Genomic DNA, 1,153,433 nt, shown 5'->3' on the forward strand with positions numbered 1-1,153,433 from the left:
CATTTACAATGTCCTGAAGTATGAACTGTTCTCTGCTCATTGATATACCCTAGCTCTATCAATCATTTGGTCTGAGATATAAAACACATACATTATTAAATTCTCAATCAACAAAGAAACTGAAATGTAGTTTCACAGGACAGAGCAGATCAGGTTATAGTTGTGGAAAGGACGGAAAATCAGTTACTGTCAGTTGCACAAAACATACAAACTTTAATCTCCTAAAACTCTTAATCACATGCCCATAAAAGCATTCAAAAATAATGCAACTGAAGGGCCATAAACAAGTCATTAAAATTGCCTTAAGTAATTCACACAGCTGAAGGCCTTAGTTACAAAATTATACATAGAATCTTGCCTGAAGGCAACAGACTGGAGTTAGACGAACTGAGGGCTTAAGGTCTTGATAACAATGATTTGCATTGCCAAGAACCCCTTTTCCTACAAAGAAGTTTAATTTAAGCAAGAATCTTCAAAGCTTTAATTTAAGATGGCTGAGAGCCTTATCTTAACAGTAAAACAAACTAAATTAATAGACAGCTAAAGGCCTCACACAATACTTGAGACTAAAAAAAAAATCACAGTCTAAAACAATAGAACAGTGGTGCTCAGAAGTGCTCCAAGGGTCGGCCTGACGAGGTAACTCTAACATAAGTTTAGGTGAGATAGGCAGCCAAGCATAATACTAAATAATCGGATGGCAACCAGACCCAGGGACAGCTGAAGGGCCGACCAATAACGTAATCAATTCCCTTCCTTCCGACCAACAGCACGTCAGTGGAAAAATCAGCGAGGAAGAAGATACAAGCAGCACTGTGTCTTGAAAATCGTCATCCAGATACAGGCAAGACACAACATGAACATCACTGAAGGCTGTCGAACTACACGCCATACTGGACAGCATCAATACGACGAGGAAAAACACACTGACGAAACACTACGCTAACGACCAGGGTAAGTAACTGGAACGTTAAAGGCCACAAGGCAGACACCGCTGGTGCACTTCACTAATAAGTATCAACCAATTCAATAGTTAAAGACCATACAGGGAGACGGCTGCAAAATTTCGCCGACTCCAACACACCACACGTTGCTGCTTGCGGGAACGGCCCAGAAAGCAACAACCGGCAATAATGAAGAGATGTCACAGCAGTTGAGGTTTCATAACAGGTTAACTGATCACTCAACTTCAGTGTCCAGGTTCGGTGGGCGACGAACTTTGTAGCTATCGCAGCTAGCGCCTCACAAATCCTAGAGCGAGCGCACACTGCCTGTGGCCCCGGCCTGACCATGCGCCACAGAGAATTCCTCACTGCTCTGTCCCATCCGACCGACTCCAGCAGGCAGACAGCATTAAAATAACTGCTCAGTCAAACCACACAAGCCACACACGGTTCCGTGGAAACGCTTCCACAAACAACTCGAACAATACTAAAACCAGTCACTGTGGTAGAACAAGTACGAATGACAAGTCGACACACACACAGAGAACTCGAAGCGGTCGGTGACCAAATACACGTCGTCCGATTAGATGACCGACCGAACGACCAATCACGGTCGTCCTCACTCAAGTCATGTGTGTCGGAAACGGTCGGGCGAGTCTTGGCTGTCCGGACCTCACTGCGGCTCCATCCCGACTCATCTCGATGTCCGTTCGGAACTCGGAGACATGGCGACCAGGCACACTGGCTCGGACCCAACTGCGCAAAGGGAACACTTGATAACTGGGCACCAGACATCTCTGCACGAGGAAGTAACCGACCCAAGTCCGGGAAGATGACCAACTGACAAGGCCGGAAACGGTCAAAAGACCAAATACACGTCTCCCGATGCGACGACTAACAGAACGACCGAACGACCAACCAATGGTCGGTCCTGCTCCAGTCACCTTCCGACGGACAGTGCATGTGCGACGGCAGCGATTGGCGAGTACTGCCTGTTCGCACCTCACTGGCGCTCCGTCCCGACTGAACTCCCACAGAGGAGGGTACCAGGAGGGTACCAGGTTGAGATTCCTTGGGAGAGTCCTTAGAAAATGTAGTCCATCAACAAAGAAGGTGGCTTACAAAACACTCGTTCGACCTATACTTGAGTATTGCTCATCACTGTGGGATCCGTACCAGATCGGGTTGACGGAGGAGATAGAGAAGATCCAAAGAAGAGCGACGCGTTTCGTCACAGGGTTATTTGGTAACCGTGATAGCGTTACGGAGATGTTTAGCAAACTCAAGTGGCAGACTCTGCAAGAGAGGCGCTCTGCATCGCGGTGTAGCTTGCTCGCCAGGTTTCGAGAGGGTGCGTTTCTGGAGGAGGTATCTAATATATTGCTTCCCCCTACTCACACCTCCAGAGGAGATCACGAATGTAAAATTAGAGAGATTCGAGCGCACACGGAGGCTTTCAGACAGTCGTTCTTCCCACGAACCATACGCGACTGGAACCGGAAAGGGAGGTAATGACTGTGGCACGTAAAGTGCCCTCCGCCACACACCGTTGGGTGGCTCTTTTTTTTGTGGTTTTAGGGCGCACAACTTCAATGGTCATTAGCGCCAGACGACGTTAAGAATGCACCGCGAGGCACAAGTTTAAAACAACAACTAAAAGGGAAAACACGATAAAAGACAGACTGACAAGCATAGGATTAAAAAAAAGCATCATCAAATGTCCTTAGTGAGGTTTGTCAAATTGATAAAACGAAGAACACGAGCAGCTGCAAGTGGGTCATCCGCTAAAACGGCATCTAAAGTACATGGCAGGTTAAGATCGAGACGCAGTGCGTTAAAATCCGGACACGACATTAAAATGTGGCGGACCGTCAGCAATTGCCCACATGGGCAGAACGGCGCCGGCGCAGCCGTCAGCAGATGGCGATGGCTGAACCGGCAGTGTCCAATTCTTAACCGGGCCAAAACTACCTCCTCCCGCCGAGAAGGGCGTGAGGAAGACGTCCAAGCCACGGGAAGAGGTTTCAAGGCCCGAAGCTTGTTGGCTGTAAGGGCAGCCCAATCGGCATGCCACAGCGATAAAATGCGCAGACAAATAACCCTGCTAAAATCTGACGAAGGGACACAACAAGAAGCTGTCCGAGGCTGGAGGACCGCAGCCTTTGCCGCGGCATCTGCAGCTTCGTTCCCAGGGATACCGACATGGCCACGGACCCACATAAAGCTAACCGGAGAACCGACGTCCACCAGCTGCCGAAGAGAGCGTTGGATCCGGTGCACGAAAGGGTGAACCGGATACGGATCACTGAGGCTCTGGATGGCGCTCAGGGAATCGGAGCAGATGGCATAAGCAGAATGTCGGTGGCGGCAGCTTGGTAGAGGGCAAAGAGCTCAGCTGTGAAGACCGAACAATGGCCATGGAGCCGGTATTTGAAACTTTGTGCCCCGACAATAAAAGAACACCCGACCCCGTCATTGGTCTTAGAGACATCTGTATAAATGAAAGTCATATTGATCAACTTCGAACGAAGGTCCACAAAACGGGAGTGGTAGACCGAACCGGGGGTTACCTCGTTTGGGAGCGAGCTGAGGTCAAGGTGAACGCGGACCTGAGCCTGGAGCCAAGGTGGCGTGTGGCTCTCGCCCACTCGAAAGGTTGCAGGGAGTGAAAAATTAAGGTGTTGAAGGAGGCGACGAAAGCGAACTCCAGGGGGTAGCAGGGCAGAGACATACAACCCGTATTGACGGTCGAGAGAGTCGTCAAAAAAGGAACGATAAGACGGATGGTCGGGCATTGACAGTAGCCGACAGGCATACCGACAAAGCAGTATATCGCGCCGGTAGGTGAGTGGCAATTCGCCAGCGTCAGCATGAAGACTCTCTACGGGACTTGTATAAAATGCTCCGATCGCAAGTCGTAAACCCCGATGTTGTATGGAGTTGAGGCGGCGTAAGATGGATGGCCGTGCAGAGGAGTATACGAAGCACCCATAATCCAGCTTGGAGCGGACGATCGACCGATATAGACGAAGTAGGACGGTTCGATCCGCTCCCCACGGCATACCACTGAGAACACGGAGGACATTTAAAGAACGGGTACAACGGGCGGCCAAATATGACACATGTGGAGACCAGCTAAGTTTCCTGTCAAATGTAAGGCCTAAAAATTTGGTTGTCTCCACGATTGGGAGAGCAACGGGACCGAGTCGTAAGGACGGTGGGAGAAACTCTTTGTAGCGCCAGAAGTTAATACAGACCGTCTTCTCGGCAGAAAAACGGAAGCCATTGGCGACACTCCGGGAGTAAAGACGGTCAAGAGAACGCTGAAGACAGCGCTCCAGGACACGTGTACACTGCGCGCTGCAATAGATGGTAAAATCGTCCACGAAAAGGGAGCCTGATACATCAGCTGGGAGGCAATCCATTATTGGATTGATCGCTATGGCGAAGAGAGCGACGCTCAAAACTGAGCCCTGTGGCACCCCATTCTCCTGGCGAAAGGTGTCTGACAGGACAGAACCCACACGTACCCTGAACTGTCGATCCATTAAAAAGGAACGAATAAAAAGAGGGAGGCGACCGCGAAGGCCCCATGTATGCATGGTGCGGAGAATGCCCGCCCTCCAACAGGTGTCGTAAGCCTTTTCCAAATCAAAGAACACAGCCGCGGTCGGGCGCTTCCGCAAGAAGTTATTCATAATGAAGGTCTACAAGGTAACCAGATGGTCAACAGCAGAGCGGCGCCTACGAAATCCACATTGTACATTGGTAAGTAGGCGTCGAGACTCTAGCAGCCAAACCAATCGAGAGTTAACCATTCGCTCCATCACTTTACAGACACAGCTGGTAAGCGAGATAGGTCGATAACTGGAAGGCAAGTGCTTGTCCTTCCCCGGCTTAGGAATCGGGACAACAATAGACTCGCGCCAGCATGCGGGAACATGTCCCTCAATCCAGATGCGATTGTATGTACGAAGAAGAAAACCTTTACCCGCAGGAGAAAGGTTCTTCAGCATCTGAATATGAATAGAATCAGGCCCTGGAGCGGAGGACCGTGATCGGCCAAGTGCGTTTTCGAGTTCCCGCATGGTGAATGGGGCATTATAACTTTCACGATTCGAGGAGCGGAAGTTAGGTGGCCTAGCTTCCTCTGCCTGTTTGCGGGGGAGGAAGGCAGGGTGGTAATGAGCGGAGCTCGAAACCTCTGCGAAAAAGCGGCCGAAGGCATTGGAGACATCCTCAGGGGCCACAAGGACGTCATTCGCGACCGTCAAGCCAGAAACTGGTGAGTGGAACTTAGTGCCAGATAGCCGGTGCAGGCTACCCCAGACAACAGAAGAAGGAGTAAAACTGTTGAAGGTGCTTGTGAAAGCAGCCCAGCTGGCTTTCTTGCTTTCTTTAATAATACGACGACACTGAGCACGTAATCGTTTATAATTGATACAATTCGCCACTGTAGGGTGGCGTTTAAAGGTGCGTAAAGCACGTCGACGAGCACGTAAAGCGTCTCTACATGCTGCGGACCACCAGGGGACCGGTACGCGACGTGGAGAAGAAGTAGGGTGAGGGATGGAATATTCAGCAGCAGCGAGAATGACTTCCGTGAGGTGTGCGACCTGACGATCGCAGCTTGGGAAGGTTTGACCCTGAAAGGTCGCCCTGGAAGAGAAGAGCCCCCAGTCTGCCTTGGAGATGGTCCAACTAGAGGAGCACGGAGAGGGGGTATGCTGCAGGAGATGGATAACACACGGGAAGTGGTCGCTCGAATATGTATCAGAAAGTGCATACCACTCAAACCGGCGAGCAAGTTGGGGAGTACATATAGAGAGGTCTAAATGGGAATAGGTGTGAGATGTGTCCGAAAGAAAAGTAGGGGCGCCAGTATTGAGGCAGACAAGATTGAGCTGGTTGAAAAGCTCTGCTAAAAAGGAGCCCCTCGGGCAGGATGCTGGAGAGCCCCAAAGGGGATGGTGGGCATTGAAGTCTCCAGTTAACAAAAATGGTGCAGGTAGCTGAGCAATAAGTTGCATCATGTCTGCCCTGGTAACGGCAGATGACGATGGAGTGTAAACGGTACAAATGGAAAATGTAAAAGTGGGGAGAGTAATGCGGATGGCAACTGCCTGCAGGCCGGTGTGCAACGTGATGGGATCGTAGTAAATATCATCCCGGACCAGCAACATAACCCCTCCATGAGCTGGGATACCTACCACAGGGGGTAGGTCAAAACGCACAGAGGTGTAGTGTGCCAAGGCAATTTGATCGCATGGGCGTAGCTTCGTTTCCTGGAGGGCTACGACGAGCGGACGGTGCAAGCGGAGCAGCAACTTCAAGTCCTCTCGATTGGAGCGAATGCTGCGAATATTCCAGTGAATAAGTGCCATCGTAAGAAAAGGAAGATGAAAGAAGGGGTCACCTCGAAGGCCGCTGAGGGCCTGGCTTCGAGCGAGCACTGCCGCCGCTATCAGTAGGCGGACAGTCATCGTCCATTGGGTCTATAGGTTCATCGGCCATCTTGGGAGGATGGCCGGGAGGGGGAGCTTCCTCCGCCGGTGAACGGCCAGATGTTCGGCTACCAGCGGTGCGGCCAGGCGAAACGGATGATGGCCTGGGGCGGCAACCGCTGGGTGGCGCAGGAGAAGAAATGCGCCGTGGCGGAGAAGGAGAACTGTGCCTCCTATGAGCCTTCTTGGAAGGACGTTTGGTGGAAGTACCGGTCGAAGGCTGGGAGGTCGAGGTACGGAGGAAGTCTTGAAGGCCCGTGCATCTGACTTCGGGGTCTTCGTCTTAGCAGAAGCTGATGAAGGGGCTGGTGTCTGTGGGGTGATGGGAGGAAGAGGAGACGTCGACCGCGCGATCTTAGCACTGGCCGAACGGACGACCGTGGTGCTGAAGGTCAGATCGCATGTCTGGGTTGCTACCTCCCTGGTAGTCCGAGGAGAGGCGAGGACAGTACTGTATTTCCTCGCTGGGAGCAGCGCGGGCTTCCTACTAGCCAATAGCTTGCGAGCAGCCGAGGTGGACACTTTCTCTTTGACCCGAATTTCTTGGATACAGCGTTCTTCCTTATAGACAGGACAGTCGCGGGAGGATGCGGCATGGTCACCCTGACAGTTCACACAACGAGGAGACGGAGGTGGACAGTCACCCTCATGGGCATCCCTGCCACAAGTGACACATTTAGCCGCATTGGAACAAGACTGTCGAGTGTGATTGAAACGCTGACACTGGTAGCAGCGCGTAGGTGTCGGGACATAGAGGCGAACAGAAATAACCTCGTAGCCCGCCTTGATGCGCGATGGCAGCTTAACACTATCGAAGGTCAAGAAAAGTGTCCGGGTCGGTACAAGGTCATTGTTGACCTTTTTCATGATACTATGGACAGCCGTCACGCCCTGCTCAGCGAGGAAAGATTGAATCTCCTCTTCAGTCAATCCGTCGAGGGAGCTAGTATAGACTATACCACGAGACGAATTCAAAGTTCGGTGGGCCTCCATCCGGACAGGGAACGTGTACAGGAGTGTGGCTCGAAGCACTTTTTGTGCCTGAAAGGCACTCTCAGTTTCTAGTAATAAGGTACCGTTACGCAACCTGGTACAAGATTTGACAGATCCGGCTATGGCATCTACGCCCTTCTGGATAACGAAAGGGTTGACAGAGGAAAAATCCTTTCCGTCCTCAGATCGAGAAACGACGAGGAACTGTGGGGCAGGCGGTAGTACTTTTGTCACTGGTGGCTGGTCACGTTTCCGTTTTTGGGCAGAAGTCGAGAGAGATGGAGTGGAATCCATTGCGGAGGAATCCCCCATGATTGCCAGCGTCTCCGATGGCGCGCTCCTTCCTTGTGGGGACCCTCTCAGAGGGCACTCCCGCCTTAGGTGAATGTTTACACCTCAGGTCACACCTCCCGAGAAACAGACGGAGGGACCAATCGGCATGGTCAGAAGGGATCAGCTCAGGCAATCACCCCTCCCCGGGCCTGGCCTTTACCAGGGGGTACGCGCGTGCCTTACATGTCTACCTAGGGCGGGGAATTACGCGTTACCCCGTCACCGGCTACGCGTGCGAACGCGTGGGTCGGCCTTCAGGCACGCACAGGGAGGAAGGAAGAAGAGGAAAAAGAAGAGAGAGAGGGAGAAAGAGGACAGACAGTCTCAAACGCCGAGGCGGAGACCAGAGGAGGCAAGGAGACAGGCAATGAGAAGGCAAGGAGAAGAAGGCAATGAGAAGGCAAGGAGAAGTAGGCAATGAGAAGGCAAGGAGAAGTAGGCAATGAGAAGGCAAGGAGAAGAAGGCAATGAGAAGGCAAGGAGTAGAAGGCAATGAGAAGGAAAGGAGAAGTCAAGGGAAAGAGTAAGGAAGACAGTGAGGTGGAGAAGAGCAAAGAAAGGAACCAACAAAAGGAAGGAAGAAACGAGAAGTGAAAAACCAAAAAGACCACAATTATAGGTCGTGGAACCGTCCGTCTCCGGACGCAGGCGCTAACTACCCCCGTGAGGGGGATGGACTCCTTTTAGTCGCCTCTTACGACAGGCAGGAATACCTCGGGCCTATTCTAATCCCCGGACCCACAGGGGGGGTTGGGTGGCTTGTGGAGTATAAATGTAGATGTAGATGTAGACACGGAAATACTATCGGTCACTCCAGAGATAGTACGACAGTGCACTTATCGATAAGCGCCGCTGCTGTTACTCACGGGCAAGCAAACAAGCAACTAGTGACGCCATTAAATGAAATAAAAAACGAGGCAGCAGTACCGTAAAGACAAGATGACAACCAATAACCGCCATGAACACGAGCCGCTCGCGGCTCAGAAATCACATGTGTAATCTGTTTCTCTTTTTATCTACGTTATGTAAATTTGTGTATTTTCTACTACATGAAAACAAATAAATGCACGTTATCAGAACATTAATAGATGTGCTGATTTGTCGGGTCAGATTGAGATTTTCGTTAGCATAGATGAGAGTACTGTTATTTGAATTCATTGCCAGGAACTAGGTACAGCAGCTCACGGAAGCATAATTTAGAGTATAATCTGTGTGGCATAGGCATGTGTAGCGTTTAAATTCGTTTTGGCCAGAATTACAGTGCATGCTTACAATAAGGAAGGCTCCGAGCACTATGGGACTTAACATCTGAGGTCATCAGTCCCCTAGAACTTAGAACTACGTAAACCTAACTAACTAAGGACATCACACACATCTATGCCGGAGGCAGGATTCGAACCTGCGACCGTAGCAGTCGCACGGTTCCGGACTGGAGCGCCTAGAACCGCTTCGCCACCGCGGCCGGCACAATAAGAAAGGCGCGTTTGCTACAGAGTAGCGCATGTAATTGTGTTTTGTTAACCATGGATCGACGTCAGATTATTAGCGGTGACCAGGCACATATTACATGGGATTCTCGTGTAAATGCAGTTGCAGACCGGGCAGAAATGTCGAACGTAGAACCTGCCCAGTACGACGACATGTCTCAGTCAGGTGACGAAAGTGAACGAGAGACCGCAGCAGAACGGAATGTAGGCGCTGCTGGTATGAGACGACCATCAGTGAAACTGGAAGACCAGGACCACGAACGAAACGTCACAGAATGAAGGAGTACCGTTGATCTAGTCCGACAGGTGTTAGCGGTGCATCGCAGTTTGAGGCTCTCATGAAATTTATGCAAGAGGCAGAAAGGAAGAGACAAGAGATGGAGAAAAAGAGACGTGAGGAAGAGGAGGAAAGACACAAATTGGTCATAAGAACGGTCACAGACTGTATAGATGAAGTAAAGAAAGACATTGTAAGAATCCAAGAACAGCTGGAGAATGTCAAGGAAACGACAGTAGAAACACGTGAGGTCGCGGACCAGATGAAGCGCGATGCCAAAACAGCGCGATTGGTAGCGCAAGTAGCACGAAAGGACGCGTCAGCGGCCAAAGAACTGAGGTGTGTAAGACAAAAAAGGCACTTGGAACTCTCCAAAAGCAAGGGAAAAAAAATAGTTCAAGAAACACAGGAAGAAATAAGCGAGGCCGCGAAGCAAATCGCTGAAATAGAAATCAAATAGGCCGATATCTCTGTAGTTTAAGATCAGCGGGCCCGAGTCGCAGCGCAACAAAACGAGTTGGCTAAGAACGTTGGGCAGGCACTTGAGCGGGTCTCGCAGTTGCAAACACAAACACGTTAGGTAGACCGCCATCGAGAGGATCACGGAAGTGAAGAAAACGTTTTTCCACTCTCCGTTCCCCCCCCCCCCCCCCCCCCCCCCCCCCCGTGCACATGGGCGAATTCAGCAGGAATATGCTCCTGCTGCAGCGGAACGCGTAATAGAAAGTGCCCCGTCGGTAACACGTAGTATGTCAGGGGCCGAGCCGGAAAACAATTATACACATCCACAGAAGTCAGAAACGTTATTACGTGAATCTGACAACACGAGGGGATACCATAAGAGTGTCCGCCCCAGTAGCTGAGTGGTCAGCGTGACGGATTGCCGTCCTCCGGGCCCGGGTTCGATTCCCGGCTGGGTCGGAGATTTTCTCCGCTCAGGGACTGGGTGTTGTGTTGTGTTCATCATCATTTCATCCCCATCCGGCGTGCAGGTCGCCCAATGTGGCGCCGAATGTAATAAGACCTGCGCCAAGGCGGCCGGACCTGCCCCGCGAGGGGCCTCCCGGCCACTGACGCCAAACGCTCATCATCATCATCACCATAAGAGTGCAGGAGGATCGTTTGGGCCAGGATAAGTGGAACCACTCGCTGCAGGTGAGAGGGAAAATTAGTATGGCGGATACGTCGACCCTTTCGACCACAAACTTTCTTGACCATCCAGAATATTCAAGTCTACAAGGAGACAAACGACGCATTGCATCCAAAGACCTGGATGGCACAGTACGATCACGTGCTCCCAGAATATTGGCCACTGAAGTACAAGCTCTAATTTATCTGTGGTTTCACGGAAGGGTCGATTAGAGAACGTGCGCGCGGTTGCGAAGAGTTGTCGTTCCTACCAATAATTTAAGGACGCATTCCTTAGCACAATGAAATCTGGTTTCGCAGGACAGAGCGGATCAGGTTATAGTTGTGGAAAGGGGCCAAAATCAGTGACTGTCAGTTGCACGAAATATACAACCTTTATTCTCCAAAAAACACTTAACCACACATGCCCTTTAAAGGACTCAAAACAATACGGCTGAAAGTCGGAACACAAGTTATTACAATTGCTTTAAGGAATACACGCTGCTTAAGGCCTTACTTAAAAAAGAAAATCTTACGTAAATACTCGGCTGAAGGCCACACACTGGACACAGAAGAACGGAGGCTTAAGGCTTGGATAACAAAAATTTCCAATACAGAAGAAAATTTAAAGAGGTTTTAATCAAGTGAATTTTCAAATTTTAATTTAAGAGGGCTGAATGTCTTAAAAATATTTGACATAAAAGCTGGGCTGATGGCCACATACTGAACATAGAGCAACTCACATCTTAAGGCCTGGATAACAAAGATTTGCAATAGAGCAAAATTCCCTTTTTTTCTTTAAAAAAATTTAGTTCAGCAAGAATCTTCGAAGTTTTAACTTAAGACGGCTGAAGGCCTTATTTAAAAAAAAAACTAAATTAACAGGCGGCTGAAGGCCTCACACCGTACTGGAGACAAAAATCACAATCTATAAACACCAGAACAATGGTGCTCAGAAGAGTTGCAAGGGTCGGCGTGAGGAGGTAACTCTAACGTAAGGTTAAGTGAGATAGGCAGCCCAGAATAAAATTACTTAATCAGATGGCAGTCCGACCCAGGGACGGCTGAAGGACCGACCAACAACCTAATCAATTCCGCTGCTCGAGAACGGAAAATACCAGCAGAGGACGAAGATAACAGCGTCTTCAGAATTGGCGTTTAAAAACAGCCAAGGCACAATAACCAGTCAAAAATATGAACAACATCAAAGGCTGTCAAACTACAGGCGGTACGGACAGCATCAACATTGCGAGGGAAAATACACTGCGGAATACTACGCTAATGACTTCGCCGCAGTTGCAATGTCCCAACTGACCGACTGCCTACTCCAGTACGCGGACAGCATGAACATAATTGCTGAGTCGAAATTACATGAGCTAGACACAGGTCTACGAAAATACTTCCACAAGAACTCGAATAATCGTAAAAGCAATCACTGTGGAACTACCAGGACGAATGGCAAGTCGACACACACAGAGGACCCGAAGCGGTCGGCGACCAAATATACGTCGTCCGATGAGACGACCGACCCGAACGACCAACCAAGGCTGTCCCGACACAAGTCATGTGGGTCAGTAACAGTCAGGCGAGTCCTGGCTGTCCGGACCTCACTGGCGCTGCGTCCCTACTCAACCCCCGACACACGACGAGCCGGAAATACTAGTGGTCGCTTCAAAGATAATACGGCAGTACTCTTATCGATGCGCACTGCTGCTGCTACTCACGGGAAGGCAAGCCAGAAACTTAGTGACGCCAGTAAATCGAATAAGAAACGAGGCGACAGTACCGTAAAGAGAAGCTGTCAAGCAAGAAACGGCATGAACACGAGCTGCGCACGGCTCACACATATTGATCACAAGACACACAGGAGAGGATAAAACAGGAGATCATGTTGGGAAAGGACTTAGGACTGCAGAATCCTGACGCTTCTATCAAATTTTTCGAATCCCTGGTCAAGAAGAACAAATTCTCGGATCAACCGTACAGTACCATGGAAATTATAAGGTACTGCTACATTAAATTACCTTTACGTTACCAGCAACTGCTCATCGGTAGATGCAGCGATTCAATCGAAGCTTTACAGAGTGCGCTGTGTGAACTCGAGTACGTAAATGAAATTCAAAAGTTGTGGGAAGGAAGTAGAAATACGGACCGTAACTGACCAGATTCGCCAGAGGGGAATGACGATGGACGAAATGGGGGAAAGCATCGATCGAATAGGAACCAAAATTCAAACTTCAATCAGAATAACCAAAAATCATGGGAAAATAGAAGAAGACGAGGAAATTTTAATCATAACAAAAACTACCGACGAAACGGAAAGTGCAGAGAGCAACAGAACTCGAATCAGGCCAAACAGGATTCTAGGGACCAACAGCAAAGCAATAGCAGGACACACAACGGTCAAGGTCAATGGAGTGACCAGCGTAGCGATTGTGTGGAATTGACGCCACCTAACCCATCGCAGGGGTCACGCAGAGAAAATTCTAACAGGAACTGACACACAGCCGCTACGGACTCAGCTCAAAACAATGACGCAGATACCATCGGAACGAGTGATGTTAACCTGTTAGAGCACTAAAGATAAAAGACAACTGCAACGGGAAGAGAAGGTGCAGTACGTAAATAGCCTCCATGGATGAATTGTTTAACGAAATTTAATGTTGATATTGTGTTGCTTAGCATAATTTTCCATTTGTTCTATTTAGGTGTTATTTTATTTGTCATTTCCATTAGGTTTCAACCTGAGTCCTTGTTGAAAGTGGCCAAACGAGTTGCGTATTTGTGTCATCTTCACACAAACATTTAGTGGCAGGTGGCAGATTGAATTAAAATTCCGTTGTAAGTTATATGTCATCACCAATTGGCACTTATTGTGGCATACGAAACCAGGTACGTTGCAATGAGTACTTCAAACAACTGAGTAATGTTATTAGTTCTTTGGACCTCACAATTGTTGTCCTATTTCCGCAACTGAGCAGCATAATCTGTCATAGGATTCTCGTACAAGAGCCTTCACATGTATCACCATGGTCAATGAAATTGTTTATGTTTACTTTCCGTGGTTTCTTGTACCCTGACCAAGTGACGGATGTACGTTGCTTTATGTTTTTTGTGGCGTGAAGACGATAAATCGTGCCATAGAGCATGTGCGTCTCGACTTTCGGATGTGTTTCGTATGGTGTTAGCAGACCACTCTTTGGGCGCATGTCGACGCTAAGACTCGGTGTGATATGAGCCATCGCCTGTCTTGCGAAGTAGCCTGTCTTGTGGCGGAATTTTTCCACCGCCATGTTAGTTCCTTCGGCGAAATATTTTGTATGGGGAATTAGCATGGACAAGTGCAAGTCATGGTAGAGTGGCGAACTCCAGACTCGGAAACAAGAAGCAGAAACGAAATGATGGACAATGGATGAGACTTATATTAGAAAAAAAATGTATATAACGCTGCATACTTGTATTTCATTTCAGCTGCAGAGGAGACAGGAGGAATCGATGTACTATGTAAAATTACATGTACACAATCATAAATGCCACTACAATGGTTTCAGGCAAATCACCAGCACCTGAGAGAGTAGACGCACTTCCTGAAAACTTCTGCGTCAGCAGATACCACCGGATATCGAAAAATAAAAGAGAATTGAAAAGAAATAAAATGCATGAACTTTCGATTCAATAATATTAGCAAGGGCATAGGGAAGTTAATATTGGGAGAAGTTTGCACGTTTGGTGGATGTATAGAGGTAGCTGCCAGCGTAAAGTTAGGGGGCATGCCAGGAGGAGAACTAACCAAAAGCTAACAAAAACATGTGCACACATAAACAAAGACACCCCACACCACAGGATTTAGGTCCATACAACATTAACAGGACCCTGTAGTCATTAAATTTAGTTTTGGATTTACGTCCTTAGTAATAAAATAAATAAATAAACAAATATATTAGGTAAAGAAAAATTTTGTACTCATCAGTATTTATTTGCAGTTAATTGATTATGTCGATGTAATGGCATTTGTCAGAGAATATGGCACTTGACCAAACTTGAGGATTGTGGAGACTCTGGAACCAACATGGGAGACAGGGCGTTATGGCCCACGCCAGCTAGCGAGGGGCAAAGGCAGAGGGCAGCCATAATGACTCAGCTGTGGCAGGCCACGTGAGTGGGGCAGGACCGCCCACTGCGACCAGCTGCTGCCAGATGATGCGCCTACATCATGCAGCCCTGTCGCCTACCAGTGCAGGCAGCATGTCCCAAGCCAGCAAAGACAGCAGGACGCCACCTCGCGACAGCAACAACCACCTAGTGGCTGACGACTCGCCAGGCTGCTAATCGAGGGACAAGCGCCTGTGTGGCACCATAGTTGACGTGCGTGCAGAACCTAACTGACTCAGCGGGGTGCCAAGATTGTCGTGTCCCATTGACAAAAGGCATTCCGATGCAGAGGTGAACGGGAAGAGCAGGGCTGCCCCACGCCCCACTAAAGCTGAATGGATTTCTACACCATAGGGCAGGTGACACATCAGAAGCAATGCTGTCATGCCAGCTGACAATGGCTGACTGCTGCCTGATGAGGATGATGCCTCAGGTCCAGCTGCCGTCGAGAACCTGCCAAAGATACCAGTTGCTGCCCATTCCGCAGATGATGCCTTGAGACAAGAGGGAACATCAGAGACATCTGCCACCACTTCTGCCATGTCATGTGGTGAGTAAGAGGCCATTCCACTCTGGCACAAATTGCTGTTCTTCAGTCCAATCAGTCACAGTTCATGCAAGTGCCATGTATTCAATTCATGTGGCATTTTCATTGGTAATATTTGTCTCCGCACTGACGCTTGTGGAGGGGGAGATAGGATACCTTTCTATAATATCATTATGTACTATCTTTTTGTGTTTTTGTTTGTATCAATTGAACTGTCATCAAATTGAATGACTACGCTAGGCAACACGATCTGACGATCACAGAAGGTGCCATCAATCTGAGATCATCGCATGGGAGCCATAAAGAATGTTAATGCTGTGGGGGCTATATAAAATGACCGAGAATGAAGTAAGATATACTAACACCATTTATTTTATCCAATTAGACATAAATAATGCTCAACAAGTTATTGATTGAGTACCATAAACAACTAACTGGTGGTTTAAAACTACAATGGACAAGGATAATGGGTTGCTGAAGTGAGTCAAGTACTCTGGCCCTAAAAATGTGGATAACTTAATCTGAATTGATCTGACGCTGAGCAGACTTTGATCAAATCTACTGTAGGTCACTACTTAGGTGCAGCTGAGAGCAAGTGGCGAGTGAGATCTATACGTTCTGACAATACTGGAGCTGCAGTATGCTACCCTGTTGGCTTTGTGTGGTGATGCAACTTGCAGCTGGCGAGATGTGTGTGGTGGAGCTGACACGTGAGGAGGCACCTGTGAATCGATCATGGCCTCGAAAGAAATGAAAAAATCTCATGGTCTAGCGATCAGGTAGAAGGATCACAATTTGCTCTCTACTAGAGCCCTGAAATCAGTGTAGATATCAGTGTGTGACACACCCATTCACTGGTCGTACCAAGGACCAATTTGGCTTACTTATATGACAGAGGGCACAATGTACAAAAAGTCAAGACAGGTAAACCAAAAACGAATTAGCGTGCCCTTGGGAAACGATTAGTCAGAAACATTTTAAGTTGCACTGTGGGTTCAGTAAGAACTTCACCACAGGCTCCCCATTCCAAATTAATTGCAAGTTAATTCACTCTTAGGACAGGTCCCAAGTACCAACCACACATGCCAGAGCTTCGACCAGAAGTTGTCTTACCAGATCAATGTCCAGCATATGAGAGCTTTGCACCTCTTCTGTTTCTCGCAAAGTGCACGAACGACACCACCTTCACGCAGTCTTGAGCCAATCACAGGGCTCTAGTGGCGCTAAATCTCCCCTCCCACATGACAGCACGATTTCATGTGGAATCAGGGAAGATTTACTAAACCTGCGTCTGTGGAAAAAAGGAAACCACTAATTACAGGTTTATTTTAAGTTTCTGTGGGGTGTGGGGTGTGGAGGAGGGGGCAGATGATGTTCTCCAAAGTTGTTTCACTTTCCACCACAAGTGAACAGATACAATCTTTAAGACCTTTGTGTAAATTGCCTGTTCCTTGGAGCTTGTTAGTCCTATGAGGTGTAGTAAAGATTCTATCTCTAAACGTTTCCCAGACGCCAGAGTTTCTTATACAACTGAGGCAGCCGATGGAAGTGGTTCACAGGCCTATTATCTGTATTGGTGAACAAAAAACTTGAGAATTTTTATTACACGTGGCTCTGCACACAATGACCGGCTTATGACTTCACTGTGCAGACACGTTCTTTCAGACCGTTGCCCCTGCCCAGGCCTCTGCTGGTGCTGTATCAGGTAGCTTGGCATTGTTCTGCTGCAGATGTGTCTCGACAAGGGGCTGCCGTGTCTGCCTTGTATGGCTGTGGGCCTATCCGGCAAGATTTACTGAGGGATGGGCTCGCCGCCATTTGCTTCTAACTCCCAACATGCCGTTTATATGATCTATGAACCATAAAAATACCTCATGCTTTTAGCGCCCTACCAGGCTCCATCAACGTGTTCTCAGGCCGTTAACTTTATAGAGTCTTGCTCAAGATGCATCAGGTTGTAATAAAATCTTTAATAATTTTCCATGTGCAGAGAACAGGTGAGAGTGTAACTTGACCTCTCTCACTAGTAACCCAACGTAACAGCTTTTCATGGTACTTGTGAGTCTAGAAGTCTTTTGTGGAAGCTCTGAGGTCAGCCCTGTGTAATAGTTCGTGGAAAACTATTATCATGAGATATAATTTGGAAGTATTTTGTTAACAGTGCATCAATAGAAACAGTGAATTCTGTGATTCATGATCAATGGAGACAACTTTTAAAATTAACTGGAACACAAGCTAAACTCACGTGTGCATAGTATAAACCCACGCCACACGGAATTTACGACGTTGTAGCCTTAAGTAGATTACGTTCTTATTAAAGAAAGGGATATCGGAGAAGAAGAGTCAGCGTTTCTTACACTTGCAATTTATACTGGAACAACTGAACGCTCAAATAAGAAAAAACAATGCACCATGTCCATATTCTGATTCTCGAGAAAATCTGATTATATATTTTCGTTAGTTTAAGGCAGATAATATAAACAGCAAATACGAAAACATAGTATTATTACACTTATTAGCATTTAGTTAGCACTAGAAAGTTACAGGTACGATGGAATATGGCTTCCAATTGTTACTTTTGTAGAAAATATTTTTGATATTTTTTGTTGGGATTTTAGGACAAAACAGCCATGTACTTATGAATTTTCACCGCGACAATTTGAACTACGAGGATTTCTTGTTAAGCCTCCGATCTGTCGTGAAATGGAAACCACAGTGGAAATAAAATGTATTTTATTTGCAACAGTTATCTTCACCTTCAAGCTATTGCTTTACGTAGTCGACGCTCTGACTTAGACATTTGTCATAGCGTGGTAGCAACTTTCCTACAGTCTAGTCACTGAAGGCAGCCACCTCTGATTTCTTCCAGTGCAATGCTGGTCTGCAGCTCGTTGTCTGTGTCAAAATGCTGTCTTCATTTCTTGCTATTCACGAGAGCAAAGAGGTGAAAATCAAAGGGAGCCAGGTCCGGGCTGTATGGTGGGTGATCAAACACTCCCCATTTTAAACACTGCAGAGTGTCTTCGTTGTACCCGCATTATGCGATCAAAATCGTTATGAAGAAGTAAACGCAAGCGTTGCGCTATGTGGGCTGCATGAAACAAGGTGATACCCCACTGCAGGGCTTCGCACTTGTCGGGAAACACTATTTTCTAAGCATTTTCACGTGCTCACTGTGCGCACGGAACTGAAAAGTGTAACATGACGCGACAGACGGCCATATTAGAAAACTGTGCAACACATCTGCGCTAAGCTTCACCGGGTTTTCACTGCGTTTTTTTTAATTTCGTGACCGATCGAAGTTTGCCAAAAAAATAAATAAGAACCTTGGTATATACCTAATATGGACTACATACACAAACGTTTATGAAGCCAAAGCGTTCTCTTGATTACCGGCACTGGGCTGCCGATTCACTCACGTTTATCTTCAGAAAATTTTATCTTGTTCATTAAAGTCGTACCTTGACGTTAGGCATACGCAAAAAGTATGGCGTGTATTATAACCGACACAGTCTGATAAACGCTCAGACAATATTATAAATATTAATCACTCTTTTCCACGTGTCTACTATCAAAACAGCTAATATAAGGTATTCATATTGTGGCTTTTGTACCTCTTACATTAAAAATACAACCTTGAGAGTGGCGATGTTTTTATTTAACGTTGTTAAGGTTCTTTGTCCTAACATTGATTTTTAAATAATTTTGCAGCTGATTTGATGGCGAGCAACGATTTAAGCTAGACAATGCTAATACGGTGATGACCTTGATTGTCCGTTGTAACGGCAACCTCAGTTACATATCACAGATTAATAATAGAAGCTGTATATCTTCTTAATCTACTACACGAATTCCAGTGCCTAATAAAGAATCATTGGATTGCAAATCCCATAGAAGCGTTGAAATACAGATGCACATTCATGCATCATCCTGTTAGCAACGAACAGTGATCACTGATTACGCCGATTTCTTTCTTAGCTCACATGACTTAGATAGTTCCACTTTCTCTTTCTGCTAGTAATCAAATAATTAACTTTACATCTTTTGTTTGAACTGAAAGAGGAATTATAACGGTGAAACCACGATATTTTTAGATATTTTCAATTGGCGGTTTTTTATATTTCATGTCAAACCCTTTCATGCAAACAAAAGAGTACGGAATAAATATCGAAGAACAATCAAATGGAAGGGAGAATTAATAGTAGAAATTTATTTACAAAAGGTAAAAAGGGGAACTGTTATCCGGAACGTACCTCACGTTATTATTCAAGGTAAGGACAACAAACTTTTTCTTCGCTTGCCTTTCATGTGCGTACAACCTTTGACATTAGAATCTTCATCTATTACAAATGAAATTTTTGAACTTCAGATGATATTAACTTTCTAGCATCCAGTGAGTTTAGCCACAAGATGGCCGTTCCAGTAGCATTATAAAAAAAAGTGTAATGGACAAGTTGCATCACATTGTTATAAGCATGACTTTAGATTACTGAGAAAGATTATTTTCCGTGTTAAGCACTATTACCGAATATACCCCCTTTATGCTCATAATTGATTAAAAATTCCTTTAAACATTTCTTGTTTACATTTCGTGTTATTGTAAAAATAGGAAGGATGAGAAAAATGACTAAGGAAGGAAATCGTAACATGGTGCCTTAACACAGAACAAACTAAATTCGCTAATACAGAAAATGAAAATTCATGCACTTCCGAACCTGATCTAGAACAGCACTGTGAAAGCGACACAAGAACTGTAATTTATGATTACTTATGTGCTGTTCATGTTCATACGGACAGTCTTTCATTCAATATAGATTTTCGGCACAATGTTTCTTCATGTGGTGTAAATGTTCCAATGAACTATACTGCACGCGAATCGAAAGTGCAAATAATTAATCAGGCATTTGATCTAATTACATAACTGTTACGTACTTTCAAAGAAATTGAAGAAAACCATTTCGACGTAATGGTAGAATCAGTACTCACAACAGAGAAAACAATGCAATACTTAACCAAAGTGACACTTATTTCAACAATTTATCACTACAGTATGATACTCCGTAGACAAAATTTTGCACCTAAAGTCTGCTTATCGTGATCTTACGTGAGTTATACATTCTTTGCCTAAGGAACAAAGGTAATTAAGAGATACTACCGATCAATTAGAAAATAGAGGTGATACTTATGTGGAAGAGCAGGTGGCTAAATTACAAAAACAATCTGATGATCAGCGCAACCACATTGGTGATGGCTTTTCACAATGACTTTCACACGAGGACTTAGAAATTAAAAGAAAACTAGGTTCAGAATTAGAACATGTCGTAAATGCATCGGTCACAACCACAATATCCTACCGGGATACTCCGATGACTCAGAATTAGCACAGGTAAAATTTACTTTAAGCAGTGGAGTGATCAAGTAACAGTTCAAAGAAGTTTACTTAAGCATAGACAACTTCAGGAATTTTCGCCAGATGAACGTACCCCACATCCATCTGTAATCACAAAGGCACTAAAAGGTATGCTACCCCAATCCTGGAGTGAACAGCCAAAGATTCGATTCACATCAGGCTGTATTTAGGATGACGGCACACTTTTGGCAACTCAGACAACAGAATATTGTCAAAAATATGAACAATTTGAAGGAACCAATGTGAAATTTTCTTTCTGCAGTGGAGTATGCGATTATATGGTGCTCTTGGCAGATTAAAACTGTGTGCTAGATTCAGACTCCAACTCAGGAAACTTGTCTTTCGTGGGCAGGTGCTAAACTGCCTGAGTCATCAAACACAACTCACGACCTCTTGTCACAGATTTGCTTATTCCAGTACCTCATCTCCTACCTTCCAAACTTCACATAAGTTCTCCTGTGAATCTTCCATGACTAGCACTCCTGCAAGAAAGCGTATAGCGGTGACATGGCTTAGCCATAGACTGGGGATGTTTCCTGAATGAAATAGTCACCCTGCAGAGGAGTATGCACTGCTCAAACATAGTTTTAATCGATCAGGAGGTCCCATACCAACCCACACTGCGCTGCAGAGTGGAAAATTCACACCAGAAACTTCCCACAAGCTGTGGCTAACTCATGTCTATGCAATAATCTTTCGTCGAGTAGTGCTAGACCTGCAAGTTTCGCAGGAGAACTTCTGTGAAGTTCAGAAGCTAAGAGATGAGGTTCTGGCGGAGGTAAAACTGTGAGGACGACTTGTGAGTCGTGTTTAGATAGCTCAGTCAGCACAGTACTCAACCATGAAAGGCAAAAGTCCGGAGTTCGAATCTCAGCTCAGAACATAATTTTAATCTGCCAGGAAGTTTCAAAATGAAAAAGCATTTTTATCTAAGTACTGGTCAGAATGCCACTAGGGAAGGCTGACGAAACAGATTCACACTTCTCAATCATTTCATGATAAACAGGGTAGCCTCCGAAGACACTTACTCAAAACTCGCCGTTGGGACGATCCGACTTCTGACAAAAATACCTTGACAATTCAAATGGTAAAACTTCCTGTACACAATCTAGAGAAATTGCTACATGAATCACAAGATAAGATGGAACACTTTATTACCATACGTGGCTTCATAGACCTGTAAGGTTCGGTCACAACAACAGCGCGCCACCGTCAAATTAGACCCACGATCAGAATCCCAATTCAGGCCAGCCAAATGGATATCGTGCTGCCTAACTGACGTCATCTACTACCTCACTTTGGTATGATGTGCAATGAATCTGAATAATTATATATGAAGGTAGTATCTGTTCCCGAAAGAACAGATAGCATTTATGACCGTGCAGCTTGTCTAGAATGAAATGATAATTAAATCGACAGCCTAGCTGCAAACAGGCGTTGATATACAACATTGGGGACATGATGAAAATGTGTGCCCCGACTGGGATCTCCTGCTTACATGGCAGACGCTCTATCCATCTGAGGCAGCATGGGTACAGAGGATAATGTGCCTGCAGGGACTTATCCCTTGCACGCTCACCCTGAGACCCACATGTCCACACCACTACATTCATAGTGCGCCTAATACATGTTTGCCCATCACACTCATTACTCGTGGCAGATTAATCTATCAAGTCCCGTGTGAGTTGGGGCATGCGGCATAACGTGAGCGATCGCACAAGAAGGTCAATGGCTGGGTAGCCATATTTTAACTATGTATGAAGGTAGTATCTGTTCCCGAAAGAACAGATACCACTGATATCGGTGTAGCTTCCCCACAGTGATATGATAATTAAATCGACACCCTAGCTGCAACCAGGCGTTGATATACAACATTGGGGACGTCTTGAAAATGTGTGCCCCGATCGGGACTCGAACCCGGGATACTCACCCACAGAATAATCAAACACACCGTGGTCCACCTGATGCTAGCTGGAAGAACTAAGGCCAATGGGTAAATTTTATTAAATTGGCCAGTGAGACAGTGCTAACTACCACCACTGAAGTTTAGCCAAACTAATTCTAGCCTCATTAAGCTCCCCAATGATCATCGTTTCAGAGGGTTGCCAAACATGTAGCGGAACATCTTTCAGTGCATCAGGCAGATAGTTTAAGAGGAATGCATGACACCTTCGTGCAGTCAAACATGTAGGAGCCCAAACACCTGTCGTCCAATATTCTGGCCGAGACGTTGATACCAAAGTGAACTTGATATCGACAGTCGCGGGTGACGTGCAGGTTAACATCACACCAATGGTAGGCATTGTGGGTAATGAAGACAGCCTCACGAGTGAATGCTGCGTCACCCGACCACATTACGGTGTTTGCTTTTTCTTCTTTGTTGGAACCATTCACAGAATTGCATCCACTGCTGGCGATCTGCAGGAGGCACGTGTTGTGTGAAAGCATAATGATAGGGGTGCAGCCCATGCTCGTGCAGCACGTTAACAGCTGTGCGTTGCTAAACATGCAGCTGCCCAGCTACTCTACATGTACTTCGATGAGGTTCTTGGTGTATGACCTCCAGAATAGCTTCCACAGTAGCTGGAGTACGGCAAGTCCGTGGACGGCCTCTGTCAAGCACTGTCCGAAGGAGAGAACCTGACTTCCGAAGGCGCAGTTCCAGAACACGAGACACATTTTTATCTGGATGGCGTCTACGAGGATATCTAGCGTCCAACTGACGATTTTGGCAACACCAGCCCGGTTATCAGATACACCAAGTACCAGAAGAATATCCACATATTCATTGTTTTTGTCGCCATACGTATGACACACTGGTTTAGAGGGTTACAATGAGAAAATTCGATACATACACGCAGTCACTCCGCTCGCAACTAGGCCCTGTCAGGTGGACAGAGCATACAGTATAAACACGCCGTCAGTCCTGCGCGCTGTACCACCTAACGTGCATTACCTCTCTGACAGATATTGTTCTGCATGATTCATCCTGCACTGCTAATAGTGAAATGCCCGGTTTCGAATTACACTGTATCCCTAACGGAAATAGACGCCCTCACGGCAATAGACGTGATGTTCCCGACCGCGGTGGCCGAGCTGTTCTAGGCGCAACAGTCCGGAACCGCGCGACTGCTAAGGTCTCAGGTTCCAATCCTGCCTCTGGCATGGATGTGTGCGATGTCCTTAGGTTAGTTAGGTTTAAGTAGTTCTAAGTTCTAGGTGACTGATGACCTCAGATGTTAAGTCCCATAGTGCTCAGAGCCATTTGAACCATTTTGACGTGGTGTTTCCACAATCCCATTGATAGAATAATAATAATAATAATAGCGCATTGACATACGTACTAAACAGCGTGCAGTTACCAGACTCAGTGTTGAAAGACGTGATTAATTGAACCATGGTGACAACACATGCAAATAGTAGCCGAGTTTGGGCATTATTCGCAAAGCACGTTGCTAGTGCTACTGATAACGTAAGGTCTTAACGAAATGTAATGGACCTGAACAAGGTTAGAATGTATTAATGTATGGGACTACTGGAGAAGGGTACAAAGAAAACATCTAGTAGATGGAGTGGGCGAATAAATTCACGTCCACATGGTGGAAAGGGCTTCTTTCAAAGGTGACCAGTCTTACAATTCTACGATTGTAGTATGTAAGTACAAATGTTTTCTAGAGGACCCGCTGTTGACGTTTAAGTTGCCAGATGCCGTATCACTTGGACTACATTTACCAGATAAGAAAAATATGCCTCAGTCCAGGATCGAACCATCTACATCCTGCATGCTAACTTAAAACTGTATCTAATGCACCCACCGTACAGCAGTAGTAATATGTACTGACAGAGGTAGATACCACACTTGTGGTTATAGTGTTGCCAATTGCCACTCTTTAACGTTCTTTTTCTGCCGGATGTATTCTCCGGACGAAATTTTGTGAGAGACATTTTTTTTATCGGTGTCATGTGAGGAGTCGTCCTGCGGAGCCCGAGTGCGCGAATTTCGATTTACTCTGTGTATCTGTAAAGGATAAGAGTAAACAGAAATGTAAAAGTAATATTCTTTGTCTAATGAGGTACAAAGAGTTTTGCGTTCTATTGAGAATGACGAGATCCGTAAGGACGAACTTGGAATATGTCTATGCAATATAAGCTCAAGCTATTATGAAATCTCTCTACGCTCCTATTAGCAATGAAACGTTTGTGACTCAAGTTAGGGCACTTGCAGACAGGGTAACGTTTGCGTGAAATCTTGCGTCTACCGTGTGTTACGTAGTGCAGTCAGCCAATTTCACCGACGCAGGCGCTTCAAAGAACGGTGAAAACTTCACTTCGTTGTGTCCAGATCTGTGAACAAATTATTGTTTGTGGTTCGATGTGCAGAAGAGGGATGTTATTATGCCGAACAATGAGTCATTGAACAGACACAGGCATGCGAACACAGCAGCCACAATGCAGCTTCGCAGACTGACTGTAGTTAACAATGCCCGAGAGGTGACCCAATGAGAATTCCAGTGACACGAGACAAAGTCGACTACCGACGCTGTGTCATGCTTGCAGTGCCGTTAAAAATATGCAGTTGCCATGGCCGTGGTAACTATAAAATATGTTTACAGTTAAGGACAGTTGATGAGGCTGAATGGACAGTGGTGAAGAGTGAGACTGATGAAACGCTCGTTGCCGTTCAGAACAATTAATGGACTAGTAACATCTCCTACAGAGTCAAACAAAACGAAATCAAAACAGAAAAAATATGAACTATAAAACGATGTCCCATGATAATAAGGCACGGATCTCCTAACTCTACGTATCTACTCTTAATATCCACTTTTAACTTGTTAAAAAGATCCTTTTTTGTCTTCGTAATAAGAACATTTATCAGCACAGTTATTATTAGCTATCCATCGACGTTTCTGATTCTAATGTACGACTGCTCCGTGAAACCTGACTCATTCTGAACACTTGAGGACTGCACGAGTCCAGCCATGTAGCTCACTCAACTTGGTACCATCCGACAACAACTAACCTCATACGTCACCTGTCCATGGACCTACTCAGTGTTCTTTGAAGAAGGCGTTGAAACTGTGGTAACAACACTGCGCCATTTTTTTGTAACAGAGCAATGCTAACAATATCTAATCTCTCACTGAAAACAAATTGTATGCATGTATCTCACATAAGAACGCTGAGCTCAGAGTAAACAAATACGAAAATAACGAGACTTATAAACTCTTAAAAGAAATTTTCTTATCTTAGATGCATCTTTCTTTTACTTACGTCAACGAGATGACTCTGTTCACTATGTTTGTATGCTTGTAAGTAATGTATTAAGTACTGACTGATTCCAATCCAGAAATGGAGAAATATCGTTATTTTTAAGTCCTAATGAAATGTGAAAATGTCAATCATGAAAAGCACTGGACGAAACTAATTGAGTGTCTGTAAAAGCGGCGACTTATTGAACCGCACTCTCACGTAGCGTAACGAACAGTGCCAATACGTTAAAGCGAGCTGTATGATATAATGTATACAAGAAACCGACATAGCCTTATGAGCGATCAGATAATATTATAAACACTTGTAAGGTATGTTAACTCTGGTTAATCGTTGGATTGTTTTAAAGACAATTGAATGAGGAATCAGATTCAGCTTCCTGTATCGCTCTTCTTTTCGCGCACCTGCTTTCACAATGGCTAATGTACGGTGTTCACAATCTAGTTTTAGTACTTCTTAGATTATATTATTAATCTTGAGAGAGATGATGTTCTTTATTTAATAGTGTTATGTTCCTTGTCCTAACAATGACTTCTAAGTACTTTCACAGTTTTTGTGATAGTGTGCAACGATTTAAACTGGACGATGCTAATAGGATGATGCCATGAATCGGCCGTCATTATAGCAACCTCAAATGCATATCGCATGGTCGACAACAGATATGCATTCACTCGTACATTTATTATTAATTTTGTTGCCTTTTAGAAGAATTAATGCACTGCAGAGCCCACATAGGCATTGAAATACCGATCCACAATCATGCATCAGCTTTTTAACAATGGATCAACGATCATTGATTACACCGATTTCATCGTTAGCTCACGTCATTAATCCAATACTGGTTTTTCTTCTTGATAGTAATTAAATAATTAACCTTTGATTTTTATGTGAAGTGAAAGAGAAATTATAGGCTCACTGGGTTATCCTTAAGGTGGCCTTCTGCGTGTAAAGCCCATGAATATATTTTAGTTTCCTCTTCGTCCCGGTTAATAGTTTGAAATTTATCGAATATTTGGCAAGTGTCTTTTTATGGTGTATGAAAAGTCAGATTAAAATATTAATTGAAGCATTGTCTGTAGGCCCATTCCGTAATAGTTTTCCAGAAAAAAAACTCTAGAGATCTTGTAACATGTAGCTATAAGCTGAAAGTAAGCTCCTGTCTCGTATTCTGCAACAGATGTATATTAACTAAAAACTTCGAATTTGCTGATATATAACGCACTGCTGTGATTCTGGTAGCTCTTATCGTGTTCGGAATCATTTCGGATAATAGTCCGTATTGTTCAACACTCGATGAATCTGACCCGTTATATTACCCGACATAGAGGTCTCACTTCTTAAAAGTAGACAAATTTGTTAACAGACGACGGACAAATGTACACATACTAGGCATATCTCGTTTTTCCCTGACGGATTTCTATCTCCTCTACCAGAAGTGAGGTGCATCTCTAAAATCGAAAAAAATGGGGCCTTGTCACTTTTTTCCGAAGTGTCTAATTGCTCCCCACAAGACACATTACGATATTCCTAAAAAAAACAAGTAAATTGGTAAAAGACCAGACTTTAACTTCGGTCGAGACAAATGCCTTTACTATTATACAGGAGCTTGGGTGCAAGAGGGATGAGTAAAGAAATCGACCGTGTCCTTCGCAAAGGAACCATCAAAACGTGCATGGAAATGATGTAGAGAAAGCCAAGAAATCTTGAATCTGTGTTAGAGAACGTCGGCTGAACGCAGATCCTCGAGTACGATTTCAGTACCTATCTTTCTTCTACAGTTACTAGTTTTGATTTAACGCCACACTTTCCTCTCTGTCTCCTCTGTCCCACCTTCCACTCTGTCCCACCTTCTTCTTTGACCACACACTGAACCTCAATGTCGGACCGAAACGGAAGTATCAAAAATTTATGCGAAATCTTCATTTATTGAGTTTTTTCAAAACATTTTCAACAAATTAATATACTATTTACCCATTAGCTGCGTTTCTGTCGAAACACTGAAATTAATGAAGAAAAGTGCGTCCAACGTAAAGGGTGAACTAAAATTAAGTCTTTTTTTAAGTAAGGCTTCGAAAGGGAAAAACATTATCTACAGTTTTTGCCGAGATGCTTAAGCATCTGTGGGTGTGTTAAATTAGGTATCTGATAAAATCACATTTGTCGTACATGCACGGTGGGAGAGCAAGGCGACTGTCGGTAAACTCTGTATAAGCCCGCTCTTTTATCTTTTTGTTTTTTCGTTAAACAAAAGCGTAATTATTCTTACTCGTCTTGGAAATTATGCTGTCTAAATATTATCAGAAAATCCCTGTATTGCGCAGATACTCACCCCTCATCCAAACTAATACCACTTTTCTATAGGACGATTGTAGATTTTCTTTTCGAAGATACCTAATCGTTAAGTGAGTCACATTACGTTGGGATTCTTCAGAATAAGCCTATCTTTTGCCCCCAATACAAACTTAGTCGTTTCACATTAAACCGCTTTGGATGCATTTTTTAAGGTTTAACTAGTTCCACTGTTTTATTTTAGTGGTACAATCCAACAGTGGTTGCCGTTACGACTTATCTATACTTAGCAGCAAAACCGAAAATCGTCATCATGAAGCTGTAAGCTTATTTGTCCGTCGCTGACATTGAAGACCGCAAACCTTCTTTCCTTCCCGTCTGGGCAAGCTGTGCAGTCACTGGAATACATATAAAGCTTACTGGGGCAGGGTAAATGCTAGCTACAATGAAGTCGATAATTCGATTGTAATACCGGCATTTTAATTTGATATCCCCTACAACTGACAAAATTTACAAAAAAAATATGAATTTCTTTGTCCATCCACACACTCCTGAGAATGGCACATTAACAATTTGCAATTACGCGCCCCTATTATCGGCAGCTACGTCGATAAATACTCGGCACCTCGCAAGGATAACTACCAGATCAAGAATGTTAGGTAAGTAGTTGGAAGTGCTTAAGCGTTGGTGAAAATCTCGCTTCTGAGCACACAAAGAGCTCTAATCGCAGAACTCTGCACGGAACACGCGTTGGTCAGTGCTGCGATACAGACCGTATATCTCCCTTCGGAGACGATGGCCAAGACGCCGTCTTCAAGTCCGTACCGCTCGATGGCTGAAAGCAAAGTCCGCTCTCTCCACAATTCTCCCGTCTCCCACGCGTACGAAAGCGCGGCGGAAGAATACTCAGTTTCGGCCAATGTCGAACGCTCTATGATCGCCGAAATAGCTCCAACGGCCTTTCTGAGATCTACCCAATGATCGAGTAGGTCATAACGCCCCTATGCAAACGAATTTCCCGTCTTCGCCACGTGTTGCCCAGCACAGGTGTCTCCGAATGCCGGGCTATCCTCAAACGGGCCGTATCGTCCCGCGTTTCCGGTTACCGCTACCTGCCGTCCACGGCCGCCGGCGAGCTGCGGCCATCTGCAGACTTTATATTCCACAATTCTCAACTTCCGATACTTTTCACCAACGCTTTAAGTTAGTGACTTAATCATGCAGACATGCAGGGAATACAGCTCCAGAGTGCCTCATATTTACCATAATTCAATAGTCATGAGCTGATGCCCTTGGCAGTCCCTTTATTATCAATACCAATGTTGTTAAGCTAACGAGTAAGTGCCCATGACCTGGCACCTTACTCAGCCCTCACCTTAGTAATAAAATTTTTGTTAGTATCAGTATGAGCAGTGGTTATGGTGATCGAACGGAGAAATTTTTTTCAGGTGACTAGAGACTAGTTATTACCCATGTGCCATCCTCCTTATTCACACTCATACAGTCTTTGTGAAACATGAATTACTTGGAAATCTCTGAAAAGCAGGAATGAATGCCATTAGTTTTACCGACACTGCTTGAAGGGAGCTTGTTCTCGTGCTGTCTTACAAATTCACTAATGCTTAGCCTGTATGGAACTACAGCAATACAGTCTCAGCGTGACAATACTTCGATCTGTACGCTAGCAACGTGTCTCACCTACCCTTGGGATACGCTGATGTACCCTCTGAGAGAATCCCTAATTACCACAATCAACAGATACAGTCCGCAAAACATTACAAAATCATATTAATTATTAAATCGGTGTTAGAAAGTTGCCACACTTTTTATTTATGATTTTACATATAAAAATACGGTTCTGGGCCCAATATTGAAGTTGCAAATACAAAATAAAATAAAATAAATAATGTGAAAGTGTTATGAACGTAATATTTTAAGCAAAGTGACAGTTCCACTCAAACTGGAAATGAATTCTCTGTCTCGACAAACTATTTTGTCTGATATTAATATCAAAAAGAAACTAAACAATTGTGACGTTATTCTTCATTAGTATAGTTATTTAGTTTCGAAAAGCTTTATCAATGGTCACTGTCCCTACACAGTTGGCTTAAACAAGACAACTTACGGCTATTGTGGTCACTGCATTTGCTCTACTTCCTGTTAATTTGCAAGGAATAGTATGGCAACAATGTTTAAGGGCGTGCCTTAACCTAGTTGTACAAAAATCACGAACATTTATCATCAACACAAAGCATTAAATATAAACACACGAATATATAATACACAAAACAAACTCAAACATATTAATTTGCACCAGAACTGTATAACAGAACAAGTATTCATGTAAAAAAAGAGTCTAAATGAACAGGCTCATCGTTACTTCAACCACCAAGATTCAACAGTGAATGATTAAGCAAATTTAAGATCAATTAAAATTCAACGCAAGCCCTTTATAATTGTTCTGAACTATGTTTACAATTTTTTTGTCAACGCAAAGAAAAAAAAAAAAACAGATTGTCTCCTTTGAGAGAGCTCTTCAGGGGGCTGACACTAACAGTTCTTGGGGTTTTGCACAGGAGAAGCAATGACACTAGTTCATTTGTGGAAAGTGAGTGGCAATGATTTGTTTATGAGACGCTGCAGTTTGCTGATGTGGTAGTCGTTCGATCTAGCAGAGAGCTTCTACCTTAACAGGCGTTGGCGAGGTTCTGGAGCGTCATCCGTGTCATCTACGCCCCCTGTAATGCACGTAAGTGGCATGCACCTCCGCCGTACACGTTCAGCGGCGTGTCGCGCTCGTCGGCGCAGCGTAGTGTATTTGTCGGTCGTGGCGTCTGTGGCATTTTTCGGCTAACTTGTGCGTTCTGGCTTAGGTGGGACACACGGTAGGTAAGGTACGGCTATCGTTTCTCTGTTTTGCGCTCGCGTACATCTTGCATCCTCGTCTTACGGTAACGGTTAATTACTAGTCGTCTTCTTGACTGACTCAGTAGCGGCACCTCGCCTTCTTTATTCCCTATCTCTAACTCTTCTGGAAGCCTCCGCTCCTGCAGAGACCTCCTCTTCGTAAGTCCCGTCTTCACGGTACCGCTGTAATTACGGAGTCAGCCTGATCCGATAATAGTTGGGGACGAGAGGTGGATCTAGGCAACTGTTCCCACCAAGCGTAACCGTGTAACTTTCCCTGCAGTTGGCCCCACCTCGGGTGATCCGCGTGTGTCCTAACCAGATTATAAGTTGTTGACCGCTTGTTAGCCGATATCGGACACCGCTGCCACAGCCGAACGATAGGAACCTGTCGGCCTCATCTCCATAGAGCGCCCAGCGCTCACATATACCTTTATGGTGAGTGTCGTTCGGCAGAACCGGTCTCCGTGCCACACAGTTGCAGACTGCGGTCTGACACTGCCCTTGCTCTGTTTGCCGTTCAGCTTTCCATTGGGTCAAAAGCCATATGTGCTCACAGTTGTCTCTCCACTAGTGCTTTTCTGCATACCGTGAGCCCTTTGGTAGTCACACCTCATCTGCAATCGGTACATACAACATAGATTATTTTACCTTGTCTTAGCCTAAATGGCACCCTTTTGACTTCACAATATGGGTGAACTGAGTCTACAGGAATGGCCTAAAGCTATACTTAAATGATTCTTCTAACTTATCAGACGTCATAATTAATCAATTTACAGATGTAATTGAATAAATAAGCATGTTTTTACAAAATTGTAAATAAAAACCTTTTTTTTTTATCAGGTGTCTCATGTCTTTAGTATGTTGTCAGTATGTTGTTTGTATGTTGTTCAGCACCTGAACAGTTAAAAATATGTTTCATATATACATAATATAAAAAAAACATGCAAAGTTATTATTATTATTATGCAGGAAGAGGACTCAAGATATGTAGGATCTTCGTGCACGTGAAGATATGCCGCCAAGGTGAACAAAAAAGTCAAACACAAACACCAGCTCTCGCTTGTGCCTGATTCCTTGATTAGTATTTTAGTTATTCTGATTTCTTGCCGGTCGTGATTGTTACCCATTTTTCCATGCTCTTACTTCAAAAACCTTTTCTTTTGTGATTTAGTTCTCCTTCCAAATTTCCTCTTCAACTGGAAGCCAATGTGGTTTCACATAAATTTGTTTGTGTAATTGTGCCTGGTAAAACCTGATGAACATAAAGAGCGATTAACCGTACAGTATTTACCTTATTTAGACTACTTTTCTCTGCTGACATACGTTTATTTTCGAAAGCCCCAAATGTTCGGAACTTTCTTCCTATACAACACCATGTCATTTCATGGGTCCCTTGCGATTTTTGATAAGACTATTCTACCTTGCTTAGCATCCTGTACCCTTCTTTAGGGTTGATCTTGCATAGCCTTATCGCATCAACCACAAATAAAACACCACTCTCGCAACTGCGCAGAGCCCTCTCAACACATACTTCCTTCGTTCACGTCACCCTGACGATGAACTTCTTCACATAACTTTGCAGGTCACCCTGACTCTGCTGGTAGGTACCAAAGGCATAAAAAAAACCTCGCTATAGCTTCATGAAAAATCTGTTCGGTAACCCCTTGAACCGACGCTCGTTGCGTTTTTATCGTCTGTTTCAATGAGCTCGCTCGTCACGATGTCCGCCCACTGTTTGCCCAACATTCTGCACGTTTACTGACGACTATAATGTCACTTGAACCACGAATTACTGACTTCTTATGGACAGAACTGTAGGCCATGTTTTCTCAAAAGTACCCCTTAGTTACTAAACAACAACATACACACAAGAACATACCATAACAAAAAATGGCTCTGAGCACTATGGGACTTAACATCTGTGGTCATCAGTCCCCTAGAACTTAGAACTACTTAAACCTAACAAACCTAAAGACATCACATACATCCATGCCCGAGGCAGGATTCGAACCTGCGACCGTAGCGGTCACGCGGTTCCAGACTGAAGCGCCTAGAACCGCACGGTCACACTGGCCGGCATACCATAACAATTATATTTCCAACATCTAACTGACATTAACATTATTTTCAAAAACAGAACAACATGGCCTCATCCTGTCATCATTGATAGCCTCCTCAAAGTATTTAAGAAAGACGTCCCATGTTTCATGTCGTCTCGAACAGTACATGCGGCACATCACTCCCAAATCCTTCATCGTTCGTACGGCGGGGTTACAACTTGGTTTGTACCTAGAGATGTAAATAGGCTTAATATTGTATTCCCGAAGGGTTGCCTGCCACTGTTATGACATGTACTGAGGACCGTTGTCAGTCATAATCCAGTCGACGCGCCCAACTTGCTTTAAAAAATCACGCCGCAAAGCTTGACTGACACTCAGATCCGTAGCCCTTTTAAAAGGTGTCAGCGTTACATACTTCGACGTCAGCTCAATTACTACCAGTATGTAGGAGTAGCCTCTCCCTGTCCTGTTTAGGGGGCCCATTAAGTCCGACGCTGCAGTCTCTCGTAGCTTTGTAGGGACAATTGGATACATTGGTGCCTGCATGGTGACCGTGCTAGTTTTCCCTTTCTGGCAAACCTTACAGTAACGCAGCACCGCGCGTATTCTCCTCTCCATGTTACGGAAGTGGCATACGTTCCGCAACTACAAGAAACACTTCCGAGAGCCGAAGTGGGCACAGCTAAAATGAGTGTACCAGATGACCTTGTTGATCAGCTCTTCCGGCACACCTACTTCTCATAGGGGGCTGTCGACGTTCCTCCGATAGAAAAGCACACTTTTGCGCATCAAGTAGTGGTACCTAATCTCTACTTGTGTCTTATCTCGGTATTTTTGTTTGATTGTCATCAGATGCGGATCCTTATCCTGTTCTTTCTGAATATCTTTCATCGAAACAGTAGTAGTTCTCAAACGCCACCTTCTTCATGTAGTAGAGAGAAAACTGTTCGTCATCTCTCTCCCGTATCTGTGTGTCATTTCCACCAACTGGCGATCGTGACCATGTCAGCGATGACGTTTGATGACCCTGGTACATGAATGGTTGTAAAGTTAAATTCTTGTAACAACAAAATCCACCCGGTCAGTCGACCATGCGTGAGCTCTTCCGTGAGTGTGCAGCAGCCAATTAGGCTATTGCTTCCAATTTCTCAGGATTGGGGGTGATCCATTGTGCCGAAATAACGTGTCCCCCACACACGATTTGTCGATGTTTGCCGTGACGCCATGCTCACGCAGTTTGTCCAGCAACACCCCTAACACCTCGTTGTGCCGCCCCCACGAACTTTCCTCTATCAAAATGCCACCTACATAGCACGTGACGCGATTCTTCAACGTGTGATTCAGTATCGTTCCCAGACCGCGAATTAATGCAGCTGAAGATACATTTAGCCCGAAAGGTAATCGTCGGAACTGCTAACATCGGCCAAATGCTAGAAAGGTTGTATATTTGCGACACTCTGGCGCCAACTCTATTTGCCAGAAACTACTTCGCAAGGCGATCGAAGAAAAGATCGATACGATGATGATGATGATGTTTGGTTTGTGGGGCGCTCAACTGCGTGGTTATCAGCGCCCGTACAATTACCCAGTCTTTGCTCAGTCCAATTTCGCCACTCTCCTGGATGATGATGAAATGATGAGGACAACACAAACACCCAGTCATCTCGAGGCAGGTGAAAATCCCTGACCCCGCCGGGAATCGAACCCGGGACCCCGTGCTCGGGAAGCGAGAACGCTACCGCGAGACCACGAGCGGCGGACGAAAAAAAAAGATCGATACGCCGTCAAACTTCTGCAACAGCTCTTCTAGTGTCTCTGGTCTATCCGTTTCTGGAATAATTATGGTGTTACTTTGACGGGAGTCTAGGAACAGGCTGATTTTTCCATTCTTCTTCTCCACTACCCGCAAGGGGCTGTTGTAGGTGGACGTAGCCCCTTCTATTATTCCGTCTCTTAGCAAGTTCGAGAGCCACCTGTTTTCGATATACCAGCGGAATGGGATAGGTAGGTACACGGAAGGGAACATGCGTCCTTACTCTAAACCTATATTGAAACCCTTTTATGGCTCCCGGTTTCGGAAGGAATACCTCCGCATTTATTCTGAGCACTAATTCTGATCTCTCTAAAGCGGCTACGTATTCTAGTACCGCCACTTTTCCTTGTATTGCTTCATGGACTTCTTTCAGTGTTTCGTCTGTATCCCGACAGCTCGTTTGTAACTGGTCCGGTGCAGAGTGCGGTCGCACACCATGACTCTGATCTCCAGTAATTCTTAGATTCAGACAACCCACTGGTAGCTCATTTGTCGTCATTTGTTCTGCGAACCTAATGCACGTTTCGCCCTTTTCTTCTAACGTCAGTGTGCCTAGACCCAGCCGGCCTGTGTAGCCGAGCGGTTCTAGGCGCTTCTGTCTGCTACGGTCGCAGGTTCAATTCCTGCCTCGGGCATGGGCGTGTGTGATGTCCTTAGGTTAGTTAGGTTTAAGTACTTCTAAGTTCTAGGGGACTGATGACCTCAGAAGTTAAGTCCCATAGAGCTCAGAGCCATTTTTTTGCCTAGACACATATTGATCATCGCCTTGTGTTGGGTCATAAAATCAATCCCAATGATCATTTGAGCCCGAGGTGTGGAACGATGAAAAAATTTCCGTGTAGTACATACCCCTGACAACTAAACTCCAGTCTTATCTGATGCTTAATTTCAGTGGGTTTCTCTCTGACAGCACCTCGGATTTTAATCTTCTGGACCTTTAGTGTCGGAGGTTTCAACATGTTGCATCCATCAAATAGGGTTTCCGAGATCGCTGAAATTTCGCTCCCGCTATCTAATATAGCCTCAGCTGATATGTCACCTAGTTTAATCTTAACCACCGGGTGCAGATCTCGCGTAACACCTTCCCCTTTTAAGAGCGATTCCCTAATATCCTCATACACGAGCATGTAGCTGTGGCGGTTTCTGATGCGTGGTGCGGGTTTTTGTGCCACCATTCCCGCAACGTTGGCTAGTCATGGCTGTTTGTGCACCTCTTCTATCTGTGTACGTCCAGGATTTGCTCCCCTAATATCTATTGTCTGCGGATTTTCTCGTCTTTTGTGTGATGCAAAGTTCGGTTGTAGGTGTCCTTGCGACCACGGCTGGTTGTTGCCCCACTTTTAATTCCTCCATTTATTACCTATATTCGTGTTTGCTTCCTGTTGACCGCTAAGCGTTTGCCAGCTGTTACTACAATGCCATTGGTTCACAGGTTTTTGATCTGCTTGTGCGTTGAAATTTTGTGACAGGACTTTCTTTTCTCTATCTCTCTTACGGTTACGCGCCAGCTCCTCGTTCAGCACGAATTAGACTTCTTTCAGCATATTTCTGAAGCCCTCCACATCGTCTCCGCATCTACCTATCCGATTTTGTTGGTAACGTGTCGGCAGATTCATGTAGCAAATACGGATAATCTCGTTATTCGTATACGGGTTGCCTAGGAATTCATTTTTCTTGACCATCTGGTCAAGGAATTTCACTGCGCTTTTGAAGCCTGTAGTTTCCATGTCTTTAGCCATCATCATTTCGTCTTTTATTCTGATCTGAGTTCTTTGTGACTAGTATCGATTGAGAAATATTGACCGAAATTCTTCGAACGATTCGCACGTTTCTGCCACAATACACTTCTAAATGTGCACATACATAGTCGATCTCCGCGCTGGCCAATGCGGTGGCAATGTTTCTGTGAATTGGGAGATAAAAGTCCGTGGGTGTATAACATTATTGTCCTCTCGATAGTGTTGGAATCTTCGTAGGCTTAAGTACTTTTCATGGTCGAACTGCTCCTCGTATCTTGGAGTACGTTCATTTCCATTACCTTGCTGCATACTGTAGTGTGTCGGCGGTGTACTTTTTCCTCCGTTCGTACTGATTTGTCTTTCAGAACTACCGGAATATCCGTTCTGCGAGTTGCACCGTTGCAGAGGTAAACAGTTCTCATTGCTGCTTCGTACCGACCACGAGAGCCACCGTATCTTTCCCTATCACGTCCTGTCTGGCTGCTTGAATCGGACTTGGTTCGTAAGCGGGAGGTGGAGGGCCTGATTTCTTCTGTTCCGTGCTACTTGCACTGCCACCGGTCAGATACTCTGTGTCCCCAGTCATCGGTGTTACATTTCCTGCACTCTCTTGTGATTGCACCGCGTCCCCATTTATCTGCGTTCGAAGATTTTCGCGTTCTTGCTGCACGATCTGAGCGACCCTTTCGTCGATGGACTTTTCCATCTGCGCCACTCTCTCTTCAACTACTTCCTCGACATTAATCTGTAATGACTTTCCCGCAACTTTCGCCAGTTTGTCCAGGCGACGTTTCAGTTTATTCAGTTCCTTTGTACCGACGGAGTTCGCCGTCTTAGTTTCCTCGCAAGCCGCTTGGGCAACCCGTATCGCACCGCATGCGTCTCGTCTCGCCAGAACTGCGTCCTTTTTAACTTCGCCTAACTCTTTCTTAAATTCTTACGCTAAGGAAAGCATTTTTGTTTCCAAACATGTACGCATCCTATATAATTCCTCATCGGTCTTTCTGCTTTGTGCGAACTGCGCGAGCAACCACTCATCTATCGCCACAGTTCCTCCAGGACTTCGCGGTCTCTGCGAGTGCCTAGCTTTCCATATCCGGTGATCGTTATGGTTAGATTCGTGTCCGGTTGGTCTTCTTATGCCGCTAGCCCGACTTGCCCCAAACACCGTAGGGACACTGTAGCAAAGTCTGGTTGTTATCGGACTATAATTGTCCTGCCGGTTCAAATTAATTTTACTACCACGGTACTCGAATTCAACTTCATATTCGGAGTTGTCTCCTTCACCACTAGTATAACCATAACCTGTGCTACCCAAGTTACCTGTGTTGGCTCGATCTGCCTGCATTTGATCATGCTCAAACGGAACCTCGTGAACTTCTGCGTCTACCAACATCATATTTTCCTGATTATGGCCTTCCACATTTCTCTCACGAGCCTACGTTCGCTCTTCCGCCTTGGCCTGGCTACGCGTCTTCGTGTACTAACGATTATTACAGCTAAAATAACAATTAACTGCACAAAAATGCGGCACATAAAACACAAATCAAATCACAACAGAATTCAACTAAAACTTACAACAAAAGACAAGAAGAAGAAAAAAATTAGACTATTTAGCGAAAACTACACTTATGCACGATTTCTGTGTCACTGTCCCACCAATATTTCAACATAGTCGTAGGTCACTCTTTCGCATCGATACATATACATGAACATACAAATTACATGAGATATCAAATATCCTGAAAAACAAAATAAATAAATAAAATCACAACGATTCAGCAACAACACAAGAAATCATTTATCTTATATGGCACAATTGCTGCGTCAAACCTTCTACCTCATTCAGTAGAGAGAGAGTCAACACCACAACCAATAGCTGAAATTAGGGTCGCCTTTAACAAAAATTTGGAAAATCTGGCTACGTCACAAAAAATGCCTATTTATGAACAATCCAGGCAGGGTCACCATGTATAAGCTTATTTGCCCGTCGCTGACATAGAAGACCGCAAACCTTGTTTCCTTCCAGCCTGGGCAATCTGTGCACTGACTAGAGTACAAGTACATGTAAAGCTTACTGGGGCAGGGTAAGTGCTAGCTACAATGAAGTCGATAATTCGATTGTAATACTGACATTTTAATTTGATATCCCCCACAACTGACAAAATTTACAAAAAAATGTGAATATCTTTGTCCAGCCACACACTCCTGAGAATGGCACATTAACAATTTGCAATTACGCGCCCCTATTATCGGCAGCTACGTCGATAAATACTCGGCACCTCGCAAGGATAACTACCAGATCAAGAATGTTAGGTAAGAAGTTGGAAGTGGGTAAGCGTTGGTGAAAATCTCGCTTCTGAGCACACAAAGACCATCGCAGAACTCTGCACGGAACACGCGTTGGTCAGTGCTCCGATACAGAGCGTATAACTCCCTTCGGAGACGATGGCCAAGACGCCGTCTTCAAGTCCGTACCGCTCGATGGCTGAAGGCGAAGTCCCGTCTCTCCACAATTCTCCCGTCTCCCACGCGTACGAAAACGCGGCGGAAGAATACTCAGTTTCAACCAATGTCGAACGCTCTATGATCGCCGAAATCGCTCCAACGGCATTTCTGACATCTACCCAATGGTCGAGTAGGTCATAACGCCCCTAGGCAAACGAAATTCCCGTCTTCGCCACATGTTATCCAGCACAGGTGGCTCCGCATGCCGGGCTATCCTCAAACGGGCCGTATTTTCCCGCGTTTCCGGTGACCGCTACCTGCCGCCCACGGCGGCCCGGCGAGCTGCGGCCATCTGCAGACTTTATATTCCACAATTCTCAACTTCCGACACTTTTCACCAACGCTTTAAGTTAGTGACTTACTCATGCAGACATGCAGGAAATACTGCTCCAGAGTGCCTCATATTTATCATAATTCAATAGAGTCATGATCTGATGCCCTTGCCAGTCCCTTTATTATTAAAACCAATGTTGGTAAGCTAACATGTAAGTGCCAATGTCCTGGCACCTTACGAAGCTTCTGTTGCTAACTGCCATGTTTGTGTCGTGGACACTAAATCGTCTTTCAGCTCACACGAACTTTTCAATTTGGAGTTCCTCTTGTTGGGAAGTATTTCGACAGTAAGCAAAAATTCCATTCCCAGTTAACAGAATGGAGTTGTTTGGAAAGTCTGCCGTCCGTTAACGAATATGGCACCAACCTGGTTGCTATTGCTTAGTGTCGTTTGGACGCCAGAGACGAATAGAATGAGAAGAGTCCCACCTGAACTATTCTTGCGGAGTTTACCTTGACTCCTACCGAGAACATCTGTCGAGTCAAAAAATGTCATAGAATGAGTTCTTCTCACACTGGCTGTCGTCAGCTGGATGCATAAAGTTGATAGGCGCATCTGTCCAGCTTGTTCTCTTGAAATAAAAAAAAATTGAATTTTTTCGTGGTTTTCTGTGTAATAACTGACACTGGCTCAGAATCTTGACTCATTCAGTCACACTGATTACCTCTATATCTGTACGTATATGGTAGGGTAGTGGCTAGCGTCGCTGCCTCTACTTCTACATCACATAGGTGCGCAAGCCGCCAAAGCGGCGTCAGATACATACGGCATTCAAAAAGAAATGAGTCCAAGGCCGAAGCGATTGTAACGTCACAGCCTGCGCAGGAAGGTGTGGTCTCTGTAAGATCGCTGAGGTCCCAGGCTAGCCACTAGAGCCTCTGGCAGTCCATCGAGGACAATGGGATATGCAGAAAGACATAAAGTACTTGAATAATGATAATTAGAACCAACATTGCTGTATTGTAATTCAAACGTCTTTTATTCAAAACATGCTACCAATGTCGAGGCGGAAAGGTGTCATCTTCAGGAGGCCGCACATAGAGACATACGTAGCTCGTCATAGTGAGAGTACTGACAAAACAAAAATCGCTGTTTGTGACTAAAACGGGGATAAACAGCAGCAGTGGGATTGCATTATTTGATGAACGTATGTTCATTAGGTTCTTGTTGCATATTTTTACTCCAGCCGTTTGGTTTTATTTTATTAGGTTGTTTCGCTTTGCTGTTGGTAAATGCCGTATTTGTAGATGTTCCGGTTAGGAATGTATATGATTTCGGTTGCTCTTTGCTGGTGTAATTTGAAACTTCCTAGCAGATTAAAACTGTCTGCTAGGCCGAGACTCGAACTCGGGACCTTCGCCATTCGCGGGCATGTGCTCTACCAACTGAGCTACCCAAGCACGATTCACGCCCCGTCCTCACAGCTTTACTTCTGCCAGTACCTCGTCTCCTACCTTCCAAACTTTACAGAAGCTCTCCTGTTTGGAAGATAGGAGACGAGGTACTGGCGGAAGTAAAGCTGTGAGGACGGGGCGTGAGTCGTGCTTGGGTAACTCAGTTGGTAGAGCACTTGCTCGCGAAACGCAAAGTTCGCGAGTTAGAGTCTCGTTCCAGCACACAGTTTTAATCTGCCAGGAAGTTTCATATCAGCGCACACTCCGATGCAGAGTGAAAATCTCATTCTCGTGTAATTTGTTGGACAGGTGGGCTCCCCTGGGGTACGCTACGTCGTTGGAGTATTTATACGAGGGTTGAAACTTAAACAGTGACAACTATTTATTCACAAACGATGCAAAAGAGTTAAATGTTTGCACCAGTTGCTGTGCTTCAAAGCAGTCACCAGCGTTGTGTAGAACCCGTTGCCAGCGATGTGGAAGGTGTAGTACACCGTTAGCAGAGCCTGTTCTCTTGATGATGTGAATGGAGCGGAAGTGGTTCCTTCATTTTCGGAATCACATAAGTCTCAAGGACTTAAGCCCGGGGAGTATGGTGGATGGTACAGCATTTCCTAGTGCCATCGACCGAACAGAGCAGCCAAAGCTTGCGCTGTATGCGACAGCGCATCGTCGTGCAAAATGATGGGTGGGTTGTGCAGAAAGTGTCGCCGCTTCTTTCGCAAAGCTAGTCGCAGGTGATGCTCCAAAAACGAACACTAATACTGTGCATTGACGGTCTGCCGTAGAGGAACGTAAAGCGTTAGGATAACGCCTTCACAGTCGAACACGAGAATCACCATACCTTTCACCATACTGGGGCTCTGAGGCACTTTCGACTTTTGCGACGACCCATAATGACGTAATTCGTTGAATTGGCGTTTGAGTTTTGGCTTCATAGCATTCGCTTCAGAACTGTTTCAGAGACTAAACAGGCAGTAGACCGCTCCATTCGCACCATCAACAGAACTGGCTCTGCTAACGGTATACTACGCCTTCCACATAGCTGATAACGGGTTCTACACAACGCTGGTGACTACTTTGAAGGACAGTAACAGATGCAAACCCCTATCGGTTGTGAATAAATAGTTGCCACTATTTAAGTTCCAACCCTCATATATATAAAAGTTAGTTGCTTAACTTTTTTTGGGGTGGGGGGCTTCCGATTGTATACTTTTGATTGTATAATTTCATTATGTGATTTTAGTTAAAGTCTGTGATTTTTGTTGTTAGTACTCTCATTATACATACTTCAGTATCATGCCATGTATGTTTCCTTATACACGAGCCTGAAGATGACGCATTCTCGCGTCGAAACTGGTAGCATGTTTTAAATAGACGACGTTTGAATCACAAAACAGCTGTTGATTTCAGTTTTCATTATTCAAGTTAGCTAATAGAGGGACAGCTGCGCACACCCACGTGACGACAGAGCGAGTACGTACACGCGTCGACCATTCATTACACTCAGTAGTTTATTTATTCATTATTTATTTATTCATTTGCTTCCATTTACAGATGACATGCGACCCTCGAATCCTGCCTCGGGCATGGATGTGTGTGATGTCCTTAGGTTAGTTAGGTTCAAGTAGTTCTCAGTTCTAGGGGACTGATGACCTCAGTAGTTAAGTCCCATAGTGCTCAGAGCCATTTGAACCATTTTTGAACTAATACAGATCGTACTTTCATAATACGAAATTGTTCATGTACAGAGTGTGAAACTTACTTAATATTTTTAATTCGTATTAATAACAAGAAATAACACGTCTTTAAATACTTATAAACTTAAAATTAATTAAGAAAAATCCTAAAATTAGCGATTTATGAATGGAAGATAGGAATTTAGGAAGACAGGGAAGAGGTTATGACACATTATAACTGTAAAAGCTATTATATATTCGGAAAACTTTTTTAAAATAATCAATATTCTTGCATTTGAGATGGATAGATAGAAAATAATAACCATTTACGAAATTAAATTAAATTTTCGAAAATCGAATTATAAACCATAACCATAATTTTAGGAAGAATAAAAACAAAAGATATGAAAGATGGTAGTGGAAGAATATCCCCTCACCAAGTGTGTATGACGGTGGGTGTCTTGGAATTGTCCATCAAGCCACCGACAGCCAATTACAGCTCTTCGTCTAAATCTAACGTCTACTGTAGATTTTCTAATAACCAAGCCTTAACCTCTACTTTTTTAGGCTGTTGTGTCATTTATTTAGTGTATTTCTTAATTTTAATTTACGGTCGTGACAGAGTGTCATCACCTGATTCCATGTAGGTATCAGTAGTGTTTTTCACCCTGTGTATTTCTTCCTGTCTTAGCATAATATAGGCTCGTAGTTAGGCTCGGACATACTGTCTTTAGGTCGCTTTGGATAAATCGTCAGTGAGTGTGTTTAGCATGATCCATTGGTCTTTGAGCATTACATGTATGGTGTCTTGTATGTTGTTGACGTTTAAGTGTATTGTGAGACTGATGTCGGTACGTAGTCCGCAGAAAAAGACGATATGTTCTGGAGAACCTTCTTCCTCACATATGCATGTTGGTGTGTGGCTCAGACTCACGCGGTTTAAATGCGTGGGATAAGGGCTGTGTCCTGTTAATAAGTGGGCCGCATTTCGGCTGCGATCGATATGTCTGAGTTTTGGTCTCTCCCTTACATCGGGAAAGAACTGATTGAGCCTGCGGCCCGTATCACTTGTTTCCCACTCACCTTGCCAGGTATCCATTGTCCAACTTTTTTATTGGGGTTTCGCGTCAATTAGTACTCCAGTGGTCTTTTGAACATGGTTGTGCTCCGTACCCTAAGACAGTACATAGCCGCTCCATATTGTCTCGTAATGTTTATTGGGAAGAAATGGTTCAAATGGCTCTGAGCACTATGGGACTTAACTTCTGAGGTCATCAGTCCCCTAGAACTTAGAACGACTTTAACCTAACTAACCTAAGGACATCACACGCATTATTGGGCATTATTGGGAAGATTCCGAGCAACACGCGGAGAGATTCCACTGAGGTGGTGCCGAAAGCTCCCGATAATCTAAGTAAGCTGCTTCTTTGTCCTCGTCTGACGAGGGTCCAGTTTATTGATATGGTCAACCTGTGAGCGCATGTGCTGGCGGCGAAGTTTAGTACCGACTCGATGAGAGTATAGTGGTATATCCGTGTAACTGGCAAGGGGAATTTAAATTGTTCTAAATTTAGTCTTGCCAGTTTGTTATATATTTTGCGATGTTTATGACAATGCGCATGTGTTCATGGAAATTTTGCTTTCCGTCTATGTGTATCCCATGACATGTGGTGACTGCTGGTTTAACGTGTGTGTACCCTATTTCAACACTAGTGTTTCTCTGGAGAGACCCTGTCAGTAAACTGTGTGTTGTTTTGTAGTCAGCTGAGTTTTTTGTTGTGACACCATTGTGTTATTGTTTTGAGTATTCCATTATCTGTTACTTCTAGCTGGGGCCTATTGTTAGCAGACACTACGACCATGAGGTTGTCAGCGTATGCGACAACTCCATCTGTCGTTATTGTTCCCTCAAGCAATTGCACCAGGGGTTCAATAGCGACGTCCCAGAAGATGGGACCACAGGTCGAGCCTTGAGGTCAGCCTTTTGTAATTCGTTTGATTACTTTTCGGCCGTCCATCTGCCATTCGACCACTCTGTTCTTACAGTAGTCCGGCAGACTGTTGTAGAGTACAGGGCTATTACAAATGATTGAAGCGATTTCATAAATTCACTGTAGCTCCATTCATTGATATATGGTCATGACACACTACAGATACGTAGAAAAACTCATAAAGTTTTGTTCGGCTGAAGCCGCATTTCAGGTTTCTGCCGCAAGAGCGCTCGAGAGCGCAGTGAGACAAAATGACGACAGGAGCCGAGAAAGAGTATGTCGTGCTTGAAATGCACTCACATCAGTTAGTCATAACAGTGCAACGACACTTCAGGACGAATTTCAACAAAGATCCACCAACTGCTAACTCCATTCGGCGATGGTATGCACAGTTTAAAGCTTCTAGATGCCTCTGTAAGGGGAAATCAACGGGTCGGCCTGCAGTGAGCGAAGAAACGGTTGAAGGCGTGCGGGCAAGTTTCACGCGTAGCCCGCGGAAATCGACGAATAAAGCAAACAGGGAGCTAAACGTACCACAGCCGACGGTTTGGAAAATCTTACGGAAAAGGCTAAAGCAGAAGCCTTACCGTTTACAGTTGCTACAAGCCCTGACACCCGATGACAAAGCCAAACGCTTTGAATTTTCGGCGCGGTTGCAACAGCTCATGGAAGAGGATGCGTTCAGGGCGAAACTTGTTTTCAGTGATGAAGCAACGTTTCTTCTTAATGGTGAAGTAAACAGACACAATGTGCGAATCTGGGCGGTAGAGAATCTTCACGCATTCGTGCAGCAAATTCGCAATTCACCAAAATTTAACGTGTTTTGTGCAATCTCACGGTTTAAAGTTTACGGCCCCTTTTTCTTCTGCGAAAAAAAGTTACAGGACACGTGTATCTGGACATGCTGGAAAATTGGCTCATGCCACAACTGGAGACCGACAGCGCCGACGCATTCGGGAGGACGACGGTTCAATCCCGCGTCCGGCCATCCTGATTTAGGTTTTCCGTGATTTCCCTAAATCACTCCAGGCAAATGCCGAGATGGTTCCTCTGAAAGGGCACGGGCGACTTCCTTCCCCATCCTTCCCTAATCCGATGAGACCGATGACCATGCTATCTGGTCTCCTCCCCCAAACAACCAACCAACCAACCAACAGCGCCGACTTGATCTTTCAACAGGATGGTGCTCCACCGCACTTCCATCATGATATTCGGCATTTCTTAAACAGGAGATTGGCAAACCGATGGATCGGTCGTGGTGGAGATCATGATCAGCAATTCATGTCATGGTCTCCACGCTCTCCCGACTTAACCCCATGCGGTTTCTTTCTGAGGGGTTATGTGAAAGATTCAGTGTTTAAACCTCCTCTACCAAGAAACGTGCCAGAACTGCGAGCTCGCATCAACGATGCTTTCGAATTCATTGATGGGGACATGCTGCGCCGAGTGTGGGAGGAACTTGATTATCGGCTTGATGTCTGCCGAATCACTAAAGGGGCACATATCGAACATTTGTGAATGCCTAAAAAAACTTTTTGAGTTTTTGTGTGTGTGCAAAGCATTCTGAAAATATCTCAAATAATAAAGTTATTGTAGAGCTGTGAAATCACTTCAATCACTTGTAATCACTTGTAATAACCCTGTATTTCGGCACCTCCAGTTATCTGAGCATCCTGAAAATTGCTGGCCACTAGAGATTATCAAAGGTATCCACAATTTCGATCATAATTGCCATTAGCCCTGGTATTGTTGGCAAACTTTAATGCTTGGTTGATGGCATCATCAACCGATTTTCCGTCTCTGAAGCAGAATTAGGCCATGGAGAGCTCTCTGAGCCTGTAAACGTCCGCATATGAGCTTCCCCTCGACCTTGACACGTGTATCTATAAGACCTATAGACCTATGTAACTTGGGATCTAATGGCTCCCTCTCAGCTGCCTTTTTTTATTACGACTGCCTTGGAAACCTTCAAACTGTAGGCATGCGACCCAGCCGTGGAGCGTCGTTTAGCGGAATTGTAAGGAATGGGGTGATCCGTTGTATTATCTGTTTTAATACTCCATCTGGTCCAGGTGCTTTCTTGTTTTTGATCTCTGAGACCGCTATCACCACCTCTTCCTGCGCAAAAGGACTGTTGACTGCGGAAGTGTTGTATGGTGCGTTGAGTTCCTCTCGCAGTGTTGCTTGTTTGTGTGTCAGTGTTGACGATGTCATCAGGTAGGAGCTTGTGCTGCAGGAATTGTGCTGTTTGTCTCCATCCGTTTGCATCCAACCGTCATCCCACAACTAGTGGACACTTTACTTTTTCTGTAGTTATTTTGCATGGATTCCACCAATATGTTTGTCTGTATTTGCGATGCCACATGTCTGTCCTAGTGTTGTTTATGTGTTTTGAACAATTGTTTTTGTATTGGTCTTTTACGAGCCTGTATGCTTCCAGTCTTCTTTGTCTATCTCTGTCTGCTATTGACCGTTGACATAGTTGTCTCGCATTTCAGGTTTCTTGTTTTAGTCTTGTCAGTTTGTTTCTCCGTGGTATTTGTGTGCGTTTTGTGTTCTGCGCTTTTGGTATGGATGTATTTTGTACTTTTGTGATGAGATCGGTAATCATGTGTCCTTGAAGTCAATGCTTCCGTCGATGGTTTCAAGGTTTCCGTCTTGTACTATTGCCGAGCAAGGAGGCGCTGTGGCTAACACACTGGCCTCGCATTCGGGAGGACGACGGTTCAATCCCACGTCTGGCCACCCTGATTTAGGTTTTCCGTTATTTCCCTCAGTCGCTCCAGGCAAATGCCAGGATGGTTCCGTTGAAAGGGCATGGCCAACTTCCTTCCCCGCCCTTCCTTATTCCGATGAGATCGATGACCTGGCTGTCTGGTCTCCTCTCCCAAACAACCCAACCCCTCTTGTACAATTCCCCTTATTCTCTCCCAGTCAGCTTTATGGAATAGTAACCGTCGGGTGTGTAATGTGTTGATTGCTTTGTTTCCTCCAATTAGTCTGAAAGTGATCGCGTTATGGTCACTGACAGTAATGTGGTCTTGTACTTTCCAGTCCGTTATTTTCGAGTGTGATGTCGGTATTACTTTTCGACCCGTCAAGTCTACTGTATGACGTCGTCTACTGTGCGTCCTCTGTCATCTGTTGTTGGAATTCCACAGGGCGGAACTTGTGTTTATGTCGGAGCATATGAGAACCTTCTTACCGTGTGCGTATTCGGCTATTAACTCTATGTAATTTGCATAGGGCGCTATGGAATGACTGTACTGGGCATACTGTGAAGCAATTATGCATCTATCTCCTTGGTATGAAAGTCAATTGTTACCAAGTGTTCATTACATAATTCGGTTATTTTGACAATATTTATATGTTTATTTAATATGCAAACTGCTGCCTTGGTGTTCTGACTACCGGTTATGGTTATCACATTTGGCGGAAAGCATGTCAGTTTGCCTTGACTGGTGTATGGCTCTTGTAGATATAGTATGTCTGTGTTTAGATCTTCTACTATTTTGGGCAGTTCAGCACTAACTTGCTTGCTCCTCATTGCATTCAGCTGAAGAATGTTCATTAGAGATGCTGTGGGTGTTTAACAAGCATGTAGCATTTTCTTCCAGTCTGAGCACAGTCGAAGTACGCCCGTCTGTGTGCCCTGATATGGTAGGCATAAATCTTATCCATATCAAATGATTTTTCAATTGGTATACACACTTGCATGATTAAGTATAACAACTAGTCGGGATCGGTTGACAAGCTTTCCATCTTAAGGGTGATACTGTCTGTTTGCTCTGTTGTTGGGAAACAGATAGTAACCCTTTAGATGCAGCTGCCTAACCACCATTCTTTCAGCTGTCTGTAAAATTTACCTTCTCTCTAGTCTGCTTAGCTTAATGCTAAGTTCTAGTCACTATAATTAAGATATTGCTGGCTCCGATATTCGCTGCTTTTGTGGTATTAAAAGCCGTCGGGATGGTGCCATGTGAGAGCATCTCTGGGACGGAGATGATTGTTTTTAAAATGGCCCCGTTGGTAGGTGCGTTGACCTCATGTCGGCACCCTGGAACGTAGGTATGGCGTAGCGTGGAGTGCTGAGGTCAGTGTTTTGCGACGTATGCTGTGTATCTTGGTGCTGCACTACCTTCACTACGTCACACGCATTAATCACCTCTTTTGTCACACGCAAAATTCTAAAAACACTTTGTGTCGTCTGTAGAAGACACTATTTGTGTGGTGTTAGGTGTTACGATACCAGCTGGGAGCAGGTTTCTTCTGATTTGGTTTGTTGTTGCAAGACTGAGAACTGAATGTAGTGCTGAAGCAGCTGCATACTTCCAAAGAAGAGCAAAGGGATGTAGTGTGGAAGGATTGCGGTGAACGGAAATTCATTGAAAATTGCTCAAGTGTCCGGTGCAGTTGTGATGCTCAATCCGCAAAAGCAGCCACCATGACTCTCCGCTCTTCAATAATGAGGGCATACTGCTGCTGGGGAGTGGTGCTGGTAATGCGTTGTGGCATCCCAGATTGTGCATCATCGGTCAGAGACATCTGACGATGCAGTGGACGTACAATGCGCTCCATTCTTCGAGGGATTTCCGTTCCTTTCGCTGTAAGGTAACGCGCTACTCTTGCTTCTTCTTTTTCGAATCCTCGATTTCTTTGTTTCCATGGAAACTGAGTGCACTGGTTGGTCGACGCGTGCACGTGCTCCCTATGTCGTCTGGTGGATGAGCACCCAAGCCCCTCTAGCGGCGAGATTGGGGACTCAGCGGTCTTAAAGTGACCACGCCTTGCACCGTAGGCAATGGCATCCCTTCAGTGGTTTTCATTTTACAGCCTCCAGCTCGTTGCATTTCCAATTCCCGTAACATAGTGTGATAAGCTTGTGCTGAGAAATAGCTGTTCAGAAAAAAATTCGATATTTTGCGCCATTTCCGATTTATTTAGAACTGAAGTATGCCAGTATGGTGGTTGAGGTCACAAATTTTAGCAGCCCGGCAGATACAATCAGCTTCAGTTGATATCATAGTGTAGTTGATATTGCACGAGACTATTCAGTCTTCGGCTTGTGTACGACCCTTGCTAAGGCCCCATGTCCAGTTTTTGTTTCGATCTCTTGTTCGTTTTTAGGAAACCCAACGAAGAATACGTTTGGTAATGTCGCCTGTGGCAGGCTACGTCGATTTGACCACACAAAGACTTGACTGGCTAACTTCAATGCTAGTTAAACGGGAAACAGTGCAACATATCGAATCTTTTCATCGACAATCATTTCTGAGCATAACGTACCCTGCAACACACTTACGATATTTTCAGGCTGTATATGGATACACCGTGGAAGGACTTGCACCAGGCGCTCGAACGACATCATCTACATCTACATCCATACTCCGCAAGCCACCTGACGGTGTGTGGCGGAGGGTACCTTGAGTACCTCTGTCGGTTCTCCCTTCTATTCCAGCCTCGTATTGTTCGTGGAAAGAAGGATTGTCGGTATGCCTCTGTGTGGGCTCTAATCTCTCTGATTTTATCCTCATGGTCTCTTCGCGAGATATACGTAGGAGGGAGCAATATACTGCTTGACTCTTCGGTGAAGGTTGTAAGTAGGCTGTTTATGTTTTCCTATTGGCAACGTTACGTAGCGCTCTGTATGAAAATCACTGGCTGTGCTGTGTGCAGTCTGTGGCTAGTTTGCATTGTTGTCTGCCATTGTAGTGTTGGGCAGCGGCAGCTGGATGTGAACAGCGCGTAGCGTTGGGCAGTTGGAGGTGAGCCGCCAGCAGTGGTGGATGTGGGGAGAGAAATGGCGGAGTTTTGTAATTTGTAAAAATGGATGTCATGAGCTGCTGTATATATTATGACTTTTGATGACTATTAAGGTAAATACATTGTTTGTTCTCTATTAAAATCTTTCATTTGCTAACTATGCCTATCAGTAGTTAGTGCCTTCAGTGGTTTGAATCTTTTATTTAGCTGGCAGTAGTGGCGCTCGCCGTATTGCAGTAGTTCGAGTAACGAAGATTTTTGTGAGGTAAGTGATTTGTGAAAGGTATAGGTTAATGTTAGTCAGGGCCATTCTTTTGTAGGGATTTTTGAAAGTCAGATTGCGTTGCGCTAAAAAATATCGTGTGTCAGTTTAAGCACAGTCGTGTATAATTGTTCTAAGGGGACGTTTCAAGGTATGTTCTCAAAACTTTGACAAAAGCCCGTACCGAGCTACTGAGCGTCTCTCCTGCAGAGTCTTCCACTGGAGTTCATCTATCATCTCCGTAACGCTTTCGCGATTCCTAAATGATCCTGTAACGAAGCGCGCTGCTCTCCGTTGTATCTTCTCTATATCTTCTATCAACCCTATCTGGTACGGATCCCAAACTGCTGAGCCGTATTCAAGCAGTGGGCGAACAAGCGTACTGTAACCTACTTCCTTTGTTTTCGGATTGCATTTCCTTAGGATTCTTCCAGTGAATCTCAGCCTGGCATCTGCCCTACCGGCGATCAACATTATATGATCATTTCATTTTAAATCACTCCTAATGCGTACTCCCAGATAATTTATGGTATTAACTGCTTCCAGTTGCTGACCTGCTATTTTGTATTTAAATGATAAAGGATCTATCTTTCTGTGTATTCGCAGCACATTACACTTGTCTACATTGAGATTCAATTGCCATTCCCTACACCATGCGTCAATTCGCTGCAGATCCTCCTGCACTTCAGTACAATTTTCCATTGTTACAACCTCTCGATACACCACAGCATCATCTGCAAAAAGCCTCAGTGAACTTCCGATGTCATCCACCAGGTCATTTATGTATATTGTGAATAGCAACGGTCCTATGACACTCCCCTGCGGCACACCTGAAATCACTCTTACTTCGGAAGACTTCTCTCTATTGAGAATGACATGCTGCGTCCTGTTATCCAGGAACTCCTCAATCCAATGACACAATTGGTCTGATAGTCCATATGCTCTTACTTTGTTCATTAAACGACTGTGGGGAACTGTATCGAACGCCTTGCGGAAGTCAAGAAACACGGCATCCACCTGTGAACCCGTGTCTATGGCCCTCTGAGTCTCGTGGACGAATAGCGCGAGCTGGGTTTCACATGACCGTCTTTTTCGAAACCCATGCTGATTCCTACAGAGTAGATTTCTAGCCTCCAGAAAAGTCATTATACTCGAACACAATACGTGTTCCAAAATTCTACAACTGATCGACGTTAGAGATATAGGTCTATAATTCTGCACATCTGTTCGACGTCCCTTCTTGAAAACGGGGATGACCTGTGCCCTTTTCCAATCCTTTGGAACGCTAATCTCTTCTAGAGACCTACGGTGCACCGCTGCAAGAAGGGGGGCAAGTTCCTTCGCGTACTCTGTGTAAATTTGAACTGGTATCCCATCAGGTCCAGAGGCCTTTCCTCTTTTGAGCGATTTTAATTGTTTCTCTATCCCTCTGTCGTCTATTTCGATATCTACCATTTTGTCATCTGTGCGACAATCTAGAGAAGGAACTACAGTGCAATCTTCCTCTGTGAAACAACTTTGGAAACAGACATTTAGTATATCGGCCTTTAGTCTGTCATCCTCTGTTTCAGTACCATTTTGGTCTCAGAGTGTCTGGACATTTTGTTTTGATCCACCTACCGCTTTGACATAAGACCAAAATTTCTTAGGATTTTCTGCCAAGTCAGTACATAGAACTTTACTTTCGAATTCATTGAACGCCTCTCGCATAGCCCTCCTCACACTACATTTCGCTTCGCGTAATTTTTGTTTGTCTGCAAGGCTTTGGCTATGTTTATGTTTGCTGTGAAGTTCCCTTTGCTTCCGCAGCAGTTTTCTAACTCGGTTGTTGCACCACGGTGGCTCTTTTCCATCTCTTACGATCCTGCTTGGCACATACTCATCTAACGCATTATGTACGACGGTTTTGAACTTTGTCCACTGATCCTCAACACAATCTGTACTTGAGAAAAAATTTTGTGTTGAGCCAACAGGTACTCTGAAATCTGCTTTTTGTCACTTTTTCTAAACAGAAAAATCTTCCTACCCTTTTTAATATTCCTATTTACGGCTGAAATCATCGATGCCGTAATCGCTTTATGATCGCTGATTCCCTGTTCTGCCTTAACTTTTTCAAATAGTTCGGGTCTGTTTTTTCGCCAGAAGGTCTAATATGTTATCGCCACGAGTCGGTTCTCTGTTTAACTGCTCAAGGTAGTTTTCAGATAAAACACTTAAAAAAATTCACTGGATTCTTTGTCCCTGCCACCCGTTATGAACGTCTGAGTCTCCCAGTCTATATCCGGCAAATTAAAATCTCCACCCAGAACTATAACATGGTGGGGAACTCTACTCGGAATATTTTCCAAATTATCCTTCAGGTGCTCAGCCACAACAGCTGCTGAGCCAGGGGGCCTATAGAGACATCCAATTACCATGTCTGAGCCTGCTTTAACCGTGACCTTCACCCAAATCATTTCACATTTCGGATCTCCGTCAATTACCTTCTATACTATTGCACTTCTTATCGCTATAAACACGCCTCCCCCTTCACTGTCCAGCCTGTCTCTGCGGTATACATTCCAATCTGAGTTTAGAATTTCATTACTGTTTAAGTCTGGTTTCAGCCAACTTTCTGTCCCTAGTACTATATGGGCATTGTGACCGTTTAATAATGAGAACAGTTCTGGGACCTTTCTGTAGACGCTCCTGCAGTTTACTATTATCACATTAATAATGTTATTCCCTGTAGCATTTTGCCTACTCCTACCTTGCCGCGTCTCAGGAGGCGTCTTGTCGGGCCTAGGGAGGGGAATCTCTAACCTAAAACACCCCCATGTGCACCCCACACGTACTCCGCTACCCTTGTAGCCGCTTCCGGCGTGTAGTGCACGCCTGACCTATTCAGGGGGACCCTACATTTCTCCACCCGATAGCGGAGGTCGAGAAATTTGCACCTCCGCAGAATCGTCTGAGCCTCTGGTTTAAGCCTTCCACTCGGCTCCAAACCAGAGGACCGCGATCGGTTCTGGGAACGATACTACAAATAGTTAGCTCTGATTTCACCCCGCGAGCGAGGCTTTCCGCCTTCACCAATTCCGCCAACCGCCTGTACGAACTGAACCCAGACGGCAGGAGTCATTGGTGCCGACATGAGCAACAATTTGCAGTCGGGTGCACCCAGTGCTCTCTATCGCCGCCGGTAGGGCCTCCTCCACATCTCGGATGAGAACCCCCGGCAAGCAGACAGAGTGAACACTGGCCTTTTCCCCCGACCTTCCCGCTATTTCCCTAAGGGGCTCCATCACCCGCCTAACGTTGGAGCTCCCAATAACTAATAAACCCCTCCCCCCGTGTGCCTGCTCGGACCTTGCTGAAGGAGCAGCCATATGTCCACTCACAGGCAGAGCGGGCGATGCCACACGGCCAGCTTCCACATTGACCCTCCGATCATCAGACGTTATCTCCTATGCAATTATGCCACCCGATAACTTTATTTTCAGTATTTTATCTTACATCAATACAGTGTGATGCGTTATGGAGGAAAACGTACAGCGAATCATCTTATGAATACAGTTGTGGCTCTATGGACTATTGTAGCATTTTTGTGTCTTACACATTACAGTTCACACAAAAAATTCAGTGTTTTAGTACGTATCGTATGAAGTTTGTCACAGGAGGTTACACCAAGACTCCGAGGTGAAACTGCTAGTACAGTAAGTATATATTTATCTGCAGACAAATGCAGAATATAATGTTGAACGATGACGAACATTTCTAAATACTGCCTATGACATATACTTTGTGTTCACTTAATTTAATTTATTCGTACAGAATTAAGCAGTGAAAAAAACTGTCTTTCCAAAATTCTTTGAATGCGATTCACATATTTATCCTTCACAAACATTTAAAACCTTTATTTATGCTATATACTGTTCACTTTAGAGGTGATATTTCTTCCTTTCCACTGTTCACGTATATGAATTTCCCTGAATTTATTGGATCCGTCGAAGGTTTATTTACTCGTAATTTGATGAAGCTTAACATAACGATATTCCATTTGATTGATAAGCGAAATTTATAAAAGTCCGTAAGACAGACTTAGCTCATTTTTACTGCTATACCGAGAATTTCGCACAATATTCTCTTTTTTCCTCTGAAGCTCACGTAGCACCAATTATGGGCCTGTGAAGGATGGTTATTTCGAGGTCGCCTAGCAAACTTTGTTCCTCTGAGAATGTGGACTTATGACTTGCCTCTGCTAGATGTAGCAGCCTTTCTTAAGAGGATTGTTAATGTATGTCAGTCAAGTTCAGTTGTGAATGATATCATGACAGTTACATGGCATAACACGCATAACTAGTCTACATTTCACAGTGGGCAATTGTCGAGTGAAATAAGCTGCTGAGGATATTAATTACTATTATATTTTATGTACGGCCAAAGGTTACCAGTTCATAGTGGTATCCTTCTGGATAAATATTTTCAAATAACAGTCAGCATTAAATCAAGTATTAGAAACAGGATGGAGTTCCCTAATAACAGTGTACATACACGAGCTCTTGATCGCTACACAGACATTGCAAACACTGGAAAGTGGAGTCCTTGCATTAATGAAAGAGCTTGCCAAACGTAGATCAAATTCAAGATTCGTGAGTAAGAACTTAATTTTTTTCTGATATACATTGTAGAGGTGTTTAGAGAAGATCTTGGAAAAGTGAGAGCAAATCGACAAAGAACTTCTCACTGAAATAAAAGACTTATAAATCATTCACAGGATTACGTTGATTATATCATAGATATGCCATTTGAACATGTAAAGACTGAATTAGCCGAAGATGGAATATGAAATCTTTCAGACTATAACGAACCATTCTGCACTGAAGTAACTGTCTTTTAAACTGCCGACGAAATGGTTCAAGATGAACATCTAAAGATCACATTTGCTATCACAATCTAAATTTGATATGAATTAATGACTTCGTTTCTGAGAAGGATGCTTTAATTTCCACAAGGATGTAGGGTGCAGTAGGTACTGGGAGATGAAGAAGCTTGCACAGGATAGGGTAGCATGGAGAGCTGCATCAAACCAGTCTCGGGACTGAAGACCACAACAACAGGCAAAGCTTGCGCAATTATAGAACTAGCGTACGTACACCATGTGACCTGTAGATTCTTAAGGGGGTATAGAACGATCTACAGCATTGTCGTTTCTACAATAATTTCAAATAAAAACCATTTATATTAAAGGAAATCAAAACCAAGTACCAGACAAATTGTCCAATTTCCAGTTGCGAAAAGTTGAAAAGGGTGGCTTCAAACCGTTCTATATTAAAGATGAAGATGGTAGGAGAATAAAATAAAAAGGGAGGACATAAATACTAACGTAATAATCATTGTTAATATGTAGAATGGAAATCGGTCAAACTACACTGTAGCTGAAAGCACTGAGTTGTGTCCGTGCTACAAAATGGAGTGTTAATCAAGTGGAAAGATGAAGAATCAGTACATACGATTCTTCACACATCAAAAAAGTTTTGCATCACCTCTGTTGCGAGAGCTCCGGAACCTGTACAGAAAACTGGAATAGAGATCAACATAAACTACGTTGCCGTCCTTTTTATGAAAACCACACGTTGCATGTCATACCACCATACAGCGAGACCTTCAGGTGTGGTGATCCATAGTGCTGTACACGCCAGTACCTCTAATATCCAGTAGCACCTCTTCTTGCATTGATGCATGCTTGTATTCGTCGCGGCGTACTATACACAAGTTCATCAAGGAAACTGTCGGTCCGGATTGTCCCATTCCAGAAAGCGGCGATTCGGCGTAGATCCCTCAGAGTGGTTGGTGGGTCACGTCGTCTATAAACAGCCCTTTTCAGTCTGTCCCAGGCATGTTCGAGAGAACATGCTGGCCACTCTACTCGGGCGATGTGTTATCCTGAAGGAGGTCATTCACAAGATGTGCACGATGGGAATGCGAATTGTCGTCCATGAAGACGAATGCCTTGCCTATATGCTGCTGATATGGTTGCACTGTCGATCGGAGGATGGCATTCACGTATCGTACAGTCTTTACGGCTCCTTCCGTGACCACCAGCGCCTTACGTCGGCCCTACATAATGCTAGCCCAAAACAGCAGGGAGCCTTCACCTTGCTGCACACGCTGGACAGTGTGTCTAAGGCGTTCAGCCTCACCGTGTTGCCTCCAAACACGTCGCAGACGATTGTCTGGTTGGCAGCATATGCGACACTCATTGGTGATGAGAACGTAATGCCAATCCTGAGTCGTCCATTCCGCATGTTGTTGGGCCCATCTGTACCGCGCTGCATGGTGTCGTGCTTGCAAAGATGGACCTCGCCATTGACGTCGTGAGTGAAGTTGCGCATCATGCAGCCTATTGCGCACAGTTTGAGTCGTAACACGACATCCTGTGGCTGCACGAGAAGCATTATTCAACATGGTGGCGTTGATGTCAGAGTTCCTCCAAGCCATAATCCACAGGGTAGCGGTCAACCATTGCAGTAGTAGCCCTTGGGCGGTCTGAGTGAGTCACGTCATGGACAGTTCCTGTCTCTCTGTATCTCCTCCATGTCCGAACCACATCGTTTTGGTTCACTCCGAGACGCTTGGACACTTCCCTTGTTGAGAGCCCTTCCTGGCACAAAGTAACGATACGGAGGCGATCGAACAGCAGTATTGACTGTCTAGGCATGGTTGAAGTACAGACATCACGATCCGTGTTCTTCCTTCGTGGTGGAATGACTGGATCTGAACGGCTGTCGGACCCCCTTCGTCTAATACGCGCTGCTCCTGCATGTTTGTTTACATCTTTGGCCGGGTTTAGTGACGTCTCTGAACAGTCAAAGGGACTGTGTCTGTGATACAGTATCTACAGTCAACGTATATCTTCAGGAGTTCTGGGAACTGGGGTGATGCAAAACTCTTTTGATGTGTGTATTTTCTAAGAACTGTCACATGCATTTTCTTTACTGATGTGGCATTTATTTGGATTTATTTTATAATGAAAAGCGCAAAATTTGGATGCATTACACAATATTTGTCACTGAAATTCTGTATGATCTTTTGGATGTCTTCATTAGAGTCTTGTGCGAGACTAAACCACAGGGCCGCAGTGCTAATACAGCCTCGTAAGTGTCACTTCTGCAGAAAGGCTGGGACTTTTCATATTTTCAGTAAGTTAATATATATAGTGTTTTTGCAATGGTATTGGATAAAAATATGCAGTGACTAGTAACACATGCGTTCACTACGTCATCCTTTCCCGATCCATCCAGCCCACTGCGTGCTGTCTTTCTGTTTACACCAGGCAGCAGCGGTGCTCATTCGCTGCTGAGTTAATAGTCGTTCCTGTTATTTTGGTTTCACTGTTAACACAATGTCAATATCAGACGAGACGAATTTAGGGTCGACACGTCGAATAAACTTACGATATTACACTGTGAAAAATATTGTTTGAGTTGATCAGTTTTTATTTTGGCTGACTCTAATTACACATTACAAAAATAAAATTGCAAGTATATTTTGAAACACAGTGAAAATTTGGATGCTGGTAGGTAATGTTTACTCTTCAGCAGGCTCATCGATCTTAGTGCAATAGATATATATCTCATACTGGACGTTCCATTTGGGACATTTTATGTATTTGGCAACAATTATCTGTTAGAGAACACATTTTCGCTTGATAAACCATCCGTTTCATTGTTCGTGTTTGTTAGAGTTTCTTGTTAATCTTGCAATTGAGGCTTGATTTAATTTTATTTCAATTTTTTGACGTCTAGGATCTTAGATTAAGCATTTTTTCGAAATTATTTCATATTTAGGAATGGTCTTTAATATACATATTATTTCGTATTGAGGGCAACCACTGTGAAATGTTCGCATTTTAATAAGGAAGCAATAAACACCGCCCTGACTCAATAAAGATTTTTTTTGTTGAAATCAAAATAGTATGTACAAATTTCCCTACATAACCAACTGAATATTTTGTAAATATGTAAATCTCAAGAAAAATATTGTAAAGATTTCGAAAAATATCCAATTTAACGGATATTGCTTAAGAGAAAAGATTATCCCTAATTATATCAGAAACCTATTTCACAGCCTTTAAGTAGCACAGACAAAATATGATGAGTGTAATATTCTCCTGAATTAGAAATGAAATTCGCTCTCTCTGAAGTATGAGGGATAAGGTAAATAGGGAACTACACTTTACTCATCTGCATTTATCTGAAGTTATCTGATCAGTAGTTCCAGTTTGTCTTGTAATATATCAATACATATCTCGAAAATTTCAGATACTGGTTGTCTAACAGCCAGGATAGAAAATTTCCAAAACGACAGGAGTTTCAGCACAGTACGTCTAATATTGCAGTACCAAAATGCGAGTTTCCATTCTTCCCAAAGACCAGTAAATTGACAAACATTATTTTTGGTAAATGGAATCAAAAATGTTGTTGGATAAGGTACTGTCCTATAATACTCAGAAGTAGGCATCGCAACAGCAGTTCGACGAACTGATTTCTCATACTGTTTCTGACCTAGATGGGAATTTGCTTACTACAGCTCATCGCAACGGGAATTTGATTACTACAGCTCAACGCAACGAAGTTGCCTCGAGGGTAAATAGAGTAATAGAAAAATACTCGACAAAAGGAAAAACAATGTAGTTGAATAAGGGAATGTCCTATACCACTCAGGAGGAATTATTACATCAGCAATACGACGAATTCATTTCTCATATCGTTTTCTAGACTGGGATTTATTTACTGCTGCCCAGGACAGCATATTCCCACGGGGCTAGGGTAATAGAAACATACTGGACCGGTACCGATGTTCCTACTCACTCGCATTCTTGCTGACATACACAGAACAACACCTTACGGAAAAATCTTGAGGACAATAAAGCCCTTATGATACACTCAGACAAATTAAAGTATGCCATATACATGCACTAGGACGAAGACGGTGATAAAGTTAATCAGTTTATAAGGTAAATAACACAGAGGAAAGTATATAAGTCACAACTGCAAAGCAGGTTAGTAGCGTTAAGAAAACAATGAAGTACAAAAAAATAATACCAATACACTTAGAAAAAGAACAATTATCCTTATTAATCCTACAGCGTACAGGCTAAGTGCCATAGAACTACACAAGGACAATTTTCCTATCCGTCCTATAATTAATGTCATATCTGGGATTTGATATCATTTGGAGTCACTACTGTCAAATTATTTAAATGAGAATTTCAAAACGCGGTGATTTTTAATATTTTTAATACAAATTACGTAATTAAAAATCTTTGGTGTTTCCATTCCTGAAGGCACTTCGCTGGTATACTTTGACATGAATAACATCTACTCCACCGTCCCGACTGACCAGTCGCACTAAATAATAAGCAGGAATCGAATTGAGCATAGTGGAGGACCATGGAAGGGAGTGAACGAAATACGCCAGTTCCTCAAAGTAATTTGTAACTTCTATCATTTGAAGTTCCGAGATACCACATATATACAGAAACAAGGTCTCGCATTTGGTGCTCTATTATCCTAATGCCTTGCAATGTATTCGTTGCTACTTTCGAGCATAATATGATTGGAAATCTTAAATTACTTTCTAAAAATATGGATGATTTGGGCAAGGTACTTTGATGACATTATTCTATTATATAGTGACTCTTTTCCAGATTTTGATAATTATACAAATTCAACACAATATTCAGTTTACTATGAAATTAATCGAAAATGGAATCCTCCCATCTTTATATTTATGTGCAAATATTAAAGGTAAGTTGGTTGAATATATTTACAGAAAGCCAATGACTTCTGATGTGGTTATACATAGCATATACAAACACCCGACTACACATAAGGGCTGCACCTGGAGCACTTCTGTTCACTCTGAATAGTGTCGTACTCTCTACAGAGGCATTCAAACGTGAATGTCAGACAATGCAGTTCATAGCAGCCTCGAACGGTTACAACGCTTTTGCACGTATCATGAACAAGGGTGTAGTAGGAAGACTAAATAAGAATTGCAGTATGGCACAATTTTCATACCAACCAAAGACCGTCACTGCTTTCAATACAACAGACAATACAGCTTCCACTAGGAAGAAATACCATAGAATTCCTTTCTTTGGAGATGTTTCTGATAAAATAGAGAAATGTCTCGTATCCAAAAATTAGCCCTGGGTTATTATATTCCTAAAAACAATGACCAAAAGTTTATACGTAAGGAAAGAATGATTCGTGATAGGTTGAAGTTAACGGGTGTCTACTGGATCCCTCGTCAGCAATGTGACGCCAAATACATAGGCCAAACCGGCAGAAGTTTCTCAACTCGGTGTAAAAAGCGCATCAGTTGCCCGAATTCAGGTTGCATTTTACCCCACACAGCACATCAGATCACGGACATACACGAAAATATGCAATTCATACATTTGGAGAATAAGGCTAACAATCTCAATATTTTAGAGAAGATAGCGGTGTACCTATACTTTCAAAAATGTAGCGAGCTCATCTTAACCACCCAGACAGAACTGAGACATAGGAATGTCTTAGAAAATTTTGTCTACCTGAACTATCTTGCCCGCTGTTGTTATTTTTCGACAAAGTATTCTGCTGCTTGCAGAAACTGTTACTGTTTATAAATTCTCCACTGGTTCTCTAACTGCGTGGAATAATATCCATTGATCGTTTAGAACAGAAAGCGCCCTAAAACCGTCATTTGTTTGTTTCGCGGCCGTTAGCCACTAGTCACTTGAATCAGCAGTTGTCTTGTGACAGCGAGAGCGAGAGCACCAGCAGCAGCGAGTACTGTTTCTATAAAGCGTTTTTGTACTTATTTGCTGCGCTTAGCTTTTAAATAGTTTTTCTGGGAAAACCTAGCGTAGTTTTCGCGTCTCGTATTTCAGTGAGTGTTTCTTGATTATCAGAGTAGCTCATCAGAAGATTATCTTGGGAATTTGTCACCGTATAGGGTAGGGTAAACATAGTCATGTGTAGGGACTGTGGTTGTTGTGAGCGGACGCAAGGAGAATTGGCCACTCTTCGGGGGCAGGTGGAGGCTTTGTCTGTTAGGCTCATCGAGCTCGAGGCACAGGCGTCGGCTCGTAGTGGCGTTGGGGCAACTGTGGTGAGACCTATGCCTACTTCGGTGGCCTTGGAATCACATGGAACCCCTGATGTCGCTGCGTCTTCCGGCAGTGAGCATCTTACCGGTCAGCCATCACTCCAGGGTGAATGGCGGACAGTGGTGGGCTCTCGCGTGCCTGGCCGAAAGGCGAAGGTGGGATCTGGCCGCGTGGCAGCTGCCTTACCCCTTTCCAACAGGTACGGGGTGCTTCCTAGTGGTGATGACATCGTTTCCGAGCCACCACAGGATGCCTCGCCTGTTGGGCCAGTGGCCGATTCTCCGGCAACGTCCCGACAGTCACAGAGGGCGGGCCTATTAGTTATAGGGAGCTCCAACGTTAGGCGGGTTATGGAGCCCCTCAGGAAAATAGCGGGTAGGTCGGGGAAGAATGCCAGTGTGCACTCGGTGTGCTTGCCGGGGGGTCTCGTCCGTAATGTGGAGGAGGCCCTTCCGGCAGCTATTGAACGCACTGGGTGTGACCGGCTGCAGATAGTAGCACATGTCGGAACGAATGACGCCTGCCGCTTGGGTTCTGAGGCCATCCTTGGTTCCTTCCGGCGGCTGGCTGATTTGGTGAAGACAACCAGCATCGCACGCGGAGTGCAAGCTGAGCTTAATATCTGCAGCATAGTGCCCAGAGTCGATCGCGGTCCTCTGGTTTGGAGCCGTGTGGAGGGTCTAAACCAGAGGCTCAGACGACTCTGCGACTATAATGGTTGCAAATTCATCGACCTCCGTTATTGGGTGGAGAACTGTAGGGCCCCCCTAGACAGGTCAGGCGTGCACTACACACCGGAAGCAGCTACTAGGGTAGCAGAGTACGTGTGGCGTGCACACGGGGGTTTTTTAGGTTAGAGGGACCCCCCCTTGGGCGAAACGATAAAATACCTGACGGCTTACCAGAGAGGACATTATCATCGTTGATAAAGAACGTCCGTCCTCAGAGACCAAAAACAGGAAAAGTTAACGTAATATTGGTAAACTGCAGGAGTATCCAGGGCAAGGTTCCTGAATTAGTATCTCTTATTGAAGGAAATAGTGCGCATATAGTATTAGGAACGGAAAGTTGGTTAAAACCGGAAGTGAACAGTAACGAAATCCTAGACACAGAATGGAATATATACCGCAAGGATAGGATAAACGCCAATGGTGGAGGAGTATTTATAGCAGTAAAGAATTCAATAATATCCAGTGAAGTTATTAGCGAATGCGAATGTGAAATAATCTGGGTTAAGCTAAGTATCAAAGGTGGGTCAGATATGATAGTCGGATGCTTCTATAGACCACCTGCATCAGCAACCGTAGTAGTTGAGCGCCTCAGAGAGAACCTGCAGAACGTCGTGAAGAAGTTTCGTGATCATACTATTGTAATAGGGGGAGACTTCAATCTACCAGGTATAGAATGGGATAGTCACACAATCAGAACTGGAGCCAGGGACAGAGACTCTTGTGACATTATCCTGACTGCCTTGTCCGAGAATTACTTCGAGCAGATAGTTAGAGAACCAACTCGTGAAGCTAACGTTTTAGACCTCATAGCAACAAATAGACCGGAACTTTTCGACTCCGTGAATGTAGAAGAGGGTATCAGTGATCATAAGTCAGTGGTTGCATCAATGACTACAAGTGTAATAAGAAATGCCAAGAAAGGAAGGAAAATATATTTGCTTAACAAGAGTGATAGGGCACAAATCGCAGAATATCTGAGTGACCACCATCAAACGTTCATTTCTGAGGAAGAGGATGTGGAACAAAAATGGAAAAAATTCAGAAACATCGTCCAGTACGCCTTAGATAAGATCGTACCGATTAAGGTCCAAAGCGAGGGGAAAGATCCACCGTGGTATAACAATCATGTACGAAAGGTACTACGGAAACAAAGAAAGCTTCATCATAGGTTTAAGAGTAGTCGAATCATAGCTGATCAGGAAAAGCTGAACGAAGCGAAAAAGAGCGTAAAGAGAGCAATGAGAGAAGCATTCAACGAATTCGAACATAAAACATTGGCAAACAATCTAAACAAGAACCCTAAAAAGTTTTGGTCATATGTAAAATCGGTAAGCGGATCTAAATCCCCTATTCAGTCACTCGTTGACCACGATGGCACCGAAACAGAGGACGACCGAAGAAAGGCAGAAATACTGAATTCAGTGTTCCGAAACTGTTTCACTGCGGAAAATCGTAACACGGTCCCTGACTTCAGCCGTCGCACGGACGCCAAAATGGAAAATATTGAAATAAACGATATCGGAATTGAAAAACAACTGCTATCACTTAGTAGCGGAAAAGCATCCGGACCAGACGAGATACCCTTAAGATTCTACAGTGATTATGCTAAAGAACTTGCCCCCCTTCTATCAGCAGTTTATCGTAGATCGCTGGAAGAACGTAAAGTACCTAGCGACTGGAAGAAAGCGCAGGTCGTTCCCATTTTCAAGAAGGGTCATAAATCAGATGCGAATAATTATAGGCCTATTTCGCTTACGTCAATCTGTTGTAGAATAATGGAACATGTTTTGTGTTCTCGTATTATGACGTTCTTAGATAATACAAATCTCCTTCATCATAACCAACATGGATTCCGCAAACAGAGATCATGTGAAACTCAGCTCGCCCTATTTGCCCAAGAAATTCACAGTGCCGTAGACACTGGCGAGCAGATTGATGCCGTATTCCTGGACTTCAGGAAGGCATTTGATACGGTTCCGCACTTACGTTTAATGAAAAAAATACGAGCTTACGGAATATCGGACCAGGTTTGTGATTGGATTCAGGATTTCCTAGAAGAAAGAACACAACATGTCATTCTTAACGGTTCAAAATCTGCAGATGTAGAGGTAATTTCGGGAGTACCGCAAGGAAGCGTGATAGGACCTTTATTGTTTACAATATACATAAATGACTTAGTTGACAACATCGGTAGCTCCGTGAGGCTATTTGCAGATGACACGGTTGTCTACAAGAAAGTAGCAACATCAGAAGACTCGTACGTACTCCAGGAAGACCTGCAGAGGATTAATGCATGGTGCGACAGCTGGCAGCTTTCCCTAAACGTAGATAAATGTAATATAATGCGCATACATAGGGGCAGAAATCCATTCCAGTACGATTATGCCATAGGTGGTAAATCATTGGAAGCGGTAACGACCGTAAAATACTTAGGAGTTACTATCCGGAGCGATCTGAAGTGGAATGATCACATAAAACAAATAGTGGGAAAAGCAGGCGCCAGGTTGAGATTCATAGGAAGAATTCTAAGAAAATGTGACTCATCGACGAAAGAAGTAGCTTACAAAACGCTTGTTCGTCCGATTCTTGAGTATTGCTCATCAGTATGGGACCCTTACCAGGTTGGATTAATAGAAGAGATAGACATGATCCAGCGAAAAGCAGCGCGATTCGTCATGGGGACATTTAGTCAGCGCGAGAGCGTTACGGAGATGCTGAACAAGCTCCAGTGGCGGACACTTCAAGAAAGGCGTTACGCAATACGGAGAGGTTTATTATCGAAATTACGAGAGATCACATTCCGGGAAGAGATGGGCAACATATTACTACCGCCCACATATATCTCGCGTAATGATCACAACGAAAAGATCCGAGAAATTAGAGCAAATACGGAGACTTACAAGCAGTCGTTCTTCCCACGCACAATTCGTGAATGGAACAGGGAAGGGGGGATCAGATAGTGGTACAATAAGTACCCTCCGCCACACACCGTAAGGTGGCTCGCGGAGTATAGATGTAGATGTAGATGTAGAAATATTATTTGTCTACATCGTAAGGGATTTGCTGTATTCGTTATCTATCTACTCATTGTCCATGCTTTATCTATGGCTGATTTAAACTGTAATTAATTTTTATGTACAGCACCTCTGTCTTATTCACGCTTCACCGATCGGCGCACTAGCCCCCCCCCCCCCTCGTCTAACACCATCACTCTAGCTTTTCGGAAACCATGGCCAGTGCAGTTTTCTTCATGGCAGCTTGTATAGGGCTCTAGCTAGTCCCGTGTTCCTTACAATCGTGATCTCATTGCCTCCAGCTGATAATATGGTACGTTTTTAATGGTGCTTAAATAAATTTCCGAACGATCTGTGGGGATTAATTTTTCTCTCCACACTCATTAAAGTTTGTTTTAGGGACACACTATTTTTATACATTTGACATACGTAGGTTTTAATTTATCCATGATGTGATGGATGGGACAATGCTTCAGGACAACGTAAAATTCATGTAAGTACCTAATGGTCAAATTAGTCTCCTTCATACAACAAGGTTAATAAGCCAGCGCGAAAAATTGTAAAATACTTCCTCTCTAAACCCTGTTTAGAATACTTGAGGATGAGCAAAACTGGTATGAAACTGGTTAAAAAAAGGAGCTTTAATAAAAAAAACTCTCTGCAGCCAGAGCGGTGTTTATTGCCTTCTTGTAAAAATGTGGACATTTAATGTAGATGTTTCTGTATTATTCAGTACAGAAAAAAATATTTTTAAATGGAATTTTACGTGGAAATTCGATAGAGCGGCCGCAAATTAGTCCAGTGCAGTATTTATTGTATTGATATGAATCGGCAGGGACAGTAAAACATGAAGAATATCCAGTGGTCCAACAGCAGCCCCCTGGCCACCATTGGCAAATACCGACATGCAACAGCTGGTTGTTCTTCTTGTTTTACTGTTACTGCTAATATATATCGATAAGAAAATATCGCACTAGTCTAATTTGGAACCGCTCTATCGAATGGGCTAGTAAAATTCAGCTTTAAAAATAATTTTTGGGTTGAATGTTAAAGAATATAAATTGCAATGTCCATTAACCCTGCGGCAGGCCCGTGGCGGCATACAATGCCGCCAATTTTGTTTTCGTTCAATAAATACGTCAGCGCGCCGAGCACACAACAGTGGTGCTAGATATCCTTCGATTGTTTAGTCACGCGCCAAACTGCATTATTGCGCCGTCATTATACCAACCATAACAGCTGTGACTCACCTGTGAAGTGGAAGACTGCACTGAAACAGCACTGCGTACCGCACGCGCCCGTAATGTAAGTACATGTAGCCGTACCACTGTCGAATGTTTTGATGATTAGAAGCTTTGTTTTACACTCTGTGGGTGAATGATGATTTAGTTATTAACATTGCTATGGCATTACAATTATTTTATTGTCTGGCAGGTCCGCACAAAGGAAAGGACTAACGTCAGAAGAAATTGTGCGTCTTCTTCTGCAATCATAAGACGAAGAAGATTACGCAGATTTCTCTGAAAGCGACGAGGAAGCAGAAATAATTGAAACCGCAGGTCATTCCAGCAAATCTGAGCAGTCATGAGTTTACGGGAATGAAGTGAAAGGAATGCCACATCATGACTGCCATTTTTATATTGGTAAGGACCAAGAAATTTTGTGGATAAATAATCCGTTAGCATTACCACGGAAACCAAAACGTAAGAATATAATCAAAGTCCTACCCGGCCCGAAATGCAATGGTAGAGAAGCTAAAACTGAAATTGAATGTTTTCTCAAATTGTTTGATCCTGAGATAATTGATTATGTCGTTGCAAACAGAAACAAGTACATAAATAACAAGAGATCATCTGTGAATTACGCAACGGCTAGAGATTGCAAAACTACTTTTGCTTCTGAGATAACAGCTCTTTTAGGAGCACTGTTTCTCATTTCTGTATAAAAAGGAGGACGCACAAATGTATTAGAACTGTCGGCATCAAATGGCACAGTAATGATTATTCTAAGGGCAGCATTTAGCTACCAGCGCTTTCTGTTCTTGCTCTGGTGACTCAGGTTTGACGATACTTCTACACGAAAAGGACGACTAGCAACGGATAAACTTGCTGCCATCCGCAATCTTCACCCAGCATTTCTCAACAACTGCAGAAATTACAGTCCAAGGGAGTTCACAACCATAAACGAAATGCTTGTCCCATTTCGCGGACGTTGTGGTTTTGTTCAGTACATGCCCAATAAGCCCGCTAAGTATGGATTTAAGTTGTGTGCATTGTGCGATAGCAAGACATTTTATACTTTTAATTTTGAAGTACACTGCGGCAAACAGAATCCTGGACCATTTGTTGCATCTAACAAGCCAATGAATATTGTGAGGAGTTAGGTTGAGCCAATCAAGAGAACTCACAGGAATGTAACTGCGGACAACTACTACAGTATCCAGAATGAGATTTTCACTCTGCAGCGGAGTGTGCGCTGATATGAAACTTCCTGGCAGATTAAAACTGTGTGCCCGACCGAGACTCGAACTCGGGACCTTTGCCTTTCGCAGGCAAGTGCTCTACCATCTGAGCTACCGAAGCACGACTCACGCCCGGTATTCATAGCTTTACTTCTGCCAGTTCCTCGTCTCCTACCTTCCAAACTTTACAGAAGCTCTCCTGCAAACCTGGCGAAAGGCAAAGGTCCCGAGTTCGAGTCTCGGTCGGGCACACAGTTTTAATCTGCCAGGAAGTTTCAACTACTACAGTAGTTATCCAGTAGCCCAGCATCTTTTAGAAAATGGGCTAACGTTCATTGGAACATTGAAAAAGAACAAGAAGGAAACTCCTCCGGAATTTTTGACCAACAGATCGCGAGAAATTGGAAATTTTCTTTTCAGATTCCAAGGGGACTTCTCTCTGGTTTCGTGCCAAACAAAAAGGAATAAGGCTGTGCTTTTCCTGTCATCAATGCATGAAACTGCTGAAATCGAAACCGCTACAGGCAAGTCTGTTGTAAATTTGGACTACAATGCAACAAAAGGTGGAGTCGATACTGTGGATTATATGTGTACATCATACTCTACACAAAGGACCACAAGAAGATGGCCCTTAGCATTGTTTTTTCGTTATCTGGATATTGCTGGGATAAATTCCCAGGTCCTATCTTTTGCAAACAATCCAGAGAAAAGATTTGGAAGAAAAACCTACCTAACAAACCTGGCCTGGCCTCTGATGGACTGCCATTTGAAAGAAAGGGCTCAGCTCTCTACTTTACCACGAGATATTCAAGGATTTCTGTCACCTCATCAATCAATTCCTGCAAATCACGATGAGACTGTAAGAAGGTGTGGGAGGTGCCATATTTGTGGTGGTAAAAAAATAATAAAACTACTGTCAGTTGCCATAGCTGCAAAAGATTCGTTTGGAAGCAACATTGCCACAATGTTGACACATGTAATGATTGCAGAGCTTCTCTGGAGGAAGAAAGTGTGTGATTCTTGATATGTATTTACTGACTGCTTTACTCTTTATTATTACTACAAAGATTTTATACATATTACACGTTTTTGTAAAACTTGCCTTAACAATGGTAAGCAATCGAATCATATCTGTGGTTATAATTTACTTAGAATTTGTTATTAAAGTAGCACTTAGGAAATATCGTTGAAACGTATGTCAGGTATTGTGTAACAATTTTAATTTTCCCATGCATCTTGGATATATGCATACAGATCACATTAAAATTTACTGTAGAGAATGATGTTATAAACAATAAATAATTAATTCCACCAAAAAATTTAAAAAAACTGCTTTTTTATGTATTTCAATGTAGGCAGCACTGAGTGCCGCACACGCCCGCTGACGCAACAATCTTAAGCTCTCCTGCCGCAGGGTTAAATGTGTCCTGTCATGGAAAACATTTCGGGCAGGGAATTAGTCCATATGAAGCTTTTTCCTTTAAATATTATCTCCTGTCACATCCCTAAATAATGACCACTCCTCCTGGGAGACCCTGTATAGGCAGAGTAGTTTGGTTCCATGGTGTTGACATAATATTATTTTTTAAATTGTGTATGGGTCATTTCTGAGGGATTGGTGCGATACCACAGACTATTCAGTATAGCATGGTCTGCATTATCTTCAATTTTAGATTAACTTTGTATCGACAACCGTCTTCAGAGTTCCAGTATTTACCCGGCTCCTGCTGCATGCAGTTCTGTAGACATCTTCCGTAACCAGTTGGTCGCTTTTTCTTTCACAAAAATGAGTGACTGTTGCCAGTTCTGTTGTTTTATATGTGGTTCGTAATCCACATTTATCCAAAAGTTTGACAATGCATTCCGTCACTGCATTTCTTTTGAGAGTATTGATACAATAACGATTTGCAGAACGACCTCCATAGCATTGATGAATGGTGCAGGCTCTGGAAGATGACCTTGAATGTAAATAAATGTAACATATTGCTCATACATAGGAAAAGAAATCAAATACTCGACAGCTACAATACTTATGGGAGCTCCCACCCTGGAAACAGTATCTGCCGCAAAATATCTAGGAGTGACTATCCAGAACGACCTTAAGTGGAATGACCACATAAAACGAATAGTGGGAAGAGGAAATGCCAGGCTCAGATTCATCGAAGACTTTTACGGAAATGTAGCTCATCCATGAGGAATTCGTAGGAAGACACTTAAGGAAATGATGAAAGTGGCTTATAAGGCGCTTATTCACCGATTCTTGAGTGTTGTTCATCTGTATGTGATCTCTACCAGTTAGGACTAATAGAAGATGTAGAGAAGACCCAACGAAGAGCGATGTGTTTCGTCACTTGATCGATTGGCCGGAACGAGAACTTTACGGAGATGCAGGCGTTACAAGAGAGGCGTTGTGCATTGCAGAGAGAGTTTCCTCTTGAAATTTCGAGAAAAAAATTTCTGGGCAGAATCACGCAACATATTACTTACACTACATACATCTCTCGTAATGATCGCGAGGAGAAAATTCGAGAAATTGGAGCAAATACAGAGGCTTACTGACAATCATTTTTCCCACGCACTGTTCGCAAATGGAACAGAGTTGGAGGGCTCATTTATTGGTACAAAAGTATCCTGTGCCACAGGCCGTTAGGTAGCTTCTTAAATATGATATAGATGTAGATGTATATGTAAATAACACTTCGTGGTTTACTTTCAGATTGATGATTCTTTTTACTAGCATTAGCCAAAGGCTGGTGGTAGTTGTTTCCTTTTTGCACAATGTTATTAATGATGACCACGATTTACAAAGACTGTATTCATCGTGTGACTATGTAATAGATGGAAGCGCCTCTACTGTGTTTGGGTTTGTGCTGCAGTTTACAGGTCTACGATATCAAATTTCTACACAGAGTAGTTTGCAGTGGTGGGTCCCATGATGTCAAAAACTGGTGGAATAATAAGGTACAAAGTAGATGCTTGGTATTTATGGTTATTCCTATAGATGCGGAAAGGCTATCCGATTCTTTAGACAACATGTCCACAACGTGTATGCGCTTTGCGGAGGAGGAGCGTAGCAGCATTCATTGGGTTAAATCTAAGAGCTGCGTGGATAGGTACTACTGTTACTATTGAACATTAGTAATGTTGATGAAGATGAAGAGGAGATGCATTTGTTGTGAAAGGATGCGGATGTCACTGGAAATTATACAGAAACAGTTGGGAACTGCACTGAGCTTGGTCGGCAGGCTGTAGGCTGCCGCACTGGGGTGCAGTGGCGTTGATGCATCTATGGTAAAAGCAGTGGCACGTTTGTTGACTCTTGAGTCTCAGTGCCTTCCGATCGCATTACATTTTCCTTACACTTTCAAACAAGTCTGACGTCTTGCTGGCAGGAGATCTCTCATCTTTTGAGACTGGATTGATGTCTCTGACATTACAAGACAAGTGCAGAACGTGGGGCTTCTGCACCAGTAGGTGGGTGATGTACCCCTTTCAGGAAATAGAAGGAAATTTGGGAAGAACAACCACATATTTTTGACGTAAGTCTTGTTCGGGGCATGGAGAAGGCTTTCCCACCGGCTGCTGAGTGTACTTGCTGCATCGGTCATCAAACTGTGATTAATATTATCACTTATGATGCCTGACACCTGCTTTCAGAAGCCATCAACAGTTTCTACAGAAAGCTAACTACTTGAAGACAACTAGCCTCGCACGTGAGGTGGAAACTGAGCTGGAGTTTTTCAGTTATGTTTACCGAATCTATCGATATCCTTTTGGATCCTAGGGGAAGACTTAGAGGCGCATACGATTCTGTGGTGAAACTGGATACGGATTTCTCGACCTCTGCAGCTGAGTCTGTAGGACTCTCCTTAATAGGTGAAATTTGAATTATATACATGTACCAAAAAACTTGCATCTCGCACATATGGGCTCTTTAGCTTGCAGAAACACCTACACATACAGTATAATTAACGCTCTGATTTCCGAGACGGAAGAATATCAGCCCGATTAATTACGAAGAATAACATTCGTAATAACATACAGAAAAAATTAATGTATTATTAATTAACTGCAGGATCGTCCACGGAAGTGTACGAGAACGAGTTATTATAAGTGATAGTATTGGCCACATAGTACTAGGAATAAAAACTGGGTGACATGAGAAGTTAACAGCAATGTAATTTCGTAAGTTCAAATTTTGATGTACACTGAAGTGCCAAAGAAACTGGTTTAGACATGCGTATTCAAATACAGAGATATGTAAACAAGCAGAAGTTTTGGAAATTTGTGATAAGGTTCTCTGGGACCAAACTGCTGAGGTCAACGGTTCCTAGGCTTACAAACTAATTAAACTATCTTAATCTAAGTTACGCGAAGGACACCATACACACCCATGCCCCAGGGAGGACTCGAACCTCCGACGGGGGGAGCCGCGTGAACTGTGATAGGCGCCTCATACGGCACAGTTACACCGTGCGGCCTAAACAGGCAGAATACGACTATGCGGTCGGCAACGCCTATATAAGACAACAAGTGTCTGACGCTTTTGTTAGATCGGTTACTGCTGTTACAATGGCAGGTTAGCAAGATCTAAGTGAATTTGGACGTAGTGTTACAGTCGGCGCGTGAGCGATGGGACACAGTATCTCTGAGGTAGCGATGAAGTGGGTATTTTCCCATACGACCGCTTCACGAGTGTATCGTGAGTATGAGGAATCCGGTAAAACATCAAATGTCCGACATCGTTGCGGCATGAAAAACATCCTGCAGGAACGAGACCAACGACGACTGAAGAGAATCACTGAGCGTGACAGAAGTCAATCAAGTCCGCAAACTGCTGCATATTCAATGCTGGGCCATCAACATGTGCCATTGTGCACACCATTCAACGAAACATTATCGATGTGGGCTTTTGGAACCTAAGGCCCGCTCTTGTCCCCTTAATGATTGCACGACACAAGGCTTTAGGTCTCGCCTGGATCTCGCCTGGACCTGTCAACATCGAAATTGGACTGTTCATGACTGGAAACGTGTTGCCTGGTCGGACGAGCATCGTTTCAAATTGTATCAAGCAGATAGAAGTGTACGGGAATGGAGAAAACATCATGAAGTTATGGACCCTGCATGTCAACAGGGACTATTCAAATTGGTGGAGGCTGTGTAATGGTGTGGAGTGTGTGCAGTTGGAGTGATACTGGACCCTCTGATACGTCTAGATACGACTGTGACAGGCCACACGTACGTAAGCATCCTGTCTGTTCACCTTCATCCATTCATGTCCATTGTTCATTCCATCGGACTTGGCTAATTCCAGCAGGACAATGCGACACCCCACACATCCAAAATTGCTGCAGAGAGGCTCCAGGAACACTCTTCTGAGTTTAAACACTTCCTCTGGCCACTACACTTCCCAGCCATGAATATTATTGAGCATATCTTGGATGCCTTGCAACGTGCTGTTCAGAGGAAATCTCCAGCCCCTCGTACTCTTACGGATTTATGTACAGCCCTGCAGGATTGATGGTGCCTGTTCCCTCCAGCACTGTTTTAGGCGTTAGTCGAGTCTATGCCACGTCGTATTGTGGCACTTCTGTGTGCACACCGGAGCACTAAACGATGTTAGGTAGGTGTACCAGTTTCTTCGGCTCTTGAATGTAGCTGTAAAGAATACAGTTATATCCAGTAAGAGTATATTTCAGCTGAGAAATAATTTGGGTGAAAATAAGTGTTAGAAGTGGGTCAGTTATTGTAACTGGATACCTTAGTGTCCTCTTCCGCTGTCTCAAGGGCGGATGTGGCTCTGAATTTACAGACATTACCTGGTTGTGCCTTAGTATTAAGGGACTGACCCACTCGCTGTTTCCATACGAAATCGAAAGCGGAATGTAACCTCTTTGCTCGCAGCCAAGCAGTCACCTCTTTCGCGTCCCTCCAGGGGACAGGCGCTCTCTTTGTTGCGCCAACTTAGCGGCAGTCCGGATGAGCTTGCAGACGTTCGTTGACCATCGATAAGCGGAGGATGGCCATCTAGCGACAATTGCTGGCAGTTATATGGAACATAGTCGCAACGAGAATTTAATTTTGAGCGAGAATGTGTGTTGCTAATATGTATATTACATGCCAGATAGAAACGTTGCTATTCTCCAGTGGAAAACGGCCCTGGTAGTGCGTCTTCTGTTTGGTACCTACAGAAATCACGGGCCAACTGGAATCTGCGATCTGGATGGACTTGTTTGCCTAACACATTAATAAGTATACTGAAAGAGCTGCTGTTCCAAGCAGTCCGCGGTACTATAGTGTTCTTTATACCATCTGTTACGGGCTTTAGTTAACCCCGGTGTAATTTAATTGGAGTTTACCGCTAACTTACATTAGTAATTTATATCTACTATTTCCGTCTATGCGCTTTGAACCCTATTGTTATGTACGGTACTCACCGTAAATGCGTGATCAATTTTCCTGTCGTAATTGAAACTATGTGGGAGTTCTTTTTCAAATTTTATTTATACCCTCTTTTGTAGATCTAGCCTTAGTAATCTCAGTTTAAAATCAGGTTACGTACATTGCTAAAGGTTTCTTTTACCCATATTACAGGTACTCCTGTCATCCGGCTGTGAGACCGGTATATGACCTAAAAGTATTATTGTGCTGACTTGGGGGCTCACCGTTAATTTTGCTTCTTGTTGTTGTTCTTCAACTTTTATTTATAGATCTTTCATCGTTCCGCAAAGTGTTTTCTTATAGTGGCTCATTGCCTTTTCCGATCTGATAATTAAATGTTTATTCGTATTGGATTTATCAGTATGGAATACTTGTAGGTTGAAAAGTTTTCCTCTTTGTTTTAGTTCACACTGTGCTACATGTAATCTATGCTGAAACAGAATCACCGGAGTGGGGTGAAATTCAACGGCTTGATATCTCAGACTAAATAATTCATTTCCTAATTTTAAAACTAAGTTATTCATTTTACTGAATTCATTTGCGTTCGTCAGAGATTACATGTTAAGGATATACGTAATAACTGCTAGGAGTACACTCTTTAAAAATAAAATTGTCTTTTCTGGTTAAAATAACATGTTTCTTTATCGATCAAGTGTCGCTGAACAGCAGCACTGTAGACATATGTCAGTGACGGCAGGGGCTTCGAACGTTCTTTATGATTGAGCAACATGACTTTTCTGCTGACTGGAAAAATACGATTTAGGACTCAATATGGATTCCGGAAAAACCGACTATGTGAAACCCAGCCTGCTCCTACATCCATAATCAGCTAAACGCTGTGAAGTGCACCAGTTTTTATGGCTGTTCCCGTTCCAAAAACTTATGTAGCTTGGATAGAATGTTTAAAACCCTTTGTTAGCGCTGTAGTTAGTTTTATTAGTGTCCTTGCGATCGCAACGTGATAGGTTTGTAGGGCGCTGTAGTAAATTCTTAGATTCATCACACTGGTTAGGTTTCCACAGGAGAGTTTGCGTCTACTTTCAAGTGTATATCAGCTCTGTTCTTCCAGAATTTCTGTGACACTCTCTCTTGGGAAAATAAAACCTTTGACAGTTCGCGCTGCCTTCCCTCGTACGCGTTCAGTATCCCCTGTTGGTCTTGTTTCTACAGTCCCACACACCAGAGCAGTAATCTAAGACGGATAACAAGAGTGTTTCGCAACATTCTCTTCTGTAGGCTGGTTGCATTTCACTAATATTCTTCCAAGTTATTTTTTCTTTATTTACGACCGACCCTATGTGACCGCTTCATTTTACACACCTAGAAATTGTTACACCGAAGTATTTTTATGAGTTGACTGCCTCCAGCTGTGACTTATTGATGGAGTAATCATTGGATGTTTTGGTTTTTTATCCACCACTTTGACGTCTTATCAATATCTGACTCAAAATTTGTGGATTTCTTCTCACAAAGTACTCCATTAGATAACTGCACCTTCGGCGGAAAGTCTGCATTTACTATCAATATTGTCTGAAAGGTCATAAATATGCAATGCGACAGTGACTGGATTGAAAAATTCCCAGCAAATATAATACAGTATCCAGAATTAGATTTTCGCTCTGCAGCGGAGTGTGCGCTGATATGAAACTTTCTGGCAGATTAAAACTGTGCGCCGGATGGTTTTAATCTGCCAGGAAGTTTCATATCAGCGCACACTCCGCTGCAGAGTGAAAATCTCATTCCGGAAACATCCCCCAGGCTGTGGCTAAGCCATGTCTCCGCAATATCCTTTCTTCCAGGAGTGCTAGTTCTGCAACGTTCCCAGGAGAGCTTATGTGAAGTTTGTAAGGTACTGGCAGAATACAAGGTGTGAGGAGGGGCAGTGAGTCGCGTTTGGGTAGATCATATGGTAAAGCACATGTCCGCAAAAGGCAAAGGTCCCGAGTTCGAGTCTCGTTCCGGCACACAGTTTTAATCTGCCAAAAATATACAACACCGTATGTTCATCTTAATGGAGATATATTTTAAAAGGTGCAATTAGCTTTCCTTGTTTACCAAGCGAAAACCATATAGCCACCACTGTTCGCATTATTTATAAATGTTCGTGAGTGATACTGTTTAATAACAAGAAATCGCCACGCTAGAGAATTTCCATGAAGTGCTGGAAGAACTACCGAGGATCAAAGGTTGATGAAGGGATTAGTAGTTAAGTCTCCACGTTTACAGATGTAATATATTACGTAAAACTACGACTAAAGACCACAATTGTTTACTTACTCGATTGCCTATCGGTCTCTTGAGATAGTCACAGACAGTAAATATTTGAAAATATTTTTCTTTCTGAAGTGCCTCGATCAACGGCTCAGGGTCGGCGTGGATAGTAACCGATGTGGCATGGTTAATTTAAGGAGTGGTCGAATTCCCTTCCTGTCTCCACCCCGTTACCCCCGGGACAGAATTGTGTTCCCCAAATGTCTGCATATAGGTTTATTCACGTTGTAGAAAAGAGAGAAAGTTCTGTAAATGTTTACAAATCGTTTAACTATGCCGGACTTGGGTAATGACGTAGTGGGATGTTGGAAACCTCCTAAGAACCTCAACCAGACTGAACGGCACACTGATTCTCGTCATTAATCCTCCTGGTGGACTTTGTCTGGGGCCGGAGCGCCTCCCTGGCCTGGAAGCGAAGCTATAACACGAACGACTATATGGACGGGTCGAAAGTCTGGAAGTATTCATAGGGAGTGGCTTAAAAAGGAACTTGGACGGCAGACTGGCAGGATAAGGAGACTGATGAAAAACAAAAGATCCAAAGGAAATCAGCACGTTTCGTCAATTTCGTTTAGTACAATAGCGTCACTGGAGTGCCCATCCTACTTCAACGGCAGGCGCTACAGGACAGGCTGGTGGCGGCGTGGTTTCAGGTTGAAATTCCGAGCTCCTTCGTTGTTAGAAAAATTAAACACTGTATTAATACCTCCTACCCATACCTCACGAAAAGACAATCATAACAGTAGATAGATCCCGTGCATCGTTCGCGACTCGGACAAGAAAGGGGTAGGTAACGGCGATACACAATGTATGCTCCGCCACAAACTGCAAGGGAGTTTGCCGAGTATGTATACAGATGTGGATGAAAACAGGGGCAGGCTAGAGCATTTAATGAAGTGGCCTAACAACATATATTGCTTAACACAACACATAGTTACCGAATTGTGGGAGATAGACCGCAAAACTAGAATCGTTTTGGAAACTTCATGTTTTTCAAATGCTGGTATTTAGAGTGGAAAAGGAGGGCATTACACTGAGTAACGCACGTTACCAATAAATAGACTGACAAGACAAAGAACCAACGTAAAGGTGGGCCCTAAGCGAATTTTGGAGAACGCCAAGAGACTAAGTGACTCGACACACTATATTTCGGTTGTTAGAGTCAGTAATGCCTGTCAGGAAGAGTCATTGCTGCAAGCTGCCTGAGCTGCTGGCCACCGTAACCAGTTATACACACTTCACTTCCACTCACAGATTTTTTTGTCTTTACTGACGCCAGACAACGGCTAAGGACACGAAATGACCGAATGACGCCTTGTAACACATGCACTAAAGCAGTCCAGTGCAGCAAAACTCAATTTGCTGATTTCTGTTTCTAGTAAGGAACATTTAGTAGAGAGACGCTGAGCTTTACAGTAATATAATGGGTGTTATATTTTCTGTAATCTTCAAGAAATATTGGAAAATGGTAATTGTTTCAGGATAGTTTATTAAGTGCCTTTGTAGGATACCTTCGGGACAATGCTCCATTAATTGCCTCACTGCTGACAGGGCAACACGAAACTGACTCCTCGACAATGGGAAGATATGTGATGCAGTACAAACCAAATACATCAGCGCATTGTCTACAAAAGATACAGAATTAATCTGTCCTGTTATGGTCATTATTTGGTGCTTCTGAGTCAAAAATACATGTATTTACTAAACCTCAGGCCACTGTGATACATGGTTACATGGGTACTGCAATCACGATAGCAGTGATTCAGCACTATCCCTGATATCCCAAGGCCAATATAACTGTACCCATGCTCCAGACTGATGATTTTTATCGTTACACTGTTCACCAGAATTCGTCTCAAGGAACGTTGTCTTCGTTGACCAAACATAATGAACGGCATATGTTAAACTTGGTCTATCACAGGCTGACAAAAGCGTAGATACTTCACGGCAGGAATTACTGTGAGGATTGGGTTCTGGCTCTAATCGCCTTTCCTGAAAAACTGTTACATATAGGAGTATGGTGAAATCGCAGTAAACAGTACTTGCTTCTGCTCCTCTGCCTCCCCCCTCTACCCACCAAACACGTATAGATATCTTTGGTGGTCTGTCGACGCAATCCGCAAACATCTCCTGATGCCAATTTCACCACAAAGGTTAAGAATAACTGTCTCCCCTCTACCCATGCAGATACGATCTGATAACACTCTAGGATGTAAAGTATATACCAAACCCACTGACACGAACATAAATCTGGCAAACACGATCTAACATTATCCAGAGCAAATATTTTCGTGAATTTTGATGATAATCACTTTCAACGATCATAAAAAGTGTTTACATGACAAAATGAAACAACATAGAAAAATGATATGACCAGAACATTTAGATATGAAATGTGTACTGTTGAATGCAATAAAATTGTTTTGAGTTCAGAGGATGATAAACAAGTTATATTACGAGAGGGAATTAATACATTGTTATATGGACATTAAAAAATGCAATCAAAATAATGTTAAAGGTGATGCAAATGATTTCTTAAAACAGTTAAATAGTTGCACAGAAGATGAAAATGATTTCTTGAAGGAACTGAACAACTGTCAGAAGATTAAAATAAAAAAATTAATTACTTTTATTTTTTCATGATATGGTAATTTTTGATGCAGTTCCAAATAATATTTACAAACAAATTTTCCACAATAACATTTAACTTTTTTATAATCTCATTCTTTATGTTTTTGTTAATTTAAAGCTGGTTTCTCATCTTTTCAATGATCACAATTATGAATATATTTTGAAGAATTTTTTACAAATAGAATGCAAGATATGAACAAGTTCTTTTTGTTTCTTCCTTAAACAGTCCTCACAGACCGATTTAGAAGGTAAATTGTGTATTGTTAGTTTAAAGGAATTTAAAATGAATAGACTAAAAAAGATTCTTAGAATAAAAGAAAACCTATTTCCAAGAATTTTTTCATAACTAAATTCCCTGTAAAGTTCATAAAATTTTTGTATACATCTAAAAACAAATCTTACCAAATACATTTGTTTCAATTCAAATTTAAAATCTTCAAATGTTTTTGACATTAAATCGTTTTTGTTAACCTTTATTTGAATATCAAAATAAACTCCATCTTCTTCAATAAAACAATAAACATTATGAAAATTATATTCATCACCAAACATGTTTAAAGTATCAATAACTATATCCATTTTACATAAAACATTTTATGTAAGGACTACATTCGTTTTATTTACCCAAGTATTGTGGGAATGGTTAAAACCCAATCATTCAACATAAACATTATTTCATTTTTTATTTAAAACTTTCTCAACAAGATACAATATGAAATTTCGTTTTGAATAGTTCTTGTTCATAAAAATTCCTTTTATTTGTTCACCATATAAATCATTCAATTTGTATGTTGCTGGATTCAAATATATAACACTTTCAATTTTGCAAAGTTCTGTTGACAAATTTGCTGTATATCCTTTATCGAAAATTGCTTTCAATTTAGTTATTCTTATTTTACCACCAATTTTATATTTAGGTTCAGTAGCCAGCTAATTTGCTATGGAAACAATTTTCAATAACATATTTTCAGTTTCTTATTTACATCTTTGGTTGCCATTTTTTATTTTTGAATGTTTGCAGTTAATATATTCATCAGTTAATTTAGAAACTAATTCAATCCTTTTTATAATTTCCTTGGAGAGCAAATTTCTTCCACGTTTTTTCTTTAAGGGCTCTATTAAATCATTCAAGAACAGATGCTTTTAATTCACTAAAAGTTTAATAGTGATTAATGTTAAATTCTTTCACTAATTTTTGAAACTCTTTGTTATGAAACACTTTGCCATTATCAAATAGTTCGGTTTTCTTGACTCAAATAATTTTTTAATAGAATCAATTATATTCTTACCCATTTTCTCTGCTAGTGGAATAGCCCAACCAAATTTGGAAGCCGTGAATAAAAGTCAATAAATACCTGTGTCCTCTGTTTATCTTCGAAATTCCTTTCAAGTTGGCAGAGTCCCTTTCGACTAAATCAGCTTGCCATAAGTCATCAATACTAAAAAAGCAACCTTTACTCTTTTAAAATTTTTTCTATTAACTTTATGTAATTCATTAATAATTTCCTCATGAATATTTATACCATCGCTGACTGCTGAAGCAGTCTTAGATCTATGTTTGCCTACAATTTTTTTAACAAACTTACTCTTTTTAGTTTTACATATTGTTTAAAGAACTACAATCCTCTGTCACTCATTTTCAGTAGTGAATCTGTGAGGATTAAGAGTCTCAGTATATTTTTCCACATCAAATGGTAGATTTGATTATGATTGTCCATTTATATTGAATAAAAATTTAATAAGATTTAAATTAATTCGCCAAATATAATTAACTATGGACCTACAGGAACAGTTTTAACAGAATCTTTTAATCTTCCAGTTAGAAAATTTGATCTGCACACTGTATTGCTGTTATTTAGAAGTTATTTTATAAACATTGTCAGCAACACTCACCTCAATATCATAATCATCAAAAGTTAAACTTTTATTTATATTTCGTCAAGCAAGAAGAACTTTTTAAGAATAAAATCATATTCGTTGAAATTATACATTTTTGTCCCCCTCCACTCAACAATGTAAATTCAATTATTTGTTTATCATATAGTTCATCTTTAAGATTACTTAAGTGTTCTAAGTGTGGAGTTAAAACAATTTTTGGAAAACATCCTGAAAAAGCTTTTTCTATTTCCTTTTTTGTAAAGTAGTGACTTAGATTAGCTTGACTGGAATAATTATTCAACTGTGTTAGAAGACTTGTATATTAAGCTTTTGTAACAACATTTGATAGCTCATTCTATACATAAATACATCCCTTGCATCAATTGGGTCATTTACATTTGCAATTCTACTACCTTTAAACCCAATATAACCTCTACTTTCTTTAAAAATTGCATTAAATTCTTTCAGAAATTGATTAAATACATTATTTATTTATCGATCTATTAATGATAAAAATCTTTGAGTTTTGAATGAAAATCGTCATATTTTGAAATTAATTTATTTCTAATTTTTGAATTAAAATTAAATCGTTATTGATCTTATTTCCAAAAATGTCCATTTATCAAAATCAAAAAATTATTAAATGTAAAATGATCGAAGATTAATTTTAAAACAAACAAACATGCATGACTACATATTAATTCATCAATGTTTTGTATTCGCTTGCTATCAATGTACAAATCATTTTTTCCCAAATAGTTAATAAGTTGGTTAGGAATATTTCCACCAAATGAATCAAACAAAATTTTTTAATCTTTATGTTTATAATAACAAATCCAATGGTTGCCAGAATGACCAGAAGTATTTAAATTTATTATTCCACACTCTACATTTTTCCTTCCACCTTGCGATTCATCAATCATGAAAACACCTTGAAAATGATTAATTTTTGTTTACCTAGTTTTACTATATCAAAATTAGATAAAGAAGTATTAATTTTCGATTATTTCTTTGAAATCTTTTTTACTCCCTTTCCTTTCTTTTCCATTTCCAAAGTATGTCTTTTTTGTTCTTCCAATTCTTTATCGCCATTTTTCTTGTTTATGACTGTTTTAGCAATTGCTGCAGTTCTGTCAGCCAATTATTCGATTGTTGCTTGCAAGATAAGGTAAAGCTGCCAATAATAAAGGGGAATAACCCCATTCATGTTTTGTTAATCCACTACCTTCTTTCTATTTTGTTGGATATTCAGTAATGTTTTTCACAACAGGAATACTTAAAGAAACAAGCAAATTTCCACCAACTTCTTTCTCTATTTTCGTTTTTGGACATGTGTGAAAAATAGCTCAATCACATTTAATTTATTATTATTCAACATTAACTTGATTGATTTTGGTTTGATTCTGCTGTATCGAAGCTAAATATAATCAGTTAAAAAGATGTTCATTTATATAGATTAAAATTTAATAAAGAATTATAAACCCCATTTATTTTTGTCAACTTCTAAGTCCATTTGTAAATACCTCTTTCCATATATTATTCCTTGAACTGAAGTTGTAGCAGTTTTTCCCCTAAAGAAGCATCACTTGCATACATTCCTTCTTTTACAGCTAATTCAAGACCTTTATCTGCTTCATGTCTGTTCTAAATCTTTGTGGTTAGGATAGGCAATGTCATGTTGCATGAAAACTTCATCTAATTTATTTATTCTGGGATCACAACACACTAGTTGTTCTTCTAACTTAGTGAAAGGTTCACAGTAATAGTAGTGTCATAGATGCATCTCTGGCATTGGTAAATAATTTAAAGCCCAATTGACTCATCCTTTTCCATGTTCTTCACTCTTCCAAGATATGTGATGTAGATTTTTGAAAAATCTAATTACATGTATGGAATTCCTTTTGGACTATCGTTTATGAAATCTTTAAAGCTATTTGTTAACTTTTTCATTACTGCAAGTTTCTCATTGTGATAATTTTTATTTCCAGCTATTCTTCACCATGAACTACTGTTAATCTATCAGTTAAATCTCTAACATAATTCATCCTAACATATTCATCTTCCTGAATATTTTTTCACTAAATCTTCACCATTCATTTCTTCTGTACTTGAATATGAATCTAATGCCAAATTTTTGGTAAGATAAATTTCAAGAATTTCTTTTATCAAATAATTGTATTTATCATGTTTAGTCGATTTTATTTTATTTGTTTTATTTTCCTTATTCTCAGAATATAATGCTCCTGATTGAATCAATATATCTGTATAACTTGATAAATCAGAACTTGTGAATAATGTGATCATATCATCCACAGAAATTTGTGTTTCGTTAAAGGAGTCAGTAATCCAGCAGTTCCTTCATATATTATATCACAAATTGTTATTTTCTCTCCTTCAAATTTTAAGGACAATTTACCAACAAATTTAAAGCTGCTAACAGGCCTCAAACGAAAACTCCACCATCACTATTTTTAACATATTCTAGCATTCTTTCACCTATATTTATTTTTCTAACACCACTGTTTTTGACATCTTTGTCATTTAGTTGATTATCTCTCTTTTTAGCCTCTTCTTCATATTTGTTGAATAATTGTGATGCTTCTGATTCCCTCAATGTATAATTTCTTTTATCATCATCATATTGTTTAATTGATGGAATGTCGTTAAATTCCTTAATATAATGTTGATTAAAAGGAACTATTTGTTTTTTAACTTGTCTGTTTTCTTCCATTTCGTTTAAAACTGCATCATGTATACCTTCATTTCCTTCTTTAACTTTTTCAATTGTATCGATAACTGGTTGATCTTCTCTTTAAATTTTTCATATTCTATTCTTGGCTGTTCTTTCGATTTCTTAAACTCCTTTCGTTAATTCCTCTTTTACCTTCTATTTTGTTTTGCTTTTTAACAATTTCTGGATTGCATTTTGTGAACATTGATTAAGAATAAAATAATCGTTGTGCTCATAGTTTGTTTATTGTTCAGCATTTGTGCTCAACATTCGATCTTTATGTTCAACATTTGTGTTCAACATTCATGTTCAACATTTATGTGTAAAATTCATGTTCAATGATTATGTCCAACGTTCATGTTAACATTCAATGTTTATGTTCAATGTTTGTAATCAATTTTCAATAAATTCTTAATATTTTCTCTCTCAATATATATATTCATTAATTTTTCTTGACATATCAATTGTAACAACCGAATTTATCCTTATTTCAACATTTATTACATATTCTATAAAATCATCAAACTTTAAATCTCCACCAACAAACTCATTGTAAAAATGAATCAGATTGCTGCTGATCTGATGATGGTCATTACAGACTGAAACTGATAATCTGTTAACAAAACGTTTGTGACCATAGCTGTAAATTAAAGAAAACTAACCATCTTTTCATTAATTTTATCTTCAATTTTTCATATCTTTTTTATAAATTCTTGATATTTTGGTTGATCTAAACTTACAACTTTAAATACACCTGTGTGTAACAACCATGAAAATACTTTTTATAGCAAAGACAGCCCATTGGTTGCAATGGATTTTATAGTCGAATTGACCATGGTTTCGACTCCTAAAATAAGGGAGTCTTCATCACAATTTATGTTGCCTAAATAAGGGGTCATTAATAAGAAAAATGCAAGACAGTAATAATTAATATCCATATATAAAGATGTACTTACATATGTAAGAAGTTGAGCATTACAGCTATTGTCATACAATATTAACACCAAAAAGACCATGTCACATAATAAAACATACTACATAAAAGTTTTACTGTCATTTCTAGTTAAAAATTAAAGATTGCCACTAAGGGCTGCTTGTGTATACTGAAACGGGAGGCATCAGACTGGGTGGCATGTGCACTGGCTATATTACAATGTGGACATGAGGTGTCACGCCATATAGTGATGAAATTTGGTAACATCTGCTTTATGTGATAGAAAGGTTACAGCAATTTGTATAGCAGATGTGTCTACAACTTTTAAACATTTTATAGTATGAAGACATATTACAATTTAAATGCAGTAAGAAAAATTTTTCAGTTATTTGTTTCAGTAAAATACAGTAAGGGATTAAACTGCAATGAGAGTATGGGGAGGAATACAACATTTCAGGAAAACACAAGGAAAAATTGACATAGATGGAAAACATCTTTTAAGGATCCTTCAGTAAAGGTTTGAAGCCATTGAAAAAATTTTTGTTACATAATTGTAAGTTGTTCATTAAGAATAAGGTTATCATTGAGAGAGAAGTGTTTGAATATTTCTATTTCCTCAAGAACATCATGTCTATGACCTTTTTTCTCTGTGTGCAGAATATTAATTTCCTTAGGTTTGTGGCCTGTGATCAGCAAATGATCAGCAAAATATTAATTATGAATGTTAGTGCCTTTTTTCCCAATAGATGCTCTTTATATCTGACTGAAAAGGCTCTCCCTGTTTGTCCTATATAATATGAAGGACATTTGTCGCCAATGATTATATAGGGTCTGGAATGTAACAAAGGGGAATGTACTGATTTTAAATTGTGAAGGTGATTGGTTTTCAGTTTATTATTAGCGGATAATGTACACTGTAGTTATATCTGTTTCTAAGGAGGCGATGGATGCTGTAAGAGATAGACCCTAAAAACGGAATGGAAGAAGATTTCTTTTCTTGCTCTTTGGTATTGGAGGAACTATAAAATCCATTGCAACCAGTGGGCTGTCTTTACTATAAAAATATTTTCACAGTTGCTGCACACAGCTATGTTTAATGTAGTAAGATTTTTGCCTGCCCATGCATCAAAAGCTGTTTCTATATTTAAGGATATAAAAAAGAAAATTCAGAACACAGGTATAGCTATAGAATTTAACAAACGTTTTGAAGAAATGGGGCTTGTCCCCAATTATGTAAAATCTTATCTGAATTAGAATAATTGTAAAACAGAGCATAAAGTGTTTAAGCCATTAGTGCAAAAAATCATTTTCGACAAAATTCCACTGTCCCATCAAATTCATCCTTCCACCTCTGCAACACATCAGTAGTGCACCATTGTGTCAATAATGTCATCAGTGATTGTATTTTAAATGTAACTCAAAATCGAAAATTTTTGTAGAAAACAATTTTTCATTAAGATATTTAAAAAAAAAAACATTGCCAATGCCCCTTTGCTTCTTATGTATTATAAAACTTGTTTTAAATATGTATAACCTTTGGATGAAGAATTGTTTCTGTCTGCAGCCAGCCAACTCATTTGCAAGATATTGAAATAACCACAAAATCAAAAAAATGTCTCACTGGAGCACTGCTCCTGACCACAATACAATTGCTCACCTCCATCTCAATGAATGTCACGAGGTCTAGCATTAAATCCTTATCGTGATTTTCAAAATTACCATCTACAGAGCAGTGGAAAACATCCAAAACTTTTCTTTCGAGCCTTGACATCTGACTGGTTTGATGCTGCCCACCATGAATTCCTCTCCTGCGCCACCCTCTTCATTTCAGAATAGCACTTACAACCTATGTCCTCAATTATTTGCTGGATGTATTCCAATCTCTGTATTCCTCTACAGTATTTGCCCTCTACAGCTCCCTTTAGTACCTTGGAAGTGATTCCCTGAGGTCTTACCAAATGTCCTATCATCCTGTTCTTTCCCCCTTGTCAGTGTTTTCCACATATTTTTTCCCCTCAGACTCTGCACAGAACCTCCTCATTCATTACCTTATCAGTCCACTTAATTTTCAGCATTCACCTGCAGCATTTTATCTCAAATGCTTTGAGTCTCTTCTGTTTCAGTTTTTCACAGTCCATGTCTCACTACCATACAATGCTGTGCTCCAAACCCACATTCTAAGAAATGTCTTCCGCAAATTAAGGCCTAAGTTGGATACTAGTAGACTTCTCTTGGACAGGAATGCCCTTTTTGTCCATGCTAGTCTGCTTTTAATGTCTTTCTCGCTCCATAGGTTGTTTTGCTGTCTGTGTATCAGACTTTCTTAACATCATCTACTTCATGACCATCAAACCTCATGTTAAGTTTCTCTTTGTTCTCAATTTATTCTTCTGCTGATTAGTTTCGTCTAATTTTGATTTACTCTCAATTAATATTCCATACTCATCAGAATGTTAATTCCATTCAGCATATCATGTAATTCTTCTTCACTTTCAGTCAGGATAACATTGTGATCAGCAAATAGTTTCATTGATATCCTTTCACCTTGAGTTTTAAATCCACTCCTGAAACTTTCTTTTATTTTCATCATTACTTCTTTGATGTACAGATTGAGCAGTATGGGGGAAAGACTACATCCCTGTCTTACACCCTTTTTAATCCTATCGCTTAGTTCGGGGTCATCCATTATTATTATTCCCTCTTGGCTCTTGTGAATAACGTATATAACCTGTATCTTTTTACAGCTTACCCCCATTTTTCTCAGAATTTCGAACATTTTGCATCATTTTACATTTTCGAAAAATCCTATAGACATGTCTTGATCTTTCTTTATTCTTGTTTCCATTACCAACTGCAGCGACGAAATTGTCTTTCGTAAAGCCAAATTGATCGTCATATAACACACGCTCATTTTTATTTTCCATTCTTCTATATACTAGTCTTGTCAGAAACTTGGATGCACGAGCTGTTAAATTGATTGAGCTATAATTCTCTCACTTGTCAGCTCTTGCTGTCTTTGGAATTGTGTGGATGATATTTTCAGAAGGTCAAATGTTATGTCGCCGGACTCGTATGTTCTACACACTAACGTGAATAGTCGTTTTGTTGCCACTTCACTTCCTACAATGATTTTAAAAGTTCTGACCGACTGTTACGTATCCCTTCTGACTAATTTGATCTTAAGTCCTCCAAAGCTCTCTTAGATTCTGATTCTAGTTCTGGATAGCCTATCTCTTCTATATCTACTCTTGTTTCTTCTCTATATATCAGACAAATCTTCTCCCTGATATAGGCCTTCAATGGACTCTTTGCACCTATCTGCTCACTCCCCTGCATTTAACAGAGGCATATTCGTTGAATTTTTAATGTTATCACCCTTGCTTTTAATGCCTCCGAAGGTTGTTTTGACATTCCTGTCTGCTGTCAGTCCTTCAGACAATCATTTCTTTTTGTAATTCTTCAAACTTTTCATGCAGCCATTTAGCCTTTGTGTGTGGAATCGTACACGCACATTAACCCAGCCCAGGGTGCTTAGAGCCCCCTTCTCTAAGCGCACTTGGGTTATTCTCAGCAGGCGCGTCCATGTCGCGGGGGTGAGTCCAGCTATTGAGCTGGTGGCAAAATTATGCTGGGGACCCAGTATTGTGGGGTATAACGCGTTACCCATGCCCGGGGTTACGGGTGAAGACCACATCGGCAAGGAACGCAAAGAAGATGGACTTCGGTACGGCGGACTTGACATAAGTGGAAGCTCATTCCCAGAGGACTCCAAGGGAGGGATAGACAGAGACCCTGAGCCCAGAAAGGCAATCGTCTAGTGGAAGAAAACCATGAATAAAAATTACCTGGTCCTCCAAGTTCGGGGTTTAGGCATTGGTCCTGCACTCCACCCTAGCAAAAGAAATCAAATGCAATACCTCCTAAAAACAGGCATGAAAAAGGACACTGAGAATTGCAACATGGAATATACAGGTTATTTCTACAAAGAAACGTGGTCTTTAAAGAAATAAAGCACCTTGATGTCGACATAGTGGGCCTAACAGAAACCAAAGTGAAAGGGCATGGTACAGAAGAGACAAATTATTACATATACATTTATAGTGGCATACCAAAGGAACAATGAGCCCAAAGTCGAGTTGCCATTGCCATAGAGAAACAACTCAAGAAAAACCTAACCACTGGGGAATATGTCAGTGATAGAATTCTCCAAGTATAGATGAAAATAAAGGGCCATCCTGTGGTGATTATTGTGGTCTATTCACCAAACAACGACGCTGATGTAGCGAAGAAAGACTTATTCTACACTCAACTGACAAGATCTCTTGAAAATATAGGGAATCGCAAAGAAGTCAATTTCCTAGGAGACCTAAATGCAAGAACAGGATGGAAAGCTAATGACAACATAGTGGGACAATATGGTGAAGAAACCATAAATGATAATGGTGAAAGATTGATAGAATTCTGCATGCAAAATGACTTAAGAATTATGAATGGATGGTTCAAGCATAAGGACACCCACAAATACACATGGACGAAACCAAGCGTTAACCTCAAGTCCGTTATAGACTAGACATGAGGTCTATGAGAGGTGCAGAGTGCGGATCAGACCATTTTCTGCTAATGTCTAAGATATTATTCATTTTATCAAAGACACAGAAATTCAAGTGGAAGCCGAATCAGAGAAAGCCAATAATATTCAATATAATTTATAAAGCCCTGACCATAGTTCTACCCGCTTCTTGTACCAGCAAAGGCTAGCAGAAAAACCTGCTGCCATTGAAGAAACCTCTGCAGATAAGATGTATGAGATGGTTAAAGAAGCCATCCATAACGCAGCTTATGAAGCATTGGGAAGAAAAGAAAGCCAAAAGAATAATAGAATATGTGAAGAGTGGTGGAACTACTCGTACAAGAGAAGGTACAAAGTAACAAGAAAGTTTATAATAAATAGTTGAACTCAAGATCAGACAATGATTGGCTGGTATACAGAGATCGGAGAAAAGATGCACAGAAAACAATAATTAAGGCAAAAAACGAAGCCTGTCAGAAAACCGGTGAAGAGATAGAAAAAAAGCAATGGGAATACACGAGCAAATAAAGCCTGGAAGGTATTTAAAACAATGAGAACACAGAATAATGACAAAGCAAATATAAACCTCATTAGCATGCAGGAATGGGTACAACACTACCAAGGACTACTAACTGAGAACAGAGCTGCATTCACTGAGAACCCACCAGGCATTGAAATCAGTAATGATAATATACCACCAATAATCCGAAAGGAAGTCCAAAATGCAATTAATGCCATAAAAAACAGAAAGTCACAAGGTCCAGGATTAATTTACTTAGAATTGGTTAAAGCAGCACCGTCAAAACTCTTTGAGATACTGGCAGTGATTTTTGACAAATGCCTTAGAGGTGACGAAGCCCCAAAGGAGTGGAAAAAGGCAACAATTACATCAATATTTAAGAAGGGCAACAGGAGGAATTGTGCAAACTATCGTGGTATTAGTGTGATGCCATTCATGGCGAGAGTCTATGGCCGTATCCTAAAAAAGAGGATAGAAGAAGAAATAACTGAATCTGAAGAACGAAATGGATTCAGATCTGGTCGCACCTGTACTGATGGAGTATTTACCCACAAAAACCTAGCGGAGAAAAGGACAGCAAGGGGCCTTACATCCCACCTTGTCTTTGTAGACCTCCAGAAAGCTTATGACACAGTTTCACAGAACAAGCTATGGACAAGTCTAATTGATAATGGTGTGTCACCGAGCTATGTGAAAGCTGTCAGACTCCTCTACCAAGGTTGTACGGCAATGTTTAAAGTGAAAAATCAACTATCTCAAAAGTTTGAGGTGACAAAGTGACTACGCCAGGGATGCACACTTGCCCCTACACTCTTTGATATCTACCTAGAGGAGGTGCTAAAATGATGGAAAAGGAAATGAGGAGGAATGGGTGTCCCTGTAGACGACGAGATCTTGTTCACTCTATTTTTTGCTGACGACTAAGTGTTAGTAGCTGGAGATGAGGAAGATGCAAATTATATGCTCTGCAAATTAAAAGAAAAATATGAAAAATGGGGTCTGGCCATAAACGTATCTAAAACAGAATATCTGAAAGTGGGAGAAAATACTGTTAACGACTTACAGCTCAGTTCTGATACTGTTAAAGGGGGTCTTAATTTTGAGTACTCGGGAGTGACACTGTCGTCCAATGGTAGAAGTATGGATGATGTAAACAATAAAATAGGCCAGGGCAAGCGAGCCATGGAACAACTAAAAGGTATTCTCTGGGACAAAACCATAACGCACAGAACAAAACATACCAACTTCCACACAATTATTGAAAGTATCACAACATATGGTGCAGAGTTGTGGCAACTAACTCAGAGGCAGAACGATCGCCTGCTGGCTGTCGAGATGGATTTCCGCAGACGGAGTTGTGGATACTCCAGCCTTAAATATTAGAAATGATAGGATCAGAGAGGTTATGAATGTCAAAAGCACAATCCTGGACTACATAGAAAGGAAGCGCCTACTCTGGTATGGTCTCTTACAGCGTATGCGAGACACAAGATTGCCAAAACGGGTATGGGAATGGGCTCCACATCAAAGAAGAAAGCGCGGTAGACCTGCGAGATGCAGGAAAGACGACGTCAACGAAGCAATGGCGGAGAGAGGTCTTAATGAAGGAGACTGGAATGATCCTGAACGATGGAGATTGGGATGCGAGAGGCGGCGGCAGCCGTAGAAACCTCGCTCCTATATATATTTCGTCTTAGCTTCCCTGCATTTACTATTTATTTCATTCTTCCGCGACTTGTATTTCTGTACACATGAATTTCCTGGAACATTTTTGTATTTCCTTCTTTCATCGATCAACTGAAGTATTTCTTTTGTTACCCATGGTTTCTTCGAATTTACCTCCTTTCTACCTTCCTTGTATTTTCCTTTCCAACTTCTGTGACTGCACTTTTTAGAGATCTCCATTCCTCTTCTGTTATACTGCCTACTAAGCTAGTTCTTATTGTTGTATCTATAGCCTTATATAACGTCAAACGTGTCTCGTCATACTTAAGTTCTTCTGTATCCAACGCCTTTGCGAATTGATTCTTCCTCACTAATCTCTTGAACTTCAGCCTACTCTTCATCACTACTACGAGGTGCATTCAAGTTCTAAGGCCTCCGATTTTTTTTCTCCGGACTGGAAAGAGATAGAAACATGCACATTGTTTTGAAATGAGGCCACGTTCATTGTCAATACGTCCCAGAGATGGCAGCACCATACAGAAGATGGAATTTTACCGCCAGCGGCGAGAATGAGAACTGCTTTAAATACTTAAAATGGCGACGTTTTCCTTACTTGAACAGCGTGCAATCATTCGTTTTCTGAATTTGCGTGATGTGAAACCAATTGAAATTCATCGACAGTTGAAGGAGACATGTGGTGATGGAGTTATGGATGTGTCGAAAGTGCGTTCGTGGGTGCGACAGTTTAATGAAGGCAGAACATTGTGTGACAACAAACCGAAACAACATCGGGCTCGCACAAGCCGGTCTGACGACATGATCGAGAAAGTGGAGAAAATTGTTTTGGGGGATCGCCGAATGACTGTTGAACAGATAGCCTCCAGAGTTGGCATTTCTGTGGGTTCTGTGCGCATAATCCTACATGACGACCTGCCACGAATGCTGACGGACGACCACATGGCTGCCCGTGTTGCATGTTGCCAAGCAATGTTGACGCGCAACGACGCATGAATGGGACTTTCTTTTCCTCTTTTGTGACAATGGATGAGACGTGGATGCCATTTTTCAATCCAGAAACAAAGTACCAGTCAGCTCAATGGAAGCACACAGATTCACCGCGACCAATAAAATTTCGGGTAACCGCCAGTGCTGAAAAAATGATGGTGTCCATGTTCTGGGACAGCGAGGGCGTAATCCTTACCCATTGCGTTCCAAAGGGCACTACGGTAACAGATGCATCCTACGAAAATGTTTTGAAGAACAAATTCCTTCCTGCACTGCAACGAAAACGTCCAGGAAGGGCTGTGCGTGTACTGTTTCACCAAGACAACGCATCCGCACGTCGAGCTAACGTTACGGAACAGTTTCTTCGTGATAACAATTTTGAAGTGATTCCTCATGCTCCCTATTCACCTGACCTAGCTCCTAGTGACTTTTGGCTTTTTCCAACAATGAATGTCTCCGTGGCCGCACATTCACCAGCCGTGCTGCTATTGCCTCAGCGATTTTCCAGTGGTCAAAACAGACTCCTAAAGAAGCCTTCGCCGCTGCCATGGAATCATGGCGTCAGCGTTGTGAAAAATGTGTACGTCTGCAGGGCGATTACGTCGAGAAGTAACGCCAGTTTCATCGATTTCGGGTGAGTAGTTAATTAGAAAAAAATTCGGAGGCCTTAGAACTTGAATGCACCTCGTACATTGTGATCTGAGTCTATATCTGCTTTTGGTTAAGTCTTACAATCCATTATCTAATTTTGGAATCTCTGTCTAACCATGAAGTAATCTAAATGAAATCTTCTCGTATCATCCGGTCTTTTCCAAGCATACCTCCTCCTCTTGCGATTCTATTACTAGCTGACATTTATTGCAGAAGTCAGTGTATCTCATCTTTCATTCCTTGTACCAAGCCCATATTCTCCGGCAACCCTTCTGCTACTCCAAACCCTACAACTGCATTCCAGTCCAATATGACTATTACATTTTCATCTCCCTTTTAGTACTGTATCATCCATTCAATACCTTCATATACTTTCTAAAACTCTTCATCTCCAGCTTGCGACGTCGGCTTGCATACCTGAACTACCGTTGCCTGTGCTGGTTTGCTGTCGGTTCTGACAAGAAGAATACTATTATTGAACTCTTCCCTGTAACACGCTCTTTACCTTAACTTTCTATTCATAACGAATCCTACTCCCATTACAAGATTTTCTGCTGTTGTTGATATTACCCTATACTCATCTGACCAGAAATCTTTGTCTTCTTTCCATTTCACCTCACTGACCACTAGTATATCTATGTTAAGGCTTTCAATTTCCCTTTCAGATTTTCCAACTTCCGTAGCGCTTTCAACTTTCTGACATTCCACGCCTCGACTCATAGAACGTTACCCTTTCTTTGATTATTGAATCTTTTTCTCATTATCACCTTCCCCTTGTCAGTGCCCACCTGGAGATTCGAATGGGGAAAAGCTATTCCGGATTATATTCCCAGTGCAGAGATCATCTTGAAACTTTTTCGATTACAGCCACATGTCCTGTGGATACACCTTATGTGTGTTCAATACAGTGGTTTAAATTGCCTTCTGCATAATCCAACTCTTCCTAAAACATGATAAATGCCCCTCACAGCTCTCATCCCACCGACTTATCAATCAGCACCTATCGATGTACACCACCCAACGTGGCTTTCGTCTCAATTATTACAATGACAAGCACCTTCTGTATCGTACCCACCTTATTCCTCATTAACTAAATGAACAAAAATTTGCCATTTTGGTCCCCCTTGGTGTCTAAAAACGTTTGACCGGTTGTATCATCCTGGGCTACTACAAACCAGTGCACTACCAGTTAAGCGTGTCCACTTGCAGGCACCTTATATCACCGCCGTCCTACAATCACAGTCAACCACATCTGCTTTCGAATCTTTTACCTCAGTGTAAGTCTGCCTCAATTCCGTACTTCCCTCCCCCCTCCTCCCCTCTTTACATTACAAAAACGCCAGCCTAGCGGCCCGCCCACCGTACCCTCCAATACTCCCACGCCTCCCTTCAACGCCACTTGACTCTTCATCTTGGTGTTGTATTACGGTGAAACTTCAAATAAGTCCATAGGACAGCCAAATCATCATCTTCGGTGGTGCAATTCGGCGTTCCCGTCGTCCACGTTTCCATCTTCCCATTTACAACCAACCCATCCGTCTGACTAACAGCGTAAAGTATTTAAAATTAAACCCTTGACAGAAAACTGATACCGAATGCACACCACTCAGCCAGAAATATACTGAAACTGGTAAAAGTACCAACATGCGTGTGAATCTAACACACACGTCGCGTTCGTCACCATCTCCATTCAGGGCTGCCGACGGGACATGCCTGCCTCGCCAGCTGGAGGCAAACCGCCGCGCCGCACCAGGGTGTCCTCATCTTCCACTCCGAGCTGATACACCGTCCTGGGGAGCCTTGAGCCTGTTGTTAAGATTCAGTGGATCACTATCCGGATTGTATGGCCACCAGCCGTCACAGAAGACACGACAACTACTTGCGTTCTGTGTACTAAATGCAATAATCTGTAATACTATTTCATTGCGCCAACGACGCCACGTAGGTCCTCGGTCTGCGTCCTGTCTGAGCAGTAGGGGTTTCCAGCCTGGAAGTGCGCGACCTCTACATATCGTACCCTGAGGTATAAATCTCTCATATGCCACTTCCAAACGTACTGCAGCATTGCCTGGATGTCCACCTCCCCTCTTTTCTTCAAATCCGTTGAAATGCACTTTTGCTGAGCGTTCGTTAGAAAACAGTCACGGGATCAAAATTGAGGAAACATCCATCATGCCGATTTCTGGGGCTGTGTAATTAAGGGATCAATCGAAATAAAAATCACGGATAACATTTTTAATAGAGTCAGCGGCCTGCAGCTTAGTACGCCATTGGAACCAGCGATTGAGAGGTTTAAGAGCTCGCATCGAAAGCCAAGTCCACGTATGCCTATATGTGGTGAGGCTGTGAACACCAGTGACGCCACAGCCGGCAGATCGTGTATATAAGTACGTACAGGTAGCATACCGGCAGTCATGGCGCTTGAGAATGGCAAATGAGTGCTTGGACGAAAGCTCATGTGACTTTAACCTGTCCGATGCGACTCGAAGCCAGAAAACATTTTATTCGATGTTGCGTAGTTATATAAAGAAAGAAAAGTCAGTGGAACACGCATTCGATTTTTCCCCTTTTTTTTATACCCATCTGTCAAAATCCGAGCTGCCCATCTACCGCTTTTCTATGGCCCAAATTACCACTAAAAATTCTACAAAAGAAGTCAGTGTTTTAGGAAAGCCCAAGCTTAGTTCATCAGCAACCGAAGTTCAGTTCCTCCCACAATCTTTGATTCCTGTTCGTCAGGCACAACTAAAAGTCGAATGATAGTTCTTCATCATAAATACTCGTTCGTCTGCCATTAAGTATGAGGTACACTTTTTAACTGGAGCTTCATTCGTCACATTCTATCAATTCTGCAAATTCTGATGGGGGACTTTTTATTTTATTCGAAAACCATATTACACTATGAACGTCATACATAGCATGATTGTTAATTTTAAATTCCTACAACTAAACAGTAAAATTCATAGTGGAGCCTATGATCAGCAACCTCTATGATGTTGACGTGGACACGACGGGGTGTGAGATGTCAACCGATATATCAACGAAAAGAAGTCTATCGTCATACGTCTTCAGATATTTTCCCAGCAGCGCTTTCATGACTTAATAACTGCCTTCCTCAGCAGTTCGCTGTTTCGTTTTTCGGAGAGGTCATAGAAAGAGTGGTGTAGAACAATAATTAGTGTCTGCTAAAGGTTACAGTTTGTATAGTTCACGCAGTATTTGCAGCACACTCACGGCTTTTGAAGGTTCATTTCACAGTGGACAAACTGACGTACGCCTCTCCCGGACGACGAACCGAGCTAAAAGAAAACCACATTAATCTCTACTGTTCCTTTAATGTTCGTATGACATCTCACAAATCTTGAGAATTAGCCGTGAATCGAAATCAAAATATTGGTAACTAGGATAACGCCGAAAATCTATAGATGTTGCAGTAACGAATGCGTTCCGATGTTCTTTAATCAGTGTTCCACGAACTTGTAAATGATTATGTTTATGGTTTGCAAAAATGTAGTCTTCATGTAAAGAAAAATGTTGTACTGGTACTGAAGAAAAAGGTGAGAAACTATTTCCTTTTTGTAGGACATTTCTTTGATACCAGTTTCATACATGATCGAGGAATATCTATACCTGTGTCACCGACAGTGTAATGGTTTCAGTGATTCAGTTTACTCTTAAGTGAAGCAGTTAGTAACTGCTCTCGTCTGAGTATATCTAGATAGGCATTTAATCGGTGGACATCTCAAACGTTCTGTCAAATTTCACATCTGGAGAATGAAAAAATTCTCTGTTTTATTTAGTACGTAACTTAGCTGTTCCCAAAACATTGAGATGATGTTACGATATCACAGAACTATGCTGCTCCCCTCATCACTTCAAATATTATCACATAAAGTAGAAACTTAATAAAACGAAACTTCCTGCAGGTTAAAACTGTGTGCCGGACCGAGACTCGAACTCGGTACCTTTGTCTTTCGTGGGCATGTGCTCTAACAGCTGAGCTATCCAAGCACGACTCACGCCCCGTCCTCACAGCTTTAATTCCACCAGTACCTCGTCCCCTACCTTCCAAACTTCACAGAAGCTCTCCTGCGAACCTTGCATTCTAGAAACTTAATACTTTATTTAGAACGTTCAGAGGGCCATACGAAGGGACAGTGTGATCCTAAGTGCCAATGAGTAGTTTTTGCTTCAAATACCGTTAACACTGAGGCACTACATTTTATTTGAGATAATAGAGATACTGAAAATTTATAGCAATGTTTTAAGTAGTAGAACTGTAGTCAGTAAATTCTATATGAGACAGTAAAAGTTAAATAGTTTCGGTATTTACATCTATTTCTCTCACAACTTCGTTGTTGGGATCAGATGTTCAAAACGTTACATGTGTTGTTGAAGAAGAAATGGCAACTCCGTCAACACTTCTTTCAGATGCAGTACTGCATGGCATACATCAGGCCTGTCTGTTTTTGAAGACACAGACAGTTTTCTATTCTCATTTTTGAGAGTAAGAATTTTTAATAGCTGTTTGAGATGGATGGTTATGAGACGCTCAGATGATGCAGTATTTGGAGAACCTTACACGTTTGCATTGACATAAACGCTTCAGCAACATCTTCAAAATAAAGGAAGTCAGTTGTATGCACTGGAATTATATGGGGTTGGTACTTAGCTTTAACTGACTCAGCCGTCTTGTGTAAGCCAAGCTGAACAAAGGCCTTGCTTATCTTTCTACTAGAATGCACCAACTACTAATTAACGTTTGAAACATTTATTCTTTGGTTCGCCAATTGGAACAAGTCCAGGAACATGCAGCAGAGCACCGAGAACACAATGGCACGGAAAACACGTTTTGCCAAAAAATGGTACGTAGGACGTTTGATATTTCCACTTTTTCTTGGAAAATGAAACTTCATTTTTCTATTTAATGGCGACACCTCGATGGGCTCAGTTATTCAGAAAAACCAAATTCATTCTCAATAAGTTAATAAGAAGCTAATAACCGCTGTATATCACTGAGACATGGTATCCAGAAGTAACGTTTAGTCAGCTGTTCACATGACAAAATAATCTAATGCTATATACAAAGTGTCGTTTGACAGCGGGTGGTCTCTTCGATAACAGCAGTAAGAACTGTCTTCCCAAAACCATACTCATAGTACATGCAGCGACTGAAGTCCAGTAACAGTGCAGTAGAACTGGATCGGTGACCGGTCTGGCGATGGCAGAGTGGGAGGAAGCTACTAAACATGCAGCTGCTGAGGTCTGACAGCTGTCACAGACACGCAGTTTGTAATCGTGCTGCAAATTTATTCGCTACAAATGTCGCCGAATATTAATAACTGACATAATGCAACAGCAGTTCTTTGTTGACGTTTACACAAGGAAAAAATTATTGTAATTGTATATGTGTCTGTTTAATTAACGATTTATTGAATACTCTTATGATAACAACCACTAACATTTGACATTGCACCACGCGGAGGAAATAACGAAAAGTCTCTTCCCATGAAATGATAGCCATTTGATTGGGTGTGATTTTACAAGCAGTCGTTGTTATTGTAGCTGAATCGATGACTTGCTCGTCGAATTGGTAATGAGCAGTAGATATATGCAGTTATTTTTTGTCAGGAGATAAAGTTTCTAATACACACGTGTCTGTCGGAATTTTCAAGTGGAGGTGGTAGCAGCGTGAATGAACCTGAAATGTTCACTTTACTGCATGGGACGCTGGTAGCATTACGGTAGCACACTTTAACACTTTTTTGTGATTTCCTTGAAACATTTTGCCAGGAGCTTGATGTTTAGGAGAGGTGTAAACAAGTGAGGCACTTTTACTACTAGTATTGTAATTATAAAAACAGTAATAACTATTATTTATTATAGTAATTATTATGTATTAGTATATTCGTTTTTATGTGGCACTGACAGTAGCAGAGACAAGCCACGAGTTACCGCTGTGTTAAACACGTTCCCCGAGAACTCGAAGAACAGGTCTGCAGATACTGAATATGAATGCCTTCCACAATAGTCAGCTGAAGGAAATATGCAGTCTTACGTCCTTTGGCCTCTTCGTAGTCTGCTCTGGAATCATGCTATCCGCTATTACCACTGGGACAATGTGTATAATTAGTTTCCACAAGCTTTCACTTTGTCTACTTGATGTCTGCACTTAACCATATTCTCGTTCCACCCGGTTTGCAGATTGTGTCTTTCTTGAGCACAATGATGTCCGTGAAGAAAGTGACTTGCTTAGCTTCGCTAATTATTGTGATATCTGGTCGAGTACACTGCATTATTTAGACATTTCAATTAAAATTCGAATGTGTCATTTTCTGTACTTGTATCATTGATAGAATCATACACTATGCGATCAAAAGTACCCGGACAACCCCAAAAATTTACGTTTTTCACATTAGGTGCATTGTGCTGCCACCTACTGCCAGGTACTCCATATCAGCGAACTCAGTAATCATTAGATATCGTGAGAGAGCAGAATTGGGCGCTCTGCGGAACTAATGGACTTCGAACGTTGTCAGATGATTTGGTGTCACTTGTGTCATACGTTTGTTCGTGAGATTTCCACACTCCTAAACATTCTTTGGTCCACTGTTTCCGGTGTGATAGTGAAGTGGAAACGTGAAAAGGCACATACAGCACAAAGCGTACAGACCGGCCTCGTCTGCTGACTTACAGACACCGCCGACAGTCGAAGAGGGTCGTAATGTATAATATGCCGACATCTCTCCAACCATGACACAGGAATTCGAAACTGCATCAGGATCCACTGGAAGTACTAAGACAGTTAGGCAGAAGGTGAGAATATCTGCATTTCATTGTCGATCGGCTGTTCAAAAGCCACACATCACGCCGGTAAATGACAAAGGACGCCTCGCTTTGTGCAAGAAGCGTAAACATTGGACGATTGAACAGTGCTGATGATGATGATGAGCGTTTGGCGTCATTGGCCGGGAGGCCCCTCGCGGGGCAGGTCCGGCCGCCTTGGCGCAGGTCTTATTACATTCGGCGCCACATTGGGCGACCTGCACGCCGGATGGGGATGAAATGATGATGAACACAACACAACACCCAGTCCCTGAGCGGAGAAAATCTCCGACCCAGCCGGGAATCGAACCCGGGCCCGGAGGACGGCAACCCGTCACGCTGACCACTCAGCTACTGGGGCGGACTGAACAGTGCTAAAACGTTGTGTGAAGTGACGAATAACGGTACACAATGTGGCGATCCGATGGCAGGGTGTGGGCATTTCGAATGCCCGGTGAACGTCATCTGGAAGGACGTGTAGTACCAACAGTAAAATTCGGAAGCGGTGGTGTTATGGTGTTTTTCATGGAGAGGTTTTGCACCCCTTGTTTTGAGTGGCACTATCACAGCACAGGCCTACATTGACGTTTTAAGCACCTTCTTGCTTCCCATTGCTGAACAGCAATTCGAGGATAACGATTGCATCTTTCAAGAGATCGAGCAGCTTAATGCACGGCCTGTGGCGGAGTGGTTACATGGCAATAATTTCCCTGTAATGGACTGGCCTGCACAGAGTCCTGCCTGAATCTTACGGAACAGCGTTGTGATGTCTTAGAACGCCGACATCATGCCAGGCCTTACCGACCGACATCGATACCTCTCCTAAGTGCAGCACTCCGTGAAAAATGGGTTGCCATTCCCCAAGGAACTTCTAGTACCTGATTGAACGTATGCCTGCGAGAGTGGAAGCTGTCATCATGACTAAGGGTGTGCCAACACCATATTGAATTCCAGAATTACCGATGGAAAGCGCCACGAACTTGTAAGCCATTTTCAGCAGGGTGTCCGGATACTTTTAATCACATAGTGTATCTGTAGTCTCTGATTAACAAATACGACTTCCCCAACGTGTGCTATGGTTTGTTTGTGCTCCTTACATTACCTGCAGAACCCAGCAGTTCTTTGCTCATTCTTGGCGTACTTCCGGCAGCTCATCGTCGTAGTGCTCTGATAATGTATTGCTGTCAACATCTGCTCCGATTATGCAGGAATCAACTTGTTTTCCTCTGACGAAAATCCATGTGTTTTAACAATTCAAATAAATGGTAATATTTTGGACCGATTAATTTGCTTCATAACGTACAGTGTCGTGTCGTGTTGAAAACACATAGGAGGTACACCGATTCACAAGAACCTCGGAATTATCCTCGTTATATTCTCACGAATGAGGTAAATTTCCCGTTCACGTTAAGACTGATATGTTGAGTGCAGCTGACTTCATTCGTCGTGTTTCCCAGTGCTGTAGAGTATTCAGACGTAAATTATGCAAGAAACTGGGCCGAACTGTATGCTTATCGTGGCCCCTAGAAATATTTTACAGATGGTGATACGTCAAGCACACCTGTCCGACAGACTGAATGAATAAACTTACCACCGTCGTACACAAAAGAGTGACTTTATCATAAGGCGGGTTACTAAACAACCAAATCTCAAAAACAGTACCATGCTTTATCGCTACAGCATGTGCAACACGAATTATTGCTAACGCCGTTTTTGTAACAATTTGTTTTACATTGTCATTTTTTTGTCTATTTTATTTAACTGATAATCTAAGAACCTTCCAACGGCATGTTTCTCCAGGCAATACCACATAGAGCATGAGAATTTAGTGCCTTTTGAAAATAGTTTCGTGCATTAGATTTAACTTTTTACAATATGATGAACTTCTTACGTATCTATTATTATTATATGTAGGACGCAATGGAAGAATTAGTGTGTTCTTAGTTTCTTGTGTGGAGAGACCGATATCAGAGATAGCAATGTTACTGTGAGCTGTTCCATACTGAATACTTCGGGTCGTGGCATCCAATTTCTGTTGCATGGAAGGCGAACGTCATTTTAAAACTGCATGTGAGGCGCCTTGCCACTGTTCGTGGGTCCCCCCTTCGGTGGTTCGAGTCCCCACTCCGGCTTGTGGGTGTGTGTGTGTGTGTGTGTGTGTGTGTGTTTGTTATCCTTAGCGTAAGTTAGATTAAGTATTGTGTAAGCCTAGGGGCTGATGGCCTCAGCAGTTTGGTTCCATAGGAGCTTAGCACAAATTGATTGATTGAATTGATCGTGATATTTATCTTCGCGTGAAGGTAACTACAGTAAGTGGTACACCTGAAAAAGAGTATAATAAAGGAGGCATTAGGAAGAAGTACCTGCATCGCGTGTAAAACCTGCGAGTCGAGCACTTGTTTGAAGAGTGTGGCGAGAACGTTATAAAACGAACATGTTAAGCCTTTTAGATACTGTGTTAAGGAAACAGAATCTACAGGATGATTGTCAGATAACTAATAGCGTTGAATAAAGAAAGGCTTATGTACCTGTCGCTTAATAAATTGACGGGATTAACTACTGAAGAGCATCTGGAATAGCTAGTATTCTTAGTTCTTTGCATTATGGGGCCTTTTCAACGGAGCTTGCTGTCGGCTCCCTTTAGCTGAGTGGTCAGCGCGACATAATGTCAATCCTAAGAGCCCGGGTTCGATTCCCGGCTGGGACTAGGTTTGTGTTATCCTAATCATCATCATTTCATCCCCATCGACGCGCAAGTCGCCGAAGTGGCGTCAGTTCGAAACACTTGCACCCGGCGAACGGTCTACCCGACGGGAGGCCCTAGCTACACGACATTCATTCTTTCAACGGACTTTGCTTACATAATATGTGTGCTACCGGAATTGCAGTACGGGCATCACAGCTTTACGTACCAAAAGCAATAAATTAGGCGAGGGATGTGTTGTGATGTAGTCGATTGCTTACTAGGACGATCTTATCCTAGGTGCAGCTCCGCCAACTGTGAGAAAATAAATGAGTCTTCGTTTCATTGGGATTATAGAAAGGCAAAAATATCCGATAAATCTACGGCAATTCACAACATAAAGTTTTCAAAAGCCAAACAAGCAGCGAAGTCAACTTTTATTTCTTTCCTGGGGAAACTTAATCGAGTGAATGTGCTCGGGCCTCTGAAACACTCTTCAAAAGGCAGATACAAGTTTTATCAAATTATGTCAGATCATTTAAATATTTCAGATAATGAAATAATAACCCACTGTTAGCCCCAGTGTAGCTCAATCACACTGTTGTTGATTTATACTGAATCAGTTACTTGCATAATATGACGTACATGTATTCCCATATATACATTTACGTCTTAGACGGCGACAGAATGCGGTGTCGGGGGGGGGGGGGGGAAGGAGGAGGAGGAAGCGAGATGGAGGGTGAGAGTGTTTACACACGGCCGTAATTACCTACAATTTCTCGTAATGAAAGAAGTGAGACAAAGATTCAGAACGGGCTGCCGGCTAGCCCCACATCCACAATCGCTGTGTACCCCGTCACAAACGGTGCAGTATGGCACAAAGAAGATGCCTACCAGATTCTCTGCGGTGGAGGGCCAGAGAAAGAAAAGAAGCAGGACAGTCGCAAACTGATGAGGCCTGATGTCTTAATGTGAATCGGTCTGTTGTTTCTCGGATGGGGCGACAGTTTATAGAGACCGAAACTGTATGCAGAAAACCTGGTCAGGGCCAACCAGGTGTAAGAGAGGACCGCTATTTGGTTGTAAGGGCACGACAGTACCGCCTTAGTACTGCAAGGCAACTGGCATGTGAGCTCTGAGTATTTACTGCACGAGTAGTATCGAGGTAAACGGTGGGCAGAAGGCTTCGGCAGAGTGACCTTTTTTGTCAGAGACGTACCCCTGACCCGCCGTCTTAGAAGGGAACGTCTAGAGTGGAGTCATCAACAAGCCACCTGAACGATCGAACAGTGGCCCAATGTTGTTTTCGCAGATGAATCCCCAATCAGGCTACTCTGGAGAGTGATTCTCGGTGGATTCGCATCTGGAGGGAACATGGAACACGGTTGTGGCACCCAAACCTTGTGGAAAGAGACCGAGATCGAAGAGAATCCCTGAAAGGGTTATGTTTACCACTCGAAATCCTCTTCGTGGAATTGTACGGGTGAATCGGCAGGGTGTCACTGCTGTCAGGTATCGTGACGACATCTTGGAACCTCATTTTCGGTTGTTGCGAGGTTCTGTGAACCCAGTCATATTGCTGGACAATAATGCTCGACCTCATAGATCACAAGTAGTTTATGTTTTCTTGGAAACGGAAGATACTGCACTCATGGCGTGGCCTGCTCGATCTCCCGATTTGAATCCCATAGAGCATGTCTGGGATGCACCAGGGAGACGGCTTGCATCACGTCAGCATCCACCAATCACTATCGAAGTCCGCGAGCAGCTCTGCAGGAAGAGTGGGCGTCACTGCCTCAACACGAGACTGATTGCATCATTCACAGCATGCCTCGTTGTTGTCAGGCCTGCATTGCTGCCAGACTTGGTCACATCCCATATTGAGCACATTAACCAGTTGTCGGAATGTTTGTGCAAATTCGTTAAGTTGGAGAAAACGAAGAACAATTTTGTCTACCGCTATGCATCTTGCAGTTGTTTGTGTTCTGTATTCTTTACATTGTTTCTACATTACTATCAATTGTTTATGTTGTTTTGTGGCAAAATGAACGCAACGTTGCAAAATTTCGTTTTGTTGCTTTAATTTTGAACTCCAGTGTATAACCTTAGATCACGAAATTCTGCTCACGAGGTATTACACCAGCTGTTGGTTCCCTGATATCACATGGCACGTTTTCCCGCCGTCATTCAGATGCGCTAGTAGAGATCAATCAGTAACTGAAATAGTTATGCTAGTTGGTAGCTGCCCACGTGTACCCTGTTTTGAATATTTATTGGAACAACGTTCTTTGGGAATTGAACTTTGCCTAAAAAAAACTTTCAATGGATAATGCTGTAGCGTAACAGTGATATATGAACATCATCTATGTATCAATATAGCGGAGATGCTGAGTCGCGGATAGACACAACAAAAAGACTCTCACATATTGTTACATTCCTTTCTGGATTTTTCAAGTATCATATAGATACAAATTTAAGCAGCTGTGTTTACTAATGAGAACTTTACTCTCACATATTGTTACATTCCATCCTGGATTTTTCATGTATCATATAGACACAAATTTAAGCAGGTGTGTTTACTAACGACAGCTTTATGATACATTTAAGCCATCGGTCTTTCAGTTGGTTTTCTTCTTCTGTCGTCAGTTATCTCCCGTTTGGTGCTAATCTTTTCATCTCTGAGTGACTAAGACAGCCAACATCCACTATTACCTTTTTCACTTTCGTACAACTCTACTCTTCCTTCCGGTGCTAAGTTAACTATTCCTGGACGCCGTAGCAAATGCCCTTCTAAACTTCCACTTCTTCTGATAAGTGTGTTTCATGAACTTCTTTCCTGTCCCATTATTTTTTTTATTTCTTTATTTGATACTCATCAATCCAGTTTATTCTTAACATTGTTCAATAGCAACAAATTTCAAACTGTTTTACTTTCGTCCGTTTACAGGCACCTGGTAAGCCTTTGGTACCTATACAACTTGTGCTGCATCAGTCAGTAGCTGAAATGTTAACTGCACTGAGTATCAACGTTGCTCTCACTTTAGTTTCTCATACTTAAGTACCGGTTTAAGAACACAGAAACGGTCACGTTTGTTGAATGCTTAAACTAGCCAACAGAGATAGTACAAAGGAGGAAGGAGCAGCGTAGAAGCTGATACATTATGTGAATATTGTCGCTGAACAGATCTTCCCCACACTCTCGTTATTGCAAAACATTTTGGCGTTCTTTATGTGATACTCTACATGAACCTCCATCCGAAGTTTATCATAGTGAGAGCTCATAACATCGTAGTTAGTAAAAAGGCACTTCCTGTTTACGACCAATCGTACTAGCCTATTTGTACTATGGAAAGCGTGATGGTTACGGGAAAGAACGCAAAAGCAGCGTTTCACCAGTTAGTGGTGAAGTTCGTAGCTGGGACAGGCACCAGCTGTTTGCTGTGCTCGCCCCACTGGGATTAGAAGGCCTGGGACCGCGATTAGCAAACACATGACACAGACGACTCCTATAGTCGACCACTGCGTGTCTCTTGCTACTGTATGTTCAAGTGGGGGCTTCTGTAGCCTTCCTGACCCTTCGTTACGTTAAAAATCACTTCTTTTTGTGTTTTGCGAAGATTTTATGGGGATAATTAGTTTTGCTATGTCCAGGGAGCGCTGCTGCTCATCATTTGCGTGCTGAATTAATGAATCGCCGGTCCAGTTGCTAAAAAGCAATTTCTTTTTCTCCACGACTAGCTTTTACACTGAAGCGTCAAACTGGTATAGGCATGCTTGTTTAAATACAGAGATATTTAAACAGGCAGAATACGTCGCTACGGACGGCGAGGCCTAAATAAGACAACAAGTATCTGACGCAATTGTTAGATCGGTTAGTGCCGCTAAAATGGCAGGTTATCAAGATTTAAATGAGTTTGAACGTGGTGTTATAGTCGGTGCACAAGCGATGGGACACAGCAACGCCAAGGTTGCGATGAAGTGGAGATTTTCCCGTACGACCGTTCCATGAGTGTACTGTGAATACCAAGAATCCGGTAAAACATCAAATCTACGACATCACTGCACCCAGTAGAAGATACTGCAAGAACGGGACCAGTGATGACTGAAGCGAATCTTTCGATATTAAACGGGCGTACCAGTTTCTTTGGCTCTTCAGTGTAGACGTACTGTGAGCTCTCCTATTAAGAAAAGTATTGTGAATGGTCACAGCCCCAAGTTTCGGTAGCCGCAACAGTCTGATCAGTTAGTGCAAGTTAATTTAGAAGTATTCACTGGGAAAGAGTCCTTAAAAATAACATTATAATACTGTAATATATAATATACACGGTGTTACAAAAAGGTACGGCCAAACTTTCAAGAAACATTCCTCACACACAAATAAAGATAAGATTTTACGTGGACAAGTGTCCGGAAACGCTTACTTTCCATGTTAGAGCCCATTTTAGTTTCGTCCACCTACGCTCAATGGAGCAAGTTATCATGATTTCATACGGGATACTCTATCTGTGCTGCTAGAACATGTGCCTTTACAAGTACGACACAACATGTGGTTCATGCACGATGGAGCTCCTGCACATTTCAGTCGAAGTGTTCGTACGCTTCTCAACAACAGATTCGGTGACCGATGGATTGGTAGAGGCGGACCAATTCCATGGCCTCCACGCTCTCCTGACCTCAACCCTCTTGACTTTCATTTATGGGGGCATTTGAAAGCTCTTGTCTACGCAACCCCCGTACCAAACTTAGAGACTTTTCGTGCTCGTATTGTGGACGGCTGTGATACAATACGCCATTCTCCAGGGCTGCGTCAGCGCATCAGGAATTCCATGCGACGGAGGGTGGATGCATGTATCCTCGCTAACGGAGGACATTTTGAACATTTCCTGTAACAAAGTGTTTGAAGTCACGCTGGTACGTTCTGTTGCTCTGTGTTTCCGTTCCATGATTAATGTGATTTGAAGAGAAGTTATAAAATGAGCTCTAACATGGAAAGTAAGCGTTTCCGGACACATGTCCACATAACATATTTTCTTTCTTTGTGTGTGAGGAATGTTTCCTGAAAGTTTGGCCGTACCTTTTTGTAACACCCTGTATATACTGTACTGTACTGTAATATATATATTTGAACTGATGCAACGCTATTAAGCGAAGGCAAATGAAACTGAGAAAATTTGGAGAGAACTTAACAGATTTATCAGAAGACACAGAGGCCCAAGTGGGCTCTTATCAACCTAATTTTTCACGGGAATGATACCTCTGACTGTGAGCAACGTGCGAGAACTAGAGGGCGTGCGCGGAGGAGATATGGTTAGCGGCTGTCTGGTCTACCAGAGAGCAGGTGTGGAACTACGGCTCAGCCAGACGCCAGTAAGTGAGGAACTATTCGGAGTGAAGACGCTCAGGGCTGGGGGCCAGATGTCGTGTCGACGTTGCGAGGCAGTTGGCCGTCTGTCATCGTAGATGAAATCACCCACATAGTTATTGGGGTGTACCGTGTGATGCTGATCTGCGCAACGTCTAGCTCTGGATTTCATGCACCTTTAATGGGAGTGTGGATGGACGATGCACATGCCTACTGTCAAAACTGCATAGCCTTTGTGAGTCTTTTTGTTGTCTGTGATGTGGCATTGTAGTGGTATGTGTAAGGTGACATGTAAGCCAAGTCTAGATTCAAACAGCGAACCCTGCAGTGGTAATTTCATACGTTCTGTTATTAAAAACATCACAGTTCATCTGGTCATTTGATTCACTCGTTCTTGCCTTCTGGTCGAAACCATTAGCTTATATGAATGCGACGCAAGGCATACTAGTAATCTTTTGTGTTTGATGTTCTATGAGTAACTTTGAATGCCAGTCCTGGCCAAATAATTCAGTTAACCTCCTTACAGTTTTCACTCAGTTTTCATGGTTCTTAATTGGAACAAGTAACCATGTTATGATGCACTATTGGCAGAGAAAAGCGCTTCAAACTTGGTTGTAAAGCTGATGATCTAAGTCACCTTGCGGAGTCATTATAGTACCTTGAGCTGGGGTTTGAATGCCCTTTACATTATGCTAATTTCGTTCACTAATGGCACTTGGCGAGCAAGAACTGTCATAGTAAGCAAATAAAATTAGGCCCAGTAGTTGGCTATACCCGTTCTGGTAAAAGAAATGCCTTGGGAAATAAAAGAAAATAGGAAAAAACGCCATTGAATTATCTCAAGAGGGTAGTTGCTCCGAAGTTTACGTATTAAAGTATACATGTCTTGTAATTATGCTCATGAATCAGAAGGCCTCCTGGAAGCATATTTGAATTTTGCAGCACTGAATATTACAAATGTCAAATTGTTGGTGACCTTTTAGCTCCAGTGTCCAAAGTTCTTAAAAAATACTACATTACCTTCTTACTGTGCCATCATTTAGGATTTTGGGGTGTTTAATTTGAGTCTAGAAACGGTAAAAAGCAAAGTGTGAAATGTAATTTTGAATCTAGCAGTTGTGACTGCCTTTTTATCCGAGTAAGTTCTTGCTGCCGAAGGTGGCTTCCTAAGGCACATTTTATCAAAATGTCCGTTAACAGCACTACCCAGATGTAAATAAGTCTGTTATTGGTGAATCGTAAATTATTCTTTGCCTGAAGTTGATTATCTGAAGATTCTTGTCCATCAGTTCACTGACGTAAAAGTTGATATTTCAAATAAATGTTGACTGAGTTTCGTCGCGTCATTGTGAATGGTGTTTTAAATGTAATTTGTTCACAGGTGTAGCCTATGTATATATTGATGAAGTGTATATGTATTGATGAACTGTAAGGGTCATATTTAAACCTCAACTACATCCTGACACCAGAAGGTACTTATTAGTAAATATGTATAAAAGTAATTTCAGTTTTCATTTAATATGTTTTAGAATTTGAATACACACAAATGAGAAAGGTATTTTCTGCGTTGCAACCACATGAGTTACCTGTGTAACTTTGTTGATTAGGAAACATGCTAATTTACTGGTACACTAATTGAGCATAAAATTCATGTTACCAGACTGCTATCACCTCTTAATTAATTAAAGATCACTAAAAGTTTTTCAGGAATTCGAACAAGTTCTAAGCTGCACATTATAAACATGAACACGAATTACTATGGGCCAGCAACCTTGTAGGTGACGACTCGTCAGATAGTACTATTGATGATCAACTGTGTACATTAAGCATCTTCATAACAAATAGTATATGTTGTTAATACTGTGATTAATTAACTAGAAATATGCTTCGTAAATACACCTATGGGTGTTATGGATAATGCTGATCTGGCATTATGCTGCCCAAGTCATGAACTGACAGCAAGTGGACAACTGGCAGATAAAATTTGATTCCCAGTATCAAAGAAGTTGTGCTATATACTGCTTTATCCATCCTCATGAATCTAATTCTCATAAAATTAACACTATTTTCAGAAGAGAGTGTACTCCACCTCTCATTAAGGGAATTATTTTCATTTACTATCCTGTTTTATCATGAGATAGTTACTAGTGTTAATTACTTTCATACTCCTTGAGTCATTAGATCGTAATATGCTTCCTTATAAATTTCTTTCCAGATCAACTCCTGTAAACTATTCTTAAAAACATTTGTTCTGGAGCTATTAATTATTCTAACTTATTTTCACTGAGAAGTATCCATGCTCTACAGTACTATGTTATTTATCCTAACTTTCCATCAAGATCAGAAAGAGCACTTCTTACTGAGTGAACAGTTATTTTCTTACTTAGAGCTTCACCAAAAGAAACACTGTCAGTTAGATTCCTACTGTTCCTATCCACTAGTGTAGGAAAGTAATTGCTGGGATCAAGTTTTAGGATCCAAGTAAGGTTTCCAAATAATTGTTCCTGCCAGAATCCCTCAGAAAACCTACACTGAAGTCACCACAGACTAATAAATAAATAGCAAACTGGTGCTTTAAATTTATTATAATGGTTTTTTACCAAGAACCGACGAAAAATTCTGTTAACATTACCACAGACTATTAACTGTTTGGTGTTGTCTAACAGATAGCACAGTAAGGAATCCAGAGTCCTCAAAAATAAACCTAATTGGGATCTACATGCAGTTACAATTAAAAGAACACTATTTTTCAGTATTAGCTCAGAAGCACACCCTCCTATGTGCAGATCACTGTAAAATCTACTTGTTTCTATGTTTTTGAACTTATACTCTGTCATAACATATGTAGCAACTCCTTTCCCCATATTACTTCTGTATGAGTAAATTGCTATATTGTAATCATTCATATGAAACTTATCTGTCCATGTGGTTATGTTGTGCGCAGACAGGCAAAGAATGTCTTTCTTTCCAGAGCTCTCTAAATTTTCCAAAGAAACAAGAATTTCTTCTAATTACTCAGTCCTCTAATATGTTTGTGAAATAAGCTTACCCTACTTTTCTATGCATTCTTAAGCATTTTGTAGGAATGTTCTGTTATTTTCACTTCTTTAAAAACAGGGTGCCTGAATCTTGATTATAACCTAAGAAACGTACCACAGGGATCTCATTAGATGTGATGGTGGTATATTATGTGCAAGAAGCACAGCCAGCTTATCTTTCTCTCCCCTATTCAGGTGTATTCCAAGATTTAATTTCAGTCAGTACTGTAATTCTTCACCACATTCACAGTTGACAACAATGTCATTAGGAAAACTTACCACTGAAATTCATATATTGGAAGGGAAAGACTGCATCCATGCTTTATGCCATTTTTAATCTAAGCAGATCTGTGTTGACCTTCGATTTTTCCATCTTCACTTTTGGATCTTGAAGACCTTGTATATGGATTACCATTAAAACTGTAGGACCCTGAAGAAAAAATGTAACAAATAAACTGACATGAAGGGCACTACATACAATCCTGGAAATTGAAATAAGAACACCGTGAATTCATTGTCCCAGGAAGGGGAAACTTTATTGACACATTCCTGGGGTCAGATACATCACATGATCACACTGACAGAACCACAGGCACATAGACACAGGCAATAGAGCATGCACAATGTCGGCACTAGTACAGTGTATATCCACCTTTCGCAGCAATGCAGGCTGCTATTCTCCCATGGAGACGATCGTAGAGATGCTGGATGTAGTCCTGTGGAACGGCTTGCCATGCCATTTCCACCTGGCGCCTCAGTTGGACCAGCGTTCGTGCTGGACGTGCAGAACGCGTGAGACGACGCTTCATCCAGTCCCAAACATGCTCAATGGGGGACAGATCCGGAGATCTTGCTGGCCAGGGTAGTTACACCTTCTAGAGCACGTTGGGTGGCACGGGATACATGCGGACGTGCATTGTCCTGTTGGAACAGCAAGTTCCCTTGCCGGTCTAGGAATGGTAGAACGATGGGTTCGATGACGGTTTGGATGTACCGTGCACTATTCAGTGTCCACTCGACGATCACCAGTGGTGTACGGCCAGTGTAGGAGATCGCTCCCCACACCATGATGCCGGGTATTGGCTCTGTGTGCCTCGGTCGTATGCAGTCCTGATTGTGGCGCTCACCTGCACGGCGCCAAACACGCATACGACCATCATTGGCACCAAGGCAGAAGCGACTCTCATCGCTGAAGACGACACGTCTCCATTCGTCCCTCCATTCACGCCTGTCGCGACACCACTGGAGGCGGGCTGCACGATGTTGGGGCGTGAGCGGAAGACGGCCTAACGGTGTGCGAGACCGTAGCCCAGCTTCATGGAGACGGTTGCGAATGGTCCTCGCCGATACCCCAGGAGCAACAGTGTCCCTAATTTGCTGGGAAGTGGCGGTGCGGTCCCCTACGCCACTGCGTAGGATCCTACGGTCTTGGCGTGCATCCGTGAGTCGCTGCGGTCCGGTCCCAGGTCGACGGGCACGTGCACCTTCCGCTGACCACTGGCGACAACATCGATGTACTGTGGAGACCTCACGCCCCACGTGTTGAGCAATTCGGCGGTACGTCCACCCGGCCTCCCGCATGTCCACTATACGCCCTCGCTCAAAGTCCGTCAACTGCACATACGGTTCACGTCCACGCTGTCGCAGCATGCTACCAGTGTTAAAGACTGCGATGGAGCTCCGTATGCCACGGCAAACTGGCTGACACTGACGGCGGCGGTGCACAAATGCTGCGCTACTAGCGCCATTCGACGGCCAACACCGCGGTTCCTGGTGTGTCCGCTGTGCCGTGCGTGTGATCATTGCTTGTACAGCCCTCTCGCAGTGTCCGGAGCAAGTATGGTGGGTCTGACACACCGGTGTCAATGTGTTCTTTTTTCCATTTCCAGGAGTGTATTTCCATATGCAAATGGCTAAAATTTCAAAGCAATCGTACAACATAGGTAGGAGCAAAGCTGTCTACTAGTACATTCTTATATATGGGAGGATTGTGCAGAGGGTTTATAATTCAGAAATTGGAAACAAATTACTTGTGAGAATGTCGTGTTGTACCTCATGTGAAATTCTGTACGTAGCAGCGATAAAACATAGAGACTGAAAGTTTATCGACTAGTTGTACACAAACAAGAATATAGTTACAAGAGTCGAAGGACATTAAAGGGAAACAGGAGTGAGATATGGATGTAGCCTACTCCTGGTATTCTTCAGTCTGTACCTTGAACAAGCACTGAAAGCAAATATGAATTATTTTGGAAAGGAATTAAAGTTCGTGTGGGAGTAATAACACTCTAAGCTTTGTCAATGTTGGACATGTATCATATACGGCAAAGGATTTGGAAGATCATTTGAATGGAATGGATAATTTGTTGAAATGAGGTTGTAAGATAAACTTCACCTAAAGAAAGACGAGAATGATGAAACGGAATCAAATCACGTGGTGCTGAGGGAATTAGACTATGAAGTGAGACATTAAACATAGTTGACTTGTGCTAATGCTTGACCAGCAAAACAAATAGTGATGACCCAAGTAGGGAGAGCATATAAGATGCATATTCACTTACTTATTATGATCTTCCAGGCTGTTATGCCGTCGTGGGATCATTTTCTTCTTGTTGGTGTTAGTAGAGAGTCGTGGTGTACATCGGATCTTCGAAAAACGTATAACCAGTCTTGAAGATGTCCTCCACAGACGGGGCCGAAAATTTGTCTATAGCAGGTAATCCACGCGACACGGTGTGGTAGTCGGGATGTTTAATGATTGAGACATTTCCGGACGTGTAAGTTTACATCTTACAAAATGCAGCCTGGCGAAAGAAAATTCTGAGAAGGAGAATACTGTCAACATGGTGTCATCACCTACTACATTCCAGTACGTCGATACGAGTACCAATCGGCAATCATCGGTATTACAGAAATCAGGGACGCATTACCTAAAGCATTAACTAAAGAGGATTACGTGACACGTTGAGCGTCTATACTATGACATACTGGATCATGGAGGTATAAAATGACAGAGCCTGCCCATTTAGCAAAGGGCCTTGAGATGGAGGCTCCTCTAGAGTGAGCTACTACCATGAGCTCCGGAGAAGCTGGTGCAACCAGCAACGTCATTATGTACCATTCAGCGGCGGCATTTGCCATAGGTTCCGCCTTTAGCACCTATGGGCCCCAGGGTTGTACGATCCTAGCCACTTCCCGCGCAGAGATTGCCAACAGTGGCAGCCTCCAGATTCCGAGGTTCACTCCCTGAATGACGCCGCCTTCGCCACTAGTCGCTGACAGGTGGACTGTGACCAGCTAACGCCGTAGTCTGAAGTACGGTTCAGTGGCCAGTTGCCATAGAGCCTCCTTGACATAAAATCGATTCACTCCAAACATCTCTGCGTCATCTACATTTGCGACAGGAGTCCTATCAGCGTACAGAGACCAAGGATCATGAATTCGACGTTTTTTCTTTGGATCATCACTTCACTCCGTTCAATATTAATAAATGTATTTGGTTGCAATATGGGAACTACTGAATTTAAATCAGCTCCTCACCAGGAAACACTCTCGCTCAGAGTAGGAGGTCGGAACAGTCAGTGTTATAAGCCTTCACCTGCTCCAGATGGGGGCTATGCTACATAAGATGCCGACTCACAGATTTAAGTGGTCTTTCTCTTAGAGTGTAGGTGGCAACCTCGTAAGTGGTGCAGTGGTGCACTGCTGCTTGATGATGCCAGATGCTCTTGCATCACACTGCCTGAGAAAATGGCGTATACAGGGCAGTGAAGGCAGCGGCTCGTTGTCTGCTCAGCGCCACACGAACAGGAATCATCTTTGTAGTATTGTGTATCAGTATCACCCCATGGGCGTCTTCAAGTTGGCAGCGGTATGGCAGATTACCATTTGACGCCTATAGCGGTCGCGCGGACCTAGCATACCCAATAGTGTGTGCCCATTGATCCATGGGTCCAGTGACTCTGGACTACGAGCGCCCTTTGCCATCACGATATAGGACGGCTGGTGGCAGCGACTGAACCCACTTGCACTTCGAGCGTCATCGCTGAGACACCATTGTTTGCCCTTAGTACAGCTATCCTCATCCTAATTTACGTTGTGATAGGTGGACTCTGTTTATTGCTGCATTATTTGTGATGCGTCTTCGTACACTTGGAGAAGTACAAGTAATGTAAATGTTCTGTTTGCTGTGTTGGCTTGTTTACTACTCATTTCTTCTCCTGTTCAGCTTTCCTACTACGACAGTTGCTGCACCACTTTGTAGCCCACTTTTCCTTACCACTACACAACAATCTTGGTTATTGCAGAGACCACATTTTAACATGGCAGTCTTACATGGGCCAGTTCGCAAACGAAGACGATTACGTTATCTCCATGTTAGTCATGGCAGTGTATTTCGAATGGGTAGCTCCTCTATGGTGGCACCAACTCACATTTAGCTCTGTCCTGCTAGCAATGAAGCCTCTCTTCTCCCTTTGACTTCTCTAAGGGAGGGATACTCTAGCTAACGCTTTCCCAGGTGCCAAAATGTTCAGAACGAATTCATGCTGATGGTGTGAGTGTCTGTCAGTATTGACTTGCATCTTTCGGAATTCCCTGTTACTATACATCCAGAACTGGGCTCTTTTTGACTGGATTTGGTGTTAAGCATCGTGTCACCTGCGGGCAAGTTGGGTGAAGAGCAATGTCAGCCTCTATCGAATGGCAGCATTGGTGAAACACAGTGGACGCACATTCTTCTGCCGGGTATCACAAAGCTAGAACCAACATCCGAAGCACACTTGTGCTTGCTCCCAAATTTGTTTTCTTCAGGTTCTGTTTCGTGTTGCAATCTTTATTCTGACGATCTCGTACTGCTCCTTGAATGTCTGACTTCTATCAAGATTAGTTCAGATGTATTTAGCAGTATTGCTGCGATTGATCAGAGTTCCCAGACACGAGGCTTAACTTGTGGTTAACATGTTTGTTGCGTAGGTGGGGAACAGCTGACTGCTCTTTCGCTAAGATTTGGTTTCAGGCTGCTGGTTTCGTAATACTCCCCTAGGTTGTCAAGAGCACAGGAATGTTATCTATCGACGCCTTCAAATGTCTTGTGCTGAATCGAGAGGGCTACGTCGTAGGCATAAATCAAGAAGGTGTAAAGGTTGTTACCTGCTTGGCCGTTGGTGTACAGATTGAATAGTGTGGGATAAACAACGAGTCTTGGGGAAGACGTTTTCTTGCTTTCGTACACCAACCCCTGGTTGTTTGAAATATAACACAGAATCGTCTGTTGCTGAGCAGTTATGCGTGAAACTGTGATCTTTTGCAGCACTGTATACCTTTGGGAGAAGTCTTTTGCTGATTACCGTGTTGTAGGCAACATTCAGATCAACAAAGGCAACACCACTGGACGAAATCTTTCTGGACGCTGCCCTTTATATTTGCGTGAGATTGAAATTCTGTCCTGTGCAAAGACCATCCAGGTAAGAAGCTGACATGTCCTGTAATGAGACTATCTCTCATGAGTGGGATGAGCTCGACCAAAAGAATATGTTTATTGATGATCTAGGGGTAGCTTCCGTTCCGGGTTCAAACATACCCACTGCTTACAATTTCACTAAAAATCATTAACTATGGCGGCCGAAGACTTCCGGCATAAGAAGTCACTCTCGTTCAGCCAACGGTCCTGTCTAAGAAGACAGAGGAGTGGACAGAGATTTACGGCACGCTGTTGCCCTTGGGTCTGGAATCTTTCCCAAAAAGGCATGAGGTAGCAAGTCAAAACAACCCACTGCATTAAAGAAACTACTATACATGTGACCTGAAATTGAAAAAGTGTCTTGATGATCTCTCCATTGGCAAAATATTCCGCGTTAGTCTCCCATTCGGATCTACGGGAGAGGATTGATATGGAGGAAGTGACATTCATAAATACATTGGATAACCCACGGCGGGATAGCATTCCTCGAGTGGGGGCATGTAATATCAGAAGTTTAAACGTACAAGGGAAACTAGGAAATCTGAAAGGGGAAATGCAAAGTCTCACTGTAGATATAGTGGGGGTAAGTGAAGTGAGATGGAAAGATAAGGATTTCTAATCAGACGAATACAGGGTAATATCAGCAGCAGCAGAATATGGTATGACGCGGGTAGGATTCCGCATAAATAGGAAGGCAGGGCAGAGATTGAGCTAATGGAAATAGCAGACCGACGGAGTTAACGGTAATTCAAGTATTCATGCCAATGTGGCATGCAATAAACGAAATAGAGAAGATATTTGATGATTTTCAACAAGTAACCATGTAAAGGGATATGAAAAGCTAATAGCCATGGGTTGCAGGTGAAGAATGAAGGAAAGGGTTAAGTGTGATTATGGGAAAATCCACTTGGCAGTAGGAATGACAAAAAGGAACACTAATTTAATATGTCAACAGAGAATACTCTGTTCACAAATAACAAGAAGAGCAGTTACACTTGGAAAAGACCGGTAAACAAGGGATAGTTCCCCGTGGAATATGTCGTGGTCAGAGAGAGCTTCAGAAATCAAGTACTGGATTGCAAGGTGTACCCAGGAGCAGATACAAAATCAGATCACAATTTAGTAAGGATGAATAATAGACTGAAGTTTAAGAAAATAGTCCGAAAGAATTGATATGGAAGGAAGTTACATACTGATGTACTGAGGAATACCGAGAAGCGTTTGAATTTCGCTGAGGACTTAGATACTGCGATGAGAACACAGAAGAAGGCAGCATACTTATGGAGTCCATATTTTCTAGAAAGGGGAACCACAGATGCTGTACCGACCAGGGAGGTAACCGCAAAGAAACCGTGTGTAACAGATGAAATACTTCAGTTGATCGACTAAAGAGGGAAACACAAAAATGTTCAGCCAAGGACAAGAATAAAGTAATATTAATTCCTTGAAAAAAAATCGAAAATGCTGGGCGATTAAGATGAAATAGCTCCAGGAAAGACGTAAAGAAATCAAAGAAGAAATTAACGTCTGGAAGGCAAATTCAGCAAACAGAAAAGTCAAAACGGTCTTCGGTGAAATTAAAAGCAAGGGCGGTATCATTAAACAAGTAATGGAAATTTCTCTGTTAAAGTGCAGTGGGCAGAGCAGATAAGCGGAATGAGTACATTGAAGGTCTTTGCAAGGGGGAAGACTTGCCTGATAACGTGTTAGATGAAGAAACTGGAGTCGATAAGATGATATAGGGGATCTACTATTAGACTCAGCATTTAAAAGAGCTCTGGAAATTTGAGATCAAATAAGGCAGAAGGAATAGATAACATTACATCGGAGATCCTAAAATCATTGAGGGAAGTCGCAGCTAAACGACTATTCAGTTTGTTTTTTAACATTTAAGAGACTAGCGATGTGCCATCAGACTCTTGGAAAACTGCCACCCACACAATTCCGAAAATAGTAACGGCAGCAAACAACTCATACAGCGCAGCTGCTGACAGGCATAATATGCATAAGAATAGAAAAGAAAGTCCAGAATAAGTTAGTTGACGTTCAGCTAGGTTTAGGAGAGATAAAGGCATCGTAGAGGCAGTTCACACGTTGCGCTTGGTAAAGGAAGCAAGGCTGAAGAAAAGTCTAGACGCGCTTATAGCATTCGTGGACCTATAAAAAGCTTTCGATAATGTAAAATGGAGCAAGACGTCCGAAATTCGGAGAAAAATACGAGTAAGCTATAGGGAGAGATGGATAATTTACAGTATGTAAAAGATCCAAGAGGGATTCATGGAAGAGTTTAATTTGCCGAGATATAGTATTGTGTGGAAGTGAAACGTGGACGTTCAGTTAGTGCAATAAATAGGTAAAATATTTTTAAATGTGATGCTGTTGAACCTGATAAGAACAAACCTATTACTCAACTTTTACATTACCTCAATATCTGCCGTACCTTCCAATTTATGAGGAATCCTACCAGCGTTATACCATATTTTGCTGCTGCTGATATTACCCTGTATTCGTCTGATTAGAAATCCTTATTTTTCTATTTCACTTCTCTTACCCACATTATATCTAGAGTGAGACTTTGCATTTCAGATTTCCTAGTTTCCCTTGCACGTTGAAACTTCTGATATTAAATTCCACGACTCGAGGAATTTTATCCCGTCGTGGGTTATCCAATGTTTTTACGAATGTCACCTCCACCATGGCAGTCCACTCCCGTAGATCTGAATAGGAGACTAACTCGGAATATTTTGCCAATTGTGTCATCAAGACACTTTTTCAGTTTCAGGCCACTGGTACAGTAGTTTCTTTAATGCAGGGGGTTGTACTGACTTCAGCTACCTCATGCCTTTTGGGGAAAGTTTCCATACCCAAGGGCAATAGAGTGCCGTGAACTCTATCCACTCCTCCGTCTTCTTAGACAAGGCCGTTGGCAGAACGAGAGTGACTCCTTATGCCGGAAATCTTCGGCCGCCATGGTTGATGATTTTTAGTCATACAGTAAGTAGCGGGTAGGTTCGAAGGCGGAACTCACAACGTTTTGATTAGTAGCCAAAGAAACTACCCATAGATCATCGATGAACGGTTTCTTTCCATCCAGCGCATCCCACTTATGAGATGTAGTCTCATTAGAGGACATATCAGCTTCTGACCTGGATGGTCTTTGCACAGGACAGTATTTGAATCTCAGGCAGATATAAAGGACAGCGTCCAGAAATATTTCATCAGTGGTGTTGCATTGTTGACCTGAGTGTGGTCTAAAACATGGTAGCCAGCAGAGATACAAGACGACCTATGAAAACATGACTAAAAGAGACGACTGACAGTTACAATAACCTGAAGTTATCATCGCTGAGGCATCTTCGGGATCCTTTTGATACATGAAAATCTGTTTTGTCATGCTTTCAGGAGATGGCACAACTCTTCGAGTTAGTTTGATCCCTGCATCCTTCTTGGCCTCTTGAAAGTGAAGTTTTTTGAGTGCGGTAAAGATAGCATGTATATTTTGTATTCATAAATAGATCCTAGTATTGAAAGAAAAATAAAGATTCGGAATATAAATATTTAATTTCCCTCAATAAATACTTGACTTACCTCATGTTGGGACAGCAGCAGTCTAATAATATCCATCTGTTTTTATTACAGCTGAATTCACCTTACAAAAAATATACCGTAAATTGAAGATCAAAATAACAAGACGGTTGCTCACGGATGTGTGTTGCTTCCAATGATGAGAAAGACAGGTCATCAATGTTTGCCGTTAAAAACATGGAATCTTTTATCTTGAGATCTGGGAATCGTTTATTTCACACATGCATCATGACGCAGCCTGCTTTTTGACAGCTTTTATTTTGACAAAATCTGTTTATTCTGGACCATTCCTTTTACAGACCTGGGTATAAGTAGTGAGCACAAAATTTCCAGAAACAAACATGCGGAGTCTTACAGACAACGTAAATACAATTCTGTATGGGTACATCATCTGATCTGAAGCATATGTCGAATATACATAAATATGTACACAAACACTGATTATCGATATAAACAATATGGACACTAAAACACGTGGGCAAGTATCAACAGGACATCTTGTTATTTGATTTGTTCTACGATATACAGGGTACGTCCACAAATTTTATTTCTATATGATGTCATTTAGAACAACTAAATACCAACTTTTCAAAACGGCAGCTTCATATAGTTTGTTATATGTTCGTATTTAGTACAAAGAACACAGTCTATCAACTTTATTAGTTACTCCTGAGGAAGACACAGCAAGAGAGTTCAGCATCATGGTGGTCTGTCGAATTTTTTCAAAATCAAGGACGTTGAAGGTTGTATTGTGCAGCGCACGTGAGTAGTTCTAAACGTGTCTCCTACAACATAAGTTTTGTGTTTCATGCATATCGAATAGGGTCTGCTTAAGAATTACCTGGATACCGGTTTTGGACAGTATTTCGTCGTGTCACAATTTGAAATGTTTGAGGAACTCCACTGAATATTGTTTTTTCAGAGCATCCAGGAAGGCAATTCAGAATTTTGCGTTGATGGCAAACTTGAAGTGCGTTTTAACTTGACCACCAAGATACTTCTCCGAAATGTTCACATACTGTGCCTGTTCCCACTACTTAACTTCAACGTAGTATGAAAGTTCGATGTCACCGCAGTTTTCTGTACACCAGTACCTACAAGGGCTCAATCATTGTCATTTGGCACTGACACACGAGCTCATCAACTCGCTAACTGCTAACACTTGTCACGATTGAGGCGGCTCATTCGCTACGAATGTCGCCGTTTGCTGGCGCACTGGGCGGAGCTGCGAGGCAGCTCCAGTAGGAACAGTGACCACTATCCGTTCTTTGCAGGTCATTTTCTCACTTTGCTCCTTGAAAACGGCTACGTAACATGTTCCGAAGGACACATCAGAGAGACGTCTTGTGCGTTGCAGTGGGTACAACAAAACACGGTTCAGTTCGGTCGCCGAATTCACACGAGCATCTCGTTAACGGTTCGATTTCCGAAATTGAAACGTCCTCTACGAGACTGACATAATTTCCGGAGGACAGAATACTGCAAAGAATGTTTCATATTTGAAATGTGGTGTGAAGCTAATGAAGAAGCCGTAAAAAGGAGGTCAGGTAAAGTTAGAAAAGTATGAAGTCAATATCGAAACAATGCAGAGAAAACTAAATCAAAGAATATGTAAAGAGGCCTTCTGTAAGTGGGCTATGAGACGTGTCACTCAAACTAATGGGACAATTATTTTTATTTTTATTTTCTTTGTAGGTTTACATTGTCATATCTAGTGGGAAGACTGTTTGTGATGCGAAAAATACTTTCGGAATTATCAGCTTGCGCTGGGAACGGAGAATGTACATACAGACTTTTTCGCACTCTGTGGTGCCTTCAGGGAAGATTTAGTCAAGTGGAGCGCTACCTCCGCTTTCGACTTGTGTCTGGATTCAATCTGCTGATACGGGTAGAGTCTGGAAAGAGCTGCGAATCTTGGCGAGTTGCCTCCGGTCGGTTTCGAGGTGTCCAACCGACCCACACGGATAGGCAATAGACAACTGCTCCATAGCTTCCTTCTCACTTAAATCCTGGTGAGTTTTAAACGTCTGGCTGTGTGGCCTTGTGAGCGTCGTTGGTGTCTACGTCTTAGCTCAGGTAGCCGTGGTGGCGATGTCAGCTGCTAGCCGCATCAGTAGCAGTTGCAGCAGCAGCAGCGGCTGCAGGCGGAGACCGCGGTCTGCTATCTCGACAGCGACAGCAGCGCCAGAAGCGCCCCCGTGGCCAGCAGCAGCAACCAACCGGGTCGGCCCCACGCCGACACGCCGGCTCCTGCAGGCATCACAAAAGAGCAAAACGTTAAATGTGGGTGGCTGCCCACACCTCGCACAGGTAACACGCAAGACTCGGCAAATTGTTGCGAAGTGAATAAATTGTTGGTGAAAGAGTAGCTACCAAGAGAGGACATAGAAAAGATCTATAACGAACGGCACATTTCGTTCCGGGTTCGTTTATTAACAGCAATACCGTTACGAAAACGATGAAAAAACTCCATTTGCACATGATACAAGAGAGAAGTTGTGTATCACTCAGAGAATTACTGTTTCAGTTGCGAGTTTGTATCTCCCCCGCCTCCCCATGAACCATGGACCTTGCCGTTAGTGGGGAGGCTTTCGTGCCTCAGCGATGCAGATAGCCGTACCGTTGGTGTACCCACCACGGAGGGGTATCTGTTGAGAGGCCAGACAAACGTGTGGTTCCTGAAGAGGGGCAGCAGCCTTTTCAGTAGTTGCAGGGGCAACTGTCTGGATGATTCACTGATCTGTCCTTGTACCATTAATCAAAACGGCCTTGCTGTGCTGGTACTGCGAACGGCTGAAAGTCAAGGGAAACTACAGCCGTAATTTTTCCCGAGAGCATGCAGCTTTTCTGTATGGTTAGATGATAATGGCGTCCTCTTGAGTAAAATATTCCGGGGGTAAAGTAGTACCCCCATTCGGATCTCCGGGCGGGGACTACTCAGGAGAACGTCGTTATCAGGAGAAAGAAAACTGTCGTTCTACGGATCCGAGCGTAGAATGTCAGATACCTTAATCCGGCAGGTAGGTTAGAAAATTTAAAAAGGGAAATGGATAGGTTAAAGTTAGATACAGTTCGAATTAGTGAAGTTCGGTGGTAGGAGGAACAAGACTTCTGGTCAGGTGAATACAGGGTTATAAATACCAAATCAAATAGGGGTAATGAAGGAGTAGGTTTAATAATGAATAAATAAATAGGAGTGCGGGTAAGCTACGACAAACAGCCGGCCGGCCGCTATAGCCGAATGGTTCTAGGCGCTTTAGTCCGGAACCGCGCGACTGCTACGGTGGCAGGTACGAATCCAGCCTCGGGCATCGATGTGTGTTATGTCCTTAGTTAGGTTTAAGTAGTTCTCAGTTCTAGGGGACTGATGACCTCAGATGTTAAGTCCGATAGTGCTCAGAGCCATTTTACAAACAACATAGTGAACGCATTATTGTGGCCAAGATAGACACGAAGCCCACGCCTACCACAGTAGTACAAGTTTACATGACGACTAGCTCCGCAGATGACGAAGAGATTGATGAAACGTATGATGAGATAAAAGAAATTACTCAGTTAGTCGAGTGAGACGAAAATTTAATTATCATGGGTGACTGGAATTCGATAGTAGGAAAAGGAAGAGAACTTAGTAGGTGAATATGTAATGGGTGTAAGAAATGAAAGAGGAAGCCGCCTGGTAGAATTTTGCACAGAGCATAGCTTAATCATAGCTAAAACTTGGTTGAAGAATCATGAATGAAGGTTGTGTGCATGGAAAAGGCCTGGAGATACTGGAAGGCTTCCTATAGATTATATAATGGTAACACAGAGATTTACGAACCGGGTTTTACATTGTAAGACATTTCCAAGGGCAGATGTGGACTCTGCCCACAATCTATTGGTTATGAACTGTAGATTAAAACTGAAGAAACTGCAAAATGGTCGGAATTTCAGGAGATGGGACTTGGATAAACTGACTAAACCAGAGCTACAATTGTTCAACGAAAAAAATTTAACTGAAGTCTGGTGCTATTTTTTTTTCTAAAATAACTACACAAAATGAATGTTGATATATCGTTTCAACTGACATCTTACCTTTGATCATTTTTCGTCACTTTGAACAAATACATGTAGAATGGCAAATACCGCAGAAAAGTCTCTCACATTTTCTTGAATTGTACAAAGAGCCGGTAAGGGAGTCAGGAGAAAGATGAAGTAGTGTACTAACGATTATATGAAGGAACAAGTAAAGACTATGCCACGAGGAAAGCGAAGGTGTTAGCGAATTATTGCAATCGTTATGAGGGACAGTCAGCACTGTTTGTGAAATCCTTTCAGAAGTTTTATAGAATACCTAAAGTTTAGTTTATAATACTGCATTATTATGTTTTCCATGCGAATTTTCGTTAGTTATGTTTGTAACATTATCTTTAGTTGTAACACTGGGATGAAATATAATAGCTCCCACTTTTTTCAATTAGTGTCCGTTAAACTTATATTATTACCGTTTTCAACTACATGGCGAACTTTTCTAGTAAGGTTTTTCCCCGTGTGTTGGAATATTCAAGTGTGAGCCACCGGTAGTAAACGATAACTGATAGGAAAATCCTCTGTGAGCCACCAGTAGTATGCACTGCCTGGTGGGAGACTGCAGCGTGAGCCACCGGTGCTACACGCCACCATGTGGGAGAATCCAGCATGAGCCACTTGTGGTACACGTCGCCTGAAGGGAGATTCCAGTGTGAGCCACCAGTTTTACAAGCTGCCTGAGGGAGCTCCAGCATGAGCCACCAGTGTTAAACGCTGCCTAGTGGGTGACTCCAGCTAGAGCAACCATGGTACACGAAACACAGTGGGGATCTCCACCATGAGCCATCGGTGGTACAGCGTGAGTCTCTCTGGTCATATGTGAGAGGTTACCAAAGATGCTCAACAATCTCCTCTGCCAAATGTTACAAGAGAGGCATTGCGAGGGCTTTCCGCGGGCTTACTTACCAAGAGTTGTATAGTGTATTTTTTCCTCCACCTACCGAGGTGTTCTTAAATTTATCCTTAACTGCTCTAATTGTATTAGCTTTTTCCAGTCAGTTCTGACGCATCTTGCTCTTGTAATTTGACTTCATTGGTCAATTCTTTTTTAATTCTTAAATTAAAAATTTAATTTTTAGTCTTCCTCCATAGTTGACCAGTCTGTATGTCTGGTCGTCATGTCTCGAACTGGGTTCAATTCCCAGTACAGCAAAGTATGTTTCCTTTTAGCTTTGTGCTGTTCATTAAGGAACTAATTGAACGGGGAGGGGGGCGGTAGCGGTTACTAGGCCTGGAAGCAAACAATGGCTATGAGACAGAGGTCTTCGTCCAATAGTCCTTCGTGTCTCATCGACATGCCGTCATTGGGTAGAGGATGACAGTGTGGTAATCAGCATTGCACATTGCTCAGGGCTTAATCGATGGGTTGCTTTTTTTCGTTTCTTACGACTTAGTACTTAAAAATTCTAGTTTATTTATTTTCAAGACACTTTACAAAGCATCGTAGGCTTTATGGTACGCTCCTTTTTCATTATTTACTACGTCTAATTCCCATCAAAATACCACAGTTCAGTGACATGGCTGTGCAAGTGACACTCATCGAGAGCTGCTGTCCTTGCCGCAGACCTGAGCGTTGGCACTTGCATCAGAGATAGCTGGTTCGAATCACATGTTGTAAAAATATAAAATATTCATCGGCAGAATATTGTCGTTAAGGGGAGGTTGTCCGTGGAATACAGTTTCTGAACATCCGATTTGGCGCCAGTTACCTTGATTAAATTCCGATCTTGTCCACAGTGTCTGCTGGAGTGAGTACATTGACACTGTTGATAGTGATCAACCATTATATGGGTGCACTAAGCTTGGAGGCCTTTTTGGTACTATTCGATAAGAGTAACATATGAGGGGGTACTGGTTTCGCCCTTTCCCTTCTTTTTTGTTTTCAGTAATACAGAGGTGACACTAACACTCGACATGCACTAATCGCTCAGCAGGCACACTTACAACACAACGTAACACTGACACAATACAAAGGATAGGTGCCAAAGTGTGCAAAGATATATGAGGCTGACCCTACTCTTAGGGGACTTTCTGCTGTTTGTGTAGTATGAATTCGGGTGATTATCAGAGGCCCAAGTGTAAAAAAGTGTCCAATGTTATATTATTTAAAAAGCAAATAACGGATGTGCCCACAGTTTGCAGTATATAAATTAAAAACGAATGAAAAGGGGCGTGATTTTGTCACATCTCTCACTTTGATAAGGCCTATATTGAAGTATTTTAATGATATTTTGCGTCAAAGTAATCATTATGTATAAGAGAAGACAATGAAAATCGGTGAGAAAGAAACAGTGGAAAATGTCTACATTGTGCTTGAAATATTGAATCAGCAGCAGTGATGGAGGATCCCTGGACTGTCCATTCTATCATTGAGTGAAACAGTGTTTCATTTTGCTTTACGGGTACACACGGCGATGGAGAGGAAATGCATGATGGAAATGTTTACCCGAACAAAGAGAGGAAGTCTTTCCTCTGTAAATGCTCCGCATAATGGAACCCGCACTGCCGTTAAGATGAAAGGACACTTCCAGAACAGGCGAGCGGAAAAACAGAACACGAAGGGAAAATGAAGGAAAACAAAAAGCGCCAAGGCCCAGCCTGTGGTGGGCGTGCAGAGGCGGGAAGGGTTGATGGTGGGGGAGGGGGTGGAGTGGCGGGGGGGGAGGGGGGAGGATGATGTTGGCACCTAGCTTGAAATTACAGGGGCGGCGGCTGTGGTGCCAAGCCACGCGTTAAAGCGGCCGCGCACGCCTTAAAACCAAAGTTTGTCCAAGTGTACAGCTGCTTCACGTACCAGAAGAGAAGCTACAGAATGAGAGCGCCATTAGACATTACGCTTGTAGGATGCAAATGGAATGCTGCGCTAACGGAGTAATACACTTGTGTCATCGGAGAATCAATAGTTTAGAAACAAACAAAAGACTATTCACTTTACTGTGAGATAAGGGACGCAATGGGCTCCCATCGAAACCCAGAATTCAGTACTCTTCACTTCTTCAGGTGAAAGGTCAAATGCTGCATTACAGGACACTATCTCACTGTCCTGCAACCAACGCACTCTCATTCTGGCTGACAGAGGGTCGCATAGTCTATTAAATACCTGGTTATGAAACTCCTTTTCCGCATCATTTCCTAAATTTGTTTAAACAAGTTTCGGAAACCTAGAAATCAGTAATGTGTATCTCTCGCATATCGTGGGTGATGGTGCATTGACTCTCACGAGTAGCTCTAAATCTTTCGAACTGTCGAACTGTTTTTCTTTTACACTTCTACGAGTTTCATTCTGACGCATATTTCGTACTTCGTGTAAATTTTTCTTCAACTTATGCAATTCTTTGTTAGATTTTACGAAACGAAAGCCGCTTTGCACACTGCTTATGTATAAGCGTTCCCTCCCACCTTCGTTTAACTAAAAAAGTTACAGGCTAGGTGTTCAGTCTTTCCGCGTGGTATACGAGATTGGAATAATAGAGAATTGTGAAGGTGGTTCGATAAACTCTCTGCCAGGCACTTAAATGTTATTTGCAGAGTATCCATGTAGATGTAGACTTTTATTTCTCAAAGGAAGCTATTACTGTAAATGTTTTCTTTGGGCTTGGAAGGCACTCTATTTTTGTTCTGAACGTTAATGAATACTAAAATCTTCATTCGAACCTCAGGTCACGGAATCGTACGAGTAATTTCTTGTTTAGTGTGTTGTTTGCATAATTTCTAACGATGTAGCGATATCATTAGAATGAATATCCACGAAATTAGCAAACAAATAACACTTATGTATCTGACCTCGAATCCATACGAAGTTCTTCATATATCAGCTTTTCAAGGTTGTAAACATTAATTGGGTTCCATACTACTCTGAAAATATGGGACCTGCTCAAACCCGGCGCTATTAGCTAGCATATGTGAAGAAATCTTAAAGATAATTAATACAGTTTTGTCTCGTTTATTAAGCCTTAGCGACACCGCAAAAGCAACTGCCAATTGTTATGGATATTAAATGAGTTGAAAATTCGAGCAAATAATAACTGTGAACCGTTGTGTCAGAGAGAGTATCAGTGGAAACTGAAATGCCTTTTACAAATTACGACCGTGTTGTGCAGTGTCATCTGTTCACCCATGTGCCATCAACAAAGGATACGCACCCTCCGTTTTGCGCACGCACTGTCTGCTGCAGCTACGGCAGGGTTACATATTTCAACAGCCAACCAGCGAGCTGGGAATCTGGCATATTTCAAGATAATATCAAAAAATACTTACAGTATGTCTTGCCAGCTAAAATTATGACATTGTGTATCTTTCGGTGTAGTCTTCCTGTATAAAAGATTTCAGGACAGGTTTCGACATATCGGACTGGATATTTCACTTGCGAGTGTATCTCTTCCAGTCCTCCCATCAAGAGAAAAGGCAGTACTTAAAACAAAGCTGGATCCGCCACATGGCAGTCACACACGCAGACTGATCAGCTATTTAGGCAGATTTATCTCACCGCTATAGTCATAACTGATGACAGAGATTGTAAAGTTCACTTTGTAACACATCAGAAAATTGAGATTCCGATCTGTCTGAAATGAAATCTCACAAACAATTGTTGTGACCATTTTGCATTATGACGAAGATGTAAAGACTTTTAACGAGAAACAAAGTACTAGGGAGAAACTGTCGTAAAACTGGCTCCAACTTTTATGGCCAAGGGAACGTGCGTGACTGCCAGAAATGTGTCGTGATAACGTCACTTAAATAACACGGTGGCGCCCTCTACGATCGTAGACTACGTTTGCGCGCTCTATCCAGCTTCGCTGGCAACTCTGTCACTTCATCTGGCGGTAAGCTACAAGTCTTTCCCTGCGCTCTTCCTTTACCAAGTCCACGCTTCCATGGATTACTAAGTGCATAACCGGTGCCTCTGTCGAAATTTTCGTCTCATAGTTTGATTTCCACTGCTTTTCTAATTACAGAGTCCCAATAGTAATAATACGATCAGCGAGCGAGAAGATTCGTTTGTTGAAACATGATATTGCATTTATTCAACGGGCTGTGCTCAGCCACTGCTGATTTTTAAAAATTTCTCTGTCTAAGTTGATGCTGTTGTTCAACTTAGCTATTGGCAATAGGCCGTATAGATTGTTTTACGTAGGTGCTGCCACGCTCTCGAGGAGTACTTCTTTCTTTAGCACTCTATCTGTCTTATTAGTTGATGCACTGCAGAATGGGAGCCGTGCCTTGTGTTGGTTCTCCTGGCTTTGCTTCTTGTTTTATCGACAGCATTGACCACATATCACTGATTGAAAACCCGTTCCTTCTTTACACAGTCGATTCGAGGTACAGGTGTTCCTTGTTTGAAACAGTTCTGCGTTTGTGTATGAAGGTATTCGGCATCATTTTTAAATCGAAATAATCAGTAACCACTTCTTCTTTTCAGCGATCACAGGCCCTGTAGACCATGCGCTGCATCAGCGGTCTGCTTCCATCGCCTTCTGTCTCTCGCAGTCTCTCTCCACCCTGCGGAAATTCCTAATGCTGCGATGTCCTTCTCTATGCCATCTTTCCACCTTGTACGATATCGGCCCAATGGTCTCGTTGCCTGGAGAGTTCCGTCAAATTCTTTCTTGGTGACTCTGTTGCTTTCAATTCTAGCCACAAGTCCAGCCCATTGCAGTTTCCTTCTTTTAAATTTGTGGATGATAGTGGGTTGCTTCATTAACTGGTAAATTTCATTGTTCTTTCGAATTCTCCATACGCCATGCTCCATCACGAGTCCCCAGATTTTTCTCATTACTTTTCTTTCGAAAACACTCAGTTTTTCTCTTTCGTTCTTTGTAAGCGTCCAGATTTCTGAACCGTACAGTACTATGGGGCAGATGATAGTGTTGTATATCTTCATCTTTGTGGTGACTGACAAAGCTTTACTTTTGATTGGGTTGCTTAGTAAATGCAGACATCTTCACTCCGAGGCTATTCTTTCGTTAATATCCATTGTTATGATATTTTTGCTGTTGAAACGTGATCCAAGGTATTTAAACTCAAGAACTTTTCCGAATTTCGAATGTTGATCAATTTCAAAGTAAGGATTTGAGTTTATGACTCGACTTATTTCCATATACTCAGTTTTCTCTTGGTTAATAAAAAGCCCCATTTTGCTGGCACTGTACCTCATGTCTTTCAGTTCTTCTTCATTTTCACTCAGCAACACTATATCATCTCAATAAGCCAGGATTTTTACTTCACTGTTTTCGAATCGGAGAACATTGTATAGATGTAAATTACTCTCCCGAATCACTTTCTCTAATGCAAGGTTGAAGAGGACACATGAAAGAGCGTCTCCTTGTCGTAAGTCTGTTTTAATTGGAAAGGTGGGGGATATGGATCCTCTGAACTTCACTACTGCCTGGGTGCCATCCATGCACAGTTGTATCATCCTAATGATTTTACTGGGTATACGAAATTCTCTTAATGTGTTGTAGAGGCTGCTTCTGTGGATGCTGTCATAGGCTTGCTGGAAGTCAATGAAGAGACAGTGGATGTTTTTGTCAAATTCCCAGTTTTTCTCAAAGATCTGTCGTGCAGTAAACAAATTACCAGTTTTGGAACGGTTTGTTCTAAATCCAGCCTAGTAACCTTGAATAATTTTTTCTGCTTAAGGTTTAAGTTTTTCCAGAATGATCATTGACAGGATTTTATATCTTCAGCAAACTGATTCCTCTGTAATTTCCACACTCCATTCTGTTACCTTTCTTGTACAAGGGACAAATTATTGCAGTTTTCCAATCTTCAGGCAGTGTTTCAGTTTTCCATATCATTGTGATAAGCTTATAAATTTCTTTGTGTAACTTGCTTCCGCCCTCTTTTAACATCTCTGCTGATATCTGGTCCTCGCCTGCTGCCTTGTTGTTTTTCAGCTTTTGAGTGGTGTGGATTACTTTCTGTTCTGTGATTCTACATTCTTCATTATTAATGCTGTCACTCTCAGACATTGCGTAATTGAAGAATATGTGCAGATCAGTGCAATTTAAATTTACGAGAGATACTCCCTCCATCTTTCTAGGATATCTTCCAGCTGTGTTTATGAATAGGTTTTCACTTCGATAACATCTCTTACTTTTCTTTGCACACTGAAACAACTTCTTTGATTTTCCATTCCTGCACTTATATAGATTCTAAGACTCCCGTTAGATATTTCCTTTTCTCTGTTCGTAGAACTCTTGCTGTTTCTCTTCTAACCGCCTTGAAGGTCTCTCCCCTTCCCTCACTCTCCTTATAATCCAGTCACAACATCCTGGCTTCTTTCTTCTTTTCCATTGCTCTCTCACACTTTTCGTTGAACCATTTCTGTTTCTTCGTTTTCTTTTTCCTGCCCAGTGTTTTTTCTGTTTCATCTCTTGCTACGGTCTTTATTATTTCCCAACCTTCTCAACAATATTTCCCTCCTCATATTCTTGCAATGCTGTAAATCGGTTATTTATTCCAATCGCATAGGTTTCTTTAACAGACAGTTCCTTCAGTCGTTAGATGTCTAAATTAGGTTTTGGTGTGTCTTTTGGTTGTTGATTCCAAATCATCTTGATTTTCATCTTCCTTACGACTAGGAAATGATTGAGCCAATTTCAGCTCCTCTGCGCGTTCTGATATCTCTTATGAATGGAGTGCAACAGTTGCATAAATGAAATTCTGTTTCTTAACCGGTTTCGTACACTTAGTACCCTTCTTCAGAATGGTACGCGTATGTCATGTACAGTCACTATGAACCACATGACGCCTCAATTTTGCTGTATGCATCTTATTATTGACACTCGCAAATAATGCGATAAGTATAACCTTCTGAAGAAGGTAAGTGCCTGGAACCGGTTACAAAATTAAATTACTTTTTTTCATCTGGCTGCTGATTATTCCGATTTGTACAACTACAGTTGCTGAGGACAGTCTTTTCTGAGCTGGATAGCGAAAGCTACGCCAATTGAGATACAGTTCTGTATGGGTCTATCTAGAAATTTTTTGCAGAATGGAGGAAGACTTGCAAAAGAACCGATTCTTTGTGCAGGGACTGTCAGTGGGCTTTGAGCCCTGACGGCTTTCGTCCTATCGATACTCCTCTAGATATCGTACTCCTTCGGCGCTCGTGATGCGATCGCGAGGTACAGCGCACGAGAGAGACTCGGCCGAGCGAACGTACGGAGTGATGGGCATTAACAGAGACTGGTTGGTGGCAGACACGAGAGTTGAAAACGTCCATTCGGGTCGGCGTCGGCTGTATTGGGCGCGTTTTGGGATGGACAGTTTAGCAAAGAAGTTTGGAGGCCTTAGTAGATGGGGCTCTTGATTCGTGACCTCTTGGACACGGACTTCAACTGACGTGATAAGGTGACGTCATGGTATTTACATTTCCTGACCTCAGTGTTGCAAGTGTGATGAAAATAAGACACGTAAGACAGATTACTGGTTGACTCTCAATCACAAAACTGTGCACAATTTATCTTGCAGCGAAAGTTGTGCCATTCTGACTGTAGTAATTCGTGTTGGCATCTGATGGCGTCAACATTCTGGTATACCATTTAAACCTTGGGGCTTACTGTATATTATTTCTTAATCTCAGTGTTTTTTCTGTTTTAGAAGGCACTGTGTATCATTGAATAGACCGATGCACCAATGTGTGGTCATTTCGCAAGATCTTTCTGCGGAGTCTTGAATTTTTGGGTCCATCAAGGATGTGTAATTATTGTTAGGCTAGTTTACCATTTTATGCCTTTTCTTAAGGTAATCTTACTTTAGTGTGATCAGAAAATTGTTCAGATGGCTCTAAGCAGTATGGGACTTAACATCTGAGGTCATCAGTCCCCTAGACTTTGAAATACTTAAACCTAACTAACCTAAGGACGTAACACACATCCATGCCCGAGGCAGGATTCGAACCTGCGACCGTAGCAGCAGCGTGGTTCCGGACTGAAGCGCCTAGAACCACTCGGCCACAATGGTCGGCTGTGATTAGAATTCTTGTTTAAGAAACCCGGGATTTGAGTGTGATTTGGCTACTGCTTGGAGGTAGTGACAATTTGTTTAACGTGTTTTGGAACAAATATGATGTTCTTTTATCTAATATTGATCTAAGTGCACTGCCTTCGGTTTATTAGGATTAAGTTTAGCACGTTCGTTATCGTATTGGGACGTACGATTTTTTGGTCGTAATTTCTTACAATTTGTTGTATCTCTGGGCCCGGGTTGTGGGTTTGACCTACGCCTTCGGCTTCTTGCGTGTCTTTATTTGATTTAGTAGACTCAAAAATTCCACTTGTGCTCCAGAAACTCCCAATAATTGTCGCCTGTTCTGAAATTAATACTGTTTGAGGGAGCATATGTGAAACAAAGTCGGTCTGAGACCTAGCACTTTTGGTCGGACCGACAACTGGTGGTCAAGCGGGACAACTGGTCGTCATTCACGCTGCCTGACGTGTACGGCGTTTGTGTCTGCATCTGACTGGCACTCTACAGAGTGTCCATATGTTGCCTTGGCCTGCCCGATTACCAACTGAGCAAATATGGGACGCCATCGGGCGACAATTCCAATCTCATACACAGCCAGCATTAACTGTCCCTGTATTAACTGGCCAAGTGCGACAGGCATTGAACTCACTTTCACAGACTACGATCCGGCACCTGCACAACATGATTCATGCACGTCCGCATGCTTGCATTCAACATGCTGATCGTTACGCCTGTTACTGATGCGCAAGCTTTACAGATTTGCAATGACTTATCTCGTACTTACATTAACCTGTGATCTTGCGACGTTAATCACTTAAATATATTACCTAGACAGATGTACTCCTGAAATGTTATTACGCTACAATTACTTGCTGATGTTCCGATAGTTTTTCTGTTAGTTTATATGCTACGTATCTGTTGTCAAAGTGTCTAGAGTTTATAATCAGAAAATATTTAGATGTCTTCTTTTCCTTCTTCCATCTTATGGATTTTGTGCTGCATATTGACCTTCCCACTGAATGGCCCAGTGCATGGAGAGTAGTTGCCCTCGAACAATGGACGCGTGCCCATCACTGATGCTGCGCGCTACCTGAGCTTGGCCAGAAGAAGGGCTGTCACGCTGTGCTCGAGCTCTGGCGTGACGCAAAGTTAATTGTCGTGCGCTCTTATTACGACACAGCAAAATTGTCGTGTCTCACACCACGCCGCGCTGATAAGAAGCTTTCGGCACCACAGACCGCAAGGAATGCGGAACGGAAGCGTGAAACTCCTCGTGCGCCTCTCCCCCCTCTGCTCATTCAGTGCAGTAGAGGGTCTAGAAGAAGGTATTAGCGACCATGATGTCGTTGTGGCTTCTATGTCAGTGGAAGCTGCAAAAAACCAAATAAACAGCATAGTGTTTTCTTGTTTAGGAAAGCAAATATCTTCATAGTCAGCTCCAAGCACTCACTGCGGGACACAAAGATTTTGAGCATCTTTGGTCGCAATTTAAAGGTATTGTACACTACGTGCTGGAGAAGTATGTGCCTAGCAAAAATATAGGGGAGGGAAAGGATCCACCTTGGTACACCAAACATATTAGGAAGTTGCTGAGAAAGCAGGGAATTTGGCACAGTCGTTTTAAACGTAGTCACTGCCCCGCTGACAAACAGAAATCGTGCGAAATGAATTCAGCTGTCTAAAGGTCAATGACAGATTCTTTTAACGAATTTGAAAGCAATATTTTATCTGCAGATTCTAAAAATAACCCCAAAAAATTTTAATTCAACACCTTCTCTTGCTGACAGTAAACGTAATGTAACGGTTGATGATAAACAGAAGGCCGAAATTCTAAACCTATGTTTCACAAACTCGTCTGCAGTAGGGGACTGCATCACCATTCCCCCTTTCAATTATCGAACAAACGCAAGGGTGGCTGACATAATGTTTAGTGTATCTAGGATTGTAAAACAGTTAAGATCCTTAGACGTCAGGAAGGCATCTGGCCCAGACGGTATCCCTGTAAGATTGCTACAAATATAGCACCATTCTTATTCATCACGTGTCAGAGATCATTCGAACAGCGGAAAGTTCCACTGGACTGGAAGAACGACCAGGTCATAGCAATCTATAAAAAGGGTAGAAAAACGGATGCACATAATTATCGGCCAATTTCACTGACATCGATTTGTTGTAGAATAATGGAAAATATCTTGTGTTCTGACATTATGATCTTTCTAGACTCTCAGAAGCTCATCTGCGGAAACCATCACGGTTTTAGGAAACAGCGGTCATGCGAGATACAGCTGGCCCTCTTTGTGCATGATATACAGGAGGCTCTAGATACTGGCTCCCAGGTTGATGCCATATTTCTCGACTTTCGAAAGAAGTTCGACTCAGTTTCGCACTGTCGCTTGCTCCAAAATGTGCGCGCTTACGGTCTATCCGATGACCTATGCGGTTGGATAGAAAGTTTTCTAACAGACAGAGAGCAGTATGTCGTCCTGTATGGGGTGACTTCAACAGAAACAAACGTAACTTCAGGTGTGCCCAAGGGCAGCGTAATAGGTCCGCTGCTTTTTACGATTTACGTAAACGATCTGGTTGATGGTACTGACAGTGATATTAGACTGTTTACTGATGATGCCGTAGTCTACAGGAAAGTAGTATCACACGAAAGTTGTGAACAAATCAATGAGGATTTGCAGAAAATAAATGGGTGGTGTAATGACTGGCAGTTATCTCTCAATATTAGTAATTGTAACCTACTGCGTAGAACAAGGCGAAAATCCCCTTTAATTTACGAGTACAAAATAAATGCCCAGTCTTTGGAAGCAGTAACGTCCGTGAAGTACCTGGGTGTGACTATTCGAAATGATCTCAAACGGAATGATCAGATTACACAAGTAACGGGCAAGGCGAACTCTAGATTGTGGTTCATTGGTAGAATCCTGAAGCGATGCAGTCCTTCAACAAAGGAAATTGATTACAGTACATTAGAGTCCAGTCTTAGAGTATTGTTCGTCTGTGTGGGACCCTTACCAGTTGGGTCTGATTCAAGAGACTGAGAAGGTCCAAGGAGAGCGGCAAGATTCATGAGTGGTACATTTAGCCACCACTAAAGCGTTACAAATTTCATAGAAAGTTTGAAGTGGGACACACTTGCAGATAGACGACGCGCTAAATAGAAGGGGCTACTCGCTAAATTCCGAAATCCGATCTTCGCCGAGGATGTAGAGCATGTATTATTACCACCAACTTTCAAATCGCGCAATGATCACATTTGACACACCGTCAGGTGGCTTGCGGAGTATGGATGTAGATGTAGATGTAGATGAAAGATAAGACAAATTAGAGCTCGTACTGAGGCGTTCAGACAGTCGTTTTTCCCTCGCGCAATCCGTGAGTGGAACAGTGGGTGGCGGGGGATGGGAGTGGGGGGGAATATGACTTCGGCGCGAATTGTACCCTCCGCCACACAGCGCTTGGTGGCTAGTGGAGTATATATGTAGATGTATGTGTTGCAGGGGACTGCTGCAGAGAAGAAGCTGACTTACGTAGCGTCTCGAGTGGGACGCCGTCGTCCAGATGCAGACATTGAGTGCGTCCGACCTCCACGTTCTCAGGAGCGCTCTAGCCACCCACTTTGTTGATTCACCTACCGTGAAGAAGGCGACTGTACCAAAACAGCGCGAGAAGACGACTAAGGCTCTCCTCAAGGGGCCGCCTTAGATCTGCGACGAGAAGATGGTCCAAGAGGGACTGTTAGTGTTACATTGCAAAGGTACACACCAGGACGAACAAGAATCGTCCGACGCTGTGTGCATGATCGCCGTGCAAACCGTTGGCGGCGACATCTCGGGCGTCCCCCCTTCCCCCCCCCCCCCCCCCCAAGGCATGGACCCAGAGCCTCAGTGCCTTAGGCGCCAATGCGAGGGTCATGTGGCCAAATAATGCCGCAACTCACCGCGGTGTCTTCGAGTGCGCCGCGAGCCTGTCACAGGTGACGAGACGAGGCGCGTTTTGTGCTCGCTGTGTCGGATCACATGTGACCACCTGGGGAGACTACTGATCCTTCGCGGCGACTGCAAGACGCAAACCAAGAAGAAGGGACGACGACGCCGTTAGCACCGCTGAACGACGACACAACCGGGAGTAGAGAAGACAGCTTCCAGTGTTCAAAGAGATTTCGGGATTGCAGCCGGTCGTCGTAAACTTCACTCCACGATATTTCGGCTGAACAACTGTCAGCCATCTTCAGGTGAGCCGAACGAGGAGTAACGAAGACGTTCTGTAGCTCCGTCATATAGTGCGCTGATGGTACTGTCACGCATGTGTTGAGGTCGCGGAGACAGAAGGACCACACCGCCAAGCGCAGCGCCCTCGCTGGTGGAACTGCAAGAGTCAGCTGCCGTCGGTCGCTGGCTCCCGCTATCGAAGTCTTCTGGCGTCTTCGTCTCGAGCAAATTTCGGAGATGACGAGATTCCACGCGTTATTCAGCCGAAATATCGTGGAATGAAGTTTACGTCGACCGGCTGCAATCCCGAAATCTCTTTGAACAGTTGAAAGTTGATACTCGGGGAAAATATTAAATTTTACGACAGCTCCCAGTGTCCACAGGCGTTCGGAACACCGCGCTAGTGAGAGTGGAGCGGGGTACTGGCCGGTGGTAGCACAACAGGCGCCGCAAGTGCAGGAGGCGCGCGCCATGTTGGCGGCCGCGGCAGGGAGGCGATTGTGGCCTTCAAAGTCACCATGGAAGCAAAGAGGGAAGCTCTTAAGGCTGCCTTGTCTGCGGAGACGATGGAGGAATGCAGCCATCTGCACCGTGCGGACACCACAGGAGAAGAGACGACACCTGCCGCTGCTCCACCCCCCCCCCCCCCCCCCCCCGGAGAAAACCAAGAAAACCATAGGCTCCGAGCGGTTCTGCTGCGATGAGTGGACTGCTATGGTGATAAATACACTCAAAGACACCGGCCACGCCATCCGCTGTACAGGGGAGACTCGGTCTTGGCCCTCACTAAGCCTGTGAGCGCATCCAACGGAAGAGCGGTTTTGCCACTGATCAACCGTACATCTCGTCCGTCTACGAAGCACGGATACACGAGACCGAAGGGTGATTTGGACCTTCCTGCGCGTCACTGACGCAAAGGGGAAGGGGGCGCTTTCACCTCACACAGCAGCACACCTTGCTGCCTCACCGGAAAGGACTGACCTCTTATGACGAACAGATCTCCTTGGCACGGTATTCTCTTGCACGATACACGCTATTTACTTAACCTACCCTTACATGACCTGTCGCAGGCACCAAGCTCTCCGCTACTGCTCTTGCTTCCAAACACAATTTTCACACAGGGTTTTTTCTCCCCTTGACTCTTGCCTTGGCTCTTTTTGTTTCCTCTACTCTTCAAATCAGTACCCTTCGTACAGTTTTAGACCCAGCCTTTCTCCAGATGAGCGTGTATTAATGGTTATCTCAACCAGAAGCACGCGAACATCGCAGTGCCCACGTTCTGCTAACACGTCACGTAGTGAACACTAACCCGTATGCAGAGATGCGAGTAGAACTTTTGTGTTGGCCGTCTTGCTTGTGTGGGCGCTTAGGGGTTTCACCCTTAAATAAAAAAAAAAATAAATAAATAAAAGTATTCTTTGTTAAGTTGTTTCAAAAATTTCGTCTGTATATTTGTTTAGATGCTTCCACTGATCAATGTTCTAGTACCTCTAATGTGATGTTTCTGTAATTTCTGCAGAACAGGCCTCTGTGTTGGGTTCCTAATTCCTCTTTGTGCGTGAGACGAGTCCGTGGCCCGGTAAGATCACCATGCCGTGGTAAGAGTCGTTGTATTTATAATGTTGGCAAATGTATAGATTCTTAGTTCCTTGTCGCTGATGTTCCTATTATCCTTGCCAGCGTTTAAGATAGTGAATGTAATAAATAGGCCGTTCTTGCTGTGCACCACCAGCCGGAGTGGCCGAGCGGTTCTAGGCGCTACAGTCTGAAACCGCGTGACCGCTACGGTCGCAGGTTCGAATCCTGTCTCGGACATGTCTGTGTGTGGTGTACTTAGGTTGGTTAGGTTTAATTAGTTCTAAGTTCTAGGGGACTGATGACCTCAGAAGTTAAGTCCCATAGTGCTCAGAGCCACTTTTTTGCTGTGCACCATTGGCAACTCGAATAGACAAGAGGGGAGAAGTAATAGTGGCACACAAATTATTCTGCGCCACACACTTTTAAGTGCCTTGCGATGATTATGCTCATATAAATGCAAAGGTAATTTTGTTCTATATCTGAACAAATAGCGTTAGAACAGTTATGCTATAGCAGCGCCTGATGCTGATAAAATAGGTCAGATTTTGTGGAGTGATGGCAGGTTCTGATCCTGCAAGAACGTCCTTGATCAGCAGTGGGTTCGTGTTACGAGGCGTCATTTCTGCGAGGGTTGCTCAATATTTCTCGAGAGTATTCACCGTCCCGGCACTAACAGTTGCCCCCTTGCGAGCCCCAGTTCTGAGCCATTCAGGTTGAGTGGATGTACGAGCCGTGCTGGCCAGAGCTCCCGGCTCTCCGTGTGAGTCCGCCACTCTGCCTTAGCTCAATGAAATGGGTGGTTGACGCAGATTGTAAGTGACCCAGCGAGTTGTACCCCGCCGGCGCAGGCCTCTCGGGAGCAGCTCGCTTTACGAGGCATTGCGAGGCCTGGGCGCTGTAGATTATTAACGAAACTTCACGTTATGGGCCATCGCGGCAACTTTGTGATTGGATTCATAAGCCTCTCCCGGAGAGGTACTCAGGAGCTCGCATCTCCACCTGCGGAGGCTCGGTGGAAGTCGCCCAAGTGCGCCGGCAGAGCTGCTGCTGCTGCCCCCTACCTGCCGCCAGCGCCGAGTGGGCTGCTCTTCTGCTCCGGTGCCCCGGGGGACGCCCGGAACACTCTTTATGGGCGAAGTGTAAAACATTACAGTTCAGTTTCCGTGCCGGCATAAAGCAACTCCAGTACTTATGATACTGTAGCTGAATACACTCTACATCTACACCTACATAAACTACTGGCCATTAAAATTGCTACACCACGAAGATGACTTGCTACAGACGCGAAATTTAACCGACAGGAAGAAGATGCTGTGATAAGCAAATGATTACCTTTTCAGAGCATTCAAACAAAGTTTGGCACCGGTGGCGACACCGTGCTGACATGAGGAAAGTTTGCAACCGATTTCTCATACAAAAACACCAGTTGACCGGCATTGCCTGCTGAAACTTTGTTGTGATGCCTCCGACTTTGATAAAGGTCGGATTGTAGTCTATCGCGATCCCGGTTTATCGTATCGCGACAATGCTGCTCGCGTTGGTCGAGACCCAATGACTATTAGCAGAATATCGATTCGGTGGGTTCAGGAGGCTAACACGGAACGCCGTCCTAGATCCCAACGGCCTCGTATCACTAGCAGTCGAGATGACAGGCATCTTATCCACATGGCTGTAACGGATCGTGCAGCAACGTCTCTATCCCTGAGTCAACAGATGGGGACGTTTACAACAACCATCTGCAGGAACAGTTCGACGACATTTGCAGTAGCATGGACTATCAGCTCGGAGACCGTGACTGCGGTTACCCTTGACGCTCCATCACAGACAGGAGCGCCTGCGATGGTGCACTAATGGCAAAACGTCATCTTTTCGAATGAATCCAGGTTCTGTTTACAGCATCATGATGGTCGCATCCATGTTTGGCGACATCGCGGTGAACGCACATTGGAAGCGTGTATTCGTCATCGCCATACTGGCGTATCACCAGGTGTGATGGTATGGGGTGCCATTGGTTACACGTTTCGGTCACCTGTTGTACGCATTGACGACACTTTGAACAGTGGACGTTACATTTCAGATTAGTTACGACCCGTGGCTCTACCCTTCACTCGATCCCTGCGAAGCCCTATATTGAAGCAGGATAATGCACGTCCGCATGTTGCAGGTCCTGTACTGGCCTTTCTGGATACGGAAAAAGTTCGACTGCTGCCCTGGCCAGCACATTCTCCAGATCTCTCACCAATTGAAAACGTCTGGTCAATGGTGGCCGAGCAACTGGCTCTTCACAATACGCCACTCACTACTCTTGATGAACTGTGGTATCGTGTTGAAGCTGCATGGGCAGCTGTACCTGTACACGCCATCCAAGCTCTGTTTGACCCAATGCCCAGGCGTATCAAGGCCGTTATTACGGCCAGAGGTGGTTGTTCTGGGTACTGATTTCTCAGGATCAATGCACCCAAATTACGTGAAAATGTAATTACAAGTCAGTTCTAGTATAATATATTTGTCCAATGAATACCTGTTTATCATCTGCATTTCTTCTTGTTCAAATGGTTCAAATGGCTCTGAGGACTATGGGACTGAACATCTATGGTCATCAGTCCCCTAGAACTTAAAACTACTTAAACCTAACTAACCTAAGGACAGCACACAACACCCAGCCATCACGAGGCAGAGAAAATCCCTGACCCCGCCGGGAATCGATCCCGGAAACCCGGGCGTGGGAAGCGAGAACTCTACCGCACGACCACGAGATGCGGGCTTTCTTCATGTTGTAACAATTTTAATGGCCCGTAGTGTACATTGCAAACCGCTGAGAAGCTCGTGGAAGTGGATAGTTAGAATGATGGCACATGTTAGGCTTTATTCCCGTTCAAGCTGATTATGGAATTCTGGACAATTAACTCTTAAAAGGCACAGAGCATGCTGTAATTTGAGTGTGTGTGTGTGCGCTTGTGTGTGTGTGTGTGTGTGTGTGTGTGTGTGTGTGTGTGTGTGAATTCTTAAGGAACCAAACTGCTGACGTCATCGGTCCCTGGACTTACACACTACTTACACTAACTCCGGCGGGAGGGGCGGTGCAATCCATGACATGGCGGCTCAAGCCGAGCGACCACTACGCGCGGTGCTGTAGTTAGTCATATCGACGGGAGCGATAAGTAGGTGAATGAAGAATATCTCCAGACACTTTGTTTAATCCAAGTTCTTCAATCTCATCTATTGGTAAGAATTCGCGGGATAATTTGCTTCTTTTCTTCAAGAATCTGGCATCTGATGTTTGTCAGAACTTTGGTGACGCTTGTAAGGTGTCTGCTTTAATCAGCCAGCTTCTGCAGGTCCCATTTATTTACACACTGTTTGCTGGCACGCACTTTTGATTTTGTATCGTTCACACGCTGATCGATTTTCGAATTTCTCTGCTGAATCTACTGTGCCTATGGTCTTTGTAGCTACGGTTCAGCCAATGAATAGCGAAGGCGTGGTGGCATTACTTAGGCAGGCTAATTTTCTAAGAGGAAATGTCAGTTGGAGTGCAACAGTCAATTGGAGTGCATTTGTTGTTGTGGTGAGCTGAAGCACAAACTGTATAAATTGGCTTTGTCTCAAGCCTAGCTCACAGGGAGGCTATAAGAGCTACAAGCAGAGATGCTCGCTTGCGTGATAAACTTTCCAAAACTGACACTGGCGTGTGGAGAAAGACATGTTCAATTACGAGAAGAGAGTTGCAGCTTAAAGAATGCGGTGAGCAATGTAGTGCCCACGTTTGTGGGAATACTCATATCACAAAAGCAGATGTCAGCAACTTCAAACACTGTATTCTTTAGATATGTGGACAATGAAGAGATCAATGGAGAAAAGAATAAAAGTTGAAGACTCCGCGTAAAGCTGGTCTCATCTGTGAATAGGATGGATGACACAAATCCCGGAATCGTGGATGCCTGGTACAAAAACCGGCGACAAAAGTTCTCTCGATGTGGAAAGTCTGTCGCTAGTAGACCCTGCACATGCTGTAAGTGATAAGGGTAGTAACAACTGTCATGGAGAATGTTCCACACGGTCGTCTGGTTTACTATGTACTGGCTGGCCAACCGCCTGGTATGACAAGGCTGTCGCCTTCAAAAGTGTTAATCACATTTTCTTCCAGGTCTGGTGTCTGAACATTTCGGGTACGTCCTTCATCATTTCCTGCTTCCTGATACGACCCTATCTAACATAAACGGCGAAACGCAGTTGAAACATTGAAAACTGTGGTTGATGTCGGCGGGGATAGGTCTCCCCTGATACAACCTTGCTGACCGCCGCCCGTTGCCATTTGCCTTACGGTAAGTGAACACCATGCTGGCAAGCTCTCAATTCGAATACGGAACCATTGTGTACAACGCTGTATCACACCCACTACAAGGTGAGTCAGCAAGAGATGTGAATCGGACATAACATTAGCAATGAATGTAGTAGGAGAGGCCGCTAGTGTATGACATATAAGGAACAGTACCCCCCTCTAGGAGGTAACTATGCACACTGTAACTGTGGCTGCATGGGGCAGGGCGTATTAGACCGCAGTCTCTGTAACAAGGTGTGATTGAATAAGTGTCCGCCTCGATAGTTGAGTGGTCAGTGCGACGGAATGCCATGCAAAGGGGCCTGGGTCGGAGATTTTCTTCGCTTAGGGAGTGGGTGTTGTGTGGTCTTCATCATCATCGTCTCATCCCCATCGACACGTAAGTCGCCGAAGTGGCGTCAACTCAAAAGACTTGCACCACGCGACCGGTCTACCCGACAGGAGGCCCTAGCTTGACAACATTTCATTTCATTGAATGAGTGGCCTCTAGCATGGAAATCATGAATTTCCGGACATAAGTTCATTACAACCATTTTGTTCCGTATCTCCTCATTGATCAATCCCCGGAGTACGTACACGTTGGAAAATTCACCCTGTATTTGTGCCAACTTTACAAACGTATTTACTGCGGAGAAAAATACCAGATACATGGAAGAAAACAAATGTGAGGACTTTGAAAAGGGCGAGGACAGGGATCATCTAGCTTCAAACCTCTAATGAGCGGTTTGTTGTTTCGATGTCTTAGGGATATTTCTGGGGAAATGTTGATCAAATTCAAAAATGGTTCTAATGGCTCTGAGCAATATCGGACTTAACATCTGAGGTCATCAGTCCCCTAGAACTTACAACTAGTTAAACCGAACTAACCTAAGGACATCACACACATCGATGCCCGAGGCAGGATTCGAACCTGCGACCGTAGCGGTCGCGCGGTTCCAGACTGAAGCGCCTAGAACCGCTCGACCACTCCGGCCGGCTATTGATCTCTTTTCTAATTTTCTGTGGAGGATCCGGAACTCTCGGAACTGAGGTGATGCAAAACTTTTTTGATGTATTATATTTTTCAGTGCTCAGTCAAATGTTAAGTAAAAGTTCCCACGAAACTACTTGTTTTGAGCTCTAACATGCGCCCGTGGCATGTTGCTGAGAGAAGATTCCACCCGTTGTACTTCCTAAACGGACAGCGCGAGCAGTTAGCATATTTCGGAAGTTCTAGAAAACAATTCCACGCAGAAAATAATATACAAAAGCGTCACAGGCATATTATATAGACTAAACAAACAAAGCAAATTTCATTGAAGAGTCACGATCCAGCGTTAATATGAGATTACGTCTGGCAACCTACCGCTTTACCCATTGCACCACATCTACAATGTAACGATCTGCTCGACAAACTTGTTACGGCACTATCGGCACTGTTGAGGCTAGTGTCGCGATGGATACGCTCTGTGAGTGACCGTCAGTGATGTTTCGGCAAATCAGTTAATGAATAAAGCGTCCAGGAAGTGAACTGAGGAAGATGTGTATTTAATTAATTTCTACCAGGAAAAGCCAGTGTTATGGAATGTACAGTTACTGGACTATAGGGACTGAGACACGGAGCAAAGTTTGTTGGCTGGAATGGCTACAGTTTTAACACTTCCACAGAAGAAATTTACCAGAAGAGCCGCAGTACAAGGAAATGGACAAAGTAGTTTTATAAAGTAAATTAGTTAACGTAGAGAAATTAATCGTTTTGAAAGTCGGAAAATTGCCATTTAACTACAAGCAATACTGCTGTATCTATAATTTTGTATGACGTGCTGTTTATTGATTATTTTATTGTATTAGGTTTTGAAGAACAGACATTCGGGAATTTACGAGTGGCTCCTTAGGTCAGTATTGGTAAAAAGGTTCAAATAAATGTATGTCAGGAAATGATTCATTTATCCAATATCCACCCTATTTGGGTTCAGAATGTCTGTGAGTACCAAGATGAAATTGGTATCAAGTTACTTCATCGGAATCGTTACTTTTCCAGATATTAAAGATAATAATCATAGCTGATGCTAGGAAACTTACAAAATATTTTATATTCCGGGCAACTGCAGCTATTGAAAAGAATGGTGTTAGAAGTAGTCCGCTTACAACTGGTAAGATGTTGTTTATGAAATTTCTGTCGCTAACACCAATGGATTTATGCATGATAGTATCTATATCCGCATTCATGGGTTCAATTATAAAGAGTTCTTCTTCCATCCCCATCGCTATCATTCACCTAATATTTCGATATTGTGGACTTTTTATCACAAGCTCTACAATGAGTTTCTTGAATGCTCCAAAATCACCCCGCCGCTTAATCTGCTCCCTTATCCAACACAGGGTCGTTTACGTTTTTTCTTTGCCACTAAAAGTATTAATAGTGCAGTTGTAGCCTGACACTTTGCGATTTAAACTCTCAGCCAGCACAGACACACTCACCCGACTGTATGTAAACGCTTCCAGTATTTTTACTCTCCCAAGATACTCAGACACTTATAGAAAGTACTCGCAACGAACTATCAACAACTATCAGATAAAATTCGACCCTAGTCTAAACAGTTTTACGAGTACGGTCTGTGAGTAACAGCAAAAAATTCTCAAGCGCATCCTAGTTCTTAAGGCAACGTTAGTGCGGCGCCTGCAACGCCCGGTTGCCTACATTCTTACCGCTCAGAGAGCTGACCATTCGCCATATCTCTGCTTACAGAATAGGCTACAAAATTCATTTCTCATACCTAACTGCTTCGTATGTATTTTATCTGCGACTATGTACAGTAGCTTACTGATAGTACTTTTGTTTACCGGCTCTATCGTTTTATTCACACTTAAACCTATTTTCTCAAATCCTTCAGGTCCTAGACCGAAAGCATAAAGAAAAACACGTCAAGAGAAAGTACAGTGAGAGAAGAAATTGATATTAGACTAGATGCTTTTTTTGGAAAGTAAGCCCATGGAATTTAAAATGCACGTCTGCGTGATGTGCAAAGCCACTCTTTTCCGCTGGAGCTGATGAGCATCTCTGCGACGCTCTCGTGCTGAGTAAACTAATCATTGACGAAGCGCGCCTCTCTTTAAGGTATTTTCGCTATTTCTTCCAGTAATCGTACTTGGTAAGTATCAGACACAAAAAATAATCAAGAAGCAGCTGAACGAGTGTTTTTTTAAATTTATTTCTTTCACTGAAATTCTTCCGCTGGGACTTAGGCTATCATCTGCTTTTCCCACAATAACTTTTATAACGCTAGTCCTCTTTACGTCTCTCCGCAAGGTAGCTATTAAGTATATTACGGTTGTTGTTTCTAGTGATTTATGGCCTTGAGGTGGGAAAATGTTTCTAAAAGACCGAAAAATCAGCAGTGATTAACGGCATGACGGTGCAAAGGGTAATGGAAATTATTGCATTAGCCACAGGAAATGTTTCGTGCAAGTGAATAATTGTAATAATTATCTCTTCTTTGGTAAGAATTCCCGTATTAGCTCCTCATTCGAATACGCAAAAGAAAACTGCTATAAGAGAGATGACCTTGAGAAAAGTATTGATAAGCCAGCGAAATGATAACATTGAACAGGTTGTATTGTAGAACGTAAGAAGTCTAAATGATGTAGGGAAGCTAAAAATATCTGAAAAGGGAAAAGAAAAAGTTCAATTTAGTTGCATTGAGTGAAATGAAATGTTACGAAGGTGAGAATTTCTGATCAGGTAAATAAGGGGGACATGAATAGCTATGCGTTCTACGTGAGTACGATTCGTTATGAATAGCAGTGTAGTGCTAGACGCCGGTTACTGTGAACGGTCAGGTGATAGGATTACCCTCATCTGAATCGACACCAAACAAACGCTGACAACAATACTAAGGTATATATGCCAACGTCACAACCAAAAGACGGAAAGAAAGAGCATACGAAGGCAGCGAACAGTGAGCAAACAGGGTTGAAAATATTATGATCATAGCGGCATTTCAAGGCAGTATGAAAGGAATAGAAGATACGAGTTACTGGGGAGTAATGGTATGGAAGAAGCAGTGAAAGATGAAACAGGCTATTTGAATTCTGGAATAACTTTCAAAAATGGTTCACATGGCTCTGAGCACTATGGGACTTAACATCTGAGGTCATCAGTCCCCTAGAACTTAGAACTACTTAAAACTAACTAACCTAAGGACATCACACACACCCATGCCCGAGGCAGGATTCGAACCTGCAACCGTAGCGGTCGCGCGGTTCCAGACTGTAGCGCCTAGAACCGGTCGGCCACCCCGACCGGCTGGAATAACTTTTTGCTGATCACAGGAGATACGTTACCTAACAATGAGAAAACAAGGGCGTGTACTAGGAAAACACAAAGAGACACTGGAATATACTACTGGACCATTTTATGGTGTGAACTTCTGAAATCAATTATCTGCTGTAAGCCATAACAAGGAGTAGATATAGAGTCCTGGAACAGTTGTTTGGCCGGCTAGGGTGGCCGAGCGGTTGTAGGCGCTACAGTATGGAACCGCGCGACCGCTACGTTCCCAGGTTCGAATCCTGCCTCAGGCCTTGATGTGTGTGATGTCCTTAGGTTAGTTAGGTTTACGTAGTTCTAAGTTACAGGGGACTGATGACCTTAGAAGTTAAGTGCCATAGCGCTCAGAGACATTTAAACCATTTGAACTTTAGTTTGTGAATAAAGAAGAAGCTGCACTTAAGAAAACCGTCAGGGGGAACAAACGTGTAAGGAAGTAGGTTAATGAAGTACTAAGAAATGATAACGTACGTTTGAATATCTCTGAAACTGTGACTATTACATTGATGAGTAATACAATAGACAGATCGGTTAAAGAATATTGTTCATCCCTAAGAAGCGATCATAGAAGTTGGAATAATGAATAAGAATACTAGGTAGGTAACTGCTAAGAACCATTGGGTGGCAGAAGAAGCACTAAAAATTATCGACAAGTCGAAAGGAAGTTCAAGAATAAAATTAGACGAATGATCAAGAACCGGAAACTTGCAGGAAAAATGTGACGAATCGAAAAAGAACTGGTTGCCAAAAGACAGACTAGCAAACAGAAGAGTCAAAATAACTTTCGTTAAAATTAAAAGCAAGGGCGTCAACATTAATCGTGAAAAAAAAAATTCCTCTGTTAAAAGCAGAGGAGGAAGTGTATGGATGGAAACAGCACACTGAAGACCTTATTTATCTCGTGGCGTGATAGAAGTGGGCGTAGATTTGGGAGACATAGTGGTTCCTGTATTAGAGTCTCAATGAAACAGGTATGGAATATTTTCGATCAACAAGGCAGAAGGTATAGGCAGCATTCCTTTGGAATTTCTTGTGGCGACGATAACAATTGTCGCGACCGACGTCTCACGATGGATTTGTTCACTTCCAAGTGTCCGTAGTTATTCTGAAGACACTTGTGAATATCTGCGATGCTCTGGTATTCCGCCAAAAGAAACTCAATAACAGCTCTCTGCTAGGAACGCACCTCCGCTACAGACGCCATTTTGTAGGCTGCGTATAGCGCCGTCACCCATCTGAACTTCATGAAACTACAGGGCCTGAAGCGGGAATATTGCACTATGTCCCTCAACAAATTCTGCAGTTTTCAACCGAAATTCGCCAAGAAAAAAGTGTTTCGATAACTACTGAACTCGCTCGTAACAATGAGAATGTGCTCTGCAAATTCGAAGGAGAAGGTAAAAAAAAAAAAAAAAATGGAAAACCGTGCTTATGAGAAAGAATGTTGTGACAGTATGTATGTTGACATACATGGTACTAGTGGGAGTCGGAGACTTTGAACAATATAAGGAGAGACAGAGATTGGAGCATGTGACAAAAAGGAAACAGTGGGATTGAACAGTAGTTGACGTCTTCAGTTTTACTATTAAAAGCGAGACCATACATCAATCGTCGGCCCTCTGCTTGTCTTGCTGTATCTATCTACAGCGTTCTTACACTGTGACGTTCCTGTAAGCTACATAATCGTCAAGGAACAGTCACTTGGAGCTTTCGATGTTACCACTGCATCATTTATATATACAGAGTATAATGGGTATAAGTACAGATATTTTTATATATGGTACTGCTTCCTCACATCACACATTAGTGTGTTGGTTGTTTTTTGTCTGTTAGTAACAGTACTCCTCAAATACATCAAAAGATGTCGTAACTGCGCCACTAAGTGGACTATGTCTGTTAGTATAAACTTGCCATTTTGCATCCACACGTCCACACGTCCACACTTCAATGTCTGAACTGCTGCCCAGGCAAAATAAGCTTTAATGGCTTGCTGTTGCCACATGAGGTACTAACCAACCTAAAAACATACTCCTAACTGCTATAATTATTAGTCTGCAAATGAAGTAAATGCTTGTGTAATGTGGTTAAGTACATTGTCCTCACTCACCAATTAAAATATTTACACTCATATCCATTACGTCTTGTATTCACAGGGTGTCTCAGAAGGAATGGTCACTATTCACGGCTATGATCGTTCCTACCATTTGAAGAAAAAAAAACAGTAAACACGGTCTCTAAAATGCATACCATAAGAGTTGAGCACTTTATCATCTTCAACAAAGTTAAACAGATCTCTTCTTCCGCAAGCTCTTTGCTTTCCGTATTTTGGGACGAGGTAGTACAGACCAACATGTGCTCACAGCGTTTAAGGTATGCACTTTGGAGCTTATGTTTACAGTTTTTTCTGATTTTGGTCCATGCTACCACCTTTTATACCATGGAAAGCAAGAAGCTTGCGGTAGAAGACATTTGTTTCACAGTATCGAAGATGAAAAAGTGCTCATAACTGTTAAGATATCTTAAGATTCCATGTTTACCAGCCTGTTTTGCTTCGAGTGATCGTTCCTGTCACATCCCAGAATATTGACCATTCTTCCTGGGGCCCCTTGATAGCACACAGTAACGGTCGAATTAACACTTCGTTGGAAACGGCCTCGAAGTTAAATCATGTGGATTTCGTACCATTAGGAACACCTTATTGAATAGCTGCTACGAAATTTCCGCTGGTTCACAAACTTGGACGTACAAAGTAAGTGGCACACTTGTAAAACCTGACATTTTCGAAAGAAGTTTTACATGTTGTGAAGAATGCATTCATAATACTGCACCATGCAATCGGATTATATAAGCAGTGTTATTTTCATAATACTGCTTAGTGACAGTCATTCGTATGAGTGAATGCCATCCAGTATCGAGTAGCCCGTTAAACTTGTTGATGAACGTTATGAAGAAGGGAAACGTCACGGTGCCAGAAAACGTAGTACGCTGGTGTGAGAAACGTAGAGCCACCTGTCAACAAACTATACCTTATCAAGCACATAAGCATGGAATGCCACATGGCCAGCCAAGTCAGTATTACATATTTAGAACAGGAGAACATAGGAGCTGCTGCATCCGACGACGGGTGTTTAGGTGATGATGCAAGGTGGTAGATTTGTTAGAAAAAGTAGGACTGACATTTAATCTAAGTCATAAAATCGTTAGGGACCTATGTTCGGTAGATATGGAGGCAAGGCCAGGAATGTGCGACTGTCGGTTTCACAGTGTTGTCTTTAAGAATTCGCGAACGTCCAGATTGCAGTGGGATGGAGCACGAAGCAGAAGGAATTGAGCACACTGTAGACAAGATCAGGGAAATAAGTTAGCTTTGCGGCATACATACTGTCGCAGATCCCAGGGTGAGAACTGTAAAGTAACGTTTATGTACAATTCTTTTATTGTAATGACCTACCATTACTGAATTGAAAAAAAATACTGCATATGACTTGTATCTGTTACAAGGAATATGTTTCTTTAAACTATTATTGCTGGGCTAATGGTAATGGCACCGCCTTGTTTCTTACTTTTCCTACGTAGATGTGTCTTGTTTCTCAAGACATTGTGTTGGATGTGGTTTCGATGTTCTACTGAAGATGCATAGGTCCTTGATTTGATGGTGCTGTAAACGTCATCTTCTTTAGTAGCGAGGGTCTATCTGACTGGCTTTGATAATTCTCATGGCACATTATGTGGTGTTGTGTTTCCATTTTCATTACGAATCATCTCTTGAAATCTAATTGACTTTGTCAATTGCCATGGCACAAATATGGTTTAGGTATGTCTTCGTTTTCACTACGAATCATTTCTTGAAACGCAGTTTCGCGAATGGTGATTTTCAAACGAAAATTTGGTGATGGATTACTGGTATTGTGTAACTTCGGTATTTACGACATTGTTCCAAGTGAACTTTTACAACAGTGGATTTGCTTCCGTACCTTATTGGATTCTTGCTCTTACACCCTTGCCACCCTTAGTGTGTTGACTGATGAGGCTTCCGGTGATCTTGCTGTCATTTCTGATATCAGCTGAATATCTTCAGAATTTTCTTTAGCTGCATTTAAATGCCAAGATGGTCGTGTAGGACACGCGGGATTTGTTGTGGATCGCCATTTCAGTATACCGCATCCAACAGTGCACATTACTGTTGATATATTTAATGTTATTTTCGTCAAATAATTGTGCAGTTTACTTAGGATAAGACATACACTCCTGGAAATGGAAAAAAGAACACATTGACACCGGTGTGTCAGACCCACCATACTTGCTCCGGACACTGCGTGAGGGCTGTAAAAGCAATGATCACACGCACGGCACAGCGGACACAACACGAACCGCGGTGTTGGCCGTCGAATGGCGCTAGCTGCGCAGCATTTGTGCACCGCCGCCGTCAGTGTCAGCCAGTTTGCCGTGGCATACGGAGCTCCATCGCAGTCTTTAACACTGGTAGCATGCCGCGACAGCGTGGACGTGAACCGTATGTGCAGTTGACGGACTTTGAGCGAGGGCGTATAGTGGGCATGCGGGAGGCCGGGTGGACGTACCACCGAATTGCTCAACACGTGGGGCGTGAGGTCTCCACAGTACATCGACGTTGTCGCCAGTGGTCGGCGGAAGGTGCACGTGCCCGTCGACCTGGGACCGGACCGCAGCGACGCACGGATGCACGCCAAGACCGTAGGATCCTACGCAGTGCCGTAGGGGACCGCACCGCCACTTCCGAGCAAATTAGGGACACTGTTGTTCCTGGGTTATCGGCGAGGACCATTCGCAACCGTCTCCATGAAGCTGGGCTACGGTCCCGCACACCGTTAGGCCGTCTTCCGCTCACGCCCCAACATCGTATAGCCCGCCTCCAGTGGTGTCGCGACAGGCGTGAATGGAGGGACGAATGGAGACGTGTCGTCTTCAGCGATGAGAGTCGCTTCTGCCTTGGTGCCAATGATGGTCGTATTCGTGTTTGGCGCCGTGCAGGTGAGCGCCACAATCAGGACTGCATACGACCGAGGCACACAGGGCCAACACCCGGCATCATGGTGTGGGGAGCGATCTCCTACACTGGCCGTACACCACTGGTGATCGTCGAGGGGACACTGAATAGTGCACGGTACATCCAAACCGTCATCGAACCCATCGTTCTACCATTCCTAGACCGGCAAGGGAACTTGCTGTTCCAACAGGACAATGCACGTCCGCATGTATCCCGTGCCACCCAACGTGCTCTAGAAGGTGTAAGTCAACTACCCTGGCCAGCAAGATCTCCGGATCTGTCCCCATTGAGCATGTTTGGGACTGGATGAAGCGTCGTCTCACGCGGTCTGCACGTGCAGCACGAACGCTGGTCCAACTGAGGCGCCAGGTGGAAATGGCATGGCAAGCCATTCCACAGGACTACATCCAGCATCTCTACGATCGTCTCCATGGGAGAATAGCAGCCTGCATTGCTGCGAAAGGTGGATATACACTGTACTAGTGCCGACATTGTGCATGCTCTGTTGCCTGTGTCTATGTGCCTGTGGTTCTGTCAGTGTGATCATGTGATGTATCTGACCCCAGGAATGTGTAAATAAAGTTTCCCCTTCCTGGGACAATGAATTCACGGTGTTCTTATTTCAATTTCCAGGAGTGTATTTCTGTTACGTATTCATTATGGTTTCACTACACCAAACGCTACGTATTTTATACATCTTAACACAAGAAAGCTAGACTTATGACATTACCTACAGATACGTCACATATGTGCTATCATTGTCAATATTGTTCACTGCCATTGCTGTCATCAGTGTTTTTACTGCCATTGTTTTTACTGTGATTATTTTCATTTCTGTTATTGTTATCATCACTGTTTTTATATGATCCTATATCTAGTACGTACACATGGCTTCCTTTGTCTCCTGGCCTCAAAATAAAGTACATTTTCCCTTTACAAAGGTAATACTGCTAGTTCTAGTCATGTATTGATACTGCAATCAGGTGTTCCTTTTCCACATGTAACAATTACAGTCTTTAAACTTTAAAGCTTAACATTGTGAAAGTAGCGTCACTAACGTCCACTGTAAAATGATTTAAATAACGGTACATGCTTATGCGGCAATTGAAATGTTAAGGAGGGGAGTAATTGTTTCACATTAAAAGTACATGCTTACTTCGTAATGGCTTCTGAAGTTAAAAAAGAGGTTTTATCTCTGTCTAAAGCGGCCGTCACGAAAATATTAACCTCAAAGTCATCTCACCTTCCTACAACGTTGCCAGTTAGTAATAATGTCATATGTTAGTAAAAATTCCGAAAAAATATTAGACATTTCTAACCTTAGTCTAGATTATGATGGAGTACTTTCCAAAAGAAAATTCTTGTCATCTGCTGGGAAAGAAAAATAAATACGTAGAAACTAACATTAGAGGAAATTTTGAAGAAAAACATTTTTTTAAACTGAACCTGTGGAAGAAAAAATAGAACCAGTGTCACATTTGGACTAAAAATAATATAAGAGCATTCCCAAAGTTTATAGAGGCATGTGCAGTTATTTTATCGTTAAAACATAAAAGTAATCTTAAGTAAAACATAAAATACTACGAGAAGTATGAAACTGTACCGCCTGTGTAACAAAACATGTCGCCGCTGATGAATTTGCGTTCTGTTTGACCTAGTAGAATCTTCCAGCGAGAAAGTTGCTTAGAAAATTATGAAATTAATTTTTGTATTATCGCAGACATCATTATTCCATAGTGTCCTGTATGAATGCATTTCATTTACGAGCGACTTCGTGCGCGACAGCCAGTTGGTCTTGTATACCATCGACAGAATTTTAGTTCTCGTGCCTTCCCTTAAGAAATTAGGACCGAGAATATTCCCTACCTCCCGAGAACTTTTTACTTGCAGCTCTCACTGACGAATCGTTGCTACACTCATCACCCACAACGCCGATGTACGCTATACGAATATACTGTAGGTACTTTCAGGCCAATATTTCCGGTGAAACACAGCAAGGTACATTTGAAACGCGTGGTTTCCTGTAACAGAAGTGTTATCGAAGTATACTACAATACTGTTGCCCTCAACACGCAGTAAGTGCATTTCACACAAAACTTCACGCCGGCCGTTGTGGCCGAGCGGTTGTAGGCGCTTCAGTCAGGAACCGCGCTGCTGCTACGGTCGCAGGCTTACCAGGGGCATGGATGTGTGTGATGTCCTTAGGTTAGTTAGGTTTAAGTAGTTCTAAGTCTAGGAGACTGATGACCTTAGGTGTTAAGTCCCATAGCGCTTAGGGCTATCTGAACCATTTTTGGCTTCTCGCGCCTGGGTTCCCGGGTTCGATTCCCGGCGGGGTCAGGGATTTTCTCTGCCTCGTGATGACTGGGTGTTGTGTGATGTCCTTAGGTTAGTTAGGTTTAAGTAGTTCTAAGGTCTAGGGGACTGATGACCATATATGTTAAGTCCCCTAGTGCTCAGGGCCATTTGAACCATTTTGAACCATTTTTGAACAAAACTTCGTTCTTACGGCTGCAGTGTCTCTGCATTTCATAACAAACTTTTGTCCATTACTATACTGTCTGAATCAAAAGTCAAGTGAGCGGGAAAGACAAAGAACACAGGTTTGTAAACCAGAATAACTTTTTTTCACCGAGATCACTCTGTATTTTTCTGGCCGTCGGATACTCTCCCCTGTCACAGTATCGAAATGCAGTTCTACGTACTAACTTTTTGTCAAGATCATCAGATTCTTTGATTTAGGTTTTCATTAAAGGTCCTTTCTTGGAGACTCAAAACACGGGTTCACGTCTAGAGATTCTGCCGCTGTTACTGCAGTATTAATACGGAAAGCAGTAAATTTGGAAATACCACATGACTTTGTTGTTGTTTTAGAATTTGCGCAAAATTTGTGTTACTCCAGGCTTCTTCACTGTTGAGTAGATCAGTGAAAAATCTTTCGTGCGTTCGATACGACAATTTTAGATTGTTTTGGAATGTCTTTCTGCTCTTTACGCACGCCGAACGGAGTACCACTGCATGTAGGTCCTTGCTGTGTCCCAGAATAATGCTACCTATTTTTTCTTATATCGATACCACAGTTGTAAAAAAATGAAACATTACTTGGACTGCTAAAGTCGATCCAACCAGGAGCAGGTTTTAGGTATGGTGCCAGTCCTTGAGACCCTTTGTGTGTGCCGTCAACCTGCTCGCTCTAGAAAGAAACGATCCCCTCACAAAAGGAACAAGGCCCGCAGCGCACGCGTCCAGTAGAGCGGTCAACAGAGTGCTGGGTCTTCTACGTCGCTCACAATTTTCGGTACAACCGGTCACCGGAAAAACGCCGCTGGTGCCCCTTTAGTCAGCCGACGCCAACTTTTTTGCCTTCCGCCCCCACCTTCCATTTCACTACGCGCTCTTCGCAGCGTACTTTTTTCCCCACGCTTCTTTTTTTTACGCTTGTCACAGGGCTGGCGCTCTTCCGGCGGGCAGTCGCTCGCAGAGTGGCGTGGGGTCGCGATAGGACACGCGAGGTCTGTACAATTTGTCAATAACGCCGGGCCCCTCGCAAAGTTTTGACGTATAGATGAATGTCCCTTCACGCTCGCGCCCCTTCTGTCATTCCCCTCGGCGGCTGCCGCTCTTCTCTCGGGCGTTTTTTTGGGTCGCCCTTGTGTCACTGCCAGGTCGGCTATCTGAAAGCATGGATGCAAAGTTGCACGAGCTGGTAACTAAACGCATTATCATCCACATGTTGTGATGCCGCAGTAAACTCACCACATTTCATTCATACTTTCCTTAGCGTATTTTTACAAGGAAATTACACACGCCCCTGCAACAGGATACGTACTATGAAGTCCACGTTTGCGAACAATGAATACGTTGGCAGTAAAACGACGTTAAAAGCGTGTTGTTCAGTAGAATCTCTTGTAGAGGAAATCTTCTGATTATTTCATCAAGTTTTGCATTTGTCCCGAATCTACGAAGGATCGAGGTGGCTATTACTAGATTTGGCATGGTTACTTTAAGATGTACGCGAATGCCCTTCTTGTCGCCATCCAGTTACCTTCCTGGACGAAATGCATGTACCCCACCGGCTAATGGTAATCCTGTGAAAGGGTGCAAAATTTTCTAAATGTTCTCGAACCGTGTAACTACGGCGCGACTTGGGTACCAACCCAGTATGCACCTACTTAAATTCGGAAAACCACCTAAATCATACATCCACGCCACGCTAGCTGGTACACCGACCCTCGTTGTTAAACCGCCGGGAGGATCAAATCTGTGACCGGCGCGTCTCCCCGTTCCTGAAATGGAGCCTTAAGACGCACGACAATCCGGGATGGGCAATCTTCTGACGAGGAAACGAATTTTTAAATTTCTTAATTGATGACACTAGAAGTCAAAGAAAGTAAACAGGGACCACGAGGAAATGAATTTTTAAATTGCTCCATTGATGACACTAGAAGTCAAAGGAAGTAAACAGGGACTGAGCTGAGTTCGTGATGAAATTGAATATGTGCTGGTGGTTTTAATTCGATTACTATACATTTTTTAAATCGTAAGACTTGTTTGAAGCTACCCACATAGATTTCCTTTCTTATAATATGTACATAAAACAAAGTAAACTTAATTTTTTTTACTTAAGTTCCGTCTTGATCACACCATTTATGTTTCAATGATATAGGTAACCGGTTTCGGTTATTTTTACATAACCATCATCAGACCCACGGCTCCCTTAGTATGGTAGGCGGAGCTCTCCTCAGCTGCTACGAAGTTAACTGATTCGTAGCAGCTGAGGAGAGCTCCGCCTACCATCCTAAGGGAGCCATGGGTCTGATGATGGTTATGTAAAAATAACCGAAACCGGTTATCGATATCATTGAAACATAAATGGTGTGATCAAGACTGAACTTTAGTCAAAATATAATATTCTATTGATCACTGTATTCCAAAAATGTTTACCAAAATTGTAAAACTTAAGTAATTCAGAATTTGTGACATACAGTCATGCAAGAGGTATGCACCAATTTTATGCAATTTAAAATGTTGAACGATGCTGATAAGGCTGCTGGATAGATATTTAATTGTCAATAAATACAAGGCAACTGCTTTATTGACCCCTTTCGAACACGCTCATCTTCAGAATACCTGGAAAGGCTACTAAGCGAAAAAATAGCCCAGTGATGGTAGCTATAAGGAAAAACAAGAGACAGTAAAGATTGCATGTAAAATATATACACTCCTGGAAATGGAAAAAAGAACACATTGACACCGGTGTGTCAGACCCACCATACTTGCTCCGGACACTGCGAGAGAGCCGTACAAGCAATGATCACACGCACGGCACAGCGGACACAACACGAACCGCGGTGTTGGCCGTCGAATGGCGCTAGCTGCGCAGCATTTGTGCACCGCCGCCGTCAGTGTCAGCCAGTTTGCCGTGGCATACGGAGCTTCATCGCAGTCTTTAACACTGGTAGCATGCCGCGACAGCGTGGACGTGAACCGTACGTGCAGTTGACGGACTTTGAGCGAGGGCGTATAGTGGGCATGCGGGAGGCCGGGTGGACGTACCGCCGAATTGCTCAACACGTGGGGCGTGGGGTCTCCACAGTACATCGACGTTGTCGCCAGTGGTCGGCGGAAGGTGCACGTGCCCGTCGACCTGGGACCGGACCGCAGCGACGCACGGATGCACGCCAAGACCGTAGGATCCTACGCAGTGCCGTAGGGGACCGCACCGCCACTTCCCAGCAAATTAGGGACACTGTTGCTGCTGGGGTATCGGCGAGGACCATTCGCAACCGTCTCCATGAAGCTGGGCTACGATCCCGAACACCGTTAGGCCGTCTTCCGCTCACGCCCCAACATCGTGCAGCCCGCCTCCAGTGGTGTCGCGACAGGCGTGAATGGAGGGACGAATGGAGACGTGTCGTCTTCAGCGATGAGAGTCGCTTCTGCCTTGGTGCCAATGATGGTCGTATGCGTGTTTGGCGCCGTGCAGGTGAGCGCCACAATCAGGACTGCATACGACCGAGGCACACAGGGCCAACACCCGGCATCATGGTGTGGGGAGCGATCTCCTACACTGGCCGTACACCACTGGTGATCGTCGAGGGGACACTGAATAGTGCACGGTACATCCAAACCGTCATCGAACCCATCGTTCTACCATTCCTAGACCGGCAAGGGAACTTGCTGTTCCAACAGGACAATGCACGTCCGCATGTATCCCGTGCCACCCAACGTGCTCTAGAAGGTGTAAGTCAACTACCCTGGCCAGCAAGATCTCCGGATCTGTCCCCCATTGAGCATGTTTGGGACTGGATGAAGCGTCGTCTCACGCGGTTGCACGTGCAGCACGAACGCTGGTCCAACTGAGGCGCCAGGTGGAAATGGCATGGCAAGCCGTTCCACAGGACTACATCCAGCATCTCTACGATCGTCTCCATGGAAGAATAGCAGCCTGCATTGCTGCGAAAGGTGGATATACACTGTACTAGTGCCGACATTGTGCATGCTCTGTTGCCTGTGTCTATGTGCCTGTGGTTCTGTCAGTGTGATCATGTGATGTATCTGACCCCAGGAATGTGTCAATAAAGTTTCCCCTTCCTGGGACAATGAATTCACGGTGTTCTTATTTCAATTTCCAGGAGTGTAGTACGTCAGGCTGTACGACGTCACTTGCATACGACGCATTGCAAAATGTAACTGAGTCACAAGGTATGACTTAACGTCTAAGATAACAACGTGGCAAAAGGATGATATCATATCGTAGTGTTGAACGCATGAGAAAAGTATACTTTAAAACACAGAAAAGAGGTAAATGACCTGTACGACATACGATAAACACAAATAAAATGTAAAAAAAAATTACCGAAAATGGCATTGTTAATACAAAGCTGCTAAAACAGTACAGTAGATATTACTAAATGTACGCATAGGGGAGAGAGAAAAAGGGAGGGGGAAGATACACCACTGTAATATAACAGATTCATCCTTCTTCACTGTTGTTTCGCATCTCTGTAATAAAATAGGTTCATCCGTCTTCCATGGTGTTTTGCATCTCTATAAGAAAAGGGATTTACTTTTCTTCACTGATGTTTCTTCATCCCCCTCACTTTCCCCTTCCCTTTTCACCTAACCCTATTTTCAGTTAGATATGCTGTATTGTTTCAGCAACATTATATGAGCCATGTCCTTTTTGGCATATTTTTTCTGCATTTTATTTGTGTTGTTGTGGTTAATCATAGGTACGAACATTGTTCTGCGTCTTTTCTGTATTTCAAACTATACTTTTCTCAAGCGTTCAACCTCTAGTACACCCATCGCCCATTGGACACTTTGTTATCTTAGACGTTATGTCATGCCTTGTGTACTGAGTTACGTTTTGTAATGAGTCATAATCACGTGAGACCATCTGCCAGTATAAAATTCTTCCTGACTTGCAATGTGTTTTTCATGTAGTCGTTATTGTATTTTCTTGTTTGTCTCATAGCTACTATCACTGTTCTACGCTTGATAATCTGTAGCCTTCTTCAGATATTCTGGCGATGAGTGTATTCGAAACACATCAACATTTAGCGGCTATTAAATATTTATCCAGCGCCGACATGAACACTGTCCAATATTTGAAACTAATATAATTGTGTATGTTGCAGAGGGATTTGCTGGATAGTTAAACGATACACGAGATACCCTTGAAAGGTGGATAATTTTGACTGTTTTGAATGTATCATAGCAAAAGAAGGAGAACGAAATAAAGACTCAGAAGATAGAACGCAAATGGACTTAAAAATGGTAGCTCATTATGTTCGTAAAATATACAGGGTGAGTCACCTAACGTTACCGCTGGATATATTTCGTAAACCACATCAAATACTGACGAACCGATTCCACAGACCGAACGTGAGGAGAGGGGCTAGTGTAATTGTTTAATACAAACCATACAAAAATGCACGGAAGTAAGTTTTTTAACACAAAGCTACGTTTTTTTAAAAATGGAACCACGTTAATTTTGTTAGCACATCTGAACACATAAACAAATACGTAATCAGTGCCGTTTGTTGCATTGTAAAATGTTAATTACATCCGGAGATATTGTAACCTAAAATTGACGCTTGAGTACCACTCTTCCGCTGTTAGATCGTGTGTATCGGAGGGCACTGGAACATACATCGCGTTTCTACAGAATGATATGCCAACGTTGCTCGCAAATGTCCCACTGGAAACGCGTCGACGTATGTGGTATCAGCATGATGGTGCACCTGCACATTCCGCAATTAACACTAGGCTGACCCTTGACAGAATGTTCGACGGGCGTTTCATAGGACGTGGAGGACGCATAAATTGGCCAGCCCGTTCTCCTGATCTTACACCTCTGGACTTCTTTCTGTGGGGTACGTTAAAGGAGAATGTGTACCGTGATGTGCCTACAACCGCAGAGATATGAAACAACGTATTGTGGCAGCCTGCGGCGACATTGCACCAGACGTACTGCGGCGTGTACGACATTCATTACGCCAGAGATTGCAATTGTGTGCAGCAAATGATGGCCACCACATTGAACATCTATTGGCCTGACTTGTCGGGACACGCTCTATTCCACTCCGTAATTGAAAACGGAAACCACGTGTGTATGTGTACCTCACCCCTCATGGTAATGTACATGTGCGTCAGTGAAAAAGACCAATGAAAAGGTGTTAGCATGTGGACGTAATGTGCTGTTCCAGTCTCTTCTGTACCCAAGTTCCACCACCGTTCCCTTTGGATCCCTACGTAATTCGAAGCTCTCCGATACACACGATCGAACAGCGGAGGAGTGGTACTCCAGCGTCAACTTGAGGTTACAATATCTCCGGATGTAATTAACATTTTACAATGCAACAAACGGCACTGATTACGTATTTGTTTATATGTTGAGATGTACTAACAAAACTAACGTGGTTCCATTTAAAAAAACGTAGGTTTGTGTTAAAAAACATACTTCCGTTCATTTTTGTATGGTTTGTATTAAACAATTACACTAGTCCCCCTCCTCACGTTCGGTCTGTGGAATCGGTCCGTCAGTATTTGATGTGGTTTACGAAATATATCCAGCGGTAACGTTAGGTGACTCACCCTGTATATCTAGGAACGCCAGCAAAAACTTAGGAAGCACCAATCGACTAAGGACACAGAGCAGTTTGGCACACATCACACAAGTAATCTTTAAAAATTGATTCTTTATTGTATTAAACAATTACACTAGTCCCCCTCCTCACGTTCGGTCTGTGGAATCGGTCCGTCAGTATTTGATGTGGTTTACGAAATATATCCAGCGGTAACGTTAGGTGACTCACCCTGTATATCTAGGAACGCCAGCAAAAACTTAGGAAGCACCAATCGACTAAGGACACAGAGCAGTTTGGCACACATCACACAAGTAATCTTTAAAAATTGATTCTTTATTGTATTAAACAATTACACTAGTCCCCCTCCTCACGTTCGGTCTGTGGAATCGGTCCGTCAGTATTTGATGTGGTTTACGAAATATATCCAGCGGTAACGTTAGGTGACTCACCCTGTATATCTAGGAACGCCAGCAAAAACTTAGGAAGCACCAATCGACTAAGGACACAGAGCAGTTTGGCACACATCACACAAGTAATCTTTAAAAATTGATTCTTTATTGATGGTGAGAGAAAAGAATGGCAGGTTGAGCCTACATGTCAGTATACAGGGTGAACCCAAGTTTCGCCGACAAGATTTCTAGGGTTACTCTGGGATATTATTTGAGTCTTTTCGTGTAACGTTCCCATGGTCTGGGATGGTTCTGCGTGAACTAATAATGTGATTATTGTTCAGTCGCTTCATTATCGTAGTTACCGTTGTTTCTCTGAGAAAACTTGGACAATAGTGAGAAAAGCGTGTAACACGCAATCACCAAAATGTAGAACATAAAACACAGAGTACTACAATAAAACATAAGAAAATGCAGTAATAATGCAAAGCGGCTCCCGCATCTGTGAGAACAGCTCAGGATAGTATCCAGTGCCACTGTTCCATTGCATTCAGTGGGTCCATAAATGATGTGCATGTCAGCCAACTCTTCATCGGTAAATCACGATTAACGTGCTGTATAACTAATAGTGTTGCAAAAGCAAATTTGAGATAAAAAAAAGAGCAGCACTGAAAGCAAGATAGACGGCGAGGGGTAAAACGAGTATGGTTGTTGTGAATAGCGCGTATCGTGAGGGAATGGGAGAACTTCCGTTTCCATACAAGACTATAAAAGGCAGGCAGCTGCGTGGTGTCAGTAAAGAAGCTATAACAGCAGAATGCGTTGGTGAGAAGAGCCCATTGACTTCAAACATGGACTGGGCACTGAATTAAGACCAAGCGGGTCTCATGTACTGACGGACAGGGACCATCGAGCATTGTTGTAGAAGTGATGTTAAGTTATAGGGGTGTTTTTTGAAGTTAGGTTGTGGTGCCTCTATTATGCTCAAGAAAACAATAGGAAATGGCCACCTTTTGCAGCATTATATACTGCGTGCAGTAGAGGAACAATTCGGAGACAATGACTGCATCAACATGACCACACACCCTGTCATATAGCAGCATCTGTGAGACACTAGTTTCCGGACAGTAGCGCTCATGACATGGACTGGCCTGCCCATAGTCCCGACATGAAGCGAATGCAACACTTTTGGGATGAGTTACACTTCATTGCAACCCCTCACAATTTCATTGCAACCCCTCACATCCAACGTCATTATCTTCTTTGGTTTCGGTTCTTGAGGAAGAATAGGCTTCCATTCCTCCACAGGCATTCAGACACGGTATTTAGTGTCCGCATCAAAGGTCAACCTATCATAAAAAATGGCTCTGAGCACTATGGGACTTAACTGCTGTGGTCATTAGTCCCCTAGAACTTAGAACTACTTAAACCTAACTAACCTAAGGACACCACACACATCCATACCCGCGGCAGGATTCGAACCTGCGACCGTAGCGGTATCGCGATTCCAGACTGTAGCGCCTAGAACCGCTCGGCCACTCCTGCCGGCAACAACCTATCATAAAGACAAAGGGTAGACACATATATTAATGTCCACCAATCAGTGTCCAGATACATTTGGTCAGATAGTGATATTAAACTCTAGAAGATTACTGGAAAATAATCAGGAACGGAGGACTCCTTAAAACCAGCCTTGGTGTTGATTATATAAACGACAATGACACGACCATATTTCATACATACCCAAATTTTACTGTGGTCCTCTTTTAGTTCAGGTATACTACAGCGCTGTAAATATAAACTTTCAAGAACTGCCGCTTTTATATATCAGCATCAGAGATAAGTCTGGTTCTTTCTTTCAAGAAAGCTTTAATATCTAGTCAATATGCTTATAATTTCATTTTTGCTAAGCCAGAATTTACTCATTTATTCTGGCGAGACTGGGTTGTAATGTCCTCTTCGACATTTAACTATTCTTATAAAGCGTGATCGAAAAATATGCAACCAAATGTGAATCCCTTGCAGCTGTATATGCACAGATATGTATGCAATGGGTTAGTGCAGGCTTCCAACGGAAACTTTTTAATCGCCCTTTATGTTTTACAAGACATTCATTACAACACACAGGCTTTCAGGAGATCATCTTCGCGTAAAATAGCATAAAACCAGAAAAAAGATGACCAGTTTGGAAGAAAACGACATTTCACTAAAGGAGGTGGTGACTGACTTATTGTAATGTTTAGTTTATATTTTAACACTTTCCTGACACGTTTCTGTGACACAGTCACAACCGGTTTCTGTGACACAGTCACAACCGGTTTCGGCCACAATGGCCATCTTCAGATGCTAAGAGCTACATTTTCTGCAGTTTGACAATACATCTACATCTGTTCACCAAATGCAGTGGTTAACATATCGAGATTATTGTGGCATAGAAAGTGACTGCGTCAAGAAATGAACAGAAATGAGGAGAAATATGTAAGAGCATGACTCTCTTAACAAATATGACAGCTTCGTTTGAACAAAAGGGCATTAGAATATTTCGAATAGTTTAACAAGTTTTTTGAGTTTGATGTTAACGTACTCTGATAAAAATAACCGTCACACAGAAGGAGATAAGTGTCTCCTGTTCGGTTGTGAAATCTGGACTTATATTCCTCTCCTCAAAGAGAAAGATTATTGAATATAATATCATGAGTTAACTAACACAGAAATTATGAGAACATAAACATACAATTTTGGGAAGCCAGGTATACCTTTCACAGGCCAGGACAAAAGGAAAGTGATGTACGTACAGCCCCTCATTAAAAATCCTCATAAAAACTAGTGATTACGCTGTGCAGGGTCACAGGTGAATGTGGTCAATGGTGGCGAATGTGGAAGGGGAAGAAAATCCCAACGATGTAAGAGATAAAGGAGCCTATGAGGCAAAAACCACCTGGTTAGGAAGCAGTGAGGAAGTAACCCTCGAGAAAAACATACGGGGCACAGCGTCCAAGTGTTCTGATGTGACTGACAAACCAGCCTCGGAGATTAAGTTCACAGTAGGCTTAATGTGTGAGAATCATAACGATCGTGGTGGTACTGAGAACGGTAATAGATAATAGAGATAGCAAAATATGACACAGTTTATATCTAAGAATAGCAGAATATACAGGTAAATTAGAGGTAGGTAGATTCTTTTTTTTCTCTCTCTTCAAACTGCTAATCTGTGTAGCAATGGACTTGCGAGAAAAGTTGGGAGGGATAAAGACAGAAAAATAGGATGGTCACAGAACACAAGCAATAGAGGAAGAACGACCTTAGTATAACGGACAGAGAAAAAAATTAGAAATAAGAAATAAGCGTTACTGGGAGAAGTGAGTATTTTCTGCACTACATGTAGAAAAAATGAATAATATGATGATTAGTGATCGCTATAGAAAACTTCTACTTATACCAGTATTGCTGGCCCCTGTTTTGATCAGAACCGACACTTCCTACACGGCGATCAGGAGCCTGAAGATGGCGTAGTAAAACACTCAAACTGGTAGCCTAATGAATGAAGTTCGTAAACTATATGGCTGAAAAGTGTTTAATTTGACATCCTGTATCGAACAGCTGAGTTCCCCAATCATCTCTAAAAAGATGGACATACAGAGACTTGAGTAATATTTATCTATGGACGAATTTTTCGTAAAACTGTGTCTCCCGAAATTTTATGTTAAGCAAGTGGCTCTTCTTCTTTCTACTGCTCTTACACGCTTCCTTCTTTTAATGAAAATTTTAAACCTCCTTTCCACTTGAAAGGCTGTGTCGTCTGAGAAACTTGATGATGCCCGAAACTTTATTTCACGTCCGTAATTGTTTTACCATTGTGTAGGTTAAAAGTTATTTTCCACTTTTTTTCTCCCATGTGGCGATCTGCTTTAGTCCAAGTCGTCTCAACAAGCGAATTAGCTATTCGGACTCAGATAGTTAAAGATGTCTTCTAGGTCTATACGTGCTGGGAAGGTATAGCGACTTTGTTGCATTTTTCTTCTATTAGTAAACGTGTGAGGCTCTCCACATGATTACTAAGAAGGCTTCGTCTAGCATCGAGAATTTGTAAGTAGATGTGAAGGTTGTAAGTGTAACGAAAGTCCTAGAGGCTACAAATGTAAAATCGTAAATGGGAAACATCACAAGTTGTGGCGAAGGTAAAACAAACGTTGGGTTATTGATACAACCTTTGGGTGCCCCAAGAATTCTACTAAGTAGACTACCAGCACTACGGTTGTTCGACCGCTTCTGTAATATTGCTGGCCACTGTGCTATGATTACCTGATGGCATTCAAGGAGGATATCAAAAATGTTGAAGGAAGGTAGTTAATTTTGTAATGTAGTGAATTAGGCGAGAGAGTGTCGCAGATGTCTTTCTTTTCTTTTCACTGAGTTTGGAGGGAGGAGTGAGTAGGGAGACGAGTTAGGGACACAATATTAAAATAAATGGTTTTTCACTGCGGCACGTTATTTTCACGAGATTTCAACCACCATCTTTGTCCTCCGAATGCAAACAGTTTTTGTTGCGGCAGCCGTACAAAGGATGATATCACAACTGTAACAACGTAAGAGAAATTAGAATTAACACGTAAAGATTTTGGAGTTCGTTTTTCTCGAGCCTCGTACGTGGGTGGAACGGTTGAGAAACTGAAACGATTCTTTGTGCCCCTTATAAAACACTTCACTGTGAGTTACAGAGTGTGTGAATTCCTAAGCGACCAAACTGCTTAGGTAAACGATCCCTAGACTTACACATTACTTAAACTAACTTGCCAGCCAGAGTGGCCGAGCAGTCCTAGGTGCTCCAGTCTGGAACCGCGCGACCGCTACGGTAGCAGGTTCGAATCCTGCCTCGGGCATGGATGTGTGTGGTGTCTTTGGGTTAGTTAGGTTTACGTAGTTCTAAGTTATAGCGGACTGATGACCACAGCAGTTAAGTCCCATAGTGCTCAGAGCCATTTGAACCATTAAACTAACTTAAACAGACTTATGCTAAGAACAACAATCAAACACCCATGCTCGATGGAGGACTCGAACCTCCGGCGGGAGGGGTCGCGCAGTCCGTGACATGATGCCTCAAACCGCGCGGCCACTCCGCGCGGCTGTGAGTTACAGAGTAATCGTGTATGATTGCGATGTAAATGAAGTGCCTCAGCAGAATGTAATCTCGATCGTGTAGCACTTACTGTTTCAGAGACATCGAGTAGATCTTAAAACGGATCAAAATGTGAACGACATATTACGTACACACAATTATTTGTAAGGTTTCCACCAAAACTGTTTACCTTTAAAATCTGCGTAGTTATCTTAGTAGAAAAGTATTTCTTTAAGTCGAGATCTAATACAGAGCGGTTACAAGAAAGAAAGTTTCCTGCATCGTGTAATTGCTAGCTGGTTGGAATATTTCGTGGTAGTTAACGTTTATCACGGGAGTGCTCTTTAACTTATTTTTCGTGAGCTATTATGTGAAACGTCAAAAGCAGCTGTGCCTGCCCATGTTATAACAAAATAACTCTAGCTGCGCTAGTTTATACTACAGACTTGGGTAGGGCAGATGAAACGTTAAATCCTCAAGGGGTGAACGTGGCTTTGCGACCTGGGCCTCTACCAGTCGCCGCTCGCTAGCTGTGGTCCAGCCAGGCTGGACGGCTGATGGGATGGCCGGCCAGCTGCAGCCCGGTGTCGAGGCGGGGACGAAGCGGGTGAGCCGGTGGTGGCGGGTTAACAGCCTCCCGTCCGGAAGGGACCAGCACTGCCCCAGCTTATGGCTCTGCGTCTGCCGCTTCTTTTTACGTAAGTATGTTTCCTTCTTCTCCTGGCATAAGTATAAGAGCAGCAAGCTGAAATAAACATCAGGCCGTTTGTTACTATAGCTCACTGGGAGAGATCAACTCGAGATACAGTCTTCCCTTTTACTGAAAAAATTGGATGTTACATCAGAGAAGGTGGCAGAAGTTTAGGCGTGCCACATACCTCTGCGACACCCCTATTCTACGTTGGTTACATACTCAGGCGTGGCCCTCACATTGGAATTCGAGGGTGGCCCACTTTTGGTGATTTAGAGCGTGCATGTACAGACTAACAAATGATTACAATGAGTTATTCGAAAGAAAGGGCATCATAAGCTGCGCAAGTCAGTAACGTGTTGGTCCACCTCTAGCCGTTATCCAAGCAGTTATTCGACGTAGCTTTAATTGATAGAGTTGGTGACTGTCCTCCTGAAGGGTATCGTGCCCAATTCTCTTCAATAAATAATGAAGATCCAGAGGCATTTGAAGGGCCTTGCCCATAATGCTTCATACTTTCTCAATTAAGGAGAGATGCAGTGACCTTGCTGACCAAGGTGGTGTTTGGTAAGCACGAAGACAGCCAATAGAAACTCTCGCTATGTGCGGGTGGAAATTATGTTGCTGTGAACAGCAACAAAACAGTTCATAGAATATCATCGACTTGCAGCTGTGCTGTAAGGGTACCACAGATGATAGCCAAATAGGTTCTATTATGAAATAAAGTGAACCCCAGACCGTCACCTCTGGTTGTGGTGTCTTATAGCTGGCTATAGTCAGGTAGGTATACCAATTCTCTCCGGGGCGTCTCCAGAGACTTTTCGTTGGCCATTGGGGTCCAATTCGAAGTGGATCAGGAAACGGCTGTACTCCAGTAACGGATACTGCAAGGCCTCATGTGCCCAGTACCACGGCAGATGTCGATGGTAGTCGGTGCAAGAGGTGCCGTGAGCTCATCCAGCTTTCTGTGATCCGCCTGTAAATGTTTACAGTCAATGTGGTCTCTGAAGCACGAGTTGCACGTTGGATCGATAATAGTGATGAATCTGGGCTCTGAGCTCTGTCTGATGACTCCTCGATCTTCACGCTTTGTCAGCTCTGTGGTCGAGTCTCTTTCTTCTTGACGCTGTTCACCCTTTCCTGTCAGTATCGTCGAATAATTGCATCGCTCCTATTCAAATGTCGAGTGATTTGCCGATTAGACCAGCCAGCTTTTTTAAGATCATCTACACGTCCTGTCAAAAATGGTGACACCTGAGAATATTTCTTGTGCGAAGCATTGTTACTGTCGGCTGGGAACAACGAATTAAATTCGCAAGGACTTTATGCCCTGGTGTCGATAAGTCTCCTGTTTACTATCCTTAGCTGCTGAGTGCGCTGCAGCATCGTGCATTTATCCATCGGCCGGCAAAATTTATAATATTGCTTTTTCTCGCGAATCTGTATTGATATCAGTTTTTGACCAATTTGCATAACTCCTTCGTGGTGCGTCATTTTTTTCATTTTTATGTATTTATTCCTTTTTTATTTGTATTTGTCATCGAAACGCTTGCTGAATCAAACCACGATACAGCACAGCGATGTAAGACAGGCTTCTTTGCCTGTTATTTTTTTTCTCCTCTCGTATATTGCTCCTTTCTTTTATGTATAATCATAATTTATACGTGTAGCCTAATTTCCCTTCATTAACTCGTAGAATATTTGCAGGTTAACGCCTGTGCTGCAGTTTACAACACGTCGTTTTCTGTGGATATAACAGACGACCTATTCCGCACGGCTTGTGTGATATTAGCAATGAGTACTGAGGTTTCCTGGGAAATTTCTGCAGGGAAACGAGCCCTTAGCACCCGCCGAGCTCATTGTCGGCTGCTGCGGAAGACTGCGAAAGAGTAACGGGTGCGCGCTAGGGAGAACGCCAGCTGTTCCTGAGTCCCGGAGTCTAAGCTGAAAAGGGGGAGGCGAGGGGGGGGGGGGGGGGTGGACGGGCTGTTTACGACGCGGGGGCGGATACAGGTGAGGCGGCCGGCGTGGCCAGGCCCCCGCAGTAACTCGGCCCGGCAGTAACTCACAGTTTACTGCGTCCGCCTCCGGCACGGCCACCCCCCGCGGCAAGAAAAGAAATTAAAATTAACGCCCGCGCCAGCCATCAATATTACTTACTCCCGAGCGGGACTCAAAGTGGCGGCGTTTCCTCGGTTCTGGCCGCAGAGGTGGCGCCGCCGGTACATGCAGTAAAGAGCCGCTGATGTGCGCGCGCCGGAGTTATTTTTAATTAGGGCTGGCCGCAAAGTGGTTTTTGTAGGGCCCGGCACCGCGGAGGCCTGATTGAAATAAATACGCGCCGCTTAAACCGCAGCACAGAGCAGCACGCGGCAGCAGCTGCCGTCGACGCGTGTCCATTTAGCCGGCGCCACGCTGACAGCCGCCTAATGCGCAGTTACACTGGATCGGCCGCGTCTCTTTTTTTGGTGAGCGATGCATTTACCCGCTCGCGCCGCTGCCGGTCTAAAACAAACACACGCGGGACGTTCATTTCCGATAAATGCTGAATGTGGCCAAAAAAAGTGTGTCTATTTGCATAATCCATAATGGTAAAATAGGCGTTTCCTTTTTTATTATACGGAAGGCCACTAAAAAGGGAGGCAAGCGCCATATACCGTGCGTGGCGCTGCGTCAGCACTCTTTTAGCCTGGAGATGCGAATGTCATCCGTGCAAACAACCCCCCACTCCCACTCGCCCCGTGTTTTTTTGCCGTTACTGTATTCGAACGATACTCGTGCGAGCCTGTCGCGCGGACTCTGAAAAGATGTATCGCGGAAGAGTGTAATTAGGTTTGAGAGCAAAAACGTGTTTTGAGTGCTACCAATGCTCTGATAAGCGGATTTTCATATTCCGATGCCATGTACTATTTGCGTTCATAGCTGTTGTGGTTTTTCTAAATCTAGTTTTCGTGTATCTTACTGCGCGTGGTCTTTTCTGTAGTTTGAACTGAAAACCTTGTACAGTGCAAGTAAACGAGCTGTAACGCAGAGTTGAAATGCTGAGATTACTATTTATCAAACAGTCATAAAATAGTACTAGCCTTCAATAGTAGTGTTGTCAGTAGGCACTTCTGTTTGATTGCCTATATCATGATACTCTCTCAGAAAACTCAAATTTTGTGGAACTGATGGTTGTACACACAGTTGCTTTGAATAATATTTAACAGGAACAATGCAAAAAGTTGTGCAGAATAACTCAGACAACGTCGGAAAGGTAGAAAATTATAGTGACTGGGGAACAAAATCACAAAGGTTTTCCCATAGGGTTCAATATTGGATACACTAAGTAAAATTAATGCTTTTTGCAGACGATACTAATGTTATAATAAATACCATTAGAGAAAATGCAGCAGAAGAGTTGGATAATGATATTTTTCAAATAATTATTGTTTCTCTGAAATTGGCTCCGTAAACTTTGGGGAAACACACTCCATTCAGTTCTGTACAAGAAATTGTCATACCAGCAGTTGACGTAGCTCACGAGTCAATAAATAGGGTAGAATGCTCCAGATTTTTCGGTGTACATATTAATAAAAACTTAACTGGAGGAAGCATACCCTGTGCTTCTCAAACAATTAAGTTCAACTACTTTTACTCTCCGTACAATTGCTAATCTTGTAAACAATCGTGTCAACCTCAAGAAGTATTTTGCATATTTCCACTGAATAATGTCGTACAGAATAATTTTCGGAGGTAACTAATCACTTACAAAGAAAGTAATCATTTACAAAGAAAGTACTGATTGCACAAAAGCGAGCAATAAGAATAATATGTGTCGTGTACACATGGACGTCACGTTTGTGCCTCTTCACGGAGTTAGGTATTTTCACTACGCCGTCACAATACATACACTCGCTAGTAAAATTCGTCGTAAGTAGGCAATCACAATTCGAAAAGAACGATAATGTAAATACCTGAAACATTAGGGGGAAAAGTTAACTTTATTAACCATTGTTGTACGCACCAACAAAAGTTTTTGATTCTTTTCCCAATAACATAAATGTCACACAGGTAGCGAAGAAAGTTTTAAATCTAATTTCAAATCATTTACCCTCGACAACTTCTATTTCATTAACGAATTTCTACTTAAAAACTGATAATTATGCTCCATGAGGAACTAAAAATAATAATGTGTTCATTAATGTTAACACCAATCATGTATACGTATCCGTAAATTGACTCGTTCCACATCATTTCGATGAAAGAATCGTTCAAATCAGCTATGGAACATGTAAATAACTGAGTAAATAAATAACTGAAAGAGAAGAATACGTTAACGTCCGACATTGTACTTAGTTATATCAAAAATCTATAGTAACAAATTAGATCTATAAGTGCAACCGTTTCACCGACCAAGGTTGCGATTTTAGCGTACACCGGTCTAAAGGAACAAGAAAAGGTGACCGTGTAGACTTTACTTCGATTGTTTACGTTAGAAATGTAGTAACACTAGTGTTCATGTGTTGTGAAACATCGATGCTGCAGAGGACGACCCCTTCGAAAGCTCCGAACACATAATTCCTTCTTAGTGTGTAGTAGTGTGTCAAAACTTTTCGGCTCATTAGGTTTCTATTGTCTTTTAAAGCAATACCTTTAAGGTATTAGCTTCAAAGCAGTTAGCTGTACTATACAACCGTGTTTATGATTCTGCTTAATGTCACCCATCTAGAGCAGAGGAGACCAGCATCTCATACATCGCAAACGCTGAGGTGACAAAAGTCATGGGATATCTCCTAGCCGGCCCGAGTGGCCGAGCGCTTCTAGACGCTGCAGTCTGGAAACGCGCGAGCGCTACGGTCGCAGGCTCGAATCCTGCTTCGGGCATGGACGTGTGTGATGGACTTAGGTTAGTTACGTTTAAGTAGTTCTAAGTTCTAGGGGACTGATGACCTCCGAAGTTAAGTCCCACAGTGCTCAGGGCCATTTGAACCATTTTTGATACCTCCTAATATTTTGTCGGACGGTCTTTTTCCCGGCCCAGTGCACCGACTCGACGTGGCATGGACTCAACAAGTCGTTGGAAGTCTGCTGCCGAAATATTGAACCACACTGCCTCCATGCTTGCGAATGTGTTGTCTGTGCAGGGTTCTCTGTACGAACTGACCTCTACATTATGTCCCATAATTTTTTGATGGGGTTCGTGTCGGGCAACCGGTGGCCTAATTCGACATTCGTTCTCCAAATAAATCACCAACAATTTGGGCCCGATGAGATGACATTCGTTGCTTGTTTGGGAACATAAATGGCTGAAAATGGTCTCCAAGTAGACGACCATAACCATTTCCAACCAATTATCGGTTCAGTAGGACCAGAGGGCCCATTTCGTTTGATGCAAACATAGCCCATACCATTATGGAGCTTTCACAGTGCCTTGTAGACAACCTGGTTCCATGGCTTCGTGGTATCTGCACCACACTCGAACCGTAACAACAGACCTAACCAACTTAATTTGGGGTCATATGTCTAGGACATTGTTTTCCTGTGATATAGGTACGAGCGATATGGTCACGGGCCCAGAAGAGAAGCTGCAGTCGCGCTGTTAGCAAAAATTACTCGCGTCAGTCGTCTGCTGCCACAGTCCATTACCGCCAAATTTATTCTCACTTCCTTAACGCACACGTTTGTCGTTACGTCCCACATTTATTTCTGCGGTTATTTCACACAGTGTTGCGTGTCTGTTGACACTGACAAGTCTACGTGAACGCCGCTACACTTTTGACACTGTAGATCTCGGGATACTGAATTCCCTAACGATCTCCGAAACAGAAAGGGCCAAGCGTCCAGCCCCAACTACCATTCCGCGTTCAAAGTCGGTTCATTCCAGTTGTGGAGCCATTATCACATCAGAAACGTTTTCATGTGAATCACCTGTGTGCAAGTGACTGCTCCGCCAACGCACCGCGCTTTTATGCCTTGTGTACGCGATACTACCCAACCTGTATATGACGATACAGCTACCACTTGAATTGTGTCACCTCAGTTTATTTCCTTTGTAATGAGTCGCATAACCGACGGCCAACCCACAGCAGAGGATGAAACAGGTTTCGCCTGCGCCCCTGATACTTGTACATGGTAAAAAAAGGGAGTGTCTTAACTGTATCATATATCATGGTATTTTAATCAGTCAGTCTGTACGGCAATATGTTACCTGTGATTTCAACAGAGTATTTTATTTTATATTGTCTGTGAGTCATAGAGAAAAACGAAATAGAGCGCAATCTCAAGATTTATTTTCTTACTATACGCGAGGAGCGAAAATAAACCGTTTTATAAAACTCAGAAATTTTAGAAATTTTATTAAAAAGGAATCGTGAAACGTGAAAAGCGACGTACTTTTCGAGCACGCTGTTGCCTGAGCCACATCAACACATTTCTTCCTTTCAAATGTAATTAGTTGTGTCACGTTATTATTTTATGAAATAATTATATATAGTGTGTATCTTAGGACTCCGTACTTCAGTCAGTGGGAACGGAATCAGTGAGCTTCTAGGCAATATATATATATATATATATATATGATGGGTCAGGTGGGCTTGCGGTAAAACGCGCATCCTATGTCCCAGGATGGAATGTCAGTCGGATCATGGGTTTTTCAGTCTTCGTTGTGACCTATCGTCCACGTCTCAACGATATGACTAGCCGCCAGAAAAAACACGTGGTTCTCATTCCACGTTAAACTGGAGATCGCCTTTCCACGGTCATATTACTCGAGCAGGTAATAGATACGCATGCCGCCGAAGTGATGTCCAATAGAAAATGTAATTGACCGTCTTGAACGCTATCATAACTTTATTTTAAAAATACACCGTTACGTGCTTCTGCCGCAGCCATCATCAGAATCTGTCAGATAAATAGAACAAGTGAGAAATAATATTTCTACAATAATACGTTGCACAGAAACAATAACATTAAAGAAAAACTATAAACACTGTATCTCGTGAGTTAAGCGTAGACTTGGACTACGACGATTCTTGTTCCGCGAGGCAGCCTACCTTAAATAGCACTCTGTAGCCTTTAGGTGGCATTAAGGGCGATAGGATTCTACAATGTTGAATTCCAATTAACGTCTACAAATTAAACATACTGCAATTTCATTAAAGTAAAAAGCAACTAACTGGAACTGTCACGTTAAAATTCATAACCTCTACAAAACCGAGCGTGCAGTCGTAACATAAAAAAGCGATCTATAAAAGTAATAAACAGGACTTGTAACGCTAAAAATTCTAATTTACGTCACGTGTTAAGCATACAGTCAATTAATGTGTAAATATTATAATGGACAAATGTGATGATAAAACATTTTACCGTGTGGCAATAACATTATACAAGGCAGAGCTTAATGTAATTTTACATATGGTGTACGTCGTGTAAAGCTTTATTGCAAATTCTTTTCACTTTCGTAGGTTAAGAATGTAAAACGTAGCGACTTTATATTAAAAATACATATCAAGTCATTTACGCAGAGATAACTGTATGCTTCGATATTATCGCCACTTCGCGACTGTTATGTTTACTTCTGGCGTTGACGCTGCCAACCTGGCCGATGCCACGACTGATGCATGTACACACATCAAAAATGTTTTGCATCAGCTCGGTTTCGAGAGTTCCGGAACCTGTACAGAAAATTGTAATAGAGTTCAACAGAAACATCACTTCTACCCTTTTTATTGAACATTAAAACCACACATTGCAAGTTGTACCATCATACAGCGAGACCTTCAGAGAGATGGTGGTCGAGATTGCTGTACACACCGGTATCTCTAATACCCAGCAGCATGATGCATTGATGCACGCCTGTATTCGACGTGCCATACTATCCACAAGTTCATCAACGAACTTTTGGTCCCGATTGTCCCACTCCTTAACGGAGATTCGGTGTAGGCTCCTCAGAGTGGTTGGCGGGTCACGTGGTCCATACACAGCGCTTCTCAGTCTAGCCCAGGCATGCCCGATAGGGTTCATGTCTGGAGAACATGCTGGCCACTCTAGAAGAACGATGTCGTTATACTGAAGGTAGTCATTCTCAAGATCTGCACGATGGGGGCGCGAATTGTCGTCCATGAAGACGAGTGCCTCTCCAGTATGCTGCCGATATAGTTGTACTGTCGGTCGGAGGACAACATTCACGTGTCGTACAGCCGTTACGGCACTTTCCATGACCACCAGCGGCGTACGTCGACCCCACACAATGCCACCCCAAAACATCAAGGAACCTCCACCATGCTGCACTCGCTGGACAGTGTGTCTAAGGCGTTCAGCCTGACCGGGTCGTCTCCGATGACTGTCTGGCTGAAGGCATATGCGACACTCATCGATGAGGAGAATGTGATGCCAATCCTGAGCTGTCCATTCGGCATGGTAATGGGCTCATCTGCACCACGCTGCATGGTGTCCTGGTTGTAAAGATGGACGTCGGGAGTGAAGTTGCGCATCATGCAGCCTATTCCGCACAGTTTTAGTCGTAACACGACGTCCTCTGGCTGCACGAAAAGCGTTATTCATCATTGTGGCATTGCTGTCAGGGTTCCTCCGAGCCATAATCCGTAGGTAGCGGTCATCCACTGCAGTATTAGCCCTTGGGCCGCCTGACAGTTCCTGTCTCTATGTATCTCCTCCATATCCGAACAACATCGCTTCGGTTCACTCCGAGACACCTGGACACTTCCCTTGTTGAGAGCGCTTCCTGGCAGAAAGCGACAATGCGGATGCCATCGAACAGCGGTATTGACCGTCTAGGCATGGTTATACTACAGACAACACGAGCCGTGTACCTCCTACCTGGTGGAATGACTTGAACTGATCGGCTGTCGGACCCCCTACGTCTAACAGGCACTGCCCATGCATGGTTGTTTACATCTTTCGGCAGTTTTAGTGACATCTCTCAACAGTCAATGGGACTGTCTCTATGATACAAATATCCTCAGTCAACGTCTATCTTCAGGAGTTCTGGGAACCGGGGTGATGCAAAACATTTGAAGTTTGTACGGAATCATCAAAGCGCCAGTTATCCTCCCACTTGTCCGGTTTTCTTATGTTATTATCTAATTATGTGAATAAATAGTGAATGGTTTTGTTAAAATTCGCGATGTGTGTAAGCACTCTCCTGTACCTCTTCCGATTCACAAGATATAACAATGCTACATGCAAGCGATGTCCGTACTGATTAAAAATATATCTGCTGTCATTAATTCTCACATTACCTTTGTGTAATAAGACTACTTGTTCGAATATTCATTATAAAATGAAGGATAGCTAACATATTTTGTTGTACTCAGTTATTTTTACCCGTAGAGGAAACAGAATTTCACAAGAAAGTGTATGTATAGCAAGTGGCTAGACAATCTGTTCGCAGGATCTCCCTGCTCTATTTTCTCAGCAGTGAGGGCGTTTGGTTGGAATCCTGCAGAGTCGCCTAGACCGAACCGCTGAACGGATCAAGACTTGGGCTACGTATTCTGTATAATCTAAATCGATTTCTTTTTTGCTGACCCCTCACGTGTATTTATAACGTCGTCAACCACGGTGAGATATTAAACTTTCAGTTTCAAATGAAATCAAAGCGTACTGAAATTTCATTTATGTAATTCTGGCCCAATTCTGCACAGTCGTCTTCTCGATTACGTAACCTACCACGCATGCACGTATCGGTGTTTTTCTTATGGTAGTTGTCATGTTGCACCACTCAGGACTTACAAACGGAGCTCTCAGCGTCTCCACATCAGATACTCTCCAGAATCACTTGTTATACTGCACCTGAATCCAGCGGAGAACAAGACTACGCAATTTGCTCCAATAAAGTTGTTAAGCACTCTGCTGCAATTTTCCATGGCGATGTGTGTTATCTATTGGCAAAGTTCCTGCCTGGATTGAAGGCATCCATGGATACACTTGGCTAAGTCCAAAGTGAATCAGTTCGGTCTTGACTAGGTCTTACGTTCTGGTTTACGTTGAAACGTCTGTGCGATCGGAAGGGGTGTTCCGTCGTCATAACAGGCGAATCAATCCGTAGACTGTTCGTTCGTTTGCTCAAACCTTAATTCAAAATAGACCACTCTGAACAATGAGTTCCAGAGGAAGTCGGTATAGGCTTATCACTCAGATCCTCAACCGAGAATGGCAGGTGCAGATGCCCTTTTGCGCCGGCCAACTGCAGACATCCGACAGGAGGGATTACTGGATCTTAGAGTACATGAGAGATGGATTTTTATGGTAGGCCCCTGTTAGACTAAGAATTTGGGACACTCTTTTGTCAATTTTTGTTGGGGAGGTGAGAGTCCTGAACCCATCTCCAGCGTGTTTCGAGATAACATCGGCAGTAGGCAGAACTGCGCATCTTTGGCCACTGGTATCTCACATGCTGCCTGGAGCAGACTACGTTACACACTACGAGTTCAACTTAACGTCCGGTGAGTTGGAAAGACTTATCGCATGGGAGATGATACTTGAGATTTATTGGAAGTATAATTCTACATAATATATTCTAGATTTACAAGCCGCGGCTCTTAGAATAAAATATTTGAGGATTCGACAGCTGTCTCCGCGATCGTGACCTGATATAAAAACCACTGATGCCGGGACCGCCGCGGTTTGCCTCTTACATAGTCGCGGTAACAGCTTATAGAACCTTCTGGAGAGGGCCGCAGTTACTCATGGACGGAGGGCGAGTGGAGCAGTTCACAACAGCTCCGGTCCGAAGCTGGAGCAGTGACGTCAGATGGTGCAAGGGAATGGCGTCATGTTTGAAACGATCGGTTCCGCCTCCCTAGAAGCGTCAAGCATATATAGATGCTTTCGCTCGATATCTAATCCAAAGCCTGCCTAAAAGCCGTAGGGAGTGAATACAAACCCCTGATCTCTGTTAAAACTGTTACGACTCTAATCTCGCCGCCTCCTTTTCAACGAGATCACCACACGACGACATGTGAACTATGACATTGGTCTTATCAGCCCGTATTCTATGTCCGTTTACCATGCAGTTTTCTCCCTTTGTTTAATAATTGTGTGTGCTGAGTACGACTCTCGACAACGGAGCGTATAGTTAGGCATAGACACTGTCACGTTCTCAAGGGACACCGTACACACCAGGAACTCGAAGACCTATATCGGGGCACAACAGTTCTCGTATCTTTGAGGTGGATCGGAACGCTGGTATTTGTCCATGTCCCTGGAGCACATGTCGTATCTTGTTGCTCATTTCTCCACAGCATGAAAGGAGTGTAGGCGGCTTGGTCTCTTCCGCCAGATCAAGTGACGGCTATCGTCGGTGGAACTCCATAGTATTATCAATGTCCCCCATACTGTAGCGACTTTCTCAGAACACATGTCTTAAGTGCCGTGATTCAGACTGGCAAAAATAATATTTGTTGCCTGTATTGTGTTCAGAACCGTTTTCTTGTGTACATGGTGGTGAAAGTTATTTGCGTTCAAGTACCGAAGAGTTTGCATTTGTTTTATGTACACTGAATGGCCAAGTCAATCACTCTCCAACTCTATACAATAATGTTTGGATGCGCTGTTCGTAAGTTCAGCGAACTGGTGCAGTGCACTTCTTCCACGTTTAGTTTGGTTAGGTCCTATCCAAGATGTATTATTAGAAGAAATACGAACAGATTCAAAGAAGAACTTCGGATTTGTTTAGACAGCGCTTTAAGAGATTTTTCGTTTTTCAGTAATAGCAGTTCATAGGCTGAATTTTTGATTACGAAATGGTATCTATATTGACGTGACGTCGACGACTTATTGTAAATTTCACAATACCCCCTTGATTGTACCCAAACAGCTACACGAAAACAGCTGTTTTTACTTTTTAGTACTAGGCACGGTCACGGGAATCACTGTATTCTCGATGCAAAGGAAGAAATCACGCCAATATTCGCGAGGAGAACACGGCAAGTGCCATAATCTGATTTTCCAGAAACTTGGTCCAGTGGAAAAGAAACCAAAATAAGCAAGTGTGTCGGCTTATCCGTAGATACTTGACCGTCTCTGAAAAACCGACTATCAAAATGCTCAGCATAATTAAGATAAAACTTACTGGTAGTTAAGAACTGTGTGCTGGACCGAGACTCGAATTCGGGACCTTTGCTTTTTGTGGACAAGTCCTCTACCAACTGAGCTATCCACCCACGACTCACAATCCCTCCTCACAGCTTTGCTTCCGCCAGTACCTCGTCTTCTACCTTTCAAACTTCACAAAAGCCATCCTGCGAACCTTGCGGGACCAACACTTCTGGAAGAAAGGATATTGCGAAGATATGGCTTAGCCACAGCCTGGGAGATGTTTCCAGAATGAGATTTTCACCCAGCTTTACGAGTGAGAGTCTCTGTCCGGCGCACAGTTTCAATCCGCCAGGAATTTCATATCAGCGCACACTCTGCTGCAGAGGGAAAATCTCGTTCTGGAAACACCACCAAGCTGTAGCTAAGCCATGTCTTCGCAGTATCCTTTCTCCTGGAGGTGCTAGTCTTCCAAAATTGGCAGGAGACCTTCTGTGAAGTTTGGAAGGGAGAAGACGGGGTACTGACAAAGCATAGTTGTGAGGACGGGTCTTTAGTCGTGCTTGGGTAGCTCAGTTAGTGTCACGCCATCACATGGATCAGTGGCATGGCCACCAACTACCTCTTCCGGGACAACATCATCTATCCGGCACGCCTCCAGTACATCACCACACCCTTCGCCGACATCGACCCCATCGGACCACTTTCGCGAACTATATAGAGAGTATTTTCGCCAATCCTCCTCGGAGCTGGAATCTCAACTAAACATGCTAGCCAAGACTCGACGATCCCACATTCTCCTTCTAATGGTCAATGATAGAATGAATGCTGTTCTGATGGCGCGCCAGAGTGGAGCCTGGCGCAGCAAGTATACCTAATTTCTTTCACTTCTTTTTTTCCTCATCGTATAAGTTTCTTTTTCCTTACACATGTCTATCCTATTCACGCATAGCTCTGTATCTGCAGCCTATTTGTTTTCTTTCTCATGTACTCCCCTAATAACAAAACAAGAGTTGGGTTGCCGCTGATGATGAGACCGTGTACTTCGTTTATAGACAAAAAAAGTCGAGAAAATATTCTTATGTGTATTTACGTTTTCAAGGAATATTCTTTTATTTTATGAAGAACGTAGTCTTTTATTTTCAAACAACAGAGGTTTATAAAAAAATGTCGGTAGAGCACTTTCCCGCGAAAGGAAAAGAAAAAGAAAAAAAAAGTTGGTAGAGCATTTACCAGTGAAAATCAAACGTCCTGAGTTAGAGTCTCGGTCCGGCACACAGTTTTGATCTGCCATGAAGTTTCATATCAGCGCACACTCCGCTGCAGAGTGAAATTTCTCGATCTGGATAGTTTAAATGCCCTTACGTCCGTGATAAGCTGGGCCCGCCTGGCGGCATAATTCCTAGCGCTGCGACCTTTCAATGTTGCGACCCGTGTTGGAAACCCGAGTACTGTTTTTATTCATCCGACAATGTCCGTAGAATGTCACTACAGTTACTGCGCGAATGTTTCTCATCAAGTTAGGGTTTAAAAGGGTGTTATATTAATTGTAACATTACAAGTAGTTTTCAAAATAAATGTTATATATTTATTGTATAATGTGTGTGTGTGGTATTTCCGGGGGTTACAATCCGTTTAAATTCTCATATTCTTATATCTAATTCTTGAATCAGTTCTTAATTCTTATAGTTTATTCTTATATTTATTCTTCAGGAAGGTTCGGTGCATTCGCTTGTATGATAACGATCGTAGAACTATTCGAATCATAGAATCTCGAACACCACGAGCATTGCATGCAGGCAGATTTGCCACAGCGACATTTCTTCGTATTAGTATCTCTCGGCGAAGAAACGTCATTAAAATTGATGAGGGTTTCGTACGTTGACAATAATTTCGCGGAAAACCACGCATAATGGATCACTTTTCGAAAGCCTTGCGCTTGCAATGTATGATGAGAGAAGATACACTGCTGGAATTTCACAGAAAACAGTTTCATAGACTTCTCCATTGATTTGTTTACACTCTCATTCATTTACCAGACACACAATTAGTAGGTGAATATAGACAACGTTATTTAAATGATCAATGGAAGATATTCGTGTAGTAATCTTCTACGGTCTTGGCTGGATAAATGAAAAATAAAATTAAAAACAAAAATATATATTCGGGTATTGAAAACAACGCGCAACACCAGCCACTAGGCCACCGCTTCGGTTTAACAATTTCCACTCTAAAAGACATATTAAGTACCTCGAAAACTTTGATCATCGTTTTCTCAGAAACGGTCGAATATCTACGGATAAGCCGAGACATGCCTTCGCATATTTTGGCCCTTCTTCCACTGTGCGAAGTTTCTGCCAAATCGGGTCATGGTACTTGCCATTTTGTCCTCGTCAGTTGAATTATTTGAAAAAAATATTAATATACAGAAGGAGTTTGGATCATCGATGACTACAGAGATGCCTGGATTAGTGCTGGGTCAAACTAAAAAAACTTAATACTAGTAGCTAAGCCGGCCGCGGTGGTCTAGCGGTTCTGGCGCTGCATTGCGGAACCGCGGGACTGCTACGGTCGCAGGTTCGAATCCTGCCTCGGGCATGGGTGTGTGTGATGTCCTTAGGTTAGTTAGGTTTAAGTAGTTCTAAGTTCTAGGGGACTTATGAACTAAGATGTTGAGTCACATAGTGCTCAGAGCCATTAGAACCATTTTTGAACTAGTAGCTAACATACATCTCATAAAATGTGAGATCATTTCGCTGTACTGACTTTTTTCACTTTGAACACTTGTCAACATCAGTGTCCAGCAGACCAGAAGGTAGCTGTACGTGGCATGCAAAGCTTCGCACGTAATTCCAGTCTGCAACAGGTTTCAATTAAGAAGATATTCTTCTTATTTTAAAAAATAGTTTTTCTGCGCTCATTCGCTATTGGGAATGACAGTCAGTGTTGCACCGGTGTGAAGCTGTGACGGGAAGGGGTTATGGAGAATGGTCGGGGGAGGGGGAGGGGGTGTGCCACGTCCGTGGCATTCGAAAAGCGCACATGCTTTCTGGGTGGACTCAAATCGCTGCTTATGGGTTTAGCTAACCCGGGGTTCCTGAGCTAGTAAGCTAGGGACTGGTGAGCGCCGCCAGTCCTCTGTTATTATACTAGCAAGCTCTGAATGTGCCGACCACCATTCCGCGCGACGGTGCAACGTTGTATGTCACAGGGAACTCGAAATTTGCTTAAGCGCTCGAAGCACGCGTATGGTACAAACCATCTCTCATTAATAACAGCTCCTCGACAAAAGAGAGTTTACATTGCCCACTGCGAGCGTTAGCTCAAGAAACAATGCCACTGACTAGGAGGACACTTAATGTGTCTCCGAGTGTGTTCTGGTTATTAAAAGCCAGGGGGAAACTATAAAAAATGCTGTTTTTCTGTGCATGAAAAACGTCACACTAAAATCTATCAAGCGCTTGAGAAGTGGCACATCACACCAAACCGAAATCTTAAAAAGAGAAAAAAACTGTTACCTACGTTCAAAATAATCTTAATTTTATCGAAGGTCTTGTTAACTTACAGTGGTGGTGTGGGTACAAATTTAGAGAAACAGAACTAAGAATAGTAATATGTTGGCGTGTCAGCTATTGAAAATCAACTGAAGCGACTTAAAGGCGAATTAAAGTTCTTCGCATGAAAGTAAGAACATAAAGCTCCCGACCTATTTCGCTGATTCAAGTAGCAACTTCTCCCACACGTTATCAAATGAAGCAGCCAAAAATAGCTGCTCAAGCACGTGCACTTCCAACGGGGGAGTCTGATGCTCAGCAAGCTAACCCTGCGAACAAACTGACCATACAAGCCGCAAATACATCCCCACACGTATGTAGTCGAACTGTCAAGAGTGTGTCTTCAGTCATTGAGTCACAACGAGAAATGTACGGCGAGGAAGTCGAGAGTGAAGGGAAACAGACTGCAATAGCCTTGTGAGATGAATGTACGGAAGTATAAGCGATATGGACATAGAAATTTTCTGTGAGGGAACCAACAAATGTCTCTATCTCTAAGGCGCTGCAGTCATGGACAGTGCGGCTGGTCCCGGCGGAGCTTCGAGTCCTCCCTCGGGCATGGGTGTGCGTGTTTGTCCTTAGGATAATTTAGGTTAAGTAGTGTGTAAGCTTAGGGACTGATGACCTTAGCAGTTAAGTCCCATAAGATTTCACTCACATTTGAACATTTTTTTTCTCTATCTCTTTTTTTCTCAGTATCGCCAGTCCGACTATGGATAGGGACAAGGAGGACAAAAAAGATCACCAATAAAAGGGCTCCCATTTTTTCAGTCCGATAGAAATGTGTTCAGATTACATATGGATGATGTCAGACTTTTAGCACATGGCAAAGTTTGTACTTCCGTACGTTGGAAACAAACTTAAAGAGTTATGTTGTTATAACCTCAGCAGGAGAGACGGCCGAACAGGGAGAGAGTAAAATCAGGATTAGCCATTTTCGTATATTATGCAAATTGCACCTGGAATGTATTTTTTTATTATTTAAAACTCGCTATTGTTAAATTTATGAAGGAAAATGGAGTTCAGAACCGAAAATTAGAACGGAAATGAAGCTGTAAGGACGGGTCGTGAGTCATGTTTGTATAGCTCTGATGGTAGAGCTCTTGCCGGCGAAAGGCAAAAAATCCTCCGAGTTCAAGTCTCGGTCCGGCACATAGTTTTAATCTGCCAGGAATTTTCACATCCAGAATGGATTGCACAACTCGCATTTTAAGTGAAGTTGACTGCACAATGCCCACAGTAACACACTGAGAGGTTAGCAACAATATATTTCTGATTTTATGGAAATGAATTGAAAAACTCAAATCCAGACAAAAAACAGAGTCCAGCTCCATATGCTCACTCGCGCTAAAGATAAACGCGAAATGTGTAGAATAAATTGTGGCCTTGAAGGAATTACACGGATAGTTTTCCAAAGTTTTGAAGAGTCTTCCGATCTTACACCTGTTTTCTTTATCTGTTTCAGAGACCACTTCAATTGAATACTCCCCTGTGCATATGCTCATGGAACCTATTGATCTGAAATGTAGCTCCCATTATAAAGAAAAAATCTTTTCCCTTAAACTGTCCAGGACATTTACATTGTTTCCGTCAGAGGTGTTCCACATCTCCATAAAGAAGAGGCAAAACTACAGCACTATTTCGATTAACATATGTGTGAAAGACCGTTCTTCGATTATGAAAGTAGATAAGTCCCGAATACGTAACAGCCTGAGTGCAAATAAGTATAAAATATCCGCATCTGTCCATTAGCTGTGAACTTGTACCAGAAACAAATTATATTACGTCTTCATGGTGCCAAAAATAAGTAAATAATAACGAAATATTGTTTCGTTTGTGATCTGTGTTGTTGAGAAATACGAAATATAGTCGTATACAGTGCGACCGCGTTGTCGTTTGCATATGGTACGTTCTCAGTTTCTCCTCCTGAACCTCAGACATCAAGGTATGGTGGTGTGCAAAGTTTGCAGCGAGGCTGAGCCTTAGGGTACGCAAGACGGGGCAGCGCACACAATCCGAATTCTTGGCTGCCCCTGCCTTAGTTTTTTAAACCCTTAGAATCTGTATTTTATTGATAACTGTGTTCTACTGAATTGTGACTTGCTATGTGCTGACATTAGCTAAACTACCCTCTCGCTTATTGTGCCCTTCAGTCAGCAGCGGCCAACCTAATAGGTGTGTATTATTTATTATGCTTAATTCACGTGTTAGTAAATTAATTTAGTGTGTTTGCTTTTGGGCGGGTGTGTATTGGGATAGTACACTATGTGATCAAAAGTATCCGGACACCTGACTGAAAATGACTCAAGTTCTTGGCGCCCTTCATCGGTAATACTGGAATACAGTATGGTGTTGGCCCGCCCTTAGCCTTGATGACAGCTTCCACTCCCGCAGGTTCAATCAGGTGATAGAAGGTTTCTTGGGGAATAGCAGCCCATTCTTCACGGAATGCTATACTGAGGAGAGGTACCGATTTAGGTAGTTCAGGGCTGGCACGAAGTCGGCGTTCCAAAGCATCAGAGAGGTGCTCTATAGGATTCAGGTCACGATTCTGTGCAGGCCAGTCCATTACAGGGATGTTATTCTTGTTTAACCACTCAGCCACAGGCCGTGCATTATGAACAGGTGCTCGATCGTGTTGAAAGATGCAGTCCCAATCCCCGAATTGCTCTTCAACAGTGGGGAGCAGGAAGGTGCTTAAAACATCAATGTAGGCCTGTGCTGTGATAATGCCACGCAAAACAACAAGGGGTACAAGCCCCCTCCATGAAAAACACGTCCACGCCTTAACACCACCACCTCCGATTTTTACTGCTGGCACTACACACGCTGGCAGATGACTTTCATTGGGCATTCGCCATATTCACACACTACCACATTGTGTACCGTGATTCGTCACTCCACACAACGTTTTTCCACTGTTCAATCGTCCAATGCTTACGCTGCTTACACCAAACAAGGTGTCGTTTGGCATTTACCGCCGTGATGTGTGGCTTATGAGCAGCCGCTCAATCACGAAATCCAAGTTTTCTCACCTCCCTCCTAATTGTCATAGTACTTGCAGTGGATCCTGATGCAGTTTAGAATTCTTATGTGATGGTCTGGATAGATGTCTGCCTATCACACATTAAGACCCTCCTCAACTGTCGGCGGTCTCGGTCAACCAGCAGACGAGGTCGGCCTGTACGTTTTTGTGCTGTACGTGTCCTTTCCCGTATCCACTTCACTATCACATCGGAAACAGTGGACCTAGGGATGTTTAGAAGTGTGGAAATCTCGCGTACAGGCGTATGACACAAGTGACACCCATCCACTTGACCACGTTAGAGGTCCGTGAGTTCCGCGGTGCGCTCCATTCTGCTCTCTCTCGATATCTGATGACTACTGAGGTCGCTAATATGGCGTACCTGCCAGTAGGTGGCAGCACAGTGCGCCTAATATGAAAAACGTATGTTTTGGGGTGTCCGGATACTTTTGATCACGTAGTGTATATTTTGATATTCTGTGTTCGGGCCTAAGTGTTTATTATTGTGGTTGCTCCTGCCATCATTTTACAGTTCCTCGGTTGTTTATGGCATATTGTTTTGTGCCCTCTTGTTGTAAAGCTGAAGACTGTCTGACGGCCAGAAGGTTTCTAATATGTTATAGTGCGGTATAAGAGCAGTCAAGGCCTTAATGTAAAAATTTTTGCAGTTGTCATCGGAACCATGACCCTACCCAAGCGTGCACCACTCTGTCCAAAGCAAATCGAAGACCATGAGCGTCTTTCTTGAGGGTCCTAGAAACATGGGAATCGCAAGTGGCTACATCTCATTTATGACTGCCGATTTGCTTCGGACAAAGAGGTGCACGGCTTGGTAGAATCACGGTTCCGAAGGCAACAGGCATTGACCTTCTTGTCTCACTATAGGATACATGTGTTAAGAGCTACGGCGATTACTTTCGAAATAATAAAGACTTTCAACCCTCCTGGAAGATTAAAACTGTGTGCCGGACCGAGATTCGAACACGGTATCTTTGCCTTTGCGGGCAAGTGTTCTACGAACTGAACTATCCAGAGTCAGTTGGTAGAGCTTTTGGTCACGAAAGGCAAAGGTGGTGAGTTCGAATCTCGATGCGGCACACAGTTTCAATCTGCCAGTAAGTTTAATAGCGTACTCTGTGCTGCAGGGTGAAAGTTTCACACTGGAATAAACAGTTTACTTACTTTTTCCAACTGGTCTTCTTTCCATTTGATTGTCCGTTATACATAGTAAGATAGAGTTTGTAAAATAACTGCTGACTTTCTTTCTTCTGTTCATGTTGTGCACGCTCTCGTGTTTGTTAAGTTTTATTCATAAATGTGTGGAAAAGTTATTAAGGATTTGCGTTAACGCAAACCTGAGAGACTTTCCACACGCACCGTTTCCAGCACCGTGCATTATCGGTGCGTGTTATCGGAGACCAGCAGTCGACGTACTCATTTATACTAGGATTTCTGGTTTTCAGTCCCGAATATGTGCTGCACCAAAGTGAAACATGTCCTAATCCCTCATTTTTACAGAAGTCGTTGCAACGAGAAAAAAAAAGGAAAAAGAACCAGCCTAACTGAACAATTTTTCCACTGGCAATGACCCATATCTGAAGGGGAAACCAGGGAAGATTTGAAAACTGCCGCTGCGAGGCGCTATCGACAGAAACATGGCGTTTAATACTCCTATCACAGAAACTCATTACTGTGATGACAGTGTTAGCACGGTTGATGGTGAGCACGGCACGGGGCTAGCTGCTGGAGGCGCCGTTCGCCCCCTGCTCTGACTGCTTGCTCCCTTTCTCAGACTCCAGCCTCCAGCAGCCGCTCCAGCGCGTTGTTTGCGCGCCTCCCAAGTTGTTCCCGGCTGGAACTTTTCCCACTTCGGCGCTCCCCGCGACCAGCCAGCGGTATAAGATATGTAGTCCCGTAGGCTCCGCCAACCTGGAAATTATTCTTTTCCGGGCGCACTTAATTCAGCCCTCGAAAGGAAGTTAAGTTCCCCGGGAGGCCGCGGCAACTGTGCGAGTGTTTTCTTTGTTGCCTTTGCTCCCAGCCCCGCTCTACGCTGCTCCTTCGCGCGGCCACGCAACCCGTCCTGCGAAAGAGGCTTCACTTACAGCCCTCCCCACGCAACACCTTTTAGAAAAGTAGGATTCACCTGCAGAGTTTGAAGCCTTCTGTGTGCCGCCTCGTAATCTCGCAGTTGAACAATCTGCAAGAGCTCAATTTATGAGAGACTGGAAACAAACTACAAGATGGAGCTAATACGATACAGGTTGCAAGCGTACCTACACTGACTACAGTTCTATTAATTTTATCAATGACATCACATTCGTTTCTAGATTAAAGCTACAAACGTATCCTCACAACAGTTTTCTTATTTTTTTTAAAGGACACGCATTCACTGGTCATTGTAGAGATTATTTACGTCACTACTGCAATTTCGGGAGAATCTTGAAGTCTGACATGTGAAACGCTGTACGTTGTGAAATGGTGTGATCCTTAAGCTTGTATACTTCATCGTGAGAACTTCGTACGGTCAATGACGAATGTAATTTAGAGAACTGATTTGTATGTACTATTGTAACAATCAACGGCGAATGTGTTGTTCTTCAAAAGTTTAGAAAAAAATGTGTGTGAAATCTTATGGGACTTAACTGCTAAGGTCATCAGTCCCTAAGCTTACACACTACTTAACCTAAATTCTCCCAAGGACGAACACACACACCCATGCTCGAGGGAGGACTCGAATCTCCGCTGGGACCAGCCGCACAGCAAAAGTTTAGAAAACTGCTGTGTAGGTACGCTTGTAACATGTAAATAATTTCCACAATCAAATGCGAAGGCTTTAAAATCCCCCCGAAACTGCAATAGTGAAATAAATAATTTGTATAATCAATGTGATGTCTTCTACATTCAACGGCGAATGCTACGTCCTTTACGTAATTTAGAAGACTGTTGTGTAGGTACGTCTGTAACCTAAAATCCTCCAGAAATTGCAATAGTGAAATGAGTAATTTCTGCAGTCAACGGAATCAAGGCGGGTATGATATCACTGTATTCACAACGTACGGAGCTTTACAATTGTCTGATGTTACTGTATTTCTATATTTCAATAATGAAATTTCGGAGGATTTTAATGTCTGACATGTGCTGTAGCAAAATCTTTTGCACTGCCACTTGAAAATGGCCCAAAAGCCGAAACTGCAGCCGGCCGGAGTGTCCGAGTTGTTCTAGGCGCTACAGTCTGGAAGCGCGCTACCGCTACGGTCGCAGGTTCGAATCCTACCTTGGGCATGGATGCGTGTGATGGCCTTAGGTTAGTTAGGTTTAATTAGTTCTAAGTTCTAGGGGACTGATGACCTCAGCAGTTAAGTCCCATAGTGCTCAGAGCCATTTGAATCGAAACTGCAAGAACGAAATAAATAATGTATACAGTGAAAGGCGAATATAATGTTCTCTAAAAAAATTTACATGATCATAACCCCGACCAGCAGAATTAATCAGTTTTCTAAATGTATGCGTGACTGCAACTTATAAATTAGTGAGATATGTTCCTATTAATACATCGTCCCCAAGACGCTGTATTTTATATCCGGTTTTATATAACAGGATACTAACTGAATACTGCGTATTACACTAAAAAATAGACTTAACCATCTTTCAGCATCAAACAATTAATTAAATTCGTGAGACCATTCCGCAGTCTGTTCTGTTAACGAAGGTCCGAGCATAAGGATTTTATCCTCAGGTACGTGAGTGGCTCGAAGATTTCTGAAGTAGTGGAAGGCAGAACATTGTAATCGACAGCTAGTGTTCATTGGAGTCAAGGTTATCGTCAGAAGTGTCACAGAGAAGTTTGGTAGGACCACCCTTACTCTCTATACACACAAGAATGACCTGATGGGCAGGATGATCAGCAATTCAGGACGATCAGCAATTTACGCCTGTTTGCTGAAGACGCTGTGGTGTACGAGAAGGTGTCGCGTCGCTCAGTGACTGCAGGAATATACAAGATAATTTAGACAGAATTTCTAGTGGTCGGCTTTGTTTTATTCGGAAAAATGGAAATGGCCGTTTGGCGTCATTGGCCGGGAGGCCCCTTGCGGGGCAGGTCCGGCCGCCTTGGTGCATCCCCGTTTTCAAGAAGGGACGTCGAACAGATGTGCAGAACTGTAGACCTATATCTCTAACGTCGATCAGTTGTAGAATTTTGGAACACGTATTGTGTTCGAGTATAATGACTTTTCTGGAGACTAGAAATCTACTCTGTAGGAATCAGCATGGGTTTCGAAAAAGACGGTCAAGTGAAACCCAGCTCGCGCTATTCGTCCACGAGATTCAGAGGGCCATAGACACGGGTTCACAGGTGGATGCCATGTTTCTTGACTTCCGCAAGGCGTTCGATACAGTTCCCCACAGTCGATTAATGAACAAAGTAAGAGCATATGGACTATCAGACCAATTGTGTGATTGGATTGAGGAGTTCCTAGATAACAGGACGCAGCATGTCATTCTCAATGGAGAGAAGTCTTCAGAAGTAAGAGTGATTTCAGGTGTGCCGCAGGGGAGTGTCATAGGACCGTTGCTATTCACAATATACGTAAATGACCCTGTGGATGACATCGGAAGTTCACTGATGCTGTGGTGTATCGAGAGGTTGTAACAATGGAAAATTGTACTGAAATGCAGGAGGATCCGCAGCGAATTGACGCATGGTGCAGGGAATGGCAATTGAATCTCAATGTAGACAAGTGTAATGTGCTGCGAATACACAGAAAGATAGATCCTTTATCATTTAGCTACAAAATAGCAGGTCAGCAACTGGAAGCAGTTAATACCGTAAATTATCTGGGAGTACGCATTAGGAGTGATTTAAAATGGAATGATCATATAATGTTGATCGTCGGTAAGGTAGATGCCAGACAGATTCATTGGAAGAATCCTAAGGAAATGCAATCCGAAAACAAAGGAAGTAGGTTACAGTACGCTTGTTCGCCCACTGCTTGAATACTGCTCAGCAGTGTGGGATCCGTACCAGATAGGGTTGATAGAAGAGATAGAGAAGATCCAACGGAGAGCAGCGCGCTTCGTTACAGGATCATTTAGTAATCGCGAAAGCGTTACGGAGATGATAGATAAACTCCAGTGGAAGACTCTGCAGGAGAGACGCTCAGTAGCTCGGTACGGGCTTTTGTCAAAGTTTCGAGAACATACCTTCTCCGAAGAGTCAAGCAGTATATTGCTCCCTCCTACGTATATTTCGCGAAGAGACCATGAGGATAAAATCAGAGAGATTAGAGCCCACACAGAGGCATACTGACAATCCTTCTTTCCACGAACAATACGAGACTGGAATAGAAGGGAGAACCGATAGAGGTACTCAAAGTACCCTCCGCCACACACCGTCAGGTGGCTTGCGGAGTATGGATATAGATGTAGATGTAGATGTCTTATCAAATTCGACGCCACATTAGGAGAGCTGAGCACCGGATGGGGATGAAATGATGATTAACACAACACAGCACCTAGTCCCTGAGCGGAGAAAATCCCCAACCCAGCAGGGAATCGAACCCAGGCCCGTAGGACGACAATCCGTCACGGTGGCCACTCAGCTACCGGGGTGGACATTTTATTTCGAGAGTTTTGCGAAAGTGTGGCTCATCTGTAAAGGAGACGGAGTACAGAACACTAGCGATACCCAGGTCGGATTAAAGGAAGTCAACGAGCCAACTGAAAGACACGCTGCTACATTTGTTATCAGTAGGTTCGATAAGCACGCGAGTATTACGGACAAGATTCGTGAACTCAAATGGGAATCCCTGGAGGAAGACGACCTTTTTTTCCGCAAGGCACTATCGAGGAGAACAGTCATTTGAGGCTGACTGCAGAACGATTCTACTGCCACCAACGTACATTTCACGTAAGGACCACGAAGATAAGATACATGAAATTAGGGCTCGTACATAGTCTTACAGACAGTGATTTTTCCCTCTGTTTGCAAGTGGAACCGGAAAGGAATGGTTACTGATGGTACCCAGCACCATGCGATGCACTGTGCGTTGCGGCACGTGCTTGTAGTTGTAGATGTATCCGATTCGGATGTAATCTGAAACCCTACACATGAATTCATCATTCCGCCCCACTTCAGAGCCATAAGCTCCATGCTGAATGAATCCCACGGTCAATTAAACCAGAAAAACTGGAACAGTATTTCTAGGATTTGCTAATACGTAACTGTTTACAGAAGAATTCATTCATGTAAGTGATACGAAAATCTGTTTATTAAGAGATGAAACTTTGCTGCTCTTCTGGCCTTCAGCCAAAAGGCTCCTATGATGCATCTCTCTGTGCTGCTCTATGCAAGTCTCTTCATCTGTACATATCTACTGTAAACCGCACATCATCTTAAACTGGTTAACGTTAAGTAAGACTTTCACCGTCCACGATTACCTCTACCATCAAACAGGCGCCTTAGGATGTATCCTACCAACCTATCTTCCCTTTTAGTAAAAGTAAACCATAAATAACTATTCTTCCTGATTAGATTCATTACTTTCATCAGTCACCCAATCCGCCTACCTATGAAGCTGTGTAACTTTGTCTCTACAGTAATGTAATGTATAATCTGATTTACTATGCCACAACATGGAAAAGTATTTATTTTTTTATAACAGATCAAACTGACTGTGGTACTGCTTCAGTGATGTTCATGGACATACATGATATTGGAACCACATTTGGATCTTTAGCGCACTTACGATAATGCTGAAAGGAAACCCATCAAGATGAGATCGGGAATTCAAAAATATCATAGCCTAGTCACAGACATTTGCATACTTAAGCAGACACACACGCTCACGCACGCACACACACACACACACACACACACAACCGTCAGTTCAAAAATTTAATTAAAACAGAAAACATGCAATAAAAGACGTGAAATAATACAGCAGGAATAGTTGCTGAGTGATCACTGGACTAGTAAAGGATGAGTCAATCTCTCTGCAACACATTAGAAACTCCATAGTAAGACTTTAGGAGGGATTCTGCCCATTTCACAACATTTTCAGCTGCTGATGAGTCTGCGAATATTGTACGCTGAACTCATTTAAGTCTATTACTCTCCTCTCGTCAGAATATAAAACGCACTCCGCTATAATATGATATATCCAGACATGTATGCAACAGGCATCACAAACGGGTGGGTCCTCCCACCGAAGCAAAACGGCTATGTCCTATACGGAGAAGAGTGCGTTCCACCTATGTGACTGCAGTGTAGAACGACACCGACGTACAGTCTGTTTCAGACTGCAAATTATTGTCCCTCAAATCCATTCACCCTCCCTCCCATTGATAGGTGACCTTCTGGTTCTACAGTGAGTTCACAGCCTGCAGAGGAATGGCACGTTGTCTCTGTCATTCCTTTCCATGTTTTTGAAGCAGGAAATGAGTATACTGCGTATACAGTAAAACTTCTTCTGGTCGGTACACTTGTTCAACAGGCTGCAGATCAGAGAAACCTGGTCTCGTCTCATCTGCTTCAGTGCCTTTAGAACTAAGTACAACTCAAAATGAGAGATTTTAAACATATCTGGTAGGTTGACCCTGAACAAGCTGTCAGGAAAAATCATTGATATTTGCAACGACCATTTCTAAAAGACGGCCTTTTTCTCGGATCGTATGTGATCTTGTTGTCCGCATGTGGCCATTAAAATTCCTTGTCGACCACATGGAGCATGTTCATGCAGATTCCGCATCTGCAGTTTAAATTTTGAAGAAAATGGCAGCAACAGTTGCATTTTCCTTTTTCTTTTCAAAACCACGACCGGCTTCGACCCGCAAGGACTTTACCCTGTGGTGTTCGTCAGGCGTCCTGAGAGAACACAGGACTCATAAAATACAGCACTGAGTAATGCTCTTGGGGAGTGAAGCAGTTCATTGTAATGTAAAAAGAAAAGTGCAAAGAGCTCTGTCATTTTACTTAAAATACTGAAAAGTAGCTCCATGAGTGTGCCAGCAATGGAACTGTATCCAGGATCTGGAATTCGTAATACATTTTGTACCCCTGTCGACCGTGGTTAATTGCCTCTTGATGTGAAGTAGTGGCTCGCCGCCATCGGTGCACAAACTAGGCATAGCGCTCTTTCTAAACGCCCCTGGAGCCTACCTAGTGACCTCATGGTGAACTTATACAGTACCTTAAGGTATTGTAGTCTATAATATCCACACATACTGTGTTCCGATCCATAATCAATTCAGGGCTGGTCAGAAGCTCTATCAAACTGAAGCTGACGGGTTCGGTCTGCTCCCCATCCAAGGTGTGCAACACATACACTCCTGGAAATTGAAATAAGAACACCGTGAATTCATTGTCCCAGGAAGGGGAAACTTTATTGACACATTCCTGGGGTCTGATACATCACATGATCACACTGACAGAACCACAGGCACATAGACACAGGCAACAGAGCATGCACAATGTCGGCACTAGTACAGTGTATATCCACCTTTCGCAGCAATGCAGGCTGCTATTCTCCCATGGAGACGATCGTAGAGATGCTGGATGTAGTCCTGTGGAACGGCTTGCCATGCCATTTCCACCTGGCGCCTCAGTTGGACCAGCGTTCGTGCTGGACGTGCAGACCGCGTGAGACGACGCTTCATCCAGTCCCAAACATGCTCAATGGGGACAGATCCGGAGATCTTACTGGCCAGGGTAGTTGACTTACACCTTCTAGAGCACGTTGGGTGGCACGGGATACATACGGACGTGCATTGTCCTGTTGGAACAGCAAGTTCCCTTGCCGGTCTAGGAATGGTAGAACGATGGGTTCGATGACGGTTTGGATGTACCGTGCACTATTCAGTGTCCCCTCGACGATCACCAGTGGTGTACGGCCAGTGTAGGAGATCGCTCCCCACACCATGATGCCGGGTGTTGGCCCTGTGTGACTCGGTCGTATGCAGTCCTGATTGTGGCACTCACCTGCACGGCGCCAAACACGCATACGACCATCATTGGCACCAAGGCAGAAGCGACTCTCATCGCTGAAGACGACACGCCTCCATTCGTCCCTCCATTCACGCCTGTCGCGACACCACTGGAGGCGGGCTGCACGATGTTGGGGCGTGAGCGGAAGACGGCCTAACGGTGTGCGGGACCGTAGCCCAGATTCATGAAGACGGTTGCGAATGGTCCTCGCCGATACCCCAGGAGCAACAGTGTCCCTAATTTGCTGGGAAGTGGCGGTGCGGTCCCCTATGGCACTGCGTAGGATCCTACGGTCTTGGCGTGCATCCGTGCGTCGCTGCGGTCCGGTCCCAGGTCGACGGGCACGTGCACCTTCCGCCGACCACTGGCGACAACATCGATGTACTGTGGAGACCTCACGCCCCACGTGTTGAGCAATTCGGCGGTACGTCCACCCGGCCTCCCGCATGCCCACTATACGCCCTCGCTCAAAGTCCGTCAACTGCACATACGGTTCATGTCCACGCTGTCGCGGCATGCTACCAGTGTTAAAGACTGCGATGGAGCTCCGTATGCCACGGCAAACTGGCTGACACTGACGGCGGCGGTGCACAAATGCTGCGCAGCTAGCGCCATTCGACGGCCAACACCGCGGTTCCTGGTGTGTCCGCTGTGCCGTGCGTGTGATCATTGCTTGTACAGCCCTCTCGCAGTGTCCGGAGCAAGTATGGTGGGTCTGACACACCGGTGTCAATGTGTTCTTTTTTCCATTTCCAGGAGTGTATGTTAAGGATTTTGAGACTTCGATTTCTGAAGTCAGCCACGTAAGCGCCTGACCAAAATGGAGACACAGATACATTCACCACTCTTTCAAACTTAAAAAAAACTGTGTCGTTCAATATAAGATATGGAAGATTAAAAGGACGACGAGAGCGGTTAAAAGCAGCACATACTGATTTTTCTGACGAAAGCCTAAAATCACCCTCTTAACGTCAACTGGTATGGACTGCAACTGCAACTGGTATGGACTTGCTACTAGAATGCAAGGTGAACACTATGAAAGGTCATCCACAAATAGAGAGTGTTTGACAGGACTCCCTACTGTGCACGTAATGTAGTTATTAAAAAGGCCATACTTGGAACGTTGCCGTGAAGGACACCGTTTTATTGTGAAAACCTGTATGATATAACTGCAACAATTGGATATCTTAAAGAACGTTTAAAAACAGGAAAATGCTCCCGGGAACTCTATAGGTGCATCTAATGGAGGATTTTATGCCTCTAAGCAGGAAACAATATCATCGTGACCTGATACTTTAAGGTAAAAATGCCTGGGAAGATACCAGCCTCAGCAATCGATTCTGCGTGAATATGAGACCTATAATTGCGATAGTAAGCAGTTATGAGCTTGTGAAAGTACATCTTCTAAACTTACGCGCGCAGTATTTGTTCGTTACACTCTCCGCACTGACGAGAGCGCAGTACTGTACGACGGAGTGACAACCAAAGCCTTATTCGCGGGACGTTGAAGGCGAGGGGAGAGGAGGCGGAGTTGGACACATCTGCCCAGCGATGAATAGTAAGCAATAAGACAATATTAGGCACATATGCTTTCAATATTACTTTAACAATATTCTCATATTGATATTCAGCATCTATACGTAACTTCTCAATATGAAAATGAATAAACCTAAGCGACTAAAGAACTTTTATGAAATGAAGTTAATGATTTTCGATTTACAATTTCATCACGTTGGCGTGCAGTACATCTCCTGAAAATCCACTTCATTCTAACAGATACAGCTTTAAAATCCAAGGAAAATAATGCCAAACAGCGATGTTAATCGTTAAATAACGCTACGCTACTTCTTCAGTGTCGTAAATACTCGTTTCGTTCATTTACACTGCATTTTCGAAACGCAACATTAAAATGTTCGAAGCGTAGAGATATGTGCTATCAACTACCGGTTAGAAGCCACGCACTTCGACACGATAAAAAAAAACAATCTTAATAACTTTGAAATAGTATTTCAGAGACTCCACTGTAAAGTACTTCACGCCCTGGCATTAAGGGTCTGCAGTGGAGTGGGGCATCTGACAACAGCTGGTGTGCACGAAACTTTAAAAGCTGTACGTACGCTTTAAAAGCTGTATGCTTATTATCAGACTCATGGCCCTAATTTTCACTCTGGATTCAATGCTGGAACTGAGTCTTGCAAGTGAGCTTTTTTCTCCTTAAAATAAGCATTCCAGTAGGTGACGTTTCCTTGTGAATAGTATCATAAGCTTTCTCAAGTTCAAAGGAACAGTAGTACATGATGGGTGGGTAAGAACGCCTGTTGTATTGCAGGGTCGGGCGGTGGAGCGATAGGCCAGGACGATATTCGTCAGTCTACCGATGGACAAGCGGTCTTTGTTGTTGTCCCTAACACATCTACGTAAATCTATTCGTGGCGTGGTGGCCGTTTTCGCACATGGCCTACACAACCCTGAGAACTGTCTCTACGGTCAAACACAGCTAGTTGGTTGTATAGTGTCGAGTTACCCTAGCTGAGCATCCATCGAGGACTCTTTCTTTCAGGCAGTGCTCTTTCCGATAGACAAATGTAACCAGTCTGAGAAATGGTCGCTGCAGTGCAGGTCCAGACCGGAACTGGTGCCCCAAGTTGACAGGAAGCCACCGCAAACCCACACGCCAGACTCCACCATGCTGCCTCTGCCGTTTTCCTCCACGAACTTCTGCTCCGACTCTTCACTTTAGTCGGTCGTTACCTGCAGTGCCATCTTGCTGGCCGTCCTCAAACTGGCACCTCTCCGCTGCGACTCACCTCTGATGATGTACCAACAAATCGGGCAACTTCATTGAAATCGTTTGTCGCAAACACAGGAATCTCATTAAGTCAGGTTCCCTCTGCCACGATATTATTAGAGCACGAGACTGGACTGGGGGAGGATGAGGAAGGTACGGTCCTGGAATTCTCCTTAAGCAAAATAGGAAACAGTTCCTACGTCGGTCAGTTGTAATAAACAGTTCTCCACCTGAAGATGATGGTGAGAACCATTGGAACGCGTAGTGACAAAGTAAACAAGAGACTAACGCAGAAACTGTTTTATTAGTATTCATCAACAGTCGCTGGCCTCATAATGTCGTCCCTTATGGACGAAACATTTAATTAGGAAAAGCACGGGAAACCCAACTCATGACGACTGAACGTAAGTATGACACACAGTACTCCAGAATATGGGTTATCTGTGTTACCACTAGGCTATCTCGCTCATGTATCTATCTCCCTTAGGTATCTTCTTTACGTTTCAGATTGACGTCATAAAAGGCCATCAGAAGAAATGAGACAAGTACGGAGTACGCAGAACTTCTGAAAGCCAGCGCTGACGATTAAGGCTTCATAGAAAAACGGGAACGAAGAAGTTCGCCTAAGAAGATCTCGACGGCGGAAACGTATACCGACACGGCTTTTCACACTCCCTAAAATACTGTTACCGTCACATCCTATATTCGGCTGCTTTTGTGATACGCCGTACTTGGAAACAGAGCGCTCCATCGGCTTCCCAGAACGCAGCAGCGGGAGCGGCTGCTACGTTTCAGAGCATACGACTTGTGAGGGCTGACTTTGCACGTCGTCAGCCCACAGAAGCGTAACGCTGTTGCTATTCGCAACCCACGTCATACGCATTTGGCGGCGAGTAGTAACGCCGCTGAACGACGGTAACCGCTCCGGGCTTTGGTGGGCAAACAACAAGGTTCCTCGCGAGGGCGCGCTGAATGGCTCATAACGAACCGCGGCTGGGATAAGCGGCGCGCAGTCGTTTGGCAGGAGCCGGCAGCCGGAGGGTTCCATAACGAGGGGCCTTGTTACGCCGCGGTGTCACGCATCCCGCCAGACGGCTCCGGGCTCGGCGGCAACCACGGGGCGGCTGTTGACCCCAGCGTCTTGCCTCGGTCGAACATTTTACAATCGGTGCAAGCACTGATCGAGGTTACTTTATCGTCATTGGTTAGTACAGACTAATGACTTGTGACTAACTGGAAAACTGAGAAGCATTTTTACCGTGACGTCTCTATTTGGTCTTAATATCAGCTGACAAGGCTGATCAAGAAAGGAGCGGCCGGTTTAGAAAGGGTATATGACAGGGATGTAATCTTTCGCCCCTACTGTTCAATCTACGCATCGAAAGAGCAATGATAGAATTAAAAGTACCACGCTGTTCCATTTTATTCAATGCCCTATTCTACTACGGCCCGCAATGTGATACGTTTTGTGCGGGCATTAGTGCACCACTCTGTCCACTTAGCTGGAACCAACGAACTTCCAACCCAGCAGCTCTTATGCTACGCAGCTTTGGCTGCAGGTTCTGTTGTCCATGCAGCATCATGCGGAGGTGAAGCCTCTTGGAGATCTTTAGTCCTCCTTTGTGTTAATGGCGACTGTACGAAGTGCATCCAGCAAGTCAGTTCCTATAGCGCCCATATGTGGCATGAGTAGTATAATAAGAATGTGCATATTTAGAAGTAGAGAAGAGGTGTGCGGGAACAGTGCAGTGCAGTTTCAGTCTTGTGACGACATTGGTTACCGACTAGTGCTAGGATAAAATGGTTGCTGTGATATTGTCGCACAACAGCGAAGTACGTGCAGTCATCTCCAGCAGAGATCCGTTACAAATTGTGCCACGTGTATGGACAGGACATTATAAGCGAAAATACAGATTGCCGACGGTGCAAGCAATGTTGCAGGAATAGCGCTTCACACTGTCAGAACCTAAGATGTCTCGCTCCCTGTTGCACCAAATAGTCTCCTGGCGGCTTGGTTTTCATGAAATGTCTACCTGATGGATGCCAAGGCAATTGATAGATGAAAGCAAACCCAAACGCATGGCCGCTGAATTAACATTCTTACACATAGAAACTTGACTAGTTTCTCTAATATGTTGTCACTGAGGATGAAACATGGATGTCAGATGCCTGACCTGGAACAGAACAACAACGAATGCTTTGATGGCATAGTGGCTCACCTGTAAAGACCAAATTCTCTGTCAAAAATATCATGTGCACTGTTCTGTAATCGACGTGGTGTCCACCGATTTTTCGCCTCTAGGAGAGACCGTGATAGCTGATCTTTATTGTCAGGCATTGAAACATCGGAGGTGGGACAGAATAAGAGACGTGGGATGATGACAAAAGGCATGACGCTTGTGCAGCCAAGGCCACAAGAAATCTGTTGAATTAGTTTGGATGGTAGATCCTTCAGACCTGATATAGCCCCAATTGAGTATCATCTCTTCCATCTCATGAAGCTTTTTGTGGCAGGAAAACGTTTCCACGACGACGCTGGGGTGCAGGCTGAAGTGAATTCGTGGCCCTGGACGTTGGCGGCAGACGCCTATGAGGTGGGGATGTAATTGATGGTAAATGCCTCAACAGTAGTGGTGGCTACGTTGAGAAAAATCCAGTGAATCTATGTAAATACTCCAATAAATACGTCATATAGTTACGTTCTTCTTTTCTTTATCGCTCATCGAAACTTAGCGTCTGGATAAACATCATGTTTTAAAAATACTATATATCAGATTGGAAAATGGGAAATTATAAAAGAGAGAAATTTTAGTTTAAGAAGAGCAATAAATGAAGATACGACACATTGAGTAATATGTCGCTTCACCTGTACTACCGAGGGAGACCGTCTCCGAATGTGTCCCCAAGCCTGACATCCCTCTGCAGTGGTTCCCAAGAACAATCGAAGCAGCAATGACAGAAACGAAAGAAACATTCGGGAGTGGGATTAAAACCCAGAGTGAATTGCCGTCAGTGATAAAGCACTCTGATGACATCGATATTTTCAGTGAAAGTGGGGAAGAATCGCTCGACCTCAAGTCTACTTGGCATAAACTATAGATTGAGAGTAAACTGGGAAAATACAAAAGTAATGAAGAGCAACAAAAGTGAGATTTGCGATAAATTTATCATAGTTCTGCTGTCTTGGAAACAAAATAGCACATGACAAACGAATCAAGGAGGACATGAGAAGTAAACTAGCACAGATAAAAAAGGAATTGCTGGCCAAAGGATGTCGGTCATAATTTTAGGCAGAATTTTCTTAAAATGTACATTTGGTACACAGAAGTGTATTTCGGACATCATTGTTTGGTAGTGGATCAGGGAATGTGGGAAAACTGCTAGAGAGAGGTATTAAAAATCTGGTGGACTAATGAGGAAAGTGCATGGTGAGAGTAGAATCGGCAACAAAATACGTATGTGAACAACGTTGACAGGAAGAGACAGAAACTTAGCACATCTGTCAAGGCATCACAGAATTAATCCCTTGGTACCCGAGGGAATGGCAGAGTCTAAATACTGTAGTGGAACCCGGTGAAGGGAATGTATTCAACAAATAACTGAGGAAGTTGGATGGATGCTAATATGAAATGGTTGACAAGGAGAATAATTCGTGACTGGCAGCACCAAAGCTGTCACAAGTTTTATGACCGAAAAAAAATCTTCTCCTGGTGACAAATCACATCTTCAAAAATCCTCCTGAACATAGGCAGCAGTACAAGTATGCCAGCTGCGTCAGGCGAGTCCACATGACTTTTCCGGCACTAGTCGCCATGGACAAGTGTTGAGTGTATCACGATGATACAAAAAGCGAGACACAGGAGCGTAGCTAGCAGTGGAAACGTGTGTGTTCGGCCTCATCGAAGAGGGTGAAGACCGGGCAAGGTCATACTGCCTTATAGGGTGCCATAGCCTTTTATGACAGATTATAATCATAGAGGCAAACTGTGACATGAGTATACTGTCACAAAAGCTAACGAATGAAATCTCCTGACGCGACTGCGGGAAGCTGTCAACAAGAAGCCACCTGTTTGGGTCCGCAACAAAGCCGCAGCTCATTCTGTATGACACAGTCAAACGTGCTACTTTTTTGGGTCATCAATGTTTTTAGCTTTAAAATGTATATTACATACCTCGACAAGTTACAACGAAGACATTGGTCTCTCCCTGTTGCATGAAACGCATACTATTTTTGTATTAGGGAATGTGGACAGTGTGGAATAAGGTCATTTGGGTCAGTTCGGCGAACCCAGATAGCCGAGATGGTTAAGGTGACCGCTCACAATAATCGGAAAATCCGGGTTGGAGTCGCTGCCTGGCGCAAACCTTCATGTGTCACTACTAAATAGTACAGCTGACCTCATAATGATTTCACAATTTGCGAATCAGTTTTATAATATCAAAGTTTGCTTCACGTGCCGTATTCTCCTGGTTTCTTCAGCTTTCCATGGGTGAAGAAACAATTGTTTGTCAGGGATTTGCCTGAAGGCGCTAGGTGGTTTTCGAAAGAAGGAAGGATGATTAGGGTTTAACGTCTCATCAGAAAGTGTTTTATTAGAGAGACAGCACCACCTCTGAAAGTTTCAAGGATGGGGAAGGAAATCACCTGTGCTGTTTCAAAGGAACCAACCGCCACTGAACCGTCGTCCTTCTAAGTGAGAGTCCAATGATTTTCGACGTGAAACAGTTCCTGAACGATCAAAATATTGCCATCTGTAACCGAGGTCTGTGCATACTCATTCAACGTTGACAAAATTGAGTCACAGTGAGGGGGGGAGGTGAATTTGAAGAGAACGACTAACATTATCGACAGTTTTCAATTAAAATTTAATGATTAACTTTTATCTACTGCAAATCAGGAAGAAAGAGATGACCTACAAAAGTGATTTGTGGAACTTTTAAAATGTTACTGCTGCAGTGTAAGCAAAATGCAACTGTCGGAATCGAAATCACAGAAGGATATTACTTCACTGCTGTTTGTGAAAAGTGCAATACCGAGAAGATTACCCCAACAGCGCCACACTTGGCGGAAGTGGCGAGGGGTGTGCAGGCAATACGTGATACGTTTTTTAGCGAGATAGGATACACGTAGGCCGAACAGAGCCCTCTCGTGTCGGTCCGACAGGGTCGGTGTTGCGCATAGTGCAGTCGGTGCAGAGAGGTCACACAAGGTGTAAATAATATAGTGAGTGCCTGAATGCCCCGTCGACGTCAAAGGGAGCCATATCGGCATGTGAACGAGTTCAAAGGGGGCAGAATGATCGGTCTCCGGTGAACGTGGTTGTATTTCCGTGACATTTCGGCTTGCACAGGGCATGCTGCTACGACAATGATGCGTGTGTGGAAGCATTGGATAGAGGAAGGTCGTACGCAGCGGCGAGCGGGAACTGCACCACGGAACATAACCACAGCACGGGATGACCGTCATCTTTTCCGCATGGGCATTACGGACCGTACAACGTCATCCACAGTGGTGGCTCGTCGCTGGAGCACTGCAAAACGTGTGAACTTGTCTGCATCGACGGTTCGTCGCTGTCTGCTGCAGGTTGGGCTGGTTGCACACATGTCTTTACGTCGGTTTACATCGTCCAGAAACTACAAGCTGGTCCGACTGCAATGGGCACGTGAACACCGTCACTGGGGTGCTGAGTGGCAATACGTAATCTTTTCGGATGAGTCCCGCTTCAGCGTGTCCTACAGTGATGGCCGCATTACGTGCCCGGCGGTACCGTGGCGAGCGCAACATGGAGGGCTGCATTGTGGAGCGGTATAGCGGTCCAACACCAGGAGCGATGGTTTGGGGTGCCATTGGTTACTACAGCCCGTCTCGCCTCGTACATACTGCGGACACTTCCAACAGCAACCGGTATCTAACGGAGGTTATGGAGCCTGAGGTACTACCCGTGCTTCTGGCATCTCCACAGGCCAAATTTCAACAGGACACATGTTGCGAGGAATGTACAGGCCTTCTTCGAAGAGCAACGGATACCATTGCTTCCCTGGCCTGCACGTTCGCCAGACTTGACGTCCATCGAACATGTCTGGCACCTCACGGTCTTCCAGTAACTGGAATTACGGATTTGTGGGCTCGGATACGAACTATGTGGAGGGAAATCCCTCAGGAACGTATTCAGAGCCTTACTGATTCAATGCTCTAATTAGAGCGCATGGTGGCCACACAACATACTGAATAGCACTGCTCAAAGGACATGTACAAATTTGAGAAAGTAATCATTTGTTACTTGTCATGTACCTAACCTGTGGTATTAAATAAATTGAATTCATGCGTTTCATTCTTGGTGTTGCCATATCCACAAATGGTAGTGTATGATTAACGAAAGAAAATCCTTGCATACTGATTCTGAGCCGGCCGGTGTGGCGGTTCTAGGCGCTTCAGTCTGGAACCGTGCAACCGCTACGGTCGCAGGTTCGAATCCTTCCTCGGGCATGGATGTGTGTGATGTCCTTAGGTTAGTTAGGTTTAAGTAGTTCTACGTTCCAGGGGACTGACGACCTCAGCAGTTAATTCTTATAGTGCTCAGAGCCATTTGAACCATTTGATACTGATTCTGTCTTATCGTTTACATAAAATATTGATTTCAATATAAATTGTACAGCAAACAGAACGAAGAAAAAGGAGAGGTGAAAGTAACAGGCAGGAAACTACATGGCCCAGCAACTACGTTCGAAATGAAGAAACACACACACACGGCAGGTGATAGCACTAGCACTGAAGGGTGTATAAAGCCTGTTGGGGAGGTTACGGAAAACAATGCTGTCTTTGCTGTAATGCGAAAAGAGAGCGATTAATGTGACGTCCAAAAGGGCAAGATCATTCACTTTCGAGGCACGGGTGGATGCATTTCCCAAAAGTCTAATGGCGTAATGGTTACATACACCATGCATGGCAAAACGGAGCTATCCAAAACCGGCGCCAAGTCAACTGTGGTTCTCTACGGGACTTAGATGACAGCGGTGAACGCTGGTTGCGGAAATGTGTACGGGTGAATAAACGTGCAATTACTGAGCAACTGGCCGCCCGGATGAACCAAGGGGCTGCCAACAGTGTCTTCTCAACGACAGGTCAGCACACTTCGCTGTACATGGCCCTCCACAGTTGGTGCCTGATTCACGCATCCGTGTGCTGATTGCTGTTCATCGGCGACATGGATTCGAATTTGCACACCAGTCTGGACGCCAATTGAGTGGCGACAGGTGGTCTTCTCGGATGAATCACGTTTTATGCTCCATCGGACAGATGGCCGCTGGCGTGTACTGCGTGAACCGACAGCGAGCAAGAGGGAGCGTTATTGTCTAATCTACATCTACACATACATCCATGCTCCGCAAGCCACCTGACGATGTGTGGCGGAGGGTACCTTGAGTACCTCTAACGGTTCTCCCTCCTAATCCAGTCTCATATTGTTCGTGGAAAGAAGGATTGTCGGTATGCCTCTGTGTGGTCTCTAATCTCTCTGATTTTATCCTCACGGTCTCTTCGCGAGATATACGTAGGAGGCAGCAATATACTGCTTGACTCCTCGGTGAAGGTATGTTCTCTAAACTTCAACAAAAGCCCGTACCGAGCTACTGAGCGTCTTTCCTGCAGAGTCTTCCACTGGGGTTTATCTATCATCTCCGTAAGGCTTTCGCGATTACTAAATGATCCTGTAACGAAGTGCTCTGCTCTCCGTTGGATCTTCTCTATCTCCTCCATCAACTCTATCTGGTACGGATCCCACATTGGTGAGCAGTATTCAAGTAGAGGGCGAACAAGTGTACTGTAACCTACTTCCTTTGTTTTCGGATCGCATTTCCTTAGGATTCTTCCAATGAATCTCAGTCTGGCATCTCCTTTACTGACGATCAACTTTATATGATCATTCCATTTTAAATCATTCCTAATGCGTACTCCCAGATAATTTATGGCATTAACTGCTTCCAGTTGTTTTCCTGCTATATTGTAGGTAAATGATAAGGGATCTTTCTTTCTATGTATTCGCAGCACATTACACTTGTCTACATCGAGATTCAATTGGCATTCCCTGCACCATGCGTCAATTCGCTGCAGATCCTCCTGCATTTCAGTACAATTTTCCATTGTTACAACCTCTCGATATACCACAGCATCATCCGCAAAAAGCCTCAGTGAACTTCCGATGTTATCCACAAGGTCATTTATGTATACAGTGAATAGCAATGGTCCTACGACACTCCCCTGCGGCACACCTGAAATCACTCTTACTTCGGAAGACTTCTCTCCATTGAGAATGACATGCTGCGTTCTGTTATCTAGGAACTCTTCAATCCAATCACACAATTGGTGTGATAGCCCATATGCTCTTATTTTGTTCATTAAACGACTGTGGGGAACTGTATCGAACGCCTTGCGGAAGTCAAGAGACACGGTATCTACCTGGGAACCCGTGTCTATGGACCTCTGAGTCTCGTGGACGAATATCGCGAGCTGGATTTCACACGACCATCTTTTTCGAAACCCCTGCTGATTCCTACAGAGTAGATTTCTAGTCTCCAGAAAAGTCATTATCCTCGAACATTATACGTGTTCCAAAATTCTACAACTGACCGACGTTAGAGATATAGGTCTATAGTTCTGCACATCTGTTCGACGTCCCTTCTTGAAAACGGGGATGACCTGTTCCCTTTTCCAATCCTTTGGAACGCTACGCTCTTGTAGAGATCTACGGTACAACGCTGCAAGAAGGGGGGCGAGTTCCTTTGCGTACTCTGTGTAAAATCGAACTGGTATTCCATCAGATCCAGTGGCCCTTCGTGACATCTCCTGGAGGATTTCGTAATTATGGTATGTACAATGTAACAACACAAGTATGCTTCCATCCTTGGGAACGATGTCCACCTCTAAAAGAAGTTTGTTTCTCCTCACCACGGAGGCATCTGCCAGCAGGACTATGTAACATATCACACAACTCGCAGTGTGCCGGCCGCTGTGGCCGAGCGTTTGTAGGCGCTTCGGTCCGGAACCGCGCTGCTGCTGCGGTCGGAGGTTCGAATCCTGCCTCGGGCACGGATGTGTGTGATGTCCTTAGGTTAGTTAGGTTTAAGTGGTTCTAAGTCTAGGGGACTAATGACCTCAGATGTTAAATCCCATAGTGCTTAGAGCCATTTGTACTATTTTTTTGAACCCGCAGTGTAAGAGGTTGTTCGAACATCACCATTATGGGTATACCGCACACTCGTGGCCACTAATCTCCCGGATTTATAGCCATTCGAGAATCTGTGGCACCACTTGCATCAGGCCGTTTGCACAATGGCTCCTCAACCGAGAAACCGAGGGCAGTTGGCCACGGTACTGGTCTGCCATGGTTCCACATCCCTGTCGGTATCATCCACAATCTCACTGAGACTGTTCCTGCACGTCTCGCGCTCCAGAAGGTGTTTTATTCAGGCTTTTGACAGGTGTTCACATCAGTATGTTTAAGGGATAGACAAAGTGAAAAAGAGGCAAATGAAAAATAACTACGTACACTCCTTAGTATTTCAAAACTGTTCACCTTAGCTGTTAATAGATTTATCCCACTGTGAGACGAGTAGGTCGATGTCATCATGGAAAAATGTTTGCAGTCGTCTCGTAAACTACTATAGTAGACGTGCACGTCTCGTCGAAAGCGAATCGACGGCCACGACCGTCTTCCTCTAGGGCTCCAAAAATATGGAAATCGTATGGGAAGAAATGAGTGCTGTTAGGAGGATGTGTAGCGGCTTTCCAGTGACGCTTTTCAGAACAACTGCTGTAGAACACGTGTTTGAACAGGAGGACTGAGTGCTGTACAATGCAGCCATTATGTAGTAAATATTTTTGCCTTTATTGAACGCGGTATGCATTAAAAATAGCTCCTTGCTGACATGATAGCACCAGCGATTACAATTATTACTCATATTGACTTCAAATAGCGCAAATTCTTTTCTCCGTCGAACCCCAACCAGTTTGCATTTTCCACTATCGCGGAAAATTTTTCAACTTACGGAAAAACTTCAAGTTTCGCAGGAGAACTTCTGCAAAGTTTGGAAGGTCGGAGACGAGTTACTAGCGGAAGTAATGCTGTGAGGACGGATCGTGAGTCTTGCTTCGGAGCAGTTACTGGATAAAGGCAAAGGTGCCGAGTTGAGTCTCGGTACAGCACACAGGTTAAGATACGAGGCAGTTTCAACATTCTACAGCTTTATTCTTCAGGTCCACATATTTATACCCTACACCGCCACCCTGAAGACGAACGCTTTGCTCTCAGAGATAGACTAGTTTTTTAGTACTGCAGAATGTTTGATGCTGGAGGCACACGTTACCTCTGCTTGCACCGACTCATAACTATCAAACTGAAGTCCTCGAAGGTGTTATTTAACTTTCTGAAACATATCAAAATCGGATGGAGCCAAGTCGGGAGTGTTTGGAAGACGTTCGATGAGCCGCGCGGGATTAGCCGAGCGGTCTGGGGCGCTACAGTCATGGACTGTGCGGCTGGTTCCGGCGGAGGTTCGAGTCCTCCCTCGGGCATGGGTGTGTGTGTTTGTACTTATGATAATTTAGGTTAAGTAGTGTGTAAGCTTAGGGACTGATGACCTTGCCAGTTAAGTCCCATAAGATTTCACACACATTTGAACATTATTTTGAACGTTCGATGACAATGAACCCAAGGTGTCAAATTGTTTCAGATGTCGGCGCGCTCATCTGTTGTCTGGGATCGTCATCGATACCTGAGGTACTTTTAAGTTACTCAAAAATGTTGCACTTACAAAAGAAGTGCGTTCCTCAGGCTTATCACCAACCGAAATTGAATCTGAAATTTAGAAACAGCAAATTTTTTACTGGAATGTGACTCCTGAAAAAGGATGCTAGTCTAGCAAGGTGTGCAAGGGATCGTGAAATTCACTGTTCTGCGTTGTTCAGGTACTGACGCGGCAAACAGTTTTAAGCTGGAAGGTAACTCCAATAATGAATTACCCGTCCTTGCTTACACTTATTGGCACATCGACAATGAACATCACTACGAAACAGGTTTTCACCTAAAATGAACTTTAGAATTCAGCTTCTGTGATCTGTGATCTTCTGTGATCTTTCTCTCGTAAGGTGTATTGGAAATAATAGGCTCAACTGGAGATAAAACCCGGAAGTTTGGATTTGCAGCTCAGATCTACTTAGGTCGTCACCAAGATTCATGGAAGATGGTAATATTCCTATACGATTACTCAGGTCTGCTATACAAATATGATGAAAGGTAGCAGTCAATTTATGACCTCAAAAGGAAAAAAAAATGGTCTTTCGCTGTTTGCTGAGGGCGTTACTGCGTCGCTTCAAAGGGAGTACGATCGCGATCGAAGGAGATGACCGCGCAGTTCACTAAATGTTTGTCGTCAGTGGCGGATGAAGCGAAAGTTGGCGTCATAAGAAAGCAGAGGGAAAGATAAAGTACACAAGAAAAAGAGGCGGGGTAGTGATTTCCCCAGAGGAGCGAGCAATTCGGGTCGGCCGCCTCGGTAAGAACGCTGATTGCCCTCCGCCCAGAAATGATGGCTGTCCATTAGGGGCGCGCGGCCACCTGCCGTTCTGCGCCGTACCACCCGCCGTCATTGTTGCCGCTGCCTCCGCCAGTCCTTGTCCGTGAAATATAGGGCCTCATTGTTCATAACTACTGTAGCTCTGCCGCAGCGAGGCCGCGACGACTCGATAAGAAACCCGCTGCGCCTGCGGACGGGCCCGTCGTCAGATTGAAAATTATTTGTTTTGTGGGAAAAAAGTGCGCGTAGCAGGAGTACCCTTGCAGTTACAGCCGTGAGGACATTTGCTAGGATCTGTAAATGAGAATTTTTCGAGAGAAGGCGTTTGGGAAATGCGATTCTCTTCAGACACCGGAACGAGCGACGTTGCGCTGTGGCGAATGCAATGGGCTAGGAATGGCGGTTTTTGCTAAAACAACTGGTTTTCGGTTAGATCGTTTTTTCCTGCGACAGTTTAAGTGTTAAAAACACTCAAAATAACCAGTTTCAGAAATAACTGATTTTCAATTTTTTATTCCTATTACTTTGTGTAATAAACATAGAAATCGAAAAAAGTCTGAAAACTTTCCACTCTTTCAGTTCCAACATACATAAAACCACAAGATGTTAAATTAACTGAATCTAATTTTTTCAAATTCTGCTCAAAAATATTGTTGTAATCGGGGATCTATATTGGCATTATCAACAGTCAGTGCCAAAGAGTGAAAGCTGAAGCTGAATAGAATTAGAATTAAATATTAATGCTTTCAGCTGCTGATGAGCGTTTATATACATTAACGGGGACAGGTGAAAATGTGTGCCCCGAGCGGGACTCGAACCTGGGATCTCCTGTTTACATGGCAGACGCTCCATCCATCCGAGCCACCGAGGGCACAGAAGATAGTGCGACTGCAGGGACTATCTCACGCACCCCTCGCGCGAGACCCACATTCTCACCTTACATGTCCACATTCATAGTGTTCCTACCCAGCACACTTATTATTCGTGGAAGACATTCTTACCAAGTCCCGTAAAATTCGGGTAATATGTGTGCAGAAGAAGATCATGGCCGGTATTGCCAGAACTGTATACTTATCTGGATGTGGTGTCTGTTCCGAAAGAACAGACACCATACCCATTTAAGAAGTTGAATAAACCTGTTTTTGGTGTCCGTTTTCAAGGGCTACAAGCTGAGAAAGGCATAATATTATGTAGACGTAGCCAGCAGATCAGTTACCTCCTATTTCCATTGTATACCACGAAAGAACTGCTGTTAAGTTTTTGTTAATGGTATCATAATTTCCTTCCTGTTTTATTACTTCATAGAAATGACAGGCAAACGTTTAATCTTTTAAACCAAATGAAGCATTGTACTTCGTAAAAGTATCTCCCGACTAGGGTTGGTACCATTCCGCAAGACAGCGGATGCCCTGAAACGACAGCGAGAAACTAACTATAGACCAGGTGGAGGCGAGTTTTGCACACTGCACGTAGACGCGTACCTTAAGCCACGATACACGCCTTGTCACGGTCCGTCCGGCTCCCTCTCGTCGGAGGTTCGAGTCCTCCCTCGGGCATGGGTGTGTGTGTGTTGTCTATAGCGTAAGTTAGTTTAAGTTAGATTAAGTAGTGCGTTGGCTTAGGGACCGATGACCTCAGCAGTTCTGTCCCAGAAGACGTTACCACAAATTTCCAATTTTTCGTGTAGTTTTCCCTTTTTTTTCAGAGTTTCGAACATCTTACAACCATTTACATTGGCGAATGATTTTACCAGCTTGACAGATCCTATGAATGTGCCTCTGTTTCTCTTCAATCTTACTTTCATTGCCAACCGCAACGTCAGAACTGCCTCTCTGGTGCCATTAGCTTTCCTAAAGGCAAACTGGTCGTCATCTAACACATCCTCAGTTTTCTTTTCCATTCCTCTATATACTATTTTGTCAGGATCTCGGATGGATGAGTTGCTAAGCTGATTTTGCTATAATTCTCGCTCTTGTCATCTCTTGCAGTCTTCGGAATTGGGTGAATTATACTGTTCCGATAGTCAGATAGTATATCGTCAGACTCATACATTCTACACACTAATGTCATTACTCGTTTTGTTGCAACATCGCCTAGTGATTTCAAAAATTCCGATGGAACATTCTCTATCCCTTCTGCCTTATTCGATCTTATGTCTTCCAAATCTCTTTCATATTCTGATTCTAATACGGGAACCCCTATGTATTCCTTGTCGTCTCCTGTTGCTTATTCTATCACGTTATCAGACATGTCTTCCCCGGCAGGAAAGCTTTCAGTATGGCCTTTCCGGCTATCCACTCTATTCTTAGAATTTGGTAGTGGCATTCCCAACGGTCTCTTAATGTTACGGTTTTTTATTTAATTATACCGTAGGTTATTTAGATTTTCCTATATGCTGAATCGATCCATCCGACAATCACTTCTTTTTCGATTTCTTCAAATTTGTAACACGGCAATTTTGCGTTGTCTTCCCTGCGCTTCCTATTTATTTCGTTCCTAAGTGACTTCTATAGCTGTATTCCTGTATTTCCCTGAACATTTTTGTACTTCCTTCTTCGATCGGTCAGCTGAAGTATTTCATGTGGTATCCATTGTTTCTTTGCAGTTTCCTTCTATGTAGCTGTGTGTTCCTTTCGAAATTCCGTGATTGCCCTGTTTAGAGATGTCAATTATTCTTCAAATTTACTGTTTACTGAGCTATTCATTACCGCAGTGGCTATAGCCTCAGAGAACTTCAAAAGTATTTCTTCATTTCTTAGTACTTCCGTATCACATGTGTTTCCGCATCACACTTCTTTTAAAGTTCAGCCAACGTCATCATTACCAAACTGTGATCTGAGTCTACATCTGCTCCTGGATAAGCCTTACAATCCAATATCCGATTTCGGAATCTCTGCCTGATCATGGTGTAATCTAACTGAACTCTTTCGGTATCTCCCAGCCGTTTCCGGGTGTACCTTGTGATTCCTGAACACGGTATTCACTATTAATAATTGATATTTATTGCAGAAGTCAATTAGCCTTTATCCTCGCTCGTTTGTACTACCAAGCCTTCATTCTTTCCTGACCCTTTCTTCTACTCCCTCACCATAACCGCATCACAGTCCCCCATGACTATTAGATTTTCATCTCCCTTTATGTACAGAACTACCCGTTTCATATCCTCATAACTTCCCCTATGTCTTACTTTTTCTGCTTGCGACGTTGACATTTATATTGTTTTTGGTGTTGGTTTTCTGTCGATTCCGATGAGAATAACCCTATCACTTGTAAGTAGGCTGTTTAGGTTCTTATATTGGTAACGCCGCCGCCACGTAGCGCTCTCTGTATGAAAGGCACTGTCTGTGCTGTGTGCAGTCTGTAGCTAGTTTGCATTGTTGTCTGCCATTGTAGTGTTGGGCAGCGGCAGCTGGATGTGAACAGCGCGTAGCGTTGCGCAGTTGGAGGTGAGCCGCCAGCAGTGGTGGATGTGGGGAGAGAAATGGCGGAGATTTGAAATTTGTAAGACTGGATGGCATATATATTATGATTATTAAGGTAAATACATTGTTTGTTCTCTATTAAAATCGTTCATGTGCTAACTATGTCTATCAGTAGTTAGTGCCTTCAGTAGTTTGAATCTTTTATCTAGCTGGCAGTAGTGGCGCTCGCTGTATTGCAGTAGTTCGAGTAACGAAGATTTTTGGTGAGGTAAGTGATTTGTGAAAGGTACAGGTTAATGTTAGTCAGGGCCATTCCTTTGTAGGGATTTCTGAAAGTCAGATTGCGTTGCGCTAAAATATATTGTGTGTCAGTTTAAGCACAGTCCTGTATAAATGTTCAAAGGGGACGTTTCACACTGAACTGTTTCCACTAAATCAGTCTCTGTCCCACCTTCCCATTCATAACAAATGCTACCTGCGTTATACCATCTTCTGCTGCTGTTGATATTACCCTGTAAGCATATGACCGGAAGTCCTTGCCTTTTTGCCATTTCACTTCATTGACTACAGCTATGTCTAGATTGAGCCTTAGCATTTCCCTTTTCAAACCTTCTAGCTTTCCTACCACTTTGAAACTTCTGATATTCTACGCCCCCACTCGTAGAAAGTTATAATTTTGTTCATTTCTCAATTTTTTTCTCATAGTCATCTACCATTGGTCGATTCGAATTGGAGACTAGTTCATGAACTTCTGCCATTGGAGAGATCATCGTGACACTTTTTCAGTTACAGGCCACATGTTCTGTGGATACACACAGGGTCTTTAATTGCAGTAGCTTCCATCGCCTTCTGCATCTTCATGTGGTTAATCATTGCTGACTCTTTCGCCTTCAGGGACAGTTTCCCACCTTCTTTGACAATGCAATTGACTGAATGAGGATGCGTTATTATGTCGGAAGTCTTCGGGCACCGTTGCTGATGAATTTTTTTTTTTTAATTTAAGCGGTGGAGCAGTTGGAACCTTGGACTAAGGAAGTTTTGACTGCTAATCAAAAACGCTACCCTAGACCACTGGTTACTACACCGTTTCATGTGAGAAACGGGCAAGCTGAGTCTCGTAAGAACGATGGTTTCTGAAATCTTGCTGATTCATGGACAGAGGGTTCTCGGTTCCATGAAAATTTGTTATATTCGAACCGTGAATATGTTCAATTATTCTGCTGAAAATAATTGTTAGAGATATTGATCTTAATATTGCACATCCGTTCTTTTGCCCTTCTTTTACACATGAGTCATGTGGGCTTTTCTCCAGTCGCTCGGGATTTTCCGCTGAAGTGATGGATTTGCTATAAATGCAAGCAAAGTAAGGGGCCAATGCCGTACAGTACTCTTTGGAAAACCGAACTGGGATTTAAAAGTCACGATCCTCAACTGAAACCTCGCGGTCATACGTGTCAGGCTCCTAGTGGCACCCGATAAAACACGTGACGCTTTCGTCGACTAAAATCCTAAGTTATGTTAAGAGAAATGTTAAAGAGCTTTGCCATTTCGAAATGAATTCGGTTTTCTAACAAAGCAGCTTCTTCCACAACTCATAATAACTAAGACTGTTTTATTAATATCGAGGTCGTACTAAGAATGTGCCTGCCATTTATGACTATGAATACCAGTGGTAGAGGTTATTTTCAAAACAGATGTTTATTAAAACCAGAAAAGAAGCTCAACATTATGGCATAGTTGTGTGTTGAAAGAAATGTTTCAAGACTTCTTTTCGACTCTATAATAAATAGTATCATTAGTATGAAGTGTAGACGCAAACTAAACAACCAATAAGAATATTTGAAACTTCCATTTCAAGACTGAATATCAGGAATTATAGGTAAAATTGCATTATACTTAAGGTCTTTAGTGTAACATTATGCTCTGCGTATATTATATTTTTGCATTGTTTCACAAAGCTATTATTTTTATATGATCTCGGTTTCGGGTGGGAGGCCCCTTTTCCAGTAGACAACTGATTCCAACGATAGGAACCAAGCAGACAAATGTGAGCTTCTTAATCTATCATTTCTCGATTAAGGCTTTATCTGCTGCCTATTTCGACACAGTTATGTTTGAGTTGTACAGCGTTAAGCCATTCATTGGGCTAACATTTATTCTGAAAACATTCACTGTAATAGAGCTATTTGCAATGAACGTATTTGCGCGATTACCGGTTACCTATTTATGAATGAATGAAAGAAAGAAGGTTCCACTCCAATGTAGAACTTGCAGAATTATCTAACAGGCGAGAAAGTCCAGTTGAGTCTGCTCACTCAGTACTAGATACTTGGATATATGGCTCAAGGCAGGAGCTGCATGAGAATGATGAACCACTTTAACGCATTATACGGAAGATTTGGCGGCCGAAGATATCCTGCATAAGAAGTCACCCTCATTCTGCCAACAGCCTTGTCAAAGAGGGCGCAGAAGCGAGAAGACGTTCAGGGAACTCTCTTGTCCTTGGGGTGGGAAACTGCGCTGAAGACAGAAAACTCAACTTTAAATCAACGGCAATCGACCGACCTGGCATCTTCAAAGACTCGAGAGATATGGCAGCCTCCTAATAAGTTTCGTTATTGCTCAGATACTCGAATGGATAGAAAGCAAGACTCCTTGGAAATTACACGACGGATTTCGTCCGAATTTCCATAGCCGAACGAAGAGTGGGAATTGGTCAAATGGGGTATTAAATTGAGCAGGGTGAGTTCTAGACTTGAGAAGGACGATTTAACTGACTAGAAGTAATCAGGGTGAATAAAAAAGTGATTAGTGGGTTAAGGGAAAGGATTTTCTGAATTTTCATAGCCAAACGAAGAATGGTAACTAGACAAATGAGGTATGAAATTGACAAGTGCAAAGCCTAGTTTAGGAAAAAAAAGGATTGAAGTGCCCGAAAGTCACAAGGACAATTAAGAAAAACTCAGTTAGTGGTTTCAGGGAAAATAGAAATTTTTCACGAATTGCTGTTGCTACCTCAACAAGGCGTAGTGTGTACAAAACTTTCTTGTAAGTGTAACATTAGTGTAACATTTGCTTTCTAAAATTGCTGCCTTGCTATCAAGGACATTTGTAGAACAGGACTTTAGAACTACTAAAACCATTATCAAACTGTTCTTTGACAGTGAGAATGCAGGTCAAACATATCAATATCTGAAAGAGTTTTAGGAATTCTACTTTTCCACGATGTTGAAACATTAAAATAAACGTCAAATCACAGCTTGAACTTCCCGGATTTCTCTTGATTTATATACGCTTAGTAATAATAAAATACCGATCATCATTTAAATATATTATACTTTATGCTTTCTGGAAAAACATGTGAAAACAAGTAAAAAAAAGGACGAAACGGTTTGTGGAATGAATCATCTGTATGTTAGGAATAAAATAGATTAGAGAAACTTTTAAGGCGCCTTTGAATGATGCACGACATCATGTACAACTAATGAGGTACTATTGAAAATTTAGACTCTAATATTTAACTTAGAATCATAAAAAGTGTGAAGAGTCCTAGAGTATATTTTAATAATGGAAGATATATTGCCGAGAATGATGCCGTAGCTGCATAAATTTTTAAAATAACGGCTACGACTAAATGTGACTGAGATGGTTACAAGAAATATTTTAAAAATAAAAGATATTTGACTGATGGATTACGTAGACCGCGCTGTCTGCGGCTGTGGTCATATTATATTTCTATTACTCTGTGACAGAATGTGTGAAAATTTTTCGGTAGTTTCTCAGTTTAAATATTTTTTCAATAAAGAATCTTTGAAACATAGGAAAAGAGAACGCGTTTCGCCAAAAAGTAATGTCTTTCTTGCGAGTGCTGTCGCCATCACTGTTTTTGCTCAGCAACCTTTCCTGATAAGAAAGTGAATATAAAAAAAAGAAACTTGAACACTAAATCAGAACAGTTCGAATCGAACGCGGATTCTACTCAGTGCTTTTTCTGCATCGCTAACGTACAAGCGTCCCACCTCCTATGGTTCCTTGTTTACAATTTTATATATTTAAATACTTGATTTTGTACAGAAATGTCATCCACATTTTTACGTCTACGTTTGATGTGAAATTTTCGGGGGTACAGGGACATATTTGTGAAGCTATGACGTATTTCTTTGATCTGCAGCAACAGATGTAAAAAAGCTCAACACTACCTTAGTCTGAAAACAGTTCACCAGTGAATCGTATAAATACAAGAAAAAGGCATGCGTGTGATGGAAGTGGTGGTACGTCTTTTGTGATTGCTGTTGACAACATTGTTCTTATGAGCAGAAAAGATTAATAGGAAAATGGAATAAAACTGGAACCTTCGATCACACAGCGGTTGGAAACGGTATCGAATTTTACTCAGTTTTGTCCTTAAGTCATCTGAGGATCTTAGCTGTCACTGTTAATGATTTGCATAACAACGGTAGCTTAGCTGGTAATATATTTAAACGCTTGACTCCGTACGGCAACAGTATCTCAAGGCCACACAACTGTCTGCACAGTCTACACAATGTACTTCCGCTCTATAAAATTCTAAGTTGAACATTGAATTTTAATTCTCAATCGGCACCTCATTTGCTATAAGTGAATTCGAGCCTCATTCAAAGGTGCGACGAATGCTTCTCTAACATGATTTCACATAAGATTTAACCATTTTTTGAATTTATTATAGTCTACTTAAGATTAATGCACAGACCTTTAGTGTCTTTTGTTGAATTAAAAAAGATCAGCTATACGCGTGGATACGATGTCCTGTATACAATTATGCAGTACATACACATATATACCGTGCATATATACACAAACGCAGTGAAAGAAAAGCCCTAGAGGTTTAAGGTCTGTCGGCAGCTTTCAACTGGCTAGCAGTGGTTGAACCGAAGCTACGTGACTGAAATCTATAATCTGTACAGGGTGATTCCGTGATGATGTTCCAAACATTCAGGGATGGTGGACAAAGGTACATGTATGTATTTGAGGTAAGGTACCATCGTCCATAAATGACAAAGTCTAAAGCTATAAACGAAAATAGTTTTGATACCTTTGATAACGGAGTATACGTACCGATTTATCAGAGAGATTCTACACCCGTTTCTAGAACTTGAAGACGGATGTGGTTATAAGATGTTGGATTTCCATCTCACAACTGATAGAGGTTTCGTGACCACCAGCATCATAAATTCCATGAAATATGGGTACCAAGATCCGATCGTTGTTCACGGCCATCACCTTCGCCTGAAATAGCCCCATTGATTTCTTCTTGTGGATGTGGAACCATGTAAAAAGTCTTGTTCACGTGACGCCAGCAGAGACTGAACAGGATCTCCTGGCAAGAATTCTCGCTACATACGACCCTGTTCAAGCGACAATCAGTTTATTACAACGGGTATGACAGAACGATGCTGTGCCTGTATTGACGCTGGGTGACAAAATTCTGAACAACTCGTAAATGTACCAGTTTGTGAAATATGTGTGGCTAAATAGAATTCATTATTACCATACCATAGACTTACGACCCTTAAATGAATGCTTGATTTCTGTTCTTCAGAACATGTCCGAAACAACACTCTCTGAATCCATAGCTGTGATAAATACTATCCAAGGTGGAGGTGAAGAGGGGAGAAAGGAAAGGGACTGATGATATCTGCTGCATCTTATGTAGAATCAGTGGCGAAGATTGAAATTGTGTTTGTGACCAGTACTTGAACCTGGGATCTCCTGTTCGCTGGGCAGTGCGCCACCAGGATACAATGTTCATCGCAAATGCGCAGACTACCTCGGCATGCTTCTCACACTCCCACATATCGCTGCCGATTATCCACAGTTCTCGTCCGTGTCCTCCGTGCTCCCTAATTTTAGATTCCTGCTGGATGTCGGACCAAAATGTTTGTCTACACTGATGTGTATGCACAGCTCTCATCGACGCATATGAGTTACATTAACGCGTGGTGTCTGTTGTTTTGGACAACCACCTGTGGGGATACACATTTACGTTCGACCTGCAGCGGGAAGGGAATCTAAAGTTAGAGACCATAGAGATTATGGATGGAGAGAAAGTGGTGGCGGTAGATGGAATTGTGAGTAGGAAGAGGAGCTGGCCGAGATAATACGCGCCTCTGCTATTAACACTATTTCCAGGTGGCACTGTGGCTAATGCAACTTCCTAGTAAGCAGGACATTCCGCGTTCGAGACCCTTCCCGCCACACATTTTTAGTCATCGACCGTGATTCTGTATTGAGTCTTGACGCAACTGCCGATATTATTGATACCTTCCCTTTCTGTTCTGTCCACCTTCAGTTTACATAAAATGTACCACAGCTGCAAGTACCAAGTGGTGTCTGTTATTTTGGACATGTCCGGAAGAACAGACACCACGGATTCATTTAATTGATACATTTGATGGGCTACGAATCCCCAACCATAATAGCGGACACACGAACGTCAGACCTCCAGTGGTAATCTAAAAGTAGCGAACTCTGAGGATATAGGTAGGGACTGTGGATAAGTGTGGCAGTAGGTCGGAGTGGAATTGGCCGCTCGTCGAGATGGTGCGCACCTTTGAGATTAACTCTGTGTCCGGGTGGCGCACTGCCTAGTAAGTCGGAGATCACGGTTCGAGTCCCAGTCCAGCACAACTGTCTCTTGTGATTGCACATAAAGCCCCGGTGTACTCGATGTTATCAATTCCTTCCTTTCCTTCTTCTTTCCTTACCATTTCCTTCTCACCTTCACTTTACATAACATTAAGATGTTTAGTCTCCCTGACATCAAATTACGTGCCCCATCACTAGTGCATCAACAGAGGAAATTATCTGAGCTTACTGGGGTATTCAGCGGCAATTCTGTAAATCCTTAACAGGGGTCGGATATTGGTTCAAATGGCTCTAAGCACTATGGGACAACATCTGGTATCATCAGTCAGACTTAGAACTATTTAAACCTAACTAACACAAGGATATCACACACATCCATGCTCGAGGCACGATTCGAACCTGCGACCGCAGCAGCCGCGTGGTTCCGGACTGAAGCGCCTAGAACCGTTCGGCCATGGGAAGTTGGGAGCCTTAGCATGAGTGCTGGGTGAGGCGAAGGCGCGTTTGGCGCGTTTCCTGAGTGGGGCCCCTTACCTCAAACTGATACATTTACCCTCCATCATCATCTCTGAAAGTTTGTGACATCATCACGGAATCACCCTAGGTTCTGCTCAACAGATGTGTTGACAGAGAACCGTGAGCAGCATCCACGTCAGGACCGTTATTCCACTGTGCGCGCTGCAGTATAGCGAGAGTAGAGCCGGCCGGCTGGTGGCGCCTACTACCTACCCGTGGCGGAGGACTCGCGCGTGCCCAGGACGGAGGCGAGCCGCGGCCGCTCCTCGTCGATGACGCGCAGCGCCTGCTGGCGGTAGAGGCCGAACAGCGCGCCGCGGCACGCCAGCCGCAGCTTGCCGCCGCGGAACGCGTCGCTGCCCACGTCCATCTCCAGGCCGATCACCGTGACGTAGCGCGTCTGCTGCTGCGGCTGCTGCTGCTGCTGCTGCTGCTGGGGGGCGCCACCCGCCACGGACGCGGGCTGCACGCCGCCCCCACCGCTGCCAGATGCAGAGCCGGGGGCCGCCGCGGCGGAAGTCCGCACCTCGTGCCGCTCCAGGAACGTCTCGTTTATCTGCCGACACACAGACACCAACAGTCATCAGCGAGCGAGCTCTCTCTACAGAATGTAGTACAGTTAGGCACTTCCGCTGTTGTCACGCATTCGCTGCACAGATATACACTACTGGACATTAAAATTGCTACACCAAGAAGAAATGCAGATGATAAACAAGAAGTCATTGGACAAATATATTATACTAGAACTGACATGTAATTTCATTTTCACGCAATTTGGGTGCATAGATCCTGAGAAATCAGTACCCAGAACAACCATCTCTGGCCGTATTAACGGCCTTGATACGCCTGCGCATTGAGTCAAACAGAGCTTGGACGGTGTGTACAGGTACGGCTGCACATGAAGCTTCAACACAATAACACAGTCCATCAAGAGTAGTGACGCGTGACGACCTAGTTCCTTGGCCACCATTGAGCAGTCGTTTCCAGTTGGTGTTAGATCTGGAGAATGTGCTGGCCAGGGCAGCAGTCGAACATTTTCTGTGTCCAGAAAGTTCCGTACAGGACCTGCAAAATGCAGTCGTGCATTATCCTGCTGAAATGTAGGGTTTCGCAGGAATCGAATGAAGGGTAGAGCCACGGGTCGTAACACATCTGAAATGTAACGTCCACTGTTCAAAGTGCCGTCAATGCGAACAAGAGGTGACCGAGACGTGTAACCAGTGGCACCCTATACCATCACGCCGGGCGATACGCCAGTATGGCGATGACGAGTACACGCTTCCAATGTGCGTTCACCGCGATGTCGCCAAACACGGATGCGACCATCGTGATGCTGTAAACAGAACCTGGATTCATCCGAAGAAATGAAGTTTTGCCATTCGTGCACCCAGGTTCGTCGTTGAGTACACCATCGCCGGCGCTCCTGTCTGTGATGCTGCGTCAAGGGTAACCGCAGCAGTGGTCTCCGAGCTGATAGTCCATGCTGCTGCAAACGTCGTCGAACTGTTCGTGCAGATGGTTGTTGTCCTGTTGACTCGGGAATCGAGACGTGGCTGCACGATCCGTTACAGCCATGCGGATAAGATGCCTTTCATCTCGACTGCTAGTGATACGAGGCCGTTGTGATGCAGCACGGCGTTCCGTATTACCCTCCTGAGCCTACCGATTCCATTTTCTGCTAACAGTCATTGGATCTCGACCAACGCGAGTAGCAATGTCGCGATGTGATAAACCGCAATCGCGATAGGCTACAATCCGACCTTTATCATAGTCGGAAACTTGATATTACGCATTTATCCTCCTTACACGAGGCATTACAACAGCGTTTCACCAGGCGACGGTCGTCAACTGCTGTTTGTTTATGAGAAATCGGTTGGAAACTGTCCTCATGTCAGCACGTTCTTGGTGTCGCCACCGGCGCCAACCTTGTGTGAATGCTCTGAAAAGCTAATCATTTTCATATCACAATATCTTCTTCCTGTCGGTTAAATTTCGCGTCTGTAGCACGTCATCTTCGTGGTGTAGCAATTTTAATGGCCAGTAGTGTACGAGGTAGATTCAGATACACTGATGTGCAAAACGTATGAACCAAAACAACTTTCATATAACATGTAACTCCAAGTAGCATAGCTCGATCAAACCTGGACCAGCTATAGAAAGAACTGCTACATTATAGTAAAAAAAAAAAAAGGTTCAAATGGCTCTGAGCACTATGGGACTTAACAGCTATGGTCATCAGTCCCCTAGAACTTAGAACTACTTAAACCTAACTAACCTAAGGACATCACACAACACCCAGTCAGCACGAGGCAGAGAAAATCCCTGACCCCGCCGGGAATCGAACCCGGGAACCCGGGCGTGGGAAGCGAGAACGCTACCGCACGACCACGAGCTGCGGACTATAGTCAAAAACATGACTATAGAAATAAGGTACGATGCGAGCAGAAAGGACAGTTTCATGGTGATTCATAACGGTACCCTGGACATTACAAAAAATGGGTCTTGGTTCTTAAGGACTGAGTAATCACCACGGACGACACTGCATGCTTTTCAACATGGTCCCATGGTAGCCACGAGGCTAGTAAGGGAGTCTACTGGGAGGGCATTGCATTCCTCCTCATGATAGGTTGGCAACTGGTGGATGCTCGTTGGTGCATGTGGACATCATGCAGTATGTCTCCCCGATGCATCACACACTTGCTAGGGGACAGCAATTACACTCGGGTCATCGCTATTCATGACTGACCCACGAACATTCTGAAGGCTGGGATTCTTAACAGAGTATCTGAACGAGGCGGAGGGCATTGAATGCTCTGCAACGTGTTCCCTCTTTCACCACAAGGTTGGTAAGCAATTCTTATGCAGAGCGTTGCATTCCCCAACCAGCGTGGTTGAAAATTGCTGGCTGGTCATTTGTGCAATAAGTCTCCCCAATGCGTGTCAAACGTGTTCGATGGGGGTTATAAGTCGGAGGGAACTGGCAGGTCAACCCAGTTGTGGACACCTACGCAGTTTGATACGATCGCGCGTTGTCCTACACATACATGAAGTTAGGGCTGAATCTACCCCCAAAGAGACAGCCATGGGGAGGGACTATAGCGTCACAATAACATTGATTGGTGATTGCACAGTGTTCGCAGATCTGGAGGTGAGTCGCCCTTGCAGCCATATGCTGCCCCCCCCCCCCCCCCCCCCAATACCATAGAACCTGAACCACCAAACGACCATGCTCAACAAAGTCCCTCAGTGCATTACGTACCATGATGAAGTAAGAACTATCGGAACACGTAATACACCCAGGAACATTGTCGCACATGATTGTTTTGGTGGACAAGTTGTTATACTTTTGGAATGCTTAATATTGCATGGGCGTAGTTACCTCTAAATCTTTAATTATGGTACGCTCAAGTCACTAAGCAGACGCAAATGCAATTAGTCATAATTGTCACACCATGTTCCCTGTAACTTTGGTTGCTAGACGTACTTTCACTTTTATAATTTATGGTTATAAATTTTTTAAAACTTCATAATGTTTTATGAGACTTCATGCAGTTCTAGGCCCTCCACTTCTGTAACCTTAGGAGCTTGACGTCTTTCACTATTTATACATCCAACGTTTTGTACTTTCTTTCATCCCTTTTTAGAGTTTTCGCGCATCAATTCGGGTACTTCAATAGAAGACCTTTTACATAACTGACTTTTTGCAACATTAGTATCAGATCTTCCCTCGTTAAATCCGTTGCAACCCTGCCAATATCCTCCCCCCCTCCTTTCCCCTGGCCTTTTTTACCCACTCTCAATCCCCTCTCGCTCCATTTCGTAGTTTTACTATGTTATGGCTTTTACATTTTACGTATCCATTGTTCCACACTACTAGTATTTAACGACAATTTTTATATAATTACACGTTGTAAAACCTTAGCACTGCCGCCCTCGTTGAACTCACGACATCCCCACCACCCTCTCCCTCTTTCTTTTCCCCTCTCTCATCAGCCTTACTATATTACCCCTTTGCCTCCCCCCACCCCCAACATATACCTATTGGACGCAGATGCAAAACATAGTACTCTGGTATGTGGTTCTCAGTGGAAATGAAATGTTGCTGATTCAGCTACGTAAGTAAGTTCTACATTTACGTACAGTTCTTTTCTTTTCTACGTATTTTAAAATACTGGACGGTACAAATTTAGTATTATTTTGTTTTCCAACTCAAGATGATACTGAGTATTCGAGACATGTAATGTAGTTAAAGATATGCAACTATAAGAAAAATAAATGAGAGTTATCTTAAATATCCTTATAGCTGCTGATTCTCACAAGACGAATATGTCGAATAAAGTGGCAGCAGAAAAAGTCTAAATTAGTCGTGCATTAATATTCAACATCCTGCCCATTTTGAACAGAGGTAAGGTCGTCACCCGCTGGGTTTGTCGACTGATGACACCCACTCAAAAGGCTCGCCGAACCGAGGGGCCAGCGGGAGTGTTGGTGTTGTGTCAAACCAGTTCAGACGACCGCCTTAGCAGCCTAATCTCCATGGACGAATGATAAAGGTATCGCAACGAACCAGACACAAACGAACCAAGCAAATAGTGGAAACACATTGTTTCCATAATTGTCAAAGCTACACTACGTATTATACAACAATGATACTGGTGTAGTTTGCAAAACCAATAAATAAATAAATCCCACCAAAAATCACTAGTTCATAAAAATTAGACATTAAACAGCTGCATGGCTGAGTAGCTCACATCCGATAAGAATATCAGGCCTAAAAATACTTTGTACTCCCTAATCAAATACAACTACGGTTATAATTCCAGCAAAAGTACTCACTAAATTCACAAAATTTGGACTAAGAAAATATGTGTAGCCTATTTTTCACACTATTATTCCACGCTACTCTTAAACACAGAACTCAGTACTCCCTAATGGCTGAAATTACATAAAATCGATTTGTGAAATCACAGTTCTCCCATACGAATAGACCCAGCGCTAAAGTTGTAAATGAGTTCATTCGTTCGGAAGAACTTTTGGCTTAGCGATAAGCATCCACGAAAAGGAAGCGATGAAATTCGTCGTCTATGGCGATGATGTCATGTCCGGCAAAACTCCCAGGATGGGTGCTCGCCGTCTGTGGTATGTTCGCTGGCTGGCATTCAGAACAGACTAAGCTACATCATTTTTCAGTTCTCAGATGGTAATTACTGCCTTCATTTGTTTGAAGTAATTATTTTCAGTTGTCAGAAAGAGTGAGGAGGTGAATGAGGCATGTAAGTGAAGTTCAGTCTCCAGATTTGCTATAATTTAAGATGGTTTGCCGTGACAATCATGTTGTGTAACTGAGCTGCAACTCAAATGCATGGCATTATGTGTGTGACATACAGTTTCCATCTTGAAGATAGTAGAAGCAAAACTTTTGTTTCTATCCTTATGACAAGTAAAGATCAGATTATTTTCAGATTTATTTTCGGGAAATACACATTTTTATAATCGATTTAGTCAAATTAGGAATTGAGACCATACGCGTCTGTATTGAGGAGTCGTCTCGAACTCTACTTCTAAAGATGGCGCACATTACTTTTATTAACAAATGGAGAAGATCAGATAATGATAAGAATAAGAACAAACAGTCTTCTTGGCAGATTAAAACGTTATTCGGGACTCGGACCTTTGCCTTTCTTGTGAATGTGCGCTATTGATGAGTTGTACAAACTCTAAGTTTCAGTCGAGGCCCATCCTTACGGCATTACTGCCTCCTCTATATCTCTTACCTTCCATTTACAGAGGATCTCCTGCAAACTTGTGGGACTACCGCTCCTGGAAGATAGGATACTGATCTTTTGCAGAAAGGTTAAGTCACAGGTTCGAATTCTATTCCAGCACACAGTTTCAGTGTACCAGGAAGTTCCTTATCAGTGCACACCTCGTTGCAGAGTGAAAATTCATTCTGAAAAAATCCCCCAATCTGTGGCTAAGCCTTGTCCCGCAGCAACCTTTCCTCCAGGAGTGCTAATCCCGCACTGAATGCAGGAGGACTTCTGAAGGTAGGGTGCGAGGCACTGGGGAAGCGATATTGTGAGGGTGCGTCCTGAGATGTTCTTAGTTTGGTCAGTAGAACACTTCCCCGTAAAAGGCAAAGCTTCCAGGTCCGGACACGAAAACGATAATAAACGTAATTGTTGCAGGTTGCTGACGCTGAACGAGAGCTCAACACCGGCACCAAGCGGCAGCCGCCGAGCAACACCACCGCACAACGTCAAAGGCATCGACATGCATGATACCCGGTACCAACAAAGTCTACCCTTGCACGACCTATCGCAGACAGCAAGACATCCGTACTGCTCTTACCACGCGACCTAACTATAGCAGAGGTCTTTTTCCCTTGGCTCTTGCCTTGGCACTTTTTTACTCTGCCCATCAAACCGTTACCCCCAACTTCAACCCAATCTATCTCCAGATGAGCGCGTATTAATGGTTAACCTTAACCAGACGTACGCAAACATCGCAGTACTCACATCCTGCGACACCTCACATTAGTGAAAACTAATCCTTATGCAGAGATGGCAGTAGACCTTTTGAGTTGGCCATCATGCCGGTGTGGGCGTGAAAAAAAAAGGTCCGATTCCTGTAAATTCGTTCTTGTAGAGTAACTTTGCTGGAATTTTTAAGAATTTTGTTACTTTTCTGCGATGAACTAAAAAAAATTTCACATGGCATGGCATACAATTGTAATTCTCAACTTCAGAACCGTGAAGATGAATGAACTATGTAATATAGAGAGACCATAGAAAAACTGATAACATCACTGAACATGCTCTTACAATAAGGGGGACTTCAGATAGCAGGTCGCGAGTACTATACGTATGTTAACTAATATTGTGAGGCTGTGTTATCTGAGTGAACGTGATAGTTGAGAATGTGAGAAAACTGTGTGTTAGGAAGGTCTTGTCAGCGGTTTGCATATTATTGAAGCGAGAATATACACTGAAGCGCCAACAAAACTGGTATAGCCATGCATATTCACATACAGAGATATGTACACAGAGAATACAGCGCTGCGGTCGGCAACGCCTATATAAGGTAACAAGTGTCTGGTGCAGATGTTAGATGGGTTAATGCTGCTACACTGGCGGTCTATAAAGATTTAAGTGGGTTTGAACGTTGTGTTGTTGTCGACGCACGAGCTATAGGACACAGCACCTCCGAGGTAGCGATGACGTGGGGATTTTCCCATTTCACAAGTGTACCGTGAATACAAGGAATCCGGTAAAACATCAAATCTCCGACATCGCTGCTGCTGGAAAAAGACCCTGCAAAAACGGGACCAACTACGACTGATGAGAATCGTTCAACGTGACAGAAGTTCTACCCTTCCGCAATTTGCTGCTGATTTCAGTGCTCGGCCATCAACAAGTGACAGAGTGCGAACCATTCAACGACACTTCATTGATATTGGCTTTCGGAGCCGAAGGCCCACTCGTGTATCCTTGACGACTGCACGACGTAAAGCTGTACGCCTTGCCTGGGCCCGGCAAGACCGACACTGGACTGTTGATGACTGGAAACATGTTGCATGGTCGGACGAGTCTCGTTTCAAATTATATCGAGAGGACGGACTTGTACGGGAATGGAGACAACCTGATGAATCCAATGACCCTGCATGTCAGCAGGGAGTGTTCGTGGTGATGGAGGCTCTGCAACGGTGTGGGGCATGTGCAGTTGGCGTGATATGACACCCCTGATAGGCTACATGAAGATACGACACTGACAGGTGACACGTACGTAAGTATCCTGTCTGATGGCCTGCATCCTTTCATGTCCATTGCGCATTCAGAAGGACTTGGGAAATTCCAGCAGGACAATTCGACACCCAGCATGTTCATAATTGATACAGGGTGGTTCCAGGACCACTCTTCTGAGTCTAAACACTTCCACTGGCCGCCAAACTCACCGGACATGAACATTATTGAGCATATACGGGAGGCCTTCAATGTGCTGTTCAGAGGAGATCTCCAGCCGTCGTACGGATTTATGGACAGCCCTGCTGGATTCATGGTGTCAGTCCCCTCCAGCACTACTTCAGACATTAGTCGAGTCCACGCCACGTCGCGTTGCGGCACTTCTGCTTGCTCGCAGGGGCCCTACACGAAATTATGCAGGTGTACCAGTTTCTTTGGCTCTTCACTTTAGGAGAAACATTTAGTTAAAAACTCGTTTTTGTTTTCTGTAGCTTTAGTTAGACATATCTAAAGTAACCGTCTTTGAGGCAGGAAACAGAAAGTTTTACGCACCTTGTGAAAAGCTTTTCCAAGTTATCTACATAAAAGACAGCTTCACGGCAGCTGTGATGGTAAAGAATCTCAAGGAGGTAAGCGAGTAAATTACAAAAGACGGAAGGAGGCTTTGTCATCGCAAGCTGATATAGAATGCCCTCCTTGAATAAAAGTTAGGACAAAAGTTTTCAAATTACGCCTGTCTGTTTGATCTTGGAGCTTTCGTATACGAGCTTTAACGGAAGCTAAAATTGATTTCTTACATGCATGTATGAAGGAACAGACACTTATGACGCTCCACAGCTGTACAAAATAGCTCGAAATTAATCCGATGACTGCGAATTGCTTCACGCCAGCTGTATTAGTTATAGGTCCACTACTGAGCAGTGACATATGAAAATTTGGCTGGACCGGCGGTCGAATCCGGATTTCCCACTTACCACTAATAGTCGCCTTCATCACCACTGCATCTCGTGGTCGTGCGGTAGCGTTCTCGCTTCCCACGCCCGGGTTCCCAGGTTCGATTCCCGGCGGGGTCAGGGATTTTCTCTGCCTTGTGATGGCTGGGTGTTGTGTGCTGTCCTTAGGTTAGTTAGGTTTAAGTAGTTCTAAGTTCTAGGGGACTTATGACCACTGCAGTTGAGTCCCATAGTGCTCAGAGCCATTTGAACCATCATCATCACTGGTATTCGTGCAGACTCCCTGGACCGATCCAAATATCTATAGGTCACACTGTCTCCAGCCTTATGTAGTAATCCACTAAATTAATCATCTAGTGCTCATGGAATACGATAAAAGTATGTAGGCAGTGTGACATACAGAAATTTGCTTCGGTCCGGGGAGCCTGCACGGACAGCTGAAGTTGTCAAAGCGGCCGATCGTGATAAGCTGAGGAAGTAAATCTGTGTCTTATACAGTTGATGTCTAGCAGTCTACGAATTAATTTCTAAAGCTAAATTAGTGAATAAAAAAAAATCTTTCACTCCTCAGTAACTGACAATACGTCGCACGTCTCTGCACATTTCGTGTCAGTGAAAAATAAGAGCCAACATACTAAGATGAAGTACATGGAAAAATTACTTCAGTTGCAATGAAGAAATGCTTTAAATTTCCACTACGAGAATGCGCCGAGCTTTGGTGCACATCGAAACAATATCAGTACCATATTGTTTCCTACGCCTTGTAACTAACAACTACTAAAGCACTCTACAAGGTATGTGGTATGTCTTCTCTGAGGACGTTCAATTAAAATTAGCTATAGTGGAAATTAAAGTATTTCTCTAGAGGACCTGAGTTGGTGTTTTTACATCTAAATGAGCGTGTACATCCACATCCATACATTGTAAATCAGTGTGAACTGCTTGTCACACCGTACTTTCCATTGTGACAGTTGATTGGGTTTTTACCGTTCCGTCAACATACAAACCGTCGGGAGAATATCTACCTAAACACCTCCGTGCGCGCTGTAGTTCGTCTAATGTTACCTGTGCTGTCCCTACGGAAATAATACGTAGGGTGGTGTGATACATTCAACACTTAAGATTTGATCTTGATACCTACAAAGTAGACTTTCACTGGACAGTCTGTCTCCATGCGTTCGGTACGGATTTCTCACACTTCATCAGTTTTTTACAATGAGCCGTACCAGAGTTTTGTACGTATTCTGTTTTCTATACTGACTGCATGTCCATAGCCTTCTACATCTCCTTCTTGTTTGCTTCACGTACTAGGCAAATTGCCTGTTACAGTACTCCATCTCTTATACGGTCTTCCTAGATTCCCTCTAACACTGCCTTTATGAGGAATCTCTCTCTGCCCATATGGTCAATATGTTCCTTCGATTTTCTTATAATTTCCTTTATTTTTTTCATTTCGGTTATATATTCCTAAATCATTCCCTATACTAGGGCTATTCGGAAAGTAAGGTCGATCGGTTGTGAAATGGAAACAACTATGAAAATCAAAAAGTTTTATTTGAAACAGTTAGCTACACCTTTCAGCTACTTCTCTACACAGTCGCCGCTCTGACTCATACATTCACCGTACCCCTGTACCCTTGATTATAGAAGGCGGCCGGCTGTGCTTTCTGTTAAAACTCCCCGTAGTCTACAGCTCGTTGTCTGTGTTTTCATAGCACGTGGTTCGTTTGGGCAGAGAAGACTGTCAAGGGGAGCCAATTACAGGCTGTATTGTGTGCGATCAAACACTTCCCTAGGAAAGCGCCACACGAGCGCCTTCATTACCCCTGCAGAGTGCGGCAACAAATCGTCACGAAGAAGGAAACGCATGACAGCTATGTTATGTTGGCTGCATGACATCAGGCGAAATCTCTCACCAGACCCTCAAACTTGGCGGGAGACTCTACTGTTCTAGTCGTCTTTACGTGCTCACTGTGCGCTCAGAAGTGAAAAGAGCCACGTTACCCGATCGACGGGCATACTAGAGACACTGCTCAACACATCTGTGCAAAGTTTCATAGGATTTTCATTGTGGTTTACATTTCGCGCCCGATCGGACCTTACTTTCCCAATATCCTAGTACATTCATTTGTTTTTCGATCTTATGTCCATAGTAATGTACCAAGTAGAGTGTCTGCCACCTACTTTACCTGTGACTAAAGAATGCTTTAAAGTTGTAGGCTCAATATTGCCTCGTGTGTTCCTACACTTCTCCGAAATCCAAACTGATCTTCCCCAAGGTTGGCTTCTACCAGTTCCTCCATTGTTCTGTAAAGAATTGACATTAGTATTTTGTAACCATTACTTATTACACTGATGATTCGGTAACCCTATTAGCACAAAGATAATAGTAAAATACTCACAAGGATAAAATTATGCAAGATTAAAAGTGGGCAAGAAGAGGTTAATTAAGCTGTTGGGCCTTAATTTGCATCCATGGGCAAATTGAATGTAGATGAAAGACGAAGAGTGTTACCAAACTAATAAGGCTATGATCTTCATTTAAGACATTTATAAAAAAAAACTGGAATAGACATGTAGTCCCAAAAGCTTAATTAACAGCTTAATTAACGTTGGATTGTGTGAAAACGTACATTAGGGGCGTCTCGTGTCCTTGTATATGTGGTACTAATGTAAGTAGTTTCATTTGAAATTAATTTTTTCGGCTGTCCTCAATCAACTTTTTAAATGTAGGTTACTTGGATGCTTCCTTCACTATCCAGAACAACATGAAGATGTTGCTTTAATGCAGCGAAATCGGTCGTTAGTAAATCATCACAAAACAGCTGTTTGTGTTTTATTCAAGTTCACTTTACCATGAACATCAACGGCCGTGGATACAGATATTATAAAGTGGTATATGTTACAGCTTGGAAGGTATTTGCTTTGAAGAGCTAAGTAGCAAGTTACTGTCTCTCAGAAGTGTGTCATGAAATGTCCGCGAGTTGGGAGCAGGGAGAATCCTTAAATGGTGGTGATACACGTCGTACCTACCACTGGAAACAGTAAGTTGATTTGCGAGGTATAACCGCTGATGTTTACTCTATCATGGAGTCTATCCAGGTCTGGCATAAATTCCAGCCGAATCTGGGACAATCTGCTCGTGTTTGGAGAGAACAGCGCGCCGCCGTGTTCGCAGGAGTCAGCAGAGAGGTCACAACGGAGCAAACACGCACGCATCCGCACCGCGGCACTGATCACACGACCCGCCCACCCAGCGGCAGGTGCTCGCGCGCGGATCAGCGCTAATTAATCTTGTACCGGTTTAATTATTGGTTGTTTCAAAAGCACTTATCCGCCTTGTCCGGCCAGAACAAACAGTGGGCCGCGGGAATTACTGGCCGAGTCTTGTTTAACAGGAACAAACGGTTGCCTCATTGACAAGAAACAGTGCTGCTTTTGTTTAATTAAACGGTAATGAAACGAGCTATGGTCAGAGCCAGAGCGAGGCGGTGGCGAGGAGAGTGGTGATGGCTGGGGATAGGGCTTTGCGAAGGGGGGGAAGGGGGGGAGAGGGGTATGGTGGGAGGCGGGGGTGGCATGCGAGGGCGACGGGCGCGCAGCACCAATCGCGACTGTGCTCCTTCATCACGGCGTGTGCCACGGGTAGCGGCCCGCGAGGCGCAATTATGCCGCCTGCTCGCCACGCCGGCATCGTCGCGCGCGCGCGCACATTGATGAAGAGATGCGCGTCGCATTTAGCGCGCGCGGCCGCGCATTCAGCCGTTTCAATGCGCCTAATGAAATGAGCGCCGCCAGCCATTAACGCCGCGTCCGCCCGCGACGGCCTTTTTCCGCCACCGCTGCTGTCGACTGTCACCAGACACCACCCCGCGTTCCAACCTCCACCCCCCCCCCCGCCCCCACCCTCCCCCAAATCCTCCAATACACACACACGTGCGTATCGACGTCCCTTCACCTAAAAGCGCACACACGCGCAAATACATTTCCTCCCTCCCCAGGCGCATACACCAGTACGCTTAGCCTGGATTCACCGCGAGCCGCACAGAGCGTTTTCGCGGACAATGCCTGTATACGGCGCCGTCCGGTGTTTTCGATCCGAATGGTTTTTGACCGTCCCATTCTCGGCAGCAGACCAGAAGAATTAGGGGAATTGTTGACTGATATTTACTGCTCGGGGGCACCGTTCCATTATGGCAGATCTTTATGGGAGCGTGACACCAAACATGAGCTGGTGGTGACGTCTGCTTTGACGGTCACGGTCCGACAGCGCGGATGCTCGTCAGTTCAGCATTACAACACTCGTTTCCTGGGGTCACCCAACGTGGGGGCAAAGTTTCGCATTTGTTAGCTGTAGGTCAACAAGTATTAAACAGAAATCATGTTCAACACATGTTGCTAACTCGGTATTGTTTTGACGGTGCTGATACGGTAGGAGTGTGGGTGGGGTCTGGGACGTGCTGACGGTCTGACTTGACATAAATTTCACATCATCCTATACTGGGACAATCAGCATATTACATTGCGTGGTAAGAACAGATACATAATAGATCATCGTAATACAATTTAAAAGCCGTCTTTACTTCGATATGTTTGCAATGGAAAAGCAAGTGTTTCCCTTGAAAGTCACAAAAATAAATTATTCTTTTCTTTTAAAACCAGTCCTCGAGACATAACTCTGAAAAACAAATTTAACCAAAATAAAATTTAAAAAAAGTGGTTCAAATGACTCTGAGCACTAATGGACTTAACATCGGAGGTCATCAGTCCCCTAGAACTTAGAACTACTTAAACCTAACTAACTTAAGGACATCACACACATCCATTCCCGATGCATTATTCGAACCTGCGACCGTAGCAGTCGCTCGGCTCCAGACTGTAGCGCCTGGAACCGCTCGGCCACTCCGGCCGGCTAACCAAAATATATACAGGATGTTGGCAAACTTCCGTTACAAACGTGTAGTAGTTACAGAAGCGAATAAGGTAAAACCATTTGTAAACATGTTCGTAACGAAACGACTCTTACAGGTAATAATTAGATGTGACACAGCATATTAATTGTCTTACAATTGCGCTCATTACTAACCAAATAAACTGCTCATGTACTAGCTGACAGGTTCTCTTCCATTTAGCCTTCGTTATCTCCTTGGAGCACCACAGTCACGACTGCCTACGGATAAGGCATCTCTTTGTCGAATCCGTTGCGCAGATATGGCGGAAACGGCATGCGATGGAGTCATACCTTGTGGATAACGATACTGATAAATCTTTTTTATTTCCAAATTTGTCTGACTTCAGTGCAGTAGTGAAGCAGCAGTAGCAGTAAATTACAGAAAGTTCAAAAAAACGTACATTTGGTCGCCGTGCCTAATTAGAAAAAAAGATCTTGATAAAGGTGACTTCAATTACTGTGAGAAGGATCATGTCTGTAATGCGTACACAACCATGATGCTGCAACACTCACAGACAAGTAAATGCGGCAGAGACGTAGGACTGACGTCAACGGACATCCGCCAATCCAACGTCGGCCGTCCCCATCATGACTAACTAACTAGAAAATCTGTTTTCGAGACCAAGTGAGGTGGCGCAATCGCATTCGGTATGACGACGGTTCAATCCCGCGTCCGGCCATCCTGATCTAGGTTTTCCGAGATTTCCCTAAATCGTTGCAGGCAAATGCTGGGATGGTTCCTGTGAAAGGGCACGGCCGACTTCCTTCCCCGTCCTTCCTTAATCCGATGAGACCGATGACCTTGCTGTCTCGTCTCCTCCCCCAAACAACCAAACCAAATAAACCTGTTTTCAAATGGCTGTAGCCCGGAAGCAGTACGTTTCCGGACACTTGAATCCTATTGAAAATGCTGTCTACACAGTCCACTCTTAGAAGATTGGCCGGCCGGGGTGGCCGAGCGGTTGTAGGTGCTACAGTCTGGAACCGCGCGACCGCTACGGTTAGTTATGTTTAAGTAGTTCTATGTTCTAGGGGACAGATGACCTCAGACGTTAAGTCCCATAGTGCTCAGAGCCATTTGAACCATTTCTTAGAAGATTGTAACGGGAATTTCCAAACACCCTGTATAATGAAGGCAATGACGGCCAATCATCCCTTCAGTGCAGACACACACCAAGCTCGAATTCTTGTTTGTGGAGATCAGTGTTTCGGGATGACGCAGTGGTCAGCACCTAGTAAGCAAGAAATCCAGGCTCGAATTCCGGTCCGGTGAAAATTTTCAACTTGCCCCATTGTCAAAAATCAATTCTCACTGGCAGTTAATGTCTTAAATTCCTCTGGGTCTTGACATATCAGTTGCTTTCAGAAATATTTAACTTTTTATGTAGCCTTAGCGCCAAGAGTGCACTAAATATTAACTCAGTTAAATGGTAGAAACCTTGGATCAATAGCTGTCACATGTTGCATCATCTGTCATACAATCCCAGTGCTACCGGCGCAGTACATATTTAAAAGCAAGCAAATGGTGGGAATATTTACAAATTAAACTTTCATCGAACATCAGACTGCTTTACATTACTTAAAAGATATACAGCTACAACATATGTAATGAATAAAACACAGCCTTAATACCAGTTTTCTAGAACGGACAATTGAGAAAGAATTTTGGCATCCAAAAGAAAGCCCTCACTTATATAAGAGACAAATACGCTAACACACACGGCTTAACAAGACACGAACACTTCCTAGTAGGCAACACATAAGTGATGCAAACGTGATGGAAAAGACACAGCCGTAAGATAACGTCACGATAAGCTACAATGAGAGCTTAAAACAATATCGCCCGTATGTCTGTCACACTATCTGCTAAACAATGTTACCTGAACTAATCGATGACAGTGACTGCAAAACATCATTCTAACACTGATAAACCACACTTTACGTACATGTCGCACGGTAGTAGCATCACACAGCAGTAAATAGGTAAACATTCTACACTGATTACTCCAAGACACAATCTACAGTGAATGACGACAAACACAATAATTTAACTCCGGCGATTAGTTTCGTGGTGGCTATCTAACCTCTTGCAACCAGACTGAGCAGCATCCTAACGTGTATTTTTACTTCCGCACATTCACTTATACAGAAGCAAAGCATCCACCTGTGTAGTGTACTCTATGCATGGCAACGAGAAGATGGCAGGCAGACAACCTGCACTCGTTGCGTATAACTTCTCACTGACCTTGTCGGTCAGCGGTCGCACCTCCGTGACTGGAGAACACTGAGTGGCTGCTCCGCAACACACTCCAGCTGATAGTGTTTCCCCTTCTTTGCCCCAGGCAGGCTCAACGAGAGTCCAGCTATCAGTACCTAGAATTCCCCTTAGTCGCAAATAAAGCTCTAATAACACTGCACTCGTGGCAAGCCTCTCTGACACGACAGGCAGAGACGCTCCTGAAATGGCTCACGTGCTTCTGTTCGCTTTATTTTAACAAAAACAGTAAGCTGACAGTTCGGTGCACAATGGGAACATCGGGTTGTGGCTGCAGACGCACAAAGAATGAAAACACTACAAGGTCGTGAACAAAGCCAGTGTTTCGTCACAGTGTTATGAGAATGTGAGCTACAGTCGAAGTTCACAGACCAAGCTCACAGTCCAGGAGAGGGCAGCTAGTTTATATGTTATAAGCAGTTAGACTGAATACGACAATGACTCGTTGTCTCTGTGTGGATAGTTTTACCCCGCTCAGGAGACGATGAAGTCACACTAGGTTGTATGACGTAGGACAGGAGGGAGTGTCTGTGATCTGTTGCGTTGTGCTGGCTGCGTGCTGTGCGTATGACACGCCTCTGATTGTGGTAGACTGTATTTTACCTATCCGAGACGCTAACCACTTCAGATATCTCGCTATAGAATCAGATTACGCAAACAGACTCAAAACAATCGATTTTTCAAGTCTTGCTTAATGTTCCAGCTATTTAGCTACAAAATGCTGCTAGTTTCATGCAGACTTTATGATTAAATACCTAGTTATTGTTTCCTTGATGCGTGGTAACTGCTAACACACCCAACTTTTGCTTTGTCTTTATTAACATTGACTATAGTACAGCAAACATTTATGGTCCATAGGTATCCTGATTTCAGTAGCAAGATAGACTTGTTATTTTGATGTTTGCCAGCCTGTCTGCCTGACTTCCGTTTGCCAGCTTTTCACCTTTGTTGTTTACGTGTTGGCGAGAAAAATATAACGCCTTTGTGAAAAGTTATAACAGACTGGGCAGAATAGGGCTGGTCCCGGCAGAGGTTCGAGTCCTCCATCGGGCATGGGTGTTTGTGTTTGTCCTTAGGATAATTTAGGTTAATTAGAGTGTAAGCTTAGGGACTTAGCAGTTAAGTCCCATAAGATGTCACACTCATTTGAACATTTGAGCGCCGGCCGGGATGGCCGAGCGGTTCTAGGCGCTACAGTCTGAAACCGCGCTATCACTACGGCCGCAGGTTCGAATCCTGCCTCGGGCATGGGTGTGTGTGATGTCCTTAGGTTAGTTAGGTTTAAGTAGATCTAAGTTCTAGGGGACTGATGACCTCAGAAGTTAAGTCCCATAGTGCTCAGAGCCATTTGGACCATTTTTGAACATTTGAATAGAATAAGGAAGTTTAGACATAAGCCCAAGTTTCGCGAGAATACACATGTAAAAATGAACTACGATATTGCTAGTTAGAAGCAGAGGGAAGGAAATAAGATTGAAAGTGAAGTCAGTGCGAGTGTCAATACTTCAGGAAAAAGATTTCTAGCTGCTACAGAATATTCAAGTGCCACTCTAATGTGTGACAGCGAAATACATGTATGCTTCTGCTGACATAAAAATTCCAATTTACACGAGATTGCTACTTGAATTTACCGAAAAACGCACTTTTACAAATTGTAACGGAAGCGCCACTTTACAAGAAGGTGAGGGAAAACCAAGGATATTGTTTGTAATTTAGTTTTAAATGTTTAGCATGTAAAAATACTGCCAATACAATGACATCCTAAATAGCCGGAAGCAGACTTTATCAAAACAGTGCAAGGTTAGTGTATGCAGTTAGATCTATTGGGAAAGGACGAAGTTCAGGGCCAGTTGTTTGTTCAGTGATGAACGTTCCCTCACCTCACAGAAAGTTTGTTATTTACAACAAGACTATTCGTGCATTAATAGCTGGGGTGAGTGGCTATAATACTGAAAGCAGCAAAAGAAGTAGTTAAGTTGAATGATACTATATCTCACTGATGGCATATTGCTGCTGATTTTGATGGCACGTGGCAGAAGTGTGGGCAAACATCCCTAAATGTCATTGTGTCAGTACTGCTTATGATACCGGAAAGGTTCTGGATACTGTAATAATTAGTAAGTTTTCTGACATCTATAGCAAAAATCCAACTGCACAACATGTGTCCGAAAGGGACTAGGGTGGTTATAATGGAGTCATTGAAGTGGCTCGTGTTACTAATATTTTCAAAAGGTCTTTGCAGACAAGAGATGTCCTGTACAAGGACTACCTTGGGGACAGGGACAGTAAGGCTTATCAGAAAGTGGTAGAAGGAAAACCTGATGGGCCTACATTCGAAATTAATGAACTGGAATGTATTGGGCATGTACAGAAAAGAATGGAATCACGACTTCTGAAGAAATGTAAGGAAAAAAGTCTGGTCGTAAAGGTGGCCTGACAAGTGCTGAAATAGACAGGGTCCAGATCTCTAATGGTATGGCAATTAGAAATAACTGCAACAATATGAAAACAATGAGAAGAGCTGTCTGGGTCATATTCTTTCACAAAATTTCAATATATGAGGAACTGAAGATCGACTTTGCCCATAGGGGCCTGAGAGCTGATGCAAATTCAGCAGTCCGGCTACGGTAGCTTCCAATGAGTATAAACATTCCATTCCAAAATGTATCCTTCTTGCTTTGAAACACATTTTCAGATACCTTAGTCAACATAATCTCCACAGAAAAATTAAGAATCCGTGTCAAAATTCGAAGTGTGTCGTTTGGATAAGGCTACCAAAAACAGTTTTTGTTAGAAAGTAAACGCTAAAATTTGGTTTTCATGCTGGGACGATGTGCTTCAGTGCTGGTGTATCAAAGATGACTGATGTGTTACGACTCTTGGGAACACGGGATGGCATCAGTACTGCAAAGAGATACAAAAGCCTCGAGGTTGACCGTATCTGTTACGCCGAATCTTCTGCAAGAAATGCTACGAAGGAAGAAAGGACAGCCATAAAATCGAAGACAAAAAGAAAAAGAGGATGAAGATGAACCACAGTATAGTCATGCAATGTTTTAATAGCGTGCCTGTATGGTAATGTACTTTAATCTGTTGTATATGAAACTTTAACACAGTCTTCTCAGAACTACACTTTTTGATCTTCTGGTATACTTTCCTTAAAAACTAAGGCTGGTAAAGACATCGGACATTCACTGCCTCTTATTAATAAAACGATGATTAATCAGATAAAAAATAGGAACTGTAGTGATAAAAAGAACAAATGTTAAAGCTGGGTGTTTGTAAAACTTACAACTCTTGTCCCTTAGAACAATAAATCGTTACTCATAACGTTTATAAACTATAGTAGCAAATATTTATGTTATTTGTGGATGTTGTTTCATCTGTATACTGTAAAAGTGTCAGGTCTTTATCCCCTTATTTTTCTCAGAAAGTGAAATCTGTCCCTTTTTCCGTTGATTCCTTATGGGAGTTCCTTTGCGACTGTGTCCCCTTAAGTCTACAACCTTGGTTGATACAGCAATGCTGCAGTGATATGCAGCACTGGGTTCATCGGCAGTAGGTTTCCCGAATTGAAATACGTTGCAAAGCGAATATTATTTATACACTGAGGCGGGTGACAAAATTCATTGGATATGCACATATTCAGATGATGGTACTATCGCTTACACAACGAATGAAAGGGCAGTGCAATGGCGGAGCTGTCGTTTTTACTCAGGTGATTTATGTGAATATGATTCCGACGCGATTATGGCTGCATGGATGGAATTAACAGACTATGCGAGGAATGATACACCTAGACGCAAGGGACATTCCATTTCGGAAATCGCTAGGTAATCCAAAATTCCGAGATCCACACTGTTAAGAGTGTAACGAGAATATCAAATTTCTGGCATAAAGCAGTGGCCGAAGGCCTTCGCTTGACCGAGAGCAGCAGCGTTTCCATGGAGTTGTCAGTACTAGCAGACAAGGAATACTACTTGAAATAATCGCAGAAACGAATGTGAGACTGTAAGTAGGCTGTTTATGTTTTCTTATTGGCAACGTTACGTAGCACTCTGTATGAAAATCACTGGCTGTGCTGTGTGGAGTCTGCGACTAGTTTGCATTGTTGTCTGCCATTGTAGTGTTGGGCAGTTGGCTGTTAACAGCGCGTAGCGTTGCGCAGTTGGAGGTGAGCCGCCAGCAGTGGTGGAAGTGGGGAGAGAGATGGCGGAGTCGTGAAATTTGTAAGACTGGATGTCATGAACTGCTATATACATTATGACTTTTGAACACTATTGAGGTAAATACATTGTTTGTGCTCTATCAAAATCTTTCATTTGCTGACTATGCCTATCAGTAGTTAGTGCCTTCCGTAGTGTGAATCTTCTATTTAGTTGGCAGTAGTGGCGCTCGCTGTATTGCAGTAGTTCGAGTAACCAAGATTTTTGTGAGGTAAGTGATTTGTGAAAGGTATAGGTTAATGTTAGTCAGGGCCATTCTTTTGTAGTGATTTTTGAAAGTCAGATTGCGTTTCGCTAAAAATATTGTGTGTCAGTTTAAGCACAGTCATGTATAAATGGTTCTAAGGGGACGTTTCAAGACGTACAACGAACAAATGTGTTAGCGGCGAAATTTGGCGCTAATGGATTATAGCAGCAGGCTACCGACGCGATTGCTTTTGCTAGTAGCATGATGTCGGCTGCAGTGCCTCTCCTGGGTTCGTGATCACATCTGTTGGACCCTATAATACTGGAAAACAGTGGCCTGGTTAGATGAGTTCTGACTTCGGTTGATATGAACTGATTGCAGATTTCGAGTTCGGAGCAGACACCACGAAGCCGTGGAGTCAATAAGACACTGTGCAAGCTGGTGGTGGCTCCATTATGGTGTGGGCTATGTTTACGTGGAATAGACTGTTTTCTCTAGTCTAAGTGAACCAATCATTGACTGAAAATGGTTATGTTTGGCAACTTCGGGACCATTTTCAGCCATTCATGGACTTCATGTTCCCAAACAAGGATGGAATTTTTATGGAAGAGAATGCGCCATGTCACCAGGCCACAATTATTCGCGACTGGTTTGAAGAACATTCCAAGCAATTCGAGCGATTGATTTGGCCACGCAGACCGCCCGACATGCATCCGATCCACCATGTTATGGGACATAATCGAGGGGTCAAATGGCTCTAAGTACATTGGGACTTAACATCCGAGGTCATCAGTCCACTAGACTTAGAACTACGTAAATCTAACTAACCTAAGGACATCACACACATCCATGCCCGAGGCAGGATTCGAACCTTCGACCGCATCAGTCACGTGGTTCCAGACTGAAGCGACTAGAGCGGCTCGGCCACAGCGGCCGGCTAATCGAGAGGTCAGTTCGGGAGCAAAAACCTGCATCAGCAGCACTTTCGCAGTTATGGCTGTCTATAGAGGCAGCATGGTTCAGTATTGCTGAAGGGGATTTCCAACAATTTTTTGTGTCCATGCAACGTCGGGTGACGTTTGTCATCTTGGTGCATAACAAAACTCGTAAACACACGTGTCACAAACACACTGCTAGAATAAGCGGGTTGGTATACAATAAACCTTACAGCATGTAACGATGAGCTTCAATGGTTAACAGTAAGTGGCTCGTTTCCATGTGACCGCAGGATTTATACAGCGCAGCTAGTAGCTGTCGTGACCGCGTGACATGCTGGCGTCCCACGCTTGCGGCTCTGTCTCAGGGCTGGTAGAGTGTTGCATTTGTTCGGCAGCAGGTTTGTATCTCACTTGTGCCTCAGAAATAAACGTCTTTGGAAAGTTGCTCATCTCTTCTCCATCCAAAGTACTTTTATTTTAACAAAATGGACGTAGTCTCAGTGTAACGGTATGTACGTCTGTATATCGTGCCGCTAGTTCAAATAACATAGTGATCAATTGTGGATTATTAGTTGACTTAAGAAAGGAGGTTCTCCCTTATTCTTCACATCTGTGTATTGAAATTGATCCAGCGCCTTAATGACTATCTTCTTATGTTTTGTATATGTTCTATTGCAAGGTTCCACACTATGTAAGCGCCGCAATGGACAATTCCATCTTTCTACACTCTAATAAAAGCTATGAAGCAATAGTAGTACTAATCACCGCGGAAACTACGTTACACAAATAAGACAGTGCCAGACACTTTCTGAAACAAATGGCATACAATAAACGTAAACATTATTATTAGTAACTGAAGATGACACTAGAAATTCAAAACCTGTGTATCATCACGGATGTGTCTCCTTGCTGCATTTGAATGTTAAATGATCAAAATTTTTCTTATCCTGATCATTTCGTGTTTGTATGACTACTTCTCCAGTAGATATTCAGTTGCCCTCAAATGGTGAGCAAAGTTTCCAACACTCCAAGCACTGAAAATTCTTAACTTTTGCGAAATAATTGTGCCAAATCCGTTAACTTGCGTTTCTGACAACATGAAGTTAAATATGGGGGAAACATATCCCACTATCAGTGCTGATGTTTATAGTGAAGAAACCACACAGTCGTTAGAGGAAGCAAGAGCAGCAGGGTAGAGCAAATACGATTCGTTTGTTTACCGTGCATGAGCAAAGACGGTATGCGGGAAATTCTTCAGAGGCTTGGCACAAAGCTAATCTATTGTAGCAGACCCAGTGCCACTAAAACGTTGTTTATTTATGAGACACAGTATCCAGTCTAGATTAGTTTACACCGGAGAGTTGAATTGACCAATTAGCACAAGGGTAAGACAGCACGAGGGTCATGAATTACACAGACGACGTAATAATTCGGAGATGGCGGATTGCTAAAATTAATGCGGTAAGCAAGCAGAATCGGAGAACGCTTCTTCGTTTCGCAGAAGGTACGTGAAGAGATGGTTATAATTAAGGGAGGTGATGTTTACGGGCTTTCTTAGTCTTAGCTACCAGAAGTAGCTAATTTTCAAACCGACAACTTTGTTGTGGCTGCTTCGTCGTCAGCACGGACTCTACACATTATCCCAAGACGGCATAGAAAACATTTACCCGTCGTAATCATCATCGTGGCAACCCCTGCATGTCACTAGAGCGCTTTGACCCCGTCTGACATGGTCACTGGGTAATGTAAAGAATATTACGATCAATAAAGGACCTCCGAACACATGATGGGTTTCATGACACCCTTGTCAATGCACGACAGGATCGAGAGGTAAGTTTATTAGGGCTGAAGTGCCGTTGATCCAGTACTGTATACCGTATCCGTTGAAATTGAGACGTTGGTTTGGTTTTTAAGATGACGCGTTCACCATATCCAACTCAACAGTGGACACTAACACACATAGGTGTACACAACAGGTGAGTCATAGACCAAATCAATACAACATTCTCTAAGTAAAACTACAAACAGGACACAGGTGACTTTCTCGCTCTTTATCGGATTTCGTCCTTTCTTAAGGTCCACTGTTAAAATTTTTGTGGATACGGAAGGCTCTATTACATCTCACAACGTACAAATGTATAGAACGATGTAGGGATGGCCAAGGTGACCGGTAGTTCTTATCGATAACAGACAGTCTGTTCCCCTTATTTTTTCTGCACTAAAAGAAAAATCTATTATATAATTTTGTATTGTGATCATGCGCCAGCAATCTTAGCAGATGCTGACATGTGCTCGTTCAAGGTTCTTGGGCGTTGGTGTCACGGTCTTTCCACCTAATCATTAGAGCTGCTTTGTGGTTTGGCTGGGTGTGGCAGTGAAACGGCAGATTTTGAAACCTCCACCAGCGATACAAATTTATTCAGAGCAATATAAGAGAAATACAACACGAATTTAAAATGCTTGCAGTTTAAAGTGCTAATCACTTGAAAATTACATAACGTATGTAGCCACCATTTTCCTAAACACACATTTCAAATCTTTGGCGGAAGTTAGACATCACATGCATGACTGTCACTGGAATTCGGTTAACGTCCTCCCGAATTTGATCTTTCAGTTTGTTTATGGTGCGTGGTGGATCTCACCAGAGGATATGAGATTACAAATCATTCCAGAGGAAGCAATCACACGCTGAAAGTTTAGGGGATCTTGAAGGCCAGGAAATGCCCCTTTATTGTGGATGAGACGACAGGAAAGTTGTCTGTAGTGCATTAATGGAATGCTGCGAGGTACTGCAAGCGGTTCCTTCTTCGAAGAACGTGTTTGAATTTACATGTATATCAGCAAGCTGTCGCACTAGAACATGTTTCAAAATTTGAACATAACGTTATGTATTCACACTAACACCATTGTCGTGATCGTCTCAAAAAATTAAGGCCCAGTTATTCCAAAGAAAACTACCGTTTTCTAACTGTGAAGTGACGTTTCATGAAGCATTTTAGAATTTTCACATGACCAGTGCCTAATGGTTTGCCTATTAACAAAGTCTGATACATAAAAATTTATCTCATCGCTCAAGATCAGACCGTCGCACGTACTAGCGTTACATGCTATTTTCAGGATTGCTCAGTCGCCCGTTTCACTACCGCACTTGTAACTGTTGTCTATGTTCGAAATATAACTTTTGTGATTTTGGAGGGATGTATCTGGTGCATGCAGGAAGAGGAAGAAGTATTTAAGATTTAAATTATACGTCAAAAGATATAATTTTCTCTTATAACACCACATCGATTACCGTAGCTTTTCTTCTATGAGATAGGCTTATGCAGCGCCGTTTACAGTAACGCGTTTCCCTTACTTTGATGACCTTTGTCAGTTGCTACCTTAGTGTACACAATTTGAAAGGTCTTTTGTTGAACAAGTGTCTGAGGCGAGCACCTGGATTATCTGGTGGTACTTCATGTAACATGGCTGTCAAGTATAAAGAAAATAATGCAGTGGACAACCTTGCATCATACCGTTGGTAAGAGACAACACTGTAATTGAAACAATCTGTAGACTAATTATTTGTTCTTGTGGACCAACACAGACAACAATATTTCAGCTCTACACGACGACGTCGCAAGCAGAGGAAACTATATGAGGATACTGAACGAAGAAGGGAGATGAAAATTTAATAATCGTGGGGAATTGGAATGTGGCTGTAGGGGAGGGACTAGAAGAAAGGGCTAAGGGAGAATACGGTAGTAGGAACGAGAGAGAAGAAGGACTAATTGATATCTACAATAACTATCAATTAGTATTAGCGAATACTCTGTTAAAGAATCACAAGAGGAGAAGGTATACTTGCGGAACGGCGGGTAATGTGGGAAGAATTCAGTAAGATCACATCAAGGTCAGACAGAGATTCCGAAACGAGACACCGGACTGTAAGTAATACCCAAGAGTAAATATAGACACAGATCACAATTTAGTTATGATGAAGAGTAGGGTGATGTTTAAGGACTAGTCAGAAAGAATCAATGCAGAAAGAAAAAGTATACGAAAGTAGGTACTAAAGAATGAAAGGTACGCTTGAAGATTTCTAAGGGTATAGATACTGCGATAAGGAATTGCTCAACAAGCAGTTCAGTGGAAGAGGAATGGACATTTGTAAAAAGCGCAATGAGAGAAGCTGGACAGAAAAACGCAGGTACAAGAAAGGCAGCTACGAAGAAACCATGGACAACAGGAGAAATACTTCAGCTGATCGACGAGAGAAGGAAGTACAATAACATGCGGACTAAAAAATATACTAAAATAAAAGACGAACGTATGAACCTGTCTAAATGCTTGAATCAGCCTGCCCGAAACACCTCTGGGTCTGTTTAATACGCTGGGTGGGACTACCTATACGGAAAACAGAAAAAAGAGAAAGCGTGAGTTCCCAAGAAAAAGTATCTTTTTAATGCGTGTCGCCGGATTGACCAAGGTTACCTCAATATTTCACACAGTCGGGCAGCATGTGAGCAACGCAGCAATGATTATCGATTACATTACACCGGAAAGAAGTTCCCTTCAGTATTTCAAAGTAATTACTTAAATAATTACTCCATTAATAAATTTAAATGCGCCATGAATATGTAAGCACCCAATTTCCATTTACATGATGCATTATCTATGCGAGGGCCTGCAGCTAACATGGCGTTGCTGCGTGTTGGCTACTCAGCCAGTTGGCTACTCGGCCAGTTTAAGAGGAATCCGACTGGCTGAATATTGTTGACAGCAAAATCTAATCATCACTAACCATTGGTTTACGAATCGTGGAAGAAGGTTGTATATGTGGAACAGACCTGGTGACATTTGAAGAGTCCAGATTGATTATATAACGGTAAAACAAAGACTTCGGAATCATTTTTGAGACTCTAACACAGTTCGAGGGGCAAATCTGGTTCGAGGGGCATAATCTGTGTTTTGACCATAATTTATTTAATATTAAATGTAGATTAAATATGAGGAAATTACAAAAACGTAGGAAGTGAAGAAGATGGGATCGGGATAAGTTGAAAGAACCAGAGGTTGTTGAGAGTTTCAAAAACAGAATTAGGCTACGAACACTGTAACAGGAAGAAGAAATAGACGAATGGACAGCTTTGAGAGACGAAATAGTTACGGCAGAATATGAGATAGGTTAAAAGATATGATTTAGTAGAAGATCTTGGATACCACAGAAGATCGATAAATGGAGAAAACATAACAATGGAGTAAATGAAGCAGATGAAATGGAATACAGATGTCTAAACAATGAGACCGTCTGAAGGTGCAAAAAGGCTAAACAGAAATGGGTTAAGAACAAATGTAAGACTACAACCACGAGAACGATAGACACCACTTTTGTGAAAATGAAAGAGGCCTTTCGAGAAAAGAGAAGCGATGTATACATATGAAGTGTTTCTGACAATGTTGACTGACATACACGCTTTGAAATTGTGAAAGGTAGCAAGGGTAAAATACAAAGACCGAAGGGTTATTTACAACTTGTACAGTTACCATGCGTAGAAGCGTATGAATGGGAAGCAGTCTTCCTAGTGTGATTAAATCTGTACTACGAGAAACGACCAAAGGCAAACAAAGAAAAATTTGGAGATGGAATTAAACGTAGGGACAAAAAATAAGCACGCTGAGGTTCGCTTATGGTGTAATTCTGTCAGAGACAATAAAGGACTTGGAAGAGAAGTTGAACAGAATTGACTGTGTCGTGAAAGGAAGATACGATATGAACGCCACAAAAAGGAAACCATGGGTCATTTCATATAATCGAATTAAATCATGCTTTGCAGAGGGAATTATATTACGGAATGAGACGCTGAAAAGTAAAGGGATTTTGCTACTTGTGTTTTAAGAGAACTGGTGATTACCGAAAGAGAGAGGATATAGATAGCAGACTGCAATGGCAAAAAAAGAAACGTTCCTAGAAAAGAGGAATTTGTTAAAATCTAATCTAAGTTTAATTGGTATGCCTTTGTTTTTTTTGGGGGTATTTTTCTGAACAGTAGCCTTGTACGGAAGTGAAACGTGAGTGACAAGCAGTTCATAAAAGAACAGAAAAGAAGTTTTTGAAATGTGTTGCAGCGGAAGAATGCTGAAGGTTAGGAGAATTCTGGAGGAAAGATATTTGCGGCATAAAGTAACTGAAAGAAGGAATCACCAATTTTGTATTGGAGGGAAGTTTGTGTGTGTGTGTGTGTGTGTGTGTGTGAGAGAGAGAGAGAGAGAGAGAGAGAGAGAGAGAGAGAGAGGGAGAGCGAGAGAGAGAGAGAGAGAGAGAGAGAGGGAGGGAGAGAGAGAGGGGGGGGGCGGCTGGGGGCGTGCAAAAATTGAAATATTGTACATGGACACCAAACCACGAATACAGTAGGCAGTTTCAAAAGGTTGTAGGCTGCGGTAGTTTTTCGGAGGTGAAGGGGATTACACAGGACAGACAGCGTAGAGAGTTGCGTCAAATCAGACTTCGGACAGAAGACAGCAACAGCAACAAAACCACCAACAAAATGTAGTATGACATTCCAATCTCACGACTTTTCTGTAACGGAATGTTAACGCCTTTCTGTTTTCATTCTTTATAAAATTAAGAAGCGCTTTCTGCTGTTGGGTTGCATAATTTGAGGCGGTTTCTTTGAAGGTGTCTCCATTCATCTAATTTAACTAAAACATGCAGCAGAAACCCTGTGGTGGAGAGACGTGGTCAACAAACACTCTACTCTAATCAAAACTCTACTGCGCTCCCGGAATGTCACGTGATTGAAGCACTGCCACACATTTGACAGCTTTTGCGTTTGGTTTCAGTATTTGCCTCCAGTAAACATATTTAAGGAAAAAAACTTTTCAACATTCGTATAGGTTTTCATAACCAATAACAACCCAATATTCATCTTTTCCTCAAATCGTGCCTCACTGAATGTCCACTGGGGCAGGCGATCTGTTACGTTGATCAAGCACCATTATGTTGTTTGAGGCATACTGAAGCAATCAAAAGCTTATCCTTAAGGATCGACGAAATTCAATAATAATCTGTCGAAGAGAACCGAAAAATAGATCGACACCTCATAGGCGAGCTGTGTGGTTTGTACCTAGAGAGTTACAAATAAAATACAGACTGCAGATTGTAAATCACAAGAAATTGAAATGAAGCATGAACCATTTCATCTAAGCATATGTCTCAATAAGGTTCTAAGGGGTTAATTCCGAATTGTTTTATAATGTACTGGTATTAAGAACAGGAAAAACTTATGAGGCGGATAGAGATAACTGTCGCATAGGACCACAAAACACTGGGAAGGGCCGTCAGTATCCTCTGAGATGGATGAGACTACGCATTTGAGGGCAAGACAAGATAGACGAATTTATGCCTAAATGGGTTACTTCGTATTAGCGTGTTCGAAAGGTCGTCTATGTAGGGTGCCGGGAATTTGTACATTTCATTAGAGATATTTTGCATGATTTACATGAAACCACTTCTGTTAGTAATGATGGTGTAACATAACTTCGTACACCATCTACAGGACTCGCATTCTAGAGAACGACAGTTATAACCCGCCTCCGGCCACCCAGATTTATGTTTTTTCGTGATTTCCCTAAATCACTACAGGCAAATTTCCCGATGGTTCCTTTGAAATGGCACGGCCGATTTCCTACCACATCCTTGACACAATCCGACCTTGTGCTCCGTCTCCGACGACATCGATGTCGATGGGACGTTAAAGCTGATCTTCCTACCTTCATCCGACGTGTAAATGATAAGAGTTGCATTTCTCTGTGACAGAGTGTCCATCAGACTACATTAGTGTTGATCGTGTTTAGTGTAGTTACCACACCTGGTAAGGTATACAAAGGTCGAGAACAGAGTGGGAGGTCGAAAGGTCATTGTGAAGGATATGGGGATCGAGAGTACTCCTGTACCACAGCATTTTCAGCGATTGACAAGAGTTCGAAAGGGGCCTCTTTGTGGGTCTCCATTTGGCCGGCTCTTCGAGTCGTTCACTATCCGGATTTGTGAGGCAGTCAGATGAGACAGTGGTCCGACGTTGGATTGCATGAGAATGGGTAGAAAATGGTTAAAATGGCTCTAAGCACTATGGTACTTAACATCTGAGGTCATCAGTCCCCTAGACTTAGAACTACGTAAACTTAACCAACCTAAGGACATCACACACATCTACGCCGGAGACAGGATTCGAACCTGCGACCGTAGAAGCAGCGCGGTTCCGGACGAGAGCACCTAGAACCGCTCGTCCACAGCGGCCAGCTTGAGAATGGGAGAATAGGCATACTCGTCATCGAGTTTCCGATCCAACTAACAGCATTTCCAACTAACATCAGTCGGTCTATGGAATTACAGTCCCACGCCTGTAGGCCAGAGTTAACGCGGCAACACAAATGGCTGTGTTTAGGCCTGGTGCTGTGTTCGGCAAGCATGGACTGCAGATGAATGGCGTCGTGTGGTGTTCGGCGTCGAATCGTGTTGATCCACTACCCCCCATGACCGTCCTGAGGAGTATAGTGGCGACGTGGGCAAGATTACGTCCTTTCAGTGTTCTAGTGAGGCATAGCGGTGTTCCACCTGGCGCCGTTGGGTTTCGCTTGAGGTGAAGGTTGACAGTGACTGAGAGAACTGTATGTCAGGAACATCCTGCATCTTCATGTGTTACCTCATACGTGACAGTATCGTGGTGGCATTTTTCAACAGGGAATTGCTCGTCCACGTATGGCAGGTTTCTATGAAGTGTCTGCATAGATCTGAAGTACTACTGTGGCAAGCAAGATCTCCAAATACTTCCTCGATAGAACGTATGTGTGACAAGCTTGGATGTCAACTCCATCCATGTCCGAAAGAACAGATATCATCTACATACAGATAAGATTGGCTTACCGCCAATGATCTTCAGTGCGGATGCACTCACATTGCTCGGACTCTTGCGACGGGAATCGGTAGGTTGACTGTAGCGAGTAATGAGTACAGTGGGCAGAGGCATTACAAATATAGTGTGTGGACAGTAAGTTGGAAATACATTCCTGGAAATTGAAATAAGAACACCGTGAATTCATTGTCCCAGGAAGGGGAAACTTTATTGACACATTTCTGGGGTCAGATACATCACATGATCACACTGACAGAACCGCAGGCACATAGACACAGGCAACAGAGCATGCACAATGTCGGCACTAGTACATTGTATATCCACCTTTCGCAGCAATGCAGGCTGCTATTCTCCCATGGAGACGATCGTAGAGATGCTGGATGTAGTCCTGTGGAACGGCTTGCCATGCCATTTCCACCTGGCGCCTCAGTTGGACCAGCGTTCGTGCTGGACGTGCAGACCGCGTGAGACGACGCTTCATCCAGTCCCAAACATGCTCAATGGGGGACAGATCCGGAGATCTTGCTGGCCAGGGTAGTTGACTTACGCCTTCTAGAGCACGTTGGGTGGCACGGGATACATGCGGACGTGCATTGTCCTGTTGGAACGGCAAGTTCCCTTGCCGGTCTAGGAATGGTAGAACGATGGGTTCGATGACGGTTTGGATGTACCGTGCACTATTCAGTGTCCCCTCGACGATCACCAGTGGTGTACGTCCAGTGTAGGAGATCGCTCCCCACACCATGATGCCGGGTGTTGGCCCTGTGTGCCTCGGTCGTATGCAGTCCTGATTGTGGCGCTCACCTGCACGGCGCCAAACACGCATGCGACCATCATTGGCACCAAGGCAGAAGCGACTCTCATCGCTGAAGACGACACGTCTCCATTCGTCCCTCCATTCACGCCTGTCGCGACACCACTGGAGGCGGGCTGCACGATGTTGGGGCGTGAGCGGAAGACGGCCTAACGGTGTGCGGGACCGTAGCCCAGCTTCATGGAGACGGTTGCGAATGGTCCTCGCCGATACCCCAGGAGCAACAGTGTCCCTAATTTGCTGGGAAGTGGCGGTGCGGTCCCCTACGGCACTGTGTAGGATCCTACGGTCTTGACGTGCATCCGTGCGTCGCTGCGGTCCGGTCCCAGGTCGACGGGCACGTGCACCTTCCACCGACCACTGGGGACAACATCGATGTACTGTGGAGACCTCACGCCCCACGTGTTGAGCAATTCGGCGGTACGTCCACCCGGCCTCCCGCATGCCCACTATACGCCCTCGCTCAAAGTCCGTCAACTGCACATACGGTTTACGTCCACGCTGTCGCGGCATGCTACCAGTGTTAAAGACTGCGATGGAGCTCCGTATGCCACGGCAAACTGGCTGACACTGACGGCGGCAGTGCACAAATGCTGCGCAGCTAGCGCCATTCGACGGCCAACACCGCGGTTCCTGGTGTGTCCGCTGTGCCGTGCGTGTGATCATTGCTTGTACAGCCCTCTCGCAGTGTCCGGAGCAAGTATGGTGGGTGTTCTTTTTTCCATTTCCAGGTGTGTATATCACGCGGAGCGTACCAGGTATCAGTCCCTGCAATCGAAATATCCTCTGTGTCCTCGATGACAGCAGCTCGTGATCTAGTGACTAGCGTTGCGGTTCCGCTTCGAGCGTCGAGAGGGGAGGTTCTTGTTTATTTCACTTGCCGCAGCGTCGCTTGTGTGGAGGTTTCCTCGTTAGTGTTGTTCTGTCTGCCGAAAGAGATGTAGCGTCGCCGCTCCGCCTTTACTATCTGTCTGTCTTCATCTACTTGCAGAGGCGTCGGCCGCTCCGCCATGGCTACCATGGTTTCCACGTGTGTTCCACGAAAAGCTACTGTGAGCTGTACCTTCGATAAAACAACGGGACACGTGCAGCCCGGGTCTCTATAAATCCACGATTGGCTTGTCGATACAATTCATGTGAACTCTGACCAGGTCCACACAGCCTATTTTGATGCAGACGAGTACGTGAAATTTATGGATCCCCTTCACGTTGAAGGATTACTGTTGCGACATGGTTCTCAAGTCCCGCTCAAGCATCGCGATAATTCCGTTAGTATGGTGTCCCTCGCAGATGCTGAAATTGAATATACCAATGTTCGAGTGTTCAACCTCCCGCCAGAAGTTGATGACAAATTTCTGAAGGATATACTGACGCCATATAGTCACGTAAAAAAGTCCGTCGTGAACGCCGGTCTACTCAATACAGATTACGCCGGCCGGAGTGGCCGAGCGGTTCTAGGCGCTACAGTCTGGAACCGCGCGACCGCTACGGTCGCAGGTTCGAATCCTGCCTCGGGCATGGATGTGTGTGATGTCCTTAGGTTAGTTAGATTTAAGTAGTTCTAAGTTCTAGGGGACTGGTGACCTCAGCTGTTAAGTCCCATAGTGCTCAGAGCCATTTTAAATCATTACAGATTACAGTGTTATAGTGGAATTCGTTGCGTGGAAATGCATGTAATACGCAATATTCCATCACAGTTACAAGTGTGTGGGTACTGCGTTCGTGTCATGTACACTGGTCAAGAGGGAATCTGCTTCCTATCTAATGAAAGTGGACATTTTCGTTCTAATTGCCGCGGAGGGTTTTTGTATTAAAACCGTCATTAGTGCAGCGTCGCAAATTACGGTTGCTGATCTTGTTCCTTCGACACCCGCCGTCGGGCCTACTTCTGCTTCTGATTATAATGAACAAAAAGTCAGTTCTGATAATCGTGTCACTGAATTTTCGCCTTTACCTCCGCGACAGGTTCACAGTCCTGTTGGCCCCAGGATAGAACCTACACTCCTGGAAATTGAAATAAGAACACCGTGAATTCAATGTCCCAGGAAGGGGAAACTTTATTGACACATTCCTGGAGTCAGATACATCACATGATCACACTGACAGAACCACAGGCACATAGACACAGGCAACAGAGCATGCACAATGTCGGCACTAGTACAGTGTATATCCACCTTTCGCAGCAATGCAGGCTGCTATTCTCCCATGGAGACGATCGTAGAGATGCTGGATGTAGTCCTGTGGAACGGCTTGCCATGCCATTTCCACCTGGCGCCTCAGTTGGACCAGCGTTCGTGCTGGACGTGCAGACCGCGTGAGACGACGCTTCATCCAGTCCCAAACATGCTCAATGGGGGACAGATCCGGAGATCTTGCTGGCCAGGGTAGTTGACTTACACCTTCTAGAGCACGTTGGGTGGCACGGGATACATGCGGACGTGCATTGTCCTGTTGGAACGGCAAGTTCCCTTGCCGGTCTAGGAATGGTAGAACGATGGGTTCGATGACGGTTTGGATGTACCGTGCACTATTCAGTGTCCCCTCGACGATCACCAGTGGTGTACGTCCAGTGTAGGAGATCGCTCCCCACACCATGATGCCGGGTGTTGGCCCTGTGTGCCTCGGTCGTATGCAGTCCTGATTGTGGCGCTCACCTGCACGGCGCCAAACACGCATACGACCATCATTGGCACCAAGGCAGAAGCGACTCTCATCGCTGAAGACGACACATCTCCATTCGTCTCTCCATTCATGCCTGTCGCTACACCACTGGAGGCGGGCTGCACGATGTTGGGGCGTGAGCGGAAGACGGCCTAACGGTGTGCGGGACCGTAGCCCAGCTTCATGGAGACGGTTGCGAATGGTCCTCGCCGATACCCCAGGAGCAACAGTGTCCTTAATTTGCTGGGAAGTGGCGGTGCGGTCCCCTACGGCACTGCGTAGGATCCTACGGTCTTGGCGTGCATCCGTGCGTCGCTGCGGTCCGGTCGCAGGTCGACGGGCACGTGTACCTTCCGCCGACCACTGGCGACAACATCGATGTACTGTGGAGACCTCACGCCCCACGTGTTGAGCAATTCGGCGGTACGTCCACCCGGCCTCCCGCATGCCCACTATACGCCCTCGCTCAAAGTCCGTCAACTGCACATACGGTTCACGTCCACGCTGTCGCGGCATGCTACCAGTGTTAAAGACTGCGATGGAGCTCCGTATGCCACGGCAAACTGGCTGACACTGACGGCGGCGGTGCACAAATGCTTCGCAGCTAGCGCCATTCGACGGCCAACACCGCGGTTCCTGGTGTGTCCGCTGTGCCGTGCGTGTGATCATTGCTTGTACAGCCCTCTCGTAGTGTCCGGAGCAAGTATTGTGGGTATGACACACCGGTGTCAATGTGTTCTTTTTCCATTTCCAGGAGTGTATAACGGCGAACAACAAGCGACGTCACACTCAGGATGGTGATGGTGACGATTTGGCTGTGCCTTCTGCGTCAACCTCCTCCGCATCGATTGTGTCGCCTGCTCTTCTCGATGCTACGATACCTCCTGTCCGTGGTACGGTTAGTGGCGAAGAAGTTATCTCCAGCATTCCTCCTGCTGGCGAAGTGGCTCCTTATGAGCTGCGTGTGTATGGAGAGGGAGTCCACCCCACCCCGCCTCTTTGTCTTTGTGTCCTCCGTTAACAGTCTGAGACGATGCAATGTCTTCCTGCTCCTTCGTCTATAGCCTCCTACGGTTTCTTGCATTTGCCGACAACAGGAACTCCCGAGGAGAATAAAATTAGCGACCAAGAATCACCTGTTGCATTGGCAGTTCCACAGAATCCTTCCGCCTTAGCAACTGGAACTGCATTACATGGTCCTGGTTCTAATGGGCAGGAAGCTGTACCTATGACCCCTCCTACATCTCCGTCTGCAGAGGCCGCCATCCCACGTAGCCGACAGAAACAGCGTAGACAACCTGACCTTGTGGTAGCACGTAAGAAATCTAAGAAGAAGGGTTGCAATGACGGGGGTTCTGATCCTCCGATGTCTGACTCCTCTGTGCATTCCACAATTGACCCTGAGTCTCAGCAGTCTACCTAATTCTAATTGGAGGTTCCGTACATCCCTGTCCAGCTGTGATCAGTGACCCAAACCTTCACGTTTCTTTCCTTAAACGTTAATCGTGAGGAATGAGAATTGCGATTGGCTTCGCTACGTCAGTTCATTTATGATTTATGTGCGGACATAGTGCTCTTAAAGGAGGTGTCATTTTGTAATTTCTTCTTACCTGGTTTTCGTATGATCTTTAATGTAGCACTCGAATATTCTACGGGGAGCCCCTTATTCTTTCGCGAAGTTATTCCTATTTCTGCGGTGGAAATGTTGGATTCTGGCAGGAATATAGGTTCTCAACTTTTTAATCTTACCTTGGTTCTTTTATAAGCCCCTTCTGGCACTGGTCGCGCAGTGGATGGTTCGCATTTTCATAAAGAGGATATTGTTTATCTGTCGCGTAGGAGTTCTCCGGGTATTCTGTTGGATGGTGATTTTTAACTGTGTACTGTGTCCTGCAGATCAATCTCCTAATTTTAATTTCTCTCGTTAGATACATGAATTGGTCCGTTCCTTACGCCTGAAAGATAACTGCATATGTAAATACCCTACATTAGTAAAATTTACTCACTTTACAGCGACTTCTAGTAGCAGGTTAGATAGGTTTTACTTATCAGACTGCCTGAGCGACAGTACTCTTATTGTTGAAGTCAGCCGCGCGGTCTAGGGGCGTCTTCTCACGGTCAGCGTGGCTTCCCCCGTCGGAGTTTCCAGTCCTCCCTCGGACATGGGTATGTGTGTCGTCCTTAGCGTAAGTTAGTTTAAGTTCAAATGGCTCAAATGGCTCTGAGCGCTATGGGACTTAACTTCTAAGGTCATCAGTCCCCTAGAACTTAGAACTACCTAAACCTAACTAACCTAAGGACATCACTACGGTCGCAGGTTCGAATCCTGCCTCGGGCATCGATGTGTGTGATGTCCTTAGGTTAGTTAGGGTTACTTAGTTCTAAGTTCTAGGCGACTGATGTCCTCAGAAGTTAAGTCGCATAGTGCTCAGAGCCATTTGAACCATTTTTGATGGCCTCAGCAGTTTGGTCCCATAAGACCTTAGCACAAATTTCAATGTCGAAGTCATCCCAGCTGCCTTTACGGATCACTGTGCTGTGGCCACAACTCTCAATCTTTAATGACAACTAGTCAAATTGTTTCGCCCCCCGTGGATGTTAAAAGTCGCTCATCTAGAGGACCCCTCTCCCTATGACGTGATGCGATTCGTGTGGGAGCGTGCTCTAGGGTTCACTGGGAAATATTCTTCCACCCTGACTGATGGACACAGCTAGCAAAACTGGGGCTCAGGCAAACATTGATACTTTTCTGTGCTGCCAAAGCGCGAGACTTTTGGAGAACTTATGAATATTAGTATTCCATCCTGCGTGAACTTTATGCTGCTTCGGATCACGCCCCTCAGCAAATTGCGGATGTTAGGCGTGTAAGACTAATGTTGTTGACCTTGAGGAGAATACAAATGGAAGGTTTGAAAATCCGATCGAAGCCGCATTCATTGGTGAGGTAAGAACTGTCCTTATATCATTTGCTTCGGCATCAGACCCGTCGCCGACGAGCTTGTATTCATTGTCTCACGACATATGATGGAAGTACCGTACTGGCGCAAGCTGATACAGTGCGTATCTTACACCAGTACTACGTAGAAATCTATGACGTCGTTGAGTCCAATGATACCTTTTACAACCCACTTGTCAGCATCTAGGATACGAATATTACACCTGAACATAATGCAACGCTCTTAGCTGCCTTTCAGCCTAAGTTGTGGTATCGCCTTCTCAAAAGTCCCCAGGTCTGGATGGACTTCCCAAGGAATTATAGGTGCGCTTTTGACAGTTGTTGGGTGATGCCTTTACCTCTCTTTTGAATGAAGTGTTACAGGGTACAGTAGTGCCGATCTCGTTCAATGTAGGAAAAATCGTTTTAATCCCGAAACGCACTGGACCGGCTGCCCCTGATAGCTTTCGCCCACCTACTTTGTTAAAATTTGATTATAAGACTGTGGCGAGGGCAGTTAACAGTAGGATGTCGGATCTGATGGAAATTATTGTTGCAAAACATCAAAGCTGCGTACCTGGTCGTACCATTCTTGCTCCTACAGTCGAGTGTCGTGACGTGGTTTCCGTTGTTGCTGTAAGGTCCGTTCCCTGTGCTCTTGATTTTCTAGACTTCTATAAGGCATTTGATCGTGTTAATCACGATCTTCTGCTTCGGATTCTGGAGGCAGTTGGATTCACTGTTGACAGACGACGAGTGCTCTCAAATCTGTTTATGGGCATTTCGGCTTCGGTGGTTGTTAATGGCCAACTGACGCCCCCAATAAATATCCGTAGGGGAGTGCCTCAGGGAAGCCCGCTGTCAATGACTTTGTGTTGTCTCTGGAGCCCCTACTTGGGATGCTAGAATCCCAGCTGACAGTTTGGACGCTTTCCGGCGGGACTATAGCTGTAAGCTTCTTTCCTTGCGAGGTTTTCAAATGGTTCAAATGGCTCTGAGCACTATGGGACGCAACTGCTGTGGTCATAAGTCCCCTAGAACTTAGAACTACTTAAACCTAACTAACCTAAGGACATCACACATATCCATGCCCGAGGCAGGATTCGAACCTGCGACCGCAGCGGTCGTGCGGTTCCAGACTGTAGCGCCTTTAACCGCTTGGCCACTCCGGCCGGCTTGCGAGGTTTTGATGATGCGGTTGTTCCATGGGCTACTGCGATGCATCGGCATACGTCTCCCGGTATCATCATTGATCGTTGTTCATTTCAAATAGGGACGCTCAACTGGAAGTTCGTTACGGACAAAATTCAGGTAGCGATACTAGAGCATGAAAGGCGTTCTCTTATTATGCTCCAGAATGTCCGAATACTGGATAGTTGCGTCTTATGCAAAGCTTATTACAAAGCCCAAGTTTATACGCTTCCCTCGATGATGGCGAAGAAACTACAGCAATTGTCTGGTCGTTTCTTGTGGAAGAGACATATATTTTGCTTATGGTATGAGGTGATAAAGAAGCCTTGTTCTTTGGGGGCGTTAGGCCTGATAGATATACAGAGGAAGACGCAGATGCTATATGGACGGCGTACTGTTTTGACGATGACTCAAGAAACTCACATATTGACGTCTCATTTATTTCTCTGTGTCCGTCCTTCTAGTCTTGAACCCCCTATTGACGTCGGCTGCAAAAATTATAAGTTAAGACCCGATCGTGACTTCTATCTTTCGGTGAACTACTTAGAGGTAGACATCTTATGGAGACCTGTTCGCACCATGAAATTCTTAAAGACTCGATGGGAAGCACTCTCTTGTCCGAACCCCGTTGAATGAGAATCGGCGCATACAACCTGGACGACAGTTTGGTTCAATATCAGTCTTCCGATTTTGCCGATGCGCGTAGCCTCCTCGTGGTATAAGGTAGTAAATAACTTAAGTCCAACGAACGAAAGCTGTTTTCTGTATTGGGCTTAGTGACACGGATTTATGTAGTCGTTGTAAGTCTACAAATACGATACGACATCGCTTTACTTGTGGTGGTCATATGACAAACTGGTCATGGATCAGGACACAACTGGCCTCCCTTACTCGATCTTCTGAGACTGCATACACTACGGACATCATATTGCGCCAAGATTCATCTTTCTTTCCACGGTCGAAAACCCAGAACGTTATGTGATAGCTGGGACACTTCGGTCATTATGTTGTACAAGGCGGGAGAAGGTGACATGAAATTCATGCACTACATGATCACAGCCTATTGGACATGCATACGAATGCCTCGATATCGAGACCTCTTCGCCAACATGTGGAATCTTGTTTTCCGTCTGCAAGGTGTTGATTAATTTAATTTTTCTGATAAGTGTTTTTCTTTGTTATGTATGTTCCCATTTGATTTGCTTCTGCTTGTCCTCTCCTGGTTTCCCTGTTTGTTCTGTTTTGTGTACTGACTCAGCATCGCTCCAGTTCTACAGCAAAATGTATATAAATGAAGTATAGATACACCTGTGCGTTGACAATCCTTGCAACCAGATTGGGATTTTTCTTAGTTTGCTATTTCGAACGTGGTCTGGTTTCGTTTTCCTTCTACTTGTAGTTTCTATTACAAACTATAAAAATAAATAGATAACACAAAATAACAAAAAAATTAAACAATTACAAAAAAGCCATATAAAAGTAATCGTTGATACATGTCATGTGAGCTTGGTGGTGGTTTGTTGGCTATGTTCTGCTTTTTTTCCTTTTATTTTTTCCTTTTTCCCTTTTTTTCATAATTCTGTTAACATAAGTAATTTTTTCTTCCATTTGAAGCTTATATTACATGATGATTTGACTATGGTCTGCATGATAGTACCAAGTTAGTCTGATAATTAAAAAAAATGGCTCGGTCGGATAGAGTGTCGGCCTTGTAAGCAGGAGTTCCCGTTTCGAGTCCTGATCGGAGCACCCATTTCCACTGTCCCGGTTGATATTTATCAACGCTTGTAAGCAGCTAATGATCTGGATCTCACTGTAATCTCATTTACATAAGTTGTGGGCCAGCTTGACGGAAGAGAGGATACAATGGTTTTATAAGACCCTACCCAACCAATCACTGCATGCACCTATGTCAGAAGAGGTATAGCGCCATAATGATAAGTGGGCTCATACTGTCAGGTTCTTTGTAAATTTCTCTCGATATTCTAATCACTGAAGTAACGTCACATAGTCAGTCACGCCGTGACGTGTCATTTTTTCTCCGCCTCCTCCCCTCGCCTATCTGGAAGAATAACACATCATAGACCAGTCGAATAGCTTGTAACAACAGTAGCATGTAAACGCCAAAGTGTAGTGTAGGAAACAACCACCGGGCACTCTTATGAGCATTTGCAGTTGACTTATTTCTGTATTACTCATGGCATTATCATGTTTGCCTTTAGAATAGTACACTCAGGAAACTTCTGTTAGAATAATTTTTGTAAATTGGCTTCTCCTTGCTGAGTTCGTATTTCACTTCTGAATTTTTCACTATCGTTAGTCTCAGAACTCTATAGTAGACGTCGTTTTTTTAACTTCTGCCTCAACAATAATGTACTGAGGTCAGATCCGGCTTTGAACTCTGAAATAGTAAAGTACGAATTTTGGTTTTTGCTTGCAAAATTGTCTCATGTACAGTCCTGAAACCTTGCTCAAAGTTCCTTCACGATCTGTTGTCACTGCTTCCATTGGTTTGAGGGCGCAGCGAGGAATCGTTCAACGGACATTTACTGAATTTAAATGTATAAACACAACTTAAGTTTTATGTATAGTGTTCTTTTCAAATTGGTAAAGTATAAAGCAGTACATACAATATTACAGCATGTCAACATGTGTGGTATCGATAGCTACGATACCACGGCGATGGTGCTAGTTATTAAGTTGGCACTGCGACAGACACCGACGACAGCACCCTCTAGCCGGTGCTGTGGACCACTCAGATTCAGCTCATTTGTTCAAGAGCAGACGGCCTGGAAACATCACTTCAACTTCAGAGGATGTTGGCTTGTTATTGAGACTTTGTACTACTTACGACTGGAATACGGTTTCGCACCTACGTGCTCCTCAATGCAAAAGTTATGTATTCTTTTTGCTAGAATAAAGGTGATTTAAATTCATACTACAGTACCGACGTGTTTTACCTCACCTGCTCATACTCGCTTCCTTCATTCGGCCAAACAAACTTTCAGTTTTCAGGAGCAGACCCACGCGCCGCCATCCAGGTGGGATACAAAAATACACTCCTGGAAATGGAAAAAAGAACACATTGACACCGGTGTGTCAGACCCACCATACTTGCTCCGGACACTGCGAGAGGGCTGTACAAGCAATGATCACACGCACGGCACAGCGGACACACCAGGAACCGCGGTGTTGGCCGTCGAATGGCGCTAGCTGCGCAGCATTTGTGTACCGCCGCCGTCAGTGTCAGCCAGTTTGCAGTGGCATACGGAGCTCCATCGCAGTCTTTAACACTGGTAGCATGCCGCGACAGCGTGGACGTGAACCGTATGTGCAGTTGACGGACTTTGAGCGAGGGCGTATAGTGGGCATGCGGGAGGCCGGGTGGACGTACCGCCGAATTGCTCAACACGTGGGGCGTGAGGTCTCCACAGTACATCGATGTTGTCGCCAGTGGTCGGCGGAAGGTGCACGTGCCCGACGACCTGGGACCGGACCGCAGCGACGCACGGATGCACGCCAAGACCGTAGGATCCTACGCAGTGCCGTAGGGGACCGCACCGCCACTTCCCAGCAAATTAGGGACACTGTTGCTCCTGGGGTATCGGCGAGGACCATTCGCAACCGTCTCCATGAAGCTGGGCTACGGTCCCGCACACCGTTAGGCCGTCTTCCGCTCACGCCCCAACATCGTGCAGCCCGCCTCCAGTGGTGTCGCGACAGGCGTGAATGGAGGGACGAATGGAGACGTGTCGTCTTCAGCGAAGAGAGTCGCTTCTGCCTTGGTGCCAATGATGGTCGTATGCGTGTTTGGCGCCGTGCAGGTGAGCGCCACAATCAGGACTGCATACGACCGAGGCACACAGGCCCAACACCCGGCATCATGGTGTGGGGAGCGATCTCCTACACTGGCCGTACACCACTGGTGATCGTCGAGGGGACACTGAATAGTGCACGGTACAACCAAACCGTCATCGAACCCATCGTTCTACCATTCCTAGACCGGCAAGGGAACTTGCTGTTCCAACAGGACAATGCACGTCCGCATGTATCCCGTGCCACGCAACGTGCTCTAGAAGGTGTAAGTCAACTACCCTGGCCAGCAAGATCTCCGGATCTGTCCCCCATTGAGCATGTTTGGGACTGGATGAAGCGTCGTCTCACGCGGTCTGCACGTCCAGCACGAACGCTGGTCCAACTGAGGCGCCAGGTGGAAATGGCATGGCAAGCCGTTCCACAGGACTACATCCAGCATCTCTACGATCGTCTCCATGGGAGAATAGCAGCCTGCATTGCTGCGAAAGGTGGATATACACTGTACTAGTGCCGACATTGTGCATGCTCTGTTGCCTGTGTCTATGTGCCTGTGGTTCTGTCAGTGTGATCATGTGATGTATCTGGCCCCAGGAATGTGTCAATAAAGTTTCCCCTTCCTGGGACAATGAATTCACGGTGTTCTTATTTCTATTCCCAGGAGTGTAGTTTTCCACGAACTATTACACAGGGCTGACCTCAGAGCTTCCACAAAAGACTTCAAGATTCACAAGTACCATGAAAAGCTGTTACGTTGGGTTACTAGTGAGAGAGGTCAAGTTACACTCTCACCTGTTCTCTGCACATGGAAAATTATTAAAGATTTTATTATAACCTGATGCATCTTGAGCAGGAATCTATAAAGTTAATGGCCTGAGAACACGTTGATGGAGCCTGATAGGGCGCTAAAAGCATGAGGTATTTTTATGGTTCGTAGATCATATAAACGGCATGTTGGGAGTTAGAAGCAAATGGCGGCGAGCCCATCCCTCAGTAAATCTTGCCGGATAGGCCCACAGCCATACAAGGCAGACAGGGCAGCCCCTTGTTGAGACACATCTGCAGCAGAACAATGCCAAGCTACCTGATACAGCACCAGCAGAGGCCTGGGCAGGGCAATGGTCTGAAAGAACGTGTCTGCACAGTGAAGTCATAAGCCGGTCATTGTGTGCAGAGCCACGTGTAATAAAATTTCTCAAGTTTTTGTGTTCACCAATACCGAAAATAGGCCTGTGAACCACTTCCATCGGCTGCCTCAGTTGTATAAGAAACTCCGGCGTCTGGGAAACGTTTAGAGACAGAATCTTTACTACACCTCATAGGACTAACAAGCTCCAAGGAACAGGCAATTTACACAAAGGTCTTAAAGATTGTATCTGTTCACTTGTGGTGGGAAGTGACACAACTTTGGAGAACATCATCTGCCCCTCCCCCACACCCCACAGAAACTTAAAAAACCTGTAATTAGTGGTTACCTTTTTTCCACAGACGCAGGTTTAGTAAATCTTCCCTGGTTCGACATGAAATCGTGTTGTCATGTGGGAGGGGAGATTTAGCGCCACTAGAGCCCTGTGATTGGCTCAAGACTGCGTGAAGGTGGTGTCGTTCGTGCACTTTGCGGGAAAACAGAAGAGGTGCAAAGCTCTCAGATGCTGGACATTGATCTGGTAAGACAACTTCTGGTCGAAGCTCTGGCATGTGTGGTTGGTACTTGGGACGTGTCCTAAGAGTGAATTAACTTGCAATTAATTTGGAATGGGGAGCCTGTGGTGAAGTTCTTACTGAACCCACAGTGCAACTTAAAATGTTTCTGACTAATCGTTTCCCAAGGGCACGCTTATTCGTTTTTGGTATACCGGTCTTGACTTTTTGTACCTTGTGCCCTCTGTCATATAAGTAAGCCAAATTAGTCCTTGGTACGACCAGTGAATGGGTGTATCACACACTGATATCTACACTGATTTCAGGGCTCTAGTAGAGAGTAAATTGTGATCCTTCTACCTGATCGCTAGACCATGAGACTTTTGCATTTCTTTCGAGGCCATGATCGATTCACAGGTGCCTCCTCACGTGTCTGCTCCACCACACACATCTCGCCAGCTGCAAGTTGCATCACCACACAAAGCCAACAGGGTAGCATACTGCAGCTCCAGCATTGTCAGAACGTATAGATCTCACTCACCACTTGCTCTCAGCTGCACCTAAGTACTGAAACTACAGTAGATTTGATCAAAGTCTGCTCAGTGTCAGATCATTTCAGATTAAGTTATCCACATTTTTAGGGCCAGAGTAATTGACTCACTTCAGCAACCCATTATCCTTGTCCATTGTAGTTTTAAACCACCAGTTAGTTGTTAATGGTATTCAATCAATAACTTGTTGAGCATTATTTATGTCTTGTTGGATAAAATAAATGGTGTTAGTATATCTTACTTCATTCTCGATCATTTTATAAAGCCCCCACAGCATTAGCATTCTTTATGGCTCCCATGCGATGATCTCAGATTGATGGCACCTTCTGTGATCGTCAGATCGTGTTGCCTAGCGTAGTCATTCAATTTGATGACAGTTCAATTGATACAAACAAAAACACAAAAAGATATTACATAATGATATTATAGAAAGGTATCCTATCTCTCCCTCCACAAGCGCCAGTGCTGAGACAAATTTTACCAATGAAAATGCCACATGAATTGAATACATGGCACTTGCTTGAACTGTGACTGATAGGACTGAAGAACTGCAATTAGTTCCAGAGTGGAATGGCCTCTTACTCACCACATGACGTGGCAGAAGTAGTGGCAGATGTCTCTGATGTTCCCTCTTGTCTCAAGGCATCATCTGCGGAATGGGCAGCAACTGGTATCTTTGGCAGGTTCTCGACTGCAGCTGGACCTGAGGCATTATCCTCATCAGGCAGCAGTCAGCCATTGTCAGCTGGAATGACAGCATTGCTTCTGATGTGTCACCTGCCCTCTGGTGTAGTAATCCATTCAGCTTTAGTGGGGTGTGGGGCAGCCCTGCTCTTCCCGTTCACCACTGCATCGGAACGCCTTTTGTCAATGGGACACGTCAATCTTGGCACCCCGCTGAGTCAGTTAGGTTCTGCACGCACGTCAACTATGGTGCCACACAGCTCGCTTGTCCCTCGATTAGCAGCCTGGCGAGTCGTCAGCCACTACACGTTTTCTTCACTTCCGTGATCCTCTCGATGGCGCTCTACCTAACGTGTTTGTGTTTGCAACTGCGAGACCCGCTCATGTGCCTGCCGAACGTTCTTAGCCAACTCGTTTTGTTGCGCTGCGACTCGGGCCCGCTGATCTTAAACTACAGAGATATCGGCCTATTTGATTTCTATTTGAGCGATTTGCTTCGCGGCCTCGCTTATTTCTTCCTGTGTTTCTTGAACTACTCCACAGTACATCGATGTTGTCGCCAGTGGTCGGCGGAAGGTGCACGTGCCCGTCGACCGGGGACCGGACCGCAGCGACGCACGGATGCACGCCAAGACCGTAGGATCCTACGCAGTGCCGTAGGGGACCGACCCCCACTTCCCAGCAAATTAGGGACACTGTTGCTCCTGGGGTATCGGCGGGAACCATTCGCAACCGTCTCCATGAAGCTGGGCTACGGTCCCGCACACCGTTAGGCCGTCTTCCGCTCACGCCCCAACATCGTGCAGCCCGCCTCCAGTGGTGTCGCGACAGGCGTGAATGGAGGGACGAATGGAGACGTGTCGTCTTCAGCGATGAGAGTCGCTTCTGCCTTGGTGCCAATGATGGTCGTATGCGTGTTTGGCGCCGTGCAGGTGAGCGCCACAATCAGGACTGCATACGACCGAGGCACACAGGGCCAACACCCGGCATCATGGTGTGGGGAGCGATCTCCTACAGTGGCCGTACACCACTGGTGATCGTCGAGGGGACACTGAATAGTGCACGGTACATCCAAACCGTCATCGAACCCATCGTTCTACCATTCCTAGACCGGCAAGGGAACTTGCTGTTCCAACAGGACAATGCACGTCCGCATGTATCCCGTGCCACGCAACGTGCTCTAGAAGGTGTAAGTCAACTACCCTGGCCAGCAAGATCTCCGGATCTGTCCCCCATTGAGCATGTTTGGGACTGGATGAAGCGTCGTCTCACGCGGTCTGCACGTCCAGCACGAACGCTGGTCCAACTGAGGCGCCAGGTGGAAATGGCATGGCAAGCCGTTCCACAGGACTACATCCAGCATCTCTACGATCGTCTCCATGGGAGAATAGCAGCCTGCATTGCTGCGAAAGGTGGATATACACTGTACTAGTGCCGACATTGTGCATGCTCTGTTGCCTGTGTCTATGTGCCTGTGGTTCTGTCAGTGTGATCATGTGATGTATCTGACCCCAGGAATGTGTCAATAAAGTTTCCCCTTCCTGGGACAATGAATTCACGGTGTTCTTATTTCAATTTCCAGGAGTGTATGTATTCCTAGCTACTGCTGCAAAGCTGAGCAATAGTGATGCAACTTGCCAAATATGTATTTCTTATGCACCTTGAATATAGGATTAAGGTTCACAATTGACAGAAATGTGAGCTGTAAACAGTTTTTGCCGTTTTTACACAAAAAATGTCCGTAGTCGGTGTTGTGTCCTGCATAATATCTGTCTATTTGGAGGAATGGATTGAACATTTGATCAAAATTTTCAGCAAAGAGTATTGGTAACGTACAGATGAGCATAATTAAGTCGCCATCGTCGAAGCCTTGACACTGAGTTATTACTTCTGTAAAATATCTCATATGTAAATTGTAAAATACTTGCCACTCAAGAAAAGGTACTGGTTTAGCGGTTGAAACACATTCGTAAAATCGGTTGGAGCGAGCAGTATTACTACTTCTAGCTGGGTTGCAGTTCGAAACGCCGGTCGTGGTTTAGAATCACTATTAATACCTAAAGCTCAATCCAACGAATAAAACAAAACTTCAGCGTTATTTCCGATGGAGTCCTATATAATTCCGCAGCCGTGTTTTTCCAGTTATAACAGCCATGTTGTGGATGTTCAAAGCGAAGTTTCTTTAGAACCGAACTGAGATGTTCATCATGACCAATGTTTTCCAGGTACAGTCCGTGCAACCACTGTGTACATATTTCTTGAATATTCGTCTAAAATTTTTACTATAGAATCAGTTATAAGATATTTATATTAATCGGCCTTTCGCAGCAGATATCCTTGGGAAGCTAACCTGAAAAACAGTGCCATTGTGGGAAGATGTAAACACACTTGACGCATTTTTGCATTTTAGTCGGAAGTAGTCTAAAAAACGTCAGAAATTAAAAGAAAGAAACGTAAACAAGCAAAAATTTTCATTTTTGTTAGTAAAGTAGTCCTGACGCGATATTATGTTTCAATGACGATTCCCCCGAACACGTATGCCACTTATACTGAACTAAAACCTAACTAGCGATATTCAGGGACAACGGCTTCTTGGTTACAAAATCCAAACCGATTACAACTTTCTGTGTCTATTGGTAACGAACATTTGCCGTGTAAGTTCTCTGTGATAACTACAAGAGGATAAAAAAATTCCTATACGTTTTGACGCGGAAAATAGGACCATATCCTTGTCAGACGTACGGACATGAAACTAGAGGAAGTTCATAATAACACTGATTCTCACCTGAGGCGGACTGATGTCCCACGAGTATCTTTCATTGTTTCAACCCGAATCAGATATTCATAAAAACATGTTAGACAACAATAGGTCTTCCACACAATGTGTAGTTCCATGATGATGATACTTTAGTCATTGCTGTCAGTGTTGCCTGCGTGACTGTACTACTTCCGCAAAATAAAAAACAAATCGTATTTCTAATTCAATGCGCGGCACATTTCGAGCTCGGGAGGCTTATCATCAGGTACTAGACCAATGGAAATCATTTTTCAAATTTAGGTTAATACTGGCCCTATTAAGATTCCGTAATATAATTACGAAATGGCACCTGGTGGATACAAGATTTTACAAACAAAGATATCGAAAAATTTCCTACTGTTTCGAGTTGTAATCACTAACTTTTGAAGTACTCATATTTATGAACATATACACACTTTTTCTCTGACATTATGTTAGGGAACGCAATTCAAAACGTCAAAGAATATCAACACGTTAAGATGCTACTTTCTACTTAAAGGTTTTGATATTCTTTTAGTTGGTTTGAATTGCGTTCACAAATGTACTGTAATACGAGCCGTATATATATATATATATATATATATATATATATATATACGGCTCGTATTACAGTATATATATATATATATATATATATGTACTGTACTTCATAAGCATGAAGCATGTAACCACTACTGAAACAGTAACTGAGTTTTCGATATCTATCTTTAGTAAACACTTCTGTCGACAAGATGTCATTTAATAATTATAATTACGTAATCTTAACGGGACAAGAACTAACTTGAATTTGAAAAATGATGTAGACAGATCTTGCACCTAAAGATGAGCTCGAAATTCATCTCGCATTGAGATAAGAATCACGATTTTAGACTGAAGGCGGTTTGTTTTTATTGTGCGGGCAAGTTCCATTGAATCCTGATTCGATAGAATCATCCTTTTGGTCTGTTCTAAGAGTCTACCTATACATCATCTTTCGGAAAAGAAGGAAACTTAAGTTCCGAAGCAAAGACGACGTAAAACTCTATGCAACAACTCTTCATCATGATTCATGACGAATGGAAGAAAAAAATTCCGCCTTCTCGGATTAAAAACACCTATGGGAACAAAGAACGCAGTTACAGTAACAAACGGCATCGCTGTGATAGAGAGTCTCGTATTGGGCTTGATACTCTGCTAATTACATGTGACGAGTGAGTGAGATGGCGTCAGTTAATTCAGTGAAAGTGTAGTGTGGGAAACAATAGAAAAGAATAAGAGCATAAGGAAAACGCTAATTTTGCTGAAGGTTTCTGAAACTCAGTGACGATAGTGAATAATTCAGAACTCAACCAGGAGTTCAGTAACGATATGAGAAGTTATCAATAATACTGTAACGTAAGTTCCTTTGCAAGCAAGAAAGAAGAATAAATTCACGGGTCGTATCTAACTTACTTCCATTTTATTCAGGTCAGTGTACTGCCTGACTCTGGTGCAGATGAACTCATAAAAGGAACGGATCAACTCATTTGTGCAAAGGAAGCCGAGAATAGTGGAATCAGTTTATTAGCAATGTTCCCTCTAAGCGTGGTGAAATATAAAGCTTCATAGACCTATCTGTAGGCCATTTGAGACGAACTAACATTTTTTTTTTTTTTTTTTTTTTTTGCTGACGCTTTATACAGTCTTGTGCAAAATGTAGCAGTTTAATTGCTTAGCAGTTTTTATGACTGACCAATAAATTCTCTATTTTCCTTCGTATGCCACTTGAAGTTTGTTGTCAGCTTACAGAGGAACAGCAAGGTGTTGTTAGCTTTGAGTATCACTGCAAGTAAGAATTATCGACAGTGGAACTACGATATAATCACATCTACAACGTTTGTAGTGTCGTTGGATGATCTGGTAATCCTTAATACTCAGCCGCTGATAATAACAGCTTTTAGCAAGGTGATATTAAGTTTAAAGTAGTAAAGAAATATTCAATACATTGATGGGTCTATATCCTCGCATGAAGCGTTAGAAATCATATTGCTGTCTTTTTCAGTAAGCAACAGTCTTCTTCCTATCTTTGAAACCAGATGAGAGAGAATGTCATATTTATCCCATCACGAAATTCTATTAACCAATTCCTTCGCAATACAGCATTCGCCAAAGGTCTCATCATGAAACTGTAATAGCACATTTATACCACAATGCAGCAACACGAACTCGAAATTCAGTTAGCAAACTGTTTTTCACACGTCCACCACCACCAATTCTACTTTAGGATTTTTTACCTCTAGTACTGTGATAAAGTGAATAAAATGATCCCACGTACGCGCTTTAGTTTCTATGGACATTAATACTGCGCCCATAACGTTATACACTAATGCTAAGCTCGAAACGAATCAAACAGGAGTGCGAATTTACATTTACCAGCAGTGATTTTGCTCTCATGAGAAAGCAAGAAACAAAAGCAGTTACTAATGCTACATTAATGACTTTCGAGATGGAGATGAAATGTTTTTGAACAACGGAGCATCAGCAGTTACATGAAAGTACACCGACGAAGCGACAGTACAGTTCCGTTTTGTATGGTTATACGCAAGAGAGCACGGAAACAAGAATACCAGGAAAATAGAAGGCTGCGTGTAGTCGATTCGCATGTAAATAACGGAACATTCGCTGAAGGTTGGAGCTTTTGGGAGGAGGTACAGAACATACAAAGTGAACATGGAAGTAAATATACTGAAAAAGCAGAAGCACCATTACAAACTCATATTGACCTATAGATAAATTAAAGAATAAGATAAGGTGAAAAAAAATATTCCAAAAATAAGCATGGTGATAGAATGTTACGGAAAAATTGCGGCAAAGTTTTAAATTTCGACGTAACACTGTTTCTACGCCCATTGTTTCCTTAACTACATATCGGGAAAAAAATAGTCGGGGAGCGCAGATTCTCAAATAACCAATACTGAACACAGCTTAGGTTTCTCTCACTTAGTACCACTTTTAGATGTCCAAGATAATCTTTCAAGTGAAGTTATTGATAGAAAACGTTATTTACGGTAACAGGCAAACAAACCACATCCTGCAAAACAATAATTCATTGTTCTAACGTCAGCTAAAAGATCTTCTACCAAAGTTTTTCATTTGGAAAAGGTGCATATAACTCATGGATAACAAGTTACGCCGATTACAGACAGACAGTTGCTGAAAACTTGTTGTCATTTGCTAGAAGAATAAATTGCTTCAGTAATATTGTTAAGAGTAAGCCCCATTCTGAAGACCTGCAGTGAGAATGAGGATACAACTGAAATGTCAAGAAAGATTTGTTGAGCAGCTGTGATATTCAGTACTGCAGTCCACATTGTTCTACGAGTCTTTGTGAGTCACCCTTTGAGTACTGTTGAGCATTCATCCTCAGCGATGTTTCCGCAACGTAACCATTGTCTTTGGCGTTTCATGCGAAACACATGAAAATTACCCCTCCTCTCATACCAAAAGCACTCTTTTTTCCCGAGGAAAGTAAATATAATTTGTCTACGGCAACGAGTGCGTGTTACAAAACGCCCAAAATAGTAAACTTTTTAGATCTCCAACGCGATCTAAAAATAATTAGGAAGGGAATTATTAAAATCACGGAATTATTCATAAATAACGAGGAAAGTTAAGACGAATAAGAATAGTTCTGGGAAAGCATCACAGAGACTTCGGTGTGCTGGAAATTCGTAGTACTTCATGTTTCTCTGTATGCATCAAAGTGAAGATGCACTTCATGAAATATATAGAAAACTGATAATAATTCTATAGAGGTTCCTAATCATGGCTCTCGGAGAGGCATTGCCACATCCTGAGCAAAACAGCATGCCTTCCCATCTTCTGGTACCACCGTACTGCGAAATGGTCACATTAAAAAAATGAGTAACGATGTAATGTTACGAAATAGTGATCCACATTCTGGGCATTTCCTATTAGCTAATACAGAAAAAAGAAATAGTCAGAAAAATAATATGGTCGTCTGGTTGCAATTTGGAGGATATAGTAACTAGTGATAACGTAGAGGAAGTGGCAATACGAGTACATTAAAGACATGTGGTAGGAGCTGCAGTAGCAACAATTAACGACTGTGCAGTCAAATGTATATACAACAATGAGAGAATCATGGCACGTTCTGTCGCATCCATGTATCGCTGGCTTAAGGTCGTACTGCTTAAGACACACACATTAATTAAACTTATCAATTGATCAACCTCACCCAAGAGGGAGTAAGAATATTTATATTGCCCCAGAAATTAAAGTAGAAATCCGTTTGAATTGACAACACTGAGGTGAAAACCTTGATACGGTGTCGGACCTCCTTTTTCCAGTCACAGTACAGCAACGCAGGGTAGTGTTATAGGCCCTTTGCTGTTCTTTATCTATATAAACGATTTGGGAGACAATATGAGCAGAAGTCTTAGTTTATTTGCAGATAACGCTGTCGTTTATCGACTAATAAGGTCATCAGAAGATCAAAACAAATTGCAAAACGATTTAGAAAACATATCTGAGTAGTGCGAAAATTGGCAGTTGACCCTAAATAACGAAAAGTGTGAGGTCATCGACATGAGTGCTAAAAGTAATTCGTTAAACTTCGGTTGCACGATAAATCAGTCTAATCTAAAAGCCATAAATTCAACTAAATACCCAGGTATTACAATTACTTACAACTTAAATTGGATGGAACACACAGAAAATGTTCTTGGGAAGGCTAACCAAAGACTGCGTTTTGTTGCCAGGTCACTTGGAAAATTTAATAGATCTACTAAGGAGACTGGGTATACTACTCTTGTCCGTCCTCCTATAGAATACTGCTGCGCGGTGTGGGATCCTTACCAGTTAGGACTGACGGAGTACGTCGAGAAAGTTCAAAGAAGGGCAGCACGTTTTGTATTATTGCGAAATATGGGAGAGTGTCATAGACGTGATACAGAATTTGGGCTGGACATCATTAAAAGAAAGGCGTTTTTCATTGCGATGAAATCTTCTCACGAAATTCCAATCATCAGCTTTCTCCTCCGAATGCGAAAGTATTTTTTTGACGCCGGCCTACATAGGGAGAAACGATCGCCACGATAAAATAAGTGAAATCAGAGCTCATACGGAAAGATATAGGTGTTCGTTTTTTCCGCGCGCTATACGAGATTGGATTAATAGAGAATTGTGAAGGTGGTTCGATGAACCCTCTGTCAGGAACTTAAATGTGATTTGCAGAGGATTCATGTAGGTGTATATGTAGATACGATTCGCTGATGACATTGCTATCCTGAGTGAAAGTGAAGAAGAATTACACAATCTGCTAAACGGAAGTAACAGTCTAATGAATACAGAGTATGGAATGAGATTACATCGAAGAAAGACGAAAGCAAAGAGAAATAGTAGAAATCAGAACAGCGAGAAACTAAATATCAGGATTGATGGTTACAAAGCAGGTGAACTTAAGGAACTCTGCTGCCTACGCAGTGAAATAACCAATGACGGACGGAGTAAGGAGAACATCAAAAGAGCCGACTAGCAATGGTAAAAAGGGCATTCCTGGCCCAGAGAAGTCTACTAATACCAAATATCGGTCTGGAGTATAGCAGTGTATGGTAGTGAGACGCGGACTGTGGGAAAATCGGAACAGAAGAGACTCGAGGCATTTGAGGTGCGGTGCTACAGACAAATGTTGAAAATCAGGTGGACTGATAAGGTAAGGAATGAGGGGGTTCTGCGCAAAATCGGAGAGGAAATGAATATGTGGAAAACACTGATAAGATTTGAGGTAATGACTTCCATGGTATTAGAGGGAGCTGTAGGGGGCAAAGCTGTAGAGGAAGACAGAGACTGGAATACATATAGCTAATAATTGAGAACGTAGATTGCCATTGCTACTCTAAAGACGAGTACTGTGATATAAACCTTTTTAATCCTGACGGTCAAAAGTTTTCGCCAATCTGTCAGAAAATAGGTATAATGAAATTGAGTGCCACGACGGCCTGGACCCATTAACATGGTAGAAACATATCTTAACAGAAATCACTCTACATATGTTTCATTTACGTAAGAACGAAGGCAGTACAGATCAAAACATAAGTGGAACTAAAAGACTAGACCTCATCCTCGAGAAAGAGGATTATTCTTTTTTAAGGAAATATTTTAATTTACATTTGCCAAGTAAGTGTTCGGATCTCTTTTAATTAATTAATGAAACAGCAAAAGAGTGATATTTAATTTAATTACCATAAATTACGTCAATTTCCTTTTAATACCTTTGGAAACATCTCTAAAATACTGATACCATGAAACTCCCTCTTGATTGTATATAAAGGCACAAAGTGATCAAAGATGTTCACCACCCTTTCTCGCCGAAGACAACAGCTCTGCAACGGAGGAATTTGGGTCTGCAGTTTGAGAAAATAGAAATAATGGGGATAATTATCTTAACCACCAATTAGGAAAACTCTTTGTTCTATCAGCTGTAAGCTTAAGAGACGACGCAGCAATTGCTTTGTTAACACGAGTTGTAGCACCTCTTGAATGGAGTGCGGGTAAAATTGTTTTCCATTACACAATATTTTCCATTAGAGAAGACTAACTTTTTTGAGATGTTTTCACTTTCATGCGCGTACTCATTCTTTTCTTTCTTTTTAATACTCCGCACACGACAGCATGTATATCCAAACGTATGCAGTACGTTTTCAGTTGTGTTCCATCCTTCAACTTTTCTATTGCTGTTTGTCTGTTCTCTCTCTCTCTCTCTCTCTCTCTCTCTCTCTCTCTCGCCCTTCCTCTCTCCCCTCTCTCTATCCACGCGCGCGCGCACACACACACACACACACACACACACGCACACAGAGAGAGAGAGAGAGAGAGACAGAAACACGGAAACCAATTTTCTTTTTATGCACCCTAAGTCTTTTCCTGATCGGTGTGGATAGTTCTGTGGCATCTGGATTTTTGCATGAATCTTTTTATTAGTCACGTATCAAACCTTTTGAGAATACTTCCTTAAATCTCGAGTGTGCAGCTGCATAAATTCCGTTTCTTCTTCTTCTAATATTTTGGCTGTATATTGCCGGGTCATTTAAGCATGAGCCGAAAGACACGCTTCAGCAGTCGCTCCGTCCTTTTGCACATGCGGCCACAGATACACAAGCGCCAATTACCTTCATTGGCGGTGAAGAAGTACAATATGCATGAATTATATCTGTTGCGGCCACATGTAGTAAGCGTTGCTTCACGCAGTAGAGAATGGCAAAACAGAGGCACGCTGGCGACCGAGGCGTTGCGAAGAAGGCACACACAGATAGCCTCGCTGACAGTAGCGGTCTACCAACCGGGTGATGCAAGGACGCGCACTGACCGAGCGCCGAGCGAAGCCTGGAGAGTGCTGAGTAAGGGGAAGTGAGGCCAGCACGCTAAGTTACGCTGCAATATACTGTGGCAGTAATAACAAAAAGCTACCACCGAGGGTAAAAAAACGTCCTCCTGCCGGATATAAATAGTGGAGTGCAAGCAGCAACAGACAGAAGCCATTAGCAAGCAGTTCGGATCTGAGAACGGACGTGGTCCGTGTCCGAATGTTCAATCTTCATAGGTGACGATTCCGGAAGTCTGATCCAGCTCGCAGTCTGATCCGTTCTCTGCCAGATGTCAACTTCAGTTCTGGAGGTCGGTCCGAGTTCGGTCGGCACCATGGCCCACTAACTACAGCGAGAACTTCCAGCAGGACCGGCCGCAGTGTGGTCTTGGTCACAGGCGCCGCCGGGGAATGACGTTCGGACTTCACGGCAACCCGGCCCCATGGCGCGTATTCCAACCATGACGGGACCTCGCAGACATTGCGACTGACGACTTCCCAGCCGCCGGTGCAGCAGGCGTCGGCAGCTGACCTCATGGCGACGCGGCTCCGTGGGCGTGCCCGTACTGGGGCGCCGAGCGGCGACGAGTTCATCTCAACCACAGGGCATCCTGGGTTCAGCGGAGCACAGGTCGCCTGAGGCTCCCGAGTGCGATCAGCGGCGCGCGTTGCACACATTGTTGGAGAATCTGCACAGCAGCAGCCAGCAGGAGGGATCCGCGGGGCTGGGCAGCGACGACGAGGGAGAAATTGTAAAGTAAGTTCAATAAATAATTATAAAACTCCACGCCATCTCAGACTTTGGCGCAGCCACTGTGTCTGCTGCTAACAAGTGGTGCAGAAGTCGTAACATATCTTCCACTGTTCGGTCATTGCACATTGGGATGTCGCTGTACCAACGCAAACTGAACTGTGGCGATGTCTTTGTACGATAATTCTGTTACCGCAAGCGCCCTATTCCTTGCCTTAACCAAGCTGAAGCCTCCCGTTTTCTTAATTAAATCCGTCGCCAAGCTAATTTCGTTTACCTATTTCAGCAATGAGTCTCAAAAGGATGAAATAAGTGCAAAAGTTTCGACGTTTTCGTACAATGTAGAGTGACCAGTATCAACAGAATATTACAGCCGCTGTTGGCTTTAAGAGCCGATTGTACTTACGGTGTTCCGTACAAACTTTCATGGACTGCAAGAGCAGTCTGTCCAATGTAAGACCACATTCACAGGGGATCTTGTTAACCCCAGCCTTCGGTAGAGTCAAATCATCTTTGACGAAACCAAAGAGTGCTGTTGTCTTTGGTGGAGGACGAAGAGTTCCTTTTATTTGTGACTGCTTTTAGGAGTGTCCTAAAGCAAAAAGCAACTACCTTCCAAAAATCGGTGTTTCGACCCTTATGCTGGGATTTTCTTCAGGATCTTGAGGAGTCCACTGTAGAGTGCACAATCTACGGCGGATACCACAAGATACTGAAGAAGATCCCACCAGAGGGGTCGAAACGCAGTTTATTTGAAGAAATACAATGCGGTCTAACAACTCAAAAGATTTCAACTTCAGTGCAACGGCCACGAAAGCCTGTAGGCTTATTCCCATACTGTTACGTAAGCTGTTTTAGTTTAATATGCAGATCGCTGTCAAGTCAAATCACTAACCCTTCATGAGAACCACTGCCAATGATTCGTGGGTGCCGCAGATGACACTCGTTCCAGAGGTTGAGGCAGTTCGCTGGATCTTACAGCTTCAGAGCGAGATGTCTTTGACTTAGAGCGGACTATAGGGGCCGATCTCGCCATCGACTTTTCAACCACCCCAGCACCCATTGTCTGCCCTCGCGCATATTTCACGTGGCAGAGTAGGCAGAGTACTGTATGATGACTATTACAGGAAATTCAGCTACACCCCTACCTTCCACAGAAAGTACATTGTTTGACTCCTGCTGGCTTCGGGCCTCTTGTTGTTTTTCCTGAGTATCTACTTTTAATGAATGAAGCCTGTTTTACCGTAGAGGATATGCTAAACGGCGCAATAGTCATGTTTGGGGATTATGAGAATCCCCACACTGCAGTTGTGAAGAGGTATCAACTCAGATTATCAGTCAATATGCGTGCGGACGTACTCAGTGTTTACGTGCTAGGCCTGTTTCTTCTTCCTCTCCACTTCAATACAAAAAAGTACATATTGTTTATCAGAGACGTACTGCCCACGTTCCTGGAACATATCCCACTTGTTACTCGACAACATTATAGAGCCACACCTGGTATCGGACAGGGTTTCTTGTACACCTCGATCAGACATTCCCTGAAAAGTGGACAGGCACAGGAGTTCTTGTTTCTTGCCAGCACTTTCACATGACCTCATCCCAACTGATTTTTTTCTTGTGCGACAACGTGAAACGCCTTGTGTACAAGACATCTGATGAATCTGAACAGGGTCTCCCGGCAATAATTATCAGTCTTGCGACACTGTTGATACGACAGCGGGGATATTAGAACGGGTACGACAGAACATTGTGCGAGGACACCAAGTCTGTACTGACGCTGGGGAACACCGTTTTGAACACCTGTTGTAATATCAGTAGCTTGTGAAACTTTTGCAAGTAGGTGGAATTTGTTGTTACTGTACCATAGAATTAAGACTTTTGATCGGTCTGACATGGATTTACATACCCCGTTACTAGTCCATCAGCATGGGAAATTATCTTAGGTTGGTTGGTTTGTTTGGGGAAGGAGGCCAGACAGCGGGGTCATCGGTCTCATCGGATGAGGGAAGGATGGTGAAGGAAGTCGGCCGTGCCCTTTGAAAGGCAGCGTCCCGGCATTTGCCTGGAGCGATTTAGGGAAATCACGGAAAACCTAAATCAGGATGGCCGGACGCGGGATTGAACCGTCGTCCTCCCGAATGCGAGTCCGGTGTCTAACCACTGCGCCACCCCGCTCGGTAATTATCTTAGGGTATTGTGGAGTGTTCAGCGGGAATTCTGTACAACAGTTACAGGGCTGGAGCTCTGATCCAGGCTACGGCGGAACTGGAGTAGACTTTCACTTGTACTTTTCGACTCGGTCGTTTCCGGACTAGTTTCAGTTACGTCAATCTCATACATTTATCCTCCTCCATCGACCCTGAAAGTAAGTAGCATCATCACGGAATCACCCCGCATAACAACGTAATTGACCTGTGCGCCTGGGTGCCAGAGAATGAGGAAGAAGGCAGTAGAGAGAAAGTAAAATTCCATTTGAGCTACTATGTATTTGTATGAGTGCGTAGTGTCTTGTTCTTTCGGACATGTCAGAAAGAAGAGAGACTCCACAGTCCTATTACTAATTCGTCTCGATGGACAACGAATCCACCACTTTCAGCGCTAACGCACAATTACATTGAACCTCCTGTGTGTCTCAAAGCACCTAGCATGGATGACATGGACAGGGGACTGCGGGTAGGTGGCGCTGGATGAGGATGTGGGTCGAGTTGGAAGCTTTCCGAGATAGACCGCGCAAGTGCGAAGATGCCGGTATATGGATAGCGCAGTGTTTAACGGAACCGCCTCCAAAGCAGAACAACTCGGATTCGAATCTCGGTGTGACAGACAATTTCAATCATGATTTCGCCAGAAGTGCGGATGCAGCAAACATCAAAAGCCCTTTCCATTCCCTTCACTTCCTCCCTCCCTCCACCCCGCCCCCTCCACCCCCACCAACCTCAAGTTACATGGAACTACGTATTTAATATTTGTGAAAGTCATGTGAAGATCAGATGTCACGGAGAAACAGTAATTGTCGAGAAATACATGGAAAAAAACTAAACAGAAAGATAAGCTCGCGGAATGAATCTATGTACGTGAAGTAATATTAGGATTTTACCTCTATACCAACACCCTTTTTCCCACAAAAGATGACATTTTAACTAACGAGAACGACGTACAAACGTTGTATACAGTGTGTTACAAAAAGGTACGGCCAAACTTTCAGGAAAGATTCCTCACACACAAAGAAAGAAAATATGTTACGTGGACATGTGTCCGGAAACGCGTACTTTCCATGTTAGAGCTCATTTTATTACTTCTATTCAAATCACATTAATCATGGAATGGAAACACACAGCAACAGAACGTACCAGCGTGACTTCAAACACTTCGTTACAGGAAATGTTCAAAATGTCCTCCGTTACCGAGGATAAATGCATCCACCCTCCGTCGCATGGAATCCCTGATGCGCTGATGCAGCTCTGGAGAATGGCGAACTGTATTACAGCCGTCCACAATACGAGCACGAAGAGTCTCTACATTTGGTACCGGGGTTGCGTAGACAAGAGCTTTCAAATGCCCCCATAAATGAAAGTCAAGAGGGTTGACGTCAGGAGAGCGTGGAGGCCATGGACTTGGTCCGCCTCTACCAATCCATCGGTCACCGAATATGTTGTTGAGAAGCGTACGAACACTTTTTTTATTTTATTTATTTATTTATTGTTTCGTGGGACAAAATTAAGGAGAAGTCTCCATGGTCATGGAACGAGTCAATACATGAAATGATAACACGATATTAGAAACAGATAAAATGAAATATAAAATACATATTCAGGTGACAAGTCGTAAGTTTAAATAAGGAAAATCAACAATGTAACACTGGAATTTGCTTAATTTTTTTGCTCTTCCAGGAGCTCCTCGACAGAATAGAAGGAGTGAGCCATGAGGAAACTCTTCAGTTTGGACTTAAAAGAGTTTGGGCTACTGCTAAGATTTTTGAGTTCTTGTGGTAGCTTATTGAAAATGAATGCAGCAGAATACTGCACTCCTTTCTGCACAAGATTCAAGGAAGTGCATTCCACATGCAGATTGGATTTCTGCCTAGTATTAACTGAGTGAAAGCTGCTAACTCTTGGGAATAGGCTAATATTGCTAACAACAAACGACATTAAAGAAAATACATACTGTGAGGGAAATGTCAGAATTCCCAGACTATTGAATAGGGGTCGACAAGAGGTTCTCGAACTTACACCACATATAGCTCGAACAGCCTGTTATTGAGCCAAAAATACCCTTTTTGAATCAAAAGAATTACCCCAAAAAACGATACCATACAAAATAAGCGTATTAAAATATGCGAAGTAGACTACTTTTCGTGTTGAAGTGTCACCTATTTCAGATACTGTTCTAATGGTAAATAAAGCAGCATTTAGTTTCTGAACAAGATCCTGGACATGGGCTTTCCACAACAGCTTACTATCTATCCGAACGCCTAGGAACTTGAACTGTTCCGTCTCGCTTATAATATGCCCATTCTGTCTGATCAAAATATCGGTTCTTGTTGAATTGTGAGTTAGAAACTGTAAAAACTGATTCTTACTGTGATTTAGCATCAAATTATTTTCCACAAGCCACGAACTTATTTTATGAACTACATTATTTGATACTGTTTCAATATTACACACAATATCCTTCACTATCAAGCTGGTGTCATCAGCAAACAGAAATATTTTTGAATCACCTGTAATACTAGCAGTCATATTATTTATATAAATAAGAAACAGCAGTGGCCCCAGCACCGACCCTTGGGGAACGCCCCACTTAACAGTGCCCCATTGGGACTGAACATCACTACCACTCTCAATATTGCGGAGAATTACCTTCTGCTTTCTGTTCTTAAAGTAAGAGGTGAACCAATTGTAAGCTACTCCTCTTACTCCATAATGGTCCAACTTATGCAGTAATATTTTGTGGTCAACACAGTCAAAAGCCTTCGTTAAATCAAAGAAAACACCTAGCGTTCGCAACCTTTTATTTAATCCGTCCAAAACCTCACAGACAAAGGAGAATATAGTATTTTCAGTTGTTAAATCATTTCTAAAACCAAACTGAACATTTGACAGCAAATTATGTGAATTTAAATGCTCCAGTAACCTTCTATATACAACCTTCTCGATAACTTTAGCAAACACCGATGGCATAGAAATATGTCTACAATTGTGCACATTATCAGTGTCTCCATTTTTATAAAGTGCTTCGATTGAAATGTGCAGGAGCTCCATCGCGCATGAACCACATGTTGTGTCGGGCTTGTAAAGGCACATGTTCTAGCAGCACAGGTAGGGTATCCCGTATGAAATCATAATAACGTGCTTCATTGAGCTCTAACATGGAAATTAAGCGTTTCCGTACACATGTCCACATAACATCTTTTCTTTATTTGTGTGTGAGGAATGTTTCCTGAAAGTTTGGCCGTACCTTTTTGAACACCCTGTATATAAAAGCTGTTTGCAGGTTTATCTTCTGTGGATGAACTCCTTTCATTCGATATATTTGACAGTAACCCTGTATTCCAATTTTTTTCGCAATAAACTATTTTTGTGTTTCTAGTATCACCATCAGCCTGTCAAGAGGAATCGGTTAACAGTTCCTAAACATGGCTTCTTTAAAGCAGCGGTATTATGTGAAGGTCTCCCTTTTATATAATAAATTACTGATTTACACAGTAATTGCCCTTTAACCTAAATTAACACAGAATACGTAGCATTAAATGTTTCAGCAATTACGCCCTCTCTATAACATAGAGCTTGCTTTTCCATGTATCAAAACAGTAACGCAAGGAGATGCAGCTGTCTCAGCTGTCGGGGTGTAGGGGGGAGGGAAATCGGCCGTGCCCCTTCAAAGGAACCATTCGGGTATTTGCGTGAAGCGACTTAAGGAAGTCACGAAAAACGTAATTCAGGATGTCCAGGCACGAGTTTGAACACTCGTTCTCCCGAATGCGACTTTATATTTTAGAAGAGGACGTTTGACGAGGAGAGTAAGGGGACGTGTCTAGCGATTACAGTTACAGACATGATCTGTGGTTCATGTATTAATTGTTAGTGTGTCTTGGTAACTTTTATTATTGTCTTGGAAATACTGATATCGGCAATGATTAATTTTCAGCTAACGTCGCTATTAGCGTCTAATGTTATTGGAAGCGATAAAATGGCAACCATGTTACAGAAATTTTATCGTTTAATTTATTTGGCAGCTTACTAATAGAAACAATTTTTAAAACCTAAAATTCTGAACCCACACCTCTAGATCTGAAACTAGGCGAAATTGTTATAGGTATGTCTGTTATCCACGGAAGTGTGCTTTAATCACTCAAAATAAGTACATTGATTTAATCCCGAAAACTTCCTTATAGACGATTAACCTTAAGCGATTTTGACAAAACTCACTCGGCTACAAAGATACGAAAGTCAGACACACCTATTCACCTTGACTGATTAATTATTATTCGTGTATAATTAGCACTATAACCCCGTATTTGCTTGCCTACATGCTGGATCCAGATATATTCTGGGAACAGTTTCAGTCGGTACTCTTCAGGTTACAATTATGATTTGTCTTACCACTGCACGACGACCCGAAATTATCTCTACCAGTCTTTACAGAGTTTTTCCTCTGTTATATGCGTACACGCACGCACTCTCGCACGCACACACACACACACACACACACACACACACACACCACACACACGCTGAGTGAGCTGCACCAGAGCCGCTGACTACGGGAGGTTTGAGCGGGGATGCATGTGGCTAATTCCCGCTAAGGAGGGGATCCCACAGAGCTGACTCGGACAGTCTGCCGCTAACACCGTAGAACTGTTACATTCATATAATATAACTTTACTATATTTGAACAGCGCAATGGACCTAGAGATTAATTAGTGAAATAATAATACTTCTCCTGAGAATACAGTGCAGCCCGCTGCGGAGAAAAGTAAAGCGCAACAACAACGAAATACAGTTTGATTATAGGAGTGAATCCCTAGAAAGGACTCCTTGTTTTTTATCCAAGTACCAGGTCAAAAAAAGTCCCCACCGATAAATGTGGGTCTGTGCCTTGTTTGTGTAATGACGAAAGCTACGCAATGAATACCTTAACGGAACACTACCAAACTGATACATCAGAATTTCCATGCCTGTTGGACACGTTGATTAAAATTTCATTCTTATTACAGCTTATTTCCAGACTGTTAGGACAGAGAGAAGCCATTCCTACTGCTTGAAAATGGTATGAATGTATTACTGCTGTTGGGTATGTTGAAAGCTATTGGAAGGATTCTGATGGCGATCTCAACGCATCCTGCGTAGAGGACGTACATGTTCAGCTCTGACGAGTAAATGGTTGACAAGAAGTGAAATCCACACTGATGTTACAGGCAGATGGTCACCACGAGCTGGCAGAAACCGATTACTGGAAGCTGGATTGAGAGCTCAAGATGCCTTTTAGTGGTTGTATGGCAGGCGCTTCAGTAATCAAGGTAGCCGACATGGTTGGTGTTACAACAGACACTCTATTGAAGACGTGTATTGTTGTGTCTAGACAAGACAGCCTAGACACAATGAGAGGAAGCCGAAAGGCACGCGCTTAAACTCACGCAGGCTGGCGTGAGGTCTGAAACAGGATACGTAATGAATGCTATAAAGAAAAGTACGTAGCTTCTGGAATATTTAACTTTAATCCACATTTGTAGAACATCGCCCTTGATGATACATTAATAGAATCGCAATATCTATACTGGTAATGGCGCCTTGCTAGGTCGTAGAAAATGTAGCTGAAGGCTATGCTAACTATCGTCTCGGCAAATGAGAGCGTAATTCTCAGTGAACCATCGCTAGCAACGTCGGCTGTACAACAGGGCTGAGTGCCAGGATCTGTCTCTAGACCTACCGCGTGGCGGCGCTCGGTCTGCAATTACTGACATTGGCGACACGCGGGTCCGTCGTATACTAGCGGACCGCGGCCGATTTAAAAGCAACCACCTAGCAAGTGTGGTGTCTGGCGGTGACACCACATGTACCATACATACAAGGAAGGTGGAGGAGAGTTTTCACTGGGTCACTAGGAACGAAAATACACTCCTGGAAATGGAAAAAAGGACACATTGACACCGGTGTGTCAGACCCACCATACTTGCTCCGGACACTGCGAGAGGGCTGTACAAGCAATGATCACACGCACGGCACAGCGGACACACCAGGAACCGCGGTGTTGGCCGTCGAATGGCGCTAGCTGCGCAGCATTTGTGCACTGCCGCCGTCAGTGTCAGCCAGTTTGCCGTGGCATACGGAGCTCCATCGCAGTCTTTAACACTGGTAGCATGCCGCGACAGCGTGGACGTGAACCGTATGTGCAGTTGACGGACTTTGAGCGAGGGCGTATAGTGGGCATGCGGGAGGCCGGTTGGACGTACCGCCGAATTTCTCAACACGTGGGGCGTGAGGTCTCCACAGTACATCGATGTTGTCGCCAGTGGTCGGCGGAAGGTGCACGTGGCCGTCGACCTGGGACCGGACCGCAGCGACGCACGGATGCACGCCAAGACCGTAGGATCCTACGCAGTGCCGTAGGGGACCGCACCGCCACTTCCCAGCAAATTAGGGACACTGTTGCTCCTGGGGTATCGGCGAGGACCATTCGCAACCGTCTCCATGAAGCTGGGCTACGGTCCCGCACACCGTTAGGCCGTCTTCCGCTCACGCCCCAACATCGTGCAGCCCGCCTCCAGTGGCGTCGCGACAGGCGTGAATGGAGGGACGAATGGAAACGTGTCGTCTTCAGCGATGAGAGTCGCTTCTGCCTTGGTTCCAATGATGGTCCTATGCGTGTTTGGCGCCGTGCAGGTGAGCGCCACAATCAGGACTGCATACGACCGAGGCACACAGGGCCAACACCCGGCATCATGGTGTGGGGAGCGATCTCCTACAGTGGCCGTACACCACTGGTGATCGTCGAGGGGACACTGAATAGTGCACGGTACATCCAAACCGTCATCGAACCCATCGTTCTACCATTCCTAGACCGGCAAGGGAACTTGCTGTTCCAACAGGACAATGCACGTCCGCATGTATCCCGTGCCACCCAACGTGCTCTAGAAGGTGTAAGTCAACTACCCTGGCCAGCAAGATCTCTGGATCTGTCCCCCATTGAGCATGTTTGGGACTGGATGAAGCGTCGTCTCACGCGGTCTGCACATCCAGCACGAACGCTGGTCCAGCTGAGGCGCCAGGTGGAAATGGCATGGCAAGCCGTTCCACAGGACTACATCCAGCATCTCTACGATCGTCTCCATGGGAGAATAGCAGCCTGCATTGCTGCGAAAGGTGGATATACACTGTACTAGTGCCGACATTGTGCATGCTCTGTTGCCTGTGTCTATGTGCCTGTGGTTCTATCAGTGTGATCATGTGATGTATCTGACCCCAGGAATGTGTCAATAAAGTTTCCCCTTCCTGGGACAATGAATTCATGGTGTTCTTATTTCAATTTCCAGGAGTGTACTTGCCACTAAAGAAAAGGTACTGGTTTAGCGGTTGAAACACATTCGTAAAATCGGTTGGAGCGAGCAGTATTACTACTTCTAGCTGGGTTGCAGTTCGAAACGCCGGTCGTGGTTTAGAATTCCAGGAGTGTATATGTTGAGTGATAGTAACAGACAGTCATTGAAAAGGATTGTGAAGAAAAATAACAACATGACAGCTGCGATAGTACTATAGAACTGAATATCGCGCTCACGAACCTGGTCTGCATCAAAACAACACGGAGGAAGCGTCATAAGCCGGCAATTGCAGGTGAGTTGAAAGTCCAAAACGACACATCAGTGATGCAAATGCCCGTAAACGGAAAACCTGATGCCAAAGCCATTAAACCTGGACTACGGAGAATGAGAGAGCTCATTTTGATCGAGGGTATTGTTGTATACTGTTTCCAGCTTCCGGATGCATTTGTATCCTAAGAATGAAATGGGGTAGGCGTTCGATGACTATTGGGAACAACCATATCGTGGTATTCCATCTGTCCCTCTATTACTTTGCTGGATCGCTGAACTGTGAATAATTATGTGACCACTTTGTACCTTGGAATGAACTAAATTAGTCAGAGATTTTTCCCAAATGGCCCAAGAGGGCCCCTGTTCACACAACTTTCATCGTAAAGGACTGAGCAGGAGGACGATTTGTCGCATCTCCCCTGGCCGCAGTAGTCAACAGATCTCAGTATTATTGGTGTATTATCGCTATCCATTATTGTTACACGTACTTGCCACTATTTTTCAGAAAGAATCGTGTAAGGTGAAAACCATACAAGGCACGTATTTATTTATTCCGAGACGACTGGAAGCTATATTGAGAACCAACAGGTTTCCCTACACCGTTTCAGGCATGGTGATGTGTTTTTGCTGTTTCCACATTCTTGTCCACCCCATGTATATCACAACTAAGATAGGCTTACTTGGTGTAGAGACAGAGTCACAGGGACTTAAAGTGGCATTATGTAGTCTTCAGCGATGAGTCTCGCTTTTGTTTGTTGCGATCATATAAACGCCAATGTGGCCGTAGGTGACCGAGTGAAAGATCAGCAGAAAAAGAGATTTCGAGTACCACTCTGCTTCCTGGAGACAAGGCTTGAATACTGTAAACGGGTTCGGAAAGACGTAGGTTGCGGTAAGCACGCAGAGATAAGAGCCTTGCACAGGATAGAATAGTACGGAGACCTGCATCAAACTAGGTAACACACTGATGACCTCAGCAACAACAACAACAACAACAATATAGAGCTAATCTGTATTGATGAAATGAAGCTGAATTCCCTCCAGTATGCGGGAACAATGTAACAGCCTTTTGTTACACACTTCATGACCAGTGTATTGTAGTGGGATATTGTAATTCGTCACATTGCCTTCCACACAACAGAAGTCTTCAGGAATATACGTGTCCATGACTGTCTTGCCCGCAACACTGATTTGTCAGCCATACAATGTGTCAGGACCACCAGTCATTAATGTCCTCGACTTGATACAGCTTGCATGGCCGGAAACTTCTCAGGAAGTTATTAATCGGATTCACTGGAGAGTGAGGAGGGTGGAGGGGGGGGGGGCGGAGGAATGATAGTTCAATCATTTAATACCTGTTATACGAAGAATTCCCCACAAAATTAGATACATATTGGAACGGTGGTCTATGCTGTAACACAGTCCATTTTTGTCATTGTGAATTACGAAAAACCACTTGATGATAACACTTCGTTCTTGTTGATTAGTCAAGGCGCAGAGGGCTAGGCAGCAAGAACGTCAACATAATTAACTGACTGTGGTGATATCAAACGGCCACTTCAAGGTTGGAACCGAGCTACAGACGACTTGATAATACTGTATATGTCAGACATGGAAGTAGGTTATAGTAGGTTATCTCTGAAAACCTAGTAGCTTAAAATTTATTTTTAAAAGCAATAGACAGCATAACGAAGATGACGCTGTGATCCGCGCTGCTTAGTTAGAAGACCTTTAGCTTCTTCTAAACAGAATTACAATATTAATTATTAATGACAGCCATCTCATTTGTACGATTACAAATTTATTATGTTACGACCAGTTACATTTCTTAGAACATCTTAAAGTTTCCGAACTGTGCTGAAATCATGTCATAAATGGTCTGGTTGTCGTATGTAATGTCAATGTCTAAATCCGTGAACGCTGACTGTAAACATTTTACCGACTGTAAACATTGGCCGAAGCACGGCGAGCAGACACGGCATACTGTGTACAGTAAACAGCCTAGTGTTCAGATAAACGAAACAAAACAATAAATGCGTAATCATAAAGCTGAAATGGTTTTCATTAAACATTAACTTTAATTTGAGCTGTGGGATGAATATGATCTAGATTATTTCTAGAATTAGAATAACTAATGAGGAGAAATAATATGAATATCGAAAGAATAAAAATTGTGGACATTAGTAACTTCATGCGAACATACCTGTGAGAGGAAAGTCAATACTTAGAATGCAGTCTACCCGAAAAATGGGATCTTTATGAAGACGTATCAAGCAAGTTTGATATTGCACATTCAGATTTTCAAAAACAAATCTGTCATGTAATGTAAATCTTAGAAACTACAGCTGATTGACGAAGTGAAGTAGTATGAGTTATCGGCACTACTACATGTAGTAGTACTTCATGACGGTCGCCAAGCGTCTGTAAGAGGAGAGACAGGCCATGGTGATGTAAGATACCGGTTAAGAAAGGCATTAAGCATTTCATGTGTTCCTTGTAGACTTTAATTTCTATTGATAGGGGGCACTTATGCTCATGAATATTATAAAAACAGAAAAAAATATCTTGTCTTTGGGAGTGGATTTTAGTTCAGTAAGTATGCAGAAAACTGTCACACTCTGTCAATGGTACAAAATATAGCAGAAACTGCGAAAAATGGAAGCAATACTTCAGCTGTTAGTGTAAATAAAATTCATATTTTCGAAAACAGAGTTTCTTTCAATTGCATACAGTTTACGTGGAAAACATCCGACACACTGTTGTTTATCGACAGCAGTCATATGAAAATGTGTGGGTGCAGTATAAAATGCTGAGCGCCTGTGTGATTGTACACTAATCGTATCACATAAATCCAGGTCAGAGTGCTCCGAATGGACGCATAGAACAGTTTGAGCATTAAACAATATTTCATGCTCCTGTCAGGTACTGTAGAGAGAATGTTGGAAATAAACGTGTGAAATTGTTTACAAATGATTGTCACATTTTTATTGCTCTACTCACAATAACGGTCGTTTATCTTTCGGTGTATGTTTTTATCCTTTTATTGATCACATGGGAAACACATTAACAAAAGAACTGTACGCTGCACGTATCTAATCCATGAGCGGCATTTAGAGAACACAAGTTTGCTTCACAAAACATCGATCGACGCACACTCCAATGAGTGTAGAATCTCTCCATCTCAGAGAAACATCTAGACTCAAAGTCCTCAACTACCTGTTGCATGTATTCCAGTTACCTCCTCCAATACAGTTTTTGCCTTCTGTGGCTCCCCCTACTCAGAAGGTCGGCATCTACCATGCTCTCTCTTCTTCTAGCCAGCGCTTTCCACACATTTCGGTACTTGACCATGCCACTTCTTATCTAATTTTCACAATGTGCTTCAGTATCCTTCTGTAACACAACATTTCAGACGACTCCATTGTTCTCCTTCCTGGTTTTTCCACTGTCCATGAGCCACCTTCATATAATGCAGCGTATCTCCAGAAACGTTTTCTCGAATTAACCTCCGAGCATGGTATTAATCGGCTTTTATACTTCAATCTCTTTTTTGTTTACTGTAAGCCCATATGCTGAGGTCAGTAGGTAACTCTATTCAACAGGTCATTTAATTCTTCCTCACGTCCACTTGGAACAGTAATGCCAACATCGAAAGTTATATCATTTCTTCCTGAATTTCAGTCATACTTCGAAGCGTTTGTCTTATTTTCTTCATTGCTTCTTCAATAAACAGATTAAACAGTAGAGTGGGAAGACAGCCTCTATGATATGAGCATATATCTCTTAGTTCTCCGTTTTTCCTCCTTCTTGTACACACTATACACTAAACGTCTTGTTTTCCTAAGATGTATTCCTTCTTGTAAACACTGTATACTAAGCGTGTTTTCCTATAGCGCCCAGCTGTTTTAGTATTTCAAACAACCTACACTACATTACGCTGTTGAATATCATGAATACCTTTTCCAGGTTGACATATCACATCAAATTACCTTAAGTCTTGCTTCAGTCCTCAAAACTGTACATCCGGTAATTTCATAATTTCTGAAGCAAAACTGGTAAACATCTAACGGATTTCCTATCCCGCTCGTCTGTGGATTATTCTTGTCATCAATGTGACTGCATGAACCGTTTAGTTGATTGCGTGATGGAGCTCGCATTTATCTACTCTTGCTGTTTTCGGGATTATATGTATCTTTTCCTCAGAAAGTCTTCTGACGCATATCTGATCTCATATTTTTTACACACGTACTTGAATAATCGTTTGGTTTCCATTCCCCCAAATATTTTATAGATATTCAGGAATCTTGTCTTTTCGTAGAGTGTTCTTTGTTTTTAAGTTATGTCTCTGTGATTCTATCACTGGATCCAACATTTCCACCAAATCGTTATGAATTTCTTCTTCTACCAAGTTTTCTAAAAGTTATTACTTTCGTAGACATCCTCACTATATACCCCTCCCGCCAGTTCGCTCTGTTACTGACGCTTTAAATTTCAACAAAGGATTTTCTTAAAAATTTTCTATAAGCCGAATATGTCCTTTCTATGAACATTTCCTACTGGATTTCTTCGCACTTCACTCTTTACGTTGCTTGCAAGTCCTATCGATTTTATTTCTAAGTGATTTATATAGCTCAAATCCTTTCTTTTCCTGAACACTTTTCATGTTAATTTGTTGGAAAATAACCACACCAGAGTGCTAAAAGCTCTGTGTTTATGACAATGCAATTACTTTCGACCTAGTGGCCATCAAAATTTTTCGTGCGAATACCATACCTCTATAATTTAAAAAAGTCATCAATGGTTACTTACCACTAGACGCTTGTGTGACACTTTCGTATGGGATGATATCGTCAAACTTAACTACGTCCCTGTCTTTCATCTCTCTAATACGGGAACTTCTCTTTCTTCTATACCTATTTTGGCTCTTGGTAATAGTACGTATTGTATATTTCTCTACATCTTACATCTGTCTGTCTAAGAATACGCTTTTTCTAGGCCCAAAAATCATATGACCATCTCTCGATTTTCTGATGTCTTTCTTTCATTGTCCAACTCAACGCGGGGACTGCCTCTCTGCTGCCTTTAGCTTTCCTAAAGCTAAACTGATTGTCATCTAAATGTCCTCAGATTTCCTGTCCATTGTTCGCATATTTTACCAACGAATGAAACAAATTTGCTGTTACCAATAATTGTGGCTGTGAGACTGGTAGCGGTAACCTTGTTGTTCAATTCGATGTTAACAACAGTCATGACAGAGCCTAACCTAAAATGTTCGCACGTAAAGATTTAATCAACTCTGAGAGTCCATATGTTAACTCATCCACCAATGGTATAAAAATTCTGTAGGATTGTTATCTGCACCTGACGCTTTATTTGTTCATAAGTGTTCCGAAGTTATGTTAAACTCTGGCTTTAGTACGTTATTCCCTATGTTATTCCTATTCCCTGTAGACTTGCATTTGCAATATCTGATTTCGGAATTTCTAATCGTGAGATAATCCAGCTGCAATCATACCGTTTCTCCGGGGCTTTTCCAAGTAGACTTCCTGCTCTTGTGTCTTTTAAAGTTTGCTTCCTGTTACTTGCTGAAATTTGTTCTAGAGCTCAACCAGTTTTTCCTCTCTCTTCCTTACTAGCGAGTCCATATTCTCCCTTTGCTCTGTCTTTCGTTCCTTTCACTAATACAGCCATCAAATCAGCCATAACTATTAAATTTTTGTTTCCCATGCTCAATTACCTGTTCAGTGTCATTATATACTTTATCTATCCCTTATTCGTTTGGTTGTGACTTCGATTCATATGCCTGCCAGCTGTCCTACCTTCATTTTCATAACTAATCCTACTCGTGTTACACCATTTCTGATGATGTTGATAGTACCCGATATTCGTCTAATATCTACAGGGGCAATGAAAATGCTCATGCAGAGTTTTCGATGGGAATGTTTGATCACCCACACTACAACCAAAATTGGCTTTATCTGTGTTTCATCTCTGCCCACATTAACTATCGGCTATAAAGACAACATTTTCGCACAGACAACGAGCTATAGATGAGCGTAGAGAACTGGCGCGAAGCACAGCCCTCTATGACCAGGTTATTGGAAAGTTGGTACAACGCTACGACATATGTCTAAGTCGGAGTGGTGACTATGTAGAGCAGTGGCTGGAAGCTGTAGCTAACTGTTGCAGATAAAATACTTCTGATTTTCAAAGTAGTTTACATTTCGCAATCAATAGGAACTTACTTTCTGAATAGCAGTGAAGTGAAATGAGATAGAATTAAAAGGAGTATGAAGTACTATAGAATCTGTAACTGGAAGATGTCTCACATTTAATCACTTTATAATGCTATAAGGGAAAAAATTGTGTTAACACAAAGGCATAACTATCCGTTTCTTTAGAGAAAAATGTTGAAAAACACAAAATTATGAATAATTGAAAACGACGTTACAAAAAGTAGTAATCAAACAGACAGTGCCACATCGTAAAGATAAAGAAAAGTATTACGAGACGTATGTGAGGAAAATAGCCCTTCTAAAGAGGAAGTGATGTTGATAAAGCAAGATATTACATGGTAGCGAGCAGAAACCGTTAAAGACTTCTCGACTGCCACTGTTCCTTTAAGAGGAGGCCATATTTTCTTATCACATGTCTAAAAGTCTCTAGTTCCTCCAATATACCCAACGTCTACCCTTTCTTCTCTTTATACAGAATCTCGATTTCTTACACATTTCGGATTATGACCTCATGTTGATGTTCTCCAACGTAGAATTATGGATGTTGGTACCGTTTTTACCCGAAAGTTGTTATTTTTATCTAATATTGGATGCACTCCCTACGAACTGCATATAATTTTGTAGGCAAATGAACTGCATAATGAGTCAATTGTAGTTTTGATACTATGGCTTAAGTTGCCTGCAGTAAGTTGACAGCAGAGGATGCTACTCTGCAGCCATTTTTATTATGCAGCTTACGTCAAATCCTGTATGAGATCTATCTTATGAAAGGTATTTAAATTTGCTTTTCACTTTCATTTTCCCCGTTTTTAAGGCCAGGGCAGGTGATATTTTCCTAGTTTTCTCTTCATTTTTTTCCTACTATGGATGGATCGTATCCGTTATCACAAGCTACAGTTTTGGTTATATTCACCTCTTTTCTGTTGGTTATTAAAGATAAAGGGGTTACTATTGGCTGATTTATGGCTGAGGGAAAAATGCTCATGTGGGACTGCGGTTGCGTTTAGTCAGACGGTTTAATTTGATCCCGCATTAGTTGGTTTGCGAAAAATATTGAAACTTATCCTGTCGCCTGTAACTGCGAGTTTGAGATTAAAAAATGTAGTCAGTGCTGTTGAGAGACGGAGTGGGGGGGGGGCGAGATAGGCCGAGGGCTGAGGGAGGAAATGTTAGTGTTGGAATACGCGGCGTCCGGCCAGAGAGACAGCTGCGGACTGACGCACGCCAGTGGCAGTGATAATATTGACGCGTGCCGCGCCGCCCGGCGCTGCGTGGCGCTGCGGTCGCGGGGCGCGCCTGAAGAGCGGCCGCAAACAGCGCGGCGCTGCGCCGCGGGCAGCCGAGCAGCCAGGCGCGACCTCATTACCGGCCCGGCCGTGGCGGGCGCGCGTAACCTCGTTACCGTCGGCGGGATCAGCCAACACTCTCCTCACAGGGGCTCATCATCACCGCCATTATCATCACCGGCGCACGCCTCCGGGGTCCAAAATGCCCCATCTGCTTCTCTCCTTTCATCTGCTTCCCCTGTTCATTATTAAACATATCTTGTCCTATATGTGTTATGACATGCTTTATCTGTTCCTTGCCAGGTACTCATTTCGGTCCTCCCATCTATTTACCTCTCTTCTTCATTTCCGTTCATTGTCATCTTTAATGTGTCTATTACACGCCGTAATTGCTTCAAATCTCATTACTCGCGCTTCATTTCACACGACCGACAGGATGTGTTGTTATGTGGCCTGACGGATGGAAGGTATCTGCAGCACATGTAAGGAAATAGGGAACTGTGGCAGCAGATTTATTGTGTGGTGAATTAGGCATAACTATGGCGAAATACGTTCCAAAATTAGAATCACAGCATACTATCTTTAATTTTATTCAGTAATTAACTTTTGATAGAAATATTTCAGCTGCGTGATGCTCATCAACGCCTTATCGATTTTGAAGGTTAATACATGAAATAAATTTGGAAATCACGTATATCCCTCTGGAGAAGAGTAATGAATCGCTACAACTATGATTTTGTTGAGTAGTCATGCCTTATATGCTGTCTTAGACAGAAAGTAGAAATTCCGATCTCTGCCGCATTCGGGCAGTCGAGGAATTCATTGGCGGAGAATGAAACTTTGTACAAAGGCCGAGATTCAGACGTGGGGCTCTGGCTTACTAGGTCAATTTGTTAACCATCTAACCTGGCACAGTGCTTAGACACAGTTGCACGGACTACCGAAGCACACCTCCCCCCTCAATCCAAATTCCCATTTTCCGCACGCCACCAATATGGCGTTTCCTAGCGCTTTTTCTTCTTTTTGCACATCAAATCATGTGATGTCCCGCACAACATCAGGTGAAGACTGCTTTGCAGCCGCCGGGTGTGGCCGAGCGCTTCTAGGTGCTACAGTCTGGAATCGCGCGACCGCTACGGTCGCAGGTGGAATCCTGCCTCGGGCATTAATGTGTGTGATGTCCTAAGGTTAGTTAGATTTAAGTAGTTCTAAGGTCTAGGGGGCCTGATGACCTCAGAAGTTAAGTCCCATAGTGCTCAGAGCTATTTGAACCATTCTGAACTGCTCTGGACTCAATGATCATATTAGCGTTCAAGGCGCTTATATATATCGATGTGAGTGTTCTTTTGGACATGTTCAAAAGAACAGACACCACTGGCATAGACATTTCTTGTCTTATTAATTGACAAGATAAATCAGCTCTCTTACGCAAATATAAAGGTATGGCTGCAACATTTCTAATAGTCTTCCAATACGACTGCGTAAGATTTCCACACAGAAGTTCTACATTGTACCCACTGTTCTTCCCTAAGTATAAAAGGCAATGTCCTGAATGACTCTCTCACTCACTGATTCCTCATCGCTCAGCCCAAATCACAAAAGGTATAAACATGAAATCTGTCGAGGATGTTGACCGAATGCTGTAGGCGTCGTTTGAGAAGGGATTTTTCGATGTTCCACATCCAAAGCGATGAAATATCGGATAAAAGACTTGTGAAAATTTGTCGCTCTTAAAGCAATTTTGAAAGTAGAACCAAGAAAACCGGTATTTGGTTTGTGAAACAGAAAAAATAAACACGTGTTTTACCACTTTTGAAAATTTAACCCCGAAGGGTTCACTAGCGCTGAGTAACTTTTGTACATACATCATTATAAACGAACTACTAAAGTATTTTTAAAACTACATCTATGAAAATTGGCATTTGTTCTCTCGATTACAAATAAAGAATACGTGTTACAGTGTTTTATATCTTAAGAAAATATTTCATTGTAAAAGCATTTTAAAACCCAAATCTGTGAAATTTTAAATAGGAAATTCTACCGCTAAGGGATAAAATTGGACCTGAATGATTCACTGCCTCATTGTAGCCCATCCCAAGACGCTAAGTGCAGAAACGTGAAATTCAGAGAGGGTGTTAATCTTGTACTGTATGCGTCGTGTAGTAAAGAATTGTTAGAAATTTCATCCCTAGGGCGGTGAAGTACGGCATGAAACGTTTTTTGAAAATATGGCGCCATTGAGGAATTTTGAAGCCAGAACTACGAAATTTGGTATATTTTTCTCTGTCAGTAAAAATAAAACCCATGCTTCAGCATTTTTGGAAATTGAACCAGTAAAATTGCTTTGAAAATAAATCACCATTATTGCACTACTAAAGCGTATACAGTGTGATCAGAAACCGTGTGAAAGACTCGTAATAGTGTTGCAGGGGAGGTTGTGCTAAGAAATAATTGTTAAGAATTAAACTCGACATGTTGCGCCGTTTCCGAGCTATTTAACATTGAAGTTAGTCAGTCAGATCGCCGCACGAGCGATTTCAAGCACTTACACGTGCTAAAAAGCTGTAATTTAGAGCTATCTGTGGATCTGTGAGTTAGCATTTATTCAGATGCTCATTACCAGTTAATTGATGAATTTAAGCTACGTGAGCAAAAGCTACGAAGAACACACTTGGTGATACTGTCTCTAGGAGACTGCTTGAATTTGCATATGCAACGACTGGATTGGCTAACTTTAGACCTGAGAAATTCGGTAAAGGCACAGCGTATTGACTATTTTTCGTAACACTTATTTCCCAGGAGAACCTCCCCTGCAACACACTTACAAGTTTATCCAGCTGTTACTGACCATCCCGAATACCGTCGAACGAAAACATTACTATCACCAACACGAGGCAAGCCTGCTTGCGTTGCGGATAAGTGATGTGGTAAGTAAAGTATACAAACTGTGCAGGGGGGGGGGGGGGGGGGGTATGAGGAAGCATTCTAGTGACGATACGGCTTCCAAGTCTTCTTATGTTGTACAGCCTTTTTTGACAATCAGACTTTAGTTTTTCAAGAACGAGCTTTTTTTTTTAAAGTAAAACCCTCCTCTATCATTGTTAGTAAAGTTTGAAATATTTTGCCGCGTGTGCGTTGCACCTAATGCCACATCCAGCCACATGACAAGCAAAGAAAAATTTACAGCAAATTATTTTATCTTTAGATGCTGCAATTTGCTTTCGATGACATCGGTACAGCAGACACAAAATAGCATGCTGAGCAAAAAGTAAGCTACTTTCTTACAAGAAATATCTCACGTAGCATTCTTGTGAGCAAACAGCATGTCGTCAGAACATACAGATGTTGTGATGAGTAAGCAGATTAATTTTCAATGAACAACGTGAGTTATCTTAAACAGTAGTTCTCTGCCGTGTTGGGCAGTATTTTATTTGTGGACATTTCAAGTCAGACATGGCACTGCATGTTACGCAATTCCATAAAGAACTTAAGTATTGAATGTCAGTTAAATAGTTTTCACTAGGGACATAATTAAGATTTAAGTCTTGTTTCACGATACTGGTCACATGCGCAACACAGTGCTAACCAGCAGTCAGTATTGCTCAGCGTTTGAATCAGAAATCTAAAGCACACGTTGCACGAGGAGAAATTATATTTTACGTATAGATAAATTAAAAAAGAAAGCTTAAAACTGTACGGTTAGTGTACCCTTTTTCTACAGTAGACCCAGAAGAAGGCAACTGATTTCTCCAACACAGTTTTTTTTTTTTTTACATTATGGCGCGGTACCGTAGAAAACATGTCAGCTGGTCCCGGAAGCCTCAGCAGTTACTAATATCCCGCAGGGTTACCAACTTAAAGATGTAGACTAATACGTTGCGATCACTGTTCCAGCTCAGACATTTTCTTTGGAATAAAGAATTAGCAGGTCACTTATGGAATTATAAGTTTTCCAGGGAGTTCACCAATCCAGAAACGTATATGTGCAGCTCTGTGAGCACGGCTTTTGTTGTTTTAGAAGATGGGTATGTTCACTGCAGACTCAACATAAACATGTAGACAACCGGCGGAAGGAAGGGGAAAATGATAAGTGTTTAACGTCATTTCCACATCGAGGTCCCTAAAGATTTTACTGATACAACATGTTTATAATGTTCGTGTCTTTCCATTCTTCAAAGCTATTTGTACGATTGTCTTTAATCACAAGATTAAAACAAAAATAAAACGGCCATCTAGGAAACAAAAGCAAACAATTCATCACCAACATACAAACACAGACACACAGAACATAAGGATACAGAACCACCTGCCTCGAGATGACTGGGTGTTTGTGTTGTCCTCATCATTTCATCATCATCCAGGAAAGTGGCGCAATTGGACTGAGCAAAGATTGGGTAATTGTACGGGCGCTGATAACCACGCTGTTGAGCGCCCCACAAACCAAACATCATCATCCTCAAGGATACAGAACAGAATAAAGCTTTCTGCAAGTGGTTATATACAGCCTATAAATATGTGCCAAAACATTTTTTGTGCCAACACCTGTAAAATTTTTTGAGAATAAAACTTACAAGAACAAAGCAGCCCCAATATAGATAAGAATCGAAAAACAAGGACTAAAAATATGCTTACAGAACAGATAACACAATGTAGAGGGAACTAAAGACAACCAATAGAATCACAGAAAAACACAATACATTTGGTATTTACCAGCTGATATGTCGGGACTGTAAATCAAAACTGACTTGAAAATCCTCGAGTACAGCAATAGCACCCTCGTCCCACGGTAACGAACAACTGTAGGAAACTACACACACAGTAGCAGACACAGCTCGTGAGGATTCAAAACTTCCGCCCAGAGCACATTCAACTGTTCAACCATTCGCCATATTGTTTTCGTAGTTTGTAAACAGTGACAGTTTAATTTTAGCCAGGGCAGGTGTTTCGTAGTGAAGATAATGGCGAAACCAGAAAAAGTACGTGGAACGTACCGCAGACACACACACACACACACACGTGATTGTCTACATAGGATTAGTTAATGTTAAGTCTAACCGCAACATCCACAGTCGTAAGCTTGCGAGGTAAACAACTTTTCTACATTATGTTCTATATATTTTCAGATAACAAACTGTGAAGCCGGCCGCAATGGCCGAGCGGTTCTAGGCGCTTCAGTGTGGAACCGCGTGACGGCTACGGTCGCATGTTCGAATCCTGCCTCGGGCATGGATGTGTGTGATGCCCATAGGTTGGTTCAGTTTAAGTAGTTCTTTGTTCTTCTAGTGGACTGATGACCTCAGATGTTAAGTCCCATAGTGCTCGGAGCCATTTGAACCATTTTTTTAACAAACTGTGAAAGGAAAAAACTGTGATGCAAAACAAAAAACACTAGGAAAACCACAGCATATGGTAACAAGGTATAATCCTACACACAAAACATTGTCTGTTTCTCAAATTTGTAATTATTTTCTTAAAAACTGGATTTTAATTATGTACAAGTAGCAAAGAGAGTTTTTCTTGATGTTAAGTAGAAAGCAAATGAAAGGCCACTGATGACGTTGAAACTTCAGCGAAACATATTTTGGTAATCGGAGAAAAGAAAAAAGATTGTTTTGCTCGAGGCAGATCCCTTAGAAAAGAAAATTTATTGTAAGCAAAGACGGACAGAAGAGCTTCAGCGTCAAGCCGAAAGGTGGTCATTGCTGCCAGGTCTCCACGTTGCCCCATCTTCCGTGAAACGCACTGACATACACACTGAGGTGACAGGAGTCAGAGGGTATCGATACGCTCATATACAGGGGGCGATAGTATCGGGTACATTAGGTATAGGAGGATAGTGCATTGGCGGAGCTGTCACTTGTGCTCAAGTGATTCATGTAAAAAGCTTCCGAAGTGTTTATGGCCACACCACGGGAATTAACAGACTTTGAACGAGGAACGGTAGTTGGAGCTGGATGCATGGATATTCCATTTCGGAATCGTTAGGGACTCCAGTTGTCCGAGACCTACGGTATCAAGAGTAGCGCCGGGAATACCACATTTCAAGCATTACCTCTCAGCACAGAAAACGCAGTGGCCGACGGCCCACGCTTAAAACTACGAGAGTAGTAGCGTCTGCGTACAGCTGTAAGTGCTAAATCACAAGCAGCACTGAGTAATCGCAGTGATCGATGTGGGACGTGCTACAAACGCATCCGCTAGGGTAGTGTGGCGAAATTTGGCGTTAGTGGGTCATGGCAGCAAACGACCGACACGTCTGCCTTTGCTAAAAGCACGACATACCCTGTAGTGCCTCTCTTGGGTTCATAACAATATGTATTGGAACGTAGACGACTGAAAAACTGCTGACTGGTCAGGTGAGTCCCGATTTCAGTTGGTAAGAGCTGATGGTAGCGCTCGAGTGTGGCGTAAACCTCACGAAGACATGGACCCAAGTTGTGAACAAGGCACTGTGCAAGCTGATGATGGCTCCACAATGGTGTGGAGTGTATTCATATGGAATGCACTGCGTCATCTGAATGTTCGGCTACTTGGGGCCCGTTTGCATCCATTCACTGACCTCATGTTCCCAAACAACGATGGAATTTTTATGGATGACAATGCGCCATGTCACCAGGTTTGAAGAGCATTCTGGACAGTTCGAGAGAATTACTTGTCCATCCAGTCACCCGATATCAATCCCATAGAGTATTTATGGGACATAATCGAGAGATCAGTTCGTACACAAATTCACAATTGCGAACTGCTGTAGAAGCAGCATGGTTCAGTATATCTGTAGAGGACTTCCAATGCTGAACTACACCCGGCAAAAGGAGGTCCGACGTGATATTAGGAGATACACCACGATTTTTGTCTCCTCAGTGTACACCTCACTTCACTGTCTTGGTATAAGTCTGCGCGGGGGTTTCCGTGACAGCCTGGTACCAGATGTAGAGCGTCTGCAGCGATCCAAAGCGACCAATGTGCCATTTTAAGGAGGTGAGTAACATAATGTACGTTGAGTTTATGGTGAAGCGCTTTGTAACTTTTCAGCTGCGCACTGTCATCGTTTAGTAAGAGAGAAAACTCTAGTCGCTTCATTAAAGCTGAGGATTAATGCATGGTACGAAAATGAACTTTTTTAAAAATTTTCTGGGTGCTCACTCAAAGTACGTTGTATAAACTTCTAGGATTACTACGTTCTGTGCAATATCAGAGGGCGCTCACCTGGTACATGGTTTAAGTGTCGCCTCTGCTGTACGTGTGTTAGCGTGTGTAGTGAACGTCTGCTTGTCCGTTCTTTTCTTTTTATTTTATCGCAAGCAGTTTCCTTTTAAAGAGTGGATTGGCGTATAGTAATGAAACACAATGAGCATCTGAGAAACACGGAACGAAGCAGCTGTCTCACGTGAACGTTCGTTCCCAATATACGCTATTACGAAGGGAAATAAGTAAAGGTTAACATTACATGACCTCCGATTATGCGTGGCAAACATGTCCCACTGCTATGTTTAGATAACTTCTCTCATCTTGTGATAAACCGCATTCGCGACTTTACATCAGGGAACCATCGAGATCCATGGAAACATCGCAATATCATAACGCAGCATGTGCCAAACTATGGAAATATGTGGTATACGTGGCACACCCGTAAGGAACCGCTTAGCATATTTACAACAGTCACGATGATATTTTTAGCCGTACAAAAATTACGTGGTTTGAGGTGCATTGCTGTGTAATTTGAGCTGGTTTTCTATGCAACTACTATACCTACGTGGGGACAACAATGTGGAAACGCCACTAACACAACACGTTGCCATGCCTAATACGATGAAGGGATACTATTGGCATTCAAAATAGCTTCCAGTCATCTCAGAATTGATAAACAAAACTCTGTATAGTTTCTAATGACGTCTTATGCCATTCTTCCTAAAAAATAGTGTCAAAATCAGGTAGTGATGATGGAGGTGGAAAGCGATAACGCATTCTTCTCTCCGAAGTAGACCTCGCAGGCTCAGTAATGTTGAGATCAGGTGACGGTGATGGCAGAGGAGATGCCAAAATACACCCTCGTATACAAAAACCAGTTCTGTGAGTTGTGTGAACAGTGGCCCTGTTGTCTTGGAACACAGCATCACCATTGCAAAACAAACATTGTAAGCCTGCCATGGGATGATCCTGATAAGCCAGAAAGGCTACATAAGCCTTGGCAACAATCAAACGTTGGAGACTACTGATGAGGGTCATTGGATACCGTGATCTGGCTGCCTAAAGCATCATCGAAACCCCCACCGCCATCAACAAGGATTTTCTCTCTCTCTCTGGACGTGAAACTGTCCAGAAGTTGCGAACAGTGTGAAACAAGACTCATCCGATCAAATGGCATGCTTTCATTACTTCTTAGTCAGTTTTCATGGCTTCTACACCATGGATTCCTGTTACAGGCGTCTGCATCACTGAGGAGTCGTTTTGGAATACCAGCTCACGATGCCGTCCCCTTCGTGTTTTGGCGCATACAATGTACGTGAGCGCAACGTTCAATTGCGCAGTGACTTTTGCAGTTGTCGTCCTCGTAGTTTTCGTTTCAATCTACTGCAGTGGCCGTCCGTCACGATCACTCAGTGCTGACTTTCACCCACGTTGTGACATAGCGGATAATGTTTTTTCCTGTTTCCCTCTATCCAGTATAAATCGTCCTCTTGAAGCAAAAACACTTTGGCTACCTTCATTACGGAAGTACGCAGCATACGAGCACCAGCAATTGGACGAGATTCGAATTCACTGTGCTCCGTCATAACGCAGTCACAACTGGACAGAAGAGTTTTGTGACCACGACTGACGCCTGAAAATAATTGAGGACGTTGTGGCACTTCGTGGCCAAATGCAACAGCGTAACCTGCAGGATTGGTTAGCATCTTCATTTACGTTCAAGCATGCATTTCTCTTGCTGTTTCTATATTTTCATCCACCATCTGTATGTTACCCGATTTCTCGATAAGTTGTAGGCTCCAAAAGAGCATTTGAAAGCACTCGCGCGCTGAAACCAGCTGCTAGTGTTAAATTAATTAAATAAAGGAGGAATTAAATTGTATTAATCTTATTATTTATACACAAGAACGGTTACTATATTCGGGGTTCATTATTACGTGAAACAATGAGGCAGGATAGGATAAGTGGAAATTTAGTGTTTCTGTACACTTTCACATTTAGCATGTGTTAGAGTACGGAAAATCCTTACGCAGATGTTCTAGGGGATGAGAGTGTTCTCCAAGATGAGGCGATAATTATCGTACGAGAGCAGGAAGCGGAAGTGGTGCCATCCACATATGACGTAAATGCTAACCCAAGCGCACGTTAAACAAATACACCAAGTACAAACACGAGCAACGTAATTTCATACCGCTGTGTGCGCCAGTACCAGATTCCAATTAATGTGCGCAATGCATTTGTTGCTGCCGCCGCCTGTGTTTGCCTTACAAATTCAGTTCTCTACTCACAGGTCGCGGGTCGTGGTAAACCAGACCACGAGGAGTGCGGCTGGCATCACAGTCCCTGTTCGCAGTGGCAGGCGAAGAACTCACCGACAGGTGAGCAAAACCGGCGTCTGGGCTCATACGTAACAAAGAGGGTATCAGTGAATGCAGTATTACGGCCGGGATACATTACGTATTATTTGCTTTACCTTCTTAGTCACCTCTATATCAGCCGTATTTCTTAATTCCACAGGGACTTCCAGGTATATGGAATGAAATGAAGAATGCATTTTTTTCTTTAACCATTTAGCCCCTATTGTCCTTGCCAGAGGACAGTGGGTTTTTTGCGTTATTATTGTAATGTATGCTATTTCAAACCAACAATGGAATTCTTATGTGGTAATGTAGGGTCCGCTAAAGCTATCCGGTTCAAGACAGTTAGGAACAGTTGAGAGTCTGCTGGTTATTTCTATTTTTATTAGTATAGTTGCGTCTGAGGTAAGACCACTGTCATTTTCTGGCTGCCGTGTAATGTAAAAGTGTTTGGTATTAGTGAAGACCAAAATACGTTATCGCATTTTGTGTTCAAGTGCATGAAAACTTGCTGTGCTCATTCGAAGACATTGGGCACTTACATATTAAATGTTAAGATTTTCAATCTTTTCGTATTTATTTGTCAAGGGTCGAAAAATTTTAAAAACTGTTGAAGAGAATATCTATTTCCTGAAGGAACAGAGGCAGATATTATAGCTTTCCCTCCAGTTGTATATGAATAGGAAGGTGAGGAAAATACTGAAGATGACTTGTCAGAAATATCCATGTAAACGATACTGCAGTTACGACTGAATTTTACGTGAAAGAGGCACCGAAGACATTATTCGTCATGTTTCTTTTAAAAGAGCTCGTAAAGAGGAAATTAAATGGTGCGATCTTGTTTCGATATTTCCGTTTCCTGAGCAGTGAATAAAGGTTCTTGTCTGTTAGATAAACTAAAAGAAAGTTATATGGTCTCACCCCACACAGGTATTTGAAGAATTATTTTCAGAAGACATTGTCTACATGAGTGTAGAGGAAACTGAAAGATACGCTAGGGAGCTGCAAAAATACAAACATTTTTCCCGCGCACATTATGAATTCCTTGTTTTTGTTGGATTCTTGATCTTTACTGGTTATCATAAACTGTCCAGTGAAAGACATTATTGGTCTTAGAATGAGGATCTTGGTGTTAAAATATCGAAAAATGTAATGAGTCGTAACAGATATCTCCAACTGAAATCTGTATTGCATGTCAATGACCACAAAACGACCACTGAAAACAAAGTGACAAACCTTTCAAAATAAAACTTAGCAGAGACTGTGGCACGAAGTTATCAAAGATGATGAGTCTTTTAGGAAAATCTAGCATTTGAAGAAATGCCTATGAGATGTATTCATCGGGGTATGTTAAATCGCAGAACGAGAGACTTTGGAGTTTTGCAAATAATCATACGTTACATCAGTAGCCTCAATGACATTTGAAAATAAGGGTGTGGCATGAATTTAACATAACACGAATTACTGTACCGATACTCTGATATGCAAACATCTTTCCTTTTTAAAAAAAATAAAGTAAAAGGGCTAAGAACTAATGGAAAGACCTATTGCTATTTCATTCTCAATAATACCAGAGAATACTACATCAAAACTTCTAAGTCATTATTAAAAGGTCTTTTGTATCATTATCCTGATCCTCCGCTCTGACGTGTTAATTGGCGAAACGATTTTCTAACTCCTCTAATGCGCCTGGAATAGATACCGCAGCTGAGTGAGTCCGAGGAACCGGTCGACGTGTATGCAGCGTCGCTTTGGAATCTTTAAAATTTTTTCGGACACTAAAGCATCATTTTTCATTTTTTCGGTAATGGAACGATATACTTTTCTTAAAAACGCTATAAACGTCTTGGGAAGACGAGAGCAGTGGTGTGGCGTTTGTTAAGGCTTGTACTGAAATGACCACATAATAGCTGTGAAACTTCCTTAAAGCACGTACCAAGCCGGGCGGAAACACCCTTCCGTCATCCACAATTCATCGTTTCCCGCAGCGATCCGAAGCCTGTCCTACGATGTTTACGCTTTCAGTGTGACTGCATAAAAAAATGCATTTCAGTACCTCATTACTGAACAGAATTGTGCAGAATAAACTATTTTATTTGTTTGTGAAGTACCTATCACGTCTATTCAAAATTTAGCTGATCTATGGTGTTTCAATAATTCCTGTGTGTAGATTTCCTAGTTAAGGTTGGACTCTACCTGCAATGCCAAAATGTAACGCTATCTATTTCTGGTATTTCTTTGTTTGTGTAGGCTATTTTTGTAGCTTGTGGAGGCCTGTGAAAAGCAGTAAGTCAAAGAGTTTTATTTTGTCATGGTCTATCTGTATACAAATATTTCTTTATGACGACTTAACCCTCCGTTACTCGCACGAAAATTCGTGACATGGTCACTCGTGCGGATGACAGGTGTCATCGACAAAGAAAGCCGTCTATTTGTATACTTTGAACGGTCTTTATGACTGATTTTATGGTTGTTTTTCAAATCTAAATACACTCCTGGAAATTGAAATAAGAACACCGTGAATTCATTGTCCCAGGAAGTGGAAACTTTATTGACACATTCCTGGGGTCAGATACATCACATGATCACACTGACAGAACCACAGGCACATAGACACAGGCAACAGAGCATGCACAATGTCGGCACTAGTACAGTGTATATCCACCTTTCGCAGCAATGCAGGCTGCTATTCTCCCATGGAGACGATCGTAGAGATGCTGGATGTAGTCCTGTGGAACGGCTTGCCATGCCATTTCCACCTGGCGCCTCAGTTGGACCAGCGTTCGTGCTGGACGTGCAGACCGCGTGAGAACACGCTTCATCCAGTCCCAAACATGCTCAATGGGGGACAGATCCGGAGATCTTGTTGGCCGGGGTAGTTGACTTACACCTTCTAGAGCACGTTGGGTGGCAAGGGATACATGCGGACGTGCATTGTCCTGTTGGAACAGCAAGTTCCCTTGCCGGTCTAGGAATGGTAGAACGATGGGTTCGATGACGGTTTGGATGTACCGTGCACTATTCAGTGTCCCCTCGACGATCACCAGTGGTGTACGGCCACTGTAGGAGATCGCTCCCCACACCATGATGCCGGGTGTTGGCCCTGTGTGCCTCGGTCGTATGCAGTCCTGATTGTGGCGCTCACCTGCACGGCGCCAAACACGCATACGACCATCTTTGGCACCAAGGCAGAAGCGACTCTCATCGCTGAAGAGGACACGTCTCCATTCGTCCCTCCATTCACGCCTGTCGCGACACCACTGGAGGCGGGCTGCACGATGTTGGGGCATGAGCGGAAGACGGCCTAACGGTGTGCGGGACCGTAGCCCAGCTTCATGGAGACGGTTGCGAATGGTCCTCGCCGATACCCCAGGAGCAACAGTGTCCCTAATTTGCTGGGAAGTGGCGGTGCGGTCCCCTACGGCACTGCGTAGGATCCTACGGTCTTGGCGTGCATCCGTGCGTCGCTGCGGTCCGGTCCCAGGTCGACGGGCACGTGCACCTTCCGCCGACCACTGGCGACAACATCGATGTACTGTGGAGACCTCACGCCCCACGTGTTGAGAAATTCGGCGGTACGTCCAACCGGCCTCCCGCATGCCCACTATACGCCCTCGCTCAAAGTCCGTCAACTGCACATACGGTTCACGTCCACGCTGTCGCAGCATGCTACCAGTGTTAAAGACTGCGATGGAGCTCCGTATGCCACGGCAAACTGGCTGACACTGACGGCGGCAGTGCACAAATGCTGCGCAGCTAGCGCCATTCGACGGCCAACACCGCGGTTCCTGGTGAGTCCGCTGTGCCGTGCGTGTGATCATTGCTTGTACAGCCCTCTAGCAGTGTCCGGAGCAAGTATGGTGGGTCTGACACACCGGTGTCAATGTGTTCTTTTTTCCATTTCCAGGAGTGTATAATACATTTAATATTAGTGCACAGTATAATATATTCTAACGTTTGAAACAGTTCGAGCATTCGAAGAACAATATCTTCAGCTGAATTACTGGCATTACATGGTACCTCAGGTTGCTTACCGACGTAAGGTTTTAAATTCAAAGTGTAAGCTGTTTTTACATCAACCAAAGCAAACACTTTTAACTCATACTTTGCTGGTTTGCTAGGGATATATTGCCTGAATGGAATGGGCAGTTTCCTCTAAATGCCGGAAGCTGTTCATCAACAGTAAGATATTCACTAGGTGAAAAATATTTTTGGCAATTGTTCGTGAATAGTTCAAGTACCTTTCTGATAAGAGCCGACTTGTCAGTCTCTCCGTGAACAACTCTACCATGGATATTATCGAACCTAAGACATTTCAACAGAAACATGAATCGGTTTTCACTTATGTATAAATAACATGATTGAAATCCGTTTCCCTTTGAATTATCCCACAATTTTGATATACTCTTCCTAGAACATCTCAAAGATTCACACAGACATAACAAACCAGTGAAAGTTCTGATATCTATCGCATCTGTTTCTTTAGCATCCCTTTCCCTAGAGAAGTTACTACGAACTTAACTGATGGATATATTAGTGCATGTTGCGATAATTATTATTATGTTTTCATCCAAGAACAAATTCAGAATTTCTATTTCTGTCTTTTTTATACGAGCTTGATTTTTTGGTCCAGGCAAATGCGTAATAATATTACAAGATCTGCTTCTAACAATGGTAGGATATTTAATTTTTCCAGCGTTTAGTTATTCCATCTTTCCCTAAAAGAGATGCATTATCTTGAGTTACTTCTTTCAGTGACTCATATTAATCATTCTCTGGCACTTCTTGTTCTGTTCCTGAATCATGACCGCTTTCATGCACACAGTCCTCGGTCTTTGAGTCAGCGCTATCACTGTGAGCATCTTCATCACTCAGCTCATTGAACCATTCCAACCACACATTAGGTTCTCTACTAAGCTCTGTCCGAGATTTTTTTGCATTTGATGTTTCTTCTACAATCTAAAAATAAAGAGAATAGTAAGTAACACGGAAGGTAACTGCAGTCAGTTTCAATAAGTCCAAATTTACGCACATGAAATCTATGGAAGCAATAAAGTTATACACACTTATTTTGTTTCAAATTGTGGCAGCAGAGCTCACGCTGATGACTGGTGTCCTCCAGACTATAATCATTTTTCATAAACAATGTATCTTTCGTAACTGAGTGCCAACAATGATTGGAGCTAACTGGCAGAGAGTTAACAGAAAGGAACGGAAAATTGCACGATCTCAATCGTGTCCTGTCAGACAAAATTGAGCGGGAAAGTCATGAGGATGACGAATGTCATCCGCGCGAGTGACGGAGGGTTAACGGTGTGTAGTTTTGAACAGGTGTACTGCTTGCTACATAACAGCTCTCACGCTGAAATTGACGAACTTATAATTCGTTTCCTTACAGAGGTAAGGACAACAGTCACTAACAAATCTCATGAAATATTGAACAATTACATTCTCAAATAATGGATAGCCCTTACTATCCTCCGACGCAGTTGTCTAGCGCATTTGCTTTCAGTTCCTCATTAAAGTGCGTACGGCAATTAACTCTAATGAGAACGACGTGTACGCAATAAAATAAGACGTGAAACAACGAGAGTGAAGCAGTGCTGACCACATTCATGCCATCAGTGTTTCATTCTTATTGCTTCGCGTCTTGTTTTATTGCGTGCACACCGTTGTAATTAATGTTGAACAATAGACTGTGTGTCAGCCCTATATTCGATAACACGCCATTGTCGCTCGAGGTACGCAGCTCATTTGGTTGAGCTATAGAGTGTAGTTTTGTTGATTATAATGAATGTCTAACGTTAATACGCCGTTAGACTGCCGGTAGAACGAGCAACTGTTTGGCGTAACATCACCATGCAGTCCAATTCCGTAGGCTGCTTGTGAATCGTAGCAAAATGTGTAATTCAACATGTTTGGCAAAGAGCCTCTTACGGCGCCATGAGAATTGTGTTTCAAGGCATATTTAAATCCCAGAATGACGAACTGGACGAATGCGAAAGATAAAGCTCCGGTTTCGAATTCTGGTGTGACGCATAGTTTTAAACTGTCCAGAAGTTTCTTACTCATACTTTTTTCCATTCTGCCTTAGTTCTCATGCAGAATAATTCACTGGGTGATTGATTAATTAACTTACACGGTGTTTCAAAAACATTGGTCGGGTCTCACAAAGGTATTCATTCGAAAGGAATGTAGATAAAAACTTGAAAATAGTAACTTGCGCATCGAACCTGAAAGATTAACTCGGCGCCATTTTTAAGCTGCCTGTTCACGCAACTGCCAGTAGGGCACTCGTGATGCAATTGTTCCCCTCGCTTCCTCGTACGTTATGCGAAATGCGTCTATTCGAGATTTGGTTAACGCAGCAACTAAAGGTGTTCTGCGTTCTCCGTTTCGCTAGATACAATTAAAGCTACAACTTTGCGGCATATGATTTTCGGCGAGAACATTGCTCTGCACCTCCTATAGCGTAAGCGGATACGGATCTCGCATTTCTCCATCTACCTTCTACGTCGCCTGATGTCACCATGTGTGACATTAATTTTACTACGGTTTTGTGGAAGACACCGAGACACCGTGTACCTCCCCTTCTGACAACTCTGGATGAATTGCATCGACGAATAACAAAAGATGAGAATGCAGTAATTTTAGATATCATTTGGATCTTTGCAGTGCATCTAGTGGAGTACACATCGAACATTTGCCTAAATGAAAACTTTGATCTTAAGCGCAATCGTAAAAAAAAACCAAAGTTTTTTGGTGTAACATATAAGCTTGAAAAATAGAATGGTTTTTGAAAATGATCTCTTTCTTGTTTTATGCGTAAGTTAAAATTCATCGCCAATTTTTTTTCTTCGCTCATTTAAAAGATAGTCTTGTGTACCGAATGCATCTTTTGAGACACCCTGTACTCACTTCTGCTTTTCTATACAATCTGCATTGTGCTTGTATTTTCTACAAGGATTTACCTATGTAATCGATTTCATTCTACTGCTAGGAATTTAGACATTATATCTTCTCAAGCATTTAAATTCCTCCATTCTTTACAGTATTTTCTCCCTGTTGAGACAGTTTTGCAACTAGTAGTGCTCTACAGGTAATAAAATATGTAGTGGTACAGCGATAACTATTTTGTTTGCAAATCGTGTCACTCCGTGACCTTGTGAAATATTCGCTACAACAATTTCAGGTCCAGTCAGCTCAAATCCGAACAAAGGGGCATCAAAACGCGAACGACACAATAATGCATGTGAGCGAACGTTTCCATATAGTACCATCAGAATGGGCGGTTCCTCAGCCAGCTGCTTAAAACAAACTATATCACGTGTTGCATGTTGTGACCTGTATGGTGTATGACGTTATAGCAGGATTCATGTGCAGATTATAGGGTTCCGTCTAACATTATGTGCAGTTGTATCTACACATCTATACATTACTGCCCAATTACGAATTGTACAAATGTGTAATTCATAAGAGCGTTGTATTTAAGGTTTTATCATCTTTGATGGATAGCAGTAGCCATAAAGTGTACTATACCATACAAGTCAATTTTGTTAGGATATAAACTTGTCCCAATCATTATTGTTCTTTCCCATTATATTCACAGAGGAAGCACGGACGGAACGCTTACTTCTAGGCCTCAGAGCGAGCAATTATTGCAATTATTTGCCTCATTTTACGTGCAAGCTGTCTACCGGTCAGATACTAAAGGGTGTCAACAACTTACCTAGTTTCTGCCCTAAAAGATGGGTCCTAAGGAAGAGGTCCTGGAGGATAGAAGGCGTATTTTTTCAAGTTTGTGCTGGTCAAGATTTTAGAGATTTCTGTAGTTCTTTTACATGCTCTCGTCAGTACAACAAGCCAACTACCATTCATACAACACTTCTATATGCATATTCGATATCCCCTGTCAGTCCTATATGACAGGGGTTCCTCTCATTTTATCAGTTTTCAAATACATATCATTCAAGTGTTTTTATGTTGAACCTCTTTTGTAGATAAAGTACAATTTCCCAGTATCGTATAAATGAACCATACCCTGCCAGCTACTTTTCCTGTAACTGAGCCTATGTTGTCCTTTCCCTTATAATCCCTACACACTGTCAGTATTCATTTATCCATTCTACTGGTTGTTGGATTCGGTGAATGAGGATTATATTACTTTAACAAAAACAGCAAGCAGCCACTTTTTTAATTTATACTGGTAAACATTTTGGTCTTTCATTCTTCTTCCGTTGATGTAATAGAATATTCAAACATTCAATTAGGAAATCATTAAATAATCGTCTGTACTTGCCCTGTCAAAAACAACAATCCTGTTCATGTACCACACTTTGGGAGGGAGCTACAAGAAGCACAATTTTTTGGCAATTTGTGGTAAGGTACTATGGGACCAAATTGCTGAGGTCATCGGTCCCTAGGCCTACACATTACTTAATCTAATTTAAAGTAACCTTCGCTAAGGACAACACGCATACTCCCATGCTCGAGGGAGAACTCGAACCTAGGACGGGACAGCTGCGTGAAACGTGACAAGACCCCCTCAGACCGCGAGGCTACCCCGTGCGGCAACAGCAAGCACAACAGAAAGTAAATTGATGTAACAAATAATACGTCGTAAATGTACAACTCGTGAAGTGTTTTTGTTACAAGGCAGCTGAACCATTCAAATTGTGGTGTCACCGCCAGACACCACACTTGCTAGGTGGTAGCCTTTAAATCGACCGCGGTCCGTTAGTATACGTCGGATCCGCGTGTCGCCACTATCAGTGATTGCAGACCGAGCGCCGCCACACGGCAGGTCTAGTCTAGAGAGACTCCCTAGCACTCGCCCAGTTGTACAGCCGACTTTGCTAGCGATGGTTCACTGTCTACATACGCTCTCATTTGCAGAGATGACAGTTTAGCATAACCTTCAGCTACGACCTAGCAAGGCGCCATATTCAGTTACTATAATTACTGTCTTCAAGAATGTATTCTGAACAGATAATATTGTCAATCATGTACCGTCAAGAGCGACGTTCATCATTAATGGATGAAAGTTAAGTATGAAACTAATTACGTCCGCTTTCTGAATTCTCATTCCTTGTCATGCTCCAGACCTCTCGTCAGTATAGTTCTTCGCTCCTCACGGCATACTGCGTGAGCTAAAACGAGTGCTTTTCGGCCTCCTCTTGTAACACGGTGTTGGCTCTTCTGCCAACACAACACAAATAACGGTCGCTGTTTCTAACAATATGCTAGCTGAAGATTTGAAAATATAATGCAGCAAGTAAAGATGGGCGAAAGCGAGAAATGCATATTGATTTAAATAAAAATACACAAAAAACCGGTTAGTTTCTGAATTTCTATACAATGTTACTTCTAAATATTTGTTTCACATGATAGAGTGTAGTTACGACTCATTGGATACAGTAAAATGAAATAACATTTAAGTTTGTTGAAGTGCAAATATTTACATTTCTCTACATTAGTATCTACACTAGTATCTCTGCACCAGACCGAAATGTAATTGTATATAACTGTAACTTTTTGCCGGATGACATTTCCTCATAGATAATTGTCTGGGATTTGATCTAACACTCTTCGCTAGATCCATAGGTTTCGGGTTTGATCCTCGGTCAGTCTTAATATTGTTATGTGACACTTAGCAATTTCCAAATGTTCAAGTGTGTGTGAATTTGTAAGTGACCAAACTGCTCAGATCATCGGTACCTAGACTTGCACACTACTTAAACTTAAACTAACTTATGCTAAGAACAACACACACACACACACACACCTATGACCGAGGGAGGACTCGAACATCCGGCGAGACGGGCCACGCCGTCCGCGACATGGCGCCTTAAACCGCGAGGCCACTCCGCGCGGCAGCACTTTCCAGAATAAATATTTCACTCCGCAGCGGAGTGTACTGTGATATGAAACTTCCTGGCAGATTAAAACTGTGTGTCGGCTTGATACTAGGAGTTGGGGTCTTCTCCTTTCACGGACAAGTGTTGTACCGATTTAACTACCCAAGCACAACTCACGACTGTTCCTCACAGCTCTACTTCCGTTAGTACCTGGTCTCCTACCTTCCTAACTTCACAGAAGCTCTCCCGTGAAACACGCAAGACCTGTACTCCTGGAAGGAAGGATACTACGGAGACATGCCATAGCCGCAGCCTGAAGGGTGACTCCATACTGAAATTTTCACTGTGCAGCGGAGTGTGCACATTACCTGATAGATGGTACTTCTTTCACCTCTGGGAATGTAGGTGGAGTAATTGTGATTTCCTGTGAGACTGTAGTTCTCCTATCAGTGGCTCGGTAAACCATTTCGGTGGTCACAGAGGCGTGACAGCGCACCACGTCTAATTGAACCATGGATTGTAAAGCACTGTTATCAAAGAATACCGTGCTATTACGATTCACGAACCTCACCGCCGCGAACTACAGGCCTATTAGTTTACTGCCGGCCGTCTCCAAGGTCTTTGAACGGATGTACATCAGGTGACTGCAGCGCCACGTTGAAGAGGAAGGCCTCCTGCTCGAAGAGCAGTTAGGATTTCTCAGGGGCCACTCCGTAGTTCACCAACTCCTTCGGCTGGTGGAAGATGCGTTCGTCGCACTCGAGCAGCGCGAGTTCATCGGCGCGGTGTTCCTGGACGTGTCGCGTGCTTTCGACAGTGTGTGGCACCGTGGCCTCTTATTCAAACTTTTTGAACTTGGGGCACCGGCGTCGCATGTCCATCTCATCCGTTCCTATCTTGAAGATCGGACCTTCCATGTGCGGCCCTCGCACGGATTGTCCACCGTCTGCCGCATCAACGCCGGTGTGCCACAGGGCTCGGTATTGGGGCCACTGCTGTACTCGCTGTACACTTCTGATGCACCGAAGATCGACCGTGTGCGGCTCGCCCTGTACGCGTATGACACGGCTCTATACACAAGAAGCCTCAACGCCGCCGTCGACACCCTGGCAGCATGGGCCGTCAAGTGGCGTCTACAATTCAATGGGGCGAAGACACAGTTCCTGATCGTCACCAGAAAACTCGTTCCTGCAGGCCTGCAACCGCTCACCGTCGCTGGAACCCCTGTCCCGTGGCGTCCAATGGCGCACTGCCTCGGCGTCACCATCGACCGCCGACTGACGTGGCGTCCACACATCCATGAAGTGAAGAATAAAGTGCGGAACAGGCTCCGCAAACTCTACCCGGTGCTGAACCCCGGTTTCCAAATACCACCACAGCTGGGCGTCACTCTGTACAAGGCGCTGCTCCTCCCTGTACTACAATACGCCGCCGTCTTCTGGGGGAACACCGCCGACACCAACCTGAAGAAGCTGGAGACACTGAAGAATCGCTACTTCGGCTGGCCTTACACCTGCCTTACGACTTCCCAAGCGCTCATCTTCACGACGTCGCGGAAGTACCACTGCTCCGTGGCCTCTTCAAGACGACCGACCGCACCTTTTACGTACGTGCTGGCCGGTCAGACAACAACCAAATCCGGTCGCTGGATCGCCAACTGCCGCGAAGCGCCACCACCCGATGGCCACACCTGCTAGCTGCCTAACTAGCACTGCAGGGCTGTGCTGAGGAAACACCCCTGAAGATCATCAACACGTGAGGACGCATTACATCAGCAAGCATGGGGGGCAAAGCAATAACTGCTGCGAACTCCATCACACATCGGAGGACAAGTTATCTCCTTGAAGATACACGCGAGGCTGAGACGTGGCCTACTCTTTAGTTCCGCAATATCTAAACAATATTCCAAGTCTCGTGTTTAGTAAATGCTGTACGGAAGGTTCCAAATGATTAGAAAAGAGCACAGGTAGTCCCAGTCTTCAAGAAGGGTCGTCGAGCAGATGCGCAAAACTATAGGCCTATATCTCTGACATCGATCTGTCGTAGAATTTTAGAACATGTTTTTTGCTCGGGTATCATGTCATTTCTGGAAACCCAGAATCTACTCTGTAGGAATAAACATGGATTCCGGAAACAGCGATCGTGTGAGAACCAACTCGCTTTATTTGTTCATGAGACCCAGAAAATATTAGATACAGGCTCCCAGGTAGATGCCATTTTCCTTGACTTCCGGAAGGCGTTCGATACAGTTCCGCACTGTCGCCTGATAAACAAAGTAAGAGCCTACGGAATATCAGACCAGCTGTGTGGCTGGATTGAAGAGTTTTTAGCAAACAGAACACAGCATGTTGTTCTCTATGGAGAGACGTCTACAGACGTTAAGGTAACCTCTGGCGTACCACAGGGGAGTGTTACGGGGCCATTGCTTTTCACAAAATATATAAATGACCTACTAGATAGTGTCGGAAGTTCCATGCGGCTTTTCGCGGATGATGCTGTAGGATACAGATTCGTTGCAGCATTAAAAAATTGCAGCGAAATGCAGGAAGATCTGCAGCGGATAGGCACTTGATGCAGGGAGTGGCAACTGACACTTAACATAGACAAATGTAATGTATTGCGAATACATAGAAAGAAGGATCCTTTATTGTATGAATAAATGATAGCGGAACAAACTCTGGTAGCAGTTACTTCTGTAAAATATCTGGGAGTATGCGTGCGGAACGATTTGAAGTGGAATGATAATATAAAATTAATTGTTGGTAATGCGGGTGCCAGGTTGAGATCCGTTGGGAGAGTCCTTAGAAAATGTAGTCCATCAACAAAGGAGGTGGCTTACGTAACACTCGTTCGACCTATACTTGAGTATTGCTCATCAGTGTGGGATCCGTACCAGATCGGGTTGACGGAGGAGATAGAGAAGATCCAAAGAAGAGCGGCGCATTTCGCCACAGGGTTATTTGGTAACCGTGATAGCGTTACGGAGATGTTTAGCAAACTCAAGTGGCAGACTCTGCAAGAGAGGCGCTGTGCATCGCGGTGAGCTTGCTGTCCAGGTTTCGAGAGGGTGCGTTTCTGGATGAGGTAGCGAATAAATTGCTTCCCCCTACTTATACCTCCCGAGGAGATCAGGAATGTAAAATTAGAGAGATTCGAGCGCGCACGGAGGCTTTCAGATAGTCATTATTCCCGCGAACCATACGCGACTGGAACAGAAAAGGGAGGTAATGAAGTGGCACGTAAAGTGCCCTCCGCCACACACCGTTGGGTGGCTTGCGGAGTGTAAATGTAAATGTAGATGTAGATGTAGATGTAGAATGTAGATGTAGAAAATTAGGGTTATGATATGCCGCTTGCGAACTTCCTATAGAGAACGGAGCCCGGTGTGGAAAGAGGACAGTGCCAATCTACGAACTGGAGAACATCGTAAATTAATGATGTGGCACAGCAAGAGGGCATATATTTCAACGTGTAGTATCGCTGTCGCAAGTTGGAGTGTGCTGCGGCCTTACAGCACGGCAGCTTTCGCGACAGCGAAGTGACTAGTGCCCGGTCGTGACGAAGAGCGCCACGCAATAGACGAGTCGAGTGCTGCAATAGGAAACCATATCACACCCACACACACTCACACACGTAGTCACACACACACAAACACACACACACACACATCACGTAGCGAGAATCCACTGCAGTAATTCTCAGCACAGCGCTGTAACCGGCACCCCGTTATGTATATGCGTGTGCGCGTATGTGTGGGTGGCTGTGAGCGTATGTGCGTGCGTGGCAGTGCTCGCGCAACAGTTTCCATAACTCGCATCAAGCGCGGGCGGCCGGCGCGGCGCCCGGCTTTAGCGAAATGATATATATTAGGCAGAGATTAAGCGGGGCGCTGTGCTTCATTCCGGCCGGCCGTGTCGGCCGCGGGCCGATATTGTCCGCGCTGAATGGGATCAAAGTTGTCCAGCCAGGGATAGCGCGGGCGCGCACCAGCGGCGCTGTCATTGTTCGCTACTGGTTACCTTATGGACTGCACACAATGCCGACATGCTGGCTTGCTTCGCTTTTGCTTTTTTTTTTTCCCCAGTAGGTTCGGTGGACAAGCAGTGAAGCTGCGGGGGTCAATGCAGCCAGCCACGTAGACACCGGAGCACTGTGCACCGCGGGGGAATCCAGTCAGCTCTCCTGCTTGTAGAACCGCCTTTGTTCACAATCTGGCCAAATCGCGTGTATTCGTGTGTGTGTGTACCAAATGTAAGCTCTGTTTTTACTGCGAAGAAATTACTTCTCGGAACTGAAACGCGACGTGTACCACTGTTGAAATCGATAAACACTGTACTATTACCTCTTGTTCTGTCAGTATTTACACTTATGAACTGTTTAAATAATAACTATGCAAACGATCCACCTGTTCACTTCCTCTGATTTTACTCATTTATTTTGCTGTAACGATAGTTAAAATCTCACGTCTATAAGATAAATGTAAACGCTGGACTAATTTCGTTCGTACGCTAATTTTGTTCTCCAGAAGTTTCGAATAACCTTGTTAGAGTCGTCTTTCGTGTATTATCTTGGTAAGATATCGCAACCATTTTGTCCGCTCTTTTAAACATTCCTATGAAAATTTTTTGTAAGTTTTGTTATTACAATAAATATAAAAATTGTTCTGTCATTCAGTTATATTTCAAGCCTCTTCATTTCTCTGTATTTCCTTTTGTTTTTTAATTTGTATGATTTGTTCTCAGAGAGTCGCCACTGGAACAGGGGATCGACAGCACATCGCCTGTGGACGCTAATGAACGAACGCTAGTCGTGTTCCATCAGTGCTGAGCAATACGTCGCTGAGATATCAGTAAAGTACCTTGTAGAAGTTTCGTTACAAGTCATGCATTGGGCGATTCGTTCATTCGTCCTCTAACAATGGTGTCGTCGCACTGCCTTCACAGGTCGGACAGAGGTCCACACGATTAAATGAATTTGATGATGATTTTAATATCTTATACATTCTCTCTCTGCCTTTTTTTTTTTTTTTTTTTTTTTTTTTTTTTGCCGGCGACAATGCGAGCACAACCACGATCGGGTGACATCAAACCCAGTTATCAGAAATTTTTTTCAGTTTGTATCAAATCTCAGAGACTCCAGTTTCGGGATCTACACTCCTGGAAATTGAAATAAGAACACCGTGAATTCATTGTCCCAGGAAGGGGAAACTTTATTGACACATTCCTGGGGTCAGATACATCACATGATCACACTGACAGAACCACAGGCACATAGACACAGGCAACAGAGCATGCACAATGTCGGCACTAGTACAGTGTATATCCACCTTTCGCAGCAATGCAGGCTGCTATTCTCCCATGGAGACGATCGTAGAGATGCTGGATGTAGTCCTGTGGAACGGCTTGCCATGCCATTTCCACCTGGCGCCTCAGTTGGACCAGCGTTCGTGCTGGACGTGCAGACCGCGTGAGAACACGCTTCATCCAGTCCCAAACATGCTCAATGGGGGACAGATCCGGAGATCTTGCTGGCCAGGGTAGTTGACTAACACCTTCTAGAGCACGTTGGGTGGCACGGGATACATGCGGACGTGCATTGTCCTGTTGGAACAGCAAGTTCCCTTGCCGGTCTAGGAATGGTAGAACGATGGGTTCGATGACGGTTTGGATGTACCGTGCACTATTCAGTGTCCCCTCGACGATCACCAGTGGTGTACGGCCAGTGTAGGAGATCGCTCCCCACACCATGATGCCGGGTGTTGGCCCTGTGTGCCTCGGTCGTATGCAGTCCTGATTGTGGCGCTCACCTGCACGGCGCCAAACACGCATACGACCATCATTGGCACCAAGTCAGAAGCGACTCTCATCGCTGAAGACGACACGTCTCCATTCGTCCCTCCATTCACGCCTGTCGCGACACCACTGGAGGCGGGCTGCACGATGTTGGGGCGTGAGCGGAAGACGGCCTAACGGTGTGCGGGACCGTAGCCCAGCTTCATGGAGACGGTTGCGAATGGTCCTCGCCGATACCCCAGGAGCAACAGTGTTCCTAATTTGCTGGGAAGTGGCGGTGCGGTCCCCTACGGCACTGCGTAGGATCCTACGGTCTTGGCGTGCATCCGTGCGTCGCTGCGGTCCGGTCCCAGGTCGACGGGCACGTGTACCTTCCGCCGACCACTGGCGACAACATCGATGTACTGTGGAGACCTCACGCCCCACGTGTTGAGCAATTCGGCGGTACGTCCACCCGGCCTCCCGCATGCCCACTATACGCCCTCGCTCAAAGTCCGTCAACTGCACATACGGTTCACGTCCACGCTGCCGCAGCATGCTACCAGTGTTAAAGACTGCGATGGAGCTCCGTATGCCACGGCAAACTGGCTGACACTGACGGCGGCGGTGCACAAATGCTGCGCAGCTAGCGCCATTCGACGGCCTACACCGCGGTTCCTGGTGTGTCCGCTGTGCCGTGCGTGTGATCATTGCTTGTACAGCCCTCTCGCAGTGTCCGGAGCAAGTATGGTGGGTCTGACACACCGGTGTCAATGTGTTCTTTTTTCCATTTCCAGGAGTGTATTTACCGGCTAGTAACGTGTCAACATGACCATCAACAGTCGGAAGGGCCGTTCATTAATTTTGAGATTTACCACGCAGATCATTCCTTCAGAAACAGGTATTTCTTATGCGACATTGCGTCTGGAGCTGGTGAAGTAATCGCACTTGCGGAGTGTGAGAAATTGCTTCATTGTTGTCTCATGACGAAATTTTTTGATTATCATTCCACTAATATCTCTTTAAACGCAAGTGTAAAGTATTCAGCACACTCTTCACTCAAACATCCATTAAGCAAATGATACTGTGATGATGGAGCCCTCGTTCCAATATAACTATTGGTAATAAAAATCTGAGACCCAAAATTTAGAGATATGACTCAATTTTATTCACAAAATATGAATCTTTCACTGCCTCCGGTGGGTCGTAAAATCATTACCGATTCGTTACGATACATACACTAATGCGCTCTGTCTATGTACAATACTCAAAATGGTTCAAATGGGTCTGAGCACTAAGGGACTTAACATCGGAGGTCATCAGTCCACTAAAACTTAGGACTACTTAAACCTAACTAACCTAAGGACATCACACACATCCATGCCCGTGGCAGGATTCGAACCTGCGACTGAAGCGGTTGCGCGTTTCTGGACTGAAGCGCCTAGAACCGCTCGGCCACACCGGCCAGCTGTACAATACTATTTCTTTATACACTTTCAACTAGAGTTAGGCTGAAGCATTAGGCTGGTGCATAAATTATTACGTTTTTGTTTTGCATGTTGGTATTCCGTTTGTTATATATTTATTTATCGATTGTCATTTTCTTTATTTCGAATTCGCTGTAGCTTTTTGTGTCTACATATTGTTATTTTTTCTTTTGGAATTAGTGAGTGGAGCTTTAGAACTTGAAAATGGAGTGTTAAGTGGAGAACTCGCAACATTTCCGACGTAATCACCTGTTTCAGTTAAACAGAGGAGTGACAGCAGCAGAGACAGAGCCAAAAACCTTTGCACCGTTATGGGGATAACGCCTTTGGACAGAGCACGGGAAGAAAATGGTTTTCTAGTTTTAAGGAGGGTTGATTTTCCACTAGTGACTCCTAAGATTCAGGAAGACCTTCGGAGTTTGACTAAGATCGTTTAAACGCCTTGGCCTTTAGCTCCAAGCTGGTAGCCATATGTGCATCTCTGCTTGGTCGTCATCAAGTGCCTGGCCAGTAACACCGACTATTCCTATACTGGTAACAGTAAATGGTGTCTTTATGATAACATAAAGAAAATAAATGAATAGTTGAGGCCAAAAAAAAGTAGCAACTCCCCATAGAAAGAGTTGCGTCGATCCACAAAAGATGATGATGATGATGTTTGGTTTGTGGGGAGCCCAACTGCGCGGTTATCAGCGCCCGTACAAATTCCCAAACATTGATTAGTCCTAACTCGCCACTTTCAGGAATGATGATGAAATGATGAGGACAACATTTCGAGGCAGGTGAAAATCTCTGACCCCGCCGGGAATCCAACCCAAGACCCAGTGCTCGGGAAGCGAGAACGCGACCGCGAGACCACGAGCTGCGGACTCCATCAGAGATAATGTTATGCATCAGGTTAAATAGCGACGGCGTGGAGTACTACGAATTACGTCCGCGAGGTGTAACCATCACTGCTGACATTTATCATCAATAGCTGAGAAGTCTTTCAGACACAATCCAAGAACAACGACTGCGTGACATAATGGTACTCTTACGTTAAACCTTCCCCGAATTCTGCTAGACTAAGTTGGGTTGGATAGCTGTTTCACACCCATCTTATTCGTATGATCTTGCGCCCTCAGATTTTCATCTTTTCCAGCTTTCTATCGAACAACATACAAGCAACTTCCATTCCAGACGAAAATGCGCTCTCAACATGGATCGACGTGTTTTTCGCCTGAAGGCTACGCAATTTCTACAGTCACGGAACCGAAAAGTTACGTCAGCATTGGCAGACTGTTGTAAATACTGAAGTAGAATATGTTATTGGTGACTGATATCTCTGTTACGTTTATCTGTTCCGTTTATTAAATTTACTGAAAAGCACTACGCGTTTATACATCAACCACTTATTAATTACTAGTTATACGTTAGAATGTTCTAGACACAACACGAAAAGTTTTTCTGAGGGTCACAATTTGTGACGTGATAGCGGTCTCTGACAGTCCTTTTCATACTTTTTGAAACAGTCACGGTCGAATAACGGTCAATATGGCTGTAAGTTGTTTCAGTTACAATCTCATTCAGATCTGATTTGAGAGACCTGTTAATTACCTAGTAGATACCATATAGGTAAAGCACCAGCGAAAGAGTTCGCGATATTGTAGCAATGTTATTTAAGTATTTCCGTGGTTAAATAAATAATTCTGAAATTTTATTCAATTAAGATCTTTTGAAGTTTCGAAACACAGGATTCATGCTCTCTACAATAATTCAGAGTGGATACAAAGAAATCTTTTACGCCTGTTCTGTCCTTAAGCTTCTCCTCAAGCACAGCCTACATCTGCATTTTAAACCTCGTCTCGCAAGACAGTGGTGTCAACATCTGCTGTCTATAGTGCCACGACTGTTGACAGCATTATAAAGACAATCTTCCTCGAAATTGCGAATCATTTCCTCAATGGTGGCATATTTACTGAAATAAAATAGTAAAATGCATTCTAATAAAAAAGAGAAAAGACATTTACAGCAGGTATGCTAAAAATGTCTGGCAGAACTTTTGCCAGCGCCCTAAGAATTCTATTATGCAGTAAAATTAAGTACGTACAACCGTGCGTTTGTCCTTATATCTGTATTCACATAAAGTGATGTACATGAAATGTATTTACCTTCATGTTTCCTACAGGTCGGCTTCTTCTGAAAGTTGAGCTTTCAAACACTTTCAGAAGTCTTTTTCTTTTTGATTCTCCACGGCTTCTTTTGCGATTGGCTCGACACTTCTAACAATTCTGTGTAATCGGCTTTGCTTAATTGGGCAGCGGCATCACCACTAAAACCGGATAATTGGCTCCAACAAAGTGAAAACTACAATTGTTTTGTTACATTCAACGTCTTTAGTTCGTGTAACCTATCCCCATATAGCACTAGCGCCCATCACCATCTTCGCAAGAATTGTTGTACGTAACTACGGCTGGGTGACTTGTCTATCGCAGTGGTAATAAATTATCCACAAAAATTCCTTCTTCATTTGTCTAGTGAAAACCGTATCCCAATCCACACAGCAGATTAGCTTTCGCATACAGACGGAAAACCGCGGAGGAGGACTTCATAATTCATAATACGCAATGGTATTGACCCCGATCCATATATAGTACTCCAGAGTACACTTCTTTTTCCTCTAGGATTTTCGAGATATCTTAAGAGAACCAAAACGTAACTATCTGTCGCATAATAGTAGCCAGTTATTTCAATCTACTTATTCAAAAAGATTCAACATCTCACCCAGTTCATTGTACGTTGTCCACTACGCCTTTGATAACACTGCATTATCTTCGTTTCTTGACTTTGCAGTCGTTTCCACAGCATCATTCGAAACGTTCGATCAATAACATCCTAGAAAAGATTTTTTCTCTAGGATTTACGAGATCTCTTGTGAGAACCAGAACAAGACTACCTGTGCCACATTTGTTCCCAGGCATGCATCAGCTTATAGAAACGCCGAAGCATGTAATGAATGGGATTCCATTTCGCTGGAATGCCATGAGTTTCTCAATTGCAGTAAATTTTTTGTACGTGATGTGCTTTGCTTGAAATGATCAACCACATTTCCCTGTTTTTTACAACAATAGTACAAGGCAAACGCTCAAATTTTTCATGTGTTACCGCATTTTTCATGTTCGTCTCATAATCAATTCAGAGCATTATCTGTGATTTCGGCCATTACTTTCTGCCAACTGAAAGTGGCATGAGAACATCGTACCAAAACGCATTGCAGTTCAGGATCATCGGTTATTAAATGTTTTGTCACAGCTGCATAACTTTAATTATTTTATATACTACTTACTTGTGCTCGAGCAAACATTTTCAGTCGTAGTAAGGAACTGAGATACAGCATTCACACACTTTTCACACTAATAATACACTACATATTATCGTGATAGATGCCGCAAATGAATACTCGTTGGGATCAATTTGTATTAATCCTCAGATTTGATTAAGGTCGATTTATGAAAGACAAATTTGATTTCATATTGTTATAGAACCACGCTTCCATAAATTTATTTCGTACTCGACAGACTATATGCCGGATTTAAACCCTTCACATAGGCGAGAAAACCTTCGTCTTTGACAACTGACAAACGTTGGAAATCTGCCATGAAGAGCATTAAAAGGAATTTGTTTTACTTCCATAATAAGTAAGACACAGCAATAATGTTATTCTAATTTTTACCTTAAATATTACGCGCCAGTAGCTTTTATAATCAGACGTTTCTACGTACATAGCAGGTCACTTAGAGATGAAACGACAGTGGTACGCTGGCTGGAGCTTCAACTCGGTATATTTTATGGTACCGTACTCTGAAGCAAGTCTGTACATTCACAAAGAACAGTCCAGAAAAATGCAGTCAGAAAGATCACTGCATCATTCTCTTGGTGAAAATTAGATGGAAAAACGCTTTTCAGTTGATTAACATTTATTTAACAGTTGAACACACACCTATGCATTACTTTGCAGATGTAATTTCAAATAGGCTTTCAGGAGGCCTATTAAATCTAAAAAATTTCCATTGAAACTGTTCCTTGCAGCATAGTCATTTTATTCTACATCTACATCTACAAACACTCTATGCTAATCAATGTCAAGTTCATGGCAGAAGGTATGCCCTATTGTAGCAATTAGTGGGATTACTTCACGTTTCACATACGTATGGGACGCAGAAGCAATGACGGTTTAAATTTCTCTATTCATGCTGAAATCATTCTAATAGTGCTCTCAAAATCGTTACGGGAGCAACACATAGGGAGTTGAAGTTCGAGGGGCGTTAAAAAGTAATGCAACAATGTTTTCCGAGAACAAATTCTTTTTATTCGGGATAAAAGTATATCATATTGTTCCTCGCTCTTTTGGCTAAAAGTCCCTACTATTCAGCATAATCTCCGTTCAGTGCGACAGAATTACGCCATCTTACTGGGAGGGCCTGGACGCCCACACAGTACCGCTCTAGAGGTCGACGTCCCAGCCAGCGTCTTGCTGCATCAATGACATCACCATCACCGACGTACTGCTTCCCGCGGGATGCATCCACCATTCGCCCAAACAAATGGAAGGCTCAAGTTGCGAAATCCGGGCTGCAGGGAGGATGAGAAAGATCAGTTCAATGAAGTTTTTAGAGATCTTCTCGGGCGCAAAGACTTCTGTGAGGTATCGCGTTGTGCTAGAGTAGTTCATTTTCATTTTTATGGTGATGAACACGCTGACGTTTCTTCAGCTTCCTGAGGATAGCACTTTTCAGAGTTGATAATTGAGCCACGAGGGAGGATATCAAACAGAATAACTCCTTCATTGTCCCAGAAGACCGCCACCTTGAGTTTATCTTCTGAGGGCTCGGCTTTGAACTTTTCTTCAGAGGAGAGGAGGTGTCACGCCGCTCCATGTCTCATCGCGGGTGACGATGTTCGACAAAAATAGTCCGAGCAGCCTCGTGACGTGCAAGCAATTCTGCACAGATGATCCTTCGTTGCTGTTGGGTGGCGAGTAACCCAGCTGGCACACAGCTTTGGGTACTCCAAGTGGTCGATGCGTGTGGCACTACCAACACAGACGTCCTGTTGCGCAGCGTGGTATTTGATTGTGCACTCTCGGTCACCTCGAATGACAGTGTCTGCACATTCCAATACTATTAAAGTTTTAAACATGGCTGCGTGGTCAGCGACCGTTTATAAATGAATGATAAAGCAATTACAGCCCTCAGTCCTTGATATTTATTTTATACGTAACATGAAAATACTGTTTCTTTTGTACTGTTAATCACTTTTCAGTCTTAACACTGTTACGGTCGCTGGTTCTAATCCTGCCTCGGGCATGGGTGTGTGTGATGTCCTTAGGTTAGTTAGGTTTAAGTAGTTCTACGTTCTAGGGGACTTATGACCTAAGATGTTGAGTCCCATAGTGCTCAGAGCCATTTGAACCATTTTTTCTTAACACTGTACTTATAAGCTTTTACATAGACAAAAAGTTACCATGTCTGATGCTGTCAAATAAAATTTGTACTAAATAAGGTTCATCTTAATATTCATCTGTCTATATTTTAAATGTTAAGTAGCCTATTTATATTTGCGGCTACTAGGTGGCACTCTTGGGGTAATGTTCACGTGCCCGCAGTTGCTTACGCGGGCGCCTCAATCTGTTGCTACCTGTGGCTTGACATGTATGAGCAGCCCATAGTGGCTCGCCTTTCATGTATTCTTTTAAAAAAAAATGTGACTAAAGCTTTATAGCTTGTGAAACGTCCCCTTAGGAACAATTTATATACGACTGTGCTTAAACTGACACACAATATTTTTAGCGCAACGCAATCTGACTTTCAATAATCCCTACAAAACAATGGCCCTGACTAACATTAACCTATACGTTTCACAAATCACTTACCTCACCAAAAATCTTCGTTACTCGAACTACTGCAATACAGCGAGCGCCACTACTGCCAGCTAAATAAAAGATTCAAACTACGGAAGGCGCTAACTACTTATAGGCATAGTTAGCAAATGAAAGATTTTGATAGAGAACAAACAATGTATTTACCTTAATAGTGTTGAAAAATCATAATATACATAGCAGTTCATGGTATCCAGTATTACAAATTTCAAAACTCCGCCATCTCTCTTCCCACATCCACTACTGCTGGCGGCTCACCTCCAACTGCGCAACGCTACGCGCTGTTAACATCCAACTGCCCAACGCTACAATGGCGAGTATTACAACAATGCCAACCAGCCACAGACTGCACACAGCACAGCCAGTGATTTTCATACACAGCGCTAAGAAAACCTAAACAGCCTACTTACATAGCCCCCATGCTCCCCACAAAAAAATTTTCAAATTGTTTTGGGCACTGGCCAATACATATTTGTTAAAATTTTTTCACAGTTACAATAACAAAGAAATCAAATGCACACACGTATTGATACAATGTTGGTCAAAAGCTAAAATTTTCTCACAGTCCATAAAGACAGTCCTGATCATTCATCACAGTGAAACTGCCGTTTCTTTTCTCAAAGTCTGAGCAGTAAAAGACAATGCACACGGAAGTAGTGCATTTCCATGCAGTCTTGAAGAAGTAGTGTTGTCCTTCCAATGGAAAGACAGTGCTGACTCTTGACATGCTGACAGGTAATGGGCCACAACAGAGCAAACCCACAGCAGAGTCATTCGACGTTTTGAAGAATATTGGTAGGTAGGTCATCACAGAGCAGACCCACTGTAGTCCTGGTAGAGATTACGGTATTGGTGGGCCATCAGAGGTGCAGACCCACTGCAGTCCTTGTAGAAATAAGTCCCTCTTAGCTTAAACGTTTTATAGTACTTTAAGAACGTTTTTACCACATTCTCATGCTAGATAAGACCATATCCTCAACCTGCTTTTATGTATTCTACGATGTAGAAATTCTGAAGATGCCTCAAAAAGGCAATACGCGTCAATAAAGCTTATGCACTTTTTGTAACCTAGAGTAACTTTGCCTACTGAAGACAAAAATCGCAATTTTCCCACTTGATTGTCGGCTGATTAAAGCCTCTTCTAATCATGACAATAATACTGGCGAACTTACACCATAATGAACTTAAGTTTCCTCTAATCTTTTCTGTTAGATCTGGAAGTGAGTCTTATGGTAGAAAGATGGATCCGATTGTAACTGTGTGTCCAACCTTCATACTGAGCCTTGAAAAACAAACAGTCTCACAGACAGTTTCAATTTCCATCTCGGTAAATTTGAGTTTCTTTTCTACTGCGACAAATACCCCACCTTCATTTACCATTAGCTTATCCTTTCGATACACGCTTATATTTTCCGCAAATATGTTGCTACTATCAATTTCTGGTTTCAACAATGTTCTGTACCTAATATGAGCTCCCCACATATATTCAGCTACCTGGATAGCAGCCTCTGATTTGCAGTTCGCACCTGACAAATCAAACTTGCAGTTCTCAGAACTACGGCGCAACCTTCCAAGTTTCTCCTTCAGTGCTTCCACTCGCATCAGAATCGGAGCTACATTCAATTCTGGGTGCAATCTCGCAAAATGTGAGCTTCGTCGAAACTCCGTCCGCATGGCTGGTCCAGCCTTCTCTGTCAATGGAATGATAGAAGTATGACCTCGGAGCTCAGACGACAAGGATCTTTTGTGCTAAGGTGAGCAGCAATCTGAAGTTGTTTGCACAGTGTTACGTCAGCCGCTGCCAGAATAGCCTCTTCAACATGTTGAATGAGACCTCGGGCATACGACTGTCGAAAGCTCTCCCAGCACACCCATTTGCACCAGCTTCCACTCATCCGACAATACCCAAGGCTATTTGGAAATTTGGGGTAAGTTCCTATGGGACCAAACTACTGAGGTCATCGGTCCCTAGGCTTACACACTACTCTGATCTAACTTAAACTAACTTAGGCTAAGGACAACACACCAATGCCCGAGGGAGGACTCGAACATCCGACGCGGGGAGCAAGACTATTTCCAGCTGATTACGAACATCAGATAATTTATCCCGTGCTCGAGAACAGCATTCACATTCGGCTGTATTTGGGCTGGTGCAATGTATTACAAAACAGAAAAGAAACGACTTTAACATAAGCCTACTGATCCTCTTTTAATCTGTGACGCTAAATTTCCCTGAAACGACTAAGCAGTGAATGTCTAAGATGAGATTTCTGTTAAGGCAACAGAAATATCTGGGGGAAAATTACTGGTTTCCTGAAACATTTCTGAGTTGATAATCGAGAACAAACGTATGTTTTTGAAAATTTGTCGTAATTTAAGTTTGTTCTGTGCACAAACTATTTCGTAGTTAATCGCATTTTGCGATATAGTTAGTGTAGTGCATATTACAACTAACGCATAGTGTTACATATAGTTTTCTCTTTCAACAGCGCCATGTATACATCCTGCACTTGTCACAAATAATGGCAGTTTCTCACTTTGATATACACTTAAATTCGGGGTGAACTATTCTGCAAATCGAAACACGCTGACTTGCTACGAAATGAGGTAACCACAACGTTCTTAACCTGCGAAAATTCTGAAAAATGGACGTTTAAAATTCGCAAAAATATACCAACTATAACGTAATTATAAAATAAAATTTGGTAATAATTGTTTCTGAACGTGTATACTGTTTCCAAAAGTTTGTAAAAAATACAATTAAACTTTAGGCCTATACAGGGCCAATAATATAATTTTTTCGGTACTCGCAAATGTTCGAAATTGCGCAATACATCTTTATACACACGAGTACCGGCACCATCAATGAAAGGCGATGCGCTGTAACGACGCTAACAGTGAACTATTACACTCTAGAATTTGAAATCGGAAAACTAATACGGCAAATGTGGTCTCACGTAAAGGAAAATTCCGAACTTGGCTTGTATACGCACATAAGAAATAATTTTCTACTCAGTTGACTCTGTGACATCTTCAATTCCTACAGCAGTTTAGAGTGTAACGTTTTATGTCATGCATCCTACCGCTTTATATGCATTTCCTGCTTCATCTTAAAATGTATTAGTCATCTTTCTCTATTTCTAAATTCTGGTACAAACTTCCAGCGAATTGTGCGGTGACTCGTTCCACAGGCAAAGTAAAATTGATTCACGACGTCACACACAAAAAAAGATGAAATAAACTGAATTTCGGGGTGAATGGAGCTGCACGGGTTCTTACCACCAACTCGCATCCTTTCTTGAGAAGCTGTTGCTAGCTGTTGGGTGAAAGTGGGATACAACGTATTATGCGATGCATTTTATTTACTTACTCGTAGTAACAGTAAGTGTAATCAGTTCTTTCTAGTGAGTAGTTCATAAGTACTAATCCTTACTAGGAAGGTTCTATAAGTTCGATCAGAGAAACGGTCACCCTTCCACAGCTTTGTGCGTCTGCAGTAATTACGGAATTATCTTAAAAACTTCTCGGAAAGTTTCGCTGATCACCACAGAACTCTTTTCCGAGCAAATCACTTAATTACATTAACCCCTTTTCCATTAGCGGAGATTTAGACGACAAGTCGGAGGAGGAAGGAGAGTCCTCAGCTAAGTTCCAACATAACTCTCCGGAATGGTTTAGGTGACAGCATCTTGACAGCTACGGCTGTAATTCATTCGAAAGCTACCAAACGTTCCTGCTAGCGAACGACACTGACATTTCTTCTTTTTTATGACTTCAGTGACGTCTGCCATATACCATAACTGAAATTATTAATTTGAGACTCACCACGTCAGCTATGAAGCTCGTATCTCAGTCTTACAGATATTATTTCCTTTTGAGTTTTAGTTTCATCCTTTTCTTCTTCATCCTTGCTAAAAGACACAAAAGCTGTAGAACGAATAAAACATTTCCCAGTGTGGCCTACAACTTAAAGGAAGCCATATAGTTAACTGCGTTTGCCTCTCGAGCGTGTGAGGTGTCCTTCGCCGGTTTTGCGTAGATAACTACGTATGTTTATGCAGTGTGCAGTGTAGTGTAGCTTCGTCACTGTTGTTGATAACAATGATAGTAGGAAGAGGGTGAAACCCGCATCTACTCCTGTCGAATACCACCAAGAGGGTCACCCAAGCTTATTGCACCCATACGACAGGAGTATCACATGGCCTCGCTCCCTGAAACACTGCAGGGTAGTTTAGAAATTAGTAGAGTACGCTGGCGTGAATTCCAGTAATCAGGAATTTTTTACTTAGAGTCCTCTGTTGTTTAACTGCTGCTGGTCAACATAGAGACAGAAGTGATGACACTTTCTGCAGGACTTGACCATCATTTTGCAGGACAGTGCTCAAGCACGTACAGTGCAAGCTGTTACTGATTTGTCTGACTGATGGGGCTGCTAAGTGCTATACCACCTACTGTACTCCCATGACTCAAGCCCTCGTGAGTTCAACTCAGTTTCTGAACTGAAGGAAACACTTCACGGCATTCGCTTCAGAACTGCTACAAATTCGTCGGGCAATAGACAGCGCCACTCGAACTGTCAACACAACTGGGACTGCTAAAAGTATCCTACGACTTCCACATCGCTGGCAAGGGGTTATACACAATTCTGGTGAAACACCTATCTATTTTGTACGAGCTGTAAATAAATAGTTGCCACTATTTAATTTCCAACCCTTGTAATACAGCTCTTCGAAACTTTTACTATACGTAGAATGAACTGTTACAGTATAGTGCAGAAGGTACGGCGGGAACATACCATATAATCAGAAACATTGTCGAACATGATCGTTTTTGTAGTCCAGGTGCTATTTTGCGGGAGGCATAATGCTGCAAGAACACACTGACCTCTAGATCTTTGAACACGGTACCTTAGAGAAGGTAATAAATACCCAAAGAGACGAATACAAATGATAGTTTGATTAAAAGACAATAATTTCACTGAAGTCACTGGGATTTATGATAATCTCCCAGAATTTACTGTGTGCGTTATCACTACGAAAAGCAGTGCATCCTCTGGAACGGGCTCCCTTGCTGACCATGAAGTTGGTAAGGAGTTGCTATGGTAGAGTGTTCCATTCCTCCGTCAGCGAGGTTGACAATTACTGGGTGGCCTTTGGTGTATTTGGACTTGCTGCAATACATCTCCCCACCACATCCCATATGTGCTCAGTGGAATTCAGGGCTGGGGAACGGGCAGACCAGGCAGTTCGCCGAATACTCTCTCGTTCCAAGATCTCCTACATATGAGCTCTTAGACACGGTCGCGCATTTACATCTATAAAACGAAGTCAGGGCCGAATGCGCCACTGAAAAAACGCACGTGGGGAAGGAGTTCACTGTCACAGTAAAATTGACTGGTGAGGGTACCGTGTTCAAAGATTTGGAGGTCGGTATGCCAATGCGGCATTATTCTTTCCACACCGTAATACCTGGGCAACCAAAATGATCATGTTCCATATTTTCCCAAACACCTTATGTGTTCCAAATCTCATTCGAGAAGAGCACACGACCCTACTCGGGGGTGGTCTAATGCCTGTGCCCTTACATCATCGCAAACGGTGCCGTCTGTGTGGGGGTGTCAACGCAACACGACGTACTTCTCATCGGGCAAACGACCACCACCATGCAGTCCCATTGTGGAGAGTCAGATTTCTTGCGTTGGAGACCTGTAGTTACAGCAGCACCAGTTGTTTGACGTGAGTCCCCTCTTGCTTATTGAGCAATGCAGTGGTCATCTGCTTGCGGCTGTAGTTGATCATGGTCGACCCTCTTCTCCTTCGGGTAGCAGAACCTGTGGTTCTAAACGCTCCCCTTGCAGGTGAATCAAAGCTGTCGCCAGTACCAAACTCCTAAGATACACTCATCACACTCGTCTTTCTTCCAGTTTCCCGATGATTCCTCCTCATGTGAAGTCATAGAAATGTTTTCTTCTGATCACTTTGTAAGGAATACCACCAGTACAATGCACCGGGAATTCCCGCTGATTGATACAGATGTATCTTCCCGTTGCTTCAATAGCTTCGTGTTGCGGGACCCGCCTCATCTGAAGCTATAGTCATGCCAACCCTCACGCCATGTGATCTCCAACTTTCTTTGTATGACTAGGAGAGCTCTGGCAAAGACTCCCGCAATTTCATTCGTTTCCAACTAGTAATTAGTATGTTATGTTGCTTTATGTATGTCGGCCATAAGTTTTACAGAACAGTGTACTAACGATAAAATGATTTCGCCTTCAATACTGACGTAGTGGAGCTCCAGAAAACGAGCTGAGCTATCGACATTGACTACTTAGACGAATCAGGAGAAACATTATCGACAGTAAAACACCTAATACTGATAAGTTCCAGAAGGAAAGAACCCCATATCCATTATAATTATCCGGGCTTTTATGCCGTGGTCGGTTGATGAATGCTGTGGTGATTCCCAAGGTTTCGTCTCCGACTGCGGGAGACATCTTCAAGGGGGTCCGTTGCTTGATGGAAGGTCCAACACACACACTGGCTCGCTACTGACTGCAGCTAAATTCCGTGTCCGCGCGCCCCCGCGCTGCGGCGTGACGTCACGTGTTTTGAAAACGTCAGTGCAATTGGCCGCTGTCCGTCGCCGTCGATCGCCGTTGCCATCACCCAGTAGTGGACGAGTGGTACACATATTCTTTAACACCGGCATCCATATACCGTTTAATTTCACGCCCTCCTCCTTTCGGTTGAAATTATTTGGGTGTTTAGCGATTTCGATCGCCTCCCTGTAGAGCCTTTCGTAATATCCGCTCGTGGCCGCTAGTACTTGCGTCTCCTCGAAACGAATATTGTGGTTCCCTGGCTGGAAAGCATGCTCTGCAACAGCTGATCGTTCCGTTTCTCCTCTTCTACAATTTCCCTTGTGCTCTTCCAAACGTTTAGAAACAGTTCTTTTAGTGGTACCCACATAAACATCACCACAGCTGCATGGGATCCTATACACTCCAGATTTTTTTCCAATGGTTTTCGAGCGTCCTTGGCAGGCCTAAGGTATTCCTGTATCTTCCTGGTGGGCTTGTAAATTACGGTAATATTCCGCTTCGTCAAGATCCTCCCTATTCTTTCCGTTACATTTTTAACAAACGGCAGGAAAACCTTATTGGAAAAATCTGGAGTGTATAGGATCCCATGCAGCTGTGATGATGTTTATGTGGGTACCACTAAAAGAACTGTTTCTAAACGTTTGGAAGAGCACAAGGGAAATTGTAGAAGAGGAGAAACGGAACGATCAGCTGTTGCAGAGCATGCTTTCCAGCCAGGGAACCACAATATTCGTTTCGAGGAGACGCAAGTACTAGCGGCCACGAGCGGATATTACGAAAGGCTCTACAGGGAGGCGATCTAAATCGCTAAACACCCAAATAATTTCAACCGTAAGGAGGAGGCGTCAAATTAAACGGTATATGGATGCCGGTGTTAAAGAAGATGTGTACCACTCGTCCACTACTGGGTGATGGCAACGGCGATCGACGGCGAAGGACAGCGGCCAATTGCACTGACGTTTTCAAAACACGTGACGTCACGCCGCAGCGCGGGGGCGCGCGGACACGGAATTTAGCGGCAGTCAGTAGCGAGCCAGTGTGTGTGTTGGACCTTCCATCAAGCTACGGACCCCCTTGAAGATGTCTCCCGCAGTCGGAGACGAAACGTTGGGAATCACCACAGCATTCATCAACCGACCACGGCATAACAGCCCGGATAATTATAATGGACATGATATTTCCGGCCGTGAAAGTTTACATTTTAGTAAAGAACCGCCATAGCCTTTCGTTGAGGTGAAAGATAACGCTTACATCAAAGTGAAAGAACTTGACAGTGAACGATTACCATCGTATAGGTGTTTTGGGGGAAATACAAAGAAGTGATAAGAAATAAATGACCCCATTTAGTGTTAAGCGAATGGAAGATTCTTCCTAGGGTTCTGGGAAATTTCAGTGCATCAATAGAGGAAATCGCACACAGACACTACGATGAATTCTGGAATATTGTTTCAGCTTTAGCAGCGTTACGATTGATAACATGGCCTTATGGCCCATATTAAAGACTAACAGAAATGCTCGGGAAATGCAAGCGGTGATTTCTGCAAGAAAGATGACTTAGCTCTAACGAAATTTTTTGCGTAAATTTGAAGAACCAGAAATTCGAAGCTGGCACCAATGCGTATCTTCCAAAGGGATCGTGAGAATAAGAGATTAGGTCGCTTAGACAGGAATGCAGGCATATATTTTCCTGCCGCTAAATACGGGATTTGAATAAGACAGAAAATCGATAATTCGCCCCGTCAAGAACAGGTATCGTGGCTCGCGGAGTATATATGGTGGCGCAGATGTAAGGATGGCATATGGTACCTGCCTCGTGGGCAGATGGATTGATAGGCCCGAAGACCGGTGAACGGTTATTGTTGTTGAAAGTTGCCTGTTTATTCGGCGCTTTCATTTCTTTCCGTTTTCCGTTTAGTAGATCGCATCATTTATCTTTATAATACTTTACGCGTATGTGTCACAATCATTTTTGATTAATCGATATAAGCACTGACAGAAATCTCTCTGCATGGTCGCTGCAGCGGTTTCGCAGCTTTGGGGAGTCAGTTTATTTCCCAACAAATAGGAAAGTCATGTAGCCGTGCTTGCTTGAAAGAACATTCGCTGTTCGGCTCGGTTCTAAGTTCTTATGTGAAGCAGTCTCATCCGGTAGTCCGATTCGGAAACGTGCGAGGCGGCGCAGTAGTCATCACACTGAACTCGCGTTCGTGAGGATGATGGTTCAGATCCCCGTCCGGCCATCCGCGATTAGATTTTCTGTGATTTTCCCATTAATCCACGCAAATGTCTAGATGGTTCCCTTCAAAAGGGAACGTCCGATTTCTTTCGCGCTTCTTTCGTAATCGGAGCTTCTGCTCCGTCTATAAGGACCTTGCAGTCAACGGGATGTTAAACTTTAATCTTCCTTCCTTCCTTCCTTCCGACTTTTGAGGAAGACTTGAAAGAATTAGGTGAGACCATTGCAATTAGTAGCCGTCGTGAATCTTATGAAAAGTGGTTAGGTTATTCTAGCATTGCCTGGTCACAATTACTGCCTGGTCGCGAACTTGGTGGTGTTCTTGTGCCTGGTAAAATCCAAACTAGTCGGTTACCCATACTCGACTGAAAACAAGCTAATTATAGCGTCATGTATTATGCTTTCATTTCGTCATAATATAAACTAAAAGTCGTCACTTTCTTCTAAACTATGGAATAGTTATTACTTCGTTCAGAGCCGTGGACTGGGCACGTGATGTTCTGATTTTCTGTAGTCAAATTGTATCTGTTGATCTGAGGGCTGATATGGCTTGCGAATATCTTACTTATGTAGCAATAAAATATATAAGCTTATAAAATGTTTATAGGCTGAAGCTGCGAGTGAAAATTTGTACCAAAGTCGGGAATCGAAGAGGGTCTCCTGACTACTAGGCAGCCACTAAGCTACCATGGGACAGCAGTTCAGACAACGGCATGGATTACTCTGGCACGCCTTCCTTCTCGATCCAAATGCTGACTGCGGCCCCATTCTACTTTAAATTCCCCTTATACACGAACAGAATTGCCGAGGCTCTCCATGTTCTGGAATAGCACCTCAGCACTGAACGTAAATGGGGGATGTAGCCTGAAATCCAGGGGTAGGTACTCATACAATGAAATGACACAGATTCAGAGACCTTACTGGTGTCATACGGTATATAAGCTTATTAAATGTTTATAGACTGAAGCTACGATTGAAAATTTCTACCAAGGCAGAGGGTTTTTATTATTGAGAATCAGTTTCCAATTTTCGCCGTATACAGATGTCTAATTCGTTTCCCCACTTGGTTTTGACCTTCTGATGACTTTAGTAGATGATAAAAGACAGCTTCATCTACAGATAGTCTGAGAGGTCTACTCAGATTGTCTCCTGAATCGTTTATATAAATTAGAAAGAGGGCCTAAAACACTTCCGTATGGACGTCAGATACAAATTCTGCTGCACTCGATGATTTCCCGTCAAATGCTATAAACTGTTACCTTTCTGAGAGGAACTCAATCCAATCGCACAACTGAGACGATACTCCCTTGGCACGTAATTTCAATAGAAGGAGCTTGTGAGAATCGGTGCCAAAAGCTTTCTGCAAATCTAGAAATGTGGAATCAATCTGAGACCCACTATCGACAATCCTCATTGCGTTGTGTGACTGAAAAGCTAGTTGTGTTTCGCAAAAATTATATTTTCTGAATCCGTGCTGGCTGTTTGTCAATAGATAATTTTCTTCTCGTTAATTCATAATGTCTGAGCACGGTGTATGTTCCAAGATCCTACTGAAAATCGACGTCAGTGATATGGATGTAGAGACACTTTGAACAGTCTGCCTTGATAATCGAGCAACGTCATTCAGGCGGTGGTCAATTCATAATGTCTGAACACGGTGTTTTCTCTACCTCGTGATGACTGGATGTTGTGTGCTGTCCTTAGGTTAGTTAGGTTTAAGTAGTTCTAAGTTCTAGGGGACTGATGACCATAGATGTTAAGTCCCATAGTGCTCAGAGCCATTTGAACAATTTGAACACGGTGTATGTTCCAAGATCCTACTGAATATCGATGTCAGTGATATGGATGTATAGACACTTTGAACAGTCTGCCTTGATAATCGGGCAACGTCATTCAGGCGGTGGTCAACATACGTCCCAACACCCCTAAGCGTTTGTCGTATCATTGTGCCACAGCTCCATGACTACCCATCTTACCGTGATTATTCCGTCTAACTAGAACTTCGGTTCGCATGACCTAGGCCACAGTTGGTTGACGTCAGTTATATACTGTCTACACCTCTAGAAAGCGGCTGGTATCCTCTTTTTAAGGATTGACCCGAGGGTTGCTCAATAATTAATACATATTTTGGTCTCGGCCAGTTTCGGTTACCTGTCCGATGCCTGGAATGTTGGGACATGCATATACTCCCATTCGAGGTGATCGACAGATCACAACCAAACATTTAGCTGCTAAACTGGGCGTCTGTGTTGGTAGTGCTACATACACGTCCACAGCTGCGAAACTCTAAAGTGTGCGCCATGTGGGTTCATCGCCGCCTGACCGAAGACCATAAAGAGCAACGAAGGACCATCTGCGCAGGATTTTTTGCGTGTTACGAGGCTGATCGTGACAATTTTTTGTCGAATATCATCACAGGCAATGAAACGTGGGTTCACCACTCCGAACCGGAACGAAACGGCAGTCCACGGAGTGGAGCCACACCACCTCCCCTCCAAAGAAATAGTTCAGAGCCATACCCTCAGCGACATTCATGGCGACGGACGTGTTATTGTCACTGATGTCCTTCCTCAAAGTACTACGATGATCTCTGATGTGCATTGAGATAACCACGGGAAATGAAAGAAACGACTTCAGCGTATTCGTTGGCACAAAGATGCAAACGTAGTTCTCCTTCTCCTCGACAAGGGAAGCTTCACACAAGTCTACACCGCCGACAGGAGCTCACAAAACTTCACTGGACTGTTCTTTACATTTAGTGGATGACGGGGAGGTTACTGATGCAGCAGAGCGTTGGGCCCGACGTCGACCAGCGTAGTGGCGCCATGAGTACGTAGCCCACCCCCGCTCCCCGTAATTCCGTGAAATTGATCGGAAATCAGTTGTATCCAAAACAGTGTGGAATGGTATGTTTATTGTATTACTTACTAAATATCCCTGGCATGTTTTGTACGTTGGGCTATTTGATGAAGTACTGTAATCTCACTGCACAATAAATCTGTATGTGGCGAACAGAAAACGTTCGTAAGAATCGTAAACATGAAGAAGGTGGGTGATCATTTTAGTTAAGCACATAAGAAGTACGTCGTCTCGGTGAGAATGATTTTTTATTATTTTTACATGACGCGTTTGGACTATGCACAAATCGTCAGGTAACTGCTGAAAGGAACAGAATTCCCTCCAGCAAAATTCCTCTCTGAGCTTCGGATCCTGCTCTTCAGTGTAGTATGTTGCCTCATCAAAACGCGTCATTACGAAGTAATAAGAATACAGTAATAAAAGCCTTACAACTCTTGTGTGCTTCGAAAGCATGTTGCACACACCTCAGATAACGTGTCAATGAGGTACTTACTCTAAGAACCAAGGAAGAAAAACAGCACCCAGTTAATTTAACAGGCCTGCTCTTTTTGCTGTCGTGGTTACGTTACAAACAAGAAAGACGTGGGAACTCGGATTTTCACTGCGCCAAATAGATCCTTTGTAAGTGATGAAAATGGTGGCCTTTAAATTTCATCGACAGAATTAAGTATGTAGAACATACTTTGATCAACTTAGTGCTAGGTATGTGTCACAGCTATCCTCTTTGTTTACTTGTAAGGATATTGTTGACCACTTCCTTTTATTTCAGCAGAGAAATAGCTGATATAATTCAAGCCAATCTGTTGTAAGTGCGCTAATTTCCTTCAGTACAGCTTGAACTGACAGTGTGCTTGACGGCTTGATATAAAACTCTTCCATCCTTGAAGTAACAGCTGAAGCAAGTTGAAGTTCAGTTCGGTCACCACGAATGCTTCACTCGTACATATCACAGGGTCCTACAATAGTTGAAATACGGAGACTGGATGAAAATATGGGAACACCGTGCGAAGTGAGTGCTTGAACTTAAATGTAGATGCTAGACAACTCGTAGGTGGTGCTTTTTATTTGACCACGAACGGCATTTGTGTAAATGTCCTCAGCACGTGGCGTGTCAGTCGCGGTCAGAACAGTGCTCTATGTGGTTGTGAGTGCGTTATGTGGGAGCTAAGTGAAATGAAACGCGGTCAAATTGATGGTGCTCGCGTTGTGGTTGCCTCTGTAATCAAGTGGAAAAACATCATTCGCTGGGTCACAACGCAGACAAAAGAGTGTGTCAACTGATAGTGACAGACAGTCGTTGATGAGGATTTGACAAAAAGTAATAGAACGACAGCTGCACAAGTCACTGCTTAACTGAATGTAGCAATCGAGAATCCTGTCAGCACCAAAACAACACCTAGGAAGTTTCATAAGCAGACAATTGCAGGACTTCCTGAAATTCCAAGACCACGCAGTGCTGAAGCCACACACCATCGATAAATTGAGCTTTGTAAGGGCGTCAGCTGTTCTTATGAGTCTCGATTCACGCTGTTTTCAGCGTGTGGTCGAATTTGCTTCTGGAGTACGCCATCCAAAGCCCACGATGCAGACTGCTTTCTGCCAACAGTGTAATATGGTGCGGGTTCAGTGATTATCTGAGCAACCATATCGTGGTATTCCATGGGACCCATGGTTACTCTGCAAAGCTGCATTAGTGCCTAATATTTTGTGACTATTTTGGCTTTTTAGGCTCCTCAAATTGCACTAAGTTTATTTCCCAATGGTGATGCTGTGGTCCAAGACGACACGGCCTCCGTTTATATTGCTCATAACGATAGGAATTTGTTTTGTGAGTACAGTCACCAGAACTCAATACTACGGAGCTTTTCTGGTCTATTTAGGAGAGAAGGATGCATGATCGCCAGTCAGTTCCATCATTACATAAGATACCTTTCAAAACCATTATTTATACAGTCCGAGATAACTGAAAGCTGTTTTGGAAGCTAACTGCATTCTACGCATGGTAATATGTTGTGTTTTTGGTGTTACAATATTTTTGTACACTCCCTGCACAGAGAAACATCTCGGTCGACAAAACAAAACACTTTGCTTTATTTTTTTTAGTAAGAGTTTAGTTTATAGATGAGATCTCTCACCACAGATGTGGATGCATATTGTCAGAGTTGTACAGACATATGTGAGGTTCATACTCCACAATACAATAGTTTTATATTTCGGTTCTGTATCAAAGCAGAATTACTTCATTTTCAATACAATAAATTCATTTTTAAGAGTTTTTTGTTCATACACAACGAGCGTAACTGATTTTCTATATGCCATTGTACCGAGGGTTGTAACGTTGCACATATTTAGGTGAGCTACTAAGCCATCTATGATTGGTACTGAGGAGTGGGGCATTTGCTTGCTTGTCTGGGTGCAACTCGATGGAGCGAACATGCCGTGCGACCATCCAGGCGAGCTCACGTATCCAGGCAGTGAGCTCTTGGCTGTATATGGATAATCCCAGAGCAGTTTTATTGCACGGTATTTTCTCGCATGGCTACAGCGCGAAGGTGCACAAGTAATGGTGGCATTAAGGGCACTCTAAAATATGGCTACATACGACATTTAGAAACTCAACAATAAACCACAGTTCCATAGTAGAGCAAATCAGAATACATCTGCAGTCTCAGAAAAATAACTCGCAACCGATAACACTATACCATTTTCAATATTTTGAAAACTTCACAGGCTGATAATTTGAAGTGACAATAGCCCTCAGAACTGACAGCTTGTTAACGCCTCATGCTACTGCAAATAATCACTTCTGAGATGATAGCACTGCACTACAAACATCTGCCCTGAAAGCTACACATCTGCATCCATTTTCTCTATTGACTTATTATGCTTTTATTGCAATTTTTATTACCTGGATGTTTGTCAACCTACACCTGGCAAGTGGTGGAAGAGAGAAAATGTAGAGGTTCTACAGCATTTGTACATACAAACAGCGCAGTAACAATAAACACATAAGTGAATCCGCATTTGGAAGAAGGTGAAGCACCATGACACATACCCAGGGTTGACAGTACTGTATCATAATGCACACAGACAGGACAAAAATAACTGACTGCAGATCACCTAATGGTGCGTAAATAACTGTGAATACGACATCATAATGCCCTGCCGACACACGTAACTGAGTGTAGTGTCAATGCAACGACTGTGCTAATATCACGGTATCTTAGCAGTAGCCCAAACTCTTTTAAGTCTAAACTGAAGAGTTTCCTCATGGCTCACTCCTTCTATTCTGTCGAGGAGCTCCTGGAAGAGCTAAAAAATTAAGCAAATTCCAATGTTACATTGTTGATTGTCTTCATTTAAACTTACGACTTGTCACCTGAATATGTTTTTTTTTTATATTTCATTTTATCTGTTTCTAATATCGTGTTATAATTTCATGTATTGACTCGTTCCATGACCATGGAGACCTCTCCTTAATTTGGTCCCACGGAACAATAAATAAATAGATAAATAAATAAATCCACAACCAAACGTTGTGCAGCCCTTCCTATGCACACGTGTTTATGTTCTAAAGTATGCCTTTCCAGACCCATGTTTTTTGGACTAATGTTTCTTGTTTCTATGAGTACTACCACCGCTCAGAGTATTAGACACATTTTTTGAACACTCTATATAACTGACAGTTATGTTGTAGATACTCTGGGTTGGTTCACATTTTCCATAAAAATGTTAAGTCGAAGGGCAGAGTTAAGAGTACTGTACTGAGCTGACTGCACCACTGAGTGGTAGTGTCTGATTGCAGGTACAGAACAGTGCATGTATCCACTGTGTGTCGTATTTTGGTGCCTGTCAGTGGAAGCATGTGCAAGTCCACTAATATTTCGGTATCACATACCAGTATCACCCAAACAGGCATTCCACAGTTGGTAACAGAATGGCAAGTTCCTGTCTGACGCCAGCAGCATTCGCACGGAATCTGACTGACCCAATGAAGCACGCCCTGTGAGCCACACCTTCAGTGGCTCTACACCATGAGTGCCATCTGCCGCCGCAACATACAGGGTGTTTCAAAAATTTTTCAAACAGATCCTTTATTGTATCGCTTTTCGGTCCTTTGGTCACATTAAACCTCCGTTGAAAACGTCGTCTTGTTGCAACAACACTGTGTTCTAGGTGGTGGAATTCCAACACCAGAAAAATCCTATGTTCTAAGGAATAAACCATGTTGTCTACAGCACACTTGCACGTTGTGAACAGCACACGCTTACAGCAGAAAGACGACGTACAGAATGGCGCACCCACAGACTGCGTTGTCTTCTATATCTTTCACATCACTTGCAGCGCCATCTGTTGTTGAAAATTTTAACTACTGTAATTTCGAAAGTTTGTCTGCCTGAAAATGTACTGTTGTCCCAAGCATATTGCAACAAACGGTGTATTTCTATCGCTGCTCGTTTAGTTTTTATTGCCGTTTCAAATATACCGGTCATTTTTGAAACACCCTGTAGGTCAGCGGGCAGCAGCTGCTCACCCCACTTGCGCTTAGAGCCACAACGCTATCGCAACTTCGTTCATGTTTCATCCTTGTTGACACTGAGATGCTGGGCATTGTTTGTTGTTGCATTATGTGTAATGAGTCTTCGTACGCTTGGAGGAATAAAAGTTAAGTAAATCTTCTGTTATTTGTCTTACCTTTGTGTTCCTGTCCAGCTTTCCTACTGTAGTATTATTGCCACAGATACTACTACAACGCCGCGCCAACACAAGTTTGGCAGCCCCTCTTCTGCTAAGCACAGCGCACTCTAGCGGGCTGTGCAGCTCGACAGAACTGGAGTGTGATTCGTTCACTTCTTAGCTAGATTTCAACCCAGGCAGATGCACTTTCATAATCGGCCCTCAGCCAGTCCTGTTATGCTTGCATTGATTCTCTGAGAAGGGCCCATCAGGCTTAGTCCCTGAGAATATGTTGTATTAGTTCATGGTATTGCATGTTACGAGATTGTCAGTTCATAGTCGCAGCTGCAGTCCTACAAACTACTGAAGATAAGTAATTTCATTGTACTATGTGTTTCTTGAATAATAATCCTTCTCTTTAACAGTGTGCCGTACCGCATATTATTGCAACCAGGACTCCTTCAGTTCCTACCAACTCGGCATCCTACTTAATTGCATTTGGTAACGAACTGAAAACACCAACGCGTTTTGTGCCTCTAAACAGTGAGACACAATACATACGACGACAGTTCCTGCAGCACCCTGTAACCCAACTCTCCTTACGTGTGCGGAGCTGTACGCAACTAATACAGGGCAGAAACGATGTAGTCTGAGGATGACATCGCTCCTGGTGGCTGTCCACGTCATTGGCAGACATACATGACGGGCTGGAGCAAGTGGCGCCAAACCAAAAAGTCAATGTTTGTGAGCGCCAACTCGAGACTGGTGCATGGAGGTGAGAGCCAGCAGGCAAACAGTTGTGTCTATGTGGCAGTGGCCTCTCATAGTATTTGTTACGTTTCTCTTTGTCGGTACACATCATTGCATCATGTACGTCCCTGTTCATGTCTGATGTTTCTTACACGTGGTACACTTCTTATGCCTTGCTTCAGCAATACATCACCTTGCTGCTTACCGACGGAAGTCGAACAGAATCCCTGTGCGAAAAGTGACCCTACTGCAGTAGTCGACACAAAGCACTTCTGCTGCAGGAAATCGTGTTATCACTGGGGGCATACCGATTAGAGATGATTGGGTTAGCGTTGACAAAGCACGGCTCTGCGATCGATTTACTTGCCCTTATCCAACAACACTGGGTCCTCGGTGTGCATACGCGTGTTCCCGACGGCCGAAATGCGCCTGGAAAACTATCCGACCGCAGCGCACGGGGATCGGCTACGGCTGCCGTGGCGCATGCACAGTAGGAACGCCGGAATGCGGCAATGAGCGGAGCGTGCTCATAATTCACCGCTCCGCGGCGAAGTGCCGTTGTTGGGGCCCGACCGCGCCACCGGCTGCGCAGAACGAGCGAGTGCTCGCAAATCACGCGTAATAGACACGGGGATATTTGTCAGGCGCGGCGGGGGCGGCGCGGGACGTGTCGCAATTGTTCGAGTGCATTATGCGGCCGTCGCGAGCGGCTGCGGGGCCGGGCGTGTTGCTAATGAGCTCGTTTCGCGCGATTTAGGCGCGTTTTGACGCTACTGTTATGGATGTTTCCTGCCAGCCGAGAGTCAACGATTCACTCATGCACGGTCGCCGACGTTCAAGAGGGCCGAAATTCTCGCAAAGTGGTGCATGTTAATGAGGCAGTTCTCCACTTGCGACTAGCTAGTTCACCTGAACGGCCTCAAGACACGGCCGCATGAACAATCGGAAGTCCCAAGAGAAATGTCTCGCCATTCTTCGCAATGACTCTCTAGTGCGTCCTAACAGGTCTCGGAATGCCCAACGGAAGCGACCGACCGCAGTGTCATTCCCAGCCGACAGGTGACGGGATGGGGACACAGAGGGGCATGTGGTCGGCACACCGCTCCCCCGGCCGTTGTCAGGTTTCCTGACTAAAGCTGCAGTGTCTCCATGAAGTAGCTTCTCAATTGGCCTCACAAGGGCTGCGTGCACCCCACTTGCCAACAGCGCTCGGCATACGCGGAGAGTCACGCATCCAAGTGCTAGAAAAGCATGACAGCGCTTAGTTTCGCTAATCTGGCGGGAAACGGTGTTACCATTGTGGCAAGGCAGTTCGCAAAATTACTTTATACACTTGTATAACTAGTCAAGTATAGGGCTATCTTGCGAGATAGGTCGTAATAGAACAGGCAGTTTTCGTGAGGCCAGAGACATCAATAAATGGTATGTAAAAATAGTGAATATTTAAGCTAGTATGTATTGTTGTCATATGATGTATAATATACCAGTGAAGTACGAACGATGTTTCTTGTTTTTCGTGAGCAACCCAGAAAGGAGTTGGCAACAACAGCAGTCTTCGGCCCGGATTCAGCTCTTACAGTCAGTGGACACGTTTCCCTAATGCTCGACGGCAACATGGACGAAGAAGATAGCCGAGAGCATCAAATTCTGGATATGCTGACGTTTGAGAAGTAAAAAAAAAATAAATGAAATGATGAACTGTAAATTGGCTTGGGATAGAATCAGTCTGGATGAGATTATCACGAACTGGAACATGATGCAGTATTCATAAGCCATAAAATATTACCTTCAAGGTACGTAACAATCATTTGTTCCAGAAGATGCATGTAAAATGCCGTGAAATGCTTACAATTTATTTTAAGGTCGCAAGTTTTTTTATTTTTATTTTTTTTCAGAATTGTGTGGTAGTATACGTATCAGAATTTCCGAAAGATTGTAATTAACTAATTAACCACAAACTGTGATACTTGAAGGAAAATTCAAGTGTGATCTCGAGTAGTTGGTAGAAAAAGTTCTCCCTAGTCTAATTTCACGCAAGTTTGCAACGCCAGCCCTCTCTGGTTCCAGAAACTTCCATAAGGGAGACTAATTTTTTCAGAATTAATGTGGATAAGTGAAAATGCCTACGCTATAAATACTGTGGTAAACTAAGCTTGAATTGTGCACTTATTGAAATATCTTGAGGGGAATAATTAAATTTTATAACAGATTTCAATATATTGTGTGAGATCCTACATTCTGACTCAGAGATGCAACCATACTGAATTTCCCATAAACTGTAGGACTTCTGGTAGATTCTTGTTACGTGAATTTACGCGCAGGCAGACGTTAAAATATGTATCTCATAGTACAAACTCACATTAGTACCGAGAACTTAAAAGAGGGAGTGAGCTATTTCTTCGGTTGTATGTAGAGATAATTTGAGATTAATTCAAGATACAAAAAGGAATTAAGTTTTGTCGCGAATGCGGCATGCTAAGATATGGATGTTAAAAAGATTAATAGTACTACAACAAGGATTAATAGTATTACTACGACAGCGAATTGATTTGAAACTGAAGAATGATTTACCGTTCTGGTCGCCATATACTATTGTCTGCCGATAGTTAATCTGCGAAGCACCAGGAACCTCATTACACTGATGAATAATTTTAGTTGCAGGTGGCTTACGATCTATGTAGGTTTATCAACGTATATTACGATAAACAGTCACGCTGTATGAATCCCTGCCAATGACATCACAATACAGTTAACCTAAGGTGTGAGATCCTAGCAATACAAGGCAATTGAGATTTGTGTGGTTTTTAGATTAATCTCCACGCTTGTTTACATACCCTGTTGTAATTAGAACCTACATAGACCGAATTTCTCAACCAGCCCCACGAAAAAACTTTGATAAATCGAAAAAGCCCAATGTGTTTTGGCCCACTCGATACATTGAAGTAATGGTCATTACAGACCACCCATAAACCCGCCATAATTCTAATTTGGCGGCTATCTAACATTTGCTAATTCGAATGCTTCGTCAGTTGCCTTGGTAATTATTTAGACATTCCAATCTGGACAACAATCGTTTCTTTGCTCAACAATAAATAACGTTCAACGCTATGTAAACCAGTGGTAAAAATAACTTCAAAGAACCGCAAGTTTGAATCTCGCAAGGTCTTCTTCTTGATTTTGGAGAAAAATATTTACTTCCGACACATAAGCACAATTTATGTGTCGGAAATGACGTGGTAGTGCGACCTTCAGATGAGAGGACACGCAGGTCACAACAAACTCTAAGTAATTATTTATTTACACAAATAAACGCGACGGGAACTGTATCGTCATAGATCTCACTGAAGACACCTTAAAGTAATAAAAAGGCGAAACGCGTCTGGAAAAATTTTTTAAAAAATGTTCAAATGTGTGTGAAATCTTATCGGACTTAACTGCTAACGTCATCAGTCCTTAAGCTTACACACTACTTAATCTAAATTATCCTAAGGACACACACACACACACACACACACACACACACACACACACACACACCCATGCCCGAGGGAGGACTCGAACCTCCGCTGGGACCAGCCGCACAGTCCATGACTGCAGCGCCTGAGACCGCTCGGCTAATCCCGCGCGGCTGGAAAACATAAATTAAGCTGCAGCAATAAAAGAGGTTTTTCTTTTTTTTATGAAACAAGTAATTCTGTACCTGCTGCGGAGGATGGCCACTCAGACAAACTTGTTTGTGATCAAATATTTGCAACATTTTCTGTAGAACGCCCTGTGCTGTTGAGGAAGAAATGTCATCCCCCTCAACAGGTCTTTCCGTTTTGCAAGTGATAAACGTGGCAGGTTTTCCGGATGAAGAACGGCTTGCCACACATCAGCCATGATCTGTCCACTTTACACTACATTTACATTTTTCCTTTCTTCTGTTTGAAAGTAAAAAGTTTTAATAGTCATTTGAGACCGGTATATAAGAGACACTTTCCACTACCGACTATGTTTCAGCAGCTTCTTTAAAATCAACGAAGTAATTGCATGCATTGGAAGTATAAGGATCAGTCAAATGAAAACCGAGCTCTCGTCATAACTGACCATTGAATGGTTCCATTCAACAGTAATCACCACACGCTTTAGCACACTTATCCCTCTGGAAGGCGAAATGATCTACTCCGGTTTCGCAGAAAGCGCTAGGCCGCTGACGGATCAGTAACCGCGCCCACTCATAAACTGTTTTGTCAGACGTAAGCCGTCGTCCACGCATATCTTTTCTTAGGGCCAAAGACGTCAAAATCACCCGGTGAAAGAGCCGGGCTGGACAGGGGATGTTGCAGTGATTCCCAACCAAATCGCTGAAGCTTATAGCCTTCGTCCGAATGCCAGTGCGTGGTCGCAAAGACATCGTGTAACAGTTTTCTTAGGTCTGAAATCATTTCGACAACCAGAGGACAAACGGCAAAGCCAACAGTGCAAACATCCCACATCACTCCTGCAAAAGAAATCCAAAGCTGTTCATACAAGTCTCGGTAAGCAAATACTGATCTTCTTCGACTGCCCGTCGAGTTCCTCGAGCACTGAGCCTCAGTGCATGCGCAGCACTGTGAAGACACTTTGCAGAATATGAGATGCGCTAGAAATTCAAAACGCTCAGGAATGCTGTTATATGGAGTCATTATTTTTTCCAGTGTCAACAATTGTTAACGCAGGACCAGCAACCATTCTACACTACTGGCCATTAAAATTGCTACACTAAGAAGAAATGCAACAAATGGTTCAAATGGCTCTGAGCACTATGCGAATTAACTTCCGAGGTCATCAGTCGCCTAGAACTTAGAACTAATTAAACCTAACTAACCTAAGGACATCACACAGATCCATGCCCGAGGCAGGATTCGAACCTGCGACCGTAGCGGTCGCTCGGCTCCAGACTGTAGCGCCCAGAACCGCACGGCCACTCCGGCCGGCAAGAAGAAGAAATGCAGATGACAAACGAGTATTCGTTGGACAAAAACATTATACTACAACTGATATGTGATTACATTTCCACGCAGTTTGAGTCGATAGATCCTGAGAAATCAGTACCCAGAACAACCACCTCTGGCCGTAATAACGGCCTTGATACGCCTGGGCATTACGTCAAACAGAGCTTGGACGGCTTGTACAGGTACAGCTGCCCATGCAGCTTCAACATGATGCCACAGTTCATCAAGAGTAGTGACTGGCGAATTGTGACGAACCAGCTGCTCGGCCACCATTGACCAGACGTTTTCAATTGGTGAGAGATCTGGAGATGTGCTGGCCAGGACAACAGTCGGACATTTTCTGTATCCAGAAAGGCCCGTAAAGGACCTGCAACATGCGGTCGTGCATTATCCTGCTGAAATGTAGGGTTTCGCGGGGATCGAATGAAGGGTAGAGCCACGGGTCGTAACACATCTGAAAAGTAACGTCCACTGTTCAGGGTGCTGTCAATGCGAAGAAGAGGTGACCGAGACGTGTAACCAATGGCACATCATACTATCACGCCGGGTGATACGCCAGTATGGCGATGACGAATACACGTTATAATGTGCGTTCACTGCGATGTCGCCAAACACGGATGCGACCATCACGGTGCTGTAAACAGAACCTGGATTCATCAGAAAAAATGACATTTTGCCATTCGTGCACCCAGGTTTGTCGCTGAGTACATCGCAGGCGCTCCTGTCTGTGATGCAACGTCAAGGGTAACCGGAGCCACGGTCTCCGATCTGATAGTCCATGCTGCTGCAAACGTCGTCAAACTGTTCGTGCAGATGGTTGTTGTCTTGCAAACGTCCCCATCTGTTGACTCAGGGATCGAGAAGTGGCTGCACGATCCGTTACAGCCATGCGGATAAGATGCCTGTCATCTCTAATGCTAGAGATACGAGGCAGTTGGGATCCAGCACGGCGTTCCATATTACCCTCATGAACCCACCGATTCCATATTCTGCCAACAGTAATTGGATCTCGACCAATGCGAGCAGCAATGTCGCGATACGATAAACCGCAATCGCGATAGGCTACAATCCGACCTTTATCAAAGTCGGAAACGTGATGGTAGGCGTTTCTCCTACATACACGTGGCATCACAACAACGTTTCACCAGGCAACGCCGGTCAACTGCTGTTTGTGTATGAGAAATCGGTTGGAAACTTTCCTCATGTCAGCACGTTGTAGGTATCACTACCGGCGCCAACCTTGTGTGAATGCTCTGAAAATGTAATCATTTGCATATCACAGCGTCTTCTTCCTGTCGGTTAAATTTCGCTTCTGTAGCACGTTATCTTCGTGTTGTAGCAATTTTAATGGCCAGTAGTGTAATATTTCATGAAGCCGTAATTAACAAATATGTCACAGTGGAAGTAGATATCCTTCGTGAATAGTTTAGAACCAACTTGTTCTTTCTCAAGCATAACCTACTGAGGCTGTACCGGAAGCGCCTAATCACAATAACAAGATGAGGCAGTTGTAGTGTAGCCTTAGCAGGTCACGCTTGAGAATGAACGAGCTGCTTCTAAACTAGCCTGCAAACATATGCAGACTGCGAAAGACTTGTTAACAAACGCTCCAAAAAATCATCTGGCTGAATGATAATGACCGCTCCCACACTCCTAGTCGGTTGAAGGCTGCATTTTGGTAGGGAAACACGGCAATATCGTACATACAGCTCGGATCCTTCACCATAGAATTTTCTCATCTTTGGGACCTGAAGACTGATACGTCTCGAAGTCGGGTCCGCAGCTCGTAGTCTAGTGGCTAGCGTTGGTACCTATGGATCATGGGGTCCTGGTTTCGATTCACGGCCAGGTTGGGGATTTTCTCTGCCCGGGGACTGAGTGTTTGTGTTGTCCTCATCATTTCGTCATCACACTCATCATTCGTGACAGTAGCTAGAATGGACTGCTAAAAAAATTGGACTGTGAAAAAAATTGGACTCTGAAAAAAATTGGTACTTAGTACGGGCGCTGATGACCGAACTCTTGACGTCGGTTTTAGTCGGACGAGGAAATGCATGCATGGGTGCACTTGTGGATCCGTCAGCGACTGACGGCGTTCTACGAAGCCGGAACTGATTGTCTTATCTCCAAATGGGAAATTTCTTTTGATTGGAATCATACAATACTCTCTTTGAGGCGAGTGTTCGCTTTTAATTTAGCTGCGCCTCATACATGGATGGGTTGGCAGATTCAGCAGACGCAAAAACCTTGTGTAAATCTTCTTCATTTGTCCCAATTTTTCTTTTTTTTTTTTTGATCCCTTGCGAATAGTAGGAATTTTCCAAGTCTGCAAAATTGCTATTAGTTGCTGCAATCATCTCTTCGTTTGAATAGAATCTTTGTCCTTCCAGCCATTTCTTCTAATTGGGGATGTAAAACGAGTTGGAATCCTATTTCCAATAATTTTGCGACCACAACTGCTGAGGTGTGTGCTGATGCATTGTGATGATGGAAAAGGACTATTTTGCTTTCCAATCGCGGGCGTTTTCCTTGTAGCTCGGTTTTCAAGAGGTCCAATAACGGTGAATAACATTGACCTGTAATAGTTTTACCCTTTTCCAGATAGTCGATGAGGATTATCCCTTGCGAAGCCCAAAAGACAGTCGCCATAACCTCTCCAGCCGAAGGAATGGCCATCGCCTTTTCGGTGCAGATTCCCCCTTGGTAACCCATTGTTTGTATTGTTGTTTGGTCTCAGGAGTATAGTAGTGTATCCATGTTTCATCCACGGTGACGAAACTACTCTTAAACTCCTGCGCATTCTTCCTGAACGGCTGCAAACCATCCTTGTATTACACGATTCCGTTTTTGGTAAAGTGTGAGTATTCGTGGAACCCACATTGCGGACAGCTTTCTCATGTCCAAATGTTTATGCAAAATATTATGTGCCGTTCATTCGAGATGCCCACAGCACTAGGCATCTCAAGCACCTTAACTCTTCTGTCGTCCATCACCATATCATGGATTTTATTAATTATTTCTGGAGTCGTAACCTCTACGGGGCGTCCAGAAAGTACAGCATTGCTTGTGCCCATATGGTCACTCCGAAAATTTTGAAAGCACTTATAAACTGTTCTAATCGAAGGTCCAAAGTCACCGTAATGTTTATCAAGCTTCTCTTTAGTCTCCCGAGGCGTTTTGCCTTTCATAAAGTAATGTTTAACCCTTTCTCTGCTCCAGACGTAAATATACGCTAATCGTTTCAGTGCTCCAGACGTATATGTACTATTTGCTATAAAAAATACTTACAGCGGTTCCCTGCTACAGTCGTATAGTACCTATAACGCCTATAACGCCGACAATCGGGCCAGCGAGTCGGAGGTAATTGTTGCGCAAGTATGCAGTTTAATTGTTGGAAAACTTGGAAATACCTCAACGATTATTGAATACTGAATTATCTTTCTGCTGAGTTCATTCGTATCGCTATAGTACCTAGTTTGTGTGCGGCCGTTTCCGCGTTACCAAATAAAATGACGCGATGTTATCGTCCGTTTGCAGACGATAAGCTTGTGACTATTCTAAACCAAAGTGACGACGAGGACATCATCATGCCCAATCCAGCTGCTTATGGGTGGACAGATAATGACGACGAGGAGCTGGCAGGTAAATCTGTCACCACAAATATAAAAAATATTTGTGAACCAACAAACGTTGAACCAGTAAATGCAGATCCAGATCTTGATGTTATCGTCGATTCTTTCTCCGATTCCGAAAAAGAGCCTGAGCGTATGCCTGAAAAATCTCCTAAGAGCCACATATCAGTTGATTTTAGATGGAAAGACTCTGATTTCGACCCTAAAGTGTATAATTTCGATAACAGTGGTTCCGGTTGCAAAATCGTCAATTTAGATGATTTATGTACTGTATACGAGTGCTTCCGAGTTTTTTTAGCCTAGAAATTGTGAGCTACATAGCTGAGCAAGGTAATTTGTATTATGAACACCTTTGCAATGATGCCAGTGAAAAATCAAGACTGCGACGTTGGAAAAACATAAACAGTGACGAAGTTTACTGTATCCTTGCTGTAAATTTTCTGATGGCTCCAGTGAGAAAAAATGAAACAAACAGTTATTGGACCAATGATCAGTTACTGTCTACTCCAATGTTTGCGCAAATCATGCCGAGAGATAGATATCTTCTGTTACTTAGAACGTTACATTTTGCTGATAACAGTAAGGACCCTGGAGAATACAAAATCTGGAAATTACGTCGAATTGTGGATCACTTAAGAAAAGTATTTCCAGGGGCTTTCTATCCTTTTAAAAATTTGTGCATTGACGAAAGTTTAGTTCTCTTCAAAGGTCGTGTCTTCTTCAAGCAGTACATTCCTTCCAAATGCCACAGATTTGGTGTAAATTTTTTTGTGTTATGTGATTGTGAAACTAGTTATATTCTTGACTTTATTATTTATGTGGGTGCAGCAACAGACGTAAAAAAAGAAACTGACTTTGTTGTAAACGTTGGAATACCTGGAAGCATTGTTCTCACTTTACTTGAACGTTACCTTGGTAAAGGTCACACATTATATGTTGACAATTGGTACCCTAGCCCAACGTTATTTTCTTATTTGCATGGCAGAGTGACTAATGCCTGTGGTACTGTGAGAACAAACCGCAAAGGCATGCCTGCTTTATAAAAAAAAAAAAAAACTCAGAAAAGGCGAGATCGAGTTTATGTCAACAGATAAACTTCTTTCTCTGAAGTGGCAGGACAAGCGGGAAGTGAGAATGCTTTCAACTCTTCATACAAGCGAAATTACAGCGACTGACAAAATTGACAGAACCACGAATGAACGAAAAACAAAACCAGCTTTCATCCTATCTACAATGAAAATATGGGGGCCGTCGACAGGAGCGACATGATGCTAAGTTCAGTAGAATGTGTACGAAAAACTGTAAAATGGCATAAAAAAGTATTTTTTCATTTGGTGGATTTGTCTCTGCTCAATGCACATGCATTATATGAAACTCAAACGGGACGAAATATTTCAGTATCTGATTTTCAACAGAAATTTATCAAGGAGATCCTAGAGATTCGCCACCAACCGCAAACAGAGGGACGTCGTGGAAGGAGATCGGCTGATGGTGACAATCCCTTACGCCTAACCGAGCGCCACTTTATCTCGCTAATCCTACGATCTTCAAAGAAGAAGGCCGCCCAGACTAGATGTACTGTATGTGCAAAACATGATAAACGAAGTGACACAGGATACATTTGTGTAAAATGTAATGTGCCTTTATGTTTGAATTTTTGTTTCGAGAGATATCACACTTTGAAGTATTATTGATGTAATATGTTTTGTATTTTTTTCTCGTAATAAAGCACCTTTTTTGAACAAAATAAGACTTTCTGAACAAAGATTTTAAAAAAAGGAAACGATTTACACAGACAATACTGGATTTTGGGTCTCATTTTTATCTCAGTAATAACGGTAGAGTGCTACAGTCGTATATATACGCACCGGGTGAAAATAACGCGCTGGGAGTATATGCGCAGTCAAAGGGTTAATCACCATACAAAATTCTTTTTCGTCCTTTTTGACAATCACTCGACTTACTTGATCCACATGAATGGCAAACACAAAGAAACAGACCAATATGACTTAAACTTGGTGTGCGTTCTTTCCAAAGATGCTACAAGTGAACATGATCTCGATAAACGCCGGTGGTGCCATTTCTCGGACTTCGTACGGACTTTTCAAAGGCCCCTCGTACTGTGCATCAACTAACCGTAGATTTTGACGCCCGCAACCTCGAATTGCAGAGGGAAACGTAGCTAGACACAAAGGCCATGCGTCACACAGTAACTAATTTTTAAAAAGTTTTGTCTACGATTTGCCACTTGGAGAAACGCCAGGCACGTGTGATAAATACCACAACAAAATAGCACAATAGCGTTTTATGAAATCGCCGGCCGCTGGTGGCCGAGCGGTTCTGGCACTATAGTCTGGAACCGCGCGACCGCTACGGTCGCAGGTTCGAATCCTGCCTCGGGCATGGATGTAGTTCTAAGTTCTAGGGGACTAATGACCTCAGCAGTTGAGTCCCATAGTGCTCAGAGCCACTTGAACCATTTTATGAAATCGTGGCACTTAGGACGTCTGACACCATCTTTCGTGTTAGGCTGATGGACTTCTTCCGGTTGACAACGGCCTGAGACTCGACAGGTACCTTTGCTTTGTCTCGGCGTATCGGCCGGCGTGTGTACACGGGGCTCGCCTGCCGCTCTGTGCCGGCCGCTCCAGGGCGTGTCGTTGACGGCCGTAATTAATTGACCCGCGGCCAGCGACCGCTCGATCGACCCAGGCGGCTATCGAAAGACGGCGAGGTGGGTGACGGTGGGCGGCGGAGCACAGAGGTGGGCGGCGGTGGGCGGCGCGCGGCGTCTGCTTCTCGGCGATAACACGGCGGCCGCTGGCCGCCACGCGCCGCCCCGCATATAATCTGGGCGCGCGCCACGCATTATGCAAACGGCGCTGTCCATCGCGCGGGCAGTCAGGTACACGCCACGCCACGCCGCCCCACGCCTTGCTACTGTCTGCTGCCTCCTCTGGGAGAGCGCGCCACGTCCGACCGTCTGTAATACCCGCGATAGTGGACTCAATGTTCAGGTAAACCGCCACACGTCTTACACCAAACCCAAAGATCTCGCACTCATACTCATGTACCGGGTGATCAGAAAGTTAGTATAAATTTGAAAACTTAATAAACCATGGAATAATGTAGATGCAGAGGTAAAAATTGACACACATGCTTGGAATGACATGGGGGTTTATTAGAACCGAAAAAAAACAAAGTTCACAAAATGTCCGACAGATGTTACTGGGCAGCAAAACGTCAGTGACTGCGCATGACAATCGTGTATAAAAGGAGCTGTAATGAGAGAGAGACTCAGAAGGTAATTACTGACGCCGTGGAGGCCCTTGTTCCTACTAAAACCATCCACCCACACTGTCCCACTCTCCCTCCGCGGGCTGTCCCCCTCCTCCGTGAATCCCGCCGCCTCTATCGCTCCTTTCTGCGCACTCGTGACAGGGATACACTCCAACGCCACCGGAAAATACAGCGACACGTACGGAACCTTATTACAGCAACGAAACGTCGAGACTGGCGCCAGACCTGCACACGACTCAACGCCACCCTCCCTATCAACTCCTCCAAGTACTGGTCCGCCCTCCATCACCTTACTGGTTCCCTTTCCGCCCCCCACTGTCCCCTTCTCCATAACGATCGCCCCCTTCCTGACAACCACAGTAAGGCCAACCACTTCGCTTCCCACCTTTCCGAGGCCTTCTCCATCCCAGATGATCCCCACTTTGATTATTCTCTTTTCCCACCGCCCATGGAACGTGCCGATACCTTGGACGCTCCACTTGCACCTAGTCTCCAGTACTTGGGGCAGTTGCCCCCCTCCGACATAAACACTCCCATCACAGCACAAGACATTAAACTTATCCTCCGGTCCAAACGCAACATGGCCCCTGGTCACAACTGTGTCACCTACGGTCACCTTCGAGAAAGCCCCTATTCCTTCCTGACTGTCTTCGACCATCTCTATAATGTCATCCTCTCTACTGGCTTCTACCCTGACCTGTGGAAGATCTCCCGTGTCCTCTTATTCCTCAAACCCAACGAACCCCCTTCTGCAGCCTCTTCCTATCGTCCCATCTGCCCCAACTCCATCTTCAGTAAGGTCTTTGAATCCATCCTCTCCCACCGTATCCATCAGCACCTTACTCAACACCACCTCCTCCCACTTACCCAGTGTGGCTTCCGACCCTCCTTCTCTGTTGAAGACCAACTCCTAAACTTCGTTCACTTTCTGTCCCTCCAGCTCAACTCCTGTCGCTCCACCATTTTTGTTTCCCTTGACCTCCAAAATGCCTATGACCGTGTATGGCATCCCGGTCTCCTCTTTAAACTCCAAACCTACACCCTGCCTATCAATTTTGTCCATCTGGTCGCTTCCTTCCTCTCGCACCGTCCTTCCTATGTCACCCTCCACAACACCAACTCCCGTATCTTTTATCCCACGGCTGGCGTCCCCCCGGGTAATGTCCTCTCCCCTCTCCTTTATCTCTTGCATACAGCTGATATGCCCAAGCCACCCCCACCAGTCCACCTTCTCCAGTATGCTGATGACACTGCCTTCCTGGCTCTATATCCTACCCTTCAACGGTCCCAATGTACCCTCCAAACCCACCTTAACCAGTTCACCACTTGGTGTAACCAGTGGTTCCTCTGTCTCAGCCCCTCCAACACCCAGGCAATCATCATAGGCCACACCACTCTCTCCTTTTGCCTCCATGATTTCTACCTCACCCTTTATGGTCGTCCCATCCAGCTCACCCCCACCCTGGGATACCTTGGTCTCACCCTCGACCTACACCTCACCTGGACCCCTCATCTCCTGACCGTCCATCAGAAAGCCCATTCCTGCCTCCGCCTTCTGAAACTCCTGTCTGGCTGGACATGGGGATTGCATCCTTCTACCATCCTCCACACCTACAAATCCCTCATCTGTCCTATCATCTGTTATGCCAGCATTGCCTGGATCTCCACCCTCACCCACTATTACAAGGCCCTCCAAATCCTTGAACGCCATGTGCTCTGACTTGCCTTCCGTATGAAGGCTCTTGTATGAACTGATCCCTTTCCCCCACCTCCTCCTGTTCCTCCAACATCTCCGCATCCTTTACATTGTCTGCAGGCTTGATCCCCCCCCCCACCCTCTGGTTTCCTCCTTCCTCTCCACCCCCGCCTCTTGCTGCTCCACAAGGCCCCCTTTTTCCTCTCTCCTCCTTCTCCCAGAGCGGATTTTCCTCCTTCTCCCTCCCCCCCCCCCTGAGACCCTGCACCCCATACTTGCCTCTTTCCATCCCACATCCCTCCCTACCTGGCCCTCTTCAGCGCGCCCCCCACGCATCTCCCCCTTCTCTTCCCCTCCCTCTCTCCCTCCCTCCCTCCCTCCCTTCTTCCGGTCTCCCTCATCTCCTTGCGCCTGGCAGATCCTCTGTTTTGATCGTCGTCAGTGTGCCACGTCAGTGTTGTGTTTAGTGCTGTTTCTCCTGTGTGTCAAGAGGTGTGATTTTAATTGTGTACTGCCTTGAGGGTCGACGTCAGTGTTTGTTATGTGCTACGCCACCCGTTGACACTTTTTATGCTCCAGTCATACTGTGCCTTGTGTAATTTTAATTGTCGCAGTGTGTTGCTTTTTGTGTGTGCGACTTTTAAACAGTTTTTTATCTCCATTTTACAGTAGACCCTTTTTTTGTCTATTGCCTTCCATGATGTTCCCCCCCTTTTTATATCTATGTTCACCATATTCTCTCCTTTGTTATTTTTAAATTTCTATTGTTTGTTCTATGTCTTTCGGCTGAAGAACAGCGTATGTGCTGCTGCCAGCCCGCCCTGATGGGGAATTGAAATACAATTAAGAAAAAAAAAAAAGAGAGAGAATCAGATGCGCCAGCAGTCGCCACATGTTGACGTTACCTGAAAAGGCGCTTTTAGTGAAGCTCTATTATCAGAGTGGGGAATGTGCTAGTTCAGCGTTACGATCCTATCGCCATAGGAAGGGGATTCGAACGGGTAAAGGTCCGTTGACAAATGCAACTGTGGCGAGAATGATTTCGAAGTTCGAAGCCACGGGTTGTTTAGACGCTAGACCCCGTAGTGACCGACCGAGCACATGGCGTAATGCTGCTGAGGCAGTTCAGGAAGAAATGGAGACTGTAGCGGAGTTCGTCTATGCACGGGGAAGTCAGCGCTCGTGCAGTCGCACGTCGCACCGGCACTCCATCCAGTACTGTTTGTTTGGCACTGAGGCGTACCCTCCGATGCTATCCGTGCAAAATCCATCGGCATCATTAACTGTTACCTGGCTATTTAGAGAAGCGGAGGGTATTTGCGGTGTGGGCGTTTCAAAAGATGGCGGAAGATGACGATTGGTTGAGTAACGTGTTGTGGACCAACGAAGCTAATTTCACGCTCCGGGGGTCTGTCAACGCCCACAACTGCAGAATTTGGGCTACCGAAAATGCTAGAACTGTCGTCGAAACTCCATTGCACGACGAGAAAGTCACGGTATGGGTTGGATTTACAACATCTACCGTTATCGGGCCTTTTTTCTTCGAGGAAATGCGTGATTCTGGTTTTGTAACTGCTACCGTGACGGGTGAGAGGTACGCCGATATCTTACAGAATCGCATCATCCCCAGCCTGGCTGATAAACACCTGCTGGAACGTACGATGTTTACGCAGGATGGCACTCCACCCCATATCACTAGACGCGTGAAAGGTCTCTTGCGCGCGTCGTTTGGTGATGATCGTGTACTCAGCCACCACTTTCGTCATGCTTGGCCGCCCAGGTCCTCAGACCTCAGTCCGTGCGATTATTGGCTTTAGGGTTACCTGAAGTCGCAAGTGTATCGTGATCGACCGACATCTCTAGGGATGCTGAAAGACATCCGACGCCAATACCTCATGATAACTCCAGACATGCTTTACAGTACTGTTCACAACATTTATTCTTCGACTACAGCTATTGTTGAGGAATGATGATGGACATATTGAGCATTTCCTGTAAAGAACATCATCTTTGCTTTGTCTTCCTTTGTTATGCTCATTACTGCTATTCTGATCAGATGAAGCACTATGTGTCGGATATTTTTGAACTTTTTTTTGTTCTAATAAAACCCCATGTCATTCCAAGCGTGTGTGTCAATTTGTACCTTTCTATCTACATTATTCGGTGATTTATTCAGTTTTCAAATTCATACTGAATTTTTGACCACCCGGTATATTTATTAAACGGCTAACCTTGGCCTCAGACCCAGTTGAACGATGCGTATCTGACAGCTTCCAGGAGGAACAGAAATTTATTTCAAAAGTTTAGAATACTGTCCTAATCTACTCACTACGATTAAAAGAGTAAGTCAAGTATTACGGTTAGAAACTGCATTCATCTTGAGGTAATATAGTGCGTGTGCAGAATAACATGGCTAGTATATGGGCAGTCAGCAGTGCATGTGGGGGGACAGCACTAGTGGTCAGGGTTGCGGGCAGGCGCTGTAGCGGAAATACGAGCGCTGGAAGGGAAACGCTGTTCTAAACTGAAGCCTATACACTTTTTTTAAAAATATTAAATGAAGCCCCTCCACGCTCATACTTGCATGATAACCATGCAAAAAGATCTCTGCTTTGGTTAGCATCTAATAAGAAATCCGCTGAAAATGCAGCAAAAGCCTGCATTTTTAGCCATATGTAACATACAATATCACCTTACAGCGTGTTGCACAGACGGAATTGCGAGAGAATTCTGAAACGGAAAAGTAAGGTGAATAGCTAATGAAAATGCACATCCTCGGTACGAAAATATACGTGCAATGTTTTCACTTATGTTGTTCGAAAACACATAGCACTTCTCGTTTCACCAGCTATCGATGACCCACAAAAATTACATTCTTTCACGAAACAGCCTCTAATTACTGGAATTCCACGGTAAATAATGAAATTTGTACATGGTATATATATGTGGTATATGGTATATACCATGTGGTATATAATGAAATATTTTACTGTGGTGGTATATAATGAAATATGACTGTGATGGTATTCAATGAAATTTTTCATTTTTTTCCACTTTTCCAATTTTTGCCATATGGCAAAATACTCTCCTCTTTCTTTGCTATCGGTTGCCAAAAACTCTTTTCCATATCTCGAACCGGTTACAAAATAAGTTGAGAGTTGTGGAAATATCTTTCTGGCTTTATCGCTGAGGCGCGCGATCGCAAATGAGTATACTATATCAGATCAATTTTCTTGCGTTTGACGGCAGATAGAGATCTCTACTCAAGCCTAAAGAAAAATTCAATATGTTCGCTAAATTTCATATACAGTAACATATTGTGCAATATGCATTAGACGCAAAATTATAGTTACCCGTGCTTTTCATGGCTAACTTTTTCAAACATCAGCGGTGTCTTACTTAAATGCAATTATCACAATAACTACGACTATTAACGAAAAGATGGGCACGACATCATGAAGCTGGCATATAAAGCTATAAGTAGCCAAAAATGAACTTTTTTACCGGACAGTTTTTGAAAAATCGTTTGAGAAAGATTGCAGGTCGTGCGCCTTGAGTCTGTCGACGACGACGGGCTGTCGTCCCGACGGGCCGTAAGCTGACAAACAGTGTTGGCCTCCCTTTGCGAACAATTCGCAACGAATGAACTCGCCCAGCGCTTTCAACGAAAGTTGATCACTGCGCAACGGCCACCATACCCCGCGCGAATTCTAACTCACAATGCACAAATCAGCCAGACTATATTCACCCAGTATCTAAGAAAGAGAGCACTTACCGATTTCCAGCAAATCTTACACATAATTTCACGCCTTCACGATGCTTTTAATCGCTTAATACATTTCCACTGCCCACGCAGTTAAATTGCAGCTTTATGCATGACGATTAAATTTATTATGTGTTTTCTACACTTTTCGCAACACATCTTCCAGACAGTATCAATATATACCAATGGATGTACCCTAAAATATATCTTTGTAAGACAATTACACTACCGGCCATTAAAATTGGTACACCTAGAAGAAATGCAGGTGATAAACGGGTATTCATTGGACAAATATATTATACTAGAACTGACATGTGATTACATTTTCACGCAGTTTGCGTGCACAGATCCTGAGAAATCAGTACCCAGAGGAACCACCTCTAGCCGTAATAACGGCCTTGATACGCCTGGGCATTGAGTTAAACCGAGCTTGGATGGCATGTACAGGTACAGCTGCCCATGCAGCTTCAACACGATACTACAGATCATCACGAGTAGTGACTGGCATATTGCTACGAGTCAGTTGCTCGGCCACCATTGACCAGACGTTTTCAATTGGTGAGAGATCTGGAGAATGTGCTGGCCAGGGCAGCAGTCGAACATTTTGTATATCCAGAAAGGCCCGTAAAGGACCTGCAACATGCGGTCGTGCATTTTCCTGCTGAAATGTAGGGTTTCGCAGGGATCGAATGAAGGGTAGAGCAACGGTCGTAACACATCTCAAATGTAACGTCCACTGTTCAAAGTGCCGTCAATGCGAACAAGAGGTGACCGAGATGTGTAACCAATGGCACCCCATACCATCACCCGGGTAATACGCCAGTATGACGATGACGAATACACGCTTCCAATGTGCGTTCACCGCGATGTCGCCAAACACGGATGCGACCATCATGAAGCTGTAAACAGAACCTGTATTAATCCGAAAAAATGACGTTTTGCCATTCGTGTACCCAGGTTCGTTGTTGAGTACACCATCGCAGGCGCTCCTGTCCGTGATGCAGCGTCAAGGGTAACCGCAGCCATGGTCTCCGAACTGATAGGCCATGCTGCTGGAAACGTCGTCGAACTGTTGGTGCAGATGGTTGTTGTCTTGCAAACGTCCCCATCTGTTGACTCATGGATCGAGACGTGGCTGCACGATCCGTTACAGCCATGCGGATAAGATGCCTGTCATCTCGACTGCTAGTGATACGAGGCCGTTGGGATCCAGCACGGCGTTCCGTATTACCCTCCTGAACCCACCGATTCCGTATTCTGCTAACAGTCATTGGATCTCGACCAATGAGAGCAGCAGTGTTGCGATACGATAAACCGCAATCGCGATAGGCTACAACCTGACCTTTATCAAAGTCGGAAACGTGATGGTACGCATTTCTCCTCCTTACACGCGGCATCACAACAACGTTTCACCAGGCAACGCCGGTCAATTGCTAATTGTGTATGAGAAATCGGTTGGAAACTTTCCTCATGTCAGCACGTTGTAGGTGTCGCCACCGGCACCAACCTTGTGTAAATGCTCTGAAAAGCTTATCATTTTCATATCACAGCATCGTTTTCCTGTCGGTTAAATTTCGAGCCTGTATCACTTCATCTTCGTGGTGTAGCAGTTTCAATAGCCAGTAGTGTATTTCGTTAGATGTGACGTTTTATATATGAGAGTTCGATTCTTTACAGAATCTGGGTGGGGTTTAGTGGAATCACACTGATAGAGCGGCTTGGGGGAACACAACGGTAAGCGCCACTACCGTATATTTTCAGTTATAGGGCTATCGGTGCTAAGAGCAGTAGAATATAATAACCGAAGAAAAAGTTATAAGTTCATTCAACAGATGTCAGGCCGATGCGTCACGGTAGACGTCAGCGGCTGCTTGCTGCAGGAACATATTGGTAAGCGACAGGTAAAAGTCTGGCGCTACGAGCAATCCACATACATTTCCTGAGATTATAGCCAAATTTGATGTGTTAATAGAAAACAAGTAAGATCCTGATACATCTGACCAGGACCCTCAGAATATTGCTAATGACTCACAGGTATGCAAATCTGAAAATATGTTGCACTTAGTATGTTTCAGAAACATAATGGTAAGTACATATAAATAGAACTATGCCCCTTAAACGCATGAAATGTAATGTTGCTATTGAACGGCTGCTGTTGAAGACTTACTGGCGTGTATCTGCTTATTTCTTCATTTATATTCGTACAAGTAACAGCAGTAATGACAATACTAACAGTACCGATGTTTGTTGCTATTCGAGGGATTCAAACAGGCTTCAATACCGAGCAGTCTGTCACTGTCTCTTATACCTGCCATGATGGGGCAGAAGAGACGAAGAGGTCTTCTCGGAAAAGGATGAGGTGTGCCTCACAAAGGACACTAAGCAAATAGCTAAGAATATCAGTCTGGAAAAACTGCCGATAAAAAGGGATGTAGGACCTGGTTGTCACTGTACTCTTAACCGTTTTGAGAAAACAGGTGAATGCTAAGCGAGGCAAACGTTCAAAGCATTCTGGGAGATTGCTAAGTTTGATGATCTGAATGCATATGGCTCTCAGCGTAAGGAATGTACGCTGGTGAAAGGTGAGTTCTGAGTACCCACTATCATTATTCATCTGCGAGGCATTATGTCATGACATCTTGCGCAAAGTAAGTTTCAGGAAACGATCGAGGCGAAACCCAATTCAACGAACCCTGCCTCACTGAAAAGAAGGAAGTTGTTGACGTTCTGTCCATCTAAGATTACATCCCTCCTTCATGCATTTTTCTTGTCACTAGAATCAAGACCTTTGCACAACGGACACATCTGTGATGAGATGACAACTGATTAAATACTTTCAAGCAACGAGCAGTACACTTCAGTCTTCTAACTCAGTGTAACTGCTGTCATATGATTAGCTGTTATTATGTTTTGTTGTTAGCTTTTGTGCATTGCATAACATAATGGTACCTCTTGTTTGCATTTCTTATTATTGTTACGTCTGTACGGAAGAATATAGATGTTAGAAGCCATCCAGTACAAAATGGATGTTAGAACAAAATTATTTAAATTTGTGGATCAACTGCAAACACTAATGCTCTGTTTCTCCAAACTGCCATTCTGTCTGGTGCCATTCTGTTCACTCGAACAGCGCAGCTGACAAGACGATATTCACACGAAAATGTCTGTAAGCCATGTAAAATTTCCAAACAACTTACGGGAATGCCTCCTGGTGACGTCTGCGACAACCGCCGGTCATCCGACAAGTTTTCACTCAGGCGAATTGGGTGGATGATAAAAATATGAAGGTGCAACCTAAGCCTACGGCCTTAAAGCCTTCCTCAGTTAGCATTTTCAACAGAAACGGTCGTATTCAGCGCAAACACTATGTTAGGTGTGTTTCTCGACCAGATCAGGCCCCTTTTTGGAGTTGGTGAAGGATGACCTAGGTTCGTGTAACGTGTGTGTTTGTCAGACACCATTTAGTTGGAACATGGCATCAAGGACCATGGAGGAACGCTGAATACAGAATAATCGTCACACAGGAGTAAAACAGTGAAGCATAACTGATACTTTAGACCACTGCCTTGTAATCAGTCGTCCTATGGATTATAACAGCACACGCGCTTCGGCGTGCACTTCCAGATATTGTTGTCATTGTGGTTATTACAGGTGAGATTAAATTAGATAGAGACCTTATAAATGGTGACAGAGGTTTCTGCTTAAAATCTGCTTGGAATCCTTCTCTCTCTCTCTCTCTCTCTCTGTCTCTCTCTCTCTCTCCCTCTCTCTCTCTCTCACTCTCTATCCCCCCTCTCACTCTCTCTCCCTCCCTCTATGCCCCTCCGGTCAAACAATCGAGAGACACAGCTAGCCCCTATGCCACAATCACAACTTCAAGTACTGATTTTATTTCCGGATTTTTAATGTGTACGCGAGCAGCGCACTACGAAAGCATCACTGCCTTTGACACGCTCAGTAGGAATCTGCGAGGAATCCGTCTGGCGTGGCGACTACGGCGGAACTGTCAGAAGCCAACGCACCTCGTGGTTTACAGGGAACATTCAGTCAGAATGCATACCGAGACTTCCGTCGACATTGGTTGATGAATTAAGACGCTGATTTAGTTGAGCACGATATTATGTAGGACTAAAGTGAGTTTCTGATATTGATTCTCAGATCACGTCGTTTAAATATTTGCCAATTTTCTGTTTTGTATTCTAAGGCTTAGTGTGGTGATATTTACAGCATTTCCCTAACTTTAACGAACAGTTAACTTTGTCGAGGTGACACGTATGTTGTTTAGTGAGATGGATAATTTTCGAAGCACGGTACAGAATCACGTTTACATTAGTCAATATGCATATTACGGCAGTGAAATGAATCGCATTCTAGCTTAGTAAGCTTTTTCAGTGTTTTTTTTATTCGTATCGAGTTTTTTTTTTTAATCTGTCACTCATTCCTCTTACATTTCTTGTATCTTTGTGCAGCATCGCCGCAGTGTCGGCATGGCTATTAACTGAGCAGTGCGTGGTAGCCGCGCGGTTTGAGGCGACTTGTCACGTTTCCGCGGCTTCCCACGTCGGAGGTTCAAGTCCTACCTCAGGCATGGGTGTATTTTTTTTCCTTAGCGTAAGTTAGTTTAATTTACATTACATAGTGTGTGAGGATCGGAGAGTGGAATGTCAGATCACTTAATCGGGCAGGTAGGTTAGAAAATTTAAAAAGGGAGATGGATAGGTTAAAGTTAGATATAGTGGGAATTAGTGAAGTTCGGTGGCAGGAGGAACAAGACTTTTGGTCAGGTGATTACAGGGTTATAAATACAAAATCAAATAGGGGTAATGCAGGAGTAGGTTTAATAATGAATAAAAAAATAGGAGTGCGGGTTAGCTACTACAAACAGCATAGTGAACGCATTATTGTGGCGGCCAAGATAGACACAAAGCCCATGTCTACTACAGTAGTACAAGTTTATATGCCAACTAGCTCTGCAGATGATGAAGAAATAGATGAAATGTATGACGAGATAAAAGAAATTATTCAGGTAGTGAAGGGAGACGAAAATTTAATAGTCATGGGTGACTGGAATTCGTCAGTAGGAAAAGGGAGAGAAGGAAACATAGTAGGTGAATATGGATTGGGGGGAAGGAATGAAAGAGGAAGCCGCCTTGTAGAATTTTGCACAGAGCATAACTTAATCATAGCTAACACTTGGTTCAAGAATCATGAAAGGAGGCTGTATACATGGAAGAAGCCTGGAGATACTGACAGGTTTCAGATAGATTATATAATGGTAAGACAGAGATTTAGGGACCAGGTTTTAAATTGTAAGACATTTCCAGGGGCAGATGTGGATTCTGACCACAATCTATTGGTTATGAACTGCAGATTGAAACTGAAGAAACTGCAAAAAGGTGGGAATTTAAGGAGATGGAACCTGGATAAACTGAAAGAACCAGAGGTTGTAGAGAGTTTCAGGGAGAGCATAAGGGAACAATTGACAGGAATGGGGGAAAGAAATACAGTAGAAGAAGAATGGGTAGCTCTGAGGGATGCAGTGGTGAAGGCAGCAGACGATCAAGTAGGTAAAAAGACGAGGGCTAATAGAAATCCTTGGGTAACAGAAGAAATATTGAATTTAATTGATGAAAGGAGAAAATATAAAAATGCAGTAAATGAAGCAGGCAAAACGGAATACAAACGTCTCAAAAATGAAATCGACAGGAAGTGCAAAATGGCTAAGCAGGGATGGCTAGAGGACAAATGTAAGGATGTAGAGGCTTGTCTCACTAGGGGTAAGATAGATACTGCCTACAGGAAAATTAGAGAGACCTTTGGAGATAAGAGAACCACTTGTATGAATATCAAGAGCTCAGATGGCAACCCAGTTCTAAGCAAAGAAGGGAAAGCAGAAAGGTGGAAGGAGTATATAGAGGGTTTATACAAGGGTGATGTACTTGAGGACAATATTATGGAAATGGAAGAGGATGTAGATGAAGATGAAATGGGAGATAAGATACTGCGTGAAGAGTTTGACAGAGCACTGAAAGACCTGAGTCAAAACAAGGCCCCGGGAGTAGACAACATTCCATTAGAACTACTGATGGCCTCAGGAGAGCCAGTCATGACAAAACTCTACCATCTGGTGAGCACGATGTATGAGACAGGCGAAATACCCTCAGACTTTAAGAAGAATATAATAATTCCAATCCCAAAGAAAGCAGGTGTTGACAGATGTGAAAGTTACCGAACTATCAGTTTAATAAGTCACAGCTGCAAAATACTAACGCGAATTCTTTACAGACGAATGGAAAAACTGGTAGAAGCCGACCTCGGGGAAGATCAGTTTGGATTCCGTAGAAATGTTGGAACACGTGAGGCAATACTGACCTTACGACTTATCTTGGAAGAAAGATTAAGAAAAGGCAAACCTACGTTTCTAGCATTTGTAGACTTAGAGAAAGCTTTTGACAATGTTGACTGGAATACTCTCTTTCAAATTCTGAAGGTGGCAGGGGTAAAATACAGGGAGCGAAAGGCTATTTACAATTTGTACAGAAACCAGATGGCAGTTATAAGAGTCGAGGGGCATGAAAGGGAAGCAGTGGTTGGGAATGGAGTGAGACAGGGTTGTAGCCTCTCCCCGATGTTATTCAATCAGTATCTTGAGCAAGCAGTAAAGGAAACAAAAGAAAAATTCGGAGTAGGTATTAAAATTCATGGAGAAGAAGTAAAAACTTTGAGGTTCGCCGATGACATTGTAATTCTGTCAGAGACGGCAAAGGACTTGGAAGAGCAGTTGAACGGAATGGACAGTGTCTTGAAAGGAGGATATAAGATGAACATCAACAAAAGCAAAACGAGGATAATGGAATGTAATAAAATTAAGTCGGGTGATGCTGAGGGAATTAGATTAGGAAATGAGACACTTAAAGTAGTAAAGGAGTTTTGCTATTTAGGGAGTAAAATAACCGATGATGGTCGTAGTAGAGAGGATATAAAATGTAGACTGGCAATGGCAAGGAAAGCGTTTCTCAAGAAGAGAAATTTGTTAACATCGAATATAGATTTAGGTGTCAGGAAGTCGTTTCTGAAAGTATTTGTATGGAGTGTAGCCATGTATGGAAGTGAGACATGGACGATAACTAGTTTGGACAAGAAGAGAATAGAAGCTTTCGAAATGTGGTGCTACAGAAGAATGCTGAAGATAAGGTGGGTAGATCACGTAACTAATGAGGAGGTATTGAATAGGATTGGGGAGAAGAGAAGTTTGTGGCACAACTTGAGTAGAAGAAGGGATCGGTTGGTAGGACATGTTTTGAGGCATCAAGGGATCACAAATTTAGCATTGGAAGGCAGCGTGGAGGGTAAAAATCGTAGAGGGAGACCAAGAGATGAATACACTAAGCAGATTCAGAAGGATGTAGGTTGCAGTAGGTACTGGGAGATGAAGAAGCTTGCACAGGATAGAGTAGCGTGGAGAGCTGCATCAAACCAGTCTCAGGACTGAAGACCACAACAACAACAACAGTGTGTGAGACTAGGAACCGATGACCTCAGCAGTTTGGTCCCGTAGGAACTTACCACAAATTTCCAAAATTTGCTATTAACTGAGCTGGCATGGTTACTAGAAGATGTGGCCGGACGCCCTTCCTTTCGCCAACACTCTTAAACCAGCTTTATGTGGACCAAATAAATGGAAATACAATGGGGCGAGATTAATACTGCATGCGGAATGCTCAAACACCTCGACATACACTGCCAGAAACAAATTAATACACCATTTTGCAGGTCTCCAACTCGCTCAAAATTTATTGTTGGAACAGTGCACATGAAATGATTACATTTATAGATCATTATCTCATGCTGACACACCCTTTTAGTACGTGATGCAGCCTCCAGGGCCGTAAATGCAGGCACTGACTACAGTCTACTGTACAGATAGCGAATCTGTTCCTGGGATATGTTATCCCATGCCTGCTTCAACTGTTCACGCAGTTTAAGAGTTGTTAGTTGACGATAACTCAACGTGAGATAAGTCCGGAGATCTTACTGACCAGGGATGTTGCTGCAGGTCATGCAGAATATGTTAAGTTTCAAGGGCAGTGTGTGGACGAGCGTTATCCTGCTGTAACAACGTTTCTAACAACAATCCCGTATGTACCGTATTCAGCGCTGGTTAGCCCTCCCACCATCCATACACACACAGGGAGAGACCGGAGTTGAACAACTGTTGTAGCTTATCGCATGCACCCCAGACCATAAGGTCTTGGTTGGAGCCAGTGTGTCTTGGACTAATGCACTCTACGAGACAGCGCTCATCAGGCGTACGTCATACGCGCAAAGGAGCACCAGTTGCGTGCAGGCACACTCTGCTTGCATCACTGAAGACCGCGGCGCGCCGTCCCATCTTCCACGTGTTCCTCTGACGGCAACAGTCGAGTCGTCGACGTCGATGCTGCGGCGTTAGTGGAAGGTGGGCTAGAGGTGTGTGTGCTCGTCGTGCCATTGCTAATAACCGGTCCCGAACAGTTCGTGTTGGCACGTCTGGGCTCACGATCCCTCTTATTTGTGCTGCACCATCTGCCACTGCTGTCCTTTGAATACGGCGATCATGGCTGGCGTCTATTGTATAGACGTCCAGAACCTCTCCTACAGCTGTGTGAATGTTCACGCGACCAGTGATACCAGCATTGTTGCATACCGGGGCATTGCGTCCAACTAGTGTTGCAGTTCTCCGAAATAACCATACCGCCACTTAGTACGCCACAGTTTGACCCCTTTCAAACTCGCGCAGTTGGCCGTAGGAAGCACGAGTGCATGTTCGTGGCATGGTTCCCTGCTTGCTTCGCACGTTAGCACCACACTGAGCCTTCTGTGCTGACAGGGTAGACACAGATGGTGCTCTGCTAGCTGTACCACTACACTATCTGTTGGTGAACGACCTTAAAACCATTGGCCGTAGATCTACTATCCCCCAGCGGGCATGCGCCACTATCAGATCAAAAACGAACTTAAAATGGTTCAAATGGCTTTGAGCACTATGGGACTTAACAGCTGAGGTCATCAGTCCCCTAGAACTTAGAACAACTGAAACCTAACCAACCTAAGGACATCATACACATTAATGCCTGAGGCAGGAATAGAAGCTGCGACCGTAGCGGTCGAGAGGCTCTAGACTGAAGCGCCTAGAACCGCTCGGCCACACCGGCCGGCAAATCAAAAACGACGACATTCTTCCAGAGGCACTAATTTTTTTCCGGCAGTGTGAAGTATTTGAAAGATGTTGGTGGCGATAAGTGAACTAGAATTTTTATTACAAAAATTAAGTCACGCTTTCTGGCGTTAGCGTTTGTTCGAATTGCAGGCTTCACCTGATGGCAAAGTATCACTGAGGCGTTGACTGTTAACTGTTTCCGTATATTCAATTTAATGTTCCAAAACTGGCCCGTGTGCTCTCCAAAGAATTGTGAGACCATCTATCCTGGGGACGATTTCTTCTTGACTGGAGATCCAGAGATGTTTCCATTCCACAGCAAGCGTTTACTCTCCGGTTGAAAGCCATGAACCCATGATCTGCAGCGAAGATTCATTTGACAAATTTTTCACAATAGATATTACGATGATCCAGTCGCTATTGACAGAGTCTCACACTATTGCTCGTGTGCTCTCGATGCAGTTGTTTTGGGACCCATCTAGCTCAGGCTTTATGAAAGTGGAACTTGTTATGATTAACACCATATGCAGAACTGTATCAAACGTTGATTTAGCTTGCCGTTTAATCATTAGCCACTCATCGGTTATCCAAAATCAAATCATGGACTTGGCTGCCGATGTCAGTGCACGTCCTGCTATTTGCTTGTTCCTCACGCTTGTTCAGCCGTTTTCAATTCGTGAGTCCACCGGGAATCACTTTGGCGTCGTAAAAGATGGACTCCATATTGCGTTGAAAGTTTTCTATGCATCCCAGCTCCTGGCAATCTTCAGAGCACAAGAAACAGCTTACAAGATGTTCTTCCCAGTCGGTGCAGACGGGGACTTTGTAAGAGTGCAAAGCTAACAAATGTAACAACGCTGAAACCTGCAACATGCAAAGAGAACGGTGCCATCTAGCCGTTGGCGAGTGCACTACGTCGTATTGGCAACCTAATAGGATTAGAACGAAAGTGCGAATACTTATTGAATAAGCCTCATATTAATATGCAAGCATCTGATCTCAAAGCGTTAAAGGTTCAAAGCTCAGCTTGGCAGCATCGTCAAATACATTAAACATTAAACCTGTTCTCATTGAGGCTAATAATATCAGAAGATGCACGCGTCTACTAAGCAAAAGTAGTAACGAACGAAGTAATAGACGATCTGTACTCTTTTTATCTGCACATTAACGCCAACGTCAGTGTGCCCCCTGCAGGTGAAACCTGTGTTACCTACGACATTGGATTTGGCCCGGAGATCTACTGAACGGCGAAAATATGTTGGCGATCAGGCGCTCTATTTCCTGTACTGGCATTCAGGATCACGTATATACCGTCTGAAAATCTGTAGATGCGAAAACATAAATCAGTCTCATTGAGCAGATAATCACCAGAGATAGTTTCAGAATGTGTGGCTATAAAACTACACTTCTTACCAACATAAAAACGCCCAAAATGCCTACGTTACAGATCCTGATGAAAGAAAAGTTAGAAAGACCACGTATACACGAGAGATAACCCTAGAAAATAGGTTCGAAAAATCTTCAATATATGAGAGAACACATAAAAAGAACGAGCATACAGAATAACTGAGATTATATACACTCCTGGAAATGGAAAAAAGAACACATTGACACCGGTGTGTCAGACCCACCATACTTGCTCCGGACACTGCGAGAGGGCTGTACAAGCAATGATCACACGCACGGCACAGCGGACACACCAGGAACCGCGGTGTTGGCCGTCGAATGGCGCTAGCTGCGCAGCATTTGTGCACCGCCGCCGTCAGTGTCAGCCAGTTTGCCGTGGCATACGGAGCTCCATCGCAGTCTTTAATACTGGTAGCATGCCGCGACAGCGCGGACGTGAACCGTATGTGCAGTTGACGGACTTTGAGCGAGGGCGTATAGTGGGCATGCGGGAGGCCGGGTGGACGTACCGCCGAATTGCTCAACACGTGGGGCGTGAGGTCTCCACAGTACATCGATGTTGACGCCAGTGGTCGGCGGAAGGTGCACGTGCCCGTCGACCTGGGACCGGACCGCAGCGACGCACGGATGCACGCCAAGACCGTAGGATCCTACGCAGTGCCGTAGGGGACCGCACCGCCACTTCCCAGCAAATTAGGGACAGTGTTGCTCCTGGGGTATCGGCGAGGACCATTCGCAACCGTCTCCATGAAGCTGGGCTACGGTCCCGCACACCGTCAGGCCGTCTTCCGCTCACGCCCCAACATCGTGCAGCCCGCCTCAGTGGTGTCGCGACAGGCGTGAATGGAGGGACGAATGGAGACGTGTCGTCTTCAGCGATGAGAGTCGCTTCTGCCTTGGTGCCAATGATGGTCGTATGCGTGTTTGGCGCCGTGCAGGTGAGCGCCACAATCAGGACTGCATACGACCGAGGCACACAGGGCCAACACCCAGCATCATGGTGTGGGGAGCGATCTCCTACACTGGCCGTACACCACTGGTGATCGTCGAGGGGACACTGAATAGTGCACGGTACATCCAAACCGTCATCGAACCCATCGTTCTACCATTCCTAGACCGGCAAGGGAACTTGCTGTTCCAACAGGACAATGCACGTCCGCATGTATCCCGTGCCAGCCAACGTGCTCTAGAAGGTGTAAGCCAACTACCCTGGCCAGCAAGATCTCCGGATCTGTCCCCCATTGAGCATGTTTGGGACTGGATGAAGCGTCGTCTCACGCGGTCTGCACGTCCAGCACGAACGCTGGTCCAACTGAGGCGCCAGGTGGAAATGGCATGGCAAGCCGTTCCACAGGACTACATCCAGCATCTCTACGATCGTCTCCATGGGAGAATAGCAGCCTGCATTGCTGCGAAAGGTGGATATACACTGTACTAGTGCCGACATTGTGCATGCTCTTTTGCCTGTGTCTATGTGCCTGTGGTTCTGTCAGTGTGATCATGTGATGTATCTGACCCCAGGAATGTGTCAATAAAGTTTCCCCTTCCTGGGACAATGAATTCACGGTGTTCTTATTTCAATTTCCAGGAGTGTACAAAGCACTGTGCAGTTCAGTATGTTCAAATGCTAAGCATTACGTGAGGGTAGTTCGATGTAAGTTCCTCCACATATGCTAGAGCCTAGAACTGATTGTAAATTAGACAAATGAACAGTATTTAGAGAAAGATTACTAGGACGTTTTTACTTGCAACAATGAAAATCGTGAAAATTGTGGAAAATAGGAAATTAATCAAAATAGCAGTCTTGAAAATAGATCTTGAAATATCTCTATGGTGATAAACTAGCTGTAAGTTGGGCACGAGGAAAGCAAAACTGAAATCACACAACATGTGGGAAAGAGAATCGACAGAAAGAAATAAGAATGTTTTGCGATGCAAAGACGTTAAAATAGAAAATGAAACAAAATACTGTAAGAAATTAAAATTGGCTTGGTTTCTTACTGGCTGGAACGGAAAAAGTGGAAATCAACAGAGGGGGTGTGAGGAATTTCCACTTTCTTCAAGAAGCATGCTATTCATTCTTAACACATTCTGAACTTCGATAACACAGAACTCACGACACTGTCATTCCTCATAATTTGTTGTAAAATAGAATTTCTCGACATGCAGTTGTGACAGGCATTAATTTACGGCCACACAGAGTAACTAATAATGACTGTGTGACAACGACCAACAAGAAAATCACTGATCAGATCTTATCTGCTTCATGTTCTTGATAGCAAAACTAGCGCGAAATATTTGAATTCGTCGTCAACATGCATATATTTCCCGACGTTGCTGAAGCATATTCACGCAATAGAGATTTTATGTATTGGTCAAAGATTCGGTTACGGACGGAATGTACTGGTATAGCGATGTGCATCACATAAGGGTAACAATTGTAATTATTTGCCAAAGTCGACTACGATTCGTCCTATCATTATCTTAGTCACATAGAAAAAGGATGTCCATTATATCTTTACTTCGCAACTTTTCGAAAGTGTGTGGATAGTACAATTAATAAAAAAGAATTGGATTTTTCTTTATTTCCTGCGTGCTTTGAAACTACTATATACAACTGTGAAAAAGAGATCCATTTGCTGTGGGTCGTACCATCAGCTATTCAAATATCGTCGTGATAAATATTCTTTTGTTTGGTTCTTAATAACATTTCGAATTATTTTCACATGGATATATTACATTTACGATTCATTTGCGTAGGAAGTAAGACAGTTATCCAGTAAGAGTTTTTGTGGATTTAGTGGACAGTACTAAAATGTTATCAATTTGTCCAAACGTTCATTATCTGACGATGAGACATCTGTGCTTGCCAAGGGAGGAAATTTTGCTGTTAGTCCGCGTTTTGTGCCCACGGAAGAAATTATAGCCAGTGTAGAAGGAGGAGCTCGCAGTGTGGATTCTGTAACAGCTGAAGAAATCTGTATAGAAACAGTGAGAATATTAGCCAATGCAAAACCACCGAAAAGTAATATAACTGTGGGTGAGAGAAGAGCTTTAAAACTCCTGAATGACGACGATAGTATTTTGGTTCTCCCAGCTGACAAAGGAAGCGCAACGGTGGTTATGGATGTGGCCGACTATCAGAGTAAAATTACTGATCTATTGGATCTGCAAGCATATAGGAAGTTGAATAAGGACCCCACTAACAACGTTCTCAGAAGTGTCCTCCATTGAAGAGAGTGTACAGAAAGGTCTCTGCTATTCGGTTGCGCTACCACCGAGGCTTTATGGATTGCCCAAAATTCATAAAGAAAATGTGCCGTTAAGACCGATACTAAGTGCCATTTGTTCGCCCACCTACTCGTTAGCCAAGTTTTTGACTACGCTGTTGAAACCACATGTGGGCCGTTCGGAATCTTATATAAAGAATTCGACACATTTCATCAGCAGATTGAATGGCATAGTGGTCCAGCCGGAGGACATATTGGTCAGCTTCGATGTGGTATCGCTGTTTACCATGGTTCCACTTAATGATGTATTGGAACAGCTGGATCGAATTTTTCCTGCCGATAATTTAGAACTGTTTAAGAGTTGTTTGACGACCACATACTTCAAGTGGAATGAACAGTTTTATGAGCAAACGGATGGCGTGGCTATGGGAAGCCCCCTAAGTCCCGTAATTGCAAACTTCTTTATGGAGGAATTCGAAGAACAGGCCTTAGGTACTGCCAGCAAAAAACCAAATGTATGGTTCCGATATGTGGATGACACGTTTGTGCTGTGGAGACATGGTAGGGAGGAACTAAGCCGGTTCCACGAACAGCATAAACTCGAGAATTCAGTTTACAATGGAGGAGGAGGTAGACGGCAAATTACATTTTCTCGATGTGCTTGTTTTTAGAAACGAAAATGGTAGTTTGGGCCACTCAGTATACCGCAAACGCACGCACGCGGACCGTTATTTGCACCGGGATTCGAACCACCATCCACAACAGAAGTGGGGTGTTATCAAGACGTTAGCGAACAGAGCTAGAAATATTTGTGAACCTGAGTTGCTCGACGCTGAGATGGAACATCTCCACAATGCACTAATGAAGAACGGATATTCGTCCGCCGAAATAAAACGTGCGCTGAGGCAGCCACGCAGATATCATACTGACGTACAGGCTACTGCAAAATCTAAGGTTTTCCTGCCGTTTGTTAAAAATGTAACAGAAAGAATAGGGAGGATCTTGACGAAGCGGAATATTACCGTAATTTACAAGCCCACCAGGAAGATACAGGAATACCTTAAGCCTGCCAAGGACGCTCACAAACCTTTGGAAAAAGCTGGAGTGTATAGGATCCCATGCAGCTGTGGTGACGTTTATGTGGGTACAACCAAAAGAACTGCTTCTAACCGTTTGGAAGAGCACAAGGGAAATTGTAGAAGAGGGGAAACGGAACGATCAGCTATTGCGGAGCATGCTTTCCAGCCAGGGAACCACAATATTCGTTTCGAGGAGACGCAAGTACTAGCGCCAACAAGCGGATACTACGAAAGGCTCTACAGGGAGGCAATCGAAATCGCTAAACACCCAAATAATTTCAACCGAAAGGAGGAGGGCGTGAAATTAAACGGTATATGGATGCCGGTGTTAAAGAAGATGTGTACCACCCGTCCACTACTGGGTGATGGCAACGGCGATCGACGGCGACGGACAGCGGCCAATTGCACTGACGTTTCCAAAACACGTGACGTCACACGGGAGCGCGCGGACACGGAATTTAGCGTCAGTCAGTAGCGAGCCAGTGGGTGTGTTGGACCTTTCATCGACCTACGGACCCCCTTGAAGATGTCTCCCGCAGTCGGAGACGAAACGTTGGGAATTGAGACAAAATTCATCAACCGACCACGGCATAACAGCCCGGATAATTATAATGGACATTAGTGGAAAGTGTGTTTTCGAATTTCCCCAAACTGCTACTGCCAAATTTATTTATTCCTCGAGTGACTCTATTTTCGATTAATAAATCGTGTAGTCGAAGGATACCGTACTTTTAGGTTAAGTGAAGGGAACAACTGTGGTTTTTGTCCACATTAACAGCTGATTTCCAAACTTAATTCAGGCTGATATTTTGTTGAGAACTAAATGGATATTCTTTCAGTCATCACTGGACAGAAATCGCTCGTAGGTGATTTTGGTCTTTAGAGAAAGCGAGAGCAGCTACAATGGCAAGGAATCTATGTAACGATGGAGAATATTTGACATAATTACTTTCTATTAAGTCGAAAGTGATTTGTGAGGACCCAAAACGGTCAGATGTGCTCCGTCCACGCAAGTTTGTTCTTTTTATCTCCACTTTATTTATGGAAAGCAGCGCATATTACAAGGAATAAATCAGCACCACCAACTCGCATTTCAGTTCCGTCAGTCGGATGTCCAGTGTCATGTGAGAAGATAGGACGATCTGCACATAACTTATAAAATTCGAGTAAAGACTGACTTGAAAATGCCTCTACAAAGTGCCACGTTGCAATGCGTGCAACGGTCAATTAATTTTTCAGCTGATTTGCTCTTGTTGGCCCTTTTCCATAGCCCTGCAACAGCCCCAGTTCATAGTATTCTTTATCTATTATTATGTTTGTTGGCCGTTTAATGTCTGGTTGTGTGGCTACTGGTTTGATTTCTAAGCACAATTATTCCTGTTTTTGTCAGGCTTGGCATTAGATTATGTCATTAGTATCTTTTATGGTGTCTTCTTAGCAGATTTATTACTGGTATTCATTATTATATATATTTCAATTATTGACCCAGTGGATCATTCCCAATTGTATGCAGTTTTGTCGATATTTACATTTTTAATGCTTCTGGCCTGTACCTTTACTCTGACAATTGTTTCTGTGCTGTTATTATAGCAGTTCTATATTTGAATTCCATAGCTTCTTGCATAGTGCGCTGGTTTGACATTAGACTGATCTGTCTACGTTTTTGTGTTTGGTGATTTTATTGACTTTACCTCAGGTTTATTTACACCTTTTTGTAAAAGTTCTAGCGAGTGGAAGTGCTAGGTTGAAGTGGGTGTGAAATATTCTTTTTAAACCATCGCCACAGACTACATGGATGCGCCGGGGCTCGATCACCAAATTTTGTAGTTTGATAAAAACAAAATAAGATAAATATTTTCACTTGCCTTTATCAAAGAGTAATGAACTTTTAAAATAGTGAGATGGAAGTTAAAATTTCTGACTCCTAAAACATAAGTTTGTTTCAGATGTCTTTGTGCAAAGGCAGACAAGCAATACACTCTCCCGTTCCTTACCTTCCTATGGGCAGTTCAGAGTCTCTCTCCAGAATAAGAGTCGCACCATACTGCGAGTGGAATCCCATAGTTTGAGCTCGCTTTATGTTTCCTTAAAAGCGACGTTTTACAAGACGCTACACCATTCGTCAACAATTGTTCTAAAATATATGCATGTCAATACTGAGCAACAATGAAGAATAATCCGAGATACGAGGAAGCCGATTGTTACAGACTGCCTCAATAGCCATTTTTTAAACATAACAGATGTGTTGTTTAAGATTTCAGTGAAATTGTTTTACGTATTCTGGATAGCCATCGTTTTGTTTGTTTTGACAATGGTTTTGAAGGCTGCACGAAATACATTGTAGACTGAAGGGGTATTACAGCATTAATAGCTAGTACAAAGTAAAAGTCTACTGACAGGATGCGTGGAGCAAAAGCTCTTCGTCGTGCAAAAATGTTCACAGTTTTCAAACGCTGCGAAATTACTGGACGCGTGTGGAAATCTGAAACACATTGAGTATTGTTTCTATACATATCTCTTGGTTTACATTGCATGGGATTTTTTCAACACCTTCCACTAAATTTCCATTTCCATGTACGGTAATGAAAGTTACGTTAGTTAATGATAGGTTATATACGTTATGCTAGAGGGTCAGGATTTTCATTTTTGCAGGCGATCCCGTATGGCGTGCGTCACGCCTCTGGGTCTGTGAGTTCTTCCAAGTAGATTTGAACCTGAGGTTGATCTCATTTCAGTTGCTTTTAAGTCAACTGTGTTACTGACTGAGGTAGGGCAGTCTCAACGTATGGTTATAATACCTGTATATTTTACTTTATCATAACACAGATCTTTACGACACAGGCAGTGTTCATAAAAGCTTTTAAATGAACGGTAATGATTTTAAAAAATATCGAAACTCCAAAAAAAAAAAAAAATGCTACATTCCGCCATTGATATGAACCCACAGAAATTTTGGAAAGTCGGTGCCCTTGTTCGGAGCACATTATTTCAATTCCAGCATCCAACTTACACGTATTTAAATATTAATACAACCACCCGCGCCAACACTTTCTTTATTACAAGATTTCGAACCGCAAAAATCCCACTAGATACTACTTACAGATGGACTCACACACAATCATAGAAAACGACTCTAAAGGCTTCCAGTACAATTACAATAAAACAGAATGCAGCTGACTTCCCAATTACAACAAAACTGACACAAATTTCTTAATTCCAATTAACAATCGGGAGTAATTTGATGACTTTCATCAAGCTAGAAGCAACATCAGAAATCATAGAAATTCGCACCTGTCAGCCTTGAAAGTTTTTGACTTAAGGGTATGTTGCAATATACTTAAACAACGAAAAACATGGTCTTACGTATGTCCATCAACAAGTATAAATAGCGACACTGTTCATTGCTTCACTGTATAAGGCAACTCAACGCCGTTCTCATTCAACACCGCCGATAAAACTCAGACAACTACAATCCCGTCAATGCAGCTTGCACAATGATACCATCAGCCCCTATTCACGTGCGGTAGCATGTCATAGCAGCCTCAGGAAAACGTCAGCAACCCATGCAGTGAAGCCCGCCAAAGTATAAGTCCAGCGTGCAAGCGTTCAAGTAATACAGAAAGTAACATTAATGTTTAACGGCAGTTGCCACTGTCGCCGATATAGACCATGTAAGCACTCTACAGCGTCCTGCATGGGAGCGAGCTGACTTGGTACTTGAGAGGCGCGCTCCGCCGATGTGCCTGGTAAGCCGCAACTGCAGCTAGGAGGCGCCACAGTCGCGTTGCAGCAGAGGCACGGACAGGAATTGAAGTCGGCGCAGCTCGTGACGACTTGAAGTCACTTTTTCTTGTTAAGTTGAATTGCGTCCACTACCTTTTTTGTGGGATGCTCCTCTCTCGTTCACGTGCCGAGACATTCAGCTGCTTAGTAAACAGTTTCGTCGCTTTGAACTTAATCTTAGCTTCTCTTTTGGCCAGATGGGGCGCTTTTCACACCGTGTTTACTTAGTCCCAGATCCACTGGTATACGGGTGACAACGCCGTTCTCCGCAACTAGTTTGAATGTGGCAGACCTTGCGGTTGCGTCGTTTTTCTGACGTTTAGCTGCTTAGTTACGGTTACTTAAGCTGTGTTTATTTCGTCACAGTTATGTCAATTTGCACACTGCCTCTGGAAACTTGGCATGGGTCAACCTTCCGGAAAAGCAGCTATTTGTGGCTCACTTTTAGCCGTACTTTATAGCTCATGGCCTTTCGTATAGTCTTTAATGCGGCACTATCTGGATTTATTTAGACTCTAGGCACTCACCGGCGATTGAATCATATGGTTGACATACGTAAGGTGTGTGGTCACTTTTCCGTACTCCCTCTGAAGCTATGTACGGCAGATGTGGTGCCTTTTAACTTATCTTGGACATGTACACTTTTTACTGATTTTAGATATATCCATTGTTGTCTATAAATTATTTTTCTTTATTTGCTTTTGTGTTACTGCTAGCCTTTCATGGGCCTCACTATTCTTAAATACGGCTTCACTTTTAATTTACAGTTCCACCTTAAGATGCTAGAAACCGTGTTCCGTGTTATGTATGACTTCAGTAATGATAATTTAGTACAACTGTAACAGAAGTTTCAGTTACGAACAATATCTCGTATGCGCTAATCAGACTCTATTGGAAGACGCTGCAAGGGAGGCATTGCTTATCACATGAAGTTTACTGTTAAAATTAGAGAGTAGCTATCCAAGACGACTCAGATAATGAATTATTTCCTCACACGTGGAATGATTATGATGAGAAAATCAGCGAAATTTCAGCTCATAGGAGATTTGTCGATGACAGTAGTCCTCGCAAAACCTCATTCGTGACTGGTACACGTAAGTGGGTAAACCACATCAGCGGCTTACACATTAGTCTGAAAAGTTTCTGTCGATGTGTTGATAACAGCCTACACTTGGTTGATCATGCTGACTCCGACTTGGAAGCCTGTGACCCAGATTAAGTAACGGTGTGTAAACTAAGAAGAGTTGTTCTCTTCGATAGGCAAACGCTGGCGATGACCATAAAACGAATACACTGGCGTGAAGAAAACAGGAACCTATTAAAAGGAATATGTCTTTGGTGTGGACGATGTTCTCTTCACTCAGTGGCCGCACACTGCATAACCCAACCTAAAGAAAATATCTTTCATTGCACTTTCTTAACTATTCATTCTGTCTGGTTCCTTCGTACCATATGAGTCAAAGTGATTGCGTTATGGAGTGAGAGTTTGGTTTTAATTTTTGTGAATTAGTATCTGTAGTTACTGAATAGCTTTTCGGAATGAAAACATGAAGGTTTTAATTTTTTCATCCAGAAACTTTTGATCTAAATGGAAGAATGTGCAACCACAGCATTATGAGGTGCTTGATGTCATGCACCTCCGATAGCTCACCAGCCATCCATTGATGCTATGATACAGATATATTTGTAAACGACAGGATGCAATCACAGCTAGTCTGCCTGATTCATTGCACGGTGCTTAGCTTGTCGTGTTGCGATTGATCTACCTAAGTACATAATTACTCTGAAATGATAACTCCACACTTGCAGAACTTGCTGATAAACGTTTGAATAACGAAAGTGAGCACAAGGACCCCAGTGACCCTTGCTTTTTAAGCGGAAAGATACACAAGGAGATGAGTTTCTGACGAAACAACTTTCATCACTGTTAATCATTGACAGAAACTGCCTGAAGCAACAGACATCAACCAGACGGAAAAATAAAACGTAATTGGGAATTTGAAGACATTTGTTACAAAAAAAAGGAAAATGGTGCAAATGGCTCTGAGCAATATGGGACTTAACTTCTGAGGTAATCAGTCCCCTAGAACTTAGAACTACTTAAACCTAACTAACCTAAGGACATCACACACATCCATGCCCATGGCAGGATTCGAACCTGCGACCGTAGCGGTCGCGTGGTTCCAGACTGTAGCGCCGAGAACCGCTCGGCCACGACATTTGTTACATGTAACAGCTAATCTAAGATCGAGAATATGTGCAGCTGCTCATGCAGTGAATATCCGTGTTTGGCAAGACACGTCCAGCCCATTCTCTACCATTTGAAGCTTTGAGATACGCTGATTTTGAACCAAGTTGACATTTCCCATTGTACTCGCTTCATCGGTGTGATGCTGTACACATTTTTAAATAACTCTTGATATTCACTGATGAGTAGTATCTCATAAGTGGGGGTGGAGTTTTTGGAGACCATCTTATTGGAGCACACATCTTTCTAGATTGTTTCGATGGAGTACGATGTCTTAGCTTCGTTGATATTGTCCTGCTTTAATCTCTGGAGGAAATTCCCTTCCAAATGGGGATTAGTATACAACAGCGGTTCTTCAGCGCTCTTCAGTCACATGCGCCGAGTATATCTCACAGATGTCTTTATGCGGATAATATTCGCGTCGGGGTGCCTACTCTGGGTCTGTGCGGTCCCCTGACCTCAACGCTACCGACTTTTTCCCATCGATGTACGTGAAGGACTTTGTGCACTCAAGACCGGTAGGAGTAGATCAGCTCGTCCAGCTCTTCTTTACAGTGTAACCTTGAACGCTCTGTGGATTTTCCCCTAAAATACAGGGTGGAAGCGAATCCGACTGACAGAATTTGCGTGGCTGTTTACCGACGTTTTCTGAGTATTTTGGAATAATGGACACGTGGAATCCGGTGGATCGCTATGAATAGTAAGTTTATTATAATCACCTTTGTTTCTGTGAAGATATGTTCACAACAGTGGAAAACCCTGTAACATTATTACGCAAACCTAAAAGAACAAAACAGATAATGAGACAACACTGAGGTGCGAAAGCACTGCTGTGTGATATACGTTGCTTCAGGACAAGCTCGGCATAACGTAGTTGTTCTGTGCTTCCGTTGCATCCAAAGAACCCATGCTCGAGATGCGTATCAGCCATCTCTTCATCAGTAAATCTCTTCGCTTTGTTAGTCATCCCTATAAACCTACATCTTAGACCAGTGGAAAAGATAACGTGAGACAGAGCCGAGAAATTCTGAATTAAGGCTAGAGGGTGAAGGATGAAGTGGCCATTACGATTCTCAACACCAAGTACCATGAGTGAATAAAACAAATTCGTTTCCAAACAAGGCATAAAGCACAAACTGTCGACCTGTTGCACTGCAAATACAAAGATAAACAGGATATGGAAACAAATGAGGCTGTTAGTAACAAACGGGTGTAAGAGACGAAATCTAATATATGGAAATATGGGTATCATGTTGAAGTGGAAGAACCAATGTACTTGATGGCGAAGAAATATAAGTGAATGAAGTAATTTGTACTACTTTCTGGTGGTTGTTTGAAGAACTACTCAACAAAATGTGTTTTCTCTTTAAATGCAAAGAGAGAAAAAGTATACACACATCTTTTTGGTTCCTTATGTCTCGTAAACTGGTGTGGTAAGGAGATCTCGTGCATTAGAATTTGCCATATGATAAACTATTTTTGCATTCAAAACATTAAAACAGAACAGCAGAAGTAGATGGACGTTTTAAGAAGAATGGAAAAAAAATTTCAAATGTGTGTGAATTCCTAAGGGACCAAACTGCTGAAGTCATCGGTGCCTATACTTACACACTACTTAGACTAGCTCAAGCCAAGACGAACACACACACTCACCCCCGAGGGAGGACTCGAACATCCGGCGGGAGGAGCCGCGCAATCCATGACATGGAGCCTCTAACCGCGTGGCCACTCCGAGCGGCAAGAAGAATGGGGACAATGGACAGACAGACAGTGAAAATGCTTACTGTGATGGTAAGATAATATCAGTCTTCGACTGAAACGAAACCTTAGCCATGTGTAGGTAGTTATTTCCAGCTCCAGCATAAAGTTCATGTATTACAATGTATTCATGTATTACCTTGTTCTGGTTCGTTACAAACCTGATATTAATGCCCGTAAATGGTGTATTTAGCAGTCTTGGAAGCAGAGGGGAGTAAGTTCTAGCTAGATTTTGATAAAAACATTACTGTTCACATCGTTGTGGATTTGATTCGCTTACATTTTGTGTATGGTTTCATTAATAACCACTGCATATGACGGTTATTGTAGATAATGCAATAAATGAGCATAGACTTTAAATTCGTAACAGACTTTGAATCTTCTGTTCCTAGAAACATAATTTGGCTCTTAGACCCCATTACCTTTAACATCCGTAAGTGAAATGCTTTTTTTGTGTGACAGTCACCGAAAAATAGGGTCACTTACACAAAAATATTCAGAAACATTTCACTGACAGTCCTCTGAAATTTTATCGGTGGAGTTCGGGTTCATTCTCTTTGTCAGTACGCTTTGGGAAGTTAACTTGTTTCACATCCCTGAAAACATTCCTTCATGATGATATATATATGGACCACGGTACGTGAGGCGCTGAATGAATTATCAATGATGTATTCCATTTCATTACTTGAAATAAATAAAGAGTCGAAGAAAATTTATATGAAGTGACTAGTGTGATTCACACTACTTCATTTTCAGACGTGTCATTTCTCCTTTAGAATGAGGGACTTTAGGTACGCACTGTATGATGTCTCTGTGTAGTTTCGGACATCAAGTTTCTTCTGTGACAAGTAGCAAGCAGTCCGTCTACAAAGCCTGTGATAATTTACGCGGAGCTGTGAGCATGGCTTCTACTGAAGACAGAACATGAAATGCTCCGCTGTGTTCCACTACAAAAAGCGAGTTAAAAGAGGAAGAGCGACACTTGAACGCATTCTGTAGCTCCTTCCACGCCAGAGAAAACGAAGCGAAAAATCTTTTCAGTCTGGTCCTCACAACGGCCACGTCAAGAGCTGCACGAAAAGGAAGCTCCGCGCCGAGCAGTGCGAGTTTATGAATATTCAAGTGCGTCAGATGGCGCACGTTCTTAATAACAGCCTGCGTGTTTGTGTGAGTGTGTGTGTGTGTGTGTGTGTGTGAGTGAGTGAGTGAGTGCGAACGCATTGCGACGCTCTGTCGCAAGTATCTCTAGCCGTTTCTTACTCACGGTGGCTGCAAAATCCTACGGATATTATTCTCAAAACATCGCAAACATTTTACCACAAATTTGTTCCTTGTTATTCCTAGATATGAATACTTAATTTTAGTGATACTTTAAATACAGAGTAAAGTTTTTGAATAGATGCCCGCCGCCGTTTTGTAGCAAAGTTAAGCGAGCTCAGAATATCGTCGGACAGCCTGGTTGTGATACGCTGACAAGTGGACCATGCCTAGTCGTCGTCACCGATTTTGTCCAGATTCGTGGTATACGCAGGGCATGGACGGAAATGAAAACGACAGAAGTGGCAGCTCCAGAGAGCCATGTGTGTACAAAAAAATAACATTCCTGGCATGGGCCGAGGAGATATTAGCCTATTATGTAAGGATAGCTCCTAGGCATCCGTTGGCATATCGCAAAGTGTATTTTATTTTTTTATTCTTCTTATTTTTAGTTTCAACATCACTTAAACTGCATATACGCCGAAATGAACCTCAGCGTATTGTATGTACACTAGGGGCCATTAAAATTGCTACACCACGAAGATGACGTGCTACAGACGCGAAATTGAACCGACGGGAAGAAGATGCTGTGATGTGCGAATGATTACCTTTTCAGAGCATTCACACAAGGTTGGCGCCTGTGGCGACACCTGCAACGTGCTGACACGAGGAAAGTTTCCAACCGATTTCTCATACACAAACAGCAGTCGACCGGCGTTGCCTGGTAAACGTTGTTGCAATGTCTCGTGGAAGGAGAAGAAATGCGTAACATCACGTTTCCGACTTTGATAAAGGTCGGACTGTAGCCTACCACGATTGTGGCGACATTGCCGCTCGCGGTGGTCGACATCCAATGACTGTTAGCAGAATATGGAATCGATGGAATCGGTGGGTTCTGGAGGGTAATACAGAACGCCGTGCTGGATCCCAACAGCCTCGTATCACTGTCAATCGAGATGACAGGCATCTTATCCGCATGGCTGCAACGGATCGTGCAGCCACTTCTCGATCCCTGAGTCAACAGATGGGGACTTTTGCAAGACAACAACCATCTGCACGAACAGATCGACGACGTTTGCAGTAGCAGGGACTATCCGCTCGGAGACCATGGCTGCGGTTACCCTTGACGCTGCATCACGGACAGGAGCGCCTGCGATGGTGTACTTAACGACGAACCCGGGAGCACGAATGGCAAAACGTCATTTTTTCGGATTAATACAGGTTCTGTTTACAGCATCATGATGGTCGCATCCGTGTTAGACGACATCGCGGTGAACGCACATTGGAAGTGTGTATTCGTCATCGCCATACTGGCGTATCACCCAGTATGGGGTGCCATTGGTTACACGTCTCGGTCACCTCTTGTTCGCACTGACGGCACTTTGAACAGTGAAAGTTACATTTAAGATGTGTTACGACCCGTGACTCTACCCTTCATTCGATCCCTGCGAAACGCTACATTTCAGCAGGATAATGCACTACCGCATGTTGCAGGTCCTGTACGGGCGTTTCTGGATACAGAAAATGTTCGACTGCTGTCCTGGCCAGCACATTCTCCAGATTTATCACCAACTGAAAACGTCTGGTCAATGGTGGTCGAGCAACTGGCTCGTGTCAATACGCCAGTCACTACTGTTGATGAACTGAGGTATTGTGTTGAAGCTGCATGGGCAGCTGGACCTGTACACGCCATCCAGGCTCTGTTAGACTCATTGCCCAGGCGTATCAAGGCCGTTATGACGGCCAGAGGTGGTTGTTCTGGGTACTGATTTCTCAGGATCTATGCTTCCAAATTGCGTGAAAATGTAATCACATATCAGTTCTTGTATAATATATTTGTCCACTGAATACCCGTTTATCATCTGCATTTCTTCGCCAGTAGTGTACTTGCGGAGAGCACGATGTTGCCCTGTTATATATTTATTCCAATCTCACTCACTTTCCTCTTTCCCTTTCTCCATCCATTTTTTCATCCAACCCTTCTCTCTCCATTTCTCCCATCCGCTTTCTCTGTTTATCTCTTCCCCTCCCTTCCTCTGACCGTCTTCTCCTGCCCCTCTGTCCCCTCCTTCAACCAATATCTGTCAATCTACCACTCTCCCTTTGTCCGTCTGCTCCTTCCCCATCTGTTCATCTCCTTATTCTCCTACAATTCCTCGTCCTCCTTTCTTTGTCCATCCTTTCTATTCACCTTTTCCTCCCCTCTCTTTGTCCATATCCTCCTCATCCTTCCCTTTTCTTCTCCTCCTGTTTCCTTTCTTTGTCCGTCTCCTCCTAACCTCACTCTCTCTGCCCATTGCCCTACCCCCTTCAGCCGCTCGGAGAGCCGCGAGATTTGAGGCGTCTTGTCACGATCCGTGTGGATCCCCTCGTCGGCGGTTCAAGTCCGCCCTCGGATATGGTTGAGTGTGTTGTCAATAGCGTAAGTTGGTTAGATTGAATAGTGTGTAGGCTTAGGGATCGATGACGTCAGCAGCTTGGTCCCAAAAGACCTTACCACAAATTTCCAGTTCCTCCCCCCTTCTCTCTCCTCTTCTCTCTAATCGTCTCCTCATCTTTATTCTTTCAGCCCATCTCTTCCTTTCGGCTTGCTTTATGCCCATCTCCACCTTCTCCCTTCTCACCCAACGTTATCACGCCCACTCCAACAGGAAGCTGATTAGATAAAGCAGTTAATATGCCAGCACTATAAGACTTTACATTTTGATAATAAATAACTAAACAATACGAAACCAACCCCAAACCATCTCAACCTGTTGTTACCCCCACACTACTTATTTCCAGATTTTAACTAATATGTGTACCAAATTTGGTTGAAATAGTTCCAGGGTGTTGGATGATTTGCCCGCATATGCACGTGTCAAATACATTGCACAGATTTTTGTACACGTATTTCAACTGTATGTGTAGCGAATTTTATTTTCATTGTCACACAGCTAAACGTTCATTATCATCAAAATATATTTCCTGTCAATATTTGATGAAATGGTGCTTTTTACATGGTTTTCTGCTACACTATGCGATGAGATAGAACCTTTTATGAATGTAAATCAAATTCATTCTCCTATAGAAACTTAAAAGCCACCACGTAACTGAAAATAGGAGCTTTTATAACGTGTGCTAGATGAAAAGCGATTTACTGCTTCCGCTATTTTTACAAATCAGAACGTGTAAATTACCATGTGTTAAATAATGGTACATCTAATTTTACATATATATTTTCAGTTGCACCTACATAATCACTCTGCACTTCTCAATTAAGTACCTGTCAGAGGGTTCATCGAAATACCGCAAAGCTGTTTCTCTACCGTTCCACTCTCAAACGGCACGTGAGAAAAACGAACACCTAAATCTATCCCTGTGAGTTATTATTTCTCTTATTTTATGACGATTATCATTCCTCCATACACAGGTATAAACCAACAAAATATTTTCACACTCTGGGGGGAAAGCTGGTGTTCGAAATTTCATGAAAATGTCCAGCTGCAACGAAAAAGGCCTTCCTCTTAATGATTGCTACTTTATATCGTGTATCATATTCGTGACACTCTCTTCCGTATTTCGCGATAGTACAAAGCGATGTCCTCTGTCGATCCTATTTGATGCGGATTCCACACCACATAGAAATATTCCAAAGAACGTAGACAATCGTAGCCTAAACCGCTTCTTAGTAGCTCTGTTGCATTTTCTAAGTGTTTGGCCAATAAATCGCAGTCGTTTGTTTTCTTTATCGACAATATTATTTATATGATCTTTCCAACTGAAGTTATTAGTAAGTGTAATTCCGAATTATTTAATTGAATTTACAGTCTTTAGATTGTGTAACCGAATTTGTTGATGCCTTTTAGTACCAATGTGGATGCCATCACACCTTTCATTATTTAGAGTCATTTGTCGCTTTTCGCACCATATCGATATCTCACATAAATAGTCTTGCATTTTAATTAGCATCTGGTGGCTTATAAGGCGTCTTATAAGACGTTAAATTACAGCATCATCTCAAACAGTCCAACAGGGCTATTCAGATTGTCTCATTAATCATTTATGTTGATCGGGAATAGCAGAATGCGTTTAAAACTTCGTTGGTTAACACCAAATTACACTTCTCTTTTACAATATACGATGTTCTTGTGTACGCTTTACAGTCCCTTTCAGGAAGTTTTTCGCGGTCCAGAATTTTCGTTAAAATTTCCTTGCTTTTTATGAAAATATTAATAAATACGATATGTTGAGCATCATTTCGGTTTCTTAGCCAATGTGGTTAAGCGACCGTTAGTGGGAAGCGGAGAATCCGGGTTCGAGTCCCGGACTGGTCACAAATTTTCAAGTGCAGCTCTTGAATTAATTCAGCGCTCAAAGCAGCTAAGGCATACAACTTTCCTTTTAGCTACGAACAATAAATTGTTTGGCGTTTGCAGACGATGTCGCTGTAGTAGATGGAACCTTAGCAAATGCAAAGAAAATACTAAAACTTCTGGGGTAACAGACGCGAATGTAGGTCGAGGAATACCAATATGACCAAAGAAAGTAGTTGACCTAGACTTAACAGCAAAAAAGAAAACAATTATGACAACATCACAATAAAAAGTGAAAAAGACGCAGTTAAAATAAGGACTGAAATATGGAAAGAGCGTACATGAAAATGAGGAATCTGTACAATAATTTTTTTCTTTAATCTGCTAAAGTAAGTTGTAAAACCAAAAGTCCTCTATGCGTCGGAAAGACAAATTTTATCTGGATACAAAAGAACTTTATAGGATCTGGAAAAGAGAGAAAGAAAGATCCTACGAGAAACATTTGGTCCAATCAAGACCAAAGATGGAAGTTCCGTTTTCAGAAAAAATAAGGAAATATTCTGCACTAAAATAATAGGATGAGATAAGGAAGAGAGGTGTTACGCTCTGCAGACATCTGGAGAGACCGAAGGGAGACAAATTAAAAAAGAAGATCCACATATTCTTTCAAAATAGGAAAATGGATATAGAAAATAAGCGGGAAGGCTAGACAGAAAAGTACTTGTAAGAAATGCACCTAGCACAGTACACCCCACTCGACAGAGACATATTTAGACTAGAAGTCAAGAAATTAAATGCAGAAGCTAAGACAAACAGAGAAACAACTGGTGACGAATGGTCAGGTGAGAGGACAAGAACACTCCCAGTTGGCCTATAACGACACAAAAAACCGACTTTTCAGTTTTGTTGGAGCAATTTTCCCACAGACGTAAAGTATGCTGAAAGTCTTGCTCTTGGAACACACAATGATACGATTAACATCAAGGATCAAGGCTTTTGTGGATCTTAAATTATTACTGCAACACAGCTCGAATAAGAAACGTTTGGCAGCCATTTAGTCGCATGTGTGATAGTTTACACGTATCGTCGCCGCTATTTCTGTAGGTGTGTCTTTTACATCTACATCTACATACTCCGCAATCCACCATACGGTGCGTGGCGGTGGGTACCTCGTACCACAACTAGCATCTTCTCTCCCTGTTCCACTCCCAAACAGAACGACGGAAAAAATGCTGTGTATATGCCTCTGTACGAGCCCTAATCTCTCTTATCTTATCTTTGTGGTCTTTCCGCGAAATGTAAGTTGGCGGCAATAAAATTTTACTGCAGTCAGCCTCAAATGCTGGTGCTCTAAATTTCCTCAGTAGCGATTCACGAAATGAGCGCCTCCTTTCCTCTAGAGACTCCCACCCGAGTTCCTGAAGCATTTCCGTGACACTCACGTGATGATCAAACCTACCAGTAACAAATCTAGCAGCCCGCCTCTGAATTGCTTCTATGTCCTCCCTCAATCCGACCTGATAGGGATCCCAAACGTTTGAGCAGTACTCAAGAATAGGTCGCACCAGCGTTCTATAAGCGGTCTCCTTTACAGATGAACGACATCTTCCCAAAATTCTACCAATGAACCGAAGACGACCATCCGCTTCCATACAACTGCCATTACATGCTTGTCCCACTTCATATCGCTCTCCAATGTTACGCCCAAATATTTAATCGACGTGACTGTGTCAAGCGCTACACTACTAATGGAGTATTCAAACATTACAGGAATCTTTTTCCTATTGATCTGCATTAATTTACATTTATCTATATTTAGAGATAGCTGCCATTCCTTACACCAATCACAAATTCTGTCCAAGTCATCTTGTATCCTCCTACAGTCACTCAACGACGGCACCTTCCCGTACACCACAACATCATCAGCAAACAGCCGCACATTGCTATCCCCCTTTCCAAAAGGTCATTTATGTTGATAGAAAAGAACAGCGGACCTACCACACTTCCCTGGGGCACTCCAGATGATACCCTTACCTCCGATGAACACTCATCATCGAGGACAACGCCGGGGCTCGATTACGATTCAAATCGTTTTGTAGAATAATGCGTGTGAGAAAAATTGTATGGAGTCCTGTGGGAATAGCTTCTGGAACGAGGAAGATGGTCTACTGAGGAATCTGTGAAGTTGTCGAATAATGGAATCAGTGTCGGAAATGTGATCTGTATTTCTTGTCTTGAGAAGCCGTTGGGGAACACAGTTCCTGTAACGTAAGAGTGGTCTTAAGTCTAAATCGTATTTTTGTTGCAGCTCCCGCAGCCCCGCAGTACTTTCTGGGAGCGGGCGACTTGCAGCGCTGGAGCACTCGGCGGCTGCCACGGCCGGTGAAGTATTTATCAAGCGCCGGAGTGCCGGCGGGCCGGTGACGTCGAAGGCGGGCGTAATCGCGTTGCGGTATCGACAAGTGGCGGTGCAGAGCAGCGGAGGGCTATTTTCCGCGCAGAAGGGGCTGAGGACGGCGTGTCGCCGCTGCCGGAAGGCAGGGCGCGGGAGGCGCGGAATTCTGGTGGATAGGGCGGCTGTTTCGTGGAAAGCGTCCAGAGTCGCGGGGGCGGACGGCCGTGCCGTGGGAGGCTGTTGACAGCGGAGGAGCCCCATGAATAGGTAATGGCGTCTCTTTGAGTGCGGGGCGCTGTAAAAGCACGTAGCGGTTTCATCTACACGCTGGGAAAAAGGGGTGAGCGCGGCAGGGGGAGTCTTTCAGCGCGCGGCCTCCCCCGCGATAACGCTCAAGAATCGCGTGCGTGCCCCTCCAACCCTCCCCTACACGCACCGACGACGCACCAGTGTGTCGCTGCTGGCAGCGAGCACGTGGGCACCAACACAGAAATGCCCGAACGGCGGCAATACCGTTATATCTGCTTCGGAGTTGTCTCTATTACTATATAGCTAAACCGGATCACAACTTAAGATGCCTCTCTAAAGGCTTCCCTGGGGAAACAGAAATTTGATTCTTAATACTTCACACAGTTATCGAGAGGACGTAAAATTCTAAAACGCTCTCATAATCTACGCATTACGAGCTGTAATACACTACTAGCCATTAAAATTGCTACACCACAAAGATGACATGCTACAGAGGCGACATTTAACCGACAGGAAGAAGATGCTGTGATATGTAAGTGAGTAGCTTTTCAGAGCATTCACACAAGGTTGGCGCCGGTGGCGACACCTACAACGTGCTGACACGAGGAAAGTTTCCATCCGATTTCTCATACACAAACAGCAGTTGACCGGAGTTGCCTGGCGAAACGTTGTTGTGATGCCTCGTGTAAGGAGGAGAAATGCGTACCATCAAGTTTCCGACTTTGATAAAGGTCGGATTGTAGCCTATCGCGACTGCGGCTTATCGTATCGCGACATTGCTGCTCGCGTTGGTCGAGATCCAATGACTGCTAGCAGAATATAGAATCGGTGGGTTCAGGAGGGTAATACAGAACGCCGTGCTGGATCCCAACGGCCTCATATCACTAACAGTCGAGATGACAGGCATCTTATCTGCATGAGCGTAACGGATCGTGCAACCACGTCTCGATCCCTGAGTCAACAGATGGGGACGTTTCTCAAGACAACACCCATCTGCACGAACAGTTCGACGACGTCTTCAGCAGCTTGGACTATCAGCTCCGAGACCATGGCTTTGGTTACCCTTGACGCTGCGTCACAGACAGGAGCGCCTGCGATGGAGTACTCAGCGACGAACCTAGGTGCTCGAATGGCAAAACCATTTTTTTTTTCGGATGAATCCAGGTTCTGTTTACAGCATCATGATGTACGCTTATGTGTTTGGCGACATCGCGGTGAACGCAAATTGAAAGCGTGTATTCGTCATCGCCATACTGGGGTATGACCCGGCGTGATGGTATGGGGTGCCATTGGTTACACGTCTCGGTTACCTCTTGTTCGGATTGGCGGCACTTTGAACAGTGGACGTTACATTTCAGATGTGTTACGACCAGTGGCCCTATCCTTCATTCGATCGCTGCGAATCCCTACATTTAAGCAGGATAATACACGACTGCATGTTGTAGGTCCTGTACTGGCCTTTTTGGCTACATAAAATGTTCGACTGCTGACCTGGCCAGCACATTCTCTAGATCTCTCACCAATTGGAAACGTCTGGTCAATGGTGGCCGAGCAACTGGCTCGTCACAATATGCCAGTCACAGCTCTTGATAAACTGTAGTATCGTGTTGAAGCTGCATGGGCAACTGATCCTGTACACGCTAGCCGAGCTCTGTTTGACTTAATGCCCAGGCGTATCAAGGCCGTTATTACGGCCAGAGGTGGTTGTTCTGGGTACCGATTTCTCAGGATCTATGCATCCAAATTGCGTGAAAATGTAATAACGTGTCAGTTCTAGTATAATATATTTGTCCAATGAATACCCATTTATGATCTGCATTACTTCTTGGTGTAGCAATTTTAATGGCCAGTGCGTCTGGGGTGCGTTGCATGCCTACAGCGCCTTTCGCCTTGAGGACTGCATACCTGGACACGAGCAACAACCTTATATAACGAGAAACGTGATTCATCCGACCTAGTGACACGTTTCCACCTATCTATACAGTAATCTCTGTTAACGTGTACTGAGTGCATTTGTAAATGACGATCTCGTTGCGTCAACATGGGGCATACATACAAGTTGAACATTAACAAAACCGGCGAACGGCAGGAACGGATTCATGATGAGAGAAAAGGTCCTAAGGAAATATATCCGTAAATGGATGGTGTGCGTGCAACGACAAAGTATCGTCCCGGAATACAGTACGGATCTGCATCGCATCCACGTCAGAAGAAATGTTCATTGTGGCCTCCATGGGATGCAACGGCACGCAGGGTACCTATAGACTTTTGCCTAACTCTGTTGGCGGGACGCTTGGCCTGGAACTTGTAGTAGGGTTTGTCTTAATACCCTGTAGAACCCGGTCCTCCAAATCTGGTGTACCCACAGCCGCCGGCCGCGGTGGTTTAGCGGTTCTAGGTGCTCAGTCCGGAACCTCGCGACTACTACGGTCGCAGGTTCGAATCCTGCCTCGGGCATGGTTGTGTGTGATGTCCTTAGGTTACTTAGGTTCAAGTAGTTCTAAGTTCCAGTGGACTGATGACCACAGATGTTAAGTCCCATAGTGCTCAGAGCCATTTGAACCATTTTTGTACCCACAGCCTACCTCCTCCCACCGCGTTCGTATATTACAAAATACCCTTGTTCACACAAACGCCAAAAAATACTTGAAATGTTGTGTGATGTGTTTGGTGTTTGCGAGGGTTCTTGTTGTGGTAGAATACCAGACCAATCTGTTGTGTACAGTACTCAGCGTCAATGACGCAGTCAGTAGCATACGAGGAAAACATGGCTCGTGGTCGGAGGGACTTTTATAGTCAGCGCCATCTACCGTGGCAACGATCTGTTTCCGGACATATGTGATGGCTCTCCATCTTCCATCATAACCGATTGCATCAACATGAGGTAGCAAATATGAGGTAGCCAAGGAGGTGGAAACGTGGGTTCTACTATGCCAAGACTGCTTGGAAGCTACAACAGGAAAATACTTTGTTGTAGTCTATGAACTGTTGGTTAACATTTATAGAAGACGCGACTAGACTAAGCGTCTGTAGAATGACATAATTTACAAGCCACAAATTTTGCAGTGACAAATTAATCTCTCGAAATTTTGAATGTCGAATTGGTGACTTTGAAGACTGACTTGAAACTGGGCTACAAAAACCTGATGGCAGCAATGACTGAGCTGCAAACGATGACTAACACCGGCGCTGGCTGACCCCTGAGCGCGGCTACGAACTGCAGACTGGCGCAACTGCACTACACTCCTGCTACACATGAAGTGGCCCAGCGGAGCCTCTCGGCGACTAGCTGTGTACTCTTTGGCTAACACACCCGTTCTTCTGTTCCTTTTATCGAGAGAGTCGCACCCGGCAGATGTATCTCTCAGGTGGGGATATGGTCATTTGACTGATGACTTCACAATACGTACAAAGGATATTTTTTTCTTCCATTTCTAGTCATAAATTCGTCCCTGTAGTTTTTATTAACGTCCACCCTATAAATATATGAAGATATGCTTGGAAGAACAGGCTAACTCTTAAAAGCAAAGGCTTAGACATGTTACCATCTATTGCTGGGTACGAGAACTATCAAAATTAACATTGGTCTCACCCCTGAGTGATATTTAGGCCTGACACCAAATGTCAATTTTTGTTGTTCCCGTGCCCAGCAACAGATGGAAACACTTTTATTTTTACATTTGAGGGTTAGCCCGCATGTCTATATCATATATTCTTCTTTGTCTCATGGGGCTCCACCCTCATGGGTCTTAGCCTCCATTCTGCCCTCTCCAGCGCAGTTCTCCGATATCCTCTAACTCTGACAGATTTTAAATCTTCCTCCACATTATCTGTCCACCGATTTCGTGGTCTTCCTCTCCATCTTCTTCCAGTTGGCACCCATTCAAAAACCTTTCTATTTGTTCGTCCAGTACCCATACTAAGGACGTGCACAAACCAGGCTAATCCCCTACTTTTTATTATTCTGATAACGTTAGCTCCTTATATGAGGTGATCTAGCTCAATATTCGTTCTAGATCTCCTGAAACTACTGTTATCCTGAGTTCAAATATCCTGAGCTGCTGCTCATCAGCACTCGGTAGTTTCCGTGTGTGTGTGTGTGTGTGTGTGTGTGTGTGTGTGTGTGTGTGTGTGTGCGCTTGTGCGTCTGTATTTGTGTGGCGACAGAGAGAGAGAACAGAGACACATTGACACTTCTGGGTGCTGATGCAGTATATTTGACCGCAGTGTTCTACGCAGTCCTTATGTGGCAGCAATATGTACTCCAAAATTTTATTTCTCTTATTTCAGGGAATAAATTAAACTCGCTGTGCCTGATTGTATCACATACTTTACACCAACACTCTCAGTACATCACTTGTTTTCGTTTATACATGTTCCCAATAGGTGACAGTACCTGCTTATAAAAAAACTATATTGCAGAAATAAACGTAATTTCTGTTCGTTTTTAACTAATTTGATCTAGAATTGATTGTTTATTCCACTGCAACATTAAAGTGATATTTTCTTATTCTTTGTAGTACTACATTCAACAGCGACCTGTAAGTTCACATTCAAGACACATTGTTTTCACTATTTTTACGTGTTTAACGTCGAGTTTTCTGAGCCTTGTAACTTTTTAAGTTATATTTTAACATAAATGTTGAGAACTTTGGAAAGGTTGTAAAATTTTGGATGAGTCACACAACTATTTCAATTTAGTTTTTTTAATCTTATTTTATCGCAGATCTACCCTGATCGCCAAAGTACACTGTTCATTCGTAAAATCTAAGCCGAGGACGAGGAGGATAAATTAACGAAAAATTACATTTTTCAAATAATTTAGGAGAAACCATTTTGTGCCTTCAGTAGAGGCTTGATTTAAATTACATTAAATAGTATATTCTATGTGTACATGTAGTCACATCCACGACCATATTCCACAAACTGCTGTACTACAGCGGACTATGTCGCATACGAGCGCATTTGAGACTGTGATACAATGCAGATCTGTTAACTCGAAAATATATATTAACAGTTGATTTAATGAAATATTGCTACTGCAGTTACCATGTGAGCAAATTAATTATGCAGACGATTTCAAGCAGAAGTCTGTTGGCTATGTAAGTAGGTTGTTTAGGTTTTCTTATTGGTAATGCCACGTAGCGCTCTGTATGAAAAATCACTGGCTGTGCTGTGTGCAGTCTGTGGCTAGTTTGCATTGTTGTCTGCAATTGTAGTGTTGGGCAGCTGGATGTTAACAGCGCGTAGAGTTGAGCAGTTGGAGGTGAGCCGCCAGCAGTGGTGGAAGTGGGGAGAGAAATGGCGGAGTTTTGAAATTTGTAAGACTGGATAGCATGAACTGCTATGTATATTATGATTTTTCAACATTATTAAGGTAAACATATTGTTTGTTCTCTATTAAAATCTTTCATTTGCTAACTGTGCCTATCAGTAGTTAGTGCCTTCCGTAGTTTGAATCTTTTATTTAGCTGGCAGTATTAGCGCTCGCTGTATTGCAGTAGTTCGAGTAACGAAGATTTTTGTGAGGTAAGTGATTTGTGAAAGGTATAGGTTAATGTTAGTCAGGGCCATTCTTTTGTAGGGATTATTGAAAGTCAGATTGCGTTGCGCTAAAAATATTGTGTGTCAGTTTAAGGACAGTCATGTATAATTGTTCCAAGGGGACGTTTCACTGTAAATAAATTAATCATTCTGAAGCCAGTTATTTAGAATTTTGAACTCATTTCGTACGACATTGCATTCTGTGCGTGATACATATTTTGTAAACATCTCTTGAATAGGAGGAAATAATGTTCCGTGGTTGAAGAATGGTAGTTATGTCTTTTTGGTATAGAAATATTCACCGTAACACGATTTTGGTTTAGGCTGTTTTCGGCTATACAGTGACGATCTTCAAAATCTAGAATAGAAAAATGAAAAAAATTGTATTATTTTGCCAATTCTGTATACAAGTAAAGAGGAAAAAATATTTCAGGTTCGTAGTCTTAAGACGTATATGGTGAGAGTATTCGATATGCCTGCCAAACAAAACGAGTGAACGGTACCGGGAAACCTACAGCCAAATCAAGCGTTTTCTCGCTTCTCTCACTCATTGAGCGATGTACACGTTCCGCACGCGTAGCCACAGAGCATGACAGATCTTTAAATTTGTAGCTTACTGGTTCATCATCATCATCATTTAAGACTGATTATGCCTTTCAGCGTTCAATCTGGAGCATAGTCCCCCTTATAAAATTCCTCCATGATCCCCTATTCCGTGCTAACATTGGTGCCTCTTCTGATGTTAAGCCTATTACTTCAAAATCATTCTTAACCGAATCCAGGTACCTTCTCCTTGGTCTGCCCCGACTCCTCCTACCCTCTACTGCTGAACCCATGAGTCTCTTGGGTAACCTTGCTTCTCCCATGCGTGTAACATGACTCCACCATCTAAGCCTGTTCGCCCTGACTGCTACATCTATAGAGTTCATTCCCAGTTTTTCTTTGATTTCCTCATTGTCGACACCCTCCTGCCATTGTTCCCATCTACTAGTACCTGCAATCATCCTAGCTACTTTCATATCCGTAACCTCAACCTTATTGATGAGGTACTCTTAATCCACCCAGCTTTCGCTCCCATACAACAAAGTTGGTCGAAAGATTGAACGGTGCACAGATAACTTAGTCTTGGTACAGCCTTCCTTCTTGCAGAAGAGAGTAGATCGTAGCTGAGCACTCACTGCATTAGCTTTGCTACACCTCGCTTCCAGTTCTTTCACTATGTTGCCATCCTGTGAGAATATGCATCCTAAGTACTTGAAACTGTCCACCTGTTCTAACTTTGTTCCTCGTATTTGGCACTCAATCCGTTTATATCTCTTTCCCACTGACATTACTTTCGTTTTGGAGATGCTAATCTACATACCATAGTCCTTACATTTCTGATCTAGCTCTGAAATATTACTTTGCAAACTTTCAATCGAATCTGCCCTCACAACTAAGTCATCCGCATATGCAAGACTGCTTATTTTGTGTTCACACATCTTAATCTCACCCAGACAGTCTATTGATTTCAACATATGATCCATATATAATATGAACAACAGTGGATACAGGTTGCAGCCTTGTCTTACCCCTGAAACTACTCTGAACCATGAACTCAATTTACCGTCAACTCTAACTGAGCTTACTGGTTTAATACGTGAAATACAAATAGAAATTTTTCACAAGGAATGTTTTCTCCTATTTTATTTCTTCTTTTATATCTAAATAAAATTCAGTTTAACTTCTTCTGTAGGTATTTCTCACATTTAAACACGTCATATTCCGCATCCACGAATACATACGAGAAGTTTTTGTTTGCGGTTTACCATGACAACCCATGTTGTGTATCCTCCTGCCGGCCCCTGTGCCCGAGCGTTTCTAGGCGCTTCAGTCTGGAACCGCGCGACCGCTACGATCGGAAGTTCGAATCCTGTCTCGGGCATGGATGTGTGTGATGTCCTTAGGTTAGTTAGGTTTAAGTAGTTTTGAGTTCTAGGGGACAGATGACCTCAGATGTTAAGTCCCGCCGGCCGGAAAGGCCGTGCGGTTCTAGACGCTACAGTCTGGAGCCGAGCGACCGCTACGGTCGCTGGTTCGAATTCTGCCTCGGGCATGGATGTGTGTGATGTCCTTAGGTTAGTTAGGTTTAATTAGTTCTAAGTTCTAGGCGACTGATGACCTCAGAAGTTAAGTCGTATAGTGCTCAGAGCCATTTGAACCATTTTGAGTATCCTCCGTTCACCATACCCCGCTTCAGATTTTTGAGCTTGAATTACGCATCCATTTTACTTTATACCTGTTCTAAGAAGTAGTGGTACATTATATCGTACGTAAGTTAATGTAGACATGTTTTCTGCCCTTTTCTGTTGTAGCTTCTCTATAAGGCCAACGTAAACTCATGATTATAAACGTGTAACAGTGATTGTGTATAAAACAAATAGTCATGAATAGTTTATAACACTGCCGCATTTCATCAGTAACCCCTGAAAGTGAACATTCACTATACAATAATCATACAGTCAAAATAATAGCAGATAAACTGAAAAAATTCGAGAATGACAGAATGACTGAGCAGGTGACTGTAAGTTATTACTGTAATCACACGCAAACCACTGGCACTGCAAGTAAGTTTTGTCGCTTGTTTATCTCCCTGCTCCTGAGAGAAGAGTTGCAGAACAAATTTTCTTCTTTTCAATCAAATATCACAGCGGGATCTTAGTTTTGGTCCAAATGGCTCTGAACACTAAGGGACTTAACATCTGAGGTCATCCGTCCCCTAGAACTTAGAACTACTTAAACCTAACTAACCTAAGGACATCACACACATCCAAGCCCGAGGCAGGATTCGATCCTCCGACAGTAGCGGTCGCCCGGTTCCAGATTGAAGGGCCTAGAACCGCTCGGCCACACTGGCCGGCAATCTCAGTTTTAATTTGGGAATGTTTGAACGGGAGTTTCCAGTTAGAGCATTCTTCTTATGTCATCATTACAAGCAGATAACTGTGTGATTACGACTGTTACGGCAATTGATGCTGCGAGAGTAGAGAAACAGGTAGTACAAATAAGTTTGTCGTACGGTGCCGACGTCGCTACGTTAGCAGGTGGACTACTATGTATTAAGAAGCTGGAGCTAGGTCAAATTCTGCCAGAAGTGGCAACATGATGAAATATGTTCGACCTTATGCTATTCAAAGATTGAGGCAACCTACTCGTTTGGCAAACATAACATTCAGCTAAACGTGGCCAAGCGCTACGATGCGTGTGGGTGGAAAATCTTCGATGTTATTTGCAGGAACGAATAACCACGGAACCATGTCTCATTTGTTGTCTGCCCTTTCGGTGGGGTGGCAACACTGAGTAATGTTCGCTCTTATAAAACGTCACATCAGCAGAAGACTGTTCTGAATCACAATTCCGCTTGTAAAATAACAGCGGACATGTGTTTGATTTGGAGAGAATCTGGAAGAGGATATAACCCATAAAACAACGGCTAAAAGAATACCCTCAGTTCCTGTATATCTATAATATAAAAATGAATCGCAAAATGTGTTGGTAAGCGCATAACTCAACAACGCCTCGACCAATTTGGCCAAATCTTTTTTTAAAATGTTCGTTGAAGTTCAAGGATGGTTTTTACGGCGAGAAAAATTAGAATTATTGCTGGAAAAACCCTAAAAATAGCCCTTTTCTTTTTCCTATACAAATGATTTGTAACTAAAACGTAGTCAATTTGAGCTTTATTGTTCTTTTTCCTATACAAATGATTTGTAACTAAAACGTAGTCAATTTGAGCTTTATTGCTATGGTATAAAGTTCATATTAAATTACAAGCACTCACTGTTGTCTAAGCAATGTAGGTGTGTTCCTAACGTCAAAGATCATATCTATCAAAACAATGTGCGTGTGTGCGTTGGAGCACAGAATACATAGTTGGAGAAGTTTAATGTCGCGTTCCGAAACTCGCGTTTCTTTTGTATTAGTTTCGGCACGCGAGATAAAATGCATCAGTTTCCACGTCATTACATCAGTCAAACAAAAATCGCGTTACCAACAGTGTTTTATTATTTTTATAATATCCAAATTACAATTCGTACGGCTTAAAAGGATTTGACTTCAAGTCATATAAAATTTAAAAAAAAAAAAAAGTTGTCTGTGACCTAATCTACTGAGTTTGCTTTTGTCAACTGATACACGAAACAAATTCGTGTTTTGTGCAGAGTGTTTACTTAGTTAGTGTTTGTTTAGTTCGTGATTAGTGAAAAACTAATTTATATTTGATATGCCTCCTATAAGACGAAGCAATTTAGGTAGAAGAACCAGAAATGCTACAAACCAAGCTAATTACCGATCTAATCGTACGGCACAAGAACGTGACGACGGAAATGAACGTGAAAGAATTCGGATATCACAAACGCGTGAAGCGCGAGCGCGACATTCAACTAATAATCGCGCAAGTTTGAATCGAGCTGCTTTCAGTTACGATGTGTCAATTGACTACAGTAACTACCAATGTGTTGTTATTGGTTCTATGAACTCGGTTTGCTCACACTGTAAGGCATTAAAATACAAAAACGAAGCCAATGGATTGTGTTGCGCAAATGGTAAAGTGAAATTGATACCATTGGACCCACCACCAGAACCATTGTACTCATTGGTTTCAGGAATAGGAACAGATTCTATACACTTTTTGACACATATCCAACAATATAACAATTGCTTTCAAATGACTTCATTTGGGGCAACAAATGTAGTTCGGGAAAATTTTATGCCAACTTTCAAGGTATGTATTATAGCAGTTACTCATAATTATTTTAGCGAACAAAATTTTCTGTCACAAAAGTTAAGATGTGTCACTAATCTTCAATTTCTTAATCACTTATATATCACTTAGTCATCATATTATATGGTGATTCAGTTTCAGTGACACTTTTATTATATTTTATATTTGATAGATATTAGTTCAAACTAAATATATACTTTTTAAGATCAAATATTATTTAAGTTTGATCACTGACAATCCATTAATTTATACCACACCATAATATTTTATTTTATTTACAGATACAAGGGCAAATATATCACAGAGCAGGTTCACTGTTACCAGTGTCAGATAGCGACAACAAATTCCTGCAAATTTATTTTATGGGCAATTCACCACAAGAAATTGATCTGCGTTGTGCACATAACAATTTAGTAAAGAGGTCTATTGTAGAACAATTACAAACTTTATTTCATCAACACAATCAATTGATTATATTGTTTAAAACTGCCCTGGATCTGATGCCATCCGATAATCACAAAATTGTAATCAGAGTTGATAAAACACCTGCAGGTCAACATACAAGACGTTTTAATGCACCAACTATTGATGAAGTTGCTATCGTTGTAGTTGGAGAAAACTTGGAATCCCGTGATATTGTTTTACATCGTCGGAATGATCAATTACAACGTATAAAGGAAACACACCGCTCATATGATGCACTGCAATATCCCATTATATTTTGGCAGGGTGAAGATGGCTACGATTTCTCAATAAAAATGATAAATCCCATTACAGGTAACTAAAATATTAATTTAGCTATGGCGATAATATCTCAGTCATTATATTATGTATTTTAATTTTATATTTGAATGTTATTAAAAGAAAATCTATTTACAGGTTCTGAAACCAACAAAAAAGTCAGTTCAATGAACTATTATTCATACCGCCTAATGATTCGGGAAAATGAAGAAAATCACATATTGAAATGTCGGCGATTATATCACAAATATGTTGTTGACATGTATGTAAAAATTGAAACGGAGAGATTAACATTCATCAGGTTGAATCAAACCAAACTCCGATCTGAAGAGTATATTCACCTTCGAGATGCGATTAATACTGATGGAAATGCACAGAATGTCGGTCGGATGACTATTCTTCCAGCAACATACATCGGAAGCCCTCGGCATATGCACGAATATGCTCAAGATGCCATGTCGTATGTTCGTCATTATGGTACAGCAGATTTGTTCATCACATTTACATGCAATCCGCAATGGATAGAAATCAAGCAGGAGTTATTCCCTGGGCAATCACCCATTGATCGTCATGATATTACAGCCAGAGTCTTTAGACAAAAGTTGAAATCTTTAATGGATTTCATCGTAAAACATAATGTGTTTGGTGAGACACGCTGCTGGATGTATTCTGTGGAGTGGCAGAAACGAGGATTGCCACATGCACACATTTTGATTTGGTTGGTTGAAAAGATAAGGCCAAATGAAGTTGATGCAGTGATATCAGCTGAAATCCCTAATGTACAAGTAGACCCTGGATTGCATGAGGTAGTTATCAAAAACATGATACATGGTCCCTGTGGAACTCTTAATCAAAATTCACCGTGTATGATGGATGGTAAATGTTCAAAACGATATCCACGGACATTAATATCGGAAACAATTACTGGTAATGACGGTTATCCATTGTATCGTCGCAGATCGACAGCAGACAATGGAAAATCAACAATTGTCAAACTAAATCAACAAGATATTGAAATAGATAATCGTTGGATTGTTCCATATTCACCCATTTTATCAAAGACATTCAAAGCACACATCAACGTTGAATCTTGCCATTCAGTGAAATCTATTAAATACATTTGCAAATATGTAACCAAAGGGAGTGATATGGCTGTGATTGGAATTGGTGCAGAGAATTCCAATGATGAAGTTACCCAATACCAAATGGGCCGCTATGTCAGTAGTAATGAAGCAGTTTGGCGAATATTTTCTTTTCGTATTCATGAGAGACACCCTTCTGTTGTTCACTTAGCTGTGCATTTAGAAAATGGACAAAGAGTGTATTTTACAGCACAGAACGCAGTACAAAGAGCTGCTCAGCCACCATCTACTACATTAACCAGTTTTTTTGAGACATGCCAAAACGATCATTTCGCACAAACATTGCTATATTCTGAAATGCCAAAATATTATACCTGGAATCAATCCTCAAGGAGATTTATACGACGGAAACAAGGAAAACCAGTTCCAGGATATACAGATGTATATTCCACCGATGCGATTGGCCGGATTTATTCAGTACATCCAAGCAATGATGAATGTTTTTATTTACGACTGCTATTAGTCAATGTACGTGGCCCAACATCATTCCAACAGTTACGAACTGTTCATGGTGAATTGTGTGGATCCTACAGAGAAGCCTGTCAACGTTTGCAATTGCTTGAAAATGACGCTCATTGGGAGCAAACTCTCAATGATGCTGTAATATCATCACACGCTCATCAAATACGAACATTGTTTTCTATAATCATATCTACATGCTTCCCATCAAACCCAATTGATTTGTGGATCAAGTACAAAGATTATATGTGTGATGATATTTTGTATCAAATACGGAATAGAATGGGAAATCCAAATATACAAATCAGTGAAGAAATTTACAATGAAGCATTGATTTCAATTGAGGACATGTGCTTGATAATGTCAAACAAACTATTAATTCAATTAGGCCTGACCGCGCCCAATCGTCCAATGCATGACGCTTTTAACCAAGAGTTGCATCGAGAAAAACTGTATGATCTCAACGCTTTGAAAGAATTAATTCAAACAAATCTTCCACTGTTAAATGAACAACAGAAGTATGTATTTGAAACTCTTATGAAAGTAACAAATGATGAAACTGGAGGGATTTACTTCTTAGATGCACCTGGTGGTACAGGAAAAACTTTTTTGATTTCATTAATATTAGCAACAATTCGCTCACAAAATAAAATTGCACTTGCACTCGCTTCGTCGGGAATCGCAGCAACTTTGCTTGAAGGTGGTCGAACAGCCCATTCAGCACTAAAATTGTCATTAAATATGCAAAGCAATGAAACTCCAACCTGCAACGTTTCGAAGAACTCTGCAATGGCAAAGGTTTTGCAGCAATGTAAATTGATTGTTTGGGATGAATGCACGATGGCACATAAAAAATCTTTGGAGGCTTTAGACAGAACCTTAAAAGATCTACGGAGCAATAATAACCGATTTGGTGGTGCAATGATTTTATTAGCAGGAGATTTTCGTCAAACATTGCCAGTGATTCCACGATCAACGCCAGCTGATGAACTCAATGCATGTCTAAAGTCCTCCAATTTGTGGAAACATGTCAAAGTACTTCATTTAAGCAAGAATATGCGTGTCGAGTTGCAAAATGACCAATCTGGAAACATATTCTCTAAACAACTCATTGACATTGGTAATGGCAAATTTCCTATAGACATGTTGACTGGCTGCATTAACTTTCCTCAAAGTTTTTGTCAGTTAACTCGATCAAAAGATGAACTTATTCAGAAGGTGTTTCCAGATGTTTCTCAAAATTACAGAAACCATGATTGGTTGAGCGAACGAGCTATACTGGCTGCAAAAAACATAGATGTAAACGAATTTAATTTCAAAATTCAAGAACAAATTACAGGCGAATTGAGGATATATAAATCAGTTGATTCGGCTACTAATCAAGATGATGTAGTCAACTATCCACCGGAATTTTTTAACTCGCTGGATTTGCCAGGATTGCCACCTCACAATCTTCAATTAAAGGTTGGATCGGTGGTTATAATGTTGCGAAATATCAACCAACCGCGTCTTTGCAACGGTACACGGTTAGCGATAAAAAAATTACTAAACAATGTGATAGAAGCAACTATACTCAAAGGAAAGTATAAAGGAGAAGATGTTCTCATACCGCGCATCCCAATGATTCCGACTGATGTGCCATTTGAGTTTAAACGACTACAGTTTCCAGTGCGGCTTGCTTTTGCTATGACTATAAACAAGTCCCAGGGGCAATCATTAAGTGTTTGTGGTATTAATCTAGAAAACCCATGTTTCTCACATGGTCAATTGTATGTTGCCTGTTCCCGTGTTGGAAAACCATCAGATTTGTTTATCTATGCGCCAGGTAATCAAACAAAAAACATCGTATACCACAAAGCACTACAATGATAATAATAATAATTATGATTCACATGATTAACAATAAAGCGATTACTTACTTTTAAATCCTTATATATGTTTTATTTAATTATTTTTTATTCACAACGCCCTATCACCAGGGTGACGGTTCTGTTCAGGAGAATTTTTTTAAATACGTAGGCAAAAAAACTGCCATATTACAAATCTTTTTGACAGGACGAAGTCTGTCGGGTCAGCTAGTTTTCAGATAAGTGCGTAGACCTTCCAGGCGGGCAGTAAATGTGCAAGTCTAAAACGACATGCTCTAGTCTGCAGTAAACCCTTAAGTTTGTGTGTGAGGGTAGCCTCAAGGCCAGCCGAGACTGGTAGAGTATCTCAGCCACAATTCCGTTCCAGGAGGGCGCCCAGACGCTATTGTCCGACGGAACGGAGCAGATGGGCACGCAGCGCGAGTTTCAGTACAATAGAAACGATCGAAGGGACCTGAGTGTATGTAGGAGGCTAGAGGATGCGGAGTTTAGCAGATTTTGTCAAGCTGAACGCTACTTGAGGTTTCGAAAGACTGCTGTAACAGAGAATTTAGCATGGGAAATGGGATCATTGAGTAATATCAATGAAAGTTGTTAAATAATTCGACTGGTGAGAGAAAGAACCAAACCTGGTGAAGACGAAATTTTGCTTGTGCACGTCGATCGGCAGCAAGGGTCATAGCTAGTATCTATCTGGAGCAGCTAAACTCTTGACTGGCAATACAGAGGATGCATTTCTCTCAGTTGCAGCATGGACCTCACACAGCAGAAGACGCACGCTGAAAAGTTATCCTGAAATAACTGCTAACACAAGGGGCATATTATTGTTTTCCTCTTCTTAATTATACCGTGTGACGGAAAGATACAATTTGTGCCAGATTAAGTTTTGTATAGGTTACCTACAATCATTCTAGCCTTGTCAACAACAGATATATTTGTTGGAATTGTAACGAACGTAATGCACTCTTTCTGCCATTTCGTAATCCGCCACACCTAATCCACCTCTTGTGAACTAAATAGGTTGCACTCAAATGCAAAAACATCAACTCGTTTCCTACATCGAGCATAAAGCTGTACTCCACAGATTTTTTATATTATCGTATTTTTACGATGTTTATTAGATTTAATGAGACTGCATTCTTACTCCGGCCCCTGTCTGTTAAAATCATTGGATGACTATTAATTGTTTGGTGGCTTTTGCCAAAGGAATTTAGACTATACTGTACTGTACTGTACAGATTGTGTAGCATTTGTAATATTTAAAATGCACATATACTGTACTTCCCGTGACGGGTTTTGTTCACGCAGGTATTATACCTCCATGGGCTTGACGCTGTCCACTTCTTCTTTCGAGTTTGCGTCATGTGTATTATTAGCATGACCAGAAATGTAGCTTTTTATAAACTGGAACTGTTTAAATCCAAGTTCCCCCTTGCCGCACCACAACAAAGATTTGGGAATTAACTATTCTGCTTCACAACTAGGTTGGTTAAGCACGATGCTGTTTAAATAGTATTATGAAGGATCCGTACTGTAAAATATTTAGCGCAACATCAGAAACAAAGCTTTATCTGAGTAAATGCTCTAATACTTAACAGTGACAGAGGTCCGATGGCAGATATTCTCTCTCGATATCCTCCTTATCGTGATACATCTCCATCGTTTTGAATGGTCTTGGCTCCATCGGGCCATTTGTGCATCGGATACCTAATGACATTATTCTAGTCACTGTCGCACTCCATCCACCTGCATATGTTGTACGAGTGACGAGGTTTGTTTCCTTTTTGAAGAATGGAGAGATTGTAATATTATGCGCCCTCTCCCCTCTGGTGACAATTCCCCAATAGCAACATACACTCATGCAGGTCCGCAGGAACTTTGCATCGAACACTACAGATATTGTCAAATACACACTTTGTACTAATGTACGGCAGTTATCAAGTGACCCGAAATTGTAAGAGAGCTGACGATTTATTGAGATTCCTTTTATTACCACATTTCTTAATAACTTCTGCACTGTCATGTAATACAGACAAAGCATTTCATGGACCGTCGATGCACCAACAGTGTGAGCCTAGGATAGGGTTACAGGCTGACTGTTATCAGAGTTTTCAGCTCACAGCTACAGCGGCTGACAGTTCGGTATAGCCACGCCACTTGTATAATACTTTAGTTATTCCCAGAATTTGTAAATATTAATGTACCATGACCCTGTATGCAATGCGGAACAGAATTTGTAAATGTTAACCATCTGAACTCTATTGCGTGTGACATTGTGGTCGAGCATTTATTGCGGCATTCGACAGCAATTTGTCACTATCTGCTATGTCATTTCGCTTATTAAATAGTCACTGCGATCCCGGAATTTGATTTGGACTTCTCATTCTACAGTTAGAGAGCCTTATTCCACTCACTAATAACTTTCATTACAGCTTCACATGACAGCCGATCTCCACGGCCTAAGAGCTGCATCTGCGCAGGTACATCAGTGGAAGATACCAGGGTGGTGGACAGTTAAACCTTCATGCTCCGTCTTGAGAGAGTACAGCTATGGCCTCTCGCATACTCTGCATTCACAGTACAGATGTGAAAAAACAGATGTAATCTATAGTAGTACACTGGAGGGAATACACAGGAAGCCAGAACGATAGTTGCATTGAACATTGATACTTGTTTCCATATGGCTGCAAACGTTAGCTAGTTCTTAAATAAATATTTATTAGTTTCCAATATAGCACCGCCTATCATATTGATTCCGTCTGTTAAGGAAATATATTAAATATTTTTCTGAATAAATGAGGCTATGAATAGCGACTGAGGACGCTGTGGGGCAGACCTGTCGGATCCCTCTGTACACCTTCTTACCTTTTTAAATTGTTCATTGGCTTTTGCCACTTGCTAAATGGCAATCAACATCTGATAAAGAAATGTTCCATTGCATTCTTTAGAGCTGCAAGTTCCATAAGTGACAACACTGGACCCCACTCCTGACTCCTTTCCTACTCCAACTACTTGGCAAGTCCAATGTGACGATGTACTACAAGGAGGTAGATTAACGTAGATTAATGAAATGATCTTGGAAAATTGCTCGTGGGTGTCTCACAACTTGTACTTTGAGTGAGACATCGGCTTGCTGTTATTAAAAGTTGGTTCAGGTGGATTTCCACCAGTAATTTGCGTGTGAGCATAAGCAAAGAAGAAGAATAGAATCTTGATAGGTAATTCGACACTCCCCTAAAGAGGACAAGGAACAAGCAAATCAAATTTTCTTGACATAAAATTTTTTTCATCTGATCTAATATCTTCACCTAAAGTAGTTCTAACTCCAGTTACACGCCTCTAAGAGCACAGTGGCCCTTTGTGCCCCTCAGACAAAGCAGACCATCACATAACAGTCTCTCCATAGACGATCACTTATCGAACTCACCAGATATCCGTAACACCGTGACGTTAGAGGAATACACTGTACTGGACAGCCTTGTGAATAACGGTGGAGTTACGCCTTCTGCAGACACGATGACTCCAGCAGCAAGGAAACAGCTCAGAAACTGACGATTTTTTATGCCCACAAGCAACATGCTGGCGCCAGCCCGGGGTTGACAATCTGTTGAATAAGTAGGAAGGTACGACCTTGCCAGACTCAGTGACGCCGAAGGTGTTTACAAGACACGTGAGAACTTTCATGGATTAATTAAGATGCTTTCAGAGACAGTCTCAATGGTAGTGGAAGGTGCGAGCATCTGCTCGCGTATCACAGACTAACGCTAATATAGAAGCTCTCACTGGTCGCTAATGTGCGTATGGTTATTTCTGAAGTGTAAAATGTGGGAGGACGAGAGTCACGTGTAAAATTCTCTCTCTCTCTCTCAACATGTCTACAGATATGGAAGAGCCCTAGTTGGCTCTGACGAGAGACTTTGGTGAGACGCCCTTTTCGGAGAGCGGCTCCATAGACGATCACTTATCAAACTCACCACATATCCGTAACACCGTGATGTTAAAGAAATACACTGTATTGGGCCGCGCGGGGTAGCCGCGCGGTCTAGGGCGTCTTGTCACGGTCCGAGCGGTTCCCTCCGTCGTTCGAGTCCTTCCACGGACATGGGTGTGTGTGTTGTCCTTAGCGTAAGTTAGTTTAACGTTAGATTAAGTAGTGTGTAACCTTAGGGACCGATGACCTCAGCAGTTTGGTCCCATTTAAGACCTTATCACAAATAAGAGCATTCGGTGTCAGACCAGTAGATAAAGCACTGTGTTGATGACAGCGATGTCTGCTTTCTGGTTCTGAGGTCCACGGAGAGCAGTGGGTGTTCGTCCAACATCCGAGGCGGCAGCAGGCATGATTTGTGTTCTCACTGTGATGTTCGGGTTTAACTAAGATTAGCACTGTGTAAAGATTAGGAACTTTATGATCAAGTTACTCTTTTCACAGTTGTAGCCATGAGTCTATTCTTCCACGATTTGGGACTCAAAGTTTTCTACGGTAAATCTCTCGCTAATACTATCGGTAATGCATCTATTTATGCCACATCAATTGATTCAGTCGCTATCTCTGGAAGCAACGCCTCTTTTATACACTCTTCCCCACTGCCTTGTGGACCCACCCTACGTAAATTACTTGTAACTGAGACAGTTCAATACCTTATTTATCTCTTGTTACTGAGAACGATGGGTTTCGTCACAATTACTTTTTCCATGTGTGTTGATCTTTGTGAAATAAATGTATAGTAATGGAATTCCTCTTGATGTCATTGTAGTTAGTTATTTCCATGTCTCATGAATGTAAATTAACCGAGACCGTCAGCCACACTTACATATGAGGGATATTGTTTCTTATGACAATTCCGTGGTGGGAATAATTTTTTCAAACAACAGATAGCTTCCAGCAAGTCTAAGGGCCGTACGATATATTCCTTTATTTTGTATTAATCATTGACGCTCAGGCAACTGGCGACCCTTGTGTGGAATCGACAGTAGAATCAAAGGGCAGCACGCACGATCCCTGCACAGTAATATTTACGTTTTGTTTAACTCACCTTGCGACGATATTTTTGACCTATAATACACAACTTTAATTTAGCTCATCCTGCTAGGTCGCTTAGTTCCTCCCCAAAGTAATGGAAATATTTTGTTTAACTCAACCAGCCGGCATGCTCTTTATTATTAATAGACTACTATCAACTGGACTAGTAGTTGGTGATCAGCACGGCTGACTACCCTCCAGGGAGCCCGGGTTCGACCCCCGGCCAGATCAGAGATTTTACCCAGTCGGGGACTGGGTGTTTTGTTGTCCTCATCGTCGTTTCATCATCGTCGACGCGCATGTCAAATAAAGACATCGGCAGCGGGCGAACGAACAACTCCAGATGGGGTCTCTCGTCCAATAACGCCGTAATGTACCTTTATTTCAACTGAATGTTTGAACTGAATTTGATCTGTAAAGGATGTTTTCTCATGCCGTATCTGAACTGTGCAACAAGCGATTGTTTGTTACGACATGGCGATGGTTGAGTGTGAGGCTAATGGCTCAGTTTAGATCAGATGCTACTGAACTGTGTTAAATTAACGTTCGTATGTGTGACCAGTGGATTACGTAACTGGTTTCATTAAGAAGACTCCATCACATAACGGATCTCACCAATGCAGAAGGAAATAACGGCGAACAGGCTGCGGCGAACAAGACACATTGCGTTGCCTGCAGTGTGTGTAAATAGTTGCACCAGCAGTATCTGACATCACGCCGCTGGCACACATTTAACCGCGTCATTTAACTGCGACAGCGCGCAAATAACTGGATAGCGAAGTGACGATTAAGCTTTGCATGGCGCAGTTTAAGGCATGCAGTAGCCGGCAAAAGGAATTGACTGAACTAAGTTTTAATAGCGTATGGTGCGGTTAACAACTGTTTTTAGAAAGTTGTTTTTAATTTGTTAATTATTTTTAATTACCTTGCGAAGGTGAAAGAAGTTATATTTATACAAGTAGGGAAGGAGTGTACACTAACTTTGGTAGCAACAATACTTCAAATATGCTAAAAGTCGCAAATAGTAAAGTTGTACATAATGAACATGAACGTGTAAAATCTGATATAAATGACGTAGTAGATTTCAGATGAGACGACAGAGGCACAGAATCTGACGTCGACATTTGAAATGAACTGACAGAAGAATAGCATAGGTTAAGCTATGATAATGAGTAAGCTGACATTTGCCAAAAGAGAGTAATAATGAGGAAAATAATGTTGTAATGCCGTAATGGATCAAAATACAAATAAGGATCAAGCAACGATGTCAACGATGAAATCGTCATTTAACAGGAATTATATTAAGTGTAGGAAAAAATCAGGACAAAAAGAAACATAAAAAATTGATGCAGGCAACGTGAGATTAATAGTAATTTCAAAGCGTTAGATCAGAGGATCACTGAATTTGAAGCTAAAACAAAAAAACATTATCATGAAGATACGTGAAGAAACGAAAGATGTAACGAAAGTTAAATAAGCGTAAAGATAAAATAAATGGATAGGTTGACACAAATGACGAAAAATGTAGTACAAATGTCGCTGAATCATTAGAATCTAAGAACAGTCAACTGTTGGGGTCAGTGAACTCTGTAACACAAGTACACAGCATCAGAGCGTGAATATCGTGCCTGTGCCCAAGGGAGAATAGAAACTTCGCAGTGAGATACTTAATGTGGAGTCACTTGATGACAGAAAGACACTTGTAACTGAAATCGACATCGGAAAGTTTGACACAAAAGTCATTGAAATCGTCAACAAAAAAGTGACATACGTAATACAAATTGCGCACAGCAATATACGCGCATTGATTCAGTACCTGAAGAAATATGAAAAATTAGTAGTAATATTTGGAACGCAGAATCCGTTTGTAAAGACAACGGAAATATGAGTCAGATTAATTTCAGAGAAGTGATGGAAAAAGCAGTTAAATCTGCCGACGCAGTGATCAAAACTGTGACCATTAGAGTCAATAAAATATCGAAAAAAAAGTTATAAATAAAATAAAATTTCGTGGTGGTCGGGAAAAGGGAGACAGTAGAATTATCGTACGTGCCGCAGTACGTAGCGTTGATGCTTACCAATTTCGCGCTCTTTTACCAGAATGACCGGTGCGGTCCTTGAGCACAGTGCGTCAGTTGGAAGTCAACAATCCAGTCACATGGACACAACCAAGAACCATTCCAGTGGGTTGTGTGTACAGCCAATGTAGGTCAGATGGCCATGGTGGTTGCCAAAAATAATCACAGTGTCTTTGGTGGACGCGTGAGAGACGTAGTTACCAAAAGTGGATACGATGGAAACAGGCAAGGGATGTTCCTGTGAATCATGTTATTGTGGTGTACTAGGGAGATTTTAAAGGGGACTGGTAAGTCAGCCAAATACAGACATAAGTTGTGATCGAGGACATTTTTTCAGGCGTCGTTTCAGTCAGCCAGTTAATTAACTGAGACTTACATAGATTGAAGTTTAAGAAGATGACGCTTCCGCCAGAGATTATTGAAGTAGTCGGGAGGAGATGTACAGTTTGATGGCTATGGTTGGTGCGGCGAATCGCGTTATTGTGGTGTATTAGGGGGATTTATAAGGCGACGGGTAAGTCGGCCACACACAGAGAGAAAATGTGATTGTGGATATTCTTTTCGAGATGTCGTTACAGTCGGCCATGTAATTAATTGAGACTGAGATGGATTGAAGCATAAGGAATAATGCTTCTGCCAAAGATTAGTGAAGTACAAGGGAGCACGTATACAGTTTGTAAGAAAGACATACAGCATTAGCAGCATGAAGGCCGCAAATAAGACACTAAATAGTACGGAAAAATTTCAACAGTGTTACGACAACATTTTGATCACAAGAACTGTCAGCGTAATAAAAGTTTTACGTCATACAAAGCATTATATAAATGACAAAATATTTACCTAGCATCATGAAATGTACTGCACTTTACATACGAACATATTTTATTATAACTGAAACAAGATAACATATATGGATGTGTTACATATTGATTTATGTTTATACACACAAACGTGGATCGTAAATACTGTTCCACGCTTCTTGAAGGAAGATATGATAATAATCACTTTGTAGGTTCGTGAACAGTTATACATAACCGGTATACTACAACAAAAAGGACTGACTGTTGAGCGAAGGCAACGCCGTATATTGACTGAATTTTCTTTTTTTCTGATGCAAACATGTTGTCAGAAATTACTTGGCTTATGGACTTACGTGTTCTTTCAATCGCTATGTATAACATTTCTATGTCTACGTAATTCGTAAGATCACCTGCTAATATCAAAGCAAAATTTTTACAGACTAGGTATTAGAATTTTTGTGAAACTCTGTGAAATACCCACGATTATCAAGACATAGTATGAAATAATGCACATGTCTTTGGAAACAATGGAAAGCTCTTAATACGTCTATTTTTGATGATACACAGTCACGGTTAAGGTATACTATGAAAAGTAACTTACTGCAAGCAATGAAAACACTTATGGTTTATTTCAGTTCTTGATATTGTAAACTGCGTTGGTTATTACTGCTATCTTTATGTTTATTCATGTCAGTATGTACCTATCTGCTTACGACGGAGATGAGAAAAGGTGGAACAGGATTTTCTCCTGTCACAGATTCCTATCGGGAAGTCAGACGAGACGCCATGCAGTGTCACAAACTAACAGCTGACTCTCGTCCAGACGTTACTGATTCATATTCGCCACATCCGAGTCGACTGTCAAGAGAACCCTTTGTATTAATCTTCAAGCGAAGCTTTTTATGTCGTATTGCGTCTTACGAGAAAGAAAGTCAATGTGACATTTGAAAGGCGAAATTAAATTGGTTAAGAGCAGTATTTAATGGAAATAAAACGTCAATCGAAGACTGTAATTGTCCATAAAACTAAATAGTCTAAGTGTAGTGCTACGAAAGAAGAGACGTGAAAGCGATGAATTTTATAGGTGAATGTGTGATGAATGGCACTGCGCAGATGATTAAGTTTAGTAATGATGTTTGTGTAAGTTGTAATATCTTCACTATGATTTCAGGGCTGCTATGGCACTATTTTATAGCGTCTGTTAACTGGCTCATGTAGCGGTCTCCACATCAAAATTTTTATTTAGTTAATGATTCAGTTCCATCACGACATTAAAATCTTCATGATGTTCAATTAGGTGGAATTAAGAAATTGAGTTTTAAAGTCAGCCATGGTAAGCTTTCACTGAAGGAATTGCTTCAACTTTGAATATGTTTCAAAATAAAACAACAAACCCAGTTTAAAGAAACTCTGCCTTTAGCTATAACGCGTTTGTAATTGTTTAATTAATTATGGTTAGTAATTTTTGCTTCTACATGATATTTTACATGTTTTAGTGAAATTTTCAGCAATTTTGCTTTGGCTTTGTATACTGATTAACTAATTTCATTGATGTTTTCTGAGAACAATTCATTTTTTTTCAAATATTTACGAGGTTAATTTTCTGCAGCAGTTGTTGTTTTTATAGTTCCTTACTATCATAACAGGGCTATTCAGGGTCCTTAGATTTTCATTTTTGGTTCATATTTCTTTCAGCATACTTTATTTTCAAAATATTGTTTCTTGTCTACGAGAACATTCCAGATTTGTGTACCTCGCAAATCAGTAAGGGTATGATCTTCTTCGATATTCTCGTAATCTAATTCCCTGATATTCTCTTGGGTTTCAGCAGCACATCGTGCGATTAATACACCATTAAACCAGTAAAAGGAATACGCTTTCTATCAGGAAGCGCAAAGAATACACAACAATAACAGAAATACGATGTCAGAGAGGTACGGCCGTCTACTTCACGTTCAGTATTTTATCCATCCTCAGCAACTGTAGTTGTATTAACAAAATAATTAGCAAACTGTTGTATAATAGAAATTTAATTTCTTTACTAGTTTCGGACTCTTAGTGACTTTTATTAGAAAGTTATACTTATCGCATTACTTGTAAGTTTCAAGTGTCTATAGGCCTACAGCAAAATGCCGTGGTCGTGTGGTTTATTGTAACTGTACACGTTTGCAATTCTTCGATAGTGTACATCCTCAGCAACTGTAGTTGTATTAACAAAATAATTACCAAACTGTTGTATAATAGAAATTTAATTTCTTTACTAGTTTCGGACTCTTAGTGACTTTTATTAGAAAGTTATACTTATCGCATTACTTGTAAGTTTCAAGTGTCTATAGGCCTACAGCAAAATGCCGTGGTCGTGTGGTTTATTGTAACTGTACACGTTTGCAATTCTTCGATAGTGTTCAGTGTAATATCTAATATAGAGAGATAGAGAAGCACCGCTTATACGAGGATTACATTAGAGGTCTGTGGCCTTAACAAAATAAGGCTTCTGTTGATGCTGGGGTCTGTGAGGACGAACTTCCGTTAGGCTCAGGTAGGAAAAATAGAAAAAGAATCCATGCGCGAATTGTATCTGATTATGGATGGGAAATAAAACGAAAATGATTTCTAAACAGTGAATGAAAACTCATTGTGGCGTGTTACAACTCGTTTCTTTAGACATTTGAAAGGCCGCAGGACGAGAATCCATTATACGACCACTGCATCATGTACTTCACAATGCAAGCAGCAAACCTCAAAAATGATAGTTATACTTACATTTATGGACAAACAAAATAAGTGCTATAATTACATTTTCATCTCATCTATAATGATCGCGCTGTCTACGGGGCATTAATCTCTAATCTCCCTTCCGTTCAGCCCTTAATGAACTGTATCTTGTCACTGTTACTAAATATACTTTTCTGTAAGAGGAAACCGATTTAGGGAATTATTTCCCTCAATATACTGAATTAGAGGACTGAATCGCCTGTCTAGTTTTTGATCTGTACATCAAAGACGGTCCTTATTCGGAACGTACTTTCTACTCCATTAAAAATAAGTTCCCTCCTTTCCCATGACATATATTTTATTTAGCAAAGTCGACAGATATCGTAGTAAACGCCTGTTCTCTCTTCTCGATCCTGCTATATCATAATATCTTACTTCTGTACACTGACTATTACATTAACATTCTTCTAAAGTAACTGTTTATGTTGTTATAATTGTTATCATTCGTAACAGTGTAAACCATTTTTGATAAATTACGATGCAATTTTGTGTGTGTATAGAAACGTGGTCGGATGTATGTTGGAGCCTGAACGTCGTAATACGATTAGCAAAAAATAAGTAATTGATGCAAAATGGCTTCATAAGAGCGGTACAATAGCTAATATAAGGGTCTGTTGAAAGCCCAGCAACATACTAGTTGCGCTGTGCAAACAAATTTTTTACCTCTTTTTTTCTTTTCTTTTATCTCGCTGAGGATTTTTTAAGCTACATTTAGCATAAATAATATATATTTTTTATTTTAACATTTTTTCAGTTATTTCGCTTGTGTGCCAACCAAAGAATCAACGATCTTCAGCAACTGTATTTGTACTTATTGAAATAATCAACAACCAGTTGCAAAAAAGAAATTTTACTTCCTTGACCGGTATCAGGTACATAGTGCCGTTCTTCAGAATGTTATAGCTATCGCATTATCTGCGAGTGTCAGAAATAAGATACATGCAGTATGTTGAAGCTGTCATGTGGTAAAAGCACTCTGAACCACAAGCTGCCAGTTGCCTTCCAAGGACGATGATAACGTGTTTCCTGCGGAGGGCCGGTATTTTATTAATTACATCTATGTGTGCTTTTCCTTGTGTGCGTTTACAAAGAATAAACTGGTTAAACTGGGGTTAATTTGGACCAATGTTATCAGTTTCATGGGTATATATCCTACCCCCACAGTTGACCATTAGTGATTTTGTTAGAACCGACACCCAGAACTCATCTATTGATTTCTTTTCTCATTATGCGATCCACTGGGGACAAATTCAATTACTTCGATAACGATAGAAGCTGACGTAATAAAGGAAAATTGGTGGCAAGGTCGGGACTTGAACCCGGGTCCCGCTTTCGCGTAAATTACAATTCGCTACTTCAGATCCTATCCTTGTCAAAGATAAAGTTGAGACTAAAAACGTCTCGAGCTAAACGTAATTTCATCGAATCAGATTTAATGACTATATGAATTAATGGGAAGCGTTGTGTCTCTCAGTCGGTAAAGCTGAAACAGATCACAAAAATGACCGAATGGTTTATTAGCCAGCATCGGCGTCTTGCAGAGGGAACAAATTAGCTGCACCATGGAGACACCTAGTAGCAACAGGCAACTTACTGCTGGCATCCTGATAGTCTTTAGCTTTGATGCCTCATTTAATATTCACCCAAAGCTTCTATCTTCAGTCTTGTAGAAGGAAGTGCCTAGTGAAATCAGCTGAATCATTTTGAAACGGCCATTAATGTACAGTTTTGTGTTCGAGAGCATATCAGTTTTTGTCAGACATATAAAAAAAGCAACAGCATTACATTAACGAGTGCATATTACCACGAAAATTGTTTGAAGATGGGACAAGTCTTGCGAAGATCACGTTTTGTTTCACCAGGCTCTAGCTACGAATGGTGTATCGATATCATACAATTTGGTGTCGCAGGTCAGCCATACTTTAGTACACTACCCTACGTTACTGCGTCCAAAATGGCACACTTGTTCAGTGGTAGCCAGTTCAAAGTTCAAAGTGGTGATGTACAGTTGCGGAACACGAGACAAGGGGCCAGTGTCCAGAATTAAATTTCTAACCTCTTCGCATTTTCTCCTTTCGGAATGGTACGTGACATTATTCATTGCGATGCACCTACGGAAGTTACTATCAGTGGTATATTCAATAAAATTAAACTATGACGTGGCATTAATTCCACAACTATCATCGTCTTCACAATCACTACGCTTCACTATAAACCACTAATCACAGTCACATATGTGACAGCTGTCCGTCCTCATAGGTGAGAGGTCACCATGGCTGACTGCCATGCAGACGACCTGGGTTTGATTCCTGGTCCTGCCACGGACTTTTCCGTGATGGGAAGAACGGTTTGTTGTGTACTCAGCTTTATGAGACCAATCAAGTAGCTACTTGACCGAGCCGTCATAGCTCCAAATTACGAAACGGACAACGGATGAGAGATCAGTGTTCTTTCCTCTCCCCTCCATACCACAGCCAATGACGCCACTGGCAAAGGAAGACACGGTGGTCAGTAGGTACGGATTGATCCTTCGGGGACTGAGGAATGGAGTTTCGTCTAGATGAGTTTACGCAAGAGAGTTTTGCTTTAATTACGAAGTGTAAAAATACTGTAAAGTTGCTCAAAAATATCCTCTGGTAGCTTGTGAATTTCTGTATTGTTTCCTGTCACGACGCGTTCCGGGATCATGCCATCATCTGATGACCTGACAAATAAACAAAATTTCTATATCTGTATGGTAGATGTTACTTAAGTCTTGTACTGATCATTACAACAGAACGAAAGTCAAGAGCAACAGAATGACTTGAACGAACTGTACAGAACTGTCACACTTCGCAATGGAACAAAGTCATTACAGTGTGGCCGCAGAACCTACCAGTAGACGTCTCCCTGTCATAGGACTCTTGATTTCTGTTTTTGTTCGAAGGACTTACCTCATTTCACAAGACGTTGGCTATAAGGTACGCCGAAGGAGTTCATTGGCCGCTACCGGTGGTACTTCAGGCCATTAAAGAAGGCTTTTTGAATCGCTCGCTTGATCCCCCGCCCGAGGACACGGGGACAAACACACGGCCCCAGCCGGTGGCTGAATACAAACTGCGCGGTTTAATTACGGGCGCGCCGCCGCTAACTGCATTAGATCAAAGCCGCGCGTCCCCAACTAAGACAATTATCCCGAGTAGCGCCACGCCGCGCCCTTATTCCGTCCCCGTGATAATTAATTACGTTCGCGACGCGTAGCGCTGCGTAGCGCCTGTGCGTGGCAGCGCGGCTCCCCAGCAAGGTGCCCCCCGGGTACCGCCAGCCTGCGTTACGCATCGGACAACTTCCGCTGCGGCGTCACAGCGCGCAGAGCTCTCCGCGATTTACGAGCGACTCGCGAACCCGCAACTGTCTCAGCATAATGACAGATTGCGCCACCTGCAGGCGCCGGGCAGCAGTCCCTGTTCTAAGCGGCGAAACTGTCAGTAAAATTCGAAAAGTGGACTCAGAAACTCGAAAGACTACCAGCCACCTTCTTTCTTCTTCGTCACACACGGCTCAGTAATAGTTCCTATACTCTTGTCATTTATGTTATGATGTGTCATCAATTTTCTCCTATTGCAAATACCAAGCTCACACTGATGGTCTCCAGTTGTACCTAACGGCAAAACCAATAAAATTGAAGAAAGCTATTTAGAATCTCAATACCTATATGCGTGCACTATGAAAGTGGGCGCAGCATATAGGATTAAAAATCAAAGCACCTAAAACCCAAGCCGTGCTGATAAGTCATTCTAGGCCCATTAGCCCGAAGCATCGGGACAAATATGAACCGATGTAATTGTGTGGTGTCTGTTGTTTCGGAAATTTCCGAAGAACAGATACGTCATTTATAATTAAGGCGAGGATGGCCAATTTGTCAGTGCAGATACACAGGACCTTAACCTCTAATGATAACTGCCGAAACGCTACGACTAATGCGGGTCCCGTGGTCTAGCGGGCCGGCACGGTAGCTCAGCGTATTCGATCAGAGAGGCGCTGGCCCCCTGTAATAAAAAAAAATAAAAAAAACTGAGTAAAGGAACCAACGATCAATTTGAACGGATATCCTATGACGTCCGCCCAGACCAAACGCAACGAACATTACGGAAAGAAAAGTGGTTGCGTCTTTGATTCACAATAAAAAAAGTCTTCAGTCCCAGGTTCGATTCCCGCCGCTTTTTAAATTTTGATTAATAATCAGCATTTGCGGCCGAAGACTTCCGGCATAAGAAGTCATCCTCATTCTGCCAACGGCCTTGTCAAAGAGGGCGGAGGAGCGGACAGAGGTTCACGGCACTCTCTTGTCCCAGGGGTGGGAAACTGTCCCGAAAGGCGGAAGATTCAGCAGTGAACAACGGCACGAGGATGCAGAAGGCAATGGATGATGATGATGATAATGATGATGTTTGGTTTGTGGAGCGCTCAACTGCGCGGTTATCAGCTCCCGTAAAAATTCCCAACCTTTGCTCAGTCAAATGAAGGCAATGGAAACCACTGTATTAAAGACACCTAACGTGTATCCACACGACATGTGGCCTGTAATTGAAGAGTGTCATTGGCAAAAGATTCCGGAATAGCTCCCCATTCGGATATCCGGGATGGGACTTCTAACGAGGAGGTGACCATGAGAAAAATATTGTACCATAACGTGGTGGGGGAACAAGAAAAGCTGAAGAGGGAAATGCAAAGGCTCAATCTAGATATAGTAGGGGGTCAGTGAATTGCAGTAAAATAGAAGACAAGGATTTCTGGTCAGATGAGTATAGGGTAATATCAACAGCAGCAGAAAATGGTATAACGGGAGTATGTTTTGTTATGAATAGGAAGGTGGGGCAGAGAGTCTGTTACTGTGAACAATTCAGTGATAGGCTTGTTCTTATCAGAATCGACAGCAAACCAACACCGGCAACGATAGTTTTTGTAAGCAAAAACACCCTGAAGAAGGTCGCTTGCATCAGGGACCGAAGCGTCGGTAGTTTTATATTTTTTGACAATGCGGTCACGGACTCAGAAAAATTTTATTGAACAGCGAGAAACTTAACATTAGGATTGATGGTCACGAAGTAGATGAAGTTAAGGAATTCTGCTACCTAGGCAGTAAAATTACCAATGACGGGCGGAGTAAGGAGGACATCAAAAGCAGACCAGCAATGGCAAAAAGGGCGCTAATATCAAAGACCGGCGTTAATTTGAGGAAGAAATTTCTGAGAATGTACGCCTAGAGTACAGCATCGCAGGGTAGTGAAACATGGACTGTGGGAAAACCGGAACAGAAGAGAATCGAAGCATTTGAGATGTGGTGCTACAGACCAATGTCGAAACTTTGGTGGGCTGATAAGATAAGGAATGAGGAGGTTCTGTGCAGAATCGGAAGGAATATGTGGAAAACAGTGGCAGGGAGAAGGAACAGGATGATAGGACATTTGTTAAGACATGAGGGAATGACTTCCACGGTAATAGAGGGAGCCGTAGAGGGCAAAAGCTGTAGAGGAAAACAGAGACTGGAATACATCCAGCAAATAATTGATGACTTAGGTTGCAAGTGCTACTCTGAGATGAAGAGGTTAGCACGGGAGAGGAATTCGTGGCAGGACGCATGAAACCAGTCAGAAGACTGATGACAAAAAAAAAAAAAAAAAAAAAAATGGTAAGGGCCACTACATCGGTAGCTGGAGGATAAGTTGGGTCTGACGGGAGGCGTGCTTGGATAGTCCGTGCATTTGCGACGACCACTGTATCCAGGTGGTTCAGTAGTCAGTGCATTTGCCTAGCAAGCAAGAGACCCAGCTTCGAATCCTAGTTCGGCACAAATTTTCAGCTTTCCCCATTGATTTAAGTCAATGTTCCCTGGAAGCTGATGTTATTAATTTCTTTGTGTCTTGAAATATGAACTCTCTCAGAAACCAACCTAGGAGTAATAATAGACGAAAATCTAAACTTGACTGAGGACATAACTCCAGTGTGCAAGAAGGCATCAGAATTTCTCCATGTCCTAAAAAATATTAAACGCTCTTGCCTCTTGAAAAAAAGTCTTTTACAAACACTTATACTTCCAAATATTGATCACGTCTCTCTCAGGACTCGCTGATCATATTTCATTATTATACGCACCCCTATCCTGGTTGCGTGTACGTAAGCGCAGAGATTTACATACACTCTGTCTTATCTGTTGTCTTTTCGAAGTACCTGTCCCTCGTGTCTCTTCACGACCTTGATGCTCTTTCCTAAACAACACAGGAAAAACATCCGTTCCTGTAAGAGCAAAATTATTTATTTCGCACTTCATCGTTCAGCCAATTTCTCGAAGTCCTTCTCAACAGCAAGAATCCGACTCTGTAATAAACTCTCGTACTATTTAAGGTAACTAACATCTGCAGTTTCAGAAGACAGTTAATGACATATCTACTAGAGCAACAGTAATGGTTAACTTTGTCCTTGTACACATTTGTTATCCGTGTACAGCCTTTTTCCAAAGAGACGTTCATCATTTCTGAGTATTCTTAGCTGGAGCAGTCTCCCTAAATTTCCATTCGTAGACGTCGCTATATCAGTGGAGATCTGTTTTGTGTACCAACAAATTGTTTTTATATCTATCATTACCATTCTTATTACTGTTATTATTATTTTTATTACTAAGTTATCTTGTCGATAACTCACGTTTCGAGACCGTCCCTGTATACAAAATACAGGTTGAATCTTGCAGAGAAGATAACAGCAGACATGTAACGGTATCACCGGCCACCTTAAACGTCTGTCGATGCTCACGTTATACCTCTGCGAGGAATTTTTTGAAAAGTTGATCGTCAGATAACCTAATGGAACCAGAACAATCAAACGGGGCACGTTTCCAAAACACTCCAGCAGAGTATAACTAACAGTAAACCAGTGGGTTAGGGAAAAGACGTTCTCCCAGCACAAATGTAAGTTGTAACAGTACATTTTAAAACCGGTCGCCAGCCTAATTAGGCATTCTTGTGTTACGCAAAATAATGAAGCAGAACGCAGGACTAAGGCTAACCTAACCTTCCTTGGCACACACTAAACTCTATCCTTATAACGGTTCATACTACAACTCAGTAACCAAACTTTGCAGATAAATACGCTACTAATAAACAAATGGCCAATATGATAGTAAACAGTAACTTATGCATTTCAAAAACACATATCTTAAATTAAATAACTGCAACAGTATATAAAACCAATTACCGACACACACGAAACTAGTAGCATTACTGTACGGGGAAAAGCTTGAAAAGATTGAAAAGTTAAACCAGGTTTTCCGCTAATGATTATACTGTTGTTCTTTCATTGCTTAGTATAGGGTCTCTATGCCAGTGCATTAACCAACTTGCGTTAGAATAGATAACACAGTAAATAGTTCTTTACAATGAAATGTAATATAGGTACTGATAAAAGACGAAGGCGGCTGAAAATGTGTGCCCCGACCGAAACTCGAACCCGGGATCTCCTGCTTAAATGGCAGACGATGAGAGCCATCGAGAACACAGAGGATAGTGCGACGGCCGGGACTTATCTCTGGCACGCCTCCCGTGAGACCCAGATTCCCAACTTATTGTCCTGCACTATATTCATACTGCCCCTGCCCATTAAACTCATTACTCGCGGCTTTTTGCCGATTCCCGTAAGAGTTTGGGAACTGTTTGTGTATCCGCACAGAAGAAGATTGTCAATTGGCCGGTGAGCCTTAACTATATATGTATATGAAGATGGTATCTGCTCTTTCGGACATGTCCAATAGAACAGATACCATCTTCATATATATATACACTCCTGGAAATGGAAAAAAGAACACATTGACACCGGTGTGTCAGACCCACCATACTTGCTCCGGACACTGCGAGAGGGCTGTACAAGCAATGATCACACGCACGGCACAGCGGACACACCAGGAACCGCGGTGTTGGCCGTCGAATGGCGCTAGCTGCGCAGCATTTGTGCACCGCCGCCGTCAGTGTCAGCCAATTTGCCGAGGCATACGGAGCTCCATCGCAGTCTTTAACACTGGTAGCATGCCGCGACAGCGTGGACGTGAACCGTATGTACAGTTGACGGACTTTGAGCGAGGGCGTATAGTGGGCATGCGGGAGGCCGGGTGGACGTACCGCCGAAATGCTCAACACGTGGGGCGTGAGGTCTCCACAGTACATCGATGTTGTCGCCAGTGGTCGGCGGAAGGTGCACGTGCCCGTCGACCTGGGACCGGACCGCCGCGACGCACGGATGCACGCCAAGACCGTAGGATCCTACGCAGTGCCGTAGGGGACCGCACCGCCACTTCCCAGCAAATTAGGGACACTGTTGCTCCTGGGGTATCGGCGAGGACCATTCGCAACCGTCTCCATGAAGCTGGGCTACGGTCCCGCACACCGTTAGGCCGTCTTCCGCTCACGCCCCAACATCGTGCAGCCCGCCTCCAGTGGTGTCGCGCCAGGCGTGAATGGAGGGACGAATGGAGACGTGTCGTCTTCAGCGATGAGAGTCGCTTCTGCCTTGGTGCCAATGATGGTCGTATGCGTGTTTGGCGCCGTGCAGGTGAGCGCCACAATCAGGACTGCATACGACCGAGGCACACAGGGCCAACACCCGGCATCATGGTGTGGGGAGCGATCTCCTACACTGGCCGTACACCACTGGTGATCGTCGAGGGGACACTGAATAGTGCACGGTACATCCAAACCGTCATCGAACCCATCGTTCTACCATTCCTAGACCGGCAAGGGAACTTGCTGTTCCAACAGGACAATGCACGTCCGCATGTATCCCGTGCCACCCAACGTGCTCTAGAAGGTGTAAGTCAACTACCCTGGCCAGCAAGATCTCCGGATCTGTCCCCCATTGAGCATGTTTGGGACTAGATGAAGCGTCGTCTCACGCGGTCTGCACGTCCAGCACGAACGCTGGTCCAACTGAGGCGCCAGGTGGAAATGGCATGGCAAGCCGTTCCACAGGACTACATCCAGGTTGGTTGGTTGGTTGGTTGGTTGGTTTGGGGAAGGAGACCAGACAGCGTGGTCATCGGTCTCATCGGACTATGGAAGGATTGGGAAGGAAGTCGGCCGTGCCCTTTCAGAGGAACCATCCCGGCATGTGCCTGGAGTGATTTAGGGAAATCACGGAAAACCTAAATCAGGCTGGCCGGACGCGGGATTGAACCGTCGTCCTCCCGAATGCGAGTCCAGTGTGCTAACCACTGCGCCACCCCGCTCGGTCTACATCCAGCATCTCTACGATCGTCTCCATGGGAGAATAGCAGCCTGCATTGCTGCGAAAGGTGGATATACACTGTACTAGTGCCGACATTGTGCATGCTCTGTTGCCTGTGTCTATGTGCCTGTGGTTCTGTCAGTGTGATCATGTGATGTATCTGACCCCAGGAATGTGTCAATAAAGTTTCCCCTTCCTGGGACAATGAATTCACGGTGTTCTTATTTCAATTTCCAGGAGTGTATATAGTTAAGGCACGCCGGCCATCTTGGGAGGTGCAATAGCGGCGCGTTTCATTTACATCAAGCGCAAGCTTCGCTTTGCAATTTCTTGCATGTAATTAACGTATTGTGATGCAACCAACGGTATTATTTTTTTGGTCTTTCATATTACTGATTGCGTAAGAAATAATATGAGGTGTCCATTTGAGTTCTAGAATGTGTCCTAATATTTATTGTCGTGATGGTTGAAACGGTTCAAATGGCTCTGAGCACTATGGGACTTAACTTCTGAGGTCAGCAGTCCCCTAGAACTTAGAACTACTCAAACATAACTAACCTGAAGACATCACACACAACTATGCCCGAGGCAGGATTCGAACCTGTGACCGTAGCTGTCGCGCGGTTCCAGACTGTAGCGCCTAGAACCGCACGGCCACTCCGGCTGGCTACTGTCGTGATCTCTTGCCATACAGTCATACCCGTGAAAGTGGTTTTTCAACATCTTTGTTGATCGGGAGACATTTGCGCTGAAACATTCAAGTGAACCACTCTGTATATGATTTACACAACATCTTGTTTCTTTGCTGAGATCACTGACGGGCAAATGCTCACGTCACATATGTATCTCAGCCGACTCCATCAAGACTGGGGCCTGTCCATCAAAGCAGTTCGGATCGTCTGGTTAGCTTTGATGTGGTACCCCTTTTTTACAAAGGACCCTCTCGAAAACTCTTTGGCACTAATTGGTAATAAGTTTCAGGTGGGTATCACTGCTCTGTTTCATCACTCTCTTTCCACAACCAATGTTGCACTCAGCCAACGATATTTTGAGCAGACTGAAGGTGTCTTGGACAGCCCTGTGTCTCGCTTGGTGGCCATCACTTTTATGGAGGATTATGAGGAAAGAGTGTATGAATCAGCTGTCCTTAAACCAACTGTAGTTTGGAGGCGTATGGACGATATTTTCATTAACTGACCTCATGGGGAAAATAAATGAATACAGTTTCCACACCATCTCAACTGCATTCATAACAACATTCGAACTTCATGGAAGTAGAGAAATACAGGTGTCTGCCTTTGTTGGATGTCTTGATTAGACGGAAGAATGATGGCTCCCTTGGTCATTCAGTTATCATACGCCTACTCATACTGCTTTGTATTTACAGTCGTCGAGTCGTCATCAGGCGTCGCAAACTATGAGCGTACTTAAGATGCTTGTACGTAGAACTGACACAGTCTCAGATCCCGATAGTTTGCCTGAAGAGCTCGCCCACCTAAAGGAGATGTTCAGGAAAAACGAATATTCTACCCTGCAATTAAACAGGGCACTGTTAGTAAAAACAAAGAAACAGGAAGGGGATAAAGAGATGAACACGCCGGCAAAATCTTTATTTTTTATTCCTTTTGTGAGGAACATTTGGTGTTTAAAATAGCAAGAATCCGCCGTAAATTTCAGTTGAAAGTGGTTTTTCGCACACCATCTCAAATTACCGATCTTCTGGGATCAGTGAAGAAAGACTGTTATTACGGAAGGCCGGAATTTACAAAATACTTTGGCAATGTCGTAAGGCGTACATAGGACAGAACACACGCAAGGTGAAAGAACGCTGTACTGAACATCAAGGCCGCACTAGCTTTCTATAGCAAAGCAAATCCGCTGTTGCCAAATATTGTATTTCTACTGTACATACAATGGAGTATTATATAATAATGATTCTGTCCACAACGACATCTTTCTTGGATTCCATTATAAAGAAACCGTGGAAACACACCGAGGAAAACATTGGATGAACAGTGACAGCGGCTGCCAGTCGTACAGAGTGTCGACAGTGGTGAAGTTCTCATCAAACATGACAGAATGCTCCGACGGCCGCGGCGAGCGATAATTCACAGGATGGTTTCACGCTTCCAAAACGGAGGGCGGTGACGCCGGATAGTGTGGTCCATCCATCAGTTTGGTTTTGACGCATGCGAAGAAAACTCATAACGTGTTACTACTCAACCACGATATTACAGCACTTGCCCGCTTCGGAAACATGTTGTGATGTTATGGTAAACAAGCACAGTGGTGACTAAGGGAAATACATCTGTGTGTCAATGCTTCCAGATCAGTTTGCACATACTATCAAACCCGATTACGCGCTGTCTCACGATAAGCGGACTGTAGAGTCCTCACTACCGGGTACAATAATACTGTAGTGGACTAATACCTTTTGTGGAACGGAGGACGACTTTGTCAATCTTCGATGGCTCACCTAGAGACGATTGGAAGGTGCCTAGATGAAGTACCGTGGGATGTTTCCAACGGCGAGCTGCTACAAAGCTGAAATTTGTTTCTAATTTCAGCTGTTGTCACTCATTTGTTACAGCCACTTGAACAAAACCGACGAAATTCTCATGGTGTAGTCCTTCTGGAAGAACCCGTGGCCTCGTTTCACACCCGTTGTCTAGAGACCATCTCGTCATCATTCGTTCTGCGTTCATTGTACTACAGTACTCTGCACACTGTCAGTATGATGGTGCCATGGCCTCCACGCCTTTCGTCAGAGTCTGAAAAAGCTACAAGTACCTGTCCTAGGCCATAATGTGCTGCGAATTCCGCTTGCAAATTTTCAGCTGCCACCGTGTATCCACACCATTATTCATCTACCTTCCTGCTCATAACGAATACTACTACTGTCACACCATTTTTTACTGCTGTTGATATCAGCGTAAAATCGGGTGAATAGAAACAGTGGGTTAACAGAAACGAAACTTATAAAAAAAAATTCTGTTTTATCGAGTCGGAAACAAATGGAAATATCATTCGAAGGTTTGCTTGTCTAAGATCAGTGAATCAATCGGAAAGGGAAGTTACGATTTTCAAGGTTGGTGGCGTTGTATGTTGATTTTGGTCCCTCAATGATAAACAATGGATGTGGTGCTGAATTTTCTTTCTTTGAACTTTATTTGTAAATATCAGTTCAAAATGGCGTTGTTCTAGTTTTAGAACGTGGTAAGCAAATTTGCAATCCCGTTTCATTAACCAAAGTTGAGTTCCAAAGTATTCTTAAATCTGACTTTGGTTCGGATAATTGAAAATGTACGATCGTGTTTTCGGAATTTGTGGCTAAACAGAGTCAGTAATGGTCAGTGTTTTTTGAGAAGAGGACCGGAAATGTGACGGAAATGAAGAACCACCTGCCACTTTTCTCAGCTCAGAAGATTAGGCTGATTAAAGTATGTAGAGAAAGTACACAGTCTTTTTTTATTTAAAAGGCAAAAGTTTTGTTTCTTATTTATTTTTAAACACGCTTTTATTTTAACAGATGATGAGTCATTTTTAGAGTACGAGATATTGCTCGAAAGCTCCTCGTTCCTTCTCGGGGCAGGAATTTTAGATTTGCACATGACGTCAGTGAGTTAGTTTATTATCAAACAAACCAAGTTCATGATTTTAAGGTTACAACAAAGTAATTGGACCAATAACAATTTTTATTTGGAAATCAGAATGAAGAACTATAATTCACGCAGTATCTTTAGTTGTATTGAGTGACCAGGTAGCTTTTCTTTCTTATTCTTCCTACATCAGAAACAGATTTCGATACGAAGCCCAATGACCAGAAAAATGATGGATTAACGCTGCTTTTTTATTCGCCGTTATTATTTTTCATATGAAAGCATGAGCTAGATCCCAAATCCAATTTCATGTTTAAAAGTAAGCACTAGACATGTAATCGTAATAAGTTTCATTTTTCCTATATTTTAAATAATTGGTTTTTCCTTTTAAAGGAGAAAACCACTTCTCTTCACCCTGTTGTACGGTTCGCTACATTATTCTAGCCAAGTCCGTATCTTCTTTACATTTCTCTTCGACGACCCCGCCCCCACCCCCCTACATCTGGAATTAGAATTATCATTTATTTTTAAATTTTCTGTATTCTCTACCGCGTTCAAATTTCTGAAATTACACATCCTGTCTTGTAGTATCTTACCCATCCCTTGGTTTCTTCTCATGTTTACCTCCCCCTTGACAGTCACCGACCCCCCCCCCCCTAAGATTCCAATAGGGACTGATCCGGAATCATTTTCCAGTGGAGGAACCATCATACAACTATTTTAATTAGTGGCAACATACCCTATGGATAGTCTACCTGTAAAGCAGTGGTTTCCATTGACTTCTGCAATCTCATTCCGTTGATCAGAGCTGATTTTCCGTGTAAATGGAGTTTCCCTTTCTAAGAGCAGAAGCCTGCGGTCCACCCATCAATCCTCTCTGACAAGGCGTTAGCAAACGCCACTGCTCACAGTTTTTATTCAAAATTAAAGCACTTGCTCTGTTGAAATATGGGACGAGAACGTTTGGTTGTCACTCAAAGACGCTATCCCTAGACCACGACTTCCTAAGGTAAAGATGTTCGTCTATAACTCTGCGGGTTCATTCAGCCATTCTTCCTATATAAGACACCAGCGCTTTTTTCCAGTCACTTGGTACATTCTTCTGGGCGTGAGATTTACGATAACTGCAACCTAATCATGGGGAAAATTCTGATTAATACCCATCAGAATTAGAATTATATCCGGACCGAGTAACTTAGTTGTTTATAACTCTTTCAGCTGTTTTGCTGGAGTCTGAACGGTGGTCTATATGATCCTCCTTTGTGAACGATTTTTAAAAGCGTGAATTAAAAATTCAATTGTTCTTTTCCTGTCTTCTATTACCACACCTGACTGGTTGAAGACTGAATAAAAGGCTTTCACGCACCTACTGAATTTACTGATCCCTAGAATCCTCTAGGATTCTTGGCTAGATGCTTCGCAAACGAAAGATAGTGGAAGTTCTGCTCCTCGCGCATCGATCTTCTTGTAGATCCTTACCGGTTTTGAAGCGAGAATGTAACAGTCTCTGTTATCTAAATATTTTCCAAACGCCTTTATTGAACTACGATGAATCTCTTTCGGTTTTGATCAACTTACAGGGCATATACTCTTGCAAAGCACGAGTTTTCACTGTCGGTTCAAACTCTGCTTGTAATTCCTCTACATCCATCAAATTAGAGCAAAATTATTTTCTAAGTAGGATGCTAACAATTGTTTTTCGGCTCTTTCTAGCGCAAAAACTATTCTATCCATCTTGATGGGTTTATCAACTTCACTAATCCTGTCACTACAATGACAGTGGCGATACTGTTGTAGGCACCTTATTGACTTCTCATAGAGGAACCCAAATGGCTTAGCATTAGGTATAAATAAAAAGTAATTGGAGAAGTGGGACTGAAAACAAAGGTCACTGAATTGTTTAGTCACAAGACGTACAGCTAGACGAGCCGCGTGCAGTAACCACTGAACTGTCTGGATATAAGTTTTCACTGGTTCTCTAAATCAACTGAGGAGGTGTCTATTTTTTCCTTAAATAAGGATCTCTAATATGTACAGCTTAGTGGTAACACTCAGTGACTATTTCTTTGATGTTAATGAGATGGTTTGTTTAGGTTATTGCTGGCTTTACTTTTATTGTGAGGGAAGGAAGAAGATAAAAAGGAAAAAAAGAAAGATATGAAGAAAAATAAGAGCTGCAGAGTTTTGGTTTCATACAGCGAAGTTTCATTTCTCAAAGATAAAATTTGCATGGTAGCACTGAATATAGTGAGGTAAAACGTTGGGTAAGCAGTAAACAACATACGGGTTGGAACGGATGTAAGTGCAGACATTTTTATGTGTGGTACCCTAATATGTACACGAATTAATGTTTTGATTGTTTTTTCTCTGTGTCAACACTCCTCCCGCAAACAAGACATAAGCATAAAGACCTGATGTTCTCTGCACGGTCGTTACTGCATCGCTAAGCAAACTACGCCTGCCATTATGGACTAACAACTGTGCGTCCACGCGTCCACAACAGACCTGCTGCCCGGGGAAAATAATAGTTAAATGCTTGCTCTTACTGCTCATATTAACTGTAGTTATTAGTTTGCAAACGAAGTAAATACTGATGGAATGTTACTCGTTACACCGTTCTCCGACACTAACAGAAACATCTGCGCTTAAAGCCGTTACACCCTTTATATTGTAAGATGAAACATTTAAGGACAGGAGCGTGTGTTGAATTTCAGTTTGCGAGCTGGGCTTTCGGGGTGGACCGTGGACTCGAGGGCTGGCGCAGCTCCCACGCCCCTCAGCTGTCAGATCGTTCTGTGCCGGTCTCCTTGGAGTGGACGGGGACCCTGCGGTTGACAATATGCCGGCCGCCCTGCAAAGTGCTCACGAGACCGCGAACATACAGCCCGCATCTGTCGCGGTCTCCAGACCTGCTTTGTCGTAGCTGACGAGGCAGAGGGGCGGCCTTAATCTACTGCCGCAGCGCTCCAACACTCTTGCCGTACATCCTGTCACTGTGCCAGCTACAATTCTGCCGCCGCATATGCGTTAGAAGTTATTTCGATGAGAAACATTCTACAACTCTTCAGTGTTTCAGCTCACATGACCAAAGTAACTCGAAAAATTAAACCCACGCTTCTTCCAAGAGGCTTGTCGGATCGCTATGTCCTGAAATTTGAAAAGACATCTTTGCTAAATAGCAAGGCATTTTGGATCTTTCTGGCCAGCGTTATCCTACATATCATAAGAGTATAACATACTTCATTCTATTCTGTACGTTCGCAGAGGGTTCGCAATGTGTATACAGGTTGGTCCATTGATAGTGACCGGGCCAAATATCTCACGAAATAAGCATCAAACGAAAAAACTACAAAGAACGAAACTCGTCTAGCTTGAAGGGGGAAACCACATGGCGCTATGGTTGGACCGCTAGATGGCGCTGCCATAGGTCAAACGGATATCCACTGCGTTCTTTTAAATGGACCGTTTAACAATCGCGGAAAAAGTCGATATCGTGTTGATGTATGGCTACTGTGATCAAAATGCCCAACAGGCGTGTGGTATGTATGCTGCTCGGTATGCTGGACGACATCATCCAAGTGTCCAGACCGTTCGTCGGATAGTTACGTTATTTAAGGAACCAGGAATTGTTCAGCCACGTGTGAAACATCAACCACGACCTGAAACCAATGATGATACTCAAGTTGGTGTTTTAGATGCTGTCGCGGCTAATGCGCATATCAGTAGCAGACAAATTGCAAGAAAATTGGGAATCTCAAAAACGTCGGTGTTGAGAATGCTACATCAACATAGATTACACCCGTACCATATTTATATGCACCAGGAATTGCATGGCGATGACTGTGAACGTCGTGTACAGTTCTGCCACTGGGCACAATAGAAATTACGGGACGTTGACAAATTTTTTGCACGCGTTCTATTTAGCGACGAAGCGTCATTCACGAACAGCGGTAATGTAAAACGGCATAATATGCACTATTGGGCAACGGAAAATTCACGATGGCTGCGACAAGTAGAACATCAGCGACCTTGGCGGGTTAATGTATGGTGCGGCATTATGGGAGGAAGGATTATTGGTCCCATTTTATCGATGACCTAATGGTGCAATGTATGCTGATTTCCTTCGTAATGTTCTACCGATGTTACTACAAGATGCTTCACTGCATGACAGAATGGCGATGTACATCCAATATGATGGATGTCCTGAAAATAGTTCGCGTGCGGTTGAAGCGGTATTGAATAGCATATTTCATGACAGGTGGATTGGTCGTCGAAGTACCATACCATGGCTCGCACGTTCACCGTGTCTGACGTCCCCGGATTTCTTTCTGTGGGGAAATTTGAAGGGTATTTTCTATCGTGATCCACCGACAACTCCTGACAACATGTGTCATCGCACTTTCATTCCGTGTGCGAACATTACGGAAGGCGAATTACTCGCTGTTGAGAGGAATGTCGTTACACGTATTGCCAAATGCATTGAGGTTGACGAACATTATTTTTAGCATTTATTACATTAATGTGGTATGTACAGGTAATCACGCTGTAACTGCATCCCTTCTCAGAAATGAGAAGTTCACAAAGGTATATGTATCACATTGTAACAACCGAAATAAGATGTTCAAACTTACCAACATTCTGTATTTTAATTTAAAAAACCTACCTGCTACCAACTGTTCGCCTAAAACTGTGAGCCATATGTTTGCGAGTATTACAGCGCCATGTATCACAAAGCGCAAAAAGTGGTCCAACTAAAACATTCATATTTCTTTACGTACTACACGAGTATGTAATGAAAAATGGGGGTTCCTATTGAAAAAAACGCAGTTAATTTCCGTTTGACCTATGGCAGCGCCATCTAGCGGGCCAACCATAGCGCCATCTGGTTTCACCCTTCAAGCTAGGCAAGTTTCGTTCCTTGTAGTTTTTTCGTTTGACGCTTGAGATATTTGGCGAGGTCACGATCAATGGACCACTCTATATACAACGGTATGACGTCAAAAATTGATGTGGACACCAAGGTACACGAAATGCGATATTGGGAGGTCGTAGAGATTGTGATCGTTGCCTTTATACAAAAAGTGGAGGATGGTATTTGAAGTGGCTCTGCAGGAGAAGATTAATAAATGACTGAGGTATCTGCGGGAAGATATCTCTGCCAGCACCGCCTCCTTCCCGTTACCCAGTGTGGCTTTCAGCCGTCCTTCTCTTCCGACTACCTTCTCCTTCACCTCACTCATCTCCTTTCCGACCGGCTTAATTCCCGTCGCTCCGCAATCTTTCTCTCCCTGGACCTCGAACGTGCTTATGACCGCGTATGGCATTCCGGTCTCCTCTTCAAGCTCCAAACCTTCGCCCTTCCCACTAACTACGTCTGATCGGCTCCTTTCTCTCCCGCCGTCCTTCCTATGTCACCATCCATAACACAGATTCCTACACCTTTTTCCCCTCCGCGGGGTGCCCCAGGGCTCCGTCCTCTCCCCCCTTGTACCTTTTGTACACGGCGGACATGCTGCCGCCATCACCCCCCGTCCCCCTTCTCCAGTTTGCCGATGACACCGCCTTCCTTGCCCTTGCCCCCACCCTGCAGCGCTCCCAACACCTTCTACAATCCCATCTTGACCAGTTCACCGCTTGGTGCAACCAGTGGTTGCTCAAGGTCAATCCCTCCAAAACCCAGGCGATCATTGTAGGCAAAACCACCCCTTCCTTCCGCCTCCTTGATTTCTATCTCACCATCTATGGCCGTCCTATCGCACTCACTCCCACCCTTAAGTACCTTGGCATCACCCTTGACCGTTGCCTCTCCTGGACTCCCCATCTCCGGACAATCCAAGCCAAGGCACGCTCCTGACTCTGTCTCCTCAAGCTCCTTTCCGGCCGTACGTGGGGTCTGGACCCCTCCACCATCCTCCACACCTATAAATCCCTCATCCGCCCTATCCTTTGTTACGCCCATCCAGCCTGGATCTCCGCTCCCCCCTACCTTTTATAAATCCCTCCAAATCCTTGAACGCCATGCTCTCCACCTCGACTATCGCATCCGTCTCCCCTCCCCCATGCAGATCCTGTACGATCTCATCCCCTTTCCCGACCTCCTCCTTTTCCTTGAAAGAATACGGATCCTGTACACCTCCCGCAAACTCGATCCTCCTCACCCGCTAGTCTCCCCCATCCTCTCCCACCCCCGCTCGCTGCCGCGCCTATATTCCCACGTCGCACCCGGTCTCCATCTCTCCACCCTCCTTACCCTCTCCCAAGGTGGCTTCTGACAGCTCCCTCTCCCTGATGATGCCCTCCTCCCCTCCATCTACCCCTCCTACCAACTTTGATCCTCCCACCCTCCTCCTGCGTTTGTTCCTCTGGGCACCCTTCCTCCCTTCTCTCCCTCTTCCCTCCCTCCTCCATTTCTCCCCACTCCTCCCCCGGGCTTCCCCTTCCCTGTCCCTCTCTTCCTCCCCCCAATCTCCTCAGCCATTGGCATCCTTGTTCTCCCCTCTCCACCACCTCACACTTATTCCCCTCTTGGCAGGTCCCCGGACTCGCACACGCTAAATGGACATTCGCGCGCCGGAGATCATCGCCATCAGTGTCTCGTGTGTGCCGTCGTGTTTAGTGTTCAGTGTTCGCCGTCACACTTCATCGTTCACCAATGCCATCGTCATCTCCAGTGTTTGTGCTTCGTGTCAACAGTTTGTAGTGTGGATTGTCATCGACTGTGAACGGCTTCATGTTTTTTTTATGTTCATGTGTCTACTGTTTTTTCCTGCCGTTTTGTTCTAAGTCATGTATCTTCTCTGTATTTATCATTGTACTATCTTCGGCTGAAGAGCGGCGTATTGTGCTGCTGCCAGCCTACCTGTTCTACGGGTTTTAAAATCACAATAAAGAAAAAAAAAGCGGGAAGATAAAGGAAAATTTAAATAAGGAAGTTAAACTAGGTGCGAGTGCCTTGACTTACTGAATTTCGGTTCTAGGCGCGCAGTCCGGAACCGCGCGACTGCTACGGTCGCAGGTTCGAATCCTGCCTCGGACATGGATGTGTGTGATGTCCTTAGGTTAGTTAGGTTTAAGTAGTTCTAAGTTCTAGGGGACTGATGACCACAGCTGTTAAGTCCCATAGTGCTCAGAGCCATTTGAACCATTTTTTTTTTTAACTTACCGAATTTAAGATTTTGTGGGTGTTCCTCAATGTGTTAATCCTGAAACGTGGCAGTGGTGGTAATGTGTTGGTCTGGATGCATGACAGCATGGCTTGTATTGCCTGTAATAAAATTTTATGAGATGAATATGAATAAACGTGGTAGAATAATAAGATAACAATTAGATTATAAACATGCCCTACACACACACAAACACGTGACACAGCGATTAAGGTACTCAGGGCAACCGGCCTTGGACCTTGTGTCGGCGTCAGTGCGTTCTTCTGCTGATGGTCGAGGAACATTATTATGGCGTGTACCGAATCAATTATGTGAGTGCGTCATGTCTGTTCTGACACACATTTTCACACGTCACCGCTGATTCCACATGAAGTCCGATGTAGCTGGTCTCATTAGTTTGGCCGTTTCCTTTCCCTTCTCCCCCTAGACACATACGGTTGCTGTCAACAAGTATGGGCCTGAAGGCAGGCAGGTAGTTACTGTCTGCCTCCCGCATGGAACACACCTATCTCACCACTGACCACTAGTGCTAGACACATACGGTTGCCGTCAACAAGTATGGGCATCAAGCCACGCAGGTAGTTACTACCTACCTTCTGCATGGAACACACCTATCTCACCACCGACTACTAGCGTTGGACACATACGGTTGCTGTCGACAAGTATGGGGCTGAAGGCAGGCAGGTAGGCGGTTCAAATGGCTCTGAGCAAAAAATGGTTCAAATGGCTCTGAGCACTATGGGACTTAACTTATGAGGTCATCAGTCTCCTAGAACTTTTTTTTTTGTTATCAGTCTACTGACTGGTTTGATGCGGCCCGCCACGAATTCCTTTCCTGTGCTAACCTCTTCATCTCAGAGTAGCACTTGCAACCTACGTCCTCAATTATTTGCTTGACGTATTCCAATCTCTGTCTTCCTCTACAGTTTTTGCCCTCTACAGCTCCCACTAGTACCATGGAAGTCATTCTCTCATGTCTTAGCAGATGTCCTATCATCCTGTCCCTTCTCCTTATCAGTGTTTTCCACATATTCCTTTCCTCTCCGATTCTGCGTAGAACCTCCTCATTCCTTACCTTATCAGTCCACCTAATTTTCAACATCCGTCTATATCACCACATCTCAAATGCTTCGATTCTCTTTTGTTCCGGTTTTCCCACAGTCCATGTTTCACCACGATACAATGCTGTTCTCCAGACGTACATCCTCAGAAATTTCTTCCTCAAATTAAGGCTGGTATTTGATATTAGTAGACTTCTCTTGGCCAGAAATGCCTTTTTTGTCATAGTGAGTCTGCTTTTGATGTCCTCCTTGCTCCGTCCGTCATTGGTTATTTTACTGCCTAGGTAGCAGAATTCCTTAACTTCATTGACTTCGTGACCATCAATCCTGATGTTAAGTTTCTCGCTGTTCTCATTTCTACTACTTCTCATTACCTTCGTCTTTCTTCGAGTTACTCTCAAACCATACTGTGTACTCATTAGACTGTTCATTCCATTCAGCAGATCATTTAATTCTTCTTCACTTTCACTCAGGATAGCAATGTCATCAGCGAATCGTATCATTGATATCCTTTCACCTTGTATTTTAATTCCACTCCTGAACTTTTCTTTTATTTCCATCATTGCTTCCTCGATGTACAGACTGAAGAGTAGGGGCGAAAGGCTACAGCCTTGTCTTACACCCTTCTTAATACGAGCCCTTCGTTCTTGATCGTCCACTTTTATTATTCCCCCTTGGTTGTTGTACATATTGTATATGACCCGTCTAAAAATGGTTCAAATGGCTCTGAGCACTATGCGACTTAACTTCTGAGGTCATCAGTCGTCTAGAACTTACAACTAAGTAAACCTAACTAACCTAAGGACATCACACACATCCATGCCCGAGGCAAGATTCGAACCTGCGACCGTAGCAGTCCCGCGGTTCCGGACTGCGCGCCTAGAACCACTAGACCACCGCGGCCGGCCGTATGACCCGTCTCTCCCTATAGCTTACCCCTACTTTTTTCAGAATCTCGAACAGCTTGCACCATTTTATATAGTCGAACGCTTTTTCCAGGTCGACAAATCCTATGAAAGTGTCTTGATTTTTCTTTAGCCTGCTTCCATTATTAGCCGTAACGTCCGAATTGCCTCTCTCGTCCCTTTACTTTTCCTAAAGCCAAACTGATCGTCACCTAGCGCCTTCTCAATTTTCTTTTCCATTCTTCTGTATATTATTCTTGTAAGCAGCTTCGATGCATGAGCTATTAAGCTGATTGTGCGATAATTCTCGCACTTGTCAGCTCTTGCCGTCTTCGGAATTGTGTGGATGATGCTTTTCCGAAAGTCAGATGGTATATCGGCAGACTCATGTATTCTACACACCAACGTGAATAGTCGTTTTGTTGCCACTTCCCCCAATGATTTTAGAAATTCTGATGGAATGTTATCCATCCCTTCTGCCTTATTTGACCGTAAGTCCTCCAAAGCTCTTTTACATTCCGATTCTAATACTGGATCCCCTATCTCTTCTAAATCGACTCCTGTTTCTTCTTCTATCACATCAGACAAATCTTCACCCTCATAGAGGCTTTCAATGTATTCTTTCCACCTATCTGCTCTCTCCTCTGCATTTAACAGTGGAATTCCCGTTGCACTCTTAATGTTACCACCGTTGCTTTTAATGTCACCAAAGGTTGTTTTGACTTTCCTGTATGCTGAGTCTGTCCTTCCGACAATCATATCTTTTTCGATGTCTTCACATTTTTCCTGCAGCCATTTCGTCTTAGCTTCCCTGCACTTCCTATTTATTTCATTCCTCAGCGACTTGTATTTCTGTATTCCTGATTTTCCCGGAACATGTTTGTACTTCCTCCTTTCATCAATCATCTGAAGTATTTCTTCTGTTACCCATGGTTTCTTCGCAGCTATCTTCTTTGTACCTATGTTTTCCTTCCCAACTTCTGTGATGGCCCTTTTTAGAGATGTCCATTCCTGTTGAACTGTAGTGCCTACTGCGCTATTCCTTATTGCTGTATCTATAGCGTTAGAGAACTTCAAACGTATCTCGTCATTCCTTAGTACTTCCGTATCCCAATTCTTTACGTATTGATTCTTCCTGAGTAATGTCTTGAACTTCAGCCTACTCTTCATCACTACTATATAGTGATCTGAGTCTATATCTGCTCCTGGATACGCCTTACAATCCAGTATCTGATTTCGGAATCTCTGTCTGACCATGATATCTAATTGAAATCTTCCCTTATCTCCCGGCCATTTCCAAGTATACCTCCTCCTCTTGTGATTCTTGAGCAGGATATTCGCTATTACTAGCTGAAACTTGTTACAGAACTCAATTAGTCTTTCTCCTCTTTCATTCCTTGTCCCAAGCCCATATTCTCCTGTAACCTTTTCTTCTACTCCTTCCCCTACAACTGCATTCCAGTCGCCCATGACTATTAGATTGTCGTCCCCCTTTACATACTGCATTACCCTTTCAATATCCTCATACACTTTCTCCATCTGTTCATCTGCAGTTTGCGACGTCGGCATGTATACCTGAAGTATCGTTGTCGGTGTTGGTCTGCTGTCGATTCTGATTAGAACAACCCGGTCACTGAACTGTTCACAGTAACACCCCCTCTGCCCTACCTTCCTATTCATATCGAATCCTACACCTGTTATTCCATTTTCTGCTGCTGTTGATATTACCCGATACTCATCTGACGAGAAATCCTTCATTTCACTGACCCCTACTATATCTAGATTGAGCCTTTGCATTTCCCTTTTCAGATTTTCTAGTTTCCCTACCACGTTCAAGCTTCTGACATTCTACGCCCCGACTCGTAGAACGTTACCCTTTCGTTGATTATTCAATCTTTTTCTCATGGTAACCTCCCTGCTAGAACTTAGAACTACTTAAACCTAACTAACCTAAGGACATCACACACATCCAGGCAGGATTTGAACCTGCGACCCTAGCGGTCACGTGGTTCCAGTCTGTAGCGCCTAGAAACGCTGGGCCATGTCGGCCGGCTGTAGCAGAAGAAAGGGCCTCTCCAGCTTATGTTCAATACAGCACAAACACCCACCGGAAGTCATCTTCGATCACGAATGACGGTAACAGCGCTGCAACATTTCGACCTAGAGCATTCCAGGCGTTGTCTCCGATATCAATCTGCGGAGAGCGCTTTTTACTAGTGGAGTTCTCATGTTACAGTTACTCGTCTCCCGCCATTCCTCCCCACTCCCCATCCTATCTCAGACCTTATTATCCCTGTGCTACAGTCAGGCAGACCTGTAGAATTTCTAGGAAACACGTACATCAGTTCTTGTGCTCGTAACTCTGGCGTCAAAGGTATTAGCCACTTTATACAATGCTGACTGGATTGTATGGTACAACAGAAGTACGACAGACTTTCGGACGGGAGAATCCCTCTCCAGGTTAACGCGTAAGCAGGACTCAAACACACTTTTAGCCCACTTACGATGGACAAAATTCCCATTCATCGAGTCACGGCACGCCTTTGTCTGAGGGGATTGCGACCATCTGTCGAAGAGCGCACAGAAATTCTAGAAAGGACATGAGATGTGTTATGGTTAGACGTCTTGGGAGCTTAACGAAGAAATATTCCTATGCGTCTGCGATCTAACACGGCGCCGACCTCACTATGCTGCTGAATGTTTCCGGCTAACACCCCCCCCCCCCCCCCTGCTTCGAGAATTTATGCGGGATCAGCAGTGACAATTGAAAACATGTGCCAGACAGGGACTTGAACCCAGGGTCTCCAGTTTTTTAGGCAGCTGTGTTAACCACTGCACTACCAGTACATAGTGTTTAAAGTAAATGCGTGGGCCCTCTCAGCCCGCTTCCTAGCCGACGCACGCTCTCACCTAGAACCACCTATCCGCAGGCCTTGTCCATGTCTTCCATGCTCCCTAAATTTAGAGTCCCGCTGTAGGTCGTACGTAAATGTGCATCCACACTGAAGGTTATGGATTAACTGTTGTGGATTAATCGCTCATTGAGGCGAATCAATTATGTGAGTGCGTCATGTCTGTTCTGACACACACTTTCACACGTCACCGCTGATTCCGCATGAAGTCCGATGTAGCTGGTCTCATTAGTTTAGCCGTTTCCTTTCCCTTCTCCCCCTATCTACTTTCAGTTGCGTAATAGGTATTACATGTATTACAACTGCGGATTCCGCGTGGTGTCCGAAAGAAGAGACGCCACGGATTCATATAAATAATGAGCCTCGCTGAAACACATAGGCCTACTGAATAATTTCTCATTTTGCAACGGCGTCCAGCTTTCCGACTCCCCTTTCTCCCTTGGCGTAGGATAAATCTCAAATAAAAAATTTCTTTTGACGCGAAAAAAGCGGTTTCTCATTGTAACGTGTTTCATGTTACCTCTTAGTCTATCTTTAAATACATAAAAAAAGTTTTGCGTCACTCGGGTTCCCAGAACTCCAGAAGACAGACGTTGACTGTGGATATTGTATCACAGATACAGTCCCTTAGACTGGTGAGAGATGGCACTAAACCCGCACAAAGATGTAAACAACCACACATGATCAGTGCCTATTAGGCGGAGGGGTTCCGACAGCCGATCAGTTCCAGTCATTCCACCAGGAAGGAGGTACACGGCTCATGTTGTCAGCAGTTCAACCATGCCTAGACGGTCAATACCGCGGTTCGCTCGTGTCCGAAATGTTACTTTGTGCCAAGACGGGCTCTTAACAAGGGAAGTGTCCAGGCGCCTCGGAGTGAACCAAAGAAATGTTGTTTGGACGTGGAGGAGATACAGAGACAGGAACTGGCGATGACATGCCTCGCTGAGGCCGCCCAAGGGCTACTACTGTAGTGGGTGACCGCTACCTACGGATTATGGCTCGGAGGAAACCTGACAGCTACGCCACCATCTTGAATAATGCTTTTCGTGCAGACACAGGATGTCATGTTACGACTAAAACTGTGCGAAATAGATTGCATATGCGCAACTTCACTCCCGACGTCCATGGCGAGATCCACCTTTGCAACCACGACACCATGCAGCGCGGAACAGATGGCTCCATCAACATGCCGAATGGACCGCTCGGGATTGGCATCACGTTCTTTTCACCGATGAGTGTCGCATATGCCTTCAACCAGACAATCGTCGGAGACGTGTCTGGAGGCAACCCGGTCGGGCGGAACGCCTTTTACACACCGCCCAGCGATTGGAGCAAGGTGGTGGTTCCCTGCTGTTTTGAAGTGGCATTATGTGGGACCGACGTACGCCGTTGGTGGTTATTAAAGGCGACGTAACGGCTGTAAGATACGTGAATGCCATCCTCCGACCGATAGTGCAACCATGTTGGCGAGGCTTTTGTCTTTATGGATGACAATTCGTGCACCCATCGTGCAAAACTTGTGAATGATTTCCTTCCGGATAATGACATCGCTCAACTAGAGTGGCCAGTGGCCAGCATGTTCTCCACACATGAACCCTATCGAACCTGCCTGGGATGGATTGGCAAGGGCTGTTTGTGGGCGACGTGACCCACCAAACGCTCTGAGGGATCTACGCCGGATCTCCGTCAATGAGTGGGATAATCTAGACCAACAGTGCCTTGATGAACTTGTCGATAGCATGCCACGACGAATACAGGCATGCATCAATGCAAGAGGAGTGCTACTGGGTATTAGATGGTTTCATGAGCAATAACTAGGATGGAAATTATGTTTATGTTGATCTCTATTTCAATTTTCTGTACAGGTTCCAGAACTCTCGGAATCGAGGTGATGCAAAGCTTTTTTTGTTAGTGTCTGTTTTCTACATTTTATGCACCTCCAGCGGCATTCACATTACTTTACAGTATATTATACTTTACAGTACATTATTACATGTTATGCTCCTTCAGCATCGTTTACATCATTTAATAATATAACCTCTCAGCTTCTATTTAACACCATCAGTTCGATGTAAACGGCCGGGTTGTCGCTTTCGCAACACTACCTGATCGTTCTAATCGATGGCTATAGCTTCACCCCACCAATTTATTAGCTGACCTATTTAGTTTCAATATCCGAGTGGGCCATTCCGCACCTTGCTCTTGCTTTTGGTGATCGCCTCTGTTCTACCTAATTTCGAGACTAAGTTTGAACTTGTTATTCTACAAAATGCCTCTACAACTATATAGGCTCTGCTTCCATTCATGGTTACCTAATCGCCACTGTTCTTCAACCTTTCCTCTATTTGCGCAGCATCTAGCCCGATCAGAGGTAGAATTTTAGCTACGACAATTCTTGGCATCCATTGCCCCTTCCTTATAAGCATTTGTAAAATCTTTTTCATTAGCGTTCTCTCTTGCTTATTTCAGTAACATTAGACCTCATGATAGACATTTCTTAGCCCCAATACAAGTATTTTACGGCTGAAGCGGTTCATCTTCGTATTTACTATTATGCACATGTATTCTATGTGTCATCTTGTTAACTTAGGTGCCAAATGCGCTCTCATCTCTCTCGCTCTCTCTCTCTCTCTCTCACTCTCTCTCTCTCTCTCTATCTCGCGTGCGCACACACATAGATACAGAAACACACACACATGCACACAGAAACACACACACACACACACACACACACACACACACAAACACACACACACACACACAAAAATCAGAACCACTGCACAGTGAACAGAAAACGGACTGGTTCAGACACATACAACTGCGTCGTAGTTGTGTGGCCTGTTGACGCTGTAGTTTATTCCGCAAAATATTGTCATGCTGTGACATGAGAAATAAGCGAAGCAAGCCGTGAAAAGCTGTATTGTCAGAAAGCAAAGATTATCATAAGGTCAAAATTTGCTATAGAATGTAGAACAGAATGTAGAAATGACAGGCAGACCACAGAGGGATTTGGTCAATATTAAGATTTACACATTTTAATACTCAACAAGTAGTCTCATTGTTTTAACTTTGAGATACTTTAAATCGTGTAACGATAGCTTAATTATACATTAAAGAATAAATGTAATTACCGCGCTTGCTTTGCTGATTGGTGGTTTTATCCGTCAGCAGTTCCTATCATCTCCAGACCTGTCATCGATCTAAATGACAAGGTGCTAGGAGCTTAATCCATGGGGCATCGTTCCAAAACAATTAGGAACAATTTCGAATTTCTCGTTGTTCTACGAGCATATGCATACTTACATGTTGTTTCAACTCTATTTTATTCAAACTGGGAAAGTCTTAAAGTGTGATGGGTGTGCAGATTGTTAAGATAAAACGCTTTCTTTATTATCGAACACTGTGGTTGCTCGGTAATTTATTTCTACAGGAAACAAGATCTCAGTGAAAAGTCACACTACAGATTGTGGTACCAAGACGTATAAAGTCGTTCATTTTAAATTCGATGCAGGTGTTCGTCATGCTGAAAAATTTCGCTAACAGAAGAATGTATGGGAAATTTTTCCTCTGGTCGAATGCTAGGTCATTACTCTGGAACAAGATCGATGACGAAAGTATGCTGCTCGGTATTTGAAAATAGTATTCGTTCAGTACATCTTCATTTTTGAGTTATTAATCTGGAATGAACATGTTCATCTTCAGTATGTGCAGAAAAACGTTCGACTCGACGATTCACTTCCCTGAGACCGTTCCTAAAATCATTCCTGACACTTGCAGTAATTTGGCAGGAAAAATGTGGTTGATTAGGTCAATAACTAATGCCCAAACATCGACAGTGGAAGACCTATCGAAACCTCTATAATTTGTACTTTTCTTGTTAAAAAGTAATAGTGAGACTGCCGAAAGAATTTTATCTTGGAAGTGAAATCTTGTGCCAGTAACAGTGCTGGTTTGGTCTGTGGAACCTATGGATACCTTTAAAGTATCATATTGACGCCATACGTATTAAAGAGATGTCAGCCTGCATCAGTAACAGTTTTTCCAGACTATAAATCAAAAAAATTCCTGCTGAAAGGAGCTTAGCAAATAGAATCTGTACAGTCTGCTCACCCATATACTGGACACTATCAACCATTTATTCTCTGTATATGGTATGAAATTAATAATAGTAACAACCGTCTCAGAGATGAACATGGACCTTACAACCTACCTTTTAGGGGCAGTAGGGCTCCTTGTGAATAGGAGGGTAGGGTAGAGAAGGGGTTATTGTGAACAGTTCATCATAGGATTGTTCTTATCAGAATCGACGGGAAACCATCACCGACAACGACACTTCCGGTATACATGCCGACGTCCCAAGCTGAAGGCGAAGAGATAGAGAAAGTATATGAGGATATTGAAAGGTAATACAGAACGTAAAGGGATATGAAAATCTAATAGTCATTGGGGACTGGAATGCAGTTGTAAGGAAAGGAATAGAAGAAAAGGTTACTGGAAAATATGGGCTTGTGATAAGAAATGAGAGAGACTAACTGAGTTCCGTAGTAAATTTCAGCGAGTAATAGAGAATACTGTGTTCAAAAATAACAGGAGGTGGAGGTATACGTGGAAAAGGCCGGGTGATACGGGAATATTTCAATTAGATTACATCATGGTCAGTCAGAGATTCCGAAATCAGATACTGGATTTAAGATGTACACAATGTAGTCATGATGAAGAGTAGGCTGAAGTTTAAGAGATTAGTCAGGAAGAATCAGTACGCAAAGAGGTGGGATTCGGAAGTACTAAGGAATGACGGGATACGCTTGAAGTTCTCTAATGCTATAGATACAGCAATAAAGAATAGCCCAGTAGGCAGCACAGTTGAAGGAGGAATGGGCCAGTCTAAATACGGCTATCACAGAAGTTGGAAAGAAAAACATAGATACAGAGAAGGTAACTGCGAAGAGACCATGGGTAACAGAAGAAATACCACAGTTGACCGATGAAAGAACAAAGTCCAAAAATGTTCAGGAAAATTCAGACATAAAGAAATACAGTCGCTGAGGAACGACATAAATAGGAAGTGAGGGAAGCTATAACGAAATGACTTCACGAAAAATGTAAAGAAATCGTAAAATAAATGGTTGTCGGAAGGACTGACTTCGCATATAGGAACGACAAAACAATCTTCGGTGAAATTAAAGGCAAGGGTGGTAACATTAAGAGTGCAACGGGAATTCCGCTGTTAAATGAAGGGGTGAGAGTGGGCAGGTGGAAGGAATACATCGAAGTCCTGTATGAGGGGGAATATTTGAGTGAAGCGATAGAAAAAAGAACAGGACTTGATATAGAAGAGATGAGTATTAGAATCAGAATTTAAAAGAGCTGTGGAAGATTTAAGATCAAGTAAGGCAGAAGATAAAGATAATATTCCGTCAGAATTTCTAAAATCGTTGAGGGAAATGGCAACAAAACGAGTATTCACATTGTTGTGTAGAATGTATGAGTCTGGCAACATTCCATCTGACTTTCGGAAAAATAAAATCCATATGATTCCGAAGAATGCAAGAGCCGACAAGTGCGAGAAATATCGCACAATATGATTAACAGCTCATGCATCCAAGTTGCTTACAAGAATAATACACAGAAGAATGAAGAATAAAATTGAGGCAGTATTAGAAAATGATCATTTTCGTTTTAGGAAAGGTAAAGGCACCAGAGATTTAGTTTTGACGTTTTGGTTGATAATGTAAGCAAGACTAAAGAAAAATCTAGACACATTCGTAGGATTTGTTGACCTGGAAAAAGCGTTCGACAATGTACAATGGTGCAAAACGTTCCCAGTTCTGAAAAACAGTTATGTAAGCTATAGGGAGCGCTGGGTAATATAGAATATGTACACCCTCTTCACGCTAGTTCACAGGCTAAGTACTGATAATATGCCATGTTAAAATCGACCATCTCTTCATAATTATGCTGTACAGATGGAGGTGATACTTTAACTACTCACGTATGACGCCTTTGGCACGATTGTTTTATCGGCTGGCTCTAAGCACTATGGGACTTAACATCTGAGGTCATCAGTCCCCTAGAACTTAGAACTAGTTAAATCTAACTAACCTACGGACGTCACACACGTCCATGCCCAAGGCAGGATTCGAACCTGCGACCGCAGCGGTTGCGCGGTTCCAGACTGAAGCGCCTAGAACCGCTCGGCCACTCCAGCCGGCCGATTGTTTTATGTATCTCCACTGCAATATGTGATTTTGGTAAGTGACCAAAAGTTTTTGTGCTTGTATTACTTTGGTAATTTTTATGGTTACTTAAAGCTATAAATGTTTGTTTTTCTTCTATCTCAGTTATGGTGCTACGTTTTTTGCTAATGGAGGTGTCTTCCTGTTCAGGTGTATTTTTGCTTCTGATGAAGGTAGTTTTAGATATACCGAAACCGTGGTCAAGGATTTCAGTAAATCTTTATCCACCTAAGTTTGGCTGTTATCATTTACCGTAAAGATTTTCAACAGTTGCTGCTTCAGCCATGTTTAAAATTTTGAAATATGTACAAAAGTCCAGAGGTAATAATAAGAGTGGACAAACAAGGACAAAGTGCTCGGATTAAAAAAGGTGTAATACATGGATGTTTGCTTTTGCCCTGCTGTTCAATCTGTAGATCGAAGAATCAATCATAGAAATAAAAGGACGATTCAGGACTGTGATTAAAATTCAACGTAAAAGGATGTCAATGACACGATCCGCTGTTGACATTGCTATCCTGAGTGAAAGTGAAGAAGAATTACATGTTCTGCTGAAAGGAATGAATAGTCTAAGGAGTACAGAATGTGGATTGAGAGCAAATCGAAGACAGATGAAAGATATGAGAAGTAGCAGAAATGAGAACAAGATTCTCAACATCAGGGTTACTGGTCACGAAGTAGATGAAGGAAGTCAGCTACCTAGGCAGCAAAATAGCCAATGACGGACGGTGCAAGGATATCAAAAGCAGTCTAGCACTCGCGAAGAGGGTACTCCTGGCCAAGACAAATCTACCAGTATCAAACATACGCCTTAATGTGAGGAAGAAATTTCTGGTAATGTACCTTTGGAACACTGCATTGTATGGTAGTGAAACATGGACTGTGGGAAAATCGAAACAGAATAGAATCGAATCATTTGAGATGTGATGCTGTAGACGAACGTTGAAAATTAGGTGGACTGATAAGGTGATGAATGAGAAGGTTCTGCACAGAATCGGAGAGGAAAGGAATATGTGGAAAACAAGGAGAAGGGACAGGATTTTAAAACACATCAAGGAAAGACTTCCATGGTACTAGAGGGAGCGATTGAGGAGAAAAACTGTAGAGGAAGACATCCATCGATCAAATAACTGAGGATGTAGGTTGCAGGTGCTACTCTAGAATGAAGAGTTTGGCACTGGAGAGAAATTCGTGGCGGGCCACATCAGAGGATTGATAACTGAAAAAAAGAAAGCTAGGCACACTGGCCTTCTTCTTCCGCTGCCTGGGAGTTTCCCTGAGTCAGCGTTCATATGCTATGAGCACACTAGAATGGTAAGAAATTTGTGTATTTTTGTTCAGACCGCAATCCACCACACACTTTGATCTGATAAACATATATATTTGTGGACTGTTTACACCACTCAGTTATTACCAACAGTGTGACAATGAAAAAATTTACAAGAGTAATGAATCAATGATATTTTATTAACTATGCTCATGGATAAATGGTTTGGAAGCTAACTTACAAATCACATACTATTTACTCATTCGTTACATTCTACTGGCATACCTCTCGCAAGGTCAGGCGGTGTAAATGAAAAGAAACTTGCCGCAGTTTCCGAACGAGAAAATATTAATAGGCCGTCATGATTCAGGCTTATTTTCGAGCCAGTGTCAGATCATGGGAGACATCGACTAGGTCTATCATCTCGCGATATTGAAGTTAGCACTCCTAACTCTCTATTATGGGGGTTCTGTTCGATTCCCGGCCGGATCGGGGACTTTCTCTGCTCTTGACTGACTTTGTTGTACTCGTCATAGTTTCATTATCATCGATGCGCAAGTCGCCAGAGTGGAATCAAATAAAGAGACTGCCACCAGACGGCCTAAATTTGCAGGCTGGCACACCCCGCCAAAAATGCCCTAAGGGCATTTCAGCCAATAAGTCTCCACTAACAGAGGGCCTCTGAATTATTTAGTTATTGGAGAAGGGTGACAGAGATCAAGAAACTAACAATAAAATATTTAATAAACATAAAAAGAGAAATTAATTCTCCAATCAGAATAGAAGAGGATAGTGTTCAAGGGTGGGCAACCTTCACTGAAAACTAAAACGGCGCGGAGAATGGGCATTGATCTGTAGTTACACATACGTACAGGAAATAGTGTAAATGACTTGCTAAACCATGACAACCAGATTTAATGCAACAGAAGGGGAGGAGATTTCGCTGAACCTTATCGCGATGCAGGCGCTGCTGCTCGGCCGTTATGTCACGGAATAAGCGCGATCGCCAAACGAACAGAACGGCGATCGGAATCGGGCGACGCTAGTAACATCTGTTCAAGGTAGTGAACAGTTAAACTTAACTGCAGAATGGCGAAGAAAGGAAAGACGCTGTCGGAGGAGGTATCGAGTCGGCAGCTACTAGTCGTTCCAAGAAGTTCTCGTAGAACAGGGAAGAAGGTGAGGCAGGTAGACCTTTTAAAGACCGACAAGTGCCAGACGCCAGTATTTCTACGACTTCAAGAAATTGGTCTGATGTGAACCTGCTGGGCGTGCAAGCGGCTGGTTCCCGTAAGCCGGGGTACAGAAACAGTCTACTTCCTTTTTGTCCCAGACATTACCTGCCCCGGCGCCGCCACAGTTGTCGGAGCGGAGGTCTTTTCTGCTTTCCTTCGCGTCTTAAGAAGACGCTCCGTTCAGACTTTATCGTTTTAACGGTTGCTGTCACCTTAACGAATCAGCAATCCGTCTCAAAATGACGACTGCCGAAATCTGCTTACTGATTCAGCTTCCTCTGTATGTCAGGAATTATTATTACAAGGTTGTTTTCGTCTCTGAAATTTCTGTAATGCTTCAATTCATGGCAGAATTCTTAGATAGATCGAAATATATTTGGTTTGCGAATTGTGAATATGCCAGCCGGTTGTCCAGCAAGAATGGTTCCGGAACTGTCACCTGATTTGTTACTTATTCGTTTGTAGTTGACTTGTCCTTCCTTTATTGTCTCCTATAACAGCCCACGCAAACTTCACAGCATCTATCTTTCTTGGTAGTTGATGTTACAACTTGATGTAAAAGACATGTTGTCCTTCACTCTTCGTTTAGGCCTCGCCCCCTCCTTGCCTTGTTAGAAAAGGTAGGCGTAAGTAAATTCAGAACACTGCAAGCGTACCGCGCCCGCACACACTTAGTTACTAGGCAGCACGTTTTCTGTTAATTCGCTTTGCGCTGCCACACGGCTTGCACGAATCTTGATATTGTCGTGGTGCAGAAAGACAATGAAGGTTTGGCGAGGGAGGCATGTAAGCGCGTTGGATATCGAGGTGAACGCCTTGTAACAGTGGCGAAGTGATATTTTTCATTTTCTACGTCAAGGAGCAGAGCAGATTGTTTAAGATCCAACACATTTCAGAGTCACGGTACTTTTCAGCCAAATGTCTCTGCAAACTGGGAGTGGAGTGGGAAGGAATCCAAACTGCGAATATTTGAAAGAGAACTTCCAGTTCCAGGAATCGTGTAGAGCTGTAGAGAGGCTGCTGAGCAGGTTCAAGATATTAAAATGTTTTTGGACTGCGGGGGATTTATTCAGGATACTGAACTCATGTTAACTATTGTCACGAAATAATTAACATAGTTCACTGACAATAAAGTTACCCAGATAGAAAGACAGGCTTGTGACTTGTGAAATGGAGTGAGTTTGAGGTGACAGGAGTTATTAAATGATGTTTTGAGAAAAAAAGCGAACCCGTCCGAACTCTTGTGAGAGCTAAAGCACCCTTTCCGGACGAGGAAGTGCGCTGGCCCAGGATCGAGGAAGCCTGCTGGGTTAACGACGAGAGCCGGTGTGCCGGGTAGCCTGGATGTGGATTTTAGGCTGTTTCCCACAACCATGTCATTGTCAGGTCGGCACTCACATCCTGCCTCACACGATTAGGAAAAATTTCGGAAACGTTCTCGCACTTTCAGATGGCTAACGCTAGGTGCAGACAGATGAGGTAAAAACATTCCGTTCAGGGAGTGAAGAGGCGACAACAGGAATAGCATCGATCCACCGTACTACCACTGCAAAAACCAGAATCGCTTTCCGACCCCCTCTTATACGGGATAAGGTCAGGAAAAACAAAGATAATATTTTCAAATTAAAGCCATGAATACTGTACTGTTCTCCTCCCACTGAGGGCAAGCTGTCACTAATAGCAACAAATGTGATCTGTGCGCGATTGCGCCACTGCTAATCACTTGATGCAGTGCCTAAATTTTGTCGATACAGTATCTTCCTTCGATTACCTAAAGTGGAATAAAATGTTCATGAACCTAATAACTTTGTGGTAAAAGTACAGAAACTGAAAAATATTCTGCATAATCCACATAAGCGAAGTGGGAGTAAGTAATTTCAAAATCAAGAAACAAACGTTCATGTTAAAACGGACATGGTTGCGGTTCTTCACCCTTGGTGTTTAACTTGTTTGTAGAAGAAGCAATGCTGCATGTGAAACAACATATTGAAAAATGAATAAAAGAATACAAATGCTAGAGGGACAGACACCAACCCTAAGGTTCGCAGACGACATTACCCTTATGCGAGGATATAAGGGATGATATAGAAGGCCTCCTGAAAGGATTAGACATTGTATTTCTCACGGAACATGGCCTAAGGAAAGAAAAAGAGCGGAGTTGATTAAGGGTAGCAGAAAGAGGAATAACGACAAGGCTGGAAAAGACAAGACCATGAAATAGTGAGAGAATTAACGAGTAAAAAGAAAGTTACACCAAATTGTTGAAGTAAGAAACCCAAATTTTTAATTAAAGAATTCTAGTAGTATCAGATGCCAGTAAGAGGTACCTGGAAGCATTTGAAATGCTTCTCCTCCAGAGAATATTAAAATTGGGTAGGCAGATAAGTACGAAATGAAGAAGTACAACAGAAAATAGACAAGGGAAGAACCCTTTCCAAAAGAATGCGCACCTCGTGGGACATCTGGTACAGCATCCAGCAAACCTTTTGGATGAAACACGTGGAGAGAAAGATTGTAGGGGCGGACAAAGACCAGATTATAGAGCATGTTGAGCGTAGTGGTTTTTTGGAGAATAAGTCAACACAAGAAACCAAAAAATGGGGAATAGCAACAAACCGGCCGAAAGAATGATACTGTGAGTTGCACAGGGAAATGATCCTATAGCTATGAGGCTAGAGTTAAGAAAATGGCTCTGAGCACTATGGGACTTAACATCTGTGGTCATCAGTCCCCTAGAACGTAGAACTACTTAAACCTAACTAACCTAAGGACATCACACACATCCATGCCCGAGGCAGGATTCGAATCTGCGACCGTAGCGGTCACGCGGTTCCAAACTGACGCGCTTAGATCCGCACGGCCACACCGGCCGGCGGACTTTTGTACATATTTCAAAATTTTAAACATGGCTGAAGCAGCAACTGTAGCAGTCGCGCGGTTCCGGACTGAGCGCCTAGAACGCTAGAGTTAAGAGGCTGAATGTCTACAGACATGCTGAGGATACGTTAACTTGACGTTACTTGTATCATTAATTGTGATTTCAGTTATATGAGAAAAATACGAATAATTGCATCTTGAATACCTAACATCAGGAAGATTTCAGGGAAAGGTACTTTTGGGTAAGTGAAATCCAGATGCCTTCCAAAGCCGTCAGATGTCAGCCTAAGACGATTTACATTAGAAGGAAGTTTCCTAGCCGAATTTTTATACCTACGAAATGTTCCGTTAACGATAATACGGTTGCCAGAGAAATATGAAGGACGTACGTTATTGTTGGTTTTCAATTATAAGAATGCTCAAAGTGTAATGTTTTCAAAAAAACATTGCTATGGGATTTAACCGTATGCAATATTCAAGTAATTAAAATTGCAACAGTACGCTGAGAACTCCTGAATAAATTACGATATGTCTATTATTGTGATGTGTGAATTATGTTACTAAATAGAAATGGATCAGCGAAGTCCCCCGTCCAGCCGGTAATTACAGAGTTCTGAAAAATGTGTTCATTAAGTTAACGTGTGACCTACATTTGTGTTACAAAGTATTTCGAAAAGCATTTGTCTAACTGCAACAGATGGGATTGTATCTTTCTTTACTGCATCTCTCTGTCCTAATTGTCAACATAATTAATAACAGTGCCCGGCGAAAAGGCTGTATTCTGCAGAAAAAAGACCTGATTGACCATCTGCACGCCAAACAAATTACTGATTATGCGACAATATTTACTACTCGTCCGCACACAGCTAATTAATCAGAATTCATTAAAACTTCAGACAAAATCTCATTAGCAGTTTCCTCTAAATAATTTTCAAAACACGTTTTTTTCAAATACGTGGAATGGAGTAAGTAACATGAATTCATATACCGACATGTATCTCCCATATTCCAACTAATTGTGTGTGTCGGTAAAAGTGCGTATTTTCCTTGTAGCTAATCGATTTCGCAGCAACACTGTTTACAATGCCTGGAAGAAGACTGATGAATAGTTCAAAATTTTCATACAGAACATGTTTGTTGCGACATGTGCGGAATTATGAGCAATCTAATCTTCTGAAAATATACCTCACAGATCTCTTTGGCCTACTAAATTTTTAACGTAACATTACAACCAAACAGATTTCAGGAGTGGTTTCCAGTCTTCGTTGCAATCCAACAGTTCAACTGCGAACGGATAGGAGTGATGGCGCAACGTTTAAGGCAATGCATTAAGAAACTAGGTACAAATAGCCAGTTAACGACCAAAATTTTTACATAAATTTGTTTATATGTTTCACAAGAATAATTGAACAGGTATTTACTGTTTCGAACAAAGTTGTAGGATTTGTAATGGTACTGAGTCTCTATCTCCATTCCGAAACTAACATTTGCAAATCTTCTTACTCGTGAGAAAAGACATGTTTAATAAGAAGCGTTCTTTAATGTGTTTACAGAATTAAGCGTTCCACATCATGTAAAATATTTTCGTCCGGGGGAGTAAATATGTTAGAAAATTTTTTCAAGAATTGACCGAAATGTAATACATTTTTACAAGTCTGGTGCAGTTTGTTTGCACCAGGAAGAAGTACGAACCCTTGATCCGTTTACTGACTTTCTTACTTCTCAAACTTGTTCAGTGAAAGGCACTTATTCCGAGAAATGCAGGACCCATTAAATATTGTGCAGTGCAACTGTCTGTTGCCGCTCACGTTAATCTACCAAAATATCACTATGGTAATGAAAACTGAGACGTTCAAATGTGTGTGAATTACTAAGGGACGAAACTGCTGAGGTCATCAGTCCCTAGACTTACACACTACTTAAACTAACTTAAAGGAACTTATGCTAAGAACAACACACATATCTATGCCTGAGGGAGGATTCGAACCTACGGCGGAGGTACCGCGCAATCCGTGCCATGGCTCCTCCAAGCGCGCGGCCACTCCACGCAGCCAAACTGAGAGAAATCAATGACATTTCATCAACATGCACAGTAATTTCACTGTGTGCCCTAGTCGACACCATTGTTGGTGTAGTAGCTGTTATAAGGGATCCCTAGAAACAATATCGCATTAAGGTTTCATTACATTCCTGATGAATTTAATTCTAGACAGTAAGCGATCCGAGCAATTCAGCGTTACTGGCTACTGAACGAAATTTGCGAATCACTACCCGCCATGCGAATGGGTGATGAAAAGTAATGCTTCCGAATTTTTTATGTGAAAGCACTTACGGCTTTTTAAATATAACTAGCTATTGTAACATTCTAAATCTTTATTTTTAATGTCTACATATTTATTTTTCAGCATAGTCACGAACATATTTCTCCACCGAGAGGCCGGTTTATCGATACCGTCACTATACCAATGTTCGAATCAGTTGACGGGGCCACAACCTCACCCTGGTTGCACCGATTTTTCACAGTGAAATGGAAGTCCTAGAAGGTGTTCTTTAAATTTTTTAAACGGATGAAAATCAGATGGATACAAGTCGCATTCGTATGGAGAATGATCATTTACAATGAAACCAAAGCGTCGGTTTGTTGCAGACGTCACAGCACTCCTGTAAGCGCTGGCGCTGCCAAGCTGAAGGATATGGTGCTTCAAGTAAGGATGAATACTTCAGATTCGCGGTTTCAGTTTTTGAGGGTCTCGCTGTACTTCGACTTAGTTTCGTTATACAACGCCATGAGAAATGCTACAATTTGGAACCCTTTACAGACGGATGGTTGCAACTTGCGTCAAGCGAGTAATATGCATGAGATGTAACACTACAGACCAGAGTAAAAAATTCGGAGGCATTACTTTTCGGCACGCCCTCATACACCACACCGGACATGTTCAGAGCGTGACACGACAAATGAATACGCAGGAAGTCAGTATCAATCAGAATGAGATCCCGGCTACCCCCTAGTAACTTGTGTGCTTGAAACATAGAATTGAAATACAGCTATGTTGAATGAAAATACGCTTAAATGTAGCTGCTTATACTCTTCTGATTAGGAGTTCCTAACGACAATGGCTCCTTTTCGTAACATCTGGGACCGCTCCTGGTACTCAACGGTAACCAGATCATCAGGCTATGTGTTTGGCCGGCTCCAAGATGACTAATTAAATTAGGAAGTGGGTGATCACTCTTACTTTGTCTCACTCGTATTATACTTCACTATTGTCCACATCACACGCGAATAATCGAAAAACACGATCTTTTACCACCCAATACCCTGTTGCTTGGTCTGAGAAGCCATTGGCGACTGATGGCTTCGTGCTGTCTACGGCACGCCTCGTTCCAAAGTCCTTAATGCATTCTATGATCGTAACTCTTCCCCAGTAGTCAGCCTTCACTTCCCATAGTTTCGAATAATATATCAGCATATATGCCTTGGATTACTGAGCAACCCTATGTTCAAAGTACCACACTCAAAGACGCTTTTAAAAAGTACCCTAATTCTTTTATGAACTAACAAAGAATGATGATCAAAAACGTGTGCGGACTGCAACGACAATCACACCGCCATCTTTGATACAAAAAAAAAAGAAAAAGAAAAAAAGTCGCTGAACCGATACGATACGACCGCCACGCAATCCAGCTGGTAGCTTGTTGATGCTACTCACATTATTTGAAGGACTCTACATGCACTGTCAAAACCGAGCAGTTACCAACCTGACTGCGATAATCGTTATCCCAGATAACAGAACTAGCCTGATCGCATCATCTTCTAAAAATATGTGGCCCACTCAAAGGGATCTAATAAAGTATATTTCAAAGATCCAGACACGTACTAAAGGATCTATCCTTGTCCAATATCAAGTTGTATGATATTTCTAATAACTTCGTGGTCCAATAAATGTTAAATCCTGTTTCTCCTTCTTACTAGCTTGCGAAGTTCTAGTATTAAATTTAATGATTCATTAATGGCTTACGGCACATAAATTTCTCTTCCTCTCACCACACCAGCAAGCGCAAGAGTGTGATGCCGTTACAGAACTCAGCAAAAGCCCCCAGCAATCAGAAAGTGCGCCAATTGGATTTTCAACCTGTATTAACCTTACTGATAGCAAAGGGAAACCTTACGAGTGATTTGACAGGAGCTCAATATTAAAAAGTATCACTACAGCTTTATTAGAGTATATTTAGTATGACACGACCAACCGAATGAACGTCTCACTATGTATCTAGAAAACTAATTGTTTTTGTCATGAGATCAGCACTCTTCTGTGAAGATTTGTTACGAATCATGTTGACAGTGTCGCTTGATATTCATTGAACGAAACCGATAGTGACACAATAAATGTACCTCAGTACAGATGTGGTGATTCTAGTTAGTGTTAGCATGAATCAACTGTGGATCTCAAGCTGACCAGGAATGTATGATCAGAGCTAGTGAAAAAAGAAAAAAAAAATATTTATAGGTATAGAAGGTAACTCTTTATGCCCACAAAAGGGCAATACCGATTACATTTTCGACATAAACTTGGATGGTCTTCTGATGTGCGTTGAGAAAACCCCAGGATTTACTTGTGTCTTCAACTACCATATTTTTCACAGAGAGGATCCATCTTGTGCTTCTCTGTAGATCGTTTTGCCTTATCTAGAGGCGCAGTAGTCAAAACAACAATGTGTTACTCGTGAGATCGGCTCCATGTTTGTAGGAATAGGTCTGAAAGATAAAGAAGTGGAACTGCACGTGTATGGCTATATAGCCAAAATTTCCCTTTCACAGCGACCAAGGCAGATATTACGATCATGTTAATGCTACAGTTTCGGTCATAAATGCTCCATCGTACCAACTTTATGTTCGAACAAACAAGTTCAATAAAGAAGATACTTTTAAAATTCAACATCTGCCAGTAGAAAAATATCGTCGTAGATAATCAACATTTTTAATAGGGTAATGAACTAACTACCTCAGAAGGAGAAATATCTGAAAGCTCTAGAAAAAATTGCGATCACTTAAAATTCGTCATTATACCACCAGCTGGCAGCTGCTGACTGGGAGACTCACACGACTAAAACGTATACCAGGGGCAACGATTTCTTTGCTACTTAGGTTAGTGCCTTACCCTAAATTTATTTTCAACATGACCGACGCATGTTGTTAACTCCTTAGAACATATTATAATGTATCATTTCAGTTGCTTTATTTACTATTGGTTCCTGAAACATTCTAAATTGTCTTTTGTTCGATAACTGACGTGTATACTGACGCGTCTGCCAGTTTGGAGTCTTCAAAATTTCCGTGATTCCGTCTCGTGATTCAAACAAAACTGCGACCATCCTAGGCGCCTGCCTTTATATAAATTAAATGCCCCTTTTAGTCCTATTTCGTAATGGTCACATATACTTTAGGAATATTGTAAGATGGGAGAATTGGTGATCTGTGAACAATCCCCATAGGAGAACTGTCACAGCTATCAGATTTCATTAATGTAAGGGAGGCCATGCGGCTGTAAATTGCTAGCAATGTAAGAAGACCAGTAATGCGTGTGGCATACGGCCAGCAGAAAGTGCAGCGTGCCTGTCAACACGCATAAGTGGAAGTGGTGCATCACATCCCTGAAACTGCTCGAGCGATGTGCCTACATAGAACAACAGTAGCAACAGCCAGATAACAGAGACAAACGAGGAAATGCTAGCAAGGCAGCTGTGTTTGAGAATTAAGAGAACCATCAGTAGCATCAGGGGAAATCTACGGTGCTAGAGAAAAAGAAGTCCCTGAAAAATCAGTATACAAGCGAGTTTCGCACAGCATCAAGTCAGACCCAGTCGGAGCTGCTACCATGAAGAAAAGGGGTTACCAGGAAGCAGCTAGTACCACGGCCGAGTCGTTGGGAATAGTTTGTACACTCGAGGGAGGACAACTGAATTTCCGATAAGTATCCAACAACAGTAATTGTGTAAGTCTGCAGGCTTTCGTGGCTGTTGTCACTAAAGTTAAAATCTTCTGGGTTGTTAGGCCGCGTCATATTTCCTCTAAAATAATCGACGTTTCGACCCCTCTGTTGCGATCATCTTCAGGATCTCTCGGTGTCCACTATTGCTAGAACACTGTCAGAGACTAGTGCCGCGTTCTCTTATAAAGGGCAGTTTTCCGGCGTTTGTGCTGGAGAAGTTGGGGTAACGGTTAAAAGTCTTGTGGCAACCGTTGGTGGGCCATCGTCAAAGGCTAATATTCCTGCGCTTATGCAGAAGAAGGGGCGTTATTGGCTGTTCTCTTGTGGATACCACTGGTGGCCCATTGTCATTGACTAGAAAGGCACTATTCCTCACTTACGCTGGAGAAGGGTTATTGGTTGAAATTACTCCTACTGTTATTGCTTGGCCGTCATAATTGGCTGTATTACAAACACACAGGGCTGGAGAGGGGAAATGATTACCTGAAATACTCTACCGGCCATTAAAATTGCTACACCACGAAGATGACGTGCTAGAGACGTGCAATTTAACCGACAGGTAAAAGATGCTGTGATATGCAAATGATTAGCTTTTCAGAGTATTCACACAAAGTTGGCACCGGTGCCGACACTTACAACGTGCTCACATGAGGAAAGTTTCCAACAGATTTCTCATACACGAACAACAGTTGACCGGCGTTGTCTGGTTAAACATTGATGTGATGCCTCGTGTAAGGAGGAGAAATGCGTACCATCACGTTTCCGACTTTGATAGTGGTCGGATTGTAGCCTATCGCGACTGCGGTTTATTGTATCGCAATATTGCTGCTCGCGTTGGTCGAGATCCAATGCCTGTTAGCAGAATATGGAATCGGTGGGTTCAGGAGGGTAATACGGAACGCCTTGCTGGATCCCAACGGCCTCGTATCACTAGCAGTCGAGATGACAGGCATCTTATCCGCATGGCTGTAACAGATCGTGCAGCCACGTCTCTAACCCTGAGTCAGCAGATGGGAACGTTTGCAAGACGACATCCATCTGCACGGACAGTTCGAAGACGTTTGCAGCAGCATGGACTATCAGCTCGGAGACCAAGGCTGCGGTTACCCTTGACGCTGCATTACAGACAGGAGCGCCTGCGATGGTGTACTAAACGACGAACCTGGGTGCACGAGTGGGAAAACGTAATTTTCTCGGATGAATCAGGGTTCTGTTTAGAGCATCATGATGGTCGCATCCGTGTTTGGCGACAACGCGGTGAACGCACATCGGAAGCGTGTATTCGTCATCGTCATTCCGTAGTATCACCCGGCGTGGTGGTACGGGGTGCCATTGATTACACGCCTCGGTCACCTCTTGTTAGCATTGACTTCACTTTGAACAGTGGTCGTTGCATTTCAGATGTGTTACTACCCGTGGCTCTACCCTTCATTCGATCCCTGGCAAACACTACATTTCAGCAGGATAATGCACGACCACATGTTGTAGGTCCTGTAGGGTCCTTTCTGGATACAGATAACGTTCGACTGCTGCCCTGACCAGCACATTTTCCAGACCTCTCACCAACTGAAAACGTCTGGTCAACTGGCTCGTCACAATACGCCAGTCACTACTCTTGATGAACTGTGGTATCGTGTTGAAGCTGCATGGGCAGCTGTACCTGTACACGCCATCCAAGGTTTGTCTGACTCAATGCCCAAGCGTATCAAGGCCATTATTACGGCCAGAGGTGGTTGTTCTGGGTACTGATTTCTCAGGAGCTATGCACCCAAACTGCGTGAAAATGTAATCACATGTCAGTTCTAGTATAATATATTTGTCCAATGAATACCCGTTTATCATCTGCATTTCTTCGTGGTGCAACAATTTTAATTGACTGTAGTGTATTTTTGTCCGCCGAGGTGACTTGCCGGGCACGTTTATGTCACTCGCACCCCGGGGCGGCATGTTCGCTTCCTTGATGGTGGGGATCTACGATGCCGGAAGCCTATAGCCGTTTCTCTTTTCAAATTACATGTGTTCTTGGAAATTTCAACCGCTTCTCGGATCTTTCTTCTATAAAATTTTATATCCTTGGCTAACATGGTGTTCCACTACTGGTCGATTTTACAGTCTGTTTTAGCCGCATGTGCCGTTCGTGTTCCTTAATGCGTTCTTTAAATTCTCTTCCCGTTTCGCCCATATATACTTTGCCGCAGCCACTTAGACACCTGCACTGTGGAGGCAATCAAGTGCATTCATTTTCAGTCGGAAAATATCTTTTATTTTGTGTTTATTAAAGAAAGATTTTGGATACCCTTTTTCTTTGTTCTGCTTATGTGCTCAGTGACCCCAGAAACGAACGGTAACCTGATGGAGTGAGAAGACGGCTTCTCGTCATACTTACACTCCTGGAAATTGAAATAAGAACACCGTGAATTCATTGTCCCAGGAAGGGGAAACTTTATTGACACATTCCTGGGGTCAGATACATCACATGATCACACTGACAGAACCACAGGCACATAGACACAGGCAACAGAGCGTGCACAATGTCGGCACTAGTACAGTGTATATCCACCTTTCGCAGCAATGCAGGCTGCTATTCTCCCATGGAGACGATCGTAGAGATGCTGGATGTAGTCCTGTGGAACGGCTTGCCATGCCATTTCCACCTGGCGCCTCAGTTGGACCAGCGTTCGTGCTGGACGTGCAGACCGCGTGAGACGACGCTTCATCCAGTCCCAAACATGACAGATCCGGAGATCTTGCTGGCCAGGGTAGTTGACTTACACCTTCTAGAGCACGTTGGGTGGCACGGGATACATGCGGACGTGCATTGTCCTGTTGGAACAGCAAGTTCCCTTGCCGGTCTAGGAATGGTATAACGATGGGTTCGATGACGGTTTGGATGTACCGTGCACTATTCAGTGTCCCCTCGACGATCACCAGTGGTGTACGGCCAGTGTAGGAGATCGCTCCCCACACCATGATGCCGGGTGTTGGCCCTGTGTGCCTCGGTCGTATGCAGTCCTGACTGTGGCGCTCACCTGCACGGCGCCAAACACGCATACGACCATCATTGGCACCAAGGCAGAAGCGACTCTCATCGCTGAAGACGACACGTCTCCATTCGTCCCTCCATTCACGCCTGTCGCGACATCACTGGAGGCGGGCTGCACGATGTAGGGGCGTGAGCGGAAGACGGCCTAACGGTGTGCGGAACCGTAGCCCAGCTTCAAGGAGACGGTTGCGAATGGTCCTCGCCGATAGCCCAGGAGCAACAGTGTCCCTAATTTGCTGGGAAGTGGCGGTGCGGTCCCCTACGGCACTGCGTAGGATCCTACGGTCTTGGCGTGCATCCGTGCGTGGCTGCGGTCCGGTCACAGGTCGACGGGCACGTGCACCTTCCGCCGACCACTGGCGACAACATCGATGTACTGTGGAGACCTCACGCCCCACGTGTTGAGCAATTCGGCGGTACGTCCACCCGGCCTCCCGCATGCCCACTATACGCCCTCGCTCAAAGTCCGTCAACTGCACATACGGTTCACGTCCACGCTGTCGCGGCATGCTACCAGTGTTAAAGACTGCGATGGAGCTCCGTATGCCACGGCAAACTGGCTGACACTGACGGCGGCGGTGCACAAATGCTGCGCAGCTAGCGCCATTCGACGGCCAACACCGCGGTTCCTGGTGTGTCCGCTGTGCCGTGCGTGTGATCATTGCTTGTACAGCCCTCTCGCAATGTCCGGAGCAAGTATGGTGGGTCTGACACACCGGTGTCAATGTGTTCTTTATTCCATTTCCAGGAGTGTATTAGCGTGATTAATATTCCGCTTAAAAGTCCTGTCGCTTGAAAAACGAGCATAGCCATTTTCCTTGTATGTCCTCTTTAAAAACTTCAACTCAAAGTTGTCGTCATCGCTGATACGTGAAAACAGTGTGTTGAGCACTGCTTGCTTCTGGACCGGGTGGTGGTGCGAAGTGGCATTTACATACCTGTTTGTGTTAGTCGGCTTTTTATACACTCTGTGACCCATAGTGTTATCAGATCTTCTGTAGACCAACCCATCTAGAAAAGGGAGACAAACCCCACTCTCAACCTCCAAGGCAAATTTGATTTTGGGGTGAATTCCATTCAAGGAATTTACCAACGAATCAAACATTTATAGAAGAAAGGTCCGAGAAACTGTTGAAATTACCAAGAATGCATGTAATTTCAATAGAGAGGACGGAAATAGGCTTCCAGCCGGCCGGGGTGGCCGAGCGGTTCTAGCCGCTACAGTCTGGAACCACGCGACCGCTACGGTCGCAGGTTCGAATCCTGCCTTGGGCATAGATGTGTGTGATGTCCTCAGGTTAGTTAGGTTTAAGTAGTTCTAAGTTCTAGGGGACTGATGACCTTAGAAGTTAAGTCCCACAGTGCTCAGAGCCATTTGATCCAATAGGATTCCGGCACCGTGGCTCCCCGCCATCAAGGAAGTGAACACGCGGCCGAGGCGTGCGAGCGACATAAACACCGCGCTGCAAGTCAACTCGGCGGACGAAAACGTTCCCCCTCTCCAGTCTTGTCCGTTTCGAATATGGCCAATGATGACGGCCAAGCAACAGCAGTGGGAGCAATTTCAACCTATAACCCTTCTCCAGCGTAAGTGTGGAATAGTGCCTTTCTGTCCAATGACGATGGGCCACCAGTAGTATCCGCAAGAGATTGGCCAATAACCCCCCTTGTTCTGCATAAGTGCAGGTATGCTAGCCAATGACGATGGCCCACCAATGATCGCCACAAGAATTTTAACCAGTACTCAGACCTCTCCAGCACAAACGCGGGAAAACTGCCCTTTATAAGAGAGCGCGGTACTAGTCTCTGACAATAGAGGACACCCGAAGATCCTGAAGAAATTTCCAGCAGAAGGGTCCAAACGTCGATTATTTTAGATATACGACGCTGCCTAACAACCCAGAAGATTTTAACTTTAGTAACAGTGATCATGTTGCATTTTGTGCCTGTGAGTAAGGGACAAGCTCTGTAGAGTTCGTCTTAGTATTAGCAACAGGGAACAGTATGTTTTGTGTGTGTCGGAATATAGGAAGGAACTACTGTAGGTAAAGTAATGTGAGAACGAGCTGCAGAGTGGTCGGTACTGGCATCGAAAGATAGAACTGGAAAACCGTAAATTGTAGGAAACGACTAACATACAGTGTTAGGGAGTAATCGTTGTGTAAAGATAAGTAATGCAATACGTTTTTTCCCTTCTCCAATTTCGACTGAAAAAATGCGGAATTTGTTGTGGTTTATCGTTGAATATTCCCACTTCATTCCCTATCGACCCACGAAGTTATGATAGGCAGCAGCGATATACGTAGCCTTCAAAATAGCATCTGTAACGGAGCTGTGTTCCAAGCAGAGAGCTGTCACTGAGTGCGTTTTGGTCGAAAACGAGAGCATCGCAGATATTCAAAGGCACTGCAGAATGTCTACGGTGAGCTCGCTGTTAACAAAGGACGGTGAGTCGTTGGGCTAGGCGTCTGCCATTATCGCAACAAAGTCGTGCAAGACAGTCCGATTCCCCGCATGCCGACCGGCCAGGCACAGCAGCGACTCTTGCAATTTTGGAACGTGCGGGAACTCTCATTCGAGTTGAGCGACGGATCACAGTCAATCAGTTTGTTGGACCACTAGGACGTCTGTGCTGGTAGTGCTGCCAAATTGATCCAGTAGTTGGGGTATTCAAAGATATGCCCTACAGCGCGGGTCTGTTTAGCCACTGAAGGATGCGCTCTGCGTAACGTGAATGATGGTGGGTTATTGATGCAGCGAAGCTTTGACTCCGACGTCGGCTAGTAGAGTGATACGATGCGGGCAGGCAGGCCCTCCCTCTAAGGTGGCGTAATGGGATCACACTGAACGGATATTATGTTAAAAAAAATAGCATTATGTAGCCAAAAGTATGTGTAATAATGTGCTATGTTGGAATCGTGAAAAAAAACCTATCTGTTTTATTTTTTTTTAGTGTGTTGCATTACTTACTAAACGTCCCTCGTATAAAGCCACTGTAAGACGCCTCTTAGACTAATTGTTCTTAAATATTATCTTTAAGTGTTCGCATCTTTTTTCACTTCCTATAAAGCCAACAACATTTCCTCTCTGTCCCAAAATCGCCTGTGCTAAGTATACTAGGAGACTTCCTCCCTCTCCCTTAAAGCTAACTTATCAGACTAAGCTACATTATCGCCAACGTCTTGACTGCACATCTTAAGCCAGACCTTCGCCTAAAGCTAATGATATGACCTGGGCCCCGTTAAAATAGAACGACAGCATTTTGCTAGTATCCTGTCAATGACCCAAAGTCTCTCTCTCACTTGCGTTACCTACTGCTGAGCCTATATGATAATTCCATTTCGTATCCCACAGATTGTTAGACTCTGCTTATCGTAGGATTGGATAATCATACAGCAACGCCTTTGTGCGTTTTGTGAAATGCACAATTTTACATATTGAACACTGGGCTACTGTGAAACAGCATCGAAATTAGACTGTATACCGGCGCCGTTCTTCAGTCGTACTTTTTTTTTCTGGTAGTACTTCAGTATAGATTACTGCGTCGTATGCTAAAAGTTTGAGGGGGCTACTAATGCTGACTGCATTTACGAGTCTGCTTGATACAAGGAATGGCCCGGGTATTGGTGAGAGTGAAGCTCCTGCCGGCGTGCCTGGCCTACCTTGCGGTCGTTGAGGAACCAGGTGAGGTTGACGGGCGGGCTGGAGGCGGGCGCCGAGCAGTTGGCGCGAAGCGTGTCGCCGACGGCGTAGCGCGGTTTCTCCACGAACATCCGAGGCTCTCCCTCCGGCTGGTCTGCAACACAAAACACAATACGTTACCACAGCACACTCACGAGAGCCACACACACACCATCAGGTTCTGTGCCACCGCACAGCATCACAGCCAGAGGGAAAAGGGGCTATCCGAGACACTAGACATTAGTGATTCACTGTCCTTACACCAGTGCCACAATCATCATAGACCCTACAAAGCAGTTACCATCAGAGACAGACATGAAAAACACGGAGCTATGCAAGCATGCACTATGTATTCTGTGGGAATTATTATAATAATGTGTTTGTAGTACACTAACGGAAAGAAATCGCAACATCAAAAAAATAATTAATGGGTCTAGGTAAAACATGGAAGTGATTAACATCGTAAGATCACGAGTTAACGTAAGCGCGTGATAAGCCATTGAAAATGTGAAATGCTGATACATTGAGAACCGGTGTAAACACCAGCATGTTTAATGCAAACATGTAAGCGTGTATCCATTGTGTTATAAAGATTGGAACGTCCCCTTTGAAAAACTATGTATGACTGTGCCGGTAAACTTCTACGTTATTTGATAACGTAACTGACAGCTGAGTAAAACTGAACGTACTCAGACAGTTCTCTCTTTACTTATTGTAATCATCACAAAACTGAAACACAATATTTGTTTTTAGCGCCACACAATCTGAGTTTCAATAGTCCCTACAAAAGAATGGCCCTGACTAACAATAACCGATACCTTTCATGAACCACTTACCTGACAAAAATCTTCGTTACTCGAAATACTGCTATACAGCGAGCGCCAATACTGCCAGCTAAATAAAAGATTCTAACTACTGATAGGCATCGTTAGCAAATGAAAGATTTTGATAGAGAACAAACAATGTATTTACCTTAATAGCGTTCAAAAGTCTATATATATATATATATATATATATATATAATTTTGTGACATCCAATTAAACAAATTTCCTTTTTCTGACGGACACACGTCCAGATCGTCCGCTCAAAACTCTGACATGTCTCTCTCCACATCCACCACTGCTGGCGGCTCACCTCCAACTGCACAACGCTACGTGCTATTCACATCCAACAGCACAACAGTACACAAGCGAATATTCCAACAATGAGTCCAACCAGCCACAGACTGCACACAGCACAGTCAGTGATTTTCATACAGAGCGCTACTTGGCGTTACCAACATAAAATTCTAAACAGCCTACTAACAAGATGCCGGATATCAATTTGTGCGATGGAGTTAATAAATGTTCCACTTGGTCGGTCAGTACAGAGACGGTTAATGCTAGTTGGGGATGACGCTGGAGGCAATATGTCGGCGCTCTGTAGAGCACGTTGTGTTACAAAAGCTTCATGCTGGCGAGCGCTTTCCTGTTTACCGGATTCGCTTACCAATTTGTTACCAGGGTGCGTGAGATAACCACGAGAGTGCTCCTGGTGTTATACGAAATCGGACCCCAGACCATAACTCCAGATGAAGCCCCAGCGTGTCTCGCATGCAAACAGTTTGGTTTCAGGTCCTCAACTGGCCTTCTGACCATCACTGGCGCCGATGCATAACCAGCGTTCACCAGAAAACACGACAGACCACCACACAGCCTCCAGTAAGCTCTCAAAAGAAAATTTAAATGTGTGTGAAATCTTATGGAACTTAACTGCTAAGGTGATCAGTCCCTAAGCTTACACACTACTTAACCTAAATTATCCTAAGGACAAACACACACACACCCATGCCCGTGGGAGGACTCGAACCTGCGCCAGGACCAGCCGCACAATCCCTGACTGCAGGGCCTAAGACCGCTCGGCTAATCCCGCAGTAAGCTCTCGCTTGACACCAAATGGAGGTGGTTCGGGGGCAGTGGAACGCATCCCACAGGGCGTCTGGCTCGGAGCTGTCCTTGAAGTAACCGATTTTTTACGGTTCTTTGTGTCACTGTGGTGCCCACTGGTGATGAAATTGCTGCTGCAGGTGCAGCAGGACAAGTCAGAGCCATATGTCAAACACGACGCTCTCGGTGGTGCCGCATCGCTCTCTTGAGTCCGGTCTTCTTGAGACCATACATTCTCGTGATCGCCGCTGCCGGCATTCAGGGAGAGTGATTACATTCTGGCAAAGTCTTTCTGCAGTAATGCAGAAGGAGCATCCAGCTCCACGTAGACGTATTACACGAATTCGTTGAAACTCACTGTGATGTTGATAATGGATTCTTTGTCTCCTGAAAGGCATTCGTGACTGACATCAACTCACCGCGTCCATTCTCAAATAAACTAATGATCACGACAGTTACAACGTGCTTCTAAGGCAAACCTAGTTTATATTCTCATAGTGGCACTTCTAGCGCTACTTTTAGTACGTTGTGAGGTGTCACGGTGGAGAGGTCAGATGTTTACCTGATTTCATATAACACTGGATCTGAAAGGCAAATACATTCATCCCCTCCATATTGAGCTGTCACGTAACGAACAATAATTAGCACTGGAAGAAATTATTTGGACCCAGTTCAAGAGTTGACGCCTTTGTCGTAGTTTATTTTGGTGATAATTTGATCAATAAATATCCCACAAAAATCTATGCCACAGAACACGGTATTAAACTTCGTACCATAACTACAGGAATAATAATCATATTGGGTACCACTATGAGATTTATTGTCTTAGTACACACAGCAAATTCAATACACAACTTAATGATTCTGTAATATTATAGCCAAAAATAGGTAGCTGAGAAAGAGCTTGTATCTAAGTACGGTCTCCTACTATCTGTTGTGAGCAGTATGAAATTTGAAATACACTAAAAGTCGACTACGCTGTGGAACAGCGATCGAATAAGATTATTCATCTATAATTTCACAAATGCAAAAATGCAAGGTGTGGCTACAGCAGTATGAAATTTGAAATACACTAAAAGTCGACTACGCTGTGGAACAGCGATCGAGTAAGATAATTCATCTAAAAAATTTCACAAATGCAAAAATGCAAGGTGTGGCTACAGTCAGATGGTGAGCATATCTGAGAGCGTCAGCGGTGCTGCGAAAACTTTTGGAGTTGGGTTGGGGATAGACGAGACTGTTGTCAGCAAAGGGTTGCTCCATAGGCTGCGAACAGCACCCGTTTGGCACGTCATAGTGGCAGAGATCAAGTTCTGAGAACGCCCCCTCACAATGCACATGCCTGGCGCCGAGATGGCGACCAGTACGTCGTAATCAGCAGAAAACTATTTTGCGAGGTGCCAGCCAGTCGCACCAAACTTCTGCCGGGCCTCAGGTCTCTGATACAAAGGCGAACCGCCGACCGTCCCCCAGGGGTCGCCTCTGTCGGCACCCCGCTATTGTCACCGACCGGCCGCTTTCTGGGAACTCTCTGGCCCGACCACACGCGGCTCAAGCGCACCGCTCCTCGCAGAGAGACCACTCACTGATTCAGAACTAAAATACGGAAAGAAGACCAGAGCTAACAGCCAATTTAATTAGAGAAAATGAATGTAGAGCTCCCAGTACCCGGTCACACGTTATTCCATAACCTAACTGGCCTGCACCCACTGATGACCTTCCGAGTGAGAAAAATGTTAAAAAAAGTAATAGGACAAGCCAATAAGGGCTTGGCATCTTTCGAAGTCTTTTTTCCACTTTCGTTTATGTCGCACAACTCTTTGTCGCTGTTGTAATTTTTTTTTATTTCTATGTATATCGAGTGTGTTTATGACTACATAAGTGATTTAACATAAAATCCCCGAAATTAGTTAAGTGCTAAGATCCGTTATATAGATGACGAGGGATCTTGTTATACAGTGTTCATCAATACTAACATGTACATCAATCTCCATTACAACACATCATAGCCTTCTAATTGTACCCACACTCTTCATCCCTACTGAACACCAACTTTTCTGAGCTGTGTCGGCTTTCTTGCAATGTATTGATATCACTATTCTTATGATCTTTGTCTAACACGTTGCCGTTGGAGCACAGCGCCATCCAGTGTGGCGGCTCCGGGCGTGGTGGCCGGTTTGGCGGGCAGTATGAGCTGAGGAACGAAGCTGTAGCGAGCTTTCAGTGGATCCTTTTCACCGTGGTTTCGCTGTTGGCGAGTGAAGAATATTGTGACCATGTTACCCCGTGTAAGTTATCGAGTATGGACGGGGCTTGTACTGTGATTTATCAGAAGGGCGCAAAGCTGTCGGGGCAGTGTCATTTTGGTCTATCTTTCATCTGTTTGTTGGGTACGGATGTCCGTGTCTCCATGGAAATCGAAAGGCAATGTGACTGCAAGATCTGGTAGACATTTTAGACTGATTCCTTGGCTGATATTATAATACGTTTCATGTGTTAACCTCATGCATTTGTGATGCTTGTGCACTTTTCTCCAGTGTAAACCAATGTGTTCCAGCAGAAAGCTTATTTTGAAACTTGGAGGTGTGCATTAGTACATGCATTACCTGTTCTTGTCTGCCTCCCCTTAATTCTTCTCATTTTTAAAGTAAATGATTGCTCATGTAATTTTCCATTGGAGGAGCAGTGAACTGTCTAATATTACCTTTTACCACTCATTATTAATTGTTTATGACAGAATGTGTGTATTTTACTATTTGATTGCCCAATTCATAATTTGCGTTCGTTGTTCTGCTTTGTTTGAAGTTAATGCTACAGGTTTCTCTCGTCTAATGAATTATATAGTGCGTCTGATCTATTTAAGTGCCTCAGAAAAATTTTTCTGTTCCAGGACGCATTTGTTCTCTCCGAATCCTATGGACTAATGTGTGTACTGATGAGCTCTAAATATCGTTCCAGTGACTGTTTTAATAGTTCGCTACAAAAGAAAATTTTTAATGTTACTATGTTATTGCTGAAATTATTTCTTATAAATATTTGTAGCTAGTTTCTTACATCTTTTGGTTAACTTACTGAAAGTAGTTAAGTTTCCACGGTTTTTGGACATAAAGTTCATTTGTGCTCCAGGAAACTGCCATTAGTAATATCTCGCACTTCACAGCTTGTACATTTTACCCAGGGTCGGGTCCCACTTACGCCCCATCGGCTTGCTTACCCGGCTCCTTGTCACTATAGTGGATTGCACGAAAATAGTGCTACAAGGTAAATTCGCTGTCTTACAGCACTGTCAGGTTTTTTATAGTAATAATTTCAAACGTTCTTAAAAATTTAAAAAATTATTGGGTGACTCAATTTTTAGTCTATAATATGATGGAGTACTTTCCAAAAGGAAATTCTCACTCACTGCTAGGGGAAGAAATGAAAACTAACGTTCCAAGAAATTTTGGAGTAAAATAATTTTTTACTTCAACCTGTGGTAGTAACAGAATCACTAATGCAACTGGACTGAAAAAAATATATGAACATCCTCAAAGTTTACAGATGCATATGCTGCGTCTTTTATTTCGTAAATATAAAAATATTCTGAGATAAAAAAATTAAAATATTATAACAGGTGTGAAATTGTGCCGACTGCGTAGCGAGAAATGTAGTCGCTGATGAATTTTCGTTCTGTAGGACTGCGAAGGAACTTCCATCGAGAACGTTGTCAAGAAAACTACAAAATTATTTTTTGGTAGCATTTCAGACGTCATTATTGTATCGTATCACGTACAGAGGCCAATTACATCAGCGATATTGCGCATATCCTCTAGCCATCGGATACTATCCTCTGTCATACTAAAGTAATACAATTCTACGTTCTAACTTTTTGTAAATGTCGTCAAAATATCATAGGTTTGTGTGCTCTTCTCGGAGAATCAGAATAGGTACTGGGACCATTCTGACGTTGCTGCACCGTTTATATATGCAGTCGATACAGAAGCACGAAAACGTTTTGTCATTTTATGAACTGCATTACCCTTACTATGAAACAGCAAGTATATCCTTCTATGTAAAAAAGAAGTTACATTTCGAATGTACAAGTAAACCTAATGCAGTAAGGTTATGTCCGAGTGTAAAGACATCCGATAGAGGTTTTTAGGAAAACTGTTGTTAATTAATGCAGAATTGACAATCTTATTTTAATTGACAGTTACTGTCGAGAAAACTAATCGCCACCACGTCGTCTACTGTAAGGGAGAAACATTCGCAGCATGTCGTCTAAAACTGAAATGAATAGACAGACATTTAAATCGAGTCATATTTTAAATAGGTGGCACTTATCTAAACTGAAGGATTCACTGTCGCTTGTTTCAGCCAGGTGTATCATCACAGATTGCACTATGGTGTCTCTTAAACCCTGGTCCAAGAAATCAGTTTCTTGCAATGCTTCTGCGTGTTTTACGCACCTCTCCCAGTCCAGCTGAGTAACATTGTCAAGAGCTTCGTGTGTTGGCTTCTCGACATCAGCAAGTTTGAAAGTAGTATTTCCTTTCACTACTTCTCGCTTTACTTTGGCCCATATCAATTCAGTGCGACTACACTAGCGGTGATGCGGTGGTAGACGTACCACTTGGTGTCCCATTTCGTTTGCCAGTTGATCTAATTCGTAAGTCTTTTTGGCACCTACGATTTCTTCCTTAGATAGGAGTTCAGCCTTCGTTTCATCGACTGAAAATGAAACATTCTTTCTCCTTAACTACTCCATAATATCTGCCTTGTGCCAATTTGAACGTGGCAGATTTTCTATCTGAATGGTATGGTAGCTGGCCTTATCCATCATAATAATTGACCCTTCTTCCAGCGCAGACAACAGTCGAATAAACCAAATCTTAAAAACTTCTCCATCCATTTCTGAATGATAATCGGATTGGGAAGAACTTTTCCCACCACGGAAAACAAATTTGGCCTCTGGTATGAAGCCCGTGGTTAATGAACCAGCGTGGGCGATAATTAATCGAACACATCTACCAGTAGGCACTTTCAAAACGCCGTTTCCTTTGGAGTCGTGAGATATATCCTTATTGGTGTGGTTCCGTGAAACCCACGTTTCTTCCTAGTACGCTACAGGCCTGGTGTCTTCAACACTCAAGAAATGCATTGTACGCAAAAATTTCGCTCATGATGCTGCAATGTCTCTGTATTCCATTAAGAATTTCCGTCTTACACATCTTGAGTCCGAAACGAAACCAAGGGAGCGGATAAGACGAAGAACGGAGGTCCCTGAGTCCGAGTGATTAATTTTTTCACGGAGGTGAGCCTCTATTTTTTTAGCCGTTGGATACTATCCTCTGTTGTAATATCTAAGTACAGCTCTACGCACGAGCTCTTTGTTAACATCGTCAGAATCGGTTAATTTCCGTTCCCGTTTGTATCCCTTTCTTGGAGAATCAGAACACTCATTCAAGACTGGAGATTCTGCCAATAACACAGATTTGCTAATAAGGCCTACTGTTGATTTGGAGACACCACACGCTTTAGCAATAAGTTCATGAACTTGTGCAAAATTTTATTCCTCGCTTCTTCATTGTCGACCAGATCAGTAAAAACCTTGAGTACATTCGATATGATAATTTTCTATTGTTTACGAATGTCTTTCCGCCCTTTACGCACGCCGACCGGAGGAGTACTAAAAGTAGGCCGTTGCTCCTGCATTGTTGTTCAAACCACCAAACGCACGTCAGGGCACCTTTATAGAGACAGCAAGACACTGATCTCAGACGTGAACACTCGATACAGCACAGTAGCACTGAGCTTTCATCTGGTCTGACATACCGCACCGCCAACGGTACCTACATGGCAACAAAGCCGAGAGGCGGGTGAATTACAGCCCACAAAAATTGCATCGTTGTTTGGGCTTATGATCATGAATGGCTGAAAATGGTCTCAAAATAGCCGAATATCACGATTTCCAGGCGGTGATCGGTTAAGCTGGACCAGAGGACCTAGCCCATTACTCTGTAAACACGGTCCACACCGTTATGGAACCACCACCACCCTGCATAGCGTGTTATTGACATGGCTTCGTGGGATCTGCACCACAATCGAACCCTGCCATCAGCTTTGACAAACTGAAATCGGGACTCATCTGACCAGTCACCTAGGGTCCAACCGATGTTTTTATGAGCCCTTGAGAGGCGCTGCAGACGGTGTCATGCTGTTGGTAAAGGCACTCACAACGGTCGTCTGCTTCCACAGCCCTTTACTGCCAAATTTCGCCGCACTTTCGTCGTACATCCCACGTTTATTTCTGCGGGTATTTCAGCAGCAGTTGCTTGTCTGTTAGCACCGACAACTCTGTGGAAACGCCGCTGCCCTCGGGCGTTAAGTGAAGGTCGTTGGCCACTTCGTTGTCCTTGGTGAGAGGCAATGCTTAAAATTGGGTACACTCTGCACACTCTTGATGCTGTCGATCTGCAGATACTGAATTCCCAAAATGAATTTCCCATTCCAGGTCCAAAGCCTGTTAATTCCCGTAGTGCGGCTATGATAACGCCTTAAATCTTTTGACATGAGACACCTGAGAACAAATGACAGCTGCACTTTTGTACCCTGTGTACGCGATACTGCCGTGCATATCGCCATCCCTCGCCTTTTCTTCTCAGTGCATAGATACGTCCAGTTCTATAATACGTATGGATTTCCCCATTTACTATCGTGTCTTCCCTGTTTGTACTTGTAAAGACGTATATTTACTTTAAAACAAACTACTTTCTTTTTGTAAAAGCAGTGTTGCGACACTGTTTCAGAGTGCCAGTATCTGACGGCGGCAAGTTACCGGCTTGACGCCCCGTGCTGCTGTCTCCGAGGCGGGCACTTGCCGCCTGTCCCAGGAGCTCGTGGGACGAGCCGGACTATGGCCCATCAGGAGCGACGCAGTGCCCATCAGCCAGCCATAAAGGGAAGCGCGAGATGCGCGCTACACGCTCCCGAGAGGGCAGCGTGCTCTACGCCGCCCTGACGGCGGGCCCTTTAGGGCCACGTAAATTGCTAACGCTGCGGCTGACGCCACAACGCCGCAGATTTGCCTCCTCCTGCGTGCCACTTACACGTCGACGGCGACACCGCTCCCGCCCTGGTGAAGTACCAGCAACGGAGTGTCGGCAAGGTGAGTGACGCAGCAGAATTCCCGGGGAACGCGGAGAGAAGCGAGAATGTTTACGGTTACGCACAAGAAATGATTTATGTTGCATTCATTGGTACCGTCTGCCCAAAAGCATAGTTCGCTCGGCCAGTCTAGCGTCTTTCCCGCAAATGGGATGAGACACTTGAACACTTTTCAATCCTAGACTCTTAGTCTAAGACTTCTGGAACTCTTACCGTCCTAAATCGTAAGTGGGACACACATAAACATCTCAACACTGTTCACAAATTGCATGATCGCATTTGACATATACATTACAGTCATCTGGTTTCGACTGTACTGTGTCATCATCAGAATTAAAAATCTATAAAATATAAAGATGAAAAATGATAATCAAATACACACACTTACAAAAGAGCTAAAGAGAAAAATAAAATTATATCAAGCATCTTGTTGTGGAAGTACCACGTCAAATCTCATCCAAAAATGAATTATACTGTGGTGCGACCAGAAGAATACGTGCTACTGGCCACGCCTACACACAAAGAATGCGCCTCTCCGAAATTTTAGAAACATCCTTAGACGCCATTATTTGGAGCGGCGTTACAGTGTGTGGGGAGTGCTGTGGACGGCAATTGCCAAAAACCCAAAAGAGGCGAGTATCGTATCGATGCTAAAAGCCTTGGAGTTCGTTGTTCTGGGTTGACACCAATGTATAGAACAGGTTTTTGCATAGAGTTCAGTGGAAATTTTCACAAATTTCCTCCTTTTAGAAACATCCCGTTATATGCCTCATGCGGATTAGGAAAACTACGGAATCCACTAAAAACGACTGAATGCTCGGACGGAGATTTGAATCGCCGTTCTCCCGAATGAGAGGTCCTTACGGCAGGTAATACCAGAGAACTGGAGTGCCTAAATAAAGGGGAGTTTGTGAGCTCCTACGTCTTTACTAATTTACACGAGACTGCAGCTGTACTACCGGATCTTAACACACCACAAGCAACATTTTCGCCGTGACACTCTGCTATATTTGGCAGGCAAAACTATTGAAATTATCCTTTCGAATGACCGATTAATCACATAATGCGGGAGGACTGAGAGTCAAGAAACCATGAACTTTACGTCAGGATATAGCCATGAAACTTTCATCCGTAATCCTTCCTGATAATAATCAAGCTATCACAATTAAGCGCCTGTTCTTTATTATCGAGTCTCACGACCGACTCTGTTCTTGTTACAGGCAGTTGCCTTCATCGCGCAAATCATCTGCGAAGACCATCGGAGAGCGTGGAAGTGGAGACGGAAGAAACTAGCGCTCCAAGTCATAAATATTGTTGTAACCTAACTGGCTTTTGCATCAGTCGGGGTCAGTCAATTTTTATACCCTCGTTACACAACTCTTTGACTTAAATGAGTAGCTACTGTATCACGACTGTAATTGAAGGAAGAGTTTCCAGAACTAATTAAATATGTTGTTACCATTCGAATGGGCTGTATTGTAATAAACAGGTAACGACTCCGATAAGTAGTGGTAAGCCCTGAAACTTCAAACACACACACACACACACACACACACACACACACACACACACACTCACTCACACACACACACACACACTCACAAGTGGCCGCGCGCACATACACACGAACAAACACGCAATTGCACTTTAATAATCTAGCACAACTCAAACAACAGGCTTGCAATGCTATTATTTGAACTCCACGTAGCGAGTAATGATTCATCAATACAATGATCCAAAACTGAACAAGTTTTAGCTTTCTGCTTATAGCGTCCAGATGTGCTGTAGATGATGTTTCCTCAGAAGTACAATCACTGACATTAGATACACAAAATAATTAAACTACCAGGCCCAACATATACTTCATAATCTCATGGTTATGTGCTGCATCACTCAGTATGATGTATGATATTTAGCAAGCACCAATCGTAGAAACAGCATACGTCGACCTGCATTGTTTACACATTCAGAGACATAATATAAACCTTAATTATACTAATTATCTTTTCTTTATTCCCTCAGTGCCCTACCTTTAACATCATAAATCACCTCACAGCTCAAAAAGACTCTCATATTTAATTTTTGAACAAAATGTTTGGCATGTGCTTTGCAATGGAACACCGTCACAGTGAGGAAACGAATACGAAATCCTGGCCTTAAATTTGCTTTTTGATACTCGGCTAACCAGGGTTAATTGTAGGCAATAGTTTAGCACTGAGATTCAAATCGTCTAAATTTAGTACGGTAAGGCATGTATTTATTTTAAACCTCGATGTATATCACAGTAAAATGACTAATTGAACAAAGACGAAGTTGTCTAAAATATTGATACATAAAGCTCTCTACAACCTTAATTGAATCATGAATGTCCCGCTAACACTATGGGAGGTAACCCCACATACGTAGAAGACTACTTCCGAAACGCTACAAGCTTTCCTAATTTGTGCAGCTCGCTGATACGAAGTAAACCAGTCTAAGACTGACTAAACGGTATAACAGATCAGACAAAAGCAGTTGTGTAGAAAATCTCACAAACTGTGACCTACTCTAGGAGTGGACTGCACTAATGGAGACTGCGACGACACTCACTCAAAGATCGAGAAATGTGTGCCAGAATACACCAGTCACCACCTGGTAAAGATAGCCGAGGTGGCGGCAAGAGAAGTCTAGCCCCGACCACCTCTGGACCACAAATTCCCTAGACGGCCTCCCTACGACAAATGTCCGAAATTCTCCTCCAAACTAATTCCTAATTTTATGAATAACTCCACGTGGAGGGGAGGACTCCTAGCCACATCTACAGTGACGAGCGAGAATTTCGCTTTATTTAAATGAATGTAGGGGACCTCTGCACAAATTTCCTGTTCTTAGCTTAATTAATGCATTTCAACATGTAACAGGATGCTATCAGCTGCTAGCCGTCTTCCACTCATTGGTCGAGCCCTTCGCTTCTGATCACGGTGGCGGGAAGACTCAGTTGGTTGGATGACAAGATCTAGGTTGATAACATTAATTTTCTTGCAGTGGCCCAATTATAATCTAGGGACTCGAAATGGCATAGCAGCATCAACCTTCAAAGTATTTGCCACCAAAGTGAGGGGCATGGCTTATAGTCCACGGACTTCTGTGCCCTGAGAAACCACTTTCCTTCTCCAGAGCCCCTGTGACTGACAACGTGAGCCCAAGGCAGAGAACTGGACGAATACCTGGCCCCTCTCCCTTTTTAACAGTAATCTGAAGCTCTTCTCCAGACTTAGCGCGCCTTGTTCTCTCTTCAAAAATAGCCAAGAAATGAGATGAAAACTAAATATCGCTCAGTGATACGTTGCAGACACGCCGCAGCTACTTGCTACTAATGTTTTTGGATTGCAACTCAATATGTTGTTTCTGGTTTGCCAGGAATTCACTGACATTGAGGCGAATCAAAGATGTACAATAAGATGGCGACCACGCAGTGTGGCACTCACTGCCAAAAAGGGCAAGAAAAGTCCTCTAGTATTAAACATAGGCCGTAATTTGAGGAAGAATTTTCTGAGAATGTACGTATGGAGCACAGCATTGTATGATTGTCAAACATGGACTGTGGGAAAACCGGAACAGAAGAGCATCGAAGCAATTGAGATGTGCTGCTACAGGCGAATGCTGAAAATTAGAAATGGAGAGATTCTGCGCAGTATAGAACAGGAAAGGAATATTAGGAAAACAAAGGGGAATGACTTCCATGGTACTAGAGGGAATGGTAGAGGGCAACAGCTGTAGAGGAAGACTTGCGTCCTGCAAGTAATTGAGGACGTAAGTTGCAAGTGCCACTGTGAGATGAAGAGGTTGGCGCAAGAGACGAATTCGTGGCGGGCCGCATCAAACCAGTCAGAAGACTGATGACCCATAAAAAAAAAGGCTGGACCAGTGGGAGACAATTTTTATCCAGGCTTGGAGTCGAACCAGGGTCTCCTACTTACTAGACAGGAGTGTTAGCCATTAAGCCACCAACTGCACGGATTACCATGGTGCACCTTCCTCGCCGATCCAAATTCTCGCTGTCGCCCCAGTTTCCTTTAAATTCAACCTTACACACGAACAGAATTGCCGAGCCTCTCCATGTTTTGGAATATGAAATTTGCATCTCAAGTAACCGGCCGCAGAGGCCGAGCGGTTCTAGGCGCTTCAGTCAGGAACCGCGTGACCGCTACGGTCGTAGGTTCGAATCCTGCCTTGGGCATGAATGTGTGTGATGTCCTTAGGTTAGTTAGGTTTAAATAGTTTCTAAGTACTAGGGGACTGATGACCTCAGATGTTAAGTCCCACAGTGCTCAGCCATTTGAACCATTTTCTGCATGTAAAGTAAATGGGGGATCCAGCCCGAAGCCCAAATTCAGGTACTTATAGAAATGAAATGACAGAATTCTTCACACTCTACTGGTCTCACACAAATATGAAAGGGGAATTTTAAGTAGACTGGGGCGGCAATGAGAATTTGGATCAAGTGTAATCAATGCAGTTGTGTGAATTGATGTGGCAGGTGGATTAGTGGCTGAGGCACCCGCCTAGCAAGTAGCAGAGCCGGGTTTGACTCCCCACCTTGCTTCAAATTTTCACTCGTCGCTTCAGTCTCTAACATAAAACCATATTTGTATGAGACCAATACAGTCTCTGAAATTGTGTCATTTCATTAGGAATGATGCAGTTTGGATAGAAGTATACTACTAAACACTGGTAAACGATTTACAATCTCACTTGGATTCTTAAAGCAACTGATACAAAATCGGATTCACGACCATTAATCAGAGTATCACGTTAACAGTAAACAACTTCGAGCAAAGCAATAACTCATTCATAAAACAGGAGAAGACGACTACTGTGCATTTATACCCCGACCAACTTAGAGATAATATACGACGCTATAACCAACTTCGATTTAACCTACGAATATCTATTTTACTGTGAGGAAGAGTACTTCTGCGTTTCTAAACGCGAAGTAATCGCCACCGAGTTAAGCCGAAGTAACCTAGCCACCTTACCTGAGCTTACCATGGCTAATATCTGAATTGGTCTCACCCAGTCCTTTCATCACTGTAGAAAAACCACACCAGCACACAGCGCCATCATGCAAAGACAGTCTCCCTCCCAAGTCCGAACACAGACCAGACATGGCACCACGAACTAGATCTTGCACTGGAGTGGCGAAATACTCTTTCATAACACCCCGTTGCTCTCAGTCCTTACATCGATAAATCGAAACTGATTATAGCCGTACGTGTTAAGTATTGAAAAGATGAATGTCTCTATTTACTAAATTCAAAATACAAGAGGCGATCACAAAGTTTCAGTTTGATGGCCGCACGGTCCAATATCGCTACGTCAGTCAGGCAAAACCACGTTGAGCACTGAGGCATACATGTGACTGGGGCACTAGGTTGAAGATACCAGTTTAGTACAACATATTGTTCTGCTGCCTGAACAAGTCAGTAACTGCCTACTGCACATCCTCGTCCGACAGGAATATTCAACAGTCCAAGGCCTTTTTTAAGGAACCGCTAGCGTGATAACAGCTTGGGAAGAGACCACGCCTATAGGGGGCCTTATCTAGTGTTTCCCTTTTGAGTTCGTATAACTTCTGCGTTAAAATATTTTTAATATGCAGACGTGCGTAACCATGAAACCTCTGCACCTCTCGGAGCGCCATTTCACAACTGTGGTTTTCGACAGAAGTGCTGCTACATACACATTCTGAATCCTCCGGCCGATGCCTACCTGTGTTTGTCCTTCGGCAATCGAGATGTTCGGGGAATTCATGCCCAGTTTCAGATGGCTAACGTTTCCAATTACATAACTGTTAGCGGCAGCAGCAGCAGTAGACGGGCCCGAGTGCCCGAAACCGGTTATGGCTCTGATATAAACGGTTTTTAAAACTACTTGTAGCTCGTTACTTTATTCACCAATAATTAAATATGGATGGTTAGATGAGGGCTTAAGCACTCTCCAAAGTCCAGAATGTTTCCACTGCGTCACCTCGCTTGATTGCTCTCGAGTACACAGTAGTTCAAATTATCGACCAGTTTTCCAGATTTATATTATCCGTGAGTATCCTAAACTTTTAACACTTAGGGCAGGAATGGATCTTTTGAAATATTACATACTACAGGTATTTTCACTGTTGTGAAGGTATTTTCACAGAAACAAAGGCAATTAGTATACATAACCGAATAAATCACAAAAGTGATCATAAAAGTTTGTCGCGTCGAAAAACTAAAGTTACGTAATTAATTTTATGTCTGCAGTAACATCGCTACAGCTTTGTTGGTATACAATGAAATTCCTAGATTAGTACCGTAGCACGCGATGGGAGAAGCCAAAAGATGAAGGCAGAGCCCATTGATAAAATGGGATATTGTTCGGTAATTCGTTTTTGGCAACAGCGGAAATGTTGCAGTTGTGTCAGACCAATAGAGACAGTAAAAGAAGTCAGCTGGATTGGTCTGACACAGATGCGACATTTCCGCTGCTGCCGAAAATGAATTACTGCGCGGTACACCACTTTATCACAGGGCTTGCGCCACTTTGTTTCGGCTCCTCTAATGGCTTATAACGGTAACGTTCCGCGTAGATTTGCGTGTGGTAGGACTACACTCATGTGCCTAAAAATGAACAAAATTTAATTATGCAACTTTTTATTTTCGGTTTAGAAGAGCGTAACAACAAGAGATAGAGAAATTTACTTATAAGGGAAGCAATAGTGGCCAAAGGCCGGAAATAAATTGTAAGCAGAATACAGCAGATCAAAATTGCATTTAATCTGATAAAGAACTTAATCACCAGCAAGAACGTCAGTCTGAAAAGAAGGAAACGCATCATGAACGCATTTGTCTGCAGTGTTGCCCTATACGGATATGAAACTTGGACAACATGATAACAAGAGAAAAGATGAACAGAGTCTTGGAGGTTTGCTGCTACAGAAGGATTATGAAGATCATAATTCATTTCGTCATCACAGTAGTGGTCGCGTACGAATTGTTACTTTTTATTTGTGGATGACCGGTTTCGATCTACTACAGAGATCATTATCAGATGTACATTCCTTCGTGATAGTAAGAATCCCTGGCGTGGACCAGGCCCGTCCGCGCTGGCGTTGAGATCACTGTGCAATGTATACACGTTAATGAAGAAGACTGCAGCCAAACGAGTGGCATGGCGTACAGCTACGAACCAACCTCGGGGCTGAACATTAAATAGAAAAAAAAAATTTCAAGGTGATAGTTAACTTCTTCTTACTACCCACTTCGCCGGTAGTTGTGACCGAGCGGTTCTAGGCGCTTCAGTCTGGAACCACGCGACCGCTACAGTCGTAGGTTCAAATCCTGCCTATGACATGGATGTGTGTGATGTCCTTATGTTAGTTAGGTTTAAATAGTTCTAAGTTCTAGGGGACTGATGACCTCAGATGTTAAGTCTCATAGTGCTCAGAACCATTTGAACCATACTACCCACTTTGGAAATTCTGAAGGAAGCAGGGGTAAAATGCAGGTAGCGAAATGGTATTTAGACTTATGGAGAAATTAGACGGCAATTATAAGAGACTAGGGGCATGAAGGGGAAGCTATAGTTTAGAAGGGAGTGAGACATGGTCGTAGCTTATCCCCAATGTCATTCAATCTGTACATTGAGCAAGCAGTAAGGGAAACCAGAGTAAAATTCGGAGTAAAAATTGAAGTTCAGGAAGAATAAATAAAACCTTTGAGCTTTGCTGATGACGTAATTCCTTGAGATACAGCAAAGTACTTGGACATGGGAGACCAGTTGAAGGGAATGGATACCATCTTGGAAAAAATAGTGGAACGTAGTCCAATTAAATCAAGTGATGCTGACGATACTCGATTGGGAAACGAGACACAGAAAGTAGTAACTGAGATTGCTATCCGGGCAGCAAAATAACTGATGGTGGCCGAAGTAGAGAGGATATAAAATGTAGACTGCAATGGCAAGAAGAGTTTTTCTGAAGAAGAGAAAGTAACATTGAATACAGCCTGAAGTATCAGCAAGCCTTTTCCGTAGGTATTTGTCTAGTGAGTATAAGGAAGTGAAAAATGAACGACAAACTGTTTAGACAAGAAGAGAACACAAGCTCTAAAAACGTGGTGCTACAGAAGAATGCTGAACATTAGATGGGTAAATTCAGTTATTAAAGAAGAGGTACTGAACAGACCTGGGGAGACAACAAATTTGTGGAATTTGTGGCACAATCAGACTAAAACAAGGGATATGTTGCCAGGACACATTCTGAAATATCAAGGGAAGAGCAGTTTAGTAGTAGTAGAAAGTGGGTGGAGGGAAACGGAAGCAGGCAAAAATTGTAGACCCAGACATGAATACAATAAGCAGGTTCAGAAAGCTGTTGATTGCATAACTACTCAGTAACGTAGTGGCTTAAACAGAATAGACTAACATGGAGAGCTGCATCAAACCAGTCTCCGGACTTAGGACCACAACGACAACGACAACAAAAATCTCTCACGCATTACCATTCTGTAATAAGCCACTGGCTACAATGGCGCCTTTTAGCAAAATACTAAAAAATATTTCTGGACAACTTCCGAAATATTGTGATGCTTGAAGTTTTCCTGTCGTATTGAAAAATCGAAGTTTCACCAGTGCAGTTAGCCTTCATTTACTTCCACGTACGGCATATCATGTAAGAACTTGGCAGACATCTCCAGGAGAGCTTTTGGTACCGACTTAGCACTGCTTGCTGGCAGTGTGGTTAGCCATGCAATTCTGATCAAGAAACACGTGCAAATCCCGTACTGTGCACTAATAAATGGTGCGACGTGAGTAGCCGCTGTCTGTTTCAGACGGTCCATCCGCAGTCGTGTCAGGTGCTCAGATGAAATATCGTGATCGTGCATGGTAGCAAACGACAGTCGGTTGGAATCCCAGAATATCATCGAGAACCCCGAAACTTTTGTTGTTGTTGTGGTCTTCAGTCCTGAGACTGGTTTGATGCAGCTCTTCATGCTACTCTATCCTGTGCAAGCTTCTTTATCTCCCAGTACCTACTGCAACCTACATCCCTCTGAATCTGCTTAGTGTATTCATCTCTTGGTCTCCGTCTATGATTTTTAGCCTCCACGCTGCCCTCCAATACTAAATTGGTGATTCCTTGATGCCTCAGAACATGTCCTACCAACCGATCCCTTCTTCTAGTCAAGTTGTGCTACAAACTTCTCTTCTCCCCAATCCTATTCAACACCTCCTAATCAGTTATATGATCTACCCATCTAATCTTCAGCATTCTTCTGTAGTGCCACTTTTATCTGTGGACCTTTAATTCAGCCTGTATCCACCTTGAGAGTCCAATTAAGTCTCCGGGCTTGAATAATAAAAAATAGAGAAACTTGAGGATTATTTTAATGGTTCAGGCCTTCTGCATACACTCTCCCTTCCTCTCCCCCGAGCATTTGAATACAACGCACAGAATGTCCATACGAATATGTGGAACTGTTAGAAAAGTCCTTCTCTGGGATGTTGTTCAATCCGCACGTCATATTCACACCTTCCTCAGTGATTTCGAGCCATCAATGATGCTTTCTCCACTTTTGTTGTTCAAATGGCTCTGAGCACTATGGGACTTAACATCTATGGTCATCAGTCCCCTAGAACTTAGAACTACTTAAACCTAACTAACCTAAAGACATCACCCAACACCCAGTCATCACGAGGCAGAGAAAATCCCTGACCCCGCCGGGAATCGAACCCGGGCGCGGGAAGCGAGAACGCTACCGCACGACCATGAGCTGCGGACAACCACTTTTGTGCTAGGTTTGCTCTGCTAACGCCAATACTCGTCACGCATGATGAATTTTTCCAGACAAGAATTATACGAGTTTTCCATTTCAGTCAGTCTGCGTCAAGCGTCCACGCATCCCTGTTTTTGGCGAGACAAATTTTGCACACACTTTCCTCCTCTTCAATACATTCTGAGGAATGTATGACACATATTCAGAGATGTTGTTACGTTTGGGTTTGTGGCACAAAGACGCTGACACACTGCGGCCGCACGACCACTACTGAACAATGTGTGCTGACCACTGACTCGTCAAACTACACATTTGTTGTTGACTGTGTTCTGTTTAAACTGCCCCGGTAATATACCACACTGACGTCGTTTATAAGTCAGGAATAAAATCAATTTCAAGACGTCGAGTGTGTGTTACAATAGAAGGCGTTACTGTTCTGACTCCCACTACGTCAAGCACAAGCAGTATCAACGGCTCACTTCCTGCGTGGAACGAAGATGGCTACGACAGAGTTGCATTGTGTGTGGGATGCCTTTGGCACGGCGCGGGCCACGCGCCACGCTAGAATCGAGGCTCATACCGTGGCGGGGCACTAAAACATATGTTAATTAGGCAGCGAGTGAAACACGGGGCGCTAAGTGCCATCCATTATGCGGGAACAGCGCGTCTCCGGCCGCTGACACGGACGCCAGACGCGCCGCCGCACCGCCGAGCGCGCCGAGTGCTGATGACGCATCGCTGCCGCCCTCGATGCACTACTCACACACACACACACACACACACACACACATACACACACACTTACACGCACAGCGCACCCACGCTTTCCGGCGGGGACGCTCCCCGTGTCGAACAAAACGCTGTTCCCTTCCAAGCGTCGCCGGACGACAACGCCCCTTTCCATTGGGGCCGCTTGTAACCGAACGAGACGCCCACCGCGCTGCCCCTCTCACATCGGCGGGGTTCTTCCACAACTGCACTCAACGGATGACCCACCGGGATCCGCCTTTCCCCGTCTGCGCGGCGTGGGCGCCGGGCGTCGCTTTGATGGATTGGCTACAGTATTACACGGGACAGATACACATTTCCGCAGAGAACGTCGGCGCTGAGGTCCACTCACTGGGCGTTCCTTCCCCTCTCCCTTTCTCCTACCCTCGCCGCACGCCGTCACAGGCGCATCACTACTCTACTGTCTACCCTAGAGTCCGGTGACTCCTAATGCTACATTTCATCACTATTTTCTGGTCCGGCAAGGGAAGGGTAACCTACGCTTGGAAACTGTGGCGGAACGAAAATGAATCTGGGCGCTCTTTCTTCTCCCCGGAGCCCCTATACGGGCCGCTGCGGCCGTGTTTCCTCTCTCTCCTTTTTTTTTGCGGGCCGCTGCCAGCGCTCGCAGAATAATGGGGAACCGCCCCGGCTCCGCCGCTAATGCAAGTAAGCCGGTGTTTACACGGGACCGCTTTCCGTGATGAAACAGTCGGAGGGGCGGGGTCCGGACACAGTGGCGTCCCGGCTCCGCAAATACTGGCTCGCTGCCGGCTGTACGGGACATCTGCTTATCCCGGGACAATCCTTACTCACTACATGTTCCTGCATAATACAAAACATTTAACAGGTGTTCCGCTTTGTTACCCTGTGGAGAAAACACAATGCGCCAGTTGGCCTTGTTAAAAGAACTTTAAGATTGTTTGTCCATACGTGCTGGTCCGAGGGTCGAACCCAGATATTTGCTTCCGTTACCAGTTATAAGGCGCGCCCGACAGACTGCATTTCGTTTTAATTCATCCGGATGTAGCCGAAAGGAACAATAAATTATCTTATGCGGCAAGGATCTACATTTATATCTCATAACCCCCCCCCCCAAACAATAGTACGGCGGTTAGTGGAGGGTACTTTGTGTACCATATCACCTCCTCCTTTCATTCACGTAGGTGGACGACAGGAACTACTGCTGGTAATTCTCAATGTGGCTCTAACCTTCCCTAATCACACCTTTATAATCTCTCAGCGATAAATACGTGCCGGCCTCGGTGGCGAAGCGGTTCTAGGCGCTTCAGTCCGGAACCGCGTGACTGCTACGGTCGAAGGTTCGAATCTTGCCTCGAGCATGGATGTGTGCGATGTTGTTAGATTAGTTAGGTTTAAGTAGTGCTAAGTTCCAGGGGACTGATGACCTCAGATGTTAAGTCCCATAGTGCTCAGAGCCATTTGAACCATTTTTTGATAAATGCTTGGAAGAAAGCAATCTGTTGATATTTTGGTTGACTCTTGTACACTGTCGATATTTTAATAGTAAAAAAACTCCGTGAAGCACAACGCCTCTCTTGTAACATCTGCCATTGGTGTTGGTTGAGCGTCTTAGTGGCAATTTGGCTCTTCAGCTCTATTTGCTCTATTAATCCTTTTTCCTAACGAACAACATTCAAGTATCGGTCGCACGGTGGCTTAGTAAGCTAAGTCATTCGTAGGTGGATTACACTCTCTGAGGATACCTCCAATAACTTTCACTCTGGTACCTGCCTTTCTACAGTTAGTTTAATTTGGTCGTTCCACTTTGAATCTTCAGAGATCTTTAATGAATGTGATTGCTTCCTCGGATTATTCTGTAAACGTGTAACTAACCGTACAACAACGCGTGATTTGGCGCATTTACAGTCAGTACGTTACATTTGTTTACGTAAAAGGCCTACTTATTCATTATTATATCATTAACAGTACAGAGTAGCTCACCGCCTTGAAATGTAATGTGGATCGGTATACGTCTTTAGCGTTGGAGGTCTGCCGACTGTGCACGGATATACAAAGTGATTCAGCTACCCTTATCGAAGTCGTTTTATGCAATCCGAAATTCATTACCTGACCATCAAAAACCACGCACGAGGTTTTTATATTCTGTCGTTCGCTACGAACGAACTATTAGTCCTACAGAAAAATGAACAGGAAAATTTTATATGAAATTTAATGTAATTAAATTTTATAGAGGGGAAAGTTTTCGGTACAGGCCCTAGTTTTCGAGTTATTCAAGAGAAACGTAGTTTTCGAATTATTCAAGGAAAACATACAAAAGTGACCTTCAAACCCACGCTCAGTCAGCTCCCACATCGGTCGGAATTTCTAGTATTTTGTTCATGGCACTTCCTGCTACCACGCGACAAAAACTTGCGACTGCACGAATTATTTCCCACATTCGAACTTTTTTGTTCTTTATTGACTGGCCTTATTACGTTCCCTGCTTTCGTCAGGCCCTTTGACTACGAAATTATTATGCTTGTAAGGAATTAAATTTGGATAGAATTGTCAACGCTGTTAGTTTTCGTGGTTACAAAAGTCGTTTTTCTTTCATTAGCCTCACAGACACAGTTAAATTAATAATGTCAACAAAATAGCCGACTATGTTGTTGATCCAATCCTTGCAGACAAACAAAATGCCGAATATCGGGAGTAGTTCGTGTGGCAGTGTATTTTTGTACAGTGGTAGAATGGAGTGACGCAAACAATCTACTAGAAATCCTGACTGGTGATGGATCACTTTTGAGGTGTCAGTGCATTTGAAGGTCCTGTTCAGTTTTTCTTTAGGGCTAAAGTTTGCGCGTAGTCACCGAGAGAATATGAAAACCTCGCGCATGGTCTTTGAAGACTGCTTACAGACTTGCGGAATGCGTGAAAAAGGATCGTTAGGGACAGCTGAATCACTATACATCACTAGAAGTTAAAACGTCCACAGAGGCGCTTTGAATTGTGTTTCTCTCTATGAGGCCGTCACGCTTATTCATGCTATTCCTGTTTTTCGCTGAGAGGTGGCGGTCGTATTCATATGTTCTCCGCTACTGTTTTAACATACAACCCTTTTATTTTGAAGCCCATTCTTTTAAAACAATGTCAGATCGCATACAATAATTTTACAATATGTTAATGACGGATCATGTGATATCTCGTTTGTTCAGAAACCTCTCTCGTTGAAAGATCACACTAAATTTTATTCACAGCTTATCGTTGGGAATGGCTAATCAGTATTTTTTTTGAGCCGTCAGTCTTCTGACTGGTTTGATGCGTTCCGCCACGAATTACTCTAATGAACCAACCTTGCAACCTACGTACTCAGTTATTCGCTAGATACGTTCGAATCTCTGTCTTCCTCTATACTTTTTATCCTACACAGCTTCATCTAGTACTACGGAAGAAATTCCTTGATATCTCATCTCCTATCAACCTGTGCTTTCTTCTTGTGAGTATTTTCCATATTTTCCTTTCCTCGCCGATTCAGCGCAGATCTTCCTCATTCAGTGTTTTATGAGTCCACCTAATTTTCAACACTCTTCTATAGCACCACGTCTCAGATGCTTCGATTCTCTTCTGTTCCGATTTTCCCGCAGTTCATGTTTCACTACCAGCCAATGCTGTGCGAAAAAAGTACATTCTTTGAAATTTCTTCCACAAATTGAAAGCTGTGTGTGATACTAGAGGGATTCTATTGGCTACGAATGCGCTTTTTGCCAGTGCTAGTTTGCTTTTTATGTCCTCCTTGCTCCGTCCATCATGCCTTGGTAGCAGAATTCCTTTAATTTATATGCTTTGTGATAACAAATCCAGAAGATAAGCTTCTCGCAGTTCTCATTTCTGCTTCATCTCGTTACTTTGCTCTTTCTTCCACCTAGTCTCCATCCATATTCTGTACATCATTAGACTGTTCATTGGATTCAGCACATCCTCTAACTCTTCTTCACTTTCACTGAGGATAGCAATGTCATCAGTGAATCTGATCATTGGTATTCTTCCACCCTGAATTTTAATACCTTTCTTTTATATCCGTCATTGCTTCTTTGATATATAAACAGTAGTGGCAAGAGACTGCATCGCTATCTTTTACCCCGTTCAATCCGTATTCAACATAACCTAGTGTATTGCTGCTGACAACTGTGGAACACCCCAGCGTGAACGTGTTACAGGGTGAAAGAGTGCTGCTATTCGTTTGAAAATTACGTGGGAATTTGGCCAAAATCTTCCTGTATTTCCTTACGATCGTCCATCGACGATACCTTCAAGTGGACAATAGCAATGTTAGCGAAAAATCTGGTAGTGTATCTTATCCGATATAACTCTTCGTTCTCGATACGATCCTCATTGTATGTCACTGTGGGCTTGCTCGAGAACTTGCCTATGGGAAGTGTTATCACTCGCATGTCTTTTTCGAGTCATCTTGTGATTTGCGCTGCTAATAAGGAAGGCACGCCCCATGCTGCGTACCCGACGCTAGGACTACCGGCGTGCTATGCGGGTAGCCTGCGGTAGGCCTGCAGGAGCCGGCTGGGCGGTTATCGGAGGAGTTCGATCGCATCTGGCGGAGCAGCACCAACGGCGGCTGCGGCTGCCAAGCGGCCAGCGGCCACCGGCGGGGTGCAGGCTGCAGGCTCTTCCCCCGGGAGCTCATTAGGGCGGCGGCTGCTGCCCAGCTTCCCTAAGAGGCCACGTCGGCACACGTGCGGCGCCGGGCACGTACTTGCGTCAGTAGCACTAATGCTCCAACGGCGCATCCCCAGTACTCAGCTTTGAAGCAAGCGTATGGGTACATCGACTGCTACTGATAAGCTGCACGACACTACTGAGGAGAGTGCAACTAAACATAACATGCCCGTCCTGCCAGGGCTTTCAAGGCTACAGCAGCTGATAGTTTTTGTGGAGTGTACGCAGCCTCCAGAGTTATGAGGTACAGGAGGTAGACGAAAATATGGAAACCCATAGAAACAACACATTATCATTCGTAATACGACGTGGGAAACCTGCTAGCCCTAAAAACAGCTTCCAGTTGACTATGCTTTTCAAGGCATTCTTATACAAATCTAGCTAACGTTCTTGTCGCACTGGCAGCATCGGTTACCGTGAGATCATCGAAGTTAATCTCTGACAGGTTTGGTTAGCACCTGGAAGTGTGGCCGTACAGGGCTGCCGAGCTCTGCTGGCAAACAGGGTGCACTCAGCCAATATGAGATCAACTGAGAGCCCACTTCATGAGAAGTAGCGACATTGCTCACGAAAACTGACAAAGGCCGGAAAGCGGTGTGCTGACCACATGCTCCTCCATATTCGCATCCTGTGACACCTATGGGCTCAGGATGACACAGTGGTCGGTCGGTACCAGTGGGTCTTCCAAGGCCTCTTCGGACGTAGAGTTATATGATTTATCCCGCAGAATTGTACGAGTTCAAATAACGATGATAGAGGTGGATATCGAGAATGCACACATCTATCCAAAGTAGACCACAAAGGCACAATAATAATGAAATCTGATAACTGTAGTGGTTAGAGGAGATCCGATAGTTTATTCTCGTGCTCAAAAAAGAAGTCTAAGACGATGCAAACTGTGTCATCAGTGGCTCTGTCATCTGGGAACACAGCATCAGACGTAGGGAACAAACATCGTACATGGGATAGGCCTAATTTCCCAGAAAAGTCACACAAATCTTGGCAGTACTGCGACCTTACGCAGTATCATGGGGTCCGTAGAATCTCACAATTCTGCCCAAATCATTACAGAATTTCCTCCTTAAATCATTCTTGGGACGTAAGTGCCACCAGAAGATTTAAACAGTCTGGAATACGACACATCCGACTGAATGACTTCCATTCATTGTTCCATAGCTTATGTTTTATTTCTTTGGCACCTTTCCATCACAGAGGAATTCTTTTTGTAATCTAGCACCTCCTGAAATACTCTGGTTATGGAGCTCCCTTCGTGTTGTTTAGGTGTTAGCAGAACTCGCTTGTGAGTCATGTAGTTCTGCAGCGACTTCTGTATTTTTTCGTCACAATCTTCTTCCATGACCGTCTGTCATGACCATTCAACAAGCAATTTCGTTAGTGTTGTGACTTAGAGGGTAATTTTTTACGGCTCTCCCTGCACGCGGTATAAATCTTCGATATAGTGCCTCTTGCAACACTATACACTTTGGCTACCCATCTTACGGAGGCACCATACAAGCCCCAAATTTTTTTTCCACATTCGAATGCTCTGAGCTCCAAAATAATGCATCTCAACTACACAGATCACTTTTCGTGCCACCACTGAGACTTGCAGCGCGTTCAGGACATTGCACAGGTACCATTCGTACTCGAATACAAGTAAAAGCTCGCATGAAATTGATGGCATCTCCAACAAAGTATTGAAAGCTTGTTCCCAATAGATAACTCTAAGACACTTACGTGACAGATCACCGTAACAGGGCTTTCTTCCTAAGAGATTGAAATACGCCATTGTTAAACCATTGGATAAAAGGGAGGATAGGTCTGATGGCAACGATATCGTCCAGTCTCACTTCTGACAGCATTATCCAAATTTCTTGAAAAGTAATATATTCAAGAACAGCATCGTATATCTACAAAAATAAATTACTAACAAAACGCCAATCTTATTTTTATAAAGGCTTTTCAATAGAAAATATTAAATTTTCTAAACAATCGAACATCAACCACTGGGATTTTGGTGACCTCTCAAAGGTTTTTGACCGTGTGAATCATGAGATTCTAAATAAGTTCAAGTATTGTGGTATAAGTGAGACAGTTAATATTTAACTTGACGAGTATAGAAGGTTGAAGTAAACCACATAACGCGCAAAAATCAGCAGGCTCCTCAAACTGCGAAGGTATCATGAATAGGGTCCCACAAGGTTCAGCTTTGGATCCCTTATTGTTTCCAAGGTACATTAACGACCTGCCGCTTCATATTCAGGAAGATGTGAAGCTGGTTTTTTAGCTGATGGTGCAAGTATTTAATCACACCCAACAAACATGAATTAGCCGAGGAAATTGTAAATAATGTTTTCCAGGAAATTATTAAATGGTCCTCTGCAAATGGACTCTCATTAAAAATTGACTAGGCACCGAATATACAGTTCTGTACAGTAATTGGCTAAACACCGTTAATAAATGCAGAGTCCGGCCAGAAGAATATTTTAAACACTTTTGGAGTGTGCACTGAAGAGAGATTGAATTGAAATAAAGACATTGATAATCTGCTGAAACATTTGAGTTCAGCTGCTTATGCTATGAGGCCTTTGCAAATTATGGCGCTAAACATATAAATAAATTAGCTTACTATGCCTATTTCACGCACTTCTTTCGTATGACATCATATTTTGGGGCAATTCATCATTAAGGAAGAAAATATTGAATACCAAAAAGCGTGTAATCAGAATAGCGGTTGGAGCCCAGCCAAGATCCTCTTGTACACATTTAAGGAACTGGGCATAATCACAGTAACTTCGCAATAGATATTCACTTACGAAATTTCTTATCAATAACCCATTCGAATTCAAAAGTAACAGCAACCTATACAGCTACAAAACTGGGAGAAAGGCTGATCTTCACTACTTTGGTTACATCTAACTTTAACACAGAAATGGATGAATTACGCTGCCAAAAAATCTTCGATCACTTACCAAACAGCATCAAAAGTGTGATAGACAGCCAACCAACATTTAAAAGCAAATTAAACGAATTTCTCAATGACAAGTCCTACTCAATAGATGAATTCGTAGATGTAAATATCTAAGAGAAAAGAAAACTTGAATTATGGCATTTAAAGGAAGCATTTGTAAGACTGAAATGTTCCACGCCATTACAAAGTGCCGTATTCATGACCTATGGAACAAGTACTGACCTAATCACTGATCATTGTTCCATGAACAAAGCGCAGCCTTCCAACACCTTGCTATGGCATTGCACCGCACAGTATTACCGGCACAGCACTTTTTTCAGCTCGTGTAAGACAGTCAGGATCCATCATTTCATTGGGTTCACACCTGACGAGCTGTGGGCTGTCACTCATCATGGAAAATCGGCTTTCACGTGAAAATACCACAATTCCCCACTGTTCTTTAGACCGGTTTACGTGCACTCTGACCAATGACATTCTCGTTTTCCTAACTACAGCAGTTAGAAATGGCTTCTTATTAGTAATCATAGCCTTTATTCCCAATGCAAAAAGTGTTTACTTAACAACTGATGAGCTGGAATCACCTCTCGTTGTCTCTTTTTTCAGGCTTTTTCCAGTTAAGCTGAAGTAGTATTCCCGTTTGTTCCGGCTTAGTCGATGAAGTATTCTGCTCTCCCGGCGCGAAGAAATGCGTGGCCACCCTCCTCGTGGTAAATATTCTGTATTTCCTTTGGCCATCAGCTTCTGCAGATTTCGACACATATCTGACTTGGGAGACTTTAATCTCTTCACAGTTTTAAGTGTTGTTTAGGTCTTCGTTGTGTAAAACCTCGATGTACTTTTTGCTTCTAGTCCTTAACTTATGCGTTTTTACCGTGATGTACACACGCACTGTAGGAAGAAAAAAGTCCTGCAATACTATTAGACCAGAACCAAGGAACGCCAAACCTCAGCTAAGACACAGCACTTTCTGAGGCTATAAGCGGCACTATGAGATCACATTTTTTCTATGCCTTGTCGCAAGGCACACAACCCCTCCCCATGCCCCCCTCCCACACACACACCCCAAGAAAAATACATTTATATTTCTCCGTGAAGATGTGTAACTAACAAAGGCACACCATTGAGTTAATATACATGCACTGCTCTAGAAAAGTAATACACGTCTTTGACTTCTGTCATAATACCAGATAGCTTTCTCCACAGGGTTCATTGCAGATGATTGAGGTAAAGTAGAGCTTACATAACTTGGTACTGGCTGTGGTGCATGTACACACTAATAGGAAGAAAATTATATCCATGGGAGGAAGCAGACATCAGACAGCTAAGTTAGACAATTAGTGTGGATTAGACTGTTGCTGATTCTTTGCACGACAGCAGCTCCAGTCCAGAGGGAGAACATAATTCACTTGCGTTGCAGCAACGCGAGTGCTTATTGGATTGTTCAGTTTATCAGAATCGGCGTTCGTCGCGAAAGGTCCCATAAATACTGGCAAGGTAAGCAGGGAGCTGACACAAATCAGCGGTCTCTGGGTGTGCTCACTTCGCCAGCCACGCGGGGGCGGGATGCTGCGCAGCTGAAATACTGCGCCACTGCGCCGGAGGACTGGTTTGTGCAAAGAGAGTGTGGCGCCGGAGGTTGGGGTGCGGAGGCGGAAGGAAGGCACAGCACCGCTCCGCTTTCCGGTCCAGGTTTACGGACTAAACAGGGCGCGCTGCTCTCGCGGCTCCACACATATTTGGCCGGCTGCGTTTGCCGCGGAGACTGGCGGTGTTAATGGCGCGCGCCACAATCAACAGCTCGCCATATGCCGTCACGGCGGACATACACTCGCGGGGAAATGAGCTTCTGTGGGCCCGAACAGTTTACGTTGAAGCATTGCAGCACACAGTATAAACAGGCGTCGTCTCTACGCAACGAATACTTTGATGAACTAATAGAGCGTGTAGCAGGTAAATTCTGTTAAAACGTGGCCGCTGCTCGTATCGGACTGTTTTCGCCCAATACTGCCTACCAGCAATTTTGCTGTATGGGTACCAATAGTATACTTTATTATGTACTTTTATGATGTTTGTAGTCACAAACTGTGATTTTTGTTTCTATTATAGTTAACTAATATGCTGTGTGTGTTTTCCTGTACAGTTCCTGAAGATTAAGCTTTTTCGCGTAGAAACTTATAGCATGTTTTGAATAAACAATATAGCTGTTGGTTTCAATTTTCATTACTCAAGTACATGATGTCTGGCTGCTGTCCCACTACCCTCGATGAATTACCAGAGAATTAACACTTATTATGGCTTAACGATAGTTTCCACTATATTTTGGTCAACTAATGCATCCACTCCAACGGTAACGCTACAGTCAGAATAACACAGTAGGAATACTCTTTCTCAACAAAGCAATACCGCCTCCAAGCCGTTACATCACACAGTCATCTCATCATTTTTGGTAATAGGAAACTGACATTACACCGATCTTTCTCGTTTATCAGAGAAATTAACTCAGTTCCATCTTCAAGAGATAATAGTTCCCCTATTACAGTAGCAACCTCTTCCACATACTGTTTTCTTTTCTTCCCCCCCCCCCCTTCAAGGGGCTCGCCACTCTTTGGCGGTTCGTGCTTGACTCCCATGGTTCCCAGTCTTTGCAGCATTTTTTCCCTTCCGTGATGAATGTCTGTCCTCTTGCTCTTCTTTTTCCCCACCGTTGGAAACATGTCTGGGATATTATTGGAATGTTCTGAATTCTGTTGCTGACGTGAGAACAGGCACGTCTTTGTTTTTCACTCCCTTTTCCTTTCTTCGTTTCCCTTCTCCTCTCCGCATCGGCGTTTAAGTATCTTTTTTTTTTTTTTGTTCTTCCTCCCTGTGTGCTCCTAAAGCCCGACCCACGCATCTGATGCGTAACAGGTGACTGGGTAACGCGTAATTCCCAGCCCCAGGTGGACAGGTAGGGTTCACACGTACCTCCTGATAGAGGCCTGGTCCAGGGGAGGGGGGGGGGGGGCGGGGGTGATTGCCTGAGATGGCCATAACATCAGCACTTGGTAATGGCCTAAGGCCGAAATTGCAATAGCGTAATAAAAACTTATAACAGTTAATGGCGTAAAGATGATATCCCTCTGTCAGGTGTTCGGGAGCTGTGACCTGAGGTGTGAACGACCACCTAAGGCGGGTGCGCCCCCCTTGTGAAGGGGGCCCCCCGTTGGAAGGAACGAGCCAACAGAGATGCCGGCAATCATGGGGGATTTCCACGCTATGAATCACTCATCTTCACACTCAACGTCTACAAAACGTAAACGTAATGAGGCTATTGATTCGAAGACCCTTCCCGCTGTCCCACGGTTCCTTGCGAAATCACGTGCTAAAGTCGATCTTGCTCGGCGTATTCCAAAAATGAATTCTTCTCGGGTTATCAGCCGAGTTGTGTTGTCGTCTTGTCGCAACGTTTAGATTTGTTTCGTACACTTCATCTTCTGGCGCCAGAAGATGATGGGTACGAAACTCATCGAAACGTTGCGACAAGACGACGCCATCACTCGGCTGATAACCCGAGAAGAATTCAACATTCAGAAAGGTGTTGATGCAGTTGCCGGCCTTGTGAAATCCCGCTATCGTTTAAGTAATGGCACTTTGAGTTTGGAGGCGGCTTCTGATTCTCAGACACAACAACTGCTTGCTGCCTCGCTTTTCCACGGCTACCCTGTTCGTGTCGATACCCACAGAACTTTGTAATTTACACCAGGCTGCTTGACTATCTAGCCTAGGCCGAAATACAATCTTATTTCTCTGATCAGAGTGTCATTGCCGCACTTTTTTTTTTTGGTCATCAGTCTACTGACTGGTTTGATGCGGCCCGCCACGAATTCCTTTCCCGTGCTAACCTCTTCATCTCAGAGTAGCACTTGCAACCTACGTCCTCAATTATTTGCTTGACGTATTCCAATCTCTGTCTTCCTCTACAGTTTTTGCCCTCTACAGCTCCCTCTAGTACCATGGAAGTCATTCCCTCATGTCTTAGCAGATGTCCTATCATCCTGTCCCTTCTCCTTATCAGTGTTTTCCACATATTCCTTTCCTCTCCGATTCTCCGTAGAACCTCCTCATTCCTTACCTTACCAGTCCACCGCCCATCGTGTAAAAAAAAAAAAAAGGGTGGATTCCTCCTTAGTGCCCACCCACATTCTTTTCCTTACCTTTGATAGGGTGGTGCTGCCGTCCAAGCTCAAAGGAGGCTATGAAATTATCACAGTCTGGCCATAAATTACGAACCCAATACGCTGCTACCAGTGTCATCGTTTTAACCACACCAGAACATCTTATCAACACCCAGCCAAATGTGTAACCTGTGACAGGGATTCACACGAGGGCGATTGTCCGCCTCCTTCTCCCCGCTGTATCATGTGCTATGGCGGCCATTCCGCTTCCTCTCGGGATCATCCTGTGTATGTACTATGTAGATGAGCGGGCTGTCCAAGAGATTCGGATAAAGGAAAAAGTGCCTTACCTAGTAGCTCGCAAGCTACTGGCTAGTCGCAAACTCTGTTTTCTGCCGTCTGGCACCTACAGTTCTGTTGTTGTTATCTCTCGCTGCACGAAGGACATGGTCACGCAGACATGCGACCTCATACTCGGCTCTGAGGTTTTGAAACCGCTCAGTGTCAAGGTAGCATCGCCATCCTCAAGTTTCGCTGTGCAACAAACAGTAAAACGCTCGCCTCAAGGGACGATGTCACTGACTACACAACCAGTAGGCAGGAAACGACAGAAAGAGTACTCCCGTGAAGACTTCCTCCGTCCCTGCAGACAAACAACATCCGAGTCTTCCTCTAACCGGAAAGGCTCGAAGAAGCCCGCTAAAGGCAATCGTTCTTCACCTTCGCCAACTCGAAGATCGTGTTCGGCGTTCTCGCCACTTGGTACCTTAACCCGGCCTGCCTGTCTCGCCGGTGCGCACTACAAACCACTTTTCAGTGTTGGACTCCACACACCGACTACACAAGCAAGCCGATGCTTGTGTGGCCACCATGGAGCAGCATCCTCCTGCTCCTGTGCCCTATAGTAGCGACTCTACACCGGCTGTCACTCGGCGGCCGCCGAGTTGGCATCCCTCCATCTATTCCTCTTTATGACTGTCCTCCAATGGAACGTTCGCGACCTTTGGTCCCACAAAGTGGATTTACGGCTGCTTTCAGCATCGCAGCGTCCCGCTGTACTCTGCCTAAAGGAAACGAAGTTGCGCCCCTAAGACCGCATTGAGCTTTCACATTACTTACCAATTCGTTTTGACATTCCTATGAGGTCGGCATTCCGTCTCATGGGGGCGTCATGCTGCTCATACAAGATGACCTTCATAATCAACCTTCCTCCCTGACTATCCATCATCTAGCTGTTGCAGTTCGTCTGTTCCTTCCCTCCCTGACTTTCTCCCTCTGTACCATTTATGTACCTCCGCCCTTCGATGTCACCAGGACAGACTACCTTCAGATTATTTTGCAGCTACCTCCCCTATTTTGCCACTCGGTGACTTTAATGTGTATCATCCACTTTGGGGTTCTCTCAGGACCTATCAGAGAGGTGCCCTCTTGGCTGACCTTTTTATTCAACTTAACCTCTTCTGCCTTAACACTTTCCTTTCCGAATCCTCGCACATCTATTCTGATTTGGATCTATCCTTTTGCACTGCCAAGCTTGCCCATCGTCTTGAGTGGTCCGTTCTTTCTGACATCTACTCGAGCGACCATTTCCCGTGTACTCTACGTCTGCTGACAACTACCCCACCCGCACGCACGCCCAAATGTCAGCTTACTAAGGCTGACTGACAGCTTTACTCCTCCCTGGCGGCCTACGCAGAACAAGATTTCCTCAGTTGTAATGACCAGGTGGACTATCTCACCAAGATTATCCTTATTACTGCAGAACGTTCCATTTTTCTCACTTACTCTTTACAATGACGTGTTCCAGTCCCTTGGTGGACTGACGAATGCCGCAATGCAATTCGCTCACGGAGACGTGCTCTCCGCGTTTTTAACCATCATCCTACGATGACAAACTGCATTCGTTGTAAACAGAAGCGTGCAAAGTGGCGTCGCGTCCTTCGGGACAGCAAACGAGCTAGCTATCTTTCATTCACTAGCTCTTTTAACAGTTCCACGCCTTCCTGTCGTGTGGGCCAACTTCCGATGGCCCTCTGGGACCAAGATCCAGTCACCAATATCCGGCCTGACAGTAGCAGACGGTGTTATCATGGATCCTATTGCTATCTACAACACCTTGGGCCATCATTTTACGGTAATTTTGAGCGCTTCGCACTATCACCCTGCCTTTCTCCATCGGAAACGAGCGGAGGAGTCTCGGGCGATGCCCTTCTCTTCTCCGAATAGTGAGTGCTACAATGCCGCCTTTACTATGAGGGAGCTTGACCACGATCTCAGTTGATCCCGATCCTCCTTACAAGGGCCAGATGTCAGCAACATTCAGATGTGGCAGCACCTTTCTCTCGCGGGCAAGCACTTTCTGCTTAAAACTGACAACCGCATCTGAGCAGAGGGTACATTTCCCAGACGCTCGCATGAAGCCACCGTCTTACCCTTACCTAAGCCTGACAAGGACAAAAATCTTCCCTCTAGCTAATGCCCCATCTTTCTTACCAGTTGCGTTTGCAAGGTGATGGAACGTATGATTCATGCCCGGCTGGTATGGTGGCTCGAGTCTCGCAATTTACTGACGAACGAACAGTGTGTATTTCGAGCAGTTACTTTGTCCACCAACGTCATGAATGGCTTTCTGCGGAAAGCCCAGACTGTGGCCGTGTTTTTCGATTTGGTGAAGACCTATGACACCTGCTGGAGAACAGGTACCCTCTGTAATCTTTTCACGAGGGGCTTCCGTGGCTGCCTGCCCTGTTCCCTTAAGACATTTTTAGAACATCGAGATTCTAAGGTGCGTGTGGGTTCTGCTTCGTCGGACACCTTTATCCAGGAAAACGGTGTGCCTCAGGGTTCTGTCCTGAGTTTCGTCCTCTTTACTACCGCCATCAACTCTATTATGAACTGTCTCCCACAGGGGCATCTCCGGCTCCCTTTTTGATGAAGATTTTGCCATCTGTTGCAACTCTCCAAGGACCTGTCTCAGTGAGCGGCGACTTCTTGATCGTCTTTAGTCCTGGAGCATCGACATTGGCTTTCGCTTTCCCTCTGAAAAACTGTCTATGTGGATTTCTGTCGGCGCAAATGGCTTCTCACACCATCTCTACGTCGTGGGCCCGTTGCCCTTCCGTTGGTTCAAACTACTAAATTCCCGGGGCTCTTGCTCGATAGGAAACTGTCTTGGTCCTTTCATGTGTCTTACCTGGCAGCCCGCTGTACAGGGTCCCTCAATCTCCTATGTGTCCTCAGTGGTACTTCGTGGAGTGCCGATCGAATTACCCTCCTCCGCTTGCACCTGTCCCTTGTCCGTTCTAAACTCGACTATGGGTCCTTTATTTATGTGTCTGCACGCCCACCTCCATTACACCGTCTCAACACTATCCACCATCATGGTATCCGTTCGGCCTCGGGCGCCATGTGTAGCCACCTCTCTTATGCATCGTTCTTTGAGGATCCCTTTGACAGTCAGTACGGGGCTTGTCTCTCTTCTCTATTACCTCCTGGAGTCCACTTTCGCCACTTGCTACGGCGGCTTAACTTCACACCACCTGCAACTTTCCCAGTGGGTGTGAACCCTTCACCACCTTGGCTTCATGAAGTGGCCCATGTTAACCACGGCCTTCATTCGCTTCCTAAGGACACTAATCCAGCCGCGGTCTGTCGCATCCAGTTTCACGACCTTCACATAGAACTTGGGGATAGTACCTTTGTCTACAATAATGGCTCTCGGACTGACCGTTGGATCAGATGTGCTCTTCGCCTTGTATCAGGCCACGGCGTACATCCAGCGACACAGCCTTTCAAATTGTGTCCTCTGCTCAGACCCACCCACTGCAATTCAAAGTACATATGCGCTGTACACTGCTCATCCCTTAGTGCAGCGGGCCCAGGGAAACTGCCACTCGCAAACTCTTCGTGGAGCCAGAGCCACTTTTCTGTGTGTCGCTGGTCGTGTTGGTCTGCCAGGAAACGAGGCTGCTGACGCCGCTGCCAAGGCTGCACTCCTCGAACCTCAGTCCTCGAGCACCTATATTCCCTCCGACGATCTCTGCGTCGTCGTCTGTCAGGAAGTTGTGTCCCTTTGGTATCGCCAATGGTCCTTCCTTCACGGGAATAACCTTCGGCTTATTAAGCCTCTCCCAGTGCCTTGGATGACCTCCCGCCGGGAGGAGATTATTTTAACTCGGTGGCGTATTAGTCACTGCCTTCTTAGCCATCGTCATTTTCTAAGTGGCGCTACCCCACCAATTTTTACACATTGCGTCCAAATTTTGTCCGCCACTTCCTGACGGACTGCCATTTTTTTTAACAATTTACGTTCCAGCTTGGGTTTTCCAACTGATTTATCAGCCGTTTCATCGAATGACGCGCGGGCTGTCGAACGCGTTTTACTTTTTCTCCTCAGAAGCAATATGGCGGAGGCAATTAAATTTTTACTTTTCGGCCTCAGTTTCTGTATGATATTTTTGTAGCTCTCTCTCCACCTGCCTGCTTTTAGCTGTCTCCAATTCTGTCCATTGGGACTGAGGTATAGTCGTTTAACCCCTTTCTATGTTCGTGTTCTCTAGTTTTGACTTGGGCACGTATGATCCTCAGTTGTTTTTGTGCCCTAAACCAAAACAAAACAAACTTTCATTTCGGTCATCTCTTCTGTACTTACCTATCCTGTATCTCTTGATTTTAACCTCTGTACGAAAAATGCTAAACTTGTTTGTAATACTGCTCTTTTTAGTATCTGGTATTATTGTTGTTATTATTACTATTATTATAAATCCAGAATGAATTTTATTCACTCTGCAGCGAGGTGGGTATATAAAACTTCCTGGCAGATTAAGCTAGTGTCTTACAATTAATAGCGCCCAGGAACTATTTTAGGTAGGGATTTTTAGTGAGACACGTGTTGCCAACACTTAAAGAGGCTTTTAGATAGGATTGTTACATTTTACGGACTAAAGTGGTTGTGGAATCTAGGCTTTTTGTTTGTCCTGTTTGTTCATGGTTGTTGTCCTTCAGTGGGAACTTATGCTGGCAATCGCACACTTACGACGAATTGGCTGCTCTGAATTTTGAAATAAAGGAGATAAAATAAGGCCAAGGTGCTGAAAAGAAAATTTGGTACCCGACTTACAATTGAAAAATAAAATATCCTTCAAGTACCTAATTTATGACAATGAGATTAAAACGGTTGAAAGATAGTAGCTTGAGAAGACCTGTCAAGTGCAACAAAGATACTGATTATAACGCAGGTAGTCGTAAGTGCCATAAAGCTGATGCAAAGGCTTATAATTTTACTACGTCTATGTATACTGATAGAGAACGATATTTTTATTATAAAATATTTGATAGAGAATCATGGGTGTAGAGATTCTATTTTATTCATTAATATTGCAAACTAATTACATACAGAAAAGATGTAAAAGGTAAATGAAATCAAATTATTAGCTTAAAAGCAAAATAAAATAACGCCGGAATAGACAGTAAATCATATTTCTGACTTTGCTTGTCGTTTAATCTCTGATACTGTGATAAATTGGCAGAACAAAAGAGTGTAATTTTTGCCGGATAGAATTTTCGTTTATAAAAGGTTTACGTAAGTAATATTTTTGCTATTAAAATTGACGTGATATCAACGAGTGAGACGTTTCCGTTTTAACATCCGTTCCTGTAGTGATTTTGAATTTGATTAGTATGATTTGATTTTCTATAATACATTGGTGGAAGTCTGCGAAATATACTGCGCACAGTACGATAAATTTCTTCCCACAGTGAAATAAACTCCGGTAAGCTTGAGACAGTGCTGTTTAGCAGATGATTGCGCCTGATCACATTTATGTAACCATATACTTAATAGTGATTACTTCCGAATACTACATAGCTATGAGCATTCCATTAAGTACTAGGGAATCTTTGAGGGAAAGTAGTAGGTCACACGCGGTAAAACTAAATGCTGATTATACGTACAATATCTTTTCCTACTGTGTAATCTATATTCAGGTACTACAGCAAACAGGAACTAATGAAACTACAGAGTAACGCTAAGAGGTACATCAAGTGTCTACCATACAGTTACAATGAACCAATCATATTTGTTTATCCAGAGTTGTTTAAATTAAATTGTAAACCATGCTTCATTATCAGATTAACACAGTGCAACATGTGAAAATGAGCAATGTCCGTTAAAATGAACTGCTCAGTAAATAAATAAACAATTATTGATATTTTTATCGTGGTTTGAGCCACAATCATGTTATACTTTTTAAATGAAAGTTAGGACATTTGACGACATACATCGTTTATTCTGCTGTGCGATTGTGATTTCAGACATCGGTCATTTTGAAGTACCAAAAAGTTGGATACGATCAGACTCCTATAAACTAAGTCATCATCGAAATACATTAAACGTGGTTGTATAATTCAGGAGTCAGAGCTCTCGTTTTTATGTTGTGACGCCTCCATTATATAACCAAATTCGATATATTTTGACGATGACTTCGTTTAAAGTAGTCTGATTATACACAACACTGTGGTACTTCAAAATTGCCAAAGACCGAAATCATGATTGTACATTAAAATAAACTAGCTATACAGTCAAGTGGCAGAACTTCCATTACAAAATAATAATAATAATAATAATAATAAACTGCAGTTACTGGTTATAAGAGGTTCAAACATGTGTAAAGAACTAACGTCTTGATCGTCAATATAACAGGATGAGTAGGTATCAGAAGAGAATCGACGAAAAACATTTTCCCGATAGGAGAAATATGATGATTCAAAGACTGACATTAAACTGAATAATTTCCTTGAATTGCGCATTTGAAATAGATTATATGATAAAGAAAATATTGACTATGCAAAAATCGATCTATATCCTCATCGGCGTAGCTTGGCATGCGTTAGAGTTATAGTTTCAATCTCCTAGTACATTTTCTCTGCAGTTTTATGTATTTATTGCTGTTTCATGTAGAAATATGAAAGTAACTCTTTTTAGCGCGTCGTTTAATATACAAACGGGATGGCATTATGTCACAATCTCTTATTATCCTACTACAAACACTATCATTTGTTACTAAGAAAATGTTTAACAGAAAAAGTTTGTGGCATAAAATAAAATGAAATAGGTTCTAGTGACCATCAGCCAATGAAAGGGAACTAAATCCCGTCTGCGTATTAGAATTCCCATACTTCGCTTTCCTATATCATATCATATTAGCATAATACGCCAATACAACGTACAACGCTCCTGGAGCTGTAAACGTGTAACGGCTGATCTGTTGGATCTGCCGCGTTGCTTGCGCCGTTGGAACACTCTCCAATAAACTGACCGCCCCTGTTAACTATTACCGAAGGACTAATATGTTCCAGACCCAAGTTACACTCTGTGCAGGCGAACGTATTAATGATTTACGGCTGCGACACGGAACGACTGTGATAAAACGTTCCGAAGTAAGAGAGAAATTGCAAGCATGTGAGTAACAACCAACCGAGGCAGTCCTTTTAATGAGTCACGGTTGCTGTGCGTTTCGCGGGAGTTGTGATGATACAGTGTTTGGAGAGCTGTACCATCGATTTGTTCCCGCCAGGTGAAACATGGAATGTAAGTAGCTGTAGTTTGTTATACCTGGTGGCCGGTAATAACACCCCACAATTAACTTTATTTCCCGTAGCCCTGTTAAACGTGTCCAGATAACTTCACAATCACACTCTACTTCGACCTCAGTAGACACAATATTTTTGTCAACTGCAATGAAGACACCACCTCCTACGGTGTCTAATCTGTCTTTCCGATACATGTTCCAACCCTCACTAAATATTTCAGAACTTCCTACCTCAGGGTTCAGCCAGGTTTCAGTCCCGAGAATAATTTGCGCGCCACACGCTTCCTGGAGGGCAGTAAAATGAGAAACTTTATTCCGAAACCTCTGAAAATTTACTGCCAATATCTTGATAGCTGATGTGTCTTTAGACTGAGTGCGTCCTGATTCCCCTGCCTGCACGTCGACTGGTGAGTGTTCATCACGACACCTCGCCCTACTGCCTAGCCTAAGAAACCCTCACGTGCACGCCACAAGTACTCTGCTACCTGAGTAGCCGCTTCCTTTGTGTAGTGCACCCATGACCTATCTAGGGGCGTCCTACAATTCCCCACGCAATAGCGCAAGTCTAGAAATCTGCAGCCAAGATCGTCACAGAGCCGACGAATCCTCTGACTGAGACCCTCCACTCGGCTCCAAACCAAAGGACCCCGATCCACTCTGGGAACGATGCTGCAAATAAGTAGAGCTCTGCTTGCACCCCGCGTGCTAGGCCAGAGGTCATCACCAAATCCGCCAGCCGCCTGTACGAACTGACGATCGCCTCAGAAACCAACGGACAGGCATCATTGGTGCCGACGTGAGCAACTACTTGCAGACGACTGCACCCCGTTCGCCAAAAGCACATTATTCTTTAAAAGTGAAACTTCGTGGGTCTGTGTTTTTTTAGTGAAAAATCATAAACTGTTCTAATATTAAATGCCATTAGGACCAAAGATTGGGATTCTCTGCCTCGTGATGACTGGGTGTTGTGTGCTGTCCTTACGTTAGTTAGGTTTAAGTAGTTCTAAGTTCTAGGGGACTGATGACCATCGATGTTAAGTCCCATAGTGCTCAGAGCCATTTGAACCATTTTTTTTAGGACCAAAGATTGATTCCTGTAGAAACTTGACAGAAAGTGAATACCTTTAGCTTGCTATGTGGACAAAATAATAAACAAGACCGTGAAAGAGAATTTTTGTAATCATGAATACTACTAAAGCTACTTCTACCAGTGTGCTTGCGCCCTCGACGACCGACCGTTAAAACTGAACCTGCATAATTTTTTTATATCTTCGGAACTATACAGTATACGGCAGCTACAGTACGTGCTATGCTTTATTGCAGTAGCATATCGTAACTGACAGGTAGTACCTTTTCGTCACCAAGCAAGAAAAGTTGCCATGCCACTGAAGAGTGAAGGCGTTGCAGGTGAGAGAATAACGTCCTGAGCGCACGGAGCTACCTCTGCGAAATACGTTGTGGGATGGACATCTGAGATTGCGTATTACAATGACAAGGCACGAATGATGTTAGTTTGTTAAGAGTATCGAATTTTTTTACAGGAAAACTTCATAGTTATTGTATGAAAACAAGGTGAATAGCGGAAGCTCGTCTCTTCTGATGGTCAATTCTAACCTGTTAAGAATTTAATAAGATACAGCAAGGGGAGCATTATCTGCTTAATAAGTACAGCTCAGTAACCGATATTTTGATTATTAGTCATTCACAAATGTGCACTGAATTTATGAATAACGTCTTCAATTGCTAAAAAGATCTTTATTTTAGTTTTCGGCTGGTTTCTGCTTTTGTATTGAAGCCAGTGTGTAGTGGATGTGAAACTGACATTGTAGATGTATAATGGTAGATGTAGATGTATAATGGTTGTTACATAATAGGGCATGGAAAACTTTAAGTTGACATACGTATAATATACAGGAGTTGGACAAAAACATGGAAACACCAAAAAACGCACTAATACGGTGTAGGAAACCCGTTGTCATTCAAAAAACTAAGAGTCGTCTCGGAATAGGTAAATGAAGGTTGTATATGGTTTTCAATGAAATCTTATACCAGTCTTCCCCAAAATAATGACAAGTTCAGGTACCGAGGAAGGAGGTGGACAGCGATCGTGCACCCTTCTCTCCAAAGTAGACCACAAAGGATCAACAATATTTAAATCTGGAAACAGTGGTGATCAGGGGAGATGGGACGATTCGTCCTCCTCGCCACAAAACCAACCCTGAACGATGTGAGCTCCGTGAACGCGTCGTCTTGGGACACCGCCTCACAATGGGGAACAAACATTGTACCATCGGATGAACATGATCAGCCAGATTGGTCACATAATCGTTTGCAATAATGCGACCTTTGCAGAGTAACCGTGAGGCCCATGGAATACCACGATATGGCTGTCCAAATCAACACCGAATCCCGGCCACGACTCACTCTTAGAACGTAAACTCGACGAGAATTTGGGAAGTTGGGAACAGTGTGAAACAAGACTCATTCGACTACATGACTTTCAAGCACTGCTCCATAGACATGTTTTATAGCATCGGTACCACGGTTTCCTGTTTCGAGCATTTGCCTCAGTGGTATGTGGTTTTGGAAATCAAACTCGCCCTGAAATTCCCATCTTATGAAGGTCCCATCTGACCGGATTCGTAGATGCGACGTTCTGTTCTGAAGTAACTGCCAGCGGCAGGTGGCCGAGCGGTTCTAGGCGCTTCAGTCGGGAACCGCGCGACCGCTACGGTCGCAGGTTCGAATCCTGCCTTGGCATGAATGTGTGTGATGTCCTTCGGTTAGTTACGTTTAAGTAGTTCTAAGTTCTAGGGGACTGATGACCTGAGATGTTAAGTCCCATAGTGCTCAGTGCCATTTGAACCATTTGAAGTAACTCTTGCACTTGTCGTTCTCTTATTTTTCATCACAGTAGTCTTCAATGGCCATCTGTTACGACCGCTCAACACGCATTCTTGTTCGCGTTGTGACTAAGCGGGTGATGTTTTGCAGCTTTCCCTTTACGGGGAATAAATCTCCGAGAGGCACCAGAAACTTTGAATCCCTAGGTTACGGCTGCACCCACAATACAAGCGCCAACAATTTGCACACATTGTAATTCACTAAACTCTGATGTAATGCACGCACAGCTACACAAAACAATGTTGTGACAACCACCGATACTTGCAACGTATTGAGAACATCGCTAGGGTGCCGTTGGTTGTCACATACAACAGAGCAACCAGCATCTACATTTATATTCAAGTACGCTTTTCTCGTGATGTTTCTATATTTTTATGAAACACATGTTCGTAAAGAAGAATAAAAGATAGACAGAAAAAGAGCTTACATGTGCTGTCGTGAAGCAACACCATATGATTACAATAATAAGAGTCGAGTTCATCAAAAAGTGATACGCACAGTATTATCATAGGAAAAATCAGTATATCATTATTATAAAAATTGTACATTTTTATTCTTTAAAATATTGGAATGGTTTTGAAAAAGTTAAGTTATAAAGTGTTCGAAATTTTAAGCTGAGTGCTTTACGAGTGAAAAAGTATAAGTAACTGTTTAGTTTTAACAAAATATTAACGTAGTAGCAGCGGATGGCTGCGACCAGACCAACGTCATGCAGCGTGAGCTGGTAAAAGTTATAACTCAGGGAACTGTAGAGGCCGTTAGCGTTTCCTGGCGGCAACGTGGACTGCTTACAAGGTAAGAGCACGTTTACAGACGTGCGGAATACTTTTAAAGAAAGCTGTCAATAAGAGAGTGGAATATATGTAGGAAACTGGGTTGTTCTAATGTTCGCTGCAGGTACAGTTCTTTACTTGCATTTTTCCGGACAGGGTATACATTACCGTATTGCCATACTTGTCCATGAAATATCACTTGTTAATTGTTTTAAGAATTACAAGACTGTTTTCGACTTATAGCAGAATGAGGATTCCTTTCCTTTGTGAATTTTATCCATATTGGATACTGTTGAACTCCGTGACAGTTCCTTTACAAGATCTAGAATAATTTCCGTTACCAGTCACAATAAAAGATTTTTTATTCGTCATATGACCGGTTTCGGGCTTTGCCAATCCTCAGGTGTTTATACATTCATGTACATGTTGTGGCGACATTTCTTCTAGACTCCCAAAAATTATAGACGTCGTAAACTACCTTGCAGTGACAGCTGTTTCCCTGGGATATATTTCTTAATCCACTAACTTCCTTTTCTGCGTCATCTCCATGTAGTTGTAGTGTAAGGAGTGGGTTCATAACGTATCGAAAGAGGCCTTTTTCATACTGGGCAGGGTTACATTATGATACATGAATGGTGCCGTCAGAGTCATTTTCTACCAGGGAATAAAATTGTACAATAAAATAGCAAAAGAAATGAAAAAGTTATATCATAGTAAGAAAAAGAATTACTTGGCAAACTTGATTCTTCAAGAATAATACAATCTTACAACCTTCAGATCCCCACCAACGATTGGCGCATGGTGAAGAATATTCGAAATCAAAAAGATTACTAAGGTACATCTGTTTAAAAAGAGACCTGAAACATTCTTCATAAGTAATGCATACTAAACAGTTAAAGATGACTTCGAGGACTCGGATTAATGGATAGCAATGAAAGAGGATCACTAAGACACCTCGTCGCATTTTGATACCGAGTAGCAAAGTCACAAGCTTGAGTTAAAAATCTCACTAATCGTGAGGGGACACACTCGTTATGCAGGAAACAGTGGAGCAAAGCTGCTTTCTGAACGGACTGAAGTTGGTGCAAGAGGCACACCAGCATCTTCACAATCCAGGAGTTTCTGGCGGGTGTACTTTGCGTGTTCGCCAAATTAAACAAAAACTGTGTTTTATAAACTGAAGAGCGAAAGAAACTGATACACCTGCCTAATGTCGTGTAGGGAACCCGCGAGCACGCATAAGTGCCGCAGAACGATGTGGAATGGAGTCAGTTCTTGTCTGAAGTAGTGTTGGATGGAACGGAAACCACGAATCCTGCAGGGCTGACCAGAAACCTGTAAGGGTAGGAAGAGGTGGAGATCTCTTCCGAATAGCACGTTACAAGTCACCCCAGATATGCGCAATAATGTTCATGCATGGGGAATTTGGTGGCCAGCGGAAGTGTTTAAACACAGAAGAGTGCTCTTCGAGGCACTTTGTAACAATTCTGTACGTGTAGGGTGTCGCGTTGTTCTACTGGAATTGCCCAGGTCCGTCGGAGTAAACAATGGATATCAATGGATACAGTGATCAGACAGGACACTCACGTACGTGTCAAATATCAGAGACGTATCTAGAGGTGTCAAGGGCCCCGTATCACTCCTTCTGTATACGCCCCACACTATTACAGAGCCTCCTCCACCTTGAACAGTTCCCTGCTGACATGCAGAGTCTTTGATTCATGAGGTTGTCTCCATATCCGTACACGTTCATCTGCTTGAGACTGGTCCGACCAGCCAGAATGTTTCCAGTCGACAACTGTCTAAATTTGGTCTTAACTGGTCGAGTAGAGGCGTAAAGCTTTGTGTCATGCGGTCATGGAGGGTACACGGTTGGGTCTCCGTCTCCGAAAGCCCATACCGACGATGTTTCGTAGAATGGTTTTCACCCTGACACTTACTGATGGCCTAGCGACAAAATCTGCAGAAATTTGCGGAAGGTTTGCACTACTGTCACGTTGAACGATTCTCTGCAACCGTCATTGGTCCCGTTCTTACAGGATCTTTTTCGAGCCGTAGCGACGTCGGAGATTTGATGTTTTACCGGATTCCTGATATTCACTGTACACTTGTGAAATGGTCGTACGGGAAAATCCCCACTTCATCGCTACCTCGGAAATTCTGTGTCCCACTGATCTTAGTCGATTATAATACCACGTTCAAGATCGCATAAATCATGATAACCTCCCATTGTAGCAGCGGTAACCTCTCTAACAACAAAGCTAGACGCTTGTTGAAGGTTTTTCGGGTCTCCAGCCGTGTGGTAGCGTTGATATCACGCGTCGTTTCGGGAGTGTCATACCACCCATCATCTGGCGAAATGCCTACAGTCACATATACTAGACGCTTGTTGTTTTGTAAAGGCGTTGCCGATCGCAGCCCCGTAATTTGCCAGTTTACATATCTCTGTATTTGAGCAGTTTCTATGGCTCTCCCAGTGTATTACGAGTTACCTCAAACAAATTAAGTGTACACCAAGGACCACTGAATAATAAGGACCAACGAAATAGCGCAGTGCAGCTGTTAAGACACTGAACCGATTTTCGCGAAGATGGAGTTGCTTTGACTAGCCATCGGGACTTATGTTTTTTGTGGTGTTCCTACAGCACTAAGGAAACTGCTCAGGTGGTTCTGTAACGGAGGCTGTGGCGTAGTACCTGTTCTTTCCTCATCAGCCACCTGTCTTGTAAAGCATGTTATGTAGCGTGTGTGTTTACACTATTATTATTAACGGCAATAGATTCCACATACACGCTTATGTTAGTATAGTAGTTACATTAAGTAACACCTATGTCTAGGAACAGCCTAGTGGATTGTCTTCACGAAAAGGCTGGAAAATTTTCAGGGGTTGGTTTGCCGGGCAACGTACCGACGCTGGCTGGTGGTGGCGGCAGCTGAGCTGAGCCGGGCCGGGCCGGGAATTGGGCTGCTCATATCTCGGCCTGGGCTGGGCCGGGCCGAGGCGCTGGCTGCGAGTTGAGCCGTCCTGAGATATGAACTGTGGCTGCGCGCTGCGGTGGAGGCTTCATTAAAGTTTGCCGCGGCAGCGATTGTGCGGGCAAGTTGTGCCGGAACTCCGGCGCGGCGCCACGCCGCCAGCCGACACTTGTTCATTACTCGCGGCACAAACAGCACAGCCCCTGTGTCAACGGCGGGACCAACGCTGCGCCGAGGACAGTTTCATGCCGCAGTCGACCCAAAGACGGAGACATGTCCACACTTCCAGACGATCCCACCTTGTGATGACACATTTAATTTCATTCCTTCCACTGAAAAACTAGCGTAGAGTACCATAGTTTATGTTAAGTAAATATAGAGTGCGGAACATTACCTAGCAGCATTGGTATGCTAGGATCGTTAGCGCGTTACTTGGGTGTTAGGTGTGTTGCATACCTAGCAGGCGTTATCTGATTCCGATAGAATTATTTACATAAGCGATCAATCTCTTACTAGATTCCCCTATAAACCAGAAGAGACGAATCACCTAGAAACTGAGTGATGACATATAAAGACCCGTGTAACATACTGAACATTACAGTATTACAAATTTATCCTCCTGTTTGTTAATTAAAAACAAACAATATTTAGAGCAAAATCGTAATTGTCAATGTTTAATTCAGGTTTTCTTAAAAATTGTTGATCTATAAAGTGAAACAGAGGGATGTTGTAGTATAAATAATAAAAACATCAGAGATTTACCATATAGTTCTAGAAAACGCAATTTTCTAACAGAAAAAGCAAAACTTGAAAGTCACAAACCGAAAACATATCAAACTTCCCTTCGATACATCATTGCGCTTATGTAAAACATGTTTATATTATTTGTAAACATGTTTAGAACTTTTAATAACTACAAGAAACTCTTACCTTTGATCATGTTGAAGAGAGTCCTGTTGAGTTCAAAATAACAACAATAACTGCACAGATATTTGTCGTTTCGGATGTAAATTGCACTTGCATTAAAAGTAATACTGCTTTGGCTACAAAGAAGCTCCAAAGTTAGGTGATCAACTAATTTTTATTATTCACAAAACAGAAACTTATGTTTTGTAAATATATAAAATACACAATTAACTGACATAGAACAATGTTCCTTTCCAATTATGTGCAAAACAAGTAAATGAGGAAACAGAAAACGGAAAGAAGCCATCAGCTCCCAGTTTACCTCTCCTACATTCATTCGTGTTTCTTTCTGTAACGAAGCTACCAGTACTATCGAAAATCCTACCATTTAGTATGTCAGTTATGTACTGTGTCAACACTACTGAACCGCAGTTTACGTAGAGCGTGACTGTCACACCTTAAGCGTCTCCTGGGCATTTTATTATTTTTTTGCGACAGATTTGCAACATCTGTAAATTATTGCCAGAAACGTGATGATGTGGGCTGGTTGTAACAACCAGACAGTTCATGTGTGCGTTGTAGGTAGACATGTATACTTGAGTAACACGTCGCGATTTCCCATTCCTGTCACTTTGTGTCTCCTAAGGCACAACCCCTTACGCAGACAATATCGCATGGTCTCTTGATAGCACTCACCTTCTCTGCAATAACGTGACTAAGAGGCCGCTTAGCTATTGTCAATGAGTATTCAAACATTTTTGGGGATTAATTCATCAAGAACACTATCTTTATATCGTAAGATTTTGTTTACAGACCATCTACAGCTGAGTTGCTTAGTGAGACTGAAAATAACGGCATGAGTTGTGACTGTGGGCGATAATTCATTTACAAGCACAACATATACTTAATATTTCAGAGAAAATAGATATTTCCAGAAGTTGACATCAGAGCCCGTTATGCTCCCTCAACGAACAAAGCAAGCCAAAGCACTAGGTTCTGTTGAATAATTACAACTTCCCTATATAACATTCTTGCGTCACCATATTTGTCACGGATCTCTTGTTGGGAATCTTGCATCTTACTTACTGCAAATTAGGTCTACTATTTTCACATTAAGGTTGTTCCTATATCTCCTTAAACCTTCTTAACACGTCTATGACATGCATATTCCTCTAGGCGTTTCTCCTCTATATAACCAAAATTATTTTTGTTTTCGGTCCCCTTTTATCTTTGTTGTTAAACATTTTAGTTTAAAATTGTGCTTTACATTGTTATTAACACCAAACTAGTAATATTAGTGTGCTGTTTAGCCTCCATCCCTACCCCTCCATCTACTTCCCTCTCTCCTCCCCCTTCCATTTTATTTTAATTTTATTCTCTTGAATGCTTATCCTTTCCAGTCAATTTTACTGATGACGTTTACAATTCTCTTTTACGAATATTGTTTTATGCACCAAGAATCACCACGCTTATATGTACACTGTATTAGTACCACCAATTTTCACGTAACATTCCCTCACGCCGTTATACGTCCGTATTTGTGAACATTATTTTTCCATCAAGCGTTATTACATATATATTCATACGGCCTTAGTCCTCTTAGTTTATTGCCAATTTAGTGCTATTAATACTTTTTGTACCACAAGTCCCTTCATTATAGCTCTATATATTTACAATTATTAGTATATTTTATGTTTTTATCTTAATTTTAGTTTTTATTTCTAACTATTTGCGAGGGGCCGGGCAAGTCAGCTGTCGTAGTTTTTCATTTACTTCTCCCGTCACATGATGGCTTTTCCTTCTGAGCACTTGTACCAGTCACTAGTTTAGCTTTTACCTCTCGTTGTCCGCTTGGAGCAGTCTTTGCCACAATGTCATGTCCACCCGTTCCCCAGCTCAGTCTGGTGTCCATGGCTTGCGACCAGCTTGCAGCTGACTATGTGAGTTCCTCTCTCAATTGTTTAACTTTATTGCTTACAGGTTCCTGTTTCTTTTGTTTGACTTTAGTGCTTTCTGCTTTTGCTCGGCTTTTTACTCACATAACTGGTGACCCAGAGGCATTTCATTTCCCTTTCTAGGTTCCCTCTTTTCTAAACTGATTAACCCGGTCGTACTTTCTCAGTTATGTTTGTAAGTGAATTACCATGGCTAGTTACTTTTTTACAATTCCATGTACGCTACCCGCACTTATATTACACTTCATCCCTCGTTTCAGTCAATTTGTAGACCTGAAGATGGGAATATAATTCTTCCCAAATCAATCGTGTTTATAATAAAACCAAGTCACAACTGAAGCGAAAATTTTCAGTCTCATTATCCTTGTAGAATATGTACCACTCGCAAGCACATTCTGTTTGTATAAGAAACATACACAAATCGTGTAAAACATAATGAAGCTCTGTACTGTCTGCAGCAATATGTAGGTTTCTCTTTTTGCATTTTTTTCTTTTCTTTCAGAATGACAATGAATGAACATCATGTTTCAGAAACTTCCTGGCAGATTAAAACTGTGTACCGGACCGGGACTCGAACTCGCGACCAATACCTTTCGCGGGAAAGTACTCTACCAACTGAGCTACCCAAGCACGACACACGCCTCGTCCTCACAGCTTTAATTCCGCCAGTACCTCGGGGTGTGAGTCGTGCTTAGGTAGCTCAGTTGGTAGAGCACTTGCCCGCGAAAGGCAAATGTCCCGAGTTCGAATCCCGGTCCGGGACACAGTTTTAATCTGCCAGGAAGTTTCATATCAGCGCACACTCCGCTGCAGAGTGAAAATCTCATTCTGGAAACATCCCCCAGGCTGTGGCTAAGCCATGTCTCCGCAATATCCTTTCTTTCAGGAGTGCTAGTTCTGCAAGGTTCGCAGGAGAACTTCTGTAAAGTTTGGAAGGTAGGAGACGAGATACTGGCAGAAGTAAAGCTGTGAGTACCGGGCGTGAGTCTTGCTTCGGTAGCTCAGATGGTAGAGCACTTGCCCGCGAAAGGCAAAGGTCCCGAGTTCGAGTCTCGGTCGGTAGAGTGAAAATTTCATTCTAGAATCATGTTTCAGACTTCGCAAGTCTCAATGTAGGGCCTATTAGCCAAAAATATTACAACGTGAAGTGTGCTAGAAAAGGTTAATTAAATACTCTATGCCATGTAGTATCGAGATATGAACTGGTCGTGTATGAAATTGGAGGAGTGTTTATCATGTTCTGGCTTCGGGCACTTTAGTAAAGAGTGTTATCTTGTTAAGCAATTGTGCGATATAACATACTTCCTATTCTCTAAAAAATAAACTAAAGTTTTCTGTCATTCGCAGATCACCGCACGATCCTGGCTGACCATCATGTCATCCTCCAGTATATGACTTCATTCGCATGTGGAATGCAGTGGCATGGAGCAGTGCCAGTTAGATGACAAGGGGTTACATCTACATCTATCTACATCTACATCCATACGCCGCAAGCCACCTGACGGTGTGTGGCGGAGGGTACCTTGAGTACCTCTATCGGTTCTCCCTTTAGTTCCAGTCTCGTATTGTTCGTGGAAAGAAAGATTGTCGGTATGCCTCTGTGTGGGCTCTAATCTCTCTGATTTTATCCTCATGGTCTCTTCGCGAGATATACGTAGGAGGGAGCCATATACTGCTTGACTCTTCGGTGAAGGTATGGTCTCGAAACTTTGGCAAAAGCCCGTACCGAGCTACTGAGCGTCTCTCCTGCAGAGTCTTCCACTGGAGTTTATCTATCATCTCCGTAACGCTTTCGCGATTACTAAATGATCCTGTAACGAAGCGCGCTGTTCTCCGTTGGATCTTCTCTATATCTTCTATCAAACCTATCTGGTACGGATCCCACACTGCTGAGCAGTATTCAAGCAGTGGGCGAACAAGCGTACTGTAACCTACTTCCTTTGTTTTCGGATTGCATTTCCTTAGGATTCTTCCAATGAATCTCAGTCTGGCATCTGCCTTACCGACGATCAACATTATATGATCATTCCATTTTAAATCACTCCTAATGCGTACTCCCAGATAATTTATGGTATTAACTGCTTCCAGTTGCTGACCTGAGATTTTGTAGCTAAATAATAAAGGATCTATCTCTCGTGTATTCGCAGCACATTAATCTTGTCTACATTGAGATTCAATTGCCATTCCCTGCACCATGAGTCAATTCGCTGCAGATCATCCTGTATTTCAGTACAATTTTCCATGGTTACAACCTCTCGATACACCACAGCATCATCTGCAAAAAGCCTCAGTGAACTTCCGATGTCATCCACCAGGTCATTTATGTATATTGTGAATAGCAACAGTCCTATGACACTCCCCTGCGGCACACCAGAAATCACTCTTACTTCGGAGGACTTTTCTCCATTGAGAATGACATGCTGCGTCCTGTTATCTAGGAACTTCTCAATCCAATCACACAATTGGTCTGATAATCCATATGCTCTTACTTTGTTCATTAAACGACTGTGGGGAACTGTATCGAACGCCTTGCGGAAGTCAAGAAACACGGCATCTACCCGTGAACCCGTGTCTATGACCCTCTGAGTCTCGTGGACGAATAGCGCGAGCTGGGTTTCACATGACCGTCTTTTTCGAAACCCATGCTGATTCCTACAGAGTAGATTTCTAGTCTCCGGAAAAGTCATTATACTCGAACACAATACGTGTTCCAAAATTCTACAACTGATCGACGATAGAGATATAGGTCTATAGTTCTGCACATCCGTCCGACGTCCCGTCTTGAAAACGGGGATGACCTGTGCCTTTTTCCAATCCTTTGCAACGCTACGCTCTTCTATAGACCTACGGTACACCGCTGCAAGAAGGGGGGCAAGATCCTTCGCGTACTCTGTGTAAAACTGAACTGGTATCCCATCAGGTCCAGAGGCGTTTCCTCTTTTGAGCGATTTTAATTGTTTCTCTATCCCTCTGTCGTCTATTTCGATATTTACCATTTTGTCCTCTGTGCGACAATCTAGAGAAGGAACTACAGTGCAATCTCCCTCTGTGAAACAACTTTGGAAAAAGACATTTAGTATTTCGACCTTTAGTCTGTCATCCTCTGTTTCAGTACCATTTTGGTCACAGAGTGTCTGGACATTTTGTTTTGATCCGCCTACCGCTTTGACATAAGACCAAAATGTCTTAGGATTTTCTGCCAAGTCAGTAGATAGAACTTTACTTTCGAATTCATTGAACGCCTCTCGCATAGCCCTCCTCACGCTACATTTCGCTTCGCGTAATTTTTGTTTGTCAGCAAGGTTTTGGCTATGTTTATGTTTGCTGTGAAGGTCAGATATGAAGTCACATGCGCAAGGTTCAGCCACTAGCGAAAACACTGTCTTAAATGAAGTCAGTGTATATGCATCACTTGGGACAATGGTTGAAATCTGTCGCTGAATTTCGCATTAATCAGCAGTCTCCTAGAAACGAAGTTACTCAGAATTACATTTTTAATTGTTAAACAAAAGGGAAGCTTGTAAGTTTATTTATATTTTTGTTAGTCGTAAAATAACTCGTAGTGAGTTACATTGTACCTACATTTCATTTCATCATAATATGACTCTGTAAGAATCAACAAAAGGAACCTTATCTCCGTGTTTACAACGCCATTTTTATGTGGTATACATGCTGCTGAAAGGCATAAAGTAAACAAATAACAATAAATTAAATGGATTAAAATTATTAAAAGAACCTAACAATCCACAAACATCAGTGAATTCTATGCGCGGATTGCCTATTATGAAAAAATAACTGAAGCATTACTTCAGTATTATGCTTTTTAAAACAGTAAGAAGAAGCAAAATTTATATACTATGTAAATTCTCAAATGGAGATCATTTCACTCAATAATTACTCATCTCAGAAACACTGAATACTGGCAGAGTCTCTTAAGCTCCAATCCATAGATAGACAACAATTATCTGTGAAGTGCTGAATTTATATTTTTATCTAATTACATTCATTTCACAAAATGCCTCTTAAATATATACAGTGGAATGTTCGTTTATACAGATCAGTACAGCACAACACACAGAATGAAGTTGGTTTTCGTTGATAGTCAACGTTTACCTGAATGGAGAAGCTCATGAAATTTAAAGTCACATAAAAGCCAAAAAAGAGAAAGTTCAATTGCAAAAAACGAAGACATAAAAGAATATTGAATCATAATATGTCGAGAAAATTAAGTACAGCGATTTCTTACAAATCCCAACACTTAAAATATACCACAAGGCCAACCATTCACAAATATTTCTCATAAAAAATTACATAATGATGGAAAGCAAAGAAGGTTAATCACCTTCTGGCATATGAAATAGACTCAGACCACCCCCATAAACACCACTAACAGACTGCCATAAACAGAAAATTTTAAATATCAGCATACAGAAGTGACTTCATGAAAGACCACTTCACACTGCATCACCGACATGTCAAATTATACAGACAGTCAACAAACAACACTAACAGTTGAAATCGCCAACACTGAATATGGTAAATAAACAATTGTTTTCAATTCTAAATGGACAGAACACGCTAGGAGGTGGCCTACCAACTCTATTTCCCAGTGCAAAGAGGAAAAGAAAAGAAAAGTGACGTAGGAATTTAACAGATGCAATCCTAATAATTAAAACCCTATTGAAAGAATAAATATTAAAACAATAATAATAAAACGATTTATATTTTTTTCACCTGACATATATAACTATGCCTACATACTCTTAGCACAGAAAGCCAGAAGCTATAACAGTAACCAATAACAATAAAACTACAAACAAATACATTTCACTATATGGAAACTCCACACAAAGTAGGCTATTTAGTAAGTACACGAGATATTGACACAGTTTAAAATTCAGATACTCAGTATCTACCAATTAAGCTAACAGATCTGTAAAAGGTAGTGAGGAACAAAATTGTTGGCATAACAAATAAAAAACAAAACTGTCCATTTGACACTACTGAAACTGTTAAACCAAATAAATCATTCACCAAATAAATCATTCACCAAGAAGAAGCATGTATGGAATAATCAAAACAGCTACAGCACAAGGACAAACATTTTAAACACAGTAATGGTATATTATTTAAGTCACATAAACTTTGCAGCATAAATCATCATCCTCCACCTCTCCACTTCCACACAAACAAACTTATAGCAAATTATGTTTGATGTATGATTATGTTTGATGTAAACTAATGTAGAAATGTGACCTCATAAAAGCATGAACATCACGTTGAAAGCACAAGACTCTGCTACAATTATATAAAGCCATTTAACAGTTTTCTATTAGGTCACTTTCTTGTCTCATTGTTTTTTGCATTTGATTTTAAGCCAACTCCCTAACGAGGCAGACACTTGATATATTAAACGTAACTCAGAACCAGAAGACAATGCAATATTAACTTGTTCTCTTGTTGGGTGTTTAGGAAGGGCTGAATGAAACCTTTTAGTAACGCCTGACTTCTCATCTGTCCTGGGGGACTAGCATGTTATGTGGGTAGTAATGGTATGCATTCCTGTCACTATATAGGTGTACAGGCACAGCTCAGCAGAGAGAGGGAAGAATTCTAGATGGACAGATTGGTGGGGGGGGGGGGGGAGAGGTCTGCAATATGTGTGACACACACATACAAGAGTAAAGCTACAGGTGAAAAGCTGGTATAATATGTTTATATAATTATTTCAATAAAAACTGTCTTCAAAATTTTCGAATCCATTGAGAAATTTTACACGCAGAAGACTAAAAAGAGAAAGTAACTATGAAAGTAAATTTTTAAACTAACACACTTTTAAATCGGATAAAAAGTATAAAATAATTTCTACTGGTTCTCTACAGATGCATAACATCATCCAGTTAGTTCTGAAAATTTGTGCTTGAGAATTCTTAACAGCTATGAGAATACTTCTAAGATTCGTTAAAAAGACGTGAGGTGCATGTAATAGGTAACAGTTAGCAGATAACCTATTAATACATCAGTCATGTATATCACACATCCAACGTTTTTCGTTATAAATCATAAAGGTGATGTCATACTTATTAAAAATTCACGAGAAGCAATTTCCAGTAAGGTGCATGTACTAAATGAGGCCCAGTTCCTAAAAAGACCAACTCTCATTCTCTAGCATAGAAAGTTTGAAAACAGCGCTAAATATCTTCGGTACTAATAGCTAGCGACATCTAGTGGCCAAGGCAACAACTATATCAGTACCTGCTCTCGTGCCTGCCATTTTACTTTCAGGTGTGCTACGGCTCTCAACGAAGTAGGGCTGCTTCGTATTTTCACAGTACGTTTCATAGAATGCAATCGTTTCGGTTATGAAGCACCTCTACTAGTAAATATGTATTTATGAACAGAAAATTGTGCTCTATTAAGATAGTAGCATAATCTTCCGACTAATAAGTTTCTTTTTAAACAACAAATGCACACGCGTTTTAAACTGATTTATCCCCATCAGGCCCGACCGTAGCGCTCCAAACAAGGCCCAGGCGGACCTTCTTAAACCTGTTGTATAGAGCTGTGCATAACGACAATGCATATTTAATTTTAGCGTATCCAGGGAAACCTCATGTAACACGTATTTACTATCTCTAAACTAAATCTAAATTATTTTATACATTGTTACTGAGCTATTAGTTGGTCGATGCAAGAAATGTCAAAAGAAAACATATTGGATTTCCTCTTGGTAATCTTTGTGACAGGGCGCTCTGTATTTAGATCAATAATTTTTAGTAGCTATTATTGAAGTACGGTACTTTAAAAACATAGATAATCACAGTTTTACAGCCCTAATTCAGGAACATCAGGCGTACTGGAAATGTTTGTTTTTAGATGGAGCCACAGAAAAAAAGTGACATGGGATACAGATAATTCAAAACGAGCTATGGAAGCTGTTGCTGAAGGGATTACTGTCAGAGCCGCTTCGAAAACGTACATGATTCCTCGACCTGCGTTACGGAACCACGTAAGTTCTGGACCAACAAGCAAAAGTTTGGAACGAAAAACTAGTTTGGACTAAGCTCTGGAAAGAGAACTTTGTCAAAGAATTTTTCGACTCTCTGAAGTTGGGTATCCAATTACAGCAAATGTGCTCAGAAAACGTGGATATGTGTATTGTGAAAAGAATAGTGTGCAGAAACCCTTTACTGAGACGAAGATATTGGCTGGAGGACGCAAGTGGCTCAACCTCTTTCTACAATGACACACAAACATTGCACGAAGGAAGGCACAACCCTTGAATCCAGGAATAGCTGCAAAGCTAAACAAGATTATTGTAAATGATCATTTTCAGAAAGTGAAAACGGTCAAATGGTGATTTCTGAATTTGAGTTATTTGACTAACACCACCTTATCTACAATATTCACGAAAAGGGATGTAGCCTCTCGCTCCGCAAGTCACCTGAAGTTTTAACGATGAAAGGTGAGAAACGCTTGGACTTCGTTGCCCCAGAACAGGTTGGACAGGTTACTCCTCGTATAATATTTTTCAAAGGAAAGCCACGTAAGCCAGTATGGGAAGACTATCTGCCACCTGGGACAGCAGTATAAATGACAGATAAGGGCTCAATGAACACTGTGACATTCATCAAATGGCTACAACATTTTGCCAAATGCAATCCTACAAAAGATGTTATTTTGATATTTCATGTAGCGTCGTCACATTTATACCCCGAAATTTGCGGCTTTGTTGCAGAGCAGAATATCAGATTTTACTGCAAACCCTCTGCAAGAACACCGAAATGAAAATCTCCACTCGAAACAACCAATTCGCAAACGAGCGGGCATACAGTGGGGCTCACATCCACAAACTATTCGCTCTTCTGCAGTGGCACTGTGCTTTTCTCCTGCGGAATATGCTTCCCCAGGCTGGAACAGATCACATCATGCCAGACAAGTAGACACTGTTCTTAGTGAAACCTGCAGGTTTATCACAGGATGCTTAAGACCTACCCCAAACGATAAGCTCTACTACCTGGCTGGAATAAAGCCACCATGGGTACGCAGAGCAGTGGCTGTCAACAAGGAGAGACTGAAAGCGGAACAGAACAGTGCTCATCCACTGCACAGACATAATCCACCACAAAAGGGCTGAGCTCGTGAAAGAGCTTCCTGAGGACTTCCGAGAAGGTCACTGTTCACCAGAGAATGCAAAGGTGGAATTACGGAAGAAGTCGATGCCTCACCTGCGCGGATGGATGCCAGAAGCTGAAGAACTACCACCTCTACACATTAAAAGCTGGCTGTTGTGGAAATCTTTTAACAGATTACGATCGGGAGTTGGACGATCCAGAGACAATCTGAAAAGATGGGGCTTCATAACAGAAGACACGTCATGCAATTGTGGACAAGGACAAACCACAAGCCACATGCTTCAGTGCCCTTTGTGCCCTACATTCTGCACGAAGAATGACCTGCTAGCCACTCCAAGCGCCTTGGAGGTTGTAATGTACTCGGCACATATTGACAGTAATTGCTTACTTTAGCTGCTCGAGTGAGATGGCGTAACCCTTTGTACAACTAGCGGTTGGTCTTTTACCAACGGAAAAAGGACACCATCAATATTATGGCAGATTTCTCTGTGCAGAAGTTTTTCGATGATGGTGACCCACTTTGATGCCATTCCTTTCGCTGTACATGGGTACTTTGGTTTCGAGAAAATAAATGTGGGGTGACGTTTCGCTCTTGCAGTTAGCTACCATTCTAGCCAAAAATACCTTTTCAGCAGGAAAATTAGCCAAAACTGCTTTGGATATGTTAACTTCGGCCAGCTTCTTTTCAGTCGAAACATTTCGATATCCACTTCACTACCTTAAATGTAGGATGTTGTTAATAATGTAAATAACGCGTTTTGCGCAGAGGCCAGTATTTCAGTTATCAAAAATAGGTTCAAATGGCTCTGAGCACTATGAGACTTAACATCTGAGGTCATCAGTCCCCTAGAACTTAGAACTACTTAAACCTAACTAATCTAAGGACATCACACACATCCATGCCCGAGGCAGGATTCGAACCTGCGACCGCAGCGGGCGCGCGGTTCCAGACTGAAGCGCCTAGAATCGCTCGGCCACTCCGGCCGGCTTTCAGTTATCATTTTGGTGGATATTCGCCAGTCCTCAAGCATCAGCATTGCGACTGCATCGTTTTTTACCAGATCTGTTGATATTGTGAATCGTCCAATTTCTAATTAGTACATAACGATCTCACACACCTGACATGAACATGTGTACTGTGTGGACAAAGTAGTGAAATAGGGGCAATTGTTTGAGATTTAAAATGCTCTTTCCTATTTCACTTCATAGTAGCCTCTGAGGCATGCTATAATTAACAGTTTAGTGTTAATATTTAGAATAGTGAACAATTATTCTTGTATATACCGACAAATGAAGGCACGTGTATTAAGTCTGCATTCTCGATCAAGGGTGTGGGGACGGGGGCAATTTTTTTACTTTTTATTCTCGAGTCAGAAGCATACGATTTTACAGTAGCCATACACATCAAAATATATATATATATATATATATATATATATATATATATATATATATATATCGATTTTTCAAAATATGAGAGTATCAGAAAGAAACATAGGCAAAATAGTTGTGGATAGCGTCAACAGGAAGCAGCATCTAAGACAACGTAAATTAATGTTCGTAAGTGGGGGCATCCAGACTAACACAGAGCAGCCGTCTACTCACGGAACAAGCAGAGATAAATGATCATGGGAAATGAATATATTGTATCTGAAGGCACTGGCTCAATAACTAGGTAAGTGACATTTGCGTAAATTGGCGAAAAATACTGCTCGTAAATTTCGAAAAAAATTATCTGTCTTGTCTTTATTTAGGCCACCAGCACATCGGTATGACGTGTTTCACAACCAAGCAAACGGTTATTATGAAATTTGTTGAATTTCTAAAAACTGAACTATTCCCTTTCTCGCAACAGATAACTTTGCCTTACAATCGTAGTGTCGAATGAATAACCGAGTGGCTAAACAACCAACATCTACTAACTCTTCGCAAGTTATTGTACATTGTGTGTTTGAGAATTACAAAAAATAATGGTCATCATAATGAGGATCATGAGTGAGGATATTTAATTAGTAGATTCGACTTTTCCTTCCTTTAAACTAAATTTACAAACGTAACAGTACCATTACAGACCAAATTATTATAAAACTCTGTGTCTGATATTGCGACTTACTTCTTGGCAAGCCTTATGACATCTTCATTTTCATAGATTTAACTGCCAGGGGCACATGATGCAGTTTTTCCTTAGGAAAAGTCAACGTAGTTGAGGCTTACTGAATGACGAAATCGTGATAGATAACTTCTGCAGTGAACAGAGTATTCGCCAGCCGCGGTGGTCTAGCGGTTCTAGACGCTCAGTCCGGAACCGCGCGACTGCTACGGTCGCAGGTTCGAATCCTGCCTCGGGGATGGATGTGTGTGATGTCCTTAGGTTAGTTAGGTTTAAGTAGTTCTAAGTTCTAGGGGACTGATGACCACAGATGTTAAGTCTCATAGTGCTCAGAGCCATTTGAACCATTTGAACAGAGTATTCATAGGAACTGTGCTTAGAAAATGTAAGCTTCTCATTGTCTCTCCTAATTCTAGACCTAAACTGCTTTTTTGGTGGGACGAGCAATCTAGAAATAGATCTTGCGTAACATCTATCATTGTGAACTTTTTGGACATAGTTCTGGTGAGATTGCTTTCCAATCACTTTGAAACGTCCCCTTTGAAGAATTTTACATGTGAAACGTCCACTTAGAACAATTGTACAAGACTGTGCTTAACCTGGCACACAATAATTTTAGCGCAACGCAATCTGACTATCTAAAAATCCCTGCAAAAGAATGGCCCTGACAAACATTAAACTATACCTTTTACAAATCACTTACCTCACAAAAATCTTCGCTGCTCGAACTACTGCAATACGGCGAGCGCCACTACTGCCAGCTAAATAAAAGATTCAAACTACTGAAGGCACTAACTACTGATAGGGATAGTTAGCAAATGAAAGATTTTAATAGAGAACAAACACTGTATTTACCTTAATATTCATAATTAACATCCAGTATTACAAAACTCCGCCATCTCTCTCCCCACATCCACCACTGCTGGCGGCTCACCTCCAACTGCCCAGCGCTATGCGCTGTTCGCATCCAGCTATAGCAGTTCATGACAACAATGGCAGACAACAATGCAAATTAGCCACATACTGCACACAGCACAGCCAGTGATTTTCATACAGAGTGCTATGTAACGTTGCCAATAAAAAACATAAACAGCAAACTTACATAAAGAAAACATAAACAGCCTACTTACATAGCCCCCATGCTCCCCACAAAAAATTTTACAAATGTTTTTGGCCAGTGGCCAATACAGATTTGAAAAATTTTTTCATAATTACAGTAAGAAAGATATCAAATGCGCACACTTATTAATACAATGTTGGTCAACAGCTAAAATTTTCTCACAGTCAATAAAGACAGTCCTGATCATTCACCACAGTAAAACTGCCATTTCTTTTATCAAAGTCTGAGCAATAAAAGGCAATGCACACGGAAGTAGTGGATGTCCATGCAGTCTTGAAGAAGTAGTATTATCCTTCCAACGGTAAGATAGTGCTGACTCTTGACATGCTGACATGTAATGGGCCACAACAGAGCAAACCCACAGCAGAGTCATTCGACATTTTGAAGAAGATTGGTAGGTAGGTCATCACAGAGCAGACCCACTGCAGTCCTGGTAGAGAGTGTGGTATTGGTGGGCCACCAGAGATGCAGACCCACTGTAGTCCTTGTAGAGACGGCCAGCAGCCATCTGCTGCGACTGTGCAGGTGCACAATCACCATCGAAGAGTCTTGCAGAGAAGATAGCAAGTCCATAAACAACCACTTGTGCACTCACAAAGTTTGTGGAATTGTCCTTAGAACCAGCAATGCTGTTATCCAGTCCCTTGCTGAATTATTAACACACGTGCAAACACTAGCAGTCCCAACTTCTCACATATTGTCCATATACTATGACCAACAGAAAAGTGTGCAGTGAAATGTAACTAACAAGTTAATAATATGATGAACTGGTGTCAATTACAATTTTATAACATAAGAATACAATTACAAAGATACAAAATACAACATTAAAGACATAACAATACAGATAATATTTGTAGTAATAGGGGCTTTACAAAAGAATAGAAATAAACATATACATCAGTGTTACAGGAATGATAACATGAGTACATACATAAAAGATCAGAATCACTTTTGAAACGTCAACTTCACACATGAGCATGAAAACAACACAGAATAAATAATGTCTAAGCATCTTTACAAAGTAAATAACATATTATTAGAAAAAGTCTACAACAGAGCTCTCATCAGCTAAACACATAAAGACAGGAAAAACACAAATACACAAGGGTACACAAACACATAGTGGGATAACACCAAAAGGAAAGGACAACACACAATTACATATTTGGAAAAAGCAGCAAAGAGGAAAGGACAGGGTTTGGTTTACTGCAGTATTTTGCTTGGAGATCTCCCTTCATTCCATAGATCGTTCGTCTTATTTCAACCTTTGCTTCCACCAAAAAAAATCCTATCCAAGCATGCTTTCTGTATTTATGTGTTCACATATTTCTTACCTCATTATTTATTTCCAAGATAATCCTACCTATACTTCCTTCCTGTATTCTATTCATATTTCTTTCAAAATAATTATTTCTGATTGTACAATACTCATTGGGGCCCAAATCTTTCTTCGCAATGCATTCTTTACCTATTCTCCATAGTCAGTTTCTTATATAGTCTACCCCCTCTTAAGCTAACTTAAATCTACTGAGCTCAGATATATATACCAAGGGATGAGGCAATGCAGCATCACAACAAATCAACACAAACAGAAATGACAAAAAATGCAAATTGGCAAAGCTAGCAGCATAAATTAGCAAAGCAAGTGCAATATTACAACTAATATAAGGCAATGCAGGAAACAAGAAAAACTAGCTTAGAAGAGTAACACAAAGTCAAATTCAGTAACACTATGCCTGACAACAGCAGCAACTTATACCTAAACATGACATAGCGCAAGCAGAAAAAATATTACAGGAAAAACAACAATGCAGACAAGGGAAATGTCTATTCACATCTTAATGTCTATGTAATTAAAGTGGTGCACCATAACAACTTATTGTAAAAAAATATTACCATGTACTTGAAAAGAAAATCATGTTTTACTGTTACGAGTTCCTTCGTATTGTTCTTTCCTTTCCAAGTGCTCCTTTTTAAAGAATGTGGATCATAAAATAATTATTTAATAGATCTGTTGACAGAAAGTGTTCACATTAGCAAATGCATTTTATTTTATAAAAGCAATGCTGCTACACAGCTGGAAACCAGACATCAAATGAAATAAGCAATTACGCAAACCAAAGCATAAAAATGTCATTCAGTAGTCATGTGACATTTCATTTCATAAGTTAATTGCTCTCAACTCTCGTACAAAGACTCTTGTCATAATCAGGTGTGCAGATGTAAAAATATTTCTTGTCAATTCATAAGCATTTCAATAATTAGCACAAAGTGCGAGTAATCATATGTTTTTTTAAGTAACGAGGGTGTCGCATTAGCGATGAAAGGCACGCCCTAATGGCTTGTTCTCCAGGTGTTTGACACAGCTGTGTGCCCACAACGCATTACAAAAATCATATGTTTTCAAGTAACGAGCGTGTCGCATTAGCGATGCCCTCTACAAAGGAATGTCATAAACAGCGGTATAGGCCTCTCTTTGTCCTTCTCTTCCACCTGTGCCTCTGGCACACCCTAATGGCTTTCTTTTCTACCTGAGCGTCTGAAAAGGCTTGTTCTCCAGGTGTCTGACACACCTGGGTGCCCACGTCGCATTATGTGCAGGAGGTCACTTAACTTTCTTACGGAAACATTTACGACAGCAGTTTTCGCTACAGTGACAGTCTCATATACAAAATTTCACAGGTCAAGAATTAGCGTTGCAAATCTGTAGAAACAAAATGCTATTGATATGACAGTGTCCAAAATATTTTCGCTTGCATTGTGATACATTCACGCATGTACACACACATTTCATAACTCTTAAAGTACGATTCTTGGTTTCCAACATCCTATTTCACAAGTCAAGAGTCCCTAACTTCTATTCATTACACCTTACCTTATTCGTCGACACTTTTTCAATTTTTCATCATGGCAGATACATAGCATAATCAAATAACTCATATGGCATCAGCTTATGGATCATAAACTTACCGCAACAGCATAATACACATCATCGTCGTAAAAATAACATCATAACACCTCAGTCAAATGTCAAAAACGTCGTAGCTTCCTCCAATGATTTCAAAACCTAAAGAAAATTCTCTGCTCATTTCAGTAGTGTCATCTACCTCAAACGTACTTTAAAAATTATACTCCCTTACCAAATACATCATTCAAAGTTCTCATAGTATCACAATGGTTCCAAAAAAATATGAACAGTGCACAAAGTACAGACAAAGTACAATTTCTTAAGTGTGAAGTAATCCAACTCTGTAATTGCGTAAACATGTGTCACTGACGTAGTAAAAGGATGTTTGTTTCTCTGTTAAATGATCAGATAGGTGTGTAATTTATGTGTTAGAGAAATATGGTACCGATGTGTAAAGTTGTATAAGCAAATACCATATTAGCTAGGGCTCCTTGTGCTTGCCAAACACATGGTACACAAAGTAGGCGTGTACCCCCCTGAGGTTTAATGTAATTATACCCTCAGGTGTTACAGATTACAGCAATGGAATGAAATGTATCACGAAAAACCTTCTTTGTAATTCAAAAATCTTTAAAAATAAATGTTTTAAGTACAAAATTAATCACTCAAATACGTGTCCTGTAGCGCTAAATATGCGTCTTTCTGTCAAATACTCTCTGGGAAGTGTCGTAGTTATTGTCCTCCAAAAGCTAAGTTCTGCAGAAGTCAATGTACTTACCTCATGATAAACAAAGTGAAATGCTTTGCGTATAGATATCATACTTATTACGCTTATTGCCGTGATGAAGAAAGTACTGTGCTGTAACGTATTGTTGTGCTACAGAAAAGGCTGTTTCCTTGTAGCAATAGCACAAAAGTCACCACTAAAACATGTCTCACTTTATAGAAGAATTCAGAAAAAACTGTGCAGATATAAAACAGATACACCGCAAAAGCAACATTGTAAATTGTCACGCATTAGCAGCGTCGTGATAAAATCGTGTAGCTGTCACATAAACTAACCACTGTGTCATCTGGCATTTCACAGAAAGCACCTCAAATCCTGAATCCACTCTCAAGCAAACCAAAACGTTGCATGAAAATTTCATTAGCAGTGCTGGTATATGTTCTAAGTATGTAAGCCATATATTCGTTATGTAATCGTGCAACTAACAAGGAGGAATGTATAAATAACAACACTGTGTCGTCTGTTCGCAATCACAATGCATTCGCAATTACTTGTCTAAGTTACCTATGTTCTTGACTGGATGGTTAGTTAGCTTTGAAACATAGTTGCATGTTAACAGTTTCTCAGTGGGACAAATTATACAAGTAGCGTGAAGTGAAAATTGCAAAGACTAAGTTAAAAAGCAGATTATCTGTCAATAAATGGTTTTACATGAGAAATGTGGTGTAAACCTTTACTCTTCCTAGTACGCAGAGTTTCAACTTCAACGCAATTATCATGTGGTATACGTCGGATTCTGTAAGGTCCATTGTAAACTAGAAAGAATTTGTGACTCAAGTGTTTCTTCTTATGTGACAATGAATGAGCTTTAATGAGAACTTTCTGACCAATATATAATTTCTTTGCATTTGCTTTACCGTGTAGTTTTCTCCTTTTGTCTGCTGCAGATTTTATATTTTTTAGAGCCAAATCAATTATGTCTTTGTGTCGAAGTTTACGTGTATTCGGGAAAGGTACAAGCTCTCTGATTCTGTTCGGTGGTTCTACATTCTTCAGTACAAGAGTAGGTGGTAAAGCAGTGGAATCATGAGGCATTTCATTCAGCACATTTTGAAATAAGTGTAAATATCTGTCCCAATGCTGATGCTTTCTGTGACAATAAAGTCTGCAAAGCTTATTGATTTCTTTCATAATCCGTTCAGACGGGTTACAATGTGGTGAATACAATGAAATAAAAACAGGTTTGATTTTATGATTCCGAAGCATGCGTGACCAAACAGCAGATCTGAATTGCGGTCCGTTATCTGAAATGACTTTACTAACGTGTCCAACTTCACGTAAGAAATTTTTAACAAAGGCGTTGGATACAGACCGTCCAGTGGCTTTACGTAACGGAGTGAAAGAAACAAATTTTGAAGTAAGTTCAACAGCGACTAGAACGTACGAAAATCCATTCGATGTTCTGACAAGGGGTCCCAAAAGATCAACAGCAGCAAATTCTTTTAATTTAGAAGGAATAATTGGAAACAACGGAGCACGATGTGAGATAGTAGACGGTTTCGCCTTTTGACAAAGTTTACAAATAGACAAGACTCTTCGAATTCGCTTTTCCATATTGTTAAAATAACAAGTCGTTCGAAGAATATGATAACATTTTCGTGGGCCAAAATGTGCGTAGCTGAAATGAATGTACCAAATGAGCTTATTAACAAAATCGTCTGGAATGCAAAGTACCCATAGCTTGTCATCAACAGTGCAGCGTTTGAAGAGTATGTTGTTTCTAACCAGGTAATAATGCCGAATCTGAGTGTGTGTCTTTTCATGCCATTTACTTTTGATATCTTTCCAAATCGGATCTTTATCTTGTTCATGAGCAATGTCCTTTAAAGATGTGGTGATGAAGTTTTCAAAGGCGACTTTCTGAATGTAAAGAATACTGAAATTTTTCTCGAGGTTGCCTTCTGTGTTACTTTTCTCAAGCCCAGCCGGTGCGCGTGACAGCGCGTCCGCAACAATGTTCTCCTTGCCGGGTATGTAGACTATTGTGAAGCGGAATTCTTGCAGAAACAATGCCCAACGTTTTAACCTATCATGATTTAATTTTGAAGACATAAGAAATTGTAATGCACGATGATCACTGTATACTTTTACGTGCAGACCAGAAAGAAAGAAACGGAATTTGTTAAATGCCCAAACGATAGCTAAAGCTTCTAATTCAGTAACGGAATAATTTTTTTTCAGATTTTGTTAGCACTCGGCTAGCAAAAGCAATGGTTTTCTGAACAGTAGTGTCATTTTCTATGGCTTCTTGAAATAAGTGGGCACCAAGACCGACTTTAGAAGAATCCGTGCTAAGGCAGAAATCTTGTGACAGATCTGGATGAGCTAGTATTGGCGCGTGAAGTAACGCTTCTTTCAAAGAATTGAATTCCAACTGTGCTTGTTCGTCCCAGTTCCAAATAGTATTTTTTCCAGTGAGAGAACAAAGTTTTGGTGTAACAAGAATTTGCATATTCAGAAAACGACGGTAAAAATTTACGAGACCTAGAAAACTGCGGACTTGTCTTTTTGTGGATGGAACTGGAATGGCTCTGATTGCTTCTAACTTTTCAGGATCCGGCTGAATGCCTTCAGAAGAAATAATATGTCCTAAAAACTTCACCTTTGTCCTACCGAATTCAGACTTTTCCAAGTTAACTGTAATTCCAGATTCTGCAAAAATACGTAACAAACTGTTGAGTATGCGGTTATGTTGTTCCCATGAAGCTTCTGCTATTAGAATATCGTCCACATATAAGGTGATGTGACGTTTTAAGAACTCAGGTAATATGGAATTTAACCCGCGAATGAATGCTGCTGAAGAAATGTTCAAACCAAAAGGAAGTTTCCGAAACTGATAACAAACGCCGAAACAAAGGAAAGCTGTGTATTTTCTACATTCTGGATGAAGTTCGATCTGATAAAAGCTGGATCTGAGATCAATGGAAGATAACACTTTTACACCATTAAAATTTTGAAGAAGTTATTCCATCGTCTGCGGCCTGTCTGTTTCAGGAATGATGATAGTATTGATTTGTCTCGAATCTAAGACAAGTCTGATCGATCCATTTTTCTTCTCAACAACATGTAACGGATTGTTGTATGAGCTTACTGCAGGCTCAATAATGCCCTCGTCAAGCATAGATTGTATTTCTGTTCTAACACGGTCCCTATAATGTGCTGGAATTACGTATGGTCTTACACAAAATTTAGTATGCTCACGAACACGAAATTGGTATTGAAATCCCTTGATTGTTCCTGTTTTGTGAGTAAAAACTGTGGAATGTGCTTGTAAAATCTCAAAAAGTTCCTGCCTATCAGTGTCATTACAATTCTCAATTGTTTGAATTTTATTCTGAATTAACTCATTAATTTCAAATATGCCGTCGATGTCATCCCTGTCAGTACTTGCAGAGTGATTGTTAGTGTCTAGTTCCGTAGAAAATTCCGAACTGTTATCTAACAGAAGGTAAAGCCGATTAATTTCCTCATCATGGTTTGAGAGCCAGTCTTCAAATTTCAAAGCTAGTGACATACCTTCTTTCTCTAAACTTATTTCAGCATCGTGAAAGCTTAAAATTGCTTTGTATTCATTCAAAAAGTCTACTCCCAGTATAATTTCCGTCGACAATAATGGAACAATAAGGAAGTTCATAGAGAAGCTGTGGCTTTGACAAAAGAATTCTAAGTTGGTTTGTTGGCGTACATCTACACTTTTTCCAAAGATTGCACCTTGTAATTTAATCTTACGTAACGGAAGTGTGGGGCAATCGTTCGCTTTGTTGCATTTGCTAAAAGCTGTTTCACTAATTACTGAAATGGGACTGCCAGAGTCAAGTACTGCCGTGAATTTTACGTCATTTACAGTAATGTGAATCACAGGATATGCAATGGTGTTACGTGTTACGTCGTGTTCCTGGAGTAAGATGTCCCTAATGTCTTCCATTTTTACGTAATTACTAGCTACGGCAGCTGCGTCATCAGTTTCATAAGTACATATTGTGGCTGCCAGCGGTGTGAGTCATCGCCTATTGTCTCTTTGTTGGCGCGCGTCGTTATTGGGATTTGGAGACCTAACTTCCACAAATTCGCCTTGCCCAGAGGGCCCAGCTCTGTTTAAAACTCGCCAGTTCTGATGCAATTCAGGTCTGTCGTTACGATCATATCGTCTGTCGTCATGTCGGTAGGTTCGATAGTTTCTTTCTTGTCTGTCACGTGGTGGAGAATTTCTGCCTGAGTCGTAACTGCGTGCTGGACCGTTGCGTCTAAAGTTATTCTGTCTCCCTTGATAATAATTGTTTTGGTTCCCATATTGTCTGTTTCTCTGATTGTCTCTGTGATAGTCATTACCGCGGAAAGGTGATCTTTCCCTGTAACTATTACTCTGCCAGTGGTTATCATATGGGTGGTGTCTGTTTTGGTCACGATTTACGTTGTAAGAATAGGTTTGTCGTGGCCATTTATTGTTTCTGTCGTCACGGAATTGTGACGGATGTGACCTGTAGTGATTGATTTCCTGTTTTCGCATCCCACGACTGTCTGTGTCAATTTCCAGTTCTTGTAACAGTCCCTGAAAAGCTTCAATGTCGTCTTTGCAACGTCCTGCCAAAATAATGTGTCGTAAATGTTCAGGCAGTTTGATTAAGCAAATGCGGATGAGTTCTGAGGGGCTGTATGGGTTTGATAGGTACTGATTCTTGTGCAACATGTCTTCAAAATATTTGACAAGACTGGAAAATTCAGATTGTTCAAAGTGTTTCATCATCATGATGCTATGTTTTACGCGGTCTTGTGTAGCTTGAGACCAATATGCTGAGAGGAAGGCGTGGTAAAATTCTCCTTCACTGTGACAATCGTGAATGACCGATCGCATTCTTACAGCTGGTTCATTCTCCAAGTAGCCACACATAAATTCTAATCTGTGTTCTAATGACCAGTTGGGAGGAAAACAATGAGAGAATTGATGGAGCCACGCTTGTGGATGAATGTCGTTGCCAGAATTCTTAAATGTTTTGAATTTACGTGTAGTAATGAACAGCTTATAGTCAAAATCATCATGTCGGCGAGTCACATATCGGTCATTGTTACGTCGTGTCGGCGGTTCCATCTCAAAATTCGGTGCACCTTGCCAATTTCTTTCATAATTACCGAAATGCTCTGTGTTATTATATTGTGGCTTTTCCGTATTTCTATGTCCCTCTTCCAGTATTGGGGCGCGAGTGTCCTCTGAAATACGTAATTCTTGTATCACCTGCGTCAACTGATCTTGTACTTCCCGGATTTCTCTTTTATACTGTGTATTAATTTGATTTTGATTTTGTTTGAATTTTCTTATTTGTTCATAGTCTTCTGTGTCAGTGAAGGCTACGGGTCTTGTGTCATTCAGATCATCATCTACCTTTGTAGATAAGTTAGTGACCTGATTCGAAAGTTCAGCTACTTTCTCCGATAGTGAACACATTTCCTCAGTGTGTTTTTCTGAACCAAGTTTCAGAGTGTCCATTTGTGTTGAAATCGAATCTACTGTGTTCTTTAAGTTTTCCTGAGTTTTTTCCAGTTGCGTAACCGAATCGGTAGATGCAACTGAGTCAATTTTAGCCCACAAGGTCTCATGATTTTCATGAACAATGGTTTGCAGTTCTTTTATGGCTGCTTCGTGATTCTGTAATACATTCTCATGACGCGAAAAAATAGGTTGGAAATGCTCACAAATTTGTGTTTTTACGTCATTACAGACTTTCTGACATTTCGATTCTATTTTATGTAACTCAGTAGTTAAATCTTCACGTGTTTGTTCAAGCATATGTTCCACTGAGTCTAACTTTTGAAGCTTTTGTTCCATTGTGTCTAACTTTTGAAGCTTTTGCTGTGTTTGTCTCTGATTTTGTTCCATTGTGTCTAACTTTTGAAGATTTTGTCCCATCTGTCTCTGATTTTGTTCCATTTGTTGCATTAATTGCAATAATAATGTATTAGTGTCTGGAATCTGTTTCTCTATGCTTTTTAGCAGTGCATTTTCACCGGCAACATTCACATTTTGACAAGCAGAAAATGTGTCTTGACTCATGTGAGAAAAAGGTGAGGACCCAAAACCGAAGTCTACAGTATTTGCAGTATTGTGTTCTGTCATTTCGGATTCCTGAGGCGAGCTGTTGCCGACCGATCGATCGATAATGCTTCCTTGTTCACTACCTGTTTGACTGTCTACGCCATTGTTTGACGCCCGCTCCATTTCCCTATGCACAGTTACCAAATTACTACTTTGAACATTAGTTAACTCATTACACAGTGGCGCTAACACATTGCTTTCGTCTTCACTGTCGTTTCTTAGTTTACTTTGGAGCCGAGTGTTACGTTTTTCACACGCCATTATTGTCACAATATTTCACACGACAACACAGAAAAGCACAATTTGAATAGCAAAAATAAGAGAACACATTAACATAGCACTGAAAATAATATCTAGTTAATTGCAGCTGCGAAATACTTGGTGCAAATCTACATGCATGCCACAACTGTTTTACAGTACAACAATGAAAGGCTGCAACTACAAAGGAGATTCCCTCTACAATTACGCGCTAGCAATAAACAAAAGCTACACTAAATACACAAACTACAAGAAAAAAATCAGAAGATTCCAGTGAGGTATCCTTGGCTAAGGGTCGACATATGAAACGTCCCCTTTGAAGAATTTTACATGTGAAACGTCCACTTAGAACAATTGTACAAGACTGTGCTTAACCTGGCACACAATAATTTTAGCGCAACGCAATCTGACTATCTAAAAATCCCTGCAAAAGAATGGCCCTGACAAACATTAAACTATACCTTTTACAAATCACTTACCTCACAAAAATCTTCGCTGCTCGAACTACTGCAATACGGCGAGCGCCACTACTGCCAGCTAAATAAAAGATTCAAACTACTGAAGGCACTAACTACTGATAGGGATAGTTAGCAAATGAAAGATTTTAATAGAGAACAAACACTGTATTTACCTTAATATTCATAATTAACATCCAGTATTACAAAACTCCGCCATCTCTCTCCCCACATCCACCACTGCTGGCGGCTCACCTCCAACTGCCCAGCGCTATGCGCTGTTCGCATCCAGCTATAGCAGTTCATGACAACAATGGCAGACAACAATGCAAATTAGCCACATACTGCACACAGCACAGCCAGTGATTTTCATACAGAGTGCTATGTAACGTTGCCAATAAAAAACATAAACAGCAAACTTACATAAAGAAAACATAAACAGCCTACTTACAACTTGGTGTGTATAATTACACCTCTCACATGACAGAATCTGACTGTCTTTTTGTGTAATGACAAGGATGGTCAAAGACGTATTTGGATCTTGACCCAAGAGCCAACTTTCGCAAGTCACTTATCCTTGTTATTCTGAATTGTTCCCATGGAGAACTGTCATTCTTACACCGTAACATCGAACAATTTTGAAACGATGCTTTAAAATCTCATTTTCGGGCGAAAGTTGACATAATTGGTATTGCACAAATTCCTTCAACTGTTTGTCTGTACTCTGCTTTTGTATTGGGCTTCTGACGGACATTTACAAAGAATAATGTTTATAGACAGGAGAAATGACTCGATAGTTGGACGACATTAAGAAATTCTGCTTTCACTATAAATAATTTTCAGGCTGATTCATAAAATTTTGGAACTTTTTATTCACAGAAGAGCTGAAGATTTATCTATTACTAAGGCTGAGGCAAATGTGTCGACTATGCTATTAATTACTAGAACTACCCAATAATTTAAGATCATCTTTTTCAACACAATCTGACGCAGTTTTCGCTGTGAGGAATATTTCACTGTGTCATCTTCGTGATCGAACGTACTAAAAAAGGCTGCAATTCCTATTATAAAGATCTATGAAATTCAGATAATGTTTTAATTACTAATTGGTTGACAGTTCTCGAACTGTTTTATTCAGCTTACGTATTTCAATATTAACAACTTGGAGTCACAGCCAACAGACTTTTAATGGATAGTCTTCGGACTACTTTGTTTTCATCTGGTTTATTAGTGCAGCTGTAAGTGTGCACACCAGACGCTCTAATAGGAACTGTGTTGATTTAAATGCCTTGAGACGAGTATCGCCAGTTTCTGTTGACAGTGTTTCCTTGGTGGTGGTTGTCAGGCGTCCTAGGCAACAACCATGGCTGTTGAGCCGGGTTCACACACGTTACTAAAGTGGCACCACAGCAAGTCACACACTACAGTGGCATCGCCGTTGTATGTGTGAACACTCAGTTTTACGTGGCGTCACTCAAGTGACACAACTTTTGTCTTACCACAAAGGGTTGAAGTCGGTTGTATTTTGTCACGCCACTAGCTTTCTCCCACCACTGAAGCATTCGACGACTCGCTCCTTGGTGGCTGTATTTCGAAACACCAGTTCTGCCGTAGTCATCACAATAACTGCTGAAGAACTCTGTTCTGTTTGTAAGTTTCATTGTCGTACTGAATGAAAGTCAAAACAGTGCCCAGCAGGTACATTTTCTCTGCTTTTGGAACAACAAGAGCGGCAACCTGATATTACTGTTAAATTTCCTGTAGTAGTAACTGAGTTTGTGTGTGTGTGTGTGTGTGTGTGTGTGTGTGTGTGTGTGTGTGTGTGTGTGTGTGCGTGTTTGTGTGTGTGTACATATTAATATACAAAATTTGTAAACGAAAAATGTATCCCACAATTTTTAAAGATTTTTGAATGAATAAGTAAGCTTACTATGGAACCAAAAAAGCGAGTTGTATAAACATCGTGGTTTACTGTATAAATTGTGGACTGTCTGTGGAAAATAACGCCCGAGTGTACTGTGGCAGCAACGAATATAAAAATTAGAGGTATTCTAAATGCCTGCATTATCGAATAGCCTAAAATTCTTAAATCTTGGAGGAGTGGAGCGTCTGCAGATGATATTTACATGACAGCTGTTGGTTTACTGTGGCAGACAGTATTTTGATCTTCGAATGTTATTTATTTTATAAATCTGGTCTCGGGTCCAATATCTGGAATCCGTTTCCTTATATTTATCTCTTGTCACAGTTATAATGACATGAACTGCAAAGTAGCATTAATAAGCTCCTATATGACTTACTTAACGGATTGGAAACAGTGAAACTGTGTATAATTTGTGGCATCCTTTGTGAACGTTAGCTGGTAGGGCCATTGCACTGCTACTTGTAGAGTCACTTGTGCTCTGTGTGAACCCGACTTTACAAATTTATCGCGTTCCAAAAGATACGCGAGAGTGTATAATTCCCATTTCACACAACGATGAATAGCATGAGCTTGATGTTCTCTCTCTCAATGAAAGTGCTGTGCAAATGCGTTCACTTTTTGTTCTATAGGAACGAGCACTAATGCAATGTATTCCATCATACTGCTTCCGATGGGTGAACCCGATTTTTTAAATTTTTTCTCTCTACTTATGCGGTTCCCCATGAATTTCTCTCCTGTGCCAACCTTTGCATCTCAGAGTAGCAACTGCCTCTTACCCTCAGTTATATGCTGGATGTATTCCAGTACCAGTCTTCCTCTAAAGTTGTTACTCTTTACATCTCCTTTTACAAACATGGAAATTAGTCCCTGTTGTCTGTACAGATTTCCTATCGTCCTGTCCCTTTTTTCAATGTTTTTCATACATTCCTTTCCTCTCAGATTCCTGCAGAGAACTACATTTCTTACATTACCAGTCCACCTAATTTTATTTTCAACATTCGTCTGTAGCATCACATCTCAGTTGCTTCGATTCTCTTCTCTCCCGATTTTCTCATAGCCCACGTTGTAGCCTCATACAATGCTGTGCTCCAAACGTACATTCTCATATATTTATTCCTCAAATTAAAGCCTATATTTGTTGCTAGTTGCCTTCTCTCCGCCAGGAATGTACTTTTTGCCAATGCTAGTCTGCTTTATATGTCCTCCTTGGTCCTTCCATCATGAGTCATTCTGCTGCTTTGGTGTCAGAATTCTTTAACTTCATTAATTTTATGAACCTCAATTGTGACGCTAAGTTTCCCGCTGTACTCACTTCTGTTACTTCTCATTACTTTCGCCTTTCTTCAATTTACTCTCAGTTCTTATTCTGTACTCATTAGACCAGCCATCCCATTAACACATCCGGTAATCTTTTCTCACTTTCATTGAGAATACCAATGTCCTCAGCGAACTGTATCATTGATTTTCTTTAACCCTGTCTTTTAGTCTCACTCTTGAACGTTTCTGTTATTTCCTTCATTCCTTCTTCGATGTAGAAATCTAACATTAGTGACTGCGATACTACAACATTTTCTTACACCATTTTTAATCAGAGCCTGCCGCTCTTCGTCTTTCGCTCTTATTGTTCCCTCTTTGGTCTTCTACATAGTGTGTATTGATTCGGGGACCTAAAAGCGACCGAGAGGCTTCGTCCCGCCATGGTCCTCAGAGTTTCACAACCCAACATGCCACAGGGGTCAACCCAACCCACTTCCACCCCACACCGAATCCAGAATTATTGTGCGGTTCGGCATCCAGTGCCCCCCCCCCCTCCCCCTGGGAACGTCACACATCAGACGAGTGTAGCCCAAAATGTTTGCGTGGTTGATTAATTATGGTGTACGCGTATGTGGAGCAATCACCGACATACTGTATTTGAGGCGGAATAAGGGGAACCAACCCGCATTCGCCGAGGCAGATGGAAAACAGCCTTAAAAATCATCCCCAGGCCAGCCGGCACATTGAACCTCAAGTGGACCGGCACGCCTTCCCGCAAGGGAAGCAGCGTGTTAGAGCGCGCGGCTACACGGGCGGGCTATTGTGTATTACCCGCCGTTCCCTATAGGTTATCCCTATTCTTCTCAGAATTTCGAAGTCTTGCACCGTTTGACAGTGTCTACCGCTTCTTCCAAGTCAAAAAATCCTATGAATGTGTAATTGTTTTTTTCATTCTTGCTTCCATAATCAGCCACAATGTCGGGACTGCCTCTCTGGTGCTTTTACCTTTCCTAATGCCAAACTGATGCTCATCCAACAGATCCTCAATTTTCTTTCCCATACCTCTGCATATTATCCTTGTAAGGTACGTGGATGCATGACCTGCTAAGCTGGCTATGCGATAATCTCACTACTGTCATCTCTTGCTGTCTTCGGGATTGTGTTGTTGATGTTTTTCCGAAGTTTGATGGTATATCCCGAGTCTTATAGATTCTGCATTCCAACACGAATAGAGGTTTTGTTGCCACTTTCTAAAATTATTTTAGAAATGTCGATGGAGTGTTATCTATCCATTCTGTCTTATTTGATCTTATTGTTGTGGTCTTCAGTCCAAAGACTCGCTTGTCGCAGCTCTCCATGCTACTCTATCCTGTGCAAGCCTCTTCATCTCTGAGTGAGTACTGCAACCTACATCCACCTGAATCTGCTTGCTGTATTCATCTCTTGGTCTCCCTGTACGATTTTTACACCCTCCCCCCCCCCCCCCCAACTTCCCTCCAGTGCTAAACTGGTGATCCCTTGATGTCTCTCTCAAAACGTGTCCTACAAATCGACCCCTTCTTCTTGTCACGTTGAACTAGAAATTTCTTTTTTCGACAATTCCATTCAGCACTTCCTCATTACTTGATCTACCCATCCAATATTCAGCATTCTTCCGTAGCGCCTCATTTCAAAAGCTTGTCTAAACTGTTTATCGTCCATGTTCCACTTCCATGCAAATAATTTCAGAAAAGAGTTCCTGATACTTAAATCTATAAACGATGTTAATAAGTTTCACAAATGCTTTTCTTGCCATTGCCAGTCTACATTTTACATCCTTTCTAATTTGACCATCATCAGATATATTGTTGCCAAAATAGTTAAACTCATCTACTTCTTTAGGTGTCTCATTTCCTAATCTAAATCCCTCAGTATCAGCTGGTTTAAATCGACTACATTCCACTATCCTCTTTTTCTCTTTTGGTGTTATATTCCCGTTTCAGAACACTGTCTATTCCGTTCAACTGCTCATCCTAGTTCTCTGCTGTCTCTTGGCAGATTAACAATGTCATGAGGAAACCTCAAAGTTTTTTTTTCTTCTCCCTGGACTTTAATTCCTGCTCCAAATTTTTCTTTTTTTTTTTCTTTACTGCTTGCTCAGTGTACAAACTGAAACACATCGGGAATAGACTACAACCCTGTCTCACTTCTTTTTCATCTACTACTTCCCTTTCATAGCCCTCGACTCTTATAACTGCCATCTGGTTTCCGTACAAATTTAAATAGCCTTTCACTCCTGGTATTTTACATCTGTCACTTTTAGAATTTTGAAGATGGTTTTCCAGCCCACACGGTCAAAAGCTTTATGTAAATCTACAAATGCTATAAACGTCTGCCTTTACTTAACCTATGTTTTATGAGAAGTTTTAGGGTCAGTACTTCCTGGCGTGTTCCTACATTTCTCCAGAATCCAAACCAATCGTCCGCAAGGTCGATTTCTGCAGTTGTTCCAGTCTTCTGTAAAGAATTCGTTACAGTATTTTGCCATTGTGACTTTTTCAACTAATAGTTCGGTAATTTTAACACCTATGTCCACCTGCTTTCTTTGGAATTGGAGTTCTTATATTCTTATTGAAGTCTGAGGGAATTTCGCTTGTGTCGTACATGTTGCTCACCAGATGGAAGATTTTTGCCATGACTGGCTCTCCCAAGGCTGTCAGTAGCTCGACTTACGTCTTTTAATGCCCTGCCAGATTTTTCACGCAGTATCACATTTCCCATCGTAGCTTCATCTACGTCCTCTTCCATTTCCATAATATTGCCTTCAAGTACATCTACCTTATATAGACCGTTTGTCTGTTTCTCCTTCTTTGGTAAAAACGGTTTCCCAGCTGAGCTCTTGATATTCAAGCATGCGGTTCTCTTTTCTCCAAAGATCTCTTTAATTTTCCTGTAGCTGGCATCTGTCTTTGCCCTAGTGATGTACACTCCTGGAAATTGAAATAAGAACACCGTCAATTCATTGTCCCAGGAAGGGGAAACTTTATTGACACATTCCTGGGGTCAGATACATCACATGATCACACTGACAGAACAACAGGCACATAGACACAGGCAACAGAGCATGCACAATGTCGGCACTAGTACAATGTATATCCACCTTTCGCAGCAATGCAGGCTGCTATTCTCCCATGGAGACGATCGTAGAGATGCTGGATGTAGTCCTGTGGAACGGCTTGCCATGCCATTTCCACCTGGCGCCTCAGTGGGACCAGCGTTCGTGCTGGACGTGCAGACCGCGTGAGACGACGCTTCATCCAGTCCCAAACATGCTCAATGGGGGACAGATCCGGAGATCTTGCTGGCCAGGGTAGTTGACTTACACCTTCTAGAGCACGTTGGGTGGCACGGGATACTTGCGGACGTGCATTGTCCTGTTGGAACAGCAAGTTCCCTTGCCGGTCTAGGAATGGTAGAACGATGGGTTCGATGACGGTTTGGATGTACCGTGCACTATTCAGTGTCCCCTCGACGATCACCAGTGGTGTACGGCCAGTGTAGGAGATCGCTCCCCACACCATGATGCCTGGTGTTGGCCCTGTGTGCCTCGGTCGTACGCAGTCCTGATTGTGGCGCTCACCTGCACGGCGCCAAACACGCATACGACCATCATTGGCACCAAGGCAGAAGCGACTCTCATCGCTGAAGACGACACGTCTCCATTCGTCCCTCCATTCACGCCTGTCGCGACACCACTGGAGGCGGGCTGCACGATGTTGGGGCGTGAGCGGAAGACGGCCTAACGGTGTGCGGGACCGTAGCCCAGCTTCATGGAGACGGTTGCGAATGGTCCTCGCCGATACCCCAGGAGCAACAGTGTCCCTAATTTGCTGGGAAGTGAGGGTGCGGTCCCCTACGGCACTGCGTAGGATCCTACGGTCTTGGCGTGCATCCGTGCGTCGCTGCGGTCCGGTCCCAGGTCGACGGGCACGTGCACCTTCCGCCGACCACTGGCGACAACATCGATGTACTGTGGAGACCTCACGCCCCACGTGTTGAGCAATTCGGCGGTACGTCCACCCTGCCTCCCGCATGCCCACTATACGCCCTCGCTCAAAGTCCGTCAACTGCACATACGGTTCACGTCCACGCTGTCGCGGCATGCTACCAGTGTTAAAGACTGCGATGGAGCTCCGTATGCCACGGCAAACTGGCTGACACTGACGGCGGCGGTGCACAAATGCTGCGCAGCTAGCGCCATTCGACGGCCAACACCGCGGTTCCTGGTGTGTCCGCTGTGCCGTGCGTGTGATCATTGCTTGTACAGCCCTCTCGCAGTGTCCGGAGCAAGTATGGTGGGTCTGACACACCGGTGTCAATGTGTTCTTTTTTCCATTTCCAGGAGTGTATGTTTCTAGATCCTTACATCTGTTCTCTAGCCATTCCTCCTTAGCCATTTTGCATTTCCTGTCAATCACATTTCTTAGACGTTTGTATTGCCTTTTTCATTTACTGTATTTTTATATTTTGTCCTTTCATCAGTTAAATTTTGATATCTCTTGTGCTATAAATGGATTTCTACTATCCCTGGTTTTGTTACCTACTTGATTCTCTGCTGTCTTCTCTATTTCATCTCTCAAAACTACCCATTCTTCTTCTACTGTATTTCTTTCTCCTGGTTCTTGTCAATGGTTCCCTAATGATCCTTCTGAAATTCTCTAAAATCTCAGATTCTCACAGTTTATCCAGCTTCCATCTACTAAAATCACTCCCTTTTTGCAGGTTCTTCAGTTCTCATCCACAGCTCACAACCAATCAACTGTGGTTGCAGTCCCCATCCGCCCATGGAAATGTCTCACAATTTGAAATCTGGTTCTGAAATCCTTGTCTTACCATTATATTATCAATCTGAAACATTCCGGTGCATCCAGGTCTCTTCCACGTATACAAACTTCTTTCATCATTCTTAAACCATATGTTACCTATGATTAAATTATACTCTGTGAAAAATTCTAGGCTACTTCCCCTTTCATTCCCTCCCTCCAGTCTATATTCACCTACCATTTTTCCCTCTCTTCTGTTTAGTACAATCGAATTCTAGTTTCCTATGACTACTAAATTTTCGTTTCCCTTAACTATCTGAATAATTTCTTTTATCTCACCATACATTTCCTCAATCTCTTCATCATCTGCGGAACTAGTGGTCATATAAACTTGTGCTACTGTGGTGGCGGTGGACTTCGTGTGTATCTCGGCTACAATAATATGTTCACTATGCTGTTCGTAGTAGCTCATCCGCGTTTCTATTTTTTAAATTCATTATTAAACCTACTCCGGTATTGCCCCTATTTCACTTTGTATTTATAACTCAGAATTTCCTTGGCCAGAATCATGTCCCTCCTGGCACTGAACTTCACTAACTCCGCCGCGCGGGATTAGCCGAGCGGTCTCAGGCGCTGCAGTCATGGATGTGCGGCTGGTCCCGGCGGAAGTTCGAATCCTCCCTCGGGCATGGGTGTATGTGTTTGTCCTTAGGATAATTTAGGTTAGGTAGTGTGTAAGCTTAGGGACTGATGAGCTTAGCAGTTAAGTCCCATAAGATATCACACACATTTTTCACTAACTCCGACTATACTTAACTTTATCCATTTCCCTTTCTCAATTTTCTAACCTGCCTGCCCAATTAATGGATTTGACATTCCACGCTGCGTTCTGTAGAACGCGAGTTTTTTTTTTTTCTTTTTTTTTTTTTTTTACTGAGTAGTCCCCGGCCGGACATCTGAATGGGGGACTATTTTATCTCCAGAATATTTCATCCAAGAGCATTCCATAATCATTTAACCGTACAGTAGAGCTGCATGCCCTCGCGAAAATTTACAGCTGTAGTTTCCCCTTATTTTTAGCCATTCGCAGTACCAGCACAGCAAATCCTGTTTTGATTGATGTTACAAGACCAGATTAGTCTATCATCCAGACTGCTGCCGCTGCAACTACTACAAAGGCTGCTGCCCTTTTCAGGAACCACACGTTTGTCTGGGCTCTCAACTGATATCCCTCCATTGTGGTTTCACCTACTGTACGATTAACTGTATCGCTGAGACACTGATCCCACTGTACCGACGGCAGTGTTCACTGCTAGTAAGTGAAAGGAGAGAGGTGGGCGGCGACAGTTATTGGAACGAAATAGTTTTTGATTCTAATACTGGTTCGCCTATGTCCCCCCCGTTGACTGCTGTTTCTTCTTCCGTCACGTCAATAGACCAGTCTCCGGCCCCCTCTGCCCCCCTCGTAGAGACTTTCAATATACTCTTTTCATCTATCGGCTCCCTCCTCTGCATGTAAGACTGGAATACCCACTGCACTATTAATGTTACCACCATTACTTTTAACTGCCTCAGATGTTGTCTTTTCTGTACACTGAGTCAGTCTATCCAATAGTCATTTATTTTTCGGTTTCTTCACATTTTTCAAGCAGCCCTTTCGTCCTAGCTTCCCTGCATTTCCTCTTTGTTACTGATGCGTATTACACTGGTAACGAGCTAATGTCGAAGCAGTTCCAAGTGCTAATAACCATTGCTGTTCTGGAGGAAAAGGATCAGACCGTGAGTGGAAAACGAGGCTCCTCTTGTGTTTCATTTATATCCCTCGTTTTTTGTGCGTTTCACCAAACTATTTGGTTGGGTACATGTAACTACCTCTTCTTCAATATGAGTTAGGCGAGGATATGATAGACTACCAAAAATATTCTCAGCAGTTATACAAAGTTTTCAGGTGATTGCCCCTCACTGCTAGCGATTATCCAGTCGTATGGGCTTCAGTTTTCATGGTTTCACAAATTTATTTTCTATATTACTTATGTGGCCGTTTATCCTTGTTGTTGCCAGTCAACCTACTATAAGCGCGTAAACTGTTGTGTGTGTTATCGCAAATAAACTGTTTTCGTACAGTATTTTCTGCGGTGAGTTTCGGGACTACGCCAGATTTGCCTAAAAGGGGGTGTAAAACCGCCTGGAAACCACAGGCAGGCCGCCCGTTCGTTAATCCACCGCGCAGATCCGATCTAGCCCACCTACCAGTCTCACTAGGTAGCGCGTTACGCGTTAAGCTACATGAGCTGCTGTGTTTTCAGATAACTAAACAAGCAAAACCATGACTAAAACGTGTTAATGGAATACACGTGAAACAAAATAGTTGTGAAACTGACATCGTGCTGTTTGCCTCCGGTGTGGATATAATTCAATAACTCCTGAGAGAAGATTAAATATGAACTGGACTGCTTTGTTAGACTAAACAACTTTATCGAAAATAAACTTCCCTCTAGAGAATTTATGACGCAAAATATACAAAGCATGTGTTTATTGGGCCCAGTATCTTTCCTCAATGTAGAAACTGTAATTCTTCTACGGACAACCCTCGGTTACTGTTCTCTCTCTCTCTCTCTCTCTCTCTCTCTCTCTCTCTCTCTCTGTCTCTCTATCTATCTATCTATCTATCTGTTTGTCTATCTACCCCCCTTTCCGTCTTTCTCCAGTTTTTGTCATGGTTTCATTGTTCGAGGGTTTGAGGCGGCCAGCCATGAATTCCTCTCTCGCGTCAACCTCTTCACCTCAGAGCGGTACTTGCGCCATAAATCTATTTTCTGTTGGATGGCTTCCAATCTTGGACATCTTGTGTAGTTTTTACCCTCTGTAGCTCCATGTAGCCCGTAGAAGCTATTTATTGATACGTTAACAACTGTCCTGTCGTACTATCAGTTCTTCTTCCAGTTTTCGCCGATTCTGTGGAGAACCTCCTCATTCTCTTTCTTATCCATCCATCAAATTTTCAACCTCCTTCTGTAGCACCACATCCCACACGCCTCGTTCCAGTTTTCCCACTGTCCATGATTCACTATCATAGAATGCTATGCTCCAAAAGCACATTCTCAGGATTGTTTCCTGAGATTTGGGCGTACGTTTGACCACAAGCAGACTTGTTTTGGCCATAAATGGCCTCTTTGTCTGTGTTGTACTTTCCTCCTTGCTTTGATTGCCATATGTTATTTACGTTCCTAGGTAGCAGAGTTCCTTAACTTCCTCTACTTCGCGGTCATCAATCTTGATGTTAAATTTGTGGCGTTCCTCCTATGAGGAGGTGAACAGGAAAGCACTCTTGAAGTTATTAATGTCTTTGGCACGGATAAGTGATCTAATATTAAGACCCCTTCACACACCCAATGGACATTCAATAGTGTGTTCATCTGACTGCGTTTTAAAATCGCCATCTTCCCTACGCGTAATCTAAAGATCAATTTCCCTAAGAGTATTTATAAATCCCAAAGAATGATTATTAGTTTCAGTTATGTAAATATTTTCAAATAAAAGGGAGGTTGTACTGTAAATTCATCATGAATCAAGTATCACAACCCTTACTTTCACACAACCAACTTCATCCTCCGAATAAGGACGCAGCTATTTCACTGCATTTAACAAATATTCTACCAGTAAAAGTTATGCGCCTCATTTTAAATACCTATTGTTTAAGTATTCCTACTTAATTCAAATTCAACATTAAACGTAATATAAGCTTGTAGTAGCGCAACAGAAAAGCATTACGTTCGTTACAAGCTTATCTCTAATTTCAATTCTGATAGCTCCTCATTTTCTTCTTTTGCCCTGTTACATTTATTGTGTTATTTGACCTGGGAGAGAATGTACCGATTCTCTCGTCCTACCTTAAGCTTGAAAGACGTTGCCATAATAATATAAGAGATAAATATAGTGACCAATAAACTGGTTTACGGATATAAACTTCCCTTAAATCTGTACCTCCAAAATCAAATGCATTTCATTCTGTCGAAAATGAAAGAATAGCAGCTGGGTAGGCTATATGGAAAGAATTCCGTAGCTTCAGACGTAACTCGTAGGAGTCGTTAAAATAAAATCAGATTTATTTTAAATGAGGGCGATTTGAGATTCAGAGATTCAATTTTCACGTAGATATTCCACGAATCTTAGGATAGGTGAATATATGGCAAATGCAGACGAGCACATTCCGCTGAAACAGTGGTGAATATTTCACAGAGAAAAAGAAAAAAATAAGAAAGGGAAAATGATAGTAAGCTCCAGTGAGGAATGAATTCAGCACACGTTGGACAGCTGAGTAAAACGTGTTTTTGAGCAATGTCAGAAACTTCCCGTGATTTCCGATTCTGGGAGGGAGTTTTGACAGTTCAAATGCACGGAAAGAACGCTCGCCATTACATTGACCGTCAATTTTGATACATTGCGAGTAGAGGAAACGGAGCAGAGCTGAAGAAGGAAGCGGACAAGGTCCAGAATCACGCAAATATGGAACATTTGTGGCAGGGTAGGAGGGGAGAGAAACCAGGTCAGTGGTTTCCAGGTGGCGATTAAACGACATATATTAAATTTTTCTGATGAGATATCGCCACCCGCGTGTGAATGTGTAAGGGCGGGTTCGCGAAGAGGGCCTCGGAGCGCGCTCCACAACGGACACTCCAGCCGGTCGGCCATGTATTATTCTGGTCACGTCTCCCCGTTAAAATTGAAAACGTCACACACACGCGCACACACTTTTAGAGGGCGGCAGGGGTGGAAGGGGTGGAGGAGGAGTGGGGGCATCTGACAAATGCCGGCGCAGGGCGCGCCATTACGCCCTCGGTGGCTTCCCCAGCCTTTGGCACCTCCGGCTGCGCCCTGATGGCAGGGAAGCCTGGACAATGGCCACTCACAGTGGTTGGTGGAAGTGGCCTCGCCTGGCCTGAAATTGAAACCGTTTTCTGAGAAGTTGCAGAGGGTACTAACCCGAGACCCTCCATCTTAGATGAGGGAACACACTTAAACCCACGAAGGGCGTTCAGTAAGTAATGCAACACACTTTTTCCTGGAAGCAAGTTCGTTTCATTCAGGATTCCAATATACCGTATTATTTATTACACATTCCTTTGGCTACAAACCATAATCTTCACTGAATCCGACGTCCTTTCGCCAAGTTAATCGGAAGACCTGTATGCTCTCACATTACCACTCTACAAGTCGAAATAGCGGACGAATGTCTCGCTGCATCAATAACCTCCGCTTCATCCACGCATTTCTTTCCACGGAGAGCATCCTTCATTGCGCCATACAGATGGAAGATGAAAGATCAGGGCTGTAGGGGGATCGCGCATGTTTGTGCAAGCTTGTTGAGACGATGACAGACGCCTAGTTCTACGACTCACTGGGCTTTTATTCACTTACAGGTCTCTGACGACATTCTGCACGCGCCTTCGAGGATCTGGTTTTCCACCCAAGGAAATTCAATGACTGTTCTGTGCTTCGAATGCAGGTACATTGCAGACGCAATTTCGAGTGCTAAGTGTAGCACCACTGCTATCCAAACTTCATGAAGTTATAGGGTCTTGAGCTCGGAGCACAGCATTGTATGGTAGTGAAACATGGACTGCGGGAAAACCTTAACAGATGAGAATCGAAACATTTGAAATGTGGTGCTACAGACGAATATTGAAAATTAAGTAGACTTATATGGTAAGGAATGTGGAGGTTCTGTGCACTATTGGGGAGGAAAGAAATATGTGGGAAACACTGACAAGGAGAATGGACAGGATGCTAGGACTGTTAAGACATTGGGAAATGACTTCCAGGGTACTAGAGGTAGGTGCAGGAGACAAAAACTGTAATGTGTCTCAAATTACTTACAGGAATTACTTGGGAATGGTTCTGTTAATAAGGGGTTGGACCCCTATTTGCCCGTAATACAGCTGCGATTGCCGGCCGGAGTGGCCCAGCGGATCTCGCCGCTACAGTCTGGAACCGCTACAGTGGCAGGTTCGAATCCTGCCTCCGGCGTGGATGCGTGTGATGTCCTTAGGATAGTTAGGTTTAAGTAGTTCTATGTCCTAGGGGACAGATGATCTCAGAAGTTAAGCCCCATAGTGCTCAGAGTCATTTGAACCATTTGAAGAGCTGCGATTCTTTTTGGGATACTGGCATATAATGGCTGCCTATTCTCCAGTGGAACGCTATGACAGTCTTCAGTCAGAACCTGTTCTAACTTATTAGTGACGAGAGAGGTGGAAATCTGCTCTGGAGTCTGCGCCCCAGTACCACCCACAAGGGACTGTGCTGTCCAGGTAAGACGCTGCATTTCAGTTGCATGCTCCTCATACAACGTTTGTACTGTCCTGGCTGTGTGAGTGGGTGCGTTATCGTCCTGAAATTTTGTGTCATGTTGGGGAACAACATTTGAATTATGGGGTTCACGTGGACATCTAAAATATTCACATAATCGTTGCCTTTGAGAGTAATGATGTCAGCAGAGTGCCATGATATGGCTTCCCACACCATCACACTTCCATCCCCATGCTTATCCATTGGAATCAAGCAATCAGTGTTGTAGGTTGGAAATAAGGAAAAAGTTGACAAGTCGGACCATATGACGTGTTTTCACTGATCAGCCGTCCAGGATTTATGCTACTGACACCATTGTTTACGCTTCTTTGCGGTAGTTGTCGTCACTAATGGTTTCCAGTGTAGCAGCTCGTCCATGAATGTTCGCTGTACAGAGTTTTCGGCGGATAATGTCGATAGATACGGCGTCTCGAAGATGGCTGTTGAGCTCTGCAGTCACTTTGCCGCCGTAGTTTTGTGTTGTTATGACACAAATCGTGTTAGCGTTCGACGATCCCTGTCATTTAGATTTCATGTGTGCCCTTTATTACGTCTACACGATAATGTATTTGCATGTTTTGTGTAGGCTGTCATGACTGTTGAAACAGGAGCTCTTGAAACATTCAATAATTTGGCCGTCTTGGTTACTCACGCCCCAGGCCCCCACAATCTGACGTCTTTCGAAATCTGTTAGGTCGTTCATTGCACGTCGACCTCGGTCTCTGAATGCAAATACGGAATGTGCACTGCTTGTAAACAACTCACACTGATGTCTACTCCGTACTGGACATGCACAGCCCAATGTGATACAAGCCTTGCCTGCATTGTTGACCGTCAAACACAACCATCCCATTACTAACAATGTTCACGTTACTTTGCCTGTCCCCTGTACATACAACTCAGCAAGCAGCTATACGGTGCATAGCGGCTGGTCGCTTCTGCCGCTACCAACAATTGTATTTCTTTTTCCTGTCGCAAAGGGAGCGAACAAAACAACTATCATACTAAATGCTTTCATAAGAGCTCTCATTTCTTTTATATCGTCTTCGCTGTCCTTTCGCGACACTTACGTATGTTGGCGACGAATGGGTCGTTCTGGAGGCTTTCGCAAATGCCGTATCTCTGAACTTACTCAACAGCGTGTAACGTTCCCTGGCAAACTCACGTTATTAAAGAACAAGAGTTTATTTGTACCGTATACGCCGCTCTGGGCAAGTTGTATATATCGTAATTATTGAACAAAAATATTACTGAATGTGGTGTAAAAGACATTTGTTATTCTCCTTATATTTTTTGTTGTAATATTTCTCTGTATTTAGGATAGGAATTTTTCTGTATTTATTATGTGATCGTAAAATGTGTCAGTATTTGCGATAGCAGAGATATAAAATGTTGCCAGAAGAGAATAATATCGTCAATTTGCAAAGAAATGTCAATAGTCAGCAATACTATTTAAGCACAATGCATTATGTATTCTTTGGTCTTCTCTGTTCAGAAGTCATTGCGGTAGGACACTGTGAAAGAGTTTTTTTACGAATGTGTAGACTTCTTTTGTCTCTGGCTGGACTTAGCCGCCATTAGACGATGCGTTACGAATTAATGTGAGTTGTACTACTGTTTGATCTAAATATATCAGAATTTATCAAATGTGTGAATTATTTATGTAAATTAGCTTGCCCACGTCATCTATAAAATTTCTTTAAGAATTTTTCAGCATTTTTTAGCGGTGTTGCTGGGCTGTGCCGCGACCAACAATAGCAGCGGCGGCACATTTAAAAAAAATTATCAAACCCGTAAATCGGGAACAGATGCATAAAGATCAATAGTGAATTAAGAAATTGTTCTTTTTTTTCAGTGATCCTGTGGCTGATAAAATTTGAATTAATTATACGTTTGTGCATTCGTAGGCGGATAGATAATGTTTGTTAGCATTGAAATTTAAACAGTTTGGTTCTTTAAAATTAACTCAAATGCATAGTGAAGTAGGTTTGATCAGTGATAAATGTCGGCTTGGCAATAATTAAAACATTTTCTGCTAATAGAGGTAATCTTGTGTTCTATGGCTAGTGCCGGGATAAAATTCAGTAAAAATATTTAAAAAAAAAACCCACTGCATCTGGAAAGTGTATGCCAAGGCCGAAAGATTTAAAGGACTCAATTCTCAACCTAATATTCTTGACCAGTTCATATGAGTTCACGTAAATATTATTTTTCTTTAAATGTACGTAATTCTTAAGAAAGTAAAAAATTTTATTACCACACGAAAATAAGAGAGTGGTTCTACAACAAAGTTCGCACGAAAGAAAATTAACTTAAAAGTAAAAGATAAAATTTATTATTCTTCTTTAACGAAATTGTGACGACGATTTTGTTAAAAGCGTTTCGTGAAAAGGACATCTTCTTCCATGAACGGATTGCTGGTTGAGTTCGCGGGGTATTTCCGTAAGACCCACGTGTTGATAGACTCTATCGGTAACAAATGTAGCCGAAAGTGTCTGAATTGCTCCTCTGTCTTCCTTAACCAGACCTATCGGAGATCCCGAAAACGCGACCAGTACCGAAGAATGGATCACACAAGCATTCTTTGTAGAGGAGCTATATTTTCCTATCACTCTCCTAATAAACCGAAGTCGACCATTGGCCTTCTCTACAACCGATCTTACGTGGTCGTTCCTTGCAACGCTTCGCCTACATATTTAACTGACGTGATTGCGTCAAGCAGCACACCGTTACTTTCTAATGAGCGGTAATCAGAGGGTTTCGCATTGAGGGCGTTGCTGCAGTGTATATGCAACGTAGTGGAACTCAGATGCGGACACATAAGCACCGAAATGCAGACAAGGGATTAGCGTGGTATCCGAGTCTTCCGACGTATGTGGGGTAAATGTGAAAACGTAAACTACGGCGACGGTATTACCCGATGCGTACAAACAGGACAAACATGCTTCTATTCATTTACTGGTTCCCGGGGGACAAACACCAGTAGACATCCATCGAAGAATGAAGAATTTTTGGGAGCAGCACGTCTTTCGAAAGGGATGCTGGTGCTTCATAATGACACACATCCACATATCACAAATGTCGTTTACTCAAGTGGCAGGTACTCGAGAATCCGACCTGTAGTCCTGATCTCTCTCTCCATGCGATTATAACGCTTTCGGTCCCTTAAATAAGGCCTTGAAAGGTCGACAATTCGTGTCGGATGAGAATGTGTAGTAGGTAGTTTCGGACCTCTTCACGAAGCAGGACATGGTGTTTCAGCAAACAAGTGCCTTCAACTTAGTGCATTGATGTGATGACTGTCTCAATCTCATGGTGATTTTGTCTGTCTGCTGTACCGATTTTAGTCTGCACGGCCTTCGAACTGAAATGTTCTCATCACCCCTTATAGATTATTAACCGTTTCGATCACACTTTCAGAATCAGCACTGGGAGAATGAGAAAAGCTTACATTGAAATCTCAATGGCATGGAATTTAAAGATTTTAATGTAGACTGTTCCACAGCATGTTTTTATGGCCGAAACCGGTAATAAACGTGTCATATAATTGTGTAAAAGGAGTATTGTTGTGCCGCGGCTTGGTAAAATGAAGGAATCGTCGTTTGGTGTCTCAAGATCTCAGGGAAGTGGGTCATGGCAATCGATCATGCTTAGTCGGCGGGAATTGTTCCTCTGGGACTGATGTGGTTACTTGGCAATGTCACCAAGCCGAACGACCAGATGGGCAGAAGTACCGTCACAAAAAGATGGCGCGGACGACTTGATTACCTCAAGCTCAGGTTGATGCTTTATGATCTGAGTAGAAGAAACCAGTGCTGTAGGCTGGCTCGTATAAATATTCCTCAGTTTCAGATAGAGGCATCTCAGTCTACCGGAATCCAGCTACAGAGAGGGAACTATGACACTGCGTAGGCTGTAGAGGCGATGCCGTGCTTAGAGTCGAGCGCGACCGGAGGGCCTCTGGATCCTGACAGGGGGCTTGCAGATTCTCGTCTGCTCCCACTTGTGTCCTTGCTGGCTGCACTGTTTGCGTGGGCGTAATCCGCCGCTGCGGGCTGCCCCTTCTGCATGCAGTCTACATCGGAGTCGCGTTCGCCCTGGTCGCCTTCTCCCGAGACTGCTAGTGACACTGGGTGTGTGTGGTATAATGAGGCGATTCTGTGCGATCAGTGGCCTTGAAGCGTAGCCCGTGCTGGCGCCGCCGCTTTCTTCGCCACTCGCCTGTGGCTGCAAGTGGAATGCCAGTTCCTGCCGCAGCAGGCCTGAGATGTAAACGTCCTAGGAGCGCTGGCTGCCAGAGGCGATGTCACACATTCTGATGCATTCGGAATTACAGCACTGTTTCACTGGGGCCTTATTGGGCACCTAACTGGGACCCACTGACTACACCATCGCCGTCGTCCGCAGCTCGTGGTCGTGTAGTAGCGTTCTCGCATCCCGCGCCCGGGTTCCCGGGTTCGATTCCCGGCGGGGTCAGGGATTTTCTCTGCTTCGTGATGACTGGGTGTTGTGTGATGTCCTTAGGTTAGTTTGGTTTAAGTAGTTCTAAGTTCTAGGGTACTGATGACCATAGATGTTAAGTCCCATAGTGGTTGGTTGGTTTGGGGAAGGAGACCAGACAGCATGGTCATCGTTCTCATCGGATTAGGGAAGGATTGGAAAGGAAGTCGGCCGTGCCCTTTCAGAGGAACCATCCCGGCATTTGCCTGGAGTGATTTAGGGAAATCACGGAAAACCTAAATCAGGATGGCCGGACGCGGGATTTAACCGTCGTCCTCCCGAATGCGAGTCCAGTGTCTAACCACTGCGCCACCCCGCTCGGTAGTCCCATAGTGCTCAGAGCCATTTGAACCATTTGAACCATCGCCCTCCCACTTCCTGACATCGATCTGCCACTCAGTACCACCACCATAACGGCCGCTGAACTCTACCATTGCAACATATATACATCCTTCCTCCTTTCATCCACTGTCACAGTTCCATCATAGTATGTTTACTTTAGACATCCATGTAAATCATGCAGAATAATATTTTTTATTTGATCTATGAGCGAGACGTCCAAAGGTTCATGGATACAAATAAATCGTCGTATGTAAGTTCCCAGGTTTTTGTCGCCGTTGTCATTGAAGATAAAATCTTCTAGGTTGTCAGGCCGCATCATGTTGGTCTTCGGTTCACCGATGTTTTGACCCCTCTGCTGGCATATCTTCAAGATCTACTAATGTTCACAGTCAGCTAACTGTGAACACTGGAAGATCCCGAAGAAGATCCCAGCAGAGGGGTTGAAACGTCAGTTGTGTGGAAGTTACTGAACATGACGTGGTCTAACCTTCGATATTTCGTCTGTTTGAAGAGTGATAAGTGCTCTTGGTAGTGCAAGCGGCCTTCCCAAGTCACATGAATACCTAAGAAAGGAAATAGGAGTAATTCGCTGAGTTATAGATACATATTACTGACGTCGATATGCAGTAGAATTTTGGAATATATGCTGTGCTCGAACGTTATGAATATCCTCGATGGAAACGATTTATTGACAAACAGTCAGCAGGATATGAGTTGTTGTGAAACACGACTACCCCTCTCTTCTCACGAAGTAATGAGCGTTATAGACAGGAGATTTCAAATTGAGTCCATATCTTTAGAATTTCACAAGTATTTTGCCACCGTTCGTCACAAGAGACTTATAATCAAACTGGGTGCCTGTAGAGTACTGTCTAAATTGTGCGACGGGATTCGTGATTTCCTGTCAGAAATGTCACAATTCGTACTAATGGACGGAAAGTCGTCCAGTAAAACAGAAGTAAGGCCGGCTTCGTTAGCCGAGCGGTTCTAGGAGATTCATTCCGGATCCGCGCGACTGCTACGGCCGCAGGTTCGAATCCTGCCTCGGGCATGGATGTGTGTGATGTCCTTAGGTTAGTTAGGTTTAAGTAGTTCTAAGTTCTAGGGGACTGATGACTTCATATGTTAAGTCCCATAGTGCTCAGAGCCATTTGAACTATTTTTTGAAACAGAAGTAATTGCTGGGGTCCGCCAAGGAAGTGTTATAGAAGTTTTGCACTTGATCTTCATAAATGATATAGCAAACAATATGAACACTGCTCTTAGATTACTTGCAGATAATGCTGTCATTTACAGGCTTGTAAAGTCATCAGATGATCAAAACCAACTTCCAAATTACTTAGACCAGATATCTGTTTGGGGCTAAAAATGGCAATTGGCTGTAAGTAATGAAAAGTGAGTAGTCGTCCACATGAGCACTAAAAATAATTTAGAAAATTTCAGTTACCCGATAAATCAAACACATCTTAAGGCTGTAAACTCAAATGAATACTTATGGATCAGAATCATGAATGACTTAACATGGGAGGGTCACATATGTAATGATGTGGGAAAAGCAAATGAAAGACAGCGATCAACTGGCAGAACACTTAGAATATGCTTCAGTTCTGCTAAAGAAACTGCTTACCCCTAACCTTGTCCACCCGCTTCTGGAGCATTTCTGTGCGCAGTGAGATCCGCATCATATAGGATTCGAAGTCGGGCCGCTCATTTTTGTATTACCGCGAAATAGGGCGGAGCACCACGGACATGATACCTGTATTTGGATGGAATTTCATTTTTTGTCGTTTTTCGTTGCTGTAGCTTCTTCTCGCGAAATTTCCAACACTAACTTCCTCCTCCGGTTGGGAAAACATTCTTTTGGCATCCACGTACGTAATGAGAAATGATCATCACAAGAGAAATCACTTCTTACTCAGAGAGATTTAATTGAGTGCCGTTTGGGAGTGGAACCGTAGGGAAATAGCTTGAAGGCGGTTGAATGACCCCTCTGCCTGGCATTTAATGGTGAATTGCAGAGTAGTCATATAGATTCCCCTCTGGCAGTGATGGTGACATATGTCGAGTCTTTTCATCTCCAATGTTAGTGTAGACTAGTGAGGAAAGTTGGAAAGTTTGTGGTAATCAGTTCCCATTTAGGTTCGCAAATTAATTTTGTGATCCTTTTCCAGCTTAGAGAATTTTAACGCCCAACTATGTAAGATGCACATTTAATACCTTGGAGAAAACAAACAGGATCCACAATACAGAGTGAACATTAGTAAAGCTGACAAACTGCAGGGACAGAATCCTGACTCTAAATGTTGGAAAAAAAGTCTTATTAACATGTGTCAGGAAATGCAGCGTTTGCACGGTAGATGGTACTGATGAATGAAAGTTCCTCTGACTATGTGTCGTGTGTTCCTTGGGTGTTGCATGCTGTGTGATAGACGAAGCGTACTGTAAGAAGCAGGATGGTCTGGTATTCATGTCGGGAACAAACTGAGATATCGTTTGTGAACGGCTAAGCAGATGAAAACGGTCGAGGGGCAGCACAGCTATATTAAAACGAGAACCTTCACAAACTATAGCCACATCACATGACATTTCAAGTCATTTTTAGGTGTTGGTGTGATCATGGGTCCTTTCAGACAGACGAACGTGGGGACACCAGATTTCGAGGACCGGGTTCTACAGGATATTGAGAGGAACACCAGTAAAAGCCCCATACAAGTGTCCCATCAACATGGTGTAATCCAAAATACGATTATGTGTATCCTGCTTGACGACCGCTAGTATCCCTGTCACCTGCCATCCCATGGAGGACACTTTGAACATCTGTTGTGACGTGGATGCCACGCAGCTCTGTATTATGTTTGCTCCGGAACTGTTTGTTGCCGCTCTACAGACGTCGTCAATTTTCGGACACATGTTCATAGAACTTTTTTTCCTCCATTCCTTGGCAGGAATCCATCCCTGTGGCTAGTCGGTTTTAATAATGTTGATCCCGTATATGGCAACAATTGCGTATTCTTATATCCTTACATGAACTTGGCTACCGAACACAGTTTGCTTGCCTCTTACACGAAATGCTGCAGCAAATAAAGTCTTAACGTCAGTTTATATCTGTGTACACAAGATGACCATAGCGTGTAGAAAGAGAAAAAGCCTTGGTTTCAGATGGCGCTCTTCATAGGTGTGAACGCTGATTGCAACATTCGTAGCTAACCTTAGTGAAGACCAAGACTGCACTAAAGTCACATAATTCAGTTGTCTGTCTTAATACTGGCTTCATAATAAATCCATTACACTTGGGTCATTTTTGTAAACATCTTAGCAACATATTTTATCAACAATACGTTTTTCATAACTTTCATATAACAGGTAACATCTTGTTGTTAATTACTCAGGCCTACGATTTTTTTTAACTTCTTTTACTTTGATAGCTGATCTCTATAGATAATTATGAGCTAAATCCAAATCTAGCCTCACTTCTTTTGTATTACTCATAGTTTTCGAGCAATATGCTTTTTATTATGTAGTATAAAATCCAATGCTAAACGGGGAAATTAATGAAACGCTTTGTTACAACATAAGCGTGGTTTGTATTTACAGTAAGCTACTTAAAAGAGTGATATGTGATAAAAGAGGTTTCACTTGCCAGCCGGAATTGGTTTGTATTTTCTTTCTCTTTTTTATTTGAAGCTTCCTGTGCAGCTTTTTCTACGATGAGTCGCTTGCTGAACTTCTCACTGAAGTGATCAACAGTAGTCCCCCATCATGTTGGTGTTCCAGCGGCCTTGGTAGCGTTCTTCCATCACTTTAAAGTCCTGGTGAAAACGCTCTCCTTGCTTCTCAGTAACATCTCCCATATTTTCCGGACAGTAATGAAGGTTACTGTTCAAAGAGTGAACTTTCAGGCTCATTAAACATCCTAAAGTTTTAAACTTCTGTAACATTCTCTGCCTTTTCCATGTCTTAAGAACTTTGTAACGACTTCGTTGAATGATATCCATGCTTCTTTCTCATTTAAGGTCATTGTGGACTCAAAGATAACATCAAACATCAATTTTCTAATGTCAGGTCCGACAAAGATGCCTTGTTTCAGTTTATCTTCTGAAAGGTGTGGAAACTTTTGGCAGAGATACTTATAATGAGTTTACTATTAAAAACAGTCTTGATCACGATTTATTTATCAAGGTGACCGGTTTCGACCACTAGTGTGATTCTCCAACAGAAAGAAGTTCCTACTCAATTTTCTGAAGATGATTACAGTAGTGGTAGAAACCGGTTACCTTGATAAATAAATCGTGATCAAGACTGTTTTTAATAGTAAGTATTTGTAACACATTGATCACTGCCCTTTCCATAATGTATTCAAAAGTAATTGCTTATAATATGGTTTAGGCAAAGCCTTTACATACTCATTAGATCCAACTTTATACGTAGAGGTGGTAGGAGTACGTTTTTTGGATCTACTAGGTTTTTGCGTAGAATGTTCTTCTCCCCAGGTTTTAAAGACTCCCTCACAGGCCAGTTCTTTCTGCACCAGTGTTGATCCATAGCCCTACTGTCCCATTCACACAAGAAACATGGAAATTTCGTGAAGCCGTTTTTATTTAGCACTATTTCTAGGTTTTCATAGCTTTCTTTCATATGTACAGAATGTCCAACAGGTATAGATGCATACAATGTCACCATTGTGTAATAAAACAGCCATTAAACTAGTTTTGGATGAATCAATAAACAGCCTCCAGTCTTCCTTTTTGTATTCAATACCAAACAAATTCATCAGACTGGGAATGTCTGAGCAGTACACTAAATCATCTTCTTGTTGAAAAAATTTGGAAAATTGCTATTCTCTGTTTCTATGTATATGCTGGTTCCAATTGCCAATAAGTTCTTTCCTTTTAATCTAGAGCTAAGCAATTCAGCTTTTTCTTTCATTTAGCCCAGAACGCTAACCAAATCGTTAAGCTCGGTCTCAGTGAACAATTTGGGCTCTAGACTTTCTGCATTACAATGGAATTCATCATCATCTGGTTCATCTAAATCTCATTGTACATCAGAAAATACTTCTGTTGGAATAGAATTTAAATCATCATGTGGTTCAGAAACCGGCAAATCTACACCATGCCCTACTGGTCGGATGGCGGACAGAAGGTTAGTGTAGCTTATTACCCTTTTGTTTCTCTAAATTTGACCAGTAATATCAACACAGCAAAAGTAGCAATCATCTGAATGATTTCTTGGCTCCCTCCATATCATAGGAACAGCAAATCTAAAGGCTTTTTTCTCCTTTTTGGGCCATTTTGTCAGATCTGCAACACACACAGAATATACCTTATGCGGCGCCCAAGATTTATCTTGATCACCAAGTTTAAATCCGAAGTATGATATATAAACCTTTTTCACGAAGTCTGTTATGTTTCTTTGGTGTTTTTTAATCACAATTTCACCAGAAATATAACAAAAACTGTCAGCTGAGTTTTTAGAACCACGATTGGACACTGTACTAAGCACATGTATAGGAAATGGGGAAGTGATGTTACGTTGACACTAAGCAAAACACCACATATTAACACAAAAACAGAATCGACCTTTTTGCCAGCAAATGTTTTTCAGCAGTGCTAAAAACATCATCTACATTCATTAACCTCCTTTTTACATTATTTTAACTATATAAAAGCTGTTAAATTCTTTAAAAAATCGCTTAATTTCATAAATTTAACTGAAAAATGTGAAGAAATGGTGGGTGATACAGTATTTTAAGTATCATATTTGGATTCCCCACCCTAAAAAAACGTAATAATAAGGTATTTTCAGCAAAAAAGTTTTTCCATCGTTGACCTGTGTTACTGGTCTTTCAAATGATCTACTGCCAGGATATGTTTCTTAGTGATGTGTTGCTGTCTTCAGTGCGTGGTCTAGTCTGACGCACTGGTTATACGAGTATATCTTAATTCCCCTCTAAAATGTGTAATCCCATAGTAAGACAGCAGAACATGAAACATTCTACACGTATTCGGAGTAGAGTCTACAAAATGTGACTCAGATACTCCACAGGCCTTAACTTAAAAAGTGGATTTATCTTTCATGATCTTTAAAGACTTATGTACATATTCATCCTCTACGACAAGGCAAATGATAAAAGTATTTTACAATGTAGTCTGTGTAACATATCCAGGAAGCAAGAACGAAATCTATAAATTTAAATCCTAGTTGCCCATTATTCTTTTTCGCCTAATCTGGAGTCTGTTGGAGAACTGGTATATGATTTTTATCGGTAACATGTTTGAGCATGTCCCACTAACTGCACACAATTCTTTAATATCTCAGAAGTACGCCGGAAGTCTAAAGCTGTGAACATGGTTTTTTGCATTGTAAGGAAATTGGTTGTTCACGGATGCGTTAAGTTTCTAGCGACCGAGGGACAGAATTGTAACCTGGGATGAAAGAGACAGCAGGAAAGAGACTTCTGCCAAGCGAGACGTATGCGATTTAATCAAGACGGTGTTGCGCGAATGCTTTCGGCTTCCAGAAGAAAGGCAAAGTATGAGGAGCAGACGGTGTGGCTGGGAGATTGGAGGACCCTTACTGACGGAAGAGGAAGAAACATAAAAAAGGGAAAGAAAGAGAAGAATCGTGCCAGAAGAAAGGAGCTTCCGTCAGAGATGCATATCCCCCTTGTGGCGGGAGGCCGGCGACATTTAGCGGCAACTCCTACAATGGCAGCCAATTGGCTAGAGTGGTAGCGGAGCTATATTAGGTCGCGCTTCATCTAAGGGGGTGAAGGGGGAGTAAAGCAAAACGCCTCTCTCGGCCGGGTTTCTGGTCCTAAAGCAACGGTTCGAGTGTAAAGCCGACTCCACACTTTCCCAGAAAAGTTTGTGTCTATGCCGGATACGGTACAGTCCATCGTAACCCTCACCTGTTAACTTAAAAAATAAAGGCGGTGAGCGAAGTACAAGCGATATGATCTTAGAAAAAAAGTCAGAAAATTTTCGACTAACAACAATCAACATGTAATCGTTCACTCTAAGAAGAGATGGAATGTGAGTATTGACATAGTTGATTCGCAATAAAATACATCACTCACAGTTGCTGGGCCCGATTTCATTGTCATTATCTTCTCACACAAAATCTCGGTGACCAGCACCGATCCAAAAACTAGGATTCTTGGAAGAAATGGAGCTTATTGCAAATATGCCAAAAGTTGGGCAGAATTGGTTTGACGACTTCTTTGCAGGTGTAGAACTTTAAAAATGTGCGTTTAGTCCTAATACGACGGTTGAAACTTATTCCGCATACTCGCAGGTAACGAAATGTCCTACATGCTCGCTTAAATATGCGAAAAGCAAGTTGATGTCACAAAGTTTCGAACAAGAAAAATAGCTGTCAGCTGTAGAAAATCCTATCTGAACAGTGCAACGGGGTGAAAAAATTGTCGATTAACTTCATAGATTTTTCTCATTCATCCATTCTCTATAGTACGAGGATTCTGACGCCCTTCGCAGAAAGATGCGGAATTTTGTGAGCTGAGAGAAGTATCAGTGAGTACAGTATTTTAAATTTGATATATTTTACGTTTTATATGGAACATATATTTAAATGTTATGTTTCAATTTATATTTCAGCTGAACTAGAGCTGTTAAACAAAGTGGGTCGTGGCGACATAAAGTGTCTCAAGCTTTAATCTTTTAGGTTCAATTTTATGTAGATGGTAGGGGATCGAAAGTACTCCGAGATCCGTAACTAATGACTGGACAATACTATACTACACTATTGACGTATTGACACAAACAGTAAGCAGTGACTGCAAAGACTGAAGCTGATGGCGACTGTTCAAAAAGGGCACCGTAACTCGCAATACGTATATTCCAACACAATCATTTCAAAGTAATTTGGATTCAAGTTCATTTGGCAATGTTGACTGCACACGTTGATTGCGACAGATGGGTTATTGTACTTTCGTAAGTATCCTCCAAATTGTCTTCTTCGAAGTAAGCAATTCAAGGGCAAGTGAACGTTCTCTCAGATGATCTACATCTACATCCACGTCTACGTGATTGATTTGCAATTCATAATTAATCGCGAGGCACATGGTTCACCGAATCAACTTAAAGATATTTCTCTACCGTTCCATTCTACAGCGCGTGTGGGAAAAACGAGCACTTAAATCTTTCTGTGCGACCTCTGATTTCTCTTATTTTATCATGATGATCAGTTCTCCCTATGTAGGCAGCCACCAACAGAATATTTTCGCAATAGTAGGAGAATGTTGGTGATTGCAAATTTCACGAGAAGATCCTGCCGCAACGAATAATGCCTTGTTGTATGACTGTCTCCCCAATCCACATATCATACCCGTAGCACTCACTCTCCTCTTTAGCGATAATACAAAACCAGCTGCCTTTCTTGGAACTTTTTCGACGTCCTCCCTCAATCACATCCGATACGGATCCCACACCGGACAGTAATACTCCAAAACGCAGTCTTTGTTTTGCTTTCCCCACAATATTATCTACGTGATCGTTCCAATTGAAGTGTTTCCTAATCAAAAAATATCTTAAAATTCTGCTGAGCCGCGGTGAGCTGGTGCCAGTCTTATTTTGTTCATGTATCGTTGAGATCAATTGTGGTTAAGGTAAGCTATCTTTGCTTTTCGGGTATCTTATCTTTCGGCCTGGCAGGCGATGCTATTTGGTTGTCAAACTTCGCTGACAAACACCTTTCAGCTGTCAGTTTTCTAACTTATTTTAATTGGCAACCGGTTTCAGCGTGGATGGTTGAAGTGATCACTGTAGCAAATATCTACTAATACCAGTATTGATGGCCCCTGTTTTGATCACAAGCGAGGTATATTCTTCCTACACGACGGTCCGAGGCCTGAAGATGGCGTAGTAAAACATGGAAACTGCTTGCCAATGAAGTTGAAAATTGACGGCTAAAAGGTGTTTAATTTGACATCCTGCTTCCGAATTAGGCTTGTCCTTCTTCAGTATGCACAGTAATTCACCACTGAACTTAAAATATGATCAGACGTCTTTATACATCATAACGGCCTTCCATCAAATTCAACGCATACGGTATTCTCATGAGTGAGACGAGTATTCAAAAAATATTCTTTGACTGAACAAACAAATAACGGGCTAAGGGACCTTTGCTATAAAATGTGAATTGGAAACAGTTTTCTGGAGCACTTTTTACAGGTATCTGTAATTTGTGATTGTGTGCCAGAACCTTCGAGAAAACACTAACGTCGTTTTAATTATTTTTGTACTTTCTCTAGTTTCTACTTGACTATTACTTTAACCTTTAAGTAGTAACATCGACCTCTCAGAACATGGAGCCCTATTTTTCTGTGATATGCCTACACTGATTATGTCGCGATCTTGAACACAAAGCTATGTCACATGAACATTTGTCTTTGATGTGAAAATGTGCCTTTGTAATTGTTGGACCTCACTGTTGAAAATTTGTCAGAAAGCCTTTGTAGACCAGTGTTACTGAAAAGTCAATTATACTTTGCGTACCTCTAATCACTTATTTTACAGAAGGTCGTTGTTTTCTAGTATTTCAAGTAATAGTTCACTATCTCAGTAAACAATCACGGTTATCCACCATTTCAGTGTTTTTATTTCAGTCTCAATGAAAATATCGAAAGAGACCCTAAATGTAAAGGTGCTATGCCTTTGTCACCTGAATGTCTAGTTAGCGTTACAACAAGCAGATGCCACTGATTACGTCTGTTGTTTAAGTGACTCCTTTTATGATGAGAACGATGAACTGTCATGGTCCATTCATTATACAGAATCTGAAATTGATGAAAATGAAAGTGAAACTAGTGAATGTCATGACATGGGAGTTCGGTTTCTGGTGCAACAGAAGAACCAAACAGTCAGCTTTCCTGTGGGAAAAATAAGTGTTTCACATGGAAATCACAGGTACAATGACGGTAAAGTAAGGGAAAGAATGTTATAAAAATAAGTCTGACGTCACTAAAAAGGTACTTACTTGAGTTTGAATAGGAAGTATATGCGCGATGAAGTGTGGCGATTATTTTTCAGTTATGAGATAAGCACCGAAATTGTTAGGCACACAGAAACACAGGTATGGTTATTTAGAAAGAAACCGAAAATTTTTGAAAACCCATCTTAAAAAGGCACTGATTATAACGAAACGGAATTTCTAATAGGGTTGGTGATGCTATGTGCCATCTTCATATCTGGACGAAAGGATCTCCAGGCACTGTTCTTTACGGACACCTTCGGCCGCGATGTTTTTCGAGGGGTCATGCTCTTGAGGTGATGTCAGGACATCTAGTCGGAAGAAAGAAGATAAGAATATCCATCTGCAACAGACTCTTTTGTTTTCAACAAATTGATATCAGTTTGTCAAAAACTAAACGATTTTCGAGCACATGTTTGTGTAGATGAAGCACTAACTCTGATCAGACGCATGCGTCGGTTCCGAATGGTCATGCCGAATAAACTAACCAAAGATGGAATAAAGCTCATGTGTCTTACTGATGCTCATAATGCGCAGCATCTAAATTCATACTTATACTTGAGCAAGGACAGTGATGGAAAGACATTGTCAATTGAAGACAACCAACATAACCTGTAATGCAACTTGCTACACCAATAGTGGGAATTAGTCGCAACATAACGTCAAGCAACTGGTTTTCATCGATTGATCTGGTGTCTGAATTGGGAAAGGGGAAACTTACTCACACTCGAACACTAGAGAGATCTCCAAAGAGTTTGTTCCTAATGAAATTAGAGCAGTTGCCCCTTCAGTGAATGACTCCACTAGTAATGGAACACTGTTGTCTTAGGTACATAAAAAATCTGAAGCTGTGATACTTGTGTCATCGATGTATCGCTCAAAGTAAACATATGTGTTAAACAGCAAACCAGAGATCATTTCCTTCTATAATGGCACCAAATCTGGTGTTGACGCACTCGATCCAAAGTGCACAAACTAATCAACAAATCTGCGAACCAGGAGATGGTCTCTAGCTGTTCCCTATTTCATTATATCATTTATCTGTGTAAATACAGAAATAATATTCACAGGTTTGAAACAAACTCTAACGTTGCACAGATTCGATTTCATGAAGATTTTAGCAACTAATCCAATAAAAAATCCATATGGTAAGAAGGCTACACATATCAAATTTACCAGAAGAAATGGGAAAAATAATGCAAATAATGCAAATGAACCAAGACACATCTGAAAACAAATTTATTTTATGTGTAATAAATCACATATTAATGTAAAAGCGGGGTATTTAAAGGGGAATTTAAAACAGGTTTCATACTTTTCTAATACGTGTTTTTGTTACTTAACTGAAATTTTTGTTTAAAACAGTTTTTCGAAACCAAAATTGTTATTAATTAAATGGAGTATTTTCACTATTTCAGTTCTTTGATATTTCTGCACAAGGAAATATATATTTTTATTTAACCCTCAAGTGGTTACGTATATTTTGTCATGATATTGGTAACATCAGTCTCGCAGACATTGTAATTTTTATTTGATTTTATTTGCACATTTTCAGTATAGTATCGAGTTTACAATATGTCCGTACAAGAAATATCACAGAATTCATGGAAAAAGCAAACCTTCAAGGCCTAGCGAAGACACTGATGAGCAGCGCACACAAACAAACAGGTAATAGAAGCAAATGAGAAGAAATCTTGAAGTACTCCTCCTGTGAAATGGAAGTGTTTTTGATACTATGCTGGGAAACCATCACAGAAACCAATTCATAAAACCTTGGTATGGAATAGACATTTCTGCGAGGAAATCCTAATGGAAGAAATGATCAGGTGCGTGAAAAGCAAATATGGATTCATGCGAAGAGTGCAGGAATGAGGAAAGGAGTGAAAATTATATCGCAATGCGTGTAAAATGCTGACGTAATCACTAAAATATATAATTTTACGCTCAGAGACATAGTTTATAAGGGTGCTACAATTTATGTACTTACTAGTACAGATAAGGAAATCAGAATCCTAATTTTCACCATTGAAGGTATTTAAAAACTAAAGTACAGTGTATTTATTTTTCTCAAGATCTTTATTCTTCTAGTCAGATACCAGGAACATCCTCCTCCTGTTGAGGATGACATAGTTTACAATGTTTCATAAGTTACCGTTTAGAATATAAGTATAGTGTTGTTGTTGTTGTGGTCTTTAGTCCTGAGACTGGTTTGATGCAGCTCTCCATGCCACTATATCCTGTGCAAGCTTCTTCATCTCCCAATACCTACTGCAACCTACATGCTTCTGAATCTGCTTAGTGTATTCATCTCTACGTCTCCCTCTACGATTTTTACCCTCCACGCTGCCCTCCAATACTAAATTGGTGATCCCTTGATGCCTCAGAACATGTCCTACCAACCGATCCCTTCTTCTGGTCAAGTTGTGCCACAAACTTCTCTTCTCCCCAATCCTATTCAATACTTCCTCATTAGTTATGTGATCTACCCATCTAATCTTCAGCATTCTTCTGTAGCCCCACATTTCGAAAGCTTCTATTCTCTTCTTGTCCAAACTAGTTATTGTCCATGTTTCACTTCCATACATGGCTACACTCCATACAAATACTTTCAGAAATGACTTCCTGACACTTAAATCTATACTCGATGTTAACAAATTTCTCTTCTTCAGAAACGCTTTCCTTGCCATTGCCAGTCTACATTTTATATCCTCTCTACTTCGACCATCATCAGTTATTTTGCTCCCCAAATATCAAAACTCCTTTACTACTTTAAGTGTGTAGTTTCCTAATGTAATTCCCTCAGCATCACCGGACTTAATTCGACTACATTCCATTATCCGCGTTTTGCTTTTGTTGATGTTCATCTTATATCCTCCTTTCAAGACACTGTCCATTCCGTTCAACTGCTCTTCCAAGTCCTTTGCTGTCTCTGACAGAATTAGAATGTCATCGGCGAACCTCAAAGTTTTCATTTCTTCTCCATGGATTTTAATACCTACTCCGAATTTTTCTTATGTTTCCTTTACTGCTTGCTCAATATACAGCTTGAATAACATCGGGGAGAGGCTACAACCCTGTCTTACCCCCTTCCCAACCACTGCTTCCCTTTCATGTCCCTCGACTCTTATAACTGCCATCTGGTTTCTGTACGAATTGTAAATAGCTTTTCGCTCCCTGTATTTTACCCCTGCCACCTTTAGAATTTGAAAGAGAGTATTCCAGTCAACATTGTCAAAAGCTTTCCCTAAGTCTATTATTTCCTTTCCTTAATCTTTCTTCTAAGATAAGTCGTAAGGTCAGTATTGCCTCACGTGTTCCAGTGTTTCTACGGAATCCAAACTGATCTACCCCGAGGTCGGCTTCCACCAGTTTTTCCATTCGTTTGTAAAGAATTCGTGTTAGTATTTTGCAGCTGTGGTTTATAAAACTGATTGTTCGGTAATTTTCACATCTGTCAACACCTGCTTTCTTTGGGATTGGAATTATTATATTCTTCTTTAAGTCTGAGGGTATTTCGCCTGTTTCATACATCTTGCTCACCAGATGGTAGAGTTTTGTCAGGACTGGCTCTCCCAAGGCCGTCAGTAGTTCCAATAGAATTTTTTCTACTCTGGGGGCCTTGTTCCGACTCAGGTCTTTCAGTGCTCTGTCAAACTCTTCACGCAGTATCATATGTCCCATTTCATCTCCATCTACATCCTCTCCCATTTTCATAATATTGTCCTCAAGTACATCGCCCATGTATAGACCCTCTATATACTCCTTCCACCATTCCGCTTTCCCTTCTTTGCTTAGAACTGGGTTTGCATCTGAGCTCTTGATGTTCACACAAGTGGTTCTCTTATCTCCAAAGGTCTCTTTAATTTTCCTGTAGGCAGTATCTACACTCCTGGAAATTGAAATAAGAACACCGTGAATTCATTGTCCCAGGAAGGGGAAACTTTATTGACACATTCCTGGGGTCAGATACATCACATGATCACACTGACAGAACCACAGGCACATAGACACAGGCAACAGAGCATGCACAATGTCGGCACTAGTACAGTGTATATCCACCTTTCGCAGCAATGCAGGCTGCTATTCTCCCATGGAGACGATCGTAGAGATGCTGGATGTAGTCCTGTGGAACGGCTTGCCATGCCATTTCCACCTGGCGCCTCAGTTGGACCAGCGTTCGTGCTGGACGTGCAGACCGCGTGAGACGACGCTTCATCCAGTCCCAAACATGCTCAATGGGGGACAGATCCGGAGATCTTGCTGGCCAGGGTAGTTGACTTACACCTTCTAGAGCACGTTGGGTGGCACGGGATACATGCGGACGTGCATTGTCCTGTTGGAACAGCAAGTTCCCTTGCCGGTCTAGGAATGGTAGAACGATGGGTTCGATGACGGTTTGGATGTACCGTGCACTATTCAGTGTCCCGTCGACGATCACCAGTGGTGTACGGCCAGTGTAGGAGATCGCTCCCCACACCATGATGCCGGGTGTTGGCGCTGTGTGCCTCGGTCGTATGCAGTCCTGATTGTGGCGCTCACCTGCACGGCACCAAACACGCATACGACCATCATTGGCACCAAGGCAGAAGCGACTCTCATCGCTGAAGACGACACGTCTCCACTGGAGGCGGGCTGCACGATGTCGGGGCGTGAGCGGAAGACGGCCTAACGGTGTGCGGGACCGTAGCCCAGCTTCATGGAGACGGTTGCGAATGGTCCTCGCCGATACCCCAGGAGCAACAGTGTCCCTAATTTGCTGGGAAGTGGCGGTGCGGTCCCCTACGGCACTGCGTAGGATCCTACGGTCTTGGCGTGCACCCGTGCGTCGCTGCGGTCCGGTCCCAGGTCGACGGGCACGTGCACCTTCCGCCGACCACTGGCGACAACATCGATGTACTGTGGAGACCTCACGCCCCACGTGTTGAGCAATTCGGCGGTACGTCCACCCGGCCTCCCGCATGCCCACTATACGCCCTCGCTCAAAGTCCGTCAACTGCACATACGGTTCACGTCCACGCTGTCGCGGCATGCTACCAGTGTTAAAGACTGCGATGGAGCTCCGTATGCCACGGCAAACTGGCTGACACTGACGGCGGCGGTGCACAAATGCTGCGCAGCTAGCGCCATTCGACGGCCAACACCGCGGTTCCTAGTGTGTCCGCTGTGCCGTGCGTGTGATCATTGCTTGTACAGCCCTCTCGCAGTGTCCGGAGCAAGTATGGTGGATCTGACACACCGGTGTCAATGTGTTCTTTTTTCCATTTCCAGGAGTGTATCTTACGCCTAGTGAGATAAGCCTCTACATCCTTACATTTGTCCTCTAGCCATCCCTGGTTAGCCATTTTCCACTTCCCGTCGATCTCATTTTTGAGACGTTTGTATTCCTTTTTGCCTGCTTCATTTACTGCATTTTTATATTTTCTCCTTTCATCAATTAAATTTAATATTTCTTCTGTTACCCAAGGATATCTACTAGCCCTCGTCATTTTACCTACTTGATCCTCTGCTACCTTCGCTACTTCATCCCTCAAAGCTACCCATTCTTCTTCTACTCTATTTCTTTCCCCCATTCCTGTCAATTGTTCCCTTATGCTCTCCCTGAAACTCTTTACAACCTCTGGTTCTTTCAATTTATCCAGGCCCCATCTCCTTAATATCCTACCTTTTTTTCAGTTTCTTCAGTTTTAATCTACAGGTCATAACCAATAGATTGTAGTCAGAGTCCACATCTGCCCCTGGAAATGTCTTACAATTTAAAACCTGGTTCCTAAATCTCTGTCTTACCATTATATAATCCATCTGAAACCTGTCAGTATTTCCAGGCTTCTTCCACGTATACAACCTTCTTTTATGATAAAAATATATTATATTATGATAAATATATTATATATCATATATATATTATATACGTAATATATTTTATGTATAATATATAGTATCTCAAAATTTCATCGATTAAAGCAACTCTTCCCTAATGGGAGCTACAGATTCTTTGCAGTTTGTACAGAAACCAGCAATTGTAAGAGTTGAAGGATGTAGAATGGTTCAAATGCCTCTGAGCACTATGGGACTTAACACAGAACTACTTAAACCTAACTAACCTAAGGACATCACACACATCCATTCCCGAGGCAGAATTCGAACTTGCTACCGCAGCGGTCGCTCGGTTCCAGACTGAAGCGCCTAATAAAACCGCTCGGCCACAACGGCCGACTGAAGGACATGGAATGGAAGCCGTGGTTGAGAAAGAAGTTAGACTTGTATGTGGTCTAACCCTTGTCATTCAATCAGTATATTGAGCAAGCAATAAACGAAACCATGGGGAAATTTGGAAAGTAAGTACAGTTCAGGGAAAAGGTGTAAAAGCTGTGAGGTTTGCCAGTGACTTAGTAATTGTGTCAAGTGTCACAAAGAAAGTAGAAGAGCATTTGAATGTAATGGATAGTGTCTTGAAAGGAGGTTGGACAACAAGAAAAAATATATACAGGGAATGTAGTCAATTAAATCAGGTCATGTTAAAGGAATTAGATTAGGAATAGTAGCGGAGGAGTTTTTCTATACGGCAGCAAAAAACTGACTATGGCCGAAATCGGGAGGATATAAAATGTAGACTGGTTACAGCACAGCGAGAGAGAGAGAGAGAGAGAGAGACTGACAGGGGAGAGAGAATAGAGATCTTCATGGAAGTAGGGCCATGACTGAGGAGTTAGCGGTCCAGATAGCAGGAGAACGGGCAGTCCTCCGAAGCGCTCCGTCTAATTACGAAGACGGCGGCGGCAGTTGAGAGCGGACAGGGAAGGACGGGGTGGCTCGGCAGTCCGCCACGGTCAAGTTTGGTTAGGCGTCCAGTGGCGGCGGCGGCGGCAGCAGATGAGCTACGCTCCGCACCGGCCACTGGGATGCCTTCCGCAACCAGCGAAGCGGGTGGTCTACCCTGCCCCTGCCGCCGCCAATTATCCGCGAGTAATGAATGCTGGCTTGCGCGGGATGACTTTCGCAGCCCCCTCTTCTCTTAGCCGATGCTTCGTAGGACGGACTGCATTCCGTGCTGAGGGCGGCTTCCGTTACGGCTGCGCTGCTCACCAAATGCTTGTGTCTGGGCCTAGGGACGGCATTCCGAACGGTATGAAATACTTATCACCACATTTTTCGAAAACAATTGGATGATAAAAACTTCATTTTTGCACATCTTCACTCGATAAAGAACTGAATCCATTTTCGAGATTCGTCATACTTACTACCCTGCATCGAATTAAGTAAAACTTTGCCCTCAATTTTAAAGAGTTTGGAGTGGTTCAACCTTTGCGTATGGTTGATTTTAGCTTGTACATTCCAGGTGAAGAGCTCTTGATATGATACCTAAATTTCATTTCGTTCTCGCGTTACTGAGTTTTTTATCCCATCGGCGGTCTTGAGAGAGTCACCCGCTTCTGCCCATGCGGACTTACCGTCTGCTATTAAATACACACATAAAAAGAATTTTTGCATCAACCTGATCCCCAGAACTCCTGAAGACACATGTTGACTATGGATATTGTGTCACAGATACAGTCCCTTTGACTGTTCAGAGACGTCACTAAACCCACCCAAAGATGTAAACAAACATGCATGAGCAGCGCCTATTAGACGGAAGCGTCTGACAGCCTATCAGTTCCAATCATTCCACCAGGAAGGAGGTATACGGCTCTTGTTGTTTAATCATGCCTAGACGGTCAGTATCGCGGTTCCATGGCGTCCGCATTGCTACTTTGTGCCAGGAAGGGCTGTCAAGAAGGGAAGTGTCCAGGCGTCTCCGAGTGAACCAAAGCGGTGTTATTTAAACATGAAGAAGATACAGAGAGACAGGAACTGTCGATGACATGCCTCGCTCAGGCCGCCAAGGGCTACTACTGCAGTGGATGACCGCTACCTATGGATTATGCCTCTGAGGAACCCTGACAGCAACGCCACCATGTCGAATAATGCTTTTCGTGCAGCCACAAGACGTCGTGTTCCGGCTCAAACTGTGCGCAGTAGACTGCAAGATGCGCGACTTCGCTCCCGACGTCCATGGCGAAGTCCATCTTTGCAACGATGACACCATGCAGCGCGGAACAGATAGGCCCAACAACATGCCGAATGGACTGCTCAGGATTGGCATCACGTTCTCTTCACTGATGAGTAACGCATATGCCTTAACCAGACAATCGTCGGAGACGTGCTTGGAGGCAGTTCGGTCACGCTGAACGCCTTAGACACACTGTCCAACGAGTGCAGCAAGGTGGAGGTTACCTGCTGGTTTGGGGTGGCATTATGTGGGGCCGACGTACGCCGCTGTTGGTCATGGAAGGAGCCGTAACGGCTGTAGACACGTGAATGCCATCCTCCGACCGATGGTGCAACCATATCGGCATATTGGTGAGGCGTTCGTCTTCATGGACGACAATTCGCGCCGCCATCGTGCACATCTTGTGAATGACTTCCTTCAGGATAACGACATCTCTCGACTAGAGTGGTCAGCATGTTCTCCAAACATGAACCCTGTGGAACATGACTGGTATAGATTGAAAAGAGCTGTTTATGGACGACGTGAACCACCAACCACTTTGAGGGATCTACGCCGAATCGTCGTTGAGGATTGGGACAATCTGGAGCAACAGCGCCTTGATGAACCTGTGGACAGTATGCCACAACGAACAGAGGCATGTATGAATGCAAGAGGACGTGCTACTGGGTATTAGAGGAACCGGTGTGTACAGCAGTCTGGATCTCCACCTCTGAAGGTCTCGCTGTGTGGTGATATAACATGCAATGTGTGATTTTCATGAGCAATAAAAAGGCCGAAATGATGTTTATGTAGACTGCTATTCCAATTTTCTGCAGAGGTTCCGGAATTCTCGAACCAAGGTGATGCAAAACTTTTTTTATATGTGTAGCTATTATCCGATTATAAGAAAAATATTAGTGAAAAAATTTTATTTTTGCATTTCTTATGCTAGTCTTATATCTTCGCTCGGTAAAGGACTGGATTACTTTTTCGTTATATATTGTAGTTACTACACTGTATCAAATTACGTAAACCACTGCACGAAATTTAGAGGTATTGCAGAGATAAATAGGCATTGCGTAAATTTTTCCGTAAGGTGATTTTAATTCATACACTACAGAAAATGAAATGTAGATACGATATCGAAAAGGCATTTAAAATTGAGGGCAGAACGACATCTCATTTATTTCTCAAATTATTGTGTTTCATATCCGACGGACTGTCGCACGTATTGCACCTATTCACATCCTCGCTCACAGCGAATCATGTGGTCACAACAATCGTCGCATCTCATAAACGATTCAAGATATCGAAACGACGATTTTTGTAATTTGTAGCATGCAATGAGGCACAAATGTTACGTGATAGATACACGAAACTGATTTATTCACCGAGACATGGAAGTAACTCGTCGCAGCAGTGAGAGATCTGCGACCCACGACTCTTATAGACGTCCATAGCACAGCAAGAAAACACGTGGCACGCATGTACATGTCCACAGCACTTGTGGAAATGCCGTAGCAGGACTTGTATAGGCACCCACATCATCGAGAGGGTTAATGTTCACCAAAGGTCCGAAAGAGCGCTTTAAGTCTTCAGCCAATATCAGACTTAATCGTCCCGTGTCATCATTCGTTCAATTCCTGACAAACATGGTGTTCAGCAAACAGGCGAACACATTCTACGCCGTTTATTCCGAATATAGTGCCTTTTATTTTTCACTATTTTGGTCAAATATTTCAATGGAGTGTCAACAAGGCTCTTTTTGAATTATACAACTGGTTTCTGTATGAACTTTCATCACCAGCCGAAGAGTGGAGAATGACAAACGAGTTCTCAAACTGACCATCGTGTGATCTAGTTTTGCAAAAAACGTATTTCATTTTTTGAGAGTAATCACAGTAATTAAGAAAAACTAAATTACTGATTTGAGGTAAGACTGAAATATTTCTCGAATTGCTGCTGTGACCGATAGCTGTCAAAAAGGCCATCTTTGAATCAAATAATAAATTTAAAACATTCTGAGAACAGAAGGAGCTAGGAAAATAAAGGAACTGTCAAAAAGTTAATGTATTCAAGGCGTAGCTATTTTGGGTAACAAAGCCGTAGTGATGGGATATTTGACATTTAAAAGGTTTCCATCAAATCAAGTATTAAATTTAGAACATTTTGAGGGCAGTAGTCCCTCATCTCGAATGCTAGCCAATCAGAGGCCGTAAAACGTACGCTTTCTCACGAGGGCGTGTTCTGTACAACCAGTAACAGACGGGAAAGTATTCCTCACTTGTTTCTCATGGTCAGTCATGCACTCAATGCGTGATCGCGAAGCAATGGGTGATGCCGAATTGAATTAATCCTATATTGCACGGCAATTTGTTTCCATACACCCTACTATTTGGCTGGACTGACTAAGTCTCATTAAATCAGCATCATGTTTCAGATTTGGCATGTCTCAGCACAGGGTCTACTACCCAAAGATATTACAACCAACCTGTAGTAATATTGGGTTTCCCTTCAGTGACGAACGAAATCAAAGATATCACTATCATTACGACTCAAGATTATGTTTTCATCTTTTATATGCCAAACCAAACCTGAATTATTAAATGTGACGTACTCCCACTATAATTTATTTATCTGTTTACAATATGATGATTTTACATGTAATCTATGGCCATTTTTGAGCTTGATGTCCTGCAATATATCTTAATGACATAAACTCAGTTACTTGAAAATGGCATAAAAGGCCGTAACCTGGGTCATAATTAAATAAACAAAGATACAGTCAAATGGCCGCGTGTTCATTTAAAACTTAGAATCTACTGAATAAGACAGATCTAGCAGAACATACACTTGGCGAGTACCAAACAGGGTGCAGGAAAACAGATCGTGCACAAATCAAATTTTTAACTTGAAAACAATCCTCAGGATCACAAAAGTGCTGAACCTTAGCACGGTGGTTACATTCATTGATTTCAAAAAACCCTGCGAGTCTGTAGACAGACAAAGATTATTGCTAATATTGGAAGAAGCAGGTATCGGCAAACCCATCACACAATTAGTTGAGCAGGCACTTGCAGACATAACTGCAAAATTTGAATTTCTGGGAGAAGTTTCTGAATCCTTCGGAACTAACCCACGTCTTCGGCAGAACAAAGGGCTCTCACTTATGCTCTTCAATCTGGTCTTGATTATGAAAGAGTGGAATAAGGAACTACAAGAGAAAGACATCGAAGGATTCCGTCTGAAAAAAGGAAGAGAGATATATGAGGTGAAATATCTCACTTTTCTGACGATATTGCAGTAATTTTTAAGAACAAAATAGATGCAAAGATAATGATAGAAACGCTTAACAAAATTTCACGGATTACTGTTATCATACGAGGAAACGCAATACATTCAACGCCAACACAAAACAGAGAAATATATGCAAACACAACACGAAAGATTGAAAGAGTTGTTAAGTTTGAATATTTGGGAGAACACGCAATCAGTTGGGTTGGATTACACCACAAGTAAGGAAGGATTGAAGAAAATGGGAATAACGCACGAACTAACCCAAAACGAACATAATAAATATAAAAAATGCAGACAAAAACTGAACGCTACACAACAGTAATTAAACCGGAAGCATTTTACGGACCTGAACGCCTAACATTGAATACATCAAGCAAACAAAAAAACTGGTAAAGATAGAAAGGAAAATACTCAGAAAAATTTTAGAATCAAAAAAGAACAAAGATAATAACCGCACGGAGAGGAGAAATGAAGACCTATACTGAAACATTGGCAATCAAAGTAAGGACGACGGAATTAAAGTTTAAGGTTGTTGTGGCTGCGGTAGCGGTGGAGCGGCGGCGGCCGCATCGTTTTGCAGTGCACGTTGACCCCGGACGAGCTGTCCAAGGGCATCCAATAAGGCCTGCGTCTGCTGATTCTGCAAGCGATAAAATTCGGACAGTACATCTGGAGATTGTGGCGAAGCCATTACAAAAGTAAAGTAAGCAAGTAGAAAGAAGAAGAAGACGCTTTTGAGACTCGTCGCCAAATATGTTGTGTCTAGACAAGACAGCCTAGACACAATGAGAGGAAGCCGAAAGGCACGCGCTTAAACTCACGCAGGCTGGCGTGAGGTCTGAAACAGGATACGTAATGAATGCTATAAAGAAAAGTACGTAGCTTCTGGAATACTTAACTTTAATCCACATTTGTAGAACATCGCTCTTGATGACACATTAATAGAATCTCAATATCAATTTAATACGGTGCCTTGCTAGGTCGTAGCAAATGTAGCTGAAGGCTATGCTAACTATCGTCTCGGCAAATGAGAGCGTAATTCCCAGTTGTAAAGCCGACGTTGCTAGCCATGGTTCACTGAGAATTACGCTCTCATTTGCCGAGACGATAGTTAGTATAGCCTTCAGCTACATTTGCTACGACCTAGCAAGGCACCGTATTCAATTGATATTGAGATTCTATTAATGTATCATCAAGAGCGATGTTCTATAAATGTGGATTAAAGTTAAGTATTCCAGAAGCTACGTACTTTTCTTTATAGCATTCATTACGTATCCTGTTTCAGACCTCACGCCAGCCTGCGTGAGTTTAAGCGCGTGCCTTTCGGCTTCCTCTCATTGTGTCTAGGCTGTCTTGTCTAGACACAACAACGGTCATATTCACAGAATGAATGACTATAGGTTAACTAAGAAAATTTTTCATTTCCAATTTAAAAAGCACCACAGGATGTCGGGAAGAGACAAGAACGGACTTGAGAAAGCCTAACGTCGCAGAAGACACCATACAGAAGAGGGGAAGTTCCATGCTACTGATCAATACTGCAAAATATACTGACCAATAACGAAGTTTACAACCCACGAGAGTGATGTGAAATGCACAGAGCAGGTTATCAGTCAACGAACGAGTAAGCTTTGAGAAGATGAAAAGAAAAAGAGTGTACCTTTGTCTTAGGTTCTAAGCCGTTTGTAATTGACCGCACATGTTATCCTATACCTCGCCCTTGAAATTCTTATCCAAATATTTCTTCCTTCACCGCAGAACTCCTCATTCCTTGTCAGTCCATCTATATTCAATATTCTTCTACAGCTCCATTCTGACAGTTCCATTCTCGAGACGAAAATACCATGCAAATGTTTTAGAGCTGTGAAAGTGTCTATTATTGGAAAATTGTGAATATAGAACAAAGAACTCCGATGTACTTGAAAAACTTGATACTGCCGCAAAGATGAAAGTTAGAAGCAACATGTTGGTTCTCCAAGTAATGAGATCGCCAGAAGACAGATTTATCAAGGTTGCAGTAGAAGAATTGCCACAAGGGGAAGATTTTTTACATATTGTGGAAAAATTCTAAAAATAGTCAACTCCAGAGATTGCGTGAGAGTTCTTGATCTTTATAATAATAGTTGAAATAATTACAATCGCTCTTGCTCTGACAGTCAGTGACAGATATAGGTACAAATAATGAGAATAAGCGCTATCCACTCATTTAGTATCAAGTATTCGTACGTGACCCAGGGAAGGGACAAAGGAAGATGGCAATGGGATGGACAGAGACCTTGGTAAGTAGTATAGGATCTGAGTTGGCAACTTGAAGCAGTACACCTTCGCTTCTCCCATCCGAGATGAGCAATCTGAACTCTTTATCCTCAATTCATTTTAAAGAGGTATCAGTCTAGTCTCTTTACTCTTTGGAGATGAAAAAAAAATGGTTCAAATGGCTCTGAGCACTATGGCACTTAACTTCTGTGGTCATAAGTCCCGTAGAACTTAGAACTACTTAAACCTAACTAACCTGAAGCGACTAGAACCGCACGGCCACACCGGTCGGCTTTGGAGATGAACTGGGGTAATATTTTGTAAGGGACAGTCAAATGAAAACCAAAAATCCGTCACAACAGGACACTGGAATGGTTCCACAAGCGTTAAGTCATGGGCCCACTGGGAGACGAGTTTTGCACTGTTTTGCACAACGCGATCGTGCGCTGACGGATCCACAAAACGCTTCCGAGTATTCTTGGCAGTTATGACTATGGCGCGTCGCACGATCTGTTTTCCTGCACCCTGTTTGGTACTCGCCAAGTGTATGTTCTGCTTGATCTATCTTATTCAGTAGATTCTAAGTTTTAAATGAACACGCAGCCGTTTGACTGTATCTTTGTTTATTTAATTATGACCCAGGTTAAGGCCTTTTACGCCATTTTCAAGTAACTGAGTTTATGCCATTAAGATATATTGCAGGACATCAAGCTCAAAACTGGCCATAGATTAGGTGTAAAATCATCATATTGTAAGCAGTAAATAAATTATAGTGGGAGTACGTCACATTTAATAATTCAGGTTTGGTTTGGCGTATAAAAGATGAAAACGTGTTCTTGAGTCGTAATGATAGTGAAAAGTCTCTTCAATGCGCTGCAAACTGATCGTTGTTCCTCGATCAACGAACTGATCGTGGTTCCACGCTCAAGGAACTCGACGACTAATAGGCGCCTGCAGTCATCAAGACTTTACCACAACTTGTGAGAACAGCTTCCGATTTCTTTGGTGGGAGAGATGTAAGATGTTTCCACTGTTGGCCTGCGGGTGGCCGGCCACTGTGGCCGAGCGGTTCTTGGCGCTTCAGTCCGGAACTGCACTGCTGCCACAGTCGCAGGTTCGAATCCTGCCTTGGGCATGAATGTGTGTGATGTTCTTAGATTAGTTAGGTTTAAGTAGTTCTAAGTCTAGGGGACTGATGACCTCGGATATCAAGTCCCATAGTGCTTAGAGTCATTTGAATCTGCGGTTTGCACTGGGGCTGTGAGAATGCTGTTGGACAGAACCATCCTTCTGCATGATAAAACACACACCCACACTGTCAATCGGACGAAGGCTACAGTACAGCGATATGGTTTGGGAACACTGCCACATCCTCTGTAGAGCCCGGATTTCCCCATGTGATTTTCACATCTTTGGCGACGTGAATAAAAACATGGTTTCAGTCAGACAAGAAAGTGCAAGGGGAGGTGTAGTCGTAGATCCCTCAGTGGCCAACCGCATTCCGCGAAACACCAGTTGATCGTCTCGTCTCCCAGTAAGATAAATGTCGTAACGCGTATGGTGATTACTTCCGAAAGGAGCCATTCCATGGTCCCGATGTGGCCGGTGTTCAGTTTTCATTTGATTTCTCCTTATATATACTTCTGACTACAGAACTTAGTTTGGTGAGGCTACTACTGTTAATCAATTCAAAGCCATGTAACAGCTCTTACAAGTTTGGCTTACAGACACTATTCCGTTCTTTAACGGTTTCTTTTGCAGTATCCAGTTAATTAACTTCAGAGTGGGCAGTTCACGACACCCTCTTTCTCTGTTACCACTATTCGTGTAATTCTCGTATAAAAGTAGTAAAAATTTTGGGAATATACCATTATTAACAACTTTCTCATGTCACAGCGTCATTTACGTTTTCTATTTCCGTAGCCTCGACGACACTCGGTAGCTCACTGATTACATCCATATTTACTAACGAGGTTGCAAGCAGGTAAATCAGTTTCCCGTCCTATTCCACCTTAGCAATAATTTTCTCCTTATTCGTTAAGTATTTCAGGAACAGGCAATTGTTTCATTGAGAAAATGAATGAAGGTGCATATCAACAGTGGTTTTGCTGATTACGCCCTGTGCTGATGTCTTCATCAGAGCGTGGCGCTGATTACATTGCCGTAGCTGTTATGACAACCTGACCTGTGTAAGTGTACACAAATACTGATTTGGCGTGAACCATGTTAAATATGTTAACTGATACAATTAGTGTTGGTTGTTCTCATAGCGCACAAGAATGCTCAGCCTTTAGTTCCACGTCGATCCTTACTAACGTCATATGTTCGACTTTTGTATCGACACGCTTGGCGACAACGTCTCTGGCGGACAGCTTGCATTTGTGCTCGCAACGGCCTGATTAGCTTACTTCGATATTAACTAGCTCGAAATAGGCGCGACGTATCAAATTATTTTCTTAACATTCCTCTGCACAAACTAACCTGGAACGCCCTATCACGCTTTTCAGACGGTTTAGGACCGCTCTGTATGATTGCTACCTTATAAGGGTACCGCGCCTACTCATCACCGATTTCGGCCAAATTTATGGTTTATGGAGGGCTTCACCAGAAATGAAAGTGACGCAAGTCGGAGCTCGAGACGACCAAGCGTTTAAAAAAAAAGTATTTATGGCGTAGGTTGCGCGAGGCATCAGTCTTTTACGTTAGCATTGTTTCTAGGCTGCGGTAAGGGTACAGAAGAAAGAGTACAGAACGCTAATCGAAGGGTCGTGGGGATGAGCCCCTATGTGGAACCTTTTTTTCTTTTTTTCCATTTCTACGTTACTTATATTGCAAATAAACCTAAATAATTCCCAGTATATCGCATTTATAAATATTTTCTGAAAAGAAAAGGTAAAGCAAAATGTACGTTTGCAAATAAATTTCCAGGGAGGGGTTGAAAGGTGCACAAGAGAACTTCGTTTATAGAATTACATACTTTTATTATTTTATAGTTGATTTATAGGTTGGAGCGTTGTCTTTAAAGGCCGATGGACCTGGTTAACTTGCACTAGTGAACTATTGTTTGCGCACGGCTGCAAAGGGCTGCTCCAAGGTAAAAATAAAACTGACGCTATACGGAGTCCTGTACGCTTTAATTAGAATACCTGCTTCGTGGACGCTGTAAGTACGGTCCTTTCCTGGAAATTTATTTGCAATCCAAAATTTTCCATTACATTTCTCTCTTTATTCTTTTAATCAAAATACAGGGTTATTACAAATGATTGAAGCGATTTCACAGCTCTACAATAACTTTATTATTTGAGATATTTTTACAATGCTTTGCACACACATACAAAAACTCAAAAAGTTTTTTTAGGCATTCACAAATGTTCGATATGTGCCCCTTTAGTGATTCGGCGGACATCAAGCCGATAATCAAGTTCCTCCCACACTCGGCGCAGCATGTCCCCATCAATGAGTTCGAAAGCATCGTTGATGCGAGCTCGCAGTTCTGGCACGTTTCTTGGTAGAGGAGGGTTAAACACTGAATCTTTCACATAACCCCACAGAAAGAAATCGCATGGGGTTAAGTCGGGAGAGCGTGGAGGCCATGACATGAATTGCTGATCATGATCTCCACCACGACCGATCCATCGGTTTTCCAATCTCCTGTTTAAGAAATGCCGAACATCATGATGGAAGTGCGGTGGAGCACCATCCTGTTGAAAGATGAAGTCGGCGCTGTCGGTCTCCAGTTGTGGCATGAGCCAATTTTCCGCGGGCTACGCGTGAAACTTGCCCGCACACGTTCAAGCGTTTCTTCACTCACTGCAGGCCAACCCTTTGATTTCCTCTTACAGAGGCATCCAGAAGCTTTAAACTGCGCATACAATCGCCGAATGGAGTTAGCAGTTGGTGGATCTTTGTTGAACTTGTCCTGAAGTGTCGTTGCACTGTTATGACTGACTGATGTGAGTGCATTTCAAGCACGACATACGCTTTCTCGGCTCCTGTCGCCATTTTGTCTCACTGCGCTCTCGAGCGCTCTGACGGCAGAAACCTGAAGTTTGGCTTCAGCCGAACAAAACTTTATGAGTTTTTCTACGTATGTGTAGTGTGTCGTGACCATATGTCAATGAATGGAGCTACAGTGAATTAATGAAATCGCTTCAATCATTTGTAATAGCCCTGTATTATTGAACACGAAGTACTGAGCACTGCTTTGGTTTATTTGCAGTGCAAGTAACATGTAAACTGAAAATAAAAGAAGTTTACGATTAGAGGTTCGATCCCAAGACATCTAGAATACCGTTCTGTACTCCTTCCGCTGCGCCATCCGCTGCATAGAACCTACAATCCTACACTGACATGAATGGCCCATGCCTCGTCCATGCTGAGCCAAAAGTGGAATTTTTTTTTTTCTAAACACCTGGCCTTCAGGACATCCCGCTCCTGTCAAATTCATTTCTGGCCAAACCTTGCATAGACTATAAATATGGGCAAAATCGGTGACGAGGAGTAGGCATGGACCCCTTGTTAGTCTGGCCATACCTCTCCCTGGTCCCCTGCGGAGCAGCAGTCATGACGACTCAGTAAAGAGCGATTTCTGGCTGCTCAAAGACATTGTGTTCAAATGGTTCAAATGGTTCTGAGCACTATAGGACTTAACAACTGAGGTCATCAGTCCCCTAGAACTTAGAACTATTTAAACCTAACTAACCTAAGGAAATCACACACATCCATGCCCGACGAAGGATTCGAACCGGCGACCGTAGCAGTCAAGCGGATTCGGACTAAAGCGCCTAGAACCGCTCGGCCTCCACGGCTGGCAGACATTGCGTAATAGATACTGCGCTTCCCAGTAACATTACGTGATATGGCTCTGGGAGATAAAGAAAGAAAGAAGAAGAGAGAGCACTTAATCATACTACCGTAATGAAAGTAATTAAACCCGCCTTAACCAACTACTAGGTTACTCGATGATGAAATGAACTTCTTTCGCACCCTTGTAAAGTTTCTTGAGTAATTTCAGTCTCTGAAGAGCGGAAATGTCAAACGGTCGTCAAAGGGTTTAAGTGCTATGTTTTCAAAATATACACTTCCAGTGCTACTGAGTTCTCTGTATTCTGTTACATGTCCCTAGACTTGTTCCAAGGGTCAAATCACGGAGTAAATGATTCAGATACTAAATGATGCACGGTCTTTGTGCCAGGTAGTGCTTTCCTCTGGAGTTGCAAGTGCCATGCGTCACAGTCTTTGTTCTCCAGGATTTACACAAGATTGTTCAGTCAGTTAAGGCAATGAAGCCGTTCCACGCAATTGCAATGCACATAACTCATTCCTTCGGTTTTTAAAGACGCTGCTAGAACATTGTTCTCACTGCAGGCATGTAAGATCTCTAGATGCTGTAAGATAAAAGTGTATTTTACTCATCTATCTCAAATAGTTACTGTTACATCGAAACAAAAGAATGGAAAATGTCATTGATTCAAAAGGAGGAAGACCATGGCTAATGTATGCCGTGGCATATTTCATATCATAGACCACCCATGTTCATCAACTGTAAAATAGAAAGACCTGTTGATGATTTGGTCATTAAGGTAAACATTGCAACACTTCATCTCAAAAGAGAGTTGTATAAGAAACAGAATTCAATACTGAGGTTTTCTTTTTAAATTTAATTTTATTATTCTTGTGAAGAAAAATTCACAGATAACAGAAAAGGTTATTGATTACTACAATTTAAATTGTTAAAAAATTACAACTGTATTGTTGTACTTGTATTGTCCACTTGAAACATAGTACCTCAGTATTAACGGCACAAAAACTCTTTTAGTGGCACGTAGACTTAGTGAGTTCCCTAGTAAGACACGTAGAACGTTCTTAATAAATTATTTATTCTCTGATTTGTCTGGTTATTTCTTGGAGTGACGACGTAAACATCGTAACACTGTGATATCAGAAAATCTTCTCAATATTTTTGGCACTGAGGTCTTTTGACAGCAGATGCGTAAATCAATATTATATCCCTTCCTTCACCTGCCTTTCATACCCGTAAGATGGCAAACAGGTCATTTCATTAGGCACCTGAATCGTTTCTTTTTTTCTTTCGATTACGAATATTACGCAATCAGTAATCACTATTATGCTAAATGTATACCTGTGGCAAAAACAGTTTCAACGTGGAGAGTGTTCTTCACTTTTCTCATAGGTTTTTAGATATAGAAATTAAGTATCAGTGACAAAAACGAGAAAATTACGCACGTTTGCTAATTTGGTCTTTGTCTCTGCTCACTACTCCTCTATGCTTCAGATAAAGAGAACGGATTATTTTCCTCTCTCTGTATTTCATACAAAAGCACATAATAAATGAAAATAATTTAATTCATTCGACATTACCAAAAGCCTCCCTCGAATTTACGAATGTCATGTATTTTTCTTTATTTTACTTTCTAAATCTGTCCTTATTAACTACACTGGCAGATTTACTTTCCAAGCATCCCAGCTTTGCTAAAGCTGAACAGGTCCACCCCTGATTAGCTTTCCACTTGCCGTTCCAATCCATGATAAAGTACATTTTTAAGTACGTTGTATCGAAGTGACTGCATTGTAATTACCACATCTATTTCTAAATTGTTTCTTCGTGAGTACACTAATTACACCGTTTGCAGTAAATCATAGAATAACAGAAGTAATAAATTTCTTCGCCAACTTATATAGTCCTTACTCGCACAGTTGGCCTGATGCCAAAGAGAGTTAGACTGGATTTTCAAGAAAACATGGGTGTTTCTTTTTTAATTCAGTCATAATGACAGAAACTTCCTTATCATCTTTTTCTACGGTATGTCCAGATTCAGTTACCGAAATTTTGTATAGACCCTTACTTCGCAATATTCGTATTTAGCAGAGTGTGTTTCTTGTCGCATATTGATTCTACAGTCTACCGCTTTACTACCCAGATACGCAGTACGTAAGATTAATTTCTTTTAGAGGCTATTTTTTTACGTCATATGTAAATGGAACTCCTGCACAGTTTGAATTGTTGGTTCTCCCTCCACATATTCTCGGAAGTGACTCGTTTCACAAACCTACTCCGTGCTGTGCATCTAAACCTACAGTTATGCCGCGACCTCTTCGTCATGAAAAGAAGGCAAAGCAGTTTGTAGAACTATTAAAATCGAATCAAATGAAAAATGAAGTTCAAACACACTTCTTTACACTATCTTACATCTACATCATTACTCTTCATACTCCGTAGTTCAGAATTAAGTGTCTGGCAGAGGTTTAATCGAACCACTTTCAAGCTATTTCTCTGCCTTTACATTCTTGAACCGCGCTCGGGAATAGCGAACAATTAAGAGATTCCACACTACCTCTGACATCCCTTTATCTATCCCAATGAAGACATCTCCCTTTGCAACCTAGCTCCAACAAAATATTTTAGTCAATCGGAGGAGGAAGCTAGTGACAGAGACCTCTTGCCAGGATTCTGTCACAACGAAAATCGACTTTGCTTTAATGACTGCGTCCCCAATCGCTTATCGTATTCATGACATTCTCCACTCTACTTCGCGATAATGTAAAACGAGCTGTCCTTCTTTCACGTTTTTTTGACGTCCTCTGTCATTATATATGATACGGGACACCCACCGCACAGCAATGCCCTAGAAGAGGACGGACAGGTGTATTGTACCCACACTGCTTAGTAGCCATGTTGCATGTTCTGATGATGATGTTTGATGATGTTTGGTTTGTGGGGCGCTCAACTGCGTGGTTATCAGCGCCCGTACAATTACCCAATCTTTGCTCAGTCCAATTTCGCCACTTTCCTGGATGATGATGAAATGATGAGGACAACACAAACACCCAGTCATCTCGAGGCAGGTGAAAATCCCTGACCCCGCCGGGAATCGAACCCGGGACCCCGTGCTCGGGAAGCGAGAACGCTACCGCGAGACCACGAGCGGCAGACTTGCATGTTCTAAGTGTTCTGTCAATAAAATGTAGTCCTTGGTTCGCTTTCACCACAACATAATCTATGTTATCATTCCAGTTTAAGTTATTCGTAATTCTAATACTTTGTTGTTTAGTTGAATTAACAGCCTGTAGATTTCTGTGATTCATCGTGTAATCGAAATTTAGCGGATTCCTTTTAGTATTCACACTTCTGCACCTACCTCCTCCAAATGAAAATAAATATTATGTTGGCGTCCATCTACGTAGAAAGAAACAATCAACGCGATGAATTAAGGAAAATCAGAACTCGCACGGAAATATTTAAATGTTCGTTTTCTCCGCGACCTGTTAGAGAAACGAACGGTACGGGATGATTTTAATAAGTATTTCAAGAAATGCAGCAACCAGGAACTTCATAAAATAAAATAAATATTCACTACAAAGTGGCTGGTTGCTATATTTATTGAAATAATACACACTGCTGCCACGGAGCTCAAAAGCCAGTAAAATGGCTAAATTATCGTTGACGGTATAGAATATTTCACAGATCTCATTATTTAGAATCAGCTGCCGCTATATAGTTGTGCTATCCGACTTTCCAGTTGATTTTCGACCTTCCGATGACTTTACAAGACGGTATATGAAAGCATCATCTGAAAAAGGCTGTAAGACAACAGTGTGGATTGTGTCCAAAACGTTTATTTAGAGTTGTAACAACAAAGAGCCTGTAACACTTCCTTTGTGAATGCCAGACGTTAACTGCTTTGCTAGATGTATGCCGTCAGTTACTGCGAACAGTGAGCCTTGTGACAGGAAATCACGAAATCAGTCGCAAAACTGAGAGACACTCCGTAGGGACGGAATGTGGTTAGCAGTCGCTTGTGAAGAATGGTGTCAAATTTCTCTAGAAATATAGAAATATGAAGTGAATTTCAGATCTCTTGTCGAAATCTTTATCTTCGAGGTAATTCATAATATTAGAACACGGTATATGTTCCCAAATGCTACTGCAAATCGGCGTTAGTGTTATGGGTCTATAATTCAACCTATTCCTATTACTTACTTTATTGTGTATTGGTGTGGCCTGGCAACTTTCCAGTCTTTTGGCACGGATCTTCCATCGAGCAATCGATTGTATATGATAGCTAAATATGGAACTGTGTTATTAGTATAATCTGAAAGAAACTGAATCAGTTTAGAGTCTGGAATTGCCTTTAAAGAATAATATTTCCTTCGTGGCGGACTACAGTCGATATTTGACTGTTAACTGTTAATTTATTTACAAAAGGGTTCAAATGGCTCTGAGCACTATAGGACTTAACATCTAAGGTCATCAGTCCCCTAGAACTTAGAACTACTTAAACCTAACTAACCTAAGGAAATCACACAAATCCATGCCCGAGGCAGGATTGGAACCTGCGCCGTAGCGGTCGTGCGGTTCCAGGATGAAGCGCCTAGAACCGTTCGGCCACACAGGCCGGCTAATTTATTTACACAAGTATGATATCGGCATTACAGCCATTCTCAAGTGCATGTTAGAATATTAAAATATTAATAACAGACATATTATACATTTTCGATATGTACTCATTACCTTGTAGTACAAGAACTGGTTACGAGACTTGAAATATGTGTTTTGGACGGTGACATGTCACGCACAGGTCGCACATATTTTAATATTTCGTCATGCACTTGAGTATCGCTATAACACCGAAATCATGATTGCGTAAAATAAATGAAAAATTGATAATCAAATGGCGGAAATTCCTTTAAATGTGGTCTTTGGTGACTTTAGCTGTTTCTCTGTACCTAGGATATCTACATCTAAGTACAAATGTACGCAGCTGTTCTTGATTCGAATGTTTTACAACTCCGCTTTAGTGGCACTGTCACGGGCAGCATCACCATTGCTATAACGAAATGAATGCGTGTCATATTTTGAAATGGTGGAAATGTATAACGGGTAGAGAAATAAATATTGTATGTAAAGGACAAGAAGTGGTTTCATTTTCTAATTTATGATTACGTACGCAAGTGCTGGAATTTCGCTCTCACCACAAAAAAGAATAATAGGCCTGTCCGCCATACGTGACACCAGTCGATGAAAACAATGCGCGGAAGAGGGAAAACAAGGATTAATGTTTAGGGTTAGTAGGTCGACATTTTAGCTGGTAATTGCGCGGCTGGCCGCGATCCAGACACACCCGCGTGGGAACGCGCCCAAGTACGGAGGGAGAGTACAGAGCAAAGTTTTGAGTTACGGCCGCGATCCGCCTGGCAAGCTACCCGCGTTGCTAAAAGTAGCAGCCGAAAAAACCTCGCATTAATAAAATTACGAAGAAATATTAATGGCATCCGGAACGTAATAACGGCCGGCGCTGCCAACTCGGCAAGACGACGGGGCGGCTTCTTGCGAAAGCTCTGCTGGGACCATCACCCGCGGCCGCAGGGCTCCGTCTGCTCGTGAACTCCTCAGCGACGTTCACTTCATCCAAATCCTCATTAACCACCCACATGTATACCCCGCAAATGAATGTCAAATGCAAAATAAAAATGTTTATTTGACTATGCTGGGTTATCTTAAAAGTTGGTCCCATTTCAATTAACTGTTTTCACTAAACTGTTTGCGAATAATCCACAAACCTTTGGAAATAGGAGAATCAGAAGTTTTGTTTGCCACCGCTAGAGCACTGATTGTTGTTTAAGGGGCTCCGGAACGCCCTATACTTGCAATGTTAAAATAACGCTTATAAATTACATCTTTCCTCACAAAGTATTTGAGGTAGGAAGTTGAACTTTTTACAGATTATTTATTGGAATATGGGCTACAACATAACACAGGGATTTTACAAAATTTTAGTTCAGTTATTAAAGATGATTTTTTTTCAATTGTTATGAAAATTCACAACATTTTTTTGCAATTTTTTATTTATATATTCAAAAATATACAGTGTTTTGGAAAAAGGATGTGTTAAATTATGCAGAAGGTACTGTGTAACATTTACTGAAAGTTTGAAACAAATATGTTTGGAAGATCCTTAGAAAACATGTAATTAGTATGAGAAAATAAAAGTTTTGGGAATCGAGCGACAAAGATTGGATTAACTTTTTAGTGCATTCCAGGTCCATAGGATGGATTATCTTCATCCTCGGCAAACTCCTCCTGCAGCTTCCTCTTGTACCTCCTCCTGTTTACTCTTGCTTGTATTTCTAGACTCTTTACAGCCCTGTCTGCAGCCCGAAGGCGTTCCTTGTCTAAAGCAAGCATCGCTCGTACCATGTTAGAACCTATCTTCATTCCCATATTTCTAAATACCTTGCACCTTACAATGTTGCCATCATTGAAAGTCGCAACAGCAACTTTACTTTTACTCATTATTATATTTCAACAAAACAGAGACTCAAGAAACAGAATTAATTACGAATATTTTCGAGATAACGACAGAGTAAATAAACATGAAACAATCGACAATCACATCAGCGATATATATTGAACCATCACATGTTAGCCACAACACATACTTTATCTCACATCACTAAAATGTACCTGATGAACACGGACGTTAATAATAACAGCATTTGACAGCAGTTTAATAGCGCCACAGTGGGTCCGCCCATGTAGAACACATTTCAAAAAAAATTTAAAAACAGTTGTAGTCTTCGGAATTGAATAAATTATATATATCTATTGAAAGGTAATAGTCTGCAGATTCAGAAAACGCAAAAAAGTAAAAATTGAACTTTTCATGATTTTGAGCCTTTCCGGAGCCCCTTAAATGACCACTAAGGTATTCGTACCAACAGAAAAACAGTCAGCGTCGGTTGTGAGTTGAAATCGGAAGGAGCGAGTCGACAGCTTCAGCGCAGAGGGCGATTCTCTTCAAACTGAGCGTTAATCTACCGACTATCAAAAGCATAAGCTGTTGGTTTAAGCATTCCAAACAAATTTTATGTCTGTACGCAAAACAGACGACTTTGTGTTCTTCAGAGGTTAATAAGGTGTTAGTAAACTGTAGGAGCATCCAAGGTAAGGCTCTAGCTGATTGAAAACGGAAGTAAACAGGATCGAAATCCGAAGTTCAGACCGGAACGTTTGTCGTAGGGAGGTGTTAATCGCCAATGACGGCGGCGAATTTATAGCAGCACAGAATTCAATAATATCTAAGAAGGGTATCACGCTCCCCGAATGTGAAATAACCTGGGTGAAGTTAAGCATCAAAAGTCTGTCGAAGATGGTAATCGAATGGTTTTATGGGCCACCTGGGTCAGGAGCTTCAGTGGTAGAGCAACTGAGAGAGAACATACGGGATACCGTTAGTAATTTTCCTGATCATGCTGTTATAATGGGTTTGACTTAAACTTGCCATGTACAGATTGCCAGAGTCATGCTGTCAAAACTGCTCCGAGAGACAGGTATTCGTGTGACATTACTATGAATGTCTGTTCCGAAAATTACTTTGAAGAGATAGTTAGAGATCCAACAAATAAAGGAAGCGTCTTGGACCTCCTTGCAACAAACCGACATGAATTATAAATTATAGAGCGCAGCAATCAGTAGTCTTTTCTTTCTGCATGTTTTGTTACGCAAATCGAGATTTCGGCTAGTGCATAGCCATTATCAATGCACTATTTTCTAATCTCTATGTATGTCAGTTCCCTGTTTTCGGGTTTCAGTCACAGTTCTTTGAATACTTGGGTATTCAACAGGGAACTAACTTGCATCGATATTTGAAAATAGTTAGCCGAAATCTTGATTTGCGTAATAAAACCTGCAAAAAAAAAAAGGACGACTGATTGCTGCGCTCTATAATTTATCAACCACATAACAGTCGCTGAGTGCACTCACTTTCCAAATGGAAGGTAACCTGAAACAGACGTGAACTTGTAGGAAGGTATCAGTGGTCATAAGACCGTGATAGCAACTATGACTACGTGTATTACAACGAATATTAAGAAAGGTAAGAAGACAATTTTGCTTAGGAAGAATGGCGGGATACAAATTGCAGAGTATGTGTGTAGTCGGCATCCAATGTTCAGTGATGAGGACGAAGATATGGAGTAGAAATCCCAAAAATTCACAAGTATCATTCAATAAATCTTTGGTATATTCCGCGCAAGGTGTTAAGGGATGAGAAAGACCCACCTGGGTTGAATGGTAATATAGGAAAACTGCTACTTAAACAAAGAGAACTTCATCTCAGATTCAAGAAGTCAAAACCTAGTTGACAACCAAGAACCACGCGTAGCGAAAATGAGGGTAAGAAGAGCAATGAGAAAAAAATTCAGTGTCTTTGAAAGTAAAATTTTGTCAACCGATCTCACTAAAGGCCCCAAGAGGTTTTGGTCTTACGTAAAATCAGTAAGCCGTTCGAAATTATACACTCATTCTTTCAGAGACCATACTTTCGAAACTGTTTCCGTGGAACATCGTAACACACCCCGTCTTTCCTATGATTGTACGGAAGATATTAAGATAACCGATCACAGAATAGAAAAATAACTGTCATCATTAAGTAGTGAAAGGCATCAGTACCAGTTGAGATATCTACAAAAATCATGCCAAAATACTTGCTCCAATTCTATTAGAAGTTTAGGTCTCTGGAACAACGAAGGGTGCCTAGTGTCTAGAAAGAAAGCGCAAGTCATTCCCCTTTTCAAGAAGGGCCGCAGGACAGCTGCACACAATTATAGACCTATATCGTTGACGTCATTCTGTCGCAGATTTATGGAACATCTTTTACGCTCAAGACTTATGAAGGTTTTGGAGAAATTAACATGGGTTTCACAAACAGAGGTCCTTCGGAACTCAGATCGCTCTGTTCCTCCATGAGATTCACAGCGCTGTAGACAACGTCGCTGAGATTGATGCCGTGTTACTTGACTTCAGGAAGGCATTTGACACCGTCCCGCATTACCTTTCAGTGAAAAAAGTACAAGCTTATCGAGTATCGGGCCGGATTTGCGGCTGGATTCAAGGCTTTCATGCAGATCGGCTTCAACACGTCGCTCTTAACAGAACAAAATCGACGGACGAAAAGTTAATTTTCGGAGTACCGGTACTGTAAGGAAGTGTGACAGGACCATTATTGTTAACAATGCATATAAATGATCTATTAGAAAGAGTAGGATGCACTTTAAAACTGTTCGCAGATGATGCGGCGGTCCATATCGTGGTAGGAACTCCAGCCGACACTATCGAATTGTAGAATGGCCTGCAGAGAATTGATTAATGGTGATGGCTCTGACAGTTGACGCAGAAGTGAATAAATATAACATACTGCGCATAATTACGAAAAGAAAGCCACTACTGAACAACTACACATTGATGGAAAATCGCTGTGGAGCAGTATCTAGGAGTAGCTCTCCAGACCAACCTTAACTGGAATGACTGCGTAGAACAAAGAGTAGGAAAAGCACATGCCAGACTGAGATTCGTAGGAAGGACCTTAAGTAACTGTAGCTCATCCGTGATGGAAGGGGCTTGTAGGGAGCTTTTCTGACCGGTGCTTGAGTATTGTTTACCAATATGGGATCCTTTCCAGGTAGCACAGATTGAAGAGATAGAGAGAGAGAGGATCCACCGAAGAGCGGCACGAGAGCGTTACCGTGATGCTCAACAAACTCCACTGGCTGTCGTTACGACACAAGTGTTGAGGATCACGGAGAAGTTTACTATCGAATTTCAAGAGAGCACTTCCAAGGAAGAGTCGTACAACATATTACTTCTTCCCATATGCATCTCACGTGATGATAGTGAAGGGAAAATTCGACAAACAGGAGCCAGTACAGAGGCTTAGTGACAATCATTCTTTCCACGTGCCATTCACGAGCAGGGTAGGCGGATCATCTAGTGTACCAAAAGTACCCTCTGCCACACACCATCAGGTGGTTTATGGAATAAGTGTAGATGCATCAGGTAGGGACCTCAGACGAACTGAAGATCTGTGCATAGTCCACGTAAGTCAACCAATTTATCACAATAAAGGATGACAGCCAAAAACAGTTGCAGGATAAAATTTATTAAAATTCTTGACCAAGGTTTCGGTACATATAAATATACCTTCATCAGAAGTAAAAATACTAAAATTACATCATGTAATGGAGAATAATAAAAATAATTATGCCAAAGGCGTCGTCAGGTATAATTATTTTTATTATTCTCCATTACATGATGTAATTTTAGTATTTTTACTTCTGATGAAGGTATATTTATATGTACCGAAACCTTGGTCAAGAATTTTAATAAATTTTATCCTGCAACTGTTTTTGGCTGTCATCCTTTATTGTGAAGAATTTTAACAGTTGCTGCCACAGCCATGTTTAAAATCATCAACCAATTTACTAGTACACAACTAGGAATACCTCAACTGACCGTATGGAGAGTTTTGAGGCCCCATATGCTATACGAGTACTATCGCTTGTTACTTGTGCAGGTTGTCGCTAAAAATGGCTAAGAAAAAGGTACTGAATTTGATAGTGATATGGTAAGAAAGGTGGAAAATGAAACGTTTCTCCAACACTTAATTTTTAGCGATGAAGAGACGTTTCCTCTCAGTGGAAAGGAGAATAAACTCCTCACACGTAGCCTGCAAAACCCTCTTGGAACAATGCCAAATTGCGAAGATAAACTTGTTCTATGGCTTACTGCAAAACAAACTTAATAAGCTACTCATTTTGCAGAAGGAACTGTTAATCGAAAAGCGTACCTCGACGTTTTTCTGCAATGACGTTTTCCTCAACTCCTCAACCTAAAGACATTTAATGGAGGTCCTCCCAACTGGTACACTGATGACTAGCTCTTCCTGAATAAGTCCTTTCCACAACAATGGAAACCTCGCACGGAAAAGATCTGGCCCTTACATTCTGATAGCTGAGATCTCTGGATCTCAAGATGTTAAATGATTTATTTTGGAGTTTAGTCAAAGAAGCAGTTAAGGTTTCATTTCAACGAACACCAAAGAACAGTATAACGGATGCGTTGAACTCAGCAGCACGTGTCGAACAAGCCCAGTTGCCAGTGAGATGTCGGCCTAACAGCAAGACGCGGATACATTGAATGCTTACAACCAGTGTTTGTAAACTTCGAGAGTTTCAGTTTTGATCTGCATACATTTCATTCACATCCAATTTAATTTCAAGAAATGAAAATTAACAAAACTGGATCTGTCTTTTCGAAAAATTCTGTATACTAAGGTGTATTTCCATTTCATTTATGGATTTAACATGCAAGAAATGACTGCTACAAGCCTCAGTGTGGGCTGTTATTTGTTTACTTTAATCTGTTTTGACATTTGACACAATACAATAAGTGTATTAGTCCAAATTATTCCATTAGGCCAGATTTTATGAAACCTTATATGATCAGTAATTTCAGGATGGATGTCTCCACGTATTCGGAGGCAATCTGTTGATAGGCTTTTTTGACAGTGTTTTTGGATTTCGTGGGTAAATCATTTTACAGTATTCTGAGCCGGGCCTTTCGACATCAAGTATGCTTCTTCTTCTACAGCGTCAAGAAGAAAAATTTATCAGGATGCAACGGCAAGTCGGAATCAGTGGGAATGAGCTAACTGTGACTGTGCGGGATGTGGTGTAACAATTTGTGTCATTCCACAGCACGCTATTACCTCACATCTCATGTGCCAGTGAGAGAACGGATGGCTGGTGGCGTAAATCAACAAATACGTCAAGTGAACCCTCCTACAACGTCATGGCAGTCATCATTTCAGACGCCCAGGTGGAACGAAACAACCCCAAACAAGACTGAGAACTGGACGGTGCCCTATAACACTCAGCTATCTCCAACGCGGGAAGATGATCCGTATAATAGTGCTTGTGGTGTACCAGATATATTACGCTGCAACTTGAATGACTACACTCTGTGTTCCTCCGTAAAGGCACATTGGAGCACAGAATTCAAATTTTAGAAGGACTGTCGATAAACATCTGTATCAGCTCTAATTTCTCACACCTTCTCGTCGCGGTCATATTGTGTGACATCTGCGGGAGGCAGAAATGTTGCACGCTCTAATCGACACGTACCCTCTCGGAATGTCAGAGGAAACCATGTCTGTGGTCCATAGGCTCCTACTTTAGCGACTGCGACTCATATTAGTTGAACGTCTGTACACAGAAGTCGGTTTATGCCAACAGCAGTTTGGGCTATGCCCACTGTATGCTGAGACCACATAGCGGGACATGGGCGGCCCATTCGGGCACTGGGTTGCGGTAGTTCAAATGGCTCTGACAACTATGGGACTTAACATCTGAGGTCATCAGTCCCCTAGACTTAGAACTACTTAAACATAACTAAATTAAGGACATCACACACATCCATGCCCGAGGCAGGATTCGAACCTACGACCGTAGCAGCCCCGTGGTTCCGGACTGAAGCGCCTAGAACCGCTCGGCCACAGAGATCGGCAGGGTTGCGGTCTACACGCAATCTGCAAAACACGGCTTCGACGGTGTCTTCGTCGACCACGCTCGGCGCACCAGTCGCAGCTACGCGAGGCATAACACGTTTACGTCACCCACCAGCGAGATGACAAGCCATATCCTCTTATATCAGTCGCTGTCTCCGATGGGGACGCCTCACTTACACGCCAATAAGGACGCAGAATTCACATGACCTCACTGCTGCGATCTGACAGGCCAGAGTGTCTTTTTAAGCAGCCGGATTCAGAGTTTAGCCTCCGAGACTCTTTGAATTAAGACACTTATCGACCTCAGTTTGGAATACTGCAGTGGGAAAATTATATCATTGTATCACAACGTTATAAGCATTACTACGTGTCAATACCTTATTGCATTGTATCACCAGTACTGTTTATCCCTTCCAAGAACATTACTCTCATTATCTATAAATCAGCACCAAGGACGGACCTACAGCACATCATGTTATTTATATCTGAGTTATTAACTGTACTTGTAGTTATTAATGTGTTATTCTTTTGTCGATATCATACAGTCCTTGTTGACCATTTCTATTACTTACAAATCACATAACAGTGTACGGTACATCTTATGAACGCCGTACGGCAGTGATACTCTGTGATGTAGCTTCAATAAATACTTGGTAGGTTTCCAGAGGTATGTGCGAGCAGGTCAGGAATTTTCCCTAAATTATGGATCAGAGTGAGGCGGGGTCGGAGCTGACGTCTAGTGATGCCCCATGTGTGTCTCATAGTGTTCATATAAAGCTAATCTGGCTGCCAAGACATTAATGGGACTTCACTACTGTGCTCCTCAAATTACTGTAGAGAGTTTCTGGCTTTCCGATGCGGACGACAAGATATTCTGCTGGCAGAGTCATCACTGCTGGGGAAGACACCAAGTCTGAAATGATGCAGGTGGTACGTAATGAAGTTCACGTAATATAGGGCTGTTATAGAGCCTTCGATTACTACTAAGGTCCCACTAAAGCCCAGACGAAAGGTCCCGATATTATAATACTGCCCACCCTTCCCCCCTAGCCTATAGCATGTTTCTAGCAGCCGTTGGAGTGGATGCCAGAGTAATTGACACGACCATCGACCTGGTGTCATAGAAAATGTGATTTATACAATCAGACGGCACGATTCTATCAACCCAGGGCCAGCCTTGTTGATTCAGTGGTTCAAATTGTTCAAATGCCTCTGAGCACTATGGGACTTAACATCTGAGGTCACCAGTCCCCTAGACTTAGAACTACCTAAACCTAACTAACCTAAGGACATCAGACACATCCATGCCCAAGGCAGGAGTCGAACCTGCGTAGCAGCAGCGTGGTTCCGGACTGAAGCGCCTAGAATCTCTGGGCCACAGCGGCCGGCTGATTCGGTGCCTCCTGCAATTAAAATGATGATTTCGTTGAGTGAATGAACATGGGAACACGTAGATCTCGTTCCACGTTCAGCGTGGGGTGAATGGTGTGCACTGTTAACACCTGTGCCTCAAGCAACATTTTATTCTGTCGTCAGATCTGCCATAGAGCGCCCCTTATAATGCTTTACAGAGCGGTCAACACTCCCACTTCCACGTTCTGCGGTTCACGTTCTGTAGACGGCCACGAAAATAGAACGGGAACATCAGAACAAGTTTGCTGTTTCCGAGGTTCTCATTCAAGGCGCTGGGCCACAGCAATCTGCCCTTTGTAAAAGTTGGTATGGTAGTAAATTTCTCGCATTTGTGGTCTGTGTAGTCACTAGATAATTGTCCACTTGCCTCAGCTTCGCTTACACTGGACAACTGGACAGTACTGAGGGTTGTGACAGGGGCGATAATTCGAAGGAAAAGACTCCAGCAAACATGGGCTCTCAAACGGGTATCTGAAGAGATATCAGTATTTCTTCTTTAATACTGACAAGGTAACCTACCCATCGCACCCCCCTCAGATTTAGTTATAAGTTGGCACAGTGGATAGACTTTGAAAAACTGAACACAGATCGGTCGAGAAAACAGGAAGAAGTTGTGTGGAACTATGAAAAAATAAGCAAAATATAGAAACTGAGTAGTCCATGCGCAAGATAGGCTATATCAAGGACAGTGTGAGCTCAGGAGCGCCGTGGTCCCGTTGTTAGCGTTACCAGCTGCGGAACGAGGAGTACTCGGTTCAAGTCTTCCCTCGAGTGATAAGTTTAACTTTTTAATTTCAGTTTATGTGACAAACTCTTATGTTTTCATCACATTTTTGGGAGTGATTATCACATCCACAAGAAAACCTAAATCGGGCAAGGTAGAAGAATCTTTTTACCCATTCGCCAAATGTACTAGTGAGTTGGGTCGACAACATATTCCTGTCATGTGACGCACATGCTGTCACCAGTGGCGTATAGAATATATCAGACGTGTTTTCCTCTGGAGGAATCGGTTGACATATGACCTTGCGATCAAATGTTTTCGGTTCCCATTGGAGAGGCATGTCCTTTCGTCAACTAATCGCACGGTTTTGCGGTCGCAAAACACAGACACTAAACTTATTACAGTGAACAGAGACGTCAATGAACGAACGGAAAGATCATAACTTTGCGAAAATAAAGAAAGTAAAATTTTCACTGGAGGGAAGGTTTGAACTAAAGACCTCTCGTTCCGGAGCTGCTCAAGCTAATCACGGGACCACGGCGCTCCTGACCGCACACACTCCTTAATATTGCCTGTCTTGCGCATGGACTACTCAGTTTGTATATTTTGTTTATTTTTTCATCGTTCCACACAACTTCTTCCTGTTTTCTCGATTGATCTGTGTTCAGTTTTTCAAGGCCTATCCACTGTGCCAACTTATAACTAAATCTGAGGGGGGTGCGATGGGGATGTTCCCTTGTGAGAAATAAGTCTCTTCTAGTAGAAGCTCTTTGTTTTCCATATTCTGAGAGCAAGTACTATGGACGGAAACAAGAAATAATTGTCTAGTAAACATGTGCTCTAAGATTCATACCTTGCGAGCTAAGAGCTCTTCTTCAGTTGAAGAGCTGTGTCTGACAGAAGCGCAGATGAGTACGTGCTCTTAAGGCGTGCACTCTAGAGCCCCTGTTTACTGGAGGTCTTTTATTTTCTAGTTGTGGTCCCTACTACCGCCTCTCAGAATATGGAAAGCAAAGAGCCTGCAGTACAAGAGCTTCGTTTCACATTATCGATGATGACGAAATGCTCTTAGCCCTTAAGGTATGCAGTTTACAAGACTCTTTTGCCTCCTGTCATATCCGTGAATACTGACTGTTCCTTTATACGTTCCTTACCGCATCACATTCCCATCACATTCCCGTTGCACAATCAGGCGAAATTCCTTCTCACGGTTGGCAGTAGCCGTAATGTTTCGGTTCGTTGGTGCATTAAGCTATTCGTTTCAGTGATTACTTTGTTTGCTGCGTTCACTTTGCTAGTGTATTTGGATTTCTCTCTCCTAGTTACTTTGGACTGTTCTCGCGAGGATACGGCGTCTTTGCTGCTCTCACATTTCTTCGGAATAGAAGAGTCATACTTTGATTTCCTCGCGCTTTGTGAGAAAGTACTACGTTGAGTACATAGTGGCAGCTTCGCTGCATGGCTGTACGTCGTACGCCCGAAAAGTATTTTGTCCTCATTTGGGCATACCTCTTTTTTTATATGTATTTTATCCGTTACTCGTCCACAAGTGTCATATATGATCAACGTTTCTTGGTACTTGTACGACAGGACTGTTAAATCGTTTTGCTACGCAAGTTATTGAAGTTATAACAGTCAACAACAATAAATTATTAAAAAATAAAAAATAAAGAAAATCACTTGTCTGTATCAACATCAACAGAGCTGCGGAATTTGACTAGGTAACATCATCGAGTGCCAGTGTATAATATTTGAAAACCAATCATTATATCCATTACATTCCAGAAACGACAAGTATTCTTATAGCCCATTATTGAATGTTCAAATGGCTCTGAGCACTATGGGACTCAACATCTTAGGTCATAAGTCCCCTAGAACTTAGAACTACTTAAACCTAACTAACCTAAGGACATCACACACACCCATGCCCGAGGCAGGATTCGAACCTGCGACCGTAGCAGTCCCGCGGCCCATTATTGAATTTATTACGTCAGATACCTGGTCTTTTAACAACACATGTAAAGACGCAAACATGAAAAAATGAACTCAGTGGTGGACCACATTATTTGTCATTTTGAGCTAAATTCACTCTGTAATGGCATAAAATTGGTTTGCGTTGAGAGCAACCATCTAGATTTAGTTTTTCTGTAAAGCACTTGAGTGGAGTGCTAAGAGTGAATAGTTAACAAGGAGCACCGTCTAATTTCCTGTTTTCTCCACGAGTATTTTCGAACTCAGCTAGAGAGCCGTCTTAAATGTCTCCACCATCAGAGGTGATTAATTTCCTTTTTTCGAGTCAGTTGATACCCAGCACCGTACCAACTGACTATGGGCGGGTAATGTCCTGCGAATAGTTCTCCGAAACTTTTCGAAGAGGATCTTACGAAACGGAATTTAGATCAAAGAAACAACTAAGCTAGGAAATTTGATTCGGGCTGATACAGTTAAAGCACCAGCTCACAAAGCTTCAGGGAGTCGGAAACAACTTCATTGCAGTTTGGTGTTTATTGCGCTGTTGCTTCCCTAATATGATTTAAATCTTTGGGTATGGGTTACTCCATGTTGCTTCTCAAAACAATTTTCTTTTTTGGCAAATGTATCTAATACTCACTTTAGCTTCCAGAACAATTATTGTTTCTGATTTCCGCTTCAAATTCTCTCGAGAGAAGTACATTCAAAATGAGGAAACATGTATACATATGCCATTCTGCTTCTTTTTTCTTCCTGCTGATGGATTTTTGTTCCTTTCTCGCACTATTTCGTGCTTCTACAAGTTGAAGATTATATACAAACCTACTCTATACACGGCTTGCAGCAATAGCGATATTAAGCTACACAAAATCTAAAAATTTTATTTCTGTGGGCGTCCACAGCCTAAACGTGTTTTGAGAATGAAAACAGGCTCCAATTGGGCTGAATTATTTTCATTATCCGTGCCAACGTCAAGTGTTGGTCATTTTCAGATGCATATGTTAAGCTTCCAATTTCATTTCCATTTCTAATACTTGTGTCACTGTCCACATGTACCAGCGATATATTAGAATATGAAATGAACCTGGAAGTGCCTGAAAGTGACCAAGAGTTGAAATTGAGCAATTGCAACTGTAATAAAAAGATTACAGCCTATTTGGACCCCGTTTTGATTCTCAATACCCCATTTAGTTGATAGTTTACAACGCCACTCTGTTTACATTAAAATTTACGTTATTAAGTTTGTACTGTATGAACAGCTGCTTTACCGTTATATCGGAACTTAAGGTTCTGTGTTTGTGTGCTTGTGTGTGTGTGTGTGTGTGTGTGTGTGTTTTGCTGAGAGAGAGAGAGGGAGAGAGAGAGAGAGAGAGAGAGGGGGGGGGGGAGAGAGAGAGACAGAGACAGACAGAGCCAAAGTAAGACATAATTGTATCAAAAATCCCCGTAACGCTATAACACAAGTTCGTCTGGAAGATTTTTACCTTCTTCTGAAGTTTTACGCATGAATCTGAACGTTATATGTTGTAAAAACTTCATGTCAGCATTTATATTCGAAAGAGTATGTAATCAGCAAATGATGTTTCCCATCACTTGTAACGTTGTGACGTAACGAGACGACACCTCGATAGGTACGAGAAGTATGACAGCAGACTGACAGGTAGCGGCCATATAGTGGTTTGTTAATGAGCAGGAGGTCGACATGTGTACAGGACGCACTTGGGCAGGGTATGTCACACGTCACCTCAGGAGATTGTCTGTCGTTGCCTTGGAGACGGTAAATGGCTACGTTTGCACACAGTCTAAAATGGAGTAGTGGCATTTTATGAGCTTCAAATCAATCGTAGTATTCACGAAGGAGTAAAGGTATCCAAAAGGCAAAATCAGCACATTGAGCTGAGATGGAATTACTGGTTACGAGATCTTTCTGATACGATCTGCAGCTCCAGAGATACACGTACTCTAAAATTATATTTTACTACCCCTCTTTGAAGTCAATTTGTTACCGGAACGAGATTCAGCACGGTATCAGCAGGCATATCTTGGTTAAAGCTGTGTTTAAATATCTTAACTTTCACTACGCACATGTTTGCTTATCTGGCGGGAGGCTGTCATTAATTACCACAATTAATTAATCACGTGTGTCATTACATGGTTGGCCGAACGTTGCAGGCAGCAGCGTGCATTAGTACAAAACACGAGCTATCAGAAGGAATAGGGACGTCTATGTTTCTATGTAAATGAGGGTGAAAATTAGATGAAGCTTCTTTCGCATCATTAATATCATCACTGAAGTGAGAACCAGAATATCAATGAGAGGAAGATTTTTCCTAGGGAAAAATTCCCTATTTGCTGTGTCAACATAAAATTAAGATACATTTTAAGAGTCTGTCGATTGATACTTTATGCAAATACTAAAAATCAAGGTACTTCATATTTAAAATGGTTCAAATGGCACTGAGCACTATGGGACTCAACTTCTGAGGTCATTAGTTCCCTAGAACTTAGAACTAGTTAAACCTAACTAACCTAAGGACACCACACACATCCATGCCCGAGGCAGGATTCGAACCTGCGACCGTAGCGGTCTCGCGGTTCCAGACTGCAGCGCCTAGAACCGCACGGCCACTTCGGCCGGCCCTCATATTTAAGTTAGACACAAATTGCTTATCGTAAATTAGTCCACGAAAGAAGAGTGTAGGTCACTGTACATTTATTTTGCAAAGACCATATATTTTTCTACCGATACGAATTTTTCGACTATGGTAAATAAGTGTGTGAGGGTTGGAGTCCCTACGGGACGTAAAGAATATAGATCACTAGACATCATTGTGGGGAGAGGGTTGTCAGGTTTTATGCGGCCAACAACGAATTCCTCTACTCTATCAAATTTTTAATCTCAGAGCAGCACTTGCAAACGATGTTCTCAGTTATTTGTTGAAGCTTTTACTCTCTGTCTTCCTCTACAGTTTCTATCCTCTGCAGCTCAATCTATTACCATGGAAGTTATTCTCTGATGTCTTGCCATATGTCCTATCATTCTGCCCGTTTTTCTTAGTAGTGTTTTTCATACATTTCTTTCTTCGCAGATGCCACGGAGGACTTCCTTATTTCTTACTTTATCAATCCACCTAATTTTCATGATTATTCCGTAGCAGCATATCTCAGTGCTTCGATTTTCTTCTTTTCCGGTTTTCCCGCAGTCAATGTTTCAGTACCATACAATGCAGTATTCCAAACGTATGTTCTCCGTAATTTATTCCGCAAATTAAGGCCTATTAGGAGACTTCTCTTGGCCAAGAATTGCGTCTTTGTCGAAGCTAGTCTGTTCCTTATGGCCTCCTTGCTCTGTCCATCATATGTTATTTTTCTGCTTAGGCAGCAGAATAATTCCCGGTCAGAATCAGGCGGGGTACGGCCTAGTCGCGCGCTTGTTTACCTTCACTTGCTTCTCGTTACGAGTCGTTTTCCTTCATTGAGTCCTTCGCCCGCCTACCAGCGGTTCTTCATCACCTGCTTTGTCTCCGCTTTACTATCATCATCATTGCTATTGGCGAGGTAGTCTGGGCTAGCTTCCTTTTAGGGAATGGCTAGCTCCATGCAACCCGAAGGTGGTTAGGTGGTTAGCCCTCATTTCCTGCTTCTGGCCAAGAGTTCCAGGAGGAAACCACCTACTGAAACGAAATGCAGGATATTCAGCCATTGAAGGTAGCGACTCACTAACCATTTAAGAGAGAGGTGGCAGAAACAGAAACAGATATTGCGACTGGCTGCTAAGCAAGCTACTGCATTTGTCAGCTCACAGAATTTTCGACTGGAGAAGCAAAACGCCAGACCACGACTGTCCACCAATATTTGCCTGCTGCTCAACCTACGACGTCACAACACAAAACACCAGCTCTCATGTAACAGACTTAAGCCTCCCTCACTTCCATGCCATTCCTGATTATGATGACGAACGTGCATTGATTGAGACCATGGAATAAGAAAATGTTGACATTACGACTCGCAGGCCGGCGCAGCAGCCGTCCGACGGTGAAGGTTTTGTGACGGTGCAGTCTGAAGCTAACCACAAATATGACTCAGCACCACGTGACTCCAATCCACCCAAACGCCACTGCAAACTCACGACGACGACTCGCTGGTTCAAAAAAATGGTTCTGAGCACTATGGGACTTAACTTCGGAGGTCATTAGTCCCCTAGAACTTAGAACTAGTTAAACCTAACTAACCTAAGTACATCACAAACATCCATGCCCGAGGCAGGATTCGAACCTGCGACCGTAGCGGTCTTGCGGTTCCAGACTGCAGCGCCTTTAACCGCACGGCCACTTCGGCCGGCGACTCGCTGGTCTCTCAGCAGAAACCCTCTCGGTGCCCCAGAAACCTGCGGTGGTCACTGCTGCGAATGAACAGAAGAAAGTGCCGCCAGTTACCAGTCATTCTACCAAAAACTACTCTGAATCAAAGGCGGCGATGAAAGCGCAGTTTGAGGTCCCCTTCAAGGCAGTCTATCAAGGCAACAGGCTCAAGTATCATTTCACCGACCAACGGAAAACCATCACCTTCTGTCTATCTGCACCCTCAAACCTCCAGAAGAAAAGCGATTAAGGCTTTCTTGGTCTTCCGGCACAAGTTCCGGAAGAAGGTCTTGAAAAGAGAAATTCGAGTAGCTGCTGTGTACCAATGTAAGAATAAGGAGTGCCCGTCAAAGAAATCACGACCTTTTCCCATTTACGTTATTATCCTGCTGCCAGAGGAAACCAGTGACCGAATTCACAGTCTGCAATATGTACTTGATACTAGGGTGTAGGTCGACGGCTATACACTGGAGCAGAGCCCCTCTCAATTTAAAAATTGCCAGCTCTTTGAGCATACGACGAACTACCACTAAGGTGTGTGCGGTGTGCCGGTTACCATCATTCTCGAACTGCACTCTGCCAAGGACGGAGAATTCGAACTGCCGTAATCGTGAACAGGACTACTCTGCTTCATGTAGAGGATGTCTAATCTACCAAGAATTACGTCATGGCTACCAACGACGTGATGCCGGCAGGTCACAGCCTTCTCGGTGGACAACTCTCATCAGGCTGACTTCTCAGGATGTCTACCAATTCTCCGACGTCCGTTCACAGTCACTCCATTCAACACAGCAGCCTCCGAAACAGAAACCACAGCCTCAACCACACCGGCAGCTACCACGATTTACCCCTCAGCGTCGACGGCTGACGTATTCACAAGAAGGCAGGTCTGAACATCATCAACAGCCTCAATCTGCTGACGCTCTTACCTCTTTCACGCTCTTGCTGATATTAGAAAATTTTGGAAATTTGTGGTAAGGTCTTATGGGGTACCCCGCTCGGGTACCCCGCGTGGCGCTGATATTAGGAATCTGCTGTACATGCTCCACCAGAAACTTAGTAATGTACTGACCCTTGTTGCAGGTCTTCTCCGGGCGTTTGTTACGCTACAGCTAGGCTATTTGGCCAGAGCACCACTTACCTTCCTTTTCTTTCAGCATGTGTCGCTTGTAATGTCGATGCTCTGTTAATTTACGTTTAAACGTCCAGGAGTGCTAAGTACCCATGAAGTGCCCTGCCTCCTCTGAAAGTGCTGTAATTAAGAGAAAATTTTCGTCTACTTTATACCATAGTAACAGAGACTGCTTACTACTGTAGGACTTCTGTCACACTAATCTCAGTACTTTCGCATTTCTTTGACTTACTCTAAGTCATTCTATACTCATTAGATTGCTTGTGCTATTTAACAGATCCTGTAACAGTTCTTCATTTTCACTCGGTATAGCAAAAACATCTGGAAATCTCATTATTGATGATCTTTCAGCTTGCGTTTTAATCCCACTCTTGAAGCTTTCTTTTATTTCCATCTGTGCTTCTTCGATGTATAGATTGAACAATAGGGGCAAAAGACTACTCTTGTTGAAACGTCCCCTTTGAACAATTTCAGAATTACTGTGCTAATAAACCTCTTACATTATTTGCTTTTCAAACAGCTGAGCAAAACTGAACGTACTCAAACATTCACTAAAGTGACACACAATATTTTTAGCGCAACGCAATCTGACTTTCAAAAATCCTTACAAAAGAATGCCCCTGACTAACATTAACCTATACCTTTCACAAATCACTTACCTCACAAAAATCTTCGTTACTCAAGCTACAGCAATACAGCGAGCGCCACTACTGCCAGCTAAATAACAGATTCAAACTACGGAAGGCACTAACTACTAGTAGGCATAGTTAGCAAATGAAAGATTTTAGTAGAGAACAAACAATGTATTTACCTTAATAGTCATCAAAAGTCATAATATATACAGCAGTTCATGACATCCATTTTTACAAATTTCAAAACTCCGCCATCTCTCTCCCCACATCCACCACTGCTGGCGGCTCACCTCCAACTGCGCAACGCTACGCGCTGTTAACATCCAGCTGCCCAACACTACAATGGCAGACAACAATGCAAACTAGCCACATACTGCACACAGCACAGCCAGTGATTTTCATACAGAGCGCTACGTAACGTTGCCAATAAGAGAACATAAACAGCCTACTTACATAGCCCTGTCCTTTCCTTTTGTGTTATCCCACTATGTGTTTGTGTACTCTTGTGTATTTGTGCTTTTGCTGTCTTTATGTGTTTAGCTGATGACAGCTATGTTGTAGAATTTTTCTCATAATACGTTATTTTCTTTGTAAAGATGTTTAGACATTATTTATTCTGTTTTGTTTTAATGCTCATGTGTGAAGTTGATGTTTCGAAAGTTATTCTGATCTTTTATGTATGTACTCATGTCATAATTCCTGTAACACTGATGTATATGTCTATTTCTATTCTTTTGTAAAGCCTGTATTACTACAAATGTTATCTGTATTGTTATTTTCTTTAATGATGTATTTTGTACCTTTGTAATTGTATTCTTATGTTATAAAATTGTAATTGACACCATTTCATCATATTATTAACTTGTAAGCTACATTTCACTGCACACAGTTCTGTTGGTCATAGTATATGGACAATATGTGAGAAGTAGGGCCTGTTAGTGTTTGTACATGTGTTAATAATTCAGCAAGGGACTGGATAACAGCATTGATGGTTCTAAGGACAATTCCAAAAACTTTGTGAGTGCCCAAGTGGTGGTTATGGACTTGCTATATTATCCGCAAGACTCTTCAATGGTGATTGTGCACCTGCACAGTCACAACAGATGGCTGCTGGCCATCTCTACAAGGACTACAGTGGGTTGCATCTTTGCTGACTCACCAATACCATTATTTCTACAAGGACTACAGTGGGTCTACACCTTTGCTGACTCACCAGTACCAGTACCATTATTTCTACAAGGACTGCAGTGGGTATGCACCTCTGGTGGCCCACCAATACTGTAATCTCTACCAGGACTACAGTGGGTCTACTCTGTGATGACCTACCTACCAATATCCTTCATAACTTCGACTGACTCTGCTGTGGGTTTGCTCTGTTGTGGCCCATTACCTGTCAGCATGTCAAGAGTCAGCACTGTCTTTCCGTTGGAAGGACAACACTACTTCTTCAAGACTGCATGGAAATCCACTACTTCCGTGCATTGTCTTTTACTGCTCAGACTTTGAGAAAAGAAACGGCAGTTTTACTGTGATGAAAGATCAGAACTGTCTTTATGGACTGTGAGAAAATTTTAGCTTTTGACCAACATTGTATTAATAAGTGTGTGCATTTGATTTCTTTGTTATTGTAATTATGAAAAATTTTATCAAATCATTATTGGCCACTGCCCAAAACAATTTGTAAAATTTTTTGTGGGGAGCATGGGGGCTATGTAAGTAGGCTGTTTATGTTTTCTTATTGGTAACGCCACGTAGCGCTCTGTATGAAAATCACTGGCTGTGCTGTGTGCAGTCTGTGGCTAGTTAGCATTGTTGTCTGCCATTGTAGTGTTGGGCAGCTGGATGTGAACAGCGCGCAGCGTTGCGCAGTTGGAGGTGAGCCGCCAGCAGTGGTGGATGTGGGGAGAGAAATGGCGCAGATTTGAAATTTGTAAGATTGGATGGCATAAACTGCTATATATATTATGATTATTAAGGTAAATAAATTGTTTGTTCTCTATTAAAATCTTTCATTTGCTAACTATGCCTATCAGTAGTTAGTGCCTTCCGTAGTTTGAATCTTTTATTTAGCTGGCAGTAGTGGCGCTCGCTGTATTGCAGTAGTTCGAGTTACCAAGATTTTTGTGAGGTATGCGATTTGTGAAACGAATAGGTTAATGTTAGTCAGGGCCATTCTTTTGTAGGGATTTCTGAAAGTCAGATTGCGTTGCGCTAAAAATATTGTGTGTCAGTTTAAACACAGTCCTGTACAATTTTTCTAAGGGGACGTTTCAATGTGTGTTACACCTTCCTTAATCCGACGACTTCGTTCTTGGTCTTCCAGTCTTCTTGTTCCTTCTTGGTTCTTGTTCATAATGTAGCTTTCCTCTCATTTTCTCATAATGTCGAACATCATGCACGATTTTTAAAAGCTGAGGGCTTTTTCCAGGTGGACAGGTTATATGAACATATCTATATTTTTCTTCAGTTCAGTTCATCAGCAGCCGAAACATACAAACTGCTCTCTGGTGCTTTACTTTTCCTAAAGCCAGACTGTCGTATAAAAGATCCTCAGTTAGCTTTCTCATCCTTCTGTTCATTATTACTGTAAACAACTTTGATTCATGAGACTTTAAGTGGATTTTGCGATCATTCTCACACTACTCGGCTCTTACTGTCTTCGGAATTGAGTGGATGATGTTTTCTCTCAAGGCTGATGGTACATAGCCATACATTCTATACACCAATGTGAATAGTTATTTTGTTACCACTTCCACCAGTGATTTTAGAACTTCCGATGGAACGTTATGTATCCCTTCTGTCTTGTTTGATTTTACATCGCTTAGAGCTCTTTTAAATTCGGACTCTAATGCCGAATCTCCTACCTATTTCCGTCGACTCTCGTTACTTCTTCTATCACATCATACAGGTCTTTCCCCTCATAAAGACCTCCAGTGTACTCTTTGCACCAATTGGTTCCCTCCTCTCTATTTAATAGTTGAATTCTCATTGAACTCTTAATGTTATCGTGCATACTTTTAATTTCACCGATGAATGCTTTGACTTTTCTGTATGTTAAGTCGGTCCTTCCGACAATAGCTTCTTTTTCAATTTCTTCACATTTTTCACATAGCCATTTCACCTCAGTTTCTCTGCCTTCTTATTTATTTCATTCCTAAGTGAATTCTGTTTCTGTATACTTGAATTTCCCTGAAAATGTTTGTACTGAGTGAAGCATTTCTACTGTTATCCACTGTTTCCTTGAAACTACGTTTTTCTTTCCAGCTTCTGTATTTGCTGTTATTTGAGATGTCCATTCCTCTTCGACTATACTGTCTACTGAGCTATTCATTGTCGCAGTATCTACACCCTCGGACTACTACAGGAGTGTCTCTTCATTCCTTAGATTTTCCGTATGCAATTTCTTTGCGCATTGATTCTTCCCGTCTGATCTCCCAAACTTCACCATACTCTTCATCATTACGTAATTGTGACCTTAGTATATATTTGCTCCTGGTTACGCCTTACAATCCAATACCTCAGTTTGAAATTTTCGCCTGACCATGATGTAATCTAAGTGGAATCTTTCTATATCTGCCAGCCTTTACCATGCGTCCCTTCACCTTCTTTCATTCTTGAACAGATTATCAGCTACTAATAGCTAAAATTTATTGTATAACACATTCTTTCTCCTCTCTCATTCCTACTATCAAACTCATACTCTGCTTTAACCCCTTCTCCTACTCTCTCCCCTAAAACAGCATTTTATTCCCCCATGACCACTCGATTTTCATCTCTCTATACATACTGAATTACCTCTCGGTATCCTCATGTACTTTCTCTATCTACTCATCTTCTGCTTGCCACGTGGCTTTTATATCTGAAGTAACGTTCTCTGCAAAGATTTGTTGTCGATTCTGATGAGAAAAACCTATCACAGTAACTCACTCTTTGCAGTACCGTACTGATCATAATAAATCCCACTCCTGTTACATTTACAGCTGCTGTTAACGTTACACTATATTCGTCTGACCAGCAATTTGTCACGTGAAGTGCTAAATTGACGACTTGAACTTTCGGAAAGAATGCTAGACTCTATTAAACGTTAGTGGAACAGAAAAAATAGGCGGTATCTCAGTTTCTCTAATTGGACTTCAGACACTTCAGTGAGTCAGTCAAGCTCTATTGTTCATACGAGTCACCACTCTCTGCAACTGTCTATGAGGATAATAAACATTAACTGAACTTTCTCACATGTATTGAATACCTTTATTTGAAGTCAGCCGTACGTCGTTATTGTTTAGGAATATTACAGGTGTTCTCAATGAAAAGTGTAGCGACGGCTCACAGAAATACAGAAATAGATATTCTCGGTGTCGTAAAGCAGCTTAAATCACTTAATAAAAGCAAGGCTTCGGGTCCAGATTGTTTGCCAGTAGACTGAAAAATTGCTCCAGTCAGACCAATACCTAAAAGGGAAAGAAGGAGTAATCCGTTGAATTACACGTCCATATCACTAACGTTGATTTGCAGTAGGGTTTTGGAACATATACTGCATTCGAACATTATGAAGTAACTCGAAGAATACGATTGATTGAAACGTAGTCAGCACGGATTCAGAAAATATCGTTCTTGCGAAACACAACTAGCTCTTTATACTCATGAAGTAATGAGTGCTATCGACAGGGGATGTCAAATTGATTCCATGTTTTTAGATTTCCAGAAATGCTGAAATGTGTGTGATATCTTATGGGACTTAACTGCTAAGGTCATCACTCCCTAAGCTTACACACTACTTAACCTAAATTATCCTAAGGACAAACACACACCTATGCCCGAGGGAGGACTCGAACCTCCGCCGGGACCAGCCGCACAGTCCATGACTGTAGCGCCTTAGACGGCTCGGCTAATCCCTCGCGGCTAGATTTCCAGAAGACTCTAAACACCGTTCCTCACAAGCGTCTTCTAACCAAACTGCGTGCCTTGTGCGAGTGGATTCGTGATTTCCTGTCAGAAAGATCACAGTTCGTAGTAATAGACGGAAAGTCATCGAGTACAACAGAAGTAATATCCGGCGTTCCCCAAGGAAATGTTATAGGCCCTCTATTGTTCCTGATCTATATTAACGACATAGGGGACAATCTGAGTAGCCGTCTTAGGTTGTTTGCAGATGGTGCTGTGATTTACCGTCTTGTAAAGTCATCACATGACCAAAACGAATTGCAAAATGATTTAGATAAGATATCTGTACGTTGCGAAAAGTGGCAATTGACCTTGAATAAAGAAAAGTGTGAAGTTATTCACATGACTACTAAAAGAAATCCGCTAAATTTCGATTACGCGATAAGTCACACAAATCTGAAAGCTGTATATTCAACTAAATACACAGGGATTACAATTACAAAAACCCTAAATTGGAACGACCACATAGATAATGTTGTGGGTTGGCCCAACCAAAGACTGCGATTCATTGGCAGAACACTTAGAAGTTGCAACAGGTCTACTAAAGAGACTGCTTACACCACGCTTGTCCGCCCTGTTCCGGAGTATGGCTTTGGGGTGTGGGAATCGCATCAGGTGGGACTGACGGATGACATCGAAAAAGTACAAGTAAGGGCAGTTCGTTTTGTATTATCGCGAAGTAGGGGATATAGTGCTACAGACATGATACGTGAATTGGAGTGGCAATCAATAAAACAAAGGCGTTTTTCATTGCGACGGGATCTTCTCATGATATTTGAATCGCCAGTTTTCTCCTCCGATTGCGAAAACATTCTGTTGGCACCCACCTATATAGGGAGAAATGATCATCACGATAAAATAAGAGAAATCAGGGCAAGCACAGGAAAATTTAAGTGCTCGTTTTTCCCGCACGCCGTTCGAGATTGGGGCAGCTTGAAGGTGGTTCACTGAACCCTCAGCCAGGCACTTTATTGTGAATAGCAGAGTAATCACGTAGATGTAGATGTAGCTGTAGAAACCCCTTTAATAGAAATGAGCCATAACCATTAAACAGTTATCCGTGCATCACATTCCACCCCCAGGATAATATCGTCGACTTCAATAAATATTATTTAAGGTTTTTTTAATTCTACGTAGGAACAGAAACGTCGCAATGTTGCTGCATATACCGGAATGATATTTCATTGCTCTGTTCCTACTTAAGCGAACTAAAACATCTGCTACACGAAAATATCTGTCGAAAGTCTTGGGACCTGAGAATTGTGTGCACTACTTTGTCTTCTTCGGTGAGTTTGATCAGAGAATGTATGTCATTTTCCGTTCAAAAATGGCTCTGAGCACTATGGGACTTAACATCTATGGTCATCAGTCCCCTAGAACTTACAACTACTTAAACCTAACTAACCTAAGGACATCACATAACACCCAGTCATCACGAGGCAGAGAAAATCCCTGACCCCGCCGGGAATCGAACCCGGGAACCCGGGCGTGGGAAGCGAGAACGCTAGCCAGTTTCCGTGGCGGAAACGTAAGTGAATGTGTGGAACAACCAACACCTGGCTGATGACCAGCAGAGAGAGAGAGATGCCCTATTCATGGGCATTAGATGGGCTGTGGTGCGAGCTGTATACCTTGGTAAAGGAAATTCTTCACTATTCATTGCGTATGTAGCGAATTGCCTTCAGCGGGCTTCTCGTACAACATCAGGAAGTAAAGTGTACATTTTACATCGAAATAGTGCATTTTCTCGGCAGAAAAGCAAGCAGTGATTACTTATTCTAGCCACTTCACGGCAAGCTCGTGGCAGGATATTCCAGAACGAATAAATATTTCGTGGGTTCCGTATCTTTTGTAACCATTCTTGTTCTTTGAATTAATTATCGTTCAAAATTAATGCAACGATTTTGTCCGCATTGTGGTTACAGAATTGAAATTAGTTGACGTGCAAGTGTACTGCAATTGAACCATGGTTTTGCAGCCAAACTGGTATTTAGAGGCAATCAGACCCCTATGGATACCCTTACTTCTAATGAGCTTTCTTTATAACATCTTGCAGAAGTCTTTGAAGGCATCAGAAGGCGCCGCCTGTATTGACTAGGAAACGGCTAGGTCAGTAGCCTAAAGGTTGAACGACAGAAAGGAAGAGTTCGGTCACTTCTTTCATTAATTCCTCTTGCTCTGTTGCATTATGCATTACTGTTCTGTGCTTGCTAGTTGATTTTCTTAGTAGACGATGCTTTTTTTCTGTACTGCTGTTTTATTTGTCATTTGTTTATAAATCCTGACATTCTTTGGGCTCATATTCTTGCAGGCGTTGGAAGCAAACTGCTGTGCAGGCAGTTCGGAAATTCCCTTTAAAAATAATACAATATCTGAATAGGAATCCACGTCGGGAAACGTAACGTTTCAGGGCTGCAGCCGTTTGAAAACGTGTTTGCTATGTATGTATGTAACAGGATAGTAAAGGTGGGAGGAGGGGACTGGTGAAGACGGATCGACTGATATAATTTGACGTGCATCCAATCTCTCTGACCAGGTTAGAGCGTCGTTCAATTGTCTGTGAGCGTTAGAGCAACATAGTTGAGTACACTTTTGCAGAATACACCGACACCGTCTGCAGGAGTCGCGACCTGGACTGAAAGGTTTAAAGAGATGTGTTGTACTTGATAGGACACTGAGTGACACTGAAATGTTAAGTGATATTACCGAAAGATATATAAATTTAACGTTCAGGGCCGGCCGTGGTGGCCGAGCGGTTGTAGGCGCTTCACTCCGGAACCGCACGACTACTACGGTCGCAGGTTCGAATCCTGCCTCGGACATGGATGTGTGTGGTGTCCTTAGGTTAGTTTGGTTTAAGCAGTTCTAAGTTCTAGGGGACTGATGACAGATGTTAAGTCCCACAGTGCTCAGAGCCATTTGAACCATTTGAAACTTTAAGGCATATTGCGTACAATGAGACTGTTATTCACGGTATTCAGGAAATATTTCAAATTTCAAAATTTACTTTTACTGACTCTGTGCGTCTGCAGGCAGTTCACGGCAAAATTTGGATATAATTGGAGAGGCATTTGTGACATCCTAAACCAGTTTCCGTTCCTTTATTTTGGCCAAGTCATTACTCGGAATTTTCTTTCTTGCCATTCAGTATAGGAGCAACGAACTCGGGACCTGCTGAGAGAAAGAGTTCAATGGGGACATCAATATCCACAGACGGCATCCACGAGACATCTACAGAGAAGAAACCAGGTGAGCTAAAACACCTCCAGATAATCAATGAAGATACTGGGCGAATGGCGAATGGCGAATCTCACGGTAATGGAAGAGCTGCTCGTCGCCTTTGTCAGGATCGTTCCCCAAAACGTGCCTCAACCATCAGTAGGCGTGGCTATGGTGCTTCAAGGAGACGGCACACTCCCGAACTGGAGGAGGCCGTACTGCATCACGTGGAAGACCGCCCGTCAACGTGTAAAAGAGCAATTTCTTTGCCAGTACATAACTTGATTTACACTTCCACTTATTAGTGGAAGTGTAAAACAAGTTATGTACTGGGTCACGCCTAATCAATTACTTGTAAAAATAATTTCCTTACCAACATGTTTTCGAACGATTGTAGCACGGAAAAGGTACGTTCCAGACATGGGTTCCAATTCATTGCGCTTCACAAGTTCTAGAAGTTCGTAAACGGAATTTCTGAGCACACTGTAACGTTCACATTGCCTGCTTAAAGTCACGTTCGGGATGAACTGAGATTTTGTTTTAATGCATACGTGTGGTCTACACGTCACTGAAGTGATGGTAAAGTTAATTTCAGCTTAACGCAGACGGACTTCAGGAACAAAACATTGTCTGCGTACTTCTGCGAAGGGTGAAGCTGTCGGTATTGACTAAAAAACCCATACCAGGGCGGCATTTTCGCAGTATCGTCGGTGCCACACACTTGGTGTAGCATTCTATGGAGTATAAGTGAAACTGAAGGTGCTCTCAATTTAAGATTCCGTCTATGGCAAGACTATTACAAATGCAACACGGTCAGGGAACGAATAAAAAAGAGAAACTGGAATGGGCCGAACACTTTTCAGAACATTCAGTCGTTCCTCTTACACGAGATGGACAGACGGTGGCAAACTGATCCGCCTCCGTACCTGAATCGCCGCATGGATGATTGCCATGGGGAGGACCTGGGTTCGACTGCCACTCGTGCCAGGGTGCGAGGAATGCAGTAAGGTGCACTCAGCCACGTGATGACAGTTGCGGAGCTACTTGCCCGAGTAGTAGCCGCATGTGGTGTGGTAATCCGACGAAGGCCAGGAGCGCAGTATGAAGACCCCCAGCTCGGCACACCGTATTCAACAGGCCATTGCCTGATGAATGAGACGGCAATCTGTCAGGTCATATTCGCCCGTGTATGGCCGCAACAGCGGTGCTTATCCTTATCGCGGGAAAACCGAAATCAATTTGGCCGCTCGGGAAATTGAACCTAGCTGCTCTTGAACCCTGAATAGTTCAGTACTGGCGAATAAGTGCATCAAGCAACGAATAGCAATAATGTGATGTCGCCAAGTTGTAACACTGGCGGTACTTTAGCCGTACAAAAGTGATAAATGGTCTCCAGCATTTATAGACGAAACAGACTAAATTACGACACCGCAGCCGTCTGACTTATTATCGGATGGCCCATGCTATAAACATCAAGATAGGAGCTAATAATTAATTGTTTAACTGAAATTTATACACGAAATATGAGATTCAAAGGCAAATAAATGGTAACAAAATGCTAAGCGACAAGTTAGAAATAAATAATGTCAATTTCTCCAATTTTAAAGACTTGTTTTATTGATATAAAGAGACTTAGTTAACTGTAAAAGAAAGCAGACAGTCTCAAAACTACTTTTAACCAAGAACTCTATGCTAATAATAAATCTGTGAAACCATCGTGTTTGTCTTTTTGACCATGTGAATCTCCAGGAACACAAGACCAATTTTCATAGGTTTCTATCGCTGACTTGAGCGTAGCTTGGAGAAATATACAGGATTTTTTTCATCAAAATCGGTTCATGGAAAAAAAGATGTCGTTTATTCATATTATAACCAATACGGTGATGAAATAGCGAAATGAAAATAGTCAATGGAAAGTGATGTGCATTGCAGATCATTAAGCCCTTTTTGTCGCTTAAACGGTGGTCTTCAAGGCATATGATCAGTGCCTACTAGACATTACCGAAAATTGCTCTGCAGACTTCCGCTTCCACACGTTATACCAGCCTGCACTAAATTTCACCATTTTGATTACACGAAGATAATACGAACGGTATTTATTTAAAGTCCCTAACTCTGTTCTGCATTTGCGGCCTGTATCCTGATTGATTGCCTGGAAGTGTTTTAGCTCACCTGGAGTCTCCTGTATAGATGTCTCGTGGACGCCGTCTGTAGATATTGATGTCCTCATTGTATTCTTTCCCTCAGCAGGTCCTGAGTTCGTTGCTCCCACATTGAATGGCGAGAAATAAAACTCCGAATTATGACTTGGCCAAAATAAAGGAACAGACACTGGCTTAGGATGTCACAAATGCATCTCCAAATTTATCCAAATTTTTCCGTGAACCGCCTGCAGACGCAAAGAGGCAGTAAAAGTAAATTTTGAAATTTGAAATATTTCCTGAATAGCATGAATAACAGTCTCATTGTACTCAATATGCTTGAACGTTTAGTTTATATATCTTTCGGTAATATCACTCGAAACATTTCAGTGTCACTCATTGTCTTATCACGTACAACATATGTCTTTAAACCTTTCAGTCCCGATCGCGACTCCTGCAGACGCTTAACCACCGTTTCGCGGCCTGTCCCCTCCTGCTCGCTTCTGATTGCTCCATCTCCTAATAAAGGTTCACCTTCATTAAAGCTTATACATTTTCTCATAAAAATTGTTGAAGCTGTTGGAATTATTAAAGAAAGAAGCAAGATCACCGGTATGGTTGGTGTGGTGTCACCGCCAGACACCACACTTGCTAGATGGTAGCTTTTAAATCGGCCGCGGTCCGCTAGTATACGTCGGACCCGCGTGTCGCCACTGTCAGTAATTGCACACCGAGCGCCACCACATGGCAGGTCTAGAGAGACGTACTAGCACTCGCCCCAGTTGTACAGCCGACGTTGCTGGCCATGGTTCACTGAGAATTACGCTCTCATTTGCCGAGACGAAAGTTAGCATAGCCTTCAGCTACAGTTGCTACGACCTAGCAAGGCGCCGTATTCAATTGCTATAATAGTTCTGTATCATCAAGAGCAATGTTCTACAAATGTGGATTAAAGTTAAGTATTCCAGAAGCTACGTACTTTTCTTTATAGCATTCATTACGTATCCTGTTTCAGACCTCACGCCAGACTGCTTGAGTTTAACGCGTGCATTTCGGCCTTCTCTAGCTATAAAACAGTTGGAAGCTAAAATTTAATAGTAATCTGCAAAAGCAAATTTTGAGCGATATGCGGCTTGGCGTCCCGACCGACGGTTACTCCCGACTTCTCCACCGTAGGAAGCCTCTCTGACATTCCGTGTTCTCACACTACATGACCAACTGGCGACGCGCGGTGTGAGGTCAGCTACCTACTCCCGCCTACTGTGCACCTTCGCTGGAGCCTGTAATGTAATGTAGGAATACAAGCGGGAACAATGTGGCATAAATACCACAATACTAGTAGTTTAAATGGGCAAGTCTGCTGTTATGTTTCGCGACCAAACCGCCGAACCGCTTTGGAAGAACTTCGGTATAGAGATCTCTCAAACCCTAAGGATGAACTCAGGCTACTTTAGAAAGTAACAAGAAAATCGGCCCCTAAAAGCGTGAAAAACGAAACAGAACTTCCGTTTCACATCAATGGACTTGAACTAAGTTTCAAAATTATTGAATTTGTTGCATAATGTATAAGTCGTATAGTGTATAGCTACCTTCAATAGATCAATGCATACATGCGCACTCCCGCCCATGCCCCTGTGTATCCAGTGCTCGGTAGCGACGCTACTCCATCGCGCTACTGCATCGTGCTGAGGGACTTTCTGGGAATGGGGAGGGCAGGGCACACCTCTCGACTTGTGCTCGCCCGAAAAGGAAGGTACGTGATCGCAGTTCATGTTATTGCACGCGCAGTAGCTCACACACCAACAGTCATCAAAACAAAACCGCTGATATGCGAATGCAAATGTGTGCAAGCTGTGAACAGCTAGGCGCGAGCAGGGAGCAGCGCGAGCACGCTACCCCCACTAGCGGACCAGAGCGGAGAGTGGGGAAAGTCACGTGGGGCACACAACAGCTACGGCCAGTCAATGTAAATCCGCGGCCACCTGCAGGGATATCATCACGAATTATTACTGCGACAAATGAAACAAATAAAGGAGAATGTACACATGCCACATAATTTTATCAGCTTAGTGTATGCCTCTACATTCGCATTAATTTGTGAACTGTTACACAATAAAAGGTGTCACTGAAGTGTGGGATTCTCGGTTATCTTGTACTTTTTGCCCTTTACAAATGCATCTATGTTCCGAGTAATTGTTCTTGTGCATGTTAGGCGCAGTGTGCAGTTTACATTTCGATCAGTCAATGCGTTTCTCAGGCGCGTCTTGTTACATTTCATTGCAGAGAACAGCTGTTCACAAACATACGTGGAACCGAACATTGATATTATTGTAGCCGCCAGTTTGTGCAAACGAGGAAATGTATCCTGAGGGAAGTGTCTGTAGAATTCCAAAATGTTTTTCGTGTTCTGAAATTTGTCTCTGTATTCTGTCACACTGCAGGTCAATAATTTCTTGCTGCAGCTCAGGACGAATCTCTTAAATATTCGCTGAATATGGAGAGAACAGATCAAAATCACTGTCCAGTGCTGTCAGATCTTGAAAGCGCTGATCAACTAAACTATGTGAATAACGTTCACAGTCTTTGTGAACATCTTGCATGGATGATAATTTAGGAAAATGAGCTAGGTTTCCTGTTTCCAGCTGACTCACCCAAAGTGTCAATTTAATTTTAAAAGCTCGTCTTCGATCTATGAAATGAGTAATTAGCAGATCTTTACCTTGTAGTAAAATGTTCAAAGCATTCAGATGGCTAGTTAAATCTGCTAAGAATGCGAGATCACATTCAAACGTGCGCGCGCATTTCCCCTCCCTCCCCGCCCCTCCCTACTCCGCGACCTTGTACCTGCTCGCGAGCACGTGCCTGAGCAGACGCGAGTACTCGCGCTCAAAACCGGCCAGTTGTTAAGCCCTGATCTATACAATACGTGCTGTGATATAGATGTGCTTGTATAAAAAGTATTTTTGTTGTTTGTACCACCTTATCAACTAAAGCAGCAGTTAAGCATCTGTTAAACTCAACCAACTGAAAATAATCAGTGGTGCTGTCATATTTATTATAACGATGAGTGTGCCAGACAACACAGATTGAGCTGTGCCGGTTTTCATCGATCATTCGATCGCTAGATCAAAGTAGCAGGGCACGATCTTGGGTGATTCTCCGTGCGATGAGCTTATACTGGCGCGGTGGTTGACAGAATTTGTGTGTCGAATTGGAAGGAGTACTTGTGGGGCGCGTCGCTGCTTTACTTCCGCTATCTGGAGCCGATATTAAACGGCTTCTGCAGAACACAGAGCCCCAGAGTGACGATGGGACTCTGGAAATGTGGATATGTCTAGCGTGTGGAGATTTTGAGTGTCACAACACTACCGATTCATTAAATATTTTGGTGAGACTCTTTCTGTGGTTTCTGCGCCTTGTTATGTTAAAGTCTCGCGATCAGTTTCTTCTACCAGGAAGGTCTGCTGTGTCTGGTGTCGATGGCGGTCCACCCTGAAAAAAGTTTGAGCTTACCCTATTGGAAGCAGCTCTGTTTTATTACAAACGGTACTCGCCACTTTTTGTGAAATGTGTGGAAGATTGGTGGTGTGGATTAAAGAGATAGTGGAGTTACGTTCATCCGAACTGCCTGTTTAAATTGCTCATATTGTGGGTGGCTTACCGTGGACCATGTTTTGGGTGAACTGTGTGTTGTTCTTCCTTTTAAACACTGTGAAGTCTAATTTAATCAGAGTACCTTTTCACTGTGATCATTTTAGTTAAGCATTTGCAAGGCGTTTTAGTGGAGTCACAAAGCCATTTCACTGTAATCACTTTAGTTAAGCAATAGTAAAACATTTTGGTGGGGTTGTTAGTTGACGCGTCCTGAGATTTTTCTAAGCTACATTCCGCTAAAATAAGAAAGTACTTTCCCTCTGTAGTTGTTACGGGCAGCCTGGTAAACCACGTTTGACATCTGAGATTCGCTTGCTTAGCTAATGTCTTACTGCAAAACATGTTAGATGTCAGCGAGTTTGAAGTTTCCTCCATTACAAAACAGTTTTTAATGGTGGTTCCTGCTGCATAATTAGTACTAGTAACTGTCGGACAATTAATTTTGGGTGCAATCCAGCTTTATTGGTCTACTCACTTCAGTAATGAGAGTGCTTCATTCTTCTCACCATATTCGCTGATTGGGTAGACGTTTGTTTATTCGTTTATGTTTGGCTCTTAAATGGTACTGTAGTAAAATTTGTGCCGCCGTTTGTAAAGCGGTGCTTTGTTACTAGTTTTCTAAGATTAATTATTAGTCTGCTGTAGTTCACGTAGTACGGGACCTGCCCCAAACACCACCACACCCGTGGGTGTCGAGTGTACACAATTTGCTTTTGCAGATTACTATTAAATTTTAGCTTCCTACCATACCGGTGGTCTTGCTTCTTTATTTAATAATTCCAACAACTTCACCAATTTTTATGAGAAAATTTAGATGCTTTAATCAAGGTGAACTTTTATTAGGAGATGGAGCAATCAGAAGCGAGCAGAAAGAGCCAGGCGCGAAACAGTGGTTAAGCTTCTGCAGGAGACGCGATCGGGACTGAAAGGTTCAACGACATGTGTTGTACGTGATAGGACAATGAGTGACACTGAAATGTTTCGTGTGATATTAACGAAAGATAAATAAACTAAACGTTCAAGCATATTGGGTACAATGAGACTGTTATTCATGCTGTTCTGGAAATATTTCAAATTTCAAAATTTACTTTCACTGGCTCTGTGCGTCTGCAGGCAGCTCACGGCATTATTATTATACTGAAGTCAACTGAAAAATTTTGTAAATATATTTTGATTATTAATATGTAGCTTGACTAACTTAAGGTATCTGTTAATGTAAGAAAAATTGCTTAGTTTCTTAATTGTTCAAAAGCTCTTTTATTGACGTCAATCGCTGATCTCATTTCCTCGATAATAATCGACAAGTTGTTCAATTTCTTACTTGATTTTAAAAGCTATTTTACTGGCGTCATAAGTTGTTGACATTTATTGCAATAAAAGGTTACGCACGTTTTCATCTACATCTACATCTACATCTACATTTATACTCCGCAAGCCACCCAAAGGTGTGTGGCGGAGGGCACTTTACGTGCCACTGTCATTACGTCCCTTTCCTGTTCCAGTCGCGTATGGTTCGCGGGAAGAACGACTGTCTGAAAGCCTCTGTGCGCGCTCTAATCTCTCTAATTTTACATTCGTGATCTCCTCGGGAGGTATAAGTAGGGGGAAGCAAAATATTCGATACCTCATCCAGAAACGCACCCTCTCGAAACCTGGCGAGCAAGCTACACCGCGATGCAGAGCGCCTCTCTTGCAGAGTATGCCACTTGAGTTTGTTAAACATCTCCGTAACGCTATCACGGTTACCAAATAACCCTGTGACGAAACGCGCCGCTCTTCTTTGGATCTTCTCTATCTCCTCCGTGGACGCTGCTCTCCTGCCTCCTGGCCCAGCCCTACCAATCAACAACGTATTAAACCGCCTTAGGACACGTACACCCAGTTCAGAAATCAAAGGGATGATTCAAGAAAGGGATGAAATTTTTTTATACGAACAAATTTCGGTACATAATCTAGCACACACAGGAATACACCTCACACTCCAAAGGATCTATGATTACAAATTAAAGTATCTGTAAAGCACCTGATATTGGCTGCGATAAATTAATGAAATAGAAACGTTATTTCGTGAAAGGTGAGTTGCTTATCTGCTGGGAAGTACCTTAGATACCGTAAACTTTAAGCGGGGGCTTTAGCAGACAAGACGGCATGCCCTATCGCCTTAGCTCGCACGAAACCGTGCTCGTAGATTTCGACACGGTGCCGATGATAAAACGGGTCGTATGCAGTGCGCTGCAACTTCTCTCCAGCCCAGCGGCAGATACAGATATGAGGAGAGGAGGCAGAGAGAGAAGAGAGAAGCCCGCGCCGTTCGTAGCAGCTTCACCAATCATTGCATGCCTCTGGGTCAGCGACGCTATCTGAGGATGAAATAGTCGCGCGATTCCTCTCGCGAATAAATCGCCAGTTGCCGGGAAACAAACAACGACCGGGGACGCTAGCGACCGCGAGGGGCGGTAAATCTGGCGGTGGGAAGGGGTCTGGGGGCGGGAGAACAGTGACGCGGACGCAAATGAAATCTGGGAGCGGCGCGGCACAGCAATTATCCGTGAGGCGCCGTGCGGCACACCAGCATCGGCCACCGCCACCTCTCTCTGAGTAGCAAGCTTGCCAAGTATTCTTCATTAGGGCTGGTGGAAGTGTTTAAAATAATTAATTACCTGTATTAAGGTAAATTCTTTCTAAAAATTCATTTGTTACTTTCATTTGAAACGAAGTAAGCCTTGCTAGTGGCTACAGGGTTCACTGGTTTTGCCAGCTATTTCATTTCTAAAACAAAAGAAATGGATAACTTGGTACGATATTCTGGAAAAATGAAACATATTGAATCATAGTAGCCGTGATAAAAACAAGAAGTTTCACAGTATGTGTTTGGTATGTCAGAACCTGTCTAGAGAGTTTTAATGTTTCAGAACTGGAAGAATCTTGCTAATATTTCATTTATTCTATTTATGTCCAGCAAGGAACTTACTTTATTGAACCACTGTCCATATTTGTGTCTCGAGTGCAGATCAAATTTCAGTTCTGCCCGAACTATCACCCGTTCCGCAACGTTGTAAATAAATATTAATAGTCCACAACACAAAATTTTTTGAAGTAAAATAAAGTTTGTTACCGCTGGGAACTTTGCTAACATTTACTGATCTCGACATTGTACTGAATAATTTGTTTGCTGATGGGAGAGAAGCTACAGTACCGGCCATTAAAATTGCTACACCAAGAAGTAATGCAGATCATAAATGGGTATTCATTGGACAAATATGTTATACTAGAACTGACATGTGATTACATTTTCACGTAATTTGGGTGCATAGATCCTGCGAAATCAGTACCCAGAACAACCACCTCTGGCCGTAATAATGGCCTTGATACCCCTGGGCAATGAGTCAAACAGAACTTGGATGGCGTGTACAGGTATAGCTGCCCATGCAGCTTCAACACGATACCACAGTTCATCAAGAGTAGTGACTGGCGTATTGTGACGAGCCAGTTGCTCGGCCACCATTGACCAGACTTTTCAGATGGTGAGAGATCTGGAGAATGAGCCGGCCGGTGTGGCCGTGCGGTTAAAGGCGCTTCAGTCTGGAACCGCGTGACCGCTACGGTCGCAGGTTCGAATCCTGCCTCGGGCATGGATGTGTGTGATGTCCTTAGGTTAGTTAGGTTTAATTAGTTCTAAGTTCTAGGCGACTGATGACCTCAGAAGTTAAGTCGCATAGTCCTCAGAGCCATTTGAACCATTTTTAGATCTGGAGAATGTGCTGGCCAGGGCAGCAGTCGAACATTTTCTGTATCCAGAAAGGCCCGTACAGGACCTGCAACATGCGGTCGTGCATTATCCTGCTGAAATGTACGGTTTCGGAGGGATGGAATGAAGGGTAGAGCCACTGGTCGTAACACAACTGAAATGTAACGTCCACTGTTCAAAGTGCCGTCAATGCGAACAAGCGGTGACCGAGACGTGTAACCAATGGCACCCCATACCATCACGCAGGGTGATACGCCAGTATGGCGATGACGAATACACGCTTCCAATGTGCGTTCACCGCAATGTCGCCCAACACGGATGCGACCACCATGCTGCTGTAAACAGAACCTGGATTCATCCGAAAAAATCAAGTTTTGCCGTTCGTGCACCCAGATTCGTCGTTGAGTACACCATCGCAGGCGCTCCTGTCTGTGATGCAGCGTCAAGGGTAACCTCAGCCGTGGTATCCGAGCTGATAGTCCGTGCTGCTGCAAACGTCGTCGAACGGTTCGTGCAGATGGTTGTTGTCTTGCAAACGTCCCCGTCTGTTGACTCAGGGATCGAGACGTGGCTACACGATCCGTTACATCCATGCGGATAAGATGTTTGTCATCTTGACTGCTAGTGATACGAGGCCGTTGGCATCCAGCACGGCGTTCCGTATCATCCTTCTGAACTCACCGATTTCATATTCTGCTAACAGTCATTGAATCTCGACCAACGCGGGCAGCAATGTCGCGAAACGATAAACCGCAATCGCGATAAGCTACAATCCGACCTTTATCAAAGTCGGAAACGTGATGGTACGCATTTCTCCTCCTTACACGAGGCATCACAACAGCGTTTCACCAGGCAACGACGGTCAACTGCTGTTTGTGTATGAGAAATCGGTTGGAAACTTTCCTCATGTCAGCACGTTGGAGGTGTCGCCACCGGTGCCAACCTTGTGTGAATGCTCTCAAAATCTCATCATTTGCATATCACAGCATCTTCTTCCTTTCGGTTAAATTTCGCGTCTGTAGCGTGGTGTAGCAATTTTAATGGCCAGTAGTGTATTTAAATGATTAACATCGAAAATAATGAGTTAACGTATGTGCGAGACAAGTCATTGCAAATGTGAAGTGTTGTTACACTAACACCAGTTGTAACCGCTATAGTGCTCAATACAAGCGTGCAAATGTGCATGCATTTTGTTGTACAGGTGCCAGATTTCAGTTTATGGGGTGAAGTTCCATGCTTCTTGCAATTGGTCGTTCAATATAGGGACGGTTAATGCTGTTTGTGGATAACGTTGGTGTTGTCGATCTGACTATGTCTCATATATTCTCGACTGGATAAAGACCTGGTGATCGTGCAGGCCTGCCGACATTTCTACACTCTGTAGAGCGTGTTGAGTTACAACACCGTTATGTGAGCGACCGTTATCCTGTTAGAAAACACCCCCTGGAAAGCTGTTCTCCAATGACTGTATAACAGGTCGAATCACTAGACTGATGTACAAATTTGCAATCATCACGTGTGGGATAATCATGAGAGTGCTCCTACTGTCATACGAAATCGCACCCCTGTCCATAACTCCAGGTGTAGGTCGAATGTGTCTAGCTCGCAATCAGGCCGATTGCACGCCCTCCCCTGGCGTTCTTCCGACCAACACATGGCGATCACAGTTTTCACAGTTTTCATCACAAACACAACAGACCTCCACCGTGTCGTTCATTGAGTTCTCGCTTGACACCACTGAAGTCCCTAATGGCGGTCGTTAGGGATCATTGTAATGCATACTACAGGTAGATGTGCTCGGAGCTGTCCTTGAAGTAGTAGACATGAACGGTTAGTTCCGCTATTGTGGTGCCAACTGCTGCTCATACTGCTGCAGCAGATGGTGGACTACGCCCCAGAGCCATCCGCCGAGCACGGTGGTCTTACCTCTCGGCAGTGCCACGAGGCGTTTTGAGCCCGGTCTTATTGGGCCCATACATTCTCGTGACCACCGCTGTCAGCAGTCATGTACAGTGGCTACGCTCCTGCCAAGTCTTTCCATATGGTCGCAGAAGGAGCTTCTCGTACCACCATTACGCGATCTCTTTTAAACTCGGTGAAGTGTTGATAATGGAGTCTTTATCGTCTTAAAGACATTCTTGACTGGCATGAGCTCACTATGTCTAATCTCAAAAGTAACTAGCGCTCACGACCGTTAAAGCGTGTATTTAAAGAAAACATTGAATCGTCGTAGTGTCGCTACATGCGCGGGATTGAAGCGAAATTTCTGATGTATAAACACGACTGTCAACTTTCGTGTATGACGCACAGGTCCTTCTTCGAGTTGCATTTCTTCCGTGTGTGATTATAGCGCCGTTTGGGGACCTGCTCATATGCTGATGGTTTTGTGCTACTATCCATCTCGGGAAACTAATTTACTTTAATACTATATGTAGTTACAAGATCCGCCAGGGTAGCCGAGCGCGCTAACGCGCCGCTTCCTGGACTCGGGTAGGCGCGCCGACCCCGGATCGAATCCGCCCGGAGGATTGACGACGAGGGCCAGTGTGCCGGCCAGCCTGGACGTGGTTTTTAGGCGGTTTTACACATCCCGCTATGTGAATACCGGGCTGGTCCCCACGTTCCGCCTCAGTTACACGCGTCGCATACATTTGAAACACGCTCGCACTATTTCACGATTTACACGAGATGCAGAGAGCTGGGGTACACTAATTCCGTCCCTGGGGTTACGGGGTGGCGGCAGGAAGGGCATCCGGCCATCCCTAACACTAACATTGCCAAATCCGTTCTAACCACGTTGACCCTGCGATCGCTGCGGGACTATGGCGTAAGCGAAAGAAAGAAAGTATATGTAGTTAAAAACAGTGCTCTTAGATGTGACTTTGGCAATAAAAATAAGCAAACACTGTGCAAAAAACATAGGAATTTAATTGAAATATATAATAACTGCCCATATTTTCATAAAATCTATGTAATTTCGGCCACATATAAATTGCTGCTGGTTATTTATTAGCTTAGTATTTAATTTCTTAATTACATAACGGGAGAGGTTTTACTCCATTTTTCTAATGATGTCAGTATTTTTTGCCTGGGTATGAATTATTTTGAGACAAAATGAACCTTTAGAAGTGAACATCAACAACGGCGCTTTAGGGAATTTCATTACCAGGGAGTGTATGACTGATGGCATAAAACAACGTCACGCGGTAAGCAGCAGATATTTTGTATGCAGAAAACTGTCTCGCGGTAACAGTATATCTCCGTTTCCTCTCCCTACGGTTGTTCTCCGAAAGTTGCGCTGGCATTTGATTTTGAGGATGCCTGCCTGGAACATCTCTGCTCGAATGGCTCTGAGCACTATGCGACTTAACTTCTGAGGTCATCAGTCGCCCAGAACTTAGAACTAATTAAACCTAACTAACCTAAGGACATCACACACATCCATGCCCAAGGTAGGATTCGAACCTGCGACCGGAGCGGTCGCTCGACTCCAGACTGTAGTGCCTAGAACCGCACGGCCACTCCGGCCGGCCATCTCTGTTTGACAAGGTGATACTTTGTTTCAGGTCTGCCCATGTATCGGTACACTACAATTTAACTTCACCCGTGATAGATGCGAGATCGCGATTTTTAAACCCTATGCTAAAATGCAGGCTGAACCAACATCCTCAGTGCAAAAACTCTAGAACCGACTGTCGATCTTATTCACCAGTAACTGAGGAAATTTAGAAAAAACTTATATATTGTCTTCATCGAAAAGTCATAACGACTTTCTGTCAACAGCTTTTATTGTCTGTCTAGATTGCTTTCATTTACAACATGGACAGCCACGTTGTCGTTTTCATGATTTCCCAATACTTCGACGATCGACCCAATCATGTTCTTTAGGTGCTTCGAGTTTTGCTGTTATGTGTACGCACTGCCTAAACATCAAGCAGCAAAACCTCGCAGCACTTGAAGAAGATTGGGCCGCTCATCGAAATATTGGGCAAAAATAAAAACGAAAACTCGGCTTCATATCTGAAAGCATACCACCAATCCAAAAATTGCGGATCCACATGAAACATCCACATATCTTATTTTATCAGTTACAGGAGTAACCCTTTCCACTTAGCAGCAAATTTCATGTGCTACATTATAGGGAGATTTACCCTGTGGCAACATATGTACAATTTGCTTCTAATTCGAGCGGATGAATGTTATAACACATAAAACCGTATAGGGGACGGTTCATGCGAAACTAAAACCGTTACATAAGAAAACTGAAGGTAATCTAGATGGACAAATCTTTTGACTGCAGTATAGAGATCATTGGAGGAACATCGATTTTCTTTGGCTGCAGTACACACCATGCTTGGTAGGTCGCGTTGAAGAATCGAAGTTCATAGGTGGCACACTCAGCGATGAGAGGAAACATGGCTCACTGTACCCTGTGGGGCAATTTAATAATAATAAAAGATAAATGATACAACAAAACAAAAAGTAGTACACCTCTCTAAGTAGGTTCTGGGGTCTGGTTAATCGATATTCTTACCAAGACACAAACCATTGAGTCGTTAGTGTCCTTGGAGAGACATGCATCCAGTCTAAAGATCTACATCTGCATCTACGTCTGCGTCTACATATACATACACACTTCGCAAGCTACCGTGCGGTGTGTGGTGGAGGTTACAGTGTACTACTATTAGTCATTTCCTTTCCTGTCCATTCCTTAAACAGACAGAGAGAAAAACGACTGTATATGTTCCTCGTATGAACTGTAATTTTTCATACCTTCGTGGTTCTTACGCAAAATGTATGTTTGTGGCAGGAGAATCATCTGCAGTCGGCTTCAAATGCTAGTCTTCCAATTTTTCTCAACGGCGTTTCTCGAAAAGAAATACCTTGCCCCCAAGATTCCCATTTGAGTTCACGAATCGTCTCCGTAACACGTGTATGTCGTTTCAACCTGCCGGTAGCAAATTTAGTAGCCACCCTCTGAATTGCTTCGATCTCTTCCTTTAACCCGACCTGGTACGGATCACAAACACTCGAGCAGAACTCAAGAATAGGTCACACTAGCAACCTATATGTGGCCTCATTTACAGAAGAACCACACTTTCCTAAAACTCTCCCAATAAACAGAAGTCAACAATTCGCCTTCTCTACTTCAATCCTCCCATGCTCGTTCCATTTTCATTTCAAATAAACCTAAAAATGGTCTTTAGTAGGTTCCAATGCGATTTTTATTTAATCTCTCCATTAACTAATTTCGACTACACGTCATTGTCAAGCAAATTTGTAGCATTTCATATCTCTTTGCAACGTTACGCCTACATATTTAAACGACGTGACTGTATTCCTATGAAGTTCATTCATCATACGAACTAGAAATTTAGCTTACGAGTAAGTCATCTTGTATCCTGCTACAATAACTGAAATTCGACACCTTCCTGTATACTACAGCCCATCAGCAAGCAACAGCCTATTGATTCCCACCCTGCCCGACAGATAAAGAAAATAACAGTGGTCCTCTCATATACTTCTCTGGAGCTCGCCTGACAACACCCTTGTCTCTGATGGACACTCTCCATCGAGGACAACATACTGGGTTCTATTACTTAAGACGTCTTCGAGCCACTAGCTTGCTTAGGAACTTATTCAGTACACTCGTAGCTTCGTTCACAGTCTGCAATGAGGCACCGTGTCAAATGCTTTCCGGAAATCTAAATGTATGGACTCTTCCTGTTGCCCTTCATCCGTAGGTCGTAGTATATCATTTGAGAAGGGCAAGCTGAGTTTCACAAGAGCGATACTTCCTATGACAGTGACGTAATCTTGTCGGCCTAAAGTAAATTTAATGTACTCGAATTAAGAATACGTTCAAGGATTCTGCAGCAAACCGTTGTTCGGGATAATGATCTGTAACTTGATGGGTTCGTTTTTTCATCCTCCTTATAAACAATAGTTTTTCAGTCGCTTGCAACTTTACACTGGCCGAGAGATTCGAGGTAAATGCATGCTAAGTAAGGGACCAATTTCATAGAATACTCTTAGTAAAACCGAACTGAAATTTCTTCTGGACCTGCGACATAGCTATTTTTCAACTCTTTCAGTTGTTTCTCTACGCCAGGGATGCTTATGCAACAGCCTCCGTTTCCTCACCATTTTCCAAATTTCGTTGCTAAGCCGTGGTTGATATTTTCCGTCCTTAATACACTTACAGGGTACGTAGCTCTCGAACATGGTTTACAATATGCTGTAACTTTTCCCATAATTCCTCAGCGTTCATCTTGCTGGAACTAAGTGATGTCAGTTCACTGTCTAAGTGGAGACGCTAAGAGCTGCTTATCTGTCCTTTCTAGCAGAAACACTCTCCTAGCCCTCCTAACTCATTTTGCAGCTCGTGGTCTTGGGAGCCTTGTCACGGTTCCCGCGGCTACCGCCGTCGGAGGTTCGAGTTCTCCCTCGGGAGTGTGTGAGTGTGTTGTCCTCAGCGTAAGTTATTTTAAGTTACATTAAGTAGAGTGCAACTCAAGGGACGAGGACCTCAGCAATTTGGTCCCATAGGAACATACCATAGTTGCTACAATGACATAATGATCACCAATCACGCTGTCGGTCTAACATATTTTCACTGCACGTGGACTGCTGAACTAGCTGCTCAGGACATTTCAGAAAACCTGTTCATTAGTACTTCGACCGACTGTCTGCCTGAGCCTCTCCTCTCCTCCCACCTCCCCAACAATGGATCCAATGACACACCAGCCCACACGCGGTATGATAAAGTAGCCTCCAACAAGTATTGCATAATCTTGTCACTTTCGCGCTACTTACCGCTTACTTTCTTTGAATAACCCTAGTATCGTCACAGCGGAATCGGCTGGCCAGCGAAAAAGTCAACAATTAACTTGGTTTGACCTACACCTATTTCCACCTCACGTGGACTGCTAAACTACCTGCTCAGGACATTTGAGAAAAGGTGTTCAGAAGTAGTTCACACGACTGTCAGTTGAGCCTCCCCCCTCCTGCACAATGAATACAATGACAACCCAGTCCACCCACGGTATGCTCCAGTCGTCTCCAACAAGTATTGCATAATCTAGTCACTGTCGCGCTACTTACCGCAGACTTTCTTTGAATAACCTTAGAATCGTCACAGCAGAATCGATTGGCCGGCAAAAGCAGCCAACAATTAACTTGGTTTGGACCTACACCTGTGATATACGACCAGATAACCTCACTGTCACATTCAGCTTCGGACTATGTCTCTGTTTTATCAGCTGCAATGTATACTTCCCCTCCTATGGAGTGTAAGTGGTCTTTCCGATATACGTTTGATGACTTGCTAAATATTTTTGTGCTTTCTACTACATACATTAAATCATTAAACGTATTCAAAGTTGCGAATATGAACCACGATCAGTCGTAGAATGGAATGACGTCTCTTAAAATTCGTTCTGGATAGCCAAATAGCCAAACAGTAAGGCGACCGCTCGCTATGAGGGGGAAATCCGGGTTCGAGTCCCGGGCCAGCACAAATTTTCACTGTCGTCATCCCATTCTACTGATGATATTTATTCATATTCGCAATTGCTAATACATTCAACCTATTCCATAACGACTGTAGGACCGCAGTGCCTGTTACTTTGGAGATACATACATGCTCAAAGGAACTTTGCGTAGTAGTTCAGAATAACACACGCCATGCAGTTTCGTACTTCGTACTTCAGGTTTTAGCAAGTGCTTGGCCCCAAGAGTAATCAGTGCGAGAGCTTTCCTGGAGGCCAGTAAATTCGGAAACTTTGTCACGAATACTTCGACAATTTACTGATAAAATATCAGTCTGAACGTGCTCTGACTTCCCTTTCTGCGTATCGACTACCGAGCGTTCATCAGAGTACCTCGAGCTATCGTCTAGCTAAAAAAAAAAAAAAAAAAAAAAAAAAGTGTGCACTCCACAACTACCCTACTACCGGAGAAGTTGCTGTGCACACCTGTCCTATTATATAGAGTGCTACAAATCCACACCCGATAGCGCACGTCTAGAAATTCGCAGAAATGACTGTCACAGAGTAAACGAAGCTTTTCATCGGAACGTCCACTCGGCTTCAAAGCGAAAGAACCCGATCAACTCTGGGCAAAAAGCTGCAACTTAAGAGCTCTACTTCTACACCGCGCTCGAGACCAGCAGTCTTCACCGCCTCAGCCAACCGCCTATAGGAATTCAGGATGGCCTGAGAACACATGTGACAGGCGTAATTGGTGCGACGTGAGCCACAACTTGCAGACAACTCCAAAAAAAAAAAAAAAAAAATGGTTCAAATTGCTCTGAGCTCTATGGGACGTAACTTCTGAGGTCATCAGTCCCCTAGAACTTATAACTACTTAAACATCACACACATCCATGCCCGAGGCAGGATTCGAACTTGCGACCGTAGTGGTCGCGTGGTTCCAGACTGTAGCGCCTAGAGCCGCTCGGCCACCCAGGCCGGCTCAACTACGCACTGCAAGCTCGATAGCCACAGGGAGGGCCGCCTCCACATCTCGGATGAGGCCCCTCAGCAGAGAGGCTGAGTGCACATCGACTGTATTTCCAGACCCTGAACCCTATATTCCTAAAGAACTCCGTAACACACCAAACGTTGGAAATCCCAGTCTTTTTTAATAAGAGAAAGGAAAGTAAATTAATAATTACTTCTACTTCAGCAGCATGTTGGGATTTGAGTGCTCGATGCGAGAGGCAGAACAGTGACGCAGTGGTTAAGGCGTTCGACTCGCATTAGCGAGGACTGCAGCTCCACTTATTATCCATCCAGATGTAATTTTTTGTGGCTTTGGTAAATCTGGTAAGACATATACTGAAGTGTCGGCAGACGCGCCAACACTGTTTTGTTGGAGGAGACCGAAATGCACGCTATAAGCTCACGCAGGCTGGCGTGAGGTCTGAAACAGGATACATAATGAATGCTATAAAGAAAAGTACGTAGCTTCTGGAATACTTAACTTTAATCCACATCTCTCGTTACTGTACAGGCTTTATAATCACAATATCAATTGGTAATGGCGCCTTGCTAGGTCGTAGCAAATGTAGCTGAAGGCTATGCTAACTATCGTCTCGGCAAATGAGAGCGTAATTCTCAGTGAACCATGGCTAGCAACGTCGGCTGTACAACTGGGCGAGTGCTAGTACGTCTCTCTAGACCTGCCGTGTGGTGGCGCTCGGTCTGCAATTACTGACAGTGGCGACACGCGGGTCCGTCGTATACTAGCGGACCGCGGCCGATTTAAAAGCTACCACCTAGCAAGTGTGGTGTCTGGCGGTGACGCCACATATACCACGTTGATTTCCGTGAAAATTATACGGCAGACTCACTTCAATATCGTACCGCAACTCGTGCTTGAACTTTACCCTCACTGGTTTCGTCCTTGGAGGGACGTTAAGTTCTTCATACGTATGTGACTTGTATTGTTGTATTCTTGTCCTACCCTGAATATATTTTTACTTCCTTCTTTAGTTGATGAGTTGACGTGTTTCTCCTGATGCCCAAGAATTCTTCACAGTTACTCTCCTTGTACTTATGTTTCCCTAACTTTTGTGATTGCCCATTCTTCTTCCTCTGAGCCACCTAGTGTGGTATTCATAAAGCAGTATCTACATCCTTGAGGAACATCAAACGCAATTCACCATTCTCTATACTTCTGTAGCACACTTATAAGCACAAAGGTTTTTCCGGACTTGAACTTCAGCCCACCCTTTCGTAAGGGTGGGAGGCAAGACCGTTTTCTAATGTGGAGGTACGTGAATGGGCCCTGTTACCTGACGTTAATTAATTTGCAACCATCCAAAATAATGAATTCGGAATTCAATGGCAACAAAAGAAACAAGAAATACAATTAATTCGGTTTAGTCCGTTAGAGTGACGCGTAAAACATTTGACACGCAATAGAAATACTAAAGCAAAACCTCGGAACATGTGATAAAGGGTCTAGGTTAGGATTCTGATAATAGCATAAGTGAAACAACTGGAGTCGTTAAGTGTTCCTGTGATTGTCATTACGCTAGTTTAGAAAACAGATAATGGTATAGTAGGGAATGCGTTGTATCTGTGGCCGGAACTGAAAACAAACTGGCCACCTGAATTTGAGTGCAGGTCTTCAAAGTGAAGCTTGAAGTTACAGACGTCTTCAGAGTCAGGCTTTGGCGACACACCAGCGACCCTCGCCAGTGGCTAGGCCACATCAACCCGAAATCAGAATTTGGCAACTGTTCCCTCTGCCGATCATGTGTAGACTTCCACCACGCTACCTTTTAACCCGGCAGTCTGAAGATTAAGTAGCCAGGAGCACTTGTGAGATTAGATTAGATTAGATTAATTATTCATTCCATAGACCCATAAAAGAGGGAATCCTCCTGGGTGTGGAACATGTCAGATAAACACATTACAAAAATGTAATTAGAAAAAGCTGAGTTTCATTAATTTTAAAGATTCTCAGTCAATAAACAGTAAAATGATGTACATGAATTAAATTTAAACTTCTAACATTTACAGGTTTAATACTTACATCTGCTTTCATTACATCCATCATTCAGACATTTGCTAGTTTCTTGGCTATTACAACCAAGTATTGTCAAAAACTAAAATAAATTATTCATTTCAGTTATCCTCAGTTAAGAACAGTCAGATTATGTACAAGATTTAAAATTAAACTTCTACTATTTACAGACTTAAGACCTACATCTGCTTTCCATACATCCATCATTCACACAGTAGGTAGTTACTTGGCTTGTTACAACCAAGTATTGTCAAAAATTAAACTATAATAAATTTTCATTAAAATGGTCTACTGTACTTGTTGAGAAACTCATGGATGGAATAGAAGGGGTTGGCCACCAAAAATCCTTTTAAATTATTTTTAAATTGTGCCTTGTCTGAAACTAAACACTTAATGTTTGCTGGTAACTTATTGAACATATGCGTTGCTGAATACTGGACTCCTTTCTGGCAAGAGTAAGTGATTTTAAATCTTTATGTATATTGTTCTTATTCCTAGTACTGATACTGTGTACTAAGCAGTTAGTTGGAAAAAGAGATTATTACTTATAACAAACTTCATTAAGGAATAAATGGCCAGTAGTGTCAGTGTCGTCGTAACTGCCGTCTGCTTCACGTCTGCTGTGCATCGAGATACCTTAATTTAAGTATTAACTGTATTTTTCTTACTTGTCACTTCTTCTTCCGTGTGTTTTTGTTTTTAGGAAGAGTTGTCGAGTGCTAGTAATAGTGTTCCATAGCTTTCGTGTTTGTTTTGAATACAGTCAGAGAGAGTCCCTTTAGTCAACCATAGTGCCAGTAGTGCTAGTGTTTGTTTTCAATACAGTCCAGAGACAGGGAGTGCTATTTTCCTTGTTTTCTACAACAAGTGGCTAGCAACCACAGTTTAGTCAACAATCAGCCGCCTTTAGTGAATTAGCAGTCTAGTTAAAAGTTGATTAACTCTCTACAGTAAATTGATTTCTTAGGATGGATAGGATGTGTGACTGCTGTGTACGGACGCAGGAGGAGCTGGCCAGTGTTCGCGAACAGCTGAGCGTGTTGATGGCGCGGTCAGCCGTCTTCAGGCTGCTGCCTCGGAGTGTACCGGCAGTGGGGAGTCTGGTGCGTCGCATGGTACACCCCAGGTGTTGCATTCTTCACCCACTGTCCCTGCTGTCGAGACATCTTCGCGGGTACCGGGCGTGGTTGGGCCACCCTCTCCCCAAGGGGAGTGGCGGGTTCAGCGGCGTTCGCGGCGCACGAGGTGGAGGGTAAATGTGGAGGCTGGCCGTGTGGCATTGCCCGCTCTGCCTGTGAGTGGACATGTGACCGCTCCTTCAGCAAGGTCCGAGCAGGCACACGGGGGGAGGGGTTTATTAGTTATTGGGAGCTCCAATGTTAGGCGGGTGATGGAGCCCCTTAGGGATATAGCGGAAAGATCGGGGAAGAAGGCCAGTGTTCACTCTGTCTGCTTGCCGGGGGGTCTCATCCGAGATGTGGAGGAGGCCCTGCCGGCGGCGATAGAGAGCACTGGGTGCACCCGACTGCAAATTGTTGCAGTTCGTACAGGCGGTTGGCGGAAAGCCTCGCTCGCAGGGTGGTCCTCTGGTTTGGAGCCGAGTGGAAGGCTTAAACCAGAGTCTCAGACGATCCTGCGGAGATCTGGGGTGCAAATTTCTCGACCTCCGCTATCGGGTGGAGAAATGTAGTGTCCCCCTGAATAGGTCAGGCGTGCACTATACGCCGGAAGCGGCTACAAGGGTAGCGGAGTACGTGTGGAGTGCACATGGGGGTTTTTTAGGTTAGAGAATTCCCTCCCTAGGCCCGACAAGACGCCTCCTGCGACGCGGCAAGGTAGGAGTAGGCAAAATGCAAGAGGGAATAACAATAATAATGTGCTAATAGTAAACTGCAAAAGCGTCTACAGAAAGGTCCCAGAACTGCTCTCATAAATAAACGGCCACAACGCCCATATAGTACTAGGGACAGAAAGTTGGCTGAAACCAGACGTAAACACTAATGAAATCCTAAACTTAGATTGGAATGTATACCGCTGAGACAGGCTGGACAGTGAAGGGGGAGGCGTGTTTATAGCGATAAGAAGTGCAATAGTATCGAAGGAAATTGACGGAGATCCGAAATGTGAAATAATTTGGGTGAAGGTCACGGTTAAAGCAGGCTCAGACATGGTAATTGGATGTCTCTATAGGCCCCCTGGCTCAGCAGCTGTTGTGGCTGAACACCTGAAGGATAATTTGGAAAATATTTCGAGTAGATTTCCCCACCATGTTATAGTTCTGGGTAGAGATTTTAATGTGCCGGATATAGACTGGGAGACTCAAACGTTCATAAAGGGCGGCAGGGACAAAGAATCCAGTGAAATTTTTTTAAGTGCTTTATTTGAAAACTATCTTGAGTAGTTATACAGAGAACCGAAGCGTGGCGATAACATATTAGACCTTCTGGTGACAAAAAGCCCGAACTATATGAAACAGTTAACGCAGAAAGGGGAATCAGCGATCACAAAGCGGTTACTGCATCGATGACTTCAGCCGTAAATAGAAATATTAAAAAAGGTAGGAAGATTTTTCTGTTTAGCAAAAGTGACAAAAAGCAGATTACAGAGTACCTGACGGCTCAACACAAAACTTATGTCTCAAGTACAGATAGTGTTGAGGATCAGTGGACAAAGTTCAAAACCATCGTACAATATGCGTTAGATGAGTATGTGCCAAGCAAGATCGTGAGACATGGAAAAGAGCCACCGTGGTACAACAACCGAGTTAGAAAACTGCTGCGGAAGCAAAGGGAACTTCACAGCAAACATAAACATAGACAAAGCCTTGCAGACAAACAAAAGTTTCGCGAAGCGAAATGTAGTGTAAGGAGGGCTATGCGAGAGGCGTTCAATGAATTCGAAAGTAAAGTTCTATGTACTGACTTGGCAGAAAATCCTAAGAACTTTGGTCTTATGTCAAAGCGGTAGGTGGATCAAAACAAAATGTCCAGACACTCTGTGACCAAAATGGTACTGAAACAGAGGATGACAGACTAAACGCCGAAATACTAAATGTCTTTTTCCAAAGCTGTTTCACAGAGGAAGACTGCACTGTAGTTCCTTCTCTAGATTGTGGCACAGATGACAATGGTAGATATCGAAATAGACGACAGAGGGATAGAGAAGCAATTAAAATCACTCAAAAGTGGAGAGGCCGCAGGATCTGATGGGACACCAGTTCGATTTTACACAGAGTACGCGAAGGAACTTGCCCCCCATCTTGCAGCGGTGCACCGTAGGTCTCTAGAAGAGCGTAGCGTTCCAAAGGATTGAAAAAGGGCACAGGTCATCCCCGTTTTCAAGAAGAGGTCAGCAACTGGAAGCAGTTAATTCCATAAATTATCTGGGAGTTCGCATTAGGAGTGATTTAAAATGGAATGATCATATGAAGTTGATCGTCGGTAAAGCAGATGCCAGACTGAGATTCATTGGAAGAATCCTAAGGAAATGCAATCCGAAAACAAAGGAAGTAGGTTACAGTACGCTTGTTCGCCCACTGCTTGAATACTGCTCAGCAGTGTGGGATCCGTACCAGATAGGGTTGATAGAAAAGATAGAGAGGATCCAACGGAGAGCAGCGCGCTTCGTTACAGGATCATTTAGTAATCGCGAAAGCGTTACGGAGATAATAGATAAACTCCAGTGGAAGATTCTGCAGGAAAGACGCTCAGTAGCTCGGCACGGGATTTTGTTAATGTTTCGAGAACCATCACCGAAGAGTCAAGCAGTATATTGCTCCCCCCTACGTATATCTCGCGAAGAGACCATGAGGATAAAATCAGAGAGATTAGAGCCCACACAGAAGCATACCGACAATCCTTCTTTCCACGAACAATACGAGACTGGAATAGAAGGGAGAACCGATAGAGGTACTCAGGGTACCCTCCGCCACACACTGTCAGGTGGCTTGCGGAGTATGGATGTAGATGTAGATGTAGATAGATGTACTGAGAAGCTGTGGTTAATATGCCCAATTCTTTAAATAGGTTTCGACATGATGTTCTTGGATTTACACTACTCATTACTCTTAATGTAAACTTCTGTACCCTAAAAATTTTTTCTCTGTTTATGGAATTAGCCCAAAATATGATACCATATGACATAATGAAGTGAAAATAAGCAAAATATTCCAGTGCTTTATGTTTGTAATCTCTTATTTCTGACATCATTCGCATTGCAAACACAGTCTTGTTTAGGCGCTTTAGCAGTTGGTTAGTATGCTCTGAACGAAGCGTCATGGACCACGTACAACTCGGAAGACAAACGATCCTGATAAGTCGAAAAATCCATGATCTTTTTTTAAAAAAAGAAGAAATACAAAAAAAACGAGTGTCATGAGTACTAAAAATGAAGCACTTCTGCACGCGTGGACAACGAAAGTCTTCACGAGACCAAAAAGAATGTACAGAATACAATAGGAGTTCTGTAAAAGGAAGGCACACTCATTTCGACGCAGTAGAAGAAACGTCTCTGTATGGAGGCGTCGGCAGCGTGTCCGAGCCTAGCGCAGGTATTAGGAGGGCGTCGGTGGCGTCGGCCGCGGCGGGGCGTGGCGAGCGCTGATTGGCGACCGCCTCGTTATTACGGCTGGCGGCGCCGATTGCTCCGGAACCGTGTCCCCTGTCGCCTCCGCCCCTCCCCCCGCCCCTTATCGGCCGGGAGGCAGTCAGCGGTGCGGGCCCGCCCGCCTTTGAGTTGCAGACTTTGCTCATTAAACAGACATCAGGGGACGCCTGTGATCTTTCGCCCGGGCGCCGGCGCGACTGGCAAGTACAGTTCCTCTAAACGTCCCTGTATTTACGGCCGGCCCGAAAGGCGCGCAACTGGGGCGCGTAAATTTCTTCCAGCGACCGGCTTCTGTGAAATAGCGCGACTTTACGCCGATTGAACACGGTTCTGCTTTCTGTTTCCTCAGAGCCTGGGACGTCTCAAAGAGTATTCACAGCGAGACTCTGCCGACATCCATGCCGACTACCCCTGTAGTCATCTCTCGCCTTCGACGTCTTCATCCTCGTCCGCACATTCAGAGCACTCCACTAAAACCAACACGCCCGCCATTACAGCTCTCAACGCCACCACAATCAGACCCCTAACTCAACTGTTCTCATAACACTTTTAGACGATTTTTCCTACATTACGTTCCAAATGCGACTGGGATACGACAGAATTTCAGCGAAGATCTGACAAAATAGTATGTCGAAGTTTCCTCACTGTGGTGTTTAACTGTAATGCACAACGAACGAGGAAAAATGTTGAACGCTTCATTAATAATTATATGTCTTGATCTTGTGTTATGACTATCACCCATATTATCTTTCTTATTTCACCTAACGCTGATACTCTTATCAGAATATTAGATTCTTTTCCTGCAGACTTCTCTTTGAGCTGTTATAAACTGTTATTTCTACATTAGTGTTCCTCTATTTTTGTTTCAAAAGATATGATGGCACAAAGCCGAAACCGAAAATATTGTGAATTCTTTAGCAACGTGCCAAGTACGATCGCTGACACTTATATAGATCATAAAACTTCCACTGATTCATTTTAAAGTCCCTTAGGTCATCAACGATAGAGCGTAAGATCGAATAGGGTGGAAGGATGAGGAACGAAATAGACCGTGCCCTTTTCAGAATGACTACTCAGCTACTTGCTTAAGGGATTTCCTGAAATTGTTGAAAACCTAAATCAGTGTATTCTGGCAGTGGCTTGTGCAGCCGACCCCGGGAATGAAGGTCCACTGCCGCAAATCGCTCTCTGCATGACACAAATCAACTATCTCACACACAGTCTAAGACAAAAAAAGCACCACTGAGGAATTAAAGGATTTACGAATGGGACAGAAATCGATCGATGTAACTCTTACACCAACAAATAATTAAATTTCAAAGAAATTGGATTGTTGGATGGTTTACTCAAGAGAAAGAGATTCACAAATCGAGCAAGTTAGTAACGCGTTGGCCCACCTCTGGCCTTTATGCAATCAACTGACATGGGTTGACAGAATCGTTGCATGACCTCGTGAGAGCTATCGTACCGAATTGTGACGTATTGGCGATTAGATAGTGAAAATCCCAAGCTTGCCGCAGGGGCCTGCCCATAATGCTCCAAGCGTTGGGGAGAGATCCGGCGACCTTTCTGAACAAAGCAGAATTTAACAATCACGAAGAAAGGTATTAGAAACTCTCGTCTTCGCGAGCGGGCATTATCTTGCTGAAGTGTGAGCCCGGTGCACAGGAAACTGTCGACGTCCAGCGGTGCTGTAAGGCTCCTCGCATGAAAACCAAAGGATTCCTGCTTTGAAAATAAATGGCAGCCCACTTCCTAACTTCTTTGTTGGGCTGTATTTCGGGCGACATTCAGGTATGTCACCGTCTCGGGGGCGCCTCCAGAAGCGTCTTCTGCGATGACCAGCGAAGACGTCTCTGGTGACTCCACAATGTGTGCGTTGTCATCCGACTACGTCTTCTGCGTGTTTCACTTTTCAAATCACGCAGTGTTTCCTCACTGTGCCTTTTTGGGCTACATAATTATCAATAATGCTATTTTATCGCAGCAAATATATTAAACTTAAGATCAAGAAATGTTATCACCATTGGTCTCTTTTTCAACCACTTATGTATAGATTACATTCCTTCAGGAAGTAAATAGCTCACAATACCTTTTTATGCCATCTGCCTATCTACAGTGATGCTTTATATTCAAGGAGTAATGGTTATGAAAGAATAAGTGTGCTCATGCCAAAATATCTGCAGTTCAGTAATGTTCAGTACCGTGTTGGTGTACCTGATACACAGTATCTAGCATATATCCTGCTTGCTACGGGGTCCTCAGGATGGTCGGTATGATGCTGCGCAAGCCGGGAACCGTCATCCCTCTCCATCGGTGGCGGTAGGTGATAAGTTCGTATGGGACCAAACTGCTAAGGCAGTCGGTCCCTAGGCTTACGCACTACGTGATCTATCTTAAACTAACCTACGCGAAGGACAACTCACACACTCATACTCGAGGGAGGACTCGAACCTCCGACGGGTGGAGCCGCGCGAATCGTGGCAAGGTGCCCTACACCGCGCATCTCCCACTCTTCAACGGCGTACATCTTGCGGTTATCCAACATATGAGGAAGGTGGGGGGGGGGGGGGGGGGTGGGAGGGGTCCTTAGGATAACTGCAAGTTTCAACTCTTCCCATGCAGGCTCAATAAGATTCATGTTGTAAGTAGGCTGTTTATGTTTTCTTTATGTAAGTAGGCTGTTTATGTTTTCTTATTGGCAACGTTACGTAGGGCTTTATATGAAAATCACTGGCTGTGCTGTGTGCAGTCTGTGGCTAGTTTGCATTGTTGTCTGCCATTGTAGTGTTGGGCAGCGGCAGCTGGATGTGAACAGCGCGTAGCGTTGCGCAGTTAGAGGTGAGCCGCCAGCAGTGGTGGATGTGAGGAGAGAGATGGCGGAGTTTTGAAATTACATATATTATGACTTGTGATGATATTAAGGTAAATACATTGTTTGTTCTCCATTATAATCTTTCATTTGCTAACTATCCCTATCAGTAGTTAGTGCCTTCCGTAGTTTGAATCTTTTATTTAGCTGGCAGTAGTGGCGCTCGCTGTATTGCAGTAGTTCGAGTAAGGAAGATTTTTGGTGAGGTAAGTGATTTGTGAAACGTATAGGTTAATGTTAGTCAGGGCCATTCTTTTGTAGGGATTTTTCGAAAGTCAGATTGCGTTGCGCTAAAAATATTGTGTCAGTTTAACCACAGTCTCGTATACAATTCTTCTAAGGGGGACGTTACAATGTCAACAAGCCCTTCCATTCTATTGATTCCTGTTTCCTGGAGGAAGGTATTCACGAGGTGGGCGCAGTACTTTCGTGCATTTTCCTCTTGAAAGTCGGATAAATGGCTTAAATGTCAACTGTAGGTTTGAAGAATAGTTTGGAGGATCCTGTTCCCACACAGCACTGTCCACAATTTACATCTGGTAGCTATGTTAGGTGACAGGCATTCATAATTTCGGAGGAAATGGGTTCGATTCCTGATAATGCCCAGAAACTTTCTTTGGTGTGAGGACTGGAACATGGTACACTCAGCCTCGCAATGCCAACCCCGGCAGAGCGGTATCCTGACCCAACGCCCCTCCGTATCGTATCCAGTGGTGCCATTGGCAGAGGATGGCGGGCCCGTCAGGGTCTCTGAACGGAGTTTAAGTTTTAGACATTCTTTGTTAACCAGTGCGCTGCATGCGATGTCCCCTACCATCAGGCATCAGAAAAATATAGCCGTCGTCGAAGAATAAAGATTTCACTGAGCCAGGTTCCAGTCTACCACGTTTCCTCCCCCACCTCAATCACCGTGGTGAAGAGGATTATCATGTCGTTCTTCGCAAAGTGAGTCTAGGGACCTAACTAACGGTGTGGAGACTGTTGCGACAGGGTTTTTCAGCCTTCCTTGTCTCTTGCCATCTTCTCGGTGATAACTACTAAGAGATCAGAAATGCAGCGAGTATGAGTTTAATGTTGATAGACGCATACAGTGGAAGTCAGTGCTACCCTGACGTCCTCCCTTTCCGCTGCAGTTCCTCGGGTCTGTCGAGCCTGCGAGCAGTACTTGCCACTCGGCGACACACTACCTTTTACTGAAGTTTGCAGGAGGGGAAGGCTAGTCGTGGCTTAGTGTAGACGTAGAGTGCATGATCTATCTGTTGTGAGCCGGCCGGTGTGGCCGTGCGGTTAAAGGCGCTTCAGTCTGGAACCGCGTCACCGCTACGGTCGCAGGTTCGAATCCTGCCTCGGGCATGGATGTGTGTGATGTCCTTAGGTTAGTGAGGTTTAATTAGTTCTAAGTTCTAGGCGACTGATGACCCCAGAAGTTAAGTCGCATAGTGCTCAGAGCCATTTGAACCACTTTATCTGTTGTGAAGAAGCATTGACAGGCTGAAAATAACTCAGATGACCTCTAACGAAGAAACTGTGAAAGGTGTAAGACGATAACTAAGCAATGCAATGTGCACTAGTAGAAATATGCCTCGTAAGAGGAAGAGCGATGTCTAGTAAAAATTTCTATGCTATAGTCCACGCTTCAGATGAAAAGCACACAAACTTAGTCCAATGGGATAGACATGCTCGCCCCCTCCTCTCGCTGTCACCTTCTCCTCCCTCCTCTCTTTGTCCAGCACCTCCCCTCTTTAACCTTGTGCATCACCTCCTCCTCCTTCTCTCTGCCCATCTTTCTTCCCCCGCTCGCTATGTCCATCTCCTACCCCGTCGGTCACTGTCTTTTTATCGATCTCCATGCCTTCAACTCTTGTTTATCACAAGCGAAATCTGTACTGGGAATATAAGTCACTTAAAATGAAAAGGTAAGTCGGTTGGGGTCCTTGGCATGTGTGCTTTGAGAGAGTCCTCTCGAAATGCTGGATCTGTGAGGATGATTGAGTTTCACATAGTTTTAATTAGCGAATGGGTGGGATTACAAAATTTCAGACGATGCACATTCCTTAGTAGTATTCTGATCACGAACCGATAAGTCATAAATTTGGCTTAAATGCTTTCTGTGAAACCGACCGCGAGGAAGTAAAAAAACACCACAGTATTTGAAATTATACAAAAGCAGAAAGAATATATATGGGAGAAAGAACTTATATAACGGTTAGCATACCTTGCTATCATAATACAACTGACTGTGATAAAGATATCGAAACTACACATTTTCATGGAATAGAACTACACATTTTCATGGAATAGAACTTTCTTTTTGTAGTCAGTTTTAATAGAAAACATGTACGTTCTTACCTGATAAAATACATAGCTTTATGTCCGTCTTAATATTTATTACTTTATCGTGTAAAAATTTCAAGTAAATCGCTGAAGAACATTTCGAGTTTTTCTCTAACAGCTTTTGCCCTTTCTATATTAAATACACATTATTACACTATAAATATTTAAAATAAATATATATAGCCAATATCCATCGGAATGTTCATTAATCGTGTAAAAATTTGAAGTAAATTGGTCAAGTATTTTCGGGATTTTTGGTAACAACGTCGATCAACAACTTTTCCTTATTCAGTGGTATAGATATATTTAAGTGAAGCCTGACATCGTCAGGGGGGAATCGGCGGTCTTAATGTGGTTCATTAAATAATATTTTTAAAGTAAAAGCCGTAAATGTGTGGACTGCAATTTTCCTATCGTAATTAAGCAACCATATTCAGATATGTAACACGGTTAGGAAACACATCCTCAGAAAATGACATACAGTCAAGTAGAATACAAAAACACTACAAAAATTAAGTGAAAAAGACGGGGAGCCAATTATAGAAGTAAAAGTGAAACTTTGACAAAGCTACTCAACAGTGTAGTTAATCCTTATCATGTAACATACCGTTCAAAATATGAATTGGCGGTGAATAAGATTTGGAAAACATTATGAGCTTTTGTCATGCAACAACATATATTCGTAAGTTCCAAAACAATTACAGTACACAGTTGAAAACGTCACCGATACCTAGCCAGATTGTAAAACTGTCGAAAGAATTGCAGACCAGAAATCTCAAAATGCTAACTCTACTTCCATATGGATCTTAAAACATAAAGATAGTAGTGGCATAAACTTAAAATTACAAGGAAGAGATCTGTATTACGTCCTGAACTGGCAACATGCCGTTTCTAGCAAGTAGATCCTAGGTAACTGACATTAATTCATGAATAAAATCCATCAAAGTGTAGAATTTCGCTAACAAATGTAAATTACAGAATAAAAGACAGATCATACGTCAGATTCAAATTATAAAAACATGGAAGTACAGAGTCGCGACAAAAATTTGAGTAAAAGACGGTAATTTCGCAGACTGTCGATCATGTAGGAAATTGCATGAGTAGAAGTTGGATCGAAAGCTCATTTCTTGCAACTATATAACAGGTATTATCGTGAGAACAGTATATGCAACAGGTGCAACAACTGTCAGCTGTGCCGTAGCTGCAAACATACAAGACATACAGTTCATAGTAATTTTGTAATAAAGCTACGTGGTCGACAGTTATAAAATGAGAGGGAAAAACCATACCAAGGCTTACACCAGAATGATCCTAAGTGGTCATCTTTATGAAATACGTACAAATTGAGGAATACAATGAGAACACTGCACGTCCACCATTCTGACAAGATACGTCAAAACGAACTGAATTATGCAATGGTCCTACTAGCCAACCGAAGTAGTCAACATGGGTGATAGATACCACGGGAGCGCTTGCACTTACAAATATTGACACAATTGCGTTGTACGCGTACTGCAAAGGAATAGAGTAAAGACGACTTAAGAATTTTACAATTCTCTCGACTTGTCTACAACGTGTCTTGCTCGCGATGACGTTTTCAACTACGTACTGTTACTGTTTTGGTAGTTGCGAATGTATGTTACTGCATGACGACAGATAATGAAGCCTTCCAATGCTTATTCACCGCCTTTTCATATTTTGAACAGTGTGTTAAGCATTAACGTAGTTTGTATTACGTTTTTAAATGGCCTTGTCAAATGTTACCTCTAGACTTGGCTCCTCATTACTTTTGCTCAGTTCTCTTACAGTGCTTTTGTATTCTGCTTGATTGTCCATTATTTTCTTAGAATGTGTTTCCCACACATGTTAAAATCCGAAGATGATTGCAGCCAGAAACCGAAACTAGTTATCGAACTTTAATTATGATAGGAAAATTGCGCTCTAGGCATTAAAAGTTTTCATCCAAACAATTATTTCATAAATAGATATAAATATTCGTGTAAGTATTTGAAGTAAGTATTTGAAGTAAATCGGTCAAGGACTCTTCGAGATTTTTGGTAACAAGTTTCCCCTTTATACGTTACATGCTTATTTATATATCATAAATATTAAGTAAGTATGTAGCCTATGTCCACTCAAATGTAAGATCATAGATTAATGTAAGAGTGAGATCAGCCACTGCAAATGGAAAATCCTGGTACATTAATAACGGTTGGAACCGCCACAACGTTGAATACAAGCCTGCAAACGTCCTTGTATTGTGTTGTATAGGTCCGGTATATCAGTTTTGGGATGGAGTTCTATTTCTATTGCACTTGGTCGGCAATAAAGGGGCGGTTAAAGCTGATTGTGGATGACGCTGGAGTTGTCGTCCGATGTTTTCCCATATGTGCTAGATTGGAGACGATATGGTGATTTAACAGGCCAAAGCAACGTGTCGACACTCTGTACAGCCAGTTGGGTTACAAAGTTTCAACAGCGATATGGGGGCGAGCGTTATTCTGTTCGATAACACCCCGTGTAGTGTTGTTCATGAATGGCAGCACAACAGGTCGAGTCATCAGAATGGCGAACAAATTTGAAGCTACGATGAGTGAAACAGCCACGAGAGTTCTAATGCTGTCATAAGAAGTCACATCCCAGACAATAACTCCAGGTGTAGATACGGTATGTCTAGCACACAGGCAGTTTGTTTGCAGGCACTCGGCTGACCTCTTTCCACCCAACATACGGCCATCACAGGCACCGAGACAGAACCATCTTTCGTCATAAAACACAGCAGACCTCCAATTTGTCCTACCATGAACTCTCCCTTGACACCACTGAAGTCGCAATAGCAACGGTCTTAGCGATAGGGCCATCATTTTCCAGATGTAGAAACACGTCTACCAGCTTTCAATTAGGTCGCACAGCTCCTTCTTGTTGTTGTGATTCTTTTCCGTCATAGTAACTATGCATTTACAAATACTGATACATCCATATAAATTTATGTATAAATAGAAAATAATTCACTGCTAACCCCTCAGTGAATGTAATGGTATTTAATAATCGTCATGCCGAACGGTTTCGTATGTAGCGGCAGTGCTTCGAGTCCTCTGCTGTACTTTCGAACTACTGGCAGATTGAACGGTAAACAGTAGCTGCAATGTCCTATTCTCAACGTTTTCTACTAGGCACATCATAAGGACGATGCAAAACATTTCTGAAAATTTTATAGTGCAACGTAATTGATTGATGGACTGTTTGCAAGCCGAACTGCCGCCCTCAGTAAAGGTAAAAAGTTAAGAGTCGAGGAAAATAATGACCCCTGCACAGAGAATTTGCTCGACCTGTATACTTTCTAAATGAGAAAATGGTCGATTGGATGCGTTCATAGTGTAGGCTGCAGTTAAATGCCTGTAAAGGACTCCCTCACAGACAGTGTCCTTCTCTTCAGAATTTTTATCACGCTGTCTCCCATGCTCTTAAAATGTGCCCAGGGCAATACGACAGAGCCTATTAGTCACCCCACGCACAACTGCCGACGCAGATTGAGCGAATCGAATTGCGTACATAATTAAGGCCTTTTGATTTCACATATAGTTATGCCAATGACAAAACTGTAACACAATTTCTTGCGCAAACCGGAAAATGGCTCATTGGAAGCCTTCGGCTGTTTGGTATTAATTATTCCGATGAAACGGAGCGTGGTGGACAGATACAATTAATTTTATTTTCCGCCCGGCGAGTTCCGAAAAGAGAGCGTGCACATTTCCCTTTCGGTGCAAGAGAATTAAAAATAATTTTAACTGGCAGCAAAAATTCTTTTAATTGAAATATATCAGATTTAGTTTATTTCTGTGTGCGTCGTTATCGTACCTGAGGTAATAAAAGATTCCTTGTGGCCCACTTTGCGTTCTCAACAAGCTTTTGCGGTTCGTTCACTCATTTACTTCAGTTCTCAGTCTTCTCAAGCAGGCCGTCAAACGTTTATTGACATGAAAGATAAACTGCAGCTTTTAAAAAAATTAATGATTTCATTTTTGGCTAAGCAGGTATGTTGTGTCATTAATTTCTTTTGACGTTATCAGACCAGTGAATAACAGTAGAGAAGTAATTCATTCTGGAGGGTTGGATGCAATAAAAGATCAGCAGAGGTTCACAAACATCGAACGCTCGATAATCTACACGTACCGTAGGTAGTACCACATGTAAACCTGACTTACGTGATCACGAGTTGAAAACGAAATGTTGCTAACTGGCCACTGTCATCCTCTGCCTTCGGCCTCAGCGGATGCAGTACGAAGGGGCATGTGGTCAGCACACGGCACCCAAGGCAGTTGTCCCCTTTCCCAATCTTACAGACACAAATTCTCTTCCACGTACCTTCTCAACTGACATCACGAGACCGTGTACACCCTGTATAAACTATACCACCACGGCAACATCCCTAGCAGCAACAGGCATTCTTCCTACATACAGGGTGACAATTATTGAACTACATGAAATAAAATCGCCATAACTTCTGAACGGTTTCGTTAGGACGTTCACGGTTAGCCGCGTGGTGTGATCCGAATTTTGATGTAAATATGGTCTGGTTTAGCGACGAAGCCCACTTTCATTTGGAAGGGTATTTTAATAAGAAGGGGGGACGGAGAATCCGCATTTCACGATCGAGAAGTCTCTTTACGCTCAACGGGTAACCGTATGGTGTGCCGTGTCCAATCACGGAATAATCTTTGCGATATTATTTAACTATATAAAAAAGTGTAGTAGTTACGAACTACGGCATGCACACACTTTATTCGACATGTAAACGTCACTATAAATATTCGGATTTAAGTTATGACATGTTAGATAAGTCTGCCATCATTGGTGATGATGTGACGCATACGATAGCGAAATTATGCATGCCCCGCTGAAATGTCGGAGCATCGATGCTGTGTATGACCTCCTGAATTGCTGTTTTCAGCTCAACAATGGTTTTGGGGTTATTAATGTGGAACTTGTCTTTAACATAGACAGATCCGAAGAATATGGCGATATGGCGGCCTGTCGAACCCATGCCGTTGGCCTCTCTGTACCCCAGAGCCAGAATGCGATCCTAACATTAGGGTTAATTTTATTGCCTGGGAGGCCGACACAGCGGAACTCACATTCTAACAATATTTAGATGGAGGGTAGATTTATAGTCGGTGGGACGTATTGATACTGGCTCGCCAATGTGCTACGATTGGTAACTGAGGAGTTGTGTGGTAGACATGCAGTACTGTCAATCGATAGCTTTTTAACAGTTACTTACAGCCAGCCCTGTTTCCTCTGAGCGGAGTAACAGTGTAGCGGCCAAATAGCCATTCTTCAGCCTCTGTTCAAAAAGTTACAATTAAAGACAATGAGTATTTAAATAACCCAATTGAAAGGCATAAGGATGTGATGTACATTTCTTCATTATGAAACGGAGCCGCCAGGTTACATGGGTAGAGAATGGGACGAGGAAAGCATTAATGAGGATACGATGTGCAAAAGAATGTAGACTCCAGAATGAAACTTTACCCCGTAGCGTGTGTGCTCCGATGTGAAACTTCCTGGCAGATTAATATAGTGTGGACTTTTGGCTTTTGAAAACTTCCTGCCATATTTAAACAGTGTGCGGAACCGAGAATGGAACTCGGGCTTTTTGCTTTCACGGGGAAGTGCTCTGCCAACCTTTTCCCCGCTCTGTTCGTCATTGTTCTTGGCATGTGGCCTGTGAGGACGTTACATAAAACCACTTCAAATTCATCACTGAAAATTACACTCTGTCGCCAGCCTTCTGACCGAACATGTTCACTTACCATGCTGGCGGCTGAACTGCCAAAGCTCATCGCCATGAGGTACTGGCGGAAATAAAGCTGTGCGAGGGGTCGTGATTAATGCTTGGGCAGTTCAGTCGGTGGAGGCCTGCCCGCGAAACTAAGGGGTCTCTAGTTCTGGAGCACAATTTCATTCTACCAGAAGGATTTAGGAAGAAGCGTGACTATGTGGGAAGATCTAACGGGTGGGGTACAACTGTTAGATGAGTGCGATGTCAAGTGGACCAAGAAAATTTGATTACGAGTCTTCTTTTCTGATTATAGCACACGTACGAGATAAAGGCAGACAAGAGAGAGGTGATCACGGTGAAATAACTTGATAGTCTGCAGTTTGCTGAAGTGGTCGCAGATGACGGAATTATAATGGACAGAAAATTAGAACCCAGTATTCCTTCATTTATTAGTCCCTTTTTACATGTCGCGTCGTTAGCTGTCATCAGCAGGATTACGTAGCTACATGTTTATCTTGTAATGAACGTGAGCAGAATGTAATTGAATAGTGTAGATAATAGTTGCAAGGAACGATAGGTTCTAGGGATAAGTTTGTTGTCTTGAAGGGCCTGGGACTGAAATACGCATATGCTTCTTCCTTTAGGTTATTCGTGAACCCGCCCCTCCCCCCCCCCCCTCCCCCCGCCCAATAAGAGTTAATATAATTTTCAGTTTTCATCACTAACTTTATTTTATTCGTCAGTTACCATAGGGCCCAGTAATTGCCTGAATTACATCTCTGAGGTACATCTTCTTTCTTGACATAGGCCCACAACAGCGTATTTTAGTCGTCAAGTGTACAATTCGTGACTTAACACAGTTAATTCCCTGTTTTCGCAGTTGACTGACGTTGAATTTTCATCTAAATTACTATTTCCCTGCTTTTAATGAAGGATCAGTGATTCCTAACTCTATTCTTTCGTTTTAGACACGACATTCATCATTTACGATGATCTTCTTATTACCTGACGGCGATTTTTATCAATTGAGGAATGCTGAAATCTTTATCTAGCCACGCCCGTTGTTACTTTGCGGCATTCTGTTACGTATGACATAGCATTTGTAAGTTACTTCTAATGGTATGAACTTACAAATTGTAGAATGAGATTTTCACTCTGCAGCGGAGTGTACGCTGATGTGAAACTTCCTGGCAGATTAAAACAGTGTGCCGGACCGAGACTCGAACTCGGGACCTTTGCCTTTCGCGGGCAAGTGCTCTACCAACTGACCTACCCAAGCACGACTCAAGCCCCATACTCACAGCTTTACTTCTGCCAGTATCTCGTCTCCTACCTTCCAAACTTTACAGAACCGGGTTCGCAGGAGAGCTTCTGTAAAGTTTGAAAGGTAGGAGTCGAGGTACTGGGAGATGAAAAGCTGTGAGGACGGGGCGTGAGTCGTGCTTGGGTAGTTCAGTTGGTAAAGCACTTGCCCGCAAAAGACAGAGGTCCATAGTTCGAGTCTCGGTCTGGCACACAGTTTTAACCTGCCAGGAAGTTTCTTACAAATTGTATTTATTAATTATATGTAAGACCGTTTTTGTGGGTTAATATTTTCTTCCATCTTTAAGTTTAGGCATTCAGTATTTTCAGATATCTCAGATAATTTAAAAATTTTTTTCGAGTCAGTAATTAAGAAAAGAAAACTATTTTGTACAGATATTTGCGCCAGAAGATGCGCAGATGTAGCCGTTTGTGTGGGTTTAAAAGTCATCTGAAAAAATGCAGCTACCACGGCACATTGAACATTTCATTCAGTTTCATTTTAATAGTTTTAACACCAGTATTTTAAAAATTTGTTCAATGTATGAACTGTCAAGCAATAATGTGTCCCTGGGAATGGTCATGGAGTGTCTGGAAATGAACACCTTTACAAAGGTTCCAATGGGTACAGACATATTTTGAGTTAGGACGGAGGGAACTTGATGATGTATGCGGAGAAAAGTGAATGTACTGAGCAAGATATAGTGCATAGTTTCCAGGGATATGGAAGGGAAATAGCGTGATAGGAGAGCGGTAGACCCCTATGCAGTTTCTTTGAAGTGGAGCCAGCGACTACTGAACGCCTCCAGCTGTGATGCAGTGAATTTGCCCGCCACTCTTGGCGGAACCACGAAACAGATGCGACCGGGCGATTCCGTGGTCAGTGTGTCGACGTTAACACTTTGCCGTCCGCACGCCTCGTACAAATGTATTCACTTGGCGCTGGCAGGGCTAATTCGGATTACTTGGTTTGTCGCCGGCCGTTCTTGACATTATCGGGAGATTATAAATTGTTAAATTTTACTAGTCTCATCGTCAGTTCTCATAAGTTCACAACCCTGTTCCCCTACTTTCATAAAATTTCGAAGATATCATACGTAAATAATTACAAAATTTGTTTGTTTCATATGTTTTTTTATTTGCATTGTCTTTGGTACTTAGTATTTCTCTTTCGTATGATATGCATCAAAACAGTCTCCATGATGTAACGAAACTCCACAAGACTTGCACATTAAGTTTGTTGTTCTCCTGTTTTTGTTTTTGGATCATACATGGCAGTTCCTTCGTTTTCGTTTATTCGTTTCGGAAATAAGTATTAGCTGGTGTTGCTTTATGTGACCAGAAAGTCTGTCAACCCGATCATGATAATACGTACGCGATACAGTGGCAACCCCAAAGTTTTGCTCAGAAGCAGGTATATGGTCTTTTACCCACGAATCAGACACTTTCAATAAAAAATAGTGAAATCGGAGACTCTTGTGGTCTGTATTGAAATATTGCCTTGAGCGGAACGCATTAAATAATGCGGAATTAAAGAGGTACATGCAAACCTTATTTGATCATTTTATAGTTTTTCTGTACATAGGGTAATAACTCAAATATTGGTCTCCCCGATCAACTCCATTCATGTATTTGTTGTAGTCTGCCGGCCACTGTGGCAGAGCGGTTCTAGGCGGTTCAGTCCGGTCGCAGGTTCGAATCCTGCCTCGGGCATGGATGTGTGCAATGTCATTAGGTTAGTTAGGTTTAAGTAGTTCTAAGTTCTAGGGGACTGATGACCTCAGAAGTTAAGTCCCATAGTGGTCAGAGTCATTTGAACCATTTGCTGTAGTATAATACACTTTCAGGTTTTTTATTGTGTAATTGGTTTTTCTACATTTTCTTTGAGTGTCAGTCAAAGTGTCATTATGTATTCTAGAGATCATTCGTATCGTTTTAGTTTTCGAAGCTCTTCATACCTGTGCGCATAATTCACCTTTCGTTGATGACAAGCTTCAAACACATTGATATTTGAGCGCTTTAATTTTTCCGGAAATCCTCTGTTTTGCCATATCGTTCCACAAACTCGAATTTTCTTTTCAAGTAACTTCTCTGCAAGGTCTACACTGTTATAATAATTATCCACGTAGAGGTGATGCCACTTTCCATATGAAGGTGTCAATAGTTAGATCACTGTTTTTGCTAAGGGCTGTCCAGCACCGGAATATATCTTGAATGAGGAAATGTATCCCGTACTCGAATCACACAGCATCCGAATGAGTATGCCATATTTCGGAATTTTCGACGGATTGTAAACTTTACAATTGTACCGTCTACGCCGTGTTATCATTCTTTCATCAATAGAGACGTTTTGACTTGTTTTAAAGGTTCCTTCAAACTTTTTGGAAAAATAATCAATGACGAATTGCACTTTGAAAAGGCGGTCGGCATTATCCAGATTACTATTGTTGTCGGAAAAATGGAAATATGATAATATTTGTCTGAATCGGTTGCGGGACATCGTTTTGCGAAATATCGGTGAGTCTATCAACGGATTCGTTGACCAATAATCATCGACATATTCTTTTTTTACAATTCCCATAAGGATAGCAAGCCCAAACCATTTTCTAAGTTCGGGTCCCGTAACGTCGACAAATTTGGCATTTCTTTAATCAGTTTCCTTCTGTTGCAATTTTGACTGTAGTACTTATTGGTTTCGTTGCTAATATATTCAAATAACGGGTGATCAAAAAGTGAGTATACATTTGAAAACTGAATAAATCACGGAATAATGAAGATAGAGAGGTACAAATTCACACACATGCTTGGAATGACATGGGGTTTTATTAGAACCAAACAAATACAAAAGTTCAAAAAATGTCCGACATATGGCGCTTCATCTGATCAGAATAGCAATAATTAGCATAACTTCTTTACAGGAAATGCTCAATAGGTCTATGTCCTCCATCACTTATCAACAATAGCTGTAGTCGAGGAATAATGTTGTGAACAGCAAAGCAAAGCATGTCCGGAGTTATGGTGAGGCATTGGCGTCGGATGTTGTCTTTCAGGATCCCTAGAGATGTCGGTGGATCACGATACACTTGCGACTTCAGGTAACCCCAAAGCCAATAATCGCACCGACTGAGGTCTGGGGACCTGGGAGGCCAAGCATGACGGAAGTGGCGGCTGAGCACACGATCATCAACAAAACGACGCGTGCAAGACATCTTTCACGCGTCTAGGAATACAGGGTGGAGCGCCATCCAGCATAAACATCGTACATTCCAGCAGGTGTTTATCAGCCAGGTTGGGGTTGATGCGCCTCTGTAACATATCGGCGTACCTCTCACCCGTCACGGTAGCAGTTACAAAACCAGAATCACGCATTTCCTCGAAGAAAAAGGGCCCCATAACGGTCGATGTGGTAAATCCAACCCATACCGTGACTTTCTCGTCGTGCAATGGAGTTTCCACGACACTTCTACGATTCTAGGTAGCCCGAATTCTGCAGTTGTGGGCGTTGACAGACCCTCGGAGCGTGAAATGAGTTTCGTCGGTCCACAACACGTTACTCAACCAATCGTCAACTTCCGCCATCTTTTGAAACGCCCACACCGCAAATCCCCTCCGCTTCGCTAAATCGCCAGGTAACAATTCATGATGCCGATGGATTTTGTACGGAAAGCATCGGAGGGTACGCCTAAGTACCAACCAAACAGTAGTGTATGGAATGCCGGTGCGACATGAGACTGCACGAGTGCTGACTTCCCCGTGCATACCGGTAGACGAACCCGCTACATTCTCCATTTCTTCCTCAACTGTCTCAGCAGAATGACGCCTTGTGCTCGGTCGGTCACTACGGGGTCTATCGTCTAAACAACCCGTGGCTTCGAACTTCGAAATCATTCTCGCCACAGCTGCATTTGTCTACGGACCTTTACCCGTTCGAATCCTCTTCCTAAGGCGATAAGATCGTAACGCTGAACTAGCTCATTCCCCATTCTCATAATCACTAAAAGCGCCTTTTCAGGTAACGTCAACATGCTGCGACTGCTGGCGCATCTGATTCTCTCTCTCATTACAGGTCCTTTTATACACGATTGTCAAGCGCAGTCACTTATGTTTTGCTGTCCAGCGCCATCTGTCGGACATTTTGCGAACTTTGTCATTTTTTTGGTTCTAATAAAACCCCATGTCAATCCAAGCACGTGTGTCAATTTGTACCTCTCTATCTGCGTTATACCGTGGTTTATTACGTTTTCAAATTTATACTGACTTTTTGATCACCCGGTAGATCGTTCCCAATATATAATTCTACGATATCCTCGACGCTCCGTGTATCTCTGGGAAATATTTTTGGACCAGAAGATCCTTCAAATTTATTATTGGTCCTCGGTAAATCAAAGTCTGACCACTGTGAACTGTCTTCTTCTTCTGGTTCACCTGAATCAGTTGGCAACCGCAGCGTTCGCCGAACTCTTCTTGGACGTATTTCACTTTCTTCCGACGATTCTGATTCACTTTAATTTGTTTGATATTCAATGTCTTCTTCCAAATCGGCCAAGTCGTCCGGAACGTCAGACAGGACGTCCGCGCATTCATCGTAAACAATCGTATCGTCTCTTTCGTCTGTCATGATGAAAGGGTACAAGTTCTTTTAAAACCAAAAAAACTTGTTGACATGTGTAGCTTATGGTCACCGAAACAAAACACAAACAGAATGCAAAAGGTACTAGAGTGCTGTTGCCGGCCACTGCGCGCTACTATGCTCACGACACAACTGTGTTGTCGCCGATCACTGCGCGACACTATGCACAGGACACCGCTGTGGTGCCCCCGGCTGTTGACCACTATTTCGCGCATGACACCACTGCGGTGTCGCCGGACGGCATAGTGTTAACATTGTATTGTATGTACTGTATGTTAACCGGGGACCTAGAAACGACGGAGAGGCTCCGTCTCCGCCGCAGCCGCAGTTGTCCACAACCCCACGACTACTACCGCAGTCCACCCCTCCGCCACTCCACACCGAACCCGGCGTTATTGTGCGGTTCGGCCCCCAGTGGACCCCCCGGGAACGTCCCACACCGGATGAGTGTAACCCTTATGTTTGCGTGGTAGAGTAATGGTGGTGTACACGTACGTGGAGAACTTGTTTGCGCAGCAATCGCCGACATAGTGTAACTGAGACGGAATAAGGGGAACCAGCCCGCATTCGCCGAGGCGGATAGAAAACCGCCTAAAAACCATCCACAGACTGGCTAGTTCGCCGGACCTCGGCACAAATCCGCCGGGCGGATTCGTGCCGGGCACCAGGCGCTCCTTCCCGCCCAGAAAGCCGTGCGTTAGAATTAACATGGATAGAGGTAGGCAGTCATAGCAGCGGTACTTACAGACGACGTGCATGTGGCTGGCGACGACCTGCGTGTGGAAGGAGGGCGCGTCGGCCGACACCTCGCAGCGGTACTTGCCCGCCAGCTCCAGCTGCACGTCCCGCAGGACCACCTGGTGGGCGTTCGACTGCCCGATCTGCAACAAGGCCGAAAATGTATGTAGCGCCGCAATCCGCAGCAGATTTCAGTGTACGTACTAATAATTACAGGCACTCGGCTCGGTGGCTGTATGGATATCAGGATTAACAAAAATCGCAAGACAGAGTAGCAGTTTCTATCGACATTCGTGTCATGAACGTCGTTATAATTCCTAGCCCTGTATGCGCAAGCAGTGTGTACTGGCACTGTTGTCGACGTTCTCTGTTCTTGAATGAGATTTTCACTCTGCAGCGGAGTGTGCGCTGATATGAAACTTCCTGGCAGATTAAAACTGTGTGCCCGACCGAGACTCGAACTCGGGACCTTTGCCTTTCGCGGGCAAGTGTTCTACCATCTGAGCTACCGATGCACGACTCACGCCCGGTACTCACAGCTTTACTTCTGCCAGTATCTCGTCTCCTACCGTTCAAACTTTACAGAAGCTCTCCTGCTTTCGTTCAGGAGTGCTAGTTCTGCAAGGTTTGCAGGAGAGCTTCTGTAAAGTTTGGAAGGTAGGAGGCGAGATACTGGCAGAAGTAAAGCTGTGAGCACCGGGCGTGAGTCGTGCTTCGGTAGCTCAGATGGTAGAGCACTTTCCCGCGAAAGGCAAAGGTCCCGAGTTCGAGTCTCGGTCGGACACACAGTTTTAATCTGCCAGGAAGTTTCATTCTCTGTTCTTGTCGCTGCGTTGGGCTTTGTTTCGTGTGTAGCTAACACAACGAATTGCTTTTGCTTTAATCTTCTAAAAACCAGAACAGTGCAGTTGTGATTCGCACTCTGAGGGTACCCCACTAACTTAATTAAGTATACAGGGTGTTCGGAAATTCCCGTTACACACTTTTAGCACTTATAGAGGGGAATGATTATATGATATTTCGAACCAGTATCTGGAAACGTACCGTTTTCATGGCACAACCATCTGAAATCACTTTGGTTTACAAGTAATTGCTGAGGCGTGGCCTAGTGCTTCAATTGTTTCACAGTTCCGTTCCTGAACAGCCAAAGTAACTGCACGTGTATTCGTCGACAGGTTCTCTTCCTACTGATGCAGTACGGCCTCTTCCTACACGGTGTACAGCGTCTCCTTGGAGCGCCACACTTACACCTGCAGATATGAAGGTATCCATCTAGAGGCCCTTGAGTAATTGTGGAGAAAAAGATATGCATTGGAGTCGGGCGTTGTGGGGAACGATCTTAAAGGCCACTAGCAGCTTTTCCGTTACCATCAGCTTCGTCATTCAGAAGGATCACGTCGGTGCATTCTGGTAAGGGCACTCAACCATATTACTCTAACACGCACAGACCCGTGAGTGAGTCTCGAACCAGAGGTAGGATACACATCAAATGACATGAGACTATCCGACGTAAGCAACTCTCACCATGACTACCGTGTTGCATACCTACTTAGCAAAAATGTTTTCAAACGGCTGCACCACTGAAACAATATGTTTCCGGACATGGGTTCCTTTCCAAGATATCATGTACTCACTCCAATTTACAGGTCCTAGAGTTTTGTATCGAAAACTTCCGAACAATCTGCACAGGCAGTTCATCTGTAGGTTTTGATAAGAAAGTTTGGCAGTGTCAAAATATGTGATATAAATGACAATAGCTTTTGATTTCATTGCCTTAGAATCTTAAATTTTTTACACCACTAAGGGACCGTACACCAAATATTTCACATAAATTTCAACTTATACATCTACGAGTTCCTGAGAAAAAAAGAGTCTTAACTGAAGGACAAACAGACGGAAAACAAATTGATCCTATAACGGTTCAGTTTCTGCCGACTGATGTACGAAACCCTAAAACCCAGACCAATCCCGAAAGTGAGTGTTGCCTGTTAAAAATCTGGGCTATTTCGGCAGCAATGGAAATCTCGTCGAGTATCTTCAATTTTTAGTGGTACAGCTATCCTTTCATCAGCCACCGTGCCGAGTGCCTTCAAGGAGTGCGTGGATAACATAGGCAATGCAGTGTTACGCTGTCATCTCTTCTGCAAAATATGTTGCCGCGTTGTAAGGTATATGGTATTAAAAAAAGTGTCTCATATTCCAATACTAGATAGTTCTGATAATAGCTAGATTTGTATTTTGGAAATAGTAGTTTTGGAGCCACAGTTTATTGCTTTTATTTTACTTACATCATCACTCATTGCGACTATATTCGGGGCTGCAACCCAAGTCTCACGCACGCTTTCTTATAACCACCCAAGCTCTCAAGCTGGAACCAAGCCGTATGGGACCAAAACTTCCTTCTACCGTCGGTCACAAAGAACAAAAAATACCAGTTCTAGTCTCATCTGTTTACATAGTAATTAACACACACTAACGGGCCGAAACATTGAAACACCAGCTTCAAGGTTGGGGAATCATTCTAGCGACAATACAGGCAACAAATAGTGAAATCGAGTGACATAACGTACTGCGACAAAGGCCTGGTGCCTGTGAACGAGTATCTCGGTTGCGAGGAACTTGGTCGGATTTCTGCTTGCTGTTGTCATGCGCACACACGAAAATAATTGAAAACCTCAACAGGCAGAACATGCCAGTCCGTTTAAGGAGATCAGTTATTGACTTATCACCATTGCTTATCAATTCTCACACACTTTTCATAGTGCAGTCATAACCCGTTTCGGATCACAATGGTAGTCTTCAGATGTTGTGGGTGAGGGCGGCATTTCGTAAAAAACGCATGAACGTTTGCTTATCAAATTCCGCCCACTATCCACAGCGTTTAACGATGGCAGTTCTGAGCGAAAACCGGTTGTGACTGAATCATTAAAAGTGATTGTTTAAAACAGCAACAAAATGTTCATACTCCGTGAACGAGCGAAGGGATGCTCAAAACACCCACTACGCCACAGACAAGTGGCTGAGGGGTCTATTTTGTGTTACATGGGACTTGTACCTGGCCTGCGAAGAATCTTGTGTAGTAATATAAGGCACGACAGCTGTGGGCTAAGTGAACATTCTTGCGGAACACCTGCTTCTTTTTATGGTTTTCTTTCCCGATGGCGACGGCACCTTGAACAGGATGACTGTCCTTGTCACAAGGCCAGAATCGCGCTACAGTGGTTCAAGGAGTATGATGTAGAAGTTCTGGCTATCACAAGAGTCTGATCTGAACCTACTGGGACGCATTTATGAGCCAGATCTGCGCCCTCTCGCGGTCGGCCTTTTATATGCCGGAATTTCGTGATCAGTGTGTCTACATCTGATATCAGTTACCTCCAAAAACCGTTACTGTAATGCTGACTTTCACGTTAAAACGTGAGTCTCTCACATTTCTCTTGAACTCATCCGCAGGAATCCGTGTACTTAGTCTTCTAATATTGCTGGCAGCGACTGCTACCATTTCTCATTGTTGTCCAGATCTTTGCCGAGTGCTTACATTGAAGTTTCGTCAGTTGTTGTTACACGAGTGAGTTGTACACTTTTATTTCTGTGAAGAAGGAGCGTTTTTTAACGTTACAAGAGTTGCACATTTTAAAAACAGTGTAAGTTATATTATTGTGTAAATAACTTCCAATATCTGTGAATAGGTGTGTTCTGTAATGGTTTCAGAAGATATTTATTAATCATCTATTTCAAAGACCTATTTCATTTCTGCATCACACCTGTCTGACCTTCGATCCCCCTCATGCCTCATGGCAGTTTTCACGTAAAACTTTATTTGGCTTTTATTTGCTCATCAGACACAATGAGTTGCTATGATGCACTTTCTATGAGGAAAATTGAAGGAATTGTAAATGACCCGAACCTCATGGCTTCTTTTGGTGATGATGGTGTAGTGAATGAGACCACTGAACTCTCTCCAGATCGTGTAGATGAGATGTCTGACTGTGAAGATATCGACGAAAATATATTTGAAAATACTGTTCTATCTGATGTGCCAATGGAGAAATGGAAAACGAGGAGCATGCAGGCCAACGAAAGAAAATAGTGAAAGCTATTATCACTTCTAATTGGACAATAGAAGATGCGACTTACTCTAAAACCTATGGAAATTGAACAGCGAAAATCCAATTTAGTAACAGTCGTAAAAAGAAAATCTGTTGTTGAGTGCTTTGAAGAATTTTTTATTAGCAGGTATTAAACTTGATTGTCAGTGAAAGTGTCAGATATGCTACACAGAACAATAATCACAGCTATGAGTTATCCGATGGAGGGATAAAAACGTTCACAGGTATGCTTTTCTTCACTGGATACCATGCTTTTCCACAGGAAAAGCTATACCGGTATTGCAATGAACATATTAACTCTGATATAAGATGTGCACGACAGTGTATGAGTCGCAACAGATATCTGGAAATAAAGTGCCTCCATCATTTCAATGATAACCACAAATCTGAACAGAATCCCACCTGACGAAAGCGATAAACTTTTCAAAATTCGTGCGTTGTTGGATTTACTAAATAACAGTTTCATAAAAATTCAAGACTTTCCAACAGCCTGAGCAGTGATGAGCAAATGCTACGATATTATGGACACCGTTACCTAAAACATTTTATTCGCGGGAAACCAGTGAGATTTTGATTCAAACGTGGGCCCTGTGCTGTTCTCAAAGCGGTTTCTGCTACCTTATGTCTGTCTATGGAGGACAACTGAAGAATAGAAGTGTTGTATCAGTTCTGGGACTTGACGCATCAGGTGTGTTGAATATGATTTCTTTCCTGCAGACTCCTGAACTTCACAATATATTTTTTTACAACTTTTTCACCAGCTTCCGTTTGATGAAAGAGCTCTCAGAAACGAGAGTAAGGGCAACTGGAACTGCCCGTATGAACCGAATGAATAACTGTCCAGTAGAATCTGAGAACAGCATTAAGAAGAAACGAAGAGGAGCATATGACTATAGACTTGACAAGAATTTGGAGATAACGGCAGGATTAAGGAAGGATAACAATTCTGTAAAGCTCTTGTCAAACCATGAGACAGTAAACCAAGTAAAGAGACGGAGCAAAGCTGAGAACAAAGAGTTCCACAGCCAAGAATGATTTCAGAGTATAACAATCATATGGCAGGTGCGGAAAAACTTGACTGGAATGTGTATAAATATCACGTGAGAATTCGAAGAAAGAAATGACACTTCCCATTGTTCGCTAATGCGTTAGATGTAGCGTTGGTGAACGAACATGTCATCTACTGCCTCTCGAACGAAAATATTCGACTGCTTCATTTCCGGAGGATGGTCGCAAGGGCATATCTTGTTCAATAATCTGCTGCTTCTGATCCGAAAAGGGCAGGACGTGCATCATACCTAAAATCATCCCTTTCACATATTCAAGTTGAACTCAGGACTTCGGGAAACGGACATGTAATTGAACGCACAACACTGGGGAAACAAATAAAATGTGCAACTTGCAAGAAAAATTTGAGGCAACAGTGTTCTGTGTGCAATGTGGGACCCAATATTGATTGTTTTGTTGCCTGGTACAAAAATACAATTTAAAAAGAAAGTGGTAAGTGCCATGACCCCATTTGGGGATCGATTAAAATAAATCATTTATTTCGAGGTTATTGCATATTTTCATTTTATATTACTTTTCCTCGTCTCTATGTCAATCAGGCAACACAGAAATGAATGCAGATCGAAGAAAAAGAATTGGCGCTTAATGGATGAAGCTCTACTAGTGCCTGCTACTTTTTTGCCTTCACAATTCATATTTCTAAACAAACAACATAGCAGCACGCTTTTAAGTTCGTGAATGTAACATTTTAGCTCATCAGTGTATTATATGCTATCGACATAACGAATGTTCGTTTCATTTCCGGATGGAAGTAGCATACGAAGTATTCAGTAGTGGAAAGTATAATTAGTAAATAATTTCTCTCAACCCAGTAATTTGAGACACTTTCACGAACACCTACACGTTTTAGCTTCATTTTGTGTATGTGTTTTGTGTATCCACCGACAAGAAATATTTCTGCACAGCTTGAAGGATATATTACGGAGAGTTACGACAGCAAAATTTCATGATGATTTGTCTGTCGATATCCCTCCTGTCATTCCATCGGTAAAAGCAACGTTATCTAGTGTCCTCATAGAATCAGACTATTACAGATCTAAGAGCTGACTTTCCCCGTTTAAACGTCTGGGCCACTCAGTGATTGAGAAATGTATCTCATAAGTCGTCAGTTGTACCTTACAAATATCTATGAAGGATGTATTTCCCAGCAGCATCATTCGCGCCTGATATTCTCTTATCGCGTCGCACATCGAGAATTTTGTTAATGGGACAACAAAAGTTAATTTCGGGTGGTGTACCAAAGAGTAAGTCGACCATAGCTTCAGTTCCCAGCCGTTCCTGCTAAGAAATGAAAACTGTTTTTGTCTGTGCGCGAAAGGAACACGTCTACTAAAAGAAGAAATATTGTGGTGATTAGCAACCCTCCAATCAGATGTGAATACGTACGTTATTTTACAACTACCCGAATCAGTTCCCACTTTGGTCGAGAATGAGATGCTTCTGCTTTTTGTAATCATTTACGACATTCAGAATCAAAGCACACACAGTTCTACAGTTCATTCTTGGCGGTGTCGGACATATAAATTTTATGCTACCATTTCAACTTTTGCTGCTAATTAATTCAGAGTTATTTCTTTTCCAGGATGTATTTCACTACGATGTCCTGAAGGAATAGTTTCTGTGATGCGTTGTGATAGTAACTGCTAGGAGGACTACATTGCAAGCGGCAGCATCGTAAGTGATGGGAACGCGTTAAGTCAAGTGTCGTGCAGGTTGCCGGTCGCCGTGGCCGTAGGCGTACATTGTCGCCTTACCCGATGGCATTGTGGAAATAATGGAAGTACATGCGTTACACAACCGGCAGTCAATGTTCCTCTTAATGCTGTTTTGCGCCATCCGATCTCCGATGAGTCATTAACAAAGAAATACCAGAAAGGATTATCAGTAGTCAAACTTATTCTTCCGGCCCACTGCCCGCGCGGTCGATAAGCAAAGTCAGGCTTAGTGGGTCCTAAAAGCGAGTGGAGCGTTTGTGTTCTATGTAACCTCTTTCAACGGTGCATGTGCTAATATGTATATGAGTCACACCTCATTCACGAAATATTTACTGTAATAGAGCCTTCCACAACATCATTCGTAACGTTACATCAGCATTCACCATTCCAGGAATATCCTCATGATAGTGGATGGAAAACCATTTCCTCGAGGATTCTACCTATCTTTAATGAGACTTATTAACCGAGGAAAGGCTGTTGATTTTGCTGGCATACTACCATTCTTGTGGACTTGCTGCTGTTTTCTTGTTTTTTAAGTGGTTTTGCCCCATTGATCTGTCGGGCGAGGTTTCGATTTCCAATAAAAACTGTTCGCAGATAGGTGAGCCCCTTAGGCAACATCTCATAATGGAAAACTGAGTGTTCCTTGTGAGTGTCTCAAGGACACTCAGATGACAAATCCGTGTGGAATAATCTTGAACATTTTGAGCTCATCAGCTGACACTATCACCGAAGAACGCAAACAAACATTTTACCCAATACATTCCTAATGGTGACCCAAACAAACAGACAAACTTCCGATTTACAAACAGTTTAATCGAGCCATTGCTAAGTACGAGGCATATCAATGACCTAGTGGATATCTGTAGCATGAGGCTGTTAGAAGACGACACTGTTATCTTCAGGTGTGGTATTGTTGGGTTTTTACAAATGCCGAGAGACTTGCAGGTGACCTGCGCCTGGAGATAAGGTTAGCAGCTGATTCTAAACGTACATAAATACATGTAACGGGTGTAAATAGACGAAAAGATCTGATATCGTTTGATTTCGCGATCGGTGAGCAGTTACTAGATTCAACATTCGTGTATCCAGGCGTGTCCGTCAGTGGCGATTTGTGGTGGATCGAACACATGAATCATATGTAGCCGTGGTAATGGCAGATGCCAGATTTTATTTAGAAGAATATTAAGGGAATGCAATTCACACAAACTAAGTAATTAGCAAAGCTTATACGGAAGGATATCAGTTGTATAGCATATGCTGTAAGTTAATGGGTTAATGTAAGCTAACGGGTTTATGGTGACGTCAATATTTACATTTATAATTAACACAGACAATTAAAATGGAGGCTTCCGGGTGGATACGAAATACACTGGCGTCCATACTGCTTAAGTCAGTACCCTAGATCACATAAGGAAAATAAATATGGAATTGCTGTTAGAAGGTGAGCCTGAAAAAGCTCGAAAACTGGTTTCTGGGAATTAATCAATATTTCAAAAATGAATAGTCACAGTTTTCTGTATTTGCATTTCTATACACATTCATGTGTTTTAGACTATCCATTATGGGTAAGCTGAACGAAAGTATCTCATATTCATCACGGAGATAATATACGACGATGGCCTATGCTTCGTTGCTGACTCTAACGACGAGTTTCAAAATCTCATTTCTCCGTTTGACGAATCCCCTTCAACATTTGGTAGCTTTTATCCACCTTCATTTTTTAGATATATATGTAACGGTTCGACGTTATTCGGCGCCATGAACGAATGCAACTGACTATTGGAGTCACTGCTTGCAGAAGGAAGTCCAGCATAAATATATTATAGTGAACAGTGGTTTTATTTTCCATAAATAATGCAAACTAAATCGATGAGCCGCCAGTGTAGCAGCAGTTTCTCATTTGCATAAGCTTTAATTCATGAGATCAGGACTTCAAACAAAGCCACTAAAAACGTTTCATACATATGGAAAATAGATAGGCTGAAATTTTCTCGCATAACACTGTGAAGCAGCGGGGAGATCAACGTTCTCTTTATGGCTCGCATAAAAGCTGGTGATGTGTGCGTAATTTTACAGCCTATTTCTCCTAAACTAAACAGCAAATGTTCCTCGGACTGGTGTGCCTTTGACATTCCACTACCATGAATCTTTTTTACGGTTAGCGCGTCTGAAAATACGACTGAATGTAGTTTTCCAACAGGTTTCTGCATGGAGATCACAGGGCTATAAAGCTCCACAAGCTGACGTCGTCTGAAGCGTGTTACCAATCGCCAATCATGGCCATCACACAAGTTTTTCTTTAGCAAATGGTACTCTTTGACAGCCGTAGGGGAAGTGCCTCCCATTGTGCGTAGAAAAATTAGTGAGGGCTGTAGCAATTGCAGTAAGTTAGTCCACAGTTGATTACTGAAAACAATATTATATGGTTTTGGATCATTTCCCCCAGATGTGTCTAAGCATATTCCAAATTTTATATTGATGCGTAGGTTATCTTCTCTCTCTCTGAAGTATTTACCCTGATGTTTGTATTTAAAGTAATGATAAACTGATGCTATAATACTCTTCCCTTCGCTCCCAGCTTCAGGCAGTGTTGGCTTCAGTCACACAGCTTGAGGCTGTTGCCAATGGGCATCGCTGTGGGGGTCCGGATGGGGGTTTGTCGGGGACGGCCAGCTCGTCCCACGCATCCCCCGATTGGACTACGACTGTGGCTGCCCGGGATACTGACCACATTGAGGCTGATCCCTCACCTGTGGTAGAGTGGGAGGTCGTCTCGAGGTGTGGCAGGGGGCGAAAGACATTCCGGAGGGCTGAACGGAAGGCCTCTCCAGTTTGTCTGACGAACCGGTTTCAGGCTCTGTCTCAGGCTGATACTGATCTTCGGCCGGACATGGCTGCTTGTCCTGTTCCAGAGGTTGCCCCTCAGTCTGCAAGATCCGGGCGGTCGCAGAGGGTGGGCTTACTGGTAGTTGGGAGCTCCAACGTCAGGCGCGTAATGGGGCCCCTTAGGGATATGGCATCAAGAGACGGGAAGAAAACCAATGTGCACTCCGTGTGCATACCGGGGGGAGTCATGCCAGATGTGAAAAGGGTCCTTCCAGATGCCATGAAGGGTACAGGGTGCACCCATCTGCAGGTGGTCGCTCATGTCGGCACCAATGATGTGTGTCGCTATGGATCGGAGGAAATCCTTTCTGGCTTCCAGCGGCTATCTGATTTGGTTAAGACTGCCAGTCTCGCTAGCGGGATGAAAGCAGAGCTCACCATCTGCAGCATCGCCGACAGAACTGACTGCGGACCTTTGGTACAGAGCCGAGTGGAGGGTCTGAATCAGAGGCTGAGACGGTTCAGCGACCGTGTGGGCTGCAGATTCCTCGACTTGCGCCATAGGGTGGTGGGGTTTCGGGTTCCGCTGGTTAGGTCAGGAGTCCACTACACGCAGCAGGCGGCTTCACGGGTAGCAGGGGTTGTGTGGCGCGGACTGGGCGTTTTTTTAGGTTAGATGGCCTCGGGCAAGTACAGAAAGGGAAACAGCCTCAAAGGGTGCGGGGCAAAGTCAGGACATGCGAGGACCAAGCAGCAATCGGTATTGTAATTGTAAACTGTCGAAGCTGCATTGGTAAAGTACCGGAACTTCAAGCGCTGATAGAAAGCACCGAAGGTGAAATCGTTATAGGTAAAGAAAGCTGGCTGAAGCCAGACATAAATTCTGCCAAAATTTGTACAAAGGCACAGACGGTGTTTAGAAAGGATAGATTGCATGCAACCGATGGTGGCGTGTTTGTCGCTGTTAGTAGTAGTTTATCCTGTAGTGAAGTAGAAGTAGATAGTTCCTGTGAATTGTTATGGGTGGAGGTTACACTCAACAACCGAGCTAGGTTAATAATTGGCTCCTTTTACCGACCTCCCGATTCAACAGTATTAGTGGCAGAACAACTGAGAGAAAATTTGGGATACATTTTACATAAATTTTCTCAGCATGTTATAGTCTTAGGTGGAAATTTCAATTTACCAGATATAGACTGGGACACTCAGATGTTTAGGACGGGTGGTAGGGACAGAGCATCGAGTGACATTATACTGAGTGCACTATCCGAAAATTACCTCGAGCAATTAAACAGAGAACCGACTCGTGGAGATAACATCTTGGATCTACTGATAACAAACAGACCCGAACTTTTCGACTCTGTAAGTGCAGGACAGGGAATCAGTGATCATAATGCCGTTGCAGCATCCCTGAATATAGAAGTTAATAGGAATCTAAAAAAAAGGGAGGAAGGTTTATCTGTTTAGCAAGAGTAATAGAAGGCAGATTTCAGACTAACTAACAGATCAAAACGAAAATTTCTGTTCCGACACTGACAATGTTGAGTGTTTATGGAAAAAGTTCAAGGCAATCTTAAAATGCGTTTTAGACAGGTTCGTGCCGAGTAAAACTGTCAGGGACGGGAAAAACCCACCGTGGTTCAACAGCAAAGTTAGGATACTACTGCAAAAGCAAAGAGAGCTTCACTCCAAGTTTAAACGCAGCCAAAGCCTCTCAGACAAACAGATGCTAAACGATGTCAAAGTTAGCGTAAGGAGGGCTATGCGTGAAGCGTTCAGTGAATTCGAAAGTAAAATTCTATGTACCGACTTGACAGAAAATCCTAGGAAGTTCTGATCTTACGTTAAATCAGTAAGGGGCTCGAAACAGCATATCCAGACACTCCGGGATGATAATGGCATTGAAACAGAGGATGACGCGCGTAAAGCTGAAATACTAAACACCTTTTTCCAAAGCTGTTTCACAGAGGAAGACCGTACTGCAGTTCCTTCTCTAAATCCTCGCACAAACGAGAAAATGGCTGACATCGAAATAAATGTCCAAGGAATAAAAAACCAACTGGAATCACTCAACAGAGGAAAATCCACTGGACCTGACGGGATACCAATTCGATTCTATACAGAGTACGCGAAAGAACTTGCCCCCCTTCTAAAAGCCGTGTACCGCAAGGAACTAGAGGAAAGGAAGGTTCCAAATGATTAAAAAAGAGCACAGGTGGTCCCAGTCTTCAAGAAGGGTCGTCGAGCAGATGCGCAAAACTATAGACCTATTTCTCTGACGTCGATCTGTAGTAGAATTTTAGAACATGGTTTTTGCTCGAGTATCATGTCGTTTTTGGAAACCCAGAATCTACTCTGTAGGAATCAACATGGAATCCGGAAATAGCGATCGTCTGAGACCCAGCTCGCTTTATTTGTTCATGAGACCCAGAAAATATTATATACAGGCTCCCAGGTAGATGCTATTTTCCTTGACTTCCGGAAGGCGTTCGATACAGTTCCGCACTGTCGCCTGATAAACAAAGTATGAGCCTACGGAATATCAGACCAGCTGTTTGGCTGGATCGAAGAGTTTTTAGCAAACAGAACAAAGCATGTTGTTCTCAATGGAGAGACGTCTACAGACGTGAAAGTAACCTCTGGCGTGCCACAGGGGAGTGTTATGGGACCATTGCTTTTCAAAATATATATAAATGACATAGTAGATAGCGTCGGAAGTTCCATGCGGCTTTTCGCGGATGATGCTGTAATATACAGAGAAGTTGCACCATTAGGAAATTGTAGCGAAATGCAGAAAGATCTGCAGCGGATAGGCACTTGGTGCAGGGAACGGCAACTGACCCTTAACATAGACAAATGTAATGTATTGCGAATACATAGAAAGAAGGATCCATTATTGTATGATTATATGATAACGGAACAAACACTGGTAGCAGCTACTTCTGTAAAATATCTGGGAATATGCGTGCGGAACGATTTGAAGTGGAATGATAATATAAAATTAATTGTTGGTACGGCGGGTACCAGGTTGAGAATCATTGGGAGAGTCCTTAGAAAATGTAGTCCATCAACAAAGGAGGTGGCTTACAAAACACTCGTTCGACCTATACTTGAGTATTGCTCATCAATGTGGGATCTGTACCAGATCGGGTTGACGGAGGAGATAGAGAAGATCCAAAGAAGAGCGGCGCGTTTCGTCACAGGGTTAATTAGTAAGCGTGATAGCGTTACGGAGATGTTTAGCAAACTCAAGTGGCAGACTATGCAAGAGAGGCGCTCTGCATCGCGGTGTAGCTTGCTCGCCAGGTTTCGAGAGAGTGCATTTCTGGATGAGGTATCGAATATATTGCTTCCCCCTACTTATACCTCCCGAGGAGATCACGAATGTAATATTAGACAGATTCGAGCGCTCACGGAGGCCTTCAGACAGTCGTTCTTCCCGCGAACCATACGCGACTGGAACAGAAAAGGGAGGTAATGGCAGTGGCACGTAAAGTGCCCTCCGCCACACACCGTTGGGTGGCTTGCGGAGTGTAAATGTAGATGTAGATGTAGATCTGTCAGCCTTTGTCGGTCCGTTCTGCATCTATGACAGTCTTTTTCTGCGTTTTGGTTTTATGATATTGTCGTCAGAGTCCTGAATTAGGTATTTAAATCTTCCTGCGTTTAGGATTCTGATTGTTTGATCAGTACATGCATTATGAAGTATTACCACGAGAAAGTTGTCTCGAAGAAAAAAGTATGTACTGCTGTTATTCGCATTAGACATAAAATAAACTGCGTGATATGGTTCATCATGCCACTAGACCTGTTGTTCAGCGCTGCCATAATCGTTCAGAACTATTTATCGAAAGGCAGCACTTGTCTTCATCTACTGTATATCCTTCAGTTAAATGAGATGACATGGGAAAAAGGGTTATCTGCTTAAATAAATTTAAAGGTATTACTATATAGTAAATTTAGGAGGAAATGATACCTGCAAATGCGAATAGTTGTTCATGGTAGAAAGACGATTCCTATGTAAAATGTAGTTTAATCAGAAATGGCCCTGTGGTATCGATAGCTACGATGGCACGGCTAGGTGCAAGTTCTTAGGTTGGTACTACGAGACCGACACCGATGACAGCGCCCTCTAGCCGGCGCTGTGCAGCTCTACGAGCGCCGCTCCGGATTCTACCTATTTGATTCCGAGTAGACGACCAAGCAACATTGTTTCTATTTCATAGTGGGCGAGCCACTACAGATTTTTCCTTTGTAACTTGATGTACAGCTTCGCACCTACTTGCTCATCTCAGCCAAAGCTAAGTACATAGTAAAACCACTTTTAATTGCAGTACCAAGAGTTCTACCTCACCTGCTCCTCCTAGCTTCCTACATTCGGCCCATCCTTCAGTTTTCAGGAGCAGACCCATGCGCCGCCTTCCAGGAGGGATACAAAAGTCCCGAGTAAATTTCTTTGTAACATCAAATGGGAAGCTAAGTACTCTCAAAGGAGCTTCCTAGTTCATATACCTGGTGAAATTTTTCTAGATATAATGGAAGTTCGTGCCGCTTGTTTAGAGGATGAACGTTCTATAAAGTGTATGTTGTCTTTTACTAATTACTGTCAGTCTGCAACTGCGTGTGACACCGAGCTCCACAAGAACTGTAGTGGGTAATTCGTCACCCTTGCGTAGGGAAGAAATTTTGCTTAAGGAATCTATTTGTCCCACATTGGATGCCGATTATATGGCTCTAGACTTTTCATACTATCCAGGATGAGAAACTCATTTACATTAATTACATTTACTAGTCATATACAATTCACTGCTTAAGTTAAGATTTTTCAGTAGGTAAAAATAAACGACTTAGCTACACCATATGTAGAAGCATTGTAATATACATAATAATTACTTTCGCTTCTACAAAATATACCTGAGTATAAACCACAGTTAAACCAATTGTGGTTGCCCTTTACAAAGTCGATTACTAACTGTTGCTGACAGACTTCGATGCAATGTACCCCTGATACGTTGGCTTCGAGAGACTTTTGCACACGTCAGATAGCAGCTTTTCGGGTAGGCGGTTACAGCTTGTGTGAAGCAGAGGTCCAATTTTTCCCTGATGGTATGCATCAGCTAGCAGCTAAAGCCCATCACTTGCGCTCCAGAGCAAAGTCGTGTGGAACCTTCAACAAAATTCTGAAGCGTCTCGCACTAGATATGGCAGGAAAGTGACTCACAGACGTACTGTACCTCTCTTGCTCTTACCTCTCTACCACGGCGTTCTTCAAAATTCGTCCTGAACATGCCCTTCACGTTTTTCATCTCGAAAATCGAATTTTTGGTTAGCAGCATTCCTTGTTCTTGCGCAAGGTCCTGTTTTATGATTTTGGAAACCATAGTTGCCAAAAATGTCCTTCAAAATAGTTCTGCCTCCTGATGTCTCATACACTCTGTGCGTAGAGTGATGTATTTTGTATGTTCTCCTCAGATTTTTAGTTCTGCCCACAGTGTGTAATTATCGCTGACTTGTTAAAGAAACGAGGCTCTTCATTATATAAAATGTGATGTTTCATTGTCTGATCAGACACTTTTATTTCCTGTCACTCCGCGGCAATATCTGCTACAAAATTAGGGTCCAGGTTAAGTCCCAAAATTTGATCTCTGAGAAAGATCACCTTGGCATTTCATAGTACATCGCTCAGCGTGTTAAAAGACATTTTTATAGTAACATACCTTACCTGCCGTTTCATTTCCATAGAGATTTCGGAGAAAATTTTTTAGAACTGAGTCGTGATCAAAGATAAAAGCTATCCTGCGCACAGCACCAAGGAGAAAATAGCTCTAGGGGCCACCCATAATACCAAAAATCTCAGAAAGGATTATACGAAGAAATAATAAACAATTCAAAAAAGAAACATTATGTATTAATCTTAACTCAAAATCCTAAGAGAGAGATACGTTAAACCCAATGTTGTAGTTATAGTCTTTAATCTGAAGACTGATTTGGTACAGCAATTCCCACTGCTCTAACCTGTCCAAGCCTCTATATCTCTGTTCAACTGCTTTCTTCTGAACTTTGATCCAATTCTCCATTTACAGTTTTCCTTCTCCACTTTTCTTTGCGCGGCAAAACTAACCGTGCTTTGCTGACTCAGGTTTTGACCTATCAACCGAACAAGTTTACAGCAAATCTATTAACTACGTCCTAACAGTACAGCATACTACCGCCAATCACCGCTGTCTTAAGTGTGAAGCCCTTGGGCCGTTGTGGCGTAAACAGTTCTCAGTCTGAGTTTACTGTGGCTCGTTGCTCGACTTCTCCCAACGACAATATTAGAAACAGACATCAGGAGATTAACGGTTAGATTCGGTTTCCCTTGAGCGGTCGAGTGTCTCCGTATCGACGGCACTGACACCTGCGTAGTCGAAACAATCTACAACTCTGAAGTGTGTGGCCTTCAGTACAACTTCCTTGCTAAAGTAATTAAAGGTGACGTGAGTGCACAAGTTGTCGGCTGCTTCGATAGTACCGTTGCTGAATGGTTCGTACACTAACTTTTGTTGATGGCCGAACATTGAAATCTGCAGAAATTTGTGGAAGGGTTGCACTTCTGTCACGTTGAACGATTACCTTAACTCGTGGTTGGTCTTGTTCCTCCAGGATCTGTTCAAGGCCGCAGCGACGTCAGGGATCTCATGTTTTCGGGGATTCCTGATATTCACGGTACACTCGTGAAATTGTCGTACAGGAATATCCCCACATCGCTAGTAACGTCTCCCATCGCTTCTGTGTCGACTATAACACCACGTTCCAACTCAATAAAATCTTGATATTCTGCCACTGTAGCAGACACTTGTTGTCTTATATAGGCGTTGTCGATCGGAACGCCATGTTCTACCTGTTTATATATATATCTCTGTATTTGAATACGTATGCCTATACCAGTTACTTTGGCCCTTCAGTGTAGCTAATATGAGATTCTACGTACAGTACATTGTGATGAAGGAAATTTTAAAGTTGTCAAAACCATGGTCGATGTATAATAAATCTGCATTTTGCAAGTGACTGGCTGTTATATCCAATCCATCGAGTATCTGGGGAGCCCAATACTTGTTCTTAAATGGTTGCAAGGGTCAGCCCCGTAACTTTGTGGCTTGCCATGATTTAGGCCACATTTGAACAAAGTGCTCGGCTGCCATTGCAAACAGACTAGCGCTCAGCTCTCACGAGGACCTATAACTAAATCAAAACCGTAGAAGGAATAGTCAGATGAAACGAGACAGAATACATACTGAGCATCGAGGGAGCGTTGGTGCCTCTGGTTGGTAAATCAGGAAGAAACAAACTGAACGTTCACCGCTTGCGCCATTGACTGTTAGGCTTTCTTCACTTGAGGTCATCGATTCGTTTGTGCGTGTGAGTTTGCTTGGAATAGACAATTTATAGAACGTGGGGCGTCACAGAAAGACATCAGTCGGCCAGAACAAACACATTATGTTATTAACCCTTCTGTCATTACTGTGGTGGGTGCTGTCGGCACAAATGACATACGGACGACATTCAGCTCATTATACTTATATGCATATGGTGTCTGTTCTTTCGGAAATGTCCGAAAGAACAGACACCATTGATGACCTGCAGTCGTCTAGAACGAAATTAGAATTATATATCAATACCTTGATCTGCTGACAGACGTTGAAATATATCAACGGGGACAAGTCAAAATGTGTACCCCGACCGGAACTCGAACCCGGGATGTCCTGCTTACATGGCAGACGCTCTATCCCTTTGAGCCACCGAGAGCACAGACGATAGTGCGACTGCAGGGACTATCTCACGCACGCCTCCCACGAGACCCACATTCTCACATATGTCCACACAACATATTCGTAGTGTCCCTACCCAACATACTCATTATTCGTGGAAGACATTCTTACCAAGTCCCGAAAGAAACATGTTCAAATGGCTCTGAGCACTATGGGACTTAACTTCTGAGGTCATAAGTCTCCTAGAACTTAGAACTACTTAAACCTAACTAACTTAAGGACATCACACACATCCATGCCCGACGCAGAATTCGAACCTGCGACCGTAGCGGTCGCGCGGTTCCAGAATGTACCGCCTAGAACCGCTAGGCCACCCCGGCCGTCTTCACTGCAGTACCTGGAACAATGTCGCGATGAAGAATATCGTTTCTCGTACCGTAATGTCGCGGGAGATGATACGTGGTGTCATCTTATTGAGATGGAGAGCAAGAGTCAAATCCAACAATGAAAACACATGGATTCATCCTCACAGAAGAAATTCAAATCCGTGCGCCCCAGCTCCAGGAAACAATGACGCGGAACATTGGCAGTTTGCAACAATTGAGGGGCGTCACCATGTCCAAATGGTCAGGAATGTTGACGGATGTAATGATTCTGCTGCAGGATAATGTCCGCCCTCACTTTCCCATAATTTTTTCGACAATGTCGCAGACGTTTCGCACGGAAGCCTTTATACATCCTTCATACAGTCTCGTTCTCTCTGCATGCTTCGCATCAAGAGGTAGATGTCTGGGTACGGTCATGGTTCCGTTGGCAACGGTATACATTTCTTCCACGACGTATTGACCGTCTTGTCTCAAAGTGGGTAAACGGATTATCAGTCAATACGATTCCTTCTGAAACAAACAGTTGACTTACTTTTACTCTATCTGTGTCGTTTTTATTTAACTGCCCCTTATGTTTTCCACAAAAAGATAACTGAAGGTACCTTTAATATAAGAGGCAAATGCTTCTGTAAGACAGATTCGTGTTACACTGTACCAAGGAGATATCGCTTTCAGGTTAAAAAACGAATATTTATATACTCGCACTGAAAGATGAGACCGAATTCTAGAACAGGTATTTATCCTGTTCACGAGTTAAAACATCGGACTCAGTTCGCTTACTTGTGAGTAAAGCCTCAATTTACGTTCTTCTTGTTAATTTTATTTCGTTTGGGAAACTGTTGCCGCAAATACTTCGTGAATACAGTGGCTGGGACGATTTTTAAAATGTGACTCCAGTTCGTGCGGACAGCAATGTAGCAAGAAAATACTGCAAGCTATAGTGTGGCCAATATGCCATTTCAGTGGTCCGCGGTAACGTACCATTAGCTATGGCACTGCAGTAAGAGCGTTAGCAATGGAGCCAGCCCTAGACTAGACAACACTCCGTTTCAGGCAATCGCCATGCTGCGACCGCGGTTTGCAGTGCTATACAAGGCCATCGTGTCTCAGCGGCGCGGTTTATCCTGCGGCGATCCTTCTTTTTTATTACTCCTCCTTGCCGGCCAACTTATTTGTCTTCATTTTTTTGCCTTTCTGGGTGCCGCCCCTTAAATCCGCAACGCAATAAGTGGCCGGCGCCAGGGGCGGCGGGGGCTCTAGCTTTTATTAAAACGTGCGCGCTGGCCGCTCTCCGCGCTGCTATTTACGCCCTAAGGCGTCGCGCTGTATTTGCCCGCTCTCTGAAGGCTACACATTTGCGATGAGCGCAGATGAGAATATACGAAACACACAAAGGCGCATCTCGTCGTCATCGTGAAATTCGAAACAATTTTATCTTGTCCCAGTGAGCAACATATCTAAGGGCACAGTAGTCGTTGAAGCGGTGTTCTCTTCTAGAGTTGTTAGTTTATTTTTTAATTGCGAGAAGATGAGCTTTTTGCGCAAGATCGCTTGTAAACAACATTTATTGTCGATTACCTGTTTTCATAAGCGTAGTTGCCATCATATGGCTCTGAGCACTAGAAGTTAGAATTACTTAAACCTAACTAACCTAAGGACATCACACACATCCATGCCCGAGGCAGGATTCGAACCTACGACCGTAGCGGTCGCGCGGTTCCAGACTGAAGAGCCTAGAACCGCTCGGGCACAACGGCCTGCGCCATCTTTATATCGCGATCAAAGTTTGTAATATGTCTCCCATTGTAGCCTTCTATTATCGAGATCTGGGAATGGTAACCATGCTTGCCGAAACCGGTAGTCGACAATAAAGGTTGTTTACAAGCGATCTTGACTAGGCAATGGAGAATTTCGGTCTGACGGGAGGCGTGCTCAGATAGTCCGTGCAGCCGTGATGATCACTGTGGGTGGATGGTTTAGTGGTCAGAGCGTCTTCCTAGTAAGTGGGAGACACGCATAAGAATGTCGGTCTGTCACAAATTTTCAAGTTTCCCCATTGATTTAAGTCAATACCCACTCGCAGCGAATGTATATCATTTCTTTGTGGCTTAAGTAATTATTTCAGATCGCCTCTTACCACACTAAATGAGTTTACGTTTCATTTAAAACTCGAATGTCATTGCCATATGGCACTATTAGCTGCGCAGTCTTTAGACATTTTGCAGCCTGAATTATGGGCCGCGCGGAATTAGCCGAGCGGATCTAAGGCGCTGCAGTCATGCACTGTGTCGGCTGGTACCGACGGAGGTTCGAGTCCTCCCTCGGGCATGGGTGTGTGTGTTTGTCCTTAGGATAATTTAGGTTAAGTAGTGTGTAAGCTTAGGGACTGATAACCTGAACAGTTAAGTCCCATAAGATTTCACACACATTTGAACATTTTTTCAATTATAATTTTCCTTTTCCTGACCTTTTCCTTTCCTCAGAGTGAATTTGGTGCCTCAGTTAAATAATTTCCTGTTCCATAGATAGTTCGAACGATTTCTAATAGAAAATTATGTGCATCACATCACTTTACAGGCAATATACACATTATCAGTTATTATTCGAATACTTACATCATCATCGTCATCATCACATCACATGACAAGCCACACTTTTCCCCTCTCCATCCCCTTTCCCCTCTCCTTCCTCCTCTTGGGTCAATCTCGGTGTGCTATTAAAATGAGATGGTCAAACACAGCGTATTGTTTTAGTGAGTAGTACCCAATCAGAATGTAGGTTTGAAGATCCGTACGTTTCACTTGAACTGAGTACAAACGCCGCCATGTTCAAAGATAATTGAATAAAATGGCGTTATGTTCGAAGACATTTGCCTCTGCCCGCAAAAAGTAAATTATTCTACAGGCATTTCAGTACGCTTTGCTCGTAAATCCGGTATGGATCCCTACCACATCATTGCGTTCAAAGGCAAGTGCTATTATGTGAAGGGACAATGACGAAAGAATGCAAGAGGACGGTGAGCGCCGCTACTCCGCGCGGCCTCAGGTGTCTAGTCACGGTCCGGCCTCCCCCCCCCCCTCCCCCGCCACCCCCAACCCCGGTTGTGTCGTCCTTTGCGTAAATTAGTTTAAGTTAGGTTAAGTTGTGTTTAAGCTTTGGGACTGATGACCTCAACAGTTTGGTCCCATAACCCCTTACCACAAATTTGCAATTTTTTTCCTTACCAATTTTGAGCAATTCCATTAGCGAATAAATGTACTGTGAAGATACATAAAAAACATCACTGAAGATGACTGAGGGTGAACACCACACATGCTTCTTGCTAGTAGCTTTTATGCAATCAATACTTTCTCTGTAAGTGATAGGTTATCCCTGTAAATTATTCTCCAAAACATGTCTGAGTGGAAATACACAAAATATGTTACGAGCACAATTCCTTTGTTTTTAAGACTAGAAATTACGCTAAAAGCAAAATTAGCTGGATTTAATTCAGGATCACGTAGGAGCTGACTAATATGCATCTTTCACTTCAATTTTCATCAATATGTACACCAAAAAATTTGGGACAATCTATGCGGCATAAACTGTTTGCGTAACTGTACTTGCTGTACAGAATTTACTAAAAATCAAGGGACAATTTATTTTCAGAGAAACGCTCAACAGATTTTTTTTTCAAATCAGCAGTAACACTTTCTTCTACTTCTTTCTCTCTAATGGAGTTTATTACAGTAATATCGTCTGAAAAAAGTGCCAATTCTGCTTGATAAATGTTAAGTGGAAGTCAACTCGCATGAATAAGATATAGAAGCAGACCCAAAATTGAATCTTATGAGACTCGCTTCTTGATTTCTCGCCGAGTTACTGAAATTTTTTTCCTACCAACATTTTCTAATTATTCAGCACCACTTATTGCATTATTTTTATCATGTATGATTCAAACCAGTTTTGGTAAAACTATAAAATCAATGAAACTTACGTTTTTCTGAGAGAGTAACATAATCTATGGCAGCAAATACCTTGTAAATATCACAAAAGGTACCAACAGAAATATTTAATTATTTAGGGCTTGGTTGTTATTTAAGACTCGAGTAAACTAGTTAGTTTAATTCATAGTTGTAAGTAGTGAAATGTGGGTGTATCTTCCGCAATCTTTTGGTTTCAGTACACGTACAATGGTTATGGGCCGTTTACATGCGGCAGAGGACACAGATGGTAATTTAGACGTATTCATTGTTTCTCTGCTTTGCTGAATTCGACTATCGCTGAACATACACTAATAAAGCAATAAATAATGACCACTGCCCACCGCGATGCTGGATGCCACCTAGTGGCGTTGAGGGCAAGTGACGAGGTAAGAGAAGTATGTAAGCGGAGCAGACACGAACGGGGGAGCACCCTAGCGAAGATATGGACTTCAGATGCTGAAATATATCGAGATAAACGACTTTGAGAAAAGCCAGGTTGTTACTACCCAGAGCCTGTTAAGGAGTATTTCGAAAACGGCGAATCTGGTCGAAAGTCCACGTGCTACTATCGTGAGCATCTACGGAAAGAGGCAGAAGATCAGCGATGCTACCACTACCACTGGACGTTCACGATTCTTCACAGAACGTGGGGTTCAGATACTTGTCTGCTCTGTAAAGGAGGATAGACGGTGACGCGTGGCACCTCTTTTAGAAGAGCACAATGCTGGTGCACGCACACGTGTTTTGGAGCACAGCTTCATCGTACGTTGTTGAACATGGAGTCACGCAGCAGACCACCCCTAAGTATTCACATGTCGACCCAACGAAATCGTCACTTACTATTGCAGTGGGCGCGGGACCATCGGGATTCGACTGTCGATCATTGGAAACGTGTCAGGTCTTCGGGTGAATCACATTTTTGCTACATTAGGTCGATGGTTGTCTCGAAACACGCAGTTATCGACGTGAACGGAGGCTCGAAACGTGCAGCATGCCAAGGACATAGGCTTTTGGGAGCAGTTGTATGATATGGAAGCCCTTCTCTTGCACTTCCATGGGACCTGTGGTAGTAATCGAAGACACGCTGACACCGGCGAATAACCTTTCACTCCTTCATGCTTGACGTCTTCCCCGACGGCGATGTCATTTTTCAGCAGTATAACTGTCCGTGTCTCGTCGGAGCCAGAACCGTGATACAGTGGTTTGAGGAGTATTATAACGAACTCACGTTGATGTCGTGGCGACCAAATCCACCTGTTGTAAATCCTATGGAACCCTTCTGAGGGACTATCAGGTGCCATAAGTACTTACGCATATTATCGGCCAGTATTTTACGCGAATCACATGATCTGTGCAAAGAGAGCTAAGAGGGATTAATTAGAGTGGACGACCAAGAACGAAGTGCTCGGATTGAAAAGGATGTAGGGAAGGGATGTAGTCTTTCGCCCCTGCTGCTCAATCTGTAATCGAAGAAGCAATGATGGAAATAAAAGAAAGGTGCAGGAGGGAAATTAAAATTCAAGGTGAAAGGATATTAACGATATGATTCGCTGGTGATACTGCTATTCTGAGTGAAAGTGAGGAAGAATAATAGGCTCTGCCAAACAGTCTAATGAGTACAGAATATGGATTGAGTGTAAATTGAGGAAAGACGAAAGTCATGACGAGTAGCAGAAACGAGAACAGGGAGGAACTTAACATCAGGATTTGTGGTGACGAAATAGACATTAAGGAATTCTGGTACCTAGGCAGCAAAACAACAATTGACGGACGGAGCAAGGATGACATCAAAAGGAGACTAGCACTGGCAAAAAGGGCATACCTGGCCAAGAGAAATCTACTAGTATCAAACATAGGTCTTGATTTGAGGAAGAAATTTATGAGAATGTATTTGGAGCACAGAATTGTATGGATGTGAAACATGAACTGTTGGAAAACCAGACCAGAAGAGAATCGAAGCATTTGAAATGTAGTGTTACAGACGAGTGTTGGAAATCAGGTGAACAGATAAGGTAAGGAATGAGGAGGTTCTGCGCAGAATCGGAGAGAAAAGGAATATGTGGAAAACACTGCCCAGGAGAAGGGACGGGATGATAGGACACCTGTTAAGACACCAGGGAATGACTTCCACGGTACTAGAGGGAGCTGTAGAGGGCAAAAACAGAGATGGGAATACATCCCGAAAGTAACTGAGGACGTAGGTTGCATATGCTACTCTGAGATGTGGAGGTTGGCATAGGGAAGAAATACGTGACGGGCCACATCAAACGAGTCGGAAGACTGGACGAAAAAAAGAGATAAAACCTGTGTGTAGACCTCTACTGCCATATACCTCCACAAACCGACCAACAAACTGTAGGATCCCTGAGGCGCAGGTTGAATTATGTACTTTGTTCAAAAGATGGACAAACAAGCTATTAAGCAGGTGGTCATGTTTTTGCTCATTAGTGTTCGTGCATATATCACTGCTACGGTTCTCCTTGCGAAGCTTGGTGCGTTCTTCGTCGGAGCGACGGGAAGGGTGGTAACTTAAATCACTTGAAACACTTGTTTTGAAATTTTTTGGTATGGTCAGGGTCAGAAGACGAGAAGGCAGAGAACTTCCGTCCCGGAAAAAGGGATGAGCAGGACACTCTGGATCGCAACGTTATGGAGCGGATTTCCTACTGGCCATACAATAGGTTGTAGCTTACAGTTTCCACCATGTCGCCATAAGATTTGTAATCGTCTTTAATCACACAGAACTACGTAGTTTTGTAACAGAGTTGAACTCTGCTCATTACGTCACGCGGAGTTCATTAGCCAAAATTTGATTATAATTTGTGTTTTCCAAATTCTTGCCACGTCATGGTGAGTGCAGCTCCATTTTATTAAAGGATGTTATTTCCATGCGTAGTCTCCTCTTTTAGTTAATGTTTTCCGTTGTTTAGCTAATTTTTGCCCCATTGTTTAGTATCAACCCGCAGCATAATAAAAAAACTCTATACTACAAGTTGTAGTCCTTACTTCAGCGTGAGGGGAAAAGCAGTCTGTGTTGGTGGCCCCAACATGACTTTGAATAACTTTACTAAGTTCGATGCCGGTCCCAGATCCGAAGTCCATATTTCAAATAGTATAAGTGCAACGTTATGCAAGTATCTCGAATCGTTTTTTTTGTGTTTCTTTTTCGTTTTACGTGTGGACTTCACAGACGGGATAGTCTCCAAAAATTAGCTATACGGATAAATCACTGTTTTTGTTCTCCGGAAATGACGAGGTTACAAGTCTGCGAGAATTAAAAAATGATAAATACGAGTTCTAGCAAAGCCATCCCAACTGAGTCATGAGGCATATTTCCGATTGGTTCTGACGGGTCAGTCATTTTCTGATCTTTTGGAACATAACACACGACACATGTATCATTATGTTTCAGAATACAACACAGAATCTGAAACTGAAGTCTCATTCATACAGTTATTTACAGAAAGAGGGTCAACAGATAGAATGAGAGGAGGAAGTGGAATGAAGCTCGAGTCTTCGAGAGGTTATACGGCTTTTAGAGTCATCGGTGTTCTGAACGGTTTGATTCAGCCCGCTACGAGTTCCTCTCCTGCGTCAGCCTCATCATCTCGGAGTAGCACTTGAAACCATCATTCTCAATTATTGGCTGGATGTATTCCAATCTCTATCTACTCCATTTTGCCCTCTACTGTTCCCTCCAGTAAGTGGAAGTTACTCTGCGATGGCTTAAGAGACGTCCTCCCATTCTGTGTTCGTTTCTTCTTGTCAGTATTTTCTTATATTTCTTTCGTCATCCCTTCTGTGAAGGACCTCCTCATTCCTTATCTTACTAGTCCACCTAATTTTCAACATTCTTCTGTAGCACCATATCCCAAATTCTTCGATTTTCTTCTGTTCCTGTTTTCCCACAGTCCATATTTCTTTCACGTACAATGCTGTGCTCTAAATGCATATTCTCCGAAATTTATTCCCTAAAATACTAGAAGACTTCTCTTGCCCAGCAATACTCTTTTTGGCAGTGCTAGTCTGATTTTGATATCCTCCTTGCTCTGAGAGCCATGGGATATTTTCCTGCCTAGGCAGCAGAATTCCTTAACTTCATCTACTTCGTGATCATCAGTACTGTTGTTAAGTTTCTCGCTGTTCTCATTTTTCCTACTTCTTATTACTTTCGTCTTTCTTCCATTCAGTCTCAATCCACGCTCTGTGCTCATTGGACTGTTCTTTCCATTCATTAGGTCCGGTAATTCTTCTTCACTTTTAACTGAGGATAACAATGTTATCAACGAACATTATCAATGACATTTTTATTTCTAGTCTTCACTCTTTCATTTATTTCCGTCATTGCTCCTTCGATGTATAGCTTGACGAGTAGGGGCGAAACACTACATCCCTGTCATACACCACTTATAATCCGAGTACTTCGTTCTTCGTTTCCCACTCTTATTTTCCCACTTGCTTCTTGTACATATTATCCCCTCTCTCTACAGCTTACATCTATTTTTTCTGAGAATTTCGAACATCTTGAAACATTTTAAATTGTCAAGCGCTCTTTCCAAGTCGACAAATGCTTCGAACGCATTTTTCAACTCGATAAATCCTATGAACCTGTCTTGATTTTTTCTCAGTCCTGCTTCCATTATTCACCGCAACGTGAGAATTGCCTCTCTGGTGCCTTTACCTTTCCTAGAGATAACCTTAGCGTCATCTAACAGACTCTCAGTCTTCTTTCCTGTTCTCCTGTATATTATCCTTAGCATCAGCTTGGGTGCATGAGCTGTTAAGGTGATTTTGCTATAATTGTCGCACTTGTCGGCACTTCCAATCTTCGCAATTGCAAGGACGATGTTTTCTCGCAAGTTAGAGGGTGTACCGCCAGACTCATGTATTCTAGATACCAACTTGAGTTGTCGCTATGTTGCCACTTCCCCCAATGAGTTTAGAAGTCCTAACGTATTTGATCTTAAGTCTTCCAAAGCTTTTTAAATTCTGATTCTAGCGTTAGATCCTCTACCTCTTCTTTACCGACCCCCGTTTCTTCCCCCTATCACGTCATCAGACAAGTCGTCCCTCTCGCAGAGGCCTTCAATGTACTCTTTCCTCCTATCTGCTCTCCCTTCTGTATCTAACAGTGGAATTCCCAATGCAGTCTTGGTGTTACCAACCTTGATTTTAATTTCACCGGAGGTTGTTTTCACATTTCTAAACGTTGAGCCAGTCCTTCCGACAGTCATTTCGTTTTCGATTTCTTTATATTTTTCCTGCAGCCATTTTGCCTTAGCTTCCCTCCACTTCCTATTTATTTCCTTCCTAAGTGACTTACACGTCTGTATTGCTGAACTTCCCTGAACAATTTTGCACCTTCTTCTTTCATCGTTCATCTGGAGTATTTCTTCGTTACGCATGGTTCCTTCGCACTTCTCTTCTTTGTACCGTTTTTCTTTTTCTTTCCAACTTCTGTGACTGCCCTCTTCTGAGATGTTCTTCCTTTTCAACTGAACTGCCTTTTGGGCTATTCTCTATCGAACATCAAACATTCCTTAGTACTTCTGTATCCCACTTCTTTGGGCACACTTTTTCCTGGCTAGCATCGTAAACTTCAGCCTATTCTTCATCACTACTAAATTTTGGTCTAAGTAGTAACTGCTCTAGGCTACGCCTTACAATCCAGTATCTGATTTCGGAACCTCTTCCCGACCATGACGTAATCTGATCGAAATCTTCCCGTATCTCCTGGCCTTTCCCAAGTATACTTTCTCGTCTAGTGATTCTTGAACAGAGTATTCGCTACTACTGGCAGAAATTTATTGTAGAACTCGATTAGTCGTTCTCCTGTCTCATGTCTGCTACAAAGTCCATATTCTCCCATGATCCTTTCTTCTGCTCCTTCCCCTACGTCCGCTTTACAATCCCCCATAACGATTAGATTTTCATCACCCTTTTTTGTACTGAATTATCCGTTCACTGTCAAACACATCCTCTATCTCTTCATCTTCGGCTGGCGACGTCGGCATGTATACCTGATCTACGGTTGTCCGTTTTCATTGGTGTCGATTCTGATGAGAACAGCCCTATCACTGAAGTATTCATAGTAACTCACTCTCCGTCCGCCCTTCTTATTAATAACGAATGTACTACTGTTACGCCATTTTCTGGTGCTGTTGATCTTACACTATACTCATCTGACCAGAAATCGTTGTCTTCTTTCCATTTCACTCCACTGACCCATGCTGCATATAGGTTGAGCGTTTCCATTTCCATTTTCAGGTTTTATAGCTTGCCTACAACGTTCAAACTTCTGAAGTTCCACGCCCCGACTGACAGAACGTTGTTCTTTAGTTATTTATTCTTCTTTTCTTATGGTCGCCTCCACATTGTCAGTCCCCTCGCACCCATCTGAAGGAAGGACTATTCCTGAATCTTTTGCCAACGGACAGGTCATCACGACACTGTTTCAGTTACAGGCCACATGTGCTGTAGACACACACTGTGTGTCTTTAAGGCAGTGGTTTCCATTGCCTTCTGTATCCACTTGCCGTTTGTCGTTGATGATTCCTCCTCCTTTAGGAGCAGTTTCCCACCGCAAGGGCCAGAGAGCCTCTTAACCGTTATCCGCACCTCCACCTGAGTGAGGATTACTTCTTGTTTCGGAAGTCTTCGGCCTCCATTGCTGATGATTTTTATTCAGAATTAAGCAAGTGCGGGGACTAAACTCGGATCAGTGGTATTTTGATTAGCAATCAAAATTCTCAGAGTTGGTTGGGATGGATGTCATGCAGCCGTTGTATCCTCTGCTGCGGAGGTACATCGATCCAACTGCGTTGCACGTCGATAGTAAGCGAAAGGATCAGCTATAATCAACGGCGTGAGGATGCAGAAGGCAATGGAAACCACTGCATTAAAGACACATAATGCGTATTCACAGGACATATACCCTGTAACTGAAAAAGTGTCATGATGATCTCTCCATTGGCAAAAGATTCCGGAATAGCCCCTATTCGGACCTCTGGGACGGGACTGCCAAAGAGGAAGTGACCATGAGAATAGGAGTAAACAACGGACGAAAGGATGATGTTCTAAGAGTCAGGGCGTGTAATGTCAGAAGCTTGAACGTGGCAGAGAAGCTAAAAATTCTGAAAAGGGAGTGCAGAGGTTCAATTTGCATATAGCAGGGGTCAGTGGGGTGAAATGAGAGGAAGGTAAGGATTTCTAATTACGTGAGTATAGAGTAATATCGACAACAGCGGAAAATACTATAATTGGTGTAGGTTTCGTTATGTACAGGGACGTAGGGAAGAGAATGTGTTCTTGTGAACAGCTCAGTGATAGGTTTGTTCTTATTAGTATCGACAGCAAACTAACGCCGAAAACTATAGCTCAAGTATACATGCCGACGTAGCAAGCTAAAGATGAAGTAGATGAAGTATATGACGACACTGAAAGGGTAATAGAGTACTTAAAGGAAGATGAAAATCTAATAGTCATGGTGGACTGGAATGCAGGTTAGGGAAGGTGCAGAAGAAAAGGTTACAGGAGAATATGGGCTTACAACGAGGAACGAGAGAGGAGAAGGGCCACTTGGGATCTGTAATAAATGTCAGCTAGTAATAGCGAATAATTCGTCAAAGAATCAAAAGAGGAGCAGATGTATTTGGAAAAGTCACGGCTATACGGGAAGATTTCTGTTAGATTACACCATGGTCAGACAGAGATTCCGAAATCAGGTACTGAATTGTAAGGCGTACCCAGGAGCAGATATACACTCCTGGAAATTGAAATAAGAACACCGTGAATTCATTGTCCCAGGAAGGGGAAACTTTATTGACACATTCCTGGGGTCAGATACATCACATGATAACACTGACAGAACCACAGGCACATAGACACAGGCAACAGAGCATGCACAATGTCGGCACTAGTACAGTGTATATCCACCTTTCGCAGCAATGCAGGCTGCTATTCTCCCATGGAGACGATCGTAGAGATGCTGGATGTACTCCTGTGGAACGGCTTGCCATGCCATTTCCACCTGGCGCCTCAGTTGGACCAGCGTTCGTGCTGGACGTGCAGACCGCGTGAGACGACGCTTCATCCAGTCCCAAACATGCTCAATGGGGGAAAGATCCGGAGATCTTGCTGGCCAGGGTAGTTGACTTACACCTTCTAGAGCACGTTGGGTGGCACGGGATACATGCGGACGTGCATTGTCCTGTTGGAACAGCAAGTTCCCTTGCCGGTCTAGGAATGGTAGAACGATGGGTTCGATGGCGGTTTGGATGTACCGTGCACTATTCAGTGTCCCCTCGACGATCACCAGTGGTGTACGGCCCGTGTAGGAGATCGCTCCCCACACCATGATGCCGGGTGTTGGCCCTGTGTGCCTCGGTCGTATGCAGTCCTGATTGTGGCGCTCACCTGCACGGCGCCAAACACGCATACGACCATCATTGGCACCAAGGCAGAAGCGACTCTCATCGCTGAAGACGACACGCCTCCATTCGTCCCTCCATTCACGACTGTCGCGACACCACTGGAGGCGGGCTGCACGATGTTGGGGCGTGAGCGGAAGACGGCCTAACGGTGTGCGGGACCGTAGCCCAGCTACATGGAGACGGTTGCGAATGGTCCTCGCCGATACTCCAGGAGCAACAGTGTCCCTAATTTGCTGGGAAGTGGCGGTGCGGTCCCCTACGGCACTGCGTAGGATCCTACGGTCTTGGCGTGCATCCGTGCGTCGCTGCGGTCCGGTCCCAGGTCGACGGGCACGTGCCCCTTCCGCCGACCACTGGCGACAACATCGATGTACTGTGGAGACCTCACGCCCCACGTGTTGAGCAATTCGGCGGTACGTCCACCCGGCCTCCCGCATGCCCACTATACGCCCTCGCTCAAAGTCCGTCAACTGCACATACGGTTCACGTCCACGCTGTCGCGGCATGCTACCAGTGTTAAAGACTGCGATGGAGCTCCGTATGCCACGGCAAACTGGCTGACACTGACGGCGGCGGTGCACAAATGCTGCGCAGCTAGCGCCATTCGACGGCCGACACCGCGGTTCCTGGTGTGTCCGCTGTGCCGTGCGTGTGATCATTGCTTGTACAGCCCTCTCGCAGTGTCCGGAGCAAGTATGGTGGGTCTGACACACCGGTGTCAATGTGTTCTTTTTTCCATTTCCAGGAGTGTAGATTCAGATCACAATGTAGTAGCGATGAAGAGTAGACTGAAGTTTAAGAGAATAGTGAGGAAGAATCAACACGCAAAGATGTGGATATGGAAACACTAAGAAATGACGAGATACACTTGAAGTTTTCTTAGGCTATAGATGCAGCAACAAGGAACAGCTCAGTAGGCAGTACAATTAAAGAGAAATGGACGTCTCTAAAAAGGGCAATCACAGTAGCTGGAAAGAAAAACTTAGGTACAAAGAAGGTAACTGCGAAGAGACAATGGGTGCAAGAAGAAATTCTTCAGTTGTTCGATGAAAGAAGGAAGCACCAAAGTGTGCAAGGAAATCCACGAATATAAAAATAAAAGTCGCTGAGGAATAAAATAAATAGCAAGTGCAGGGAAGCCAAGACGAAATGGCTCCACGTACAATGGGAAGAAATCGATAAACAAGTGACTGTAGGAAGGACTGACTCAGCATGTAGCAAAGACAAACCAGCCTTCGGTGAAATTAAAAGGGTGATAACATTAACAGTGCACCGGAAATTCCTCTGTTAAAAGCAGAAGAGAGAGAGCAGATAAGAGGAAAGAGTACATTGAGGGTGTCTATTAGGGTGAGTCTTGTCTGATGTGATAGAAGAAGGAACCGGAGTCGATTTAGTAGACATGAGGGATCCAGTGTTAGAATCAGAATTTAAGAGAGCTTAGGATAGACAACGTTCCATCAGAATTTCTAAAATAATTGGGACAAGTGGCAACAAAACAACTATTCACGTCGGTCTGCAGAATATATGTGTCTCGCGACATACCATCTGGCATTCGGAAAAATATCACCCACACAATTCCGAAGTCTGCGAGAGCTGACAAGTGCGAGAATTATCAGATAAGCAGCTTAACAGCTCATGCATCCAAGTTGCTGACAGGAATAATATACAGAAGATGTAAAAGAAAATTGAGAATATGTAAGATGACGATCAGTTTGGCTTTAGGAAAGGTAAAGGCACGACAGAGGCAATGCTGACGTTGCGGTTGATAATGGAAGCAAGACTTAAGGAAAATCAAGACAGGTGCATGCGATTTATCGTGTTGAAAAATGCGTTCGAAAATGTAAAATGGTGCAAGAAACTCGAAATTCTGAGAAAAATATAGGGAGAAACGGGTAATATACAATAAATTCAAGAGTCAAGAAACGTTGTGCTCGGATTAAAAATGGTGTAAGACAGGGATGTATTCATTCGCCCTTACTGTTCACTCTGTACATCGAAGAAGCAATGATGGAAACAAAAGAAAGGTTCGCGAGTGGAATTAAAATTCAAGGTGAATGGACATCAATGATACGACTCGCTGATGTCATTGCTATCCTGAGTGAAAGTGATGAAGAATTACACGATCTGCTGAGTGGAATCAACAATGTAATGTGATCGTCAGCGCACCTGACGATGGCGACATGTCTGATCGCCGAAATATTGTGCCCGTTGGACATTATGGACCGGCAGTACACCAGTGGATTGTTAGAGCAACAATGTAATGAGCACAGAACATGGGTTGAGGGTGAACCGAAGAAAGACGAAAGTAATGAGAAGTAGCAGTAATGCGAACAACGAGGAGCTTAACAATGTCACGAAGTAGTTGAAGTTAAGGAATTCTGCTAGCTATGCAGCAAAATAATCAGTGACGGATGGAGCAAGGAGCACATCAAAAGCAGACTAGTACTGGCAGGAAGGGCATTTCTGGCCAACAGAAGTCTGCTAGTATCAAACAAAGGCGTTAATTTGAGAAAGAATTTTTAATAATGTACGTTTGGAGCTCAACATTGTATGGTAGTGGAACATGGACTGTGGGAAAACCGCAACAAAAGATTCTCGAAGCATTTGAGTCGTGGCGCTACAAACGACCGTAGAAAATTAGTTTCAGTGATGAGGTAAGGAATGAGGTAGTACTGCGCAGAATCGGAGAGGAAAGGAATATGAAGATAACACTGACAAGGAGAAGGTTCAGGACGATAGGACACCTGTTAAGACACCAGGGAATGACTTCCATGGCACTAGAAGGAGCTGTAGAGGGCAAAAACTGTAGATGAAGACAGAGCTTGGAATATATTCAGCAAGTAATTGAGGACGTGGGTGGCAAGTGCTATTCTGGAATGAAGAGATTGGCACAGGAGAGGAATTCGTGGTTGGCTGCATCAAACCAGTCGGAAGACTGACGGTTAAAAAAGAAAAGAAAAAAAAGGTAACTGGCAACGTGTGCGAGTTATCATCCTAGCTAGACCTACACATATATTCTCCCACACACATAGTGTTAAAACATGATCACTGTCTATCGCGAACTTAAATGCTGTCTTGTGGTGTTGGAGCAAATGACGCAGTGAGAGAAGCATGCAAGCAGAGTGGAGCCGAATGCGGAATCAGTGTATTGAAACTATGGGCAGCAAATCGAGAAATCCACATTATCTAATAAAGTGCAGCTTGAAATTACTGTGAACGATGCTCTCAGAAACGGAGAACCTTGTCGGCTGTTCTCCTAGTTCTGTCGCGACATCTGTGGAATGTGAATGAAGGACTCTGAATCCACAAATAGGCAACAGTGTTTTGGACATCTCTACCTCATTACAGAACAAGGTCGGAGGTTTGCTCTTTCCGTAAAGCAGGAGGTGATCTGTGGCAGATCCAATGACAGACTGAGATGATGGTGCAAGAGCAAGTGTTTCTGAGCACACCGTTCTGCACACCTTGATGAATGTAGGTCTCAACCCATGCCTGCTCCTATTCTGATACGACGGCATCGTCAGTTACGATTGCAGTGGGCGCTTTATCATTAAGGCTGAACCGTGAATCAAGAGAAATTTGTCAACTAGTTGGATGAATGAAGTTTCTTGTTCTACAAAGATGATGCCGTTTTCTGGGTACGCCGTCATCCAGGCGAACGGCTACTTGAAACATGCTCGATACATGATGTTTTCCCCAACGTCTATGGCATCTTCCAGAAGGCCAACTGTTCACGTGCTTCAGGAATTCGAGTGAATTAACGCTCATGCCTCGACCGCTAAATTGGTCAGACCTACACCAGATGGAACAATGAGACGCCATCTGGTACCACCTCCACGCCCACAGTCCACCGGCTTGTAATTAACGGGAATGGCGTCACCTTTGTACTCAAATCTGTTGCCAAATAACATCGGAAATGTACCATCTACTTGTCGAATCAATGCTACCCAGAACCACTGCTGTATTGTACTCCTAAGCGAGACTGACACTCTAATAAACAGCTGGACATAGTATTTTGGCTCAACAGTGAATAGTCAACAGGTACGAGAACCTCACTGGACATGGAATATCTCTAAATCATGGAAGAAATGGATAGGTACACGTACAGCGTTTGGAAATATAATATGCTTCAAGATGTTAAACATTCTGAAAGAAAATACAAGTAAGCTGTAGGGAAAGACGGATAATGTACAATATGAACAAAAACCGAGAGGCAAGTATAGGAGTGGAAGACCAAGAGCGAAGCGCTCGTATTAAAAAGTGTTTCAGAAGGGGTATGCAGTCTTTCGTCATTCTGTTCGACCCATACATCGGAAAAGCAATGACGAAACTAAAAGAAACGTTCAAGAGTGAGAGTAGAAATCAAGGTGAATTGATGCCATGATAACATTTTCTACTGACTTTGATTTGCTCACTGGAAATGAAAAGGACTTAGGAAGTGTTGATTGCCACCACAGAATAATTAGAAAATGTGGACTGAAAGTAAATTAAAGAAAGACGACAATAGTGAGGAGTGGCAGAAATTAGGCTAGCAATAATTTATCTGCGAACCCCGAAGTACACGAAGTTTATGAATTCTCCTACACTGAAAGTGGACTAGCGCACGACGAAGCACGAAGGACATAAAAAGCGGATTAGCTTGTGCAAATAAAGAACTCCTGGCTAAAAGAAGTCTGGTAGTATGAGGCATCAGCCTTAATGTGAGATTGAAATTTCTGAGAATAGCACTGATAGGTCATGAAAACCAGAAAAAAATCGAAGCATTTGAGATGTGCAGTAAAAAGATATTGAAAATTACGTGAACTGATCTGATAAGGAATGAGTTTCTGTACAGAATCGGAGAAGAAAGGAGCACGCGAGTAACCCTGCAGGACACTGTGCGTCGATAGGATGATTGCTCACGGCGATTTTGCCTGATTTGCATACCAATTCGGGATTGTAAGGCCTTCGAAAGGAAACGTTTTGATCACTCCTTATATAAATAGATGGACACATCCATTACTGTTCGATTATGCTGTTGACGATAAAATATTGGCAATAACAACCCAGGAGGAACCCGGGAGGTATATCCTCAGATCATCTGCAAGTATAGAATAAAATTACATAAGTAAAAGCGCTACTAGTTAACATAACCTACCGAACAAAGTAGGCAGTAAATAAATGTACTCACAAAAGTAATACTTTACGTGTCCGAATTCCAAGGTACAAGCGCACGTAAAAAGAAGTCGCTCCTCTGTAAAACTGTGGATTAAATTAGCAGATGGGCACCCGATCCGAACCATACGTGGTCGTCAATACAGTTAAAAGACGAGCCCGTACAGCACATGACAATCCATGTATGACAAGATAAAAGCTATGAGCACAAAATATTGTAGAATGAACGTATTGTAAATTAAACCACAGCCCGCGATATCGATAGAGAATAAAAAAAGAAGAAACCTACCATCATCAAAATCCACAGGAGAGAGAAAGAACTAAAAGACACACAGTTCTTGGGAGTCGTCAACTTACTAAAATGTATTGGCATGTGTCAAGAACTACAAGTTCATCGCTAGACACACACTTAATCCTATGAAACCAAGCACGTACCACCCCTTGGCGAGCTGAAGATCGCGATATCTAACGGTACATACCAAGATACCAAATTACAAGGAAACGTGGTGTAGACCATGGGAGCCGCATTAACGAAATGTATCTGTGTTAAATAACAATCCAGTATAAGAGACAGAAAATGTTAACCATTACTCTTATGAGAAGTAAGATCAATTAAAAATACTTAAAGCTAAGGAAACTGAACTACCTACTTCCATCCACAACAGTATAATAGAACACGACTGAAATTCTTTCCTTGATGGCAAAATATTGGTTTCTACCACTAAATGTCACAATCTCGAACTTGCGACAGGGTATTGAGTACTTGGCTTAAAAGTATGAAGTGTGTGGGTAGCCCTGTAACGGGTAGTTACGTTTGGTGCATGCATATTTTAGTATGTTGACGTCTCCGACTCTTTTAGTTCTTTATTTCTCCCACGGAGTTTGACAAAACTTGTTTTTTTTCTCTTTTATATTCTACAGATACCGTGAGCTGTGTTATAATTTACAGTACGTTTATTCTGCAATGTTTTTTACGCCTAAATTTTATCCTATCACATGTGGATTATCATGTGCTGTCAGTGGTCCATCTTTTGATTATGTTTTGGAAATGTATTAGTGATCATGCATAGTTGGGATCGGATGCCGACCTGCTGTTTCATCGAAGATTTTACTAACGGGTGACATGTTCTTATGCGCACTTGCACCTTGGAATACGTGCCACGTGAAGTATTAGTTATGTGGATACATCGCTTTACTGTTTGACTGTCCTACACATTATGTCCAAGTCTTTTAGCTGTGGATGCCCGACCTATGTGGTTATTTGTACTAGGAGGAACCGTCAGGAGCAACCCGAAGTGGAATGACCACATAAATCGTAGACAACAGCAAATTTCAAATTCGGGCTTCCAGAACCCTCTTTCGACCTATTCTTCAGTTTTGATAGTCTATGACTTTTATTGAAATTTATGTAGGATCATGTAGCAAAAGAGAGCGCGTTACAGAGACGCCAACAAACTTGAGTGGGAAGCGCTGGAATAGCAACCTTTTGTGCTGAGATTCCCGGAGAGCATATTCAAATTAGAATTGGGTAACATATCTCTTTCCTACAAGAGGACGATGGGAAGGTCGGAGAGATCAGAGCTTATATACACACCAAAAAAATTTTATATCTCCCCAGTTCCCAGAACTCCTGAAGATAGACGTTGACTGTCGATAATGTACCAGACACATTCCCTTTGACTGTTCAGGAATGTCACTAAACCCGCCCAAAGACGTAAACAAGCACGCATGAGGGGGTTCGACAGCCGATCAGTTCCAGTCATTCCACCAGGAAGGAGGTACACGGCTCGTGTTGTCTGTAGTTCAACCGTGCCTAGTCAATACCGCGGTTCGGTCGCGTCCGCATTGTTACTTTGTGCCAGGAAGGGCTCTCGACAAGGGAAGTGTCCAGGAGTCTCGGAGTGAACCAAAGCAATGTTGTTGGTACATGGAGGAGATAGAGAGAGACAGGAACTGTGGATGACATGCCTCGCTCAGCTGCCCAAGGGCTACTACTGCTGTGGATGACCGATACCTACGGATTATGTCTCGGAGGAACCCTGACAGCAACGCCACCACGTTGAATAATGCTTTCAGTGCAGCCACAGGACGTCGTGTTACGACTCAAACTGTGCGCAATAGGCTGCATGATGCGCAACTTCACTCCCGACGTCCATGGCGAGATCCATCTTTGCAACCACGACACCATGCAGCACGGTACAAATGGGCCCAATAACATGCCGAATGAACCGCTCAGGATTAGCATCACGTTCTCTTCACCGACGAGTGTCGCATATGTCTTCCTACAATCGTAGGAGACGTGTTTGGAGGCAACCCTGTCAGGCTGAACGCCTTAGGCACACTGTCGCCCGAGTGCAGCAAGGTGGAGGTTCCATGCTCTTTTGGGGTGCAATTATGGGAAATATGTGGGGCCGACGTGCGCCGCTGGTGGTCATTGAAGGTGCCGTAGAGGCTGTACAATACGTGAATGCCATCGTCCGACCACATCGGCAGCATACTGGCGAGGCATTCGTCTTCATGGACGACATTTCGCTCCCCCACCGTGCACATCCTGTGAATGACTTCCTTCGGGACGACATCGCTCGACTAGAGTAGCCAGCATGTTCTCCAGACATGAACCCTATCGATTATGCAAGGCGTAGACTGAAAAGGAATGTTTACTGACGACGTGAACCACAAACCCCGAATCGCTGTTGAGGAGTGGGGCAATCTGTCCCAACAGTGCCTTGAACTTGTGGATAGTATGCCACGATGAATACAGGCGTGCATCAATGAAATAGGAGTGCTACTGTTTAGTAGAGGTACCGGTGTGTACAGCAATCTTGTCCACCACATATGAAGGTCTCGCTGTATGGTAGTACAACATGCAATGTGTGGTTTTCATGGGCAATAAAAGGGACAGTAATGATGTATATGTTGGTGTCTATTTCAATTTTCTTTACAGGTCCCGGAACTCTTAGAAGCGAGGAGATGCCAAACATTTTTTGATGTGTGTACATCGTCATAAGAACAGTCGCTTTCCACAAGTGCCATTCGCAAATGGATAATGGAAGAGACATAAAGACAGTGGCTCCAGAAGTGCAATAGTCACAAATATCAATGTTGCTTGCGCAATATAGATGTGTTAATAGAACATCCATGCGACATTCGACGACTTACGCCACACATCGTTCTGTCAGTTTCTGGGCTATGAACATTGTGAACCCAATGAGCAGCCCCAAAATATGATTTATAGGGTATAGCAGATTGAAAGTGGGCGGAAATAAACGAGTTTTGGAACCTCTATATAAGAGACAGTGGTAACAGTTCCAGCAAGGAGAGAGAGATTTAGATCCTGCATATGCTTTCTTTTCGACAGAGTTTTCCCTCCAAGTCATTAGATATTAATAAGTTGGATTTCACTGATTATTTGATTACGTTGCTAAAATACAAATTCTCTTCTATAAGAGATCCTTATCAGGAAACGTATTCACTGTATTTTTTACCGTTAAGCCTCAAACTATTAACTGTAAGCCGCATTCTAAAGTAGTCGGACTCCGCATCTGAGCGGTCGGCGCGGCTGTCTGCTAAGCAGGGGAGATACGAGTTCGATCCCTGGTACTGCCAGGGATCTTTTCACGAGGGAGACAGGTACGGCGTGCCTCAGCTTCTTGAGACCAACTCAGGAGCCACTCGACCCATTTGGAACGGTTTCTAGGTCACAGTTTTGTCACGAACGTGCTAACGGTGTGCTGATTACGTGCCTCACCACACCGCATCCGTTGATGGCAGAGGCAGAGGATGAGACGGCGGTGTTCGGTCTCGATTGGCGCCTCGAGGACCAGAACACGGAAACTTTACCTACCTTACCTCACAGGCTACCGTTTCAACAAAGAATGAGTTAAAAACTTATCTTTGAGTAAGGAATAGGTAGAAATGCAATCATGGTAACTACTGTTTTACAATGTTAATTTCAAAAGGCAAACTAGTTATGAAGCTGCGTGTATACTTCACAAAAAATATAATATGCCTAATACAACAATAATGGCGATCCGCACATTGAGCTCGTTGTGATGGAAACCGAGGAGTAGTTTGGAAATGGAATTGAAGTTCACGGAATTAAACATTGAGATCTGCCGATGAAACTGTAATTCTGTTAGAATAGTTAATGGATTAAGAAGTACAGTTGAATAGAATAGACTCCCGAAAAGAGATTGCAACGTATCAACAAGTTAATAAAAGTACAGACGTACATAGGGAATTAGATAAGGGAATGGGACACTAGAAACAGTATAATTTTCGAAATAACCTATGACGGTCGAAGTAGAGAGGTCATAAAATGCTGCACTAGCAATAGCAAGGAAAGAGAAAGCTGCTAACATAGTAGACAAATTCAAATGTTTTGCAATATTCCATAAATATATCAGTGTGAAGCGTAGTCTTCTATGGAAGTGAAATAAAACCAGATAAGAACAGTACAGAAAATTTTGAAATGTACTGCTATATAAGATTGATGATCATTACATGGGTAGATCGGTTAACTTATGTATAAGCACTGAATCGTATTGGGGGAGCGACATTTATGGCTCAACTTTAGTAGAGGAAGGGAACGGCCGATTGAACACATCAAAAGGGTTTCAAGAGTTCGTCAGTCCCATAGTGGAAGGGATTGTCGGTGTTAGGCAGGACCATACCTTGTGCAGAGTAAGCAACTTCGAAATGATGTAGGTTGCAGTAGTTTTCCAAAGATGATGTTCGCATTTCGACAGACGAGCATGGTCAGCTGAATCAAACCAGTCTTCGAACTGTAGTCGTCGACAGTAAGATATCAATTTTCAGCGCCGATCTTGGTGACGATACAGATTGTGTCTCTGCTCGTTTGTGTTCACTAGTCTTGAAGAATACTTAGGAATTCCTACCATATCTTCAGAATGAACGAGCGATGGATTTCCTAATAAAAATACAGAGTAAGACTACAGAGCTTCCTCTTCGATCTATGACCCACAGTTTCAAAATGGCTCTGAGCACTATGGGACCTAACTTCTGAGGTCATCAGTCCCCTATAACTTAGAACTACTTAAACCTGACTAACCTAAGGACATCACACACATCCATGCCCGAGGCAGGATTCGCATTTGCGACCGTAGCAGTCCTGCGGTTCCAGACTGTAGCGCCTAGAACCGCTCGGCCACCCTGGCCGGCTGTATTTAAGATGTCGATTTTATTTTGGCAACTAGTTTCAACGTTGTAACAACGTCATCTTCAGGCCCAAACACTTGTTGACGTCAACTGCGTGCGGCATTGTTGTTAAGAAGTACGATGCAATATTGCTTTGTACACATGCATGCGTGCATGCGGATAAGGCGACCGTTAAAATAAAGCGGGAAATGGGGTTCAAGTCACTGTCCGGCACAAATTTTTCTTGTTGTCATTCCTTTATAGAGCTGATGGTTGTCCATGTTCGCAGGTGAGAATAGATTTCCAGTATCGTCGTAATTTCTGCGACGACGTCACTGAGACTTACAGACCAATAAATGTAGCTCACGGCATCTCTGATGAGAGGCCCACACGACAGAAGAAATGCCAAATGTCTGAACGCCCACACATCGGGTCCGGTGATTTCCTCACGACGGTCGACACGTGATGAATGAGCAGCAGCGCGCCGTTGAATGGCCTTTCCGCGAAGTGGAGGAAGGGCCTCCGGCAGCGCGAATCAATATGGCGTCGCTGGCCCGCTGTTTGTCTCCCGCCGAATTCATTTGAGGGAAGGAACGGGGGCGGGAGGGGGGGTGGGAGAGGACGGGAAGGGGAGGAGAGAGGCCCCGCTAAGTGGCTGCCGCGATCGCGCAGAAATTGAAAAGGGAAGACGGTGCGGCGCCTCTTCATTCTGCAACTTAATACCGCCCCTCCATTAAAATACTCGACGGCTGCGCCAATATAAACCTAGCGTTTCATTCCGCCGAGGTGCCTACACTTAAAGAGCGCACCGTTTCCAGGCACCGGCGCGGCACACCAGTCGTGAATATTACGCCTCGCAGATTGTTTTCAGAACCCAGAAAACGTTCGTTTCAATCGGAAAGCTCAGTTTTTCACAGGCGAAACGTAAAGAAAACTTCTCAGAAATCGAGAATGCGGCATTGCTTCAACGAAGTCCTCCAGTTTTTTAAATATTTTTTTGCAATTATCTACGGTTTATTTCATTGCTTCTGGGGTCAACATTCTAAAAATATTTCTAAGCCCTCACGCTATAAATTTGACCCTTGAACGTATTTTATTTAAATTTATTACAAAGAATGCAGAGTACGACGTTTATTTTCAGGTATGTAAAGGGTGATTCACCTGACTTCCCTATAAAAGTGGGTTCGCACTGTTTAGACTATTTCCAGCATATGTAAACTGTTGTGCTACTGTGTAACGTATTTTTATGATGCAACAAGTAACTGTGAACAATATGTACATGGACACAGCCTGTTGCAAAAGGTGCTTCATATTTTAGAAATATTTTAGTGATAACTAACCTTTTGTGATATGCTATTTTTATCCACTTGACATCTTGTGCATGAGGTCATAAGATGAACACGTTCTACAACAAAAGATTTTAATATCTGAAGATGACGGAATAGTCCGTTGAAACCGATTGTCTTGAATAAAAAACTATTTTATGCGATCTTGGCTGCTGTATGGTTTTGAAATATTCAAACCTCTTGTACACCCTACCATGTCTGGCAACTACACCAGACACGTACTGCGCTAATTCGTAGTGGTGGCTGTTCTGCCTGTCTCAGAGGACTGCAACTCTAATCATTTACACTTCCTCCAATGGTGTGTACGTGGAACTAGTTGACATCCAATCATGTGTTCTGGGTGCTAAACATTTTTTTGTCAGGCGATGTATGATACTGCAAAGAGAAATGACGTACGCTGTGTTTCACTCACCTTTAGACTCAGAAAACAATGTGCGATAAAAACATAAACATCTTTGGCGACACAGCCAATAATGTGAATTATGTAACACATAAATAAATGAACTTCACGGGGAAACCAAGTCATACGTACTTGACCACTCGACCTACTCAATACAAGACCTTGTAAAATATAAGAAAAGAAATGTTTGTGTATTGTCTGAGAGGCAAAGAGACAAGGAGAGAGAGAGAGAGAGAGAGAGAGAGAGAGAGAGAGAGAGTGAGAGTGAGAGGGAGTGAGTGACGGAAATTCAACATGCAAGGGAAGCTTCATAATAGTCAATAAACGATCATAATGAAATTTGGCGGGTTAGTAGAAGGAGCTAAATAGCGCTATACGTAATTATTTGTTTGTGGCAATGTCTGTTTTAAGTAGCAAAAAACCTCCGAAAAAGTTATTTGACATTTTAGGTTCAGTCGGAATATGTTCGAAACGATGAAATATAGAAGACATTTTTCATGTAAAAGTTGATACGTAATTAATGTTCTTGAAAACTGTATAACCAATTTATGTAATAATTTTAATAATTTGAAATTCTGCAAATTACTCCACCAGCATTAATTAATTTTGAATAATGAAAACTTTTATTACGACATAAATTAAAAAAAGCTTTGAAGACACATAGATTCCTGTGATCCCAAAGGGCTTAATGCACAGGTAAAGCTGTGGAACGTAAACGGCATTCGATGCTGGAAGAAGTCCGTGAGAAGATTTTCAGAAGAGCTCTGTTGAACGATTATTATGTAATGTCCACTTCAAAAAAAATTCAATCAAGCTGCAGTCACTAGCACACACTCAATTCTCTTCGCCAAGTCCTTCTCATGAACTGACATATGCCTATACAAATCAGGACATTTGACAGTTTGAGATAGCACTATATATATATATATATATATATATATATATATATATATATATATATATATATATATATATATATATAGTCTTCCCGGAATTGCTTATTGCATTCCGTGAAGAACTTTCGATTTTATGTGCATGGTGCACAAAATCGTTATGTTTTAAGCATTTTCTTACAGATTATCATTTTAGTAATTATCTTCTATCGTAATAATGAGTTATTTATTATTTTCAAATAACAAAATACAAGTACGCGAAAGCTAACCAAAAAATAAAAAAAACATAAATGTGAAAAGTTAAATAAACATTTAAAAATAATACAAGCGTAAGTAAAATAATTAATTAAAATAGTAGTGACTGTTTACATATTTTAATTAGGTTTGTTGTAAACACACCGACAGCTTATTTTCCAAAACTTGTATTTCAGAAACCGCTTTTATTACACAGGGATGTAAGCGGCTTGAAAGGTTCTTTAATCTATGTTATAACAAAAGTTTTAATTTCTCCAAATCAATTAATGGTGGTGGGGTATTTTGAAAAATTTAAAATTATTACGAAAACTGACTATGCAGTTTCCAAGAACATTAATTACATATCAACTTTCGTATAGAAAACATTTATTTACTTATCATTGTTTCGAAGATATTGCCTCTAAACCTAGAATTCCAAATTACCTTCCGGGGTGAGTTGTACACATTGAAAGTGAAACTGGCCACAAACGTTTGATGACACTTAGGAATGTTCCGTTGTCCGTTCTGCATAAACAAACGCATGCAAGAGATAGTAAATTTGACAGCCACGTAAATGGTCAAAATGTTGCTATATTTTTCAGTGAGAAAGTATACTACAGCTGTAAAACTGATTCTCTCTTCACCATCGAAGAGAGGCTGAATTGTGTCCCATGGAATAGGCAAGTAACTGAACTGAATTAAAATTTACGACGTTACATCAAATGGGAAAAAATGTGGTTGTTACATTTTTTTAACGTGTTGAGGAAAACAAAAGCATACGTGAAGTCGGAGAGGACATGAAAAGCAGCCAAGGAGCCGTTATGGGACGGAGTTCCGCAGGCGGACTGCATCCGAGAAGTAGGTGCGCGCACCGGGAGCTAGACGGCCTGTGCGTTTGCGTTTAGCGCCGCGGGCGAGGTGCGCGCGCGGAGAAATATGTTACTATGGCGCGGGACATTCTGAAAGAATCTCGGCTCCTTTGTATCTGAGAAACTGCCGCGCATATCAGCTTAAAAACCTCCTCCGCAGCCTTTTATGAGGCCATAACGCTGAGCGGGGAATTCAATGCATATACAACTAGGCGGCGGCAAGTCCCGGCGGGCGTAACTCAAGCGCGGCCGGCCCTAAATTTGCGCCGACGTTGAATAATCCGCCATAATGACGGCGATTCCTTCCGCCCTCCGCCGCCGGGCCGCCGCAGTCGTACATGTGCTCCGCGGCCGTGATTAAGCGGGGAGCACCGCAGGTTCACGGCAGACGGCTCACTCGAGGGAGGCGAAAGAAGAGACTGGCTCCGGCGTCAGAAGCGTTACTCTCTCCAACTCGCTCTTCAAACCGTCGAGGGCATTTACTGCACTACATTCTGCAAATAAAATTATTTCTATGATAAAAGTGACGTTATGAATTTTTAATGTTTAACAAAGTAATTTGCCGTGCAAATCGAGAAATTATTTTATTTTCACTACCAGTTTCAGATTTCAGTATGCCACCTACTTAAAAATAGAATATACCTGTAAGTGTACTACACTAAGCTTTGCAGAAAGAGACGGGTAATACAAAAAAACTTAAAAACTACACAGTGCAATAGCAACGTTAAGACAAATCCCCGTGTACATACAACACCACAAAACAGAATACGTTTAGCGCTGAACTATATCAGTACAACAGAGTTATAAGGGAAGCTGCAAAAATTAAAAGGACCAAAGTAGACAATATAGAACCAGAAACCCAACCAAACAAGGCTTGTCATTTTTTTAAATATAAAAAAAAGCCTACATAATTCTTAAAGATAAGAAGCGCGTATCCGCATTCAGAGTAAAATGTTGCACTATAATCTATGAAGGACACAATAATGTGCATAGCTACAGCCTAAATCCTGTCACTGCTGGTAATATATCATAATTAGTTGTCCCCGTATCAAAGTTCGCCCCGGTAGCTGAGTTGTTAGCGACACAGAATGACAATTCTAAAGGCTCGGGTTCGATTCCCAGCTGCGTCAGAGGTTTTCTCCCGCTCAGGGACTGCGTGTTGCGTTGTCCTAATCATCATCATTTCATCCCCATCGACGCGTAAGTCGCCGTAGTGGCATCACATCAAAAGACTAGCAACCGGAGAACGGTCTACCCGACGGGAGGTCCTAGTCGCGCGAAATTTACATTTACTGTATCAAAAACCTGACACAAATTCCAAGTTCAGACAACATATTAATTGAGAACCGAACGCAAAGGATACGCGAAGACTATCAAACACACCTTAAAAGCATACGTTATGTACCAAAACAAAGTAACAAGGTGACCTGGTGGCCCTTAAAGCGCTTGACATGCGTGCAGTACAAGAGTGGAGCCGACAAATATCTCAGATCAACATTAACTAAGGGAGGTCTACCAAAATCTCAGCTGACGTCATAGTACTTCCTTAGGAGCGTACCGTATCACAATGACCACCTGTCAATAAAATGACGAATCCATCCAAATAGGAACTGACACATAGCAAGTTGTATCGCGATAGGCAATGAAGGGATCGACAAAGCTAAATTACAGGTATGTATGCGAAGACCAAGAAAACACCAAACTATAAGCCTACCAATTAAAAATTAACATACTTGAGCACAAAGGGGGGCAAATATTGTAAGCTAAAGACGACTTACTAAATGACATCATGTTATAAACTAACCAAGGAGTGGAATGATACTACTTAAAACATTACAAGTGACAGAGAAATCCAAGGAGACAAAGAAACGTGTTCGTACAAACCTAAATACGCCAGGTTTCTCAAGCTCTTGTGGCGAATACATTAGCCCATAACCTCACAACTCATAATTATAGTGAGATCGAAATCAAAGAGAAATCCATAAACACCATACAATTCATATATGGTAAGAACATCAAAGCATTCCCCATAAGCTGTACGGTGAAGTAGAGGACAAGCTGAAACAATGAAAAACTACACATGAGATGCAGTCAAGAAGTAGCGAATATCCCTCACATAACCTGGGGAATGTGTCAGTTTGGGTCTAGAAATGTAGTTGGCTACACAGTGGTATGCAGACGAACATGACGAAACAATAAAATCCTCACCGTCCTAAGTATAAAGTAGAACTCATAAAGAAAACCCATTCACAGAAGCGTAAAAGCTTAAAAACAAGAAAAACAAAAACATGACGTATAATAAAAAACGTGCTGCATACTAGAAAATTTTAGTGTTACAAAGCAAGAAACAAAGAACTGCAGAAAAAGCCATAGATCTTTGTTTTTTCTGCAACTCGTTTGTAATATTATAATCTTTTGGTATGTAGCACGTTTTTATTATTGATCATGCTCTAGTTTTTTGTTGTTTCTAAGCTTTTGAGCTAACCCAATACTGATAGTAAGGGGACCTACTATACCTCACAGACAAACAAAACAATGCGTTACTGTAAGTGTAAAAATGTAATTGCCTGCTAAGAGTAGTGGACACAAGATTACAGGTAGAGAAAAGTGTAGATTTTCAGAAACATAATGGTCAAAAAAATAGAAACTGGCGTTAAAAAGGAGGTACACAAATATCGGTAAACCCAGGTAACACCTATGAGCTAAAAAAGACAGCGAAGTAACAATAAGAAATTTTCTAAAATAAAACTCAAATATGGCATTTAATTGCTCAACACTAATGTGCTAAATTCTTCATTTGTTATTCTATCAAAATTAAATCGGTAGTATAGTTTTAAGGTCAGAGAACGCCCTAAGGGAATACATAATATAATAAGAAGCTCTTAAACTGCATATCTCGCTAACAAAGAGATTATACCACGGCATATCTGCTACAAAGCATGGTATCAGCAAAGAAACGATGGAAGCCTAATCACTGACAGCAAACTACATATTCCCAACCAAAACCGTAAAACCGCCGCGCCCTGTGAAAACACAAGTCAGTCTCTTCATTACGTTACAAGGCAAGCACTTACATGAAACAAAGTACTGGTACACTAATGATAGGAACTTCCACCTAGAGGACTATCATGGGAAAGACAAATCACTCTCTACTATAAGACTCCGTCATATGTTCACCACTAAATGTAAAAGAGCCATGCGACAACCTATGAAAAGATCAGATCAAGAGCTCTTCAAAATAGGATGTCCAATATTTCTAACCCAACCATAATGTATAGCTCCAAGCACGCAATAACAGAAACGCAATAGTACTCCACTATTACTAAAACCGAATCTTCAAAAATAAATGACCCTCTAACTATGGCAAAAGCTAGTCGTATCTTTTACTTTGATTTGGTATATGACGATTGTTCTCAGGGTATGTTTTGAGTATTCTTCGCTTATCCTTTGCATTCTGTTTTCATTTAATATTATGTTTGGTGTTAGGTTTTGCGTCAGGTTCCATATCTGATGGAGTGACAACTAATTAAGATACATCACCAGCAGTGATAGTACTTAGGCTGTAGATATGCACACTATTGTGTACTTCATAGACAATATTGCGATATTTTATTTTGAATGAGGATAAGTCCTCATATGAACTAGGGTTTTTCTCATTTGAAATAATTATGTAGACTTTTTTATATTTTAAAAAGTGACAAGCCTTATTCGGCTGAGGTTCTGGTTGCACACTGTCTTTGTTTTGGTCTTCTTCATTTTTGCATGTTCTCTTCTAACTCTGTGATATTAAAATAGAGTCAGTGCTAGCCAGTAAGAACATAGATTCCATTTTGTGGTGCTGTATGTACATAGGGATTTGTCTTAAAGTAGCTACTTGCATCATATAGATCTTAAGAATTTTTATTATTACTCGGGCCATTCTGTAAGTTTGTTGTGGTAAACCTTAATATACACTACATGTGCACTCTTTTTATTATGCAAAGCATAATCAAACAAAATAAATTATCAATTTGCAAGGCTGTTTCACGAATTTCTTTGTTAAATATTTGAGAAGCCGTGTTCCGCTTCCACAATAGATCAACAGAGAACGTTCTGATGTTTGGGATATTAATACAGGTTACTTAAAGAATTAGAAAAAATATTTTTACTATGAAAATTTGTTCATGTGAAAGTACGTCTATTATTTATATTTTGACAAATTTTGACCAAATTAGCCAACCTTACCCCACAGATATCAATATACTATTATTTACCGAATTTTATCCAATCCCATCTCTGCTGGACCTACGAGCACAGGTTACATGGATCCGCTCCGTCACCTAGGGAGTCGGGTGGGCTTGTGGCGCCTGAAGAAAACCAGCTAAGGCCGTTAGTCTGAAGATTCGTCTCATGGTGCTAACAAGTACGAATCGGGACTAGGAAACAATAGTGTGACTAAAACTATGAAGTATTTACACTGAACGGCCAAGGAAACTGGTGCACCTGCATATTATTGTTTAGGGGCCTCGAGAGCACGCAGAAGTTCTGCAGCACGACGTGACATGTACTCGAGTAACGTCTGAAGTTGTGCTGGAGGGAACTGAGTGCTGGAAGGAAGAGATACCATGAATCCAGCACGGGTGTCCATAAATCCTTAAGAGTACGAGGGGTGGAGAGCTCCTCTGCACTGAACTTTGCAAGGCATAGCAGATATGTTTAATTATGTTCAAGTCTGGGGAGTTTGGCGGCCAGAGGAAGTGTTCCAACTCAGAAGAGTGTTCCTGGAATCACTCTGTAGCAATTCTGAACGTGTGGGTTGTCGCATTGTCCTGCTGGAATTGTCGAAGTACGTCGGGTGATCAGACAGGATGCTTACGTACGTGTCACCAGTGAGAGTAGTATCTAGATGTACAAGGGGTCCCATATTACTCCAACTCCACGCCATTACAGAGCCTCGATCACGTTTAACAGTCCCTTCTTGACATGCAGGGTCCATGGGCTCATGAGGCTGTATCTATACCCGTACACGTGCATCCGCCCGAAAGAATTCGAAACGAGAGGGTTTTTTTTTTAACGTCCCGTCGACAACGAGGTCATTAGAGACGGAGCGAAAGCTCGGGTTAGGGAAGGATGGGGAAGGAAATCGGCCGTGCCCTTTCAAAGTAAACATCCCGGCATTTGCCTGAAACGATTTAGAGAAATCACGGAAAACCTAAATCAGGATGGCTGGAGACGGGATTGAACCGTCGTCCTCCCGAATGCGAGTCTCGAAACGAGACTCACCCGACCAGGCAACATGTTTCCGGTCATCAACAGTCCAATGTCGGTGTTGATGGGCCGAGGCGAGGGGTAAAGCTTATGTCGTGTTGTCATCAAGTGTACACGAGTGAGCCTTCGGCTTCGAAAGCCCATATCGATGTTTCGTCCAATGGTTCGCACGCTGACACTTGTTGATGGCCCAGCATTGAAATCTGCAGGGCTGCACTTTTGTCACGTTGAACGATTCTCTCCAGTCTTCATTGGTCTCTTTCCTGCGTGATCTCTTTCCGGCCGCGCGTGTCGGAGACATGGGATGTTTTACCGGATTCCTGATATTCACGGTACACTCGTGAAATGGTCGTACGAGAAAATTCCCACTTCATCGCTACCTCGGAGATGCTGTGTCCCATCGCTTGTGCGCCAACTGTAACACTACGGTCAAACTCACTTAAACTGCCATTGTAGCAGCAGTAACCGATCTAACAACCTCGCCAGAGACTTGTTATCTTATCTAGGTATTGCGGACCACAGCATCGTATTCTGCCTGTTTACATATCTCTGCATTTGAAAACGCATGCCTATACCGGTTTCTCTCGCGCTTCAGTGTATTTTGTTTTTATTGTTGTGCAATACTGAACAGTACATCTTTCTTTAAGGTGACCGGACCGAATCAAAGAAGGTAATCACTAACGTCGCGAATATGTGAATACGGTGCGTGGGCATGGGCCCTGAGTAGAATTTACATCATTGTAGCGACATTTTCATGAACTTACGGCACAACAAACCCAGTGATAATCTTAAACTGACTAATTTCCAGATGTGTTTTCATCAAGTGTGTTTACTGATTCAGTTGGCGAGTGGCAGCTGTAGACTGTGAAGACACGTGCCACATAGGCACACGGTTATCTAAGTGAACAGTGATATGTGTACCTGGGTGATAATTGTAAATATTCAGATGCCGATGAATACTATAGCAAACAACAACTCAAAATCTTACTGAACAAATGAGCAGTTCGTAAAATTGTCAAACGAGCGTGCAATTTCCAGGTTGGTATTAAAGTTTTGTGTGTACAGATTATTTCGCATCCAAAGTGATATTGAAAAGCACTGCAACTGTTCAGAAAGGGATGCTTTCCTGGTGAAGTGCATAAAGTCAAGATCCATGTTTAAGAGAAACCCTCATAGCACTGTCAGTGGGCGAGCTAGTGCAACTGCCCGGGGAAAACTTCGGATTTTCGCTCCCCTTCTCTCTTCCCCAGTTCCAACGTTTCCTCATTTGTTGTTTGATCCTCATAGTAACGTGTCTGAGTTTTGAGATGGACATAACTATAAAATGAATTAAAAAGTAATTTTAATAGCTCCTTCTGTACGATAAGCCAACGGCCTTGCCGCAGTGGTAACACCGGTTCCCGTCAGATCACCGAAGTTAATGTCGGGCTGGGTTAGCACTGGTATGGGTGACCAACCAGTCTGCCGAGCGCTGTTGGCAAAGCGGGGTGCACTCAGCACTTGATTGAGAAGTAGCGGCTCCGGTCTCTGAAACTGACATACGGCCAGGAGAGCGGTATGCTGACCACATGCACCTCCGTATCCGCATCCAGTGCCGTCTATGGGGTGAAAATGACAACGGCCAGTCGGTCAGTCGGGTCTTCATGGCCTGTTCGGGAGGAGTTTAGTTTAGTTTAGTTTTCTGTACGATAAAATTCGAAACATGGAATAACAGACAGTCGAAGGTCACATCCCTTGTACAGAAACGCTGTTCATTTTTCATTTTGTCGCTGCTGTTCAGTGTAAACCAATAACAGAGCCGGCCGGCAAGGCCGAGCGGTTCTAGGCACTACAGTCTGAAACCGCGCGACCACCACGTCGCAGGTTCGAATCCTGCTTCGGGCATGGACGTGTGTGATGGCCTTAGGTTGGTTAGGTTTAAGTAGTTCTAAGTTCTAGGGGACTGATGACCTCAGAAGTTAAGTCCCATAGTGCTAAGAGCCATTTGTACCATTTGAGCCAATAACATTCAGACCAGCAAATACACAATATGATCTTTACAGTTTTGTGTCGTTGACTCACTTAGCATAACAAGAATTGCTAATTTCTAACACCCGAAACAAGATACAAGTGTCTCTGCAGCAGGAAAAATGACATTTTATGAAACTGCCGCTCAACACAATTCAGCCCTAATCTCCACAAGACTCCACAAGACGTCTCCGCTCCCTTCCCATTTTAGTGCACTCAAATCCATTCCCGTCTTCTTCTTTTTCTTGTTCTTATGCTTCCTCCTCCTTCTCACCCTTCTGTGCTCCTACTTAACCCTTAACCCTCTGTATTCCCCTTTTCATTTTGCCCTTCCGCATTTCTTATGCCTGTCGCCAAACTGTGACTCCATGGACATGGCGTCCAGGATATGCGCCTCGGTTGCCATCCGCTAGTTCCACCATTCAGCACGGTACATCAAACCTCAGACAAGGCCTCCACCGGCCGTTGTGGCCGAGCGGTTCTAGGCGCCTAGAACCGCGCCTAGAACCGCGTGACCGCTACGGTCGCAGGTTGAATCCTGCCTCGGGCGTGGTTGTGTGTGATGTCCTTAGCTTAGTTAGGTTTAAGTAGTTCTAAGTTCTAGGGGACTGATTACCTCAGCTGTTAAGTCCCATAGTGCTCAGAGCCATTTGAACAAACCCTCCAACCACTGCATCAACCCTTTTTTTTTTCAGACCAATTCTGTACGGCGAGATTCAGATTTCTCCTTAAAAATGTGAACCAATGCTGTATCCTCCACTACATAAACATGCCACTCCTGAATGTTGCAGCATCTTTCAAAATCACTACAAAAATTAACTAAACTATACAACCAATTGAGAACTGGCGGTGCCCCCGAAACATGTTTGACACTGTAAAATCGTCAGTAGTTTGAGACTGGTCGCTGTCTTTACTGCGTCAACTATTCCACGGAATTCTATCACTCCAAGACGAGTGGAAGTATTACATTATTTTCTAATAAGGTAAGGTGCTTCGTTCAGAATGTCTTGCTGATAAGAAATGCAGTACCTTTATATACACTGTCATGCACGGTGAGTGATTTCATAGTCCTGGTTCTCCGGTATTTACAGGGTAGTCTTGACGACAATATATCCGCCTGTTGCAAAATATGAGCTGCAGTCTCAGAATTGCTCTCATATTTTACGTGTAATACTGCGTAAATGTAATTTTGCAGATTTTTAGACGACAATAAGGCCTCTTCTTGTGAGTGTATCGTTAATCGGATGACAGGTTCTTAATCTTAACGATTAAATGCTGTGTTCGATTAATTCGGATTATTGTTGGCTACTTCACTAATAGAATTTAACTCAATGTCGATGACTTGAACCACTATCACAATCACACCAGAAAACATTTTTTTTTAAATTGGTTAGTCCAAATTTTTCTTGAGTTTCGAAATTAATTATGAATATAATGGATTACCACGTAATATTCTTCTCGTACGTTGTCACTGTTTTCACAAATACATGAGATAGCGATGTTCATGGAGACCGCTTGAACAGTTAATTTTCTTGTTCTGTAGCTTTCAGTCTCAAAAATAATAATCACTAGTTTTCATTTACTGATATATGACTTCCTTACGTAGACCTCAAGCATACAAGTAATTTATAAACACATGTATTATCCTTTATCCTCAAAAATTAGTGCTATGTGGCGTTAATACACTAAAGAAGTTGTGCTAGACTAGTTCCGTCTATGTTCATCACTGTTTCAGCAATAAACTGTTACTCATCGGAATGTATTTACGCTCTGTAGTTCGTTGGACCATTCAATGATTTATGCTCAGTTCATCTTCACAGAAAATATCAAGATACATTACAACATTAACAGACGAGGATTACAAACTGCCGGCAACTGTGGCCGAGTGGTTCTAGGTGCTTCAGTCGGGAACCGCGCGACCGCTACGGTCGCAGGTTCGAATTCTGCCTCGGGAATGGATGTGTGTGATGTCCTTAGGTTAGTTAGCTTAAAGTAGTTCTGAGTTCTAGGGGACTGATGACCTGAGATGTTAAGCCCCATAGTGCTCAGAGCCATTTGAATCATTTAATTACAAACTAACTCCTGAGAACCAGTATTTTAAATTATCTTTAACTTGTAGATAGCGACAAAAAGAGAAACGCATGACAAAGTTGTACTGTACATGTTCATATTGAAATTAATCTTGGTGTTCGTATTTTAATCAGTGGAACATCCGTGATCTACAGTGGAGGCATTTACTTCTCAAACAGACATAAATGATAGAATGTACATTTATTACACGATAGGATGAGCGTCTGCGTCGATATTAGATGCTGCGTCATCGATTTATTCAAAATACAGGGATTTTCAGAAACCATTATATTGTACTCACACCTATCCCTTATATTTTTATTTCGGAAAAAATAAATGAATAGTTCAAGGACTCTCATTATCTCTGCCTATGCATAACTATTAACGTACTCTTAATCTGATCGTACTCATTCATGCTGAACAAACAGCTGTGTGCATAGTTCTGTCCTTGTGGCCTACTTACGGGTCATTACTTTCGTAAATTACTTCTCTTCTGACTATCATCACCTTTATACTGTTCATTTATATTCTGCAGCAAACTTGCGTTAGTTCTCGTTATCGCCTCTGAGAAATAAGTGTAACAACACGTTTGGAAATATTACAAAATTAGTAAAGGTAGAGCGATAAATTTCATTTGGTTTTCTTCATTTGGATTCCACCTATGATACATCGCAATTTACAGCCAGTCATGCGTCCATGACTAATAATGATTAAAAAAAGAGAACGTTGAGGACTGTATTGTTCCGTCGCTTCTAGAGTTACCACGAGTGGAGAACTTGAACAGCTGGGAAAGGATGGAGAAGAAATTAACAGGATTAGCCTGAAGCGATTCCAGAAAATGAAGGGGAACCTCAAGCAAGTTCGTTGAATTATGACCATCAAACTGTTTCTTAAGGAAATGTCCCACCAACTTCGGAAAGTCAACGCTATGGTCGAGAAATTGAAAAATCAGTAGTGGAATCTATGGTGTCTATGTGGAGAGGGTGAAAATAGCTCAAAGACATTGAGTAACTAACACACAAGACCACATGACTACCTAATGCTGGTCACACGTACTGCTTGTCTACACAACATTTCTTTCTTGTTTTTGACGAGAAGTTGGTGGTAACAAATACATACATCAAAGGACGGCAGAAAATACATACTTCATCAAGAATAATTAAAGACTAATATGATTTTTATGCCCCAAAAAAATCTTTGTCTGATATGAATGTACAGTTTAGAACACATTGAAACTGCATTTCGTATCGGGACATAATCGTGAGCTCTTGCATTTCGCTTCTGGCGGTTCTAAAGCATCCGAACATGCTTCAAATCTGTCGCGAAGAAATGAAATCGTCACCAGACGTAATTGAACAAGTGACATTTCCTCATAACTACATACAGCACGTTGAATTTCCTGGGCGCAACTTTTAATGGCTGAAGAGGTAGAACTTCCCTGGCCACCCAATTGCTTATTCCAATATATAGACTTGCGTGAATTGTTTATTCTTCATACACAATAACGTACAAGAATCATATTTCGGTATCTTGACTAATCGTAAATTTCCTCCCACTAAGTACAGCTGAGCGACAGTTGCTGACATGTTCACACTCGTCCTGTACAATGCCTTCACTTTGTTTTCGAAAAATCCTCGAAGTAACATCATCTTTGCAAAACAGAACTGGACTGCTTTTCAAAGTTAAGACAACTTCTATCTCGGCTGATGGAGAAGCCACTTTGCTTTAGACCATGTTTTACCAGAAGAAGGAACATAACGTAAAGTCTTAAAGTTCCTTCATGGCGAAGTAATTAGCAACACAAAAGCCCAGATGGATAAGCCTGAGACAGGAAATCGGCTCCTTAAACCTACCACCAGCTAACCACTAACAACGATTTTTAAATTATACATTTAGTAGCTAACGCCCTCTGCTTCACTTGTATGTACTGTGTGGCCTGCACAGATTTTTTTCTTTTCATAGAATTTTTATTTTGTTCCCAAATCGCAACGTCTTCTAAACTTCGCACGCTAATTAATGCTCTTTTTTGAGTGTACTTCTGACCAAAATGCGATTTTGCTTCCTAAAGTCGGAGGTTTTTGTTGATCCTGTCGTTTTAGTTCTAGTGCTGACATTTCAATAAAATTTTCATTCTTGTTTCTTTAGAACTCAAACACATTTTCGTGGATATAGCTTTAAAAATATCTTAATATAATGAAATATTTTCGTAACAATTTTCACCTTATATTTCACCCCCTTACGGGTTCAGTTTCCAACAAACTGTACAGTACATATTTTTTCATACCTAACCGAGAAGCCAAATACAAATTTTCAGAGATAGAATTTCAAAAAATTCTTTTTTAATGAAATATTTCAATAAAAACTTATCCCATATCTTATGCTCTTAGGGCATCAATTCTCAAAACATTGAAACAAGGATTTTTTATTGTAAATGTGAAGTTAAATACCAGCTGTCATAATTTTACATTTAAACATGCTTGGTTAGTACTTTACTAATGGACTAAATTAAAATACTTTCCCCACTGTTTTATCCCCGTAAGGCCTGTTTCCAAAAATATTTAAACATGTTTCTGTATGCTTCTGACCAAGAAATCAAATACCAATTTTCGTAGTTCTAGCTTCATCATTTCGTTTATAGCGAAATATTTTCATAAAATATTTCATATCCTATTTCACCCTCTTGGGGGTGGAATTTCGAAAATATATTTCTTAATCGAAGCCCACAGTAGGAGATCAACACAATCTACAGCTTTCAAGTTTCTATCATAAGTGGTTTGCCTGAGGTATGATGAATCAATGAATGAGTCATTCACTGTTTCACCCCCTTAAGGTTGAATTTCGGAAAACACAGGCCCTATTTCACTCCCTTAGGGGACTGAATTTTGATAACACTGAAACTCGTAACTTTTTTTATTTCTAACTGAGAAGCCAAAGACAAAATTTTACAGATTTACCTTCGAAAATGCTTTCATAATGAAACATTTTCATGAACACTTCTATCCCTTGTTTCATCGCCATAGGCGTTGAATTGCCAAAAGCAATGAAACACGAATCTTTTGTAATTTCCAGGTGACAAGCAAAATACGACTTATACGACTTTTCGTAGAAGTAGCTTTAAAAGGCATCAGTAGTTCGCAGATAATGATTTGGTTTCAACAAATCTTTCAGTCAATATTTTTCGTCATTAATGGTACAATTTCCAAAAAATCTGAAACACGTATTTCTGCGATTCTAACCGAGAAGCCAAGTACTAATTTTCATAGATCTAGCTTCAAAAATGACTGCACAATGAGACATTTCCATATTAACGTTCATCCTCTATTTCACCCCCTAGGGACTGAATTTCCGAAAACAGTCAAACACGTACTTGTTATTTGTAGCTTAGAAGCCAAATTCAGGTTTCCATAGACTTAAGTTAAAAAGTGCTTTCATAATGAAATATTTCATAAAACATTTGATTTTACCCCCTTAGGGCTTTTATTTCCCAGACCAGTGAAACACGTATTTCTTTATTTACAAACCTGCGTGTCAAATATCAATTTTCGCAGATGTAGTTTCAAAAATTACTTAATCAGTTCTTTAACAGTGATTTATTTTTAAAAAATCACCTACTATTTCACCCCTATAGGGGTTAAATAACCAAAAAAGACTTAAACACGGATTTATTTTTCTCTGACCAAGAAACCAAATATCAATTTTCGTAGATGTAGCTTCAAAACTGCTTTAAAAGCGACATATTTTCAAAAATCTCCTGTCCCCTAATTCACACTCTTAGGGGTGGAATTTCGAAAAATCCATTCTTAAATGAGGCCAATAGTATCAGGTCAACGCCCTCTCAACTTCAAGCTTGTATCCTTTGCGGTTTGGTCTGGGTGATGATGAGGCAGTCAGACAGGACATTTTCTTTGATACATATTGATTAAACTTCTCTTGAGAATCAGGAGGTGTCAGTGCAAGACCAGATTATTTGTTTCCAAAGTGAAGTATATTTTTGATAACGATTCTGATGAGGTTTATTGTTACATCAACCTTACCTATTTTTCATGTTATTGATGTAAATAACATTTCATGTAAGAGTGTTGTTGCAACTGCTAAAACTGTTTAAACGAAAGCGTTGGTGAACGATCGATTTCTACAAATACCAAAACTGGGAAGCAGAAATTCGACATGAAATTATCGTAACGGAAATGTGAAATTAATTTATGATTTATGTTGAAATTAAGAAACCATACTCAATTATAGCCTGTTGGTGAATAACTAAATGAACAGTGATAAATTTTAATAATTGTTGTCTGACAAAGTAGAACAGAAAGTCAGTTATTCGCCCCAAGTTTTGAATGAAAAAATGAAATGAACATTGTTCGCAAGAGTGGTTACGAAACGGTAGCCCCCATAAATGAAACTTGGTGTATAGCAGGGCTTCTATTGAAAACCTAAGAATTGTACAGCTTACGGAAAAGTTGGAATACTGTGGCATTTATTTGGATAAAACTTAATTAATGTTGTTGTTGTGGTCTTCATTCCTGGGACTGGTTTGATGCAGCTCTCCATGCTACTCTATCCTATGCAAGCTTCTTCATCTCCCAGTACCTACTGCAACCTACATCCTTCTGAATCTGCTTAGTGTATTCATCTCTTGGTCTCCATTTACGATTTTTACCCTCCACGCTGCCCTCCAATACTAAATTGGTGATCCCTCGATGTCTCAGAACGTGTCCTACCAACCGATTCCTTCTTCTAGTCAAGTTGTGACACAAGCTCCCTTTTTCCCCAATTCTATTCAATACCTCCTCATTAGTTATGTGATCTACCCATCTAATCTTCAGCATTCTTCTGTAGCACCACATTTCGAAAGCTTCTATTCTCTTCTTGTCTAAACTATTTATCGTCCATGTTTCACTTCCATACATGGCTACACTCCATACAAATACTTTCAGGAACGATTTCCTGACACTTAAATCAATACTCGATGTTAACAAAATGCTCTTCTTCAGAAACGCTTTCCTTGCCATTGCCACTCTACATTTTATATCCTCTCTACTTCGACCATCATCAGTTTTTTTGCTCCCCAAATAGCAAAACTCCTTTACTACTTTAAGTGTCTCATTTCCTAATCTAATTCCTTCAGCATCGCCCGACTTAATTCGACTACATTCCATTATCCTCCATTCAAGACACTGTCCATTCCGTTCAACTGCTCTTCCAAGTCCTTTGCTGTCTCTGACAGAATTACAATGTCATCGGCGAACCTCAAAGTTTTTATTTCTTCTCCATGGATTTTCATACCTACTCCGAACGTTTCCTTTGTTTCCATTATTGCTTGCTAAATATACAGATTGAATAACATCGGAGATAGGCTACAACCCTGTCTCACTCCCTTCCCAACCACTGCTTCCCTTTCATACCCCTCGACTCGTATGACTGCCATCTGCTTTCTGTACAAATTGTAAATAGCCTTTCGCTCCCTGTATTTTACCCCTGCCACCTTCAGAATTTGAAAGAGAGTATTCCAGTCAACATTGTCAAAAGCTTTCTCTAAGTCTACAAATGCTAGAAACGTAAGTTTGCCTTTCCTGAATCTCTCTTCTAAGATAAGTCGTAGGGTCAGTATTGTCTCACGTGTTCCAACATTTCTACGGAATCCAAACTTTTCTTCCCCGAGGTCGACTTCTATCAGTTTTTCCATTCGTCTGTAAAGAATTCGCGTTAGTATTTTGCAGCTGTGACTTATTAAACTGATAGTTCGGTAATTTTCACATCTGTGAACACCTGCTTTCTTTGGGATTGGAATTATTATATTCTTCTTGAAGTCTGAGGGTATTTCGCCTGTCTCATACATCTTGCTCACCAGATGGTAGAGTTTTGTCAGGACTGGCTCTCCCAAGGCTGTCAGTAGTTCTAATGGAATGTTGTCTACTCCGGGGGCCTTGTTTCGACTCAGGTCTTTCAGTGCTCTGTCAAACTCTTCACGCAGTATCATATCTCCCATTTCATCTTCATCTACATCCTCTTCCATTTCCATAATATTGTCCTCAAGTACATCGCCCTTGTATAGACCCTCTATATACTCCTTCCACCTTTCTGGTTTCCCTTCTTTGCTTAGAACTGGGTTTCCATCAAAGCTCTTGATATTCATGCAAGTGGTTCTCCTTTCTCCAAAGGTCTCTAGACAGGGATGGTATAAGACGGCCCATAGTGCCTAAGCTCGTAAAGAGAGCGGCTAGAGCGCCATAATGGGTTAAAGAGCTATCACAGGACGCACTTGTGATATTGGCAGGGAAACTTTGAAAGAACGCCTAACGAATCTTAAGAGATCATGCGGTTTCTATGGGTTTATAAATTTTGCTTTTATATACGCAAGTAAATTCAACTTCAGTATGTCAATTCTGAGGCGAACCAGTCAACAACTTCGTCACTCTGGAAGACTTTTAGGTGGTCACTCGCAACAGAATCTGGTACCAACGCGCCAGTAGAAGTGGTGCTAATTAGTGGGCCACAATGGTGGTTGAATAAGTACCTCGTCTCAGGTGCGTTTCAGGTGTTAGTATCACTGTCGCTAATTTAAAGTGACGTTAAATCTAAATATTTTGCAACGTAATACAAAAATTGTTGAACTCAGCGTAGTTTAAAAGCGAGTCTTATATTTAACTTGTCTGGACTATAGTCATAACTGCATTCATGTTTGACACTACTACAGTAAGTGCATCCAGAACGAGAAGTCAAATACCATTGTTCATAAAGGAAGCTTGAAAAATGCTTTAGAAGTCCTATAATAATGAGTTATTTTCAAATAAACTTAGATTCTTTATTTTACATTCTTAGAGGTTGACTTCCGAAAAGTGCTGAAACAATATTTTTCATTTCCCACTACAAAATCAAACACTAATTTTCGTAGTTGTAGCTTCAAAATTGTCTTGACAGCGACACAGTTTCAAATGCTTTTGATCCTCTATTTCACTCCTTTAGAAGCTGAATTAACAAAAATATTGAAATATATATATTTGCATTACTAACCGAGAAGTTAAGTACCAGTTTTCATATGTTTGGCATTACAAATGCTTTCAGAGTGGAATATTTTTCGTAAAACCTGAACCCTCCCTAGTTTACCATCTTAGGGGTTGAACTTTAAAAAACAGTGAAATACGGATTTTTGTAACCGAAAAGTCAATTACGAATTTCCATAGATGTATCCTTAAAAATTCTTTAATAATAATATGTTCAATGAAACTTTCACCCACTATTTCGCCCACGTGGGGGTTAAATTTCAAAAATGCTGAACCATGTATTTCTTTACGTCTGACAGAGAAACTAAATTCCAATTTGCGTAGGTCTAGCTTCAACACTGATTTAGTAGCGACAGAAAAAAAAGAAACTTCATCCCGTATTTCACACCGTAAGGGTTGTAATTTCGAAAAATCCCTTCTTAAACAACCTCTGCAGTATAAGATCAACGCCCTCTGAAAATTTTAAGTTTCTCTCCTGGACGCTGACGAGTCAGTCGGGATATTGCTTTTTATGTATAAAGATGTATATTCAGCAAATGTTTAATATTTTTTTCATTGTATTATGAAAAAATAATAAATGTTGCTTTGTACAACTGTGAGTGGCCAGCATGATATATTGTAGTCAGCTTTGTTGTAGCAATGTCATTGAACGAACAAACTGCATAGAAACTTTTTGAGAGCTGTCGGAGAGGAAACACCGTAGTGAAATTGTTTGCAGTTACAACACTACTCTACATTGTCGAGTCAGCAATCAATTTCATAGCTCATTTACTGTTCCAGTTAGTATGTCGAGATCGTAAAATTAGTGCATAAACCGCACTGTAGCAGGGCATCTAATTCGAAGTAGAATGCTGGAGCAACAGAGACAGTATGTAGCCAGGGTCGTCCTAAGTCACAAGAAATCGACGAGCAAACAACGTGTCGGTTCTACTACTATCTTCACTAAAATATATATTCTGTCTCGCAATAGGTTTTCTTACAGCCAGGAAACTTCACATCACACGTTAATTCCAATAAAAGCACCAGGAACGCAGGCGCTGCCTTTATTCCTAGCGGATCTACAACGGCCTTAAAAGGTAGATGCTGGAAATTCACAGTAATGACTGTGACTATAGCCTGTTGAAATGATTCATTTACTGCGAGGAGATTAGTACGTTACTAAAGTACTCGGGCATTCATAGCCAGAGCCGAAAGAGCTCGAGACAGTCACTGCATTGACTATTCCAGAGATGCTTTCTTTGGCCTTAGTGCAGCCGGCGAGAGATCACCCAATGAGGGAGATTTTTCACCTGAGTAATTAATGTGTATCCAATTAACAGAGTTGTAGGTTTTCGTTAGTTATCTTTGCTTTCAATGCTACATTATTTTGTGTGTCATTACTGGTATTTATTAACACCAAGCATAAAGTGGGTAGATCGGAGTTAGGCTTTTACTAATATTAATGGAAATTTTACGATTTATGGTAATGAAATAGTCCGATACAAGGTGTGACTTATAGTCAGGCGAGACGTACGCGCCCATTTTTTGGTTAAATTGGAGAAACAGTGCTTATATGGGCCCTGAATAATATTTATTTTATTTTTTTATTTTGTATGCCTCTAAATTTGAAGTAAATGGTGCACTGACACGTTTCGATTACAATCATAATCTAAATATCATTTCAGGAAGAAGAACTTCATACAGACTGTACGGGGAATGTGAACGTTACATTCAGCTTCCACAGAAGCATTATTTCTCCATTTTATCTTACGAAATACTACGCCCGTTACGACGCAGTTAACTGAATAGTCAAACAGCTGATGGAGACGCGTTGGGGGAAGAACGGTTCATGTAATAGTGAAATTAAATCATTCTGATCAAGTATTCAGACTGAAATGTGTGGAGCATTTAGCAGAGGGAAGTGATTTCGTGAGGAAGAGCAAAAACGAAGCTGTTTGTGAATAGTTAACAACTTAAAGAGGAGTGTCGTTAGAGACCGAGCAGTGTCATCTTCGTGGTACGTATGAGCGAGCTTGTAATTAAAAAAAAGCAAATGAGGTAATTAGAGAATGAGAAAGCGTATCAGAAATGAAAGGAAGTGCATGTACTGATGGAAGAAGAAATGAAAGTAACTTTATGGTAGAAATTTCGAGACAAGAAGAGAAGAAAATGAGTTAATAGTCGTTTAATGGCAGATGGAGGATTCGGCATTTAGGAAGAATTGTGAAACTAACTGTACTCTGACATGAAACCATCAAGCAGAAGGTGAAAACACTGTATTTTGCAGAGTGCAAAGTCATGTGAATTTTATTGTTCAGTGAGATGAAAGGCTTATTTGGATTCTACACTGCGAACGAGTTGTTGAAAATTTATGAATTGTGTTTACCTGCATCTGCGAATGTTAGGCGGAGTCTCTTACACGCGGAGTAAATGTGATCAGATCAATTTACTGTGAGGACACAGTATGTCTGTGTGGAACTTTTAAATAAGTATGCACTTCCGTCGTCAATCGCCATAAATATTTCGCATTGTCGTGTTATTCTTTATCATATCCTTTCCAGAAGCTTTTCCCTGGAAAAATAACATTTCTTGTCACCGAATGGAGTTCTGGAGCACTTTTGGGGGAAGTCTTTTTTTTGTGAATTTGTAAAATGTAAAGGGGCAGTCATCTAGTCACCACCTTGGTCCAGCAACACATATGCAATCAGATGTCACGTCACTCAGCTTCCACTACCAGCAACTGCCGGTGGCCAAAGCTAGGAGAGTCGCAAATTATCTTTGATTCAACGCATAACAATAGCACAGAAACAATCATACCTCAACTCCCTAAGATGACAACTCCAATATTCCAGAGAAGTTTAGAGAGTCAATAAAATGTCAGTAATAATGGATTACACCAGAACTAAATAAAAACGTATCGAAATTGTTTCAAATAAATTCAGCTTATCAATATTCACCCTTCCATTGCGTACTCAGAAATATTTATTTTCTCATAGTTATTTATCACACTGTTTCTGTACATTAATAACGATTCACGAGTAGGACATCTGCCAAATCTCTGGGAGGCTGTCATTAGTTTACACATAGTCTCTTCATATTAAGGAATTTTAGACTTCATGCTTGTGTTTACTGGTTCTCCTTGAATCTATACACACACACATTATCCAAGAATTAACACTTATTGAATTATTTAGTTTAGTAACTACCATTTATGCAATTTACCCTTTTGGTTCGTATTTTCATTGTGTGCTATGAGCAGTTGTACGTGAGTACGTGCGATGTTTGTCATTAGGATAACGTGAGACACTGCAGTAACGGAATAGTGTTGGTCGTTAGTGCACGTAGTTATCAGCTGAACTGATGTAAGAAGAGTAACAACCAGTTCTCTCTCTCCGTGTGTGTGTGTGTGTGTGTGTGTGTGTGTGTGTGTGTGTGTGTGTGTCTGACAAGCATGAAGCTTGGTATCCGATTCCGAGATACCGGGTGATCAAAAAGTCAGTATAAATTTGAAAACTGAATAAATCACGGAACAATGTAGATAGAGAGGTACAAATTGACAGACATGCTTGGAATGACATGGGGTTTTATAAGAACCAAAAAATACAAACGTTCAAAAATGTCCGACAGATGGCGCTCCATATGGTCAGAATAGCAGCATAACAAAGTAAGACAAATCAAAGATGATGTTCTTTACAGGAAATGCTCAATATCTCCACCATCATTCCTCAACAATAGCTGTAGTCGAGGAATAAAGTTGTGAACAACACCGTAAAGCATGTCCGGAGTTATGGTGAGGCATTGGCGTGGGTGTTGTCTTTCAGCATCCCTAGAGATGTCGGTGGATCACGATACACTTGCGACTTCAGGCAACCCCACAGCCAATAATCACACGGACTGAGCTCTGGGGACCTGGGAGGCCAAGCATGACGAAAGAGGCGGCTGAGCACACGATCATCACCAAACGACGCGCGCAAGAGATCTTTCACGTGTATAGCAATATGGGGTGTCTTTTTGGTTCTAATAAAACCCCATTCATTCCAAGCATGTGTGTCAATTTTTACCTCTCTACCTGCATTTTTCCGTGGCTTATTAAGTTTTCTAATTTATACTTACTTTTTGATCACCCAGTATATTGCCAAGTGCTAGTGGGGAGTGGTTCAAATGGCTCTAAGCACTATGGGACTTAACATCTGAGCTCATCAGTTCCCTAGACTTAGAACAACTTAAACCTAACTAACCTAAGGACATCGCACACATCCATGCCCGAGGCAGGATTCGAACCTGCGACCGTAGCAGCAGAGTTGTTCCGGACTGAAGTGCCTAGAACCGCTCGGCCACAGGGGCCGGCTATAGGAGAGTGACCAGTTAGTTTTGTTTATTTGATAAGACAGTAGCAAGAAGTAGAGAGAGATGATGATGTTTGGTTTGTGGGGCGCTCAAGTGCGTGGTTATCAGCGCCCGTACAATTACCCAATCTTTGCTCAGTCCAATTTCGCCACTTTCCTGGATGATGATGAAATGATGAGGACAACACAAACACCCAGTCATTTCGAGGCAGGTGAAAATCCCTGACCCCGCCGGGAATCGAACCCGGGACCCCGTGCTCGGGAAGCGAGAACGCTACCGCGAGACCACGAGCGGCGGACTAGAAGAAGTAGAGAGAGAGAAACGTACGAGTTACTTGTAGGACGACTAGCACCGTTTTAATCCCTGGAAAATGACAGCGCTGATTCCGCACTGTAAGGTGAAACACAAACGGCTGTTTGTGAAAACGATAGTCCGCTGCAGAGCTGTGATAACACTTAGGCGTTGCCATAGAGGCGGATGCGCAGCTCGTGGTCCCGCGGTAGCGCTCTCGCTTCCTGAGCACGGGTCCCGGGTTCGATTCCGGGCGGGTTCAGGAATTTTCACCTGCCCCGAGATAACTGGGTGTTGTTGTGTCGTCTTCATCATCATCATAACCATCATTCATCCCCCTTACGGTTGGATGAAGGCAACGACAAACCATCTCCATTAGGACCTTGCCTAGTACGGTGGTGCGGGCCTCCCGCATCGTTCCCCTACGCTCTGTCAAGAAGCATGGGACTTCATTTCCATTTCCATAGAGGCGTAAACAAAATCATGAATGGTTGTGTTAGACGCGGAGCACCGACTCTACTGTACCACTGCTTACAGGTGTTATCTGCTGGGAAATGGAGCTAGCCGCGCTCTTCCACTCGCGCACCAAATGCGAACGGTGGTCAGTCAAATGACCAGGCGTCGGTTAATTTTCTTACATCCATTTCTCTCTCCTGTGTGGGTAGGCGGGCGTAGCCCTTTTGCAGCTACCAGCTGGAGGGTAATATTTTGTGATAACCTGGTACTAGGCTACCCCACATATGAAATCAGCTTTACCGCAACTGGTGACGAACACACCCAGAAAGGAAGTGAGCGGTTGTGGCGTTGCTAAGGTGTATCTAGTTTTCAGCAGAAAGAGCAAAGACGTCTTTTCTAAATATCACTCCCTCATTATCTTTCCTGCCTATTCTCTGTGCGCTTCACTTTATATCTCTTTGCGTCTGTTTCTAATTATAGCCCCTCACTTCCTTGTTCACCTCTTTCTCTCACATTCCTTCTGTCATCTTTTTCTACCAACCACATTTTTTGCCCTCCACAACAATTCTATTACAGCAGTCACTTTCATAGTTTGCTTCTCCGATCACTTTCAGTTATTTTGTTTACATTTTTCAAATTGTATTCTAGTTTTTTGAAAAAACTCGACCATGGAGCGCTCGGGAGCATTGTTGGCTGGCACAATGTTTTAAGCTGTACGCTATATTCTTTCCTCTTCACAGACCTCTTTACTGACCACTCATTCAAGAGACGAATGTGGAGACCGAATCTCGTAGCCGTGTGACAACGTCTTTATACTATACTACAGTTACGGAACGCTGGCATATCCACGTTCGGAATCATTTCAGCCTTCAGCCAAACGAGTCACGTCACAAGCTAAATCAGTAGAAGAAATCCGAGAAAAAATGTGCTGAAATACTTGATTGATTGGATGCTTTGGGGGAAGGGACCAAACAGCGAGGTCATCGGTCTCATCGGATTAGGGAAAGATGGAAAAGGAAGTCGTCCGTGCCCTTGCAAAGGAACCATACCGGCATTTGCCTGAAGTGTTAGGGAAATCACGGAAAACCTAATCAGGATGGCCGGACGAGGGATTGAACGGTAGTCCTGCCGAATGCGAGTCCAGTGTGGTAACCACTGCGCCACCTCGTCGGTGAAAAACCTGAAAGGCAGTTTATCTCCACTACAAACTTCCATGCTGGAGGTCGTCTGAACGGAAAATATGAGAGATTTAGCTAAACCGACAGCATCTGGAGAGGGTGGCGACAAGATCGCTGTCTACAACACAGGAAATAGCGGGAAGTCGCAGGCTATTCATTTACCTCATTATAAATAAGTATTGCATTGTGAAACTTTTATCCATAAGTGGTACCTTGCTACTGTGATGAATAAAGGTTTCCAGAAGTTACTGCAAAAACGACGCCTTCAAGCGACAAGTTGCAGCAATTTCTAGAAACTGGTATGGCATTACGGAAAACGAAATGAGCACTTAGGAAAATCTCTCTTCACAAAGTATTTTATATAAGTTTTTTTTTTCAAGGTACACTGTGTCTATACTATAAAACAAGTGACTGACGGAATAGCTCTTGAGAAATTAAGTGCAGTTGTAGACCAACTGTAGAAAGATTCGTAGTTCTAAGTGCTACTGAAGGTAGTTAGACCACAATTCTTTGATAACTCTGTGACCGCGTTTAATAGTAAAGTATAACAATATTTCTGTAGTGGTGAGCGTTTAGGTGCAAAAACACGTTGGGGAGTAATTCAGTGGCAATAAAGGCCATAATCGTTACTGTTATAGCAATACTGATTCGTTCACGAATAAACGAGCTATATCCACGTTCGGTAAACCCACTAAGCAAGAACAATTAATAACTCGCAATCCAATGCCGGAACAAAGAAGTAGTTTATAGCACCAAATTGAAAGGGGCAAGGCTACTGTTGCGCATTCTAACGTGAAGTTGTTTCCTAGGTTCAAGTTTCACGCAATAGGCCTAATGAACCTGTCACCCAACAAAGCACGGTTTTACAGAGAAGAGCGCCAAATTTTTTAGACAGTGTACGTTACTGAATTACATTTGATATCAGTGAGATATGGTTCTATGACACTGCACATCGATTCGGTCCATATGTATCATGACCTACATAGGCAGACTAATGCGACAAATGGAAATTCGTACCAAGGCGGCATCCGAACCCAGGTCTCATGGTCACGAGGTAGATGCGACGACCTCTACACCACAGTGGCTCTACGTAACTGCCCGGAGAACCCTATCACGTCTCTCTCCTCGGTCAAAATTTTCACTCACATCTCAGTCCAATGAGTGGGAATTTGGACTGAGGAGTGAGATGTGCTAGGGTAGTCCATGCAAGTGTACAAAGCCACTGTACCTGGGTGGAGTAGTGGTTGGCGCATTTTCCTTGAAAGCTGAAGACCTGCGTTCGAGTACCACCTTGGTTCAAAATTCCATTTCTCGCATTAGTCTGCATGTACAGATTATAGATGTTTGAGAGTGGAGAATGTCTCTGCACCAGTATAGTTTCATTTCAGTATATATGTCAGCTATATGGAAATATGGGGCCAGAAGACTTGAAATTGATTATAATATGAAGCGCATTTCTTTGCATTGTGGGGAAATTTCATTCCGTTGCTTGGAGACTGTAGATCAAGCGAGGGTTGCCGTCTCCTTAAAGTTCTACGATTTGCGAAGGACAAGAGACGTTTTAAGCTATCAAATCAAAAAATTAATCAGTAGTTAGACTGTCTCTTTCCTTATCCGTTGTATATTCTTTTCTCACTGTACTCCACTTTCACAGTGCTTCTCCAGTTCTAAGTGGTGAACAAATGTCAAGAACGGCTCTAGAAATACGAAAGTCGTTTGGCCCGGTGCCACTGACGAGGCGGAAAGAAATACCAGGAGACAAATGTGATTCCTGGATCTCAGCTGTCATTGTAAATAACGCCCAAGTTCTGAGATGTGTGTCGTTTTCCCGGCTGCCTGCGCGTCGTCGTTAGATAACGCAAACTTTTTCAATACGGCCTCAATAAATTCGGGAGCGCGCAGAAGTTGGTGCCCGGATGAACTGCGGCGCGGGGCGGCGCGTCGCATTGTGGAGTTGGGAGGCGCAGCTGGAGTGCTGTTGCGGTTAGCGCGACGACAAACTTGGGTGGGGCCGCAGGGCGGGCCCCGCCGGCCGGCTTCTGGCACCAGCCCGGACCGGTCCTGGCGGGGTCGCCATCCACTTGTCGCCGGCGCTGCCGCAGCCGCTGCAGACTCAGCCCGAACTGGGTCACCCCGCAGAAGACTCGCATCTGCATTCAGCGTGCACCGCGTCTCGCAACTCGCAGTTGTCTCGTAAAGAGCGCCTGCAGCGCTGCTATCAAGACCTGTTTACGACGTCTCGACGTGTTTTCGCACACTGTTCGTCCTCACACTTGGCCAGCTGCTCTTACAACGGAAGCATACACTCATACGCGCAACGCTTTTGCTCATCACTCACGCGACTCTCGTACACAGATGGAACGAATGCTGTCCTAGTGCGATTTTCGAGAAACTGAAGTTCGAAACTTTCTGGCACATCAAAACTGTGTGCCAGACCGAGACTCGAACTCGGGACCTGCGTCTCTCGCCAAGTGCTGTACCAACTGAGCAACCCAACCACTACTCACAACCCGTCCTCACCGTTTTAATTCCGCCAATATCTCGCCTCCTACCTTCCAAACTTTACAGAAGCTCTCCTGCGAATTTTGCAGAACTAGCACTCCTGGAAGAAAGGATACTACGGAGACATGGCTTAGCCACAGCTTGGTGCCCGCTGCAGAGTGAAAATTTCATTCAAGAAATTAATATTCACTGTTGAACTAGCCTGTTAGATACCATTCGAGTGAAGCTGGCTCCCGGACTTGGATTCGAACACGGAACCTGCTTTTCGCGGGCGACGGACTTAACGACGGAGCTGTCTAGGCACATCTCACGAATCGCCCTGTAATCTCCCCCCTCCTTGCTAATTCCAGATATTGTCCATAATAAGCAAAGCCTTTTATGAAAATTTTGATAGAAGCGAAGATTACAATAAACTTTCTAGTTTCTTAACTTTGTCATGTTGAGTTGGCTCCAGTTCTTCTCGTCTAGGGATCTGATTCTTGAAGCTAAAATTCTTACATTTTAGGTCCACGCAGTTGAATTGAACTAAATAAATTTGAAGGTTGTTGTTGCAGAATTTTAGTTTTTACGTCATTATATTTTGTCACGTTATAATACATCATACAGTCTTTTGATTTTTCAGATTAACAAAGCCGAAATTACATCGTTCGCACAAAATACAAAAATACGTCCGAACACATCAGAGACATGCTTACGACTCTCACACTCTACGGAAATAACCATATACGACGGAGCTGTCTAGGCATCGCCCTGTAATCTCCCCCATCCTTGCTAATGCCGGCTATTGTCCACAATAAGCAAAGTCTTTTATGAGTAATTGGAGAGAAGCGAAGATAAAAATAAACCTTCTAGTTTCTTAGCTTTGTCATATTGAGTTGGCTCCAGTTCTTCTCGTCTAGGGGACTGATTCTTGAAGCTGAAATTCATAAATTTTAGGTCCACACGGTTGAATTAAACTAAATAAATCTGAAGGTTGTAGTTGCAGAATTTTAGTTTTTACGTAAATATATTTCCTCATGTTTTAATACATCACACAGTCTTTTGATTTTTCAGGTTAACAAAGCCGAAATTACATCGTTCGCACAAAATGCAAAAATACGTCCGAACACATCAGAGACATGTTTACGACTCTAACATTCTGCGGAAATAACCATATTCCAAAGGGTTTAAAATTTTTCTTTAGAAATGAATTTCTACTAGTTTCTGTTACATTATGACTTTCGATTATTATTTCAAAAATGAATCCAGAAATAAACATGGTAACCAGTACAGTACTGCAGAATTAGTAAAAGATATTTCAAATGTGCCAATAGTTCGTAATTTCAAATGTTTCTAAAAAATATAATTTTAACTCCACATTCGTAACTAGTACTTATCGATTATAACGTAACATTTTATAAAGTAGTTCACTGTCAATAATTTTAGCTTGAAATATAACATACTGCGTATAAAATAATATGGAAGTTTTCAGAAAAACAACTGAGATAATGGTGACCTGTCCAAACCTCGAGAAATAATACTGGTAGCGACAACTGCTGTTGAGGAAAAGTAATGCTAGAGGAAACTTGGAAATTTTTGGTGAGGTCTCATGGGACCAAACCGCTGAGGTCATCGGTCCCTAAGCTTACACTCTTTTAATCTAACTTAAACTAACTTACCCTAAAGACGACACAGACACCCATGCCAGAGGGAGGACTCGAAAATCCGACGGAGGGAGCAGCGAAGACCGTGACTAGACCGCCATGACCACGCGGCTACGCCGCGTGGCGCTAGAGGAGGATGTCCCGTGACAGCCATCACAGCTTTACCTTCACCGACACCTTTGTCCTGTCTTCCAAACATCACGGAATTTCTTCTGCATACTTAGTGGGACTATCTCTGAGATTCTCTAGTTATACATCAAGGACAGTGGGACAACAGCAGGACAAGAAGTACGTAATAATGAAAATTGAAACCAACAGTTGAACTGCAATTCAAACGTCGTTTATTCAAAACTTGCTACCAGTTTCGACGAGAGAAATCATCATCTTTAGGTCCCACGTGTAATCTGCCATCACCGTGCGAACCACATGACAAACAGAAACCTCAAACGGACACAGTACAAATTATCAAGGATTTTACTCCAGCACAACCAACAAAGTAGAGTGCAGCGCAGCCAAAATCAACCGGATTCTGTAACTTCCACAAACAACCCATGAATGCTCAGACGACAAGGCTGAGTTGTAGATAATGATTTGTAGCCTTGTTACTGGAAGTTACGGAAACCAGCCGATTTTAGCTCCGCTGTTGGCTGCACATGCTGGTATAACGTGCTTAATATGTTGTACTGTATCAGTTTGTAGACTCCTTTGACATTAGTCATTGTGGTTCTTACGCTGATGACAGATGACTCTTGGGATCTGAAGATGACGTTTTTTCCCCTCAAAACTAGAGGAGGATCTAAATTAAGGACATCTGAAATGCCGTATAAAGTTGTTGGTATCAATTTTCATTATTCAGCTATCTCTGAGATTGGTTTTGTAGTCTTGTATGGATACCTCACAAGGTGACCTCGCTGGTTCGTAATCACCGATTTCGTACAACATTATGGCATATGCAGGGTCAGGAATGAAAGTAACAGAAGTGGGATTTCCAGATGGTCAAGCGTTTATAAAACAATAGCATTTATATAAGCTTTGTTTTATAGTAACGCTTGCCTCTACGGAAAGAGTACAGAACGGTAATTCGAGGGCCGTTGGGTCGAGTTCCTACGAGGAGTTTTTTTTTTTTTTTTTTTTTTTACTTTCAGTTTTTACGTTACTTACACAGCAAATAATCCGAAATAATTATGAATATATGGTATTTATAATATTATCATAAAAGGCATGAAGCGGAAGCAAAAGGAAGATTTGGTATCGCAAAGAAATTTTCAGGAAGTGAAATTAAGTTGCACAAGGACGTATATGAATTTAAATGGGTTCATTGTTTTATAGCGTTTGTGTAAACGTCGTATGGATGGCTGAGTACGTATGCTGAGTTCGTATTTTTGTGGATAGAACGAAGCGACACACAGTCTAATGGCTCAAATGGCTCTGATCACTATGGGACTTAACATATGAGGTCATCAGTCCCCTAGAACTTAGAACTACTTAAGCCTAACTAATCTAAGAACTTCACACACATCCATGCCCGAGGCAGGATTCGAACCTGCGACCGTAGCGGTCGCGCAGTTCCAGACTGTAGCGCCTAGAACCTCTCGGCCACCAACACACACAGCCTACTCCTCTCGAATTGCACCAAGGTGGCCACAGAGCTTAAAGTCTCCATCCCACAGGAGGATCAAGGTGGACAATTTCACACTTCCTCACTTCATGTGATATTGTGGGAGGCTTCAAATTTAATCCAGCACGTTGAAGCACAAACTGGTGATCAGGAATTTTATGGTACTACCTCACCTCCCCTTGCCGGTCAAATACTGGCAGTGAGAATTTTCTACCACTAAGATTTACGATATACACACCTGACACCTCATGGCAAGTCGCAGGAAGGCAAAGGCACACCGCTTCAGCTATGACTTTGCCTAAAGTGGCTTTGTAAGATTGCTGCCTCTACTCCCCTACACTCATTCCCTGACTACTTCGACTTTTAATTTGAGTAGAATAAAGTATTTTAACCGGCAGCATTAATAGTATGCACTATTCTAGAAGTTGTTACGTATTCCCGTAGGAGACGAAAGTTTTACCTTCGACATAATGTTTACAAAATATCCTGACAAAAGGAGCTAAATCCGGCGCAGTGCCGGTAAGATGTACATTGTAGAAGGACGGCGATTTGCGATTTCTTGTCGACTCCAATCGCCAGGCGAGCGTGGTGTTCGCAGAGAAACTAGAGTACAGTGCAGAGATATGATTCAGGATCGGGCAGGCACGGCGTTCGCCGGCAGGGGCGGGGGTGAGAAGAGGGCGGGTACGGGGGTGCAGTCCGTTTCATAACGCGAGCTTCCCCTCAGGCCAGGGCGCCTAGGCGAGGCGCGGCGCTATTGGATTAAATCGGGCATACGTCACGAGCCGATTTACTGCGCGCCATCGCCGCCGACCGAGACAATAAATTCCGCAGCCGACACATGTAGGGCATCCGAGAGTCCCTCCTCCCTACTGCACCGAAGAATGGAGAGTCAAAGAAACGACCGTGCGCGTTCGACAGTCTGCGAAGAGGGCGAGCTGCAACACTGTGTATTATTTGCACTGTTGTCACTACGGCGAAGAGTTGTGGAGAATGATTTGCAGTTAGAAAGCATAAAAATAGGCATATAGATTATTAGAGGTAGAGCAAAAGATGTGGACAAAGAAATAATAGCTAGATGGAATTGGTTTAGGAAAATCAATGCAGTCTGGAACCGCGCGACCGCTACAGTCGCAGGTTCGAATCCCGCCTCGGTCATGGATGTGTGTGATGTTCTTAGGTTAGTTGGGTTTAAGTAGTTGTAAGTTCTAGGGGACTGATGTCCTCAGCTGTTAAGTCCCGTAGTGCTCAGAGCCTTTTGAACCATTTGAAAATCAATGGGTGGCTGTACCGACATTAGAATGCTATTGCTCCCGAATGCGAGTCCAGTGTGTTTACTGCTGCGTTGCTTGGCTTTGTTGGAGACTACGGCTGGACGGAGAAACTTCAAGAAACATTCATGTATCTTATGTGGCTGTTCTGACTTAAACCTGTCTTTCTTATTTTTGTGTGATGATAGATACTATATGTGCAAGCGCTATGCGCTTCAGAGCTCGCCGTTCCGGCCCACTGTCTCTTTCTGTCTGTCTGTCTGTCTCTCTCTCTCTCTCTCTCTCTCTCTCTCTCTTTCTCTCTCTCTCTCTCTCTCCCTCTCTTCCTCTTCGTCTCTCTTAAAACAAATAGTGGAATGGAAACAATTGTGGCGACTGTGTGCCAGGGAACGGCCTGAGTAAGTTTCTGTGTATCGACACCAGTAGCCAGTAGGCTAAAATACAGGTTGCAGACACAAATATGCTCTTTTTCAGTAACGTGTTGGTCGTTGTTGTACCGGCAATATGTCGGGAATACGTAAATTGTGGTATAATTTCGGTTGGTGGAAACCAAGACATTTTGTCTGTGGAGTGCGTGATTGATTCTTTTGTAAATTTTTTTGTTTATTTATAAACGCAATCACATGTTTATGACACAGTCATAACCGGTTTCGGCCATACAAGGATCACCTTCAGATTCTAAAGATGGCATACCCGGAACACAGGTTCATGCGGTTGGTGTTTGAAGTTAATTTCATTAACTACTACGTTTTTCATATCTCTGGGTAAGAGGTCAAATAAGTTTTGTTACTGAGCGCCTCACTCGCTTCTGTGCTACAACAATGATAAGTTATAGATCACTTTTGGCCTTTTCTCCTGGTATTACAAGGATGTTCGGACTTTTATTGGAAAACATTTTCTACAGATGTGATTCTGATATTCTACCCACCTGCGCATTTATTCTAGTTTTTGAGCCACAGAGCGTGTGTGGCCGACTGTGATATACACACTTTTTACTGCTCCCCATAAAAAAAATGGTCCGGAGAGCGAGAGGGCCGTAGGTTTTTTGAGATGACACGCTCCCCAAAAAACTCTTCCAGAAGACGAAGTGTTGGCACCTGTGTGCGAAGTGAACGCCATCTTCTTGGAGCCATGAATGGCTCAATCCATGTTCCTTTAGCTGGCTAATGAAGAGTTGGGTCATTAAACAATAGCGTTCGCTGTTCAAGTTATCTTCAAACAATGCGCCGTCTGGATATTGTTACCCACACTTCGATTTACTTATTATGCAAGGGCGTTTCAGCCACACCACGAAGAGTCTCTGTTGACCAAAATTATATGTTTTGTGTGTTATCATGATCAGAGAGGTGAAACCAGGCGCCGTCAGTATATAATATGACATCATCAACATCACTGGTATTCCACTCAGTAAAATATATAGGCCTACATCATTTGTAGTAACTGATTCGCTTTTAACTACGTGCATATTTCAGTTCCAGGATTTCTTATTCCTTCAGATGTAAACAGTCGACACAGAAATGATATAGCAACGTAATAAGTATAATACGGCTCGACGAGTAAAAACGAGGATCACATCGAAAGTCCCTCTCTGGCGGGAATCACACTACGTGTGTGCGAGCATTAGGAGACCTGGACAGTTCGGTCGGTCTGTAACGCCGGAAATGCAAGTCCTCCTATTTCCTTCCATCTATTGTACTATAAATTTTTTTCCTTTATTTGATACCTGAAGATATGACATTTCTGTGTCATTATATATATATATTGTAATTGTTTTACTATTTACGCATTTATGTCGATGTATAATTGGTTTGCTTTGTAAATATTATTTGAATTTTTACGCTGGGTCTGGTCTAGGGAAAACTATGCTATCGAACGACTACATCGATAGGTCGTGTGGAGAACCAAAGTGTTTAGGATCTTTGGTAGTGTTACCGCAAGGAGCGCAGTGTCGCGGTGTCGCGGACGGGAAGCGTTAGCTGGCACACACCAAAGAGCCCGTTGCGGCTGGAGACCGTCTCGAGAACAAGGCGCGCCAACATCCAGCTTCTGCAACAGCTACGGCCGACAATGAGTGATTGTCGCCACCTCCTCGAGCGACGACTTCAAATCTTCAATCAACCAGCAAGGAAGACTGGAAGCACGTAAAGTTTTAAAACTGTATGGCAGACCTCAGCTTTTCAAACTGCAAATTACAGCAACGTAGCATGAAACTTTGTTCCTCATTGTCCCAACTGCATTACCAAGCAGGGTCCTTTCCTTTTCCGGAATGAAACCGAGTGTTGTTGAAATTCAAACGCCAGCATTAAAGTAATATCATTCCATTTCACTGCTTTAATTTCAAAGTTCAGTTAAAGTATTCATATCTGGCTACAATATTTAGATTACACAGGCACAAATTAAGAGTGCGAGTTTTGTTACCATATTTTAGCTTACTTGTGACTGCAGCTCAGCTTGGTACGTACTACATTTTACTATTGTTAATTGTACAGAATCATTTCATTTAGGTTCAAAGTTAAATCTCTTATTTCTAAGTTGTGTAGATTCAAGTAGCTTTTCAAATTATTGTTGAGGTAGCCCAAGCCTAACCTTATTTTATTGAATTTCGTAGTGCTTCAGAAACAAAGTTCACTATTAATTTCAGTCACCAAATTAACTTTCAGTTTTCCAGTTTTATTAATTCTTTTACTTAATTAAGTCAGAGTGTAGCGAAATTTATTACTTCTGACGAACATTCATTTTTCACACAACACGTGTCAATCTTCAGTTGCCACGCTTTTAGTGCTAATTATATGTGCATTAATCTTTCATTTTCAGTTATTATAGTAGTTGTCCATAGGACTGGCGACCATAACGTTCCCCAAATCTCAAATATCCAATTAACGCCAATTAATTGTTAACGTAACGACCGCACATTTACTTTCTTTATTAATTTTACCCTTTTCTCAAAATTAATTTCCACCGCTTTCATTTGCATTTTTCCTTTCATTTAGATGTAACCCTTTCCTCCCTCTTTACCGACAAATTAACTTCGGTGACGATTGCTTTTCCCAAATTTCCATTAGCTGCTCGCAGTTTAATTTTTCACTGTCATTAAGGTCGATAAGTGAGGGCGAGGTTACACGTGGCGGCCTGGTGAGAGGACAATCTTGGGATTTGAGGTTGTTCTGGACACGAATTTTGCATTGTGCAAATCTCGTAACAAAGTACGGGTTACGAACTGGTAGTTACGTCAGCGAGAATAAGTAGTGGGAGTAATTCTAATTAGATTTGAGATTTGGCATTTATATTGAAAATTATTAAAATGAGTGAAGGCAACAATCACCAAAATTTGATAGACTTGGGTACGGAACAATCGGTCGAACATTGTGTAACGCGCACCGCGCAACCCATTGTTCAGGGGCAGGCGGCTAGCATGAAAGACGCGACCGCCGAAACGCAGCAAAGAGCAGAAATGGAATTCCAAAGTTTAGAAAATGTTTCGGAATCGGAAATGAAAATCAAATCTGAACCAATTGATGAGGCATACGGGGGTACAAATAAAGAGGAACCCGCTATGGAAGTAAAACCGGTAGTTCCCGGGAATGTAACTGATTTATTGAATGTTTTGATTAACGAAATCAAGGCTCAGTCTAGCAAGACAGAAACTCAGTCTGCCAAGCAAGAAGCTCTGTCTGAACAAATTGACAGGAATCTAGACAATCAGAAGAAATCTATTAATGTTGTTAACAACAATGTTGGAGTTGTTAACACAAAAGTTGATTAAATCAAAGAAGATATTGTTGTAATTAATACCGAAATCGGTAATCTTAAACAGGAAATGATAGGCGTTCAGGCGGAAATTGCGAGCATAAATACTCGTTTTGATTCCGAAATTAGCAGAATCGAGAAAAGTGTAGGAGAAGCAGTTGCTCTGATCATCCAGAATAAGGTGACGGAACAAATTCAATTAGTGAAAAAAGAGGATCAACAGAAGGTGGAAACTTTAAAGGCTTTAGTATCCGAAGTAGATACTAAAGTGAGGAAGCAGGCTAATACCTGCAAAGAGAAAAAGAGGGAAGTGCAAACGCTTGCGACAACCACTTGCCAAGTAATTACGAGAGATTCGGAATTAGAAAAGAAACTTGACGAAAAACAGAGCTATGTGCCAATCTGTGCACATAGTTCGGAATTGTTGACGAAAGAGAAGCGGTTCGACCCCTTGAAGAAAGGTGGTATACACGCGACGCATTTTATTAAAAACTGTGAAAGAGTTTTACCCAGATCATGGACTAATGAGAGAAAAATTAATGCGGTTATTGACGTGTTGGCTGGTGATTCCAAGCGTTGGGGCTTGAACCTCAACATTACGAACATGACTTTCGACGAGTTCAAACATTTGTTTCTGGCTGAATACTGGTCAGAGCAAAAACAACAAAGCGTCTGGCGCCAATTTGTCGTATCGAGGCCTTTCGATGCGAATTCGCGTGGCTCGATGAAGGAGTTTTGTGAGGGCTGGATTCGCAAGTTGGAATATTTGCGTGATCGCCGCACGGACTCCGAAATAGTCTGGGAACTCTACAGGAAACTTCCAGATGATACAAAACGCTACATAGGAAGCAATTACAGGACAATCAATGATTTCCTGGAAAGAGTTGAGGACGAGGACAATTGGCGCAATAATCGCGATAGTGGTAGGGGCCATGGTAACAACAACGGGTACCACAACAACCACAATAGCGATAACCATGGGAATAATGCATACCGCAACCATGGTAGCAATAACAATAATGGTTCGGACCGTAATAACAATCGGTACAATGTAAATAATAACAGGAATGACGGAAACCGGTATCATACTGACGGTGATACGGGCTTCAGAGAATAGTAATAACGCCAAAGGGTGTGATAAGCCGCCTCAGCAGCATCCGGGTAGCAGATCTGCTGGGACGAGACAGGGAAACCATTAGCCGCTCCGGTGAGGGGCCGACCAGGCGTGAGAAATTTTGGCGGCCCAATAACAGGAGAAAACCTAGGTGTCGTCGTTATGAAAATTCCGTATGGAATAATCAACGGCGGGAGAGTGTGCCAGTGTTAAGAGAAAGGAGTGCGCCCACAAGTAGTAGATCAGCTGTAGACACGGAAGTAGAAAATACAGTCACTGTCAGTGAGAACAATTTAAGTAGTGTTCTGGAAATCGATTATAAAGTGGCAGCTGTAACACCCGCAGCGGAACTGGAGATTGAGTTTAAGAATGATTCGCAATTGTTGAGAGAAGATAAGATGTCGGATAACACGTCCATCATCGAGCGAGGGGATGCAGAGAGGGATGAGGTCTGGTTAAGGCAGTTCGGTCGCTTATACGACGAACTAAGAGATTATAGGGGCCTGTATGGGAAAAGTGTTTATGGGGAGCGTGTACGGGATTTGCCGTGTCTCGTCCCACAGGAAGATAGTGTTTGTAAACTGATAGAAAGTTCTGGCCCTAACCGGCAGACTTTACCAGAAATAGTTGATGTTAATAGGGAGCACGAGCAAGATTCGTCGTGTTTCGTCCGGCAGGAGTTGGATGTTGAAGTAGTAACGGAAAGTTCTGGCTCTAACCGGCAGACCTTACCGAAAGTTATAGTGGTAGAAGTAGCCGATCCATCCGACGCAAAACTCCAGTTTAAACAATGCGAAAGTATTAAGGAGAAAGATTACGAGAATTGTAGTGATAGCCGGACACGATTGGTAGAAAATCACGCAGATTACAGCGTGTATGAGGTTAGAGCTGACGTTATACGGTCGAACGATAGCAGTGTGGGTTGCGCAGATCCAGAGGAAGTAATTGCAGAGACTACTGGGCACATTCCTCCAGGTAGATTGGCAGATGAGATCAATCTGACCAAAGAGGAATCAACGAAGGTGACAATTAGTGAATTGATAGCAAAGCAACACTCACTAGTTGACGAGCTACAAGAAAAGGTTTCGGTATTGGAGGCGAAGCTACAGACTAAACCTCAGGGCAAACGTGTTGAAATTAGAACTGTATGCGAACAGAGGCTGAAAAAGCCGCCAGATAAGCCGGATTTAGGATCAAAGCTGGATGGTTTTTTTCTGGAATGACCTGGATATAGACGAGGATTTATTGTGGGAATGTTAAGAAACAGTCGAGGACAAGGGTAGACAGATAGTAGTGTCTGTTAATAAGCACGACCTACAACTAAACGTGTTGATTGACGCCGGTGCAGAATTGAGTGCTGTATCTGGGAAAATATTTCAGTTACTGAAAGACAGACCTGGTATCGTAGCTATGCCAGTAACAGGAGTGAAAATTATGGGTGCTACTGGGAAGGCCAGTAAACCGGTCACAAAACAGATTTTTGTCAACTTCGAGATATGTGGGGCACGATTTGAACAAGAGTTTGTCGTCGTGCCAGACTTAACTACGGAAGTAATTATCGGGTTAGATTGGCTATTAAAGTACCGTGCAGTGATTAATTGCGACAGCAAAACTTTGACATGTACGTCACAAGATAAAACATTAGTAGTTAGTTTTGACGAGGCAGGAGATAGTCTGCATAGGCAGTACCAGCCTATACACATTGTTAATTGGCCGGATGCCACTGACGTAGCCATGAATTTGAACTACTGTAACGTGAGGAATCTCAGCATTGACGATAGTGTAGAAAGTGAATTGGAAAGTATTGTAGACTGTGTGTTAAACGTAGCACACGAACAAAAACGAGGCATGTATGAAGTAATAATGAGGAATAAGAGTGTGTTTTCAGACAAGCCGGGACTTGTGGAAGAGAGAATCAAATTCCCTCCACGGATTGACATTGTTATAGGTGTGAAAAAATATCGTTTGCGAGAAATAATGAAGCTGAAAGCCGATGCTCGCATACGTCGTCATGACACCAAAGCGCGATTTGCTAAGTTTGCAATCGGAGACTTAGTACTTGTAAAAGCTCATGAGAAATTAATGATTCTGAACAATTAACAATAGTAAAATTTAGTACGTACCAAGCTGAACTGCAGTCACAGGTAAGCTAAAATATAGTAACAAAACTCGCACTCTTAATTTGTGCCTGTGTAATCTAAATATTGTAGCCAGCTATGAATACTTTAACTGAACTTTGAAATTAAAGCAGTGAAATGGAATGATATTACTTTAATGCTGGCGTTTGAATTTCAACGACAGTCTGGTTCTTTCCGGAAAAGGAAGGGATCCTGCTTGGTAATGCAATTGGGACAATGAGGAACAAAGGTTCATGCTACGTTGCTGTAATTTGCAGTTTGAAAAGCTGAGGTCTGCCATACAGTTCTAAAACTTTACGTGCTTCCAGTCTTCCTTGTTGGTTGATTGAAGGTTTGAAGTCGTCGGTCGAGGAGGTGGCGACAATCGCTCATTGTCGGCCGTAGCTGTTGCAGAAGCTGGATGTTGGTGCGCCTTCTTCTCGAGACTACACCGCCCGCGCCCCTTTCGGCAGAGTTAACACTACCAAAGATCCTAAACACTTTGGTTCTCCACACGACCTATCGATGTAGTCGTTCGATAGCATAATTTTCCCTAGACCAGACCCAGCGTAAAAATTCAAATAATATTTACAAAACAAACCAATTATACATCGACATAAATGCGTAAATAGTAAAACAATTACAATATATAAAGACACAGAAATGTCACATCTTCAGGTAACAAATAAAGGAAAAAAATTTATAGTATAGTAGATGGAAATAGGAGGCGTTACACGTGCCTCACATTGTCTGAGGATGTTCGTGTAACCTAAACAGACTCAGAAAATGTCCCAAAAAGGAAAAAAAACAGCGGAAATGCATATGCTCAAAACATCAGGAAAATTTTGCATTAGGCTAATTAACCATAAACCACTTTTTAGACCACAATAATTGAGTGGAGACACTCCTAACCTTATTCCAGTCTGTCATCTTACACAAAAGAAAACAGGTTGACAACATATTAAAATTCATAGAAAACATAGAAAATGGTTCAGCTATTCTAAATCAGCAAAATTCCTAACAGTATCAAGAAATGGAATACTATTTACAAAATTAATCAGTGTACATGGTCATAAAAACAGGTAGATCAAAATACGCAAATTAATAATTTATTACATAGAATACACATTTTATATAACATTTTCATAATTAATATTCTGGTCATGATAGTCCACTTAACGCTAAACAAGAAAATAATACACAGCAGATCGAAAAAAATCACAATATTGATAACAGAATTCTTTTACATCAGCTGTCCGGAAAGAATAACAACTCCGCCTTCCGTACTCGCAAGTACAAAGCACTCCGACAGCTGCACAAGAGCCGACAGCGGCACCGCCCTCCTGTGCGGCACGCTTGATCTCACTCGCATGTGTATCGGTATTTCCAGAACGTCCGTGTCACTGAATTCTTTCGGAAAAACTCACTCCCGAGTAATCTCAAGGAGTCCATTAATACTATCACAGTGGATAACTCAACACTGTCCATCATCACACGTCTGTACTAGCCTGAAACTTAAAACAGCGTCTAATTACATCGGCAATGACTAGTAAAATACACATTCATGAAATCTTACAGCTAGTTACAAAATCATATTTACATTCCTTAATCTACTGTGACTCAGCTGCAAACTTAAACTAGCAGCTTGGATTTTTCAATTGATTAATAATCAGTTACTCTTAAATCATTTAATCAAAATTAATTACTTATTAATTACAACTTCTTTAATGACCTCTTGGTCAGGCAAAAGCATGGCAACCTAGCAAATCCTTAAATCTTACACTCTACATTACATACTGTACAAATTAACCATTCTGTGGTATTAATCAATCCTTGGTTGGTTCAATTTCAAGTCTACAATGTTCTGTATACCTAGTAGTTTTCCAGAGCTTGGGTACTCTAAGCAATAAGCATTTGTGTGAGGTATACCAATGACTTTATATGGTCCATTATAAACAAACTTAAATTTAGAGATTTCATTGTCTATCTTAATCCTTTTGCTAAATTAAGTCAGAGTGTAGCGAAATTTATTACTTCTGACAATCATTCAGTTTTCACACAACACGTGTCAACCTTCAGTTGCCACGCCTTTAGTGCTAATTATATGCGCACTAATCTTTCATTTTCAGTTATTATAGTAGTTGTCCATAATACTGGCGACCGTAATTTTCCCCAAATCTGAAATATCCAATTTATGCCAGTTAATTGTTAACGTAACGACCGCACATTTACTTTCTTTATTAACTTTACCCTTTTCTCAAAATTAATTTCCACCGATTTCATTTGCATTTTTCCTTTCATTTAGATGTAACCCTTTCCTCCATCTTTACCGACAATTTAACTTCGGTGACAATTGCTTTTCCCAGATTTCCATTAGGTGCTCGCGGTTTAATTTTTCACTATCATTAAGGTCGATAAGTGAGGGGGAGGTTACAGGTCCTGGCGAAGTGGTGGACAGCCGAAGCGGTCAGCAGGGGAGTGGCGTGGATGTGTTTTTCATGTCCTATCCGTAGAGTGATGTGTTTGCATAGTTGGTTACTACACCGTCTCCGCTAGTTTCGAGTCCATCACAGTCAACATATCATTGCTCATTAATATAGACAAACTAAAGATCTCTTTGCAACCCGATCATGCTTAACCGCGGCCTTCTGAAGCAGAACGTTATATATGTGATTAAGTTAAAATCGATCCACAGGACATAATCGGTATTCACCTCCCTATTACGAGCAGTGTCGTCTACATCATGTTAATCAGTGATGACGTCTACAACAAAATCGTGCGCGGAGATGCGAACAATCTTAAACTCTAACACGCCGATGGCCGTATTGCGGCAGTCCCTTTCGGCCACGAGGAGCTCGATCTGTGTACACTACGAGTCTTCGAACAAACGTCTGAAGTACCAGCGAACATCATCACCACGGCTTTTCAACTTCATGGCAGAGCGGTCAGCCATGTCGCCGAAAATGGACCACTTTTACAATATATCTGGTCGTATAAGGTATTAAGGATTTTGGAAAGTCCTATTATCTATCTCCATCTGCTTTTAGTTTGTATACTATGACTAAAAGTAAAGTAAACTCTGATGAAAGTGTTCATGTTTGGGTTAAAGGTAAAGATGTTTGATACGTAAACATGGTTGACGATTGTACTGTATATTATCATAAATAAAGCTTTGTATCAAAAAAAAATAAAAAATAAAGCCGAGAAGCAATCATCTTAGCGTTTCAGCACCACGGGGCACTCTGGTATGCTCCCTGGGACACTCTGGGATGCTCTGTATGAGCAGATTAAAATCGAGTTGACGAAACACATACCATCCCACCTCACCATGGGCGGCTTTAGGGCAGTTATTACGTGCGATGAACAGCCGTACTCGCTCCAATTCTAGCCAAGTAACGCACGTCAAGTAGGCGTGCATACGACGAATAAATGCTCACATCCCGGAAGGTTAATTTGTGACGCCTCCTACAGTCATGGCCCTCCGTTTCAATTACGCAGGGGTTCCATGGATGGCTGCCCCATCCGACGTCGATCACAATTGTCAGAAAGGCTCTGGTAGCAGAACGAACATGGTGAAGTCAGAAGTGCTGTATCCATCCACTACGACATTGTCCCATTCAGGAGACAATCAACCGCCGACGTTGTATGGAGGTATAGATCAAAGGATGGTCAGTATTGCAAGGGTGGTACCGACGGCAGCCTTTACTCCAGAACAGAGCAGTCGAAGAGATCCACCCCCATTGAGATACTGAAACACGCGTCCACAGTTGCATTCGCCATGAAGACACAAGATACGACTACGACGTGCCCCATAAGAGTACTGCCTGCTACGAACATCTGAAAAGGATTGTGGACAATCTGACTGTGGTGTCGGCGATAAAGAGGTAGCAGTAGCATCACACCCCGCAGATGAAACTGGTGACGGCTTCAGTCATTCAGATCCCTCTACAAGGAAGGACTGCACGAACTACTCCCCCCCCCCCCTCCCCAGCGACCCGCTCCCCCCACGGGGGTAGCTTAAATCGCGTCCTGGCACCCAAAGACAATCCGTGCGTGGAACTCGGGACGTTAATCCTGGACCTGAAGATGGTGGGCACTTGAGAGCGTATTCACAGCCATTGATCTGGGTTCGTACATTCCCTGAGTTTTCACTCTTCTGCTCGCATTGAACCTGATTTATGTACCACGGACTCTCGCTGCTAAGACACAGGTTGCGGAACAGTGGCCTGCCGTCTTCTCGGACCACTCAGCTTACATATGTGCCATCGTCCATCGTCCTTCGTCGACAACTAGTGTGTGCGACGTCACCTAGTCTGTGGAAGTTAAACGTCGCTCATTAGGCTTATTCGGACTGCCGCCAAGCAATATGAAGGTACCAGAATGAGATTTTCACTCTGCAGCGGAGTGTGCGCTGATATGAAACTTCCTGGCAGATTAAAACTGTGTGCCCGACCGAGACTCGAACTCGGGACCTTTGCCTTTCGCGGGCAAGTGCTCTACCATCTGAGCTAACGAAGCACGGCTCACGTCCGGTACTCACAGCTTTACTTCTGCCAGTACCTCGTCTCCTACTTTCCAAACTTTACAGAAGCTCTCCTGCAAAACTTGCAGAACTAGCACTCCTGAAAGAAAGGATACCGCGGTGACATGGCTTAGCCACAGCCTGGGTGATGTTTCCAGAATGAGATTTTCGCTCTGCAGCGGAGTGTGCGCTGTCTCCACAGTATCCTTTCTTTCAGGAGTGCTAGTTCTGCTAGGTTCGCAGAAGAGCTTCTGTAAAGTTTGGAAGGTAGGAGACGAGATACTGGCAGAAGTAAAGCTGTGAGCAGCGGGCGTGAGTCGTGCTTCGGTAGCTCACATGGTAGAGCACTTGCCCGCGAAAGGCAAAGGTCCCGAGTTCGAGTCTCGGTCTGGCACACAGTTTTAATCTGCCAGGAAGTTTCAATCTGGAGATAGTTGGCGTCCGTGTGAAATCCGCCTACATGCATATCTTAACGCTGATCCGCTGGTGGTTGGACTGCACCAAACTGCCCCTACGACGCACACTGACAAACGTTGGTCGAGATTACGCTGCTTGGATCAGACATACACTTGATTTCTACAACCAGGTGCTGCAGCACTGCGATATCTTGCCGCCATCTGCATAACGACACATGGGGACACCGTTCTCAGTCTCAGATGCGACAGCCCCTCCAGAGAGGATTGTGGTCCGATCAAAGACGCTGGATAGGATAGCGAAGTAAGGCCCTTCTATGTTCCATGTACTTCGTGAATACTTTATGAACGTAACCGACGCCGAAGATTGTTGATACGCTCAACCGACACGAAGGACGGCCGTCACCTCTCCACTCAACACTACATAGGTACCGCGTTCCATGACCGTTACTCCCAGCTTTATTCAGCTCAGACTCCTGTTCAGACGGCGTTGGCAGATGTTTCTCAAACGATTTGCGGCACAATTTATCGAAGCAATTTCGGAAGTGATTGACAGTATTGGTAAAAGGGTTGGAATTTTACCGGACTTTTCAATATCTGCTAGCTACCCGATTGTCGGTTATCTGTCGCGAACTACCATCTACAGACATGGTGCTCCCGCGTCCTTTATGAAAGGTATGATTATACCAATCCACAAAGCGTCCGGTGGCTCACGGATACAAGATTACTGCTCCACTGACGAATTGTGACGTTAAGAACTTTTCGAGTTTGCTGGAAGCACGTATACGCCAGATTAAACGTCACTAGATGACAATAACATTCAAACAGCGATCGGTGAATACTGTGGCTTAGTCGCACTGCCGTCGGTATTTCGTGTGAAGGGTGCGCTGACGTCATTTGATTTCAGTCAAGTCTTCGATTGCGTGGATCATGACTATTTGGAAGCAGTCCTCCGACATATGCGATATCCGTGCCCATTTATCACTGCAGCGATGCGGTGCACCGCTCCTTATTGGATGCCATTACTTACACAGACCGCATCAGTAGACGTCGTATCTAAAGTAAGTATAATACTGTTCATTTTAACGTTAATATAACATCACGTCGCTGCTCTCCGTAGACTTTGTCGTCAAAATTAATGTATGTATAATAACTCAGCTTGACCGTTCCATACTTTTTTTCCGGAGGGCTCACCACAACTAATTTTAATTACTTCAATGAATTTCAGAAGTAAAGCGAGGTAAAAATGCAATCATTCTCTAAAATCAATTCATGGAGTTCCTTGACTACTCAGAAGTTGACACTTGGGATATTATGCCTGTCTCTTGCCTTTAAATTGAGACAAATGATTAACTTCGAAATGCAGTAATTGTATTAATTTCGGCAAAACTGAATCACGAAAAAGAAATCAATCTTTTTCTAATGAAATCATATTCAAAAGCAAGTAATTTTCTTCCACATAGACGTTCATATGAGTCTTCTTGATAGATAAATAAAATCACTTCTCACTTTCAACGATGTTTCTTATTTGAACATAGTCTTTACAATAGCATCGCTGTTGATCATGAGTGGTCAAAACTTAACTAATTACTATTACATTTTTCTTTACAACACTGATCGCCCATTTGTTTTGTTTGTTACGTATAATCTATTACATTATTTTTATTTGAACCAGAGGGCGATAACACAACCCGATAGGATCTTCTACCACGCGAAGCCCTTCGACTGGTGGACAATAACGGCCAGCTGTCTGCTTAGCAGCTGAGACGAAGATGCTCCCATCGTCGTGTTACTGCGCTCTCCCACAACACGAAAAAAATACTACAAATCATTTAAGTACACAGTTCCAGTTTTAAATCACACAAATAACACTCACAATAACCTTACTAAACATTTAACGTTGCATTTGGAGAACACATCCAACATATGATTACCTGTAAACTGAGCAGTAAGAGACATAGTGCAACTGTCTTGATACTTGATTACGTTACCGCCAGTTCTCTGCAGCGTGAACTTCTAGATGATATTCAACGGAAGACCTACGCTGGCCCTCTTGGTTTCACAGTAGGTACGGCAACGATGTCCTCTGCCTATATATTGCGCTATGCTGTGACCCTTGAAGAACCACCATTACACTGCCTGCGCCAACGACTAACGGGTATGACGCTAAGAGGTCACACATTCCGGGGTAATGCGTATGCTAACGATATGCTGACTATATCCACACCGGTAACGACACGGACATCGCACTGGATTGGATCGATACGTATGTCATAGCCTCGGATAGTATTATCGTCACCAAATCAGTGGCGCAATGAATGTGGGGGTCGGGCTGCCTGCTGACTGTGTCTCACCCCCTCCTACTCCCCTCCGACCAAAAGCTCAAGGGGTACCATGAAATGCCTCAGCATTGCTCTCACTAACGTTATACAACGTACCAATGCACACAAGAACCAACGAATTTTATAAAAGTCCCGGATACGGATTTCCTGCAGTCAGCTACTGGCATTGGGTATCATTCATAGAAATCAGTTTGTCAACCTACACCATGTGATCGTATCCGGACACCTGGCTGAAAATGACACTCTCCATCGGTAATGCTTGAATTCGATATGGTGTTGGTCCACCCCTTAGCCTTGATCATATCTTCCACTTTCGCAGGCATATGTTCAATCAGGTGGTGGAAGGTTTCTTGGGGAATGGCAGCCCATTCTTCACCGAGTGGTGCACTGAGGAAAGGTATCGATGTCGGTGGATGACGCCTGCCGTGAAGTCGGCGTTCCAAACCATCCCAAAGGTGTTCTATCGGATTCAGGTCAGGACTCTGGGCAGGCTAGCCCATTACAGGGATGTTACTGTCGTGTAACCACTCCGCCACAGGCCGTGAATTATGAACAGGTGCTCGATCGTACTGAAAGATGCAGTTGCCATCCCCGAATTGCTCTTCAACAGTCGGAAGCAAGAAGGTCCTTAAAACAACAATTTAGGCCTTTGCTGTGATAGTGCCACGCAAAACAACATGGGGTGCAAGCTCCCTCCATGAAAAACACGACCATACCATAACACGACCGCCTTCGAATTTTACTATTGGCACTACACGCACTGGCAGATGACGTTCACGAGGCATTCGCCATACCCACACCGTGCCATCGGATTGCCACATTGTGTACTGTGAATCGTCATTGCAGACAACGTTTTTCCGCTGTTCAGTAGTCCAATGTTTACGCTCCTTACACCAAGCGAGGAGTTGTTTGGCAATTACCGGCGTGATTTGTGGCTTATGAGGAGCCGCTCGAACGTGAGATCCAAGTTTTCTCAACCGCCGCCTAACTGTCGGAGTACTTGCAGTGGATCCTTAAGCAGTCTGGAATTCCTGTGTGATGGTCTGGACAGATGTCTGCCTATAACACATTACGACCCTCCTCAACTGTCGGCGGTCTCTGTCAGTCAACAGACGAGGTCGTCCTGCTCCCTTTTGTGCTGCACATTTCCCTTCACATTTCCACTTCACTGTCACTTCGGAAACAGCGCAGCTAGGGATGGTTAGGAGTGTTGAAATCCCGCGTACAGACGTATGACACAAGTGACACGCAATCACGTGACCACGTTCGAAGTCCGTGAGTTCCGCGGAGCGTCCCATTCTGCTCTCTGCACGATGTCTAATGACTACTGAAGTCGCTGATATGGTGTACCTGGCAGTAGGTGGCACCACAATGCACCTAATACGAAAAACGTATGTTGTTGGAATGTCTGGATACTTTTGATCACATAGTGTACATTTGGCACCACGAGTCCCGCACACCCCTCGGATACTAGGTGTAACGATGATGTTTGCTCGCAGTTTACTAGTGGCTTTTTGGCCCTTTGTGAATACCAATTTTTTTTTTCAAAGTCAAATATGAAACTCTCGTGGTGGGCGTTGTTCATGTTCATGACTCGGTGGCTGCTCCCTTTGTAAGCACGTTAGCCAAACCATGGTACGCCGTCCCGATAGTCTGAAGGGAATGCTATTAGAAGAACTGACACAGCTCTCCCTCTATACACCGGCGACGATGCACCGCGACCCCCGTCGCTCTTCTACATCGTTCTCCTTTACCTAGACCTGAATTACATCGGACTCGCCTTACTAGAGATTCGACTGTTGACAGTACGGGACGTGTCATGCAGTGCGGACGATCAAATAAGATGGTGGAGAGGAAGCACCGGAATATTTGTTGGAACATAGTGTGGCGGACCTTGTTACGATGGAATCCGCAGTCTCTGCGATGTGGTTTATTAAGGCTCACGGCAAGCAGGTAAAAAGATCGTTGCTACACCCGAACTGTATGTCGGTTTCACGGGCTGTGCAATCCTACGATGAACACCGCTTAACTGCGGGGCGTTGGTGGCAGTGTGGCTCTTGGTGAAGCAAATGTTGGCGTACTTTCTTCGGGTGGCGCCAAACATATCGTGGATGGGACATATTACCCGCGTACCAGAACTAATGCTGTGACGTGGCTTTGGGGGCACGCCGTGCATTACTTGTTTCAAGACGACAAAAGGACGCTTTTGAGTTCTGAAACAACTTGCAGGAACAGCATTGCGAGATCCTCCAAAATCCGCAATACAGACACTGTTGATCCAATTATTTACGGCGAGCGCTGCGCTACCCTCAGCGCAGCTTGATGATCGTGACTAGGGGAACCTTGAATTGTGCGCGAGACTGCCTGATTATCTAACGCCAATGCCAATTAACTCGTAAACGGCGCAACGTGTCGAATTTTTTTCTTAACAGCTACTAACAGGTTTGCAGACTGTTCCTGACCGCAATGTACATAACATTTTCCATAAGCTTGTACCGTGTTGTAGCCACCCAGTCGCCTCCGACGATGCAACGAACTGCAAAACACGTAGCTGAGGTGGGTGAAAACTGATGGTAGAAGAACTCCACGGCAAACAGCTCAGGAAATCTCAGTTACTCTCTAAGTGTGTTGCTGGTGGCACCAGACTGTCAAAAGTTAGGTTTTGCAGTTCTCGCGGCACCAGCAACAGCCGTCATATAATGTGGAGACGTTAAAACTGATGTACTACCTGGCATAGAGACTGGACTTCCTTGTAGACTGCAGAGCACTTGTGTTGTGGTATAGCACCAGGCGTATAGGTTGTATCTACCAATGGTATACAGTATGATGGAGAAAGCCGGCAGTAACCTGATGTAAGGCGAAAGCGGGAAGATTTGTTCGTATGCGTGCTATGTGTACACCCATACACATCAGTACACAAAATGGACAAAATAAAAGGGAACCGAAAGTGTTTCCAGCATTCCGCAACAACGTATTCTGTTCAGAAAACGATTTCGTTAGAAATCAGTATGAGCCTATCATTGCTTAAGTGGAACGTCTAACACAGTTAACGGTGCAAGTGGAAAATAAAATATCTTCATGCATTAAATGTAATCGCATTTGCAAATATGGACAACAGTCAGCTGTAGAATGGGATGACAACCATGGAAATTTGTGCCGGACCGAGACTCGAAACGGGATAACCCGCTTATCACGAGCGGTCGCCTTACCGTACAAGTGAGACATCTTACTTGAAAGTCGCTTGCCCAATATCCACGTATAAATACGATACTGCAGTGCATGTGTTATTCTGAATTACGATTCGAAGTTGTTTTGAGCATGCATGCATGTCCAAAGGAACTTTGTATTGTAATTCAGAATAACACAGGCACTGCAATGTCGTAAAGTATCTCAACGTTTTCATAACTAACTTAAAAATCTCTACTGTGAATGTATTATAGCTTACAGACGAAACTACAAGGGCATAGTTTTGCTGCTACTTTCTGAGGATGCGTATCAATACATACTACGCCTGCGTTGTTCACGATGCCTGCACTAACACAGGGTGATGGTTCGTGTCACTCATTTATTCGCCTGGTAGTACGTTTATGAATATTATTGTTGTAGTTGTTCAGGTATGTGAACTACATCATGCTTCTCAAAATACTCATTAGTAGGATCCGCGTGAAATTACTGGCAGCAACCACTCAAAGTAATTGCGCGAGCTGTTGATGACTGGAGAGTGAGAAACTTATGCGTCTTCCTGCAAGCAGCAGTTATATCATTTTGTAGAGCAGCTTTCGTTTATGTATGGCATAATTTTTATATATATCTTGCCTGAATACATAGAATGTACGTACACTGAAGATATTCAAATGATAAACGTAATGTAAACGGAAGACACAGATGCAACTCACTTTTATTTAACTGTATATATGATAAGGTGAACACTACCAAGTACTTTAGGAGGTGGCGGGGATAACCAAATGCACCGGACGGACTTGTGGTTATACTGCGTCCAAATCACATCCTTTAAGAAAATATACCTCGCACACTTGCTTCCTGCAAAGAAAATGGTCGCAGTTCAGCATAAATAATATTTCTACGACAGAATCATGCCCAAGGGAGAACTGTTAAGTGTTGTAGTAAACAAACCTAAGAGTGTACATAACTTATGCATCCCACTACGTTCAAGCCCGGGAGCTAAGGGTTTGTTTGCCCATCTGAGTTAGCGCTTCTGGCGACCTCTGCTGCAGCGCAACGCCATGACTATGCTCCGCTCCCAATCGAGGTGGCTAATCGATTCAACCTCGATTTCGCTGCGGGCCGTAATACCCTCGTCGCTACTCGCCTGGGTACAACATGGATAAGGATAACTGGTTTTACACGATTACCACCCATCCACTGCAACCCAAGTCCACTGGAACTAATTTGGAACATTATTTAACTACGAGCATCAAACTAAATATCATCTTCGCTTTGTTGTAAAATTCAGAGGAACTGTCACAGAGCTAAATACAAAATATAGCTCTGAAAGACTGCGAAAAGCCTGCTCATACTGAAAAGAAACAAAGGAAACATGATGATTTTTTGAACAAGGCTGCGTTGTTACCGATCGTTTACAAAGTAAAATTAAAGCAATAACAGCCCTCGGTCTCTAAAAAAGAACTCTTTTGATCTAGGTTTTGGCAGTACTGTAAGCTCCTTCATCAGAAGTAAAACACTAAAACTGGCCTGTACTTAGCTGTTTCTTCTTTAAATATATTTAGAGGCAGTCTTGGATGACTGAGCAAGCATAAATCTTAAAGATTTGAACATGGCCGAAATCCAGAACAAAAGACTTCTTTTTTGCCAACGATGGCTGTTCTTGCTTTAATTTTATTTTTTACTTTGCAACATATTGCTTTAATGGAGCGGAAACATGTATATGTTGCAGCACAAGCTGCACTTGAAGTGACAGTGAAGAGAGTGAGGAGCATATGGAGGGTGCCTTATTCAGCTATTTGGGAGGCATTTCTACCGACACGACAACTGAGTACATTGATATAGCTTATGGAACTACAGTTAAAAATTTTTATCACGCAATTTACTACTGTGTGTTTCTAGCAACTAATGCGTTGAATGCGTAGAGCACTTGCCCGCGAAAGGCAAAGGTCCCGAGTTCGAGTCTCGGTCTGGCAGACAGTTTTAATCTGCCAGGAAGTTTCATATCAGCGCACACTCCATTGCAGAGTGAAAATCTCATTCTGGAAACATCCTCCAGGCTGTGGCTAAGCCATGTCTCCGCAATATCCTTTCTTTCAGGAGTGCTAGTTCTGCAAGTGTAGCAGGAGAGCTTCTGTAAAGTACTGGCAGAAGGAAAGCTGTGAGGACGGGACATGAGTCGTGCTTGGGTAGCTCAGATGGTACGGCACCTGCTCGCGAAAGGCAAAGGTCCCAAGTTCGAGTGTTGGTCAGGCACACAGTTTTAATCTGCCAGGAAGTTTCATATCAGCGCACACTCCGCTGCAGAGTGAAAATCTCATTCTGGGAACTAATGCGTTATCTTTTTTACCGCTTACCATCATGCAACACCCACAACACCCACATTTACATTTCGGAAATGTCAGTTGTGATTGGAATGGAGGATGATTAGAATTTCATGTTCCATCGCGGTCGAAGTCACTGGAGACGGTGCACGGTTCACACGCTCGGCGTGTTTCAAGGATGGGGAATTCAATCGGCCGTGCACTTTCGAAGGAAACATCCCGACATTTGCCTGGGCGATGTTCGGGAAATCACGGAAAACCTTAATCTGGATGGCCGACATAGATCTGAACCGTCATCCTCCAGAATTTGAGTCCTCTTTCCTAACTACTGGACTGCCCTGCTCGGTATTACTGATCGGAGACCGTGTGAACCTGCAGTTACTCGTCCCTCAACGGTGGCGCGTTTCCTGTGTCAACGACCACTAATAGCTCTCACTGCCCAGCGGTAAGGTTATGGCAGACAACCAATACGTTGAAAAGGCATTGTATTGCATTATGATTGGATTTTGGAGCCGAAATTGCAGAATAGTTCTATTAACTCTGTAGTCACAGATATAGCGACAGCGTCTTACTGATTGCTTTAATCAACTCAATAAGTGTGACAGCTAGTATAGGTATCGGTAATAAACCAGTGACTGGAATAAAAGGTAAAATTGATGCGACAGTGGCTGTCAACCACATTCTCACCGGTGCATTGTGAAACGAAGTCAGCAAAACAGCTACAGCTCTGCATAATTTTCGAAGTCACAGATTCCATCCACTTCATGTCTCTGTCCATAAAAAGACATGGATATAATTTTGAGATCAGCAGATTTTTCTCCGGGAGGCTTAAATGTACTTTTCGTATCAGCGGCCTATCACCACACACGAAATTTTATTATGGATAGATCACTAAAAGCAAACGTGTTTGCATACGTCATAACACAGTTTCTTCCACTTATTGTAGGGGATATCTTTAGACGAGAAGGATTGTCTGCTGCCAGTATGACGGCTGACGAGCTCGTAATACAATCTAACGTAACTCTTACCCCGATCAATCATTTGACATCTTGAAAGTATATCTCAAGGATTGGGAAGCAAGGCACCGGTTCCGAAGTAAAAAAAAATCAACGTAGGGAGCTTATACAACGTACAGCCGAAATCATAGTACTCTTTCACCCAAAGATGTGTACAAGACGTTGAACCAGTGTGGTACTGTCTCGAAGACTGTAGAGAGATTATGACTACCTACGCATGACGTCATCGTGTCCCACGTGCGTTAAAACTTCCGCCTAAGTGGCGTGGCTGTGGTGCTGTGATGACATTATGATTCATGTTGTTGGGGGCGATGGGATCTCTCTGTTTCGACCGGCATTCCGTCAGATACGAGGTTTATTCGGAAAGTAAGGAACGATCGGTCGCGAAATGGAAACAACAGTGAAAATCTGATAAAGTTTAGCACAGGTGTAGTTCTGGGCACACACGGAGCACATAAAGATACCTATAACAATAGTGTCTCCCGCCAAGTACGAGGGCCTGGTGAGAAATTTCGCCTCAAGCTATGCTGCCAACATTACGTAACTGTCGTGCGTTCTCTTCTTAAAGACAATTCTCAGCCGCATTCTGCAGGGTCAGTGAAGATGCTCCTGCATCATTTTGAATTGGGAATGTTTGATTACCCCCCCAATACAGCCCGTAATTATCTCGCTCTGAGTTTCATCTCTGCTCACCTGAACCGCTCGCTATGAAACAACATTTTGGCACAGACAACGAGCTGCAGGCCAGCGTAGAGAATTGGCGGAAAGTACTGGCGGCTGCGGGTATTTGAAACTTGGTACAACGCTACGACAACGGTCTAAGTCGGAGCGGCGACTATGGAGATAAGTAGCTGGAAGTTATAGCTAAATGTTGCAAATAAAACAGTTTCCATTTTCGCTGTGGTTTCCATTTCGCGACCTATCGTTCTTTACTTTCCGAACAGCACTCGTACGTAAGTCCCAGAGACTTCAGACTGATGTTCTGAGTGTCAGCGTGTGCTCAGCGATGTCGCAGTTACATCTCACGTATGGAACTTGCGCAGTGACGATTTTGATTTGAAATGCCACAAGACTGTCAGATGTGGTGACCAAGTTTTGCAGATCTCTACTTTCAGAGGGTTAATCTGCTCTAAATACGGTATCGTAGTACAGTGTCGTATTCGACGTAATTTGATTATTTATATGATACGACTGAGGTGTGATGGAGCGAGGACATTTCCGGTAACTGCTGGATGTACCCAGTTGTGTGCACAGCGCAGCGGTTTGACGCCATTTACAATCTGCAACATTGCAGCATGTTGGCTGTTGATGACCAGAACAGGTTTTGAAATCAATTTTAAACATGTTGGAGAACTCACACGGTTGTAATCGTAAACTTGTATTATCTAACTGTAATTTGAACAATTTTACACATGAGTGGAGGCGAATGCCGAGCTAGTTTCCGAAAAGCTATTAGGAAAGTCTTTTATAATAGTTAAATTCAGTATTAAAGTTTTCCAAACACCTTGGAGAAGTTCGTTCAACATGTGTAAACGATTAAATTTTAATGATCTGTACCATTACTTGTTAAGTTTATGACATTCGTAATTGAAATAAAAGTTTGTGCATTTTTTTTTAAATTAAAGGTGTATCTGGGCTGGTACCTTCCGCTTACCCAAAACCTCGCTAGGAGTTTCAAAATTTAATGAATTTAATTATTAGAGCAAACCACTAATACGTTGAAAGTGGTATCAAGAGCTCAAAAATGGTTTATTAGAGAATCCGAATAAGTTAGTAGTACGGTCGATAATCCATTACGAGCAGCTGTGCTGTTTTAACAAATTAAATGTAATCTAGGGACCTGCGCACGACTGCGTAATAGTAGTCAGCATGGAATGGCACAATACGCCCTGCCTGTAGCAAAATTCAAAGTGTATAATAAAGAAAACACCTCACCCAAAAATTTAAAAGTAGAGGGTGCTGCAAGAACTTAATGGTAGTTTCTGAAATACGTAACAGACAATTCAAATACTAGTCTACTCTACAAACAGTAAAGATAGAAAAATATTACGTAGCTTTGTTTCTGGAGTGGCAGCAACAGTTGCAAACAGCTGATTCGAATCTAAAAATACATACAGATAGAAAAGATTTATAAACCTATCACTCTTCAGTACAATGATTACGCCGCAGATGTGGAGCTATGGTCACTAAGAAGCCTGTAAATGTTATTCAACTGGCAGACACACAAAATGTGCTCAGTCCATGGATGTTCGAACTTAATTACACCCACCGCTGTAACTCGGGAAAGAGGTCGATTGCATCTCATTGGCAGCGATGTAATCGCGCCCTCGTGCCCCGGTGGCGGCTGTACGCGAACAAAAATGGTTCAAATGGCTCTGAGCACTATGGGACTTGAGTGATGAGGTCATCAGTCCCCTAGAACTTAGAACTACTTAAACCTAACTAACTTAAGGACATCACACACATCCATGCCCGAGGCAGGATTCGAACCTGTGACCGTAGCGGTCGCGCGGTTCCCGACTGAAGCGCCTAGAACCGCTTGCCCACAACGGCCGGTGGAAGTCTAACAACAATTGCAGACATCATGTCGGAACTGGAGCTTGTTGACATGCATATCTTAAATTTGGTCTCAGAATGGAGACAAAAGTACGCGAAAATAATACGAAATATAACCTTACAAAATTATACTTTTCGTTAGGCATAAACGAGAATATAGTTGTCCGTAAGCAGAATAATACGTAAAATATAAAAAACCTAATGATAAATAAGTTAATACCAAAGGCAAGAGGCGCTGTAGATGGGAAATTTGGTAACTAAGCTCCAAACAGCTGTAGCGAGGTCAGTAGCATGCTAGCAGGGAACCTATCAGCAAAAACGAAGTGCAAAGCGCTTGATGGGGCTAGGAACCGTAAGTGGAGACAATTCTCAATTATTGCAAAATATTAAGTGTCGTGTAGTGGCTACAGAGGAGAGTAATCTTGGGCACAGATGTATACTTCCATTACAGTGAAAAAACTGGTATTGGAATATATTCTGGTGGAAAGCACAATTCATGAAAGTAATGTAACTAGCGACATCATGCAGTTATACAGTGCTGTAAATTTAAAATACTTCGCTGAACTGGTTTAGTGATGTCAGTTGAGTTGTAGCAGGAAATACGGATGCGTAAGCAGCATGCGAGATGCACCAAGAGGGGAAAAGCAATAACTGGAAAAAAATGGAGAAGCAGTTCGCAGTCATTGGTCAAAATTGACCGTAGGTGAAAGAAACTGTGGGCATCGTTGTATACTTTTGTTACTATCAGTAACTAATTCGAAAAAGTATACGAAGTCCTAAATACGCTTCATGACGTAAGCACACAGCCCGAAATAGCTCGCAACTCTAAGGAGGAGTTCTGCGAGACAAACCGAAGTTGGTAGATGTCTATTGACATTTCGCACCGTCGCATAAGACTCGCACTACTAGTGCCGTTATGAGAATCATATCAGGTTCGCTTCAAACTCACGCTGTAAGGTTTGTTAACGTTAGTTACCTTTGAGGTTGGTAACGGTGAGTTAATGTTAGTCAAGAACGCCTTTAAGGCAAAAAACACGTCATTATCAACACCTCACTGAGTTTCAACGAGTTCGTGTAACATGGCTACCACAAGCTGGATTTTCTCTCTGTGATATTGCATGAGGACCTGGCAGGAATGTAGCCACTCTACGTGATTACTGGCATCGGTGGTCGCGATAATGTACGGTCGCAAGAAGACCGGCCTCGGGAGGGGTATGTAGGACTACCGAGAGGAAACATTATCATATTCGACATATGGCTCAGGCACATCATACAGTATCTGCAGCAATTCGTACCACAATGATACAGCGAACTGTTGCAAGTAGGCTACTTCAAGGACTGCTCCGAACAAGTGGCTCTGTCGTGTGCTTTCCACTGAACTTAAACCACCGCCATTTGTAAGTCAGAGTTTATCAAATTAAAACATCTTCCAGCCGTCAATGTTCAACCTTATTTTCTTAGGCAACAAGTTTCAGCGTTTTACTACGCCATCTTCATGCCCCTGTCCGACCCGTAGGAATAATGTACCTCTCTTGTGACCGAAACAGGGACCAGCACTACTGGCATTAGCCGATACTTGTTATCACCACCTGCCGACCTGGTTGGAGTGGTCACTGTAGCAAATATCTGCTAGTACCACTATTACTGGCCCCTGTTTCGAGCACAAGTGAGGTAGATTATCCCTACACGTCGATCAGCGGCCTGAAGATGGCGCAGAAAATCGCTAAAACTGGTAGCATAATAAGGTAAGGTTGAAAACTGACTGCTGAAAGGTGTTTAGTTTGACATCCTCTATTGAACAGCGGATCCGGTAACCATCCCTAAAAAGATGAACATACAGAAATTTGTAGCTTAAGTGGAATAAAGCCAGAGCCCAAAGGAGGGCAGGTTGCACGTCTGTGAATTTCATGAAGAAAACTTGTTACTTTCCGGTGCCAGTGATGGCGGTGTGTTGGGGACTTACAGGAAAGTTGAGGGCCGGCGACCAACCTGTCTGAGCGCTAAACATGCTGGACCTACACCTGGAGTGATGGTCTGGAGTGCGATTTCTCGTTACAGTAGGATACCGTCGTGGTTACCCTACGCACCATGCTTGGAAAATTGTACGTTTATCTGATGACTAGACCTGTTGTGCTGCCATTCATGAACAGAATTCAGGGAGTTTTCTAATATGATACCAATAGCTCATATACCGCTCTTGTATCGCAACGCCCTAGGGATGTCGACTAGTTGCCTTGGCACCTTAAATCAAATCGATCACGTATGGAACATTATCGGGCGACAGCTCCAGTGTTGTCGACAAACAGCATTAACCATTCCTGTATTGACAGACCAAGTGAAAAAGGCGTGGAGCTCCATCCCACAAACTCAAAACCGGCGCCTATATGCTCTCACATACATTCAATATTCTGGTGGTTACATTGGTTATTAATGTACCAGCATTCCCATTTACAATGGTGTAACTCGCACTTACATAAATCTGTGACCTTGCAATGTTAATGAGTATATTCAGAGAGCTTCATTACTTTACATTGATTATTTTTTGGTGTTGCGGTTTTTTTTCCATCGGTGTATAGCTAGCGACAGTCACATACGTTATATGACCGTAAATGACTTGAAGCGCTTGTTAACCCTAAACATGACTTTCAACTATGAAGCAGAACATAGAATAGCATGTCTATGAGTCATTGTTTACACATAGCTAACCACCTGCATGAAAAAATGAATGTAGTATATGGCTTAGTACCTGCAACAATAAACGGTTAACTTCCTGATAATGTAAGAGGACAACCACTTAGAACTGAAGATGCTCCACTTCTTGTGGCTAAAGATGCATAACAACCTGTAACTATACATGATCAACTTATTAAAAATGCTGTGTTAGAAAGATAAAAAAACTAACTGTAGTAACCAATGTACCAAACAGTAAAAGGGTGACTAAATGTAGCTATGAATTTAAATGTTAGTGTATATACCAAATTAACAGAAGGTAAACGCAACAGTGTATACTACTAAAGGCTTAGTGGTTGGCCGGCCGAAGTGGCCGTGCGGTTAAAGGCGCTACAGTCTGGAGCCGCAAGACCGCTACGGTCGCAGGTTCGAATCCTGCCTCGGGCATGGATGTTTGTGATGTCCTTAGGTTAGTTAGGTTTAAGTAGTTCTAAGTTCTAGGGGACTAATGACCTCAGCAGTTGAGTCCCATAGTGCTCAGAGCCATTTGAACCATTTGCTTAGTGGTTGTAAATAGCAAATTTGTGACCGTCTGAGTACAGCCATTTACTAAAAATTATTGAAGCTAGCATACAGATTGGAACCTAATGACTGCAAGATACTGAATATAACTGCAAACAAGTTGTAGTAGAGACTGTAACCAAACAAATTACAATGTTCTACGTATGAAGATAGATAGAGTCATATCATTAGCCATCTACCCTTAGGGAATACAATTATGTACCAGCGGCTGGCAGTATAGCACTGGATTCGTAATGGACCAATAATAATAAAATGTGAGGTGCTGGGAAATTGGGGGGGGTGAAGTGTTGAGGGGGGAGGGAGGAAATTGAGGGAGGAAATTGAGGGAGGAAAGGGGGTGGATTGGTTTTAAATACACGGAAAGAGAGAGAGAGAGAAAGTAAGCGAGAAGCTATACACACAAAACTGTGTTGAGGAAAAAAACAGCTTACGGCGTGTAGGTTCAGGAGATGGGAAGGGAGAGATGTGATGAGGTGGGAAACAGGTGGGAAGGGTGGGATGGTGGGGCTGGTAGGCAGAGATAAGGGAGATGTGATAAACAGGAACTAAAATGGCTTATAACAGCTAAATTCTTAAATCTGTTACAGTGAAGCGATCGTGAAAATTAGTTGTTACGTGATTATAACAGCTTTATGCCAAATATTGGAATTACCTGTCCGTGACTTATGGAGTGTAAACTGTTGATTATAAGCTATTGTAGCTCGGCCAAACACTGTTGCGTTTAGTTGCTGTTAGTTAACACGTACAGTTAGACAGCTGCTCACAGCTACAATGTCAACCTTTTACTGTCTGGTACATTTCTTACATAGAGTTAATGTTTTTTTTGTTTTTTTTAACTTTTCTTGACAGATTTTAGTGATCCGTTTATCTATAGTTACAGGTTGTATAAGCCCCCCACTAGGGTGTTTCTGTATGAAATTTAGCCCACACTCAGCTTTCACTCTATAAATATGTACGTATTAACAAACCTGCGCACAGAAAAACTGTTATCCAACTTAAACTTGTATAATAACCTTTGATTAAACAAAACATAATTTGAATTTAACTGCAACTGATATGAATACAATGTGTCTTTATATTAAATGCGCAACTGAAGTAAAGCAAGTATTTGGCTCTGATCAAAATTTCCACTTAGCTCGCGTCTTAACAAAATTGTTGCAGATTTCTTGAAAGCAAACAGCAAACAGCTTGCAGGCAGCAGCTAAGCTAGAATTCTATTTGTAAATAAAATTTCCAAACAATGTTCAAATTGTTGCTTACCATATGGCACAATGTAGTAATGCGTAATGATAAACCTTTCTCAAACAGTAGGGTGCGGAGAGTACTATTCCCACGAAATGATATGCCAAAGACAACGATTTTAGAATGAAATATGTATTCAAAAAGACAGAGTAAAATTTCGCATGATCTTCAGAAATAACATTGTTCTGAACAACACTACGATTAACGAAGTGAATAATGATTTGAAAAGTGTGCAATATTAGCAGAGAATTTCTATAAAAACTAAACAGCTTAACCAGATCATATCTTGCAGTCTTACCTCAAACTTCGTCTCTTCGAAAATAGTAAAGTTATTCTTTTCGCCTTCAAATATATACTCATATTAATCCATGCTGTCCTTTGCAGTAAATAGGTTTTCATGTAACAGGTATAATCACTAGTCAACACACCATTAGTAAATAAGTCTATCACCTACCACACTTCAGGTGAGAATGTATCAGACTGAGCAGAGGCTAAGTCTGCCACAGTAAGACCAAACGTTGTTTAACAGTAACATAACTTGCCCTCCCTCTTACGTGCAATTCGATAACTCACAAAAATCAAAATGACATGTCCACCTTACAGTTGTTAGGCACCCGTGACTACAAGCAGTGAAGCACTTTCAATTCTAAGTTGTTAGCCTCTTGCATTACAAAGGAGTTAACCATTTATTATTGTAGATACTAAGTCATCTACAGCCTACAGGTGGTGATTTACAAGGTGTGTGAGCGATATGGCAACGCTTTGTTGCTCTGCTTCTGTAGCTCGGTGTGTTCATCCCTTCCAGATCCACAGTCCGAGTTTCAGCTCCGTATAGGCATCATGTGTTTTTTGAGAACGCCATTAGTGAAATTGTCTACCAACATTTTTAAAATTTTTTCATTGTCCCCTTCAAAGGGTCTCCCTTGGCAGCTGTACACTGGTACACTGGTGGAGTCGTTGCTCTCACTCTTGGCATCAGCGCTGAAAGCCCTCAGCTGGTAGGTCATTTAACATGTTTTAACACGTCAATCGCAGTTTTTGAATGTTCTTCAGAATCCCAAAATTATGTAATTTTAAAACACTTTTCAGTTTAGGGAAAAGAAATATGTCACAAGGACTCAGATGGTGAATTTGTGGGCTGTACAACATCAGATGCGTATTCTGAGGTAAAAAATTCCGCGATGGAAGTGGCCGTGTGGCAGGGGGTGTTGCCATGGTGCAGCATCCACTTGTCTGCAATCTCTGGTCTTACTCGATTCACCCTTTCCCTGAGTCTTTCAAGGTTGTGAAACTCTTGGTTAAAAATTTGTCTCAGAGGAACAATCTCGCAGGAGAACGTACACATTCAAACTTTTCGTCGGTTTATGAAGCTGAAGGTCTCTCTGAGCGAGGTTCTCTGCATACCAAAAATGATTAGTGGCAGCGAAAAACTTGTGCTCTTGATAGAAAAATGTTCCCCATAGGCCTGTATCAGCTTTTCAGAGGTCGTCTTTGTTCCCCAAGGGTAACACGAAACTTGATGACACAATGTTGCTCTAAGTTCCCCTCTACCATTTTCGTAACACACAACAAATCACAGCTTCACCGATGGCGTTCTCAGAAAACACTTAATTCCTATACAGAGCTGAAACTCAAACTGGGAATCTGGAAGGGGTGAACACACTGGTCTACAAAAGAGGAAAAACACAGTGTTGTAAGTCTTACTGCTTCTCTATCAGACCTAGTATTTTTGGTACAGGTGGTTGTTTTTGTTGTTGTTGTTGTTGTTGTTGTGGTGTTCATTCCGAAGACTGGTTTGATGCACCTCTCCGTGCCACTCTGTATTGTGCGAGCCTCTTTATCTCTGAATATCTACTGAAACCTACTTTTTTTCTAAATCTGCTTACTTTATTCATTTCTTGGTCTCCTTCTACGATTTTTACCCCCCACACTTCCCTCCAATACTAAACTGTCGATCCTTTGATGTCTCGGAATGTGGCCTATCAGCCTATCCCTTCTTTTGGTCAAATTTCGTCAAAAATTTCTTGTTTCCCCAGCTCTGTTCAGTACTTCCTCATTAGTTACGTGAACGACTTATCTAATCTTCAACATTATTCTGAAGCACCAAGTTTCGAATGTTTATTCCCTTTTTATCTAAACTGTCGTTCATGTTTCACAGCCATACTTGCCTTCAGAAAAACTTCCTCTCACCTGAACCTACCTTCGATGTTAACAGATTTCTCTTCTGTAGTAATACTTTTATTTTCATTGCAAGTCTACATTTTATATCGTCTCTATTTCATCAGCAACCATTTTCCTGCCTAAATAACAAAACTCATCTAGTACTTTAATTGTCTTGTTTCCTAACCTGATACCCTTGGCATCACCTGACTTAATTCGACTAGATTTCATTTCCTTGTTTTGCTTTGGTTGATGTTCATCTTATGATCTCTTTTCAAAGTACTGTCCATTCCGTCTGATTGCTCTTCCCAGTCCTTTGCCGTCTATGACAGAATTACTGTGTCATCGGCTTATGTCTAATCCTTTCATTTCTTCTCTCTGATCTTTAATTCATACTCCTAATTTTCCTTTGATTTCCTTTACTACTTGTTCAATGTACCCATTGAATAACTCCCTCCTCAACTACAACTTCTCTTCCCTGCCCCTCAACTCCTATTACTGCCATCTGGTTTCTGTACAAGTTGTAAATGACCTTTCGCTCCGTATATTTTACTCCTGACAACTTCAGAATATCAGTGAGGGTATTCCAGGCAACAGTTTTAAAAGCTCTCTCTGAGTCTACAAATGCTATGCTGTGAACTATTTAACAGATCGTTAATTTTCATACCTGTCAGCAATTGCTTTCCCGAGAACTGGGATCATCACTTTCTTCTTTGAGGGTGTTTCGCCTGTGTCATACTTCTTGCATACCAGATGGAAGAGTTTTGACATGGCTGACTATCCCAAGGCTGTCAGTAGTTTTGACGGAATTTCGTGTACTCCCACGGCTTTGTTTCGACTTAGATCTTTCAGAGATTTCTCAAATTCTTCTCGCAGTAACATTTCTCTAGTCTCATCTTCATCTGCGTACACATCCCTTTCCATAATGTTTCTTTCAGATTCATCTCCCTAGTATAGACCCTCTATATACTCCCTCCATATTTCAGCTTTCCTTTATTTGGTTAGGATTGGTTTACGATCTGAGCTCTTGATATTCACACGGCTGTTTCTCTTTTCCTCAAAGGTCTCTTTAATTTACCTGTAGGTGGTATCTATCTTACCCCTAGTGAAATACACTTCTGAATCCTTACATTTGTCCTATAGCCAATCCTGCTTAGCAATTTTGCACTTTTTGTCAACCCAATTTTTTGAACTTTGGGTTGCCTTTCACCTGATTCACTTTATGTATTTTTAAATTTTCACCTTTCATCAATTATATTTAATATCTCTTGTGCTATCCAAGGATTCCTACAACGCTTTGTCCTTTTACCTATCTGATCTTCTGCTGCCTCCACTATTTCATCTCTTAAAGCTACCCATTTGTCTTCTACTCTGCTTCTTTCCCTTGTTCTAGTCAACCGTTGCTCCTCTGAAACTCTCAACAACTTCTGGTTCTTTCAACTTAGCCGGGTCCCTATCCTTAATTTCCTTAACTTTTTCCAATTTCTTCAGTTTTAATCTACATTTCATAACCAATAAATTGTGATCACAGTCCACTTCTACACCTGGAAACGTCTTACAATTTAAAATCTGGTTCCAAAATCTCTGTCTAACCATTATATACTAAATCTGAAACATTCCGATGAATCCAGGTCTTCCACGTAGTCAACCTTCTTTTATGAGTCTTAAACCAAGTATTAGCGATTATTAAATTATGCTGTGTGCAAAACTCTACCTGGCGGCTTCCTCTTTCATTCCATTCCCCTAGTCCATATTCACCTACTATTTTCCCTTCTCTTTCTTTTTATATTATCGAATCCTAGTTCCCCATTACAATTAAATTTTCGTCTCCTTTAACTGCCTGAATAATTTATTTTATCTCATCTCATCCCTTCTACAGTCTCTTCGTCATCTGAAAAGCTAGTCGGCAAATAAACTTATACCACTTTGGTAGGAGTGTGTATTGTGTCTATCTTGGCTACGATAATTACTTAGAGACTTCTGCACTTCCTAGTTACAAATAGTATTTACACTGATAAGGACTTTTAGTCATTCACAGTCGTGTAATCAGGCCTATTGCATTTATTTGATAAACTTGTATGAATGTCGCTGGTGACATTTATTTCGCGGTTACTACAGTATCGATATCAGTAATGGGAAACGTTAGGTTGTTCTTGTTCCTAATGTAGAAACGGTGGTGCCAACCTCAACGCAAGGACGACCGCATACAGCAATCGACGAGGCTCATCGGAATCGGGTTGATGAACTCTCAAGAGAAAACCGTTGGATAACACAGCCACAGATCAGAGATAAGCATGGTATATCACGAAAGGGTGTACAGGTCACCATTGCAAAAATGCGGTACGCCTCGGTGGGTGACTCGAATGGTCATGTCCGCCGCTCGTGGTCTCGCGGTAGCGTTCTCGTTTCCCGAGCACGGGGTCCCGGGTTCGATTCCCGGCGGGGTCAGGGATTTTCACCTGCCTCGAGATGACTGGGTGTTTGTGTTGTCCTCATCATTTCATCATCATCCAGGAAAGTGGCGAAATTGGACTGAGCAAAGATTGGATAATTGTACGGGCGCTGATAACCACGCAGTTGAGCGCCCCACAAACCAAACATCATCATCATCATCATCGAATGGTCACTCCTGAAATGAAATAGAGAAACTTGGACATCTATCAACAATTAATTCCGCGTTTTGTGCGTGAGGTTACTGGGCTCCTTAACAACATTGTACGAGGTACATTCAAGTTCTAAGGCCTCCGATTTTTTTTCTCCGGACTGGAAAGAGATAGAAACATACGCGTTGTTTTAAAATGAGGTCGTGTTCATTGTCAATACGTCCCAGAGATGGCAGCACCGTACGGCAGATGGAATTTTACCGCCAGCGGCGAGAATGAGAACTGTTTTAAATACTTAAAATGGCGACGTTTTCCTTACTTGAACAGCGTGCAATCATTCGTTTTCTGAATTTGCGTGGTGTGAAACGAATTGAAATTCATCGACAGTTGAAGGAGACATGTGGTGATGGAGTTATGGATGTGTCGAAAGTGCGTTCGTGGGAGCAATAGTATAATGAAGGCAGAACATCGTGTGACAACAAAACGAAACAACCTCGGGCTCGCACAAGCCGGTCTGACGACATGATCGAGAAAGTGCAGAGAATGGTTTTGGGGGATCGCCGAATGACTGTTGAACAGATCGCCTCCAGAGTTGACATTTCTGTGGGTTCTGTGCATACAATCCTGCATGACGACCTGAAAATGCGAAAAGTGTCATCCATGTGGGTGCCACGAATGCTGACGGACGACCACACGGCTGCCCATGTGGCATGTTGCCAAGCAATGTTGACGCGCAACGACAGCATGAATGGGACTTTCCTTTCGTCGGTTGTGACAATGGATGAGACGTGGATGCCATTTTTCAATCCCGAAACACAGCGCCAATCAGCTCAATGGAAGCACACAGATTCACCGCCACCAAAAATAATTTCGGGTAACCGCCAGTGCTGAAAAAATGATGGTGTCCATGTTCTGACCTGGCTGCTAGTGACTTTTGGCTTTTTCCAACAATGAAAGACACCCTCCGTGGCCGCACATTCACCAACTGTGCTGCTATTGCCTCAGCGATTTTCCAGTGGTCAAAACAGACTTCTAAAGAAGCCTTCGCCGCTGCCATGGAATCATGACGTCAGCATTGTGAAAAATGTGTACGTCTGCAGGGCGATTACGTCGAGAAGTAACGCCAGTTTCATCGATTTCGGGTGAGTAGTTAATTAGAAAAAAAATCGGAGGCCTTACAACTTGAATGCACCTCGTAATAGGTGAGGAAACCTGTGGTCGCCATTTTTACTCCGAAAACTCACTGGAGTTCGGCTACAAGGTATCACTGACGCCGAAAATGTTCAAGACCATGTCGTCAGCATGCAGTGTCAAGCTCGCGCTTTCCTGTGATGTTCAAGGTGTGGTGCATTTGTAATTCATGCCTGAAGGCAACACCATAAGCCTTTCGAGGTACTGCAAGAAAGTAGGAAACTGAAACCACGAATTCGAAGAATTCGTTCACACATGGGCACCCTCTTCTTCAGGACGATTATGTTAAACGTAAATGTACTGAAATGAACAATAAATATATAGAAATTTAATATAAATAATATTTATTTAAGAATATTTACAAGTTTTCACGGAAGAAATCGGGGGCATTAATTTATAGCACGCTCTGTATATTGGTTTGTGATTGTACAACACAATTTTGCATTGCTGGACGTCCTACAGACTTTATGACAGTATTGAGGCTTTATTAGACATGTTCCTATTAGTAATAGTATGTTCTAGTCTTACGTCTATCATAGCAACTGACTCTGAGTCGGAAATTAGCTACGTGCCAGGGATTTAATAGAGATCTAACTAAGCCCCGACCGTGGAAGGTAATCTCCGTTCTTAGTTCCTGGGAATCTCAGTTAATTACATGACTGAGGAAATAGGACAGCTGATGCAAGTGTAATTAAAACAGAGTTTAACAATGGAATATAATGAACTACAAATCACAGACTTGTAGCTGAGATAGGCTTTTATTGACAAGGTAAATTACATACAGAACCATCACAACGAATGAAGTACTCAACAAACGTTTTTACTTATAGCTTACACATCCCCTAGCGAAAGGCTGAATTCATGTGAGCAGTATCCTAAATTATTAAAGAAGAAGATGGACACACGACGTAGTGATCGTGGTGACAAAAGGGGGCCTTTGCGATGACTGTTTACAACTTGATGGAGGGTGTTGTTTCACTGTAACAGTGCGACGTAGTCGTGTTCGCCGATTTTAGACGATGTGGCCTATGTACGATCGACATCCCTACATTTCGCTCAAGATAATGAGGAGGCAACTTCTATATTATCCAAGGCGTTAAGTGCCGATTGTTTATCCCGTGTGCGTCGTTGTGGACTTGCTACAACCGTTGCTCCGATGATAAACTGTGGAAGGGAAACGGGGGGGGGGGGGGGGGGGCTAGACCGGTAGCGACCTGAAGCTTCATAACTTCGGAACATTCGGAAATCGGTAAAACCTCGACTTCAAAAAATAGGGTTAGTACCAACTGCAGGGAGGAGTAATGGACAAGGACTACCTGCTAAGACATCCGAATCAGACAACGTTTTTTGTCCATAGACGTTTTCCTCTTGCCCTGACTCCAACCGTCGTAACACAATCGTTTTTGTAGCAATGCGTCTCCTCTAGGAGAAAGACGAGCAATTTGAATTTCTTTCCGAGTATAACGGTTGTCGCCATCTTCATCAAATAATCAAAACCTAGAAAGATGATCACGTCTGACATTAAATTCCGGCATACTCAGTATGTTAAGAATCGATCTGTTGCAGTTTGTCTCCTCTCTGATTTTTTAATCAGCAGCTAAGTAACATTTAAAGCTGGGGGAACTTTGAAATGTTTCTTTCTTTGTTAACGGCCTCTCGCGAATGCACAAAAGCGCATTTCGAGACGCGACCAGTCTCGCTAAGATAAAGGGGTCACACTCCGACAGCTCAGCCGACATACCAGCCTACTGTAGTAGGATAGGCCTACACAGTGGAGAGGATTTTCTCCTTACGCAAAATACCGAGTGTTTATTTTTGTTCTATCAGAAAACTGTTTGAAGAGAAGAAAGCCGGCATTTAAATCTTTTGAAGATGTGGAGAAAGATTTGGCGATGTCGGCTGTAATACATTCTTTCCAATTCTGACGGTATCTGGGATAAAGGACTAGGCGATCTGCAGCTTGTACAGGAATTAGACTGCAGTTAAAAGAGACGGACATAAAAAGGAAGTGTCAGGGCCCCGATGTTATTCAATCTTTACATTCAACAGGCAGATAATGAACCAAAATTTGGAAAGGTAATAAAAGTTTAGGAAAAAGAAACAATAATTTTGAAATTTGCCATTGAACGGAATGAATCATGTCTTGAAAAGGCTTTATGAAATGAACTAATTACCTACGGTAATGATGTAAGGCGTTAGACAGTGTCAAATGATGCAAGATGTTCGAAATTCCGAGTAAAATGGGGGTAAACTATAGGAAGAGACGAGTAATATACAGCATGTAGAAGATACAAGAGCTAATAATAAGAGTTGAAAGCCAAGAACGAAGTGTTTGAAGTAAAAACCGTGCAAGACAGGGATGTAGTCTTTCGCCCCTGCTGTTCAATCTACATATCGATGAAGCAATGACGAATATAAAAAGAAAGGTTCAAGAGTGGAGTTAAAATTCAAGTTGAAAGGCGTACGCTTTGCTGACGACATTCCTATCATCAGTGAAAGTGAAGCAGAATTACAGTGCTTTCAATGGAATGAAAAGTATAATGAATGCAGAATATGGACAGAGAGTAATTAGATGGAAGACGATAGTTATGAGTAGTAGCAAAATGAGAACAGCGAGAAACTTTTCATCAGGATTGATACTCACGAAGTAGACGAAATTAAGGGATTGTACTACTTAGGCTGCAAAATAATCAATGGCGGAAGTAGCAAGGAGGACATCAAAAGCAGACTAACACTGCAAAAAGGGCATTCCTGTACGTTAAAGTCACACAACGCTGTTACTTATTTAGTGCTGGTAGTTTTAATGTAGCATCTACTATCTACAGTCTTTCATCTATTAACAAAAAAGCGTTTCCTACTTTTTTGTTCCTTCCAGTTCAAAGTAGCAGTACTACATGTTATCATGATTTTAGTATGTTACCTTGAGCTTTCTTGTGTTATTGTTATGTTTGTCTTTGTATTCGGCGCATTAAAATATTTAGTTTCTTTAACATATCATACCCATCGCTACTATTTTATCGCAGAAACACAAAGTTTCTGCTGCCTGCTTGTACGTTATCGTAGCTACATGATCTTTCACTTGATTAATTCGTGTTTGAGGATGGTAGATTGTGTAGCCTGTGTATTTGTGTGTGTGTGGGGGGGGGGGGTGAAAGCGTAGTGACGGTAGAGTGCGGTTAGTGAAAATTTGGATGTACAGGATAATCATACGAATAAGGGAAATTCAATTACAGGGAGAGTTGATGTACTGGGTGATTGTAATAAAAGTTAAACTTTGAAAACGCTGTAGAAATAACACCGCTGGTCAGAATGACTTCAAATTGCAACGTAATATTATCAAAAAAATGGTTCAAATGGCTCTGAGCAATATGGGACTCAACTGCTGAGGTCATAAGTCCCCTAGAACTTAGAACTACTTAAACCTAACTAACCTAAGGACAACACACACATCCATGCCCGAGGCAGGATTCGAACCTGCGACCGTAGCGGTCGCGCGGTTCCAGACTGTAGCGCCAGAACCGCTTGGCCACCAGCGGCCGTCGTAATATTATCGGAGAAGGGGGAAAACGTACGGCAGAAGAAACAATATTGCCAAAACTGATCAGTAGATGGCGCTATATGTGTCAGAATACGTAAATGAAAACACCTGTCATGCGCACGACCCATTGAAGTTCGGGAAACAAGCCGGGTACACGGCTCTTCCTCCTTTAGCGTCTGCAACGTCGCAATGCAGGATCGCGCTCTGCTTGTAAAACTGTATTACAAGAGTGATGACAGTGCCACACACATCGCTCTGTAGAAGTTCCGGACAGTGAAGGGTTTGAAGAAAGGCGTTGGTCCGATGAATGCCGTAGGTCTGTACAAAATGATTCGGAAATTCGAATAGACGGGTTCTTTTGGTGTGCAACCTGGTACAGGGAGGAAACGAATTGATTCGACGTCATGGGAAGCAGTGGCCACAGCAACGCAAGAGGAGGCAAGTGTTGGTGTGGAAACGTGTAGTGCACGGAGAATTGTCCGAACAGTGGACATACCCGTGAGCATGGTGCGTAAAATCCTACGAAACATCCTTCTTTGCTATCTATTCAAAAGTATCTATGGGCACCAGTTGCTTCCTGTTGACCTGCCAACAAGAGAGACCTTTGCTTTAGAATTTCTTGCTCGCATGGAAGTGGACAATGACTGGCCGCGGAATATTTTGTGAACAGACGAAACCCACTTCCATCTGACAGGATATGTCTATACACTGAATTGTCGAGTATGGGCAACAGAAAATCAACACCCAAGAGAGACCTTTGCTTTAGAATTTCTTGCTCGCATGGAAGTGGACAATGACTGGCCGCGGAATATTTTGTGAACAGACGAAACCCACTTCCATCTGACAGGATATGTCTATACACTGAATTGTCGAGTATGGGCAACAGAAAATCAACACCCAAGAGAGACCTTTGCTTTAGAATTTCTTGCTCGCATGGAAGTGGACAATGACTGGACGCGGAATATTTTGTGAACAGACGAAACCCACTTCCATCTGACAGGATATGTCTATACACGGAATTGTCGAGTATGGGCAACAGAAAATCAACACCCAAATCAGCCAGTACCACTTCATCCTGAAAATGTCACTGTGTGGTGCAGGTTTACGGCATCATTTATCATAGGGGTAGGTGCTTCCAGTCCTGTTGCCTGTAACGTCACTGGAAACGCAATGAGTGTCTTTAGCGCAACCACGTCATTCCAGCTCTCCAACAGCATATATGTGTGGATGGGATCATTTTTATGCAAGATGGCGCACCTCCGCACATTACAAATCCAGATAAGCAGCTGCTGAAGCGCCATTTCGGAAATTCTAGAATTATTGGCCACCATTTCCCTACAGCCTGGCCATCCCGACCACCTCAGCTTAATCCGTGTGAATTCTGGCTGTGGGGGTATGTGAAAGTTGTTGTGTTGACTGTTCCGATTGCAAACTTTACTACATTGAAGGCACGCACTGCGCAACACATTCTGAACGTGACCCCGGAAACACTTGGGTCAGTTGTGGAACATGCTGTTTCTCGATTTCAACTTGTTGCAGAAAACGGTGGACAGTATATTGAAGATGTTTTGCGCCAGTCACACGGAAATTAATAATCCGATTAATCCGATTTGATTTAGATTCATGCATTTTATGCGGTTGTAGGCCTCAGGACAATTAAAAACCTATGTGATTGATGCTTTGCTGTTTTTGGCCTGAGAACAATTGAAAAACAATGTTATTAAATCTTTTTTATGAGGTTGTTGGCCTAGGACAATTAAAAACCCATGTTATTGATGCTTTTTATGTGGGCTTTGGCCTCAGGACAAATAAAACCGATTTTTCCCATCCGATGTGATACAACCTTGCTGTGGTGGATGGGCTTACGTAACTTACAGTATCACACCTGTACACCCATGCACACCCAGTAGTGTAGTTTCTTTAACGTCAAACGTACACCTTAGGCATTGTTGTATGACTCATTTGTCATTTGTAGTCGACCACTATTAAATTATGACGCTTACAGCGCCGTCTATTGCAAAATTTTGTAACTATTTATTTTTCTTCTGCCATACGTTTTCCCCCTTCTCCTATAATATTCCACTGCAATATGAAGTCATTCTTACCAGTGGTGTTACTTCTACAGCGGTTTGAAAGTTTAGCTTTAATTATAATAATTCTGTGTTTTCTTTGTTTTTGGTACTAGTTTTGTGGCAAACAGTGTTTTATAGGGGAGTGATGAACATCCGAGTTATTGATTTTTGTTTAGGATAATTCTCTTCTATTGTTAATAATACAAATTTATAATATTCCATAGCGTAACTGTGTAATTTGTGTCACAATTTTTAGCTATTTGTGTATAACGTAAATTAACATTCAACTATCATTTCCTTTTGTGCAGAAATACCTATTTGTCAAATTTGATGTGAACCTCTGTGAAATATTATTACTTGTAACGGGTTTCCAATCAGAATAATAAACAAAAATCTTCTGAAGTTAGCATATCAAGTGGTTGAGACATATGTAGGTGAAAGAAACTGAAATAAACTGTGTCTTCTCCAACATTTATTAGCTCTCACGGAATACATGAAAAGCTAGAATATCAAAAAGAGGACTGCAACCTACAGTTCAATGTGGGTTTAGAAACAAGATGCCACTTCACCTTTTTAGAGTGTGTGCAACTTTACTAATGGAAAAAGATGTAATAAGAGACCCAAATACCTGCACTAGCTGAAGGTTAAGCCTCTTTTTATTTACAGCTGAGACATGAGGTCTTGGAATCCTTCATCCTTATGACTTACAAGTGATTCACCGCATGGAACACAAATGATGGTTTCCTTTTTGATTATAATGAGAGGTTTCAGTTCTCTTCGAAATACATCATCAGATGCAGTAAATCGAAACCGGCCATGATAATCAAAATGCATGATAATCAAAAAATTCATTCTGATACAGATGGCGAAAAACTATTTATAAAGCTTCAACCCTGGACCTTTAAATATGCCGTAATACGTCTACCCACAGGGACACTAGCGGCTACAGATTCCGTGATTTCAGAATTTCTGCATCAGTAAGCCCATTACTGTGTTACTAAAGACAGAATGATGCAGGATTTCTGGACATAAAGCTAATGCCTACTACCTAAGCTTTATTCTAGTAAAAACATAAAACCCGAAATACATTAAGACAGAAGACATGTATATTCACCGTAACTGACAGAACACGTACTATTATTCTCGAGCAGAGAGAAGCCACCTCCATAAAGAAAAAATTTTAAATGAGAATATTCAGATGTGACGCAGCACTCGTAAAATAAGAGACCAGGGTGCGATAGTGGCGCGAGGAAACTCTAGCAGTCGCGGCTGCGAAACCCATGGTTGCAGATATGAAAAGAAATACGGAAATAAGAATCGTGAAGGAGATTGCAGGAGAAAGAAAACATTGTCATAATTCTCGCCGAATTGTAATAAAAGAAAGATGAAGTAAAGAACAGAGCTGTCTGAAGCATAGTAATCGATTTTTGTTAGACTAAAATCAGAAGGCTTTACTCGCACAGGACATTTCACTCAAGTATAAAGGCTTGATGCAAGTCAGATCGAATGGAGTACACAAAGCGTTCTGAAGATTCAAAACCATTAACGTTTCCTAAAGCGTAGTAAATGAAGACAGGTATTATCAGACAACGTCTTTACTCAGCAGCAAACTAAATCACATTGGAATCTTATCTCCAGCAGCGTGGGATGCTTTTGATCGCTCATCCAACTCTGTTTGTTGTTTTACAGTCACTACGACAATACGAGTACAGATTTCGCGAGTAAAATGTTGTTGATTGTTTTGTCTCATAATTATTCCTTTTCGTTGCCAATTCAGAGCACGGATGCACCGTGGATTACACGTCCTGTATAGCTTATACGTCGAAACAAGGCCGATCGCTACAGGGTACAGAAAATGTCTAGCACGTGGAGTCAAATTACACAGATGGTTAAGAATCCTAACCTTAATACATCGAGGTGAGGACTTAAAGGTTGGAGATGATTTCTTTACATTCTTGTTTTTTCAATTAATCTGGGATGAACTGAACTGCGCAATTGGTCAATATCAAACAGAAACTATCACGGGACTATAAACGGTGAGCTAACACTAAAACTTTAATACTGAACTAATATGTCCTCTTTTTTTCACAATTATTTATTACTAACGGCAGTGGCGAGTAATTATTGCTGTGATGGATGCCAATGGAAATACATCAAAGGAAGGAATACTACTTTTCGTAGAAAAGTGCCACAATGGCCCATCGGGACGGAGTCTGAAAGGAATTAAAACATAGGAACTATTTATGTTATTGTATGGCAATATACCTAGGAGACAAGTGCTATACGAATTCGATGGCGTGCAAATGTACTACAAGTCATACGTTGAACTTGTACACTTGCCGGGCAATTTTTACTTTCAGATGATATATATACACTGAAGCGCCAAAGAAACTGGTGTAGGCATGTTGCCTAGTCGCAGGAGTCTTGTCTCAAATTGTATCGAGCGGATTGATGCGTACGGGTATGGAGACACCTCATGAATCTATTGACCCTGCATGTCAGCAGAAGACTGTTCAAGCTGATGGAGGCTCTGTAATGGTGTGGGGCGTGTGCAGTAGGAGTGATACGGGACCCCTGATACGTCTAGATACGACTATGACACGTGACACATAAGTAAGCATCCTATCTGATCATCCATTCTTGTCCATTGTGCTTTCTGACGGATCTGGGCAGTTACAGAAGGACAAATTGACAACCCAAACGTTCAGAATTGCTACAGAGTGGCTCCAGGAACACTCTTCTGAATTTAAAAACTTCCGCTGGCCACCAAACTCCCCAGACAAGAAGGTTATTGAGCATATATGGATGTCTTGCAAGGCGCTGTTCAGAAAAGATCTCCACCTCCTCGTACTCTTACGGATTTATGGACGGTCACGCAGAATTCATGGAGACAATTCCCTCCAGCACTACTTCAGACATTAGGGCAGTCCATGCCACGTCGTGTTGCGGCACTTCTACGTGTTCGCGGGAGTCCTACACGATTTTAGGCAGGTGTACCAGTTTCTTCGGCTCTTCACTATGTATATATACTGGGTGTCCCAAAATAATGTATACACTCTTTGAAACAGAATATATCTTTAATTAAAGGAGACGGGAATTCAATTTTTATGGGTAATATTTTTGGAGGCGGTGGAAAATATAAGAATGCTTTCTTTTGTTTCAGGATTGTCAGCAAACATGGCGCTATCGTTTGAGCAAAGGAAATGGGTGCTAAAGTGTTACTGGAAAACAGAGAATGTGAGTGCGGTAGCCGGCGTTGGAGAGTTGAATTTGGAACACCACCACCGACAAGAGTAACAATTACAACAACAGAGATAAGTCTGAAGTCGATGTAACTGTGCACGAAATGAAGAAGGGACATAGCGGACGAAAGAGAAATTCAACAGGCAATGAGAGTGTTGATGCAGTAATCCAGGCATACACACTGTCCCCTAAGAAATCTGTGAGGCTGTGCTCTCGTTAGACTGGGATCTGTAGCAGTGTTCGTAGAATTTTGCTGTCTCAGAACTTTAAGCCATACATTTCAAGACTTCTCCATGCTCTTAACGAGGATGATCCTGACAGACGAAGCTAATTTTGTGAGTGGTTCACTAACAGATGTGAAGAAGAGCAACGTTTCCTAGATCGAATTCTTTGGTCAGATGAAGCCACGTTTAAACTTAATGGAACAATTAACCGCCATAGTTGCGTGTACTGGGCTAGGCAGAGTCCAGATGTGACCGAGCAAAGGCATGTTAATCTACCAAGAGTAACAGTCTGACGTGGCCTGTCTTCTAGAGGGTTAATCGGGCCGTACTTCTTTGACAACACTTTCACGGGTGACTCGTACTCGGAAATGTTGGAAATGATAACTCCTAGTCTTAGCGTTGTGTTTGGAAATGAATATTGTTACGTTCAACAGTATGGGGCGCCACCTCACTTTCACCTGGATGTGAGGGCATTCCCAATGATACATTCCCTGCCAGATGGATAGGACGAAGAGGGAGTGTGTAGTATCCCTTTCGATCTCCAGATTTAACTCCTCTAGATTTCTTTCTGTGGGGTACTCTCAAGAACAGAGTTTACGATGCGAGACCACACACACTGGATGACCTTGGAAAGCAAATTCAGAAAGCCTGTGATGCTGTTCTGTTGCATACAATAAAGTCGGCATAACGCTCAGTTGTAAGTCGTTGTCGACGGTATATTGCGATGGATGGACAACAGTTTGAACATTTACCACCATAAGTCGGATCATGAAGCACCTAACACCACTAAAATTATATTTATAGCCCCTTTCATTAAAGAAATGTTCAGTTTCAAAAAGTATATACATTATTTTGGGACACCTTGTATACACCCACACTGAAGGTCGTGGATTCCTTGCCCATCGAGGCGAAATAGTGATGTAAATGTCTGATGTCTTCTTCCAGACATGTCCAAAAATTTGAAAACGGTACTTATTGTTTTTAAAGAATTCTTCAATAAGATCCCATAAATGTTTTAAAGTTTTCAGTTAAATGTAACCCGAAAATTTAAATCTCATTTGTAAATTTTCCAGTGAATATCATGTACAATATTTCCAGATTGAGGGACTTACTTCGACGTTAATATCTCATTAAAAGTATGTTGGGATAAAGGTCAAAACAATTAACCATATTTGAATTAAAAAAATTGTGGTGGTCATAAAGTCAGTAGAACACCTTATCAAAAGTGTTTCGACATTTCTAAAAGTGTACTAAAAGATATTTTCAGGTCCTGTACCCTACTTACACATCTGTACCTCTTTAAAAAGTACGTCGTTAATATAATTCGACATCAGTTAATGAATTTTGAATTTTTTTAAATTTTTTGCAGGGTGAGCATGAAGTACCTCCCCCTTCTCTTGTAAAGGCGCATTATGGAAAATGGCTGCAAACTGCAAGGGTTAACGTTGATGTATGACGGACTTCGAAAATTACATTTCGCTTTAATATGGCAGGATAAGTAACTTTCATTAAACGTTGCGACATAGATATATGACACTACATTTCAACAGTTACGAAGAATTTTTAAATATTGGGGAGAAGTTTCTGCCGATAGATCAGTGCCTCCTTTGTCATGGAGCCATTCGAGAACTACCGTGTGAACATCCTCGTCGTTGAATAATCTCTCTCTCCCCAGATTTTCTTACAGCTTGCATGGTACACGGTCTGGACTTACCAGCAGTATCACCTGCATCTGTGCGGCCTTGGTGGAAGAGGATATTAGTGTTTAATGTCCCGTCGGCAACGAGGTCATTAGAAATGGAACATAAGCTAGGAATAGGGAAGGATGGTGAAGGAAAGCGGTGCCCTTTCGAAGGTACCATCCTGGCATTTGCCTTAAACGATTTAGGAAAATCGCGGGAAACCTAAATCAGGATGGCCCGCCGCAGGTTTGAGCCCTTGTTCTCCCGAATTCGAGTCTAGTGTGCTAATCACTCCGCTATTCCGCTCGGTACGGCCTTGGTCAAATTGTTTGGACCATTTTACTAAGGCTGGACGTAACAGTGTATTTGGTGCATAATTTCACGATAAATCTGTGAGCAACTTAGTTTTGGCCATAAGAATAGTACTGTCCCACGTATTTAACCATTGGATTACTCTTCTAATACCCGTACTATTTACTACCACAGTGTCAGACACCTATCTATAACTTCCGCAAAAATGTGTCTGCAGGCTACTCAAAAAGTGTACTCTGCTCTGACAATGTCTTAGCGTGGGATGATTGCTGAAGAACTTACATACTGATTTTTGTTTCAAAAAATTATTTTTATTTTTCTATATGATGAAAATGTCCTTTAGACAAGAATTTTCCGTTTCTTCATACCTTTTTTTTCCTGCAGCCACTTCGCTTTAGCTTTCTTACAGTTTATTTGGTTTTATTCCTATGTGACTTACATCGTGGAATTCCTTCCTTCCAGTTAATGAGTTATCGACTGATATAATTCTTCTGTTATATGGTAGTGATATTTGCAGTTGCCTTCCTTTCATGTTTAAAAGAAACTCAAAATTTATAGTTAATTATCTCAACTTTTATCACTATTTTTAATAGATTTGGAAAATTGTAGAGTTTCATACACCTGTAAGTAGTGTTTCAATTCTGTACGAAATGGATGTCCTTCGTTCTTTAGTTGGACTACATACTGTGGAATTCATCAACGCAGTATCTCTAGCCTTATAGAAACTCGAATGTACATAAAAATTCCTCGCAACCTCTCCACGCTACTTCCTCGTACGTTAATTTTACCTGACCACTCTCTTGAATTTCAATCAACTCTCCGTCATTATCAAACTGTGATATGTGTTACAACCCAAAATGAAATTTCTATACTTTCTTATCATGATTTAAGTCATGTGGTATCTTCCCGTATCTTCCGGACTTTTCTAAGTAATCTCTTCCTCCTTTTTTGAACAGAGTATTTGCTGAGACTATCTGCGGTTTATTGCAGATCTTTTTCAGCTCCCAGTCTTTTAACTCTCGGTTCCTACTGCCGAGCCTGTATTCTTCCATAACCTCTTTATCTACTGTAACATTCGAGTCCCCATCGATTATTAGATTCTTTCTGAGTTACCTAAGCAATATCCTCATGTACCTTTTCTATCTCGTCGTCTTTTGCTTATGACGTCGGGACATATATCTAAACTACTGCTGTTGTCTTCAGTTTGGTTTCGTTTGTGCTGAAAATAATCCTATCGTTTAACTGTTCACTGTAACTCACTCTCTGCCCTACCGTTCTGTTCGTAGCGGACTCTAATCCCGTATTGTCATTCTCTTAAGTGCAAATGTAGGGCAGAATTGCGAAAAAGTTCAATCTTTAATTGCGTAGTTTATTAGACTGATTCTTTAAGAATAAGACTGCAAAGTTTCATAATCGAATTCTGGCTAGAAATATGTGGTATAAACATTTGTTTGGGCTTCTACGCCTGTCATGCCCCCTCTTTCTATGCTATGATCCACACCTTCTCCACATTAGATATTTTTTAGCGTTAGTTTTTTGTTCACACTTTCGAAACGAAATGCCCATGAATCTAGAAGTTTGTGAGAAAGATTATTTTCTTTTCTTTTGTTTACAACGTTGTTGTTTTGAATAGTACGTGCTACAAACTTATTTCAGTTTTTAGTTTTGCATATATCAACCTGTTTTGCTCGAAATGAGTCGTAACAGTAGACACATATTCCAAAAAACGAAGAAACGTCGAATTCCACTTCTAAAAGGTATAGAAAATTTAAATATCAGTGTTACAGATGCTGTTAGTAAGTGCGAAAAACAATTTTTGACAAAGTCACTGAGACGTTTATCATGGCAAAAATATCTTCAGGCGGAATGTAGTGGAAAGCATACACTCACAACACATGGTTCGCCGATTGCAAATGCTGTTTATATGTTATAAAACCAACTTTCAGGTACCTAGTCAATCCTGAACTGCTGAAAAAATGTGTACATCGGAAAAAAAAACAGAATACATAGAGAGGTACAGTCAGTTTATCTGGATTCGGTGACCCAAAAGCAACATTTGTGTCCTCATTTGTTATGAAGATAGCAGTATATGATGCCTGTCTAGTATTCAGTAGTGGAAATGTAGGTAGGATTAAGTGCCTGCAGAAAGTAGGCTTCCATCCAGGTGCGTTCACACTGAAGATACTCACAAGCATCGATGAAGCGCGACTCGACAAAGCTCAGGCAACAGATGAAAAAATGCAGAAGTTGACTAGGTAAAGGAGGCAGGGAAAGAGATTATTCCAGGAATACGTGAAAGAGAATAAAGATTATGGATATGGACAGCATTAGTCACTATAGGTATAGCAATGATGTCAAAAACTGAAATTAAAAGTTTAAAAGCGAGTTTCAGTATACCGACATTTTTAGCTCTGATGTACCTTTTCTCAGGAACTATAAAAGCTAGCATCCTTAAATTTACAATATTTCTTAAGAATTACTTAATTAATAATCTTGTGCAGCACATTTCCGTTGTCTTTTCTCTGAGAAAAGTTCTCCACTAAAAACTGAGAAAAATAGGGCAGTATCGGGTAACACAATACTGGAAAATTAATTTCAAATCAACTAAGACCCTAAACAAAAATCAGTTCCACGTGTGTTAGTAGCGTCCTACGCAAATACAAACTGTGAAATTACAGTTTTACTGCTTAAGTAGTTTACGAGAAAAGATACACTGTAGAAACAATAATAATAAAAAATCCAAATCCTTATAAAATGTATGGCGATGGGCATCTTCAAACATAAACTGCACAGAGTATCACGCATTATATTGTACATAATCATCCCATGTTTTGCTATTTTAGCTGTAATACTTTTGAAGATAGCATTTTGTCAGCAATTTAGGAATGTCCGAGAAGCTATCTCTGACCAGACATCAAAGTTTGGCCTACGAGATTTTGATTCGGCGTTTCGAAACGATACAAAACTGGACGTACACGGAAACGGATAGTCGTATTTCTATCTTACGTAGCAACAATTTAAGGAATGCACGAGTCATTATAATTCGTTAATGAAAAGAGTGCTTCTGTAGGTGGCCGCTGCGGATGTTGCTAGTACTAGAAATGCATTTTAGTTAAGTGTAGGTCACTTATTTTCCTTATGGCTGGCTGAAATACCCTTCTACCATCGATTCTAACACAATTTACGACATTTTCCCGTAAATATAACTTTGTTTATCATCCCCAGGGTTTCAAAAACTGAATTAGTATGACACTTTAAAGCAATAGCCTAAACATAGTGATATTCAACATGAAGAGGGAAGTACTAACCTAATTTGTTAGATGCTGCAGATAACAAGGACAGACTTCATGATGATACTATCACTGATATGAGCATCAAAGAAATTTGCAACGTCAAGCATCAAGAAAACAGTGCAAGCAATGATAATTGTCTCTACATCATAAATGGGAAACATTTCGCTCAGCTTTGCATCCTTTTGTGTTTGAACAGATCCTCCAGTCTAATGACACTTCACGAGCAAAAGCCAGTCGAACAAATGATGCAGAGTGTAAAATAAAATATAAATCATACGAAAGACACGTGAAGATGACGAAATCAGTGAAGTTTAAATTTTTATGAAATAATTTTTAGTGTCTCAATCGCCTTTTACCAATATTTATTAGCACACCGCATTCCGCCATGACGCATTCACCACCAGATGCATTATGGTTTCATGCATATTGCATTTATCTGAAAACTGATAAAGATTACTTTCTGGTTGTTCTGGTGATGTTACGTACGAAAATTTAACTTTTGCTGGAAATTATTTGTTTGACGCTCAGAACACAGAAATAAATACATCATCATCCCTTAACACTTTCAGATCTGAATGTCAGAAAGTTAAATAGTGATGTGATTACTTCCGTACTTTGTGAGCCAGACAAATAAATGTCCATAAAAAGTGGTTAAATTTCGCTACATTACTTCTTCGAGACACCCAGCGAATAATGCTCATCATATGGCAATGTAACAAGAAAGACTGAGGTCCTGTCCCGGTCGTACCGATCGGGTCCGACCGACTGCCGTGTCATCCTCTGCCAATGGTGTCATTTGTAAGCGCTATGGACGAGCGTGGGACAACACAGCGCTCTCCCTATCACTGCCAGCTTTCGTGACCATGAGCCGCTACTTCTCAATCAAGTAGATCCTCAATTGGCCTCAAGAGGCTTAGAGCACCCCTTTCCAGAGCCGGCCGCGGTGGCCGTGCGGTTCTAGGCGCTGCATTCCGGAACCGCGAGACTGCTACGGTCGCAGGTTCGAATCCTGCCTTGGGCATGGATGTGTGTGATGTCTTTAGGTTAGTTAGGTTTAAGTAGTTCTAAGTTCTAGGGGACTGACGACCTAAGATGTTAACTCCCATAGTGCTCAGAGCCATTTGAACCATTTTTCGAACCCCTTTCCAGTCCTCTTACCAAGGAAAATATCCTGGAAATACTGAGAATCGAACCCGTGCCTACACATAATAGGTAGACAAGCTGTGCACTGAGCTACGCATGTGATCAAGTTAATGTAATCTGCATGTAACTGTGAAACAGCTGATGATGGCAGCATGTTGAAACGCAACGTGTTAATAAATATTAATAAAATGTTACTGAAACAGTAGGAATTATTTCATAAATTTGCAGTGCAATTGCAGACAACTAGGAGTTAAATATAACATGGGTAAAAGTAAGAAACCATTAATGTTTATTTTAGCGATTGCCGTCTGGATTGCAGTATACGGGATGGGTAATAAATCGCTCTGTAGTTTTAAATGCCAATAAGTTATGTGATCTTTGATATGTATTAAAGAACATTGTTGTGTTTTGTTACAGGATCCCTGAGAATACCTTGACCATCCATAGCATCTTCTTTTTGTGAACGATGAGATGGCAGTGAAGGTGACATTACAAGAGCGTGCCGAAGTCGTTCTGCGGTTTGGAGAATGGCGGTCTGTAGCTTTTGGTCAGGGATGGTGGCGTGGTGTTCAGGGCACTCATGTCTCACTTTATGCTAAAGCCTTTAGGAGTTATCGCACCAAGCTAATCACAGGGGGGGGGGGGGGGGGGCAGTTGTGAATCAACCACGAGGAGGACGAACTTCGGTGGCACAATCTCCATAAAATGCAATGGCACTGAGGGGCATCTTCACTTGCAGTCCTGGTGAATCAACGCGTCAGGCAGCTCACAAGAGAGAAATAAGCATGCCCTCGTTCCCTGTTGTGTTTAAGGAAGACCTGATCTGGAAACCCTGTAAACCACATTATGTTCAATAGTTACCGTTGGAAGACTGTGACGGGCGGGTGTAATATAGGGAAATTATGGTATCATGGAATAAAGATTGGCCGGATTTGTTCAAGAGCATTATTTGGAGCGATGAGGCGGTCTTTCACATTGGGAGAGTCGTCAGTCGACGCAGCTGACTTCAATGGCACGAAATACATCCAGCTGAAAAATCTCATAGTGGACCAAAACTGACAGCCTAGTGCGGTATGTCCACGGATCGCGTGATTGGGCCATTCATATTACGAGACGTCATGAACAGCGACTGGTATCACCAGATGCTGAATGAATATGTGTGGCCACTGATATCATTACGGAACAATGGTGCGGATATTCTTTCCCAGCAAGACGGGGCACCACCTCATATTGCCTGCATCGTTCGTGGCTGGCTTGACCAGCACTTTCCAAGACGCTGGCTGGGACGGGGAAGACTTCATGAATTAGCCTCCGAGTACTCCCGAAATGGCTCTGAGCACTATGGGACTTAACATGTGAGGTCATCAGTCAAATGGCTCAAATGGCTCTGAACACTATGGGACTCAACTTCTCAAGTCATCAGTCCCCTAGAACTTAGAACTATTTGAACCTAACTAACCTAAGGACATCACACACATCCATGCCCGAGACAGGATTCGAACCTGCGACCGTAGCGGTCGCGAGGTTCCAGACTGAAGCGCCTAGAACCGCTCGGCCACACAAGTAATCCCGACTTCACCCCTTGTGTCTTCATTTTGTCGGGTTGAGCGAAAGAAGGGATCTACCGATCAAACCCACTAACTCTGGATGAATTAGAGGGGCAGATCACAGTTGTCCTTAGAAATGTACCGGTGACTTTCCTGCAGAAATCAGTGGATCACATTTCTACAGGTTTACGTCGTTTGGTCGACAACTCATGGAGTGTATGTGGAATTGTAGTGTAGTACACGAATTCCCAGGCTCCTGAGAACCGGCTACAACTTATGTGTTAATGATCGTTAATAAAATGTTTGTGGACATTTAACACTGGGGAGCGACTTCGGAACCACAGTGTTATGAGTTTATTTAAAAAGATGAAGTGGTAGAAATGTTTTTTGAATGAACGTGCAACACCATCGTTATCAAAAATTTCAAGCAAATGGAACTTGGAGGATTTTAATCGGGGACAGAACGTATTTTTCGCAGCTCACTGAGTGGACGTAGCGGAGAAAGAGACAAAGCGGAACAACGGCGTGACGTGCAGCCGGCGCAAAAGGACGCGGATTTCGCACCGGTTGCTGCAGGCGGCTGCGCAGCGGAGTGAGTGCGTCACAGCGAGAGGCTGACGCAGCAGGGCGCGGCGGAGCTGCGTGCGGCAGCTCGCCTTCTCTTGTTTTCTTTTTCCTTCTGCCGGGCACTGATGAGGCGGACTCAGCAGCTACAGCGGTAAGCTCCGTGCGTAGGAGCTACAGCTTCTGTCTGCCCGTCTCTCGCCATTTATAATTACTGCTGCGGTTTGCGTTCGTTAACGCGCAGTCTTATCACACTTCTAGCTTGTTTGAGAAGATGAGGAAGTGATTCAGTATGCACTTATGGAAGGGACGAGGGACATCGGTATTCTGAGCGAGTTGATTCCACTAGCAGGATTCCTCCTCCTCACGTCAAAGAAGGACATACGACCAATATCCTCAATTGAAATGAAATGGCTCTGAGCACTATGGGACTTAACATCTGAGGTCATCAGTCCTCTAGGACTACTTAAACCTAACTAACCTAAGGACATCACATACATCCATGCCCGAAGCAGGATTAGAAACTGCGGTCGCGAGGTTCCACACTGGAGCGCCTAGAACCGCTCGGCCCGGGAATTTTGTAATTTCGTGGGTTGTATTAGTCCGATGTGTCACGGTAGACGTGCCCGAAACATATCTGTACACTGTTGGCCTTATTGGGCGTTTAGTCTGTCGTCAATTGTGAAGAAGGTACTATGTGTTCCCTTACAAATGGGGATTATTGATTTCTTTCAAAAATGGATCAGGAATTTGTATCAAATTTTCCTATAAAAGTGGAATAAAACGCATCAAACTTTTATAAATGTTAAATATTGCTTTAGGTTAGTCTGCTACGACCAAAACAAGGGTTTGCGAGTCGTATAAGCGTTTTCGAGATGGCCGTGAACACTCTGAAGTGGATGAGTGTTCCAGAAGCCCGAGCACATCAACAACCGATCAAAATGTGGAAAAAGTGAATGAAATGAATGTGAACGAGCGCCAGATCAAAATAAGAGAAGCTGCTGATGAAGCTTCCATACTGAAGTGCTCATGCCATGAACTATTTTCAGACATTTTGGCCATTAAAAGTGCGACAGCAAAATTTCGAATGAAAACAGCGGTGAATGGAAGTCGCTCAGGAGACGATAAATACAGTCAATAACATTGTGGAACTAATGGTTCAAATGGCTCTAAGCAGTGTGGGACTTCACATCTGAGGTCATCAGTCCCTTAGACTTAGTATTACTTAAGCCTATCTAACCTAAGAACATCACACACATCCATGCCCGAGGCAGGATTCGAACCTGCGTCCGTAGCAGCAGCGCGGTTCCAGACTGAAGCGCCTAGAACCGGTCGGCCACAAAGGCCGGCTTTGCAGAACTGCTGAAACGTATTCTGATGCGTTGGCGTACGGGTTTGACGTCGAAATGGAGGCTCAGTCGTCCTATTGTAGGCATACCAAAAAATGCTCGGCAAGTGCGGTTGAATGCGAACGTTCTGCTCACTGTTTCCTTCGGTTATAACGGCGTGGTGCATCATGAGTTCTTGCCAAAAGGTCAATTGAGAAGTACCTTTTTCGAGAAGCATCCGACAGAAGAAAGGATTTCTGGCGAAGCAGTTCATGGCTTCTGCATCGCTATAATGCATCTGCTCACACTTCATTGATTCTTCGCGAATTTTTGGAGAAAAACGAATAAGATCTCCAGGTCAGATATTCTGCAGGTAAGGAACCGTGTGACTTTTTTCTGTTTCAAAAAATAAGGAAAACCTTGAAGCGCCGTCGGTTTGCAAGCGTAGATGAAATTAAAAGCAGATCGCTGAAACTGCTAAACGCTATCCCAAAGATCGAGTTCCAATAGTGTTTAGGAGATTAGTAGAAGAGCAAGCATAATTGTATAATATGCAATGCGGACTACTTTGACGGGACAATATTAGCGTAGACGAATACAAAGAAGAATACAAACAAACCCCGTCCAAAGAGGCCTTGAAGGCCCAGCGGTAGCGTCCGGCCATATTGTCACCCGCTAGCTCCTCGGATCGGATACCGAGGTGCATGTGGTCAGCACACCGATTTCCCGGCCGTTGTCAGTTTTCGCTACTTCTAAGTGACGTACCTCCTCAGTTGGCATCACTAGGGCTGAGTGCACCTTGATTGCCAACAGCACTGGCAGACCTGGACGGAGATCAATTCAAGTGCTAGTTGACAGCGCTTAACCTCGGTGATCTGACGAGAACCGGTGTTACCACTTGTAACGGAACCTATTAAAGACTTTACTTTAACGAAGTATGCGATACCCTCCAAATTCAACCAGTTTAACGAGTATTTTAGATGATAGAAAAGTTATTGTGTATGTTAACAATGATTGCATAACATGTCTCCATAAACAGTCAACCCATTAAATTATACTGAATAACCGACCCACACAAAAGTTAATATCACTTGGTCACTGATACAGCAAATGTCATCATGTAAAAACACTAAGTTCATCTTAAATAATTAATACGAAGTACGAAAAATAGTGGCCAACTTACGTATTTTGGATCTCGTTAAATAAAAATCACCCAGTGAAACCTATTTGTTCACTAGGACCGTTTTCACTCAGTATTCGCGTAAACACTCCTATTTTAGACGAAAACCAATGTGATTCTTAATAATTCATGTTATTTACTTATTTATGCAAATTAGAAAACTCAGTTGACAAACTTCTAAAAAACGGCATTTTTTAAACAAAGAATTATTCTGTCAAGTCGACAAATCTGTCTGTCATTTTAATAACCTGTTAAATTATGTCACTCGATATAAATTAATAACTTTTCTGCAAAAATTACGATAACAGATATACATGTGACTTATAAACTATATCTCTTTTTAGTAGTTCTTTGACAAGGGTATAAATACAAGCAGCAAGAAGGGTCGGGAGCTTAGTCTGAATGTCACTTTGGTAAAGTGTATGAGTGTTATTGTTCGAGGTGGATAAACATTGCAAAGAACATGTAAAAGAAGTGCTACTTTGTGTTGTGTCATTGTCTTTCGTGGACAGTGGAATTAAGATGGCCACAAGAGTAATAAATATTTGAAGTTTAAATATTTGTTGGTTTCGCTCGTTATTTATCATCAAAAGCACATCAAAAACATGGGACCTCATCTATGTATCCCTGGACAACCAAATTTAGAGCCAGCATCAGCATCGAGACACAGCAGCGCTGCAGCAAGCAGCAGCGATTACCACAGTGCATTTTAATGGTGCCAACCTAACATCATGTGCTAACAAGCACAGTAAATGGGAGTGACGTAGTGCGATTATAGCAATATCTACGACTAGGCGACCATTATGCACTGCATTAAGACCGTTGGCTAATGAAGACGAATATAAAAGAATTATTTCCAAGAAATGAAAATTCCCGGTAGTTTCTGAACACGTCTTGTATGTGATGTTAATTTAGAGACTACAAAATGGGTCAGATTTACAAAACACGTGAGCGTTATGGCCCCATATATCAGTATGACGCTGAAACACTCTGACTAGAATACATGCGCTCATTCTGCTCCGAACGGTGGCACAGAGCCAATGTATCCTCTCCTGAGGCTAGATGATCCACGACTGGTTATCATCACAGGGACGCACTTTATGAGCAAGCTGCTCCAAAACATGTTCTATCAGGGATAGACCGAGGGCTCTGGCTTGGCTCAGGAGTACCTCAACATCTCTCAGACGTTTCCTAGTGACACATGATACGCGTGGATGAGCGTTGGTCTATTCAAAACTGGCACCATGATACTGCCACATGAGAGATAACAGAAAAGAATGCAGGATTTCCGTGACGTACAGTTGTGCAGTCAGATTTCCCTCACCACTACCAACCGCGACCTAAGATAATAGCACATGATTCCCCACACCGAGACGCTTGGAGTAACACTACCGTGCCACCCTGGACGAACGGGACCTCTTCCCAAGTCGCATTCATACACGCCGACGATAGACATCCGAGACAGTACAAAAGTACGATTCATCGCTAAATGCCCGCATCTCGTGGTCGTGCGGTAGCGTTCTCGCTTCCCACGCTCGGGTTCCGGGTTCGATTCCCGGCGGGGTCAGGGATTTTCTCTGACTCGTAATGGCTGGGTATTGTGTGCTGTCCTTAGGTTAGTTAGGTTTAAGTAGTTCTAAGTTCTAGGGGACTGATTATCATAGACGTTAAGTCCCATAGTGCTCAGAGCCACTTGAAGCATTTTTTTCATCGCTAAATGCTATGCGATGCCATTTATCAGCAGTTCGATGAACCCTTTGCCAGGCATTTTAGTGAGAACTGCAGGGTAGTCACGTAGATGTAGAACTAACGCTAATACACTAAGCTGATAGTTTTATTCGTGCTACACTTAAGTAAATCATGTGATGTCCCATTGGTTCAAATGGTTCAAATGGATCTGAGCACTATGGGACTTAACATCTGTGGTCATCCGTCCCCTAGAACTTAGAACTACTTAAACCTAACTAACCTAAGTACATCACACACATCCATGCCCGAGGCAGGATTCGAACCAGCGACCGTAGCGGTCACGCGGTTCCAGACTGAAGCACCTAGAACCGCACAGCCACACCGGCCGGCGGTGTCCCATTACCCACCAAAAACGAGTATACGGAAATAACTGATGACGTAGGTTGCAAGTGCTGTTCTGAGACGAAGTGGCTGTCACGCGAGAGATAGTCGTGGATGTCGCATCAAAGCAGTACTGACAAAATAGTGCGGAGTGGTTTAACACACACTTATGGTATTCACAGTTACACGCCGCTGGCCACGATGCAATCTCCTCATCAACAGCAGATGTCTTCAATTATTTGCTGCATATATTCCAATTTCCATATGCCCAAATAAGATTTGCCATCTGCAGATTACCCGTTATTAGTCGAAGAAAATACTCCACGGGAAATGTATGATACTAATGTATGCTTAACTGAAATTCACTTGTGGTAGTAATTTCATAGCCGAAAAACTGCTAAGCTTTGGAATTAATATAAATTTGTTATGTGTGGCTATTTTTACTGTTGGGTCTGAAAAGAAATGTGTTAACATCTAACAAAAGTTTCGTACAAATAAGACGTCTCTCAAGCTACACGAAATGTAGATATGTATGAAACTGAAATGTGTATGATAACTTGACCGAAAAGGCAATAATGGAAATCTTAGAAAGGCGTTAAAATTAGACTTATCAGTTGACTGTGTAAATAAAGAATGGGTATGAAGCGGTGAGAAAACATTGTTAAGATCTAACTTAACTAAACAAAGAGAGATCAAGTAATAATGTGGAAATCGACGGAGCAAAAAGGACATAATAAGCAGGCTAGCACTGGCAAAAAGGGAATTTCTGACCAAAAGAAGTCTACTAGTATCAATCATATATCTTAATTTGAGGAAGAAAGTTCAGAGAATGTACGTTTGGATCACAGCATTGTATGGAAGTAAAACATGGACTGTGGGAAAACGGGAACAGTAGAGAATCGAAGCATCTAAGATGTGGTGCTACAGAATGTGGAAAATTGTGGGAACTGATAAGGTAAAGTTCTGCGCAGAATTGGAGAGGAAAGGAACATATGGAAAATATAAGAAGAAGGGACAGAACGATAAGACATCAGGGAATAAGTTCCATGCTGATAGAGGGAGCTGTAGAGGAAAAAACTGTAGAGGGAGACAAAGATTGGAGTACATCCGGCAAATGATTCAGCACGTAGGTTGGCGTACGTGAGGCATTCAGTTAGAAGACTGATGACTTGAAAAAACTGAGCTAAATGTGGTGGGGAAGCACTATTAAATGGAAGTAAGTAGCAGTAATTACGCGAAGTCGAAGAGTCACGGATAGGACAGGTAGCGTTATAGCTGCACGAAATGGCTCTGTGGAATGAGGACTACAATAATTGTTTCCTTGTATTCATTTTAAATGTCTCCTGTTACATACGCCTCCTGGTTTCGTAAACGGTCTGCACTGTTCTAGGTTGACAGTGGCTTTAGAATATCTTTAGTTGTTGGTATGCCTGGTCTTCTTTTGAGATCCAACCACGAACCTTTCTGATGAATCACCTATGTGTTTAAGTTTCGTAATACAAGTGATGCTACAATTATCAGTTTTCGTTTACCCAGTAATAGCTGTCTAGCTGTACGAGGAACTCAGTGATGCAGAGTACTGCAATATTCAAGCCACTGGACAGAGCTTCGTAGAGAGTCCCTGACGATTTTACCCTGCTCCATTCGTGTGTTAGGTAAGGGAAAAATGACAGTGTGTATGACGCTTCACACTACTGTTCTTCTCTCATCTCCTTACACAAGAGATTGAATCTCTCAAGATTACCCAGTAAGTAGAACGTAGATGAGAACGAAGGCCAAGTTCCCCAAGATTAGAAGAACATAATGACCAATTGAGGCTACTAAAAAATTTTCTAACTGGTGGCACTTTACAATTAAATGTGATGTCCATTACATATGCACTATTATTCTCCAGAACCCTTCCATCAACGTGAAGTTTGTTACGCATCTTTCATGCCAATGAATTTACCTATTCCAGCCACTTCATACCTTATTTAGTAGTACCGCTAAAGACGCAATCGATGTGATGAGCGTCAGAAATTTATCACTGTTCCCGTAATCACAACCACAGTGTAAGTCACAAAAACGTTTAAAAACTGACATGACACACTGGGCACACAAAAATCAGTAATCGCAAAGGAACCAGGGCTCCGCTAAGGCCATCCGGGACCACTGCATGACGATGCTGTTATTTAGTCGCATGCTAGAAATGGACGCCCACTGCAGTAGATGATCAAAGTTTTGTCCAGATGCATCGAGGCACGTCTGACATCCACTCATCCTCGCAAAGTTACCTGGTGTATCTCGAAGACATCCTGCTGCCGCAACAATCCTGCCCACTAGGTCTTCCGGCTGTGTAACACACAATGCTCTTCAGATACCTCCATAGGAAAAGAAAAATCGATTGTGGGCAGATCGAACGATCATGGTGGCCATTCTATTGTCCCAACGTGACCACTCCAGAGGCCGGGAAAGGTTGCCTGCTGATGTGCCCTCACCTGTCTGATGAAATAAGAGAGATCTCCGTAGTGCTGAAATCGAATGCGGTGACGTATAGGCAGGGAGCATCTTTTAGCATTTAAGGTAGAAACTCTCGCAGTAAAACGAGATACGTGAGACCATCAAGTCTGTCCGGGAGACAATACGACTCAGTTAAACACTTCGACGGTGCCATCCCACCCGTAATGGTAAATTTATGTTGTGAGGCATGCGTACTTGTAGCACCCGCGTATGCAGGTTGTGAATGTTCATCACACCCTCGAATGAGAACGCAGCCTCATTGGAGGACACTCGCCTTGAAACTTCAGTCTGCAGCTGATTTCTGCGTAAACAACCCGGAGAATCCAATGATCTTGCTGTAGTTCCCCGGGTTGCAATGCCTGGACACGTTGGAAATGAAATATTTGCAGTCCTTCGTCGTGTCCAGTGCATCAGACGGAGGATTGGACGGGAGACATCTCGTGTAATTGTTGACGGAGTACGCTGCACCCTCTCGAGAACGCTTTCTTCTGCCACAACTGCCGTGTAGTTCGTTCACTCCCAGCATCCGGTTTGAGCCGAGCTGGCCCCGGCTTATGCGCTGGTTTAAACCTTGACTGTTACTCTCTGTTTGGTTTGCCGCGGTTATTGCGGTTATTCAGTGGTTCTTCCTCTTTCTACGTGTGGCAGCAGCGGTGTGTATCGATATTCGCCCCTTGTACTATCTTTGGTCTGGTGCTTATAGTTTCCGGCTAGCCGGTGTGCGGCAGTCGGTCGGTTGGTGTACAGCTGCCAGAAAATCTCCATGGGGCGCAGTGGGCCGGGTCCGCTGGCGGTCTCTACATACACTCCTGGAAATTGAAATAAGAACACCGTGAATTCATTGTCCCAGGAAGGGGAAACTTTATTGACACATTCCTGGGGTCAGATACATCACATGATCACACTGACAGAACCACAGGCACATAGACACAGGCAACAGAGCATGCACGATGTCTGCACTAGTACAGTGTATATCCACCTTTCGCAGCAATGCAGGCTGCTATTCTCCCATGGAGACGATCGTAGAGATGCTGGATGTAGTCCTGTGGAACGGCTTGCCATGCCATTTCCACCTGGCGCCTCAGTTGGACCAGCATTCGTGCTGGACGTGCAGACCGCGTGAGACGACGCTTCATCCAGTCCCAAACATGCTCAATGGGGGACAGATCCGGAGATCTTGCTGGCCAGGGTAGTTGACTTACACCTTCTAGAGCACGTTGGGTGGCACGGGATACATGAGGACGTGCATTGTCCTGTTGGAACAGCAAGTTCCCTTGCCGGTCTAGGAATGGTAGAACGATGGGTTCGATGACGGTTTGGATGTACCGTGCACTATTCAGTGTCCCCTCGACGATCACCAGTGGTGTACGGCCAGTGTAGGAGATCGCTCCCCACACCATGATGCCGGGTGTTGGCCCTGTGTGCCTCGGTCGTATGCAGTCCTGATTGTGGCGCTCACCTGCACGGCGCCAAACACGCATACGACCATCATTGGCACCAAGGCAGAAGCGACTCTCATCGCTGAAGACGACACGTCTCCATTCGTCCCTCCATTCACGCCTGTCGCGACACCACCGGAGGCGGGCTGCACGATGTTGGGGCGTGAGCGGAAGACGGCCTAACGGTGTGCGGGACCGTAGCCCAGCTTCATGGAGACGGTTGCGAATGGTCCTCGCCGATACCCCAGGTGCAACAGTGTCCCTAATTTGCTGGGAAGTGGCGGTGCGGTCCCCTACGGCACTGCGTAGGATCCTACGGTCTTGGCGTGCATCCGTGCGTCGCTGCGGTCCGGTCCCAGGTCGACGGGCACGTGCACCTTCCGCCGACCACTGGCGACAACATCGATGTACTGTGGAGACCTCACGCCCCACGTGTTGAGCAATTCGGCGGTACGTCCACCCGGCCTGCCGCATGCCCACTATACGCCCTCGCTCAAAGTCCGTCAACTGCACATACGGTTCACGTCCACGCTGTCGCGGCATGCTACCAGTGTTAAAGACTGCGATGGAGCTCCGTATGCCACGGCAAACTGGCTGACACTGGCGGCGGCGATGCACAAATGCTGCGCAGCTAGCGCCATTCGACGGCCAACACCGCGGTTCCTGGTGTGTCCGCTATGCCGTGCGTGTGATCATTGCTTGTACAGCCCTCTCGCAGTGTCCGGAGCAAGCATGGTGGGTCTGACACACCGGTGTCAATGTGTTCTTTTTTCCATTTCCAGGAGTGTAGTATCGGAGTGTGTGGGAGCTGTTCCGATTGCTACTAGGTTCGTGGCTCACCGACCCAGGACATCAAAGTTCAGTGGTGATTTAATTACCGAAGCCAGTCTGTTAACATTGTACCATTGGTTTTCATGGTTGGCTGTTGGGGGTATTCCCGTGAGCAACAGCGAGTGTTCAGGTTGGCGAAAGTTTGGCCACCATCCAGTGAAGTTTAACTGTATTTTGTTTATTTGAAGTCCAAGTGCACCAACGGAATTTTCTGCTTTGTGGCCTTCAGCGTTCTGCTTACCTGCCCTGGCCGTTGTCATAAAATTCAGGCAGTGTCCTTTCCTCACCGTGTTGTCGCTGTCCAACACGTGTGTGTAGTTTTGACATCTTATGCATACTTGGTTGTGGGCGGTTGCGCCTTTTTCGTTTTGGCGTTGGAGTTCCTTGTGTACTGGTCGGGTGGAGACCAAGTCGACTTGTCGGTGGTCCGTTGACTGTCTCTTGGTTGAGTTGCCGGCGGATCGGATATAGTTGGGCCGAATACCTGTGTCCCCTAAGCGAACGTTAATATTTCAAGTGCAGAACGACCCCAGAAACTTCTGAACGCCGCTGCCTGTAATACCTTTTCTTATTGGTATTTCATTGTGTATTTTAATGGCTCATAGCTGATGGTTTGAATTTGTATGCTTTTAGTTGTGTTTTACATAATGGACCTTCAGCCGTTTTAAAATTGAAAGTTCCTTACTTGTCAAGTCTTGCACTGTTTGGGCCTTCAGCCTCTTTTAAGGTATTTTTTTCTGGATAAATCTTTTGACCTTATGCCTTCTGAAAATTTATTGTAGTTGTGGTGGCCTCCCTCTGCAATTTGTCCTTCAACTTCTCTCCATTTCCAAACTGGTGAGTCCATGTTACTTCACATACGCTCACCCAAACGATCCCTTCTTGTAGTCAATTTGTGTCATATGCTCATTTTTCTCCAATTCGATTCAGTACCCAATCATCAGTTATTCAATCCATCAATCTTACCTTCAATATTCATATGTAGCAACACATTTCAGAAACTTCTGTTCTTTTCTTCTCTAAGTAGTTTACCGTTCACTATGCACTTCCGTACTCAGCCATGCTCCAAACACTTTCTCAAAAAACTTTCTAATATTGAAATTTATATTCAATGTTAACAAATTTCTTTTTTTTTCAGAAATTAATTTGCAGCTATTGCCATTTTGCGTTTAATATCTTAGCTACTTCGGCCATCTTCAGTTCATTTGCTACCCAAATAACAAAACTCATCTGCAACATTTAATATCCCATTAGCTAGCACGATTATCTGGGCACTGCAGTATTTAATTCGTCTACATTTCATCGCAATCGCTTTTCTCTGATTAATATTCATCTCTTCGTTGCGGATGCTATTTCGCATATATCCACATAGAGAATTCGATTACAGCTAGTTTGCAAGAGTCTCCGTGGGTCTGCTGCACGCGTGGTGAACACCGAGTCATTAGATTGCTTCCGACCGTCAGCGCTTGCTCTCGCGCGGCTACATACGACGTGCTGCCCGCCGCACGTGCTGGTTTAATTCCCCAGTTGGCGACCAGTTACCAGCCGCACGATACGTCACGCAATTTCGCTGTAATGCCGCGGCTCCTGCTCGTGACACAAACATAGCACAACAATGTTATGACGTGGAAAGGACATATGTAGAAATGGCCCGACCACAATTGCGGAAGTTGCTGACATTTCAGTTGCATTATCCTGTTAAAACACCCCAATTTCCGACAACAGGACTGCGCGCGAAATCTCATCTAAATTGCCATCGCTTAGAATGTCATCAACACGGTATTCTGCAGACGGAATGTGACAAGTGGATTTCTGGTGAACTTGGAAATGTTGCAACTCGTCCATGATGAAATACTTCCTCACAGAGCAAACTGAGGTTCCTATATACCTCTCTGCGTAACATCAAACATTCATTACATCAGTATCTTCATCCTGCTAACAAAATGAACAGCAAAGGAGATTTTACTTGGATGATGAAAGATTGAACCTGTTATCGTTATTATGAACTGTTCAGAATTGAACAGAGAACAATATCAAAGAAACTATGGAAGAAAGGGGGAATGTGTATGTATTTAAAAGGAACGTTAGCTATCAGATTGGACTGGAAAGAGTGTTGGTTCAAATGGCTCTGAGCACTATGGAACTTAACTTCTGAGGTCATCAGTCGCCTAGAACTTAGAACTACTTAAACCTAACTAACCTAACAACATCACACACATCCATGCGCGAGGCAGAATTCGAACTTGCGACCGTATCGGTCGCGTGGTTTCAGACTGTAGCGCCTAGAACCACTCGGCAACGCCGACCGGCGAAGGAGTGTAAACGGCTAAATACTGTGCTACAATCAAACACTCAAGACGTCACCGTCTTTGATCGAACAATACAAGACGCATGTAAATTCTGTCCAATGATACTCTATGGGAAATGAAATCATATATGCTGTATCAATAACTTACCCATTAAGAGTGGCGATACATGTTATACTTCTCCATCAATTGACATAAGTAGACGATTTTAATTGATCAATTCTTCTTCACAATGAATATCAATGAAATATAAATGTTACGAACGTACCAAAACTGCTTTTTGGAAATAGCAGCGTTTACATACAATAAGGTAGTGTTATGTAAATTTTGAAATTTATGTTTTAATAAACCCCATTCTCCCCTTATTTACGCCTTATCCTCTTAGCACTTACAACCGATAACTCCCTTCTTCATCACATAAACCAACATACCTGAACGTAAACCCCGTTACACATAACATTAATTACCAATTTGAAATCTGGTTGGAGATTATTCTTGGGGTTATGCTATGATTTTATTAGTTTCAACACTGAATAATGAAAGTTTTAGAAGTCTAGAACTATACTTAAAAATTCTCTACTGCACTTTTTATAATTTTTTTTCACTCTCGTTATTTTCTAACACACACACACAAACACACAAAGAAAGAGGAAGGTTACGATATAACGTTCCGTAAATGACGAAGTCCTTAGAGACGCACGAAAATTCTCAAATAGGAAAGGATGGGAAAAGAAATAAACCACCTCATCGCTAAAGAATCATTTCGTCAATTTCCTCCCTTGCTTTAGAGAATTGCTGGTAACATCTGTGTGGGAGAGTACATTTATAACTTCTGCCCTCTCAAATGCGAGACTAGCCACCTCCTCGCTAAAGAATCATTTCGTCAGTTACCTTCCTTGCTTCAGAGAATTACTGGTAACATCTGTGCGGGGGAGTGGGTTTATAACCCCTGCCCTCTCAACTGCGAGACTAGAGTCTCAATCAGTTTTATTCATCGGATAATCGAGAACTTTCGCGAGTAAAGCAAGTAACCATTTTCGTTCTTTATTTACAGCTACTGGTTGTTGTGGTCTTCAGTCCGAAGGCTGATTTGACTCAGTTCTCCATGCTGCCATATCCCGTGCAAGCCTCTTTAGCTCCTAGTGTAACCTACATCCTTGTGAATCTGCTTACCGTATTGATCTCTTGGTCTCCCTCTACGATTTTTGATCCCACCCCTTTCCCCCACACTTTCCTCCAGTATCCTTTGGTGTATCAGAATTTGTCATGTGCTTTTCCATAGCAGCACTCCAGACAAATATCATCAGGAAAGACTTCCTAACAATTAAGTCTATACCGATGTTAACAAATTTCTCCTCATCCTACTCCTAATTGCATTTTATATCCTCTCTACTTCGGCCATCATCATTTACTTTGCGGCTGAAATAGCAAAGCTTCTCTACTACTTTAAGTGTCTCGTTCACTAACCTGATTCGCTCACTATCACCTGATTTAATTCCATTACATTCCATTATATCTGTTTTGCTTTTGTTGATTTTCATCTTACATCCTCCTTTCAAGAAAATATACTTACCGTTCAGATGCTCCTCTAAGACCTTTATGTCTGCTCTTCTTTTCTTGAAAGGCCTCTTTGATTTTCCTGTAAGCGGCATATACATTTTCCCTAGTGAAATACGCTTTTAAATCCTTACAACAGTCCTCTAGCCATTCCTGGTTAGCCACCTTGTACTTCTGATCTCATTTTTAGACTTTGTATTCGTTTTCGCTTGCTTCATTTATGGCAGTTTTATGCTTTCTCCATTCATCAGTTAAACTCAATATCTCCTGTGTTACACAAGGATTTGTGCTAGGCCTTGTCCTTTAACTTATTTGTTAATCTGCTGCGTTCAGTATGTCATACCTTAAAGCTGCCTAATCGTCTTCTATTGTATTGTTTCTCTCTGTTCTAGTCAATGGTTGCCTAATACTTTCCCTGAAACTCTCGGCAACCTGTCGTTCTTTCAACTTATCCGGGTCAGGTCTCATTGATTTACTATCTTTTTGCAATGTCTTTAGTTTGAATCTATAGTTCATAATCATTAAATTGTGGTCAGAGTCCACATCTGCCTCTGGAAATGTCTTGCAATTTTAAACCTTTGTCTTACAATTATATAACCGATCTGAAACCTTCCGGTGTCGTCTGGTCTCTTCCACGTATACAACCTTCTATCGTGACTTTTGCATTATTCTCTGAGCAAAATTCTAATAGTGATATTTCATTCTTTTCCCTCAGTTCACATTCACCCATTTTTATTTCTCTTCCTTTTCCTACAATCGAATTCCTATCTCCAAACGCACTTAAATTTTCATGAATAATTTCTTGTATCTCCTTATATAATTCTTCAATCTCTTCATAATCTGCGTAGCTAAGTGGAATATAAACATGTACTACTGTGGTAGTTGTTGGTTTCGTGTCTATCTTGGCTACAGTTATGTATTCATCATGTTTTTGATAGTACCTTATCTGCATTCCTATTTTCTTAGACATTATTAAACCAACTCCTGCACTACTCCTATTTGACTTTGTATCTATATCTCTATACTCACTTGACCAGAAGTCCTGTTGCTCTTATCGTCGAACCGCACTGTTTTCGCCTATATCTATCTATCCATTTCCTATTTCAAATTTTCTTGACTACTTGGCCGACCCATAGAATGCCAGTTTTGTTTATAATGGTGACAACATCCCCCTTAGTGGTCCCTGCCCGGAGATCCGGAAGGAGGAGTATTTTACTTACGAAATATTTTCCCCAAGAGGACGTAATCATCATTTAACCATACGGTAGAGTGGCATGCCCTCAGGAAATGTTGCGGCTTTATTTTTCCCTTTCTTCGCAGTATTAGTGCAGCAAGAGCCCTCTGGGTGATGTTACAAGGTCAGATCAGTTAGTCACTGAGACTGTTGCCCTGCAACTACAGTAAAGGCTGTCGCCCCTCTTCAGGAACTACACCTTCGTCTGGCATCTCAACAGATACCCCTCCATCGTGGTTGCACCCGAGGTGTCTCGCTGAGGCACGCTAGTCACAGTGGGGGGGGGGGGGGGCTGTTGTTTGCTATAGGATTTTAAAAAAAATCGTTCACTGGGCAAGACTGGAATTTGGATAAGAAAAAAGTTTCTGTGTGCAATCAAAATTGGTAGGACAAAGTGTAATAGATTTTGTGCAGGCTGCATAGCTGAATCTTTTTATTCAATTCGATGAAATATTAAAGTAAAATCACCCAAGACTAAGAGGGTTGGATTAGGTTGTTTGGGGGAGGAGACCATTAAGCGTAGTCATCGGTCTCATCGGATTAGGGAAGGACGGGGAAGGAAGTCGGCCATGCCCTTTCAAAGGAACCATCCCGGCATTTGCCTGGAGCTATTTAGGGAAATCACGGAAAACCTGAATCAGGATGGCCGGACGCGGGATTGAACCGTCGTCCTCCCAAATGCGAGTCCAGTGTGCTAGCCACTGCGCCACATCGCTCGGTCAGAACTAAGAGATCGTCGCATCCTCTGTGTAATAATATTACATCTAATAATATCCTCATTTGCTAAGTGGTTTGATAATCAACACTCTACATTGTTCTAGAGACTATTTTCATTCTAGTCTCGAATGCTGCCAGACGAAGCTATCCGTGCCGTGAAATCGGTGGTCTTGATGTTGGACACAGCTCCAGATTGTTCGCTGTCGCTTCTCGATAGCACTGTGTTGTGTACATAGTTCTGCATAGTCAGCTGTACACAACTTTCCCTCTAGAGCGCGCCCCGCTAATCACAACAGCGCAGGCGCAGCGTTCGTCCGTCTCCGCACTACGAAATGGCGCAGCCATAGAGACGGACCAAATTCTGCTTCTGCCAAACCGCGTATTAATATGTAATGCAGCCAATGAGATTGCTGCTAACGTAGAACCTTTTCTCCTCGCGGATCACACTCGAGCAGTGATACATGAACGCGCGAGATAGTATAACGAGTGTACAGACCTCCGATTAGTCAGTCTGCATTTGTCTGCACCAGTCTGTACCAGTCTGCATTTGTCTGCATCAGTCTGTACGAGTTCTACATTTGTCTGTACCAGTCTATAGTCAAGTTTCAGTCTGCGCCTAATAAGATTATCATATTCCTGTACATGGCCATGAAGACAAATGTATAGACACTTTTTTCAAGTATCAGAGATATATGTGAGAATAAGATTAATGTACCAATACCAAAGGAACTTCAGATTGCCAGTTGTAAATAGCATCCAGAACCAAGTTAAGTAATTTCTTATGCGTGTTATTAGTTTAATAAATGTGTGTGAAAATTAATCAAGTTCTGTTTAAAGTTGGTCACCGTCAATCTTCTACTCTAAGCGTGCATGTGGCATTTCTATCATCTGACCTAACGGCAGAAGATAAACATGCCACAATGAGACCACGAGACATATTGCTGACACTCGCCTACTTCGTTAGGGCGACAAGTCAGATAATCTGATGGCGTGTGTACTGAAGGTCTTACAGTACGCACACCACACACTGAGAACTGGGTTGTTGAATTTGCACCAGCGTTCGGCTCCCTGATGACAGGAAGACCTCGAAAATAAGATGTCGGATGAAATACCTAGTATCCTCTTCCTATGACGTCTTTTTTCTCCTCGTGGTGTTATCATTGCTAGCACCTAATCCAAATGCCTGAGGAAGTTGGGTTCTGAACTTCTTTTAATTAAGTTATTTGGTGTCAGCAATAGCTAGGACCTTGGTGTTTACGTATCGCATAATGTGTTGAGTATTAAAGTCTAATTTTAATCAAATTAAGATCAAATACCAAACAAATTCTAAATGATCGATTTAAGCATACAATAATGATAGCAGTAATACTGCACAAGTCGCTACACAGCTCAGGTAGGGAGTATTTACTGTGCTTTGTAAACGCTGATCCTACTACAGTTGGTCTGTTTTGTAGTATCAATTAGAAGATCAAGCAAGGCTACTAAAAGTTGTTGAATGAGCTGCAAATATTTCCACATGTCTTTTTACTTAATTTTTTTCTTGTATCTCGTCGACCAACGTCGAATCTTCGTCGTTTCTAAAGCAACCCCTTTGTATTAAATGTCAATTTCGACTGCACACAGCGTCATTGCAGTAAAGCTGTGAAGTCATAATATTGTGCCTTCCGAATCAGAATCCAACTGCACTGCAGCGTGGTTCCATCCTCGACCCTTGTTCCTTTTCTTTCTAGGATAAAGGTGCCGCAGAAAGACTGTCGTTTCGCTCATGCGGACTGCGGTGATGTCGTGACTGCCCACAGTTTCGCATGGAGGTAAGCAGCGGGTTCCTCGTCGAAACAGCAAGACTTTTAACGACGCCATTAGGCGCAGCACCTGAGACCGTCAGTCTTGTGACTGGTACGATGTGGTCCGCCACTTTTTTTTTTCTTGTGTGCCAACCTCCTCAACTCAAAGTATCAGTTACACAGAACGTCCACAATTATTTGTTGGACGTAGTCCAATCTCGTCTTCATTCAAGTACCATGATAGACATATTGGCTGCTGAAAATGTGTGCGGTATGTAAGCAATCTTACGTTTCCACTTTATACAAAATATTTTTGCGTTATCGATATCGACATGCATACATTTATTTGTTTATCCTCTCTATCTGATGCTACTGATGATGTGCTACATGAGAGAATATCGGTCGGGAAAAGAAATACTTTTGAAGTGCAGCTAGTTATGTACAACAAGATGTCGTTTATTAAATGAAGAGCGCAGCGTCATTTTTTTCAGTGCTGTTTTGTTCTCCGTACTCTGTGGGACGTCCCTAGACATTTTACAAGTGCTAAGTCATGAATAAAATGCTTCAGACCATCCTTACTAGATGGGCATGGTCTTGTGCCAACCAATGCTTTTCTCCATAGTTCCAAATGCAATGCATCAAGGCCTCAACTGTTCAATATTTAAAGATGTTTCCGTTAAGCTTGAGACTGCCTGAAGCAGCAACACTCAAGTTTTTGGTCAGAGCGCATAGCTTTGCAAACGGAGACAGAAATTTTGCAATAACCGACTGACTGACGTGTTAACCCCTTCTCCTCCAAGACTGCAAGGCTGTTGTGTATAAACCACAAGAAACACAATCACAGGCCGTTGCAGGCCTTGTTAGAAATGTGAGCTGTTGCTGTGTTCAAATGATCAAAAACAAATTCCTGTTAGAGCCGAGTGAGGTCTCGTGTTCGAACCAGTCAGTTACCTGCTATGGCACGTAAAACGTTGTCGATAAAAATATTTATTTTCCAATTTGTCTCACTGCTTTTTGCGGGATGAGGTGAGCAGCAAAATTAAGTGGTATGAGAATAGCCTTCTCATTTTTCGAACACAAATAACCTACGTACATGAAAAGGAACTTGTTTCTCGAACCTCCTGAAAAATGTATGGCTTTGCTTTTAGAGCATTTGACATTTCCACTCTTACATTACTTATGTTGCTTTTTATTGAAGGTTAGAACCAAAGCCATATCAGAAATATCTTGTAAGTTGTGTAGATTTTTCCTGTAGAAAAATATGATGAGAACTCTTTTTGGTAAACTTTTATTATTTTCTTAAAAACTTACTCAGTTAATTCTACAGAACAAATGAGAAATGATCTGACGGTTGATGCTGTTCGTTGTGGCTATATTCTACAGGGAGGTTGATGCCGCGTAGAGAGATGCTTCGTTCGTGCAGTTGCTGGTACGTCTTCATTTCGAGAGAAGCCCGTAGGGTTGTTGTTGACTGCCAACATTCACTAAGTTTTTTAAAGGTTTTTTGTCTAATGCAATAATTGAAGAAAGTGTTAAAAATTTCATCTAGTCGTAGTGAATTCCTTGCTTTCATGTTGGTGCCTTAGAAATGTTAGAAACTTAATTTTTCAATGTGTCACAAGTGACAAATCGAGTACGCCGCGTCGCCGACTATACATGTGCTGGCAGATCTCTTGCAGACAGTTAATGGCTTAAAGTTTGATGCCGTGATTTTTGCTGCCGCGATATGCTTTGGTCTGACGCCGATCGACACAGAATCCTGTGCTCCATAGTGACTGGTTCGCCGGACGGGCTTCAGGCGTCTGTCCTGATCAGGTGCACGCTTTCTAGTTTCTCATTGGTTGATATTATCTTGTTAACAATCTCGTATCACGTACTGTGGACGTCTTATGGTAAACAACGCTGTAGGTCATTGTTCCATACGATGATTCAGCAGTATTTCGGAAATTTTGACTCACATAAAGACAACATGGCAAATCAGATTTTTACAATATTTTTTTATGTTTAAGACACGTGAAGTTCAGAACTCAAATATCAATTGCCGAAAGCAGTTACGCACATAGTTCAAAAATCCTCAAGGATAACGACTTTGAAGTATTCCGAGCATCTTTAATAATCTAAAATAAGGTCGATTTTTCGACGAGCAGAGTGGCAGTACGGCAGAGTGTTTACTTGCTACGAAAGAGGCCAGAGTTCGATTTCTGTCAGATCTGTCTGATGCAAACTTTTAAACAAAGGTACGAGCGTTCCCATGAAGCGCGAAATACATAAAGATAAAAAAACAACCATTAGCCCGCGTGACTGGTAATCGATGGTTCGACTCTCGTATCAGTTATTCTTTTCCTTCGTTTTTTCCCTTCAGTTGAATAACTACGTTACTTACATATACACTATGTGATTAAAAGTATCCGGACACCCCAAAAACATACGTTTTTCGTATTAGCTGCATTGTGTTGTCACCTACTGCCAGGTGCTCCATATCAGCCATCTCAGTAGTCATTAGACATCGTGAGAGAGCAGAATGGGGCGCTCCGCAGAACATGCGGACCTCGTTCATGGTCACTTGTGTCATACGTCTGTACGGGAGATTTCCACACTCATATACATCCCTAGGTCCACTGTTTACGATGTAATAGTGAAGTGGAAACGTGAAGGGACACGTACAGCATGAAAGCATACGGGCCCACCTCGTCTGTTGACTGTTGGAGAGAGTCGTAATGTGTAATAGGCAGACATCTATCTAGACTATCACAAAGGAATTCCAAACTGCACCAGGATCCACTACAAGTACTATGGCAGTTACGCGGAAGGTAAGAACACTTGAATTTTATTGCCGAGCGGCTGCTCATAAGCCACAAATCACGCCGGTAAATGCCAAACGACGCCTCTCTTAGTGTAAGGACAGTATATTGATTGACTGATTGGTTTAAAAAGGGGGGAAAGAGACCAAAGTGCTTGGTCATCGGTCGCGGAAAGTAAGCACTGGACGATTGAACACTGGAAAAACGTTGTGTGGAGTGACGAATCACGGTACACAATGTGACGATTCGATTGCAGGATGTGGGAATGGCGAATGACCGGTGAACGCCATCTGCCAGTGTGTGTGGTGCCAGCAGTGATATTCGGAGGTGGTGGTGTTATGGCGTGGTCGTGTTTTTCATGGAGGGGGCATCCAGCCCTTGTTGTTTTGCATGGGACTATCACTTCACAGGCCTGGATTGCTGTTTTAAGCACCTTCTTGCTTACCACTGTTGAAGAGCAATTCGGGGGTGGCGATTGCATCTTTCAACACTTGTTCATAGTGCACGGTCTGTGGCGGAGTGGTTACACGACAATAACGTCCCTGTAATGTATTGGCCAGCATAGAGTCTTGACCTGAATCCTTTACAATACCTTTGAGATGTTTTGGAACGCCGACTTTGTGCCAGGCCTCACCGACCGACATCGATATCTCTCCTCAGAGAAGTACTTCGTGAAGAAACCTTCCGGCACCTGATTGAACGTATGCCTACGAGAGGGGAAGCTGTCATCAAGCCTAAGGTTGGGTCAACACCATACTGAATTCCATCATTACCGATGCAGGGCGCCACGAACGTGAAAGTCATATTCAGCTGGGTGTCAGGATACTTTTGGTCACACAGTGTGAAGTCCGCACACATATGTCAATTAACACGAAGTACATAATTGTCTTTTTTAAGAAAAATGCACGTCTTCTTATTCCTAAATACGTATTCCACATAGAACAGTCTTCATTGTAAATATAAATTCTTATTCCATACGTATTTTCAAAATGGATTTGTGTGTGTTTGTGTGTGTGTGTGTGAGTGTGTGTGTGTGTGTGTGTGTGTGTGTGTGTGTGTGTGTGTGTGCGAGTTTGTGTGTTCCACATCTCATTCTAAACTGCTAGAAAGATTTCAAGCAAACTTGGTACACCCGTCCCCTACTGTCAAGCAGCAATCGCTGTGGGGTAAGAACCACCTACCCAGGATATATGACGGTATCAACACTGAGATGTGTGAAAAACTGCAGCATTGTGCATGACGCTTAAATTTATTACTTGTTTCCTCCTACTTCTATTCGCAACACATTTTGCGTACAGTATCCACATATGCCACCCAACGTATCTACAAAATTATATCACTGCGTGACTCATAGATCAGTAGATATGTCGTCATAAACACTGATATGAGTGAAAACCGTTGCATCATGTATGGACTTTAAATTTATTACTTCTTTGGTACTAACTCCATAATTAACGTATTTCCCTGGCCGTATCCATACATCCCGCTGAATGTACCTACACAAATATGCCAATGTAAGACATGCAGTTCAAATGATATGACGTCATAAACACTGAGATACGTAAGAAATGTTTCAACAGATTTGTTCTTTATTATCAAGATCGTGTACAGTCGAGTCAACTTAAGGAAATCTCTGACAAATGGCACCGCTTCTGACATCTTTCAACTGCGAAGCGTCGGCGAAAACGATAGCCGTCTACGGAGCTATGAAGAGGCCTTGCCACAGAGGCGTTTACAAAATCGCGTTGTAGACACCGAAGCAGCTGCTGTCCGGGAACAGGCTTCTTAAATTGGATACTGTAGATATACACTTGTACATTATACTGGGTGATCAAAAAGTCAGTATAAATTTGAAAACGGAATAAATCACGGAATAATGTAGATAGAGAGGTACAAACTGACACACATGCTTGTAATGACATGGGGTTTTATTAGAACCAAAAAAATACAAACGTTCAAAAAATGTTCGACAGATGGCGCTTCATCTGATCAGATTAGCAATAATTAGCATAGCAAAGTGAGACAAAGCAAAGATGATGTTCTTTGCAGGCTGTAGCTGTAGCAATAGCTGTAGTTGGGGAATAATGTTGTGAACAGCATTGTAAAGCATGTCTTGAGTTATGGTGAGGCATTGGCGTCGGATGTTGTCTTTCAGCATCCCTAGAGATGTCGGTCGATCACGATACACTTGCGACTTCAGGTAACCCCAAAGCCAATAATCGCCCGGACTGAGGTCTGTGGACCTGGGACGCCAAGCATGACATAAGTGGCGGCTGAGCATACGATCATCACCAAACGACGCGCGCAAGAGATCGTTCACGCGTCTAGCAATACTTTTTTTTTTTGCTTCTAATAAAACCCCATGTCATTTCAAGCATGTGTGTCAATTTTTACCTCTCTATCTACATTATTCCGTGGTTTATTAAGTTTTCAAATTTATACTGACTTTTTAACCACCCGGTACATATTTCTTTGTACGACTGTTTCATAATTTCATCGGTTTTTCATGAATACATGGAAATTAAATTTTTTCGACGCTTCACTACAAACGCTGTTCACTTTTCGTTTTGGTTTCTAATAAAAAACTGGGTTTGTCAGCTAGTTATCGACATTTTACGAAGACTGTTAACAAAGATTGTTTAAATTAAAAAAAAATACAGATTAAACTTTTTTCATCTTTATGCATTTTACGCTTCAATAAAATGTTTGTAGAACATGCACCTTTTTAAGAAGATACCATGGCAGAAAATCCAACGTGCGTCGCACACCCTGCGCGCGAGAATTCTATCACACAGCCACGCCTAATGTTACATTCCGTTTTTGTTTTAGGTTATTAAAACCCCTCGGAAACCTGTATCGATAAATTTTGAGAATTGCATTGAACTGCATCGAATGATTAATATTTATGTTCTGAACTTCACACACCATAAATATAACAAATTACAAAAACCCGGTGCCATGTGGTCTCCTTGTATGTAGTTGCCGGCCGGAGTGGCCGAGCGGTTAAAGGCGCTACAGTCTGGAACCGCACGACCGCTACGGTCGCAGGTTCGAATCCTGCCTCGGGCATGGATATGTGTGATGTCCTTAGGTTAGTTAGGTTTAAGTAGTTCTAAGTTCTAGGGGACTTATGACCACAGCAGTTGAGTCCCATAGTGCTCAGAGCCATTTGAACCATTTTTTTGTATGTAGTTTTCTTGAGTGGCTTGTCTCTGAGAGTGTCAAATATTTTCTTTGCCGTGTAGTCTCTGGGGTTGAGGGTATTTCATAATATGTACTCTTCAGCATGTAGTACAGTTGCATGTGGCTGAGTGTAAATGGAATCTTTGATATCGATTCCAGCGCGCAGCCTCAAGGTATTCGGCGGAGCTACGACTGACTTGGCTACACATGTACCGGACTGCCCGGTCCCGAGAGGGTGCGCAGTTTTGGCGGTCTGTTATTGTCGCCACGGGAGTGCGGTGCGGGGAGAGAGCCGAAACAGCCGGCCTCCAAGTGGGCGGCAATTTCTTCCTTCGCTGCTCCTGGAGTAGCGGCGCCCTCGTCTGGAAAAATGTCCCCCCAACAGGTAGGGAGAGGACCAGAGAGAGACTCGCATCGCAGCAACTCGTCCCCAGCCACGCATTGTGTGTGTGTGTGTGTGTGTGTGTGTGTGTGTGTGTGTGTTCGTGTGCGTGGTGAGTGGACACTACGTCTCGGGTACGACCTCCATCCGTCTGCACGTCCTCGGTCCCATTTTTGCCTTCCGCCTTGCTGGCTTATTACTCGAGGCAGCGAAGCTTAGGGAAGATATTTCATACGCCGCTTCCACAGATGCTGGAGATTTTCTCCACTCTGCTTCCTGCGCTGGTTGTCAGAGAGTTGCAGGAGTGCCTTAAAAAGGACAGAGATACGCGTCCACATCCGAGATGCTACAGCCTGACAGCGGGTCTAAACTGAATTCCCTTTGAAAGAATGTCTCCGGTTTACGGATCAGCTCTCTACGGGTTTCAAATCACGTTCAATAGTAGGAAACAAACAGCATAAAACATCTTAACAGAAAGTAAATTAAACGTGGAAAGTGTAGTAATGGCGCGACTAAGGAACGCACAATCTAACTTGTACTTCCAGCATTAACTTCCATTTATAAAAAAAGTTGAGCAGTCGTGAATCTGAAGACTGTTTTTAACACCACAGTCCTTTATTAGACGTGCTCCTGTAGGGGCTGGTAAGACCTTGGCTTTCTCCGATCTTTACACTGACTTACCCATTCAGTTATGGAGGGGAACACAATTTAACGAGGATTCCGAACCACGGTGCAACTCGGCATTTTTCACTTCAACAAATGCTGGCACAGATGAAAGATTTGATAAATTACATATAAAATTCCCAAAACTGAGTCGGGATCGAACCCGAGACCTATGGGTTTGTGAACTGGCACCTTACTACTTTTTCGTTTCTTTTCTATCTGCTTTTTCGTCATTTTTTGTTAGGAGTTCTGTACGGATGTCGCGTGACACCTCTATTATTTTATCTATGGGAACTTGAATCAGTTATTTTCTTGTTACAGAAAGCATCCCGTCGCCTGAAGAATGCGCCGCTGAACCACTGAGCCACATGTTGTAAACGTGGTAGAAAGATTAATTTGGTAGTAAAACTTTTTTGTCTGTAAGATAGACGTAAAGTGAGAAGGGGGGTTGGGAGGGGGGGGAGGTGAGGGAGAGAGACAGAAGGACATTTACATACAAGGATACGTCCATAATTACGCATGCACATAGGTCTCCTACGGTTGCCTATGACTACCGGATGCACTGGAAAGAAAGCTCGTCTGGATCGCTATGTTTACATATATAATTCCAGTGTCCAGACACATCCTCTGGCTCCTACCCTCGTCAAAAGCCTCAATAACCACCTTCTGCTGCACGGTCCGCTGCGAGACGTTCAGAACGACAGTCAGTCAGCTGCTCGAAGGTATGGAAAGTGATGTGCAGCCGTGGCGACACCAGTGCCGTGGCCAGCTGCAAAAAGTTTCTCGGTTGAGGAGACATGGTGTGAGCAGCGCGGACTCTCATAGTTGTTTTAAAAAATGGTTCAAATGACACTGAGCACTATGGGACTTCACATCTGAGGTCATCAGTCCACTAGACTTATAACTACTTAAAACTAACTAACCTAAGGACATTATACACATCCATGCCCGAGGCAGGATTCGAAACTGCGACCGTAGCAGCAGCGCGGTTCCAGACTGAAGCGCCTAGAACCGATCGGCCACCCTGGCCGGCAGTTGTTTTAAATCCGTTGAGTTTGGGAGCCAGGAGAGTAAAGTAGCCTCTCCCTTTTCTCTTCGAACCACGCACGTACCCAGCGATCTGTCTGACACGCTGCATTGTCCTGCTGATAGACACCACCTTACAGAGAAAAACCAAACTACTTGTAGGGGTGTACATGGTCTCCAAGGGTACATACCGATAAACTAATCCGTCATGACCACTGCCCACCGCGACGCTAGATGCCGCCTGATAGCGTTGCCAGCACGTGACGTTAACAAAAACATGTAAACGGAGAAGCGGACCCGGGTGGGGGATCACCCAAGCGGGCTACAAATGGTGAAATACTTTGAGAAAAGTGACTTTGACAAAGAGCAGATTATTATTACGCAGAACCTGTGAATGGGTATTCTGAAAACGGTGAAGCTAATGAAATGTTCACGTGCTGCTATCGTGAGCATCTAAGGATAAATGTAGAAGGACAGTGAAACTACCCCTAGGCGCTAAATGGTGGGGCATCCATGACTATTCACAGAAAGTGTGGTTCGTAGACTTTTCTGCCCTGTAAATTATGACAGATGGTGATCTGTGGCATCTCTGCAAGAAGAGTACAATGCTGGTCCGCACACAAGTGTTTCAGATCAGACCGTTCATCGTACATTATTGAAAATGGAGCTCCGCAGCAGAGCACCCATTTATGTTCACAAATTGACCCAACGACGCCGTAGCTGGCCGTGGTGACCGAGTGGTTCTAGGCGCTTCAGTCCGAGACCGCATTGCTGCTGCGGTCGCAGGTTCGAATCCTGCCTCAGGCATGGATGTGTGTGATGTCCTTAGGTTAGTTAGGTTTAAGTACTTCTAAGTTACAGGGGACTGATGACCTCAGATGTTATGTCCCATAGTGCTCAGAGCCATTTGAACCATTTGAACGACACCGTCAAAAAGATTGTAGCGGCACAGGGCCATCGGGATTCGACGGTCGATCAATGGAAACGTGTAGGCTTTTCGGGTGGATCACATTTTTGCTACACTGGATCGATGGTCGTCTCCAGGAACTCCGTCATTGTGGTGAACGGCGGCTCGAAACGTGAGCACGTCACGGACGCAGGCTGATGGGAGCAGTATTATGCTATGGGAGACATTCTCCTGGATCTGCATGGAACATGTGGTACTAATCGAAAACACGCTGATAGCTGCGAACCACCCGGACACCTTCATGCTTGATGTCTTTCCCGACGGCCATGCTATCTTTCGTGTCTCGGAGCCGAACAGTGCTACAGTGGTTTGGGGACCATTGTAGTATAGTCACGTTGATGTTCCGGCAACCAAATTTATCTGATGTGAATTGGACCCCTTCTGGGTCACTATTGGGTGCCATGACTATGTATCCAAATCAGCGGTCCGTTATTTACGGGAATTAAATGACCTGTGCATAGACGTCTGTGTACCACATACCGCCACAAAATGTAGAGTGCCTAATACACAGAAACAATGATGTACTTGGTTCTAAAAACGGGTAAACAAGCTATTAGGCAGGTTATTGTAATGTTTTGGCTCATCAATGTATGAATATGACTAATTTTATATACCCTCCACTGCAAGTGCTATCAACTGCCGTCTATGAGTGTTTATGGGTCTTTGACGCAGAACGTAAGTGTTGATTAATTTAATGGGACTGGACTGTGTATATGACTGGTTTCGGCCTGATGGACAGATCATTCTCGGATATAGACATAGGGAAAAAGGCAAGGAAAGGGTGGCATTGTATAAAATTATTATAGGAATACGACATTAAAAACATAAAACCATTGTTACTAACAGGGGAAGCTTCCCATCACAACCCCCTCAGATTTAGTGCAAAGAAGACCAAGTGGATAGCCCATCAACAACTGAATACAGATCAAGCTTGAAAACAGGAAGAAGGTGATGAATTCGTCTCGGGTTATCAGCCGAGTGGTGGCGTCGTCTTGTCGCAACGTTTCAGTGAGTTTCATACCAATTATCTTCTGGCGAAGTGTCAGGATGCTGTGTTCTGCATGGCTATAAAGCTGCTCGGCCATCGTCCGCTACTGTAGGCTGGCCAATCACGTTCCTCCGGAGGGGGGTACCGCATCCGTGGGGGGGGGGGGGGCGGGGGGGGGGTGGCGCGGGCCGGCGTCGAAACCTGGTGGCTATCCTAACTGCCTCCGGTCGCCGCTGCCTTCAGATGGGAGCGTTGTTGACGTTTTTTGTCAATTGTGGGATTCCACGCTGCACTGAGCTGAAAACCGCTATCCCTGTTTACTAAATTGTTGTGCAGACGTGTCTCTACTGTCTCTTTGAAGATCGAGTCCCAGAAGCCGTTGGAGCTGCACAACTACTTCGTTTTTTCGAATTCGAGGGTGTGTTCTTCGATAATGCTATGGTTCTGCTGCCGCGGACTTGTTTGTCTGTCCTAGTCGTAACCTCCTGCTGTGTTCGTACAGCGCTGGGAGATACATCGTTCTGTCTGCCCGATATATTCCATCCCACATTCGCACTCAATACTGTAAATGCGCGGCGTCTTCAGCGCCAGCTGGTCCTTGGTTGAGCCAAGTATATCTTTGACTTTTTTCACTGCGCGAAAGATGGTCGTTATTTCGTCCTTCTTTAATATTCTTGCGATGTTGGCTGTTGGCGGTCCGGCAAACGGAAGAAACGCCACAAGTTTTGCTTCGTCTTCTTCTGGTTTCTCCTCGCGCCTCCTGCCTGCACGCCGAGACACAAATAACACACGCCTTGCTACTAGACGTAGCTAAACCCTTCGACTCAGTATGGCAGAGAGGGCTACTCTTCAATGGTTCCCCGGGATCATAGCTAAGCAAATCAAAAGCTATCTCGCGGACAGAACTTTCTCTGTCAAAGCAGAAAAAAATTGTTCAAATGGCTCTGAGCACTATGGGACTCAACATCTGTGGTCATAAGTCCCCTAGAACTTAGAACTACTTAAACCTAGCTAACCTAAGGACATCACATACATCCATGCCCGAGGCAGGATTCGAACCTGCGACCGTAGCTACCACCACCACCAAAAGGCGTATTCGTGCTGGAGTGCCACAGGGATCGATCCTGGGGCCTGTTTTGTACAGTCTGTACACTGCTGACACACCAACGGCCCCCCTGGTTCACACCGCACAGTACGCAGATGACACAGCCTTCTACACTCGAAATGCGAACAAGGATCTGGTCATCCGTAGGCTACGAAGGGTTTTAGATGACACAGAAACTTGGGCCCGTCGCTAGAGCGTCAGCATCAACTCCGAAAAGACGCAGGTTATGCTAATCACCCGTTGGCTCGGAAAGTGAGGACATCTTCAACGCCGCCCCCCCTCCCCCCTCCCCACTCCATCTTCACCTAAACGGAACTTAACTCCCCTAGCAAACCCGCAAAGACGAGGTCCACAGGAAGGTCTGTGCCAGTCCTCGACACGTCCACCTCCCTTCCCTGTTCTGTAGGGGTGAACGTTTATCAGGCCCTCATACGGCCAGTAATGGAGTATGCATGCCCTGTCTGGGGATAAGCGGCGAAGCAGCACCTGGACAAACTCCAGAGGCTGCAGAACCGCGACTTCAGGAGCGCACTGCACTTACCCATGGGATTTCCCACTGACGATCTACACGCCTCTGCCGAAGGCCCACTCCTCCAAGAAAGATTCCAAAATCTGTCAAAAGCTTTCTAAGAGAGCTCTTCCAGATCTGGAAATAACCTCATCCACTCCTTAGGTCGGTGTGATATGTCCCGCGATAAGCACAAACGCCCAATGACGATCTTCGATGACTAAATCGAACATCCCCATATTCAAATCCTAATCCTCCTCCCTCCCCCAAAATACCAATCATCTCGACAACCCCAGGCACGTACCAGACACACACAAAACATTCATCACATCACTCAGACACCCAAAAACTACAGAAATAACCATACACACAAGTACAAAGTGGAGTAAAAGCCTTAAGGCTACAAACTCCCCAACACACTTCCCCAAAGAGGGGAAAGTATTAGATGACAATGAGCAGCATCCCGACAAATGGTTCAAATGGCTCTGAGCACTATGGAACTTAACATCTGAGGTCATCAGTCCCATAAACTTAGAACTACTTAAACCTAACTAACCTAAGGACATCAAAATCATCCATGCCCGAGGCAGGATTCGAACCTGTGACCGTAGTGGTCGCACGGTTCAAGACTGAAGCGTCTAGAACCGCTCGGCCACACCGGCCGGCTAGCATCCCGACACTTCGCCAGAAAATGATGGTTACGGAACTCACTGAAACGTTGCGACAAGTCGACGCCACCACTCGGCTGATAACCCGAGAAGAATTCATGAGTGGAAAACGCCGGGAAAGACTGCAATCGCAAGAAGAAGGTGTACCGAACTGTGAACAAAGAAGCAAAATCGAAACAGTGAAAGGGCCAATCTCAAGATGAGCAACATCGAGCGAACTTGAACAGCCATGGCGTCGTGGTTCTGCGGTTACGGTGTTGGACTGCGAAGGGGGGAGGAGGTGTTGATCCCTGTATAGATCTTGCTGGTGCCCGATTTTTTTCTCAAAATTATGAACTCTGCGTCTGGTCATTGAAGTGTCTGGTCGCTGTATTCAAATTTATGCCTGTGTCACGGTGTACGTCCATTTGCTGCAGCGAGGTATTAGGAAGGGACCTCCAGACGCACGTATCTCCTACTACGTCTACACAAGTACCACATGTTATGACTCTTTCATTTCCTTTTCGAAGTTTTGACTCTTTAATTTCCTTGTTGCAACATAGTTCACATGAGTTTATTTGTTGTATTCATCTCGCCTGCCCTCACTATTCATCACTTTTACTTGCGACGTAAATATTCTTATCACACTACTCATATTCCGCAACCAGATAACTGCATGAATTTTGCCAAGACTGCAGAAAGAGAACAAACGCGTCAATAACAGGACGGGAAGTTCATAATTTTGTGAAGAAGAAGGGGGCACGAGGGAGATTTGAACGCGGATCTCCTGTTGTGCAGCCCAATAGCGTGACCACACAACCATGACGCCGTGATTCTCAATTCGCTCTATGTTGCACATCTTGCGCTTGGACCATTCGTTGTTCAGTACACATTCTTCCTGTTTTCATGCTTGATCTGTGTTCAGTTTTTGACGGGCTCTCCACTGGGTCTTTTATCACTAAATCTGAGGGGAGTGCAATGGGGAGTTTCCCTTGTGCGAGTGAATTAAATATTACGATCTTCGTCATATCTAGTGCTACAGGACGCAGTCTGTCCAGAATGGTTTCAAGCCTGACGATGAAAGATTAAATCGCGTAAAATGTACAAGAGATGCTATGATGAAACTTGCATGATACCATTCGCATTAGCCGGTGCCTTAAAAAATACATTTATTATTAACAGAGCAGAAATTTATAGACTAAATATGTGGAATTTGTTAGCAGGTACCCTTCTTCTGCTTAGTCAGTTGTATGAACTGGTCATTCTTTTCTCTCTGATGAAGTGTCACATTACTTTTTACAGAACACTAGAGATTGAATGTAGTAGTACTTATTGAACTGAGTGACTCATTCTCCTGTCAAGATGGCAGGAAAACAATTTTGTTTCGTAATATGTCACTTACTACTTCCTAACAGGTGGGAGTTAAACAAAACTTAACAGTAATCAGTACGTAAATATAGCCCACCAGTTGCGACACTGAATTATATTACTAGTCGAACGTAATCGGTGGCGTCGAAAACGAGGGGTGAAAATTATCACAAACTAATCAGAGTGATTTCTCTCGCCATCGGCAGCGGGAGGATACCGGCGTGTGTAACGTCACGTATTACAAAAGAAGACTAACTGAAAGTACTGTTACTTACATAAACGTGCAAAGGTTTTGTATACACACTGAAAGAGATACAAACACATGTAGAAGCTCCTTCTACCAGTGTTTATCTAAAGCAGTGAAAGAAAACATTTCAAGAGGCAGAAAAATGAAGAAAGCTCGTAACACGATTGCATTCGATCAGGTATATGCCAAGGATGTCGTATATGTAATAATGTGTTCCTACACTGCATGTCGTGCGTTGTAATGACTTGTTTTCTTTCTCTTACGTGTGTGTTATCTGATATTTCATCCATTATGTGAAGCCCAAAACGAGTCTCCTTGAAGAAGCTATCGTGTCGCCAACGAACAGCCGTGCAGCGTTGAATCTGTCGAGGCAACTCCTTTTCCGACTCTACACTGTAGGTCTAGAAATTTCAAACCCAACATACAAGGTATGGCACCATTCTGTCTGACCCATATATGAATTCGAGACAGCCCTTTCAGTGTAGCATGACTGTTGGCCATTAGGTGCTAGCATAGTCCAAGTTGTCCTCAGAGGTGAGTGACACGTGAGTCTGCACAGTTTCAGGACCGTTATTTAGAGTGGTGCTGTGTTCCTTTCCAGCGTGTTTACTTCACAAGAACTGATCACACACATAGCTGGTTCAGAAACTGTGGTTCAAATGGCTCTGAGCACTATGAGACTTAACATTTGAGGTCATCAATCCACTAGAACTTAGAACTACTTAAACCTAACTAACCTAAGGACATCACACACATCCATGCCCGAGGCAGGATTTGAACCTGCGACCGTAGCAGTCGCGCGGTTCAAGACCAGAAACTATGTCTACTTTCGCCTAAAAGCCGGTGATAATCGTTATCTGGCAGTAAGATTAATCGCTTTCTCTACTCCTGACAGCATTGAAGTGTATGTAAATCGACAAGCTGTCTTCCCCTTTAAAAGTCTCCTACGCCTGTGCTAACCGCCTCTTATCGTTAATGAGCTGCGCTCTGAAACGTCACATAGAGGATGTCGTAGCGTCACCATTAGGTTGAGGGAAGAGCACTTTAATCTGAATGCTTTTAGATAAGGAGGCACAGATCAGCAGTGACACAGATTTTTTGTCGTCGTCAACAGAGTAAACCTTAGAGCAACAACTAAGTAATGTGTTGTAACATAACCAAGTGACAGAAATGAACTCAGTTCAGCAGTACTTCCCACATTTCATTCCGGCAAGTGAGCCTTTTGCAGGCATGTTTGCACGATCCAATAACTTATGAAAAAATCATCCTGGGGCATATTTGTGTGTGGCACCGGAATATGATTTTAAAGGCTAGTATTGTTTAACGTCCCGTCGACAACGAGGTCATTAGAGACGGAGCGCAAGCTCGTGTTAGGGAAGGATGGGGAAGGAAATCGGCCGTGCCCTTTCAAAGGAACCATCCCGGCATTTGCCTGAAACGATTTAGGGAAATCACGGAAAACCTAAATCAGGATGGCTGGAGACGGGATTGAACCGTCGTCCTCCCGAATGCGAGTCCAGTGTGCTAACCACTGCGCCACCTCGCTCGGTATGATTTTAAAGACGATGTATGTATTTGATAGGCTTTATATCGCTGACCCAGAGATACTGCTTCTGGTCTGAGATCACTATAGTGTTGGAGTAAGAGAGATCTTGGCGCCCAGTTGTAGGTAGCCGTCTGTGAGCAAAAGACGATGGAGTAGGCAGTTTTTGTGGTGTTCTGTGTGAGACCGAAAAGGGTTAGATTAATTTAGGCACGTCATTACTGTTGAACATGGAAGCATAAGTTTCTATGCAAGTAAGGTAAAGATGTTATATAATTATGGTTCTGGTTTGCCAGCTTGTTAGTGTAGATGAGTTGGCTGATAATTTGTAATTGTTGTGTAACCCCAGAATGTACGTAAACTGTTTTGATAAAAAGGCTAGTTAGATATCTTGCAATGCTACTAAGATTTCTTAACAGAGTTACACGTAATTTGAGATCTGCATTTATACTGGATTAATGAGGTTAGATAATATTTGCTGTTTAAATTTCAGTGTTTGTAAATCAATTTTGAGTAATGTAACTTCAATTATCAGATGTTTCTGAAAAGCCAAACTTCACTTGCAATATAATTTTGCAAAAAACTCAGTGTTAGCAACTCACCGTAATCATTACGGCCTCCCTGTCCAGCTCATACAATTTTGGTAAAGAAGTTGGATTTTCTTAAATGTTATCGTTTATCAGTCAAAAGAACTTCACGTGCATTTCAAATATTAAAAAAAAACATCTATGGTCATCAGTCCCCTAGAACTTGTTGTTGTTGTTGTCTTCAGTCCTGAGACTGGTTTGATGCTGCTCTCCAAGCTACTCTATCCTGTGCAAGCTTCTTCATCTCCCAGTACTTACTGCAACCTACATCCTTCTGAATCTGCTTAGTGTATTCATCTCTTGGTCTCCCTCTACGATTTTTACCCTCCACGCTGCCCTCCAATGCTACTTTTGTGATCCCTTGATGCCTCAGAACATGTCCTACCAACCTGTCGCTTCTTCTTGTCAAGTTGTGCCACAAACTCCTCTTCTCCCCAATTCTATTCAATACCTCCTCATTAGTTATGTGATCTACCCATCTAATCTTCAGCATTCTTCTGTAGCACCACATTTCGAAAGCTTCTATTCTCTTCTTGTCCAAACTGTTTATCGTCCATGTTTCACTTCCATACATGGCTACACTCTATACAAATACTTTCAGAAACGACTTCCTGGCACTTAAATCTATACTCGATGTAACAAATTTATCTTCTTCAGAAACGCTTTCCTTGCCATTGCCAGTCTACATTTTATATCCTCTCTACTTCGAGTTTCTAGAACTTAGAACTACTTAAACCTAACTAACCTAAAGACATCACACAACACCCAGTCATCACGAGGCAGAGAAAATCCCGGACCCCGCCGGGAATCGAACCCGGGAACCCGGGCGCGGGAAGCGAGAACGCTACCGCACGACCACGAGCTGCGGACGCATTTCAAATATTATGGACAGCATTGCACACTGCTGATTCTATACCTAGCATTTTTTTTCACGAGAAACCAGAATATATCGCGTTACTCCATTACTGCTTTAGACATACATACATTCATATACATACATACATCCACACATACATAGATTAATCCTTGTTCCATAGATTATGAATACGACATTTCTTAATCATGTGGAACGTGTCACTTGAACATAAGTTTTCTGTACACAGAATAATTAATTAATTAATTAATTTTCTTTCTTTAGAGTTACTACTTCATATCTAAGAATTCATCTATTGAGTAGAAGAAGTTGTCATTCAGAAATTCTTTTAATTTGCTTTCAAATGATGGTTGGCTTTCTGTCAGACTTATAATACTATCTGGCAAATGACTAAAGATTTTTGTGGCAGCATAATTCACCACTTCGTGTGCCAAAGTGAGATACAATCCAAAATAGTGAAGAGTATCCTTTATTCAAGTGCTGCAGCTATGCACTTCGCTGTTAATTTTGAATTGGGATGGATTATTAATGACAAATTTGATAAGTGAATATATGTATAGCGAAGATACTGTAATATTATGAGTTCCTTAAGTAAATGTCTGCAAGGTTGTCTAGGGTGGGCTCCAGCTATTATCGAGATTACACGCTTTTGTGCAATGAATACTTTCTCTCTTATTGACGAGTTGCCGCCAAATATGATGCCAAATGAAACAGTGAATGATAATAGGCATAGTAGGCTAATTTACTAATATGTTTATGACCAAAATTTGCAATAACGCTAATAGCATAAGTAGCTCAATCTAACCGTTTCAGCAGATCATCAATGTGTTTCTTCCAGTTCAATTTCTCATCAATGCACACACCCAGAAATTTTGAGTATTCTGCCTTCGCAACAGACTTCTGTTAGTAGTCTAAATTAGTCGATAGTGCTATACCATTTACTGTATAGAATTGTATAAACTGTATTTTCTCAAAATTTAGTGAGAGTCCATTTGCAGAGAACCACTTAATAATTTTCTGAAACACATTATTTGCTATCTCCTCAGCTAATTCTTGCTTGTTGGGTGTGATTACTATACTTGTATCATCAGCAAAAAGCACTAGCTTTGCATCTTCATGACTATGGAGTTGGAAGGATGAGACAGTTCTGTGATTGTGTGGGATGCAGATTCCTCGACTTGCGCCATAGGGTGGTGGGGTTTCGGGTTACTCTGGATAGGTCAGGAGACCACTACACACAGCAGGCGGCTACACGGATAGCAGGGGATGTGTGGCGTGGACTGGGCGGTATTTTAGGTTAGACGGCCCCGAGCAAGTACAGAAAGGGCAACAGCCTCAAATGGTGCGGGGCAAAGTAAGGACATGCGGGGACCAAGAAGCAATCGGTATTGTAATTGTAAACTGTCGAAGCTGCGTTGGTAAAGTACCGGAACTTCAAGCGCTGTTAGAAAGCACCGAAGCGGAAATCGTTATAGGTACGGAAAACTGGCTGAAGCCAGAGATAAATTCTGCCGATATTTTTACAAAGGCACAGACGGCGTTTAGAAAGGATAGATTGCATGCAACCGGTGGTGGCGTGTTTGTCGCTGTTAGTAGTAGTTTACCCTGTAGTGAAATAGAAGTGGGTAGTTCCTGTGAATTATTATGGGTGGAGGTTATACTCAACAATCGAAGTAGGTTAATAATTGGCTCCTTTTACCGACCTCCCGACTCAGCAGCATTAGTGGCAGAACAACTGAGACATAATCTGCAATACATTTCACATACATTTCCTCAGCATGTTATAGTCTTAGGTGGAGATTTCTATTTACCAGATATAGACTGGGATATTCAGATGTTTAGTACGGGTGGTATGGACAGAGTATCGAGTAACATTATACTGAGTGCACTATCCGAAAATTACCTCGAGCAATTAAACAGAAAACCGACTGGTGGAGACAACATCTTGGACCTACTGATAACAAACAGACCCGAACTTTTCAACTCTGTAAGCGCAGAACAGGGAATCAGTGATCATAAGGTCGTTGCACCACCCCTGAATATGGAAGTAAATAGGAATATAAAAAAAGGGAGAAAGGTTTATCTTTTTAGCAAGAGTAACAGGAGGCAGATTTCAGACTACCTAACAGTTCAAACCGAAAATTTCTGTTCCGACACAAAATTTTCGGCTTCTATTTCATTCATTTTCTCAACGTCCAACAAAAGAAAGTAGAATCGTGAAAAAATATCTCCTGGTCACGGCAGAAACGCACGATCTACTGAATGGCACACGGACACATTTATTTTTCTTGCCGTACTTCAGCGCACTTCTGTCTGCATCTAGTGATCTTTTCCACGAATACTACATTAACACGTGTCGACGGGTGTTCATTTAATCGATTGTACGTTGGATGTTAGAATTCAAAACGAGAGATTTGAAAACGCACATCAGATGGTTCTTCTTTTCGCTGAGCAGCCTACATCAGCAGCCGGTTCTTAGGCGAAATTAGTAAGAATTATATCGAATAATCTCTTTCCACAATGTACTGTTATAAATTCTTATTAATTTATGGTAGATCACAGTGGAACAGGACGTGTAAATAAAATTCATCTGCCAATCTATAATATGTATCATCAGGTTGAATGAAATAAACTGTAAAGTATCAGACAATATAAAATATAAAAAATGTAAAGATATATAATATTATAGAATAACGAATACAAGAATAGCGGAAACAACATTCTCGAAGGATGAGAGAAGTGTGGGCGTAGAGGAAACTGCAGCTGAAAACCAAGAACACCCAGAAACAGTAACAATGTGGTTGGCAAGTAACGTTCTCCAGGCTTTCGCCAAACCCAAGCGCATCCGTCGGATTGCCGAGGATATAGTGTAGCTCATAACTCACTTTCAGTAGTCCACAAATCCAGTCGTCTGCTTACCACTAACTACAGAAAAACGTAGCTTATGAAGAGCTGCGCGACAGTTGTACCCCACACTTTCAACTCCCTACTTTCAGTCATTCGGCTAGCTGGACGGTGGGTAACACTTTGGAACTCGTGAATGACACATTCCGCTGGTTGTACAACACCATCTGCAATGCTCGACGGTCCCTGCCTCGTCCATCAGTACGTGAGATCTACCTGGTCTTGGCCTAGCTACGGTCGTCACTTTGCGTTTCAACTTCAATCACGTCACCAAGAGTCTACTTCGGCAGCTTTAAAATGGCCACTGATATAAATTCATGGATAGATGACCGGTTTTGACCTTCTAAGAAGCCATCTTGGGACCTTACATTCTTTGATGAACGTAGTTACCGTTGCAGTGCAGCAGATCCATCTTCGCGGGCCTGGAAAACACTAGTGTGTTGGTCCGCTCTGACGATTCCTACGGCATCAAGGAATGTAAGAGCCCATGATGAGTCCTTAGAAGATCGAAACCGGTCATAAGAAAACAAAAACAAGCTACTTAAATGCTATCACGTCTGTGTGAATTGAAATGATATAATATTAATAGATCGCTGATTTCTTGGAACAATGTTCCAAACCATTTTAACGTAAACCGATTTCTCACCAACTTCGATGCGTGGAAGAGGGGTCAAAATAAGCGATCACGTGTCTCGGCATATGTGTCGATACCTTACCACTTCAGAGAAAACCACGGTCAAAGTTTCCGAGGTACTTTATGTACGTTTCAGCGACCAAATAATACACGACTGGCCATTAAAATTGTTACACCAAGAAGAAATGCAGATGATCAACGGGTATTCATTGGACAAATATATTACACTACAACTGACATTTGATTACATTTTCAGACAGTTTGGGTGCTTAGATCCTGATAAATCAGTACCCAGAACAACCACCTCTGGCCGTAATAACGGCCTTGATACGCCTGGGCATTGAATCAAAACAGAGCTTGGATGGTGTCGGGGAATGAAGTATATTTCAATGGTAACTGTAAAATGGACGTGTGAGAATAAAGGTGTGTGTGAGCAGATGTTTTACTGTGTCCTTGATTTCACTAGTGTGTAGCAACATTTTGGTGCCGAAACCCGGGAAAACATGAAGAGATAGAGTGCTACTACATATTAAAGAGGACTCGACGCCGGCGGAGAAGGTTTTGAGCGACTTCAATCTCAAAATCCGGTCACGTCACGCCACGTTCAGCTCACACAGATAAGTTGCGGCATTGCTCTGAAACTGTAGCAAAGGACACTGCGGGGCGATTGATTTGTATGTGATGTTACTTGGTGCATGTTTGTTGGTGGCAGAGCAATAGAGGGCAGTTGGCGTATTATTTGCAAGGCACAAATGGGACTTGCTAAAGTACTGGTAGACTGCAGCGCCATCTGTTAGCAACAGCGACCACTACTACAGGTCGCGGAAGTTGAAGACTGGACGGTCGCGTCATCTGTTGAGAACTACAAACACCACTAGGGGGCTGCTAACGGTTCACACTCCAGGACAGCGCCATCCCTTAGCGATAGCATCCAACTGACGGGGTGTCTTGACCTTGAACGCACTCTCGCGACAGAAAGCAAAACCACCAACTCACCATGGCAGAAGCAGTAGCTACGAACTTGGGGAGGCTGCGCCGGAAGCGGACGACCTTGCGATCGAATGCGACGCGTTTCGTCAGCCAATTAAACGCCTTCGATGGTTCTACAGCTGCAGAAGAAGTAGAACACTTCCAGGAGCGCCTTCAGGAAACAGTAGAAGAGTTGACCCGACTCAACGATACAATACAAGACTTGCTGGATGACTCTGAATACGAAGCCGACACGGAAGCTTGTGAGGAATATACTGATAAATGCAAACGGGCCCTCCGAAAGGCGAAAGGCCTTCTAGGAGGAGCGCGCTCAGGAGACAGAAACGCGACGTCAGTGGCTCAACAACACGCCTGTATGGACATAAAATTGCCTACTATCAAACTGCACCCATTTTCAGGGGACATAGAAGCTTGGCCTCGATTTTGGGAGCAATTCACAGCTTCCATAGACGAGAATCCGATGGTGTCAACAATGAACAAGCATGTATTCCTCCGTGGTTACCTTGATGGGGAACCTAAGGACTTGGTCGATGGCATTGCTGTTACAGCTGATACATATGAGCAGACTAAGCAAATTTTGAATTCCAAATATGGGGATAAGAACAGAATTATTCAAAGTCACCTGGATTTCTTGGAGAATCTTAACACTTCGACTTCAGGCAGTCCAGAGGCTCTCAATTCCACCTACATTGAGTGCCATAAGCGCATCCAAGCACTACGAGCTCTAGGAGAAAATGTGGACTCTTATGGGAGAGTGCTTGCACCCAAACTTCTTCGAGCCTTTCCTGAAGAAATTTGCAAAAATTGGCTTGTTCATGCCCGAAGGCAAAAGACTGAAGAAGGGAACCTCACCCACCTTATGGAGTTCTTAAATGAAGAGGTGGAAGGAGCTATCAACACACGCAAAATTCGTGGAGATACTGTATCACGCGAAAATTACGTACCAACAGCATCTGCCTTCCATGTAAAGGTTAAAACGAAGAGGGACAAGAAGAAACAACAGAATTCAGAGCCCTTTTGTGTGTATTGCGGCGAAAGAGGGCACTGGGGCCAAGACTGCCAAAAGATTGCAAGCTTGCAGGCAAGAATCGACGCCCTCAAGACAATGAACCGTTGCTTTCTATGCCTGAGACGTGGCCACAACAGAAATCAGTGTTTCAAACGGGGAAAAGCGTCCTGTGCGAAATGTAAGGGGGAGCATCACATTTCTATCTGTAGTAGCCATACCACAACAGTAAATAAAATTGAAACTATGACTTCTAACTTCACATACCTGCAGACTGCTCGTGTGAGTATCACAGGACCCACTGGTAAGAGCAAACAGACACGTGCCATCCTGGACACAGGGAGTCAATCGAGTTTCATTCACCATTCACTGATCGAATCTCTCCAACTAAGTGTCATTGGAAGCACTACTCTCGAGATAACTACTTTCGAATCCAGTTACAGTTCATCACTCTCAAGGAAGAAGGTGCAGTTTAATATGATGGGGTGCTCCACTAATTCCCACATATCAATAACAGCCTTTGAAAGCACAAATAATTTTTCACAGCAACCAACAGTGCCTCAAGATGTAGGAGATATGGCCTTGAGGGGTGGTACACCACTCGCAGATCCTAAAGGAGACAGTAGTGAAGATCTACCTATTGAGATCCTGATTGGAGCTGATTATTACTGGAGAATCGTGACTTTGGAACAACCAATCAAGGTATCACCATCATTGGTTCTTCTCCCAACAATCTTTGGATATGTTCTCAGTGGAAACAGATCTAGCACCACCATCAACAGAGCAACTGTCAACTTTATTCAGGGCAGCTGCAGTGATATATCTGATGAGTCAGTGCGCCGATTTTGGGACCTGGAGACAATCGAGATAACAGGACATCAAGAGCGAGCATTAAAACCCATGGACCACCCTATTTATCAGGAATTCCGAGAATCATACTGTGTGGAATATGGCCGCAGAGTTGCATCTCTGCCTCGAAAGAAGGATATGCCTCTCTCCTGCAACCGCACAACTGCTGAAGCACGTCTTCGCTCCTTACAAAACAAGCTGCGAGGGGGAGGCTGGTGGGAACGCATGATAGGCTCAGTCAAGCGCTGCCTGAGGAAAGTTCTTGGTCGCTCCCAGTTGGATGAAGAGAGCTTAAACACCACCTTGATCAGCATAGAAGCCGCAATAAACTCACGACCCATCACTCAAGGAGAGAGCGACACTGCATTGACGCCAGCCAACTTTCTAAATGGTGGGAAATTAGTAACAATTCCATGTGGGCCAGAGCCAGCAACTAGAAAGGACCTTGCAAAGGAGCTCCGACTCAGACAAAAGGTCAATGACGACATCTGGCGCAGGTGGAAGACAGAATACCTCCTGCTGCTAAGACAATATCATGAGGTAAAGGGATACCCTTCGCAAAGGAAACGGAGAATTGGAGAGGTTCTTCTGCTCCAAGAAGACAGCAAACCACGGCACTTGTGGAAGAGGGCTGTGGTAGAAGAAGTGCGGCATGGCAGAGACAGTAAAATACGGTGCATCATCCTCCGCCAGCCAGATGGCATGAAGATCTGTCGACCGGTCCAGCTGGTCATCCCCCTCGAGATGGACCAGGGTGGGGAGGATGTCGGGGAATGAAGACTCCTACGCCATCTGTTGGTGTTCTGTTAAGTCTGTACATTGTGCTGCCCTCTGCAGCGGATATATTTCAATGGTAACTGTAAAATGGACGTGTGAGAATAAAGGTGTGTGTGAGCAGATGTTTTACTGTGTCCTTGATTTCACTAGTGTGTAGCAACAGATGGCGTGTACAGGTACAGCTGTCAATGCACCTTCAACACGATACCACAGTTCATCAAGGGTAGTGACTGGCATATTGTGACGAGCCAGTTTCTCGGCCACCATTGACCAGACGTCTTCAATTGGTGAGAGATCTGGAGAATGTGTGGCCAGGGCAGCAGTGTAACATTTTCTGTTTCCAGAAAGTCCCGTACAGGACCTGCAAAATGCGGTCGTGCATTATCCTGCTGAAATGTAGGGTTTCGCAGGGATCGAATGAAGGGTAGGGCCACGGGCCGTAACACATCTGAAATATAACGTCCCCTGTTCAAAATGCCGTCAATGCGAACAAGAGGTAACCGAGAGGTGTAACCAATGGCTCCCCCCCATACCATCACGCCGGGTGATACACCAGTATGGCGGTGACGAATACACGCTTCCAATGTGCGTTCACCGCGATGTCGCCAAACACGGATGCGACCATCTTGATGCTGTAAACAGAACGTGGATTCATCCGAAAAAGTGACGTATCGCCATTCGTGCACCCAGGTTCGAACGTTGAGTACACCATCGCAGCCGCTCCTGTCTGTGTTGCAGCGTCAAGGGTAACCGCAGCCATGGTCTCCGAGCTGATAGTCCTTGCTGCTGCAAACGTCGTCGAACTGTTTGTGCAGATGGTTGTTGTCTTGCGAACGTCCCATTTTGTTGACACAGGGATCGAGTCGCGGCTGCACGATCCGTTATAGCCATGTGGATAAGATACCTGTCATCTCGACTGCTAGTGATACGAGGCCGTTGAGATCCAGCACGGCGTTCCGTATTACCCTCCTGAACCCACCGATTCCGTATTCTGCTAACAGTCATTGGATCTCGACCAACGCGTGCAGCAATGTCGCGATACGATAAACCGCAATCGCGATAGGCTACAATCCGACCTATATCAAAGTTGGAAACGTGATGTTACGCATTTCTCCCCTTTACCCGAGCCATCACAACAACGTGTCACCAGGCTACGCCGTTCAACTGCTGTTGTGTAAGAGAAATCGGTTGGAGACTTTCCTCATGTCAGCACGTTGTAGGTGTCGCCACCGGCGCCAATCTTGTGTGAATGCTCTGAAAAGCTAATTATTTGTACATCACAGCATCCTCTTCCTCTCGGTTAATTTTCGCGTCTGTAGCACGTCATCTTCATGGTGTAGCAATTTCAATATCCAGTAGTGCATAACCAAATCGGCGACACTGTGGATAGCATCGCGGGTCCCAATTTTTGCGTCCAGTTTTCGAATCCCGATTATTGTTTTTGTTTCTTTTCTACTTATTACCTACCCATGTTCGTAGAAGATTACTACAGAATATTTGTCAGTGTTAATTGAAATAAAGTTGTCATTACTTGTCTACCAAATGCACATCTGGTGAACGAATTTTAAAAATATAAAAAATGAAAATAAATGAATAAGAGTATTATTTGAAATTATTGTCGGTGGAATTCTTGCAGTGTACCTTGACTCTTAATCAACTGTAAGGTTCAGTCTTCGGTAAAGTGATCTGTTACGCATGGCTTGCCCCGAAATCATTTACAATGCGTGAAATCTTCAACAGTGTTAACGACATTTCTTTCCCGAATGAGATTCATGTCACTTTGGCAATTTCTATATTACGAACATTTCTGAAGCCAATATCATGCAAGGGAAAGTATCAAATCTCCCTGAAGAATGAACATAAAAATAAAATATAAATATAAGAACTGAAATACAAATGTGAGAATTTAAAAGTGGTTGAAATTCCTGACAAAATTGTACACGCATACACTGAAGCGACAAAAAAACTGGTATAGGCACGCGTATTCAAATATAGAAATATGTAAAGAGGTAGAATATGGGTCTGCGGTCGGCAACAACTATCTAAGACAACAAGTGTCTCGCACAGTTGTTAGATCGATTACTGCTGCTGCGATAGCAGCATATCAAGATTTAAGTGAGTCTGAACGTGGTATTACAGTCGGCGCACGAACGACGGAACACAGCATCTCAGAGGTGGCAATGAAATGGGGATTTCCCCGTACGACAGTTTCACGAGTGAGCCTTGAATATCAAGAATCCGGTAAAACATCAGATCTCCGACATCACTACAGCCTGGAAAAGATCCTGCAAGAACGGGACCAACGACGACTGAAGAAGCTCTTTCAGTGGGACAGATGTGCAACACTCCTGCAAATTGCTGCAGATTTGGATGGTGGGCCATCAACAAGTGTCAGCGTGCGAACCATTCAACGAAATATCATCGATAAGGGTTTTCGGAGTCGAAGGCCCACTCGTGTACCCTTGACGATTGCACGATATAAAGCATTACGCCTCGTCTGGGCCCGTCAACACCGACATTGGACTGTTGATGGTTGGAAACATGTTAGCTAGTCGGACAAGTGTTGTTTCAAATTGTATCGAGCAGATGAACGTATACAGGTATGGAGACAACCTCTTTAATCCATGGACCCTACATTTCAGCAGGGGACTGTTCAAGCTGGTGAAGGCTCTGTAATGATGTGGGGCGAGTGCAGTTGGAGTGATACGGGACCCCATATACGTCTAGACACGACTATGACCGATGACACGTACGTAAGCATCCTGCCTGATCACTTGTATGCATTCATCTCCATTGCGCATTACGACGGCCTTGGGAAATTCCAGCAGGACAATGCGACATCTCACACATCCAGATTTGCTGCAGAGTGGCTCCAGGAACACTATTCTGAGTTTATAAACACTTCCGCTGTCCAGCAAACGTCCCAGACATGAACATTATTTACCATATCTGGGAAGCCTTGCAACTTGATGTTCAGAAGAGATCTCCACCCCCTCGTACTCCTACGAATATATGGATAGCCCTGCAGGATTCATGGTATCAGTTCCCTCCAGCACTACTTCAGACATTTTTCGAATCCACACCACGTCGTGTTGTGGCAATTCTGGGTGCTCGCGAGGGCTCTGCACGATATTAAGCTGGTGTACCAGTTTCTTTAGCTCTTCAGTGTATATATAATAAATGTAAGGCATCGTGAAATTTGTAATTTCACAATTGCCATTGTATCCCCAAACGTAGTGATACACATTCGTGTAGTAATCTTCTACGGGCATGGGTAGATAAATGAGAACAAATAATAAAATAGAATAAAGAAAACAATAATCGGGTTACGAACACGGAGCGCAATAGTGAGGTACCGTGCCGTGCCGCTAGCCACTGCGCCACCGTTTCAGCTGAGACCAGTGCACGCTTAAAGGCATCTGAGTTACGTCGAAAACTTTGACGGTCATTTTATCAGAAACGTACGAGTGTCAGCCGATGAGCCGGAACACGTGTTCCTTAATTTTGAGTCCTCTTCCACTGAGCAAAGCTACAGGTAAATCGGCTTATTGCACTGAGCTGTGGCGGGTGGCGCTAGGGTGTTCTAGTTGCATCGCTGATATCGATATTCGGCTGTCTTGCTATTTTTGACTGCTCCCCCCGGCGGTTTTCCGGGTGAACGTGTCACGAGGGTGTCTCTGGTCTGCGTTCAACGAGCCAACTTGTGTTGAAAACAAGCCGGTGTCCCTAACCGTGGTGCGTGGGCGTCGCCGTGCTCGTCGCCCTTGTCTTTTGTCGCGCCGGATGTACGGTGCCTATCATTGGGCGCCTTGACGTGCAAAATTGTGGTGGGTTCGTCATCTCAAGCTGAACAGCTTCCCAGCTCGTAATTTGCAAGCCCCAAGTTACGTATGACTTTTATTCTGTGTTTAACTAAGAAGATTGTTGAAACTTATTGTGGCATGGGTACCTGCCGGAGATGGTTCTGAACTTGTGTCTACAGTGGCTATTTTAAGGAGGCTGATGTTCCTCATTTCGTTTCTCTTTATATGTGGAATGTGTCTTTTAAGTGGTTTTCATGCCAATTTTAACTTGTTTTAGGACATATTGACCGGTTTTGTGACTGGCTGCGGTTGTGTACGCGCCCGGCAGTCGTAGAGTTAATGGTTTAATCATTTGTCACGGCAAGATTTGATATGTTTATTTAATGTCGAAAGTGCCTTAAAGCAACTGGAAGTGATCTCTAAGTTTCCTGCTAATTTTCTGGGAGACGGGTAATGTTAGAGTATTGCTCCATAAGAATTTGGGGTCATGCTTATTATATATTCCAGTGTGGCTGTGATTTGACCTTGTTTTCATTGCATTCTATTTCTGCTGCAGGCCATTTTTTTAAGCCTGCTCCTTTCCTGGCGTTTATGGATTCTGGTCAGGACATCTCATTGTGAGGCCGGCCGGACTGTATACACGGTGATCCATTGATAGCGACCGGGCCAAATATCTCACGAAATAAGCAACAAACGAAAAAACTACAAACAACGAATCTCGTCTAGCTTGAAGGAGGAAACCAGATGGCGCTATGGTTGGCCTGTTAGATGGCGCTGCCATAGGTCAAACGGATGTCAACTGCGTTTTTTTAAAAATAGGAACCCCCATTTTTCATTACATATTCGTGTAGTACGTAAATAAATAAGAATGTTTTAGTTGGACCACTTTTTTCGCTTTGTGATAGATGGCGCTATAATAGTCACAAACGTATAAGTACGTCGTATCACTAACATTCCGCCAGTGCAGACGGTATTTCCTTCGTGATACATTACCCGTGTTAAAATGGACCTTTTACCAATTGCGGAAAAGGTCGATATCGTGTGGATGTATGGCTATTGTGATCAAATTGCCAAACGGCCGTGTGCTATGTATGCTGCTCGGTATCCTGGACGACATCATCCAAGTGTCCGGACCGTTCGCCGGATAGTTACTTTATTTAAGGAAACAGGAAGTGTTCAGCCACATGTGAAACGTCAGCCACGACCTGCAACAAATGATGATGCCCAAATAGGTGTTTTAGCTGCTGTCGCGGCTAATCCGCACATCAGGAGCGGACAAATTGTGCGAGAATCGGGAATCTCAAAAACGTCGGTGTTGAGAATGCTACATCAACATCGATTGCACCCGTACCATACTTCTATGCTCCAGGAATTGGATGGCGACGACTTTGAACGTGTACAGTTCTGCCACTGGGCACAAGAAAAATTACGGGACTATGACAGATTTTTTGCACGCGTTCTACTTAGCGCCGAAGCGTCATTCACCAACAGCGGTAACGTAAACCGGCATAATATGCACTATTGGGCAACGGAAAATCCACGATCGCTGCGACAAGTGGAACATGAATGACCTTGGCGGGTTAACGTATGGTGGAATGTATGGGAGGAAGGGTAACTGGCCCCCATTTTATCGATGGCAATCTAAATAGTGCAATGTATGCTGGTTTCCTACGTAATGTTATACCGATGTTATTACAAGATGTTTCACTGTATGACAGAATGGCGATGTACTTCCAACATGATGGATGTCCGGCACATAGCTCGCGTGCGGTGTTGAAGCGGTATTGAATAGCATATTTCATTACAGGTGGATTAGTCGTCGAAGCACCATACCATGGCCCGCACATTCACCGGATCTGACGTCCCCGGATTTCTTTCTGTGGGGAAAGATGAAGTATATTTGCTATCGTGATCCACTGACAAGACCTGATAACATGCGTCAGCACATTATCAATGCATGTGCGAACATTACGGAAGGCGAACTACTCGCTGTTGAGAGGAATGTCGTTACACGTATTGCCAAATGCATTGAGGTTGACGGACATCATTTTGAGCAGTTATTGCATTAATGTGGTATTTACAGGTAATCACGCTGTAACAGCATGCGTTCTCAGAAATGATAAGTTCACAAAGGTACATGTATGACATTGGAACAACCGAAACAAAATGTTCAAACTTACCTACGTTCGGTATTTTAATTTATAAAACTTACATGTTACCAACTGTTCGTCTAAAATTGTGAGCCTTATGTTTGTCACTATTACAGCGCCATCTATTACAAAGCGAAAAAAGCGGTCCAACTAAAACATTCATATTTCTTTACGTACTACATGAATATGTAATGAAAATGGGGATTCCTATTTTAAAAAACGTAGTTGATATCGGTTTGACCTATGTCAGCGCCATCTAGCGGGCCAACCAACCCCCTTCAAGCTAGACAAGTTCCGTTCTTGGTAGTTTTTTCGTTTGACGCTTATTTCTTGAGATATTTGGCCCGGTCACAATCAGTGGACCACACTCTACAAATACATGCCGCCTGATAATGAGCCTGTGCACAAGCCGTGGGGAGTGAACGCTCGTATTTCCTGCCGGCCGTAGCGTTCGTTATTGCTTTCAAATACGACTGTGGGTCTTAACGCTGTTTTCTAAAGCTAAGTGCAATTTGGGAATTATTCTGAGTCATCATGTTCGTTAGTTAAGTGAGACCACTTTGTTAATATCAGCGGTTCTGCAACTCACAAATGGTTCAAATCTCTCTGAGCACTATGGGACATAACTGCTGAGGTTATCAGTCCCCTAGAAATTAGAACTACTGAAACCTAACTAACCTAAGTACATCACACACATCCACGCCCGAGGCAGGATTCGAAACTGCGACCGTAACGGTTGCGCAGTTCCAGACTGTAGCGCCTAGAACCGCTCGGCCACTCTGGCTGGCTTCTGCAAGTCATTTTACTCGTTGAGTTATTACTAGCCCTTCTTATTTAACACTTATGCTAATCATTTGTGTATCTTTAATGAATGTGGAACTTGTTATTTTTCCTGTGTGCTAATTTTTCGATGTTGTTGGCCCACTTCGGATTTTTAGTATAAGCATGTTTCACTGTGGACCTTAATGTGGGCAGTCCAGTTTTATTAAGCTTTAAGATCTTTCTCTTTTTAATGAAGATGTGGAATTATGTGGCTGTGTAACTTTGGTTTGGAAGTGTACAGTGTTAGTAGTATTTTGAGATACGGTTAAACAACAACGATTGTTTATGGTTGATTATTCACCGTGCCTACTACCTATGATTTTGGTTGCGGACGTAAAATATGATTCTTATTCTTGTTTATGTAATTCAGTTAAAGTGAAGATTTGTATATTGCATCAGTAAGAGGGCAAACGTCCGAATTGAAGTTTATAATAAAATCTGTTTCGAGTCAAATTAAAATTGTAAAACAGTCACAAGCTTTTCCATCACCAGTGATCCCGGGCTTCCTATTTCCTTTAAAGAACTGTGGTGAGATTGTAATTGTAGATTTTCTGAAGAATTGAGGAGTACCACGGTTCATGCTGTTACCGTGTTGCCCTTGTCAGGTCGTGTGACCAGGGCCTCCCGTCGGGTAGACCGCTCGCCTGGTGCAAGTCTTTCGATTTGACGCCACTTCGGCGACTTGCGCGTCGATGAGGATAAAATGATGATGATTAGGACAACACAACACCCAGTCCCTGACCGGAGAAAATCTCCGACGCTGCCGGGAATCGAACCCGGGTCCTTAGGACTGACATTCTGTGGCGCTGAACACTCAGCTACCGGGGGCGGACCCCTTGTCAGGTGACATCGAATGACTGGTCCACGTTTGAAGTCACTGAGCTCTCCTGACAGACTAGTTGCCGTTGCTGCTTCTCGACTGACAATACTCCCCGATTCATTTTGTGCAGGACGGTTCGCTTCCCGTGACACTCGGTTGTCAATTCCGGGTTCCGGGTACTTTCGATCAGAGAGTGAGGTGTTTTCCAGTTTAACGGTACTGTAGTGATTCAAATTGGATGTGGACAAGTGCGTCCTGAGGTGGCTGACAGACGTGGTGTGTGTGTGTGTGTGTGTGTGTGTGTGTGTGTGTGTGTGTGTGTGTGTGTGCGTGTGCGCGAGCAATGCTGTTCTGCACAGGACAGGGGCGACCAGCCAAGGACGTCGCCTTCCGGCAGAGCGGTCATGAGGCACGCGGGTAGGCGGGTGGGCGGTCGCTGTCGCGCTCCCAACTGAACTGGCAGCTATTGATCAGACCGCGTAGCGGACCGTGAATAATACACGGGACCTCGGTCCGCGCCGATTGGAGCCGTTATTGCGCCCACTGTGCTCTGCAGAGGGGGGGGGGGGGGGGGGACAGTCACACACAGTCACATACACACCCGCGCCCTGCTACCATAGCCCGTCACTGCCGCTGTTTAGTCAAGGGTATTTGACTCACGCCAGGTCATCTAGGGATCGATGCCGTACGTGTTACCAGGTCCCAGCAACGTTTTATTTATCGGAATACGGAAATACCGCGTAGTTGTAATTAAATTTCAGCTACTCACCGACATCCACATCTACATTTACATGGTTCCTCTGCAGTTCACAAGTGCCTGGCAGAGGGTTCATCGAACCATTTTCATACTACTTCTCTACCATTCCACTCTCGAATGGCGCGTGGGAAAAAAGAAAACGCAGGTGGGTGTCAAAAAAATACAGGGTGATCAAAAAGTCAGTATAAATTTGAAAACTTAATAAACCACGGAATAATGTAGATAGAGAGGTAAAAATTGACACACATTCTTGGAATGACATGGGGTTTTATTAGAACAAAAAAAAAAACAAAGTTCACAAAATATCCGACAGATGGTGCTTGAAAGATCTCTTGCGCGCGTCGTTTGTTGATGATCGTGTGCCCAGCTGCCACTTTTGTCATGCTTGGCCTCCCAGGTCTTCAGACCTCAGTCCGTGCGATTATTGGCTTTGGGGTTACTTGAAGTCGCAAGTGTATCGTGATCGACCGACTTCTCTACAGATTCTGAAAGACAATATCCGACGCCAATGCCTCACCATAACTCCGGACATGCTTTACAGTGCTGTTCACAACATTATTCCTCGACTACAGCTATTGTTGAGGAATGATTGTAGAAATATTGAGCATTTCCTGCAAAGAACATCATCTTTGCTTTGTCTTGCCTTGTTATGCTAATTATTGCTATTATGATCAGATGAAGCGCCATCTGTTGGATATTTTTTGAACTTTTGTAATTTTTTTTGGGTCTAATAAAACCCCATGTCATTCCAAGCATGTGTGTCAATTTGTACCTCCCTATCTACATTATTCCGTGATTTATTCAGTTTTCAAATTTATACTGACTTTTTGATTACCCGGTACTTTCGCATTCGGAAGAGAAGGTTGGTGATTGAAATTTCGTAAATAGATCTTGCTGCAAAGAAAACCGCCTCCGTTTCAGCGACTGCCACTCCAACTCGCGTATCATATCCGTGACACTCTCACCCCTATTGCGCGATGACTCGAAACGAGCTGCCCTTCTTTGCACTTTTTCCTTCAATCCTACCTGGTAAGGATCCCATAACGCGCAGCAATATTCCAGCAAAGGACGGACAAGTGTAATGTAGGTTGTCTCTTTAGTGGGTTTGTCGCATCGTTCTACCAACAAAGCGCAGTCTTTGTTTCGCCTTCCCCACAATTTTATCTATGTGGTCTTCCCAATTTAAGTTGTTCGTAATTGTAATTCCTAGGTATTTAGTCGAATTGACAGCCCTTGGATTTGTGCGATTTATCGTATACCCTAAATTTATTGGATTTCTTTTCGTACCTACGTGGATGACATGGCACTTTCCTTTTTTAGGTTATAACTATCGGATGGCAGAGAAACTTGGTAGATATGCTAATGCTTTAATGCGGAACCGATCTACGCTCGAAAATATTAGTTCCATTTTTTAGCATCAGCTGCTTGTCTGGCACCCTACAGGATCTCGAGGATGTTTCCGGTACTGTTACTGAACAGACCGTGTAAGAGGCGGTTAATAATAAAATCTACATCTACATCTACTTGTATACTCTGCAAATCACACTTAAGTGCCTCGCAAAGGATTCATCGAACCACATTCACAACAATTCTCTATTATTCCAATCTCGTACAACGCGCAGAAAAAACGAACAGCTATATCTTTCCGTGCGATCTCTGGTTTCCCTTATTTTATTATGATGATCGCTTCTCCCCATGTAGGTAGGGGTCAAACAAATATTTTCGCAATCTGGAGGAGGAAGTTGGTGATTTAAATTTCGTGAGAAGATCTCGCTGCAATGAAAAACACCTTAGTTTTAATTATGGTCACCAATATCCTGTATTTCAGTGACACTCTCTCCCCTATTTCGCGATAGTAAAAAATGTGCTTCCCTTATTTGAACTTTCTCGATGTATTCTGTCAATCATATCTGGTAAGGATCCAACACCGAGCAGCAGTAATCTAAAAGAGGACGGGCAAGCATAGTGTAAGCAATCTCTTAGTAGATCTGTTACATTTTCTAAGTGTCCTACCAGTAAAACATAGATTTTAGTTTGCCTTTCCCACAACATTTTCTCTGTGTTCCTTCCAATTTAAGTTGTTCTTAATTACAATTTCTAGGTGTTCCGGTGTAACGACAAATGCCGGCACGAAGATGAAGAACGCAAGAGGGAGAAGGCTGCGAGACGTAGTCAGCGAATAGCCCGCTGACTAGGACAGGAGCGGCGCGGCTATGCGAAGAGAATATAAAAGCAGCTCCTGCCAGAGTGTAAACCACGCCTTAGCAGAGAGGCCTAGATGAACAGTGGTATTAACGATAATGGTGACTAACGAGGGCGTGTGAATGCTTGCATGGACGTTGTATATAGTGAAGGACACTGACTGTTTGATGCCGCCCATTGCTTGTGACAAATCGTTGTAAATCCGAAGTTCAGTATGGCCAATCTTCTTTATTGTAATAAAAACTATTAATGTCATTTACTTGAATTGTTGTATACCTATACGTTTGATTTTAACCACCTAGTGCAACGTGTTTTTAACTGGCTTTAGACATGTTCATGTTCTACCTTTATCACATTGTTAATTGTGGTTGTTCTCCAACTCTCATAATCTTTCGCCCTCTGTTAATTCCGAGTCTGCACAGATGAGAACAAAATTTGTACTCAGTAAGCCTCATTTTTAAGTATAGACAACTTATGGTTACTTAAGTTCATGCTGAGACAGGTAACCGGAAGATGCGAGCAGTCTACGATACAAATGCCTTACCATAAACCCTTATTTTCATTATGTGAACAATACATGTCACATTTGAAAGCACAATGCACAGTCTATGCGTTAGGCGAAGAATGCCTGACGGGTTTCTGAGGCGCGTTTTGTTAGAGCGCGCATTTAGACATCTAACATCCGATTTACAACCGGTCATACAGCCTTGCGCTACCGCGCGTTCACATACGTTAACGCAGCGTTCCCGGAAAACGCGTGTAGACGCCGACGAACGCGCGTCAGTTCACGGATAGAAAGACAGATGGCGCTTGTGTGCTAAGGCGTTTATCGCTGTTTCCATAGTAACCAAACCAGTTTTCTGCGTTTGTTATTTTTCTTTGTTGGACGTTGCGAAAAATGAATGAAACCGAAGGTGAGAATATTGGCAACGAGCTCGCTCTGGAAGAATTGGTTTTGGTCTTTTTTGAGGGAAAAGAGTCAAGGAAAAAAAACATAGGCAAGAAAAACTTTATTGGTAAGAAGAACATCCGTGACAGATGGACAGGAAGTGCAAAATGGCTAAGCAGGGATGGGTAGAGGACAAATGTAAGGACGAGGAAGCATGTTCCACCAGGGGTAAGACAGATACTGACTACAGGAAAATTAAAGAGACCTCTGGAGAAAAGAGAAGTATCTGTATGTATATCAAGAGCTCAGATTAAAAACCAGTCCTAAGCAAAGAAGGGAAAGCAGAAAGGTGAAAGGAGTGCATAGAGAGTCTATACAAGAGCGATGTACTTGAGGGCAATATTATGGAAATGGAAGAGGACGTAGATAAAGATGAAATGGGAAACATGATACTGCGTGAAGAAATTGACAGAGCACAAGGCCACGGGAGTAGACAACATCCCATTGCAACTATTAATAGCCTTGGGAGAGCCAGACATGACAAAACTCTTCCATCTGGTGAGCAAGATGTATGGCACAGGCGAAATACCATCAGACTTCCAGAAGAATATAATAATTACAATCCCAATGAAATCAGTTGCTGACAGTTGTGAAAATTACAGAACTATCAGTTTAATAAGTCACGGTTGCAAAACACTAACACAAATTCTTTACAGACGAATAGAAAAACTGGTAGAAGCCGATCTCGGGGACGATCAGTTAGGATTCCGTAGAAATGTTGGAACACATGAGGCAATACTGACCCTACGACTTATCTTAGAAGATAGGTTATGGGAAGGCGAACTCTTTTTCAAATTCTAGAGGTCGCAGGGGTAAAATACAGGGAGCGAAAGGCTATTTACAACTTGTACAGATACTATATGGTGGATATAAGAGTCGAGGGGAACGAAAATGAAGCAGTGGTTGAGAAAGGAGTGGTACGGGTGGCAGCCTATCTCCGATGTTACTGAATCTGTATAGTGAGCACGCAGTAAAGGAAACTAAAGCAAAATTCAGAGTAGGTATTAAAATCCGTGGAAAAGGAATAAAAGCTTTGAGGCTAGCCGACGACATTGTAATTCTGTCAGAGACAACAAAGGATCTGAAAGAGCAGTTGAACAGAATGGACAGTGTCTTGAAAGGATGATGTAAAATGAATATCAACAAAAACAAAATGAGGATAATGGAACCTAGTCGATTTAAATCGCGTGATGCTGAGGTAATTAGATTAGGAAGTGAGACAATGTATTAAGTGAGTTTTTTTTTTATCTGGGAAGCAAAATAATTGATGACTATTGAAGTAGGGTGGATGTAAAATATATACTGCCTATGGCAAGGAAAGCGTTTCTGAAGAAGAGAAATTTGTTAACATAGAATGTAAATTTAAGTGTCAGTGTATGGATGGCAGCCACGTATGAGAGTGATACATGGATGATAAATAGATTAGACAAGAAGAGAATAGAAGCTTTCGAAATTTGGCGCTATAGAAGAATGCTGAAGATTAGATGGCTAGAACACGTAACTAATGAGGAGGTAATAGAATTAGGGAGAAAAAGAATTTGTGGCACAACTTGACTAGAAGAAGGGGTCGGTTGGTAAGACACGTTCTGAGGCATTATTGGCTCACCAATTTAGTATTGGAGGGAAGCGTGGAGGGTAAAACTCGTAGAGCGAGACCAAGAGATAAATACACGAAGCAAATTCAGAATGGTGTAGGTTTCAACAGTTATTCAGAGTTGAAGAGGCTTGCACAGGATAGAGTAGTCCGGTCTCTGGACTGTAGTCCGGAATAAGAACACGTCCGTCCATAACATACGGTCTGCATTTTCAAGTCTAATTTCAGTAACAAAACAGTTGATGAATTACGCCCGGACGTTATCAGCTGTCGTCAGTTGTGACTTTTCCTTCTTCGTGTTTCAAACGAACTCTCATTACAACATGACTGTGAATAACTATAATCGCTTTTACAATGTGTTTGCCAGAAGCCACACTGACATCTAATGAGTGGTGTGGTACTGTTTAATTATTATTCGCTGCACGAGAAGTATGCTCAATATATCTAGGAGCTGAAGTCAGCCGATAATTAAATATCCTTTTTTTCCCGTAAGGCATCTGCTTTTCGCCGTAGGGCCACATCTTCATTAAATATTTTTAGGTGAGCACCTCTGAAACTGAAACAAACGTTATAAAGGAGCGTGCGCACCATTTTAGATTGTTGATCTGTTTTTCTAGTTCGACAAATCCTGTGAACATGTCTCAGTTTTTCTAAACGCTTGTTTCCATTATCAACCGCAACGGCAGAATTGCGTCTCTAGTGCCTTTACCTTTCCGGAAGCCAAACTGATCGTCATTTAACACATCAGCAATTTTGTTTTGCATTCTTTGTTATCAGGAGAAAGAAAACTGGCGTTCTACGGATCGGAGCGTGGAATGTCAGATCCCTTAATCGGGAAGGTAGGTTAGAAAATTTAAAAAAAAGAAATGGATAGGTTAAAGTTAGATATAGTGGGAATTAGTGAAGTTCGGTGGCAGCAGCAACAAGACTTTTGGTCGGGTGAATACAGTGATAGGCCGAGCGGTTCTAGGCCCTACAGTCTGGAACCGCGCGACCGCTACGGTCGCAGGTTCGAATTCTGACTCGGCCTTGGATGTGTGTGATGTCCTTAAGTTGGTTAGGTTTAAGTAGTTCTATGTTCTAGGGGACTGATCACCTCAGAAGTTAAGTCCCATAGTGCTCAGAGCCATTTGAATACCGGGTTATAAATACAAAATCAAATAGGGGTAATGCAGGAGTAGGTTTAATAATGAATAAAAAATTGGAGTGCGGGTAAGCTACTACAAACAGCATAGTGAACGCATTATTGCGGCCAAGATAAACACGAAGTTTACGCCTGCTACAGTAGTACAAGTTTATATGCCAGCTAGCTCTGCAGATGATGAAGAAATTGATGAAATGTATGATGAGATAAAAGAAATTATTCAGGTAGTGAAGGGAGACGAAAATTTAATAGTCATGGGTGACTGGAATTCGACAGTAGGAAAAGGAAGAGAAGGAAACGTAGTAGGTGAATATGGATTGGGGCTAAAAAATGAAAGAGGAAGCCGCCTGGTAGAATTTTGCAGAGAGTATAACTTAATCATGACAGTTGGTTCTAGAATCATGAAAGAAGGTTGTATACATGGAAGAACCCTGGAGATACTGACAGGTTTCAGATAGATTATATAATGGTAAGACAGAGATTTATGAACCAGATTTTAAACTGTAAGACAGTTCCAGGGGCAGATGTGGACTCTGACCACAATCTATTGGTTATGAACTGTAGATTAAAACTGAAGAAACTGCATAAAGGTGGGAACTTAAGGAGATGGGACCTGGATAAACTGAAAGAACCAGAGGTTGTACGGAGTTTCAGGGAGAGCATAAGGGAACAATTGACAGGAACGGGGGAAAAAATACAGCCGAAGAAGAATGGGTAGCTTTGAGGGATGAAGTAGTGAAGGCTGCAGAGGATCAAGTAGGTAAAAAGACGAGGGCTAGTGGAAATCCTTGGGTAACAGAAGAGATACTGAATTTAATTGATGAAAGGAGAAAATACAAAAATGCAGTAAGTGAAGCAAGCAAAAAGGAATACAAACGTCTCAAAAATGAGATCGACAGGAAATGCAAAATGGCTAAGCAGGCATGGCTAGAGCACAAATTTAAGGATGTAGAGGCTTATCTCACGAGGGGTAAGATAGATACTGCTGAAAGGTCTCTGTTGGATTCCTTTCATGTTTAATTTCTTAAATCTGTTGCCATTTATGGAATAAATTCCTCTTCTAAATGTATTGTGGCGTTTCTGACTATCTGGGAGGAGACTGAGCAGTGGAACGTGTTACTTTTACACATAAACAAGAACGATCTGTCACACTACTACACTTTAAAGCACAGTTTATATGTAATTCATGTCACACAGTCTCATACGGAACCTACATCCGCTTTCTTTTATATACTGTATATGATAAGATACTGTCATCCCCCTTTCCTTTTGTGTGAGAGGATGAATGAGCATATGTATTTCTAGTTGCATGCTTGAGGGTAGCAGACAAGGCTGTCTGCTAGAGAACAGTAGGACCAACGTCGGAACAGGTAGCTACGCTTCCTAAAAGCAAAGAGGTTTCTATCCTTAGTATGGTCCTGTCCGTCCGTTGTCATGTTGGTATAGGAAGCTGCCCCTCTGGCCACTTCCGTTGGTCTCTGTGAGCTACCCCCAGGAAGTACGCTCGGCAGTAAGGCAGTTGCAGTGTGGCCGTGGCGAGCGTCTGAAGTGGTAAGATCTCCGGCTAAGCGCGTGTTTGTTAAGTCCGTAGGACAATGGATTTCTTAAGTTCAGCCTAACTGAAAATTTAATCACTTTTATTTCGGGTTTAGGTCTAAAATATCCGATGTTATCTTAAATTGTAGCGCAGTGTAATTATCAGATTATTTTTCGGTAGTTGCTTTGTTACTACTTTGTGAGTAAAGTGGAACCACGTGTTGATCAGTAACTCTAACTAAGTTCATCAATCTTAAATCCGAATGTGCGTGAGATTATAACGTCTCGTCTTGAGAATATTTTTTTAATATAGCAACTTTTCTTTATGCTTTTCTTTATGTTCAACCCACGTGGGGTGTACTTTGCGAGACCAGTACCACGTGCTTATATAACTGTTTGACCCATCAGGTTAATAGTAAGACGTTAGTAACCAGTTCAAGGTTTTTCTTTTGTCAATTGCTTTTCGATCTAATGTATTTTAATTATCAAAATTATTGTGGAGTTGTACGCTTTGTGTAAACCAAGTTGACCACGTGGAGCATGTGGTGTAATCATCAAAGTAGCCCTCAGCTATTCTTTTTGCGAAGACTTCACAAAGAGTTAATATGAATTTAGTATACCAGTGTGTGGTAATTACATGACGGACAGGATTGTGGTATGAACGTAATTTCTTTGGGTAAAAACTGAATCTGTTGGTTGTGGTTAATTTCTTCTTGCTTATGTTTCAATGTTCTTCGTGTGTTATTTTATGAATGGAGTGTTGTATGCAGTTTCCCAAATCTTGGCTCCATATTTTATGTGTTCCGTAAGATTACAATCTCACATTCTTTTCAATCGTAAATAAGGCACCAGCTCAGTTATAACTCACGTATAATATGCTGAAATTTCAATGAACAATCTTAAAATAAATTTCCAAGTATAAACTGATTTCTTTCTTTTTATTTAAATTCTCCTTTTTATATATATATTTTACCGGTTTTGTATGACTATTAAAAGATTATCATTAATGTTAGTCTGCTAAATATCTGATGAAACAGTTGCCCAGTAATCCACGGTTAACGTCCCCAGACAGATCACGGCTTTTAACCCACTTTCATTGTCAATCAGCACCGATTTCAGCATACCAAAATAAAGTTGCAACATTACACTGCCTACAGGAAAATTAAAGATACCTTGGCAGAGAAGAGAACCACTTGCATGAATATCAAGAGACCAGATGGAGACCCAGTTCTAAGCAAACAAGGGAAAGCAGAAAAGTGGAAGGAGTACATAGAGAGTCTATACAGGGGCGATGTTCTTGCATTCTTGAGGACGATACTATGGAAATGGAAGAGGAGGTAGATGAAGATGAAATGAGAGATATGATACCGCGTGAAGAGTTTGACAGAGCGCTGAAAGACCTAAGTCGAAACAAGGCCCCGGGAGTAGACAACATTCCATTAGAACTACTGACAGCCTTGGGAGAGCCAGTCCTGACAAAACTCTACCATCTGGTGAGCAAGATGTATGAGACAGGCGAAATTATCTCACACGTCAAGAAGAATATAATAATTCCAATCCCAAAAAAAAGCAGGTGTTGACAGATGTGAAAATTACCGAACTATCAGTTTAATAAGTCAAAGCTGCAAAATACTAAAGCGAATTCTTTACAGACAAATGGAAAAACTGGTAGTAGCCGACCTCGGGGAAGATCAGTTTAGACTCCATAGAAATGTTGGAACACTTGAGGCAATACTGACCCTATGACTTATCTTAGAAGAAAGATTAAGGAAAGGCAAACCTACGTTTCTAGCATTTGTAGACTTAGAGAAAGCTTTAGACAATGTTGACTGGAATACTCTCTTTCAAATTCTAAAGGTGGCAGGCGTAAAATACAGGGAGCGAAAGGCTATTTACAATTTGTACAGAAACCAGATGGCAGTTATAAGAACCGAGGGGCATGAAAGGGAAGCAATGGTTGGGAAGGGAGTGAGACAGGGTTGTAACCTATCCCTGATGCTATTCAATCTGAATAATGACCAAGGAGTAAAGGAAACAAAAGAAAAGTTCGGAGTAGGTATTAAAATCCATGAAGAAGAAATAAAAACTTTGAGGTTCGCCGACGATATTCTAATTCTGTCAGAGACAGCAAAGGACTTGGAAGAGCAGTTGAACGGAATGGACAGTGTCTTGAAAGGAGGGTGTAAGATGAACATCAACAAAAGCAAAACGAGGATAATGCCATGTAGTCGAATTAAGTCGGGCGATGCTGAGGGAATTAGATTAGGAAATGAGTCAAGGAGTTTTGCTATTTGGGGAGCAAAAAAACTGATGGTCGAAGTAGAGAGGATATAAAATGTAGACTGGCAATACCAAGGAAAGCGTTTCTGAAGAAGAGCATTTTGTTAACATCGAGTATAGATTTAAGTGTCAGGAAATCGTTTCTGAAAGTATTTGTATGGAGTGTAGCCATGTATGGAAGTGAAACATGGACGATAAATAGTTAGGCAAGAAGAGAATAGAAGCTTTCGAAATGTGGTGCTACAGAAGAATGCTGAAGATTAGATGGGTAGATCACATAATTAATGAGGAGGTACTGAACAGAATTGGGGAGAAGAGGAATTTGTGGCACAACTTGACTAGAAGAAGGGATCGGTTGGTAGGACATGTTCTGAGGCATCAAGGGATCACCAATTTAGTACTGGAGGGCAGCGTGAAGGGTAAAAATCCTAGAGGGAGACCAAGATATGAATACACTAAGCAGATTCAGAAGGATGTAGGCTGCAGTAGGTACTGGGAAATGAAGAAGCTTGCACAGGATAGAGTTGCATGGAGAGCTGCATCAAACCAGTCTCAAGACTGAAGACCACAACAACAACTACATTCTTCTGTATATTATCTTGTCAGCAGCGTGGATGCATGAGCTGTTAAGCAGATGGTACAAAAATTCTCGCACTTGTCGACTCTTGCTGTCTTCGGAATTGTGTGGATCATATTTTTCCGAAGGTCAGATGGTATGTCGCCAGAGTCATACATTCTACACACCAACTTAAACACTCGTTTTGCTGTCACTTCCCCCCCAATGATTTTAGAAATTCTAATATAATATTATCTGTCCTTTCTGTCTTATTTGATAGTGAGTCTTTCAAAGGTCTGTTAAATCCTGATTCTTAAACTGGATCCCATATCTCATCTAAATCGACTCTTGTTTCTTCTTCCATCACATCAGACTAATATGCCCCGTCGTAGTACTCTTTCCACCTATCCGATCTCTCCTGTGCATTTAACAGTGGAATCACCATTGCACTCTTAGTGTTATCACAGTTGCTTTTAATTTCACCAAACGTTATTTTGATTTTCCTATATGCTGAGACAGTCCTCCCGAGAATAACTTCTTTTTCGATTTCTTCTCATTTTTCAAGCAGCCATTTCGTCTTAGCTTCCCTGCTTTTTCTATTTATTTTATTCGTCAGCAATTTGTATTTCCATATTCTTGAATTTCCCTGAACATTTTTGTACTTTCTCCTTTCATCAGTCAACTGAACTATTTCTTCTGATACCCATTGTTTATTCGCAGTTATCTTCTTTGTACCTACTCTTTCTTTCTTCCAAATTCGGTGACTGCCTTTTTTTAGATGTCCATTCCTCTTCAACTGTACTGCCTACTGTGCTATTCCTTATTGCTTTATCTATGGCCTTGGGCAACCTTAAGCGTACCTCATCATTGCTTAGTACTTTCGTATCCCACATCTTTGTGTATTGATGCTTCCTGAGTAGTCTCTTAAACTTCAGTCTGGTCTTCATCACTGCTACAATGTGATATGTGTCTATATGTGCTCCTGGATACGTCTTACAATCCAATACCTGATTTCTGAATCTCTGTCTGACCATGATGTAATCTAACTGATATCTTCAGGTATCACTCAGACTTGATTGTAGGTTATGTTACTTATATTAGCTAAATACATACTAAAGTATAGGCAATACATACACGCGTGAATAAAAAAATCGTAAATGGCATGAGTGAAAAAGATCTCACGTCGCAATTTCGTTTTCGTCCCGGAAAATATTTACGTAAAAGCGAGGATATAATGTCTACTAATAAAAGCATGAAATATACCATAAATTAATAGCTAAAGGAAAGACACAAAAATCCTTTAAAAAATTGTGTGCCTCTGTAAGTTTAGTATAAGTAGTATTTTGATACAAGCGTCATCGCGTCGAGGGACCGCTATATAAATGAAATAAACACAGAATATATCTAAAAATGAAGAAGTGTGAAATTTAAATACAAGCGAGCTACTTAGGCAAAGTAGATGAACATCAAAACAACAGTATCCAATCGTTGAATAGTTGAACTGAAAAATTCGCAACACAGACACAACCGTCATCACGCCTGCCCTCACCCGACTGCCCGTTCGGGTCGCCGCTCTTGGTCAAGCAAGGTGTTCAGATGTGTGTGAATTCCTAAGGGACTAAACGGCTGAGGTCTTCGGTCCCTAGACGTACACACTACTTCAACTAACTTATTCTAAGAACGACATCCATACATACACCCCCCCCCCCCACAGCCCCACAGACACACACACACACACACACACACACACACACACACACACACATGCCCCAGGGAGTACTCGAACCTGCGGCGGGAGGTCCCGTTCGCTCTGTGACATGACGTCTCAAACCGCGTGGCCACTCCGCGTGGTCTTGGTCAAGCCCCGCACGCCATGTACACCGAACCGCGTGACTCGCGCTCGCGATTTTATAAAGCGTGACTTAGCACGCTATCTTCAGACCACTTTGTGACATAGGTCTCGTAAGATTGACTAATGCTTGAAACTAAATTCTTAACTAATTGTGTAAAAATATGACACAAACTAAATAGGTAGCTCTCATTATTTGACAGTGTTAAACTAATTAAAGAGGGATTGGTTTTCATATTTTATATAATAAGTAATTATAAATTCACTACCTATTTTGAAGTGTGGATGCGGGACGCGTAGCCCTGGAAGAGATGATGCCAAACAGAAAAGGTTAATAACCGGCAAGCCGGACGGAGTGGCCGTGCGGTTCTAGGCGCTACAGTCTGGAACCGAGCGACCGCTACGGTCGCAGGTTCGGATCCTGCCTTGGGCATGGATGTGTGTGATGTCCTTAGGTTATTTAGATTTAATTAGTTCTAAATACTAGGCGACTGATAACGTCAAGTTAAGTCGCATAGTGCTCAAACCCTATAAGTGGCAATAATGCAGGTCTACCGTTACAGTGTTTTAGAGAGGATAGCTGTTGTTAACTTCTTAGTTTTTAAAAATTAGTTACTTAGCGGTCCATCGACATGACAACGCTTGCATTAAAATATTACTACTTATTTATACTTAAAGGGGAAATATACATTTTTCTCTACTACTTACAGGTTTTTGTGTGTGTGTTTTTTTTTTTTTTTTTAATTTTTGATTTAAGTTTCATCAGGGATGCTTATGCAGCTGCAGAACTGAATATTATTAACACTGAATGCTGTACTGACCATGTGTATAGTGCATAGTGTCACACACCTCTCTTTGAAATCTATTTGAATATCCGTCAACTTTACGGTATATTGATAATTTTTACATTTTGGACCGCCTGACTACAACTGAATGATACGGAGTTTTCGTGCCATACACGTTTCGCCTTTATTCTCTAAGGCATCTTCAGTGGCCAGGAATTTGTACATATTTTTAAGATTTAGTTTACATATTGGACCAATAGATTATAAACAGTTCTGGTGGTTCGTATTTGCTACGATGTAATAATATTTCAAATTCTACTTACAGGTTACGTGGAAGATTTTCTACATATTATGTGAGCTAAATAGTAATATTATGTACATATTAAAGGCCACTGAAGATGCCTTGAGGAGAATAAAGGTGACACGCGTATGGCACGAAAATTGTGCTTCATTCAGTTGTAGTCAGACGGTCCAAAAAGTAAAAATTGTCAGTATACCGTATTACATGCAACTGAGGAAGACAGTACTACAAAAGCTGAAGAACCGTCAGCTTCTCTGAACTTGTTCACAATTGCGATGGAATGCCTTCATGTCTACCCATTAATATCAGAATAAAGCATAACTTTTGCTTGAAAATAAACCCGTATGCAAAACAATCGCTGTACAAATTCTATTACAAGTAGCAGCGTTCGCTTCTGCAGTGGACGAATTTACAGCTGGCTTAATTTAAAGGTGTTAATGTTGCATGAAATTTGTTGCGTGCCCCGAGCAATCAACTTCGATTTTAATTAGGGGGTAAAGCTGGGACTAAGTTTGATGGAGATTCCCAGCGCGGTTTCTCAGTGCTTTGGCTGAAACAATGGAGCCGCTTCACAGAACATCGAAACTTTCCCAACTGCTGCGATAGCCGCACATTGTTTCGGAAGTGGTTGGAGAGTCCGCGAGAAGAATGCAGTCCCACAGGTACCGCGACCGCGGCAGTACGGTTCTTCTCGGAGAAAACTGAAGGATACGCGATGTAGTTCTTCAAGCAGGCAAGACAAAGCACTCGCATTTCTCAATTAACGTTGACGGCGTTTTTCTTGAGACGGATACCACAGCTCCACCAAGACGCCAACAAAGGAAAAGCTGGAAAGAATGTTAACTTACTGACACGGAAGTCCTGTTTCCGTGTGACGCGGACAAATAAAAATAAGCTTTCTTTAGGTTTACTTCGAATACACTGAAGAAGCATTTAATTTCAGTTAGGCAAAGGAATACGCAGACTTTATGAGTGGATGCAGTACAATGGACTATGTGCAGGTGGAGAACGAATTTATGGTACGAAAGAATGAAACTTTATTCGTGAATCACTGTGTGCCATCTATTAGGTTACCTACTGCTTTGAGTTTGTAATACAATCATATCCTGTGCCGAGCCATTCATCTCTAGGTAAGTACTATAGCGAAATTTTACTAAAAGCTGTTTAACACAGATCCTTGTACGTTTCTACTATTTTCCCCCTCTTTCAGCGTCGAATAGACTACTCCATGATGGTATAGGAAAAATTCCACTAATATTTCTGTTAAGGGCTCATTATTAACATCTTTCCCCGTCTCTTATATTAGTTTCATTCGGTATTTTATCTGCTTACTTCACTTTTAGCCTTTCTCCACCACATTTTACATGAAATATCGTTCCCCAGATCACGAAGAGATTAAAAGAAAGTATTACGTGATAAAAAATTATTCAGATAGTCAAGGGAGAGGATAATTGTGTAGAGAGATGAAATCCGTTAGTAGGAAAAGGAGAGGAAGGAAAAACAGTAGGAGAATATGGTCTAGCGCAAAGTAATGAAACAGGAAGCCGCCTGGTAGAATTTTTCACAATGCGTAAGGTAATTCTTTGTGTAACAATCATGAAAGACGTTTGTGTATGTGGAAGGGTCTTGCACACCCTGGAAGGTTTCCGACTGATCATATATTCGGGAGGCAGAGATTTCGGAACCAGATTTTGTACTTTAAGACATTTGCTGGGGCGAATTTAGTCTCTGACCATAATTAAGTGGTTAGAAACTGTAGATAAAAACTGAAGATCATGCAAAAGAGAATGAATTTAAAGATGTGAGACATGGGTTCTTTGCCTGCAACGATTTCATTTTCAGGTAAAACGCATCCCTGAAAAAGAGAATACACTCATAGCCGTCGTCACCTGCTGGGGTAAGTCAAGGGAAAGAGGAATAAATCGTCGATATCTTATCCTGATCGAATATTTCGTAGGAAAAGCACTGTTGAGCATAGATAAGCAGTAAGGCAAAGTTGTGGCGCAATGAGCAGCGTAATAGGAAAAACAATTTTCCAGCATTGAGAGCCAGAGGAGCTAATTAACTCATCTGCTACACACACCTATTCTTCACCCATTTTGGGCTGAGAACATGCGACAATAAGCTTCAGAATTCTGTCTGTTTGAATTGCATGTATTGACACGAATGAAAGGAAGTTGTGGCCTGTGCGAAAGGGCATAACCTCCATGTAGAAGCCCGCTGTTCCATATTTGATAATCATTCTAAGAAATTCAGTAGCTTACACTGCTCTCGTCTTCTGGGGACCGGTAGTAAGAAGGAAAAACGGTTACTATAATGTCTTCGTAGCTACTAAGATGGTTTCTAATTACGTCACCTGGACATCACTTAAGAGGGCTACAGGTAGCTCCACATCCAATGCAATCAGCAGAAATTTTCTGGGCACTGCAGCACACGACAGGAATCTTTTGTCTCACACAGGAAACAGTTTGTTTCACGGAAGTGGAAAGAAATGTTGCATAGCCAGAAAATGAAGGAAATACACCAATGGAGATACAATAGTTCGTGCAAAATGGAGCTCTTTCTAATATAGCTAACGTTATCCCGGATTTCCTCCACAAACACTTCGGGTACCGTATAATGCCACACTGATATCCATAAAGTTTCCCGGGCGATTCAGTATAGCCGCTGCACATGCCGTATATTACTCCCTGTGATTATTTCTTAAGAAGACATTTGACGGAGGCAGTCTACAGCAACAAACGAAATAATCTAATATAACGACAAGCGGCTATCACAACAGTTTTCCGGGGAATCATGGATGACTTGTGTCATGGAGGTTGGAAACATCATAGTTCGCCTCGAAGAGGTTGTACATTAACAAAGTGGGCACGTTGAATATGTACTGCACAGTCGCTGTGCATACACATTCTGAGTTGACATTTTTGTTTACTAAAAGTTATACAAACAATTTTCAGTTCATGACATTTTACGCCGGACTCTGTTAATTTTTGTTTATATGCACTTAACGTAATTTGTGCTGTTAGCCCATAAATATTTAGATTCATGAGCCGTATGTAGTAAAATATTGAGGTGCTGGAAACAGGCACACCTGCGCCAGTGTCTGCGTCAGTCTTACGGTTTCATTGTGTGTTATGTGAATATTGTTACTACGCTCCTTGTGTTTTAGAATTGTGTTTGTTTTTGTCAACCAGTAAGCACGTGTCTCGCTAATCCTGTAGTTCAAAGATGTAATGCTTCTTCCTCATATGTTCTAGTCAAAGTGCTACGGCGATAGTCAACGAGAAATGTCGAAGGTGCCGGTTTATATAGATGAGTTTACTTTGAGTCCTTCGCGATGCTACGGGAAAAGGTTAAATCAGGGTCAAGTACCACTCTTCGTTAGATTCTAAATGGTAAAAAACGGTGTCTCTTTTCGTTTGCGTTGAGTTCTATTACTTTAAGAAAACTTAATTTATTGTGCAGGCCAAGGTTTTCTTTGTTTGTATAAGGTCATGAGCGGTGAAGCTAAATTCAATGGGGTAGGGTGTGTATGGCAAGTGGAGCATTGTAGTTTTAACTTTGAAGATCTGAGTAGTTATCAGGACGCACTCCAGAAATTATGTGTATGGCATGCCACCAGTAGTGAGTAAATACGCTAGCGTGTTAGCCAGAAGTTTTAGGGATTGCTGAGAGGGTTTTATCTGACGCCAGTTTGCCGAGGAAGTGGTGGACGACATTGATTTTCTTGTTTATGTTAGAAACAATTTTTTCTCTGCGTCATTTTAAAATATTACTTAAGAGTCAATGGGAAAATTTCGATTTTGCCATAATTTCACCATAAGACACATACTTTCTGTGCATAGCGCACATCTAATCAACATAATCACTGGGATTAACAAGTGAAAGGGCGGCGATAATAACTCATTCTACCTTTGTCTTCTCTCTGGGGTGACAGTTTTACTAATGTCAAAATAAAAGTAAAATATTTGCATAGAATAAAATTTAAACTATGAAAACCGCATTGATATATTTTTTTTTAATTTTCATTAAAAAAAGTCAGGCTGAGTATTACAACTTTTATCTAAAATTTCACTGTTACACCAAGTTGCCTTTCATGGAATCAAACACAATCAGTTTTTGTAATATGATTCTCAGATTGTTATATAAAACCGTATTTATGTAGGAAATATGCATATAAGGCACTGTCTCCATTTCAGCAGTAAAGGCGAGTTGCGCTTACGACAAAGAGACAGCGGCAGATGTCTGGATAAGCCATGTGGGTGGGGGAAGGGGGGGAGGGGGGAGGGATGCATGAAAGGTGGAGATCGTAATCATTTCGTAGGTCGTGTTATTAACACGACTGCCGACAAAAGTTACAGAGCCCTGTCCGGCATCAGTCGCCAGAAAAGATTATAAGGAGTTAATCTTAAATAATCTTTTGTCTATTTTAGAGTTGTGACTATGAGAAAATGTTTTTCAAAGCAATTGTTAATAGTTTTCTTTCAAAAGACAGCAAAGTAAATTATGTTACACCTAGCGTCAGGTGCTATTGTGAAAATTTTGCTCTTAAATGTAAGTTCCTCTTATGCTGACAAACCTAATGGCACAAAACGGTAGGCATAGACAGCAGAGTTAGTGTTAGAGTTAATTATTCCTGAATTGAACAACCACCCATTCAAAACTTTAATCATTTTGATAGTACTTTAATTTTATTAAACAATTAATTCTCTTCAATGTTTTTCCTTAGTCGTAGGTTTTTATTTAGACTTTTGTCAGTTATGACGACGTAAAATCTACAAATGTTAGCCTTCTTCGTTTGCCATTATGTTGGCATAAGATTTCTGTTAAACAATATATTTTAAGAAGCCTATGTATTTAGTTGAAAACTTTTTCCTATAAAAACACCTATGTCATTTTTCACAACGTTAAGTAGTTTCATTAGTCCTTACAACGGCATGTCGCTTCGTTAAACTTATTGCATAATATCGAAGAGGAGTGGTGTATGAAAGGTAAGTATTTTCTCATATCCTTTAAATTTTATGCAAATATTTTAGGTCTGAGAAAATCTTGTTAACATACACATAAGAAAATATTCTTCCCTTATGACTTGTAAAATAATTTCAAGAAATCTATGCTGCCTCGTAGACAATGTTATTACATGAAATGACCGGTACAGACTGCTTCACCATTCTCTGTCGGTCACATTGGCTGTATATATTTTTAAAATATGAGCAGTACTGGCTGTTAGATTGTGGCTGACAGTTTCGCACGCATCGGATTGCCGGACTTCTTGTGTTGAGCAATAAGTGCAGCAGCAAAGGCGCTGCTCAAACTGAGTGGCGTTGGGGGAGGAACCCAGTTCGTGATCGGCGTGTCTTGAAGTTTACGGGAGGTAATCGTCGCGCGACTTACTGCCTACTTGAGACGCGAAAAGTATCTGTTCATCAAGAATGTGAACAAGAATTCGATCTTTGTGTTTTCATGACTCTTTGTATTTCACAACATCTCAACAACATTAGTGTCTGGCCAATCCTGTGTATTACTTGCCCTACTATGTGCTGTATATTTTATGTCAGCCAATAGCAAAAGACCGAGAAGCTCTGTACCAGCCATAGAAATCCTATATGAGTATTTGTACGCCATTTCACGACAACTTTTGTTGTATTCCTTCCTACTGTTATGCTTCGAGGCTTACTTTCGTAACATGGACCACGAACTTGATACCGCCGCTCCAAAGACAATTATTTAGGCTAAGATCAAAGAACTTGGTATTCTTGTCATTCGCATCCTGGCTGCTGTCGCATACTGACTGAAGATTTAAGGTTTAAATGTGACTTTTTGCAACAGAATGAGGCGTTAGTTTGATATCTCTGAGTTCATACTCTGAGCAGTTCGCATTTATGTAGTTATCTGTGCACCATGGATGCGGATTTCAGTTAGTTATCTCTCATGTTTGTTCGAAATCCGAGTTGTGCAGATGAGGGCTTCTAATTTGTTCTTCTTTCAGTCTTCCTAACGATGTCAGTCGAAGGCCCACATATTTAACTTTCGTATTTCGCTTTAACTTCCAGTTTTTTCGTTTTTCAAAGGTCACAATGAGGTTAGATTACATGTAGGTTTTGCATTTGAATAAGTTGCTAGTTTTGTGATAAACGTTACCTTTTATGAATCCTACTTCCCACAACTTCTCCCGTGATCAGGCGACCCTTATTCAAGAAACATATCAGTAATGCATTGCTGTACACTGTTATTTCAATGTGATGGCGTCTGTCCTCTGCGCAGAGACCAAATTTCAATGGAATGTTGCGTAACATGCAAAGCTCTTTATTTTTGCCACGAGCAGCGTTCGCAGGTTTCTGTTTCGGAGCTCAAATCGTTACTAATGTCGATTAATTTCAATTGATGACTATGTCACTATCCAAAACTAATAATTAGTTAACTATTTAAAAAGCAAGCTAACAATTTAAAGACCACGTAATACAACACGTCTAAATCTCATGTGATGATGGTTTATATATGAGTAATTTATTATTGTACCGTTTTTACACAAATAATCTATCACAAAGAGACGACAAGTAATGAGCCCACTTTTACTTTTAAAATAACATTATGGGGAAACTGAAAAAAAAAATCGTTAACTTATATTTTATTCTGAGGTATGTCTATCTGAAATGTTTGTAAATTTAATTTGCTGCTCAGTCGCTCGTGGCGAAAGCTGTATCTATGTACTATGTAAAACGCTTTGCGGCTTGGTGTTCCTGACCAGGACATACCTCAGCCGCTGCGGTGTCTGCTCTTTCCGGTAAGTACTTTTTACCACCCTAAATATCACATTACTTTCGGTACAACACCTCACCCTTTAGGTGCTTACCTACTAGAAATACTTACGTCCCAGATACGTCCTTGTCTCTATTCTTTCTTTACGGAACCACCAAACTACACTCACGCTCTTAAATTAAGGATAATGCTGATACATGTTGAAACAACGTTCTGGTGGGCGGTTTGCAGGTTTAAAGCACCTCCGGGTATGACCATGCGGAGCATTTCAGCTGCGGTCGTCGCCCGGTGGCGTTAGCAGCAGTCCACATACGCAGAGGTGTGATGGGGCATGTCAGAGTACGGTGCAGCAAGTAAGTGTGAAGACGTTTTCATACATGCTAATGGTGACTGTGTGTTGAAATGGCTCAAATAACACATATTGATGATGTAATGAGGGGTAGAATACTAGGGCGATTGGAGGCTGGTCAAACACAGCAGGTCGTAGCACGGGCCCTCCGTGTGCAACAAAGTGTGACCTCACGATTATGGCAGCGATTCCAGTAGACAGGAAACTTGTCAAGGCGCTACAGAACGGGACGTCCACAGTGTACAACACCACAAGAAGACCGATGTCTCACCATCAGTGCCCGCAGACGTCCACGGAGTACTGCAGGTAGCTTTGCTCGAGACCTTACCGCGGCCACTGGAACAGTTGTCTCCAGACACACAGTCTACAGACGACTGAAAAGACATGGTTTATTCGCTCGGAGACCTGCAAGGTGCATTCCACTGACCCCTGGTCACAGGAGAGCTCGTAAAGCCTGCTGTCAAGAACACAGCACAGGGTCATTGGAACAGTGGTCCCAGGTTATGTTCACGGATGGGTCCAGTTATAGTCTGAACAGTGACTCTCGCCGGGTTTTCATCTGGAGTGAACCAAGAACCAGATACCAACCCCTTAATGTCCTTGAAAGGGACTTATATGGAGGCCCACATTACAGAAATGTCATACGGTTCCTATGGAGGATGAGGGACTAGGACGTGGTTTGGTGGTGTGGGGTGAGATCATGATTAGCGCACGTACACCCCTGCATGACTTTGACAAAGAAACTGTAACAGATCATGTGTATTGGGGCGTCATTATGCACCAGTATGTCCGCCTTTTCAGGGGTACTTCCTGATGGATGATAACGCACGGCCCCACAGAGCTGATATCGTGGAGGAGAACCTTGAAACAGAAAATATCAGGCGACTGGAGTAGCCTGCCTATTCTCCAGACCTAAACCCCATCGAGGAAGTCTGGGATGCTCTAGGTCGGCGTATCGCTGCACTTCTTCAAACCGCTAGGATACTTCAGGAACTCCGACAGGCACGGTGCAAGAATGGGAGGCTATAGCCCAGCAGCTGCTGGACCACCTGATCCAGAGTATGCCAACCCGTTGTGCGGCCTGTGTACGTGTGCATGGTGATCATATCCCATGTTGGTGTCCGGGTACATGCGCGGGAAAAAGGCGTTTTGTAGCACATGTGTTTCGGGACGGTTTTCTCAACTTATCACCAATACCGTGGACTTAGATGTCTGTGTCGTGTGTGTTCCCTATGTGCCTGTGCTATTAGCGCCAGTTTTGTGCAGTGCCACGTTGTGTGGCAGCACATTCTGCAATTATCCTTAATTTACGAGAAGGATTGTAGCTTTCTAATACCGGGTTGTTATAATTAAATTGCAGCTACTAACGGTGATCCAGTGTGGGTTGCAGTTACCGTATGGCAGCGGATCTTGATAGATATGCTAATCCGTTAATGCGAAACCAATTTACGCTCGAAAACAATTAGTTCCAATTTTGGCCACCGGCTGCAAATCAAGCACTTTAAATGCAAGAGAGAGGTATAGGAATGTTACCATATGTGATGGATTAGGTACGACACGTGAGCTGAGAAATTAAAACAAATGGAGAAGGTATAATGTTAATTTTATCACTAACCGCCGCTTACATAATTTGTTCAGTAGGAACAGCGAAGTCGGCGACGAGATGTTGCATCCGTAAAACGACGCGACCAGTAGTTGCTCGCCGTAGTTCCGGTGATATCTGAGCAATGTGTTCCGGCATACTGGCTTTCAGATCACGCACAGACCGGAAGTGTCCCTGCTAAATGCGTTCTTGTACGTATACCCAGACACAAAAGCCACGTGGTTTCATGTCAAGTAATCATGGAGGCCATGCATCTGGAAAGCTTCTAAAGATTATTCGGGCACCCCATGGAAAGCAGCATTAAGCAGATTTTTCACTCAGAAAAATGAGGTGATACCGCAACTTGCGTGAAACCAGTGGTTTCCATAAAGCTGCGGTATTCAAAAGCACGAATCACGTGCTGTACGAGGAAGTCTCGATAACGCGCAGACTTCAAGGTACGTCTGACAGGTCCTCTGGGTGTATTCTCTTTAAAGAAGAATAGACTGGGAATGAAGCTGGCTGCGAACCCACACCACACAATTACCTACGGTGAATGCAGTGGCTCTTTGTGTTGTACACTCGGATTAACAGTACCAATATTCGGCAGTTCTGTGCATTCATTGCACGTTGTATAAAAAGGGCCGTGTCATTCCGTATGAAATGTCCAGTCACACTTCATCATCCGCGTTCCGGGCCAGAAACCGAAGAGCAGATTCAGAGTTTTGCTGCGGATGACGAGATTGCAGTTGCTGCCCCGTCTGGATCTTGTACGGGTACCAGGGTAAAACAGACAGCAAAACTTCCTGTACTATTGACCATGAGACAGACAATTCTCGTAACACTGCAGAAACAATACCACTATGCAGGGCACATGCTGCATGGTCATTTATAGCAGCAGCAACATCTTCAATCACTTCCAGCGCGATAGGACGCCTTCATGTTACAGGTGCCACACTAATTTCATTAACACCTTTAAACTGTGTTACGACGTCAGGCCTCTCCTCAGTCAGCGATAATGTCTCAATGCAGCACGGTAATTGCTGCCGTTCACGTAAGACAGTCCCACTAACACAGCACTGTCTCTTTTCTCAATAGTCAGATTGTGCATTCAGGGCCTGGCTTGTCAAATGACAAAGTGAATGTCATACCGTAAGCAAATAGTGTACAGTGCCAGATTTGTACCTGATGGCTTAAACTAGATTTAATTTTTTTACAGCGTAAATCACTTCTGCTTTAACACAGTAGTGTATCTACCAAGTTTAGCTGTCATCCATTAAATATAGCTCGCACCTGACGTCCGTAGACCACCTGGTACCATCAGTGGTTCAAGGCGTAAGGTAGCTTCGCCATGTGCTTTCTGTTCAGTGTTCCTCATTGTAGTGCCAGACGTTACTCAAACCACAAACACAGGAGTTCCCCAGTAAACTTTACACAAAGAGGAAAAAGGAAGAAGTCACTGGGTTTCATGGCAGTATCATAAATCTACACCCATAACTGGTCCAAGGTTATTAGAAAGCTGAAAATTCATCTGGATGACCTGAAACAACTGCTGTATATCCGTCGATGCCTCAGTTCACCGAAGTTTTAGAATGAGTGGGAGGCGGCGAACTTCGTGCAAAATATTGAAACTTTATTCATTACTTTTATTCTTTCACCTATCACCAATTTTGTGATAAACCTTTCTCCAGCCACCAGAGCCTCCACCTCTTAACAGTTCCCGACTCTTCTCAGAGAAATTGGCTATCACTTCGTTTTCCGTCATTCAGACTCGTTTGATCACACTGGGTGCGTCTGCGCCACCTAAGAACCACTGTGTCGTATGCAAAAGTGAAACGGCGAATGAAACTTTACACAAAGACCAGGATTCGAAGGCGTGTATAATGCTCACTAGGCATTTCCGCTAACCACTGCGCCACCCTAGCTAAGTCGCTTTACACATCTGCACAAACTACACTAGCATGCCTCCTTTCTCTATCCAAATTCCCATTCACTCCCAAGCCTACTTGGGGTAATACCAAGTGGGCTGAGGCGTAAATTGGAATGTCGACTGAGGAATCAGGCATGTTAGGATAATTTGTGCAATTGTGCAAACCCACTGCGCCAGGATGGCGTAGTGGTTAGTGCATCTGTCTTGCGAGCAGTTGACCTCGGTTCGATTCCTAGCCTTGGCACAAATTTTCATTCATCGTTTGAGTCTGCATATGTACATTATAGATGTTTGAGAGTTGAAAAGTCTTTGGAAGCATACAGTTCCATAAGCTACCGCAATTTATTCTCACATTGCACCCGTTGAAATGAAGAAAAGAAATTAGCAGACACGAACCCGTAGCAAAAACTTAATGATGTAACTTTTGGAGTAGATAATAATTATTAATTTAATTATTAAAGTTTTATGACCACCCCACTTAGACCATAGACGTAACTTAGGTCGTAAAGGAGACTACAAATATATCTCCCGCACGTTCGTGCCAACTCGATAGTTTTCGTATTACTCCAATTTCTTATAAGTCGCTAGTGACAAAGAATATCGAATACATTTTTTGTCACTCGACTTGTTTTCTTTTCCACATAGAATTCGTACACTATTCGGGCAGACTCAGCAGTATTCATGATACCACAGTTCTTTCATTTCACACATTATGGTTTCTGCTGTAAGGCAAATCGCCGGCAAATCGGTAGCCCATGACATTAAACGGAGCTTTTCACAGTGTACGGCAAGCATTCGGCATACAGTTACTGCTGTCCGGCGGAAATAAGTCTCCGTGTCTTGTCACAGCCTTACGACTGAATCGCCGTGTCTGCTTGTAGCAGTTAACACAAGACAGTGGCTAGTCGGTCATTTGGAAACATGTTCATGCGAGGAGTTCAACTTCCGCTGTTACCAGTAACCTATTAGTGTCCAGCGTTATATTAATGCTACATATGATGCGACTTCCACAGATTTTCTGGTCAAATGTGAAACTTGTTCTGCTTATTTAGGGATTGTTGAGTGTCTCGTCTTTGATTCCTGTGTTAGTAGTTGAGAAATGCAGTCCACGTCTGCGAACAATTGGCAACTGAATTTCAACGTTTTTATACAGCCTGAATTTCTTTTTCCCATAGATTTAAAGTAAGCATAACAATTAAAATTTTGTATCATCTGGTTTAAAAAGTGTGAACGGTTCCCTAACACTTTGACAATCGCATGCCATTTATTTAATTTTAAGCAGTATTACTCCTATGTCAGGGGTACCCGCTACATTTTCATAAAAGTGTCGTTAACCACTAGTGAGAACACCTTAACAATTTTCGCGGGTTATTGTATCATACCTATCGCTGTTGTAATTTTGTATTATTTTGGGGCACTGGGACTCTGAGAGAAAGTCACATCAACCAAAAATTCCCTCCTTCCAAAAAATAAGGAAATAGGGAAGAATGAGATATCTGTAACAGGAAATGCTACTACCATTTTCTCAGTTGGTTACTGGAGGTCACTGTACACAAATTGTACCGCAAAAATGGAGAAACAGTGTTTAATGAAAATTTTCTAAGAGAAATTATGCATCTGTACTTGAAGATGTACTATATGCGACGCCACCGTAACGGCCTGGACGAGCCCCAAACAGGTGTACGGTAGCAGATGAGCTCGGGTCCGGTGTAATGAACCACGTCGTTGTATAAACACCGGATCTCAAAACAAGATGATGTGCTGGAATAAACTGTAAGGCATCAGCACGTATCCGGCGAAGAAATGTAATGTGATACTGCGAACTGAACGTGAAGCCGCTCATCATACAAAGTAAATAGTGGTTTTTGTTCTTAATTTGTAATTTGTACCCATGTTTAATTCGTTTGGTTCAGTACAAACACGTGTAAGCTTCTCATATCACTTTGTGTTTTGTTCCCAATAGTACACAGCGGTACGTATTTATTTTGATTATATTATATTAAATCTACTAATCGCATTTTCAGTTTAAATTGTTATTTTCCGAAGAAACAAACAAGGTGAAATTAATTTTTTAAAGAAGTAAAAAAAATAATTCAGTAATGCGTTGTGGGAAGCAGGGTCTTTGTGACTGTTAATCAATATGCAGAAAAGAAAAATCTGATCAGGCAAAAGAACACACCAAAATAAAACAGTCAATTTGCTTGATTAGCAAATGAAAATAATAACGTGTTTTAGTTAGATTAGTAAAAAAGGTCCACAATAAAAGCTGGTACTACTTCATGTTACAGAAAACTATTACTGGTGAAACTAGTGTTTCGATCTTGGTTACAATGGCCTACTTCTACATCTACTGGTCACTACTACATCCAGATGAACATTACTGTAACAGTGTCCGAAACGTTCGTTTTACCACTAACAGTTTTTTTACAACATGACCCAGGACTATACTCGTGACATTTCCGTGAAAACTGTCTCTGGTCGCAGAAGCCTACGCAGTTATAAGAGTACTGGGTACTTTAGAAAGGATGTTTGGTCAATACCGAATACTTAAGGTACTGTATTGATTCGTACCCATGTTTAATTTCACCTGTAATGAACAAACTAAAACGAGGGATATAGAAAAAAGTGAATAAACTGTTCGTTATTCCAAACGTAATGACCATGACTGTTAACACATTTATCTCACTATGAGATAAGACGATCAGTGCAGTCAACAACAGGCATACCAGTACAGGGAAAGTCACGATGACCTTTTTCTTGATTGCAATGGTCCGCTGCTCGTCGAGTTTCTTGAACACGAAGCCACAATTAACGCACAGTGGTGAGTGGATATTGCGCCAAAATTTGAAGCGGACCTTCAAGTCCAAGCGGCCAGGAATGTACCGATGGCCTCATTCTGCTTCAGGAAATGGCCTGCCGCCATGTTCCCAATGAAGTTTCGACTGAGCTGCATAGATTTTGCTGGGAAGTCCTTGCGCAGCCTTCATACAGTCCCGATATACTTTTGAAGCTCCGAAGGAAGACGATCGTGGCTTTAGATTTGCTTCATAAGAAGTGGTTACATGGCAACCGTAGGCATGCTTCCACGAAACCACTGACGGTCTAGTCTCACAGCGGAATAAATGTATTAAAAGTTGTGGCGATTGAATAAAATCTTCCCGGTCTTCAAGCCGTACCTGTTCGAACTGGATGTCTAAAGGAAGCGAGACAGGAGCGGCAGTTTCAAAGATGGCCCCGGCCATCGCGCCACCAGACGTCACTCTGTCCCGCGGCGGGCCGCGGCTGCTGTGAGCTGCCCAGTCAGCTTCCGCTCACGAGTCGTAATTGGTGTCAGAGGCCACAAAAGTGTGCGATTTGCAGGGGGGGGGGATGGGGGGGATTTCCCCCTCTCTGCATCAGACCATCCCCTCCTCTGGTTTTAGTTTATGCATCCCAACCTGGGATGTTTGTTTCCCACGCACTGGAGTAAAACTTTACATATAATTTAAATTTGTGGAGCCGAACACTGAAAGTTTTTAATACAGTCTTACTATTAATACTATTAACATGTTTGCTTACTAATTTTGAAAAAGTGTTATCTAGTAGTTATTGTTGTTGTCTTCAGTCCAGAGACTGATTTGATGCAGCTCTCCATGCATCTAGTATTTAAGCATTTCAAAACGTTTAGAACTAAATCATCATTAGCATGTTGTCATTGTTGCTTTCGTCTAAGGTGCGTCATCCGTTTACTTGCGAGCTTGTATAATGATGGACGAAAGTACAACGGTTTCCAATAACACTTGTTTAATAATATATATACGTTTGTCCTTGGAGGGAGTTGCTTGCGATTATTTTTTTGACATTGTTGAATGAGAAAGTGGGACAGGAGAATGCATTTTCAGCACACTGTTAGCAGCTCTTGGAAAGTATGGCATTACAAATGATGAACTAAAATCCACCTTGTAGGTGTCGCAAAAGATGGTGGCTCAACAATGCTTGCACCTTACAAAGGCGTAGCCGCTCTACTGCGTAGTGATTTACATAAGGATTTAACTGTCGTTCATTGTATGAACCACAAAATGAAATTAGCAGTCTACGATGTTATGGATGGTGTAGCAGATGTATACCATATAAAGTTTTTTTTAGATTCCTTATATTCTGTGTTTTCTCGAAGTCCCAAAAATCAGACTACTACAAAGTGTTTCACAAGAATTATCCTCGCAGCTATTAAAAGTAGGCCATATTTTTCGCGTACGTTGGGTTGCTTCCTCATTTAATGCTTTTGGAGCTTTTCTTGAAAGTCACAGTTCTCTTGTCCATCTCTTTGAAAAACTGAGACATGATGGTTCCTGATCAACTCAGGAGAGTTCTAAATTTGAAGGTTTACTAAAACATCTCACAAAGTGGCTTTTCTGATAGTGCATACGCGTGAATAGTGAGTTTCGGCATTAACATCTATTTATAAATAACTGTTTATCCATGAGTAACGCCACGGTCCAAGCTAGTAACATATATAATTATACTAACCCCCTAAGACATCCCCCCCCCCCCCCCCCCCCCACTGGTAGAAGCACAAATCGCACACTGGGCCACAATCGCGGCTATATACGAGGAAAATCGTGCGAACTCCGGCAGTTAGTGGTTCTTCTGGTGACGACAAAAGCGGTGATGGCCATCGAAAGCTTGAGAATTTTATTCAAACAGACGCGGCTCAAAAACCAGGAAGATTTTATTTAAACATATCGCCGCAAGAGACTCTCAGGGCCGTTATGGCGATTACTTTAGAAACAGTGAACATACTTTTTTTCATTAGTCTCGTTTTCGTCTGGCTGTCCTTTACAGCCAAAGGTCCAAGCACTTAGCGCACAGGGTGCAGCGGGGTTTGCACTGCCCGTCTGCAGGGATGCAGACGTGGGGCGAGCAGGCGAGCTGCGCCGGCGCCGTCCAGAAGCAGCTGGCGCATCCGCCTCGCCGTAGCCACACGCGGCGGGACGCGGATGACGTCAGCAGCTGGTCTGCTGCACATCGACACCGACGCTACAAGCAGGCGGGCCGGCGCGCAGCGGCGCCGAAATTGCATTCCCACGAGCTTCCTGACCCCCAGCAGCGCTCCGCGCAGGGAGTGCGATCCGCCGGAATACGGGAACAGCTGATCCAATGTAAGGCTTGCTTTCTGATAAAAGTTAGTAACTCTTTCTAACGGTCAGAAAGCATCAAATCTGAAGTTGCTCCAAGTGAATGTTGTAGGTCCTTAATGATCAAGATTACACAGGAAAATAGCTCTGTGCAAATAATTTCACATACACACAAGCACACACACACGCGCGCGGGTGCGCGCGTCCGCGCGAGCACGCTTACACGCAAGTACTGGGCGTGTGTGTGTGTGTGTGTGTGTGTGTGTGTGTGTGTGTGTGTGTGTACGTGTATGTGCGTGTCTGTGTAACGAAATTAAAGACTACCTGCGCAGGACAGATTGATAGTTGAACCTCAAGATAATTATTGCGCGGCCGGCCGCGGTGGTCTAGCGGTTCTGGCGCTGCAGTCCGGAACCGCGGGACTGCTGCGGTCGCAGGTTCGAATCCTGCCTCGGGCATGGGTGTGTGTGATGTCCTTAGGTTAGTTAGGTTTAAGTAGTTCTAAATTCTAGGGTACTTATGACCTAAGATGTTGAGTCCCATAGTGCTCAGAGCCATTTGAACCAATTATTGCGCGTAAAATGAGCGAAAGAGCCACTGCCGTCGATTATATGATTGGCCGTCAAACAGCGATAATAGCAGCAATCGTAAAATATGTAATAATGCGCTGATCTGAAGTGGAATGACCCCACAAAATGAAACACAGAGGTCGGAGGATATCCACGCGTAAAATGAAAAGCCTGGAAAACTCTTGTTCGGGTGATTCTTGAGTATTTCTCGGCAGTCTCTGTGACCTTTAAAGCACTCGTGAATAAGCAAACGGAAATTTCCAATGAAAGAGCAGAGGATTTATCCACGGGTTCCTTTAGTATGCTGATCCGAATCGAGGCGAAGACGCTACAAGATATGATCACGACGGAAGTAACGAACATAAGCGACCTTAGCCGGAGGCTTGTAATTCAGAGAAAGCAATGGACGTGAACGAGCAGTTTAACTCAGTGATTAATGTCCTGTAAAGGGACTACCAGATCAATATGAAAAGTAAATCAAAACTAGTCGAATACAGTACAATTAAATCAAGCGATGCTGAATAAATTAGATTACGAAGTGAAAGTCTAAAATTACTGGAAGAACTTTGATATGTGGGCATCAGCATAACTAACGATGGACGAAGTGGGGGATCTAAATTGCAAACTCATAATGGCGAGTAAAGCATTATTAAAAAATAAAAATTTGTTAACACAGAATTTAAACTTAAATGTTAGAAAGATTTTTCTGGGTGTATTTGTCTGGCATGTGACCTTGTACAGAAGTGAAACATGGATGATAAACGGCTCAGACAAAAGTAGAAGCTTTTGGAATGTGGGGCTACAAAAGAATTTTGAAAATAGTATTGGTACATCGAATAACTAAAGAAGAACTTTGCTTTGGTCTTATGATCCATTATGTAATCACCGACTTCTTGTGACATGACGATCTTTCTCCACGCTGTATTGGACGTTGTTTTGGTCCTCACTTTTTCCAGGAGCATTCCACTGCTTTCGTGGTTGTCCTCAAATTGGTGATCATTTACGTCTTTGTCCATTAATTCTTCCGAGATTACAACTTCTTCAGTTGTCCACTGCTCTCATGATAAGTGCAACTTACCTCAACTTCATCCATGGCATTGTGGCCCCCGTAGCTTTTTCTATTTTTTTTTCAGGAATGTTTTATTTTTTCCTTTTTCGTTTTTTTTTAAATCCTTAGCGTACTTCTACAAATCCACGTTTCAAAATATTCCATTATATTACAGTATAGCTTTTTCATTGCCCATGTCTCAGACCTCTAATAAATTTTGTGAAACATCAAAGTTTCAGCCATTTTTATTTTGGTTAGAAGTGACTTTCCTTTATCAATCTGATTATCTTAATTGTATCTTCTTATACAGTGGCAAAAATCAGTTACTCCTTTAGCGAAATGGGATGATAGAAATATATATTTATTAAGTTCCTTGACGATATCCTTGTCAAAGTGGAGGTACCGAATCGAATAGGGGAGAAATGAATTTATTGCACAACCTAAGAGACATGTGAATCATCGGCTTCGTTATGCAGGGAAGTGTACAGGATAAAACTTGCAGAGGGAGACCAATACTCGATTACTGTAAGCACCTTGAAAGCAACATATGTTGCAGTATCTACGCAAAGATAAAGAGGCTTGGATGAGAAAGACCAGCAAAGAGAGCTCAAACAAACCAGCCTTTGGACTGTAAACAACAACAAGAACACCGCATGGTTACCGTCACTGGCTCTTCCTACTACGATCCATGATGCAACAGAAAGTTCTAAACGATGCTGGTGCGTTAAGTACCCACTAGCACACATTTTAAGGTGGTAGGCACAGGGTAGTTGTGGATGTTCCTATAAAATGTGAAAGAAACAGTTGCCTCTACGATCTTTAGTGCAGTTATGTGTGTGTGTGTGTGTGTGTGTGTGTGTGTGTGTGTGTGTGTGACTGAGTGAGTGTGAAATGATTAGTCGCCAAGTGACTCGCTACTTGAAGTGCAGCTTACTGCAAGACATTTCATTTTTACGCAATCTGCCTCCCATAAAGACCGATCATGTGCCGTGCAGGTGCGGTATCTGAATGCACCCTCCACGGCGCCCGCTTGGATTAATGCAGAGACCGCAAGGTACGCAGACGTAATCCTGGAAGCCATCACCGCCCGGCCTCGAAATGTAATGGAGCCAGTTACCCGGCAGACGATCCGATTTCTGGCCTTTTATGCTTCTGGGCGCTGCGGGCGGATAGTGGGTCGTTCTCCAGTACTGGAATCTGGAGGCCGGAGACCGAACGCCCTCGATGCGCAGCTACGACTGCCTCGCTTCTGAGCATTGGCTCTACGTCGAATTTCGCCCTGGAAGGCGAAACGTTCCAATTCGGGGAGTTTATCCGTTTTAGTACTGATAGTGTTGCGAAACAAATAATTCTTGGATTTTCCTTTACCAGAAAAGCAATGTAATCGCAATAACTGTGGTGTCCCTAATCAGGAAATAAGGCAATGATTAAAGAGCGAACATGATACCTTCTACGAGCCACAGTGTTGTTTTGATTTATAGCCACGTTCTTCCAGGTGCTCTTTATTGTAGAAAATTTAAATATTAAATAGCTATAACACGTGATTCATAGCATATGGCCATTACATAGTTCTTACTTAGGTCTATATGGTTCTCACTTAAGTTGTGACTGCCAACTACCTTCCATTTGTTGGCGAAAACACGTATTCAGACCCGCTGTTCTCCGAAAATTAATATGGACAATAAGTACAGAAGCCCGCTCTAAGTGTAAATGGTTGCGAAAACATTCTTGACGTCTTAGCAACAAGTAATCCTGAGCATATAGGGAGTATAATGACGGATACAGGGATTGGTTTACATAGATTTACAGAGACTGACCATCGCAACATCGAAATCTAATAAAAGTAAACGTAAAATATATTTAAAAAATGCAGATAAAAATCCACTAGACGATTTTCTAAGAGACAGCCTCCACCCTTCCTAACTACCTAAGTGTAGACGAGACATGTCTGAAGAAATTTAGAGATTGATACCGCCGGCCGGAGTGGCCGAGCGGTTCTAGGCCCTACGGTCTAAAACCACGCGACCGCTACGGTCGCAGGTTCGAATCCTGCCTCGGGCATGGATGTGTGTGATGTCCTTAGGTTAATTAGGTTTAAGTAGTTCTGAGGTCTAGGAGACTGATGATCTCAGTAGTTAAGTCCCATAGTGCTGAGAGCTATTTGAATTTAGATTTATACCAAATAAATTAATAAAAATTGTGCTAATCCCCCATGGTGCACAAAACAGGCCAGAACACTGTTGCAGAAGTATCGAGAAAAGCATCTCAAAGTTAAAAGTACGCAAAATCTCCAAGGTTGGCGATATTCACTAAAGGTCGAAACTTTGCGCGGACTTCAATGCGAGAGTCTTTCACTAACTTTTACAGTGAAACTCTGTCTCTAAATCTGACAGAAAGTCCAAAGAAATTATGTTCGTATGCAAAGTACACCATTGGCAAGATACAATCAAAACCTTCACTGTACGTTACGAATGGTACTTTAATCGATGACAGTACCACTAAAACGGTGTTATTAATCAAAGTTCCTTCAACCAAAAAGACGATTACTCCACAATTCGAATCAAGAGCAGCTAACAATACGAACAACTTAGGAGTCGATATCCTCGGTGTAGCGAAGCACCTTAGAGCACTTAATGAGGGCAAGTCTTGACGTCCAGATAGCATACCAATAAGGCTCCTTTCAGAGGTTTCTGATACAATAGCTCGATATTCAGTACGAATTAACTCTAAGGGAACGATCCATTGGCACATATCACGGATTCAGAAGACATCGTTTCTGTATAACAAAACTATCTCTTTATTCGCACGAAGTGGCTCTGAGCACTATGGAACTTAACATCTATGGTCATCAGTCCCCTAGAACTTAGAACTACTTGAACCTAACTAACCTAAGTACATCACACAACACCCAGTCATCACGAGGCAGAGAAAATCCCTGACCCCGCCGGGAATCGATCCCGGGAACCCGGGCGTGGGAAGCGAGAACGCTACCGCACGACCACGAGCTCGCACGAAGTAATGAGTGCTATCGGCATGAAATCTCAAGTTGATTCCATAAGTCTAGATTTCCAGAAGGCTTTTGACACCGTTCCTCACAAGAGATTTCTAATCAAATTGCTTTCCTATGGAGTGTCGCTCCACGTATGCGACTGAATCCGTTATTTCTCCAAAAGTACGTAGCAATCGACGGAAAATCACGGAGTAGAATCAACTGGTGTACGGAGTTCACAAGGAAGTGTCATAGGCCTTTTGCTGTTCCTATTCTACATAAACGATTTAGGAGACCATATGAGCAGCCCTCTCGGATAGTTTGCAAACGATTATGTCTTTTTTGTTGAATAAAGTCATCATAATATCAAAATCAATTGCAAAAAGACTTAGACACGGTATCTGAATGTTGCGAAAAGTGGCAGCTTTGTCTCGACAAAGTGTGAGGTCGTCCACGTGAATACAAAAAGAAATCGGTTGAATTTAGGTTACTCGATAAATTACACAAATTTAAAGTCTGTCAGTTCAACCTAATGCCTAGCTCTTACAATCACTATCAACTTACATTTGAACGACTATGTCGATAATGTCGCGATCAACGTAAATTTAATTAGCACAACACCTAGGAGATGCAACAGGTCTGCTAAAGAGGCAACCTACACTACGCTTGTTTGCCCTCTGCTAGAGTATTTCTGTGCTATATGGGACCGTTACCAGATACGATTGACGTAGGACACCGAAAAAGTTCAAAGGATGGGAAGCTCGTTTTGCCTATATCACGAAATAGGGGAGACAGTGCCAGGGATATGACAAACGACTTTGGGTGGCAATCGTTAAAACAAAGGTGTTTATGGTTTTTGTGAGATCTTGAGATCTTTTCATTAAATTTCAGTCACCAACCTTCTTCTCCGTATGTAGTAACCTACACAAACGATTTCCATAAGAAAGTAAGAGACATCAGAGCTCGTACGAGAAGATTGAAGTATTCATTGCTCAAACGAGATGTTAGAGAGAGAAACGGTAGAGAAAGAGGCTGAACGTGGTCTGAAGAACCCTCTGCCATACGCTTAAGTGTCATCTGAAGATAGTCGTGTGGATGTATTTGTAAATGTTACCGCCTACAGTTTGTAGTGAACAATTATTAGGGGATAAATTTGGGACTTGTATTGCTTGTCAATTTATTTTGACCAAAATATGGAATCTTTCCCCTCTTAATCACCATTTATACGCGGTCGCAGTGGCCCCCTACCATCTGGTTGCCGTCGGGGTGGTGGGCGGAGTGGTGAGGCGGGAGAAAACGAAGGCTGCATTCCAATCTCTGTGTGGAAATATTTGATCCGCCTCGCTTGTAAATATCGGCACATTCGCAATATCTCGATTAGACGACAGAAAGTAATAAGTAAAATACTGGTCGAAACGCAGTGGTAACTCAACACTGCCACCTGATTGGAGACTGAGAGCTTTTCATCGGTTTATTAGCTACTGTATTTCATTAGGCAACTTTGACCTTCTCATTTGCGTAGTGATGGATTGCTACTTGTGGATTGTTAATTACATTTGTTATTTACCAATGTGAACATACAAGCAACGAACTGCAATCAAGCAGACTATCTGAGGTAATGCGTTTGAATGCAGTGTTTACAATAAATTAAACTGAATGATTAAGCGAGGCAGGTGCAGGAATGCAATTTAAGTACATCGTAATGTTTTTTATTCGCACTTTGAACTACATCTAAATTGATGGTTATTCTTTAAAAATGTACTGAACATCATAATATGAAATCTATAAACGAAAACGAGTAACTAAATAGCAACGAATTTCCCATCGTATTCTCAGATTTAAATGCAATAATAAATTTATTCACTTGAGGGAAGTAGGTATAATTCTTTTTAAGTTTTCCGACTTTCATCCTGTTAAAATGTGCAATTTCCCTAATAAAATAATGTATAACAATTATAAACACGCATGGGAAACTTTCTTTATAAATATTATAGGCACATGATTAAAAATTTGACATGCGTTATTTCAAGATAAAATAAAATTGGTAACATTTGGATAGAAGGTTTTGGATGCCAGTATTACAAAGGTGAAAATACATTTGTTCTATTGGCAGCACTGTCAAAAACAGTATAGTGGCTTCTCTTAAAATCTCAAAGGTGATGGTCAAATTGTCGGTACTATTCGACTACTGCTGGTCACGTCAAAGCATTGAGTCCATGTATGGCCAGATTTTCACGGCCAATCTGTGTGCAGTTTAGACGTGTTGCCCACAGGTATCGCACTGTCCTGCGCCCTTCAACTTCGAAGTACGTTTCCAGTTGCTCCGCCATTTCAGTCGCACACTATGATGCACCTATTATTAGTACCGCAGCAGAACTGTCTCTGCAGGAAATCCAAACATGTACTCTCTTCTGCTGATGCATCACTCCTCTTGCGGTATGGTCTTACCGTAGGACTGACTTACTTTCCAGTGCCTCTACGTATATCACTGAAGATCGCAACACGTACAGAATTTCACCCAAGGCTTCAATTCGCATAAAATAATTTTGCGTGTTAGGCTGTGTCATTATGAAGGACTAAAACAACTATAAAAGAAGTATTTCGAATGTCATTGTAGTCACTCATATGGCATCATTTGAATCACTAGCATAAACAGAAATCAAATAGAGGAATAGAAAATTTTATGAAAGGTGAAACAGCACAGTAAAAGAACAAGAATAAAATAAGGAAAATCTTAAAATAAAATATTAAAATCAAATAAATAATAATTAATTGAAACCCTCAGCAGCACACAGGTGTTGTTGATATACCTCGATGGGGACAGCCGAAAATGCAGGCCCCGACCGGGGCTCGAATCCGGGATCTCCTGCTTACATGGCAGACGCTCTGTCCATCTCAGCCACCGAGAACACAGATGAATAGCGCAACTGCTGGGACTTATCCCTTGCACGCTTCCCGTGAGACCCACATTCCCAACTGTCCACAATCTACATACGTAATGTTCTTAATAGATATTTGCCAGTCTACTCATTACTTGCGCACACTAAGGTGACGATTCCCGAAGAGTTCGGGCAATCTGCGCGAATTCGCACAGACGCAGGTCAATGGCCGGGTAGCCATTTAACTATATGAGGACAGTAACTGTTCTCGAAAGAACAGATACCATTGATGACCGTGCAACTTCTCTAGAATAAATGATAATTATTGAAACCCTCAGCTACAGACAGGTGTTGTTGATATACCTCGATAGGAACAGTCAAAAGTGTGTTAAATGGCTCCGTGCAGTTGCGCTATTCATCTGTGTCCTCAGTGGCTCAGATGGATAGGGCGTCTGTCTTGTAAGCAGGAGATCCCGGTTGGAGTCCCGGTATGGGGCAACGCATTTTCGGATGTCCCCATCGAGGTATATCAACGACACCTATCGGCAGCTGAGGGTTTCAATTGACGGGGTTATTTCAATAGTGGTACAAGTCCATTACCTCCACTTTTCTGTCTATAACGCTTCTGACATTAACGGTCCAAACAAACAGAAAGGTTCATCTCTAGCAAGAAACCATATGCTTCAATATTTCTGGTATCTCAACTGCAGATTTTTCAGCGCTCATTTAACTTTAGGACTCTGCATTTCAGAATGAACGAAAGTGGACTTGCACCATTATTGAAATAAGCCCTTCAGTTAATTATTATTTATTCTAGAGAAGCTGCACGGTCATCAATGGTATCTGTTCTTTCGAGAACACTTACTATCTTCATATGTATTTAAAAAAATCGGCGATGGTTGTTATAGTACAGAAAGAGTAAAAAGGACACACAGGAAAACAAATTGAAGCTAAGAACGAAGCTTAGTTACAAACTGGCGAAGATACAGAAAAGAGCATGGGCAGCGCACGAACAAATAAATCCTGGGAGATATCCACTACAATAAGAACACGGAATAAACATCAAGTGGACATAGGTGACAGAACTCATGGAACAGCGGTATACGCCCATACAGATGCCTGTAGTATCCTGTACACAAAGAAAAATAGGGCCGTACAATGGCGGAGCTGTCATTCGTAGTCAGATGACTGATACGCAACTGTTACCGACGTGATAATGGCTACCAGCAACAAGACTCTGAACGCGGAATGGTAGAGGTAGACGCGTGGGACATTCCATTTCGGAAATCGGAATTCAGTATTCCGAGATTCACAGAGCCAAGAGTGCGCCAAGAATACCACATCTCAGGCATTACCTCTCAGCAGAGACATGACAGTAGACCATGACCTTCAGTTAACAACCGACAGCAGCAGCGTTTGCATAGAGATGTCATTACTATCATACAAGCAACACTGCCTGAAATAGCCCCAGAAACAAATATGGGACGTACTACGAACGTATCCGTTTGGACAGTATGGCGAAATATGGTGTTCTTTTTGGCTATGGCAGTAGATGACCGATGCAGGTGTCTTTGCTAAGCGCACAACATCGCCCGCAGCGCCTCTCTTTGGCTCGTGGCCGTATCTGTTGGCCACTAGACGCGAAAACTGCGGCCTCGTCAGATGAGTCCAGATTTCAAATAAAATGGTTCAAATGGCTCTGAGCACTATGGGACTCAACTGCTGTGGTCATAAGTCCCCTAGAACTTAGAACTACTTAAACCTAACTAACTTAAGGACATCACACACATCCATGCCCGAGGCAGGATTCGAACCTGCGACCGTAGCGGTCGTGCGGTTCCAGACTGTAGCGCCTTTAACCACTCGGCCACTTCGGCCGGCAGTCCAGATTTCAGCTGGTGAGGGCTGATGGTAGGGTTCGAGTGTGGTGCAGGCCCCACGAAGCACTGGGCCCAAATTGTCAATAAGGCACTTTGCAAGCTGGTGGTGGCTGAGTGTACATGGAAAAGGCTGAGTTCTCTTGTCCAACTGAACCGATCATTGGCTTGAAATGGTTATGTTCAGCTGCTTAGAGACCACTTCCAACCATTCATCGAGTTCATATTCCTAAACCAATGGAATTTTTGTGGACGACAGCGTTCCCTGTCCTTAGGCCACAATTGTTGGCGGATGGTTTCAAGAACATTCTGGACAATTCGAACGAATAATTTGGCAACAAAGATCGTCCGAATTGAATCGCATCGAACATTTATGAGAATTAGTCGAGACGTCAGTCCGTGCACAAAATGTGCCATCGGCAACACTTTAGCAATTATAGACGTCTACTGAGGCAGCATGGTTCATTACTTCTGCAAGGGACTCCTAACGACTTGGTGAGTCCATACCAGTCGAGTTGCTGAACTACGCCGGCAAAAGGAACTCCGACACGATATTAGGAGGTATCCCATGACTTACGTCACCCCAGTATAGGCGTCAATAGCATCCAAAGATGGATACAGCAGTGTCAAGTACTGTAACCTTAGAACCGAGCGGCATTCACTGATAACACACTTGAACCTGAAATTAATAATAATAATATCCAACTTATAACCGCTAAGGATTTCGCATACAATTGGTGCCATGAAAAACGGAAGGGCAGTGCGTCCAGGAGTAATTTATACACTCCTGGAAATTGAAATAAGAACACCGTGAATTCATTGTCCCAGGAAGGGGAAACTTTATTGACACATTCTTGGGGTCAGATACATCACATGATCACACTGACAGAACCACAGGCACATAGACACAGGCAACAGAGCATGCACAATGTCGGCACTAGTACAGTGTATATACACCTTTCGCAGCAATGCAGGCTGCTATTCTCCCATGGAGACGATCGTAGAGATGCTGGATGTAGTCCTGTGGAACGGCATGCCATGCCATTTCCACCTGGCGCCTCAGTTGGACCAGCGTTCGTGCTGGACGTGCAGACCGCGTGAGACGACGCTTCATCCAGACCCAAACATGCTCAATGGGGGACCGATCCGGAGATCTTGCTGGCCAGGGTAGTTGACTTACACCTTCTAGAGCACGTTGGGTGGCACGGGATACATGCGGACGTGCATTGTCCTGTTGGAACAGCAAGTTCCCTTGCCGGTCTAGGAATGGTAGAACGATGGGTTCGATGACGGTTTGGATGTACCGTGCACTATTCAGTGTCCCCTCGACGATCACCAGTGGTGTACGGCCAGTGTAGGAGATCGCTCCCCACACCATGATGCCGGGTGTCGGCCCTGCGTGCCTCGGTCGTATGCAGTCCTGATTGTGGCGCTCACCTGCACGGCGCCAAACACGCATACGACCATCATTGGCACCAAGGCAGAAGCGACTCTCATCGCTGAAGACGACACGTCTCCATTCGTCCCTCCATTCACGCCTGTCGCGACACCACTGGAGGCGGGCTGCACGATGTTGGGGCGTGAGCGGAAGACGGCCTAACGGTGTGCGGGACCGTAGCCCAGCTTCATGGAGACGGTTGCGAATGGTCCTCGCCGATACCCCAGGAGCAACAGTGTCCCTAATTTGCTGGGAAGTGGCGGTGCGGTCCCCTACGGCACTGCGTAGGATCCTACGATCTTGGCGTGCATCCGTGCGTCGCTGCGGTCCGGTCCCAGGTCGACGGGCACGTGCACCTTCCGCCGACCACTGCAACATCGATGTACTGTGGAGACCTCACGCCCCACGTGTTGAGCAATTCGGCGGTACGTCCACCCGGCCTCCCGCATGCCCACTATACGCCCTCGCTCAAATTCCGTCAACTGCACATACGGTTCACGTCCACGCTGTCGCGGCATGCTACCAGTGTTAAAGACTGCGATGGAGCTCCGTATGCCACGGCAAACTGGCTGACACTGACGGCGGCGGTGCACAAATGCTGCGCAGCTAGCGCCATTCGACGGCCAACACCGCGGTTCCTGGTGTGTCCGCTGTGCCGTGCGTGTGATCATTGCTTGTACAGCCCTCTCGTAGTGTCCGGAGCAAGTATGGTGGGTCTGACACACCGGTGTCAATGTGTTCTTTTTTCCATTTCCAGGAGTGTATATTAGGGGGACTGGAAGATGTCATTTTTAATCATTAAATTGAAACCGGTTAACTGTTAACATATTTTTATTTTTAACCAATGATATACTCACCATCGTAATCAACATCATTTGGCCATCTTGTGTGCAAATTATCAATGTCAAGTCGATAAAAATCGATTTGGGTTTGAGACAAATATCCGTAGATAGCATTTTGTACAAAGTTTCAATTTTTGTTTTCGTCTTAGAAAATGTTTTAGCGGTTGGAATGAATGGGAATCCAGCAGTGCAATGTGGGGCGAGTATGGTGGGTGAAGGAATTCCCCATAGCCAAAGTTATTAATTTTTTTCCATGGTTCGTCTTGTGCAGTGAAGCCATGCATTATCGAGTTGCAGACAACGCCTTTTTCTATTGACAGTCGTCGGCCACTTTTCAACTAGATATTGATTTATTCGATCCAGCCGTTTACAGTAAAGTTCTGCAGTCATTGTTTGTCCACATTTCAGCAGTTCAAAATAAGCGACCCAGCGAATACTCCATCGGGCACAAAACGGCGCCTGTCTGTGGTGAAGACCTGCCTTATCTATACTTCGTGGCGGTTTATTCGGATGGAGCCATTGCCTTTTGCGTTCTGGATTGTTATCAAAGACCCATTTGTCATCTCCACTGATCAAGCGGTGGAAAAACGCTACTATATCGTGCCACTGAATTCACAAGTGGCATCTGGTGGATCGGTTTGCTTTGTTTGTCTTAATCAATCTGCTACAAGTGTTCTTGAATGGTCGACCAAGGATGGTTAAGAGTTTTTGACCGTTACTTGATTGCCTGACACGAATTTGCTTTCACTTCCACCCTTGGTATGTCACTGTCTAAAGTCGTGCGTCGTCCTCAACAGTAGGAGTCGGAAAGATCAAAATTACCGGATTTGAAATTAGATAACCCCCTTTGGCGTTTAAAAATGTCTAATGCACTTCGATAAACATCAGAATTGCTTTTGGTAGCAACTGTTGCGTTATATCCTTGTGAAACTCAGAAAACGTACAATATCGGAAATGTACCTCAACCGGTGTTTCGTTAGCCTTTCACCAAACATTGCAAAATAATAATAATAAGATTAAATTATTTACGAATAAACATGTCACTCTAACTTAAAATTTGCTTGCTCGACTTTGGATGAGAAACGAACATCGACACCCGCGTAACTGACGTTCCTTTCCGGTTCCCTCGACTTACATTTTATTCAATGACCAATACTTTGAATAGGTTGACGGTGTTGAAATGGGTAGTCCCTTATCACCCATTGTGGCCAGGCCTTTTATGGGCGATTTCGAAGACAGAGCACTCCAGTCAGCGCAACTGAAACCTACGTGCTTTTGGCGATACGTGGCTAACACCTTTGTCATCTGGCCCTACGGCACTGAGTCACTGGATTCATTTTTTGTAACACATAGGTTCTATTCATTCAAACATCAAGTTGACTACACGGATGGAGAAAATCGGCGAACTACAGTTGCTGGACGTCTTAGTGCGAAGGAAAAGGATGGCACCTTGGGTCACACTGTGTACCGTAAACCTACATACAAGGACTTATACTTACAGGCCACAAGCTGTCACCATCATGCACAATGAGGTGGCGTGCTTAGGACTTGGTGTACAGAGCACGAGCTTGTCTGATTAGCTACGCCACCTTCTTACCGTATTTTTAGTTAATGGATATTATGAACGAAAGATTCGCCTTGCCTACATCCGGCGCGTGCTAGAGAAAGTGAGGAAGTCGATGAAAGTGATGAACAAATAGGAAAAGTCGTTTGGTCACAAGTCGGCGGTGTTTCTTCGAAAGCAGGAAGATTATTGGAGAAACATGAAGTTAAATGCGTCTGCCGTCCGCCAACGAAACTCAGAGCACTTTTAGGCTCAGTGAAGGATGAACTTGGTTTAAGAAGGCCTGGTGTCTATAAGATTCCCTGTAGCTGAGGAATATCATACATAGGACAAGTTTGCTGCTTCATAGAGGACAGATGCGTCGAACATCAATGATACGCACGTCTGGACCAGCCGGAGAAATCTACGGTGGCTTAGCTCTGCCTCACTACAGGACATTGTATATAATACAAAAACATTGAAATTCTGTCGTCGATGTCTTCGTATTGGGACAGCATTATTAAAGAAGTAATGGAAATTCGCAGCTCCACTAATTTGCTTAACAGGAACATATGATATCAACTCAGCTGGACGTGGGATACAGCGCTGACCAAGCTAAAATCACAGCGAACTGTTGGTCTTACGAGGGATGACGCTGCGGTGACGACATAGATATTAGGCTGACAATGGTGACGACGGCCACAAGCCAGCGCGGACACGTTTTGTGGCAGGCGGCTCCCGAGACAAGGCGCTGGGACGGCCAGCGGCAGCGCACAGCACGGCCGACACGCCTCTGTGTGTGCGCTCATCGTCCAACGGGCGGCTTAGTTGTTTCCCTCGCTGCCGATCTGTAAATCTGCGCTATCGGTCACCAAAATTTTGCGCGTTTGCGCATGCGAAATTTTGTCATAAATAGCAGGCTTCGGTCACAGCCTGAGCATCATCAAGTACGCGATGTACAAGTGAGTCGATCAGAGCGAGTGCGGGGCCGAGGCAGCTGCCTCGGCCGCTCAGCGATGGGCCGATCGCCGTATGGCGGCGGTGCTTGTGCCGACAGCAGCCTCATCGGCAGCCCCGTCCACGACGACTGTGTCCATACAAAAATGGTTCAAATGGCTCTGAGCACTATGGGACTCAATTTCTAAGGTCATCAGTCCCCTAGAACTTAGAGCTACTTAAACCTAATTAACCTAAGGACATCACACACATTCATGCCCGAGGCACGATTCGAACCTGCGACCGTAGCGGTCGCGCGGTTCCACACTGAAGCGTCTAGAACCGCTCGGCCACTCCGGCTGGCTGTGATCATACAGAAAGGACGAATGCAATAGGTGCGGACACGGTAACTTCTGGAATGGTGCGAACGGCAACAACGGAAGGACCGTCACACACAACCCATCACCTATCCACATTCCACCAATCGAAGACCGTCGAATACAGCGAATAACAGACGACACTGAAGAAGACAAGAGCAACTGGCGCGTGATATGGCCGATAGACACGGTGAAATCACGCCGTGGTACCATGACCATGACTCTTCTGATTCTGTCCGATATCCAATACCAGCCATCGAATCTGATTCGAAGCTTTCAGGCAACGATGAAGACGCAGATTTTCACTTTTTCCGAAACGCACTTGGCATAAGAAGAATAACTCACAAGACGTCGCGTGATGCCACTAAGCGAAAAATTTCACTACCAACCAATTCAACGCCTTGCATGTGAAAGGTTAGGTAGTGGAAGTGACGCGTATGAATAGAAGACGCACAGCAACCTCCCACCTCTGGCTCAAGACAGTCACCTATACTTCGGGCTACGAAAATTCCTCCCGCAACTTCTTCCGGCCGAAATTACAGAGAAGCAAGTTGAGACTGAGTTAGATGCCACTGGTTTTACACAAACTGCGACGCGCCAGTGCAACACGAGGGACAACAAAATGGTTCAAATGGCTCTGAGCACTATGGGACTCAACTGCTGTGGTCATAAGTCCCCTAGAACTTAGAACTACTTAAACCTAACTAACCTAAGGACAGCACAAAACACCCAGCCATCACGAGACAGAGAAAATTCCTGACCCCGCCGGGAATCGAACCCGGGAACCCGGGCGTGGGAAGCGAGAACGCTACCGCACGACCACGAGATGCGGGCGAGGGACAACAAGACGGATACATTAATAGCCCACTCAGTCTATTGTGTGTCACTCCCTGCTGGCCTAACGAGTGACGATTTACGACGTCCTTCATATCATGGACACAAAAGTAAGAGTAGAAATTTACAAACCTAAGGAGGGTCCTCCACAGTGTAAAAGCTGCCAGCGTTATATCTGTACTGCAAATTACTGTTCACTTCCCGCCAGGTGTATCAAATGTAGAGGCCCCCCCCCAGGCACAAAAGTCACTAAATCTACAACTGAAAAACCAATTTATGCAAATTGCTTCGAAGAATACCCGGCCGCTCGGAGAGGTTCCAGCACCTTTCAACAATCTCTGCGCTCCTACACTACCCAGGGCCGTGCCGCACACTTACAGGCCACCAACACTATAACAGTACAAACGATTTTACAGGACTTCTGAATCGATAGGCTTCGTCGTCCTCCTCGACGAGACAGACGGCATGGCAAAGAGGATGACGACCGCCATTGGCAGCTTCACGACAACAGTCCTCCTTCGACTACACAGAACTTCTCAAGACTTTCTCAAGCATTTCTGATTTCCTCTCTACGTTGAAACAACGGAACATCTTTGACATAATTACGATTACGATGAAGAATTTCAACGAGGCACAAATCATCACCTCCAAAGTAGGGAACCTCTTCGAAGGAGTCACGCGCACCGTTGGCACCTAGCCTTGGCCCACAAACCCACCATGCTAAGGGATCTTTCACTCTGTACATTTAATGCCATTGGAGTTTTAAATAAGGACACAGGAAATCCTACAAGCTGGAAATGCGCCGGGAAAACATCAGCTCGAATTTAGACTGATTATGATGTAGCTGGCCGCTGTGACCGAGAGTTTCTCAACGCTTCAGTCCGGAACCGCGCGACCGCTACGTCGCAGGTTCGAATCCTGTCTCGGGCATGAATGTGTGTGATGTCCTTAAGTTAGTTAGCTTTACGTAGTTCTAAGTTATAGGGGACTGATAACCTCAGATGTTAAGTCCCATAGTGCTCAGAGCCATTTGAACCATTATGATCTATATTAATAGTAATGGTGATGTACGCGATATAATTTTCCTCAGCTACGTCGCTCACTCTTAATGATAGGGTTACATATCAGTGTAACGAATTTTTATGTTCTCTTGCGTAGGGAGTCATTTGGCTGCAGTTCGCAGCGTGTTGCCAGACGACACAGTGCGACACGCTAGCAGGCGTGCACAGCAAGTGTCGCATAAGACTGGTCGCCCCTCAGCACCCCGGCCCACAAAAGAGTGCGCGCCGGGGCACAATGCGGCGCTTGAATGCCGCTAAAATATCGCCCGCGTAATGCGTCCGCCATTGTTCCGGCTGATTTTTGCTGAGCCACGGCGGCCGCGCCGCGGACACGATCAAAGGCGCGCCGCCGCTGCCACCCATTGTTCGCGGCCCGCCTGTCCTCATAACGAAAGCACGCTTGCACCTCACTTGTGCATTGACGTAAAACTTCACCAGTAGAAAAAAGAGGGAAGGAAAAAATGGCGCCCATGCAGCTTGCAGTAGCGCACGCCGCAACTGTTTCTTCATGTGTTTCTGATAGTTTATGCTCAGAGCTCGTTCTCAGTTAATGCCAACTAGACTTGAGTTTACCTGGTAGTTTCAAGTATACGTTTTTAGCGCTGATGAGGAGAACACGGCAAATGCCATCAACCTATTTCTCAGGAACTTTGCTCAGTGGAAGAGGAGTCAAAATAAGCGAGCACGTGTCTCAGCGTATCCGTAGGTACTCGACCGTTACTGAAAAAAGGACGGTTGAAGTTTTGTAGATAATTTCCAGATACTGTAAGTGCCTCATATTGCGCGATTTTCTCGAATAAAATGGTGGCACAGTGGTTAGCGTCGCGGCTTCTTGATTTTGCGCTCCCTGTTCGAAACCTGATTATTACCTCTTCTTATGTTTTTCATTTACACACCAATGTCTGTAAAAGTTTACTGCACTAATGTTTTTCAGTCTATACTAATATAACTTTGTCCTTATTCGTCTACTAATTGTATGTCAGAAGAATGACTTAAAAAAAAGGAGAAGAAAATTATTAGACATTCTTCGCAGTGAAATTCTCTGTAGTGTATCTTTATTCATAATCAATTGCAAAATCAGTTTCGGAAAAGGGATCCGCTATGCATGGTTTGCCGCTTAATTATTGCCAACACGCCAAATCTTCAGCAATTTAACGATATTACTTTCCCAAGTGAGACAGATACGAAGAAATTCACTGTGCCAAATCTGCCTTCGCGAGATGCTCGTGGTGTTCAGAACATCTGTGTTTCGAATGTTTCTACGTTCGGTATCATCCAAGGAAAGCACTAAATCATCTTGAGGAACGAACATACGAATAAAACATACAAATTAATATATGAATAGACATGAGAATGGAATATCAGAACATAAGAATTTGAATATTGTAACCCCTCTACACATCATTCGCAAATATATAACGTAATAAATGTGTGACAGTTACTGTGGAATTAAGTTGTAATATTACATCCAACATAATGCCCTTGTATCCCCAGTCTCATAAGAAACATTCATGTAATAACGTTCTACAGACGTGAGTAGATAAATGAAAACAGTAAACACAAGAAATAAAATAAATGAAAAAATAATGGGGTTTCGAACGCGAGGCGTAAACTCAATGAGCCTTGACGCTAACCACTGTCGCGGTATTGTCTGAGGATACGGCGCCGTAAAACGCACATAAAGTGCTGTGTTTTGCCCACTCGTCAAATACAGGCCACAATTCAAGCAAATCGTATTAATGGAATTTATTACAAAAGGGAATGATTGCAGTACTTAACTTTGTGAGATATAGATGTGTTGCATGCAAGGCGCGACAGACAAGCATAACTACACATATAATTCACAATGCAAGTGAACCAATAAAGTTTCTAAATGACTGCGGTAGCGTTCGTAGGTCGGTTCGACTTCACCTCGGGCTGCGGCCAGGCACAGCTGTGTAGAGGGAATCCGGACTTGGAAGCCAGACTATACCACCCTCGCGTTGTTGTCGTTGCAGCCATCTTGTTCTATCTTATAAAGTGTCATAGTTGAGCCTCTGAACAGTAAAGTAATTATTACAGAAGTGCAGAAACATCCACGGCTGCAAAACACAGGAGCCAAAGAGTAGAAAAACAGCGATAAAAGGAGAAAATCGTGGCGATAAGTTACGTGGGCCTTTCAGGGAGAAAAGTGGGATGTGATGGATGGCAAGAAAAAATAAGATATTCGCGATAACACTGAAACGTAATCAGGGCTTATATTCTCTTGGCCTAGATGCCGCTCCAGTCTCGGGGTCGTCTTGGAGAGGGGTCTGTCAGCGTACTGTTGGCTGACCTCTTCTCACAGTCACCTCTGGTCTGCCGTTCTTAATCGTCGTGCCGGTGCTTGACGTTACGCCGGAACATTAAGTACCTGGAAAACACCTCGAAAACTTTGACCGTCGATGTGTAACAAATTGTCGAGTACGGAGAAGCCGTGACACGTGTTCGCTTATTTTGTTTCCTTTTCCACTGAGCGAAGTTCCAAGGAAATCAGGTGATGGCACTGCAGTAATGTGTATGACGAATCATTGCCGTTGAGGAGTGGAAGCACCGGTGACGCTGAAATGGAAATGACACGTTAAGGCTATGGCCACACGATCGTGTTTTTCACGCGATTTTGTACGAGAATTAACGCAGCACGCGTGGCACTGTCAGTGGCCACAAGGTAGCTTTTCTCATGCAGCATGAAGTCAGGGAAATCACATCAGTAGTGTGTCGATGCACATTAGTGTCAGCTACGAGCCGTATCTTATTAAATAAGAATACATTCCCTGCATTACAACTGAGATGACAAAAGTAATGTGGTAGCTTCTAATACCGTATCGGACTTCCTTTTTCCCGACGCAGTACAGCACCTCGACATGGCATGTACTCAACAAGTCCCCTACAGAAATATTGAGCCATACTTCCTCTACAGCTGTCCGTAACTGCGAAAGTGTTGTCGGTGCAGGATCTTGTGCACGAACTGACCTCTCGACTTCGTCCAATAGATGTTGTATGGTATTCATGTCGAGCGGCCTGGTTGACGAATCATTCGCTCGAATTGTCAATGTTTTTCAAACCAATCGTGACCAGTTGTGGCCCGGTAGACATGGCATATCGTTGCATGGGAGCATGAAGTCCATGAATGGCTGCAAACTGTCTCCAGGTAGCTGAACACAACCATTTCCAGTGAATGATCGGTTTAGTTAGACAAGAGCACCCAGTCCATTCCATCCAAACACAACCCACGCCATTATGGAGCCGCCGCCACCAACTTACATAGTGCCTTGTTGACAAGCGGTCCATGGCTCCGTGGCGTCAGCGCCACACTTGAACCGTACCATCAAATATTGCCAACCAAAATTGGGACTTATCGTACCAGGGTACGGTTTTCCAGTCGTCTAGGGCCCAACCGATATGGTCACGAACTCAGGAGGGGTGCTGCAGGTGATGTCGTGCTCTTAGGAAAGGCACTAGTTTCGGTAGTCTGCTGCCATAGCCCGTTAACGCCAAATTTCGCCCCATTGTCCTAACTGATACGTTCGTCGTACCCCCCACATTTATTTCTGCGTTTATTTTACGCAGTGTTGCTTGTGTGATAGTACTGGCATCACTACGCAAACGCTGCTGCTCTCGATTGTTAAGTAAGGTCGTGGGCCACTGTGTTGTACCTGGGGAGAGGTAATGCCTGGAATTTGGTATTCTTGAGACACTCTTGACACTGTGGATCTCGGAATACGGAATTCCCTAGCGATTTCCGGAATGGAATGTCCCAAGCGTTCAGCTCCAAATATAATTCCGTGTAGAAAGTATGTTAATTCCCGTCGTGAGCCATAATAATATTGGAAACCGTTTAGATTGAAACACCTGAACACAAATGACAGCTCTACCAGTATCCTGCCCTTTTGTACTCCGTGTGTGTGATACTACCACTATCAGTATACGCGCAAATCTCTACCGAGTAACTTTTGACAGCTCAGTGCGTGCGCTGCGTTAGTTGACCACAGGTGTACGAAAATGTGTACAAAGATGAACAACTTTTACTTAATGTTGCTTCGTATTTAAAATCGATAATTAACTAAAATTTGCACGTCAGAAATAAAAGATTACAATTTTGTTCATGCACTGACATGTGAAGTTCAAATTTTTCTTGCACATGAGATAAAAAGATCTAATAGCAGCAGATCATAGATCATCTTGCTGACTACTTCTGCCCACTCAAGGGGCTGTACCACAGCAACATCCGACGTGAAGACAGGTTTTTTTCGTTTAAAAATTGGCTCATTGACATTTTACTCATGATTACGTTTCAGTGTACTGTTGGTTCTCACGAATATCTTATTTTTTCTTGTCAACCATCACATCTCACTTTTCTCCTTAATAGGCTGATGTAACTTATCGCCATGATTTTCTCCTTCTGTCTCTGTTTTTCTACTCTTTGGCTCTTGTGTCTTGCAGCCATGGATGTGTCTGCACTTCTGTAATAATTACTTCACTGTCCAGATGCTCAATTACGACACTTTGTAAGATAGAACAAGATAGCTGCAACGACAATAATGCGAGGGTGGTATAGTCTGTCTGCACACTGAACAGCAAGCTTCCAAGTCCGTATTCACTCTACACATCTGTGTCTAAGTAATACCTGCATATCCGTAGTGCGCTTTTCAAATTAATAGCAACACACTGCGCACACACATCTGGAGAGTGTTAAATTTTTCACTTAACGCGTTACACTATATGGAATACAGTAGTCAGTAAATAATGTAAATATACTGTAATGACAGAGTTAAGTAAAGACAGTCACACTCATTTAAATACACTTACTTTTAGAAAATGAAGACATGGCATAAATTTTATTCGTACATTTCTAAATTTCAGTACGTCGCGGAGTATGAGATATTTAAAATTAGGCACTGATATTCTGTGAATGCAAGAAGTAATCCTATCTGTTAGAAGCGTAAAGAACTATTTGCACAAATGTTGTCATTTTCCTGTATGAAGAGATATTAATTCCGTGAATAATTATTTCAAAAGATTAATAAAGTAGGAGCCATTAAATATGTAGTGAATGCAAATGCATCAAGTATAACAAATTAACATGGTGAGAGAGCTCGGCTCGTTAGGCAAAGACTTTATGTTTGTAGTAGCTCGTATCTGGAGTTGCAGTCGGGTAAGCAAGGATCGTCTCCTTCCGGAGCTGTATAGAGCCATCAACAAATTCTCATCCTGGGAACGCAGGGACTTGACTTCTTGATACTCAGCACGTCCAGCACTTTGGTATCTTCGCTCGAATTGTTACTGTGTTATAGTAGTGATTGTCAAACAATTCTGCTGAAGAGCCGATAGTGATACTGTGAGCCGGCATCTCTGCCCGTATATGTACGGATGTTATTATTAACTGGTAATCTATGAAAATCAGGGGTCAATTCTAGTGTCCGATTCCACTCGTCGGCTTTGAGCAAAGACGTCACACCTAGGGCAGAGACGTTACGTAGGGTCAGAGTTTGATAGCAACTTATCATATTCGTAAACAAACGAATGTAGCAGACAATAAAATTACAAACACAGTTACCGTGATTAATTACTTAGCGCCGTCCGGTGTGGCCGAGCGGTTCTAGGCGCTTCAGTCTGGAACCGCGCGACCGCTACGGTCGCAGGTTCGAATCCTGCCTCGGGCATGGATGTGTGTGATGTCCTTAAGTTAGTTAGGTTTAAGTAGCTCGAAGTTCTAGGGGACTGATGACCTCAGAAGTTAAGTCCCATAGTTCTCAGAGCCATTTGAACCATTTGACTCCACAGTCGCTGCGCTGCAAACCTCTCTGATCCTGACATAAGCGACGAACTTTACTCAGCTTGCGGCCGAATTCACCAACGTCAATTAAAATTAAGTACGTCTTAAAATATTACAGTCTCTGTAAGTCATTTTGTGTGTTACTGAACAGGACAACTACACGCTTGAGGATCTGTTAATGTTAATGGATGTTTTAGTCATCGGCTGTTAGTTGCTAGATGTGACTAATAATTATTATACAATACGGCTTAGAACCGCGGATCGCACTTGATTAGGGCCGCGTGTGGCGAGCAGTTCACAGTTTGACGACCACAGTGTTAGAGACAGTCGTCTCGCCGCGTTGTCCTTAAGACCATAATATCGTTTGGGACTTAGTCTTTCTCAGCGAACAGTTAAATTTTGACTTCAATTATCAGCAGCGTTAGAGAAAAAACAGACGAGCAACGACTAACTACATTTGTGTTCTTGCGAATTTATGTTCCAAGGTGGAGAAAATTGAATTTTTATTACTTGCAATGAACCTATTTTTCACTGGACCTGTTGTTGCACTGAATACTGTGCAGGCTACTGCAACGGATACCAAGTCCCGAGGCATTAGAATTTCTTACAAATGGTGTCACTTACAGCAACCGACGTGAAAAATTTGCTATGAGATTAGTTTTTCAAATACTTCTATTTGGAAGTATGAACACCTTCATTACTTTATTTTGCTTTACGTGATTAGGTTCAGAAGACTGTGCGCAGCTATATGGCACCTCTCCCATGGAAATTCAGATTCCTGCTCTCTACCGGCAGTCTCCCTCTACCCCGACCTGCACCCAATCATCATGAATTGCACCAATCAACGTTTTATTTGCTCTTCTAACTGGTCTGCTTCTACGAGGACTAAAATACTCGAATTCCAAACGCCATGCAGTCGAGCGACGTGACCTGCCCATGAAAGCCCGTTGGTTCTCATCAGACATGCAATATTTGAGTTATTGTACAACGGCAACTAAAACGTTGCAACGTACATGCAACGCAGCGCGCCCCCGATGTGACTGTACAAGCACCGACATGTAGGCAAGAGATAAGTGTTGCGTTGTTGTCTCTCCGACGTGCATGTGGTAAATGCGGCAACATGAACTATTCCGACATTATTACCAAATGCCTACAAAGAGGACCAACGTGCTGCTATTCTTTTCGTGGCTGCCAAAGGAAAACTAGCTGTAGACACCCACTGGTGAACGGAGAATGTGTATGGGGCAGCATTTCTTACGACAACCACCGTTGAAGAACGCTACAACAAGGGAAGCTGCTGCTTCATGATAATGTTCGTCCCCATATCGCAAATGTCGTAACGCAAAGTTACTAAAACGCAACTGGGAGGCACTCGAGCACCCTCCCTGTTGTCCTCATCTTTCCTCATTCGATTATCAAGCCTTTGATTCCTTAAAAAGACTTCGAAGGATCCTGTCGGACGCGCTTGTGCGGCAAGGAGTTACGGACTTCTTCACGCAGCAGTACACGGTGTTTTAAACTTGATGCGTCGCTGAGATAATTGCCTCAAAGCTCACCAGCTATTTTGCCTTTCGAAGAGCATCTTTTTGATCTCAGCACACACTTACTTTGGATTTTCCTTCATTTCACAGTGATTCATCCTGTTCCTGACAACAAATTTTCCTTAAGACCGAAATTTCCTAGGGTTTTAAATATTGACAACGTAAAGACACAGTCATACGACATCTTAAAATACACAGAATTTATCTCCTAAGGCTAGTTTTCGCTATGTTTAAGGTTTTTAATTCGTTCATTTTTTTAAATTTTGATCTTTGTAAAAGGTTTAAGAATGAATTTTACGAATAAATATGTTGATTTTTGGCCGTGTCGCAATAGAAATCTGTAAATTATTTTGATAACTACTGAACAGCTCTATTGTGTGCTGGTTGCGAGGGCTGGGATTATCCCGTTATCGAGAACGCATTGCCAGATATTCTTATTCCCGAAGTTTTCTGTTGGCCTCGATAGAAACACGTGCGTCTAGTGACTTGCGTAAATCAACGAAACTGATAACCGCGGGAGCAAGAAATGTTAGATCAGGGCGTAGTCCTGCAAAGTAAAGTTAATGAAATTTATTCGTAATTACGAATTACGAATAATTACGAACTTCTGACATTAGTTGCATTAGGCATGAAGACATTACCTATTGGTGACACATGAAATTTTATGACGAACAGGGACTCGAACCCGAATTTTCCACTTGTCACGAGCAGAGAGATTAGCAACTTCGGCTATCCGAACATGCTTCCAGGATCGACTCAATCTTCTTTATGACCCGGTTCAGATTTCCATGTGTCAGCAGCTGGTTATCTTCGTACCTAACGCAGCTAATGTCAGAAATATTTCGCAGGTGCGGATTAATTTCATAGGTTTAGCACAGCTGCAAGATCATCGCCAATGTCTGTTTCTTCAGACACAGTTAAAAGTAAGAAAGTGGAGTTTCAATGTAGATCGACAGGGTAAAATAAAACGTGAAACAAGTCAAAGTCTTTACGAAGTATGTCCATAGTGGCAGGAGAAAATTCAGTAAGCGTAGGAGAAGAGAATAATACGTCGTTGTACTAGGACTGGAATGGTGCGTTATTGAAGGCTTCATATACAGACAGCATATGACGGCTTGTCGAGCCGTTCGACAGGGTCCCTACGTCACAACCCTATGCTTGCCAGAGAACCTGCCGGTTACCCACCATGTGCGCCTTGGATGGGGGTGATCCGAAGACGCCGACTCAAGCACCGCTAAGGTGTGTACCTCATAATCGATACTGTCATCATAGGATAAGAAAGGAGTGGTCCGAAGAGAAGCTTATTTTAGCTTGAAGTGCTCACGTGATGGTGGAGGGCTGGTCACAAGATTATTCACGGGGAAGTTTGACGTGAAAAATGTTCGACAGAGAGTTCCACCCGCGCCTGTTGACTGTGGCGTCATCTGTTTCCCTTGAATCGAGGTACTCAGGATACACCCTCGACGAGGAGGCATAGAAATGCCTGGTACATTTCCGAAGTCATTTACATGTTTTCACGCTCCTTTTTCTTCCTTTGAAGATTCAGCTGTGTTTTTCTTCGCATTGATTAAAGTGCATGTTCGATCTTAAATCTATCGAAAATACGTTGTAGCACATATTTACTATGCCAGTGGCGTCATTCAGCCCATGTTCAACGAGGAATCATTTTTACAGATTGTCGAAAGAAAAAAACATTAATGTGACCACCGCCTATGTTCGACATCGAAGTGCTACAGCCACTCATAAATGGCAAGTGCCAACACTAGCAATGGAGAGTATATAATGTGTCACGGGAGCATGCGCAAGCAATACAGCCGACATCTTAATGTGGAAACGGAGAGAGTTATCTGACGTCCAAACGGTCTCGATCATTGGCTTTCGCACCAAGAGCGGAAAACATTTCCAAAACGGCTAAGTCTGTAAAATTTTACGTGCCGCCGTGGTTAAGGCTCACCGTGCTTGGCAGAATGGCGCTCTCCAAAACTGGCTACGAGGCAACTGTGTTGCTCCACGGGCCGTAAATTACAGCGGTGAACGGACGAATAGACGTGCAACTATTTAGCAACTGACCGCCCACATGAACCAAGGGGCTACCAATAGTGTCTCCTCAAGGATCTCCCAGGGAATGTTGCTGCGTGTGGGCATCGGCAACAGGCGCCTGGTTCTTGCACCCATTCTGACTGCTGGTCGTCGGGGAGGAAGGCTGCAATTTGCACTCAAGTACTGCGAATGGGCGATTACTGAGTGACGACAGGTGGACTTTTCACGTGAAACACGTTTTATGCTCCATTGAATATGTAGTCACTGGCCTGTACGGCGAGAAACGTCTGACACTAGACACCCAAAAACAATCCAATCTTCGAAAGCGTCCAGGCCAGAAGATGGAGCAATATGTTGTGGGAAATGATTTCGGAGCTCAATGGATCAACACAAGAATGGATCTATCCTTAGGGACCATGTTCACCTTTACATGCAGTTAGTTTCTCTTCGGAAGGGTCCAGGGCAGAAAATGGAGCAATATATTGTGGGGGATGTATCCGGAGCACAATGGATCAATACAAGAATGGATCTACCCTTAGGGACCATGTTCACCTCTACATGCAGTTTGTTTTTCCTCGGAACGACGGTATCTACCAGCAGCGCAATGTAACATGCATAGCCCACAGTTTACGTCCTTGGTTCAAAGTGCAACAGGATGAGTTTACCGTACTACCCTGGCCGTTAAACTCCCCGAATTTAATCCTCGTGACCAGCTCGACCAGCTTGTTTGCATCAATGCTTCTCAAACGAGAAACGTAGCACAGCTGGCCACTAGAGTCATTCCGGTCGGTACCTTCCAGAATCTCATCAAATGTCTCATTGCACGGCACGCAGCGGTCTGCGCTGCGGAAGATAGTCATTCAGGCTTTTGACAGGTAGTCACACTAATTCGAATGGGCAACACAGAATTGTATATTATCATTGGAGATTCCCTAGAATTTGCTGAACTGTCTAATCGAAAAGGACGTTCTTATTCAGCACACAATGCCTCCTTTCCATGAGCTGTATGAGAGCTCTGTCTCAATTGTACACGTTGAGCGTCGATGACTGCAATGGGTGTGGTTTCTTGCTTGCGCGGCAGGTTGATGGCAGTTACTGGCACATGCCCTAGTCCTCTATAGTTTGGACCCTGATCAGCATGTTGCTGAAGGCGTATCGAAGCTGGACTGCTGGAAATGATTCAGTTTTTCGGAAAATTTCTGCTGCAGTTCTTGAAGACTATGAGCGCTGTTGCGATACAGCTTACACTTGAGGGCTCCACACAGACTGTCAAATCAGGTGAACTGAGTTTCTAGCTAAGCCCGCGGTCTGACTGACATCTGCTAAAAAATGTGTCAGGCATGAACATTGTGTACATATGCTTCAAGGTTCAGTGGGTTGCATGAGCAGTTGGTCGATCCTCTTGGAAGTAACTGTAGGTCTTTTTTCCCTCCGATAATGTTGCCGAAAACGTTGGAAATGTAACTCGCCGAAGTTGCTGTGGGATGAAAGAAGATGGGGTAATAATACTGGAGGTACTGCATACCAAACCTCAACCTTCTTATTGTGCAGTGGTGCTTCGTGGAAGTTACGCTGATTCTCCGTTGCCCAGAACCTGTGTTTCTGTGAACTGACGTAACCACTCAGGTGAAACCATGCTTCATCAGACATAAGGAACAGATCCAAGTCCAAGCCATTCACTGTTACCTCGGTGAAGACCTACTCACAAAATTGGAGGCACCGAGGAGCATCTGCTTGATTTGATGCATGAACAACAGACACTCGGTAGGGATGGCAGTGCAGCCCCAGATGAACATTCATCTGCATGATCGACGTGATATGCTGGTCTCTTGCGACAGGCGTCGGGTTGATTTGCAAGGACTCTGAAGCCTTTTCTTGTGAACTGCAGCCACATCTTCTGGTGTGCGGGCAGTTTTTGGAACGGTATTTGACTTGTTCAAAACAGATCCTGTCTGATGCTATTTTCTGCTAAGCGTTGCATGGGACTGTGGCGCTGTGAGGACCATCGTTCCCTTTGCACTGCTCCACTCACACTGACACAGCCCGCACTATGTTCTGAACCGGTGTGGATCACGCGGTGGACGTGCAAGTGGTGTGCGTGTCACAGGGTGCGGTTATATGCATACATTCACTTCCATTCGTATCCACGGGCCCTGTACAAAGTGCATACGCAACGACCACACCGCATGGCAAAAGAGAAAAATGTTATCAGGAGTGCAGGAAAAGGGACGCTTTAGATGTAAAGTGCGTTTGAGGAGTAGTAGTAGTAAAAAGAAGTAAAAAGAAAGTAGTAGTGAAAAGAGACTAATACACATAACAAGCGTCCAAATTTTAATGTTTACCAAGCTGTAGGTTTTAGAACATAACCCCAACAAACACTCGCAGAAGTAGTTAAGACAAGGCAAATGAATAACATAAAAGTTCGTTTTTATAAATTACAATCAGGGCTTCAGTGTACTATCGAATTTTCTTACTAAGACAACGTGTAGCTATTCGTAGATCGCCTTGGTGATCTTATACAGGAGAGGACTACTCGTAATCCTATCAGTTCTTGTGTTAATTTTTTCTTTGTACACTTAACGTTTCGGTCATCTTCACTGGCAGAAATCTAAAGCGCTAAAGGTCCGAAGAAGTTGGTGACGAAGAATCGTGAACATTGCTGCCGATCCATCTTGGGGGGGGGGGGGGGGGATGCTAGGTTTGGATAGTGTGTCACGTAAGGACTGGAATTTATAGGGGTGCCGTCATGCATAAGAAGATACTCATCTTTGCACCCAAGGGAACCTCTCTGAGTAATACTGGAAACTCTATATAAAGAGGCTCTATAAGACGATGCTGTAACACAGCAGACCCAATCAACTGATTGTCTACTACTAGGAATATACCGACTGCAAGAATCTGACGTTCCGTGCTACGAACGAATCTCTGCCTTTTACCGAATCAAAGATTTTGTGTTAGGGCTCCTTGGAAAGAAAATAGGTCGGACGTGTGAGAGGAGGAGGGAGATTGTATTGTTGTGAGACGCCATTATGGTATACAGTAAATGTTCAAACTGCTTTTGCCCAAAATAAAATCCAATAACTAACATCACGTGTTTAGGTGTGTATATCTCCATACCGAAATTAGTTAATTATCACGATACAGATATTACGAGATCGCTCGGAGGTGAAGTGTGGAACAACAGCGCTTGCTAATTTGTTGGACCTATCACCCAGACTCAACAAACACCATAGCACACACTTGTGCCGTACGATCTGCGTAGCGAGTAAAGGTTTCAGAGGTTTCAGATGGAGCAGATAACGACGAGGAATTTCCACGAGATCGCTGCTGTGGAATACACCTCTTGCTCTCCTGTGGTATTTAAAACGAAATCGTTATATTTTCCAGGTTTTCAGGACAGTAAAGATAAAAGAAAATAAGGAACTAAGCTAAACCAACTAAAACCAATAACTAAACCAATATTTAAAATAAAAGCGCCGGACGAGGTGGCCGAGCGGTTCTAGGCGCTTCAGTCAGGAACGGCGTGATCGCTACAGTCGCAGGTTCGAATCCTGCCTCGGGCATGGATGTGTGTGATGTCCTTAGGTTAGTTAGGTTTAAGTAGTTCGAAGTTCTAGGGGACTGATGACCTCAGATGTTAAGTCCCATAGTGCTCAGAGCCATTTGAACCATTTAAAATAAAAGCACCCATAAAGAATATTTATTTATAATAATGAATAAATAAAGAAAAATTTTCATTAACTAACTAATAATAGTGGTATATTAAAGTGCTTTGGGAATCGTCTATTGCATTCCTAACAAGCAGCAACAGTGTTTTCATGACAAAACCGGAACAAAAACCCCTTGGAGAAATAAACAGCATTTATAAATATGTACCACATTCTTAAATAACACAGTAGAACCGACCAACGAATCACAGTCACAGCTGAAAAATTCAGTTATGTAAATTCGAACACAATATCACAGCTTGAACTTTGTGCCGTGTACGGCACGATGATTTAGCTGACACTAGCCGATCAAGGTTGACCAGACTGCCCTGCCTTTGTATGTAAAATTCCTCTGAGGACGATTATCTGTGGAATGTATAGGCTTCGAGAAGGGATAGATCGCTGGCGGTGAAGGGAGAAGACAGACGCAGAAGACAGATGCACGGGGGACACGGCAGCAACCTGTCCGTGTGAGGAAAGCGCGGCTCCGAGCGAGTGCGCCGCTTCGTGCACGGCGGAAATAAGAGGCACGGTGACTCAAAGCAGACAGTGGTGCATGTAACGAGTCTCAAGTGGCCAGGTTCGTGAAATGTTAATGCAGCCGCTGTGTTAATGCAAAATCTGCAAAAGATACTTTCATTCGTCAATACGAGGTGCATTCAAGTTCTAAGGCCTCCGATTATTTTTCTCCGGACTCCAAAGAGATAGAAACATGCGCATTGTTTTAAAATGAGGCCGCGTTCATTGTCAATACGTACCAGAGATGGCAGCACCGTACGGAAGATGGAACTTTACCGCCAGCGGCAAGACTGAGAACTGTTTTAAATACTTAAAATGGCGACGTTTTCCTTACTTGAACAGCGTGCAATCATTCGTTTTCTGAATTTGCGTGGTATGAAACCAACTGAAATTCATCGACAGTTGAAGGAGACATTTGATGATGGAATTATGGATGTGTCGAAAGTGCGTTCGTGGGTGCGACAGTTTAATGAAGGCAGAACATCGTGTGACAACAAACCGAAACAACCTCGGGCTCGCACAAGCAGGTCTGACGACATGATCGAGAAAGTGGAGAGAATGGTTTTGGGGGATCGCCGATTGACTGTTGAACAGATAGCCTCCAGAGTTGGCATTTCTGTGGGTTCTGTGCACACAATCCTGCATGACGACCTGAAAATGCGAAAAGTGTAATCCAGGTGGGTGCCACGAATGCTGACGGACGACCACATGGCAGCCCGTGTGGCACGTTGCCAAGCAATGTTGACGCGCAACGACAGCATGAATGGGACTTTCTTTTCGTCGGTTGTGACAATGGATGAGACGTGGATGCCATTTTTCAATCCAGAAACAAAGCGCCAGCCAGCTCAATGGAAGCACACAGATTCACCGCCACCAAAAAAATTTCGGGTAACCGCCAGTGCTGAAAAAATGATGGTGTCCATGTTCTGGGGCAGCGACGGCGTAATCCTTACCCATTGCGTTCCAAAGGGCGCTACGGTAACAGGTGCATCCTACGAAAATGTTTTGAAAAACCAATTCCTTCCTGCACTGCAACAAAAACGTCCGGGAAGCGCTGCGCGTGTGCTGTTTCACCAAGACAACGCACCCGCACATCGAGCTATCGTTACGCAACAGTTTCTTCGTGATAAAAACTTTGAAGTGATTCCTCATGCTCCCTACTCACCTGACCTGGCTCGTAGTGACTTTTGGCTTTTTCCAACAATGAAAGACACTCTCCGTGGCCGCACATTCACCAGCCGTGCTGCTATTGCCTCAGCGATTTTCCAGTGGTCGAAACAGACTCCTAAAGAAGCCTTCGCCGCTGCCATGGAATCATGGCGTCAGCATTGTGAAAAATGTGTACGTCTGCAGGGCGATTACGTCGAGAAGTAAAGCCAAATTCATCTATTTCGGGTGAGTAGTTTATTTTGGAAAAATTCGGAGGCCTTAGAACTTGAATGCACCTCGTATTATAGGCTCATCATCTTTATCCAACATTAACTTATAGTGCCTCGGTATCACACTGCTCAACCTTTTGCTTAAAGCCCTTTTTTCTTCGGGTTGTGCAGCATTTGATTTTTGGACTAAATGGTTGTCTGAGTGCGGTGCTAAAGAAATTCATAAAGTGGAGGTTGTCCCTATTTGCGGAATTAGACGATGCTCATTTTCGTCTAGTTGTTTATTAAGCAAGTTGCCAAAAGCCGCTTATTCGAAGCTGTTTGTCTTTTAAAAATTATTGTTATGTGTGGCCCTCTGATACTTAACTGAATCAGGTATAAAAGCTGACACTGTCTTGTAATTGTGTGGACAGAGCTAGACGGTTGGAGCACATCGTAAAGAAAGGCGTGCGATGGAACACCCGGAGTGACACAACAATACGTTACTAAAAGGGAGGTAATGTGGTATATCTAACTGTATCGAAGACATTGATAGTGAATATCAAGAAAATTTCGTTACTACTGAGTCTTCTATAATTCCAAAACAAATTATGTATATCCACTTGTATATGTGTACATAATTTTAAAGTTATGGTAGTTGATGCGGTTATGCTTAGTCTGCACTGTGAATAAGGGTGGAAACCATGCAGCTGATTACTGGTTTGAGTAAGATTATGGTATTTGCAGTTTCTGAGGAAAAACAATAATTTAAAGATTTAAGATGTAAAACTTTAAATTTTACTATCAATATTTGTATGGTTGTAACTTCTTTCTTTTTCTTGTAATATTGGTTCCTTTAGTTCTTTCATTTGAAGCGTTTGTTGTGTTTTGGATAATTTTATTGAGTATTGTTGTTGGGTTACAATGCAAATGCTTAAAGTGTTAATATTGCCTCTACCCAGTCAATTGCTCCACCCTTTTCCACTGTGGGCCAGCGTTCTGCAACAACCTCAACAAAAAAAATCGTTAAGTAACCCCACAGTAACTGGGGTCCCAACAAATGAAAAATGAAATGAAAACTTATCTCTGTACCCAAAAGTATATATGTACTCAATAAAAACTGGACACATGTTGTGAATGACGGAATGTTTTATTCGAATTAGTCTCTACTGCCATCTCCTAAAATACAGTATTTATCATTCTTGAAACGCCTTCTGTATCTACATATATTGATAGGCAACGACCCTCACTAGAAGCTGATGGTCTATTATACCACACCACATATTTACAGAAAAGCATTCTTGAAAAGGCGACCCATACGACAATATATACGAACCGACACATCCCAATTCCAGGTAGCTTACCGTTCAGGCACTTGATGGAGGTATTCTAGATTTGCCTATTACATACGACGACATTGTGTTCCTCACAAGCTAACACCAAGAGAACCTACACTTTGCACAATTCTTGTGAACTGTATGTTCGTCAGGACAATGTATCGTTACATCACTGAAACATTGACAGAAGGTTTTATAGACCCCCAAGTGAGGTGAGGTCGCTTGTGTTCTAAATTATTCAAATGCGTGTTGCTCGATTTTCATAATTTTACTAGTATTTCAAAATCAAAGATACATCTAACCAATCAATCTTACAAATAACTGACTAATATCAACCTCTCCCCTTCAGGAAAGAGTCTAGGAGTAATAACAGATGGAAATCTAAATTGGACTTAGCACGTAGCTCCGATGTGCTAGAAGACAACAGTATCACGCCGTGCCCTGCAAAAATGTAAATTCTCTTCCCTCTCTGCCCGAAAAAGAAAATTGTACAAACACTTATGCTTGATTACAACAAATTTATCCCGAAAACTCACTGTGCGTGGAACTGATTATGAACACCAGTGTTCATTACATATATGATGTTCGAATTTTTTATTATATTTCACCATAATACGCACGGCTATCCCAACTGCGTGCAGACAAGCGCAGATATTTCCATACCCTTTGTCTTCTCTACTTCATTATCAGCTTACACTTATCAATGTACACTATCCCCAATATTTGTCCTCGACCTCAATGTTATTGTCTGAACAACGTGGCATAAACACCTGTACCATTCAGAACAAAATACTTTATGTCCCACTCCATCGTTCAACCACTCCTCTAAGTCATTCTTAGTAGTAGAATCCTGACTCTCGGAATATCTCCCGCATTACATTAGAGGACTGAATAACATCTCCAGAAGACGGTTAATGCCATATATACTACAGCAACAGTAATAAATGCCATTGTTCCTGCACGCACTCGGTACCCTTCTACATCCTTCTTCCCAACCAGGTCTTCGTAATATCCCTGTACACATAGCTGATGCAGTCTCTTTAAAGTTCCTTTCCGCAGAACTTGCTTATATCAGAAAACAAATTCTTTTTATGCCTTATACTGTTATTATTGTCATTACTATTATTTCTATTTTTCTCAGACCTTAGGTCTGGTTAAAAATGGAAAGTGACGCGGACCTTCATCAAGTGTGACTTCCTTTTAACTGTACGGTATATGTTACAATTTATTTAGGAACTTTCGGGTTATTGAACACGTATCAATAATTACGGATTTCTGTAGTTGTATATATACGTTTGGATGTAGCTGTATTGCATTGATGTACTGGTGGATATTGTGTGGTATGACTCCTGTAGTTGATAGTATAATCGGTATAATGTCAACTTTATCCTGATGCCACATGTCCTTGACTTCCTCAGCCAGTTGGATGTATTTTTCAATTTTTTCTCCTGTTTTCTTCTGTATATTTGTTGTATTGGGTATGGATATTTCGTTTAGTTGTGTTAATTTCTTCTTTTTATTGGTGAGTATGATGTCAGGTTTGTTATGTGGTGTTGTTTTATCTGTTATAATGGTACTGTTCCAGTATTTCATTGTATGTCATTATTGTTATTATTGCCATTATTATTATTATTATTATTATTATTATTATTATTATTAGTCGCAAAACTCCTAGAGTGGGAGACGCTAAGTAAAGATCGTTCACTTTCCGTTCTTCTTGTTCTTCTTTTTCTTTTTCTTTTCCCACCAGTTTCGCTCGATTTTGTTTCGGTTCTTCGGGGATTTGTCTCTGGTTTAACCTCCAATTTTTCTACTTTTATTCTAAAATTGTTCGTTACGTCTGCTTCTCCTTTGATGATTTTGGCTAATTCCGAGATTTTTTAGCATTTTGGATCCACTCTCCTCCATTAGCGAGGGAATATACGTATTTTACTATTCTTTTTGTTAGTCTCATTATGTGGCCATAGAAGCTGAGGCGTCATTTCCCTATGACTGTCTCTATATTAGAATATTCCTCAATTTCGGTCGTTTTCTGGAGTATACACGGTGTTACAAAAGGTACGGCCAAACTTTCAGGAAACATTCCTCACACACAAATAAAGAAAAGATGTTATGCGGACATGTGTCCGGAAACGCTTAATTTCCATGTTAGAGCTCATTTTAGTTTCGTCAGTATGTTCTTCCATCTACGCTCAATGGAGCACGATGTCATGATTTCGTACGGGATACTCTATCTGTGCTGCTAGAACATGTGCCACTACAAGTACGACACAACATGTGGTTCATGCACGATGGAGCTCCTGCACATTTCAGTCGAAGTGTTCGTACGCTTCTCAACAACAGATTCGGTGACCGATGGATTGGTAGAGGCGGACGAATTCCATGGCCTCCACGCTCTCCTGACCTCAACCCTCTTGACTTTCATTTATGGGGGCATTTGAAAGCTCTTGTCTACGCAACCCCGGTACCAAATGTAGAGACTCTTCGTGCTCGTGTTGTGGACGGCTGTGATACAATACACCGTTCTCCAGGGCTGCATCAGCGCATCAGGGATTCCATGCGACGGAGGGTGGATGCATGTATCCTCGCTAACGGAGGACATTTTGAACATTTCCTGTAACAATGTGTTTGAAATCACGCTGGTACGTTCTGTTGCTGTGTTTCCATTCCATGATTAATGTGATTTGAAGAGAAGTGATAAAATGAGCTCTAACATGGAAAGTAAGCGTTTCCGGACACATGTCCACATAACATATTTTCTTTCTTTGTGTGTGAGGAATGTTTCCTGAAAGTTTGGCCGTACCTTTTTGTAACACCCTGATATCCATTTTCGGTCCATCTTGGTCCCAAAATTTTCCTAATTATTTTTGGTTTTCTTTCTTTATACACTCCTGGAAATTGAAATAAGAACACCGTGAATTCATTGTCCCAGGAAGGGGAAACTTTATTGACACATTCCTGGGGTCAGATACATCACATGATCACACTGACAGAACCACAGGCACATAGACACAGGCAACAGAGCATGCACAATGGCGGCACTAGTACAGTGCATATCCACCTTTCGCAGCAATGCAGGCTGCTATTCTCCCATGGAGACGATCGTAGAGATGCTGGATGTAGCCCTGTGGAACGGTTTGCCATGCCATTTCCACCTGGCGCCTCAGTTGGACCAGCGTTCGTGCTGGACGTGCAGACCGCGTGAGACGACGCTTCATCCAGTCCAAACATGCTCAATGGGGGACAGATCCGGAGATCTTGCTGGCCAGGGTAGTTGACTTACACCTTCTAGAGCACGTTGGGTGGCACGGGATACATGCGGACGTGCATTGTCCTGTTGGAACAGCAAGTTCCCTTGCCGGTCTAGGAATGGTAGAACGATGGGTTCGATGACGGTTTGGATGTACCGTGCACTATTCAGTGTCCCCTCGACGATCACCAGTGGTGTACGGCCAGTGTAGGAGATCGCTTCCCACACCATGATGCCGGGTGTTGGCCCTGTGTGCCTCGGTCGTATGCAGTCCTGATTGTGGCGCTCACCTGCACGGCGCCAAACACGCATACGACCATCATTGGCACCAAGGCAGAAGCGACTCTCATCGCTGAAGACGACACGTCTCCATTCGTCCCTCCATTCACGCCTGTCGCGACACCACTGGAGGCGGGCTGCACGATGTTGGGGCGTGAGCGGAAGACGGCCTAACGGTGTGCGGGACCGTAGCCCAGCTTCATGGAGACGGTTGCGAATGGTCCTCGCCGATACCCCAGGAGCAACAGTGTCCCTAATTTGCTGGGAAGTGGCAGTGCGGTCCCCTACGGCACTGCGTAGGATCCTACGGTCTTGGCGTGCATCCGTGCGTCCCTGCGGTCCGGTCCCAGGTCGACGGGCACGTGCACCTTCCGCCGACCACTGGCGACAACATCGATGTACTGTGGAGACCTCACGCCCCACGTGTTGAGCAATTCGGCGGTACGTCCACCCGGCCTCCCGCATGCCCACTATACGCCCTCGCTCAAAGTCCGTCAACTGCACATACGGTTCACGTCCACGCTGTCGCGGCATGCTACCAGTGTTAAAGACTGCGATGGAGCTCCGTATGCCACGGCAAACTGGCTGACACTGTCGGCGGCGGTGCACAAATGCTGCGCAGCTAGCGCCATTCGACGGCCAACACCGCGGTTCCTGGTGTGTCCGCTGTGCCGTGCGTGTGATCATTGCTTGTACAGCCCTCTCGCAGTGTCCGGAGCAAGTATGGTGGGTCTGACACACCGGTGTCAATGTGTTCTTTTTTCCATTTCCAGGAGTGTATTTTCTGTATCAGTTTTCCTGTTAAGCACCAAGGCTTCGCTGGCATATAACGATCATGGTTTAATTACTGTTTTGTAATGTCGAATTTTGGCATTTAAAGTTTAGTATTTTTTATTATAGAGGTTTTGCACTAATCCTAAAAGTTTAGGAATTTTTTGTATGCTTTCTTGTTGTGTATATTTTTCAGAGATAATTTCTCATAGATATTTAAAGTGTGATACTCTGGTAATTTATGCATATTTGGTTTGTAATTCGAAAATTTCAAAATTTGTTGTTGTAAACACTGTCTTTTCAAACGATATGTGCAGGCCGACTCTCTCTGCGCATTCTTTCAGAGTTTCTGTCTGTTTCATAGCCATCTCACAAGAATCTGCCATTATTGTGACGTCGTCTGCAAAGGCTAAGTAGGGAATTCGTAGGTTGTTGTTTTTGGTTCCTAACGAAATTACTTTCAGGCAATTTTCTTCTTCAAGTTTCTTTTCACATTCTTCCATGACTGTATCTAGAACTACATTGATCAACAAAGGCGATAACCCATCACCTTGTCTAACCTCAGTTTTTTTCTCGAATGGTTTTGAAAGTTTTCCCATAAATTTCATTTTGGATGTCGTATTATTATTATCACTATTAGTGACAGCAGCAGAAACAGTACGAGTAATGCCAGTATTAACTTGATCATTACATAGAAAATATTTTTTTACTCACCGTGTCAATACAGACACTCAAATTATTTAACATTATTTGTCATATTAAAATGGTTATTTCTTAGTAGGTATGATGTAAAAAAAGGTACTGTATTTGTGAAATCCTGGTCCGATGTAAGAGACGGCCTGATGACCCTAATCAGATCATCGTACATCCATAGTTAAACTGGATGAAGGTGGTACACAGCTGGTATAATTTTTGTTAAAAATGAAACTCCTCCAGCTGTACTCAAGATTTTATATTTATTTGGCTACAAGTTTCGACGTTGCGTCAACGCCATCTTCAGGCCCGTACACTTTGATGAAATCAGTTGTGTGTGGCTAAGTACTTGAAATCCGCGGTGATACCAACACGTGCTCCACATCACACGTGTTGGTCTCACCGCAGACTTCTAGTACTGAGCCACACACAATTGATTTCATCAAAGTGTACGGAACCGAAGATGGCGTTGACGCAACGTCGAAACCAGTAGCCAAATGAATGTAAAATATTAAGTACAGCTGAAGGAGTTTTATTTGTAACAAAAACACTAATCAGATATTAAATAAATATTAAGCACAGCGTGGAAGTTATCGAATGATATATGCATGATTTGGACCCAGCTCCGACCAGTTCAGAAGTATCTCCTTACGCGGTAGGAAACTGAAGGACCTGTACGTTGAGAACCTGTACAGCCTACAATCAGTTGGTACGGAAATGAGCGAGGCTCTGAATGAGCCACACGTGTTAGGCGCGACATGATGAAGACTGCTCCGTCGCGTCAGCGCCCCATCACACCTGCAAGAGAATAGGAGCGAGGCGGAACGCGCTACTCACATCGACGTTGACGCCGGGCAGCGGGAAGACGCGGGTGTGCGGCAGCTCCTTTGGCACGTATCGGAAGAACTCCTGGCGGCCCTTGTACCACTTGACGGTGTACAGGGGGTCGCCCTCCAGGTCGTACAGGCAGGTGAGCTTGACCGTGTCCCCGGGAGCCACCGCCAGCGGGATGTTCACCGACACGTCGCGCAGCCCGCCCACGCCTGCAAACAGGAACAACATCTCGTCTCAGCGCAACGTCATTTAGCGTCGCACAGTCAACCTCAGGGTTCAACACTAAAAGAAGAAGAGAAGTCTTTATTTCTCTGTTCTGTCAATTTTCGTCCCGGAGGGAGAAGGAAGGGATCACTGTGAAACGAGACTCCGCTGTATGGCCAGAAGGGTTTGAAAGAAGGAAATATTTTATTTCCTTCTATGAACACAAAAATTATTAGATCCTTAGGCTACCGGTTTCGGTCGGAGGTCACCAGCTTCAGGTCTGCAGGAAAAACTTGGGTAAAAACACAAGCTACTGGTCTACACCTTAGACCAACAAATAGGCCACAACGGAAAGACAATACTGACAGACTTCTGGAAAACACGCGCTTAAAATGTGACGAGGCGTACCTATTTTAAAACATGTCCTAATGTAATGAAGCCATAGAGATCGTCAAAAGATACACACGAAATCAGCTTAGCACTGTAGCACATATTTAAGTCATAGTATATAGTAGGCCAGTGTCGGCAGAGTCATCTTGATAACGGCGCTACTCTTCATAACAAACTGCAGTACAGTTGCCAAAAATGTTTGGTCGTAAGTTCGTTACAAGGCGCTGCTGTAAGCCTTCACGTATTTATAAAATGTTTAATTATAAAAAAAGTGCGAGATAAAAGCTGTAGTGAGGTTACTACGTGTATAAGGATAAGGTATTACAAACATAACAAACTGCAGTACAGTAGCCACAAAATATTCGTGCAGTAAGCTCGTTAGATGTTGCTAGTGTACACTCCTCCCGAACAGGCCATGAAGGCCCAAAGGTACCGACCGGCCGTCGTGTCCTCCTCAGCCCACAGGCGTCACTGCATGCGGATATGGAGGTGCATGTGATCAGCACACCTCTCTCCCTGCCGTATGTCAGTTTCCGAGACCGGAGCCGCTACTTCTCAATCAAGTTGTTGCTAGTGTAACCCTACAAAAATTCATCAATTGTATAATTGTAGAGAAAATGCAGTAAGAAGAATGCAGTAGGTAAAGTCTACAGAGAGATTACCAGGTGTATATGTTATTACAGTGAAAATGCAATAAATTGAAAACACGACTAAGTTAAATTTCGATTGTTTAACTGACAAAATGTAATTCTGAGGCGCACCTGTGGTAACTTTAGATAAAAACAGAATTAAATACATAAGAACGAGCTTAAGAAGGTACCAGAATATTATAAAAATAACAATATAAATATGGAATTAACCACATGGATTAAACAACAGATTGTAGCAAGTAATCAGCTCCCTCTGGTGGCGTGGCCACCGGAATGCCGTATAGGCGAGAAGTAGACAAAGGAACTGACCCGCCAGAGGGCTGTGAGAAGCAGATGCAACGAAAGAATGGTAAAACTCCGTACCAGTCGATTAATGAGATTATTTATTTATTGAAACATATAAACAGAGAAGGTGTAAGTAAACACCAGAGTAATACCCAAATAAAGCAAATATCTAATACATTGCATATTGTGTAAAGAGAAAGGGAAGATAAACATTAGAGACGGTTTAAAAGATACAATTAATAAATTTAAAAGAATAAATTATATACACATAAACAGATGACAATATTGACTGGAATACTCTCTTTCAAATTCTGAAGGTAGCAGGTGTAAAATACAGAGAGAGAAAAGTTATTTACAATATGTACAGAAACCAGATGGCAGTCATAAGAGTCGCGGGGCATGAAAGGGAAGCAGTGGTAGGGAAGGAAGTTAGACAGAGTTGTAGCCTATCCCTGACGTTATTCAAGTGAACATTGAGCAAGAAGTAAAGGAAACAAAAGAAAAATTTGGAGTAAGAAGTAAAATCCATGGAGAAGAAATAGAAACATTGAGGCTTGCCGAAGACATTGCAATTCTGTCGGAGACAGCAAAGGACCTGGAGGAGCAGTTGAACGAGATGGATAGTGTCTTGAAAGGAGGATATAAGATGAACATCAACAAAAGCAAAACGAGGATAATGGAATGTAGTGAAATTAGGTGATGCTGAGTAAATTAGATTAGGAAATGAGACACTTATAGTAGTAAATGAGTTTTACTGTTTGGGAAGCAAAATAACTGATGGTGGTCGAAGTAGAGAGGATATAAAATGTAGACTGGCAATGGCTAGAAAAGCGTTTCGGAAGAAGAGAAATTTGTTAACATCGAGTACAGATTTAAGTGTCAGGAAGTCTTTTCTAAAAATATTTGTATGGAGTATTGCCATGTATGGAAGTGAAACATGGGCGATAAACAGTTTACAGTAGAATAGAGGCTTTCGAAATGTGGTCTTACAGAAGAATGCTGAAGATTAGATGGGGAGATCACGTAACTAATTAAGAGGTACTGAACGGAATTGGAGAGAAGAGAAATTTGTGGCACAGCTTGACTAGAAGAAGGGATAGGTTGGTACGATATGATCATATAGATCAAGGAATCACCAATTTAGTATTGTAGGGGAGCGTGGAGGGTAAAATCGCGCAGAGGGACACCAAGAGGTGAACACACAAAGCAGATTCAGAACGATGTATGTAGCAGTAAATACTTGGAGATAAAGAAGCTTGCACAGGAAAATGTTGTTTGTTGTCGGGTATTAAAAAGTAGTGGGTTGCAAGCAGATCAAAACAAACGCTGTACTGTGTTACACATTACCATCATGGACGGTGTCCACTAGAAATTCACACCAGTGGCGGACGCTCTGCTGCGTGCAGGGTCCACAAGAAATCAATACGTCAATGAAAACGTATCCACTAAAAGTCTCAAATTTGTCGTGTGCTATCGAGATCATGCAAGCGTTTAAATGTACAGTTAAGAATTATTAAACTCGATTGAAGTAGTTACTCGCTCCCTGCAGGTAATGGCTGCTGACACTCCTAAGACCCGTAGTGTCACGTGATGTAGGTGCCGCGGCCGGTCTTTCTCGTGAGGCTCGATGATGGACCTGCATTTACGAGGAGTTCTGTGGAGAGGGAATGTAGATTGGTCCTCTGAGGTACTCTAAATGTCTGTGGAGCTACTTGGTTCAGGTAGGTTCGACTGTCAGTAGTAAAAATGGGATTCAGGGTACATATATGTAGAAAGTGCGCTAGGCGTAGGTCAAGAAAGAAAAGGGAGAGATAGGAAAGTGAGGAGCCCTGCAGTCTAAAAGGGTTAGGGAACAGGGGGTTAAATCTGATAGGAGGGGGAGATTTCAGGGTGGATTTCGTTGTCAGGGAAGGGGATCCCTTTAAAATTACGCTAGAAGAGAATATGTGAAGCTGTACAGTGTATGGGATGTATTAATATACACACTGCAGGACACCAGTATTTGTGCACAGAGTTACTGAAACCGAGTTTATATGAAGCATAAGGTGTTCAATGCGGGCGAGCCAGTTATGAATTACATTGTGGATTCTAGTAGTTAACATTATCGACGTCTAAAGACAATGTACAAAGAAAGAAATTAAAAAAACGCTTTCCCTCTGTCGTTAAGGTAGCGCGACCATTTGCGACTACACGCAAAAAAAAAAAAAAATCCCGTTACAATTGATGCGCTTGAAAGCCATAGAAGATATGTGCAATTTCCACATATACAGTTCTGAGTGCAGAATATTTCAGCAAGATAGTGCCCGGCTGCACACTGCAAGAGTTTCTGCTGCCTGTCTCCATGCATGCCTAATGCTATCTTGTCTATCTTGCGATCGCCGGATGTCTCCCCAGTTGAGAAAGTTTGGAGCATTATGTGCAGGACCCTCCAACCATATCGGTCTTTTGACAATCTAACACTCCAATTGGACAGAATGATGTGCATTATCCCTCGGGAGGACAACCAACAACTCTATCAACCAATGTCGAGCCGGATAACTGCTTGCGTAAGGGCCAGAGGTGGACCAACGCGTTATTCTCTGGGTCAGTTCTTGAATTTGTTTCTCTTGATTGAATCATCAAATTTTTCTGAAATGTTTCTTTCTCTTCGTCTGTCCATGTACAGCACATCTACCGATTTACGCCCCATTCGAATAATTTCTTCGTGGTGAGTGGTTTTCTGTCTTAGAGTGTATGAAAGACCTGGTGATTCTATTTGCTTACCTTCATGGTATCTGTAATGAGATATTATGTTAGAGATTTTCGATGATAAATATAACAGGTGTATTGGACTCCTGAATAAAATCAACCTGCCTTCATAAAAAATGTATTGTATTACTTATCAAACGTCCCTCATAAAGGCCTTGTAGCTATCTAATTACACTCACGAAAACAATCACGCTCACTTAAGGCAACACTTGCCCAGAAACCCGTAAAGTGTTTAAGGGTATCTCTGTACTTTCCAAGCCGCCCGCTGTGGCCGAGCAGATCTAGGCGCTTCATTCCGGAACTGCGCTGCTGCTACGGTCGCAAGTTCTAATCCTGCCTCGGGCATGGATGTGTGTGACGTCCTTAGGTTAGTTAGGTTTAAGTAGTTCTATGTCTAGGGGACTGATGATCTCAGATGTTGAGTCCTTTAGTGCTCAGAGCCATTTGAACCATTTTTGAAATTTCCAGCGCTAACGCACTTTCCATTCTTGTACACTGAGTGTGCTGAAAAAATAACGGCGTTGCTCAGGACCACGAAAAACTGATTCCAGATAGACACTTTAGAACACCACTTGCACTCCAGGAGACACACCGTGCCACCTACAACAACGAGGGCTCTCGGTCCACTTCTTGATTTCTTGAACTCCCAAAACGCTCGAAGAAAATATTTAATATTTAGGATTTTCAGCCCTTCTGGATGACGTCCGGTATCTAGGCGTCCAGTTCCCAATTATAGCGCACACAAGTGGGTACTTACTTCCCGCTCGCGACTTGGAAAATGGAGCCATCTCCCTTTCCTCTGGCTCCAGTGCCAGTACATCTTGTTTCGTATGCTTCCAGGAGTTTGCTGATTGAAAAGGCCTTTCATGTGCCCGCCGCTTTTAGATAACACGTCATGGTAAAATCAGTCGTTCCTGAGCCGGACTCGGATGCCAGGCTGTTACCAATTTAGGACGAGTAGGCAAAGACCGACTCATTACCTTCAGACTGGAGACAATCTCTTTTCCTGGCGTACACAATCACCACAGAAACGAGAAGCAGATGAAGTATGTCACAGTTTCCCATTTCAAAACATTCGGTTTTGGATCCTTTATGTCCTGCACAATCTGACAATAAATGTTTGGGATCATACGTGCTTATTCTTGTAGCACTGAAACGCTTAATCTTCGTAAAAGGACCCAGCCTCAAGCCGTAAGGCACCCTGTAGAATATACCGAACTTGAAGATGTATATCATTATTTACTCTGTACACAGCATGCGACCTTGGATCTGAAAGGGGATTTACATTCACAACATATAATTCCAGGTCCGACTTCTAACTTTTGTATTTATAAGGCTGTAAATTATATTCACACTCAAGTGATGGTTGAGCTGTCTGTTCTGAAAGTCCGAAAGTCTTCGAACCATCGGAAAAGGACGGTACCAAATGTGTTTCCACAATTTCAAGGCCTTTGCACTTCCCTTGGCAACATAACAGCGAATGAAAGCAAGTTTAGTTGGATTCTATGCGTTTCTGAGAAGAACTGCTTGAAATGTGTGTGTGTGTGTGTGTGAGAGAGAGAGAGAGAGAGAGAGAGAGAGAGAGAGAGAGAGAAACGAAACAATACAAAATAGAATCTTATCACAGCAGGAATAAAATATCTGTTTATTAAGGATAGGATGGATGATTCCTGAGTGAGGGCAGTAATGTAATACCTTAACACTCAAATGGCTACGAGATTTAAGTTAGTGGAAGTCATAGGTGCTGAAGTGCAGTATGTTCTAAACGTCATAAGAGTCTATTTTCAGGCTGCGTTGTCTATCCACGTGGAAATGCGGTTGAGATAAATGCAAAAAAAAAAAAAAAAAAAAAGAAATTATTTCTGACTGTACAGCAATTGTGAATTACTCGTTCCAATTATTGGATTTTGATGCGAAACCTCCACACAGAACATTAACGTGTTTCGCTGAATTTGGGGCGCTCTGAACGTAATTTTTGTAAAGGGTCGATGAGCGTATATTATTGTTTGCTATCGAGAATCCACTAGGGAACAATTTATTCACTGAGAACGTAACATTACCTGTCATTTTTCCAGTGCCATAATTTTACGAATTTAGCACCAAAGGAGCACGCATCTGATAATAATGTATCATGTCACAACATATTTCGCACGTAATGAAATTTGGTCCGTGAACAATAGGTGTTTCCACACCGCTTGCCACGAGCGGCCGCCATTGTTGTTGGTTTGTACGGTCTGCTTCACCTACTCGCGACTGTTCGAGAGACCCTCTTCCGGTTATTACACAGTCGGTGTTCTCTGTTGAGCATGAAATGAACGAAAATGATGTAGAATGCGCTCAGCAAGGTACGAGGGCATTGTGAAAAACCTATTGCTCTTAGACGCTCGAACGCATGCAGGACGAAGGTAGGGTACGCGCAATTTGCTATTTCAGTACCAGAATCGACGAGATTCGTAAAGTTCGCAGCTTCGGAGCATTCATCGACTACAAATATTAGATCGTTTACAGTCACGGAACCGCGTTGGCGGTTAATTTAGTCAAGTGTGTACATACTGTAGGCAATAATCAGATTCCCACACATATTCTCAATAGTGCAGACTTGCTCTCAGATCCTTGAACTAGAAAGTTACAAAGTGAGCGAACCAAGAAACTGCACATTAAGTAGGATGACTTTGTTTCAACTTTGCTCCAGAAAGCAATTTAAGTAATGAATAAATTATAAACTCTCTTAACTTTAAATAAAGTATTTGACTTCCCACAGTCAGGAGGTAGTGTCCTAGTGCCCTCAAAAGCAACAGGGAAGCCAACTGCGATGTTACGTACGTAAACAGAATCCTTAAGCTCTTTTCATGACACTGCAAAATATTTCATCTACTGCACCACATTTACTTTACGGACTCTTTTACAATAGCTGTGCCTTCGTGACCGTCGATTTTTAGTATTTTGGCTGAAACTAAAACAGAGTTTCCTCTTTGTATTCTTTCCTATTACGAGGTAATACGAACCCTTTGGCAGTGGCATGCATTCATTTCAATGAACATGCCTAAGCTGCATCTTTATGCCGCACCAACACAGGTTAGCTAACATATTTCCTTTCTTTTTTGTGAGGTTTCTCCAGCTCGTGAACCTTTTATGGCTATAGTGCTGATGTAGGCATTATCAGTTATTAATTATATATTATGCATAGATATACTGTTGTACAAACTCACCAACTGGAAGGTGAATGAAGTAATGTTTACCAGTTAACTACGGTAGCGTTTCTGCTCTTGTTTCTGCCACAGCCTTGAGAGAAATGAACACGGCAAAAATTGAATAGCTTTATAAAATTGAGAACTGAGGTGTAAAGACTGTTAAACAATAGCTTTGTGTCATAAGTTTAATGCAAAGACATGCAACTATATTGTAAAATCGTAACAGGAAGAAAGAAGGAAATGACAAAAGAATGTGGAAACCCGTGGTCGGGATAACACATGCAACTTAGCTATTCTCGATGTGTTTCTTCTGCTCTCTCCGTAATGAAATAGCATATTCATTTTCTCTTCGCCTGAAATATTTATTTTGCGACACGCGTGAACGACACGGACAGAATGAGATTTCTTCTTCCACGCTGTTTCATGGTGTTCAAATGTCGTGGTTATTCCTCCTATTGATTTTTCTTTTTTCTTGTTGTTCATCACTTATGGTCTGTCTTCTTGCTGGTCCAATTTACTGTCTTATGGTGCTGAAAGTTATATTTACTGCATTCACCTTCGGCAGTGCAACACTGTTTCCTCCTGACGTGACGTTTTACCTTACTTGGATATGCAATCACGAAGTGCCGCATAAGACATCAATCGGTTTCATGTTGAAAACAGATAATTCACAACTTATAAAAACTGTGAAATGAAATGATCGTATGGTATTGTTGGCCGGGAGGTCCCATTCGGCCGCCGTATTGCAAGTTCTTTTTAGCTGACGCCACTTCGGCGACTTGAGAGTCAATGATGATGTAGGACACACAACATCCAGTCCACTGCCAGGAATCGAACCCCGGCCCCCTGCGTGGTAGGCGGTGACGCTACCGCTACGTTACGGAGGCGGGCATAAAAACTGTAATTGCTCCATAAAAGTAAACGGGGTCTAAAGAGTGAAACGCCGTTCAATTCGTCCGTTTTAGAAATAACGTACTGACAGCGGAAATTACTACAGTTCTATTTGAAACAGTAAAGTTGATACAGGTATCTCTCTAATTAATAAGCTATGAAAGGAGGGGCTACGTCGTTTACTGAGGGCAAGTCACCTGGCTGAAGACAGAATTAGTTCTATTTGAAAAAGTAAAGTTGATACAGGTATCTCTCTAATTAATAAGCTATGAAAAGAGGGGCTACGTCGTTTACTGAGGGCAAGTCACCTGGCTGAAGACAGAATTAGGCTATCTTCAACAGTACCTGAAATATTTGTGAACATTGTCAATTGCCATTAAATATTTTTTTTAAATTACCCTATTTTGCGATGTCATCATCCATTCCTTATGTTGTTACTGAATTAATTTCGAATGTAACCATTTTCGTCAATTCACCTGATTACCTATAAATCATTATTAGGAGAGGCTATCTGTAAAGCAGCGACACCTGACGAGGATCGCCACAGACATAATCTCTGTCACAAATGCACCGCAGTTGCCGTCAGGGTCAACCGTGCTGAAGACAAAGCGAAGTCCACAGTGTTGTAAAAGTGATGAAGGAACTGCTCACATAAGAGATTATCCAGTTTCTAGTGTGCCAAGATTTGGAAGTCTTACTGACTTAAAATAAACTTGGAGCATCAGATTCTGTACGGAAATAACTCAAAACTCGCGCCATTTAGATTTGTATTCGATCCTAACCAGACACCGACTGCGGCCATTATGATTCCCACTCACGGGGAAGGTCGTCACTCTGTGTCGCCCTTTGCACAACGGGTAATGTTCAGGCGGAAGCTGAGTCATCTAATCACACTTGTTCCTCAGGGGAGGGAAGTGAAGTTGGTGATCGTTAATGGAGATCCATCGACGATTTTGTGAGATCGCTACACTGCAGCTTAGGAGTTTAAGGTCTGTTACATTTACCTTTTGTGTTTGAATAAAGCTACGTCTTTTAAAATCACTTTGTTCATTATTTTATGTTATTTGATGCTATGTATAGCTGAACCACATAGAATCTACCACCTATTTACCTTCTACACATTCACGTCATCTTCTGCTTGATTCCACTGGTACTGTAGTCTACATTTACACTAGTGGTGTATTCACGTAATGTATCCAATTACTGGTCCGAATACTTTGCAGGCAAGGAGACCTCGTTAAGGCGGACTTTGCGTCCCATTATTTGTAGGCAGCATTTTACCCAGTCTTTGTCCAGTCCAAGTGCCTCTTTGAGATTCACGTGAAATGAATTCATACATGCACACAGCTCTACAAAATTTAAGGACTAGATAGGTAAAATACCATAATATATCAACTGCTCTGTGAAAATGAATCAATGTGTGGGAGCATGTTTCCAGGTATCTCCCTGTCGTGTACCAGAAGTTGGGTGTCACACGTCGTGAGGTCTTCGTGGCTGTAGCGCCAAATTGGCCACGCAACATGAGGCAGTAGAAGGAACATGGAAAGACAGTGTGTGTCAAAGAGCGAGAAGTTTCGCTGCACTGTGATGGTGATCGTCACTACAACATGGCCCGGAGAAAACATTTGGATGACTTCACACGGAGAAGAAGCATCGATAAACTGGGAGAAGGACGAAGCCCAACATCGTTGAGCGTGTATAGGGAGCATTCAGCCGTTGCTGCCGAAGGAGAGGATATGGTCGACCACGGTCGATTACAGCATTAGACTGCTACTACATTTTGCAAAAGGCAAGAAGGGACACACCCAAACAGTGGGTGCAGTTGCAATCACATTTATCAGGACAGCAAGGCACGCAAAGCACTCTCCACACTGGCACTGTGACTGCATGGGGTTATCTCTTTCATAACGACAAGTACGTTGTCTTCTGCTGACACCCGTAGATGGGCTGCACCGTTTGCGACGGCGGCAAGATCACAGGGACTGGGACCAACAAGGAGTGAGGTCGCGTGTTCTTCTCGGATGTGCCACATTCGGTGGGCAGATTCTGGACGCATCTTCCTATGGTGAAACGTGTGAACACCTACTGCAATAGGCAATACTGTCTAACATCATCGTTTGATGGTCCAGGTAATATGTTATGGAGAGACATAATGTTACATGGACGCGACCTCCAAATCTTTGAACACGAGACAGTCACCGGTCAGCGTTATTGTAACGCTATATTCCTTCCCCATATGCGTCTTTTAAGAGATGCACTGGGGACTGATATCGAACAGAGGAGACGCAGGTGCTGTTGGAACGGGAGTCTATTCGAAGAATGGAATGGCCTGCCCATTCTCCCAACTTATATCCCATCGGGCACTTGCGCGATGCGCTGGAGAGACATACTGAAGCACGTCTACGTCTACATCTACATCTACATCCATACTCCGCAAGCCACCTGACGGTGTGTGGCGGAGGGTACGTTCAGTACCTCTATCGGTTCTCCCTTCTATTCCAGTCTCGTATTGTTCGTGGAAAGAAGGATTGTCGGTAAGCCTCTGTGTGGGCTCTAATCTCTCTGATTTTATCCTCATGGTCTCTTCGCGAGATATACGTAGGAGGGAGCAATATACTGCTTGACTCTTCGGTGAAGGTGTGTTCTCGAAACTTCAATAAAAGCCCGTACCGAGCTACTGAGCGTCTCTCCTGCAGAGTCTTCCACTGGAGTTTATCTATCATCTCCGTAACGCTTTCGCGATTACTAAATGATCCTGTAACGAAGCGCGCTGCTCTCCGTTGGATCTTCTCTATCTCTTCTATCAACCCTATCTGGTACGGATCCCACACTGCTGAGCAGTATTCAAGCAGTGGGCGAACAAGTGTACTGTAACCTACTTCCTTTGTTTTCGGATTGCATTTCCTTAGGATTCTTCCAATGAATCTCAGTCTGGCATCTGCTTTACCGACGATCAACATTATATGATCATTCCATTTTAAATCACTCCTAATGCGTACTCCCAGATAATTTATGGTATTAACTGCTTCCAGTTGCTGACCTGCTATTTTGTAGCTAAATGATAAAGGATCTATCTTTCTGTATATTCGCAGCACATTACACTTGTCTACATTGAGATTCAATTGCCATTCCCTGCACCATGCGTCAATTCGCTGCAGATCCTCCTGCATTTCAGTACAATTTTCCATTGTTGCAACCTCGCGGTACACCACAGCATCATCTGCAAAAAGCGTCAGTGAACTTCCGATGTCATCCACCAGGTCATTTATGTATATTGTGAATAGCAACGGTCCTATGACACTCCCCTGCGGCACACCTGAAATCACTCTTACTTCGGAAGACTTCTCTCCATTGAGAATAATATGCTGCGTCCTGTTATCTAGGAACTCCTCAATCCAATCACACAATTGGTCTGATAGTCCATATGCTCTTACTTTGTTCATTAAACGACTGTGGGGAACTGTATCGAACGCCTTGCGGAAGTCAAGAAAAACGGCATCAACCTGCCGTGTTTCATGCACCAGTTACTATTCAAGAGTGGTCAACTGCGCTGTTGGAGGAATGAAACGCCCTACCACAAGAACTCCTTACCAACCTCGTAGCCAACATGCGAGCTCATTGTGGAGCTTCAATTGCTGTCAGTCGTTACCAGACAAAATATCAAGAACAATGTCTCGGGTTTTGTAATACTCTGGGGACCATCAAAAATCGCAGTGACTTCAGTGTCAAGACCGTTTTTGAACGAAAGTGTCATTTACGTACGTCTCAAGAAGTATTTCTTTCAGTTACCTTCTGTACTCTACAGTACCAGTTCTCTCTATGTGTGCACCAGGTTTCAGCGAGCTGTGTTACTTTGCAGTGACACGTCATGCGAAAGGTACTTTCGTCCTTAAATTTGGCACACCGGAGTTCACTACACTGCCCACAGAGATTAAGAAGGATACTAAAACAAAATTATTTAAAACGGTAGTTACAACGTACCTGTTAAGAAATACATGCCACACACTGAAGAATTACTCAGGAGTTTGGTATATAATGTTGTTGTTGTTGTGGTCTTCAGTCCTGAGACTGGTTTGATGCAGCTCTCCATGCTAATCTATCCTGTGCAAGCTCCTACATCTCCCAGTACCTACTGCAACCTACATCCTTATGAATCTGCTTAGTGTATTCAACTCTTGGTCTCCCTCTACGATTTTTAACCTCCACGCTGCCCTCCAATGCTAAATTTGCGATCTCGTGATGCCTCAGGACATGTCCTCCCAACCGATTCCTTCTTCTATTCAAGTTGTGCCACAAACTTCTCTTCTCCCCAATCCTATTCAATACCTCCTCATTAGTTACGTGATCTACCCACCTAATCTTCAACATTCTTCTGTAGCACCACATTTCGAAAGCTTCTATTCTCTTCTTGTCCAAACTATTTATTGTCCACGTTTCACTTCCATACATGGCTACACTCCATACAAATACTTTCAGAAACGACTTCCTGACACCTAAATCTATACTCGATGTTAACAAATTTCTCTTCTTCAGAAACGCTTTCCTTGCCATTCCCAATCTACATTTTATATCCTCTCTACTTCGACCATTATCAGTTATTTTGCTCCCCAAATAGCAAAACTCCTTTACTACTTTAAGTGACTAATTTCCTAATCTAATTCCCTCAGCATCGCCCGACTTAATTCGACTACATGACATTATCCTCGTTTTACTTTTGTTGATGTTCATCTTACACCCTCCTTTCAAGACACTGTCCATTCCGTTCAACTGCTCTTCCAAGTCCTTTGCTGTGTCTGACAGAATTACAATGTCATCGGCGAACCTCAAAGTTTTTATTGCTTCTCCCTGGATTTTAATACCTACTCCGAATTTTTCTTTTTTTTTCCTTTACTGCTTGCTCAATATACAGATTGAATAACATCGGAGATAGGCTACAACCCTGTCCCACTCCTCTCCCAACCACTGCTTCCCTTTCATGTCCCTCGACTCTTATAACTGCCATCTGTTTTCTGTACAAATTGTAAATAGCCTTTCGCTCACTGTATTTTACCCCTGCCACCTTTAGAATTTGAAAGAGAGTATTCCAGTCAACATTGTCAAAAGCTTTCTCTAAGTCTACAAAAGCTAGAAAAGTAGGTTTGCCTTTCCTTAATCTTTCTTCTAAGATAAGTCGTAAGATCAGTATTGCCCCACGTGTTCCACCATTTCTACGGAATCCAAATTGATCTTCCCCGAGGTCGGCTTCTACCAGTTTTTCCATTCGTCTGTAAACAATTCGCGTTAGTATTTTGCAGCTGTGGCTTATTAAACTGATAGTTCGGTAATTTTCACATCTGTCAACACCTGCTTCCTTTGGGATTGGAATTATATTCTTCTTGAAGTCTGAGGGTATTTCGCCTGTCTCGTACATCTTGCTCACCAGATGGTAGAGTTTTGTCAGGACTGGCTCTCCCAAAGCCGTCAGTAGTTCTAATGGAATGTTGTCTACTCCCGGGGCCTTGTTTTGACTCAGGTCTTTCAGTGCTCTGTCAAACTCTTCAGGCAGTATCGTATCTCCCATTTCATCTTCATCTGCATCCTCTTCCATTTCCATAATATTGTCCTCAAGTACATCGCCCTTGTATAGACCCTCTATATACTCTTTCCACCTTTCCGCTTTCCCCTCTTTGCTTAGAACTGGGTTTCCATCTGAGCTCTTGATATTCATACAAGTGGCTCTCTTTTCTCCAAAGGTCTCTTTAATTTTCCTGTAGGCTGTATCTATCTTACCCCTAGTGAGATAAGTCTCTACATCCTTACATTTGTCCTCTAGCCATGCCAGCTTAGCCATTTTGCACTTCCTGTCGATCTCATTTTTGAGACGTTTGAATTTCTTTGTGCCTGCTTCATTTACTGCATTTTTATATTTTCTCCTTTCATCAATTAAATTCAATATTTCTTCTGTTACCCAAGGATTTCTACTAGCCGTCGTCTTTTTACCTACTTGATCCTCTGCTGCCTTCACTACTTCATCCCTCAGAGCTACCCATTCGTCTTCTACTGTATTTCTTTCCCCCATTCCTGTCAATTTTTCCCTTATGCTGTCCCTGAAACTCTGTACAACCTCTGGTTTAGTCAGTTTATCCAAGTCCCATCTCCTTAAATTCCCACCTTTTTTGCAATTTCTTCAGTTTTAATCAACAGTTCATAACCAATAAATTGTGGTCAGAGTCCACATCCGCCCCTGGAAATGTCCTACAATTTAAAACCTGGTTCCTAAATCTCTGTCTTACCATTATATAATCTATCTGATACCTTTTAGTATCTCCAGGATTCTTCCATGTATACATCCTTCTTTTATGATTCTTGAACCAAGTGTTAGCTATGATTAAGTTATGCTCTGTGCAAAATTCTACCAGACGGCTTCCTCTTTCATTTCTTAGCCCCAATCCATATTCACCTACTATGTTTCCTTCTCTCCCTTTTCCTATTGTCGAATTCCAGTCACCCATGACTATTAAATTTTCGTCTCCCTTCACTACCTGAATAATTTCTTTTATCTCATCATACATTTTTTCAATTTCTTCGTCATCTGCAGAGCTAGTTAGCATATAAACTTGTGCTACTGTAGTAGGCATAGGCTTCGTGTCTATCTTGGCCACAATAATGCGTTCACTATGCTGTTTGTAGTAGCTTACCCGCACTCCAATTTTTTTATTCATTATTAAACCTACTCCTGCATTACCCCTATTTGATTTTGTATTTATAACCCTGTATTCACCTGACTAGAAGTCTTGTTCCTCCTGCCACCGCACTTCACTAATTCCCACTATATCTAACTTTAACCTATCCATTTCCCTTTTTAAATTTTCTAACCCACCTGCCCGATTAAGGGATCTGACATTCCACGCTCCGATCCGAAGAATGCCAGTTTTCTTTCTCCTGATAACGACGTCCTCTTGAGTAGTCCCCGCCCGGAGATCCGAATGGGGGACTATTTTACCTCCGGAATATTTTACCCAAGAGGACGCCATCATCTTTTAACCATACAGTAAAGCTGCATGCCCTCGGGAAAAATTACGGCTATGGTTTCCCCTTGCTTTCAGCCGTTCGCAGTACCACAATAGCAAGGCCGTTTTGGTTAGTGTTACAAGGCCAGATCAGTCAATCATCCAGACTGTTGCCCCTGCAACTACTGAAAAGGCTGCTGCCCCTCTCAACAGATACCCCTCCGTTGTGGTTGCACCTACGGTACGGCTATCTGCATCGTTGAGGCATGCAAGCCTCCCCACCAACGGCAAGGTCCATGGTTCGTGGGGGGAGGGTAAATAATGTAACAGATGTAAATGAAAATAGCTACAAAAATGTACGTCACGTAAAATTGTCATAATATGTTTTTTTTTCTTTTTCTCTACTTTTCAGGAAAATCTTACTCCCAAAGCAATGCAGTTTGTATCAATTCCTTACACTCTTTCTGAGCAAAACATGTCACTCCTTATCGAGGTTCCAAGATGCTATTCAAGGCGGGTTTAAAATGAATGTGCTCAACGGAAAATACTGACCGCATAAATGAAGATTTGGCCCTATCTGACTACCCACAGAATCAGATCTTAGGATCTCTTAATGGTGATATTAACTCCTCCTTTTTGCTCTTTAACATGTAGGTTACAACATAAACATAAATGAATGATTAAGGGAACTAGTAACTAAAATATGATAAATGCTATTTCTGCTTATACATTTATTGTAGATTGAAACTCCTTTATATATTACAAATGTTTATATATTAATGTCCAATGGACACACAGAGACACAAATGAATTTCCTAACTAATGGCAATGATAAGTTGCCCAAATCTGCCCCTTTTTATGGATACGCGATCTAATATAAATAACGCCCGGTGACAGACATCATCTACGTACAAAACACTAGAAGACACTACTTTCAAAGATGATCTACAGTGGTGCGCAGAAACCTCAGTGGGAATAAAACTTACGTGATCACAGCTGTTTAGCTTTATAGCCCCAATAAGCCGAATTAATTAGAAATATCACCGTATGTACTGCGTCTGGTGCGTCGGAGTGATGATTCTCGTACACGTCTGCGACAATGGAAGAACTCCAGCTACAAAAAAAAAAAAAAAAAAAAAAAAACCCTCTTTCAAACACTAGACGGCAGAAGGCGGTCCTCTGACTAGTATAATCTAATATTCTCTTCTCCTCTTTGTGTTCTACAGACAAGAAACGTGAACTCCCAGCCACAAGGACAGAATTCAGATGACGTCTCTACGTGCGTATAGACAGAGGAAGTGCTCTCAATCACTGAACGCTGCGCACTCAACGACTCCCTACCCAGAGGCAATGTCCAGAATCGTATGAGTTCGCAACAGTACAGTGCCTAACCGTCCTAACTATAAAGTCTCTTCAGAGCAAAGACAGCAAGTCCGTCTGTACCAACAAAGCTGATACTAAGCGACCGTCAAACACGGGCGCTCGAAACAGAATACCTCATTCTCTCGACTGCTGGCTTCCCAGCAAAGCTCTGCTCCCCTCCCTCGTAACTGCAGAAGGCGAATCATATTCTCGAAACCACGGAATATTCTCTGTCTCTACAAATTCTTCCGAACGCCGACCAAGTGGAAAGATTGCGAGGAAATACTTATCCTGGTTAGTTAGGAATTCATACAATGGCACGCTTCTCAGAGTAGAAACCCTCAAAAATAACCCAGCTTGCGTGGTTTCCGAAGTAATGTTTCCATGTTCCTCTCTCTGCTGCTTCAAAGATTTTCAGAGTTTCCGGTTATCCTTCCAGCCTAGCTACAAAACCGGCCAGCCGCCACTCTATTGTGTTTCAGCGCTCAGGTGCCCCGACCGTCCGTCTTGGGTTACCTCCTGTGTTAAGAATGACCAAAACACCTGGCGGGCTTTTCCACCCCAGGGCCTGAGTTACGCCTGCCGTTTCAATTCCACTGCTGTTCCAACTTCGACTGGTATAGACAATCATTCGTTACGACGTTTTTATAATAAAGACACTCCATCACGTTTCATGCAATAAGCCTTAACAGCTATTTACAAGGTGTACGTGACAATGTCAGTCTTCTTTAAATCTTCATATATACGATGTACAACCTAACAAATGATAACAAATGACACCTAATTCCGGTTGTAAATCACGGCGAGGTATGTAGATGAGTGCTTGTAAGGTGCGAAATTATAGCCACCTTACAAGGGACGATGAATCATTTCCTCGGGTTAGTTAAAGGGAGATCGCGATACACAAAATGAAAACCAGACATCGTCGCTATGGCTTGATTTCAGCCAGTGGTATGTGTAGTTCTACACTATGAAAAAATCTGCGTGTAGTGAGTGTAGTGTGCGCAATGAAAGGTGGTAGGAAATAGATGAACAGTTTCGTTCTAGCTTTTTACATTATTAAATAATTTCTTTGTAAAATAGTGTTCTACACTAGGTATAAATGGTATGATGTAGCACTGCTTTCGAGAGACTGACTTTGTATTTTTGGTAGTGGAGGCTCCAGTCTTTATATGGCCACCCATTTAGGTTTTCTGTGCTTTCCCGAAATTACTTCAGGCAAATTCCGAAATGTTTCCTACTATGTTATGGTCACTTAACGATTTTCTTATTGGCGTACGTCTACACTATTCATATTTGTCCCTAATAATCATTTTGTTAAATCACACGGTTTAAAAGCTCCGAATTAATTATTGAAGATATTGGTGTTGCATAAACTGGGTGTCGGCTGCAAAGTTCTCCTTGATAATACCATTGCGAAGCACTAATTTGATTTCCTCACGCTATCTGTGTGTCAAACGGATTAACGAAGTGTATGACTAATTTCAACGGCTCGTTCGCCTTATACACTACGTGATCAAAAGTATCCGGACACGTGGCTGAAAATGACTTACAAATTCGTGGCGCCCTCTACCGGAAATGCTGGAGTTCAATATGGTGTTGGCCCACCAATAGCCTTCATGACAGCTTCCACTCACGCATGCATATGTTCAATCAAGTAATGGAAGGTTTCTTGGGGAATTGCAGCCCATTCTTCACGGAGTACTGCACTGAGGACAGGTATCGATGTCAGTCGGTGAGGCCTGGCACGAAGTCGGCGTTCCAAAAAGTGCCAAAGGTGTTGTATAGGATTCAGGTCAGGACTCTGTGCAGGCCAGTCCATTACAGGGATGTTATTGTCGTGTAACCAATCCGCCACAGGCCGTGCTTTATTAACAAGTGCTCGATCGTGTTGAAAGATTCAATCGCCATCCCCGAACTGCTCTTCAACATTGGGGAGCAAGAAGTTTCATAAATCATCAATGTAGGTCTGTGCAGTGATAGTGCAGCGATGCAAGCCCCCTCCATGAAAATTACGACCACAGCAAACACTGCCGATTCCGAATTTCACTGTTGGCACTACACATGCTGGCAGATGACATTCACCTGGCATTCGCCATCCCCACGCCCTGCCATCGGATCGGCACATTGTGCATCGTGATTCGTCACTCCACACAACGTTTTGCCACTGTTCAGTCGTCCAATGTTTACGCTTCTTACACCAAGCGAGGCGTCGTTTGGCATTTACCGGCGTGATGTGTAGCTTATGAGCAGCCGCTTGACCATTAAATCCAAGATTTCTTATCTCCTGCCTAACTGCCATAGTACTTGCAGTGGATCCTGATGCAGTTTAGAATTCCTGTGTGACGGTCTGGATAGACGTCTGCCTATTACAAATTAGGACCCTCTTCAACTGTCGGCTGTCTCTGTCAGTCGACAGACGAGGTCGGCCTATACGCTTTTGTGCTGTACGTGTCCCTTGACGTTTCCAATTCACTATTACATCGGAAACAGTGGACCGAGGGATGTTTAAGAGTGTGGAAACCTCGCGCACAGCCGTATAATACAGGTGACACTCAATGATCTGACCACGTTCTAAGCCCGTGAGTTGCGCGGAGCAGCCCATTCTGCCCTCTCACAATGTCTAATGACTACCGAGGTCGCTGATACGGAGTACCTGGTAGTAGATGGCAGCACAATGCACCTAATATGAAAAACGTATGTTTTTGGGGGTGTCCGGATACTTTTGATCTCATAGTTTATTGGAGGGCCAAACACCTGTCTCATATGCCTGTTATTGTTCGGTCAACTTCCAATAATTTCATTAAATTGCAGGAAGAATTGCGGTAGGTGAATTAAATAAATGTTCTCAACCAACGCTTCGGTATCGCTTAGTAATGAAAATGTTTATTCAATCCTTGCTTAATATCAAGAAAGAGCAACAAGTCATTGAATCATTAGTTCGATCAAGACTGCACCAAATTCGGTACTTCACGTTGCTGTTCAAAGTTTTAAAATCGGTTGTTGATAGCTTTTCTAAGTCCAAGAAGCGCTGCTGAAATTTACCAAGTCTCTAAACACTACGCTGCTTATCAGAGCTCAAGTTCACGAGCGCAGCTGCCAATAACTTCTCAAAGTTCCCGATCTCCTACAGAAATTTTGAAAGGCCCTAGACTTGTAGCACGAAAATTATTTTCACACTTTATTCGTGATCGACTTGCCGCCCATCAGACACGACCGAACTTGTTGTCCTTCCAAAGTGAACTCACGCAGGACAGCTTGGCCGTCAACGTTATACTCTATATGAAAAGCACGTTTCCAAAAGATACCAAATACGAAAAATTGAAAAATGAAATAGCAGGTGACTTCACTACTTAGACCCATTATATGTGTAATAAGAACTGTTATGTATGCCAGAAAGTACCGGACCGTTATACATTTGACCTTAAGACTTGCTGGTCGTGGAGGAGTACTAAATTCAGACTTATTTAGCTTCCAGGAAGTACCAAATCCCAACAGCCAATCGTTGTTCATCTTGGTAAAGATGTCACACCCAACATGGCAGACATTTGTCTACATGACATTGTATTTTGTAATGAAATGTCTGGCGTTAATTAATGTTTATTGTGGGTTTTTAATTAATTTATGGAGTCTGATATACGGCATGAATACGGCGAATCACCAGGAGAAACTTCAGAACAACACTTACGTAACATAATTTTCTGGCAAAATATATCAAATCCATTTTTATTTATGGAGAAACAATTAAATAAATAAATATTTACCAGATAGACTCCGCGTAATGTTTCCCAACATCTGTATGAATGTAACAACAGAGCCACAAATCATATTCTGGAGCTACTGTGGTTGTAAAACGTTTATTGTCTCTTCTGTCGAATTATGTTTTATGGATTTGCTACCTTTTGGAAATGAGCTTCTCACACGGCGTTGGCCGATGGCCCTTGTAGTCTGGTCCCTCCAATCCCACAAACCGACACACGCCGTTACCATCCCCAAAAGTTATACATACTGTCAAGATTACTAGAATAGCTGCACGTACAAATACTTTCCAAGTCTCACGCTTGCGTCGTGACTTTTCTGAGCTGTTAAAAATGCCTAGGTCATTATCTATTTCCCAAAGAAAGGCAGGCAATAACTTTAGTCTTTTGCACAATTGACTTCATAACGAATAAAAACTTCGTTTAAAATATCGCTACCATATGTGTTACACCCGAATTGGGGCTCAAATTTCGTCATCGTTTCCGTGGCGCCATTAGGTTCTTGCTGTCGTCGTTGTTTTTGAGTTATTAACACCATATTCATTTAGATAGTCAACATTAGCATTGTTTACTATTATGTATCTTAAACCTAATGAGAATTAAACGTCTACAGATAGTAACTGTCAATTATCTAATAACGGCGTCATACATTAATTTTTACGAAATTTATTTTGCACAAAAATGTGTTTTAACTCTCGGTATCATCGTTTTAGCTCATAAATCAAATATCATTGCCTTAACAAAAATTATGAAGCTGCTTTTTTGCTGTTGCTGTTCAAGCGCTATCCACGGACATTATGTTCTTTAAAATCGTTTGAGGCGTTTAAAAGTTATTAATTTCAATGAATAAATATTTATTCAGACTATCTGCAGTAACTTTAATGTTCTTTACGCCAGCTGTCCGACTTTATTGCTCTTCTCAAGTAACTTGCGAATACAGCATAGGTGATATCATATACTCACGCGGTTGCTGTCCACGTGTGTAGCTATACATTGCAGTTTTACATTGGTACATACGTCTCGTCTGATTTGAAGTCCATATTGCAGCTATTGTAAACTGTCACTGTCTAATTCGTAATGATTACGTGAAATACAATAATGATAAACGATAATGGAATATGTTTAGACTCGTAACTGGCAGTTCGTTTGCTGTAAAGTATGATTTCACATTTATTTGACTGTTCGTTTATTAAGATCCTCTATGGTTACAAAGTACAATTAGTCTAGCAATCATAATGTTATACGTATTTAACTGACTGAATTTTGCTGCGAATTATATCTTTGGTCCACGTATGTGTCGTTGTCAAATTTACTGTCCTTTTCGTGTTCCAGTATATCAATAACATTATTGCAACTGGTCTTAACCTTTCATTTTCCAAAGGTGATACTGTCACATGTACTATGCTGTGGACCCAGTCGTACGTAAAATTAATGAAAAAAATACATGCATATTTTCCATAGTCGATATTCAAAGTACTACAACAGCCACTCGACTGCCAAAACCACTGCCAGGAATCCTTCAGGTGCACTGCAGGCCTTATGACAGCCGGCTTATTCCGTGACCCTCATATTCTGCCATTGTTAGTGGTTGATGTGTCATCTGCTGGTGAAACACACAGACCCGGACACTACCTCCTGCGAGCTATGCTCACTTGTGTAAGCACCACGCTGTGTTGCTTGTCAAAGCGACGTGCATCTACCCACGCCTGTCTGTCACCTCAGCGTTTGAGCTTTTTTCGAGACCTTTGTGGCATATGTTGCTAGAGGGTAAAACTGAAGCTTTCATTTGACGTCCCAGTACAAATACTCATGCACGACTTCACCCTTTATTCCATCTGGTGGCTGCTGGTACGACTGTCATTGTTATCATCACAGGTGAGTTGAGTAACAAGATAAAGTTAAAATGGGCACGGAAGGAGTTTAAGTAGCATGGTTTCCTTTCCTAATGAGCTACGTTCATGAAAAGATCTATTACGTATGTTTTTGGTGGGAGTTACTGATTTGTTCACGATCGTAGACAGATGGGTTCTTTTGTCATTACGGGGTTAAATATTGCGAAATACGATGTTTCTCATGGTCTTATAGCAGTAACATTTACATCTTTCCGATTGAACGACTTTACGCTTCTGATTCTTGATTTTCAATGGACTTTTCAAAAAGCATACCGTAATAGACGGATTAAAAATATTTAGTTGCGCAACATTTTTATTGACATAATGGTAAAAAGGTGCACTCAGAAACAGCGCAAAATGTCACGCAGGTGGGTGTGACCAGCCCGCCGCTCATCATTTCGTTTGGTTTCTGTCTCTGAATCTCTCTCTTACAAGTGAAACATCAAATGACTGAAGCTAATCCGTCAGGGAAGACCATCAGTGGGATAACAAGCATGGGCATTTCTCTGACAGCTAGCCAATGCATAACGGAAGGACATCAGAGACACATGACATGAGTTATCTTCTTGTCTTAGGAGTGCCTTGCAGTTGTCAGGGGTTCCCTCTTCTATGTCCCCTGAGACACCAGCATTTCTTCAGGTTTGTGCCATTGGTCACACATAACCTGTTCTTTCACCAATACGCCATCCATTTCTCCTTCCGCCCCCACCAACGAATTATAAATCACCAGCCCTTATAAAAGTAAGTAGTTTTAACCAGGTTCGAATCCTGCCCCTGGCATGGATGTGTGTGATGTCCTTAGGTTAGTTAGGTTTAAGTAGTTCTAAGCTCTAGGGGACTGATGACATTAGAAGTCCCATAGTGCTCAGAGCCATTTGTACCATTTCTTTTTTTTTAGTTTTAACCAGCTTCCACGTGTAATTTTTCTTCTCGCCCAGCAACATGCGCTGAGTACTCTCACCTCAGGCTAAAAAACATTGAAGTGGGTGTTTGGCAGAGGAAACAATGGGCTGATCTTTTCGTTTACGGGTCGACATTATCAGCCCTATAGTTTCAGATGACCTCGACTAAAAGCAGCTGTGGAGGGCAGTAGCATACTGAAGTAACCACGATTTACGATGGTCTCATGGACATTGCCACAGCCGGGACATGGTTATTAATAGGACGACAGTGCATGCTCTGCAATAAGCTCCGATGCTAGCCACAAGGTTGGTTAGGTTATCTTCTGTTAGAGAGAACCATTCCTCCACCGGTGCTGCTGACAGCTACGGGATAGTCTTTAGTGCATTTGGGCGCGCCAACAAATCCACCACAGTCTCGATGGGATTTTAGTTGGAGGAACGGGCAGGCCAGGCAATTCGCGAATACCCTTTCGTTCCAAGAGCTCCTTCACGTGCTCCGTTCTATGCGGACGCTCGTTTTCATCAATATAAATGATGTCAGAGACGAATGTACCCCTGAAAAAATGCCCATTGGGAAGGAGTACAGTGTCACATTAATGCTGAACTGTACGTCAAATGTGTTCAAAGATTTGGAGGACAGCAAGCCCATGCCTCTACACACCATAACACAAACATCACCAAAATATCATGTTCGACATTGTGCATTACATGTTGCCTCCTCTCCTCATCAAGCACACACGGGATGGTTAGGGTGACACATTGAAGCACGTCCACATGCACCAACGACCATGCAGTAGCTTTGAATTGCGTTGGTGGATGAATGGACTACCATAACTTTTTACTAACCTTGTGGTCAACATGGGAACACGTTGCAGAGCAAGTATTACTGACCGTGCTAATCACCTCCCCACTAGGAACGATGTCGCGTCTTTTGTAATCTCGATAGGACCATCATGATTCGTGGTGACCTCACTGATGATTTCAGTGTAATTATTGTCTGTGCTTGTGTCATTTCTGTACGTGACTATTTCTTTCATTTACCTTCAGTTTCGATGATGGTGATGTTTGGTTTGTGGGGCGTTCAACTACGCGGTTATCAGCTCCCTTACAAGTTCCCAACCTTTGCTCAGGCCAATCTCGCCACTTTCATTAATGATGATGAAATGATGAGGACAACACAAACACCCAGTCATCTCTAAGCAGGTAACAATCCCTGACCCCGCCGGGAATTGAACCTGGGACCCCATGCTCGGGAAGCGAGAACGTTACCGCGAGACCACGAGCTGATCGCGCTATTTTACCTGGCAGCAACACATAATGAGAAAAATAATTTCGTTCTTTAATCTTGCACACCAGTCTAGATATCTAGGTACCACAGTCATTGTGCACCACAGGTGCAGGAAAGTCCTTCATAATCCACTGTTTGTCATTATATAGAGTAACATTAAATTTTTATTAGAAAAGGCAACCGATGAATCAAAGTACTGTGAGAAAGTTTTAGAACCTGTTAGCTATTCCAAATTCATAATGAAAAGGAAATAGACGGAGGTGAAAAATACAACTGAAAGGGCTTCCCGAGGTTCCGCTACTTCGGCAAGGTTCAGCAGAAGAAGAAAATTTTATTTTTGGGTTATATTAGTGAAAACATAGTCAGGAAACTGACACATAATTTTCACACGACCAAGTCTTACGATTTATATTGTTAGTTTTATAATCAGTACAATACAGTACATATTACCCCCTTTTACTTTTATGAAATTTTCTTTTTGCAACACATGGTCGATTTTCTTATCCAACTATAAACTTCTCGGTAGTCTAATGGTTCAAATGGCTCTGAGCACTATGCGACTTAAATTCTGAGGTCATCAGTCGCCTAGAACTTAGAACTAATTAAACCTAACTAACCTAAGCACATCACACACATCCATGCCCGAGGCAGGATTCGAACCTGCGACCGTAGCGGCTGCTCGGCTCCAGACTGTAGCTCGGCAGTCTAGTAAGAAACTATTGGCCTTCTGCTGCTACATCTCTCGCCGGTCGAGGTAGCCGAGCAGTTCTAGGAGCTTCAGTCCGGAACCGCGCGACTGCTACGGTCGCAGTTCGAATCCTGCCTCGGGCATGGATGTGTGTGATGTCTTTAGGTTAGTTAGGTTTAAGTAGTTCTAAGTTCTAGGAGGCTGATGACCTCAGATGTTAAGTCCAATAGCGCTCAGAGCCATTTCAACCTTTTTTCTTTTTTTTTTTTTTTTTTTTTTTTTTTTTGCTACATCTATCGAATAATTGGTTGTAGTGCCACAGTAGACTCTCTTGCTGCAACTTACATTATGTAAGAGATATAGGTCTGTGAGTAGAGTTTATCTGCGCCTCCCATACTGTCGCGTTGTCGTTCACAGCACAGCACCACGAATACAGTTGTCCCATGTCTTACCAAGTAGTACGCTGTATGGGCGAAGTATTTTGTGCACACTCTACAACGACTGTAATGTTATGTATATTGAAGAAGGAGGGCGAGAAAGGAAAGGAAAGCAACCTACGATATCAGATGCATTGAGAATTTTTTCAGAATCAGTGACAACGAGTGAAAATATGTGCTAAGCGGGACTCGAAACCGGGAAATCCTGTTTGCTAGGCAGTAGCGTTAACCACTGCGCCATCCGGACACAGCGTTTATCGCAATGTGCGCAATATTTCGGCGGAAAGAACAGACATCTGGCATTGGTATGAACGACTGAGATGTTCTTATAAAAGTTATCGTACCTTGTTCGTCATCCAGACGTGGCTACTCTGTGTAGGATTCTGTACGGCAGACGATACACGTGCGGTGTCCCGTGCACGTTAGGAGTGTGACGGCTTCCTCCGTCCTGCAGCCAATCCCGGGTCCCATCCGTCTGGCGTCGCTCGCCGTCAAGGAGAGCTCACGTTTCCACCTGCGCCGCCGCAGACCGCGCCGGGCCGTTTGTCAGCAGCGCTAACAGGGCCGGCCCGGCACGGTAACACGGCAGCCCGGCCCGTCTAAGTGCCGCGTAAATCAGCAGCAGTCGGCAGATGGAGGCAACAGCCGCACCCAGCCGGCACACGGCGCCGGAGGTGACGCTGGATTAGTCGCATCGCTCAGCCTGCCAGCGCTGGCTTCCTAAGCTCTCCTCTCTCTCAAAATACAACCACCAAATGTGTCGGCGAGCAGGCATCCTTACAAAAGTCTATCTAACCAAACTGTGTGCAAATATGAATTCGTACCCACTTTGTTCAGCCTGTACATATCATAGTATGTCCTCACTGCTGTTGCTACTATTCTACATGCAGGTATCATTTGCGAGTTCTTACATGATCTTGGCTGGCACCACCATTTCTATTCCTGACTTTTGTTGAGCGCGTTAAAATGGTAGAGCACTTGCCCGCGAAAGGCAAAGATCCAGAGTTCGTGTCTCGGTCCGGCACACAGTTTTAATCTATCAAGAAGTTTCATATCAGCGCACACTCTACCAAGAAGTTTCCGCTGCAGAGCGAAAATTTTCATTCTGGAAACATCCCCCAGGCTGTGGCAAAGCCATGTCGCCGCAATATTCTTTCTTCCTGGATTGCTAGTTCTGGAAGCTACGCGGGAGAGCTTCTGTTAAGTTTGGAAGATAGGAGACGAGGTACTGGCGGAATCAAAGCTGTGAGGATGGGACATGAGTCGTGCTTGGGTGGCTCAGGTGGTAGAGCACTTGCCTGGAAAGGCAAAGGCCCCGAGTTCGAGTCTCGGTCCGGCACACAATCTGCCAGGAAGTTTCATATCAGCACGCACTCCGCTGCAGAGTGAAAATTTCATTCTGGAGACGTTAAAAATATACCGGCATAGTAATAACCTTTATTGAGTTCCTAGAGCCTTATGGGCAGGCAACCACTTCGACACTCTACAGTTGGGTGGCACAATACGGCTGGTCTAACGCCTGCTTGCGGCCATGCTGAATCTTAGAGTGTCGGAAAGGTTGCCTGCCCACAGGAGTCTAGGATACGATCATGTGTTTTCTCTGCACAGGTACATTATTAACGTGCTTAATAAAAGTGCACGCGGTTGGCACTGAGGGTGTTGCCGTAATATCGAGCCTTAGGGGAAACCTTCGCTGTTTTATTCATTCACATGTCCATGTCGCTCCCCTCTCCATCTCCCCCCCCCCCCTCCCGCCACCACCACCCCATAGAAGGTCGCGAAACAGGAGGACTGAAAAAGCAAGAACACCTGCTACTTTGGGTCAAATTCAAATTTCGTCCAATGGTTTTGAACGGTCCCTAGTAATTCCACCCTGTGTAGCATTGAAATAATTGTGGTAACGATACACTGCAAAGGGGTCACATTAAATTCAACGTAGTTGCAGTCCCATGATGTCCTTAAAGAAGCTTGTTAAGAACGTCATTCTGTTGCGTACCACACTGTGTGTAAATGAACACTCCAAGGGGAGGAGTGGTAGCATTGACTCCCTTTATGCCACTCCCTGAGACCGTTTCGTGACGGTTTTGACCGGCGGTGTGACTGAAATGTTTTCTTTAGTAAGCCACAAGAAGATTAGGCGAAATCAACGTTGGGCATCGCCCTGCTGACAACCATCGCAGAGGCGTCAAATAATGAGTGAAGTGGAGGTAATGGGGGAGACTGGCGTTGGGCAGAATTGTGGCGAAATTTGATGCCAAAATGAGACCCTTAACCCACCTTAGACCATACGTGAATTCCTGAGCTCTAGCCTTTTTTTTCGGGGAAAACGACATGTTTTCAAAAAAGTGACCCTTTAATTCTTTTGTGCTGTGTATATCGGCCGTACATGAAACTTTTTTTTTTAATTTCTTCCTTCGAAGTAGTATGACTTGCGCGGAGTTCGAAAAACATATGGTGAGCAAAATAATTAAAGCTGAAATCTTGCGATAATCCTTGTACTAGTTTGTTTGTTTGAAAATTGTTCTTGAGTCGCCGGGAGTGTAATACCTATTCATAGGCAGCGTGTGCGGTGATTGCATAGCGAAGATCAGTCAACCGACAAAGAAGACCTGAAGGCCGTAGGAGTTCAAAGGAGATTTTTATTTAAATTATGTACGCATCAGTCTTTGAATTGTTTCCATGTCAGACAAACGCAATTGTATGTGTTGCCCCAAGGCAGATCATTTAATGGAATTTTTATTAACTGCACCTGAGTTAAAGGAAGACGTCTAGCGAATTACGAAGCGTATTCCTTTTACAGATGGCTTTATTGAATATACGCTGAAGTTTTGTTACTGCAGTAATTCCTCGTTTCTCTTGACATATTGAGAATGTTTGAGAGACAATGAGATCTTTTAGTTTATTTCATATGCTTGTTGATCTGCGTGGAATTTATGAAAAAATATTCACTCAATAAGTCTGCCATACATCATAGTAGATGCCTCCAGTGATGGAACGACAGTTACGAGACTTACGGTATTCGACTCATGAAGGACACCTACCACGTGAAGATAAGTTCTATACACATGAGATACAGATCCAATTTTTGTTAGTCTTCTCGCTGATTTGATGCGGCCCGCTACGAATTCCTCTCCTGTGCCAACCTCTTTATCTCACAGTAGCACTTCCAACATACGTCCTCAAGTATTTGCTGGATGTATTCCAATCTCTGTCTTCCTATACAGTTTTTGCCCCCTACATCTCCCTCTTGTCCTCTGGAAGTCATTCCCTGATGTCTTAACAAGTGCCCTATCACCTTGCCCCTTTTCCTTGTTAGCGTTTTCCACATATTCCTTTCCTCTCCGATTCTGCGCAGAACCTCCGCATTCCCTACGTTATCAGTCCACCAAATTTTCAACATTCGTCTGTAGCATCACATCGATTATCTTCTGTTCCTGCTTTCCCCAGTCCATGTTCCACTATCATACAATGCTATATTCCAGACGTACATTCTCAGAAATTTCTTCCTCAGATTAAAGTCTATGTTTGATACTATTAGTATTCTCTTCGACACGAATGCCCTTTTTGCCACTGCTTGTCCGCTTTTGATGTCCTCCTCGCTCCGTCCGTCATTGGTTATTTTACTGCATAGGTAGCAGAATGTCTTAATTTCATCTACTTCGTGACCATCAATCCTGATGTTAAGCTTCTCGCTGTTCTCATTTCTGATAGCTACTTCTCATTTTTTCGTATTTCTTCGATTTACTCTCAGTCCGTATTCTGTACTCATTAGATTGTTCATTCCATACAGCAGATCATGTAATTCTTCATCACTTTCACTCAGGATAGCAATGTCATCAACGAATCGTATCATTGGTATCCTTCCATCTTGAATTTTAATTCCACTCCTGAGCCTCTCTTTTATTCCCATCATTGCTTCTGCGATCTACAGATTGAACAGTAGGGGCGAAAGACTACATCCCTGTCTTACAGCCTTTTCAATCCGAGCACTTCGGTCTTGGTCGTCCACTCTTATTATTCCCTCTTGGCTGTTGTACATATTGTATATTACCCGTCTCTTCCTATATTTTACCCCTATTTTTCTCAGAATTTCCATCATCTTGCACCATTTTACATTGTCCAACGCCATTTCCAGGTCGACAAATCCTATGTAGGTGTCTTGATTTTTCTTTAGTCTTACTTCCATTATCAATCGCAACATCAGAATGCCTCTCTCGTGCCTATACTTATTCTAAAGCCAGACTGATCGTCATCTAACACATCCTCAATTTTCTTTTCCGTTATTTTGTATATTATTCCTGCCAGCAGCTTGGCTGCGTGAGCTATTAAGCTGATTGTGCTGCAATTCTCGCATTTGTCAGCATTTGCAGTCTTCGCAATTGTGTGGATGATATTTCTCCTTAAGTCATATGGTACGTCCACACTTATACATTCAACACACCAACGAGAATACCGTTTTGATGCCACTTCCCGCAATGGTTTTAGAAATTTTGATGGAATGTTATGTATCCCTTCTGCCTTATTTGATCTTAAGCCCTCTAAAGCTCTTTTAAATTCTGATTCTAATACTCGATCCCCTATCTCTTCAAAATCGACTCCTGTTTCTTCGTCTATCACACCAGACATAAGGCAGATCATTAACAAATGAAAAATACATCGTAAGGATGTATTGGGATAAATAAACAACAGCTAAAATTCCAACGTATATTTAGTACGTAAATACAAAATTAAATTATCTGAGGTATTTCCCGCACCAGTTAAGACATCATAATTCTCTTTTCACCCAAATGAGCTGTGAAAATATCCACACAAAATGACGTGCAGTATCTTTTCACAGCTACAATAATAACAGAGATATTGGTGTCAACATAGTTTTTTCAAGCAGCACTACTGTGCTGCTAGTATGAAGGAGAAAAATTTGACGGGGTTAATACATCAAAACCCGACTAGTAGCCTTGGAGGAATTTCAGTACCTTAGGATTTGTCTGTTTTGGACACGAAACGAATTGGTGTTCACGACTGACTTTCACTTTTTCCTCTTTTGCCTAGATTCTGATATAAAGGTTGTCGAGCACCAGGATCAACACATCTCTTGCGATTCTTCTTTCTTCACCGTGAGATGGTCTGCCAATTCCTTCATCATCATTTAGGCTTATTTGACCATATGGAACTGTCTACCTCTCCTAAACACTGTGTCATACGACGGTGAATTCTTGCCGCACACTTCCATCAAGTCATCATGGATTTTTAAGGCGTTGTCCCCTTCCATTGAGTTATCGCGCAATACCCTACTTCGTTATGGGCTGCAACCTTTATTTTTTGACTTCTCTAGCGTAGTGCTACCGTACCAAGGAGCAGGTAACATGAGCCATAACGGCAGACATGCACCTGAAAATGCTTAAAAATGTATTACGTAACTTTGTTATTTAGAGGTAATAATTAAAAGTCCGAATTTCCCTCGTACTAAGCTGGAATTTAATAAATAGGTGACATTCGAGACATGTATTCACCTTAAATGCAATTTTTAAAAATTATTAATTATTTCAATGATATTCCATATTTAGTGGTTTTTAATTTGTTTAGCTGCAATCAGAGTACCAGGTACCAGCATTATTAATGGCGCCCACTCATTTTCTTAACAGATTTCAAACCAGATTATCTAAGAAGGCTCTGCATGTTTTAAGATTAAAATGTCAAAACTCTGGGTACAGTAATTACATGATGGTTAACTCAAGATACCTAATCCGTCAAATCGAAGTGATTTTCATATTACATTTTGTTTGCCTCTGCATACGTTCAAGTACACCACCGAAAGTCTCAATTGTGATGCGTATTGTTTCAAAAAAGGCTGGTTTTAATTTACAGTTGCATCTCAATATAAACAGATTTTAGTTGTTAATATGTTCCATCCATGTAAATGTGCGTGAGGTTCAAATGGTTCAAATGGCTCTCAGCACTATGGGACTTAACTGCTGAGGTCATCAGTCCCCTAGAATCTTAGAACTACTTAAACCTAAATAACCTAAGGACATCACACACATCCATGCCCGAGCCAGGATTCGAACCTGCGACCGTAGCGGTCACGCGGTTCCAGACTGTAGCGCCTAGAACCGCTCGGCCACTCCGGCCGGCCTACTTGATACGATTCAGCATTAAAAAAAAGTATCTGAAAATTTCCTGATGATTAATCCTTTCCTCTCTGAACGTACTGTTCCTTTATTTTCTGATAGCTTGTGATGAAGTGATATCCCTGTTGTGAGAACAGTATTTCCCTTTGTTAAATTTCTTTGCATATTTTTATGTGACAAAATCCGTTGATGACTGCCTACCCAAACGTGTAATTTATAGCTGATGTGGATGAATACGAGTAAAACGATTTGGAATTTAGCCAGTGTTGCATGAAACTTTTTGTACTCAGTTCCACTTTTCAGCGAGTAAATCTAAATTTTATCGCTGAACTTTAATTATCTTCTCGTGCTGCAAATTATATATAATCGTTGAGATCGCTCTGAGGTAATTTCATTAAACTTCCTGGCAGATATATTCAAACGTTTATATCAAGTCCCAAAGGAAAATGTCCAACACTCATTTACCGTTAACTGGGTGCCCTAATTTACGTAGTTAGGACCATCAGGTTAAATGGTACTGTTCAAAATAGCAGAATGGAAAGGACTTTGGAATACTGCAAGTGAGTTGGCAATGAAGAAAAAAAACTGATGTGTAAGCATGTTTTATAATCTTTATCAGAGTAGCACGGGCTCCCTGCGATATCTTACTGCTGTGCGGGGTGCTTAGGAATATAGTTACAAGCTTGATGATATGGAGATCCTGATGACTGAAATTGTAGTATAAACAGCTCTATTTAATCGCAGGATTTGTTTCATTACATTTACTTACGAATACACAAAATGAATGTTTACGTGAAATTGTACGTAGGTGTAATTACTAATATCAGTTATATGCTGATTTTTGTGTCTTCTATAGCGATCTGTAGGTGTTCGCTACTGACTGAAACTGGCAATCATGTAAAACAAAACAATTCTTGCGATAAAACCGTACTAATACCACAGCATTAATACTTACAAATATCCTACAAAAATTTAGCAGAACCGCATCAGCAGCAATCTAGAAAATTACCTTGACTGTAGCTTGGCGGTGCATGTGAATATTGAATTTTCACATAACATCGTTGTTATTATAATTATATGCTTGTTTCAAAGAGAAGTATTTTATTAACATCATGGCGCGCTTCGGCCATAGGCCATCTTCAAAAGGACTATACAGCCAAGATTATATATATATATATATATATATATATATATATATATATATATATATATTCTGACGCCATGACCATTATAAAAGTTGTTGGAGTTGTTAGGATATATATATATATATATATATATATATATATATATATATATATATAGTTGTAACTAATAACAGTTTTGTATGTATCTGTCATGGTACATATTTCCATACACAGAACAGTGGTTAGTTACAAATCGAAATAGGTACGTGCACTAGTAAGTCCATACGCTGCAGATAGCTTCATAATGGTCACGGATCCGAAATAAGCTTATACCGTCAAAAAATAATATCTTAATGAAACGTCTTTGGCTTACTAAACGTATAATGTCCTTACAAGACATCTATAGCTCTGCAGACCCAGAAAAATTCCAAAATGTAATATACATGAACATATTAGCAACATGTCATGATCAAATTTCGAAACAGTTACTCTCGTCACCGTTCCTATTGAAACGTAAGTGTAAACTGGAAGATATAAGGGAAACAGGCATTCATCCCACAGGGCTGTGGGAAGAGAAGTATGAGAAAGACAGTTATGTAGCTATCATCATCAGCTACAGTTTCAGACATACAACAAAACACTTTGATCTACACATCTCGTCTATTTTATCAGTACAATTGATACATGTAAACAGAATCTTATATCAAAAAATTGGGCACCAGCCCACGACAACATTGATTAGAACTGAACATAGAGTTAATTCATGGCTTGTATGAACTCGTAATTGTTAAGTTAACTACATAAATATTTTTCTCATACCTCACTCCTGTTTACACTGCCTTGTGAAGATGACCTATGGCCATTTCCATTATATCTTCCAGTTTTATTACCGGTGGTAACGAGGTGCGTTGTATCGAATACTGATCAAGCTATTCTTCTTTTTACAGTTCTTTTGGAGGTGGTGAGTGGACGAAAGTCATACGAAAATTAATAAAATATTAGTGGGGCAGACTGTTATATAACTTAATCGTCATAATTCAATTGTCTTTTTGGATCTCGTTATGCGTTCATGCAGTATATTTACATATTTTTTTAATACCAACAGTAACAACAGCCATATTAACTGTCTCGTTATATCCTCAATGCTTTCGTGTTAACGCCAAACAAATCGTCGAAAAACAAATTTGTTTGAAGTCGAATTTACCATGTTGTTGATCGCGTTTTGCTGAGGGACGCGGTTCACTGAGGCGGGAGAGGCCGATTCAGCTAAGCTTGTGAGGTAAGGGCGACATTCTTGGCTCCGGTGCGCCCTTAAAGGCAGACCCGCGGGTTACCCGTGCTCGTAATTGGCGAGGCGCCCCTACAGCCGTGTCGAACAGGCGGCCTCCGAGCAGTGGCGAGGCCCAGGGCGCTTCTCGCGCCACCGCCTTCAGCCCCCACCCCCTCCCCATCCACCCATCACACCAAACCCACACCCTCTTTGCTTGCTTCTTCCTCCTCTCCTCCGCCGCAAACGAGAAAACTTTCCTCGTCGCCCACGCAGACGCATCGAAATGAAATACGGCTTCAAGTTTGCATTCTTCTGCGCCGCTGACGGCGAGTTTTAAATCAGCGGTTCCATCGCTGTTCTTTCCTTTCTGCTGCCTTTTTTTTTTCCTTCCTTTTTCCCTGCTGCCTTCCTCCTTTATTAAGTTGGACTCGTTTAAATCCGCTGTCGTTACCCGCCGACGATGTGTTTACTGGTGTTCATGTCAGGCGTGCTCCACGGCAAACGGCCGCTGCCCCCCCAGACTAATCCACGAATGTTCTCGCAATTATGGGTTCCGTCCTCCGTGGGCCGCGCGGTACGCTGCTTCTCGGATGTAATTAAGGGCACCGGGACGTAATAGAGTGTGCTTAAGACGGAGCTGCAGTTAATTCCTCATTCATTGCTCCCTACTGAAGGGTGGCGCAAAGCTATATTAAGCACATGTCTAGCCGCTATGAATTTCAAGTCCCTTGTAAAGACTTTTTCAGACTGGAAATGTGTACTTAGTCTGAGTATCTCACTGACAGTCAGAAAACTAGTACCAAGAAAGGAACGTGTCATGCAGTGTTTCGTCAGAATTTTGACTATACAATCTGACAGCTTCTTATTACATATTGCTAATTAAGACTGGAGAGTAATGAAACGTTGTACTAACATAAACCTTTATAATCTTCTCTACTTTTTCCAGATGTAATCGTATACTAATTTACATGCTATAAGTTTTAAGTTGACAAACCAGAATAACTCGAAAAATAAGCTTCACACGAAAAAATGTGTAGAATGCAAAGTTGATTATTTTCGAGGGGGACATATGCTGGTTCTAAAATTAGCCCACCACCCTAGCCCCTGGGGGTGACACGGGAGGCAAGTTCAAATGGGAACCCCCATTTCTTACTCCAGAATCAGATTCTACATAAAAAACTACGTACATTTTGTCTTACACATTTTTTTTTTATTCTTGGTAGTTGGAGCTGTAATTCAAGAAAATCCATTTTCTCATTTTTGCGTGTAAAATGGTTAGGGATAATAAAAAATACTTATTTACTTCGTATATTTTGATTCGCTCTAACTACAACTCTCCCTCTCTCCCCATAGGGTAGGGTCTGAGAGAGAGGAATTAGAGTTTTACAAATGTTAACCCAAATATTAATTTTTTTTTGCCGATTCGGATAAGTCTTGTTTGTTTCGTGGTTATGAGGCCACACTACTTTTAACTATCAAAAAAAAAATCATCTGACTAGCTAACTAACTAACTAACCAAACATCCTACTTACTAACGAGTGAACTCATTAACTCACAGAGTAAACAATGTAAAATACCAACTGAGGAAAAGAATAACCCACTCGCTAACTAATGATCAACGTATTCCCCTTTAAGACTTGGTGGTCCTGAAAAGGAACAATTGGTTTCGTTTATTGCTGAGATTATTTTTTAATTTTAGCGAATAAAAATTTACGAAGTAAATAAGTATTTCTTATTTATCCGTAATCATTTTCCACGAAAAAATGGGAACATGGATTTTCTTGAGTTACAGCGCCAACTACCAAGAAACAAAACAAATGTTTAAGACCAAATGTACGTATTTTTTCTTTTTCGTAGCATCTGATTCTGCAATAAAAAATGGGGTTCCCATTTGAAATTTTAAAGTTGCCTCTCCCCCACACCCCTAGGGGGTGGCGGGCTAATTTTAGCACCAGCATATGTCCCCCTCGAAAATAATCAACTTTGGATTCTCCACGTTTTTTCGTGTGAAGCTTATTTTTCGAGTTATTCTGGTTTGTGAACTTAAAATTTACACCCTCTATATTTCTTGATCCTAATGAAGGTAGCGATATGTTTGTTCAACCATTCAGGGACACGAGTGGAACTGTGTCGTTTCCACTGAGCTGTTTAAGAAACACCTAAGGCGTTAGGAGACTCTGGTAACCTACAGGGGAGGGAAGCTCCCTTTAAGATCTCTACACGCGAGCCACTCCGCAGCCCACCCTACGGTGTGCCAGTACTGGTCATTTCCTATCCTGCTGCACCCGCAAACAGAGCGAGGGAAGAACGATTATCTATATGCCTCCGTATGAGCCTTATTTCTCGTATCTTCGTGGTCCTTACGTGCAATCTATGTATATCGAGGGCAGTAGAATCATTCAGCAGTCAGCTTCAAGTGCAAGTTCTTCAATTTCCTGAATAGTGATTCTCGAAAAGAACGTCATCTTCTCTCAAAGGATTCTCATTTGAGTTCCCGGAGCATCTCCGTAACACTTAACGTGTCGTTCGAACCTGCAAGTAACGTACATAGCAGCCCGCATTTGAAATGTTTCGGTGTCTTCCTCCAATCCGACCTTGTACATATCCCAAACAATCGAGCAGTACTCAAGAACAGGTCGCACCAACGTCCTACAGGCAGTCTTCTTTACAGATGAATCAGTCTTTCCTAAAATTCTGCCAGTAAACCAATGTCAACCATTCACCATCCCTACCATAGTTCTCACATGCCTGTTGCATCTCATATCTCTTTGCAACCTTCAGCCCAGATATTTAAACTAATTGGCTGTGTCAAGCAGGACACTAGTAATACAGTATCCGAATATTACGGGTTTGATCTTCATACTCATCCGCATCGACTTACGCTTTTTCACATTTATGGCTAGCTGCGAGATAACGCAAATTTAAGAGAAACAGTATCGTGCAACAGATTAGTCTTTATTGATGGAAAACAAAGGGGTGTGGCCCAGTAAAAACATCAAATTGCGAGTACCAGAACTCACATGGATACATTAATGAAGGGGATCATCAAGTTAGAAAAGGAAACTAGTAGTCACAGTAACAATTGGATTTATTACCATTAGACGTTCAACAAATAATTTGCTAATTGAATTAAGGATGTACACGTTCTACAAGCAAACTAAATGCTGAAATTGTGAAATGTAACGTTGGCACAGGTGGGTGGACACATGAAATGATAACGTCAAACTGTAACTCGGGCATGACCAGTAACTGCAAAACCTGTTAGTGATTCAAGGAAGGAACACCAGAAAGCGAAGTACGAACTCTAATAGAACCTCCAATGTGGATGATGGCAGTAACTAGCTGGCTGCGAACCGTGAAAGTGCGCAAATGTGTCCTGATGAAAATTAACTAGCAACACATGCTCTTTGGCTCCATGATTGCATCAATGGTCTTTGCTGATCACTAACAAATGGTTTCTGAGTGGAATAAGGTGGCAGTAGCAGCTGGAAATTCTGAATCCAGCTGGACCTCTATACTATAAGAAGGAGAGTTCTATGTCTGCAGCTGCCTAAAGTGGAGCGTGTTCTTGATGGAGTTCATGAAGCAGGTCTCCTCTGCTCTCGATGACCCGGTAACCAGTGTCCACTGGTCTTAGTCACCAAAACTTAGCTGGCTCTGTCGGCATAGGAATCTCGCTGGCCAACTGCAGCAGACGATGTGATTTCAGACCAATAATATTTTTATACAAACAAGTTAAACGAATTCTAGTCTCGTAGATTTTGTGATGGTTAACCAATATTGTTGTGGCCCGAGAAGGAAGGCCAAAAATCTGTCCCACTACCTGACCGGTTTATAACTCAGGGCAGCTAAAAGCCTTCAATGTAGATTAATGTTGCAAAGTTGGATTGTACGGAAAGAATCATTATGAGCCCTTGTTACCTGGATTCAAACGAACATTCCTTCTTGCCATGACGTCGCCACTCGGACAGAATCAAGTTCTTTGTGCTACACTTGGGTTTCCAGCTTTTTATCTTTTCTTTTTTTCAGAATGCAGTTCGCCACCAGCATCCCTTTACTGTGGAGATACGACGCAGTAAATTTCGTACCTTATAACTGCTCGAGGGCCACTTTCAGCGCTGAACAAGTTTGTGACGCCCCAGCCCTTCTGAATTAACTTCTATGTTGCAAGCCAGCTGAGAAAGCCCCCAGAGCTGCAGAAAATAATATGACTCCCTCACCGCAATAAAAGGAAAGGAGACGAAGAAGAATTCCCTACGTAATCATTGGAAGTAGTGTATAAGATTTGCAGTTACCATACAGCGCAAAAGAATGGACTATTCTATCTATACTATAGCACATAATAGATTACCAAGGAATATTCCAGAAGACGATTTAAAACATCGAGCAGGAAGATGCTTGAAGAGGAATAATGCTGCTAATAACTCAGAAAAATTTATCATCTTTATAAGATATGTTGCTTGAGTTATTGAAAGTAGAGTGCCGCCTCATTTTTTTTCTTAGAAGTTTCTCAAAGCTTTGAATCTTTATGCTAACTGGAATCTATTTTGTGTGTAAACCGCTTGACACAACAACGGTAACACCAGAAAGGATAGTGAATAAGGAAATTTTACTCGAACGCAGCAAAGTAGCATAAACTCATGATTAAATTTGTAGGTGTTTTGGCGATACAAAGGGTGAAAAGTTTAGTCACTTAGCTTCCACCTCTGACAGTGGCTCATGCCCGATTGGGCACTGAGTCGAGTTGAGCTTGGATGACAGATACACACACATCATTCCATACTGCTCAACTGTCTTTCGAAGATAATCAATCGTAGTGGCTGGCGTTCCAATCTCTCCGTTACCCACGAGAAATGTGAAGAATATGTTGGCCAGAAGAAAAGTCGAACACAGTCTGAATCGAGGTAGCTGAGATATGAAAGGACGTTATGCAGTTTTGCCTTGTTTTGCTTAAAGATGACACCACGGAGAACTTGAAGATCAGCCACCAGACTTATCATATCGAAAATATAGCGCCTGCTATTCAAATGTCCGGCTATATGCAGTGTATCCACTTGTGTCATGTATCGTGGTACTGTATGCAAGACCAGAACTCGACTGAAAAGAGGCTGCAATGACACTTCTCTGCCCAGTATATTCACGAGCGCACCACTGTTGTCGTGCCTCAGATACCGTGGCTGGGGAAGCTGCTGCAATGGTCGCCGTTCTCACGATCCATGGTATTCTTGACGATCGTCACACTGCCCATGTGGATAGCTGTCTTGATCCAGACAAACCCGTTTCCTAAATCAACGCGCCAGATGTTTCTGTGCTATCCTGCAAAGCCGAGCGAAAAATGTGTCTCTCCTCTCGGACGCTAGTCAGTTGGGGATAAATTAGTTCCTGCATAGTGTACAGGATGACCCACCTGAATCCATAGGTTCCATGTTCACATGAAAATGGTAGGATTAACGCAAAGAGCAAAATTCAGGAATATCAAATTTCTGCCTTGATACATGGCGAACCCGTGGCTTTGGAACTCTGATATGTGCTGATAGTTGTTTCTCTTTTTAAGACCACGAGGCATATCGTCTTCTCACAAAGTTATGTTTTAACTATAGGGCTATCTCTAATGACCGTACTGTCGACAGAACTTTAGGCTCTAACCTTCGTTCCTTCTTCAGCTACCGTGTTTGCTTGCACCGCTTTATCACTATCAAAGTAAAGTGCTCGATTACGTTCTTCATCCTTAGGAAACAGATGAAGTCGGATGGGGACAGGTCGGATCTGTATGGAGGATCATTGGTGATAGTGAACCCAAGACATCGGATTGTTGCAAATGTCGCAGCGCTTGTGTGTAGTCTGGTACTGTCAAGGTCCATGTGTGAACGAACTCTTCTGCGGTTACAAACATGATTGCAGCTCGCTGTTTCCCACACAGGGACATACTTACGTTAAAAACTGCCACGTTACACGCTACATTTCGGAGCACTCTAATCGCCGACAGTTGCAATTTGCGTCAGCGAGGCGGGGAGGTCAGTTGAGTAATAAGTAGCACATGTAATAACACAACCGATATTGACAACAGAACAAAAATTGTGAAGCGTTACGTTGCAACACGCCCTCATGGAAGGCAAAGCTGTCGCACTGTATACGACTTGGTGTCAGCTTTCAAGTTTCTGAACAACTTAGATCAGAAGCAAAACAGATTTTTCACTATTATTTGGTCAGTGTGGTGCGCTTCAGGCCTAGTATAGTTTATGTACGCCATATAGACAGACGCAGAAACTTTCACAGATTTTCGCACTCAGGTTGCCACATAATTGTTACATACTTAGTTTCATCATCGAATATAACGGTTAGAACAGGAAGAGGATTCGTGATAGGCCGCGCCAAACCAGTCAGAAGACTGAAGATTTACTTGGCAGAGTAATCATTTCCATCTGCACATGATGCACGGGGGTGGTTTCGGTTTCAATTGCAACGGCAAACTGTCTCGAGAACGGATCGATAACAGAAGAAAGATTGGCAGTGTTCTCAAAACGTTTAGAAAACTATCCTTTTAATTCTTTCAAGTCCATAATAAATTCTTCAACTCGCCTTTCCTTTAACGCCAGTGACATTACGGAAATGGCCGGTGTTTTCTGTAAGAATTAGTCCTTCCCACGATTCCATTACCTTTTTAAATAAATCCCTATCAAATCAGAAATCAGTTGATTCTTATGTATGTATGTATGGATGGATGGATGTATGTGTTCTAGCAGCAGTGGACACCGGAAGATCCCAGCAGAATAGACCGTTTCGGTTACTGCCATTATATCAGAAACTTAGAACTTTCAAACCGAAGTTTAATGTTAGTATTAAAAACGTCTGCCTAGTTTTTTAATACTTACACTGAAACTTTGTTTGCTGGTATTAGGGAACTGGAAATTAATGTGGTTTTTATACAGTAAATTGAAATAGGTAAATTAACAAGTTTTTGTTTTTAAGCAAAGACATAATCAAATTCGTTATCAACAACCATTTCCAATCTAGAGTGGTCCCATCGATAAAAAGCAATAGGTTTTTGCGCAAAAATCTGGAGATGGCAATTTGGATACCATAAAGTTTTCCATTTTTGCTACTTAGAAAGGGTTTGTAGCGATGGGAATAAATGGAAACCCGACAGCGCAGTATTGCTGCAGCTCCCGCCCCTATTCATTAATTTTATCCAGGTTTCGTCTTGCAACATCATCTTGCAGAATAACGCCTTCTTCTGTTGACAATCACTGGAATCTTTTTAACAAACGTTGATTTTCTTTATCAGTTGTTCACAGTATATGTCTGCATTCACAGTTTGTACAGGATTCATCACTCCAAAACGAACGACCCTGAAAAATCCAGCAAACACATAAAATCGCCTTTTTTATATGTAAATCTAGCGCAGCAGTGCTTCTGTGTTTGTTATTATTCGTATCCAGTGTTGAAGCGACCGAGAAACGCTTCTGTTTTGTGCCACTGAAGCAACAAGTTGTGTCTGGTGGATGTGTTCGCTTTGTTAGTCTGTACCAATTTCCTGCAAAAGTTCTTGAATAGTTGACCATGATTGGCGAAAAGTGTTCGACAGTTCCCCTATTGTCTGACACAGATTTCCTTCAACTTCCGCGGTGAAGATGTCATTGTCTAAAGTTGTTGCCCTTCTTGATCAATAGAAGCCGGAAAGATCAGAGTTATAGGTTTTGAAGTTTGAAGACCACCTTTGTCGTTTACAACCTTCTAATACACTTGGATAGATGTTTTTGGTAGCAACTGTTTCGTTACTAGCCTTGAGAAACTCAATAGTCACTTTCATCTTAAAATGTCTCTGGCACGACATTGTAGTTCACGAGGAGCTCGTAAATGACAAACGAATATCGGCATTTGCAGAAACGACGTTACCTTCCGATTAGAAGCCCCAATTCCGTCAGTGCTACTAATTTAGCCCCGCTAGGAATTTCCAGTTTCCACAGTTGATAACGAATGTTTAGCTGCGTGCGAATGCCTGGTATTGTTGAGAAAGTCTGTTGTGTGCGTTTAGCATTCGTGCACGAGGGAAGTCATTTCTTACGCTGATGTGAGCTGGTGCGTTAGTGGAATTACCAGCCTGCTATTCTTAGTGTGAGCACCGACTTCCGTTCAAATATTTGGCTGTATGTATGTCGTGTGATGTAATTTCTGGGGTTTAATCGCTATAGGAAAGGGTATGGCGTATGTTACTGCCGCATCCATTACAATAAACAATTTCGTCTACCTTGTAGTTTCAATTTATGCCCCGGGTACCAAATTTGGAACTGTTATTAAAATTTGAATTTTTATTATACTTTTTTCACATGGGAAAAAACTCGCGGAGGGAAATGCATTCGTTTTTCGAAATGCTTGGTTCGATGTCACGGAACGTACTCTTCATCGAGACAAACATACAAAGTCGTAAGTGACAAATGTTTAGAAGGCATAACAACGTTGTTCCTTCATGGTCTTCAAGTGATTTATAAGAGTGGAAGTGTTTGGCAATGTTAGAATGGAAAATACATTTAAATGAGCTATACTTGTGAGAATTTTAATGGGGATGAAGTTATGAACAATTTCTTTTGTATTTATTTTTCTTTTGCTTTGTGAATTACGTTCGTTAGTATCTATAGCATGTTTTAACAATTTAACAACAACTTCTTGCAAGTGGCCAAATAATTCAGGAATATGTGTTCAAATTTTTAGCCTTTTCCGTAACTTTTCCGACTTTATGTGGCTCCCCTGGCTTACTAAGCTTTGCTATCTGTTGGTGGCAGTAGCAGAAACGGCTAAGTTGTCTGGACAGTTTTATTCACAAAATATCCTCAATGATGGCGAACGCATACAGGAACTTTAATTCCTGCATCAATAAGAAATGGGTCACGATTGTGTCTTTAAATGTGACTGTGAGTAAAATTGACTGATCTTAATCATAAGTCTATTACTGTTTCTCATCGACGCTCTTTTTCTTGCGAGCAATTGATGACGATTGTTGTGACTTACACTCAGAGATAAAATGGTCGGTGAAGCCGAAGAAATCGTGGTGGGCCACATCACAGCATTTAGGAAGCTGATCACCTAAAAAGAGAAAAAAGGCGTTTCTGACGCTTCATTCAGGTTTTCATCCGTCGATTGTGGAGCCGCGGAGCACAGTTGGAAGCGGTGAAGTGACGGTCTCCGCTGATAGCATGTGGCGACCGGGCGACTAATGGAGACCGTGCAGAGTCGCGCACCGCGCAGCGGCTGAGGCGGTGTCCCCGCCTCTCCCCTCACCATCATTCCACGCCCGCAACCGCCTCGCCACGGTCGCGCGACGTCGCTTGTCGCTGTCGGCGGCAGAGGGCGCCGCGGCGGGGCGTGTAAGGCATTTTTAATTTAAACAGCGCAGCTGCCGGCGCGCAGCGACTAAATATTCACCGCGCCCTGCGCCAGATGCGCCGCCTTGTCCGCCGTTTGCCGCCGTATTTTCGGGTCGCGTGTGGGACCTCATGTCGGCCTGTTTCCTGCCCATTTCCCCGTGCGCGTTAACTCCCCCTCGCGCCTGCCTGCGTCTTCCTGTTACATCGTGCCGCAGCTACACTCTCGCCTTTCGTTGTCTGCGGATTACCGCTACGGTGTGAGGCGCGCAACTGTTACTTCTCAAATAATTTTCGCCCAGTCGACTGTATCCATAAATGATTCTGTAAACTACACTACTGGCCATTAAAATTGCTACACCAAGAAGAATTACAGATGATAAACTGGTATTCATTGGACAAATATATTTTACTAGAACTGACATGTAATTACATTATCACGCAATTTGGGTGCATAGATCCTGAGAAATCAGTACCCAGAATAACCACCTTTGGCCGTAATAACGGCCTTGATAATCCTGGGCATTGAGTCAAACAGAGCTTGGATGGCGTGTACAGGTACAGTTGCCCATGCAGCTTCAACATGACACCACAGTTCATCAAGAGTAGTGACTGGCGTATTGTGACGAGCCAGTTTCTCGGCCACCATTGACCAGACGTTTTCAATTGGCGAGAGATCTGGAGAATGTGCTGGCCAGGGCAGCAGTCGAACATTTTCTGTATCCAGAAAGGTCTGTGCAGGACCTGCAACATGCGGTCGTGCATTATCCTGCTGAATTGTGGGGTTACACAGGGATCGAATGAAGGATAGTGCCGCGGGTCGTAACACATCTGAAATGTAACGTCCAGTATTCAAAGTGCCGTCAATGCGAACAAGAGGTGACCGAGACGTGTAACCTATGGCACCCCATACCATCACGCCGGATGATAAGCCAGTATAGTGATGAAGAATACACGCTTCCAATGTGAGTTCACCGCGATGTCGCCAAACACGAATGGGACAACCATGATGCTGTAAACAGAACCTGGATTCATCCGAAAAAATTACGTTTTCCCACTTGTGCACTCAGGTTCGTCGTTGAGTACACCACCGCAGGCGCTCCTGTCTGTGATGCAGCGTCAAGTGTAACCACAACCATGGTCTCCGAGCTAATAGTCCATGCTGCTGCAAATGTCGTCGTATTGTTCGTGCAGATGGTTGTTGTCTTGCAAACGTCCCCATCTGTTGACTCAGAGGTCGAGACGTGGCTGCACAATCCGTTACAGCCATGCGGATAAGATGCCTGTCATCTCGACTGCTAGTGATACGTGGCTGTTGGTGTCCAGCACGGCGTTCCGTATTACCCTCCTGAACCCACTGATTCCATATTCTGCTAAAAGTCATTGGATCTCGACCAACGCGAGCAGCATTGTCGCGATACTATAAACCGCAATCACGATAGGATACAATCCGACCTTTATCAAAGTTGGAAACGTGATGGTACGCATTTGTCCTCCTTACACGAGGCATCACAACAACGTTTCCCCTGGCAACGCCGGTCAACTGCTGTTTGTGTATGTCAACGCGATGTAGGTGTCGCCACTGGCGCCAACCTTGTGTGAATGCTCTGAAAAGCTAATCATTTACATATCACAGCATCATCTTCCTGTCGGTTAAATTTCGCGTCTGTAGCATGTCAATAGCGTAATTAATAGCAACAATAAAAGTATCAACTTCTTCTTTAGGGTTTCGTATTTCCTTGTAGGATCACTTTGTTGTCTGTCGGTCTGTGAGTCCTACTGTTAACATCCGTTTTTCTCAGGAACGAGTGTAAGTATCAAGTTGAAATTTGTGTCAAATACAAAAGGGTACGACTCCTTGACGGCGTAAATAACTTGAGATTCTAAGTAAATGCAATCAAATGATGCAGCTATACTTTTGATACAAAATCACTCTGCTAAACCTTTAGATGAACTACTGCTGTACATATTGTGTCCTGTGGTCTTCCGGTAAAATGCCTACCTGTAAAGCCAGAGATCTGTGATCGAATCTCCAAAAGACCACGATTTCTCAGTCTCCGAAATAACCTAGCCCACGCCTCGTAAGGATGTAAGTAGTCGCTAGAAACAACGTATGGTTCTGATTCTGCGTTACGTTGTTCGCCCCCTTTCCTAAGGCGGATAGCCTAGGTAGACTACGGAGAAGAAAGTGGCCGAAATTTCATGCAGTAGAAAAGCTTATCTTCATAAAGCCAGTATGAGAAACGTTCATTTTGGAGAAGATACTCAAAGTGACTACCTTGCATTTGCAAACACTTTGCCACTCGCTTGATCTCACTTCGCTGAACCCTATGCAATACATCTTCATCCACCATTGCAGAAGCGGCATGCACACCTGCTGTTAGGTCGTGTGCATCCTTGGAAAGAGTACTATAAACGTCTTCCTTTACATGAACTCACTTACAAAAATCTCATGGATTAAGGTCAAGGGAACGTGGAAGCCAGAATATTGGACCGTAACCAACGCATTTTCCTGGAAACGCTTCATTTAAATAGTTACGCCCGTTCATTCCTAAGTGTGACTATGGATCTCGGTGCTGAAACCATAGCCGGCGCCGAACACAAAGTGGAGCGTTTTGTAATGCGTCAGATAGCGTGTAGCAAAGAAACACGATACAGGGGCGTATTCAGCTCGTCTGGCAAGAGGTAAAGGCGCAAAGGCAGTCCTATGATTGCGGCCCTCAGGTTTGTGCCAAACCGTGCGTGAGGTCCAAGTTCACGGATAACAGGTGGGTTGTGTTCCGATCAATAATGTCTATTACGTAGGTTGATGATACCTTCATGAGTGAAGATGGATTCGTCAGTCTGTATCAAGTCATTTACAAAAGGTTCGTTATCTTAGACTTGGTGCAAAGCTCATTCACAAAACTGTACTTGTCGAATGCGGTCCTCTGGCCGCTGGTGTTGAGATAACGTGTAATGATGTGGGTGAAGTTTTTCAACAATTGGTATCTGAGATATCTGAAACTACCTTGCAATATCACGGGTACTTCGCCGAGATGATTGGTACACGGTTCAAGAATCGCGCCCTCTGTGGAGTAGGTCTAGTCTTTGGACGGACTCTGTGCATTACTTGTGGATGATCACTATCGGTTTCCCAAAGGCTTTGCTCCAGACGACGGAAAACACTCTTATCGGGATGGCGCCTTTCAGGGTACCGTGCAGCACGCGCACGAGCAACGGTAGCAGATTGATTATCTATGGACTTCCTCAGGGAGAAGTCAAGAATTTGTCGACTAAGCTGGAAAAGGGGGAAGGAACAAAGGAAAGGTTATAACTACTCTACTGTGCGAGTGACACCCTCGTCTTTACAACATAAGTTTGTAGTATTTGAAAAAGTAATAATAAATTATAAAACTAACTGAATACTAGACACCTACAAAATTATACTACTGCAGCAATATATTAAATCATGATGTTCGTTGGATAGTGAAGCTCAAGTAATATCCTTTGAATTCATTTAAATGGGTTAATTTATTGAACAGTATCAGGACATTTATTAATTAATAAAGCAATGTTTGCCTCAGAGAAATAGGCAGCTGCAGTTCTATAAATTGTCTCCTTATTTCCCACGTGTTTTGTACTGATCATGTTGTTCTTTCGTGTAATTTCTTATATAGCAGAATAACGCGGCAGAGATCGGTTAACTGACAAGACTATACAGAGTAGTACAGATCATTCCTAAGTTTTAGCGTATGGAGATGGATCACAATAGAGGTCTGTCGTAGGCTTATTCTATAAGGTGTGTAGAGTGCTGTCTGTTGTGATCAAACTCACAAACTATGTCTTTCATTAGGCTGAACGTGAGCATAACACTTTCTTCTGTCCGCCTGAGCTGTCAAAACTCAGTACGTCAATTGTTGCTCTTGGGCAGGTTTCTTGAATATAGGAGAAAAATAACTATAAGGCAGAGCAATGTCCTAGAAACAGCTTGTCGCAATACTATAGACCTAGTGCTCAGGAGCAGTGGTAGTCGAATATTTGAGGAAGAGCTTCAGAACGTTATGTGAATATTCCGTAGTCGTGTTATAGCTTATGTGAAGATTTCGAATTACCATGTGATTAGGACAGGTTTTAGGGGCAAGAAATCACATGAAATTGTTCTAAATACCTTGGCCTAAAATTACCTGAACTATTTAATCAAAGATCTGTGTTGTGATGGTACCATCTCAGATTTTATGGTTACGTACACACCAAAAATCGTCGGCTCAGTTAACGTAACACTGGCAGTCAGTGCTTACCGGAGCGTTATATCACCACTGAATTAGACTGAAAATACGAATGCACAGAAAACTATGAAGACATGAGTATTTATGCTTATCATGAACGATAAAGATTTCAGATTACCTTAGCTGCAAATATATTACATCTCTGAGACGGAAAAAGGGGAGTATAAATTGACAAAGTACAAGATCATTTTACAATACACATGTATGTGCCAGGCAAATTGGTGAAGAACATTCTTGGTTGTTCCACATTGTTAGAATGCTGCTCTGTAAGTAAAGAGAGCTTCATCGCAGATTTAAATGTAGCCAAAGCCTCAAAGAACAACTGAACAAAGTCGAAATTCCAGTATCTCAGCTGCAAAGGGGTCCAATTTGTTGAATGATATTACTTTGTGTCACTACCTATTACTTGTGGTTACGTAATTTTTCCAGAGTAATAAATATTGATACCGTCGAAACATTGAGTCGTCCAGACGATAAAATTTGACTCCATAATCGTGAAGAGCGTAAACCACCTTTTACTGTTTGAATTAAACCACCCTTTTATTTTACATTGTTCACTATTGCATCGTTTCGGCAGCGTTGAAAGTATAGCAAAAGTGTGTGCATTTAACGGTTATACTTCACACTGGAAAATGGCTACACAACTGTGTAGGAAAGAACAATTAAAATAAAAGCACTACGGCAAACTTATACCATCCAAGAAGCCAAAATTAGCGTAAAGAGATCAATACGTGAAGCGTTCAACGAATTCGAAAGTAGCATTATGTCTACGTTCTGTCATAATAGTCTTGCAATCATCTTGAGGATGAAGCTCTTTCGTCTGTGTATGCTTTAACAATTCATGTGCTTTTTGGTTGGGGTCCGCCTTTAGCAAAACACAGTTTTGTTTCTCATCCAAAACATGTTTCACTGCATTTACAGAATCATCAGTGGGTTGTTTTATTTTATGGGACTTAGACATAAAAAATTTTCTTTACTGCTTATATACATGTAGATATTAGTTTAAAAATCGTAATTACAGACTTTTGAAGAGCAAATAGAATTATCTATTCATACATTTTTACCACATGGCGTGGTTTCCCTGCTGCATTATGTTTTTACAGACATCTATCTGAGAAACATATGTATAGTCTTAGGATGCGTTAAATCATTAAACGTATCAAAGCCAGCAATCCACATACACCTTTGTCCATAGAGAAATCGATACGAAGAATTACAGAGAGAAGGGCGAAATTTTAAATTTTTCTTTCCAAAATTATTTTACAGGAGGTTTCTCCTTTAAATCGTTGCTAGAACACTGTAATGGCAGATGTTGGAACAAGTTAATGAAGCATAGAAAATCAAATGAAATATCTCAACTAACGGAAAGCAACTAGACCTGATAGGATACCAATACAATTTTACGCAGAGTATGCGAAAGAACTTGAGCCTCTTCTAGCAGCAGAATACTGTAGGTAGTTGTAAGATCGATGCGTTTCTGTAATTAGAAAATCCGCAGGTCATTCCCGTATTCAAAAGATGTCACAGAATAGGCGCATGAAACTATAGGTCAACTTCGCTGACATCAGACTGTTGTAGAATTTTAGATCACATTCTATGCTACTGTACTTTTTTCTTTCCATGAAGAGTGAAAATATCGTCTGTAGGAATCAAATTTGATAATGGAACCATCGATCGCATGAATCGCGGTTTGCTCTGTTTGTTCACGACTCCTAGAAGATGGTAAATAAAGATAATGTAGTCGATATTGTTTCTCTTAAGTTCCAGGTGATATTCGGTACAATTTCACCCTTACGTCCAACGAACGTACGGAATACCAAATAATCTTTAAGGTCAGATTGAAGAGTTCCTTGGAGTAGAATATGGAGTGTCATACGCAGATAAATATTCAGACTCAAAAATAACTTTTGGCGTTACGCTACAAAGTGTTATGGGCCACTACTTTTGAAAACATGCATCAGCAACGTCTGTATCTCTATGTGGCTATTTGTAGATGACACAATTTTAAATACAGGGATTGAAACGCTAGAAAACTGCAGCGAATTGGAGGAAGAGCTGTAGAGGTTTGAGCCTTGGAATATGAATTGACAGTCGACCTTTAACACAAAGAAATTGCACATAAATAAAGAGAAGGGCCCGTTCTAGTGTGAATATCTGATTGATGAACAATAAAAGGAAGCAGACACATCCACAAAATTTTTTTAACTATGAGTACGAATTGATCGGAAATGGAGTGACCACACAGAAATATTTGTAGAAACGTAGTAACAGACAGATTAATTAGAAGAATCCTTACAAAACCTCGTTCGGTGGACGCTTGTGTATTGCTGGACTGGGACAGATAAATGAAATAGCTGAGACCCATAAAAGAACAGTGCATTTCGTAACAGATTTGTGTAGTAAATGTGAAAGCCCCCTCCCCTCCCCCCCTGGAAGGCTCTCACTCGACTACAACGCTTGGCGCTGTTAAAATTCCGTAGGAGTATGTTTATTTCACGAAAATGGCATGAAAACAAGATTAGATAGATGCGAGTTCGCACCGAAGCTTCCACGCAATCGTTCTTCCCGCGTACCATTCGCAACTAGAGCAGGAAAGAGCGACAATGGTACATTACGTACATTTCCTCACACCACTGGCTGGCTTGCGGAGTATGGATGTAGATAAGGCTCTTTTAGTCATTCATCGGTTTGCTATGACTGGTCCCATCATGACTCAATTCATATTAAACTGACTTCTTATTACTTACTGTTGGAAATCTATCTTTTATTGAGAATATGCCTTAGACTTTCGTTATATTAGTTCCAATTCAATTTTTGTACCACACTTTTACAGCCAGTTGGCTTGGAACGGGTTCCTTCCTGTCTCTGTTTGCAGAATGGTGATTTACTGATTTAAAACTACATTTATGCACGCTACATATGTTATCAATATATATGTAATACATTCGATTTCATTATGAGTGAAATTACCTCGATTTCGATATTAAATAATATTACACTTAGCCTTTTCTGCAAGCTATAGCTCGTTGTTCCACGGTTTATCTGAGGTCCACAAGTGTTTTCTAAAGTATGAAATAAGATAAACTCTACTTTCAGACTCCGAACAATTTATTCCAGTTGAATCAAGTCGAACATATGTCACATACTCAATAAAATTCTTCTTGGTTTGAGGCCACATTGTCATCTGCAAAATACCGACGTTTCGGAGACTGTTGGAACGCGCCATCCTCAGGGTGTGTTGCTAACTGCTGTAACACACCCTGAGGAAGGGTGCTGCGACAGCTTAGCAACACACTCTGAGGCACGCGCCATTCAACAGTCGCCAAAAAGTCGGTATTTTACAGATGCCAATGCGGCCTGAAACCCAGAAGTATTTTATTGACAGTGACAACGACCGCGGAAGCCTACGTTTACATATGTCACATAAGTCCCCCATTTTGTGTATGTCTCTTTCACATACATCAATCACATCCTTTACACGGACTCCACTTTTTCACAAATGAGCATCACATGATTAGCATATATCAGTTGTGACAATGTGTAGACAATACTGAAATGAATCCAACTGGTCTCTCGAAAACTGTAGGTAGTGCTATTTATAGACTCTCCATGGATTCTAATACAAACAGACAATCTACAGTCCACAGATAATTAAAATAGCTGTGTGATTTTTATCATTGCTGTTACATTTTAAATTAAATACTTTGTTGCGAATTAACATAGTTTAACATAGCTTATTTAAGTAGTAAAACGTATGTGGGTTGCAAAAATGACATTCGAAGCAGACTGCTCTTAAGATTTATGATTTTTGTTTACATTTGCTTAATATCGAATTTAAATAATACGGCATCGTTTTGAGGGCAATTTTCGGTGTTTTTATGAATACACGACAAAGTGATCCGGTGAATAATCTGAGTTGCTCTGCAACATGAAGGCAAAATTAAAATTCAAGCAACGTTCGGAATTATCGTTGGAACCACATTAATTTCACGGTTTAACGTTTCTGTCCAGAAAAATTATGTACAACTATTGGATCTTATAAAAATACTAAACACTTTAATTTCTCCCTATTTCACGTCTCTGTCCACATGATTTATGCGTAATTACTCGAATTTTTTTAAAAAAAATGAGTACTTGCTTTTGTTGACTTTCATTGTGGTTATGGTTCCTTCGTTCCGATATTCGTTATGTTCATGGAACACACTATAACATCCCACATTCTTCGGACTAGAGCTTAATAATTAATTATTTCACGTTTCTGTTGACACAATCATGCACGATTCATGGGAATTTCTAAAAATGACTACAAGCTTTTTTTTTCACTTTCGTTATGTTTCTGAAATACCAAATAACATCCCAAATTCCTTGGATTACATCTTAATAATTAATTATTTCACGTTTCTGTCCACATGATTTATGGACGATTCAGCGGATTTAAAAGAAATTGGGTACAAGCGTTTCTTTTTTTATTTCGTTATGGTTCCTTCGTTCAGACATTCATTATGTTCAAGAAACACCCAATAACATCCAAAACTGTTGGGATTCCAGCTTAGTAACTAATTCAACTCGGCTGAACGTACAACACAACTGCTGTAACTTCGTTTCTACACATGTATTTTCATTTAGCTTTCACGTTACAGTGCAACCTCTGTGGTACAACTGCAAAGATCGATATACGTACTCATGAAGTCGATTTAGGTTTATTTACGTCACCATGACGTAGCGTTACGTCAGTATGACGTAGGGCTCTACTCACCTAGCGTGAGATGAATGCTACCCCCGAGTCGCGTACACGTAATGAACAATTAAACATTTAGGCAAACACACAGAAAGATATCACCTCGCAGAGAGGACTATTTTTTGTCAGTTGATTAGCTGGTTTGTATGTTTCGTGTTGAAAACCTCATTTGCACGATTTCTATCTAAATGATGTGGAACGAGTCAGCTTGCAGGTTGCATACACATATTATTAATTTGTGTATTTGGAGAATTCATACCATTTGCCACTCACAAACAGCATAATGAAGCCCAGTTAAATTCAGTGGGAGAAAACGAACATACTATTCTTCTACGTTGCACATGCTGCTAATGAAAAAGACTTAAATTTTAAAAACTAAAGGAAACGAGCTCTCACACACTATGGAAATTCATATTTTAATTGGAACGAATGAATTTATTCACAGGAGGGTTTATTTCATTTTAAAATGTTTCGCGCTGCCAGTCAGACATTTCATGTACTTGGATAAATGTATAGAGAGAATTTGTGCTCGCGGGATACATCGCACTTTGTGACACACAGAGTTTTAACAAAAACAGAGACTTTTCCTTACATTATTATGTCGTCAGAATAACTATTCCTAACACGGTGTGATGAGTAATCAATACACACTACAAAATATATGCGCTACAGAAGTTACTCAGTAACTGTGGCTTTCATAACATGAATAAAAAATGTTTCCTCAAAACATTATGCCGTAAGCTGTAAATTCGCGGAAACTTGTCAAAGACATCCACATATTAATCAACTCATCTAGCAAGTATCCCGTAATAAAAGTCATTTAAAAAGTTAATCACCTCTGTTTTAAGATTATCAAGTGCGAATTTTTATTCGTGCGAGATAAATAACTCTTTAATTTAATCCAATATATTTGCTCCCATAAATGGTTGAAACACAGGAAAGTTAAAGCAACGATGGTATAATCAGTCTTATCACTTTCAGAAATTACATTTTACCCATGTAGTTAAAATCTTTAAGATCAACAAACATTCAGCTTCAAACATCGGCCGTATTTCAGTATAACAAAAACTAAGCAAAGTAAAATAATACTTGGCTGTGTTTATCTATAACCTGGCGTTATACCTATTGACGTGTGCGAACATCTCAAATAAATTACACACAAACTTTCTTGAGAATAAATATGGGTCTCTTGTTAGATAATGGCAGAAGAATTAATTTACCCTCGTAGTTTGTGCCCCACGGATTAACTTGATTAAATTCCCCTTCTGTTTTCTAGGCGAAAACGATATTAGAGGATAGTAAGTTCTTCACCAAACTGGAGTAATACATTGGTGCGTCAAACGTGAGGACGAATATAAGTTTCGCATGATCTTTCACAGCCAAGTAACATAGATCTTTCAAACTTGGATCACACGTAGAAAGTACAGCTACAGGAGAGTGCAGAAGGTAACTGAAAGAAGTACGCAATGAGACGAACAGAAGTAATACTTTTATTCAAAGTCAATAACTACTCTGAATTTTACATGGTTCATTGGATATTCCGAATGACGGACATGGCTCTTAATAAGATGTGTGGTCACCAATAACTGCCATGGGTGCTCTGGAACGTGTTCTCATGCTAGCCACTAGATTGGCAAGGACTTCTTGTGGTAGGGCGTTCCACTCTCACCACCAACGCGGTTGAGATCTGCTGTAACGTTTTTCCTCATGCGAACACGCTGTAATACGTCTCCATAACGCATCCCACACGTAATTGATGGAAATGAAGTCGTGGGAACTGGTAAGCCAGACTATTCGCGCGAATATTGTCTCGTTCCAAGGGCACCTCCAACTGTTCTATTCGATGCGGTAGCGCAGTGCTGTGTATAAAAAATAGGACCGGGGCCGAGAGCACCCCTGAAAATAGGTACCATGCTCAAAGATTTAGAGGTCAGTCCGCCCGTGCGACATTATGGTTCCTCACATCGTAATACCCCGACAACCAAAATGATCATTTCGACAGTCTTCCTGGGTACATTGTTTATTCCATCCCTCGTAATGTGATCGTTTTCCTGGTCCGGATGTTGTGATGTCGGGAGGAATAATGTTGCCTTTTTGTACTGACTTCTAAATCTTTGAATACAGTAGACCCACCTGTTACTGTGACGATATACTCCTACACCATGTGCGTCTTTCAATCGGTACGGTCGACGCTGACTTTACCTTCACACTGACGATGCGACACAGAAATTGCAACAAGATCGAGTACTACAGGCTCCATGCGTACTTCTCTACAAGAGACTAACGCGGCTACAATGAGGGCGTGGAACTTCTCCTGGGAATCCAGTGGCATGTATCCAATGCACCACTGCCTGTTCACTGTAACCCTCGCACCCTCACATTGAGGATGCATCACAGAAATTGCGTCGCCATTCGAAACTAAAGGCTCAAAGATCACTTCTCTCCAAGAGACTAACACCACTACGGTCACCGCATGGAACCAGTCCTGGGAATCCAGTAGCTTGTAACTGATGCACCACTGCCCGTTCACTACAACCCTCGCACAGTCACATTGACGATGCGACACAGAAGTTCTTGGAGTTCTTGCAACGAGATTATATTCAGCAAACAGACTTGTCTAGCCGTTCTCCTACCTTAAATAATGTCGAGCTTATTTTGAATGGGTTGGGGAGACGTATTGTAGCACTTCCAAGGGCACCATACACCATCCAGTTGTTGTCAACCGTCCTGGATGAGGAATGGAACACCCTCCCACAAAACTCCTTATCAACTTTGTGGTCAGGATGGGAGCACTCTGGAGACCATGTATTGCCATCCTTATTGGTCACACACCCTGTTAAGAAACACGTACCACCTTTTGTAGTATCAAGAGCACCACTATAAATCACAATGACTCCATTTTAATTCCTCTCTTCGAATGAAAGGGTCTTTTCCGTTCGTCTCACTGCGTATTCCGTTCAGCTACCTCCTGTACTACACTGCAACAGTTTTTTCTGCGCATGGTTCAAATACGTGTATGGTTCATGTGAAACTTAGTTTCTTCCTTAAGGTTCGCACACCATTGTGTTTTCTGCACTATTCAATTTATTTGAATTAATTTAGAACTTACCGTGAGATACAGGTATGCAAACGCGTGACATTGCGAAATGTGTGTCTTGCATTGACTATCCATTCATTCTTGATACGTGATTCCTTAACTGTACCACACTTACATACCATATCTTAAATACCATACAAGAGGAAGCGGGATGGAATCATGGTTGGTAGTTACAATTTATAATTAAGACAGTTTATTGACATTACGCCTTTTAAAAAAATTGACAATTACAAGTTGTGGACGAGTCACTAGATAACACTTCGCAAATACAGTTAGAAACCCAACGTACTCAGTACTCTAACAAACAATTCCAAATTAAGAAAACAGGGCTACTGACAAACTCGAGAATTTCAAATTCCCATATAGGACTTCCCGCAAAATAGATACAATGAAACAATTACAGGTAAAGGCTGACTTAATAACACTTGAACACTTGTGCCAAGCTAAGATACCATTATATAACACGGCAGACTCACTTAAATAAAAAAAAACTGCGACAGAGACACTGATCTTTAAAAAATAAATGTTTACGTGCTCAGACGTGTTAATAAAACATTGATCGAAAAGGCTGCACAAGGAACTCAGCAGATGCTATGCAGTTTAAGGTTTAGCCAGTTGCCAGTCCCTAACATTTAAGAAAACTAGTTCATATACAAACAGCTTACATACAATTTTTATATATATATATATACCAGCTTAACCCTCCTTGACGGAAGGAAGATAAATACTAAAGTTTAGAAGGGGTATGTGAACATTTCCGGTGGTGGCCAGGTTCTTAAACACTGACACTGCCAGGCCTAGATCTCGGACGACGTTTCACTCCTCGCCAAGGCGCTGGCACAATTAGAAGTCTCTGCCCCAACCACAAAGACATTCCAATAACTCTGAAACATAGAAACACTCGGCAGTACCTTTGACTCACTTACACATGGACAACTGTATTAATAGAGTGCAGGCCTTACAAACAGCAACATAAAATGATTTGATTGCAAGAGACACAAAGCACTAGTAAAACTTCTCAGAAGATTTTCAAATAACGGCCACCATGTACTAGGCCAACTGAACTATTCCACACCGATTCGACAACGAAAGTCTCACCATAACAATAAAGTTTAAAATCTCTGAGTGCGTCGGTGAACAAACAATTGCGACGACTTGCTCCCTATCAGGTACACAATATAAGGGAAAGGGTTCCACAGCTTCACGGCTTCCCTTCAAATTTTGTTCCCTGTGAAGTCACAGAACTTGTATCTCCAAGCTGCCCATGTCGGTAAAACGCCCAACCAATTTCACGCCACAACATATAACGGTCATCACGCTCGTTCGGCAGCCGTTGACATTCGTCTCCCCGCGAATGTCACGAGATTTCTAGGGTTACCCGTTGAGGGCTAACAACCAACTCGCTTCGCCTGCGATGTCGCAAAAGTAAGAAACACGAAAAGCAAAGATAGCTTTCTTCAACCACAATCGATCTCAACGATACACGAACAAAATAACACTGGCGCCAGCTCGTCACGGCTCAGTCCTCATTCATACGCAAGTCACCGAAAAGGCGTCAACCAAAATGACTTGCACCAGGCGGCTGGGACCTTGGCAGGTGGTATTCCCGTCGTTGCCACAAGCAGTATCATTACTGAATAAAGTATATGCAGTAATTGTCTCTTTTGAAGATCATTCACGTTAGGCTCAATCCTGACTAATAATCGCTTTGTATCGAAGTCTTAATGGCGTTAGTTTACAGTTGCAAGAGCCCCGGAAGTTGACCCACTGACTCCTCACTTGAAATCCAGTTGAGCTTCGACTTCGCTCTTCTAAAGTCAGGTTGTGCTACCCTTAAATACTCTGCGGGTGGAACGACACTGGTCAAAGTGCTAAATCTGGCCATGTGAGAGGTACATCAAATATGGTGTAGCAAAGCCGGCGCCAGCTGTACATCACATCAGTACTACGGTTTCGTCTGACTGTATATTCCTGCTGTTCAGACAATCCATTCAGACACTGACTACTGCCTGGAGCCTCTCTGCCACACGCATACAACTGTTAGAAAAAAAATATCGCACGACTTCACTGAAATGATAAATGCTATTTTTCCGTAATTTTTTTTATGTTTTCCTTCATTCTTTGGTTGCTTCTGTATTTTTGCCGATATTGCCCTTATATGAAATTAATTTATAGTCCGTTACATCACATATGAATTTCGCTTCTTTTCATGTATGAAACACCTTCTATTGCCTGTAATATATTGTTTATGTATACAATAACTTAATGATATGTTACTGTATTACAGTTTTTTCATTTTTTTAACAACAATAAAACGAGCTTAGTGCGATATCAAGGAAATGTATAGAATGCGTAGGCAATATATAGAATGTTAAGAATTTTTGACATGGTGTTTAATTCAGGTTTAACACTTCTCACTTCTTGTTGTTGTTGTTGCTGTGGTCTTCAGTCCTGAGACTGATTTGATGCAGCTCTCTGTGCTACTCCATCTTGTGCAAGCTTCTTCATCTCCCAGTACCCACTGCAAACTACGTCCCTCTGAATCTGCTTAGTGTATTCACCTCTTGGTCCCCCTCTACAATTTTTATCCTCCATGCTGTCCTAAAATACTAAATTGGTGATCCCTTGATGCCTCAGAACATGCCCTACCAACCGATCCCTTCTTCTAGTCAAGTTGTGCCACAAACTCCTCCTCATTAGTAATGTGATCTACCCATCTAATCCTTAGCATTCTTCTGTAGCACCACATTTCGAAAGCTTCTATTCTCTTCTTGTGCAAACTATTTATCGTCCATTTTTCACTTCATACATGGCTACACCCAATACAAATACTTTCAGAAACGACTTCCTGACACTTAAATCTATACACGATGTTAACAAATTTATTTTCTTCAGAAACGCTTTCCTTGTCATTGCCAATCTACATTTTACATCCTCTCTACTTCGACCACCATCAGTTATTTTGCTCCCCAAATAGCAAAACTCCTTTACTACTTTAAGTGTCACATTTCCTAATCTAATTCACTCAGCATCACCTGACTTAATTCGCTTACATTCCACTATCCTTGTTTTTCTTTTGTTGATGTTCATGTTACATCCTTCTTTCAATACGCTGTCCATTCCGTTCAACTGCTCTTCCAAGTGCTTTGCTTCTCCCATGAAATTCACAAAACGTCTAGCGATTTTATAAATAATACACGAAATGGACACAGCCAAAATATAAAATTACGATAAAATACCCGGTTCAAACAAGAAATCCATATATTCTATGAAAAAAAAAAGCTTGGATATCTTAGTCAAGTGATACGCTATTTCCTCACCTGTCTTTGGTTTGAAGGCTTAAAGTACAACAAACATCGTCAAGCGATCATAATGTACTAGAGTGAACTTATATTCACGATGTGGAAGAGTCTGATACGCCACCTTGGCATCGATAGTTAAATTCAGAAAAATCATTGATTTACTACATTTTCTGTACCCTCTTTGCTTCTGCTGACAGGGTTCAAAGTTTTGTATGAAATGTTCTTTGTCACGACGAGTTACATTAATGAATCTATCCTGTATCGCCCACAATGACCAATCGAAGAATGGATCTCACAGGGTATGTTAAACAACTCAGTATCTGGTAAGCAAAATTTTATTGCACCACGTATTTCATTTGGTGGTAGCATCAGTTTCTGTTTTCCACGGAACTTTATTACATTGTACTTCTTCATGACCCAGTTAGGATGAGCCTGCTTCTTTCCCACAATCTTAGCCTGTTCGTCCTCATTATTTCCTTTCTAGAAGAATTACTTCTCATTATCTGTAATACCCTATAAAATCTTTATTTCAATGTGTTTTTACAATCATCATACAAGATGTTTTCATTTTCATCACGCGCTGCCCCCATTTTAGAGAAAGTGTCACTCTGACACAAATGAATTCCAACCTATCTGCACTGTAACTGGTACAACAAAAATTTCCAGGAGTCTTGTAACTGTAAAAATAATTAAATGATCTTTCATTCATACCTGACCTTAAACGTAACCGGCATTCTATTAAATTCCTAGTCGAGGTATTTGATACCCTGCCTAATGATTTTTTTTGTAATCTATATATTGCCAAGAAATTTCATAAAATGCCGGATTTTACAGTTTTCCGATACATGTACCCAAACAAAACATGTATTACAGACCACTGCAGACGAATCGAAAAAAAAGGAGAGAAATGAGTGTGCCACAGAACTAACAGGCTCTCATTTAGTTGAAGCGACGAACCATATCATCAAAAAAAAAAAAAAACGTAATTTTTCCCTTTTTATAAATTAACACGTCTGTTTTACCTCTGAAAAAAAGGCTGAAATGGCGAGGTTTTGCTGTACACTCAGCAACTTGCAAAGGGGTGCAGAATTCCTCTTTTAATTTAAACAAGAATTGTGGGGGTCGGCAGTTTCTCGCCTGGCAGCACCTCCGGTGTTACAAGCCGTAATTACGGCCAGACCTTCACCTGTCAGGAATGGTGCAAGACAGGCAACTGGGGTGTCGTCGTCCGCAAACCTCGCAATTTCGCGGCACTGATTTCCTTTGGAGCACGTCGAAATCAGGTTACACTTGAGAAACATTAAACTGATTTTCTGAAGAATGGAAAATAGTTCCACAATGCTGAAAATGGAAGGGTCTGTCATTTAAGACAGATTCCACCGGGTAGACTTGAAGTTGTCCAATATTTCAGAAATACACTCCTGGAAATTGAAATAAGAACACCGTGAATTCATTGTCCCAGGAAGGGGAAACTTTATTGACACATTCCTGGGGTCAGATACATCACATGATCACACTGACAGAACCACAGGCACATAGACACAGGCAACAGAGCATGCACAATGTCGGCACTAGTACAGTGTATATCCACCTCTCGCAGCAATGCAGGCTGCTATTCTCCCATGGAGACGATCGTAGAGATGCTGGATGTAGTCCTGTGGAACGGCTTGCCATGCCATTTCCACCTGGCGCCTCAGTTGGACCAGCGTTCGTGCTGGACGTGCAGACCGCGTGAGACGACGCTTCATCCAGTCCCAAACATGCTCAATGGGGGACAGATCCGGAGATCTTGCTGGCCAGGGTAGTTGACTTACACCTTCTAGAGCACGTTGGGTGGCACGAGATACATGCGGACGTGCATTGTCCTGTTGAAACAGCAAGTTCCCTTGCCGGTCTAGGAATGGTAGAACGATGGGTTCGATGACGGTTTGGATGTACCGTGCACTATTCAGTGTCCCCTCGACGATCACCAGTGGTGTACGGCCAGTGTAGGAGATCGCTCCCCACACCATGATGCTGGGTGTTGGCCCTGTGTGCCTCGGTCGTATGCAGTCCTGATTGTGGCGCTCACCTGCACGGCGCCAAACACGCATACGACCATCATTGGCACCAAGGCAGAAGCGACTCTCATCGCTGAAGACGACACGTCTCCATTCGTCCCTCCATTCACGCCTGTCGCGACACCACTGGAGGCGGGCTGCACGATGTTGGGGCGTGAGCGGAAGACGGCCTAACGGTGTGCGGGACCGTAGCCCAGCTTCATGGAGACGGTTGCGAATGGTCCTCGCCGATACCCCAGGAGCAACCGTGTCCCTAATTTGCTGGGAAGTGGCGGTGCGGTCCCCTACGGCACTGCGTAGGATCCTACGGTCTTGGCGTGCATCCGTGCGTCGCTGCGGTCCGGTTCCAGGTCGACGGGCACGTGCACCTTCCGCCGACCACTGGCGACAACATCGATGTACTGTGGAGACCTCACGTCCCCCGTGTTGAGCAATTCGGCGGTACGTCCACCCGGCCTCCCGCATGCCCACTATACGCCCTCGCTCAAAGTCCGTCAACTGCACATACGGTTCACGTCCACGCTGTCGCGGCATGCTACCAGTGTTAAAGACTGCGATGGAGCTCCGTATGCCACGGCAAACTGGCTGACACTGACGGCGGCGGTGCACAAATGCTGCGCAGCTAGCGCCATTCGACGGCCAACACCGCGGTTCCTGGTGTGTCCGCTGTGCCGTGCGTGTGATCATTGCTTGTACAGCCCTCTCGCAGTGTCCGGAGCAAGTATGGTGGGTCTGACACACCGGTGTCAATGTGTTCTTTTTTCCATTTCCAGGAGTGTATGTCAACACTTCGTCATCAATAAGTCACAAGAAACGTGAAGCGGCGTGAAACGGAACCGAAGAGAAAAAACCTCAAGAGATTATGTTGACAGCGATTCACTATCTAGGAGATGTCGTTACGCTGGAATTGTTCTTGGAGTGTACTACGAAAGTATTTGCCGCTAGAGAGGTTTTGTCGTTTTACTTATCCTCTTTACGCCTAATACTTGCCGAAATAACATTTCTGTTGAGCAGCGAATGCGGTGTGACATAGAAACAGCACCGGCGAAATGTAACTGCTGTTACAAAACTAGTGAAGTAATGGAAAAACATCAAAAATGTTGCATTTCCGACAGTCGGAAGAAAAAAATGAAATACTATATAACCTATCAAGAATGATTCTGTATGAGTATTGTATACAGTAGTAAGTTCTGTGGTAAACCTTAACTGTTCAGGTTATTGTTTTATCAGCTGTGTAAGTAGGTACTGTCAACTTATCTACAGAACGTATTTCTGATCAGATATTTTAACCGCAGTTCCTTGCAACGCTGTACTCATTTTCAGGTGTAACTGGTATTACAAATTGTTCTGCTTCTCACTCATTCAACTATCACGACGCCATCATTCCTTTTCAGTATTCATAATGGAAGTACACACTTTAGCCCAGACGGCTACAGTTAGTTGTACTCAGTTTCAATCAGTCCAATAAAGGTTTCAACGAATGATTGATGGTAAACTGTGCCTTTATTTTTGTTTTATTTTGTTCTGTATCAGCTTGACTGGATAAGGATTGCACTTCTTATTTCTATATAAAAACAAATCTTACTGCGATGTTGAACAAAATCTGTTTTGAATTACAAAACGTTTATTGCTACACATCGTATTTAAGATATTGTGTGTATATTCTAGAGAATGAGGGTGGGAGGGACAACAGCTTTATTCAGTTCTTCCAACAATTTATTATCTTTGTACCTGTTACAAAAATAATCATAAATTAAATTTTCTTCTCCCTTCTTATATTGACTGAAAACCTGTTTCGGTATAGAGCTGCACGTTCATCTTCTGCGATTATTTGATGGGACATAGCTCAACGTGTCCTATAACATACAGCGATCTTTGTTCAATTTCTTGTTTATTGTTGGCTCTGTCTTACTTCCCATTTCACTTTCTCTCAAGTAAAATATTGACGGGAGTGCAGTTTTACTCAGTAAGTAGAAGGTTTTTCTGTACTTAACGAAATGTCACAGTGGGAATTAAAACTGTCTTGTCTAAAATATTATTTCAGACGAAACAGCCTTGCTGCCAAAATATATTCTGCAGTTTATTCTTTCCCTCAGATTGAATTCAGCAACAAATACTTCATTATCCTAGGTTTCCTAACTAATTATTTCATTAATTCTTCCATTTATGGAACCATTTTTTTTAAACTATAGTGTAATTCGCATATGCTGGCGGATTGGTAACACCGAACTACACTCACCAAGACAACGCTAGTCCCTCAAAAAATTTTCTAATATTAAACGCTCCTACCGGGCACCTTATTATTTTTGGAAGTTTAAATCTATTTATTGCAATACTATTTTCATTGGACAAGAAACACTTTTACGTATAGATACAGTTTTTTCTATTTTTTCCAAATTCACGAATTCCGGTTTTTACATACACATGTTGGTTACATCTTTATGGCTGCTGTTTCTACTATACCGTCAAGAATGTCAAATTTATTTTATGAATTATAAAACTCGGTAATATAGTTATACAAAAAGGACATTCAATCAAAAATAAGTATTTTCTCTCAAATTCCTCATTTTAAATTTGAATAAAAATCTAATTTCCTACAAATCTATTTAGTAACAAACCTTCAGTTTCATTACATCGATATCGTGGTGTTGCAATTATCCGCCAGGAAATCTATTATACATTTTAAAAGTCTTCTAACTTACATTCAGAATATAACTTAGTGAAGCTGACGGAATATTTCTTTACTATAAGGGGTTTTAATGTAATGAGCGATTGAATATACATTGAATATAAAACAGTAGTCACTTTAATTACATGAATAAGTTCACTTACCTCTCTTACCTAAAAGAAAAAATGACACTGATGTTCAAGCTAACAAACCGCTGCAAAGATTACAATTTACTGTTGATTCTGTAAGTCATATATGTTTTTCATTGTGTAAACTATTTTACTCCTTTCATCTGCTCTTCTGAAATATATCTGTAAAATAGTTGAAACAGCTATAACTATTATATTACAATTTTTCATTTACTGTTTCATCAGTTGCTTTTAAGAGCGGATTTCCAGTTCTTCCGAAACATTAAGCTTCTTTTCCTTATTCCAGGTGTGCAAATTTTGTTCTCGTTCATTATGCATACTTAACGTCCACAAATTTATGATTATTTATGAAAGCGCGACATATTGTAAATCAATGACAACCTTGACATGAATAGGTTGAAAAATCAGCCAACCAGTTGCAAATAAAGGTTTATCAGCCCTTGACCAAGGTTTCGATATTTGTAAAAATATCTTCTTCAGAAGTAATGAACTTTAAAAATATATATAACCAGTTACAAAATTAGTTTTACGAACATAATAATATATTAACAGAAAAATATCACATGATGGTACATTAGATCAGATGAAGCCGAGCGGCTCTTGTCATTAACAGAATTGACAAAACAAGAATTATCGCAAACCAAGGCGTTAGATAGTAGCCAAATTACACATACTGTACTTCAGTGCTCACTAGTATATGCCCACGGGTAGAGGATCTTGTCGACATAAAACTGTAATAGACTCACAGGATAAAATATTTGCATAAGTTACGTGTACCTTATGCCAGAGACTAAGGTCAACTACTACAAATATACTGACTGAAGCGACCTGGAAAAATTGTGTTGCAGAGGGCGCTAAATACATGCACTTACGAATTCCGTCTTGGTTGTGTTGAACAACAGAATTCTACATTAACGTGTGTCCCACAGGAATAGCCGTCTTGTTACTAGAACATACGGTTGTAAAGTTACTTTATCTACGAACAGCAGCTTGAAGAAAAATTTAGTACGTACATTAAAAACTGTTTAACATCCTTTCACAAATACAGGCTTCTATGAAATCATTTGTAAAGATTGCCCTTGGTATTATATTGGATAGACCGGTAGAGCTGAAGCCAGATATAAGGACCACCTGTTGCGGTAAGAAAGGGGGAAATGTGCTTAATTCTTTATTTGCTGAACATTTAATTATTTCACATCATTGTCCGAGGGAAATAGAAGAAATCGTGGTTTTTCGTAAGGAAATAAAAGGCCGGAAATTGAATTTATTAGAAGAATATGAGACTTGGTGAGGGAGATGGTAACATTTTGAACGATCAGTTGCAACTCGCGAGTAAGTAATTTCTTGATGGATTTAAATCACTGCTCACAGTCACATAATACGTGTATACTGGTCTCCGCTAATGTCGGTGAATGTGCCGTTCCTCTCAAAAAATTTTTTTCTCTACTGTTGGGATCCTCACATTTCATATCACTGGGTTTTATTTTTCGTGGCCTTATCAACACATTTTACTAAAGCTGATATTCCGGAAATGATGTTGGTTCAGTTTAACAGAAGATTCTCTTCTTTATGTTGTGATATTACTTTATCCATTTAGTATGCCCTTCACGTTTTTGGTAACAGAAGTAAGATTTGTAAGTGCTGTCTTCTGGATACTAAAACTACGTTCAATATCACTTTGCTACATAAATGTATTGCAGACTTCATATTTAATGTACACCTCTAAAATTGTTGCATTTGTTACTGACCTTCTATACGATATTCTCTACTGATTTAATGTTAACTTATGCTAATTAACACCAGAAAGACGCAATGCTTACGTCCATATACAGGGTGTTACGAAAAGGTACGGCCAAACTTTCAGGAAACATTCCTCACACACAAATAAAGAAAAGATGTTATGTGGACATGTGTCTGGAAACGCTTACTTTCCATGTTAGAGCTCGTTTTATTACTTCTCTTCAAATCACATTAATCATGGAATGGAAACACACAGCAACAGAATGTACCAGCGTGACTTCACTTTGTTACAGGAAATGTTCAAAATGTCCTCCGTTAGCGAGGATACATGCATCCACCCTCCGTCGAAGGATCATGCTGATGCAGTCCTGGAGAATGGCGTATTGTATCACAGCCGTCCACAATACGAGCACGAAGAGTCTCTACATTTGGTACTGGGATTGCGTAGACAAGAGCTTTCAAATGCCCTCATAAATGAAAGTCAAGAGGGTTGAGGTCAGGAGAGTGTGGAGGCCATGGAATTGGTCCGCCTCTACCAATCCATCGGTCACCGAATCTGTTGTTGAGAAGCATACGAACACTTCGACTGAAATGTGCAGGAGCTCCATCGTGCATGAACCAATGTTGTGTCGTACTTGTAAAGGCACATGTTCTAGCAGCACAGGTAGAGTATCCCGTATGAAATCATGGCGGTGAATCGAGGAAGTACAGTACGTACTGACGAAACTAAAATGAGCTCTAACATGGAAATTAAGCGTTTCCGGGCACATGTCCACATAACATCTTTTCTTTATTTGTGTGTGAGGAATGTTTCCTGAAAGTTTGGCCGTACCTTTTTGTAACACCCTGTATATAGGGCCCACTACCTTCACTTTTTTCTGATCGCTTGAGTTTCCATAGTGTTAATTTGAAGTTTTTTTTTTTTTTTTTTTAATGGAGTGACATTCTTTAAATAACATTTGCTCTTCTTTCCCCGTGCATTTTTAGCACTGATCTTTTGTTAGCTCAACTCTACCTTCTACACGCTTAATTTATTGTCTGTATTACTCTGACAGCAAATGTATTGGTAATTTTATACGTATTGTATACTTGTAAATCTATTATATTTTTAATAATCTTGTAGAGGATATTTCATGCTTACTTTAATATAAAATGCTGGTATTAAACACAAACAAGACGCAGTTCTTACGCGCATGTACGAGGGTGCCCAGAAAGTTACCCACCGCATATTATTTCTCAGCCGGAAAAAAAGTTGTAAGTGTGAAATGTTACCTATGTATTATTTGAAGTGTCCTGAATGAGTACGCCACGTTTCCGTAACTTCCGACACATACCGTAGCTGCAGAATACTTCAAAATGGCGTCTGTAGCTGATGTACATTATAAGCAAAGTGGTGTCATTGAATTTCTCACTACAGAGGAAGAAACTGTGAGTAATAATCACAAACGCTGGTGCCAAGTCTATGGAACATCTTCTGTCGACAGAAGTACAGTTAGTCGCTGGGCACGAATGGTGAGGTCATCAGAAGGCGATTCGGCGGAGCTCCACGATTTGCAGCTGTGGTAGAAACCATCCACAACTGTCATACTTGACACAGCCCCCTCGGACTTCCACTTGTTTGGGCCATTAAAGGACGATCGTGGAACACATTTTGAGGACTATGAGGAGGTGATTCACACAGTGAATTACTAGCTCCACAAGCAGGGCAAGGATTGGTACCGACAGGGCATACAAGCCCTTGTTTCGGGCTGGAGGAAGGCCATAGAACGGGATGGAGATTAAGTGGAAGAATGGGATGTGTAGATAAAACACCATTTCTTCATGTGTGTAATTCCCATTATGTTCAATAAAGGAATGCTAAAGAAAAAAAATGGGGTGGATTATTTTCTAGGCAATCCTCGTATTTAGCTTCCTCTGCAACCCATTTTTTCCTGGTCGCTTGAGCCTGTATTCTTGTAGCATCTCCACATAGTCTCTGGCATAAGGTACACGTAACGTACGCTAGTATTTTATTCTGTGACGCCTATTACAATTTTATGTTGACAAAAGCCTCTGCCTGTGGCTCTTAACTAGTGAGCACTGAAGCACGATATGTGTAATTTGGGTGCTATATAAAGCAGTGGCTTGCGGTAATTCTTGTTTTCTCAGTTTTGTTTATGACAAAAGCCGCTCGGCTTCATCGCATCATGTGATGTAAGAAGTGAGTACGGTTACCTCACAAATATTTTTCTATTAATGTTTTATTACGTTTTTAAAAATCATTTTGTAACTAGCTGTATACATTTCTTGGGCCCACTACCTCCGACGAAGATATTTTTACAAATATCGAAACCTAGGTGAAGGGCTAATAACTCTTTTGCTGATTTTCAACCTCTTCAGATTTCTACATCTACATCTACATCCATACTCCGCAAGCCACCTGACGGTGTGTGGCAGAGGGTACCTTGAGTACCTCTATCGGTTCTCCCTTCTATTCCAGTCTCGTATTGTTCGTGGAAAGAAGGATTGTCGGTATGCCTCTGTGTGGGCTCTAATCTCTCTGATTTTATCCTCATGGTCTCTTCGCGAGATATACGTAGGAGGGAGCAATATACTGCTTGACTCTTCGGTGAAGGTATGTTCTCGAAACTTTGACAAAAGCCCGTACCGAGCTACTGAGCGTCTCTCCTGCAGAGTCTTCCACTGGAGTTTATCTATCATCTCCGTAACGCTTTCGCGATTACTAAATGATCCAGTAACGAAGCGCGCTGCTCTCCGTTGGATCTTCTCTATGTCTTGTATCAACCCTATCTGGTACGGATCCCACACTGCTGAGCAGTATTCAAGCAGTGGGCGAACAAGCGTACTGTAACCTACTTCCTTTGTTTTCGGATTGCATTTCCTTAGGATTCTTCCAATGAATCTCAGTCTGGCATCTGCTTTACCGACAATCACCACTATATGATCATTCCATTTTAAATCACTCCTAATGCGTACTCCCAGATAATTTATGGTATTAACTGCTTCCAGTTTCTGACCTGCTATTTTGTAGCTAAATGATAAAGGATCCATCTTTCTGTGTATTCGCAGCACATTACACTTGTCTACATTGAGATTCAGTTGCCATTCCCAGCACCATGCGTCAATTCGCTGCAGATCCTCCTGCATTTCAGTACAATTTTCCGTTGTTACAACCTCTCGATACACCACAGCATCATCTGCAAAAAGCCTCAGTGAACTTCCGATGTCATCCACCAGGTCATTTATGTATATTGTGAATAGCAACGGTCCTATGACACTCCCCTGCGGCACACCTGAAATTACTCTTACTTCGGAAGACTTCTCTCCATTGAGAATAACATGCTGCGTCCTGTTATCTAGGAATTCCTCAATCCAATCACACAATTGGTCTGATAGTCCATATGCTCTTACTTTGTTGAATAAACGACTGTGGGGAACTGTATCGAACGCCTTGCGGAAGTCAAGAAACACGGCATCTACCTGTGAACCCGTGTCTATGGCCCTCTGAGTCTCGTGGACGAATAGCGAGAGCTGGGTTTCACATGACCGTCTTTTTCGAAACCCATGCTGATTCCTACAGAGTAGATTTCTAGTCTCCAGAAAAGTCATTATACTCGAACACAATACGTGTTCCAAAATTCTACAACTGATCGACGTTAGAGATATAGGTCTATAGTTCTGCACATCTGTTCGACGTCCCTTCTTGAAAACGGGGATGACCTGTGCCCTTTTCCAATCTTTTGGAACGCTACGCTCTTCTAGAGACCTACGGTACACCGCTGCACGAAGGGGGCCAAGTTCCTTCGCGTACTCTGTGTAAAATTGATCTGGTATCCCATCAGGTCCAGAGGCCTTTCCTCTTTTGAGCGATTTTAATTGTTTCTCTATCCCTCTGTCGTCTATTTCGATATCTACCATTTTGTCATCTGTGCGACAATCTAGAGAAGGAACTACAGTGCAGTCTTCCTCTGTGAAACAGCTTTGGAAAAAGACATTTAGTATTTCGGCCTTTAGTCTGTCATCCTCTGTTTCAGTACCATTTTGGTCACAGAGTGTCTGGACATTTTGTTTTGATCCACCTACCGCTTTGACATAAGACCAAAATTTCTTAGGATTTACACAGTTGCTGTTTAGCAGGTATGTTTAGCAGGTATGTTACAAAGATTTTGTAAATTATTATACTTCTCATAGGCTGCAGTAGCGTTAGGTTCGCAATGATAATCGGCTAAGTTCATTTAAAAACGTTTTCTTATAATAACTGCAGAGTAACTAGTTAGAGGTGTTCTTCACAGCATCCATTAATCGTCAAAGTGACCATCGAAGAACGAAATTTCGGTATATAGAATTCAGAAAAAAACATAGATCTAATCAGGGGAGGGAACGCCAGAGAGACCAAAATAACAAAAGGGGACGTAAAGATACCTGTATGAAGCATGTCAACTAAATGGCAATCAGAATCGAGCGTTAGAAAGTTGTCATGATTGGAAAACTGGTCGCAGGTGATTCTGAGGCCGCGGCAATAATTTTCATTGCGTCAGGAATTTTATAGAGTCGGGGCCAATAATATCTTGGAGGCTGTGAAACTTGCTGTGACCTTGGACACAGAAACTTTGAAAATATCTTTGGAAATTATATTAGAGAAAACACGAATCTTGAAACGTTAATCTGTGTTTTCTTTCTTGTCAATATCTAAGTTTATTGTTACTGATATCCTAGGCAATAAAAAACCAATAGGCGCTGTCTGTATATTATAAAATTAAAACATGATGCCTTTGGATTCCATTATTAAAAAATTTCATCTTAGAATGGTGTATGTCGGCTTTCTGCTGCGCTGTTCGCGTAGTTAAGCATATTGTCTTCACAGACTTATGGCATTACGGTAATCTCAGTATACATTTAAGAATCAAGCTTTATCTAGTAAATGTTATATACAAATTCACTGCTGAATAATATTTTCAGCTTTGGCTATCATTTTACTTTCAGCTCCAACAATTACATTGATATACTTAAAACGTGAAATCCAAACTTCAGCCTAACAGTTGCTAGGTTTAATGCAAACCTTTCACGCGCTCTTCACTGAATGGGTGTCTTTTTATTGTCAGTCGTGCATATCGGACCTACTGATGTGTGAGAAATATTGTTTGAATTAGATCTGTAGTCAGCATCTTGTAGATTTCTGTCTGTGATTGCCAATGGTATAGGCTCACATGCCTGAAACTTACATTTCTTTTTCACTATGTTCCTAGTCCGCCCCGGTAGCTGAGTGGTCAGCGCGACAGAATATCAATCCTAAGGGCGCGGGTTCGATTCCTGGTTGGGTTGGAGATACTCTCCGCTCAGGGAATAGGAGTTGTATTGTCCTAATGATCTTCATTTCATCCCCATCGATGCGCAACTCACGGAAGTTGCGTCAAATCGAAAGACTCTACCCGATGGGAGGCCCTAACCACACGACATTTACATTTTACTACGTTCCTACAACAGGTCTACGTAGCCAAAATACATAATCTGTGTAGTAAGCTGTTTAGGGTGCAGCCGAAGCAGTCAAAAAATTATTTTAACTGAAAAAATAATAATTTATCCAACATACCTACAGATAATCATTTCTTCCTCTTTTTGAGTCCTAAGTCTCTTGACTAGTTTCATGCACCCCAACACTAAATCTGCTCTTATTAAAACCTCTTCATCTCAGAGTAGCACTTGCGGCCTACGTCCACAATTAGCAGTTCCATGTCCAATCTCTGTATACCCTACATGTGTTATCTTCTACAATCTTCTTTTAGTACCGTGATAATTATATCAACCCACCCCTTCCTTTTGTTAGAGTATTCCATATGTTCCATTATTCTGTGGAGAACTTCCCTATTTCATATCAGTCCTTCTCATTTCCAACATTCTTCTATACTGTCCTTCTACAGAACCACATCTCAGACGCTTCGATTCTTTTCTGTTCCGGTTTTCCCATTGTACACGATTCACAGTCATACACTGCTGTAATCCAAACGTTCATTCTCAGGGTACTTTATACTACTCCTATTAGACTTCTTTCCACCTTCTTTCTCTCCTTGGCAATGCAAGTCTGCTATTATGTCTTCCCTGCTTCGGCCATCATCTATTATTTGGCATCCAACGTAGTAGAATCTCGTAACGTCACTTATGCTCATGTATTTCTATATTAAGCTATATAAGTCTCATTTCTATATTAAGCTATATAAGTCTCATTTCTGCTCCTCCTCGTTAGTTTCGTTTCCCTTCGGTTTACTCTCAATCAATATTCTACATTCAATAGACTTTTCATTCCATTCAACAGGTCCTACAATTTCTCTGAAATTTCGCTGAGGAGAGCAACGCCATCTGCGAAAGTTATCACGGATTTCCTCCGCCCAGAAGTTTAATCCCACTCTTCAAGTTTCATTTCATTTCTTTCATTGCTTCTTGGATATATAGACTGAACGATAATGGGTAAAAAGTATCCATCCCTGCCTTACACCATGTTTCCATAATCAAGGTATTTTCCAGCGGAAAGCCTCCAATGACTGTGCATACACGGACATTACCCGAGGCGTTCTCCAACTGCTTCGTCAACCTCTTTGGCCAACACGATCACGAGGGCTGCCTTCTCTGCTGACATTTGTGGAAGACTGGGCGTGGTCTGGGACGTCGTCTTGATCCAGTCATTCACGGCTTCACCATTTGTGACATGAAATACGCTTAAATAAAGACAACGGACCAACACAACTGTATTATCAAAGAAATTTATTTCGAAGTACTAGATTCGGTGCAACACTTATGCCGTCTTCAGGTTCACTATAAACAAAAAGGGTGCTTTTATACGTTGGCCCGGGTATCGTAGAACCCAAATAAACTAGTTTCCATGGATTTCATACATCATACATCCACAACGTGTTTTCACCACTGTCTGGCATACACGTTACAGAGTGTACACTCATGATGTATGCAATTCACGACAACTAGTATTACATGGTTTCTATGATACGTGGCCGGAGGAATCAAAGTAAACTTCTGGTTTATGGTAGACCTGAATATAAGTGTTGCGCCGAATCTAGTTGTTTGAAATAAATTTCCTGTATGATACGGCTATGGTTATTCCTTTTCTTTAGTTACATCAGCAGCAGCAGTCCCACGTCCACGAGAAAGATGGATTTCCGGGAATGAAATAGGTGTGGACATAGTAAGCTTACTAACAGAAAAAGCGGTAGTTCATTTATCCACAAATCATGACCACCTTGATGTGAAGTGATAAAAAGTTAATTGAAAGATAACTGATTTATATACTTACTATTGCAGTTCCTCACAGACTTAATTGTATCTACGTATTGTCAGAGTTTCTCGTTTATGGACCACAGATGTTGAGCCTACCCGATATGCGTCCTAGGTGTAAAGTTTACAGTAAGATTCTTCGTACAAAGGATGTTCAAAGTAGGATGAAATATGCTATATCATTAATTTATATTGTTCTGCTACTTACTCAGTTGTGATATCTAATCAACCCTTCATCGCAAACTTAGTATTTGACGAGTGCTGTAACAGCTTTTCCAGTAAGTTGGCTTTTTACATCTGTTTTAGGGCAATTTTATTTCGTGGTACAAATCAAATGTTTCCAAATTAACAATTTCCGTTTTTTAATATACGAAAATCTTGTATTTCGTTCCACGATCAGGGATAGCTCTGTGAAGGCGATAATTAATATTCTTTTTCTTCAGGTTCCGTCAAATTAAACTGTGTATGAAATATAAAAAAATTTGAGAAAAGTGATTCCTATTACAATGAACAAGCATTTTGTTAGACACACTACTGTTTCACACGTATTTGAGCTTGCATAGTTATCGATACTTTGTCATCAATTCGTACGAAGATAAATGTTCATGACTGTCATTCAGTATTACGATAGAATTCTGTAGAGCTCATCGATTGAATTGCCCGAGAGGAAAATTTATTTCTAAGCATAGTTGTAGGTATTACACATTAAAACGTAAGAAGATTATGGAACTCTAGCACTCTCATTTACGTATGATTTCCGAAACAATATATTTTAAAATTATATTGTCGCTTGTGGGCATAGAATTCTATGGGACACGTACGCACAATTTTATTGAAAACTCGAAAGCTGAATTCCCACACACCACTGCTGCTCAAACCACAATTTGTACTCGTTCGTATTAATCACCATCTAGGGAATACGCGTGGGAAGTATTACTAGTACATGACTTACGAAATAACAGATTTCTATGAATTTTTCTTCCGTTTATTACATCTTAAGTAACACATTCAGGCTATCACAGTCAATAGTCACAGATTTTAAAATTTCGGAGCCAAGAAATAAAGTAAAAGATCATTAAGCAACATATGGAGCATTATTCAATAATGTTCATAACGATTGCAGTGTCTTAGCAGGTATTTTATTTCTTGTTTTTATTAAAGTATCAAGTAGGAAATGAGAATATCACATATAAAACAAAACTGATGGCATTTTAAGTCTTACAGGCCATTGGAACCATAATTGTTTGAAATGGACAAAATAATTTAACAAGTAAGAGTTCAAACATTTGGAGGGCAATTTTAAATTTTCCATGTCAGATGATACGAAGCTAAAATTGAACAGACTGACACAATTCTATGGAACCAAACGACGTACACTGTAACATAAATTACGGAAAGAAACATTAACGAAACATCACAAAGCAATGGCCTTGACTTTACTTTTGTGTGTAGCGGCTATTGGACTCTAACATCAGGTCAATTACGACAGATCGAATCATCAGAGATGAAATTTCTCCGTATTGTAGCGGATTACTCATTTCTGTACCATAAACACAGATAAATCTTAATGTCGAACCCATTACAACTATAACTGAAAAAATAAAGGCTGTACTGGAATTATCTTGTCCAATGCAGGATAGCTATAGCTGTAGTACTATATAGCCCAATAGGAAAGAGAAACATAGACGTCCTTTAACTGGAGTGGAGAATTCTCAGGCGGAACAGGCAAAAAAACCTATTTCTTGAAGACGATGATGATGATAATGGATTAAAATTACTGAAGCCTAATTTGACGGCAAGTATCAGAAGTATTCAACCGAACAATTTATGTCTAGTGGTTGAATACCGTTAACTTTCAAGAAATAAAATTACGACGAATAAGTGCCAAATAATCTGTTGTAGGACGTGTATTGCCTATTGTCAAACCACAATTTATGAAAGATGTTTATATTTTATTAATAGGATTAAGTGGGAATAATTAAAATTTGTCATGTTGGAAATAATTGTGGTAGCAGGGAATGTCTGCACCAAAGTATTGTTGGCAGGAGAGACCGCACATTGATATAATTTTAAAAAGGGCGGGAGATACCGCGTATGGATACATTTCGTAATGGTAGCAGTGATTGTCTGCACCAGAAAGCATTGTTGGCGGGAAAGACCGCACTTTAGTGTTCGTAGGAAGTCAGTAGTAGCGAAAAGTGAAACGAGTCAGTAGCAGGTCTGAAGCGAGAGGTTGAGAGGAGCGGTGTGCCTGCCAGCCACCAGCTATGATTTACAAGAGATTATAAACGGATGTACAGAGACAACAGCTAACTATTATCATAAGAAGAACTAATATTATTGAATTATTTTTTTGAGAAACTCAAGACTACTGAAGGTATGTTTGCGCAATGCTAGTTGAAAGATTATCGTAAAAAGTAAGTCCCATTTGAACGTTTGTAAAAACATTTCATTCAGAATATAATTAATTTTTGCCAGCAATATTGGATTACTAATTATAACCCATCCCAAAAACCATCAACGCAAAACCTTGCAAAATTTTATTGTTGTCAAGAAAAAGTTCAACAATGAATTACGTAACTTCAGTCAAATTAATTAAAGAATAACGTAGCTTTGCTATTAAAGAATGTCAGCTTTAGTAATAAATACAACCACTTATTATGACAGCCTACCAGCACCTAATACAATACAGTAAAACAGAGTAAGTATATTCATGTCGCAGTTCGATGTAGCAGTCAGATGGCGATCCGGTAGCAGTAAAAAAAGGTAAGGAACAGTGCTGGGTTATTGCAGGTAACGACTGAGGGTCACGACGACGACACAACCAAAAAACACTTTTAATAAGCAGCATTAAAATTTTTATGCGAAGACTGAGAAATAGAATTAATTTCAAAGGGAAGATTTCATTTGTTATTATTAAGTAAGAGATAGAAGTCCTAAGAGAAGGTTTCATAGGATATTGTAGAAGGGACGGTTGCATAACAAAAGAGATATAGAGGAGACGGGAAGGTTTCACTGTTTTCAGGTGACTACGGTAATTATGAAACACTCCAGTAAAATATCAGAAGGTAATATCTCAGAGAGATAAAAATATGGCAACGATCGTTTCTTGTTACACTAAAAGAAAGTGCAGATGACGTGCTGGGACGAGCCTGGACGAATGGGGAACAGCGAGCAGAGGACCGGTGTCCCGCGTTGAGCCACTCAAGGCCATGAGGCTCATCAAACACTTGCCGTAATCTGCCCCATGCCCTGCACAAGCGCCGCATCCGGTCACGTGCCGGGCCTCACAGAAACGACAGCCCACACTCGACTCATCTGGCTACGCGTGCCAAAATGGAACGCCCTGAGGCTAGGTCCCGGCGTCTACTTGAGACTAAGATCATTACAGACAATGGGTTTGCTCAGTTGTAGAACTATGAAACTAAACTGAAGCGACGAAGAAAAAGTTACAGGCATGCGTATTCAAATACAGAGAAATGTAAACAGGAAGAATATGGCGCTGAGGTAGGCAATGCCTTTGTAAGACAACAAGTGTCTGGCGCAGTTGTCTGGCTGCAATAACAGATTATCTAGATTTAAGTAAGTTTGAACGTGGTGTTACAGTCGGTGCACGAGCGATGGGACAGCATCTCCGAGGTAGCGATGAAGTAGAAGGATTTTCCAGCACGACCATTTCAAGAGTGTAACGTGAATATCAGGAATCTGGTAAAACATCAAATCTCCGACATCACTGCGGCAGTGATAAGATCCTGCCCGAACGGGACCAACGACGACTGAAGAGAATAGTTCAACGTGATAGAACTGCAACACTTTGGCAAATTGATGCCGATTTCAATGCCGGGCCGTCAAGACGTGTCAGCGCGCGAACTATTAAAAAGCACTCCGTCTTCAGGCCACCAGTGGCCTACCGGGATGATCCGACCGCCGTGGCATCCTCGGAGGAGGAAGCGGATAGGAGGGGCGTGTGGTCAGCACACCGCTCTCCCGGTCGTAAGATGGTATTCTTGACCGAAGCCGCTACTATTCGGTCGATTAGCTCCTCAATTGGCATCACGAGGCTGAGTGCACCCCAAAAAATGGCAACAGCGCATAGCGTTCCGGACGGTCACCCATCCAAGTGCCGACCACGCCCGACAGCGCTTAACTTCGGTGATCTCACAGGAACAGGTGTAGCCACTGCGGCAAAGCCGTTGCTGTGCAAACCATTAAGCGAACCATTATCGATGTGGGCTTTCGGAGCCGAAGGCCCACTCGTGTACCCTAGATGACTGCATGACACAAAGCTTCACGCCTCGCTTAGGCCAGTCAACACCGGCACTGGACTGTTCATGAGTGGAAGCAAGTTGCCTGGGCGGACGAGTCTCGTTTAAAATTGTATGGAGTAGATGGACGTGTACGGATATGGAGACTCCATGGACCCTGCATGAGAGCAGGGAACTGTTCAAGCTGATGAAGGCTCCATAATGGTGTGGGGTATGTGCAGTTAAAGTGATACGACTCTGGCAGGTGACACATATGTAAGCATCCTGTCTGGTCACATGCATCCATTCAAGTCCATTGTGCATTCCGACAGACATGGGCAATTTCAGCAGGATAATGTGACACCCCACATGTCCATAATTGCTACCGAGTGGCTCCAGGAACACTCTTCTCAGTTTCAAATCTACCGCTGCCTAACAAACTCCCCAGACATAAGCATTATTGAGCATATCTAGGATGATTTGCAACGTGCCGTTCAGAAGAGATCACTGCCCCTTCCTACTCTTACGGATTTATAGACAGTATTGCAGGATTCATAGTGTCAATTCCCTCCAGCACTACTTTAGACATTAGTTGAGTCCATGCCCCGTCGTGTTGCGGTACTTCTGCGTTCTCGCGGGGTTCCTACACTATATTAGGTAGATGTACCCCTTTCTTTGGCTCTTCAGTGTACAAACTGTGACGTTAACTATTTACATAACGAATCAACAGAAAAAGTGGATCATAATAATGTGTTCGAACATTATGGATTACCTCGAAAGAAAACGATTTATTGACAGTCAGCACGGATTTAGGGAACGCCGTTCTATTAAAATCCGACTTGTTCTTTACCCTCACGAAATAATGACTGCTATCAACAGGGGAGGTAAATTCTATAATTTAGATTTCCAGAAGGCTTTTGACGCCGTTCCTCACCAGAGACTTCTAACCAAATTGCCTGCCTACAGTGTATAGCCTCAGTTGTACGACTGGATTCGTGAGCTCATATCAGAAAGTTCACAGTTCGTAGTAACTGACAGAAAGTCATCGAGTAAAACGGAAGTAATAACTGGCGTTCCCTAAGGAAGTGTTATAGGCCCCCTGCTCTTCCTGATCTATATAAACAACGTAGCAGACAATCTGAGCAGCCCTCTTATGTTGTTTGCAGGTGATCCTGCAATTTATCGTCTAGTATAGCAATCAGAAGATCGAAACCAATTGCAAAATGACTTAGACACAATATCTGTATGGTGTAGAAAGTGGCAGTAGTCTCTGAATAAAGGAACGTGTGTGGTGATACACATGTATACGGAAAGAAATCCGTTAAATTTCCAGATGATCTTTTCCGCTCCCTAACCTCTTGGGGATCGTTTCCTGCAGTTTGTCCTCACTTAGCAAAATTGTATGGTATTCATTCTGACATTTGGAGACGCCACACAGGATATGACTTTAATTCGTTTTTATTTTTGAGATTTCTGTAGTTTCATCTTTCTAGTTGATATGTAGTCCTACGACTACAATATATCAGAAATAAATATATCGTGACGATACAGTGATGTCCGGGATGACACAGTTGAAAGCATCGACTCCTTTGATGCAGTAATGTGAAATGAATTGAGGACGAAAGAACATAAAACTCTATTGAAATTTTATAAGGAAAGACGCAACAAAAGCTGAGTGCTAAGGATCAGCCAGAGCATGTAACAGTGTCTTGCAGGAAGGCGTTTGATACAGCAGACTACTGTGGTGTTCTAGTTATAATAAGCGAGAAATCCGTAGGATCCCTATTTCTACTTTAATCCTTTAAAACCTTCAGTCGAAGGAGTGCCCTGATGGTGTCCATTATTTGTTCCTATCTTGTGCAAATCTATTCGTCTCTGAAGAACTACTACATTCAACGTTCACCATATTGTATTTTGCGTAGATTACTTCTTGCCTATTCCTGTCATTTTTCTCGTCTAGCGCTCCTTCCAGCTTCCTGGATACCGTAACAAATATTCCAATAACCTTTCCCGTCTTGTCTTAAAGCTTTCCTACGCCCATTCTTTTTGTTGTTTCTAAATTGCGTACTTTATCTGCCTGCTTATTGTTAGACATTAATAAATATCACCACTTAATCATTATCATTATTTCTATAGTTACTAAAAGTAAACTTTAGTTCAAATGTGCGTTCCGTGCAGATGCTAGAATTGCCTGGAGGTATGTTAAAAGGTGGTAAAACTATTTGTAGCCAGGCAGGACTATTTCTTAGTAGGAGGTGCCAATAAACTACGACATGAATATGGCAGTCGTGTGGAAAATTTCTAATGTTACACCATAGCTCTTTATGTGTAGATGGCCCCTTAGGTAGGTTACTCAGCGGCAGGAATTCGTAATAAAATGAAAACATCTTTACGTATAACGTCTTGTAGCGTAAAGCAAGCAAGAACTACAATGTTCTGTTTCGTTCTCCGGTCCTTAGTTTCATAATAACTTAATGATATAAGAGTACTGCAGGTAACGGCTGAGTGTAAGCTATTCATGCATGTGCATGCTGAACAGGAAAAAAGGAAATTTAGTAAGGTTTGCAGAATCAAATTAAAAACCATTCAGACACATTGTACATACATCATCCAAAATTACAATTATTTATTTGTGTATTTGGCTTTAATTATTTAACAGTTGGCAGAATTCATCTAAAAGTAACTAACCCTCTGATCATCGTACATACAGTCAGTGGATAAATTATGAGAGTGTGCAAAAGAAGACAGAACTGAGTTTATTGAGAATAGTTCTATAATTATGCGGATAGTTAAACCATGTGAAGCTGGGGCCAAATCTTGCAGTAGTCAGAGTTTGTTAATAAGGCTGTAAAATCTGATACGAGAACGCGAAAGACTCGGAATAGATACGGTGACGACTGATGACATGAAATGGAAGGAAGATAAGAACTTCTTGTCAAATGAGTATAGGTTCACGTCAACAGAAAACCGTAAATGCGGTAAGTGGAGCAGAAAATATCATCAATAATAAGATACGGTGGACACAGGAGACTTCTCGTTCGAATCGACAGCAAACCAACACCGACAATACTTCAGGTATACATGCCTGCATCACAAGCGACGGGTGAAGAGATAGGGAAAATACACTCCTGGAAATGGAAAAAAGAACACATTGACACCGGTGTGTCAGACCCACCGTACTTGCTCCGGACACTGCGAGAGGGCTGTACAAGCAATGATCACACACACGGCACAGCGGACACACCAGGAACCGCGGTGTTGGCCGTCGAATGGCGCTAGCTGCGCAGCATTTGTGCACCGCCGCCGTCAGTGTCAGCCAGTTTGCCGTGGCATACGGAGCTCCATCGCAGTCTTTAACACTGGTAGCATGCCGCGACAGCGTGGACGTGAACCGTATGTGCAGTTGACGGACTTTGAGCGAGGGCGTATAGTGGGCATGCGGGAGGCCGGGTGGACGTACCGCCGAATTGCTCAACACGTGGGGCGTGAGGTCTCCACAGTACATCGATGTTGTCGCCAGTGGTCGGCGGAAGGTGCACGTGCCCGTCGACCTGGGACCGGACCGCAGCGACGCACGGATGCACGCCAAGACCGTAGGATCCTACGCAGTGCCGTAGGGGACCGCACCGCCACTTCCCAGCAAATTAGGGACACTGTTGCTCCTGGGGTATCGGCGAGGACCATTCGCAACCGTCTCCATGAAGCTGGGCTCCGGTCCCGCACACCGTTAGGCCGTCTTCCGCTCACGCCCCAACATCGTGCAGCCCGCCTCCAGTGGTGTCGCAACAGGCGTGAATGGAGGGACGAATGGAGACGTGTCGTCTTCAGCGATGAGAGTCGCTTCTGCCTTGGTGCCAATGATGGTCGTATGCGTGTTTGGCGCCGTGCAGGTGAGCGCCACAATCAGGACTGCATACGACCGAGGCACACAGGGCCAACACCCGGCATCATGGTGTGGGGAGCGATCTCCTACACTGGCCGTACACCACTGGTGATCGTCGAGGGGACACTGAATAGGGCACGGTACATCCAAACCGTCATCGAACCCATCGTTCTACCATTCCTAGACCGGCAAGGGAACTTGCTGTTCCAACAGGACAATGCACGTCCGCATGTATCCCGTGCCACCCAACGTGCTCTAGAAGGTGTAAGTCAACTACCCTGGCCAGCAAGATCTCCGGATCTGTCCCCCCTTGACCATGTTTGGGACTGGATTAAGCGTCGTCCCACGCGGTCTGCACGTCCAGCACGAACGCTGGTCCAACTGAGGCGCCAGGTGGAAATGGCATGGCAAGCCGTTCCACAGGACTACATCCAGCATCTCTACGATCGTCTCCATGGGAGAATAGCAGCCTGCATTGCTGCGAAAGGTGGATATACACTGTACTAGTGCCGAAATTGTGCATGCTCTGTTGCCTGTGTCTATGTGCCTGTGGTTCTGTCAGTGTGATCATGTGATGTATCTGACCCCAGGAATGTGTCAATAAAGTTTCCCCTTCCTGGGACAATGAATTCACGGTGTTCTTATTTCAATTCCCAGGAGTGTATATGAGGTCATTGAACATGTGATTCAGTAAGAAAAGAGAGATCGTAATCTAGTAATTACGGGTGACTGGAAATCGGAAGTAGGGGAAGGAATAGAAAAAGTTGTTGCATGAGAATATTAGGTTCGTAGTACGGCGGAGAGAGAAGAAAGACTAATTAAGTTCAACAACAAATATCAGCTAGTGTAAGAACAAGAAGAAGTACTGTACTTGCAAATACGGTAAGATTTCAGCTGGATTACTTCATGATCAGAAACACATACTAAAATAAGCTATTAGATTGTGAGGCCTACCCAGTATCTGACATAGACTCAGATCACTATATGGTAACGATACAGACTATGCTAAAGTTTAAGACAATTCTCTTGAAGAATCAATGTGGAAAGAAGTAGGATAGTGTATTACTGAGGAATCATGAGTTCTCTACGGCTGTAAATACTTCGATAATGAATACCGCAATAGGAAATGTACATTATGAGGAATCGACATGACTAAAAAGGCAATCGCCGAAAGTGGACAGACAAATACAGATACAATGAAGGGAACTTCTAAGACACCTTGGGTAACAGAAAAAATACTTCAGCAGTCCGACGAAAGTAGAAATACCAGAAATACTCTAAATAAAGGAATAAATACAATAATCAGAGTCAGTTGTGAATGAATTACTAGTATTTAGGAATTACAGGGATTCCACGACGAAATGGCTGCAGTAAAAATGTGAAAGAAACGGAAACCAAATCGCTGTTGAAAGGACTGATTTAGAATACAGAAAAGTCAAGAAAATATTGGTAAAAATAAAAGTAGGAGCCTCAACATCAGGAGGGAGAGAGAGAGAGAGAGAGAGAGAGAGAGAGAGAGAGAGAGAGAGAGTAGTGAGGCAAATTTTAGGCGCTGATGAATAAGCAGAGAGATGGAACTGCTCACTTTTGAGCTCTAAACGAGCGGGAGAAGCTGTCTGATGACATTATAGAAGAAATGGTAGTCGATCTCAAGGACACAGGAGATGCAACAGTAGAGTTGTAGTTTAAGAGGGCTTTGTAACACTTGCGATCAAATAAAACTGAAGGTGCAGATAACATTCTTCCGAATTTCTAAAATCATTAGGGGAACTGGCTACCAAACAACTGTTCTAGTTAGTTTCTAGAAGTTTTGAGATACGACATCGGAAAAATATCTTCCACAAGAACCGTCGTACAATTAGCTTAACAGGTCATACATCCAAGTAGCTGATAAGAATATTGTAAAGACGAATGGAAGAGAAAATTCAGGATGTGTTAGATGACGATCAGTTTAAATTCAGGAAAGGCCACCAGGTGGCAGTTCTGGCGTTGCGCCAAATACTGAAAGGGAAGATAAGACGTTAAGGTATAACTTCCACGATAATATAGAAAGCTGTACAGCGTAATAGCTGTGGTGGAAGGCAGAGATTGGTATACATCCATCAAATAACGAAGAAACCAAGTGCTACTCTGAGGTTGGCGCAGGAACTGAATTTGTGGTGTCCTGCATTAAAGTAGTCAGAAGTCTGATACCAAAAAAATAAAAAAAACTTCTGAATATCCTTGCCACATGCCCGTAATATAATTAACACTGAAGGGTAATCCGCAGTTTTCTCCGTCATTTAGCATGTTGTCTGATTTTTAAAGCTAGATTATGGGGGCAATGCTCCTTTCTTAACATCTCGAGCGTCAGAAAATCTAATTAAGCTCGCTACAGACGTTTTATTAAGCACAGACTCTGCTGCAAGTGACGACGTAAGTTTCTGCGTGACGCCTTTAATGGTGCCAGAAAATTAACGCCACAGGCTTTCAATTTTGCTGGAAGCAGTAGGCAGTGTCGGAACAAGGCGTCGACGCCTTTGAAGCACTCAGTGCCTTTAAGCACAATACTGCGCGGAGAGGCTGCCTCAAAAAGAGCACGAAGCGTCTACAGCTGCGGCTGCGAGTACTGACGTACACGTGCTCGAGGGCATTGACACAGGGGCGAAGCGAAAACCGCGGGCGCTACGAAACTGATGCCACGGGCGCACATGGGTCACTAGTCGGTCAGCCACACCACAAAGCTGCAAACTCACCAACAATTGTTTTCCTCCAAGATCCCCAGCCTTAGCCCCGTTCTTCCAACTTCTCTCCCCCTCCTCCAACTTCGGCCTAAAAACTCGTACTTTACTCTCAGTGGAAAAGAACGCGAAAGCACCATTACGTGCTGTAACAGCGTCACTAATGCTGACACCATTATGTGATGACGTGGACAGTAATGTGTCACTTCTACCGGCCAGAGCAGCCACATCTGCCCCACGATTGGATGTGCAGCATCTGTTTCTGGGGCTTTCCAACAGTGCAGAGAGTGAGGAGTCAGGAAAAGTCATTCAATATCAAGAGTCTTTATGAAAGCACGGTGTAGTATGCATTTCTCTCTTGGCTGGTCCGATGTGTACCCTTATTCACAGTTAACTCCGATTACTCATCTACGTCTCTGGGCCGGCCGGAGTGGCCGGGCGGTTCTAGGCGCTTCAGTCTGGAACCGCTCAACCGCTACGGTCGCAGGTTCGAATCCTGCCTCGGTCATGGGTGTGTGTGATGTCCTTAGGTTAGTTAGGTTTAAGTAGTTCTAAGTTCTAGGGGACTGATGACCTCCGATGTTAAGTCCCATAGTGCTCAGAGCCATTTGAACCATTTTTTTACGTCGATGGCCACCGAAATTCCAACACCATGGAGGCACCATACAAGAGGTTTCAAACTAGCCTGAAGTGTGCTACATATTTGGATATGCGAAGTGTTACCTTTTAAGTACTACGTCAGAATGTACATAGCAGTAATGTTAACAAAATTATGTGTTCAGGGCAAGATTAAGCCGCCAGTTTCTCTTTCAGAAATTGCATCTGAATGTTCGGCGTTTGTGAGAAGATCGTGTTGTATGTCATCTAAAAGGAGGAGCGTCTACTAGCACGTGAGGCCGAATCCAAACGATGTAATGGTATGGGGTGTCATTCGGTACACAATACGATCATCTCTGGTTCGCATAGCCGGTAATTTGGACAGCATGGTTTACATTTATGATGTGTCAAGGCTGATGGCTGTACTCTGTCCTCTAAGACTCCATGACCTATACTTCAACAAGATAACGCAAGTCAGCGTGTCACTACTGCTGTCTGGACTTACTGTAACACTGAGGGTCTTCGACTGTTGCCCTGGACAGCACATTTTCTGTGTCTCTTACATCTGGTCCTGCATTGCCGAGACACTGGCAATCATAAATTACCTGATAAGGCTGCATTCGCACCAGCACGTCTTTTTTTCTAACTGGGAACCTCAGACGTGCCCTCAATAATTGCTTTCTCTGATGCAGCAGGCAGAATCTGACGGTGGAACCTCCAATTACGAAATCGAAAAAGATCTAAATTGGATTTATTAATGTAATGTAGCTGTCAGGGGAATTTATTCCTTTAAAACGAATATACTTGTTGACACATGAAATAAAACGCCCACTACAGAACATCAAATTTACCAGTTTGAAAACAAAGGTGATATCATGTGTAGTTGTTAATGAAAATATAGCCTAAAGAGGGATTCTCGCAAAGTAGGTAAGTGCAGTAAAGAAATAGGGTATCAATCTGAATCGTGAGAGTAGGCCATAGGTTGGCAAGCTGTTGTTGCAAATGACTTAACCAGATGTATCCCGTGCTTATACTTTGCAATCCACCAAAATGTGCGTTTCACAGCGTACCATGTCCCACATCTTGTCATTCCCTTTCCTATTCTACCTGCTAATAAGGCTAAGGAAAAATGTGTGAGTGTATTCTTCCATGCGATCCCTGAATTCTCTTAGTACCGTCTTCGCATGGCCCTTACGTGAGATTTACGTTGGTGACTATACATCGTTATAGTCCCAATGTATTTCACAAATAGAACATCTCACCTCAAGAGATTCCCATTCGAATTCACGGAGAATTACCTCAATACGTGCTGATCGAACCTATCGGTAACAAATCTAGTATCACACCTCTAAATTGCGTCGATGTCTTCCTTTATTCCGATCTGATGGAGATCACAGACATTCGAGTAGTACTGAAGAACGGGTTGCACAATTGTAAGCCTTCTACCTCGTAGATGAGCTACACTTACGGACACTGGGTCAGTACCTGGTTACAAGAAAGCGAAAGATCTGGGAATCTATCCTCGCGCATGACCACTCAACTGCCACACACGACCCCCAGAAGTTGGCTGGATGTGTATCACGAAAATTCTTGTTCCTGAAGGTTTGGAAAAAATTTTGGAAATTTGTTGTAAGGTCTGATGGGGCCAAACTGCTGAGGTCATCGGTCCCTAACCGTACACACTAGTTAATCTAATTTAAACTAACTTATGCTAAGGACTACGCACACACCCTTGCCCGAGGAAGGACACGAACATTCGACGTGGGGAGCCGCACGAATCCTGACAAGGCGCCTCAGAAAGCACGGCTACCCCTCGCGGCCTTAGCCCACTTCATGAGATGGAATTCAGTATAATCTTGTGGAAGACCAATTTTGTTTCCGTATAAAAGTTTTTTGGCTGTGGTACCTTGTCATAATGTATAAAACTACTGTTGCTGGTGAAAAACCAACATTTCGGTCACGGTTGAAGCGGCCTTCTTCTGGGTCTTCACCAGTAGACCCAGAAGAAGGCCGCTGCAGCCGTGGCCGAAACGTTGGTTTTTCTCCAGCAGCAGTAGTTTTATACATTATGACGCTCTATCGTACCCAGAAAACCTTTTATGTCGACTGACTCTGGCCGCGGAAGCCTGCGCAATTATAAGTTGCAATCTGTACGCGAAAAATCGCATGCATATGTTCGAACAATAGGTTCTACATTTACATCTACATCCATACTCCGCAAGCCATCTGACGGTGTGTGGCGGAGGGTACCTTGAGTACCTCTATCGGTTCTCCCTTCTATTCCAGTTCGTATTGTTCGTGGAAAGAAGGATTTGTCGGTATGCTTCTGTGTGGGTTCTAATCTCTCTGATTTTATCCTCATGGTCTCTTCGCGAGATATACGTAGGAGGGAGCAATATACTGCTTGACTCCTCGGTGAACGTATTCTCGAATCTTAAATAAAAGCCCGTACCGAGCTACTGAGCGTCTCTGCTGCAGAGTCTTCCACTGAAGTTTATCTATCATCTCCGTAACGCTTTCGCGATTACTAAATGATCCTATAACGAAGCGCGCTGCTCTCCGTTGGATCTTCTCTATCTCTTCTATCAACCCTATCTGATACGGATTCCACAATGCTGAGCAGTATTCAAGGAGTGGGCGAACAAGCGTATTGTAACCTAATCCCTTTGTTTACGAATTGAATTTCCTTAGGATTCTTCCAATGAATCTCAGTCTGGCATCTGCTCTACCAACGATCAGCTTTATATGATCATGCCATTTTAAATCACTCCTAATGCATACTCCCAGATAATTTATGGAATTAACTGCTTCCAGTTCCTGACCTGCTATTTTGTAGCTAAATGATAAGGGATCTAACTTTCTATGTATTCGCAGCACATTACACTCGTCTACAATGAGATTCAATTGCCATTCCCTGCACCATGCGTCAATTCGTTGCAGATTCTCCTGCATTTCAGTACAATTTTCCATTGTTCCAACATCTCGATATACCACAGCATCATCCGCAAAAAGCCTCAGTGAACTTACGATGTCATCCACAAGGTCGTTTATGTATACTGTGAATAGCAACGGTCCTACGACACTCCCCTGCGGCACACCTGAAATCACTCTTACTTCGGAAGACTTCTCCCCATTGAGAATGACATGCTGCATTCTGTTATCTAGGAACTCTTCAATCCAATCACACAATTGGTCTGACAGCCCATATGCTCTTACTTTGTTCATTAAACGACTGTGGGGAACTGTATCGAACTCCTTGCGGAAGTCAAGAAACACGGCATCTACCTGTGAACCCGTGTCTATGGCCCTCTGAGTCTCGTGGACGAATAGCGCTGATTCCTACAGAGTAGGTTTCTAGTCTCCAGAAAAGTCATTATACTCGAACATAATACGTGTTCCAAAACTCTACAACTGATCGACGTTAGAGATATAGATCTATAGTTTTGCACATCTGTTCGACGTCCCTTCTTGAAAACGGGGATGATCTGTGCCCTTTTTCAATCCTTTGGAACGCTACGCTCTTCTAGAGACCTACGATACACCGCTGCAAGAAGGGGGGCAAGTTCCTTCGCGTACTCTGTGTAAAATTGAACTGGTATTCCATCAGGTCGAGCGGCCTTTCCCCTTTTGAGCGATTTTAATTGTTTCTCTATTCCTCTGTCGTCTATTTCGATATCTACCATTTTGTCAACTGTGCGATAATCCAGAGAGGGAACTACAGTGCAGTCTTCCTCTGTGAAACAGCTTTGGAAAAAGACATTTAGTATTTCGGCCTTTAGTCTGTCATCCTCTGTTTCAGTACCATTTTGGTCACAGAGTGTCTGGACATTTTGTTTTGATCCACCTACCGCGTTGACATAAGACCAAAATCTCTTAGGCTTTTCTGCCAAGTCATTACATAGAACTTTACTTTCGAATTCATTGAACGCCTCTCGCATAGCCCTCCTCACACTACATTTCGCTTCGCGTAATTTTTGTTTGTCTGCAAGGCTTTGGCTATGTTTATGTTTGCTGTAAAGTTACCTTTGCTTCCGCAGCAGTTTTCTAACTCGGTTGTTGTACCACGGTGGCTCTTTTCCATCTCTTAGGGATCTTGCTTGGCACATACTCATTTAACGCATATTGTACGATGGTTTAGAACTTTGTCCACTGATCCTCAACACTATCTGTACTTGAGACATAACTTTTGTGTTGAGCCGTCAGGTACTCCGAAATATGCTTTTTGTCACTTTTGCTAAACAGAAAAATCTACCTACCTCTTTTAATATATCTATTTACGGCTGAAATCATCGATGCAGTAGCCGCTTTATGATCGCTGATTCCCTGTTCTGCGTTAACTGTTTCAAATAGTTCGGGTCTGTTCGTCACCAGAAGGTCTAATATGTTACCGCCACGAGTCGGTTCTCTGTTTAACTGCTCAAGGTAGTTTTCAGATAAAGCACTTAAAAAAATTTCACTGGATTCTTTGTCCCTGCCACCCGTTATGAACGTTTGAGTCTCTCAGGCTATATCCGGCATATTAAAATCTCCACGCAGAACTATAACGTGGTTTGGAAATCTACTCGAAATATTTTCCAAATTATCCTTCAGGTGCTCAGCCACAACAGCTGCTGAGCCAGGGGGCCTATAGAGATATCCAATTACCATGTCTCAGCCTGCTTTAACCGTGACCTTCACCCAAATTATTTCACATTTCGGATCTCCGTCAATTTACTTCGATATTATTTCACTTCTTATCGCTATACACACGCCTCCCCCTTCACTGTCCAGCCTGCCTCTGCGGTATACATTCCAATCTGAGTTTAGGACTTCATTACTGTTTACGTCTGGTTTCAGCCAACTTTCTGTCCCTAGTACTATATGGGCATTGTGACCGTTTATTAATGAGAGCAGTTCTGGAACCTTTCTGTAGACGCTCCTGCAGTTTGCTATTAGCACATTAATATTGTTATTCCCTGTTGCATTTCTCCTACTCCTACCTTGCCGCGTCTCAGGAGGCGTCTTGTCGGGCCTAGGGAGGGACTTCTCTAACCTAAAAAACCCACATGTGAACTCCACACGTACTCCGCTATCCTTGTAGCCGCTTCCGGCGTGTAGTGCACGCCTGACCTATTCAGGGGGACCCTACATTTCTCCACCCGATAGCGGAGGTCGAGAAATTTGCACCCCAGATCTCCGCAGGATCGTATGAGCCTCTGGTTTAAGCCTTCTACTCGACTCCAAACCAGAGGACCGCGATCGGTTCTGGGGACGATACTACAAATAGTTAGCTCTGATTCCACCCCGCGAGCGAGGCTTTCCGCCTTCACCAATTCCGCCAACCGCCTGTACGAACTGAGGATGATCTCTGAACCCAGACGGCAGGAGTCATTGATGCCGACATGAGCAACAATTTGCAGTCGGGTGCACCCAGTGCTCTCTATCGCCGCCGACAGTGCCTCCTCCACATCTCGGATGAGACCCCCCGACAAGCAGAGAGAGTGAACACTAGCCTTCATCTCCGACCTTTCCGCTACTTCCTTAAGGGGCTCCATCACCCGCCTAACGTTGGAGCTCCCAATAGCTAATAAACCCCTCCCCCCGTGTGCCTGCTCGGACCTTGCTGAAGGAGGGGCCACATGTCCACCCACAGGCAGAGCGGACGATGCCGCACGGCCAGCTTCCACATTGACCCTCCGCCTCGTGCGCCGCGAACGCTGCTGAACCCGCCACTCCCATTGGGGAGAGGGTGGCCGAACCGCGCCCGGTACCCGCGAAGATGTCTCGACAGCAGGGACAGTGGGTGAAGCATGTAACACCTGGGGTGTACCATGCGACGCACCAGACTCCCCACTCCCGCTACACTCCGAGGTAGCAGCCTGAAGACGGCTGACCGCGGCCATCAACACGTTCAGCTGTTCGCGAACAGTGGCCAGCTCCTCCTGCGTCCGTACAGAGCAGTCCCATATCCTATTCATCCTAAGAAATCAATTTACTGTAGAGAGTTAATCAAATTTTAACTAGACTGCTAATTCACTAAAGGCGGCTGATAGTTGACTAAACTGTGGTTGCCAGACACTTCTTGTAGAAAACAATGAAAATAGCACTCCCTGTCTCTGGACTGTATTGAAATCAAACACTAGCACTACTGACACTATGGCTGACTAAAGGGACTCTCTGTGGCTGTATTCAAAACAAACACGAAATCTATGGAACACTATTACTAGCACTCGACAATTAAAGCTTCCTTAAAGCAAAAACACACGGAAGAAGAACTGACAAGTAAGAAAAATGCAGTTAATACTAAAATTAACGTAGCTCGCTGCACAGCAGACGTGAAGCAGACGGCAGTTACGACGACACTGACACTACTGGCACTATGGCTGACTAAAGGGACTCTCTCTGGCTGTATTCAAAACAAACACGAAATCTATGGAACACTATTACTAGCACTCGACAATTAAAGCTTCCTAAAAGCAAAAACACACGGAAGAAGAAGTGACAAGTAAGAAACATACAGTTAATACTTAAATTAACGTAGCTCGCTGCACAGCAGACGTGAAGCAGACCGGCAGTTATGACGACACTTACGCTACTGGCACTATGGCTGACGAAAGGTTGTTGTATTGGTCTCGGGCTACTCTACTTGGAAGCCGTAACATGCATCTTATGTCACCCTATGTGAACAACGCGTCACTACGTGCCTGAACGGTGTCACAATTAGTGAAATTTGTCCAGTTTTCAACATTTCGTGTACTTCCACTCAGCAGCAGATTACAGTGTATACTGGACAGAAAAATGATCCATCCCTAACCCTGCGGAGCACAGCATCCACTACAGTGGACATCTGTTAATGGCCGCTTATTTGGCGTTTCCCATCAGTCCACCTGAGCGTGCATAGTAGGGAGCGTGACAGAACTCTCCATTACATTGAAAACGATATGGACAACTTAGCGCTTTTATTTGCATTGCATAAGCACTCATATATCGATAGTAACAATCTGAGGGCGAAACATGGGAGCGCGAATCTTTGTTGTGAGACGAGGGCTGTCTGCGAGAGTGGAAGTAGTAGTGTCAGTCGAGAGCTCGGAGGCAGAAAATGTGACACGCTGCCCTCACGTCGGTGATGGCAGATCTTACCAAACTCAAGGCCTGGTTTTATTTGTATAGCCGGAAGAGATATAGATGGCTTAACAACGCTTGGAGATGAAATTCAAGGTAAAATTCGCAAGTATAGCGCAAAAGCAATTGCAGGGTTAGGCTCGTGATTGTTAGTCCGAGGTTGCAAAAATCCCATGTTTTGCTCGTCAGTTAAAGAAGCCTCCTTATCATCCAAATAATAATAATTACTCTCCACATCTAATTACTTATATCTATGTCATTGTAACTGTAATTGTCCATGATTGGTTATGGGTTATGACGATTCTAAAATATTAAATAGACTTAATTTATGAAATCCCTTCTCACAAGTTATTAAGTAGTTAACAGGTCCAAAGTAAACTCCTTTTTATTAAATTAATTCTTAGTAACAATAAGCTTTAGCCACTGTAGCTGCATGGAAAATGGCAGTCATCTAAAGAGGTGAGTGCAAAATTTAGGGCCAAAAAAGAGACACTGACAACCGCATCACGTCATGTACGCTAATCCAGTAAATTCCGTTGCACAAGTCATATTCTGTATCACTTGTAAATTCTAATTCAAAAACACATTCAGATAGCTTACATATTCATTGTTTCAGGTTTATTTGTTCCTGTAGATTTTCATATTCAAATACGCAGTCAGGTAGCTTATCCAGTTGTTTTAAGTTTTTCATGAAACGATCTACATCTACGTCTACATCATACTCCGCAAGCCACCTAATGGTGTGTGGCGAGGGTTACTTTCGGCACCACTATCTGATCCCTCCAACCATGTTCCACTCTCGAATATTGCGTGGGAAGAATGATTGTCGGTAAGTCTCTGTACTGGCTCTAATTTCTCGAATTTTCTCCTCGTGATCAATACGCGAGATGTATGTGGGGGGAAGTATTATGTTGTTTGACTCCTCTTGAAAAGTGCTGTCCTGAAATTTCAACAGTTAATCTCTCCGTGATGCACAACGTCTCTCTTGTAAAGTCTTCCCCGCCGGTGTGGCCGAGCGGTTCTAGGCACTTCAGTCTGGAACAACGCGACCACTACGGTCGCAGGTTCGAATCCTTCCTCGGGCATGGATGTGTGTGATGTCCTTAGGTTAGTTAGGTTTAAGTAGTTCTAAGTTCTAGGGGACTGATGACCTCAGATGTTGAGTCCCATAGTGCTCAGAGCCATTTGAGCCGCTATGGTCGCAGGTTCTAATCCTTTCTCGGGCATGGATGTGTGTGGTTTCCTTAGGTAGTTCGATTTAAGTAGTTCTAAGTTACAGGGGACTGATTGCCTCAGATGTTAAGCCCCATAGTGCTCAGAGTGATTTGAACCATTTGTAAAGTCTGCCAGTGGAATTTGTTTAGCATCTCTGTAACGCTCTCTCTCAGCTAAACGATCCCGTTACGAAACGCGCAGCTCTTCGTTGGATCTTCTCTATCTCCTCTATCAGCACTACCAGATAGCGATCCCAGATAGATGAACAATACTGCAGAATCGGGCGAACAAGCACCTTATATGCCACTTCTTTCGTGGATGAATTACACTTCCTTAAGATTCCTCCGATGAATCTGAGTCTGCTGCCTTCTTTTCCCACTATCTGTTTTATATGGTCGTTCCACTTAACGTCGCTCAGGATAGCTACGCCTAGATTTTTACGACATACGCTGTCTCCAGCTGTTTGTCATGAATAGTGTTTCTGTTCAGTAGTGGATTTCTTTTCCTATGTAAGCGCAATATGTTACATTTATTTACGTTCAGTGTTAACTAGCAGAGTCTGCATCATTCATCAGTTCTCTGTAAGTCGTTCTGCAAATGCCTACTATCTTCTGACGTTGCTACTTTGGTATAAACAACTGCGTCATCTGCGGATAGCATTAGAGAGCATCCGACGCTTTCTACTAGATCATTTAACCGTCCTGTCCCACTTCCCTGTTGTACTCCTGATATTAACTTTACATCCGACGATTTAGTTCCGTTAAGAGCGACTTCTTGAGTTATATCTACAACGATCTAATGATCTGTTGAGTGTTTAAAGGACAGCGACTCTGACACTCATACAACATGCACACAGTTTTATGCAGGTTAGATTCCGTTTACTGATAGCTCAGGTTGCTTATCGAGTTCTGTTTCACATACGAACATGGTCATATTTGTTTTAGCAACGTTACATATTTGTTGTAGCTACGTTACATATTAGTTGCTTATACGTTACAGCAATCCCTACTGTTGTTATGTCCTGCATATACACTCCTGGAAATTGAAATAAGAACACCGTGAATTCATTGTCCCTGGAAGGGGAAACTTTATTGACACATTCCTGGGGTCAGATACATCACATGATCACACTGACAGAACCACAGGCACATAGACACAGGCAACAGAGCATGCACAATGTCGGCACTCGTACAGTGTATATCCACCTTTCGCAGCAATGCAGGCTGCTATTCTCCCATGGAGACGATCGTAGAGATGCTGGATGTAGTCCTGTGGAACGGCTTGCCATGCCATTTCCACCTGGCGCCTCAGTTGGACCAGCGTTCGTGCTGGACGTGCAGACCGCGTGAGACGACGCTTCATCCAGTCCCAAACATGCTCAATGGGGGACAGATCCGGAGATCTTGCTGGCCAGGGTAGTTGACTTACACCTTCTAGAGCACGTTGGGTGGCACGGGATACATGCGGACGTGCATTGTCCTGTTGGAACAGCAAGTTTCCTTGGCGGTCTAGGAATGGTAGAACGATGTGTTCGATGACGGTTTGGATGTACCGTGCACTATTCAGTGTCCCCTCGACGATCACCAGTGGTGTACGGCCAGTGTAGGAGATCGCTCCCCACACCATGATGCCGGGTGTTGGCCCTGTGTGCCTCGGTCGTATGCAGTCCTGATTGTGGCGCTCACCTGCACGGCGCCAAACACGCATACGACCATCATTGGCACCAAGGCAGAAGCGACTCTCATCGCTGAAGACGACACGTCTCCATTCGTCCCGCCATTCACGCCTGTCGCGACACCACTGGAGGCGGGCTGCACAATGTTGGGGCGTGAGCGGAAGACGGCCTAACGGTGTGCGGGACCGTAGCCCAGCTTCATGGAGACGGTTGCGAATGGTCCTCGCCGATACCCCAGGAGCAACAGTGTCCCTAATTTGCTGGGAAGTGGTGGTGCGGTCCCCTACGGCACTGCGTAGGATCCTACGGTCTTGGCGTGCATCCGTGCGTCGCTGCGGTCCGGTCCCAGGTCGACGGGCACGTGCACCTTCCGCCGACTACTGGCGACAACATCGATGTACTGTGGAGACCTCACGCCCCACGTGTTGAGCAATTCGGCGGTACGTCCACCCGGCCTCCCGCATGCCCACTATACGCCCTCACTCAAAGTCCGTCAACTGCACATACGGTTCACGTCCACGCTGTCGCGGCATGCTACCAGTGTTAAAGACTGCGATGGAGCTCCGTATGCCACGGCAAACTGGCTGACACTGACGGCGGCGGTGCACAAATGCTGCGCAGCTAGCGCCATTCGACGGCCAACACCGCGGTTCCTGGTGTGTCCGCTGTGCCGTGCGTGTGATCATTGCTTGTACAGCCCTCTCGCAGTGTCCGGAGCAAGTATGGTGGGTCTGACACACCGGTGTCAATGTGTTCTTTTTTCCATTTCCAGGAGTGTATTTGCAATCTCATAAGTGACTGCCAAGACAAAGAAATGATCATTAAAAGTTGTCCACCCCAGTGAATATGGTGCGCCACAGGCAACTACCCTCCACTCCAGTGATATGGAAACCGACGAAGAGAGCGACGCTGATAATATTTGTGTATCAGATAGTTCCTGAGGATGTCGTGGTAAACACGTCACATGGGGAAGACCCAGAACTGCACCTGGATAGTCTGTTCATAATTTTACAGTGAGTTGCTGCAATTGTTTACGTCCTTTTCCAGACCTATAATTGATTTGGAACTGTGATATTGAGTTGGTTTTGTAAGAAGTTTCTAGGTGTATTATTTGGTAGTGATTTGATTTTACGTCACCTGCACTTGTTCAGTTTGGTCTTTAATATGTTTTCAGCCATGTATCTCAGTTTCCTCAGGCTTTGTGGCTTGCAACAGTTACCCTAGTCTGAGTCAGGTGACGATAAAAGACTAGTCCTCCACAAGCACGGACGATGCGTTGGATTTGCCGATGTCGATCCGAACACTGCCTCGTATCATCTTGTTTTTTGCCTTTGTCCGGCATTTACACGGGCACGGCATAGTTACGATGGGATTTGGCATGGTTAATTTAAGAAGTGGCTGAATGCCCCTCTTGTCGCCATCCAGTTACCCTTCGTGGAGGAATAAGTGAACAAATGTTGAAATGCATGTGAAATCTTATGGGACTTAACTGCTAAGGTCATCAGTCCCTAAGCTTACACACTACTTAACCTAAATTATCCTAAGGACAAAAACACACACCCATGCTCGAGGGAGGACTCGAACCTCCGCCTGGATCAGCCTCACAGTCCATGACTGCAGCGCCTAAGACCGCTCGGCTAATCCCGCGCGGCAATCTGTGAACACCAATCTTTCTGCGTGTAGTGTTAACCAAGTAAAAGTGTGCGAACGTTTTCTAAGTACTTGCAACTCGTGTAAATAAGGCCGGAGTTGTGTACCAGCACAGTACTACGTAATCTAACACCGGCTTCATCATCAACCTACCAAGAGAAATCGATCCGGGGCTGAATCGCGGAAGCGATGTCTTAACACTCTGGGCTATCCGGGCAGCTCAGGACACGTGCTGATATTATGGGAAATTTTATCTATAGCCGTTACTTTTTCTTTGTCTGTCACAAGGGAAAACGTACCGGAGGACACAATGTTGAAAGTCCTTAGAAAGTGCAAGACAGACGAATGATCTACAAACATCTACAAAAACTTAAGGTCACGAAGGAATGACATGTGACATGGTCCCAGTTTTCCACCACTCTCGCTATAGTTGTGCGTCACTGAAGTACTGAAGGCACAGGAAGTAAAAAATGAGTTATTAACCATCTGCTGTTTATTATGAACCTAGAAGTCTATCGGTTTCGGTCATACATCTCATCACAGAACGTTTGTCATCATCGAAACTGAGTACACATAATGTACATGAAAATAATATAACATGACAAAAATATGGGTGTACCGTAAGCAAATGTGCCTACAAGGGAAAAACATACACTCCTGGAAATTGAAATAAGAACACCGTGAATTCATTGTCCCAGGAAGGGGAAACTTTATTGACACATTCCTGGGGTCAGATACATCACATGATCACACTGACAGAACCACAGGCACATAGACACAGGCAACAGAGCATGCACAATGTCGGCACTAGTACAGTGTATATCCACCTTTCGCAGCAATGCAGGCTGCTATTCTCCCATGGAGACGATCGTAGAGATGCTGGATGTAGTCCTGTGGAACGGCTTGCCATGCCATTTCCACCTGGCTCCTCAGTTGGACCAGCGATCGTGCTGGACGTGCAGACCGCGTGAGACGACGCTTCATCCAGTCCCAAACATGCTCAATGGGGGACAGATCCGGAGATCTTGCTGGCCAGGGTAGTTGACTTACACCTTCTAGAGCACGTTGGGTGGCACGGGATACATGCGGACGTGCATTGTCCTGTTGGAACAGCAAGTTCCCTTGCCGGTCTAGGAATGGTAGAACGATGGGTTCGATGACGGTTTGGATGTACCGTGCACTATTCAGTGTCTCCTCGACGATCTCCAGTGGTGTACGGCCAGTGTAGAAGATCGCTCCCCACACCATGATGCCGGGTGTTGGCCCTGTGTGCCTCGGTCGTATGCAGTCCTGATTGTGGCGCTCACCTGCACGGCGCCAAACACGCATACGACCATCATTGGCACCAAGGCAGAAGCGACTCTCATCGCTGAAGACGACACGTCTCCATTCGTCCCTCCATTCACGCCTGTCGCGACACCACTGGAGGCGGGCTGCACGATGTTGGGGCGTGAGCGGAAGACGGCCTAACGGTGTGCGGGACCGTAGCCCAGCTTCATGGAGACGGTTGCGAATGGTCCTCGCCGATACCCCAGGAGCAACAGTGTCCCTAATTTGCTGGGAAGTGGCGGTGCGGTCCCCTACGGCACTGCGTAGGATCCTACGGTCTTGGCGTGCATCCGTGCGTCGCTGCGGTCCGGTCCCAGGTCGACGGGCACGTGCACCTTCCGCCGACCACTGGCGACAACATCGATGTACTGTGGAGACCTCACGCCCCACGTGTTGAGCAATTCGGCGGTACGTCCACCCGGCCTCCCGCATGCCCACTATACGCCCTCGCTCAAAGTCCGTCAACTGCACATACGGTTCACGTCCACGCTGTCGCGGCATGCTACCAGTGTTAAAGACTGCGATGGAGCTCCGTATGCCACGGCAAACTGGCTGACACTGACGGCGGCGGTGCACAAATGCTGCGCAGCTAGCGCCATTCGACGGCCAACACCGCGGTTCCTGGTGTGTCCGCTGTGCCGTGCGTGTGATCATTGCTTGTACAGCCCTCTCGCAGTGTCCGGAGCAAGTATGGTGGGTCTGACACACCGGTGTCAATGTGTTCTTTTTTCCATTTCCAGGAGTGTATCAGGTGAGGCCGTATCTGATGTTCCTCATAGCTCATACAACATCAAAGTTATCATAATGAAAGTCCACAATCAATAGTCAAATAAAGCGTTTACAATGGGAACACAGTACGACAGTGATTAACACTACAGTGACAGAAAGTATAGAGGAACATCTATATGAAACAAGCAAAGATACTGTCACAGATGGTGATGCCTTTGATACATTCACTGGCGGTAATAAAGTAACTTGATGTCAGAGAAATATTGTATCTACTGCAAAGAATTGAGTGGGATATCTGTATTGAACATCTTTAAAAAAAATACATCGAGAGCTAGTTACAGTGAGCGTTATCAGTGTTGACATAACAAGGACACAAGAAGTCATCCAACAGCGAAATCTATACATACATCATGTATACTGTGATAAGCAGAGAAACAATGGAATTCATACTATAAATACGTCCTATTATTGACAGAGGCGGAACGATAACAAACCTTAATTTTATAGAATAACTAACGACAGTTTGTACGGAGAGTGATTAACAACCGTATAGCTCTTTAAATGCCAGTTCTGTTAAATGACAGGCTTGTTAAATGACTTAGACCATTTATCCCATGCTTGTGGGTAACATGTGATCAAAATATGAAAGTATTTACACAGAGCAGTCAGGCTAAATATAAGTAAAAAGTAAACGGAGTAGGTGCAAGACATACGAATGATAATCCGAAAGTTCAATCGTGCTTACGTTACACATTATCACAGGGAACTGATATTAGTTGATCATGAGAAGAATCATGTGAGTATACATGTAGAACTCGGGATTCACAACAGCCTTCACTGGATGCAAATGTACAACAGTTACCCACACAGGTAAAAGAAGGTCAGTGTTACAATAACATGAGGTAGTAACTCACGAAAATATAATCCTTAATGAAGTACGGCTATAATGTCATCACGTCTGTAGACCTCGGGTTACACATCATTCTTATTGAATATATAGGCACACAATTGTCAAGAAGTAGTATATCAAACATTATCGTACTACCAACGTAGATCTGAAGTAATGTTAAAAATACGGTAGAGGGAGGAGGTTACTGAAGGGAAACTGATGTGCGAAAGGAGAGGAGGAGGAGATTAGTGTTTAACGTCCCGTCGTCAACGAGGTCATTAGAGACGGAGCGCAAGCTCGGGTGAGGGAAGGATGGGGAAGGAAATCGGCCGTGCCCTTTCAAAGGAACCATCCCGGCATTTGCCTGAAGCGATTTAGGGAAGTCACGGAAAACCTAAATCAGGATGGCCAGAGACGGGATTGAACCGTCGTCCTCCCGAAAGCGAGTCGAGTGTGCTAACCACTGCGCCACCTCGCTCGGTGATGTGCGAAAGGAAGAGGTTGTAGAAAGGAGGTTCTAAGACTACATAGCTCTTCAAACCCAATGTAAGGAACTATTTGGAGACCTACTGAAGGCGGGCGACCAATACGGTCGCAGGTTCGAATCCTGCCTCGGGCATGGATGTGTGTGATGCCCTTACGTTAGTTAGGTTTAAGTAGTTCTAAGTTCTATGGGACTGATGGCCTCAGATGTTAAGTACCATAGTGCTCAGAGCCATTCGAGACATTTGAACCTACTGAAGGACACAGATATCGTATCTGATACAGAACATGGTTTAAGCAAAAGACGACAAGGACAGTGGTGATGAAGAGTAGCAGAATGGAGAATAATAATTTCCTTAACATCAGATAAATTACAGGGAGCGAAAGGTTGTATATGGCTTGTGCAGAAACTAGGCTGCAGTTCGATGAGTCGAAGAACATGAAACGGTTGTTGCCTATCCCTGATGTTAATCTGTACATTGACAATGCAGTAAAGGAGACCAAATAAAAATCAATTTGAACAATGATAACAAAACCAGTGGCTGTATTTGAATCCAAGGTCGTTCATTCTTTTTAAAACATGCTAACAGCTTCGACAGCATGCAATGTCACCTTCAGGTCCCACGCGTAAGCTGCTATCCATAACCGTTTTCATGTGCAATGAACATAATCGTATGCAGCGCGCCAAAGCTAACTGGGTTACGTATTTTCCGTGGCAATAACAAGTCCAGCACGGTCAGACTATGTTGGTTGGGACAATCGGAAGTCTAGAAAAGGATTGGAAGCATTTGATATATGGTACTTTCAAAAAATTTTAGAACGTAAGAAAAAGTGTGAAGTAAGGGAGGATTAAAAAGAAATGATTTATTGCCGACTTATCAGAAGAAGGGACACGGTACTAGAACGTCTGCTACGACGAACAGGAACGGCTGGCGTGGGAAAAAGCATTAGAGTGAAACAGTAGCACTGGTAGGCAAGAATACGGAAAACAGACTGTGCAGGTGAAAAATTACCGCAGGGTAACAAAAGATGAAGGAAGCGTCAGATCAATTGGAAGACGCAAATAGAAATAAATAAAAACCTTTTTCTATTTGTGATTGTTTTGAGATACCTTTCACAAATTTTTCAATGCATCTTCGCGTGCTACGACTGGGCTCCCTCACCAGCGACTACGGCGCTGCGTGGAGCGGACAGACAGGAACCAGGAGAGGGGGGGGGGGGGGGGGCTAGCCGCGATCAATTTGCGCGGGCGTCGGGCATACCGGCGGGTGATGTATCCCGGCTGGCGAGTCGGGGCTGACGTGTAGCGGGCAGCGGCGTGGCGGCTGGCAGGCGCGCGCCGCGGCCACAATGTCGCCGACATTAGCCGCCGCGTGCCGGCGTCGGCAGGCGCGCCCGGCATCCACACGCGATGGACGCCGGGAGGCTGGAACACGGCGCCGGCGGCCAACTACGGACCTCTGCTGGCTGCACACCCAACTACTCGTACACAGCTCTATCCTCTCTTCTGCACAGCACCTTGGTCGTTTAGTACGTGTGCGCATAATTTAAAAGATCACGCGCTCGTACGCTCATTGTGAAATGTTCGGGTTATGACACGGCGATGGTCTTGCCGAATTGAGCTGCAAACTGAAAGGTGACTGTCGAGTCGGCAGCTGGTGGGGGGGGGGGGGGGGGGGGGGAATTAGACCAGGCAAAACACAGACCTAAATTATGCGATACCGTCAACACACTCAAGTAAAAATTTAATTCACAATGTGTCGTATTTAATAAAGGCATTTCCATTGGTCTATAGTCGAGTACAATACGTATGTCTAGCATACAGGTTGGCCGGAAATTCCCGTTACAAACGTCTAGGAATTGTAGAAGGTAGTGAGCACAGAACATTTAGAATAGGAACCCATGTCCGGAATCGTATCGTTTCCGTTCTACGTTAGTTTCATATGAGATGTGTACCTCGTCAACGTTTGCTTAGGGCAAGAGACGTCTCTGAGTCCCCTGTCCTGGTATGCAACAGGGTAGACACGATAACGTGTACTACGTTAAACGATCCCCAGACGTCACTTATTGTCCATATATATATATATATATATATATATATATATATATATATATATATATATATATATATATATATATATGGTGTTACAAAAAGGTACCGCCAAATTTTCAGGAAACATTCCTCACACACAAAGAAAGAAAAGATGTTATGTGGACACGTGTCCGGAAATGCTTAATTTCCATGTTAGAGCTAGTTTTAGTTTCATCAGTATGTACTGTACTTCCTCGATTCACCGCCAGTTGGCCCAATTGAAGGAAGGTAATGTTGACTTCGGTGCTTGTGTTGACATGCGACTCATTGTTCTACAGTACTAGCATCAAGCACATCAGTACGTAGCATCAACAGGTTAGTGTTCATCACGAACGTGGTTTTGCAGTCAGTGCAATGTTACAAATGCGGAGTTGACAGATGCCCATTTGATGTATGGATTAGCACGGGGCAATAGCCGTGGCGCGGTACGTTTGTATCGAGACAGATTTCCAGAACGAAGGTGTCCCGACAGGAAGACGTTCGAAGCAATTGATCGGCGTCTTAGGGAGCACGGAACATACCAGCCTATGACTCGCGACTGGGGAAGACCTAGAACGACGAGGACACTTGCAATGGACGAGGCAATTCTACGTGCAGTTGACGATAACCCTAATGTCAGCGTCAGGGAAGTTGCTGCTGCACAAGGTAACGTTGACCACGTCACTGTATGGAGAGTGCTACGGGAGAACCAGTTGTTTCCGTACCATGTACAGCGTGTGCAGGCACTATCAGCAGCTGATTGGACTCCACGGGTTCACTTCTGCGAATGGTTCATCCAACAATGTGTCAATCCTCATTTCAGTGTAAATGTTCTCTTTACGGTTGAGGCTTCATTCCAACGTGATCAAATTGTAAATTTTCACAATCAACATGTGTGGGCTGACGAAACTCCGCACGCAATTGTGGAATCACGTCATCAACACAGATTTTCTGTGAACGTTTGGGCAGGCATTGTTGGTGATGTCTTGATTGGGCCCCATGTTTTTCCACCTACGCTGAATGGAACACGTTATCATGAAGTCATACGGGATACTCTACCTGTGCTGCTAGAACATGTGCCTTTACAAGTACGACACAACATGTGGTTCATGTACGATGGAGCCCCTGCACATTTCAGTCGAAGTGTTCGTACGCTTCTCAACAACAGAATCGGTGACCAATGGATTGGTAGAGGCGGACCAATTCCATGGTCTCCACGCTCTCCTGACCACAACCCTCTTGACTTTCATTTATGGGGGCATTTGGAAGCTCTTGTCTACGCAACCCCGGTACCAAATGTAGAGACTCTTCGTGCTCGTATTGTAGACGGCTGTGATACAATACGCCATTCTCCAGGGCTGCATCAGCGCATCAGGGATTCCATGCGACGGAGGGTGGATGCATGTATCCTCGCTAACGGAGGACATTTTGAACATTTCCTGTAACAAAGTGTTTGAAGTCACGCTGGTACGTTCTGTTGCTGTGTGTTTCCATTCCATGATTAATGTGGTTTGAAGAGAAGTAATAAAATGAGCTCTAACATGGAAAGTAAGCGTTTCCGTACACATGTCCACATAACATATTTTCTTTCTTTGTGTGTGAGGAATGTTTCCTGAAAGTTTGGCCGTAACTTTTGGCAACACCCTGTATATATATAAGGCTCACCGGCCACTTGACCATCTTCATCTTCTGTGCGGATGCACAAACAGTGCCCGAACTCTTACAGGAATCGGCAACTCGCCGCGAGTAATGAGTATAATGGGCGGGGGCACTACGAATGTAATGCGGGACAATACGTTGAGAATGTGAGTCTCGCGGGAGGCGTACCAGAGATAAATCCCTGCAGTCGCACTATCCTCTGTGTCCTCGGTGACTCAGATGGATAGAGTGTCTGCCATGTAAGCAGGAGATCCCGGGTTCGAGTCCCGGTCGGGGCACACATTTTCATCTGTCCCCGTTGACATATGTCAAAGCCTGTAAGCAGCTAAGGGTTGTAATTTCATAGTAACATATTGTCCGTTTACCACACCGTCACACTCCACTGCACGAATGTTTGCCCAAGTTACACAACGGCCACGAGAAACGGGTACCTTTACCGTGAGGAGGCAGGACTGCGGTGCTCCCCGTCGACGCCGCACTCTCGAATTTCGAGAAGGTGTACTGCGTCGCATTGAAGATAGCCCATCAACGAGTTCGCGAATAACTGCGCGTGCAATGGCTGTTAGTCACAGTACCGTCTTGGACGTCCTGCATAAGCAACAATTACATCCGTACCACTTAAAAAGGGTACACGCTATGGGTCCAGCAGACTTTCCACAACGCGTCGCCTTCTGCACATGGTTCCTGCACCGTTGTATCGACGCGCCCCTGTTTCCACGTCGAGTTCTCTTCGCAGATGAATGTAGGTTCACAAGGGATTGGGTCCTGAATGCTCGGAATAGCCATGACTGCGCGGACGAAAAACCTCATGCCACGCATGTTCAGGGATTTCAAGATTGGTTTGGAATTAACGTGTGGGCAGTATTCTGGACGGTCATGTGATTGGATCACACCTCCTTCCATCAAGGCTCACAGGTCCCCATACTTAGTCTTCCTACGACACGTAATGGACACATTCTTGGAAGCTGTGCCATTGAATGTTCGTCAGGAAATGTGGTTTCAGCATGATGGAGCACCACCTCACTTTTCACTGGCTGTCCGGGGACATCTCAACAGACGGTATGGTGAAACATGGATAGGCCGATGGTGGTCCAACCGCGTGGCCGCCACGATCGCCGAATTTATCCCGTATGGATTAATTCTTGTGGGATCGTATGACGAGCCTAATTTATGAGACACCTCTAGAGACAGAGGAAGATCTGCTGGCACGAGTTCTGGCCGCTGCACAAGACATTGAAGAGACACCAGGAGGGATAAAGAGAGAGTACCAGAATATGCTTCGGAGGTACAATGTGTGTAACAACGTTGGTGGTCGCCACATCGAGCCGCTGTTGTAATGCATCGGCACGTTGCGGATGCTGCCGTAGATGCTGGGTTCTTGTTGTTGTCGACTAATGTAAACCATAAGATGCAAGTTGTAATGCAAATGTATATGTAAAAACACGGAACGAGTCAGTATTATTTTCAAACGGATTACAACACTTGTACTGGGTCACGCCTAAGCACATTCCTCACGTGGGTGTGGATGAGATAATCATCTGCACTGAAACTGTCGTAGAACGGAAACGATACTTTTCCGGACATGGGTTCCTATTCAAAATGTTATGTACTCACTACCCTCTAAAAGTCCTAAAAGTTTGTAACGCCGACCACCCTGTTTTGCAGTAAACTTTCGTCGTCACACAATTTATTTTAAAACAAATAAACCAGTTAGAAACAAAACGAAGAAGTAACATGATTGTCTCCAGGAAGGATCGCGCTCTGCTGGGAAATACCTTTTACAAGACGGTGACTGCACCAGTTGTCCTACAGTAGCTCCGAACACTCAAGGGTATGAAAAAATGCGTTGATCCGATGTGCGCTAAAGCTCTGGAGAAAATGACTACGAAATTCGAAAAGACAGGTTCTTTTGACGAGCAGCGTGGCAGAGGACTTGAAAGCAGTTGATCTGATGTACAGCCGGCCGCTGTGGCCGAGTGGTTCTAGGCGCTTCAGTCCGGAACCGCGCTGCTGCTACGGTCCCAGGTTCGAATCCTGCCTCGGGCATGGGTGTTAGTTGGGTTTAAGTAGTTCTAAGTCTAGGGGACTGACGACCTCAGATGTTAAGTCCCATAGTGCTTATAGCCATTTGAACCATTTTAATCTGATGTCTGTCGAAGATCACTATTTTGCAGGAAGGGTCGGTCTTCATGTGCAACCATGCAGTGCACGGGGAATTGTCCGAACTCCGGGCACGCCTCCGAGCACGGGGCATAAAATCCTACTAAACATCCAGAATTGTTACCTATACCAACCCCCCGCCGCCCGCAAGTTCAGGAGTTGCTTCCTGCTGACCTGCCAGCAGAACAGACATTCACTCTGAAATATCTTGGCCGCATGGAAGAGGACTATGAATGGCCATGGAACATTTTGTGGACGGACGAAGCCCATTTCCAAATACATTACAATACGCATAACGGAAAATTCATACGCACATCAACCGGAACCTCTTCATTCTGCAAATACACTCCTGGAAATTGAAATAAGAACACCGTGAATTCATTGTCACAGGAAGGGGAAACTTTATTGACACATTCCTGGGGTCAGATACATAACATGATAACACTGACAGAACCACAGGCACATAGACACAGGCAACAGAGCATGCACAATGTCGGCACTAGTACAGTGTATATCCACCTTTCGCAGCAATGCAGGCTGCTATTCTCCCATGGAGACGATCGTAGAGATGCTGGATGTAGTCCTGTGGAACGGCTTGCCATGCCATTTCCACCTGGCGCCTCAGTTGGACCAGCGTTCGTGCTGGACGTGCAGACCGCGTGAGACGACGCTTCATCCAGTCCCAAACATGCTCAATGTGGGACAGATCCGGAGATCTTGCTGGCCAGGGTAGTTGACTTACACCTTCTATAGCACGTTGGGTGGCACGGGATACATGCGGACGTGCATTGTGCTGTTGGAACAGCAAGTTTCCTTGCCGGTCTAGGAATGGTAGAACGATGGGTTCGATGACGGTTTGGATGTACCGTGCACTATTCAGTTTCCCCTCGACGATCACCAGTGGTGTACGGCCAGTGTAGGAGATCGCTCCCCACACCATGATGCCGGGTGTTGGCCCTGTGTGCCTCGGTCGTATGCAGTCCTGATTGTGGCGCTCACCTGCACGGCGCCAAACACGCATACGACCATCATTGGCACCAAGGCAGAAGCGACTCTCATCGCTGAAGACGACACGTCTCCATTCGTCCCTCCATTCACGCCTGTCGCGACACCACTGGAGGCGGGCTGCACGATGTTGGTGCGTGAGCGGAAGACGGCCTAACGGTGTGCGGGACCATAGCCCAGCTTCATGGAGACGGTTGCGAATGGTCCTCGCCGATAACCCAGGAGCAACAGTGTCCCTAATTTGCTGGGAAGTGGCGGTGCGGTCCCCTACGGCACTGCGTAGGATCCTACGGTCTTGGCGTGCATCCGTGCGTCGCTGCGTTCCGGTCCCAGGTCGACGGGCACGTGCACCTTCCGCCGACCACTGGCGACAACATCGATGTACTGTGGAGACCTCACGCCCCACGTGTTGAGCAATTCGGCGGTACGTCCACCCGGCCTCCCGCATGCCCACTATACGCCCTCGCTCAAAGTTCGTCAACTGCACATACGGTTCACGTCCACGCTGTCACGGCATGCTACCAGTGTTAAAGACTGCGATGGAGCTCCGTATGCCACGGCAAACTGGCTGACACTGACGGCGGCGGTGCACAAATGCTGCGCAGCTAGCGCCATTCGACGGCCAACACCGCGGTTCCTGGTGTGTCCGCTGTGCCGTGCGTGTGATCATTGCTTGTACAGCCCTCTCGCAGTGTTCGGAGCAAGTATGGTGGGTCTGACACACCGGTGTCAATGTGTTCTTTTTTCCATTTCCAGGAGTGTATGACTGTGTTGTGTGGGTTGACGGCATCGTTTACGATTGGGCCATATTTTTTCAAGTAGATGAGTCTTGTGGGTTCTATTGCCTGTACCGTCACTGGTAAATTCTATGAGAGACTTTGGAACAATAACGTCTTTTCAAACCTTCAACAGCGGGGATGTGTGGGTAGGATCAGTTTTATGCTAGATAGCGCTGCTCTGCACATCGCAAAACGAGTGAAGCGGCTGCTGCAGAGGCTAGTCGGAAATGCCAGAATTATCAACTGTGAATTCTCTACAGGCTGGTGGTCTAGATTTCCTGATCTTAATCCATGTGTTCTGAAAGGTGTTGTGTTCAGTGCTCCATTTACGAATGTAACTGAATTGAAGGCACGCATTGCGCAGCGCACTCTGAACGTGAGCCCTGGAACATTGCTATCTGTAGTGGAATATGCTATTTCTTGATTTCAGCATGTGGCAGAAAACGATGGGCGGTGTACTGAACGTCTTGCGCCGGATTCCGATGGCATTTTACTTTTAGGCGAGCTCGATTGTTTCTATCCCCCTTGCCGCGGTGGAGGGGCTCACCTAACCAACGGTCCAACAACTTTTGACTGATATCCGTCGTCTTCGATTCATCTGGAATTTACGTTAAGACCCTTGCAGTGCCATCTATTGCTAGACTTCACGGTTTTCTTCCACAACGTTTCCTCTTGTATCAATAATATGCTGTTAAAATTAGGTGTTATTTTGAGCGGTGGTTCTCTATCTACGGCGCGTAGACATCCTGTAAATACTAGATTTCATCCAAATCGGTCAAGAAAAGACGTCGAAAAGCACACTATCGTGATTATAAAATTAGTATGGACTAACATACAAGTGTCTAAACGGAAATCTGCTTTTCTCCACATTTTAAAAAACGATTTGCTTTTCCCAGAAATATTTCGTTCAGAATATTATTACCGATAAAAAGTTTCACATTCTGTACTCCGATTAAAATTACCTTGTGTCTCTCGTTTCAGCGAGCCGCCATTCAATCTTATTCCTTTCTCGAGCTCCACGTGCTCGCTGCGTAACCTGTCTTGTAGGTGATATGGACTCCTGAAGGTACACAAAGAGGGGGTACCATTACGCCCCATTGTCAGCAACATCAGGGCACCTACATGTTTGTTGGCCAAATACCTGACGGGAATATTAAGTCCTTATTCGGGTAAATGCCCTCATCACATCCGTAATTCCGTGGATTTTGTTAAACGCCTTGATAGCTTCAGGTTGGATGAGTCAGATACCATGGTGAGCTTTGACGTCGTTTCCTTGTTTACGAGGGTACCCCTGCGAGAGTCACTAGAATTGATTAGTCAGAAGTTTGAAGAGAAGACCACTGAACTTTTTAGGCATGTCTTGAGTTCCACGTATTTTCTTTTTAATGGAGAATACTACGAACAAACGGAGGGTGTCGCCATGGGTAGCCCACTCTCACCAATGGTAGCGAATTTGTACATTGAGAACATCGAGGAGGAAGCCCTGTCGTCATCCGAATGGAAACCTACTTGCTTTTTCCGTTACGTGGACGACACGTTCGTCATATGGCCACATGGTATGGATAAAATCCTTGACATCCTTACACATCTAAACTCCATATACCCCAACATCAAATTCACCATGGAGACTGAAACGGATAAATTACCTTTCCTTGACGTCTCGGTCAAGAGAAGGGCTGACGGCACCCTAGGTCATGGGGTGTATCGGAAGACAACGCACACTGATCTGTCTTTGCACGCAGACAGCTGCCACCACCCTTCACAGAGTAATGGTGTACTTAAAACTCTAGTGCCCGCATCTCGTGGTCGTGCGGTAGCGTTCTCGCTTCCCACGCCCGGGTTCCCGGGTTCGATTCCCGGCGGGGTGAGGGATTTTCTCTGCCTCGTGATAGCTGGGTGTTGTGTGATGTCCTCAGGTTAGTTAGGTTTAAGTAGTTCTAAGTTCTAGGGGACTTATGACCACAGAAGTTGAGTCCCATAGTGCTCAGAGCCATTTGAGCCATTTTAAAACTCTAGTACATAGGGCGCGCACTATCTCTGACGCCGAGAGTCTACCACAAGAATTGGAACATCTGAGAACTTGCTTTCGAAAAAATGGGTACTCAAAGTGACAGATTCAACGTGCTCTCCGCCCAACCTCTATAGCACAGCCTGTGGAGATGGATGAAATCACGAGGGAGGAGGTAGGCACTGCGTTTACTTCATATACAGGCGCAATCTCGGGGAAAATCGCCCGCATTTTGAAGAAACACCGGGTCGGAACTGTGTTTTGTCCTCCGAATAAAACTCGTGCACTGGTGGGGATCGCCAAAGATGACCTCGGTTTGAGGAATGCCGGCGTGTACCAGATTCCGTGTCAATGTGGCAAGTCGTATATTGGTCAGACGATGCGTACCGTCGAGGATCGATGCCGTGAACACCAGAGGCACACTCGACTGATGTATCCGAGCAAGTCGGCGGTCGCTGATCATTGTTTGTCGGAAAATCATGCTATGGAGTATGAACGCACGAGGATTCTGGTACAGACGTCGAGATACTGGGACAGCGTTGTTAGAGAGGCCATCGAAATACGCACCAATGACGACCTCATAAACCGTGACTGTGGCTATAATCTTAGCAAGGCTTGGGAACCAGCGATTGGGTTAATCAAGAGTAAATCGAGCAAACGTATAGTTGTAACGACCAAGGCGGACAGAGCCATCACTCCGACGTCATCTCAGACGCCGTCGCAATCTGTTCCATCGCGCGACCGTGGCGCGGGGCGTGGACAGCGGAGGGAGCGCGCTGCGGGCGGAGGGTATTTAAATTTTCCGCCGTCGTGACCGAATCCAGTTCCCTCTGAGCAGCCATAGCGTACGGATCTCTGTGCCGGCACGTTCACAGGAGCTCAGTCCGTCAGTTCACCTGATGATGGCGACATGTATTATCGCCGAAATATTGTGCCCGTTGGACACTGTAGACCGGCAGTACACCCGTGGATATCTTGATTGTTTTGTAGGTAACTGCGGCGCCTTGTGAAGCGTGGCTAGCTGCACGCCGACAACAGTGCAGACAGCAATTGCAATCTGCCAGTCACAAAGGAATTTTAATGGGAGTGTAGAAAGTAGGCCTATTTAAAAAAAATGGTTCAAATGGCTCTGAGCACTATGGGACTCAACTGCTGTGGTCATAAGTCCCCTAGAACTTAGAACTACTTAAACCTAACTAACCTAAGGACATCACACACATCCATGCCCGAGGCAGGATTCGAACCTGCGACCATAGCGGTCGTGCGGTTCCAGACTGTAGCGCCTTTAACCGCTCGGCCACTCCGGCCGGCCCGCCTATTTAAAGCAGCAACCTTGTTATAACTTGATGTTACGTATATGCACAATATAATACTGAGAAACTACGAAGTGTCTTATTTACCAGGTGGCGTCCCATTTGTAAATGATACCAAATTAAAATTAAAATTAAAATTCAAAAAATGTACCATAGACTCCAGTGTTGCACAAGGGGCATGGAAAAACTATGAGCCCAATGACATGAGAGATTAATCAGAAAGACTGAATTATGAACACACATTGCTTCTAGCTACCACAATATTTTGTGCAGAATCGGAAGCGGTTCATAAACACACATTCGATAACTAAACCGCTTTTAGTGGAACAGTTTTCCTTTGTTATCGAATCCTTCCATTCAAGTCGATTTTCGCAATTAATTGTGGACATTCCGTAACATATTTTCGCATTTTAAATTATCACCTTTTCCGACCAGTAAATCGCACTTCTCTTGGATCACTTTCGTCATACATGAGGGTCGCTCAGAATGTAATGCCCAGCTTTTTTCCTTTTCTCAGCTGACAACAATGTTGTGAAATTGAAATCTTTGGTTTGAATTCTTTTATACTTTCCCGAGTGCGTGTGCAAAATTTCCTTTTCCTCTAACAGCTAGAGTAGCTGCAACAGTGTTTCAAAATGGCGTCTATTAGTGGTACGTGTTACATGTAGCGTGTCGCCATTGAACTTCTCGGTGCAGCGAATGAAAACTTTTTGGAATATTCATAAACGTTTCTTCGAAGTATAGAGTATCTGCAGTCAACGGTGTAGTTGTTCATTGGGTGGAGGTAGTGGGACCACAAGAGGGCGACTGGCGAGCTCCATGATTTGCGGCACCAGACATGTTGCAGTGTGAAACTTCCTGGCAGATTAAAACTGTGTGCCCGACCGAGACTCGAACTCGGGGCCTTTGCCTTTCGCGGGCAAGTGCTCTACTATCTGAGCTACCGAAGCACGACTCACGCTCAGTCCTCACAGCTTTACTTCTGCCAGTATCTCGTCTCCTACCTTCCAAACTTTACAGAAGCTCTTCTGCGAACCTTGCAGAACTAGCACTCCTGAAAGAAAGGATACTGCGGAGACATGGCTTAGCCACAGCCTGGGGGATGTTTCCAGAATGAGATTTTCACTCTGCAGCGGAGTGTGCGCTGATATGAAACTGCATGTTTCAGTGTGATGACGTTCTCACTCGACACTTTACTCTTCAGCAGTTGGGACTGCTGTTGTCAACGAACATAGGACGTGGGGGTGAAATTATCCACGTTCTTGGGTACTCAAAAATGTGTGGCAGATGGGTTCCGTGCCTTGTTACGGTTGAACACAAATCTGAACATTTGTTCTGAGTTGTTGCAACGTTTTGAACCTGAGAGGAGGCCCTCTCGTCTCGAATAGTGAAAGGTAATGAAATACAATCATTTTGAGTCCGAAACAAAAAGACAAGTTACTGAAATGACGTTCTCCAGAGGCATATGAGTCTTACCTTTCTCTTCGATAAGGATAAAAGCTGAAGCAATGGAATAAAATTTTTGCTACAGCTGTAAACTGAAGCTGTGTTCCTGGTTGCCGGGCACCAATGCTAACCACTTCACCATCAAAGCGTTGTGGCTAGTTCACTCGCGCGGGCTACCTAACACGAACTTCAATTCAAACTTTAAGTCCATTTTTCCCTGTTTTAAAATCGTCAGTATATTGTCCAGTGTAGGGAGTACAGTTTATCTGAGAAGTGGAAAAAAAGGGGCTGAAAGTGTGATTTGAAGTTTATGTTAGGGAAGGCATTGGCAGGTGCGGTCGCCACACTGCTATGGTAGTGGAGTGGGCGGCAGATCTCCTTGCTGAGCAGGAGGTTTGGGTTCAAGTTCCAGTTGTAGCACAAATTTTAATCCATTGTTTCAGCTCCTACCCTTCTCGAGGTATAGTTGAGACTCATATCTCCCTGGAAAAAAGTCATTTCTTCAGATCTATATGTCACCTACGTCTGATGTATAGACAGCAATTCCCCATTCCATACAAAAGATGGAGTGTTACTCTAATGCCGGAGAACCTCAATAATACTGACGATATGAGAAGGAGAAAAAATGGGGTGAATTGAAGTTTTAGCTAGGGAGGGCACCGGACTTAACACAGCCCGTGCAGCTGCGGTAGCTGCAACACTGTGGTGGAGGAATGGTCAGCACATCTGCCAAGTAAGCAGCAGACCTAGTTTTTCGAGTCCTGGCCGTGGCACAACTTTCAATTCATGGCTTCGGGTTCTACCCTTATCAAAGAAAAAGACAAGCCATGGCACGACGACATCCTCTCTCTCCACAAAAGAAAATATTCAAAGCCACTGCTCCTGCCAACAAGATGATGAGTACTTATTTTGATCCTTTGAGTGTGAGAGTCTCATCGACGTGATGCCTGGAGGCAGTGACATTAATTCGAAGACATACGAGAACATATTAACCGCACTCACGAAACGTTTCCACCGATTTTGGTGCCATACTGTTCCAGAAGATATTTTGATTCTACGGCCTCACACAAGTTCGAGGACATCTCAACACACCAGTAATCAGGGATGGACACTGTTACTCCATCCACCCCGCAGCACTCCTATAGCTTCCTCGGATTTCACTTGTTTAGGAGAGTAAACCGTAGCATTCGTGAAAGAAGTTTTGAGGCTTGTTCCGCCGGTCGGGAATGTTAGAGCAGAGAGGGCTGTGAAGAAGACGTCAGCCAATTGCACGCTGACCGACCACTCTCTAGGACGACAATGAGTCAGCAGCGGCCTCTAGGGTAAGCGAACATAAGCGCCTCGCCGCCTGGCCTCTGTCCAGTTGAAGTCCATCCAGTTCGCCGAGTTCTACGCCAGCGAGTTCAAGAATAACATCAAGGCTAGTCATTTCGCTTCTAATATTGTATATTGTAATAATTGGCTTACACCGAACAGGTTTCTTATTTTGTCTGTCGCCCTTTTCTTGCGACATATCTTTTTAACATAAAGTTAAGTATTGTAATCATTTTCTTTTGTAATTAACTTCATTAATACGATTTACGTGAATTTTTGGCTACCGATCCGAGAAAGCAGGTTTCCTAGGCATCCCTAGTTCGACGAGTAGGCAGGATACAACAAGGGTGATGAGGTAATTCCCGCATTAAAGAGATGGCTTAGTGACCAGAACGAAGAATGGCAGAGTACGTGGAAAAATAGGATGTGTAGGTAAAACATTCTTGTGTAATTTTAATTGTGTCGAGTTAATAACTGTTGATGAAAACGAAGTCGAGCAAGACAGACGTATTTGCAACTAAAAATCGTTTATAGAATGTCGAATCAAAACATCTTTGAGTCGTCTAAACGTCTAATTGTTATTTTATTTGAGCAAACAGTTCCGACGCCACATTACACCGTCTTCAGGCCCCCTAACTGACGTGTAGAAAAAAATGGTTCAAATGGCTCTGAGCACTATGGGACTTAACCGCTGAGGCCATCAGTCCCCTAGAACTTAGAACTACTTAAACCTAACTAACCTAAGGACATCACACACATCCAATGCCGAGGCAGGATTCGAACCTGCGACCGTAGCGGTCGCGCGGTTCCAAACTGTAGCGCCTAGAACCGCTCGGCCACACCAGCTGGCTGACGTGTAGAAACAGTCCCTTTTCTGGTCCAGTCGAAATGGGTGACAGTATACAGTGACTGGTATCCGTAGATTTTTGACATAGCAGTGCACTCGATCATCATTTGCCGGCTGTACCTCAGGAACAGTTTACTCAAATAAATAAAAAAAATTGAAAATTTAGAGATCTGAAAGGTGCTTTGACTCGAAATTCTACACACGCCAAAAACCGTTTTGCATCACCCCGGTTCCCAGAACTCCCGAAGATAGATGTTGACTGTGGATACTGTATCACAGACACAGTCGTTCGGCTGCTCAGAGATGTCACTAAACCCGCCCAAATATGTAAACAACCATGCATGAGCGGCGCCTATTAGATGGAGGGGGTCCGATAGCCGAACAGTTCCAGTCATTCCACCAGAAAGGAGATACACGGCTCGTGTTGTCTGTAGTTCAACCATGCCTAGATAGTCAATACTGCGGTTCGATCGCGGCCGCATTGTTACTTTGTGCTAGGAAGGGATCTCAACAAGGTGAGTGTCCAGGCGTCTCGGAGTGAACCAAAGCGATGTTGCTCGGAGATGGAGGAGATACAGAGAAACAGCAATTGTCGATGATATGCCTCGTCCAGGCCGCCCAAGGGCTGCTATTGCAGTGTATGACCGCTGCCTACTGATCATAGCTCGGAGGAACCCTGACAGCAACGCCACCATGTTGAATAATGTTTTTCGTACAGCCACAAGACGTCATGTTACTACTGATACGGTGCACAATAGGCTGCATGATGCGCAACCTCACTCCCGACGTCCATGGCGAGGTCCATCTTTGCATCCACGACACCATGCAGCACGGTACAGATAGGCCCAATAACAAGCCGAATGGACCGCTCAGGATTGGCATCACGTTCTCTTCACCGATGAGTGTCTCATATACCTTCAACCAGACAATCGTCGGAGGCGTCTTTGCAGGCAGCCCGGCCTGGCTGAACGCTTTAGACACACTGTCCAGCGATTGCAGCAAGGTGAAAGTCACCTGCTGTTTTGGGATACATTATGTGGGGCCGACGCACTCCGCTGGTGGTCATGGAAGACGCCGTAACCACTGTACGAAATAGAATGCCATCCTCCGACCGATAGTGCAACCATATCGGCAGTATATTGGCGAGGCATTCGTCTTAACGGACGCCAATTCGCGCCCCCGCCGCGCACATCTTGTGAATGACTTCCTTGAGGATAACGACCTCGTTCAACTAGAGTCGCCAGCATGTTCCCCAGACACGAACCATATCGAATATGCATGGGATAGATTGAAAAGGGCTGTTTATGGACGGCATGACCCACCAACCCCTCTGAGGGAGTTACGCCGAATCGCCGTTGGGGAGTGGGACAATCTGGACCAACAGTGCCTTGATGGCATGTGGATAGTATGCCACGACGAATACATGCATGCATCAATGCAAGAGGAAGTGCTACAGGGTATTATAGGTACCGGTGTGTACAGCAATCTGGACCACCACCTCTGTAGGTATCTCTGTATGGTGGTACAACATGCAAAGTGTGTTTTTTACGAGTAATAAAAAGGGCGGAAATGATGTTTATGTTGATCTCCATTCCAATTTTCTGTACTGGTTCCGGCACTCTCGGAACCGAGGTGATGCAAAACTTTTTTTATGTGTGTATATTAAACCGCCGAGGTCCCGCAGGTTATCTGTCTAAAGATGGGGGTGGGGGTGGGGGTGGGTGGGGGGGTAGCGCAAGCGCAGGGGTCAGTGGTGGCGCTCGTTGCTGGAGCGGGGGGGGGGGGGGGGGGCGGGGGGAAGAGAGGTGGCATTGGGCCTCGACTAGGAGGCGCCAGAAAAAGTCGAATTCAGTTGTAAATGAGGAGGGGAAGGTGCGTGGCGTATGACAGCCGCGGACGCTTGATTAGGGTGGAGGTGGCGGTGGAGGCGCGGACGGGGGGCGGGGAGGGCAGAGCTAACGCGATTCCAGCCGTCACTGGAGGCTGGCCGGCCTAACCGCTTTAGCGCGGCGCCACTAATTAAAACCTCCGGCGTTGATGGAGCGCCCGCCAGACGCCGAAATCCGAAGCCGGCGCTGCCCCACGGTCGCCGATTCAATTACAATTTGCCCCGCTGCGATTAATTTAAAGACCGCTGCACTCCGCAAACAGCGGCGCCTTTGGTGTTATGTAACGGTCACCCCCCTCCACGGCCCCCTTTTTCGCCGAAACAGGACTGTTTTGATGTTGTGCACACAGCGCACAGATGATAATATTTGGTGCGGGCTTCTTGTGTTTAAAAGGATTCTGTGACGCCGAACCAGTTTCTGGTTTCACCCGTATAATGAACGTACGAACACAGCCGTCGTATAATGAATCAGTAAGAGACGAAATAAAAATTTATTACGTCGCCTACAGATTTTTATCTTTCAGTATCTATGATCGGCACTAGTCATGCACTATTTGTTTCGTAGTGAAGTCAGTGAAAAGTAATAGCTTTCAATACGTGTAGAAAGCAGAGTGTGGACAAAAATAAGGAAACTCAAAAAACACAACTCATTACTATTACATTAACATGATGTAAGAAAACCGCTGGCATTCGAAAAACTTTCCAATCATTTCGGAATGGATAAATACAGCTCCTGTATGGTTCTAAAGAGCATATTACAAAATTCTTCGAACATAGCTGCTAAGATTCTGTGACCGTGTCAGAATTATATTTGAACAAATAAGCCCTCGGTCACAAATATTAAGTCAAAATTGACCAGGTTTCGACGCTAGCATGAGCGTCTTCTTCAGAATTAGACTAATTGTTCTAAAACATATTAAGTATATAATACATTAATATAAAATTAAAGTTTAACGACCTCCATGAAAAAATTTCTTTCACTATTGAACTCGAAAACGAAAACCGACAATTACATTATTTAGACTTGACGCTTACAATAGAAGACAATAACATCACTTTCAATATCTTTCGAAAAGAAACGTATACTGACCAAATCGTGCCTGCTTCCTCTTTTCATCCACAGTCTCAAAAAATGGCCTTTTTTCACTCTGCCGTCCACCGAGCCACCTCTATACCACTTTCAACAGAAAAGTTTAATGAGGAGATTAATTTACTTAAAACGATAGCAGTCAATAATGAATATACGCCTAACATAGTGGACGATATCCTAAAAAAGAAAATTCAAGAACTACCACGCTCAACACCTCATGCACTGAAATTAATCCAAAAAAACGTTTTTCTATTCCTTTCATAGGACCCATTTCCTATCAGATTCAGCGCATGCTTCGCAACAAATACAACTGCAATGTTGCCTCCTCTACTAATAATAATCTAAAGAGAAACTTCAATAATAATTTGAAATCCATTCGCTCACCTACAGAGAGTTCTGGCGTTTATAAGATCATCTGCGATACCTGCTCCTCCTATTATATAGGGCAAACTGGACGTGGTTTCACCATTAGATATTAAGAACATCTTTTGGGAAACAACGGCACCAGTGCCCTAAATTCATCCTTTGCCGATCATTTCTTAATTACTGGACACGTGCCTAAAGCCATAGGCGATAACAATATTCTGCATACCGAAAAGAAGGGGCATAGGTTAGATGTATTGGAGGAATTGGAGATTTTCAAACATCTCTCTCGTCACGATGGCCTCATTCTCAACGAACAGCTGCAGCTGCGAAATAAAAACTTTTTCGACTGTATAAAGCCATTGCTTGATGGCTCTGAGCACTATGAGACTTAACTGCTGAGGTCATTAGTCCCCTGGAACTTAGAACTACGTAAACCTCACTAACCTAAGGACATCACACACATCCATGCCCGAGGCAGGATTCGAACCTGCGACCGTAGCAGTCGCGCGGTTCCAGACTGTAGCGCCTAGAACCGCTCGGCCACTCTGGCCGGCAGCCATTGCTTGATCTTTGATCAGATTTCCTCCTGCAATTTACCGAAATGTTGTTTGCCTGTTATATCTTTGCTGTTTTCTTGTATGCCATAACAAACTTTTTTTACGTTACAAAATGTATCTCTGTTTAAAGCAGATAAATATGTCACTTCATCCTATTATTATTAGTGCTTACGTTATGCCTGAATCAGCTGCATCACAATTTCATGTGTCTAATTTTGAATGTACAGTAGCCTAGTTGTTTCTACGGCTACTAGATGGCGCTCGTAACAACACCATGTTTACTTGCCCACACTTTCTAACGTGGGCACCTCAGTCTTGTTGCAACCCCTGTTCACTAAAGTATGAGCAGCCCTTAGCGGCTCGCCATCTTACTTACAACTATTCATGACGTCGCCTTTCCGCCTTAGATCTTTTTTAATATTTGACTTGTAAGTACTGCATCTTATTCCAGTCAATACAAACTTTAATTTTATTAATGTATTATATACTTAATATGTTTTAGAACAGTTAGTCTAATTCTGACAATTTTGACTTAATATTTGTAACTGAGGGCTTATTTGTTCTAAAACAAAATTCTTCCTGCAAAATAATGGCAAGTAACGATGACAGTCCATCATTACTCTATCACGCAAACACTTGGGGTTACACTCTTTTGGTATGAGACGTTCCGCGGGGTGTCGGGGGGGGGGGGGGAGGGGGAGGCGCGTTGGTGGGGCGGCGGGGGTGGACTGCTGTGATCTGTTGTGGGATTATGAATCACTGAGGCCCACGGCAGGACGAATCCTCTCCGTTGTCTTCTAGGTACCCAGTTCAATACACAATACAACGATGACAGCGTTCAAGCACCGTTCTCTTCAAAGGTTCAACAGTATTGAGGTGTGGTAACTGTGTTGGCCAGGATGGGTGCAACCGCTTATCCTTTGGCTCGCAAAACCTGTCCTGGTCGATGAATACGTGAACACCATCACAGTTCGGGAATAAGCATTCTACCATAGGATGGACCTGATCAGCCTAAATCGTCATACATTCCTTGGTATTAACACGACTATTCGGAGTACCGAAAAGACCCATGGAATACAAAGATACAGCTGCCCACATCACCGACGAAGCCCCACTATGTTTCATTCTTGGAACGCAAATTGGAAGGAGTGTGAAATATGTCACATCCGACCAAATTACTTCCTTCCATTGCTCTACAGTCCAGGATTTAGGGTTTCGCGACCAGATTTTCCTGTTACTGGCACTTGCATTACTGTTGAGTGGTTTTGGAATTGCAATTCCCTGCAGTTCTCTGCTCATAGAACTCACTTCGTGTCATTTTGGTGCTGATAGCTTCAAATTGCTCTAAGCGCTATGGGACTTAACAGCTGAGGTCATCAGTCCCCTAGACTTAGAACTACTTAAACCTAACTAACGTAAGGACATTACACACATCCATGCCCGAGGCAGGATTCGAACTTGCGACCGTAGCAGCAACGCGGTTCCTGACTGAAGCGCGGAGACCCGCTCGGAGGGTTCGCCAGTCCACCATTCAGCTCCATACTGACTTTTGCCACTATCGTCTTATTTTTTGTCACAATCATCTTCGATCACCGTCTGTCACGATCACTCAACACGCACTGTCGTCCGCCGTTTTTCGATTTCCCTGCATGCGGTTTAAGTCTCCAATACGATGCCTCATGAACACCAAAGACTTCGGCTCCTAGGTTATGGAAGTGTACAAACGATGTGCTCACGTTCGAATTCACTTAGCTCAGCGTTAATGCACTCATACTACACAGAACAAGCTTGATGGTGTAGCCGAGCGGTTCTAGGCGCTTCAGTCTGGAACCGCGCGATCGCTACGGTCGCAGTTTCGAATCCTGCCTCGAGCATGGATGTGTGTGCTGTCCTTAGGTTAGTTAGGTTTAAGTAGTTCTAAGTTCTAGGGCACTGATGACCTCAAATGTTAAGTCCCATAGTTCTGAGAAATAATCGAACCATTTTACACAGAACACAATTCTGACCACAACTGCCACTTGCAAGGTATTGAGGGAATTACACAGGTGGCATTTGTGGTCAAATACAACAGCGCCACCTGGAGGCTCGGTTAGCATCTCCGTTTTGCTCAAGCATGCAGTTCTCGTGATGCATCCACGTTTTTGTCCTACCCGTGAGCCTCGGATGAGCACCAGCAGGCGACGCTGGATATTATCGTCGGAGGCTTTCCCACTATGCGAAACAGAATACTAGACGATCTGCAGCAAATTTGACGACAGAGTCTACAACGCTGTTGCAGGCACAAGTCTGTGAATCATACATTTAGGCGCACATTGTTAAACATAAAACAACGCTGTAGGTGACCGCTATATGTTGCCATGTTGACCAAACGAATTCGACAGTTGTGATTGCAGTGGGCACGTAGATAAAAGGAAACGTTTCCTGTTACACCTGGTCTACAGTTGTCTCTGGTTAAGCCGTCATTCAGGCCACCGGATGTTTGAAACATGCTGACATGTAAACAAATATTTTGTCACCCCGTATGTAGAAGAGCCAACTACACTCACGATCCATCTTAATGGATGGTCATTCTTGACCATTTTCTCCATACAAACTCAGGCCTCTGTGGCGACCTTGCGTGGAATTTGAGGTGAGTGTTCGTTAATATCTCCACTGTCACCTGCTCAGTGGAGATGTAGGATTTCGGTAAAGAATCTGTTAAAAGTGCTTTCCTCAAAGTATAGACACACTTTATTACGATAATCTGTTGCATTGAGGTTAATTGTATTGAGGATAACCCTACCATTCCCCTTGTCAGTGATACGATAATTCATCTTCCTTCGAGTATCTCAGTGCTTTTCTGTCCTCTGAGCTAATACTGGACTTGGGTGGTTTGGATATCGCTAAAATCAGGCTAGGAACAAGCCCTCTCGCTTGATCGACTCCACTGATAATGACGGCAAATGGTTGAATTCACGGGGCAGGAGAGAAATTCAGGCCTTTCACCCAGCAGAGATATGGTGACTTTAAGTTTCCTGTCGCAGAAGTTGATGACAGTGCGGTGCACGGCGCTGGACACAGACGTTTCAAGGTTAATGCGCTCATAGTTAAAGGGCTCTTTCATGTACGGCCAAGTCATGTCTATCTATTTCCAGTCCAACGGAGAAATGGTTCAAATGGCTCTGAGCACTATGGGACTTAACATCTATGGTCGTCAGTCCCCTAGAACTTAGAACTACTTAAACCTAACTAACCTAAGGACATCACACGACACCCAGCCAACACGAGGTAGAGAAAATCCCTGACCCCGCCGGGAATCGAACCAGGGAACCCGGGCTTGGGAAGCGAGAACGCTACCGCACGACCACGAGATGCGGGCTCCAACGGAGACAGACAGACAGATGGAGCGAGAGAGAGTTGTGAACAGAAACAAAATACGTTTGAACATACGAGAATTCGGGCCCACGCATCGAACTATTGGGACCCTGTGGTTACAGGAGCAGTGCAAAGACACTTACGCTGGCAACTGTGGCACAGACACCGGTTATGTACTTAGCAGTGCATGGAAGCATACCCTCGATGAAGAAAGAGCACAAGAAAGACTTCTCGTAGCTTATCGTGAAAGATGGCGCTGCTAGCGACATTGGACAGCGTGCGCAAACATGATCTACGGGCGTAAAGGGCGTCATCTCGGTACGCAGTTCTTCCGTGCAGTCACGTAATCTAGCCAATGAGATGCCGTCGCTTAGGCAGAAAATAGGGAGCGTCGCCCTTTTTATGATACTCAAACATAGCCCGTGACGACGTGCTATGAATTTTATCCGGATCTGACACTTCTAGGTGAGCAACAATTTTTTAATCCCCTATGTCTATATGCATTAGCTACTGGACAGACTGAGAGACTGTGACGCTGGCAAAATTAGTCACAGACTAATGCTTCTTATATACACTATGTGATCAATAGTATCGGGACACCTGGTTGAAAATGACTTACAAGTTTGTTTCGCCCTCCATCGGTAATGCAGGAATTTATTATGGTGCTGGCCCACCATTAGTCTTAATGGCAGCTTCCCTTCAATCAGTTTCTGGAAGGTTTCTTGGGGAATGACAGCCCATTCTTCACGGAGTGCTGCACTCAGGCAAGGTAGCGATGTCAGGTCCATGAGGACTGGGACAAAGTCGGCGTTCCAAAACATCCCAAAGGTGTTCAATGGGATTCAGGCCAGTCCATTACAGGGATGTCACTGTCGTGTAACAACTCCACCACAGGCCGTGCATTATGAACAGGTGCTCGATCGTGTTGAAAGATGCAGTCGCCATCCCCGAATTACTCTTGAACAGCGGGAAGCATGAAGGTTCTTAAAACAACCATGTAGGCCTGTGCTGTGACAGTGCGACGCGAAACAAGACGGCGTGCAAGCACCCTCTATCAAAACATGACCACATCTTAACACCACCGCCTCCGATTTTACTGTTGGCACTACACTCGCCGACAGATGACGTTCACCGTGCATTCATCATACCCACACCCTGCCATCGGATCACCACATTATGTATCGTGAGTCGTCACCCGAGACAACGTTTTTTCACTGTTCAATCGTCCAATGTTCACGCTCCTAACACCAAGCGAGGCTTCGTTTGGTATTTAGCGGCGTGATTTGTGGCTTATGAGCAGCCGCTCGACCATGAACTCCAAGATTTCTCACCTCCCGCCTAATTGTCGTAGTATTTGCAGTGGCTATTGATGCAGTTTTGAATTCCTGTGTGATGGTCTGGATAGATGTCTGCCTATTACACATTACGACCCTCTTCAACCGTCGTCGCTCACTGTCAGTCAACAGACGAGGTCGACCTGTACACTTTTTGCTGTTCGTATCATTTCACGTTTCCACTTCACTATCACATTGGGAACAGTGGACCTAGGGATGTTTGAGAGTGTGGAAACCGGGCGAAGAGACGTATGACACAAGTGACACCCAATCACCTGACCACGTTCCAATTTCGTTAGTTCCGCGAAGCTCCCCATTCTGCTCCCTCACGATGTCTAGTGACTACTGAGGTCGCTGATATGGAGTACCTAGCAGTAGGTGGCAGAACAATACACCTATTATAAAAAACGTATGTTTTTGGGAGTGTCCGGATACTTTCTCTCACGCAGTGTGCGACTGACTTTGCCGATATTTGTTTCGTAATGAAAAACAATGGTTGAAATTAGCTGTTTACAAAGTGTTATTACGATTAAAGAATACAGCCTATTGTGAAAAAGACTAGTAAAGTGACAGACATTAGAAAATTGTATTAAAAGTCGCTCACACTGCCACATGCCAGCTCAAATCACGCCAGAGACAGAAGCTGAAGTGTGAAGGTAGCCAGTTCATAGTGGATCTGGTCGACGACACATCAGGACGCTGACTGCCGAGTGAGGATACTCATTCAGCAGAAGGCAGGATGCGACAGAAAACCAAACGAAGCAAGATAAGTATGTTTTTGGGGGGTGTCCGGATAGTTTTGATCACATGCCTCAATGGCAAAAGTATCATTTAATTGTGATTTTTATATTTTAGTGTTATAGAGATAACAGGCTGATAAGTGACGGTTTTTTCCTTATATCGTCCTCATAGTGGAGGAACTTAAAGGAAACTCAGTGAAAACTCACCGGACAGAAGCTGGATCCGCGCTGTGCGCCCTTCCGCAGGCTACACAGTGCTGCTGGAAACGTGTCAGTACAGGCAGAGGTTCCCGCAGACACTCGGCGCGGACCACAGTAGGGCGCTTAACTGGGGCCGGTGCACACCACAAGAGACCGTTCTGCGCTGCAGGACATGGGGGTCAAGCACTCCCATCGTGTGGCGGCAGCAGCAGCGGCAAGAAGTGCCGCGCGCCGTTCTTGCTGCTGCCCGCGCCCGGGGCCTTCTTGGCCCTGCTTCCCTTTCTCCACCCACCACCGACCACCGTAACAGTCACACACCAGTGTCCGAGCGCAATCCCTGCACCAGCGCCCACGTACCGCACAGTCGAGGTTACAGCGGCTGCTCTACGCCTCTAGGCGGAGTGAATGAGGGAAGGAATTACAACCGTTTCATCAAATCGTAGGTAGACGTTATTCGTTGGTTTTCTCTTATTTCTGCGCACGTGCCGTGAGAGAGTGTGTCTTTTTTTCTTATTTCTCTGTCAATTAATGATGAAAGAAATACCACGTTTTCCTACATTCTTGTGCCTAAGTTTGTACATGTCATTGTAGACTGTTTCTTTAATAACATTTGTGTAAGTCACGGCGCGAAAGTGAAATATAGACGTTTCGTCTTTTCTGCAATGTTTTCGTTGTTCCCGGCATGCAGTTTCTTCACAGTGTAGACTGGATCGCTACCAGTTCCTGAGATTAAGGATACTCATTGAGGGTTTAGCAATTGCGGGAAGAGATGTATGAGAGCCGCTATTTCAATGGACAAGGAGGTATTGAAGATAATCGCGAAAATTTTTACAATGTTTTAATTGTTACATTTCATAACAGAGGACACAAGATCAGAAAATTCAGGTCTGTTGGGCGCCTCTCCCTTATGAGCAAACTATTCAGGAACAGAAAAGTCTTTTAAATCTGGCTGGGCAGTGATACATCACATAATCGGTACATGTAGCAAGGGGAGAGCCACAGCTGTAACGATCACGGAAGGCAAGGAAAACGACCAGACACTGGTGTGACAGGTACATGGAAACTCCGGGCAGAGACTCGATTCCAATCCGCCACCAACTATGGAGGGGTGGACCTTTGACAGTGCAAGCAACTCGTGCTGGCAAAACATCAGGGATATTTTTAAACATACGTCGAGCGAAGATACCGAGACTGAAGCCAACACACAATATATAAAAAATTGGTGACCAACTAGCAAAAACGGTGAAGATCGCAGAATTTCTCATCTATTAAAACGACCCGTTTGCGGCACGTTTGATTGGCCATCTTCAGATTATGAGCCCTATAAAGATACGAAAGTGCGTGTTAATTAGGGAAACCAGTCCTTAGCCGCCCGCGGTGGCCGAGCGGTTCTAGGCGCTCAGTCCTGAACCACTAGACTGCTACGGTGGCAGGTTCGAACCCTGCCTCGGGCATGGATGTGTGTGATGTCCTTAGATTAGTTAGGTTTAAATAGTTCTAGGTTGTACGGGACTGATGACTACGGATGTTAAGTCCCATAGTGCTCAGAGACATTTGAACCATTTGAATCAGTCCTTACATAATACATAGAAAAGATCAGAACTGCTGTAGCGTGATATTTGGCCTGATCTTTATTTCTGTCTTACTCCCACACAATTCTGACTTCAACGTTCTTTCAAGTATGCCACTGCTTGTACTGTTCATCTTCGGTACTGTGACACAAAACTCTTCAAATGAAAAAAAGTGCTCATAACTTTTAAGTTATGCGTTTTAGAGTTCATGTTTACTTGAAATTTGTGCTTCTATTATCGTGTACTTTCAGTATTGTAAGTTTGCGCTATCCTTTTTGATTCACCCTGTAGTTAGAACACTTTTAATGTAAGTTCTTATTTTCTGTATCTGACGTAATGCAGCGAATAGGCGTCCTTTCGTACAGTATTTAACAGAATAGCCACTAGCAGTATTTACCGTTGTGACCACACACAGCTGTTCACCACGCAGCTAACTCCAGTCAAATGGATAAACACCACGCTGTACTATTTCTGATACTTTGTATACGTTATGCAAAACTCAAGGCAAATATCACGCTACAGTATTGCTGATCATTTGTATACGTTATATAAAGGCTGATTTCCATAATTAAGCAGCACTTTCATATCTTTACAGAGCTCATAGTCTGAAGATTGCCGATGAAACATGCCGTAATCGCTGATTTTAGTAAATGAGATCTTGAGTGTTTTTACTAATTAATCATGAAGAACAGATCGCTGTTACCTCCTTAACAGCTGAATTATAATTCAAAAGTTTATTAGTGAGAGGTAATTCAATTGCTGAGCACTTTATTCATTGCTAGATTAAAAATACTGGTCAGACTAGGAAATGTCTTCTTGTTCCAGGATCGATGAAACGGAAATCTTGATGTTCACCTACCCGTATAGGGTAGGGGCAACATTTGTGACAATAAACGGATAATGAGCAATGGCATAGAAAGACCAATTGCCATAGGCCATTTGTATGGGCGTATGAATCGGTCAGAGACCTACCGCACCCCGTAGCTGTTGGGAGGGTAGATTCCTCATGAAGCCAGAACTCTTCACGAGTCAACGGCGTAGGACGTCGAAGCAAAGAGGAAACCACCACATCAAAGATAAGCAGGATATCCCAAGGAACAGAAGTTCCATTTCATTTGAGTATTGAATATGAAGAGCACTTTTGTACAGGATTTCAGGACAGTCCTCGATTCGGATCTCCTGGAGACAATGGGAAACAAGAGAGAAAACGAATCACAGTAAGGAATGTCCGAGGCGTCGGAGGTGTGGCAAGCTGGAGAACCTCAGTTTCGAAATGATAAGAATGAGAACTGACAAAGTGGGCGAGATGAGGTGATCAGATAATGGAGACTTCTGAAATGGGAATCGTAAATTACTACTTAGAGGAGCGACCGGACGAAAAAGTGGTAGGTGTTGTCACTTGCAAAGAGCAAGGATGTGGATTGGATGGTTACCAACAAATAAACTGAACAATACTGCTTGCAGTAGGACACAAAACTGAACAAAGTGAAATCAGAAGTGTGCATGACGACATCGAAATGTGATGGGTGTGTGAGAAGAATGTACAGTGAGATAAAAGTGCTGTAAGTAAAGGACAAGACAACCTTATGGTTATGGGACACTGGAATGAATTAGTTCAAAAAGGAAGTGTGACCTTTCGGACTCGGAGGAATAACTGAACGGGAGATATATTAGTAGAATTCTGTACTGAACTTGAGTAATTGTAACGCACGATTCCAATACCAAATGCGGAGAAGGTTTACTTGGAAGCCCCTGAACGTAGCGAGAGATACGAGATTGACTTCAAACTAGTTGGACACAGGTTCCGGAAACAAATAAGAGACTGCAGAAGCTATTCCCCTCAGACCGCCTATCATGACCATAACATAGTGATATATTTGATCTGAAATCCAAAAAACTGACGAAAAGAACCTATGAGAGACGGGATCTGAATAAAGTAAAGAATGGTATGGTTAGATCGACATACAAGGAACACACATACATTGCTATAGTTACGAACAACAATGGACATTTTGAAGATAGATGGGAGGCCATGACAAGTAACAGCCTAACAACAGAAAGTAAAGTGTCTCGTGCGTCTGGTGCTCTTCAGTTCGTATAAATCGTAAATATGCCACCATCTTAATTAATTGTTCGATGAAAGCTGTTTCTTGGTATTACATTACTTCACCTGAGTAGTTTCGAGCGTTTCCCATCATCAGCGGTATCTGTATTAACAGAAGACACATATTTCTTATAATAAGTTACTTACATTGTACATAGTAAAGTCTTATGTATCTGTGATTTTTCAGTTCATGCTTACCTTAGATGGAATGTACTCTAGTGTATCCTAGTGACTACGATTGAGCGAACCGACTGATAAAAAAAATCTAAAATTTCGTTAATATAGTTGTTCCGCTAACAGAGATAATACCAATTACCAGTAGCATTATTTATATCTCACGATGTATATCAAAACTCATATCTGCGTGTACAGCAATTCCTTATAATGACGACGTTTATGTTTATATAAATCATGTAATCGTATTATTAAATAAACAATACGAAATGTGTCACTGGGACTCGCTAGATAACATTATGCATAAGGTAAGTCGAAGTACAATGAAGTGAAAAATCACAGACACGCGAAACTTTACGACATACACCGCAAGTAACTTATAATAAGAAATATGTCTCTTTTTGTGTAATAAAAATACTGCTGATAGTGGACAACGCTCGGAACTGCTCCACTAAAATAAAATACTATCGCAAAGCACATTTTGTCGAACAATATTATGACATATTTAGAAAGTAAAGTTATTGGGAGACAGAAGATAAGACATAAAAAAAATAGATTACAGAAAGCACAACAACAACAAAATAAATTGAAGACGTATGCTGAAGAAGACAACATTGAGAAATGACAAGGGAGAAATAAAGAGTAAAGGAATGAAAGCGTCCAAGATTCAAAAAATGCTCAACAACGATTGTGAAGGACCGATACAAAGGGGCGAATGAAATGATCAAGATAGGGAAACTGAAATGTGCTAATAAATCAACTAAACAGTTTCTTGGCGCTAAATGAGTAAAATACTGTGGAGCTTTAAATGAAGATGGAAAGATATTGTATTAGCATAAATACAGGACAGATCGATACCACTCTCAGGTTTCATATAATCTGAATGTTTATAACAAATATTCTAAGATCTTAGTGGTGATCAGAGAAAGCACTGTTTCTTAAATCTCACTTCACAATGAGCGACTGGTAACTGTCGAACACTTCGCCTACCTATTGGGTAAAATTTTGTGTGATAGCTCAAAGGAGGATACTGTAAGCCGAATCTACCTGGTTAAGGCTGGTTTTAAAAAACGAAGAGACCTTTTCACTTCTAGTATATAAGGAAAGATCTCAGGAATGATCGCATAAAGACGTTTGTTTGGAGTATGCTGGTGGTCGGAAGTGAAACACAGACACTCGGAGATGCAGCAAAACACAAAATAATAGCATTCGAGATGGGGTGCTACTGCAGAATGCTAAAGAATGCAGAATTAAATAAAGCATGAAATGAAGAACTGTTCCAGAGGGTCTCTTAAAGCGTATCCAACACAAAAGTAAAACATGGGTCGATCACCGGCTGAGATACGATGGTGTCACTGAAAGTCTCACTAAAAGGACAGTAGTGGGGAAGAAGATGTAAATCGAGACTGGAATACAGCAAACACAGCATGATACCAGCTGAACCGTCTATTCGGCTCTCAAGAAAAAAGCCGATGAGAGACAAGCACAGCACGGTACTGCGATACAACCTGATGGATGATGATGTAAGAAGAATTTTTAAAAAAAACTGGATGTTGTCTGTATGCGGTACATTCAGATTTAGGTATTTTGTTCTGGTGACGAAATAAAGTGATTTATAATACAGGGTGAACAAGGACTCCACCGACCAAATTTCGGATTTTCTTCAGCGATAATTATTTTATTATTTCGGTATGTGGGACTCGTGGCCTCCGGTGGCTCGTTACAGAGAAATTTAATTATCCCAGTAACTTTTGTTTCTGTGAAAAAAACTTTGAAAACAGTGAAAAAACCTGTGAATTGCAGTCAGTAAAACGTACAACGCGTTTCCTCGTATGTGCACAAGTACAGCATCAGAAGCATTGTGTTGCGGTTTCCGTCGCAGCGGTAACAAGTCACCATTGAGATGTTGTGCCGTTCTTCTAATGAATTCAGCGAACCTGTACACGAGGTGCACACAAAACCGAGCAGCAGTATCTGCAAGACTGGGGGCGAAGAGCGAAGTGGGCATTACTGTTGTTCACAACAAGTACCGCGAGTGAATGGAACAAGTTTGTTTCCTAACGAGACAGACAATACATACAGTTGACATCTACACTGTTGCGCTTACATATACAGCGCTATACAGTTGAACGTATAAAATCAAATGAAATGCGGACATTCTTTTAGGAGCCATTGGAAACCACAAATCTCTTGTATGAAATTACTCAAGAAACATCTCTGAATGACCTCCGTAATTTTCTTGAGGATATTTTTACTCTGTCGTTGCATCTACGGAAATGAGTGTTTTTTTGTTTTTTTTGTTTTTTTTTTCACCAGACGCGTTTCGCTTTATTGAAGTAAAGCGTCATTATTGGTATGTAATTACGTTATTTACGTTTTGATTCGCTTTAAGATCGAAAAACAGTTCGTTAACAATATTTTGGTTTGTCATTACGTGAATTTCGCTTGATTTCCCATTTCCATCGGGAAATGCCTTCTGCTAACATCGTTTATGTTTTCATCTTTAGACACTAGTACTTGTGGTCTAACTTCTAGTTGTTCTGGACCACTATCAATTTCCTATGTTTTTCATATTACATTTTTTTCGCACACCACTGTTTTCTGTTTGTTTTCGTACTTCTCAGTATGTGTCATGTTTGTGTTTTTTAGTGTTGTCAACGTAATCTTGCCACTAGTTTGTCTTTGACCTACTATCTTCTTTTTATTTTTATTGGATTATTATAAGTGTATAATTCTATTTAATTATGTTACTGTGTATTTATTACTGTGTAAGAATATGGAAGGAATAGTGATGGAGGGTTTTTTTTCTGGGGTAGGGAGAAACCATGGCGAGTGGACATAAGTTTATAGTACTGTGATGGAGTGTGAGTTGGAGAAGAAGGTCAGGAGTAAGAGGTGAAACGAAAGGGGATTGGGTGGGAGAGTGGGAGGGAGTGAAGGATGGAAAAGGCTTGCGACCGAACCGCTGAATCTTTCCATCAGTAAATGGGGTATGTTCTCCCCTGACTCGGTTGTTTTAACCCCCTCCCTTGACGGAATGACCCACTTCCCAATTCCGTGTGTATAAAACCAATACGGACTTGTAGCTGTCACGCCTTTGCGCTTACTGCTACGTATTTTAACTGTAAATAGCTCAGTCCCAATGGTAAGAGGCAGTAGTGAATTCACGTAGTTAATATTTGAATCCAGCACAGCTGCCACAAGCTCAGCTCACTTTTACTCCACTCCTACGCTCGCCATTGCACCACATTAACTAGGTGCTACGTGGACCTTGCTAAATTCACTTGCGTATACATTTTTGACCGTTACTCGCCAGTATTTACCTAATGAATAGTACACTCCTAACCGGACTATTTCCCTAAGAGCTGTGATGATTGAACGGGTTCGATCCACGGCCTACAGTGCCCTACAGTTCACACGGTAACACTGCCTACCTGACCCACTTAACTTGGTAGTGAGCTTATGTATCCAATCACCACTGCTAGCAGCAGTGGATAATCCTATCAGCACGACGAGAGCAGCAGACTTACCGTCGAATCCTCCTGAAAATACTTATAGCTACGGTCGCCAGCTCTGAAGGAGCAAAAGAATAAATCAATTTTTGGGCTCGTTTCAAAGTGAAATGGCTTGAGTTGAATTTAAACTTAATTCTGAATATTACTATTTCTGATCATTCTAGATGATTCTACAAAGCAAATACTCTCTCAATTTCTGTGAGGTGGCTTGGTAATTACTACCAAGACAGGTTATGCAACTTCGGTTAACAAAATTCTATCCTTCAACTTATTTAATGATTTTGGATATTACTCTTTGGACCATTGATACAGAATTAGTTAAGCGACTTTACTTGAAAGGTTGCTCAGAAAAATTTAAGTAACTATAAATAGGCGACTCATTCTGGTGTGACCATTGCTCTTTTCAACATTCTTATACGCTAAAGTATTCTACAACCAAAAGAATTGTAAATGAAAGAGGCGATGGTGGCCTCAGTCTGATTTCACTATACTATGTTTGAGGTTACTACACTTTACAATGAACAACATGCGTCGTAATTTTACTCATTACTATATTCTGTCCTCTGCACTTGCATAAAAGAAAACTGGTATTCTCCTTTTACATGTATACAAAGTTCGACTTAACAATTGCAAGCAGTGTTGCCTTGGGTAGACGTGTCAGTGCTGGTGGTGAGATGCATGTGGCTAACGCAGCTCTTCACGCCTCATGCCCTTAATGGCGGCTGGAACTATGAGCTGCAGCACTCGTATAAGCTACTGCACGTCCGCCATAAAATCTGGGCGCAGGAACTCTTACAATCAGCCCCAGTGGCATAAAGGCGGCTTCAACAACCATTCGTTGCGTTTTACTCCAAAAACGGCGACGATATTCGCCTCTTCGCTGTTGCACAATCACTTTTGCGTGAGCACAGTTACGCACGTCCGATCACGTCAACACTCCCCAGGCCATTTTCTTGTTCAGTCCCTGTGTCTCCAGCTACCCCTAGCTACGCTCGTATCACCAAGAGTGGGGGCGTTCCCCTACCACCTTTTTACCGAAACCATTTAGTATTTAAGAATATTTATATTTACTACCCTGGAATCCATACCAGTCATAATAATTTACTACTAGCGTTTTACAACATTAAATTATACAGTAATAACTTATAATTACTAAGAAAAAGAATACATTTGACTCTGAGAGCTTAGTGCATTGTCTGACAGGCAGCGCTAATTCCCAGTTTCGCCAATAGATGGCATCAGGGTGCACTCCCTGGCAGTCTCACACAAGCGCGCCCGTTTCAGACGCGCGGGCTCCAAATTACTGTCAGCCCACCATCATTTCAGTTCCGTTACAGGCTCTTTCCTTTTTCATGTGATTTCATCAATTATTTTACGTGGATCTTGCTTTCCAATATTTATTTGGTGACTGAGCCACTGTTTATTTTATGTTAACGTTTCCTGTATGTGGAAATTATCTTGTAAAGGAATGTGGTGTCTGTATTTACTGATTCTTCTGATATTAAGACCTTTTTCAATATTGCTTGGTCTGTGGTGTCCTTGTTTTAGGTATCTGTAAATGTTGAACGCTTTGTACCGTATTTAAATGCTCTGACATGTTCTTTATAACTTGTGTTGGATGTCATGCCAGTCACTGCACTGCACATCTTTTCACAATCTTTGCAACTGAGCTGATAGATGTGCTTTTGTACTGAATTGTTTGTTTTGTGAGCCATGTTTATGACAATTTTTTTTAGTATGTTATGTGTTTGTTTTGGTAGGTCATTGTATGCCACTTTTTGTAGTGTGCCGATTGTATGTATTGGTATGATTTGGTTAGTTTTTTTATTATTTGTCTCTGTATTTGTCTGTTTAGTTTGACTACCATTGTTTCTTTGCGTCCACTTTTTAATGTTATTTGTTTTATAATGGTGAGCTCTTTCTGGTAATCAGAAGTGTTTAGGGGCATCCTATTCATTATGTTTAACATGTATCAGATTCGTGCCTTGCGATTGTTTTTCGGTTACGTTTAAGATAATGTCACTTGTCGCGGTCTTTCTGTATATGTCAAATGTGTGTCTGTTATTGTCTTTTCCTACAGCTACGTCTAGAACTTCGAGTGAGTTTTCTTGTTCTTTGTGTACAGTATTTATGTCTTTTTGTAGTTGCTGTCTTCTGTTTTTAGGTTCGTAATTTTGTCGATGGAGTTCAGGTTCAGCTATGTACTCTGAGACAGAACACTCACATATCTCATTTTTCCGGGCTGGTATAAAAGATATCAGCGCCGTTTTACGTATGCTGTGAGATGTATTACAAAGCACCTTTGTGTTGCTCTGATTGTTGACTGTGTTTTAGTTTCTTTCTGTTTCATCGCTGCCAGTACAGTAGCTGCACACTGCCCGTGCAAGAGGGAATCTACTTGACTGGATCTAGTGCTGAGGCAGCGATGGGACAACAGGATAAATTATGGGCCCTCCGTGACGGGGCTAATTACGAGAGATGCCTGATATGGATCAGAGGAGACGCGGCAGCTTCCCTACTCAGTGAATTACAGGCCATCCAAACAGGTCAACGTGTTTAGCCATGGCTGGCGAACTGCACTTGCAGCGTTAAATACACCACTGAGAGCTTTCAATATTGATTCCAACATTGCATTCGGGCTAACAATTACGTTTCTTTTATTTCTGATATCTACCGATGGCACTGAAACCATCTGTGTTGAGTAAATAAAGTCCTCTGAGTACAAAATAGGAAACATCTTATGTGATAGTAAATTGATTGCAGGACCTAAAAGGTAGACATAAGAACGATATATTTCAGTTTTTCACAAAGAAAGTATACGTAAGGAAATGGGACTCCAATGATCAAAAATATCCAGTGCAACTGATTACGTTAGTTCGATTACCATATGGCAGAAAAACAGTGTGTTGTACTTTCTCTATGAATGTAGGTAGGAATGCCAACGTAAATCGCCTTGGGATTTTTTTCAGAGTGGAAGATAATAGCTGATAAACTGAGAGGAAGGAACGGGCTCCAAGGGCGAGCAACACACTGGCAGAGTAGCATGTTACTTCTGATCACTGCAACGAAACGGACGTTAACTGGGCCCGATAATGTACAGAAGAGAGCAGACTGAAACGTTCAAAACGACTGTACAAACAAAACGTGAGAGGATTACTGTATCTCTTGTCACTCACCGCTGATTGGCGCACCCAGCTTTGATGACTACTTCTATCATAGTCAACCTATAAAAATTAATTAGCTGACTTGCTGGCTCGCTCTGGAGACACACAGCTCATCGTGGTGCTAATCGGTGGCTGTCCACTGCGTAGCAGCTCTACCTGGAGAGTTGAGGAGAATAATGAAACATACCTGTAGTCAGCATGAAGAGGAAACCAAACTTTTAATGGAACTGTCCAACGAAATTTGTAATGTATCATTCAGATGGATTCTGGAACCTGCACAGAATACTTTATGCAGACTTACTCTTCCACCAAGGCCAGCGTACTTGAGATGCACTGAACAATTTTCTTATTTTCCTCTTTAATTAAAAATACAAATTAATAATGCATTTTTGTTTTAATGTATATGGTTCCTCATTATCAATTTCTTAATTCACCTGATCTGTTCCCAGCCTTAATAATTGGACTGTCTTTACATAACTGGCCCCTATCTTGGGACCATCAGGGAAACCAACTCCGAGTTTGTTGAATGAATCTTAATAAACGGGAAATCGCTCACACAAGGCTCTCAGTTTCGCCTAAAAAAACCACACTTACGTCTTTAAATTGAAGGTGTAAGAACCTCGCACTGAGGCCTCTGTTAAGCATTTCAGTGACGGAGCTCCGCTTTATTCTGGTTTGTCAGTCAACTGCGACGAAGTTCTCTGTCTCGTTACCTGCAGGTTCGGTCATCCGATAAATAAAGTGCTACAGTCCTGCATTTCTGAGTTGTTAATTTCTATGCAGTGTGCTGCCTTTCTTTGTCATTCTATGACTCTAACGATAGCAGTGGATAGGACAAATAGATCCTAGGCGTGATTTATCAATTGATCTTTTTAAAATTCTGTCTTACTTCGAGATTAAGGTATGTAGCATTACTACGTTCTCATTTTTCAACTTATCATGTTGTTTATTTGTAGAGTTTTCTTTTAGATATACGGATACACGTTGTTATTAGAAATGCTATTCAGGCCTGCCTTAAAGGTCTTGCTGTTACCGAGCGAGGCGGCGCAGTGGTTAGCACACTGCACTCGCATTCGGGAGGACGACAGTTCAATCCCGCGTCCGACCATCTTGATTTAGGTTTTCCATGATTTCCCTACATCACTTCAGGCAAATGCCGGGATGGTTCCTTTGAAAGGGCACGACTGATTTCCTTCCCCATCCCCTAATTCGAGCCTGTGCTCCGTCTCTGATGACCTCGTTGTCGGCGGGTCATTAAACGCTAATCCCCTCCTGCTCCTCTTGCTGTTATGTTTTCTTACTAGTTGACCATTTTCTGCATTAGAGCAAGACATTTCAATTCCGTTCATTCGGTAAAATGAGGGCTTTAAAGTGCTTTGTAGAAGGTAAACTCCGTCCACAGGCCCTGGCGGACCCAGCGGCACCGACCGGCCGCCGTGTCCTCCTCAGTCCACAAGCGTCACCGGATGCGGATATGGAGGGGAGTGTGGTCAGCACACCGCTCTCCCGGCCGTATGTCAGTTTCCGAGGCCGCAGCCGCTACTTCTCATTCAAGTAGCTCCTCAGTTTGCCTCACAAGGGCTGAGTGCACCCTCCTTGCTAACAGCGCTCGGCAGACCGGATGGTCAGCCATCCGGGTGCTAGCTCAGCCCGACAGCGCTTCCGTGATCTGACGGGAACCGGTGTTACCACTGCGGCAAGGCCGTTGGCTTAAAGTGCGTTGAGTTACCAATGATTTCCTTGCTTCGCATACCCCCTTAAGAGGCAAGAAGCGTTTAAATTAATCTAGTATAACTCCATATTCCGAAACTAATACTCGACACCAAAATCTCGTATACTGCCGATAAAATGTGATTTTTTCCTCCAGCTCTATATCTATTTTTACACCACATCCATGTCCATAATCTGCTAACCAAGGCGAAGTATATGGTATCGAGTACTTCTAACATTTTTACCTCGTAACATATGAGTGTTTCATTACTTTCTAATCGAAGTGGCTGCACAATATCTATGTTGTTTTCAAATACATGATAAATTTATAACGGATTCCATTTAGTCCTTGGCAAGTCCATTTTATATGCGTCTTATTCTAATCGCAAGTAAGGCAGATCCTACAGTGAGGGCCGGCCAGTGTGGCCGAGCGTTTCTAGGCGCTTCAGTCTGGAACCGCGCGACCGCTACGGTCGCTGTTTCGAATCCTGCCTCGGGCATGGATGTTTGTGATGTCCTTAGGTTAGTTAGGTTTAAGTAGTTCTACGTTCTAGGGGACTGATGACCTCAGATGTTAAGTCCCGTAGTGCTCAGAGCCATTTGAACCATTTTGAACCTACACTGAGGTTCGTTAAAATAATCGTCAGTATGTGTAGTCCCCCACATAGTAAGTAGCTTATAGAAGCTTCGTTCGACCAGTACCTGAATACTGCTCTTCAGTCTACGATCCGTATTAATCAGGACTGGTCAAGGAAATAGAGAAGATCCAAAGAAGATCAGCGCGTTTCGTTACAGGTTAATTTAGCAACCACGAAAGCGTTACAGAGGCTCTAAACCAACTCCAGTGGCTTGCGCTTCAGGATAGGCGTTCCGCAATACGGTGCGGTTTACTCTTAAAACTCCAAAAGCGTACGTTCGTAGATGGGTGGACAATATACTACTTCCCATTCGTATATCTCGCAAGAAGACCGTGTGAGAAAAATTATACTGGAGTTGGCTTTGATGCTCTTGTCAACAATCGCTCTCCCGCCCGCCATTCGCAAACTGAACAGGGGGGGGGGGGAGGTGCTGGGAGTAGAAGTGGAAGAAACGTACCCTCCGCGACCCACTTTAAGGTAACTTACGGAATATAGCCTTAGATATAGAAGTATGCACGCAAACTACTATTAGGTATTGCTTACCATCTCTTTCGGTACACAAGGAAAACTCATAGTTAGATAGTGATAAGCTACGAGTATAAATAAATTTGGCACTCTGCGGTCTCACCGTTGACATTATATGGAAAAGAGACAGACTGCGCCAGTAAGCTATGGATCACTCACCAATTTCGCCACAGCATATTAAAACAGGGAAGCCACTTTCTCGTTCAAAGTAATACTCCACAGAAGAATGTTCCATAGCAGATGAGCTTTGAAACACTTTCCCAATACCTCCTGACAGCCTGCCACATCCCATATGCGTCGGCTGCTCCACGACCACATCGGCAGAGTTGTGGCTTAAGCTCAGAATCGCTGGCGAGGATATCCGAGCACTGGGAGGCTGGCTGTAAACACAGCTGATACGTGAGCCTTGCTTCCGGGCGGTGAATATTAATGCCAACTGCGCGGCTGAGCTCGGCACGGCACAGCACAGCACAGCACAGCACAGCACAGAACAGAACAGAACAGTATTAAAGTCGAACGCCGGGGCTCCGTCTGAGCTAATCCACGACGGCCGAGATTACGAGCATGCCAGGCCGCGTTCATTTCCGTACACTCGCCTGAATAACACATAAGAGCACGGAGGCGAGCCAACTGACTATTTAACGAATGCTCATTGATTAAGGTGCGAATTATGAGCACAAGCGCTCTATATCTTACTGTTTGTATGAGTACTACTTCTAACGGCTTGACAACATTTTCTTCGCGTACCTCACTCAGATATGACTTACTCATAATTACTAGCGGAAGGAATTTAAGGTGAAAATTATGGGTAGAAGATGGGGGAAAAGTTTCGGAAAACACATACAAAAAGGTGATGATGAACTTACTTTACTTTTGCTTAAACCAGAGACATTAACTTCCTTTGATCCATGTACAGGGTTCTGTTACACTGGTTACACACATCATTCCAATGTTTTTGATACTAAGGCGCCTTTAGCCCAATTGCTTTCTTTATACGGTCCTACTCCTCTTGACATCTACAAAACCAGTGGAGAATATCTTGTCAGCACTCGTAACGAAGTTCAGTCAAACCTGCAAAGTTTTCCACACCAGGACTTCTCTTCAAATTTAATTCGAATTTGTCTTTAGCTAATCCATCGATGGTGTCCGTAACATTCATCACCTACGTCCACTGTTGCTCCTCCTCCATACCTTCTTCTCCCAAACTCTGAACCCCATCAGGCAAATACTTGCAGCCATACACTACAAAAAGTTTCAACTCTAAGACTTTGTTGGTGACTAAATGTTGGTCCTGCTTTTATGCTGCTGCGTCCATTGATTCTAGGGCATGTACGAAGTGTTTGCTTCTTTTTTGTTTTCGCACAAGAAAACTGCGCATCCCAAGTACACCACCTTGTGATGACAGGAAACTTTGGAAGTTTTTGACACAAAACTGGACAACTGGGAGACTTTATCAGAATCTTCTTCAGATCAGTTGTTTACCCTGCAGTAATTCTGCCAAATACTTTTGCAAACACGGTGCAGACTATGTGTAATACGTGCCACTTGGTTGACGTAGGGGGACATGCCCTTCAGTTGTTGGAAAACCAAAAGCACACAGAGTGCTCGATAAGTAAATACAAGCTGCTTCTTCGAGCCAAGCTGCCGCGGAATGGTTGGTCCGCTACTGTTGGATATTTTTTTCCGTCCCGTTGCATTGATATAATATTCAATTGTAGTGGTTACCGATTGCCAGGCGACACGCTATTTCTCAAATCACACACCTAAAAATTAGAAAGTCCACGACCTACAATAAAATGTACAAACAGTATGTACGTCCATGCCGTTAAGGAAATGGCTTGCCCGTAATTATTCATACAACATTGTGCCAAAAGGTAGGAGCAGTTTCTGTGTGGCAAAGAATACAGGACAACAAGTACCCTCATTCATCTAAGACTACGTGTGCGCTACAACTGACGGACACAACCAAACTGACAAATGTTACTTACACTAGTCAACAGTACACCGTTGTAGGTGTCGCCCTCTTCTTACACACGCGCATACGCATGTGGCTGCCTATTAGTTTTCTATGGTGCTGAAGCAACCACTGTCATTTATTGATAAGATATTTAAAAATTAAGATATGTCAATTTTTCAATGTAGAAAATGGTGACAATTTTGTTTTACAAAATAACGTGGCACTCAAAGGGTATCAGTATTACGTTACAGGAAATGCTAACAATTTTTTCACAAAATAACGTAGCCTCCAAATGGAAGATACAAAAACCACGAGGCGAAGACATGGTGAGTCCTCCTGTATACAGTCCTGTGGTTTTGTAGGAGGGTGTAGCACGAAGGTTTACTACCTCGTATACAGGGAGTTATTACTGAAACTAAAGGTATGCTGTCCATTATTGTATGTTAGCCACAAACCGTCTAACAATAAAATAAATCGAAATACATAAAAAAGTTACTGATATACATATTACATCATTAATGTAACATTTGGTACCAAAACAACATTAATGCATTAAATAAACGTTACACGACACCATACTGTGCAGCATCTGGCGCACTGTTCATTAATGGTGCGAATGCAGCATTCAAACCCAAACCTTACTTGTGCAATGTTCTATATACAAACAAATGGTTCGTTTCAGTGTGTCAGCCATGCGACCTAATAAACAGTTACCCATTCCTAGACAGACAGATTTCTGATACACATTCTCATCAGACTCGAAATGATTATAATGTAAACTAAATTTTAGCACGTCCATAAACTCAGTTCCTTCCTACACATTAATCCTCCCATGGCGAACCAGACTAGCTCTTATTACGCATAGTGTATCATTAACAGGAACATTAGTGTATAAATTCACGATGCCGTGTAATGCCGTTAACATAAAGTCTGTAATTTGTAGCCCCCTCGCCTTATTCGCAAGGGATATACTACTAACAAAGCTGTAATCCATTTCGTACTTAGAGATTTCAATAGAGGAATTTATTCAAACTCGCTAAGGGTGCACATCTACCATTAGCTGTTACCCTTATACTCTTATTGTCCTTATGCAGAGTTATTTGTGTCCTTGTTAACAAGCTTCATATCTCTGTCCCCCTCGTCTGCTCCGTGAACGCAAGTCACTTCCTTATTCAGTAGTCTATGAGCCCTAACTGCTAGTTTTGTCTCCAGTATCTCAGTGAACTTACCTCAAACAGAAACTGACTTTATTTCCGCAATAACGTCCACAATATGACCCTCAGAAACGTTAACAGTAGGAATAAACAGCAGTCCGTCATGAAACATTCATATTCTGTTCATGACAACTTCTAAGACATAAGAGATTTTGTTTTAATAAGAAAAATTTTAGCGCTTAATGCGAAAGGTAGTAAGGGGGTCGATTTCACAATCTAGGAATTGTGTGATACAGTACGCATTGGTCACACAAAAATATGCTGTGCTGGGCGTGTCAGCGGCACTTATGGTTATTCCCTTTCTGAGGGAAAAGCATATGTTGCTATTTTAGTGGCGCGCTTAGAGTGCCCGCTTACATTGTAGTTTGATGCAGTTGTCCAAATGTATATGACCAAATCTGTACTCTTCGTGAGGGTGCATATCATTTCTAACAGGCTCTTTTCTTATTTAGCTCTGTGTAATAATGCCTTACAGTATTTTATATAATACTTTCACCTACGATTATGGCGTATATAGAACATGTTCCTTTCCTCGCCGATTCTACGAAGAACCTCATTTCTTACCTTATCAGTTCACCTGATTTACGACACTCCCCAATACTACTAGGTGGGGGCAATGGCCTTGCCACAGTGGATACACCGGTTCCCGTCAGATCACCGAAATTAAGCGCTGTCGGGCTGGGTGACCATCCAGGCCGCCACGCGCTGTTGCCATTTTTCGGAGTGCACTCAGCCTCGTGATGCCAATCGAGGAACTACTCGACAAAATAGTAGCGGCTCCGTCAAAGAAAATCATCATTACGACCGGGAGAACTGTGTGCCGATCCCACGCCCCTCCTATCCGTATCCTCAGCCAAGGATGACATGTGGCCTGAAGGCGGAGTGTCCAGTACTAAGCGCAGTAATACTGTTGGTGACTAATACATTACTTTCCAGTAACTTCTATGTCTACATCTAGACACAAATTCCGCAACAAGCCGGATAGTGCATGGCGGAGGGTACACAGTGAAAGTTTTAGCCCCTTTGTTAACGAAAGCGACTAGTAGTAATGCAAGACAAGCGAGTGCAATGCTCGTTGTTGTCACAAAATAATAAGTAGATTTTCACTGTAGTTATCCTGCATGCACAACGGTAATACCGACAAAGTGAGGTGAAGCCTTATTTTCGTACACGACATATTACATTTTTTTTAATGGAGCGCCTAACGAGGTCAAACTGCACGAAGTATTGAAGCGATGTTTGATATACCTTTGTTTTGATATTTCTTTTTTTTCCAAGAGTCTGATGAGGAAACTGCTTTTTCTAGCCCTCTTACATCAGTCTGTTACAAAATGAGCCCGCTGTTTCACGTTGCAAACCAATGATTTTCGAAAAAATCCTGAATAACAGATTGATAACTTCACTTTTGCTATAAATTCCTTTATTCTTAAGTAACAGAGAGGAGGATAACGATGTATAGCAAAAATGTTCTGTCGGTTACCTGGCCCTTTATATATCCTCGTTCAGTTTCTAGACGGTTCACCGCTTCCTGTTTCTGGGGGATACTAGTACGACACTGATGGCAAACGTAAAAAAGCGATCGTTATGACACCACGCCCGATAGGTACGCAACAAACCTAACTTGGGTACATGGGTACGACCTTAAGTGACCTAAGCTACAAGGATTGCTACCGTAGTCTACCCTTACTTAACGTAGTCTGGGGTAGGCTACGGTAGTTTCACAACGCTAGACAGTGTGCATTGATCAGTACCAGACAGCGCCAAGATATGACCCCCCCTCTGGGATGGCCTGGAGTGGAAATCCCTCAATGTAAGTTAAGTGCCCTCAACCCCCTACTGTCAAAAACTTTACGTAGAGAGGAGGACTCCATACTGTCGCCAGTGTGACAGGCCAGTACTGTTGCTAAATTCAAGGAAAAGAGGGGAAACGCACACATAATTTCCCTCTTTTTGCATACACACATTTTTAAAAACGAATTTTGTACCTGGACGAAGTAGTGTCTTCATAATTTGTCAACCTTACGCACCGAGAACACTGACCAGATTGACGAAATACTATTGGATGAATCAAATTTTTACACCAAATGCAACTGACCCTCACACATTGGTCGGACGGAGCAGCGGCGTCCGGTTCTTTTACGCAGATGCAGAAAGTAGTGCTCAGTTATTCTCTGAGGTCTGTCGGACAGCCACAGCGTTCACTGACCACAGGGAGTGCACGCGCCTGCCTGACATTCAACAGACAAGAAGAGGGTCACCTCTCGACTTCTGCGAAATTGCCCTTTTTCCCAGAAGGAGTCCTCTTGACCTAAGAACAATCACAGGCTGCACTCTGCCGACAAAAGGTGCCACAGTGGCGTTTTTGATGTCACACCACACCAATGTGGAGAGCTTGCAAGGTGGCTTTTTCAAACAACCCCCTCCAGCGTCCTCACTAAAATCACTAAACTAATCGGTATAGCGGTATAAAATAAATTAAAATCGCACAGGGATATGTGACATTAAAGTTACATCATGAGAGTAGCACCGTAGTAGTATCTACACTCCTGGAAATGGAAAAAAGAACACATTGACACCGGTGTGTCAGACCCACCATACTTGCTCCGGACACTGCGAGAGGGCTGTACAAGCAATGATCACACGCACGGCACAGCGGACACACCAGGAACCGCGGTGTTGGCCGTCGAATGGCGCTAGCTGCGCAGCATTTGTGCTCCGCCGCCGTCAGTGTCAGCCAGTTTGCCGTGGCATACGGAGCTCCATCGCAGTCTTTAACACTGGTAGCATGCCGCGACAGCGTGGACGTGAACCGTATGTGCAGTTGACGGACTTTGAGCGAGGGCGTATAGTGGGCATGCGGGAGGCCGGGTGGACGTACCGCCGAATTGCTCAACACGTGGGGCGTGAGGTCTCCACAGTACATCGATGTTGTCGCCAGTGGTCGGCGGAAGGTGCACGTGCCCGTCGACCTGGGACCGGACCGCAGCGACGCACGGATGCACGCCAAGACCGTAGGATCCTACGCAGTGCCGTAGAGGACCGCACCGCCACTTCCCAGCACACTGTTGCTCCTGGGGTATCGGCGAGGACCATTCGCAACCGTCTCCATGAAGCTGGGCTACGGTCCCGCACACCGTTAGGCCGTCTTCCGCTCACGCCCCAACATCGTGCAGCCCGCCTCCAGTGGTGTCGCGACAGGCGTGAATGGAGGGACGAATGGAGACGTGTCGTCTTCAGCGATGAGAGTCGCTTCTGCCTTGGTGCCAATGATGGTCGTATGCGTGTTTGGCGCCGTGCAGGTGAGCGCCACAATCAGGACTGCATACGACCGAGGCACACAGGGCCAACACCCGGCATCATGGTGTGGGGAGCGATCTCCTACACTGGCCGTACACCACTGGTGATCGTCGAGGGGACACTGAATAGTGCACGGTACATCCAAACCGTCATCGAACCCATCGTTCTACCATTCCTAGACCGGCAAGGGAACTTGCTGTTCCAACAGGACAATGCACGTCCGCATGTATCCCGTGCCACCCAACGTGCTCTAGAAGGTGTAAGTCAACTACCCTGGCCAGCAAGATCTCCGGATCTGTCCCCCATTGAGCATGTTTGGGTCTGGATGAAGCGTCGTCTCACGCGGTCTGCACGTCCAGCACGAACGCTGGTCCAACTGAGGCGCCAGGTGGAAATGGCATGGCAAGCCGTTCCACAGGACTACATCCAGCATCTCTACGATCGTCTCCATTGGAGAATAGCAGCCTGCATTGCTGCGAAAGGTGGATATACACTGTACTAGTGCCGACATTGTGCATGCTCTGTTGCCTGTGTCTATGTGCCTGTGGTTCTGTCAGTGTGATCATGTGATGTATCTGACCCCAGGAATGTGTCAATAAAGTTTCCCCTTCCTGGGACAATGAATTCACGGTGTTCTTATTTCAATTTCCAGGAGTGTATTTGTCCATCCTATTGATGACGTTCACGCATTGAGCGAGGGAGAAATGACTGTATTCTTCTCTGTATGTCCCAATGTCTATCTTATTTTCGTGACCTCATCTCGTACGACAGTGATAACATAGTCACACTTCTTCGAATACAGGTTCTCTAAAATTCTCCAAGGGGGTTTCGCGAGAACTATGCCAACTTTCTTCCAGGGATGTCCACTGCCCTAACACTTCTTTTACACTTTTATATTAACTAAACTTCCTGTTATTATGCTATTAGCATGTTCTTGAATTTATTCGATGCCTGTTGTCATGTTCATTTTATATTCACTATAAATACTGGAACAACACTCTACTGCATGTTCGGAAATTCCTGTTAGAAACTTCTAGGACCTGAAGAGGCGACTGAGTAGATAATATTGTGAATAGGAGCACATGTTCGGAAACGTGCTACGACGATTTAAATCCAGATGTTTAACTCATCCAGTTCTGCTTGAGAAATTGAATTAAGCGTGACGCAGAATAATTATTATTTAACAATTCGGAAGGGAAGGTAACGAAATATCAATTTATCACTTAAGAAAATTTGTTTGTATTAATAATTAGACACTGCGTATTTACCTCATTCCATTTCACGTCATAGCAGGACCCCTCTGATTGTCATCGTCCTCGACATTCTCCACCCTGTTTTGTTGTCCTTCATGGCGCTCTGTCCTCGGCTTACATTGTAGCAAGCTAACGCCCGCCTACAACGGCGAGAGTTGCTATTCCTTCTGTTCGTGCTTGCCAAACTCTACCTTGGCGAGCAAAGGAGCATTATGGACAGGGGCCCCCTACCAACTTGTAATTTCGATGATCTAACTCTCCATTTGGACAGAATCTGGCACGAAATAACTCAGTAGGACAACCTGAGACTCTATCAACGAACATCAAGTCGAATATCTGCTTGCAAAAGGGCCAGAGGGGGACAAATGCGTTATTGACTAGCTCAATTTGTGAAGCTCCTTCTCTTGAATATATGATTCTATTAATCTGAAATTTTAATCACTTGTTCCTCTGTACATAGGCCTACATCACGTCTACCGATTTGCGTCTCATTCGGATAGTTCCTTCGTGGTGTGTCGTTTTACTTTTTCTTATAGTATATTTACGTGATGTAATGTGTTTAAGATTTTCACAACTAATCCTGTGATCAAATACTATTGCGTTCTTCTTCCTTGTTACACATTTACCATTTCCAAAAGGTGCTGCTTCTCACTACACAAAGTTCAACATTTCTCATGGTTTTCTGCATTTCCTTACGATCGTCGAAACAACGACGTTTCGCTGTAGACAAAACGAACAGTCTGACCAAAATTGCTGATTCAGTGTGACGTACCGTTTATGTACAGTAAGAAGATAAGATGTCCTCTTGTGCTTCCTTCTCGTACACCTAACATTAATTTCGTTTCCGAGAAACATTGACCTTCTAGTGTAACGTACTGGATTATGTGACTCAAACATTCCTGGACCTAGCCACATATTTGAGAAGATTGTATGATTGTATCTTGGTTAGTAATAGATGATGTCGCACAGTATTTAACAATTTTTGTAAATTTAAAAAGAGAATCCACGTTTTCACCTGGATCTGTTGTTTGCAAGAAGTCGTACACGAATAAGCCTAATTGTTTTTCAAACGAATGGTATCTCCTGTAGCCGTACTGATTGAGAGAAGCTTGCTGTCCTCCGGGAATGGTTTTTCACAAATGGTATCTCTTGTATCCATACTATTTGTTTGAGAGAAGCTTGTTTTTCTCCGTGAACGGCATAAAATCTAGATCTAGAAGAGACCCTGACTTTTTATACATCTTGTAACAGTAATTGATTTCGTTCACCTGGGAGAACCAGAGGCCTGTTTACTTGACATCTGTCGCTTTTAGTTTCGTGCTTCTTGCTGCCTTCTCTCGCTGGAATGGTGTACAGTAAGCGTCATCCGTGAAGACTGAGTTCATGTTAAGCGACATGAGACTGCTAATATACTTGAGCTGTTGTGATAATAAATATCGTCGGCCAAAATTGTAGACATCAGGAGTAAGCGGTAGTTTTTTTTATCTAGTAATGTACAGTGAATGCTATAAGGGTATTTTGAAGCCATTACTCTCTTATTACGTTCTTTCAAGCAACGTCTCAATTTCATTTTGCAACATAACATGCAGCATGAGCTTATAAATTATTTAGGGGTACTGCCCTGTAATTTGTGTTGCATTTTACATTTTCATCAGTGACACATGCGCGGTTTTATAAAATTCACTTCTATTTAAAGAACATAGAAAGCTGTATGACATAACACATCCGTATCACATCAAGGAGATCCTGGACTTGATAGAAGGAGGTATTTTCGATACTGATGTTGATATATCAGGTGGTGAAGATAATGTTGAAAGCATTCCAGCTGCTGTTTGCACAGGTACAAAGACAGGATGTAAAAATATGACCTCAAAAAAGGCTGTGCTAGTAACATAGAATGTGCTAGTGACATTGAAGGAATTCACAGGAACTGCGGTGGAGGAAGCTTCATTTCATGATGCTGAAAATGAAGAAAAATGAAATTAGCTACCTGTACATACAAGGACAGTAAATAATAACGAATCTAGTATGATTACCTTAGTGGGAAAAAAGAAATAAAATATAGGCCCTCCGTTTGGTCTCCTCATCCTCCTACCCATTTCGAGGAAAAGTGCTGTGATCATCACTCTTTTCTAAAAAATCTTGTCAGTTACTTTAGGAAGTACAGCAGTGAACAAGAATGGGAACTGTTTTCGAGCTACACAAATACATATGTGGTGCAACCTAGTAATGCCAATTTCAAAACAAATAATCCTGATGAAGTAAAAACACTCATTAGCCTGCGTATAGCGATACGCACTCTACAATTTCCTCGTGTTAGATTGTATTGGGACAAGGTCATTAGAAGAGGTTTGTTCTCAGATACTGTGCCCAGAAGTAGATGTTTCCGGCAGGGCAATACTGCAGGCTCAAGACACATGTTATATGAACTTCATCCTTTGCACAATGCCATCAGAAGATGACATTTTGAATTCTCTCTTTAAGAATCAGTATGTATTGATGAACAGATGGTTCCATTGAAAGGTCAATTTTCAAACAAGCAGGTGTGGGGAATGAAAATATTGGTTCAGGCTGATGATTTCCTAATTTATCAGTACGACTGAGCTAATTGAACACAACAAAGAAGTATTTGGTTTAGGTGCTTCTGATGTTCACTATTTGTGTGACAGAATAAGAAGTGAAAGGCACATCAACATTATGACAATTATTTCTCCTCTTACCATCTTTAAGCACTAAAACACAGAAAAGTTTATGCTGCTGTCACAGTTCGTGTAAACAAAGTTTTTTCTTCTAGTTTGATAAATGACACTGATGTCAGAAAGAAAGTTAGAGGGTTCTGATTAGGTTGTCAGTAGGGATAATGATGTAGTGCTGACGTAGTGGGTTGGTAGCAGAACTACAGTACTGGGCTCAGATGTTGTTGGGGTAGGTGAAGAAGACACTATTCAGCTATGAGATGAATCATCAAAATCATATGTTAGAATCAGGCACCCAGAAGTTGTTAAGCTGTGCAAACAAGCAATAGGTAGAATGGATTTGTTTCATCAGCTTATTGAAATCTATAGATTCTTTATTAGACCTAGAAAATGGACTAAGAATACTGATGCATGTTACTGGATTTGGTTTAGTTAATAGCTGGTAGGAATACTGAAAATATTGTTCAGCAAACATAATTAAAGATAACAAAGTACTCGACTTTACTGCACTCTCAAGTGAGTGTAGCTGAAAATCTTGTGAGGGAACGGACAAATGTAAGAAAAAGAAATAGGTCTAGCAGTGAATAAATTGAAAAAACCGTCGAACAGAGGAGCTTCAGAGCAGAAAGACGACCTCCATCAAGTATAATACTATGGTCTAAACCATCACCCAATGGTACATCAACGCAAAGATGTAGGTAGGTAAAAACACTCCCTGTCAAGGGAAATTAAAAATAATGTGTTCAAAACGTGGTGTTAATCTTTGTCTAAAAAAGGATGCAAATTGCTTTTTTAAAAAATTTATGTAAAAAAACTTCTTTTTCTGTATATGTTCAACTAATTTATTGTCCTTGTTCAACTTATTTATTGTCCTGTATATGATAATATCAGAAGTCGAAAATGCTAATATTATGAATTGATTCTTGCATTTTGTAAAAATTCCACTTTAGGATAGATTTTTCACAATAAAAACGCTGTAAATGTTTAATCGTTGACTCCTTATTTCACATCCTGAAATACATTCTAGATCCGATGTCCAGTCTACTGCACATTTTTTTAATTTTTTTACACCAAGTATCACAAATGTTAATTTTGTTCAAATGTACAATAAATAGGTCCACATAGACATGAAAGAATCGAAGAATTTTTTCCTATTTTTAAAATAGGACTGAAGGGGTTAGGTTCCTGTAACAGGCAGACATCAGCGTTATTGGTCTGTAGTTCTGTACATTTTCGTATGGGGGTGTGACCTACGTTTTTTTCCAGCACATGCAACTGTTCGCAGTGCAAGAGTTTCTCAAAGAGTGTTAGTTGGGAAAGACACCAGTTCCGCCTAGTGTTCACAGTAGAATTAACTTTAATTCCATCTAGCCTGCAGTGGTTTAGACGCGATCCCACCTACTGGAAATTAACGATCAGATGGCCGTAGAGGTCGATAAACAGCTCAGTCCGTATTCGGGGCGGCAGTTGCTGTTCGGCGGATGGCTGGGACACGGGCTGTATGGGCGCCTAGCACTGTGAGCCGGCGTGGCAGCGGGGTCTGGGCGGCTGCCAGGCGGTGGGTAGTGGGGCCGGTGTTTGTGCAGGTGCGGCGCGGCCGCAGGTACCGCTGCGGTGCAGCGGCCTGGGGTCAACACGGGGCAGCAGCAGCAGCAGCAGCGCCGAGCAGCGTCCGTGCCTCCTGCGCTTATGCTGGCGTGAGTACCAGCCGGCACGGCCAGTGTCTACCAGATATTATCCACCTTCCACGGTTTGCACTCTGAGCTGCTTCCTACCGTTAGTGGTTCAAAAGATAAACACCATTGTATTGATTCTTTAATCTCCTAGTACCTACTATATCGGTATATTGACAGTATTACACTGAACTAACGTAAACACGTACGTTACAGTTGTTGGGTGTAACAGTAATGACTTTAGATATTCTTCGCGGGTTTGCAGCCGGATCATGTCGTCGTCCAGACACAATATTTCGGCGGACCAGCTGGCCGCCATCTTCAGGTAAGTTAATGTTAGTGCACTTACTCGCCGGAACTGAATTCCAGCCACAACGACGGAAACCTTTATACACCATGAACAGAGCACCGCGCGTGCGTGAGACGATGGGCAGCGCCTCCTGGCGGCAAGTAGACACGCAGCGCGCCGGTGGGAGAAGACGGCAGAAACGATAAATCGCAATCTTTCAAATGTTCGTCGTCCGAAATGGCATAAGCATAAGAAAAACTTGATCATTTGAAGATTGTTTTTAAACAGAATAGATATACGGAACAACAAATATACCGTGCTCTTCAGTTTGGTCCGTCACGCGAGTCAATAGAGGATACCTTTGAATTTGTTGCTTATTTACCCTTTGCGGGAAGTTTATCATACAAAATTTCAAGAATTTTGAGAAAACATAATATTAAAAGTGTTTTTACACTTGCCGGTGGCCAATACTGGAGCTCTTCTTGGCTCATTTAAAGATAATTTGGGCTTCAGGAGGCCCGGGGTTTATGAAATTCCGTCTCACTGTGGAATGAAGTATATTGGTCAAACTATTCGAACTATTCAGGACCGGTGCGTGGAACATCATCGGCACACCCGGTTGCTCCAGCCTGAGAAGTCGGCAGTGGAGGAATATTGCCTTAACGAAGGACACAGGATGATGTATGACAAGACCCAATTGATCTCTCCTGCTTCTCGCTATTGGGAATGTGTTCTTAAAGAATCCATTGAAATTAGATTATCCAGTAATATTATTAACAGGGATAAAGGTTTTCCTCTAAGTAAGATATGGAATCCGATTTTGTCCAACATTAAACAACTACGGTCTTCTTTTCGATCATTGGAGTCTTCCAACTAGTGCTGTTGCGATTAATCGTTTCTGCCGTCTTCTCCCACCGGCGCGCTGCGTGTCTACTTGCCGCCAGGAGGCGCTGCCCATCATCTCACGCACGCGCGGTGCTCTGTTCATGGTGTATAAAGGTTTCCGTCGTTGTGGCTGGAATTCAGTTCCGGCGAGTAAGTGTACTAGCATTAACTCACCTGAAGATGGCGGCCAGATGGTCCGCCGAAACATTCTGTTTGGACGACGACATGATCCGGCTGCAAACCCGTGAACAATATCAGAAGTTATTATGCCGGGAAAGTCTGCGAAATCACTAATGACTTTATTTTCATAATTATTACGTTCAAGAAAGCAAAAGAAGTTTAGACTGGGGTCATATTGACGCCACTGTCACTGAATTTCGAAAACAATGAATAAATTTCAATATGTTGTAGAGATAAAACTGAATAAAACATCATTGAATAAAATTGACTCAGATGTAGAGTAAGTCATATATTTTGAAAAAAAAAATAGCTTTGAAACCAAGTGAAATATTATTTTCTAATGTGCTCATGGCGTCATAGTTTCCACAGTGGCACTAGGAATGATACAGCAACAGCTGATGCAAGAAATCTTACCAATGGGTACAAAAATAAGCAGAAAATAATATTTTCATTGTTTCAAGGTTTCATATAGAAGCTGATCAACATAATTTTCAAACTTCTATTTTTATAAATGTTACATTCAACAAAGGAATAAACAATTTAAGTTGCGATCATTTTGACGCCAGTGGTATTCAAAACAAAACCATGAATAAATTTTAACAGGTCGCGACATACTCTTCCTTCATGTGCAGTATGTACGCTTCAATGGTGCTCTTTACATATTATAATCTTATTTGTTTGACGAAGCCTAAGTGGCTAATGATTTTGACTGCAATATCACATGTAACAGCTGATATGAGTAACGTAACATGTTTTTACTCAGGTCCGAAGATGGTCATTACAGGCCGAAATTAATAAACTAATTAATAAACCTTGTGCTCCATGACTCGAATTATAATAAATCACATAAACTTTAATGTTTTGTAGATATAAAAATGAACGAAGAATCATTGGATACAATTCATTAAGAGGGAAGAAGTCTTATATTTTGAAAATAATAGTTTTGAAAACAAGGGAGATGCATATTTCCAATGTGCTTATGATGACACATTGATCCAGTGGCACTAAGAGAATTAAATAACGTAAACAACATAAATATCTGAAAATTTAACAACTTTTAGAGTCCAGTAGCTCAATACGTAAAAACAGAATATTTATAGGATCCTTTTGTAGTTCGTCTGTCTGCCAGTCTATTAGGGGTACAAGATATCTTGAAAATGAAATTATGGAATTTCTTCTTACTGATCATTATGATGATCTGAAGTATGCTTTGTGTGAAAATAAAAATATTTTATTCGAAACCCTTATTTAAAGTTCTTAAATGTCAGTAATGTCAGTTTAAATGACAACTTGTGAAGTGAGACACACCCATTTGTTGCTCTGTGACTTCTCTCCTTTGAGTTCATAAGCCCAAGTAGACTTTTTCCATTTCTTTACGATTCGTGCTATCAGTTACACTGTTTGTTGTCTTGAATTCAACTGTTTCCTACACTAATAACATCATCCGCACATCCCTGAATATTGAGCTCATGAAGATAAGTAGTTAATTCTATAATAACTCTCACTTATATTAATATTATTCAGTAAGGAAGGTAATAAGAGTGTTTCATACTATCTATTGAAGGTATTGAAGGAATCACTCGTCTTAAAGTATTTCTAGAAAAAAAAGAAAAACATAACCTAAATTCTGGTTTCTGGGTACTTTAGACATGGGTTTACATACAAATTGAAGACATTTGCTTAAGTATTAAGTGAAGAGTTTAGATTCTTCACATTAGACATATATTTAGTAGTGCTGTATCTACTTGGGGAATTAAAGGTTTTAAATTCTATCTTTTATTTCCCTTCAAAATGCGTAAAGTACATATTGCACATAGGCGATATTAAGACCTAATTTTTGGGGTACACAATTTTTTATTTTTAATGGTATTTTAAGTGCATTATGTTATTATATTAATAGGAAACACGTATATTAGTGTTCCACATACCTTTAGTGACTTTTGTGATTGGTAGTTAATAGAATATTACTGTTATTTCCTAGATAAATTCTGTTGAAATACTGTAAGCAACCACGAGCAAGAAGTGTTTCAGCTTCCATAGGAAAGTAAGTTCTCGGGTTTTGTACAGCTGTTGTGACAGATGGTTACATTGGGGGAATGTAGAGGACCAGGAATTGTGGAAGTAAATGGGTCTCTTGTGTGATATTGTAATGTTCAAGGGATAGGAAGATAGCTGAACAGGAAGGGAATATTAGAGCCCTTCTGGCTGAACTGGATATTGCTAAGGATGAAATGATGAGGTCAAGGGGAGATAAGGCTGAATACAGGTGGGAAGTGGTAGCAAGGAACAGGAACCACAGAAAGAGAACAGTATCTAACAGTTTCATCATGGGCACAAACACTGGACTAGCCTTGCTACCTCAGTCAACTAATGGAGAGGCTCAAGTAGATTTAAATGTAGTTAGCACTCAACAAAGTTTCACTATGAAACCAACTGTAGCAAAAAAAGTAGAAAGTAGGAGGAAAGTTCTGTTGTTAGATGGTAGCCATGGAACAGGTGTGGGTCAGATCTTGCACGAAAAACTGGGTGGTAGGTACCAGATGACAAGTATTTTCAAGCCTAGTGCATGTCTGAGCCAAGTGATAGAGTATATAGGATCATTGTTAAAGGGCTTTACAAAGCAGGATCATATTGTGGTTGTGGGTGGAGCGGGAAACAGTGTTGATAGGGATCAGGGCTACAGTACTGAGTGTGCTCTGTTAAAAATAGCATCTGTGATGAACCATACAAATGTTGGCTTGGTTCCTGCTTTTATGCAGTATGATTGGCCCCAACTGAACAGCTCTGTCAGGAGGGTCAATATGGAGTTAGATCAGCTTCTTCAGGCAGGTACTTTGTCAGGCATAGGTTTGGTTCCTGTTTATGGCATTGGTAGGTGGGACTTCGCAAGACATGGACTGCATCTCAATAGGAGAGGGAATGGTAAATTGGCTGGGCTGATAGCAAAATCTTCAAGGGGGCAGGCAATGAAACTCATGGGAATACCTCTTTTTTAGGCTGGGATCAGTGTTCAATCATCCAATAATGATTTAAATTAAATTTAATGAGAATCTCAGACAGGCAGGTACTAGACATGTTAAAATATCATAAAATTCTCATGGCAGTAGTGAAAAATAACGTTAGTATGTCACAAGACTCCAATAAAAGCAGAGTGAAAAACAATGTTAGTATATTGCATCAAAATACTGGGAGATTAAAACATGAAGTAGATGAACTTCTCGTTTGTTTAGAAGGTTAAGAAACTGTGAGTGGAATAGATGTACTATGCCTATCTGAACATCATATGGTCACTGTTATGGAAATGGTAAATGTAGGTGGATATAAGTTCTCAGCACATCTAAGTAGAGGTGCTATGGAGAGAGGGGGGGCTGCCACATTTATTAAAATCTGTCACAGTGTGAAAAATTTGGAAACTGAAACATTCTGTGCTGAGCAACATATAGAAACATGTGCATGTAAGCTTAAACTAACTCATGGTACTTTTATAGCTGTAGCTATGTATAGGTCCCCATTTTGAAATTTTCAGCTACCTTTGAAAATCTAGGATTCTTTGTTGTGCTATCTGTCAGACAGAGAGAAGCATATTACTGTTTGTTGGTATTTTAATGTAGATTTTCTGAAGAGACCAATAGAAAGCTTGACCTTGAAGTATTACTTGATTCTTTCAATTTTATGCTAGTTATTGATATTTCTACTCGAGTGGTACAGGAAAGCAGCACAATGATAGATAATGTTTTTATAGACCAAGATTAAATTTAATCAAATAAAATCTTCTCCTCTTAACAATAGTCTGTCTGATTATAATGCACTGCAAGTTACAATTCATTACATACAGTAAGATGAAACAGTCCTCCTAAATAGTGTTTTCAATTAATGACATAACAATTGAAAACTTTAGGGAAAGCTTGCAGCAGCTAGACTGGGATGAAGGGTACAGCGAACCTGATGCTATTTTACTAGATTAACATTTGTGAGTACATTTTAAAACAATTTCTCTAAGAAAACAGTGAAGTATAACTTTACAAAACCACATAAAAGACCATTGCTTACTAATGTAAAAAATATCTTATAAACAGAAAAGGGATATGTATGTTATAGCTACGAGGAGAAATGATGCAGAATCAGTGAAACATAAAAACTACTGCACTGTATTAAGAAAAGTTATTAAAAGTTCCAGAAGTATGTGGACTATGTTTAAAATTACATACAAAATTAAAACAACTTGGGATATTGTTAAAAGGGAAACAGGGCAACTGAGACCACAGGAGGACTGTATTTCAATCAAACGAAAAGTTTACCAGCAAGAAGTCAGAAGTAGGAAAAAATTTTAATAATCATTTTTAAGTGTTGTAGATAAAATTGGATCCAGCTATTCATTACAAAATGCAAGGCAGTATATTGTACAGGCAATACCTATGCAATTCGATAAAACTGAACTTCTAACCATTTCTCCTACTAGAATTTCCAACATAGCACTAAAAGCCTGTTCCCAAAATATAAGTAGGATTCTGAGCCACATATATAGTAGCTCACTGAAGCAGGCATTTGTCCAGATTGACTGAAATATGCTATTCTTAAACAACTGCATTAAAAAGGGAATAGGTCTGATGCTAACAACTACTGTCCTATCCCACTTCTGACAGATTTATCCAAAATACTTGAAAAAGTAATGCATTCAAGAGTAGCATCACATATTTGTAAAAATGAAGTGCTAACAAAACATCAATTTGGTTTTCAGAAAGGCTTTTCAACAGAAAAAGTTATGTATGCTTCCAGTGAACGAATAGTAAGTGCATTGAATATCCAAACCTCACCAACTGGGTTGTTTTGTGATTTCTCAAAGGCTTTTGTGTGTGTGAATCATGATATTCTTCTAGATACACTTACATATTGTGGTATGAGTAGGGCAGTGCAAAAATGATTTAATTCATATTTAGCTGGAAGAATGCAGAGAGAGCTGAAATTAACAATAGTGACACTTTGCAGATATCAGCAGAGTCCTCTAAATGGGGAGGTGTTAAGAAAGGTGTCCCACAGGGTTCAGTTCTGGGTTCCTTATTATTCTTAATATGTATTAATGACTTTCGACTCTATATTCATGAAGATTCAAAGCTAGTTCTTTTTTCTGATGATATAAGTTTAGTAATCACACCCAAAAAATAAGAATCAGTTGAGGAAATTGTAAATAATGTCTTTCAGAAAATGATTAAGTGGTTCTCTGCAAACGGACTCTCACAAAATTTTGAGAAATTATAGTATATACAATTCTGTATAATAAAAAGCATAACACCATTGACTATAGACTATGAATAGAAGCCTGTTGTTATAGCAGAATATTCAAAATTTCAGGGCCTGTGCAATGATGAGAAACTGAATTGGAAGAAACACATCGATGATATGCTAAAACAGTTATGTTCAGCTACTTATGCTATTGGAGTTATTGTAAATTTTGCTGACAAACATATCAGTAAAACAGCCTACTATGACTGTTTTCACTCACTGCTTTCATATGGCATCATATTTTGGGGTAATTCGTCATTAAAAGAAATAGCACAAAAATTGCACAAAAACTGCACAAAATTGCACAAAAGTGTGTAATCAGAATAATAGCTGGAGCCCACCCAAGATCACCTTGCACACATTTATTTAATGAACTCAGGACACTCACAGTACCTTCGCAACACATGTATTCATTTATGAAATTTGTTATTAGTAAACCATCCGAATTCAGAAATAATAGTGAAGTGCATAGCTACGAGTACAACACTAGAAGAAAGGATGATCTTCAGTTTTCTGGGTTAAATCTGACTTTGGCACAGAAAGGTGCGAATTATGCTGCTACAAAACTCTTTGGTCATTTGTCACATAGCATCAAATATCTGACAGATAGAAAACCAATATTAAAAAACAAATTGAAAGAAATCCTTGTACTCAACAAATCAATTTTTAAATATGAAGGAGTAATTGTAAAAAATTTATTTGGTGTAAAGAAAACTTCTATTAAAGTGACACACTCCGCATCATTACGAGATTTCGTATTCATGACCTATGAAACAAGTATTGATGTATGTATTTAAGTATCCATGTTTTTTTTTATTCAGTTGTTTCCTTCAGTAATAACGTCATCTGTTGATATGTGATCGGCATATGTGTTGTTTCCAGGGCTCTCAGGTGTCGAGCCGGATGTGAAGTCCCTTCAATGATCGCATCCAGCTGGACACCTGAGAGCCCTGGAAAAAATGTATATGCCGGGAAAGCCTCTGATCGCGTATCATTCTTTTCTGCTGCCATGTCAAGAAAACGATTTTTGTCTATACCGAAATTCTTGCTATTTGACAACAGAGACACAAGAGCAGAGACAATTGAAGAAACCAAGGACAAGCTACAAGCCATCAGGGTAGTGTTCGACAAATTTCAATCTAACTTGTGCAAGAACTTCTATCCTTACGAATAAGTGACTATTGATGAAGGATTAGCAACGTACCGAGGATACTGACATTTTAGGCTTTATATGAAGAGCAAGCTTGGCAAGTATGGCATTAAAATTTGTGTTTGTGCTGATTTGAAGACATCTTATTTATTACGGATCCAAATTTGCACAGGAGTGGTGGACAATACTCGGGAAGTAAATCAAGGACAGAGAGTTGTTTTGGATCTGATGGAACCATTTCTGAACAACGGTCATGGTGTAACAACTGATAACTTTTTCACCAGTTTTCCATTGGCTGCTGAACTACTAAAATGGCGGCCACGGACTGACGCGCGTTTCTTCGGCTCGCGAGTTTTCCCGCTCATTGAAGGTGTTACAGAGAAGCGCGGCAGTCCACAACGTGTGCATCCGACTAAACAAGTAAGTGTTACTTGCGGTGGTGTGTTGTTCTCCGTTGATTACCACAAGTGATAAGTGATATGTGAGTGAAAAATGGGAAGAGCACGAGTAAGCGGCAGCAGGCGAGGCTGCAGGGGCGCAGGCAGCGCGGGCGCCCGGTCTCCGGCGGCAGGTGACTTCCCGACATCGGGGAGCTCGTCCGGTCCCAGGTGAGTGCGGCGCTGCACAGTAAAGACACGCTAGACGTAATCGGCAATCCATCACGGACTCTGTGACAGCCGCGGTTATGGACAAACTGCAAGAGTCTGTCGGGCGCAACAGCACCGAAATCCATTCTCTCAGACAGTCCCTGGCCGCACAAGAGAAAAAGGCCGCCGACCTAGAAGCTAAACTGTCTGCAGCCACCTATGAAATTGAGCAGTATCAGCGAAGGAACAGTTTGCGCTTGTTCGGGGTAGCTGAAAACGATCGTGAAAACACCGACGACCTCGCCATTAGCCTCGTGCGTGAGAAACTTGGCGTGCAGATCGACGTGGCCGATGTTGACAGAAGCCACCGTGTTGGGTGCAGGATACCAGGTGCCACGATACCCAGGCCCATAATACGTAAATTTGTGTCATACCGGAAAAGAGCTGAAGTGTTTGCTCAGAAAAGAAAACTCGCCAAGAGTGGGGTTACCCTGAGGGAAGATCTGACGCGCGAAAGACTAAAAGATTTGAACTCTGCGATCACTCAGTTCGGCCTTCAAAATGTATGGACCAGGATGGCAGGATCGTAGTCAAGACGGAAGGAGGGAGGAAAACGGTGATGAACATGTTCGAACTGAAAGACTGAGCGAAATCTCGCGAGACACAAAGTCTCTGTCTAATATAAGTTAAATTTTATTCTTTCTTTTCATTTTTAACGTAAATATTGCTTAGTTATTTCTATAAGTACTCTATTTAAAATCAGTCATTTGTTTCACATAAATATTGCTTCTTTATCTGTCAATCATAAGTTCTCATGTATATTCAAATTTGTCAGTCAAACGGGAATTAATATTCTCCATTAACAGGAACCTCCTCAACATCGCCTTTCTATATCTGTTATTTTCACCCTCGTCACTACCACTACTACTACTATTATCTTTTTCGTAACCACTACTGCCACTTTCCATCTTTATTTTCGCTCCCTGCTCCGATACCTCCAGCCTGCCTTTCACCTTTAGCCCACAGACGCCTGAGTCAGCCACAACCTTGGGCACACCTGTAAATATGTCTTCCCCCGCGAAATCCAGCTTTTGTCCTCCTTCCGGCCAGCAGGTAAACGGAGCGCGCTCGGTCCTACAATGGGATGGACCGGTTCCGGCAGCGGGCTCTTTGTGGCCCACGCAAACGCGCAGTCGCTAACGGCTCACTTCGACGAGTTCTGTGACCTGTTCTGCCAATCGCTGTTCCATATTATCCTCGTCTCTGAAACTTGGTTGAAACCAAACATTTCTTCCGACGATATCCGAATCACTGGTTCTCTCTCCTAAGGGCAGATCGTGAAACACGACGCGGGGGTGGTGTGGGTGCCTATGTTCGCTCTGATCTGACACCTACTATACTATGCACATCGGATGCAAAGGGCGAAGGAGAAGCAGAGTTCTTGTTTTTCGAAATAAATACATCAAATCTGAAATTGCTAATTGGAGTAATCTATAAACCTCCAAACGTCGGTGCCATGTCCTCCTTTCAGTCTGCCCTGTCCTCGCTCGTGGCACAGTATGAACACATAATCATTATGGGCGACACAAACATCGACTTACAGTTAAAATCTCCCTCTGCAGAAAAACTAAGGAGACTGTTCGACTCCAATGATATGAGTTTAACACCGCTGGACCCAACTCATCACACGCCACACAGCCATACACTCATAGATATAATAGCAACAAAGCGACCAGATAAAATAATTCGCGCCAATCAGACATCCGCTCCGGGACTCTCTGCTCATGACGTGATATTCTTAAATTACTCAGTGCATACTACCAAAGAAAAATCTCACCTGGTAACCTATAGAAACGTAGAAAATGTTAACCATGACGCTCATCAAAAGGATTCCTCAGACATCCCTTGGCATGATATAAGCAAGAACGGACTTTAGACGGAAAAATTCGTGAATTATGTCGCAAAATTATTGCACTGTATGATAAACATGCTCCTCAACGCACGGTCAAGGTAGAGAGGGCTCCCGCTCCGTGGCTCACCACTGCATTACGCCAGTTAATGAATAAACGTGATGCTGCACATAGGGCCTTCAAGCGTAACCCAACTCCCGATGCGTACGAAGCTTATAGGAAACTCCGAAACAGTACCAAGCAAAGCGTGAGGAATGCCAAAATCAGACATGCCCGCTCTATCGTATGCGGCATATCAAAACCTGCTGCACTGTGGAAAAAGCTGCGCAGTTTCGGTATAGGGAAGCGAAGATCTGACGCTGTTTATCAAGCGTCTGCAGAAGAATTAAACGATTTCTTCTCAACAGCTGTAAACTACCACGCAGCGACAAATTACCAGCCCCAAGATATCAAACTCTCGAGAGACAAGTTTTTCCTAAAACATGTCACTACCGGCACAGTACACAAGGCAATTATGAGAATCTCTTCCGTGGCAGTAGGAAATGATGGAGTGAGCATTGGCATGATTAAGAACGTCGTAGACACTATTATTCCAGTCATCACAGACATCTTCAACCTGTCTCTTGTCAGTAGTACATATCCTACTGAGCAAAGTTTAATTCAACCTATACCCAAGACTGACAACCCTAAGTCGCCAGGTGACTACAGGCCGATCAGCATACTACCTGCAATATCTAAAGCCCAAGAATACATCGTCTATGAACAGCTGACGGATTACCTCAAAACTCATAACATCCATGACAAATATCAGTCAGGCTTTCGAAAGCACCATAGTACAGCAATTGCTTTAATCAAAGTAACTGATGACATTAAACATGCTATGGAAAGACGTGAAGCTACCATCCTAACACTGCTTGACTTTAGCAAAGCTTTTGATACAGTTGACTTTGATATATTACTAATTAAAATGAAACAGTTGAATTTCTCAAACAGCGCAACACTGGTTCGACAGCTACCTCAAAAACAGAAGTCAACAAGTCATTTGTGGGTCGGAAAAGTCATCATGGAAAAACGTGCGCTCTGGAGTTCCCCAAGGCTCCGTCCTTGGTCCATTACTCTTCTCACTGTACGTTAATGATATTTCTTCAGTGATTCACTCCTGCAACTACCATCTGTATGCCGACGACATCCCACTGTACGTAAGTGCAAGCCCCAAAAATATCAGTCCTTCATACTCCCAGCTAGGTTGGATACGCCCACATAAGGCACGCGATCTCCACACTATGTGCTTACTTCATTGATTTCTTAGCCACTGGTGCCCCCAATACTTATCTTCTCACATTAAACACCTATCATAATTCCACAACCGCAATACCAGATCAGATACGTCTAGCATCTTGGCTGTCTTTACATAACACAAAATCTTTCTCCGTGTCATTCTCCATCTCAGCCATACGACTATGGAACGCGCTCCCCTGTGATCTGCGTCTTATCCAGAACCACTCAACATTCAAGAGGGAACTCAAAACTTAAATATTAGGGACGGTGTAGCCACAATTGTTGTGCCCCTCTCATCTCTTTCTTTCTCCTCTCAATCATAGCTTCGAATTTTACAATTCTATTTCTCTTCCTCTAACGTATCTACCTCTTCCATATCTCTTCCACCCCATTCTATCGTCTTACGTCTCTGCTCGATGAGAATAACTCACAAGCTGCAAGAACATAACGAGAAAATTCCCAACTAGCAATAGGACTGACATTCATAAAAGAAAATATGTTTACTTTTATATATATAGTCATAACTATTATTATCTTCTTTCCTTTCTCAGACCTTAGGTCTGGTTAAAAATGGAAAGTGACACGGATCTTGATCAAGCGTGACTTCCATTAAACTGTACGGTATATGTTATATTGCATTTAGGAACTTTTGGGTAATTGAACATGTACCAATAATTACAGATTTCTGTACTTGTATATATAAGTTTGGATGTAGCTGTATTGCATTAATGTACTGGTGGATATTGTGTGGTATGACTCCTGTAGTTGATAGTATAATTGGTATAATGTCAACTTTATCCTGATGCCACATGTCCTTGACTTCCTCAGCCAGTTGGATGTATTTTTCAATTTTTTCTCCTGTTTTCTTTTGTATATTTGTTGTATTGGGATATTTCGATTGTGTTAATTTCTTCTTTTTATTGGTGAGTATGATGTCAGGTTTGTTATGTGGTGTTGTTTTATCTGTTATAATGGTTCTGTTCCAGTATAATTTGTATTCATCATTCTCCAGTACATTTTGTGGTGCATACTTGTATGTGGGAACGTGTTGTTTTATAAGTTTATGTTGTAAGGCAAGCTATTGATGTATTATTTTTGCTACACTGTCATGTCTTCTGGGGTATTCTGTATTTGCTAGTATTGTACATCTGCTTGTGATGTGATCTACTGTTTCTATTTGTAGTTTGGAAAGTCTGCATTTATTTGTTGTGGTATTGGGATCTTTAATAATATGCTTGCTGTAATATCTGATGTTTATTGTTTGATCCTGTATTGCAATCATGAATCCTTCCGTCTCACTGTATATATTGCCTTTTCTTAGCCATGTGTTGGATACGTCTTGATCGATGTGTGGCTGTGTTAGATGATATGGGTGCTTGCCATGTAGTGTTTTCTTTTTCCAATTTACTTTCTTCGTATCTGTTGATGTTATGTGATCTGAAGGGTTGTAGAAGTGGTTATGAAATTGCAGTGGTGTAGCCGATGTATTTATATGAGTGATTGCTTTGTGTATTTTCCTAGATTCTGCTATTTCTAGAAAGAATTTTCTTAATTTGTCTACCTGTCCATAATGTAGGATTTTTATGTCGATAAAACCCCTTCCTCCTTCCTTTCTGCTTAATGTGAATCTTTCAGTTGCTGAATGTATGTGAAGTATTCTATATTTGTGGCATTGTGATTGTGTAAATGTATTAAGTGCTTCTAGGTCTGTGTTACTCCATTTCACTACTCCAAATGAGTAGGTCAATATTGGTATAGCATAAGTATTTATAGCTTTTGTCTTGTTTCTTGCTGTCAATTCTGTTCTCAGTATTTTTGTTAGTCTTTGTCTATATTTTTCTTTTAGTTCTTATTTAATATTTGTATTATCTATTCTTATTTTTTGTCTGTATCCTAGATATTTATAGGCATCTGTTTTCTCCATCGCTTCTATGCAGTCGCTGTGGTTATCCAATATGTAATATTCTTGTTTAGTGTGTTTTCTCTTGACAATGCTATTTTTCTTACATTTGTCTGTTCCAAAAGCCATATTTATATCATTGCTGAATACTTCTGTTATCTTTAGTAACTGGTTGAGTTGTTGATTTGTTGCTGCCAGTAGTTTTAGATCATCCATGTATAGCAAATGTGTGATTTTGTGTGGGTATGTTCCAGTAATATTGTATCCATAATTTTTATTATTTAGCATGTTGGATAGTGCATTCAGAGCAAGGCAGAACCAGAAAGGACTTAATGAGTCTCCTTGGTATATTCCACACTTAATCTGTATTGGCTGTAATGTGATATTATTTGAATTTGTTTGGATATTAAGTGTGGGTTTCCAATTTTTCATTACTATGTTTAGGAACTGTATCAATATAGGATCTACTTTGTAAATTTCCAATATTTGTAGTAACCATGAGTGGGGTACACTATCAAAAGCTTTTTGGTAATTAATGTATGCGTAGTGTAGCGACCTTTGTTTAGTTTTAGCTTGATATGTCACCTCTGCATCTATTATCAGTTGCTCTTTACATCCTCATACTCCTTTGCATCAGCCTTTTTGTTCATTTATAATTTTGTTCTGTGTTGTATCTGTCATTAATTTCTGTGTAATGGCTGAAGTTAATATTTTGTATATTGTTGGTAGGCATGTTATGGGGCGATATTTAGCTGGGTTTGCTGTGTCTGCTTGATCTTTAGGTTTCAGATATGTTATTGCATGTGTAAGTGTATCAGGGAATGTGTATGGGTCTGCAATGTAACTGTTAAATAATTTAGTTGGATGTGAATGTGTTGAGGTGAACTTATTTAGCCAGAAATTTGCTATTTTATCTTTTCCAGGGGCTTTCCAATTGTGAGTAGAATTAATTGCTTGGGTGACTTCATGTTGCAAAATTATCACTTCAGGCATTTGCGGTATCATCTAGTATATGTCTGTTTCTGCTTGTATCCACCATGCATGCCTGTTATGTTGTACCGGGTTTGACCATATGTTGCTCCAGAAGTGTTCCATGTCTGTTACGTTTGGTGGATTGTCTATTTTAATGTGTGTGTTATCTACTGTCTGGTAAAATTTCTTTTGGTTTGTGTTGAATGTTTGGTTTTGTTTCCTTCTATTTTCATTTTTTTTATCTTCTAAGTCGTTTGGCCAATGCTTGTAATTTCTGCTTCTTTTCATCTGATTGCTCTATCGCTTCTTGTTGTGAGATTTTACCTAACCTTTTTCGTTTTTTTTTCGGACATTTCATTTCTTATAAATTTTGTTAGCTGTCCGACGTCTTTTCTCAGTTTTTCTATTCTGGTCTGTAGCCTGTGTTGCCATGCTGGTTTTGTGGGTTTCTTCTGTGTGTTGGTTGGTTCTGATCTCTGCCTAGTGTGTATATTTAGTTTAGTGAATGCTCCTATATAAACCAGTAGTTGTAACACTTCCATAGTTGTGTTTTCATTTATTTTGTTGTGTATAATTGTGTTGATAGTTTTTATTGTTGTTTCGACTTGTGGGTTATTTGGCGGTCTATGCAAGAATGGTCTAATGTCTGTATTTGTGTCTTTGTATTCTATATATGTCAGCTGAAATTTTTCTTCTATATCTAACATGTGTGTCACTTTGTGTTCTATTTGTGCTTGTTCTGGTGGCTGTCTTAAGATTTCGTTTTCCTCTGATTATTTTATTGATGCGTGTTGTCCTTTGTTTGTTTGGTCTGGGATGTTTGAGTCCATTACTGTATTTTCTTCTTCTTCTGATTGCACATTATTTTGTTCCAGTATTTGTTGTGCTTGTTGTTTGATGTTTTCTAATTCTGACTGGGGTATCCTGTTATTTTTTATTATTACACGGATCTGATCAGCTAGTCACTGTTCTGTTAAAAATTTTAATTCTGGGTATCTGGTAATAAATGTTGTGTATACTTGTGATCTGTATCCAGTTGTGTTGGTTCCTAGGTTTGTTGCTTGGTAATAACAGAACATGAGGTGTCGATTAACTTCATCTGACTATCTCATTCTCTGCCTTTGTTTTCCTTCTAGGGTGGTTGCAGGAAGCATATCCTGCAAAATACCTCTATTTAGATTTAAATCATTTTCCAGTTGGCTAGCAGTGTCATTACCATTGTGGGCGGGCATAGGGTTCAAGCGTCGTCCCCGACCATGACGGCGCTTGTCCCAGGCTTCTTTAGTTCTGTCCTGACCCAACTAATCACACTAAAAGGGGGGTTAGCCCTATTAGTGGTTTGTTCTTTTCGTCGCCTTTTACGACTGGCAGAACATACGGGAGGCCTATTCTTTTCCCGGGCCTCCACGGGAACTATTATTATTATTATTATTATTATTTTATTCTTATTATTATTGATTGTTATAATTATTTTTTATTGTTATAATTATCATTGTACTACTGTTGTAATCTCTATTTTCATTTCTTTAACATTAATACTGTATAACACGTTATATGCCCTTAATGTTCTGTAGAAACTAATTCGTTCAATCTGAGTACGCCTGGTTAGGTCTAAGAGAGGGCCTGAAGGCCCTAATCTTGCCAGGTAAAATAAATGCATAAATAAACAAAAAAATAAAACGAAACACGACATTGGTTGGTACCTTGCGTTCCAATAACAAAGAGATTCCGAAGGTATTCTCGCCAAACAGAAAGAGAGAAGTTCACTCTTCAGTGTTTGGTTTCACAAATGACTTGACCCTAGTTTCCTATGTTCCAAAGAAGGGAAAGGCAGTAATACTGCTCTCTACTCAGCATATTGAGAGACAAGTGAGTGGTAGTGAAAGTGAACGCAAACACGAAATCATACTGCACTACAACAAAACCAAAGGTGCTGCAGATAATGGGGACAAAATGACAAGAGAATACAGTTGTGTTAGAAGAAGGGGCGGTGGCCACTAACAATATTCATGGAAATTATAGATATTGCAGCACTGAATGGCAGAAGAATAACCGAAGCCGACGTAAACTCTTCACGACTGAACTGGCATTTGGACTCAGCAAAGGCAACGTGGAAGAAAGAGCAAAAAATATCAACGGTCTTCATAAAGTTGTACAAGATGCACTGAAAGCTTGTGGTATTGCAATTCCTACAGCAGTGATGCAGACCCAGTGTTCCAAGTTACCAACGCCACAACAATGTCAAGATTGCAAGAGGAACGAAGATCGGAAAACAAGATTCTGTTGTGTAACGTGCAAGAAACCTGTTTGTAATTTACACAGAGAAGAAACTGTTACTGTGAAGTGCATGCAGTACAAAAATGTACTTGACTGAAAAGTTGAAAGTAGTCTTGTGTTATTTTATTGTAGCGGCTGTTGAGTTATATAGATTATTAATTTTGTGTTCGTTGAGTACTGAATTTAGTGAAAGATATAAAAAAATTTTTGTACTTTGTATCTGTGATCTGATTAAATACTTCTAATAACCTGAAAAGCTGTTTTTCAATGCTAAATAAACCCATTCAATGGAAATAACGGAATCTGAGAACAAATATTACAATAAAACACAAAATTTTTTTGGGATAGTCCAAATACCCCGCTTGGTATAATAGAGGTAGGGAAAAGCTTGGTAACTGGACGGTTAAGAGCAGGGAATATTTATGTGGTATTATTAACTTATTAAGCTCGCCTACGAAATTTAATCAATACAATTCCATATTGTATGCTGCTACCGACAGTGGCATAGGAATCTAATACAGGTGCATTCATATAAACTGTGAATTTGAATGATGAATGCATAGCAGAACAGTATGTCGACAATGTAAAATGGTGCAAGATGCTCGAAATGCTGAGAAATTCAGTGGTGAGCTGTAGAGAAAAACCGGTAATACACTGCACGTAGGGACACTAAGACTGGAAGACCAATAACGAAGCGGTCATATTCAAAAGGACATAAGATAAGAATGTTGTTTTCGTCCCTACTGATCCATCTATACATCGAAGAAGCAATGACGAAAGAAAGTTTGGAGAGTGGGATTAGAATTCAAGGTGAAAGGATATCAAACATACGATTTGCTAATGACATTGCTGTCCTCAGTGAAAGTGAAAAATAATTAAAGGAATGGATTGCACAGTCTAATGAGTAGCTAGAAAATGCAGGATGAGAGCAAATTGAAGAAAGGCGAAAGTAATGAGAAGCAGCAGAAATGTGAACAGCGAGAGACTTAACATGAGGATTGGGGACCATGAAATAGATGAATTTGAGGACTTCTGCTACCCAAGCAGCAAATAACCCATTAGGGGCAGAGTAAGGAGGACGTAAACAGCAGACTAGCATTGGCAAAATGGACATTCTTGACCGAGAGAAGTTCGCTAGCATCAGACATAGTACTTAAGCTTAAGAAGAGATTTCTGACAATGTACATTTGGAGCACAACACTGTACGGTAATGAAACATGGAATGTGTGAATACTGGAACACTAGAGAATCGAAGAATTTGTGATGCAGTGGTACAGAAGAATGTTTAAAATTAGATGAAACAGAAAGGTAAGGAATGAGGTCTCTGCAGAATCGCCGAAGAAAGGAACATATGGTGAACACTGTGAAGAGAAAGGGACAAAACGATAAGGCACAAAAGACCCCAGAGAATGGCGAAAGCATAGATTGAAATGCATTCAGCGAATAACTGAGAATGTAGTGTGCAAGTGCTACTCTAAGATGAAGAGACTGATGCAAGAGATGAATTCTGGGCGAGCTACATTGAACTAGTGAGTAGACTGATGGGAAAAAAAGAAGCCACACTAAGCAAGCTGTGTAGGAAAATAAGAAGTAATTTGTAAATATCAGGAAGAAATAAAATCTTTCAGGTTTGCCAATGGCATTCCAGTTCTTTCAGAGACGGCATATGACTTGGAAGAGCAGTTTACTGGAATGGATACTGTCTTGAAATGAGATTATCAGATGAGCATCAATGGTAGTAAAACAAATGTAATGGAATGTAGCCCATTAAATTAGACGATTCTTAGGGAATTATATTGGGAAATGTACACAAAAACTAGTAGATGACTTTTGCTACTTGAGCAGCATTATAGTTGGTGATAATCGAAATACAGAGAATATAAAATTCACGCTGACAATAACAAAGTAAAATATTTCTGAAACAGAGGAATTTGGTTGTGCAAAGATCTTTCGTAAATTACTGGTCTGGAGAATATGACATCTACACAAATGTTCAGCCAACTAGCTCTGGAATTAAAGTATTTATTTATGCTGATGGCTACACGTTTGAGAAAGTGAACGTAAAGCTGACAAGAACTCTGGAACATGGTGTGAAGCCAAAATCTGGAATAACTCAAGATTGTGTATATGACATAAGAAATGGGGAATGTAAAAGAAAACTGAATATCATTTTGAGATGAGAACAACTATTCCCCTGTTACACCCAATATCTTGGAGTAAAGACGCTCCGTTCCCTTACATTCCATGCCTATTACGAATAAATAAGGGCAAAGTATTTGCACGGAACAACATCATCCGTAAACGTACAGGAACCATCTCGGATGCTCAACCAATGTCACTTCTAACATGTGTCCTGGCACTCTGTTTCTCTGCAGCAAAATATTCTGCACCAGTTTGAAAAAATATGTACATGCGAAACCGGTTGACATAGCTTCGAACAAGAGTGGACGCATTGTGACATGCGATCTACGACAGCTCCTTTCAGTAAACTGTACCACATTACGGGTATAGCTCCGCCAAGTATTGGCAGGAAAGCAGCATTAAAAATGCAGAAGAAGAAATGGGTAACTGATCCCAGAGATTTCTTGTATCGACACGAGACGCAATGACCAAGACCAGATCGCGAAAGAGCGTCATGCAGACAAATACAGCAATCCCTTCGTCTCTCAGTCCTCGGCGACTGGAACTTTGGCGAGGTTATTTCCTGAGGCACACCGAACGAATGTCAAAAATAAGAATCAGCTGGAGGCTCACACATGCCTTACGTGCCACGGAAGACGCTGAAAAGACTGACCATATGCAAAGTCAACCTCATGAAATGGGGTTCAACAGTAATGATAAAATTTGTCAGTGCAGTTACGTGCAGGACTAACAACATGAGCCAGTCTGCAAGAACCTGACAGATGGATGTACTACCAGTTATCTCTCTGCAGTTAACGAAATAGCAGTCAAAACCGACGAATACTGGGCTCTCCGCAGGATATAAAGAGAAACATATTGCTGTGTTTTTTAGCTTGGTATCTGAATTGTATAAATCCTTGTTGTGCATATTAATCTTTTTATTTTTATTATTATTACTTTCTGTCTACATTTTGTTAAATTTTCTCTGAAATTGATATTTTCGTTTATAATTAATCTCTGTGTTATTAATGTGATGCTACTATTATTAAAATTTCGGGTCTTGTACCCATAAAGATATAAATAGCCTTGTGTGGAAGTGAAATGTAGATAATAAGAAGTTGAGATGACAATTGATTAAGACTTTTGAAATATGGCGCTGTAAAAGAATGCTGAAGATTACGATGGCGAAGAAAATCATAATGGGAGTCCGGCAGGGTTCAATTTTGGGTCCACTCCCATTCCTTATGTATGCAAATGACATTCCACATAACATTCAAGAAGAAAAACTGGTTCTTTTTGCGGCTGATACGAGCGTTATAATAAATATCTTAATAACCAGTTCTCTGAAAATGGACTGTCCCTACATTTTGAAGGACCAAACACATGATATTCAGGTCCGTACAAGAAATGATATAGAATACGAGCAGAGGTAAGTAGGGTAGTACACTACAAAATTTTGGGCATATGTGTTGATGAAATCTTGAACTGGAAGAAGCAAATTACTCAGGTTCACAAACAATTAGGCTCAGCTACTTTTGCTCTTCATATTATTGCTAATCGTGAAAGCAAACGTATCAGTCTCCTGACATATACTGTACATTTTCATTCAGTAAGGTCGTCAGGAACAATTTTCTGAGGTAACTCACCATTTAGAAGAAAAGTATTAATTGCATAAAGGCAAGTAGTAACAATAATATGTAGTGTTCACCTATGGACACCATGTACGTACCTCTTCAAGGAACTAGTCACAGTATACATAATCGCTAACGAACTTCGTCATTAACGATCCATCACAGTTTGGGAAGACCTGCAGTACTAGAGGTAAAGCGGCTCACAGAGGAGTTAACTATGCAGCATCAAAAGATTTGATCATTTGAACAGTAACAAGTGTCTGATAGGTAGTGAAGCAAGTTTTAAATCTAATTTAAACTTATTTTTCATGGACTACTCATTTTATTCCAGGGACAAATTTCTACTTAAAAACTGGGGCTACAAAAAAAATTAAGTGTTGTTGCACGAGTAGGACTACAAATAATAATGTGTACATCAATTTTAACACTAATTATGTAAGGATATTCTGTAAACTGATTCGTTGCACACCATTTCGATAAAAGAATCGTTCAAATCAAAAATGGCTCTGAGCACTATGGGACTTAACAGTTATGGTCATCAGTCCCCTAGAACTTATAACTACTTAAACCTAACTAACCTAAGGACATCACACAACACCCAGTCATCACGAGGCAGAGAAAATCCCCGACCCCGCCGGGAATCGAACCCGGAAACCCGGGCGCGGGAAGCGAGAACGCTGCCGCACGACCACGAGCTGCGCACTCGTTCAAATCATCTACAGAATGTGTACTTAACTAACTAATTATTTTCGTCTTCGTACTAAATACCAAAGAAACAGCAACACTATATTCTTTGCTAGTCTTTGTTAGAATGTCTTCTTGAATAATAATCACATAAGTACACTCCTGGAAATGGAAAAAAGAACACATTGACACCGGTGTGTCAGGCCCACCATACTTGCTCCGGACACTGCGAGAGGGCTGTACAAGCAATGATCACACGCACGGCACAGCGGACACACCAGGAACCGCGGTGTTGACCGTCGAATGGCGCTAGCTGCGCAGCATTTGTGCACCGCCGCCGTCAGTGTCAGCCAGTTTGCCGTGGCATACGGAGCTCCATCGCAGTCTTTAACACTGGTAGCATGCCGCGACAGCGTGGACGTGAACCGTATGTGCAGTTGACGGACTTTGAGCGAGGGCGTATAGTGGGCATGCGGGAGGCCGGGTGGACGTACCGCCGAATTGCTCAACACGTGGGGCGTGAGGTCTCCACAGTACATCGATGTTGTCGCCAGTGGTCGGCGGAAGGTGCACGTGCCCGTCGACCTGGGACCGGACCGCAGCGACGCACGGATGCACGCCAAGACCGTAGGATCCTACGCAGTGCCGTAGGGGACCGCACTGCCACTTCCCAGCAAATTAGGGACACTGTTGCTCCTGGGGTATCGGCGAGGACCATTCTCCATGAAGCTGGGCTACGGTCCCGCACACCGTTAGGCCGTCTTCCGCTCACGTCCCAACATCGTGCAGCCCGCCTCCAGTGGTGTCGCGACAGGCGTGAATGGAGGGACGAATGGAGACGTGTCGTCTTCAGCGATGAGAGTCGCTTCTGCCTTGGTGCCAATGATGGTCGTATGCGTGTTCGGCGCCGTGCAGGTGAGCGCCACAATCAGGACTGCATACGACCGAGGCACACAGGGCCAACACCCGGCATCATGGTGTGGGGAGCGATCTCCTACACTGGCCGTACACCACTGGTGATCGTCGAGGGGACACTGAATAGTGCACGGTACATCCAAACCGTCATCGAACCCATCGTTCTACCATTCCTAGACCGGCAAGGGAACTTGCTGTTCCAACAGGACAATGCACATCCGCATGTATCCCGTGCCACCCAACGTGCTCTAGAAGGTGTAAGTCAACTACCCTGGCCAGCAAGATCTCCGGATCTGTCCCCCATTGAGCATGTTTGGGACTGGATGAAGCGTCGTCTCACGCGGTCTGCACGTCCAGCACGAACGCTGGTCCAACTGAGGCGCCAGGTGGAAATGGCATGGCAAGCCGTTCCACAGGACTACATCCAGCATCTCTACGATCGTCTCCATGGGAGAATAGCAGCCTGCATTGCTGCGAAAGGTGGATGTACACTGTACTAGTGCCGACATTGTGCATGCTCTGTTGCCTGTGTCTATGTGCCTGTGGTTCTGTCAGTGTGATCATCTGATGTATCTGACCCCAGGAATGTGTCAATAAAGTTTCCCCTTCCTGGGACAATGAATTCACGGTGTTCTTATTTCAATTTCCAGGAGTGTATATTATTTTCAATATCGAGCTGTCTCCACATCTTGTGTCACCTGATGTCACGTTGTACACTTTTAAGTGCATATCACAATGTTTGTTTTTCATCCTCATGGAAAAATGAACACGACAATTGAAAATAAAATTCATTGCCCGGTAATGGCTTTAACAGTGATCTCTGTCTGCTAGTCCGAAGCACGCCACGAATGATCTTTTGTTGCACGGGGTCTCATAAATTACAGATCGGGTATCGAACGATACAGCACGACTGTGTTGCGCGTGGCATAAATACGTAAACCAACACGGTGGAAGTACCTTCGCAGTTAGGCACAGTGGCGCTCGTTGCGAGCCTTTAAATAAACCAGCAGCCGAGAGATCTCACGCAGACACGACATTGGTTTCAGCTTAACACGTGCTGCGGCGTGAGGCAGCTGCTGCTATGTTTCGAAGCAATCAGGGGAACACCACGCCCTGTCTTTTAAATTATAACTACCCTTTGTGCACACGTACTGCAGCTTAGTCTCCAGCGTCACGAGAGGGTACATAGCCGTACATTTAACAGCTTAGTTCACGAAACTTGACTGCTGATCACTTATTGCACAATTAATCGAAAATGTAAATCCAATCGTGATTTTATGTATTCGGTGAACAGTTCTCCACAGGTGTGTGGTGCTGAAACTGTTGAACTGCCTGTTTCAATCTTAAATTATCATCGTCAGTCACAAGCAGAATAACCTTAGTATTCCTGTGATGTGATGATGCGAGAAATGACCTTCTTTGTCGAAATAGTTCCTGTAAAGTCACTTCTACTGCCACAATTTTACTGTCGATACTAGAATGTTAGTTTGACTGCAAACGCTATATAGCGTTTGAAGCCGCTATAGCCTTACAGCAACCAATTCGAATGAGAATGGGTGTTTTCAGACGTCACGATTGTTCACATGGGGCTGGTAAAATAACTGCTTATTGGTCAAATGATGATGTTCCAAAATCGTAGCAAAATAAAATGAGCCACTTAATCAGCCGTTGACACTTTCAAGATGCCTTTGTTTATGCTTGAGACGATACGTGGGTCTAATGCATCGTAGATGTGTGGTGCTGTTATTAGTGTAACTCACACATTTTGAAAGAAGTAAGATATATCATCCAACATGTATCCAAGACGAATAACGATATAGAAATGGGGTTTTCACTAAGCTATATTGTAGACTACTGAGAAATGTCTGAGTTAGGTAAGTAATTTTTAACGTAATTAGCAGGCGAATTATAACAAGAACCTTTTTAATGGAACAAAATCCGATCACTTTTATGCTATCAGTCACGTAAAATTATTGTACGCATCTGCGATCATTATCACTAGTCAGTATAAATGACCGTCTTGGCCGCTATTTATATTTTTATTTCTAAAAAATATATTTGGTTCTACGAAAAAAATGTTGAAAACAAGATGGTCTAATAAAGTAAGGAGTGAAGAGGTACCTCGCTGAATGGGCGAAGAAAGGGACAATGAGAAAACATTAACAAGAAGAACGGATGGATGACAGGACATCTGCTTAAAGACATCAGGGAGCAATGATTGAGGACGTAGGTGAAGAGGTTGGCGCAGGGGAGGAATTAGTGGCACCCTCATCAAACAAGTATAAAACAAAATGCGTTTTGGTCACAACCATAATCAGAGTTTGTCAGATAAAAGGAACAAATGAAAAAGTATTATTTCTACCAGGAATTATATAGAACAGAATGTAGTCGTACCAAACATAAAATCTCAATAGATAATATCTCGTCAATTTACACTTGTGCCATGTATTGTTTAGCGAGGCAGCCTGCCTTAAAAATAATCTGATTGCGTTAGATTGTTTTACATGCAATTTTACTTGTTACCTGATTTTCAAATGAACACTTAAAATTACAGACATTTCAGAAAATGTAAGAATAATGCTCTGGAATTGGAACGCTCAGATTCAATGTAACTCGTACAAATTGATCGTATTAATTTCATGAAAAACAGCGTGCCGTCATTTCATAAAGAAAACTCTACCAAAATAAAAGGGACGTTTGTGTCGTTCATAATACTTTAACGTAAGTGTTTAATGTTGTGCAAGGAAGAGCTTGATGCAGCTTCATCTCTACTGTAAGTTGTGGAAAGCTGTATTGCAACCTCATTTTCCTTTCGTGAAGTGAAACTATAAAACATAATGTATTTACTATTAAAATATACAGAAAGTGTGTTAACATGTTGACGGAAGCAGAGCTCTAGACGTTGGCACTGTCGGTCTCTCCCCGCTGTTATATTTACTTGTGATGTTGAGATGCTAATTTATAGACGTTTATCAGAATTTTAGTTGACGAGGGCAATTCCCTGTAACGCCACCTAAGAGCCCGAGATTCTTATTTAAGGTCGGCTGCCTCCTTAAACAGCACAAGTCGTGGTTCGAGTGTGTATTTGAACTGACGGGGTCTTATGTATCAAGATTTTAAATATGGTATGTCTACGGTTTTATCTATACATTGTATTCTCTATTTCTGGTAGAAGTATTTTTTCTCATATAAGTTATTTACCTGATAGATCCTGATGCTGGCTCTGGCCGAAACACTTTGAGGTGTATATTTTTTTTTTTTTTTCAAAATATAAATGTAAATAGCTATCAAGACGGACAGTTACGAGTATGTTGACAACAGCCAGTCAGTTCAAAAAGTTTCGAGACTCCTTTAGTAAAATGTAGAGAACTGTTAAGACAGTGTTTTCAATGATTCAGCTGTTGTGCACAGTCTCCCCCTCCTTCCCGCGTGAATACAGCGCTCAAAGCTTTCATCTTTGGGATGTCATTCGATCTGCGCGTCACTTTCGCGTGAAGGTCGTTCATGTCGTAAAAGCGTTGAGCACTCATGTGAACGTCTGTACTTTGTCGTTTTGCTGTAGATCCACATCGATAACACGAAGTCTCGTCACTCTTCATAATTTTTGTTTCTGGAAAATAATTGCCGTGTTTTTCGTTTCAGTCCCGTCGCGGCAGGCGTGACGTGTCGTTGGTTTTGTCCACGAGTCAAGGTCTCCGTGAAAACTACGTACATACTTCCCCTTTTCAAACGTTGTGGAGAACGTCTTGAACACTTGATTTAGAAATGTTGCACTACTGCGATTTGTGACACATTAACACTTACACACTATGGCCGTACGTTCACCACTTAACACAACCCGCTCACTGCTGACTGGTCGAAAGCACATTGTTGTTTACAGTTGCTAGTTCAAGATACCGTCGTTGTCATCATGCTGACGTCTCTTATACGCCAGGAATAAAATCAGTCTCGCAACTTTAAGACAGGTGGTATATTTTTTCCTTGTGTTATTGGAAAAACGCACTGAAGGTAATTGTCTGTAAAATTGCCCAAGTAGTAACAAAATAAGAACGCCACAACCCAAGGTCCGGCCTCTGCAAAGATTATTCCACAAACGCCTTCCCTACAGTATTAAATGCGAAGGCAGGTACGCGTCGTGCGTTAATTATTAAGTGTTCATTATCTACACAGGCCTGTAAGGCTACCAGGTGTTACGTTTTTAACATATGACGTGAGCACATACTTGATTTAACTTATTTTACTACATATGACAAGGGCAGCCTATTTTTGCCGATACCCTAAACCCACTTACCAGCACTGTAGTAGTCAATCTGTAGATGCCGTGAATTAGACGAAACGCGCGTTATGAAAACATAATGTAATGAAATCAATCCTGCAACGAAGACTGTTCTTTTCACACACTCTGCATACTGGATGCTGTACACTCGCCATGAAGTGGAAATCCTTTTCGTTTATCATCACGTTTCAAAGCGTTGTCCTCGAGCATTGATACTTTCTATAAAGCGGATCTGGGCGGACAGTGTTGGTTGAATATCATGTGGGGACGAACTGTACTAGAGTTACAAGTTCGCTTAAATTTTATGGGGATGCTATAACCTCACGCGTCACAAATATTGGCTACCTTTTTTATTGAATTAATTTCTTGCCGTGGATGCATGTATCAATAAACGTGCGGCATGGCTGGTGGTAGCACGTTATCACTGCCTACGACAGTGCTTGGTGTTTATCGTTACTGTTTTAAATGGGAACGCATTGACATGAGTATCGAGACAAATTATACCGATAATGACCGACTCACACGGAATGTTCAGTATTACATTAATTTCCTGTGTCCGAAAGCTTGGACAGTTTGAACTTTCACTATGAAAAACGTGTTTAAATTAGCGGGAGGCAGGTGCCATGTGGAAATTATTTAATTCACTTGTTGGTCATCAGTAACAGACTACTATCAATAACATCTGCATTCTAACCCGATTCTTATTAAAACCATTCCATTATGAAAACCGAACACGAAGGAGGATGAAAATACGGTTTGAGAAACCAATAAGGTGGAACAGAAGAAGAGTGAAACGCGACGGCCATTTCCACAGTGGGAGTGTCACAATTTGGTGCAGTATGGCAGAAGGCAGTGTGAGTTCCTGGCGGCGGGACAATGGATTACGTCACTGTTAACTTGTTAGTGTTAGATCGAGTACCACACACGTAATGTTGCTATGCCATAGAAGAAAAATCGGATGTTCCATATAGAAACGTCTTTCAATTCGGGATCTATAAACGTTAAAAAATACTTGTGTGCGTCCAAAAAAATTCACCACGCTATGCACGGTAGCTCAGAGAAAAAATAGACTCATACTCATACATTAAGGATAACTGAAGGAAGTGGTGGTACACAACGTGGCACTACACAAAACTGGCGCTAATTGCATTGGCACGTAGGGGACACACACGACATAGATCTGTAAGTCCACGGTATTGGTGATAAGTTGAGAAAACAGTCCCGAAACACATGTGCTACAAAACGTCATTGTTTCCTGCGAATGTACCCCGACATCAATATGGGATATAATCACCATGCATACGTACTCAGGCCGCACAGTGGGTTGGCATACTCTGGATCAGGTGGTCGAGCAGCTGCTGGGATATACCCTCCCATTCCTGCACCAGTGCCTGTCGGTGCTCCTGAAGAGTCCTAGGGGTTTGAAGACGTGCAGCGATACGTCGCCGAGAGCATCCAAGACGTGCTCAATGGGGTTTAGAACTGGAGAACAGGCAGTCCACTCCATTCGCCTGGTATCTTCTCAAGGTACTCCTCCATGATGGCTGCTCGGTGGAGCCGTGCGCTATCATTCATCAAGAGGAAGGTGGGACCCACTGCACCCCTGAAAAGGCGGACATACTGGTGCAAAATGACGTCTCGATACACCTGACCTGTTACAATTCCTCTGTCAAAGACATGCAGGGGTGTACGGGCACCAATCATAATCCCAACCCACACCATCAAACCACGACCTTGATACAGGTCCCTCTCAAGGACATTAAGGGGTTGGTATCTGGTTCCTGGTAAACGCCAGATGAAAACCCGGCGAGAATCACTGTTCAGACTATACCTGGACTCGTCCGTGAACATAACCTGGGACCACTGTTGCAATGACCATGTACTGTGTTCTTGACACCAGGCTTTACGGGCTCTCCTGTGACCAGGTTTCAGTGGAATGCACCTTTCAGGTTTCCGGGCGAATAAACCATGTCTGTTCAGTCGTCTGTAGTCTGTGTGTCTGGAGACAGGTGTTCCAGTGGCTGCGGTAAGATCCCGAGCAAGGCTACCTGCAGTACTCCGTGGCCGTCTGCGGGCACTGATGGTGAGATATCGAACTTCTTGTGGTGTTTTACAGTGTGGACGTCCTGTACTGTAGCGTCTGAACACATTTCCTCTCTGCTGGTATCGTTGCCATAATCTTGAGATCACACTTTGCGGCACACGGAGGGCCCGTGCTACGACCTGCTGTGTTTGACCAGCCTCCAGTCGCCCTTAGTATTCTGCCCCTCATAACGTCATCAATATGTTTTATGTGAGCCATTTTAAACACACAGTCACCATTAGCATGTCTCAAAACGTCTGCACACTTACTCGCTGCACCGTACTCTGAATGCACCAACACACCTCTGCGTATGTGGACTGCTGCCAGCGCCACCATGCGACGACAGCAGGGCAAATGCACCTCATGGTCATACTCCGAGGTGATTTAAATCCACAAACAGCCCAAGCGTCATTCGACCATGTATCAGCATTATCCTTAATTTATGAGCATGAGTGTGTAACCTGGTAAACCTGCTATATCTGTATATGCCAGGGTAGACTGTCGTATCTGGCTCGAATTTTGTACAAAAATGGGTAATACACAGGGATTGGACGAAAATATGGAAACACACCCAGATATGTTTGTTTCAACATAAACGCAGGTGCTAACCAAGCCTGCAGATTGCGCTGTTGTATTAGGCCATGAACGTTAACTGTGCCGTGTCCCAAATGCCTTCCAAGAGTCAGTGCGGTTGTCTGTGTAGTTGTGAGTGTATTATGTCGGAACTAAGTGAATTCGAACGTGAGCAAACAGTTGGTGCTCGTGTGGTGAGTGCACAAGTAATCAAGTCATCCAAGGTTTCCAGTGTTCCAGGATACACCGTATCGAAGATTTGTACCGCACACAAGAAAAGCGGAAAAACAACATCTGCTAAGTCACAATGGGGACGAAAGTGAGGACTGTGACGTCAACAGGTGCAGAAGTCACTACAGAAAGGAAAGTCAGCTCGCGAACCCAGTCAGCACTAAAACAACACGGGGCAACCTCCAACATCTAGGAACGGCAGAGGGGGCTGAATTCCAAATGTACTGAACGGTGATGCGAAAGCACGTTTCATAACGTATCCAGCTAGTTGGCGGATTTTCGTCCCAAGCGTGAGCCGTAGCGTAGATTCGGCGATGATTTGGCAGCTATATAATGGTATGCCGTGGGCTCCATGGTTACTCTGCAAGGTATCACTATTTCCAAGGATTATGTGACCATTCTGACGGACGATGTCCATCCCATGGTACAGTGTTTGTTCCCCAATGTGATGCGGTGTTCTAAGACGGAGGGCCCCTGTTACCATAGTTCACGATGCCATGAATTTGTTTTGTGAGCACGAGGGTGAATTTTCACATGATACCGGCCACCAAAGTCATCAGATCTCAATATTATTAAGCCTTTGTGGTATAACTTGGAGGATAAGTGTACACTACGCACCTCCATCACAGTTACAGTTAGTTACAGTTATTTTGCAAGAAGAATGGTATAAGATTCCCTCCAAAACCGTACAGGACCTGTGTTTGTCCATTCCGAGACCACTAGAAGCTTTTTTGCGTGACAATGGTTTTCCTACACCGTATTAGAGATGGCAATGTGTTACGTTTTTTATGTTTCCATATTTAGGCCCATCACATGTATCTTTCTGTTCCTTAAAACTGACACACAGTTTAAATTTGAAATCAAATTCAATAAAAAACGAGAGTAATACGTTTCCAGTTCTGTCAGCCCATTTACGGAGAGGAATAGGCTACATCTCACCAGGAGGTAAAAGAACGTTACAGAGATGTATTTTCGCTTTAAAGAAGTTTTCGGGCGAATTTTTAAAGGAGTCCAGGAACATAAGACACCTTTATTTATTTATGTAGGACTAACATAAACTTGTTTCTTACAAAAATATGTCAGAAAGCCACCGTTAAGGCTCTGTGGTAGGAGGTAACGTCTTTCACAATAACAAGATTGTTGTTTCAGTAAAGTTCAGTATATTTCATACATCTCTGGCTGGTTGCTGTCAAAGAAAGCAACCGCTAAAGCGGCGTTGTTTACGCAGTTAAAACTCTCGTGGCAATTTTTAAATTGCGGCAGCGGCGTGCGTCAGGTGGCATTTATTTATATTTAATTTCCCTCCCGTGGCTGCCTGCGTTGTGTGTGTGGCCTCAACAGCGGTGCCTGCCGCGTGGGCGAAACACAGGAGAAACTGCGGACCGCACTTGTTGCTTCAGGGGGTTGGCGATTACACGTGACTTTACGCAAACATTTCGGTGCTAGAGGCGGGGTGTACTTTGCTGATGGGTAAATTTTGTTCTTTATTTTTCACATCCCTGATAATACACTGTACACGAAATAAAGAGCACCAGAAATTTCGCTTCCTGTTACTCATATCTGATGGATGAATGTCAACGCAGTATGGTATATAACGCTATGTTTGTAGAAATTTGGTTCTCTTCGCGTGACATTTCTTACGTATGAATGCACACTGGTATGCCCACTGAGCAAAGTAACCGTTATCTGCTGTTGTAGTTGATCGTGGTCGACCAGCTCCCCTCCCATGGGTAACACTATCAATGGTTCATAAGGCTCCCCATACAAGTGAAACGATGCTGCCAGCAAAACAAAACTGTGGGCTGCAGTCGTCACACTTCGTCCTTCTTGTAGTTTCCCAATGATTTTCCCCCGTATTCTGTCTTTTAAATGCTGACGCAGGGCCATGTGTTACCACGACGCACCGTAACTGCTCGCTCTTTGAACAATACTGTCCTTTCCCGTTCCTTCAACTACCTTGTATTGCGGGCGGCGGTATAGTCACTAGAAAGATAGGCCGCGGGGCGTACACAAAGCACATGACAATGAAGGTCTTACGAGTGCCAGTGGTCGTCTTTGGAGGGGAGCGAGGAACTATTTCAGACGCGTTTAGCTATTCTTAATTGCTCATTTAAATACATGCAGGCTTTCGATAGCATACTACAAACCTAAGACCGTTTGTGGGTATCTTTTCTTCGACACACTGATCTCTTAAGGGGCCTGGACGGAGCCGAGAGTTTGCGAAGTAATACGCACAAGGCGACTAGTGTGAGTGGAATTATGGAGGTCCCGTATTTCTTGTGGGCCCCACCTCACGGCATATGAAGGCCAACTTCCTGTGCTTGAGTGCCCCTACACTTCCGTTCACTTCCACTGGGTAGTTGATACACAAAGAAGAGCCAACAACACTAGCCTAATATTGTGTAGGACCCCCGTGAGCACGCAGAAGCGCCGCGGCACGACATGGCATGGACTCGACTAATGTCTGAAGTAGTGCTGGAAGGAACAGACACCATGAACCTGCAGGGTTGTCCGTAAATCCGCAAGAGTACGAGGTGTTGGAGATCTCTTCTGAACAGCACGTTTCAAGGCATCCCAGATATGCTCAATAACGTTCATTTCTGGGTAATTTGGTGGCCAGTGGAAGTGTTTAAAGTCAGAAGAGTGTTTCTGGAGCCGCTGTGCAGCAATTATGAAGTTGTGAGGTGTCTCTCTGGCCTGCTGGAATTGCCCAAGTCCATCGGAATACACAATGGACATGAATGGATGCAGGTGATCAGACAGGATGCTTACGCACGTGTCAGAAGTAAGAGTCGTATCTAGGTGTATCAGGCGTCCCATATCACTCCAACTGTACTCTACCCACACCATCACAGAGCATCCACCAGCTTGAACAGTCACCGGCTGACAAGCAGGGTCCATGGATTCATGAGGTTGTCTCCATTTCCGTACAAGTCTATCCGCTCGATACAATTTAAACGAGACTCGTCCAACCAGGCAAATGTTTCCAGTCTTCAACAGTCCAATGTCAATGTTCACGGACTTAGGCGAGGCGTAAGGATTTGTGCCGTGCAGTCATCAAGGGTACACGAGTGGGCCATCGGCTCCGAAATCTCATATCGATGGTGTTTCGTTGAAAGTTTAATACGATGACACTTGTTGATGGCCCAGTATTGAAATCTGCTGCAATTGGTGGGAGGGTTGCACTTCTGTCAGGCTGAACGAGTCTTTTCAGTTGTCGTTGGTCCCGTTCTTGCAGGATCTCTTTCCGGCCGCAGCGATGTCCGAGATTTGATGTTTTACACTATTACTGTTATTCACAGTACACTCGTGAAATGGTAGTAGGAGAAAATCCTCACTTTATCGCCACCTCTGTGCTGCTGTGTTCCATCGCTCGTGCATCGACTGTACCACCACGTTCAAACTCACGAAAATCTTGACAACCTGCCATTGTAGCAGTAGTAACCGATCTAACAACTACGCCAGATAGTTGTTGTCTTATTACAGGCGCTGCCGACCGCAGCGACGTATTCTGCCAATTAACAAATCTGTGCGTTTGAATACGATTGCCTATACCAGTTTCTTTGGTGCTTCAGTTTATAAAAATACTCTGCATGGTTTATTCTTAAGTTTTGCTGAGCAGTGTAGTATTGAAATTTATTCCTGAAATTCAACGTAACAGTAGCAGGTAAGGATATACTGCCTAAAGTGAAATACCAGAAATTGTGTCTGACCGTCATTTGAATCTGGATTTCCTGCTTACGCGAGCACTCGCCTTACCGCTACCCGAGCCCAGTGCCCACACAAACTGAGACTTCCATATGTCACACATATCTATGACAAAAAATAGACAGGTCTGTGACATAAGGAGGTGTGGGTCGGTCCGGGGAGCGTGTTCGGATAGCCAAAACAGGAAGGCGAGTGCACGCAATAAGCAGGAAATTCGCGTTCGAGTCCTAGTCCCACACAAATTTTGTTATGTCACTTTGTGTAGTAGATCTATACCTAATACAGTTAAATTACACTTCAGGAACCCATTTTCATATTTCAGACTGCAGTTCACCACTAAATATAAGTGTATTACTCGTTTCATCGAAAATTGATTAGCGTCACAGAATAAACGCCAAAGGGCCTCTGTTTCAGCTACGTTGAGTTAATAGTTATGGCTCTGAGCACTATGGAACTCAACGTCTGAGTTCATCAGTCCCCTAGAACTTAGAACTACTTAAACCTAACTAACCTAAGGACATCACACACACCCATGCCCGAGGCAGGATTCGAACCTGCGACCGTAGCGGTCGCACGGTTCCAGACTGAAGCGCATAGAACCGCTCGTCCACAACGGCCGGCAGTTAATAGTAATTTTTTTCCAATTTTTCATTCAGTTTTACCTAACCATACCCTAGAGGTGTTAAAATGCTAGCTACAGTCATTCCTAATTGTGTGAAGTCCTGTTTTGTTGATCTCAGCTTAGATGTTTCGTGTAATGGGCTACATGCGACGCCTGAATCACTGGGGCGAAATCCTGGGGCACAACCGTTAAATCGTCTCCCTCATCCCAGGTTCTAGGGCGCGAGTATCTCGCTCAATGGCGCCCAATATGCGCACAGTTTTTTCAACTTATATAACCTTTGAAAAGATGTCTTTGGGAGCAACGCAAGCAACCACATGTCAGTGTAGTGCTCTTCAAACTCTTCTGACAGAGTGTTATTTTATGCACGCCAGATCATGTTGAACTCGATGGCTGTTATTCAGTTAATGGTTATTGACAGAGAATCCAAAAAGTTATTTATTTTTTATTACTATTACCGTTTTGGTACTATCAAGCCCTCCTCATGAGACTATACTTCTTTTGCTACAGATATTATACACTGCTGTCGAACATAATGCTGCATTAAAAGAAGTGTATCCATTTTAAGATAGGCTTGATAGCCGTCAGTCTTTAACAGCAATAAAATCAAGCTCCTTGAGTTCACCGTCACCAGTCCGTCACTGTGACGCATTTAGAGAAAGACAATGAATTGCACTGACTTGCAGAGGCTAACCGTCCCCTGCTAATTCCCGTAAGTGTACTTGTTTCCTTTCTTTTTCTTAAGGTGTGGCTCCATCCATATGAGGGGGATTCGCTTAACGATATAACATTTCCATTTCCGCTGGAAAGATAACGGGAAACGCGAAGAGGGTAATTTTTCCTGTTCAGTTCCGACATAGCAGAGCTTGTGAGAATACACTGGCTGATCATTGTATCTTGACACCTACTAATGGACATTTAAATGGAGTGTGTCTACCCTTCGCTTAATGACGGCTCGAACTTTGCTGGGGACACTGTCGATGAGGTCTCTGAATGTCTGTGGAAGAAAGGCAGACCCTTCTTCCTCAAGAGCCGAAACCAGCCAGTGTTAACCGTTTTTGTATGCTGTAGCCAATTTTCGATAGTGAGGTTGGTCGTTGAGATCTGGAGCGAAATCGACTTTCTAATTCTTCCCAGAGGCTTCACTTCAGTCCGTTTCAATAAAGTTCGTGTCTACAAACCACTGCCTCGCAGCCTTATGACAGGCTGCGTTGTGACGCTCATACAATGTACAATGACCGTTTCGAGACTGCTCATTTACTGTGATAATAAAAAATGTTATGACTACTGCACCCCGCAACGCTGGATGCCGCCTGGTGGAGTTGGAGGCACGTGGCACGGTAACAGAAGTACGTTAGCTGATCAGATACGGACGGCTGCTCACCCCAGCGAAGATATGGGCTACGGATCGGGAAATCGATTGAGGTTATCGACTCAGACAAAGCGCAGGTTATTATTAGGCAGACCCTTAAACAAGTATCTCGGAAACAGCCAAGCTGGTCGAATGTTTACCTGCTACTATTGTGAGCATCAATGGAAAGACGTAGAAGGACAGTTAAACTGACACTAGGCGCTACATGATTTGATGTCTACGACTCTTCACAGAACTTAACGTTCAGAGGCTTGTGTTCTCTGTAAAATAGGACAGATGGTGATCTGTGGCATCTCCGCCGAAAGAGCACAACGCTGGTTCGCACACAAGCGTTCGGGGCACACAGTGCACCGTTCATTGTTGTACATGGATCTCCGCAGCAGACCACATCTACTTGTTCAAAAGTTGCCCAACGACGTCGACAGTTATGATTGCAGTGGGCACGAGACCATAGGGTTTTGACCGCCGATCAATAGAAACGTGTCGGCTCTTCGGGTGAATCGCATTTTTCCTACACAAGGTCGATTGTTGTCTCCACAAACGCCGTCAGCGAAGTAATGAGCAGCTCGAAAAATGAAACGCGCCACAGACATAGGCTGGCCGAAGCAGTATTATGCCATGGAAGACATTCTTCTGCGCCTGCTTGGGACTTATGGTAGTAATCGAAGGCCCCCTGACAGCTGAGAATCTCCTGCATCCCTTCACGTTTTATGTCTTGACCGACGGCGGTGTCATCTTTCAGCAGTATAATCGTCTGTGTCTCAGTGCCAGAACCATGCTGCAGTGGTTTGAGGAGCATTATAGCGAACTAACGTTGATGTCTCCACGACTAAATTCGTCTGCTGTAAATCCTATGCAACCCATCTGCGTCGCTATTGGGCGCTATCACCGCGTACGAAAAACAGCCGCCCGTTATTTAAGCGAGTTACGTGACGTGTGCGTAGACATATAAAGCCACTTACCTCCACAAACCTACCGAGAAACTGTCGGACCCGTGATACGCAGAATCAGTGATATGTTTCGTTCCAAAGACGGACAAACAAACTATTAAGCAGGTGGTCATAATGTTTTGGCTCATCAGTGTAGTTTAAAGTGCCTTCATATTATTCCGCCTTTAGTGCTTCCTTAAGCACAATAAGAGGATCACACCCTAACCGCGAAACACACCCGATACCAAAACAGCACCTCCTCCATACCTGATTGCTGGCGGCACACCTAGTGGCAGGCAATGTTTACCAGGCATTCGCCAAACCCCTTTCACATCGTCGATAGGGTTACCACAGGATATAGCGTGATTAATCGCGCCAGATCACTCGTTACCTTTAATGACCTATCCAGTGGCGTCGCTCTATACGACACTTCACACGCCACTTAGGACTGAATACGGAAATGTGTGGCTAATGAGGAGATGCTCGACCGCTGTACACCACAGTTTTGACTTCCTACTTAACGTAATTGTGTTAGCTGGACTGCTAGTAGTATTTTGGAACTAACAAGCGATTGCATCTATTGATATCAAGCTTTTTTTGCAACTACCTTCCGCTTTGTTTGACTGTTCCTGTCTGCCAGTATTTGTAGGTTACCTTGTTTTAGTTTAGCTGTGGTAGTTACAAGGTGTTTCCACTTCACAATCACATAAGCTACAGACGCCTTTGGCTGAATGTGAACGGTTGAAATGTCCCTGAGGATTTTGTTGGTCACATCCAGTGACTAGTATAGTTTGAAATCAGTCATCTCTCCAGACTGACTCTACAGTTACTTCTCAACTGACAACACGATAATCCCTGTCTGCAGGGCCAGGTCCGCCTCTCGTGGCATCAGTTCATCACTTTCGCTGTACCTAGGTTTCTGAACATTTTCTTTCAGACAGTGCATATTGATATCCTTGTATAGACAAACCGCTGCAGCAGCGAAACTGAGCTGTCGTGGAAAGCTTAGTCCAGGATAATTCTAAGAAAAAAAAAACGAAAATGTCAGCTCGGTTTGGCATGAGAATGCTATAATTAGAGATTACCCGCTCATCTCGTCTTCTGTAAAGGGATACTAGTGCTAGGTATTGCAACTACCTCTCCACATGAGGCTGCAAAAAAATCTTTAAGGCGTTATCTTGCCTTAATATCGCCATGTTGGCGTTGTTCACTCCGTCAGCTCTACCATACGGGGAACGAAATTTGAAAGACCATCAATTAATACACGCGTATTCACTGGTCAAAATTCGCAGTAAAATTGTTCGGAGAATACCAGCTAATATCGATAACAGATTTAGTATTTCAGTAATTTTTTTGGAAGCGAAACGAATTCAAAAGGTGATGAAAAAAGAGAGCTAATGGCAACTGCATTCATACTTTACCTAATTTACCATCTATGAACGTATGAGAATATGGTCTCCCTTTCTGTGTGTCTGTCTGGAGAAGGAAATGTTAACTTCTCGTGCTGGGGGAATAGTGTGTGCCTTCCCTCAGGGCTTTAAATGTGGCTGTATTCTCCACAACTTTCCATCAACCCGTTTGTCTTTCAGCAAACAATTGTTCGCTGGTCAGCTAGATTTGCAGATGTATCTTTCTCATCCCTCTGCCTGTTGAAACCGACTCTCATGGGTGGACGTATTCGCAAGGCTCAAAGCACACAGAGGTCGGCAGATGCATTTCTCGTGAGACATAAAGTCACCGGAATTCCTCTCCCGAAGGAACACTGTAGGGTAGAACAAGCTAGCAGGCGCTTTGTACTGAGATGTAAGTCGGATGCTATAATTTAGCTTCAATTGGTGCTTTATACAGGTAATGCACATGCCTCAATTTCAAATATCATTACATCGACAAAGGGAATTTAATGCATTTATACTCATTACTGAGGCAATCTAACAGTGACTACATATTTTGATTTATTTTTGTTTATTTTTGAATTGAAGCTTCATGGCACGAGGGTACTCTTTTTCGTCATTTTGATAAAGCGATGAAACTCGTTTTCCTGATAATTATCTAAGTAATTTTCTGCCGCATTGGATGTTTATTTGGTATCTTCAGATATTAATTACTTGAACTCACATGATCGGCCACTTGGTGTGAGTACTGTGTCATAACAGTTACTGACTGTTCGTTTCCGCAACTACACATGTCTGTTCGACAAAATAAATCAGATTACTGGAAATACGAATTTTGTTTGATGCTACCTTGGCCGCAGAATGCGAACTAGCCAGATTAGTGTTTACTCCCTTTTTTATCATTGACAATATAGACGTCATCTTTTTTATAGACAGTTGAATATGCAGGTTTCAGCATGGAGATACATCGTTGCAGAGATGAGGTGTCTAACCTACTACGCAAACTGTTTAACCATGTCTTAGTTCGAGGTAGAATTAGTCTCACTGAGCTTTGAGGAACTGTTTCAGTGGCATTTGGCAGGTGAACGTGGTTACTAACATTCGCCAGATTTACAAAACTAATATTTTACGAAATGAGAGCATACTGAACTGTGGAGGATACCTGTGACTTTTGTATTGGATAATGTAATAACATTCAAGGAATTGGTCGCTTTATTAGTGTTAATTGATTACCGGTTCTGACTCTGCAGCAATCATCAGATTTAAAAACTACATTACAGAGTCCTACGCACGTAGTCAATACATTGATCAACACACTGACTTCTACACGGTTATTCAAAGAAGTGGAAAAGTGAAGAAATTAGATACTGTTATGAAAATGATTTTTATTTATTTGTGTGATTTAATAGGATAAAACGTAAAATTTATTTCTCGAAAATATCTTCACGGTGAGCTCCATTTATGGACAAACATTCCTGCCGTCTTAGATATATTGCCCATGGTTCGAAGTAATTACTTCTTGGATCTCAGCTTTCGGTTCATCCGTTGTAGAAATTCGATTACGATACACATTGATTTTAAGGTGAACCCACAAGACGCTGGCAGATCAGGGGATCTGTCAGGCTACACAATATAACGAAGTCTAGAAATTTTATAATTGACAATCAGTTGTCTTTCCAGTTTTTGCGATTAATTTTGCTGTTGGAATATCAGACGCAATTATGAGAGCTTTGCATTGACAACATTCTTCGTTGTTAAATAAACCTGACTATGTGCTTCATATGAATCTGTATCTCCTTTACTCAATTAAATAATGTTTAATATTACTATGAAATAATAATATAAAATTAGTGTATAGGTGTGATAAGCAGACAATAAACATACATAGAAAACAATATTCGTCACATAACTAGATTAAATATTTACAAAAATATCAAATTACATACGTAACATAATAACCCAAATGCTGTTAGTGCACATTGATACCAATGTACAGAAGTTTATTGCACCTATTGAAAAAAATTATAAATTAAAAAACCACTATCATTAGAAAATATCATTCCACTTAAATTACTTTATATGACTGCATAACATATTGTAATAATGTACTGTCACAAGATTATTATGATACCTCAACGGTGATTTGTATTGAGACACTGATCAGCCTATGCAAAAGGGATATTATACCCATATCAATGCTGCTCAATAACCTCATGTGATTTTCCAATAAATTTACTCTGGTTGTATAAATAGAAGAAACAAACAAACACAAAGAACAAGAATATTTACTACCTACTTCAATAATTCCAGTCAAAGAATATTACTATATTTTGCCCCAATTATAGGCACAGATGCAAAATATGAAAATATTTATATCTCAGTAGCAAACAATATGCCATCCAAATGATTATTGTGAATAATAGTCAACAATGTTAGCGTAACATAATGAATTAAACAAAAATTTATTTTTGTGTAAGTAATGAAAAACAAGCAGAAAATATGATATTTGCAATAGAAAACCCTCATGAAATACAGTTAATATGATTTTGAGGCCATTTTCCTGAAACAAGACATTAAAGAACACTCCTGTATTTTGCGTTTTATTTTACCACACAACACTTTCCTCAACGTACACACTCATTGAAAGTTGGACGTAGCAACTGACTGATGACGCCAGGCAGGTACAGCGTACCTTAATTCTTGCACAGTCGCTGGCAGCGCAGCTCAGGGAGACAGTTTCTCCCGTCACGGCACGTCGGTTTGGTCACTGGCGGCGCAGGTGCGTGGGCGGTGAATTGCCACTGTGACGGCGAGCGACGTGTTGGCTTCAGCTATACGAACGAAGGTCAGGGCTTCCGGCGGTTTGGACGAGATGTAAACAAAGCCACTTTGCAGCGCCTCTGCACGTCATTGGCTCCGTGGAGGTAGCACGAGTAAAAAGAATTTCAGTGAGAGTAAACCTGGTCCGGCATAACCCCTCGTCTTCTTGGCAGTGGTCGAGGCAACGCCCGGTCGCATGATGACTGCATCACCGGAAGCCCCACTCAGCGACGTCGGACATGCAGCAAACACGGAAACAGTCATGCAGCCCGGTATCCGCACACGCAACTACAATTCAAAAAAGGTGTAGCTCGTAACACTCCTACATTCACGTCGCAACGGAAAAATGCTAAAGAAAGCAGATTTTACCACAGCAACAGTCTATGTTGCTGCTAGCCCAGAATACATACAGTATCCTAACACAATAATGAGCAGTTACTAAATTATGGGTGTTCATAAATATTCGATACTTCTTTTTATTAGTAAGTGCTACTAAGGTTTCTCGCGGCCATACAAAAGAACAACGCATTGTTGCCTATCTGTTCTCCCTCTTCTTACACTGCATAATACACTGACGAAAAAAATGGTAACACCAACATGGGGTTGTGCGACATAAACGAAAGTTAGTAATATTGTTCCTGCAACTGAAACATGATTTTCTTAAAAAAATTTCGTGCCAGTCGCACAAGAGCGGTGCTACTAGGGCCACTATTAGGACGCAAAGCAGGAATTCTTTAAATTCAGGCTGTATGAGATTGGGCATGGTGGGCTGATGTTAGTCAACAATACCTTTAAGGAGCCAAAGACGCCATTATCAATACCTCACTTAGTCTCTACGAGGCGAAATATGGTTACGAGAAGCTGGATGTACTTTCTGTGATATTGCAGAAAAACGTCGCAGCTATGTAGCCACTGTACATGATCGCTGACAGCGGTGGAAGACCTGGTTCCGTACTACTTCATGGCACTACCGAGAGGGCAGACCATCGTGTTAGGCGTATGGCTCTATCACCTCCTACAGCATATGCAGCACTAATCTGAGCATCAGTTGGCACCACAGTGACGCAACGCACACTGTTACTTCAACGGTAGCACCAAGCCAGACGCTCTGTAGCGTGCATTCCATTGACCCCAAGCCATCGCCATTCGCGACTTCAATGGTCTCAAGGGAGAGCTTACTGAAGGGCAGGTTGGATGTCTGTAATGATTTCTGATGGAAGTTGTTTCCGCCTCGGTATCAGTAATGCCCTTATGTTGGTTAGAAGGAGAACAGCTGAGGGCCTGCAGGCAACCTGTCGGCATGCTAATCACACTGGTCCTACACCTGGAGCTTTGGTCTGCGATGAGCACTCTCGTGGTTATCCCACACACCCTGACTACAAATTTGTATGTACGTCAATTTGATGATTCGACCCGTCGTCCCGCCATTCATGGATTGCTTACCAGTGGGTGTTTTCCAACAGGACAAAAGCCGCCCACATACAGGCGTTGTAGCCCAATATGTTTAACAGTGTGTCGACATGTTGCACTGGCCTACTCCATCACCAGATCTATCTCCAGGAGCATATGTATGGGGCATCATCGGACTACAGTTCCAGAAACATTCTGGCGGTGGCACCGGTTATTAATGTACCAGCACTTTATATTTGCAGTGGCTTATCTCACATTTAAATTAACCTATCTTGTTGCAATGTTAATCATTAAATACGTTACATAGGCACATATCAGAAATTTCATTACTCTACATTAATTATTTTTTGGTGTTGCAATTTCTTTTCCATCGGTGTATTTACATCCTCGTTAACGAGTAACGGACGACATTTCACACTGTTTATTCTGCTCTGGACTAGCCTTTCGCCTTTGATCATGCCCGATCGCACTTCTGTCATTTCACCTCTTGCTGCATTACTTACCGTGAGTCAGAGGGTCGCAGCAATCCAGTGCCTATTGAGACCGGTAATCGCGTCTTCTCTTGTTTATCGTGATGATTTTCGTCGCATCTGTACCTCGAGTTTTAATTTCCGTATAAAGAAAGAAACATACGAGCGCCATTTATAAAAAACATAGCTTCGTGTTCATTTACATTTATGGGTTGTGTATATCAGTTCATTACGTGAGCTTCTGACAGAGGTGCATCACTGGACAATTGCATTTTTCACACTTCGTTTCATTTCGGAAATACCGGGTGATCAAAAAGTCAGTATAAATCTGAAAACTTAATAAACCACGGAATAATGTAGATAGAGAGTTAAAAATTGACACACATGCTTGGAATGACATGGGGTTTTATTAGAACCACCCAATATCGCTAGAAGCGTGAGAGATTTCTTGCGCGCGTCGTTTTGTGATGATCGTGTGATCAGCCGCCACTTTCGTCATGCTTGGCCTCCTGGCCCCCAGACCTCAGTCCGTGCGATTATTGGCTTTGGGGTTACCTGAAGTCGCAAGTGTATCATGGTCGACCGACATCTCTAGGGATGCTGAAAGACAGCATCCAACGCCAAAGCCTCACCATAACTCCTGACACGCTTTACAGTGCTGTTCACAACATTATTCGTCGACTACAGCTATTGTTGAGGAATGATGATGGATATATTGAGCGTTTCCTGTAAATAACATCATCTTTGCTTTGTCTCACTTTGTTATGCTAATTATTGCTATTCTGATCAGATGAAGCGCCGTCTGTCGGCCATTTTTCGAACTTTTGTATTCTTTTTTGTTCTAATAAAACCCCATTTCATTCCAAACATGTGTGTCAATTTGTACGTCTCTATCTACATTATTCCGTGAATTATTCATTTTTCAAATTTATACTGACTTTTTGATCACCCTGAATTGACTTGGCCCAGTTAGTTGGGAGTACCATACACTAGGTGGCAAAAGTCAAGGGACAGCGACATCCACACATACAGATCACTTATATAATGTGTAAAAGGGAATGCATTAGAGAAGCTGTCAATTATACTTAGGTGATTCATGTGGAAAAGTTACCGACGTGCCTATGACAGGACGGCAGGAATTATTTGACTTTGAATGCAGGATGCTAGGTAGAGTTAGACGCATAGGATAGTCCATTTCGAAAATTCTTAGGGAATTTAATATTATGGGATCGACAGTGTTCAGAGAATGCCGAGAAAACCAAATTTAAGGCATTACCTCTCACCACGGACAACGCAGTGGCCGACGGCTCTCCCTTAACGACCGAGAGCAGTGGCGTTTACATAGAATTGTTAGTGCTAAAAGATAGGCAACACAGGGTGAAATAAGGGCAGAAATCAATGCGTGACGTACGACTAATGCATCCGTTAGAACAGTGCGGCGAAATGTAGCGTCACTGGGCTATGACAGCAGACGACGGACGCGAGTGTCTAACAGTAGTACACCGCCGCAATGGTTCTCCTGGCCTCGTGACCATATTGGATTGACAGAAGACAGGGAAGTCGTGGCCTGGTCAGATGAGTCCCAAATTCTGTGGGTAAGATTTTGTGGTAGGCTCCGAGTGTCTCGCACACCCTACGTAGCCTTGGGTCCAAGCTGAGCACAAGGCCATGTGCAAGCTGGTGGCGATTCCATAATAATGTGGGCTATCTTCACAAGGATTTGACTGGGTCCTCTGGTTCATCCGAACCGACAGTTGACTGGAAATGGTTATGTTCGGCTAGTTGTGTCCATTAGCAGCCATTCATTGACTTCATGTTCCAAACCAACGGTATCATGTCACCGGAGCACAATTGTTCGCAAGTGCTTTGAAGGACGTTCTGAAGAATTTGAATGGCCTCGCGGGGTAGCAGTACGGTCTGAGGCGTCTTGTCGCGGTCCGTGCGGCTCTCCCCGTCGGAAGTTCGAGTCGTCGCTCGGGCATGGGTGAGTCTGCGGTCCTTAGCGTAAGTTAGTTTAAGTTAGATTAATTAGTGCATAAACCTAGGGACCGATGACCTCAGCAGTTTGGTCCCACAGTCCTTACCACAAATTTCCAATATTTGTAAGTAGGCTGTTTAGGTTTTTATGTTGGTAGCGCCACGTAGAGCTTTGTATGAAAATCACAGATTGTGCTGTGTGCAGAACCGCTCGGCCACACCGGCCGACAGTTAGAGGTGAGCCACCAGCAGTGGTGGATGTGGAGAGAGAGATGGCAGAGTTTTGAGAGGTTTCTATAAGCGGACGACCCGGACGTGTGTTTGTAAAGTTGGAGGTCATGAATTTATATATATATATATATATATATATATATATATATATATATATGAACTTTTGAACATTATTAAGGTAAATACATTGTTTGTTCTCTATCAGAATCTTTCATTTGCTAACTATGCCTATCAGCAGTTAGTGCCTCCAATAGTTAGAATCTTTTATGTAGCTGGCAGTATTGGCGCTCGCTGTATTGTAGTAGTTAGAGTAACAAAGATTTTTGTGAGGTAAGTGATTCATGAAAGCTATAGGTTAATGTTAGTCAGGGCCATTCTTTTGTGGGGATCATTGAAAGTCAGATTGCGTTGCGCTAAAAATGTTGTGTGTCAGTTTTGTGATGGTCAGAATAAGTAAAGAGAGAAATGTCTGAGTACGTTCAGTTTTGCACAGCTGTTTGAAAAGCAAATAACGTACAAGTTTACCAGCACAGTCATTCATAATTTTTCAAAGGGGACGTTACAAATTGAACAATTTGAGCGAATAGCCGGCCGAAGTAGCCGAGGGGTTCTAGGCGCTACAGTCTGGAACCGCGCGACCACTACGGTCGCAGGTTCGAATACTGCCTCGGGCTTGGATGTGTGTGATGTCCTTAGGTTAGTTAGGTTTAAGTAGTTCTAAGTTCTAGGGGACTGATGATCTGAGCAGTTAAGTCCCATAGTGCTGAGAGTCATTTGAACTTTTTTCTTTTTTTTTTTTTTTTTTTTGAGCGAATAATTTGGCCACCCAGATCGCGCGACATGAATCCCGTTGAACATTTCTGGGTCATAACAGAGAGGCCAGTTCGCGCACAAAGTAATGCACCAGCAATATATTAGCAGTTATGGTCGGCTATAGAGGCAACATGTCTCATTATTTCGGCAGGCGACGGCCAAGGACTTGTTGAGTCCGTGCCACGTCGAATAGCTACTCTTCGTCTGACAAAAGTAGGTCCGATACAACATTGGGAAGTACCTCATGACTTTCGTCACCTCAGTAAGTTTTCACGATCGCCCGTGACTACCAACAAAAATTTCGTGTTATTCCGTTTCCCTGAATCAGCATGAATATTTGAAGCCAGCTTTCATATCTACATCTACATCTACATGATTACTCTGCAATTCACATTTAAGTGCTTGGTAGAGGGTTCATCCAACCACAATCATACTATCTCCCTACCATTCCACTCCCGAACAGCGCGCGGGAGAAACGAACATCTAAACCATTCTGTTCGAGCTCTGATTTCTCTTATTTTATTTGGATGATCATTCCTACCTATGTAGGTTGGGCTCAACAAAATATTTTCGCATTCGGAAGAGAAAGTTGATGACTGAAATTTCGTAAATAGACCTCGCCGTGACGAAAAACGTCTTTGCTCTAATGACTTCCATCCCAACTCTCGCATCATATCTGCCACACTCTCTCCCCTATTACGTGATAATACAAAACGAGCTGCCCTTTTTTGCACCCTTTCGATGTCCTCCGTCAATCCCACCTGGTAAGGATCCCAAACCGCGCAGCAATATTCTAACAGAGGACGAACGAGTGTAGTGTAAGCTGTCTCTTTAATGGACTTGTTGCATCTTCTAAGTGTCCTGCCAATCTTGTTGCATCTTCTAAGTGCCCTGCCAATGAAACGCAGCCTTTGGCTCGCCTTCCCCAAAATATTAACTATGTGGTCTTTCCAACTGAAGTTGTCCATAATTTTAACACCCAGATACTTAGTTGAATTGACAGCCTTGAGAATTGCACTATTTATCGAATAATGGAATTCCAACGGATTTCTTTTGGAACTCATGTCGATCACCTCACACTTTTCGTTATTTTGCGTCAACTGACACCTGCCACACCATACAGCAATCTTTTCTAAATCGCTTTGCAACTGATACTGGTCTTCGGATGATGTAACTAAACGGTAAATTACAGCATCATCTGCGAACAACCTAAGAGAACGGCTCAGATTGTCACCCAGGTCATTAATATAGAAATCACGAACAGCAGAGGTCCCAAGACGCTTCCCTGGGGACCACCTGATATCACTTCAGTTTTACTCGATGATTTGCCGTCTATGACTACGAATCCAGTCGCACCATCCAGGATCCCGTGGAAAAGAGTAACCGTACAAAAGCAAGTAGCCTTGACTCTTCTGTAAAGAGGAGGTGCAACCGCGAAGCGACACCTTTTGTGTGGTGGCGCTCGACAGGAGCGGCAGTAGAGGAGCAGGATGCCTGCAGCCCGAGGGCCGGCCGTTGGTAATTAGGACTTCCTGTCGGAGCCAAATCCCCACCGCGGCGAGCCCTAATGACACTCGTAAACTGGAGACGTATAACGCCATTAAACTTGCCCAGAATTCAATCTTGTCTTGTTGTCGTTCTGGCGTAGTTTGGCGCACATAATGGATCCCGCGCCAAGTTGGGAATCCGCGCTGGTGCGGCGCGACGCGACGCTCGCGGCAACTTGTTCCGGCGGCGGTGGCGGCTGCGGCCCGCTGTTCGGCCTTTAGCCAGGCAGCCACTGTTGCGCGCTCGTAATGCGAAAATCGCCGCTGCCCCCCCCCCCCCCCCCCCCCCGCGGTGCTACGTGCCTAGCCCCGCCCTCCGCGCGGCGCCCTCAGGAAATTCCGCTCACGCAGACGAAAGTAAGCTCGTTACTGCCGCGGCTCCAATTGTCGGTCTGCGTGGATGCTACGGTTGCAACTCGGCGCAAGTTGAGCGTCTGCGGCGCTCATAACGGGGAGCCCGGCAACCTGCACCGCAGTTCCGAAACGTTACGTCCCGCGAAATTACGGCCCTTTATCGCACCGAGGAACTGTGACATACAGGCTGTTTCAATCAGAATATTATGTGCCGGACGTTTCAAAGAAAACATCGGCACTCCTATATAAGACTAATATCTTTAATATCTGCCACCTCTGTCGATCCTTCTGACATTCATTATGGTATAAGCCCTTTCACTTTTGCTACAATGCCCCCCCCCCCCACATACCTAACCCCCGGCTAGAAGTAATTCTCTGTTTTACTACTGTTTTACACCTGCGACGGGTTCAGACACAAGGAATTTGCCTCTGGATACAGACGAACCCTGCCATGAGAATTGGTAGCGGGTGGCGTCTGCTCTGTAACCTGCAAACTAGTCCAACCCCGTGGGGTACCATAGTTTTGTATTTGATTCCCATCGTCTGCTAGTTACACTTCGCTAGTCAGGGCCGCTTCGAGGATATGCGACTTATGATTTGCCTCCCCTCTCTTCCCCACTTTTACATCGTACACTTCCACTGGTGTCACTTTCCGTTATTACATACGATACCGTTCTCAATTTTGTGCCCCAAGCAGCTGCTACTACACTACTGGCCATTAAAATTGCTACGTCACGAAGATGACGTACTACAGACGCGAAAATTAACCGACCGGAAGAAGATGCTGCGATATGCCAATGATTAGCTTTTCAGAGCATTCACACAAGATTGGCGCCGGTGGCGACACCTACAACGTGCTGACATGAGGAAATTTTCCAACCGATTTCTCATACACAAACAGCTGTTGACCGGCGTTGCCTGGTGAAACGTTGTTGTGATGCCTCGTGTAAGTAGGAGAAATGCGTACCATCACGTTTCCCACTTGGATAATGGTCGGATTGTAGACTATCGCGATTGCGGTTTATCGTATCGCGACAATGCTGCTCGCGTTGGTCGAGATCCAATGACTGTTAGCAGAATATGGAATCGGTGGGTTCAGGAGGGTAATACGGAACGCCGAGCTGGATCCCAACGGCCTCGTATCACTAGCAGTCGAAATGGCAAGCATCTTATCCGAATGACTGTAACGGATCGTGCAGCCACGTCTCGATCCCTGAGTCAACAGATGGGGACGTTTGCAAGACATCAACCATCTGCACGAACAGTTCGACGACGTTTGCAGCAGCATGGACTATTAGCTCGGAGACCATGGCTGCGGTTACCCTTGACGCTGCACCACAGACAGGAGCGCGTGCGATGGTGTACTCAACGACGAACCTGGGTGCACGAATAGCAAAACGTCATTTTTTCGGATGAATCCAGGTTCTGGTCGCATACATGTTTGGCGACAACGCGGTGAACGCACATTGGAAGCGTGTATTCGTCATCGACATACTGGCGTATCACCCGGCGTGATGGTATGGGATGCCATTGATTACACGTTTCGGTCACCTCTTGTTAGCATTGACGGCACCTTGATCAGTGGACGTTACATTTCAGATGTGTTACGACGCGTGGCTCTACCCTTCATTTGAACCCTGCGAAATCCTACATTTCAGCAGGATAATGCACGACCGCATGTTGCAGGTCCTGTACGGGCCTTTCTGGAAACAGGAAATTTTCGACTGCTGCCCTGGCCAGCACATTCTCCAGATCTCCCTCCAACTGAAAATGTCTCGTCAATGGTGGCCGAGCAATTGGCTCGTCACAATACGCCACCCACCCACATGATGAACTGTCGTATCGTGTTGAAGCTACACGGGCAGTTGTACCTGTACACGCCATCCAAGCTCTGTTTGACACAATGCCCAGGCGTATCAAGACCGTTATTACGGCCAGAGGTGCTTTTTCCGGGTACTGATTTCTCATGATCTATGCTCCCAAATTGCGTGAAAATGTAATCACATGTCAGTTCTAGTATAATATATTTGTCCAACGAATACTCGTTTATCATCTGCATTTCTTCTTGGTGTAGCAATTTTAATGGCCAGTAGTGTATTTGTGATACATCGTGTGCAGAGATCTTACAGTTTTTGCTAGGACTGTTGATATTTTTTATATTATCAGTATCGCGCCTCGATATATCACGAAAATTTTATCTATATACTGGCCTATAAAGATATCTGCAGCACATTGTAAATATATTACCCTTTATCAAGCTGTATATTCAAGTATTGATTTATTATTAGATTTTCTGTACATCCCCCTTAAAGCCAGACGTGAAAGGAAAAGGATAAAATTCGCGCTTGGCGATAGCCACTTTGCTAACAACAGTAACTGCGTGTAAGTGGCACAATAGAAGATATTCGATGTATCAGTCGTTAGGTTTTGTCATATATCGGATTTTTCCGGAACACTTGATGTCGACTGACCTGCTTATCATTTATGCAAACGCCACGAACTAGCAGTTTTAGTGTCAATATGCGTGGTGAAGTTAGACACTGCGGTTTCTGTTGGTGGCGCCGACAACGTATCTGCCTCCAGCAAAGACAAATCTTGCAATCTTGTAATTTAGATTTTTGTTCATCTTTTTCAGCAACTGCTTTTAAAGAAACCAGATGTGAAGAGACAACACACTAGATGCGTTACAATTGTTTTTCAAGCCAGCTGGTGTGCTATCTCTTCACATTGGAAATTTTGTTATTCCAATCACACAGCTCCCCCCCCCCCCCCCTCTCCTCCTCTAGTGAAATTGTACTTCTGTTTGCGTCGCGTATTCTTGCTTCACACAGTCAGAGAGAAAGCCTGGACCTGAAGAAAGCTCAAAAAGTAGTTAGTCCTTCACACAGTGAAAGTAAAATTGTTGTACTACAATTTCAAATATTTACTGAAAATTGCGAAAAAATATAATATAGGATAAAGATATCGGACGGCTATTTTGACATTTCCCTATCGATATATCGAGTTGCTAACGAAGATTGTACGATATATGCCGATATGTTTTCTAACATGGTTCAAAAATGGTTCAAATGGCTCTGAGCACTATGGGACTCAACATCTTAGGTCATAAGTCCCCTAGAACTTAGAACTACTTAAACCTAACTAACCTAAGGACATCACACACACCCATGCCCGAGGCAGGATTCGAACCTACGATCGTAGCAGTCCCGCGGTTTTCTAACATGTATCGGTATGTCGACAATCGATATACTGCCAACAGCCCTAGTTGTTGGGCCTCTGGTGTCCTCCTCACTTTGGCGCCCAATGCGGCGGCTTGTATCGCTTGGGCCTTACACTCGCCCTGTATCTACACTCATGCTCATAAATTAAGGATAATTTCAGATTGTGGTGCCACACAACGTGGCACTATACAAACCTGGTGCTAATAGCATGGGCACATAGGGAACACATACGACACAGATCTGTAAGTTCACAGGATTGGTAATTATTAGATAAACCGTCCCGAAACACATGTGCTACAAAACGCCAGTTTCCTGCGCATGTACCCCGACATCAATACAGGATAGGATCATCATGCACACGTACACAGGCCGCACAACGGGTTGGCATACTCTGGATCGGGTGGTCAAGCAGCTGCTGGGGTATAGCCTCCCATTCTTTCACCAGTGCCTGACGGAGCTCCTGACGTGTCCTAGGGGTTTGAAGACGTGTACCAGATGTGCACGATGGGGTTTAGGTCTGGAGAACAGGCAGGCCACTCCAATCGCCTGATATCCTCTGTTTCAAGGTACTCCTCCACGAAGGCACCTCGGTGGGGCCGTGCGTTAACAGGCGTCAGGAGGAAGGTGGGACCCACTGCAACCCTGGAAAGTAGGACATACTGATGCAAAATGACGTCCCGGTACACCTAACCTGTTACAGGCCCTAGTTGTTGGGCCTCTGGTGTCCTCCTCACTTTGGCGCCCAATGCGGTGGCTTGTATCGCTTGGGCCTTACACTCGCCCTGTATCTACGTGCTCCAATCATAATCCCACCCCACACCATCAAACCACGACCTCCATACAGGTCCCTTTCTAGGACATTAAGAGGTTGTTATCTGGTTCCTGGTTCACCCCAGATGAAAACCCGGCGAGAATCACTGTTCAGACTATAACTGGACTCGTTCGTGAACACAACCTGGGACCAGTGTTCCAATGACCATGTACTGTGTTCTTGACACCAGGCTTTACGGCCTCTCCTGTGACTAGGGGTCAGTGGAATGCCATTTGCACGTCTCCGGGCGAATAAACTATGACTGTTCAGTCGTCTGTAGACTGTCTCTCTGGAGACAAGTGTTCGAGTGTCTGCGGTATGGTCCTGAGCAAGGCTACCTGCAGTAATCCGTGGCCGACTGCGGGCACTGGTGGTGAGATATTGGTCTTCTCGTGGTTTTGCACACTGTGGACGTCCTGTACTGTAGCGCCTGGACACGTTTCCTGCCTGCTGGAATCGTTGCCATAATCTTGAGATCACACTTCGTGGCACACGGAGGGCCCGTGCTACGTTGTGCTGTGTTTGACCAGCCACCAGTCGCCCTAGTACTCTACCCCTATTAACGTCACCAATATGTGCTCTTTGAGCCATTTTCAACACTCAGTCACCATTAGCATGTCTGAAAACGTCTGCACACTTACTCGCTGCACCGTACTCTGACATGCACCAACACACGTCTGCGTATGTGGACTGCTGCCAGAGCCACCGTGCGACGACCGTAGGTCAAATGCACCACACGGTCATACCCCGAGGTGATTTAAACCCACAAACCACCCACCAAAGTGTTGTTTCACCATGTATCAGCATTATCCTTAATTGATGAGAATGAGTGTACTTTATATCTTTATACAGCTTGTTTCAAAACTACACTCCTGGAAATTGAAATAAGAACACCGTGAATTCATTGTCCCAGGAAGGGGAAACTTTATTGACACATTCCTGGGGTCAGATACATCACATGATCACACTGACAGAAACACAGGCACATAGACACAGGCAACAGAGCATGCACAATGTCGGCACTAGTACAGTGTATATCCACCTTTCGCAGCAATGCAGGCTGCTATTCTCCCATGGAGACGATCGTAGAGATGCTGGATGTAGTCCTGTGGAACGGCTTGCCATGCCATTTCCACCTGGCGCCTCAGTTGGACCAGCGTTCGTGCTGGACGTGCAGACCGCGTGAGACGACGCTTCATCCAGTCCCAAACATGCTCAATGGGGGACAGATCCGGAGATCTTGCTGGCCAGGGTAGTTGACTTACACCTTCTAGAGCACGTTGGGTGGCACGGGATACATGCGGACGTGCATTGTCCTGTTGGAACAGCAAGTTTCCTTGCCGGTCTAGGAATGGTAGAACGATGGGTTCGATGACGGTTTGGATGTACCGTGCACTATTCAGTGTCCCCTCGACGATCACCAGTGGTGTACGGCCAGTGTAGGAGATCGCTCCCCACACCATGATGCCGGGTGTTGGCCCTGTGTGCCTCGGTCGTATCCAGTCCTGATTGTGGCGCTCACCTGCACGGCGCCAAACACGCATACGACCATCATTGGCACCAAGGCAGAAGCGACTCTCATCGCTGAAGACGACACGTCTCCATTCGTCCCTCCATTCACGCCTGTCGCGACACCACTGGAGGCGGGCTGCACGATGTTGGGGCGTGAGCGGAAGACGGCCTAACGGTGTGCGGGACCGTAGCCCAGCTTCATGGAGACGGTTGCGAATGGTCCTCGCCGATACCCCAGGAGCAACAATGTCCCTAATTTGCTGGGAAGTGGCGGTGCGGTCCCCTACGGCACTGCGTAGAATCCTACGGTCTTGGCGTGCATCCGTGCGTCGCTGTGGTCCGGTCCCAGGTCGACGGGCACGTGCACCTTCCGCCGACCACTGGCGACAACATCGATGTACTGTGGAGACCTCACGCCCCACGTGTTGAGCAATTCGGCGGTACGTCCACCCGGCCTCCCGCATGCCCACTATACGCCCTCGCTCAAAGTCCGTCAACTGCACATACGGTTCACGTCCACGCTGTCGCGGCATGCTACCAGTGTTAAAGACTGCGATGGAGCTCCGTATGCTACGGCAAACTGGCTGACACTGACGTCGGCGGTGCACAAATGCTGCGCAGCTAGCGCCATTCGACGGCCAACACCGTGGTTCCTGGTGTGTCCGCTGTGCCGTGCGTGTGATCATTGCTTGTACAGCCCTCTCGCAGTGTCCGGAGCAAGTATGGTGGGTCTGACACACCGGTGTCAATGTGTTCTTTTTTCCATTTGCAGGAGTGTATATCAACAAACTTCGAGGGTTTTCAGAGGGTCTCGTGAGAAAGACATTGACGATAGCAAACCGTGTGCAGAAACATCATCTAACGACACTACAGAGCGTCGATGTTATAGATGACGGTGCCTGCCACTACGCTTCCTCTTCGGTACCAAACACGACACATTGTGCTGACTTGCCACATTCAATCGTAGCGACTGACGGCCACAAATCACCAGTAGACGGAACTAGCTGCTGCGAAGATACGCTTTGTCTCTTATGAATGCGATGCTCTGTTGCCTCAGCGGATGACGGTTTCGGACACGGGTTTCATTCTGTAGTTTCTTTTTTTTTGTGTGTACACCGAAAAACATTGACGATGATAGACAAAATTGTGCAAATTGCTCCTAACACTATGGGACTTAACATCTACGGTCATCAGTCCTCTACACTTAGAACTACTTAAATCTAACTAGCCTAAGGACACAACCGTGCCCGAGGCAGGATTCGAACCTGAGAGCTGCGTGGTTCCCGACTGAAGCGCCTAGAACCGCTCGGCCACTACGGCCGGCCGATTATAGAGGGTTCCAAGAGAAAAATAAGCTGTGGATGGAAATTCATATCCGAAACCATCATCCACCCGAGTACCCCATTCATAGGAGAGGCGGCACCTAGTCCATCATCTCCACTGGCGAATGTGTCAATCGGTCGCGATCATTGAAAAATAGATAATATCACGAGACGGTCCGCCAACTTGCTGTGAAAGGTGGGGCCTAGCGACAAACGCCGGTGCCTTTAACGTCATTGGCTGACGTTACCAGACACAGGTTCCTGTTCTCAATTTGTTTTTTAAGACATCTTCTACAGCCCCTCGAAGTTTGTCGGCATCATTTTCTAACACCCTGTATATGAATTCCTGCAGCGTATATGCAACGTAGCGCGACTCAGATGCAGTTATGTAAGCACCGACGTGAAGGCGGGTGTTAGTGTGGCGTTCATGTCTTCCAGATGTGAGTGCGGTAAATCCGGAAACTCGAAATATGGCCACGTTATTACCAAATGCGCCTCAACAGTATCTACGTGCTCGTACCCCTTTCTTGGTTTCCTAAGGACAAAGACCGGTAGACATTTAACGGAGAATGGTGTATAGTGCAACGTGGCTGTCTAAAAGCACAGTTGTGGGATGACGCGCCAAGGGGTGACAACGCACACCCCCAAATCACCAAGTTACGCTCACTCAAGAGGGAGACACTCTAGCAATCGCTTTGTAGTCCTTATGTCTCACAACTCGCCTTCGGTTCCCTAAAAAAGGCATTGAAGCGTCGACGATTCCTGTCGAACGAGGATGTGCGGCAGGCAGTTACGAATTTCTCAGTGCGATACGACACGTTGTTTTACGAAACGGGTGCCTTCAATTTGGTGCCTCAATAATCAAGGCGATTTTGCCTGATTGGCTTTACACGATTCTGGACTGTGCGACCTTCGAACGGAAACTTTTTAATCGCCCCTTACAGCTACGAACGATTGGCCAGTTTAATACTAAACGGCTATAGCTGACACCATGTCTTATTATACACATGTCAGCTGGTAAATGTCCGCCCCGGGTAGCTGAGTGGTCAGTGCGACGGAATGTCATACCTAACGGCCCTAGTTCGATTTCTGGCTGGATCGGAGATTTTCTCCGCTCAGGGACTGGGTGTTGTGTTGTCCATATCATCACCATTTCATCCGCATACACACACAGGTCGCCGACGTGACGTCAACTCGAAAGACTTGCAGCAGGCGAACGGTCTAGCCGACGGGAGGCCCTCGCCACATGGCATTTAAATTTAGCTGGTAAATACGCTGATATATTACATGTTGGTACCTATAGCAGTTGAGAATGGCTGAAAATAGCCAATCGGGTGAAACTAAACAAACACGGTAAACAATAGCCGAGGTCTGGCAATTACGAAGTCCTTAAACTTTAATCTCTCATTAAGCTATGTGCCGCCTCTGGGAACAATATAGCTTTCAGCGCCTCGATATTCCTACATACTGTCACAGTTCCGTCAGGCTAATGTCATTAACTCCTAGTGGACTAATGATCTCACTGTTTAGTCCCTTAATTCTCCAATTGACTAACCTACTGTATAAATAATACGTGAATTCTATAAGCAACCCACGTTAGTCTTGCAAGTGTTGATCAAGAACACTTTGTCACACGCCGCACACACAGTCGATAAGCGAATTCTTCGCTAATCGTGGTCTTCATGTCTGGCGCAGTTGACCAAACAGTTCTGCTTTCAAGTAGACTGCTGTAGGCGATAGGTAACTCAATTATTTGACAGATATCTGTCGAAATGATGTGGTACGAGACTACCTACTAGGCGGAGACAAATAAACTGACAAGATAAGAATGAGACAGTAGACGTCTAATAGAGCAAAATTCTCTGCGTTACTAAAGTTTGGAAACGCACCGTTTTAGCATTACGGTTCGACTATGGTGGCATGTGAAGAAACTTTCCAGTATTTTGTTTACTATTTTGTCTTCCTGTATTTCTGCGATATTAAAATATCTCCAGTTTCTCCAATACATCCGTTATGTGTCCTACATTTATTCGTGAAGTACTTTGACCTTTTACTGCATATTTCCAAATGTGTGATTGTACTGTTTAAATGTTTGGCGATTGCTGATGTTGTGTGTGTTATGTGCGTAGACTCTAATGTGTTGTGTATCTGTTTGTTCTAGGTAGGACCTACAACATTTTTGACATGTTATTTCGTACATTTTTTCTGAATTCTCCATTAACTCTAAACAAAAATCAATCACTAATTAAAACATTACGATTATTTATGTAGTACAATGCAGCACCTCACAGTTTAGTTTAACATCGCTGATGAATGGCATCATACAATAAACATTCACATGGGAGTTGGAATTATTTCCCAAAATGTATCGAGCAAGAAATAAACAAGAAGATAATCTTGACTGGTGGCACAAAAGAAAAAGACTCTTTGTGTTTACAATCGCAGTCTTTCACCAATCATTTCCGATGAATAAAATTTTTAAAAAATATAAGAAGTAATGTAAAATTTGTTTTTGGTAGCTATCAGACTTTTGTAACTGGATATTTATACCTGTGTGCAAGGCAATGATAGCATTAGTAAGGAGTAATTTACGCTTTAGTGTACTACTGTTACTACTGTTACTACTGTTTTTCGCAAATTGCACTAAATTACTTACTACGAATTCCATCAAAGAATAATTAGTGAAGGTGCAAATAGGGTCACTAGTTCCTTAAAGCTGTGCCTGTAAGGTGATTATGGGTGAATAATTCTGGATGAATACCAGACATTATTCTCGCTGCTCTCTGTTGTTCACTCATGTTTTTTAACTTCAAGTTCCATCGAATGTGTGCTCCGCTGACTTCACCATTCCAGACTTTTTCATCATATACTATTGTGCACTTAACACCTGTTTGATATGGGAGCATCTTTAGAGAGCTTTCGGTCATGAAAAGTATCTAGGATTCTCGAAGCTATTCAGAAATACGAGGTGCATTCAAGTTCTAAGGCCTCCGATTTTTTTTATAATTAACTACTCACCCGAAATCGATGAAACTGGCGTTACTTCTCGACGTCATCGCCCTGCAGAAGAACACATTTTTCACAACGCTGATGCCATGATCCATGGCAGCGGCGAAGGCTTCTTTAGGAGTCTGTTTTGACCACTGGAAAATCGCTGAGGCAATAGCAGCACGGCTGGTGAATGTGCGGCCACAAAGAGTGTCTTTCATTGTTGGAAAAAGCCAAAAGTCACTAGGAGCCAGGTCATGTGAGTAGGGAGCATGAGGAATCACTTCAATGTTGTTATCACGAAGAAACTGTTGCATAATGTTAGCTCGATGTGCGGGTGCATTGTCTTGGTGAAACAGCACACGCGCAGCCATTCCTGGACGTTTTTGTTGCAGTGCAGGAAGGAATTTGTTCTTCAAAACATTTTCGTAGGATGCACCTGTTACCGTAGTGCTCTTTGGAACGCAATGGGTAAGGATTACGCCCTCGCTGTCCCATAACATGGACACCATCAGTTTTTCAGCAGTGGCGGTTACCCGAAATTTTTTTGGTGGCGGTGAATCTGTGTGCTTCCATTGAGCTGACTGGCGCTTTGTTTCTGGATTGAAAAATGGCATCCACGTCTCATCCATTGTCACAACCGACGAAAAGAAAGTCCCATTCATGCTGTCATTGCGTGTCAACATTGCTTGGCAACATGCCACATGGGCAGCCATGTGGTCGTACATCAGCATTCGTGGCACCCACCTGGATGACACTTTTCGCATTTTCAGGTCGTCATGCAGGATTGTGTGCACAGAACCCACAGAAATGCCAACTCTGGAGGCGATCTGTTCAACAGTCATTCGGCGATCCCCCAAAACAATTCTCTCCACTTTCTCGATCATGTCGTCAGACCGGCTTGTGCGAGCCTGAGGTTGTTTTGGTTTGTTGTCACATCATGTTCTGCCTTCATTAAACTGTCGCACCCACGAACGCACTTTCGACACATCCATAACTCCATCACCACATGTCTCCTTCAACTGCTGATGAATTTCAATTGGTTTCACACCACGCAAATTCAGAAAACGAATGATTGCATGCTGTTCAAGTAAGGAAAACGTCGCCATTTTAAGTATTTAAAACAGTTCTCATTCTCGCCGCTGGCGGTAAAATTCCATCTGCCGGATGGTGCTGCCATCTCTGGGACGTATTGACAATGAACGCGGCGTCATTTTAAAGCAATGCGCATGTTTCTATCTCTTTCCAGTCCGGAGAAAAAAAAAATTGGAGGCCTTAGAACTTGAATGCACCTCGTTGAGCTGTGATTTCTTGGAAATACTCTGTCGTATTTTTTTAGCCTAGAAAATTCGTAGAAAATTAATCTCCAACACGGGAAATTAAACATCGTTTTCACAGCGTTTATTTCATATTTCCAGTCATATAGTTTTTATATAACAGTTTCCAAAATATCACTGTCCCCGCCCGCAACAGCCGAAAATTTAAAGAATTCGTTCAACAAGCCTTGTACGTTGCCTAATACGCATTTTCCTTGAAACCACTTAAAAGTGTCAGCTAACGCAGTGGGTAAACAATCCGTTCTTCGCCCAATGATTTGGTTGAAAAGCGTTCATTCTCAGTTACTGAAACCGGCTATGAGCGATTTATGGGTCGATGTATGAAGCGTAGGCTAGAATTAGATCACGCGATGTTGTGGTGAATCTCTATCGCTTGTGGAGCATTTCCACATGAAACATTAAGGTTAAAACGTTCTATTGATGTGAGTAGAATGGCGGATTACACACATTATTCAAGCTACGGCTCAGCGGTTCACATTCAGACTGCGGGCGAAGAGATTAAGAGGTACTTCTCTGAAAACAGAATTCAACAAAGCGCGCAGTATAACAGCATCAGAGGTGAGTGTTCGCAGAAAATGGGCAGTCACTGCGTTTATACTGTAGAAAGTTAATGGACGCAAAGCGATTCGGCTGTCTCGGCAGCGTTAAACATGCTTTATACTGTGTAGAATAGGCTTCTACGACGAATTACCTTTTTCTGCCTTATCAAATGGGTGTACGCTGGTGTGCCATATGAGAAGTACTGGCAGAAAAGTCGTAAAAATGAGAGCATGTGGTGGTAGTTTAAATGTGCGGAACTCCAATTTTCTGAACTCCTTTGAGGTTTTTTTCCTCATCGCTGAGATGAATAATTTTTCAGGTCATAAATATGCACACGAACAACTTTCCTTGTATGTGGTTGTTAACACCTGTTAAACAGTGCGAATTATTTCGTGGAAATTTACGGCAGTGTTTGCACCAGCTCTTTAATTCGATTCAGGGAAGCTGAATGAGTGGCTTCAGGATAGCGTTATGAATTCTTCTGGCTTATGCGCATTCTGACAGGCTAGGCAAATATTCCATGACAAACTACAGGCTGTTAATTTCATTCACAAATAAGCATTAAACTATTTGTTCGAGTATTTCGATATGATTTACTTGCTAGTTGGTATCAAGAAGTCAGTCTATCTGAAAATGTAGAGTTCAAGGGGAAATTGTATATCCTAGACCACCAGTTTTAAATTATCAAACCTGAGCACCCGTTATCTTGGAAACTTTTTGAGACTCTAACTTCCAGTTTTCCGTAAGTGAATGTATTAGTGTTGATACGCTGAATTAGAACTTTTGAAAAACGTATTAAAGACGTATTATGATATTTTTCGCAAACGTTTAACTTTTTTTGCAGAATTTTGGAAATAAAAGAACATAAAAACTAAATAACATAGCAAAAATAGTTCTGATGTAGAATTATTCATAATTTTTTGTTTCCTGGTTAACAAGCTTTCATACAGACTTTCAGTTATGTTTCTTCCTCGTACTAGAATTGTCCTGGTCCATTTTCTACGTCCTCTTCTGTGTCACAACCGTCCAATGCTTCCATTCTTCTTTAGTTGCTTTCTTCTTTTGTCATTTGATGAGCGACGTACTATGCTTTGGGTATGTGAAGCACATATAGCCCTCGCAGGCTTCTAGATGTGTTGTACCGTAATCTCTGCCCTAACCTCTCCATGTTAACTGAAAGGCCCCGGATTCGATTCACAGCTGGGCAGAGATTTTCTCCGTTCGAGGACTGGGTGTTGTGTTGTCCTTAAGTGCCTATCATCATAACTGACATTCCACTACTAAGAAGGCTGAATGAACACCTCCTGAAGCCAATAAATTGTAAAAAAAAAAAAAAACAGAAAAATACGTCTCCTGTCTCCTACCATTCACTATTTTATAGTTACCACCGTTACATGTTATTACAGTATCAGACATTGCTATCTTTAGAATTATGAGGACCACAGAAACATTTTTAAGTACACGGCAGCAAATAACATTATTGGAGGAAATGTGTAATGCAAACGTTTCTTTAGTAGCTCTAGTTTTGTAGAAGCTTTGAATATAGGTTTTATTGCCTCCATTACGGTCAAAGGAAGAGAATATTTGTCTGTAAATTCGTCGAGGTTACCAGAAAAATCAGGTTGCTTATACTTACACCAAACACTACAGGGCACGCTCACTGTATTCTGGTTATTTGCAATTTCTTCGCTGTCTCCATGAGTGTTTTCTGCAAATTCAGGAGCAAATTTACATATCACATTCCTTTTATCCGTAAATTCCCCCTTCTTTTAGACTTAGTCATTTTACGTACGTATAAAAGAACAATATTAGGACTACACTACAGAATTCGCTGGATTGCAGATCATTTCCAAAAAAACTGACACCAGAAACAAAGGACTGATTTGTTTATTGGTAATGATAACGTCTGAGATGTAACAGTGGCATCAGAACAAGAGAATTCGCAATCTTCTAGACTGTATGGTTTCTAAGATACGAGGGTTAAAATTGTCACTAGCATGTCAAATTTAAAAATTTCATAAGAAGGTCTTAAAATTGTATTTTTTAGCGTATAATACACCGAAATTATCAGGAGAGTCTAAAGAACTTTAAGTAATAGAAAACAGAAAATATCAAATTTCTTCGAATTTGATATGCAATCTAATGTTAATAAAAATTTGTGCCAGACGAGGATTCAAACGAGGTTTCCCAGGGCATCGTGTGCAGCCGTCGTAATGATACAGCCATTCATTGCCAGGGAAACGATTCTTTTTGTTTCCTACAATCTCATACGTAAAGTAGTTTCTCCTCATCTGTATTCGCATCGAAATGTGTTTAAACTGTACCGAACTAAAAGAAGTAGCGTCTAGTCTGAGCTGCTCCCTGAAGCAAAGATCATTAATTTCGTATTAATATGTGAAATATATTATTTTCATTATTAATTTTGGTTTTGTCTCAGATAATTATGAATATGGATGAAATAAAATTTCACGATGAGTGAACCAACGTAATTTGGATAAGGATAGAGAACTTTGTTATACTTTAAATATGGTCGCAGTAATTGTTGAAATCTGAGTGACACTGAAGAAATCTTGGAGTAGTTGTAATTGGAGGTTGTAGTGGAGTCACATGCCAGGAGCGTTGCGCGAGAAAGTCACCATAAATATCTATATGTGAAACAACCAATACGGCGACGTGTACGAGGAGAATGGCACGACATTTGACGGAAATAGTACGGGATGACTTCTGCTGCGATAGTAACTTTGTTACAATGGCTTCTAACAATAAAATATTGCGCTTCGAATCTGATTTCAAATTTCTTTTTATTGATAAATAATAATTCAGTCAAATGTGTGCGTTGAGACATTCTAGATCTGTTAGTCTCTTTCAACCGTATTACTTTCTTAAGAATCAATATAATTATTCAGGTTACTACTTACTCAATACTTAGAGGTTTTCACGTTTGAAAGCAAGGAAACGTAGGAGAGTACACCAATGAGTCGCTTTGTTTCATATTGTATTTTGTCTTTCTTGTATGCTTTATCGTTGTGTGGATAATGCTTTGTAAGTAAGAAAGTAATGTGTAAATAAAATTTCAATGCTATCCATCATGTTTTCCATCAGTGAATTTATAGTTTATTAAGTTAGTAGTTTTCAGAGTTATAATCTTTGATATCATTGCTCTGACTGCAACTTTCTGTTCTGGTGAACGTAGAACCGAGCATGATACTGAGTTACACTTTGTTGTTTGATTGCCAGGTCATACAAAATCGTATAGGAGCACTAAAACAGTGGGATTCTTAAACGGACTTATCTTCACGAATCTCATTTCAGATGGAGCATGCGTTGTGTGATTGTAGACAGCACAGAGTGGACTACGTTTATTACGTCGCGATCATGATCTTGCAATTTAACTCTTTCGCAAAGCCGGGATAATCAAGCCCCATTAGGTATCTGAGCAAATCTCCAGTCTTGACTTAAATATTTAATGTTTCTGAAGTTCCCTCTTACGGTTTTCTAACGCTACAACCAGAAGCTCTGCCATCGGGTGCGGAAATAGTATCACGAATCTGGTTTAGACACTGTCGTACTGTGCTTTATAACGTACAGGGCGTGGCAACTGAGAAGCGGCATCCACAATACATCCAGAACGAGCAAATATATTTAGTTGCGGTTTTTCTAGGCTATACTGGAAAGTGTGGTAAATTTTATGACCTGTGTACGAAAATTTCAGTGACTATAGCAACCAACAGAAGAAGAACTGAAAAAGATGAAATGTAATTAAGATTTTAATAGAACTAACGCACTATCAATAAGACTTGACACAAGTCCTGTCCACTCCGCATAAATATACACCTGAAGAGAAAATGTAGAAATCGGGATCGGCCGCTCGAGGAACACACAACAACCTTTACTCTCACGAGACTCACAGCTCAGGGCTTATATGTGTAGCGGACTTTAGAAAAAGAGGTCTACGAAGAAACGGTGAGGACTCCCGAAGGCATCAGATCTCTTACAGTACGGGCCTGTGCTGTGGTAAGTGCACATCAGTCGGTTTAATGCGTGATCTACTGCTAGGGAATCAACACTGTGAGCACCAGATCTGCTTTTAGACATATCCCGCCATCAAACATATGTTACATTGTGGTAATGGAGACATGTGTGTTGTAAAAGATATTTAATGAGAGAAGGAACAGAATCAGTACTTAGAGCACTTGGCTGCGAAAGGAAGAGGTCCCTTGTTCGAGTCCCGGATCGTCACACAGCTTTAATCCACCAGGAAGTTTCATATTAGCGCACACTCGGCTGCGGGGTGAAAGTTCATTCTGGACATATTAGTTCAGCTAATTCTGAAGTGAATTCTAGAAAAGTTGTGAATTTTGTACAGCTCTCGAGAGGGCCCTAGATCTAAGATACAAAGCTGACGTGTCGCCATGCTTTCTGATTTAGTTCTAATGGGTGACCGTCTTCCCCTAACAAGAGCTTTATCATGCTCACGTAAGCTAGACCATTCTTCGTGCTTACTCCAACATTACTCGTTAACTTGCTTGTTGGCTAATTTTATTTTCCAGCACTAATCACTATCCATCACGTTGTTGCTCATTTCCTCAGTTCCAAAGATGGCTGGCGATTGTACTGTGCAGTGCCTCGTAAATTACGAGAGTCTAAGACTCAAATTGTGGTGTACTTTTGCAATGATAGTCAACTAAAGACAGTGTGTCAGACCAAGTTTTCACATATGTGGTGCACGATTTAGAGGCAAACGGTTTCACTGACTCGGATTTACGTCGTATTTCTTCACGTATTTTGAAGACAAATGTCATGTACAGTAGCCAACAGCGAACAACAACAGATGGCTCTAACATTACTGCACCGATTGTGTTCCCGTTCAGTTGCCGAGTTCGGATATTGTTATGTTTCATGGTGTAGGAGAGAAAGAAAACGCAGGACGGAAATGGAGAGCTGGAACTTAAAGGAAACGTTAACGTCAGACGCACGATGCTTCGTCCACCGTTTAAAAAGGTGCACGCCGGCGCCTCCAGATTAGGGAGGCTGAGAGAGAGCTTAGAGCGGTCCACTAGAGGAGAGCGATGCTGCTCTCTCAGCAGGCCGAAGTTGTAAAGCACCGGCCAGCCCGTCGATACATCGGCACACCACCTCGCCGGCTCCGACTGCGGCAACCACTTCTGGAAGATCTCTGTAAACGACCGCATCTGGAAAGGCGATACGCTCACAGAGTAGAGTGAATGCGCCTTGCCTCAGTTTCCCATTCTAGGAATACGTGCTAAACTTGGGGCTTGGCCATATTTATTTTCACAAAGGAGGCAAGACATTTTCGGTTCATTCAAGAAAGCATATCGTGTGCTGTAAATATGAGGAATCTGAAGAGTATCGATTAGGCAGCTTCTCGAAGTTGAAAGCACTGGGCATGAGAGGATATTCACTACTATCCATTCAACACGGACCGTTGATCCTCTTCAACGTTGAGATATGTGAATAAGGTTTTTGTAATATACAGGGTGGTCCATTGATCGTGACCGCGCCAAATGTCTCACTGTATCACGAAATAAGCGTCAAACAAAAAAAAAAAACTACAAAGAACGAAACTTGTCTAGCTTGAAGGGGGGAAACCACATGGCGCTATGGTTGGCCCGCTAGATGGCGCTGCCATAGATCAAACGGATATGAACTATGTTTTTTTAAATGGGAACCCCCATTTTTATTACATATTCGTGTAATACGTAAATAAATATGAATGTTTGAGTTGGAACACTTTTTTCGCTTTGTGATAGATGGCGCTGTAATAGTCACAAACATGTGTCTCACAATTTTAGACGAACAGTTGGTAACAGGTAAGTTTTTTAAATTAAAATACAGAACGTAGGTACGTTTGAACATTTTATTTCGGTTGTTCCAATGTGATACATGTACCTCTGTGAACTTATCATTTCTGAGAATGCATGCTGTTACAGCGTGATTAGCTGTAAATACCACATTAATCCAATAAATGCCTAAAATGATGTCCGACAACCTCAATGCATTTGGCAATACGTGTGACGACATTCCTCTCAACAGCGAGTAGTTCGCCTTCCCTAACGTTCGCATATGCGTTGATAATGCGCTGACGCATGTTGTCAGGCGTTGTCGGTAGATCACGGTAGCAAATATCATTCAACTTTCCCCACAGAAAGAAATCCGGGGACGTCAGATCCGGTGAACGTGCTTCGACGACCAACCCACCTGTCATGAAATATGTTATTCAATACCAATTCAACCGCACGCGAGTTATATGCCGGACATCCATCATGTTGGAAGTACATCGCCTTTCTTTCACGCAGAGAAACATGTTGTAGTAACATCGGTAGAACATTAGGTAGGAAATCAGCATACATTGCACCATTTAGATTGCCTTCGATAAAATGGGGGCCAATTATCCTTCCTCCCATAATGCTGCACCACACATTAACCTCCGATGGTCGCTGATGTTCCACTTGTCGCAGGCATCTTGGATTTTCCGTTGCCCAATAGTGCATATTATGCCGGTTTACGTTACCGCTGTTGGTGAATGACGCTTCGTCGCTAAATGGAACGCGTGCAAAAAATCGGTCGTCGTCACGTAATTTCTCTTGTGCCCAGTGGCAGAACTGTACACGATGTCCAGAGTAGTCGCCATGCAATTCCTGGTGCATAGAAATATCGTACGGGTGCAGTCGATGTTGATTTTTGAGGTTCCCGATTCTCGCGCAATTAGTCTGCTATTGATGTGCGGATTAGCCGCGACAGCAGCTAAAACACCTACTTGGGCATCATCATTTGTTGCAAGTCGTGGTTGACGTTTCACATGTGGCTGAACACTTACTGTTTCCTTAAATAACGTAACTATCCGGCGAACGGTCCGGACACTTGGATGATGTCGTCCAGGTTACCGAGCAGCATACATAGCACACGCCCGTTGGGCATTTTGCTCACAATAGCCATACATCAACACGATATCGACCTTATCCGCAATTGGTAAACGGTCCATTTTAACACGGGTAATGTATCACGAAGCAAATACCGTCCGCATTGGCGGAATGTTACGGGATACCAAGTACTTATACGTTTGTGACTTTCACAGCGTCATCTATCACAAACCGAAAAAGTGGTCCAACTAAAACATTCATATTTCTTTACGTACTACACGAATATGTAATAAAAATGTGGGTTCCTATTTTTAAAAACGCAGTTAATATCGGTTTGACCTATGGCGGCGCCATCTAGCTGGCCAACCATAGCGCCATCTGGTTTCCCCCCTCAAGCTAGACGAGTTTCGTTCTTGGTAGTTTTTTCGTTTGATGCTTATTTCATGAGATATTTGGCCCGGTCACTATCAATGGACCATCCTGTATATTTCCCCTGACAATTGAATATAACAAATACGAACGTAATTTTTTGAAGGTTTGAAGACCCTCTGATGAACTCGCAATAGCGATGTAATCAGTTCCGCCATCTTTGACGACCTGGGACCAGCGAGATAACCAGTTCCTTTGTTACCAACCTCAGTAACGTAGGTTTACGTCCGAAATATCCGTGATTTCGTATTCACTTTGGTGGTCACTGTGAGGTCCCGAATCGTTTTCCGAACAGTAGCTTGCAAACTCGCACTTCCTGCCACCGGCGAGACGACCACATGTGAGCAGCGGAGATTGCTGCTTAAGTAGGTAACACTGTTACATTGCGCTGGTAAATTTCTGGCATCGTTTATACAAACAGAGGTTCGACAAGAATATGGAAACACGGCCAGAAATGCACGCTTGAACATAAATGCAGGTGCTAGCCAAGCATGAAGGTTGCGCTGTTGTATTTGACCACGAATGGAAGCCGGGCGATGTCCTCAACGTTGGAAGAGTCAGTCGTTGTCAGAACAGTTTTGTGTGTACTTGTGAGTGCATTATGTCGCAGCTAATTGATATCAAATGTAGGCAAACTGTTGGCGCCCATATGGTGGGTGCTTCTGAAACCAAGTTAGCCGATTTGTAGGGTTTTTCTAGACGCCAGGTATCGGAAATTTATACCGTATACAGGGAAAGCATCATCAGCTAAATCACAAAAGGGACGAAAGTGCATGTTGTGTGATGATGATGGACGATCACTGAAGAGGATTGTGACAGAAAATAAAACGTTAGCTGCGAAATTCACCGAATTACTGAATGTCGCATTACTGCAACCTGTTAGCACCAAAACAACACGAACAGAACTCCACAAGCAGAGAGTTGCAGCGCGAGCTGGAATTTCGTCATCAGTGATGCAGATGCCCGTAACAGGAAAACGTGGCGCCGAAGTTATGAAACTATGGAGCACTGGAACAATATCATTTGTTAGGATGAGTCGTGTTTCACACTATTTCCAGCTTTTGGCCGAGTTTACATTCAAAAGTAAGACTTGGCGGGGTTCGGTGATGATTTTGGCAGCTATATTGTTGTATTCCACGGGCCCTATGGTTACTCTGCATGGTCCCAGTACTGCATTGGTTGATCAGGTCCAGCCCATGGCACACTTCTGTGTGTTCCAAGGCGACAATACCCCTGTTCACACAGACCGCATTGTCCATGTCGGTTTTGTGATCACAGGGGTGAACTGCTGCATTTTCTCTGGCAAGCACGCTCACCAGACTTCAATAATATTAGGTCTTTGTGCTCTAGTTTGGAGAGAAGGGTGTGTGAACGCTACCCACCTTCATCATTGTTGTCTGACCTGTGCACTATTATGCAGTATGAGTGCTTTAGTTTGAAAATCATGCAGTACCTGTATTTATCCGTTTCGAGACTACTGAAAGCTGTCTTATTACACGGTATTTGGCGTGGAAATGTGTCGCATTTTTTGTGTTTCCATGGTTTTATGTAATATCTTTTCGCGGTATTTCTGTTGCTATAGAATGTCGCGGCTGCAAGATTTGACTCATTGGACTTAATTTGGCGTTATATTGAGGATGTAAAGAGGTTGAAATACAAGTCCCAACTGCACTCATTTTGAAATGAAATAAGCCAATTAAAGTTATGCCACACTTATTTTGCTCTGCATATTTTCCCAGTTCTTCCCAACTTTGTGTTACCTGGAATATGACATCTAAGACCCCTCGTTGTCATTATTCCATTTGTTTCAACGAGGATACTTAATCTTTAGTCACGTTATCTTACACTGAAAGTGTTTGATAGATTCTCTGAACGAGTGATTTATAATGAATTCGTTTGATGAACTTGTTTCAATAAAGTCGAGCAAATAAATGTATAAGCTCAAAACAGTTACTAAATCTTCTGCGTAACCCGTCAATAATACTCTACTTCCTTTGTGAGGTGGCGAACCCATTGGTATCCATGTACTTTAGGAAGAGGTTTGCGTTTGCAACTTGGTATAATTGCCTGATTAAATCTATGTAAATGGTTATACAAGTTGCTTCATGATAAGGTAGTCATTGATACGATTCAAACAATAGTTCACCATATCCGTTGTCGTAGTGCATATGGAACAAATATGGGCGATTAAATAGTCAGATGGCGCAAATAATTTAAATAGCAGTATAAATGGTCACATCACGTATGTTAATGGACTTAGTATTACATAAATACATTGCGTTAAATGTATTAATGACGGTACATACAAGTTACAACGCGTCTTGCAGTCCTTCAACAGGAAATCACTTTTACATTACTTCAGAAGAGCTAAACCCTCCTGAAACTGGTAGTCAATTGGGGTCTAAGTACCTACTGCAAATTGGCAGCTTCATCTAGTTATACTTCGGAATTTAACTACATTATGAGCCACTTTGCTTCAGTAGTTCAAGTCAACTTGGTGCCCTGGTTCCCCGGTGAAGGGAGGGGGAAGGACAGGGATGAGGTGCTATTCAGAGTTCCTACTCCCTGTACATAGTGAGACGGACTCCGCACTTAGCTATCTTTCCGAAGTTACTTGCATTACCTCTATATATTCGCTAATCTCATTTCCAAAGTAATTATTCTTCTCGTTGACCTTTTTCTCTTAATGTTTAAATACTAAGTCACTTGCAAGGAAATTAGGGGTTTTAAGATTGGCCAGAATGTTCTTTTAACATGTGAAACATCGTAATAGGTAAAGATTAAAGGAGGTAATACCCAATAACAATGAATTAGTTAAAGAGTTACATCTTCCACCACACAGATGGGATGTATTTAGAAAAGTGCGTTTCTGTCGATCCACTGGTCGCTACAGGTGAATTTCCTCTAACCTCCTTAACTAAAATTTTTTTCTTCTTCTTCCTATGCATTACCATATACAAACATTACTGGAGAGATATTGAATTGAATTTTTAAGCTTTCTTTTGTTTCTTTTCTTCATTCCAACTGTAGCATGTTGTGTTGCTTGAAGCCGATCCTCTCAGCTACAGTCGAAACCTACTGATAGCCCACCCCCTTTATGTCAGGGCAGGGATACCCTCGTCTGTCTTTACGCCTAATACAGTAACGTTTTAATCAAAGCAAATGCTCGTAACATGTAGGCTTTCTCGGGTCTTGTCTTCATTAGTTAAAACTTCCGGAATGAGGGGCCGTGGTCGATCTGTGAAACCTGAGGTAGATGTTGCCCGCAGTTGGCAACGAATCGTCAGAAGAAGAAATTTCACAGATCGACCACGGCGTCTTACCGCTGAAACGCCGTGGTCGATCTGTCTTCTGACGATTCGTTTTTCAACTGCGGGCAACATCTACCTCAGGTTTCACAGATCGACCACGGCCCCTCATTCCGGAAGTTTTAACTAATAAAGCAAATGGTGTTAGAAATGATACCAAAGACGAAAAATACTAAACTACTCTATACTCTTTCTATTCTTTAACAGTGCATTGGATTCACCAGCTATCAGAACGTATGCAACATAACCTGGAAACCGATAAAACAACGAATAATTTATGTTAAAGACAGTAAATTCTAAAAAACCTTCCAGGCCACTGTGTGGTGTCACCGCCATACACCACACTTGCTAGGTGGTAGCCTTTAAATCGGCCGCGGTGCATTAGTATACGTCGGACCCGCGTGTCGCCACTATCAGTGATTGCAGACCGAGCGCCGCCACACGGCAGGTCTAGAGACACTTCCTAGCACTCGCCCCAGTTGTACAGCCGACTTTGCTAGCGATGGTTCACTGACAAATAACGCTCTCATTTGCCGAGACCATAGTTAGCATAGCCTTCAGCTACGTCATTTGCTACGACCTAGCAAGGCGCCATTACCAGTTACTACTGATGCTGTAAAACATGTACCGTCAAGAGTGATGTTCACCAATTATGGATTAAAGTTAAGTATTCCAAGAGCTACGTACTTTTTTGCTAGTCTCATTTCCTTGACCTGTTCCAGACCTCACGCCAGCCTGCATGAGCTAAAACGCGTGCCTTTCGGCTTCCCCTCATAGGGGGTTGGAGCTCTTGCCAATCCACAACATTTGGCGACGAGGCCAGACCGCGTTCGTAACTATACTGCACTGATTTACTTGTGTAATGGCTTCGCCACCATCTACAGATCTCAGGTTCCGGACAGTACATCTCCAGATGTACTGTCCGTATTTTATCGCTTACAGAATCAGCAGACCCAGGCCTTACTGGATGCCCTTGGACAGCTTGTCCAGGGTCAACGTGCACTGCAAAACGATGCGGCAGCCGCCGCTCCACCGCTCACGCAGCCACAACACGCAGTTGCACCAACTTTTCGTCCTTTTGATGCGGCACTGGAAAGCTGGACGGAGTGGTCACGCCAATTTGGATTCTATCTCACCGCCTACAGAATTCAAGGTCACGAGCGGCAGCATTTTCTTTTGTCGTCCGTCGGTGTGCACACCTACCATGTGATAGTCAAATTATTTCCCCGACGCGACATAGCATCTCTGTCCTACGACGAAGTTTTGTCTCCATTAGATGAATATTTCAATGAATCAGTCAATGTAGTTGCGAAAAGGTATACCTTCTTTCGTACAAAACGTACGGCAGGTCAGACTCATAGGGAGTGGGTTGCAACCTTGCAAGGCCTTACTCGGGATTGTGCTTTTGAGTGTCAATGTGGACTCCCTTATTCAGATACTATGGTGCGTGATGCAATTGCACAGAACGTTTCTGATGTTCGTATAAGGGAACAGATTTTGAAACTAGTCAATCCCTCCCTTAAACAAGTGGTATATTGGATCGGCAGGACACACTTGACTTTGCTCAGGAATCATTTGAATCTTCGCCATCCGTGTGTCAGGTTAACCGGCCCGCCAGGCGAGCTGCACGGAACAGTAAACAGTCCTCGCACCCGGCCGTGCCAAAGCCGCCTAGCTCTCGGCCACGTGTACCGCGCCAGCAAGCAAATGCAGTGAAATCATGCCCGCGGTGTGCTACTGGACATTCGCGTGAGAATTGCCCGTCACGCCAAGCTATTTGCTTTTTCTGTAATAAAAAAGGACATGTTCAAAGTGTTTGTCAGAAAAAGCTCAGCTCAGAAGCTCACACCCATTCCAGGCCCTTTGCTTCACGCCAGAATCGGAATCGAACCAAGGATACTCAGGCTCGCGACACTTCGGCCATGGAAATTCATATAGTTCATGTCACTCCTCCCAGTGCCACTCTCTATAACAGTGACTGTGTTCGTCCCACAAATAGTGTGTGTCGACATCGCCGGACCTCTAGTCAAGTTGCAAGTGATTTTGTACCAGTGTCAGTTCACGTTGCATGAGACAGTCGCTCTTGTCGTCAGCAGGACAATAAACTTTTTGTGGACTTGGACATTAACGGCAAAGTGATACCATTCCAGCTCGATACCGGAGCTGCAGTTTCACTGAACAATCAAGACACTTACAAACTGCTGGGCACACCTCCGTTGCGTGCCGCAAATGTTAAGTTACGTAGTTATTCAGGACAAGCGATCCCTGTGTTAGAACAGTGCAGCCTTCTTGCAACATACAAGGGATAAACAAAACTTGTGTCATTTCACGTCCTTCATTCTTCTTCTGCAGTGAACTTGTTTAGTTTCGATTTATTTCAGTTGTTTAACTTGTCTATAGTCAATCAGGTCCTATCAGTGAACCAGACTGTGCCTTCAGACAGTGTTTCTCGTCTATGTGAAGAATTTGGAGACATTTTTGCATCGGGCCTCGGTTGCGCTAAGAACTATAAAGCACATTTGGAACTGAAAGTCAACGCGCAACCGAAATTTTTCAGAGCGCGCAATCTTCCCCACGCATTGCGTGATGAGGTCGCAAAAACATTACACGATTTGGAATCACAAGGTGTAATTGAACGTGTGCAGGCTTCTCTCTGGGCATCACCCTTAGTAATTTTGCCAAAAACTTCCGGAAAATTGAGACTTTGTGTGGACTTCAAGGCAACAGTGAATCCACAATTAGTGACTGCAACTTTTCCTTTACCCCGCCTGGAAGATCTTTTTGACAAACTGTGCCTGGGTAAATATTTTTCGAAGTTGGACCTAGCAGATGCGTACTTGAAAATACCGGTGGACGAAGAATCCCAGCACGTCTTAGTGGTTAACACGCATCTTGGTTTGTATCGATTCAAACGACTGCCATTCGGGTGTGCATCCGCCCCTGCATTGTTTCGGCAATATCTACAAACTGTTTGTGCGTCGGTCCCTACTGCAGCAAACTATCTGGACGACATTGTGATCTCCGGAAAGACGGAAGAAGAACATTTAGCCAATCTCAGAACATTATTTCAGGTCTTGCGACAAAATGGTCTTCGCTTGCGGAAGGACAAAATTGTGTTTTTTGCTCGTGACTTACCCTATCTGGGACATGTACTCAATGTCCAAGGCATACATCCCAGTCCAGAGCACCTCCGTGCCATACAAGAGTTGCCTCCGCCGCAGAATTTGAAGCAGCTACAGAGTGTGCTGGAAAAAATAAATTACTATAACAGATATGTGCCTCATGCCTCTTCCATTTCAGCTTCGCTTCATCGTTTACGCCGTAAAGGTGTTCCTTTCGTCTGGACGGCGGAATGCGAACGCGCCTTTCGCCAGTTGCAATCGGCGTTGCTTTCCAATACTTGCCTTGCACCATTCGATCCCCAGAAGCCCCTTTTGTTGATGGTGGATGCATCGGATTTCGGGATCGGTGCTGTGCTTGCGCACAAGGATGGTTCGCACGATCGCCCTATTGCCTTTGCGTCCAAATTGCTCTCGTCTGCGCAAAGAAATTATTCACAGATCGAGAAAGAAGCATTGGCTCTCGTATTTGGTGTTACAAAGTTTCATGATTTCTTGTATGGTCGTCACTTTACCATCATCACAGACCACAAACCTTTGACATCGCTTTTTCATCCGACCACGCCTGTACCTCCATGTACAGCGCAGAAATTCATTCGCTGGTCTATTTTCCTCTCGCAGTACCGCTACGATATCTTGCATCGGTCCACTGCTAAGCACGGAAACGCCGATGCGTTGTCCCGTTTGCCTGTTGCTGAGGATAGAGCATTCGATTCCTCCGAACTTGCTTGCATGTTCATTGATTCGGAAACCAATGCCGTGGTCGAATCGCTTCCGATTGATTTTCGTCGTGTCACTACAGCCACAGCTGCCGACCCTGTCCTTGCTACCGTTCTGCGTTCTGTTGCTACGCAATGGCCCTTGTCAAAGTCACGGATCGGGGATCCGTTGGTTCGCCGATTTTTTGCTCACAAGGAGAGACTTTTTGTACGACTTGGTGTTTTGCTGTTGCGTTCTGATAATGATCAGTCGAGGATCGTGGTCCCACTTTCGTTACAGTCCTCTATCTTACGGCTTCTCCACCAAGGACATTGGGGTATAGTGAGAACGAAACAACTTGCTCGTCAGCACTGTACTTGGTTCGGAATCGATGCCGCGATTACGAATATGTGCTCTTCTTGCATGGTGTGTGCTGAACAACAATCAGCACCACCGCGGAAATTCTTTGCATGGCCAAAAGCCACTTCCCCTTGGCAACCCTTACACATCGATTTTGCTCGTCCATTCTGGAATGCTCGATGCTTGGTTGTGGTAGATTCATTCAGTAATTTTCCTTTTGTTGTCTGGATGTCTTCCACGACGTCATCTGCCACCATCCAAGCGTTATCCGCTATCTTTTGCATTGAAGGTCTTCCACAGACTATTGTTTCCGACAATGGCCCACAATACATGTCCGCAGAATTTCATTCTGCAAGGCCAATGGTATTCGACATCTGACGCCCGCGCCGTTTTCGCCACAGTCAAACGGAGCCGCTGAACGATTGGTCAGGACTTTCAAGTCACCGATGTTGAAGTTGAAAGAGTCGCATTCTCGGGAGGACGCATTATTGCTCTTTTTATCCTCGTATCGCTCTCAGCCCCGAGATGATCGCTCGCCGGCTGAGTTGCTCCACGGTCGCCCTCATCGAACCTTGATGTCTTTGCTACATCCGCCGCATCAGGTTCCTGTGCAGCGGCAGACACCTGCTTTTGCCCCAGGCGACGTTGTCTATTACCGTAACTATCGAGGCTCACGGCGTTGGCTCGAAGGGCGCATTCTTCGCTGCCTCGGCCGCGCTATGTATCTGGTTCTGGTAAGGTGCGTCGGCATCTCAATTAGCTGCGCCTCTGTCGTCGCACGGGATCTGCCGCTCCCCGTCTGCTTTCAGCGACGGTGCCGTCCGGTCAGCGCCCTGGGGACCCATCTACTGGCTCGCCTCAGCCCCAGTTGTTACCGACGCTGCCTGCGCCCCATGGCGACGCGCCGCCGCCGCCGCCGCCGCCTGTTCTCCCACCGGCGACGCCCACAGTGGACGCGCCGCTGCAACCGCCGGGCGCCTCCCTGGGTCACGCGCAGCCGATCGCTTCCCGTGACCAGTTGTCCTCAGACAAGGAACTCTTGCCCGCTCCGGACCATATGTCGTCTTCGCCCGTCGGGTGCCCCGGCCCGATGGAGGTCGACCCGTCGGCCCCTCCTGTCTCTCTACGGCCGCATACACCACATGTTGGCGTGCACCCTGGAGCAGGTTTTCAGGCGTTTCCTAGCTCCCCTCGGTCCGAATGGCAGAGTGCGGGTGGCACAGCCTCGCCTGTTGTTAGGCTCCCCACCTCGTCGCATACGTCAACATTGGGTCCTCTCCACGGCGGGCGGAAGCCTTATGCCACAACCGTCCGCCGATTTGCGGGGGATGAATTCACCGCCAGACACCACACTTGCTAGGTGGTAGCCTTTAAATCGGTCGCGGTGCGTTAGTATACGTCGGACCCGCGTGTCGCCACTATCAGTGATTGCAGACCGAGCGCCGCCACACGGCAGGTCTAGAGACACTTCCTAGCACTCGCCCCAGTTGTACAGCCGACTTTGCTAGCGATGGTTCACTGACAAATTACGCTCTCATTTGCCGAGACCATAGTTAGCATAGCCTTCAGCTACGTCATTTGCTACCACCTAGCAAGATGCCATTACCAGTTACTACTGATGCTGTAAAACATGTACCGTCAAGAGCGATGTTCACTCATTATGGATTAAAGTTAAGAATTCCAGCAGCTACGTACGTTTTTTGCTAGTCTCATTTCCTTGGCCTGTTCCAGACCTCACGCCAGCCTGCGTGAGCTAAAATGCTTGCCTTTCGGCTTCCTCTCATAGTGGGTTGGCGCTCTTGCCAATCCACAACACACTGAATGTCTCTATTCATTACGAAGTTTCGGCATCTGACATCTTCATACAAAAAAAGAAAAAAAATGAATTTATGAAATAAGTTTCAGTGCGGATAATAAAATCTATATCTAATTGTGGCGTCAAACAAGAGATAACACTTGGGTAAAAATATTTAGAATTTACGTAATTCACCGAAGTACTTATAAAATGTTTGACTATGCGAGTGTATTTTCAGCTGAATCTGCAAGCGCGAGGTCAGGAAACACGTTGCTTCTATTTGCAACTGAATGATATTGCAGACGAATTCGATGAAATTTACACAGCTTTCCCGAACTTCCAGTAACTGAATGGAACTTCTGCAGCAGACTACTACTAACGAGCACAGACATAACGGAAAGCTATGAAGGGAACTGAAATTGATGAACTAAAATTTCCTGGGTAGAATGAGCTTTAAGGACAAGTATTTAATATAAAAGGAATTTCCTCTCGTAATTACCGTTTTATTTACCATCACTTATGTAACCCTTCAGACCCGATGCACAGTAAATATGCCGGAGATATTGTTTCCATCCCATTTCCACAACGTGAACCGAGAGTGGCTAGAGGGAAAAAGCGTACTACACGCCCAGAGGCTTCACAGGGAGTAGCGGAAGGCCTTGAAAGGACTGACGGCACAATTTAAACTCGTCACAGAGCTTTTACGTTGAAATTAAAACTTCTTCTCCGCTTCCCAGCATGGAACTTCTCTCGAGACATTAAGCGATCAAAGAGGCGCTTTTGGTACCAGTTAACGCTGCATTATACGGAGCGTTTGCCTTCATTCTGAACGGAAGAAGGAGTAATCTTCTGCGCCCCTTTCTTGTCGAAAGATTGACGTCATTTCAGTATTGACTAGGTTTCACTGAAGTGCGATTTACTGATTTAGTCGCAATGTATACAAATACAACTGCGCTGCCACTTATTTGGTAACCTACAAATTAATGAATACTCCTGTAGTAACGGCAGATAAGTACTTTCTATTCTTCTGTGTCAAAAAAAAGAATTGGACTGTGTAAAAATTCGACTGTGTCAAAATTGGGACATTGTACGGGCGCTGATGACCGTGCAGTTGAGCTCCCCAAAAACCGAATATCATCATCTGCGTCAAAAATTACTTTTTACCTGTCTGCGAACACATTTTGCATGTAGTCAACGACACTCAAATGGCACACGAGTGCCTGCGGACCCTCTAATTTCAAGCCTCTTAATGATTTAAGCAATTTCCGTTTCTGTTGTTAGCTTTTATGATTTGTTTTCCAGTTTATTGCTGTGGATGCGTTTTCCAGTTAATGAGGAGGAAGAGGAGATTACTGTTTAACGTCCCGTCGATAACGAAGTCATTAGAGACGGAGCACAAAAACTCGGATTAGGGGAGAATGGGAAAGGAAATCGCCCGTGCCCTTCCAAAGGAACCATCCCGGCATTTGCCTGAAACGATTTAGGGAAATCACGGAAAACCTAAATCAGGATCGAACGACGCCGATTTGAAACGTCGTACACGCGAATGCGAGTCCACGCCGATCAGTTTTTTTTTTCAATTAGTGCCAATCAACAGTAGTATATACCCCTAGTTCGAAAACGTACAACGAAACTCATCTTTCAGGTCTCTTAGCCGAATTTGTCGAGTTTAATACACAGTCTGAGTAAACTTTTCGCCGGCCGGAGTGGCCGAGCCGTTCTAGGCGCTACAGTCTGGAACCGCGCGACCGCTACGGTCGCAGGTTCGAATCCTGTCTTGGGCACGGATGTGTCTGATGTCCTTAGGTTAGTTAGGTTTAAGTAATTCTAAGTTCTAGGGGACTGATGACCTCAGAAGTTAAGTCCCACAGTGTTCAGAGCCATTTGAACCATAAATTTTCGAAAACTTTTCTTACGTAGTACAGAAGGCTGAATGGAAACACTTCTTCATGAAGTCAGCATAGCTGCCGGAAACCTGTGAAGCGTCAGTGACACAACTAAAATATTATTAGATTTCCGTATTCTATTATCACAAGTCATCATTTTTCCACACAGGCATTGACTATTGCTCATTTAGGTGAATGATGGATTCTAGCTGCCGTCTGAGGTTCACTGATGGAGAGGTTGCCGATATGTATCACGTGTATGGGGTCGCTGAATGCAATGGAACAGAGGTACAACGATGTTATACTGAGAGGTCCTTCCATCGACGATCAGCCCATTACAATACGTTTGCATCTGCTTGAGGGCTGATGCATTACTCTGTCTTTTGTGTTGTCATATTACAATTTTTATCACTGTTAAGGTATCTCCCCATGAAGAAGGTAAGTGGAGAAGACACACTGCATAACTCTTAACAGGAACCAAGGAAGACCGCAAATCACCACGAATAGGTATCCTTAAAACATCCAGAAGTGTTCAGAATGTTCACTGATTTACTACATTATACACCAAAAGGAATTTTTATGCTATCACTTCAAATTAGAGTTGGCTCTGAGCACTATGCGACTCAACTGCTGAGGTCATCAGTCGCCTAGAACTTAGAACTAATTAAACCTAACTAACCTAAGGACGTCACACACATCCATGCCCGAGGCAGGATTCGAACCTGCGACCGTAGCGGCCGCTCGGCTCCAGACTGTAGCGCCCAGAACCGCACGGCCACTCCGACCGGCAAAATTAGAGTTCAGACAGATTAGGATCTGTGCACAAAAAGTCCCATGGTCTAAGTGAGAGCAGTCTCCGTGCACCAACGGATTTTTAAATACGTACTTCAAATGATTCATACATGAAATATACAGAGTATTTCCTAGGTCCAACAGATTCTTACTAATGTGCAACAGGAAATACGTAGAGGGCTCTCAATATCATCGGCTTTTTTGCACCAATCAAAATTCTTCTGAACTGTAATTTCAAAAGATAGCATAAATGTTGGTTTTTAGTATATGATGGAATGAATGTTTAGGTAAGAGATGATTGTGACAGACATTTCTCCTGTGTAATTAAAATGTATCAAGTCTAAGTGCTACAGTTCTTGTTAATTATCTTCGCTTTCGACATTATACTATCATTTTACGTTTCATAAGTGACTGTCATTAAAACAAGATTAAAAACGCAAATATTATTATATTCGAAATTTTATTTGCAAAAATAATCTGTTATGCGTTTATGTAACATAAATGTAAATTGTTGTGATTTATGTAAATGAAGTGCTATGCCCGTTACGACAAAATTTATATCTATGTCATTAAATGAAGAAATCAGTTGAAAGTGGAAAGATAGTGAGAGACGTGAAAGAGCTTTAAGGGAGTATTGGTTCATGTACGAGGAGTGAAGTAGCAGTTTGAGACAAGGCTTCACTCCGATGCGTGGAGAAGAGGGAAGAAGATTTACTGTTATGAGAAGATAGTAAAGTAAAGCCGATTTGGGGGAGTTTCAGATGTAAAAAAGAGTGTTGTTAGTGTCTGAATAACGATCCCTTGGTGGAACATGTGGTTAGGTAGTAACCAAACAGCAAGTAGGTAAGGTATTCAAAGACGATGAAGGCGACCGAAAGAAAGAAAAAAAGAAAAGGTACATATACTGACGAATAATGAAGCTGAATTAACTTCCGATGAAGATTTGAAGACAAGAAGAAAAGAAAAATTTAATAATGCTTTACTGGCAGGCAGCAGGTTTGGCTTTATTGAAAAATTAACAGGTAAATGGACTCTGACTTAAAATTGATTAAAAGTAGATTAATCAACTTTGTGTCACGGAGCATGTAATTAGATGAACTTATTGTTCAGAAATGTGAGGGGCATACGTAGATAAATTGTTGAAATCTTACGGACTGTGGTTATTGGTATCTGTGAAAGTTATACAGATTTTTGTTACCAACAATCTATTCATTGCTGGTTTTAAGTAACTGGTAGGGCATAGTATGGGTGTATAGAGTTTTATATAAAAGTGCACTTCCTCATCAAAATATATCTGTCGTGTGAGTGCATCGTTGCTACAAACAGTTTGTGCTTTTCCCATATGCCACATCTTTCTCCTATCCAGAGGTTTTTCCTGCAGGGACTGCAACAGTTGTCACTGAGTGGAATTTTGGAGGTACAGTTTTAGTGGAGGTATTCTTTAGTGAATTTAATGTAATTTATCTCGCCGACATTTGACAGACAGCTTCCGTGTATATACAGTTAGTTCAGTTACGACCATTTCGTAAGAATAATAACAGATTAAGCATTGTAGCTTCATCTTGTGATAGCCATATATTAACACAGATTTTTTTAGCTCTACTTAAGCTTAAACACGGACACTGTCCAGTACTTAACACATAGTACATCATTTACTTAAGTAATTATCAAAAAATGGTTCAAATGGCTCTGAGCACTATGGGACTTAACATCTATGGTCATCAGTCTCCTAGAACTTAGAACTACTTAAACCTAACTAACCTAAGGACAGCACACAACACCCAGCAGAGAAAATCCCTGACCCCGCCGGGAATCGAACCCGGGAACCCGGGCGTGGGAAGCGAAAACGCTACCGCACGACCACGAGATGCGGGCAAGTAATTATCATTCTTATAATGTAGCCTTCTGTATTTATGTTTATGTTCTATGACATGTTTCGGTGTATGTGAGAAGGCATGCATGTTGTCAACGGAGAGACGTGAGTCAGTGCACTAATTGAAAAATATTGCATATGAGTGGATGTCGCTACCCATTAAACAGTAGTAAGGAGACCAATAACGAGTTCTGTGATGCATCAGACGAGGAAAGAAGAAGTGTTTGGTATCCAATTCAGCATAATTTTGCTGAGGTGCAGAATAGAGTGGGTAGTTCTTTTGTATTTAATTCGTAAGGCAGTAGTGAATAAGAGAGAGAAAGATTCATTTTTTATAGGCAGGTTAGCAGCAGTTTTGGGTTGCTGTGTTACAACAAATGTATGTGAAGCAGCCTTCATTTTTGCAGATAGATAACACTTTTAGCCTCGTGGTGAATAAACTTCAGTGTCCCATTGTCATTCGCTTCAATATATTTAACAGATCTGAACGTAGCTGACAGCACGTCATACTGGTAAGGTGGTGGTGGTGGTTAGTGTTTAACGTCCCGTCGACAACGAGGTCATTAGAGACGGAGCGCAAGCTCGGTTTAGGGAAGGATTGGGAAGGAAATCGGCCGTGCCCTTTCAAAGGAACCATCCCGGCATTTGCCTGAAACGATTTAGGGAAATCACGGAAAACCTAAATCAGGATGGCCGGAGACGGGATTGAACCGTCGTCCTCCCGAATGCGAGTCCAGTGTGCTAACCACTGCGCCACCTCGCTCGGTATACTGGTAAGCTTTAATTAATAAAGGCGACCTACAGACTAAAATATGTAGCGTTTTTACATTAATAAGGATGACGGAATAGTTCTTAGAAACAGGTCTGTCCAGAACGAAATTTCCACTCTGCAGCGGAGTGTGAACTCGGGACCGGAGTTCGTGCCTCGGTCCAGCACTTTCAAGTATGTCCACTTTCGTATTAGGAAGACGTAGTCGATTTACTTTTTAGTGCTATTTGGTCACTGCTAGACTGAGCCGTTTTCAATTGTATTTCTTGTGGAACAACATGTTAAAGTAGACGTGCTGGTAACTGTGAATACAAGTGTCACTTGTTCAATCAGATCTGGAATTTCCCATTGGAAAAATGTTCCCCACATTTTGTCCTACTTCTTCATCACACGTATCAGTTTCATTTTTACGTGAGATTTGCTACATATCGTCATTTTTTACTATTTGTAGGGGTATTACGCATCATAAGTGTGTGCTCATGTAGCTGCATAGAAGTGAACGATTTCTATGGAAAATCTTTCATTTGGAAAACAATTTTTGCTGTAATGCCTCATATTACTTCAGTATCGATAATTCTGAAACTCTACGGCAGACTGAACGTGTCTGCCAGACTGGGACTAGAATCCGGGACTTTAGCTTTTTCCCCTGCGTTATCAAGGCATGACACACATCGCAGACTCACAACTTTACTTCTCCCAAGTAGATGGAAATTTGCTCACTCTTCTGGAGAGAATTCATTCTCGAATCAGTAGTTGTTAGGAAAACGTCATCTGACAAGAAGCAGTTTTAGAAGTAGATAATTGTGCTCCAAGATTTGAAGCGATTGCCTCAGTGTGTAGGTTCACCACGCCCGGTATTCTACCTCTCAGGAATTCTCACGTGGTAGAAGTGCTTCCGCTTGCACCCTAGCCAGCGAGAGTAAGAATAGTTCGGCGAAACGTTTCAACAGCGCGCCATTCACACAGCAACTCAGTCAAGACAAGTGAGCTAAATTGTGAGTCAGAATAAGAAGACCCCCGACAGTTAACAGCGCTGTTGCCAGCTTGCAGCTGCACAGTGCTAATTTGTGCATGCGATGGCAGTAAGACGTTGACACAGTAGTGCTTACGAAATCCACTTACATGCTTAGTTGAAGTAGTTGCACGAAGTCAATGTGCCTAGTACACTACAACATTCAGGGATCTTAGGCTGATTCAGCTATAGGATCAACACCACAAGTTCGCTTGCTATGTAAGTGCCAGAAGGGGTATAAAGCCAACATTATCACTCATCAGTCTTGAAATCTTTGGTGTCGATAAAACGGCAGATTTTGACTCATCACTGCTGACAGCTTAGGTTCGTGACCAGCCCTCATACATTTGTTTCTCATAAAGCAGTCCATCTAGATGGTATCCTCAGTTCACATGTGGTTGCAAAAACTGGAATCGTTTTTCTTTGATTCCCTAGAACCACACTAAGAAGTAACAAAGCCCCATGCCTAATGCTTTCTATAATTCTTGTGAGTCTCCTTTGAGTTTTATCAGTTTAAGGCGAGAAAACCAACATTGAAGAAAGATGTTTACCAAAACGTGATATTGTTTATTAAAAGTTTAGTAATAGCCCTCATAGAAAGGGCTGCAGCAGCAGACGGATATGGAATCGAACCTGTGGCCCATTGCCGAATCCTAGTGTGTTCCTGGTAACTGTAAGTAGACAACTGACTCGATGAATATGTCAATCGAGGAAAGAAATATTGAAATTAGGTTCAGAGTACGCCAAGCAACGACCGCTAATTGTCGGCGTTAATGGTTCAAATGGCTCTAAGCACCAAGGGACTTAACATCTGAGGTCATCAGTCCCCTAGAACTTAGAACTACTTAAACCTAACTAACCTAAGGACATCACACACATCCATGCCTGAAGCAGGATTCGAACCTGCGACCGTAGCGGTCGCGCGGTTCCAGACTAAAGCGCCTAGAACTGCTCGGCCTCTCCGGCTGGCTGTCGGCATTAATACGTGACTGTTTGATACAGGAGGACTGAGAGAATCATATTTGCGGGTTCCAACTATTTTTATATCCAGGGCCGTATCTGTAAAATTACACAGTGACAAGACCTGTTCAATTAAAAATAAAAATTAAAATAAATCGTTAATGAGCTTTCGTAACGAGTAATGAGGAAATTGCAAATGTGTACGTATATCTTGTGGGTAAGTAGAAGCGATCAGTTCAAGTCTGAAAAGGTCTCTGTAAAACATCTAATAACTAAATTTTCTAGGTTCTGTCAATGTGTCAACGGTGCACATGAACCACCAGCAGAGGTTGAAACATTTTATGTAACTGTTCGGTACTGAAAATGGTGCCTCCGTGCGGATGATCTACATATCGAAGCAGATACCGTCTTACATTAACCCACATGACTCCCATACCTTTCTGATCTATTATAGACATGCCAAAACGTGTTTGGGACAGACGGGCGTTGCACGTTAGCAGCGCAGCAAAGCACGGAACTAGGGGAGCGATTTACCGTGGTTGAAGGCAAAACAATAGTAACGCCGGATCTTACATGTAAAGTGCCGAGTCTGACAGATTTGCTGACAGATCTTTATAGTAGACACAGACATATACACGATGAACACAAGAGTAAACGTTCCTAAATTTCCAATCAACTATTCAATGACCAGCCGCTACCAGAGATATTTACAAGAAGTTTTACGATTTTGAACTTCAAACAGCCAAGCTCTAGTGACGTATGATATTAACGCCCGATCACATAAGTAATTGTAGGCTATAAAACTTCCACAAAGTTGCTAAATGAAAGGCTACATATTGTGACATCACAAACAGGCAACATGAATCAAAGAACTCCGATACCAGGCAGGTCTCTGATGCATATATAACATCGTCCTATACCGACCTGGTATAGATAACCGGGTGAAAGTTGGTAACAAATTGCAACTCGCAAATTTCATCAAAGTCTTTGTATTGTGCTCCTTCGAGGGGGGGAATGAAAAAATATTCCAGTCATCTCTAGCTGTAGTGTGCCACTACTTAGTTAAACTGTTAATGGAGTTTTTCGTTACCAACACCCATATGTAGGACATTAAGGGCAGTTGAAAAAACTGGAAGAAGTATATTACGTCAAGAAAGAAGCAACTTATTCTAAAAGCTAAGGAGACAGAGTACAGTAGTGATATTCATTTCTCCTCAGAATATTTAATAATTTTTCATATAAAAATTAACACATTTCTGCCGAGTTTGTCGACATCTAAGTCTGATACTGAATAAAATTCAAGATATAATAAGTGTAAATACACTTTTCTTGTATAAATGGCTAATATTGTGTTTTAACTTCAGATTGTTTTTTCTCTTCATGGTAGCACGTGTTTTGAAACATAATGTAGATATAAACTCTTTTCAGTTAGTATGTTTTGATCAGAATGATCGGAAAAATTACAGCATGCTCTATAATGTTGCAATAATTTTGTGAGCTTGGCTCAAAATGGCTCTGAGCACACTTAGAACTACTTAAACCTAACTAACCTAAGGACAGCACACACATGCATGCCCGAGGTAGGATTCGAACCTGGGACCGTAGCGGTCGCGCGGTTCCAGACTGTAGCACCTAGAACCGCTCGGCCACCGCGGCCGGCTTGTGAACTTGTTCGTGATGTAAACATAGACCTTTACTTTGTATATGGCTTAACCTGGTTCCTTCATTATATGTTATTATGTACCAGACTGCTATCACCCGGTGGTATTCGTGGTATTAAGTAGGTGTTTTGACAACTTCCCGGGAGTACTTGGCCCGTTATCAAAATACACATGACTGATACCATTGGATGTGCTGTGTCTGACGTATTTGATACCACTGTGCCTTGCTTATACAGTTATGACGTTTATTTTATTGTACTTAGTGTTTAACAGGAGTCCGCCCCGATAGCTGAGTGGTGAGCGCGGCGGTCTGAAGTGGCACGGTTTCGATTCCCGGCTCAGGGACTGGGTGCTGTGTTGTCGTTATCATTTCATCATCATCAGTAGAAGGCAAGGGGAAGCCACCACTGAAATCACTTCCCTAGACGCTCATGCGGTGGATCTCTATGATAGAAAGTGCTTTTTTTTATATAGGAGTGTCTGTTCTATGAGGTAAAAACTATTTTAATGTATGGTGACAGAGGCCCATAAACTTTTTAGGACTTTCTTTCACCTAATATTTTTAATTTCACGTTTCATGTACATATTTTCAATTACCTGCTGGCTATGCCCTACATGTAGGGGCTTTATAATTCACGTATCCAGTGGTATCTAAAACTGAGTTACCCTTTTTTTCTTACATTGTAACATATGTGTAACAATTACAGATCTGATAATGGCAATATAACTTTCTGACACTAGTAATCAGAACATGATCAACTGCGATCTGGGCAGTAAAACCTGTAATCTGGAAGTCTTTTTAAACTCATACAGAGATCGCTCTTCTTCTGAGAATATCAGGGAACTGGTAACGAAACAGCTGTTTCAATGAATAGATTACTTAGCACGGAATATGACTTTAGGTTGAGCAGTGAAAAGACGAATGTGATGAAAGGCAGTAGACACTGCTTTATACTTTAAACGGGAATGTGAGGAACGAGACGTAGCGCTATGGTTAAATGTCCGTTTGAAACAGCTGTTTCCCCAATAAAGGAAATAGTAAGCCAGTTCACAGGCTGCTCTCAGTAATCTCGTGAGGCAGCGAGCATTTCTTGCTCGCGGACGTCTTATCAGACGCAGCCCCATCATCCCTCGGCCGTCTCCATCTGCAGATAGCGCGGACTCGGCCAGCAGCGGTCGGGGGACGCAGAAGACCGGCTGCGGCTGGCTGCCGGCCAGCGGCGTGTATCGCGCCAGAGAACACTTGTTGAGACAGCGCTGGCCGCCGGGCCGCAGCAGCGCACACCGCCTAATTGAATCAGCCGCTTCCGCTTCCGCCCGCCCCAGATTAACTCGGCCGCCGCACGCGACGCCAGCCGCACGGTTCGCTGGCAGGGCGGGCACTGAGCTCGTCCAGCGATCGCCGCTTTGAAATCGTAACCCCCATTGCGGAAGAGATCAGTTGATACGGTAACGAACGGAAGAGATACCAGTCCACACGGAAAAGCTCACTACGTCTTTCGACAAGTTTGGACAAGGTAAAGCGAAGCTGCGACTGGAGAGAAGACTGTAGCACACATGTGACCGATGGTGTAGTTACTTTACCACGCTTCTTTTCATCCCTTTTTTCACATGATATCTTGCGAACCATGGATGAAGGGTATCAGACGAACGCCATATTCCTCGACTTCCGGAGAGCGTTCGACTCAGTGCCCCATTGCAGACTCCTAACTAAGATACGAGCATATGGGATTGGTTCCCAAGTATGTCAGTGGCTCGAAGACTTCGAGTACGTTGTCCTCGATGGTGAGTGTTCATCGGAGGTGAGGGTATCATCTGGAGTGCCTCAGGGAAATGTGGTAGGTCCGCTGTTGTTTTCTATCTACACAAATGATCTTTTGGATAGGGTGGATAGCAATGTGTGGCTGTTTGCTGATGATGCTGTGGTGTACGGAAAGGTGTCGTTGAGTGACTGTAGGAGGATACAAGATGACTTGGACAGGATTTGTGATTGGTTTAAAGAATGGCAGCTAACTCTAAATATAGATAAATGTAACTTAATGCAGATGAATAGGAAAAAGAATCCTGTAATGTTTGAATACTCCATTAGTAGTGTCGCTCTTGACACAGTCACGTCGTTTAAATATTTGGGCGTAACGTTGCAGAGCGGTATGAAGTGGGACAAGCATGTAATGGCAGTTGTGGAGAAGGCGGATAGTCGTCTTCGGTTCATTGGTAGAGTTTTGGCAAGATGTGGTTCATCTGTAAAGGAGGCCGCTTATAAAACACTAATACGACCTATTCTTGAGTACTGCTCGAGTGTTTGGGATCCCTATCAGGTCGGATTGAGGGAGGACATAGAAGCAATTCAGAGGCGGGCTGCTAGAATCGTTACTGGTAGGTTTGATCATCACGCGAGTGTTACGGAAATGCTTCAGGAACTTGGGTGGGAGTCTCTAGATGAAAGGGGGCGTTCTTTTCGTGAATCGCTACTGAGGAAATTTAGAGAACCAGCATTTGAGGCTGACTGCAGTACAATTTTACTGCCGCCAACTTACATTTCGCGGAAAGACCACAAAGATAAGATAAGAGAGATTAGGGCTCGTACAGAGGCATATAGGCAGTCATTTTTCCCTCGTTCTGTTTGGGAGTGGAACAGAGAGAGAAGATACCCTCCGCCACGCATCGTATGGTGGATTGCGCAGTATGTATGTATATGTAGATGTAGATCTGTTTGCAGTAATAAACCTTAAACAGGAATATATGTCGATTGCATATAACAGGAAAATTCCTGTCTGGGAGACCTGATATTTTCTGCATCATATTGATATATTTCTCATTTTCAGTAATTTGTATGTTTTGGATAATACTGAGCCGTGCGTGTTTCGTGATCCCGCCACCATCTACTTTACACCCTGTTTTTGGTTCAAATGGCTCTGAGCACTATGGGACTCAACTGCTGTGGTCATAAGTCCCCTAGAACTTAGAACTACTTAAACCTAACTAACCTAAGGACAGCACACAACACCCAGCCATCACGAGGCAGAGAAAATCCCTGACCCCGCCGGGAATCGAACCCAGGAACCCGGGCGTGGGAAGCGAGAACGCTACCGCACGACCACGAGATGCGGGCTCACCCTGTTTTTAACGTACTTCCACATCACTACGTTAATTTATATTACTACTGTCACTGAGTTGTTGCTTTGCCTGATCATGAGCGGCGCTAACAGCGCGTATCGATATATCCCCTCTCGTAGTATCTTTGCTCGACTGCCATTACTTCCCGTTCGTTCTAGAGTTTGGATGGCGAGTTCGGGTCGGCCAGTCAGTTGGAAAGCGTCTGGAGCGCAGTCCGGACCTGCTAATCGGGAGTTGGAATGCGCCACTAGTGCAGTCGGATTGGAGCAGCAGAGAGGTCTGCGTCGACATGGCTCGCCCAACCATTGCCGCCACGCATCACTTGAGCCAGGCCGCGGTCTTGGTGGATCGTCGGTCGGTCGTCCTACCGGACGACGCGTTTTGGCTCGCCGATCGTTCATGAGTCGGCTGTGTGTGAGTGCATCGACTCCCGATTTGTCATCGTGCGTGCTTAGCCACAAACAATCCAGAGCTAACAGAGAGCATCATGACTGATACAGGGATTAGTGATCACAAGGTCTTTGTAGCTAGGCTCAATACCGTTTCTTCCAAATCCACCGGAAACAAAAGCAAAATAATTTTATTTAAAAAAGCGGATAAAGTGTCACTAGAAGCCTTCCTAAGAGACAATCTCCATTCCTTCCGAACTGACTATGCAAATGTAGACGAGATGTGGCTCAAATTCAAAGATATAGTAGCAACATCAATTGAAAGATTCATACCTCATAAATTGGTAAGAGATGGAACTGATCCCCCACGGTACACAAAACAGGTCCGAACGCTGTTGCAGAGGCAACGGAAAAAGCTTGCGAAGTTCAGAAGAACACAAAATCCCGAAGATTGGCTAAAATTTACAGACGCGCGAAATTTGGCACGGACTTCAATGCGAGATGCCTTTAATAGGTTCCACAAGGAAACATTGTCCCGAAATTTGGTAGAAAATCCGAAGAAATTCTGGTCGTATGTAAAGTACACAAGCGGCAAGACGCAGTCAGTACCTTCGCTGCGCAGTGCCGATGGTACTGTTACCGACGACTGTGCCGCTAAAGCGGAGTTATTGAACGCAGTTTTTCCGAAATTCCTTCACCAGGGAAGACGAATGGAATATTCCAGAATTTGAAACACGTATAGCTGCTAGCATGAGTTTCTTAGAAGTAGATACCTTAGGGGTTGCGAAGCAACTCAAATCGCTTGATACGGGCAAGTCTTCAGGTCCAGATTGTATACCGATTAGGTTCCTTTCAGATTACGCTGATACAATAGCTCCCGACTTAACTTAGCAATCATATACAACCGCTCGCTCACCGATAGATCTGTACCTACAGATTGGAAAATTGCGCAGGTCACACCAGTGTTTAAGAAGGGTAGTAGGAGTAATCCATCGAACTACAGACCTATATCATTGACGTTGGTTTGCAGTAGGGTTTTGGAGCATATACTGTATTCAAACATTATGAATCACCTCGAAGGGAACGATCTATTGATACGTAATCAGCATGGTTTCAGAAAACATCGTTCTTGTGCACGAAGTAATGGCCGCTATCGACAGGGGATCTCAAGTTGATTCCGTATTTCTAGATTTCCGGAAAGTTCCTCCCAAGCGACTTCTTATCAAGCTGCGGGCCTATGGGGTATCGTCTCAGTTGTGCGACTGGATTAGTGATTTCTTGTGAGGAAAGTCGCTGTTCGTAGTCATAGACGGCAAATCATCGAGTAAAACTGAAGTGATATCAGGTGTTCCCCAGGGAAGCGTCCTGGGACCTCTGCTGCTCCTGATGTATATAAATGACCTGGGTGAGAATCTGAGCAGTTCTCTTAGGTTGTTCGCAGATGATGCTGTAATTTACCGTCTAGTAAGGTCATCAGAAAACCAGTATCAGTTGCAAAGCGATTTAGAAAAGATTACTGTATAGTGTGGCAGGTGGCAGTTGACGCTAAAAAACGAAAAGTGTGAGGTGATCCACACGAGTTTCAAAAGAAATCCGTTAGAATTCGGTTACTCGATAAATAGTACAATTCTCAAGGCTGTCAATTCAACTAAGTACCTGGGTGTTAAAATTAAGAACAACTTCAGTTGGAAAGACCACATAGATAATATTGTGGGGAAGGCGAGCCAAAGGTTGGGTTTCATTGGCAGGACACTTAGAAGATGCAACAAGTTCACTAAAGAGACAGCTTACACTACACTCGTTCGTCCTCTGTTAGAATATTGCTGCGCGGTGTGGGATCTTCACCAGGTGGGATTGACGGAGGACATCGAAAGGGTGCAAAAAAGGGCAGCTCGTTTTGTATTATCACGTAATAGGGGAGAGTGTGTGGCAGATATGATACGCGAGTTGGGATGGAAGTCATTAAAGCAAAAACGTTTCTCGTCGCGGCGAGATCTATTTACGAAATTTCAGTCACCAACTTTCTCTTCCGAATGCGAAAATATTTTGTTGAGCCCAACCTACATAGGTAGGAATGATCATCAAAATAAAATAAGAGAAATCAGAGCTCGAACAGAAAGGTTTAGGTGTTCGTTTTTCCCGCGCGCTGTTCGGGAGTGGAATGGTAGAGAGATAGTATGATTGTGGTTGGATGAACCCTCTGCCAAGCACTTAAATGTGAATTGCAGAGTAATCATGTAGATGTAGATGTAGATGTAGATTGTTGCGTATTATTCAGGTCTTCGTGCAAGTGTTTGACAGGTTGTGTGGTTACTTGGCGTTATTTCCACTGATGACAATTTTAGATGTTGTCGGTATTCTGAGGCGAGTCGGTCGGTTGCTGCGGACCAGCGCAATTTTCTGCCTTGTGGCCGTTAGTGCTCCGGTTACTTGCCCTGGCCACTAACGTAGTTTCAGGCAGCGTCCTTACCTCACCTGTTGTCGCTGTCCAACATGGTGTGTAACTTTGACAGCTAATACATACATCATTCTGGATTATCACTTTCGTAACCTTTTGTGTTGAGTTCTCATGTACTGACTGAAGGTAGGCAAGTCGTTGTGTCGGTCGGTCCGTGGCTGTCCCCTGGTTGGGTTCCGACGGATCAAGTGTAATTGCGTTCACCAGCTGTCTCGCCTAAGTGAACGAGGGCAGACAGACCTCCCTGAAGGCTTCTGAGTGCCGTTGTCTTTATTGTCTTTCGCACCTCTGTTTAATTAACTATTTTCAGCTACTTAAAATTTAAGGCTTATGTTTTTTTCTTAAAAATCTTGCAAAATGAATTGAGGGCTGTCAGTCTTGCAACCTTATTCTTAAAATTATCCTTTAAGCTGAAACACTGCGGCCTTCAGCCTTTAAAAGTCTATGGTAATATATTCCAAAATTTTGAAACTTAATTGTGGCCTTCAGTCAATTGTATTTCACCTTGCACATGTTTCTTCTATCTACTTGGTTTTAAGGCTTTCAGCCTAGCTGTGATAGATGTTTTTTATTGCTATTTTCATTGGATTTTTATCTTGTTGATTAGTTACGATTTCTTGTTTGGAGGCCTTCAGCCGTGAAAGAGTTGCATTTGGTAAAGGTTCGGCTATGTGCCGCTTTGGTTGTAAATGTGTTATTAAATTACAATAAATTTCAATTAGAAGGTGAAACTGACCCCAAACTTATTTGGCCCTTCCCACAGTCCTAATTACCTGTTCTGCCCAGCAAGTTTAGCGGGCATCTCAAATACTATTATTTTTTGTACGAAACATCAAATTGCTTATGATTTTAAATTTTATTTATTCAGGACTAACTGCGATTAATACACAAATATTGGGCATTTTTGGTGAAGACTATTGTTGCAGTTGTTTATGAGAACGAGCGTTTATGCATTTCTGATGGAACATACGGTGAACACTTTCCTACTACACTCCAGACATACTGCCTTGATGAACAGTATACACTTTGTAAGTAGGCTGTTTATGTTTCCTTATTGGCAACGTTACGTAGCGCTCTGTATGAAAATCACTGTCTGTGCTGTGTGCAGTCTGTGGCTAGTTTGCATTGTTGTCTGCCATTGTAGTGTTGGGCAGCGGCAGCTGGATGTGAACAGCGCGTAGCGTTGCGCAGTTGGAGGTGAGCCGCCAGCAGTGGTGGATGTGAGGAGAGAGATGGCGGAGTTTTGAAATTTGTAACACTGGATATTATGAACTGCTATGTATATTATGATTTTTCAACACTATTAAGGTAAATACATTGTTTGTTCTCTATCAAAATCTTTCATTTGCTAACTAAGCCTATCAGTAGTTAGTGCCTTCCGTAGTCTGAATCTTTTATTTAGCTGGCAGTAGTGGCGCTCGCTGTATTGCAGTAGTTCGAGTAACGGAGATTTTTGGTGAGGTAAGTGATTTGTGAAAGGTATAGATTAATGTTAGTCAGGGCCATTCTTTTGCAGGGATTTTTGAAAGTTAGATTGCGTTGCGCTAAAAAATATTGTGTGTCAGTTTAAGCACAGTTAGTTGTTCTAAGGGGACGTTTCAACTTGTCTTCCGATATTTGAAAGATTGACATTTGCAGCAGTTGTCCCACTTCTCAAGTATATCGCTTGGAACTTGACCACCTCCTCCAGCAAACAGATACCATTTCATGGAATTGTTGCCGTATAAGGTCCTTAATATCACGGGGCAGACTGGAAATGGTGGACCATCGTCTAGTGTGAGGTTCTATCTGAGAGGCTGCCGGTTTTTGATGAACGTCTTCCTTTCGAAAACACGGTTTTGTTGATAGCACAAGTAGTTATGAAACTGCTTAAACAACTTATGTTTATAAGTGAATGAAATAGAGCTAATGGCCATTTCTTAGATCTGCTACAGGAAGATTAAATAAAAATAAATTACATGTAAGACGAAACCTCCCGTCCAAACGACCGAGCCAATCCATACCTTGTACGAAACACTCGGTATGATAGTCCTGCATGTTTTTATGAAATAAATAGTACCTCGCAACGAGAAATCACAAACTGAACTGCAATGCTTCTGCTATGTAAATAATTTGCCAATGAGAAGTTAATGTGGAGAGGAAAGCGGCAAACAGAACAGTGTCGACATACGACACATTTTAAAACCCCTCTGTGTGACTGGTTTGGGCTTATAGGTTAAATCACATTTATTCTTTTTGGGGATCACCTAACAATTTTTCTGCGAGTCTCAGCCACAATCGTGGTTTTCCATATCATATATCTGCCCGAGTTGCGAATCACTTCAGTGACTCACTCTACAGTCCACGTTTTCGTCTGCTACAGGAGTCATATCTTTGGCTGAGTAGTGAAAAAGAAGAAATTAAATTCATGCGCAGAGCATTGTAAATCAATCACGTTGCTTCGAGTCGTGTTTCATGTTCTCTTCTCTTGGTCACCGCTTGAATCTGTTTGTAAACTTCAGATATTTGGTCTTGTTTATTGGTGTGGTTGCTTCTAAGCTGCGACATTCAGAATTCAATTTTCGTGTCTACTTCCTGAATAACTGATGTTGATTTAAAATGTTTCAGGAATTATTTTTCCTCCCGAAGAAATTTTTGGATCTTATAAACTTTCGATATTCATTTGCACATGTGCTCATTTACCCTTTCTATACATCAGCAGCGAGTGCGAGCTCAACAATTTAAAACGAACTACCTTCAGCGAAATTAACATTCCGATAAACTGAATTCTGCAGACAGTATTTTCCTGTGTTATGTGTAGTTCACAGCCACATAACGTAAGTGTGCATTCAGAGGACTGCAATAAACGTGCTGCAGCAATGAATGTTTCGAGCAACGCGGTTCAGTGAACAATGTTCTTGCTGAAAGATAAATTTTTGGATATCTGCTGCGTACGATCGTTCAGTTAAATACAACAGCGGCATGTGAAAAGCCGTGAGGGATCTTGGCTCGAAACCGGTTGCCCCACTTCTATAGAACGTTTCCCTCCTCCACCTTGGCCGTAAGAGCACGCATCCTGCGCCGTCAAAATCCCCACATGCGGCACACCACGGAAGTATTCTCTGTCCATTATCCCCTATTGCTTCCAGCTAGTCAGCTGAGTCCCTCACAGAAGATATCATTTCGCCGTTAGACACCCCATTTGCAAATACATTCTCATATATAGAGTACTGACACACATGTACGACACACCTACCTCACACGTAGACGAAGATATTTTGTATGAACATGGGTCTGGAGAGTTTCCATGTTACTACTCTTTTTCTCTGATTAATTAATCATGGGAAACACACAAGAACAGTACGCACCATCAACATGCTACTCTTTTTCACAGGAGATGTTTGATACGCCCTCTGTGGGCATTGATACATGCATCAACTCGCATTCGTAGTGAATCTCGGATGCGCTAATATATCCCTGGGGAATTGTGTATAGTTTCGCAGCCTTCCATAAAACGGGCATGGAGACTCAGGAAAGAAGTAAGAAGAAAATGCTTGTCAGCCAACAGGGGCTTAAAACATTATGGCTGCCTTTCTTGTAACGTTTTTAGTTACGAATATACGTAAATCAGTACGTCTTTTCGTTCAAGATAAACAGGACACCTTATTTATTTAGGGTGTATAGTAATTAGGCTAATAATGAAAGCTAACTCGACTGAAAGTATACGATGATAAAAACAGAAACGTTCTAGTATATCTGATCGCGCAAAAGAGCTTTTTACGAAATAACAGCTTCTGTGTGATTAAGAGTCGCCATTGGCTTCAGTACTGTACTGATCAATAAAAATTTAATTGTAATGTAAACATTTTCGCCGGCCGGTGTGGCCGAGCTGTTCTAGGTGCTTCAGTCTGGAACCGCGCGGCCGCTACGGTCGCAGGTTCGAATCCTGCCTCGGGCATGGATGTGTGTGATGTCCTTGGGTTAATTAGGTTTAATTAGTTCTAAGTTCTAGGGGACTGATGACCTTAGATGTCAAGTCCCATAGTATTCAGAGCCATTTGAACCATTTTTTTAAACATATTCATTAAGTTCTCATGGAGCTGAGATCAGATTTCACTCGTGCCTAACATCATCAGAACACGTCTTGGAAGGCCCAACGGTACAGACGATATAGGATGCCGATGTTTCTGGGGTTAGTACACCTCTCGTACGACCCTTGTCAGTTTTCGTGACCTGAAAGTGGTAATTGTTAGTCAAGTATTTCCTCAGTTGGACACACCAGGACTGAGTGCGGCTGGCCGGAGTGGCCGAGCGGTTCTAGGCGCTACAGTCTGGAACCGCGCGACCGCTACGGTCGCAGGTTCGAATACTGCCTTGGGCATGGATGTGTGTGATGTCCTTAGGTTAGTTAGGTTTAAGTAGTTTTAAGTTCTAGGGGGCTGATGACCTCAGCAGTTAAGTCACATAGTGCACCACGAATACAAACAGCGCACGTTAATTCCTGTCACGCATCCAAGTGTTAGCCACGAGCGAGGGTGTTTGACTTCAGCGATCTGGCAGGAACCAATGTATCGACCACGGCTAGGCCGTTGGTACCCATGGCCCACCTTAACCAGAATTTCAATGATGTTTGATCACACTACATGTAACAACTTACTGTATAGCAGTACCCGTTTATTGGAGGTATTCCACGTGTCATCCTCACGTTATGGATTCTTCCAAATATCCCCGAGTCGCCACATAAATATGAACTAAATCGTACAATTCATTGCCCTAGTTATTCTATCTTATCAATGGCAATGCTATACGCCACTTAAGAGATGAACCCAAACAGAGAAATATAGTCAACCCACCATCGCACCCAACTGAAGATACCTCTTTGGAAAAACATCATATCCTCTTATATGAAAAAGTCCGCAACTACCTTGGAGAACAAGGTGCAGGCTCTGATCGATCTGTTCTTCTTGGACCTTTTGTGGTGTTAGTTCCAGTTTTTGTCAACAGCAAAATGATTCGTTCACCCTTCAGGCGTCTCCTATATTCTGCAGCCATTGGCTGTGAGACTCAAGCCCAATTAAATGGTGACCTGTATAAGAACGGTTAAGAATTGTCCGTTCAAAGGCCATGCGACAATCAGTATGCCATTCAGACACAATCACCAAGAGCACTGAGGCAGTCATCCCACCATCGCACCAAATTGAAGATACCTCTTTGAAAAAACATCATATCCTGTTATATGAGGAAGTCCGCAACTGCCTGCTGCATATCCTCGCCTGACAGCAATTGTCTTTCATTCAAGGCCTTTTTAATGGGTTATGGCATGGGGAGAGATCAGGGCTTTAGGGAGGGAGCCCGAGTGTCTACCACTTGTTCTTAATGGATGAGGCTGGTCTCCCAGATCGACCAGCGCCTTGTATCGAACCGCGACCAGCAAGGAACTTGGTGCACCATTCCACAAGTGCTCTTTTCAACAGATATGACCCCCTAGACATTCTTCATTCTCCGATGGGTGTCTACCTGTATGTATCCTTCGACTGCCAAGAAAAGAATAACAGCACTTTATTCCTGTTTGGGCGCATTTGGTAATAATGTCGCTAAAGATCATGCTTCTGCATTTACTGCACGTACATCAGAAATACATGAATGTCATAGTAAACCCTTGCCTACATGACGCTGTTTATACAGGGTGTCTCCGTGAGAGCATGCAACAATTTAACACGACGTAGAGGATGCTCCACTGAACAATTTGAGGAGGGAACCTGGGGTCAGAGAAGCCAGCTTAAGGAAATAATAGGAATAAAATCACACTACTGTCTATTTCTTATTTACATTAGTTACAGGTAACTGCAAATACCATCATTTACACAATGAATGTACCATTTGTACTGTATCTTACAAAAGTGCTAAACCGACGGCCATCAACCTCAATGCAGGCATGATATTGGCGAGCACAATACTGACGCAAGACAAATACCGTGGTGTGTTTCGAATCACATCACAGGCAGCTACAATTCTGGCAACCAATTCCATCGCTATATCCACAGGGGTCTCATACACGAGCAACTTTAGATATCCCCATAGGAAACAATCAAGGGGATTCAGGTCAGCCGGCCGTTGTGGCCGAGCGGTTCTAGGCGCTTCAGTCCGGAACGTACGACTCCTACGGTCGCAGGTTCGAATTCTGCCTCGAGCATGGATGTGAGTGATGTCCTTAGATTAGTTAGGTTTAAGTAGTTCTAAGTTCTAGGGGACTGATGACCTCAGATGTTGAGTCCCACAGTTCTCAGAGCCATTTCAACCATTTGATACAGGTCAGATGGCCTCGCAGGCCATGGAGTAGTACCTCCCCTTCCAATCCAGTCACCAGGAAATACAGCACTGAGATAGTTGGAGACATCCACACTGAAGTGAGGCTATGCACCGTCGTGTTGTATCCTCATCCTTTCAGGAACAGCCAAAGGTACGTTCTCCAACGATTCAGGTAGAGCTCTTTGCACGAACCTAAATTACAGGTGACCATTCAGTCTGCGATGTGGAGGATAAGGCTCAATGAGATAGTCGCCTAAAGTGCTGGCCCAGATATTCACTATAAAATGTACTTCATGATGTGGCTCTACTACAGCGGGAGTGTTTTCCTCGTCCCACACACGGTTATTCCTGTTGTTTGAGATACCGTCACGATCAAATGAGGCCTCGTCGGTGAACAGCACGACGGGAGGAAATCTGGTGGGTCAATCCATTGTTGAATCAACCAAGGACACAATGTAGCCCTCGGTGCAAAGTCCGTCACAAACACTGCATTGACTCGTTGTAGGTAATATGGGTGTAATTGTTGTTCGTGCTTTACTGGCCACACGCTAGTATGTGCAGCGCCAATTTCACGTGCAATACGAGTACTACAGTGGGGTCCGCTGCAACACGTTCCAGCAACTCCTCATCAAAATCGGGTGTGGAATGGTCCCTCGTTTCTTCTTTCCCATGAACCAGTCTCCTGCATTCATCGATTGAGAGAAATAAACACTCGTCGTGACGGATGATGCCTGCTAGGAAATCGTTGTTCTAGAGCCTTTAAACAGCGAGAGCATTGCAACGTACGTCCCCTATACAAGGTGCATGCCCGTGAGTTCTGCGGAACTGCACCGGTACTACTCCATCTTACTGTACTTTACGCCTCTGAATAGCTCTGAGTAATGAATGAGTCTGTTGTTGATAAATAGTACGTTCTGTCGTGGGACAACGTAAATACGATACAACAAAGCCACATTATGGGCAAGTAAGGAAAACAAAACTTGATTCTTGACTTGCTGTTAATCGGGCTCGACCTTCTTGCGTCCTTGCAGGAAAGAAAGAATGTACATGTAAGTGAACAGCACAGTACGTGTGAACTTGAACGTATTTTAGTTGTAAATAAGCTGGAAAACATTACTGCTAGAAAATGTGGTAGACAAGTTTACTTCCATAATTTACTTCCATAGATCCTTAAGTTGGCTTTCATTACCTCAAAATGTTCAGTAGAGCATTCTCTACGTCCTGTTACTTTTTGCACGCTCTTGCGGAAACGCATTGTGCACTCGCATCGGAGTCGTGGTACGTTGTATTTACGGTTTAGCAACGACCTCAAACGGAAATGTTTTGATAGCCCCTTGTATATTTAACAGGAAACTATTTCATGTAAATTACAGATTGCAGCAATCAGTCGTACTTTCTAAATTTTATTGTGCAGACCTAGATATCGGCTAGAAGCTAGCCATTCTCAATGCACTTATTTTCGCTCAATGCATGTAATTCCCTGTTGGTTGGGCGTCATCCACAGTTCATTGAATGAGTATTCAATGAGGTGTGGATGACGCCCGACCAACAGGAAATTACATGCATTGAGCGAAAATAAGTGCATTGAGAATGGCTAGCTTCTAGCCGATATCTAGGTCTGCACAATAAAAAAAAAATTAAAAAGGGCGACTGATAGCTGCAATCTATAATTTACAAGTCAATATAATAGTTCCTGAGTCCAACAGCTTTCACAATGGAAGGTAACCGGATGAAATTATTTCACGCTGAATTCAGTAGAGGCTTATAACTGCGCTGTTACAATCATCTCCCAAACGGTACCATTATGCATCACAATACCATCAAATTTCTCGGTGTACAATGGACGCCATTTCCTGGTATCATGATATGTTTACACTAAGTATGCAACAGCTCTCCTCTTTGTGACAGCGCAAATTCGTGCAGGCACGTGCGTGCCACAGTCCACACATTCCAGGTGACCGAGACCCATGCTACATATTTGCAGCATTGTCGGCAAAGGGAATGTTAACTGGTGGACGCAAATAAACACTCTACACAGTTATGTTGCCGAAATACTGTTTGGTAAAATTAATCAGCCTTCCTGTAACTAGCGATACAGTCTTAAGTGTCCTGCAGCAGGTAGATTCAACTCCGACAAGTTTCAAGATCGGTTCACTGAATTCCTATCGCTAACATTAGTATCTGATAAATTATTTGAAATATCAGTACACAGTATAAACATGATAACCCATGAGTGACGTTAATTTCTCATACTTCCATTACATTTAGAACACGTCTGCTTTTTTTTTCTCGATTCTTTTCGTTAATGCATTGACATAACGTGCCGTTATTTACATATACGTTGCAAGAGGTACTGCGGCTCTGATTTTTTTCCAAGATATATTTTGTCTTTCTCGAAATGTCCCTGTTGTCAGGGTGTCGCCGCGAATGCAATAGCCGTTCTGGGAGGCAAGCTAAATCAGCAGCTCATACCTTTAGCTGGTGCATTCATTGCAATTTTGCAAACTACTGCTGTATTTTGAAAGTGAGATCCTGAGAATTTTTTACCCGTTATTTACATACCACTATGTATTACTAGATGTACGTAATAATAGTAAACAAAGAAACATTCCTGTAGCACTGTCAGAATACATTTCATTTGATATGGACTTTAATTTAGGAAGTTCTTGCTTGAAAAACAGATATCCAAAACTAACTAGCTCGTAAATGTTCTTTTTTATTTTACAGACAGCTGGGACTAACTCAGCTTTTAATTCTTTTTCACATGAAAATTTGTAAAGTTGTGGTACATTCCTATGGGACCAAACTGCTAAGATCATCGGTCCCTAGGCTTACACTGTGCTTAAGCTAACTTAAACTAATGTGCGCTGTGGACAACACCCACACCCCTGCCTACTGGAGGACTCCAACCTCCGACTGGGAGAGCCGCGCGTACCGTGGCAAGGCCCCCTAGACCGCGCGGCTACACCGCGAAGCCCTTTCACATGTGTCAGAATCTCTGTGTTTGTTTTACCAGCTGGTCAACGTATTTTGAATATTTATTCCCTTTTCTGTGTTTCATGCTTAATTTGCAAGTAATTCACAATGGCAACTCACACCTGATAGAGCGCTCTTACAACAACATAAAATCGAGTATTACAAAACATACCTCTATTAAATCAACCAGGTATGTTTCAGAATCTTTTACTAACGTGAAAAACAATAATAAAATTTTTGTAGTTTTTAATTTCGTAACGCCACTTCTATGCCCACTACATATTGTGACTGTCCTTTGTCATGGATAGTATGTAAGCTATAAACCTTAATAAATCATTAACTGACTTAAAAGCAGAAAACTGTTCCCACACAGATATATCTCCAAGAGAACCTCAATGATCTAAATTTGCAGAACAGAATTTATTCACAGGACGTAAGTTACAATACCTAGCACACCAAATACGAGCTTTACGAGATGCAACATGATGTCTCCCTGGTTTGGTATCGATGGTACAGCTCTTTTGGCTCGCACACACCTATACGCATGACACGTCTCACGGAAGGCTCTTTGGCTGTGGCGTCCAATTACGCTTCCGTGAGTAGCAGTGGAACTTCGGCGCTAGGTAGCCCCAGATTCCCGGGTGCCTTTCTTTCTTGAGCTCTATACATGCTTTTGGCATAAGCAACACATTGCAAATACAGTCAGCTGCATTCATGTAGAATTAGTAGCAGATCGAAGCGTCCACGTCAAAGTTACCTTCCAAGGCATCAAAACAACACATCTGCCGTACATGGTTCATCAGACTGAATACCGAAATGTGACCGCAGAACAAGCACCTTTCACCTGTAACTGACGTAAGTCACCATTATCCCGACAGTGCCAGAGAGAACACAGGGAGTGAAAAGGCCAACCGGTTGAATGTTTACGTAGCGCTGTCACTGGAACGCAGCACGCGGGGATTCAGCTTTAATATGGACGCTTCGACTACTCACAGCCAATCAAGAAGTCAGCCGAAAAATCCAGGAACTCGGTTTTGGCAGCTGTGTGAGACCAATCCAAATTTCTTTAGGTGCCTGAGCAGTATCGCAACATCAATGTGATCTCCAGAAGAAGAAAAAAAGCAGGTAGTGGAAACATGTCGACTCACAATCACCGGAAAAGACGAAGACCTATCAAACACACAACAAGGTGACGCTGAGTGGTTTTGGCGACTAACATGGTATGGTGCTAATACATTAAACTTTCCAGCATACTGCCGAAATGTCTGAGGACGTTACTTGTCGCTATCGAGACGAAGCGTCACATAAAGCTGTCCAAGAGCGTATTTTTGCTCCAAATAACATCGCAGCTGACTCTCCGCAGGACACAGTCACAGTCGCTGCTTCTTTGGGGTACAGATGTTGCCTCACTTCCCGAACTATTGAAACATGACACCTAGTGACTTCATTCTCTTTCCTTGGCTGAAGAAACCATTCGTGCCAGTCACTTCCAGAATGAAAACGGCGTAATTTGTAACGATGAAAGTCTCCTGAGAAGCCACAACGCAAACTCCTACAACCAAGTTCTCCAACAATTAATCTTACTTTGGTAAAGATGAGTTCCATTAAAGACTGAATACCCAGGGAACGACCAACACCACCACCATTTCATGGTCGCAGTTTTATTTTTTTCGAGATGATAATTACAGCAATACCTCTTGTCCCACCTTATATCACTTCTGTTATTCATTTACGGTGGAGTGCTCCAACCTCGGTCAAAACCGTGGTCCCGTGATCGGGGTGAAAAGTAAACCGAGTTAATAATGTCTCTACTATACGCCAACGTTAATCGACGATCACCAAACTATCGCCTGCCAACTGTACGTTTCACAACCCTTAAATCCATGTATTGCAATGCAAAGCACCCTGGAGAGGTAAAAGTGGTAGTAGGGATAGGAATGTGCACACGGCTGCCTATATACATTAGTTTTCTAGACAATCATTGGTGAATAACGTCAGTGTTGCAGGCTCTCACTTCGGTCAACTGGCAGAAGTGTGCCTATAGCTGGCCCGTAGCCCGTTCATTTACGTTCGGCGTAATGGAAAACAAAGAAATAAATTTTGCGATTTACGAGATGGATATACTTCTCGAATTAGCCCATGTGAATGCATCACTTCTTGAAAATAAAAGAACTGACACTTACAGTTGTAAGTAGGCTGTTTAGGTTTTGATATTGGTAACGCCAACGCCACGTAGCACTCTATACGAAAATCACTGACTGTGCCGTGTGCAGTCTGAGGCTGGTCGGCATTGTTGCAATAGTCGCTATTGTAGTGTTGGGCAGTTGGTTGTTAACAGCGCGTAGCGTTGGGCAGTTGGAGGTGAACCGCCAGCAATGATGGACGTGGGGAAGTATCTTTTATTTAGCTGAGCTGGCAGTAGCGGCGCTTGCTGTATTGCAGTAGTTCGAGTAACGAAGATTTTTTTGAGGTAAGTGATTTGTGAAAGGTATAGTTTAATGTTAGTCAGGGCCATTCTTTTGTAGGGATTATTGAAAGTCAGATTGCGTTGCGCTAAAGAAATATTGTGTGTCAGTTTAGTGTTCATCAGAAGCAGTTTTGCTCAGCTGTTTGAAAATCAAATAATGTAAGAGATTTATCAGCACAGTAATTCACTAATTTTTCTAAGGGGACGTTACACAGTGTAAAAGAAGAAATGTACAGTATCTCGTTTTGGTTATAATTCCTTTCGTTTTTATTTTTAGTTGAGTTCGAATACATACTTCACGTAAAAATATGCTAATTAACGCATCTGACAGGCATTTTCCTTGCTTAATGCACGTCTTCGTATTTTTGACTATATACTCCACGCAAAAGTCCAGTTTTCATTGCAAACCAAAATTAGTGATCAGCGGGCGACCTTGTGTATAAAGTTCGCCAATCAGAAATAACACTGTTTTGCACCGTTCCATATCTGTCTTGCAATAGCGAGCCTGTACCAAATCTTTCATTATTGCTTCAGTTAATATAGTAATAAGTTGTGTTGTCATACGCCCAAGTAAGCAGCAGTAATATAAAATAAACAACTAGCTAGGTGAGAAAAAATGTCCGAATCGTGCTAGAAAATTACCCACATTCCGAGCTGGCAGGACAAACCACAGTGAGGGAGTTATCTACGAGGTAATTTGTAATCAAATAAGCGATTGGCAGGTATCTTACACAACTGCACTGTTTAATGTTTCGAATGGGTCATTACCGTGACGCAACACTCGGGTGATTCAATGAAAGGTTTAATTTAATACTGTTTAATTAAACAGTGATTTAGCTCATATAATGTTAGTTTATTTTATCGTTATTTTGTTATCCTAAGATTAACTGTAATTTTGTACATACATGTTTACCTTGATAACTTAAAGGCGACACGTATACAAAGTCCGCCGCGCCCCCGTTCGGTTATGAAAAATGGTGCGCCCGGTCGAGGGTCAAAAAACTAAATGCCAATTTTTTTAATATTTTAGTGTTTTACGCTTCACCTAAATACTCATAGAACATGCAGCCTTGTGTGCTGGACTTCAACATAAGCGCCCCCTACCAAACCACATACATACAGCAAGCACGCTACCATAGGGCAACACTGCTTATCAAAAGAAGCTACGTTATTGCAGCATAATAAACACGGACGGAAAATTAAGAGTTTTTGACAGTTGCATCGAAGTGCATAGGAAGAGTTATATTTGAATTTTGAACTTCACGTACTACAGAATAAAAAATTACAAAAATCCGATTGTTACGAGGCCCCTTCGTTAGATAAAAACAGCCAATGTGGTCACGTGTGGAGGCACAATTCTGTTCTACTTATGGTAAGTCTGATTAACAAATTTATAAACTCTCTGGTTTCATCTCAACGACAGGGTAGAGTATACGATGTCGTGAGTCTGTTGCCATCTTAATAACGTACGCGTACAGTGTTGGAAATCAGTATAAAAAGCATGGTTCCTATGAAAGCCGTATTTTAAGAATACAGGTATCTAATTTGTTATGAAAGTAGTAGATACACATGAAATACAAATAATAATAACGAAAGTACATAGTTCCTTCCATAACACGAATAACAAAATAAGACTTTTGGATTTCCTGGATAGAAATTGGTATAAAGGCACTCACTGTCCTCTCCGACCTTCCTAAAAACCTCAAAAATTCTCTTCGTAGTTGATTGTTAGAGTTTGTAGTTCTTGCCATGAAATTGTCGTCGACTCTTGTTGTATTGTTCTTTTCAGCTTCCATTGCGATAAACACACCTTGAAAGTATCCTCCCAGGGTTTGCTGCGGGGTTGAAACCCGGGATACATAATAGCCAAGGTTAGACATCGATATTTTTATCTTCTAACCAGTTTCTGGTTGTAACAGAAACATCTGACTTTCATCCCCTATGTTCTCATATTTTCTAATCAATTCTAAAATCTCAGTGTACATGCTAGTTCCTTCTAGTGTTCAGCCAAGCAATGCGTGATTTACCTTTAGCGTTGAAGGCTGTCCACACACTAACACTTCCAGCACAAAATTTCTGCTCATTCTTATCTGCTGGTCTATCCTCGGATCATGTCAGTGATACTGAAATTCACCGAATCCATCTAGGTTAAACTGTTTATCATCAATGAACATCACTTTATCCCATTGCGACATGGTTGACCTAGCAGTTTGTCATGTGACAAAATTTGTCGTACGCGTCTGTCAGTTACTGACAACTGTAAATCAGCATGAAACTGAGAAGAATAACGATTTGTGGTCCTTGCTTTGCGCAGAAATAACCGTTTCGATGTCTCAGATAGTTTTCTGCTTTTCCCATATTTTCCGTTCTGTCCGTATCGAGCACACAATTTAACGAACTTGAACGGTTGAGCTTCTTACCGATTTGACGGTTAGTCCTATTTACTTATATGCACCGATTTTTGCTTTTTCACCACGTGGTAACTGTTTTCCGCGTGGCGTTTCCACAGTCGTGGTTAATGTACACGAAACTCACTGGCATTAATGGTGTGAGTTCCCTGTCTACAGTTAAGGCACTCACTAAAGCCGCACAGAGCCGACTGCTTTCACACAGACTGTCTCCCTCTACCACCAAAATCTTTGATTTCTTGGTATATACTGTATTACTGACGTCAAAAGGGGTACCACTGGACTGCATTTGTCGGTGTACTGGATCTCAGACTATTGCATATACACTGTAGAAAATTATGCCAACTGGCAATGTTAATTTTTCCTACAAATATCCATGCTTTTATACTCACTTTCACTGCTACATGGAGACCCTGATCACCTCGAGAAAACTGGGTGTGAGACAGGATCAAATTTAACAGCGGTCAACTGCCTCGTTTAACTCTGATACAGGTCGGTGCACCAGAATTTTGCGTTGGACAGCGTTAAATACCAACTTTACCGTGCTTAACTTTTAATCTAGGTTGGTGTACTCAGTTGTTAGAATCTTCAAGCATTACAAGGTAAGTGACTGGTTTCATTGTCTCAACTTTTTGCCTTGAGCCTGGCGTTTCGAATGAAACACGCACAGATATTAGGAACCCCGAAAACTACGGAATCACACGAGGCAGAATTCCGGAGCAAGTCGACCGAATACGGCCGACAGCAGATCAGCGAGCGAAACCTGGCCCCGACGCCTGAAATGAAAGAATAGAGAAAGTGGACCCCTCACTGACAGGTCGCTGCTTTCCTTTATGACGGCCGCTGCCCGCAAACAGGCCGGCGCACGGGGTAGGGGGCGGTATAAATGGATCGGCCAGCGCGCACCACCCGCGCACAGTATTTCATCGCCGGCGCCGAATTCGCGATCAGCGCGCTGCCGCAAAGTGCCCGCCGGCGCTGTTTGAAGTACTTTATGGCGCACGCAGGTCACTTCGGTCTGAAAGCAGGCCGTAACAAATCAGCG

General features: G+C 43.0%; 1 protein-coding gene and 1 non-coding gene across 2 annotated transcripts; one reads left to right on the forward strand and one right to left on the reverse strand.

Annotated features, from left to right (window-relative positions):
- Nucleotides 1-188,543: 188,543 nt before the first annotated feature.
- On the reverse strand, nucleotides 188,544-899,375 carry LOC126092705 (uncharacterized). Its single transcript, XM_049908427.1, has 6 exons — nucleotides 899,151-899,375; nucleotides 657,042-657,177; nucleotides 465,758-465,891; nucleotides 220,928-221,270; nucleotides 195,000-195,138; nucleotides 188,544-188,736 (listed from the first exon to the last, which is right to left on the reverse strand). Exons 1-6 carry the CDS (start codon nucleotides 899,373-899,375, stop codon nucleotides 188,544-188,546), a joined length of 1,170 nt encoding a protein of 389 aa, XP_049764384.1.
- A 103,080-nt stretch (nucleotides 899,376-1,002,455) lies between these two features.
- Trnat-ugu (transfer RNA threonine (anticodon UGU)) lies at nucleotides 1,002,456-1,002,529 on the forward strand. Its single transcript has one exon. It is a non-coding gene; the product is annotated as a tRNA-Thr (tRNA).
- The last annotated feature ends 150,904 nt before the right edge of the window (nucleotides 1,002,530-1,153,433 follow it).

This window comes from Schistocerca cancellata, chromosome 7 (assembly GCF_023864275.1).
Source record: "Schistocerca cancellata isolate TAMUIC-IGC-003103 chromosome 7, iqSchCanc2.1, whole genome shotgun sequence".
In the NCBI taxonomy this organism is placed as follows: Eukaryota; Metazoa; Arthropoda; class Insecta; order Orthoptera; family Acrididae; genus Schistocerca; species Schistocerca cancellata.

Bases quoted from the DNA above. Each gene is read 5' to 3' on its own strand.
- LOC126092705 (XM_049908427.1), bottom strand. From the start codon at position 899,375: ATGTTGTTCCTGTTTGCAGGCGTGGGCGGGCTGCGCGACGTGTCGGTG. The intron at 465,892-657,041 runs GTAAGTACCGCT...TTTGTGTTGCAG, and splicing joins CAGCCACATGCACGTCGTCT to ACCAGCCGGAGGGAGAGCCT. The intron at 195,139-220,927 runs GTAGGTAGTAGG...TTCAATTTCCAG, and splicing joins GCGCGAGTCCTCCGCCACGG to GAGTGTATGTGTTGCACACC.